The 1,153,433-nt window shown below is 42.5% G+C and overlaps 22 protein-coding genes, 5 long non-coding RNA genes and 5 pseudogenes across 68 annotated transcripts; 11 read left to right on the plus strand and 21 right to left on the minus strand.

The window, feature by feature from the left end:
* Positions 1 to 33,028: 33,028 nt before the first annotated feature.
* CDKL3 (cyclin dependent kinase like 3) lies at positions 33,029 to 75,224 on the minus strand. The gene is made up of 13 exons (XM_079144157.1): positions 75,087 to 75,224; positions 74,492 to 74,678; positions 71,357 to 71,551; positions 60,044 to 60,222; positions 46,279 to 46,391; positions 44,427 to 44,566; positions 43,765 to 43,853; positions 40,491 to 40,644; positions 40,053 to 40,381; positions 38,051 to 38,144; positions 36,822 to 36,984; positions 35,874 to 35,971; positions 33,029 to 33,241 (listed from the first exon to the last, which is right to left on the minus strand). Exons 2-13 carry the CDS (start codon positions 74,654 to 74,656, stop codon positions 33,188 to 33,190), a joined length of 1,773 nt encoding a protein of 590 aa, XP_079000283.1. The 5' UTR covers positions 74,657 to 74,678; positions 75,087 to 75,224; the 3' UTR covers positions 33,029 to 33,187.
* Positions 75,225 to 86,944: 11,720 nt separating this feature from the next.
* Positions 86,945 to 103,618, plus strand: LOC306663740 (ubiquitin-conjugating enzyme E2 B-like). Its single transcript, XM_079144309.1, has 5 exons — positions 86,945 to 87,127; positions 89,136 to 89,216; positions 91,544 to 91,569; positions 101,054 to 101,142; positions 103,063 to 103,618. Exons 1-5 carry the CDS (start codon positions 87,084 to 87,086, stop codon positions 103,189 to 103,191), a joined length of 369 nt encoding a protein of 122 aa, XP_079000435.1. The 5' UTR covers positions 86,945 to 87,083; the 3' UTR covers positions 103,192 to 103,618.
* Positions 91,876 to 95,338, plus strand: LOC306664567. The gene is made up of 2 exons (XR_013764747.1): positions 91,876 to 94,921; positions 95,032 to 95,338. It is a non-coding gene; the product is annotated as an uncharacterized lncRNA (long non-coding RNA).
* A 9,605-nt stretch (positions 103,619 to 113,223) lies between the features above and the next one.
* CDKN2AIPNL (CDKN2A interacting protein N-terminal like) lies at positions 113,224 to 121,668 on the minus strand. Of its 3 annotated transcripts, XM_079144311.1 has the most exons (3): positions 119,676 to 121,668; positions 117,782 to 117,881; positions 113,224 to 113,566 (listed from the first exon to the last, which is right to left on the minus strand). In XM_079144311.1, exons 1-3 carry the CDS (start codon positions 119,912 to 119,914, stop codon positions 113,555 to 113,557), a joined length of 351 nt encoding a protein of 116 aa, XP_079000437.1. In that variant the 5' UTR covers positions 119,915 to 121,668; the 3' UTR covers positions 113,224 to 113,554. The 3 variants fall into 3 exon arrangements, with proteins under 3 accessions (XP_079000437.1, XP_079000436.1, XP_079000438.1); XM_079144310.1 differs by lacking the exon at positions 113,224 to 113,566 and having other exon boundaries at positions 113,573 to 117,881; XM_079144312.1 differs by lacking the exons at positions 113,224 to 113,566; positions 117,782 to 117,881 and adding an exon at positions 117,899 to 119,101.
* Positions 121,669 to 125,966: 4,298 nt separating this feature from the next.
* LOC306663738 (uncharacterized protein) lies at positions 125,967 to 206,559 on the minus strand. 2 transcript variants are annotated; one of them, XM_079144307.1, is made up of 8 exons: positions 205,124 to 206,559; positions 204,775 to 204,948; positions 198,623 to 198,707; positions 182,259 to 182,404; positions 162,755 to 162,934; positions 133,408 to 133,500; positions 131,027 to 131,299; positions 125,967 to 126,594 (listed from the first exon to the last, which is right to left on the minus strand). In XM_079144307.1, the coding sequence occupies exons 4-7, from the start codon at positions 182,326 to 182,328 to the stop codon at positions 131,253 to 131,255; spliced, it is 390 nt and encodes a 129-aa protein (XP_079000433.1). In that variant the 5' UTR covers positions 182,329 to 182,404; positions 198,623 to 198,707; positions 204,775 to 204,948; positions 205,124 to 206,559; the 3' UTR covers positions 125,967 to 126,594; positions 131,027 to 131,252. The 2 variants fall into 2 exon arrangements, 1 of the variants encoding a protein (XP_079000433.1); XR_013764511.1 differs by lacking the exons at positions 125,967 to 126,594; positions 131,027 to 131,299; positions 133,408 to 133,500; ... (1 more) ...; positions 182,259 to 182,404; positions 198,623 to 198,707 and adding exons at positions 204,099 to 204,237; positions 204,483 to 204,619.
* On the plus strand, positions 127,901 to 130,138 carry LOC306663765. Its single transcript, XR_013764528.1, has 3 exons — positions 127,901 to 129,580; positions 129,709 to 129,960; positions 130,045 to 130,138. It is a non-coding gene; the product is annotated as an uncharacterized lncRNA (long non-coding RNA).
* On the plus strand, positions 188,013 to 190,638 carry LOC306663763. The gene is made up of 3 exons (XR_013764526.1): positions 188,013 to 189,259; positions 189,480 to 189,516; positions 189,878 to 190,638. It is a non-coding gene; the product is annotated as an uncharacterized lncRNA (long non-coding RNA).
* On the plus strand, positions 201,900 to 253,288 carry JADE2 (jade family PHD finger 2). Of its 5 annotated transcripts, XM_079144129.1 has the most exons (13): positions 203,163 to 203,552; positions 205,890 to 205,968; positions 212,552 to 212,609; positions 214,593 to 214,687; positions 225,175 to 225,332; positions 230,004 to 230,164; positions 230,745 to 230,956; positions 232,340 to 232,507; positions 233,878 to 233,994; positions 235,092 to 235,556; positions 244,796 to 244,913; positions 247,467 to 247,598; positions 248,589 to 253,288. In XM_079144129.1, exons 1-13 carry the CDS (start codon positions 203,425 to 203,427, stop codon positions 249,401 to 249,403), a joined length of 2,706 nt encoding a protein of 901 aa, XP_079000255.1. In that variant the 5' UTR covers positions 203,163 to 203,424; the 3' UTR covers positions 249,404 to 253,288. The 5 variants fall into 5 exon arrangements, with proteins under 5 accessions (XP_079000253.1, XP_079000255.1, XP_079000251.1 ...); XM_079144127.1 differs by lacking the exons at positions 203,163 to 203,552; positions 205,890 to 205,968 and adding an exon at positions 201,900 to 201,992; XM_079144125.1 differs by lacking the exon at positions 205,890 to 205,968 and having other exon boundaries at positions 203,413 to 203,552.
* Positions 253,289 to 264,782: 11,494 nt separating this feature from the next.
* On the minus strand, positions 264,783 to 296,364 carry SAR1B (secretion associated Ras related GTPase 1B). 2 transcript variants are annotated; one of them, XM_079144282.1, is made up of 7 exons: positions 295,974 to 296,273; positions 284,909 to 284,984; positions 281,794 to 281,913; positions 276,541 to 276,606; positions 274,046 to 274,149; positions 272,875 to 273,006; positions 264,783 to 270,228 (listed from the first exon to the last, which is right to left on the minus strand). In XM_079144282.1, exons 2-7 carry the CDS (start codon positions 284,964 to 284,966, stop codon positions 270,112 to 270,114), a joined length of 597 nt encoding a protein of 198 aa, XP_079000408.1. In that variant the 5' UTR covers positions 284,967 to 284,984; positions 295,974 to 296,273; the 3' UTR covers positions 264,783 to 270,111. The 2 variants fall into 2 exon arrangements, with proteins under 2 accessions (XP_079000408.1, XP_079000409.1); XM_079144283.1 differs by lacking the exon at positions 281,794 to 281,913 and having other exon boundaries at positions 295,974 to 296,364.
* A 2,073-nt stretch (positions 296,365 to 298,437) lies between these two features.
* On the minus strand, positions 298,438 to 299,744 carry LOC306664504 (pyridoxal phosphate phosphatase PHOSPHO2-like; annotated as a pseudogene). Its single transcript, XR_013766669.1, has 2 exons — positions 299,551 to 299,744; positions 298,438 to 299,406 (listed from the first exon to the last, which is right to left on the minus strand). The product of XR_013766669.1 is annotated as a pyridoxal phosphate phosphatase PHOSPHO2-like (transcript).
* Positions 299,745 to 305,860: 6,116 nt separating this feature from the next.
* Positions 305,861 to 387,563, plus strand: SEC24A (SEC24 homolog A, COPII coat complex component). 3 transcript variants are annotated; one of them, XM_079144116.1, is made up of 23 exons: positions 305,861 to 307,021; positions 324,471 to 324,938; positions 333,822 to 333,941; positions 339,163 to 339,240; positions 339,722 to 339,882; positions 340,164 to 340,336; positions 341,877 to 341,979; positions 343,214 to 343,340; positions 344,831 to 344,940; positions 346,967 to 347,079; positions 349,428 to 349,546; positions 352,349 to 352,404; positions 353,498 to 353,704; positions 355,435 to 355,555; positions 356,577 to 356,735; positions 365,858 to 366,031; positions 368,504 to 368,614; positions 376,311 to 376,486; positions 383,548 to 383,685; positions 384,314 to 384,418; positions 384,763 to 384,855; positions 385,820 to 385,923; positions 386,557 to 387,563. In XM_079144116.1, the coding sequence occupies exons 1-23, from the start codon at positions 306,925 to 306,927 to the stop codon at positions 386,669 to 386,671; spliced, it is 3,228 nt and encodes a 1,075-aa protein (XP_079000242.1). In that variant the 5' UTR covers positions 305,861 to 306,924; the 3' UTR covers positions 386,672 to 387,563. The 3 variants fall into 3 exon arrangements, with proteins under 3 accessions (XP_079000242.1, XP_079000241.1, XP_079000243.1); XM_079144115.1 differs by having other exon boundaries at positions 305,863 to 307,021; positions 333,771 to 333,941; XM_079144117.1 differs by lacking the exon at positions 324,471 to 324,938 and having other exon boundaries at positions 305,863 to 307,021; positions 333,771 to 333,941.
* Positions 318,242 to 323,560, minus strand: LOC306663405 (small ribosomal subunit protein eS8-like; annotated as a pseudogene). Its single transcript has 2 exons — positions 323,553 to 323,560; positions 318,242 to 321,369 (listed from the first exon to the last, which is right to left on the minus strand). The product of its transcript is annotated as a small ribosomal subunit protein eS8-like (transcript).
* Positions 387,564 to 415,647: 28,084 nt separating the features above from the next.
* Positions 415,648 to 443,772, minus strand: LOC306663755. Of its 4 annotated transcripts, none has more exons than XR_013764513.1 (6): positions 443,648 to 443,772; positions 443,456 to 443,520; positions 432,020 to 432,136; positions 426,551 to 426,650; positions 421,589 to 421,659; positions 415,648 to 417,529 (listed from the first exon to the last, which is right to left on the minus strand). It is a non-coding gene; the product is annotated as an uncharacterized lncRNA (long non-coding RNA). The 4 variants fall into 4 exon arrangements; XR_013764516.1 differs by lacking the exon at positions 443,648 to 443,772 and adding an exon at positions 433,517 to 433,567 and having other exon boundaries at positions 443,456 to 443,565; XR_013764514.1 differs by lacking the exon at positions 443,648 to 443,772 and having other exon boundaries at positions 443,456 to 443,579.
* On the plus strand, positions 443,486 to 453,293 carry N4BP3 (NEDD4 binding protein 3). 4 transcript variants are annotated; one of them, XM_079144179.1, is made up of 6 exons: positions 443,486 to 443,732; positions 443,893 to 444,117; positions 449,332 to 449,676; positions 449,957 to 450,478; positions 451,067 to 451,321; positions 451,464 to 453,293. In XM_079144179.1, exons 3-6 carry the CDS (start codon positions 449,356 to 449,358, stop codon positions 451,989 to 451,991), a joined length of 1,626 nt encoding a protein of 541 aa, XP_079000305.1. In that variant the 5' UTR covers positions 443,486 to 443,732; positions 443,893 to 444,117; positions 449,332 to 449,355; the 3' UTR covers positions 451,992 to 453,293. The 4 variants fall into 4 exon arrangements, with proteins under 4 accessions (XP_079000305.1, XP_079000307.1, XP_079000306.1 ...); XM_079144181.1 differs by lacking the exon at positions 443,486 to 443,732 and adding an exon at positions 446,836 to 446,985 and having other exon boundaries at positions 443,856 to 444,117; positions 449,329 to 449,676; XM_079144180.1 differs by lacking the exon at positions 443,486 to 443,732 and adding an exon at positions 446,836 to 446,985 and having other exon boundaries at positions 443,856 to 444,117.
* Positions 453,294 to 459,001: 5,708 nt separating this feature from the next.
* RMND5B (required for meiotic nuclear division 5 homolog B) lies at positions 459,002 to 474,779 on the plus strand. 5 transcript variants are annotated; one of them, XM_079144242.1, is made up of 11 exons: positions 459,002 to 459,424; positions 459,594 to 459,721; positions 465,866 to 466,030; positions 469,526 to 469,671; positions 469,784 to 469,924; positions 470,569 to 470,669; positions 470,880 to 471,046; positions 472,022 to 472,187; positions 473,743 to 473,845; positions 473,940 to 474,094; positions 474,177 to 474,779. In XM_079144242.1, exons 3-11 carry the CDS (start codon positions 465,892 to 465,894, stop codon positions 474,238 to 474,240), a joined length of 1,182 nt encoding a protein of 393 aa, XP_079000368.1. In that variant the 5' UTR covers positions 459,002 to 459,424; positions 459,594 to 459,721; positions 465,866 to 465,891; the 3' UTR covers positions 474,241 to 474,779. The 5 variants fall into 5 exon arrangements, with proteins under 5 accessions (XP_079000368.1, XP_079000366.1, XP_079000367.1 ...); XM_079144240.1 differs by having other exon boundaries at positions 459,003 to 459,424; positions 465,880 to 466,030; XM_079144241.1 differs by lacking the exon at positions 459,594 to 459,721 and having other exon boundaries at positions 459,003 to 459,424; positions 465,880 to 466,030.
* A 1,502-nt stretch (positions 474,780 to 476,281) lies between these two features.
* On the minus strand, positions 476,282 to 480,943 carry NHP2 (NHP2 ribonucleoprotein). Its single transcript, XM_079145003.1, has 4 exons — positions 480,699 to 480,943; positions 480,552 to 480,621; positions 477,705 to 477,810; positions 476,282 to 476,649 (listed from the first exon to the last, which is right to left on the minus strand). Exons 1-4 carry the CDS (start codon positions 480,856 to 480,858, stop codon positions 476,524 to 476,526), a joined length of 462 nt encoding a protein of 153 aa, XP_079001129.1. The 5' UTR covers positions 480,859 to 480,943; the 3' UTR covers positions 476,282 to 476,523.
* A 240-nt stretch (positions 480,944 to 481,183) lies between these two features.
* LOC306663739 (uncharacterized protein) lies at positions 481,184 to 519,765 on the plus strand (the record flags this gene model as incomplete). Of its 2 annotated transcripts, XM_079144308.1 has the most annotated exons (3): positions 481,184 to 481,442; positions 508,164 to 508,257; positions 519,532 to 519,765. In XM_079144308.1, exons 1-3 carry the CDS (start codon positions 481,384 to 481,386, stop codon positions 519,763 to 519,765), a joined length of 387 nt encoding a protein of 128 aa, XP_079000434.1. In that variant the 5' UTR covers positions 481,184 to 481,383. The 2 variants fall into 2 exon arrangements, 1 of the variants encoding a protein (XP_079000434.1); XR_013764512.1 differs by lacking the exons at positions 508,164 to 508,257; positions 519,532 to 519,765 and adding an exon at positions 483,650 to 486,688.
* On the plus strand, positions 519,752 to 525,886 carry HNRNPAB (heterogeneous nuclear ribonucleoprotein A/B). Its single transcript, XM_079144231.1, has 8 exons — positions 519,752 to 520,138; positions 520,231 to 520,462; positions 521,267 to 521,435; positions 522,313 to 522,471; positions 522,680 to 522,811; positions 524,500 to 524,614; positions 525,304 to 525,444; positions 525,720 to 525,886. Exons 1-8 carry the CDS (start codon positions 519,835 to 519,837, stop codon positions 525,788 to 525,790), a joined length of 1,323 nt encoding a protein of 440 aa, XP_079000357.1. The 5' UTR covers positions 519,752 to 519,834; the 3' UTR covers positions 525,791 to 525,886.
* On the minus strand, positions 523,799 to 550,339 carry PHYKPL (5-phosphohydroxy-L-lysine phospho-lyase). 7 transcript variants are annotated; one of them, XM_079144202.1, is made up of 13 exons: positions 547,165 to 550,339; positions 546,209 to 546,327; positions 545,047 to 545,206; positions 541,298 to 541,372; positions 540,618 to 540,705; positions 540,424 to 540,540; positions 538,692 to 538,774; positions 538,202 to 538,427; positions 530,009 to 530,163; positions 529,499 to 529,588; positions 527,868 to 527,998; positions 526,814 to 526,882; positions 523,799 to 524,095 (listed from the first exon to the last, which is right to left on the minus strand). In XM_079144202.1, the coding sequence occupies exons 1-13, from the start codon at positions 547,221 to 547,223 to the stop codon at positions 524,067 to 524,069; spliced, it is 1,401 nt and encodes a 466-aa protein (XP_079000328.1). In that variant the 5' UTR covers positions 547,224 to 550,339; the 3' UTR covers positions 523,799 to 524,066. The 7 variants fall into 7 exon arrangements, with proteins under 7 accessions (XP_079000328.1, XP_079000330.1, XP_079000332.1 ...); XM_079144204.1 differs by lacking the exon at positions 523,799 to 524,095 and adding an exon at positions 524,102 to 524,281; XM_079144206.1 differs by lacking the exon at positions 523,799 to 524,095 and adding an exon at positions 524,623 to 525,044.
* On the plus strand, positions 546,945 to 599,308 carry LOC306663758. 2 transcript variants are annotated; one of them, XR_013764520.1, is made up of 4 exons: positions 546,945 to 547,074; positions 597,189 to 597,533; positions 598,234 to 598,495; positions 599,209 to 599,308. It is a non-coding gene; the product is annotated as an uncharacterized lncRNA (long non-coding RNA). The 2 variants fall into 2 exon arrangements; XR_013764521.1 differs by having other exon boundaries at positions 598,234 to 598,318; positions 599,212 to 599,308.
* COL23A1 (collagen type XXIII alpha 1 chain) lies at positions 550,373 to 934,665 on the minus strand. Its single transcript, XM_079144321.1, has 29 exons — positions 934,221 to 934,665; positions 895,141 to 895,207; positions 611,964 to 612,008; positions 598,262 to 598,269; positions 596,527 to 596,553; positions 576,195 to 576,221; positions 575,113 to 575,139; positions 573,757 to 573,783; positions 570,023 to 570,139; positions 569,064 to 569,099; positions 568,612 to 568,638; positions 567,261 to 567,287; positions 566,131 to 566,184; positions 565,605 to 565,667; positions 565,107 to 565,151; positions 563,524 to 563,601; positions 561,788 to 561,841; positions 561,086 to 561,130; positions 560,339 to 560,428; positions 559,406 to 559,468; positions 559,030 to 559,086; positions 558,779 to 558,805; positions 557,730 to 557,792; positions 557,593 to 557,646; positions 557,335 to 557,361; positions 555,575 to 555,628; positions 555,253 to 555,339; positions 552,847 to 552,885; positions 550,373 to 552,408 (listed from the first exon to the last, which is right to left on the minus strand). Exons 1-29 carry the CDS (start codon positions 934,527 to 934,529, stop codon positions 552,406 to 552,408), a joined length of 1,647 nt encoding a protein of 548 aa, XP_079000447.1. The 5' UTR covers positions 934,530 to 934,665; the 3' UTR covers positions 550,373 to 552,405.
* On the minus strand, positions 809,699 to 818,443 carry LOC306664745 (acyl-coenzyme A synthetase ACSM3, mitochondrial-like; annotated as a pseudogene). The gene has a single exon. The product of its transcript is annotated as an acyl-coenzyme A synthetase ACSM3, mitochondrial-like (transcript).
* Positions 934,666 to 946,094: 11,429 nt separating the features above from the next.
* CLK4 (CDC like kinase 4) lies at positions 946,095 to 967,307 on the minus strand. 6 transcript variants are annotated; one of them, XM_079144196.1, is made up of 14 exons: positions 967,150 to 967,307; positions 962,615 to 962,775; positions 961,711 to 961,777; positions 957,860 to 958,082; positions 956,651 to 956,741; positions 956,187 to 956,253; positions 953,259 to 953,375; positions 953,006 to 953,172; positions 952,706 to 952,800; positions 952,284 to 952,413; positions 950,284 to 950,366; positions 947,514 to 947,593; positions 946,432 to 946,522; positions 946,095 to 946,350 (listed from the first exon to the last, which is right to left on the minus strand). In XM_079144196.1, the coding sequence occupies exons 2-14, from the start codon at positions 962,715 to 962,717 to the stop codon at positions 946,210 to 946,212; spliced, it is 1,455 nt and encodes a 484-aa protein (XP_079000322.1). In that variant the 5' UTR covers positions 962,718 to 962,775; positions 967,150 to 967,307; the 3' UTR covers positions 946,095 to 946,209. The 6 variants fall into 6 exon arrangements, with proteins under 6 accessions (XP_079000322.1, XP_079000318.1, XP_079000319.1 ...); XM_079144192.1 differs by lacking the exon at positions 961,711 to 961,777 and having other exon boundaries at positions 967,150 to 967,288; XM_079144193.1 differs by lacking the exons at positions 961,711 to 961,777; positions 967,150 to 967,307 and adding an exon at positions 959,163 to 959,221 and having other exon boundaries at positions 962,615 to 962,754.
* Positions 967,308 to 979,440: 12,133 nt separating this feature from the next.
* MSANTD5 (Myb/SANT DNA binding domain containing 5) lies at positions 979,441 to 982,712 on the minus strand (the record flags this gene model as incomplete). The annotated part of the gene is made up of 4 exons (XM_079145115.1): positions 982,568 to 982,712; positions 980,867 to 980,942; positions 980,045 to 980,356; positions 979,441 to 979,712 (listed from the first exon to the last, which is right to left on the minus strand). Exons 1-4 carry the CDS (start codon positions 982,571 to 982,573, stop codon positions 979,441 to 979,443), a joined length of 666 nt encoding a protein of 221 aa, XP_079001241.1. The 5' UTR covers positions 982,574 to 982,712.
* A 20,236-nt stretch (positions 982,713 to 1,002,948) lies between these two features.
* On the minus strand, positions 1,002,949 to 1,023,659 carry LOC306664568 (zinc finger protein 354A-like). Of its 4 annotated transcripts, XM_079145517.1 has the most exons (5): positions 1,023,465 to 1,023,659; positions 1,022,420 to 1,022,506; positions 1,017,194 to 1,017,320; positions 1,016,595 to 1,016,693; positions 1,002,949 to 1,004,985 (listed from the first exon to the last, which is right to left on the minus strand). In XM_079145517.1, the coding sequence occupies exons 2-5, from the start codon at positions 1,022,450 to 1,022,452 to the stop codon at positions 1,003,421 to 1,003,423; spliced, it is 1,824 nt and encodes a 607-aa protein (XP_079001643.1). In that variant the 5' UTR covers positions 1,022,453 to 1,022,506; positions 1,023,465 to 1,023,659; the 3' UTR covers positions 1,002,949 to 1,003,420. The 4 variants fall into 4 exon arrangements, with proteins under 4 accessions (XP_079001643.1, XP_079001645.1, XP_079001646.1 ...); XM_079145519.1 differs by lacking the exons at positions 1,017,194 to 1,017,320; positions 1,023,465 to 1,023,659; XM_079145520.1 differs by lacking the exons at positions 1,016,595 to 1,016,693; positions 1,017,194 to 1,017,320; positions 1,023,465 to 1,023,659.
* Positions 1,023,660 to 1,026,099: 2,440 nt separating this feature from the next.
* LOC306664022 (MOB-like protein phocein) lies at positions 1,026,100 to 1,027,042 on the minus strand (annotated as a pseudogene). Its single transcript has one exon. The product of its transcript is annotated as an MOB-like protein phocein (transcript).
* Positions 1,027,043 to 1,047,412: 20,370 nt separating this feature from the next.
* Positions 1,047,413 to 1,048,638, minus strand: LOC306664037 (PRELI domain containing protein 3B-like; the record flags this gene model as incomplete). Its single annotated transcript, XM_079144712.1, has 1 exon — positions 1,047,413 to 1,048,638. One exon carries the CDS (start codon positions 1,048,636 to 1,048,638, stop codon positions 1,048,054 to 1,048,056), a length of 585 nt encoding a protein of 194 aa, XP_079000838.1. The 3' UTR covers positions 1,047,413 to 1,048,053.
* A 9,442-nt stretch (positions 1,048,639 to 1,058,080) lies between these two features.
* LOC306663704 (olfactory receptor 1D2-like) lies at positions 1,058,081 to 1,059,022 on the minus strand (the record flags this gene model as incomplete). The annotated part of the gene is made up of 1 exon (XM_079144250.1): positions 1,058,081 to 1,059,022. One exon carries the CDS (start codon positions 1,059,020 to 1,059,022, stop codon positions 1,058,081 to 1,058,083), a length of 942 nt encoding a protein of 313 aa, XP_079000376.1.
* A 14,740-nt stretch (positions 1,059,023 to 1,073,762) lies between these two features.
* LOC306664275 (olfactory receptor 1f45-like) lies at positions 1,073,763 to 1,074,692 on the minus strand (the record flags this gene model as incomplete). Its single annotated transcript, XM_079145116.1, has 1 exon — positions 1,073,763 to 1,074,692. The coding sequence occupies one exon, from the start codon at positions 1,074,690 to 1,074,692 to the stop codon at positions 1,073,763 to 1,073,765; it is 930 nt and encodes a 309-aa protein (XP_079001242.1).
* A 5,255-nt stretch (positions 1,074,693 to 1,079,947) lies between these two features.
* Positions 1,079,948 to 1,080,682, minus strand: LOC306663718 (enolase-phosphatase E1-like; annotated as a pseudogene). Its single transcript has one exon. The product of its transcript is annotated as an enolase-phosphatase E1-like (transcript).
* Positions 1,080,683 to 1,106,399: 25,717 nt separating this feature from the next.
* Positions 1,106,400 to 1,107,332, minus strand: LOC306664276 (olfactory receptor 1f45-like; the record flags this gene model as incomplete). Its single annotated transcript, XM_079145117.1, has 1 exon — positions 1,106,400 to 1,107,332. The coding sequence occupies exon 1, from the start codon at positions 1,107,327 to 1,107,329 to the stop codon at positions 1,106,400 to 1,106,402; it is 930 nt and encodes a 309-aa protein (XP_079001243.1). The 5' UTR covers positions 1,107,330 to 1,107,332.
* A 19,468-nt stretch (positions 1,107,333 to 1,126,800) lies between these two features.
* LOC306664277 (olfactory receptor 1f45-like) lies at positions 1,126,801 to 1,127,733 on the minus strand (the record flags this gene model as incomplete). Its single annotated transcript, XM_079145118.1, has 1 exon — positions 1,126,801 to 1,127,733. The coding sequence occupies exon 1, from the start codon at positions 1,127,728 to 1,127,730 to the stop codon at positions 1,126,801 to 1,126,803; it is 930 nt and encodes a 309-aa protein (XP_079001244.1). The 5' UTR covers positions 1,127,731 to 1,127,733.
* Positions 1,127,734 to 1,153,433: the final 25,700 nt, after the last annotated feature.

Raw genomic sequence — 1,153,433 nt, forward strand, 5'->3', positions numbered from 1 at the left:
CTTCTATCAGATGCAGGGTCTCTGGTCTGATTTCGAGGTCTTTGATCCATGGTGAGTTGATTTTTGTGCAGGGTGAGAGATAGGGGTTTAGTTTCATTCTGTTGCATATGGATTTCCAGTTTTCCCAGCACCATTTGTTGAAGAGGCTATCATTTCTCCATTGCATATTTTTGGCACCTTTGTCTAGTATGAGAAAATTGTATTTATTTGGGTTTGTGTCCGTGTCCTCTATTCTGTACCATTGATCTACCTGTCTATTTTGGTGCCAATACCATGCCGTTTTTGTTACTATTGCTTTGTAGTATAGTTGAAGTTCTGGTATTGCAATACCCCCTGCTTCATTCTTCCTGCTAAGGATTGTTTTAGCTATTCTGGGTTTCTTATTCTTCCAGATGAATTTCATGATTGCTTGCTCTATTTCTGTAAGGTACATCATTGGGATTTTAATTGGAATTGCATTGAATCTGTATAGCACTTTTGGTAGTATGGCCATTTTGACAATATTAATTCTTCCTATCCAAGAACATGGGAGATCTTTCCATCTTCTAAGGTCTTCCTCAATTTCTTTCTTCAATGTTTTGTAGTTTTCATTGTAGAGATCTTTTACCTCTTTGGTTAGATTGATGTCCAAGTATTTAATTTTTTTTAGGCTATTGCAAATGAAGTTGTTTTCCTCATTTCCCTTTCAGCTGTTTCATCGCTTGCGTATAAAAATGCTTTCGATTTATGCGTGTTGATTTTATAGCCTGCTATTTTGCTGAATTCATTGATGAGGTCTAGAAGTTTTCTGGAGGAGTTTTTTGGATCTTCTAAATATAGAATCATGTCATCAGCAAATAGTGACACCTTAAGTTCCTCTTTTCCTATTCGTATCCCTTTAATTTCTTTAGTCTGCCTAATTGCTCTGGCTAGAGTTTCGAGGACAATGTTGAAGTGGTGAAAGAGGACATCCCTGTCTTGTTCCCATTTTTAAAGGGAATGGTTTCAGTTTTTCTCCATTAAGAATGATGTTGGCCATGGGCTTAGCATAAATAGCCTTTACAATGTTCAGGTATGTTCCTACTATCCCTATTTTTTCTAGTGTTTTGAGCACGAAGGGGTGTTGTATTTTGTCGAACGCTTTTTCTGTGTCAATTGAAATAACCATATGATTCTTATCCTTAAGTCTATTGACATGATGGATTATGTTTGTTGATTTATGGATGTTAAACCATCCTTGCATTCCAGGGATGAACCCCACTTGATCATGGTGCACAATTTTCTTAATATGCTTTTGGATATGGTTTGCCAATATTTTGTTAAGGATCTTTGCATCTATATTCATCAAAGATATTGGTCTAAAATTTTCTTTCCTTGATGTGTCTTTTCCTGGTTTGGGTATGACAGTGATATTAGCTTCATACGATGAGTTTGGTAGGGTACCCTCTTTTTCTATTTCCTGGAATACTTTGAGAAGTATTGGAATGAGATCTTCTTTGAAGCTCTTGTAGAACTCAGCTGAGAAACTGTCTGGTCCTGGGCTTTTCTTGGATGGTAGGTTTTTAATGGATTTTTCTTTTTCATTGCTTGATATTGATCTGTTTAAATTGTGTATGTCCTCCTGGTTCAGTTTGGGAGGAGCATATGTCTCTAGAAACTTGTCAATGTCTTCAGTACTTTCTATTTTGTTGGAATACAGATTTTCAAAGTAGCTTCTAATTATGTTATGTATCTCAGTGGTGTCTGTTGTGATATTTCCTTTTTCATCACGAATTTTAGTAATTTGAGTTTTCTCTCTCCTTCTCTTTGTTAGTGTGGCTAAGGGTTTGTCTATTTTGTTTACTTTCTCAAAGAACCAACTTTTTGTTTTGTCAATTTTTTGAACTGTTCTCATGTTCTAATATCAGTTTGAAAAAGAACAAGAATCTGGCAGAAAGATATAATGGCTCTTAATGTTTTCTGCTTGGAGATGGTATATGTCACATCTATTCACCTCTCTTTAGCCAAAGCAAGTCACATAGGCAAATTTCAACTCAGTGAAGCAGGGATAGATACTTCTTTCACAGGCATTGATGCAAATCTCATGATATTGGGCAAGTATATACAATCTTTTTAGAGGAAAGAGAAGTGAGTATTTGTGAAGCCTGTATCTATTACATAAATTCATTCCATTATTAAAATTTTGCCCTACTTTTTGTATGGTCAAAATGAATTTGCTAGTATTTTGTTTGGAACATTTAGATCTATGTCATGATTAGATAGTGTCATAGCACACTACCCAACCGGTTTTAGTAGGTCAGCATAACCTTAATCCAAAATCTGACAAAGGTTTTACAAGAAAGGAAAATTACACTTCAGTTTCACTCATGACATAGATCTAAATGTGCCAAACAAAATACTAGCAAATTCATTTTGACCATATATAAAAAGTAGGGCAAAATTTTAATAATGGAGTGAATTTATGTAGTAGATACAGGCTTCCCCAGATTTTCTAAATCTTATGTCAATATTTGTTTTCTTCAAATAATTTGTTCATATCTTAGTCAAATTTATTTATCACAAAGTTATTTATGATATCCCTTTAACTTTTAATGTCTGTAGAATATGTAATCACATCCATTTTTATTTCAAATACTGATAATCTCAATCTTTCCCCTTCTCTCTCTCTCTCACACACACACACACACACACACACACACTTTCAACTATTTTAATTCTTTTTAAAAAATCTTTGATTTCACCTCTACAGTCATCTGATCCTTGACAAAGGTGCCAAAAACATACATTGGAGAAAAGACAGCCTTTCTAAGAAATGATGCTGGAAAAACTGGTTATCCACATGTAGAAGAATGAAAATAGACCCTTATCTCTCACAAAAATCAACACAAAATGGATTAAAGATCTAAGAATTAGACCAGAAACTATGCAACTCCTAGAAAACATAGGGTCAACACTCCAGCTTTTAGGCACAGGCAATGACTTTCTCAGTAGGATCCCTAAAGCTCAGGAAATAACGTCAAGAGTTAACAAGTGGGATAATATCAAATTAAAAAGCTCAGCACAGCAAAGGAAACAATTAGGAATGTGAAGAGAAAACCCACAGAATGGGAGAAAATTGTTGCTAACTACTCTCTGACAGAGAATTAATACCTAGAATATACAAAGAACTCAAAAAACTTTACACCAAAAAATCAAATAATCCAATTAATAAATGAACTAATGAATTAAACAGACACATCTCAAAAGAAGAAATACAAATGGTCAACAAATACATCATTAGTAGCTAGGGAAATGCAAATCAAAACTACACTGAGATTTTATCTCCCACTAGTCAGAATGGCAGTCACCAAGAATACAAATAATAATAAATGCTAGAGAGGATGTGCAGAAAAGGGTACACTTTTACACTCTTTATAAAACTATTGGAACACTCTGACACTGTTGGAATTGTAAATTAGTACAACCACTATGAGGTTCTTCAAAAGCCTAGGCATGGAGCCACCATATGAACCAGCTATACCACTCCTCAGTGTTTATCCTGAAGAATTAAAGTCAGCATACTGCAGTGATACATGCATACCCATGTTTATAGCAGCACAATTCACAACAGGCAAACTATGGAACCAGTCTAGGTGTCCATCAATGAAGAATAGATAAAGAAAATGTGATATATACACACAATGGAGTTTTCTTCAGTCACATAGAAAAATGAAATTATGTCATGCTTAAAAATGGATGGAACTAGAGACCATTATGTTAAGCAAAATAAGTCAGACTCAGAGGGTTTTCTCTCATATGCCTAAGCTAGAGAGGAAAAAGGAAAAGAGGTGGGGGCAAATCTCAGGAAAATCAAAGTGAGATCAGTAAAGGAAAGGGAACAAAGGGTGGGAAGTGGGGAGGGAGGGGGAAAGTGTTAGGGAGTGATTATGGCTAAATTATATTTTTACATTGTGTATTGTGTGCATGTGCAAAGATGTAATAACAAATTCCATCAGTATGTACATCTATAATGCACCAATAAAAAATGTACAGAAATAAAAAGCTTTGACTTTGTTGATTTTCTCAATTATATATTGCTAGGTTCTATTTGGGAATACTTTTTGAAGTTTTTTTTTTTTCCTTTTCCTTTTTGGTGTATGATCATAAGGTTATTGGTCTGTAGTTTCCTAGTAGTAACTTTGCCTGGTTTTGATGTAGTTTGAGTTGGTCTTTTGACCAATGGAATTTACCAGTGAAGTCATCTTGACCTGATGTTTTTCTTGTAGCAAGATTTTAAATTAAGAATAAAACTAATATCTTTAGGGTTATTTCAACTCCCTAGTTCTTCTTTTGTTAGTTTTGGTAATTTGTGTCTTTCAAGGAATTTATTCATGTCATCTAAGTCACATTTATTACCGTAAAGTTTTCTGTATTCTCCCTTCAATAGGTTATGTAGCTATGCCTCTTTTATTCAAGATAATTGGTATTTTCCTATTTCTTGACCATTCTATCAGGTAAATCTTCTTTTAAATTTTTTTTCAATAATCCAACTTTGGGCTATAATGATTTTTCTCTAGTGTCTTTATTTCATTTAATTTAATTTCAATTTCATTGAATTTTGCCTTTTATTATTTCTTTCCTTCTACTATGGATTTCATTGTTCTTTTCTAGCTCCTTAAGTAGAAAGCTTAGATCATTGAATTTAGACTTTTTTTCTTTTCTTATATACGCATTCAAAAGTACAAATTCCCCCAAGCACTGCTTTAGCTACATTCTACAAATTTTTATGTTGTTATCATTATCTTTTAATTCAAAACATTTTCTAATTTCCCTTGTGATTTTTTTTCTTTAAATGCATAGATTATTTAAAATTGGTGATTTAACTTCCAGATACCAGAAAATCTGCTGAAGATTTTATTGTTATTTAATTTTAATTTGATTCCATTGTGGATAGATAACATAGTCTACATGATTTCAATCCTTGTTAATTTATTGAAACTTGTTTTATGACTCAGAGTATGGTTCATTTTAGTAAGTGTTACATTTACACTTGAAAAAAAATGTATTCCACCATTACTGGGTATAGTGTTATTAAATATCAGTTAATTCAAGTTCATAATGTTGTACAGATCACCTGTGTCCTTACTAACTTGCTGCTTACTTGTTCTGTCCCTTATTTAGAGAAGAGTGTTAAAATTTCCAACTATATTTGTTGACTTGTCTATCAGCAGTTGTTTTATGAATTTTAAATCTGTCATTAAATGTATCCATATTTAAAATTATACTATTTTCTTGATGAATTGACCTTATTATTATGTAATAAGATTATTATTGAATCTCTCTTTATCCCTGTACTGTAATCTACTTCCTGTAATAATAAATGGCCATGTCAGCTCTCTTATCATTAATCAGCATTCTTTTTCCATCCTTTTAACTTTTAACCTGTATCTTCATCTTCAAAGTATATTTCTTGTAGCACAGAGTTTTATATTGCTTTTGTCTGGTTGTACAATCTTTGTTCTTGTAATTGGAGTATTTGAACCATTTACATTTTGTGTGATTATCTTTGTGGTTAGGATATCAGTTCTTTTTTCCTTTTATTCCCCCTTCATGTGCTGCCTCCCTATAAATAGAATATTTATCATTTCATCTCTACTGATGACTTATTAGCTATACCTCTTTGCTTTATTTATATTTTCTAGGGTTTTCAATATGCTTCTTTAATTTATCACAGCCTACCTTCAGATTAACTGTTTCATGGGTAATAATGAAAACCTGACAACAGCTGGGTACAGTGGTATATCCCAGCAATTCAGGAGGCCGAGGCAGGAGGATTCATAAGTTCAAAGTCAGCCTCAGCAACTTAGAGAGACCATGTCTCAAAATAAGAAATAAAAGGGACTGTGGCTCAGTGGTAAAAAGCCCCTGAACAATTCCCAATGTCACAAAATCAACAACTACTACAACAAAAAACTGCCAGTATATTTTCAATTATCCTCTCTTTTTTCTTTATGAATGCCATTCTTGAATTATATTTTACCTCTCTCTATATTGTATAATCTACAATACATTGTTGGTTTTAACATATTAAAACTTTTTTTGTGGTCGTAGGAATTGAACCCAGGACCTTGTGCATGAGAAGCAAGCACTCTATCAACTGAGCTATATCCCCAGCACCCCAAAATATTTTTATATTAACCCACATATTTATAAATTCTGGGAATCTTCATTCCTTTGTGCAGGTTGAAGTTCACATTTAGTATCATGTTCTTTCTGCCTAAAGAATTTCCTTTCCCACTTTTTGTAGGGCTGATACACTGGTAATGCATTCTTTCCACTTTTTATTTTATTTCAAAATATATGTATTTCATTTTTATTTTTGAAGAAATTTTTTCTACATACAGAATTGTTTTTAAATATATAGTTTCATTGGTTCTTGGTTTGCATTTTTTTTCTGACAAAAAGGCCATTGAATTTATCTTTGTCTTTCTTAATACAATGAGTCTTTTTACCCTACTTTTCCCCCCTACATAAATCTGTCAACTCTTCACATTCTTTTTTTTTTATTGTAAACAAATGGGATACATGTTGTTTCTCTGTTTGTACATGGAGTAAAGGCATACCATTTGTGTAATCATAAATGACATAGGGTAATGTTGTTTGATTTATCCTGTTATTTTTTCCCTTCCCCTCACCCCTCCCATCCCTCTTTTCCCTCTATACAGTCCTTCCTTCCTCCATTCTTGCCCCCACAAACCCTAACCCTAACCCTAACCCTAACACTAACCTCTCCCACCCCCCATTATGTGTCGTCATTCGCTTATCAGCGAGATCATTCGTCCTTTGGTTTTTTGAGATTGGCTTATCTCACTTAGCATGATATTCTCCAATTTCATCCATTTCCCTGAAAATGCCATAATTTTATCATTCTTTATGGCTGAGTAATATTCCATTGTGTGTGTGTATGTGTGTGTGTATATATATATATATATATATATATATATATACCACAGTTTCTTTATCCATTCATCAATTGAAGGACATCTAGGTTGGTTCCACAATCTGGCTATTGTGAATTGAGCAGCTATGAACATTGATGTGGCTGTACCTCTGTAGTATGCTGATTTTAAGTCCTTTGGGTATAGGCCGAGGAGTGGGATAGCTGGGTCAAATGGTGGTTCCATTCCAAGCTTTCTGAGGAATCTCCATACTGCTTTCCAGAGTGGCTGCACTAATTTGCAATCCCACCAGCAATGTATGAGTGTACCTTTTTCCCCACATCCTCACCATCACATTCTTAAAAGAGTTTTATTGAGATATAATTCACACATCATAAGTCCACCCATTTTAAGTGTACAATTTGATAGTTTTGAGTATTTTTATATATGTGCATCTATTACCTCAGTCAATTTTGGAACTTTGTCATCACTTCCTGAAGAAATCCTGTGCATCTGACTATCACCCCCCAATGCAAACACAAATACCATACCCATACCTAGCCCTAAACAATCACTAATCAGCTTTTTGTCTCTATAGATTTCCCTAACCTAGACATTTCATTTGAATGGAATCCTATAAGATGTGGTCCTTGTGACTGACTTCTTTCACATAGAATATTGTTTTCAAGGTTTATCCATGTTGTAGTATGTATCACTATTTTGTCCCTTTTTATGGACAAATAATATACTGTATGAATATGCCCCATTTTGTTATCTATTCTTCAGTTGATGGACACTTGGGATTGTTTCTACTTTTTGGTTATTAAGAATAATGCTACTATAAAATCTTCTAAAAGATTGTTTGAATATATGTAAACTACTGATTTTTGTATGTTGATTTTGTATGGTGGTGATCTAATTGAGCTATCTTACTGCTTATAGTAACTGTTAATAAGATCTCTTGAATCTAAAAATTAAAAAAATAAAATAAAAAGAATAATACTACTATAAATATTTGTGTTCAATTTTCTTTGTGGATATGTGTTTTCATTTCTCTTAGGAATATGGAGAGAATTGGAATTGCGGGGTCATATAATAATTCTATGTTTAATCATCTGAGGATCTGCCAAAAGGTTTTCCAAAACATTTTGCATTCCCATCAACAGAGCGTGAAGTTTCCAGTTTCTCCACATCCTAACTAATCATGCTTATTATTATTTGATTTTTAAAAAATTCTAGTCATTTTAATGGGGTATAAAGTAATGGGGTATTTTGGGTGTGATATACTTTTCCCTGATGTATTTTGAGCACTTTCATGTACTTATTGACCATTTATATGTCTTTATGTTCATTCAAGTCTTGTCTTAATCAGCTTGAGCTGCCATAACCAAATGCTGTAGACCGGGTGACTTAAACCAGAGTCATTTATTTTCTTCTTATTCTGGAGTCTAGGAGTCTAAGATCAGAGTGCCACCACAGTCAGGTTCTGGTGAAGGCTCTTCTGGCTTGCAGGTGTCTTCTCACTATGCATTCACATGACCTTTCCTCAGTACGTGCATGGAAGGGGAGTAGGAATCTTCCCCTGGTATTGTTATCCTCTTGTGGTGTTAGGGATTGAACCCATGACGTAGTGCATACTAAATCCACACTCTACCACTAAGCTATATCCCCAGGCCCTGTTATCTCTTTTTAACAGGATGCTAGCTTTATCAGATCATTAGCCATAATTACTTGGGTAAAGCTCAATCCCCACCCCCCCACTGCCAGATATATTCACACTGGGAGTTAGAATTTCAACAAATAAATTTGTCAATATAGGTAAGGAGGGTAGATATAATTCAGCCCATAGCAGCTTCTTCTTCCTTTTTTTAAATTGGATTTTCTTTTTATTATTGAGTTGTAGAGTACTTTATATATTCTGGATACTAGTCCTTTGTCAGAGATATGATTTGCAAACATTTGCTCTCTTTTTGTTAGTTATTTTTCATGCTTCAAATTTTCTCCATACCCCTGCGTATTATCATACCTTTTTCTTTTCTGCATTTTTTATTCTTCAGCATATGGCCTTCCTTATTCTGGAGGCACTGCCCCCACTAGGGCTGGCTAATTCCTAGAGATAGTATAGGATACCCGAAAGTATGCCTTCCATAAGAAAAACCAATTAAGAGCCCATAACCCTAGCCACTGCCCTTATCGAGCACATATAATTTAGGGCATTATTCTCCTCCCCAAACCACCTCAGCACCATATAAGACAACTCAGAACAGACCTCCAGCCCACAGACCTCTGAAATTACTTAAATTAGCCCAACCTCAAACTGTGTAACGTGCCTTGTTTGTTCCTTCCCAAGGAAACCACAATAAAGGCTCTTGTCTGTATTCTCCCTTTACTTCCTCTGCCTTCCTGTCCTTCCCTGAAAGTCTCCTATGACGTGAAGTGCTCTCTTGTCTTGTGATCTGTGAATATTAACTTTAAACCCTTTGGGTTTTATCAATCTGAATATTATGTGCTTTTTTTTTTTTTTTTTAAGTCCTTCTTGGGGTTTATTGACCTTCCTGAATGTGAGAATTTAGTTCCCCTGACATTTGAAAACATTCCTGTCATTATTTTTTCTACCCCTTCCTCTCTCTCCTCTATTTCTGAGAATATAATTATGTATTTTAGATTAACATTGTCCCACATTCACTTCATTTTTTTATTCTTTTTTGGTTTTTTTTTCTTTTTTTTTTTATTGTAAACAAATGGGATACATGTTGTTTCTCTGTTTGTACATGGCGTAAAGGCATACCATTTGTGTAATCATAAATTTACATAGAGTAATGTTGTTTGATTCATTCTGTTATTTTTTTCCCTTCCCCACACCCCTCACTTCATTTTTGTTTTATGTTATTTCAATCTTTATTCTTCAATTCGGATGGTTTCTATTGCTGTCTTAAGGATGCTGATCTTTTCTTCTATAGTATTTAATGTACTGTGAATCCAATCCAGTAGTCACTGGATTTTCATTTCATTTCAATTATTGCCTTTTTAGTTCTGGAAGTTCCATTTGGCTCTTTTTTATATTTCATTTATTTGCTCATTATGTTCATGTCTTTAAATCCTTGTTGTAAAACTATTCTAAAGTCCTTGCCTGCTAATTTCATCACCATTCCTTCATCTCTTTCTACTGAATGATTTTTAATTTTTATTAAAAATCAAATGTGACACTTATGGGTCATATTTCTGGGTTGTTCTAAAATCTATTAATTTTATATTGGACGGCAGGCATTGTGACAGTTAGTTGCAGGATTATTAGGAAGTTGTTGGGGTTTTAAAATTTTCTTTAAATAAATTGAAATTTGTTTTGACAGGTAATTGAATTATTTGCAGATCAACCTGGTTTATTAAGAGGATTGTTTTTAAGTCTTGTAAGAAGAGAGCTAAAGTTGGCCTATCTTCTAAAGCTAGTTTAGCCCTACTACTAAAGTATTATCCTTCTGGAATCTCTGCTGAATCCCCTGAATCCCCAAGATCTCTCTGTATTGGCTGGCAGAAACTTGAGTTTCTCCTAGCCCTGTGGTATCTCTAAGAATGATTTTGCTTATAGGTCTCTGGAAGATATTCTTTCACTGGCCTTGTAAAATTCACCTTAAGTCCACTTTGTTAGTTTGAGTAATCCACAAAGCAGATGCCAAGAAGGGCATTTGACATGTAAGAAGTTTACTAAAGTAAATGCTATAAAGAAAATGAGTCAGGAGCCAGAGGAAGTTAGAGAGTTATGTGATTATAATACAGGTCTGACCCTTGTGAAAGAGAAAAGAAAGAAAGACTGAATGGAGGATATTTAGAGGCTTTCTGCATTTCTTAAGAATAAGACTGCCTTCCTATCCCTGAGAAACTCAGTCATTAGCTGAGATTAACAAGTCTGGCCTCAGTGCAAATGTGGTAACAAATTCCAGAGTGTAGCAGTCGAGGACATTAGTCAATTATACTCTTCACAGAGATCTAAGAGGTGCATTTCCCCATTTTAAATTGGAGAATTATAATAATACATAGTATTTGGGTTTATTTTGACTAAATTATATATAAAGGAATTTTCTTTCCATAGAATGCTTTCTTAAGGTGAAGCCAACTGCTTTGGTTTAGTACTTGGCCTCTTAAGTACTTTCATTATTTTATGTGGTGCTTGGAATTGAACCTAGGATCTTGTCATGCTAGTATGCACTCTCCCCCTGAGCTACACCCCCAGCACCACAAGGAATTTTATTTCAATCCCCATTCCCCCTATTTTCCTCCCCTCCTTCCTCCTCCTTTTCTCCCTCTTCTACTCTACTGATCTTCCTTTCATGCCTTTATTTTTCATTTTTAAAACTATTTTTAGTTGTAGATGGATGCAATACCTTTATTTTGTTTATTTAGATTTTTTATGTAGTGCTGGGAATTGAACCCAGTGCTTCGTGCATGCCAGGCAAGCACTCTACCACTGAGCCACAACCCCAGACCTCCTTTATTTTTTATTGGTACTTTTTACATAGATGTAAAGGTGAAATTCCCTTTGGTCCATTTATATATGTATATGACATAATTTTGTTAAATCTGTTCCATATTTTTTTCCCTTTTCCATTTTTCCTCCCTGTCATTCTCACATTTCTATTCCACAGATCTTCCCTATATATCTGATCCCCTCCCCCACTGCCTTTCCCTTAGTTTGCTCTAGTTTCCACATATAAGAAAACGTTCAATCCTTGATTTTCCGAGTCTGGCTTATTTCACTTAGCATGCTCTTCTCCATTTTCATCCATTTACTGGCAAATGCCATTATTTCATTCTTCTTTGTGGCTGAAGAAAATTCCATTGTGTATATATTTTCTTAATCCATTCATCTATTGATGGGAATCTGGGTCAATTCCATAATTTGGCCATTGTGAATTGTGTTGCTATAAGCTTCGTAGTAGCCTTATTGCTATAGTATGCTGATTTTAATTCTCTCAGATAAATACCAAGGAATGGGGTGACTGGGTCATGTGTTGGTTCCGTTCCTAGTTTTCTGAGAAATCTCCACACTGCTTTCCAAAATGGTTATACTAATGTGCAGTTCTACCAACAATGTATGGGTGTAGCTTTCCCCCCATATCCTCACCAGCATTTATTATTATTCATATTCTTGACAATTGCCATTCTGACTGAAGTAAGATGAAATCTTGGTGTAGTTTTGCTTTGTAATCAGGAAATCTCTGATTACCAGAGATGTCGAACATTTTTCCATATATTTGTTGGCCATTTGCATTTCTTCTTTTGAGAAATTTATGCTTAGTTCTTTAGTTCTATATTGGGTTATTATTTTTATTTTTTTAGCATCGTGTTTTTTGAGTTCTTGAAGTATTTTGGGTATTAAATCCCTGTCAGAGGAGTGGCTGGTGAAGATTTTTTTCTCCCATTCTATAGGCTGTCTTTTCACTCTCTTCATTGTTTCCTTTGCTGTGCAGAATCTTTTTACTTTGATGGTATCCCATTTATTGATTCTTGGTTTTGTTTCTTGAGCTTTAAGGGTCTTGTTGAGGAAGTCAGTGTCTGCCCCTATATGATGGAATGTTGATCCTATATTTTCTAGCAGTTGCAAGGTTTCTTGTCTAACTCCTAAGTCTTCCATTCATTTTGATTTGACTTTTGTGCAGGGAGAAAGATAGGTATCTAATTTTATTCTTCTACCTATGGATACATTTTTGAGGCTAATAGTTACCTCTTGCACCAAATACTACTACTTCTCAAAATTCCTGTTGTTCTTTCTTCCTGAAGGGAAACTCAGAGAATAATGAGACAAATTACAGCCCCCATTGCTACAGCTGATCTCAGGGTTATCACTTGTCCTCACCCTCTTCCTCCTCCGTGATTCATTCTGAACTCCCTCACTCACCAGTATCACCTCAGCAGGACTTGGTGGCAAAGCTGATGGTGTGAACAAACTTACATTTGTAGGCAGTCTCAATTCTTGGTAATCATGCCTTTCTCATTCTGAGATTGCTACATGTGCCCATGCACAGTTAACAGCAATGCAAGGCAACACCAAGAGGCACACAAATAGATAAACAGGATTTAACACATAGATATCCTGTTGGCTTCATAGAATGGCAGACCTACCTCCTCTCCCTACTGATCAGAGTAAACAATCACTACCAGTATGGTGACATCTCTTCTTGCCTGCTAGTTCCTAGGCACAAGGAATTTAAAATGTCACATTGTAACTATTAAATGGCAATTGTAACTGCTATATGAACTCTTGCTGCGGCCTCAGGAGGAGGGTACACCTTTTGGAGATCAGGAATTACAATTCTGCCAAAACCCAGAAAAGGGAAATACAAAATCCCCAAGTGAGGATATGAATCTCATTCTTGGGAGTGATGATAAATGGAACCATTCCTATTTTCATGCCATGATTCCTAGACCCATATAATTTTCCTATTGGGGATACAGCACTCTAAAAAGGTTTCTGATTTAATGCATATCCTACCTTCCTGAAGAAGGGCACATCATTCTTTCAATGTATTTCCTCTGATTGACAGTTCATCTGCACATATAAAGGCTGGCTTAACACTAATTAAGGCTGGCTACTTTAGGATGGTATTATATAGTACTACCAGTAAATGCCATGATCAAGGGACCACTCCACGTCTCCTACACTGCAGAGTGATTGGATGCTATGCTGTGTGTGATTCCATGCTTATGGATTATCCTGTAAGTCCCAGGCAAGAATCTTCAGTTAGGAAAGACAAGGCCCTACTCAGAATGTGTAACTACCCCTGTAAGGATAAAATCCTAGCTCTTCTAGGATGGAAAAAGGTTGATATGCTTGACTTGATACCAAGTAACTGGTTGGTTTCCTCTGGGAGAAAAAATGCCATTTCAGGGACTTGGCTTTCACTGCGACTTTATTTATTTATTTATTTATTTATTTATTTAATTTTCTTCTTTGTGCTGGAAATTGAACTTAAGAGTCTTGCGCTTACTAGGAAAAATGCTCTACTAATGAGCCACATCCCCAGCCCTCACTAGGGCATTCTTAATGGCCTTTGTGAATGAATGTTGTCTTCTGTGAAACATAATTTTCTGTTTGGACATCTGGTTTTACATACTACATCTGTTCTAGAGTGCCCATTTCCCTCAGCTTCTGTATTCCTTCCTCTGCCATCTATAAGGGACATTCAGGCATTTCCACTTCCCTGAGTGTTGACCATATGATTTTCCAGGCTTCTTGGAGCCACCTCAAGATTGAATTTGCCTATAACCCCTTGGATACTTGCTAGAGAGTTAAATTCATTGTACTGACAAAGCATTCTGAAGTCAATGCATTATCTATGTCTAAAGTTCACATTCCACTGAGGAACTTTGGATTGTGTAGAGGGAAATGAGGTGGGGGGTAGGAAAGATAGTGGAACAAGACAGACATCATTACCCTATGTACATGTATGATTACATGAATGGTGTGAATCTACATCATGTACAACCATAAAAACAAAGTTGTACCCCACTTGTGTACAATGAATTAAAATGCAGTCTATAAAAATAAAAAAAAAATAAAAATTAAAAAAATTAAGTTATCTTAAAAAAAAATAAAGTTCCAGTATCCTCGATCAAGCACCCTAAAAACCTAATTAATTCCAGGGTCCTTCAGTGACTCCTTCTTCTACAAAAGCTACTTCTTGCCATTCTTTGGTGTCCCTTTTTTCTTTATCAGGCTAGCATGTTTTCAACCATGTTATGCCAGGATTTCCTAAGGAATTGACCTGGCAGGGCAGCTAGTGAGATGACTTCTGTAGCATCCAATAGCAAAGTAGAAAGTGTGAGTTCCTACAAGGGAAAACTGGGCTGCTTCTGCAAGCCCAGAGGATGTGAGGGCTGCTGAACGAGACAGTTTCCTAGAAGTATCCAACCAGATTGCCCCAATCTATGTTTCCAGGTTTTGGACTTTCCCCCCTAGGTGCTGACCTTTGTATAGCGGGCCTGGTGGACATTCAAATGTCTCCGAAGTTCTGCAACTCTAACAACTAGAGCTTTACTCTACTGCTCAGTTTTCTCTGGTGTCTATTTATTGTTCTCGTAGTTGCTTTTTGTTTTGTTTTGTTTTGTTTTTGTAGTAATGGGATTGAACCCAGAGCCTTGCACAGGCTAGGCAAGTGCTCTATCACTGAGCTATCCATCCCAGACCCTTTATTTTTATTTTGAGACAGGGTCTTGCTAAGTTGACCAGCCTGGTCCTGAACTTGCAATCCTCCCACCTTATTCTCACAAGTCGCTGGATTTATAAGCATGCTTCACCACGCCCAGCTATATATTTGTTTGTAATTTCATTAATTTTACTTTTATTCTGTTTTCTTCATTATATTTTCTCTGGTTGATTGTCCTCAAAGGTTCCTGTGTTAAAGACTTGGTTATTAAAGGCCAGGCTGTGGCACTATTGGGAGAAGTTGAAACCTTTAGGAGGTGGAGTCTAGTGGAAGGAAGTTGGGTCATTGGGGGCATGTCCTTGAAGGGAATATTAGAACATCAAACCCTTCCTCTCTCTCTGCTTCCTCTATTTTCTCTACCATGTCCTCCCACCAAGATGCATTGCTCTTCCACAGGCCCAGAGCAACACAATGAAGACACTATGGACTGAAACCTCTCAAACCATGAACCAACATAAACTTTTACTTTTTTTAAGATTCTTCTTCTCAGGTTAGTTTGTCACAATGATGGAAATTTAAGTAACACACTGAGATTAATCTTTATTCTTTTCTAGCATGTATTTTTGTTGTTGCTGCTGTTGTTTTGCCATGATGCAGATGGAACCCAGGGCTTTGTGAGGCTAGGCAAGCAGTCTACCACTGAGCCATACCCCAGCCCTGGCATCTATGTTTAAATGTTTGTTTCTTTCCAGCCACTGTTTATGCTACATTCCAGAAGTTCTGAAATGTCCTATCTTCATTATTATTTACTTCCAAATGTTTTTTAATTTCTATTATCTTATTTATTAAACTGTGGATTACTCAGAAGTGTACTCCTTAATTTCTATTGAGTTAGTTTCTATTATTGATGTCTAGCTCAACACCATTATGATGAGAGAATACATTCTGAACATTTCCACCCCTTTGAAACTTTGTCAAAGCTTGTTTTATTGTCAATTTTGATAAATTCACCATGTACACTTAAAATAACAATGTATATTCTGATCTTGAATATAGGGCTGTATTATGTAACCAGATTCAAAATCTATTAAATGTTATTTTGATCTTTCATATCATTATAGATTCATTGCACTTTATCAGCTATTGAGAGAGGTTTGTTAGGACCACATTATTGTCTAAAGTCTCTTTTCAGTTCTGTCAATTTTTATATCATATATTTTAAAAGTTTGTAATTTATTGCATACATATTTAGATTTGTTATATTTTCTTGTGGCTTGACCTCTTTATTGTGCTAGAATATCCCTTGTTATCATTAATTAAGTTTTTGCCCTAACATCTACTATCTTATAAAAATATAGCAACATCAGCTTTCTTTGGTTAGCTTTTATATACTATATTTTCCCATTCTTAATTTCAACATTTATGTCTTTACTTAAGACATTCTTTTTTAAGTAGCAGATGGTTGGATAATTTTAAATCCTATCTGATAACATTAGTACTTACTTGGAAAATTTATTGTATTTGTTATAATGTAATTACTAATACATTGGGAATTAAATCTACCATCTTTTCTTGTTTGAATATAAATAATTACTTTCACTACTTCCTTGATAATGCTAAAACCATAGAAACTTTAAGCTTCACTTACCACCTCCTACTTCTTGTTTTCAGTGGTCAAACACTGTAATTCTGCATATATTATGCTTGTGTGTGTGTGTGTGTGTGTGTGTTGTGTATGTGGTGCTGGGTATTGAACCCAGGGCCCCCTACATACTAGGCCCACACATACTAGAACCCAGCCTTCTACATATATTTGAAGTCCTGGTATCACCATGATTAATATTTGCATTCCATGTTCATTTATATGAACCCACACATTTCCCCACTTTGTTATTCTTCATTCCTTCCCAAATTTCATGTTTACATTTGGGACTACTTTTCTTCTGTGTAAAGTTGAAGCTTTTTTCCTTAGGGTAGCTATTTTTTCTGCTTTTGTCGGTACAGACAAAAGTCTTTATTTTGCCCTCATTTTTAAAATGTAATTTCACTGGGTATAGAGTACTTGATTGTTAGTTATTTCTTTCAGCACTTCAAAGATGTCATTCCACTGGCTTTTAGATTTTATCATTTGTTAAGATGGGTTCCTTTGAAGGAAGCATGTCTCTCTTTTTTTTCTGGCTTTTTAGAGTTTTATCTTCCATATTTGCTTTCAGCAGTTTTACTATGACGTGCCTAGGTAAGATTTTTCTTTGTATTATTCCTTTTTGGGTTTTGCAGCTTCTCTAATACATGAGTTTTCATCAGCTTGAGAATATTTTTGGATGTTTTCTCTTTAAATGTTGCTTCTGCCTTATTTTATCTCTCCAGTACCTATGGGAACCCAGTTACACTTATGTTAGATCTTTTCACTCTGGGTTTTTTTTTTTTTTCCCCCCTTATTAAGCACTTTGTTTTCCCCTCATTTTTTTTTCTCTTTCCACATTTTTTAATTGGTGTATTACAGTTGTACATAATGATGGGAATTGTTGTTACACATTTTCTGTTCTGTTTTGCAGGTAACACTGATCATGCATTGAGACGTTTTATGTCGCCAATGCTGTCATTTTAGCTGCATGGAAAAAATACTACAAAGCTCTGTAGCTTCTCTGTACCCAGGAGTAGCCCTCTTTCAGAGCCAAATTTGAACTCTCTGCTTGTTCCCTGTTTCAAGAATCAGTATGCACCCTCTTCAGAAAAAAACACCTTAAATCATGAGCTAAATTCTCTAGAACTATCTCGTCAAGTCATTTTTGTGTCTTTGCCTTTAAAAACATCTTGTATTTTCTCCAGTTCCAATTGTTCAGTAGATGTTTAATTTTGCTGCAAATGACTTCACCCTATCCAGAAGCACATCTTCTGTTCCATAAGTTTTGAAATTCTATTTACATTAATATTCTTTTTATGCTTTTCTAATTTCCATTGTTCTTTGTTCTTTTATACATTCAGAAAGTGCATTTAAAATTTCATACAGAAGGGTTATTTTTTGTTTGGGGATATAATATATTCCTATATATACATTAAATCAAATTTAAATATTGTGTTATTCAACTATACTTGTTTTTGTTTTTGTTTTTTTTGTCTACTTGTTTTGTCAGTCACTGAAAGAAATGTTAAGAATCTCACCCTACAACCGGGTATGGTGGCACATGCCTGCAATTCTGCTGAGGATCATAAGTTCAAGGCCAACCTGGTAAACTTAGTAAGACCCTATCTCAAAATAAAATTATAAAAGGGCAGAGGATGTAGCTCATTGGGTTCAACACTTAATACTACACACACACACACACACACACACACACACACACACAATGAAACAAAACAAAAACGCACACCATGGTAGCTGATTTTTCAAGTTCTCATTAGGTTTACTGAATTTGTCTTTTACAGATTTTGAAGGTATTTTGTTTCATGCAAAATGTTTGCGTTTTTGGTCCTGGGGATTGAACCCAGGGCCTTGTGCATACCAAACATGCATTCTACCACTGAGCTACACCCCAGCCACCAGTTCAAAAACATTTTAGTTTTTAAATCTTCTTGGTGAATTAAGTAAATCATCTTATGAAGTGTCCTTCTTTATGTTTAGTAAATGTTTTCTTTACAATATTTTTCTAATATTAATATACTTGCAAAAACTATTTTCTTTAGTATTTTCCTCATATATCTTTTCTAACATGTTTTCATGATCTTTTATGAATAACAGCAGTAGCTAGATTTTCATTCATAACATCTTTATAATATTTATATTTTAAATTGTGCTGAGCTACAATCCCAGTTTGGGGTTTTTTGTTGTTGTTCTTTTGGGTGTTTTTTGTTTGTTTCTTTTGTTTTGAGACCAGGTCTCACTAAGTTGCCCACATTAGCCTTGAATTTGCCATCCTGCTGCCTTGGCCTCCTGAGTAACTGAGATTACAAGATTACAGGTGTGCACCACTGTGCCTGGCTAGATCTTTTTTTTTTTTTTTTAGGATTACTGATACATTTGAATTTGTGTCATGCTATTTTGTGCTTATTTCTCCTTTTTCTGTATTCCTTCAGTATAATTTTGTCTCTTAGAGGACTTTGCAGTTTATTTTGGTTGCCAACTTAACTGGATTGAGGGATGCCTAGATAACTAGTAACAGCATAATTCTGGGCATGTCTGTGAGGATGTTTTCAGAGAAAATTGGCTTGTGGGTCAATGAACTGTGTGGAGAAGACCCATCCTGTAAATGGGCAGTACTGTCAAATAGGCTGGGGGCCCAGATGGAACAAAGTAGAAGGGAGAAGTGGATGCACACACTTGGCCCTTCCCAAATGGATGTGGTTTTTGCTGCTGCCATTGGCCCTGGTCTCCTGATTCATCAGCCTCTGAGTGCAGACTTGCATCGACAGCTCTACAATAGAGGCTTTGAGGCCTCTGGCCTTGGACTGCGACCACATCATGGGCCTCCATCTTGTTCTGAGTTTTTCTCCTTCTTGGACGGAGCAACTACCAGTTTCCCTGGCTCTCTAGGCTGCAAATACCACTGTGGGACTATTTGACCTCTGATCACAAAAGTCAATGTAATGATCCCCTATTGGCTCTCTTTCTCTGGAGAACTCTGATTAATACAGAAACTAAATATAATTACGTGGAAGTATGTCTCACATAAACCAAAGTCAACGTTTGGTTTGGCAATGACAGTCAAGAATCCAGTCTCCAGCTATTTTGATGTCCCATCATCCTCAGTGTGCTAGTTTTGGTCCACAATGGCTATTTGAGCTCCATCTTCATGCTTGTCTTATAGCCAGAAGAAAAGGGCAAAGAAATCCTTTTTATTTCATTTTATTTTTATTTTTTGATACTAGGGATTGAACCCAGGAGTGCTTTACCACTGAGAACTTTTTACTTTTTATTTTCAGATGGGGGTGAGATCTCACTAAGTTGCTGAGATTGGCCTCAAATTTGCGATCCTCCTACCTCAGCCTCCAGTGTCAGTGATATCACAGTTGTGCTACTCCACGCCCAGCAAGCTTCACTGTCTTTTACATCTCATTGATCTGAATGAAGTAAGGCATATGACCAAACCTAACTGTAAGGAAGGGTAGGAAAAGAAGTTTTTATTCCAGGCATTCTTGTGCTTAGTTAAAAGTTAGGGATTTTATATTTTGAAAGAATAAATGAAGAACAGATATTGGTAGATAGCTACTAAGGTAACACACTGTTTCAGGTTTACAGTTATTTTTGTCTTGGTCCTTGAAAGATATTATTTCACTATTTCTGGCTTCCATCGTTGATGTTGAGAAGTCAGCTGTCATTCTACCTGTCATTCATTTATAGTAATTTGTTCTTTTCTCTGATTGCTTTTAATTTCCTCACTTCTTGGGTGTTTTATACTTTCATGATGACGTATCTGATAATGGGCTTCATCTTGTTATCTGCTTTGGGTTCATTGGGATTAGTGAACATGAGGATTCCTGTCTTGAGAAATTATCAACAGTTACTTCCTTTAATATTGTCTTCCCTCATTCTTTCTATTTCTTCATTTTGAATTCTAATTATTCATATGTTAGGCTTTCCCACACTTCACCCATGTCTCTTAACCTCTATTTTATCTTTTCCACCTCTTTGTCTACCTGGAGTAAAATCTGGGCAATTTCTTTAGATCCATTTTTCAGTTCACTAATTTTCACTTTAGCTCTATATAAAATGCTATTTAACCCATCCACTAGGATTCTAATTTCAATTATTACATTTTTGTTTCTAGATGTTCTATTTTGTTTTTTTCCAAACTGCCTAGTTACTTTTGATAATCTGTTTCTCCCCCACCCCACACCACCCCCTTTTTTTTTTTTCTTTTCAGTGTTGGGGATGAACCCAGTGCCTCATGTATGCTAAATAAGCACTCTTCCACTGAGCTACACTCTCAGGTCATGACAGTCTGTTTCTTATTCATGTATTCAATATCTTGGGGTAAAAGTATAGTTCAGTGGTAGAGCATTTACCTAGGACACCCTGAGTTTGATCCCTAGTACTTAAAAAATCAATATCTTTTTTATTTATTACATATAGTAAATAAACTTTTGGTTTTGTTACCTATCAGGTATGATAGGTAAATTAAATTAAATCAAATTTAATCCAAGTTTCAAGCCACTTTTAAAAATGAGAAAAACTAGGATGGAAAGATGATTTGGGGAGAAATTAATCCAGTTCAGATAAATGTGAAGAAATAGCAAAATGATAAAGTGGAAATACATATATGTGTGTGTGTGTGTACATATTTCTAGGGATTGAACTCACTGAGTTATATCCCCAGCTCTTCTTTTTATTTTTTATTTTGAGACAGGGTCTCACTAACAAAAATAGGTTTTGTTACCATCTAATCTTGGGTATTTTGGATCACATAGATGTTGTGAATTCTGACACCAAACCTGCATGAAGGATGGTTTTTAATTTTCAGGGGAAAGGTTTTTTTGTTTTGTTTTTGTTTGTGTTTCTTTCCATCCAGAGCCATGAACAAGAAAGGTACATTTCCATACCATCTCTTTTTTAATAGATATTTTTCTAATTCACTCTTTACTAAGGGTATCGCTATTTTTTTTTTTTCAGAGTAATAGGCAGGATTTATTAGAATGGAAAGGAAGATGGGGAAAGGGACACTCAAGTGAGAAAGGGAGAGAGTGGGTCCTTTCAGAGAGGAGAGGGACCTAAGGGTGTAACTTTTTATTTTATTAGAGCATTATAGTTATACCTAGTAGTTGAGTTCATTTTGAAAGGTTATCAGTTTAAGAACTCAGATCAGTGGGATTTGTTTGTTTTTATTTTTGAGATGGGGGTTCTCACTCTGTTGTGTAGGCTAGCCTCAAACTCCTGGGATCAAGCAATCCCCCTGCCTCAGCCTCCAAAGAAGCTGGAACTAACAGGTATGAGCCATGGAGCCCAGCTCAGGACTCAGCTTTCTGTGCAGTCTCCAACATAACTTCCCACCTTTCTTGGTCTCTCAACTTATTTCCTTCCACCTCGGTGGCATGTTCAAACCAACGTGGTAAGCCACTAGTAACTTCTGGCCTTTAGTGAGAGGTTTTATAATTGGAGTTTTCTGAGATACACAATACATATATTGTCAGATATCTACTACCCATATAGCCAGAATGAAAAAGTAGATTTGCTTTTTATCTAAGAAAGCTGAAAATTCAGAAGATCTTCAACTACACCTTCCTAAAAGTCAACAGAATTGCAAGTGTCCAGAAGTTTTAAAGAGTACTTTAAAACTAATTCTCAATCCAAGATTTCTTCCAGCAAACTTGCTCAGCAACATCCATGTGTACTTTTTTTTTTTTTTTTTTTTGTACCAGGGATTGAACCCAAGGGCGCTTAGCCACTGAACCACATCCCCAGCCCTTTTTTATATTTTATTTTGAGACAGGGTCTCTCTGAGTTGCTTAGAGCCTCACTGAAGTACTGAGGCTGGCTTTGAACTTGCAATCCTGCCTGAATCTCCAGAGCTGCTGAGATTATGGCTTACTGATTGTTTTTAACATCATTCATTAAGACTTCAGTAAGAGCCTGATGTCTGAATGGCTGATATATGGAGGCTGAAAAAAATCAAATTTAATCCAAGTTTCAAGCCAGGAAAAATCATGGTACCACTTTTAAAAATGAGAAAAACTAGGATGGAAAGATGATTTGGGGAGAAATTAATCCAGTTCAGATAAATGTGAAGAAATAGCAAAATGATAAAGTGGAAATACATATATGTGTGTGTGTGTGTACATATTTCTAGGGATTGAACTCACTGAGTTATATCCCCAGCTCTTCTTTTTATTTTTTATTTTGAGACAGGGTCTCACTAAATTGCTGAGGCTGGTCTTGAACTTGCGATCCTCCTGCCTCGGCCTCCCAAGTGATTATGGGAGTGTACCTCTGCGCCTGGTTCGTAAAGTGGAAATATTTAACAAACACGTAGAAACTGGGGCTTCAGATAAATGTCAGTGTCAGAACTACAAATTTTGGGGTACTAGCCTCAAATTCTCTCAGAGGTGGTAGTCAAGCTGTACTTCTCTAAAAGAAACAGAGAAGAATAGAGAACTTAAGAACTGAAATTCAGAGAATGATAACAAGGTAACAGGTGGGAAGATAAATTATCAGTAGAGCAGAAAAAGCATTTGAAGGTGAGAAGAAAATGATGACATGTGACAAAAAGAGTGTTTCAAGAAAGAAAAGATGATTCATAGTGTCAAATGTGACACAAGGATCAGAGGAAATAAGGACTAAAGAAAACCATTAAATTTGATAATTAGGAGATAATCAGAGCCCATCAAAAGCAAGGTTTTATTAATCTGATGAAAACAGAAGCCAGACTTGATTATTTAATGACTCAAATTTTAATTTTATTCTTTAAATCGTTAATGCAGTAGGGTGCGTGCTCCTCCATGACTATTTTCTGCTTCTTTTTTCAAATGAAAAGAAATAAGTGCCACATAGCAGCGACCACTGACCCACCGCTTGCAAACTCCTCCATGTGGTCAAAGGACTGGAGCCTGGACTCCCACTTTACCACATGGATGACTACCCTAATTGATTTTAAAACCTGAACACTTGATTACCAATTCAGCTGTCACTGTCACTGTCATAACCCACTTTACTGAATGACTATTGGTTGTCACAGAGACAAGAAGTAGCAATCCTATCAGCAGAGAAAGCAATTAGCTCCTCCCTTGTGCAAGCTCCTTCCACAGCCATAGAAGCAAACCTATGCACTTCAGATCTGATATTGTTTTTCTCAAAAAGGGCCCTCAGCGTCCATATAAGCTGGATCTACCAAAATTAACTAGTAATTCATCTTTTCAACACGACTACAGCCATGTTTGTAACATCACCTTACAAACTCCACAAGTGCACAAAGATTCTGAGAAAATCCAATGTAACCTCAAAAAGTAAAAATTGTAAATTGCTGGTCTAGATTTGTTTTTTCCAGAATGGAAAATAACTATATCACTAGTAACTCCTCTTGACATGGGGTACAATTCTAAAAAGTGCTATTGGGTCTCGGTCTCTGGAGATTAATTTTCTTCCAAACTGCAACAGGGGAGTTTATAGAGTTCTCTTTTAAAACTCTAAATGCCATGTTTATTCCTTTTTTTTTTTTTTTTGGCACTGCTGGAATTGAACACAGGACCTGAATCATGCTGAGCAAGCACTCTACCACTGGGCTACACCCTCAATCCCTACTTATTTTTGTATTTAATGAAACATTTTAAACACGCATAGCAGGTAATGAATGTATTTATCATTCACACTAACTTCATGTCTGAATAAATGGAGACCAATGCAGAGACAACCATAGAACTTTACAGGTAGTACACAACAAGAGTAGAGGGCATCTCTAGACTTGATTTATTCCCTGAGGAATCAGGTCAGGATTAACTCAAACAACTGGGACAATAGAACTAAAATAAAGACATTAATTATTATTATTATTATTATTATTTCTCCTCCTTTTTCTTCTTTTGGTTTTAGGGAATTGAACCCAGGGGTGCTTAACCACAGAGTCACATCCCTGCCCTGTTTTATTTATCTATTTATTTTGAGACGGGTCTCACTAAGTTGCTTAGGGCCTCACTAAATTGCTGAGGCTGGCTTTGAACTTGCAATCCTCCTGCCTCAGCCTCCCGAAATGCTGGGATTACAGGCATGCTCCACCATGCCCAGCTCTCCTAAAACTGCATTCTTGAAGGAGAGTCCAGTGGCTCTACAAACCACTAAATTTCATCAGTATGAACCCACTATGCCCTGGGCATGCATGAGTCCTCACAATCTCTCTAAGAGATTAGCTTTTCTTGTCCCCCTTTTCCAGATGGGAAATCTGAGGCAACAAAACACCACACGCATGAGTACTCCCCGAGTGACAAAGTGGTAAATACAGTAACCACTTAGGCATCTTTTTTTTTTTTTTAGCTCAGGAAATATAATACTAATTTGAACGCTGATTGTTATGCTCCATTGCATTCAACAAAAGTAAAACGTGCATTCAATGAACATTTTTTTTAAAATGAAAGAATCCCCCAGAGTCGACAGGCAGTTTCAATAACCATTGTGCACATATCTGTAATTCCAGTGACTGGGGAGGCTGAGGCAGGAGGATCATTAAGTTCCAGATTAGCCTTGGCAACTCAGCAAGACTCTGTCTCAAAATAAAAAGATCCGGAGATGTAGCTCAGCGGTAGAGTGCTCCTGAGTTCAGTCCCCCGTACCACACACACATACACACACAATAAATCAAATAAAAATAAATAAATAAATATTCTTATGCCACCAAATGTTCTCTGATGAACAGAGAAATTAAATAAAATGACTTTCCAAACTGAAACACAATCCAAGGAAGACTACTGATGGCAGAATTATTTCATAATCTTGTTTTTCAGATACTTTTAGCATTATAATAATACTGTTCAATGTAATAATTAATAGCCAAAAAATAAATTACTCAAAGGAGATGCTGAAGAATAAATGCCCCTGAAGTGTGCATAAATATTCTACGACTTGGTTTGAAATGTCCTAAGACATTCAGGTGAGGAAACACGATCCTTGCCTTGCATTTTTATGGCATCTCTCATCTAGGGGATTTAGAGCACAAAGCACTGCCATATAAACACCCATCTTCATAAACTAGTTCAATCCAACAGGGAACCAAATGACATGCCCTGTTAGACAAGGGCAGAAGCTGGCTCCAGGTCCTGAAAATGCTGGCCTTGGGCTCCCTCTGGAGGAGAACAGGATTATTTGACTGAAGGAAACCTGAGAAGCATCCTTACTCACTCAGAGGAGAGAGCATATAGACCACATACTAGGTACTAATATCTGCGATTTATACACTGCAATACACAAAATGAAATTAATATTAGCATTTCATATCCAAGCACAATAGTATGTGCCTGTAGCCCAAGCAACTTGGAGGTTGAGGACAGGAGAATCACTGGAGCCCAGGACATCCTGGCCAGCCTGGGCAACATGATGAGATCCTGCCTCAGAAAACAAAAAGAAAAATCTAATATGCTGCAGAAAGCATACACTATCCCACCAGTAAAATTATTTCAATGACTCCTGGCCTATCCTAATGTCATCATGTTCTAGCCAACATAGGTCATTTTCATTTTTGATGTAAGCAACTCATTACTTTGATCATTTGCTTTTTTAAAAAGCATATTGTAATAAATAACGTGAAATCACATGTGAAAAATGCAAATAAACCAGAAAAACAACTCGAATACAGTTATCTAATAATATCTTTTGACAAGTTATTAGCCAATATTAGCCATCCTACCAACTACACTCATTGATGAAATTTCATTATACCATTGGCAAAAAGTTAACATGTAATCACTGATAGTGTAATCATTAGAATAGGACAAAAAAATAAAGTATGATCAAGACCTTATTTTATAATAAGGGGAAGTTGGGAGGTATAGCATAGTGGAAGTGCACTTGCCTACCCCTACCATGCATGAGGCCCTAGGTTCAACCCCTAGCACCACAAAAATAAATAAATTAATTAAATATTCAGAAGTTGAAAGCCTCAGCAATTTAGCAAGACCCTAAGCAATTTAATGAGACCCTTTCTCTAAATAAAATATTTTTAAAAGGGTTGGGGATGTGATCAGCTGTTGAGTGCTCCTGGATTCAATCCCCCCCCCAAAAAAAAAAAATCAGTGAACATATGAGATGTAAATGTGCTATCAACTTACTCAACTTAGTTGTGGTTTTGTTTGTTTTGTTTTGTTTTGTTGCAGTACTAGATATTGAACTCATGGGTGTTCTTCCACTGGACTGCATCCCCAACACTGTTTTTATTTTTATTTTTTGCAATACTGGGGATTGAACCCAGGTGCCCCTTACCACTGAGTCCTACAACCCCAAGTCCTACTTATTTAAGACAAGGTCTCACTAAGTTGCCAAGAATGGCTTCAAATTTTCAATTCTCCTGCCTCGGCCTCCCAAGTTTCTGGGATTACAGGTGTGTAACCCTGCCCCTGGCTCCTAATTGCCATTTATAGAACACTATACCCAACTTCAATGAACACATCTTTTTTTTTAAGCATAAGTATTCACTAAAGTACACCATGTCCCGGGATATAAAACAAGTCTCAATGAATTTAGAAGGTTTGAGATATAAGATACAATAATTAATATAGAGTATATTTTCAACCCACATTGGAATTAAATTAAAATCTAGTAATAGTAAGTCATTTTTAGAACAACCCCAAATAGTTGGTAATTCAACAACACACTTCTAAACAAATGGGTCAAAGAAGAAATCAAAAGGAAAACTGGGGAACATTTTAATTGACTGATGTGATAATAACGTTTAAATTTGTGGGATATATCAGAAGAAATTTTAAAAGTTTTAGTTGCTCATGTTAGAAAACAGAATGACCTCAGCCTCCACTTTCAGAAGTCAGCAAATTTAAAAAAACACATAATAGGAAGAAATAATAAAGATAAGAATTCAACAAAATAGAAAACATTCAGTAGAAACAATCATTTTTTCTTTGAAAAAATTACCCTAATTGATAAACCTCAATCTAGACTTTCCAAGGAAAAAAAAAGAGAGAAAACAGATTATCAACAACAGGTATGATAAAGGTAACATCACTATAGGTCTCACTAACTGCAGAGTGATAACAAAGAAGACAATGAATAATTTTATGCCAATAAAACTAGCAACTTAGATAAAATGAATAAATTTCTTGAAAGAGGCAAATTACCAAAGCCGACAAGGAAAAATAACTAAGCTGAATATCTATATAAATAAATTTACAGAAACTTAATTTATATATTAAGATCTTTCCACAGTGAAAACCCTAGGTACTATTGGCTTCACTCGTTGATTTCTAACAAACATTTAAGGAAGAAACAAAATCAATACTACATACAGTCTTTCAGGAAACAGAAGAGGGATATGTTGGTCAGTTTTGCATCACTGTGATAAAATACCTAAGATAATCAACTTAAAAAAGGAAAGGTTTATTTTGACTCACAGTTTTAGAGGTTTCAGTCCATGGTTGGTTGGTCCATTGCTATTGGACCTGAGGTGAGGCAGCACAACATAGTGGGAGCACATGGTGGTGGAGGCCTGTTCACCTTATGGTGACCAAAAAGCAAAAAACAGGAAGGGGCTTGGATTCCAATATCCCTTTCAAGAACACATCCTAATGATCTAACTTTCTTCCACTAGGTCCCACCTCTTAAAAGTTCCAGCACCTCCCAGTAGTATCACAGGCTGGGAATCAAGCCTTCAACATGTAGGCCTCTGGGAACATTTAAGATCCAAACTTCACCAAAGGAGAAATACTTTCTAACTCATTTTATGCAGCACAGTAACAAATATAACAAGCCAGACAAAGACAACATAAGAAAAATGGATAAATGGACAAAAAATCCTTCATTGACATACATGCCAAAGTCCTAACTAAAATATTAACCAATTAAATTGGACAACACATAAAAAGAATTAAGTGGAGTTTAATCTTAGGAATGCAGAGTTGTTTTGATATTTAAATATCAATGTCATTCACATTAACAGAATAAAGGAGGAAAATCATAAGAACAATTCAATAGAGGCAGAAAAGGTGTTTGACAAAATTCAACACCCATTCATAGTGAGGACTTTCAGAAAATAGGAATAAAAGGAACATTCCTCAATCTAATAAAGGTCATCTACCTAAAACCTCACAATTAATAGTGTATTTAATGGGAAAGAATGGAATACTTACCTCCTAGTATAGGGGGACAAGCAAAACTGTCCGCTCACTACTTTTACTCAATATTCTATCACATGTTCTAGCAAATGCTATAAGGCAAGAAAAAAATAATAAAAGACATAAACATTGGAGAGGAAAAAGGAAAACTTTTTTATCTTCAGAGGTCATAGTTGAGTACACAGGTTGCATGTACCTTATTTGAAACACTTAGAACCAGAAATGTTTCAGATTTCAGAGGTTTTCAGATTTTGGAATACTTGTATAGACTGAACCAGTTAAGTATTCCTACTCCAAAAATCTGAAATCCAAAGTCTGAAATGCTGTAAAAACTGCAACGTTTGGGGTATAATGTAGTTGTTCAAAAAGTTTTGAATACTAGAGTATTTGGATGTTTGAATTTTTGAATTGGGGATGTCCAATCTGTATAGGAAATTCTGAGGAATACACACAAAAAAAAAAAAAATGAGGAGGAGGAAAGAAGGGAAGGATGGAAGAAGGGAAAAAGGAAATGAAAGAAAGAAATCTGCTACAATAACTGAATTTATTAAGGTCTCAGGACATGTGATCAATGTAGAAGTAGAAGTTATATCTCCATGTATTAGCAACAAACAACTGAAAGATAAAATTAAAAAGCAATGCCATTTATAAGTACATCAAAAATTTAAAATATTGTGGGCTGGGGTTGTAGCTCAGGTGTAGAGCGCTTGCCTAGCATGTGTGAGGCATCAGATTCAACTCTCAGCACCACATATAAATAAATAAAACAAAGGTTCAGGGCTGGGGAATATAGCTCAGTTGATAGAGTGCTTGCCTCACATGCAAAAGGTCCTGGGTTCACTCCCCAGCACCACACACACATACACACACACACAATATATATATATATGTATATATATATATGTATATATATATATTTATTTATTTATATTTATATATGGTCCATAAACAACCATGAAAATTTTTTTAAAAATTAAAAATATGGAAAATACAAATATATAGGAATAATAAATTTAACAAATGGTGTATAAAACTGCTACAATGAAAACCGCAAAACATTGCTAAGAGAAAGAAGATCTAAATAGAAGGTTCATATCATTCTTGTAGATTGGAAGACTCAACATTGTTAAGATATCGATTCTCTTCAAATTGATGTATAGATTTAACACAGTCCCAGTCAAAATCCCAGGAGGCATTTTTGTAGAACTGACAATGAAAAAAGGACAATCTTTGATACTGGTATAAGGATAGACAAATATACAAATGCAACAGGCTTAGACAAACTTATACCTGTTGAACATACCACAGGGAACAAAAATGTTAATTTCTATGCAGGAGCTAAATTGCTAAAGCTAACAGGTAATTGGTTAGAAAGGTATATTATGTAAAATAATCTCAGTACTAACTCTAGTTGAATTTTTTTCTGAAATGAAAAGAGATCACAATATTGTAATAAAGAAATAATGCTTTTTGTTGGACATGGTAATGCATGCCTATAATCCCAGATATTTGGGAGGTGGAAACAGAAGGATTGCCAGTTCAAGGCCAGCCTTACCAATTTAGCAAGAGCCTATCTCAAATTAAAAACAAAAATAAAAATAAAGGTACCCGGGGCCAGGGTTGTGGCTCAGTGGTACAGCACTTGCCTAGCACATGTGAGGCATTAGGTTTGATCATTAGCACCACATTAAAAAAATAAAGTAAGGTATTGTGTCCATCTACAACTAAAAATATTTTTTTTTTTGGTAGTGCTGGGGATGGAACCCAGGGCCTTGTGCTTGCAAGACAAGCACTCTACCAACTGAGCTATATCCCCAGTCCTCTAAAAACATTTTTTAAAAAATAAAAAAATAAATAAAGGTACCCTATGTGCATATATTATTACACAACCTAGGTGATTCTATATCATGTACAACCAGAAGAATGAAAAGTTATACTCCATTTATGTATGATGTGTCAAAATGCATTCTACTTCATGTATAACTAATTAGAACAAATTAAAAAATTGATGTTAAAAATGATGATTAAACCCCTAGCAAATAATTATAAATTGCAATAAATGAAATATTATAATAAATACAAGTGAAAATTATTTAAAAATAAAACTAAAATAAAGGGATGGGGAGATAGATCACTAGCAGAGCACTTGCCCAGCATGTGCAAGGCCCTGGGTTCTATCCCCAGTCCCACAAAAAAGAAATGAAATAAAAATTTTTTAAATTACATAATAAAATTATGTTTTCCTTTATTTCCATGTTGATTTGGTAAATACAGAACCAGGTAGACTCCTGGTAAAACACCAACTAGGACAATTTTATTAACTTTTGAAGAATTTTGGTAGCACTAAGGTTCAAATATATCCCCCCAAAAGTTCATGTGTTGAAGGTTTAAGGATGTAGCTCTGTATTATAGTGACTTTCTAGTGTGTACAATATCCCACATTCAATCCCCAGCAACACACACACACAAACAGAGTTCAGATTTCAGATACTGAAAACTCAATCCCCAAATTATATGTTCAGAGATGTGGAAATTGGAGCCTATAAAGGTAATTAGGATTAAATGAGGTCATGCAAGTGGGTTCCCCATAATGACATTAATGACTTCATAAGAAAAGGAAGAGAGACTAATCTAGCATGTTTGCTCTCTGTCTCACCATGTAAATGCCCTCTGCCATATTATGATGTGTATAATACAGTAAGAAGACCCTCCCCGGATGCCCTGCAGATGCCAGGACCATGCTCCTAGATTTCCCAGAGTCCAACCCTATTTTTAATAAACTACCCAATCTGTGTTGTTTGGTTACAGCAATAGAAAATGGACTAAGTCAGATAGTATACCATCTCTGGGTTGCACACAGTTTATTTTATGAAATAGAAAAGGTCTGTACCACATAAAAAGCACTATTACATGGAAATAGGAAACTAGAAGGGTATGGTCAATTGTTTAAAATAATAAAAGAATTAACATCTCAATATCATATTATTTTTAGATATTTTATAAGCATTATATTTTTATTGCTCACCAATAGAACACGTTTCATCATGTAATGGTAATGATTAGTATTTAAAATAATGGGTCAGACTAAGCTCTGAAGTGCACGCCTATAATTCCAGCAACTCACGAGGCTGAGGCAGGAGGATCACAACAAGGTCAACCTCAGCAACTTAGTGAGAACCTGTCTCAAAATAAAAAATAAAAGGGCTAGCGATATAAATCAGTTGTAATACCAAATATAAAATAAATTGAAATAAAATAAAATAATGGGTCAGCTATTTCATTAAAAACTCATTTTCAGGAAACCAGAGAGTTCTAGGAGATAATTGACTTTTGAGGTTCTGTGACTCTCAGAGGTTAGAGATCAGTATAAGTACAATGTGTGTCATGTGACAGGATATGTTACCCATTCAGTAATCATGGCAAGTAAAAAAGCAGGCAGACAGGAGATGACTTTATAATTCCAAATCAAAGCATCACAACAACAGAGTTCTTAGAAGAAAGAAGAAAACAGGGAACATTTTCCTAACCAAAAAAAAAAAGGATGAGGCTAATGCAGATGGATGGATGACTGTCTTTGCAACAGCTCAAGTTACATTCTATTGTATATAACATAAAAAGGGAAGTTGTCAGTTTGTATTGTATCTTTATGATTACTTAACAGAAAAGATACTACCAGAAAAAAAATCTGTTCCTCTTCGAATTCTTCCCCTCACAATGGCCATCTCCACCCTAAAATTAGAAACCAAGCTAGTAAGAATCAAAGAAAAGGATGTAAATATATGCTGCCAAAACCTTGACTGCATTAATGTTAAATTATATGTAAAGAACTAAATGATAAATATACGGATCAAGTCAAAAGATACGCTTCCTTGCTTTATCCAGTTACCATCTTTTTAAACAATTTCTCAATTTGTTTAAATGCTGTTTTGGAGTGTTCAGTGTGGACCCAAATCCATGTTTCATGCTTTAAAAGTATACTTGTTTGCCCAGAAATGTTTGGTGCTCCAGGACATTGGGATCTCAGTTTATGATATAGTTAGAAACTTCCTTCTATAATTATAAAACTCTAGACCAAAGCTAAGATTGACCACTAATCAAACATGCCTAAAATAACAGATGATCAAATAAAATTATATGACTTAATGTAAACTGCAATTTTATTGGAATATACAATTCAGGCAATTTTTATAAATTAATGTTCAAGTTAAGAAAACAATTCAAATATTATAAATTTAAAACAAGTTTAGGTGAATATACACATAACTATACAGGATTTTTTATTTATCTGTATGATCATCTAGTCAACATTTTTGTGTATGTAACATTAACAAAAAGCGTTCTCTTTAAACCATATAGTAATTCTGAGATTCCCTGAATTTTCAGCTGCTGCATTTTCTACTCTACATCTGGCAGGTTCTTCTTCCTTTCAGTCTGTGCATTTCCTGTATTCTAAAAGTAAATAGAAACAGGACCTTAATTGAGGAAACAGTGAATCTATGGCTAAGGATATGCAGGCAGAGATAGAACACCTGTACTTTGCATCTGGGGTTTGTTTCATAAGGTACAAGGAGACTAACAAAGTATTCCTCAATATCACCATCAAGCCGAACTAAAGGTGGCCTTTGTATGGACTCTTTTCTCTTGGCCAAGTTACTAGTAATTTAGGGTTTTCTCCCAAGTCATAGAGCCTCTTCAAGGGATGCATGCACTATTTCAATATGCCAGAACGAGTTTAATGTATATCTAGGAAATGCTTGGATCTGATTACATAATTAAAAAACAAGTCAATGGCACAGTTAAGACTAGAATCTGTGATTTGCTATTCCTGTTCTTATGGTTTTGTTTTGTTGTTGTTGTTGTTGTTGTTGTTGTTGTTGTTATTGGTTATTTGGCCTTGCTAGGGATCTAATCCAGAGCCTTATGCATGCTAGGCAAGTGCTATACTCCTAGCCCCCTATCTTTTGTTGTTAAAAATATATCATATCATATTCTCTTGGATTCTAAAACTACGGACTCAAAATGTCCTTTTTTTTTTTTAATATGGAATACTTCATGAATTTGCTGTCATCCTTGTGCAGGGGCCAACTAATCTTCACTGTATGGTTCCAATTTTAGTACATGTGCTGCAAAAGCAAATGCAGAAATTTTCTTAATTCTTACATTAATTTGTTAAAAGCATTTGAACTGTGGGCTGGGGTTGTGGCTCAGTGGTAGAGTGCTTGCCTGGCACTGGGTTTGATTCTCAGGACCACAAAAATAAATAAAATAAAGGTATTGTGTCTATCTATAACTAAAAGTTTAATAAATAAACAAAATAAAGTTATTGTGTTCATCTGTAACTATTTTTTTAAAAAACGCATTTGAACTAGCCTTATATGCCATTTCAGTCACCTGTCAGAACTACTTTTGAATAGACAGTACAAATAAACTATAACAACTGACTTCTGGTTATTTCTAATAATGACAACTTGTTTCAAGGTCACTCTTTTTAAAAGGTCATCCTTTCAGGAGTTCTATACCATATAAGCAAGAAAGGGTTTTCCTGTTTATTTACTATCCTAAAATTGACAGAAATGCCTTAAGAATTCCTTTTTTCTTGCATTAGAATGTAGTTTTTGTTCCTGGGGCCTTTCATGGAACAGCAGAATAAAAACCTGTGTTACACACACTACTAGTCTACACAATTTCAAGAGCCTATCTCACCCAATCATTCAAAATATGTATAAATGGTGTGCTGTGCAACATGCTGTCACATGAGTAAGTCACCAAAAGTATAAGTTTAAAACCACCTTGTTACTTTTGTAATGAACTAACAGATGACCATTAGTGGTTTTCTTGTTTTATTTTGCCTCTTTTCTGCAAAGTGGATTATGGAGTTCTTCACAAGTCTGAGGTCAAGACTAAGGCATAGCCCTAACTGCCCCAGTGAGCATACATCTGATAGTGTCTAATAACCTTCTTCACATGTTACGGAGAATCAGTAGCCCTAGTTAAAATGCCTTCCTTACATAGTTTCAGATATTTTTAATTTCTTCACATTTCCTTAATAAGTATATAAAATTTTATCATGAATAAATGTAGTCAATTTCATTTTGTTAAAAAAAATGGAGATAATAAAGTTGATAAATCATTTACAGACATGACCTCAGAAAGACAGCAGAGGAGGCCACCTATATTATTTACCTCACTAGGTTCTCAGTATAGTCTCTTTTTCTTTAAAGAGTACCTTTAAAGAATATTCATTTGGAGTTGAAGGCTTCAGAATTTCAAAATAAAATTCAAAAATCCCTTTGATGTAGGGGTTGGGGACATTTAAACAAATTACCTACTAGCTAGCTGAAAGTAAATATTTGTGAAAATAGGACAGCAGGTAGATAGCAGAGATGGGGAATAAATTGGAGAGAAAACCAAAAGAAGCTAAAGACAAATACATATGTGCTGGTGACCAGTATAACTAGATGTTTATACCAGTGTCATTTTCATTGGTATGGGTTAACTGCTTGATGTTTGACAACACACATAACACAGTTGCCATCTTCCCTAGGTACTGTGTATTCTCATCATTCAAAATTCAAATGAGAAGTCTGTGGTTGTGGCTCAGTGGTAGAATGCTTGCCCAGCATGTGTGAGGCACTGGGTTCAATCCTTAGCACCACATAAAAATAAACAAAATAAAAGGTATTGTGTCATCTACAACTAAAAATTTTTTAAAAAAATTCAAATGAGAGCTGATATGCCTGGCATGGTGCCTGCCTGTAGTCCCCAGCTCCTGAGGAAGCTGAAATGGGAAAATCTCTTGAGCGCAGGGGGTCCAGACCAGCCTGGGCAACATAGCAATACTCCATTTCAGAAACAAACAAAACATAAAAAATGAGAACTATTAATTTCTACTCCAAAAAAATAACTTTAAAAACCTTTAGTGATTGATTATTTAAGAAAGATATAGCTCTGTTTCTAGAGTTTGAAGACGATAGAATTCTGGATTTTTATGTAGCTTTCCAATAGTAACAACTAAATTGATACAGAATCAAGGACTTTAAACAACATTGCTTAGTAAAAGCTATAAGCAAAAAAGTTTTACCTCTTGTTTTTCTTGATTTTGACTCACATTAAATAAAGCTGGTATTTTAGATGAATCTGTTTTCTTTGAGTCCCTTTTCAGCACTTTTATCTGTTTAACTTTTGCGAAAATATATAAAACAATGAAAATTTGTTACTCCTACTTGGAAATTTTACTTTGCTTTTCAAGAATTTCAAATGGAAATTCTGAGGTCCACTAAAAGTTGGTTTCTCAGTTTATTACAAAGGAACTGAATAAATCATGAGTTGCAATAATAAAATATGATAAATTGTTTTATAATTCACAGTCTAGTATTAAAAATATATTTTTATTTTAAGTATAACTAAGCAGATCAGATAATTCTTCATGAGCTCACAAGGACTACATTCTTGCTATTATATCACATTTTCACAAGGTGTCACTATTCTTCAAAAAAAATTAACTTGGCAAAAAAAAGTTTTATTTTAAGATAAATCTTAAATTTATAAATCAATCTACCAAATCCTTGGGTGCCTAATGCACATATAACATTCCTGGGCAAATAATTGTAGGCAGGTGATTTATTCCAGGTCATTTACTGAACCAAAATCACCTCCTTTGCATACTGTCCTAATATTTCAACACTGAGTGAATGAAAAATTTAACTTTTTCAGCTGTCTTAACACCTTAACCCATTGTGTCCCATTGTCCTATATAAAATTGAAAACTTGAGTTTTTAAATTATCTCCTTTGTCTCATCCTTTATTTGAAATCTCAACAATGGAAAATGTTTGTCTCAGCAATTTACTATCTTCTATCTAAATCATACTATAAAACACATAAAAATAAAATAAAAGTATTGTGTCCACCTACAACTAAAAAATAAACTTAAAAAAAATCATACTATAACTTGTAAGTCATATTACAAAAAAAATGGTCCTGCATATGTTTTCATTTGAAGATTTATGCAGCTACACAGCAAATGTGTACCTTCCATTCCTTTCATCTCCTTTGACTGTATTGTGAAAGGCAATTCAGGGAAATGGAATTCTTTCCTGTCAGATCTGGAAAAATTCAGCTTCCGTTTGTTCCCACTTGCCATTTGGTTGCTTGGACCTGTTCGCTCATCAAATACACCCTTCTCCATTTGGCTCTAAACAAACAAATAAGAGCTAGTTTAAAGAAATGTGTGTAACTATTTGTAGAATGAAAAGCCTAGAATTACTAACCATTTGGAAGATGCAAAGTAGAATAATTATTTTAAAATTAAGAAGTAGAATACCATTAAACATATAAGCAGATTGAACTCCAATATAAGTTTCAGAAAACAAACTTGTAGCATATTTAATGTTCTGGGAATAACAGTCTTGCTCTAGAGAAGCAGATTCTTAACTTCTAATTTTTAGTACTATCTATTGCATTCTTTGGAAAAATTGCTTCACTTCACTTTTCTATTTTATAAAATTACACACTTTGTGGACACTGGGAAAACTCAAAGAAAAAAAAACTGCTTATGCACTTGGCATTTGGAAAACATTCGTTTACCTATTTTTGATCATTTGATGAAAGATCATAAAAACTTTGTTAAGGCAATGTAATTGCATGGTATCCTACTTCACGAATGTACAGAAATGTACTTAGGTTACCTGCTATTAGATAGGTTTGTGTTGATTTCATTTCATTATTATAAATGACCCCATGCTTTAATTTTGAATAAACTACTTTCTTATGTAAATATTGGGGAGAGTGGATGAACTGCACTGATTATTATTTTTTTTTCTAGTGAGAGTAAGTTGTATATATTTGGAAGTTGTACTTAATCCATAGAGTAAAATATTAAAAACAGTTTTTGGAAGTGAAAAACCAAAATTCTTTTGACTTTTAAAGGTGGAAATCTTAACTTATTCTACCTAAGTCACACATTAAATACAAAAATTAAAATATAGAAAATTACCTAAAATTGCAAAAGCAATAAGGAAACAAACAATGGCTTATTTCCAACTCAAGAACATGAAAGATGAAAATGTAGTTCAGTGGTACATTGCATATTCAATGTGTACAAGGTCCTGGGTTTGATCCCCAGTGTCATAAAAAAAATTAGTAAATGAAAGAAATTAAAAGCATAGTTTTTAAAATGTTGGAACCCCAAAGACAGAGAAAAAGAAAAGGGGGCTAATGTTAAAAGAGGCCACATTTTAATGACTAACTTCTTATCTTACTTGAGTGGGACCTGTGTCCTCTTGCCTGCTATTAGACATAACTTGTCCAATAGATTGTGAAGAAGTGCGTCTCTTTTTTGCTCTTTCAGTTAACCTATTATTTAGGAATAAATGAGAAGTTATTAGAGCTCCCCAGGAGTGCCTTTGTTTTAATTTCAAGATGAATAAGTTACACCATGGACATCTACTGTTAGAAAACTGAGGACCAAAAAGCAATTGTCAGTCTTTAAGTACCAAGAGCTCTGAAGAGAGAAGTGGTAATGGGACAAAAGACAACTAATGCATGGCCAACATCAGTGGTGATGAACATGTCATGGAGTTACTACTGCTGGCCTACTTGTTCTCTTTGATCTGCTCTGAACTTGGATCTCATATGCGCTTACTGTCCAAGACTGGCTTACAAGCACAGTTACTGACACCATGGTTTTGGGCTCAAGAACAATTGGGCTATTGCACTTGGTAGCCTACTTCACCTTTGGATGGTCATGTCCACTTGTCCACTTCTGCAGACCACTAATCCTCACAACCTGTAGCCCAAAACAGTCTGCCAGAATCTGCTTGGATTGCTGGTGGTGGTATGGTGTATGGTGTATGGTGGTACATGCCTGGCTGAGGCAGGAAGATGGAAAGTTTGAGGGCAACTTCAGTAACTTACAGAGACTCTCAGCAACTTACAGGACCCTATTTCAAAATAGGAACTAGGGATGTAGCTCAGTGGTAAAGCAACCCGCATTCAATCCCCAGTACCAAAAAAAAAAGAATCTGCTTAAACTAATGAATGAAGCTAATCTCCTTTCTTACCTAGAATTGCAGTAGTCTCTATAATTTATAAATAGTCCTAATGATTTGCTAGACAGATCCTCACCATTCATCACAATGTCCACAATTAATCAGACTCAAGATACTCAAGACTCACAATTAATCAGACTTAGATATACCCTCTCAATCTACATCAGAGGGTATATCTAAAACTGGCCCAATATGTTGTTTTCCTCCTGAAAGATTTGACCTTAAAAGGCCATTTGACTGACAAAGATTATTTTTTACTATCCTTTCTCTGTTTAGAGAATCTTCTATATAGAAAAAAAGCTTACTTTGTGGTACTACCTGCTATGGTTTAGATATGGTTTGTCCCCCAAAGTCCATGTGCTGGAAGCTCGGTCCCAATGGGATGTTGCTGAGAGGTGGTGAAAACTGTAAGAGGTGAGGCCTAGTAGGAGATGATTAATCTTTAAGAAGGATTAATGCTTTTCTCCTGAAGTGGGGGTGTTTTTGCTCTTGAAGGAAATCCCACAAGGAGGGTTGTTACAAGGGAGCCTAGAATTTCCCCTGAACCCCTGTGGCTTCCTTGCTTGTACACATGCTCCTTCCATATGTGGCTCATTTCCTCTCCACTTCTCTGCCATGTTGTGATGTGGCCGAGGGGCCTTACTAGGACCCTTGAGAATAGCAAGTCAAATAAATCTTTTTTCTTTATGAAGTACCAGCCTTGGGTATTTTGTCATAGCAAAAGTAGATGGACTAAGACACCAGGGTACATGGATAACAAGTTCAGTCATATCATCTTTTTTTCTCTTAAAAATTTGGCTGTGGTTGTGGCTCATTGGTAGAGTACTTGCCTAGCACACATGAAGCACTGTGTTCAATCCTCAGTACCACATAAAAATAAATAAATAAATAAATGAATAAAATAAGGGTTTGTGTTCATCTATAACTAAAAATATTTTTATAAAAACAGAAGACATTTTTCTAAGGGTCTTTAAAAACAAACAAGTTTTTTTCCAAAAGATATTAGTGAAAAAAATAAACATCTATATAGTCAAGGAAAATTAATTTATTCTATAGCATTCGTAAGAATTACTCAGCAAATGATCCATTATACAATTATAATTTCAATAGATATTTTTTCACATTCAGCTTACATACAGAAACTATGAAAATGATCTCTTGAAATACCATTATACGAGAACCTTACTTAGGTCTCTTCTCTGTTACAGCTCACCTTTGATTGGGGTGTGACAGATTTGAATTGAGATTTGCTGCCATCAAATTAGTGCTAGTTAGATTGATGGGTGGCATTATCATACAACCTCCAGCATGTGGATCTTCTTTTATACCACTAGCATTAGTGCTGGGATTGACAGGGTTTGATGGTTCATTAGTTACAGGTTTTGTATCTTGAAACACAGTGTTAACATTTTCAGTTACATCCTGTTGACCATGTCCACCTTCATACTCCATATTTTTCAGTTCTGCAATATCTCCTTTTCCTCCTTTAACTTTAATAACTCTGACTTTGATTTCCTTGGACTTTTTCTCTTTTTCTATTTCCTGGAATAGATACATCCAAAATCTGAGTCATGAGAACAGGTGTTTTCTTCATTAGAGTGCTAACTATAATACAGTTATGTTGGCTGAAATGAAAAAGCAAAGTTCTTACCTTTCCCAAAACTGAAGTACTTAGGAATGTATTGCTATTAATTGTTTTTCTTCCATCTTTCATAAGTTCATTTTCTATAGAATTCTCTTTTGGCTTTATGAATGAATTGACTTTTGCTTCCTGTAATAATTTAGCCCTCAGCTCTGGCAAGAATCTGATAAAACAAGCAATATCAACAATAATCTTTTTAAAATTTATGTAGATATTTTATCTTTAAAGAATCATTTAGCCAATTATTTCACATTTCAACTATAGTATAAACAATGCTTTATGATTAAAATGCATGCCAAGAGCTGGACCTACTGGTGTACACCTGTAACCCCAGTGGCTCAGGAGGCTAAAGCAGGAAGATCATGTGTTCAAAGTCAGTCTTAGCAATTTAGCAAGGCCCTGAGCAACTTAACAAGACCCTGTCTCTAAATAAAATATATATTTTTTTAAAAAGGCTGAGGATGTGGCTTAGTGATTGAGTGTCCCTGGGTTCAATCCCTGGTACCAAAAACAAAAAATGCGTGCCAAGAGATGACTCAATATTCACCTATGAAAAACTGCTCCCTGGGAGATGGGAATGTGGCTTAGTGGTAGGACACTTACCTAGCATGTGTGAGGCCCTGGGTTTAATCCCCAACCAACACAAAGAAGGAAAAATTTAAAAATTTGCTAGCCAGGCATAGTAGCACATGCCTGTAATCTCAGCTACTCCAGAGGCTGAGGCAGGAAGATCACAAATTCGAGGTCAGCCTGAGTAACATAATGAGACCATGTCTCAAAAAAATAGAAAGGGGGTGGGGTGGTGGGGATGAGAAGGATGGTAGAATGAGACAGACATTATTACCCTATATATATGTATGAAAAAAAGTTTTAAATAAAAAAATAAAATAAAATAAAAATTTTAAAAAAGGGCTGGGGATATAACTCAGTGAAAGAGTATCCCTGCCTGGTTCAATCCCCAGTACCAAATACATATATATGCATTTGCATATATATGCACATATATAATTTCTTTGCTATGGGAATCTACCAAGTAAAACTTTTACAAAACAAACAGGTGATTTAGATTCCTTTTGTAATGCAAACTTTATTCAATAAAATTTATTAATAAACCTTCTTAAATTAATTTTTTATTTATTTAAAGCAAAGTTTTGACAAATATCTATTCTTTTCAAGGTTGATTCAGGCCACTTTGTGGTTTTTGTGGTTCTTTAAAGTAACAGGACTTAAAAGATGAACTATCAAGTTTCTGAAATATTACTCTGGAGAACCATATTCAGTACAAAATGTAGTATGATATATCAAAAATGAAAGAAGGGGCTGGGGCTGCAGCTCATGGCAAAGCACTTGCCTAGCATAAGTGGGGCACTGGGTTCGATACTTAGCATGGCATAAAAATAAACAAATTTATAAAAAGATATTCTCTCCATCTACAACTACAAAAAAAAAATTTTAAATGAAGGAAGATTGTTTTGGTTTTAGTTTGACCTTCTTTCTTTTAAGAAGTTGCTTTTTTTAGTGAAAAATCTATTTCTATGATTCAAAATTCCAAACTCTATACTTGAGAAGTATCTTTCCAATTCATCCTTGAATTGTACAGTTCCCTCCATGGAAGCCACTACAACCATCAATTTGGGAAAGTTTTGAAATACCAGTCCATAATGAATCCTTCCCTAGTTCAGTCCACTCTAGTCTGCTGTGCATTGTACATGTCTAGTAACAGGTAGTGTGAAGAGATGCAAAAAATCTCCAGTGTGAGTAGTTTGGCTAAATTAGAAAATGTCACACTTCTGTTAAAACTACCTTGCACAGCCAGGCATGGTGGCACACACCTGTAATCCCAGTGGCTTGGGAGGCTGAGGCAGGAGGATCATGAGTTCAAAGCCAGTCTCAGCAACTTAGTGAGACTCTAAGAAATTCAGTAAGACCCTGTCTCTAAATAAAGTATAAAAAAGGCTGGGGATGTACTCAGTGGTTAAATACCCCTGGTTCAATCTCTGGTACTTAAAAAAAAAAAAAACAAAAAAACACCTCTTGCACTGCAGAAGGTCCACAAAGAGGCATCTTATCAAAGAAAAAATCTTACCCAAACATTTTCTGAGAGTTCCATAATTAAACTCAAGGCACTCTCACCCTGTAATAGTAAAATCCTAATATCTAAACACCCAGAAAATATCAACATAATCTATATAGAATTGATATAAAGCAACTTTATCATGTAATTATTGGTACTTTTATCAATGGCATGTTCATTAATATACCTTCTTATTTTTTAAAGGATTTTTTAGATGTTGATAGACCTTTATTTTATTCATTTATTTATATGTGGTGCTAGACAAGCACTCTACCAGTTCCCTTCTTTTTATTTTAGAGTAAAATTTTTGAAATATTTGAAGTTCTAGTTACTCTCAAGGATTCTCTTTTCTTTGCCTTTTTTCTATTTAGTCTATCTCCAGTGGCAGTTCCCAGACTTTTCCATCCCGGACCTTAAATCCATCACATTTAAATTGCTGTATACCTTTCTGAATTCATGTCCACAGGTCAACTGAAAGATTGTGCAATTAATAAGAAACTTTGCTTGCTTCTTTCAAAACTCAGATACAAAATAATGATTTTTAGAAATATGACTGATGAATGGATCTAAATTGTCCATATGAGACATAGAAGGTCTAATGAAGTATGGTCCCTGTCTTCAGGGAACTTCCAATTTAGTGGGTAGGATCAGAGAGCAGGCCCCACGACAGAGAATAAGGAAAGAAAAAAATAATTTGGGAAGTGCTAATTATAGTATATAGATGAAGGAGGCTATTGAGAGAATAATAACTATTTTATGAATCAGAGGTCCAAGTGGGAGCTAAAATGTATTGATTGTTTAATGTTATTTCTGGCCTATGACGACACTGAATTGTAGAATGGAAAACAAGCACGCTGCCTAGGACATTGTAAATCTGTTATGAATGTCAGCTGTGATACTTTAAAAAAATTTTTGTTGTTGTTGTAGATGGGCAGAATGCCTTTATTTTATTTGTTTACTTTTATGTGATGCTAAGGATCAAACCCAGTGCCTCACACATGCCAGGCAAGAGCTCTGCCACTGAGCTACAGCCCAGCCCTGCGATTATGTTTATTTAAATTTTCATCCATGACCCCTGTAAGTCTATCTATCATATTTGTTAAATTTAGTATTTCTGTTATGTAACATTAACCTATATAATAATTCTCCTGATAGTAAAATTTCCTAATACAGAAAGATCGAAAAGACCCCATTCACTCAAATGCTTACTTTTCAATAAATCCATCTCTAGTAAAATACTCATGATGCAAAAGATCAGTTGAGGATATCCTCTCAGCAGGATCAATTTGTAAACAAGCCTAGAAAATAAAAAAGATTTTGATAATCAGTGAGTTCTAACAGGGCAAAAATTAAATGTATTTGACAAATACATTAAATTTATAACTTATTAAATAGTTAATTAACTTAAAAATAGTTAATTACCCAGAACTAAGAGAGTTCTAGAAAAGATGGAATTAAAATTCAGGAATTTCTTACAGGATGTTCTGATCATTTATTTCCCTAAGAAATTTGTACTTGCAAAGCATTATTACAGGTTAAATGTCCAATGATTCTAGCCAGAGCAAAGTTCAGTGTGTTTCTGTTATGATGAACAGGAATTATTTAGCTCATTTTGGTCCTCTTATCAGCCCTGTGTGGTAGAAAGTTCATGGGTAATCATTTGCATTTGACAGATCTGGCAACATGATTAGTGATCTGCTAAACTGGATTTTTTTTCTGTGTATATGATACTGGGGATCAAACCTAGGGACTCACACAAGCTAGGCAAGCGTTCTACCACTGAGCTATATCCCCAGCCCTAAAGTAATATTTAAAAATGGCATTATAATTTATGCAAATGACTCAGATATAAATTATTAATCTTAACATACATGAACTATATCTGCCAGCAATCCATTAAGCTTTGGATATTTTTTCCTTGCGTTTTTGGGGTGTTGAACTTGAGGAAGGACTACCCCAGCAAAAATAGGACTCTTAGAAAAGATATTCTGCAAGTGAGGTGTCAAACTGCCTGAAAAGAGAAATACATACTTATAAGAAAACATAGAAATTACTCAACAACCAAAATAATCAAATTGCCATGTGATCTGCATTAAATTACTAAAAACCAAGACAAGAAAAAGTAACAAGTTTTTTAAATTTTTCAGAGTTGAACAAGAAACTATCTGAATGCCATAAAAAATTGAGGTTTCCCCAGTAAACTGTTAACAACCCATAGGTAGCATAACATGTAGCATCCGGTTTGTTTTCTTTTCTCAAATATAAGACATGTACTATAACCCCGAAAAGCTTTCAAACTTTTACACATTTCCTTATTGGTATCTAAATGATTGAATTATGTTCATCAGCAAAACAGACTGCAGCCTTACTCAAAACAACTAAAACATTAAAATTATTTTAAAATCAAAATATTACATTAGACAAAACAAATCCAGAGACTAGTAGTAGAATGGAAAGAACTATAAATAGAAGTGGAGAGAACTAAGTCTAGCACCAGTTTTGCTATAAGTAGTTCTGTGAGTAAATCTCTTTGTTTTTATGGCTCAGTTTAATCTGTAAAATGATGGGATTAATCTAATTTTTCCTAAGATTCCTTCTAACATTAATCTCCTAAGCAGAACTTTAAAGAGGACACACAAAAAAGCTGATGTTTTAAGGCTCTGAATTGTATATTAAATCAATATTTATCCAGATTTCATTGTTTTTATAATTGTTCCCAGTTCCTTCCTCGTAATCCTATAATTATGTTTATGTATATTTTCCCTCCCACACAAAGGGCTCCTTGAGCTCCTCATTCAGAAATATTAAAAACTAATCGATGAAATGCCACACACAAGGCTAACCACCAAAATGTTTAAAGCAGATCATCAAATAATTAAACTCTCATCAAATATATTCCTTTAATTTTCGTTTTGTTTGTCTTCAAATATATTCTTTTTGTGTATGTGGTACTAGGGATGGAAGAATCCAGGGCCTCATGCATGACAGACAAATGCTCTGACACTGGGCTATGCCACCAGCCCTCATCAAATATATTCTTGAAAAAAATCTTTTAAAATTTGTTCTAATTTGTTGTACATGACAGTAGAATGCATTTGTACATTTTGATAGATCATACATAAACAGAGTGTAATCTCTCATTTTTCTGATTATACATATTGTAGGATCACATCAGTCATGCATTCTTTTTTTTTTTATTTAAACAAATGGGATACATGTTGTTTCTCTATTTGTACATGGAGAGTCATGCATTCTTGAGTAAGTTATTTCAACTACTTTGGGATTTTGTTGTTTTGTTTTGTTTTTGTTAGAGGGGATGGTTTCTAAGTAAATAATTGGTTTTTCTATTTCCAAATGCATTAAAAAAAAACTGACATAATTCTATTGTTCAAAAATTCTTGTTTTAAAAATGCAAATATTTGTAGAAGCCAAAATTTAAAACAACTTCTAGACTATTTGAAATACATTCCTATTGTACTATTTTTCTTAGCGCCAACCATCAACATATGGCTTAGCTATTTGCATTCTGGAAAAGAAAATATTATTTGTAAAAACAGAGAATTTTCTGTCTTCTTTATCAGCCCAAGGCATCCATCTGCCATCATCTATCCAAACAATATGTTTCCCTGTTCTTATGCAGAAAAACTAAATTTGAAAATCAAACAGAATTTATCCGGTACTATTTATTTTAGGCATGTAATATAATATTTCAGTAATACCTACCTACTTTTAAAACAATTTTATGAAGTAAATCTAAGTCAGAACTGCTAGGAAGATAGGGATTTCCAGTGGCCATCTCAATGATCATACAGCCCAAAGCCCAGATATCCACAGGCCTGAAACAAACCCGAGTAAATTACTTTTTCATCAAGAAATATGTAAGATTATCTATTTAAAAAATACTTTAAAATAAGATCAAGGCCAAAGAAATAAGAATGTTCAGTGGTATCATTAAAATTTTCACTGTAGCCTCATATGCCAACTTTAGTATATACATGAAATATTATGACATTTTATTAATAACACTAAGTAACTTGTAATTAAGTTGCACAAGAACCCTGAAGCAATCCAGATAAAAAGAAACTAATTCTAAAATTGTTTCAGATACTTAAATAAGTATATTATCATAAGTGGTTTATGAATTAGAATTAAATACTAAAGTCTCATATTTTAAAAGTAAAAATTAAAAGTCTCAAATATTTTTTACCCTTACATTTTATTTATTTATCTTAGTCCACTGTGAGTCAGCCATAATACAAATTTATTTCCACATGATGCTTTTTAAAAGATTTTTTCCTATTTGTAATAAGATAGGATAGGATTTGTAAATATATAAAAAGATACTCAATTTCACATTTAGAAGAAATATGAGATCTATTTTTCATTGATCCAAATGATAAGGATTATAATAACTAATATGTATTATATTGGTGAACCTATGGGAAATGAATATTTCCTTGTACTATCCCAGGAATGAAAACTTATACAACTTCTTTGGAAATAAATTAACAAAAGATAACAAATTTTAAATTGTATATACTTTTGATTACATGACTTTATTCTGAGACATTTATTCTAAGATAAATCAGGGTAAATTACATGAAAATTTCACTGCAGCATTATTTGTATTAGAAAAAAATGGAAATGGCCTAAATATTCATCAATAAGGGGATGACTAAGTAAATTTTTGCACAATCACATAATGAAATAATATTCCTCTCTTCAAAATGATTAGGTTGCCAGTCAAGGAGGCACACAACTGTAATTCCAGCGGCTTGGGAGGCTGAGGCAGGAGGATCTCAAGTTCAAAGTTAGCCTCAGAAATTCAGGGAAGCCCTAAGCACTCAGCGGGACCCTGTCTCTAAATAAAATACAAAATAGGGTGTGGGGTATGGCTCTGGGGGTATGGCTCAGTGGTCGAGTGCCCCTGAGTTCAATTCTAGGTGCCAAAAAAAAAAAAAAAATGATGAGGTAGGTCTATCCATACATGCTGAAATGGAATTATCTCCAAATTAAACTGGTAAATACAAAAAAGCCATGAAGGAAATCATGAAAGAAATCAAGAAGATCAAATAAATGGAGAAATATTCCAGGTTCATGAATGGGTAGACAATCTTACCAACATGTTATTTATTCCAAATTTTATATAAAGATTCAATGCAACCCCCCAAAAACCCAGAAATTAAAAAATGATAATTAAATCAGTACTGTGGTACAGAACTGTAATCCCAGCTACTTCAGAGGTTGAGGCAGGAGAATTGCAAGTTCAAGGCCAGCCTCAGTAATTTAGTGAGACTCTTAGCAACTTAGCGAGACTCTGTCTCAAAATAAAAAATAAAAATAGCTAGTGGTGTAGCTCCCTGGTAGAGCACTCTTGGATCAATTCTCAGTATCACACAAACATACAAAGATAATTAGTTTTGTGGGTCTGGGGTTGTAGCTCAGTGGTAGAGCACTTGCCTGGTATGTGTGAGGCACTGGGGTTGATTCTTAGCACTGCATATAAATAAACAAAATAAAGTCCATCAACAACTAAAAAAGATTTTTTTAAATATAATTATGTGAGGTGATACATATGTTAACTAGCTAGATTTAGTCATTCCACAATGTATATATACTTGGAAACATCATATTATTGTCTATGATAAATATATATAATTTGATCTGTCAATTTAAGAAAATAATTTGTACATTTTAACAAATTAATTGTAAAATTTGTATGGAAAGGCAATAGACCCACCAAAGTATTTTAATGCAATGTTGGGGAAAAAGAATAAAGTCAGAGCACTAATTCTGTAAGGCCACACTGAACACAACAGTGTGTGGTAATGGTAAACAAAACAAAACAAAACAACAAAGACCAAGGTAATAGAATACTGAGCCTAGAAATAGACTCACACAACAGTATAGTCAACTGGTTTTGTTTTTGTTTGTTTTTTGAGTTGCTGGGGATCAAACCCAGGGCCCTACTTATGCTAAGCACAAACTGTCCCTAAGCTACACTCTCAGTCCCTCAACTGGTCTTTGACAAAAGAGCAAAGGCAGTTGAATAAAGAATAGTCTTTTGAACAAGTAGTGCAGGGACAGATATCTACATGCAAAGAAGAAAAGAATTTAGACACAGATCTTGGACTTTTCACAAAAATTAACTCAAAATGGATGATACACTTAAATGTGAAAGGCAAAACTATAGAACCTCTAGATAAACATTTAGAAAAAATCTAAATGGCCCTAGGTTTGGTGATGAGTTTTTAGATTTAATACCAAAAGCATAGTCCACACAACAAAAAAACTGATAAATGAACTTCATTAAAATTAAAACTTCTGTTCTGTGAAAGACACTGTTCAGAGAACGAAAAGACAAGCCATAGACTGGGAGACAATATTCACAAAATTCCTATCTGATAAAGTATTTGTATACAAAATATACAAAAAAAAAAAAACTTAAAATTCAACAATAAGAAAATACACCAATTTTACAATGGGCAAAAAATATAAACACATACCTCACCAAAGAAGACATACAGATGACAAATAAGCATATTAAAAGATGCAGAGCATTATATACCATCTAGGAACTGAAAATTAAAACAGTGGGGGCTGGGTTTTGTAGATCATCAGTAGAGTGCTTGCCTAGCACATGTGAGGCACTGGATTCAATCCTCAGCATCACATAAAATAAATAAATAAACTAAAGGTATCGTGTCCATCTACAACTAAAAAAAATTTAAACAACAGCTAGATACAGTGGTACACGCCTGTAATCCTAGTGATGCAAAAGAGGCTGAGGTAAGAGGATCACCAAGTTTAAGACCAGTCTGGGCAATTTAGTGAGATTCTATCTCAAAATAAAAAGTGAAAATGACTGGCAATGTGGTGGTAAGCACCTCTGGTTTCAATCCCCAGTACCAGAAAAAAAAAAAATTAAAACAACAATGAGATACCATTATATACCTATTAGAATGGCTAAAACCTAAACTACTGACACCACCAACTGCTGGTAAGGATGTGGAGCAACACAAACTGATGACAGAAATGCAAAATTATACAGCCACTTTGAAGGACAGTTTGGCAACTTCTTACAAAGCTAAATATAGTCTTAGTACACGATCTAGCAATTGTACTCCTTGGCAATTAACCAGTGAGTAGAAAATTTATGGTCACATAACAACCTGGACATGAATACTTATAGCAACTTGCTTCATAATTGCACAGACTTGGGAGGAATCAAAATGTCCTTCAATAAGAAAACAGATAAACTGTGGTACATGCATGCAATGAATATCATTTAAAAGCAAAAAAAAAAAAAAAAAAAAGTGAACTATCAAGCCACCAAAAATAAAAAATGATAATCATACAACATTAAATACATGTTGCTAAGTCAACAAAACTAGTCTAAAAATTTATATCCTGTATAATTCCAATTATATAACATTCTGGAAAAGGCTAAAGTGTAGTGATGATAAAAAGACCAGGGGCTGGGGAGATAGCTCAGTCGGTAGAGTGCTTGCCTTGTAAGCACAAGGCCCTGAGTTTGATCCCCAGCACCCAAAAAAAAGACCAGCGGTTGTCAATTAAGGGAAAGGGAGAAAAGAATAAAAGGTAGAGTACAAATGGGGTGTTGGGGTGCACATCTGTAATCCTAATGATTTGGAAGGCTGAGGCAGGAGAATCACAAATTTGAGGCCAGCCTAAACAATTTAGCTAAATCCTGTCTCAAAATAATAAAACATAATAAAAACTGGGTGTGGTGGTGCAAGTCTGTGATCCCAGAGACTTGGAAGGCTGAGGCAGGAGGATAGAAAGTTCAAAGCCAGTCTCAGCAACTTAGTGAGGACCTAAGCAACTTAGTAAGACCCTATCTCAAAATTTTAAAATAATGAAAAGGGCTGGGTTCATTCCCTGGTACAAAAGGAAAAGAGAAAGAAAGAAAAGAAAAAGAAAAAATGAGAAAGAAAGAAATGAAAATAAAACATAATATAAAGGGCTTAGGGGTGCAGTTCAGTGATAAAATGCCCATGAGTTTAATTCCAGTACCAAAAAAAAAAAAAAGGTAAAGTACAGAAAATTTTTATTAACATGAAACTATTCTGTATGATACTGAAGTGATCGACACGTGACATTATATATTTATCAAAACTCAGAAAGTACAACACAGAAAACACAGAAAGTTAAATCCTAATGTAAACAAATTATGGGATTTAGTTGAGAATAATGTATCAGTATTGGTCCATCAATTGTAACAAATACACCATACAATACAAGATGTTAATAATATGGAAATGTAGCCAGGCCCAGTGGAGCACAACTGCAATCCCAGCAACTCTGAAGGCTGAGGCTGGAGGATTACAAGTTCAAGGACAGCCTCAGCAACTTAGAGAGACCCTGTCTCAAATAAAAAAAAATTTAAGGACTGGGAATGTAGTTCAGTGGTAAAACCCTCTGAGTTTAATCCCTAGTACCAAAAGAACATAATAATAATAATAATAAGGAGGAGGAGGAGAAGGAAGAGGAAATGTAGGAGTGAGGTGTGCTCTAAGAAAAAAGGTCTATTAATTTAAATAAGACACAAACACTCACACACACACACACACACACTCAAGACAGCATGCCCACTGGCATTTGAAGGGTCCCAAAGGAAACCTGAAAGGCCCTCTATTTCAGGGATTTTATTATGGGGTTCAGCTCCAGAAAGCTAGATCCAGTTTTGTGGTGGTTGTATACAAGGCTTCAGGTCCCTGTTAAATGTTTGCTTTGTAGAAAATGTTTCTGGAATTGATCAGTTCTAGGCTCTAACTCATCATGAAAGGTGGAAAGTATATGCTAGGGAACAAACAGAATCTGAAGATGATTAGACAAGGCAAAGCAAAATTGGTCATTGTGCTAGTCAGTTTTCTGTTGCTGTGACAAATACCTAAGACAAACAACTTTAAAAAAAGGCTAAAGATTAATTTGGGTTCATGGTTTAGAGGTTTCATTCCAGGATTGCTTAGCCCAGTTGCTTTGGTTCTGTGGTAGTGCAGTATATCATGGTGGGGGAGCACATGTGGGAGATCTGCTCACCTCATGGCAGCCAAGTAGCAAAGAGAGAAGAGCAGGGCAAGGGTCCCCATATTCCCTTCAATAGCACACCCCCAATAATGTAATTTCCTTTGACTAGGCTTCACCTCCTAAAGGTTCCATGACCTCCAAATAGTGCTACAGATGAGCAAATAAACCTCAGCACTTGAGATTTTAGGGGACACTTCAAAGCTAAACTATAATAGTTATCCTTACCAACAACTTCCCAGCTTTGAGGATATCCAAAACAGTACTACACCATATTGGCCAAACTGGAGGTCCATCAGTATGATGGCAATAATATTGAATTGGACACAAGCATGCAGAAAATACTATAGAATATGCACACTGTCTGAAATGGATCCAGGTGATTTTGATATCATGGAAAACATGCTGAAATAAAAGTAAACTATACAAAAATTTTCTTTAATAAAATTTTTCCAGAGTTTGTTTTAAAGAAAGAGACAGACAGATACAGACAGTCAGACAAGCTTGGTCAAGAAAAGCAGATCCAACCAAGCTTTGGTCTAACATGCAGGGGTAAGGGAGGATTAGAACTAGAGCCAGGCACAGTGGCATTACTTATAATTCCAACAACATGAAAGACTGAGGCAGGAGGACTGCAAGTTCAAAGCCAGTTTCAGAAATTTAGTGAGACCCTCAGCAACTAAATGAGAATCCTGTCTCAAAATTTAAAAATAAAAAGGACTTGTAATATAGCTCAGTGGTAAAGTACCTTTGGGTTCAATCAAAGAAGAAGGAGGAAGAAAAGAAGAAGGAGCAGGGAAAGAAGAACAACACCAGTAACAACTGGGGATGGGCACAATGAACAGATCATATCATCAAGAAGAAGGTGTAGGGCTGGGGTTGTGGCTCAGTGGTAGCATACTCGCCTAGCACATGTGAGGCCCTAGGTTCGATCTTCAGCACATAAAAATAAAATAAAGGTATGTGTCCACCTACAACTAAATATATATATATATATATATATATATATATATATATATATGAAAGTGTAGAGAATTCACAAATGAAGAAAGATATTTGCAAGTCATGTCTGATAAGGGATTGCATATAGAATAGAATGTATTAAAAATTCTTGTAACAGGGCTGGGATATAGCTCAGTTGGTAGAGTGCTTGCCTTGTATGCACAAGGCCCTGGGTTCAATCCCCAGCACCAATAAAAAAAAAAAAATCTTATAACAGTAATAAAAAGACAAACCAATTTAAAAATACTCAAAGACTCTGAATAGAAATTTCTCTGATATGCAAACAACCAATAAAGCACAGGAAAAAGTGTTCAGTATCATTACCCAACAGGGAAATATAAATCAAACACACAGTAAAATATCATTTCATACCCAGTAGCATGGCTAGAATAAAAAAATTATATAATAACAAGTGTTGGCAAGGATGTGGGGAAATTATAGCCCTCATACTCTGCTGACAAGAAAGTAAAATAATGAAGATGTTAGGAAAACAATTTGGCAGTTCAAACAATTAAATTTATCATGTTATGATCCAATAGCTTCATTCCTAGGTGTATACCTAAGAGAAATGAAAATATATGTCCACACAAAAACTAGTGTATAAACATCTGTAGCATTTCTTTGTAGGCAAAAGATTCATCAATGGACAGGTAAACAAAATGTGTTATATCCAAACAACAGAATATTATTGGAAAAAAAGGAATGAAACACTGACTGGGGGTGGTGTATTTCAGGGGTAGGGCAATTGTCTAGCATGCATGAAGCCCTGGGTTCAACCCCCAGCACTGGAGGAAAAAAAATGAGTGAAATACCAGTACATGCTACAACTTGGGAAGAATCTTGAAAATATTAAGTGAAAGAAGCCAATCACCAAAGACCACATATTACATGATTCCATTCAAATGAAAGTTCAGAATAGGGAAACTGCAAATATAGAGCATAGACTAGTGGTTGCTGAGAGTTGGGCGAAGGAGTCAGAGATATAGGGGTATAATAGCTAAAGGGAACGAGAATTTTTGAGGTAATAAAAATGTTCTAAAATTGAGCTGGGGTTGTGGCTCAGTGGAAGAGCATTTGCTGAGCATGGGTGAGGTACTGGGTTTGATCCTCAGCACCACATATAAATAAAATAAAGGTCCACTGACAACTAAAAAATACTTTTAAAAAAGTTCTGAAATTGTGGTGATTGGTGCACTTACCAGTAAATACTAAAAACCACTGACATTCACACTTTGAATGAGTGAATTGTATTGTATATGAATTATATCCCAATAAAACTTATTTTCTAAAAAGATATATAGATGGCTGACTCTAGGTCTAGGAAAAAAAAAACATGTAAAAATAAGCCTAGAACATCTTGTCAGTTAGGTAGCAAAGAAGCTATCAAAGACTCTATACTAGGTCATGTTAAAAAGACATAGGAGTTTACAATAAAAATAAATTTAAAAAAAAAATCAAAATTGAAAAAAAAAAAAAAGACATAGGAGCCATCTTGAAAGGCTTTCATTGGCCAAAGATGAAAAATTTTGAACTTCAATAATAAAAATACTTGTATAGGTACTCAGAACTTGTTATCCCAAAATATGGTTCCTTGACATGCTGTGTACTTTGAACTGAAAGAGACCGGAAGAACCTCAGAAGCAAGGTCTCTCTGACCTTCTCTTGTCCTCCTTTCTTCCCTGTTCCCCAAGGTATGTCATAGAAACTAGAATTCCTCTCCTCCAAAGCAAGTCATAAAAGCTAGAAAGAATACTCTCTCACCTACTTTTCCTGATTCCCTGACTTCCTATTTTTCCTCATTCCAGAGGGATCTTGTCCCTTGTACAGGTGGGGGTAGTGAGAATGCTATACAGAGGGAAAAGAATCAGAATGAACAGGCCTTGCTGGCTTTCTCCCCTCAGTTTATTACCATTAGATCATACCCTTTTATTCTAATTATGTTTCTCCACAATTATTCATATCTTTTTGTCATACTTAGCATAAAAACACAAGCTTTTCTTGGGTCTTCATTTCTGAAGGATTCTATGCCATATACAACTTTTTAAAGTAAATCAAGATGTGTAAGTGCACATCTGTAATCTCAGCTACTCAGGAGGCTGAGGCAGGAAGATCACAAGTTCTAGGCCAGCTTGGGCAACTTAGTGAGATGCTATTCCAAAATAAAAAATAAAAGGTCTTCTGGGGATGTAATTCAGTGATAGAGTGCCCCTGGGTTCAATCCTGACTACTGGGGGTAGTGGGGAGCTTGTGATCTTGTGATGAGTGCAAGAAAGCATTATCCTCTTGCTCCAACAACTGCAATGCAAAGAAATCCATTAAATAAGTTTAGGTCCATGAGTTCCATGCTGGGGATGGAACCCAGAACTTTGCACACATGCTAAGCAAGCAGTGTACCACTGAACTACATCCCTGGCCTGGTGATATTTTTAGAAAATTAATTGTAGACTTTGGAGGTCTCTTTTTAGAGCCAATTCATTTTAAACACTGATAAACATTTATTCTGCTTTCTCTATATGAACTATATCCCTGAGTAACCAAATGAGGAGAAATGTCCCTTCATAAAGTATTCTAAGTAATAAATTTAAAAAGGACGATGCAGTTAAAATATTACCATTTTGCAAACCCCTAAGAGTTGGTGGATCTCGCCATTAAGCATTAATGGCTGCTAGCATCACATTATGTACCTCCTAATAAAAGAAGAAAATAAAGCCTGTCCTCTTGCCAAAGGGACTGAACCTCAGACTGTCCAGCCTCTGGAACTAGCTGTCAATTCCTAGAAAATAAAAAGTTAGGGAAGCACGTTGAACTTCCCTGTGAGAATGCAATAAACAAAATTCAGACTGTAAGAAATTCAACATAGCAAATGGTCTGGCTTTAACAGATAAACTATAAGGAAAAGAAAAGGATAAAGGAAATTTCTTTAGTTTTTTGTTATCATTTGTTTTGCAGCTAGTGCTAGGGATCAAACCCAAGGCCCTACTGCATGTAAGGCACTCACTCTACCATTGAGCTACATCTTCAGCTCCAAATTCCTGCAGTTTAAAAGAGATTTTAAAAACATATCAAATCTTATTTAAACAAAAAAGACAAGTGTCATTTTCACAAATATACCAAATTTGGGTAACATTAGGATAAAAAGCAACTGGGTAAGGGATATATGAAAACTCTTTGTACTATCCTTTGAAACCTTTCTATAAATCTAAAATTTTCCCAAAAGTTTATTTAATAAAAAAGGCGAGGATGGCTATTAAAAAAATAATAATAAAAAGGGTTAGCAAAGATATACAGAAACTGTAACCCTCATATTCAGCTGGTGGGAATGTGAAAATAATGGAAACACTCTGGAAGACAGCATGACGGTTCCTCAAAAGATCAAACAGCTACCATATGACCCACAGTTCCAATTCGTAAGTAAACACCTCAAAGAAATGAAAACATTTACCTACACAAATTTTCAGAGCAGCATTATTCTTAATAGCAAAAAAAGGAGAACCAAGTCAAGTGTTCATTAATTAATGAACGTTAGGTAAATGACATGTGATACATCCACACAATGTAATATTATTCATCCATAAAAAAAATGAAGTACTAATATGGCACACCATGGATGAACCTTAAAAAATGTAAATGAAAGAAGACAGTCTCAAAGGACCATATATTGTATAATTTCATTTACATGAAGCATCCAGAATAGGCAAATCCACAGAGAATAAAAGTACATAAGTGGTGGCCTAGGCCTGGAGAGGTTGGGAAGAAATGGAAAGTAACTGCTAATAAATATAGGGTTTAAGGACTGGGGATGTAGCTCAGTGGTAGAGCACTTGCCTAGCATGTTGAAGGCCCTGAGTTCAATAATCCCCAGGACTAAAAAACAAAAACAAAAACAAAAACAACAAAAAAACAGATACAGGGTTTCTTTTGGGTGTGACAAATATGGTCTAAAATTATTGAGGTTATTTATGGTTGCACAACTCTGACTATGCTACAGATGACTGAATTGTACACTATAAATGGGTAAATTGTATGGTAGGCAAATCATATCTCAGAAAAGATGTCATAAAAAGGCAACATTTAACTAAATGGATGTACATATGAGTGATAAAACTATTAGAAAATGCAAGGAATTGATTACAATAAAAATCAACATTGTGGTTAGTTTGGGGACAAGGGAGCAGATTGTAATCGGAATGGGTTACAAAGGATTTCCTACGGTAGCAAGCAAAATTCTAGTTTTGATTTGATGGTGTAACTGTACATTTGTTATATGAGATTTTCTGTTGGTTTTGTTTGTTTGTTTATTACGATTAAAACTTTTTTTAGAAGAGACTCACTGGCAAATTTGTTCCAAACACAATGTAAAGTAGAATTCAATCTTATTATGTGCAAAGGACCAAATTTGACTATGTGGAATACAACAGATACTCAAAAGACTAGGCATGGAACCACCATATGACCCAGCTCTACCACTCCTCAGTATTTATCCTAAAGAATTAAAGTCAGCATACTATAGCAATACATCCACACCCATGTGTATAGCAGCATAATTCACAATAGCTAAACTATGGAACCAGCCTAGGTGACCATCAATGGATGAATGGATAAAGAAAACATAGTGTATGTACACAACAGTTTCATTCAGCCATAAACAATGAAATTATGTCATTTGCAGGACAATGGATGGAACTTGAGAACACTGCTAAGCTAAAAAAGCCAAACTCAGAAAGTCAAGGACCATGTTTTCTCTCATATATGGAAGCTAGAGAGGAATAAGGAAAAGAAAGGTGTGTGTGGGAACCTCATGAAAATCAAAGGGTAATCAGTAGAGTAGAGGAAAGGGACCAGAGGAGGGGAAAAGGGAGGAAAAGGGAGAACACTGGGGAATGATATTGGTCAAATTATTTTGTTATATTGTGTGCACGTACAAATATGTAATAACAAATCCCTCCCATTATGTGCAACTATAATGCACCAATTAAAAACATGGAAAAAGAAAAAATAGAACAGATTATGCATGTCCTCAAGGAACACATCTTTTAGAAAGAGGTTAAAAAATAAAGAGAGACAGAGAGAGAGCAAAAGAGGACTAGAGAAAGAGTGAAATTATGTTAAACGTTAGCTGAGGGGCTGGGGTTGTGGCTCAGTGGTAGAGCGCTTGTGTGAGGCACTGGGTTTGATTCTCAGCACCACATATAAATAAATGAATAAAATAAAAGTCTATCAACATCTAAAAATATTTTTAAAAAACGTTAACTGACATAATATTGGCAGAAAAGACAAAAGATTTAGAAGAGGATACAATTTAGGGGCAAGGGGTAGTGCTAGGGAGTGTGTCAGTGAAGGGTTTTGCCAGGCTTGGTTTGCACATGCCTGCAAATTCCAGATACTTGGGAGATTAAGGGAGAATGATGACAAGTTCCAGGCCAGCTTGGGCAGTTCAGTGAGTCCCTATCTGACTGGGATGTAGCTGAGTTGTAGAGTACCCTCGTGTTCAATCCACAGTACTAAGAAGAAAACAAAAGCAGTGCATGGTGGTGCATACCTATAATCCCAGCGTCTAGGGAAGCTGAGGCAGAAAATTTCAAATCAAAGTTCAAAGAATCAAAGTTCAAAGCCAGCCTCAGCAACTTATAGAGGCCCTAAGTAACTTAGTGAGACCCTATCTCAAAATAAAAAAAAAAGAGGGCTGGGGATGTGGCTCGTGGTTAAGTGCCCCTGGGTTCAATCCCCAGTGCAAAGAAAAAAATTGTACATAGATTTTACAAAGGCTATATTATGCCCAGGGACAAAAAGAATTGGAAGACAAATGCTGAATAAGAATAGCTAACATTTCAGAGAAACAACACGTATCCCATTTGTTTACAATAAAAAAAAAAAAGAATAGCTAACATTTATTGAGCATTTTCTATATTTTAATCCTTTTAGTATATCAAATTATTTAATTCTCACAACAAACTCATAAAGTGGGGCCTATTATTATTATCACTTTACAGGCAAGGCTTAGAGATGGTTTTGTGCAGGGTCTCAGTGGCAGGTACAACTAAAAAGTTACTCTGGGGTTGGGTACAATTTAAAAATTACTATTTGCTAGTCTTTGAAAGAGGATGCCATTTTTCCAGGAAACAGGCAGATCCAATTTTAAAATTGGCAGAGGGAGGTAATCCCAAAGACTCAGGAGGCTGGGACAGGAGGATCCCAAATTTGAGGCCAGACTCAGTAACTTAGCAAGACCCTGTCTCAAAATTTAAAAAATATTTTAAAAAGGACTGGGAGCGTAGCTTAGGGATAAAGTTAATTTGGGTTCAAACTCCAGTACCAAAAAAAGAAAAAAGTACTTAGGGGCGTGAATTGTGAATCCAGACCACCTGGGTTAGAAGCTAGGCACCTTAACCAGCTATGTGACTTCCAGTAATTATTTTACCTCTGTGCTTTGGTGTGCTTTTATTTAAACTGAGAATGGGCTGGGTATGGTGATGCACAACTGTAATCCCAGAGATTCAGGAAGCAGGAGGATGGCAAGTTCAAGACCAGATGCAGCAATTTAGCGAGGCCCTCACAACTTAGTGAGACCCTGTTTCAAAATATGGGCTGGGGTGTAGCTCAGTGCTAGAGTGCCTGCCTGGCATGTGCAAGGCCCTGGGTTCAATCTAAAGTACCAGCTGGGTGTGGTGGCACACTTCTGTAATTCCAGCTACTCTGGAGGCTGAGGCAAAAGAGGATTGAAAGTTTGAGGCCAGCCTGAATGATTTAAAGAGACCCTGTCTCAAAATAAAACAAAAAGTTCTAGGATTATAGCTCAGTAGAAGAGCACTTGCCTAGCAAGTGTGAGACCCTAGGTCCTATCCCACTGCCACTATTATATATTAGCATAATAACAGAATAATAGTTTCCAGGAAAAGCGCAAGAAAATTATCCCTGCAATTCTATTAAAGAAATTGTACACCACTGTCCCTTTATATTCTTGAAGACTGATTATTTGTATTTTATCTAGTTATTTTACATTAGACTGAGACCATGTTCCTTTCAGAGTCATTGAGAACAGTACAATTTAAAAATTACTAGTTGCTAGTCTTTGAAAGAGGATGCCATTTTTCCAGGAAACAGGCAGATCCAATTATAACACTGGCAGAGGGAGGTAAATGATTTAAAACCCTTTGCAGAATGTAGAGACCAAAGATAAACAGAGGGGGCAGATTTCCAAAGGTATGGCGCAGCTTAAAGCAAGCATGGATATACCCTGAGATCTCTGCCCATGTCTCCTGGTGCTGCAGCCATTTAACCAGAGGTTAAGCACAGCAGCAGCCACCAGCAATACAGGTGTTCATAGGGTCTTTGTTACCTTTAGACGTGTCCCTCTTCTTAGACCCAATCTAGACACAGAGGGCAGAGAGTGTCAGTAAACGCCTGGGAAAGGCTAGGCAGGTTCCCAAAATATACATACTTTCCGTAAGAAGTATCTTTTAATACTAGTTCTGGAGCTCTATACCAGCGTGTGGCCACATAGTCTGTATAAATGTCCCCAGGAGCTGCTAGGGTTCGTGCAAAACCAAAATCACAGAGCTTAGTAATTCCTGACTGGGATACTAAAATATTCTCAGGTTTTATATCTCGATGAATAATCTAAAAAACAAACAGAAGATGAAATATATTAAAATAAGGTTTCACTTTCTAGAAAATCTCTCAAAAATTTTACTGAGAAAATCTAGTTAAGGCAATGAAGTTACTTCCTTACCACATGTAAAAATAGTTACATGTTTTCAATTCTTACCCTATCCATCACTTCAAAATTAAATGAAGCCAGGCTGGCATGGTGGTGCACGCCTGTAATCCTAGCTACTTGGGAGGCTGAAGCAGGAGGACTGCAAGTTCAAAGCTAGTCCCAGCAACTTAGTGAGAGCTTGTCTTAAAATAAAAAATAAAAAGAACTGGGGATGTAGCTCAGTGGTAGAATACCTCCTAGTTTCAAATCCCAGTACCAAAAAATGAAAAAAGAAATGAAGCCAAGATAGACATAATACTAAAAAGGTAAATCACATTTCTATAAAAAAGATCAAAAGCACTTAAGAACATTTAACTTTCCTTTAACCCCATGGCCCACTCCAGTTACTGCCCTTTCTCATTTCCTTCACAGCTAACCCTCCTGAAGTCACCCTCTTGTACTCTTACTCTTCACTCTCTATCCAACTATTCACCATTCTCTGAGTTCAACATATGAGATTCATTATATTTGTCCTGTGCCTTATTTCACCTAACACAGTGTCCTAAGGATCATCCATGTTATCACAAATGATAGTATTTTGTTTTTTAAAGCTGAATAGTATTTCATTGTATATATATGCCATGTTGGAATTCATTTATCCATTCATCCACTGAAGAACATTTTGGTTCTAATTTCATTTCTTGGTTATTAAGAAAAATGCTGCAGTGAACAAGAGTGCAGATAACTCCTTGACATACTGATTTCATTTCCTTTTGATATATACTAGTGGTATTGATGGAGCATATGAAAGTTCTATTATTCATTTTTTTAGTTGTTTATTTTGCGTCTGAGGATTGAACCCAGGGCTTCACACACCCTAGGCATGTATGTACTCTATCCCTAACCTACACCCCCAGCCCATTAATTCTTATTTTTTGAAGAATTACCATACTGTTTTGTATAATGGCTATACTAGTTTGCATCCCCACCAACATTGTGCAAGGGTTCCCTTCTTTTCTTTTTTCCTGGTACTAGGGATTGGACCCAGAGGGTGTTCTACCCCTGAGCTACAGCCCCAGTGCCTTCCCCTACCTTTCTAAGATTTTGAGATAGTCTCTCTAAGTTTCCAAGAATGGTCTTGAAATTGTGATACTCATGTCTCAGCCTCTGGAGTAGCTGGGATTACAGGCATGTGCTGCTGAGCCTGGCTGTATGCCTTTTTTTTTTTTTTTTTTTTTTTTCTTTTTTAAATCCTTGTACCAGGTATTGAACCCAGGGTGCTTAATCACAGCCACATCCCCAGTCCTTTTTATTTTTGATTTTGAGACAAGGTCTCACTAAATTGCTCAGGGACTCACTAAATTGCTGAGGCTAGCTTCAAACTTGCAATCCTCCTGTCTCAGCCTCCTGTAATTCTGCTGGAATTACAGAACTGCTGGGATTACAGGCAAATGCCACTGTGCCTGGCTGAGAAACATCTGTTTCTATTCTTTGTCCATTTTTAAATCAGTTTATCTGCTTTCTTACTATTGTATTAAATTTTTTACATATTTTGGATGTTAACTCAACATCGGAGGTATGATTTACAAATATTTCTCCTCTTCTGTAGGTTCTCTTCACTCTGCTGATTGTTTCCTTGGTTAAAAGGCTAAGAAGGCTTTTAGTTTAATGTGATCCCGTTTGTCTATTTTTACTTTTGCTGCATGTGCTTTTGGATTCATATTTTAAAAAATCATTGCCCAGATCAGTATCATGGAGTCTCCTCCTATGTTTTCTTCTAGTAATTTTAGATTCAGGTCTTATATTTAAGTTTTAGTCGATTTTGAGATGATTTTTACATATGGTTCATCAACTCATAAGCTTTAGTAACTATCCATACACTGATGATTTCTACATTTCTATCTCTTAACAAGATCTCTGTCCTGCTTTCCAGGAGTGAAAGTCCACAAGAAATCCCACAACACTGACCACAGGCCGCTCAAATTCAGCAAATTCAAAACTAAATCGTCTTCTCCCTTAAATCTACTCATTTTCAATAATACATTATTTCAATGAGTGGAGCCACCACTGACCCCACAGTTCAGGCGAAAAACCAAGGCCTTTTCCCCTGTCCTTCACACTATGTCAATAGATCTACTTGTCTTCCTACCTCAAATCTCCTCAGATCTCTCAAACAAAAGTATTAAACACACATATCAATTATTCTCCCTGAATCCACTCTGATCCCTTCCAGTCCAAGTCACAGTACTATTTTAAAATCACATGTGTGATCATGTCACTTCTCTGTTACCCTTCAAGGATTCCCCATCCCACAGGATAAATTTCAAACTCCTCCAAAAAAATGGCTTGAAAGGACTTGTAAGATTTGGCCCCTGCCTACCTTCTCAACCTCCCCTCCCTGGTCTACAGAATATTAGTTTCCAAATTTGCCAGAGTCAATATTAATTTCCCAATCTCTGTGCATTTGTTTATGCTGTTCCTGTTGCCTGACCAACCATTTCCTTAGACATAAGCTTAAATGTTTGTTCCTTCCATACATTCACATCATTCTGCACACCTCCCTCCACAGTATTTATCATGCTGAACTGTCAATTATTTACTTGTCTGAAACTCCAACTGTACTGTAAATTCCATGAGGGTAAGATACATGCCCTGTTCAAGCAATATTCTCAGTGTCCAATATAGTGCCTAGAGCAAAGAAGTCATTTAAAACTTTTATCAGATGAATGATAGAGACATACTCATCATCTATAGTGTCATAGCATGAGTAAAAATGTCTCCATATTAGAAATGTGGAATCTTTCCTTCTTCATAGAAAATACTGTCATAAATCCTTAGAAGTTGCTCTCGTTTGGCCTCAATCTGCCTCCATAAATAGCCAAAATAAATAAATAAATAACTTAGGATAAGCCTTTCTAATTGAACTTCCTTAAGGCTTTCATCTGTCAAACTACATTAATCTTTTTTTCTTCCACAGTTGATATTGAATTCCTACTATATGCCAGTCACTATGTCAAAGTCTGAGGATATAATGTGCATAAAAATAGACATAAATAAGCACAATATGATACTACTTCACATATTCTGCCCACCACACACCCATCAAACTCCTCAGTGTTATAAAATGGGGCAGGAAGAGTCATCCACTCCATGTCTTAACATTCTCAGTTTTTTCAGCAACCAACACTATGACTACAGCCAGAATATTATTAGAAACCAAACACTCTCTGAATTCTTACTTTTACAATTCTGTTTTGACAGCATCTTCCTTCATCTTTCATCATAAATTGAAACCTCCATAAAAGCAATCTCTCTTCATTTTAGATGATCTTTAATATTTCTTATCAATGTTTAGTTTTCAATGTACAAGTCTTGAACATCTTTTGTCGAATTTTTCCTATTATTTCATGCTTTTATTCTTTTGTAAGTGATATTTTTAAATTTCAATTTCTGATTGTTGCTAATATATAGAAATACAATTGATTTTAGTATACTGATCTTGAATTCCTCAACCTTGATAAATTCACTTAATAGTTCTGTTAGCTTTGTTGTAGATTTTATAGGATTTTCTACATAGATGATAACATTGACTGCGACTTAAGAAAATTTATCCCCCCAAAAGATGCCATTTCACACCTGTTAGAATACCTACAATAAAAAAGACAATAACAAGCCAGGTGCAATGGCACATACCTATAATCTAAATTATTTCAGCGGCTGAGGCAGGAGGAATACAAGTTCAAGGTTAACCTCCAACTCCGCAACCTAATGAGGCCCTAAGTAACTTAGATCCTAGGTTAAAATAAAATGAAAAGGGCTGGAGATGTAGCTCAGTGATAAAATGCCCGTGAGTTCAAACCCTAGTACCAAAAATAAATAAATATATAAATAAAAGACAATTACAGGGTTGGGGGTATGGCTCAGTGGTAAAGCACCTCCTTAACATGCACAAGGCTCTGGGTTAGATTCCTAGTGCACATGCGCATGCACACACACGCACGCGTGTGCAAAAAACACTCAATGACATTAACGAATCTTGGGGAGTCAGTGAAAGAAATGGAACCCATTGCTGGTGAGAAATGATACAGTCACTTTGGAAAACACTTTGATCATCTCTTTAAAAACAATACAGGAAAAACCAAAGGCAGAATGTTTTCTCTGATATGTGGATGCTAATTCACAATAAGGGGGGCCCTGGCTAGGGAAGAATAGAGTTGTTTTGATTAGGTAGAGGGGAGTGAGGGAGGGGAGTAGGTATGGGGGAAGAAAGAATAGCAGAATGAATCAGGCATTATTACCCTATACATATATGACTACATAACCAGTGTGATTCTACATCACATACCACCAGAAGAATGAGAATATACTCCATTTATGTATGATGTGTCTAAGTGTATTCTACTGTTACATAAAACTAATTAGAATAAATACAATAGTAAAAGATATTGTGGCTTAAGAATAATACAAAAATTTGTAATTTAAATATAAAGCAATAACATTAAAAAAAAATACAGGTTGGGCATGGTGGCGCACACCTGTAACCCCAGCAGTTCAGAAAGTTGAGGCAGCAGGATTGCAAGTTCAAGGCCAGCCTCAGCAATTCAGCAAGACTGTATCTCAAAATAAAAAATAAAATTAAGAAGGGCCGGGTTTCTGGCTCAGTGGTAGAGTACTTGCCTAGCATGTGTGATGAGCTGGGTTTGATTCTCAGCACCATATATAAATAAATGAATAAAATAAAGGTCCACCAATATCTAAAAATATTTTTAAAAATAAATAAAATTAAAAGGACTGGGGTTACAGCTCAGTGGTAAAGCCCCCTTGGGTGCTTAATCCCCAGTACAAACAAACAAAAACAAAAAAGTCACATAAAAAATCAATAAAACTAACCATGTGATCCAACAATTCCAATCCTGGACATATAACCATGAAAATTAAAAATGTACATCCATGCAAAGACTACACATGAATTTTCACAGCAGTATTATTTATAAGAGCCCAAAATTTGAAACAATCCAAATGTCCATCCACAATGTCCATTGTGTATGGATAAACAAATGTGGTATATTTCATACAATGGAATATCATTGAGCAATTAAAAGAAATGAAGTAGCAATGCATGCAACAACAAAGATGAATTTCAAAAAACCTATGTTAAATGAAGGAAACCATATGATAAAGGCCACGTATGGTATGACTTCATTCATAATAAATGTCTTAAAAGGCATTTCATTAGCCAGAAAGCAAATTCTTGGCTACCTGGAACTGGGAGTAGATATTGGGACTGAGTGAAATGAGCAAGAGGAATCTTTCTGGAGTGGTGAGAATATTTTATAATAGGACTGTGGTGATATTTGGAAGACTTTAAATTAATTAACTTTGAAAAGTCTGTCTGCTTATTAACTGACCACTAAGATAACTGAACAGAGATTTCAGAGGTCATACATGACAAAGAATATAGACTAAATAATTAGTTCAGGAAAGCAACTAAACTAAAAGTCACAGCCTCTACAACAAACCCTGAGTGAGATGGGAAACTGACTTCCAAAGTAGCCACAGTATATTATTTAAAACGTCCTGCTTTCAACATAAATTTATTAGTCATGCAAAAAACAAGTATGATCCATAAACAACAAAAAAAAAGAACTCAATAGAAACTTTTCTAGTAGAAGTTGACGCAGAACTTGCTAAAGAGCCATTAAATGGGCTAATTTGAACATATTTAAGTATGTTCAAATAACTAAAAAAGGGAAGGGGGCTAAAGAACTAAAGTATGACATAATGTCCAATAAAAGATATCAATAAGAGTTATAAATTATTTTTAAAAAGAACTAAATAGAAAAACACATAAAGAAAGCAAAAAGATAACCCACAGAATGGGAGAATATGTCTATAAATCATGTATCTGATAAACATCTAGTACCCAAGGTATATAAAATACTACTTAGCAATACAAAGCCAAAAAATCTGATTAAAAAATGGACGGTATGGGCTGGGATATAGCTCAATGGTAGAGTGCTTGCCTAGTGTGTGTGAGGTCCTGGGTTCAATCTCCAGTACCACAAAAGCAAAATATAAAATAAAATAAAAACCTATTTTTAAATAACATGAATAGAAATTTCTCCAATGAAGATATAGAAATAGGATTTGCACATTCTGGATATTTTATTTAAATGGAATATGTAGTCTCTATCACCTGATTTCTTTCATTTAACATGTTCTCAAAGTTCATTCATGTTGTAACATGTATCAGTACTTCATTCCTTTTATGACCAGATAATATTCCATTGTATGGCTGGACTTCATTTTGTTTATCCATTCCTCAGCTGAAATACATTTGGATTGTTTCCTCTCTTTGGCTATTATCAATAATGCTCCTATAAACATTCCTGTGCAGGTTTTTATATGAATATGTTTTCATTTCTCCTGGGTATAGATAAACCTAGAAGTGGAATTTTAATTTTGCATTTCGGTAACAGCTCATGATGCTGAACATCATTTCATTTGCTATTAGCCATTTGTATATCTTCTTAGGAGAAATTAATCAAATCTTTTTTTTTTAAACCTCCTGGTACTGGGAATTGAACCCACAATGGGATGCTCTACCACAGAGCTTCACCCCCATCTCTTTTTATCTATCCATCTATTGATAGAGATATAGATATATAATTTTTGATACTTTACCACTGAGCTATATCCCCAGTCATTTTTATTTTTTATTTTGAGACAGATTCTCACTAAGTTGTGGAGACTGGCCTTGGATTTGTGATTTGCAATCCTCTTGACTCGGCCTTCTGAGTCATTGGAATTATAGATGTGTGCCACTGTACCCAGCCACAGAGAAGTATTTCAAGATAAAATGTCAGGTTGTATGGGATGTACTTCAAACTATTTGGGGAAGCAAAATAGATGAAGTGCATATAGCAAAATATAACAACTGTTAAATATTTAAATAATAAAAATTTCTTTTTGGAAGAGTAGATGTTTAAAATCTAAACGCTGTGTAAAAAAATATGTAAAAGGGGTCTAAATTTAGGGAATTAGGAATTTGTGGAGTAAGTGGTTGGGTTAGGGCTAGGAAAGCTTAACAAATCTTAGGTATTAATCAGAATCACTGAATTCATAAAATTTATTGGAAGTTGGATAAAATTTAACAAGCTCTATTTTTTTTTTCTTCTTCAGTTTTTTGGGTAGTGGGGATTGAACCCAGGGGCACCTAACCACTGAGCCACCTCCCCACCCCTTTTTATATTTTGAGACTGTTTTCACTAAATTGTGACCTGCCTCAGCCTCCAGAGCCCCTGGGGTTACAAGCATTCACCACCACACCCAGCTTAACAAACTCTATAAGAGTAGGAACCAAATCTTAAACTCAGGTTGCATCTCCAGCACCTAGTAAAAGCAGTTTGTTTTTGGTAGAAGTGCATTACATTCTTGTTCAATAAATGAATGAGGAAGGAAATAAATATTTCTCCCTCACAAGTGGCTAAATATTTGCATTTACATTCTGAGTGCTTTCAGAATGTTTTTTGCTTGGTTTTGTTTTGTCTTTTTCATGCAAGGATCAAACCCAGAATCTCACACATCCTAAGCCTGCATGAACTACATCCCCAACCCCTAAAATGGTTATGAAGAGGTTTTTAATATTAACCAGATGGAATTCCTAAATTATAAAAACAACTAAAATGAGGAAGATATACTATATCCCTACAATGAATTAATTACTGCAACTAAATATTAAATTTTATTTGAGCGGCTAGAAGTGAATATAAAAAAGGAAGTATATTTTCATTAATAAATAAAAGAAGGTAAACGAATAGATCTGATGACAAAAAACTTTATGTCTGATACTGTGACTTTATGAATGATTAAAATCAATAAGGGATGTCATGGTAGACAATATCCTAGACATTTTAATGATAGAAAATACCAATCATTTGAAATTTTGATTTTTATCAACATGAAGATAACCTTAAATCATCAAGGTCCAAACTCATATATTCAGATAACAGGTGTAATGATATTTTCTATCATGAGCCACTCATTCATGGATGCTTTAATTCTCAAAGGTAATTAACCTTCCAATATTCTGTGAGGTGAGAGACAGGGATAATTTTACTCTAGATCCTAGGTAAAATAGAGAAAGACGTGACAAATGAAAATATATTCATAAAAAGACCTGTATACAAATATTCTTAATAGCTTTACTCATAATAGCCCAAAATTTCTACCAATGGCTAAACAAATTGTACAATATTCAATCAATGGAATGCTTTTGTGCAATAAGTGAACAAACTGCTGATACATGTAATAACATGGATTTATTTCACAGAAGTTTTTCTGATTTTTTGAAAGAAATTGAACACAGAAGAGTATAAACTGAATGATTCCATTTATTTGAAATTTTAGAATGAGAAATCTAAAACCATACTAGTGGTTGTGGTGGGGGGTAAAGTGATATTGACTCCAAAGGGACATGAATAAACTTTCTAGAAAGACAGAAATTTCTGAGCTGGGATTGTGGCTCAGTGGTGGAGTGTTTGCCTAGCATGTGTGAGGCAGTGGATTCGATCCTCAGCACCACATATAAATAAATAAATAAAATAAAGGTCCATTGACAACTAAATTTTTTTTAATAAAAAGAAATTTCTGTATTCTATTTGAAGCGGTCATTAAGTGGGTATTTTTATCAGAAGTCATTGATCTGTATACTTGTGTGAATTTTATTGCATTTAAATTCTACCTTGCATCTTCCCTGCAACCTCCTCCCTCTCTCTGCTTCCTGACTTCACCATGAGCCCAGAAGCTTCCCTTTGTTGAACCCTTCCTCCATGATGTGCTGCCTCATTTTAGGCCCAGAGCAACAGAGTTGCTCAGTCCATAGACTGAGGCCTCTGAAACTGTGAGCCGCAAATAAGCGTTTCCTCCTTTAAGTTGTTGGGTGTTTCGGTCACAGTGACAAAAATTTAACAAAACATTCATCTGTGAGGTCTTCTATTCTCTGTTTGGCCCATATTCTCTGTTTTTAGCTGGGTGCGGTGGTGCCCACCTGTAATCCCAGTGGCTCAGGATACTGAGGCAGGAGGATCTCAGGTTCAAAGTCAGCCTCAGCAAAAGCGATACCCTAGGCAACTCAGTGAGACCCTGTCTCTAAATAAAATACATAAAAGGGCTGGGGATGTGGCTCGCTGGTCGAGTACCCCTGAGTTCAATCTCCTGTACTGCCTGCCCCCCACCACAAAAAAGGAAAAAGAAACATTTTTAGAGTCTACTGTGGATAAGATACTATACAGAAACAAAGATAACAATACTGTCCCTGACTTCTCACCAGTACTATGTATCAAGCACTTAAAATATAAGTGCTTACCTACTACTTCCTAATTTGATGTTTTAAAAAATCTGTGAGGTATGATAGTATCATTTTTATAGATGAGGAAACTAAGGTTCAAACAGGTTTAGATAACTTTCCTAAGGCCACAGAGTCACGGGGCTATCTCTGATTGCCCAAATTGTTTGGGGTTTCACAGATAACTCAATGGTGAAAACACAGGGTAGTCTGATTTCAAAGACTATATACAGTGTAAATTATTACATTATACTGCTGCCCCTTGGATCCACCTGGCAAGGAAATTACAATCTGAATTCCAGTTGCTATAGTAACAACACTTTACAAAACCACAAAGTGAAATGCACTACTACCAAGATAGAAATTAGAAACTAATATATATGATTTGAAAAAGCCTAGGATACAGTTGTGTCTATATCACCTACTTAATAAGCTACTTTTTGAGCATTTTACTGCTATTTCCTGCATATATAATTTACTGTTTATTTCTGACTATATATGTAATTTTCCAGAATGTTGAGAACAAATAAAGTTCCATATAAAGTGCTGAGCTAAACTTTTTTTTTTTTTTTTTTTTTTTTTTGTACTGGGGATTGAACTCAGAGGCACAGAACGACTGAGCCACATCCCCAGTCCTTTTTTATATTTTTATTTTGAGACAGGGTCTTGCTAAATTGCTTAGGGCTTCACTGAATGGCTGAGGTGGGCTTTGAACTTGCAATCTTCCTGCCTCAGTTTCCTGAGTCACTGGGATTAAAGGCCTGCACCACTTCAGCCAGCTAAACACTTAATAGGCTATGCTAACATCAACAATACAAATCAGGATAGTTGATGTTTTTATTGATTTTTCATAGGTCAAATGCCCTACATCTCTCTGCTACATCCTCCCCATTCACATTGACTAGCCTAATCTCCAGTTCCTAATTCCAAAACCTCCCTTTATCAAACCAAGTCTCCATTAAACCACGGCCCTTTCAGCATTTTAATGTACTTTCTTAATAAAAGGTGCCTCAGTTGATTTTTGATTCCTCTAAACCAAATTATTTTTTTTATTGTAAACAAATGGGATACATGTTGTTTCTCTGTTTGTACATGGAGTAAAGGCGTACCATTTGTGTAATCATAAATTTACATAGGGTAATGTTGTTTGATTCATTCTGTTATTTTTCCCTTCCCCCCACTCCTCCCACCCCTCTTTTCCCTCTGTACAGTCCTTCTTTCCTCCATTCTTGCCCCCCGCCCTAACCCTAACTCTAACCCTAACACTAACCCCTCCCACCCCCCATTATGTGTCATTATCCACTAATCAGCGAGATCATTCGTCCTTTGGTTTTTTGAGATTGGCTTATCTCACTTAGCATGATATTCTCCAATTTCATCCATTTGCCTGCAAATGCGATAATTTTATCATTCTTTATGGCTGAGTAATATTCCATTGTATATATATACCAGTTTCTTCACCAAATTATTGATGCCACCTTTAGCATCCCATACTCCATGTGCCCTACAGTGACAATTATTATGTATTGGACAAATGTTTTTTGCTTCTACAAACTGTAATTTAGTGACCCCCACCCCATAGCCATTTCTAGGATGTCTATTAGTGTCATATGGAAAAAGGATTATAACAACCTTCACCAAAAAAAATATTTAAATGGCATTTATGATTCTTATTCACCCTATAGTTTGGCTTTCTGTGAAGCACTTACATTATTGTTGTGAAGATATTCAATTGCTCGAAGGATCTGGAAGAGGTATTTTCTAAGTCGTTTACTCTCTAGTCCATGACAATAATGTTGTAATTCATCTAATACTGTGTGGTCAATAAATTCAAATACCAAATGAATTTTCTTTTTCTGTCTAAAAACTTCAATCAGATTGACCAGGTTTTCGTGACGAAATTGCTATTGACAAAAGAAACAGACTTTTAATAAATTATTTCAAACATAGTAACTTGTACATATAACATCTATATAATTTTAAAATATCCTTAGATTATTTTCCTCCATGTATTCAACAAAAATTTCTCAAGTGACTTGTTTAAATTCTTATTTTAAAATTTAAGACATTTCATGATCAATATTCATAAAGTGAGATGTATGTATTGCTTTACACCAAGTTGGCATTTGATTACTTATTTTAAAAACTTAGAGTCAATATACTATATGAAACTTGGTATGCTGCTGAGAAATGTCTTCATATTTTTAAACTTGGTTTGTGGTTAAATTTAACATCTGAAACTTAAGTCCTTACATTTTTTAGCTGTTTTGTTCTAGTTTTGTACAGGGGATCCAATTTAGTACCCTGCACAAGCTAAGCACACACTCTACCACTGAGTTATATCTCTAGCCCCCAGATCTTTATGTTTTCAAATAATGGATTTCAACACCATTAAGTAATTAATCTGAATTTATGCAAATTAATTATTTTCTAATTTAGGTCTTAGACTCTAGAGAGACTCTAGAGAGTAAACCATAAGTGTCAGGGGAAATTATAAATTTATCAGACTACAAAAAAATATTAAGCTATCTAGAAAACCTTCAGATATATGAGATATCAACTTATAACCAAAAGACATTACAAAAATATGCAATTATGTGTGGTAATTCTTGTTCATTGTCTCCACTATTAAGGACAAAATATCTTTTGTAATGGTACCAGTAATTGTTACAATAGTTTTAAAATGTCAAAAATGCCATGTAAACTAGGTACAGTAGTGGACACCTGTAATCCCAGCTACTTGGGAGGTTGAGGCATGAGGATCTCAAGTTCAAGGCCAGCCTAGGTAACTGTCAGACCTTGGGTCAATCCCAGGTACACATACACACACACACACACACACACACACACACACACACACACACAAACACACACACACACACAAAGCATATATGTCCTTAGAAAATAAATGAGGTTAATTTATTTTTACATTGACCTTATCACAATCAATTCTGAAATACTTCACCATTTTTTCAAATTACCAAAAATATTCATTCATTTGGCTAAAAATTAAAGGGTATATTTTTGATATTGAATTCATTAGAAAACTATACTTTTGTTTTTTTAATTTGCCTTTATTCCAGTGGCACAATGCTGATTTTTCTTCTCTCCCTAACTACTACAGAGATCAAAATCCTTGAAACATGACTAATAGAAAAACATGCTAAAATACAATGCCTTTCTCATTTTTTCTTCCAATTCCCCTGGTTGGAAAGACACCAGAGTGCTGCAGCAATGACAGAAATGACTGCTTTTGGACACAACAATTTTAATCCCTTACCTAAGGAAAATTACTGGCTTCCTGTCTAGTCTTATGTATTGCCAGAGTTACACCCCCAGTCCTTTAATTTTTTCTTATTTTAACTATGAGACAACAGGGTCTTGCTAAGTTGCTGAGGTTGGCCTCAAACTTGAGATCCTCCTGCCTCAGCAACCCCAGTTACTAGAATTACATCTTTGCAACACTGTGCCCAGAGGTAGCTTCTCAGAATGAAAACAAGAAACACCCCAAAATGCTTCATTACTCCTTTTCAAGTTGCTTAATTTTATTTTTCTCCATTACTAGGTATTTCTACAAACATGCTATTTATCTATAATTTATTCAATGAAATTCTAACATAAAGATGTAGTTCAAATTAAGTCATTTTGGTAATCTTTTTATATTTAACTAATCCAAGGAATATCTTAGTGGAATTAATTACAGCCAATTAACAATCCTATAAGAAGACAATTAGAATAGTTAAGGTGTCTTCAAATAATTTATGTACTAGTTGTAACAGTAAAATACATGTTAAAGTTCATCTCTATGTTGTGCCACATATTGGTTATTTTTTTTAAATGATGAAGTAGAAAAAAAAATCAGCTTAACTGCAACAGAGTTAAAGAAAGAACAAGAAGGCAGGCACAGTGGCCCACACCTGTAATCCAGCTACTTGAGAGGTTGAAGCAGGAAGATCCAAGTTTGAGGTCAGCCTGTGCAAATCAGCAAGACCCTGTCTTAAAATAAAAAGCAAAGGAACTCATGTATATGTAAAAAGAACAATTTTTTTAAAAGTGGAGAGAAAGAAAAAAAAAGAGGAACTGGGATGTAGCTCACTGGTACTTGCCTAGCAGGTGTGAGGTCCTATGTTCAAACTCCAGTGCTGAGGAAAAAAAAAACAAAAACCCCTTCACTTTTCACCTCTTACAAAATCAAGTTTTGACTCTGTCCTTAACTTAATAGACAAGAGCTTAGAATCTACTGCACTAACCTCAACTTTAATTCTGCACAGGAACCTGTACAGGCAAATGTCTCTATTCTTTTTTCTTTCTATTCTTGCTCTTTGTCAATTGTCCTTTAGCCTTTGAGTTTATGCTGTTTCCCAACTTGAAACTCAATAGTTTCATCCCTCCTATATAAATCTGACACATCCTTTAAAGCCAAATGTGTACCATTTCCTTCAAGAAAACTTCCCTGCCCAATAAGACTTGTGTCAATCACTTGGCATTTATTATGAGCCCATTTTTATTCAGTGTTATTTTTATATACTCTCCTTCTGATTAAATTATGAGTCATCAAGGAAATAATCACCTTTTACCCCTTTATGATCTCAGCAACTAGCACAATGTCTTGCATAGACTATTTTATTAAGTATATTTCGATATTTCCGAGTAATGATTTCATAAATATTGGCATAAGGTTACATGGTACACAAGCACATACATCTTGTATCACTATAAAACTACAAAATGTCGGCAATAAGTTCGGTTATTCTGTTGTAACTGAACTACTCTTTTATATATATTTTTATTTCATAGCAATTTATCTTTTGATTTACACAGCAATTAAGGCAAAAGCAGCAAACCTTTAGAAACTTTATTTCTCTCGTTGCAATTTTGTTGATAGATTTTTCTGGTTTCTCATAGAATATCTTAATGGCCACTATCTGCCCAGTATCCTTATGTTTACATTTCATTACTGTTCCGTAACTTCCCTCTCCCACTTTTCCAAGGGTTTCATACATCTCCATTTTCAAAGCCTGGTTTCTATTTCTTCATAGAAATAAAGAAATAAAATGGAAAATGTTAAACGTTTACATTTTTATTTATTCAAGCTGGACCCAGTTAGCCCCTATTTTCAAATTCAGAAGCATAGAAAAATAAGAATCTTTTCCACAAAGCCCTTATATCTTTGAGAACTCTGCCACTTCGGCAGTCAACTGTCTTTGACAGGCTCCAATCCTCACCAGAAGATTGGCAATTCTCCTGTTTTCTCAAGTCATTCCGATCACCTCACTACTTGTCACCATGCGTCAAGCGCGGGGTCCCCACACTTTCTATGCTACTATGGTCAAATTAGAGATTCCAGCACTAGTGCAGTCGTCCACACAACATGCCGCGGGTCCTAGCAAAGCCTCCTTCCCACCCACTCCTCAAACCCGACGTTTCAGAATCCCGGACCGTTGTCGCGCCCCACGCCCGCTGGTCGACTTTGTCCGGGCAGCCGCCGCCGCCTCAGCCCATTCTGTAGTCCCACTGGTCCGGCTCCGCGCAGCCCCAGCCAGGCGACGGACACAGGTCCTACTTTACAGGTTAACCTCCCCAGCCCTGGGTCGCTGGCTACCATGGCAACGATGTGGGGAGGGGAGGGCGCTCAAGCCCTAGTACGCAAGACCGGAATAACTGCGGGGTCCCGACCCGGAAGGAAAAGCAAGAAGCGGAAATGATCCGCAGCTAGGCCCAAGTGGAAGCGTGCTTGGAGTCTGGGAGGGAAATGCAGGTTGCTGTTGCAGTTGGAGAGTCCTCAAAGGTTCGTTTTGATCCGGGAACAGGAGCGTCCACATTTTGACTGCAGCGTAAGTGACTGCAAATCCTTTAGGGAAGGGAAAACGTGGTGAAAACTTTCCCGACCTGTGTCGCAGATGTGTCCCTGTTTGGGAGAATGCTAGCCGCTTCTGTTGGTCCTAAAAGGGTGACTGTGGTCATTAAACAGACAGCTCATAAAACCAGATATCCAAAGCTTTGTGTGATTAGAGTTTCCCAAACCACTAATATTTCTGTATATGAATGTCAGCAGTTGAAATTCATCCTCAAAACATAGATAAGATGGTTCTTTAACCAAGAACTTTTCTTGTACAGCTCAAACACACTGGGTCTTTGGGTATAGCTCAGTGTCAGAACATGTACTTAGCACGCGCCGAGGCCCTGGGTATCTACTATATGCCTTCTAAATTTTTCCAGATCTTGTAATTCCTTTTTAAAACTCCCTCACTACATGTCGAACTCTAAAAGGCTCTCTTTAGAAAGACAGTTCAGAGGGTCCTACCATATATGTTGAACAAGGGCACAGAGAAAAACCCAGTGTCCAGGTTTGGAGTGACACCCTTCAGTGAGCAACATGTATATACTAGAGCAAGTTCCCGGGTGTGCTGTCTTTATGGGGACTTTACTTTCCTATTTCTATAAAGTGTTAAATGTAAATAGCTATGCTTCCCCTAAATAAGAGGACAGACATTATTTTCCACTAATTCTAGTGTAGTGGTTCCCCTCTGAGCATCTATATACCTGAAGAGCTTTTGCCCCACTCCCAGAGATCCTGATTTAATGGGGCAGTAAAGAAATTAGTATTTTAAAAGCTTCCCAAGTTTTTGTACTATGTTGTTGAAGTTTACATGAAGGAGAGATACTCATCATTTTTATCAACCAAAATATTTAGAATAGTCTTTGTTTTCTAAAAGTTAGCCATATTATGAAATAATTTCTAGCCAGGCACCATGGCACAGCCTGTAATTACAGTTACTAAGGAGGCTCAGAGGCCGTAGGATCACAAATTTGAGGCCAGCCTGGGAAGTTTAGCCAGACCCAAGGCCCTGGGTTCAATCTCCAGTACTACAACAAAATAATAATTTCTGTCTACAAATAAGAATGTTATAGGTGAGTCAGGCGCCATGCAGTCTACAATTCCAGTGAATGAGGAGGCAGGAGGATCTCAAGTTTTGAGGCCTGCCTGTGCGACTTAGTGCGTCTCAAAATTAAAAGGGTTGGGGATATAACACAGTGGTAGAGGGCCCATGGGTTCAATCCCCAGTACTACAAAAAAAGAAAAGTTATAAGTGAATCTTATAGTGAATTGCAATTAGCATATTTATTAAATATTCGTTGTTAAGTTAAAGGAAGAAAGAACCAGACTCAGTTCCTGAGCTACAAAATTGCTACAGTATACAATTAGAGCTTTAAGACTATTCTTTCCATAATAGATTAGGCCAGGTCTGGTGACCAGAATAGAGTGTGATTCTTGCTAATACTGCTCTCAAACTTCAAGAAGCATATTTACCAAATTTTTTCTAAGTGTTTTTGTAGTTTGGAAAACCATAAATTCAGTTTTATAAAGTTATGAATTGTTAGATAAGCAACATGACTTTTTTTTGGGGGGGGGGTACACTTTACCACTGAGCTACATCCCCAGCCCTTCTTAATTTTTTTAAATTTTGAGATGGTCTTACTATGTTGCTGAGGATTTCTAAATTGCTGAGGCTGGCCTCGAACTTGTGATACTCCTGACTCAGCCAGCCAAGTTGTTACTGCAATTACAGGCTTGCACCACCATGCCTGGCTACAGGGATTTCTTTTTAGAAATATAGTTTCTCTTTAGCATTTCACTGCATGTAACCCTGCACTTAGGTTGTCCTCCATAGCTATGGAGAAGATTACAATTGCTATTGCAGGAAGTAAAAAAAATCATGTTAAGAATACTGTTAGGGCAGTCTGGGGCAGCTGGATGAGAGCAGGGCATCAAACAGCCTGCATGCACCAAAGAGCAACCAATCAGATGCCAACAGATGAACCCTAATGGCATCTCGCACCTACCTTTCTCTCAGCAAGATCCCCAGCCAATCCCAGGACACAGGTCCCAGCAGGGTCTCCAGCCAACCACAGGAAGACACATCCACCCCTGAGCCTACCCCAGAATACAAAAATACTGCCCTGTTGGATCTGCAACGCGACTTCCCCGGCCCTTTACCTTGGTGGACCAGTGAATCTCACCTGAGAGTTGATCCCAATAAAGGTTTGTTTAGATGCTTTTGGTCTAATCCCTTTTTTGGCCAGCATCCGATCTTACATTTTGGTGCCAAAACCCGGGAGAGGGTCCTCGGACCTCCCCCATTAGTGTTGAGGTCCACCCACTCCTTCAAATGAACCATGACAATTCCTGCACTGCTTCCTTTTTCTTCACCCAGGCCTACAGAAGTGGAGTAAGTTCCTTGCATTTCCCTTGACCTTTCGGTTGCACCTTCCATCACACAGATCTGCCCATAAGTCATGCGCACATGCCAGAGTCCCACCCATTTCATTTAGGCCCCAGTAGATTGTGGAAATGTCCCAGTCTCCGGTTGGCCTCCCACTGTCCATTTTGGGTCCCTAAAGGCTAAGGAGACAACCTAGCCTCTGGCCCTCCCGTTTCCATTTCACAGGTGAGCATGTTGGGATGCCTCTTTCTGTTCCTGTTTGCCCTTCAGGTAATACTGAAAGGTCATGGGGAACTCCAAGTCTTTTTTTGTTGTTTTTTGTTTTTTGTGGTGCTGGGGCTTGAACCCAGGGCCATGTGTTTGCAAGGCAGACACTCTACCAACTGAGCTATATCCCCAGCCCTCCAAGTCTTTCTTAGACCACAAAAACTCCTTTGGGCTGTCTATATTTTAATTTTGCCAAATTCGGACTCACCCAAGACTCACACCATAAGCGACTGGCTTCAGTATGTCTTGGACAATGACTCAAAATGGCCACCAGAGGGAACTTTTGACTTTCAGATCCTCACTGATTTGGACAATTACTGTCGCAGGACACAGAAATGGTCAGAAGTGCCTTACATTCAGGCTTTTTGGGATTTATGCTCTCGTCCTTCCCTTTATTCTACCTGCTCCACTGCCCAAATTTTCCTCACCAGAGATGGTCCCAAGCCTCTCCCCCATTGTTCCGCATCTTCTTCCTCGTTTCCAGGCCCCCCCCCCTTCCCCTCCTTACTCAGGCCAAACTTCCTCCTCCTCTTCTCCCCTTGCTCCTCCTCCACCACCCGTGCCACTCCCAGGTCCACCCACTTCCACTTCTCCCCCTTCTTCTCCCCCAGAAGGTCCCTACTCCTCTCTTCTCTTATCTCTCTTCTCCCACAGCTTCACCCCCTCCTTCTCCACCGACAGTCCTACCTCTTCCCCATCTCTCTCCTGTTAGCACTCACACTCAATCTCATCAAGACCTCCCACTGCCCAACCCAGACCTCCTTTGCCCTCTCCGGGAAGTGACTGGTACAGAGGGCATTGTGCGAGTCTATGTCCCATTCTTACTCCAGGATCTTTTCCCAGATCGAAAAGTGCTTAGGATCTTTCTCTGCTGACTCTTCTACTTACATTAAGGAATTTAGATATCTTTCTCAGGTTTATGATCTCACCTGGCATGATGTTTATGTTGTTCTTTCTTCCACTCTCACCCCAGATGAATGGGCTTGCATCCAGCAGGCAGCACAAGATCATGCTGATCAAGTCCGCCTAACGACATAACCCTACCTACCCACGGGGTAGCGGCAGTCCCAACAACCAAACCAAATTAGGACTACTGGGAAGGCCAGCAGGATTGCTGCCATTGCATTTGCATGGTTCAATACTTCACAGTAGGCATACAGACAGTCTCCAGTAAAGTGGTAAACTTTGATAAACTGAGGGAAATTACTCAGGATCTGGATGAGAATCCAGCCTTATTTCTTAACTGCCTTATAGAGGTCCTTACCAAGTATACTAAACTGGACCCCTGAATCTCCCTTTGGGGCTGAAGTGCTAGCAGCCCACTTCATTTCTCAGTTGGCCCCTGATATTAGAAAAAAGCTCAAACAAGCTGAGGAGGGCCCTCAGAACCCTATCCAAGATCTGGTTAAAATGGGCTTCAAAGTATATAATGCCCAAAAGGAATCAGCTGAACTGGCCAGGCAGGCTCGTTTACAGAAAAAGATAACACTCCAATCCCAAGACTTGGTAGCTGCCCTGTGGCCTATGGCTCCAGCGAGAGCTTCAAAGGGGGACCAGCAATTCTCTCTTCCAGGGGCTTGCTTCAAGTGTGGACGCAGAGGTCACTGAGCTAATTGGTGTCCAAACCCACAACCCCCCACCAGGCCGTGTCCTACATGCAAACACTGTTAGAGCAACTGCCCTATGACCGGCCCCTCCCCAGCGCCTCCACATGGGGGTGTGCTGGCCAGGCAGTCCCTTCTCCTGAGCTGTTGGGATTCGCAGAAGACTGAAGGAGCCTGGACTCAAGGGGGCTACCTATTTTGTCTTGCCTTCCCACTCTGGGCCTTTATTTCCTTCCCAGATTTCGGTTATGGGAATTGATGGGAAACCTTCCTTCCCAAACAGAACAGCTAAACTAGCCTGTGCCTTGGAGGGACATCCTTTTACACACTCTTTACTGGTCATTCTCTCCTGGCAAGTTCCCCTCCTATGTAGAGATGTTCTTCAACTCCTAGGAGCCACCCTACAACTTCTGCCCAGGGACACTACTACTACTCACCTTCTATCTCTGGAGCTTACACTCTCTAACACCTTCACACCACCTATCCTACCGCTGCCCCCAGACCTGATCGATCCCCACGTCTGGGACACCTTCAAGCCAGTCATAGCCTCCCCTCCCACCACAAGCCAGTCCTCATCCAACTGAAACCTCAAACTAAATTTCCTTTACGTCCTCAGTTTCCTATTTCCCACACCCACAGGGAAGGACTTAAACCTGTCATAGACCAACTGCTTACTCAGGGACTCCTCATCCCTACTGATTCTCCCTGTAACACCCCCATATTGCCAGTACACAAACCCTCAGGGGCCTACCACTTAGTCTAGGACCTCTATCTAATCAATGAGGCAGCTGTTCCCATTCACCCAGTGGTTCCTAGCCCTTACACTCTTCTTTCCTACATTCCTCCATCTACCACTCATTTCACAGTCCTGGATCTCAAAGATGCATTCTTTATAGTTCCTCTTCACCCTGACTCATTACCTCTTTGCCTTCACATGGGAGGATCCTATATCCCTTAGGTCTCAACAGCTAACATGAACAGTTTTACCCCAAGGATTCTGGGACAGCCCCCACCTCTTTGGGCAAGCCCTAGGGATCAGGATTTGGCTATTTATGATGTAGGAGACAGCACTCTCCTACAGTATGTGGATGACCTTCTATGTAGCCCATCCCTCAAAGCCTCTCAAACTCACACTGCTCAGCTCCTTAACTTTCTGGGGTCTCAGGGCTATCGGGTCTCTCCAGCCAAGATCCAGCTCACCACCTCTTCAGTCACATATTTAAGGCATACTCCTCGCTCCTACCTCTACAAGCCTCATATCAGACAGAATTCAGGCCCTCCGAGACCTCCAGCCACCTGAAACGGCAGATTACATTCCTTCCTCGGTCTGGCTGGCTTCTTCAGGCATTGGGTCCCTAACTTTCCATTCCTTGCCAAACCCCTGTACCAGGCAGCAAATGAGACCCCTCATGGGCCCCTTATCTCCCCCAATATGGTAGCTAACTCTTTTAACAAACTCAGGGATGCTCTTATATCCTCCCCTACTCTCTCTCTCCCTAACCCTAACTGTCCTTTCCACCTCTTCACGGACAAAAGACAGGGTGTTGCCACGGGCCTCCTCATTCAACTAACTGGACCTTCCTACAGACTGGTGGCATATCTCTCCAAGCAGCTTGATTCCATGATTTGTGGGTGGCTACCATGCCTTTGGGCACTGGTACTAAGGAACTAACTAAGGAAGCCCTAAAACTCACCTTGCTCTGGCCAATAACTTCTCCACCCATCGACTCCAGGACCTCGTAAGCCATAAATCCCTTCCTCTCTTGAGCCTATTGTGGATTCAAGTATTCCATCTCCCCTTTATAGAAAACCCTGCCATCACTCTCCGCTCTTCCTCTTCTCAACCCTGCTACACTTCTTCCACTGTCCATGCCTCCCTCAACCACTAGTTATTCCTGTCCACAGGTAATGGAGACCCTATGCTCACCCTGTGAGGACCTTTCTGATTACCCCCTCAGCTGACTTAACCATTTTTGTAGATGGCAGTTCAGTGCTAGGTCCCTATGGACGCCATAGAGCCACTTACGTGGTAGTCACCCGCTTCAGTTTTGGAAGCCAGCTGCCTCCCAAAAAGCCGAATTCTTTGCCCTCACTAGAGCCCTCATTCTAACCAAAGGCAAACAGGTTAACATTTACACAGACTCCAAAAACGCCTTCTTGATTGCTCACTCACATTTGGCTATTTGGAAGGAGTATGGGTTTCTAACCACAAAGGGGTCACCAGTGGTCAATGCCTCCCTGATTTCCAAGCTCTCAGAGGCATTTCAGCTGCCATCCCAAGTTGCCATCATACACTGCTGAGGACATCAAAATTCCTCAGACCCTGTAGCCATGGGTAGCAACAAGTCAGACTCTAGCATGGGGATTGGCAACAAAGTCCTCAACAGCTCCCATCCTATTCTTATCCACTGCAATCAAACCTGAATATTCTCCACAGGAGCAGGAAGACCTAATAACCCAGGGCGGCCATTTTGGGAATGACAACTGGATCCTCTTAGGGGACCAGATTGCTCTTCCTAAGCACCAAGCTTACAGCTTACTGATGGACATTCATAACTCTCTTCATATTGGCCCCAGGCCTCTTCTGCAGTTTCTCCAACCCCTCTTTTATCTTCCAGGTATGAGAACTATTCTCCAGCAGATCCACTCCGCTTGCCCTGTGTGCTCACACAGTATTCCCACAAAGGGGCATCAAACCCAAACTCCCAACACACCAGATGAGAGGCCATCGACCAGGTGAAGACTGGCAGATCAACTTCACCCACGTGCCTAAATACAAAAGGCTCCATTACTTACTTTGGTTGATACTTTTTCAGGCTGGATAGAAGCCTTCCCCACCTCCAGGGAAACTGCAGACACCGTTGCCTCCACCCTCATCAAGCAGATCATTCTCAGATTTGGACTTCCCGCATCCATCCAGTCAGACAGCAGTCCTGCCTTCACCTCTCAGGGTGTTCCACTAGTCTCCAAAGGTGTCAACATCACCTGGAGGCTCCACATCCCCTACTGACCCCAATCCTGCGGTAAGGTTGAAAGGGCTAACGGCATCCTCGAGGATCATCTCACTAACTTAACCATTGAACTCAAACTCTCCTGGCCCAATCTCCTTCCGTTGGCCCTTACCCGGATTCAGCCAGCCCCTAGAACCTCTTCATACCTTAGCCCTTTTGAGCTGCCCTATGGGTGACCTTTCCTAATCAACCAAAACTTCCCAGTCACCCCTCCCCACCTAACATCTTACTTACCCTGTCTCACACTCTTGCACAAGCTGTTAAGGGAGCACGCAGACTGCTATCTCCCTGTGTCATCCACAGCCTCATCTCCAGCTGTACCACCAACTGAATCAACCATCGTTCCTCTGCAACCGGGTGATGCGGTTTTGCTCCAGGAATTACATCCTCAGTCACTGCAACCTCGCTAGACTGGACTGACCTCATATGGTTATACTTACCACCCCAACCGCGGCCAAACTTCTAGGCCACTCTTCCTAGCACCATGTCTCCTGCCTTAAAAAACCACCTGTCCCAGATACCCCGTCCTGGACCTCCTCTATGCTGGGACCCACCAAACTCAAAATCTCTCATCAATCCTCTACTACTCCTACTACTCATTAATCTCTCTCAGGCCTCTATCCCAACCTATAGGTGGCATTTCTACATCCAGGAGACATGGCAGAAAGATGGGAACTCCCACTCTCAGATCATAGCAGAAAAGGACTGTTCCTCCACAGGATGTGACCAGGAGATCACCTTCAACCTTGTAGATTTTAACTCTATACATATCTCTCCTTACAACCCCACTGCTATGGCTTGCTTTCTATTTGACCAGACCAAAACATACTGCAAAAACTGGCCCACCACCTATGGGGGGTGCCCCTACCACCAGTGTAAAAGGCACCTCGTTGGCCCTGTGAAGGACCCAGAGGGAAAATTACTAATTGGCCCAAATGGTGAATGGAACTTTATAACCATCAATATCAAAGACCCCTGGGCCCCCATATGGGCTTCAGGGGCCGACGGCAAGCTCTACACATGGTATGGAGCCAGACTTCCCATAGCTTCGCTTAGAATCTGGAGAGCCTATATTCAGGTGGTTCCTCAGGTTCACATAACCATCCAAGAGCAAGAAAAGGAGATCCAAAGACAAGTCAACAAGGCCGCTCATCCCAATGTCGACCCCTTCTCATGGCTTACCCTGATATATCAAGGCCTTCAGCTTCTCAATTTGTCCAGGGTAAACCACATCACAGACTGCTTTCTCTGTGCAGGTTTGGATCGGGCCCCCCTAACAGCCATCCCTATCAATTCCCCCCTTAACACTTCATCAGCACCTCACAGGGACCCCTCACCTTTGGAGGGGGTTCCCCTTTTTCATGACTCTTCAGAAAACTTTACCCACTGTTACACTTTCTCTACCTCAGTACCTTGCAACCAAACTGTTCAGGTTTCCTCCTCGATATTTGCTCCTCCAGGATTCTTTTTCTGGTGCAATGGCACCCTGACAAAGAAATTAGATTCCAATATGCCCTCTGCTTTCTGTGTGCCCTCTACTTTAGTTCCTCAGCTGACACTATACAGTGAAGCTGAATTAACCTGGCTTGCTCAGAATCCCATCCCTAGAGTGAAACGGGCCATATTCCTACCAGTGGTGGTGGGACTCTCCCTAGCCTCCTCATTCGAAGCCTTCAGGTTGGGGGCAGGAGGACCTGGTTATGCAGTCACTGCCACCCAGAAGCTTGAACAGCAACTCCAAGAGGCAGTAGAGGTCTCTGCTGCATCCCTGGCATCCTTACAAAGACAAATAACTTCTGTTGCCCAAGTTTCCTTACAGAACCATCGAGTACTAGATCTCCTGATGGCAGACAAAGGAGGAACATGCCTCTTCTTAAGAGAAGAATGTTGTTACTACATCAATGAAACTGGGCTGGTAGAGAAAAACGCCGAGGCTCTCAGACGTCTGAGTGAAAGGCTGAAGCAACAAGCAAATGGCTCCTGGCCAGAATGGCTAGATTCCACTCTTGTCACCTGGCTGACCCCTATCCTTACTCCCATATTAGTAATAGGACTCCTGCTAATGATTGCTCCTTGTCTTCTCAGGTTTGTCCGGAAACGCATGAGTGAGGTCGCTAAAGTAACGTACAACCAAATGCTCTTGCACCATTACAGCCGCCTCCCTACCGAACCCACATCCGAGCCTTCTCCCCACGACGCCCCCTAATAAGCAGGAAGTAGCCAGATGGACTCCAGCGCCCTATATCACCAAAAAGGCCAGGATGTCAGGGCGGTATGAGGCGACTGGATAGTGACAGGGCATCAAGCAGCCCGCATGCACCAAAGAGCAACCAATCAGATAAACCCTAATGGCATCTCGCACAGTCTGTCACTCAGCAGGATCCCCAGCTAATCCCAGAAGAACACAGGTCCCAGCTGGGCCTCCGGCCAACCACAGGGAGACACATCCACCCCTTGAGCCTACCCCACCCCAGTACAAAAACACCACCCCATAGGAGCTGCAGCTGGACTTCCCCAGCCCTTTACCTTGGTGGACCAGTGAATCTCGCCTGAGTGTTGATCCCAATAAAGGTTTGTTTAGCTGCTTTTGGTCTGATCCCTTTTTTGGCCAGCATCCAATCTTACAAATACTGACGTTGAGAATCACATTGTGAATATACAGCAAAACTTATCAAGAGTTAGGCCTGGGGGCTAGGGTTGTGGCCCAGTGGTAGAGCAATTGCCTAGCAGGTGTGAGACACTCACACGTCCTAAACACCACATAAAAATTATTAGTAAAATAAAGGTATTGTATTGATCTACAACTAGAAAAGAGTATTTTTAAAAAAGAGTTGGGCTGGGGATATAGCTCAGTTGGTAGAGTGCTTGCCTCAAAAGCACAAGGCCCTGGGTTCAGTCCTCAGCACTGAAAAAAAAAAAAAAAAAAAAAAAGGCCTAACTTATTTACCAAGGCTAAAAACAAGTAATAGGTTTGAAGAAAGGAGAACAGGAAAGTGGGAACTTTTCCCACTTTAATCCTTTTTGATTCCATGGACCAGAAAGGGCATGGGTAAGCGTGGGGCAATGTTAAGGACCTCATTCCACCCTCTTTCCCTAGTAAGCTGAAGAATTCCTCAAATGCATAGGCAAGTTAGGTATTCAGAATTCTGACCAACAAAATGTTGAAGGCTGAAATTGGAGACTATAGAGGAAGGGAATTGATTAGAGAAAATGAGTGGGGGCACTTTGAGAGTCTCTACACCAGCCTTGCTAGTATATAAAAACCTGGAATGAGTTATCTCAGGCTAGATACATATCTTCAAATGAAAAACAACCCATTAAGGAAAACTAAATTCCATATCTGAGGGATTTTTAAACAAGAGTTGGACAACTACATCGTTCTTTCTAGCATTGCCCCAAATTTCCAACCCCAGACACCACACTAAAATGCAAAAAGAGACCACTTGATGACTCTAAGGAAGCATTTCAGGAGCTTTTACTTTGGACCCCAGCACTCAATTTTGCATTTATTAGAAGGTAGCCGGATCCTTTTGAGTCGTCCTTTCTGCCACAAGACCAGAATTTATAAACCACTAAACCAACCAGAGGCAAAGTCCAGAGTATATTTTGGTTCCATTTTAAAGACAAGTTAAAACAAGTGACCCATTTGGTAACGATGAACCTGAACCTGGGACAAACAAGAAAAACAACTAATAAAAGAGGTGTCTCCCACCCTTAGCCCCGTAAGTTAAACGACCCTCCATAGACCTGTCTGAAAAATCAGATCCAGGCGACGTTCTCACGTGACCGGTTCTAATACGTCATAGGGACACGTGGTTCTAGATACTTCGCCCCCTCCCCCTCAGGGGTGGATTGTTGACAACGCCGCCAGCAGTCACGTGATCTTACGTCATCCCACCACCTTTCCCTGAAATCTCTGGCCCCGGATGCGTCCCTCTCCCCATCCCGCCGGATCTAAACTAGTGGCGGGGGAGGGGGAAGACAGAGTAGTGTTTCGCTTGCGGTGTCTCTTAGTCCACATTCTCTAGTCTGAGCGCGAAGGACACAACCTCTTGGTTAGTTCAAGAGGCCAAAATGGAAACGGTCCTAGTCCAGAGGCTCCCGGAACGGGCGCCCACACGCCCCGCCCCCTTCTCCCCCACTCCTTGCTCTGTGGTACCGGCGGAGGGCGGAGGGATCTGGAGGCGGCGGAGGGAGACGTCATTGCAGGGTTGTTTGTGCAGTCTCGGCAGCAGCGGTGACCCACAGTGATTCGGCCGCTGCGCCGGGGGGTGGGGGGGCTGCGCGGGACTCTTTTCTTTCAGACTGACCGCGGGGCAGCTGGGGAGCATGTCGACCCCGGCCCGGAGGAGGCTCATGCGGGATTTCAAGCGGTAAGGGCCTTCTTCGCCGAGATGACGGCTCCTCCCCATAGCTGCGGGTCTGCAGGGCGGGGATCCCGGACATTTTCCCCTTATGACCCTAAGGGGACCGCCTGTGGGCCCAGGGGGACCGACAGAAGCCCGATCCTAGTCTCGGGTCCCACTCGCTCATCCTTGTTGCTCACTCTGGCAGGGTAAAGATATCGCTACTACTACTACTCATCCCTCTAAAAAAAGTAAAAAGGTGGCGATAGGCTTGCTTAGGGTGCCCTGCTGCCCACTTAGGTCAGGTGCCCGTCGTCTCTCCCAAGCGCTCAAACCTTATCTCCCACCCCTGCACTCTGTAGCGCCGCCTCCCTGCCCCTGAAAGTGAGCTCTTGCAGGCGCTTGGGCCTCGCCGGCTGTAGTCAGCTTTGTTCCAAGGCCTCTATGGTCTACTCCTATTTGGAGCAGGATTGGGGCGGCCCCCCCTCCCCCCGCGCTTCTTTGGGTCTTCAGTGAGGGTGGGGTATACCGTGAGAGCGCCGGAGGTGGTTAACCCAACCCCCGAAACCTGACTCTGTCCCCGCCCGCCTGAAAGGACCTTGAGAGCTGGCTTGGAGACCTGGGCCGAGGCTGCCAGTGCTTTCTGGAACTCGGTTCTGGCTGGTGAATAAAGCCCTATCTATAGCCTCCAGTCTGGAAAAATGCCTTCCTTCAGGCTGGCACTAACCTGAAACTCCCTGGGTCTCCTTTCGTAGAGTAAGGTTTTGTGGGGGTTGTAAGGAGGAAGTAAGTTTTTTTTCAGTTTGCCTTCTATTTAATATTTTACAGGTACCGAAACAAAATGGTTCAGATATTTAGCGTTAAGTCGTCACCCCTCCCCCGGAGGCATCTGCCCTGATTGAGGCAAATATAAAACTTACATTTGCCGCTCAGGAAATAACCTCTCAACTTTGCCATTATTGTGTGAGGCTTTTGGAAGCTATTGTTTAGGGCCTTGGCTAACAGGCATTTAATTCATTCGTAGCTTCTTTGAGCCACTTAAGTTAGGCATCAAGCAGTAGTTTCCTCTAGAGGCTTCTGTTCATCATAGCCTAATTTACCCGAGGTTGACCAAATAGTACCATTTTTGCGTAGACTAATTGCAAAATATTTCGCCACGTGAAAATGGCTATATATATTTACATATATTTATATAATATACAGATTTTTTATTGAGGTCTTTAATGATGAAATCAATAGGTTTGAGGAACTCCCATTACTGAAATTCAGATAAAACTTCCAGTTTATGTCAGCGTTCCCTTGTTCATTATTGCAATTCTTCGCTTAATTCAGAGTTGAACACTTGGCACTTCTGGTAGTTTTCCAAGGGTGTTCAGGTTACATGAATTTGACTGTGATGACTGTTGGAAGGTTTGTATTGAGTCTCCTGGTCTGAGAAGTTAATTTGGTATTAATACAGAGCCTTTAAAAGAGAGACTTCTGGAATACCTGAAACTTCTTATTACTTTTAAAAGCCATTGTTGTGGAATCAAAGGAGATAAAGTAAAATTCCTGCCTAAGACAGTTTCCTAATTAAATTGAATGTGTTTTCAGTCATACCCGAAGGGTTCTGCATGCCCTTTTATGGGTGGGGGGTGGGGGGGTTTGCACAGCAGCTGTATTTTAGGACACTTAGTCTTTGCATAGTGCTGGTTCTGTAAAACTATTTTTTGCTTTTGAGCTTTTAAGCATTTTTTTGGTTCAAGAGGACAATCATACTGTACACATCAATCTTAAAGAGAAATAATCTTGATCATTTAAAGAAGCATGGTCCTTAAGCACTTTGATTTTACAGATAATTTGAAGAATTATTTAATAAATATATATATATATGGTTGATATAATAAGTCTTATGGTTTGTTCCTGCTCAGCACAATAATATGAATGGATTTAGTTTGTGTCTCAAAATAAATGACGTAGAGTTAGTAGGTGTTCTACTTGGCCTCCTTGGTGACCTTAGTGTTCAACTTTGTAAATTACCACTCTGGATTTCTAGATTGCAAGAGGACCCACCTGTGGGTGTCAGTGGTGCACCATCTGAAAACAACATCATGCAGTGGAATGCAGTTATATTTGGGTGAGTTGAAGATTTACCAAATAATAGGTGTGTGTGATGAATCTTTAAGAAAGTGAATATGTAACAACTATCTAGGAAAAGAGATTGAAGTAGAATCAGGGATCTTAAAAGCTGAAACTTCAACATAAATTAGAAAGTCTACATTTTATTTATTCATTTTGAGATACTGGGATTGAGTCCAGGACCTAGCATATGCTGGCACTTGCTCTTACCAGCAAGCTACACCCCTGGCCCAAAGAACACATTTTAATAAGTGTTCAGGCAGGTATATACATTTTATATTTATTCTTTGGTGTTTATTTTATTTTGGTTCGTTAATAAGTCGGGGTCTAATATGTTACTCAAGCTGGCTTAGAACTCCTGGGCCTAAGTCATCCTCCTGTCTCAGCCTCCCAAGTAGCTGGACAACAGATGCACACCATTGCACCCAGCTACATATGGTGCACACTTTAGGTGATTGACTGAAAATACTCATTGAAACAAAGTAGAATGAAATAATAAAGGAGAAGAAAAAGATTATTTGTACGAAATGTTTATGATGGTTCTGTTGGTGGAGCTTTAAAGAGACACAGAACCAAAAAAGAACTTCCATTGTGGCAAGAATTTAACAGAAAATTTTACAGCCCAGTGGAAATAACTGAATGAAGCCATTTGATACGAAGTGAGCTACACGCCCTTCCCCATTACATATTACATATTGCACGTCTGCCTTTTTTTTTTTTTTTTTTTAATCTTTATCTTTTGGTGTTAGGGACTTAATCGAATGCTGAGCTACCTCCTGAACCCTCCGACCCTTTTTATTTTTTCATTTTGAGATGGGATCTTGACAAATCTGAGGCTGGCCTCGAACTTGTGTACCACCTCGCTGGTACACATATACTTTACTTTTTTTTTCTTTCTTTCTTTCTTTCTTCTTTTTTGTTTTGATTAAACCCTGGGGCACTTTACTACTGAGCTGTATCCCCAACCCTTTTTACTTTTAATTTTCAGACAGGGTCTCTCTAAGTTGCCCAGGTGGCCTTGAACTTGTGATCCTCCTGCCTCAGCCTCCTGAGTCTCTAGGATTATAAGTGTCTGCCACCATGCCTAGCCACATATGCTTTTTGATTTAAATTTTTTTATGCCTTTTTGTCTCTAGACTTGATCTGTTTTTATTCAACTTTTAAAACTAGGTTTTGAACTAATATTCATAAACAATTCTGCACAGGATCAGCTATAAGAATGTACATTTAAAAACTAGTGGGAGGGCTGGGGAGATACCTCAGCTGGTAGAGTGCTTGCCTCGCAAGCACAAGGCCCTGAGTTCGATCCCCAGAACCGCAAAAAAAAAAAAAAAAAAAAACTAGTGGGAAAATAAAATTTATCCTTCTAGAATAAAATGATTGTTACTTTCAGACTGTTTACCCTGCTTCTTGTCAAAATTTGAAAGTATCTTGGAAGTGATAAAAACTTCATGCTGCTCTTTAAGAAAGATTAAATGTTGATATGGAGGCAAGGAAGAGATCTGAGCATAGGACAGGTAGGGTGGTACATGCCGGTGTCCCAGGGACTCTGGAGGCTGAGGCAAGAGGATCTCAAGTTTGAGACCAGCCTTGGCAACTTAAAGGGCTAAGGATGTAGCTCAGTACATCTGATTGAATTCCCAGTACCCCCCAAAAAAAAAGAAGAAGAAGAAGAAAAAAAGTGCTCCAGTTGTGAGCATCTGAACTTAATCTGGCTTTTTGGTGATGCCAGCTATGCTTATCTGGACAAGAGCTAATGCTGTGTTGGGAAGCTAGATACTTTGGTTTGATACTTTGGTCATAATTGCCTTGAAGATTATTAATTTCCATCTTACTGCTGTAAAATGAAAAGATTACTCTTTCTGATAAAAATACACGTTTTTGGGGGCATTGTGGTACATGCCTGTAATCCCAGCTACTCAGAAGGTTAAAGAAAGAGTATTGCAAGTTTGAGATGAGCTTGGGATACTTACAGAGACCCTTTCTCCGAATATAAAAGGAACTGTGTACAGTGGTGCACACCTATAATCCCAGGCATTCAGTAGGCCAAAACAGGAGGATCTCAGGTTCAAGGCCAGCCTCGGCAACTTAGCAGGACCCTGTCTCAAAATAAAAAGGACTGGGAGTATATCTCAGTAAGTTATTCTTTATGCATCCATCAATAAAAATCCAAGGCTAAGGTGATTTTAAACTACAGTATCTTTAAAATGCCACAAAAATTCAAAATGAGCCCCTCTCTCTGTAGTTTTATTCTTGCCATTCTGTGAAGATCAGGGAAAAACAAAATAAAAAACACCTTTTAATCAGAAATCTTCTTATTTTCAGACCAGAAGGGACACCCTTTGAAGATGGTAAGTCATTTTGTTTTCTATACTATTTTAAAAGAGTACTTTTCTAGTAAGAAATTGTAACACCAATGTATCTACTTCGAGTCTTATTCTTTGTTAATAAACCAAGTTAAAACTGAATAAAGCTACTGCGAAATTAAAGTTTACAAGAGACTTTGTTCATCTATCAGCTTGTACACCTCCACTGCTAATTCCTTCTGCTACTTTGTTATCTGCCTGTAGAAACCGAAAGCTTAAGGGGCATGGACTATGTTGAGAATAGTTTATTTTTAGGAGGTCCCTGAGGGAAATCATGCTTTTTTTTTTTTTTTTTTTTTTTTAAAGTTTGCTGTCTATATTAATAGCTGGTTGAGATGAAATTTTGCATAATCATACATACCTGACAGTAAGCTTCATATAGCAATTGACACCCATAAGGATTCTGTATAATCTTTAGCATCTCAAATTGGATATTTTCACCATGAGCCAGAAAAATGGAAACTAGTCCTAATATGTGTATATCATTGAGTTTACCAAAGTGGTTTTAACCAGGCACATGGATTTTCCTTAATTACAGCATGATAATTTTAAATATATTTATTAATTCATAATAAATCCATCGAGGATATTTGTACAGGAATACTAACCACAGAACTATTTGTAAGGAGATAACCTCAGTGCCTGTTAAGAAATGGTTAAGCGAATGATGAAGTATCTGGATCTGGAATAAGGTAGATCTGGACATACATCTGAGTAGACAAAAAAAATCCGCAGAATATGTTGTGTGATATCCCATTTTTACTACATACATGTGTATTAAAGGATTATGTACCACACTATTGTCTCCAATTATTTCTAGGTGAGGTAAAGAATTGAAGGAGATACTTAAGGACTGGTTCTCAAGTGTGGCCCATAAACTCCTAGGGGGTCTCTTGAGTCACTTTCAGGGTACTCATGATCAAAACTGTCTTTTTATATAAGGCTTTTTGACATTTGCATTGATGGTACAAAAGCATTTGTTGCTAAAACTACAACTAAGCATTTAGCGTCTTAGGACAAATCAAGACAGTGGCACTAAACTGTACTAATAGTCACTGTATTCTTTGCATTTTAAAGAGGGCAGTTTTATTTTTAAATGTCGTAGATGGGCACAGTGGCACATGCCTGTAATCCCAGTGACTTGGGAAGCTGAGGCAGGAGGATTTCAAGTTTGGAGCCAGCCTGGGCAGTTTAGCGGACCATGTCTCAAAATTCCAAAAATTAAAAAAAAAAAAAAATAAGACTGGGATGTCACTCAGCGATAGAGTGCAACTGTGTTCAGTTCCCAGTATTACAAATAAAATGATGAAACTCCAAAATTATAGTATTATTAAATTCTGACCAGTATATTCTTTGTGGGCCAGGCATGGCAGTGGACACATGTAATCCCCAAGCAATTTGGGAAACTGAAGAGGAGCACAAGTTGAGACCAGTCTCAGTAACTTAGTGAGACCTTGTGTCAAAAAAAAGGACTGGGGATGTGGCTGAGTGGTTAAGTGCTCCTGGGTTCAATCCCTGGTACTTAAAAAAAGAAAAAAGAAAAAAGTAAATTCTGTGTGATGAAGTAATAAATATGAATAAAACACTTCTGTATATGCCAGACTATCATGGTTGTCTGGAAGAAAAGCACTTCTGCACTGAGTTGCAAATTGAGCCACTGTTTTATTCTTTATTTTCAAGGAACATTTTTTACTTGAATGACTGACAGGGCTGGGATATAGCTCAGTGGTAGAACACTTGTCTAGCAGGCATGAGAACCCCACTTTCATCATCACCAGAAAATAAGTGATAGACTTTGGTTATTCAGGTTTGACTATATGGTATATATCTCAAAAGTGATGTAAAGTAGGCTATTAGGTTAGGAAAGCAATTGAAGATATGGTTACAGTAAAATGATGGCTTCCAAATGTTTAAAGACTTTTATGATGAGAATAGTAGGTGATTGTTACCAAAAGTGAATTTTTTTTTGGGAGAATATATAATTTTGATGATTCCGTATAACTTGAGTGAATCAATATTTTCCAGATGACCAATGTGTAATATTATAGAATTGTGAATGGGTAAAAGATTTATGCATCTGAGTCTGTGTTGTACCTCAGTGGTAGAATATGTGCTTGGCATGCACCAAGACCCCAAATTTATTGCCAGTACCAGCAAAAAAACTAAAATTTATGCAGAGTACAACAGATTTTAATGTAACAGTACAAAAGTTTGCTGATTAGGCCTTCGATTTGTATATTGCAACAAATCTTTTTTAGAATTAACATTTCTTTTATGCAATATCAGAAAAGAATACAGTTATCTGAAAAAGCTATGAAAGTACTGCTTTTTTCAGTCACATATTTGTGTGAGGAAGGATTTTCTTCATGTACTGTACTTCAACCAAAACAACATATTGTAACAGATTGAGTACAGAAGCAGATAAGGGAGTCCAGCTGTCTTCTGTGAAACCAGTCATTAAAGAGAATTGTAAAAATAATAAAATAGTGCTATGCTTTTCACTTTTTGTTAAGTGCATTACTTGGGTTAAACTGTAGTGGTAATACAGTTTAATGAATTAATGGATATTTTAAGATTTTCTGAGTTACAGTTTCTAATACAACAAGTATCAACAGGTATAAACAGTGGTTTGGTGGAAGCAACCTATACTGATTGATGAGAGCTAATTACTTAAATTTCAAAAGGTTTTCATGGTGGTTATTAAAGAGAATTATTTTAAGTGACATTTACAAGCAAAGATTTTAGAAATCAGAAAGTGATAATACTCAAACCTCATCTTTCTTAATGTTTTATTGGTACATTATAATTATATCTATAATTATAGCTAGGGCCCATTGTGACATATTTGTGTATGCACATAACATAATTTAGTCAATTTCATTCCCCCATGACTTTCCCCTTCCTGCCTTCCTCCTTTCTCCTGGTCCCCTTTTTACCTTTTTTCTCTATAGCTTCCACATATGTCAAACCTCATCACTTTCTAATTATTTTTCTCTGGTGAGATAACCACAAAATGGTAACTTTTGCATACATCTTCTCCCTGCTCATGTCCACTTCTTGGCAGTGGTGGAACTAAGAGTATTAAGTGGTTCTGAGATCATAAAGCAAAAGATAGCTATTTTATATTTATGACTGCCTGAAATTTTAACTTGTACGATTATCTTTTTTTGTAATAAAATGTTATCTTTTACATGTAGCTCACTAGAACATGTACTTATTAGCATATGTGAAACACCTCTTTACATTAATATATACACAAATATAAAGTAATTACCTTTGGTTTGCCATATGTTTGGCCTCCCTGATTCAAAATTTCCAAACAAAACAATGTAAAGAGGTAGAGATTAGGGACTGGGGAGATAGCTCAGTCGGCAGAGTGCTTGCCTTGTAAGCACAAGGTCCTGGGTTCAATCCCCAGCACCCAAAAAAAAAAAAAAAAAAAAAGAGGTAGAGATTATATTCCAAATACATGACCAGTGGAGGATGCAATATATTTTATTAAATATCAACTTCTAACCTTGGTCAGTTGGAACCAGGAACTTAGAATTTAAGATCAGAAAAGGGTGTTCTTTCAATTGCATTGGTGGAGTAAGGAAAGAATCTTGTAGAAACAATTGAAATGATTTAGTTTTGTTTACTTTGTTAGTAAGTTGCAGCTTACTGAGTCATTTAAGAGGGCTTCTCCAATCTTTAGGTAGATTTCTCAAAATAAAAGAACTCTAGACAAGTAAGCACAAAAGAAGTCTAGAAAGGCCCAACACAAAACCATTAATAGTAGGTGTGCTTTAGAATTAGAACTAGGGTTGAATGTCTTTTATATACTCTGTGTTGGACTGTGTTATAAATGAATATATTTTTAAAATGCCGTCTCTGTGCACTATTAAGTGCTGATTTAGACTGACAAATATCAAACAGTAGGCATTACACAAAAGTTTATGGTTCTTTGGCATATTTAAATGAAGGATCGGTATGGGGACAGAACTTTTCATATTAGCACCCATACTTAATGTGGGTCTTTTGCCATGTGGTAGTCAGCCCCTCTTAGCACTCTTTTGACCTCCCCCTTCTAAGTTATGATAAACTATTTGTAGTTCTTCAGTACATTTTAAGTCTTGGTAGCTGAGAACCAGTTGTCTTTAAAAAACATGAGAACATGAGTCTCCCATAGCATATGAAAGTACTATTCCCCAACTGCTTGCCAGTGTTGCATCGTTACAGTCTACATAGAGGTATGTAATATTTTTTGTATGCTGTACCAGAGTCTCAATACAAACTGTGTAGTGTGCAAGCACCAGTATGGGGTTGAGAACTGATAAACTTAAAAAAGTTGTGTTTCCCTTTAATTATTTTGGTTGTTTTCTATCTAGGTACTTTAAACTAGTAATAGAATTTTCTGAAGATATCCAAATAAACCACCAACTGTTAGGTTTTTATCCAAAATGTTTTCATCCAAATGGTAAGTAGCATTTATTACACTTTGCAAATGATGGGCGTAGGGGCTTTTTTCCCTATTTTTAGATCTTGTCCCTTACTTCTCACAATTAGGCCACCGTAGATGTTTCTTTATGTCCATCTAGCCACATTGTTGTAGGTGGACGCTTACTAGATTTCCAATTTAAGGTAAATTTTTTTTGTTTTGTTTTCTTTTTTGTGTGTGGTCATTACTAAGGGTAAACCAGGGGCACTCTACCACTGAGCTACATCTCAACCCTTTTATTTTGAGACAGGGTCTTGCTAAGTTGCCCCAGGCAGGCTTCAGGCCTTGGCAGTACTCATGCCTCAGCCTCCTGGATGGCTGGGATTTACAGGCATGCACCACTGTACCTGGAAAGTTGTTTTAATAACTGTGGTGGGGGACTTGTACTGGGGATTTAACCCAGGGGTACTTTAACACTGAGCCACATCCCCAGGCCTTTTTATTTTTGAGACAGGGTCTCATTAAGTAATTTAAGACTTCACTGACTTGTTGAGACTGACCTCAAACTTGCAATCTTCCTGCCTCAGACTTTCAAGTTGTTGGGATTACAGGCATGCTCCACTGCACCTGGCTTGTTTTAAATACTTTTGAATAAAAAGTAATAGGTATTTGTAGAACTGAGAAAAATACCAAACTTTTTCATCTAAAATCTAGCTTTGAGCTGGGCCTAGTGGCTAATTCCTGTAATCCCAGAGACTTGTAATCTCTCATCAGGAGGATTACAAATTCAAGACCAGCCTCAGCAACTTAGTGAAGACCCTTCTCAAAATAAGATAAAAGATAGGACTGGGTATGTAGTTTAGTAGTGAAGTGCGCCTGGATTAAATCCCCAGTGCCACCCCCAAAAAAAAAATTTACAAATTTGGTGCTGGGATGTAGCTCAACTATAGAGTGCATGCCTAGCATTCAAAAAGCCCTGGATTTAGTCCTAGCACCACCAAAAAAAAAAAAAAAAAAAAAGTTAATGGGGGGGAATACAATTTTGCTTTTACAAAATTGGGACTATGTTATGTGTCACCTTTACCTACGTACGTATGTGCATATATACATGTGCATACACACACGCATCGAGTATATTCCCTTGTTAAATATTCTGCACTCTGTGTACCCACATGTACACACTTTTGTATTGAACCCAAGGCCTCACACATACTAGGTACAAAGTACTGTATGACAGCCCTACATCGCTGGCCCTGCATCATTTTTAATGGCTGTAAAATGTTATATAGATTTACCAAAATCTACTTAGCCAGTGTCTAACTGTTGGTGGTTTTCAATTGGTTTTTGGGGGGTTTTGGTAGGTTTTTTGTTGTTGCTATTGTTTTTTGTTTTGTTTTGTTTTGTTTTTCCCTTGTGGCACTGGGGATCAATGTTTGTGGTTTAAACCGAACATTGAACTTTCTTGAAATGTTCTGAAATTCTTTTCAGATATCAGTTATTGCTTCTTTAGAAAAAGTTTTTCAAAATGAGATTTCTGGGTTAAAAGCTATTTGTATCATTACTTACTTTAAATGAGTGACTGGATAACTTTTGTAAATAAATTTGGTCTTCCTCGACTTCATAAAGTTACATTTATTAGGTTTAGATTCCCAGATTAGGAGTTTTGGGGTTGGTGAACACCTTGAGGTGCTAGAGTTATGTCTTGCTCCAGGCACATGCTCCACCCCTCCCATGTGTTGCCCCATGCATATCTCCCACTTGACTGCTCCTTAGTTATATCCTCTATAACAAACTGGCAAATACAAATAAAGTGATTCACTCAGTACTCAGTACTGTGAGCTGTTGGAGCAAATTATCCAACATGGGTATGGGAATCATAGGAATCCCCAGTTTTTGTCTTGTGGTTCAGAAGCATGGGAGGTATGGATTTACAATTGGCATCTAAAGCAGGGCCTTTTCTGGCACTGAGCCCTTTAACTTGTGGGATCTGGCACTAACTCCAGGTAAATGGTGTCGGAATGGATTAAATTGTCCATACCCAGTTGGTGTCAAGTAATTGTTGGTATGGGGGAAAACTGACATCTGGTGTCAGAGCTGTTGTGCACATAGATAAATTATGTTTCTCACCAAAGCATCATTTTATCCACAGCAGTGGTTTCAGCTACCACCCAACCATGCCTGCTGAAACTGTGTCTGTAGATCTGATTTTTCTTAGGAACTTTCTGTTAATAATACAGTAGCCCATACCTGTAATCCAAGATACTTAGGAGGCAGAGGCAAGAGGATCACAAGTTTGAGACCAACTTTACAACTTGGCAAGATTCAGTCTTAAAACAAAAGACTGGGGATGTTGTTCAGTGTTTGAGAGTTCCTGGGTTCAATTGCTGTTACCACAAAAGAAAAAATAATTACCATAGATTCTTGGATTATAAATTACTCATGAAAGACTACTTCTCCAGAATCTTGAATCTCTTCTTCCTCCTAATTTTGCTTATTTAAATGTGGTCTTCCCTGTTAGGTGACTTATTTCCAGAAGAACATTTTTGGAGTTCTCGACTGTCTCTAAGACTATATAATAGAGCTCCTTATTCAGAGGAGAGATGTGTTTGTCTATGTCTGGAATCAGGATGACTTACCATTTGAGCATCACTAATCTAAAATCCAAAATGCTCCAAAATGTGGAATTTTTTGAGCACCAACATGATGTCACAAGTGGAAAATTCCACACCATGAAACTTTTTGTTTCACATATAAAATTATTCAAAACATTATAACTTGTCCCAGTGGTGCTTGCCTATAATTCCAGAGATTTGAGAAGCTGAGGCAAGAAGATTGCAAGTTCAGGCCTGCCTCAGCAACCTTAGGGAGACCCTCCACAACTTAATGAGACCCTGTCTCAAGATTAAAAATTAAGCCGGGCTCAGTGGCACATAACTGTAATCCCAGCAGCTTGGGAGACTGAGGCAAGAGAATTATGAGTTCAAAGCCAGCCTCAGCAATTTAGCAAGGCCCTAAGCAGTTAACTCAGTGAGACCCTGTATCAAAATAAAATACATGTGTCTCAGTGGTTAAGGACCTTGGGTTCAATTCCTGGTATCAAAAAAAAAAAAAAAAAAGGTAAGAAATTAAAAGGACTGGGGATGTAGCTCAGTGGTAAAGCACCTGTGGGTTCAATCCCTAGTACAAAGAAAGAAAGAAACTGGGTCTCATCCCAATATATTTCATAATCTATATACATATATATTACAAAATCTGAGACACTTTAGGCCTCAAGCATACTCAATTTGTACAGCGTTCAGCATTTTGAAGCTGTGAAGTTGAAGTTGCTTTTTCCTTCCAGTTCCCTTTCTTTTTTGCCAAGGCACATTTAATTTTTATTTTCTGTTTTGGGAAAATTCTTCAGTCTCTTATCATTTATTCTACTGTGTTTTTATCTGGCTTAAATTGGACTTGAATCAACCCAAACAAAGACCTTTAAATCAATCTGGAAAAGACTAGAATTTTTAGGGGGCATATGTAAATGGAGGATTATAAGCTTAATCAGGTTTTTGGTAAAACATTGTATTTGGTGTTCTTATCCCTACATATTCATAGGATGTTTTTCCTTTTTTAAATTATTTAACCTTCTGGTTTACTTTTTAAAAAACACTTATTGAATATAATTTACAAAGTTGGGTGTGTAGCTTGGTGGTAGAGCACTTAGTGTGCACAAGACCCTAAATTCAATCCGTAGCACCCCACCCTACATCAAAAAGGGAAGAAATATAATTTACATACCATTCTATTCACTGGTTTGAACTGCACGTACAGTATGGTGGATTTTAGTATAATCACAGAGTTGTGCACCCATTGCCATGGTCAATTTTATTTTCTTTTTTCTAGATCTGAGACTGTGGACATTGCATAAGCATTTTATCCATTCATCACTTGATGAATGCGTGGGTTCTTACTGACTTTAGGATTACTTCTCAACAATAGTTACTGGTTCAAAACTTCAAAATCATCTTGTACTTTTTTTTGTTTTGAAGTTGCTGAGTTTGATGATTCTGTGGGATAGATAGCAAGCAGTTGACGATGTTTCTTTGAAGCTGAAGGAGGGAGACTGGGAGCACTGAGCACCTGGATAGTGACAGGCTGAGCAGTGGTTAGGATCACCCAGTTATATTAAAATAATGGGTAGGAAGGAAGACAGTCTAGTCTAGTGCTCTGAAAAATGGCAGTATTTAAGTGTGATCTGTCAAAAAAGCCTACTTCTACTGATTACTGATTCTTTGTAGAATGTTCTCACTTGCTCTGTGATTCTTTCCACAGTTTGGCAGTATCTGTAAAATTTAAGCCCATTTACCCTTTGTTAACATAGAATTTCTACTTCTACAAATTTATCCTCCAGTCTCCCAAGTGGGTAAAAATTTATGCTGAGGACACAGCTCATTTTGTAGCGTACTTACCTAGCATGCGTAAGGCCCAGGGTTTGATTCCCCAGCACCACCCAAAAAAAAAAAAAAAAAAAAAAATTACGTTCATCACTTGTATTTTCACATAATTGATTCAAGAGGAAAGAAAGACCTCTGAAATGTTTTAAGACACGTAATACAGGTTAATCACTTGCGTTTTTTAAAATCATTACAAGGATGTACTTACTATAAAAACAAATCATAAAAACAAGGAAGGGTAAAGAAAATGTGATCATTTGGAATTTAATTTACAGTTACCTACCATTTGTATTTTTGACATATAATCTTACAAATGTTTTTGTGACTGCACATACTTCAAGTGAAAGAAATGTATAATTTTCTTATCAAAATATGGAATTACTGTATATAATTTAAAACTTACTCTTTTAAGGTAATATGCTATGTCTTCCTACATAAGTAAGCATAGAGTGTGTGTGTGTGTGTATATATAATATATGCTTTTTAAAAGTATATATATATACTTTTTTTTTTTTTTTTTTTTTTTAATTAACTGGGCCAGTATCTATTTGTGGTAAAGATTTCTCTTAACCAGATATGCAAAGTTAACATATAACTAATTTTAGTGTTGCCTTTGCAGTGTATGCTGATGGCAGCATATGTTTAGATATCCTTCAGAATCGATGGAGTCCAACATATGATGTATCTTCTATCTTAACATCAATTCAGGTAAGAGTGTGTTAGGAGGTATAATTTTTTAGTATTCTGTGGGATACAGTCAGCTGCTTTAGGACAAGAGAACAAGTGAACAAAGTAACTTCCTAGCACCTGGTAACCAATGACAGAGCTTAGATAAAAGCCCATGATTTTCATCTGACTGTTCTGCTCTTTGTTTTTGTTTTAGCAGTACTGGAATTGACCTCAGGGGTGCTGTGTCATTGAGCTATATATCTGACCCTTTTTATTTATTTTGAGATGGGATCTGGCCAAGTTATCCAGGTTGGCCTTGAACTTGTGATCCTCCTGCCTCAGCCTCCTAAATAGCTGGGATTACAGGTGTGCTCCTCTGCACATGGTCTACTTTTTTTGTTAGTTAACCACATGAAATACAATTTACAATCCATTTCTTTGTTTTTTAGTTGTCAGTGGGTCTTTATTTTATTTATATGTGGTGTTGAGGATTGAACCCAGTGCCCTCATGTCCTAGGCAAGCACTCTACCACTGAGCTACAAGCCCAACACAATTCATTTCTTGATCATGTGTTTTTACATGTTCTCAAAGTCAAACTTACTCATACCCATGTAGCATAGCCAGAGATTATGAAGAAAATCTTTGAGAGAAATGAAGGTAATTACTTAGAAAACCCTAATGCCCTTAAGAACAAGTCCAAAGAAGCATTGAGTATATTGTACAAGAAATTCTAATAAAAATTAGAAACAAACCACTGCGGTGGCACATACCTGTAATTCCAGTTATGCTTAGAAGCCTGAGGCAGGAGGATTCCAAGTTTGAGAACAACCTCAGCAACTTAATCCTAAGCAATTTAGCAAGACCTTGTTTCAAAATAAAAAATAATAATTAGTTAAAAAGGGCTGGGGATGTAGCTCAGTGGTAAAGCACCTCTGGATTCAATCCCCAGTAACAAAAATTAAAAATAAAAAAAACAAGCATAACCATTTGCCAGAGCAATCTGGCAGACTATTCAGAGTTGATCTTGAACAGTTTCACAGTTATGTGTATTTGAGAGGAGCAAAAATAACATTTTCGTTTGTGACCTTTATAAAGCTTTTTCTGTCACATTAACTTAATTCTGGTCATCTTATAATCTTCCTATTTGTGTTCCCTTGCTGCTAAATGTATGTTTTGTTTACCAAAAGAATAAAGATTCACCACGTTAGCTGGATATGGTGGCCCATGCCTGTAATCTCAGTGACTCAGGAGGCTGGGGCAGAAGGACTGCACATTCAAAACCAGTCTTAGCAACTTAGCAAGACCATTTAAAAATAAAATTTAAAAAAAAAGGACTGGGGATGTGACTCAGTGGTAAAGTGCCCCTGGGTTCAATCCCCAGTATCCCCCGCAAAAAAAGAAGACTCTCCCCACCTCCAAACTTAATGTAAGAGATATTTGCAAAGTAACCACAAAAATGAAGTTTAGGTCTAGAAGTAATTACCTAATGTGTGAGGCCCTGATTTAATCCCCAGCACTGCTAAAATAAGAGGTTGGGATCCTCCTGCCTCAGCCTCCGGAGTCAGTGGGATTATAGGCGAGCACCACTGTGCCCCACAAGTTCAACTTTTGAAAATACTGTTTACTAAGGTATTTATAGGTATCATATTTTAATCAAATTAAGCTGTTTATTTCTTGACTAATGAAAGTCTTAGCATTCTAAAGAATATTGTTCTTTTCTGATTTTCTTGAAATTGATGGTCTGAAGGCAATTGAGAATTGTGTTTTAGAAGCTTAAGTTCTCTAATAGCAGGAAACCTCTTGTCAATCCATCTCTGAAAGTATTTAGACCCAAATACTAACCTCTGAAATAATTTTCATTTTATATAATTTTTCCATCTCCCATATTTGAGCCCTGTTAGTTGAGAGAATGACAATGCAAATCCTTTTTTTTTTCTTCTTCTTCTTTTTCTTTGTAGTCTCTGCTGGATGAACCAAATCCAAATAGTCCAGCTAATAGCCAGGCAGCACAGCTTTATCAGGAAAACAAACGAGAATATGAAAAAAGAGTTTCGGCCATTGTTGAACAAAGCTGGAATGATTCATAATAGACAACTGGTCTGTTAATCTTTTTCATCATTGTTGTGTATAATTTACCTCCCAGTAGAAAGGCTAACAAATTTTAAGTGCCACAGGTTTTAAGGATTCTGCAGAAAAAAAAGAAAAAAGTCCTTCAGTTTAGAACCTACAAAAGCTTGTGTATCTTGATTAATGTACTTTTTATTGCATGGTGTGAACTAAGTTATTGCTGCATAAATTTGTAATATATCCTGTTTGTATTTTTTTCCAAGTGTATAATGTTGGTGTGGAGTTTTCATGACAGAATATACACATTTTGTAAATCTGTACTTTTTTCAAATATTGAATGCCTTATTTTTGAATTCTTTAGATTTTTAAATTGGAGAAAAGCACTTAAAAGTTTTTTATATATGAATATTACATGTAAAGCTGTTAAAATACATAACTTCAGTGCAAGAGACTTTGTCACTTATTTCCTTATCTGTGTAGGAGGGGTTAATAAGTCTCTAGCTCTCCATCAATTGATAGTTTCATTTCCAATTTCAAAAGAACATATTTCTATTTTATCAAGAAACTCTTCAAATTTGATTCTAAATACCAATTATAATCTCCAACTTTATTTCGAATGTACCTATATTAGTTCCAATTGAGTAATTTTAGACATAACTGGTTTGATTGTGTCCAATTCTGTATTAGGCCACTTGTCACAGTTTTTTTCATGCATATGTTAAAACTGTAAACCTTTTGTGATTTCACAATTGGCACCTCTACCATGAGCAGAGAACTGATGGCAGCTTATTCTGCTACTTGGTAGCACTTTAAAAGGTTTTTGACTAATGAAGAAAGTAAAACCATAAGCATTTACCAAAAATTCATGCCCCAGTATTAACAATGAATTGGTTGCACTGGTTTGAGCAAGGCAGATATTTGGAAGGACTTTGGTGTAATTTAAATATTTGAAAACTACCTTTAATGCAATTGCCTATCTGTTTATTCTGGGAAATGTTTAACACCAGGGCCTGCTGAGTTGCTTTCTCTTGTGGAGACTTTTTTTTTTCTTTAAAATCTCCTCTAAGTTGTGTAAAAGTTGTACTGCATCTTAGTTTACTGGATAAATTTAAAACACAGTATTGTAGAAAGCTAATACAAAGCTATCCTATGCCTTCAAATAGTATAGAAAATGAAAAATATACAAGTAAATTCTGTTGAACCACCTGTGTAGTCTCTCTAGTAGTTTAAAACAGCTATTTCAGTAACCCCAGAGTTTTTTGTCATGTCCATACCAGCCTCCTAGAAATAACCAACAGCGTCTTCTCTATGGAAGATTGGGTTACAGGATGGCAATATCTGCAGCCTCTGCTCATTAGCAAAGTTTAACATTGGAACGGATAAGTGCTGATGTTTCCCTTTAAAAGTTATTGGCAAATTTGGGGATAAGTGTATGGTCTTAGAGAACTTTGGTACAAATGGGAATTCACTCACTGGAATCATGGCCAAAAACAAAAGATACTTTATTTAAAGGTACTCTATGGTCTACTAATTGTGTTGATGCTTCTGTAGTTTAGCTGTAAATCAAATTATAGACCTTTACTCCAGTGATTCCCAGATTAAATAAGCAGAAGCAATGAGTGTCTCCCCTCTTATTTCATTAAGTGTTATTGAATATTGCTTCAATACCCATTTTTATCCTTAACCTGTTTGAGGTAATTTTATAAATGTATGGTATCCAGGATCTAGAACTATTTAGGTGCAAAATTGATATTGTTAGGTTAAAGTTTAAATGCATTGGTAATGTAATTCCTTGGTAACAATACTTCTAGCAGAGAACAATCTGTGCAAGGCACTATTTGAAGCACTTTAACATATTATTTCAAACTCAAGGTAACTGGATGAGTGAGAATTGTTATATTACAGATGGGGAAACTAAGTAGAGAGATGACGTGACTTGTTCAAAGTAACCAGCTAGTAAGTGATAGAGCTGGGATTTGAACGTAGTCTAATTTTATAACCAGTAATTGTACTATCTCTGAAGGGTATTAAGGGAATGAGTTTACTTTTAGATGTTCTACTGGACATAAATATTCATTCCAATTTGTGGAAATATTTGGTTAGAGGTATACCCAGACTTGTATCTATCCAAAGACAAGGTCTCCTTGACCACCATTTTTCATTTTTTTTTTCAATGTAAATAAGTGAGTTGTGGCCATAGGAACACACTCTGGTCTCTGATATAAAGAACTGTGACGTATCAATAAACCACATTTTTCCCCTTCCTGGAAAATATCCTTGAGTCTATAGGATACATCTCAATCCACTTTCCATTCCCAACAGAATCATTCCATTAATATGTGTAACTTTAGGAACCAATCTAAATTCTTACTTAGGGGGAATGTAGTCAAGAAGAAAGCTGTTACAGATATTGTATTTCTAGTAGTCTCTTTTGTACTGAGCGAACAGTACCTGCCTACTTAAGTTTTTCATTTATTCATGTCTTTGTACACGTGTTATTGAGAAACAATCCCAGGACCTCACACATACTTAGCAAGTGTTCACCAATGAGCTTACCCCCAGCCCCATTGGTGCTTTGGAATTTTTTGGTTTTGTTTTTGTTTTAATTAAATCAAGGACCCTTGCGTATGCTAGGCAAGCACTCTGCCATTGAGCTACATCCCCAGTCCTTTTCATTTTCAGACAAGGTCTCACTGAGTTACCCAATCTGGCCTTGAATTGTGATCATCTTGCCTCAGCCCCATATCACACCAGGGATATGATTCCCATCCTTCTAAGTTTGTGACAAGATCTCACTAAGATACCAGGCTGGCCTCAAACTTCAGATCCTCCAGCCTCATCCTCCCTAGTAGCTTAGATACCCAGCTGACTAGGCCACCATACCCAGACTGACTTTCTTTCTCTTTCCTTTGAACAAAAAAGATGAGGCCTTTGTGCCACTCTTTCAATAAATTTTCTCCACCATTGATAAAGCTTTCTAAAATAATTTTGTTCAAATGTCTTGAGCTTGAACATTTTCTCAGTTCATAGATGGAGTAGGGATTTTTTTAGTTGGACCAAAAAGATGAACTATGCCCTTTACAAACCCTGTTGGGTATGTGGACTATCCCAAGCAAGCTCACCATTAGTTCTTAAGTGGTTGAAATTAAGAACCCTGAAATGACTTGGGCTTCAGGCTTCCTCTTTGGTATATGGAATGTTCAGACTTGGATGAGAAACTTGCATATGGAATGACTTTGAGGAACTCTGCCATTTTATTGAGTACTAAAGCCTTGGCCATGTGGTTGCTTTTATCTTACCAGTGACTCCTGGGTTAAGATGTTGGGAAGACCCTAAAACATTCATCATGCACTCCTGAAAGAGGAAGTACATAGTCTTTTGCCTGATTAGTGTACATCTTTTTGTAGAGGTAATCCCTGGTCGTAAGTATTCTTCCAGGGTTGGGAGTTGTATGGAGCTCAGTGGTAGAGCATCTGTTTTTAGCTTGTGTTGAGGCCTTGGATTCAATCTCAGGCACCACATAAACACACAAACAAGATGCTTACGTAGTCTTTAGGGGAAGTTGGCTGATCTCAAAGTCTTACCTGGAAGACCGATCCATAAATTACCAACTGGGTTGGAAACTGGTGTAAAGGGGACCAGAGCCTATCTCTGAATTGTGAACCCTTTAGACATCATTCTTCCTGGAATGCAGAGAAGTTTCTCTACTGTGTCTTGAAAGTTGCCAAAATGAAAACATAAGAGCACTTAAAGCAGACCTCTTAAGACCAGAGGGTTGGTTATGGCTGTTTCCTCTCCAAAGCCCCAAGGATAACGTATCCCTCTTCTCTTCCCCCCTTTACAAACAACATCTTCTGCCAAGAATACCACAGCCCACCAGCTGAACTGGACTAGCAGCACTCCTGAAGAAATGAATGTCTAATACAGAGAGGCTTGCAGCTGTGGCTGGCCCATGTATAAAGTTGTCTTAGAAAACCTGAGTTGGAAATTTTTTATGGTTTGGAGTTGGTGCTAGTACAAAGAAAACAAAACAGGAAGCTGCTTACCTGTTACTTCATTCCAAATCTGAGGGATATTTTCCCCTTCCCATAGGAATAGATATTTTGGCTTGGCCTGATAACTGTACTGGGCAATGAATAGGAAGGACTCCAAGGACTAGCCCATGACACCAACTTTAACTGCAGCCTTGAAATATCACCTCCAAAGAAAAGCTAAATTACCAGCCTTGCCGTGTTACAGTGGGCTTTGGTTATAGGACTGTTCCCGCATGGAAACATAAAGCTGTGGTTTCAGGTGGAGACTCACTGGAACATCAACTGGATGATTGCCTTTAGAATGAGGACAACCCATGGGTGCAAGGGCAAGAACAAAAGCAGCGCAGCACTGAGGCCTAACATGGCGAGAATGAAGAATGCATCGGTGCAGAATGTTTTTCTCCCTGGCTTTGATATGCACTTAAAACACTGGCTTTTCGACAGGGGCTGGGTGTTCTATCAGTGCAGCTGAGAACAGGCCACAATGAGCATTTAAGAGAAGCCATACATGCAGTGGTGGTGCACACCATAGTCCCAGCTACTCAGGAGACAGCTAAGCAGGAGGATCACAAAGTGAGTCCAGCTTGAGCTATTTAGTGAGATTATATCAAAATAAAAAGGGCTGGGAATATAGCTAAGTGATAGAGCACCTGCCTCGAATGCAGGAGACCCTGAGTTCAATCCCCAGGACCTAAAAAAAAACCAATGGCGTGCCAAAGAAAGATCAGAAACTGCTTTCCTAATAGCCCCATCTGTGCACAGGCTGGACAGGGAGTCCTAAAGGACAGCAGAGGATCTTCAGGGTCCAAGCTCCGAGTCTTCTGGGGACACTTATTACATAGCGGATGTGCTTTTTGCAAAAAGAAACAATCATGAAAGTTTGGTAAACACAAAAAGGTAGAAAGAAACATGAGTCACCTTTCATCCTGAGATGTTGAAAACAGCTGGTTTAAGGGAAGTAGGACTATATAGCCAGGGTGATGAGTCTAGTTGGTTTTACATGAAAAAAATAAGAGAGACCTCCTGTCACATAGCCAGCATGGTCCATGTTTGCAGTGACAGGAACATACCCATAGGCTGCACAGGCCCCAAATCTGAAAGTATACTTTTTTTTTTTTTTTTTCCAGAGTGGGATCTGCAGTGGCCACATGAGTTTGGCAAGATTTGCCACCTGGTGATCCTTTTCTCTTGGTGGTTTTGCTTCTGTCCCCTCTCCAGAGCAGGGTGGTATTTATTAACTACATAGTTCATGGCCTACGCCCTTCATTAACCAACCATGGTTACTATCTAATGGGTATCAAGTTGTATGTTAAGCCCTGCTCAACAACTGAAATTGAAAAGATCCACCCTTCGCATCTCTGGAGACAGAGCTTGGTTGAGTAGGAAGGAGGTTGTAGGCACTTGGGTTTTCTTTTGTGTAAATCTAAGTTGGGAAATTTTCCTATCCTCACAGCTTGGTCTCAAAGGAACTCAGGTCAGGAATGAGGCAGTCTGAGCTCATGAAGTGCCAAGTACTTTGAGTCTTTTTTGAGCTTTTCCAGTGAAGTCTCCAAAGAAAACTGGGGGTTCCTAACTTTACAGTGCCCTACACTGGGGTAAAGTAATTCAACAGGAAGAATATACCTACCAGTGTACACCTACTGTGGACAAGTCAGCATTCTTAGAAAATGGCCAAAGGGAAAGGAAAATACCGCTCTAAGAGGATGAAATTTTGATGCCAGCTTCCATAGCAAAGCAAGAGCTTTTTAGTCTTGCTAAAAGCTCAGGGCCCACACAGCTCAAGGTTGATGCCTTTGCTACTAATTTGCCACTTCATTAAACCAGGGGAGGACCAAAACCAAGCCCTTAACAGTGACATTTGCCAGGGCAAATGAGGTTGGAGGGCTATTTTTTTTTTTTGGGGGGGGGGGCAGTTGCTGGGGATCAAACCCAGGGCCTTGTGCTTACAAGGCAAGCACTCTACCGACTGAGCTATCTCCCCAGCCCCAGAGGGCCATGTTTAAGGATATTTTCTGACTGACTAGCCTACCAGTCTGGGGAAAGTAGAATGGAATGGCTGGGACCAGCTGGGTTGTATTTTGAAGTCTGACAACACTGTCAAGGGAAAAAGCTGTGATTTACATGCCCAAATCTAGGTAAAAATCAGTTAAAATCTAATAGGAGCCAGTAGTCTTATTTTTATTTTCTATTCCTTGATTTACAAGGACCTCTGTGTTCAGATGATAGTCACTTGTTTCGTTTGAAGTACTGGGAATTTAACCCAGTGGTGCTTTACCACTGAGCTACATCCAGAGCCCTTTTTATTTTTTTATTTTGAGACAGGGTCTCCCTAAGTTACCCAAAAGGGCCTTGAACTTACTATCTCCTGCCTCAGCCTCCTGAGTTGCTGGGGTTACAGGTGTGTGCCACAGCCCCTAGCTCAGGTGATAAGTCTTTTTTTACTCCACCTCTTCAAAGGCTCAGGCTCACCTCCATTACTACAAGCACATGCACAAAAGATTCTGCCCTATCACTGACATCCAGAGAAAACTTCCCGAACAAAAGCCGGAAGAGCAGCCAGCCTGCCACCACCCAGCTCCAGGAGTCCTAACTTTCAGAAAGAGCACAGTGAACCTCAAGGAAAAAACAGTGTTGCCTGACTTGCTTTTCATTTTATTTATACACACATGCAAAATTAGGGCAGATTTTTTTTTAGCATGCACTAATTGTTGAAGCAATTTTTGTGACTAAATGTGTAAGTTCTAAAAGTTTTACCTCTGAAGACCCACACTTACTCTTTCTTCTACAGAACTGAAAGGTATTGCTAAACTAGTCAGAATAAGAGACTAACCTAATCCCCAGTACCGCAAAAAAAAAAAAAGAGACTAACCTAGGTGATTTAGCAAGAGCCTCTCTCAAAAGTTTTTTTAAAACGGGGGCAAAAGGGGCTGGGAGTGTAGCTCAGTGCTATGAGTGCCTCTGGGTTCAATCCCCAGTACTGGAGGAAGAAAAATGAGAGCCATGATTAGACATCACAGGGCACACAGACCTCAGACATCCAGAAGTTGACAGTCTCCTGCCGACACGAGTGCCCAACAGAGACCCTTTATTGATTGGTTGATTGATTTAGGTACCGGAGATTGAGCCTAGGAGCACTTAGTTGCTGAGAGACATTCCCAACCCTTTTTATTTTTAATTTCAAGTCAGAGTCTTGCTAAATTGCTGAGGCTGGTCTCAAACTTGGGATTCTCCTGCTTCAGCCTCCTGAGATGCAGGATTACAGAGATGCACCATCGCCCTGAGTTAGCAGAAACCTTGTAGAATTGAAGAAGTAACATAAGTCACTTGACAGAGTGATAGAAATCTCAGATGGGATAGAAATCTCAACATGCATTTTACTAGAGATACCAAAGCATCAGAGCACAGGTAATGATTCCTCTCAGTGCCCATAGATAGGTAAGCCACTGTTCCAAGTGGATCTTAGAAAAGTTCAGAGAGAATCTTTACCTCTAATAAGGTTGACGATTAATCAGGTGACTCTAAGGAATATTTCAGAAAGCAATTTTCTAGGTGTAATTTGAATAACGTGAGAGCATCACTGTTGGTTGAGCACCTCAAGTGTACAAAATGTTTGTACTTCTCAGAAGGCGTGAGACATGTCTTTAACAGAAAAGATCCTCTCCTAGCCATTACTTGAATGCTTATACTTTACTATGTCCCTTCATATCATTTTACCTGTTCTTACCCCAACTCGTGGGCAGAACTGTGTATGTGAAGGTCAGAATTTTGCAGCTTACATGTGGTGCGAGCTGCTGTTTCAAGGCCTATCATGGGCCATTTTATCTACACTAGGAATGCTGCAACACAAAAATTTAGATTTGTTATTTTCTTTCCCAGAAATACATGAAGAATGAAATATTAAAATACTGACTCATTTTATAGGTGAGATTACTACCAGTTATAAAAGTCAGATGAGGCCAGGAACAGTGGCATATACCTGTAGTCCCAGCAACTAGTGGGGAGGGGGACCTGAGGCAAGAGGATTGCAAATTCAAGGCCAGCCTCAGCAACTTAGTGAGGCCCTAAGCAACTTAGTGAGACCTCTCAAAATAAGAAAGTAAATTTTAAAAAGAGCTGGGGTGCTGAAGAAATAGCTCGTTTTGTAGAGTGCTCGCCTAGCATGCGCAAGGGCCGAGGTTCGAATCCCCTGCGCCTGGGGGGTGGGGTGGGGGGAGCTGGGGATGTGGCTCAGTGGTAAAGCACCTCTGGGTTCAATTCCCAGTACCAAAGTAAGTAAATAAATAAAAAGATGGGAGTTTAGGCACCATGGCTCACACCTACAGTGACTGGAGACTGAAGCAGAAGGATCATAAGTTTGAGGCCAGTCTCAGCAACTTAGCAAGACCCTGTTTCAAAATAAAAGGGGTAGGGATGTACTTCAGTGGTACAGTACCCCTAGGGTTCAGTTCCCAGTACTGCAAATAAACAAAGAGACAAACTTTATTTAACTAGAGTAGAGAATTCTTAAAAATAAACTGAAAGAGTTGGCTGGGATATAGCTCAGTGGTAGGGTACTTGCCTTGCATAACCCAGGCTGGGTTCAATTTCCAGTACCAATAAATAAACAAACTGAAGGAGATTGGGGGGATATCAGTTTCTTGTGCAATGGAAGGCTATTTTATTGGAGCTTACATACATAAAATAAAATTCAAGGGCTGGGATGTAACTTAATGGTAGAGTGCTTGTTGCCTTACATGCACAAGGCCCTGGATTCAATCCCTAGGCCAAAAAAAGTGGGGGGAGAAATCTGGATTGCTGATGTTTTCCCATTCTGTAATTTTTTTTCCCCAGTGATCTCCATTATCCAAGCAAGGTTTAAATAAGGAAGAAAAGTAGCTTATCCAAAGTTACAGATCAGACAGCCTGACTTAGTCCATCTCATGATCACTATAGAGACTAGAGTTGGAAACTGCACAGAGATGTGGCCCATACAAGGGAAGATGCTTGGCCTTCATTTAAAGGTATAAGCAAGTGTAGTCTCACTTCTCTGCCCACAGATATCAGCTCTAGTTTATTTATTTACCAGCTCTATCTGTATTCACTAATTAAGGCAGGCTTCACAATTATTACCAGTGCCTACCAATGAGTGAATCCTTCTATGTTAGACTTACATTGCTACCCTCCAATGAAGCCCCAGTCCCACTATTTATGACTAGAGGTACATGTATAATAGTGGGAACGAAATAAAAGGAACAGGAAGAGGGTTCAGAACAGGTACATTAACTAAAGGCAGAATATTAATACCAAAATCTCAGAGCACAGCAGTATTGTACTATGAGTATTTCTTGAGAGACTGTACAAGACAGTTCCTCAAGTTTAGAAAACCCAAGTTTTACCCAGCAGTCTGGGAGATCTGGAGAATCTACAAATCAGCTGGCTGGCTGGAAGAAGTATCCTATGAGTGAATTTTACTTGTGTTTTGTCTGCAGTACTGGGGATGATAAGGCCCCAAGAGTGCTAGATAAGCACTCTACCATGGAGCTACATCCCTGGCCCTCAAAAATGAATTTAAAACAACGTCAGATGCATTTTTGAGGGATTGATTGTACTGGGGATTGAACCCACAGGTGCTTTACCTCTGAGCTAAATCCATGGCTCTTTTTATTTTGAGACAGGGTCTCACTAAGTTTCTTAGGGCCTTGCTAAATTGCTGAGGCTGGCCTTGAACTTGTGATGTTCCTGCGTCAGCCTCTCCTGCCACTGGGATTATAGGTGCACAACACTACAATGGGCAGCCAGATGCTTTATTGTAGGCTGCCTCTTCCCATGAGCTAGCTATAGCTAGTTCGTGAGTACCTTAGCCTACGATGTGATTCTCATTTCCTACCAAGATAAGTATATAATGACAAATGAAGAACAGATATGGTATAAGTAAGGAATTTCAGGTAGAAGTAAGGAAACAAAGATCTGATTTGCCTTAGTCAGAAAAAAAAGGCCCCCCCCACCAAAAAAAACAAACAACAGTGTTACACTTAAAGGTACATTGTTGAAAATCCAAACTATAAAATTCATTACATGCCACTATTACAACATTTACAAAAAAGGACATTTTACACGAAGGCTTGCACAATGTTGACAAAATCATTTTAGAGCACACGATTTATAAATACATAAATATCCATGCATTCTTTTACAGTGGTAGCTACTGGAAGAATGATCACTTCTAAAAGCTGATCTAGACAGATTCCTTTTCATTCCAATTGCCTCTACCAGGAGTCTTTAGAGCTGCTGTGGTCACCGTCACATTCATCCCAGCCTCCTTTCTAAGCCTGTGGCCCATGATGAAAATGTGATATGATACATCTTCTCCTTAGCTTTGATGCTGAGGGGGAAAAAAAAGAAAAGGTTATATATATGTGCAGTCCAGTGAATCGAATTCATCTTCATAAATTAAAATATAGCAGTGATATAATATTTATGTACTATACAAATGGTAAGTCTACTCAGAAATTATAATATTTTACTACATACAGAAAATTTAGCAAAACATTGACCACACCATCCATTTGGAAGCCAGAATCTAATTTTCTTTTCTTGTCTCTTGCAATCTATAAATGTTCACAATTTAAAGTGGTAACGGAAATACTTAAAATGCACCTTCATGCTCTCCAGTGAAGGGTTCTAAAAGCAGAATCACACAAACACTTTTTGTTCTAAAGCAAAAGTAGTCAGATTCAGGTAGTAATTCACAACACTTCACACTGAGTTGGTATTTAGGAGATGAGAAGGTTATATATTTCTGGAGTTCACACTATTACAAACTGTAAAAGCGTGTCTTCAAATAGTGGTGAACTGAAGCAGATATATTCTTTCTGGGACTCTCTAGCACCTTTGGTAAATTTAAAGTTGGCTTAGACAACTTTTAAACAGGGTGTGAAGAAATCACTTTGGCTGTCACCTTGTATTTGAATGGATTTCCTTAACATTTAGCAATGAATCAATCTGAGAGTCTTTTTAGTAATCAGAGTTTTCAAGGTATGACCTATTTCTTAGCTAAGCAAGTCAGTCTTTTTAAGGGATTATAAAATGAAATTCCTCAGGAGAAGCAAAATATAGGAAATCTTTTTCCTTTTGGGAGAATGCAGTGTCACCTAAAGAAACCATCTTCAGTCTAAAGAAGAAAAGTCCTCTCAGTCATCTCAAATTTCCAACAGGACAGACCCCCCCCCCCAACTACATCAGCACAACAGTTGCCACTGGTATAGGCTGCCCAAAGTACAGTCTTTTGTTTTGGTTTTGGTTTTGGTTCTAGGGATTGAACCCAGAGCTTTACCGCTGAGCTGCATCCCCAGAGAGACAGTTGCCCAGACTGGCCTCAAACTTGTGATCCTCCTGCCTCAGCTCTGGAGTCACTGGGATTATAGGCATACACCTCCACAGCCAGCCAGAGTATAGTCTTTTCTACAAGGTAGAAAAGTCTATAGTCTTTTCATCCATTCTGGTACTAGATAAAAATATTGGCTCTTTCTGACTTCTAATAGATATAAAAGACAAGTAGCTCTACTGAGCATAGTTTTAATCTTGAGATATGAGATGGCCTCTGAGTTAACAAGTCTGAAAGGTTGAATTTATTCTGAGTGTTCACCAATACTTGTCATCTTAGAACATGGCTGCTCTCACCAAAGCATTACCTCACAGCTTACTAAGACTGGGCATAATGCACAAAAGAGAGCCTCTTGAAATGCAGGCACACTGGTTTTTCAGACTTCCACATTTCATTTATGGTCACTTTTCATACTGCCGTTTTTCCTCTTGGGATACAAATATTCTCAGGAAGAATGGATCAAATAATTAAGTTGACAACTTCTTTGAGTCAGTAATAACAGCTTCCTAGACAATCACTCCTTTCTCCTTGAGTAAGACATTACCTTGGAAATATTCTGACAGTCATAGCAATGACACTCTTCCCAGAGTCAGCTGCTCCTCTTTGTTAATTATCACTTATTACAGGTGAGCTGGGCAACCACACATGCTGCAAGCAGGTGCCTCTGGATGGTGGTTAGATAATCAAGATTGTTTGCTCAATGTATTTGTGTTTGAATCCCTCTTTCATAAGAGAAAACCATATGCTTCAACTCTTTGACAAATCCCACCTGTCAAAGACTAATACTCATTTTTCATATCAAAAAAAAAAAAGGTTGACTAGGCCACAGAAATGTACTTGCCCCAAAGCTGCAGAATAACCAGAAAGTATTTTTAAAATCTTACTTTAAGGGTTTATGTCTCTAAGTCATCATCACTGTCTGGTCTTGAGATACCAACCATGCCAGGTGATTCATTTCCACTTGCTAGCTAGCTTTAAAACCCAACTGACCTCTAATTTTAGAGCTAAGAATCAATTCTGGGCAGCACAACAGACGTTTTCAGATGCATGGCTTAACATCGGGGATTTTTTTTCCCTCCTCTGGCCTGGCATGGTTGCCTAATGTTTGAAAGCTTTCTCTATTACATGCAAAAACTGAAGGTAAGGGGAAAAACTGCTGTGTAGACCCTGTGGCTCTTTCCAGTGGGTTTGAAGAGCAGCCTTCAATGGAGGAGACATTCATGGCACATAGATGATGACTTGTTCTCAGGATGAGCTTATCTAGACAGGTTTTTATTTTGTGCTGGGAATGGAACTCAGGGCCTCATGGATGCTGGACAAGCACTCTGCCACTAAGCCACTTCCCCAGCCCCCTAGAAGATTCTTAATTGCACAACTTAGCACACCCTCTAAGTATCTCACTTTTCAGGAGCAGATGAATTTCATTTTCAGTATCATCAGCAGTCTAAAATTAAACTTGGTTACTAAGAAAACATTAGTTTTATTTGAAGGAAGTCACAATATACCTAATCCAAAAAAGTATAGAATTATGGCCACCATGCAGGCTTCTCCCAGGCAGCACTGCTTTCAGGGATGCTAAGTTCATGCCTGAGGACTCTTCTCTGGAGACTCATACTATGCAAAAGACGGTGTCAAGAAAGCACCCCAGGGAATGGACTCTGTACATTTTTAAGGTGCAAGGCCCCTTTACAGTTTAGACAGATCTTTCCTAATGTATACACATGTCTATGAATAAGTTGAGGACATGCAAATCTCTTTAGTCTCTTTCTGGGATCTATAGCCCAAATATCATGGAGTGTTCTGATCTCTTATAGCCCAGCAAAACTGGAAACAGTATAGCTACTGTTCAGAAAAGAAGTAAAATTGAGAACGAATGTAAGAAAAACAGATCTGAAGGACTTCAGAAAACCCCTTAGGAACAAAAAGCAAGGAAAGCCTGCCACAAACAGGAAATGATGGCTCACCCCTGCCCCATGGAGTGTACTCCAGCAACTATCTACCCTTCCTGGCTGGGCCCCAAGAACCTCACCACTCTGGGACACCCAAGGATTTTTAAAAGAATTACATGAAAGGCTCCAAAAAGCCCCAAACTACCAATTCACATGGCTCCCTGGCTAAAAACAGCTACCTGTTAGCAGCTGATTTTAAAAATAAAATAGCATCTCAAACATCAACCTGAATCTTCTGACTCCAAGCTTACATTAAAAAAACTAAAAGAATGCTTTATTTTATTTTAAGGAAAAACAGAAATCAAGCAGGGAAATCAAGTTTGGAACTAGAACACCTTCTAGGCAGCTGAGAATTCAATTCAACTATTCAAAAGGGGACTTCTTTATGTGCCCTGTCTCCTAAAACACACCCAATTGGGGTAAAACAAGGGCTTACCTATGTCTGAAGATAGAACTAAAGAAGCCAGAAGCTCTTTATTGCTCTGGTCAATTTTGTTAAGTATTTGCTGAGTGCCGATTGCAATTATAAAAACCAAAATGTCGTCACCGTCAATGTCACAATCTGCTCTAAAACAGGCCAGGGGAAGTGCCCAAGGAACTTTAGGAGATAAGGGAGCAATCAATTCTGTTATGTGAGGAGAATGGGACAAATGTTAAAAATGCATGTTGGGGGGTTATTCTAAAAAACTAGCGGGATACCCAGCCCCATCCTTTCCACAGCCCCAGCTCCAGGGTTCAGATACAAGACCCTAGGCAAGAGCTCACTATATACAATCCCAGAGCCTCAGGTCAACTAAGCTCTGCAGACTAGGGAGCAGCTATGGTATCTGGACAGTAGTCCAGCCACCACATTCCTTATCAAGTCAGAGAGGCCAAACAAATCTGGTCCAGCCCTCACCTGATGGGACACCAATGCACTAATTTTTTTACCAAGATTTTTTAACAAGTGGGGAATTTTTGCACTAATCTAGCCAATGGTTTCCTTAAAATCAACCAAAAAACTTAAAATGGTGTGTGTGTAGACAAACCAAAGAGGTTGAGTTTATGTATTATTCCACCAACAATGCATAACTCATTATGGTGAGTTGTTAGCTAGTTATAAAAATGTTTATATCAATTGAAGGGAAATAAAACTGAAAGGTCAAAGAATCTGTGGAATAGTAAACAAGGTAGTCAAAAACCGGTATACTCCAATATGTGTCATCAAAGCAGGGACCATTAAATCTACACTTTTTCAGCAAATGCACTTGGATATCCTATTTACCTTTTTCATTAATTCACTTCTGGTAGTAAACTGTGGCAGGTCTTCCACTTCAATACCATCAGCCATTTCCATCACCTTGTCTAGAAGGTCTTTATTGTAACTGCACAACAGAAAGTAGTAAGGTAAAAACCTTGGAAGAATTACTAGTCACTGTGGATTAATAAGAAATTGTAAGTTACTAGACTGTAAACTTAACTCTAGAAGTATTAAATTCTTTTTTTAAAGAGACAGAGTCTCACTGCTGGACATGGTGGCACACACCTGTAATCCCAGCAACTCAGGAGGCTGAGGCAAGAGGATCACAAGTTCAAAGCCAGCCTTAGGAACTTTGTGAGACCCTGTCTCAAAATAAAAATAAAAAAGATTGGGGATGTACTCAGTGGTTTTACATCCCTGGGTTCAATCCCCAGTACAGGAGAAAGAAAAAAAAAAAAAAAAAAGAGACAGAGAGACACACACACACACAGGGTCTTGCTGTTGTCCAGGCTGGCCTAAAACTCCTGGGCTCAAGTGATCCTCCTACCTCAGCCTCCCTAATAGTTGGGGCTATAAGCACAGGTGCTATGCTGGGTTCTTCAGTGGACTGATTTGATACTGTAAGGGAAACCTATACATGTTCAGCACAAGGTTAGGAAATAGTTCTTCCTGATTTGAGTACAGAATTAGGTTTCTGGAATGCCAATAGAGCAGATGTGTCAAGATTTTCAAAAACAGAGGCACCATACATCTGGCAGTACATATTCATGAATATGGTATGAAGGCCAAAAGTATTTTTTGTTTTAAACATGTATGTTTGTCTAATGAAAATAGCATCATTTGTTCATTTGCTCAATTCTCTGACATCTTTCTAATCTTGGACCTGTTAATCAAGATTTCCCAGTGATACCTAGAAGGCAGAAAGGACAGATGTGTGTGTCTGGGATGGGTAAATCTGGTATATCCTATTCTAATAAACCCCAGTATCTGAAACAAAAGCCAAGTGGCTTTGGGGTTCGCGTGTGTACCTCAATGCTAGAGCATATGCTTAGCATGCAAGAGGCCCTGCACTCAACCCCAGCACCAAAACCAAACCCAAGTGGGTTGGACTGGAGGGGTCATGTGAACAGAGTCAAGGTACAGAAACCAGCACCAAACCAAGTCATTCTATTCTCCTAACTTTAAGAAACTCTAAGGGAGTATAAAGGATCCTCAAGATCTCTGCCTTCTTCAGGATGGTGTCTAGGGGGTGCCTAATCAATCAGGCACTTCAAAGTAGGACCTTGTTGTCTTGGTGCAGTAGCCAAGATGCAGTGGACTTTAGGACCTTGGCAAAAAAGGCATCTGTTCATAAAAGAAAAGCAGAAAAGTAAAGTTAGTTCCTGCTCAGGATCAAATAGTCTGGGGTTTGGGGAGAAAAAAGCCCTGGGACACAGTTCCTGCCACCATGATATAAATCTACCAATCCTGTCGGAAGCTGCATGCCCTACAAATATTATTTCCTCTCCTTCAGCCTCTTCATCTGACGGCGGGGGAGTCTGTTTCAGTCTATGCACTTTTTGCCAGGTGAGTGAAAGGAGCAAATGGACTTTAAACACTCTGAAAAGGTGATGATTTGAGCTAAATTAGTAATACTGATAACAGCAATATGGCAACTCTTGAGCCCACCTTGTACTAAGATCTTGTCTTTTAATTACTGTAGTCATCATAACCACCCAATTACCAAATGAGGAAACTGAGGCTCAGAAAAATTAAGCATCTTTCCAAGGGGCTGCAAGGTGGGAAGAAGCCGGCGGACCAGTCAATGCGATGGGAGATTGTGGACTGGTTCAGTGTGGGGCAGAGGTTCTGGGTCAGGGGTGAGGCCTGAGGGTCGGCAGGCAGGCAGCAGGGTCAGCCGGCCGGCAGGGGTCCGCACCTGCAGCCCAGGAAAAGATGGTTGGCCCAGACCATGGAGAGGGACAGCAGCTGGTCCAGGCGGCCGCCGCCGTCGGGCGGATCGCGGTAATCGGGCAGGTGGCGCAAGATGAATTCCATGCGGGCCTTCCATTGCTTCTCGCTCTCGGAGTAGGCGCGGAACTGCTCGGCGAAGTCGGCCGCCTGCCGTACCCCGGAAACCAGCTCTTCCACCGCGGCGGCCGCCTCGCCACCCACCATGGCTCGCGCCGCCGCCGAGGGCCGGATCCTCCCGCCGCTTTCCCGACGCGCACCGCGCCACCGCCGGGCGGCTAGAGGGGCCGGGACGACGCGCGACTGCTCTGGAGGACCGACCTGGAGCGCCCTCGCCGGGCTCGGCGGCGTACCCTGGCTCTGCCCGCTGCGCCTGCTGCCTCCCTCACACCTTCGCAGCCTCCCGCGACTGGAGTGGGTACTTAGGACTGCAAGGGCAGTTCAGGATTGACCACGGGGAACCGATGGCAAAACTGAGGCCCGTCAGTGGAGTCGAGGCGCCCCCCACCTCCAGTGGGCAGCCGGATGCCAGCTAGAGCTGTGCCGTATCCCTTTTGCCCTGGGAGGTCTTCAGGCACCGCCCTATCCTGAGCAACACCAGAGGCCTGGACCGCAGAGAGATACCCTAATTTCTGGGGATGTCTACATGTAGCTGCCTGGGGTCTGTCTTTGCTCTATTCCCAGGGGTCTTGACACTCCACGGCGGTTGAAGACCGCCTTCCTGGAGTGAGTAATCCATCCAATGAATACCTGCCAGGCACTTTCCTAGGTACTGGGGATACGCTGAGAGCAAACTCAAAGCCCTGCTCTGGCAGCGCATACCTTGTAATCCCAGAGGCCCAGGAGGCTGAGGCAGGAGGATTGCGAGTTCAAAGCCAGCCTCAGCAATTTAGCAAGGCCCTAAGCAACTTAGTGAGCCCTGTCTCATAATATAAAAAGTACTGGGGATGTGGCTCAGTATAAAGTTCCCCTGGGTTCAATTCCCAGTACAAAAAAAAAAAAAAGCCCTGCTCCGATGAACTTGAACATCTCGGGGGCGGGGAGGCAGACATTTGTGAAATAATTGCTTTCATTCATGTAAATGAAAATTTTCGACGTTTCCAAGTATTAATAAGACCCCAAAGGGCTACAAGCATGAATTAGCAAGGAACCAGCTCTAGTCTTGGAATCTGTGAAGTGATGCTGGAGAGCTGAAGAATGAGTAGGAGTTAACTTAGTAAGGGGGAGTAGGCCATGGCAACAGAACCTCGCCTGATAAGAGAATTGAAGATATTGCAGGAGTGGACAGGATAGGAAAAGGGGCAGCCAAGAGAATGAAGGAGATGAAACTAGAGGTCAATAAGTTCACCTGGCCATGGAAGGGATCCTGGTCTAAATCCAAAGAGGAATGGGGAAGCCCAGAGTGATGGTGCAGGCCTGTAATTTCAGCAACCAGGGCAGTGACACCTGTGATTCCAAAAGACATTGGAAGGAACCAAAATTTATGTCCAGAGGAGACATCAATTTAATAATTTAACTTGCATAACTCTGCTATCTGTTATAGGGTAAGGTAAAAGACCAACTGAGAGAGGGGCTTCCTTGTAAGTGGTGAATTCCCCATCTATGAAGCATTCAACTTCACTAACTAGGAAATTCCTTGAGCCTCCACCAGGCTTGGAAGCCTTAATAGGCTTCCCCATTGTCCCCCATCAAATGTGGAGTTAGTATAGAGATCTTTAGAATCCAGGATCTAGGGCTCCAGTGCAAGTCCTACATATGGGGCAGACAGAGGCACAGAGGTTTATTTAGGAAAGTAGGTACACATTCAAGGGAGAATACAGGCCATCTCAAGAGTAAAAGACATTTTGGAGGGGTTCTCAACTTTTTTGGGGGGGGGGGGCAATATTTGGGGTTGAACCCAGGAATGCTCTGCCACTGAGCTGTATTCTCAGACCTTTTTATTTTATTTTTGATACAGGGTCTCACTGAATTGCCTAAGCTGGCTTCAAACTTGAGAAATTCCTGCCTCAGCCTTCTGGGTCCCTGGGATTACAGTGAGGACCATCATGTCCTGCTCTGGCTCTTCTTTTAAAGGGAACATGATGAGGGGTGGGTCTGGGAGGGTATATAGGAATGATATCAGATTGGTAATCTCAGGACAGGTTCTGGTGGTTTTGTCAGTCTCTTGGGCTAATGTGGTCTTCATTATCTGATCAATAGATAGCACTGGAAAATCTTCCAATATCGGATCTCTCTTTGCTTAATCTATGGGGTGGGGGGCTAATTAACAGTGCACAGAAAAATTTACAGATTTCCCAGGAATTTGGGAGTAACAAACCTGGAATGAAAACAGATTTAGGGGATGACAGACCTGAAAAGTATGCAGAACTTCTGAATTCAAATCTTTTTTCCTTGTCCTTCCTGTTTAGTTCTTATTTCTTCTACCTCATGAGGACCAGCACCAGGTTCAGTGACATCTGACTACATTAATAAGAAGGCATGCTACTCATACTCCTGCAAGAAGAGGCATGAACAGTCTGAAAACCAAAGCTTCTTCCCAGCAGTCTAGATTAGGTGCCCAGAGCTACAGTTCCCAAAATGCAGATCATGTTACCTGACAGTCTTATTAATATGGCAGATTCCCAGACCCACCACTCGGATGCTCAGAGTCAAGGCTCCAGACATTTCGGACCAAATGTGAAAAACATTCAATAAGCCAGGGACAGTGGCAAATATCTATAGTTTGGGGCCATCTTGGGCATCATAGTGAGACCCCATCTCTTAAAAAAAAAAAAAAAGAAAAATACTGTTGTTGATGATTCTCTGAGCCAGATTCTTGGTCACCTGATTGATTATATGGTGCAGAGGATGGACCAAGAAATAGGAACCCAAGCTCCATGAACTGCAGCTACAGCTACATAGTCAACCCAACCTGTAGGATGGGAAAGCGCTAAGGGTCATGTAGCAACTTTTTTTTTTAACATTGTCTTTGAAAATGATGGGACATATGCATATATATATACACATTCATGCAAGTACATTCAGACATGTATTATAAATAAGAAAGCAGAAGCACATTAATAGGCCAGGCATGGTGGCGCATGCCTGTAATCCCAGTGATTTGGGAAGCTGAGGCAGGAGGGTCAAAAGTTTGAGGCCAGCCTCATCTATTTAGCAACTTAGTGAGACCCTGTCTCAAAATTGAAAAATAAGATAAAAAGGGCTGGGATGTGGCTCAGTGGTTAAGTGCCCGTGGGTTCAATCCCTGGTACAAAAAAATACTTATTTTTAAAAAGTGCACTAACTCTTCATTTTTTGTAATGTGAATGTGAAGTAGTTTTAAGTATTAAGCCAGGTGTGATGGGTACATGTCTGTAATCTCAGCAGCTCAGGAGGCTGAGGCGGGAGAATCCGGAGTTCAAAGCCAACCTCAGCAACTTAGTGAGGCCCCAAGCAAAGCCAACCTCAGCAACTTAGTGAGGCCCCAAGCAACTCAGTGAAACCCAGTCTCTAAATAAAATATATATATATTTTTAAAAAGTGCTGGGGATGTGGCTCAATAGCAAAATGCCCCTGGGTTCAATACCTGGTACAAAAAAAAAAAAAAAAAACAAACTTTAGTATTAACATTTCATAAGAGTCTAGTAAGTCCAGCTACTGACCAATTTATTGTTTCTAACTTGTTTTTATGATTCAGACTTTTTCTTTTTCTTTTTTTTTTTTTTTTTTTGGTATTGGATATTGAACCATTGAGCGACATCCCAACCCCTTTTTGGTTTTTATTTTGGAACAGGATCTTGCTAAATTGCAGAGGCTGGCTTTGAATTTGTGATTCTCCTGCCTCAGCCTCCCAAATTGCTAGGATTAGAGGTGTGCACCACTGTGACTGTCTATGATTAAGACTTTCTTAAAACAGAGTACTAAGAAAGACAAAGTCAGTTTTCCTACCTCATTTTTTTTTTTTTTTTCTTTTCCAAGCATTTAAAAAGATTTTCAGTTTAAAAATCTGGCAAAAACAGATTACAGACTAACTTTGTCTATGGGTCATAGTCTGACAACCTTGCTAAAATCAGGTTGTAAAAGTCCCCCAAATGTGTTATTTTGCTAAAAAAAAAAAAAAAAAAAAAAAAAAAAGTTTTGACTATTTTAGTCTGTTGCTTTTTTAATATAAATTTTATCATCAATTTGTTAATTTTTGCGAAAACAGGTTGCTGATATTTTAATGGGAATTGTATTGAATTTATAGATCAATTTGGGGAGAATTAACATCAATATTAAATCTTCTAATCCATGAACATGGTATGGTATATCTCTCCATTTATTTATGCCTTCTTTATTGTTGTAATCTACTTTTAAATCCTATGAAACAACCAGGCACTATGGTGGATGCCCCTAATCCCAGCAACTTCAGAGGCTAAGGATGATTACAAGTTTGAGGCCAGCCTCAGCAACCTAAATCCAAGGAAACATTAGACTTATACATATATTTACCATTTTATTTGTTCATCGTTCCTTATCTAGCTCTTAGCTTCCTTAGGCCTGAAAATTTTACATTAGAATTTCTTTTAGTACAGGTCTGCTGATCCTGAACTCTCTCTCCCCTTTTGTCTGCCTAAAAGTGTATTTATTTTGCCTTCTGTATTAGTTATATAGCTGTATAACAAATTACTACAACATTTAATAACTTAAAAAGATAAACATTTATTATCTCAGTTCCTGTAAATCAGAAATTCAGGAGTGTCTTATCTGGGTGGTTCTGGCTCAATAACTAATGAGATTTCAGTCTTCTTGTTGTCTGGTGCTGCAGTTATGTGAAGGTTTGCCTGGGGCTGGAAGATGTACCTCCAAGATGGCCCCGCACATGGTTATTTGTAGCAGGTCTTAGTTTTCCACTACATGAATCTCTCCACAGGGCTGCATGAGGATTGTCACATGGCAGGGTCTTCAGAGAAACTGAACCAAGAAAAAGCAAGGCAAAAGCCAAAAAAAATTTTTTTTGGTACTAGGGGATTGAACTCAGGGGCATTTAACCACTGAGCCACATCCCCAGCCCTTTTTTTATATTTTATTTAGGGACAGGGTCTCACTGAGTTGCTTAGGCTTTGCTAAACTGCTGAGTCTGGGATCAAATTTGCAATCCTTCTGCCTCAGCCTCCAGGGTCATTAGACATACCATCACTTTGATTTATTCTATTCATAAGAAGTAAGGTATTAGCCAGGTGTGGTGGCACATACCTGTAAACTCGAAAGATTGAGGCAGCAGGATCACAAGTTCAAGGCCATTTTTTTTTTTAATTTTAAAAATATTTTTAGTTGTAGATGGACGCAATACCTTCATTTAATTTATTTATTTTTTTATGTGGTGCCTAGGATCAAACCCAGTGCCTCACACATGCTAGGCAACACTATCACTGAGCTACAACCCCAGCCCTCAAGCCAGCTTTTGATTGAAAACCCTAAACTAACTCTAGAACACATTCTTTAGAAAATAATCTAGAATATTTATCTTCAATTCACCATTATTTATTTCTCAGGCCTATATTACATTGATTAATAAGTATAACATTTAAAAAAGGAAGTCTAACGTACCCTAAATATTCATGTCTCTAATATTTCCTCATTAATCGTTGCTCTTCTACTAAAAAACACACATATAAATAAAAACAAAACTTTTTTTCATGTTGAGGAGGTATTTGTTAATTTACTGCATTTTTTGTTGTTGTTCTTTCATTTTCTTTGTTTTTGCAGTGCTGGGGATCAAACCAGAGGCATTATGCGTGTTAGGCAAACATTCTATCAGTGAACTACATTTTCAACATGAGTGTTACGTTTACAATCAGAAATAAGTGTTTACAGCTGGACGTGGAATTGCACGCCTGTAATCCCAGTGCCTTGAAGGCTGAGGCAGGAGGATCCACGAGTTCAAAATCAGCCTCAGTAATTTAGCCAGGCTCTCTCTCAAAAAAGTAAAAAGAAAGGACTGGTGGGAATGTAGTTCAGTGATTCAATCTCCAGTACCAAAAAAAAAAAAAAGTGCTTGATTGTATCAAATGCAGTTTCAGTATTTACAATAATCTATTTTCTATTAAGAACTATTAATATTATGACCTATCGGTAGATTTTCTAGTATACAGCCATTTTTCCATTCCTAGATTACACTACTCCATTTAGGAACAATATAATATTCTTTCTGTGTAATTTTGGATTTTGTTTGCTAAAATTTTACTTAAATTTTTTGCATCAATGTTTATGAATTAGATTGGCTTTTTTTTTTTTTAACCCAGGGCTGCTCTACCACTGACTTGCATCCCAAGCCTGTTTTTTGTTTTGTTTTGTTGTTTTGAGACAGGGTCTCACTAAATCCCCCAGACTGGCCTTGAATTTGTAATCCTCCTGCCTCAATCTCCCAAGGAGCTGGGATTACAGGTGTGTGCTTCCCTGTTTGGCTCTGTTTTTATTTATTTTTTTTAATGCTGATTATATTTTTGTATTGATGAGTTCAGTGTATGCTACCTAAAATATGGTACCTTGGCATTTGAGAAAGCAGAAACAGGAAGGTCACTCTTGCCATCTCTGCTCTTCTCTGAAGCAGGTCACTCTCTGACCTCCTACCCTCTCCCCTGAAGCAGTTCATAAGACCATTATATGAGAAGTAGCCTCTCTATATCCAAAGGAAAGGAACATTCTTATTCCCAAAGACACAGGGACACAAAGAATGTGAACACAGAGGCCTTGCGGTGTTTCCCTCTGTTTATTGCCTTTAGATTATACCCATTTGTCCTCCAATCATATTTCTCCACAATTTTCCACTCTTCATCAATCTAAGCATAAAAATAGACAAGTTGCTGGGGCTGGGGCTCAGTGGTGGAGCACTTGCCAAGCATCTGTGAAGCCCTGGATCCTCAGCACTGCTAAAAAGAAAAAAAAAAGAAAAAGAAAAGAAAGAAAAAAAGAAATGCACAAGTTTACCTGTTTATTAGGATCTTCATTTTTGAAGGTTTCTGTGTGATGTAAAACTTCTATTAAATAAATTGTAGAGTTTCCTCTCGTTAATTCTTTACAATGTAGGGACCGCAGCCACAAATCTTAGGAAGGGTGAGGAAAAGATTTTCCTTCCCTACAGTTACAATGAACTTACATCATGAAAAGAATTTGTAAGTTTTCTCCTTTTTCTGGACTATGAAGTATTTTAAAAACTATTGAGATTACCTGTTCTTTAAAGGTTATAGTACAACTATGTAATTCTGTGAAACAATAGATCCAGTAGTTCTTGGTGGTTTTTTTTTTTTTCTTTTTTTTGGGGGGGGGTGCGTGGATGCGTCTTTGATAATGTTTAATATTTTTTATGCTGATTGGTTTGGTTTTTCATATTTAGTTTTCTGAGGAAATCGTACATTCCCTATTTATTCAAATTTATTGGAATAAAATTGTGTAAAATTTTTTTAGGGTTTTTTGTTTGACTTTGTTTTTTACTTGTTTGTGTGATTATTTTCCTTTTGTCATTTTTTAAAATTTTGGATTGCATGCATTCTCTCTCCCTCTCAATGATTAGCTTAGCTTATTGCTTACCTAATTTATTAATATTTTTCTAAAAATGAATTTATGCCAGGTGCTGTGGCACATTCCTTTAATTTCAGCAGCTCAGTATACCTATAATCTCACCTGAGGCAGGAGGATTGCAAGTTCAAAGACAACCTCAGCAATTTAGCAAGACCCTAAGAAACTTAGTGAGACCCTGTCTCAGAATAATGTGTGTGTGTGTGTGTGTGTGTGTGTGTGTGTGTGTGTGTACTGGGGATTAAACTTAGGGGTACTCGACCACTGAGCCACATCCCTAGCCCTGTTTTGTATTTGATTTAAAGACAGAGTCTCACTGAGTTGCTTAGCACCTCAGTTTTGCTAGGGCTGGCTTTGACCTTGCAATCCTCCTGCTTTAGCCTCCTGAACCACTGGAATTACAGGCCCCACCACGCTGCCTGGCTGGATGGAATCTTCGACCCATGATTTTCTTATTTTGAGTGTTGTATGTGTTGCCTCACTGTCTGTGACGGTAACTGTTGTCCTAAAGAAGTGGTGGAGGGTCTGAGGGTAGCTCTCTGGGTTGTCAGAAGGAAAAATTCACACATGGCCCCTCTGAGGGGTCACCTCTTCTCTGGATTTCAGAGGTCCACTTGACTGAAGAGAACTCTGTCCATCTCTGTTTCCCAGGTTTCGCCATAGACCTTGTTTTGAAGAGAAAGTATTGACTTTTACAGGTTTTACTTTTCCAGTGCTTTCCAAGACTTGCCATTGAAATCCATTGATTTCTCTACTAGAAATTTTTTTTTTGTTTTATTTATTTTTGTTTTTGTTTCAATGATGGGGATCAAACCCAAGGCCTCATACATGCTAGGCAAGTGCTCTACCACTGAACTATATACCCCCAGCCCCTAGTTGATTTGTTCAATGTTAGCCTTGTTCCACTAGTTCCTTCTGGAGTGGTGTCCTCCCCTTCTGAAAAGGAATAATTCCTGGAGATTTCTGGGCTCTCTGAAGTTGTATGGCTTCTCCTGACTCAAGGGCCTTCACTCAGTTTCTTATTCTATGGCAGAATTTTTTTTTAATTTTATTTTATGGTGGTGGTGGTGCTGAAAATACCTGGCAAGTGCTCTACCATTGAGCCCTTAGCCTGGCAGCAATTGACAGCACTTTGGACATGGCAGTTTTCTTCTGGTTTTACTGAATGCAGAGTTTGCAAGTTTATTGTCATGGTATGTAGGACTATTCAGAACTACATTGCTGCCCTGTTCCTCCTAAAATGGAACATTTAATTTTACTATTTTAAAAATTCCAATAAAAAATTTAATCAATGCCACTGTGATTTATTCTTTCAGCTAGACATCTTTGGACATCTAAGGTTTCCCCCACCTTCTGATAAATTCCTAGAAGTGGAATTTCTGATTCAAAAGAACATGTACACTCTCAAAGCTTTTACTATGTTTTGCCAAATTACCCTCCAGAAAGTTTATACCTAAGTTTCCATATCTACCAGCTGTAGGCTTAACCTTTAAATCTGGTGAATAGTTTTTGCAATTCCTACACACACATTCTTGAATTTCCAGAATTTCTTAAGCAGCCTGTCTTCTCTTTGTGCAGCCTCCTGCTGTGTGGCTGCTGCTCTGTAGAAGCCCCTGGCCCAGAGGCCCTGGCACTGAAACACAAGGGCTGGAAATACAGCTAGTCCTTATTTACCCTCCAGCACTTTCAGCTCTTCTGTTCTGATTTTAATCCATGCCAAGCTGGGCCAATCCAACTGGAGCAAGCCCCCTCTGGAACTGTCTCAGCCAGGCCTCCTATTCGGTAGTGGGAACAAGAACCATAGATTCCAGGGTTTCCTTTTTATTTCCACCAGAAAGAAAAAGTAACTTAAATTCATGTGTCAAAGGGGGTGGGGAGATATTTTTCCTCCATATATGAAAAAAAATTGTTCTAAAATAAACAAATGAACTGGAGAAGTGGTTTTATTCTTACCCATCCTACTTCAAATGGAAATGAAGTTGCATTAAAAATATTAAGTGAATCAAGTTCTAGAAACTGGCTTCCTGGTCTCTCTGGAGGAAGGTAAGCTTCCCAATGGTAGATCTAGAGCTATTTCAGAAGTATCTACATTCTGAATATAGTTGTCCCTCACTATCCACACTTCTGGGACTCTTAAGACACTTACATAAAACAGAGTAGAATTTACGTATAACCTATGTACATTCTCCCATATATTTTTATTTACTTATTTGATACTGGGAATTGAACCCAGGAGTGCTTTACCACTATACTATAACACCAGCCCCTTTTAATTTTTTATTCTGAGACAGGGTGTTGCTAAATTACCTAGGTTGGCCTCAAACTTGTCATCCTCCTGTCTCTAAATCATCTCTAAGGGCTGGGGAGATAGCTCAGCTGGTAGAGTGCTTGACTCACAAGCACAAGGCCCAGAGTTCAATCCCCAGTACCGCAAAAAAAAAAAAAAAAAAAAAAAAAAAGAAAAGATTCTAAAATCATCTCTAAATCCTCTCTAGATTACTTATAACACCTAAAACAACATAAATGCTGTGTAAATAGTGTTATACTGTATTGTTTTAGGAATAATGGTAAGAAAAGAGATGCAGTTCTTTCTTCGGAATATTTTCAACCTATGGTTGGTTGATCAGCAGGTAAGAACTTGCAGATATGGAACTTGCGGTATTCCCCCATTGGGTTTCTCCACAACCTTACTCTCCAACACCACAAGACTTTCAGGGGTGGGGAGATAGCTCAGTTGGTAAAGTGCTTGCCTTATAAGCACAAGGCCCTGGGTTCAATCCCCAGTGTCGCAAAAAAAAAAGAGCAAGTAATATGCAAAATGTGTTTTAGTCTACCTATGATAATTGCTTCAAATTAACATCACAAGGCAAGGGAAATTATATTCCCCAAAGGCATCCTACTGCTGGAAGTTAGTGAGGATTACTTCTGACATGCACATTTGTCCACTAAGGCATTGTTTATACTCATGTAAGATGGAATTTTTTTGTACCAATGGATGACTGTTGAAGCCTGTTGTAAATGTAAGTGTAACTGTTTTTCTATTGAATTAGACAAGTCTTTTAGCTGCCAGAAACCTGGAGTGGTGTTCTTATAAAAGCAGTTTGGTGTCTGCTTTTACTTTCTTGAATGGATGTTCAGGGTTTGGATCACAGAAAGTTAAACTCCTTTACTGTTTTGCAAGCTCCAGGTCATTCCATGAGAACCTCAGTCTAAGTGCCTAATTTGAAGCACAGCACTGATGAACTGAAGTGCTCATGGGATGGAGGAGGAGGGGGGAAACTGCGGACTGTTACAGGCAGAGCAAAGGATCCAGTTCCAGGAGCTCCATAACATCTTTAGAGCTTTGGAAGACTGTTTTGTAGATGGCTAATTCACACACACACACACACACACACACACACACACACACACACACACACACACCCGTTTTCAGTACCAGAAATTGAATCCCGGGGCACTTTACCACTGAGCTACATCTCCAACCCTTTTAATAATAATATTAATTTTAAAATCTCACTAAATTGTTGAGGCTGAACTGAAATCTGTGATCCTCCTGCTCCAGTCTCCTAAGTCCCTAGGATAACAGAGGTGCACCACCACAGTCAGCTTTTTTAGAAACTTTTCTTTGGTCTCTGGTATTCTGACATTTCATGATAATGAACTCTGAGATGTAATTTTTACTGTCTCTCCCTGAGGATTTTATACCATTTTTAAAGTTTTCTTCCTGAACTTCTGAGTTCTTCTTTCCCTCCCACCTATCCCCACCCCCACACATGCACACACCTGTCACTCATGTCTGAGGCATTCCTTAATTGTCTGGAGAGCCTGGCCCTCTGATCATATTAAAGGATTATGGCCTGAAGAGATGACTGGATGGTCAGCTTGCTTAGACAAGGCTTGTCTAATTCTGGACTTCCCTGCACAGGGTGTATCTTCCATTCAGGCTCCCAAATGTCTGCATCTATAGGTCTTTTCCTTGAGTCTTTCAGTATCTATAGAAATGGGTTCTTTAGACTTCAAGCTGGGGGGTGAGAATTGTGCCCGACTGCAGGTTGTCTAGAAGCAGGGTGAGGAAAAGGAACTTTTTAGTATCCAGATTTCCATTTATTCCCTGTATTTTCAGTTCTGCACCTCATACCCAACCTGCACAGGGGCTGATGTGCAGATCCAAAGTCCCTAGGGAGTAAACTCCAGGTGTCCTGCAGAAACAGGCAGGTATGATCAGCCCACAGCCCACCTCACCTGGCCTTCACCAGCTCCTGCCATTTACTGCCTGGTCCTCCCTTTCCCCAGAAGCTTGGCCAGCTTCTTCCCGGAACCTTGCTGCAGGCTCGGGGTCTCGGCTTCCTCCACACTGCCGTGTGACTCACCATTCCTTTCTTCCCTTCCCACCTCCCAAAAATGTGTTGACATCCTTCATCTGCTTCTGTCTCTTCTCCTGGTCTCCAAGACCTTGTTGTTTGTACCCCCTTTTACTCCTTTCTAGTTGTTTTTACTCCTGTCTAGTTGTTTTCTATTGTTTGGGAGGGAGCCGACAGATCCAAGACAGAATCTTCTGCCATGTTTAACCAGAAGTTTGTGAAACGGAAGTTCTCTCGGAAGCACTTTCAGGTGACAATTTCCAAGCTGTGCTATGAAATAACTCTTGCTTTCGATCAAAACAGTCACTTTTTATTTTATTTTGAGTAACTGTTTATGGGAAATAAACGAAGTCCAAATGCATATACAACCTAATGGTATTAGTAAGATGCTCTTGACTTTTTGGACAACAGCAACAAGGTGCATCTGTGACTCTCTGCTTTTGTCTGGGAGTAGGGTACAGAAGAGCACGAGAGATACTTTGGAGCGTGGCCCCTGCCCCAGTGCTGGTCAGGTCTGCTCCGTCTCTTATATCTGGATGCCATCACTTTTGAATTCACCATGGCTTCACCTCTCCTGCTCTCCTGCTCTCCTGCACTGACTGCTTCCTGCTGTGATGTTGTGTCTGCCCAGGGAGCTCCTGTCATCTGAAGGCCACTGGAAACCCCTTCCTATAGAGCTGCACACATGGCTCTTCAATTATGAGGGACGTTCCAACAGTGATTCCTCATTGCTCTTCCAGGAGGGCTCAGAGTCTCAGGGAGGATAACTGCCATTTCAGTGTGTTCCACTGAGCCCCACTGCCATCTGAAGTCCAGTCAAGCCCAGGAGGGAAAGCCAGGTCAGGAACCTGTTATAAGGAAATGTGACTCTGCTGTGAGGATGGGGACGGGAGCCAGCTGGCAGAATTAATGAACCACATGAATAAGGTCTTGAATGCCACACTAAGGGCTTCAGATTTTCCTTCAGGGAGTGGGGAACTACCTGAGGATTTTGAGCAGGAGAGTGGCAGGAGATAAATTGTGCTTTAAAAACTTTAAACTCACCAGGTGTGGTGGTATACACCTGTAATCCCAGCAAATTGGGTTTGAGGCAGGAGAATTGCAAGTTCAAGGCCAACCTCAGCTATTTAGACACCCTGTCTCAACATAAAAAATTAAAAGGGCTGGGGAAATAGCTCAATGATAAAGCTCCCTTGGGTTCAATCCCTAGTACAAAATAAAAAATAAAAATAAAAAAGTTACATATATATCAGCCATATATATATATATATATATATATATATATGTCAGCCATGTATCAGAAGGTTTAGAGATCGAGGCTGGATCTAGGGTGCCCAGGTCAGACAAGGGGGTTCTTGGTACTTTTTTGGTTTGGGTTGTACTGGGGACTGAACCCAGAGCCTTCCACTGAGCTCTACCTCTGAGCTACCTCTGCTCTTTGTTGACCTATGGGGTTCTACTTCATCATGGCTAGACAGATCACTGGGCAGGTTTTTAGAAATCAGAACTCTGGCCCCTACCCTTTGAGATCTTGTTTCAGGTGATCTGAGAAGAGACAATAAATCTGTTCTCAAAACATCCCATCTTAGGGCCAGGATTGTAGCTCAGTTGTAGAGCGCTTGCCTAGCACGTATGAGGCACTGGGTTAGAGTCTCAGCACCACATACAAATAAATAAAAATAAATAAAAGTCCATCAAAAACAAACAACAAAAAAAAGACATCCCACCAAACATGGGGCTGTGACCCTGGAGAGGCAAATGAGGAAGCAGATTAAAGGGAGTCTGCCTTGAGAGGAGTCCCACCTGACTCTGCCTTTTGTAGGGCCTGAGAGGAGGGAAGTATGAGGAAGATCATCAAGTTGGGCCAGGAGAGCTGCCTGGAGACTGGTACCCTCTCTGCAGGAAAAGGTAGGGGGGAAAGATCAAATTAGTAAGAAGATGGTGATGTGGACGATCCAGGGTGCCAAAGAAGCCAGAGACTCAGAAGATGAAGAATCTGTGAGCAGCTGGCTTCTACTTACATTTCTGGAGTGTGTGGAGCTGGGAAACCGAGACTACAGTTCAGATCCCTCAGGTCATGCACATGGGGGGGGACACAGACACACACTCAGTCCTTTCCTGAGGGAGGCAGAAAGGTGAGGGTTCTGAGACTACTCTGCAGTCCAGTTTCTCTGGGTCGAAATCCTGTCCGTGTGACTCTGGACAGGGCACCTGTGTCTGTGAGTAGCAGCCTCCATCCTGTAGAAAGCAAAGACTACTAGCAGATACCTGCGTCTGGCTGTTGTGTTGATTTGATGAGATGCAGCATGTGAAGCTGGCACGGTGCCTGACACACAGGGAGTGCCCAGCATGGGAGTGCTAGGAGGCATTTTGAAAAGTGCCATCTCACTGCTGAAGCCATCAAGCCCTAAGTATTTCATTCAGTGTCAGAAGATGAGTCCACGGGAAGGCATGAACCCTTTCATTTGTTGCTACCCATTTCGTGTGGCTTTCTCTGGGTGTGTGTTGGGTGACTCCTTTGCCTTTGATTTCTAGGACTTGTAGAGAAATGACAGTCCCTTGCTGCTGCATTTAATTGGAGAGGAGCACAGACACCCAAGATTATAATTATGACGTCTTAAATGTCAAGCTCTTCAAAAGTCTGCCATTGCCCTCGCTGTCACCCTGTAAAGCTCTGGGAACCAAAACCCTGCAGCCCCACTAGAACGTGCCCTGGGTCTCTCAGCCAGGTTCCACCTGGGAAATCTGAGTGACAGTGATGTGCAGGCAGCTGGAAGACGCACAGTAAACCGAGAAGCCTATGATGAGCTCAGAAGAGGTGAGTTGATGATCTGCTATTTATAGCCCCTCTAAGAGGCTCTGGCCGCCAGCTCCATGTGAGGCTGGTGGAAATGATGCCTTCGCAGAGCTGAGAGCACAAAATGAAATTGGTGATTCATGGGCAGCCGCCACTTGAAATACAAACGCTCTTGTGTCCCCAGCCCCACCAGCCTCTCAGGCCTATTTGGAGGTGTGTTAAACAAAGTTGTTAGCCTGCTTCATCCCTCACCTGTAGTCTGCATGGATTTGAGCAGAACATGAAGACAGGCAGGTTCTGTCCTCAAAGGATCGACAAGGGGCCAGCAAAGGGCAATAGCACTCCTGCAAGAGATCTGACAACCTCAACACACCCATTTCAGAGGCCGGGGGTAAAGCCTGGGTCAAGCCTAAGAGACAAGCTCTGGGGACAGTAGGAGATGAGGGGCAGAGAAAGGACAATTCCTACTCCTGCCTTCTGTTTCCAAGGGTGACACTGACTGCAGAGCAGCTTCCCAGTAGCACTTATTCCTGCTGAACATGCAAAAATGTACAATGAGGAAATCCTTACAGCTTTTTTATTTGTTTCCTAATTCCATAGCCCAGCACCTGTCACCCAAAATAGCTGTTGTTTATTTTCCTTGGTAAGTAACATCTTGGCTCCCAGACCAAAGCCTTCTTGGAGGCCCTAACAACTCACCCTAGGTGGAAATGTGCTGGAGGTCTCTTAGTTTCCTGCAGCTCAGACTGCATTTAAAGGGCCAAACCAGGACAACAAGACACAAACCAACTAAGCCTGAAGCCAGATCATCTGGATTCAAATTCTGTCTTCACATTTGCCAGCTACGTGGCTTTAGGCAAATTGCTTTCTGGGACTCACTTTCCTCAGTTGTTAAATGGGCATAAGAACCCACCTCACTGGGTTGTGGTGAAACTTAAAAGACAAATGTGAGCACAAGTGCACCGTGCTTTGGAAGGACTCAATAATGGAAGTCGCTGCCCCTGCGGAGGTGGTTCTACTACTAGATTTTGGCCCCTATACGGACACCACTCCTTTGTTCATAGTCTGTAGCACAGAGGCTTCTTATGGAGCTGGTGCCCGGGGCTCCTTCTGCCCATCACCAACACACCATGTCTCAGGCTGCCCAGCATGATGACCTTCACTCCCAGGCAATCTGGCCCTTTGTTTGACCTGCCTGCCCCTGCCTTTGCCTAGGAACCAAGTACCTGTCCTTTGAGGCTGGGCCTTTCCTGAGTTGACACCCTGACTCTTCTGTTCTCCTGGGCCTGGGGTGGCTTCCACTTCCAATGAGGGCTTCACCTGAGGGTCCCTAGTGCTAACCAGAGGTCTGTAGGCAGTAGGCTACCCACCACAGGAGGGTCTGATGACTGGCAAAGGGGCCCACCTCACCTACCAACTGGGCAGACAGCAGGAACTGCTGATTCATGGGCACGCGTGAGGCCTGAGTTGTTTGTACATTTTCTCATCTCCAGCTGTCGGCCAAAACATAATTGTAGTTGTCACTTTGGCAGCGAGATGCTGTGATGTGTCCTAATACAACTAACTGCCTCTGCTCCACAGCAGTGAGCTTTTGGGAGGTGGGGGAGGATTTGCAGCTGCTCACATGAAGAGAACCATTCTGGAAAGTGGTCTGCGTGATGTTCACCCAGGTGCAGTCCCAGGGGTGGTGTGATCACCAGGGTAAGACCCTACATTAGGACAAGCAAGGGCTTGGCTGGCATCTGATCTGTGGAAATGCATTTCTGATGGCATCAATTAATAAGAAAAAGGCAGCCATTGAAATGAGGCCTTTTTGGCAACTATGAAGATTTGGAAAACAGCCTGCAGACCATACATGAGTTGGACTCCAGGGTGCGTGGGGTGAAGGGGTGGGTAGGCAGCAGTGTAAATGGATGTTGCCACAGACACAGGAGGTGCCAGGTTGAGAAGCAAGTAATCTGAAGGCCAGGTCATACAGCTTGCATTGCATTCTGGACACAGTGGGGAGCCCCTAAAGACTTTGAGAGGAGAGTGATATGGAAGAGTCTGGGCTCAAACATGCCTGAGGAAGAGTACTAGGGTAAGGCTGTCCTTCCCCATGACAAGTGATACAAGCTGACTTGTTGTTAGAGAAGATGTTCTTGTCCCCCTAGAGCACCAGTTTCTGTGCTTGGTGGGCCAGGGTCAGTCCTAGTCAGGCCAGCTGAGAGTGATGGTGAGCCAGGGGAACCCCCAAGCCAATGTCTTCCCTTTTCTCCTTGGTCAGGAGTTCATGAATGAAACACCTGCATGCAGATGTGCCAAATGCAGAGGCTTGCACACTCAAATCAGAGGTTGGGGCTGAGAGATGGTCCCCCTGCCATCTCTCCCCACCTGCTCTCCACTAAGAAAACATCAGAGACAAACATTCAAGCTTGCTAGATGGAGGAATTCCTAGAAGGAAGTTTCTATCCTTGCATACTGAAGTACTGTTTTATAGGTATTTAGTGGAAACAGAAGAATATAGTGTTGGGAACCATTACCAACAATAATCCACCCATGAACATGGAAGCCAGAGCGTATCTGGACCATCGTGTGAGTCAGGAGGAAGATGCGATTCCGACGACAAAAATGTTGTGTAGCTCTTCGGAAGTGCACTGTTGTGCAAGAAATGGTTTGGCAGTGATTCTCGTGTTTCAGTTGCAAGCCATTGAGGGCAGATGCCTCTCATGTTGCCAGGGAGGAGGAGCAAGTGGAAAGGATGTTCCTGCTCTGGCAGGATCTTCCATGGAGTGTTCCCTGAGTTGGGCTGCCAGGGGCCGGGTACTGAACAGTGAGGAAGTCCTGTCACCTGAACACCTCCAGATGCAAGATGAGTGTGGGTGCCTGGAACCCTTTGTCTGTGGTAAAGTGTGAACCTCTTCCCTGAGGGCAGCAGCATGTCACAACCAGGTCATAACCACCCTGGCTGCCCACAACTGGTCTGTAGCAATAAGCCAACATGTAGTTTTGTCTATTTGGTTAACTGTTTCCTTTGAAATTTTCAAAGTTTTGCGATAATATATATTGGGTTTTTATAAAAATTATAAAATATAACATATAGTCATAAAAGTCCAAACGTACATATAGTTTAACAAATAATTATAGCTGGGCATAGTGGTACATGCCTGTAATCCCAGCAACTTGGGAGGATTGCAAGTTCAAGACCAGCCTCAGCAACTTAGTGAGACTCTGTTTCAAAATAAAAAATTAAAAGGGCTGAGGATAGTGGTAAAGAGCCCCTGGGTTCAATCCCCAGTACCGCCCCCCCCCCCCCGAAGAAGAAGAAGAAGAAGAAGAAGAAGGAGAAAGAGAAGGAGAAGGAGAAGGAGAAGAAGAAGAAGAAATGATTGTAAAGGAAATGGTATTTTTTTATATAAAAAAGTATTTTTTTAAAAAAACAAATGATCCATAAATGATCCATAAACTTTTGCTGGGTAACATCCAGGCAAAATTCTAAATATAGTTAAAAAATTAAAATGCCTTAAAAATACAAAAGAGAGAGTCTTAGGCAAATGTGCCTGATAACTATCAAGAGAAACTGCCAGAGTCAGAAGTTTTCGTCAGTTTAAGGCCTACAGACACAGGTAGGCTTAATCTATGTTTGCTACTAAAAGAAATATAGAGATCTCTACTAAATGTTGTGTTTATATTCCTGATAACCTGGACAATGTTAAAGTTCCCAAATAAAGGCCTTGTCCTCTCCAGCCTTTGCGAGGCCTTGTTATGGGAACAACTTCTCAGTTCTTCCACCCCCTGGTGAGGAATTATTGACTTCTGTCTTCTTTATGATATTCATTGGCATGTTCCAGATTCTGCAACATTTATATTGTATTAATCTCATTTCGGTACTCATGTCTTCTTGTTCTTCTCTCATAGAAGCACCCACCGCAGATGCCTTTACATCCTTCTCTTCCCCAATTAGACTTCTACCATGGACCCCTTGATTAACCCAATTTCTAAAAAGGGAACTCCAAACTGCTTGCCCCACGCTGCCCGCTTCCAGCTCGAAGAAGCCAGAGTGGTCATCACCCCCTTTCCCTACAGCAGTAAAGGAGTTCCTAAAATTAGAGGAGTGAATGAAGCCAGAATTGGGGACAGGCAGTTAGTGTAGAAATAGGGGATCAGTCAAATCAACGAAACGAAGTCCATAAAACCATCTGCCTCTGGAAGTCTGGAAGTTGAAGACTGCCCCTGGGAGAACAAACTTTTTACATCTCACCTGCAAAACCAGCCCCAGTCACTTAAGAAGGAAGGAGAGAGAAGGCTTTGGAAAGAACCGGAGAACAAAAGATTTTCTTATAAAAACAGAAACGGGGGAATGTAATACCAAGCTGCTCTCCCCGACCTTTCCGATGCAGCCATTTTCCTCACCTCCCAACTATTTGTCAGTCTGTGAAATTGCCAGCTAGCTATTGGTTCATCAGTCAGCTTACAGGTATCCTTCTCCGTTATTGGTCTCCTGTTAGCCTGGCGGGATTCTTAAAGATAACTTCACCGCCATCTTCTCTCTTGCTTTTTCTCTCCTACTTACTTGCTTTCTTTCTCCTCCTCGCTTTCCACTCTCTCTAGCGTGCACCCTTTATCTTTTCCTTTCCCTTTCTTTTCCTCTCATTTTCTCTCTTACCCTGCAGGAAGACACTCTGCTTAATAAATTCCCTTATTTGAAAAAAATAATAAAATAAAAAATAAATAAAATGCCTTAAAAAGACAAGTGCCTCCTCCTTCCATTTTCCCCACTTCTTATACATCCTTCTATACTTTTTCTCTCTGTAGCAGTAATGTTTCTAAAATAAGAATGTGATGATACAGGCTTTGTCCATACATATATTTTTTTAAATTTTTTATTTATTTATTTTTTCATGGTACTGAGGATTGAACCCAGGGCTTTGTACATGCTAGGCAAGTTCTCTACCACTGAGCTATATTCCCAGACCTTTTTTAAAATTGAGATAGGGTCTTGCTAAATTGCTGGGCTGGCCTTTAACTTGTGATCCTCCTGCTTCAGCTTCCTGAATAACTGGGATTACAAGCGTGGGCTACCACACCCAGCTTACTGAAAATTTTAGAAGAGCATGTAATCATGAGTCTCTTTCAATGTAAAATTAGCATGTGTCAAAGATGTAATTTAAGTTATTAGTTCATGAGGGAACTACTAATATATTGCAATCAATTTAAAGGAGAACTCAAATGATCACACATGATGGTCAGATAAGGAATGCTGAAATGATTTTAGAAAAAACCAGCAGCTCGGGAGGCTGTCGGAGGATCATGAGTTCAAAGCCAGCCTCAGCAATGTAGCAAGGCCCTAATCAACTCAGTAAGACCCTATCTCTAAATAAAATATATAAAAGGGAGCTGGAGATGTGGCTCAGTGGTTAAGTGCCTCTGGGTTCAATACCCAGGACCAAAAAAAAATTAATACAGAACTGGTCAGCGGGCTGGGGAGATAGCTCAATCAGTAGAATGCTTGCCTTGCAAGCACAAGGCCCTGGGTTTGATCCCCAGCACCGCAAAAAAAAACCAAAAACCAAAAACAAAACAAAACAAAACAAAACAAAACAAAAACAAGAACTGGTCAGCATCATAGGATAGTCAGTTGCATTCCACCAGACGCAATTTGCTTTTTTGTTGTAGTGCTGGAAATGGAACCCCTGGCCTAGTGCATGCCTAGACAAGTGCTCTATCACTGAGCTACATCCCCATCCCAAGTTTTTACAGTTTAATTTCTATCTTTAGAGAACCAAGAAATAGTCTAATCAAAGACAATAAAAGGCAGAGAGAACCTGTATAGGTAAGTTATTCAGACACCCACTACATTTCAACATCTTTCACAGTTTTTCCCTACACTTGTAATTGGCTCCCTACCCACATGCCTCCTAGGATTTTCCCTCTGCACAGTTCCTGCTGTTTTGTTTGTACCAGATGACCCGGCCCCTCCTCCCCTGTTTTGGTGATGAGCCAGGGTTGAAAGCCTAACCCAGGAGAAACAACTCATCGCATAGGCGGAACCAAACCAAACACAGGCCCCACGGCTTGGCCATTCTTCCTGCTTCCATGGCAGTGAGCACTGGAGTTGTGAGTCAGGCTGACTCAGGGCTGGTGGTCATGATGGGCCTTGTAAGAGATGGTGGAGGGTTTTGTGAAAAGAGGAACAAGATTAGAAATGCAAAGAGAAAAAACTGTAGTCCAGTGAGAAAGACAATGCCTGTCCAATGAGCTGCCAATTCCTGGGATGACTTCCTGCATTTGGAGTCCCTTTTCATGCTCCAATCAGCTTGGGTGGGTGTTTGTTTCAATAATTACCTACCAAGGAAAATAGCTGACAGACAAGATGACCTAAGGAATTGGGGTCTATGTCTCAACCCTCCCCACTCATGGGCAGTTTCCTGCAAAGCCCAGCTCACCACCCAGGGTCTGTGTTAGCACATTGGGGCCTTATGTCAACCCAGAGGGCAGGAGGGACTGTGGGGTATGACAGAGCAGAAATAATCAGATACCTGGCTTGCACTACACCCTTGGACAATCATTCTCTTTGGACAGGTTTGTTTTTGTTTTTGTTTTTTTGTTTTTTGTTTTTCGTTCTTTTTTTTTTTTTTTTTTTTTTTGTTTTTTGTTTGTTTACTCTTAAATATGAGGGACAAAAAGAGAGAAGGGGAAAAAGGTGGGGCGATCATTGGTGCTTCCTGGCTTTTCTCCCAGGGTCCTGGCAGAGGGGCTGGGGGAGCAGACCAAGTGAGAGCCATGGATGTGAATCTCCTGCCAAAGTCAGCCATGAGGTAGCCCACAGCTCTGGCAGGGCAAGACAGTTTGGCCCTCCATACAAAGTGCTTTGGGAGAGGTTTTGTGCAAATAGCCAGTCATGATTAATTGATGGGGAGGCTCTCAGGTGGAGGATCAGATTACACACACACACACACACACACACACACACACACACACACACACATAATTTAGCTCTCCTGAGAAGGAAATGTTCATTCAGCATAAGGCAAGATAGCATCATCTAAATCAAGTTTTTCCATCCCTTAAACAGGTAACTTCTCACCCTCTTCATTTGTTCAGTGAGCACTGATTGAGTACCTAGTGTATGACAGGTACTGAGGTAGTGAGATAAGGGCTCCTGCCCTTATGGTGCTGGAAGCAGACAAAAAAGAGCTTTACTAAGGAGTGTGATAAGCAGAGACATGGAAAAACAAAGGATATTCTAGGAGAGCTACAGAGGGCCTCACCTTTGTCCCCAAAATGCGGTCCAGGTCTAAAGGGAAGATGCAGAGGAAAGTTTAGTGTTTCTGGAATGTTAGGGAGATGAGGGGCTGGCTCAAGGGGAAATGTGGCCAGTTAGTGGGTCTTGGGGCCTCAGAGAGCAGTCCAAGCTTCACTTGCAAATTTTGAGGTTTAAGAATATCAGTAGAGCTGGGTACAGTGGCCTATGCCTGTAATCCCAATGGCTGAGAAAGCCTGAGGCAGAAGAATCGCCAGTTCAAAGCCAGTCACAGCAAGTGAGGCCCTAAGTAACTCAGTGAGACCCTGTCTCTAAATAAAAAACGATTGGGGATGTGGCTCAATGGTAAAGCACCCCTGGGTTTAATCCCTGGTACCAGCGGGGGGCGGGGGGGGGGAGTTTGAGGTTGATGCTCAGTGGTAGAGCCCCTTGGGTTCAATCTCCAGTACTGCAAAAATAAACAAGCAAATATCTTAGCCAGAATTTAAGCTGAGAAGCAAGACAACAGTGGACCGCAGGTTATCCCCAGCTTTTCATCTGGGAAGACTTTTTGGTTAGGGTGTCACCATAGGAGAAAGAAACCACAGGAGGAAGTTTGCTGGGTGATGATGTGTTCTGTTTGGAGGAGCTCAGGCATTCAGCTGGAAGGATCCAGCAGGCAGGTGGAGACACAGCTCTGAAACCTGGGGAGACTGGAGAGAGGCAGCTAGTGTGTGTGTGCACATGGGCATGCTTATAAAAGTGTAGTGGGGGAGGAGACAGCAGAGGGAACGTGCAGGGGCATCATGCCTCCTGGTCCTAAAATTCTCCTGCTGAGAGTGAGGGTTGGGGAAAGGTGCTGGAGCAAGGAGGGCATGTTGGGGACAGTTGTAATGGGAAATAGGAGAGAAGCCTAGCAACAGAGGGGCCTTGCTGGCTTCAAAGGACATGAATAAGAATTGGCACAAATCTGCCCACGAGGTTAGTCCCCAGGACCTGGAAGCCAGGGAAGCTGATTGACCTGTAGCTCCAGGTCAGTCTCTGAAGGAAGCGAGGATATGCTATGGAGAAGGTTAACTATTAACCACAAGAACAATAACAACAACAGAAGTTCCCTCTCTGAGATCTTAGCCAGATACGGTGGCATGTGACTGTAATGCAAGCTACTCAAGAGACAGAGGCAGGAGGATCGCAAGTCAGCCTCAGCAATTTAGTGAGACGCTGTCTCAAAATAAAATTTTTTAAAGGACTAGAGATGTAACTCAGTGGTAGAATGCTTGCCTAGCACGAATGAAGCCCCAGGTTCAATCCCCAGTACTACAAAAAAAAAAAAAAAAAAAAAAAAAAAAAAAAAAAGATGCACCCCTGTTTCCCATAGAATAGAGTTAAGGCTATAAAGGGGCTTCCCAGCAGAGAAAGCATTCCCCACACATCTGTAACTTCTAAGAGGAGTCAAGCGACTAGTTCTTGCCAATGGAATGTTGACCATGGATGAAACTTATTGATATCAATTCCAGCCCAAAATAGTTAGAAAGCAGATGTGCCTTCTCTACCTTTCCTTTCCCCTTCTTCCAGTTTGATGCCCCTTTTTTATGGATGGAATGTTTGTGTCCTACAAATTCATATGTTGAGAGCTCATTCCAATGTGATGGTATTTGGAGGTGGGACCTTTAGGAAAAGATTGGGTCCTGAGGGTGGAGCCTTCGTGATGAGGTTAGTACCCTTACAAGACAAAGCCAGAGAGCTAACTTCTTGTCTCCCACCATGTGAGAATGTGAGAAGTCAGAGATCTGCAAGCCAGACGAAGGGCCTCACCAGAGTCTGAACGTATTGTTTTGATCTTAGACCTCTAGACCCACTGTCATGAGAAATAAAGTTCAGTTGTTGCTAAGCCACCCTGTTGGAGCAGCCTGAACCAAGACAGCCTTGGAAATGACATTAGAAATGGCAGAGCCACAGAAAGATCCTGAGTCCCTGGAGGACAGACATCATTGATGGAACACTCATTTGGGGTTTTTGTAAACAAGAAATCAACTACATTGCTGAGCCAAAATAGAGTATGGGATTTGTTTGTTGTAACATCTAGCCTTGACTAATGTAGGGTTAGACAATGGGTGGCTTTCCAGATGGTTCAAACAAGACTGGGGAAACAGTGGAAGCCTCTAGAGACAGAAGATCTTTGTTAAGGTTCAAGAGCAAGAGTTGGGGGAGGACTAGAAAAATCTATAAAGCAGATGGCAGGGCCTTCAGACCTGAGGAGGCTAAGGTTTCAGGCCCACTGTGTGGCAAGAGCCCTGTGGGACAGGTTGAAGAACACTAATGGAATGATGATGCTGGAGACTAGGAATTGTGTTAACTGATTAATTCAAATGGATGTTGCAGTCTGATGAAGCAGGATGTAGACTAGAGAGGAAGCCTCAGAGGGATTGGCCATGGTACTGCAACCAGGGAACTTGGAAGGATTGAGTGAAAAGTGCAGATTAGCAGGATTGCCATCTCCCAGTCCCGTTGGCTGTCACGGCTGAGTAGCACTGAACAGGGCATCTCACCACTGAGGAGGATTTGCTTCCTAAGACACTTGTGCTACATACCTGAGGCTTGTCCATGGAAGGGTCACCTGCAAACGCTGAAGTGAGCTAACTCCATCCTGAACCAACCAGACCCATACCATGGTGCTCTCTCCAGCTGGGAAAGTCGAAAGCACTTTATTCACAGATCTTTCTGGGCCTTGTGGGCATCCCAACCTGTGCCAGGTAAGGAGACCTAATAGGTGAGACCCTGCAGGAGGGGTGGCCTCTGTCGCCTTGGCCTATAGTCCTCATTATAAAATTCCTTTTATAGACTTTTTTTGCCATACATTGTCCATCATCTTAGGAAGATTTAGCTTCCAGATGCAGGAGGGTGATTGAGAGAGCCTCAAAGGCCTTTCCAGCTAGCGACTCTTGGAGGAGTTTCTGAGTGAATGGTGACTAAAACAGGAATAGTAATAGGAGGACAGAAAACTCAAACTAATAGTTATGAAGAGAAGAGAAACATATCTCTCTTGTAAAACAATGTAACAAATGACTGGGGATTTGGCTCAGGGGTAGAGCACTTACCTGAAGTGAAGCCAGGGTTCAATCCCAAGAACCACCAAAATAAATAAATAAAAATATAACAACAACAAAAGAATTCTAAGGAAGGTGTCCAGGCTTGCTGTGCCCCCTCACCCCATAGTTTCAGAAGGTCAAATTTCCTTCTAGATTGTTGCTCTCCTCCACTGTTTTTGTTTTGTTTTATTTTTGATACCAGGGATGGAACCCAGGGGTGCTTAACCACTGAGCCACATGCCCAGTTATTTTTATTTTGAGATAGCTAAGTTGCTGAGGGTGGCCTCAAACATGCTATCCTTCTGCCTCAATCTCCCAAATTACTGGGATTACAGGTGTGCATCACAATGCCTGGTTTCCTCCATTGTTCATAACAAATTACTTCAAAACTCAGTGGCTTCGGCTTGTGGTGTGACTCAGTGGTAAAGTGCTAGTCCAGCATGTATAAGGCCCTGGGTTCATTCCCAGCTCTGCAAAAACAACAACTCAGTGGTCAGGTACAGTGGCACATGCCAATAATCCCAGCAACTGGGGAGGCTGAGGTAGGAGAATCACCAGTCTAAGGCTAGCCTGGGCAACCTGGTAAGACCCTGTCTCAAAATGAAGAATGAAAAGTTCTGGGGATATGACTCAGTGATAGAGTGCCTCTGAGTTCCATCCCCAGTACCAAAAGAAAAAACAAAAACACCCCCAAAACAACAGTGGCTTAAAACGAGGATAAACATTTATTCTCTTTCACTCCCTAAGGGTTAGCATTAGGCAGTGGCTTTGCTCTGGTATAAGCTCTCTCTCATGAGGTCACAGTCAGGATTTCAGACGGACCTTTGAATCTGATTGGCTGAAGGCCTGACTGGGGTGCAACATGGCTGGCAAGATGGCACTGGCTGTGGCAGGAAGCCTTGGTTCTGTAACACCTATAATCCTCCATAGGGTTGACTAAGTGGACCTAAAACATGGTCACTGGTTTCTGCTAGCCTATGGCAAGTAATTCAAAGGTTGAGAATCACCGGGGGTTATCACAGAAGCTGGCAACCACACCTGCCACCCACCAAGCAAGGCTTCATCTTCATATTCCAAGATGACTGCCCCAACCCCAGCTGTCACATCACAGACAAAGTATTCCAGTTAGTATGAGGAAGGAAGGAAGAAAGCAGGGTGTGCCTCTTCCCTTTAAGGATGCCTTCCAGAATTTGGATACACCATGCCACTTCTACCTCACTGGCAGAACTTAGTCACATAGCTGCAATGGAGGCTGGCAAATTTAGTATTTATTCTGGGTGGCTATATACTCAGCTGGACCAAATACTGGGGGGACAACTGGCAGTCTCTGCCACATCAGCAATGTTTCTGTGTATACAGAACACCAGTACCTTGAGTTACTGACCTGGTTAAAGACTTGTGACCCATCTTAACTAGGAAATAAGTGTGTTATGGGGATGGAGGAGAAATACAGATTAATACTTCACCCTGCAATTAGTGAATCTCAGTAAAGAGAAAATAGTCCTTAGAGAAGCTCAAGAGACAAAGGAACATAAAAACCAGACCAGATCTAGAAGCCCAACCAAGGATGGGCCTAAAAATGCAGATAATCCAAAAAATGTGAGATTACCAGAGGAGGCATAGTGAGGGCAGCCTCATTCTATATGCAGAACTGCAGGTTAAAATAAATTCCAAGCAGCCTGATTTATGGATCCAAATGCAGAAGCACAGATGGGCAACTCTACCAGCTGTGTTTTTAAAAGATCATATGATTCCTGATCAATGAACCGAAGAGACCAAATGCAAAAGTGTTTAGAGCTGAGCAGCAGATTTGCCCAGAGACCTCTTAGAGACCAGAGCCAGGGTGGAACAGCCAGCTGAGTGCTGACTCAAACCGGAGGAGATGGGAGGGGGTAGGCTGTGTCCAGGCACAGAGGCCTGGCTGACCCGAAGATAAGCCATCCATTGGTGAGAGACCTCTAAAGCTAGAGAGGTCCTCAGGAAGAAAGGTGCCCTGACAGAAGGAAGACAAGGCTCTAGCTTGACCAAGTGACCAGTGACAGGGAGCACTATGATCCTAGAGGAATGCAAAGTCTAGAGCCAGAAGCCTGGGGCTCGAGCATCCAAGAGGACAGTAATACCCAAAAGGTACTGCTAAAGCCCTTCTGGCAGGCACTGCTCCTCCTTTTGGTCATAGCCAGAATAGTGGAATCTTGTCTGGAGTTGAGGGTGAAAGTGTGGGAACTGAGGACTTGGTGATACTCTGCAGCATGGAGGGTGACTGGGGTGTCCCACAATCCCCACTCATGGTTTGGGTAGCAGCTCAACCTGGATGAGGTCCTGGGTCCTGTGTCACCATCTGGTCATCTCCAGATGGAGTAGTCAGGACACCCTGGGCAGGCCACATACTTGCTCACTCACTTGGGCCATCACCCATGCTCCTTCTTGCACAGAGGATTGTCAATCATCACTGAATTAGTGCTACACAAGGATCAAGTTCCAGAGCACTGAGTTGATCTCCAAAGCTCCCAGCCTTCCCACTCTGTCTTGGCCTGAATCCCAAGTTCACTAACAAGGCCTTGGAGGACCTCTGAAGACTCATAGTTTAAAGGCCCTTTCAAGAGAGGCACCTCCAGGCATGGCTGAGGCTGGACTTGGGCAGAGGGGGAGATCCCCGGGGGTGCTAAGTGTGGATGGCGAGGCAATAGTGCAAGGGGAGCAGGGAAGAACAGCCTGAATCCACGCAAACAACCTGGAACCATGCGTCCTGGCTCTGTTGCACCAATGCTTATTGAGCACCTGCTCAGTGGGGAACACGCTAGCTACACCCTGGGGACACAGAACAGAGGAAGACTCGTATGACATCATTCCAGACACATAAATAAATCAAAACAGCAGAGGGTGCACTATGCAGGATCAGGTTAAGCACAAGGTTCAGAAATGTGATGCAAGAGGGTGCTAGTAGAGTCGAGAGGGAAAGCACCACAGAGGAGTTGACATGTGCCACCACGAGCCAGAGTCCTCAGACAACAGTGGGCCTGGGAGGAAGGGCATCCCAGACTGAGTGGAAAGCAGCACTTGGAGTCCCAGGCTGAGAAATGGCCTAGGATAGAGAGAAGGGAATTTCTGAGCCTGATGTGTTCACTGTGCTCTGACGTTTCTTGGCTCCCTCAGGGTGCAGTGTGGCTTGATCTCCTTCCACAAGCAGCGGAGTCAGAAGGGGAGAAGACGCACCCTCTCTGCAGCATTTTCTGGGTTGCCTTTCATTTTTGGGTCTTTCGAACCTGACCATGATGGCAAAGGTGCCAAAAATTAGGAAAGAAGCGGGATTTCTTCAGCCTTGGAGAGCTACCCACACTCCATGCCTTCTCCATGTAGGTTCCCAAGTGACTGTGGAAGGACTCGTAGGCCTGGCTGTCCCCAGCTGCCTCTGATGGGGCAGGAGAGGGGTCAGAAGCTACAGAAGGTAAAGCATTCTGGTCCTCCACTCCCTGATGTCAGGCCCAGTTCCCCAAGGCCTCTGGCTTCTTCAGAACCCATGGGAACCCCCAGCACCACCAAAGCACCCATCCTGCCTCTTGCAGCTGGTCCTACAGCATGAAAGAAGAGATCTGGCTCATGTTGCACACCCTAGTCACTCTTCTGTGGTATGCAAGCTTGCTTTTCCTCCACGAGGCAAGAAAAAGTGAGATGCAAATAAATCTCCAGGCAAACCCAAACCAAACAGCTGCTCTGGAGTTGTCCTACGAAGGCAGAAGGAATCACAGGCTCCCAGAGGTCCGGCAGGCACCGCCTCAGAGTCAAGGTGAGCAAGTGAGACTGAACCAAGCCACACAGGGATGGCTCTGTGTGTCCAGCTACAGGTGGAAAAGGAGCCCTGGGCACAGAGCTACCGGAATCCAGAGATGAGGACCTGTGGGGCAGCAGGAGGGCGGGCCCTGGCCAGTGCGGCGTGTGTGTTCACTCTTTCTTTCTCCCGGTTGTTCTGCTCACTGGGATATGCAGCTAGCCTCCTGGCATCCCTGGTTCCTCTCTCACCTCTTCCAGCTCTGATCCCAAGGCCTAACTCAGGTCACATCCTCTGGTTCAGAAAGCATTTAATTATAAGTTCCTTGGTCTGGCATTCAAGGCTTTATGCACTACAGTACTAAGCCACCTATCACCAGTCCTTCCACATACTCTTCCAGCCAAGTGTGTGCCCATCTTTTTGCACTTCGCCCACAAAGATCTCCCGTCTTCATTTGAGGGCCTGGATCTTGCCTTTACCCGATCCAAAAACTCCCCCTCGTCACTGCTGTAGACACCCAACCAGGCCTAGCCTCAATGTTGTCTCACCTATCAAGTTTTCCTAGTCATACTCTGCCCTCTGAACCCATGGCCTAAGGGAGGCAGCATTTTATTAGATTTTCATCTTTAATTATAGGAATGATACATGCTTGTAAAAACATTCCCACATTACAGAAGCATACACAGTAAAACGCGTTCTGTCATTCCAACCCTGCTTTCCCTAGAACTTAATCCAGTTAACAATTAGACGTGTGCATGGATACCCATTTTACCCAGCCTGAAAGGGGATCTTGGGACATTCCCTAACTACTTGATGCAGGTGGCAGAGTAATAGTGGGCATGAGCAGAGTTGGTGGAAGATTCCAGAGAGTGGTGACACGGATTCAACTTTGAAAGAAAATCCCCAAAGTCAGTCTGTGGGACCCCTTGATTTCTTTTACAAGTCAGTTCAAAGAACAGAGCCCCAGGGAGATATTCCTAGGTCATGTGGGAATATTCATTCTATTCACCAAAGAGCTAGAAACTGATGTTCAAAAGGCAACCAGGTCTCTGTAGAATTCCCTTGGCTTAAAACAACCAGCCACTAGCTGAACTGAGCCAAAGCCTGAACAGGATGGTCACTCGGTCAGATGGAAAGAAGCAGGGCATGGACCCTGAACTTCCCTTCTCCAACTGGGCCTTTGCCTAATCTCCCTGAGCCCTTGCGTCCTGGCTGGTCTGTCTCAAGTCCCTCTACCACCAAATGACAGAGGCCCCAGTGTGCCTTGCTAGCAGAGTAGTGATTCTCCTTGGTGTGTGACCTAAGATAAGGGTAGGCCAGGGGATAACTAGGTCCTGACTTCCTTAGAATAGGATCTGGTGAGGAACCAAGGGTATGCTGATAGTTCCTTCCCAGGGGCTCCAGCCAGGTTTCTATGGAGCTTGAAGGACAGACCACATCTCTCCTCCACACCACAATCGAAATAAATATTTAAGTGGGGAGAAAAGACTAGAGTACACCAAGTCACTGAATCCCTGACTTAGGGATGTCAGGAAAGACCCCCTCAAAGTGTTAGCATCTCAGCTGACCCCTGAAAGGTAAGCACAAGGTGGTAAAGTTAAGAACTGCATTCTTGCAGAGGGAACATGATGGGCAAGGGCCTGAGAGTAAGATGAGCATGCCTTTGGAGGAACTGAAAATTCACTATGGCTGAGTCTAGTCGGGGGAGGAGTGTGGGAGGGTGGCTGGAGAGACCAACTGCCTGGGTGGGCACGTGTTTTCCAACAAAATGTCAGGGCTTTGTCTTGATGGCCAAAGGGAATCAAGGAAAGGTTTTAAGCAGAAGATGGAATTTCAGACAGATGACTCTGGTTGCCACGTAGACCACAAGCTGGAGGAGATAAGTTTAGAGGAAGTGAATGCCTGTGGATGAGCAGTAACTGTGACCTGGACGGGGGTGGACACAGTGGAACACAGAGAAGAGGTAGGAGTCATCAGAATGGGGGAGGGGTGAGAAGGAGGAAGGGGATCCTGGCTTGGTCATTGAGGACGGAAATCCCAGACCCACAGCTGCATTAAGCAAACAACTGTAACTGGATTGAACTCAGGGTGTGGGGAGCTAAGGGTTCTCATACCTTTCCACAGGTGAAGAATTGAAGGTAAATACTAAACCCCGACCTGGCCATCTAGTCTGCCATCAGGAACATGCCATCTGGGTTCCCAAATCTTCATTTGGGCATATCTTGTTTGGGATGCTACTGGACACCATAATTCCAGAGCAGATGCCCTAGGTACACAGCTGGTGACTTCCAGCCAACCCGATACTTGTCAAATCAATCAGCAATTCTCAGAAACTTTGCTTTTTAAATACAGAACAGAGATAGTTCATGACCAACCCCATTTCCCCTCCTGCCACACACACCCCTGAACCTAGACTCTGGCCTGGAAGTTTCCTTGATTGGTAGTGAAACTTCTCTACTCATCACTTAATCGTTGGTCTTCCTCCAGCCCCAGAACTGGGGGTTGAAACTGAGGACACTCTAACCACTGACCTACACCTCCAGCCCTTTTAATTTTTTATATTGAGACAGGGTCTTACTAAATCGCTGAGATTGACTTTGAACTTGTGTTCCTCCTGCCTCAGCCTCCTAGAGTCACTGGGATTGCAGGTGTGCACCACCACACTGGTATTCTATGTTGTTTTTTTTTTTTTGGTGGTGGTGCTGGGGATTGAACCCAGGGTCTTGTGCATGCTAGGCAAGCACTCTACCGACTGAGCTATATCCCCAGCCCCCCCTGTTCTACATTCTTTAAAAAATTCTGATATTCTGCACTCTTTGGTTTGCTTTGAGTTCTTCTAGGCAACTCAGGGTACAATGGATAGCCCAGTAGGGGTTGGGGGGGCACTGGGCTGTTGTTGCAGTGGAAGGAATATAGGAATCCACAGCTTCAGTTCTGGATCCAGTCCCCAGGTGACTATTGACACGGCCTTTCCTATCTAGGCCTCTACCTCTCCAGGCCCCCAGACCTTTGCACATGCATTCAGAATACTCTTCCTTTTCTTTACCTGTTTGGTTCCTGCTTATCCTTCACATCTGTACTTTTCAGAGAAAAAGATTTCTCCATCCAGGTCAGATTCTATGGGGAAATGTACCCACACTACTTCCATTACTTCTTCCCCTTCATTAGGGCTGTTTGCTTGTTTGCTACCATCTGCATCCCCCAACAGATTGTGCCTTCATGAGGAAGGGGTTCTGCCTATCTTACTGTTATATTCCCAGCTCCTGCCAAGGGGCCCTATCCCAGGGGTAGACCCCAAATGAATGAATGAAAAAATGAATGAACAGATGGACAGATTGCACTTGGCAAAACAAAAGGCACAATCAGATATGATCCTTTCCATCATTCATACAATTTTCTAGAGATCTGTGCTTCATTCTGAAATAGGATGAATGTTTTCTGTTTGTTCAGTGCATAAAATGGCTCAAGTCCACCTGAAAAACTTGAGCTGCTCTAAAAACAACTCGGATAAAGTCTCCCCTTGACTCGAGGATCTTATATTCTTTTTCTTTTTTTACTTTTCTCTTTTTAGGTAGACATGATAGTAGAGTGTATTTTGACATATTATACATACATGGAATATAACTCAAGGATCTTATTTTCTGACACCAGTCACAGATACATGAACTTCAGGATGTGCCAGAAACCCCGGGCCTCATGACAGAACTGGAGATCGACAACAGCTTCCAGGTCAGCTGAGTTTCTAGAAGCCCTAGCCAGGCCTCCTAAAATTAGGGGAATAACGACCCTTCTTTGTCCCTGCAGCCATGCAGGGAGGAAGGGTGAGTGTCACAGCTCAGAACTGGAAGTCGTTCCTCATCAGGGGTCTATGGCGCTCTCTGCTAATCTGTGCATCTGTCTGTCTTCAGGGATAAACTGAGTGAAGTTTCTCTGAAGCCAAGTCAGAGGTCTGGCTGAGGGCCCTATGAGTTGTCTCGCAGGGTATGAGCTGTTCCAGAAGGCAACCTGTGCCCACATTTGCTTTCACTGCTACAGGTAGACCTCCACACCCACTGAGGTCTGGGTCTGCTTATAAGAGGCCCCAGGATGAGAGGATCGTCTTTATAATCCTTACCAAGGGATTATTGCTGGTCACCCTCTTTCTTACTCAGAAAGGCCTATTCCCTTTCTCTCTACTCTCACTTTCTTGCCCTTCCCCTTCATGTATGTGTGTGTGTGTGTGTGCACGCGCTAGGGATTTAAACCCAGAACCTTGCACATTATGCTAGGTTAATGCTGTACCACTGAGCTACCCTTCCAGCACCCGTCCTAGTCTAGAGGAAACAAACGTATTCCTCCTGCAAGGGCCAGCTGCCTGACTGGAAGGATGACCTGCCCAGTGGTTTGGTGAGGCAGAGTGCCCAGCCACATCAAAAACAGTGTCCATGCTCTTAAGAACCAGGATAGGGAGCCCTTGTTCTAACAAATCAGCAAGAGCTGAAAAACCTGAATGAGGGAAAGGAGGAACTTCTTTAGTTCCTTAAAAAATACACATGAAAGACTCCTGCCCACGAGCCCCTCTCTCTGATGGAGGAAGCCAGGGAATGTTCAGTACTTTTGGTATTCTAACAAAGGGTGGCCCCTTGCCCTCACTCCTTGGTGTGCCCAGTCTGTGCCTCCCCCTTCTGCTCAGACCACCATTCATCCTTATTTTACTACTGGTGCCTGGTCACCTTGGAATAACCTTAGCTTGCCCCGGCCCTCCTTTAAAATCACATGGGTCAATACTATCACTATGAAATCACTATCAAAATCCCAACAGCATTTTTCAGAAATAGAAAAATCCATCCTAAAATTCATAGAGTACCACAAGGGACTCCGAATAGCCAAAACAATCTTGAAACTGCTGGAAATCTCTAGTAATCAAAACAAGTGGTGCTGGCACGAAGACATACATCTAGACCAATGCAATGGGATACAGACCTTGAAAATGAACCTTCATATGATTTTTTTTTTTCTTTATTGGAAATACGGAGACACTCAACCACTGAGCTACATCCCCAGCCCTTTTTATTTTTTATTTTGAGACAAGCTAGCACTAAATTGCCAAGTCCAGCCTTGAACTTGAGATCTGCCTACTTCAACCTCTCAAATTGCTGAGATTACAGGTGTGTACCACCACACCTGGCCAGTCAAATGATTTTTGACAAGGGTGCTGAGATCATCCAGTGAAGAAAGGACAGTTTTTTCAACAGATGGTGTTAGAAACACTGAAAATGTACAAGCAAACAAAATGAAATCAGACTCTTAACTTTATACCATGTACAAAAATTAACACAAAATGGATCAAAGACCCAAACATAAGAGTTGAAATTTTATAAAATGTAGAAGAAAATATAAGAAAAAAACTCCATGATGCTGGATTTGACAATGATTTTTTTAGATATGACACCAAAAGTACAGGCAACAAAAGAAATAAATAGATCAACTAGGCTTCACCAAAATAAAAATTTTAGTGCATCAAAGGATACTACCTACAGAATAAAAAAGCAACCCATGAAGAATGAGAATAAATATTTGCAAATCTGATAAGGGATTAATATTGGAACATATAAAGAACTCCTACAACTCCACAACAATTTTTAAAAATTTGAATTTCAGAAACAGGCAAAGGACTTAAATAGATATTTCTCCAAAGAAAATATACAGATGGCCAGTAAACACATGGAAAGATGTTCAATATTACTCAGCTTAAGAGAAATGTAAATCAAAACTAGAGTGAGATACCAGTTCACATTTGAACAGTTATTAGAGATAAGAGAACGAGAGAAAAAGAAAGAAAAGTAGCCGGGTGCCTGTAATCCCAGTGACTCGGGAGGCTGAGGCAGGAAGATTGAGGGTTCAAAACCAGCCTCAGCAAAAAGGAGGTGCTAAGCAACTCAGTGAGACCCTGTCTCTAAATAAAATATAAAATAGGGCTGGGGATGTGGCTCAGTGGTTGAGTGCCCCTCAATTCAATACCTGATACAAAAAAAAAAAAAAAAAAAAAAAAGGGAAGAAAGAAAAGAAAAGTAGTATTGGCACGGACAAGCAGAAATTGGGACCTTTGTGCATTGCTGTTGGGAATGTAAAATGGTATAGTCACTACAGAAAACACTATGGTGGTTCTACAAAAGAACTAATGTAGAATTATCATCTGATCCATCAATTCCACTTCTGGCTATGTATCTAAAATATTTGAAAGCAGGAACTGAAACAGATATTTGTATATGCATGTTCATAGCAACATTATCAGTAACCAAAAGGTGGAAACCACTCAAATGTTCATCATCGAATGAATGGATAAACAAAATGTAGTGAATGTATACAATGGAATATTACTTAGCCTTAAAAAGGAATGAAATTCTGACACATGTGTAACATTGATGAATCTTGAGGACATTATGCTAAGTGAAGTAAGCCAGCCACAAAAGGACAAATACTGTGATTCCACTTACACAAGGTACCTACAGTGTTCAAATTCATACAGGCAGAAAGTAGAATGGTGATTACCAGTGATGGAGGGAAGGAAGAATTGGGGAGTTACTGTTTAATAGATGTAGTTTTTGTTTGTTTTGCCTTTTTTTTTTTCAGTACCTGGGATTGCACCCAGGGGCACTCAACCACTGAACCACATCCTCAGTCCTTTTTATATTTTATTTAGAGACAGGATCTCGCTGTGTTGCTAAGGTCCTCACTAAATTGTGGAGGCTGGCTTTGAACTGCAATCCTCCTGCCTCAGCCTCCTGAGCTACTGGGAGCTACTGGTGTGTGCCATCGCACCTAGCTGGGGTACGGTTTTAATTTGAGATGATGAAAAAATTGTGGAGATAGTGATGATGACTGTACATGAGTGTTCTTAATGCTGCTAAACTGTACACTTAGAAATTGTTTAAATGGTAAATTTTACGTTATGTGTATTTTATACCACACACACAGAGTCACACAGTCACATGAAGGTAAGGAGCTCAAATCCTTAAGTAACCTCGGCATGGAGCTTATTCAGGGCCCTGGGAGATGGGGAGCAGCCAGCAGGGACAGAGGAAGGGGCCTGCCAACAGTTCTGGGATTATCAGTCCCTCATCCCTACACCAATGGCCTCATTTCTCTCTCTAATTCCTGCCATCCTTCAAAGCCCAGTTCTGATCATCTCCCACTTCCTCCAGGGTGGGACCGCCAGCCCACACTGCTCCCCCTCAGAGCACATCTGGGATGTCCATTTTCTCCTACCCCAACAATCCTACTCCTTTATCCCGGGCTCATTTCTTGGGGACACTGAAGCCTGTCTAGGATTGGGTCAGCTTCTGCCATGTCAGGTTCACAACCCAGTTTTGCCAGCATGGTGGGATAGGTTGCTGAGAGAGCAAAGAAAATACCCAGAGACAGTACACAAGGCTTTACTGGGAAATGCTTATGGGGAAGGTCCAGTGGCAGTAGGCTGAACAGATAGCACCTCTGTCCCTCACTGTGCTTTGCCAAGCAGTGCCTCCTCTCCCTCACAGCGTTTTGTCCAGTGGTGACCCGCTGGGTAAGTGACACCTATCCTTTCCACAGTGCCCTCAGTTCTGCCTCAGTCGCCACTGAGAGGGGTTTTATATGTCGGGCTGCAGAAGCAATGACATCATCAGCATTAGCTTGCCTAGTTGGCGTGCATGACCGGCATCCCAAGGAGCAACTGTCCTGGTGCACGTGCAAGACAGTAGCTTCCTACAGATAACACTAAGTTGCCCCAGTTCCCAGTGAGCAGAAGAGAAAACAGTGTCCTTCAAGATAACATGTATCTGGACATTCTGACCTAGGCTTGCTGTCATCGTTCCCTTAACTTGGCTAGGTTTCTAGGAACAGAAAGGGGGCATTGAGGGACATGGTGTTTTACAGTCCCCCTTTTATTTAAGGATGATACCCATTCATCTCAGGCTGGGGGAGGCCCACAGTTGAGATACTCAGTTTCCTTGTCTGTAAGGAGAAGCTATTGATATCTTGAGGTTGTGGGAGCATCCAATAAGACAATAAATGGGAAGCTCTCGAGCAGTAAGAAGAGTATGAAGTAAGTTGCTCCATGTATTATTATCATTACTGCTATAATTATTCTTCCTATTGACCTGGAATGTTTCCCCCGGTATCATCTAATCTACTCCTACTCTCACCACAAAGCATTCATGACCACTTCAGATCCCACTAACCCCTTATGAAGAATCTTAGAATTTAAGAAAAACTGACTTGATAGGCTTCCTGAGAAGATTAAATAACTTAAGTCATGTCAAATGCATACAAGTGCTGGATGCTAGTGGTGCCCACCTGAAATCTGAGTGACTCAGGAGGCTTAGGCAGGAGGATCACAAGTTTGAGGCCAGCCTCAGCAATTTAGTGAGGCCCTAATCAACTTAGTGAGATCCTGTCTCAAAATAAAATTAAAAGATAAAAAGGGCTGGGGATGTGGCTCAGTGGTAAAGTGCCCCTGGGTTCAATCCCCAGGCCAAAACAAAGTTTTAATAAAATGCCTAGAAGAGTTGGAGGAACATAAAATGTGATCAATAGGAGTTAGCAGTGATGATAGCAAAGATGCCAACAATGGTGACAATGAAGACAGGCTGCAGTTATTTCATTTGCTTGTTCTATGTGCATTTTTTTTTCTGTTTTCTTGTTTGTTTTGCAGTGCTGGAGATGGAATCCCTGGTCTTGCACATGTTAGGCAAGTACTCTACCACTGAGCTACACCACCAGTCCCGACTGTTTGGTTGTGACGGTCAGTCTAGGAGGAAGACTTAAGAATAAAGTAATAGGATAGTAAGAGGTGACAGGTGCTGGGGGGATGGTTTCATCAGGGATTCTCAGAGTCTTGGAGGGAGTTAATGGATCTGGACAGTTTTGACCATCTTAAAAGATGAGTGACTGTCAAGAGGCCAGGTGGATGGAAAAGTGACAGTATAGAAGCTGGGGACCCAGAGAATGAGGTCTCTGTGGCTGAGCGTAGTGGTCATGATGGCAGGAGCTAGGTAGGGTTGGAGCCAGATCAAGCAGGACCTTTACTCCAGGGGCAATGTGGCCATTCTGTAGGGTTCTCAGCAGGGAGAGACCATCTGACTTGCATTTTGAGAGGGTTACTCTGTCCATCAGAGTGAAGAAAAGATAGTAGGCAGCATGATTATGAGCAGGGATATAATGAAGAGTTTGCTGCAAATTCTGGAAGAGAGATGGTGGTAGCTGGACCCGGGAGTGGCAATAAAAGTAGAAGGCTGCTGCTAAGGTTTGCCTTGCCCTTCCACCATGCTGTTCTGCTTTACCTCAGGCCAGAGCAATGGAGATGGCTGACCAGGAAAGTTGTTCTTGTCAGGTATTTTGATCACTGCAATGAAAAGCTGACTAACACAGGCTATAAGATTCTGGAGGTGTTGTGAGGAGCAGGCCAAGCTGCTGGAATTGGCCATGGGGTGGGGAGACTTGCTACACAGGGGTGTTGGGGGAATGAATGAATGCTAATTCCATTCTCTGAGAGCCAACCAGTCAAAGAAGAACAGGTTGAAAGAACAAGACTGGCACCTAGTTGCTTACAGTTGAATGTTCTTCCCCCATCTTTTCTAGTTACGTGTTCACAGCCATTACAGTCAGAAAGTTCTTTGAGTCTAACCCTGTTATTCTAGCTATAATTTGAGTTTAAGCCAATGCACCATTGCCCTTGTTGAGTCTGCCCGGTGCTGAGAGGCCATGGAGCGAGAGATGGGCTGAGGGTCAAGGGCTTGGGTGGTAGCCTCCTGCATGACCGCTATCAGGCGAGCCAACCCCTGGTGCCCATCAGACTCTGACCCAGTGAGGCTGTGCCAGGATGTGTGGGCTGGAGGACCTGGTACAGGAGCCTCTTGCCCTAAGCACTTCAGGTCCACACATGCCATACCATCCTACCTCTGGAGCCCGCTCCCAGATCAGAAGCATCCCCGAGGGCCCCCAAGATAGGTTCTTCCTCGTGATTCTTTCAGAGGTAGGAGGCAGAGAAAAAAATCTCTGATCTTTATGCCAGACATAAACCCTAAGAAATTACTCACCAGAGGGCAGAGCTTCAGAAACCCAGGCAAGAAACCCAGGGCTGTCAGAGTGACTGGTCGACAGAGGCTGTAGCATTGCAGGACTCCCAGGGCTAGGCCTCAACCTACCAAAATGCAGGTAGGGACGGGGGGGTTGACCATGAGTTGAGTGCCTCTTCTCCCCTGGAGCTGCCCCTCTACTTGGCTAATTTGGGAATCTCAAAGCTCCCAGACCTACCCAAGATTGACTTGCCATATATATAGAGAGAGTCCTGTCAGCAGCTTCCTGATCCCCTTCTGGAAAGTGACAGTCAGTGCTATATTGGCCCCTGAACTGGAAGCCTGCTCCCCAGCACCCCTCAGGAAAGTATCTCAGCCTTGGCTTTTCATGAGCTCTCTGTCCCCAGGAGCTAGGATCTGATGACCAGCCTACTCAGGTTCCCTTCTCCATTTACTTCAAAAAGACAGAAGCCCCTGTCCCCTCACTGAGCTCAGCTTTCCCGGGCCTGGCTCACAGTCATGTGTGGTATGGTTATGTGTTCTCCAGGGAATAAAGCAAAGAACACTGCAAAATGGTATTAGGTGACCCTGGGTTCCAGCTGCTGGCACTGAGGGAGGCTGGACAGGTGTCCAAGCGGAAGTGACATTTTTGTGAATCATGATATCTGGAGGGGCAGGGTGGTTTCACAGGGGTGGTCACTGCCCCTCCCACCTGAACAGGAGTGTGTCTTACGTAGCCTTGAGAAGAGACCTCTAGAGGAACAGCCTTGTGACAGGGACCTCACTCCCCATGGCCTCCTGTCCTGCAGTTCTCTACTTGAGTGGTGAGAATGCTGTCCTAAGAGCAATGCCTCCTGCATCCTCACCCCTGGCCTAGCTCTGTCCCTGCAGCCACACAGAAGTGCCTGTCCCTGTCCCCTATCCCACAGCTCTGTGAGCTCTACCAGGCCTCCCCCTTCTGGCTGGGCTCCTGGAGCTGCTCCTGAAGGCTGAATGGTAGGGGAGGGGACCCACAAAGTGTCCAGTGCCCACTTTGGGCACTGGCCTGGCCATATGCAGAAATGGTGGCCACTGAGGCAGTTTATGTGGGCAAGGCCTGCTGGAGACCAGCAAGGGTGCTAAGAAAAAGGAAGGTTAGAACATCCAGCTACAGTGTTCTACCCAGCAACTACCTCTGTCCCAGACATGGGAGCTCAACATGGCTCCAAGGGGCCCCAAATCACACAGTCCCCTTCATGTCCATTCTCAGCCAAGCAGCAGACTCTCCAGGATGAGCCAACTGGTGAATCAGGTACTGTTCCCTCCCCTCCTTCCATTCTTCTGCCCCATCTCCTAGGCACAAAGTAGAGACAAAAGTACCCATTCCACTTGCCATCCTACTTTGTGGTAAACAAAACATGTTACATACCAGGACCCTCCTGTCCATGGGATTTTGTCCCATGATCCCCCTGAGCTGCTCCTCTCACCTCCATGTCCGGATAGCGACTCTGGTCAGGACTAGCCCTCTGCTTCCAGGGAGCCACTTGAGGCTTCTCAGGGATCTAGTCATTTGCTTCTTTGTCCCTGGTACTGTGCTGTGAGAGAAAACCCAAGTTCCCTGAGCACTGAGGGTCAGGCAGTTAGGGAAGGGTGGGAAAGGTCCCAGTGTAGAGGGAAGAAGCTCATGGAAGGGTATAAGGGCACCTTTGTTCACCGCTCCTATCTGCTCAGGTGATGCTCTCACTTGGCATCACAGAAGCAATCTCTGGGAAGAAAGAGGTGAAAACCTCCAAGGGCTTTGGGTATTTGGGCAGATATGGTCAGGGATGGGAGGATTGGTAGAAGAAACCCTAAGAGAGCAGCAGTGACCTTCAGGAAGAAACTCCCAAGTGTCTATCAGCTGTTGTAAAACTGGACAATGGGTAGACTCCATTCTCCCCAAGGAACCTGATCTCTGCTGTGCCATTCAGGGGTCAGGCTAGCCTGGCCTGGGACAGCCTCCCACTTGAACACCTGGGTCTCAGCGTCACTTTGGTCACTTACTAACACTTTGCTAAAGCCTTTCTGAGCCTCTGTTTCCACTCCAGGGGCTTAAAAGAAGTCTATTTCATCCCCAAATCTCTCTTCTCTGCCTGTCATTCATTCCAAAAGCGTTTACTCCCCTCTGCAAGTGCAGCTGCCCTTGCAAATGCTCTTGAAAGGTAGCTGAGGGCACAGCGAGCTTCTCATCTTTCAGGGAGGGATACATTTATCTGATTCCACATCGCCCTCCAGACCTTGAGCTGACCCTGCCCCATAAATGGAGACCTCCCGGAAGCACCCTTGCTGCTGCTCCCTGTGCTGTGCCCAGATGGTTCCAAGCCACTGGACCAGAGCCTAGGCAAAGACTTCAACACAAATGTTCCTTTGCTAATGGGAGGCTGAGCTGTCACTGGCCCAAGCAGGAGCACTCACACCCAGCCATGCCATCTATTCCATCCGACACCTGTTTACTGAGCTCTAACCATGTGCCAGTCATGGTGATAGGCCAGGAGGCAAGCAGTGGGCAAGGAGGGAGGTTAGCCATGCTACCACCCCAGCATCCTCCCCGAATGGCCTCAAGGATCTGACTCCAGCAAAATCCTCAAGGAGGGGAATGGACCCTGAAGGTGGGCAAAGCGTGCTGGGAGAATTCAGCTGGGTCTCTGGGCCTTAATGAGGCAGCAGTGCCATTGCATGTCTGGTCAGGCAGACTGACCACAGAGCAAAGTCCTATCACATTTAAGGGAAAATAGGATGCTGGATTTCCTATCAGGCTCAAAAGCAATGAGCTGGCAATAAATCAAGAACTAAAAAGCCATGTTAGTGCTTCACACTAAATTTCCAAGCCCAGGAAACAATTGTGCATTAAAATCCATCGGAGGAAAAAAAATCTATTAAAACTTCAGGAGAAATGCTTTGCTATAAATTAGGTTTTTCTGCCAACCAGGATAATTCAATAATTTCCCCTTGACATTCTCGAGATTGCTCTTTGGGGGGAATTATGATGCTTTGAAGTTGGGAGCTATTTGTTTCCAAAGTAAGATGAGGAGTTGAGTAGGAGCTGAGGCAAGAGGCCTGGGACAGGGGCTGTTCTAACTCAGGGAGGAGGACCCCCTCTGGTGGATCAGTAACACTGAACTGAGGGGTTCCATGATAGCTGGAGGATTATAATTCATAGCAGTGAACAGGAGACGCCTAAGACCACATAAGGTCTAATAGTGAATATGGGGGACTTAGGGAAGGGTCTTCTAGTATCATCCTGATAGTTAAGGCAAACATAACCTTACAACTTTCCTGAAAAAATGTCTAGAACATTCCCGAACTCTATAGAACCAAATCTGGTCTTTGGTAACAGCTCCTGAGATGACTTCATAGTTTGGGGATATAGGGGACCATCTTCCCTCCCAATTTCCTTTGCTGTGCAAGGTCCCTCCCCTCCCCCTATGACTTGTCAACTCTGCTTTCCCTGCACAAGGTCCAACATAGCCATGATGCCAGACTGTCTTAGGTTGGTCAAAGCCACTCTGGCTGGTCAAGGCAGCTGGAAGAGGGAGAAGGGAGGGTGCCTGGCAGGGCAGGCATCTTGGAGGACTGGCCACAATTGGCCTGGCCACTGAGCACTAGCCTCAAGATAACTATAGGGGAAGAGGATAGGACATGGGCAAGGAGCCTGAACCAGGATCTGGGCAGGACAGGGTTCCAGAATCAGCTTGTCTGGTTCTGAATTCTGTTCTTCTGTTGGCAAGTCATTCAACCTCTCCAAATCTTGGTTTTGGCATCGGTAGAATAGGGGTAGTGACAGTGCCTATCTTACAGATAGAATTAAATGTGACAATGTGTGAGAAGCACCTGGTGCCATGCCTTGCACACAAAAGCAGTACTTAGCTGAGCACAGTGCTGGTGGTGGTGGGGCAGCTCAGTGGTACAGCACTTGCCTGGCATGCATGAAACCCTGGGTTCAATCCCCAGTACTACCACAATAAAAAAAAGCAGTACCTTGGCCCTCTTTTGGAGGCAGGGTCTCACTAAGTTGCTGAGGCTGTCTTTGAACTTGTGATTCTCCTGTCTCGGCCTCCCACATAGCTGGAATCAAAGCATGCTCCACCATGACTGGCACTTAAAATCTTCAGGACACAGGGCCCCTGATCCCAGACAACAGTGCTTCCCACAGCTGGAAAACATCTCCTGTAGCCCCTGCTCAGGTCCCTTTCTCTCTCCCTCCTTTTCCACCCCAACGACCTGTTCTGGAGGTCTTGTCTCCTTCAGATAGAACTATGAAGGGTGATGTCCACTGTAGAGCTGGGCTGCCTGCTGGCACTGTCATTCCATCCTGCCTGGTCACTGTGGCCAGTATGTGGCTACCAACAACCTCCACAGGAAGGATGGCTGATATTTGAATTCTCTCATTTTGCAGAAACCCTGGGAGGTGAAGTAACTTTGCTCAAGCTCACACATTTGGGGAAGAGGTTGAAGCCAAGATTGGGGCCCAGGTCAGACCAACACAGCCACAGAGCAGAGTCTCATCTCAGGATTACCCCCTCCCTCCCTCCTTCCCATGAATCAGAGCCTCTCAGAGACCCCACACTGGTCACTGAGACTGAGTGGCAAACAAAGGCAGGGACGCGTGGGAGTGTCCTTCTCAATATTCTCTGAGTCTCCAGGGGAAAGATCACAGAGCCCAGCAGAAAGAGGTCAAAGGGGAAGGAAGTGGGAGAGCCTGAGAAAGTTTCCATGTAAGCAGTGGTCAGAACCAGCCTTCTCTTGGACACCGCCTGACCTACAGGATAGAGGAGCTCAGGAAAGTCATCTCACCCCACCCTCTCTTTGAATCATTTCTCCACAAATACTCCCCATTCCACATGATGGGGAGCTCAATCCCTCACAGGGTGGCCCCTAGTGCAGGCTGCTCTTCACTCCTTGACTCCCTTTAGGGTTCAGAATGCCTTTCTGTGGCATTGCCCTGTCCCCAACCCATAGGGGCAGGGAGGAGGGTAGCAGGGCAAATCTGTGAGCAAGTCAGGGGCCTTCTAGAGACTGCATCTCCCCAGAGAGCAGGGCTGGGTGCTGGGATGGCAGTAATCCCAGGGGGCTGGGGCCAGCCCTATATCTGGGAATTTCCTTCAGAGGGGAGGTCAAGGGGAAACTCAGGGCTGGGGAACTTTTCCACCATTGGAAACCAGGTTGGGAATTCAGCAGATGCTTAATCTATATCACTGAGCTTGCTTGGGAATGATAGATATGTGTACTGAGTTAGTTCCCAGACCTGGGTTCCTAGTTTTGCCTAGGGAAGACATCACCTAGGAACCCACTGGCATCTGGCAGAGTGGGACATGATGGGTTGGAAGGGCAGGAGGGGTCTAGGAGCTTAGAAGCTGTAATCCCTACCACTCAGTAGCTGTGTGATCTTGGACAAATCACTTGGCCTCTCTGAGCATCAGTTTTCTTGTCTCTAAATGGAGGTAACAGCAGCTCAGGCTGAGCCAAGGCTTGTTGGAGTAACTTACCGATACCTGTGAAGTGAGCACTGGGCATAGAGTCAGCGTTTAGAAAATGCCAGCCTTTGTTACTATTGGAAGCAGGTGGGGAAACCCATGGGAAATCCGGACGCCTCTGGGAAGCTGCGGGTAGTGGGCCGCCCTTCCCAGAGTCGGGGGCGGGGCATCTCCGGCCACGCCCACGCCCCGCCCCGCCTCCGGGTCCGGAGCTTCCTTGGGCCAGCAGGAGCTGAGTCACCGCGGCCCCGCCGGCGGTTGACCTTATCTCAGGACGTCGCTACTACCAAAAGACCTCGACCCTGGCCCTGTTCGCAGGCTACATCCAACTTGCGCCAAGTCCCTCCAGCAGTTCTGGAAATGTTCCCAAGGGCCATGGACTTGGGGTCCCGAGGAAGGAGGGAGCCTCCTCCCCGTCTGCCTGGAGGACTTCCAGGAAGCCCCTGGCCTAGAAACCCCTCTGTGCTGTGGGCACCACTAGCTCCGTTTTCCTTGGGGGTAAGCACTGTTTCTGCAGACTCCCCTAGAAATGCACGTTCCGCCAGGGTGAGCGCCACCCCACCATCTGAAGAGGAAACCAGAAGACTGGATAACTGAGGGCAGATGGGTCTCAGGAGCCAAGGGCGAAGGCGGCCTCGGGGGCCGCTGGGACTCGACAGGGCAGTCGCCTGGGCTCCCTCGGGCCCCGCCTGCCCCCCTCCCAGCCCCCAGGACTCAAGGGGAAGTGGCGGGTGGGGGATGGGGAGCCCAGCTGACATTCTGTAAACAGAGCGGATTTGGGCCTCGGCCAAGGACGGGGTGTCCTGGCCCAGCCTGGGTGTGAGGCCCATCCTCGGCTCTCCAGGACACCCCGCCCTGCCGGGCTGCCCCAGGGGTGCCCGGCCCACAGCCAGCTCCAGCCAGGATGTGTCTGAGTTTGGGGAAGTGGCCAGTTCCCTCCTGGGGAACGTGTCTGGGACTAGGTCTGAGGGAAGGTGTGTGGGGCCGGGGCTTCTCTTCAAGAACCGTCAGGTCGTTCATTCATCAAATGCCAGGCTGGGGAGGGCGGCCTCTGGTCCCGGCCTCTGGAGAAAGCTGTGCTGGGTTCTCGCCCAACCCCCATCCCCACCTTCAATCCTGTCCACTGTGCTTCCGCTGCCTGAGGCAGCGTCCTTGTGGGGGTAGGGAAGCTAAGAAAGGAGGCTCAGGTTCTGAGTCCTTCAAGGTCCAGTCCTGCCCCCTTGGCTTATTGCCAATTGTGATATCCCGTGCCAGTGGCCTCACAGGGGCAGCTTAGAGGACAAGGAATGCCCTGGAGAGGGGGTGGGGAAGGACAGGCATCTAAGGATACTCCAGCAAGAGCCAACTGTGGTATGAGGTGGGGATGGGGTCCCTCGTGTTTTTGGAGAGATGCTGGCACCCAGTGGGTGGAGGCACCTGTGGGTTATGCCTCTAGTCAGATATGGAGAGGAGTCGTGGGGGTTGGGAGGAGAGAGCTTGGCAAGGGCAGAGCGCCAGACACAGGACTTTATTGGAGGGGATAGCACTTCCCAAGATGTGCTCCAGGATATTGGATGGGATGAGCAAATATGCTTGGGAAACACCTTTCAAAAAAGCTAAACACCATTTACAGCAGGCTTTCTCAGAACCTTTATTTCAGTGCTAATTAATGAACATCCTTGCTTTCCAAAAGAGGGATGAGATGCAGAAGGCTTCCTCCCACCTTAGGCCCAGTCTCATGAGACCTGTGCTCCTCCGAAAACACGGAGGCCCAAGGATTCGCAAGTATTTCTTACTTGATGTCTCTGGACATGATAGAATGAGCGTGCTTATGTACCATCAAGAAAAACACAGCTTTCCTAGAAAGCCAGATTGGAAGGGCAGCCTGCACAAGCCTGGGCAGAGGGTGATAGATGTAAGAGAATGTTAAACCTATGAGTCTGGCAGACTACAAAAACGTTTCCAGGTCCAAGATCCCAGGCAATCTTCTCCTCCAAATTGGGTCCCCAGTTCAGCATCAGAGACTCTAGGGTTCTTGGTCATGGTTGAAGAATTCCATGGCCTATGCAGAATATATACCAGAGGTTGTAGATAGTGGCAGGGGTCACAGCTGGAGGCTGGACTCAGTGTAGTCCCTCTCTAGGACATAAGCCCTATGTTGCTGCACACCTGACTCCCCAAAAAGCACAGGAACAAAGTTGGCCTCCAGAAATGGGCTTTCTCATCACCAATTTGGTTAGGTAATAGTACCCACGCTGTACTACTCAGGAATCCCTTTGCCAAATAGGACCAACGCTAATAGGACCTGCACCTTCACTGGAAGGCAGAAGAATGACAGAGGAGAGAGAATGCAGACATGGTACCTTCTTGCAGCATTCCTGGAGTTTACCAGAAATCTCTGGAGCACCAAGTAATGGGCTGTAGAATCCCTGCTTGAGCAGGTGGGAAATAAGGGTCAAGGGTATACAGGTTAGAACCATGGCTGGTCCCCTTGTCCTTACCAGCTGAAGAAGTAGTGTGTATGTGCCTACATCCTTCCCATACCTGCAAGTTTATTGTGCAAACTGTAAATTACAATATGGCGTCTTATATGTAGTGTGAAGGCAGGGTGAGAATGGAGTGGTCAGTGGGAGCTGACATCTCCAGTGAAGGACTCCAGGAGGAGGTAGGGTGTGGTAAATCTTTCCAGGTGGTAAGAGAAGACTGGCCTGGCTGGTTGGGCCAGCATCAAAAGAGAAGTTTGGAGAGGCCTACAGGATCAGCATTGTCAGTTTCTTTGGTTCTGGACCTCAGTCTGAAGACTGTGAGAGTATCTCAGGGGATCCTGCAGAATGTACACCCCCAAGTCCTACCTTCTGTCAAGCCTCACTCTGCTTTCATGGCCACCTGAGGCTCTTGAGGTTTTTCTGTGTGTCTTCTTTTCTTGCTTGCTCAAATGCATTCCTCAGCTGACCACTTCCTACCAGCCCAACTTGACTTTAGCTGAGATCACAAGAAACTTGGCTTTCAGATCCATTTAATTGTTTTTCTAAATATCAAGATTCACATATGATTCGCCTATTTAAAATGTATAATGCAATTTTTTGTGTGTATATTCGCGGAGTTGTGCAACCATCATGACAATCAATTTTAGAACATGTCATTACCCTCCTTCTCAAAAAGCTATAGCCATTAGCAATTACTCAGCTTTGCCCCCTTTAGGACTCACCTCCGACCCTAGGTAACCACTAATTTACTTTCTGTCCTTTTGGATTTGCCCATTGTACATATTTCATTTAAATGGAATCAGGCCCAGATATGAGTGCTTGCCTAGCATGTAGGAGGCCCTGAGTTCATTGGATCCCCAGCACTTAAAAAAAAAAAAAAAAAAAAAATATATATATATATATATATATATATATAGTCTTTTGTAACTGTTGTGACTTTCATTTATGTTTTCGAGATTCATCCATGATATAGCTTGTATCAAAATTTCATTCCTTTTTATGACCAAATAATATTTAATATGCCACTGTAGAGAGATATACCACATTTTATTTATCCATTCATCAGTTCATAAACATTAGGATTGTTTCTACTTAATAATGCTGTTATGAAAGCTTATCAATACATTTTGTGTTGGGGGGTGCATTATGTTTTCATTTCTCTTGAAGTTCCTTGGAGTGGAATTGCTGGGTCATGTGGTAACTCTATGTTTAACCTTCTGAGGTTAACCTCTGTTAATTGATTTTCCAAAGCACCATTTTATATTTCTACCACCAATGTATGATGGTTCCAATTTCTCTACATCCTTGCCAACACTTGTAATTATCTGAATATATCATTGTAATGGTGCGAAGTGGTATCTGATTATGGTTTCTTTGCATTTCCCTGACAGCTAATGACGTCAAATAGATTTTCATGTGCTTATCAGCCATTTTTATATCTTCTTTGGAGAAATGTCTGTTCAGATGGTTGCCCATGTTTAAACTGGGTTATTTTTCTTTCTTTTTAATATATTTTTAGTTGTTGATGGACCTTTATTTATTTATATGTGATGCTGAGAATCAAACTCATTGCCTCACACATGCTACGCAAATGCTGTACCACTGAGCTGCAACCCCAGTCCCTGGGTTATTTTTCTTTTCATTTTTGAGTTATAAGAGTTCTTTATATATTTTAGACACAAGTGTCCTGTGACATATATAATTTGTAATTTTCTGAGTTGTCTTATATTTTCTTAATGATGCCCTCTGCTGCACAAAATTTTTAATTCAGATAAAGTTCAATTTATCTGTTTTTCCCTTGGTCGCTTGTGCTTTTGGTTTCATAGCTAAGAAACCATTGCCTATTCTAAGTAACAAAAATTTACATGAATCTGTTCTTCTAAGAGCTTTAGCTCTTATAATTAAGTCTTCGATTCATTTAGTGTTAATTTTTTCATATTGTAGGAGATAGGGGTCAAATTTCATTCTTTTGCATCCGAATATCTAGTTGTTTCAGCACTAATCATTGAAAAGACTATTTCCCCCAATGAATTGTGTTGACACCCTTATCACAAATCAGTTAGCTAGGGCTGGGATTGTGTTTCAGTGGTAGAGCGCTTGCCTAGCATGTGTGAGGCACTGGGTTTGATCCTCAGCACCACATATAAATAAAATAAATGTATGTATCCATCTACAATTTAAACTATTTTTTTTTTTTTTAAATCAGTTGGCTTTAAATGTAAGGATTTAATTCTGGACTCTTAGTTCTATTTTATTGATCTGTATGTCTAATCCTTATACCAATAACACACAGTCTGGATTACTGTAGCTTTTTGGGTTTTTTTCCCCAGATTGTTTTGGCAATTCTGGGTCCTTTGCATTTCCATATGAATTTTAGAATCAGCCTATCAGTTTCAGCAAATCAGTCAGTTGGAATTTGATGAAAACTACATTGAATCTGTATATCAATTAAGAAAATATTGCCATCTCAACAACATTATGTCTTCCGATCCATGAACATGGGATGACTTTCCATTTATTAGGTCTTCTTTAATTTCTTTCAAAAATGCTTTGTAGGACTGGGGAGATAGCCCAGTCGGTAGAATGCTTGCCTTGCAAGCACAAGGCCCTGGGTTCGATCGTCAGCACCACAAAAAAAAAAAAAAAAAAAAAAAATGCTTTGTAGTGTTTAGAGTAAAATCTTGTGTTTTCTTGGTTAAATTTATTGCTATGTATTTTATTCTTTTGGAGTGTTTTCTCAATTCAATTTTGGATTATATTGCTGTGTACAGAAATACAGTTCAATTTTGTATATTGGTCTTACATGCTGAAAACTTGTTTATTAGTTTTAGTAGTTGTTTTATATCTACTAGACAAAACATCATGAAGGAATGTTGAATTTTTTCCAAATGTTATTGAGATGATCTTCTGGTTTTTATCTTTATTGCACTGATAAGCTATATTACATTAATTGATATTTAGAGATGGAACAAATTTCACTGGATCATGGTATAGGAACCTCTTTACATGTTGCTGGATTTGGTTTCTCAGCATTTCATTGAGGATATTAATGTCTGTATTCATAAGAGATTAGTTTGTAGTTTTCTTTTCTGTTAATATCCTTGTCTGGTTTTGTTAGCAGAGAAATATTGACTTCATGGAATGAGTTGGTAAGTGGTAGGCTTTCCCTCCTGTTTATCTTTTTTTTTTTTTTGGTACTGGGGTGCTTTACCACTGAGCTACATCTGCAGTCCTTTTTTAATTTTTTTTTTTTTTTTTTTTTTTTTTTTTTTGAGAGAGGATCTCACTAAGTTTCCCAGGCTGGCCTTGAATTTACAATCCTCCTGCCTTAATCTCCTGAATCACTGGGACTACAAATGTGCGCCACGGAGCCCAGCTGCTTATATTACTTTTAAAAATACTAAATTGGCATCTTATGAAGTTTAGAATGCTGCCCCCCAAATGTTAACATCACATTTGTGATCTACAGTGAAATATCATTCATACATTTTTAAAAAGTAATGAAGTAATGAAGTATTGATACATTCTATAACATGGATGAACCTCAATAACATCTCACAAGCCAGGCACAGTGCTACATGCCAAGTCTATAATTCCAGTGATTCTGGAAGCTGAGACAGGAAGGATCCCAAATTCAAAGCCAACCTCAGCAATTTAGTGAAGCCCTAAGCAATTTACACCCTGTCTCAATGTAAAATATGAAAAGGGATATAAAAAGGCTTAGTAGTTAAGTGCCTATGGGTTCAATCCCCAGCACCAAAAAAAAACCAAAAAACAAAAAAAACTCACCAAGTAAAAAAGCCAGTCACAAAAGGTTGTCTATGATTCTGTTTTTATGAAATATGTGTAGTAAGTAAATCTGCAGAGACAGAATGCAGATAGATGGTGGATGGTTGCCAGGGACTGGAAAGTGTGTGTGTGGGAGGCGCAGGTGGACAGTAACTGCTGGAGGTTGCCAGGGTTTTCTTTTGCAGTAATGCTAGTGTTTTGAAACTAGATAAGGTGGTGGATGCGCAACCTTGTGAATGTACTGAACGATACTGAATTGTTCATCTTGAAGTTTGTATTTGTACTAACTTGAAACGTTAGTATTATGCTAGTATCAAAACCAGGTAAGAATATCATAAAAAAATAAAATTACAGACTGCTATCTCTTAGCAATATAGATATGAAATTTTTCAGCAAAATACTAGAAAACCAAATTAGGTGAATTTGAGTGAATTTCATCTTAACAAAAAATTACATTTGTGAGCATTACTCTGATTTAAAGCTCTTTAGCAGTGTGATTTTGAAATGTTTTATCAGATTTTAAAATTATAATATGTATTTGCTTATGGCGAAGTAAAACAATAGTTAAGGACTGGGTTTGTGGCCCAGTGGTACAGTGCCTGCTGTGAGGCATTGGTTCAATCCCCACCACCACATAAAAATAAATAAAATAAAGATATTGTGTCTATCTACAACTAAAATTTTTTTTTAAATAATAATAATAGTGGGGCTGGGGAGATAGCTCAGTCGATAAAGTGCTTGCTTTGCAAGCACAAGGCCATGGGTTGGATTCCCAGCACCACTAATGATAATAATAATAATAATAGGTGTATGTGCAAATCTCAGAATCCCATGATTTTCTTTTTTTCTTTGTACGGGGGATTGAACCCAGGAGCTCATTATCACTGAGTTACATCCCCAGCCCTTTTTATTTTTTTATTCTGAGATAGGATCTTGCCAAGTTTCTTTGGGCTTCACTAAGGAGCTGAGGCTAGCCTTGATTTTGCAATTCTCCTGTCTCGGCCTCCCATTCACTTAGATTTCAGGCATGTGCCACCACACCCAGCCCATAATGACTTTTCAATAGCTACAAAATATTTCATTAGAGATATACCTTATTTTATTGTATACCTAACTCATCTTTAAAAAAATTCTTTTTCTGTTTTTCTGTTTTTCTTTCTTTTTTTTTTTTTTTTTTTTTTTGTACTGGGGATTGAATTTTTATCTCAGGGACACTCTACTACAGAATTATATCCTCTATCTGCTTCTTTCTCTTTCTTTTTTTCTTTCTGTATTTATATATCTATGTATTTATGTATTAGTACTGGGGACTGAACATAGGGGCATTTTACCACTAATCTACAACCCCAGTTCTTTTTATTTTTGAGACAAGATCACTAAGTTTCTAAGGTTGTCCTCAAATTTATGGTCCTCCTGCCTCACACTCCAGAGTCACTGGGATTACAGGCATGTGCCACCATGCCTGGCACCTTTTTTTATTTTTTATTTTGAAACAAGGTGTTGCTAATTTTTTCAGGCTGGCCTCAAACTTTCACTCTTCCTGCTTCAGCCTCTCAAGTAGGTGGGATTAGGGGTGTGCCACTCTGCCCCAATAAAACTTTTTATTATGTGTTATGTTTTCATGAGTGTCTTTATGATTGTTTCATAGAAGTGAATTATTATTTCCTGAAAATCATCTCCTTAGGATTGATTCCTAGAAGTGAGTTATTAGGTCAAAGTAGAAAGATTAGTGCTTGTAAGATTTTTCAAGTGCACTGCCAATTTTTTCCCACAGCTTCAGCAACATTATGAATTATTATATTTTTAAAATATTCACTGGAAAAGGCAAAAATATAAAGTTATTATATTTTAGAAGTTATTATAGGAGGGTTGTGTGTATAGCTAGCATGCATGAAGACATGGTTTGGTCCCCAGCACTGCAAAGGGAAAGGGGAAAGGAGGAATAGGAAAAGAAGAAGGAGGAGGAGGGTGAGGAGGGAGAGGAGGAGGAGGGGGAGGAGGGGGAGGACAAGGAGGAATAAACTAAATACATGCAAAAATAATAATACCATATAGGGGCTGGAAGTATAGCTCAGTTGTAGTCCTTTCCTAGCATGTCTAAGACCCTGAGTTCCATCCCCAGCACCACAAAATAAAAAATAAAATAGAAAATAATACATAAATTATATTATACTAGAATTAAAATTTTGTTTATCAAAATGTCATCATAGGGGCTGGGGCAGTTGGTAAAGTACTTGCCTCACATGCACAAGGCCCTGGGTTCAATCCCCAGCACTACAGAAAAAGAAAAAGAAAAAAAAAAACCCTAAAATGTCATTGTAGGGGCAGGGGTTGTGGCTCAGTGGTAGAGCACTTGCCTGGCATGTGTGAGGCACTAGGTTCAATTCTCAGCACCACATATAAATAAATTAATTAAATAAAGGTCCATTAACAACTGAAAAAATAGTTCATAAAAATTTCATTATAAAAGTGATACAGTAAGAGGAAATATTTAGAAAACATACAACTAGTAAATGGCTCATATCAGAAGATATGAAGAACTTCTACTGATTCCTAAGAAAAAGAACAAAATAATAGTAGAAAAATTACATATAAAAAAGTCATGGGGCTGGGGATATAGGTCAGTTGGTAGAGTGCTTCCCCTGGGTTCAATCCCCAGCACCAAAAAAAAAAAAAAAAAAAAAAAAAAAAAATTGTGGATCAACAGGCTTGGTGGCACAGGCCTGTAATCCCAGTGGCTTGGGAGCCTGAGGCAGGAGGATTGTGAGTTTAATGCTAGCCTCAGCAACTTAGTAGGCCCTAAACAACTCAGTGAGACCCTGTCTCTAATAAAATTTAAAAAGGGGATAGGGATGTTGCTCAGTGGTTAAGTACCCTTGGGTTTAGTTCCTGGTACCCATTTAAAAAAAAAAAAACTTGTGGATGTAGCTAAGGCAGAATTTAGAGGGAAACCTATAATATTAAATCCATATGTTTAAAAAGAATTGTTGCAAATTAGTAAGGCACCAGGGGTGAGCCACTCACACCTGTAATCCCAGCTACTTGGGAGACTGAGGCAGAAGAATCACAAAATCAAGGCCAGGCTGGACAGCTTAGCCAGATTCTCAGCAACTTAGTGAGACCTTGTCTCAAAATTTTTAAAAAGTGAAAGATTTTAAAAAGCACTGGGAAGGTAGCTAACTGGTAAAACACCCATGAGTTCAATCCCTAGTAGCCCCTAGAAAAAAGAAAATAAGCCAAGGATGCATTTCAGAAAGCTATAGTCAAAGAAAGTGGATGAATGACATAATAAATATAAGAGAAGAAATTAATAAAACAAAACCAAACACACAATAGAGAGAATTTGTTGTTCTTCAATAGACTTTTTTTTTTTAAATTGGTACCAGGGATTGAACTCAGAGGTACTTTACCACTGAGCCACATCCTTGGCCCTTTTTTGTATTTTATTTAGAGACAGGGTCCTGCTGAGTTGCTTAGGGCCTCACTGAGTTGCTGAGACTGGTTTTGAACTCAAGATGCCTCAGCCTCCCGAGCCACTGGGATTCTGGGATTACATGTGTGTGCCACTGCACCCAACTTCAATAGACTTATTTTGATGCTGGGGGTTGAATGTAGGACCTTAGCTGTGCTAAGCACATACTCTGCCACTCACCTACACCCCAGTCTTCAATAAGACTATTTAAGTTGATAAAACTGGTGAGACTAAAACAGAAAAAAGCATGAATAACTATTAGGAATGAAGAAGGGGACATTATAAGAACTACTGTACACATCTTAAAAATACTATGAGGATGTTATGAACAATTTGATGCCAATAAATGTAAAAGATTTAGATGAAATAGTTTTCCAGAAATAATGATTTACCAAGTGACTGAAAACATGGAAAACCTGAATAATCCCATAATTCTTTTCCCCCGTTTTGTACCAGGGATTGAACCCAAGGGCACTTAACTACTGAGCCACATCTCCAGTCTTTATTTTATTTATTTATTTATTTTTTTGAGACAGGTTCTCCCTAGCTTACTCACAGCCTCGCTAAATTGCTGAGGTTGGCTTCAAACCTGCGATCCTCCTGCCTCGGCCCATAACACTGAAAGAGGTTGAAATAGTAATTAAAAAATTTCCGGGGCTGGGGAGCTGGGGAGATAGCTCAGCTGGTAGAGTGCTTGCCTCACAAGCACAAGGCCCTGAGTTCGATCCCCAGTACCGCAAAAAAAAAAAAAAAAAACAAGAAAATTTCCCACAAAGAAACTCCAAACCAAGAGAGCTTTACCTATGAGTAATGTTGAACACTCAAGAAATAAAATAATTCTGTTCATTAACAATCTCTTTTAGAAATCTGGAAGTTTCTCCCCTGAAGAACTGAAGTTATACCCTTCAGCTCACTTTGTGGAGTTAACATGATCTTGACCTCCAAATCTTACAAGGCCAGTAAGGGAAAGGGAAAGGCCAATCTCATTTACGAACACAGATATAAAAACACTAAATGAGCTCTTCCTGTCTCAACCACTCCAGGAGCAGCATATTACAGTACAGACATGATCAAATCCAAGAATTGCACCACACACAACCAATCCCGAAAATGGCATAGAAGTAGCATCAAGAAACCCGGATCACAAAGATACGAATCTCTTAAGGGGGTAGACCCCAAGTCCCTGAGAAATATGCATTTTAGCAAGAAGCACAACAAGAAGGGCTGATAAAGATGCAGGCAAACAGTGCCAAGGCCATGAGTGCATGTGCCGAGGCTATCGAGGCCCTGGTAAAGCCCAAGGAGGTTAGGCCCAAGAGGCCAAAGGGAGCCGGCTGCAAGCTTGATCACCTTGCCTTTCTTGCCCACCCCAAGCACCAGAAGCACATTCATGCCCACATGGCCAGGGGTCATAGGCTCTTTGGTCAAAGGCCAAAGCCCAAGCCAAGACCCAGGCTGCAACTGTAGCTCCCACTCCCAAAGGCGTGTAGGCTCCCAAGGGTGCCCACGTCCCTGCAAAGGTTCCATAGTAAAAGCCTCTGTGAATGTGAGGACAGAAAGACTGGTGTGACCCCTGAGCCCCTGTCCACTGGGACTGGTGTCTTCCTGTGCTGTTTGTACAAATAAATCCAGAGGCGGAGGGCGGAAACCCTCTAAACAAAGTTGGGTCATCTATAAATGGAATAGTACATATGACCAACAAATTTTATTTGATCCTAGATTGCAAGCTACGGTTAACATTTAAAAACCAGTTAATATAATGTGTCACAACGTATTTAAGGAGAAAATTCATGTGGTAATCTCAACGAATGCAGAAAAAGCATTTAATAAAATTTAACATTGAGCTGGGCACATCAGTGCATGCCTGTAATCCCAGCTACTCTGGCAGCTGAGGCGGGAGTAGTGCAAATTCAAGGCCAGCCTCAGTAATTTAGCAAGACCCTGTCTCAAAATAAAAACTTAAAAAGTGCTGGAAGTGTAGCTCAGTGGTAGAGCACCCATGGATTCAATCCCAGGAGGGTCAAAAAAAAAAAAAAAAATGTTGTTTAGATTAAATGGATGAATAATTTAAACAACAAAAAAAATTTTTTTGGCCAAACCAGAAATGGAAAGAAACTTCCTTAATCTTATAAAGACTGTCTAAAAAAATAACTAAAATAAGCATCATATTTAGTGCTGAAACATTGAACATTTTCTCTTTTGAACACTGGAACAAAGCAAAGATATGGATTTTTCTTTTCTTTTTTTGCAGTATGAGGGTTTGAACCCAGGACCTCCCTCCTGCTAAGCAAGAGCTTTACCACAGAGCTACCTACCAAGCCCTTTTTAGTTTGTATTTTGAGACAGGATCTCAATAAATTGCTGAGACTGACCTCCAATTTGCAGTCCTCCTGCTCCAGCCTACCAGATTGCTGGGATTACAGGTGGGGCCACTGTGCCTTTTGCTGTCACTTTCTTTGAACATTATACTGGAGATTCTGGCCAGCACAGCCAAGAAAGAAAAAGAATCAAAGAGAATAATGATTGGGAAAGGAAAAAGCAAAACTGCCAGTATTTATAGATGTTATGATTGTGTACAGAATTTTTTTAATCTATAGATAATTAGAATTAATCTATAATTCAACAAGTTTCCTGCATTTTGAAAAATCAATATACAAAAATCAATGTATTTAACAGTAACAAAGAGAAAATTATTTATTAAAAGGATAGCATTTATAATATTTTTAAAGACCAAATTATTAGGAATAAATTTAATAAAACTTATGTAAAGCTGTAATGCAGAAAAATATAAAGTATTTTTGACAGAAGTTAAAGACAGTCTTAGTAAATGGAGAAATATATGGTGTTTGTGAGCTGGAAAACTCAATATTACAAAGATTGTCAGTTCTTCCTGAAGTCATTCATAGATGAAATGCAATTTTTTTTTTTTTTTTTTTTTGACTAGTGACTGAACCCAGGGGTATGTTACCACTGAACTACATTCCCAATCTTTTTTTAGTTTTGTTTTTGAGACACAGTGTCACTAAGTTGCTGAGGATCTTGGTAAGTTGGTAATACTAGCCTTGAACTCGGGATCCTCCTGCCTCAGCCTCCTGAGTAGTTGGTATTACAGTCCACCATACCCCGCTATTCAATGCAATATTTAATAACTCATTTGGATTTTTTTGTGTGTGAACCTAATGAAATGATTTCTAAATTTATATGGACATGCAAAAGGTCAGAATAGCCATGTCATTGTTGAGAAAGACTGAAGTTAAAACAGTTGTTCTCCTGGCTATCTATAAAGCTATAATAATTAGGAGAGTGTGGGACTAGGGCACACAGGGAGCACACAGGGAGGCTGAGGTGCTGAGTTCAATTCCCAGCACTGTAAAAGAGAAAGAAAGAGAAAAGAGAGAGGGCGTTGCATTGATTCCCAGTCTTTCATAATAGTTTTTCATTTTGAAGGAACCCAACTTATCAATTTTTATAATTTGTCCTTCTTGTATCCTATTTAAAAAGTCTTTGTCAAACCCAAGATCACTAATATTTTGTTTTTTTCTAGAAGTTTGATCGTTTTAGTTGGTATCAACAGCTGCCTGATCTATTTCAAGTTAATGTTTGTGTATGGCGTAAATTCACATCAAGATTGATTCTGTTGCATATGCTGTTCCAGCACCATTTGTTGAAAAAACTGTCCATTCCCCATTGAATTGTCTTGGCAGCTTTTGTTGAAAATCAATTGGCCATACACGTGTGGGTGTACTTTTATCTCTATACCAATGACACATTTTTTACACTAGCTTTTTTCATTATACCTGAATTCATTTCAACAAGGTCTGAAGTAAAGACCTGGACTTATTTTGTTTCACTTAGTTAGCCAATTCTCTCCCCCTCCCTAAAAGGAGTCATGCTTCTTATTCCTATTGTTTTATAGATAATAATGTATATTATCTATAGATTTATTATGTCATATGTAAGTCTATTTCTGGGAAATTTTCTTTCATTGAGGTGTCTGTGGTTTAGTGTCAGTTCTGTGAAAAGAGTTTTTGTTTTGTTTCGCTTTGGTACTAGGGATTGAACCCAGGGGCACTTAACCACTGAGCCGCATTGTATTTTATTTAGAGACAGGGTCTCACTGAGTTGCTTAGCATTTGGTTAAGTTGTTGAAACTGGCTTTGAATTTGCAATCCTCTGGCCTCAGCCTCCTGAGCCACTGGGATTTATAGGCATGTGCCCAGCTGAAGAAAATTTTGATTAATATTCCTACCTGGGTGCTGGGGATGTAACTCAGAGGTAGAGCATGGGCTTAGACTGCTCTATGTCCTGGACTTGAGGAAAAAATAATGCTACCTAGGAGTAAAGAAGAAGCCAGGAACCCCCACCTGCTCTGGAGAGTCTCCCCTTCTCACACCATCCCATCAGCAGAAGCAAAGAACTGTCTCTCCACCTTCCAACAAACTCAGCCTGACCATTGCCCCTGCCTTGGCCCCTGGGGGCTGTTCTCATTAGGCTTTTTACCCCTGACCACATCAGCCCCCAAAAGAGGCCCAGAAATCTCAGGCATCGCTCACCGCAGGACTCTAAGTCTCATTCTGATCTCATCTCCCACCTTACCCCATTTCAGAAATTCTGCAGTCAGACTCTGTAAAACTTACAGGATGGCCTCAGATAAAACCCCCCATATTCCCAACTCCTTTCTGAACGTCTCCTTCACTTTCATGCTCCTATGGGAACTGCCTGTCCTGTGAGCACTCGGCTTCCTCTCCAGTCTCTCAGGAGGCTCCTGTTTCCCCTCCTGTGGACTTCTTGTCCTTCCATCGAGGGATGGGGAAGTACTAGGGATGGGGAAGATGCCACTTCCAGACAGTTTGTCCTCCTTAGAAACACCCGTAATTGAGGCCGGGAGTGTGGCTCAGTGGTAGGGCTCTTTCCTAACAAGTACGAAACCCTAGGTTCCATTCTTAGCCCCACACAAAAAAGAAACACCAATGGTTGAATGCTACATCATCAGATAAGACCACCTATTATTCCTCCTCCCATTCCTTGGGGATGTTAGCTCCCTACCCAGGTCACCATATCCAATGGCACTCTTGCTGAAGCTTTTGATTTCAGCATTAGTGTAGAGGAACTGGCCTCTCAGGCCTCTTCAAGATCTGAGCTTCCACAATGTCTCAGTATCTCTTGCTCATGGAGCCAGATTTTGAAATACTCTTTATCAGTCAATGCAGTCCCTTCTTTATCTTAGTTTCACGGACCCTGCTCTCAGGAATACATGGCCTTCTCCAGTTGACTTCCTCTAATATCCCCAACCCAACAATTCTTCCTGGAACCTATTTTCTTTCTTTCTTTTGCAATACTAGGGATTGAACCCAGTGCCTCAGCTCATGCTAGGCAAGTGCTCTACCACTGAGCTACATCTCCAGCCCACTTGTGAATTTTGAGTTAAGGCCTTGTTAAGTTGCTGAGGCTGACCTCCAACTTGCAACTCTGTGGGGTTGGGGATATAGCTCAGTTGGTAGAGTGCTTGCCTCGCATGCACAAGGCCCAATCTCCAGTACCACCCCAAAAAATAAAAAAGTAAACGAAAACCTTATAACTCTCCTGCCTCTGCCACCAAGTTGCTAGTATTGCAGGCACATACCCTAGTGGCGGCTCCTGAAACCTACTAATCCAAGCAGATGTTCTCACCTTCACCAGTCTAGCGCCCCGCTTCCATCCTGACTCAGCTTGGAGTCCATGGTCCTACATCACATTCTCTGCCTTTCTATAGCATAATCACCTGGCAAAGCCAGGACCCTGGTTAAATTCAGCCCTCTACCCCCTCAACACATGCAGCCACCGGCTGGCTAGAACTGAAGACAAAGCCAGGCCTGGGCTGACTGGTCTTTACTTATTTTTGCATTTATTGGTAATGGGCCTCAGGTATGCTAAGCATACTCTCTACCCCCGAGCTTCACCCCCAGTCTCCAGTCTCACTTTAAATTAATGACCACACCCCTCCGTCAATGAGACCTAAAAGCTGCCTAACCATTATACTACATCCCGGAGTCTATTCACACCCTCTCTCCTAGACGACTGCTTCTCACCTCCTCCTCCACCTCACTCTCAGCTGACAACCTCTTCCGATTTTGCTAAGAAAATAGAAGCCCTCAGAACAGAAGTTGCACCAGCTCCGCCGCTCCCCCGCCCACCTGCATCTGTGCCCATCCACTCCGCTTCCCTCCCACTGAGTCGGCTGAATCCCCCCTCTATCAGGGCAGCCCCCTTTTGGGGCACCAGATGCCGTCCCCACCTGCCTATTCAAAGGCTTCTTGCCAATATTCACCCCCTTCTCACCCATACCACCCAAACTTCCCTCTCTCCAGGATTATTTCCATCAGCACACAAAAAGGCTGCGATTTTTCTCTCTTAAAGAAAAACCTCCTCATGACCTTATATCCCCCTCACCCTCACACCAGGTCTCTGCTCCCTCTGTGGCATAACTCCTAGAAGGAATCGGCCCCTCTTTGACCTTCAAGCCCTCTCCTCCCTTCCTTTATCTCCCACTCCCACCAGGAATCAGCCCCCAACCATCACCCCAAAACTGCCTTTGCCAAGGACTCTCTCTCCATGTCCTCAAGTCTGATGGTCAGTCTCCGGGCCTCACCTTCCTTGCGCCTCTGTAGCAGGTAAGAGTTTGTCTCTCCCTCCTTGGTGTCAGGCTCTCTGCCACCCTCTCAGATTTCCTCCTCCCTCTTCGGTTGCCTCTTCCCTGCCTCTTGCTGGTGCACACTCCTCTCCAAGGTTCCGTTCTTGGGCCTGATTTCATCTCAGTCTACTCTCCCTCTCTTCCTATCTCCTCTAGGGCCCTGGCTTTAAACACCATTCAGTTGCGGATGACTTCCAAATTTATATCCCTGGCCTGGACCTTCTTCTGGATTCCACCTCCTATTGTTTCTAGGCAATCTCCTGAAGCTGAATCATGGCCACCCACTTCCAACCAGGCTCAGCTTGCCAATTCTCCCAGTCCACAACTGGCCTGTTTTCCTGTAGATGCTTGAGTTTTGACTCTCAATCTAGAGGACAAAGAGCAGTAGCGCAGGCCTGTAATCTCAGCAACTCAGGAGGCTGAGGCAGGAGGTTTGAAAGTTCAAGGCCAGCTTAGGTGGCTTAGCAAGACCCTGTCTCGAAATAAAAAATAAATAAATAAATAAAAAAGATTGAGAATGTAGCTCAGTGGTAGAGTGGCTCTGGGTTCAGTCCCCAGGACTGAAAAATAGAGGACGAAAATTGATACCTTTCCTCTGTATGGCCCCTGGAGCAGAGGAAGTGGTTCAGTGAACATGGAGGGCTGGTTGAAGGCACTCTGCCATAGGCAGCCTGGATGTGCAGCACACCTGGCCAGGCTCCAAGGGAAACTGTGGCTGCATCTCCACAACTCACAGGTATACAGGCGCCTGCCGCTTTGCTCATTGTATTTCCTTCCTGCTTTTCTCCCCAGGTACAGGGACATAGCGACACATTCCAGGAGGACACTGCTGAAGAATCAACCCCAAGGACATGGCCCATGTACATTGTGGCTTCCATGCCATGCTGGGATGGTCTCCTCTGAACTTTTCAATCCTCTGGAACCCCACAGGAGAAAGGCCAATTGGGGAGCTTTGTATGGCGGACACCTCTGGCTCCTCTTTTGGAGCCATACCTGACCTAGGGAATCCACCTTGCTTTTTCAAAGTGGGTTGTGTCCCCTGCCTTCTGGGACCCACAAATGTGAGGCCCAGAGTGCTGCTTTGCCACAGCAGGAGATGTCTGTCCTCCAAGAAGTCTCCTGAGTGGGCTTCTCAGCAGCGGATGGCAATGCAGGGCTGTTTTCCCCTCCTAAAACCACTCAAAGCTGCAATTTCACAAACCAAGAATTAAAGCCTGGAATACTCAATGCCCTGCGGTCTCCCAAAGTGGGAAGATCCTAAAGTAGGATCTGCTTCCCTTAGAAGTTAGGCACATTGGCAGAAGGTACCCGGGTTCATGAGCAATCTTGGGGCATTGCTAATCTGCTTTTTCCTCTTCTTCAGATTATCTGGCAGAGTCTAAATTGAATTATAATCTAGTCCTATGTGCCCATGTCACTTTCCCAGACGACTAGTTTATTCATGACTCGCACACTATCAATTTCAACATGCAATTTGCAATGAATTTTGACTGATCAGCAATACCATAATTAGTTGCAAATGTCTGTGCTTGTGTTTGTTTGGTGTAGGGGCTTTTTCATTAAAGTGACGGAGGCCAATAAATGCTATGACTTTGCCCTGGGACAAAGCACTAGCAGCAGTTGAGTTATAGACCAGGGACAAGTCTGTTGGTAAAGAGACTGTGAGGACTAGAGATCGTAGCACCAGGAGCTGTGTTTTCATCTTAGCATATTGTGTTCACCAAGAGTAATCCAGGTTGGGCGAAAAATGACATGTGCAATCCATGAAAGGGAAGAGATCTAGCATTGCATGGCCTCCTTGCTGAAGTCTCCCCGGATCTGCTGGCATTCCACCAGTAACAAGGGAGTTTCTTACCTGCTGGAGCATCTCTGCTCCTCAGATTGTTCTTCCTTGACTGGGGCTTCCACCTGCCAGTTGCGGTCATCCTGTATTCTGGTCTCAATTCAGAAACTACCACATTGCATAAGCACAGGCAAGTCTCTAAGCCTCAATTTATCCAACTGGAAAAACAAAGAAGCTGGGGCGGGGGGGATTATCCAATTGTGTCTCAGAGTTACAACAGTCTGTGTTCCTAATTGCAAATAAAATTATTTTCTCTTTCTTTTTCAGTGCTGGGGATGGAACCCAGGGCCTCATGCATGCTAAGTAAGTGCTGTACCACTGACCTACACCCCCAGTCCTGAAAATGTCCGTTAAATAATAAATTGGTTACATTGGGTTAAACAGGAAAATGATAAGATGATTGAGCAGCTCAGAAGATCTCTGGGAAGAGCAGAGAAGCTGTCCCAGAGGTTTAGCGGCCAGAAACAAGGCCCCAAATCACACTAGAGAACTACATTAGTCAAGGCCTTATTGCCAAAATTGTAACCGCCACCACCATGCACAGACCCTGCAGGCTAAGCTGTGTGCACCTTTCCCACATCCTCCGGTGCTACCATCTCCATCACCCTGAGAATGCCAACTTGCTGCACCCATAGTACAGAGAACTCTGTGGTCCTTGCTTTTCTGTGGTCGGACTGGAGTCTGTGTGTTTGACTATCAGAGACTAGATCATGTGCTCTCACCCAGCCACTGGAAGTGTGGGAAAAATTGCACGTTGTGCCACTGACCTCTGTGGTGGGAAGTGGGCTCTGCCTCATAATGAGGGGAACTTCCCATCACAGGAAGAGGGCCCAGGTCCTAGGTACCCAAGAGGGAAAACAGAGAATCAAATAAGATATGAATGTTAGCCAGGCTCTGTGAGCATTTTCAGAAGCTGAGGCAGGAGGATTTCAAGGTCAAGGCAAGCCTGGGCAATTTAACAAGCTCCTGTTTCCAAATAAAAAAATTAAAAGACTGGGGAAGTAGCTTAGGGGTAGAGCACCCCTGGGTTCAATTCCTAGTACCCCCTCCAAAACAACTCTGTCCAATTGTCAAACCCCATATTCTGATTTGAGTTCTGATCTCATAGGCTCCACTGATGCCTGAACAGGTCTCTTAAATCTAGGTCAGAAGGCTTAGTAGTGCATTGCTCTGCAGGTCCCAAGCACCATCAACCAGTCTAGGCTCACCAGAACTGTTGAGCAGGGCAAGAACAGGACCTCGCCAGAGGCTGCAGAGGTTAGCATTTCCAAGTCACTTTTGGTAGTTTGCCTAGCAAGCATTTGCAGCATGAGAAATGAGGTTGAGATGTTGCCTTTCCCCACCAACATAGGGAATTCTAGAAATATCACCTGAAGTTTTACATTATGCTTTAAAAAAAAATATTAACTCCAGGTAAAACCATTTGAAAACCGCTCAACCATAACCTCTAAAACTAAACATAGGCATGCCCTATGTCCCCACAATTCCACTCTTAAATATGCATTCCCAGCAGAGAGGCATACATGCATCTCCCAAAAGACATGTACAAGTTGTAATAGCCAAAGCTGGAAGCAACCCAAATTTCCATCACCAGTGGAATGAATAAATAAATTGTGGTATAGTCATAAAATGGAATATAGCAACGAGACTGAGCAAAGTATTTTATCCCCAACAACATGAGCGAATTTCATTCAGCAAGAGAAGCCAGGCATAAAAATAGTCCATACTATAAGATTACATTGACTTAAAGTTCAAAAACAGGCAAAACTAATCTATGGTAACAGAGGTATGACCATGGTTACCCCTAGGACAGTGACTCTAAGAGGGTGCAGGGGACTTTGGGGACTGGGGATGCTCTGTTTCTGGTCACACAAGTGATCAGAAATGTACAAATGTGACCAGAGGAATGTACATTTAGGATTTGTGCACTTTTCTGCCTATATATGATATTTCAATGAAAAGTTTACTTAAACAAAAATAGTGGCTAGGGTAGAGAAATTCCTGGCATGCACAAAGTCCTAGGTTCTATTCCCCAGCACCACCACCAAAAAAAAAAAAAAAAAAAGGCTAGGCTGAGCATGATGGCACATGCAAGTAATCTCAGCTACTCAGGAGGCTGACGCAGGAGGATCACAAGTTCAAGGCCAGGCTGGGCAATTTAGCAAGATCCTGTCTCAAAATTAAAAATTTTTAAAAATGACTGGGGGTATAGCTCAGTGGTAGAGAGCTTGCCTAGCATGTGCAAGGTCCTGGGTTTAATCTCCAAAAATAGATGATAGATAGATACATACATACATACATACATACATATATAAAACAAACCCTAGCACAGTGGCTGCGGACATAGCTCAGTGGTAGAGTGCTTGCCTAGCATACACAAGACCCTGGATTCAGGAAAAAAAAAAAAAAGGAAAGAAAAGAAAAGTAAGTTACCCCTCTGACCTAACCTGCCCCATGCAGGAACTCCAGGGAGAGCCCGGAAACAGGCCACCTCTTTCAGTGGTGAGTTCTGCTGATCCTTAGTTACTTGGGTTCTCCAAAGTTCTCACATCTAATGTCAGCGACCAGAACTGTAAAGATACAGGAAAAGAGGAAGGTGTCCTACTGTTCCCAGGAGGGTGTCAGAGGGCACAAAGGAGGCCTGCAGAGGGCTGGCCTACTCCTTGCCTGAGCAACTACACAGACCACTGTCAAGGCCAAGTTGAGGTCAGTTCCCCACAGACCTTCCAAGAACTGTGCTGCTCAGATAAACCCCTTCCTAAGCCCCCTGGAAGACAAAGGAGAGTGTATTTTATTGTAGGGCTAGAGCAGGGGTGGGCAGAGGGGCTGAGCTGGGGCCATTTCAGAACTGGCATTGGTCCTGGTTTCTCTAGAGTCTTTCTCCACCGCTTAAGCCCTCCCAGATTGCTGAGTCCCTGCTGGCTCAGCACAGTAATAATACTCAGGGCAAGGTTGGGCACTTGGCCAGGTTCCAGTGATGTTCATCTAAGAGGGGTGGGGGTGCTGCTGGAATAATACCCCCCTGCACCTTCTTTCAGGGGACAAGCTCCCCACCCACATGTCTAGAGGAAAAAGCTTGAGAATTTCCTGCACATAGTAGGTGCTTCTGGATATTTATTGAAAGTCTGGATGGGATGGAGTTTTCCAGTGCTGGGGGCAAGATCTGAGTCTTTCTTAAAGCCAGAGAAGTATTCACTGTGTGGACTGGAGACGCCTCAGGTTGGGCGCAGACAGGGCAGGACCTGCCCAAGTCACACAGCGGTCTCTGGTGTGCAACCAAGTATTGGAAAGGAGGATGATGTCAGCTTAGAAGACAAGGCAGTGGACCAGCGAGAAGCAGTGCCTCCCTACCACCCTTCACCCCATTGACCAGTCAGGCAAACTGAGTCCAAAAAGAGGTTGGAGTTTGTCCCTGCCTCACAGTTAATGTGCTGAATCTTGGCTCAGTGCCGTGCTGTCATGCCCACTCCTCTAATCTCTGTCTCCTTCCCCAATTCTGAGTTTTTCACAAGAGCATCACTGCCCACTCCACACTCATCCTATGCCTGCTTCTAGCGCGGGGTCCATAGAATGTTTCTGTAAAGGGCCAGTTAGTAAATCTTGTTAGCTTTCAGTCAATAGGTGCCTGAGGTCTGTGTCGCAGATACCCGGCTCTGTCTCAGAGTGCGGAAGCAGTCAGAGACAGTATGCATAGGCCCTGGCGGAGTGCCTTTATTCATGCATGCTGAAATTTGCATGTCATGTAATTTTTACATGTCACAAAGTATTATTCTTCTTTAGGTTTGTTTTTGACCATTAAAAATGTAAAAACTATTCTTAGCTCATGGGCTGTATAAAAACAGGCAGGAGGCCAGATCTGGCCTTTGGGCCATAGTTGGCCAATTCCCTCTTCTAGAATGTGCTGTCCTGGGGCTCAGACTCCCCAGAGTCACTGAGGCAGAAAGTTATGTCCTATCACATGGGTGGCAAAAGAGTGGCCAACAGTTCTGGTATGCCAGGATTCAGGATTTGGGGTGCTAAAAACAGGACAGTCCCAAGTAGACCAGGATAGTTGGTCACCCTCCATGGTAATGGTTACCCCAGAAAGAGGCAGGTTTCAGAAAGCAGCCAGCCAGGGCCCTAGTGTGGCCCCTAGGGTCTACCCCATGCACTACCTAGTTCTTGCCAGTTGCCTTAGGGCCTTGTCCCATTGTGGCTAGCCCTCCACAGGGAGGTGGCCCATCCTCCAAGCAAAAAAAAAAAAAAAAAAATCTCTGTGGTCTGGGCGCTCTCAAAAGGCAGGAAGTTGAATCATCAACGCCGGTAACGTCTCCGGCAGCCTGTGGGTCTGCCTGGGGAGCTCAGGGCTCCAAGCCCACAGGGCTGGCTGCACACTTTGTTGCTCCCTCTCTGAACAGGAAAGCTCCAGAGTAAGGCTACTTAAGAAATGAGAGCTGTTGAGTAAGGTGGGGAGGATGGCAGGTTGATTTGGGCTTCTACCCAGCTTTGTTCTGTACTCACTGTGTGGCTTTCAGTGACTCCCTTGCCCTCTCTGTTTCCTGGCTTTGAGTTCTGCATCAGAAATGCTGATTCTTTAAATCCCCTAGAAATAAGAGTGTAAGCAGTGATCAAAGTGAGAGTGCCTTGGGTTCTTGGAGGACTTTTAGCTTTAGCAGGGATATGGGACGTTCAGATGCACACCCCATCTCCTGCTTGCCTGGGAACAGGACCTGACCAACCGCCCAAGTGCAAACTGAGAAGGCTGGATTTAGGGGAATGGAGGAGAGGGGCAGAAAAGGAGGACCAGGTAAAAGAGGGCTACCCACAGATACCAACAGTAATCAAGCCACCTGTGTTTATTAAGCACTCCTAGGTGCCTAGCCCCCGGATGATCTTATTTGATCTCAATGACTCTTTAAGATAAGGATTATCAGTCAGGTGTGATGGCACACACCTGTAATCCCAGAGACTCAGGAGGCTGAGGCAGGAGAATCACAAGTTTGAAGCCAGTCTCAGCAACTTAGTGAGGCCCATCTCAAAATAAAAAATAAAAAGGGTTGGGGTTGTGGCTCAGTGGTAGAGTGACCCTGGGCTCAACCCCCAGGACCAAAAAATAAATAAATAAAGATAAGGATTATCATTATTTCCATTTTATAAGAGAGGGTAAGTACATTGTCCAAGGGTGCATAGCTACCAAGTAGTTCAGATGGCATTAATCCCCATGTTAGACTGCATCCTTGAGGGGTAGGAGCTCAGAAAGCCCACAGGTATCAGGAGGAGGATGAGCTTCCTACAGAAGTCAAGGGTAGGGTGGGGGAAAAGTATCCTACCTTCTACATGCTGCATGAGAAAACTAAGAACAGTAAAAAGTCTGGGGTCTGCTGGGCTTAGAGACTATGCCTCCAGACAAGCAGGATCATACTCAGCAGATTTTCAGGATTATCTCCAGTGTCCGATGAGGCATCTGGACACACAGCAGAATTATGTTGCAAAGAATAACTGCACAGCAAAAGCAGCTGGCCCTGCTCCTCTAAGGTGGTACCGTGGTTGTCTCTAGGTCCCTATCCACTCAGCACATTCAGGCTCAGACCGTGGAACACAGCCTGTCAATGCACACTCTGTGATCTCCCTCTTCCCATATGAGTTAGGGGACAATGAGGAGTCAGGAGGGTTTGACCAGCTTTAGCAGAGAACCAAGCCCCACTGGACCAGAGCCAATAGGGCCACTGGCAGGGTATGCTTCAGTGTGCTTTCGGGCACGGGGGCAAGCCCCAGCTTGCTGTCCTCAGTAACACTGCTGGCGGACCATTCCAGGGAAGGAGGTTGATCCAGGTGCCCCAGGCCAGGAACTGGATCCCAACATGAGCTCAGGCCAGACCTAGAGGTGTCTTCTCCCCTGTAAGCAGTAGATTCAAAGCCAGTGCATTCCTTACCCTCTCTGGGGCACCATAAAATCCCCCAAGAAGCCCTTAATCTAAGAAGCATTTTGTTTCTGTCTGCTTCACGGGCACTGACTAGAATTGGTAAGGCTGGGGGCTCCAGAGTCTTCATCAGGACTACGAGGGGCAGTCCTGGACAATGCCTTGGGATGGAGAGGGGCCTAGAATTTGGGAGTGGGGTCTAAGGTTAGCCTCCTGACCCCCCCTTTGGGACTGCGCTGGACTGCTAGACCTCAAGAGTCAAATCATCCTTGCAGACATTTGGCTTCCATTATCTGGCTATTTTGGGCAGCCCTGGGCTAGACTTGATTATTGCAAACCCGAAATAGTTCTTTATTAGACATGGCTGGCTCACCCTCCTAAATCAGTCTTTTGAGCCCCTGGGGTCTGGTGGGGAGCGCATCTCCCCATGCACCCTCCAGGCTTTCTGGCAGAAAAGAAGGAGCCAAACCAGGGCTTTTGCCCAGAGTACACACTCATGGGCATACGAGGGCAAGTGGAGGCACTGGCCCTGCGGGCAGGTTTGGGCCCTGCCCTCTTCCCTGTCCCTGGCTTCAGCTGGCCCAGCCCCCAGCTCCTCCCCTGGGAGAAAAGGCAGAACAGGACTGGCTGGTTGAGGACCCTGTGGGATTGTGCCTGCCTGCCTGCTGTGGAGTGACTGCGCTCTCCCTGCTCCCCATAAGTGCCAGCCTGGGTGCAGGGCCTCCACAGTCCAAAGGCCACCAACAGCCCAGCCACTGGGCGTGTTTGGAGGGTTGGTTCTCAGATACTGAGGTGCAGGACATAAGAGCAGGAGGGAAAGAGGAAGAGACCGAGCATAGTGCCCATAGGGGCCTGAGAACCTCTCTGCCTGCCAGCTGGCCTGCCTCAGCTTCCCCTCAGCTCACAGCCTGCTGCCTCTGGATATTGCTCCCCAGAACAGCTGTTCCTACACCTGGGGGACAAATCTCCTGTAGGATTTGAGTGAGATGTCACCAGGCTACCAGGAGCCTGAAGCAAGTCTCTGCCCTGCTACTTTCCTCCCCCGAGGGCATTCATTTGTCCTTATCAGATGCTGTCAGACTTGCTAATGGTGGAATTTCTGGCACCTGACAGGTGGGTAAAGGAAAGGGTTGAGTCAGGGGTCATTCACAGGAACCCCAAGTGGCCTTAGATGGGTGGCATTCCACTGCATACCTGGTCACAGGTGGGACCAGGTGAGTTCCACAGGGCTCCCAGTGGCAGGAGAGAGCTCCTGGAGGATGCAGCGTGACTGGCTCAGAGCAGGACTGTGCAACAGCCAGGGCTGTTTATGTCTGATGGCTTTGCCTTTAAGGTGCGGCAGACCCTGTCATGGGGACATCCAAGCACAGGTGAGAAGCCTGGCAGGACTGGTACATGTGGAACTAGTTGAGGGCTGTGACTACCAAAAGCTGGAAGAGGCCAAGAAAGATCCTCCCTCGAGGCTTCGGAGAGAGCGTGGCCTCACCAACACCTTGATTTCAGACTTTCTGCTACTAGAACTGAGAATAAAATTCTAGGGTATTAAGTCATCCTATGGTGGGACTTTATTAATAGCAGTCCTAATACACCCAGGCTGGTTCTGCTGCCTGGAATGACCCCCCCAACACACCCCCTCTAGCTAGTCCTCTAGTCCTCTTACTTTCCATCACCTGTTCCATGCACCCACCTCTATGTGCCCCAACTCTGAGCCCTTCCTTCCTTCTTCCACAGATCTGTAAGGTTTGCTGGCCAGCCTGTCGCATGACCAGACTGCAGGCTCCTTGAAGGCAGAGCCTGAGCTGTAGCAGGTCCCACATAGTGGGTGCTCCTGAAATGTGAGATGGTTGAAGGACCCGCCCAGGAGTGATGAGCCCCTGTGAGGTTGAATGTGCTATCTACTCTTCTACAGCCTGACCTAGTTTAGACTGGGAACATGGCAGTCCTCAGAGGCCACAGCATCATCCATAGGGCCATCGTCAGCCCCTCCACTCTCCAGTTCTCTCCTGGCCCCTTGTGATTCTGAAGAACTTGGGGAAATTCCTAACCTTTCCTTTCAATTGGGCCATTGGCCCCTGGAGTCAGCCACAACATAACTGTTCAGGTCCCTCCAACAAGGGGACTGTGTCTGTGGCCCAGATGACTCATGCACACTGATCCATCCCGCAACCTTGGGCGGGACCTGTGCTGGGGATGGTGCCAGCCAGCTCAGCCAGGAGCCTGGACATCCTGTTGCCCCAACCCAGTCCCTAGGAACAGAGTGTACTCGAGGCTTTGGGACAAAAATCTGGATGCAGGGAGGCAACACTCATTTGAAACTGAGATCTGAGTGATAAAAGGGACCAGAGAGGAAAAACAGCAAGTACCAAGTCCCTGAGGTAGAAATGAGCTTGGCCTGATTAAGAACTAAAAAGAGAGACTGGGATTGTGGCTCCATGGTAGAGCACTTGCCTAGCATGTGTGAGGCACTGGGGTCGATTCTCAGCACCGTACACAAATAATAAATAAAGGTTCATCAGAACTAATAAAAATATTAAAAAAAAAAAAAAAAAAAGAACTAAAAAGAACACAGGGGACTCTGGAGAGAAGTCAATGATAATACTTGTGATTATACTAGGACCACCTGGATAATCCACCATATACTCTCCCCATCAGGATCCTTGTTCAATCATATTTGCAAAGTACCTTTTGCATGAAAAGTAACATTTTCACAGGTCCTGGGGAATGGAACGCAGACATCCCAAGGCAGGCAATATTCTGCCTACCATAGTATCTCTCTCCTCATAGTCATAGGAATGGTCTCCTGTTCTCCATTTCTGTTTATCAATCTACCTACCCATCTACTTATCTATCTATTTGGATCTGAATGTGGATCTATTGACCTGTCACCAGGCCACAGTTTATCTCTCTTTCTATCCCTTTATCAAATATTAACAGGTTATTTATCAAACATGCCTCCATGCTTTGATCTTTCTATCTGATAATTATATTATCACTCCTTGCCATCTACCTAGTAACCTAGCTGTGTGTATGTGGGGATAGAACCCAGGCCTCACACGTGCTAAGGCAAGAGCTCTACTGCTGAGCTACATCCCTAGCCCTCAATAAGCTGACTTTTAAATCCAACTTATCATTTAGTTGTCCTCTGTCCATGATGAATTACCAATCAACTAACTCATATTTGCCCATGTGTCACCTATGTGGACTTTCCTTCAAATAAAGTAAATAAATACTCACTGAGTACTTGCTATGTTACATGTGGGTGAAATAAGGGGCAGACACCCCAGTAGCCATATCATTGTCATGGTCAATACCACTATCATCAATCTATGCACACTGTCCAAATCTGTCATCCACATAGGGACCATCTTCTATGGACTTCCCAGCCAATCGAGGCTGCTGTGGTCTGCCCTGTGCTCACTAGCCATACTGTGCATGCATAAATAATGCAGACTCATTTTAACTTGATGCTGATCTTAGATAAAATGTGGGTAGAAAACTGTATCTGCTAGGCAAGCATCTTGTACATCAAATAACAAATCCTAAAGTTAAGTGGAAACTATTTTTAGGTTGTCTGGGCAAACAGTATAGGAGGCAGGGACTCCAGAGATGTGGTCCCAGGCACACACAGGCACACAACACACATATGGGTACACACAAATACACACGAACGTGCCTCCTCTCTTCCTCCAGCCACCGCACTCGCAGTTCCTTCCTGGCTTTCTTCTCCCCTCCACTCACACAAAGGGCCTGAGCAGACACTTCAGTGCTGGCTCATGTCCTACTTCATCTGGTTCCCAGTCTAAGAATGTCACCTCCCCACTGGCTGTCAGGTCTTCTGGGGCAAGATTAGAGCTCGCTTCTTCTTTATTTTTATTTTTATTGTTGTGACACTGGGGATTGAACGAGGGGCACTCTACCATTGAACTACATCCCCAGCCTTTTTATTATTTTTTAAATTTGGAGTCAGGGTCCCACTAAGTTGTGTAGGCTGGCCTTGAACTTTCAATTCTCCAGTCTCAGTCTTCCAAGTAACTGGAATTACAGGTGTGCACCACCACACCCAACAAGCCTGCTTCTCTGAAGGCATGCCCTCCTGGCCGGGCCCATCTGAAGATTGGATACCCAGCAACTTCTGGCCTTCCCTTGAAGTCAGGACAAGCAGGGGATCACAGATGCTCTCCAGGGCACCTCCCATGACCCAACAGAGTCCCCTCTGCCTCACCCCAGAATTAGTCTCTCTGCTCAACCCAGATGCCAGGAGATAGGGGTAATGCAGGGGTTCTTCTTTCTGTAGAACTTGCCTGGAGGAATTGTGTCAGGCAGATAATCTGCCTGGAGCTGGCCTCCCTGGGATCAGCTCAACAAGAATTCCCTTGTTTCCAAGCATATTTGTGGCACCGGCATTGAGTGCCAGCTCATGTCCAGGCCTCTCCCCAGGGCCCCAGCTGGAGACTGAGCACATTTGGAGGCAGCTCACCATCTGCTAGAGCAGCAAGTCCTGGACATCTAGTAGTCATAGCGCTCAGGGCCACCCCAGCCTCACAAGTCACTTTCTCCAAGTCCCTCAGGGGGAAATAACTTGCTTACTCAAGGCTGAAGAGGGGTCCCAAGGCAGCCACCTTGCACCCTGGAGCACGTCCCAGCAGTGGAAGGCTGGTCAAGGCCAGGACTCCATCAATTAAGGCTTGGCTGGGGTGAGGCATCTCAGGGCCAGTAGGCCCTACGACCCCTGGCCCCATGCTGAATCTTGATTCTCAGCCACATGTTTGACCTTGTTCAAATCTAGTGTCTGCCCCTCTCCTGTCCTGTGGTATCCTCAGGGCAGGGACCTCATCTAACATATCTGTAGCCTGAAGCCAGCCAGGGGTTGGGCCCAGAGCAGCACAGATCCACACCTGAGCCCAACACATGACAACATCCCTGCATTCCGAGAGCCCAAGCCCTGGCTTCGAGCCATCTTCTTTTCCCTTATAGCCAGTCCAAATCCCCCATTGAGGGATTCTCATTAACTGCTTAGGGTCCACCAAGTTATGAATTATCCCTACCTTTGTGTGGTATGTCAAAATACATTCTACTGCCATGTATATATTAAAAAAAAAAAAAAAAAAAAAGAGCCTCTTTCCTCTTTCCACAGGTGCCCAGCCCTGGCCCAGCCTATCCAAGTCCCATCAGGTCAACAGGAAGTGGGGCTTTTCTGTGCTCTTGCTGGAGCTCAACCTTCATGAGAAGACTCTGGAATGCAATTAGGGTCTGAGGCTGGTCCAGCTGGAACAGCCCAGAGAGACCCTGACTCTGAAGACAAACAGGCCCTGGGCTATACAAGGGACAGCACTGGTACTAGCCCCAGGACAGCCTTCCAAGAGGAGCATGGTCCATCCCAACAGTACATCTGCAGGGCAACCAGAAGCATCCACAAGCAGAGGGCTTCTTAGGTCTCCTGCAACACCCACAGGATTGACTCTTCTCCCTTTTTATTTCACACCTTACATTCCAGTACAAGCAACAGTCATCATTTTGGTGTGTATTTTTCCAGATTCTTCCCCACTACCACCACCAAATTACACGTATGTATGTGTTTCTTCAGGTCTTAGAAAAAAATGTACACTTCTGGGCTGGGAACAGGGTGGTTCAGAAGCAGAGGTCCTGCCTAGCAAGTAGGAGTTTGATCCTCAGGACCAAATGTGGTGGTGGTGGTGGTGGGGCTTTCATTTTGTAGGGTTTTTTTTTGTGTGTGGTTGCTGTTGTTTATTGCAAACAACATCACATGGTACATAGTATCCTGCAACCTGCTTGTCACTTATGCTTTTCCTAGGGCTCTTTCCACACCAGACATACAGACCACACGTTGGTACTCCCTCCTCTGTGGCCTTGTCCTATCTGCATTGTGCTTTATTTAGTTAGTCCTCTAGTGATGAAAATTCAGCAGCTTCCAGTGTTTCACTGTTATAACAGTGCCGAAATACCACTTTTAAACAGGGGTCTCCTTTGTGCCCACATCAGAGGGCCTCTGGGAGATTTCTGGAAGTTGACTTGCACATTCTCATCTCCTCCTTCCAACTTGGGGCAACTACAGGCGGATGCCCGTACTTTCAGATTACCTTCACCTCAGTCAGCTCCTAATAGATTTTCCTGGACAAAGGGCAGTTCCCTTCTGAGGAGAAGCTCCAGGGTTGGCACCCTGCTCTGCACCCTACCGCATTGCCGTGAACCGGCAAGACACCATCCCTCCCTCTGGAACATCCTTCACCCTCCCTGTCTCATCTAAATCACTATCTGCTATCATTTGGATGTGGCTTGTCCCTGTGGATTCGTGAGTTGGAGGTATGGTTCCTAGTGTGGCATGTGGGAAGTGATAGAAATTTCGAGAGCTGGGGCATAGGACTAGGGAAGTAGATAAGCAGGAGAGTGCCTGCCCGGCCTGTGCAAGGCTCTGGACTTGATTCCTAGTACTAGGGGAAGGGAGGGAGAAAGAAAAACAAAGAAAGGAAAAAGAAAGAAAGAGGTGGGGCCTAGTGGAAAGGCCGTAGGTCACTGGAGGTCTTGCCCTCTGAAGAAATGCTGGTCTCCTGAAGAAAGTTCTGGAAAGAGCATTGTCACTGAAAACTTGATCTTGACTCCCCATTTTGACTTCTTGTCATTTTTATATATTTAGTTTTTGCAATACTGAGAATAAAACCCAGGACCTCTCCCAGACCTGACAAGCACTCTACTATTGAGTTACATCCCCAGTCCTTTTTATTTTAATTTGAGACAGGGTCTCACTAAGTTGCTCAAGGTGGCCTTGAACTTTCCATCCTCCTGCCTCAGCCTCCTGAGTAGCTGGGATTACAGGTGTTTGCCACCATGCCCACTTGGCTTCCTGTCTTGAGATGTGATCTCATCTCTTCCTCTTGCATGCTCTCCTGTCACCAAGATACCATCCACCATTTGGTGCTCACCAGAACCGAACTAATTCTGGTGCCATGGCCTCAAAGTTCCAGAACTGTGAACTAAATAAACCTCTCTTCTTTTTCTTTCTTTCTTTTTTTTTTTTTTTAACATTTTCTTTTTTTAACCTTTATTTATTTTTATGTGGTGCTAGGATCAAACCCAGCACCTCACACATGCTAGGCAAGTGCTCTACCACTGAGCCACAACCCCAGCCCCAATATAAACCTCTTTTCTTTATAAAGTTTCCAGCATCAGGTATTTTGTTATAGTAATGAAAAATGAACTAATACCCATCTATATGCAGGTTCATCTCCAAGGCTTGCCTCAAGAAACTCTCTTAACCATTTCAGCCCCTAGGCTCCTACGACAACTTGTTTTATTTTAGTAATCCTGCTTATGTTTAAGGACCTGTCCTCCTAAATGGGCTAACATCTCATGAAGGCAGAATCTGGACCTGAAAATCTGTCCTGACATATAGATGCTTTTTTCCTGTAGGGTGTTTGAATGTTACCCCAAGTGTGACTGTGAGTTCATCAGTAAATACATGGAAAAGTCTTTGCAAGACAGTCAAATGGGGAGAAGATATGCTTTGTAGTCTTTTTTTTTTTTTTTTTTTTTTTTTTTTTTGCAGTACTGGGGGTTGAACCTAGGGCCTCACACATGCTAGGTGAGTGCTCTACCCACTGAGATATATTCCCAGCACTGGATTTGCTTTGATTTATCAGAAACCCTGGGAAAGGTGAAAGGGTTTTGTTTATACTGCTCAACTTGACTTAGAGCCAGTGCCTTTGGTTCTTGGTGGCTCTTGGATTGGGCTGGGCCCCTCAGCTCTGAGTCGGGTGTGTCACACTTGACTTGGTTGGGCAGGCCCCTGACTTGGCTGGACTTACTGGCTGCTGCCAGTTTTTGAGAGGTGTTTGCAGGCCCCAGGGATCTTCATTGCCTTCTGCCATCTGTGGCCAACAGGCTAAGTCTGAGTGTTTAAGAAGGGACAGGTGGCCTGGCTGGCACATTATCCAGACATCTCCTGGGACTGGTCAGTACCATCTCTGAACTGGCAGGCTAGTGCTGAGGGGCACCTCTCCCAGGCATGCATTGTAGTACATCCCAGGTAGAGCCAAGTCTGGATGCTGCCAGGGCAATGTCTTCAGCCACAGACAGCTTTTCCCTCTCTCCCAAGCCCCAGCTGCATGCAGTTTCTTCCTGGAGCCCAAGAGGCAAAAGCTGCTGGGTTCTGTCCTCTCCTCAATGCCAAATTATGTGTTTTGTACAGGTCTTGGCACAGAGTAAGCACTCAGGAAATATTTACTGAACAATCAATGGAATGAATGTTCACTCTTCTTCAGAGGAGGCCACTAAAGTCACTGACTTCGGGGGGGAGGGGAAAGACTGGATTTTAGACACAGAAGGAAGTATGAGCAAAACTTACCTCCATCTGTGCAATCAGCACATCTTCCCAGGAATTCTCTAGGAACCGTAAGGTTAAGGCAGGTGTTTCGACCTGATTTTCCTAACCTGTAAACCCACGCTACTTCAAGCGTGACCTGTGGATCAGCAGCATCAGCAGCATCTGGGAACTTTTGAGAAATGCAGACTCTCAAGCTCCACCCCAGACTTCGTGAATCAGAATCTGCACTTGAACAAGATCCCAGGTGATCTGCATATATGTCATCATTGGACAAGTAATGCCTCAAGCAGCAAGTGAATGAACATCGACCTGGAACCCAGATGAGGACTTCTCACCTGGCACAGAGGCAAGCTGCTGCGGAGTGTGGATAACTACATCTGGGACTTCTGCCTACCTCCATGACTCAGACAGATTATTGAGTCAAATATTTTCTCTCTCCAGTCCTTAAGTACTGCCTGGAACATAGCAGGCACTCAATAAATATTCAATACATGAATATTGAACAAATATTATGCTATTTTTTTCAATTAAAATTCTTAAGGTATGCCGGACCCTCTGCTTCTGGATATAAATTGCAAGTTATTTTTAACAGGATGTTTTGTTCCCAATAAGGACTCCTGCAAGAACAGCTATTGTCTAATAAGCAATTATTGAGTACTAGACCAGTGCTTGAAACCATGTGGACATGTTATCAGTGTTTCAGAAAATGGTGTTTGTGGGAAAGAGCATCAAGAATGATCAGGTGCTTGTTAAAAAATGTAGATCTCTGGGAGAAGTCCATGGGACCTACCTACTGGGAACCTTTGGCGATAAGATCCAGAAGTTTGCATTTTTAATGAGCATCCCAACCCCCCAGCACGTTAACATTTGGAAACAACTGCATCCCTACTTAACAGAGTAGAAAATTGAGGTCCAGACAGTATGACTGATTTGTTAAAAGTCATAAAGCTGGGGAATGGTGGAGGAAGGACTCAAACCCAGGACTGTCTAACTCTAGAATGCATAATTTTAATCATGTTGTCTGTTACATTGGCAAAACTGATGGTCAGGCTGATATGTGTGTTTAGCTAGATATCTGGCTGTGTGTACATTTCGTTTGTCAACAAAAGCTAGACTTGGAAGGTTGTCAAGTGTGCTTTATTTCTCTCAGGATTCGTGAAATCCCTTACCATTCTTAATGCACAGAAAGTTCCTCACCAAAAATTGTCTAAGTTGAAGTTCTACAGCTACATTGTTATACAGTTCAATACATATTCACAAAGGGTATCTTATTAAAAAGATATATATATATATATATATATATATATTAGTTGTAGATGTACACAATATCTTTATTTAATTTATTTTTATGCAGTGTGAGGATTGAACCCAGTGCCTCACAGGTACCAGGCAAGTGCTCTACCACTGAGCTACAACCCCAGTTCTGGGTATGTTATTTTTAGTAGCATACTGGAACACACTATAACAACTGTAAATGTTGCCATTCTTTCTTGAAACCCAGTCCAATCAAGCTTTTTCTTGAACCACTCCATTGACGTGGCTCTTGTCAAGGTCACTAGTGACCTCCATGTTTCTGCACCTAATGATCAATTCTCAGCAGCTTTGGACATAGGGTTTTCTTTCCTTCTAACTCTTGCTTCCCTTGGCTTCCAGGACATTCTATCTCTCTGGATGCTTCTTTTTAAATTACATCTTTGTTGATTTCTCTTCATCTTCCAGCCATCCTTGAGTCCCTTCTCTTTCTACACGTGGATGATCTTAAACAGCCCTGTAGCTTTAAATACTATCCATCTGCTGATAATTCTTAAATAATATCTTCAGCAAAAACCCTGCCCCAAACTGAGGCTGCCATGTTTAGCTGCCTATGGGATGGCTGCACTTGATGTCAAATAGGCATCTTGAGCTCAGTATGACTAACAATGAACTACTTCTCCTCCAAAATCTATTCCTCCTGTTTCCCCCGCCTGAGCTAATGACAACTCCATCCTTCCATGGGCTTAAGGTAAAGACTCTTGGAGTCATCCTTAATGTCTTTCTCACATTCCATAAGCACATTCTGTCGAAATATATACAAAAGTTGACCACTTTTCACCATATGCACTGCTGCCACTCTTGTCCAAGGTAACGCCTTCCCTCACCTGGTGAATCACCCGGTCTTCCCAAATGTTCTCCAGCTTCAGCCTTGCCCCTTTCAGTCTGCTCTCTGTATGACAGCTGAGTGACCTGTAAAACCCAACGTCAGACCATGTTATTCATGACACCAATGACAACCCCTCCACATCACTTCAGTCAAAGCCAAGTTGTTCCTAACAGTGCCCTGTGTGGCCTCTTCCTTCGACATGGTAAGCACGTTCCTGCCTGGACCCCTTGCACTCGTTGGTCTATGTAGGGACCAACAGGGGTTCGTGACCTTTTGGGTGTGTGGTGGACTCTTTCTGAGTGTATGATCTTTAAATTCATAAAAAAAGTTCTACAAATTATAAAGAAAATCAATTATATTGAAATATAAGTCTCAAAATATTTAAAAATGCAAAATATAGTAATGTATGTGCTTTATTGATTCATTAAATCACAGCATAATGATGATGTAGTGATGAATATAATATTTTAAGGTATTTGCAACAACTGTAATGTGATATGAAAATATCTGTGATTTTTACTAGCAACAATGTCACAGGTGCTGCTAATATCACCAATTTGTTGTCTGCATTCATAATTGAAGAACATGCTATATTTTAATTAGAGAAAATAAAGATGCAATTGTTTTTCTCATCAAAGGTCCAGATCCCCTGCGTTCTATCCATAGACCTATGGAAGGGAGGGTCCAGAGGGTCCAGGTTAAGAAGCCTGGGCTTAGAATGCTCTCCCCCACGTACCCGCATGTATATATACAGTCACATACAACTCACTACATCTTCTTTTGCTTAAGAATCACATTCTTGGGCTGGGGTTGTAGCTCAGCGATAGAGCGCTTGCCTAGCACGCGTGAGGCACTGGGTTCGATCCCTGGCACCACATTAAAAAGAAAAAAACTAAATAAAATAAAGGTATTTAAAAACTCATTCTCGGTGAAGTCTCCCCTGACCATTCTATTTAAAATTGTACCCCTACTCTCTATATTCCCCTTTCCTGCTTAATTCTTCCCTATATCACTTAATTATCTTCAAACATATACATTTCTCATTTATTTTTAATTTACTTATTGCTCTTTCCATTAGAAAGAAAGTTCTATGACACTAGGTACTTGTGTCTGTTTCATCTGCGCTGTGTCAAAGGTTGACACTTTTCTAGAGTGGTGTCTGGCATACAGAAGTCACTCAGTAAGTACTGTTGAAAATAATGATTACATCTGTATAACCTGTGTCTTCTCATTTTTCTCCTGCAAAAAGTTAATGAATGATTTGTGAGACTTTTAATAAAGATTAAGAAGTTATAATTATCTTCATCACTATCATTTTGTTAACACTTCCAAGATTAACATTAAACAGTGGCAGAGAGCTGCAGATTTCTTAGCATTCTGAATACACTTCCAGTCCTAAGTGTTGTCCAAGGACTCTTTGGGGGCCTGGGTTTCACCCCAGGTCAGGGAACTATCTCAGAAGCAAAGTGCCACTCATAAAACTTCCTTGCCAAAAGAGCAGCAGACTCTCCCAACCCCAATAAAATCAATAATAATAATACTTTTTATTTCTGGCAACCCTATAGGGTCTCAAAGTCAGCTACCACTTACTAGCTATGTGATTGTTAACAAGTTACTAAACTTTTCTGAACAGGTAAGATGGGATTTTTTGTAGGAATAAAATGGAATGGCCCCCCAGAGGATGCAGTACAGAGCAGGTGCTCTTTAAGGATCATCCACACCCTCTTCCACCTCAGCAGGTCACTTTATAACTGCTTGCCAATGCATTTTCCCATTCATGCTCTGTTCCTGATGGCCAAGGAGGAGTGGCCTGTCCTGTCTTCCAAGGCATGTAAACCCCCTGCAACTTGACCGAACCAAAACAGCCCCTTTAGACTGTCTCTGTAAATTGTCCAACCCCTGATATGTGGCTGAGACTTTTGTCTGAACCTTGACCATGAAGACCACCACGTATCACAGTTTTCTTTCCTGACCTTCCTTGTATTCACACTGGGAGTTCTTGTACACATCCTCATGGAGGGAAAGATGAAAATAATCATCCTGAAGTTTCCAATGTGTAGAGCTTTCAGAGAGGGCTTTCACCCTTCCCCCAGAGAAATGCAGGCACAAGGCAGAAGGGGAGAGTGTGTGACAGCTCAGAGGTAGAGCACTTACCTAGCATGTGCAAAGCTCTGGATTTAATCCAGGCACCAGAACCAACAAACAAAAAGGGGGAAGGGACCAACAAACAAAAAGGGGGAAGGGTCAAAGTACTCAACGTACTCCTGTGCACTATGCATTTGAGTCTGGTTCTGCTTTACACATTCAGCATGTATGTGTGCATATATGTGTGTGCGTGGGTGCACATGACCTCAGGAATCTTCTACCGCCTCATTCTAGGAAGAGATAAAATAGACCCAGAGAGATGAATAAACTGACCCACATCACACATCTTCAGAACTGCAAAGTCAGGAACTGAATGCTTCTAGCCTCCAACACCTGTTTCCAGGCACTAACCTTGGCCTGGAAAAATTCTACCAACTGACCACTGTGAGCCAGAGCCAGGTCTAACTTTGAGGTGATATTGAGTCCCTCTTCTTGCCAGACAAGCCACCTCACACTTTGTGAATGAAGGCCATGTTGCAGTGACTCCCTTTGAGCTCATATTTCTTTCTTGTTGCAAAAAGTGCTTATTTCAGCACCCATCAACTCCCTCTTTGTTGTGTAGACAATCCGCCCTGTCGGATTTGAGCTGTTATTATGAGTTTGTTTATTATTAGATTTATTTCTCCTATAAGCAAATGTGTTCTCAACAGTCCATGGGGGAATCTTCTTAATTGTCACATAAATGTCATCTTATGTAAACTGAATATTTATGTTTTCGTGGAAGCGGGTGGAGGGGAAAGGAAGAATAAACAACCTTCAGTCTTGGAGAGGGAAAGGGATTCACAACTCACCCACATGCCTTCAAGACCAAAAGGTGAATTTAAAAGAATCTTGGGATCATCTTGGAGGGGCAGCTAAGAGGGCGGGGGGGGGGGGGGGGGGGAGAAAAAGCTGGCAACTATGCCATGGGGATGTTGGGCAGGCTCCCGTATCTCCCCAAAACCTCCACCCAAGGCCAGACCACTTCGCTGGCTGGGGGCATTTCGAGGAGGCTGAAGGTTGCCCCCAACCCTCCCCGTCCAGGAGGCAAGCCCTTCTCCTTCCTAGAGAGAAGGTGAGCACCGCGGGCGCAGCGGGTTAGGTGGGTGTGGTCCGCGGCTCTGGGAACCGACCCAAGGCCCCGCCACCGCCTGCTAGCCGCCCGACAGCCCGCCCGCCTGGCGAGCGCAGGCTCTTCTTCCAGAAACTGCGAGGATCCAAGCGCACTGTTTGTGCACCACAAGGTCAAGTCGGGAAGTGGAGCCGGAGGAGGAGGGGCGATGAGGCGAAGGGTGGGGAGGGGGGAGCCCCGCTTCTTCGCCAAGTGCCAGCCCTTGGAAGTTGCCCCTCAGTTTTTAACCCTTTAGGGGGAATGGGCGGGACGAGAAAGGGGGAAGGGGTTGCCCCGAGGCAAACTCCTGCAGGACCCAGGACTTGCAGTCACCCAGCCACCCATCACCGCGTTCTTCACCCTCCGGAAATACGGGGCAGCTGCGGGCGCCAGGAGGCACCCGAGAGGGGGGAGGGGGCGACGAGCCCAAGAGGGACCCTCTCTACGGACCGCCCCTCTTTTCGTGAGGTCGCCTACAATTTCAAGTTTCCCCTGCCCGGGATGTTAGTTTCCATTTGGAGTGGGTGGGCGAGGAGGGCTGCGCCCCCTCCCCCAGACTAGTGCGCGCCCCTCCCCTCCGCTCCTGCCAGCACTTTCTGCTCACTTCTGGCGCTGCAAAACGCCACGCGATTTATTCGATTCACATTTTAAAACCAGCGATTCGGAAACGGGGCCGAGGGCGAGGGTCTTCCAGCGCTGGAGTCCCGGGGGGCGGGGTGCTCAGTGCAAACCTCGTTTCCTCCGCGAGTGTCGCCTCCAGGCTGTTATTTGCAAAGAAACGTCTTTTTGACGCAGGGAGAAATGGCAAATTTTAAGTACGTCATTAATATGGCGCCAAAAGATTTTTTTAAGTATAAGCTTGCTATTTTTTTTTTTAAGGTTGCGGGGGGCGCCGCCCGGGTCTGGGGCGCGAAGGGGGCGGGGTGTGAGCAGAAAGTGTGAGTGAGAGTGGAGGGGCGGGGTATGTGTGTGAGTGTGTGAAGTGTGAGCAGACCTGATGGGACTTGCACGGGCGCAGCCGCCGCTCGGGCCCGGCCCTGGGGACAGGGAGGGCTGGGGGCGCCCCAGAGTCCAAGAGGAGTCGGGGCCCCGCTGCAGGCAGGCGGGGGGCCGGGCAGGGCACCCTCCCCCCGGGGCCCGCAACGCTACCTGGAACCGCCGCGGGAGCCAAACAACTGGGGGGGGGGGGGGGAGGCGGTGACGGGGGGTGTCGGGAGCGGAGATCCGAGTGAATAAGAAAAAAGTGGCTACTCCCCCTCCCTCGCTCCTCCTGCCCGCCCCCACCCCACCCCCACCCCAACACATTTTTTTTTTCTAAAGAGATCACAAGGAAGTCTTGGTTTAAAAAGAAACAGAAACATACACAGGGGGTTGGTGAATGGTGCCGACCGCGGCCATCGCAGTTGGAGGCTTTTTTTTGGGGGGGTGAGTAGCGTCCATGGAGTTACTTTGCTCCCACTCCTAGCGGCACCAGCTCGAGTCTGGCGGGCTAACAGTCCCCAGCAGGGGCGCGGGGCTGGGGACGCCGCGGGCACGGCCGCCTCCCTCGCCACGACCCCGGATGGATGCGCGCCCCCCGCCCTCCCGCGCCGGCCCCAGGAGCTCCTGGTTTCGGGAGCATCCTTCCCGCGCCGGCCCCCGCCGCGGCGCGTAGCCGAGGGCAGCGCCCCTCGGGAGGGCACCGCGGAGCAAGGTAAGATCCAGCCCCCGGTGGCTGGGCCCTGCGCATCTCCACGGCATTATTTTGTGTTTTTGCAACAGATCTGCCAGCGCTCTCTCTCTTGCTCGCTCGCTCCCTCTCTCTCTTGCTGGCTGCCTGTTCTAGGAAGCCAGCGCGGGGGGTGGGGGGGATGCACAGCACTGGGGAGAGAGATTGCGCATGTTGGTCAGTCGTGTTTTAAAGAGTACAGTGCGGGGAGGCTGAGAGGGGCGCATGCAACAACAACTTTTGGAAGGGTGAGCCTGGCGACCTTCTTTATTAATGACTGCGGCAAAGCGCCCCTGGGCCGGCGAGGGGGCGCGGGAGGGCGGGGGCGCGAAGAGGTTGCAACTTGCCCCGCGGGCTCCGGCCGGTTGGAGGGGCTGCGGCGGGAGAGGGGTGCGGGGGGAGGCCGAGCGTCCGGGGTCGGGGGTTCGGAGAACCTGGAGCTATCTGCCCTCCTGTCGTCCTGAGTTTCATTTTGTTGATACGCAGCACGTCCAGCCGCCGAACCGGGCTGAGCCGGTGCACATGACCCAGCGCTGGGCTCACGTGCAGCCGGTCCGGTCCCAGACACCTTCCGGGGGCTACCGCCTCCGCCCGGCGCCCCCTCTCCGGGTTGGGTGCACGCGGGCGCTGCACGCGGGGGCAGCATGTTTGGCTCCTGGGCTCAGGGGCGCTGCACAAATTAGACAGTTTTTTTGGAGGGTCGGGGGATACCCTTTACAGGTGAGTGTGGAGGGTGCGCAGCCCTGGCGCCTGGGGCGCGGGCTGGGGTCGGGGACAGCACCCCCACAACCCCTCCAGGGCTGCGCGGGAGTCCGGCGGGGGAGAAGCGCTGGGAGAGTGGAAATGTACCGGCGGCAGCCGGAGCGGCGGGTGCGCGCCCGCGGGGCGACGGCAGGGGGCGTGGCCCTTGTTTACCTTCTCCCAACTCTGCCGGTTCGCGTCCCGCTCCGGGGACGACTCCGCAGTCCCCTGCCCTCCGCCTCCGCCCTTATGCCCTGGGTGGTATGGGGAAGGTGCTGGCAGGCTGCCGACCCTGCCTGGGATGCACACACCTGACCCCCAAATGAGCGACATTGCAGCCCCCGCCCCCACAGAGCACTGCTGCAGTCCCTCCACCGGATCCCCGGCCCCGCCCCGCCCCCGGCAGTGGCATCTTCCCGGCCTCACCTCCTTCCTCCCTCTCCCTCCCTCCTTCCCACCCACTCGCCTGCGCCTGCGGAGCGGCTCCCGCCCGCCTTCTCCCCGCCTGGGTGCAGACTTGTGGCTCCCCACGGTCCCTTCCCGCCCATCCCTGGGTCTTGAGGCACCCCCTTCTCTGGCCAAGGGATGAGAGGGGGTCAGCTTGGCGGTTCGTAGCTGTTCCGCCGGATGATGAGGATGTCTGTGAGACAAGCAGGAAGGCTTCACTCTAGCTTCCAGAGGCCCAGCCCCCCAATCCTGTCCCCTACTACACACCGCTGCCCTGCTCTCCCTCCCCAACCCCCACCTCTGGGTCTGAGTGCCCTTCCCGTAGTCTCCTAGACCCCTCCCCCGCCCGAGGCGACCAGCCCACCCACCTCCCGGCGCCGCCCCGGGTCCGAACCGCCTCTTGCCCTTCCTTCGCCTGGGCTGGAGCACCCCGCAGCTACCTCGGGCTCCTCCTCCAGGCTCCCGCGGTCGGAATCACGCCGGCGCGCCTCCAGCCTGCGATCCCGCGTATTGCCTCCAGGGGCGGGCTGGAGGCGCGCGCAAGCCCCCTTCTAATCCCCTTAGCCACTGAGGCCGGGCCGGGGCACTTTTTTCACCAGCTTGGCCGCCAGCCTCGTGCAGGGTGTTGGGGAGGGGAAGGGGGAGGGGCGCCGGCTTGCTTTTGCCAAGGGCACTTTGCAGCCGGCGTCCGTGGTCTCTGCAGATTTCTACACCACACCCCTGCATCTAACACCTCCGGCTAATATTTTGCGGGGTTCGGAGGCACAAAGTTTTATCCAGAGGCAGTTTGTAGGGGGTCATCGAAAGGGGTCATGTTTGTATCCAGAGCAGTGCCAAAGAAACTAGGAGGGTCCTAGCCCCTTCATTGGAAGGTGGAGGTCCCCCGAGCCCAGACAAGCTGGATACTCCCTAAACATTTATGTTTGCAAACCTAGTCCTGGGCCTTGGGAAGTGGTAGGATCTCCTGGCCCCTCCTTCCAGGGTGGCACTGACTCCCTCTTCTCACTGGTAAAATTCCCAGTAGAACATTTGGCAAAAGGGCCAGACAGAGAGCTGCCAACCGGGCCTGGCCCTGTTTCCTGGGTTCCTAGGGTGCTGGGTTCTCCCCTACCCTGACTTCCTTTCTCACCTTAGGGCCCCAAACGAACGCACTATCCCTCCTGTCCCGTCTTCTTCAGGCGGGTTGGGACTCGCAGAGAGATCTTCCAAGCAGAGGAGGAAAATAACAACAGAATAACTGTAAGGGGGGAAGGAATGAGTAATAAAGCTGACCCAGGCAGGGAGGAGGGCTTTCATGTTTAAGCGATGCTATTTGCTTTTTAGGTCACAGACTGCAAAAACAGGCTTTGATCCAAAGTGGGCGAATAATTTATTGAGAAAGTTAGCATGGTAGGAGGGGAAAAAAGAAAAGCTTGTTTGATCTGGAGCCTTCTCAGTTGTCCCAAGTGCTGTTGGCTGTTGTTTTGAGTGGAAAAGCATTTGGTTCCCCAGCAAATGCCTCTCAGAGGGAACTCCTCACTCCAAGCAGTGAATGTTGGTTTTGCAACTGTTTGACCAAGGGTCTCCCCAGCACTTTTGGAGATGAAGTGTTTAAGGACCGAGTTGTTTGGGCTCTGGATGCAGCAAATGTTTCCAGAATGTTTTCCTATCCAATGTGCTTTTCCTTTCCTTAAGTTGCTTAGTTAGATGGCCAGTAACATCCATCCAGGACTGTCAGAAATACCATCCACTTAGCTCTCATTAACAGGTGATGGAGGAAATGCAACTTCTTAGGCCCCGAGGCACCTTGGATTCTTGAAGTTAGGCTTTTGACACTGATTCCTACATCTTTGAGGTTGTGGGCAGGGTGTCTGGTTATAACCATTGTTTCTGTTAACAGGGAGGTGGTTGTCTTTATGTTCATTACCCAGTCAGAGACTTCCTTGCAGTAGGCTGCTTGGGAAACTCACAGTTTTTTCATTAGGTCAGAATTGGGGAGAGGATACCTTACCCTGCCCCCCCACATAGGGCTCCTACCCTTGTGGCTCAAAGGGTGACAATTGGAGGTCCCAGATAAAAACTTAGGAAGTTAGAGAGGTTGGTTCTGGGGTTCTAGATGGTCCTCTTAGTCTCCTCTCAGTAGTTTAGAATACCCCAACCACACTTTGGAAATTGGAGGTTATATATACACATTAGCCCTTTGGGGATGGTGTATCCTCTCTGGAGTCACAGCCTAGATTTGAATCCTGGCTACATGATCGTCTACTGTGATAGTGGTTCTGGGCCTCAGTTTCTTCATCTACCAATGGGGTTAATAACAGTTGAGGATCCTGTTAAAAAGTCTAAACCACGAGGTGTGGTGGTAGCACATGCCTGTAATTTCATTGACTCAGCTCCTGCCAAGGCTGAGCCACAAGGATCTTGAGTTCAAGACCATCCCGGGCAATTTGGTGAGACCCTCAGCAACTTAGTGAGACCCTATCTCAAAATAAAAATAAAAAGGACTGGGGAGGTAGCTCAGTGAGAAAGCACTCCTGGGTTCCATCCCCAGTACCAAAAATTAAAAAGGAGAAAAAGAGAAAAAAGACTCAGTCCAGAACTGGTAAAGTGCTTGCCTAGCATGTGCAAGGCCCCAGTACTGGCGGGGGGAAATATCTAAACTCAAAGCTAGGCATGTGGTAAGCACTTGATTAGTATTAGTTTTTCTTACTGTTCTTTCTAATGACTTGGGGAGGGTCTCAGTGCAGCTTTGGCCTGCTCTCTCACCTTTAGGCTAGGCCAGAGAGCCAGCTCCCTTCTCCAAAGAAGAGGTCAGAAGGGTCCTCCAGTTACCACTGGGCAGCCACATACTGGAATGAAGGGATGGAGCTTTGCCCTCTCTGAGGTGAAGAGTAGGGTGAGGAAGTACTAAAAACAAAGTCCTTTTCATTCTCTCTGGATCCCTTTGGTGTGTCCCCAACTGCTTTGGAGAGTTGGTATGGCAGCACATTTTAGGAAAGCTGGGTCCCTTTGGGACCCTTGGAATTGCAGGTGGACAGTGATGGTGTTAGAAGAGGGTTTAAGCTTCCCTCGGCTTGGAGAAGCAGGATTGAGGATTGCAGGCAGTAGTTCTTTACCCCGTGTGCACAAAATCATTTTTGTAACGGCAATTTACTGTCCCCAAGAAGGCATTAAAGTTAATGAGAGATAGGAAAGAGTGGGGCTTTGACCCCGGTTTCAAGCGATTTAAAAGTGTGTAGTCTTGTTTTCTGAATGTCTGGCCTTCCCGACACAAGGAGGCTCTGAGGACAGGTTTTCCAGCCGAAATATCATTAAATTGTATTAGCATCTTATTACACACACGCCTTAGTGGTCTGCCTCAGACAGGGAGAGTTTTTGTTTCTCTTTGAAAGATTGTGTCTGGAATGGTAAATTGCCTGCTTGAAAGCCCTTTTCCCCCCTTTTTTAAGGAGGACGACGAAATCCTGCTGTGTGTGGTGGCGGGCAGGGCAGGCCTGGTGGCCCCTGGAGAGGAGAGGCCGGAGGCCAGGTTGGGGTGTTTTAACTGCCCAGGGAGGACTGCAGTAGCAGACCTGAAAGGCCCACTGTTCCCAGGGTCAGCTGGAAGGGCGTTAATGGAGGCCCAGGGTGTTTATTTGAGTTTATTTGCGGAGAAGTCTTTAAAGGGGGCTGGCATTGGGCAGTGGTGTTCCAGGGCCAGACCTGAGGCCCCCACTAAGACTGATGGCCAGGGCTGCCAAGAAAACATCTGCCACCAAATTGCTGCCCTATTACTGAGTTGACATTGATCATTAGCCAGGAGCCCAACCAAATAAAGCCTCGTGGAAAATGTGTAAGGTCAAGACAGGGAAGGCAGGCTGTGAAAACAGGCCGGAATCTTGGACTGGGGTATTTGTTCCTGCAAGCCACAGACGGGCCAGCTGGGCTGTGTGGTCCCCACATTTCTGGAGGAAGGGGACAAGAGCACACTCAGCACTCCCTATTTTGAACTTGGGCGCGGTGTGATGGAGTTGTTGGGATCCCTGCAGGGATCTAAACAGACACGCTCCTTACACACTCCCGAGGAGAACAGCCAGCAAGTAGCTCAACAAACACAGCTGTGATGGTGCCCTGGAGGCCTTGAGTGACTGCATGGCCAAGTTCTTTAGATAGGGTGACACAGATGATGTTTAAGCCCACACCTGGAGGATGAAGAGTCAGACAAGCATAGAACATATGGAACATTCCAGGCAGAGGGTACAGCTTGTGTCTCAAAGCATGGGATCTTGGGCTTGTTTGAGGAAATGAAAGAAGGCCCCTGTGGCTATAAAGTGGTGAGGAAGGGGATCATGGTGAACGTGAACTTGTCAAAGTGGGCAGGAGCCAGATTGTGTAGGCTCTTGTGGTCAGGAGTTTGCAATTGGTCCTTTGATCAGGAGGAAGCCTTTGAAAGATTTTCAGTAGGGGCATGCTGGGATCTGATTCATGCTTTTTAAAGATCACTCTGGCTGCTGTGTGGAGTCCTGGATTATGGGGGGACAGTAGTGAAAGCTAGGAAATGAGCAAGAGGTGAGATGGGTTTAGATGGGTGTGGTGATAATAGAGGTGGGAAAAAGTGTATTCTGGGGTGAGCTCATGGGTCTTGCCATGGTTTAGCTGTGGGTGGAGGATGCACAGAGACTGGGCTGCTGCTCTATTGAAGGTGCTCCAGGGCACACAGTCCTGAAGGAGAGCTTCCAGCCTGTGTCCCCTTTGGGGTCCTATAGGAGTTGTAAATGGCAAGGAAAAGGAGAGACCCTTCTTGCTTAGACTGTCCTTTATAGATTCAATTTCAGTGTTCTGCCCCTAAAAAGCAGGTGCCTTGTGATACTGAGGGCATCTCCCAGAGCAGACTTTGCCCTTGGGAGAGATTGGAGGGGCCAGTGGAAAGAGAAAAACAGAGGCCAACATGAAGGCACCTCCACCTCCCACTTTTGCATCCTTGGTGTTGGGCTTTGGTAAAGGAGTCCTCTCTGTCCCTTTTGTTGGGTTAAAGGAGAGGTTGATTTGTGGGACAGTGGGCTGGCTCACAGGGGCCAGGTCTCATTTGGGGCTTTGGTAGCCACTATGACAGTAAGGGCTCACTTGAGGCAGGGAGGCCTTTTGCATGGACTTAGTTCAAAGGAAAGAAGCTTCACTCACAAACAGGGAACTCTGAAGCCTAGTTATTATTCTAATTAAGTCACCACAAAATCTGTTCCCTAATAACTGCCTCCAGTGGGGCAGTCCCAACAGAGAACCATTCCCTGGTTACTCTTAGGGTGTTCTCATGGAGGACAGGTTAGACGGGACATGGGTCTGCCTGCCTGTTGGTCCTTGGGCAGTAGGACATAGTATTGTGAGACAGGTATGGACAGTCATGGAGCCTGCCCTGGGGCTCTTCCATGCTGTATAGGGTCACTGTACCCTCTGTCCAAGGGGGTTCCAGCTGGCCACTGGCAGGATTCTCCTCCCTAGTCCAAGGCTGCCATGGTATTAATAACTAGCACCTGTATGGAACTCCAGCCCCGCTGTGCCAAGGGCTATATGCTGTTCTCATTTCGTCTCACTGATTCTGGCCCATGAATGTGTTTAGTTTGGCCCTCTCAAAGTGTTTCAGAAATTTAAAATGTTGCCAATATTTTAAGTTCAGGAGATCTATGTAAAAATCTAGATCCAGTTTTACCTCTTAGGAGGTATGTCTTTGCCAAAGTCCCTGGCCTAGGAAGTGATAGGGCTAGGATTTGAATTCAATACCCCTGAATCCACAGCTCCTGCTCCTCACACCTCAGGCCAAGGTCTTCCACATGTTAAGAATATGCTGTACCACTGAACAATACCTTGAGCCCCCACAGCTTCTGCTTTTGTTAATGTTGTGGGATCCCCTGGTTTGGAAGTACCGTCTTTGCTGAAAACAGAGAAATGGAATTCCTGCACAGGATTGCAGGAGAATACAGGTGGGTGCATTTATAGCGCCTCTCCCTCTTCTGCCCCACCAGTGACAGGGCTGGGCCGGGCTGGGCAAGATGTGGATTCTGTTGAAGTCACCCTTTTATTCTTGACACAGACCCTGGAGGGCAGGGAGGATCGCAGCATAGAGGCAGAGAAGTCTGAAGGTCAACAAGAGTGTGGTCTCCTGTGTCAAATATAAGCACTGTCAATCTTGAGCAAGTCACCCAATTTCTGCTTCAGTTTCCTCATCTGTAAAAGCAAGATGGCCATCATATTCACGTGCAGTTAAGGGCTCTTCTGAGGGCTCAGTGAGGTCCCACTGTACCAGAGTATCCCCTCCTGCCCAAGAAGTGCTTAGCAGTCTTGCTGTTTACCTCCTACATCCCTGCTGCTTGCACTACCAGGTATCCCTTGGTCCCCCACCCTCTGAAGAGAATACTTTGCACCTTTGGAACTGAGTAGCTAGCAGCCTTAGTGAGCTTTCCTGCCTTTCTGTTGAGGGACACCTCTATCCACACAGGTGGATAGAAGCTCCTAGCTGAGGTCAGGTACAAGGCAGAAGGGTCATCCTGGTCCAGAGATCTGAGTAGTCACACCCGGCCTTACTGAATAAGTGGTCCCTCGTCTCTGTAGGACTGTGGTAAGATGGGGCACCCGAGGGCTCAGTAGGATCACTATGGTTAGGGGCAAAGAGGCTAATTGGCTTGCAGATAGGCTGGGCCATAGGGCATGCTTCCTGAGGACAGACCCCACTCCCTCCCTGTCTTTGGCTGTGGGCAATGAGGTCATTCCAGAACTAACAAATATGGCAGGGCAGAAAGTGCCCTGGCCTCTGCACTCCATCCTCATGTGAGGACTTGGCTGCAGAGCAGCTGTGACACCCTGAGCAGGTTATCAAGCCACCCAGGGCTCTGCGGGATTAAGAGGAAGAAAAGAGGATGGGAAAGGGTTTCCAACAAGCAGAACTGATGGTTTGCACGTAGGCAGATTACTTGGCTCCAGGATCAGACCTGCATTCAAATCTCAGTTTAGCCAGTTACCAGCAGGCACACTGAGCCTCACCTGTAAACAGAGCTAGGAGCTCTCAAGCTCATTAGATTGTGTCAGGAACACAAAATACTGTAGATAAAGGGTGAACCCTGAGGTCTGTGTGCGAGAACTACCCTTAGTATCTTGAAGTTAGGTATTCCCATTAAGATAAAGTTTTATCTGGGGAGGACAATGAGGCATAGGAGAGCCAGGCAGTCCTGCCCAGGGTCATTCACTCTTGGTCTGTATCTCAGGGTCCTACCCACATCTCTGTTTCCACATCCTGCTCGCAGCCAGTTTCAGGATTGTACCCTCAGTGCTGGCTTGTGTCTTACTCAGATAGTACAGTGTTCCTGAAAGACTCAATCTTGCTCACCCCCAGTGGGGTCACCGGGGATACTCAGGAGACCTCTGCTATGTGAGTGGGTTTCTGATGAGCCTGACTTTCCACTGGGACTGAACAGGTCATGGTCACTGTTCATTCTGGAGCTGCTGACCCTCCCAGTTCTTCCTCTGTCCTGTTTGATCAGACTTCTTTTTTTTTTTTTTTTTGCGCTGGGGACTGAACCCAGGGCCTTGTGCTTGCAAGGCAAGCACTCTACCAAGTGAGCTATCTCCCCGGCCCTTGATCAGACTTCTGATCATCCCCACTGCTGGGCCTCTGCGGATGGGTAGGGAAAGGTTGGCTGAGAAGAAGACTAGGAAGGGGCAGAGCCTTATTCTCTTTTCTCTGCATGGGAGGGAGTGTGGAGAGGTAGAGAATGGGGTGGTTTTCTGAAAGTTTGAGGATTTTCCAAAGTTTTCATGAATGTAATGGACCTTTCTGCCTTTTGTTGCAGATGGAAGAGAAGAGGCGAAAATACTCCATCAGCAGCGACAACTCTGACACCAGTGACAGTAAGTCCTTCCAGTTTGCAACTCCTACAGGGGAAGCATTTGAATGATGATCAGGCCCACAGGCCCCAATGGATGGAGGCTGCCCCATGGTCTTAGCCCAATCCAGGGCATGTTGATGAAAACATAAATCAAGTCAGATTTCTTTGCTCCTGAGGTGGTCCCTGCACCTTACTGTGTCCTCCAGGGCCCTCTGTGTCCTTCATGCTACCTGTGGTTGGAGCAGATCAACTCCCTGTGAGGCCTTTGCATTTGCTACTTCTGACTGCTCAAAGAAGAAGTTTCTTTGGCCTTCCTGTGGAGTCAGGGCCCTTTTAGGAAGTCCCTGCTTAATGTTGAAAACAGGTCACTCTTTATAATTATCGGATAAGTATCATTTTCTAACCAGAGATAAATTTGATAAAAGGGCGCTTGTCTTGCTCTCTGCTGTATGCCCAGCTCTAATTCTCCAGCTTCTAATTCTGGCATACTGTAGGTGCTTAGTAAATGTTGGCTAAAGAAATTAATGAAAAAGCCCAACTTTATGGAATCTTGGCAGTAGAATCGCAGGCTCGTGCACAGGGTGGGTACCTTGGTGTGGAGCAGGTATGTTGTTGAGGAGATGATGAAGTTTAGGGAGCCACCTCTGAAGTTTGGAGCAGAGAAGGGAGGGAGATTCATGCCAGCCAAGAGCGCTTCTCCAGTGTGAGGTCATGAGCAGCTCTTCTCAGATGGCCCAGGAAGCCAGGCTTGCCTGTTGGAGTCAAGAGTTCCATCTGCTGTGGGTAGGAGGGACACCCTTGCAGGAAGATCCCACGTAGCATCAGTTGTCTTGTGGAGGCCCAGGCAGGGAGGCAGGCCTAATGCCCTATACCTCTAGACCTGTTTTCTCACACAAACATTTGTGGTAAACAAATAGGATTAATGGGATCCGTAAGGCCCTTCCTCTTTCCCAAAGCTCCACAGCCCCCAAGAGCCCAAGGGTAGATGTATCAGGATGGTCATTCAGGTTCTTGTCACTTTCCAATCTCTAGGTCTCATTCGCTGTCCTTTGGGCTTGGCTCTAGTTTCAGCCTGGCTGGTCTGTCTCCCATGCAGCAGATCACAGCACGCGCGCGCGTGCACACACACACACACACACACACTGCTGTGGCTGGCTCAGTGGAACCAGGAACCACGTCCTCTGCTTCTCCCTTTTGTTTAAGCAATGGAACTCTGTGAGAGGACCAGGCACCTACAAGGCAGGCATCTGGGTTTTTGAGCCCTGTGCCTGCATCAGGCCTGGCCAGGCCTAGGCTCACTGCCTCCCCACAAGCTCCTATGCCCACTGTAGCTGCTGCTTTTGTTCAACCAAAGCCTTGGATCTCCCTGTGGCCCTTGTTGCTTTTTTGACTCATAGGGGTGGAGGCCACAGTGCTATAGTCTAGCAAGGACCTTAGCCCCTCATAGTAATAGCTGATGTTTATCACTGTGTGCCAGGGACTATGCTAAGACTTCAAAGGCATGATATCAGTCAGCCCTTAAAAGACAGTTCACCTCTGACCCCTGTGTTAGCTTCATCTCACTATTAGAAGTACTTGACATAATTAGCTTCTAGAAGGAAAGGTCTTTCTAGCTTACAGTTTTGGAGATTTCAGTCCATGTCTGCTTGGCCCCAGTGACCTAAGGACTTTCCATGAGGCCCCATCTAAATGTCCACATCACTTCCTAATAGTGTCACCCTGGGGACAAAGTCATTTGTCCATGGGGACAAGCTCCCAAGTTTCATTGTCTCTGGGTCTAGTCCAGAGGAGCACTTCCTACTGCCCTGCCCTGCTCTGTTTACACGTTGGGCATCTTCCCAGAGTAGCAGCATGGTCCTAACCAGAGCAGGGACAAGGGTCCCCCTTTGATGATTTAAGCCAGAGCTTTCCTTGTGAGCTTCCTCTGGTGAGCAGTGGAATCAGGCAGGTGGTGTTCCTGGCTCTCCAGGGCTGTTCTCTCTCATGGGTCATTCTTTCTCTACAGGTCATGCTACATCTACATCAGCAACGAGATGCTCCAAACTACCCAGCAGCACCAAGTCGGGCTGGCCCCGACAAAACGAAAAGAAGCCCTCAGAGGTGGGTTATGGCAAGCTTCCCAGAGAAAGATTAAACTGGGGTGCAGAGGTGACTGGAGATGAGAGACCTGTGGGGGAGGGAGAGAGTGAACCATGCCTCTGTGGCGGGGGAGGGGTGGCAGTGGGGGCATTCCTGGCACAGAGCCCTGAGCACTGTGTGAGGAGAGGCCGGCGTGACTGGGTAGAAGGAATAAGGGGGCCAGTTTACCTAGGCCTCCTAGGTTGTCATAAAGCCGTTCCTGTTGATCTGAGAGGGGAAGCCTTTCAAGGATCATAAACAGGATTATAACATAGCCTGATGTTTTAATAAAAGGCCCCACTGGCCGCTGTGAAAGGAAACCATTTGCAGTTGTTCAGGAGAGAAAGGAATGCTGGGTGGCTTAGAGCTGGTTCTGGCAGTGGAGTAAAAAGGAAGAGGATTTGGTATATTTTGGAGGTCAAGCCAAGGGACAACAGGATTTGCTGGTGTTGAGCTGGGCGATGGGGTCCTCAGAGCCATCTACTTACGATCATTCCACATGCACCTGCACTTTAAGCCTTTCTTGCTCTGACCTGGGAAGTTTTCCCCAGCTAGTTGAGGTATATATGGCTTTTGAAGCAGAGAAGAGCATTGGGAGTAAACAAATGGACATCAGCACCCTGTTCCTACAGCCCTAGAAAAGTCACATGGGCTCTTACTGCTCCTCAGGGGGTAACTGCCTTTGCCGCTGGACACAGAAGAGGCCTTTGGCACAGATGGGGCTGCAAGAGCATTCAGAGGTGGGCATTTCAAACCTGGCACTGTTCACTGTTCTGCAACCTGTAGAGGAGCCAGGGGTCTGGACACTACTCTGTGTGTGTGTGTGTGTGTACAGAGCTTGTACTCGGCCCTTTTTATTATTTTGAGACAGGGTCCTGCTAAGTTGGCTGGTTTGGATTCTTGAGAATTCTGTTGTAGATTCTCAAACCTTCTATTTTAGATAAAGGAAAACAAGGGTCCCAGTCACATGGAGGAGACTTGGAGACTGTGCCAAGGGTGGAAGGCCCAGAGTTCTGTTACTGTGCCCTTGGTTTGGTGGGGGGAGGGTGTCTTTCCAAGCCATCCTTCCTCCTCCCCTTTCCCAACTACGGAGGCAATTCTGGCGCCACAGACTTTACCCAGCCCCAGGGGGTCTTCCGCAGAGCCTTGCATTTCAAAAAGGACTCCGCCTCCAGGAACTGCCCTACCCTAGGGCTCTTCCCTAGGGAAGTGGGGAATACTTGGAGACCTGGTACCCTTCCACCCCAACCTAGTGGCTTTCCATGGCCCCATGGGGGGATGGGGTGGAGCTGGATGGAGATATCTCTGGGGAAGCTGTTAAGGAAGGGGACGCGTTGCTGGGGTTTATGCAGGATGGGAGGTTGGAATGTGCCTACGTGCAGCCAGGGGAGCCAAAGGCAGGTGGGGCCTAGGGAGGGTCCTGCCTCCTGGGGTTGTACTAGATCTCACCCCAAGACCTATAGTGGTTTCCCCAGTTGCTAAGAAAGATTAGCAAAACAGCGGCCCCCTTTATGGGCCTTTCTGACTCTGGGAGGCAGAAACTGCCATGCCCATTTTTGGATATAGAACCTGCCTTTCAGAGAATCCCACCAGTTTCTTGCTTTTTGTGATTGTTCTAAATAGACCTTGTCGGAGTGGGGTGGGGGACCTCCCCAGGCTTGTTCATTCCCTGGATTCCTGGGTGAGCTCAAGCCAGTCCCCTCCCCTGCCCCGCCCCTCTAGGCACCGGTGGGTGGAGGAGCTGCCTCCCCGTGGCAGGGCTGCCACCTACACCAGGATCAGGCTTGTCTGGGAGGAAACAGGTGTCACTGAAGGCTGAGAATAAAGAACAATTTGCATGGGGCAGAAATTCCCCTGCCTCTTGGGTTTTCCAGCTTAGAACCTTTGTACCTAAAAATAAAGTAGAACCATGAAAAGAGCCCTGCTAGGGACCGGCTACACATGGGCCCAGGTCCCAGACCAGGAGCCTCTGCAGGTGGCCAGGAGATCTAACTGGAACGCACCCCGCCCCCTTTCAAGCCCTGGGCTCCTGGAGGGCTGAGGAGTCCTCCTGGCCTTGAACTGTGGCCAAGGACAAACTTTCCCTCTCCACAGCAGGCTGGAAAGCAGCCTTTGAGGTTTTCCTTGTCTCTAAGTGAGAAGGTTGAGCCCTGGCCGGCATAAATTCTGCAAGACAGAGAAGGAACCATCAATGAAAGCTTCAAGATTATTTGGCTCATGAGAGGGCAGAGAGGAAAGCAGGACTTGGCTTGCAGAGTACTTGCATTAAATCTGCTTGCTGGGCCGCTTCTTTCTCTTAATGGACTTCAAGGGAGGGCCTTTATGGTCTGCCCAGCCTGGAAGGGGCAAGATGTTTTGGGAGCCCCATCTGCTCAATGTCTGTGGGGCAGCTATCAGGCTAGTCACACTATGTGCTCGCAGTGTGGCTCAAGTTCCTGCTGGGTACACTTGCGAGTCACATGTGTGGTGTATAAACTGGCTGCAGAGCTGTGGAAGCCTCAGTTCACCTGGTCTCATTTCTCAAATCTGGACAGCGATGGGGGTGGTTTGAGGACTCCAGATCTTAGCATTGCACTAGTTGTGGGCACATAGCAAACTCAACTGCTGGGAAGTAACTGAGACTGGGTTCAGGCAAGACAGGGTGCCTCGTGATGACATCAGAGGCTGATCTTCCCATTGCCCCTGCAAGGGTACAGGTTTCCTAACACCCAGCAAGGTACCCCAGGACTGAAGAAAGTGCTGACCAGTAGTCAGGACCCTGGACAGGGCTGAGGCCTTGAGGCCCAGCTTCCCATCTGGCCCTTACCCAATGGTTGGCCTCTCCCTCAGCCGGAAAGGAAAGGAGAATGCAGGCGTTGGGGGGATGCCTGAAAGAACAGGCCCTGAAATACCTGGGAGGCTGGGTTAGGGTTTTGGTGGAAGCCCACAATGTCGAAGTCTGCCTCGGGACTCCCTTTTACCTTGAAAAGGAAAGGTGGGGCTGAGCCAGAAGTTTTAGCCGGCTGCTCGCTCTGTTTTGCCTGTCTGTGGAATCCCACAAAGCAGATCTGTCCCTTGGCCCTTAAATCCTGAAGGTGGGCAAAGGATTGGCCTAGTCTAGGGATTGGTTTCATTATGTAAATTCTGCTAGAGCCTAGAGTTTTTGTCCAGGCCTTCTTCACCAAATAAAGTAGGCATTGTTAGTGCCTAATCCTTGGTGAATCATATCTGGAGAATCTGATGTATCTTTCAGACCCCAGGTTATTCTTTTAAATACTAATATCGGACCTCCTTCTAACTCTATGCCTAGATATTCTGATTTAAATGGCTGGGGTGGGACCCCAGGTACCTGCTTGTACTTTTGTTACCAAAAAAAAAAAAAAAAAAAAAAAACCCTGCTGTGAGCCACAGTGAGAGCACCAACCTTAAGCTTTCTCGCCTTCATTTGCCTAAGATAGGAGTTCCTGGCTTCTTCCCAGGAAGCTTCTGGGGGCGGGGGCTGGAAACGGGGTAGCCACCACCTTTCTTTCCACAGGTGCTAGGGGTTGACTGGTTTCTGCCCAGCCTGAGATGTACTGCCAGGACTGTGAAGGACAGTTCTTGAAAAGACCTGGAGGCCAGCCCTGTGGTTTATGTCTTCCCCAGGCCTGGGGTGGAGAAGCAGGCAGAAGGGCAACCAGGCAGTGGGGATTTCCCTGGGCAGGCCCTCTTGAGGTAGAAAACTGTGTTCAGGAAGCCAGTGTCCCCAGAAGTCATCTGGGGCAGAGACAGGGAACTGGGAACTGCTGGTGCTAAGATCAGCAAGCACTTGGGAGTGCCTAAGAGGCCTAGCTCAGTGCTGGGCTCTGTGCCAGAGGTACAGAAAGCACAGCTCCTGTCCCCAGGGAGCTTGTCCTCTGGCTGCCGGCAGGATGCAGGTGCTGCACAGGAAAGTGTCCGTTAGGGGAGGTGCAGCTGGCTTTGCCAAAAGGCTCAGGCTTTGCCACTGGGGAACATTGTGACCCTTGTCAAGTGACTATTTGTCTCTAGCCTCAGAATTGCTGTAGGTAGACCCCCTACCCTGTCCTACCATGGAATTCGAGTTCTGGAAATATGAACGTCTTTTCCGGGACCCCTGGAGCCTGGGAGTGGGGGAGGTCCTTGAGGTGAGTGGGGCAAGGATTGGAGGTCTAAGGTGAAGTTGTCCACCCTCAGATGGAAGCCTGAATTGGATGGTCCCAGAACAGGGAGGGTAGGGCTTGGGGTCCAACCATCAGCTCTTTTGTAGGCCCTGGTGACAAATTAGTATGTCCTTAGAGGAGGAAATAAGTGGGATATTTATGTGTTCCACAGGGCCCCTTCTCTGATGTCCAGCTCCTTGTCCTCAGGGACAGGGACTTGGGTAGAGAGGTAAAAACAGCCTCTGCTACCACTAAAGTGATGCCCCTCAGACCCAGTGTCCTCCAAAGCTCCTATATAAGGACATCCCTCCAAAATATGTTGGTCTCGTGGCTTGACCCATGCTTCTAAAGACCCTTCTTACCCCAGGGTGAAGGTAGGGATGGCCAGACTGTCTTGGGACTCAGAAGCACAGGATAAATAAGAAGTATTCCTAGAGGAACAGAAGTGTTACCCAGATGTTTGAAATAACATTTTATATAAAAGCACTGATGGCCTGTGTTGTAGTGACTTGCAGAATGTCCACAAGCTTGAGAGAGAAAACAAGAAAATTCCCCAAATGCCCCTGTGGCTTTAAGTCACATTTGTAGTTCACCAGCTGCTCCTCTGAGACCTTGCGGGGTAGGCAGCTCTTTTGCTGGGCCAAACACTTGCTTCTGAGATTCAACTCTGGGGTGGGGGAGCAGAATCCACTTCTAGCGGAGTCAGGAACATCGTTGCTCCCGCCAGTTGGAAAGGCCTCCTTGCCTCTGGGACTTGTCTTGCAAAAGAAATGTGCGTAATAAATTCTCTTTAAGAGCAGGAAGTGCTGTTATCCTCATGAAAATAAGAGAATGAGATGTTGTGTGTGTTTTTGGTTTTTTCTTTTTTTTTCTTTCTTTTTTCTTTTAATGCATCTGACTGACTTAGCCTAGTGGTAGCTTGAAACTTGACTGGGCAGAGGGTGGCTGTTCCAGAACCCTTCTCTGGTCTTTCATATCAACTTTTAAGTGGAGGTTTACTCTTGGCTGAGATACCCTTTATCAGGATCCAGCCCAAAGAAGATTATTTAAAAGATGAACTCTCTGGCTGGTTGCAGGCAGTAAGTACTGCTGTGGTTAAAGGACAGTGAAGACCTCAAACAAGTGGTCTTGAGTCTCAGGCTTCACATCTGTAAAATGGGGGCGATGTGAATTGGGCTAGATTATGTAGGTAACACATTTAACACGATACCTGACATGCCTTAACTCTATGTGCTATTATTTCTGGTAAGTTGGGTGCTCAGAAAACAACCGCAATTTCACATGAGGTTGGCTATTTGAAGGAGACCTTCAAACATTTCTTAAAGGTTGAAGGGTTACCCCTCCTGGTGTGGACAGGTCAAGGAGAGGCAGTCCTGGCCAAAGCCATTTCCATTGGCTTTGGACAGTGACTAGGACTAGTTTCTGAGTTCTGCCTGGAAGAATCCTTCAGGGCCAGTCTCCTACCTCTACCCTAAGAAACAGGAAACTAACCTTTAGCCATAGTTCAGTCAACTCCTGGGATTCATTCACTCATTTACTCATTCCATAAGCATTTCTTTTTTCTCTTTATGCAGTGCTGAGGTCAAGGGGGCACTCTTCCTATAAGCTACACCCCCAACCCTTTTCCCTTTTTATTTTGAGGCAGGGTCTCACTAACTTACCCAGCCTGTCCTCGAACTTGGGATCCTCCTGCCCTGGCCTCCTGAGTGGCTGGGATTACAGGCATGTGTCACTGTGCCCAACTCAGAAGCAATTCTTGAGCATCTGCTTTGTGCCAAGCATAGCACCACAGATGGGCACAGTAAAGGCAATAGAGACACAAGACACATGCAGTATGTCTTTCTACTGCTTGGTTATTAAAGGAGATGGCTATTAAACAAATAATTCCACAGATAACATTATTCATAGTTTTGATAAATGCTGAAGCCTTTCCTTAACTAATCTGACTTTCTTGCTGGGTATAGTGGCCCATGCCTGTAATCCCAGCAATTTGGGAGGCTAAGGCAGGAGAACCACTAGTTCAAAGCCAGCCTCAGCAACTTAGTGAAGCCCTAAGCAACTTAGTGAGACCCTGTCTCAAAATAAAAAATAAAAAGAGCTGGGGAGGGCTGGGGAGATAGCTCAGTTGGTAGAGTGCTTGCCTTGCAAGCACAAGGCCCTGGGTTCACTGGGTTCAATCCCCAGCACCGCAAAAAAAAAAAAAAAAAAAAAAAAAGAGCCGGGGATGTGGCTCAGTGGTTAAGGGCCCATGGGTTCAATCCCCAGTAAAAAAAAAAAAAAAAAAAAAAATTCCAACTTTCTTTTGGTACTTTAGTCCAAAGGATTCTGACATAGTAATTCAGCCCATGAGAAAAGGAAAGAGAGAAGCAAGGTTCCTGGATGAACCATTCAAATAGGCACCTTAGATGGTACCATCATGTTCTAAAACCACCTGTGCCACCCAAGTGTTACTGAACATTGAAAGTTGTCTGCTATTGGCTTTTGGAGATCACAGACTCCACTGAGCTTTCTTTTCTTTTTCTTTCTTTTTCTCTCTCCTTTCCTTTCTCCCTCCCTCCCTCTCTCCCTCCCTCCCTTCCTTCTTTCTTTCCTTCCGTCCTTCCTTCCTTCCATTTGGTACTGGAACACTTAACCACTTAGCCATATCCCCAACCTTTTTTATTTTGTATATGGAGACAGGTCTTGCAAAGTTGCTTAGGACCTTGGTAACACTGCCCTTGAACTTGCAATCCTCCTGTTTCAGCCTCCCAAGCTGCTGGGATGACAAATGTACCCCACTGTGCCCGGATGCACCGATCTTTCTTACATAACCTGTTTTCAGTTCTTCCTGGGGAAATGGGTGTAGAAAGGGAGACTTGTGGGTGGTTGTGGTCTTTGGTCTCAGGAAAAGGAACCGCAGAACAGGGCCACGTGATGTGTTCCTGGGGCGATATCCCTACATCTGGACAGAGCAAGGTCTTTGGCATCCCGGGCACCCTGGTTGGTTATTAAATTAGAGTTGTGTCCTTTAAACATCCTCCATACTGTTTGAAGAAGTTACAATTAGTATTTCCTAAGTAGCTCAGCAGAACTTGGTTGCTAGGCAGCAGACCTTTAAAGACAATTTGTTGATTTCTGCCAAACGAGAGAAGAGTAGTAAACATTCACATTCTAAGAAAATTGCTTGTTTTCCAGCTTCCAACTTCCTTGCCACCGCACAAATGCCATTCATCAATATGTGCATCCGTGTCCGTTTTATTCTTTACTCGGTTTTCATAAATTATTCAAAGTAATTTTAGGAGAATAATTAAGTCTTTTCCAAGCCTAACCCCTGGCATAGCGAAATAAAAGGATGTTTAGGTTAAAAATGGCCTGCCATATTTGTGGTCAGGTTTTAGATGAAGGTACAGAGGCTACGATGGAAGGTAACAGCACCCAACTGCCCAGCTGTATTCTAGGGCAGCACCCAAGAAGGAGGTGTCTGATCCATGGAAGCATCTCAAGTCATTCAAGTATTGGTTTGCACCTGGCATGTGCCAGGCCCTGTGTGCACTGTGGTCTAGCCAGACCTCAGTGCTTTCACTTCCTGGTAAGGAAGACATGGCAGGAAACAAGAAGATTCCAATATCGGTGCTGTGGGAATTCCGACAACATCCAGAACCCAGCCTGGCATTGGGCAGGTCTTCCCAGAGCAGATATGTGCTCGACTGAGACCTTGAAGCTGAAACATGCCAGGCCCTCTTTGATGAGGGAGAAGAGTGATCCAGAAAGAGACTCCCAGGTGAAAAAGTACTTGGGAGACTCTAAGTGCTGGATCCCTGTGGCTACCAGCCCCATAGACCTTGCACTTCAGCCTGAGGACTATGAGAAGACAATGGAGAGCCACTGGAGGGCTTGGAACTTAACAAAGGACACCATCAGATTGGCATATTACCCTTGGAGAATCCACCTGATTTGGCTGCAAATTGATTCAAGGACTTTGGACAGTAGCCTGGAGCCTAAGGGGACAAAGTGGCCTTGGGGAAGGAAGTACAGGATGGCCCCAGGGTTGTGTTGTCCTGGCATGTTTCCCACTTCTAACATGTAGACCTTGAGTCTGTTCCTCAAGCTTAAAACAGGTGGTGATAATACTTAATCTCAGAATTGGTATAGGGACTATTAAGTCAAAATTACAAACAGCTGTCTATCACCTGGCACACAGCCATGTGTCTTGATATCTGACAGTCATTCATAGAGCTGGCCTCCTACTTTCATTAGGCCTGTCTGAAGGGGCCCATAGTGTCCAGTCACCTGCTCCCTGAGCGTTGTATTCCCAGGCTGAATCAGGAGATTGCAAATTCAAATCCAGCCCTAACAATTTAGCAAGGCCCTAAGCAACTTAGCAAGACCCTGTCTCAAAATAAAAAACATAAAAAGGACTAGGATGTGACTCAGTGATACAGCGCTCCTGAGTCCAGTACTTGGTACCAAAAACAGAAACAAAAACATGGAACTTTGTTCAATCCAGGCTTGTCTCTGGAGACTCTGGATCTGAGTCACTTTGTGGTCGCTTACTCTAGCTCCTGTGCAGGAGTGGAGATACGCAGGCTTGGGGAAATAATTCAGCTCCAGCCCTCCTGGACTTCTCGAGTCTCCAGAGGCCTCCCTAGGGAAAGACTTCTTCCCCAAAGGGGGTCTGCTGAAGGGAGCCCCAGAAGCACTCAGCGCCTGAGTGTGTGCTCTTGTATTAGCTGTCTTGCTGCTTGCTAATAAGATATGCAAATTATCAGGGCTGTGAGATCTTAGCCACATTCCATCTTCTGTTTAATTAGCATTTAATCGTAATCTGATTTTAATTTTTTCACACTGGCACCCTAATTAAATGTTAGGGTGTTAGTCTTAACAATTAAATTATATTGGCAAATAGAGTCTTCAAGAAACTTGACCTTTTTCAAGCCAGGGCCCTCTCTAGCTAGATGCAGATGTTAATTAGATTCTGCAAGAAGCTGCTTCCAGGCCCATCGATGCACCCATTTAGTTTTTCCTTGTGATAATGGCTGTTGATTCCACTGGGGCTCATAAAGCCGGTGAGTGCATCCCTCGTAGGCAGAGGTTAGCACTTCCAGGTCAGGATCCTGGAGCCTGGTGAAAGCCAAGTGAACTGCCTTCGCTTCAGGCACAGTGATAGACAATGACTTCCAGGGAGAGGAGGTTTGGAGGTTGAACTTAGGACTGGATTACCCCTTGAAGTGGTTTTTCTTGTCTCATTGATGTAAGTTTCAAGTGATTCTCAAGTAATGATTACCAGGGAAGTTGGTACCTGAGCAAGTCACATGGTATCTAGAGGTGCAACCATCTTCTTCAGCAGTGCTTTGTGGGGGGCAGGGGCACAGTAGGATTAGGCAATGGAGTCAGGAAGCATTGCCAGAGCCAGCTGGGAATGGGTTTGGAGATAGTTCTAGGGTGGAAGTGGAGGACAACAAATAGAATAATGGGAACATCATTTTCCCGCTGAGTGAGCTGTAGGTAGGCGCTCAAGAAACCCAAAAGCATTTTGAGGTAGCCTCATGTGCTGACTCTTAAGGGAATGTTCAGTGAAACAGATGGAAGAGAGAAGACAACTATCCTCTTCCTACCCCATCACACCAAGGGTAGTATTGTAAAATCCTACTGAAGTGGGAAACAATGTCCTTGTTCTTGAGGGACCTTGGAGGTCCTGACTCATATATAGCTACTCTTCAGGTTGCCCCAAGTTCCATCCTCTTCTTACCCTATGGCCTTTTATTTTCTTGGGGTTAGGGCTGGGGATGTAGCCTAGAGGTAGAGCACTTGCTTTGCATGCATAAGGCCTGGGCTCAATCCCCAGCACTGGAAAAGAGATTTTTAAAAATAATATTTTCCTGGGGTTGGACCTTGCACTATTTCATACCTCTCCTTACAACGCCTGTGGGTGCAAATTTATAACATAATTTTAAACCTCCAGTAACAATTCCCTGTGTAGTCATGCATCAGCAGTATTGCATTCACAGATGCCTTTCTGCCCTCTGAGTTTTTTTCTTTAGTTTGTGTTTGTTTTTTGTTTTTGCCTTTCTCTACAAGTCTTACCCCTCCCCTTTAGGAAGGGGGAGATCCTATTGATCATTCAAATTCTGTCCTTTTTTAATAGGTCAGAACAATGTGAATTCAGTTCATCCTGTTTCTGGAACATGTACTCTGGGCAGGGCATGTGCTGGTTCAGAGATGTGGTATTTATTGTTCCTACTCCTTTTGTTTTATTTCTAAGTGAGCAGATATAAGGTCCACTTCCTTCGCCTGTGGTCTGTGGAACAGATTGCCCCTATCTGAAATCACTTTCCCCTCTCACTCTGGCAGGTTTTCCGGACAGACTTGATCACAGCCATGAAGATTCCAGATTCATACCAGCTGAGCCCGGATGACTACTACATCCTGGCAGACCCATGGCGACAGGAATGGGAGAAAGGTGTACAGGTGCCGGCGGGGGCTGAAGCCATTCCAGAGCCAGTGGTGAGGTGAGACAGGCAAGGCCCGCGAGGAAGGGGAGGCTGCTCTCCAGAAAGGAACCTACCAGTCCTAGAATTCCTTTTTAGCCTGTCTCTATTCTGTGTTAAGTTCTCTTGTCTGATATATCATTGAAATATTCTAGAAATACTCCAATACTCTAGAAATACTTTTGAGGCTTTGGATCTGAGCTTGAACTCAGCTCTGGAGCTAGGCTGCCTGGATCCAAATTGCCACTCATATTCAGTGTGACCTTGGGTCAGAAGTCTGATCTCTCTGTGCTTCCGTTTCCTTGTCTTTGAAATGGTAACGATGATAATCATACCATCCTTATGAGGTTGTGGAGATGGTGTAGTGAACCGATGCCTGGGACACATTTGGCGTAGGACCTGGCACATAACTGGCAGCCTGCAAAAACTGGCTGTGGGTTAGAATGATGTCAGTCCAGACTCGATACCACAGCAGATCTGGTTAGGAACATCTCCAGACTTTTTCTTTTTCTTTTTTTTTTTCTTTTTTTTTTTTTTTTTTTTTTTGGTGTGGGGAGTACCCAGAATTGAACTCAGAGGGGCTTAACCACTGAGCCACATCCCTGGTCATTTTTATATTTTATTTTGAGACAGGGTCTCCCTGAATTGCTTAGGGCCATTGGAAATTGCTGGGGCTGGCTTTGAACCTGTGATCCTTCTGCCTCAAGAAACCCAAAAGCTCCCGAGTCGCTGGGATTACAGGCCAGGCAAGTGCTCTACCACTGAGCCACAACTCCAGCCCTCTAATCTGCTTTTAAAGGGGTTCATAGACAGGATCTAGGTCAAGGAGGAATCTTAACTGGGCTTTGGAGCTTCCCAGTTTTATGGAGTAGTGAGACCCCTGGATGCTCTTACAGGATGAAGCCACATTGACATAGATTGTGCCTCCAGCTAGAGTTCAGTCAGGTGCTTCTTTTTGCCCCCTGGGGAACCCTCAAGGCAGAGGGGCCTGATGTCCTGTCCTCCCCAACCCACCAGCCCACCTAAGCAGGGCAGCTCAGGTTACTGGCAACCCCTTTCTGGCCTTGGCAGCCTTGGTTCTTGCTTGAGCCCATGTAGACCAAACTTGGGGCAAAGATCACAGCTGTCCCCTCCCTTGACATTGGCACCATCGCTTCCTGGCAGTCACACTTGTAGCTGGCTCATGGACATCAAGAACCTTAGTGCCAGCCTTTTGCTGGGCACAAGATCACAGGGGAAGCAGACTCAGCCCTGTTGGGTGCTCTGTGGGGATTGGCTATTGTGGAGAGCCCTTCCTCCTCCAATAATTTCTGAGGGCTGAGTGCCACCAACACTTGGCTGGAACCTTCTGAGAATCAGGGGAGGCCTCTCTAGATGGTCCCCTTGGGAGTATATGTTAGATCCGTGAATGAATTGGAGAATAGAGTTGTTATTCTCCACATCATTTTGAGGGCCAGCAACATGGGTGAAGCTCCTAACCAGTTTTTTGCCCTCACCTAGGCAGACTGAAAAACTCCGATTTGACCTCTTTGAGCCAATCTCTTCCTCTGTGAAATGGGGATAATACCAGAACCTTTCTGATGGCGTATACCATGCCAAGTTGTCACCACATATGCCAGGGCCCAGGATGAGTAGAAGGGGCAGGACACCTACTGTTCAGAGAAAGACCAGTCCTGATCTGGCCTGCCCCAGCAGTCTGTCCTTTCTACTTGATGTCAATGTCAGGTGGTTCCGGAAACATCCACAGGCCTAGGTAATTAATTGCAGATGCTTCCACACCAGTAGCTTGGTTTCAGACTGCCTTGCCTGTAGGGTGCTTTATCTGTTGACATCAAGAGGAGAGCACATGTTCGGGCTGCCTTGGCTTCGTGACGTGCATTCCCAGCATATGCACAGCTGCACCGGGATGACATGAGCCAGGCGCTCCCGGCCTGTCCACGGTTTGAAAGGGATAAGACGGGTGTTCTCTTGGCGAGCTCTCCATGCCTCCATCTGTGTCTTCCGCAGCCCAGCCCAGCCCATCCATCTCCCTGGCTGCCTCCTTTTGCACAACGTTTGTCTGAATATCTGTGAGGCCATCATGGCCAGAATTGCCAGAGCTGCTCTGAGCCTGATAATTTGCTGTACTGAGCCCGTGGTGTTCATTTTCTCATTTAATGATTGTATTTGACTGATGGAGTACAGAGTACTGTCCCATTTTATAGATGAGGAAGTCGGGAAATTCTGGGGACTTTCCTGCAGGGCCACTGGGGCATAGTGGGCTGGGCCAGGAAATCACAGGCCGCACAAGCAAGCCCTGGGTTGTCCCTGTGAGGCCCAGAACAAGAACCTCATACATGCTGGCGCTAACTGTTCTCCCCAGTACTGTCCCAACCCCTCTATCCCTCCCTCCCTGGCATTTGGGCAGATATGCCACCTCTTGGTTTAAAATGAGTGAGGGCCTGTACTACCCGCCCTAGTTAGCCGGAAAGCTCAGCTCAGGGTGCGACCAGCCTCTGGTGAATGTCTCCCACGTAGGTCTCCACCCAGCTGTCCTCCTCCCAGCTGACCTCTGTGCCACTGGCCAAGGGTCAGATCAGTCCATGCCTGGTAGGAGGTCTTTCTTCATAGCCAGAGCCAGAAGGGGACAAACAGGTGAAGATGGGAGTCCCAGGAAACACAGGAAATGAGTTTTCTGGTATGAGTCCCTTGGCCCTGGTTTCCCAGAGAGAAGACACTGATCTTGTTCCCTGGAGGTCTGGCCAGGTAACAGTTGACAAGGCAAGCAGGTGTGGGTAGTGTTGTGCCAGCAGCTGGGCATTTGGACCAGAGCTGCCCCAAACCCTCGACTAAGCATATGTTTAGGGCACAAACAAAACCAGATCATGACAAAATGACAGGCTGCGCTTTGAAAGGAAGCTTTCGTTCCAATGACTGTTTCACAGGGAAAGGCAGCATTTCGTTGGACTCAGGTCTTAGTGCAGCTCTGATTGGAACCCCTGGGGGAGCGGGTGGCACATCATCGTTAATGGGGTGGCAGCCCTTTTCCTTTCTCCTTGCCCCTCTGCCTTTCCTAGGCTTCCCTCCTGGCCTGAAGGCCTTTCTTCCTGCTTGGGCCTCTGCCTTCCTATCCCCTGCATCCTTCCTGTCCCTCTTGCTAACACCTGGGGCATTTCCTGGAGCCCAGGCACCCTCCCCCCAGCTCAGCCATGTCTCTGCCATCTCGGGCCCTGCCCTCCTCTCCACAGTGTGCGCTGAGTCACAGCCCCTGGCAGCCCTGCATCCGACCCCAGGAGGCCTCCCAGGCAAGTGAGGGGCCTCTCAGGCCTGGCAGAACTGTCCAGATGGAGGCCAGGCTCCCAGGCAATAACCATGGCAACCAGTGGGGGGTGGGAAGAGCTGGTATTTTGGTATTCTGCTTTTTTTTTTTTTTTTTTTTTTGGCACTGGTGATTGAACCCAGGGCCTCCCACGTGCTAGGCAAGAGCTCTATGACTGAGCTACATTCCCAGCCCTTCTTAAATTTTTATTTTATTTTGAGGCAGGATCTTGCCAAGTTGCTCAGGGTAGCCTCCAGTGTGTGATCCTCCTGCCTCAGCCTCCTGAGTAGCCACTGCACCTGGCTAATAGCTGGCATTTTGAACTAGCATCAGGATCTGAGGGACAATACAGCTGAGCTGAGGGGACACTGACTCCCCCCAAGGCAAAATTGTCCCCTTGCATCCCATTTTTGGACAGCAAAGATGATGTCCAGAGGTCTCAGCTCACACACACATTAATCCTTACAATCCTCTCACTAATTGTGCAAGATAGGTACTAATATCATTAGCCCATTTTGGGGATGAGGACATGAGAGAACAGACATTCAGTGGGAGAGCTCGGATGTAATCTACGCCTGCAGCCAGGGCCCCAAGGCAGGGCTGAGCTGGGGTGTGATCCTGAGACCATCATAGGTGGAACTTTGTGTACAGGAGTCTGGCTTCTGTCCTGGGCAGCGTTGACCAGGAGACGAGTAACATCATAAGAAACTCTGCTGCTCATGTACCGGATCTGGGAAGGATAAAGTGTTGTGGGTATTGCTGTACCTGGGACTGTAGCTCTCCTCCCCAGCCCAGAGGAGAGCTGGCCTCAACTCTACTCAAGGTCAGGGCGTTTTCTGGCTCTTGGTGCAGGAGGGGCCAGAGCTTGTGAAAGCGTGTAGCTATTCCCTGGCCCGTCCTCACCTGGAGGAGTATGTCAAAGGACCTGGAGTGTAACTGGCTTTATCCGTCTTGTCCCCAAGTGGCTGGCACAGGGCATTGCTTAGGATGTCACTTGGGCCACCTCCTACAGGCCCAGGCAGGGCATATCCTGATCAGCAGGCTTTAGCTTAGGCCCAGCCACCCTGGTGGAAGAACCGTGGAGGTGAGCTCTGGCTGGGCATGGAGTCTTTTATGAGGTGAGCTAGGACTGTGATCAGCCCCCTCTCCTATCACCCACTCTGTTCCATACCCTTGAGGTCTTATATATGTCCAGTCATCTAAGTCTCTGCAGGGTGGGCAGATGGTGGAGAAACAAAGGAGGGGATGCACAGGGGTAGGCCCTGCTGGGCATCGAAAGTCACACCTCACACTTGGCTGCCAGCTCCTCAGCAGGGCTGGCCAGCTCACTGGAATTCTCCGTGTTGGCAGGCTCACGGTCTTTCCCTTCATGACCATCCCTCTTGATTTCCTAGGATCCTCCCACCGCTGGAAGGCCCCTCTACGCAGGGATCACCAAGCAGCTCTGGACTGGGTGAGGGCTCCCAGCCTGATTGGCCAGAGGGCAGCCGCTATGACCTGGACGAGATTGACGCCTACTGGCTGGAGCTTATCAACTCGGAGCTCAAGGAGATGGGTAGGTGACCCCTGTGCTAGGAATGGGATCAGAACAGGGAGGGAGTGTTTTCTTCCTAGTCCCAGCATCCTCACCCCTGTAAAGGCAGTGGCTGAGACTAGGGAACAGAGCCTTCTGCGTTACTGATGGGTGTTGTTATTTAGTGTCTCTGCATCCTCAAGTTTCTTCAGCTGTCCTGTGATTGCAATAACAGCACGTGATTCACAGGGTTCTTGGGACTATTATAGCAGGCATGAATGTTGTAGGGGTAAGTGAACACACAAGCAGGGCAGGGGCACTGGGGCTAAAGCCCACAGATGTGTCAAGGAAGGACCAGCTCTGCCCTGTTTAGCTACCTTCACAAGTGCCTGCTGCACACAGCACTCCATGTTTTCTGTGCATACATGTGTGTCTCGTGGTCTCAAGCTGGCTGCCTCCAATGAGAACACCATGACAGGTCAGGAGCCTTTGAGATGGGATGGTCCAGCTCGGTCCATCTTTAGAGCCAAGACTCAGGGCACACAATGGCTGAGCAGAAAGCCTTCCCTGTCTGCCCAGAGTTCCTGCCCCCTGACACCACCCGCTACTGTCCTCCCCACAGAGAGGCCCAAGCTGGACGAGCTAACGTTAGAACGTGTGCTGGAGGAGCTGGAGACTTTGTGCCACCAGAATATGGCAAGGGCCATCGAGACGCAGGAGGGGCTGGGTATCGAGTACGATGAAGATGTGGTCTGTGACGTGTGCCGCTCCCCCGAGGGTGAGGATGGCAACGAAATGGTCTTCTGTGACAAGTGCAACGTCTGTGTGCACCAGGTGGGTGGACCCCTGCCTGGGCTGGTCGTTGGGGCTGTAGGTGCTCAGGGATGCTGTGAGCCATCCCTTAGCAGGGGGGAGGGAGGCAATAGCATGAATGCCTTGAGGTGCCAGGGGACACCAGGGCTCTTGGCTCAGCCACAGCCAGACTTGAGCACATGCCCTTTGGGTTGACTTTCTGTCCTCCCGTCTACCTCAGACACTCCCCGTGGAATCCCCTACCCCACTATGCTCTTCCTTCACTTCTCCTGTCCTGAATTTAAAAAGAAGTAGCAGCATAGTGTAATGATTGAGAGCCAAGCATGGAGACAACCTGCCTGGTTTCAAAGCATGGTTGTGACCTTAGTCAAATTTCTTAACCTCTCTGGGCCTCTTTTTCCCTCAGCTATCAATAAAAATGAGTTCTTGGGCCTGGGGATATAGCTCAGTGGAAGAGCACTTGCCTAGCATGCCTGAGACCCTGGATCCCATCCCAGCACTGGAAAAAAAAAAGAATTGTCAAGACCTTTAAATTAGTCATGGTGATACCCGATTACAACCTCAGCGGCTTGTGGGGAGGGAGGCTGAGGCAGAAGGATGACAGGTTCGAAGCCAATCTCAGCAATTTAGCGAGGCTGTAAGCAATCTAGCAAGACCCTGTCTCAAAATAAAAGATAAAAAGTATGGGAGATGTGACTCAGTGGTTAAACATCCTGAGTTCTATCTGTGGTACAAAAATAAAAAGAGAAAGGTTTAAATTGTTTATTATGAGTTATTTGCTTAGTATAGTGTAGTAATGACTTCAAGTACTTACCACCATTGCTGGTATTATAAACTAGGTGCATCCAGCTAGTCCTCCCCATACCCTGCTTCATTTGAGTCCTCAGGCTTCAGGTCTTGGATGTCTCTGGACCTTGTTTCTGGACATCTGACTGAGACCCAGTAGACCCACTCTGGACCTGACTTTGAGGCCATCTGTACTGGCTACTGCTGGACTAGACCCTGGGGAGCTCAGGCAGGGACTGCAGTTGGCTGGCAGGTGGGTGGATCAGTGCGACTCTTATACATCCATGTCCCTTCCACCCAGCAGCTTTTGGGTCCAGTGTCTCTCCTAAGCCCTAGGCATGGCAAGAGATGAAAACTGTGGGCCTGGGTCCTAGAATATAGATAACCTTTGAGGAGGTCTCATGAACTTCTCAAGGTTTGTGCTGGTTAGGAACCACTAGCTCAAGTGAGCCTCCTCCCAGCAGAGGGCAGGCCTGAGCCCTTTCCTGGAGGACTGTGAAATAGGCAAGCAAAGAGCTTTCCAGGAGCTCGGTGTTTGTCAACCCTGAAGAGCTGACTGCTGTCCAGGCACAGACCGGCTAATGCCTCTGACCCACGACTATCCTGCTCTCTCCCCAGGCTTGCTACGGGATCTTGAAGGTGCCTACGGGCAGCTGGCTGTGCCGGACGTGTGCCCTGGGAGTCCAGCCAAAGTGCCTGCTCTGCCCCAAGCGAGGAGGAGCCTTGAAGCCCACCCGAAGTGGGACCAAGTGGGTGCACGTCAGCTGCGCCCTGTGGATTCCTGAGGTAGGTGGGTGGGTGTGGGGATACGGCTGCTCAGGGAGCAGCACCCAGGGAAGTGGGTCTGCATGGAACTCAACTTGGGCATGGACCCACGGGATAGTACAGGGGTCTTAAGTGACAAGGCTGAAGGAATGTTGGGCTGCTGGGGGTTTCAGGAGGTAGATCTGAGGTCTGGGCAGAAGTCAGGTAGCTGCCTGTAAGGGAGAGGCTGTGGTATCCTTCAAAATGTAGGTAGTGGTTCCAACCTCAGTCAGCCTGCATGTTTAAAACACAGATAATCCAACTGACCTGAAAGAAAACCAGGCATCGAGCCTAATGAAAAGTGGGGTAGCAGGCCTACTGGTCTGGCTGTGGTCGAATGGAGGGGTCTGCCTGTGGCTGCGGCCAGACGGGAAGGCCACAGGCAACAGGCTGGGTCCACAGGTCAGCAGAGGCCCCTAGGCTCCTAGAATACCATTCATTTTCTTTAAAATGTGAAATGCTGACATTCCCCAGAGTTCAGTCCCAGACCCCACTCCTGTACTGCCCGTGCCTAGAAACAAGCCAGGTGACCCTGTCAGTATGTGGCCCTTCCCTTCCTGGGTTCACAGCCCAGAGGGGCCCACATTGCAGGCTTCTGTGACTGCACCCATTTGTGTCAGAAGCCACTGGCTCTCAGAGCAGCATCTTACAGGCTGGGACTACCTCTCAGTGTCACCTGGTCTGGACACAGCAGAGAATCAACAAGGACCCCACCTTGGGAGTCCTTTAGAGAAGGACCCTTGTTCCATTCTCAGACATGGACAGACAAATGTGTCTTGTCTCCTGGGACAGACAAACTTGCAGGCCTGTCCCCCTAGGCAGGGCTAAGTAAAGGTGTATCCCTCTTGTCCAGGAGAGACCTGAAGGCCTCCAAGAGGAGTTGCCATGAGGCCTATTCTTGGTACCAGGAAAAATGATGAAATTAAAACAAGTTATAACAAGAATTCAAAAGATATTAATGTGATGCAGAAGGAAAGGGGACTTTGCACCTTCTCCCCACCTCCTCTCTCACACACACACACACACACACGCGCACACACGCACACACACACAGGCACCTCTATTTGAGGCCTGCACACTCACCTTGTCAACTGCACACACTCGTGTGCATTCTCACTGATTCACAGCCCAGGATTAGTCACAGATGAGCACACACTTGGCCAACAGTCAGTTTGGGATGGTGAGGAGGGACTCAGACCTTGATCTGTTCCTGTTTGGAGTCAGGAATTAGAATTCAGAGATTCAGCCACTGTTCTGTCTGCCTGCTACCTGGTTTCTTTGGTCAGTCCCCCATGTGGTGGGGTTTCCTGGAGGCAGATTGGGGATTGATGCAGTTCCCTATGTCCTTTCAGGTCAGCATTGGCTGTCCAGAGAAGATGGAGCCCATTACCAAGATCTCACATATTCCAGCCAGCCGCTGGGCTCTGTCCTGCAGCCTCTGCAAGGAGTGCACGGGCACCTGTATCCAGGTATGAGGCCCACTTCACCCCTCGGGGACCCCTGGAAAACAGCTGCAGCCGCCACCCTCTCCCCACCCTTACCCCACCCCCCCTCATGCTGCTGCAGTGGGACCACAGATGGACCAGGGAGGTGTGGGGACTGGAGCCAGACTCGGGACTCCTCCTGGGAGGAGGTGAGCATTCCTTTATCCTCAGGTCCTCCAGGGGCAGGGTGGCTCACCACGCCATTGGGGCGCTGAGAACTCGGCTTTCCCTAAGTATCTTTAGGCTTGATAAATACATTTACCTTGCTTTGGACATCAAGCTCGATTTGGGAGCAGTGGGAATCAAATTTCCCCTCCAGCTGAGCTAGTGGGTTCTCCTGCCCCAGGTCTCCTGCCCCTGCACTAACCTGTCTGTTACCTTGGCTCCCAGAATCTAGTGTGTATCAGAACCTGGGGGCTTTTTGAACACACATTGCTGGGCCTCCTTCCCCGAGGTTCTGATTTAGTAGGTCTGGAGCTGAGAATTGGCACTTCCAACAAAGCCCCACGTGATTCTGATGCCTCTGGGGGTCTGGGGGACATTCCTTGGCTGTTTCATTTCTCCATTTATAAGACCTTCAGAAGGGTTTGTGAGTGCAGCATCAGTGGTTCCTAAGAGTTCAGGGCCTTCCTGCTGAAACAAAGCTAGGAGGGAGGTTCAGGCCTCAGCTGCTTGGGCAAGACTGCAGCCCCTCCTCGAAGATTGGGGACAAGGATCCCTACCTTAGATGGTGTTGCAAGAGTAGAGGAGGCGGGTGGCCCATCTTTAGTCTTTGTTTTGATGCCTTCTAACCTCAGAGTCATTTTGCCCACACAAAAGTGCATCTTGTCCCCGGAGAGGTCACGGAATCATTTTCTGACTGATGACTCCCTGGGGGTGTATTGTGCTGATCCCATTACCTTTCCAAGTGTCCCAGGGCTCCTCTGTCCTGTAACTCCTTCCACCCCAAGCAGGGCGTTGGGAGCCATTTTATGTAGCATCTCCCAGGCATTCTGCATTGTCAGTGGAGCCCTGTGGCAAGTCCCATATCCTTTTTCCTTCCCACCAGGGCTTCTTTCACGCTGCCCTTTCTCTCCCTCCAGTGTTCAATGCCTTCCTGTGTCACTGCATTCCATGTCACGTGCGCCTTTGACCATGGCCTAGAAATGCGGACTATATTAGCAGACAACGATGAAGTCAAGTTCAAGTCGTTCTGCCAGGAGCACAGTGATGGGGGCCCACGGTGCGAGCCTACATCTGAGCCCGCAGAGTCCAGCCAAACCTGCGAGGACATGGAAAAGGTGACTCTGCGCAAGCAGAGGCTGCAGCAGCTGGAGGAAGACTTCTACGAGCTAGTGGAGCCGGCCGAGGTGGCCGAGCGGCTGGACCTGGCTGAGGCGCTGGTCGACTTTATCTACCAGTACTGGAAGCTGAAGAGGAAAGCCAATGCCAACCAGCCGCTGCTGACACCCAAGACCGATGAGGTGGACAACTTGGCCCAGCAGGAGCAGGACGTCCTCTACCGCCGCCTGAAGCTCTTCACACACCTGAGGCAGGACCTGGAGAGGGTGAGTAGCCCTGGCAGGCCACCTCAGGAGGCCTTTCTGCTCCGTGCTCACTGCCCTGGGGCAGCCAGCCAGGACTCGCCTGAGATCAGCTAAAGGGCTGAGGGCTTCCAGGTCATGGACAGTATGGGAGTGACTGATGCTTTACAGAATAGAAAAGGATCCAGACTCTGGTAAAGGTGACCTTAACAAGGGAGGGAGGCTGGGGAGTGTCGGAGTTGAGGCAAGTGTCCAGGTTCCTGGCTCCTAATCCCTTCTAGCCCCACTTCTGGCTTCTGTGGCCCTGCCTGGTCCTAACACATGAGCTTCTATTCAGAATCAGAGGCAGGAGAGAGACAGGGGCATCTCAGACTGCTCTGCTGACCTATGCTGGGCATGTCTGGATACGCAGGTATGAATGTGGCTCCTTTCGGGTACCTGGCAGATAGAACTGAGACACAAAGCATGGGGGCAGGCATTGAGGGTCAGCAGCCTGTGTGGAGTGGAGGATAAGCCTGGAGTGGTGGCCCGTAGGTCCTGTGACACTAGACTAGAGGACCACAGTGTGTCTGGAAGCTGCACAGGCAAGATTTAGACAGGGATGGTCTCACTGCACCTGGAATTTCCAAACCCTTCCCGTGGAGGAGGAGTCACAGGACTGGCATGAATGGGTTGGCATGCTCCAGGAAACAGCCCTGGGCAGAAGCATCGGGGGAGCTTTGTGTAATCTGAGGCAGCTGCTTTTATTACTCACAACCCGGTGAGCAATCTGTAAAATGGGTCAAGCATCTCAGCAGGTGTTTTGCTGTGCCAGGGTAGCTGGACAAAGCTTCCCTATTATCTTTCACCCCATTCATCTGCCCTGGGGCCTGGACAAGGGGGAAGTGACCCTAGTGACCTGGGAGGGAGCTTACTGCCTGGCAGTTCCCAGCCTACAACCAGGTCAGAAGGAAGACATGGGGGTGGGAGGGAATCACATGTCCCTTGCTGTAGCCAGGGCAGAGGGCAAGGCCGCCTGCCTTCCAGCCACCACCTTCTGGGAAGCCCGGCCTTCTGTCACACAGAGTAGGGCATGGTAGAAGAGACCAGGGCACTTCCAAAGTTGTCCTGAGGCCACCCCCAATTCCCCACCCCCAGGGTCTCTTGTATAAACAGCTGCTTTGCTCCTGCTGTTCCCAAATGACCCATCAAATCTGACCTCCCTGGTCATGCTAAACAGCCCTCTAGCCTGGCCCTGGCCCTAACCTTGGCTGGGCTGTATGGGAAGGTCCAGGGATCATCTTCTGTAGTCATCATCCTGGAAAAGGAGATTATCCTCCCAGCTGTACTGAGCAAGTGAAGAAACTGGGGCTCAGAGAGATGAGGTGACAGGAAGCTTTAGTGGAGCTTGTTTCCTGAGGACTTCAGAGCTGAACTGCGGGAGGGCTTGAGTCAGGAAAAGCAACATTGGCTCATTCTCTATTCTGTAAATTTCCCCAGGCAAAAGTATCCCCATACCAGTGTCCCAACCTTCCAATCCCTGTGTCAGCTGGTGTGGGGGGAACCAGGGTCTGAGGTTGGCAAGGGCTGAGTTGCCAGCAAACCAGCTGGGCAGGCTCCAGGGGATCCAGGGCAAGCAGAACTGCCATAGACCCCCTCCCTAGACAGGTGTCCTCTCCAGAAGGAGGAGTCAGGGCTGACTTCGATGTCTGTGCAGCTTCTTACAGCTCAGGAGGGGCTTGTCCAGCTGCGACTTCCCCAGCAGCCATAGGGCTAGGCTGGTGGGCACCAGCTAAGAGCAGGGCAAGGGGAGGTCCAGCCTTGGCGGACTGAGGAGGAGAGCATCAGAGACAGCAGTGAGCCAGCTCATCCCTTCTGTGCTCCTCCCAAGACCTCTCATGGCCCTGCATAGGTGACCTCAATGAATGAACAACACTGAGAACTCTGCTGCTGGGGAGGCTTTCTGCAAAGTCCCACGGTGGTGGTGACCTGGCCAGTGGGCCCAGCCTCTCACCATGGCCCAGTGCCAAGAGCCAAGAGTATCCAACCTATGACTGGGCACAGGGCCAGCTTGGGCCGGGATCCATCAGGGAAGTGCAGGACAGGGCTTGAGATTGAAGCCCTGGGTGGCCTGTCTGTGTTCAGTGCCAGTACTTCCCAGCCCTGCCCCTTCTTTGTTTCAGTTTCCATGTTATCTGAGTTTTGGTTTCCTTGTCTATAAAATAGGAATAAAAAATCAAACTGCTCTTGGTCACAGTGAGGACAGGGGACGAAAGTTAGCACAGTGTCCTGCATTGCTGGCTGTGATTCTGGTCAGTGCTCTCACCCCAGACGCTGTTCAGCTCTTAGCAGGGAGGCCAAGCCTAGCGCTGCAAGGGTGAAAAGGCAGGCCTGGTGCCGGGGCTGGGAAGCACAGCAGCCTTCCTGATTGATTTGTCCCTCCACGGTCAGGCAGGGGGTTGCTGAGAGAAGCAGGAGCTGGGACTGCCACAGCATGAAATCCCTTATTTATGGTCATCCCAGAAGATGTACTTTCCTAAAAATTTCAGCCATAGGCCTCAGCCCTGGCGGGCAGCTCAGGAGAATAAGGCCAGCACAGCCTCCCCGAGTTATTCATGGCTGACAGAAAAATTGCAGCACTGAACATCAGCCCTGCAGACACCAGCTAGTGTCCCCTAGCAACCACGCTGGTGGTCAGGCTGTGTGGGGACTTGCTGTCTGTGGCTACGGATCTCACTACCAGGAGTTTATTTGAAGACCTGGCCTGTCCTGGGGAAGAGGCCAGGAGGGTAGAGGTAGCTCTTAGACACTCATCTGCCCTGAAGATGGACATGTGGGAACCCCCCAGACCTCGCCACTGCTGCCCCCGTCCCCAAGGAGAGAAAGGCTGAGCTGGAAATGGATACTGCCCTCTCCTGATATTTGCCACCTGCCTCCTTGTCACTTGGTCACTCTGTTTGCTGCCCTCTATGCCTAGATTACAGTTCCCTTGTCTCTACTTCCCCACTACCAAAGCCTACCTTATCCAGCTCTCTAGGACCTCTTCAACCCACACTGCCTGCCCCTGCCCCACCTGAACCTGGTCACCACCTCCAGCTGCTCCAGGTCAGTGACACAGAACTCCCCAAGTCCTCCCCACAGCAGTCTGCTGTCCTCCTTGCTGTCCCAGACAGCCATGCTTCCTTGTCCCACCATCTTCTTTACTCTCCCCCCACCCCTGGCTCTGTCACTAGCCTGGTGCCCACATCCTTGCCCCTGTGCTGGGGCCACACCCCTGGCAGAGGCACATGCAGCGCAAGCTACTCTGCTCCTAGCAGTGAGCAAAGGGTTCCCCAACACCTGGCTGACACCTGCCAGCCAGCCTTGTCCTGCTGTATGGTGGGCTTCCCTGACCCCTGCCCACCTCCCTCGTGGCTCCCCCATCCATTAGCAGACAGCTCGTCTCTTCTTCCTGAGACCAGAGACCTCTACTGGCTGCCAGTGAGCCCCTGGACCTGCTCTCTGTCCTTGCTGCCACCTTCCTTCCTACCCTCAAAGAACCTCTCTCCAGTTCACACCTGCAGGGGACCAGCCGCCCTTTCTTAGCCCCTCCTCAGGACCTTTTTCACCAGCACTGAAAACTACAGCGCCTCCCTCCCACCTCCTTGGGGTCATGGGATTTGCTTCCGGTGGCCAGGCTCTTCACCACCACCACATCCCAGAGCCTTCTGTGTTGGTCACCAGCAGCCTCTGCATGCCAAAGCCAGTCCTCATCCCCTGCCCTCTCAGCAGTGGTTGCCACTGCTTTTCAAGCCTGCCCTTGGCCCTGCAATCCTTTCAGTGTGGATGCTCTGACCAGGTCCGCCTTAAGGTCGTGGTTTCCCAGCTCCTCTGTCTGAAGCATCCATTCTACGGCTTTCCCTGCAGTGGGGACTAGGGACTGGCTCCAACCCACATATCCCTCCTGAGCTCCAGCTCTCTAAGTCCCCTTCAAAATCTCATGCTAAAGATGCCTGCTCCTCCCTGGCCTCCACTTCTCTGGGAGCGCCCCAATACTGGTCCATTCTAGCTCAGCACCCAGCTGTGAGTCCTCCCTGCTCCTCAGCTCCACACCCAGGCTCTCTCTAAAACTCGTTGATTAATGGTACAACTTCATCGAAATATAAAACCTGGCCAGGTGCAGTGGTGTGAGCCAATCAATCAGGAGGAGGTTGAGGCAGAAGGATGGCAAGTTCAACTGTCTTTCCAGAGGGCTGTAGCTCCCTCTGGAGAAAGCCCCCATGAGGCTTATCTCTTGCATTATCCCAAAGGTGTCCCTCCCTTGAGATTTCCCCCATTCTCCCTTGAATCTGTATCTACTTTCCTAAATACATATCTGTCTGTACTTTTGAAGGAGTTGTGTTTTGTTGTTGTTGTTGTTGTTTTAAAGGTGGTGCCAGGGGGATACAAGCTGGGCCAGCCTGGGCAGCTAGAACCCTGTCTCAAAAATAAAGAAATAGATTAAATGTAAAACCTGGGGCTGGGCAAGGTAGCGCACACCTGTAATTGCAGTAGCTCAGGAGACTGAGGCAGGAGGATTACAATTTCGAAGTCTCAGCAGCTTAACAAGGCCCTAAGCAATTCACAAAGACCCTGTCTCTAAGTAAAATATTTAAAAGGACTGGGGGTGTGGCTCAATGATTAAGTGCCCCTGGGTTCCATCCCTGGTACAAAAACAAAACACCTGGGGCTGGAGGTATAGCTCAGTGGCAAAGCATGTGCTTTGCATGTGCAAGACCCTCCCTGGGTTTGAGGGCCACTACCAAAACTGAAACAAAAAATATAAAACTGCTGGGCCCAGGGCAGGGCGGGGGTCGCCTGTAATCCCAGCAACTCCAGAGGCTGAGGCAGGAGGATTGCAAGTTCAATCCCACCCTCAGCAACTTAGTGAGGTCCTGTCTCAAAATAAAAAATCAAAAGGGGTTAGGGGTGTAGTTTAGTGGTTAAGTGTCCCTGAGTTCAGTCCCCAGTAATTAAAAAAAAAAAAGTAAAACTGTGTTCATTACCACTTCTTGTCTTAATTATTGGAATTTTCCTTCATTTCTTGATTCATTTTTGTGCTGTTTTATTTAAAATGAGAATGTTTTGACTTATAATCAGAAAAAAAATATTGACAATGTAAGGAACCTATTGGTCTGTGTGAACTTCTCAAGTGAGATGATACTTTTTCTCCCAGAAGCCATCAGAGTAAAGGAATTCAGCATTTACATTCAGTAAAATGTTGCTGTGTTATTAAGATTCTCAGGAGAAATTAGAAAAGTAATTTGTGATTCCAGGGTAAAGTAGATGTTAAGGAATCCAGTGGGCCCAGTGGATCCTGTAGTCAGTTATGACCAAAGTACCAACCAGAGAAGGTTGGGATTCTACAGAAGGAAGCATTCCTGTCTCTGGACTTGAATCCCTATGGAGTCTGGTCCTTATCATTAAGAGTTTGAGCAGATACCTACAGTAGATTGTATTTTAAGTATCTGATTCTTAGCTACCACTGCATATTATAAAACAAACGTAATTGGACTTTTTAATGGGATCCAAAAATAATAATAATAAAATACCAGCAGAAGTGCTCATATCTTTTTCCTTTACCACAGTGTATCATTTAACTCATTTTCTGTGCACTTTGCTTTAGAGGGTCCTGGCCTGAGGCAACAGTTCTCCAAGTCTGCAGTTCTGTCCAAAATGTGTATTTAAGACTCCACTCCCATAGTTAGGTGTCCCCTAAGCCTGAGAATCTGTTTTTAACCAGCCACTCCAGTGACCTTGATGCCAGGGAATTCATTTGGGTATACCTTGAGAACCCTTGCTTTAGAGATTTGAAAAGAAATGGGGGTGTGGCTGAGTGATAGAGCATTGCCTAGCATGTGCGAGGCGCTTTAATTCCCAGTACCACTAATAGCAATAATAAATAAGTAAATAAATAAATAATGGAAAAATAGAGTTTCAGATCAAAGACACATGAAATCCAAACTTACAAGGAGATCAAGTATGGCCCTTGGTACTTTTGGGGGAGAAATTGCAGTGTGGAGCCTCACTTCATCTGGTTCCTCACCTTTAGATGTTAGCTTTAAGGGTGGAATAACACCCAGGGTGGCGTGTTCTAGAAGTGTTTTAAAAGTTGGACCTTGATGAATTTGTCTTTCGGTTAGATATGACTGGCTTATATTTAAGCTTCCAAAATAGCCCTGATTGGGCTGGGAGTGTGGCTCAGTGGTGGTATGTGTGCTCAGCATGTGCATAAGCCTCTGTTTTTGATTCCCAGTCATAAACAAATAAATACAAACAAAATAACTGTCCTCCCTTTCCAAATCTACCCCTACTCTCCCTAGTCCATGTGGCTGCTAGAGAGGAATGGACCAGGCTGTGAGAAGGAGAATAATATTGGGCTGCTTAGATGCTGGGGCCAGGGATGACCGTCTGGAGGTGACATTTGAACCAAAAGCTGAACAACAAGGGCCAGCCATGGGTAGATGGGTGGTGAGCCTTCCAGGCCAAGAGTGAGCATGTACCAGGGTCCCAGAGTCCCAGAATCTCAGAGCAGAAGTGAACTGGCGGGAGAGAAGAGGCCTGATGGGCTGTGGGACATAGGCTAAGGGGTGAGACCTAAGGGAAATTCTATCTGTATCCTAGGTTTGGCCAACAAAGTAGCATCAGCTAGATGACTAAAACAACAGAAATTTGTCCTCGTAGTTCTGGAGGCTGAAAGTCCAAAGTCAGAGTCCAAAGTCCAAAGTCCGTGGGTTGTTGGTTCCTCTTGCAGGCTATTCTCTCCTAGCTTCTGGTGGTCCCCGAAAGCTCTGGAATTCCTTGGCTTGTAGGTGCATCACTGCAATCTCTGCCTCTGCTATCATCTGGTAGTCTCCATGACTGTCTCCATATCCCTGTGTCATCACATGGTCATTTATGAGGGCATTAGTCAGATTGTTATGCCTCATCTTAACCAATGACAACCACAGAAGCCCAGACAGAGCCCATTCTGAGGTTCCTGGCATGAATTTCGGGGAACACCCTTCCACCTGGTGTAGAAGAGTGTAAGAGGAGAGTGTAAGGGAAGGAAGGAAGTGGTCTGATTTTGTTTCAAGACTTCTGTGGGATAGCAGATGAGTCTAATGGCTCCTTGTCCACGTGAGAGATGATGAGGGTGGACTAGGAGGTGCGGGGAGCAATAGGGACTTAGTGTCACAAGGAGAGACGATGGACATACTGATGGCGAGCGACAGGTACAGATGAAGAGAGCAGGTCATCCAGGACGACTCCAAGGTTTCAGCTTTCAGCACACCCCTCTGCCAAAATCCCTCCACAGCTTCCCTTGGCCTGGCTCAGTCAGGGCTCAGAGCCTACCCTTCTCCCTTCTGGTCTTGCCTCCCCTTGCTCCTCCCTTGAGGCTGGAGCCATAAGGCCTAACTGTACCCCTTCCCTGCCTGGCCTTGCTATGGATTCCTTGTCACCAGGCTATGTGTGATAGACTTCATCTAGGCCCAGCTGTTCATTTTCCCAGGAGGTCTTGCTCCTTCCCCAGCTCTGGATCAGGGATGTCTGGTCCTAAGAGTATTTGGTCAGCATTTATCTGCCCTCCTGGGTGGCAGGCCCTGGGAAGAAAGGGACTCCAAAGCCCAGGCATTGCTAACTACAAAGCCCACACAAGAAAGAAGAGCTATAGCTGGTACTAAGGGGTATGGGGAGGATTTTGGCTAGAAGGTAGTCCTGAGGAAGCCCAGGATTTGAAGAAGGCAGGCCATGCAAGGAATTCAGAGCAAGGACTCACAGGCTGTTCCTAAGTAGTTGCAGCTCCAGGCCATCCCTTGAGGAGGTGGTGACCCTGTGAACAGTAGACCTAGGGCTTCGTGACCCCAAGACCTGGTATTCACAGTGTAGGCTGGGAATGGACAAATCACCTTGGAATGCCATGGAAAGTCCTACAGAGCTCATCCTGCAGAGGCTTAGGACTAGAGCAAGCCTCCTTCTAGGATCTCCTTCATGACTAGGTTCAGGAGGGATCAGACCCAACAGAGAGGTCTGATCACAGCTACCATCAGGCCCCAGAAAAATGGTGGTCATGCCAAACAAGCAGGGGTTCAGAACCAACCTGACTTCTGCCTTGAAGATGACAAACCCAGCTAGGGACCAAGATGCCTCAGCTGGAAAGACCCTGCTAGGACCCAGAACTGAAGCTAAGTAGCTTTGCTACTGCTCCTGCTCCTTGGAGACTCCATTCTGAGCTGAAGATGATGTCAGACCAAGGAAGTGTCTCATGGGGATGGAGCCTGGGTCAGTGCCCCATGAAGCGTGTGAGAGAGCAGCTAGTGAAGAATGGTGGCATGCTGGGTGAGGTGCCAGGAGGGCAGGCGGGATGTGGGCCACCTGAAGAACTGTCCATGCAAGATGGTTCCTAAAATCCTTTAGGAACTCTTCCTGGCTGGCCTAAGGAAGTCAGAAAGTCCTCTGCAACGTTCTGCTGAGGAGTTCCGCTACCGTGGCTGAGTAACTATGGCCATGTGGGTGTGAGAGCCTTGGCCAGAGCAGCACAGACCTGGCTCGGGTCCCAGTGCAACAGGTAGTCATGGGGCAGCTGCAGACGGGGCACAGGTGGGTTAGGACTGCCTGTCTGCTTTCAGAGCCATTCTGCTGAATGTATAGCTCCAAATATGGGGCCATGTGTGCCTCAGTACAGGTATTGGTGTCTGTCACTGTTCTTGTGTCTGAAGAGTTTCTTTGCTGGGAAAGACAGGCCTTGGACAGAAGGTTCAAGGCTATCTGGAAAGACCCTGATACCTCGGGGCACTATGGACTTAGAGGAGAACAACCATGTTGAAAGGGCCTTGGGAGGCAGTATGGCTGGCTCAGCCTAGAAGTTAATTTCTTTGTGTAGGTTTTTGTTTTGTTTTGTTTTGTTGCATTGCTGGGGATAGAATCCAGGGCCTTGCACATGCTAGGCAAATTCTCTACCACTAAGCCACATCCCTAAGCCCTAGGCCTAAAGGTTAAGACCCAGGGAGGAAGGTAAAGTTGCTAGGCTGAGCTAACCAGGGTCCCTGACGGCTCTGGCCTCAGCCAGGGCCCTAGGGTCTAGGCTTTGCTTGGCTCCATGTTCTGGATCACATGACTAGGGATGCACTCAGAGTCTGGGAATTGATTTCCAGATGTCCTGTGCAGTGTAGGCAGCAGCAGTATCCTCTGTCCCAGGTGCTTCCTTCAGCAGTGACCTCTAGAGGTGGGAGCTCTGAGGTGGTTGCCCATGTGTAAGGTGGGAAATCTCTCTTGCATTTCCTCAGGTTAGAAATCTGTGCTACATGGTGACAAGGCGTGAGAGAACAAAACACGCCATCTGCAAGCTCCAGGAGCAGATATTCCACCTGCAGATGAAACTTATTGAACAGGATCTGTGTCGAGGTAGGTGCCTCCCTGACTGCCACCCGGCACCTCTGTGTGTTTTGGGTGCAGGATTGGATCCCAAGGAGGGTGTGTTTGGGGGACATGTTTCTGGAGCCAGGGGCATCAGCCACTCTCTTTCCACCATCCAGTTACTAGCCCCAGGGAGGTGCCTGCTAAGGTCCTGCTTGTAATAGTGGGCAAGGAGCCAGAGTTTGGAGTATGGGCGCAAGGCCTGCCCTCTGGGGCCTTTACTGTTTCATGGAGTCACTACAGCTTAGCAGCAGATACCCACCCAAAGTCCTAGCAGCTCTATGCTAAACTGAGGCAGGACAAGCAGAAAGCTGGCGAGCTTCCCTGAACCCCCATGTACCTGGGAGTCAGTACAGGAAAGGCAGCTGCACTGGATCAGAGCCCATGTGTTCCTTCTTTCTGACACCATGTGACAAGATTCAGGCCCTGTGCTAGCGTCGTTTTCCCTGTTGCCTTCTTATTCTGTTGCATGTATCGAACAGCTCTGGAAAGCAAAGGCCAAACAAGCTCTGACCTTGATCTTACTGGTTAATTGTGGGTATTGCCAGACACAGGGCCCTTCCTGGAGTGTGGACGTGTTAAGAAGGTCAGGGCTTAACCTAAAGCACTTGTGCCCTGACATTGAACTCACATAGCAGAAATAGCTGAGTGGAGAGAGATTTTTGAGCCACAGGCTGCCACTGCCAGCTTGCCTTAGGGTCAGGCTGGGCCCAGAGTGAAGAGGAGGGATGACTGAGCACTGGTCCTCCCCACACCCCTGCCAAAAGCTGAGTTGCCTCCCTTTGCTTTGGGATCACCACCCACTCTGACTTAAGAAGCTAGCTTTGTCCAGTCCAGGTGCTGGGTCAGGGCAGGTCACACCATGCCAAGCTCATTGTGAACACAAAGACTGGCTGGTAGCCTCCTTCTAGGCTCCTTGTCTTCTCTTTAGTCATTCAGCAAACACTAAGCACAGCGTTCCTGCCCTCGTGAACCTCACCTTTCTAGAGAAAGGAAAATGATGTCCTAGCAGCTCTAGTCAGTAGCACTGTAGGGACAGAGGTATCAGTGGTGACACTGGAGCAACATCTCAGACTCCTTAGTACTTGACTGGGGCAACACATCTGGCTGCAAAGAAGTCAGGCTCCCACAGCCAAAGAAGCTGAGGTTAGCAAGCCAGGAACAGTGCCCTGGGGCACAGGATCCTAAAAACTGGAGGGTCTGGCCAGGGGTCATGAGACTGAGGCAGGAGGATTACAAGTTCAAGATCAGCCTCAGCAACTTAATGAGACCCTGAAGGGCTTGGGATGTAGTTCAATGGTGAAGTACCCCCAGTATCAAAAAAGAAAAGAAAGAAAGGAAAAAAAAGAAAAAAACAAGAAACCAGAGTCTGCATCCCCACACTGGGGCTGGGGACATTGGCAGTTCCTTCTCCTGAGTAGCAACAAATAGGCAGCTCTCTGTTCAGGGCAGGACATTTGGACAGAAGATTGGTTTGCCCTGCCTGAAGCTGATGCCCACACTACTGTGACATTTGTGACCCATGACCCCTAGGGTGCAACATAACCTGCAGTCATATTGCTAAGACTTGTCTAGCCCAGGGGGCTGGGAGGGCCTCCCAGTGGAGGTCTACATCTGAACTGGGTGAAGGACAAGACAAGTAAGTGCGTATTTAGAGACCTAAAGGCCAGAACCTGTTGGAGAACCTGGAATGACCCTGACGTGACTGTAGGTGGGGGAAAAGAGATACCTATGATGAGGCTGAGGGATAACCAGGGTGAGATGTGCAAGGTCCTGTGGTCCGGGGAAGGAGTCTGGACTGTCCAAGGGCAGTGGAAAGCCTCCCGCAAAGTATCAGGCATGGATTGGGTCCATGTTCCAGGTGAGGAGGCTGAGGCCTGAGGTTGCTCTGAGAACCAGCAGAAGAGCTGGGGCCACATTCCTCCACTTTCTCTTCACCTTGTTCAGGAAACCCTCCTGCCTGTGGCTGGGAAGCTAGGGAGGATCCAGGGCAGCTCTGCTCCCCTCTCCAGCCATGTCTTTCCCCTATACTTACAAGATGATCGCGAACTGAAAGGATCTGAGGGCCAGTTGTGCAGCTTGAATCTCCCATCTGCTGCCTGACCTTAGATGCAGACCAGGGATGGAGGCAGGAGGCTTGCTCAAGGGGGCCGACTACATTGTTAGGACTGGAATCTAAACCTCTTGCCCCTTGGATGATATTCTTTCCACCCTTGTGTCTGGCCATCCTTCCCACTGTCCAAGACTCTCCCAAGGTTTAGGTTGTTCAGGTCAGACTCAAGTTCACACTCTACAAGGGCCTTTCCTCTTGGCCTTATACCCACCTCAAGACCCCCAAGGGCTGAAATGTCCAGTTAGCCCTCCATCCCACACCAGCTGTCCCCCCACTGACAGTGCTCCCGGGCCCCAGGCTTTGACCTTGGTGCTATGGAGGCTGTGCCCAGGCTGGTAGAGGACTCCTGGGCTATCACTTAGTGATCTTGGTTCAGACTGAGGTTACCTGGTGTGATCATCTCCCTCCTCTCACTTCTCCTGATGCAGAGCGGTCTGGGAGGAGAGCAAAGGGCAAGAAGAGCGACTCAAAGAGGAAAGGTCGTGAAGGCCCCAAAGGCAGTAGCCCTGAGAAGAAGGAGAAAGTGAAGGCTGGGCCTGACTCCGTGCTGGGGCAGCTGGGTGAGTGAGGGGCCACACTGACCCCACAGACACGCTCACACCATCACCCTGCTTGCAGTTTCACCCGCACAGAAAGGCAGCTAGCTGCACAGAGTGGGAGACTACAGCCCCAGAGGGATCTCAGGGCTCCACCTGACATCCTGAGAAATCCCCCTTCCATAGATGTGATTGGAGGCTGTGGAACTCAGGAACTAATCATTTATTCCCCATGCTGGGGTCCTGGGTGCTAGATTTTCACAGAGGTCCATAGGCCAGCACCAAGCTAAGCAGGGAGAATTGCCAGAAATCTTCATCCCTGTCCCTTCCTGCCATAGTCCCTCAAGTGGGCTCCTCCCTCAACCCCAGCAAACCTTAGTGGAACCACCCAGAGAGGTCCAGAGATGTGGCAGCAACTGAGGTTGCAGGCCTTCTTCCTGCCCCATCGGGCGGAGCAGCCCTCAAGGGCTCCGACTCCAGGATGTCACGCACTTCAGAGTTCTCAGGGAGCAGAGTGGAGCACCCTTCTAGATCTTACCTCAGCACAGAAGCCCCTGCATGTCAAGATGGGGATAACTTGAGTGGTCTAAAGGGAGGCCCTGATACCTTCCTACCCTGCTCGGGCTGGTTGGGTGTTTTGCTGCAAGCTCTGGGCAGGAACTCGTGTGGAGATGCAGCGCCCCCTGGTGGCCTGAGGGTGTTTTTCAACCCTCCTTTCCTGAAAATCTGATTAAACAGTTAAATAGGGCCACTGCCATTGGTTATATTTTGATTTTGCCACCTTGAGAATCTTAGTAATTTGGACAAGTACCATTTCAATTCCAGAAATTATGAAGCTAGTTCTGGGGATAGGCTTTCCTTCTGGGGAGAAGGTGGTGGCAAGGGTTGGACCACACAAGGTAGCTCACCTGAGTTAGTCATGAAGGAAAGGCACTCAGGGAGGGTGGGCAAGGGCTCCTGAAAGAGTAGGACACACACCTGATGCATCTCGCCTGTCCTCTCTCCCTCGGTCAGGGCTGTCCACCTCATTCCCCATCGACGGCACCTTCTTCAACAGCTGGCTGGCACAGTCAGTACAGATCACAGCAGAGGACATGGCCATGAGCGAATGGTCACTGAACAACGGGCACCGTGAGGACCCCGTTCCGGGGCTGCTGTCGGAGGAGCTGCTGCAGGACGAGGAGACACTGCTCAGCTTCATGCGAGACCCCTCGCTGCGACCTGGTGACCCTGCTAGGAAGGCCCGGGGCCGTACCCGCCTGCCTGCCAAGAAGAAACCACCACCACCACAGGATGGGCCCGGTTCACGGACAACTCCGGACAAACCCCCCAAGAAGCCGTGGGGCCAGGAGACAGGCAGTGGCAAAGGGGGACAGGGGCCACCTGCCAGGAAACCACCACGGCGGACGTCTTCTCACTTGCCGTCCAGCCCTACAGCTGGGGACTGTCCCATCCCAGAAGCTCCCGAAAGCCCCCCTCCACTGGCTCCTGAGACCCCAGACGAGGCAGTCCCCATGGCTGCTGACTCGAATGTGCAAGTGCCTGGCCCTACGGTGAGCCCCAAGCCCTTGGGTCGGCTCCGGCCACCCCGTGAGAGCAAAGCCACTCGGAGATCACTGGGTGCCAGGCCTGATGCTGGGACAGGACCACCTTCTGCTGTGGCCGAGAGGCCAAAGGTCAGCCTAAACTTTGACACTGAGACTGATGGCTACTTCTCTGATGGGGAGATGAGCGACTCCGATGTAGAGGCCGAGGACAGTGGGGTGCAGCGGGGTTCCCGGGAGGCAGGGGCTGAGGAGGTGGTCCGCATGGGGGTACTGGCCTCCTAATTCACTCTACCCCTATCCCAGGCCCTGCCCTGGTCCCTGACAAGGCCTCAGCCCAGTCACAACTGCCATTTCCAATCTCTGCTGAGTGTCCCAGACCCTTGAGGCTGCCACTCTGTTGTGGTTTTATTTTTAATATAGAGAGTTTTGAATTCCACACTGTTGTCTTTCCTCTATGCTGGCCTAGGACATTAGGATTCCTTCCATGGCTCTGGCCACAAGGACCATACCAGGTCCTGTGTGCCACCTCTGTCCCGGCCCATGCAGCATTGCTGGGCTTCTGGTTAGATGTAGGTAAGGTGAAGAAGCACTCAGGACTCCAGCCCGCTGCCACTGGGTGACAGACTGTCGTTTGGGCATTATTTCATGGCAGATGGGCCAGCCTGGGGCCTTCCCCGCCTTGCCCCCAGATCGCACTGGGGCCCATAAGGGGGGGTCCTGCTGCACTCCACTGATCCCCAAGGAAGTATAATAAATGATAACCCAGCCAGAGTCTACTCACTGTCACAAGCACAACGAGTTTATAAGAGAAAGCACTGAGGGGGCGCAGGGGGCCCACTGGTTCCTGACCAACCCACATCATCTGAGGCCTGCCCGCCCACCCCGCCACCTCCCCTCCCTTGCTGCTCTGCCCCTGCCAGTGCCCAGCCCAGCAGCTCTAGGGGGATTCCCAGAATCCTTCCTGAGCTGTTCATTTACTCAGGGGACTCCCAAACAGCCAGCCACCAGTGCCGGTGGAGGGCTCCAAGGGAGGGCCAGTGCCCAGCCAGGGGCGTGGGGCTCAGACCAGCCCACTGCAGAGAATCACTCTGGGGCTCCAACTTCCTTCCTTCGGGGCCAGTCTCGGCTGAAGTCTGGTGGCTTCCACATGGAGCTGGCCAGACCAGACCGTTTGCCTTTTCAAGTTTCTTAGTCCTGCTAAAAGATGAGCTTCTTCCTCGGTTTCCTTTTGGAAACGCCTCCTTCCAACAAGCAGTGGGATCCCGGGGCCAGAGCAGGCCAGTGTTGACCTGCTGGGGCTGGTTGAAGTCTTGCTGGATGTTCCCATATTCCTCTGTCCCTTGGCGCCTTAATCCCTTCTCCCCTCCCCCACCTCACCTTTCCCACTCTACCCTCTAGGTCCCGGATAGTTGCTCTGAAGAGTTTTCAGTGGAGTGGCCCCAGGGTGATAGCTCAGGGAACAAACATAAAGGAATTCCGTGAAAAAAAAAATTTTTTTTCCTCTTAATGAATTACTCCTGGGTCACTTCCACCACTGGTAAAGCCAGAACTTCTCCAACAAGAACCTTGCAAAAGTCCAGTGAATCAGTCGAATCATTCTATGGATGCCAAAGAATATTTTGACCATAATACAGCACAGTCTGAACCTGACAACTTGTCACTGGGACTTTTTTAAAAATGGAGTTCTTTAGCAACAAAGTACAGAAACACGTTCATTGCGCACACCCACGGAGAGCCCAAGGTCTTGGAGCAGGATGCTTTGCTGCTGCTGCTGCTACTGCTGCTGCTCTGTACCTGGGTGTTGGATTTCAGACCCTGGGCTGGGCCACTGTGAGCATTCCTAAACTCTGAGACTCCCAGGGGAAATCCTGACTGTGAAACCAGCGTGGAAACCCGTCTTTACCATGTGGTCCCTCCCATCCCCACCCCCCCGCACGAATACACAAAGCAAACAAGCGGGATGGGGAACAACTTGACCTTCACCCCTCCCCTGACTCCAAAATTTATCAAGGTACGACAGTGGCATTGTCATCAACACTCGATCTCATGTGAATTTTAGCAAAACCAGAAACAAAGATAATGACTTAAGTTCAGAGGATGGGACAAATTTGTCCAGTCCGAGTGGACTCTGAGGGAGTGGATGGGCTCCAAGGATCCTGGGCGTTGGGATGGCACGAGCTACCACGTAGACCTAGTCTGCCTGCCCGCCTTGGTAGTAGTGACAGTGCAGTGTCAGCATGGGCGTCCCAACCCCAGTCTCTGTTTACTGCCTTTGAACAGACCTTCCTTCCCCGAGCTTCGGGTCACTTCGGGTCGCAACCTTCTCTGTGCTGGATTGCCTGTCTGGACCTGCGGCGAACAAAGGGGTGAGCTTAAAGAACAACCAAACTCTGCCAGGGGTGGGGTGCCAGTGAGGATCAGGGTCCAGCAGTCTTGGCATGTGCCCCTGACCCCTTCCCTCCATCTCGGGGCAGGGCCTGGGCTCTGGGAGTGGAGATTCAGGGGATGAGTGAATTTAGGAAATCTAGCCTCTTGGCACTGGGACTGGCCTAGCTTCAATGGCCAGGGTCTGGGGCAGGTGTGTAGACAGGGTGGCTGGCATTTCTTCAGGAAGCTCTCTGCTAATGATGGCCTCTGGATTCTGACCCCTCTTCTCCATTGGCTGTTGCTTTGGACTAGACTGCCCCTAGGGTCTGTTTCCTGGAAAGTGCAGGTGTCTCAGGCCAGGCTCCCAGTCCAGGACCTAGGGCAGTCTTTACCAGGCAACTGACTCCACCTCCAGGATGTCCATCAGGCTTCAGCGTGGACAAGGATGCCAGTCTCTCCTCCCTTCTCACCCCCGGCTCCTAGCTTTCCCCATTAGCCACAGCCCCTTCATTCTTTCTAGCCCACTATCCACAATGGAGAGGGCTGTGCCACCCTCAGAGACCAAGAAGGTTCCTTTTCCAGGCCAGAGGCAGATCTCTTTTCTTGACCACATCTGCCCACATTCACGGCTCCTCCTCAGGGAGGCAGAAGCTGCTCCGTCAACTCATTCTGGCTATATAGTCCCCCATTCTCACAGTCCCAGCTGCCTTCCACCTCCTTCCCTCTCATTATGTGACAAAGGATAATGTGCAAGGAAAGTATTTTTATGTATTATAAATGTATTTTGAAACAAATAAGGAGAAGAAAGGTAGAATGCTCATTTACTTTCTTAAATGAGCTCTGATTTTGTGACAGTATGTGAGCATTTGCAGTGGAAGGGCCTCAGCTTCCTTGGGGAGGCCACCCAGGTTTCCAGACATGGGCATTGGACCATGGCGGTATGCATGTGTGCCAGGGCATGTCTTTTGTGTGTCTGTACATGCACATCTGTGTGCATTGCAGAGAGGCACACCCTGGGACTAACTGGGCAATTCCTAGAGATTACTGCCCGATCCTAACAAACACTGGCAGTAGCTGGACCTGGCATTTCCTTGCTCACGTCAGATGTGGCCAACCTCTAGCCATGCCCAAAACTCACAGAATGATCTGGATTCCTGTAGCAAGGCCCTTGGGGAGGCCATTCTCCCATGTCCTTGACCCTGCTGGCCACATTGGCCAAAGAGCCAGGGCTGGAGTCTGGGACCTTTGGTTGTTCTTTAAGGCACTTCCTTCCGCTTTCTCCCTCAGATGCACACTGTGTGCTCCAAATCGGTTGGGGGGTGGCGGTGGGGGGGATGATATGAATGTCACAGGAGGAGACACCTTCTGTCTTTGTTTCAAAGAAAGTGATGTGCCATTTGTTAATATACAAGAGAAATATTGAAAATATATTGAAAAGAGCAATTTTAAATTATTTTTGGCTTATGTTGCAATATTTATTTTCTTGTATTAGAAAAGATTCCTTTGTAGAGAAAAAAATGTATTTTTCATTACCGCAAAGACCTATTTCTCCTTTTTGTACATTGTCCATGTTCGCAACCCTTAACGAGCAATAGAATGTATGGTCGCCTCGGTGTGGCCAATGCCCGCTGTGCCCTGCATGATTCTGTGTTGCCGCTGCTGCATAGCTCCCAACCCCATCCTGTCCTGCTCACTCATGGGGGTTCCAGACCCCGGCCCCTGCCAGGGCCTGTGTCTTAAGGAGCCTTCTGCACTCCTCGTGTGTTGGCAAACGCAGTTAATAAAGCAATGTTTTCTGTGCTGGCTGGTGTGAGGCTCCATTGCATTGGGTGGGTGGGGGTTTAGGGGTCGTGTGCACACACCCAACAGTGGGATTCACAAGAGTTCCCTGAGTCCCAAGAGACCTACTACAATCTCCTGAGGAACCATACAAGTGATTTAACCGGTGAGTGTATTTAACCAGTGGATGTTAAATACACACCAGGGGCCACACTCTAAGGGCAGCGTTTCGACTGATCTTCACAGCACAGTCCCTGGAAGTCAGAGAGGATGAAGAATATGCCCAAAGCCACCCCTCTGGTAAGAGGCAGAGTTCAGCATTAAAGGCAGGACTGCTACATGATTTCACCACCTCCAGACAACTGCCTGGGACAGCAGGAGAGTTTGGGGGGACCTCTCTGTTCAGTTTGCCTGGGTTTGTTTTTCATTCTGTATTACTGAGTGCCTACCCCATCCAGGCTCTGGAAAGAGCGGGTAATGTAGCTGCCTTCCCTGCTCTGGGTCAGCTCACAGTCCAGTGGGGACACAGTTCAGAGGAAGTGACACCGTTCCTGTTCATCCAGCAATTAGTCTATTGACCATACATCTTCCTCACTGCCACATGCTGGCTTGTATGATAGTGCCCAGAGCCTTCAGGCAATGGAGACCAGAAGATTCAATAATTGTTAACCCGTGGGAGACTGAGGAGCTGGTGAAGGGGCATTCCCAGCAGAGAGCTCAGCCTACACAAACTGATAAAGCTATATCATTCATGCAGAGATCTTGGACTGTAGGCCCACGGGACGGCTGCAGAAAAGAGGTTGAATTGGGACTCCAAGGATCTAGCTTCTAGGGTGACCGACCTGGTCATTTGTTACAGAGAATGCCCCATTTCCTCATGATAATAAACAACAGGTCCCTCGGGGTGCCTCCAGATCCAAGATCCTGGGTGTCTACAATACAGAAGGCCTTGGAAGTAAGCCTGCGATGGAGTGTAAGTGTGCCCTGAAGGCCTGTGGAGGACTCATCCCTGCTGGGGAGTCCAGAGAACTGTAAGTGTCCTCAGGGCACCAACCTCAGGGACCCAGCAGCTTAGCTGGGAATGGGAAGGGCACAGGGGTCTCAACACTGGTGTTGGGGCTTAGGGGCCTTCTGAGTGACCAGCCCCACCTAATGGAATAAGGACTTGTCAGCACCTCGGCCTCTCCTGCAATAGTCACCCTTAAACGAGGCTCACTGTGAGACCACTTGGCCACAGCAGTCCAGAAGAATGACGCTGAGGCCCCATTCCAAGAATGGTCCCGCTGCATACCTGCCCCAGCTGATAAATGTGGGGCTGCAGGGCCAAAGACACCAGAGGGTCAAGGCAACACTGTTCAATATAAGCATGGTCAGTCACATAATGTCATTCTAGTAGACACAGTTTATTTTATTTATTTATTTTGGTACCAGGGACTGAACCCAGGACACTTAACCACTGAGGCACATCCCTAGTCCTTCTCACTTTTAACTTTGAGACAGGGTCTCATTAAGTTTCTTAGGGTAGCCACATTTTCATTTTTATTTTTATGTATTTACTTATTTGTTTTTGGTTCCAGGGATTGAACCCAGGGGTGCTTAACCACTGAGCCACATTCCCAGTCCTTTTTTTGTACTTTACTTAGGGACAGGGTCTCATTATGTTGCTGAGGCTGACTTCGAACACATATTCCTACTGCCTCAGCCTCCCAAGCCACTGGGATTACAGGCATGTGCCACCGTGCCACATTTTTTAAAAGTAAAAAGCTAGTATAAGAAATTTTAATAATTTATTTAATCAATTATATCTAAAACATGATCATTTAATTATTTATTTTGGTACCAGGGATTGAACTCAGGGGGACTCAACCACTGAGCACATCCCCAGCCCTATTTTGTGTTTTATTTAGAGGCAGGGTCTCACTGAGCTGCTTAGCCCCTCACTGTTGCTGAGGCTGGCTTTGAACTCAAAATCCTCCCGTCTCAGCCTCCCGAGCTGCTGGGATTACAGGTGTGCATCACCAGGCCCCACTTAAAATATGATTATTTAAACATATAATCAGTAAAAATTTTTGTGTGTGGTGATGGACATCAAACCCAGGGCCTTGCACATGCTAGCAAGTGCTCTACTGCAGAGCTACATTCCCAGTACTTTTTAATTTAATTTTATTTTAGGACAGGGTGTTGTTCTTATTATCTTGCCCAGACTAGTCTCAAACTTAAGATCCTCCTGCCTCATCCTCCTGGGATTACAGGCATGTGCTACCACACCCGGCTAGAATAACTTGTTTTGTATGGTACTGGGGATTAAACCCAGGAGCACTTTATCACTGAGCCACATCCCAGTCCTTTTTATTTAACTTTTATTTTTTAAATATTTATTCAGCTGTCAGTGGACCTTTATTTTATTTATACGCAGTGTTGAGAATCGAACCCAGGGCTTCACACATGCTAGGCAAGCACTCTACCACGGAGCTGCAAATCCTTATTTTTTTATTTTGAGACAGGGTCTCTCTAAGTCACTTAGAACCTTGCTAAATTGCTGAGGCTGGCCTTGAATTTGCAATCCTGCCTCAACCTCCTGCGCCATTAGGATTACAGGCATGCACCACCACCACACCCTTAGAATAAACTTTTTTTTTTTTTTTTTTCTCAGTACCAGGGATTGAACCCAGGGGTACACACATCCCAGCCCTTTTTATGTTTTTGTTTGTTTGGTTGGTTGGTTGGTTTTGGGTTTGTTTTTTATCTTGAGACAGGTTCTCACCAAGTTGCTCAGGGCCTCGTTAAGTCTGAGCTAGGTTTTGAACTCATGATCCTCCTTCCTCAGCCTCCCAAGACACTGGGATTACAGGCATGTGCCACCCTGCCAGGCCTTAGAATAACTCTTTTTTTTTTTTTTTTTTTTTTTTTTTTTGGGTGCTGGGGATCGAACCCAGGGCCTTGTGCTTACAAGGCAAGCACTCTACCGACTGAGCTATCTCCCCAGCCCCTAGAATAACTCTTAATGAGATATTTGACAGCCATATTTTTGTACTGAGGCAAGCATTTTGTAATCCAGCATGCATTTTACACCTACAGCACAGCTCAGTTTGAACTAGACACATTTCAAGTGCTCAAAGACACATGTGGCTAGTAGCTATCATATAGGACAACACAGTCTGAGGGACACCTTCTCTGTGTTGCATAGGATTCACCCAGGCTACTATGTAGTGGGACTCAGATAACCATGAGGACCCATAACCCACTTCTGTAGGGACCCCTAGCTCTGCACCCTTGAATCCACCAGTCAGGCAAGTATCACATCTGACTGGTGCTCTTAGGCCTCCCCTGTGCTTGCCTGTGCTGTCTCTGTTACCTGAGGAGAGCATCCTTATGACAAGAACACCAGTGTGGAACTGACCTGGTGGCAGCTCTCCATGGTGAGTCAGTTTCCTTCCAGCAGCTGGAAGACTCAGGGCTCTGAGGGAGGCAGGGTTGGGGGGAAGTCTGGGGGTAGGTGTAAATCATCCACTCTTCATCCAGTATGCACTGACTGAGCACCTGCTGCAGGGCTCTGAGGACATGGTAGTGACCACGCACTCCTTCCAGAGGGGCCAGGCCAGTGTGGGAGACACACTTCAATGAGACAATGACAAACCAGTGCAGATACATACTGAGACTGTGCTGATTGATGGAGAGCATCAACATGACATGGCCCTCCCAAATTCCCTTATTGTCTCCAAACTCCTGGGATAGGATCTGGTATGCCACCCACCACCCACCTGGACCCAGTCCAGATGCTATCAGCTGCAGCTCCCAAGGTCTCACGTCCAGGACACATTCCCAATTGTAGACCTTTGGTCTCCTGCCTCCTCTGTGCTTCCTAAAGCTCCTGCACACCACAGCCTTTTCCACTGCCCTTTGCCAGTCAGGCCAGAAAAGGACCTTCTCTATTGATCTATGGGAACAGGCTGTTGAGGAATGAGATGCCTCTTGGGAGGAAAAGGGATTATTTGAGGTCTGCTGGGTGCCCAGCCCTGGGTGTGGTGAGGAGGTCAAAGAGACTCAAAGAGACTCAGTCATTGCCAAGGAAGAGGATCGACAGTGAGTTGAGCAGGGAGCCTTCAGTCCTCCCAACCTGGCCTCTGTCCCTTTTATTGTAGCTCTCTGTGCCTAGAGCAGCCAGAGGAGGCAGCAAAGGTACCTTTTCTTGGAGACAAAGTTTCAGGACTTGCAGAGGTGTCCCTGGCCCACGGTGGGAAATACAGTTTACTCAAAGTGGTCTCCTCATTGTCTATCCCTTCACAGAAACAGAAACTCCCACATTTTGGCCTCATGGACAGGCTTTTTTTTTTTTTTTTTTTTTTTTTTTATTGTGGTACTAGTGCTCTACCTGTGTGTGAACTTGCCTTCAACACTTTTATTTATTTTTAAATTTTTGAGAGTGTCTCACTAAGTTGCCCAGGCAGGTGAGCAGGCTTTTGAGGGCATCTGCCAGGTCCAACTTCTCTGCACTGTGAAGGCCCAGTCCCCAGCTGCGCCTGTGTGTGTCTGACTCACAAGAGACTCAGGCAGAGGGAAATGAAGTTTCATTGTGATGGCAAAACCCGACCTGGTTGTGAAATAACATTATAAAAATGTTATGATGGCTGGGGAGATAGCTCAACTGGTAGAGTGCTTGTCTCGCAAGCACAAAGCCCTGAGTTCGATCCCCAGTACCGCCAAAAACAAACAAACAAACAAAAAAAAAAAAACCGTTATGATAAGAAACCAATGCCTGGGGAAGGGGCCAGTTCCCCTCCCTGCCCTTAGCCTTTCTCCAGGAAGCCAGATTGATCATGGGTTCCTCCCTTTTGGATTGCAGATAACTTCCCCTGGGAGTCTGACTACTTCCCTTTGAAGTGTAAACATATCTGTGGTGGCTCAGGCCCAAGGATAGAGATTTATCAAAGGCCTTGTAAAGCAGCCAGTTCTTCCCCTTACCACACTTTTCTCCTGTAAACATGCTCCCCACTAGAAATCCATGCACAACCATATATAGGGAAGACTAGAAAATTTATGATAATAGATAGCCTAGAAATGTTGTGAGAAACTATGGGTAATGGGCTGGGGGAGATAGCTCAGTTGGTAGAATGCTTCCCTTGCAAGCACAAGGCCCTGGGTTCGATCCCCAGCACCAAAAAAAAAGAGGAAACTGTGGACGGGTGCTCAGAACTTGGAGTTTTGTTTTCCTCTCTGCCTGCTGGTGTAAAATAAAGTTTGGGGTTCTCCTCCTCTCCAAGTGCTGCTAGCTGCTTCCCAACCAGTCTGTTTCCTGCAATATCATGACCCCCTTTTTTTTTTTTTTTTTTTTTTTTCAGTCTGGGGATTGAACCCAGGGCCTTGTGCTTGCAAGGCAAGAACTCTACCAACTGAGCTATCTCCCCAGCCCTTCATGACCACTATTTAGGGTTTGCCTAAAGAATCAATCATGAAATAAAGATTTTTAGGTCAAACTTTTGGGGTTCAGGCAGACTGTCCGTTAAGAGTCAAGAGAAGAAAGAAAAGATGGGGACTCAGTCAAGCAGGTAACTTGTAGAATAAGCTTCTCTAGCACTGGGGTAAAAAAATACAGGACATACAGTTAAGTTAGAATTTCAGATAAACAATGAATAGTTCTTTAATGTAAGTATGTTCTGAATATTGTGCCCTGTATCTCACCTGGAAATCCTAGTAGGAAGTTTTGTGTCTTTTGCTACCCAGTGTTCCAGGCAGGGGGCTGATGCTAGTGAATGATTTCCCACCATTTTATAAACTGGAGCAGATCCAAGACTCGTCCAACACCCCTGACACACTCAACCCCCAGTGTGTAAGGAACAATGTGAAGTGGCTGCTGCCCAGTACACAGGGAACCCAACTGTGTCCATCTTGGTTGGGCATGACCTCGAATGCCTCTCACATCCCGTACCAAGGCTGAATCGAAGCTCTGAAGTGTCCTGAAAGGAGCCTGCTCCCCAGAGCCTACTAAATCTGCTATCTCAGCTCAACATTTAAAGAGCTTATGTTGGCTGCAACACTATTCACAAGCAACCGAAATGTCCACTGAGAGATGAATGGATGAAGAAGGTGTGGGATGGTAGTCCCCCCTTATCTTCAGAGTATGTTCCAGGACACCCAATGGAAATAATACCAAACTCTATCATAAAGTTTATGTTTATCTATTTATTTATTTTTTTATGTTTATCTATTTATTTAGGTACTGGGGATTGAACTCAGAGGTGCTTTACCACTGAGCTACATCCCTAGCTCTTTTTTTCTTCTTTTAATTTTGAGACAGGGCCTTATTACATTGATAAGGCTAGCCTCAAACTGAAGATCCTCCTGCCTCAAACTCCTGAGTCACTGGGAGACTATGATAAAGTTTAATTTAAAATTAGGAACAGTAAGAGATTAATGACAATAACCAAGATGAAAATGAACAATTCTGTTATGGCTTGAATCTGAAACATCCCCTAAAAGCTCATGTATTGAAGGCTTGGTTCCCAATGCACCAGTGGTCTGTTACCAGCTGAAGGGACCATTAGGGGCACAGGATTAGTTGTGGATGTGGTCATGGAATGAAATGCCAAGTTAGGGGGACTGGAGACATAGCTCAGGCCTCATGCTTAGCATGTGTAAGAATTTTTAAAAATAAATAAATGAATAAGCCAGGTCTGGCTGGGGCAGTGACGGGGTGGGGGTGGGGCACAGAGCAGGACTTGCAGGCACTGGACCGGAAGGTAAGGCATCTGTGCCCAGGCTTATGCACAGGCCTATACCTCTCAGGTGGGTCTGGGGCCTGGCTGGGTTCTGGTAACAGCAATTCTAGAGGCCTATCTTCAGTGGATGATCCCCTTCATCCTTTCCTTCTTCATCAGTTAATATTAAACAGTATATGGCCATTCAGGTTCGGAGTATCGATGCAGGTATGTGCCATGAAGGAGGAATTCACTAGAAATGAAATTTGGTGGGTCTTGGGGTCACAGAGAACTGGGGACCTGCATTCTGGTCCTTTCTGGGCCTCAGTTTCTTCATTTGTGAAATGGAAATGAGAGCCTCTGCTGGCTGCTCATGCAGGGTAGCTGAGAGGGTCAGGAGGGAGCCAGTGTGAAGGTGTGAGAGGAGGGCAGGACACAGAGGCTTAGGTAGAGTGTGGGCAGTGGCAGACTGGCCAGAGGCAAGGTAGCAGAAGGATTTGTTTACTAACTTGTACTTCCTGGAATCTGAACGGGTCAGCTCTGTTTGTTCTCATGGGCCTCCCTGAGCTTCAGTAGGACAACTGTGGTCTGGGGTCAGGGCAGGGACTAGCCATGTGCAGCTCCCTTATAAAGAATGGTTGTAAACAGTTGGTGGTCATCAGGGAAACTAGTAATGTGTGTGATAATCAGCTGCCTGGGCCAAAGAAACATCCAACTGCCCAACATTTTGAGCTCCTAGTGTTCCTCCTCAGCTGTGGTCACCCCACACCTGAAACTTTATAACCCAAGAGGTAGTTGAATAGGTCATCTTCCTTCCCCCGCCCCTCCCTTCCTTTTGCAAAGAAGGAACATTCCATTGCATCGGATTGAATGTTGTGATCAACTTGAGACTCAGAGGGGCTGCCAAGGGCTTACAAGAGGAAGCCAAGAGAGAAAAGAGACTCAGCAAAATAAACCTTCACCTGTGGATGTTCTAAACTGCTATTTTGAGACTCTGGGAGACTGCCTGGTTCCAGTGTCAGGTGCTTGGTCTATTGGGTGCTGATATTACAGCTCCCTGCATCCAGCTGTAATATTTGTAATTCCTTACTAAAGTAGAGTCTTGCCAGACTTGGAAAGGAGGGCTGATGGGCAGACCTGGTCTCTACCACATCCATATCAGAGGCACAAGTGGGCCAATGTTGGAGGAGGGTGATGTACCCCTGTGGAGGCATCAGGAATCAGAGAGGATCTCAGGACGAAGTAAATCTTAGGGAGTCTGCCAGTCAAGAAAGGGTATGTGCTGTCACGTGTAGTAGAACAGGCATGTAGTCTCAGCAACTCAGAAGGCTGAGATGGAAGGATCACAAGTTCAAGGCTAGCCAGGGCAACTTAGTAGGACCCTATTTCAAAATTTCAAAAATGAAGCTCTTGCTTTGATCCCCAGCACCACAGTACACAACTAATAATGAAAAAGGTGGGGTGGTGGAGCACCTGGATTAAATCTCCAGTAACACACACACACACACACACACACACACACACACACACACACACACACACAAAAGAAGAAAACAGAAAGGGTATAACTAACTAAAGACTATGGAGGTTGGGGCAGGAGGATTGTAAATTCAAGGCCAGCCTCAGGAATTTAGAACCTGTCTCCAAATCTTAAAACACTTAAAAAGGGCTTGCAAAGGACAGGTTCTTTGCCACTGGAATTCAAGCAGACTCTCATAGAGAAGGGAGCATGGAGGATGAGGAATGAACAAGAGGTCCAAGCATAAACTGAGTTGACAGTGCAAGTCTGTGCTCATCCCCCGACCTTCCTTCTTTCCTTCCTTCCTTTCTTTTTTTTTTTTTCTTTCTTGTACTGAGATTGAATCTAGGGATACTTTACCACTGAGCTCTATCCCCAGCCCTTTTAATTTTTCAAAATGAGATGGTGTCTAAGTTGTTTAGAGCCTCACTAAGTTGCTAAGGCCGGTTTTAAGCTTGCGATCTCCTGTCATAGTCTCTCAAGTTGCTGGGATTACAGGCAAGGGCCTCGGAGTCCTGTATGTTGTGCCCTCTACTCTTGCCTCCTTTTAATACACTCTACCTGGCCCATCTTTAGGCACTGAGCTCTACCAACCCCCAAATCACAGTGATCTTTTCTGTCTCTGTCTTCATTGGCCTCTCTGCCTGGAATGTCCTTTCACACCACTTCCACTGAATCGCTTTGTAGTTTTCAAGATTCAGCTGCAGTTACCCTTCTAGAAAAGACATTATACTTTTGGAAAACCACCTCCTTTTGCCTTCCGAGGTGCCTTGGCCAATCTCTGCCCACTTTCTTTCATGCCATGCCAGGCCCCAGTAGGCAGGTATTCAGGAAATGCCTGATGATTGACTGAGGTAAGGCAGTAGAAAGGAAGATCAAGCACTGGAGCCAGAATCCAACAACTCGAGCATGCTTAGTTAAGGGCCTGGTGAAAACTAAGGTTTTTCCCTTATGTAAGATTTTGTGTGAGAGAGAAAAAAGAGAGAACCTGGTGAGTAGGGACCCTGCTCCCTATTTTGCCCAGCTGAGCACTGGCACAAGGAATGGTGGGCAAAAATTATGCTCAATCACCCCGTAATCAAAAAGGTCAAGACAGTGCTTCTTCAAGGGGAAAGGCAGAATGAGGCCCTGGCAAATTCAAGAGGGGCTCTGTGGTCTCCTACGTGCCAGAGGACTGAAGAGCCTGAAGATTCTGAATGTGGACCTGAACAGAAGCTGGGGTGGAGAAAAAAAACTGTTCTCTAAATAACATCCTGCCCCTGCCATCTGCGCCAGTCAGGGAAGAACGCGGCCTGCATGATTTCCTGCAGGAGCTCAGAGCCACATCCTGGTACAGTGGAGCCCTGAGTCACAGAAGGTCCCATCCACTTTGCCTCTCTGGATCCCAGAACAGGGCTAGAGTTCTCCTGTTCTGCTCTTGACCCACAAAGAGAATCTGGCCTCTTGGTTTTCAAAACTGAAGGCCCGTAAAAAATAAATTTATACATTAAAAATTTTTTTGAAGGCCCTAGAAGAGGCAAGTCAACTTGCATTTTTTCTTTTTGGTATTGTTTTTTTAGTACCAAGGGATTGAATCCAGAGTGGTCTACCACTGAGTTACAACTCCAGCCCTTTTTATTTTGAGACAGGGCCTCACTAAATTGCTGAGGCTGACCTCAAACTTGCCTCCTGCCTTAGCCTCTGGAGTTGCAGGGATTATGTGTGTTCCACTGTGCCCAGTTCACATGCAAAGTTTTTGGACTGGAGGAAATCTGTTACTTATTAACCTAAGACGCTACAGTATAATCAAGCAAGAATTCCCCTGCTCCCGCCCTTACTGAGGATTGAATCCCTGGGTGCTTTATCGTTGAGCTTTATCTTTAAGCCCTTTTTATTTTGAGACAGGGTCTTGCTAAATTGTCTAGGCTGGCCTCGAATTCACCATTCTCCTTCAGTAGCCTCCTAGTAGCTAGAATTACAGGTATGCCAACACACTGGGCCTGGGATCTTTTTAATCATCTGGTTTCTAGGCTGTTGTTCCCACATTTCAATTAGGAAGATGGCAGTCACCACCCAAAAGATTCCATTTACATCATTTCCTAGGAACTTTCCCTATTTCCAAAAAGGTACTCTTCACACTAGACTGAGTTATGACATCTGCATTAGTTGTGCATGAGTGGTACAAATGTCAGTTTAGTTGAAGATTATGTACCTAGATTCAGGAAAAAGAGCTAAATAAATAAAACTTTGCTTTCTTAGCACTGTTTTTTTTTTGTACACTGGAATTGAACACAGGGGAGCTTTACCACTAAGTTACATCCTCATTTTTTGTTTGTTTGTTTTTTGGAACTTGGGGTTGAACCCTGGGTTTTGGAATGCAAGGTAAACACTTTGCCACTGAGCTATATCCCAGACCCCCAGTTCTTTTTTTTTCTGGCAGCGGGGGAGCGGGGGCAGGTACAGGAAATTGAACTCAGGGGCACTCAACCACTGAGCCACACCCCCAGCCCTATTTTGTATTTTATTTAGAGACAGGGTCTCACTGAGTTGCTTAGCGCCTTGCTTTTGCTGAGGCAGGGTTTGAACTCGAAATCCTGCTGCCTCAGTCTCCTGAGTCATTGGGATTACAGGCGTCTGCCACTGTGCACAGCCCACTTCTCTTTTCTTTTTTTTGAGACAGGGTGTTGGCTGTTATTTAGACTAGCCTCAAACTTGCAATCCTCCTGCCTCAGACAGTATTGTCATCGAGCACTGTATTGTTTTATCAGAGTTTCTCCTAAATGAAATATCCAGAATCCAGCAAAAAATCTTGTCAGAGATTCAGATTCCTGCCCCCACCCTCATGAAACCTATCTATTGAATCACAGTTTCTGGTGGGAATTTTTTTTTCTTTTCTGTTTTTTTTTTTTGTTTGTTTGTTTTTTCTTTTTTTAAGCTCCCTAGGAGTTTCTGTGCATGCTAAAGTTAGAGAACCTTTAAATAGATAAAACTAACTGGTTGCCTTATTTTTCTTATTTCTATTGAGGCAGCATTGTGTAAGTTCTACTTCACTTGCCCATAAGTTGTATTCAGTCTTACAAAGCAAATAAGAATGTTTGCACAAAGGGAAAGTTCTTTGTAATTTACAAAGTCTCAGAAATTTCTAATGAGCAAAATGAAAATTAGAGTTAGATAATAAAAATGGAACTGGGCTGGGCAAAGGAACTCAGTAGTAGAAGCACTTGCTCAGCATTCACAAGGCCCTGGGTTTGATCTCCAGTCTCACACATACACAAAAAAGTTAAAACCAAAACACAACAGCAAAATGGAACCAGACACTAGAGTTATTCAAAGACCAGGTTAGCATTTTATTTCTCTATTCCTGACACTCAAATTCATAGGGAGTGAAAAGATAACAGAATAAAATCAAAATAACATACAAACACAATTCAAAAACATTTAACCATCTATTATAGTTGTTCTTTGTAAAATATACAAAGGTAAACAGAAACATCTTCATATAAATTATGCTTAACAATCTGTATATACTGGTAAAACAATTGTTATAATTCACACTAAGATCCTAGTGCAAGCAGTGTTCTGTGAAAGTGCAAACAAAGTTAGTGATGAATAATTTATCACTGACTTATTACCACGTCAACACACTTTGCATTCAGCCAAATACTTTTTATCAATTTTAAAGTAACTTGATTCATTCACCTGAGTGCTCTTGCTTTAGTATGGCAACTGATTATTAAGTTCAGGTTAGGAGCAGCACCAGGGAATACAGACACCCATGTGAAGTTGGCCATTCTGACATGAATCTTTATACTTGATAATGACAATTCTGAAAAAAACAAAACACTGTATGTCCAGTTATAGAATTGTTACCCTCTCTTAACCCAAAATATTTAAAACCAAAATTAAATCTAATCCCCCATTTAAAATGTATACTTAAGAATCCATGTGCTCCAATACAGCATTTCCAAAAATAATTCAACATGAACTCGCTTTCCCATTTCTGTCCTAAAATCTGTTTGCGGTAGGGACACACCTGAAACAAAGTTTGCTTTGGATGACCTTCCTTACTTTCATCTGATGATTTTGGAATCAATTTTAAAGTGGACATAGTCCTGAACAATCAATCAATGACATTGAATATTGGCTATTTAATGTTCTAAAGTATGAGAACAAAAATCAGTTGGTTCAGAACTGCATCTAAAATAGACTGTAGGTTCCCTTCCTGCTGAGGGATCTTCTAAATTCTCACGTGTGTGTGCGTGCGCGCGCGCGCTCTCGCGCAGTACTGGGTAGTATATGACAGGGATGGTTACAGGGCTCAGGAATGGAAATATGGTTTTAACAAAAATCTCATTCACTTTACACAGAGGCACAGGACCATATTCCAAGAGCTTTTTTATTGTTGTTGCTGTTAAAAAAGCACCAATTTGAATTTCAAATGAACAACAATCATGGAAATGAGTAGAAGTATTATCATGCAGTTTTGATAATTTAGTCCTTAATTAAAGCATATTTTTTTGAACTCTTGTATTTATTGCAAAATGTATTTTTATATTGTTTTTATTCCTTATTAATTTTGCATTAAGGAATTTATACTTGATCTAGTTTTTTCATAAATCTTTACATAAAATGTTTTGAATACTTTCTTTTGAAATATCACCAAATATGTCTAAAATGACCCAAATAATACATTCTTAATAAAATAAGCAGGGAATTTTTAAAAGAATATAAGCCATTCTCAGGGTATTCTGGTCAAATTTTACTTGGCAATAAATCCTTATGGGGTTGGGGATGTAGCTCAGTGATAAAAGTGCTTGCTAACTATGCATTAAGCCCTGGGTTAAATCTCCAGTACTGCAAAAAAATAAAAATAAATAAATAAATAAAAATTTAAAAAATCCCTGTGAACTTCAGTCATGTTAGTGATAAACAAGATCAAAATATCATGAGTCACATACTAAATACAGTTTCAGAAATGTAAACCTTTTCCCTGAAATAAACTAAAAGTATACTTTTTTTTTTTTAAATCTTTTTAGTTGTAGATGGACACAATACCTTTATTTATTTTTATGTGGTGCTGAGGTTCGATCCCAGTGCCTCACGTGTGCTGGGCAAGCACTCTACCACTGAGCTACAGCTCCAATCCAAGTATACTGTTTTTAATGACAAAATTTGTGAAAATGATGTTTTTTCTTTCTTTTTTTTTTGTGGTACTGGGCCTCATGCATATTAGGCAAGTGCTCTACCACTTAGAACCCTAGCCCAGTGATAGGTTTTAAATGTGATTAACGAAATCATTTTCCAGAAGAAACACTATCATCATAGCTAACACCCTATTTAATGGTTTACAAATTTATGCTAGAAAGTATCACGAAGAAGTGGAGCCAGTTGAAAACTACAGAAAACAATGTTCTGCCTTTATGCTGTAAACCACAGTAAATTTGTATATGAAGGCAGGAACACAAAACTAAAATTTAGATCTATTGCAGGTAATGTCTGAATTCATACATCTGTGGCCCTCATACAAAAAGATACTGGTTCAACTAAGCCAATGGTGAAGAGTATTTTTTCAAATACTTTAGGAAATGTCTATTACCAATTTAAAATGCTGTCATTTCCATTTTAAAAATTCACCAAGCCAGGTGTGGTGGCACATGCCTATAATTCCAGCAAGTTGCTGGAAGGCCAAGGCAGGAGAATTGTAAGTTAGAGGCTAGCCTTAGCAACTCAGCAAGACTCTGTCTCAAAATAATAAATAAAAAGGGCTGGGGATGTAGCTCAGTCGTACTGTGCCCCTGGGTTCAATCCCCAGTATCAAAAAAATAAAATAAAAAAACAAAATAAAGAATCACCAAGATAAACTGGATTTTATCAACTTAACCACTTATGGACCAAAAGTATAACTAATAGCAGTCATTCAAACAGACATGGAGTGAAGAATCACTTTAAAAATATACAAGTGGGCTGGGTGCAGTGGCACATGCCTGTAATCCCAGTAGCTCCGGAGGCTGAGACAGGAGGATCTCAAGTTCAAATCCAACCGCAGCAACAGTGAGACACTAAGCAACTCAGTGAGACCCTGAGACCCTGTCTCTAAATAAAATACAAAAAAGGGCTGGGGTGTGGCTCAGTGGTTGAGTGCCCCTGAGTTCAATTCCTGATACTGCCCCCCACCCAAAAACAAACAAACAAACATATATATATGGAAGTGGGCTCAGACCTTACAATTTTTGAGTTTTGGACTTCAGATTTTAAAATGTCTTTTGCATGGTGCCTGTTTGTATGAAATCCAGTGTTTTTGTTTGTTTATTTTGCAGTGCTGAGGTGAAATCCAATATTAACTTGTATACAATGTTAATAACTACACTCTAACAGCTTATAGTATGGGGCACAAAATTAACCTCTTTTCCCTACATTTGCCTGGGAAACATCCCACAGGGGCACATTTATGTGCAGAATTGCCTTCTACATGTGCTCCTCTCCATTTGCTTCTCTGGAAGGGGAGCTGTGACCTTGAGTGTGCTCTGGAGGGGTTCTCAGTCCAGGCTGGTAAGTCCTCTGGCTGGGAGTCAGGAGGAAAGCTAGAGCTGCCAAGTGCAGCCAGCTTCACTTCTAGTGTATTGGACCATAAGAATCTTACATCATTGAGAAAATATCCACCGTTTAGTGACCTGTTTCTTTGATCCCAGTGTCAGAACTAGAAGGAAGGTTCTGGAGCAAACTAAGAAATTATGAGCTCCTCTAGGAAATACTTGAAGAAAGGCATGTTCTTAAAGATAGGGAAGACAGATACCCATGAACAAGATGCAGCTGTTTTCTAATAAGGCTTAGCTCTGTTTAGTTAGGACTTTAGGAGTGAACACTTCAAACCATCTGGCACATAAACAGGCTGCAATGTCATTTTCTACTTTTCCCTTAGTGCTACTGATATTTCTAGGCAGGGAAGAAATTCTTTCATTTTCACTTAGAAACAAGCTGAAAGTGAAACAGAATAGTCAAATTACTAAAACCAAATGTTAAGAAATGACCCTATTGCCTTACTACTTCCTTCCAATCACAATCCTCAATCTGTATCTGCTTCACGGGTTACATTATCAATGACAGAAAGGACTGTACCAACTCTGCTGAGACAATGGCTAGAGAAACACTAAGTTTGATATTGAAATTTTTCTTGACATTGAAATTATTCTTGATGGAATTATAACAACCTCTTCTCAGTGGAACTGCAAAAACTTATTTATAATCAGAAGAGAACTCTTATCCTTAAGAGTCTTTAAAAATTCATTTTTGGCACTTACCTTTCATCTTATCTTACTCATCATGGGATCTCAGACATATGAAAAGAACTCAACTTCTTAGGAAATTATGCTTTTAAAAACTAAATTTTTGTTAGGGAGTCTAACAGTGAGGCTGTGGACAGTATCACGTAGCAAGTTTACATCTAAAAACAAGTATTTGTGATATAGGAAGAGTTAGCTGAGAGCAGTAAGAAAAAAGAAAATAAGAAACAAGCATTTGTTTTCTTCCTATCAGGAAGCAAAATATGCCAAAGAATGCAAAAGAGCTATAGGATAGGAGTAAAATCCCCACAGAACAAGCTGTTTCTTTGTCCTTAGATAGGCAAGTCTCTATAATGAAACTGTACATAGGCTCCTACCTGTTGCTTGCCCTGGGAAGTACGTCTAAATGAGACTTTTGCCTGTCACTACTTTTGGTGAAGCACAAGTTACCAAACTGGACACCAGTAAGAGTAGAGCACTTCAGCATTAGACAACTGGGATGGAACCGTAGGGCCTACGAAACTGAGGCTCAACCTTGTATACTGTGATGTGCTTTTCTTCAGAAGGTTGATCCCATAGGGACTAGGACACAGACTCCACCAGCACTAGCAATGGCAGCATTATGGATAAAAATACGCATGATTCCGAGAAATGTGGTACCAGGTGCAACCAACTGCAACTGCTATGTGGTAAATGTAAAAGTCTTTAGAGGCTTAAACATTATTCTAAATATTCTGAAGGAATCTTTCCCAATGACCCTCTCATGAACATTAAATATTCAAAATTTCAGAATATACTTAATTAAATAAGACACATTCAAATGAAACATTTGCCCAAGAAGGAGGCCAAACATTAGAGTTTGTTTTATTGCATGACGTTTGCATAAGAAAAAGTATTATTGAAAATTGTAAGGCATCATGCAATCATTGATAAGCTAATTATTAACTGTACACACAAGAGAGGCAGACATATAATCTAAAATTTAAAAACTAGTTCCAAAAAAGTACATAAAAAATTTAACATGATGAACTTTTAAATATGGTTTATATTTGTAGATTCACATTGTTAAAAAGTGCTTCAAATATACTGCTGCAAAGTTGCTCTTTATAAATGGTGCTGGGGGTAATGTCAGATTATAAACTTTAAAAACTATTTGTATGGAATTAGAAAGCAAACATTGGGATATTCAAACTTACTTGAATCAGTTTTCAATTCTCACTCAAATTAAGTTGATATAATATTAATAATTAAAAAACAACTATTTTAAATCCAACAAAAGTCTATTGAATTCAAGTTATGCATGTTGAGTGATCAAATCTCTGAGTAGGCCTGAATGTCGAGACCTGGAGCTGAGGTGGGTTGATGTTGATGTTAATCAATGTACTGTGCCATCCAGCGGAAGCCTTCTCCATAACCTTGTCTTTTGAGCACACTGCACATGAAAACTTCTAAAGGTCGGGCATTCAGTTCTTTCAGAGATACACTGCCCTGGAAGAAAAGAGAGACACGTTGGAGCTTTATGAAATAAAAGTTCTACTCCCCAGCAGAGAGTAGGTTCTACTTTAAAACAAAGGGTCACTGATTAAAGTTATGGCTGCTTGGGATCCAAGTCCCCTGTTACAATCTGGATTGGAATGTGCCCCAGAGGCTCATGTGTTAAAGGCTTGGCCCCCAGCTGGTGGCCCTAATGGGAGGTATTAGAAAATTTAGGAGGTGGAGTATAGTTGGAAGAGGTGAGTCACTGGGGGCCTGCCTTTGTAAGGTATATTTTGTCTCTGGACCCTTCTTCTTTCTCTGTTTCCCACCAGCCTTGATGTGAGTCATTTTGCTCTACCATCCACTCCCCACCATTCTGTTCTGCCGCACCACAAGCCCACAGTGAAGAGGCCAAGTGACTAGGAAACCTTTGAAACTTGTGAGCCCAAATTAATCTTTCATCCTTTAAGTTATCTCAGGTATTTTGTCACAGTGACAGAAAGCTGACTAACCTATCCCCTAAACACATAAAAAAAACCTCCTTCTCTCACTCTATGTTAGGACAGGATGGTCACTCAGTGAGAAAGAGGTGCTCTTGGGAGGTACACAAGAATAAAAATAATCTATCTTAGAAAAAAAATACAAAGTGGCTTCACGGATAATAGATACAAACATTCTGAGTAGGTTTATGACCAAATGATTCTTATTCTAAAATTAATGTAGAACTGACTTATTAAAAAGAAGACAACTGGGTGTAGAGGTGTATGCCTATAATCCCAGCAACTCAGGAAGCTGAGGCAGAGGATGGTGAATTCAAAGCCAGTCTCAGCAACTTATCAAGGCCCTAAGTAACTCAGTGAGACCCTGCCTCTAAATAAAATGCAAAAAAGGGCTGGGGATGTGGCTCAGTGGTTAGGTGCCCCTGGGTTCAATACCCAGTACCAAAAAAAAAAAAAGCTTGTATAATTGGACAACAGTAATTTTTTTTTTTTTTCAAGTTTAAACCCTTTTATTTACCAACCTATGAAAACACCAATAATGTTTAAGTATGATACCCCATGGAATTTAAGGAGTTAAAAGTACTCGATGTTATTTAACAATTAGCATTTTAACTTTGTAAATTAATCCGATGTCTCTACAAACACATTAGAGTAATCCCATACATGCTAACTCTAATTCACTTATTCTGTAAAAACCAAGATATCAGACAAATGTCCTGAACAGTATTTGCTGTCTCTTTCCTGCTGAAGAAAAGTCCTAGAAACAACTGATATTAGACACTTTATTAACATCAGTATTTTATTAGCTTGACCACCTAGAGACTTGTGAGTTATTTTCAAAGACATTTTACTTTTATTAGTTTACCCAATTTGAACTTTTTTAAATCACGTGAATTAAAAGTATCCGGATCCATTTTTAAATCTTAATTTTAGGAGCGCTCAGTTTTGATACAGACAAAACATGACATCAGACAGCACAACATACAAATAACACAAAATCAAGGCCTTGTAACTTTATAGGTGAATCTCCATTGCAATGTAACAGATGTTCAAAAACTCTAGTTGAATAAAAAATAGAACTGATCAAAAAATCATGAGCTCAAAAAAACATACAATTAAAAAAACAAGAGTCCTGGAAAAATGATACGGCCGATAATTACTTTAGTAAATTACCATAGCATTTACTTTGCTGGAGTTTTAAACACTCTTTTTACCTTTTCTTTCCCTGGGTTTGAGACCGGTCTCCTACTGAGCCTTTAAGCTTCTTTCATTTATATTTCGATGCAAGCCTTGACTGAGATCTGGAAGGATCTAATAGGTTTCAACAGAAACTTTGTGTCTAAGGCATTTTAGCCATCTCATCAGGACAGGTTGGATGTTAAAGAAAATTATGAGACCTTATTTTCCATTACTTTTGAGACTGAAGCTACTTTGCTAAGTTACCCTTCAGGGCTGTCGGGAGGGGGAGTCCAGAGAAGGAACCTTTGGGGTCCACCCGAGAGTAGCCTGGGCCGAGAATCCCGCAGTTGTTTCCACCCTTCCTCCACCTCCGCCACAAACACACAACAGAACCAGATACAGACGGGCGCCAATTTCTGATCCACCAATTGAACCCAATCAGCGCCCTTACCGACGGAGACTACCAGGCGTCCCTGGCTCCCCTCCACCCTTAGGGCGTCCCCCAGGGCTGCAACCTGTGGCCCCCCAGGCACGTCTACCGACCACTGTTCGGCCACTCTCACGAGTCACCGAACAGTTGCCACCAAAACCGAAAGCGCGCTCACAGAACCAGACCAACTAACAAAACACAAGACAAAGACAGACAACTTCGGGGTACCCCTTCTTACTTCCAAGGTCGACTCCGCGGATGAGGGGGGGCCGTCTTATCCCGGATGAGCCCCCAAATGTAAGGCCCCCAAAAAGAAAACCCCAACTCTGTCCCATGGATCGATGGCAACCCCAATCAACCGCAGGAGGCGTCACTTGATGCAAACCGCAAGAGGTGTTTATTCCAGAGCGCTGGGACCCGACTCATGACTCACGCAGGAGTCCAGGAGTCGAGTCCTGGACAACAGTAATTTAAAGACATGCTACAGAATTAAATATTCACACTGTTGAACTTTTCTTTAATTTTTTTTTTTTTTTTTTTTTTTTTTACCTTTCCTGTTGTCTGACCATATAAACCAAACATTTCTCGTAATCTCTCTTCACTGATTGCTTCAGGTCTGTCAATTTTATTCCCAAGAATCAGTATAGGCACATTAGCAATAGTTTCATCTGTCATTAATGACTGAAAAAAAGCAAAACAACATAAAAGACAAGGTAATTTGAAACCATGTAAAGGGCTTATTTTGTTAAGGTACCAAAAACAGTCAAGGACTCATTCTGATTTTCTTTGGTAAACTTTCCCCAATCTTAAGATAAGTACAATGAACTCATAAATTCAATTCTTCTGTCTCCCTAAAGTTCTTTCTGGAAATGTTCATTCTGCTATGTAAATCAGTAAAGTAGAGTTGCTAAAGCTAACATCTTGGAGGTGGGCAGAACTGATTTAATTTCTGGTTCTGCTGCTTTTGAGTTATAACTGTGGGCAAGTTAGCTTCACAGAAGCTCAGAGAGAATAGGAAACAGTAGCACCTACCTTATGGAACTGATGTGAGAATTAAATGAAGTAATATGCACTTCTACAATGCCTAGCACAGAGGAGGTATCAGGAACTTCTGGACCCTGTCCCATGACCACAGAACCCATTTGGTCTATTCCTTATAAAGGAGTATTTGTCTGCTCTGGGTAGAGGTATGATTTGCTTCAGTCAAACCATGGAATTGCTTACCCTTTGGCCCCAGATCTATTTCTGGTCTTATCTGCTATTGCTGAACCCTTTATAAAGCTCTGGCCTGGAAGAGGAAAGGAGAGGTAGCTAAACATGTACCTGCTCACTTCTGGAAGTGGTGTCAAAGATGGCATATCCTCTTTCTAGGTTCTAGTCAACTCCTAAAGAAATGGCATCCCAGAATGACCAGGGACTCAAGATAAACCCACTCCAAGAATGAAGTAGACATGAAATAGACGAGGATGGGCACACTGTGTAGAGGGTGAACTCCTAGAAGAGTCTTCAAGAAGGTTGTCTATGTTCATGTTTCCTCAATTTCAAGTAATTCCTCTGCATTCCAAGTAATCACTACTTAAAGCAATCACTAAGCTCAACAAATTGTTAGGAATTTCATCAGAGTATAGAAAAGTTGCATTCTGATACCATATTTCCACACTTAATTCTTCAAATTTACCACAGTAATTTTTCTATGTTTAGTTTTAATTATTTAACTTACATCAAGTTCTTCTTTTGATTCTAACAGTCTCTCATGGTCTGCACAATCCACAAGAAATACAATGCCATTGATAGCAGGAAGGTAGTTTTTCCATACTCTTCGGGCTAATAAAAACAATCAGGAGTTAGAGAATTTATTTGCTGGTCAAACCTAGCAGATGGTTTGAATGAAGACTCCAACAAGACATTAAGAGTAGTTCTCACAGTTGGACACAGTGACATACACTTGTAATCCTAGCAACTTTGGAGGCTGAGGCAGCAGGCTTGCAAGTTGGAGGCCAGCCTCACCAAATTAGAAAGACTGTATCGAAATTAAAAAACGAAAAGGCTATTGATGGAGCTCACTGGTAAAAAACCTCTGGATTCAATCTCTAGTACAAAAGAAAGAAAAAGAGTTAGTTATCCCTTAGCTGCTGCTATTTCACTATATATTAAATTGCTCTTGTACCCAGTGGTGCCAAAATCTTTCCAGAACAGCAAAGAAGAAATGAAATTTCAGGTTATTCCTTGATTGTGGGCAGTTCTAATACTCTCCCTCAATTTTCCTAAGTAAGCAGAATTAATGTTTTCTACTATGGATAATGATGCATGGTAATTTCACAGAACTCCTACTATATAAATCTAAAATACAAGCAGTAAAAATTATATACACAGACACAGAGATACACACAAACATATATGTACAGTATTAATTTTCTTTTTTCTGGGAGGGGGTACATTTTACCACTGAGTTACATTCCTAGCCCTTTTATTGTTTTATTTTGAGACAGGATATCATTAAGTTGCTGAGGCCATCTTTGAACTTGTGATCCTCCTGCCTCAGGCTCCCAAGGTAGGCATGTAGTGCACCACCATGCCTGGTCAGTATTAATTTTTGACATTTTCAGTTTATAAGGTTTTTGCCAGTGATAAATCTGAAATCAGTGACAGAAGGATATTAGTACCAGGTTCAGGCTTGGTAGGTTAAAATAATAAAAGCAAACTGCCCTACCCCAAACAGAAAACAAGCTAAAAAGCTAAAATAATTAACTAAAGATGTGAAACTTAAAGGGCCATTTTTTTCATGGTAGTCTTTTTCATAGAAGCAAACAGTTTTGGGGACACCCTGGGGAAAAGTAACTTTTCTTTTTTTAAATATTTTTTAGTTGTCAATGGAACTTTATTTTATTTATTTATTTGTATGTGGTGCTGAGGATCAAACCCAGTGCTGCACACATGCTAGGCAAGCACTCTGCCACTGAGCTGCAACCCCAGTCCAGTAACTTTCTTCTTTGAGTTTTACGACTTACCGTGGTCTTCAACAAACATTAGGTTCTAATTCTTGTTAATCTTCATATCACCAAAATTTATATATATATGTCAAACAATTATTGTGTGCATCAAATGTGCTTGCACTAGCCACAACCATTTAAAATCCCTTCAAATGTACGTAAGATCAGAATGCCCATTAACCCTGTAATATGCATTAGTTATGACTTACTCTGTGCTGGATACTGTCAAGTAGTTTGGGGAATATTAAAAAAAAAAAAACCCCAGAATTTTAGTTCTACATTTTAGTTTAGGAGATAAAACAGTTTTTCCCAAGTATGTTGTAGACCTGTACACAAATACTCTAGGGCTAAGGAAGCTAAACTGACAGTATTCTATCCTGGGAGTGGCTTCCCAGGGAAGGCAGCAGAATGTACACTGGGCCCTGAAGTGGTTACTTATGTACACCTGGGGATGGCATGAACAAAAGCACAGAGGTGGGAGATCACTAAGCTTTGGTTTGAATGGAATAAAGAGAATGGGACTGTGTGCAGTGGCTCACACCTATAATCCCAGCTACTCAGGAGGTTGAGGCAGGAGAATCACCAATTCAAGGCTAGCCTGGGCAAATAGTGAGACGCTATTTCATAATAAAATTTTTAAAAGGTTGGTAGGTCAATGGTAGAGTGTTTGCCTAACATGCTCAAGGCCCTGGTTTATGCTCAATCCCCAGCACCACCAAAAGAAAATAATAATAATAATAATAACAACAACAATAGTAATAAAATAAAATATAATAAAATTAAAGGGTGAAGGAGGGAAAGGAGAGAGGAATACCAGGGAAAAAAGACAAGTCAAAACTAGATTATAGAGATATGGAATGCCAGGTCAATGAACTTGGCCTTAATATTGTAAGTAATGAATTATCTACTGAAGGTATTTTAAAGAGCAGAAACATGTTCATAATGTGATTATGACAACAGATGATAGGTAGACTGAAGCAGAGAGAATGGAAGTTAAATTTTGCAATATATTTTTATCACCATAAGTGACTTACACTAAAACTAAAAGGAATATTATGAAAATTACCCCTTGCTTTTAAAGCATTTATCTGGGGGTAATAATCCCTAAACTTTAAGTTTACTCTGGCTTTGCTTTAATAGAATGATATTTCATGCACTGGAACATAATGGCCTTTTAACTAAGTTAAAATAAAACAAAGAGACTATAATAATAACAGAATCTTACCTTGAACATGTCCACCCAGATCAAAAGTTGTAAAAGTCATGCCAGCAATAGTCAGTTCTTCTGAAGCTAAAAAAAAAAATTGCACAACATTTTATGACAAAAAATTAGAAATTCATTCAAAGCATGCATTAAATTTAATATTTGATTTACTGTAACTGCAAATAAGGAAATCAAACATTTAGGAACTAGTAAAAGAATACCTTGTTATAATTAGATATAATCCAATTAAAACAGATAATATAACAAAAATTATAATAGCCAATTCTGATATTCGCTACTCATCATAAATCTAACATGTTTTTCCTTTTCTCATTCCTGCTGAAAATATCAACCTATTCAATTACTGTTCTGAATTCAAATAACTGCTGTAAATTAAAACATTTTATGTAATTCTTCTTAAATGACACAGATGCAATAATCTTGTCTTTTTTTTCTTTCAGTGCTGGGGATTAAACCTAGTGCCTTCAGGGGTGCTACATTCCCAGTCCCAAGACAGTATAAAAGCAAACACAATTTATAATAAAAAAAAAAAAATTGGGAACATTATTTCTTCAAATATTTTTTTCTGCTCCCTCCTTTCCCCTTTTGGAAGTTCACTTACAGGTTTCTTAGACTGCCTGATACTTAGAATCTGTCACTGAGGCTCTTATTTTTCTTTCAGTCATTTTTCTCTCTGTGCTTAATTTAGTATCCTTGCTATCACTGGTCTTTCCTTCTGCAGTACTGGTACTATCTAATTTACTATTAATCCTATCCAAGGAAATTTTCATTTTAGATTATATAATTTTCATTTTTAGAAGTTCCATTTGGGACTGGGCATGGTCGCACACGCCTGTAATCTTAGAGATTTGGGAGGCTGAGGCAGAATTACAGATTCAAAAACAGCTTTAGTACTTAGGGAGGTCCTAAGCAACTTAGCAAGACTGTCTCGAAATAAAAAATAAAAGGACTGGGGATGTGGCTCAGTGTTTAAGTGCCTCTGTGTTCAATACCTGGTTTTAAAAAAAAAAAGTTCCATTTGATTCTATCTTCCATTTCTCTTCTCATTAAGTACATGTTTTTCTTTAAATCCTTGGGCACACAACAGCTGTTTTAATGACCTTATCTGCTAATTCCATCATTTTTTATCACTTTGGGAAACCCCAAAGTGATAAAAGTCAGTTTCTTCTGACTGATTTTTGTCCTGGTTATAGATCACACTTCCCTAGTTCTTTACATGTCTAGTAATTTTAACACTGGATGCTGAATTTTGTGGTATTTCTTTGAACTTTGCTGGAAGACAGTTAAATTGCTTGCAGATTCTTTTTTCTTTTTTTGGTACTAGGATTGAACTCAGGGGCATTCAACCACTGAGCCACATCCCTAGGCTTTTTGTATTTTATTTAAAGACAGGGTCTCACTGAGTTGCTTGGGGTCTTGTTGTTGCTGAGGTTGGCTTTGAACTCTCCATCCTCCTGCCTCAGCCTCCTGAGTCACTGGGTTTATAGACATGCACCACTACACCCAGCTGTAGATTCATTTTTAAGTTCTATTAGGACAGAGTAGTCTTTTCTTTGGGGTTACTTTAGCCCCACTACTAAGGCATGATCCCTCTGGGTCCTCTATTCAATGCCCTGTGTATCTGATCAAATATGCCCATTCTGGTTGGTAGAACTTGAATATTCCCAGTCCCATGTAAGCTTTAATAATAATTTGCTAACAGCTCCCTACAATTGTTCTTTCTCCAGAAATGACTCCTTGATTGGCCTTGTGGAGTTTTTACCCTATGCATGTACAGAATGGTGTTCAGCCATGCACATTTCTAGAGTTATTTCTCTTGAGTTCCCCATTCCCTCCCAACAAATTCTAATCATTTTGGCCTCCACAAAGTCTGATCTCTGTCTCCTCAACTCAGCAAGACAACTGGGCTATGTTTGGGTTTCCTCTCTTTGTACCAGGTCTGAAAATTACCTCCTACTATAAAGCTAAAATAAAGAAAAGTTTCCCTTTCAGGAATTATAATCTTGTGCAATTGCCCAATGCTTGAACATTGTAGTACATATATTTTTTTTTTTTTTTGTCTAGTTAACTAGTTATTTATAGTGAGAGGGTAATTCCATACTGTTACTCTTTCTTCAAGGCCAAAGCAGAAGTTCCCCACAATTACAGTGGAAGTGCTAGTGTTAACTTTTCTAGCCCAGAGTAGTTTATTTTGTTAACAAACTTGTTAGAGTACCAAATGAATTAAATATTTAATATGATCATTGTTCAAAGTCACTAACCATAAGGAAAAGATAATACTTGGATATGGTTGGCAAACCACGTCCATGGATATAATCACCAATATACTCTCTGCTCTGTTTTTAAAAAAAGTTCTAATTTATTAAGATACACAACACTGTTAAAACACAGAAAAGGTTCCTCTTGCCCCTTCCCAGTTAATTACCAGCTCCACAGAAACAAGCATTAATCTGAATTTTATTACCACAGGTTAGTTTTGCATATTCTAGAATTTGAGATAAACATCATATAACAAGTAACTTGGTGACCAGCTTCTTCTATGTAGATAATATGATTAAATATAGTTCATTCCCCTTTCTTGCTGAGTAGTACCCCACTGCATATTCATTTTATTTTAATAGACATCAGAGGTGCTTCCAGTTTTTTGGATACTACAAAATAAAGCTGGAATTTTTGGTAAATACATGTTTTCATTTTTCCTGGATAAATACCTAGAAGTAGAATTGTCATATCATAGGATATATGTATGTTACCTTTTTCACATATTTTTTATTTGAAAAATGTAAGTTGAAATGAGTGTATGCTGCAGCAAAGTAAATACAGCATCTCTTTTGTGCCACTGTTGTATCCTTAGCATCTAGGAAAATGTTTGGTGTGAAGTAAGCACTCAGTATTTGCTGAATAAATGAAAGAGAACAACATCAAAAAGCAAAATAATAACTTATACCTAATACAAGACCACTCTGTAGTCACTTCCAATTCTGCTGTCTTTGCAATTTTATATATTCAATTTCACCATGATCATTTTCTCTTTAACAGTACTGTTCTTGTATCAGAATCTTATTTGTCAAGTCTTCTCTCTTCTCCTAATATAAAAAAGGATTTATGGGCTGGGGATATAGCTCAGTTGGTAGAGTGCTTGCCTCACAAGCACAAGGCTCTAGGTTCAATCCCAGCACCATTAAAAAAAAAAGGATTTCTCAATTTTATGAAACATTCCTTTTCTAACCTGATCTAACAATTTTATAGAGAAAACATTTTTTTTTTTTGCAAGCATATTAAGCAGGTTTTATTTAAAGGTAATAATACAGACTTCTCCCGGCAGGAAGAAGGGGGCCATGGCTAACGTTCTAAAAGTCCCCAGAAGTGAGTGCACCCTACATCTTTTATAGGTTAAAGTCTCTTTTGTTCTCCAGTTCTCTCCCCCTTATCTCTCCTTCCTGTCTGCGTGACTAGGCCTGGTTTTGCATTAAGTGAGAAGCCATGGGAGAAAACAGTTTTGTTGTGTTCTTCTTTAGTCATTTTTCACCTCCAGTATAGGAGATTGAGCAGAGGGACACTCTAACGCTGAGTTACATTCCGAGTCTTTTATTTTGAGAGAGGCTCTTGCTAGAGTTTGGCCTTGAATTTACCTCAGTCTCTAGAACAGCTGGGGTTACAGGTGTGTGTTACCATACCTGCTCTTCTTTAGTGTTTGAACATTTACTGAACTATACTATTATCTGATTTTGGTCTAGTTTTCAATTTCATATTCCTTATTAAAGCTATTCTGATTCTGATATGTGAATGCTAACACATAATAAGGCCGGGGGAGAATATAAATTCATTGGATTAGACAAATGGGAATGATAGGAAGGGAAAAGGGATTGGAATAGGAAAGACAGTAGAATGAATTGGACATAACTTTCTATGTTCATATATGAATACATAACCAGTGAAACTCCATCCATATCATGTACAATCACAAGAAGGGGAAGTTATACCCATTTATGTATAACAGTCAAAATACACTCTACTGCCATGTATATCTAAAAAGAACAAATTAAAAATATACATACAAAAAAATAAAATAAAGCTACATTGGACTGGGATATAGCTCAGTGGTACAGCACTTGCCTAGTAAGTGCAAGGCCCTGAGTTCCATTCCTGGCACCACAATCAATCAATAATTACACTCATTACTCCCTCATTAACCTTTTATTGACCTGTCTTTAAACTTCGTGCCTACCTGATTTATAATCTTTCACCAGAAAAATTAAGGTCACAGACATGTATAAGTTCATTTTAGGCTGAGGGCAATGGCTCAGGAGGCTGAGGCAGGAGGATCCGATGTTCAAAGCTAGCCTCAACAACTTATTGAGGCCATAAGCAACCCAGGGAAATCCTGTCTCAATATAATAAAAGGCTGAGGATATGGTTCAATTGAGTGTTAGGCATCCCTGGGTTCAATCCCCAGTACTCAAAAAAAAAAAAAAGGATTCATTTTAACATGAACTTTATTTTTTGAAACATACTCATTAAATAATCTTATTTCAGGATGGCACATATTAAGTAATTTACAGGATAATTACTAATGTTTCTCAGGTGGTCTTTCTAAAAGGAAACAGGAAAGTATTTGAAAAACTGCTTTATAACTTTCTATATCAATACATGTCCTGTTTTTTGAAGTAATTCTATAGTGTTTATTTTTTAAATATTATTTATATTGTGGTGGTAGGGATTGAACCAAGGGCCTGGTGCATGCCAGGCATGTGCTGTAGTTCTGAACTACATCCTCAGCCTCTATCAGTCTCACATTCTTTAGCTTGTGTTTATATTAGACATTGTTGACAGTTTCAGAAATAGAAAAATAACTGGCTAACGAGTTGAGAGTACCAGCAATGTATAAAACTATAAACTATCTACTGAACAAATGATTAAAATAATTTGGTCTTAAATATATAAGAAATTCAGGCTATGTAAACAAGATAATCCTGACTATTTACCAATCATGTCACAATCTAACTTTTTAAGTTTTCTAGCAAGAAAAGGAAGTAGTAATAGATAAAATGGTATGAGTATTATTTTAAGACCTAAATATATTCCTTGGAAGCTAGGTAACTTGTTATTTACTATTTTAGGAAAAGCTCAAACAAACTGATCATAATATACCCATCAAAAAGCAAACAAACAAAAACAAAGCCCTTTTGGTTAGTGCATATGATTCAGCATCACTTTGATCAAGTATTATGTCAGATGGGGGAATATACTTACTGGGATGTAATGTTGGGACATGTTGTCCAAGTCTGTCATCTTTTAGCATGTGTAGCAATGTTGTTTTTCCAGCATTATCCAATCCAAGAAATACCAATTTACCAGTTTTCTTATATAATCCTGTAGATTAAGAGCTCTGATTGGTCAAAGTGATATTGACACAGATTATCCAAATGACTAAATTTTGCCTGAATAAGCTTGAATTTCTAAATTTATTTTCAGTCTTAAAAGAACTATCTTAAGTCTATACATGATTTGGGACTTCAAATAATTAGAAAATTAAAATTGAAACAGTTGGTGCAATATTTTTATTTCCTAAACCTATCTGCAATAGTAAAAGCTGATATGTTAACTTAGGGGAAAATATCTGTGTTCTCTATTAGGAAAACAATGAAAAAAAAAAAAAAACAACTTGACATCATGTATTTATAAAGCTAAGCTGAGGGAAAGTTTTTTGTTTGTTTTTGTTATTGGAGAGTAAATCCAGGGGAACCTTACCACTGAGTTACATCCCCAGCCCTTTTTATTTTTTATTTTGAGAGAGGGTCTTGCTAAGTTGCTGAGACTGGACGTGAACTTAAAATTCTTCTTCCTCAGGCCTCCCCAGTTGCTGGGATTACACATGTGTACCACCATGCCAAGCAGGGAAAATTTTAAAAAAAAATTTTTTTAGTTGTCAGTGTACCTTTATTTTATTTATATGCTGTGCTGAGAATCAAATTCAGGGCCTCACACATGCCAGGCAAGCACTCTACCACTGAGCCACAACCCTAGCCCCAGGAAAATTTTTAAGTGTTTTTTTTTTGTTTGTTTTGTTTTTTGCTTTGTTTTTTTTCTTTTAAGTTCTAGGTATTGAACCCAGAAGCATTCTATCTCTGAGCTATGACCCCAGTTCTTTTTAAATTTATTTATTTATTTATTTGGTACTAAGGATTGAACCCAGGGTTGCTTAACCCCTGAGCCACATCCCCAGTCCTTTTTATGTTTTTTATTTTGAGACAAGGTCTGGTTAAATTGCTTAGGGCCTTGCTAAATTGCTGAAGCTAGCTTTGAATTTGTGATCCTCCTGCCTCAGCCGCTGGAGTCACTGAAATTACAGGCATGTGCCACCACGCCCAGCTCCAGTCCTTTTTAAAAATAATTTAATATTTTTTCGTTTTTGAGACAAGGTCTTGCTAAGTTGCTGAAGTTGGACTTGAACTTTTGATCTTGTCTCAGCATCCCAAGTCACTGGAATTACAGGCCTATGTTACCATGCCTAATTAAAAAGAGATTTTTTTCATGAATGAAAACAAGTATTTTTGGTGAAAAAATAACTACACATTTTTTCAGCCCAAAAGTTAAGAGTTTCATTGTTGAATTTATTTATTAAATTAGACTAAACTATTGATCATAAGATTACATAAAAGTAAGCAATAACAACAAAAAACAAAAATCCCACACATATAATTTTAGAAATATCAACCAGGCACTGATAAACTGATAAATGCTAAAAATGCAGCACTGATCATTTTATAGTAGACTGGCATTTAAAAGCTAAACACTGAACTTCATTCCTTTTTTTGGTAGCACTGAAGATCAAACCCAGGGCCTCATACATGCTAGACAACCATTCCATCACTGAACAACATTTTCAGCTCTTGTTTTAATTTTATTTTGGAACAAGGTCTTGATAAACTGCCCAGCCTGGCCTTGAATTGGTGATTCTCCTGCCTTAGCCTCCTGAGCAGCTGGGATTATAGGTGTGTACCACTATGCCAGGCCTGAACTTTACATTTTAAAATTTAAAAAAAAAAAAAAAAAAAAAAAAAAAAAATTTTTTTTTTATGCTGGGACTTAAACCCAGGGCCTTCACAGTCTAAGCATATATTCTACCACTAAGCTATACCCACAGCCTCCTTATGTGCTTAGTTATCTAACCCCACAAAATTATAAGAGAACATAGGACTTATCTTGACTTATAGCAGAAGCTCAAAAAAAATCTTAATAAATGAGCTTTCTAGGACATTAAGCTCTTATGGTTTTTTGTGTGTGTGTGTGTATGTGTGTGTGTGTGTGTGTGCGTGTGTTATTGGGGACTGAACCCAGGGTGCTCTACCACTGAGCTACATCCCCAGACATTTTTAATTGTTTTATTTTGAGACAAGGTCTCATTAAATTGCCAAGGCTGATCTCAAACTTGCAGTACTCCTGCCATGGCCTCCTGAGTAGCTGGATAACAGAGGTGCACCCGACTACAAAATTAATTTCTTTTGTCAAGAAAATGTTCACAGAAGAACTATTTATATAGGAGATACAATTCTGTAAGTACTGTGGCCAGTCTGAAACTGCTGATCACTTTGTAATTATATGAAATCTAGTTTACACGATTGATGATTACACAGAGACTAAATATAGGGTAAAATCTGAAAATTAGGATACTGGAATATGCTAAAATGTTTGTTAATTATTGCAATAATAAAGCTATGTATCTCAACATAAAAGTTAATTTGGGGGCTGGGGTTGTAGATCAGTGCTAAAGTGCTTGCCTCGCACATGTGAGGAAGTGGGTTCCATCCTCAGCACCACATATAAATAAATAAATAAAATAAAGGTATTAAAAACAAAAGTTAATTTGGGCAAGCACAGTGGTGCATACCTGTAATCCCAGTTAGTAGGAGGCTAAGACAAGAGAATTACAAGTTTGACCTCAGCATGGACAACAAAATATCTAAATGGCTGGGGATATAGCTCAGTGGTAAATTATGTCTGGTTCACTCCCCAGTGTGTAGGGGGATTATATAACTTAAAAGGGATGAGTAATTAAATGTGATTGTTATGATTTCAAAGCTTGCGTTCTTGCTGGGTGTGGTGTCCTATGCCTATAATCCCAGCTACTTGGCAGCTGAGGCAGGAGGATCACAAACTCAAGGCAAACCTGGATAATTTAGCAACACACTGTCTCAAAGATAAAAAGAGCTAAGGAGGTAGCTCTGGAGTAAAACATTACTAGGTTCAACCCCAGTACCACAAAAAATAAATAAACAAAAAACCTTGAATTCATAACTACTGGCTTATATATAAAGAAGATATATGCAAATGAGCTTACTTATAGAGTAAAAAGGGCTACCATTACCTAAAAATTGTAGTACACTGCTGAACCCACTGTAAATCCAATCGAATATGAAGGACATATCCAAATCTTACAGGATCTGAAAAAGAGTTTGGAATTTAGTAGTCAACATTATACACCAACATATATTAAACACTAACAGTGTTAAATACCAACTCTGAGTAAATAGTCCTACAACAACCTTACTATAAAGAGTTAAGCACTAGTGGGCACAGTGGCACACACCTGTAATCCTAGCGGCTCAGAAGCCTGAGACAGGAGGATTGTGAGTTCAAAGCCAGCCTCAGCAACAGCGAAGCGCTAAGCAACTAAGTAAGACCCTGCCTCTAAATAAAATACAAAATAGGGCTGGGGATGCGCTCAGTGGTTGAATGCCCCTGAGTTCAATACCCTGAGTTACTCCCCCCACCCCACCCCAAAAAAGAGTTAAGCATTATTATCCAGGCCCATCTAACCTAATACATACTAACACATAAAAAAGCAAAATGTCATTAAAATATCAAATAGAGAACGTTCTTTGCCCATCTAAGTAACAAAATGAAAAAGAATTACAACAATCCAGACTAGAAAGAATGGGGTAAAAGAGGCACATAGTTCATGGCAGTATATAGTAGTACACTTTTTTTTTTTCCTGGAGGAGGGGGTGATACTGAGGATCGAACCCAGGGTCGTCTACAACTGCGTTACATATCCAGTCTTCTTTTGCTTCCTTCCATCGTTTCTAGATAAGGTCTTGCTACATTGCAATGCTGGCCTTGAACTCTCCATCCTCCTGCTTGGCCTCGAGTTGCTAGATTACAGGTTTGTGCCACAGTGCCTGAATTAGTACAAATCTTTTTCTTTCTAAATTTTTTTTTTTTTTTTTTGGTATTGGGGACTGAACAACCCAGGGTCATTTTGTCACTGAGCTACATTCCAGCCCTTTTTAATTTTTTATTTTGAGACAGGGTCTCACTAAGTTGCTTTGGGCCGAACCAAAATGCTGAGGCTGGATTTGAACTTGCAATCCTCCTGCCTCAGTCTCCTAAATTACTGGGATTACAGGGATGTGCCACTGTGCCCAGTAGTACAAATCTTTTTCAAAACCAACTTGGCAATATGTCTGTATGATACCATTTGACCCAAGAATTCTTTACAATTTATCCTAAATGTAGAAAATCTTTATGCATAAAGACATGCTTAATTGGTGTTACTTAAGAAAAATTTTGGAGCTGGGCATGGTGATGCACACCTGTAATTCCAGCAACTTGGGAGAGTGAGATAGAAGGATCAGGTTCGAGACTGGCTTCAGAAAACAAGCAAGACCCTGAGCAACTTTGGTGAGACCCTGTTTCAAAATAAAAAAATATAAAGGACTAGGATGTAACTCAGTGGTAAAGTGCCCTTGGGTTAAATCTCCAGTACCAAAAAGAAAAATGAAGATATTCTACGTTCAATAAATTAAATAAATTATAGTAAATTTGGTCCATGGGATATTTACTACATCCTTATTGGAATGTTGGGAGGAGAAAGGAGGAAGAGCAGGGAGAAAAGAAAGAGGATAAAAAGGAAGGTTGTGGTAATGAAAAAAGTTTCCAAATCTGATTATACCTGTATGGAATAAAGACCCTTTTTCTGTTTCTTTTGTTTTGTAAATAGCAATTGCCAGGTAGTCGATTTCTTGTCTGTTTTCTTTCTGCTTTTTTAAAATTTTAATGATATTGCTCAATGCTAAAATTTTTTAAAACATAGAAAATAGAATATAGTTCAGTCCATCATTTACTTAACATAGACTTGAAAAACTAATAGAGTAATATGGAAAATATGAGGAAAAGCCTCTTGAGAGAAGAAAGACTGCATATACAAAAATATACTTTCAGGTCAACAAAGTTCATTTTCTAGATAGGAACAAAAGAACCCAGGCCTGAAACTTGGGTTGAGTTCAAAATATTTGAAAGGCTGTGCTATCTTTAGCATTCTTTAGACAAAGTCTGACACACACATGGCTTAAATGGTACTTTATATTCTATATATATATAAAAAAGAGAGAAATCAATCCTGCTTCTAATGTCTCCATCCAAAATATGATTTCTACAATTCTACAGAGGGCAACAAAGTGCAGTTACAGAAAGCCTATTAGGATAATGGTTTGCCTGAGTTTAAAGATTAAGTAGGAATTTGCTAGAGAGTTGTGAAGGTTGGGTAAATCAAGAGGTCAAGAATTGTTGGATGACATGATTGTGATAGGTTGGAACAGAGAGTAAAAATCAATGGGTTGCTAGAGTTGTGGCTCAGTGGTAGAGTGCTTGCCTGGCATGTGTGAGGCCCTGGGTTCGATCCTCAGCACCACATATAAATAAATTAAAGATCCATTGACAACTAAAATATATTTTAAATAAAAATCAATGGATACTAATTAGTGAGGCAGAAGCCAGAGTGATAAATCATGGACTAGGCATTTGTACTTCACTCTTGCTATCTATAATAAGGATAAACAAACAAACAGCAACAGTGAGTCAGATATTGTATTAAATAATAAAAAAAAGCAGCTATCATTTATTGAACCCCTACAAACAATATGGTCTATAAACTTAGAAACTAAGACCAAGGGCTCTGGAACCAGGACTAGACTACTTACTGTCTACCTTGGGCATTTCACTTTCCTCACTCATAAAACAGGAATAATAATAGGTGAGTTCGTTGTTGTAAAAATTAAATAAATTAGTATGCACACAGCATTTAGTATATGGCATAGTAAAGCATTCCAATAATGTCACTTGCTATTGTTTCTTCTAGTATATTGCCCACAGTTCTATGCACTTTATATATGACATCATTAAACCCCCCAACTGCCCTTCAAAGTTAATATATTAATGTTCCCATTTTCCAGAAAAAATTGAAGTTATAATAACTAAGTTTCAACTATTAGTGATTGATACATTAAATTTCAACCCTGGACCTTTCTGACTTCCATGTCTAGGCCCTCTCCCTCCCACTGCAGTGGTTCTCTAAAGCTTTCCAATAGCGTAAAAAATATAAATTTGTTTAGATCATGAAGCACCTTATTTTTCCTTTTTCGGTGCTAGGGATCAAACTACTCAGGGCCTTGTGCATGACACGCAAGTGCTCTAACACTTAGCTATACCTCTAGCCCTAAGTACCTTTTTACTGTTTTTGATAATGGAGATTGAACCTGGGGGCACTTAACCACTAAGCCACATCCCCAGCCCTTTTTATTTTTTTATTCAGAGACAGGATTTTGCTAAATTGCTTAGGGCTTCACTACATTTACAGAATTTACAGGAACATGGAGTTGTACTACCATACCTGGCCCTGAGTACCACTTTTAAAATCACTCCTGCTAAAGACATTTAATTCCTTCCTCTTCCTTTATCCCACATTCAGTTATCCCACAATCTTATCAATTTCTTTAAGCGAAGACTCATCTTTTTTTTTTGGCTCCTATAGGAATCAGTGAGTCAAGAACCTTTCATCACCAAGTATGGTGGGCATGCATATGTAGTCTCAGTTTCTCAGGAGGATGAGGTACAGTGTTTGAGCCCAAGAGCTTAAGATCCTGACTCAAAAAAAAAAAAAAAAAAGCAAGGTTGGGCCTTACAGATGTAGTTCAGGGGTAGAACATGAATGAGGTCCTGTGTTCCAGCTCAAGCAAGTCAGAAAAAAATCCTTATATACATTCCTAACTACCATCTTTTTTTTTTTTTTTTGGTACCAGGGATTGAACCCAGGGACACTTAACCACTAAGCCACATCCCCAGTCCTTTTTTGTATTTTATTTAGAGACAAGGTCTTGCTGAGTTGCTTAGGGCTTGGCTAAGCTGCTAAGGCTGGTTTTGAACTTGTGATCCTCCTGCCTCAGTCTCCCAAGCTGCTGGGATTACAGGGATTTGTCACCGCACCTAGCTCTAACTACCATCTTAATCTCACAATTTGTCTCTGTCCATCTTGTACACTGCCTCCAGAGTGGCTTTAATAAAATGTTATCTTGGACTTGACTTGCTATGACTTAGTCAGGGTGACAATAACTATCAGTTTGCTGAAGAGCCTCTCAGCTCATACCTAATATATCACTGTAATTATTAATAGTGCTTCCTTTCACTCAGAAAGGTCCTGGTTTAGGTCATAGATTATTTGGCCACCTAAATAATGCAGTGGATAAAGAGCCACCAGTGTTTTGTTTTTTTCTCCTGCTGGAGATTGGACTCTTCCTTAGCCATTTTTATTTTTATTTTGAAATAGGGTCTTGCTAAATTGCTAAAGAGCTTGTCAAATTGCTGAGGCTGGCCTGAACTTGTCATCCTCCTGCCTCAGACTCCCAAGTTGCTGGGATTACAGGTGTGTGTGCCACCCTGTTTGGCCCACCAGGGGTTTTTGAGCTCAGAAATGACTCAAACTCCTAGTCTAGTACTCTAGAAATTCTACTATTTGCCTTTTAGCTACTGATCCAAGCTTACCTTATATTATGTCCCTTTTTGTGGCTTTCCCTGCATCAAAGTAAACTTTTTGCCATTCACTGAAGGGGACTCAAACTTTGCCACCTTAAAACCTCTGCCCATTCTCCTTCCCAACATCAGAATATTCTTCCACCATCTCTGCCTGTAATCCTCCTGCCTTAAACACCAGACAAAATGCTGTGGAAGAAATAAGTTCTCACGAGAGAAGGTCTTTAAGGACAAATGGGAATGGAAGAACCAATATAACCCGGAAGACAAGAAGAATTAGAAAAGACAGTGATAAAAATGGGAAGGAAGAGTTAGTGACCGTAAGTACAGCTGCAAAGAGGTTGGTCACAGCTGGCTTTGGTGATGAGGAGCCAATTGTTGAGAGCATGAGCAGACTACAGAACAAAACTTGTAGCCAGTACTTAAAGCAAAGCAAGGCTTACTTATGATTCATAAACTTTATGTTCTTGAACAAGTTACAAGTTTCTTCTGAAATCTCTCTTAACGTATTATAAAGATCAGATGAGATAATATGCACAAAGTAAGCCTGGCTGCTGTTATTATTGAGAAGTGAAGGAGAACTTCTCATTCACTTAATTGGAAAAGTTAATTGGAAGAAGAAGTGAGGGAGAGATTCCCCTTTCATAAGTTTGAAATGGAATGAATGAGATTTTCTCAAGGATGGATGAGGCTTGAGAATGATGATAAGGGAAAGAAAGGAACAACTGGAAAGGGAGAGGTTAAGTGGGAAAAAATTAAACTAAAAGGAAGGGACAAAATCTGAAGGGGAGCTTGAACCGAGAGGTATCTTTCCTTCTTAAAGAGTACAAGGATAGGGGGCTGGGGAGATAGCTCAGTCAGTAGAGTGCTTGCCTTGTAAACACAAGGCCCTGGGTTCGATCCCCAGCACCACCCCACCCCCAAAAAAAGAGTGCAAGTTCAGGGGACTGGAGTTGTGGCTCAGTAGTAGAGTGCTTACCTAGCATGTGCGAGGCCTTGGGTTCAGTCCTCAGCACCACATAAAAATAAAACAAAGGTATTGTGTCCACCTACAACTAAAAAAAAACAAATGATAAAAAAAAAAAAAAAAAGAGTACAAGGACAAAGCGCCAGGAAATCTGTGGAGGCGCCACAGATTTACACAATAGAGTAAGTGGTGAAGAAAAAAGGACTTTTTGCATAAGAATGGTACCAAAGCGCCAGGAATTTGACTCCAAAAGAGAAAGGGTGTAGAGAAATTTTGAGCAGAGCAAGTATCAGAGCAGCTACTGTGAGGAAAAAAACAGATCAAGTTAAATGATTGCTAAAGAGGCTTGGGATGTAGCTCAGTGGTACAGTGAATACATAAGGCGCTGGGTTCAATCCCTGGCATGGGGTGGTGGTTGGTGTATATTGCTAAGGAGATCTAAGGGCTCAGGAGGAACTGAAAAGCAAACATTCGAACAGTGACAATCAGCACTGATTTTTGACCCTTGACCCCCACAACCAGCAAGGCTTGGCTTTAGAGACTGGAGATTAGGGACTTCCAGGACAGGGATAAAAAAGGATAGGACTTGGAAAGTACTAATCAGAGGGACTGAAGTGATCTAATCAGAAGTCCAGGCTAAGTGGATAAAGGTGTATAGGTAACTAGTATACAGGGAGGATGGTGGTGATCAAAGGCATGCTTCTCACAAAATAGAACCAGGAGAATAGGGAGAAAGTATGTAAACCGAAACTCAGGTGTAGGGTGGACCACAATTTTACCAGCAAAGTGGAGAATAAGGGATTCCATAATTCAAGAGAAGTTTAGGTCTGGGTGGTGACAAGCTCTAAGGTCTGGCTCTGACTTGGACAGATAGAGAAGTGGAGGTGAAACAAATGGAAAGCCAGATGAGAGGGTACAATGTCCACAGTGACAGGCAGTAGAATCACTTAGAAGAGCAGAGGGCACTACTACAGAAAGTAAGACAAAGTTCTCAAAGGAAATAATGGTTGGTAGGTGAGGAATGGTGAAGGATGGAATGGAGTAAGTGGTAAAGAAAAAAGGACTTTTTGCATAAGAATGGTACCAATTTGTTGTTATAAAACTTGACCCAACAGAAGTAATGTAATAACATAAAACTCTACTTCCAAAGATAAGAGACATTTACACTTGTCTTGTGATTCATAACAACCTTAAAACTAAAAGTTATTAGAAACGAAATTCACTATTTTTGTTGTTGTTGAAATAGAAGTAAAAATATCCAACTAAGAATAAAAGTTACTTAGCTCCAGATACCTGAGCTCTGAGAACAGGTTACACAACACTATGAACACTCTATTAAGACATGTGAAGAGCAGAGGTCAAGAACGAGGAAATACATACACGTCAGCAGGTTTATTTATTCCATGAACACCAAACAGGAAAAGGCCCTAGGCAGATTAAAAAGTGATCTACTCAAGTGACATGAAAATCAGTGCAGAGGATATAATGGAACAGAACTTCTCAGATTACAAAAACTTTGTCCCTTTAAACCTTTATGGAAAACTCCCTTTATATGAAATTTCTAGAGCAGGCAAAATCTTAGACTAAGTAGATTAGTGGTTGTCAGTCTGGGAGATGGGAAAGTGGAAAGCAATTACTAATGGATACTGGGTTTCTTTTGAGGTAATGAAAATGTTTTGGAATTAGTAATAATAGTTGTACAATACTAGACTATGCTAAAAACACTGAACACTTTAAAAGGGTAAACTTTAGCTCAATAATACAATTATTGAAACAAGCAAAAAAATTAAAAAATTACATGAACATTTTACATTTATAACTCATTTATATGAATAATTAAGCAAAACCATTTTCTTCCCCTTTGTGGTGCTGTGGCTCCAACTCAAAGTTTCAAGCATGATGGGGCAAGTGTTCTACCATTCTATAATATGATTATAGAATCAATTCATTAATGATGAAAATCTATTATAATAGAGTCAAAGTGAAATGGAGCGAATGTCTGTCCTAGATTAAAAATTATTTGGTTTGGGGGCTGGGGATATAGCTCAGTTGGTAGTGTGCTTGCCTCGCAAACACAAGGCCCTGGGTTCAATCCCCAGCACTGCAAAAAAAAAAAAAAAAAAACTATTTGGATTTGATGAGGTGAGTTGGCACACCTGTAACCCCAGCAACTCAGGAGGCTGAGGTAGGAAGATCACTAGCCTCACCAATTTATCAAGGCCCTAAGCAACTTAGTGAGACCATGTCTCTAAATACAAAGGGCTGGAATATGGTTCAATGGAAAAGTGACTCTAGGTTCAATCCCCAGTACCAAAAAGAAAACAACAACGACAAAACTATTTGGATTTAGAATGTCTCTTTCAAGGTCTTGGGGTGGTACAACATGTGCTCAGTTTGTGTGAGAACCTGGGTTGTGTCTCCAGAACCACCAAAAAAGAAAAAAAAAAAAAGGGCGGGGGGAGATAAAATGCACCATTTGAAATACTATTGTTTCATTCTGGGAAAGCCAGTCAGTCTTTCTTGAGCCCTTTGCCTCTAGTATATAAGAAGAATATCACTTGCCTCACAGTTTTATGAATAATGATTAAATGTGATAATACACATGAAAATATTTTGATTATTACAGAGATATAGATGGATTTAACTCGTTCAGACTAAGTTAATTGCCAGGCACCTGTAATCCCAATGACTTGGGAGGTTGAGACAGGGAGATCACAAGTTCAAAACTAACCCCAGCAACTTAGTGAGGCCCTAAGCAATTCAGCGAGATCTGTCTCTAAATAAAATACAAAAAGGGATGGGGATGTGGCTCAGTGGTTAAGCATCTCTGGGTTCAATCTCTGGTACACAAAAAGACCAAATTAATTGACATTGAAACCATAAAAATTTAAATGCCAATTTGCAAAAAAAACTTCAAAGTTAGCAATTTTAATATGAAAAGTTTTTTTTTGTTTTTTTTTTGTTTTTTTTTTTTTGGGTGCTGGGGATCGAACCCAGGGCCTTGTGCTTACAAGGCAAGCACTCTACCGACTGAGCTATCTCCCCAGCCCCCTGAAAAGGTTTTTAATGGCATTCAAATTTTACTTTAAATATTAATGCACTATCATTCACTATTACCAGAAAAGGCATTAGAACAGTTTCCTTCAAATCCAGGCAAAGAAATTTCACTAGAGAAATTTTAAACTATTTTAGGATTGAATGTGTAGCAATATAAGTGAACCTTTTGGTTCATGTAGTCAACAAAAAATATGTATTCAAGTTTCCTTTAGAAAAAAATTACACTCATTTGAAAGGAGGTTAAAATCATGACAAATATAAATAGTAGGACTTTCTTTTAAAGGGAAAAAAACAAAAACAAAACACAACTTGCCAACATTGAACTAAGGAAATTAAAATTGACATACCTGATGACAAATTAAATTCTCAAAACACTCTATTTGAAGTTGTCCTAAAAACTATATACTGTGATGGGAGAAGTGGCACATGCCTATAATCCCAGAGACTTGGGAGGCTAAGGCAGGACTGCAAATTCAAGGCCAGTCTCAGTAACTTAGTGAGACCTTGTCTCAAAAAGATAAAAAAGGAGGGCTGGGGTTGTGGCTCAGTGGTAGAGTGCTTGCCTGGCATGTGTGAGGCACTGGGTTTGAATCTCATCACTGCATATAAATAAATGAATAAAATAAAGGTCCATCGACAATTTTAAAAATATGTAAAAAAATAAAAAAGTACTGGTGATATAGCTCAGTGATAAAGCAACCTAAGTTTAAGCGCGCATGCGCACACACACAAAACCAAAACACTATACAAGAAAGGTACAAGAAAGGGACCATGGCACACCCCCTATAATCTCTGAGAGTTGAGAGGCTAAGGTAGGATGATTTCAGGTTACATGCCAGTGACAGCAATTTAGTGAGGCCCTGTCTTGGGGAGAAAAAAAGGGGTGGAGGAAGCACCCCTGGGTTCCATCCCCAGTACAAAAACAAAAAACAAAACAAAAATAAACCAAAAAACTTTCAACACTGTGATTCACTGTGATTATTTGCTTAGAAATTAAATAATTTAAAGAGTTTTAGTCAATTGTGTACTTAAAAAAGGGGTGGAGAAATGATGAATCATTACTATAGAATTCTAGTTTGTAAGCTCGGAATGATGTGGCAATGATTTTCATTTGTGATAGACTAATCTTTTGCATTAAGTTTTTCTTGAATTTCTACTCTAGCATAATAGTACAAGGCAAAAGGTTAAAATGCACCTTATTTAAACTGCTAACCTTCACAATTACACAGCTTCTCTAACATTTCTGAAATGAAGACACTTTTCTGCAAACTCAGAAAATGCCAGTGAACATCTGAAATTTTTTTTCTTGAGATAGGGTCGTGTTAGGTTGCCGGCTGGCCTCCAACTCCTAGGCTCAAATGATACTCCCACCTCAGCGTCCTGAGTACCTAGTAAGACAGGCAGGTGCCACCTAGTTTGGCTGCCTTTAAACTTTTAAAGTTCAAAATATTTTGGTGACAAACAAATCTACTGAAAGATACAACAGTAATACACATTGCTCTGCTAAACCATTAATTACTAACAAATTGTAAATCTTAGTTTATTCATCATCTGAAAAATAGAGATGTTACTACTACTTTCCTTGGCAGACTATTTTGTGCATAGGTAGCCCCTTACACATAGTTGAAAATAAATATTCCTTTCCTTTTTCATTCGCTACAATGCGACTTACATTCCTCATTTCCCCCCTCTCCAACCCACTGGGGACTGAACCCAGGTTTATTTAACCACTCAACTACATCCCCAGACCTTTTTATTTTATATTTTGGGACAGGGTCTCCCTAAATTGCTGAGGCTGGCCTGGAACCGGGAACCTCCTGTGTTGGCCTCCCGAGTAGTTGGGATTACAGGTTTGTGACACCACATAGGGTTGGTTCATTCAATGTGATTTAAGAGATTCTTAACCGATATTTTATCATTGAACACAGTTCTTCAGAGGAAGACAATTGGTAATATAGAGCTTGATGTAAGAACATGTAAACAATGGTAAACTTAATTTTTCAAATTAAGTGTATTTCTTCACCTCATTTTGCCCAATATACGAAATAGCTTAAAGTCCTGACAAATTTGGTTCATCCAACTAACGATATTGGAGTTTAAACCGTTTAAAAACAAATTTTTATCTCGTAGAAAAATCTCTAACTCACTAGCTTTCCAAAGTATCTTTTTCCCACTCGGCTGGGACTTGGCTATGGCAAAATGTTAACTACCGCCAGAAAGAAAGTTCGACTTGCTTCCACAACAAACTGGAAGAGCTAAAAACAACACGCCGTGTCACAGCCTCTCCAGCTGTCAATAACCCCTGCCGCCTTCGCCTTACCAGGTGAGGAAACTGAGGCCCATGAAGAGGCTAACCTGCTGTCATCTCGAGCTTTCCTGAAATAACAGCGCCTGACTGCAGCGGGGTCCTGAGGGACATCAGGACGGCCCCAAGGACCTCAGATGGGACCCATGGTCCCTCAAGCCACCCGATTCCGGGCGAAAAACAGGCGCCTCTTCTCAGGGCCACCAGCAGGAGCCCAAGGTGGGCCTAAGCCTTAAAGTGAGCCTTTCTCGGGGTCCACAGCTGCCTGCCCGCCTGTCCGCTCGAGCTGCCACTCACCTGAGACTGGAGTGAACACAATTCCCTCCTCGGTGCCGCCCTACACTTTCTGAGGCCGAATTGCAAAGCGGTATGGCTGCCGGGGTCCCAGCTCGCGTCAGCTCCTTCCGGACCAGCGGGTGCCTCAGTAGCTACGGTCCGGAGGGCCGCAGCACCGCGCGCAATCAGTTCCGCCCTCTCATGATCTGGTTGTCAATCCCCGCCGCCTGAACTACCCTCCCCGCATCAGCCCCAAGAGGATTTAGGGGCCAGCTGGCCTAGAAGATAAAGGAATGCTGGTGCCTCACTTGAGGAAGTTATCTTTCACATCTGTTTCTTAAAAGTATCCTTTTAACCGGAGGCAGTGGCACATGCCAAGTAATCTCAGTTACTCTGGAGGCTGAGGCAGAAGGATTGCCAGTCTCAGCAATTTAATGAGACCCTAAGCAACTTAGCGAGACCTCGTCTCCAAACTAAAAATAAAAAAGGCTGGGGATGTAGCTCAGTGGAAAAACACCCCTGGGTACAATCCAAAAAAAAGGTGCCATTTACTAGTGTATTTTCAGACTTTCCCAGAGAAGATGGTGTCAAGGGTTAACACCATTTTATTTATACTAATTAGGCCTGTATCAGATGGGACACAATGTAGCATAGTAGCTAAGAACCTAAAGGAAATAGAGAGCAAAATAGTTTAGAAACAAGTGCAAGTGAAGTGGTTTAGGCTATAAGTGCAATAGAAACAAATACTAGTAAATTAAAGAGAACTAAGAGAAGACTAGAAGAAATGGACACTTTTTTTTTGGTAGGGGGATGGAAGCCAGGGCATTGCCCATGGTAGGCAAGCTTTTTACCACTGAGCCCCATTCCCAACCCAAGAAATGATACTATTAATTTATTCATTCCAAATGGTTTTTCTGGGGATAGAGCTCAGTGGTGGAATGTTTGCCTAGCATGTCAGAGAGCCTGGGTTAAATCCCAGCACATCCCCCCAAAAAAGTTTACTGAATGCCTGTTAAGTATGAGACCCAAGTGCTGAAAATACATACGTGACTAAGACTTCACTCTCTGACAGTCTAACAGGGAGATAGGCATAATTACCTTAGAATTGATGTATAGACTTATATTCCATTGAAGAAAGATAAACACAGATATATAATAAAGATGAGAAATGCTATGAAGAAATGAAACAGGGTACAAGGGATAGAGTGAGCAGGATAAGTAGATTATTGGACAGAATGTTCAGAGATGGCTTCTTCAGTGAGGTAATATTTGAAGAAAGGTGGGAAGAGGTGAGACAATGAGCTCTCTGGATGTCTTGGGGAAGAGCTTCCAAGTAAAGGAATAAGGGTAAAGATGGGTTTGTGCTTAGATAGATAAAATAGCATGTGTCTGGAGTGGACTGAGTGAGAGGGAGTGTGGGAGAAGATGAGGTCAAAGAGGTAGCAAAGCTGGGTTCTGTTTATGGATAGAATTTGGAGTTTTATTCAGCCTAAGAAGTTAGGCTGAGGGCTGGGTATATAGCTCAGTTGGTAGAGTGCTTGCCTAGCATGCACAAGGCCTAGAGTTTGATTCCCCATCATCACCAAAAAAAAAAAAAAAAAAAAAAAAAGAAGGGGGGGGGGGGAGGGGGGCGGATGGGGATGTAACTCAGTGGTGGAGTGCCCCTGAGTTCAATCCTCAGTACCTAAATAACACACACATAGAAATAGAAATGGGAAAAGCATCAGACAAATATGGTTTAATTGTGTAGTATTGGCCTAAAACACTGGGGTCATTGCTTCCCAAACTGGAGCCTTTTGGAGGCTTGACCAGTTAAAAAATACGTTGGGATTCTGTAGTTAAAAGTTTCCTATATCAGCAATATGTGGGTTGTATTGAAATAACTCAAGGCTGAAAGCTGAGATTAATTCAGTAATGAGGTTGCTGCAATCATGTAGATGAGAGGTAACAAGGAACTGGGTTGGGTCGATAGGAATGAAGAAATAATCATGTGTGAGAAACTAGAGGTTGAAATCTGTAAGAGTTCATGATTGATTGCATGTAGTTCAGCAAAGGTAAAAGCAAAGTCCAAGGTGTTTTCTCCCCCCTGAGGATTGAACCTAGGGCACCTTGCACACTAGGCAAGTGATCTACCACTGAGTTATAACTCCAGCCCTTAAAGTGCAAAGTTTGACCTACAGTTCTCTCCATCTCCACTACTCCAATTTACTTGGCATCATCTTTGGTCACCTACTACAGCAATAACTCCATTCTTTCACCTCCAATCAGTTGTCCCCACAGCATCTGAACGATTTTTCCTGTACTACTGGGAATTGAACCCAGGGGTACTTAACCACCGAGGCACATCTCTAGCTCTTTTTATTTTTTTTTATTTTGAGACAGGGTCTTGCTAAGTTTCTTAGGGCCTGGTTAAATTTGAGGCTGGCTTCACACTTGAGATTCTCTGCATCAGCTTCTTTTTTTTTTTTTTTTTTTTGTTGGTATATTACTCCTTTATTAGAAATTGTAAATGAGAAATTACTTCAACACCTTAAGACCAAACTACAATAGAAGATTCCATAGGTTCAAGATTTTGAGACATTCTGGAAAGAGATTTCTGTAAAGTATCCTTTCCGTGGCATGGCAACATCATTTTTCTTTAAAAAAGTTACTGGACAGACATCATTCCCACCATCACCTATATACACAATTTGTGTATAATTCACTCCCTGTTGTAATTGTTTTTCTACAAATTCTACCAAAACTACATTTTTGCAAAGATTCTTTGGGCACCTATTGCAAGAATGAGCATGATAATTTTCCACAGTGAGATGACCATTGCTATCAAAAGCTGCTGGATTTGTAAATACTTCAGCAAATATGTCAAGAAAATTGGCAGTTTCTAAAACCCAATCTATGAAGACTGAATTTGAATCTGAAATAATGATGCAGTCAAATTTATCCTTATTCTTTCTTTTAAAATTGAAAAGTTCCACCATCCCTTGAGTGAAAGGTATTGATGTCACTGCTCTTTTCATTTCATTTTCTCTTACACCTTCATCTCCCAAATACTTAAAGACTCTGCCCATAAATTCTGTCCAAAATCCTTTTTGATAAGAATCTTGTAGTTCAATAGGAAGTTTTTTTTGTCTGGAGCACACTGCACAATCCAGGTGTCACTATTGTCATCTATGATTGTATTGTCAAAGTCAAACACCAACAAAATTTTCATGGTTCCAGAAAAAGATTTGGGTTACCCCCAAATTAGTATTTCCAATACAACTAATCTTACTTCAGCATAGAGTTTAAGTTAAACAGTCATGACAATCTTCAGTTTTAAACACCAGTCAGTTGCCAATTGTTTTTAAACATTTCTCCTATACTGTATGCAGGGAACAAAATCTTCTGATTTGGAGTATAGAAATGGAAACTGCTTAACTCCAGCATTATTACAGTGGAACATCTGATAGAAAACCTCAGAAATTAAAGAATTTAACCGTAGCTTTTGTGTCAATTAATTCCTGGGTTTGAGAGTTAAGAGAGGGCTTTCCCTTCACATTCCACCCGCGAGGAGGTCTGTGGGCCGCACACACCGAGCCCAGGCCTCGCACTCACACACCTGCGGGATCCACCCCAAAGGGAGGCGTCAGGACCTCGTCGGGGTCGACCCCCGTGAGGCGCGCACCAGGTGGGGATGGGAGCAGCAGGCGGGTCCGGGTCCAGGGGCTCCTCACTGACCCACGCCTGAAGTCAGCAGCCGGCAGCCGCTCTGGCGTCCGCGCGGCTCCCGCGGGTTGGGTCCTGCGGCCTCGCCTGGGCGCCTGCCCCCTAGGGCGGCTTACTCACCTCTGCATCAGCTTCTTGAGTCCTTAAGATTACAGGTGTGTGCTACTACTCCCAGCAGGATCGATGTTTTTCTTTGATTTATTTTAAAGCATGAATTAGATCAAGTTGCCGCCACTTACAATTCTTGAATTGCTCTCCAAAGCCTCTAAACACCCTACAATGGGCTTATAAGGTTCTCATTGCTCTGGCACCCTCTACTTGTCCAATCTCAGGTCATATCACTCTGCCTTCCTTGCACAGCAAGCAAGGTCATTCCTGCCTCTGGGCTTTTGTAGGTGCTGTTTATGTGCTTGGAGCCCTTTTTCTCTCCATCTTCTTTGTCTTGCTAGCTTTCTCATAGTTTGCATCACAGCTTAACTGTCGTATACTATTCTAACATTCTATCCAAACCAGGATCTTGCTGAGCACCAGTTCCTCAATAAACTTACCAATTTAGAAACGTTAGAAGACATATGTATTTATGTTTACATTTTGTTAACCTCCACAGAAGGCAGAGAGCTTGTTTGTACTTTTCTCTTTTTACTTGGTGCCTGATAGGGTGCCTGGCATATGGAAGGCATTTAGTAAACATTTTAAATGAATTGAGTGAATTAGTGAATGAAAGAGCTGGTGAGGTCATTCATGATATGAAGAGGTGTGAGCCACCTTACTCACGAAGAAAAAGTAGGTTTAGAGTTGGGCACAGTGGTGCAGGCCTGTGATCCCAGTGACTCAAGAGACTGAAGCAGGAGGACTGCACATTTGGGCAACTTAGAGAGAACCTATCTCAAAAAAATAAAAGGACTGAGAATGTAGTTCAGCACTAAAGTGCCCTTGAATTCAGTTCCCAGTACCACAAAAAAATAAAAATAAATAAATATATGGTAGATACAGAGGTAAAGTTGTATCTCACACTTCTGATACTATGATGTCAGGGTATGTATAAAGTGGGAGATGATAGGAGGCATTTGAGGTTAGAAAAAGAAAAAAAGAAGAGCTGCTATTTACTAGTGTATTTTCAGACTTTCCCAGAGAAGATGGTGTCAAGGGCTAACACCATTTTATTTATACTAATTAGGCCTGTATCAGATGGGACACAATGTAGCATAGTAGCTAAGAACCTAAAGGAAATAGAGAGCAAAATAGTTTAGAAACAAGTGCAAGTGATGTGGTTTAGGCTATAAGTGCAACAGGAACAAATACTAGTAAATTAAAGAGAACTAAGAGAAGACTAGAAGAAATGGACACTTTTTTTTGGTAGGGGGATGGAAGCCAGGGCATTGCCCATGGTAGGCAAGCTTTTTACCACTGAGCCCCATTCCCAACCCAAGAAATGATACTATTAATTTATTCATTCCAAATGGTTTTTCTGGGGATAGAGCTCAGTGGTGGAATGTTTGCCTAGCATGTCAGAGAGCCTGGGTTAAATCCCAGCACATCCCCCCAAAAAAGTTTACTGAATGCCTGTTAAGTATGAGACCCAAGTGCTGAAAATACATACGTGACTAAGACTTCACTCTCTGACAGTCTAACAGGGAGATAGGCATAATTACCTTAGAATTGATGTACAGACTTATATTCCATTGAAGAAAGATAAACACAGATATATAATAAAGATGAGAAATGCTATGAAGAAATGAAACAGGGTACAAGGGATAGAGTGAGCAGGATAAGTAGATTATTGGACAGAATGTTCAGAGATGGCTTCTTCAGTGAGGTAATATTTGAAGAAAGGTGGGAAGAGGTGAGACAATGAGCTCTCTGGATGTCTTGGGGAAGAGCTTCCAAGTAAAGGAATAAGGGTAAAGATGGGTTTGTGCTTAGATAGATAAAATAGCATGTGTCTGGAGTGGACTGAGTGAGAGGGAGTGTGGGAGAAGATGAGGTCAAAGAGGTAGCAAAGCTGGGTTCTGTTTATGGATAGAATTTGGAGTTTTATTCAGCCTAAGAAGTTAGGCTGAGGGCTGGTATATAGCTCAGTTGGTAGAATGCTTGCCTTGCAAGCACAAGGCCCTGAGTTCGATCCCCAGTACCGAAAAAAAAAAAAAAAAAAAAAAAAGAGGTTAGGCTGAGCTGAGTGAGGTGGCTCACACCTCTAATTTCAGTGACTCAGAGGCTGAGGCAGGAGGATGGTCTGTTCAAAAGCAGCCTCATCAACTTAGTGAGGCACTAACCAACTTAGTGGGTCCCTGTCTCAAAATAAAAAATAAGAAGGGCTGAAGATGTGGCTCAGTGGTTAAGCACCCTGAATTCAATCCCTGGCACAAAAAAAAAAAAAAAAAAAAAAGCGCCTTACTGAGGGATATTTTCAGGGGTGGGGAGTACTGGGGATTTAACTCAGTACCACTGAACTACACCCCCAGCCTTTTTAAATTTTCATTTTGAGACAGGATATCACTAAGTTGCCAGAGTTGGCCTTGAAACTTGGAATCCTCCTGCCTCAGCATCCCCAAGTAGCTATGATTACAGGTGTGTGCCACCATGCCCAACTCATGCTGAGGAATTTTAATCTGATGGAGCAGGTAGGGTTAGCAGTTATAGGTTCTGGGGTACAGAAAAATAAAAATGGAATAAGTATTTGGGGAGCTCAATTCAACATGTAAAGGAACTATATTCAACATGGATTGGAGAAAAGGAATCCAGAAAAACAATTCCGAATAGTTCAAGTACAAGACGAAAACTAACCAGAATGGACAGTGAGAATGTTGAGAAACACATAAACATGAAAAGTGTTCAAGAAAGCAATGGAATTTAGTGGCTTGGTGTGTGATGAGTGTACTTGTGATGTAGCTTCACAGCAGCTGACTTGAGATACAAACAGATGTCCTGTCAGGCAAATGAGGCCAGAGGAACTGTTCTTAAAATGGCACCTCAAGAGTTTCAGTGAATGAGATTGTTTGTACAAATTAGTCTGAAACTGAAACTGCCTTTTTGTTTGGAATAAACAGAACAATTTTTAAAAAAATAATTAAAGGGCCTAAAATAAATCCTCCCTTCCTGAAAAGTGAGCCAAACTGAATCCTGTTTATCAGCTGACAGTGCAATAGTCCTAAGCGAGCAGGCAACCTAAGTTCACTTCTGCATATCAGTGAATTTTTTGTTTGTTTTTTGCAGTCCTGAGTATTGAACCCAGGGCCTTGTGCATGCCAGGCAAGCTCTCTACCACTGAGCTATACTCCCGGCTTCCTTTAAAATGTTTTTGGAAGGGCTGGGGATATAGCTCAGTTGGTAGAGTGCTTGCCTTGCAAGCACAAGGCCCTGAGTTCAATCCCCAGCACCATGAAAAAACAAACAAACAAACAAAAATTTTTTTGAGACAGGGTCTAAGTTGCCCAGGCTGGACTCAAACTTTCAAGCTCACTGCTGAGTAGCTGGGATTACAGGAGTGTACCACCATGTCTGGCTGGTTTTTTTTTTTGTTTTTTTTTTTTAATTTAAACTTTATATTTATTTATTTATTTTTAATGTGGTGCTGAGGATCAAACCCAAGGCCTCACCCATGCTAGGCAAGTGCTCTACCACTGAGATACAACCCCAGTCCTGTTTTTTTTTTTTTTGTATCAGCATATTTTATTATGAATGGTTGCATTCCATCCCTATTTTTGACATAAACTCAAATGTAATACATAAGTATTCTTTGCAGTGCTTTGCCTCCTTACTGAGCTAGTTCCCCCTTTTTTTTGTGGTACTGGGAATTGAACCCAGGGGTGCTTTGCCACTGAACTACATCCACAGCATTTTTCAGTTTTTATTTTAGTTTCAGACAAGGTCTAAGTTGCACTGCCTACGCTGGCCTCAAATTGTGATCTTCCTACCTCAGCTTTCAGAGTTGCTGGATGTTTATAACTTTTTAAAGTAGGGTTGAAGACTCTGAAAATAATTTATTTGGTACTAGGGATTGAACCCAAGAGTGCTTGACCACTTAGCCACATTCCCCACCTCTTCTTTTTTTTTAGGTGTAGATGGACACAATGCCTTTACTTTCTTTTTATGTGGTGCTGAGGATGGAACCCAGTGCCTCATACATGCTAGGCAAGTGCTCTGCCACTGAGCTACAGCTCCAGCCCCATCTCTAGCCCTTTTTATTTTTTGAGATAGGGTCTTACTAGGTTACTTACAACTTTGCTAAATTGCTGAGGCTGGCTTCAAACTTGTGAACCTCCTGCCTCAGCTCCTGAGTCACTGGGATTCAGGTGTGCACCACCACACCCAGCACTGAAAATAGTTTTATAACAGATAGATGAAGGGTTCCTGTTGTTCTGGAAAAAAGCAGAATTAAAAAAATAGAATCTATGACTGATATTAGTTAAGGGCAGGTGGAACAGATACAGGTAACAGAAACAAATATCAGTAAGTTTAACAACTGGCAATAGCACCAATAATTTCCCATATTTAAGTGGCCACACTGTAAGTCTGTAAGGTTTGATATTGTGTGGGTGCCTAATACTTAATATGAAAACTACTTTTTATTTTTTGTATGTTGTTCCACCTTAATTCCTTGAACTTACTCTACTACTGTCCCTGAGGTTACACATGATAGTTACCTCAATATTTTAAAGCTGACTACAATGAAAATGTTACAAACATTTGAAAGACTTAATCATAGTTTGGGGAAATAATAGCCACAGTTTCCTGAGAACAACTTTTAGAGAAAGTACTGTTTACTTATTAGCAAACCACTTCTAATTATTTAACTAATTTAACCAATGAGGTTATTTTCTTTCTAAAATCTCTGAACACAAAGGTATTGCTTAAACAGAACAAAGTTCAAAGAAAGCTTGATTTAACCAAATCAAACCCCTCAGCCAAGATCAACAAACTAAGATCATTCAAAAGGATTGTATATAAAAAGAGAATTAAACTGCTGTAAGTTTGAGACCAGGTCTATGTATTTATCTTTTGAAGAGTGGCCCTGGTTTTCTGTCTGACTTCATGAAGGTCTAATTTTTCCCTGAGGTCTATTTCTTCTTTAAAATATTTAGAGACTCGTGTATTTTCCTTTTTTTTTTTTTTTTTGGTACCAGGAATTGAACCCAGGGGTGCTTAACCATTGAACTATATCCCCAGCTCTTTTTTGTATTTTATTTAGATACAGGTCTCACTGAGTTGCTCAGGGCTCAATAAGTTGCTGAGACTGGTTTTGAACTCCCAAACCTCCTGCCTTAGCCTACTGAGCCGCTGGGATTACAGAAATGTACCACAGTGCTCGGCTATGCATTTTCTTGGGTGTTCTTGGATATGTGACTTGGGATTTTGTTACAGGAGTTCTAAACTGAAAACAGTTTGGCCAAAAGTATTATCTTCATTCTAAAGAAGGCTTTACAGCTGGGTTCATGGTGCATACCTGGGGAGGCTGAGGCAGGAGGACTGCAACTTTGAGGTCAACCTCAGCAATTTATTGAGACACTGTCTCAAAATTAAAATAAGGTCTTGGGCTGGGATTGTAGCTCACTGGTAGAGTGCTTGTCTAGCATGTCTGAGGCACTGGGTTTGATTCTCAGCACCGCATGTAAATAAAATAAAGGCCCACTGACAACTGAAAAAAAAAATAAATAAATAAGGTCTAGGATGCAGCTCAATGATAAAGTGCTGCTGGGTTAAATACCCAGTACCAAAAATAGAAAGGAGGCTTTATACCTAGGCCTTGTAAAAGAGAAGTTTTAATTGTTGAATTTACTAAGCAAATATACTAAGGTGCTAAGGCAAATGATAATAAAAACAGGGTTACGGTAAATTTCACATTTGGCTATTTGAATTCTTACTGCTTGTTCTTCAGGCCTGACACAGCAGTTTAGATCATTCTCTTTTTCCAAGTAATGTAACATTTCATAGTAGACATTTGGTATTAAATGAATTAGGTAAGATGTACTTCATCCTGAGGTTGTGAAACCTGTAGCATGACATTTTAATCAACAGTACAGATCTATGAAGAAGGACTTTGTCATCAGCTTAGCACAGGAAAAAGCTAAGTGGGAATGAAGGTAGCTAAGATCATTACTGAAATCACTAGTTATGTCATCCACTCGGTTTCTACTTCCCTTGGCCTTATAAGTCAAGTCTAGCTCCAAAAACAAACAAACCCCCCACTCCCTAGTTTCCCAGAAAGGAAGTTTGACTTCTTTGCTTTACAGAGGGTCACAAACTCTTAGAAGAGGAAATACAACTGCCATTTAATGTACTGCTAGGGAATGGGACGTATAGCTCAGTAGTAGAGTGCTCTCCTAACCTGAGCAAGGGTTAGATCCTCAGCACTAACTTAAAAAAAAAAAAAATTGTGCTGTTAACGAACTTCAGCGTGACTATGCTATGGACCAGCGAGTTTAAAAATTAAAATCACCTCTGAATCCGCCAGTCAAAAAGCAAAGGCCTTCTACTTGATCACATGTTGAACATACATATTTAACTATCTTTTAAAAATTCCCTTACAATTTACACCTAGAATATGACAACAATGTGAAATAAAATAATGTGATGAATATTAACCGGTTCGGCTACTAGTGTGGTATAATCCCAACAGATGATGACGTCTGTCGTCTCAGGTAATCCTCAAAGTCCGGGTAGAGGAACTGTTTGCCCCACTCCACGAAAGCGGCCGGTCAAGTCCGCACTGCCCCCGGATCCCCGCTCTGCCCGCGAGGTGACGTTCCAGACACGGGGATTTCCGCAGCAGTGACACACGCCACTTCCGGCCGGCGGCAGGAGTCAGTGACGTGGCAGGCGAGTCCGGGCACCGTCCACGGGGCCGAGACGACGGGACTGTCAGGTGGCTTCGGGGCAGCCCCGCGGGAGAGGTGAGCACGGCAGCAGCCGCGAGCCCGGAGCCGGAAGTGCCACGTGTCCTGATTGCGCCTGCGCGGCTGGCGGCTGACAGGCACTTCCGGCCGGGGCCTCCCTCCTCTCCGGTTTAGGCTGCCGCCTCCCAGCCCGGCGTTCGCGACCCCAGTGGCCGAACTCCTAAGCCTCTTCCCAGGCCAGGCCGTGGCTGCCGGCTGGCTGGGGAGAGTGAGGCGCCATGCCTCGGGCTTGATGCTCAGCCCTCTCTTCTTCAGTCTTCAGTCCTAAGTCTTTGGCCCCCTCCCTCCGCTTTCAGCAGTCGTCTTTCAGCTCCCCGCCTGGCGCGGTTGCGGATCCAGACCAGTCTCTCCCAACAAGGATAACTGCGGTCGTCATGTCCCAGCCGGGGATACCGGCCTCCGGCGGCGCCCCAACCAGCCTTCAGGCCCAGAACAGGGCCTCCTCGGCCTCGGGGTCTCCTTACACCAACGGTGAGTGCTGCTTGGGGGCGAAGAGGAGGGCTCAGCCTGGCCGGGGCTGGAACTCACCTTTGGATGCTTTTTCCTCTTGAGGCAACCGAGGAGGAGAGGGTGACCTCTCTGCTGGGGTCTGGCGCGGGTGATTGTGGGCGGCCGAGTCCCCGATACCGCGGCGTTTGTGCACTATATTATATTTTATACACACACACACACACACACACACACACACACACATACACATATATATATAAATTCAGTCAGCAAACAGTTAACGAGCACCTCTGTATGCAGCGCCCCCGCAAACAAGATTTTAAAAAGCCTGATTGGGCCAATTCCTCAAAAAACGGTCAGAGTGGCTGTACCTGCGCGCCCCCTCGCTCTAGTCTCCAGGGGAGCAGGGTTTGGAGTCTGATTTATCTCGCGGTGGGTGGGGGTCGTGTTCTGGGTTTGCGGAAATGAATGAATGAATGACTCTGCCTTGTGGAGACCCCTTTAGGACCCACTCATCTCTCCCAGGACTTTCCCAGAACTGTGCCTAGGCCACCTGTTCAGTTTTTCTGCTATGAAAGAACCAAATAGACGAGAGGATTTCCTGTTTGATTTCTAAAGGCCTTTACAACACTTGGAAAATGGTTGGACATAATGACTCTCTGAACCTCTGAGAGGAGTGTACATGTGGCACTGTAATTTGTCATTTGGTGTGAGAATGTCTTAGTTTTATACTTCTGGATTCCTTAAATTGTCCTATATGGTGATTTGCTATACTTATTTTAATTGTTATAATCGAGAAAGATTTTCTGTCAACAGCCTGCCTGCTTACCCATTTACTTACACATCTTTGATTTATGGAAATAAGACCAGTAGAATAATACTGAAGTGCTTAAAGTGCATACTGGAATCTAAGATTACTGTGAAGTTGGAGAAAATAGCCAGTGACTAAAATGGTCAGTTTACATTGTTTTTAGACACAACTACTGTTTTCTTTACACAGAAGGCTCTTTGTAGGACCTTTAAAATATCTATGGGTAGGCAGCTATGTGGGCTGAAGCAAGAATAAATGGGGAATAGGCACTGAAAGTGTGTTAACTTGAATAATTTGCTCTTTCTCCAGTTTATAGTAGCAGATTACGTAAACTACAATTCTACTCTATGGTATTTAGTAGCATTTACACAGAAGATGAAATTATTTTAAGGTATTCACTTTAAGGTGAAAAATTAAGCAAGATGTCACAGGGCCATGGATTTTTCATATAATTTCTAAATTGCAATCTTATATAAACTTTCAAAGGTAAATCTTGCAAATGTGCTTTTGAGTTTATATATAAGTGTGGTTATTGTAATTTTGAAATGCTCCAAGGAATTTAACCACTGTGATATATGCTCTTTTGGTGGTGGTGTTACTATGTTGATTTGATTCAGGCCAATAGACATTTGTTGCACACCATCTAAGGTCTGCCCTTGAAGATATAAAAGAGAATAAGAAATCACTTCCTGTACATAGGTTACCAGAGCCAGTTGGAAATTCAGCAGTGTAACTGGTGATTGCATTTCAGGGTGATAGCCGCTGGAAGAATGTGCCAACTGAGATGGGGAGTGAAATCACAGAAGTGTACATATAAGCCTCTTTTAAGATATAATTTTAGCCTTTTTTTTTTTGGAGGAGAGCACTATATCACTGAGGTACATCCCCACCTTTTTTATTTTGAGACGAGCTAGTTGCCCAGGCTGTCCTTGAATTTGAATTCTTTCTGCCTCAGCCTCCCAAATAGTTGGGATTACAAATGTGCACCACTGCACCTGACTTTACTTTTTCTAAGCTCCGTTTCTAAAGTTTATTTTCAATAAATGGTTGGTTTTTGTTGTTGTTGTTCATCCTAGTAATAATACAGAGAATAGGGATGTGTTGGTGAATTGAGTAGGGTGGGGGATATTCCTCTAGAAGGTTAAGAGGAATAAGTTTCAGTGAGCATGGTGGTGCATGCCTGTGGACCTCAGTGACTCTGGAGGTTGAGGCAGGAGGAATGAAAGTTCCAGGCCAGCCTCAGCAATTTAGTGAGACCCTAAGCAACTTAGTGAGACCCTATCTCAAAATAAAATATAGGAAGAGCTGAGTATGTAACCCAGTGGTAAAGCATCCCTCAGTTCAATCCCCAGTATAAAAAAAAAAAGAAAGAAATTTAACAAATGAAAAAGAAAAGTTTCAATGCTGGAATCTAGTTTTGGTTAACTCTTCTAAGGGAGTGATTACTGCTTAAATATTCTATTGAAAACTCAAGCTTTAGATTTAATGTAGCTTACATAAATTACATATTATAGTACAGTTAGATGTTCAGATATTTTTAGATTATAATCAAAAGACCTACTAATAATGACCCTTTTCATTTTTCTATGACTTGTTTTCATATCGTATGGTGTCATTATGTTACAGAATTTGCATTATGACCTAAAAGTTGTCTGGACAAGTTTTTCTGACTCTTTGTGTGGATTGTATATATTTCCTTTGCAAAAATTTGATAGCGAGACTGCAAACTGTTTAAAATTAGCTGATCTTAATCTGATTACCATGTAATAAGGGTAAAGTCAAATAATTAATCCCACTGAATCTTACCTGCTTTATCAACTATTTGAATCAACTTGCCAAGACAAATTGCAGTTTTATTAATTTCATTCATTTATAATAATTATGTAATATTCACTTTTTTTTTACTATAGAATTAAGGGTGAGAAGGATATTCTCTACCTTTCTCCTTTATTCCTGCTATATTGTAACTTTAAAATGTTTGGTCACCTTCCCTCTAGACTGTAAGCCCTGTGAAGGGAAAGATGTCATTCTTTTTCCAGCTCCCCATAGTCTAGCACATTTTAGGGGTAACCAGTTTTGTTGAACAATAGTGTTAGAATTGGGTATTTTGCAGTTCAGTTCACTAAACGTATTGATTTGTTAATAGTAATATTAGAGTTCACTTCCAAATTCTTATTTTTTCTGGTTCTTTTTTGTACAATACCATCCGTCAAAACAGTAGAATTTGTGAGCCTCTGTAATCCCAGCAACTCAGGAGGCTAAGGCAGGAGAATCTCAAGTTTGATGCCATCCTGGACAATCTGTCTCAAAATAGAAAAAGGGCTGTGGATGTGGCTCAGTGGTTTAAGTGCTCCTGGGTTCAATCCCTGGACCCCAACCCCCCCCCCCCAAAAAAAAAAAAAAAGAACCTACCATATTGCATTTAGTGACCATTGAGCTTCTTGTTTTATCTCTGCTGATAGATTGGGAGCTTCTTAAAGACAGAAATAGTGCTGGTTGCAGTGGTGATGGCCTGTAATCCCAGCTACTCTGGAGGCTGAAGCAATAGGTTCAAAAATTTAAAGCCAGCCTGGGTAATTTAGTGAGATCCTGATTCAGAAAGGGCTGGGGATAGCTAAGTGGTAGAGTGGTCCTGGGTTTTATGCCCAGTACCACCAAAAAAGGGTAGGTCGGAGGGAGAGAGAAAGAAAAAAATAGTAACAGGAATTAATATTTATTGTTCACTTACTATGTGCCCAGCACACAGTGCTTAGTAGTTCTATTGTATGCATATCTCATTTAATTCTTACAATAGCTCTATGAGGTAAGAACTGTTATTTTTACTGACAAGGAAACTGGTGAGTAGTCAACTAGTTGGTGTTCACAGGAGTACTAAATTGTAGAATCCAGATTTAAATGCAAGCAGTCTTACTTAATAACTGTTGCTCTATTATGTAGTTATCTTTTTATCTCAGATCTTTGAAATAATCTCTAAATCAAAGATCAGAACTTTCTTTTTAGTTTCTTTACATGGGGAAATGTGTGTAATTTTAGTAAATATTTACTGACACTTTTCTAAACTGCCACCTACCTATTTTTCTTTTGGGTTTTAATTAAATGCATGATCTACTTGTGTTTTTAGTTCATTTGTTTGCTGTTCCAACATCACTTTTCATAAATGTTATGTAGATCCTGAAATTGAATCTTAGCCTTTGCTATCCCACTTCTGTTGCTTTCTTGTTTGTTCATTTGTTTTCCCTTTGTAGGGAATCAAAACCAGGGCCTTGCACATGTTTGTTAAGCATTCTACCCCTGAGCTACATCACCAGCCCCAGTTGGTAAATTCTTGAAGTGATTAGTATATTCTAATGTATTGTGTGAGTTGAGGTATTAAATTAGAAAACAATTCCCATTGAGTTCTGTAGAATAGAAAGTTACAAACGTAGGACCTGGGATCTCAGTTTGTACCATTACTGCATGTTCCTCTTTGATTCTGTAGTTGCTGTTTGGATGATTGTGAAACTCTCCTCTGTGTTCAATTCAGTCTCATTTGCTTGTGTCTTTCTTTTTGGTACTAGGGACTGAACCTGGAGGCACTTTACCTACATCCCCATCCCTTTTGAATTTTGATTTTGAGACTGGGTCTCACTAAATTGCTGAGGCTGGCCTCTAACTTGTGATCCTCCTGCCTCAGCCTCTTGAGTTACTGGGATTACATGTGTGGGGCTTGCTTTGCTTCTTTCTGATTTGACCTTTGTTCCCACACATTCCCCAAACTGCCCTTAATAAAGCCTCAAGTGGCTTCCTAGTTATTAAATAAAACATTTTTCAACCCTTATTTCCCAAGCAGCATTTGGTGTATTTTTTTTTTTTTTTTTTTGATACCAGGGATTGAATCCAGGAGCACTTAGCCCCTGAGCCACATCCCCAGCCCATTTTATTTCTTATTTTGAGGCAGTGTCTCACTGAGTTGCTTAGGGCCTCACTAAGTTGCTGAGGCTGGCTTTGAATTTGTGATTGTCCTGTCTCAGCCTACTGAGATGCTGGGATTACGGGTGTGTAATCCCACCTGTGTGTCACCACACCTGGCAGCATTTGATATTCTTGATCAATACTTATTTTTTTACAAGGATTTCTTTTCTTGATTTTTAGGATATCCCACCCTTCTCTTTTGACCTTTATGGTTGCTATTTCTCTTTAGCAATATTCTCAATATTTTTACCAGTTTTGGTTACTTTCTCTTTTCCTTGAATGTTAGTATTCCTTAAGGTTCTGATCTCTCTTTTCTTTTCTTCTTACTCCTATACATGCTTTCTGGATGGTATTATTAAATTCCATAATTTTAAATATTATGCATATGCCCCTGACTCTCAAAGTTTAAGCTGCAACTTATCTCTTTGTCTGTAGATAGGTATCTTTCTATTAGACATCTCCACCTGGATTTCCTGGCTCCTAAAAATTAGTATGTATAAAATACCTCTTCAGTCTCTTTTTCCCTTTATCATTCCCTACCTTCTTTAATATTTTCTCCTTTCTGTCCCAATGAATAGTACTGTCCATTCACTGAACTGCTCAGGTCAGAAAGCGGGGAGTCATTCTTGATTCCTTCCTTTCTTTATTACCCATGTTATTTCTATACCCCAAATTATCTGTTCTGTTGTATTTGTAATTGTAATTCAATTGTTTTAAAATTGAATTATTATAAAATTGATTCAATCGTTTACAATTGTAATGTATAGAAACTAAATATTTCTGTGACTCCAAATGTTAAATTCTTTTTGTTTTTAGAGTCTTGGCTGAGAAATCTGCTGATATCCGTATTGTTTTCCCCCTATATGTAATCTTATGCTTTTTTCTCACAGCCTTCAAAATCCTATCTTTATTTTGTATGTTAGGCATTTTCATTATAATGTGCCTTGGTGTGGATCTGTTGTGATTTTGTGTATTTGGTGTTTTGTAAGCCCCTTTCATTTGATTTTCCATTTCATTCTTCAGGTTTAGGAAATTTTCTGATATTATTTCATTGAATAGATTGTTTATTCCTTTAGTTTGTATCTCTGTGCCTTCCTCAATCCTGATAATTCTTAAATTTGGTCTTTTCATGATGTCCCATAGTTCTTAGAGATTGTGTTCATGATTTCTTACCATCTTCTCTGTTTGGGCAACTTTATTTCCAAGATTAAATGTTTTGTCTTCATTGTCTGAAGTTCTGTCTTCTAAGTGTTCTAAGTCTGTTGGTGATGCTTTCCATTGAATTTTTTATTTGGTTTATTGTTTCCTTAATTTCAAAGATTTCCATTTGGTTTCTTTTTGTTTGTTTGTTTTGTTTTTTGTTTGAGAATCTCTGTCTCCTGCAGTTGCTCTTTCAACTGCTTATTGGAGTGATCATTCATTGTCTGCATTTGCTCTCTTATTTCATCCTTTGCTTCATGAATCATTTTAATTATGTATAATCTGAATTCCTTTTCTGACATTTCTTCTACCATACTGTCACTGGATTCTATTAATGTAGAATCTAGATTTGTTTGGATCATTTTCTTTCCTTGTTTTTTCATGTTGTTCATGTATCTTCCCCTCTAGTAGTGCAGATCTGGGGTATTGCAGCTTCCCCCCATAGGCTTATAGTGACCCTATAGGTTTCCAATAACTTTTCTTTAAGGGGGAGATTAATATTAGCAGTGCCCAGTACAGACAATCAATACACAACCATAAACCAAATAGCCCCTATGAGGATGTTAACAAATTGTCATAATAAACAGAATGAGTTCAATTATTATCTTCAGTATAACAAATAGATTTGCAATAAGGTCTACAGTATCTAATGGAGGACAATGAGGATGGGGAGGGGTATAGGATGTAGCTGTTAATGGACTAAGAAAAGAATATATATATAAGTTCTAGGTAATAGAAAGAGTGAGTGTAATCAAAAGAAGTTGGTTGTTAGTATGCGAAAAGGGAGAAAGAGACTCTGAGGGAACTGGTAAAAAAAAAAAGGAAAAGAGGAAGAAAAGTAAAGAAATAAAAACTTAAAAATTTTCAATAAGGAGAAAAAAGAAAATCTACACCATAACAGTCATATAATATTCAAACCTCCCATGTATGAGAAGTACCTGACAATGAGCTTCCAGCTTCCTGCTAGAGAGCAGGCTTCTCAGGATGGGATTTGTCCCACCTTAAGATGGGAGATACAGCTTCCAGGATTATCCAGGAGGGCTGCTCTGGCTTCCCAATGTGTTGGCAAATGGGGAGCTGCAGCTCGGGGGTGTGGGCGTGGTTGGCTGGAGGTTGTAGATGGGGGGGTGCAGTTGGTCGGGCAGGGGTCCTGGATCCTGGAGTTGGGGTGTTGTCGGTCTGGTAGCAGGATCCTGGAGGCCGGGTGCAGTCAGTCAGTGTGGAGGTCCTGGTGGTAGGGCGCAGTCAGTCAGGGGAGCAGTCAGTCTGAGGGCCCCGGAGGCAGGGAGTGGTTGGTTGGCCTGAGGGGTCCTGGAGACGGGTCCCAGTCAGTCTGACCAGGGGTCCTACAGGTCCTGGTTGTTGTCTCAAAATGGCGGTAGCCACGTGTAACCAAACCTGCAGGTACTATGACAATGAACTTCCAGGCAACAGCAGGCAGCTGGTCCTGCACTGGTGGTCTGCAGTCAGTCTGCTGTCTTCTGTCGGATGATTGGCAGGTGAACTTCAGGTGGTGGGTGATGGGTAGGTGAAAGGCAGGCGATGGACAGGCAAGAGGCAGGCAAATGGCATATGGTAGGCGCCAGACAGTGAGCATTCTGGACTCAAAAAGTAGCGCATATGCTGGCAGACTGCAGGTGATTGCAGTAGACAAATGGGGTAAACAGCAGAGGATTGATAAGCAGCAAAAACTGCCTCACTGAGAAACAGATATCCTCTGCTTGAAATCCGAGTTATGGAGCGACAAGGAAAGCAGCCTCCCTCTAGTCTGCCATCTTGGATCTCCTCTTTTTGTTAAATGTCTGTACAAACACAAAATTTGGTATAAACTCCATGTATATAGCTGTTGTATCATTATAAAATCAAAACATTGAAGTAAAAAATATCTAAGAGTAGTACAGTTCATAAATAGATACTTCTCAAAAGAAGAAATATAAATGGCCAATGAATATATGAAAAAAAATTCCAACATCTTTAGCAATTAGGGAAATAATGCAAATCAAAACTATGCTGAGATTTCATCTCATTCCAGTTAGAATGACTGCCATCAAGAATAGAAACAATAATAAATGCTGGAGAGGATGTGAGGGAGAGGAATACTTTTATACTGTTGGTGGGATTGTAAATTAGTACAATCACTGTGGAAATCATTATGGAGGTTCCTCAGAAGATTGAGCATGGAACCACCATATGATCCAGCTATACCACTCCTTGTTATTTATCCCAAAGTCAACATACTGTAATGATACATGCATACCCATGTTTATAGCAGTATAATTCACAGTGGCCAAACTCTGGAACCAGCCTCGCTGTTCATTAGTGGATGAAAGGATAAAGAAAATGTGGTATGTATACACAATGGAGTTTTATTCAACCATAAAGAAGAATGAAATTATGTCACCAGCAGGAAAATGGATGGAACTTGAGAACATTGTGTTAAGTAAAATAAGCCAAACTCAAAGTCAAGAAGTGTATGTTTTCGCTCATATGTGAAAGCTGGAGAGGAAAAAGGAAAAAAAAAAGGTGGGAGGGAGGGTCTCAGGAAAATCAAAGAGAGATAGTAGAAGAAAGGGACCAGAGGGAGGGAAAGGGGAAATACTGGGGAATGATACTGGTCAAATTATATTGTTAAATTGTGTACATGTATGAATATATAACAACGAATCCTACTTTTATGTATAATTATAATGCACCAATAAAAATATGGGAAAAATACAGTTCAATTTTAAGACATTCAATAATGTAGCAGTTTATCTGAAGCCAAAATTGATTGGCTTGTTGTAGTTTTATGATGAAGTACTCATTGGTTGCTATCCTGGTCACTATTTTTCCTTTTTATTTATCTACTTTTTCTTTGGTGTTGGAACTTGAACCCAGGCCTTAATACTCATTTTCCTGAGACTTTTCTTTCTTTTCTTTTCTTTTTTTCTAATACTAGGGGTTGAACCCATTGTCACTCAACCACTGAGCCACATCCCCAGCCCTTTTTTATATTTTATTAGAGTCAGGGTCTCACTGAGTTGGTTAGTACCTCACCAAGTTTCTGTGGCTGGCTTTGAACTCCCTATCCTCCTGCCTCAGCTTCCTGAGCCACTGTGATTACAGATGTGCACCACTGTTCCCCGCCAGCTCTTTTTTCTTAAGGCTTGTTTGTTGCTGAGGATCAAACCTAGGGTGTAGCACTTACTAAGCACTTACTCTAGCACTCTAGCACATACTAGGTAAGTGCTCTGCTGTTGAGCTATTCCCTCATCCCTCTTTTACCCTCATGATAACATTGGGTACATCCTGATAATCTTCACATTTTAAGGTCATTTGATTAGAAACCTTAATTCCCTTTTGTTGTGTAGAAACCTAAATTCCCTTTTGTCATGTAACTTAATGAGATTTCAGGAATTAGAACATGGACTTCCTTGTGAATCATTTCTACTTAAAATACACATCAACCCCATCATTGCTTGGTTATTTGTCTTCCTTTTTAAAGATGAATATTGTTTTCAGTTGGGGGAGAAAAATATTTTCCTATAACTTCTTAGGTTCAAGTATATGCCACCATGCCTCACTCAAATCCATACTTCTTAAAAAGTGTAGTCCTCAGTTCCTGCTTCATTTCAGGCACTTGTCTTGATACTTTGCTCTTGTCATACTGAGCTTTTTTCAGAATGCCTTTCCATGTTCACAAGCTATTACACTTATAGTTCCTTTACAGGAACACTTTTTTTCTTCTTCTTCTTTTGGTACCAGAGATTGAACCCAGAGGCACTTTACCACTAAGCCACATTCCTAGCCCTTTATTTTTTAATCCCCCCCCCCCCCCCCCCCCCCCGCGGTGCTAGTGATTGAATCCAGTGCCTCCAGGCAAGCACTCTACCAACTGAGCTATATCCCCAGCCCTTATTTTTTAATTTTAAGACGATGTGTCACTAAGTTGCTAAGAGCCTCGCTTAAATTGCTGAGGTTAGCTTTGAACTTGCAATCCTCCTGCCTCAGTGTCCCAGACTGCTGGGAATACAGGCATGTGCCACCATGCTTGGTTTACAGGAACATTTTTGATAACTTTTTTTTTTTCCTGAGGCTGTTCTCTTTTGAGGATTGTTTGTTTTGTGCTGGGGATCAAACCCAGGGCCTGGCACATGCTATGCACATTCTATATCACTGAACTACACCCCAGCCTTCTCAGGTTTTAGCTTAAAATTCCCTTCTTCAGGAAACCATCTTTGCTACCTTTCTGTCTTTAGTCTAGCTCAAGTGCTGCCTCCGTCAGTGCTGTCAGTGTCATGGGCTTCCCTTGTCACATCACTCTCTATTGTCATTGCCTGGTATTTGCCCATCTAGACTGAGCTACCTGAGTGCAGGGATGAAATGGACCTTATTCATCTTTGTGTTCTAAGAATGCCCTTAATTAATATTCTTGGTGTAAGATGAATAATTGTTCTAAATATAGGACTGTTGTTTAACAGATGACAGAATGGAAAAAAAAAATTAGTTCAAAAGAAATAATTTGCTTTACTAATATCAGATTTATCATTTTGCTGCAGTGTTAAGTACACAAGTATTTTTTTGTGTGTGATGACAATAGCAAATATTTCAAGAGGGCTAACTAGCCTGACTGGGTAGCACATGCCTATAATCCCAGCAATTTCAAAGGTTGAGCAGGAGGATTGAAAAATCAAGACCAGCCTGGGTAACTAGTGAGACCCTGTCTCCAAATAGTAAAAAATAAAAAGGACTGGGGATGTACCTCTGGGGTAAAGCACCCCTGGGTTTGATCCCTAATACTGAAAAAAAATAAAAATAAAAATAAAAGGTGCTAACTATATGAAAAACACTATTATAAATGTTTGACATAAATCTCATTCTCACGTTGTATTAGTTTCCTGTTACTACTATAACAAATTACCACAAATTTAGTGTCTTCAACACAAATTTAAGTTCTAGAGATCAGAAGTCTGACTTGGGTCTCAGCTAATACCAAGGTGTCTTCAAGGCTGTAATCCTTTCTGGAGCCTCTGTCAGAGAATCTTCTTTCTTGTCTTTTTCTACCTTCTGGAGGCTCTCCTCCAACATTCCTTGTCTTGTGATCTTCCCTCTTCAAAGCCAGCAGTGGCTTGGTGAGTCTCACATAACATCACTCAGACACTGACTTTCCTGCCTCCCTCTTTCACCCTTTTGATTACGTTGGATACATCTTGATAATCTTCCCATTTTAAGGTCAGTTGATGAGGAACCTAAATTCCATTTGCAGCCATAATTCTCCTTTGTCATCTAACCTAACTTCCCCCGCCTCCCTTTTAACATTGGTGCCATCTATTTATACAGAAAGTCTTGGTCATAGCAAACCGAGGAAGATCCAAGATTTTAGGGTGGGATTATTTCTTAATCTGTCATAACTACAAGAATTCAAGTCAGAAAATCAACTAGATGGTTATTCATATAATTCTGGATGGAGATGAAATTTGGGGTTGGATAGGAATAGGGAGTAGGTATAGGAATAGGAAAGACTGTAGAATAAATCTCATAATTTTCCTATGTATACCTATGAAAATACCTAAGTGAATCCCACCATTGTACCCACCTACAAGAATGGGATTCTGATAACAATAAGATATATCCCATACTTGTATAATTTTATCAAAATAGATTCTACTGTCATATATAACTGAGAAGAACCAATAAAATAAAAAAAAAATTAAAAATTACCATTTCAGATAGGTGCAGTGGCGCATACCTATAATCCCAGGGAGTTAGGAGGCTGAGGCATGAGGACTGCAATTTCGAGGCCTACCTGGGAATTTAGCATGACCCTATCTCAAAATAAAAACTAAAAAGGGCTGAGATTATAGTTCAATGGTAAAGTGTCCCAGGGTTAAATTCCCAGTACCACAAAAAAGAAATAAAAAAAAAGAAAAAAAGAATTAACACTTCAGAAAATAGATCACCCATAAACCATAGAAGAACAGGTGGAGAAAGGCAAAGGAAGAAAGGAGTCTGTACTTTATTTTTAATTTTTGGTACTAAACGCAGGGATGCATAACCACTGGGTCACATCCCCAGCCCTTTTTATTTTTTTATTTTGAGATAGTATCTCACTAAGTTGCAGAGTGTGGCTTCAAACTTGTGAGTTGCTAGAATTACAGGTGTGTGACACCATGCCCAGCAGGGGTAAGAAATTCTTTGAATGGCTTGCTAGTAAAGGTCTTTGGTAATTAAGTGGAGTAATGTCAGTTTATGCTGACCTTACCATAGACCCATGTTAAACTCAAAAGAGTGGTTCCATTATACATAAATATTTAAAAGGAGCTTTATTCTTCACTGGAAATTACTCATTAAGCCATTTCATATTATATGGTATAATCTTATAAGATAGATTTGTGAGGGTTTGCTTGTTTGGAATTACAGTCTGCTCCAGGTTGGTTTAAGTACAGAGAACATAACCACCTATCCAGAGTTAAAGATTAGAAAAAAAAGAATCCTTGGCATAAACGGTGACCATATATTACTATCAGATTAGGATTAGAGAAACCTAAGAAGAGAAAATCCACGATTGTTTAATGTAACAAGGAGATCTAATAAGTCTAAGTCTAGTGCGCACTCTCTTCTCTGAATTCCCATATTCTGTGTTAACCTGACCTTAGGGAAAAATGTTGCTTTATAGTAAAATTTGCCTAAAGAGCAGCAAGAAGCAAATATTTGAAGAATCAGGATATAAGTGGAGAACTGGCCTTCTAGACCAGGAAGAAACATATAATATACATACTTTATATATATATATATATATATATATATATATATATATATGATCCTGGCTCTGATTTATTAAAATAAAATGAAGTCACCCAGGCATGGGGGCATACACCTGTAATCCCAGCGACTCTGGAGACTGAGGCAAGAGAGTTGCAAGTTGGGGGCCAGCCACTTCGCAAGGCCCTAAGCAATTTAGTGAGACCCTGTCTCAAAATAAAAAATAAAAAAGATCTGGGAATATAGCTCAGTGGTTAAATGCCCCTGGGTTTAATCCTCAGTACAAAAACAAAAATAAAAACCTAAATAGAATAAAACGAATGTCTAATGAAAGGGAGGGAGGGAGGGTGGAAAGGAGAGAAAAAGAAAGAAGTTGTAATTTTAAATGTAATACAGTGGGTAGGAAATAAATCAGGGATAAGGGAGGATGCAAGGTATTTTGGTGGCTTTCATAAAACTATTATCTGGGGAATATGTAATTCAAAATAATACTTTAAATTGTGACCCAGTATATGTATATTCTTTATGTATGTATTTACAGTTGAAATCACACAGTAATATTTACCATTGTTACATGTACTTTGCTCTGATATTTAAATTCTTAACTATTATCTGCTCTTTTCATCAATAAAAAAGATAGTTTGTGCCACATGCACCTGCAATATCAGCCACTCAGGAGGCTGAGGTAGGAGGATCTCAAGTTCAAAGCCAGCCTGGGCAATTTAGCAAGACCCTATCTCAAAATAAAAAGTTAAAAGGACTGGGGAGGTAGCTCAGTGGTAAAGCATCCTGGGTTCAAGACCCAGTACCATTAAAAAGAAAAAAGTAGTTTGTAACTTACTGATTTCATAACCAATTAATGGGTTGGTACCCATAGTTTGAAAACATTGAGTTAAACCAGTATGAGAAAGCAATCTTGTACAATGAGAACCATTGTAGGGACTCATATAAGATGACTTCTTTTGTGAGAATTTTTTTTTCATAGAACAATAAACACCTTTATTACATGAGCTAAGACAGAAGGGAAGAGGATTCATTTGCCTTTCTGGGCTTTGATTTTCCTCAGAACTCCCAACTCCTTGTGTTCTCACATATAGCCATCTGCTCAGCCATACTGTCTTGATCTTGATGCAGAACAGGCAAGAAGCTTGCCCTGCTGGAACTCTCCTCCAAAAGAGTGCTGATTTTAGCATTCTCCTTTCATCATATTTCTTTTGAATTTTCTTTGATTGTGCTTTGTTTAAAATTTCTTCCTTCTCAGGAGTCAGCTTGGCTCCCTTCTTAGGGCCCAGGTGCAATGTATAGTCAAACTTGAACCACTGTCGGTATGGTGTGCTATCAGTGAGCGTCATGCAGTTCTTCACCAGGGTCTTGGTGTGGACCAGCTCATTATTGGATGCATTGTAGACAACATCATTGATCCTTGTTTTGCAAGTACAACACTCAGAGCCCCAAGAGAAGTTCCCCATATCTAGCCTCAAAGCCTGGTACTTCTTGTTGCCTCCTCACACTTGGACAGTGTGTATGCAGCAGGGGCCAATCTTAGTATTGGCAGCAGGGCATCCCAACTCATACTTCCGCTTCTTGGGAGTAGGTCTTTCTCTTGCCCCCAGTCTTGCAGCACTTGTGCCAGTTGTCTGGAGAGATGCCTATCGCTTGGTGCTGACTGAAAAGAGTTGAGAAATAACTTTTACGGAAAAAGCCTTACTTTAGAATTAGGCATTTATGATACACTAAATAATTGATAAACTTTTTTTAACTAGTTAGTTAGAAATTAAATATTCTATTCTTAGTAGAGACAAGTTCCACAATAAAGTAACTTAGTGACAAATTTAACAAGCTATAAGGAATCTTGAAAAAAGAATGAAATATTATTTAAAGATAAAATTTTTTTATTTTTATTTTTTGGTACCGAGTTTTGAACTCAGGGACATTTGATCCCTGAGCCACATCCCCAGCCCTGTTTTGTATTTTATTCAGAGACAGGGTCTTACTGAGTTGCTTAGTGCCTTGCCTTTGCTGAGGCTGGCTTTGAACTCGCAATCCTCCTGTCTCAACCTCTCAAGCTGCTGGGATTACAGGCGTGTGCCACTGCACCCAGCTGAAGATATAAATTTTGAATAAATGGAACATATGTCAAATTTTTCAGTGAATTGACTATCAGAAATGTCAACCAATCCAAAATTAGTATATACATCAAATATAATTCACTTTTTTTTTTTTTTTTTTTGTACTAGGGATTGAACCCAGAGTCACTGAACCACTGAGCCATATCCCCAGCCCTTTTTTTAATGCTTTATTTTGAGACACAATCTCACTGAGTCCTTAGGGCTTCACTAAGTTGCTGGGGTTGGTCTCTAACTTGAAATTCTCCTGCCTCAGCTTCCTGAGTCATCGGGATTACAGGTGTGCACCAAGGCACCCAGCTCTCATTTTGTTACTCAGGGATTACTCCTGAGCTCAAGTGATCTTCCTACTTCAGCCTTCTGAGTAGCTGGGACTACAGGGTTATGCCCCGTGCTAGCCCAGTCAGCATTTCAATATTTTTTTTTGTGAGAGATTGCATGAAGTGGTGTTATATTTTTGTGTGTGTTTGAAAATTTTCATAATGTATATAAAATGTTTTATTTAAAAGATATTATTCATGTAATTGATCATTAATCCATTGTGTGACTAATCCACAATTTATTTAGTTTAGATATATTTAGATATATTTCTCTTATCCTGGAAGACTGCCTATATTGTTTTGAAAAGCAATGTATGTAAACCCTTACCCAACTTTTGTTTATACATATTTATGTCTAACCTCCCAACCTACTTCTCTCTGTATTCTTTATATATATTTGTGAAAGGATACAAATTAGGATGCAAGTGTCATTAGCCTTGATGACACACTGGTTGTGTAGATTGAGGGGTATGATTGGAAGATATTTTATTTTTATATCTTTTCAGTTTAAAAGTCTAAAAAATAAACTTCGTATAGGTGTTATGTGTATGTGTATATATACATATATTTCAAAAATTTCTTTAAATGTTGATAGACCTTTATTTTATTCATTTATTTATATGTGGTGCTGAGGATCGAACCCAGTGCCTCACACATGCTAGGCAAGTGCTCTACCACTGAGCCACAACCCCAACCCCAGCCACAACCCCAGCCCCCATATATATTTTAACATTCATCTTATTTTCCTTTATTGTCTCATTTTATGGACAAGGAATGACAGTATATTACTGTGTACAAGTGACTCTAGGAATTTTTTTTAAAGTTTTTTTAAAGATGTAATTCACACATTAGTTTATTCATTTAAGTGTACTTCAGTGGTGGAGCATGTGCCTAGCTTATGTGAAGCCCTGGGTCCAGACATCTCCAGCACCACCAAAAATAAATAAAGTGTACAATTCAGTGGTGGGGGGGGGGTCTTCCCTGTGGGTCCGCCCCCCACCACTGTAATGCTAACTATCCAACCTAGGGCCTTAAGCATGTTAGGCAAGAAGAGCTCTACCACTAAGCTACACCCCCAGCCCCAATTCAGTGATTTTTAGTGTATTTAGAGTTTTGTAATCAACAGTATCTTTCAGAATCATCACCCCAAAAAAGGAAACCCATACCAATCCTTCCTTCCCCCAGGCCCTGCAACCATGAATCTTCCTTTGTGTCTGAATTTCCCTATTCTAGACATTTGTGTAGATTAATCATATACATATGGCCTTTTGTGTCTGGCATTTTTCAGTTAACATACAGTGATATTTTCAAGGTTCATTTGTTTTGTACTGTGTCATTAATGTTTTATTTCCTATTACAATCAAATAATATTTTATTGTATAGTTTTATGCCATATTGTTTACGCATTCATGAGTGGATGATTTTTGGGTTGTTTGTATTTGGGGGATATTATGAAAATGCTACTGTGAACAGTAGTGTACAAGTTATTGTGCAGACCAGGAGTGGAGCTGCTAAGTCACATGATAACTACATTTAACACTTTGAGGAGTAAATTGTTTTCTCATGTGATTGTGCCATTTTGTATTCTCACGAGTAGTGTATGAAAGTTCCAGTTCCTCTGCATTCTTGCCAATATTCCTTATTTTGTCCTTTTTTGTTTGTCTGCTTTAAACAACCTAGTTGGTAGAGTGGTACCTTGTTATTGTTTTGTGTTTCTCTAATGACTGGTGTTTGTATTTCTCTAACAACTAATAAAGTTCAGTATCTTTGCATGTGCTTATTAGCTGTTTGTATATCTTCTTTGAAACACATTTGATTGTCTGTTTAATTATTTGCCTATTTGAAATTTTTTTTATTTTTTTTATTTTTGCCACACTAGGAATCAAACCCAGGACTGCCTCTATCACTGAGCTATATCCCTACCCCTATTTTATTTTTTTATTTTGAGACAGGGTCTCACTGAATTTCTCAGGCTGGCCTCCAGCTTGTGATCTTCCTGCCTCAGTCTCCAGAGCACCTGGGATTACAGCTATGCGCCACCACTCCTAGCACTACTGTATTTTTAATTTTTTGTACTGGGAATTCAACCCATGGGCACTTAACCACTGAGCCACATTCCTAGCCCTTTTTATTTTTTGAGACATGATCTCGCTAAGTTGCTTAAAGGTTGCTAAGTTACTGAGCTGTCCTCAAATTTGCAATCCTCCTGCCTCAACCTCCTGAATTGCAGGTGTGCACCACTGTGCTTGGGCCTACTGTATTTTTTAAGTGTCATTATATTCACTTGCAAGACTAATCTTTACTTCTCTTCTTCTTGGAAGGTCCTGTCCAAAATGCACTGATGTCTTCACAAGTGTCAGTGAGTCAAGGATATAATTTCCAGCTTCCAGGATCCTACCCTCATCTAATACCAGCAAAGACTCTGAATCCAGTCTCTGGAGAGTCTAACTATGGTGGTTCTCAGGGATCTGGGCAAACTCTTAATAGACCACCTGTGGCTTCTAATCCAGTAACACCTTCACTCCATAGTGGTCCTATTCCTCGAATGCCACTACCTGCTTCTCAGAATTCAGCTGCTGCACCAATGCCTTCCAGTAGCTCTCCTCCTGGAGCCAATGTACCACCACCTTCAAATTGGCAATATAACTATCCACCCACAGGATCACAGACAAACTATTGTCCTCATGCATCATCACAACCAACTGTATTGGGGAGTACGAGTTTAACAACAAATCATCAATATGTTTCTTCTGGAGACCCTTCACTTCAAAACAGCTTCATAAAATCAGGTAGTATTCTTAGGAATGTTAAAAAATGTAGAAGTAAACAACTTTTGCTTATTTAGGGATTTGAATGAATACTTAAAACCTTAAAACCACATGGAAGATTGTTGGTTTAAAAAATTATTATAAATCTTTAAATAAATTATTTCTAATGCCTTTGAACTAACTCAGAATTTAATGAATTATTTTTGCTTTGCTTCATTCCTTTGAAGGTATCCTTTGAGTTTTTTGTGTGTGGGGGGGGCGGGGTGGGTGGGTACTGGGGTTTGAACTCAGGGGCACTCAACCACTAAACTACATCCCCAACCTTATTTTGTATTTTATTTAGAGACAGGGTCTCACTGAGTTGCTTAGTACCTCTCTGTTGCTGAGGCTAGCTTTGAACTCACATCCTCCTGTCTTAGCCTCCCACTGAGATTATAGAGGTGGGCCACCGTGCTGTCATTTGTGTGTATGTGAGTGATAGGGTCCTATGTGCCCAGGCTGGCCTTGAACTCTTGGGCTCAAATTATCCTCCCCCTCAGCCTCTGAATAGTTACAGGCTGGTTTTTCTTTGAGTTACTTGTGACATTTCAGGGATTTAGGTATATTTGCAGAACCACTTTCTTAGCGTCTGGCCACTACTTTTTTACTTTTTTGACAGAATGTATTTTTTGAATTTGTTCTAATTAGTTATACATGACAGTAGATTGCATTTTGACACATCATACATAAGTGGAGTATAACCTCTTGTTCTTCTGGTTGTACATGATGTAGAGTTATACCAGTTATGTAATCATATATGCACATAGGGTAATAATGTCTGATTCACTCTACTATCCTTCCTATCCCTTCACGCGCTCCCTTCCTTTCACTCCCCTCAGTATAATCCAAATTACCTCTGTTCTTCCCTAGCACTCCCCCTTATTGTGAATTATTATCCGCATATCAGAGAAAACATTCAGCCTTTGGTACTTTGGAATTGGTTTATTTTACTTAGCATAATATTCTCCAGTTCCATCCATTTACTGCCAAATGCCATAATTTCATTCTTCTTTAAGGCTGAGTAATATTCCATTGTGTATTTATACACCACAGTTTCTTTATCCACTCACCTATTGAAGGGCACCTAGGTTGATTCCATAGTTTAGCTATTGTGAGTTGAGCTACTATAAACATTGAAGTGACAGTGTCACTGTAATATTCTGATTTTAAATCCTTTGGGTATACCCAAGGAGAGAGTTAACTGGGTCAAATGGTTCCATTCCAAGTTTTCTGAGGAATCTCCATACTGCTTTCCATAGCAGTTACACCAATTTAATTTTTTTTTTTTTTTTTTTTTTTTTGCGGTGCTGGGGATTGAACCCAGGGTCTTGTGCTTTCGAGGCAAGGACTACCTACTGAGATATATCCCCAGCCCCTGGTTGCACCAATTTGCAGCCCTACCAGCAATGTATGAGTGTTCCTTTTCCCCCACATCCTTGCCAACATTTATTATTGCTTGTATTATTGATAATTGCCAAGTAGAATATATTTTGACATATCATACGTACATGGAGTATAACTTCCCATTCTTGTGGTTGTATATCATGTGAAGTTACACTGGTTGTGTATTCATTTATGAACATAAGGAAGTTATGTCTGATTCATTCTATTGTCTTTCCCATTCCCATCTCCTCTCCCTTTCCTCCATTCCCCTATTCCAATCTGGTGAACTTCTACTCTTCACACCGGCACCTGCCTATTGTGAGTCAGCATCAACATATCAGAGTGGCCACTACTTTTATTAATTGGTTTCTACCTTACTGTCTAGGAAAGCAGAATCATTATGGTCTTTCTTTGATCTTAATCTGAGGCTTAGCTGTAGGCAGTTTTTGACCCAGAATGTGCAGAATTGTGGAGTTGTAGGTAGGTCTAAAGACAGTGCCTTCTTTTTTTTTTTTTGGTTGTGTGGAAAGGGTTTTGAACCCAGGTACACTTTACTACTGAGCTATTTCCCCATCCCGTTTTAATTTTTCTTTTGAGATCAGGTCTTGCTAAGTTGCTTAGGGCCTCACTGAGTTGCTTAGGCTGGCTTGAAATCTTCAATTCTCTTGCCTCAGCCTCCTGGGTCTCTGGAATTATAGGCATTTGCCACCATGTCCAACTGAGACAATGCTTTTGGAGTGAGGAGTGTTACTGAGCACAGCTGTGGTTAGTGTTCAGTGCAATAGGCAGAGATTTATACCTGTGTTTTCTTCTGAAAGTTTTATAATTTCAGCTCGTTCTTTTAATTAGTTTTAATTTTTGTGTATATTGTTAGGTAAGGGTCCCGCTTCATTGTTGTGCATGTGGTTATCTGTACAGTTGTCCCAGCACTATCCAATGGAAATACCAGTCTATTGTTAGTACCTATGTTAAAAACAATTTATCAAGCGCGGCATGGTGGTGCATGCAGCTCAGGAGGCTGAGACAGGAGGATTGCAAGTTCAAAGCCAGCCTCAGCCATGGTGAGGCACTAAGCAATTCAGTGAGATCCAGTCTCTAAGAAAAATACAAAATAGAACTGGGGATGTGGCTCACTGGTGAGTGCCCCTGAGTTCAATCCTGGGTACCAAACTCCCTCCCCTAATAAAAAAAAAAAAAAAAAAAAAAAAAAAACCAAAAAACAAAAAAAACCTCAAAAATCAATGGATCATGGGCTGGGGTTGTGGCTCAGCGGTAGAGTGCTTGACTAGCTTGTGTGAGGCACTGGGTTCAGTTCTCAGCACCACATATAAATAAATAAATGTCCATCAACAACTAAAAAATATACTTATTAAAAAATCAGTTGATCATAAGTTAAAGGTTTATTTCTGGAGTCCCAATTTTATTTCATTGATCTGTATGTATATTTTTATGGCTGTACCAAATATCTTTTTTCTTTTTCTGTATTTCTTACTTGAGTTATTTTCTTTGGGGAGTGTGTGTGTAGTGCTGGGGATGAAACCCAGGGCCTTTTGTATGCTAAGTAAATCCTTTATCACCAAACCCTCCCAAATATCTTGATTGCTGTTAGTTTTATAGTAACTTTGAGTTCATGAAGATTGACTTCTCTAACTCTTGCTTTCAGGATTATTTTGGCTCTCTGGTTCCCTTGTATTTTTTTGAGACTTTCAGAATCAGCTTGTTAAATTTTTTTTTTTTCTTGCGCTGGGGATTAGAACCCAGAGCCTTAGTGTATGCAAGGTAAGCACTCTACCAACTGAGCTATCTCCCCACCCCCAGGTTGTTAAATTTTATAGAAAAGATAGCTGGGTTTTATTTCCGATATTGTGTTGAGTCTGTACATCAACACAATTTGGGAGTTTGGGAGAGAAAACCATATATTTTTGAACTGGATGATCATCATTGTATTTTTTAAACTCAGTATTTGGTCACATCTGGTTCAAAAGTAGGTTCATTTAATTGTTTCACCTTTCAATTTTTGCTGTTCAGATGATCGGTCTTGGAAACTTACCATCATTGATAGTTTTACTTTGAAAAGTGTTTAAAATTCCATATTGGGATCTCCAGATTGACATTGCTCAGCAGATGTTTTCAAGAAAATGAAGAATTTCCAAGTGAAATAGTTAATATCAGTAATTACCTTTTTTAAAAAAAAAATATGTATTTCTTATTTATGGTGTACACACCATGAGGTTTGTAGCTTGTTAATACTTTGCTAAGCCTCTGACAACCACTGTCTCTAGAGAATACATTTTGGTCTTGTAAAGATTAAGTATTCTTTTTATTTATTTTTATTTTTTTTTTTAGTTGTATGTGGACACAATACTTTTATTTTATATATTTATTTTTATGTGGTACAGAGGATCAAACCCAATGCCTCACACATGCTAGGCAAGCGCTCTACCACTGTGCTACAACTCCAGTCTGAGATTAAGGATTCTTTTAGAAAATTAGTTTCTTGGTAGAAATCTTTGTGTGTGTAAGGGGGTGGGCAGGGAGTATTGGATATTGAACCTTAACCTCACTCTTACTGAGCATATCATGCTCTGCCTTCTGTGTAAATTTTTCAATCCACAATTGGTAGCCTTTAGATTACTTTTAATCTAATTTACTTGACACCATGCATGAGCATCTGTCTCTTGAAAATTAATGCATATTCTTTTTTGGAGGGGTGCTTTTGTGGGGGCAAGGATTTTCTAGCACTCTATCAAACTGTTAAATGCATTATCTAATCTTCACAGCAGTCTCTTATAGATAAGAAATGTGAAGCTTGAATAACTTCACCCAAAGTCACAAGAAAATAGTTGGAGAAAACATACTATATAAAATAAACTATTTTCCCCAGCCTTCTAGCTACTTGGGAGGCTGAGGCAGGAGGATTGCTTAAATCAGTAGTTTTGGGCTGTCCTGGGTGACATAGTGAAATGAGACTCCATCTGTGTGTGGGGCGGGCCTGGTGGGGAGTTATATTTAAGAGTAGGTGTACCTTTTTTTTTTTTTTTTTTTTTTTTTTAAGAAGACAGGGTCTCTTCAAGTTGCTCAGGACCTCACAGAGTTGGTAAGGCTGGTTTAGAACATGCAATACTCCTACCTCAGCCTTCTGAGCAGCTGGGATTACAGGTTTGCATCACCACACCCAGCAGGTGTATCTTCTAAAAAAGGCACGTGATCGATAATCTGAAATTTCTTTGGCTTTAACGGAGGCCCTCAGGTAGAGCATTTGGACTGCAGCATGAATGTGATGATAGAGACATAAATAAGTGCTGAAATTTATAACCATTTCCACATAAAAGAAGGGGAAAGATATATAAGCTTACAATGAACCTAAGTGTATGATTCCTCTTGTTTTTCTTATGTCTTTAAAAAAATGCCATATTTTCACTTGTTTTTTTAACCCATACTTGATAATAGGTACCTGATAGTCTGATATCCAAAGCTATAAATTATGCTGTGTTTCTAGTCCTTGAACTAAATTTTCTGATTTTTCCTAATAGGCTGCCTTTTAGCAGCCTTTATATTAATTGGCCTGATTCTGAAACTCTAGTGTTATAAATAGAAATTATTCAACTAGATTCTTGCTTAGCATATGTGAGGCCCTGGGTTCAATCCCCAGCACTGCAAAAAAAGAAAAAAAAATTTCCAAAAATTTTATGAAAAAGTCTGTTACATTAAATGTAGCATATCTTAAATTCAAAATATTCTTCTAAAAGTTGTAAAAACTCTATAAGCTCACTTGTATTTTGTTAATCATTAGGTTTTTATATCTTTGTGGTCAGATGTATCATGCATTCTTATTCATGCTGAGTTGGTAATGTACCTTGCCCCTTTGTTCCTTTGACTTATCTGTACTGCCATAGATATGTGTGGGTGCTTCTTAGATAAGGGAGTTACATTTCTGTAATCTTTGTTTTCACTTTGCCAACAATAAGTAGATCAATCTTGTTGAGAGCTATAAGGTTCCTTTTTGGGGGGGATGAGGGGTACTGGGGAGTGAACTCAGGGCCACTCGACCACTGAGCCACATCCCCAACCCTATTTTGTATTTTATTTAGAGATAGGTTCTCACTGTACTGAGGCTGCCTTTGAACTCTTGATCCTCCTGCCTCAGCCTCCCCAGCTTCTGGAATTACAGGTGCGTGCCCCTGCGCCCATCTTATAAAGTTATTTTTTCAAAAAAAAATTTTTTTTAGATGTTGACAGACCTTTATTTTATCTATTTATATGTGGTGCTGAGAATCGAACCCAGTACCTCACACATGCTAGGCAAGTGCTCTACCACTGAACCACAACCCCAGCCCTATAAAGTTCTTGAATAACAATGATTTTTTTCAATTCTGGAGACTTTAACAGTGATGATTTTTATTTTTATTTTTTTGGTACTGGGGATTGAATTTAAGGATGCTCTACCTCTGAACCCCATCTCCAGCCCTTTCCATTTTGAGACAGGGCATTGCTAAATTCCCCAGGCCTGCCTCTTAATTTGCGATCCTCCTTTTCAGCCTGATTTGCTGAGATTACAGGTGTGAGCCATTGCACCCATCAAGAAACTTTTTGAGATTCTCATTTGGGTACATTTATTCTTTTAATTGTATAAAATATAGAGTTAACTGTATACTGTAAGTAAAATTTATTGCCTATGTTACTTACAAACTCAGACGTTTTTAAAAAAAAGTCCTGGAATGAAAAATATTTCAGTCGTGTTTCATCTACTTTGTAGACTTTGGCATTGAGATGGAAGGTAGAAGTTATGTGGTTAACTTGAAAGAATAGGTAGTTGTGGGTTTGAAACTTTGATATCACATGGAACATCCTTAAAAAGTAACTCATCTTATTTTTATAGAGTTAGGATTTATGGTCCAAATAGAAAATTAGAGCAGTGATATCCTGGTTGATACAAGGACAAATATTATGTCATTCTTAGTTTGATGGATATGCGTTTTGGATATGAGTATTTTATAATGCTTATACATAAACTTGAATCATGTCCAGATTTTATTTACAGAGTCTTGCTAAGTTGCCCAGGCTCAGCTGTAACTCATGATCCTTCTGCCTTAGCCTCCTGAGTAGCTGAGACTACAGGTGTGCATAATACTGTAACTGGCTAATTTCCCTATTTTTAGGCCTAGGGAATGTTCCTAATGTAATATTTTAATCACTACAGAAGGTAAGCTAACTTTAAAATATTTATTTAATAAAAAAAAAAAAAAAATCCAGGTATCAGGGTGCATGCTATACTCCTAGCTATTTGACAGGTTGAGGCAGGAGGATCATTTGAGCGAGTCTGGGAGTTCAAGGCCAGCCTGGGTAACATGATGAAATCTAGCTCAGAAAAACTTAAACACACACACACGTTTTGGTACTGGGGATTGAACCCAGGGGTGCTTTCCCAATGAGCTACAACCCTAGTCCTTTTTTTTTCATTTTGAACTTATTTTTAATTTTTTTTTAGGTACCCAGGATTGAACCCAGGGATGCTTAACCACTTAGCCACATTCCCAGCCCTTTTTTATATTTTATTTTGAGACAGGGTCTCACCAAGTTGTTTAGGACCTTGCTAAGTTGCTAAGGCTGACTTTGAACTTACGATCCTCCTGCCTCACTCAGCCTATAGAGCTGTGCAGGGCATGCACAACTCTGTACCACCATGCCCAGCTATTTTGCATTTTGAGATAGGGTTAATGAGGTTGATGAGGTAGATGAGTTGCTGAGAGTCTAAAGTTATTGAGACTGGTCTTAAACCTGTGATCCTGCCTCAGGCTTCTGAGTTGCTGGGATTACAGGTGTGCACCACTATACTGGGTAAAAAATCATTTATTGAACCTAAGGGTGCTAAGGTTGACTTTGAACTTGCAGTCCCCCTGCCTCAGCCTCCTGAGTCACCTGGATTATAGATATTGGCCATCCTGCCCAGTGAAATCTTTTTTTTTTTTTTTTTTTTTTTTTTGGGGTGCTGGGGATCGAACCCAGGGCCTTGTGCATGCAAGGCAAACACTCTACCGACTGAGCTATCTCCCCAGCCCTCTATAAATTTTTAACATACAAATGCTTATGAACACACACACATGCTTGTGTGTGTGTGTTTATGTGTGTGTTTGCAGTGTTATCGATCAAATCCAGTGCCTCAGACATACTAGGCAAGAGCTTTAGCATAGAGCCACAATTCTAGCTGTATTTATAAAGTATTTAAGCCAATATAGAAAGTAAACTAACTTTATTATTAGGTGAACACTGAGCAGAGTACCAATTTATAATCTCATCTTTAGCAGTTATACCCCAGCAAAAGAAAGCAAATTAGACTGGGTATGGTCTTACACACTTGTAATTCCAGCAATTTGGAATGCTGAGGCAGGAGGATTATGACTTCAAAGTCAGTCTCAGCAATTTAGTGAGGCCCTAAGCAACTCAGTGAGACCCTGTCTCTAAACAAAATATTAAAAAGGGCTGGGGATGTGGCCCAATAGTTAAATGTCCCTGAGTTCCATCCCCCAGTATCATAGACAGATAGACAGATAGGTAGTTAGTACTGGGGATGTAGCTCAGTAGTAGGGTACCCTGGGTTCATATCCCTAGTACCACAAAAAAACAAAAATGAAGCAAAATTAAGTAAAACTTGGAAAATTGTTACAATTTAGTTCATAAATTATTAATTTGTATTTTTAAAAAGCTGTCAACTTGATGTTAATTGAACAGATTATGTTAGCAAACAAAATTAACAAAATAGAAATTAATAAGAAAATTAATAGAATTTTACTCATGTTAATTTCTTTTAGAATATTTCACAACTGCTTAAACCTGTAATCAGTTAATGAAAAATTAATCAATAAGCAGGGCATTGTATTTACTCTAGAAGTGATTTGATATTTCTTTCTTTTTTAAAAAATTTTGTTGTTGTTGTAGATAGACAGAATACCTTTATTTATCTTATGTGGTGCTAAGGATCAAACCCAGTGCCTCACAACATGCTAGGCAAGTGCTCTACTACTGAGGTACAGCCCCAGCCCTGATACTTACTTTTTAATATTGCATTAATAACTGATAGAGGGGTTGGGGTTGTGGCTCAGTGGTAGTGCGCTTGCCTAGCGCATAAGAGGCACTGGGTTTGATCCTCAACACCACATAAAAATAAATAAATCAAATAAAGGTATTGTGTTCAACTACAACTAAAAAATACTTTAAAAATTTACTGATAGATAACAATCATGGTAGGAGAGAGTTGAAAATATGTAAGGCATACATATGAAGTTATATATTTAGGAAGTTAACTGTATTTCTAATAACTTGTTGTGGTTTATAATTAAAATGTAAATTTGGAAGTTGTTCAGCTTTGGTAAAGATTGTTTTTGACCTTTGTCTTAAGTTTTTAAGTGATGTGAAAAATCAATGTTTCCAAAGGTTCACCACTTCCCTTACGGAATCCTCCTCTGCCTACCACTTTCCAACCAGGAACTCCTCATGGGCCCCCTCCACCTAGAGGCCCACCTCCAATAAGGGACCCCATGCCCCAGAATTCATCACACAGACCTGCACCCCAGCCTCCATTTAATTCAGCTGTCAATCAAGAAGGTGAGCAAATCAGAAAATAATTTTAGTTCCAAATGTTTTGACTTAGGACAAAAAGAAGACTATTATCTGAATCTTGTGCATAAGAGTCGTGTTTTTCAAGAAAATCCAGTTTGGATTAGGAATTGGCTTCAGGAATAAGTAGTTTTAAAATTTTTCTCAGGACTTCCATTGATGTGAAATAGCATTTGGGAACCATTTCTCTTAGCTCTTGTGTGTGTGTGTTTGTGTGTGTTTTGGGTATTAAACCCAGGGCCTTGGGTATACAGAGCTCACTCTACCTTACAGACAAATCTTCAGCCCTTCTAAGGCTTTTTTGTTATTGTGTAGATTTTTTTAAAAAAATTCTGGACGTGATTATAGAACTATCCTTTTAACGCAGTGGCACATGCTTGGAATCCTAGTGGCTCAGGAGGCTAAGGCAGGAGGATCATGAGTTCAAAGCCAGCCTCAGCAACTTACTGAGGCCCTAAACAACTCAGCAAGACCCTATCTTTAAATAAAATATAGAAAAAGGACTGGGGATGTGACTCAGTGGTTAAGTGCCCCTGAGTTCAATCCCCCATACAAAAAAAAAAAAAAAAAAAAAAAAATAGAACTAGGGCTGGGGAGATAGCTTAGTTGGTAGAGTGTTTGCCTTGCCCTGGGTTCAATCCCCAGCACAGCAAAAAAAAAAAAAAAAAAAAAAAAAGAACTATCCTTTTAAAATAATTGTATTTTGATCACCAGCATTATTATAAATATTAATAAATATTTATTAGAATAAAAGTCAAATGTACAAGCATTTTGCAGTTTTATTCAAGTAAAATGTCTTCATATGTTATCTTGTAATGTAACTTTGAAATTAAGCATTAAATATTTTGTAAAGTAAGAAATTTAATTTTAGAAAAATATAGCCGTTGCCCTAAGACATGGATATAGAAAAACAGAGGGGTAAAAACATTTGCCCATATTTTTATATTGAATAGAATCAATATCATTTATTTTTGTATTTTCTTCTAGCATTACTTTTTAAAGTATTATAAGTAGGGGAAAAGTTGGTGTTAATCATGAGTAACAATATAATCAGGTATTATCTCTCTGGTTGCCACAGTCTAACTTTGATCAATCTATGATAAATATTAAATACTTAACAAAGAAAAATTCACTTGCCTGATTTTTTTTTTTTGTTGTTGTTGTTGTTTTATTTGTTTCTACTAAAAGTTTTACTGAAGTTTTCTTTATTAATTCATGGCTAAAGTCATGCTGATCTTGAGAATTGGAAGGAAGTTACTCATTATTAGCACTTTTGTACTTAGGTGCCAGAGGTTGATGCTGCTTGCTGAATTTAGTTTTCTGTCCCTGAATTAGAACTCATAAATAACAGAGGTATCTGGAAATGAAGTTTTAGCCCTCATAAGCAGATATCCCTGGCATTTATCTTTAGTCCTGTATGGTTTTGGGAGAAGACAAGTTAAAGTTTTTATCTGATTTCAGTGGTTGTCCTCTGGACTTAAAACATTTCTAATTGTCCTCTGTATCCATGGATTCTGCATCTGAGGATTCAACCAACCTCAGATCAAAAATTTTGAAAAAAATTTTAATTTATGCTAAACATGTACAGACTTTCTTTTTATTGTTCCCTAACCATATGGTACAACTATTCACATAGTTGTATATTGTATTAGGTATTTTAAGTAATCTGGAGATGATTTAAAATATAAAGGAGGATGTGTGTATGTTATATGCAGTTACTATGCCATTTCATATAAAGGACTTGAGCATCTGCAAATTTTGTTATTGTGGGGGTTCCTGGAACCAGTCCCCCCAAACTAGTGCAGGGATGACTGTATGTCATTTTCAAATTAATTTTGAGTTCACTCTGTTACTTATTTTGAAAATAAGATCTTTTATCTTCATCATTTTTGTTTATCTTTCAACAGTATTAATATTGATTTTTTTTGGTGTGTGTGTGTGTGTGTGTGTGTGTACCAGTGATTGAACTCAGGGGCACTTGTGACCACTGAGCCACATCCTCAGCCTATTTTGTAATGTTCTTTAGAGACAGGGTCTTGCTGAATTGCTTAACGCGTTGGTTTTGCTGAAGCTGGCTTTGAACTCGAAGTCCTCCTGCCTCAGCCTCCTAAGCCACTGGGATTACAGGTGTGGGATTACTACCACACGTGGCATTTTTGGAGGTTTTTAATGCAGCTTTTACTATTGCCAGAATCTTTCAGATCATGTATAATTTTAAATACTCCACAAAGGACCATTCTTTTTCTACCATCCTTTTTTGAAGTCATTTTTGTGGTGTTGGGTTTTGCAAAACCTTGCAATGGTCCTTTGGCTTAGGCCCAATTTAAGATGAAAGAGTTTTTCCTGAAATTTGGGGTGCAGCTCAGTAGTAGAACACACACTTAGCATGTATGAGGCCCTTGGTTCAATCCCCAGAACAAAAAAAAAGAAAAAATACTCCTTCTAAAGACTAAAATTTCCTTTCCCTCAAAGTCCCATTTAAAATTCTTAAAATATTTATGTATTTAAAAACTTGCATTTTTGAGATTTATATCAACATCTGACCTTATCAAAAATCAATACATAGCCAGGTGTGAATTGCATGCCCGTGATCTCAGCGACTTGGGAAGCTGAGGTGAGAGGATCATGAGTTCAAAGCCAGTCTCAGTAACTTAGCAAGACCCTCTTTCTAAATAAAATGTAAAAAGGGACTGGTGGGCGAGGGTTGTAATTCAGTGGTAGAGTGCTTGCCTGGCATGTGTGAGGTACTGGGTTCAAGGGTTCAAGCCTCAGCACAACATAAAAAATAATAAATAAATAAAATAAAAGCAAAAAAAGAAATGACATGATTAAAAAAGGGGGGGGCTGGAGATGTGGCTTAGTGGGTATGTGCCCCTGGGTTCAATCCCTGGTATCAAAATAACAAAAGCATAATAATTGTACATATTTATCAGGTACAGTGTAATATTTCCATACACACACACACACACACACACACACACACAATCTGGATATATAATCTGGGAATTAGCATACCTATTGCTTCAAGCATTTATCATTTCTTTGCATTGAGAACATTTAAAATCATCTCGTGTGTGTGTGTGCGCGCGCGCGTACACATGCATATGTATATATGTGGATATGTATTTATCTATCTATCTACCTATACACACTTTTGGGCAGTACTGGAATTTGAACCCAGGGACTCTCACATACTAGGCAAACATCCCTAGACCACGATAGGTTTGAAATAGTAAATTATTTTAACTGTAGTTACCTTACTGTTCTATAGAACACTAGAACTTAATTCATCCTTTCTCTCTCTCTCTCTCTTTCTCTTTCTCTCTTTCTTTCTCTCTCTCTCTTTCTCCCTTCCTTTCTCTCTCCCTTCCTTTCTCCCTCCCTCCCTCCCTTCCTTCCTTCCTTCTTCCTCCCTTCCCTCCTTCCCTCCCTCCCTTCCTCCCTCCCTCCTCCCCTCCCCCTTGTACATGCCAGGCAAGCACTGACTGAGCTACATCTCCAGCCCTTTTTATCTTACTTTGAGGCCCAGGATAGCCTCTGACTTTAAATCCTCATTTTCAGCCTCCCAAATAATTGGGATTACATGCGTATATCACTGCAACCAGCCTTAATTCTCCTATCTAACCATTACTTTGTATCCATTAACCAGCCTTTCTTTACCCACCACCCCACACTTTTTTTTTCAGTTTTGTTTTAGTTGCTAATGGACCTTTATTTTTATTTATTTATATGCAGTGCTGAGAATCGAACCCAGTGACTCACACATACTAGGCAAGAGCTCTACCACTGAGCCACAACCCCAGCCCCACCCCACACTTCTTAGCCTCTGATAACTACAGTTCCTTTGCTTCTATAAGATCAACTTTTTAAATATACATACATATATATATTTAATGTTATATATATATATATATACATATATATGTATACATATGTATTTGAGAACATGTGTTGTTTTTCTGTGCTGCCAGGCTATTTTACTTAATGTCCTCTAGCCTCATCCATGTAGTTGCAAATGACAGGATTTTATTTATTTTTTAATAGCTGAGCAATATTTCATTGTGCATATGTACCACATTTTCTTTATGCATTCATCCATCAATGGGCACTAAATTGATTCTGTATCTTGGCTATTGTGATATAGCGCTGCAATAAATGGGGGCGTACAGGCATCTCTTTGTCATGCTGATTTTAGTATTTCTGTTTTTAGTTTTTGGGGAACTTCCATACTCTTTTTCATAATTACTATGCTAATTAACATTCCCACCAGCTGTTCCCCTTTCTCCACATCTTTGCCAGTATTATTTTTTTTCTTTTTTTGTATGTGTGATACTGGGGATTGAACACAGAGGTGCTGTATCACTGAGATACATCCTCAGCCCTTTTTAAATTTATTTTGAGACAGTGTCTGCTGAATTGCCCAGTCTGGCCTTGAACTTCTGATTCTCCTGCCTCAGCTCCTGAGTAGCTGGAATTACAGGAATGTGCCATCATGCCTGCCTGGCTTTTCTTTTTGCTAATAACCATTCTAACTGGAGTGAGATGATACTTCATTTTGGATTTTTTTCCCTTTTATCTCATCGTAGTTTTGATTTACATTTCCTTGATGGTTAGTGATGTTGAACATGTTTTCAGATATCTGTTGGCCATCTGTATTTTGTTGTCTTCTTCCTTCTTCTTCCTCTTCTCTCTTCCTCCTTCTCCTTTTCCTCTTCCTCTTCTAATACCAGACTTTTCAAGACACATCTGTTTTATATCATTTTCTCATCTTTTTCTTTCTAGTACTAGGGATTAACCCAGGGCAAATGCTCTACCACTGAGCTACATCCCCAAGCCTTTTCATATTTTATTTTGAGTCATGATCTCACCAAATTGACCCAGCTGGCCTTGAACTTGCAATATACTTCTGCCTCAGCCTCACAAGTAGCTAGGATTATAGGCTATGCTACTACACCACATGTCCAGCTCCTTTTTACTTTATTTTTAAGACAGGGTTTGCCCCAGACTGACCTCAAACTTATAGTCCTTCTGCCTCAGCCTCCCAATAGCTGGAATTACAGGTGTGTGCTACCAAGACAATATTTTTGGTAGGCAGCGATTTAAACTATTTTTTTGGGAAATTATCTAAGAGTTAAGATATTAGTTTGTATCTTGCAGAAATTATAATAATCATTCTAATTTAAATCTTATTAATGAACTTCCTTCTTAGGTATTACATCAAATACCAATCATGGATCTATGGTTGTCCATAGTAGTTATGATGAAATTGAAGGAGGTGGCTTCTTGGGTGAGATGCTATGAAAGTTTCTTTCTTTCTTTTTTCTTTTTCTTTTTTTTTAAAATCTTCTTTCTGATTATAGAAGTCATATTTGCTTGTCATACTTGTGTTATGTAGCCATACCTACTATTATGACTATGGGGTATTTTTATCAATTAGATATACTAAATTTGTTTAGCCAATTCCATAAATTGAGCATCTAAGATGTTTTCACTATAGTTGTTTTAAATTAAAATGTAATCTGAATACAAAATTTATTACATGACACGAAAGTAAATTAAATATATCAAACTTTTGTGTGTTTATAGCTATTGTCTACATTAACTAGATTGTAATCATTGCTGTTACTTTGTTACTAGTGTTTGTCTTCATTTTATTAAATTAATCCAGAGGAGTTTGGAGTTGTAATTCCCATAATTTAATGGACCCATGTGTTGAATTAAAGTATTCTAGAATATAAAATAGAACTTAAAAGTTACCTTGTTTCTAGCAACACCACAGCTTACTAATAAGAATCCCAAAATGAGCCGAAGTGTTGGATATGCATATCCCTCTTTACCACCTGGTTATCAGAACACAACACCACCTAGTACAACTGGAATGCCACCTTCTTCCTTGAATTATCCAAGTGGCCCCCAGGCCTTTACTCAGGTAAAGTTTTGCCTTTTTTTCCCAACCTATTTTCTATCTTTTGGTTTAAACTGTATACACATGTGGAAAGTTTTAGGAAGTTGTATTGAACATTTTTATAACCAGTTAGAATAATAATGGATACTTCATAAAACCTTTATACTTACACATTTCTCCAGAACCAAAAAACTGACCAAGAAATCTGTATTATACTTTCATTATGTAGTGAAATGAACCAAGTCCCTTCATTACTTTCAGAAAGAGAAAAAAAAGTTGCTTACTTTTAAATTATATATCTGTAGACTCCCTTAGGTGCTAATCATTTAACTGCAAGCATGAGTGGATTAAGTCTACATCCAGAGGGGCTAAGAGTTATCAATCTTCTTCAAGAAAGAAATATGCTTCCCTCAACACCTTTGCAGCCTCCAGTTCCAAATTTGCATGAAGACATCCAGAAACTCAACTGTAACCCAGAGTAAGGCTTTAAATTGTGTTGTTTCATCTTATATATGACATTATGCAAGTCCTATGTTTTCTAGGGTCTTTTAAATACATTTTTTAGTTTCAGGTGTTATGAATAAGCTGTATAAGTAGACTAATTTATGAAAGAGGTCTGATGCGGAAGATAAAACTTTTTCACTTACTTGAGATTTGAAATGTTCTAAGAACTAGGGTTGTAACTCTTGAAGTGATTGCTGTTCTTATTAGCTCTGATGAGATTATGTTATTCATTATCGTTCTGGTAATGCATCCCAAACTACAGTTATTTGATTCTATATAGTTCTTTATTTGCTGTTATTTAAAATTTATTTCATTATAAACCTAATTATAATTTTTTCTATAAATATTTGTCATAAGTTTAAATGTGTGTAGTGAAGACTGATAAATTGAATTTTGCTACAAAATTTGTTGTTTATTTTTATTTTGAAGTAGTTTTTTTGAATCTTCAGCAGAACTGAACAAACTTTTCAAGCATGGTAGCATGCACCTATAGTCCTAGCTGAGTCAGGAGGATTGCTTGAACCCAGGAGTTCATGACTAACCTGGACAACGGGGCAGCATAGCAAGGCCCTATCTCAAAAAAAAAAAAAAAGAAAAAGAAAAAGAAAGAAAAAAGGAGAAAAGAAAAAAGGTCAGCCCAGCATGGTGGCACACACCTGTAATCCTAGTGGTTTGGGAGACTGAGACACTGGCATCAGTAATTTAGTGACATTCTGAGCTGTCTCAAAATAAAATATAAAAAGGACTGGGGGTATAGCTCAGTGATAAAGTGCCCCCAGTTTCAATACCCATTACTGGGCTGGGGTTGTGGCTCAGTGGTAGCACACTTGCTTTGCATATGTGAGGCACTGGGTTCAGTTCTCAGCACCACCTATAAATAAATAAAAATAAGATCCATCAACAACTAAAAAAAAAAATCCAGTACCAAAAAAGAAAAAAAAGTTTGCATTTACAAGTGTGTGTCATCACCTAGTAATTCCAGTGTAATCTAGATTTATATAAAGAAAAATAAATCATTTGACAGTCTAGACTATATTATACACAAAACAAGAAGAGAGACTGTATTCTAGCTATATAATACGGGGTAACCATCTGCTCTATTTCTAAACAGAACTTAGACTTAAATATATTTTTTAGACTTAAATATTTTAATGGGTTAAAAGTTGAGAGGGTTGTCAGGCATTGTGGTACACACCTGTAATCCCAGTGGCTCAGGAGGCTGAGGCAGGAGGATCAAAAGCCAGTTTCAGCAATTTAGTGAGGCCCTAACCAACTCAGTGAGACTCTATCTCTAAATAAAATATTTAAAAGGACTGGAGATGTGGCTTAGTGGTTCAGTGCCTCTGGGTTCAATCCCTGGTACAAAAAAAAAAAAAAAAATTGAGAAGGTCTACTGAGATATTTCATTTGTAATCTGATATAATATTAAGATATGTACCTGTTAAATACTTTTCTTTTTCCCTTTCAAAATAATCATAGCAGCAACTGACATGTGCTTTTTTGCCTTGATACAGGTTATTTCGATGCACACTGACTAGCATTCCTCAGACTCAGGCCTTACTGAATAAAGCCAAACTTCCTTTGGGGCTGCTGCTTCATCCTTTCAAAGATCTAGTGGTATGTTTCTCTAATGAAAGTAAAAATCTTGTAGAAAATTATCTTAGTGGTAGAAATTTTCTGCAGTAATTAAGGAATCATATGTAGAATTTGAGCTATCTTTAGGAACTTCATCACTGATGGATTTACTTATTTGTAATCCAACCAAGAATTTTATTATCAAAACACTTTCAAGACAAGGTCAAATAAGTGTATTTTTGAAAAATCCAAGAATCCAGGCATCCAAGGTGCATGCCTATAATCCCAGCAACTCAGGAGGCTGAGGCAGGAGGATCACAAGTTCAAAGCCAGACTCAGCAACTTAATGAGGTTAGTGACACTCTGGGGATGTAGCTTAGAAGCAAAGTGCCTTTGGGTTCAATCCCCAGTACCCAAAAAAAAGAAGGAAAAGAAAAGAAAAATTCAACAGATAGAAAATAAATAAACATATTATTTTAATAAATTATAAATTTACTGATTAAAGTACTTAAGCCTCATCTCCTTGTTCTGCCATTCTTGGAGCAAAACTAGTTATTTTAAGAAGTTGCTTCTTTCTCAATTAAAATAAAAAAGTTTTTAAAGGGGAGACAAAAAGTTGATTAACTGATATCCTGAGACTCAAACCTTGACATATGGCCATACTTGAAGATCAGTATGAGTGAAGTGACTTTCCTAAAACAAACCTTCTTTTGGTGATAGTATTTTATTGCCTTTATTGATTTATTATTATTATTATTTTGCAGTGCTAGCTAGGCAGGCACCCTACCACTGAGCCCCCTTTGGTTTATGGTATAAGGGTTTTGGAACCTTTAATATATAGGATAGACCTTAAATACAAATTATAACAGTTCTTTTGTGAGAACTAAGACTTAGCTCTCTTCATATAACATCAAAAACTGGAAATAATTTCATTGGTTAGTATTTCAGAATGTTGTTCCTATTTTCTTTGCCATCTCAGCCAAAAATACATTGTAAATGTAGTATCTTGGTTTTGCAGTGTAAATGTTTGAGAAAATAGTATTTTTAAAGGCAGATTTCAATAAGAATAATCTTTTCGAAAAATAATAGGGTTTAAAATCAGAAAATTTAGCTACATATATTTTGTGTGTGTGGCATTTTGAACATATATTCTCCTCTTTCCCCCCTTCAAAAATTAGAATGTCCTAATAATTTTTTTGGAAGAGATGGTTTATGCTTGCCCTTTCAACACAATGGATCATTCATTGCCTTTAAAAACTTAGTTTTGTCTTTTCAGCAATTGCCTGTGGTTACCTCCAGTACAATTGTGAGATGCCGTTCATGCAGGACATACATCAACCCTTTCGTCAGCTTTCTTGATCAGAGGAGATGGAAGTGTAACTTATGTTATCGGGTCAATGATGGTATGTGTTTTGAAACATTTTATAATTTCTACTTGAATTGTAGGGAGATCAGATAATAAATAAAAACGTGAAATGAAAACAAAACCAAACCTGTAATCCCAGCTACTAGGAATGCTGAGCCAGCAGGATATAACAACATAGTGAGACCCTATCTCAAAAGAAAAGAGCATCCTTTTAATTTACCTTTATTTACCTATAATCAATCCTTCCACTCAGAGAAAGCTACTGTTAACTTTTTTTGTATGCAAATTTACATACAAATAAATAATTATTATATACCTTTTAAGCAAAAATGTGATATTATTTTTTTGTAACCATGTTTTTACATTTATTATATTGGACATATAATAAATGGTATATTTCATGGTATTTAAGCCAGTGATTTAAGGCACATTTTTATTTAGAAATTGTCCCATGCCTTTTCTCTAGGGTGAAAGAAACTAAGTCCACAGACTAGCAGCCTAATTCATTCACTGCGTGTGAAGGGAGGTGGGCAGTGCTAGAAGGTCAGTTGAATGTAGTTTTCTCAATAATTGAGGAGGAAGAGATCTCTATCAGTAACTTCTTTATAATTTATGTTTGAAGAATATCATCTAACCAGTGACATTCAATTAGGAGTAGGGAAGAAAATTGATATGCCAGTATTCAAATTGAAAATTAGGGTCTGTTTGGAAGGAAATTTCATTAAGAGTTGAGAAATAGAGGACTATGAGAGATTTTTAAAAACCAGTTTTATTGTTTGTATGTAGAGGAAAATAAGGATAGATCAAGAAAACTCTTACTATATAGTAATTCACAAAATGTATGTATGGTGTTCTATGCACCTTTGTAATCTTATTGGTATGTGCTTTAATATACAAAATGAAATTGTGGTAAAGGTGGAAGCCTCTTTCATATGTATGCAAGCCAATTTCACAAACTATTGCTTACCTTTTAGAGTACATAGGGATTTTAATTGCTAAACAGTTACTGGGAAGACAGGTACAATGATAATTTAAAAAATACTCTGAGCACTAGTATAAATAGTAGGTAATTGGTATTCCAGATGCCTTAATAATAAATAAAACTCACAAATCTCTTATGGTTTTAACCTCTGAGATGGTTTTACCACCATAGACTAGCCAGTCTATACTTTCCATATGTCAAATGTTAATCCTTGTATAACTGTGAAATTTAGGGAAATAATTGGCATTAGTGAGAGTTTTTCCTCATCTTTTCAAGTGATTTCAGAAAGCAGTTTCAGTAAAAATTAAGAGAAAGGATATCAAGAAATGGGAAAAGAAAAATCACAGTGACCGTAAGTTGTAAAAGTAGCTTAGTATGTGAAGAAATTCAGTGGAACTTAATATACAAAGTGAATTTATTAACAAAAAAGTGAATTATTTCTTAATGTTTAGACTATATTGAATTAACTCTAAATCCCTAAATTAAGAAAATGGCCAAATGCAAGATATATTAATCCTTTCAGTAACATTGTTAATTTTATACAGTACCTGAAGAATTTATGTACAATCCTTTGACCCGAGTTTATGGAGAACCTCACAGAAGACCTGAAGTTCAAAATGCTACTATTGAGTTTATGGCTCCTTCAGAATACATGGTAAGCTTTCATTTTTTTAAACAGTGTGCACATTTCATAATATTGGATTTTAAGTTAAAAAAAAATATAATATTCTTTAACAAAATTTTATGTTTTTAAATTCAGATAGTATATTTATTACAAAAGCAGTTGGTATATAAAAATAAATCTGAAACGTAAAAGTGTATGTAAAGTTCAACTGAAGTTTTTTATATCTTCATCTAGCAATTTGCAGTATCATATTGGGACCCTATTTATAGTTAATCACACCCAAGTTTTTTCTCTTACAAACAATGCTATGATGAACATCCTCTTGAAAATACTTTTATGCTCTTTTGAAAGTATCTAAGATCTTCATGTTAAAGATAATTGTGCTGAATGTTTAGCATTTTACATTTTATAGAGAGCACTTATATTTTGATCATTACACTGTGAGCTAGGGAAATCCTGTTAATCCTATGTGAAAATGAATTTAGATTAAATGGCTTGTCTCATATCACTAAGTGACTGGGTAGTAGTTGGAGAAAATGCAGGTCTTTTGATTTGGTTTCTTTTACCATGCCATAGTTACCCCTAGATAGAGAAAGGGGACTATGAAGATAAAACTTAACACCAACCTTTTTTTTGTTGGAGTGTACTGGGAATCGAACTTACACACCCAAGCCCTATTTGGTTTTTATTTAGAGACAGGGTCTCATGAGTTGTTTAGTGCCTTGCTGTTGCTGAGGCTGGCTTTGAACTTCAGATCTTCCTGCCTCAGCTTCCTGAGCCGTTGGGATTACAGGCTTGAGCCACCACGCCTGGCTACAACATCAACCTTTAATAATTTAGTATTTCAACAGAGAAACAACATGTATCCCATTTGTTTACAATAAAAAAAAAATAGTATTTCAGCATATTTTTGTGGCATAGCCATTATCTTGGCAATTGGGTTGATTATACTGAGGAATTTATGAGGGATCATTCTCTTGCTATGGAGAAAAGATTTGGTGGTGATTGGTCATGCTTTCTGCAGAATGATTGTTTCTTTGTTGAATTAACATTAAGAAAGCAGAAGCATTCCTTCTTTAGAACTGACCTTCCTAAGTGCCTTTTATCTCCCAGGTTTTGCCAGAATGGCTTCCTTTAAATTTGGAAACCTGTCTACTGAAAAGACTTTTATTCCTTCCTCCTGGCTTACCTCTTGCCTCTTTTTTTTTTTTTTTTTTTTTTTCCCCTCACTTAACTCTTGAGTAGCAGGTTTTATGAATTCGGAAAGTGATACACGCAAAAATATATGAAAAGTGGTGTACTGTATGCCCAGTTGTGATTGTGATTATTTGATGTTTTTTTTAAATTGAAAACAAATCTTAGACCAGGCAGAGTGACACACTCCTATGATTCCAGCTATTGGGGAGGCTGAGGCAAGTGGACTGCAAGTTTGAGGCAAACCTGGGCAACTTATTAGTAAGAACCTGTCTCAAAATAAAAAAATAAATAAAAAGGGATAGGGATATAGCTCAGTGGTAGGGTGCCCCTGAGTTCAATCCCCAGTTCTCCCCACCAACTCCAAAAAAAGGGGTAGGGGACAAATCTTTGAATTTGTAAGTATATAAAATACAGAGTATTACATTTTTATGGGATTTGACCTAAAAGTATTGGGTAAATCAGCCAAGGCTAACTTGATTTGTCACTTTCAGAACAGTCATTTCCCTAAATTGCAAAATATGCTCACATAGAAATGACAATAAAATATGAACACACAGGTTAACAAGTAAATATCTTTGTTAGCACTGCATAGGTCAAGCAATTGAGCATGACTAATAACCGCCAAAAGCCCTCTGATCACATTTCTTCCCCTTCCTGTTCTAGAGAAAAGAGTTATGGCAATCATAGGCTCATTTTTCCTATAAGTATGCATCTATAAACCCTATGATACACTTTACTGTCGTCTCCACTTAATATGTAAATAATGCTTATTTTATGGTTTTGCTGTATATGGACCCAACAAATAAGTTTAAATTTAATCCTATTAAATGTATTTAATGAAATTCTTCTTTTTCTTCAGTTACGACCACCACAACCTCCAGTATACCTCTTTGTTTTTGATGTGTCTCATAATGCAGTTGAAACTGGATACTTGAATTCAGTTTGCCAGAGTTTGTTAGACAATCTGGATTTGTAAGTGTCTTAATTCAGCTTAAATCTGAAACTAATGTTGTTTGCTAAATGAATGACTAGTTTTCAAAATTCAAAAATAAGTAATTAATTTATGTTCTAAAAATTCATTTAAATCACCTAGGTCTTACTCCTTTTTTTTTTTTTTTTTAATCCTGAGGATTAAACCTAGGGACTCTATCACTGAGCTACGTCCTTTGCCCTTTGCATTTTTCATTTTGAGACAGGGTCTTTCCACATTGCCCTGACTGGCCTCAAACTTGGGATCCTCCTGCCTCAGCCTCCCAAATCACTGAGTTTACTGCACCTGGCAGGACTCACATTTTCTTAAGAACATTATTTTCAAATCTGTAGTAAGAAGGAATAATAATATAATGAACCTCCTACTCCCAACTTTTTCATCTTTAGCATTCTGTTGTTCTTGTATCATCTAATCCTCTTTTATTCACATACTTTTTTCTCCTTTGGCAAATCTCAGCCAGCATATCATTTTTTTAAAAAATATTTTTTTAGCCATTGATAGACCTTTACTTTATGCATTTATTTATATGTGATGCTGAGAATTGAACCCAGTGCCTCACACATGCTTGGTAAGTGCTCTACCACTGAGCCACAACCCCACCACCCAGCATATCATTTTTACCTGTAAATATTTCAGGACTTTTAACCCTAGCTTTTGTATCACACCAAGTAAAATTAGCAGTAATTACATAAGATGATTTAATATCCAGTTCATCTTTTTGTTCCCCATTATCTCAAAAAACTCTTTTAACTGTGGGATGGTTGGTATAAGAATCCAAATAGTAGCTGGGCATGGTGGTGCACACCTGTAATACAAGCAACTCTGGAGGCTGAGGCAGGAGGATCACAAATTTGAGGCCAATCTTAGCAACTTTGCAAGACCCTATCTCAAAAAATAAAAAAGACTAGGGATGTAACACGGTACATTAGCGCCCATTATCTCCCCCCAAAAAATACAAATAAAATAGTATTTGCACATTGCATTTGGTTATCATGACAGTTAAGTCTCTTAAAATAACTATTTAAAATGTTGTTTAGATACAAATGTAACCATACAAACTAGTGTGACCCTTCAATGTATGATATGGAAGGATGTAGAAGGCCAGATCGCATCATAAATGAGATCTTCACCACTCTTCATCACTCAGTGAAAAGGACATCATTCCTACCAGCATTTGCATTTTTCATTTTGTAGTTGTATATGCAAATTATGTGTTGTTGAAAGTCTGTTGACTCACAAGCATAAACAATAAAATTGAAGTTGTTTTCTCTTTGAGAAATTGTAGTTCCCCTCAAGTGTGGTAGTACACACCTGTAGTGCCATTGGTTTGGGAGGCTAAGGCAGGAAGACCATAGTCAGCCTCAGAAACCTAGTAGGTCCCTAAAGCAACTTAGTAAGACTCTGTCTCAAAATAAAAAAATAAAAAGGGCTGGGGATGTGGCTGAGTGCTTTCAGGTTCAATCCTTAGTAAATTTAAAAATTTTAAAAATAAAATTAAAAAAAAGGAGTTCCATAGAGCTGAAGTCTTTAAAAGAGATGTTTTTAGCCAAGTGTAGTGGCACACACCTGTGATCCCAGCAGCAACTGGGGAAGCTGAGACAGGAGGTTTGCAAGTTTGAGGCCAGCCTCAGCAATTTAGTGAGACCCTCAGCAAATTAGTAAGACCCTGTCTCAAAATTTAAAAAATTTTAAAAAGGCCTGAGGATATACTCAATGTGAAAATTCCCCTGGATTCAATCCCCAGTACCAGAAGAAAAAGAAAAACCAGTTCTTTTAAAGCAGATGCTTTTGCTCCTCTTTGTTCTTAAATAAATGCATTTAACAATATAAAATTCATGCAGATTTTTTTAGAGATGCACTGCCTAAGTTCACATTATACTTTAGATTTGTTATATGATTATTTTTGAAGCATTTCCCTGCTAGTGCTAGGGATTTAACTTAGTGCTTGTGCAGGCCAGGCAAGTGCTCTACCACTGAGTTACATGCCCAGCCCTGAAGCATTTTTTATAAATTTTATTACCTGCAAAGTTTTATCCATATTTCTCGGTATTTTTTTACATACTATTTCCTAAGTAAATATTATATAATTTCATATTAGACATAATAACGTTTTGGATTACTATGTTATTCCTGGTTTTCACTGACTATTTGGCTTGTGTGTGTCCTGTTTTCCATTTGAGGAGGATATGTTTTCATGGTATGTAAACAATGAATGGTTTAAACATTTATGTTGGACCAGTTTCCATAACAACTAAATTAGATATATGCATGTAATACTTAGCAGATATTTTATGTACCTTATAAAACACTCTTCTGAATTTGTTTTTAGGCTTCCTGGCAACACTAGAACAAAAATTGGCTTCATAACATTTGACAGTACAATTCATTTCTACAGTCTTCAAGAAGGTCTCTCTCAACCTCAGATGCTAATAGTTTCAGATATTGAAGGTATATGTTATACACAAATTTACTGAACCGTCTTAGAAATTTTCTATTTTAGGAATATTTCATGACCTTGGCAAATTAGAAGTATATGGTATGAGTCTGCTATGTGGAGAAAATATTTGAAGATCAGAATCTGAAAAAGGATTTATATCTAGTTACCTAAAGGACTCCTGTAAGTTAACAATAAAAAGAAAATAGCCCAATGAATGAGTGGGTAAAGGATTTGAATAGACATTTCTTTAGTCATTACACGACTATTCAATATTTTAGGGCTGGAGGTGTAGCTCTGTGGTAGTGTGTGTGCTAAGCTTATCAAAGGCCCTGTGTTCAATCCCCAGCACTCCCCATCAAAAATTTCTATAGACAAATTTGATACATACAATATGGTCACACTGGTGCATACCTGTAATCCCAGCAGTTTGGGAGGCTGAGGCAGGAGGATCCTGAGTTCAAAGTCAGCCTCAGCAAAGGCAAGGCACTAAGCAACTCAGTCAGACCCTATCTCAAAATAAAATACAAAATAGGGCTGAGGATGTGACTCAGTGGTTGAGTACCCCTGAGTTCAGCCTCCAGTATGCCCCCCCAAAATTTGATACATGCTCTACAGTATTATTTATCAGGAAATACAAATTAAAAAGGGCAATGAGATGTCTCTAAACAGGAAGTTGGTGGCTAAAATGAAAGGTTTGGACAATAACAAAAATTAGCGAAGATATGAAGAAATTGGAATCATCATACACTGCTAGGGGAATGTGAAATGGCACAGCCACTATGGAAAACAGTGTAGCAGTTCCTCAAAAAGTTAAACAGAAGCCAAGCACAGTGGCGCAATCCTGTAATCCCAGTTACTTGGGACACTGAGATAAGGAGAATCACAAGTTCAAGGCCACCCTGGGCAACTTGGCAAGACCCTGTTTCAAAATAAAAATAAGATCTGGGAGCATGTGTGAGACTGTTCAATCCCCAGCATCACAAAAATAAAAAAGGTCCAAGGATGTGACTCAGTAGTGGTGGGGTGCCACTGGGTTCAGTCTCTAGTGACACACACACAAGTTAAAGTTACCATATGACTTTGTAATTCTACACAATAGGTGTAAACTCAAGAAAACTGAAAGCATATCCATAAGAATTCATACATGAATGTTCAGAGCAATATGACCAAAAATGGAAACAACACATATGACCATCATCTGAAGAGTGAATAAACAAATGTGGTCTTTTCTTAAGATTAAATGTTATTCAGCAATAAAAAAGAATGAAGTACATGCTAACATGGATGAATCTTAAAAACATGCTTGATGAATGAAGTCAATTACAAATGACCATATATATAGTATGGCTCTCTTTTTTAAAAATTATTTTTACTTTTAGATGGACAAAATACCTTTATTTTATTTATTTATCTATTTTTTTATGTGGTGCTGAGGATTGTACCTAATGCCTTACACATGCTGGGCAAGTGCTGTACGACTGAGCTATAACCCCAGCCCTATATGGCTCTCTTTATGTGAAATGTCCAGAACTTGCAACTTTCTTGGGGCAGAAAGTAGATTAGTTACCAGGAACTTAGGGAAAATGATAATGGGAAGTAACCATGATTTCAGGGTTTCTTTTTGAGATGATGATGGTAGTGGGACAAATCTGAACATACATACACAAATACATATGTTTATGTAAATCACTGAATACTATTTGTTTTGTTTTGTTTTTGTTTTTGTGGTGCTGAGGATTGAGCCCAGGGCCTTAATACATGTTAGGCAAGTGCTCTACCACTGAGCTACATTACCATCCCTTTCTATTTTTTATTTTGAGACAGGGTTTCACCAAGTTGCCCAGACTGGCCTCAAACTTGTGATCCTCCTGCCTCAGCTTCCTGAGTAGCTAGGATTACAGGCATGAGCCACCATGCCCAGTTCAGAGCTCTTCTTTTCATGAGGGTGAATTTTATTGTGAATTATATCTCAATAAAATTTTTTAAATGTTTTTAAAGAATAAAAGGAAGAAAACTGAAGAGTAGGCAACAAAATTTTCATATGACAGCTAAAGTAAGCATTTAATGTTTTAAAATTTTTTTTTTTTTACTAACTTCATAATTAGCTTTATTTTTGTGTGAGCAAAAACAATATAGAAACACAGGAAGTGATTTTCCTCATAGTTTACTACTACCTCTCTTCTCTTCCTAGTTTGCTTCGATCTAAGGAAGGGAACTCAGTTCCTAAGCAGAAATAAATGTGAGTCTTGAGAGGCTCACCTAAAGTGTCCACTTTAGCATACATTCTGATTTAATTGGATTTGTAGTCTCATTATTAGTTGGGGCATTAGTGTGGGTCTTCTTTGTGAAAAAGCATGAATGTTTGGAATAACAGAAGTATTGGAAAACTGTATTACTTCTGTATAAAGATAATATTTTTGTGTGTTGCCCTTTTTTTTAATGCAAAGAGTATGTCTTTGGCTGGCTTGCAGGGTCAGCCATAAAAAAAGATTAAGCAAGATTCTTAGATGCTGTCTTTAACCTAGGAAACAGAACACTTGCACAAACCCTTACTAAGTGCTTACCAATCACTATTTTCTAATTTAGAAACTATTTACCTTCATAAGTAATCAAACAAGAAGGAGAAAAGTTGCTATAAATACCCAAGTCAGTGTTCCTTTGGTGGCTCTTCGAACATGTGTGGATAGCCTATAATAGTGGAGGAGCAGGCTTTTCTTTAAGTATGATGTAGTGAATTGCATCAGTGTTAATGTATTTGGAACATTTTTAATAGTTTAATTTTGTTTAAAATAAATATTTACTTATTTTTTCAGATGTTTTTATACCTATGCCAGAGAACTTATTAGTAAATTTAAATGAAAGTAAAGAGGTAAGATCCATTTTTCTACCCGACATGTTTGATTGAAATATTTAAGGCATATTTTTTAAATGAACTTTAAGTAAAATTTTACTGCTTGCTTTGACATTTTTAAACTATGCAGCATCTTAGTTTGCTCTTAGCTTAAGTTCATTAGATGAACAATTCTCAAGTTCAATCTCGTGCCAATCATTTTTAAGTCTAATGCAGCAAGTTATTTGTAGTAGGGTAGAAGAGAAGCCTATTCCAGAAAGGAGGAACATCTGAAGGAAACATGTCTTGCCAGCCCTTTGGGGTGTTGGGAGGGTTGCTGACATAAAGCTTCTGGTCACTACACAGAAGCACATGAGCCAGGCTGCTCTCAGTGCCCTTTGCTTTTCTGATTCACAGAGTGTCATTGGGGTCAGTTCAGAAGAAACTCTTATTACCTGCCTGGAAATTGCCATGACATAATACAGTGAGAGGTGAACAGAATGTGTCTGAAGGGGGGATGTTGTCTACCCTGTACATGCATATATGCCATAGGGGTAACATTTTAACTAGCAAGTCTATGGTCTCTGCTGTTGGCAGTGGTCACTGTGCCATGGTGCAAAGTATTTTTCCCCATTAATGCTCTTTATTTGTACAACCTAACCTGACTAGGTAGTTGGTTTTTTTTATTTTTGTTTTTCTTTTATAGTGATATTACTGGTTGGCAAAGTTACTGGATATCTTAGATTTTGCAACAGGGAAAGCTGAACTCATATTGGAACTCAAAAGAATAAAGTGTAGAGGCAATAGAGAAAGCCATAATTCATGGCATTAAAATAAACCAAATTTCTAAACTTATGGTTCTTTTGGATACATTTTGGACTTATAGTCTTGCTGGGCTATTGCATGTGCAAGAACTGTAAGGCCCCAATTTTGATGTCTTGCTTGCCAATTTATAATGTTGACTTAAAATGGCTTTCTTGTCATTTGACCAACTTCATTGTTTACTGTACTGTCTGTAGATTTTCTGATCATCATCATAACTCAGTGTCTTGTCTTTTGTATTAGATATTGACTTATTGTGGAAAAAAAATGAATTGTAACACTCTTGAGTTTTCTTGCTTTACTTCACAAGCTTGTTCAAGAATTACTGAAAACTTTGCCACAAATGTTTACCAAGACTCTGGAGACTCAGAGTGCCTTGGGTCCTGCACTTCAGGCTGCCTTTAAGCTGATGTCCCCAACTGGTGGTCGAATGTCCGTCTTTCAAACACAACTCCCAACTCTTGGAATGGGAGCCCTGAAACCACGAGAAGAACCCAACCAAAGATCATCTGCTAAGGTTAGAAAGTCATCAAGTATGTAAGATTTATGCTGGTGCTGTGTCCCTTTGACCACAGCGTTTTCTCTGGGGGAGGGGGCAGGGAGGTTTCCAGTTGTGGGGAGGAGAGATTATAAGGAAATAAGTAAAAGGTTTCACTTTTATGTGAAATTATTATTACATTTTTCTCTACCTGATTCATCCATGCCTTATTTTTAATATCTTTAGTAAACCACTAGTCATCTAGCCTGGTTTTGATGAGAAAGTCTGGGTAACTAAGAGAAAACACTTGCTAACTGGGCATGGTGGTGCACACCTATAGTCTCAGTGACTTGGGAAGTTGAGGCAGGAGAATTGCAAAGGAGGCCAGCCTGGGCCATTTAGTCAGACCCAGTCTCAAATATAAAATAAAAAGGACTGGGGATGTAGCTTAATGGTAAAGCACCTTTGGATTCAGTCTCCAGTACTACAAAAAACAAAAAGAGAACCTGGGTGTGGGGGTACATGCCTGTAATCCCAGCAACTGGGGAGGCTGAGGTAGGAGAATTGCCAAGTTCAAAGCTAGCCTCAGAAACTTAGCAAGGCCCTAAGCACCTTAGTGAGACCCTGTCTCAAAATAAAGGGCCAGGGATGTGACTCAGTGATTAAGCACCCCTGGTTTCAATACCTGGTACCAAAAAAAAGAGAGAGAGTGTGAATATATTTGCTAGGGACAAAGGGGAACCTGGATGGACCAGTTAGGAATGGTCATAACTTAGTATATCGACAGCCTCAGATTGCATTTGAGCACCTTGTATGTATAAACTTACAGTTTGAAAGTTTTTTGTTTTTGTTTTGGGTACCAGGGATTGAATGCAGGAACACTGAACCACCAAGCCACATCCCCAGCACTTTTTTGTATTTTTATTTAGAGACAGGGCCTCTCTAAGTTACTAAGGCTGGCTTTGAACTCGTGATTCTCCTGCCTCAGCCTCCCAAGCCACTGGGATTACAGGCATTTGTCACTATGCCCAGCTAAATTTAACAGTTTGAGACCTGTGTTTTCCAAAAGATTAACGGACCTCAGTATACCATATTGGTTATAAAGTTACCTCTGGATTCACACTGCCTAAATTCCATTGCTTTTTATTTACTTATTTATTTTTTGCAGCACTGGGAATTGAACCCAAGGCCTTATGCTTGTGAGGCAAACACTCTACCAACTGAGCTATATCCCCAGCCCTCCACTGCTTTTTAGATGTGTGAATTTAAATAGTTACTTCATTTCTTTGTTTCTATATATATAAAGTGAAAATATTGATAATTGTAAGAACTAAGTAGATATTGCTTATGAATTATTTAGAATGATTCCCAGCATACTGAGCATTTGCTAGATTTGTTTACAATAATTATTTTTGCCTATTATAAAATTAATTTGATAGAGGTATTTCTTTTTAAAAGTAAAACAACAAAATTAAACTCAGAAAAAAATTTTTTTTTCTTTTTCTTTTATTACTGGGTATTAAACCCAGTGTCTCACGCATGATAGGCAAGTGCTACATCACTGAGCTACATTCCTAGCCGTGAAACTCAGAAAATTCTTAATCAGTACATGCTTCTTAATGAAAAATCAAATGTCAAAGCAAAAGAATTATGGATTATGTGGAATACCTAGAGAAAATTGTTAGTCACACATTGCTATATGTAGATGTGTATTTACATTTTGATAATTTAATGATTTTTTAAAAATTCTCCTTGTAATTTATTAATAGGAAATACACCTGACACCGTCCACTGACTTCTATAAGAAATTAGCGTTGGACTGTTCTGGTCAGCAGGTAGCTGTGGACTTATTCCTTCTCAGTGGACAGTATTCTGATTTGGCTTCTCTGGGTAAGTTTTTCCTGATTGGGTTTTTTGTTGTTGTTGTTGTTGTTGTTGTTGTTGTTGTTTTGTCTTAAATGAGTAGCAAAATGGTATTTAAATTATTTTGTTTCATTGTTGCCCCGCGCCCCCCTCCGTACTAGGAATTGAACCCAGGGCCTTGCACATGCTAGGCAAGTTCTCTACCACTGAGCAAGTCTGAGACCAGCCTCAGCAATTTAGCAAGACTCTGTCTCAAAATAAAAACAAAAACAAAACAAAACAAAAGAACTGGGGATGTAGCTCGGTAAAGTGCCCCTAAGCATTTGCAATCCTTCTCCTTTAGTCTTCTAGGTAGCTGGGATTATAGGCATGATACTATTCTAGGTAGAGGATAAAGTAAAATTTTTATTCCTTTCAGAGAGTTTTAGGAGAGTCAGTTACGGTTGTGGTTTTGGTATTTCTCTTTTGAAATGGGGTCTTGCTATATTGCCCAAGCTGGTCTTTTTTTTTTCCCTTGGTACCAGGGATTGAATTCAGGGATGCTTAACCACTGAGCTACATCCCAGCCTTTATATTTTATTTAGAGACAGGGTCTTGATAAGTTGCTTTAGGGCCTCCTGAAGTTGCTGAGACTGGCTTTGAACTTGGCGATCCACCAGCCTCAGCCTCCCAAACTGCTGGGATTACAGGTGCAGGCAACCACTCCCAGCTCTAAGCTGGTCTTAAACTTGTAAATTTAAGTGATCCTCATACCTCAGCCTCACAAGTAGCCAGGACCATAGTGCACACCATTACACCCCTCTTAATAGTCAGTTTAATCTATAAACCTTATAGTCATCTTCTACTCAATTATAATTTAGTAGAGGAGAAATAGAAAATGTCTATATTATGATTTAAAGGAATGGAATATTCTTTTTGACAGTTATGGAATGGAATATTCTTTTGACTTGAGAAGGTAGGGAAAAATTGAATCAAAGGACTGTACTTATTTTGGCATAGAAGTAGCAGATAATGCCACTGTTTGAAAAATGTGTGTGTTCTCTTTCAGGGTGTATTTCTCGGTACTCAGCAGGTAGTGTCTATTACTATCCTTCTTACCATCATCAGCACAACCCAGTCCAAGTACAGAAATTACAGAAGGAACTACAGAGGTACCTCACTCGGAAGATTGGCTTTGAGGCAGTTATGAGGATTCGATGCACTAAAGGTGAGGATACATTTTTTTTTTAAAACATAGGAGTAAATATTATTTTTCGATATCAATAAATACAAGTTTTCACTTAGTTTTATCTTATAGGATTTGCCATTCTGGGCTGGGGATATAGCTCAGTTTGTAGCACAAGGCCCTGGGTTCAATCCACAGCAGCACAAAAAAATAAATAAATAAAGGATTTGCCATTCTAAGATACTTTGCAGACTATTATATGCAATTAAGGAGAGAGAAGAAACACTATTAAAAAATAGGAACCTTTGTGAATCTGTTAAAAATTTTAAAAATCGTGAATGTTATGCCGTATGAATTATTTAAGTTTTTTAAAAAAGAGACCATGTTCCCCCAAAAAATAAAAGCTACTCAAGATGCTGAGGCAAGCTCAGGATCAGCCCAGGTAACAGAGCAAGACTCTGTCTCAAATAAATAAAAGATTTCCCACCACTATGGTTCAATAAGTGATGTAAAAATTTCAGTGGCTCAGGAGGCTGAGGCAGAAGGATCCTGAGTTCAAAGCCAGCCTCAGCAAAAGCAAGGCCCTGAGCAATTCAGAGACACCTTTTCTCTAAATAAAACACAAAATAGGACTGGGGATGTGGCTTAGTTGTTGAGTGCCCTCAGTTCAATCCCTAGTACGCCCCACTCAAAAGAAAAGAAAACAAATATATGAATAAAATAAATTTTTCTTTGAGACAGGGTCTCAGTAAGTTGTGTAGGCTGACCTTGAACTTGAGATCTTCCTGCCTCAAAGAACTGCTGGGATTACAGGCATAAACTATTGTACCTGTTTTTGTTTGTTTTGTTTTTAACTAAATCTCAGATACCTACTTTTATTTATTTATTTATTTATTTGTATAAATCTGAAGTTGTCATTTTTCTTTTTTTCTTTTAAATTTTTTTTTAAATTTTTACAGACTGCATTTTGATTCATTGTACACAAATGGGGAACCACTTTTCATTTCTGTCATTGTACACAGTGTAGATTCACACCATTCATGTAATCATAAATATACATATAATATTGTCTGTCTCATTCTACTATCTTTCCTTTCCCCTCCCCTTCCCGCCCCATTTTCTTCTGCACCAACAAAAGTTTCTTCATTCTTCTCTCTGCACCCCTGCCACACCCCCTCGTTATGTATCATCATCCACTTATCAGAGAAAACATTTAGCCTTGGGTTTTTTGGACTTGGTCTTATTTCACTTAACATAATATTTTCCAACTTCATCCATTTACCAGCAAATGCCATAATTTTATTCTTTATGGCTGAGTAATATTCCATTGTGTATATATACTACAATTTTTTATCCATTCATCAATTGAAGGGCATCTTGGTTGGTTCCACAATCTAGCTATTGTGAATTGAGCTGTTATGAATATTGATGTGGTTGCATCACTGTAGTATGCTGATTTTAAGTCCTTTGAGTATAAACTGAAGAGTGGGATAGCTGGGTCAAATGGTGGGTCCATTCCAAATTTTCTAAGGAATCTCCATACTGCTTTCCAGAGTGGCTGCACCAGTTTACCACTCCACCAGCAAAGTATGAGTGTGCCTTTTTCCCCACATCCACACCAACACTTATTATTGCTTGTGTTCTTGATAATAGCCATTCTGATTGGAGTTAGATGAAATCTTAGGGTGGTTTTAATTTGCTATTCTCTAATTACTAGGGATGATGAGCACTTTTTCATATATTTGTTGGCCACAGACACTTCTGTGAAGTGTCTGCCCAGTTCCTTAGCCCATTTATTGATTGGGTTCTTCATATTTTTGGTGTAAAATTTTTTAAGTTCTTTATAAACTTTGGAGATTAGGACTGTATCTGAGGTGTGTGTGGAAAAGATTTTCTCCCACTCTGTAGACTCTTCACATTATTGATTGTTTCCTTTGCTGAGGAAAAGCTTTTTAGTTTGAATCTATCCCATTTATTGATTCTTGCTTTTATTTCTTGAGCTATGGGGTTCTTGTTAAGGAAGTCTGGTCCTAAGCTAATGTGATAGAGATTTGTACCTACTTTTTCTTGTATAAGTTGCAGGGTCTCAGATCTGATTCCTAGATCCTTGATCCATTTTGAGTTGAGTTTTGTACAGGGTGAGAGATAGGGGTTTAATTTCATTTTACTGCATATGGATTTCCAGTTTTGCCAGCACTATTTGTTGAAGAGGCTATCTTTTCTCCATTGTATGTTTTTGGCACCTTTGTCTAGTATGAAGTTACTGTACTTGTGTGGGTATGTCTCCATGTCTTCTATCCTGTACCCTTGGTCTACCTGTCTATTTTGGTGCCAATACCATGCTGTTTTTGTTACTATTGCTCTATAGTAGAGTTTAAGGTCTGGTATAGTGATACCTCCTGCATCACTCTTCCTGCCCAGGATTGCTTTGGCTACTCTGGGTCTTTTGTTCTTCCAGATGAATTTTGTGATTGCTTTCTCTATTTCTATGAGAAATGTCATAGGAATTTTAATTGGCATTGTGTTAAATCTGTATAGCACCTTTGGAAGTATGATCATTTTGATAATATTAAGTCTGCCTGTCCAAGAACATGGGAGATCTTTCCATCTTCTATGGTCTTCTTCAGTTTCTTTCTTTAATGTTCTATAGTTTTCATTTCAGAGCTCTTTCACCTCTTGGATTAGATTGATTCCCAAGTATTTTATTTTTTTGAGGCTATTGTGAACTGAATTGTTTTCCTCATATCCCTTTTAGATGTTTCTTCACTTATGAATAAAAATGCTTTAGATTCATGTATGTTGATTTTATATCCTGCTATTTTGCTGAATTCATTTATGAGGTCTGTAAGTTTTCTGGTAGAGTTTTTTGGATCCTCTAAATATAGAATCATGTCATCAGCAAATAGTGACAGCTTGAGTTCTTCTTTTCCTATTCGTCTCCCTTTAATTTCTTTGGTCTATCTAATTGCTCTGGCTAGTATTTCAACTATGATGTTGAATAGGAGTGGTAAAAGAGTGCTTCCCTGTCTTTTTCCAGTTTTTAAAGGAAATGCTTTCAGTTTTTCTCCATTAAGACTGATGTTGGCCATGGGCTTAGCATAAATAGGCTTTACAATGTTCAGGTATGTTCCTACTATTTTTCTTAGTGTTTTGAGCATGAAGGGGTGTTGTATTTTGTTAAACACTTTCTCAGCATCTATTGAAATAATCATGTGATTCTTCACCTTAAGTCTATAGTTGTGATGAATTACATTTATTGATTTCCAGATGTTGAACCAACCTTGCATCCCTGGGATGAACCCCACTTAATCATGGTGAACTATCTTCTTAATGTTTTTGTATGCGATTTGCCAGAATTTTAGCAGGGGAGCACAGCTACTCGTATACCCTTGACCGAAAAAACGGTCCTCCTCTACCAGGGAAGGTCGTCCTCTTCTACCGAGCGCGCAGCTTCGGGAGGGACACACATGGAGTGGTGAGGGAGGAAGGGGACACCCGCCTAGCCAGCCAGATCAGCCGAATCAACCCTGGCAATCAGTGGGGTGACAGATGTCGCAACCAGATCACCTTCACATCCAATTTGCCAGAATTTTGTTAAGGATTTTTGCATCTATATTCATCAGAAATATTGGTCTAAAATTTTCTTTCTTTGTTGTGTCTTTGTCTGGTTTTGGTATCAGAGTGATTCTAGCTTCATAGAATGGGTTTGGAAGGGTTCTCTCCTTATCTATTTCCTGGAATACTTTGAGAAGTATTGAAATGAGTTCTTCTTTGAAGGTCTTGTAGAGTTCAGCTAAGAATTCGTCTGGTCCTGGGCTTTTCTTGGTTGGTAGGCTTTTGATGCCTTCTTCTGTTTCATTGCTTGATATTGATCTGTTTAAATTGGGTATGTCCTCCTGGTTCAGCTTGGTAGGAGCATATGTCTCTAGAAATTTGTAGATGTCTTCAGTATTTTCTGTTTTGGAGTATAGATTTTCAAAGTAGCTTCTCATTATGTTTCATATTTCAGTGATATCTGTCATGATATTTCTGTTTTCATCACAAATTTTAGTAATTTGAGTTTTCTCTCTCCTCTTTGTTAGTGTGGCTAAGGGTTTATCTATTATGTTTACTTTTTCAAATAATCAACTTTTTGTTTTGTCAATTTTTTGGATTCTTTCTTTCGTTTCAACTTCATTGATTTCAGCTCTGATTTTAATTATTTCCTGTCTTCTACTACTTTTGATGTTGTTCTGGTCTTCTTTTTCTAGGACTTTGACATGTAACGTTAGATCATTTAGTTGTTGACTTTTTATTCTTTTCTTGAATACGCTCCATGTAATGAATTTTCCGCTTAGTACTGCTTTTGTAGTGTCCCAGAGATTTTGATATGTTGTATCGTCATTCTCATTTACCTCTAAGAATTTTTTTATCTCCTCTCCGATGTTTTCTGTTATCCATGCTTTATTCAGTAGCATATTATTTAGTCTTCAGGTGTTGGAGTAATTTTTGTTTTTTATTTTGTCATTGATTTCTAATTTCATTCCATTATAATCTGATAGAACACAACATAGTATCTATTTTTTTTGCATTTACTGAAGGCTGCTTTGTGGCATAACATATGGTCTAATTTTGAGAAGGTTCCATGTGCTGCTGAGAAGAAAATGTATTCGTTCATTGATGGGTGGAATATTCTATATATGTCTGTTAAGTTTAAGTTATTGATTGTGTTATTGAGTTCTATGGTTTCTTTGTTTAGTTTTTGTTTGGAAGATCTATCCAGTGTTGACAGTGGTGTGTTGAAGTCACCCAGAATTATTATGTTGTGGTCCTTTTGATTCCTGTAATTGAAAAGGATTTGTTTGATGTACATGGATGTGCCGTTATTTGGGGCATAAGTATTTACGATTGTTGTGTCTTCCTGATTTATGGTTCCCTTAAGCAGTATGAAATGTCCTTCTTTATCCCTTCTGACTAACTTTGGCTTAAAGTCCACTTTACCTGAAATAAGGATGGAAACCCCACCTTTTTTCCTGAGTCCATGTGCATGGTAGGTTTTTTCCCATCCTTTCACCTTTAGTCTGTGGATGTCTTTTTCTATGAGATGAGTCTCTTGAAGACAGCATATTGTTGGGTCTTTCTTTTTGATCCAATCTGCCAGACTGTGCCTTTTTTTTTTTTTTTATATTGATAGACCTTTATTTTATTCATTTATTTATATGTGGTGCTGAGAATCGAACCCAGTTTCACACATGCCAGGTGAGTGCTCTACCCCTGAACTCCAACCCCAACCCCAACCCCAGTCTGTGTCTTTCGATTGATGAGTTTAGGCCATTAACATTCAGGGTTATATTGAGATATGATTTGTATTTCCAATCATTTGGGCTTATTTTTGTTTTTTAACTTGACTTGGTTTCTCCTTTGATTGGTTTTTCCTTTAAGGTAGTTCCTCCCTTTTCTGACCGACATTGTTGTTTTTCATTTCCTCCTCATGGAATATTTTGCTGAGAATGTTTTTTAGCACAGACTTTCTATTTGTAAATTCTTACTACTTTTGTTTATCATGGAAGGAATTTATTTCGTCTTCAATTCTGAAGGTTAGTTTTGCTGGGTATAGTATTCTTGGTTGGCAACCATGTTCTTTCAGAGCTTGAAATATGTTGTTCCAGGCCCTTCTAGCTTTTAGGGTCTTGGCTGAGAAATCTGCTGATATCCATATAGGTTTCCCCCTATATGTAATCTTATGCTTTTCTCTCACAACCTTCAGAATTCTATCTTTATTTTGTATGTTAGGCATTTTCATTATAATGTGCCTTGGTGTGGATCTGTTGTAATTTTGTGCATTTGGTGTTCTGTAAGCCTCTTGTATTTGATTTTCCATTTCATTCTTCAGGTTTGGGAAATTTTCTGATGTTATTTCATTGAATAGGTTGTTCATTCCTTTGGTTTGTATCTCTGTGCCTTCCTTAATCCAGATAATTGTTAAATTTGTTTTTTTCATGATATCCCAAGTTCTTGGAGGTTCTGTTCATGATTTCTTACCATCTTCTCTGTTAGGGCAACTTTATTTCCAAGATTAAATATTTTGTCTTCATTGCTGAGGTTCTGTCTTCCAAGTGTTCTAAGTCTTTTGGTGATGCTTTCCTTATTTATTTGGTTTATTGTTTCCTTCATTTCAAGAATTTGTTTTTTGTTTGTTTGTTTTTTATTTGAGAATCTCTCTTTGTTGAAATGATCTTTTGCTTCCTGCAGTTGCTCTTTCAACTACTCATTGGAGTGATCATTGTCTGCATTTGCTCTCTTATCTCATCCTTTTCTTCATGAATCATTTGAATTATGTATATTCTGAACTCTTTTTCGGACATTTTTTCTACCATGCTGTCACTGGATTCTGTTAATGTAGAATCTAGGTTTGTTTGGAACATTTTCTTCCCTTGTTTTTTCATGTTGTTCATGTATCCTCCCCTCTAGCAGTGCAGATCTGTGGTACTGCAGTTTCCCCTCCATAGGTTTATAGTGACCCTATAGGTTTCCAAAACCTCTTCTTTAAGGGGGAGATCAATATTAGCAGCACCCAGTATAGACAATATGCAGCCCTAAACCAAATAGCCCCTATGAGGATGTTGACAACATTGTCACAATAAACAGAGAGGATGAGTTCAATTATTATCTACAGTATAACAAACAAATTTACAATAAGGTCTGCAGTTTCTAATGGAGGACTAGAGGATGGAAAGGGGTGTAGGATATAACTGTTAATAGGATAAGAGTAAAGAAGCTCTAGATCGCATAAAGAGTGAAAGTGTAATCAAAGGAAGTTCATTGTTAGCATGAGAAAAGGGAGAAAGAGACCCTGAAAAAACAGATAAACAAAAGGAAAATTGAGCAAAAAAAGTAAAGAAATAAAAAACTTTAAGATTTTCAAAAAGGAGAAGAAAAAAAATGTACACTATAACAGTCATATAGTATTCAAGCCTCCCAGTCTTTAGTAGCCTGATACACACGAGGTACCTGTCAATGAGCAGTCTCCAGCAGGTGTCTCAGGATGGGATTTGCCCCACCTAAAGATGGGAACTTCCGCTACCAGGATAATCCACGATGGCTGCTCTGGCTTCCAAATGTGTTAGCAAATGGGGAGCTGCAGCTCAGGGCGTGGTTGTGGTGTGGTGGGGGTCCTGCAGGTGGGGTGTGGTTGGTTGTGCAGGGGTCCTGGAAGCAGGGTGTGCTCAGTCTTGTTGAGGGGTCCTGGTGGTGGGGCGTGGTCAGTCGGTCAGGTGGTCCTGGAGGCAGGGTGCAGTCACTTGGGCTGAGGGGTCCTGGAGACGGGACTTGGTCAGTCCATCCTGGGTTCCTGCAGATTCTGGCTGTTATCTCAAAATGGCAGCAGCCACGTGTAACCAAATCTGTGGGTACTGTGACACTGGACTTCCAGGCAACAGCAGAAGCTGGTGATCCACTGGCAGTCTGCATTCGGTCTGCTGGCTACTGCTGGATGATCTGCAGGTGGATCACAGGTGGTGGGTGATGAGTAGGTGAAAGACAGGCAATGGAAAGGCAAGAGGCAGGCAAACTGGCAAATGGCGGATAATAGGCGCCAGTCAGAGAGCAATCTGCACTCAAAAAGTAGTCGATGTGCTGGCAGGCTGTAGGTGATGACAATGGACAAATGGGATAAACAGCAGGGAATTGATAAGCAGCAAAGACTGCCTCACAGAGAAACAGATATCCTCTGCTTGAAACCCGAGTTCAGAGCTACAAGGAACGCAGCCTCCCTCTAGTCCGCCATCTTGGATCTCCCTCCTGGTTTTTTTCTTTTTTTTTTTTTTTTTTTTAAGACTAGGTTTATTTTTGGCTCATGGTTTGGAGGTTTCAGTGCACACAGTTTTCAGATTGATTGGCTCCATTGCAGTGCTGGGGATTGAACCCAGGGCCTTGTGCTTGCAAGGCAAGCACTCTACCAACTGAGCTCTCTCTCCAGCCCCTCCCTCCTGTTTTTATACATACAGATCTGCACCCTTTTCTTCTTTGCAACTTTTGTTTTAAAGTTGGTTTTTACTTCATCAGCATATGTACATCTATTTTTCTTCCAAAAAGAATAAATACATTATTGGTAAAGCTAAACTCCTGTATTGGCTTCAGTGTGGGGGCACACATGCATATGTTCACTCACACACACATGTATATATTTTCACTCTGCCCTTATGTAGTTACTGTAGCCACTTTGTTATATTAGATTTCTGTACATTTACATACTTAAGTATAATGTGTTCTATTTCCATAAATAGTTATTTTCACTCACTTGTTCCTTCTAAGAATTTATTGCCAAGAAACTTACTCTTTTTTTGGTTGTTTTTCAGTACTGGGGTTTGAACTCAGTGGCTCTTTAGCACTGAGCTATGTCACCAGCCCTTTTTTTTCTTTTTATCTGAAGACAGGGTCCTTGCTTAGTTGCCAAGGTTGTCTCAAACTTGCACTCCTCCTGCCTCAGCCTCCCAAGTTGCTAGGGTTACAGGCATGAGCAGCTGGAGTGGGTGTTTACTCAATAAATCTTAAAAATTCAATAATTTTAGTTCATGTAAAATTATCTCATCCTGATATTCACCAGAGTAAAATCACAATTTAGTTATTTTCCTACCAATAACCATTTTTAAATATTTTGCTGTTACACATAAATCTGTTTAAAATTATTTTATACATACAAATGTGGCCCTTAAATGAGTCTATAGAATAAATTCCTAAATAAGAGATTGGTAAAGTCAAAATAAGTATTCGTTAAAATTTTCATAGATACTACCAAATTATTCTCCAAAATAATTTTTGAAAATTTGTATTCTCACCCTAATTTAAGAAGATACCTATTGTCAGGTGTGGTGGCATGTATTTGTGATCCCAGTGACTCAGGAAACTGAGACAGGAGGATTGAGTTCAAGGCCAGCCTTAGCAACTTGGTGAGACCTTGTCTAAAAATAAAAAATAAAAAGGCCTGGGATATGGCTTAGTGGTTAAGTACCCGTGGGTTCAATCCCTGGTGCCAAAAAAAGGAAGACAACAGTTATTACTCCTCAACCTCATTCAATACTGTGTAGTATATGAACTTTTTTACTATCTAATAAATGACTAGGATAAAATGTAAATATCTCCATATAGATATATAAAAGCCATTTTGATGATTTTTTTTCTCTTAGGTCTTTCCATTCATACCTTCCATGGGAACTTCTTTGTTAGGTCAACAGACTTACTGTCTTTGCCCAATGTCAATCCAGATGCTGGATATGCAGTACAGATGTCAGTAGAAGAAAATCTTACTGACACTCAGTTGGTTTCTTTTCAGTCAGCACTCTTGTATACATCAAGCAAAGGTATGTTTTTTGTTTGTTTTAATTATTATAAAAACCATGAGCTCTATCCTCTTAAACTATATGCACAATATTATATTAAAGTTTTTTGATGTGGTAATGTACTCTGTGGCCTATAATAAACTCTTCTTTGGAGGTAGTATCTTTTAAGCCATAAGAGCTTTGTTACTGTTATTGGTAAAGCCAACATGTTTGGCTTTAATTTTGTAAATTATTTTATTTATTCATTTATTTCACAGATACTTATTGAGTGTCTGCTGTGTATCAAACACTCTGGTTTATCAGTTGAAAAATTCCTTTGTACAATTTAATTCTAATAGGCAGTCAGATAGTAAACAGGATAAATAATATAACAGTTGCTCTTTCACGATGGAATTGACCAGAAAGGTCTCACAGAGGTGGTATTTAAGTTTTGAAAGAATTGATACTAAAACACTTTGTGTGTGTGTGTGTGTGTGTGTGTGTGTGTGTGTGTGTGTCACTGGGGATTGGACCAAGGATGCTCTGCCACTGAGTTATATCCTCAGCCCTTTTTATTTTATTTTATTTTTTATTTATTTATTTATTTTTGAGACAAGTTCTCACTCAGTTGCCGAGGCTCATCTCTAATTTGTGATCCTCCTGTCACTGGTGGGCACCGCCACACTTGGCTTATTTTTCTTTTGAAATGCAATCTTGCTATATTACCCAGGCAGGCCTCAAACTTCTGGACTCGGAGCAATCCTCCCACCTCAGCCTCACAACTAGCTGGGACTACAGGTACATACTACCACACCTGACCATCAGAAAACACTTCTTTATTGTTTATTTTTGGGGGTACCAGGCATTGAACTCAGGGGCACTCAACTACTGAGTCACATCCCCAGCCCTATTTTATATTTTATTTAGAAACGAGATCTCATTGCTTAGTGCCTCGCTTTTGCTAAGGCTGGCTTTGAACTGATCCTCCTGCCTCAGCCTCCCTGATCACTGGAATTACAGGAGTGCACCACTGCACCTGACTCAGAAAACACTTTTTAAGGTGTTCCTAATTTATAATTTATGTTTTAATCAAAGATGATATAAGGCATGTTAAATTTACTTTTTTACTTTAAAGATTTTTTACTCCCACCCTGTTTCACCTCCTTAATTTGGGGGGAGACTTTCTGTACTGTATGTGCTCAATCTTTACAACCCCTCCAAAGTCTCTGAAAAGTGTATAGTAAGGACACTTTAATAAAAACCTTTAAGAGGAATGTTCTGTATGATTATAATTAGTATGACATACTGTAAATGTAAAGAGGGATTTCTATCTCTAGGTACCATTTTTTATTTGACAAAAAATTCAGCTCAGTCCCTTTTCTGCTCATTTTAAAAATTTATAATTGATATATGGTAAAAGACAATTATTTTTATTTATTATTATTATTATTTTTTTTTTGTGGTGGTGGTACCCAGGATCAAACCCCAGGGCTTCATGCATGTCAAGCACATACTGTGCTCTTGAGCTACCTCCCCAGCTGAATGCACCATTTTTGTTTTTGGTTTTGTTTTTTGTTGATGTTGTTTGTTTTTTTGCAGTGCTAGAGATTGATCCCAGGGCCTAAAGCATGCTAGGCAAGTGTTCTACCTGTGAGCTATATCACTGGCCCTTTTCTACTTTATTTTGAGACAAGGTCTGACTAAGTTGCACAGGCTAGACTCAAACTCACAGTTCTGCCTCAGCTTCACAAGTAGCTGAAATTACATGTGTGTACCACTGGCTCTGCTGATTGAACCATTTTGAATGTAAAGTTCCACAAGTTTTGACAAATGTATCCTGTTAACCATCACCATAATAAAAACATTATAATTGGTTCCATCCTTCTCAGCATCACCCTTTGCTTTTGTAATCATTCTCTCTCCCATCACCAATCTCTAGTAACCACTAAGAGTTTTGTCTTGCAGGAATGTCATAAAAATTGAATCATATGCAGGTTGACTATCTCTTATCTGAAATGCTTAGGACTAGAAGTGTTTTTGATTTAGGATTTTTTTCAAATGTGGGGATATTTGCATATACCCAATGAGATACTTGGGTATAGGATCCAACATTTAACAAAATTTAAATTTCATATACAACTTACACACAAAAATTTCTTTCTGTGTTAAGTATAGTTTTTCTGAACTTTAAATGTCAAAATAGGCTATAAAACAAGCAAGAGTAGTGATGTCTTATGTATATTAACTCAACAATTTTATTGCATAAAGAAATAACGAAAAAGTTTAGAAGAGATTTATAAAATCTCTTCATATTTTCATTTAAATACAATCACTGTTTTTTGTTTTGTAATAACTTGAACAAAAAGAATTTTATAGTTAAAAAAGGCTTTAGTGCTCACCAACTAAAATTTTGATATGTCTCTGCTTCCTGTAACTACTTGGTTTTTAAGTTGTGGTTACTTTAACATAATCTTTTTGTATATTGTTGTGCCTTACCATCATGTTTTCCCAAAGGTGAAAGAAGAATTCGTGTCCATACTTTGTGTTTGCCAGTAGTTTCAACTCTAAATGAAGTCTTTCTTGGAGCAGATGTTCAAGCAATTTCAGGATTATTGGCCAATATGGGTAAGAGTTGTTACCACTTGTAAATATTTTTCAACTTGTAAACATAATCTTGTCTTTTTTTTATGTAACTAACTTTACAGGTTTCCCTGTTTGGGTGCTTGTAACTATTTCAATGAAAAGATCTACTGCTATGACTTCACCCATTGTAGTTGTACAATTTTGTTCTTTTAAGAATGTTTACAGTTATAAAGTCATCACCACAATCTAATTTTAGAACATTTTTATCACCCAAAAAAAATCTCATTCCCATTAGCAGTTAGTGCCCACTCCTTCCTCCATCTCTCACTGGCCTTAAGCAACCACTTAACTGCTTTTTATTTATATTTATCTCCTTTGGACTCAACCATATCTTATAGAATGTTTAATATTAATGCTTATTGCTGCCGCGCCGCGGAGCCACGCAGGTGTGGGGCGTGAGGAGGCATGGATCCCGGCGGCCGGTGGCGTGGCCTGCCCAGCGGGCCTAGCCTGAAGCACCTGACCGACCCCTCTTACGGGGTCCCTCCTGAGTAGCAGAAGGCGGCGCTGCAGGAGCTGACGCGGGCGCACGTGGAGTCCTTCAATTACGCTGTGCGCGAGGGGCTCAGCCATGAGGTGCAGGTGCGCGGGCGGCCTCCCGGCGCCAGGGCTGCATCCGGCCGGCCGAGCCCGCAGAGCCGGGGGAGAGGCGGCGGGCGTGCGGGAGGCCCGGGAGCGGGAGGTGCGGGCGGCGCCGGGGAGGCCGGCCGGGCCGGACGAGGCCGCAGAGCAGCCCCAAGGGACGTGTGCTTAACCAGGCGGGGGCTTGGCCTGCCGCCTGTTCACTCCACAAGGGGAAAGCGGGTTTGGTTCTGGACTTCGGAGTGACTTCGAGCGGTAGTTTTTTAGGACGGTGCGGGGAGGGTGGGGACATGCCCATTCGAGGCGTGCTTTCCATCAGTCCCAACGCACACGCCTTCAGCACACTTGGCTCCACTTCTGCAAAAGTGCCTCGGAAGCTTCTGAACAGATCCGCAGGTGGACCGTGAGGGACAAGCCATCCTTCAGCTTTCGTGCCTTGGAGTTTGAAGGAACGAAACTGCCGGGCACCTGCTCCGATGAGGCCAGTGTTGAGGAAGGTGCAAATGAGTCCTCTGATGCTGGGTCTGGAAGCGTGGGGAGCGAGTGCAGGAGGGTGGTGGGGCGGCCTACCCTAGTAAGCAGCCCCAGGCCTGTGGGCTCCGGGCCGAGGAGGGAAGAGGCAGCTCTTGGGTTTGAGTGTTTGGAGTGTTGCAGAAGTGGCGGAGATCCGAAAGCAGTCAGGGTCATCGCTTTTGGGACTGCCTGCCGAGAAGATGTGCAGGCTACCGAGGCACGAGGCACGGGGAGCTGCAGTTTCCAGGCATTTTGGAAAAGTCCGGACTGTATGAGTTCAAGGGAAGAGGAGAATGCCTTCTCTCCAGAAGGGTAGGAGCAGGGGGCTCCGCAGATTCGCATATTCGGAGTCATCATGTAAATACAAGAAAAATTATATCTTGTTGAAAGTTTATTGATGGAGTTTAATACAAATAATGATAAAAGAATCCAGGATTGAGATGATCAGGGAAGGTTTTGCCTTAAAAAAGGAGCTCCTATGCATGGAGGGTTTTTATTTATTTATTTATTTTTTAAGTAAAGGAGTACTGTGCATACTGGGAGTTCCCAAAGGCTTTTTTTCCAGGACTTTTTTCTTTTAAAATCCTTGAGGGGTCCCCAAACAGCTTTTGTTTATCAGTATTTACTTTATTAGAAATTAAACTTGAAAAAATTTAAATAGTAATTCATTTAAAAACAAAGCATTTAGGGCTGGGGATGTAGCTCAGTTGGTAGTATGCATGCCTCGCGTGCACAAGGTCCTGGGTTCAATCCCCAGCACCACCAAAAAAAAAGCTTTTATTTATATTAGCTTTTTAAATGGAAAACATTTTCCACAGCAGAGAAGAAATCAGGTGGATTGCATTTTTTAAATCTTCGAATGTCTGCTTATCAGAAGACAGCAGGATTCTCATCAATATGTTCTCTCGGTTGAAGTAGGTGAAGAAAATTTGAGCCTGCATTAATGATGACAGCTCATTGTAGCTGGAATTATAATGCTGTTTGAAAAGTTTCCCTAAGGAGAAAGTTCCCACCCAGACTTGGTAATGGCAAAAGAGAGAAGCGAGCAGCGTGGGTCGGACGGAAGCCCTGATGGGCCTGCTATCTCTATGGTGTGGAAACTTCGCAAGCACCAACTTGAGGTAGAGGCCGGGTTAGGGCCAGAGAGCGGTTATGGCGCTGGGCACCCTGAGATGTGGTGTGTGGCGTGGGACAGAACGGAACCCTTGGAGGGTCAGAACGTAGCGATGCGCGAAGTCCGGACATTAGCTGCCGGAAGAAGGGGCCTGAGACTGAAGAAGTTACTGCCCCGGCTGGGCCCTGCCAGGTGCTGTCATCACCAGGATCGTCAAGGAGGCGCCACGGTGCCCCGGAGCACCAGCCGCCAGCGTCTTGGTGCTGTTCGCCACGTCCTGTGCCAACAGCTTTGCAATGAAAGGGAAGCGCAAGACGCTCAGTGCCAGTGGTGTGCTCTCAGCCATAGGAGAGATGGAGTTCCAGCGGCTCATTACGCCCTTAAAAGAGCTCTGGTAAGAAGGAAGCTTCGGAGCACAGGAAGGACAAAGACAAAACAACAGATTCAGAGGAGCAGGACGGGAGCACAGATGAGGACAGTGAAGAAGATGGGGAAAGCCTGGAAGAAGAACGGGACAAAGAGGAGGACGCAGAGGTTGAATAGGGAGGGCAGACCGTGCACGTGTTTATGCAAAGCTTTTCCCTGCCGGGCAGAGCAGGCAGAGTTTGATCTTCGCCTGAGAAGATCAAAATAAAAACTGACTTGATCCCAAGACTCTTTGCCTGTCTAAAAAAGTAATGACTTCCGTGCTGCCTGCAATGTTCCTTGCCACAGAGGCAGTGAAGGCTCGGGAAACATTGGAGCTTTGATCATGGTCAGCCTGTTGGATTGTACAGTATTTGGCAATAGTAGCTTATTAAGAATGGTCAGAATGGGTTAGCTTTAAAAAAAAAAAAAACTACTAAAAAGCTGTGGGAGAATAGTGAATTCTGTTGTTGGCCGTCACTTGACGTTTACATTAGTTTGAGTTTCATGTCCTCTAATCCCACTTGGTTTTCAGTCCCTTTAGATTGCTTGTATGCATACTGCCTGTAGGATGGCTGCACTCTGCGAACATGTGCTTTAAATTAGCAGTATTGATTGGAGTTGGTCAAACAGGAATGCCAATGTCTTACTTTTATAAAACAGATGACATAGTGTTAGAGGTCCCTCACAGTTTACTACTGTACAGCTTTGGGATTTATTGTCACCTGGAAGGTGCGGAACCCCAGGCTTTGTCTTCTCATACTCCACCTCCCAGACTCTATCTTTGTCTTTTCTTTCTTTAATTCGTTGTGAGTTTCAGACTTAATTTCCTCTAGGCACAGCTTTTTCCCTTTGTGTGTCTCACTTCCTTTCTCTCTTCTGATTCTTCTTTACTTTCTTTCCCTCCTTCATTCACTTCATCCACAATCTAGGAATTTTTATTACCTGCTTAATATGCCAAAGTGCAGGTTTCTCAGATTCATTAGTTCTAATCTCATATCTTAAAATTCTTTTGTAAAAAAACTCTGAACCTTGAGGGAAATCTGATAGTGCTCGTGAATTTAATCTCCCACCCATACCCCAACCCCCTCCCCCAACTTCTCAGGTATCTCTGTGACCTTTCTTCGCCTTTTCTCTTTCCCTTCAGTGCTTCAGAGCACTTTTTTGTCTTAGTTGAGTGTTTGGGATTTGACAAGGTAGTGTGGTATGGTTTAACACTGTTAATTTGCTAAATAAATATAGTGGAAAGTTTGTTGATAAATGAAGACTGTTTTAAAGGTTATAATGCTTTGTACACATAAAATATTCTTGCTTTAAAAAAAATGTTCCATAAAACACAATAAGGCAAATGACCTTAAAAAACCTAGGGAAAAGGGCCTTTATCATAATTCCAATTACTGTTTTGCCTTTGAAGTAGTTTTAACCATTGTGTGAGTTCAAATTTACATGTCAGTCTTTTCGGAATACAATTGATTTTCATTATTTGGTGATTCAGTATTTGCAAATTCACCCACTTGGTAAAATCTGCCTGCAGTCCCCTGATCCATACTTCCCAGCATGTCGTTGTACGTGTTCATGGCCGAAGTGCAGTAAGGCAGCTCTTTGCCTTCTTGTTTCAAGTCCTCAGACCATGAGCAAGGATCCTTTTGCCACGTTTTTTACATTTTGTTGGTGATTTTGCTACTTGAAATGACCCCCAATAATAGGCTATGCTGTGCTCTTTGGAAAAAATACACATTAGATGAGTTAGTGTTGTGGGCTGAAGAGTCTGGTGTTAATGACGTAGCAGCATACTTGTACATATAAAGTGTCCTTAAGCAGAGACAAGAAAGTAAAGTTACGTCTTGATTGGTCAAGAAAAGGTTGCCACCAGAGGATCCCACGAGACTGCATTTTGCCTAGAAGCAATGGGTTCAGTATTTGCTGATTCAGTATTTGCAGTAGCTTTTTAGGCCGTAACTATTATAAATAATGAGAACTGACAGTTTAGCTGTGATTTGAGAAAGCAGATCTCATATTTTTTCAAACTAGTGTTTCACCTTAAACATGAAATGTCATAAATTTTATTTTTAAATATTAAATTGTTAGTACCAGCTTTAGGTAACTATTAAAAAATTTAGAAAAGGTTAAAAAAATATTAATGCTTAAGAAAATGTGATATATGAAGAATGACTTCATGACATTTGCTAGTGAATGGATAGATCTGGAGACTATCATGCAAAGTGAAATAAGCCAATCCTAAAACAAAGGTCAAATGTTTTTGTTGATATGGAGAAACTAACCCATAATAAGGGGTGGTGGTGAGGGAATAGAACTTCAGTAGATTAGACGAAGGGGAATGAAGGGAAGGGAGGGGAGTTAGGAAAAAGAAAGACAGTGGGATGAATCTGACACAGTTTTCCTATATACATATATAAATACGTATATGTGTACATCCACAAAAATGGGGTCCTAATTAGAATAAGATATTCCATGCTTGTATAATCATATAAAAATGGAGTCTACTGTCATATATAACTAAAAAGAACCAATAAAATGAAGAAAAATTAGTGTTTAATAAGGTTGTTCATTGGTGTTTTTAAAATCAGCTCTGTAGCTCTGTAAATTTGATAACCAGAGATGGCAGTGTACTATAAATAATTTTAGACTTGGAGTCACAGAAATTGAGATTGAAAACCATTTTACTATCACATATACATTCATAGCCTTCCCCAGATCATGATGGACACTAGGTGAAAACTTTCAAAGACTTTTACCTATTTACTTCGATTTCAGATATTGCTCTTTTTTTTTTTTGTGGTTCTGGGAATTGAACCAAGGCCCTTGCTAGGAAAGTGCTGTACCACTGAACTATAACCCTAATCTCCTTCTTGATGTTTGTTTCTCCTTTTCAAATTCACAGAGTTTAACATCAGTTTGAGTCTTGTTACCTTTCTCCTTCAGGGAAGACTTTCACAGGACCCATTTTCTTCAAATTTAAATCTACCTTATAACAGGAATAGTTATGTTTTCTTTTTTTATATATATATTTATATATATATATATTTTTTTTTTTTTACATGGCACAATACCTTTATTTATTTATGTGATGCTGAGAATCGGACCCACTGCCTCAAATGTGCTAGGCAAGTGCTCTACCACTGAACCACAACCCCAGCCCTAGTTATTGTCTTCTGAATTTCCTGTTGGGAAATTTTCTTTCATGGACCCTGATAAAGGATTCAGTTCTTACTTTAGTCTTACTGTGTTGTCAAAACTTGAAGATGGGCTGGGGATATAGCTCAGTTGGTAGAGTGTTTGCCTAGCAGGCACAAGGCCCTGGGTTCAATCCTCAGCACCACCACCAAAAAAAAAAAAAAGTGAAGATCCTGGGCTGGGCATGATGACAGATGCCTATAATCCCAAGACTTATGAGGCTGAGCACAAGGATCGCAAGTTCCAGGACAGCCCAGGCAATTTAGCAAGACCCTATCTCAAAATTTAAAAATAACTCAGTGGTAGACAATGCTCTTGTGAAGTTCAGTCCCCAGTACTGCAAAAAACAAATGGCAGGCATGGGAAACTAAGGCAGGAAGATCACAGATTCAAAACCAGCCTCGGCAATTTAGCAAGACCCTGCCTCAAAATTTAAAAAAGATGTGACTCAGTGATTAAACACCCTTGTTCAATCCCTAGTACACACACACAAAAAGCAAACAAACAAAAACTTAGATTGCAGCTTAAGAAATTTGAAGGTTACTGCCCTTATTTTGTTTAAGTACTATTTTTAATAATAGTATGATCATTATTATTATCAACAGCAATAAGTACCAGCAATATTTGTGGATTTAAAAAAATCTTCAATTAAAAGAATGGTACTGTCAGGAAAAAAAAAAAAAGAAATCTTCACAATGGCTTTGTTTGTTTGTTTTTTTCCTTTTGTTTATGTGTGGTACTGGGGATTGAACCCAGGACCTCACACCCAGTGAGCTTCACAATAGCTTTGTAAGTATTAGTTATGCCACCATATTTGGTTGAACCTAATGTGCACATTTTTTTCATATTTTTTAATCTTTAAAATCAGAGTTTGTCTTTAGTTGATAAAGTGTTAAGAGTTGCTATTGACCAGATAATAATATTTTTCATTGTTTCCAACCTAAGTGCAAATTTTAGCCATAACATTTAATAACTTTATTAAGTTGTATTTTTGATACCATATGGATTGATTTTAGTTGCAGGTTGAGAAGTCTTCAAAACAATTACATTGCTTTTAGTATTGAGAAAACAATTTTTAATATACAGAAACTCATACAGGGGCTAGGGATGTAGCTCAGTTGGTAGAGTGCTTGCCTCGCAAGCACAAGGCCCTAGGTTCAATTCCCCAACACCGCAAAAAAAAAAAAAAGAAACTCATATAGACAGTGGCATAACTGCCTGGCGTGACAGTGCTAGCCTGTGATCCCCATGGCTTGGGAGGCTGAGGCAGGAGCATCTTGAGTTCAAAGCCAGCCTCAGCAACTCAGCAAGACCCTATCTCTAAATAAAATATAAAAAAAGGGCCGACAGTGTGGCTCAGTGGTTAAGTGCTTCTGGGTTCAATCCCTGGTACCCACCCCCTTAAAAAAAGTGGCATAACTGATGATGAAAATTTGTTTAAATAATTTTCTAAGAACTCTTCCTAAATGCATAAAATAAAAGCTCCATGTGACAGAAAAGCATTGTATAGTTCTTTAATTGCAGGGGTTTTCCCCTTGCTCATTGATATATAAAGTAAAAAGATGGATTAAAATCATTATCTTCAATTTAATAGTAAATAGTTTCCCCATTTTACAGATAAAGGAACTTAGGTTCAGAAAGGTTGAGTTACTTGTCAAACTGGCTTATAGCTAAGGAATGGCAGTACAGCATTTCAAGAGTTTAGCTTGATTCTCCAGAGCATACTGTTGTCTATAAATTTTGACTCATTGTGTTTATAATAAATCAGAGAGAGGCTTAATATAGTTTTTAAAAGTTATTTCATCTACCCTTACAGCGGAGTTGCTAAACTTCTGTCTTGTCTCTTGTCCCTACCCTTACCTCAATTAGCTGTTGACAGGTCCATGACTGCCAGTCTGAGTGACGCCCGAGATGCTCTAGTGAATGCCGTCATTGACTCTCTTGCAGCTTACCGGTCTTCAGTCTTAAGTAACCAGCAGCCTGGACTCATGGTTCCTTTCTCTTTGAGACTTTTTCCACTTTTTGTGTTGGCTCTTCTTAAACAGGTAAGAAAAACAAAACCAGAAACCAGCACAGTGAAAATGACAGGGGGCTGACCTCTTACTTGAAACCTAAAGAAATTTAAAGCCAAAGAAAGTTAAGAATAATTGATTTAAAGTAAGTACCTTAGGCATAAGAGATACTAAGTATTAAATAATGTTATCAGAAATTCAAATGATACTCAGTTTTCCAAAACAGGAATCGTGTATTTTATTTCTAGCACAAGAAGACACATATGTACTCCATGTTCTCACTTATACCTGGAAGCTAAAAATACAAACAGAAATAGAAAACAGAATGGTGATTACCAGAGACTAGGGGGTGGAGGGAATAGGGAAATATTGGTCAAAACATACAATGTTCCTATTAGACTGGAGGGATAAGCAAATGATAAGTGTTGGAGGTGAACCCGGTGTGGTGGTGCATGCCTGTAATCCCAGAGATTCTGGAGACTGAGGCAGGAGGATCATGCATTTGAGGCCAGCCTGAGCAATTTAGCAAGAACCTGTCTCAAAAAAATGCTAGGAATGTAGCTCAGAGGTAGAACACTCATGGGTTCAATTCCCAGTACTGGAGGAAAAAAAAGAAAAAAAGAAGTATTCAAGGTCATGGGTGGTTTTGTATTAGTCAGCTTTTAGTCCCTATGACCCAGGTATCCAACAAAAACAACTTAAGAGGAGAAAAAGTTTGTTTTGGCTCATGGTTTCAAAGGTTCAGTTCATGTTGGGCCAACTTTATTGCTCTGGGCCCAAAGTGAGGCAGAACATCACTTCAAAAGGGCATGGCAGGACTGGGGAGATGGCTCAGTCAGTAGAGTGCTTACCTTGCAAGTACAAGGCCCTAGGTTCAATCCCCAGCACCACAAAAAAAAAAAAAAGGCATGGCAGAGGCTTATCACACCACTTATGGCAGCTGGGAAGCAGACAGTCCAAGGGGAAGGGGCTGCAAGGAAGATGAACTCTTCTAGGACACACCCAATGATATACCTCCTCTAGCCATGTGCCCTACTACCTACACCTACATAGTCCATTTAAATAAGGGTGGACCTATTAGGTTCTAGCTTTTTTTTTTTTTTTTTTTTTTTTTTTAATACCAGGACTTGAACTCAGGGACACTACTCAACCACTGAGCCACATCCCCAGCCCTATTTGTGTTTTAGTTAGAGACAGGGTCTGACTGAGTTGCTTAATGCCTTGCTTTTGCTGAGATTGGCTTTGACTCTCCATTCTCCTGCCTCAGACTCCTGAGCTGCTGGGATTACAGGCATGCACCACCTGGCCCAGCCAGTTCTAGCTCTTTTAATCTAATCATTTCACCTCTAATATTCCTGCATTAACACAGGGCTTATTAGATTTTGAGTTTTCTAAGTTGTAGATTTTTTATTTTTTTAATGTGGTGCTGAGAATTGAACCCATGCCTCACATGTGCTAGGCAAGCACTCTATCACTGAGCCACAACTTAAGTCCCCTGTGGCTCTTATTTATAGCTTTATTTCTAGGGTTTTTTATTTGACTTATTATTTATGTCTCCCCTGCTTATTCTTTGCACCTGTTTCGCCTCCCCCAGGAGAAAGAGAACTCTAGGCTGTGGAATAGGCTTATTTGCCTAGTGTCCAGAATTACACCTTAGGTAAACTTCCCTTATATATTTTAATTTTTATTATTTATTTAGGTACTGGGGATTGAACCCAGGGGAGCTACATACCCAGCTCTTTTTATTTTGAGACAGTCTTGCTAAGTTGTTAAGACTGGCCTTGAACTTGTGATCCTCCTGCCTCAGCCCCCTAGGTTTCTGGAATTAAAGTCATGTGCCACCAATCCTAACTCTTAGAAATTTCTATTTAAAAGCTTATTTTAAGCCAGGCACAGGATCACAAATTTGAAGCCATCCTTGGCAACTTAGCAACTCTCTCAATCTCAAAATAAAAAAGGAGGACTCAGGATAACTCAGCAATAAAGTGCCCCTGGGTTCTATCCTCAATACAAAAACAAAACAATACAAAACAAAAAAGCCTAACTCATGGTAATGCTTTTTATTAAAAGCACTGATCAACGACTGTTCTGGGTCTTGCTAATTTCTATATTTTTTCACCTCCCAAATCTACCTGTAGCCTGGCATGTTGTATGCCTATAGTCCCAGCAATTATAGAGGATTGAGTTAAGAGGATCATAAGTTTGAGGCCAGCCTCAGCAACTTAACGAGGCCCTAAGCATCTTAGTGAGACCCTGTCTCAATGTAGAAAATAAAAAAGGCTAGGGATGTGGCTCACTTGTTAAGTGCCTCTACGTTCAATCCTTTGTACCAAATTAAAAAAAAAAAAAAAAAAAAAAAGATCTTCCTTTATGGTATGTATAGTTTCCTTCAGGTGAGGTGGACACCCTGCTGTTCTTAGCTATTCTTAATTGGAATGACTTTTGAACTAACAATTCTATTTCTTTAACTCAAGTTATGTATTTTTGTTTTTGAATACAAATGCACAGAGGATACGTAAATATTTAAATTTTAACATTTAAAAATCTGAGTTCTTGGGCTGGTATGGCTCAGTGGTAGAGGGCTTGCTTGCCTAGCATGTGTGAGGCACTGGGTTCAATCCTCAGTACCACATAAAAATAAATAATCAAATATAGGTATTGTGTCCATCTCCAACTAAAAAATATTTTTAAAAAAAAAGCTCTTTCTCTCCTATAGCTCTTTTCTCAGATCTGTCTTCTTCCAGAGGCCTGCCTTCCTTTAGCCTCTCCTATTTAATATACAACTCTCTCATTCTTCCCCATTCCAAGATACCCTGACACTTCCTATTTCTCTTCTCTCTTTTTTTTTTTTTCATACGACTGATCACTGATCACATATTTTATTGTTTACTTTTATTGTTTACTTCTTATTTTTTTCTTTTTGTGAAACTGGGGATTGAATCCAGGGACTTGAGCATGCTAGGCAAGAACTCTGTCACTTTTCTATACCCCAACCCTATTTACTTCTCCTTTTACAGGATGTAAACTTCATGAGGACAAGGATTTTTATCTTTTTCATTTACTATTTTGTCCTAGCACTTAGAACACTTCCCAGTACTTAATAAACACTCAGTAAAGAGTACATAATAGACACTCAGTAAAATTTTTTTAACAAACAGAACTTTCTTTTGTTTCCAACAGTATTTCCCATGTTTTTAGTGACTGTCCATATACCAATTTCAAAAATCTTAGAAGGCCTTTTTTTCATTCAGTAACTCTTGTTATGGCACAGTAAGGCAGATGTTATTCAGGACCATCAAGATAGGTTTAATGACCACTGCAGTGGGGGTTTCCCAGGAGGGGAGAGATTGAACTCTGAATTCAGCATGGGCAGGTGGGGAATTTTACAAAGAGTAGGGTGGGGTTGGTGGATGGAAATGGCAGAAAGATCTATAGAAGGAAGACAGGGGGAGCAAGAGGAGGGAAGGGGAAGGAAAAGTGCTGGGGACTGAATTAGAATGAGATATATTCCATGCTTTTATAATTATGTCAAATTGGATTCTACTGTCATGTATAGCTAAAAAGAACCAATTAAAAAAACTACAAAAATAATGTACCAATATCAGTTTATTCATGAAGACAAATGAAGCATACTAATGTAGTATATTAATAATATGGGAACTGGTTGTGGGGTATGTGAGAACCCAGTGCTGTCTTTGTAATTTTTCTGTAAAACTAAAAATATTCTAAAATAAGCATCTTATTAAAAATAAAAAAGAGAGAGAGAGAGAGAGAGAGAGTAAAGGGGATCTGGCTCACCCGCCCTAACAGGATTCTTGCTAAAGACAAGCCACAGGGATCAATGTCACCTGGAGAAGGGTGGAGAATGAGAAACCTGATCAGATCCTAAGAATGGGGAGTTTGTCCTGAACTGAATCTTATAAGGAAGTGCACAGATAGGTTTAGGAGAATGCCTGAAGTTTAGTAACACCAGAGTTCTATGTGTTTTATGTGTGATTAGATTGGGTCAACCCAAATAATCTCCTCTTTTCAAGGTAAACTACATCATATAACGTAACACAGACATGGGCATAATATCTGGCATAATATCTCTTTGTCATAGTCATAGATTCCAGGGATCAGGGCACGGAATATTGAGTGCCATTCCTGTAAGTTTTATCTACCACAGGTATACCTTACTAAATAACATATAGGAGGTCATTGTTTTGCATTGTGTTCCTGCACTAAGCCTCAACAGACTAGACTAAAAATCCAATGGAGTCACTTATCAAGTATCACATCACCAAACCAAAACTAAGTTGTCTTCTGACCTTCAGAAAAATCAGGAGAATAGCCAAATTTTCCAAAAAGGCCAATTTAAATCAGCATAACAGTGAAGTTTTCTTTGCTTTATTTTAATCTTCTCTTAAGAAAAAATAAATAAATAACATGAAAGAGCCTGGTAACCATTTTTTTTTTTTTTTCACTTGTTCTATCTCCCTGCCCCCATCCTAGAAGGAAAGTAACCTTGAAATGGCCAGTCTACTTTTTGTATTCTTTTTAATGATTTCTTCAGCCATTGTCTTTCTATGAAACTGACCTCATCTGTTCTGTCCATCAAAACCCTTATTCTGCTTTATGGGATGAAGTGTTGCCCAGTTCTAGAATTGCAAATAAAAGTGGAGGGGCCAGAAATGTGGCTTAGCGGTAGAGCATTTGCTTGGCATGCATGAGGCCCTGGGTTCATCCTAGCACCATAAGAGAAAAAAAGAGAGAGAGAGAGAGAGAGAAAACCAATGGCAAAGTGAGAAGTCAAATAAAAACAGAATTTCTCTGTAGTATTCTTGACTTAATTTTACTGAAAAACAGGAGCTTCTGTAGTTGAGATATCCTCAAGTTCTGCAGTATCTGGCTAAGTAGCTTAGTGTACAGCACTTTCCCACCATGCATGATGGCCTGGATTCAACCCTCAATACTGCAAAAAGATAAAGGAAAAAAGAGAGAGAGAGAGAAAGAACAACTGTTCTTAATTTTTTGAAAAAAGTTCTTAATTAAAAACTTAGATATTTCTTTATATGTTTGTTTATAAGTTTATCTTAATTACCTATATTTAAATATATTCCACAGTGTATTGTAGTTTATAGGTAAAATAATTCATTAAAATCTTCCACATGCTATAGGCAAACAAAGCCTCTGCAAAATTATCTAGGCCGTCATTCCTGATTGCACTCATTTCGTTTTTTCAGTAAATGCTGAGTGCTTACTGGGAGCTACATATTGGTATAGGTGTGGGAGGGTCCATTAACAATGAACAAGAAGTGCCCCTGTCCGCATGGGAGGTATGTTCTGAGGCTCTGAGAAGTAGGTGTCTTCAAGTCTAGATGTTCCTGGGCATGAGAAGCAGGGTTGGGTTCTGTAGAATAGAGTCCTGCAGTAATGACCAGGGAAGGCACCCATGTGCCTTAATGAAAGAGGTCATGTGACAGGCACAGTATTTGGTCAGAAAGCCGAAGTTCCTTCAGGAGATATTCTCTTGCCTCCTGCAAACTCCCCAGTTCACCAGAGCCTGCCTTCAAACCTCTCTAATCCTGTTTTAGTGAGCTTTTTTTGTTGCTATGACCAAAAAGACCTGACAGTAACAATTTTAAGAAGGAAAAGTTTATTTGGGGCTCATGGTTTCATAGGTCTCAGTCCATAAATGGCTGACTCCATTCCTTGGGGCTGATGTGAGGCAGACATCATGGTTGGTGGAAGTGTGTGGCAGAGGAAAGTACCAGGAAGCACAGAGAGAGCGCTCCATTCAACAAGGACAAAATATATACCCCCAAAGGCATACTCCCAGGGACCCACCTCCTCCAACCATATCCTATCTGCCTACAGTTAGAGTTAATGCCTATCAGAGGATTAATTCACTGATTTGATTAAGGCTCCCAGCCCAATCATTTCACATCTAAACTTTCTTGCATTGTCTTACACATGAGCTTTTGGGTGACACCTCACATCTAAACCATAACATTATCTTTTATTTGTAGTCAGTGCACTTGTTTTAAAATGTAATTTTATTGCTGTTTCCCTCTGTCTCTTTTACTCCTTTTCATCAATTGGAACTTTTTTTAAAAACCTTACCTCAATGGAATATTACTCAGCCATGAAGAAGAATAAAATTATGGCATTTGCTGGTAAATGAATGAAGTTGGAAAATATCATGCTAAGTGAAATAGGCCAAGCCCAAAAAACCAAAGGCCAAATGTTTTCTCTGATAAGTGCATGACAATATATAATGATGAGGGGTGGCGGGGGGTGGGGTGGAGAGAAGAATAAAGGAACTTTGGATGGTGTAGAAGAAAAAGGGGTGGGAATGGAAAAACAGTAGAATGAAACAGACAGTGTACAGACATTGTGTACAACCATAGAAATGAAAAGTTGTACCCCATTTGTGTACAATGAATCAAAATGTGTCTGTAAAAATTAAAAATATTTAAAAAAAAAAAAAACCTTGCCTCAAAATTTCATTATTCCCTATGAAGCTGATACACCTGTTAAGTCTCACTGTTACTTATTAATGCTATTCTACCAAGCATTTATATTATTATTGTCATTGATTTTTAAGCTTTGGTACATTGCTTATTTCTCTTACCGTGGGAGGAACAATGATAACCACCATTAATTATCACCAAGCATTTATAGAGCACTTAGTAGGTGTTGCTGGTCCTTGATATGTGCCTTTATTTTATCTGCAGTGTAATGTTATCCTTCCTGTGGAGTTCATTGTTACGTTACTTTCTCTATATGGTAGTCAGTGTGTAGCTATCATATCTTTCAGTGAATGCTCAGTACATTAAGTGGCTTCATGGAGAATAATGAGATTTTGATGGAAAGTAGTAAAAGAGATGGACCCTTTTTATTGATTAGGAAACAGGCACCAAGGAGATCAGATAATTTTGCGATGGTCTGTTACTTAATTTTTCAAAACATTTACATGAATCTGTAATCACCATTCATTTTAACATTTTAAAAATAATATTTTACACTAAATCTTCTAATTCTGTCAGAAGATAATCTTTTTACAACTGACATTTACAAAGTTCCATACTTTGTTTTGTTTTTTGTTATAGAAATCATTCCAGACTGGGACAAATGCACGTCTTGATGAACGCATTTTTGCTATGTGTCAAGTGAAAAATCAGCCTTTGGTTTACCTTATGCTAACAACGCATCCCAGTTTGTATAGAGTTGACAATCTCTCAGATGAGGTAAGATCAGTTCCTTTTATAGTGTCTTTTCCTTGAAGGTTTATAAGCTTAATGTTGTATTCAGGGGTTGTGGCTCAGTGGTAGAGCATTCGCCTAGCAAGTATGAGGTACTGGGTTTGATTCTCAGCACCACATAAAAATAAATAAAATAAAGCTATTGTGTCCATCTACAACTAAAAATATATTTTTAAAAAAATGTTATATTCAGTCTAGTACAGAAATAAGGAAGTTTTGGTGTGTTTTTTTTTTGCTTTTTGTTTTTGTTTTTGTTTTGCTAGGTCTGTGTAAAGAAATTTCAGAGCCAGGCACCATGGTGGCACATGCCTGTGATCCCAGTAACTTGGGAGGCTGAGGCAGGAGGAGCGCAAGTTCTAAATTAGCCCCAGCAACTTAATGAGACCCTATCTCAAAATTAAAAAAAAAAAAAAAATGGCTGGGCATGTAGCTCAGTGGTTAAATGCCCCTTGGTTCAATCCGTGGTACCAATAAAAAAATGACTGAGGGGAGGGGCTGGGGAGAGAGCTCAGTCGGTAAGCTCAAGCCTTGCTAGCACAAGGCCCTGGGTTCGATCCCCAGCACCGCAAAAAAAAAAAAAAAAAAAGCCTTAATCTTTTGCTTAATTCCTCAGGGAGCACTCAACATCAATGATAGAACCATACCTCAGCCCCCTATCCTTCAGCTCTCTGTGGAGAAACTGAGTAGAGATGGGGCTTTCCTCATGGATGCAGGCTCTGTAAGTCGTTTGACCACTCCTGACCCTTCTTCCTGCTAACTAATATCCCTTTTTTAGCATTTGGCCTCATTCCTCTTAATATTTCTCTTCTTAAACAGATGACGTCCTCTTTAACCTGTATATTCCTGTTAGCCATTTTCTCCCTTCACAGTCTCTGTTTCATGCCATGCATGAAATGTCTCATCCCAGTACATACTGAATTGTTATTAGTTCAGTTACAGGCTATACACTCTCACTAAATATTCTTACCTTTAGATCTTTTAAAGCATACTAAGTAGTAGTGGTAAAGGTGAGTGAATAAACTATTAAGCTACCTCTCAAAATAATTTTATTCCTTTTCACAGGTACTAATGCTTTGGGTTGGAAAAAATTGTGCACAGAATTTTCTCACCCAAGTTCTAGGAGTTCAAAACTATGCATCAATTCCACAGACTATGGTAAGACACTTTCAGTGATTATAGAAGACTTAAAGGATACTTCAAATGTGACAAAGACATGAATATTTCATTTTGAAATCAGAAATTCTTATTATATATTTCTCCAAATGAGAACATGTGTGCACATTATGTTTTTCTTTGAATTAAAAATACTCATTTTATATTTTTGTTTTGTTTGTTTGCATTTTGAGACTAGGTCTTGCTCTGTTGCCCAAGCTGGTCTTGAAATTGTGAGCTCAAGACATCCACCTGTCCTGGTGGCGCATGCCTGTAATCCCAGCAGCTCAGGAGGCTGAGACAGGAGAATCATGGGTTCAGAGCCCAGCCTCAGCAAAAGTGAGACGCTAAGCAACTCAGTGAGACCTTGTCTCTAAATAAAATACAAAAAAGGGCTGGGGATGTGGCTCAGTGGTTAAGCACCCCTGGTTCAATCCCCAGAACCAAAAAAAGAAAAGAAGAGGAAGGAAAAAAGAGGAGCTAGGAGGTCCCTTTAGACCAGAGCTTGGCAAGGACTCCTGCACCTGTTTTCGTAATTAAGGTTTTATTGGAACATAGCCATGCCCATTCACCTATGGATTGTCTCTTGTCTATTTAGTGTGACAGCAGCAGAGACAAAATGAACTCCAAGCTCAAAGTATTTAGTGTCTGGTGCAACAAAATCTCCAGGTATTTAATAAACATGGTTGATATTTGTTTTTGTTTCCTGATACTAAGAATTTAAGAATTGAACACATGCTGAGCAAGTACTGTACACTGAGCTATATCCTACCTACCCCTGCCTTTTTTTTTTTTTTTTTTTTAATGACCTCACTAAATTGCTCAGGCTAGCCTCTAAATTGAGATCCTCCTAAGTAGCTAGGATTACAGGTGTGTGCTACCCAACCCAGCAACATTAATATTTGAGGAGTACTATAGACCATACGTTGGACATATATAATTAGAGTACATTGGTTTTATTTAACAGACAGACCTTCCAGAACTTGATACACCAGAATCTGCCAGAACAGTAGCTTTCATCTCCTGGCTTAGAGAGCAGAGACCATTTTTCCCAATACTTTACATAATAAGGTAAGTCAAATTTTTCGTTTGTAAAACAATTTGGCCTTGCAAGGACCTGTTTTGAATCTCATATATATATATATGACCTAATGCTTAAGCAAACCTTTTACAAAATATGAAATTAAAAAAAAATCTTTTCAATAAATGGTACTAAATTGTATTTTATGATCAGATTGGAATTACTAAACTTTTAATGAGCTTATTATTAAAAAACTAAACTGTTTCACCTAATCCCACTATGAACTTTTCCTCCTAAATAACAAAGTTTACAACCAAATATTCTCAAGAACAAGCCTCTAACTGGGCATGGTGGCTCACACCTATAATCCCAGTGGCTTGGGAGGCTGAGGCAGAAGAAATTGAGAGTTCAAAGCCAGCCTCAGCAACTTAGGCCCTAAGCAACTCAGCAAGACCCTGTCTAAATAAAATATTTAAAAAAGGGTTGGGGATGTAGCTTGGTGGCAAAGCACCCTGAATTCAATTCCTGGCACCAAAAAAAAAGAAAAACCTCTAGAAGTCACTCTTCTAATGCTAAGTATTATGATAGTTATGAGAATAAGTCAAAAATCCATGTCCCTGTTTGTTTTACTATTACATCTTAACTAATATATAAAAATAAATATTTTGCCTTTTATTCCTAAGGGATGAAAGTCCTATGAAAGCAAATTTCCTTCAAAACATGGTAGAAGACAGAACAGAATCTGCATTATCATATTATGAATTCCTCTTGCATATACAGCAACAAGTAAATAAATGAACAAATGAAAATTTGACTTAGTTACTGCTAAGGAGATCACAAAGCAGAATTCCTGGGAATGTGTAATACCTTCCTTTTCTATTTAAGTTTGTGAACTAAGGTGATGATTAAGATGTTTTCACTGTGATTTCAACAAACTATAGCAAATAAAGGACTACTGCAGAGAATCAAACATGCAACTCTGAAAATACTGTATTTTTCAAATCAAAATGTATCTACATATGATTCGATACTTTTTTCCTTTGCTGCCAATTATGTTCCAGTTGTTACAAATTGAAATAAGAAAAAGATATTATAGAGGTGAAGTACATTTTGTAAAATAAAGATGTCTGTATTCCACATGTATATTTTTTTTGTTTTTCTGAGTTTTTGGCTGCTACATTTAAAACCTCATGAGACTTAAGTGTTGCAGGGAAGTTATAAATCCATTGATAATGATCTTTTTAAAATTGGGAAATCCAAAAGTAAATAGAATGTAGAAGAACTAGAATTCATACCCCATCCTGATTTGTTTTGTTTTGTTTTTAAAGAAAGGAAAAGGATCATCATGTTAAATAAAATAGGCAAACTAACTGTAGACTAGCTTGAGAAGAATATGAAGTAACATGTTCAAGCTTTAAAATCTGTCAGTATTCTCTATACTTGAAGAACAAAATCACTTTGGTTTGAAGTGAAAGCTGTAATTAGGTGGTCCTCTGATTTGGCTGCAGATCACTTGGACATACTATTTTCTTTTGCAATGAAAAGAATTTGAGCTGTCTTCATAAATATTGGGACTGGCAATGATAATAGGGAGATGAGAAATTTTGTTTATCTTCACCCTTTAAGTGCTTTAGTTTGGTACATTTCTGCTCTGTGATATATAATAGGTTTGTGTGTGTGTGTGTGTGTGTGTGTGTGTGTGTGTGTGTGTGTGAAATGAGAATGAATGAAAGAAGTTAAAGGTTTCTAAAATGCTATGTCAAATGCATCAGTAACATTTTTCTAAGATGCTTGATAATTAAATTGGAAACCACTCAAGACATATTGATATATTGAAACCTATTAAAGTATGAATGCTGCTGTTGATTTGGTGAATATTAAGATTACCAATAGATTGAAGTTATAAAAGAAACCTGGTTTCTGAGCATACTCAAAAAACTGCTTTTTTGATTCAGCTAGATAAATATAGTCAAAACTTATTGAGCAAATTTTGTTTACAAATTGGTAAATTACATCTGTATATTTACAGTGCTGTGACATAATATCTTTAAAAATTTGGCTCAGTTTTCACAGATTTATCTTGTCTCGTATGAACTTAAAAGATGATGTACTTGTATAATACTCGAAAAGATTCTTGGGTTTTTTTGTTTTAATAGATTACAAAATGTGTTTACAATCTTGGTCTTACATGATCACCAACAAACAGTAACTTTCAGGTTTACATCCATATAGGCTGACTTAACTGAATTGTTAGGTGTGGGGAAGAGGCAAGTCCCTCTAGATACACATACCTGCCAGCTGGATTAGAATAATTGTGTTTATAAAAATACCATCTCCCTTAAGCAGTGTTAAGATTCATTTTCAGTGTGCAAGTGGTACATTGAGCTGGAAGGTTTCTTGAAAGCTGTTTCATTTATTAGAAAGCAATTTTCAAATTACAGCAAATTATATTTTCCCATCTTTTTAAGAAACACAGTCATTATGTACTGATGTTTCTTAAAAGAACGGTGTTTTACATTTCAAATGTAAGAAATTAAATGAATTATATTCATTTAGTATAATTTTAAATGTTGACATTTGTAAGTCCTTTCTCAGTAGTAATGAAGAATCTTCCAGAAGGAAACATTTTTGCTTCTAGGGATAATCTTCCTTGTGCCTCACTACATCCCTAAATGGGTATGACTCTTGTTATTACCACATTTCACAAATTTACTTTGAAAAATTATTTTAGATATTGTATAACGTGCAATCCAGAATAATTTTATAACAGGTCATTAAAAAAAACACATAAGTTAGTTAGGAATCACAATATTTGTTCTCTAGGTAATAAGAGACTGAATGAACCTTTGGGGAATATTGATATATAAAACTATTATTTTTTGCAATATGAATGTGTGTTTTAGTTTTTGTTTGTTTTTGTTTTGTTTTTTGTTCTTCTGCAGTAAGGCACTACCTGCCATTATCATCTTGTATTACTTTTTGATGTAAAGCAACTAATATTTACACTATACCATATTTTTTTTATCGTAGTTGTAAATTATGAAAGATCCTTGAATTTTCTACAGATCTACAACTACTAAAGTAACAGACAAGGGCAATCTTGGTATATAAATCTGAGCATGACAGTTCTACCATAAAAAGTACTCTATTTTTCTAATTTCTAGAATTTTTAAATAACATTTCTGTAAGTCTGACATACTAATATTCACTCAAGCAGTACCATTTATTTTAGTTTGCATATGTTTTCATTGTTTTTAATTTAATGTAATGTATTGAGTCTAATAGACTGTTTTGCAATAATTAGAATAAGAGATTTATTTCTTCTAATCAAAGATGCATAACAGCTATTATCTAGGGGACCACCAAATGTGATTTCAAGATTTTGTTAGCCATTACAAATCTAATCCTTATATAGAAATTTTAATTTTGTAAAGTAGTGTACAATATTGTAACATTCAATTCTTGTTCTCAATTCAAATATGTATTGATCTTCAATGTGCTGTGTTAATTAATATCTTGCTTCTCTGAAATGTTAGAGACAAGATTTGTCTTCCTTTTTACAGTTTGTAATTTTCACTGTTTTATTCCTGTAAAAAAAGAAAAAGTCATTTGTAACCCATGCAAACAATCGTTTGATCTGTGCTAACTTATCAATTTGACTATTCAATAAAGTTAATTGAAAAAGCTCACATACAGTATGGTTATTTAAAATGATAGTAAACAACTTCCCAATCACTGAGCAGGGCTGTGTTGTATATACAAGTTATGTCATCAGAAAACTACTGATGGAGAGCTTTAAATCTCCTAAGTAGGTGTCTGTGATATCTTACCCTGAATTTTTGGTGCTCGCTCTATTAGGATAGCTAGGTTTTTAATTCTAAATTGAAAGTTATTTTTTCCTGAATTTTGTCTTCTGTACCCTTGTGCTCCTGAAAAGAAGATAACTGATAATCTATTAGCTTTTAGAGTTTTATTCTGAAAGTTCTATAATTTTATTATTAGGGGTTTATTATTTATCCTGCTTGTTATTCAGAACATACTTGAATCAGAAAATTCCCAGACATTTGCTTTTTAAATATTTGCTTCTATTTTTTTACCCCCAGAATTCTTATTTCACATTTGTTTTCACTAATTTGTGCCTTTTTTGTATTGGGGATTGATCCTAGGGGGCACTTTACTGCTGAACTGCAGAACTGCATCCCTAACCTTTGTTACTTGTTTTTTTTTTTTTTTTTTTTTTTTGCAGTGCTGGGGATTGAACACAGGGCCTTGTGCTTGTGAGGCCAGCACTCCACCAACTGAGCTATATCCCCAGCCCCAAGCCCTTTTTATTTTTATTTTGAGACAGGGTCTTACCAAGTTGTTGAGGCTGACCTTGAAATTTAGATCCTCCTGCCTCAGCCTCCCGAGCCACTGGGGTAACAGGTGTGTGCTACTGCACATGGCTACTGGAAATGCCAAGTTTTAACACTTAACTCTAAAAGAAAATTTTCTGTAAATATTTAGCAAGTAAGTACACTCAGTGCTAGACTTGAGGCAAAGTGGTATATTAAAAAAAAAAAAAAAAAAAAAAAAAAGGCTGTGTTTGCCCCTAGAAAGCCTGTGGTGGTAGAAGTAGAAATTACTGCAACAAAAAGCAGGCACATAGTTTATAAATGAATTACACATTAGTGCCAGGAATCACATGAACATCCTTTATCAAAGAATCACTGAGAAGTGCTAGGAAGAGTAATCAGTGAACCACAGAAATTCATTGGAAAAAAGATTCCCTCTGAATAGATAAACATGGAATATGAAATCTGGACACTTTAAACTCTTACCTGACTAAATCAGTGATCATACATCAACATCTATTTAAGGAACCAAAATACATCTGGTTTGTAGGCTCCCAACCCACAAATCTCATTTACCCTGAAATCGAATCTGGTCAACTTTGTTATTAAAGTAAAAGAGCAACCCTAGGTATGTAACTCAGTGGTAGAGCACTTGTCTAGCACCAAAAATAAGGGGATTTTGGTTTGTTTTTTTTTAAATCTGAACTATTTTAATGAGTTTTAAATTAGATCTTAAAGAAATATGAAAGTAAACTGTGGGCAACAGTATACAATGACTACATACAGTTGCTGACTGCAGAATTCAGCACAATGCAGGGTTTTCTTTGACATGGACATCACAGATCACTACCAGAACATCACATAAGTTTATTTCAGATGTAATAGCAATGTTAATTGACAAGTTTAATTCTTAACTGCACCAAGTAAACTTAGCCATTTAAGTAATTTTAAAGTTTTCCCTCCAAAAACTGAGGGAGCTTTTCTTTTCCACCACCACACACCGGTTTCCCAATAGTTTTCTTTTTGAAAGATTTTCAGTTGATGAGTAAACTTTGAAGATATTTCAGAACTCCTTTCCCCAAATGAAAACTAATATGGATAAATTATATATTGCATAGATTTCTCTACAGATTCTTTTCTTTAGAACCTAAATGCAAATCCATAGTGTAATTGTAACCTACTTGACCCATTGTAAAAATTATCTGTCCTGAAAAATATGGATGTATCCTGTGATCTTCCATTTAACAGAATTACTATTTTACCTCAATGATTTATTTTTATCATATATCAAAATAATCAACTCAACATGGGGTATAACTTTAGTCTTTACTGACTCACAGGCATACAAACTAGTGCCCAGCTTCTACTTCTTCCAAATCTTACTGTTCTATAAGTGGATGGAATTATTTAACACAAGTTTGATGTAGGACAATTAACCCTTTACAAACACTTAGAATTTAGGTGAAATCCTTTAGTGTGGAAAAGAAAAAAGAAAAACTACAATGATAGGAAACCTGCAAACTCATATCAAACTTTAATATTTTTCCCTCTTTTAAATAATAAGTACTTAATTGTTGTGAGGCAGCTATTCGATTTTTGATAACCACATTTAGGGATACATTCATAGGACTGCTTAGAAAGTCCAGGTGAAATGGTTATAGAAATAGAGGCAGTGTCATCTCAGAAAACTCAGTTATATATCAAAATCTACTTTGAGATCTGGAAGTTTACAAAAAGGTTGAATTCTTCACACTAGTTATACTTCCTGTAACTCAAGCACTCTTCTCTTGGCAAGAGCAAGCTGAAGCTTATCCACAAAGGTAAAGGTGCTTAATGCTGAACTTTTCCTCTAAGCCTACGTTTGGATTGTTTAAGGAACTGATAATGAATAAATCTGTGTGATTTTTCTACATTTTTTACTCATTTAGGATTAGAACACTATAAACTCATTCATCAGTCATCTTCCTTATATTTTTCTTGGCACTCAATTAAGACTATAGAAGTCTATTTTACTTTGTACTCTCACACTTTCAAACAAAAACTTAAGGTTACAAAGTGTGTACAAACATTCTATAAAATAATTTTGTCATTTAACCTATTTGGAGATGAGACTTTTATACCAGAATTTTATGTATAAGGATAAATATTATGAATCAAACTTCCTTAAAGTCAAATGACAGAAAACTCAAGCCCCATGCATTGTTTGTAAAGTCTAATGAGAACATTTCTTGAACCATCACTACTGACAATCCAAAAAATTCTAAATATTGAAGATGGGACAATGGGAGTAAAACACAAGTACTTCAGATGTCTCTCATAAAGTTATCAACCTGCTAAAGTCACTCTCTACGTGCCAGAAAATGATCTAACAAAAACTAGTCCTGTCAGTGGAGGAGGTCACAGTGATATCTGCATTATTAACACTTTATGCTTCTATCTTTCCCCGAAGCTATTTGTCCAACAATTCTTCTATTCCCAAATCTTTAAACTCAGTATTGTGGGCACAGAGTATAAGCAAATCTGGGATGTTCTCCAACAGATAAGCAATAGCATAGCTATGTTATTCTCAAAAATACTGTCTAGATATTTTTTTTCCTATACAATCAAATGCTCAGTGGCCACACAACCTGCATTAGTTGACATTAAATGCATGTACTGTGCCGCAAGTTCATCTACGTTTCCTTTGTTATTTTTTAATATGTCTATGAGAAAACACCTGCTTTAGGTTGATTTAGGGATACTGACCTATAAGGACATCAACTCCACTTTTAAGGTTAGACTATTATTGGGCTTACTGAAGGAAAAGGGCTGGAGAAAAAAACATCACAATAAAGCTCTTTAGGTCAGTTAAAGGCCATCTGTCTAGCTGGGATATTTAAAAAAAAAAAGAAAGAAAGATCTCATCAGCTCACATGCTAAAACTTAATGACTCTAAATCTGCTTATAACCAGCTCACTCTAGCAAAAAAAAAAAAAAAAAAAAAGGCAGTTTAACTCAAATACTTTCAGACCAAAATGTAACACCTACCCAAACTGCCTCATCAATCAGTTGTGGGGGTGGGAGGATCATTTTAAAAGAGTCCTTTAAAATTACTTTATTAATGCCAGTTTGAAGGTTTGTGGCCTAGAGATTGAGGAAAAATGCTACTATCTAAAATTTTTTTAATCTAAAATAGAGATTGTAATGTACAAAGCTGCTCTCCCCACCCCTTCCATTGCAGCCATTTCCCCGCCTCCCAACTACTGTCAGTCTGTGAACATCCTAGGTAGCTATTGGTTCATCAGTCAGCTTGCAAGTATCCTTCTCTGTTATTGGTCCCCCATTAGACCGGCAGAATTCAGCTGCTTAAGGGCAGCTAACCTGGCCATCTTTTCTCTCTTGCTTTTCTTTTCCCCGGCTCACTTTCTTTCTCCTCCTCGCTTTTCACACTCTTTCTTGCCTGTGCCCTTTCTCTTTCCCTTTATTTTCCTCTCATTTTCTGTCTTACCCTGCAGGGAGACAGTATGTTTGCTTAATAAACTCCCTTATGTGATTTCCTGTGTCCGCAGTGGTTTTTGTGGAATTCCTTACAGAGATAACTGGTACCATTCTGAGTTAGTTAAGAATTGTTTTTCTGGAGGGATCCTACTGTGTTGTATAAGCTAGTCAAGCCACAGAACCTGTCTTGAAACTTTTAACACTTTACTTTTGCCCAGGGAGGGGGCGTGAAACCCAGGGCCTCATACTTGCTAAGCATGTGCCCTACCACTGAGCTACAACCTCACCCCCACCCCAGATTTAACACTTAGAACTACCTTAGTAGCTGGTGAATAGTGGCACTCAAATAATTGATGAAGTGAACTAATAAATGAATTTATTAGCAAAACTAGAAAGTCCATCCAAAATCACAAGAATTTCTTAAGTGTTCATCATTCCCTTCCAGTCTTTGTTCACGTGCATATGAACTGTGTACACACATAAATCATAGTGAAGGTTTCATTTTGCTTTACATATTATACATATTGCTTTTATACATTATTATGTTATTTTATAATATACAATATATAATACATTATTTTAATGTTTGAATACTTATTTATCTCCCAGTGTTGGAAATATTAGGTTAATTCCAAGGTTTCACAGTATTCACAGACAACTTTATCTTTATGCTAACAGTTTTTTCCTTTTCCTTTTTTTTTTTTTTTTTTTTTTTGGTACTGAGGATTGAACCCATGGGGACTTTACCACTGAGCCACATCCTCAGCCCTTTTTAGTTTTTATTTTGAGACAGGTCTCACCAAGTTGCTGAGGCTGGCTTTGAACTTGCAATCCTCCTGCCTCAGCCTCCTGAGTTATTGGGATTACAGACATGTGCCACTACAACAGGCAGGTTTTCCTTCTTGGGAATAATTATGTTAAATTTTAAGTGGTCACTGAAACAAAAAAAAATTTTTTTTTGGTTCTTAATACATGATTGTGACAATGCTAATTTTTACCAGCACATTATGATTTGGTATATGATTTCATTCTCATAAATAGAGACTATTTCTTAAATTTTGGTTAGGGGAATTGGTGTCATAACTAGCACTTCTTCCAATTTTGTTTTTCCATGGTGATACCAAACAACAATTTAGAAGGATGAGGTTCGTTGTAATTCTAACTGTATTATATACATAAGGGAACATGCAAAACAATATTGCCTGAAACAGTGCATCAATACAACTAATCTGTAAATAAATTTGGTGCAGTATGTATAAATTATTTTTAATTGTGTGTTAATTTTTTTTCCTTTTCCTTTTCCTTGAGACTGGATCTGACTATGCTGCCCAAACTGGTCTTGAATTTGTAAGCTCACAAAATTATCCCACCTCAGCCTCCCCAGTAGGTGAGACTACAGTCATCCACCACCATACCTGGCCCTACAACTTTTTCTTAAGGTACCATCTGGAGTTCAAAGATCTAGGTTTGTGCAGATATGCAGGGGACACTTCTCTAATATTTTTTAGTAACTAAAGAATCACTAATTAAAGTATTAATACTTTAAAATTATTAACTAGTATTTAACATTCAATCAAGGGTGAAAGTTCAGTTTATATATATATATATATAATACTTCTCCCCTTCCATACTGGAATTGAACCCCGAGGTGCTTTGCCGCTAAAATTCATCCCCCAGCTCTTTTTTAAATTTTGAGACAGGGTCTCATTAAGTTGCTGAGACTGGATAAGAACTTGAACTTCTGATCCTCCTGCCTCAGCCTCCCAAAGCAGCTGCAATTACAGGCATGTGTCACCACGCCTGGCTCATTATATTCATTATATTCTTTGTTGAGCTCCTTCTGTTGCTGAATCCAAAAATGGTCTTGTTTTTCTCCACTTTTTTCCCTATATAAAATAGTATTTTGATGTTGGGAAATGGAACCCAGGGACTCAGGCAAGCCAGACAAATGCTCACCACTGTCCTCCCCCACCTCGCCTCACCAGTCAGGGTGATTGCGTGGCATGTTTCTTTGCAGGGAGCCCAGTAGGCTGCTTCACCATCTGTGTTAGCTTTCCATCACCGTGAGAGAAACAATTTAAAAGCAGGAAAGACTTATTTTGGCACATGGTTTCAGTCCATGGTCACTTGGTCCGGTCCCGTTGGGCCTTTGGTGAAAAGGGACATTATGATGGGGAGCCGGAGGGAGGGAGAGGGAAATGCGGATACAGAGGGAAAGAGAAAGGGGTCCTGGACAAGACATATCTCAAGGACACGCCCCCAGTGTCCTACCTCCTGCAGCTAGACCCACCTCCTAAAGTTTCCACCACCTTCCTTTAGCCTACCAGCTGGGAACCAAGCCTTAAACGTGGGAGCCTCTAGGGGATTTTACGGATCCAAACCACAGCAAACTCCTAAACGTGAGCTTTTTACGTGATTTTTGCAAGGGAAGGAGCACAAGTCCCAGACGGACCTGTTAATCTTAATTTTGTGAAGGTCAGTGAGTTTCCAGATCCTGAGAGTCTAAAAGAAAACAAACGATCCAAAAATCCCTGTTAATCCGTGTCTGGCTTTCATTATGGCCAATTTTGACTTTTCCCATGGCATGGGACTTGGGAGTGTTAAAGATGGGGAGTCGTGAAGCATATTCCTAGTTAGCCTTTGTTTGCAGTTTAATCAAGCAAGAGAAAAGAAAGCAAATCTGAGACTGGGGAAAGAATTTAACTTGTGCTGGGAAGATTTTTTTCTTCAACCCATTACAAGGTTCGATTGTGAGGCCCCACTATTCTAGGAACTGCAGCAGTGGACAAAAGCCTTCATGGACCTTGCATTCCAAATGGTGAGAAACAGACAAAACTTGTACATTTAGCATGCGAAGTGGTTAAAAGCATGGAGCAGAAAATAAGACGGAGAAGGGAAATAGGGAGTGTTGGCAATTTAGAATGGACATGCAATGCTTCAACGAGAAGTTTGGGTGCCAGTTCTGTTCACCTCCGAGTGAAAGGCAGAGAGGATCCGGTCGCGGGGAACCGGCGAGGAGAAAATCAGCCAAGGCGGTGAAGGACCCAGCATACTACGTTGCCCTCACTCAAGATGGCCGCCAGAGCCGAGCGCGCGGGCCTTCTGAACAGGGCGCATGCTCCGTGGGCGGCCTCGGGCACCTGCGGGGCAGATCTACTCCCAGAGGTGGTTTGGCATTGCAGCGTCACGGTCGCCGCTGCTCCTGGTGTGTGGAGGGAAGGGTGAAGCCAGTGTTCCTGGCTACCGCTGGCAGGGACAAGCCAGGGCTCGAGCCTGTGGTCTTCTTAGTGTCAGGTTGGGAATTATCACATAATCCAGCAGTTGAGCTTCTAGATAGATCACCCACTCAGAATTCCTGAGTGTAGAGTGTCCAAGAGACTTTTGTATACCCATGTTCATAGCATTGTTCACAACTGCTAAAACGTGGAATTAACCCAAATAGCTGTTAATGGAAGAATGGATAAGCCAAATGTGGTATATACATATAATGGAATATTATTCAGCCTTAACAAGGAAAAAAATTCTGCAATATGCTACAGCGTGGATGGGCCTTAAAGATACTAAGCCAGGGTAGTCACAAAAAAGACAAGTACTGCAGGGTTCCACTGAAATAGTAAGTTGTCAGAGATGGTAGGGAGAGGAGAATGGCAAGTTATTGTTTAATGGGTATAGAGTTCCAGTTTTATAGGGCTGAGGGTGCAGCTGTGGTACAGTGCTTCCCAAGCTGTACCAGGTCCTAGTTCAGTCCCTAGCACTGCAAAAAAAATACATTTTTTTTTTCTATTTTAAGAATTATGGGAATGGATGGTGGTGATAGTTGCATGTTAGGAATGTGTGGTCTTGAGTCTCGTAACAATGTTTTAGTCAACAACAGACCCCATATACCATGGTGAGTACATAAGTTTATATAATAGGGCTGAAAAGTTCTTATGACCTAGTGATGTCAAAGTATCAAGGTTGTAGTGCAAAGGTCACTCACATTTTTAGTGATGCTGGTATAAGCATACTTACTGTGCTGCTGGTCATGTGAAAGTATAGCAAATAGAATTGTGTATAGTACATAATACTTGAGAATGATAATTATGTTAATGATTTATGTACATACTATATTGTACTTTTTATTGTTATTTTAGGGTACATTCCTTCTATTTAAAAAAATGCTTACTGTAAAACCATATGCCATATTACACTGGTAGCAGCCTCATATGTGTTCACTCCATCTCTTTTTTTTTTTTTTAGTATTTTGTTTTAGTTGTAGGTGGATACAATACCTTTATTTTATTTTTATGTGGTGCTGAGGATTGAACCCAGAGCCTCATTCATGCTAGGTGAGCACTCTACCACTGACCCACAACCCCAGCATCTCTATTTAATAATTTTTTTTTTTCTGGTAGTACTGGGGGCTGAACCCAGGGGTGCTCTACCAGTGAACTACATCCTCAGCCCTTTTTATTTTATTTTTACATTTTAAGGCAGGATCTCACTAAGTTGCTAAAACTGACCTCCAACTTTCACTCTGACTGCCTCAGCCTCCTGAGTTGCTGGGATATGTGTGTGCCACCACACCTAGCTACTACTACCTCTCCTGATTACATCACTTTCTCTTGTGTTCTATTGAATCTCATGTTCTGTTCATCGTTGTTCCTCTGCATGCAAAATCCCCTGCTAAGGTTGCTAGTAAGAGGCTGTGTCAAGTGACTGACCTAGAAATAAAATTAAGCAATTAAAGAGTACAAAAGTAGGGCTGGGGATATAGCTCAGTTGGTAGAGTGCTTGCCTCGCAAGCACAAGGCCCTGGGAACAATCCCCAGCACCGCAAAAAAAAAAAAAAAAAACTACAAAAGTGGAAACACAGTGATAGGCCAGGTACACTGGTGCACACCTGTAATCCAAGCAGCTCAGGAGGCTGGGGCAGGAGGATCGAGCATTCAAAACCAGCATCAGCAACTTATTGTGGCCCTGAGCCATTCAGTGAGACCTGTCTTTAAACAAAATATAAAAAAGGGCTGGGGATGTGGCTAGGTTCAATCCCTGGTACCCCCCACCAAAAAAGAAAAAAAAAAAAAAAAAAAAGAAGAAAAGAAAAGCAGCGATAATTATTGTGGTTATTGTTTGTTGGTCAGACATGTCTTATTTCCTTATTTCACCATAGCGACTATCTTGAAAAAGAACAAAGTAACTAGCTGTTAAAGGATCTGCTGCTTGGGGCTGGAGTTGTGGCTCGGTGGTACAGCGCTTCCCTGGCATGTGTCAGGCCTCAGCAACACATATAAATGAATGAATCAAACAAAAAGATCCATTTACAACTAAAAAATATTTTTAAAAGAGGACACTGCATACATAAACCAGTAACAGTTATTTATCATTATCATGTACTGTACATCATAGTATATGTTAGTCACATGACTGACAGCATAGTTCCTTGCTTACAGTAGCATTGCCACAACCTTTGGATGCGCTGACATCACTAGGTGATAGGAATTTTTCAGCCCAGTTATAACTTATAAGTCCACCATGGTATATGTGATGTGTGGTTGGCTGAAACATTCTTAGGACACTCAAGACTACACATTTATGATCACCATCCATCACCATCACCACCATCCAGATCCATAATTACTTAAAAAAAAATTTAAGGCTGCAAGATTGAGGAATTCAAGAAGGGCCACTATCTGACATGGAGAATCTTCTAATGACCTGGATTGAAGACCAGAAAGAGAAGTATATCCCTGCCAGCACCATGACAGTCACTGCTGGAACAAAGGGCCTTATGCATGACAGGCAAGTGGTCTTTTCACTGAGCATCATCCCCAGTTGCTTTTTCTTTTCTTCTTCCTCTCCTCCCCTTGCTCCCTTCCCTTCCTCCTTCATTTTGTGGCACTGGGAATTTAACCCAGAGGTGCCCTATGTTCCAGCCCTTTTTATTTTTAACTTTGAGATAGTCTTTTTAAATTGTCAAAGCTAGCCTCCAACTTGCAATCTTCCTGCCTCAGCCTCGCAAGTCACTGGGATTACAGGCATGTACCATGGCACCTCACTGCATGACTGTATTTAATACCTCTGAACTGTACACTCAGAAGTGGTTGAGATAGGGCTGGGGTTGTGGCTCAGTGGTAGAGTGCTGGCCTAGCATGTATAAGGGACAGGGTTTGATTCTCAACACCACATATAAATAAATAAATAAATAAATAAATAAATAAATAAATAAAAATAAAGGTGCATCAACAACTAAAAAATGGTTGAAATCATCTGGGCATGATAGTGTACACCTGTAAACCCAGTGACTTAGGAGGCTGAGGCAGGAGGATTGCAAATTTGAGGCCAGCCTGGGCAATTTAGCAAGACCTCATCTCAACATTAAAAAGGAAGAAACAAAGACAATAGAAAAGAAAAATTAAAAATTAAAAAAAAATTAAAAAGCTGGGCACAGTAGTGTACCCCTGGTAATCCCAGAGGCTTATGAGGCTGAGGCAGGAGAAATTGCAAGTTCAAAGCCAGCCTCAGCAATTTAGCAAGACCCTAAGCAACTTAGTGAAAACATACCTCAAAATTTAAAAAGAAAAAATTAAAAAAAAAAAAAAAAGAACTTGGGAATTCAGCTCAGTGGTTAAACTCCCCTGGGTTCAATTCCCAGTACAGGAAAAAAAAAAAAAAAAAAGATGGTAAATTTTATGTTATATGTACCTTACTTTACCACAATAAAAAAGGTTTAAAAATCACTTGGCCATAAATGTATGAGTTTATACATTGATCTCCATGGCTATCCTTCTACCAGTACCACATTATCTTCACTAATGTTTTTATTTGTTTGTTATTTTCGCAATCCCACAGTGCTGGGGTCTCGAACCCGGGACTCCAGCATGCGGGGCAGGCATTCTACAAGATAGGCTATATGGCCTGCTTCACTAATGTAATTTTATGGTAAGTTTGTAAATCCAAGAGTGTGAGGCTTCTAACTTTATTCTAATTAAACATATTGGTTATTCTGGGTTCCTTGGATTTCCACTGAATATCAGGATTGACTTGTCAAAATTTTGCAAATTAACTAGATGGAATTTTGACAAAGATTACATTGAATCTGTAGGTCAGTAGAGGAGTATTACCATCTTAATAACATCAATGAGCTGTGAACACAGAATGATTTTCCATTATTTAGAGCTTTAATTTCTTTCAATAATGTTTGGTGGATTTTGGTATTCCACATCTTGTACTTCTTTTATTAAGTCTTAAGATTGTATTATTTTGGGTTGGGGATGTAGCTCAGTTGGTGGAATGCTTGCCTTGCAAACATGAGGCCTGGGTTCAATCCCCGACACCGCAAAAAAAAAAAAAAAAAAAGATTGTATTATTTTTATTATAAGTGGTATTGTTTTCTTAATCATTTTTGGACTGATACTGATAATTGCTAGTGTGTGGAAATCCAATTGATTTTTCTATATTGATCTTTTTTCCTGTAATCTTTCTGAACTTATTTATCAGTCTTAATAGTTTTTAATTGGGTCCCATAGGTTTTTTTTTTTTTTTTTTTTTTTTAATATTCAAGATCATGTGATCTTCAAATAGAGATAATTTTAATTCTTCTACTCGGTATGAGTGATTTTTAGATTTCTTATTATTATCCTCTTACTCTGGTTAAACTTTGTGGTACAATGCTGAATAGAAGTGGCAAGAGCCAGGCACATTGGCAGGATTAGGGAGACTGAGGCAGAAGAATCAGAAGTTCAAGGCCAACCTGGACAATTTAGCAAGACCCTCTCTCTAAACAACAACTATAGAAGGGCTGGGGATGTAACTCAGTGGTAGAGCCTCGCAAGTCTAATCCCCATTACTGGGGGGAGGAGAGAAGAGGGAATGGTAAGCTGCTTGCTTCAGCAACTTATAGACTAAAATTGGAACAATAGATTAGCATGATCTCTATGCAAGGATGATATGCAAATTTGTGAAATGTTCCATATTTTTAATGATATTGGACACATTATGTTGTTATGGTGTATGCATGTTCAGATATGTAACAACAAATCTCACCTGTGTACAACCGTAATGCACTGATAAAAAAAATATGGGGTGGGGGTGGTGGAAAGAGTAGGTACTCTTGCTGTGTTCCTGAACTTAGGGAAAGCTTTTTTCTTTTATCACTAAGTATAATGTTAACCTGTGATTTTTTTTTTTTTTTTTTTTTTTGGTCATTGTTGATGTACTATATCAGATGGAGGAAATTCCCTCCTATTTCTATTTTGCACAGTGTTTTTTATTTTTTAATCATGAAAGCGTTGGTGGTATATGGTTGGTGGGGCACTGAGGATTGAACTTAGGGGTCGGTGCTCTATCACTGAGCTACCAGCTACCCCACATGCATCCCTTTTTTTTTTTTTTTTTTTTTCATTTTATTTTGAGACAGGCAAGGTCTTACTGTGTTGTTCATGCTGGCCTCAAACCTTGAATCCTCCTGCCTCAGCCTCCTCAGTAGCTGCTATTGAAGGCATGTGCTACTGCACCCAGCTAGGATGTTAGGATTTGTCAAATTCTCCCCTGCCCTGCCACAATCTGTTAAGATGATCATGTGGTTCCTTTGTTCTGAGTAGGATAGAAAACCTAGAGATAAACAAAATGCGTATGTAAATTTAGTATATGATAAAGGTACATCTTAAATCAGTGGGGGAATTTTAGTGAATGGGTAGTTATTTGGGAAAAGATAAAAATTTAATAGACCACAGTTCTAAATATAAAAAGTGAAAGCCTCAGAGTAACTGTGAGTTGGATGAAGGAAAGTTTCTTTCAGTACTTGGTACTATAGAGGGGACCTTCAGAGCCAAAGTGACCATGGGGCAGGGGTGCAGTGGGGTGTTCACAGAGACAAGTTCTTGCAATTCCCTGGAAAAGATTTCTCTTCTTTTTTTTCTTCTTCTTTATTTCCAAAAGCATAGACAGGTTTATTTAGGTCAAGGGAAAGTAGGGGCAATCTTGAGAAAGAACTTTGGGAGTAAAACAAGAGGAATACCCATTCAAGGGAGAATATGGGCCATCTCCAGAGAGAGAGAGAGAGACAGCCCCACAGGAAAAATTTCAAGCAGTTGCAGAGTAAGAGACAGGAGTTTATTGGAGTGAGATAAAGATGCACAGCATAGGTACCTAGCAGAGCATCTCTGCAGAGAGAACAGTGTAGCTCTTAAGAGATTCTGGGCTTTTTAAGGGATTTGAGTCCCTTTGTTCTTGCCTTAGTTTCTCATACCCTCTTAAATAGTCTATTGCCCTTGGTATAGCCCTCAGCAAGTTTTCTGTGTGAGGGTTGTTATGACCTGGTCACAAGGGGTGGCTGTGACATGGTTTCAGTCACGGCATGAGAGAGTTGTAGCATGGTCTTGAAACAATAGTTCCTTAAAGGAGTTATAATTAACTGTGACTGGAGGAGGTTTGACATACCAGTTCCCATTTTTCTAGTGAGTGTGTTTTAATAAAGTTTTCTGCTATCCCCAATCCTGTGACTTATGGACTCTTTGATGTATATGTCTGATGTCCTCCCTGTAAGTTAATGCCTTTCATTGTCCTTTCCCCACCCACCTGCTCATGGCTGACTACCTAAATCTGGGGATTGAACCCAGATTTAGGGGTTCACCAGTGACCTACACCCCCAGCCCATTTTATTTTTTATTTATTTTATTTTATTTTATTTTGGGTGCTGGGGATCAAACCCAGGGCCTTGTGCTTACAAGGCAAGCACTCTACCGACTGAGCTATCTCCCCAGCCCCATTATTTTTTATTTTGAGACAGGTTCTCCCTCAGGCCCTCAGGCTGGCCTCTAACTTGCCATTCTCCTGCCTCAGCCCTTCAAGCAGCTGGAATCGCAGGTATGCATCACTGCTTCTGATGAGGGGAAGCTTCTCTTTGTGCCACATCACTGTTGTCGGTTACACTCCCCATAATCCCCTTCCCCAGTTGGCCACTAGAGGAACTTGCATATGATGACAGGATATGGAAGGGAAGCAGGGGCCATTATACTGTGAAGGTCTTCATGGTTATGTGCTCACATGCATAAATGAGTTCCCATTTGTCCTCATTCTCTTTTGTTCCATATTCAACTTTCTCTTTTACAGAGAGCAGCTTCAGGTCTTTCACCAAATGCTTGGCTGTGCTCACACAGAGACACCAGCTCTCCCTGCAAGGTCCCACTTGGGCTTCCCAGACTGGTAGGTTGGTGAGACTTCTGATCCTCAAACTCCTCATTTCAGACCTTTACTTCTCAAACTCCTTCCGCAAGTACATGAAGTTGAATTTCAATAATCTCCTAGCTCATGGCATTTCTGTTGCCCTAATTAAACCCAGATTGGCACTGGAAATGGGGTGCCAGCCATGAGCAGGCTGGTGGGGAAAGGACAATGAAACCTCAAACACTGGTTTGGGAACTGGGTGCCAGGGCACATGCCTGTAATCCCACTACTTGGGAAGCTGAGACTGGAGGATAACAAGTTCAAGGTCAGCCTGATTTAGGGAGACCCTGTCTCAAAATAAAGGGCAGACAGATCCAGAATTGCATAGAGTACAATTTACTGGGAGACTTACTGACAGAAGCATGATCCTGGACAGTAGCAAGACTCATCGGATCACAATTTGGGTCAGGAAGAGGGGCACATATATTGATTAGGACAAAAAGTGACTTCATCCTAGCCAGAATGTACTTGGTTTATCCTAAGCTAATAATCAAAGTTAGGCACATTCCAGGTGCCAGGGTCCAGTTGTAAAGCTCCAAATGACACTCCATTGGCTTTGTTTTTAATTGGCTGGAAAACCATTCCAGAAAAACCAACTGGAGTTTATTTGGGGACAGCCATAGTGGTTATGACTCAAGATGGCTGCAGTCATGTCAAGGTGAATCCACACAGAAACAAAGAGGGCTGTGACTATCTGAAGCTCTGTGATACATGGTGTGTGCACTTATGCCTGTTGTCTCAGCACTATCAGATGTAGCCCTCTTTTTACTCTCAAAAGTCCCCTGAAAGGGATCTATCAGCAAGAGGGCTCTGTTGGTGCTGTTGGTGGTGGCAACCGGTACTGCTGCTTGTCCTGTCAACAGAAATTCTAGAGGAGAAACCGATGTGGGTGAAATGAGGTAAGTAAAATCCTGCACTTATTTGGAAAGCCCCCCTCAGTCTTCTTCATCTGTAACATGGGCATAATTGCTATCTCTTGGGGTTATCCCAAGAATTAAATGAGATTATCTATCCTTAGGATGTAAGAAATGGAATTCTTTTCTTTTTTGAATGATTTCGAATTACATCAAAAGACACCCAGCATCACCTGCCGGGAGTCTAATATTACACCGTAGCACAGGGAGCCCTCTCTCCCTTCTGCATCATCCCAAAATTTCCAGGCTCACACAGCCCAAAGGTTATTGCAGATTGAAAGAAACCTAAGAGACACATCCACCAATGCAATTTGTTCACTTTAGGTGGATCCTGATTTGAACCAATCAACTATTAAAACATACTCATGTGCTGTGCGTGGGAGTGCACACCTGTAATCCCAGCGGCTCATGAGGTTGAGGCCAAAGCCAGCCTCAGCAATTGAGTGAGGCCCTCAGCAACTAACTCAAAAAATATTTTAAAAAGGGCTGGGGATGTAGCTCTGTGGTTGAGCACCCCTCAGTTTCAATCCTGGTACAAAAACAATTTTTTTCTTCATGATAAAATCTGGAAATTGAAATATGAATGATTGGGTATTAAAGGAAACCAGGGTGTGATAATGGTATGCTTGTGTAGGTATCCAGCTTGACATGATCATAACCATGTTGGTCATAACCATCATTTGCCCACCAGGCGACCCTGGCATGCAAAGAGAGAGGAAGGGAGAAAGAAAAGATCCAAGTGTGTTGTGCCAGCCAGCCACTGATGCCCAGGCAGTCTTGTTATGTTGCTGTTGTTTATTTGTTTTCTGGTGAATACTGGGCCTCCTATGCTAAACGAGCACTCTACCAGAGTTACATTCCCAAAGCCATATTAACAGTTTTGAGAAAGTTCAGGTACATTCCTATTGGCTGTGGCACCTTTGTCCAGCTTAGCATATACAACCCGTCCTCCTGCCATGGGGTGCTGGAATTCTCCTGTTGTGCTGCTGCACAAAACATGCTTTTGTTCATAAATCCCTAACAAACTGCACTTTGTGCAATCCTGGATTTTTCCACCTCTTTTTTCAGTCTCTTAGCACCTTTCAACTTTGGAAAAAGTTAGATTTTTCTGAAACATGCTTAGATTTTTTAAAAAAATCACCCTTTGGAGATATGGCCTAAAATGTTTATGAGCAAAATATGAAAGTTTCTAGGATTTGCCTTAAGATAATGCAGAGGTGGGAATAGAGGGCTGGCTAAAGGTGAACCGCGAGTAGTCATGAGATGGTCACACCAAGTCAGGCACTGCTGACCACTGGGCCCCAGAAGTTTTCCCCACCCTCAGTCTGGGATCCTTGCCATTCGCTGATTCTAATGATAGAATAAAATAAATGGTAGGTGTGTCTCAAATGCTCTTTGAACTGACAGCAGGCTCATTGTTCTCCTTTTGTTACTTTTATCTATGTGTGAAATTTTCCATGGAAGGAGGCAGGGAGGAAAGACCTCTGAACATTTCCTTTCACAATGGGAGGCCCTCCAGTGTCAGTCAGACCATGGCTGCCCAGTGCTGCCAAGTAAGGCCACCCACTCCTACAGGGAATTATGTTACCAGCCAGCATGAGCTTCCAGCAGATGATGGTTCCACAGGCAATATCTGCTTCACCAGTCCTTCACCAGTCCCAAAAGACTGCTGTAGCACGAGTGCAGGCCTGAGCTGCCTCCAGCATGTCTCTCATGGGATCTACAGCCATGTCCTTCTCATTCCCAGGACATGCAGCACAAGAAGCTGGGCCACCGTCCATTTCAGCCTTCTGAAATGTTGGCGCAGTTCCTTTTGAAATATAGTGAGTGTAATCATTCCATCCTTTCCGGTACAGCCTGATAGCCTTCAGAAGAAGCTAGGATCTAAGAACAGAAGACCCTGGCCACACCCATCTGCCAACCTAGGCCTCTCCTTCCTTCTGGGATATGGAAAGAGATCTGGTGGTCTGAGTTAGGACTCCTGGCCATTCCTGTTTCTCTCCCACTCACACCTGCCTCAAAAAAATACAGACAGGGTACATGCCTGTAATTCCAGCTGCTAGAGAGGCTGAGGCAAAAGAGGCAAATTCAAGGTCAGTCTGGGCAACTCAGCAAAATCCTGTCTTAAAATAAAAAATAAATAGGGGCTGGGGCCAGGCGTGGTGGCTCATGGCTGTAGTACTAGCAACTAGGAAGGATGAGGCAAGAGGATCGCAAGTTTGAGGTCAACCTCAAATACAGTTAGGCCCTAAGCAACTTAGTGAGATGTTGTCTCAGAATAAAAAACAAGAAAAAAGGCTGGAGAGGTAGCTCAGTGGTTGAGTTCCTCTGAGTTCAATCCCCAGTACCACACACATACTCCAAAAAAAGTTTCTAAAACAGATTTGCCACCCAATCCACACTATCATAGGAGGAAAATCTTGATCACCTCCAAACTTTGCACTAGGTCAGTCTGTATTATTGAGAGGTAAACATTTGGCTCTTTTTTTTTTTTTTTTTTTTTTTTGTGGTGCTGGGGATTTGAACCCAGGGCCTTGTGTTTGTGAGGCAAGCACTCTACCAACTGAGCCATATCCCCAGCCCAAACATTTGGCTTTTTAGTGACAAAACTTCCTCACAAAACATGTTAATATATGAATATCTTCCAATCTTCCAAACAGTTTCTTTTCTTTGAAAATAAAACTTACTTTTTACTTTTTATTTTTTCACAATAAAAAGTTGGGGCCGGTGTATGCCTGTAATCCCAGCAGGTCAGGAGTCTGAGACAGGAGCATCTCAAGTTCAAAGCCAGCCTCAGGAAAAGCGAGGCCCTAAGCAACTTAGCAAGGCCCTGTCTCAAAATAAAATACAAAAAAGGGCTGGGGTGGTGCTGGAGTTGTAGCTCAGTGGTAGAGCACTTTCCTAGCATGTGTGAGGCCCTGGGTTCGATTCTCAGCACCACATATAAATAAATAAAACTGTTTAAAAAAATTCATTGACAACTAAAAAGTATTTTTTAAAAAAGAGTGGGGGGTGGCTGGAGATGTGTCTCAGTGGTTAAGCACCCATGGGTTCAATTCCCAATACCGAAAATAAAAATACAATACAATAAAATAAAAAGCTGGGGACTGGAGCATAGCACTTGCATGGTAAGCACTAGACCTTAAAAAAAAAAAAAAAAAAAGGAGGGAGAAGAAGATGCTGGAAAGATAGTGGAAGGAAGCACAAGGAGTTTGTATTCTCTAGACAACCAGAACTGCACTGGCAGAATCCCTCTGATGTAACTATTCTGGAACTCTGGAGTCTATTGAAGGCTTACAACCCCCAGCGGGAGGCACAGATGGCCAGTTGTGGCTAATTTTGGTCAATTTCAGCTCTTCATCCAGGAGCCGCTCTCCATTCCTCAGCCCTCTGACATTCAGCCAGGCAGGTGTTCCTGTGCGGCCAGCGTGGGCAAAAAGGACTCTGTCTGGCAAATATTTGGGATCTGTGCTCTGATTGCTGCTGATGATCACCGAAGGGTAGACAAAGAGATAGTAGCCCCTGCCATTCTCTCCCCATTATTAAAGCTCCCCACCCCTCTGCTGAAGTGATTTCCAAGAGACTGGAAATATCAGGGCCTTTGTTCACCCTTTACTTTCCTCTTTTTTCCCTTTGGAGATCAGACGTTGAAGACCAGAATGTTCAAAAGCGACTGTGTATGTGGGGTGATTAGATTCATTATGCATGACCAGGGAAAGACACAGGCTCAGACAAGATCTGAGAAGACCTTAAAGTTATGTGTCAGGCTGATTGTTGGTCCAGAAGCAGCCTACAGAAATAAAAACAAAAACCTAAGGCAGGAGGATCCCTTGAGCCCGGGAGTTTGGGGTCAGCCTGGAAAACACAGTAAGACCCCATTTCTTTTTTTTTTTTTTTTTTTCTTTTGGTGCTGGGGATCGAACCCAGGGCCTTGTGCTTACAAGGCAAGCACTCTACCGACTGAGCTATCTCCCCAGCCCAAGACCCCATTTCTTAAAGAATTTCTTAATTATAAAAAATGAAAACAGGAAACAGCAGACTCTGAGGAAGGGAGGGAAATATTTTTCCAGAATTACCACATTATTAGAATAAAACATCTAGTTTTTGAAATAAAATCACAAGGCATAAAAATAAAGAGTAAAGTATGGTGTGCCCCAAAGAAAAAAGTAAACCAACAGAAACGGTCCCTGAAAAAGATCTGAGGACAGATTTACTAACCAAAGATTTTATTTATTTATCTATTTATTTATTTAAATTTTTAAATTTTGCCTTACTGGGGATTGGACCCAGAGTTACCCTACCACTGAACTACACCCACAGCCCTTTATTTTAATTTTATTTTTTATGTTGAGATGAGGTCTTGCTAAGTAGATCAGTTGGCCTCAAACTTGTAAACCTCCTGCCTCAGCCTCCTGAGTACAGGGGTGGGATTACAGGCATATACCACTATGCCTGGCTAGACAAAGACTCTAAACAAATGTCTTAAAGATGCTTAAAGAACTACAGGAGCTAAGTGCAGTAGCGCACGCTTATGATCCCTGTGACTTGGAAGGCTGAGGAAGGAGGATCACAAGTTCAAAGCCAGCCTCAGAGGGCTGGGGAGATAGCTCAACTGGTAGAGTGCTTGCCTTGCAAGCACAAGGCCCTGAGTTCGATCCCTAGTACCGAAAAAAAAAAAAAAAAAAAAAAAAAAGCCATCCTCAGCAACTTAGGGAGGTACTAAGGAACTTAGTGAGAACATGTCTCAAAATAAAATATAAAAGGCTGAGGATGTGGCTCAGTGGTTAAGCACCCCTGGATTCCATCCCTGGTACAAAAAAAAAAAAAAAAAGGGGGGGGGGATAATAAGACCATACCTCAACATTGTAAAAACTATTTATACTAAGCCCATGGCCAACATCTTTCTGAATGGAGAAAAACTGAAAACATTCCCTTTAAAGAGAGGAACAAGTCAGGGATGCCCTTTTTCATCACTTCTATTCAATATCATACTTGAAATACTAGCCAGAGCAATTAGACAGACCAAAGAAATTAAAGGATACAAATAGGAAAAGAAGAACTCAAGCTGTCACTATTTGCTGATGACATGATTCTATATTTAGAGGACCCAAAAACTCCACCAGAAAACTTCTAGATCTCATAAATGAATTCAGCAAAATAGCAGGATATAAAATCAACACTCGTAAATCTAAAGCATTTTTACTTATAAGTGATGAAACATCTGAAAGGGAAATGAGGAAAACAACTCTGTTCACAATAGCCACAAAAATATAAAATACTTGGGAATCAATCGAACCAAAGAGGTGAAAGAGCTCTGAAATGAAAGACCTTCAAAGAAGAACTCATTTCAATACTTCTCAAAGTATTCCAGGAAATAGATAAGGAGAGAACCCTTCCAAACCCATTCTATGAAGCTAGAATCACTCTGATACCAAAACCAGACAAAGACACAACAAAGAAAGAAAATTTTAGACCAATATTTCTGATGAATATAGATGCAAAAATCCTTAACAAAATTCTGGCAAATTGGATGTGAAGGTGATCTGGCTGCGACATCTGTCACCCCACTGATTGCCAGGGTTGATTCGGCTGATCTGGCTGGCTAGGCGGGTGTCCCCTTCCTCCCTCACCACTCCATGTGTGTCCCTCCCGAAGCTGCGCGCTTGATAGAAGAGGACGATCTTCCCTGGTAGAGGAGGACCGTTTTTTCGGTCAAGGGTATACGAGTAGCTGTGCTCCCCTGCTAAAATTCTGGCAAATCGCATACAAAAACATTAAGAAGATAGTTCACCATGATTAAGTGGGGTTCATCCCAGGGATGCAAGGTTGGTTCAACATCTGGAAATCAATAAATGTAATTCATCACAACAATAGACTTAAGGTGAAGAATCATATGATTATTTCAATAGATGCTGAGAAAGTGTTTAACAAAATACAACACCCTTCATGCTCAAAACACTAGAAAAAAGTAGTAGGAACATACCTGAACATTGTAAAGCCTATTTATGCTAAGCCCATGGCCAACATCAGTCTTAATGGAGAAAAACTGAAAGCATTTCCTTTAAAAACTGGAAAAAGACAGGGAAGCACTCTTCCACCACTTCTATTCAACATCATAGTTGAAATACTAGCCAGAGCAATTAGACAGACCAAAAAAATTAAAGGGAGATGAATAGGAAAAGAAGAACTCAAGCTGTCACTATTTGCTGATGACATGATTCTATATTTAGAGGATCCAAAAAACTCTACCAGAAAACTTATAGACCTCATAAATGAATTCAGCAAAATAGCAGGATATAAAATCAACATACATGAATCTAAAGCATTTTTATTCATAAGTGAAGAAACATCTAAAAGGGATATGAGGAAAACAATTCAGTTCACAATAGCCTCAAAAAAATAAAATACTTGGGAATCAATCTAATCCAAGAGGTGAAAGAGCTCTGAAATGAAAACTATAGAACATTAAAGAAAGAAACTGAAGAAGACCATAGAAGATGGAAAGATCTCCTATGTTCTTGGACAGGCAGACTTAAAATGGTCATACTTCCAAAGGTGCTATACAGATTTAACACAATGCCAATTAAAATTCCTATGACATTTCTCATAGAAATAGAGAAAGCAATCACAAAATTCATCTGGAAGAACAAAAGACCCAGAGTAGCCAAAGCAATCCTGGGCAGGAAGAGTGATGCAGGAGGTATCACTATACCAGACCTTGAACTCTACTATAGAGCAATAGTAACAAAAACAGCATGGTATTGGCACCAAAATAGACAGGTAGACCAAGGGTACAGGATAGAAGACATGGAGACATATCCACACAAGTACAGTAACTTCATACTAGACAAAGTTGCCAAAAACATACAATGGAGAAAAGATAGCCTCTTCAACAAATAGTGCTGGCAAAACTGGAAATCCATATGCAGTAAAATGAAATTAAACCCCTATCTCTCACCCTGTACAAAACTCAACTCAAAATGGATCAAGGATCTAGGAATCAGATCTGAGACCCTGCAACTTATACAAGAAAAAGTAGGTACAAATCTCTATCACATTGGCTTAGGACCAGACTTCCTTAACAAGAACCCCATAGCTCAAGAAATAAAAGCAAGAATCAATAAATGGGATAGAGTCAAACTAAAAAGCTTTTCCTCAGCAAAGGAAACAATCAATAATGTGAAGAGAGTCTACAGAGTGGGAGAAAATCTTTTCCACACACACCTCAGATACAGTCCTAATCTCCAAAGTTTATAAAGAACTTAAAAAATTTTACACCAAAAATATGAAGAACCCAATCAATAAATGGGCTAAGGAACTGGGCAGACACTTCACAGAAGTGTCTGTGGCCAACGAATATATGAAAAAGTGCTCATCATCCCTAGTAATTAGAGAATAGCAAATTAAAACCACCCTAAGATTTCATCTAACTCCAATTAGAATGGCTATTATAATAATAAGTGTTGGTATGGATCTGGGGAAAAAGGCACACTCGTACATTGTTGGTGGAGTTGCAAATTGGTGCAGCCATTCTGGAAAGTAGTATGGAGATTCCTCAGAAAACTTGGAATGCACTCACCATTTGACCCAGCTGTCCCACTCCTCGGTTTATACCCAAAGGACTTACAGTGATGTAGCCACTTCATTGTTCACAGCAGCTCAATTCACAATAGCTAGATTGTGGAACCAACCAAGATGCCCTTCAATTGATGAATGGATAAAGAAACTGTGGTATATATACACAATGGAATATTACTCAGTCATAAAGAAGAATAAAATTATGGCATTTACTGGTAAATGGATGAAGCTGGAAAATATGCTAAGTGAAATAGGCCAAGCCCAAAAAACCAACTTATCTTCTCTGATGAGTGGATGATGATACATAACGGGGCGTGGGGGGGGTTGATGCAGTGCAGGGAAGAGAAGAATGAAGAAACTTTGCATGGTGTATAGGAAGAAGGGGTGGGAGGGAGTGGGGGAAGGAAAGATAGTAGAATGAGACAGTATTATCATATGTATGTTTATGATTACATGAATGGTGTGAATCTACATTGTGTACAACGATAGAAATGAAAAGTTGTATCCTGTTTGTGTACAATGAATCAAAATGCAGTCTGTAAAAATTAAAAAAAAAAATCAGATAATGCCCCCACCTCACCAAAAAAAGAGAGAAAGAACACCAGTACCCACCTTAAGCAGCAAAATAATTCATTTGCTTATTTTTCTGTACTGGGGATTGAACCCAGGAATGCTCTACCACTGAGCTATGCCCCCAGCCCTTTTTGAAATTCTGTATTTGAATGAATATATATGATTAATTTTTAAACATAGAAAGCATAATTTATTGAGGTATTTACTACTAAAAATATTGATCTGGCATTAGCATATTCTTTGTTATAGTAAGTAGAAAATATTGAATATTTTATAAATGACATAGAGTAATGATAAATATTTCATAATGTGATTTGATAAGATAGATTTGAATCCAAGGTGGTGATCTGTACCTGTAGTACCAGCTACTCGGGAGGCTGAGGCAGGAGGATTGCTTGGAGCCCTGCCTGGGCATCTCAAAATAAAAAAAGGAAAGAAAAAAGAAGTAGGTTTGACTTTATTTTTGAATAACACAAAGATTCTGAGAAAAAATGTATAAAAATATTATCTATGAATTTCAGCCAGTGTATCTTGGAAACACTGATGATCCCAAAAGATAAGGCATTTCCAGCCAAAAGACTCAGCATTATTTACCCTCTGCCATTCCCACTCTGCCAAGGCATGTCCTCCTGCTAAGGACCCATCCTAGGATGAGTTCTGAGTACAAGATGGAATCTGCTTTTGCTTCCTAGTGATTTGTATTAATCAGCGTTCTCTAGGGGAACAGAACCAACAGATTACATATAATTATAAGGATTATTTAAAAAAATTTTTTTTGAGATAGTGCCTTGCTATGTTGCCCAGACTGGCCTCAAACTCCTGGGCTCAAGCAATCCTCCTATCTCAGACTCCTAAGTAGTTGGGACTATGGGTATGTGCCACCTTGCCCTGTCTTAGAGTGGATATATTAGATTGACTCACAGGATCACAGGCTGAATAGTCCCATAGTGGTCATCTGTAGGCTGGAAAGCTGGGGAAACCTGGAAGCCTCAAAATAAGAGGGACCAGTGATGCAGTCCCAGTTCACCACTGGAGGCCTGGAGCGCTCTGGAGAGCCACTGGTGCAAGTCCATGTTCAAAGGCTGAAGAATCTGGAGTCTGATGTCCAAGGGTGAGGGAAACAGTAGAAAATGCACTCATTCAAGAAGGGCTGAGGGGCTGGGGCTGTAGCTCAGTGGCAGAGTGCTTGTCTAGCACGTTTGAGGCACTGGGTTTGATCCTCAGCACCACGTCCATCTATAATTTAAAAAAAGGGGGGTTGTATGTGTACTCTAGTACTCCAGTGTCCCTCTTCTGCTTTTTCCTTCTCTCTCTTCCTCAGCCTATTGGATGATACCACCCACATTCAGGGCAGGTCTTTCCCACTAAGTTTGCTGGCCCATATGCCAATCACCTCTGAAAATAACCCTCAGACACAACACATCTAGAAGTGTACTTTACCAATTTTCCAGGCATCCCTCAATCTAGTCAAGTTGACAGCTGAAATTAACTATCCCATGGCTGATACCTCCTACCTGTGCTCTTTGCTTTGCTCCTGGAGGATTCCCTCAAGAGCAATGCATTCTAGATCAAAGGAAAGACGGAAAGGGCAAAGCAATTAACCTTGTACGCCCACTTAACATGGCCAAGGCTCCTGGCTTTAAGAAAAGTGTGTGTAAGAGAGGAAAACAAGAAGACTTGTAGAACTCCTGAGTCATCAACAGAGAGAGATCCCACAGAGTGAGATCTGGGACCAGTGTCATGTGGAGAAGAGAAGTTATCACCTGAGATGCTGCATGCTGTCCTGGGAAGGCCACACCCATAAGACCCACAGCTGAGGTTTCTACCAACCCTCAGGCAAGAGCTTGGTAGCCATCCCCTCCAGCAGCTGTCTTGTGGCCATCCTCGGCTACCACCTGTGCCATCTGGGTTCCATTGCCAGCAGTGGCTCCTGTGGAAGTGCCAAGTATCCTGGGAAAACCATCCCCCAGCACCTGGGTCTCCCTGTGGTTGACCTGGGTCACTGGTGGGCCAGCTTCTTTGTCAGGAAGTTCACTCTCTAGTTCATAACTCCAGTGTTGGAATCCCCAGAACCCTCAGAATTTCCCCAGGCCTTCTGCAGCACGGTCACTTACAGCACGGCTCAGGAAGCTACAAGGTGGCCAGCCCAGCATCCTGACCTGAGCAGCCACCACCAGTCCTGGGCTTCAAGGGGCTCTAGGTCATGCCCCATCACTTCCATTGGCAGGCTGCAGCAGGTGGATTATTTTATATCAGAAGCAAAAACACCAAAAACAAATCAAAAGAGCCTATTCTTCACTATCTCAGCCATGAATGAGCTTTCCTGATATCCCATAAACGTTTGCCTTGTGTCAAGAGGAATATAAAAATGGAGGCATGGTGGCACACGCCTGGAATCCCAGCTTCTCAGGAACCTGAGGCAGAGAACTGCAAGTTCAAGGCCAAGATCCTGTCTGAAAATTCTAAAAGAACTGGAGGTATACCTCAGTGGTAGAGCATTAGATTGGCATGTGTAAAGCCCTGAGTTCAACCCTCAGTAACACATACACAGAAGAGGAGGAGGAGGAGGAAGAGGAGGAAGAGGGGGGGGGGGGAGGAGGAGAGGAAAGGAAAAAGGAATGGGGGCTGGTGATTTCAAGCAGCCAGTAGCAAAAATAAAACAGAAATTCAGACATTTCATTTGCATGAACCACAGTCCAGCAGGGCTCAGGTTCAAAGGCCACTTAGGGGTTCAGCATCTTGGTGCAGAGTTGCTGCTGCTGAACTAAAAAGACAAGGTTCTGGACAAGTCTTTGGTGGCCCAGATGTGAGATGTACATACACCATGTGCCAGCCCAGTACCACCTCTGTTATCTAACCTCTCAAGAATGTCCCTGGGTGATGGAGGTGAAGAGTTCACAGTGGGTGGGCTGGGAGGCTGCCAAGTCATCCCAGGAGGCCACACAAGTGCCCCCTTCCCAGGGGGACGAGAGGGAAGGGAATGGCTCCTGGTAGAGAAAAAGATTTGGCAGGTTCTGTCCTCTCTTCTACCTAGACCAGTTGAAGTCCCCCTGTACAAACCACAAAGATCCAGTAGGAAAAACCACAAGACAGTCAAGCAGATGTGGGCACCCACCACGGCCCTCCCCTTACTCTTGAGTAGCTTCAGACAGTTAAGTCACTGAACTGCTTTATATTCTTCAGTCCCAGCCTGGGAATCAGACCTACCTTGCTTGATGATCACACAGTTAACCTAGGTGTCCAGGGCAGAGGGTCTGCCCCACACATCCGCTGTCTCTGCTGTGCAACCCTCCCTAGGCTCCCAGACCTCCCTCCCTCCCTTCGTCATGTTGAGACAGCTCTTCCCATATCTGATTGCATCCTCCTCACCATCGTGAGAGCTACCTTTTCATTTACTCCACATGATGGAGTCATGACGCTATCTGGTTAAGATATCTTTGGAAGATTAAAGAGCAACCCCAGGGCTCCAACCTGGTTCTGTCTATGAAAACCGTAACACCAAACCACAGGAAAGACACAGACTCTGATTGCAGATATACCCTCCAATAGAACAGGATGTAGAGGGACCGGGGGTAGAGCTCAGAGGTAGAGTGCTTACTTAGCATATGTGAGGCTCTGGGTTTGGTCCTCAGACCCCTCAAAAACAAGCAAATAAAAAAAAAAAAAAAAAAAAAAAAAAAACACTGAAGAGGAGGATCCAGTTTTTAGTGCTAGAGTTGTAATTTGTAAATGCACGTTATGAAAAAGCTTGTTCTGAGGGTTGAGGGTGTAGCTCAGTGGTAGAATGCTTTCCCAGCTTGTCAGAGTGAAGCCATGAGTTCAATTCCCAATACAAAAAAAAAAATCGTCCTTTCTGGGGTAGGTGCTTGGCAAGTGTTGTCCTGCAGGGGGCGCCATCAACTCAGTAAACCACAACAGGGTTGGGTGGGAAGTAGCAGGGGTTTTCACAACCCGGTTGAGTTCCAAATGCTGAGGTGTTATTTGCTGTGTATCTACTTATTAAAATGTTTGCTTTGCTATAAGCTGTATTAGATAACTTAAGCAAGTAACACTTTTTAAAATAATGAAAATACTTGTCTCCTGTAATGCACACACAATTGTTTCAGAAATACATCACCAAACCACATCTACAACAAACCTACTATGCAAAGGTCAGAGCTTCTGGGTAGTTTTTTTTGTTTTGTTTTTGCCTTATAAATGTCCTGTTGGAGCTGGGTGTAGCTCAGTAGCAGAGTGCTTCCTTAGCAAGCCCCAGGTTCTAGGTTCAATCATAAAAGATGCATCCCCCATCAAGAAGAGAAGTGAATTCAAAATTAGAAGGAACTCCCTTATTTGTGGGGAACATGTTCCAAGACTTCTAGTAGATGCCTGAAAATGTAGAGAGTAATGAACCCTACATGTACTGTTTTTTTCCCTATACATACATGCCTCTATGAGAAAGTGTAAACTAAGCCAGCTGCAGTGGCACATTAACTGCACATCATCCCAGTGTCTCGGGAGGCTGAGGCAGGAGGATCATGAGTTCAAAGCCAGCCTCGGCAACTTACTGAGTCTCTCAGCAATTTAGCAAGGCTCTGTCTCAAAATTAAAAAAAAAAAAAAAAAGTGTTGGGGGTGTGCTCAGTGGTTAGGCACGCCTGGGTTTAATCCCTGGTACAAAAAGTAAAACAAAAACAACAACAAAAAAAAAACACATTGGGCTTGATGTTGTATGTAGGTCAGTGGTAGAGCACTTGCCTAGTATGCTCAAGGCCCTGGGTTAGATCCCCAGCACAGAAAGAAAGGAAAAAAAAAAAAGTTAAAACTATATCAGAAGGTAAACTCAGAGAGTTACTCTTCCTTTTCCATCTTGGAAGTGTCACGGGAGAAGAGATGCCACGGGGAAGGGTCTGAGGAATTCCTAGAGGAGGAGGAACTCTTAATTCAGGGCCAGCAGGGTTCTTGGCATATGGGACAGGAAAGGATTTCAGCACCAGCCAGACAAAGGCATTAGACTGAGGTTTATTTAGTAAGGTAGATACACATTCAAGTGAGAACAGGGACTGTCTTGAGAGTTAGAAGCCCTGACTTGGGCCAGGGACCAATATTTATAGAAGAGCTGTATCAAGGGCCAGACTGGAGGTGGATCCAGAGTGGAGCTGCACAATTTCCTGCCAGTATTCCCTGTACTTGTGTATTTCCCTCATTTTACAAGGGTGTGTTGCTCAAGATTTACAACTATACATTCTACATCTCAATGGCTTGTGGGCATTTCCTTTAAGATTCAGTATTGCTCTCTTTATCCTAAGTCCCTATCTCAGAAGCACATTTATAGCAGCTGCTGCCTCCAGGAGCCCTCCTAGGTGCACCGCTCAGGACGCCATCCTGTGCCTCTCAGAGTCCTCGGCCATACAGGTGCTTGTCCAGTATCAGGTGGGGTCATCAGGGCCCCTGGAGGTCATCCAACATGCCTCTCCCTCTTACAGATGGAAATTGGGACCTCAGACTTCTAGCAACTAGGGCAGGACCAGAACCCAGGCTTTGAGCCCTGGGTCCATCCAGAAACCTTTAGGCCTCTTAGGAGTGAGAGTGTAGCAGTGGTCCACTTTATGCTTTGAATATGGTCATTGTTGCTCTGCCACTACAACTTATTTATATATGGTACCTGGGATTGAACTCATGGGCACTCAACCACTAAACCACATCCCCACCCCTACTTTGTATTTTATTTAGAGACAGGGTCTCACTGAGTTGCTTAGTACCTCGCTTTTGCTGAGGCTGGCTTTGAACTAGAGATCCTCCTGCCTCAGCCTCCCAAGCATCTGGGATTACAGGCATGCGCCACAGGGCCTGGAACCTCAACTTATTTTTTTTTTAATGGACATGTTTCTTCTCTTCCTCTCCCCCTGCTCCTCCCTAATCTCAGGGGAAACAGGATTACCTTTCTTCCCCATCCTAGGCAGTGTTATCTGTCCTCAAGTACACACCCACCATAGGAACAAATGGGGATGGAGGAACACGGAAATGACTATCTCTCAAATTAACAAGTGAATTAAAACTCCAACGGAGAACATGTGGAATGTAGCCTCTGAGTCACCGCTTTAAAAGTCCTTTGTTCCTGCTGATGGACAGAATCACAGCCTTTGGGATAAGAGTTCCCTGTGTTTCTCCTTTGGTAGCAAAGCAATAAACCTTCTTTTTCCTTTTTCTCAATCCATTGGATTGTCCTTGTTATTGGATTGGCATTGGGGACGAAGGCCAAGCTTTTGGCAACACTCGGTCTGAATTTCATCCTACCCGTTTTATTCTGGTGAAGTCACATAACCTCTCCTGGCCTCTGCTTCCACATCTGTAAAATGGAACTAATGAGCTCCACTTCTGAGGATTGTGATAAGGATCAGATGAGGCAATGTCTGAGAAAGCTCTCAGTAAACTGGGAAGAGAGGCTTTGAGAATGATGGCAGTTGCCACAGGAGGAAATTCCAGAACAGCCACCGGATTGCTGGAGTCAAGGGCCGGTGTTTCTATCTTTGATTAGACCCAGGATGTTGATAAATGTTCAACAAATAATTCTACACCAAACATCATGCAGTTTCTGCAAAGATGAAGTCCTAGCCCGCAAAGTAAAGGTAATAGAGTATGTTCATAAGGTCTAAACTTCTCCACTGGTCCCCTCTGCTTTGCCCCCAGCCACTCCATGTAGGTGAACCCTTCTCACCCTTGCCAGGCCTTCAGAATTCCTTCTCCACGGTCCACTCCCTCTCCCTGTTTCCCGCATGACCCACCTTCCTGCAACACTTCATTCACTCATTCATTGATATATCACACCATCACTTAGTCAGTTATTACCAGGTGTCTTCTGGAAACAAAACAGACCAAAGCCCTGCACTCCTGCCTGAAATCCCAGAGACTTGGGAGGCTAAGGACGGAGGATTACAAATTTGAGGTCTGCCTCAGCAACTTAGTGAGACCCTGTCTCAAAAACTAAAAAGGGTTGGGGAAGTGACTCACTGGTAGAGTGTCCCTAGGTTCAATCTTGGCCTTTAGGGAAGTTTGAGGTTGTCTTTGCACACTTTCACCCCTTTCCTGCTTTCTCAGGAAGGAAGGCTCCCTTGGTCTCCAGGGGGGTCACCCCAACACACTAGGCACCTTTGGCTGATTTTTAGTCTGGAAACTTCTAAGTTAGAGGCAGCTGAAAGTCTTCCCCATTGGAAAATACAGGGGAGAAAAGGCAGTGTCTTTTCTGCATCCACCTCAAGGTTCATGGCTGAGGACCCCTAAACAGAAGGCAGATTAACAAGTGAAAACTTGAAATGAAGACCCAGTGAAGACCCTGTGCATTCTTACACTAAGTTTGATGAAGAAGGGGTCAGTTGTGGAGAAATGTGATTGGAGGATAAAAGGGTCTAATGGCGGTAAGCTGGGGGAGGGGGTTGGTTCAGATTCTTCTCTGTGTCCCTGTGCCTTCAGAGATAAGGACATTCCTTTTCTCCAGGTGTAGGGAGACCCCTCTGCAATGGGGTTTTACTGTCATGGGAGAAGAGATGTCTCTGAAGGGTGTAAGGAGTTCCCAGAGGAAGGGGGAAACAGAAGACACCTGGTAATAACTGACTAAGTGATGGTGTGATATATCAATGAATGAGTAAATGAAGTGTTGCATGTAGGTGAGAAGGGTTCACTTACATGGAGTGGCTGGGGGCAAAGCAGAGGGGACCAGTGGAGAAGTTTAGACCTTATGAACATACTCTATTACCTTTGCTTTGCGGGCTAGGACTTCATCTTTGCAGAAACTGCATGATATTAGTTAGTTCTTGTTAACTAAGAACAAGCGGGGTTCTTGGCATAAGTGACAGAAAAGAATTTCAGCATGAGCCTGATAAAAGCATACACGGAGGAGCAGCCCTGACTTGAGCTGAAGGTCCAATATTTATAGAAAGGCTGTATCAGGGGCTGTACTGGAGGTGGATCGGGGTGGAGCTGCATAATTTCCCGCGTTTTCCTGTGCTGACGTATTTCCCTCATTTTACAAGGGCACAGGCCCCAAAGGGCATGTTGCTCAAGATTTACAGCTGTGTTGTCTGCATCTCAATGGCTTGTGGGCATTTCCTTTAAGATTCAGTATTCCTCTCTCTTTATCCTAAATTCCTATCTCAGTATAACCTACTTACAAGGGAAGTCAGAAAATTCCTTGGTGGCTTCTTTAGGGGAAAAGGTGGAAGAAAGTCAGAGAAGCCTTTCTGCCTGTGCCCTTTTCTCAAATGCCATAGAGCCATATTTGGGACAGTGTGTCTCAGCCATTCCACCCTGAATGTACCTGATCTCCTCTAAACCCCTGTTGGGGAACCTGTTCTCAACAGCCCAGGTCAGGGACCCCTCACTCCCGTGACAGACTCTTAACACTCGCCTGAGGTCTCCCAAAGGTCATTTTCCTTGTTTCCCCAGCATCTGCACAGCGGATGCTCAGCAATGTGTGTGTGCATGCATGCATTCTGAGAAGAGCCCGTTAGGAACAGAGGTGGTTCTGTGGTTTGCCAGAGTAGGGAAGCAGGGAGCCATATTCCAATGGGGAGATAACAGAAATGACATCCTGCAGGATGTACATGTGGCCTGGTCCAGGATGAATGAGTCAGCTATGACCACAGGAAGGAGACTGACCTGCTGGGCTGCTATAGTTTGGATCTGGAATGTCATCCAAAGGCTCCTGTATTACATGCTTGGTCCTCAGCCTGTGGAGTTATTGGGAAGTAGTAGAACATTTAGAAGTTAGACCATTGGGGACATGGTTTAGAACGGGATATTGGGACCCTGGTCCCTCCTCTCTCTCTTTGCTTCCCAGATGCCACTAGGTGAAGAGTCCTCCTCTATCATGTAATCTCACTATGACGTACTGCCACAAGCCTCTAGCAATAGGACCAAAAAACCATGGACTGCAACCTCTGAAACCACGAACCAAAATAAACCTTTCCTCCTTCTAAGTTGATTACCTCAGGTATTTTGTCACAACTGAAAGCTGGTTAACACATGAGCAAGAGAGTAGAGGGGCCAGTTGTTGCAGAGACAGGGAGGCCAGACCCATGCGATTTGCTAAGAAGTCGTTCAGTTGGTCCCAGGGTGTGGAGAAGAAAGTGAGAAAGGAAAAGGAATGGGGAGAGGAAGTGGCAGAGAGTAGGTGTCACCTGAGCAGGAAAAGTCTTTAATGTCAAACTGGGGAATCTGACCCCAGTCACTCAGGGGTCAGAAGTTCATACCCAGCAAGGGCAGGTTATGGTAGATGCTTGAGGCCCCGTAGACAGAAATGATGAGCCAAGGGGAAGACCAGGCTTGGAGCAGCCACAGCTTCACACTGTTTTATTTTATTTATTTTATTTTTGGTGCTGGGAATATTTTTTTAAACAGTTTTTAGTCGTAGATGGAAACGATATCTTTTTGATTTTATTTATTTATTTTTATGTGGTGCTAAGGAACAAACCCAGTGCCTCACACATGCTAGGGGAGTGCTGTACCACTGAGCCACAACCTGGTGCTGGGAATTTATCCTAGGGATGCTTTGTCACTGAGTCACATCTTTTTTTTGGGGGGGGGGGGGCAGGGATTGAACCAATGGGTGCTTTACTACTGAGCTACATCCTCAGCCCTTTTTATTTTTGATTTTTTTTTTGGGGGGGGTGCAGTCACCAGAGATTGAACCCAGAGGTGCTCAGCCTCTGAGTCACATCCCCAGCCTTTTTTTTTGAAACCAGTTCTCACTAAGTTGCTTGGGACCTCGCTAAATTACTGAGGCTGGCTTTGAACTTGTGATCCTCCTGCCTCAGCCTCCCAAATTGCTGGATTACATGTTTTTGTCACCATGCTTGGCTTCATGCTGTTTTAAAGAAAAGCCCCAAATTTAGTCTTTATAGTCATATTTCCTTAGTAAAAATAAAACAAGATTTTGGGCCTTCAGGTTGCAGCTGCTGGGGGCAGTTTTAAGTGGCCAGATCAGAGATAACAACACATTTTTTCAGTATTAAACAGTATTATACAGTATTTTACAGTATTTAAACAGTATGGAAAAATAATCAGAGGCTGAACATGGTGTTGCACACCTGTATTCCCAGCAACTCAGGAAAACTGAAGCAGGAGGATCACAAGTTGGAAGCCAGCTTGAGCTACTTAGTGAGACCCTGTCTCAAAAAAAAAAAAAAAAAATTAAAAATTGTTGGGGATGTAGGTCAGTGGTAAAGCAGCCCTCCCTGCGTTCAAAAACCAAGTACTGGGGGGAAAAAAAAAGAAATAATAATTGGAGGCTGGGCGTGGTTCCTAACACCTTAATGCTAGTGACTTGGGAGGTTGGAGGATCCCAACTCAGGGCCAGACTGAGCAATTTAGCCGACCTTGTCTCAGTGGTAGAGGACCCCTGGGTTCAATCCCTGGTATGGGAGGAGGAGGGTGGATTGTTTATTTGAAATTGCAATTTGTATTTGTTAAATCCGGCCACCCCATGGAGAAATCATGAGGCTATGGAATTGAGAACATCTGACATAGATTTGAATAGGTGGGCAGTGGGGGTTTATAAACGTCAGGGGTGGGATGCAGGACAGGGCAGCAATGCCTCTCCAGGGTAGCTGCTAGGTCAGTTGGGCTCTCTATAAAGCCTGACCCAAACAGGTGCAGACATCCAGGACAAAAGATCCAGGTGACTCACATAGGTCTCCACCCTGCTTCTACCCACCCCCCCAAGTCCATTCTCTGCAGGGTGACCCTCAGGTTGGACTCAGGGACAAGTACGAGATATAGGCACCTGGACAGGAGGAAGAGGGGTCCCCATCCTTTCCTTGGGCTTCTCCTCCCAGCACAGCCAAACATCACTACCCCACATTTTCTCTGTTCTCTGCCTCCATCTACTTTATGCTCTGAATACACATAGCCCTTGCTGCTCTGCCACGGCAGCTTATTTTTTAAAAATGGACATGTTTCCTTCTCTCCCTCTCTCCCTTCTCCTCGCAAATCTCTCCCCCTCCCTAATCTCAAGGGAAACAGGATAATCTTTCTTTCTCATCCTAGGCAAATTTATCTGTCCTTGAGTACACACCTACCATAGGAATGAAGTAATCCAGACTTTGGGGATGGTATCTGAAGATGTCAGAAATGATTATCTTCCAAATTAACAAGTGAATACCAACTCCAGACAGAGAACATGTGGAATGGAGCCCTGGAATCACTTCTATAAATATACCCTGTTCCTGCTGATGGGCAAAATCACAGTCTCTGGGACAGGAGTCCCCTGTGTTTCTCCTTTGCTAACAAAGCAACAAATCTTTTTCCTTTTTCTTAAAACTGGGTTCTCGGGCTGGGGAGATAGCTCAGTTGGTACAGTGCTTGCCTTGCAAGCACAGGGCCCTGGGTTCAATCCCCAGCACCAAAACCAAACCAAACCAAAACAAAACAAAAACTGGGTTCTCGTTAATGGATTGGCATGGGGACAAGCACTGAGCTTTCAGCAACACCTCCACAGAGGAGGGGGGCTCTGCCTGTCCTTGCAGCTGCAACTCCAGGATGGCGCAGCAGCACGTGGAGCCAGACTGTTCCTGAGCTCCCCAGCGGGAGCCACCACACAGTGAGGAAGTTGAGGTTGTGGGATGGATAGGATGGCAGGTGGGCACTGGCAGAGCTTGTGCTGGTTTCCTCCCTCTCTGTCCGATGCTTTTTAGGGTTTTGCCTGTTCCTCATCCTCCTTTACCTGCTTTCACATCTGGCAAACCTTCCAGCCCAGACCTTTTGTTTTACCCTCTCAAGCCCCAGGATAACTGACCCCCTGTACTGAGTCCTCTCTGCCTGCCCCCCTCCATCTCGCTCCCCTCTCCTTTTCTCCCTCTCTCCCTCCCTCTTTCTCTCCACTTCTCTACCTCCCTTCCTCCCCCTTTCCCGTCCTCTCTCCCACAATACTTGCTGCTCCTCAACTACTTTCTCTCTCTTCATTTCTGTCTTGTTCACAAAACAGCTCAAAAATTTCTCCTGATTTCCCCAAGAAATGCGTAAAAATGTTCCCCCTTCCACCCAACACCACAAAATAAAAACCACCATAGCAGACTCTGCACTGGGTAAAAATGTCTGATTGCCTTAAAAATGCCAGAAAAGCTAAATCCTTTTGACAAAACTTAGATCTGCAAAATATGATCCAGGAGACTGGGCTTGGTAAAAATCACGGTTGCAAAAGGAAAGGAAAACTGATAGATGAAATCCATTTTGGAGAGCAAGGGAGAGGGGATGGTAATGGGAAAGATAGTAGATAAATGGGATAAAACTTTCCTGTGTTCTTATGTAAATACACGACCAGTGTAACTCCATATCATGAATAACCAAAAGAATGGGAAGTTATACTCCATGTATGTACGATACGTCAAAATATATTCTACTGTCATGTAAAACTAAAAAGAACAAATAAAAAAAAAAAGAAAATCAATTTTAAAAAAGAAATCCATTTTGTTTAAGAGTTAGATTGAGGTCTGGGGTTTGGCTCAGTGGTAGAGGGCTTGCCTAGCATGCAAAGGCCCTAGGTTCCATCCCCAGCACCCACAAATAAATAAATATTAGACTGAATAAAATTAAAATTGAAAAAAGTATATCTATGGAATACGTTTGGCAAAATTAAATTTAAATACAAAAGCAAATGATTTGACAAAGCTGTACTTAAATTTTTATGAAGGAATTAATTTGCTTTTATGAAACATTTCAAAAATGCTTTATTGACATATTAATATTGGCATAAGTTCTTTTTTTTTTTTTGGTGGTGGTGTTGGGGATTGAACCTGGAGCCTTGTGCAGGCAAGGCACGCACTCTACCAACTGAGCTATATCCCCAGCTTTGGTAAAAGTTCTAATTAAAATATTTCTATTCAAGCTGGTTGTGGTGGCACACAACTGTCATTCCAGCAATTTGGGTGTCTGAGGCAGAAGGACTGCAAGTTTGAGACCAGCGGGGGCAACCTAGCAAGACCCTGTCTCAAAATGAAACATAGGGGCTGGAGTTGTGGCTCAGTGGCAGAGTGCTTGCCTTGCATGTGTGAGGCACTGGGTTCGATTCTTGGCACCACATATAAATGAATGAATGAAGTAAAGGTCTATCAACACCTTAAAAAATAAAACATAAAAAAGGGATGGTGATGGTGATGTGGCCCAGTGATAAAGTGCCCCTGGGTTCAAGCTCCGGCTATAGCTCAGTGGTAGAGCACTTGCCTCGCATGTGTGAGGTACTGGGTTCAATCCTCAGCACCACATAAAAAAAATAAAAATAGTGTGTCTCTTTATGACTAAAAATATTTAAAAAAATAAGTGCTCCTGGGTTCAATTCCCAGCACACACATATAAAAAAAGTCAGAGTCAACCTATGGAGGAATTGTTATGCGAAGGTTCATGAGAGGACAGAATTCCAAAGAAGTGACCCCGGAAGCTTTTGTAACTACGAAGTGATTAACAGGCCAAGATCTCTTCTGGTGGCTTTCTATGACTAGAGACAAAAATTAAGAGTCCAGGCCTGCAGAGAGTTGGGAACTGATAAGAAAACTCCCACACCAGGCTTAGCCCCCAAATGACTGTGCCCCAGGAGTAAAAGTGAACTGAAAATAAACTAGCCCTTACTTGAAAGTAGTCAAGGCTTTGAGTCATCTAGGTGCTCCAGAAAACATCACGCCCCAAGTATGAACTAAGATGATCTCAGTTTGTCAATCCCTCCAGGCGCCTGGAAAATGAAATAGAAAATTTTCTTCAGTGAATGACAAAATCAAATTATTCCTACAGATAATTTCACAAACACAATATTTAACACACAAAAATAACCAAACATAAGAGGAAGTAAGATTCCTTGAGCTAAAACCACCGAAATAACAGTTAACAGAAACAGAGCCAGAGGAACTCCAGACTATAAAACAAATCTGTGTTCAAGAAACCAGGGCTGGTACTGGCATGCCTGTAATCCCAACAGCTCGGAAGGCTGAGGCAGGATGATTGCGAGTTCAAAGCCAGTCTCAGCAAATTAGCACTTTAGCAATTCCCTAAACAACTCGGCAAGATCCTATCTCTAAATAAAAAATAAAAAGGGTTGGGGATGTGGCTCAGTGGTTGAGCAACCCTGGGTTCAATCCCTGACACAAAGAAAGAAAGAAAGAAAAAAAAGAAGAAATGAACCAGGGCTAGTGATGTAGCTCGGTGGTACCCTTGCCTAGTATGTTCAACCAGTTTGATTCCCCAACACACACACACACACACACACACACACACACACACACACACCCCAAAAGAAAGAGAGGGAGAGAGAGGGAGAGAGAGAGAAGAAAGGAAGGAATTAAATGTCAAAATTGAGAGTTGCAACAGAGAACAGGAGACTCTATAAAATTATACAGCATGTATGAAAAGGGAATAAATAGGAAGTCTATGAAAATTCAAACTAAAGCTGGGCATGGTCATGCAGTCCTATAATCCCAGTGTCTCGGAAGCAAAGGCAGGAGGATAACAAGTTCAGGCCAGCCTGAGGAATTTCATGGACCCTGCTTCAAAATTTAAAAAATAAATAAATAAAAAGGGCTGGGGACGTAGCTCAGTGGTAGAGCATGTCTGGGTTCACTCCCCAGTACCACAATCAATCAATGGAACTAGAATTATAAACCCATGGAATCATTTGATAGGTTTTGTTGTGTTGTTATTGCAGTATTGGAGGTAGAATCTAGGGATGCTCTACCACTAAGCTACATCCTGAGTCCTTTTTATTTTTTATTTTGATACAGAGTCTTGCTTCATTTCCCAGGCTGGCCTTGAACTTGTAATCTTCCTGCCTTGGCCTCCTGAGTCGATGGGATTACAGATGTGTGTCACCAAAGCTGGCTGATTTAACAGATTCAGCAGGGCTAAAGAAGGAACTGGAGAAGTGGAAGATGGCTCAGAAGAAATGATCCAGAAGGAAGTATGGAAAGACAAAAGGATGTGAAATGCAAAAGAAAAGTTTACAGATATGGAAGTCACCATGAGAAGAGTTTACATATGTTTAAATTGTAGTTCCAGAAGAGAGAAATGAGAACAAAGGCAATAGTTTAAAAGATAATGATTGAGAATTTTCCAGAATGGTTGGAAGATATCTGTTTATAGATTTGAGAAGTCAAATTTCTCAGAAGGAGAATAAAGAAAGAAACACACCAGCATGGTGAAAATGTAGAAAATCAGAGACAAAAAAACCCAATCTATCCCGCTGGGATTGTGGCTCAGTGATAGACCACTTGCCTAGCATGTGTGAGGCACTGGGTTCGATTCTCAGCACAGCATACAAATAAATAAATAAAGGTTCATTGACAACTAATAAAAATATTTTAAAAAAGAATTATCAAAGAAGACAGAGGAAAACAACAGATAATAATGCTAGTTACTTACTTCTTATCTCTCAGCCCAGAATCCTGCAACCTGTTCAGTGCTACAGGGGCTAGGGTCTGCAGACCACCTTTTCTAGAACCCCTTACCAGCTGACTTCCTATTAGGTTTTGCCTGTGGGAGGCACTAAAGGGATATTAACTGGAGGGAGAAAGGAATTCCTTCCTGTCTCTACATCCTGTTGGCTTCACTTCAAGTGTTCCCAGCTTCTTTCAGTTCTCCCAGCACCAGCCTAACAAGGGGAGAGCCCACGTTGGTAGGGACTTGCTTACGGCCCAGCCCCCTAGGATCCTCCAAGATCCTAGGTCCTGTTAGCCCTCGCTCTCCCCTTTCATCCTCCCAAGCCTAGGGGTGGCAGCTGCTTCCTGTAATTACTAATATATGGGTAACTTCACCTTTTCTGGCTCTTCAGCTTTCCAGCATCTGTGTAAACAACCCACCTTTGTGGATATCTCTTTTGTTTGAAAAAACTAACATGGTTCATAATTTCCTGAATTCTGTAAAAAAAAAAAAAAAAAAAAAAAAAAAAATACAAAACTCTTCAAAGGACCACGGTGTGGTAGATTGTATTCTTGTTCCCAATTACTTGGTGCCAATGCCTGTGGGACATAAGTTAGATCTGTAAAACCTGATCCCACTCTGCTGACATCAGACTTGGCTAATAACAAGTGAGGGTAAGTGATGTCTGCTGCCAAAAAGCTTTAAGAATAGTCATAGGATTTTGCAGTTGCTCCTTTTCCCCTCTGCCAGGAGATGGTCCCAGGTAGGAGCCATGGCCATCGGCACAGGACATCAAAAATGAGCCTGAAATAAACCTTTGTTGTTGCAAGCCAAGGAGATTTAGGATGTTAGATGAGCAACATGAAATCCTACAGATTCACAGAATTGGAGTAAGTCCAATTTCTCACGATTTCTCAACAGCAAAAATGGAAGCCAGCAGATAGCTAGGTCATAGTTTAAATGGACAGCAATTACTGTCCAAAAAAAAAAGATGAGTGAAGTGGCGTGTATAATCCCAAGTACTCAGGAGGTTGAAGCAGAAGGATCGAAAGTTAGAACCCAAGGCTGGGGATATAGCTCAGTTCGTAGACTGCTTGCCTGTCAAGCGCAAGACCCTGGGTTCAATCCCCAGCACTGCAAAAAAGTAAAAAAAAAAAAAATAAATAAAAGAAAGTTTGAACACAGAATGGACAACTCAGCAAGACCCTCTCTCAAAATAAAAACAAAAAGGACTGGGGAACTAAGATGATCTCAGTATAATGAGTGGTAGAGTGTCCCTGGGTTAAACCCCCAGTACCATGATAGATATCTAGGTAGATATTTTAAAAATAAAAGACACATAAAACAAGGAACTGCAAAAGTTAAAAGGATGTGAAATAGAGCCAGGTATGGTGGCACGTGCCTGAAATCCCAGCGACTTGGGAGGCTGAGGAAGGAGGATTTGTTTGGTTTGTTTTATTTTGTTTTTTTTTTTTTTTGTGGTACTGGGAATTGAATCCTGGGCCTACACACGTACTACAACTCCAGCTCAGGACTTTGAGGAGAACCTCAGCAACTTGGCAAGGCTCTAAGTAACTTAGTAAGACCCTGCCTCCAAATCAAAAAACAGTCTGAGGATGTAGTTCAGTGGTTAAGCACCCCAGGTTCAATTCCCAGTATCTCCCCCCAAAAAAGATGTGAAATAATGTACCACATAGACATTAACCATTAGCCAAATGAATACTTTTGCAGCTAATTATCAGACAAAAAGAACTTCAAGTTTAAAAAGCACATATGAGATAAAGCAGGTCATAATAATAAATGTCCTGGTCCCTAAGACATAGCATTTCCAATTTGTAGTTACCTATTAACATGGTCTTAAAATGTAAATAAGGGAAATTTTCTGTATGTCCCCATATTAGAATACTCAGGAAACAAGTCAGTTGAAAGTCTTAAGCAGAGAAGAAACATGATCAGATTCAAGTTTTAGAGGCACCTGGGCTTCCCTATAGAGAATGGGCTAGGCGTGGAGGTGAAGCAAGTGCAAGTTAACTGGTCTGTTTTTTTGTAGTCCTGGAGATTGAATCCAGGGAACCTCTACCCCTGAGCCACACCCTCAACACTTTTTATTTTAAACTTTGAGACAGGGTCTCTCTAAGTTGCTGAGGCTGGCCTTAAATGTCAGATCCTCTTGCCTCAGCCTCCAAAGCCACTGAGATTACCGGTGTGTGCCATCGTACTGGGCAGGTTAGCTGGCTGTTGTAGGAAGCAGGAAGCCTGGTGAAGGAGGGTGGTGGTGCACCCTGGGGCTGCAGAGGTGTAGAGAAGGTGGTAGATGTAAGACATAGTTGGACACGCCTCTACAGGACTTGCTAATGGATTGGATGGGTTACCAGATGAAGTAAGGAAAGAAACTGAGGCTTCCTCCCAGCTGTGGGTGCCATGGATAGTGACAGCATGTCATCACTGAGGAAGGACAGGTGTGAAGGGGGATGTTGAGCATTCTGTTTTTTAATGGAGAACCTCAGTGAACACCCAAGTGGGGATGGCCAACAGGTTGCCTTTGTTGACTAAGAAAGTGAACTCGCTTCTCCAGGGGGGCAGATACAGTGAAATTCAGTATTGAGTTTTAGACTATTCTGCTGAACAGCCTTCAATGGGGAAGCATGGGCTTCCCTGTAGCTCCCATTGCTCTGGGTGTGTTCCCATGTGGCTCACAGGCTGGCTGGCAGGAGTCACATCCCTCACCTCTCACCCCCGCATCGTCCCTTCCGCTGCCTGCATGGCTCTATCTCACTTTCTCTTTTCTCACAGGACACTTTCTAGTCCCCTCGCTGTCCTGGTCTGTCTAATTTTATTACCTCTTTTAGCTTGAACACTTGCATTATCAGATGGGTCAGTCAGAAAACAGAGGGGCCCCTCATTTATGTTCAAACAAACCAGCATTTACCATCTGCATACATCTCCATCTTTTCTCTCACGGGCCATTGAGAACCTGTTGTGTTCTGTTCTGGCACTGTGTTGGTCCCTACACACACACACACACACACACACACACACACACAGAGTTTCATGGATTCCTCTTAACCCTGTGAGTTAGAACTTGTTTCAGTCAGCTTTTTCTAAAAGACCCGACCAGAACAATTGCAGAGGAGGAAAAGTTTATTTGAGTTTCATGGTTTCAAAGGTCTCAGTTCATAGACAGCCAGCTGGCTCCATTCCTCAGGGCTTGAGGTGAGGCAGAACAACATGGTGGAAGAATGTGGCAAAGGGAAGCAGCTCACATGATGATCAGAAAGCAGAGAGAGAGAGACTTCACTCACCATATAAAAAATACACCCTGCAAAAGCCATGCCCCCAATGCCCACCTCCTCCAGCCACACCCTATCAACCTTCAGTTACCACTCAGTTAATCCCTATCAGGGGACTAATTCACTGATTGGTTAAGCCTTTCACAACCCAATCACTTCTCTTCTGAACCTTCTTGCACTGTCTCACTGAGCTGTTGGGGGACACCTACATCCAAATCATAACAGAACTTACCACCCCATTTTAGAAGTGAGTAAACTGAGGCCAAGGATCACATGCCATATATAAATTTCACAGCTGGGATCTGAATGCAGAACAAACCGATTTAAGAGTTTTGATCTTTTCACTTTACCTTACCCATCCCACTCCATATTCTTACCCCATAACTTAGGTTCCAGTATTTACCTGTGTTTTCTTTCAGGACTCAAGTGAAGACCAGGGACTGAAATCTCCTCAGATTCAGGGAACTCTTAACTAAACTATCCAGTTATGAATGACCTCTGGAAGGATAAGAGCAAGAAACTGGGAAAGAACAGAGAGCAACTTGGAAAAGACTGAGTATTAGCTTTTTGTTACTAAGACAAAATACCTGAGGCAGGTTTCTTTAAACAGATTTATTTAGCTCACAGTTTTGGCATTTCTGAAAGTCCAAACAGTATGATGCAGATTGTTGTAAGAACCCCTCTTAATTACTTCAGTGAGAGCCTGTTTCTATATCTGTGGCTTCTCTACTTATAAAACTATCAGGAGTAGAACAGGGTGGCACAACTTGTAATCCCAGTGACTCCAGAAGCTGAGGAAGGAGGATGGCAAGTTTGAGGCCAGCTTCAGCAACTTAGTGGGACACTCAACAACTTGGCAAGACCCTGTCTCACGATAAAAAAGAAAAATGACTGGGGATGTAACTTAGCGGTAAATTGCCCCTGGGTTCAATCCCCACTACACAAAAAATAGAAAATTAAAGAAAAAAACAAAGCCACCAGGATTCAATCATGGGGGCTCCACCTTAATCACCTGATTCAATCTAATCACCTCCAAAAGTGCCATTTCTAAACAGCATAGACAGATCAAGTTTCCACTCTCTTAATATCATTAACTAAATAAAACTTTGGGGATTAAACTCCTGTATGCGTTTGGGAGTAGGGTGGACCAACCATATTGAAACTATGACAACTGTCATTTCTTATGCTGGGGAGTGGCCCAAACCACTGCAATTTAGAGGTAACCCTTAGAAGGAACCAGTCCAGACTGACTGGGCAGACTGAACCTCCAAGTTTCTACAGATGATCTCTGGGTTCCTGGGCAGGGCAGTAGGTGGACCAGTGAGGTCCATATGGATCAGAAGTATTGTCTCCCCAAGTGTATTCTCCTGTACTTAGGGGCCCCTGCTCAGGGGTTCTCTAAAATGATATGTTACTATGATGCTTGTCAAGGCATGAGAAGGCAGAACCACAAACAGCAGCAAAGTAATGACAGAGGAGCCCCTTTCACCAGGTGGGGCTGCCCTGCCCCGGGCTCACACTCCAAGCCTCAGAAACTTTCATCTGAAACAGTCTCTCTCAGATTCACTGGAGTGGCAGACCTCAGGGACACCCAAGTTGTAGATAGATGGTATCTAGTCCTTCCTCCCCAGGTTTCCTTCTCCCCAACACTAAAGGGCATAATTTGGTTGTTTTTAATTTTTAAAAAATTGAGTTTCCCCTATAACTGTACATATGAATGGGGTACAGTGTGATATTCCAATCATGTGTATAGTGAGTAATGATCAGGTGACTGGTATATCCATCACTTTGAACAGTCATCATTTCTTTGTCTTGGGAACACTTAAAATCCTCTTTACTAGCTATTTTGAAATATAAAGTTAAGCCAAGTGTGGTAAAATGCATCTGTAGTGCCACCTACTTGGAAGGCTGAGGCGGGAAGATCACTGGAGCCCTGGAATCTGAGGTCAGCCTGGTCAACATAGGGAGACCTCATGTCAAAAACAAAACAATAAAAAAAATAAAAAAATTAAAAAAAAAAAACCTTTGAAGTATGCAAATTAATGTTGTGAAACAGAGTTATCCTACTGCGCTAGAAAATATTAGATATTCCTATCTAAAGGTGGGTGTGGTGGCACATGCTTGTAATCCCAGCGGGTTTGGGAGGCTGAGGCAGGAGGATCACAAGTTCAAAGCCAGTCTCAGCAACTTAGCAAGACCCTGTCTCAAAAATAAATAAAATAAAAAAATAAAATAAAATAAAATAATTATTCCTATCCAACTGCACCCGTACAGATTAACTATTCTCCCCTTCTCACTCCCTCCCCCAACACCCTCGCCAGCCTCTGGTAACCACTTTTGTACTTTTCATTGTATGAGATCAATAGTTTTAGCTTCCACCTAAGTGAGAACATATAGTACTTGTCTTTCTGTGCCTTACTTATTTTACTTAACATAATATCCTCCAAGCTCATCCATGTGGCTACAAATGACAGGATTTTGTTCTTTTTTTGTGTGTGTCTAAATAATACTGCCATATACATATATAGTTCACTTTTCTTTATCCACTCTTCTGTCAATGATTTTGTAATTTTAATTGTATTTTTACTGAGTTAAAAAAACATTGATGTACAACATACAGAAAAGTACTCGAAACATAAATATACATAAACCTACAGCTCACTGAGTTATCACAAACTGAATGCACCCATGTAATCAGCCCCCAGGACAAGTTCCCATAAACACTTCTTGTGCATGGCTGCTGGGAATGTAAATTGGTATGTTTAAGAAGGTGAATTTAGCTATCACTACCCATTAGATCCTTACAAGTGTGTGAACTGATGCAAGAACAAAGTTTTTCTTTGTGCTGTTGTTTATTACAGCACAAAAGAGTGAAAACAAAAGTGAAACAAAAAGTAAGATTGGAAATGATCCAGGCTGGGCACTGTGGTGCACACCTGTAATCCTAGTTATTCAGGAAGCTGAGGCAGGAGAATCACAAGTTCAAGTTTGAGGCCAGTCTTAGCCCTTAGTGAAACTGTCTCAAAATAAAAAATAAAAAAGGCTGGAGATATAGCTCAATGGTACAGCATTCCTGGATTCAATCCCAGTACCACAAAAAAGGAAAAAAAAAAATCCAAATTTCCATCATAATGAGACTGAATCAACAATAAATTATGGTGGGTCCATATAGTAGAATACTACATAGCAGACCCAAAGAAAAAAGAAGGAAAAAAGTTCTCTAGGGACCAGTACTACCTTCAGTTTTAAAAAATTATTTATTTGGTGCTGGGGATTAAATCCAGGGCACTACTGAGCTACACCTCCAGTCCCTTAAGAATTTTTTTTTTTTAATTAAAAAATAATGCTGGGTGTGGTGGTCAAGCCTGTAATTCTACAACTTGGAAGGCTGAGGCTCTAAGCAACTCACTGAGACCGTGTCTCAAAGTAAAAAGGGCTGGGGATGTGGATCAGGGGTAAAAGAGTCCCTGGGTTCAGTCTGAGTATCCTGCGCCCACCGAATAAAATAAAATAATTAAAAAATAATAATGGCGTATATTTATGGGGTGCAGTGTACACTGTAGAAAAATTTAATCAAGCTAATTAACATATTTGTCACCTCACTAATTTATCAGTTTTCATGGTGACAATGTTAAAAATTTATTATTTTATCAATTTCAAAATATAAATTAACATGATCATGCAATGCAATAGATCACTAAATCGTATTCCTGCAGTCTAAATGAAACTTCCTATCTTTTGGTCAACAACTCCACTTTCTTCATCTCTCCCCTCCCACCAGCCTCTGATAAATATCTTTCTATTGTTTCTATGAGATCCATTTTTTTTTTTTAGATCCTATATATAAGTGAGACCAGAGAGTATTCATGTTTGTGTGTATATGTGCACGTGTGCATGTGTGTTGTGGCAGATTTATTCCAGGGCTTCATGCATGGTAGGCAAGCACTCTACCACTGAGCTACAACCCAGTCCAGTATTTGTATTTCTGCGCCTGGTTTATTTCACTTAATGTAATATCCTCCAGTTCCATTCACATTGTGACTAATGACAGAATTTTTTTTTAAGGTTGTATTGTATTCCATTGGACACATATACTTTATTTTTGATTGATGGATATGTAGTTTGCTTCCATATCTTGGTTATTAAGAATTGCGTTGAACTAAATATGTAAATGCAGGCATCTCTTTGACGTACTAGTTTAAATAACCTTGGACATCTAGGCATGGTGTTATATACTTGTAATCCCAGCAGCTCCGGAGGGTGCGGCAGGATCACAAGTTCACAGTCAGCTTCAGCAACTTAGTGAGGCTCTAAGCAACTTGATGAGAACCCGTCTCAGTATAAAAAAATAAGGGGCTGGGGTTGTGGCTCAGTGGTAGAGTGCTTGTCTAGCATGTGTGAGGTGCTGGGTAAACAAATAAAATAAAGGTCCATTGACAATTTAAAAATATTAAGAAAATAAAAAATAAATAAAAAATAAAAAAGGACTGTGGATGTAGCTCAGTGGTTAAGCATCACTGGGTTCAATCCCCAGTACCTACCTCCCCTCAAAAATCCCTTGGATGTATACCCAGAAGTAGGAACTGCTGGATCATATGCCAGTTCTATCAATCTCCAATATATTTTTTTTGTGGTGCTGGGGATTGAACCCAGGGCCTTATGCATGCAAGGCAAGCACTCTACCAACTAAGCTATATCCCCATCCCTCCAAGATATTTTGATGAGAAATAAAAACAAGCTATAGATATCCTGTCCATGGTACACTGCCACCACGTCTGGCTGGAGTCTTTCTTTCTGAATTGTTCCTGTGTCACATAAAACTTTGATTAAATAAATTTGTTGCACTTTTCTCCTATTAACCTCTCTTTTGTTAAGGACTATCTGCAATGACCCTTATGGGGAAAAAGTACCACACCTTTCTGGTACTGCAACATTAATGCCCTCCTTCCACAAATAAGAATATCAAGGCCAAGGGCAGATTAAAGGCAACTCAAGTTGATAACAGCCAGGAATGAATGTGAATGTAGGGCCCCTGATCCCACAGTGCAGGATTTCACTAACAGCCAATTATTTAAGGGTAAGTTGCGGGGCTGGGGTTGTGGCTCAGTGGTAGAGTGCCTGCCTAGCACATGTGAGGCCCTGGGCTTGATCCTCAGCACCACTTAAAAATAAAATAAAAGTCATTGTGTCCACCTACAACTAAAAAAAAAAAAAAAAAAAAATATATATATATATATATATATATACACACACACACACACATACATATATATAAAGAGAATGAGAGAATGAATAAGTTGCAGCCCAGGGCACCTGGTACACAGCCTGGCCTGGCGTGACTGGGTGGGACAAAGTGATGTGCCCCAACGAGGAAGGGCTCTGCCCAGCTGTTAGCATCTCAGCTTTCACACCAAGGTCACACTTTTCTCTGGTGGCCAGAGGTTGAGGAAGATGTCGGTCTAAGGGCTATTTCTGCCTAGTGGGGGCTTCTCTGGCAATTGATAGATCTGGAGCCTCTTTCTGGGCAGTTATCAAGTCTGTATTGTTCTGTATATTTGTGTAAAACTTGCTACTGCTTCTGTTGGTGGCTTAGCCAAAGGATGATGGTCTCTGTCCCTTGCCCTCTTTTATTTTGTGCTCAGCGCTTAACGACTGAGCCACATCCTCGGTCTTTTTTGTTTTGAGATGGGGACTCACTAAGTTGCCTAGGGCCTTACTAGTTTGCTGGGGCTGGCTTTGAATTTTTGATCCTCCTGCCTCAGCCTCCTGAGCTGCTGGGATTACAGGTGTGCAATACCATGCCCGGCCAGGTGCCCTTTTGGTCCCCAGGGACTGATAGTTGTGTGAAGAGTAAGAGGTTGCTCTGGGGCCTGCATTTTGTTGTCCTTCTATTCTACATATAACAGTCCTGTGCCTACTGGAGCTGCCAAGGGTGTAACAAACACATTCTCCAAGACCCTGAGGAGCACATGAGGTTCTGCGTATGGCCTGGCTCTGGGAGGAGGTAGAACAAGCAGAGGTGGGGAAAGTTGCTGCTTTGGTAGGTTTGGAGGAAAGGAGGGGCGGGGGTGTAGCAGTACCAGGCAGAAGAGGGTGTGTGAGTGCCTGTCTGGCTCTCCTGGGTGGGGCCAGATGAATGTTTGGGGACAAGCAACAGTTGTCACATGGCCTGGCTGCACATTTGGAATGGAAGCCAGGTAGGCGGGCTGTTAGTCACATCTACTCACTGGAGGAGGGAAGCGGAATAGAGGAGGGGCACAGAGAAATTTCTGCTTTGGTGAAGACATACAGGAGAGATGGCTGAATTTTCAGAGGATTTGCAAGGGCTGTGGACTTCATGGGGCCAGGAGTTAGGGTGGGAAGGGCTACGTTCTTAGGGTACTAAGGCAGAAAGCTTTGGTGGACATCTTTTTCATACACGTGGGAGTCCCTAAAGTAAGAACCCAGAGGTACTGGGCATGGAGGAGCACAGGAGAAAGAAGCAGAAGAAAGATAAGTTCAAGGCCAGCCTGGGCAATATAGTGAGACCCTGTCCCAAAATAAAAAATAAAAGTGGCTGGAGATAGAGCTTAGTGGTAGAGCACCATTAAATAAATAAATGAATAAGTCATCTAGGTAAGTTCCTTATTAAAAAGAAAAGTAATAACTGATCCCACTACCAGCACCTATTTTTTTTTAAATTTTACTTATTTATTTTTATGTGTGCTAAGGATCAAACCCAGTGCCTCATACATGCTAGGCAAGCGCTCTACCACTGAGCTACAACCCCCCCACCCCTCCTCTTTCTTTCTTTTAGTATTAGTATTGAACCCAGGGGCACTTAACCACTGACCACATTCCCAAAACTTTTTTATTTTTTATTTTGAGACAGGGTCTCGCCAAGTTGTTTAGGGCCTTGCTAAGTTGCTAAGGCTGGCCTCGAACTTGTTATCCTGCCCCAGCCTCCTGCGTTGCTGAGGATTAGAGGCGTGCACCACCATATTACCTGGCTCTACCAGCATCTTTTGACAACACCAAATATAAGAACCTAAGTTCACTTTTCTTTCTTTTTAAAGTACTATTTGTTGGGTTGGGGCTGTGGTTCAGTGGTAGAGTGCTTGCCTGGCACGCGTGAAGACCTGGGTTCGATCCTCAGCACCACATAAAAATAAAACGAAGGTATTGTGTCCACCTACAACTAAGAAAAAAATTTAAAAACATTTGTTGCAAAATACATAAAATATAAAATTTACCATCGTAACCATTTCTAAGTGTATAATAGTGTTAAGTACATTGACACTATTGTGTAAGCAATCTGTAGGGCTCTTTTCATCTTGCATTTGTACAGTTTTGTGGTGGTGACTTCCTCAGATTTCTGCCACCACTCTGTCCCCACTACCCCTTGCCCCCCACGCCATCCTAAATCATTGCAAGAGGAATCCATGTCTGCAGAGTTCTGCAGCAAAATAACCTGTTTCCACCTGGGATGACTGTGGATCCTAGACTTGGCTGTGGGGCTGGAGTTCAGGTTTCTGGTAACCCAGGAGTAGTCCAGCTGGGCTGCTTGAACTTCCGGGGCACTTCACCCTGGAGTCCTGACTGGCTCCTGCAGGTCTGAGCTCCCCGCCCCAGGGAAGGCACTTGAGCAAGTCCTGGCAGCTCCCAGTTTCCACCCCTTCTGTCTGCCTGGGGCTGCCCCCAGACACCTGGGGAGGGAGAGCTGGCGGGCGAACAAAGGCCCCTTCCCAGCTCTAGTGACTCAGAGAGGACTCCAGGTCCTGGAGTCCACTTTCACCCCAGGAGGGTGAAGGTGAGTGGGGGAGGGGACCTGCCTAGGTGCAGGGTCCTACCGGTCAACCTTCACAGCCATCTCTGTGACAGAGGCTCAGAGCATCTTGGAGTTAGTGTCAGGAGTTAGGAAGGACACCAGGCGCATCTGTTTTTTTGCTCTTTGCGGATCTGAAATCCTCAGAGGCTGCCTCTCCAGCAACACCCAGCTCTACTCCCTCAGTCTGGAGGTCTGGCCCAGCCTCAGGGGGATGAGAGGGCAAGGAGAGAAAGCAGGCAGTGGGAGGGTGGAACACACATAGCTATCAAGTCCCTGTACCCAGCACGTTTCCTTCACCTATTATGACATTTAATCCTAGTGATTAATCCTGTTGTACAAATCCAAGAATGCAGAGCTCAGAAAGGTCACCAGGAAGTGATGAACCCAGAATTTAGAACAAGGGCTGCCTTATTTCATTTTCCTCCCACTGACAGAAACAGTCATGAAGTTGCTTTTGGCAGATGGTAGGTTGGAGGTGAGCATGGCCAACTGTCAGGTCCTGGAAGGGGTGGGCAGGGGAGGAAAAAATGGCTTCCCTCTACCCTCTGAGGTTCTTTGCTGCTCTACAAATTAAGTTGACAGATTAACAGGAGAAAAAGCATATTTAACTGTGTATACATGGAAGTCCAATAACTTCAGTTTACATAGCATCCTGAGCTATGGAAAGGAATAGGGGCTTGGGGCTCCTGTTGGGGGGTGACACAAGTCACAAGAAGATAAGGGGAGGAACTGTATGGTAGAGAGGGTGATTGATTTTGCCTTGAGTGTGGCAGGACAGGTCTTAAAGACAGTGGGTGCTCTTAATGGATTGTCCCAACAACCAGTCAATTACAGATGAGGACATGGCAGCAGTTTGCAAAACTGACTGCAGTTTACAGAAGCAATAGCAGTGGCTAAAGGAGTCACAGGACTTGAAATTGGGACTCCAACTCTCAGGGAACAGAGAGTGGGCACAGAATATGTGGGCTCATGGGTTTCCTCTGGGGGCAGAGTGGGAGGCAGCTGGGTGGTGGGGAGCCCAGAAGGACTGTTGCAATAGTCAAGAAGAAAGGTAATAAGGCCAGAGGTGGTAGCCACAGAGATGAGGGAAATTTCTCCTCACCATGGGTGGCCCCAGAATTTGTACTGTCCTGGCTACTTGCAGGCAACATGAATGCACAAACTGCCCGGACCAGGTGACAGATCCATGATGATGACAGTGCATGCTGAATGTATACAGCACGTACCCTTCCTTCCTTCCTCCCTCATGTCCTTCTGACAAACTTTCCCAGGGACTCACTCACATTTACACAGACTTCCATCTGCCAGGCACTATAAGGTGGGCTTTATAAATAGACACTAGTTGACTTAATCCTCCCAACTATGATCTTCTTGAAGAGATGAGGAAACTGAAGTTCAGTGAAGGAAACTAAATTGTCCAAGGTCAGCCAATTTAGGAAGTGGGTACGCCTGGGAAGTTTGGTTTCAATTTCTCTGGCCTGGTACTCTAATTGCCTCACCCCTAGACATCTGGTCAGTGTGGTTTCCATGCCAACTCCTTAAGAATGTCAAGTCTGGGGCTGGGGTTATAGCCCAGTGGTATAATGCTTGCCTAGCATGTGTGAGGCACTGGGTTTGATCCTTAGCACCACATAAAATAAATAAGTAAAAAATAAAGGCATAAAAAAATAATGTCAAGTCTGGGAGCAAGTGGCCTCTGGCTGTGTCTGCCCTGCAAACCCAGGAGGATGAAGTTCAATGAATATGTGCCTTCCCCACCCTCCCCTCCTACCAACTTCCATACTGTCCAGGAAAGCCTTGGGGGGGGAGGGAGGGAAGATAGAGGCCTGGCTTCCTGTTGGCTTCAGACTTCTCACCTCTGTGCAATTCATTTTCTTCTCTCAAGGGCCTAAGGAAAGCAGACCCAGTTTCCAGGCCCAACTCTGCTCTGAGATGCGTTTTGGGGCCTCAGTTTTTCCCCTGGAGGATGGATTGATGTCCTATGTTTCATGCTTGAGACCATGCAGAGGAAGGCATGGGGGTGCTAAGGTCATGGAAGAAGGAAGAGGTGGCTCTTTTTGGATTGGGACTGAAACTGCAACTTCCTTGGGACAGCTGGTTCTCTTCTGCTTTGCTACTTCCCATCCAGTTGACCAGGGCAAACAACCTCAAAGGGCTCAGGAGAAGCCTGGTAGGAAGCTGTATATGCCAGGCCACCTCCTCAGCCTCTGGAAGGAAGGGTGTTCTGAGCAGCCTAGGGCCCAATCCTGTGCAGGATGTGGGAATACAGGCAGTCTGGTTCAGGCCTGGAGGGGCTGAGGGGCCTGATGGTTGTTTCCTTGAACAACACCTGTTAGGCAGAGCCAGGCTGCTCTCTTTCTGCGCTAGCCCCTCAGCTCTGCACCCCACCCTCCTACCTGTAGCGCCTTCTCTGGGTGTTCAGCACCATTTTTTCCCCTCCCAGTTCTGGGAATTGAACCCAGGGGTGCTCTACCACTGAGCTATATCCCTAGCCTTTTTATTTGGGACAGAGTCTAACTTACCCAGGCTGCTCTCAAAAACTTTCCGTCCTCCTGCCTCAGCCTTCTGAGTTGCTGGTGTTACAGGCATGTGCCACCTGCCAGGCTCAGTTACTTTCTCTCTCTCTCTCTTTTTTTTGTACTGGAGATTGAACTCAGGGGCATGCGACACCTAAGCCACATCCCCAGCCCTATTTTGTATTTAGAAACAGGGTCTCATTGTTGCTTAGTGCCTTGCTTTTGCTGAGGCTAGCTTTGAACTAACAATCCTCCTGCCTCAGCCTCCGGAGCCGCATGCACCACTGGGGCCAGCAAGGCTCGATCACTTTCTTGGTGTTGCATTCAGTCAGAACCCTCTGGCCCATCTCCCCTGCCCACTTAGTTTTTGACATTGCTAAGCTCCAGGGAAGGTCTTTTGATTTTTTCCTCCTGCTGGGATGTTCTAAGATACTTAATACCTGACTGTCTCCTCCCTGCTTCCCACTGGCCACCTGGTGCGAGGAAAGAACATTGGAAGGAGTGTAGGACAGGGGTCAGAAGATCTTGGCTATCACTGCATTCCTAACGGAAGAAAGGGGTTAGAGGAGGGGAGGGGTGGGCTGTGGTGCCTGTTTTCTGAGTTTTCAGTTTCCTCTACCTCTCCTCTTCAGGGTATTTCTCCTTAAGACAAGTCAATTCTTCTCTGAAGTCATCTCATCAGTGTTCGCCACTGTGTCCCCTCCCTGCAGTCCCAGCCCTCCTAGGCCCATTTTTTTCCCCCCTGAGTATCCTGTAAACCAGGCTACTTCCTCTTCTAAAATGAAACCCTATACCCATGAAGCAAACCCTCTTCATTTTCCCTTCCCACAGCCTCTGGCATTAATCTGCTTTCTATCTGAATAGATTTAGCAATTTCATATAAGTAGAATCATACCACACTCGGCCTTCTGTATCTGGTGTCTTTCACTTAGCATAAAGTTTTGGAAATCCATCCATGTTGTAGCATGAGTCAGCACCCTATTTCTTTTCATGGTTGAATAATATTTCATTGTACGGATAGAACACATTTTGTTTATCCTCATCAGCCTGACAACTCAGGATATTTCCATCTTTTGGCTATCGTGCACAGTACTGTTATGAAAATTAGTGTATGAGTATCTGATTTCAATTCTTTAGGAATTATACTTAGGAATGGAATTGCTGGGTCATATGGTGATGCCGTTTTAACTTTTTGAGGATGATATGGTGCTTCAACTCCTGAATCTGAATGCCTTTAGGTATCCAGCTATTTTTGTTTCCATCTATTTCTGTTGTCTTGTACCCAGCCCATCTGACTCATTTACATTATTTTGCTACCTGAATTTTTTTTTTGTATCTGAATTTTTGCATCTGAATTATTTTGCATCTGAATTTGCTACCCCTACATTAAAACAAAAACAAATACCCCCTAGTGCCCAAATCAGCTGCCTCAAACTAGATGGAGACGTCGAGCAAATCTCTTCACGTTTCAGAATACTACTTTGGCTCTTTCTCAAAAAATGAAAATAATGCTTACCTGAGAGGAGGCGGCACGGATCAGAGGTGATGGACCGAGCATGCCTCTTCCGAAGCTGCTTAGTTCTGGCAAGAGACAGAGAGGCGGGTGAGGCCAGGAGGAACAGGAGGGGGAGGAGGAGGAGGAGGAGGAGGAAGAGCGGGGACAGCGAGTCCTCCGGGGCTTCGGCGGTGCTTGAGGTTTTGGACCCACCCGGGTCCGAGCCGGAGCGCACAGGGCTGTCAGCCGAGTTGGACACAGCAGCTAAGGGACCTAGGGCCCGGGCAGATCAGGACCCGTCGGAGCTCCCCGACTTGGGGCGGGGCTCAGGTTGGATTACGGGTGGGCGGGCGCTGTCCCCCCGGTCCCCGCCCCCCACATCCGGGGGCCGGGGCCGGGCCGGGCTCTGGGCTTGCCGCGCGCCGGTGAGTCAGGCCGGGTTTTCCCTCCTCCTCTAGGGCAGGCGAGAGGGTGCTGCCGATCGCGTCCCTTCCTCGCCAATCCGGCTCCGGCGCCTGTCCGCCCGCCCGCCCGCGTTTTCTAGGTGCCTGCCGCACCACCGCTCCGGCCAGGCTCGCAGTCTCTGCTGGAATCGGCGCTTCAGAGGAGGGTTCAAATCCGCGCGAAGGAACTGCGGCGCACCAGGGTACGGAGCGGCGGGAGGTGAGCGCGGCGCCAGCATGGTAAGTGGGACGCGCTGGGGGCCGGAGGATGGACGCGGGGGGTGGGGCTGGTCGCCGAGTTCTAGCTTTTTGGGTGTCCTTGGCCATATTGCAGCCAGTGGCTGGCTGAAGCTCTCGTCAGAAAAATGGGCGGGGATGGCAGGGTGCGGTGTGCGCCCAGGTGTCTCCAGCTCCCGGGCACCGGGTTTCGCTGGAGAGGCAGGCGGCAGATTACGCTCGTCTCTGCAACCCCTGTAAACGCGCTTTCCTTGGAACCTCGCCCAGGACCCCAGCGCCACCGCTGGGTGGGGCAGGCGCCCTTGGCGCAGGAGTCTGACCTCGGCCTCCGCCCCCTTGCCCAGCGACTCGCGTCAGGCCCCAGGGAGGAGCAGGAAAGAGGCGCGTCCCCCCACCCCGCCTCCTAGGTAGCTCGAGGACCTCCTGTAGCTTTGGGGACCTTGCCTCCTTCACTGCCTTTCCGGGGAGAGTTCTGTGGGGGATGCCAACCTCCTCTTCTCCGCCTTCCCCTTGAGACCTCTCGCCTGACCCCGCCCCCAACATTCCTCCTTTCTCCCCCTTGTCCCCTGCCCAGTTCCGGCGACAGCTGCGGACTTGAGAATAGGAAACATTCCTGGGTCTTGGTGATTCGGACACTGTTCCATTCCGGGCCACAGCCTTTGACTAAAGCGAGGGCCAGTCTAGGACCAGGTGGAAATTAGGGCTCTAGCTCTATCCAGAAGGAGAACTGAGGCAACCCTATCCCCTCCCCTTGGGAAGATATTGGGCCTGTCCGTCCTGGGGAGGGAGCAGAGGCAGGAGACCATCCTGAGCTCTGTGATCACCCTCTTCCTAGGGCCCTCCCAGGCAGAACTCCTCTGCCTGCTGGCTGCGTGTGGGTGTGTTAAGTGCGAGACTGAATGAATGCCGCCAGCCGGCTCCCGCCACCACCACCGCCTCTAGCAGCTTTCAGAGCTTAGAGTCCTCATGCCAGTCATGCTTCCACTATTTCTTCCTGACCCTTAGGGCCAGGCAGGAGGGATCCCAGGCTGAGGGAACTTTCATCCACACTAGCCTGGCGGCAGGTGCCCTTGGGAAAAACAAGCATGGGGGGCTGGGTAGTCTACATAATACAGCAATGTCCATAGAAGGTGACCCCTGGCTTGGACAGCCTGATGAAGTAGAGAGGACTTTGCACAGGTAGTTGAGATTGCCTCTCGTTGTCGGATTTTGGGCAATTAATTTCCTCTTTCTAGGCCTCAGTTTCCCCATCTATTAAGTCTAGAGAGGGTCATCACTGCCCTGCCTGCCTCCACTGGCTGTTGTGGAGATGACATGAGATAACAAAGTGGAAGGGCTAAGAAAAAACTGTAGTGTGCGGTGCGCCTGTGAATGAATGAACAGGTTAGTCGCCTGCAGAGGTTAGTTGCCAGGCTGTGCCTCTTCAAGTGTCTCTGTGGGAGTTGAGTGTGCCAGCCTCTCCCATTCCTTCTCCAGACCCCGATCACACACTGCCCCCTCTTTTGGAACTGGTACATTCCAGTCTCATTCCTTTGGGGCAGCTGCAGACACACCACTCAGCAGGGCTGACCCTCCAGCAGGTGGTGGGACACTCCCCTGGGGCCAGGGCTCAGGAGAGCCTAACCAGAAGCCAGGGCTGGCAGGACTCACCCGTGTGGGTGTTGGGATGTGCATGGGGTCAGGACTGGGAAGTCTATGCATTTTCTCCTATGCATGTGATCATGACCTTGGATACATTATATACATTATTTCCCCTTCTGGGCCTCAGTTTCCTCTTCTGAAGTGAGGGATGTCAATACTCCCCTCCTATGTGTGTTTCAAGGGAGGGGTTTGGAGCTGGAATGCCCCCCCTTTGTGTCCTCTCTTTCTGTGTTTGGTGGCCAGGGTAGCCCTCTTCCGTCTACCAAGGGTTGGTTCAAAAGAGCTGGCTGTCAGTATTCAGGGCTGTCCATGCCATCTGTTACTTTGGGGTGTAAAATGGGAGGGGAATAGTAGTGAAGAGACCCTTCTGGAGCCATCTGGGCCCTGTGAAGGATGTGTCTCTAGTGGCCCAGTGTAGCAAGTTGGGTGGTGGTGGGTTTTCAGCTCTGGGCCCCAGGGCAGGCACAGAAGCCCAGGCACTTCTACTTTGCTGTCTTTCTGGGCTTAAGTCCCAGGGAGACTGCATGGCACTTACTGTCTCTCCAGCCCTCCTCCGTCACCAAATCCTCTCTGGCCTGCCTGCACAGCTGTCCTGGCCTGAGCAGGCATTCCCTGGGCTTCTAAGCAACGCAGTGAAGGAATGTCTGTGTGTTTGGGGGAAGAGGGGGAGGTGGGATGGGTCCTTTAGGAAAGGGGATTGTCCTCAGACTGAGACCTGGGCAGAATGGAGCCTTCCTGAAGCAAGGACTTCAACCCTGCTGTGGAAGCTGAATAGTACAGCTAGAGACATTACCCAGGAGTGTTGGAGAGTAGAGGGTGGGAGCCTTAATGAAAGACAAAGGGAAGGGCATTTTATGTGCCCTTCAATCTCCATACTGCTTCTAATAGCTGGCCTCACACTCTCCATTCAGCACCAGCACACACACAGACACAGGTACACACCCCTAGCCAGAAGTGGGGAGGGCCCCTTAGTCTTCATGCTGAGGTGTTCCTCTGTTTTGTCTGTGTCCTGGAATGTGCTCAGTGCTGTGCGGTGACCTTGTGCATGATCCTATGACTCTGCTCTGTCCTCTACCATAGGTTTCTCCATGCTGAGTGGGATCAGTGTGTTCCCTGCATGTCCATATGCATTGTTTTGGCCCATGGCTACAGCAGCTCCCTTGGACCTGAGAACCTCGCAGGGACACATAGAGTGTCAAGAGTGTCAGTTATTTGTCCCTGAGGCCAGAAGTGAGCATTGCCAGGGGAAGGCGTGGCAGTGTGGGTTTGGGGTGAGGTGGGCGTATTTGGCTTCACTGCCAACATCCCAGTTTCCTAGTCACATGGGATTTAATAGTTCGTTCACAAACTCCTTTCACCTCTATTTGACATTGACTGTCATGGTAACCCTGGAAGGAAGGCAGGGCAAGATGTGGAAACTGAGGCATGACAAAGGGAGATTATTAGTGCCTGGGGTCCCACAGAGAGAGAAAAGGAGAGGCAGCTAGAGACCAACTTTTTTGCTGTCCTCTTCCTGAGAAGGAGTGACAGAGCAGGGCACTTTTATTTTATTTTAAATATTTTTTTAGTTGTTGATGGACCTTTATTTAATTAATTTACTTATATGTGGTGCTGAGAATTGAATCCAGTGCCTCACACGTATTAGGCAAGCACTCTACCACTGAGCCACAACCCCAGCCTGATCAGTGCACTTTTAAATAGAGAGCTGTCTTGCTGGGCAGACTTTTCATGGCAAGGGACTGTCAGATGGGGAGGCAAGATGACTCACTTCAAGTTCTTTTGGCTGTGAGTGACATTCTGGGTCCCCAGTAGACATTTGGAAGCTATGGGGTTAGAATATCAGGCATCCTAACCCCACCAACTCTGTGACCTTGGGCAAGTCACTTCACTTTTCTGAGGGACCTTACCTTTAGAAAAGGACAGTAACTATATTACAGGAAGTGCTGTATCACTGAAGGAGCCCAGCACATGTGATTCCTTACCTAGATGAGTCCCCTGGGGCTGGGGTGTACTGACTCAGACTTGTCCCCCACCTTAGGGCCTGGGAGAGAGGGCTGAGAGGATTATTTTTGCCCAGGGTGTGGTTGAGGGCTGTGGAGTGGGGGTGGGGGACAAGGCCCACCCTCCCTCTCCCTCTCAGAGAGCTTTGTCTTCCACAAACACAAAACCTGGAAATGGTTGAGGAAGATGGACCCTCCTAACGACCATTGTTTTGGGGCAGGAGTGGGTGTCCCGGAAGTATATTGGGTGGGTGGTGGGGGACTCTCAGCTGCAGTCTGCTTGCTGGGCATCTGTTCTGGAATGGGAGAAGGGACATGGGGGTAGGAGGCAGAAAAGGAAGCTTTCACACAAGTCATTTGCATCTACTTTAGGGTGGGCACTGGGCTAAGCACATGTTCCATGGGGGACCCTGGGTGCCCACTCTTTCCACCCTCCAGTATGTCAGGCCCAGCACAGGTGGGAATCAGCCCATGAGCCTGGTCACTTGGCGATGTTTGTTTGTGACTAAGCTCTGCTTCAGCCAGCCTATGTTGACCCTGGCTTTGGGCCAAACCCTGGACAGGGTGCTTTGTCATGTTATCTCACCCTATCCTTCCAGCATCCCTCTGCGATAAGAGCTATCATTGCCTTTGTACACATGCGTGAGGAAGCCAAGGCTTATGGAGGTTAAGGGCATGGCCAAGGTCACATGCCAGTTGGTTCTGCTCTGGGTCAGGATATGGACCTGTCCCACCCAGGGTGGGCTTTGGTGTAATAGCAGCAGCACACATGGGATAGCAGGGGTCCACCTGCCCCTTCCCTTTGCCTCCCACCACTGCCTAGACCTGAACACCTGTTCCGGAAAACTCTACCATTGTTCCTCCCCTTAGGCCCTTCCTGTTTGTATCGTCATCCTTCCTCCCTGTGAGCCCTTCCTGTTTGCATCCCTCTCACTGTAGCCCCCCAGCCCCACCCATGCCAGATGTTTCCCTGGGGGAGCTCTGACCCTTTGCTGGAAGAGGGGCTGGACAGGTTATCTCAAGGGAAGGAGAAGAAATAAAGAGTCGGTCTGGGAATTGGAAGAAATGGAGAGTCCTTCTGGCCCTGATTTGCTATGCTTCCTCCCCATTCGACAAATTTGGTGGGGACCCTGGCAAGAGAGTTAGCACGGTCAGGGTCAGACAGCTTGAGTCCATCTTCTGTTAGCTCTTTGCTGGCCTGGTCTTGGGAGGTGGGCACCTTTCCTACTGCTTGAGGTCTTCCCCTGACCTCACCCCTTTGCTGTGCTTCCACATTACATTACATTAGGGAGCTAGCATCCCTTTGGTATCCCATCTGAAGCTTTTTCCTTCTCCTTAAACTATATCCAACAGAATGTTAGATGAGCTGGTGGTTTTGGGACTTGTACCCCTTTCTCTTGCCATTTTGGGAATCCTGTCCTGACATTCTCTCTGGCTCCCACCCACATCTGCCTCTCTTGGACCTGGGCAGGTAGAAGAGCTGGCAAATGACAAGTGCCTGGTTTTAGGGAATCTGGGGAATTGGGCAGAGAGTGCTCACCTGCCCCTAATGAAGCCTCCTGATTCCCCAAAGCAGCCGCCTGTGCTCTGTTGAAACTTCATGGCCACAGCCCCAGTCCCTGCTGGCATTGCCATGGGCAGCGTGGGCAGCCTGTTGGAACGGCAGGACTTCTCCCCTGAAGAACTTCGGGCAGCACTCGCTGGGTCCCGGGGCTCCCGCCAACCTGATGGGCTCCTCCGGAAAGGTTTGGGCCAGCGTGAACTCCTTAGCTATCTACACCTCCCCAAGAAGGATGGTAAGACCACCAAGCGGGCACCTCGGAATGAGCCTGCCGACTATGCCACCCTCTACTATCGGGAACATCCTCGGGCTGGTGACTTCAGCAAGACTTCACTGCCCGAGCGGGGTCGCTTTGACAAGGTGTGTCTCTGCTCATGTCCTTTATGTGGCACAGGGAAGTTGGAGATGGGCAGCTTGTGGCCTCCTTGGAGACCCTGACTCTGGGATGGGATGAGGGTTAGATAGGCTAAGATGTGGAAAGTCTGCTATAGGCTGACCTGAATCTTGGTCAACACCTCCTGGTGGCATGTGCCCCATGTTCTCAAAAAGGGTTCTCAGGGACTGCAGGAGCATCAGGAGGGTAGAGCAGAGCTGACTACTTTGGCAGACCTCCCTCACACTTGCCCTCTCTTTTTGGTAGTGCCGTATCCGCCCATCAGTGTTCAAGCCTGCAGCGGGTACCGGGAAAGGCTTCCTCTCCATGCAGAGCCTGGCTGCCCACAAGGGTCAGAAGCTATGGCGCAGCAATGGCAGTCTGCACACGCTGGCCTGCCACCCACCCCTGAGCCCTGGGCCCAGGGCCAGCCAAGCCCGTGCACAACTGCTGCATGCCCTCAGCCTGGATGAGGGTGGCCCTGAGCCTGAGCCCAGCTTGTCGGATTCCTCCAGTGGGGGCAGTTTTGGCCGAAGTCCTGGCACAGGTTCCAGCCCCTTCAGTTCCTCCCTAGGCCACATTAACCACCTTGGGGGCTCCCTGGACCGGGCCTCGAAGAGCCCCAAGGATGCTGGGCCTTTGGCTGTGCTGAGCTGCCTGCCTGAGCCACCACCCCCATATGAATTCTCCTGCTCCACTGCAGAGGAGGTGGTAGCCCTCCTGCCTGAGACCTGTGAGGAGCTCAAGAGGGACCTTGGAGATCAGGATGGCTCCAACCCCTTCACACAGGTGAGCAAAGCCTGTCCTAGCATCCTATTCTGTCCCTTGGCATTGGTGTATGAGTCAGACAGAGGGACCTCAGCTGGCTTACCCACATGGCTTTGGGAAACACTGGACGTGATGGCATGTACCTGTAGTCCCAGGTGCTTGGGAGGATGAGGCAGGATCTTGAGTTCACGGCCAGCCTGGATGGCCAACACAGTGAGACCCTGTCTCCAAAAAAAAAAAAAAAAAAAGGAAGGAGCAGAGATGTCTTGGCTTCTCTCTTTCACATCCCACATGGCAGGATGGCAGGATGGCAGGGATGTGGGAAGTAAGAGAGATGTTGTCCTTGCCTGGGAATTGTGTGGGAAGTAGAGAGTGAGAGTGAGGATCCCTGGGAGGGCCATGTGTTGGGGACATTTATCACTGAAGGGCAACCTGGGTTAGGATGCATATGTGGCTGGGGTGCTGAGCCCTGTGATACTCGTGCCCAAGGAGTTATTGGTGGCCGAAATGTTAGGATGGTGAGCAATGGGAGCACAGGTGAATTGTATCCGAGGGTGGAGCCTTGTGGAATTCTGGTCAGCCCTACTAGGAACCTCTTTTCGGAGATAGGTGCTAGAGGAGCGCCAGCGGTTGTGGTTGTCTGAGTTGAAGCGCCTGTACGTGGAGCGTCTGCATGAGGTGGCTCAGAAAGCTGAGCGCAGCGAGCGCAACCTCCAGCTGCAGTTGTTCATGGCACAGCAGGAGCAGCGACGCCTGCGCAAGGAGCTCCGAGCTCAGCAGGGCCTGACCTCTGAGCCTCGACCCTCAGGTCCAGTTCCAGAGGCCGATCCCAGCACCCGACCAGAGGAGGAAGCCCGATGGGAGGTGAGAGGCCACCACTGATTCAGAAACACCAATCCCCACTGCCTTGGTTCCATTGTCCATTTCCCCTCCATCAACCAGCTCCCCATACCCTGCTTTGCTTGGCTCTTGTTGATATTATGTACCCCCCCGCCCCACCTCCCAGGTGTGCCAGAAGACCGCAGAGATTAGTCTCTTGAAGCAGCAGCTGCGGGAAGCCCAGGCAGAGCTGGCACAGAAGTTGGCTGAGATATTCAGTCTGAAGACGCAACTTCGGGGCTTTCGGGCACAAGCCCAGGCTCAGGATGCGGAGCTGGCCAGGTTGCGTGAGACCGTGCGCAGCTTACAGGAGCAGGCCCCTCAGGAGGAAGCCCCAGGCAGCTGTGAAACTGATGACTGCAAGAGTAGGGGGCTGCTGGGGGAAGCAGGAGGTAATGAGGCTGGAGGTGGTGCGGAACAGCTGCGGGCAGAGCTGCTCCAAGAGCGGCTCCGGGGCCAGGAGCAGGCGCTGCGTTTCGAGCAGGAGCGGAGGACTTGGCAGGAGGAGAAGGAGCGGGTGCTGCGCTACCAGCGGGAGATTCAGGGGGGCTACATGGACATGTACCGTCGCAATCAGGCGCTGGAACAGGAGCTGCGGGCCCTACGGGAGCCCCCCACGCCCTGGAGCCCTCGACTTGAGTCTTCCAAGATTTGAGGCCAGCAGAGCGAGCTGACAGTAGAGGCACTGTTCAATATGCCCTGAGATAGCTGACTCCTACCTTACACTGGTCTGGGGCAGAATGTGCAGAGACCAGCGCCCAGGGATGGGAGGCCCCCAAGAGGAGGGATCCAGGGGGGCGATGGGCAGGATAAGGGTGCTGGCTGCAGAGCCAGGGCTAGACCCACCTGGCAGAGAAGCACCCAGGCAGGGCCCAGCCCTGCTCCCTGGAGTGGGTGTGACCCAGTGAAGGAGGTTAGAGAATCCAGAGCCACTGATAGGGAAGGGCAGGTGTGAGGGAGGGTGGCTGGAGAACTGGGCTGAGGCCTTAATGGAAGGAGGCTGGGATGGAAACATTGGTCTCCTCCAGAATAAAAACCACCTTTTCTATGAGGAGACCCTGGGTCACTGAGCCTGCCCTTAGCAGAGTCCACTTTTGTGGATAGTCAGGGTTGGGGATCGACCCAGCCTGTAGCTCCTCACAGTCATGGTGGTTGGGAGGGTGTGCCCTGTGCCTGTCTTGAAGCTGCTGTTCATGTGTGTTGGAGAATGGAGGAATCCTATTTCCTTACCCCAGTACCACATAGTTCCTTGGCTGCTGTGTGGGCTAAAATTCTTTTCTTCAGCACCAGTGGATTTTTTAGAAGGAACAATACTAGGGAACTACAGGAAAACAAAAGGGCAAGTCAAAAGGCATTTCAAGGATATAAAATGTTCATCTGGTGGAAAGTCTGGTCCCTGGTTGCCCAGACCTCTGCTGGATCAGGGCCAGCCTAAGACAGCATCCTGTGGGGCATCCAAAGGCCCCAGTGGAATCCTATCTCTTCTGGAGCTCACCTCCCATCTTTCTGTCCAGCTGTGATGTGCCTGTATCTTCATGGGTGGGTGAGGGGGAGGCTTAGGAAGGTGCAGGAGATGCTTGGCAGGGAAAGCTTATGGGTTATTTGATAAAGAATCTTACCAGAAGGAAGGGAACATTCCCCCATAAGCAGTGGAAGGCTATTGGGTATTTTTAGGTAGGAGTGAGATTTGATCTCATTTGTATTCTGGAAAGCTCTTCCTCTTGAAGAGGCAGCCCCACACTTCCCACCCCTGTTCTTTACCTGGCCTCAGAACTGTTAGTCCTTTTCCACCCCAGCTAAGGCTGGTCCCAGGTCCTATAAAACCCACAGCTACCCCAGTCTCAGCAGTCTTGGGACTTTGCTGCCCTTCCAGGTCAGTGACCTGGTACATGTGGAGTCTTTCCTATTTTGAGAGAAATCTTGGCTTCATTACAGATGCATCAGTGGCTACCGTGCATCTAGTGCTGTCTGCCTGGAACTTTATTGGGCCCTTGGGTTTGGGCCACAGGTTGAATTTGTTGTGCTTCCTGCTCAAGGGGAGCTAGTACACAGTCATCTGCCCTCCAATCATTGTTCAGGTGGGGCCACTCAGGGAATCTCTTAGAAGTACTCATGTAGCTGGGTATGGTGGTGTACACTTGTAATCCCAGCAGCTCAGGAGGCTGAGGTAGGAGGATCACAAGTTCAAAGCCAACTGTAGCAACTTAGTGAGGCCCTAACCATCTCAAAATAAAAAATAAAGAGGGCTGGGAATGTGGCTCAGTGATTAAGCACCTTTGGGTTCAATTCACACTACTCCCCACCCCAAACAACAACAAAAAAACTAATCCATGCAGACTCCCAGGCTACTCCCAGCTCCCTTCAGCTGACCCTTGGTCTTCCCAGGCCATTCCTGGCCCCACCTCAGGCCCAGCAGGTGGGTCCTGGTCGTAGAGCTCACTGGGGTGAAGATTTACCACTTGTGAGTTATGGCATATGAGCTGATGGGCCCCACTTTTTTTGGGGCCATGAGTGGAGTGTGTGACTTAACTGCCATGGGGATGCTGTGTTTATGGCCCTGTGAATGGCAGATGTGTGTAGAGATGTGTTTGTGGGTGGTAGGTGTGCCCAAGGGGGTGTGTTTGGGGCACCTGGCCTCCAAAAGCCAGCTCCTGGGTTGGAGGCTAGGAAGGCTGCTTCCTGGCCCTCCCTCTACCCTGTTCCCATCAACTCCACTGGGCAGGCCTGGGTCAGTCCTGTGTTGAGGACAGAACCCTGGGCCTAGCTGAGACCCATCTAGGTCCACACCTAAGCTCAGGTCTAATGCTTCAGGAGGGAAAGGGGAAGTTCCTGGGTTAGGCAGATCCCCACGAATCTTAGTACCCGTTCCCATTTCATAGGCCCCTCCAAACCCAGGTCTCTGGGCTAATGGACGAGAGGTTTCCCCTACTTCCTGGACCTGGGTGCTGGCTTGAAGCCTAGATTACTTCCTCCCCATGACCAGGAGCTGGTTAGGCTGGGTGCCCACGTGTCCCAGAGTGGCTGGGGCCCACCTTTTGGTGCACCAGCTCTGCAGAATAGCTCCCCACCCAGCAATTAGGGAGCTGGGCCGGCCAGTACAGCCAGTGGGGAGTGGGTGGGCGGTACCAAAACTTGGCAGCAGTGCCAGAAACCAAGGCCAGGCCCAGAAGTAGGGGGAGAGCTGAAGCTGGGGTGTCTCCAAACCAGATCCCTGTTAACTCATCTGTGCTGGGCAAACCAGTTCCCTGGTCCCCAAGCAGGCTGAGTGGCTCTGGGGCCAGCTGATCACAAGTGTCACTGTCACTATTGTGGCTACTGCTTTGGGGAAGCCCCTCCCTTCTGCTCCAGTCTGGGCCCTCAGCTGCTGTCAGGCTCAGCCTTCCCCTGGAGTCTCCTTCCCCAGCAGACCTGGCCCAGGCAGTCAGTTTTGTCCAGAAGTGTATAGTTCCCTGCACTGTGCTCTCTGCCTCCGAACCTCACTCAAGTGTTACACTTTCCAGCAGCTCTCTGGGCCCCTACCCCCTTCATGGAAGACTTCTGACTCTCTAGTCTCCAGGATCACTGATAGTGGTGCCCCCTCCTAACCTCAGTGAACTGCACAGCTTGACTTAGCCCTTGACCTGTCTCAATCTGCACGTGTTCCTGGACTGAACCAAAGACTTGAAAGGAGGGACGGACACAGGGAGGGGAGGCAGGGCACCATTTTGGAACAACGTGGAAGGTAGAAGAAAGAGATTGAGGGTTTGAGCAAGTCCGAGGCCTGACTAGGGAGGCAGAGAATCAGCTGCCTCCCTGGGCTGGGCCCTGGTGTCCCTCATTGCACAGAGGGAAGGAAATGCTCAGCTCTTGCCTTCTGGGGTAAGTCCTCCCTGCAGTGCTTACGCCCCCGTATGTCTCTCCATCAGTTCTTTGCAAACTGCTGTAATTGTTTTTTTTTCTGTCTCCACTGGGTTGTGGGCATTGCCAGAGGAGAGCTGTGTCCTCCATTTTCCTTCCCCAACCCACTCTAGTTCCAGAGCCCTCCCCTGAGTAGGATGGCTTTAGATGAGGAGAGTCGGGTGGATGGGGAAGGCTCTAACTCTGAGCCATTCATGGATATCTGTCCTGTGCCAAGTCTATGCCAAGCATGGGCGTCTAGAGCTAGTTACCATTCATTCTACAGGGGTGTACTGAGGGCCTCCCTCTGGACCAGATGTGGTTCTTAGGTGAGGAAGCCATAGTAACAAAGCCCCTCAGGCCCCTGCCGTTGTGACACTTAATGTGTGTGGAGGAAGACAACATGGGTCAATGCTGGTGAAGGTCATTCCTGATACTAACCAGGCAGGAGATGAAGAAGGTAGGAGAATTAAAAAAGAGCTCAGGTATTCTGACACAAAGGACATCAGGGGCCTCCATGGTGTCAAGCAAGTGAGCCAAACATGGAGAAAGGGAGCATGGAAATACATTTGTTTGAAATTGGAGGGATGTGGGTATTAGGGAACCTTTCTCCAAAGAGGGCATAGGCCCCTGTAGGTGATGTCATAAGACACATGGAAGTCCAGAGAGGGTCCTGCATGCAATTTCAGGAGGGGAACAAGGAGAATGGGAAGCACAGCAGATGCTGGACAGCCTGGTAAGCTGGTACAGGAGTCCCTGAGCAGTCAAAGGAAAGGGCTAAAACCAGGACCAGCTTTCTGTAAGACCTGTGTAGCACCCAAGACCCTACCCTTGGAAGCGCCCTACACTTGGTGTTGTGTTCTGCTGTTGCCATCTTGATCTTCTTAAGAATGTTTGAACAAAAGGCCTCATTTTCATTTTGTTCTTCTCCCTACAAAGTAGGTAGGCGGTTCTGGCTTGAATTTAAGACTTGCAAGGAGGGACAGATGAGCAAGAGAAGACAAGGCACTGTTTTGGAGCCACCTGAAGAGTGGAAGGAAGAGGCAAGGACTCAGGCAGGTCTTGGGTCTGGCCAGGGAGCCAGAAAGGCAGTTTCGGCTCCCCTGGGTTGGGTCTTGGTGTTCCTGGGTTCCATAGTGGAGCCAAAGGCAGTGGCCGCATTGCCCACCACTGCCCCACCTTCACTCGCCATCAGAGATCCCATCTTTTTCTATCTCTGCCTTCCAGGACTTGATCTGAAAGCAAAGAAGTCTGCATTTCCAATTGTGCATATTCTCTACCCCTCAAGACTCCCCTACCCATGCTGGGGATTGAATCCAGGGCCTTCCACATGCTAGGCAAGTACTCTGCCACTGAGATACACCCCCCAACCCACTAAGGTATAATTTGCACACAGGAAAATTCTTCCTTTTTAGGGTACAGTTTGGAGAGTTTTGACATACGCGGAGTTGTATAAACAACCATATAATCAAGACAATTATTACATCACCTCTCAAAATTCTCCCCTGTGCTCCTCTGTGGTCAACTTTCCCCCTACCTTCACCCCCTGGCAACTACTGATCTACTTTGTCAATAATCCTTTTTTTTTTTTTTTTCTTTTTGTGAGAGGTGCTTAATCCCTGCTGATACATAGCAAGAACAACAATAGGATATTGGTATAAAAATAAATAGAATGAAGAACCAGAAATAGATTCCATTTTGTAGGGAAAAAATTATGAAAGAGCTTGCAAAGGAGAGTATAAGGAAGGAATATTTAATAAGGAGTGCTGAGACAAAAGTGTGTGTTGGGGGGAATCATACTTTGTAGCATCCCTTCTGAAATAAAATGGACACTGTTTTTTTTTTTTTTATGAGTTAAAATTTGAAAATCAAATCTTAGGAAACTGGCAAAAGACTCAATAGACTATTGCTGAATAGACTTGCTGAATGGAGAGCAGCTAATGAAGCAAACTGGAAGCAATCCCATCCCCACAATAAAAAAACAAATATATACCAACCCCAATGAGGAAAGAATAATAAAATCAACTTTGTAGTAAAACTTGGTGCATAGTGAAATTAACAAGTCCGAACACAAGAATAACCACACGTTGGGGAAGGCAAGACAGACGAGGTTTAAAATGGCCCGATGTGAGCGGTGCTTTCAAGGCTCTTGGAGAAGCCCCACTTTGCTCACGCCCCGTTCCGTGGGGAAGAAGGCCAGGACTCCAGAGAGGAAGTGGGGAAGCCCGGGGCATTCTCCAAAGCCTGTGAGGTCCTGCTGCTGCTCCGCTGGGAGGCTGCCTAGGCTCCTTGGCCCCAAGCAAGGTTTATTCAACTCTTCGCCCCCGCGGCTCCTGCGTGGAGCCAGGACCACCCAGGATCCGGGTGCAATGCCAGACACCTCCTGGATGCTCCATCCGACATTCCCGCGGGCTCAAGGTCCAGCTCTGGACCGCCTCCTTGCCTTCCTTGCCTCCGAAGGTTGTTGAGTTAGGTTTCTTCCCTCTTATGAGAATATCGACTATCTCCCAGCATCTTTGTGCACCCACTGTTTTCTAGGTAATGAACACAAAGTCCAGGTCCCAATGGAGCTTTTAATCCTAAAATGTAGGGGAGGCAGGGTTAAGGGCCGGAAGACAGATCAACAAATAAACACATAATTTCAAGTGAAGGCTGTAAAGAAAACAAAGCTGGATTGTGCAAGTGCTTAATTAAGAAAACAAAACAAGATTGTGCAAGGGGTGGGGGCAGGGAAGAGGAGGTGTGGAAGGTTGCAGCCTGAATGACCTGGAATGAGATCAACCATAAAAGGGAGCAGCAAATCAGGGAAACAAACCCAGAGAAAGGAGACTGAAACTTTATTGTCTAAGTCTTTGAGGTCTGAGGAGAGGGTGAGGGTCTCTAGCCCTTCCCTTCAGAGGAAGAGGGCCTGGTAAATTCAGTTCTGGCCTGGGTTTGGGTCACCATCTTCTTTCTCCTTTCAGATACACCCTTCCTGCTTAGGACAAATGTGTCACCCCTACCACCTAAGAAGGGTATGGAGAGCAGCAGGGCACAGGCTGTGCCTCATCTTTCCTGCTGGCAGAGTACAATTCTCAAAATGACTAGCCTGTGGGCAGATTAAGTATGGGTTTAGGTTCTGAGGGCAAGGCAGTTACTCAGAAGGCTGAGGCAGGAGGATAGAAAGGGAGAGGCCAGCCTGGACTAAGCAGACTTTCTCTCAAAATAAAAAATAGAAGCCTGATATGGTGGTGCCTGTCTGTAATCCCAGCTGAGGCAGGAGTATTGAAAGTTCTAGGCCAACTTCAGCAACGTAGGTCCTAAGCAATTTATTAAGACTTTGTCTCAAAATAAAAAACAAAAAGGACTGGAGATGTGGCTCAATGGTTAAGCACTCTTGGGCTCAATCCCTGCCCCGCCCCCATCAAAAGAAGATAAAGGACTGGGGATGTAGCTCAGTGGTTAACTCCACTATTAAAGAGCGATAGAGGCGGTGGGGAGTGGGGATGTAGCTCAGAGGTAAAGTGCCCCTCTTTAGTGGTGCAGACTCCACTACCCACTCCCCCCCCCCCAAAAAAAAAAAAAAAAAAGAACCAGCAAGGGGAAAAAAGGACTTTTCTTTTAAACATCATTTGTTATTTCAAAAACAGCAAAAAAGCCTAACTGTAACTGTTGGACCCCTTACATACATAGTGCTGTTTAGGTACTTTATTTAGTTATTATTATTATTTGCGGTACTGGGGACAGAGCTCAGGGCCTGGCCCATGCCACGCCCCCAGCGCTGTGTTTACAGCAAGGTGTAGGGCATACTTTTTTTGGGTTTGGGGCTTCTGGCGGGAATCCTGCAGCGCAGAAGCCAACGTGCACCTTCTCCAGGTGGACACCCGGGCCCGCCAGCCCCGCACATCTCCGCGGGCGGGCAAGTGGTTCGGTCCGATTCCTTCTTGCTGACTGGGAGGTTCGGGGGCCTTGTCCAAGGAACTGGGAGCCTGGGAAGGGGTTACCGGGGCGCGACCTGGGGACCGCGACAGTCTTCTTGGGTAGCCTGTCAGCTCCTGTGGGCGACTTCACTTTCGCCGCGCGAGGGAGGAAGAAGACCTGCTGCAGGCAAGTCACGACCATCCTCCCCTCTGCGAAACTGCGCATGGGCGAGTCCAGACCCGAGGTGCAACCGTCGCGACTTCCGGTTCCGATGACAGCGGCGCCGGAAGCCGGGCCCGGCTGCGGTACTAGGTGAGTGTCGGGGGGCTTCTGGGCGCGGAGGTGCTGGCCCAGGGCGGCCGGCGCTGGCGGGGGGCGCGGCGGCCGGGCGAGCGCAGCTCGGCGGACCTCCCAGGCCTTCGCCGGAAGCCCCGCGACCAAGACCCCAAAGCCAGTTCATCCTCGGGCTTGTTCTCTGCAGTCTTTGGCCCTGGCCCGGGAGTTGGAGTCCCACGGAATCATCGGACTCCCCACCCTCATAGAGTTTGCTCAGGTGGTGGAGTCGCTCGGACTGAAGTCCCATCCTCGTGCGACCCACCTGAGTCGGAGGTAAACAGCTGAGGGCGGAAGGAGCCCCGACAGGGCATTTGAATAGGATCTTTGGAAGAATAAGTAGGAGTTTGCCAGTCATTTGCATGTTAATGCAGGTGAAATCTCAGTAGGGCCTTGCTATCCACGGAAAATGGTGGGCTTTTTCCTCCTAGTTTTTTGGTTAGTGAGAAAAGATATTTGAAACTTCAAATAGGGACGTGCAATGAAGAAAAGGAACAGGGCCATATAATAGGGTGAATGGTGTGAGGGCGGGGCAGAGGTCAGAGTTATATACTGTGGTCTAGGGAAGTATCTCAGAAAAGATGACATTTGTGTTGAGATCTGAATAAGAAGGAGCCAGCCGTGGGAAGAGATGGGAAAGAGTGTTCTAGGCTGAGGGAAGAGCCAGTGCAAAGGCCCTGAGGCAGAATTAAATTGGGTGTAGTGAAAAAAAACAGAAAGAAGGCTAATGTGGCTAGAATATGGCAAGGGGGGGCAGAGTGGTGGGCTGATGAGGTTGGAAAGGTATTTGGGCAGGTGGGGGTTGGTGGGTCGTGGTTCATGTAGAGTCTTGTAGGCCAGAGAGAGAGAGAGAGTGTGTGGATTTTATTCCAAATACAGTGGAAAATCTATTTTTTTTAAAAATTTTTTTTGTAGTTGTAGATGGACAGAATGTTTTTATTTTATTTATTTTTATATGGTGCTAAGGATTGAACCCAGTGCCTCACACGTACTAGACAAGTGCTCTGTCGCTGGGCTACAGCCCCAGCCCAGATCTATTGGTTTTGAGCAGAGGAATGTTATGTAAGGTGGAAAAGATATAAGGATGGCAACTGTAGAAGTATAGTGATTAAGCCAACTGAAGCAGTGGAGGTAAAAGGCAAAAGGGACTAGACTATGATTGGCACAAACTTCCCTTCTTCCTGCCCCAGGAGCCCTCATGTTTTGGGATGCTGGAGACTAGGGGCAAAACTCCCATGCCTGCCTTGGCGGACATTTTAGTATTTCCCTTATGTGTCTTCCTGCTCATACTCACGGATTTGAGCTCAAGCCCTCTAGGTCAAAGGTTAGGGAATGGATGCATTATTTATTTTAATTAATTAATTAATTTGGTACTGGGGTTTGAACCCAGGGGCACTTTGCCACTGAGCTACGCCCCCCAGACATTTTAATGTTTTTTTTTTGAAACAGTGTCTCACTAATTTGCTCAGGGCCTCATTAAATTGCTGAGGCTGACCTTGAACTTGTGATCCTTCTGCCTCAGCCTCCTGAGTCACTGGCATTATAGGCAAGAGCTACCATGTCTGGCAGATGCACCATTTAATCAGCAAGTGCTTACTGAGCACTCACCCATGAACCAGGCCCTGGACAGGGCACTGAAGGGAGGGAGAAGATAGGGCTAATGTCATTCTTTGAGCAGCTCACAGTTCAGTGTGGGGAGACAGATGTGTAAACAGATAGTTACCATGCCCCAGTAGAAACTCAGATGTGTGTTGTGCCGATGTCCTGGGACAGACTTGCAAAGCAGAAAAGGAGGTAGGGAGAGGTCATAAGGAGCTGATGATTAGATTGCAGCTCATGTTCTCCATTGCAAAGAAAGTACTTAGGGTTCTCTAGAATAGGAACAACTTGTGCAAAGGAAGTGAATGCTTAATTGCAGAGGGCTCTTATGTCAAGCTATGGCAGTATTGAGCAAAGGGGTGACAGCATCCGATGTGTGTTTTGGAAGGATCACCCTGGTGGATAATTTCTGTGCAGGAAGGTCTTGGGGAGGAAGGCTTAGAACCAGTGGAAGTGAAATTCCAGGCATTGGCATTTATATTAATCATGCAGTCTGTCAAAGACAAACACACACTTTATTATGTTTGGTGAAGATGATGGATTGATTCAAGCAGCATGGTTTGTTCCAGAGGGACTGAATTAGCCTCTTGGGCCCTTTGGATTGAATACCTGCAGGGAGTTCTGGTTTCCTGACTCATTTATTTTATTTTTAATTGAATGTGATTGATTGATTTATTGGTTGCCGTGCTGGGGATCCAACCCAGGGCCTTGCACATGCCAGGAAAGTGCTCTACTACCGAGGTACACTCCAGCCCCTCTTTTTAAATTTTTTTTATTGAGTTAATCACACATTTCAATTCATAGTATATGTAATTGGTCCATGCAGGGCTCTTTTCTTTTTTTCTCTTCTTGTATTGGGAATTGAACCCAGGGCTGTGCACATGCTAGGCAAGAGTTCTGCTGCTGAGTTTCATTCCTAGCCTTTCTGAGGAAAAAAAGAAAAAAGAAAGAAAGAAAAAAAAAAAAAAAAAAACTCACTAAGTTGCCCAGACTGGCCTCAAACTTGCAGTCTTCCTGCTTCAGCCTCTCAGTAGCTGGGATTATAGGCGTGTTCCACCATGCCTGGAAGGGCCTTTTTCTGTTTTCATTTATGTACGTATTCCCTTATTATCCCCATCCCTCCTTCTCCCCACCGTAGGAAACCACTCTGATGTGTTTGGTGTATCGTTGGCCCTCCACATCCATGGGTTCTGCATTTGTGGATTCAAGGAATCACAGATCAGAAATATGCAGAAAAGGGCTGGGGTTGTGACTCAGTAGTAGAGCGCTTGCCTGGCATGTGTGAGGCCCTAGGTTCAGTCCTCAGCACCACATATTAAAAAAAAAAAAAGTTCATTGACAACTAAAATATCTAAAAAAAAGAACTATGCAGGAAAAAAAAAGTTGTGTCTGCACTGAACATGTATAGTCTGTTTTTTTCTTGCCATTATTTCCTATAGTATAACAGTTATTTACATAGCATTTGCATTGTATTGGGTATTATAAGTAGTCAAGAAATTATTTGAAGTATAGGAAAAGGGCTGGGGATGTAACTCAAGTGATAGAGCATGTGTTTAGCATGCTTAAGGCATAGGGGAGGATGTGTATAGGTTATGACAAATATTATTGTATTAGGAACTTGAGTACCCATAGATTTTGGTATCCTAGGGAAGTCTTGGCACAAATCCCCTGCAGATACCAGGGGACACTGTTTATCCTTTTATTTGATGTATATCTTTTATTTGCCTTAGTTGTATGCATATGTTTTAAATTTAATAACACCCAGACTTCATTTTATTCCCCTTAGTTCAACACCATGCTTTGGGATCTTACTGATGTGGCTCTGGATATATCTGGAATACAGTTTCTAAATGCCACACAGACTTCCATAAATGCACCCCCACTTTTTACTTACTTGCTGATTCTGCTAGTGATGAGGCTGTTAGATTGTTTCCTAGTCTTACTACAACAAACATTGCTGGTATGAAAAGCCTATGCCCACCTCCTTCCTCAACACTCCTCCCCAAACCAGAGCTTGAACGAGGAGTGCCTACCCACTGAGCCACATCCCCAACCCTTTTTTATTTTTTATTTTAAGATAGGGTCTCACTGAGTAGCTGAGGCTGGCTTTGAACTTGTGATCCTCTTGCCTTCGCCTTATTTTTTGAGACAGGGTAAGACTGATATCACTTGTGATCCTCCTGCCTCAATCTCTTGAGTCCCTGGCATTACAGCCTGTGCTACCATGCCTCCTGGCTCCTTCCTTACCTTTTTTTTTTTTTTTTTTTTTTTTTTTGCAGTGCTGGGGATTGAACTTTTAAATACAATCACAAGATACCGACTTGGGTTTTCATGGTCCTCATGTCACATGATATCCAAAAGGGCCGGACCATTTGACCTTGGTGAGGTCCTGACCTTTTTAAGACATTTTTATTTTTGGTAAATTGTGACTCTGGTTCCCAGACACTTGGCAAACATTCTTTTGACCTACCATCTTCCCCAGCAGATGGTTCTCACAGGCTTTGTGGTTAACTTCCTGTTTCTTGTCATCGTTAATGGTTGCTGTACATTCATTCCAACCACAAGTATTTGTTGCTTTCCTTTCCTAGTGAAATAGTGACCTGTTAAGCTGGTTCTGACTATGTTTGTAATATGAAGTATTTCAGGGAACGGCTCTGGAGCCTAGAGCCAGACCGCCTGGCTTCATTTCCCACTCCTCCTCTTCCAAGATGGCATGACCTTGGGCAACTTATTTAATCTTTCTGTGTCTCATTTTCTCATCTACAAAGTGGGTCTAATAACTGTACGTACCTCATAGTGTTTTTGTGAGAATTAAGTGAATGAGTTAATGCATGTGAAGGCATTAGAACAATGCCTAGCACATAATAAGCTCTTATGAAATGTCAGCTATTAATAATAGCAATAAAAATTAACATACCAGTTTAGATGAGAGTCCATGTTACATTTTGCCCACACTGGCTCATATCCAGTTATAGCATATTTGTTTGGGATGGGTGGGCATTTCTTCTGGATACCATGGTTACAAATTTTAGTGTGTGTGATAGCATCAGCCATAAGGAGAGAGGGTTAAACATATCCCAAGGCCCCAGGTGCCATTTTCTTGTTATTTGTTCTCTCTCTGGGAGGGAGATAGTAGTTATAGAGTGGGACTGAAGTGGTGAGACCAGGACTGATGGTTCAGTTGGGAATGGGGAAGAGTGGGGGGGACTGGTGGTTGAATTCAGGGGGCTCCACCACTGAACTACATCCCTAGTCCTCTTTGTTTTTTATTTTGAAATGGGGTCTCACTAAGTTACTTAGGGCCTCACTCAGTTGCCCAAGATGGCCTTAAAATTTGCCATCCTCCTGCCTCAGCCTCTTGAATTGCTGGGATTACAGATGTGCACCACCATGCCTATCTATTCTACTCCTTAAGACTATGGACAATTGGCTAGAATTGACCATGTTAGAGGGATGTGTAATATAACCCCCTCATTTCCTATAGATGGTTGGGGAGGGAAATTAATTCTGTCACCAGCCTTTTGAGGATTGTGTGTTCAGAGTCAAAGACTACGCTAGGTGGGGAGCAGTGACCTAGGGTGGGAAGGGTTTAGGAAGAGGGCTAGCTACTTGTGATATCTGGGCTAACCGGGGAAAGATGGACCAGAGAGTAGACCAGGGAGAAGCAACATGTACCAGGGCATGGGGCTGAGAATGAGGGTTCTGGCTGGTTGGACACAAGATACCCATCCATGGCTAGCAGTTGGGGTAGGCTGACACCAGAGGGACAGTCCAGGCTCATCAGGCCAATGTGGTTGGCAGTTATTTCTAAGCTGTATTTCCAAATATTATCCATTCAAGGATTGCCTTCATGGCTTCTATCACTATAGTATATGGGTAACTAATTCCATAAACTGTAAGAGGTAGCCACAAAGAATATAGGAACTACATGAGCTAAGACCCTGTGCAGTGTATGGGTTTCCAGTTAGATTGTATAGCCTGCTGAGGGCTGTGTGAGGCCTGCTCTGTGTTTGATTTAAAAGGGAGATGAGCTGGTGGTGCACCCCTGTGATCCCAGTGACTCAGGAGCTGAGGCAGGAAGATCGTTAAGTTCCAGGCCATCCTCAGCAACTTAGGGAGACACTCAGAAACTTAGTGAGACTCTGTCTCAAGATAAAAAGACCTGGGGATATAGTTCATGGTTAAGCACCCCAGTACCAAAAAAACCAAACCAAAACAAAACAAAAAAAGCTGAAAAAGCTGGGCATGGTGGTGCACACCTGTGATCCCAGTGACTCAGGAGACTGAGGCAGGAAGATCACAAGTTCGAGGCCAGCCTCAGCAACTAAGTGGGGCCCTGAGCAACTTAGTGAGACCCTATCTCAAAAAAAAATAAGAAAGGCCTGGAATATAGCTTAGTAGTAAAGTGCCCCTGGGTCCAATCCCTAGACCAAAAAAGAAAAAGGAATCCCATGTTTAACGAAACAATCTGGTCCCCAGCTTCCCATTAATCCCACTTGGGTACCCAGTGGAGGACAAATATAAATATAAGGACAGAATTAAGTTTTTTTTTTAATTACTCTGTTTTCAGTTCATGTTTTTGTTTTTGGGTGCTGGGGATTGAACCCAGGGTCTTGTGCTTGCAAGGCAAGCACTCTATCCACTGAGTTATCTCCCCAGCCCCTCAGTTCATGTTTTGAACAAAGCATCCGCCACCACATCCAACAACACAGGGGATTTCTGAATATTGATATATGATATGGGAATGGTGAGAGGAATCTGAATAAATGGTCTGGGAGCTCCCCTAATGTGTCACCCTGGCCCATTTGGGGCCTGACCCAGTTGACATTCCTCAGGCAGAGGCTGCCATGGAGCAATGCGCATGTGTGGAGAGAGAGCTGGACAAGGTCCTACAGAAGTTCCTGACCTATGGGCAGCACTGTGAGCAGAGCCTGGAGGAGCTGCTACACTATGTGGGCCAGCTGCGGGCTGAGCTGGCCAATGCAGGTGGGTGTCCATCCCTGGGAGAGCCCCATACCAGGATTGCTGTGGGTGGGGGAGACCCAAGCTACTTGGTGACATGGAAAGGATGGTGATTGGACATTGATACATACATCTCTAGGCCTCCTCAAATGGGCATAATGGTGTTCTCTGAGTTCTTTCAAAAAGCCCAACCAAAATTATTAATTTACCTAAAATTATTTCCATTTTTCTTTTTTTGGTCCCTTTCTTTCTTTCTTTGTTCTTTTTTTTTTTTTTTGATTGTACTTGGGATCAACCCCCGGGACCTCATCCATGCTAGGTAAGCACACTACCACCTCTCTCTTTTTTGCACTACAATTCATGTATCATTAAGCTTACTCTTCAAGTATACAATTCAGTGGTTTTTCTTTTAAGAATATTTACAAAGTTGAATAATGATTACTAGTGTCTAATTTTAGAACATTTTTTGTCACCCCCCCAAAAGACACTCAACCCATTAATAGTCTGCCCATTCCTCTGTATAGGTCTTCCTATTCTGGACACTCATATAGAGAGAATCATACAATATGTGGCCTTTAGTTTCTGGCTTCTTTCAATAGCATAATGTTTTCAAGATTCTTTCATGTTGTAGCATGTACCAGGGCTTCATGCCTTTTTTATACAGGATCTTGCTGTGTTGCTTAGGCTGGTCTCAAACTTATGGACTTCAGTGATCCTCCCACCTCAGCCTCCCAAGTATCAGGGACTACCATGATGCCTAGCTTTATTCCTTTTCATGACTGAATAATATTGATTGTATGGATAGACTACATTTTATTTATCCATTAGTTGATAAACATTTGGATTATTTCTACCTTTGGGCTAGTATGAATAATGCTGCTAAGAATACTCACATGTAAGTTTTTTTTTTTTAATTAAAATTTTTTTATTTTTACAGATTGCATTTTGATTCATTATACACAATTGGGGTACAACTTTTCATTTCTATGGTTGTACACAATGTAAATTCACACCATTCATGTAATCATAAATATACATAGGGTAATACTGTCTCATTCTACTATCTTTCCGTTCCCCACTCCCTCCCACCCCATTTTTCTCTACACCATCCAAAGGTCCTTCATTCTTCTCTTCTCCCCACCATCTCCCCTCGTTATATATCATAATCCACTTATCAGAGAAAACATTCGGACTTTGGTTTTTTTTTGGCTTGGCCTATTTCACTTACCATGATATTTTCCAACTTCATTCATTTACCAGCAAATGCCATAATTTTATTCTTTATGACTGAATAATATTCCATTGTGTATATATACCACAGTTTCTTTATTCATTCATCAATCGGAGGGCATCTAGGTTGGTTCCACAATCTACCTATTGTGAATTGAGCTGCTATGGACATTGATGTGGCTGCATCACTGTAGTATGCTGATTTTAAGTCCTTTGGGTATAAACCGAGGAGTGGGATAGCTGGATCAAATGGTGGGTCCATTCCAAGTTTTCTGAGGAATCTCCATACTGCTTTCCAGAGTGGCTGCACCAATTTGCAACTCCACCAGAAATGTATGAGTGTGCCTTTTTCCCCACATCCACACCAACACTTATTATTGCTTGTGTTCTTGATAATAGCCATTCTATCTGGAGTTAGATGAAATCTTAGGGTGGTTTTAATTTGCATTTCTCTAATTACTAGGTATGATGAGCACTTTTTCATATATTTGTTGATCACCTGTATATCTTCTTCTGTGAAGTGTCTGCCCGTTTCCTTAGCCCATTTATTGATTGGGTTCTTTGTATTTTTGGTGTAAAGTTTTTAAAGTTCTTTATAAACTTTGGAGATGAGTGCTCTGTCTGAGGTGTGGAAAAGATTTTCTTCCATTCTGTAGGCTCTCTTTACTGATTGTTTCCTTTGCTGAGAAAAAGCTTTTTAGTTTGACTCTATCCCATTTATTGATTCTTGCTTTTATTTCTTGTGCTATGGGTGTCTTGTTAAGGAAGTCTGGTCCTAAGCCAACGTGATGGAGATTTGGACCTACTTTTTCTTCTGTAAGGTGCAGGGTCTCTGGTCTGATTCCAAGGTCTTTGATCCATTTTGAGTTGAGTTTTGTACAGGGTGAGAGTGGTTTAGTTTCATTTTACTGCACATGGATTCCCAGTTTTGCCAGCACCATTTGTTAAAGAGGCTATCTTTTCTCCATTATATGTTTTTGGCACCTTTGTCTAGTATGAGATAACTGTACTAGTGTGGGTATGTCTCCATGTCTTCTATTCTGTACCATTGGTCTACCTGTCAGTTTTGGTGCCAATACCATGCTGTTTTTGTTACTGTTGCTCTATAGTGGAGTTTAAGGTCTGGTATAGTAATACCTCCTGCATCACTCTTCCTGCCCAGGATTGCGTTGGCTACTCTGGGTCTTTTGTTCTTCCAGATGAATTTTGTGATTGCTTTCTCTATTTCTATGAGAAATGTCATTGGGATTTTAATTGGAATTGAGTTAAATCTGTATAGCACCTTTGGAAGTATGACCATTTTGATAATATTAATTCTGCCTATCCAAGAACAAGGGAGATCTTTTCATCTTCTGAGGTCTTCTTCAATTTCTTTCTTTAATGTTCTGTAGTTTTCATTGTAGAGATCTTTCACCTCTTTGGTTAGATTGAGTCCCAAGTTTTGTTTTGCTTTGTTTTGTTTTGAGGCTATTGTGAACAGAGTTGTTTTCCTCATTTCCATTTCAGATTTCTTTTTCAGTTATAGATGAACACAATACCTTTATTTATTTATTTTTATGTGGTGCTGAGGATTGAACCTAGAGCCTCACACATGCCGGGCAAGTGCTCTACCACTGAGCCACAACTCCAGTCCAGGTTTTTTTTTTTTTTTTTTTTTTAATGTGTTTAGTTGTAGATGGACACAATATTTTTTGTTATTTTTTAATGTGGTGCTGAGAATTGAACCCAGCGCCTCACATGTGCTAGGCAAGCGCTCTACCTCTGAGCCACAACCCCAGCCCCACATATAAGTTTTTGTGTGGCCATCACTTTCATTTCTCATGGAGTGGAATTGCTGGGTATAGAACAGCTCAGTGTTTAACTTGACAAACATAATTCTATGTATGAATGCAGTACATGAACTAAAATAGTTAACTCACAGTAAGTGCCAATTCATCTTCATTTTACAGCAGCCTACAGTTTTTATAGATGAGGAAATGAAAGCACCATGAGATAAATTGGCTTGTCCCACATGTCCAGTTCCAAGTTAAAAAGTGGCAGGACCTGAAATAGAAGCTAGATATTTCACTGTGGAGTTCAGGTTGCCAGACCAGCATTTAGCACTGAGCTACTTCCTCAACTGCTTTTCTTTTCTTTTTCTTTTTTTTGGTGCTGCTCATGCAACTAGGCAAGTACTTTACCACCAGGCGAGCATTTAGAATAGAGGAAGCAGAAATACAATCTCTTATAGAAATCGACGCTCAGGGCTGCAGCCTCTGTGTCCTAACTTGCTTCACTGTTTTTCTGCAGCACTCCAAGGGACTCCTCTCTCAGCCACCCTCTCCCTGGTGATGTCCCAGTGCTGCCGGAAGATCAAAGACACTGTCCAGAAGCTGGCATCAGACCACAAGGACATTCACAGCAGTGTGTCCCGAGTGGGCAAAGCCATTGATAGGGTGAGCATGTGGGCAGCCCCAGGATTAGGAATACCCTGGAGCTTGTGTGTGCTGGGCTTGGATGGAGAGCATATGTGGCACTGAACTTACTGGGCCCATCTCTCCTTGTCAGAACTTTGACTCTGAGATATGTGGTGTGGTCTCCGACGCAGTGTGGGACTCACGGGAGAAGCAACAGCAGATTCTGCAGCTGGCCATTGTGGAGCACTTGTACCAGCAGGGCATGCTCAGTGTGGCTGAGGAGCTGTGCCAGGTAATGACTGTGTCAGGAATCAGGTTGGCTGGGAAGGTGCTGGGGGTACCCGCTCATTTTGCTTTTTACCTGATCATTTTCTTCCTATTAAATCCCTGCCATTGTTTAAATACATGTATTTTAGAAATCATTTCTCTTCCATAAAATAGAAGGTAGCTCTAAAAATATATATGATGAAAAGCAAAGTTATTGATTCCTACAGTTGCCAGGTTGCTAAGTTGAGGCCTGATATCCCTTTATTAAAAAGGGGATTAGTGAAATGACAAAGTAGCACTTGTTAGGAAATTAAAGATACATTAGCAGTGGAAGTCAAGGAGTCTTTTCCTTAATGTAATTAGGAGGATTGAAAAGGAATTTTCTCACCAAGCTCATCAATACCAGAGAGACCTGAGGACTCTCTCCAGTACCCCGATGATGGGATATAGTTTGTGGTCTGCACTCTGGGAGGTTAGCCTGTGGCATACAGATTTCCTAGAAGTGAAATGGGAACAAGAGGGGCCAAAATACCCGGCAGGAAACCATGGCTCTTCTTGCAAACCCTTCCTCTCTCCAGCCTATTTTGGCAGGTGAAGTTTTATTATGTGCCTAACAGAATTTTGGAAACACTATCTTCCAGTAGTGAGATCTCTCTTTCTCCCCCACAGGAATCAACACTGAATGTGGACTTGGACTTCAAGCAGCCCTTCTTGGAGCTGAATCGAATCCTGGAAGCTTTGCACGAACAAGACCTGGGGCCTGCACTTGAGTAAGGAGGCCATGGGTGGGCCAGCAGCACTCTGCCCCAGCTTCTCAGGGGCAGAACTTGTCTGTGGTCTTCATTTCACCCAGATGTGCTTGACATGCCTCTAGCCTTGTCTCAAGGGTCTCACACACCCTTTTGGAACCCTCCTTTCATGTCCTGGCTCTGCCAGAGCCCCTTCTCTAGCCCCTACAAATCTGGCTCCTTTCTTCCCAGATGGGCTGTCTCCCATAGGCAGCGCCTACTGGAGCTCAACAGCTCCCTGGAGTTCAAGCTGCACCGACTGCACTTTATCCGCCTCCTCACAGGCGGCCCTGAGAAGCAGCTGGAGGCCCTCAGCTATGCCCGGCACTTCCAGCCCTTTGCTCGGCTGCACCAGCGTGGTACGTTCTGAGGCACTGAGGGTGGTGCTGCTAGGGTCCAGCTGCTAGGCTCCAGCAGGTGTCTGGATGTGTCAGTTTGCAAGTCCCTGTGCCCACATGGGGCTTTGTTACCCAGATACCTCTCCCCAGCCTGAAAACCTCTTTAACCCCTTATTCCCTCTGAGGTAAGCTCCACACTCAATGCTCTTCTTCATCCATATCTGCCAAATCTTCACATTGTCATCTCAGACACATCAAGTCCCCAGTTCCTGCTGTGTACCATACCTACACCCACAGCATGCCATGCCCTCAAGCTGCTCCCTCTGCCTCACATGCATCTCTACCTGCCTAGAAGGACCCTGCTTATTCTAGTAAGACTCACTGGAGCATCTCTGGCATGTCCTTCCTGAGTCTCCTTCCTTCATATTTGCATTTCCAAGCCTGTCGTTTTGAGTCTTGCCTTTGAGATGCCCACCATAGTAATCCATACTCTGCTCCCAGGGATGAACCCAGGGCCACACACATGCTAGGCAAGCACTCTACCACTGAGCTACATTCCCAGACCACAAGCAATGATTTTAAATTTTCACTAGTTGAAAGTGTCTGTCTGTTGAGTGTCAAACCTGGGATCTGCTCTTGTTTAAAAAGGGAGATTAGAGTTGGTGAGTGGAGACATTTTGTGCTAAGTGGAGATTTGCTTTTGATGCAGTCAGAAGGATGGAAACAAGATGGAAAGGGACTCACCTTCCTCCTGATTCTGTGTTGGCAACACCTGTACTTGTTCTATGGTAGCAGCCCAGACTCTTCCCCCGCAGCTGGTTTTAGAATCAGTTTTGCCTGAGGGTGTTTCAGTTCCTGCTCCGTCTGTCAAGGGGCCAGGGAGCTGCAGTGCTCAGTGCGGCTCACAGAATTGTACATCTCAGTCCTGCTGCCCCCTCTTGGAGGAGGGACCCGGAACCCCTGCACCCGCTGAACTACTGCTTGGTTGCCTTGTAGAGATTCAGGTGATGATGGGCAGCCTTGTGTACCTGCGGCTGGGTTTGGAGAAGTCACCCTACTGCCACCTCCTGGACAGCAGCCACTGGGCAGAGATCTGTGAGACCTTTACCCGGGATGCCTGTTCCCTGCTGGGGCTTTCTGTGGAGTCCCCCCTCAGCGTCAGGTATGACTTATGCTGCGCTGTGAGGGCAGCATAGTGGGAGGGCTTAGAGGAAAACATGGTTTTGCCAAAGTACTGCCACTTACTGGGATGTTTATTGGTGTTTTCACCAAATCATCCATTGAGGCAGAAATTACCTGTTTTTACAGTTAAAATAGAGGGCCCTACCTCTCCTGCACATTACTCTTAGATTATGGCAAGCCCCTACCAATGAAAACAAATCCATGCATTTTGTGCAGCCCTGTCTTTTTTGGTCTTTTCTCTCAAACAACCACTTCCCTCAGGGGAAACTTGAATGGTTGAGTAATGTGAATTTAGAGCTGTTGCTTAGAATTCTCCTTCACAGTAATACTCTTTTTTCCCAGCTTCACAATCACCTCAGGAATTAGAGGTACTGTTATTCTCATTTTACAGATGAGGAAATGGCTGTTCACCATGGAATTAGCAAGCTTCACAGAGAAAAAAGGGCATTTGGACTGACCACAGAGCCACACTCCACCACAATGGACAGCTGTCACATTGCTTTTTTTTGCAGTGCTGGGGATTCAATCCAGGGGTGCTCTACCACTGAGCTACATCCCCAATTCTTTTAATTTTTAAATTTAGAGACAGGGTCTCACTAAGTTGCTAAGGCTAACTTCCAGCTTGTGATCCTCCTGCCTTTGCTTCCCAAATAGCTGGGATTATAGGTGTGTACCCCACTGCCCAACTTCACATTGCATCTTATTTAGACTGGTTATGGAGTCTTGTACTCTTCCCCAATGTGGAAGACTGACTCCTCTCTCATCTACTTTGTTACCATGGATTTGGATTCCTGGCAAGAACACCACTGGCCTTTTGACAGGCTGTTATGCAGCACTGCCCTGTGCATTTCTAGAGTTTATCATCCAAGTTCCCAACCAGTGGGCTCCCTACCTTCGAGCAATGATCTTAAGAACTGAATCCCCCTCCCTAATTTTTAAGTATCCTAGATGATACCCACTATCATACTGGTGTATTGTGACAAGAGAGCAGGGTATATCCTATAAGTGGACTGGGGCCCTTCCAAATTGACCACTGTCTCCCAGTCACACCAACAAATTTTTTGTGTGTCTGTTATTGGGGATTGAACTCAGGTGTACTCTACCATTGAGTTTCATCCCCAGCCATTTTTATTTTTTATTTTGAGACAGGATCTTGCTAAGTTGCCCAGGCTGGCCTCAAATTTGCGATCCTCCTGCCTCAGTCTCTCAAGTTGCTGGGGTTACAGGTGTGCACCAACACACTATCTTTTCATTGGTTTGGATGAGCAGATATCTGCCCTGGAACTTCTTTTTGTTTTTCTTCTAGGTTCTCAAACTTTGAGGCACATTAGAATGACTCTAGAGTTAGACATACTTGTCTACATATATAACATTTTATGAGCCATCTGAGGGATTTTCAAGGACTGATTTGATCTCTTACTACTTTAGAATTCTGTCTCAAGTCCCTTGCCAAAGATGTGCTGCACCAGTCCTTTTGTCCGTTGGCCAGGTCTCTGTGGTCTGAGCTACTCCAGCCCCTGCTCTTTGTTCTGCAGCTTTGCCTCTGGCTGTGTGGCGCTGCCGGTGCTGATGAACATCAAAGCTGTGATTGAGCAGAGGCAGTGCACTGGGGTCTGGAGTCACAAGGACGAGTTGCCGGTAAGGCCTGGTAGTGGGAGGTTAGCAGAAAGCAGGCACCAGGGAAGACAGCCAGGACAGGTTAGGGAACTCACCCCTTTGTCATCCTCCCCAGATTGAGATCGAACTAGGCATGAAGTGCTGGTACCACTCGGTGTTTGCTTGCCCCATCCTCCGCCAGCAGACATCAGATTCCAACCCTCCCATCAAGCTCATCTGTGGCCATGTCATCTCCCGAGATGCACTCAACAAGCTCATTAATGGAGGAAAGTAAGTTCCCCCTGCCTTTTTCTATCTTGACTGGGTTCTTTTGCTGACTGCTCCTGAGATGTTCTTGGTTCTCCCTTTGCAGGTTGAAATGTCCTTATTGTCCTATGGAGCAGAACCCAGCAGATGGGAAACGTATCATATTCTGATTGCTGCCTGGAAGGAACTTTGTTGGAAGGGGTTTTCTCCCATGAGCCTCAGTCTGTCTGGGGGCAGAGGGACCAGTGGCTTTAGTGGATTGATTCATTTCAGAGGAACTGACTGAGAAACACTACTATGGGGTGGAGCCTGACCAGGCTTTTGGCAGAGGCCAAGAAAGGAGGTTAACACTCACACTGGGCAGCTGGCTCCCTGGCTATAAGAAAAGGGAGATGTTGGTTGGCCTCTGCACTCTTGCTGTTATTTTTGCCCTTGAGTTAGCAACTGACAGAGGAGCAAAGGCCTTGGCCATCAGCAACAATCTTTCCACCCCTGTCCTCAGCCAGCCACGTCTCTGACTGCCATGCCAAGGCTTGTATCTACTCTTGCCTCTCAGCCCCAGGATGGGGGTGGGGTCCAGCTATGGCCCAGCTCCTCCCACTGTACAGCCTCAACTGTATATCCATTCCCCACTGTAAATAGTCCAAGTTAGAACTGAATGCTGTTGTTTTATAACTTTGAGCAAATATATTCACAGTCCTTCTCCTTATTTCTGGCCAGTCTTGAGCTTCACTGACAATTATGTGCCTGCTGCACATATATACTGGGCATGGTCTGGTGGCTGCTAACATATCCATGGTCACCCAGGTCACCTGGCATCTCTAATTAGGGGAAAATGTGGGAGATGCACAACCCTGGGCAAGGTACTTTTATATGTACATGTATAGAGTCCTATTAGGAATCACTGTAAGAGGACTTAAGATGAAAGGTAGGAGTTTCAACAGCTCTTGACCCAAGTATAAGTCCTTTGCAGATTATCCTAGGGTGGCTGGAGATTGGTTGCTATGTGTACTAAATCCTGTGTGTGGGCCAGGGATTGGGGTGGTGGTTAGACAGGGAGGGACCTTAGGTCTACAATGTTTGCAAGGGCCATTATGTTAAGGAGACGGGCGTGAGGTTTGCATTTAGTTTCATATTATTTTTTTTTTTTTTGGGTGCTGGGGATCGAACCCAGGGCCTTGTGCTTATAAGGCAAGCACTCTACCGACTGAGCTATCTCCCCAGCCCCTAGTTTCATATTATTTAAAATTTACTAGCCAGGCGTTGTGGGGCATGCCTGTAAGCCCAGTGACGGGAGGCTGAGGCAGAAGGGTTGCAAGTTCTAGGCTAGCCTCAACAACTTAGTGAGACCCTGTCTCAAAAAATAAAAAACGACTGGGGTAGAGTCTATAGTGGTAGAGTGTCCCAGAGTTCAATCTCCAGTATAAGAAGAAAAAAAAAATTTACTGTTCTCCCCAGTAAGTTTTCTATGTTTATTCCCCACTAAGTTGCTGAGGCTAGCCTTGAACTTTTTTTTTTGGTACTGGGGATCGAACTCAGGGCCTTGTGCTTGCAAGGCAAGCACTCTACCAGCTGAGCTATCTCCCTAGCCCTAGCCTTGAACTTTTGATCCTCCTGCCTCAACCTCCTCCTGAGTCACTGGGATTACAGTTGTATGCCACAGTGCCCAGCTTACACAGTGGTTTTTAATTCTCTTGAAAGAAAAGAGGAATAGGGTTTGTCTCTTGTGTAGTGGCTGCAGGCCCTGCTGCCTCATCCCAAAGCCTACACTTCTCAAAGTAGCAGCTGAAAGCTCTAGGGTGCACAGGGCAATCAGTTCTCAAGATGGACATTATGGTGCATGCCTATAATCTCAGCTTTTCAGCTACTCAGAAGTCTGAGGCAAGAGGATCACAAGTTTGAGATCAGCTTCAGCAACTTAGACCCTATGTCAGTGAAAGGGCTCAGGCTGTAGTTCAGTAGTAGAGCACTCCTGGGTTCAATCGCCCATACTACAAAATAAAAAAAAAAAAAAATTTCTCAGCTTAAACCAAAGCATGGGGCCCTGGGTGACCAAGCATTAGCACTGAACATCCTTTGGGTTCTCTGGTGAGAAGGGCTGCTGCTTCCACTTTCCTGCCTGCCAACTCCTTGGCTACACCAGCTGCTGCTGCTTTAAAAAAACAAACAACAACAACAACAAAAAAAACCCCACAAACACCCACAGACTCATCATTTTAGTCTTAGCATTTACTTCTCCCACCCCATATTCTTGGAACTGTCTTCACTGAAGCTCAACAGGAAGTGGCGCTGATGGAGAAGATGCTGGCTCTATCTTCAACAAACAGCTGTTGGAGCTAGCTGGGAAGTATCAGTGCCTCATGGAATTGGGGAGATGCTGTGAGGGCGGGCAGTCATCCTGTCACCAGCTTAGCAGCTTCTGGAGCAGGTGCCTGGGTTGCTGACCAAGTCCTTCATAAGGGTGGTGGCAGGGCCTGCACTTCCTCCAAGCACTCATCATAGGCCTCCTGGTATTCTTCGTGTGGCTTGACCATTATCACACAGGTAGGGCGCTTAGAGCCAGCAGCTGCACCCAGGTCCTTCAAAGAAAAGGAACAAAGAGGTTGGGAAAAAAAGCCACACAGCCTATATGCCAGAGTCGCAACGAGATGACCACCAGCCCAATGTGGCCCACAGCTGTGTTCTGAGTACACATTGTTTTTAAAACTATTTCCAGTCAGGTGTAGTGGTACACACCTTTAATCCTAGCTACTGTGGAGGCTTAGGCTGAGGCAGGGAGGATTGCAAGTTCAAGGTCAGTCTGGGCAACTTACTGATATCCTGTCTTAAAATAAATGACTAAGGATGTAGCTCAGTGATAGAGTGCCCCTGGGCTGAATTCCCAGTACTGCAAAATAAATAAAGGGATGGGGGTATAGCCCAGTGGTGGAGCACTTGCCTAACATGCATAAGGCCCTGGGTTTAATCCCTAGTACTGGGGGAAAAAACATTTTGAATTAGCTGCTATCATTTAAACCCAAGCAAATTTTCAAGCCTGGTCCATGAACACCAGGCCTACATTCCCACATGGCTACCGTGAAAGGGCTCCAGCCTTGCAGGTGCTGTCCCCATAGGCAGGATGGGGCCTATGCTAAGTCCTTGCCATCTCCCACACCCTGTGTCTTATACCTGGTAACTGCTATGGAAAGACAAGGACAGAGATACAGGTTCCAAAAACACCCACTGTGATCATGAATCCACCTAACATAACTAACATGGATGTAGCAACTTAAAGTTTACAAGCACTTTTAATGTACATTTGCTTTCATTCTCATGGTCCAGAGGAAACCCTCCAGGCATGATGGCACACACCAATAGTCCCTGGTACTTGGAAGGCTGAAACAAGAAGATTGCTTGAACCCAGGAGTTCTGGACCAGCCTGGGTAATGTAAGGTGACCCTGTCTCAAAAAAAACAAGTGTAATAATGTAAATTATATATAGTCCCACAATTAAGAAGCAACAGACCAAGAAGCCACCTAGACCTGTCTTGATACTTATGGATGTGAGTTCTCTCCCTTTTGGCCTACTGCTGCAGACCGCATTCCAGAACCCCTCCCCAGGGCTGACCAAGGTGTGTGTGGCGGTGCTCCTTACCGTCTTGGAGGGGATGTAGACATAAGGCAAATTCCGGTCCTCACACATAACTGGAAGATGGCAGTACACCTCAATTGGTAGTGTATCTCCTGCTAAAACCATGATCCTGAAATGAGAGAAACCATCATTTCTAGCTTGGTCCCTTCTTTCTTTCAGTCCTAAGTGCCACCTCTGAGTGGGCCTTGGGAGTATAGAGACAAATAAGATGTCCCACCCCTAGGAGTCCACAGTTACTTATGTGGGCCTGCTAACCTCTGAGGGGGGTGCATAGTTGTTGGGCAGATGTATTCATGTGGGGAGGTGAACTCTACTTCTTGAGAGTAAGAAGTAAATGCCACCAACTATGACAAGTGATATGGTGCTGGGATAGATGAGGTATTGGAGAAATGCCAAAGAATAAGAATTCAGCTCTGAGGCTAGAATGGACAGCTCAATGATGTCAGGCAGGTGGTGTGGAAAGTGTAAGGCTGAGAGAATCAGACCAATACCAGATACACAGCGGCTGGTTGTTGGTAGCCTGAGATGTCTTTATAATCGACAGGAAAGAGGACGGACAACAAAACTGGAGAGATTGGCAGGAGACCTACCTATAGTCCTTGAGAGACAGGCTAAGAAGCAACGGGCTCTGTCCCAAAAGGGAAAAAGTTTGCCAGAGAATCCTCTGCTATGGTTCCTAGCTAACAAGGCTTGGGGCAAGGGCCTCAGAAGGCCTGAAGACACAGAAGGAAGAGTTCTCCAAGAGTATATAACAGGCAGATGTAGGAGCCCTTGGTTCAAAGTCCTGCTTCCACACTCCTAGTTTCCTTTTGCCTCTGGTTATATCCTCTGCAGGCTCCTCTTTATTATTATTAGTATTGGTACTGGATATCAAACCCAGGGGCACTCTACCTCTAAGATATATCTCCAGCCCTTTTTATTTTATTTTTGGGATGGGGTTTCACTAAGTTGCTGTGGCAGGCCTCAAATTTATAATCTTGCCTCAGCCCCGCCATGCCCATACTGCAGGCTTTTCTCTTTATTTTTGGTACTAGGGACTGAACCCAGGGGCACGTAACCACTGAACAACATCCCTAGCCCTTTATATATTTTATTTAGAGATAGGGTCTCTCTAAGTTGTTGAGGTTGGCTTTGAACTTGCAATCCTCCTGCCTCAGCCTCCTGAGCTACTGGAATTATGGGCATGCACTACTGCACGAGGCTCCAGGCCCTTTAAGCAGTCTTTAACTGTTGGTGTTCCTCACGGCCTGGTCTGTGGCTACTTTCTCTCTTAGTACCTTCTATCTGGCTGATCTGACCCACTGCTCTGGTGTCAGGTGCACTAGTCAGTCACTCCTAAATCTATTGTCTCCTACTTGGCCTTCTCTCTTCCATGCTCCAAATACATAGCCATATGCTGTTTGGCACTTAAACTGGGGATGGAGGGTAGTGTATCTCCAAGGCACCTCAAAAAGTCTAAAATCAAACTGTGACCTTTTCACACAAACCTGGTCCTCCACTGTTTACAACCTCAAAACTGGGCTGGGTATGAAATCATCTATACTTCTTTATTCTCCCTATCTGAATGTGCTCTCGAGTCTATTTTTCCCTACCACTTCTCCTGAACAACAGTTGTCGCTTAACTGGATTTTCCCATATCTTGCATCTTTCTTCAACTGCCAGAAAATCTTGAGTTGTAAACATAATTCTGTCCCTTCCTACCTTTAACCTCAATGGCCTCCCAAAGTTCTGAGAACAAAAGATAAACTTACCATAGCTCACAAGACACCATGAGGAGGCTGAACACTACACTTCTGCCCTGGAATCCGCACTTTTATCCCCCAGGACCCTGCTTCTCCCAATCAATCCTTCAATCCTTTTGTTGTCAGCACAAATGGGACTGCTCAGGGAAGCTTTCCCTCATGCATCCACACATGAACAATTAGGTCAGACTCTCCAGTGAGCATCAAATCCCAACACACACTCTGCAGTGCTGGGGATCTAACCCAGGGTCTCACAAATGCTAGGCAAGTGCTCTACCATGGAAACCAACATCACCTTTTGAGCACCTACAGTGAACCAGAGACCTTTGCATAAAACAGTTAAAGGCCCTGTTCTCAAGGTACTGTCTGGTCTGAATGGGAAATACAGGGAATAAAAATAAGCTGGGCAGATGGCGCATGCCTATAATCCCAGTGGCTGCGGAGGCTGAGATAGGAGGATCATAAGTTCAAAGCCAGCCCCAGCAAAAGTGAGGTGCTAAAGCAACTCAGTGAGACCCTTCTCAAAACAAAATAAAATACAAAATAGGGCTGGGGATGTGGCTCAGTAGTTGAGTGTCCCTGAGTTCAATCCCCAGTACAAAAAAAAAAAAAAATATATATATATATGTGTGTGGTGTGTGTGTGTGTTTGTAGACACAAGCGCCCCCACACACATATCTATATATGCTTCAGATTCTGATTAACGCCAGAAAAGAAAGGAGTAGAATAATGAAGTCATTCTAACTGCAGCTTGTACTTTTCCTCCATGGCTCTTTATCCCAACTTGTAATTATTTTTGTGTGTGATTATATGATTGACGTTACCGTCTTCCCACTGCAGAGTACCTGAATATCAGTAGACTCGGTCTACTTAATGAATGAAGCTAAGGTTCTAAGAGCTCTGACTTATTCTCTTTCCTCTGAAATTCACTATGAGCTCTCAAGTGATGTGTGGGTATTCGTGTTGAAGGAGGTTTACAGACTGCTTGACTGTTTATGAGGTTGGGTCGGAGTTAACCCGACCTATACCGAACACTTACTAAGTAGGAGGCATTCAATCCCATTTTACCATTTAGATATGCAAAATTAGGCGGAAGAAGGATCCTTACCCTTTCTCGCCTTTGTTGACAAATTTCTGAACCTCCTTAACCCCGCGCCGAATCTGCTTCTGCTTCACCGCTGCAACAACAAAACAGTCAGTCGGTGCTCCGCCCCGCCGCCCGCGCCCCCTACCCAGGTCACGCCAGCGCTCACACCTTTCTTGATGCATTTGTAGAGCTTCCGCGTCAGTTTGCGAGAAGCCAGAGGCTGCGCGATAGGGTTCAGATTGACCAGCAGCTCATGGTAAGTGCGCTCTCCGCAACACGCCTCCGTTGGAGCCTCGGGTCCGTCAGGGTCTGCCTTTATTTTGGTCATCGCGGCGGCCCCAACAACCCAGTCCCAAAGACAAATCCACGCGGCCCGCGCGCGGTCTCTGAAATCACTTCCGGGTTACCTCGCCGTGCTAGAAGGAGTCACACTACCACCAATTGGAAGTGAGGTCTCCGACTCAACCCAATCATAGCAGAGGGGGGCGGAGTCTTGGGTCTAAGGGCGGGGCCACTCTGAGCAGGTTAGAGGCGGGGTGTGTGTTGCACAGGCGTGACCAAGGGAATCTCAGGCTAGAGGCGGGAACTGGAGGGAGCGGAGGGGAGGGGAGGGGAGAGGAGGAGGGGAGGGGATGGGCGGGGCCCAGAAGCGGAGTCGAGAGAATTGGACGCTCATTTATGTTTGTTTAGGGGATGGGCGTCGTGGGCTTTGGGAACTGCTGGTGGAGGCATCCGCACTTGGTGAGGGCGTGAGCACGTGGTGGGGGCAGGATCCTTGCCTAAAGAGCGGAGTCTGCGACTGGGGAAGTCTGTACTCTGTGTGATTCCAAACACCTGAAACGTCTTCCCTCAGATGGGCGGTGCGGTTCCAGAGCTGGCCCTGGGAGGTGCATCCTGGTGCCACAGGTTAAGGTAAAACCTGATACTGCTAAAGCTTTCTTCTGTTTTTGCTTAATTTCTCATTCTTTGCTTTCTTTTTCCTGGACACCGTTGCCCAGCTATGAAACATACAGGGCACGGGACAACCCCATTCACTGAGCGCCTTGGTCTGGACCTCGTTTCCCCAGATTGCTGGTGGACCGCTTCCTCGGAAATCTGTTCGAATATTACCCATGGGAGAGGTTCTCTGGTCACTTTATCAGCAGTTTCAATCCCCTCTCACCGCCCACAAACTTTCCCTAACCTTTTGTTTTTCTCCTATATTCTTACCCCCTAGTTCTTAGGGCATGTGAACACAGCTCGAGTGTTGCCGTGAACATTGGTGGGGAATGAGATTTTAGGGTGAGGGTAGGGAAGAGTTCTGAGTAATTGGTCATTTGGAAGTTCTGTAGATTTTATGTATACACACACACACACATATATATATATATATAATATGTATTTATATTATTTTTATTTGTATTACATTTATTTATTGTGTATTTTATTTATTTATTTATTTATGTTTAGTACTGGGTATTGAACTCAGGGATACTCTACCACTAAGCCATATCCCCAGCCCTTTATATTTTTTGAGGCAAGGTTGGCCAGGCCGACCTCCAACTTGCCATCCTCCCACTCAGCCACTGGAGTTGCAGGGAGTTGCAGAATTACAGGTGTGCTCCACTGAGAACGGTGGGAGGAATATTAATTAGCTAAGTGTCTTTGATTAACTAATTAATATTAATTAAATTAAGTGCCTTTGTGTGGTTTCCAGTCTGCTAAACTGAACTATATTGATTATAGGCATGTGCCTATAATCCCAGCTACTCAGAAGTCTGAGTCAGGAGATAAGTTCCAGCCTGGAACCAAGTGCAAAGCTATTAAATTAAAAACAAATTGGCAAAAGCTATGAATGGTGGCACATGCCTGTAATCTTGGTGGCTTGGGAGGTTGAGGCAGGAGGATTTTAAGTTTGAAGTCAGCCTCAGCAATTTAGTGAGGGCCTAAGCAATTTAGCAAGACCCTGTCTGAAATAAATAAAAATAAAAAGGGCTGTCTGTGGATGTGGCTCAGTGGTTTAGCACCTCTGGATCCAATCCCTGGTACAAAAAAAAAAAAAAAAAGAAAAGAAAAGAAAAAAAGAAAATTGGCAGCTAGGTATATGGTAGCACATGCCTATAATCCCAGCTACTCAGGAGACTGAGTCAGGAGATAAGTTCCAGCCTGGCAACTAGGTAAGACTCTGTATCAAAATAAAAAGTACTGGGGATGTAGCTCAGAGCACCCGTGGGTTCAACCCACAGTATTGCTGGGAGTGGGGAGGTGTAGCTCAGTGGCAGAGCACATGCAATGAAGCCTTGGTTTCAATTCCTATCACTCCTAAAACAGTTTAAAAAAAAAATTTGTTGTTTTTATATTGTTATATTGTGAGCATGTATGACTATGTAACAACAAATCCCATCAATATGTACAGTTATAATGCACCAAAAAAAAAAATAATAATGAGGATAGAAGATGATGAAAAAAAAATTTAAAAAATTTTTTTGTTGTCTTGCTGGGTGCAGCAGCACATGCCTATAATCCCAGCAGCTTGAGAAACTGAGGCAGAGGATCATAAATTCAAAGTCACCCTTAGCAATGTAGGCCCCAAGCAATTTGGCAAGAAGTCTCAAAATAAAAAAATAAAAAGGACTGGGGATTTGGCTTAGTAGTTAAGCACCTTTGGGATCAATCCCTAGTACCAAAAAGCAAACAAACAAACAAAAGTTTTGTCATTTTAATAAGAAAAATTATGCAATCAATCCAATTTTAGATTCCCAAATAATTTTTACAAAAAAAGATATGACATCAATGAACATATTTAAGTAGTAAAAGACAGTTTGGAAGTAAATAAAGTTTGTATTCACAATGTAACAACAAAATAAACCTTTTAAATGCTTGCTTTTTGGAATTTCTTGAGGAAAGGTGGCCCCTTCATATGCTTTGTAGCCCATGGTTACTGTCAGCTTTTGCCTTACTGTGGAAACCTTGTTGTACCATTTCCCATCTCTCTCCTCACCCTTCTTCTTCCTCCTCTTCCTCTTTCCCCTCCTCCTCCTCCTTCTTTTTTCTTCCTTCCCTGTACTGGGACTTGAACCCAGGGGTACTCTAGCACCAAGCCACATCTCCAGCCTTTTTATATTTTTATTTTGAGACAGGTTCTCACTAAGTTACCCACACTGGCTTTGAACTTGGGACCTTCTTGCTTCATCCTCCAGGGTAGCTGGGATTATAGGTGAATACCACCACAATTGGCTCTTCCTCCATGTTATAATTGCAGTTCTGGTGCCACTGGGAAGCCCTCCCCATGTGGCATGAGAGTCCTGTGTGGGTAGCCCTGTGGCCTCTGAGTGTTCACCTGACAGGATTCTGCAGAGTGGTTTTCTGTTTGTATTTCTGAGTGGTGTTCCAGCTGTACAGGAGAGATGAAAATGTGCCAGGGTCACAGAGAGAAGAGCTGTCAGATGTGTGCATGAGGCATGGTGAACTCTGTCCATCAGAGTGATGGAGAAGTTCATTCCCAGAAGCCCAATTGAAGCAAATGCGTTTGATTGACCTCACCAAGGGCCTCAGTTGTGAAGGTCCCTCTGATCCTATATGGAAGGAAGAAGAGAGTTAACTTTTTTTTTTTTTTTTTTAAACAGTGCTAGGGATTGAACCCATGGCCCTATGCTTGCAAGGCAAGCATTGTACCAACTGAGCTATATCCCCAGACTGAGAGTTAACATTTTTATACCAGCACATTATGTGTAATATCTGATTCAGTGCTCACAAACAAAATATCATCATTTTTCACAGTTTAGGCTCCTCAAGATAAGTGGGAAATGTGTTTTCATTCATATAAAGCTGGATTTGAACCCATGTCTGCTTGCCTTCAAGCCCCAACTTTGTTCATATCTTGTAATTTGGCATTTGGCTCAAAAGATATGAAACCTTGATGGGGCAAGTGTAGGACACTCAGCCTGGACCAGGTCACAAGTGTCAGCTTTTTAAGCCACAAGACGATGAAGTACCAAGAACAAATATGTCGTCCAAAACCACACTTTCCAAAGCTGAAGTCAAGAGCTCTGTACCAGACCCAAGGAGGGGTGTGTGTGATGTATTGATGTTAAGAGAATGGCCACTTGAGCTTACGTGAAGCAGTGTAGGGTGCATGAGAACACAATGGTTAAAGGATACTGCTCCTGAGCTCTTAAGTGACCAGTGACTTTGAGTAAGTCATTTAACCTCTCTGGGCTTGAGTGCTTTGTCTGTAAAGTAAGTTAGGCCTAGTAGGACTAAGGTCTACTATTTAAAAGAATGAGGGATGGGCTGGGGATGTGGCTCAGTGGTAGAACACTTACTTAACATGCACAAGGCTCTGGGTTCAATCCTCAGCACCGCGCTTACACACACACATAAAAGTGTGAAATAAAAGAAATAGGGAGGAACCAGGTATGATGGCACACACTGATAATACCAGCAACTCCGGAGGCTGAGGCAGGAGGAGCACCATCCTGAAGAGCTTGGTGAAACCCTGTCTCAAAATAAAATTTAAAAAAGGACCAGGCACAGTGGCCCATGCCTGTAATCCCAGTGATTTGGGAGGCTGAGACAGGAGAATCACAGGTTTGAGGCCAGCCTCAGCAATTTAGTGAGACTCTGAGCAACTTAGTACAACCCTGTCTCAAAATAAAACATAAAAATGGCTGAGGATGTGATTTAGTGATAGATCACCCCTGGGTTTAATTCTCCCTCTCCTGTAAAAGTAAAGCTAATATAAATATCTGTGTAGGTTTTTGTGTTACTAATAAGTTCTTAACTTCTTTGAGTAAAAAGGAGAACCACTAATAGACTTGTGGTCAGAGTATGTTTGGTTAAGAAACTGTCAATTGTGCCAGGCACAGTGGTGTACGCCTGTAATCCCAGTGGCTCCTCAGGCAGGAGGATCACAAGTTCAAAGCCAGCCTCAGCAATTTAGTGAAACCCTAAACCAACTTAGCAAGACCCTGTCTCTAAATAAAATATAAAAATGGGCTAGGGATGTGGTTCAATGGTTAAGCACCCCTGGGTTCAATCCCTGGTACCAAAAAAAAAAATTCCCAACAAATGAGAGTTCCTGTTACTTCACATCCTCTGCAGCATTTCATGTTGTCAGTGGTCTGGCTTTTTGACTATTCTAGTGAGTATGTAGTGGATTAATTGACTTTTTTTAAAAAATATTTTTAGTTGTAGATTATTTTGTTTTTCTATGTGGTGCTGAGGATTGAACCCAGTGCCTCACACATGCCAGGCAAGTGCTCTACCACTGAGCCACAACCCCATCCCAATTGACTTTTTTAAAAGATCACGCTAGATGCAACTCTAGGAGCTGAAGTCAAATACAAGGGAAATGCTATTTAATTTTTGCAATTTTTTGGAAATCTGTTATAATTCTTTTGTAGATTACTCATGACAGGTATTAGTCAAAATGTACTGATGGTAACCTAATCCCAGTCTGGCTTCCTGAGTAGATAGTGACTCTGCAGAAGTGAAGCCTGAGGCATTTTGTGTGTGTGGTGTGTGTGTGTGGTACTGGGGGTTTAACCTAGGGCGTACCACTGAGCTACACCCCCCAGCCCTTTAAAAATTTTTACTTTGAGACAGGGTCTCACTAAAATACTCAGACTGGCAAGTTGACTTTCTAAGCTCTCAGCTTCCTACAGTAGGTTGTGTCCCCAACAGTTGGAGGTTCCATCCTCCAGGATCCCACTTGGCCATTTCCTCTCTCCCCAGTGGCCCCGGCCCAACATAGCTCTGTCAAGTGCCTTGGGCTAGGCATGATGGGGCATGCCTATCATCACAGCCACTTGGGAGGCTGAAGCCTGAGGATTAAGAGCTTGAGATCAGTCTGGGCAACTTAGCCAGAACCTGTCAGCTTTGTACTTCAGAAAGTACCTCTTTAAGCTATAGATTCTGGCTTTAGAATTTAAAGCTTAATATCGTAAAAGTGATAATGTCAAAAAAGATGTTCAGCTAGAACATATGAGTATAAAGCACAGGCTGGGGATGTGGGTCAGTGGTGGAGTGCTTGCCTAGCATGCATGAGGCGCTGGGTTTGATCTCCAGCACCGAAAAAAAAGAAAAAGAAAAAAAACTTTTTGTATAAAGCAGCTGGGGTCAGTGTCACACACCAGTAATGACTTGGGAGACTGAGACAGGAGGATTATAAGTTCGAGGCCAGCTATGGAACCAAACTAGGTACCCTTCAGAAGATGAATGGATAAAGGAAATGTGGTATGTATACACAATGGAATATTATTCAGCCATAAAGAAGAATGAAATTATGGCATTTGCTGGTAAATGGATGGAACTGAAGACTATCATGCTAAGTGAAATAAGCTAATCCCAAAAAACCAAAGGTCAAGTGTTTTCTCTGATACTCGGATGCTAACCCACAATAAGCAGGGGTGGGGAGCGGAGGGAGGAAGAATAGAAGTTCACTGAATTAGACAAATGAACTTTGAAGGGAACTTTTAGAAGGGAAGGGAGTGGGGATAGGAATAGGAAAGACAGTAGAATGAATCAGACATAACTTTCCTATGTTCACATATGAATACATGACCAGTGTAACTCCACATCACGTTCAACCCCAAGAATGGAAAGTTATACTCTATATATGTATAATATGTCAAAATACACTCTACTGTCATGTATATATAATAAGAGCAAATTTACAAAAAACTCTTTGGCAATTTATTTCCAATAATTGATATGTCTTAGGACATGTAACCACTCCCTATTGATGGGCCTTTGTTTTCTTTTAGTGTTTTCACTATTTTGATAATGTTGCAAAAAAATTGTGCAGTTTTTTTTTTTTTTTTTTTAACTGTACTAGGAATTAAACCCAGGACCTCAAGCATGTTAGGCAAATGCTATACCACTGAGTTACATTCCCAGCCCTTTGTTGTTTTGTTTTTATTTTATTTTTTTTAATTTTGAGACAGTCATGTCAGTTGACCCAGGGCAGCATTGAAGTTGCTATCCTCCTGCCTCAGCCTTTTTTTTTTTTTTTTTTTTTTTTTTTTTAGGTGCTGGGGATCGAACCCAGGGCCTTGTGCTTACAAGGCAAGCACTCTACCGACTGAGCTATCTCCCCAACCCCTGCCTCAGGTTTTATAGCTGGGATTACAAGGCACGTGCTATCATGACCAGTTTTTTTTATTTTGTTATGTGTGTGTGCGCATATATGCATGTATGTGTGGTTATCTTTGGTACTTTTGTTTAGTCTATCCAGGTTCTAAAATCCATAACATTGATAATTTTTTTTTTTTTTTTTTTTTTGGTTGCTGGGGATCGAATCCAGGGCCTTGTGCTTACAAGGCAAGCACGCTATGGACTGAGCTATCTCCCCAGCCCCAACATTGATAATTTTGGTATGTGCAATATTATTGTCATTTAAAGAGGTATGATTCACAGTTGTTTTAATATTATTTCATATGCCTGCCAAGAATGTTTTAGCAAACATTTTTTTTTAATGCAGAGTAGTGTTGGTAATAATTCAAAAGGCAGAAATGGTGCCTTATTTTAATTTGTTTCTTTAATTCTCATGGGAGCTGAATATTTTCTTCTTTTCTTTCTCTTTTTTATGAGTGGATTGAACCCAGGGTAGCTCACATGTTAAGCTCGTGCTCTACTGCTGAGCTCCACCTTTGTCTCTGGATATTTCACATTTTTACAAGTCATTTGTGTTATTTTTCTGTAAAGTACCATTCTCATTTTTGTCCATCTTTTCTATAAGCCTTTTATGAGTTTAGAAAAACTTTTTGTGACTAGGCATGGTGGTGCAAGCCTGTAATCCCAGAGACTCAGGAGGCTGTTCAAAGCCAGCCTCAGCAAGTTAGTGAGGCCCTAAGCAACTTAGCAAGACCCTGTCTCAAAATAAAAAATGAAAAGGGCTGGGGATGTGGCTCAGTAGTGAAGCTTTCCTGGGTTCGATTACCAAAAACAAAACAAAACAAAACAAAACAAAAAAAACAACAGAAAAGAAAAAGAAAATCTTTTTGTGTTTTGGATGTAGGACAGATGAGGTTGGACACACAAGGAATTTTCAGGAAGCAGGTGTATTTAGCTTCAGTGGTACAGAGGGTGCTAATGCCTAAAGATCTCTGGACCCGGTCTGGAAATTCTTTTAGATCTGTACTCAGTGGGGTGGTTACATGTCAGTGGTGGGTATATAACAGTTACTCTGTGTTCCATATTCTTAGGCTAGACAGAGGTTTCACAAGTTTTGTCTGCAAATCTGGCATTTACAAGAAAGAGGAAGCTTCAAACCGCAATGCCCTCTGCAGAAATTTTTGCTGATATCCTGTTGACACCTTTGTAAGAATTTTTCTGACAAGAAGAGAAGCTTAATTATGGCAAGGGTCTTTTGGGTAGGGGTACCTGGTCTGCATCACTTTAATGAAAATTTTTCTTGCCTTGGTATATATATGACAGTATAGCTAGCTAGCTAGAATCTTTATTTTATTTATTTTTGTGCTGAGTTGCAGCCCAAGGCCTTTCCTGTGCTAAGCATGTGCTCTACTACTGTACTACACTTCCAGTCCCTAGATTGAATTTTTAAACCCCTTTGTCACTTGTCTTTTGATTGAGAAATCAAAATTAGTGTTTAAACACATCAATCTTTTTCTCTGTGGCTTCTAAGTTTTGTGTCATGGTTAAAAAGAATGTCTTCAGATTATCATGGAAATCCTGAGCAGGCTGTGAGAGATTCCTGGCAATTTGCCGGTCTGTGAAAAGTCAGAGTTCTTGTAGGACAAGTCTGGAAGCTGGTATCCTGTGGAGATGGGGTATCACCGGAACAAGATTCCACCTATGCAAATGCAAATATTGATAAAGACAATACTGCTGCTCTGCTGCCAAACAGTAACAACACTCATTTTTCTTCTACTTTCAACTATAAAAGAAGAGGCTGTGACTGTGTTTCAGTACCAGAGCATGTGCTTAGCTTGCAAGAGGCCCTGGGGTTTGATCCCCAGCTCTATTAAAAAAAAAAAAAAAAAAATCAAATCACACAGATCTTTGTTTTTGTAATGCTGGGGATCAATGAACTTGTAAGCTCTAACACTGAACTACTTCTCCAGCCCTTTTTATTTTTGATTTTGAGACTTGGTCTTACTAAATTGCCCAGGCTGTCCTCAAATTTTGTGATCTTCCTGCTTCAGCCTCCTTGCTGGAATTACAGGGTGTACCACTGTGCCTGGCTGTGCAGGGTTTTGTTAAGTAAATTTTTTCCCTTTTCCTTTCCCTCTGAAGTTGTTCCCTTTTTAGAAGGAACTTTGGTTAGTAGAAAAGTTAATGTTATCACTGGGTAGAGAAATTTATGAATAAATGGGACTTCAAGGTCATTCATCTCAGTATTCTGGCAGAAAAATCATGATATTTATCCACTGCTCTGGGGAGTCAGAGCTAGCTCCATGAGTTACATTGTTGTTTCAAGGCTTCTCAGACAGCCCTGCTTTGTGGAGATGAAAGGAGCATGGTTTTTGAAAAGGAGGAGACTGTTTTTACAACTTTGTGGTTTTTGTTTTATTTTGTGCTTCTAGGAATCAAACCAAGGGCCTCATGCCTGCTAGTCAAGTGCACTACCATTGAATACTACCCTAGCCCCATTCAACTTTATGATTTTTAAAAAATAAATTTAGATATTGATGGACCTTTTAATTTTATTTACTTATTTATATGCAGTGCTGAGACTTGAACCCAGTGCCTCACACATGCTGGGTAGGCACTCTACCACTGAGCCACAACCCCAGCCCAAAATAGTGTCTTCCTGGAATTAGTATGTTGTGCTGGAGATTGAACCCAGGGCCTTGTGCTTACGAGGCAACCACTCTACCAATTGAGCTATATCCTCAGCCCCTATGATTCTTTTGTGTGTGTGTGTGTGTGTGTGTGTGTGTGTGTGTGTGTGTGTGGTGCTGGGGATTGAACCCAGGGCCTCGTGCTTGCGAGGCAAGCACTTTACCAACTGAGCTATATCCCCAGCCCTGAATCTTAATAATAAGGACCGTTAACTTTGTGTGTGTGTGTGTGGGGGGGGGGGTTTACTGAAATTGAACCCAGGGGTACTCCATTGCTGAGCTATGTCCCCAGCCCAGAGGAAGTCCTGTCCCCATAGGACTGAGGGTGGGGAGTTGGAAAGATCCTAGACCTTGGCTTGGGCTGTTTACACATGGGCATGTGGGTCCCTCACTATACAGAGCACAGTGGGGCAGGTGGGAATAAAGGGTGGGCCAGGGGTCTGTGTGCTCTTGCCCTGAGCCCTTCCAATGTGAGGAGTAGGCCTGCCTCCTTTTCCCTCATGAGGGGTGGGGGGCGGTGAAGGGAGAGGATCCGTGTATTCATTTGCTAAATAAATAGAGGGGGTAGCTTCTGGTCCTGCCTTAACAAAGCATCACACACTGGGTGGCTTCAATAATAGTAACTCAGTTCTGGCGGGCTAAAGTCCAGAAGGAGAAGTCAAGGTGTTGGCAGGGCCATGCTGTCTCTGAAGACTTGAGGGGAGAATATGTTCCATTCTTTTCTTAGCTTCTGGTGTGGTCTGCAACCCTTTGGTGTTCCTTGGCTTGTAGATTCATCAGTGTCTGCCTCGCTACCACATGGTGGTGGTGTTTTTTTTTGAAGTCTGTCTTCATATGGCATCCCCTTCCTTTTCTCTCTTTTTTTTTCCCTGCTGGGTATCAAATCCAGGGCCTCTTGTAAGCTAGACAAGTGCTCCACCAATGAGCTATTTCCTGGGCCCTCACCTTTTTATAAGGATGCTAGACATACTGAATTAAGGTCTACTCTAGTGATCTCTTAATTTGATTACATCTGCAATGACTCTATTTTCCAAATAAGGTCACAGTCACCAAGGTACTACGGGTTAGGACTCCAACACATCTCTTTGGGTAGATAGCCTGTGGGCAGTTGGTGCTGGTACCAGGGATGATGGGGTGGGGGCCTGGGCCCTAGGCAGTTTCTGAGGTAAGGCTTCAGGATCCTGCCTTTTGCCTTCTCTGTGACATCAGGCAGGTGGGGACATGTGACTGATTTCTGGCAGGGGTAAAATTAGGGACATAGCTCAGTGGTAGAGCACTTGTCTAGCACAAGGTCCTATGTTTAATCACCAGCATGGGGAAAAAAAAATCCAAGGGAGGATTGGACTAGGAGTAAAAGCGACCTGAACTACCTGATCCAGACATTTTATAGGTGGAACACAGGCAGCTGTGAAAGGTGCTCTGTGCAGATGGAGATGGACCATTGGAGGGATGTCCACTGTGAGCTTTAGTTGTGGGGCAGGAGATGGCTACTGAGTCTATCATCAGTCACAGATTCCCAACTTGAAGCCTAAAACAGCCTTTGTACCAGGGTACCAACCAAAAGCCTGAGCATTTTTTTTCCTGGATGGATTTTCTTTTTTTGAGGGGGGGAGTACTGGGGATTGAATGCAGTGGCATTTGACCACTGAGTCACATCCCCAGCCCTATTTGGTATTTTTTATTTAGAGACAGGGTCTCACTGAGTTGCTTAGGGCCTTGTTTTTGCTGAGGCTGGCTTCGAACTCATGATCCTCCTGCCTCAGCCTCCCGAGCCGCTGGGATTATAGGTGTGTACCACCACGCCCGGCCCGGATGGATTTTCTTGTCTGGGACCTTCTCAGGGAGGTGGAAGTAGCTTCTCAGGGAGCTGTTCTGGTTCTGACTCTCACTCCCACCTTCTTAGTTATTGGAGTGATGGGCCCATAGGTCTCCTCTGCAGTACTTGGCAACCTCTCCCAAACTGTAGCTCTTGCCACCTGTTTTGTCTGTCACTTTCTCTTATTGGCTTTCCATGGTTTGAAAAATCAGGGACATTTTTCCTCTGTTGGAGACTTGCCCTTCCATCTTCTTTGCTGCTTTGGTAGAGGTCTGTGGCGTTTTGTTGGTGTGTGTACAAAACGTGCTCCCTCTCCATGTCACCACACAGCACCACACGCTGTTCAACAGGATCCTTGAGCAAGTTCTTGATGGCCACATTTTCTGCTAAGAAAACGTCTCCCGCTTTCATAGCCCTCTCGGAATTGATGCTGGTGTTCCTGCCACACCTGGTGCCATGAGCTTAAATAAATGATCCCCACATGGCCATGCCCCAGAGTCTCAGCTGCGATTTGCAGCTCAGACCAGGCTAGTGGGTGCTAGATTGGGCACCCTTTTCATCAGTGTGACTGGAATTACCTGACAAGAACAACTTAGAAGAGGAAAAGTTTATTTTGGCTCATGGTGTTAGGTTCAGTTTATGGTTGGCCAACTCCATCGTTCTGGGTCTGAGGGGAGACAGAACATCATGGCAGAAGGGCATGGTGGAGAAAAGTTTCTCAGTTCATGGCAGCCAGTAAGGAGAGAGAGAGAAAGAGAAAGATAGATATAAAGATAGATAGATGGGACTGGGGTTGTAGCTCAGTGGTAGAGTACTTGCCTCGCACATGTGAGGCACTGGGTTTGATCCTCAGCACCAAGTAAAGATGAAGAAATAAAGATATTGTGTCAGTCTACAATGGAAAAATATAAAAAAAAAAAAAAAAAAAAAAAAAAAAAAGAAGGGGGGTGCAGGGAGGGAGAGAGAGGGAGGAGAGCCAGGGACAAAACACAATTCCCAAAGCTCTGCCCTCACTGACCCACTTCTTGGCAGCCACACTTCACTTGCTTATAGTTACCACCCAGTAATCCATTCAGATGATTAATCCATCAAATGGATTAACCCACTGATTAGGTTGCAGTTCTCATGATTTAATCATTTCACCTCTGAACATTCCTGCGTTGTCTCATGCGCTTCGGGGGAGCATCTCATAGTGAAACCATAATAGCACCCACGAGCTAGGATGTTGAGCAGTTGAGGTTTTTGCTTCCAGCAGTTTCTTTGGAGTTGGCAAACTGTCAGAAGTATAGGGAGTGCTGAGGAGGTTTGGGTCTGCACCATTGCATATGGGACTTCCATTCATTCAAAACAATTTCCTTAGGTACATGCCTATAATTGCAGCTACTCTGGAGCATGAGACAGGAGGGGCTCAATCTCCAGTACCACTCCCCCGACCCCTCCTGGAAAAAAAAAATTCCTGAGCACCTGTTATGTGCCTGCTACGATTTGAATGTGTTCCCTGAAATTCATGTGTTAGAAACTTCATGCCTAATGCAACAGTGTTGGGAGATGGGATGTTTTAGAGGTGGATTGGATTCATGTTTGCTTTAGTTTGGATCTGGACTGTCCCTTAGAGGCTAAAGACTTGGTTACCAATCTGTTCTATTATTGGGAAGTGGAGAAATCTGGGCCTCGTGGGAGGAAGTTAGGTCATTGGAAGTGTTACCTTAAAGGGGATATCTGCACCTCAGGCTCTTTATCTTTTTTCTTTCCTGCCATGAGCTGAACAGCCATTATGTGCACTCACCACAATATACTATGCCACCACAGGCCCAGAATAACAGGGCCAATTGCTCATGGATGAAACCTCTGAAACCACGAACCAAAATACATCTTTTTTCCTTTGAAATTGATTATCTCAGGTATTTTGTCATAGTAATGGAGAGCTGACTAACAATGTTGATATAAAGGGAGTGAGAGAGTTATGAAAGTGGGTTGTTATATTTATTTGTTATTGTTGTTATTATTTTACCACAGGAGGGATTATACCCAGGGGCACTCTCACTAAGCAACAACTGTAGCTCCTTTTATTACTGATTTTTTATTATTAAAATCTTTTTTATTTTTACAGACTGCATTTTGATTCATTGTGCACAAATGGGGTATAATTTTTCATTTCTATGGTTGTACACAGTGTAGATTCACACCATTCATGTAATCATACATATACATAGGGTAATACTGTCTGTCTCATTCTACTATCTTTCCATCCCCCACCCCCTCCCACCCCATTTTCCTCTACACCATGCAAAGTTCCTTCATTCTTCTCTTCCCCCCGCCACCCCTCCTCGTTATATATTGTCATGCACTTATCAGAAAAAAAAAATTTGGCCTTTGGTTTTTTGAGCTTGACCTATTTCACTTAGCATGATATTTTCCAACTCCATCCATTTACCAGCAAGTTCTATAATTATATTCTTCTTTATGGCTGAGTAGTATTCCATTGTGTATATATACCACAGTTTCTTTATTCATTCATCAATTGAAGGGCATCTAGGTTGGTTCCATAGTTTAGCTATTGTGAATTGAGCTGCTGTGGACATTGATGTGGCTGCATCACTGTAGTATGCTGATTTTAAGTCATTTGGGTATAAACCGAGGAGTGGGATAGCTGGGTCAAATGGTGGGTCCATTCCAAGTTTTCTGAGGAATCTCCATACTGCTTTCCAGAGTGGCTGCACCAATTTGCAACTCCACCAGAAATGTATGAGTGTGCCTTTTTCCCCACATCCACACCAACACTTATTATTGCTTGTGTTCTTGATAATAGCCATTCTAATTGGAGTTAGATGAAATCTTAGGGTGGTTTTAATTTGCATTTCTCTAATTACTAGGTATGATGAGCACTTTTTCATATATTTGTTGATCACCTGTATATCTTCTTCTGTGACGTGTCTGCCCATTTCCTTAGCCCATTTATTGGGTTCTTTGTATTTTTGGTGTAAAGTTTTTAAAGTTCTTTGTAAACTTTGGAGATGAGTGCTCTCTCTGAAGTGTGTGGGGAAAAGATTTTCTCCCACTTTATAGGCTCTCTTTTCACATTATTGATTGTTTCCTTTGCTGAGAAAAAGCTTTTTAGTTTGAATCTATCCCATTTATTGATTCTTGCTTTTATTTCTTGTGCTGTGGGTGTCTTGTTGAGGAAGTCTGGTCATAAGCCAATGTAATGGAGAGCCGGGTTTACTTTTTCTTCTATTTGGTGAAGGGTCTCAGGTCTGATTCCTAGATCCTTGATCCATTTTGAGTTGAGTTTTGTAAGGGTGAGAGATAGGGGTTTAATTTCATTTTACTGCATATGGATTTCCAGTTTTGCCAGCACCATTACAATATTGAGGTATGTTCCTACTATCCCTGTTTTTTCCTAGTGTTTTGAGTATGAAGCGGTGTTGTATTTTGTTGAACGCTTTTTCTGTATCAATTGAAATAACCATATGATTCTTAACCTTAAGTCTATTGATATGATGGATTACATTTATTGATTTACAGATGTCAAACCAACCTTGCATTCCCAGGATGAACCCCACTTGATTGTGGTGCACTATCTTCTTAATGTGTTTTTGGATGAGGTTTGCCAGGATTTTGTTAAGGATTTTTGCATCTATATTCATCAAAGATATTGGTCTAAAATTTTCTTTGTCTGGTTTGGGTATGAGGGTGATATTAGCTTCATAGAATGAGTTTGGTAGGGTTCCCTCCTTTTCTATTTCCTGGAATACTTTGAGAAGTATTGGAATGAGTACTTCTTTGAAGGTCTTGTAGAACTCGGCTGAGAATCCGTCTGACCCTGGGCTTTTCTTGTTTGGTAGGCTTTCGATGGCTTCTTCTATTTCATTGCTTGAAACTGATCTGTTTAAATTGTGTATGTCCTCCTGGTTCAGTCTGGGAGGATCATATGTCTCATGAAATTTGTTGATGTCTGTGGTGTTTTCTATTTTGTTGGAGTATAGATTTTCCAAGTAGCTTCTCATTATGTTATGGATTACAGTGGTGTCTGTCGTGTTATTTCCTTTTTCATGACAAATTTTAGTAATTTGGTTTTCTCTCTCCTCTTTGTTAGTGTAGATAAGGGTTTGTCTATTTTGTTTACTTTTTCAAAGAACCAACCTTTTGTTTTGTCAACTTTTTGAATTGTTTCTTTTGTTTCAATTTCAATGATTTTGGCTCTGATTTTAACTATTTCCTGTCTTCTACTACTTTTGGTATTGTTCTGTTCTTCTTTTTCTAGGGCTTTAAGCTGTAATTTTAGATCATTTAGTTGTTGACTTTTTATTCTTTTCTTGAATGCGCTCCATGTAATGAATTTTCCGCTTAGCACTGCTTTTATAGTGTCCAGAGATTTTGATATGTCATTCTCATTTATCTCTAAGATTTTTTTTATCTCCTCCCTGACGTTTATGTTATCCATGCTTCATTCAATAGCATATTATTTAGTCTCCAGGTGTTGGAGTAATTTTTGTTTTTTGTTTTGTCATTGATTTCTAATTTCATTCCATTATGATCTGATAGAACACAAGGAAGTATCTCTATTTTTTTGCATTTCCTAAGGGCTGCTTTGTGGCATAGCATATGGTCTATTTTTGAGAAGGTTCCATGTGCTGCTGAGAAGAAAGTGAATTTGCTCATTGATGGATGGAATATTCTATATATGTCCGTTAAGTGTAAGGTATTGATTGTGTTATTGAGTTCTATGGTTTCTTTGTTTAGTTTTTGTTTGGAAGATCTATCCAGTGGTGACAGTGGTGTGTTAAAGTCACCCAGAAATATTGTGTTGTGGACTATTTGGTTCCTGGAATCAAGAAGGATTTGTTTGATGTACATGGATGTGCTGTTGTTTGGGCCATAAATATTTATGATTGTTATGTCTTCCTGATTTATGTTTCCCTTAAGCAGTATGAAATGTCCTTCTTTATCCCTTCTAACTTAGGCCATTAACATTCAGGGTTATTATTGAGATATAATTTGTATTTCCAGTCATTTGGGCTTATTTTTGATTTTTAACTTGACTTGGTTTCTCCTATGAATGGATTTTTCTTTAAGGTAGTTCCTCCCTTTGCTGACCTACATTGTTGTTTTTCATTTCCTCCTCATGGAATATTTTGTTGAGAATAATCTATAGCGCAGGCTTTCTATTTGTAAAATTTTTAACTTTTGTTTATCATGGAAGCATTTTATTTCATTTTCAAATCTGAAGGTTCGTTTTGCTGGTTATAGGATTCTTGGTTGGTAGCCATGTTCTTTTAGAGCTTGAAATATGTTGTTCCAGGACCTTCTAGCTTTTAGAGTCTGGACTGAGAAATCTGCTGATATCAATATTGGTTTCCTCCTATATGTAATCTGATGCTTTTCTCTCGCAGCCTTCAAAATCCTATCTTTATTTTGTATGTTAGGCATTTTCTTCATAATGCGCCTTGGTGTGAATCTGTTGTAATTTTGTGCATTTCATGTTCTGTAAGTCTCTTGTATTTGATTTTCCATTTCATTCTTCAGGCTTGGGAAATTTTCTGGTATTATTTTATTGAATAGGTTGTTCATTCCTTTGGTTTGTATCTCTGTGCCTTCCTCAATTGTGATAATTCTTAAATTTGGTCTTTTCATGATATCCCATAGTTCTTGGAGGTTCTGTTCATGATTTCTTACCATCTTCTCTGTTTGGGCAACTTTATTTTCAAGATTAAATATTTTGCCTTCATTGTCTGAGGTTCTGTCTTCCAAGTGGTCTAGTCTGTGGTGATGCTTTTCATTGAGTTTTTTATTGGTTTATTGTTGTCCTTTATTTCAAGAGTTTCTGTTTGTTTGTTTTTTGAGAATCTCTATCTCTTTGTTGAATGATCTTTTGCTTCCTGCAGTTTCTCTTTCAACTGCTTATTGGAGTGATCATTCATTGTCTGCATTTGCTCTCTTATCTCATCCTTTGCTTCACAAATCATTTTAATTATTTATATTCTGAAGTCCTTTTCTGACATTTCTTCTACCATGCTGTCACTGAATTCTATTAATATAGAATCTAGGTTTGTTTGGATCATTTTCTTCCCTTGTTTTTTCATGTATCTTCCCCTCTAGCGCTGCAGATCTGGGGTATTGCAGTTTTCCCCCTACAGGCTTATAGTGGCCCTATAGGTTCCAAAACCTCTTCTTTAAGGGTGAGATCAATATTAGCAGCACCCAGTACAGACAATATGCAACTGTAAACCAAATAGCCCCTATGAGGACATTAACAACATTGTCATAATAAACAGAATGAGTTCAATTATTATCTGCAGTGTAACAAACAGATTTGCAATAAGGTCTGAAGTTTATAACGGAGGACAAAGAGAATGAGGAGGGGTGTAGGATGTAGCTGATAATGGAATAAGAAAAGAGTATATAGAAGTTCTAGATTGTAAAAGAGTGAAAGTGTAATCAAAAGAAGTTGGTTGTTAGCATGTGAAAAGGGAGAAAGAGACTCTGAGGGAACAGGTAAACAGAAGGAAAATAGAGCGAGAAAAGTAAAGAAATAAAAACAAAATTTTTCAATAAGGAGAGAAAAAAAATCTACACTATAACAGTCATATAGTACTCAAACCTCCCAGTCTTCAGTAGCCTGATGTATGAAAGGTACCTGACAATGAGCTTCCAGTCTCTAGCAGGTGTCTCAGGATGGGATTTGCCCCACCTAAAGATCGAAGCCACAGCTTCCAGGATTATCCAAGATGGCCGCTCTGGCTTCCAAATGTGTTGGCAAATGGGGAGCTGCAGCTCAGGGTGTGGGTGTGGTTGGCTGGTGGAGGCCGGGTGCGGTTGGTTGGACAGGGGTCCTGGAGGCAGGGTGTGGTTGATCTGGTTGTGGGATCCAAGAAACAGATATCCTCTGCTTGAAACCCGAGTTGTGAAGCGACAAGGAACGCAGCCTCCCTCTCATCTTGGATCTCTTATTTTTGATTTTGAGATATAGTCTCACTGTGTTACTGAGGCTGGCCTCCAACTTGCAATTCTGCCTCGTCCTCCTGAGTAGCTGGGATTACAGGCATGCTCCACCACACCCACTAAGAATAAGTTGTGATAAAAGAAAGTTAGCCTATATTCTCAGTTACTTGGGAGGCTAAGGTAGGAAGCTTGCAAGTTTGAAGCCAGCCTGGGCAACTCAGTCCAGGTCTCAAACAAAACAAAAATGGCTGGGGATTTAGCTCAGTGGTAGAGTGCTTGCCCTGGGTTCAGTCCTTAGTAGCATATGCTAGCAACTTTGGGCCCCCCTTTTTCTATTTCACTCTCACCCTCTCACTCCTTTGACCTTCTGCCATGGAAATGCTGGAGTGTAGAGGCCCTCACCAGAGACTGCACCATGCTCTTCCCAGTCCTCAAATAATTTCTGTTCATTATAATTACCATCTTGGGCTCGGGGTTATAGCTCAGCAGTAAAGTGCTTGCCTCATAAGCATGAGGTCCTGGATTTCAATTCTCAGCACTGAAAAAAATTATACATTCTAAAAATACACAATTGGAACCTATGATAGGAATCCAGTGGCTTCTACTGAGTTTTTTTTTTTTTTTTGGATGGAGAGACAGAGGAAGAGGTTGCTGGGATGTGTGACAGGAACAAGGAAAAAGAGGGTTGAAGATGACTGAAGATGGTCAGGTGGCAGGGCCCATTGGGCATGGTCATTCTCTAGTGCTTACTTCAGCTCCTCCACAGAGTACAGTTCTTCTGTCTACAGCAGACAAAGCTCCAGGAAGGCAGAGACCATCTTCTGGATCTCAGCCACCTGGCAGATAATCAGAAAACATTTGAACAAGTTAACTTTATGGAGTTTTGTTTCTCTCCAGAGGCTATTGGAGAGCCACTGAGGGATTAGTTGGGGACTAAGTGGGTGTATTAGTTCATTTTCATTGCTATAATGAAATACTGAGACAGGCTAACTTTATAAAGAAAAGGTTTATTTATTGACTTACTTTGCAGTGCTGAGGATCAAACTCAAGGATTTGCACGATGCTAGGCAAGCACTTTACCAACTGAATTACAGCCTAGCCCAGAAAAAGGTTTCTTTGGCTAATAGTTTTGGAGGCTGGAAAGTCCAACAGTGGGGACCCCCACTTGACAGGATCACCTTATGAGTTCATGGTTAGCAATGGTGGAAGTATGTAGGGCAGGAAGTGATCACAGGAAAGGCAGAAAGGAAGGAGAGAGGGAAAGAGAGAGATGCTGGGCAGGGCTCTGCTTGGGGATTTACAACAATCCTCTGGGAACTAACAGGGTCTCATAAGAACCTATTTAAGACCTTTGAGGGTAGGTCTCCTAATTACCCTAAGACCTTCCCACAAGACCCCACCCTCCTTTCTTTTTTTTGATACTGGGATTGTACCCACAGATACTCTACCATTGAGCTACACCTCCAGCGCTTTGTACCTGGGGTGGGGTCTCATTAAGTTGTCCAGGCGAGTCTGAAACTTGCCATCCTCCTGCCTCAGCCTGGGATTACAGGCGTGCTACTGCACCTGGCAGAAATCAGACAGATTTGAAGTACAAAGAGAATGCTCCCTGCTGCTGTCTGCCAAGATGGAGGGGGACATAAGATAAGCTGGGCATGGTGGTGCACACCTATAGTCCCAGCTACTCCGAAGACTAAGGAGGATGGCTTGAACCCAGGAGTTCAGGGCTGCCCTGGGCAATATAGTGAGACTGTCTTAAAAGAAAAAATCAGCTAGACACAGTGGCACATGCCTGTAATCCCTGCAACTCAGGAAGCTGAGGCAGGCAAATCACAAGTTCAAAGCCAGCCTCAGCAATTTAATGAGGTCCTAAAGCAACGTAGACCCTGTCTCTAAATCAAATGTAAAAAAGGGCTCGGGATGTAGCTCAGTGGTTAAATACCCTTGGGTTCAATTCCCCATGCCAAAAAAACAAAAACAAACAAACAAAAAACAACTCCCCACAAAACAAAAACAAATGATGGAGGTCACATGCAAGGATCAAAGATCAACCACAAGGAGCTAGATAACCCTGGCTAACAGGAAATGAAGACACCTGTCCTGTAAAGAACTGAATCCTACCAATAATAAGAATGTGCCTGGAGTAGGATCCAGAGCACCAGATATGATCATAGCTGGTCAAAACTTTATTTGAGCCTCAGAAGGTCCTGAGCAGAGAACCCCAGTCATGCCATCCAGGATTTTCTGACCTGAAGACCTGTGCCGTAATAAGCAGATGTGGTTTCCAGCCACCCAAGGGATCAGCCCAGTACAGCAGCAGTAGGAACAAATATATACCAAATTCCCGGATACATTCATTGAATTGAAAAAGGAAGGCAGAAGGCAGGATAGGGCAGGCAGGCAGGGAGAAGGTATGCAGGTGGACCTGGAATGGATAATAATGGGCTCTGCCTCATCAGGGTGTTGGGAAACCCCAAGTGCACATACGTAAGTGCTTAATAAATGTTGGCTGTATCTGGAACTAGAAGAAGACCTAGAATAGGGATGCTGACAAGGAGAGATCTGGGAATAGTTACAGGCCTGCCTCCCAGTGCTAACCCTTCTTTGGAGCCCGGCTCAGTGGAGGTGTGGGGGCGGGGCCCGGAGGTATGTTCCCTTATCCCCTTTACCACCTTCACCTGGGGGCTGGGGACTGGGGTCTGTCAGGTGGGCCACCACCCCCGCCTACTCTTACAGGCCTCAGACCTCCTCTCGTTCGCTCGTACTGCCACCCTGTGGAGCAGTGTGGAATTACCAGTAGTTAGTTGTGACTGACTTTTGTCTCTGTGTAGAAGTCCTACATGTAGGTTTTGATTTCTGTGGTATTAGTCTGAAAACATTAAACAGAATGTTCTAGAAATAAACAATTAATAAATTTTAAGTAACATTTATTATAGCATGTGGTTATAATTGTACTGTAATTTGGGGAGGGGGCACCCTACCACTGAGCTATGACCCTAGCCCTTTTTATGTGGTTTATATCCTTTCTTCGTATCTTCTGATTACTGTTGGCACACATAAAAGCTACTATATTGAATCTCTTTTTTTATGGTGCTAGGGATGAAACTTTGGTCTCATGCATGCTTGGAGCGTTTTTAAAACCCTCAGTCCTTTCATCCCCAGCCCTTTTATTTTTTATCTTGAGACAGGGTCTCACTGAGTTGCTGAGGCTGGCTTTGAACTCAAGCTCCTCCTGCCTCAATCTCCCAAGCTGCTGGGATTACAGGCATGTGCCACCTTTCCTGGTCGTCCGCCCCCCCCCCCCCCCCCCCCCCCAACACCCCCCCCCCCCCCCCCCCCCCCCCCCCCCCCCCCCCCCCCCCCCCCCCCCCCGCTTTTTGAGACAATGTCTCCCTAAATTGCTTAGGCTGAGCTTGAATTTACAGTCCTCCTGCCTCAGCCTTCCGATGTGTTGATTATTATTTTATTATTTTATTTTGTGTTTTTTTTTTCTTTTGTCATTTGGGATTTTAAAATAGTGCTTATTTAATTTTATCAAAAATGTTGGGCTGGGGAGATAGCTCAGTTGGTAAAGTGCTTGCCTCGTAAGCACAAGGCCCTGGGTTCAATCCCCAGCACCGCAAAAAAAAAGTTAATTGAGACTGGGTGCTGTGGCACATGCCTGTAATCTCAGTGGCTTGGGAGGCTGAGGCAGGAGGATCATGAGTTCAAAGCCAGCCTCAGCAACAGTGAGGTGCTAAGCAATTTAGTGAGACCCTCTCTCTAAATAAAATACAAAAAGGGCTGGCGATGTGGTCAAGTGTCCCTGAATTCAACCCCCATACCCTGCCAAAAAAAGAATGTTAACTGAGGACGGGGGTGTAGTGCAGTGATAGAGCACTTGCCTGGCATGCACATGGCCTTGGATTTCATCTCCAGGCAGTGGTGCACACCTGTAATCTCAGCCACTTGGGAGGCTGAAGCAGAAGGATCGATCGCCTTTGCAACCTACTGAGGCCCTAAGCAACTCAGCGAGACCATGTCTCTAAATAAAATATAAAAAAGGACTAGGGATGTGGCTAAGTGGTTAAGTGCCCTTGGGTTCCATCCCTGGTACCAAAAACAAAAAATAGAATGTTTATTAAAAACATGTTGAAATTTATTAATTACCTCTTTTTTTTTGCAGTACTGGGGATTTGAACCCAGGGCCTTGTGCTTGTAGGCAAGCACTCAACCAACTGAGCTATATCCCCAGCCCCTTAATTGCCTTTTTTGGGAGGGGAGTGCTGGGGATTGAATCCAGGGCCTTGTGCATGCAACACAAGCATTCTACCAACTGTGCTATAGCCTCAGCCTGTTTAATTGTCTTTTAAATATATATTAATGACTAGTTTCTTTTCTCACTTTACCTCTTAATGGGATTAATTATACTAGTGGAGATCCTAATATTAAACTGTGGCAAGCAGGCTGTGCTCTGAGAACAACCATTTTCAGACTGTACCTTACCCTGAGTTACTCCATTTTATAAAGCAGTAGTATGCCACAAGTTACTCCATTTTGAGTATAAGTGATGAGGCAGAATGATTCTATACCTAGTTTGTACAAGTAAACAACCACCATCTGCCTAGCATAAGCCAATAAATAAATTATTCACACTAATAAAAATGACTATCTGTAAACTTGTCAAATTAATCAGAAGAATGTGGATGTATGGGCATATCAAACTCATATCAGAGTTAAGAACTTATTAAAGACACCAGAATGAAGCAGTTCCCTCACCTGGGGCCCATAAAAGGAGGAGCACCCCAGGATGGGTGTGTTGGGGCATGCCTATAACCCCATCACCTGATCACTTGCCAGTGGTCTTGACCAGGAAAATCACTGTAGCAACCTCTAATTTCCTGGTTTCTCCTGCCTGTGATGACCAAGCACAGGCCACTGGAAGCTGACACCTCAGGTTGACACTCTTGAGTGCTCTACCACTGAGCTACATTCCTAGTCTTTTCCATTCATTCATTCATTCATTTAGTGCTGGGGATCAAATGCAGGGCCTTGCACATGCCAGGTAAGCTCTCTACCACTGAACTTGAATTTACAGTCCTCTACCACATTCCAACCCACTTAAATTTTGTTGTTAGACAAGTTCTCACTAATTTCCCATGTTGGCCTTGAACTTCTGATCCTCCAACCTTAGCCTCCTGAGCAAATGGGATTATAGGCAGGCCTCACCACATCCAGCTAGTTTTCTGGTATTGATTGTCTGAGGCCTGCAACACCAGAGAGGACCTCCTGTGGAGGGGCACAGGAGGCTGCGGGACCTGTGCACGTGGAGCTCAGGGAAAGGGATGAACTGGCAATGAAGAGGAATGAGGTGGTGTTATTATTATCATTTTAAGAATTTAACCTTTTTTAATTTATTTATATTTTATGTGGTGCTGAGGATCGAACCCAGTGCCTCACATATGCTAGGTGAGTGCTCTACCATGGAGCCACAACCCCAGCCCATGAGGTATTATTATTTTTTTTATTTTTATTTTTTATTTTTTTTTTCTATGAGGTATTATTAATAGATGCTACAGTGTGAATGAATCTTGAAGTTATCATGCTTAACTGAAAAGTCAGACACAAAATAGGAGGATCCAGAATAGGCGAATCTAGAATAGGCGAATCTAGAATAGGCGAATCTAGAATAGGCGAATCTGTAGAGACAAAACAGATGAATAGTTGCCTGGGGCTGGGGAGAGGAGGAAGTACAGAACAACTGCTAATGGTTAAGGGATTTCTTTTTATGTGATGCAGATGTTCTAAACCTACATGATGTTGGTTGTTAAACTCTATGCTAAGTGAAACCATTGAATTGTATACCTTAGGTGGGTGGACTTTATGGTATGCTAATGATGTTAATAAAAATGTAAAGGTGGGGGAACAGAAGAAATAGCTAGAATGTAGAAAGATCTGGCATCTGCAGCTACTTCTACCATAGGCTAGAGCTTGATATCACCAGCCCCCACCACTTGGAGGTGAGTACTCATCTTTCTGGCAAGTAAAGGACCATTAATTGGAGGTAAGAGAGCTGGTTTAAAGTGGGGGATAGCGGGGCATGGTGACACACCCCTGTAATCCCAGTGGCTCAGGAGGCTGAGGCAGTAGGAACTCTAGTTCAAAGCCAGACTCAGCAGAAGTTGAGGTGTTAAGAAACTCAGTGAAACACTGTCTCTAAAATATAAAACAGGGTGGGGATGTGGTTCAGTAGTAGAGTGCCTCTGAGTTCAATTCCCCAGCACACACACACACACAAAAAAAGTGGGGCATGTAGCTCAGTGGTAGAATGGTTTCCTTTTTTTTTTTTTTTGGTCTTTTGGTACTAGGGATTAAACCCAGGAGCACTTTACCACTGAGCTATATCCCGAGTTCTTTTTTTTTATTTTGAGACAGGGTTTCTCTCTCTTTGTACGGGGGATTGAACCCAGGAGTACATAACTACTGAGCCACCCCTTAGCCGTTTTATTTTTTATTTTGAGACAGGGTCTTGCTAGGTTGGTAGGGCTGACTTTGAATTTAAGAGCCTCCTGCCTTAGTCTCCTGAGCTGCTGGGATTACAGGTGTGTGCTTTGGCACCCAGCTTGAGACAGGATTTCTCTAACTTGCTTAGGCCCTCACTAAGTTGCTGGGGCTGGCCTTGCACTTGAGATCCTCCTGCCTCAGTCTCCTGAGTTGCTGGAATCACAGACAGATGCCACTGTGCCCATCAGTAGAGCAGTTTCCAAGCTTGTGCAAGGCCCTGGGCACTATCCCCAGCACCAAGTGCTTGTTAGAAACCCAGTTGTTAGATATCATTCATCATTGCAGGAAGTAGTTATGAGCTGGCAGCCAAAAAGGATCAATTTTAGAAGGAATATGAAAGAATGGACATTTTTTTAAGCTGTCTGTTTTATCTCAACTCCCTAAGGTCTCCCTCCCAGTGACGGGAACAAAGCCCTTAAAGCTGTTCCAGGAATCAGCCCCAAACAGGGAGTAAAAGGGTAAATTGAGCCAGATAGCCAGATAGTGCTCAAACAGTAGGATTACCAGAAACTATTGACCAGAATCTACGCCCTGTTGTAAAACATTGTGAAACATGTTGTATGTTATCAGCAAACCCAGACCCCCTTTGAAATTTCCCGGCAGCTTTGTCCCCCTTTTCCCTTTCATGTGCGACCCCTCCCGATGTGTGGTTTCTGCCTTTATAAACCTACAAGATTTTCTGCTAGGGACTCGACTCCTCCTGTTGGGTCCCAGCGCGCTGGAATAAACACCTCTTGCGGTTTGCATCAAGTGACGCCTCCTGCAGTTGATTGGGGTTGCTGTGGATCCATGGGACAGAGTTGAGGTTTCCTTTTGGGGGGCCTTACAAATACTTTGCCAAGAGGAAATAATTTTTTTTGTAGATGTGACAAAGGAAAATGGGTGAATCAGGCTAGAAATGTGGCTTTACCAGGCCAGTAGGAAGCTATTTCTTGTGAACCTTGTGTGTAAAGGGCCCACTTAGTCCCAGACCCAAGAATCGGTCCCCACCTGGGGTCCAGAGCAGTGTACAGGCTACCCACTGGGAGTGCTGGAAATGCTGTGGTCAGATCACAGCGGAGGGGATGGCTGGATATCCTAGTGACATCTTGGAATGAAAGGCTATTTGTTGAGGAGATTCCAGGCAGATGGAGATCAGCCCTGCTAAAGAGATACAGAAGTCACTAATGCAGAATTTATGCCTTTGGTCTACGGGAGGCAGTTTGTTGAGGATGTTGGGCTGAGGTAGGTGCTGCACCATCAGGGCACTTAGCTGGGAGTGAGGGAGGTGGTGTGAAGGGAGGGAAACAGATGGAACACTGGGAAGAGAGAAGGAGTGAACAACCCTGATAGCCTGTGCTGGGTCTCCACCCTCCTCATACCTGTGTAAGTGCTAACCCTGTTAAAACTCAGCTTTCAATAGGAAAAGTGACTTGTTCTGAATCTCAGAATTGAGACATGAAGAAGCTCAGCCTTCTGATTCCAAAGGAAACCCTGGAGCTTTTACATTGGAGTTAAGCAGGGAGGTGAATGGTCTAGAACTCAGGTGGACTGGGTGTGGTGACTCAGTGCCTATAATCCCAGTGACTTAGAAGACTGAGGCAGGGGGATCACAGGTTTGAGGCTTGTCTGGCAATTTAGGGAGACTCTGTCTTGAGATAAAAAAAAAATAAGAAGGGCTAGGGATGTAGCTCTGTGATGAAGTGCCCATGGATTCACTCCCCAGTACCAGCAGAAAGATCAGCATGAATATTTTAGACCTTTTGGGCCAAGAGGCACATTCAAAGGTATTATATAAGTACATAATATGACAAGTGATAAAACAAATTTCCATCATTTCAGTTGACAGAATTTAAAATTTATACACATAGAAATTTGAATTGTACATTGTTATTATTATTATCTGTACTAGAGATTGAACCCAGGGCACTCTTCCACTGAGCTGCATCTCTAGGCCTTTGTATTTTTTTAAGACAGGGTCTCACTAAGTTGCTGAGGCTGGCTTCACACTTGTGATCCTCCTGCCTTTGCCTCCTGAGTTGCTGGTATTACAAGCGTGTACCAAGTGCCCAGCTTCGTAAAATTGTTATGTGTCATAAGGTGTTACTTTTTTGATTTTTCAGTTGTTTAAAAATACTGGTCTGGGGGTAGAGCTTAGTGGTAGAACATTTATGTAGCAGTGGCCTGATACTATAAAAGAAGGGGGGAAAAATCATTCTTTGTTAAAGTGACCCTTTACCAAATTGAGTAGCAGACTAGGTTTGGGCTGTGACTACAGTTTGACAACCCCTGGTGTAGATCCATACTGTCCAGTTGCCGCTGGCCACGTGTGGCAATTGATCACTGGAAACATGGTGAATCTGGGTTGTGTTCTAAGTGTAAAATACACAGTGGCTTTCAAAGATGGTCCACAAAACAAGTAAAATATCTCATTCATTGTTTTTGTTGATTATATGTCAAATTGATAATATTTTTGGATAGATTAGACTAAAAATAATACTATAATTAATTTCACTTCTTTCTTTTTTACCTTCTAATTGTCTTTAATAATTTTTGTTCTTGTTTTAGTGATAGAGGTCTCACTGTGTTGTCCAGGCTGGTTTCTAACTTGGAGACTCCAGTGATCCTCCCACCCCAGCCTCCGAAGATGCTGGGACTACAGGTGTGTGCCTGGCCTACTAGTTTTGTAATGTGGCTACTAAGCACTTAGCAAGATCTTGTCTCAAAATAAAACTTAGAAAGGGCTGGGGATGTAGCTCAATGTGAAATACCCCGGGGTTCAATCCCTAGTACCATTTTTTTTTTTTTTTTTTTTTTTACAGCCTCACTGTGGTGTCCAGGCTGCTCTTGAATTCCTGGGCTTAAGGGATCCTCCTTTCTCACCTTCTTGAGTAGCTGGGACTACAGGTGGAACTGGGCTAGAACATTTTATTGTTTGTGTTTGCACTTGTGTCCTATCTCTGTCATGTAGCACTGCTCCTGAAGAGAGGCTGGAGGCCTGAGCGATAGATAGGACACCCCTTATTTGTGTTGGGAGAGGTGGGTGAGGCCATTGGGAACAATGGATTTCATTAAAGGGAGATGGTGGGGTGGGATAGGGGAGGCACACAAGCCTCTGGAGGCTTCTACAGGGCTGGGTTTGGGTGGGTGGTGAGTGTTGGGATGGCAGCTCAGTGGGAGAGTGCTTGCCTCCCATGCATGAGGACCTTCATTCAATCCCCAGCACTACCTCCCTCCAAAACAGAGGTGGTGGAATGGGGCTTCAGAAATAGGGGGATTGAATTAGAGGTATCATGAGAGGCTGTGGAGCCAGGTGAATGGCAAAAAGCAAGAGATTTCTGAGCCATTGGGCAGGTGAGTGGGCATGAAAGAGAGGAACCTGCCCTGAGGAGTTTCCACATCTTGATCTACTTAGATTCAGAGAGAGAGAGAGTATATATTTATCTTCCATTCTAAGTCTGGACACTGTCTCCTCATTGGAGAAGTGGTTTGCCCAGTTCCCTAGCAGAATGTGGAAATAGAATGCTCAGATGGAACATTCCACCCCAAGAATCCTTTTTACAGCAGAAGACTTCTGGCTCAGGTTGACCAGAGTCTGCATCTCTGTCCTCAACACCTGGCTTCTGCCTCCTTTGTCCTGCCTACGGAGTCTTGGGGGTCTGTCCTTGTGCTAGAAACAGCCAGAGCTGTGGCTCCTTGGCTTGTGCTTATATCCAGAGACCTCTTTGCCTTCTTCTCTGCTCTGCAGGAAGGAGGGAAGAGTGACATGCCCAGGAGATAGTCCCCGCCTATGGCTTCCTGTTTCTGAGCTTCTAGGAGAAAGAAAGGCGGGGTTTCTACTGTCCATATCTCTGTGGTCTTTCGTATTCGGTGCTCTCGTGGGAGGATGAAAACCTCAGAGGGCCTCTGTTTTCTTTCTCTTAGGTCTGATTAGACCAAAAGTCCTTCCGCTTTGGAGGGGCAGTGGAGGAGCTGAATGGTCATGTACAGGAAAATTAGGGGCTGGTACTGTTTTTCAGACTTCCCTTTGCTGATTTTTGGTTTTCTTTTGTTAATGAGGATTTGGACTTAATTTTTGAAATGGATCATCTCTCTTTTTCTTTGCAGTACTGGGTTTTGAACCCACGGCTTTGTACATACTGGGCAAGCACTCCACGGTCAGTGAGTAGCTCAGGTGTATCCCCAGCCCCTGAATTGGATCCCCCCACCGCCACCCGCAGAACTGGGGATTGAACCCCAGGGATCTTTACCACTGAGTTACATCGCCATCCCCAGACCTTTTTATTTTTCATTTTAAGACAGGGTCTTGGTAAGTTGCAGAGGCTGGCCTTGAACTTGTAGCCCTCCTGCCTCAGTCTCCCGAGTTGCTATGATTATAAGTGTGCAACCATGCCTGCTCTGCATTCTTATTTTTGTTTTTGGCAGGGACCGGGGTATTAGGGATTGCACCCAGGTGCACTTAACCATTGAGGTACATCCCCAACTCTTTTTATTTTTTATTTTTAGATAGGATCTCGCTAAGTTGCTGAGACTGGCCTTGAACTCATGATCCTCATGCCTCAGCCTCTGGAGCTGAGCTGCTGGGAATATAGGCATATACCACCAACCAGGCTGGATCATCTCTTGATCCTTCTGCAGTCTCTAGGGACTGATGTACTAGAAGAAATGGATGGAACTATGACATCAGAGGCAAGTGTAGCCAGGAACTGAGTGGAGTTTCACCTGGGGTGCAATTTTTTCTCTCTTTTGTTTTTGAGGTGCGAGGGGTAGGTTTCCTCCTTGACAGAGGCAGTCAGTCGATGTCTCCCCACTGCCATCCTTACAAGGCCTGCAGTCAGGCATGCTAGGTCTTCCACATTCAGTGGTTAGTGTTACCATCCATCTTGCTCCTATGCAGAGTCAGGGTCACAACCACACACAAAGTTCTGCCAACTCACCTCCTTGATATCTTCCATCATTCCCTCCTGTCTGCCCTCTCCCCTGGACTATCGCCATTGCAGTATTTACTGACTTCTGGTTTTCTGTGGGCCACATCTGAACCCTTTGCCAGGACACATGATGCCCCTGCCCATCCCAACAGTCTCAGCTCCTCTATATAATGTGGACCAGCTTGCAGTTCTCCTGTCTGTGCCTTCTCATGCTTAGAGCCTTTGCTTGGTTGATGGTTCTCCTGTGTCTGCACCCACTTCTCTCCCATCTTTGCCTGGAGAATCCTTGCTCAGTCTTCATGACCCAGCCTGGGCTTTTCCTCCTTTGAAAAGTCTTAATTCTATCCCAGTTCCCTCCTCAATTTGGTTCAGTGTCCCTCCTACGTGCCCCTGTTCCCTCTGTGCTCTCAATAACACAGTTATCTCACCACATGGCAAGCCAGCTGAGTGCCTTGAAGGCTGGCTGACCAACGGAAAGCTTTCCTCTGGTATCTCCTTTCATTGTCATTAATACACTTATTGAAAGCCTATTGTAATGAAAACCATGTACTCAATCTGTTTTTGCCTGCCTTATGCAAGTAGTGGGGCTCCTTTTTCAGTGTCCCTTGCAATAAAGCAAGGCCACGTGAAAGATTTCTGACCAGTGGATGTAAGTGGAAGTGATTCGCGCTGCTTCCGGGTCAGCCATTAAAACTCCCACACTGGCTGGGTACAGTGGCACACAGCTATAATCCCAGTGACTTGGGAGTCTGAGGCAGGAAGTTTGCAAGTTTGAGGCCAGCCTCAGCATTTGGTGGAACCCTGTCTCAAAATAAATACAAAGAAGGGCTTGACTGGGCATGGTAGCATACACCTGTGATCCCGGTGATTTGGGAGGCTGAGACAGGGCCACCCTGGTTTGAGGCCAGCCTCAGAAATTTATCGAGACCCGCCTCAAAATAAAATAAAAAGGACGGGGGATTGTCTCTCTATGGTACAGTGGTCCTGGATTCAGTCCATAATAATGCAAACAAAAGAACAGAACAAAAACACCTCCTGCACTAGCTTCTCCATGCTTCTTGCCCTTTGCCATCTACGTGTAGAAGACAGGACCCAGGAGTGATAGAACCACAAGTTGGAAAGGACTGGGGTCTTTGGGAGACCATGTGGTGAGAGCTCTTCTCTAGCCTGAATACCCCCCAAGACTGGCACACTCTTCCGTTTGTGTGACTGGAGGTTTAGATTATTTTGTAGCTTGCTCTGATTAATAATCTCAGTGTTCAAACTGAGTGCAAGTGACAGAATAAAAAGGCCTGTTGAAACTCTGCACAGGGGCACAGGCCTGTAATCTTAGTGACTCTGGAGACTGAAGCTGGAGGATCACAAGTTTGAGACTAGTCTGTCATTTAGAGAGACCCTGTTCAAAACAAAAAAAATTAAAAAGGGGTGAGGTTGAATAAAAAAAAAAGGGGCTCAGTGGTATAGTGCCAGCACTGTGGTAAAAATAAAAAAAAAAAATTAAAAAAGTACAGGAATGTTCAGACATAGGTGACAAATTTAATATGGAGGATGTAAGTGGGGAGCTACCAACCAGTTTTTCTGACTTGCACAGGTGGCTAGATGGCAAAGGCATTCTTGGGGTGCCCAAGAACCCCAACTGAGGATCTGGATTCAGAGAAATGTCACATCGTTCATTATCATTTTTATCATCATCATCATCATCATTATTATTTTTTAGAGGGCAGGGTCTCACTATATTGCCAAGACGGGTCTTCAACTCCTGGGCTCAAGTGACCTTCAACCTCCAGAGTAGCTGGGACAACAGGTATGTGCTGCCACACCTGACACACATTCAGTTTGGGATATAAGGAGATTGAGGTGTCTCAGAGACAATTGAGTAGAGATGTTGAATTATAGTCGTGCTTGAGGAATTTAGAGTTGAGCTAACAATGTCCGTTCTGGGGTCATGGGCCTGTTGATGGAAATCAAAGCCCCAAAATTGAGTTGACTAAATGAGCAAATAGATGAATTATTGCATTATCAGAAACTGAGGCTCAAAGAGAGTCCCCTGGGTTCCACACTGACTTTAGTGGCAGTGTAAAACCATTAACAAGTTTGGGGACAGGCTGGGCAACATAGCAAGATCCCATCTCTTAAGAAAATAAAAAAAAAAAAGACCTCAACTCTAGGAACCTGAACTCCAAGTAGTGTTCTCATGAGACTGTCTTGCTCTGTTTCCCAGGCTGGTCTCAAACTCCTGGGCTAAAGTGATCCTCCTTCCTTAGCCTCCTGAGTAGTTGGGATTATTGTGCTCTAAGTAGTTTTAAAGCTCTGTAGAGGTCTGGGGATGTAGTTCAGTGGCTGAGTGCTTGCCTAGCATACATTAGGCCCTGTGTTCCATCCCCTAGCATATCCAAAACAAAGACTATGCAGAGGATTGTGTACATGAAGCCAGGCAGCTGGTCCCTTGTGTGCGCTGTTGCCCATCTATATGTAGTTTTGTACATTTCTGAGGTAATTGGAAGGATAAGGGTTTTTTTTTTTCTTTCTACTTTTTAGATGTTAATAGACATTTATTTATTAATATTATTATTGTGGTGCTGAGCCTCGAACCCAGTGCCTCAAAAGCACTCTATCACTGAGCTGCAACCCCAGCCCTGATTAAGGTTCTTTAGGTGATCACATATTCCATTGAGGTCTGACTTCAAGAAGGAAGTTCTAGACATTTCTGATGGTAATTGGTGGGCAGAGGACTGCCTCTCAGACCTCAAGCAGAGTGCCAGGGTTTGCTGTTTCAAGAACGTGACCTCAGGGAGGTTGGTGTCTAACAATAATATCTCCCAGATCTTTGAAGTCTGTTTTGAGGATTCCATTTCAGACATATTAGGGGAGCACAACAGGCAGAGGAATCTTGCTTCTATTGTTATTGGTGCAAGTAGTAAGAGCAGCTCTCATTTTTACACCTGTTCTGTGTCAGGCACTCTGATGAATGCTTTTTTATAGGGGCAGGGTACCAGGGATTGAACTCAGGGGCACTCAGCCACTGAGACATAGTCTAGCCATATTTTGTATTTTTTATTTAGAGTCAGGATCTCACTGAGTTGCTAAGCACCTCGCTTTTGCTAAGACTGGCTTTGAACTCTCGATCCTCCTGCCTCAGCCTCCCCAGCTGCTGGGATTACAGGCATATGCCACTGTGCCTGGCATCTGCTGAACTCTTGGCAGCCACTCTCTCTGATCCCTGCAGGACTACTGAGAGGGTTAGCATCCTTGTTTTAAAATGAAGAAGCTGAGCTAGGAGCTAAGTATATAGCTCATTTTGGTAGAGTGCTTGCCTGTCATGCACAAAGCCCTGAGTTAGATCCTCAGCACAGAAGGAAAGAAAGAAAAAAAAAGTTGAGCTAAATGAAGGTTCTTCTCAGCATTGACATCACATGCTTTCAGCCAAAATAAGTTTAGGGGACCCATGAGGAATACACAGGACACAGCAGGGTCCAGGGTTAGCCTAGACAGCACTTGCTTCATCTGCTATGGGGCACTGTGACTCAGCTCCCATTGATTATGGAGTATGGGGGACTGTGATCCAATGTGACTCCATCCAACAATTTTCCAAAAGTAACTGGACATGTTTTGGTAGGTATGTCATAATTGTATGTGTTGGCAAAACAATTTTTTTTCAATTGAACCTAGGCCTCAGGCATGCTAGGCAAGCGTATTCCCACTGAAACTATACCCCCAGACCCCAAATATATATGTGTTTAATGGTTCAAAACACCATGTAGGGTAAGCAAACATGACTGTCAGATTCAGCCCACCAGGTACCAATTTGTAACTTTGGGTGACAAGGTCTTTGTTGCATCCTGCAGGTATTGCAGTGCTCGCTGGAGGTATCAAGATGGAGACCTGGGTATGGGACCCCCCCACCCCTCTTTTGTACAGAGAATTGAACCCACGGGTGCTCTACAGCTGAGTTACATCCCAAGTCCTTATTTTTATTTTGAGATAGGGTCTCACTAAGTTGCTCAGGCTGGCCTCAAACTTGTGATCCTCCTGCCTCTCTCTCCTGAGTTGCAGGGATTACAGGCATGTACTACCATGCCTGGCCTGGTATAGGATCTCACTGAACTCATGGGTTTCAATACTGTGTGGCCCAATGCTGTGAGAGGGCCCTTCTTTGGGGCATGGCACCCACTTCCTGGGAGAAGTGAAATTTACTTGATGTAGTATTAGTTTTTTAGGGACTACTATAACAAAGTACCACAAACTGAGTAGTTAACAGAAATTTATTGTTTCATAGTTCTGGAGGCTAGAGCATTCAAAATTTAGGGTGCTTAGCTAGGGTTATGTTCCCTCTGAAGTCTCTAGAGGAGAATCCTTCTTGCCTCTTTCTTAGCGGCTTTTTTTTTTTTTGGCACCAAGTTTGGAAACCCTGGTGTGCTTAACCACTGAGCCACATCAACAGCCCTTTTCATATTTTATCTTGTTTTGAGACAGGGTCATATTAAGTGGCTTAGGACCTTGCTGTGTTGCTGAGGCTGGCTTTGAACTTGTAATCTTCCTGCCTCAGCCTCCCAAGCCACTGGGATTACAGGCATGCGCTACCACACCAAGCTCTTAGCTTCTGATATTGCCAGCAATTCTTGGCATTCCTTGGCTTATTGACACATCACGCTGATGTCTGCCTCCACTGTCACATGGCATTTTCCCTGTGTATCTCTGTGTTTCTTCTAAGGTCAGCAGCCATATTTAATATGGCTAGTCCACCCTAGTCTAATATGACCTCAACTTAACTTGATTATTATACCTGTAAAGACCCTATTTCCAAACAAGGTCACATTCAGAGGTAACAGGAGTTAGGACATGAACATATCTTTTTGGGGCACACCAACCCACAACAGATGTATAGAGCAATCAGTTGAAATTTGGGATATAGTATTGCAGGTAAGGGGAATAGCAAATGTAAAGTCCCCCCAGAGACAGGCAGATACTGATAAGTTCCAGGAAATAAAAGAAAGTCAGCAAAGCTTGAGTGGAGAGTGGCAATGAGATGCAGCCAGGGTGGCCATGATGGCCTCCATAGGCCATATGGCATGAACAGGTTAGGCAAAACTGCAATTAGAGAAAAAAATCCCCAGTCTCAGTGCTGGGCACAATATAGGTTCACTTCTAGCTTGTGTCAAGTCTGATGTGGGTTGAACAGCTCTTCTGTGTGAGGGAGCTGTGCCATGCAAAACACATGATATCCAGGGAAGTGAGGAGATGGGAAGAGGTCCTCAATCTCAAGCACACATGCCTGGAAGTGACCCCTGTACTCAGATCACATAGCAAGGGAGGCTAGCAGTCGAGGCACTGTTTTTCAGGGAACCCCTGTCTCACTTATATTCACCCAAGTCCTAACTTCAGGGTTAGGACTTCCTTCCCAGAGTACTGGGAAGTCAGTCAGGGTTTTCACACAGAGCAGTACAAGATCCAACCTGCGTTTTACAAAGATTTCTCCTGCTGAAGCCAGTGCCAGCCCTGAAGTGGAGGAGTGGGAACCCATCTGGTGGCCTGTGGGAAGTGGCCAGAGTGGGAGTTGGTCATAGCAGAGGCACAATATATTTGTAGTTAACTGGTACAACTTCTACCTTACAGGCATGGTTAAAAAAAAAATAATGATAATGTGGGAAAATTAATTCATGTAATTAAAAAAAAAAGATGCAAGTGCATTTTGTGTATATCCTCTTCTAGACTGGAGTTTTTTGTTTTGTTTTTGTTGTGGAGATTGAACCCAGGTCCTCACACATGCCGAGTAGAAGCTCTACCACTGCGCTACACCTCCAGCCCTAGACTGCAGATCTTACACATTTAACACATATATTGCTGGGCAGCCTGAATCCTTAAAGCCAGGATACTGTAGTCTATGGGCCTTTTGGGGGTCCTTCCTGACGACCCCCCTCTTTTTGATTTGCAGTGCTAGATAAGTGCTTCATTACTGAGGTACATCCTTAGGACCCCTTGCTGCCCTGAGAACGTCACTGTCATGGAAAATGCCTTATACTTAAAGAGTTCTTAACTGGAACCCAATAACAGTAGTAGGGATCCTTGTGTGAAAGGGATTTCATGGTCAGGCTGTGTCTGTTATTCCAGCTACTCAGGAGGATGAGGCAGGAATATTGCAAGTTCTGGGCCAGCCTGGGCAACTCAGGGAGATGCTGTCTGGGGGAAGGGAGGAATGCTGGGGATGTACCTCAGTGGTGGAATATTTCTTTAGCATGCAGAAGGCCCTGGGTTTAATGCCTAGCACAGAAAAAACAAACCACAGGGAATTCCTACTGCTTCCAAACATCCTGGTGCCCTGTCTTTGTCAGAGTGGAGGCATTTTGTGCAGACACTAACTCCCACGTGCCTGAAGTTCTTTATATTTTCTAAGCTGCTTCTTCATTTGAGCCTCAGAATCTGATATGAGACCCAATTTAGACTAAGGAACTCAGAAGTCAGAAATAGCTTGTCCCATGGTAGCCAGGATTCCTGGCAAAAACCCCTGATGGGGAGTTGGAAGTGAACTGTGGCCACAGTTTTATTTATTTACTTATTTTTACTAGGGGTGCTCCACCACTGAGGTACATCCATAGTCCTTTTTTATTTTTGGAGACAGGGTCTTGCCGAGTTGTTGAAGCTACTGATCTTGTGAAACTTGTGATCATCCTTCCTCAGCGCCTGAGCAGCTAGGATTACAGGTGTGTGCCACTGTGCCCAGCTGTGGCCACAATTTTAGCTGTATGTTTTCAGTATTTTTGTGTATAAAATATGGGTAAACTGAACGCAGGTGTTATGATTTGGATGTAAGGTGTCCCCCAAAAGCTGATATGTGAGACAATGCAAGGTTTAGAGGAGAAATGGTTGGGTTATGACAGCCTTGACCCAATCAGTGAATTAATTCTCTGATGGGATTAACTGAGTGGTAACTGAAGGCTGGTAGGACATGGCTGGAGGATGTGGGCACTGGGGATGTGCCTTTGGGGTATATATTTTATATCTGGCAAGTGGATCTCTTTGCTTCCTGGTTATGTGAGCCGCTTCCCTCTGCCATACTCTTCTGCCATGATATTCTCACCTCAAGCCCCAAGGAATGGAGGTAGCCCTCTGTGGACTGAGACCTCTTGAAACCATGAGCCCTTAAATAAACTTTTCCTCCTCTCATATTGTTTCTGTCAGGTCTTTTAGTTACAACAGTGAAAAAGTTGACTAAAACAGCAGCTTTCTGAGACAAGGTCTTGCTCAGTTGTTGAGGATGGCCTTGAACTTGCAATTTTTCCTGCCTCAGCTTCCGGGGTCTACGCCAAAGGCTGTTTTGAAGCTCCAACAAAGCAGTGTTGGTGGAAGCATTTTTGCAACTGTGAAGCATTGTCCAAAAGGAATCCTCAGTTTGCATATCATCGACAGTGTTTTTGAAGCCAGTCATGTAGGTGCATGCCTATAATTCTAGCTACTCAGGAGATTGAGGAAGGAGGATCACAAGTTCGAGGTCAACCAGTCGGAGGCAACTTGTGTTTAAAAATAAAATAAGGGCTGGTGATATAGCTTGTATAGTACTTGCCCAGAATGTGGAAGGCCTTGGGTTTAATCCCCAGAAACTGCAAAAACGAGAAAGAAGCTTCTAAGCCATGCTAAAAGCATACTATGGAAAATTAACAACTGAATGTAAGCCCTTAGTTGTTTTGTCCTGGGGCTACTATTGAATTATCTTTATTGCTTGGGCATCTTTGCTCCATCTCCTACTGACCATATTCCTGGCCCTCATTTCTGTTGGTGGTTAAGAACTGGAGTGGAAGCAGGAAGGACTTTTGGTAGAGACTTTTTTCTGCAAACCTTATAAGCAAATTTCAGTGACATGCCTAAGGCTGAGTGGAGATAAATGAATTCCCATTATAGAATCTAGATTGAAATAGTGAAGTGCTTAAATGTACCTTGGAGTGAACCAATGGACATTTTGCTGCTCTGGGAGTGGGGATGCAAGCTCTGTTGACTGTTGCCTTGGTGGCAGCATGCAGCACAATATAGCTAAATATTCATATTTTTGTAGAAAAGTCCGAAGTTGTTATTTATTCAATCTGAAATTGTCACATTTTCATCCTGAAGGCAACTCCATACTGTCTGTAGTTTGTCAGTGAGTCTGTTGGTCACTGCTCTGGGCTAACTTTTTTTGTCATTTATAAACAGGTGATGATCCATCTTCCATAGACCAGATGAGAACAAAATGCCCTGCCTGCCACACACACTGGGCCTGGCTTTGGAAATTCAGTGGGAAATGTCATTTTACGTTCTATTGGTAGGATAGGTAATCACCAGTCTTCTGAATTTGGAGTTCTAGTTCATTTGGGGCCCACCATCCATATGATTCTGAAAGGAATCAGGGGGATTACCCAAACCATTTCAGTATAGTGATCAAGGAGATAATACAGTGGGATTTTCTCTATTTTTTCTGGAGGTATTGGGGATTGGACCCACGGGTGCTCTACCACTGAGCTACCTCCTCTTTTTATTTTTTTTATTTTGAGACAGAGTCTCGCCAAATTGCCCAGTCTGGCCTCGAACTTGAAATTCTCCTGCTTCACCTTCCTGAGTCGCTGGGATTACAGACATGCACCATCGCGCTGGGCTGGCTTTAAAATATTTTTAAGTTAGGAAAAGAGAACTAGTTCTTCACCCCCAAACAACTCATTTCACAGGAGTGAAATATTTTTCTTGAACAACGAATTCCGGGAAAATAAGTGTAAAGGGAAAATGTTAAGTAACAAGTGTAAATATGATCTTAATCATGAGTGGCGCCAGGCGTTCAGAGACTGGGAAACACCATGGTCCCACAGTTCTCGGTGCTAGACACCTGGCGAAACCTTCCAACCTCTATCGCTGGGGGAGGAGGCAGAAAGGGCGGGAGCGCGGGTTATTTCAGATCACCAAGAGTCAGGCGTAAGGTGGGCTCTATCCCAGTCTCTCCCAGCGGTGCTGAGGGCGTTGGAGATAATAACACCACCCTATCTCGGAAGGTCGGATTCTGCTACTTCATCCGGGCGACCTTGGGCTTCGAGACTTCTCCGCTCTGTTTCCTCTTTTGGGAAACGGGACGACCTAGGCTGCCACGTGGGAGGAGGCGTGTGAAGGCAAGAAAACGTGAGCTCCAGAGTGGAGAGTCCGTCTGGAGGTCCGCAAGCTTTCGAGACAACGCCCGTTCCTCCCGGCATTCGGAACCTCCGCTGAGCCCAGACTCGCGCGCGTTCTAAAATGAGGACAAAGCCCTCCTCTACCCGGAGCGCGCGCGTCGTCGTGGCCAATGGGAAGCCGACGTAAGGATGAGTGATGGGAGAGCGCCGCCAATGAGCGTGCGTTTTGTTGCGAGGTGTCCCCGGCTCCAGTATTATAAAGAGCTCCACGAGTCGGCATTGTCAGGCGGCGGCACCGCGCGAGTCGGACCTGGGCTGTGGTCCGTGGGTTCTGTGTGGCGGCGGCGGCCAAGGAGGAGGGAACTCGATCGGAGCGGCTCCGTCAGTGGACGGAGGCGAGACCCCGGCAGCGCGACCTTGAGCGCGGCCGCGCCCGCGGCGCCTTTCCCAGCGGGTGGGGACAAGTGGGCCCCGCGGCGTCATCGGCGGCGAGGTGAGCGACCGGGCCGCGGGAGGCGGGCGGGAGCTCGGGCAAGAGTAGTGCCGGCCTGACGCGTTATCGCCGCGTGTGGTCGCTCGTTGCAGGAGCCGCCGCGGCCTGGCCTACCATGTCGGAAGCGGGTGAGGAGCAGCCCATGGAGACCACGGGCGCTACCGAGAACGGACACGAGGCCGCCCCCGAAAGCGAGTCGCCGGCCGGGGCTGGCACAGGAGCAGCGTCGGGGTCTGGAGGCGGGACCACGGCGCCCCCGAGCGGGAATCAGAACGGCGCCGAGGGCGACCAGATCAACGCCAGCAAGAACGAGGAAGACGCGGGGTAGGTGCGGTCGCGGGCGGACGGGGGCGCCGCCTTTGTTCCGGGGCCGCCTTTTGTTGGCGCCACGCGGCGGGGGGAGGGGCGGTCGGACCGGACCCCGCTACGCTCGCTGGTCGGCTCTTGAGCTGCTACTCTGGAGTTTGCAGGAGTTTGTTGGGTCGACTTTGGCGCCGCCCCGGGGCCGCCCGCGCGCTGCCGGCCCGGAGTCGGCGCAGGGGCGGGCGGCCCGGAAGAGGGAAGCGCTCAGACTCGGTGCCCGGCCGGGTCTAGGGCTGCGTAGGGGCTGTGTGGGTGGAGTTGGCGCGCGCCCGGGCCCAGGCCTCCCTCCTCCGCCTCTTCCCGGGGGCGGAGTCACCGTCTGAACCCGGGGCGGTCTCGGCCCCAGGAAGCATAGAGTTCCTTGAAACAAGTTCTTGGAGGTGGTGAAGATTGGAAGGGACGCTAGCCTGTAGATTCGTGGTTGTTGGACTCCTTCATTTTCAGTTTTGAGCGGTCTGGGCCCATATCCCTGCAAGGTTTCCGTTTTCATTCACATCCTGGGGCTGCAAAGTGTAGTTAAACGTCGTTAGCGTCCATTTGAGATTGGAGGACAGTGGGGTCCAGGTTGAATTGAGATTGAGGGACAATACAAGTTTAACTTCCTTCAAATGTAGCGCCCTCATAGGCTCTAAGGGTGGGTGTAGACTTCATCTACAGGATGTTGGCTTTATAATCCTTTCAGTGAAAGCTTATCCAGGGCTGCTCCTTAAAAATCACAGCTTTCTTACAAGATTTGTTGCCATGCATCTCACCCTACCGTTTCAGAAAAATGTTCGTTGGTGGTCTGAGCTGGGATACCAGCAAAAAAGATTTAAAGGACTATTTTACTAAATTTGGAGAGGTCGTGGATTGTACAATAAAAATGGATCCCAACACTGGACGGTCAAGAGGGTTTGGGTTTATCCTCTTCAAAGATGCTGCCAGTGTGGAGAAGGTAAGCTGGGTATCAGCAGTCTCAGGGTATAGAATTTTAAATCTAATGACACTGTTCTACAGTGTGTTTAGCTTGTGTACTCTGCAGTTGAGTGCTTTGGGACAAGTAGGTTGGGAACTTTAAATTCTTGTTTTTGAGGGGATAATTCTTTTTTTTTTTTGGCAGTGCTGGGGATTGAACCCAGGGCCTTGTGCTTGCAACGCAAGCACTCTACCAACTAGCTATATCCCCAGCCCGATAATACATGTTTAATGGGAAATATGTGAAGTGGTTCGGGAAGAGTATTGATGTTTTGTTATCTTTTATGTACTTGTTCATGGGTATCATGCTAAAAACTTTACTGTGGGTATTAGAAGAGATTCCCAGATTATTGTGAGGATAGGCATTTAGCTCCGTGTCGGAAAAATCAAAATCCTCGGCCTCAGAAATTGAAGTTGAAGAGATCATGTAGTTACAGGTAGACTGAGAATTCCAACCCTAGCAGCCTATTTCCAGTCTGCTCATGATCACTGCTGCTTTATTGGAAGGAAATGGGCCCTATGTTGGGATTGCTTGGACAGAATGAGGGATGCACAGCATGGGAAATGGCTTGGCAGACTATTACTAACTTTGGAGAGGTCATTAACTGTATTGTAAAAATGAATCCCAGCACTAGGTGGTCCAAGAGGGTTTGGAGAGGAGAGGACTGGTATAGGTGTTTAGGTGAACCAGTTATATTGGGGGCTTGGAGAAAGCTGGGTTGGGAAGTCGATCTGGGGTAGAGTTTGGAGGGGATGAAGCACGTTTTGTGTATTGTGTTGGAGTCTCGAGGCTCAAAGAGAAGGGCCTCCACGGTCATTTGCTGAGTAATAACCTGATCCCCTTCTGTTTGAAACAGGTCCTAGACCAGAAGGAACACAGGCTGGATGGCAGGGTCATTGACCCTAAAAAAGCCATGGCTATGAAGAAGGACCCCGTCAAGAAAATCTTTGTAGGGGGTCTGAATCCTGAAGCTACAGAGGAAAAGATCAGGGAGTACTTTAGAGAGTTTGGGGAGGTAAGTGTGGTGGCCCAGGAGTAGCCTGCCAACTGCCTGAGGCTGCTTTCTTCCTTCCTGGTTGGTCCATCCTTGGTAGCCTTGGCTAATTGGAGCCCTCAGCAGGATTCTTTCACTCTGGCCTTCTGGTGGGTCTTCTCTCCAATAGTTCTTTATGTGCCTTGGAGTAGGAGAGATTTGGTCCTGAGCATTGCTTATGTTTTTACAGATTGAGGCCATTGAGCTTCCAATGGATCCCAAGTTGAATAAAAGACGGGGTTTTGTTTTTATTACTTTTAAAGAAGAAGACCCTGTGAAGAAAGTTCTGGAAAAAAAATTCCATACTATCAGTGGAAGCAAGGTATGGTGTTTTAGCTATGTGTGCCCGTCTTTCTGTTCCTAGAGAGCTGGCCCTTGCAGGTGTGGGTTAGGTTGGGCTATATCTGAGAGATTTGCAGGTTGGTTGGTTCTTAATATTTCTCCAAAGTATATGCTGTCTTAACTGGTCCTTTTCTTCAAAGCTCCTAGGCTGCTAGAACCAGATTGTGAGGGAGGAAGGATAGGAAGTGAGTCTTCTGTGACTTAAAGCTTGGGGTGACAGTGCTCTAGATGGAGTCCATGGTATATGAGGCCTGCAGTTAAATTCTCAGAAAATTGTGGAACTAATGCAATTCAGTAGACTACTTTTTATGGTGAAGATTTTCCCTGTTCCTGACTATCTCCTTTTGTCTATCATGGGATATATCCCTTTGAGCACTGCTTTAGACAATCCTACCATAGGCAAAGGTCCCAAAGAGCATCCAAGGACATGGCCAACTTAAATCCAGGGCCAGTTTTGCTTTAAGTGGCGTCATGTGCAGTGAAAGGTGTACCTCCTCCTCTGAACTCTGGTAGAAGAGAGTAGTTTAGGCTTCAGGATGGCAGTTGGCAGAGTTGAGGGTGTGGTCTCCTATGGCTGGGTGTGGCAAGCCCCGTGTGTCTCAGCAGGAGTGGCAGTCAGATAAGGTGAGACAGGTAGGGTGGGGCTCCTGGAAGTCCCTATCCTGGCTATAAGTTTAGAAAGCTCTGAATAGGGATTAGGTCCCTAAATATTCTATAAAACAAGCAGTTAGGTGAGACCCTAGTTGTTCCTACAGTGGACAGTGACACAGGCTGTTTTCTCTGCCTTCATGTGAATGACATGGTGGTAGGAGTCTCAGCTAACTTTTTAATGAAGTACTGGTGGGTCTTAGAAATATTGTATTCAGTTGAGTGTAATCAAATTGATTTTTAATTAAATGGGATAGAAAACATGGTCACTTGGCAGGGCAATTAGTCAGGTAAGAGTATCTTGTGGGGACACAATGTGTAGTGATTTTTACTATTTTTAATGGAGGTGTCTGTCAATATTTTCCTTAAAAGTACTGCTGATTTATTTTAGCAGACACGAGTCCCATCCCCTCCCCCAGTGTGCAGATGTTGGGCAGGAAGGAAGCTGACTCTGGGCCCTGTGGTGATGTAGACATGGCCTTATCCCAACAATAGACCAGTGCTTGGAGAAGTAGAGGGATGGGTGGCAGTGTGGTCTCAGGCAAAGCCCCATCCTGAGTTTCTGTATGATGGAGGTCGGGGTTTCCTCAGAGTATTTGGGTGGGATGAGTTTCTTCTGTTAAAAGAAAGAAAAAAATAGTCTCTAGTGTTCAAGGTCTCTCTGGGAAGTCCTCTGGTCTTCTTGTTCTGTAGGACAGAGGTGGTGCCAGCCCCCAGGCCATCTGTCCTCTGATGTCTGGTATGCCTTGCTCTCCTGGGTTGCAGTTGGTGCATCTGCCCCTTTATTCTCCAGTACATTTTCCTAGGGAAAGGTTTTCTTGAAAGAAAGGCCCTGGGTTTTGGATGGTTCCAGGAGTGTCTAGCAGAATGGATTCTTGCCCCAGCATATTGTTTTTTTTTTTTTTTTTTTTTTTTTTTTTGAGCAGATTGACATGCCCAGTCCACCATCTGAGTGTTACAGTGAAAGTCTTTGTCCTAAACTTGCCCCCACTGGCCTCACCCACTCTTTTTGACTTTTAGTGTGAAATCAAGGTGGCCCAGCCCAAAGAAGTCTATCAGCAGCAGCAGTATGGCTCTGGGGGCCGTGGAAACCGCAACCGAGGGAACCGAGGCAGTGGTGGTGGTGGAGGTGGAGGTAAGTGAAACTTCGATGAAGATGGGTCCTGTTTCCCTGCCTCTAGGATGCCTTCTGTGCTTGTCTTGGGATTGCCTTTGGTGTTCTGTGCAGCACGGGTGGGCAGGCAGTGTGTGAAGTGGAATGGGGCAGGGATAGGAATGGTTTTCCTGGGTCCAGCTGTGTGCTTTTGCTGCTATGGCTCCTGGAATGGAAGAGCCCTGTCTTTCTTCACTTGTGCGGCTTTGGGCCCCAGGGCAGAGGGAGCATTTGCATTGCACTCTGGGCAGGGGCATGATGGGTTGTGCTTGGCTCTGTGGCTGTCCTGAGTCTTGTTACACCCAGGGGCCAGTGGGCAGAAGGGTAGGGCAGAGCTGTGCCAGGCGCTTACCTCCTTCCATCACAGGCCCTCTGACTCCAAAGCCTGAACTGCATCTTTTTCAAGGCCAAGCTGCCAGGGAGGGTGGGGGTGATCAGAGGGTAACTTGAGTAAGCCACTTGTGTACCCCAAGTGAAGTTAGCATCCTGGCCTCCTGATCCAGTCTCAGGCCCAGGGATGGGCCCAGGGCCCTCAAAATCAGAAAGCAGCCCCATGGCTTCTGCCTGAGTTGCCATTGTAACCCCGCCACCCAAAGGGCAGGATTTCCTCCATCCTAGCTCCTGCGTGTGCTAAATGGTCCATGGGCCCCTGTGCCCTGCTCCCCCCACAGGTCAGAGTCAGAGTTGGAATCAGGGCTACGGCAACTACTGGAACCAGGGCTACGGCTACCAGCAGGGCTACGGGCCCGGCTATGGCGGCTACGACTACTCGCCCTATGGCTATTACGGCTACGGCCCCGGCTACGACTACAGTAAGTAGGAGAGGGAGGCCCCATCCATTCCCCCACCAGGGGGGCAGGTCAGACAGTGCAGGGGCCACTGGCAGCAAGGGCTTTGGAGTCAGACAGGCCCTGGCTCAGGCACTGGAGCTACCCTATGGAGCACTAGCTCTGGGGCCTCAGTAAAACAGAGGCGATTCCTACTGTACAGGGCTTTTGAGGATCCTGTGAGGATGCGTGTCAAGCGCCTGGCACAAGGTAAATAAATGCTCAGTAAGTAGTAGCTGCTACGTTGTTCTTGTCCCTAGGTCAGGGTAGTACAAATTACGGGAAGAGCCAGCGACGCGGTGGTCATCAGAATAACTACAAGCCATACTGAGGCGGCAGCAGGAGCAGCTGACTGACTGACCGCACACGCTTTGTTTGGATACGGAGTGAACACAATTATGTACCAAATTTAACTTGGCAAACTTTCTATGGCCTGTCCCATGTGCATCTTATTTAAAATTTCCCCCCTGGAAATCACTCTCCTGTTTTACTATTTCCAGAGCTCTAGTTGTTTAGGCAGCGTGTGGTGTCTCAGGCCAGAGCGGCATTAGGGGTTGATTTTATTACCAGGTTACCTAGAACCAGGTTAGAGGGTCTGCTTCCTGCTGCCGCTCTGCAGCCTGGACCTGTGGACCCTGGTTGTAAAGAGTAAAATGTATCTTAGGAAACCAGTGTCACCTTTTTTCCCACCTTTTAATTTTATATTATTTGTGTCATACATTTCCTGTAATGGAAGTGTTAATTTTACTGTACTTTTTGGTACCTTTTGGGAATCTAATGTATTGTAAGGTATTTTACACGTGTCCTGATTTTTGCCACGACCTGGATATTGAAGCTATCCAAGCTTTTGAAATAAAAATTTTAAAACCCCCAAGCCTGGGTGAGTGTGGGATATGCCGTGTGAGACCTCTTATCCAGAGTATGGATGCTAGGTGTTCTGGGGCTGGGACCTTCTACCATAGCAAGGTCTTTCAGGTGCTGACCCAGTTGTGGGGTGCAGCTTGGAAGGACCTAATTACTGACCTTTTGTAAGCTGTTTTGGGTCAATGTCCTCCATCTGTAGAGAGCATCCTGTCAGGCATACACACCCTACACATGCTTGGTTAGCTTTCTCAGCATAGAAAGAGCTGGCTGTGGGAGGAAATGGCTATTCCTGCGCGCTCATCCCAGCCAAGAAGTGCAGGCCAAGTGTTGGAGATTTTTCTGTTGGGGTGGGTAGATAATACCCAGGGAAGTTAGAACCACCCTTTTGAAGAAACTAACCTGTGGGAAGGTTCTTTGCTGAGGATACTGGCTGTTGATGGTAAGGAACCATCTCTGGGTCTCTTAAGAACAAGAAGCAACGCCCACTCACCTGGATGGTGCTTGACTGAGCTAGGCTGAAGTCTCAGTGTTTCACAGCTTCTCACCTTTTCTTCCATATCTGAAAAAGACCATAAAGCCACCCCCACTAGATCATCTTTCTCTGGAGCCTTCAGTATCCAAACTACTTGGATAGCATTTTGGACCCTGGTCTCACCAGCATGGCCAGGCTTATGCCTAATCCTAACCCTGACCCACAGAGATGGGCTAGCAGTTTCTTGGAGGAAAACCACACATATACCTGCAAACACAAACCAGCCCTCAGTTTTCTTGATACTTCAGGCTCTGTCCAGAAGTCTTAGACCTACTTCTGTGGTCAGTCAGCCCCTGGTTCCTTAGGTTCCCCACAAATAACACTCCATCAGAACCCCTACCATCTCAAATTGTCTAGCAGGGATTGGTCTTCCCTCAGTTCCAGGGCCCTGGGCATATGTGTACCTGTGGTCGGCAAAGAAGAAAACTAGAGGTAGAGAGAAAGGGATTGCTTTTGACCCAGGTAATTTTGCCTATATGGGGGTCTCAAAGATCTCTGCACATGGCATATAGCCTCAAAACGGCTTGATTCCAGTTTGGTAGAGATGATGTAAGTAGATTGGGCGGGGGGAGACCCTGAGCTGATTTTTGACCTCTCTAGGTGATGGGGGAAGAAATTGTTTTCATTTGAACAAATCTCATTTCCGCTACCAGCAGTTAGCTGAGTGTGCTCCTAGCTTTAGGTATAGAAATATGCTCCTGTCATCTGTGTCCCAGGGTGATTTTAAGCACATGTAATGGGGTCTAGGTTCCCATTATCTTTCTGATGATTAGTCTCACTGAACTGTCCAGGCAGGTAGGCTGGGTGGTGGCTTCGTGCCCACTCACCCAGAGCTAGAAAGCTCTTTTAGGCCCAGGCAGGAATTGGAGAGGCTTGGGCCAGGAAGGTTCTTCACAAACTTAGCTGCTGTCCAGAGGGTACCCTGGCTCTGCTGTTGAGCTCTCATGTCCCTTAGTGCATGCTGGGAGGGTTCTAGATAACATGATTAGTTGTTCCTTACACCCAAACTCACCTGTCAGAATGGCATCCAGCTTTGTCACCACATGTTGTGCATTGTCCAGGCTGAAACACATTGGGGGCTTAAACTTCAAAATGTTCCTCCCGGGGCCATCAGCACTTAGCAAAATGTAGTTTTCCTTCAGCCTGTGAGGACAGGACACCCCTTTGACCTTCAAGACCTTCCTCAGCCTCACTTTGGCTTAATGCCCAGGATTCCAGCCACACTGTCTTCAGTCCTTCACCATTCACTTCCCACCAGGACACTGCATTGTCCACCTTGCCAAAGTCCTGTTCATCTTGTGGCCCAGCATTAATGGCTCCTGTCTGGGATGCACTTTGTGATCCTGAGCCTGCTGACCCCCAGAATGGGCCTTGTCTTATCCAATCTGTACCAAGCCAAGTGTGACCAGGATTATGCTAGATTGCAACAAGAATTGGCTGCATTTCCCATTTTGTGCCTGTTTTGTGATGTGTACTGTTTCCTTTTTTTAATGGAACATGTCTAATATTAATGGAATGACAGTTCTGTAACACTTGCCTAGCTTCAGTAACTTCCCCACCTATGCCTCCCAGGGTAACTGGCAATCCCACACAAGGTCATTAGTTTCCCATTCTTTTTGGGAAGATAAGTATCATCAACATAATATTGTACCTAAGAATAATTTTTAATATTCCACAGTAATACTTAGGTTATTTTGGCCACTGACAGGGTCTGGTATGATTGTATTCATGCTTTGACTTGTGCTCCCATTCTTTTTTATTAAAATATTACCAGGGGTGGGACAAGATTTGTTTTCAGTCTGTCTTTTGGCTCCTTTTTTCTTCCTTCCCTGTTCTTTGCAGCACAGTGGAAAGAACAGGTTTGAACTGTGGAGTCAGCCTGGGGCCAATCCAGTTCTGCCACCTAGCAAGGTGACTGCAGGTGGAATACCTGTCCCATGTTTAGTGTTGTGAATGTGGAAGAGAATTAACCTGGTATCTGGCTTCTGTGCTACCTGATCATTCAGAATCCCCAAGGCTCACTGAGAAGAGGTTGGGTAAGCCTGCACAGACTGGCTGGCCACTGCAAACTTGAGGAAAAGGCTTTACAGCAATGCGGTATATGGTAAATTAGCACACAAGATCATGAGTGTTTCTTAATTTGAATAAAGGCATACCAGAGGGATTTTCTGTGGCAGGGGAATGGAGATTAAAGGGAACAGTAATAGGGGAAGAAGTCTTGAGGCCTTGGGTTCAAGTGAAAGACTCCAGACTGTGATCTCCAGCCGCACACCCCCAGTCCAAATGAAGAGTGAGAGACCATCCCAACAAACTGGCAATCTGAGAATGGGGAGTCCCCACCCCTCCCCCTCAGGTGTGGCTTTAGGAAAGCAGTTACCTTCTCCAGCCCTATGTGAAATATGAATTAGGGCTTCCTGGCATTGGGTACATAGTTGATGGGGCTGTATTCCCTGTCCTGAGAGCTCAGTTAAGGAGAGGCTCAGATCATCTGCCTTAGGCCCAAGTACTATAGCTATTTAGCCAAATTTATGGAAACTGGGTAGACAGAGGGAGGCTCCCTCCCACTCAAGGCCTCAAGCTGTGCAAAGAGGCATCCATGGTGGCTTCTGTTCTAGAAGGCAACTTGAAGGGAAAAAAAAATACCTGGTTACCACATAGTCAGCCTCTTGGGTTGCTGGCATCCTCGTGGCCTCATCTTTGACCAGATCCACACCAATGAAGAGTCCAACACCCCTGGAGAAGGTGACATCTCAGAAGGCCAGGCCCAAAGGCCACAGTCCTTACTCTCAAGTTCTTCCTGGGCCTCAACCGAGTACCCCTGTTGGAACTCTTTGGGACTGTCCCTGTGCCTCCTGTGGAGGTGGGGAGCCTGGGAACCCTTGGAGTGGATGAAAACAGTCCCAGGGAGTTACTGGGAAGGGGGAGTGGGCTGGGGTGTTGGACAGAGGAAAGAGGTTGGGATTAGCCTAAGCTCAGACTGAATCTGAGTTTTCTTTTTCCCTGGAAAGTACAATGTTGGGCAGTAGCCCCCTCTATTCCTCTGGAGGGTGAGCATAAAAATTCTTTACATCTCAAGTAGGTGAAGAATATGGACCATTCTGGGCCATGGCAGGTGCTTGGTTAGTGGAGTGCTGACTTCCCCTAGAGCCTTACCTGACATCACCAATGATGGGATGTTTGGCTTTTTGTTGCCTGAGGAGTTCCATCAGAAAGCTCCCCACACAGGTAGCATGAGTCTGGAGTTGCTCCTTCTCTAAGACATCCAGGACTGCCAGCCCCACAGCACAGGACACTGGGCTTCCCCCAAACTGAGCCAGGGAACAGAAAGTATGTTAGATTTCCAGTATTGTGGGCCACAAACAGAGAATTGCTACACATTCCAAAGGCAGTGACAAACTTAGGTCCTGAAGCCTGCAGGGCTCAGAGCCCTCAGTAGATGGAGAGCTCCTGTGGTCCCCATTGGATGTCCTACTTTCTCGTGTGATTACAAGCTAGCTCAGGTACCCTTGGGATACAGTAGGAGCCCCTAGAATGTGCAGGATCAGAGAAAAAGGTGTGCTGTGTGTTCCCAAAGATCTAGGGTGGGTTTTTTTTTTTTTCTTTTTTCCTTAAGAAAGGGCTTAGGGTGCCATCTGTGGTCTAGACCCATAGCATTGGACTGTTCCCATCACTTCTGTAAAGGAGGGTTCAGAACGGCATACCACAAAGCTCCCCAGGGAAAAGCTACTCTGAATGGCACAAGTTTACAGCTCTGTTGACTGAGCCTGGGATCCCCCTGCATTTTATTTGGCTTATGTGGCATTTCTAAAAGTTTATGAATTGGGTTCATAAACTCTTGCAAAAGACTTCACACACCTTTATTATTTCTGATTAAACAAACATGGCTTATCTGGGCACACAAGGACCAAGATCATGGTTCCCTTCAGGCAGTACATGTGTTGGCACACCTTTCCTATTCAGTTTGACCCCACAGATTTGAATGGGATCTGTGTTTTAAAGGGTCAGGAGCAGTGGGTGTGGTGATGCACCCGTGCAATCCCAGTGACTTGAAATAGGAGGATCACAAGTTCAAGGCCAGCCTTAGCAATTTAGTTAGGCCCTAAGCAACTTGGTGAGACCATTTCTTAAAAAAAGGACTGAGAATGTGGCTCCTGAGTTCAATCCCCAGTATTTTTAAAAAAGGAGCAAGATGTCTCCCACAGACCATGTTTTGTTTTAAATGCCATCTTTAAAAAAAAAAAAAAAAAAAATCCGCTTTGGAACTGGGTATGTGTAGGTCAGTGGTAGTATACTTTAGCCTATTATGTGTAAGGCCCTGAATTCAATCCCCAGTACTACCAAAAAGCAAGAAATTTAGGCATAACAATAAGCGGCTTATGTTTTTTAAGTGTAAGGTTGATTGAGATGCAACAGAGGTATATACTTGTGCAGCTTCCTCCACAGTGGCTACAGAATATTCCTGTCACTCTTCAAAGTTCCTGTACTCTCACTCCTTCACTATTAGCTCCAGGCAACCATTGACCTGCTTTCTGTCACGATAGCTTTGCCTTTTCTAGAATGTCATTTAAATGGAATTAAAGAATTATGTACCCTCTTGTGCCTAGCTTCTGCTCATTGTTTTTGAAAAATTTCCATACTGTTATAAACGTCAGCAATTGTTCATTTTATTGTATAATTATTCCATTTTATGGATCTGCCATAATCTGTTTATCAATCTGTTGAGGGATCCTTTGGTTATTTTAATTTTTGGTTATTGTGAATAAAAATCCTATGAATATTTGTACACAGCCCTTTTGCAAAAACTATATTCTTATTTTGCTTAGGGTAAAATAGGTGTGGAACTGTTGGGTTATAAGGTAAATATTTAAGTGTAAAAAACCATGAAGCTTTTCCAAAGTGGTTATATCATATTATATTCCCACCAGTAGTCTTTGGGAGACTCCAGTTGCTCTACATTTTATCATTTGGAATTATCAACCTTTTTTTATAATTTAACATGAATTACAGGTTGGGTAATCATCCAAAATGCTCCAAAACCTGAAACTTTCCCCCCATACCAGGGATTGAACCCAGGGCCTCATGCATGCTAGGCAAGTGCTCTACCACTTAGCTACATCCTCAGCCCTTTTTATTTTGAGACAGGTCTTACTAAGTTGTCAGGCTGACTGAGAACTTGAAATCCTCCTGCCTCAGCCTCCTGAGTTACTGGAATTACAGGCATGTGCCACAACACCTGGCTACAGCTGAGTTAATTTTGAATTTAAAGACCAGAGTGAGAAAGTTCCCAGAAGAAAGGGGAAACAAATATAAAACATAAATTAAAAACTAAGCTATATGGAAGACAAGTGGAAGTGCTAACATCTGTGTAATAGAAGTCTTAGAAGAAGAAAAACAATAAAAGTGCAAGTAATTGAAAACAATAGAAATAGCTGCTGAAATTAGGGGAAAAAAAGCTACTGGAAAGTCAAAGTGTCAAAAAGACAAAGGTAAAATGCATATATGGACATGTTTTAGAATTTAAAATAGTAATGTGGCTGAAGTTATGGCTCAGTAGTAGAGCGCTTGTGGGCATGTGTGAGGCCCTGGGTTTGACACTCAGCACCACATAAAAGTAAAGAAATAAAGATATTGTATTGTGTCCATTCACAATAAAAAAATATTAAAAAAAAAAAAAAAAAGATAAAAAATTTCCAAGCTGGACAAGTGGTGCTGTATTCCCAGCAGTTTGGTAGGCCGAGATAAGAGATTGCAAGTTTGAGGGCAGTTTTGGCAACTTAGCCAGACCAAGTCTCAAAAAATAAATAAAAAGGGCTGGGGAATGTGGCTTAGTGGTAGAGTACCTTGGGTTCACTCCCCAGTACTAAAAACAAAACAACAAGGAAAACTGCAGAAATTTCCAAAAGAGAGATTTCCAGTAGAGCTGCTTGCATAAAAAGGAACAAGACTAAGTGACATATTCTTGGTAATTTATTTTTTATTTTCTTAAAAGTCTTTTACACCTTTATTTTATTTACTTATTTTTATGTGGTGCTGAGGATTAAACCCAGTGTCTCACGTGCTAGGCAGGCACACAACCCTAGCCCCTATTCTTGGTAATTAAAGATCACAGGAATATGCTCAGTGTGTGCATGTTCAGAAAGAACTGAAAAGCCTAAACGATCACTGCTGGGTACCTTGAGGCTCTGAAGAATGAAGTAACGGGTAAGGAAGAGTGGTAAAGTACCAGTAAAAGTCACTTACTGGTTCTAGGTGTTTAAGGAGATTTAATGTTGAGTCATTAAACTGACCTTGCAGAGATAACAGTGACTACACATGACAACACAGTCTTCACAGAATTAGTTCAGAAAAGGCACTAAAGAAGTAACAAAAACCAAGAAACTGGGGAGGGAGGAGAATTTAAAACGGCCAATTTCAACAAAATTATGAAACATAAAGTATAGCCCATATCTTGGAAAAAAAGGCAATCAATAAAACAGTTTCTGAGGAAGCCCGGGTACTGACTTACTAGACAAAAATTTTAAATCAGATTATACAAGAACTATAGGAAACTACCTAAAGAAAAAGCAAAGCATGAAAATGATGTCTCACCAAAAAAACAAAAATGAAAACGTCACTGGAGAGGCACTACAGGTTTGACAAGCAAACCGTCAGCAAACTTGAAGCATATCCAATGTCAGGTGAGTTTGTCTACTCTGTATAACAGAAAAAAGAATGAAGAAAAATGAACAGAGCAAGCCAGGCTTGGTGGTACACACTTGTACTACCAGCTGTTTGGTAGCCTGAGGCAGGAGGATTGCTTTCAGTAGCTCAAGGTGAGCCTGGGTAGCACAGCAAGATCCCATCTCAAATCTAGACAACAACCAAAAAACCTGTAGGAATGTGTGGATTCAAGTGGCCTAACATACAAATGAGAGTCCCAGGTGGAGATGACAGAAAAGGCAGAAAACATTTAATAAAAACTATTTTAAGAGTCCTATGTAACTTCCATGGGCTAAATGTTTTTGTGTCCCTTCAAAATTCTTAGGTTGAAATCCTAACCCCTGATGTGAAGGTATTAAGAGGGTAGAGAGGTATTCAGGTCATGAGGGTAGAGCCCTCAAAAATAGGATTAAACCTTTTTAAGAGAGACCCACCCCAGAGAGCTCTCTTGCCCCTTCCATCATATGAAGGTACAGAAAGAAGTCAGCGTTCTACAACCTGAAAGAGAACCCTCACCTGAATTTAATCATCCTGACACCCTGATCTTAGACTTTCTGGACCTAGGACTCTGAGAAATTTTGGTTGTTTTTGAGCCACCCAGTCTGTGGTACTTTGCTGTAACAGCCCAAACTGACTAAAACAACTTCAAAGCAGCAATGCAGTGGTGCGTGCCTGTAATCCCAGCAGCACAGGAGGCCCAGGCAGGAGGATCTCAAGTTCAAAGCCAGCCTTAGCAACTTAATGAGGCCCTAAGTGACTCGGTGAGACCCTGTCTCTAAATAGTAATCTCTGAGGATGTGGCTCAGGGTTCAATTCCTGGTACCAAATTGGGTGGGGGGCGGGGAAGTAATTAAACATCTTCCCACAAAACACAAAGTTCAGATTGAATTTTTACCAAACTTTCAAAGAACAAATCATTCCAATTTTATGTAAAAGAACTAATTCATTCTACAAGGCTGGTAGGACCCAGGTAGCAAAACCCAAGTTACAAGAAAAAAAGTTCTAGTTAAATTTGACTCCTGAAAATAGATTCCAAATTATAAATAAAATATGAGGAGGTAGAATAGTGCATAAAAGTGAGACTATCCCACACTCAAGCTGGATTTGTCTCAGGTATATAAAGATGGTTTAATATTGAAAATATACCTAGGCTTTGGCACATGCCTGTAATCCCTGCAATTTGGGAGGCTGAAGCAGGAGGGTCACAGGTCAGCCTCAGCAACTTAGACTGTCAAGTAAATGTGAAGGGTTGGGGGTGTAGCTCAGTGGTAGAGTGCCCCTGGGTTCAATCCCTAGTATTGCCAAAAAATGAAAAAACAAACAAACAAAAAACCAAGAACCTAAAGCAAATATATCTATTGTGGGGATCAAACCCAGCGCCTTGCATATGCTAAACATGCATACCCTCAAGTATGTTACACCCTCAAGTCACAAATATCATCCTAAATGAGCAGATACATGCATTCCCATAAACTGAACAAGTACACCTTATGTCCTATTTGCTTTTGATTTTGAACTGGAAATTTCCCTTATCCAGTGTAATTAAACATCTGCCATTATTTGGTGGTAAGATTGTTTATATAGGAAAAAATTTTTTCCTCTAATAAGAGTTTAGCAAGAAAATGGATAGTCCACATTTTTGTAACAGCACCAAACAGTAAGTATATACAAAAGTCACCATTTATGATGGTGAATATATTTAGGAAAAAATCTAGTAATGTGCAAGATGTTTTAAAAAATAACTTTATTTTCATGTGGTGCTGAAGAGCAAACCCCATGCCTCACACATGCTAGACAAGCGCTCTACTCAGCCCCTATATGTAAGATCTTTACAGAGAAAATTATAAAACATGGAAAGTTATACCATGTGCCTGAGTAGGAAGATTCAGTATTGTAAATAAGACAATTCTCTTCAAATTAAATTGACCATAAGAGTAGAAGCCCTGAAACAGACACTCATGTATGACTTTTAGTTACATAATGGAGGTGGCATGTCAGATCAGTGAAGAAAAAAGGCATCAGAGAAAAATGATGAAATGATTCCTGATTCACAACACTTAATACAAAAGTTAACACCAGACAGATTAAGGACCTGTATGTCAAAACAAAACAATAAAACGCTCAGAATATTGATTATATATTTTGGATATTTAGATCTTGGAGTAGGGAGGGATTTCAACAAGAAATGAAGAACTGTAATAGGAAAGATAGGTCAAAAGGTAGGTCAACAATATTAAAATTAAAACTGGTTTATCATAAATATAAAAAGTGAGTTGAAAAGCCAGGTTATTAACTGGATGAACATATTCATAATATACAAAATTGACAAGGAGTTAGTATCAAGAATATATAGATATGTTTGTGTAGATATACAAACTAACATATAGATGTATATACATATCTACAAAATTCCCACAAATAAGAAAAGCATCACATTTTAAAATGTGAAAAAAACATGGATTTCACAGAAGAGGAAATGAATGAATGGCCAATAAAATGAAGTGATGCTTCACATAATTTGAAGTTCGGGAACATTCCATATGGCCTACCATTCTACACTGTACTTAATTGGCAAAAACTAAAAGGTGTTGATGAGGACATATATTGCTATCGAAGGGTCTTGTGAATTGTTTTGGAAAGTGGATGCCATTATCTCCTAAAATTGAAGGTGAACACACCCCCTACGACCCAGCAATACTGCTCTTAGGTTAATTCACATCCTGCCTTTTCACTCCTATGAAAAACTGTGCACAGGAGCCCAGTTCATAAGTGCAAAAACAGAACAACCTCAAAGCACATTAACAGGAATGGATGAATAATCTGTGGTACGTTAACAATGAATATTATAAAGCCACCAAATTACAGTGAAGCAGTTCATCCTTACAGTGGTAATACAATGCTAGGTGAAAACAACAAAATCCAACTTCAACTAAAGTCAAAAAACAACTGGGATAAATAAGGAACTTGGGATTCAGAGTGATAGTTATCTAGGTGAAGGAGGCAATGAGGTAATTTGGGGTCAAATATAAGAAGAGATGCAGGTTACTGAAACAGTCCTAACTTATTTGAGGTGACGGCCTCCCGGGTGTTCATAACATGAATAAGGTAACCAGGTAAATTATTAATTAGAAGGAGACTATGTAGGGACAGATGTATTTTATGAAACAAGGATTGTACTTAATCTAGTTAAGTGCACTTGAGGTTCAAGTAAAACAAATTAAACAAAAATCAGGATCAAGCTCTACTGGGTCATTGTCTTCCATCAAACACAACACACTTCCTCTTTACACAGTGAGTGCCTGATCATTATTCCAGATTTGGCTCTAGGCTCATCTTCCACACAATGTCTCTACCACTTGTCCCACACCACTTTGCCTACTTCCTGTCTGGGATGCCCCTTTTTTTTGCTCTCACAGTGCCATGAACAACATGTCCATTAAGGCATCCTCCACTGATGATATGATGGTATCTGACCTGACAGCTTGTCCAGAGGGTAGAGGCACTGTGTCACCTGGGCACAGAGTGAGTCTGCTAAAAGCACCAGCCAAAATGTCACTTTTTTTTTGGTGGTACTTGGATTGAACTCAGAACCTCAAGCATGCTAGATAAGAGCTCTACCACTGAGCTACATCCCATCCCTTTTATTTTAATATTTAACCCAGGGGCTCTCTCCCACTGATCTACAACACCAGTTTTTTTTTTTTTTTTTTTTTTTAAATTTTTTGAGATAGGATTCTGCTAAGTTGTCGAGCTGGCTTCAAACTTATGATCCTCCTGCTTCCGCCTCCTGAGTTGCTGGGATTATTGGCTTGTACCACTGCACCCAGCTTTTCCCTTACTCTTAAAGACTTTCTCTGCCTTATTTAGCCATTCTGAAATTGGCTTGGGCTCTGGAATGTTTTGGTCTCTTAATTCAAACTGCCTCTTTTTGGAGAAATCATGGTGAATTCTCAGCTCTTTCCTATTTTTCTTTGTGGCCTAAGCACAAATTTGAGTCTCCTTCCTTGCCTGCACCAGTCTCCTGTGATTCCCTTCTCTACACCTTTCCAAAAATTACTTCAGATTTCATCTCTCCATGATTAAAACCCCACTCCCACAGGGGCTGCAGGTGTAGCTTAGTGGTAGAGTGCTTGCCTAACATGCAAGAGACCCTGAGTTCTGTCCCCAGCACTGCAAAACAAACACATCCTTCCACAGTTCCTCACTGCCTTTGGATCATCTTAGATTGTCTCTTTGCAGTGAAGCTACTGCTGACCATCATGTTCCCCTTTGCTCATACTGCAACTTCCATCTTGGAGCCACTGAACATGCTACTGGGTCAACTTCAGTTGGAGAAAGCTCTTGGACCTGTACCTCAAAGACAGGGAACACAAAGCTACCCTGTGATGTGAACTCTGTTCCTGTCATGTCTCCCTAAAAGACCCAGCTTTTCGTGTAGCTGCATCAGCTCTCTGGCTCCCAACACCTGCCACAGGGCCTGGCACACTGTAGGCAGCTTTGCTGGAAGGAGAGAGCCTCTGGCATTCTCTTTCTAGAAGTCTCTGCATTGGGAACAGTGCTATCCCTGTGGCCTACACTATGGGCAAGCTGGTGGTCTGAAGCCTTACAAAGCCCATGGTGTTCCCTTGCCCTGGAGGCTTCACTCACCGTGTTGAAGTATTCGATGCCGGTGGCTTCAAATGCCCTTGACACAGCTTGGGTGGTGGCCACGCAGGCAACAGGGTGACCATTGCCAATGGACTTGCCCATGGTGACAATGTCAGGGACAAAGTCTTCCCCCTGCAGCTGGAAGGCCCAGAAGTGCTTGCCTACTCGGCCAAAGCCAACCTGGATCTCATCTGCGACAAAGACCCCTCCAGCCCTGTGGATGTGCCTGTGATGGAGGACAGATGGCCATGGGGCTTTGGTGAGAGGAATTTGCAGGATTTGGGAGGTCTTAGGGTTCTGGATCCTGGCCCTGCCAGCAGAAAGGTGGGGTGGTGCGGGGCAGGGGGAAAGGGCAAATGGCTGGCCTTCTCTAGGCCATTATTTCTTTAAGGGCTTTGTTTTAAAATGTTCTAGCAAGCAGGTCATAATGTGGTTGGGATTTGGAAGAGATTCCTGCCCTTCCTGGAGCAGGTCCCGCCTACCTACTTACTCTGCTACTTGGGAAAAGTAGCCAGCAGGGGGAATGATCTGCCCTCCCACGCTGGGCAGAGACTCCACGAAGAAGGCTGCAATCTGTGGATGAGGCAGACATTGGGAACACCACTAAGCAGCTCAGCGTGCCCTGCTAATGCTGGCTCGGTGGTAGTCCCAAGCAGGACGATTCGCCATCACTGCTGTACCCTCCTTTGGACTCCATGTCAGGTCTGATGGTTTGTGACTCAGTTTTTCTTTTAGATCTCAAGCCAACACTTAAACCTGGATGCCTCCATCCCCTTGCACTTGGTGTGTCCTTAACTAAATTCACTGGTATGCCTGTTCCTTCCCTGACCCCTCTCTGGTGACCAGCACCACTCTCATCCCTCCTGCCTAGGACAAATTGTGGTCCCTTTCTTTTTTTCTTTTTAATAATTTTAGTTGTAGAGGGACACGATACTTTTGTTTATTTAGTTTTTTTATGTGGTGCTGGGGATTGAACCCAGTGCCACATATGTTAGGCAAGCACTCTGTCATTGAGCTACAATCCCAGTCCTTGTGATCCCATTCTTGATCTGTCCCCTCCCTCATCCAGTCATGCTGACAGCCCACAGATTCTGCCTACCTCTGTAGCATCTCTGAACCCACTACTTCCTCTCTGACATACCTGCCTCCCAGCAGACTTGCCTGTTTCTGCCTTGGCCTCACATAGTTGCCATCTACTGAAGTGGATAGCTCTCCAGCATCTCTCTCACATGGCACAGGAGTGACACTCCATCCCAGAGAGTTGACTCTTGCTGTTCTGCTTGAAACCCTTCACTGACCCCTCTGCTTACAGCAATGATTTCCCACTGTGTTCTGCCTGGAAACTGCTTCAGAGGCTACTGGTAAGATGTGGGAAGGGCTGATGGGATGGGAAGCTGGTTCCCTACCTCTGCTACAAACAGAGCAATGTTCTTTCCAGGTTTTATAGAAGTGGCTGCAGAGCATCTGAAACTCACAGGTCGGGCTTCTGGTCTGGTCCTGCCAACCCTTCTGGTCCCACAGCCTACCTTTCTTTGCCATGTATCCTGTGTTAGTTCTGTCACTCCTTCAGTGAAGTCATCCAGAAAGTCTTCACCCAAAAGTGTCACCAAAAGTGTGGGTGGTGTTCTTCTGGGGCACAGCACATTGCTCCTGTCTCTGCCTATCCACTCCATTTCCCCTATACTGCCCTGGTCAGGCTCCCCATTGCTCACTTAGACCCAACATAGCCTCCTCAAGGTCCCTGCCCTCAGGATGTCCCATTCAAATCCATCCCACACAGCCTGGAGTGAGAAAACAGCTCAGTCCCTGTTATCACCCTCCCTCTTAAAGCCCTTCAAAGGTCTTAAAGCCCTTCTTGCTCAGCACAGCACTGGGACCCCCTTGGCAGATGGATCCCCCCTGCCTCTCTAGGCCCACTGACTCCATGATCCACAGTTCCTCGTCTCTGCACAGGCTGTCCCGTTTAGGAGGCCCTTCCTCTCCTCCCCACCCCTACTCGCCGTGTACTATTGCAGTCAGGCAGCACTTTCTGCAAGGACTCTCCTTCAGGTCCACATAAGTCCAACCTGGGCCTTGGATGCCTATAACACCCAGGATGTACTTTTATCCATGTTCTCACCAAAATTCTGGCTGGGCCTCATCCTGCTTTCTCTTTGGGCATCTAGTACAGTGCAGGTAACCAGTGCAGGTGACATTCATTGGACTGTTGAGGGTGTGGTTACCTTCCTGCCCTTCTCCTGTGCGTTGCTGACCACACGTTTCACTTCATTGGCATAGGCCATAGCTGGATTGGGGTGATCTTCCCGGTAAGGGCCCCGGTAGGTGTCTGGGAGAGGCGCCTGTAGGGAGTAACAGCACTGTGTCATCCTGGCTTGGGGGTGGGCACCAACCTGTTGCCAATATGAGTAGTGCATACCACGTGGACCCATTCCTTCTGGCCATCCAGGTACCGGAACTTGTATGGACTGATGTCAATCAGGGCGCTCAGGTGACCGTGATAAGCACTGGGGGGAAGAAGGGAGAGCTCAGACCCAGGTAGCATGTTCTTTTGATCTAACCATGACCACTGTCTTTCCACTTCCAAAAGCAACATAAAGGCCCCCAGCTCTTGGGCTGGAACAAGCATGGGCCTTGGAGTAAGGAAGATTTTCTACAAGGCCACTAATTGGTCATGTCACAGCATTGTTTAACCACTCTGGGTCCAATTTTCTCTTCTATCAAGTGTATGTGTGTGTGGGGTCTCCTTCAGGGTGAAAAGGGCTAATGCTCTAAGCCCAGGCCCAGGTCTTGTGCACATCAGATATTCAATAAATACATGGGAACTATAGCCGGAACAGTCTATCTAAATGAAGGACTTCACTTCCTTACAAAGCATGTCCTGCTCCCCAGGAGCTGCCCTCCCAAGACAGTGGCCTGATGATAGAGCTTCTGGGGATGTATCTTTGGGGCCCAGTCCTGTGCCTGTCATGTTTCCCTACAGTGGCCCCAGGCCCTTCTCCTCACTGAGGTAACCAAGGTCAGAGCCTCCCTGATCCTCAACAAGCCTATGGGCCTGGGGTTCTGGAAGTGGCAAGAAGGGCTGTGAGTTGCACTTACTGGTCTAATACCACTACATCCTGGTGTCCCGTGTACTGGCGAGCCAGCCGCAAGGCCAGGTCATTGGCTTCTGACCTGTAACAGTAAAAGTGGGCATGGCTTGAACAGTCACCCAAAGGCTCTCCACAGAGAAACCATGCAAGCAGGAGGAGCCCTTCTAGCAGCAAGAAGATTATTGGACTTCATTCATTTAGTCATTTGTTTGATAAACGAAGTGCTTCCTATGTGCTAGGTGCTGGGGGTAAAAAGCATAGGTATACAGACAGGCCCTCACTCCCTTGAAACTTATATTCTGATGTGTCATGAAAGCCAAAAAACAAAGAGTGGTCATTTTTATAAGTGCTAGCTGTGAGTCCAGTGTACTAAGGGAGAATTAGACAGGCCTTACTTTAAATAGGGGTGCATTGGGGGTTGAACTATGTTCCACCAAAATTGTTATGTTGAAGCCCTAACTCCCAGTACCTTAAATATGACTAATACAGCCTTTGAAGAGGTAAGGTAAAAGGAGGACTTCAGTGTATCCTAATCCACTCTGACTGGTGTCCTTAGAACGAGAGGAAATCGGGATGCATAAAGAGACACCAGGATACACACACAGAAGAAAGACCATGTGAGGACACAAGAAGAAGGCAGCCATCTGTAAGTCAAGGAGATGGGCTTCAGAAGAAACCAATTCCACTGACACCTTGATCTTGGACTTCCTGCTTCTAGAATTGCAATACAGTACACTTCTATTGCTTAAGTCGCCTAGTCTGGCATTTTGTTATGGCCACTGTAGCCACATAGGGGTTAAGGATGGCTCTACAAGGAGGTAACACCTAAGCCTTGAGGGAGAAGGTTCCAGGCAGAGGGAGCAGCATGCACAAAGGCCCTGGTGGAGACAGAAACTTGGTGTGTTCAGGGAACGGAGTGAACACAAGCAAGGCCAGAGCCTAAAGTGGGCAAAGCAAAAGTGTGGAGACCTGCAGGGTTCACGTTCACAGAGGTGGGAAGGAGCCTGGATTTTCTTCTTAGTGCCACATGAAGCCAATGAGGAGTTTTAATCAGAGAAAGAACATGACTCAAATCCCATTTTAGGAGGCAGCCTCTAGCTGTATGTCAAAAGGGAATGAAATTTCACCCCAATTAGAATGGCGATTATCAAAAATACAAGCAACAACAGGTGTTGGCGAGGATGTGAGGAGAAAGGTACACTCATACATTGCTGTGGGGCTGCAAATTAGTGCAGCCACTCTGGAAAGCAGTGTGGAGATTCCTTAGAAAACTTGGAATGGAACCACCATTTGACCCAGCTATCCCACTCCTTGGCCTATACCCAAAGGACTTAAAATCGCATACTACAGAGATACAGTCACATCAATGTTCATAGCTTCTCAATTCACAATAGCCAGATTGTGCAACCAACCTAGATGCCCTTCAATTGATGAATGGATAAAGAAACTGTGGTATATATATATATATATATATATATACAATGGAATATTACTCAGCCATAAAGAATGATAAAATTATGGCATTTGCAGGCAAATGGATGAAATTGGAGAATATCATGCTATGTGAGATAAGCCAATTTCAAAAAACCAAAGGACGAATGATCTCGCTGATAAGCGGATGATGACACATAATGGGGGGTTGGAGGGGTTAGTGTTAGAGTTAGGGTTAGGGAGGGGGGCAGAATGGAGGAAGGAAGGACTGTATAGAGGGAAAAGAGGGGTGGGAGGGGTGGGAGAAGGGGAAAAAATAACAGAATGAATCAAACAACATTGCCCTATGTAAATTTATGATTACACAAATGGTATGCCTTTACTCCATGTACAAACAGAAACAACATGTATCCCATTTGTTTACAATTAAAAAAAAAAAAAGGGGGAATGAAAGTGCAAGTGAGGAGACCGAGGAGGAGGCCCAGAGGAGAGCAGGGGATGGAAAAGTTCTTGGCGTTAAGGGATATTTTGGAAACAGGCAGGATTAAAGCAGAAATACATGTATGTGTTTTTTGCCTCAAGCAGAGATATGGATGGTGATACCATTTATGAGGTAAGGTGATGTGAGGATGGTGGTTGTGGGGTTGTTTTACATGGGAAGGCCTGGGGTAGGTGGCTGGGAACATCAGGCAGAGCCAGTGTAATGGTCTCACATCAGGTGTTGCAGAAGACATTTCTTGATTGTCTCTGGACATGTGAAGTTGGAGATGTTTGTCAGATGTCAAATGGACAGACAGAACCTCAAGTCTAGAACACATGGAAAGCATCTGGGCTTGTGATATAAATTGGGAGTCACCAGCACATGGATGATATTTAATACCAAGGGAATGGATGAGATCATGGAGCAAGAGGGCTCAGAGAGAAAAATGGCCCAGGACCAGTCCCAAGGAATAGAGCAGGAGGGATGGCACAGGAGTCAGAGGAGGATTGATCAGAAAAGCTGGCATATTACCATCAAGGCACCAGAAATCAGAGGAAAAAGTTTCCAGAGAGCGGTCACTCTACCAAATATTGCTGGAAGACAGATAAGACAAAGGCAGTAAAGATATCATTGGATTTGGCAACATAAAAGTCATTGGCACCTACACAGGATTAATTTGATGGATGGATAAGCCAATAAGAATAGCTCTTCCTTCTCTGCTGAGGAAGTACCAATCCCTGTACCCAGTTCCCTGCTCTTCCCAGTGGGGTTCCAGTTCAGTCTGCAACTTCCTACTTAGATCCTTTCTCTGAACAACATGTTTCCTTATCTGTCAAAATGGTGAATTTTACTTCCTAGAAGTAATTCAGGGAACTGATGAGTGGACTATGTAAATGGCAATGATAACAATCATCTTTACTAGGCTGGGCAAGTGCTCAGTGGTAGAGTGGTTGCCTAGCCCATATAAGGTCCTAGGTTCCTTCCCTACCACAATAAACAAGCAAAAAGTCACTACTATAATCCAAATGCCACTACCTACACTCGTCGGAATATTCTCTCTCATATTCTATGATAATCTGCCTGATTCTGCCATTATTGCCACTCCCATTGCAAGCTACAATCACCTCCCACCTGGCCCCTGAATTGGCACCAAACAGTGACAACTCTTGCTTTCTGCTGGCACTGATGACGTCACTTCCCTAACTAAAACCCTCTGATGTCTACCTAATGTTCTTAGGATACCGTGTCCTCACTTGACTGATAAGGCCCTCGTGATGGGCCCTGAGAGAGTTAGCTCACACCCTTTCTTCTTCCTTTTTCAGTTTGTCAAGTGTGCCGGGGTGCTGTGCCCCTACCTAAGCTGTTCTGTGTGGTGACCAACCTTGACAAGAGGACTTAGAGCAGGCAGCACCCTTCTTTCCTTTTCCCTTAATTACCTCCTACTGAGCTTTTACAACAGGCCAGGTCCCCCACTGTTTCTGGGCCTCATTATACTTTATTCTTTTCCTCCATACAGTAACTCTTCTTAGTAATTTTATATTTCTTTGAAGAACCACTTGATGTTTCTGCTTCTACTGAGTAGGGGTTTGGGGCTTTATAGAAGGCAGAAATGAACACATTAACTCATCAAGCCCCAATAACGATCCTGAAAGGGAGGTAATGGCATCTTTTACTAAAAGAGCAGGAAACTGGAACCAAAAGAAAAAGCACCAGGATCCAGTTAGGAAGCATGGGAGCCTCTCCCTGAAGCCTGCCCTTGGTCATCTACACCATGCTGTGCCCACGTGAGTGACACTTCTACGGTGCCTCACTCTCTTGCTAGGGGCTGGCTGCAGTTCACTTACCCAGAATTCAGGAAATAAAACACACAGAGCTTCTCTGGCAGGGTCTCCGACAGCCTCTGTGCATAATCCACGATGTTGTCGTGAAGGTATCGGCTGTTGGTGTTGAGCACTTGGTTCTGTTCATGTGCAGCCTGGACCACGAGAGGGTGGCAGTGCCCGACTGCAAGAGGGCCACCTCCATCACATGGCTGACTCCACTCAGCCAGCCCCACCGGGCTTCCCCCAGCCCCAATCTGTAAACCCGGCCAGGGAAGACGCAGTTACAAAGGGAGAGGTGGAAAGAGAAGAGTTCAAGATGGGAGGGGAGAGATGATGGATCTGGAAAGGAAGATCTAGAAAGGAGTTCCTGAGATTCCAGCAGAAGGAAAGATTCTGTCAGAAACCCTATCTAGACAACTTATGCCTTTGAGGAGGCTGCTGGAGGCATTTTCCTTAAAAGGCAAGGGTCAGAGGTAACTGTCACAGGGCTTGACTTGACCAGTTAATGGGGCTGGAGGTAATCGTGACTGCCAAAGGCCAAGGATAATGATAACATGGAACATGTATTGAGAGCTTGCCTCATGTCAGTCACGTTCAAAACAAATTTCGTTAACTAACATACTTAATTCTCCAGAACACCTAGAGGTGAATGCCTCGTAAGTAGTACATGGTCTTTTATGCAGATGAGCAAACAGAAAGAATTAAGTAACTTGCTCAAAATCACACAGTTGGTAAGTTGGTAAAAGCGAGACCCCTGGCTTTTAACCTGTTTAATTCACCTCCAATTTGCCTGCTAATTCATGGACTCTCTTTCTTCCATCAGCTCTGGCAGTCCTAGCTGAGTGACTGAATTTCTAACTCAGTTTCCTTAACAGCACCTGAAATGGTCAATGGAGCTGAATCCCTGCCACTATCCCTGCACTTTGTGAAGGAGGGCCATACTGCCTTGCTGATCATGGCTGGGCTGTATATCACTCTCTGAGCTCATCATCAGTCCCAAGTGGAACTGGATCCTCACATACAGATCTCTGACTCCTGCCCGGAGACTTCTACTGCTACTTGGCAAAGACTGGCTGTTCTCTGTACATGGATGTGACTTGGCTCAAGTCAGGCACACAACTTTGGCATCAGATTCACAGCCTCAGCCTCCTCTCCTGCCCCAAGGGCCTGAGGTGATACTGACCATGAGCTACATTGTTGATGCAGTCGATGTATTCTCCCCCTTGTTCATCATACAGGTACTGCCCTTGGCCACGGACAATCTTAACTGGATCCTCAGGGAAAAAAAGTCTGCAGGAAGAGCTGTGGGGATAGACCAGAGGTGGACAGCTATGTCTGAATACCTGAAGAGAACAGTCCACTATCAAAGGCCTCCTCACCCCTTCTTGGTTTCTGGAAAGGGCAAAAACAAAGTGCTCTTTCCTGGCTGCCAGCTTCTCACTCCATAGTTAAGAAGGAACAGGATGGGGCAGGAAATTGCTAAGTCTTGAAATTGTTTAAGGCATGTTAAGACTCAATGGCCTTGCTCATTTCTCAATGTGCCCCAGCCAGACCCACGAGGGCCCTGTATGGTCGGCTGTATAAGGAACGGCACCCACATTAGGTAGCTGTCTCTCAGCCTTAAACATTCCTTGCCAGTTAAGTGGCCCTGTTGTCCCTGATGGGTACTAGTCTTAAGCTCTGGATGGAGGCTGCCTTCCCGCCCCCCGCCAAGTCCCACCGTCCCACCGAGGACCCCTCTCGCAGGTCAAGTGCATACTTTCTCTAACGCTGTGAAGGACTCCTCACCCCGCCCCTAGTCTGAACTTTCAGCCCTCCCTGGATCACTCCCAAGTTAGGCCCAGGTCGTGCTGACGGGCCGCCAGTGGGCAAGGTCCGCCCAGGTGCTGGGGCAAAGTCCGTCCCCCTCGGCGCCCGTGGCGGGGGCTACGAGGCGGGTGGCATCGGCTCCCTAGCCTCGGGATGGGCCCAGAGGCGGCCCCGGATGCCGCTGCGGGAACCGCCAGCCCCGGGAGGAGAGGCTCCAGAACGCGCGGGACTGCGGCCGGGGTAAGGCCGGGTGGGGCTGGGAAGTCGCGGGCTCTGTGCCGGAGGCGCGCGTGCGCCGTGCGTGCGTCGTGCGTGCGCGCGCCTAGGTACCTGAGGAGCCGCTGTCGCAGGGCCAGAGTGTCAACCTTCGCGCGCTGACCGGTGGCCATGGCGCCGCGCTGTCAGTCGGTGCGGAGACGCTGCGCGAAGAGACTTGGCCGCGCGCGCTCGGCATCTAGGGGCCCGCCCCGGCCCCGCCCCTGCTTACCCCGAGACGGTGGCACCCCGGGCCCCGCCCCCAAGTCGCCCTCTTCGCTTTACTTCTTTGATTTCGGCAAACGAACTTTGCAGCCTTCCGGCTCGCGAGTCATTCCTTGGCCATCCCCCCCCCCCCGGGCCGGGTGTGCGCCCGCCTTGCCAAGTGGTGTCCTGGCCCTGGTCCCGGGACGCACTTCGGGCCTACCCACTCCACATGCCCGTGTGGTTGTCTCCCCTTGCCCCAAGGAAGTGTCCTCAGGTGATCCCTCCGCTGTCCCCAGCGCCTGATTGAGCGGGACTCAGAACCCTGGCAGGCCACGGTTGGGCGAATTGCCGTCTCTGTGCATAAAATGTGATGTGCTGTGAGGGTTTAATGAAAAATGTGCAAATGGTATCCAGCCTGGGGCCTGGTATGCAAGCAGGGGCGGCAGAGTAGACGACTTATGCCTTCCCAGCTCCTGCAGGAGCAGCAGAAAAGTAGGGCACAAGGGGCATTACTGGGGTAACCAAGGCGATCACTAAGGGCTGGACCTAATTCCTGCTGGAGTCCAGGCAGGGTGAATTTGAGACGATTCACTAAGTGAATCATTCAATGTTTAGACAGGAAAAGAGTTGGAAAGTCTCCTGAGCTATGTTATATAGTCCAGGAAACTGAGACCCAGAAAGGGAAAGTGCTTTGCTCTTAGACACACAGCAGAGCTAAGAGGCTTGACTCCAATCTCTGGGAGTGAGAAGAAAAGGCCTCCAAGGGATTGGAAACCTGGAGAGCAGAGAGGTACTTCCTCCTGGGGTGGGATAGGAATACTTTCAGCCTTGAACCTCAGAACAAGGAAGAACTTGGGACTGCCTCCTGAGGAGGCTGGGAAGAAAGGCTTCCACTTACCCTTGCTGGTGTGTATCCACCTCCTCATGATTCCTAACCTTCTGCTTTGTTCCCTCATTGCTGATTTTTTCTTTTCCTCATAAAATTGTAGACTGCTTAAGGCATTTATTAAAGAACATTCTTATATTCTTTTATTTTTTATGTTTTTTTATTGTGGTAAAATATACATAACAAACTTTACCGTTTTAGCCATTTTAATGGTACAATTCTGTGACATTAAGTACATTCCCATTGTTGTACGACCATCACCACCATCCATCCACAGAACTTTGTCATCTTCCTGAACTGAGTGGTTTCTTATTTGTAACTGTACTTCTTGAAAAAATTCTAAATTAACCATGAGAGGTTAAGTGCTTGTGGCATGTACTTCTTTTCTGAGGGTTAAGGACCCTTGTGTGTGTGTGTGAGTGGGACTGTGGTCAGTGGTTGTCTCAATGTATTGGCTCCTCCTCTTTGCTGGAGAGACCCATGTTCCTCTATGCCCTGTAGTTTCGGATTTTAATGTCGTGTGTGTTTGTTGAGGGAGGAGGGGGTGGTGGAAGAAGGGAGAGGAAGAGAGAGAGAGAGTCCTGCCTGATCTCCATCTTTGCTGTTGTCTTACAGCCTAAAGTTCAGCCACATTCATAAGCCAGGGCAGATCAGAGTAGTCAGGTTTTCCTGCAGTGGGGTAGAGAGTAGAAGGCTGTAGCCAGGCTCAGCTAACATCTTACACCCAGGATATATCTAGGATGGGGGCTGATGCAGTTGAGGTCACACCAGTCTGGGACATTACCTGGGCTAGATGATCTATAGCTTCACCTTCTCCCTTCTCCTTTCTGCCTCTGGCCCCATGCTAAGAACTCCCCTGTCCATTATCTCATGCTTGTCCTTCAAAGCTGCATTGGAAGCCAAGAAGGCAGGGGATGGGAGGAAGGGGCTGAGCCAAGACTTGAATCTGGGGCATGGTGTTTCTCAACTGGCATTCTTAGTGAGATGATTTGTTGTTGGGCAGAACTGTCCTGTGAATTTCAAATGTTTGCATCCCTGGCTCTGCTCACTGAATGTCAGGAATGGCCCCCAATCATTGTGACAACCCAAAGCATTCCCTGCATTTCTAGTGGTATCATAGGATGAGGAGGAAGTAGATCTGGGTAAGCCCACCTCTCCCAGTCCTCAGGTTCATCTGTAAAAGGGTATAGTGGTCCTTGTGGTTTAGCTCTCAGTAAATGTGCTTCTCTGTCTTTCGTAAGGGAATAGTTTGAAGCAGAGCTGCCCTTCTTGGCAGGGAGCCCTGAAGCCCCCCTCTCGGTCCTTGTGGCTCAGCGGTGAGGCAAGGCGCTCTGCAGTGTCTCAGCTGGGATCTTGAACTAGTCATTCAATTTCCCACAGCCTCTCCTTCCTCACTCAGAGCTGACTCAGCAGGTTCTACATTTTGATGTTCGCAGTTGTTTACATACTGGAGGATAAGAGGCATGAGGACACAAGGGGGCAGCAGCGAGCCAAGAATGGCCCCATCCAGTCCAATGGGGGCAGGAAATCAACCCCCTTGGTTGGCTAGGGGAAAAACATGGCTTCTATCCCCACAAAGATCTACCTGCCAGGCACCCAGCACCACGGGGCTGCCTAGCAGATTCCATACTGTACTAAAGACAAATTGGAGGATACCCAAGAGCCTGGGTCCAAGCCTGCCACTCCATCCTGGCTGTGCATCCTTGGGCAGTTTTCCCACATGGAAAATGGACATAGTGTTACCTACTCCATAAGCCCCATCCCTCACAAGGCTGGGGATGGTATCAAGCAAGGTTCTTGGGTGGAGGAAGGAATGAATTGCTGTCAAGTGCAGATGTGGAACTCAAAAGGAGGCTTTGACACCCAGCAGTCTCCACCAGTCATCAAGTTTACTGAGTTTCTCCTCCTTTTCCTACTTCTGGCTTCCCTGGTGACCCAGTAGACTGGCCAAGCAGCATGGTCTGCTACTTATTACCAGCTCCTTAAGAGGACAGAGATGGGGATTTGACATATTTCTCCTTCCTTACCCCATGTGTGGCTGGGCTGCTATGCTTAGCAAGGAGGCCATTCATTTGCGGGTCTTATGGGGTGGGGGGAACTACCTATATTGCAGTCCTCCTAGGCCCCAGGCCTTGGAGAAAGAATGTGGGAGACACTGTCACTGTAGATCCCTTCTTTTCTGTACTACCATGGATGTGCTTGGTTTTGTCCTCTGTAAAATGGGCATATTTGCTGGGTCCTTCCCTTAGGGATATTACAAGACCCAGTTGGCATTAGAGCTATGGAACTGCTTTGCAAGACTGTAGCTCTCACTTGGTCTTAGAGTTGGGAGAAGAGAGGAAAATCTGAGTCCCAAGTGCTTCAGAGTGTCAGAGTGTCAGAGTCCTAGATTCTTCCTGTATTCCACAAGTTGATCCTCCCTGAACCATTATCTGAGTGATATGTAATGCTGTCCCCTTTTACAGATGAGGTGGTAGATGGCATTATCAAAGATGACTGCAACAAGAAATACTGTCCCACATTTTCTCCTTAAAATATGATGTTGACATTTTTCTCATTGAAAGGGTGGAGTCTACCTCTCTATTCTCAAATTGGGTGAACCTCTGACTCTGGCAGAAAGTAACACTGTATAACTTTGGAGGCTTGGGCATAAAAGGTGACAGTTTCTACCTGGATTATTTGCTTTGGAATCTAGCCACCATGCTGTGAGGAAGCCCAGGCCACACAGAAAGTCCATGGATAGATGTTCTGACCATCATGGGCAACATCAACCAACAGATGTGGGAGACTTTCAGTGAGAACCACCCAGCCAACCCCATTAACCCTCAGAACCACAAGAGAGAAACAGAAACAGTCAATACTTTAAGGAAACAAGTTTCGGGGCAATTTTTTTTAAGCAGCAGTCACCGGTAACCGCAGCAGAGAAGCACACAGGGGGTTTGGTAACATGAAGTGACTGGTCTGAGAGCTCTGCTGGTGTGTGGCAAGACACGGCCTTGAGCCTATGTTCTTAACTCCCCACCAGTCTCTGCCCTGATCCTGAGCTACCTCCTCTGGTTTCTGGGATGATTTCAACCCAGGAACAGTCCCTTTCTCCTTCCCCAGCTTGCAATGTCCAGGGTGAAACCTCAGCCAGAAGTGCCTGGGGCCAGCCTGCAAGGACAGGCACACCCAGACACACATTCATGGTTTGTTACACAGTGATGCCCAGCTACACAGAGAGGGGAGGTGAATAGCTAGGACAGAGCTGGTCACTGGGAACTTTTGTTAGGTATGGTTTGCCTTTCATCAGAGTGTGGCAGACTTGGTCATAGGCCCCCTGCTCAGGCCTGCTGAGGACCAGCTTTGCAGGTTGCTGAGTCTGTAAGACTCACTGCAAGACCCATTTCTGCCTGGCCGATCAGTATTTTGAGCAGGAGACTTTGAGGGCAGTGAAACCCAAATTCTGAGCTGAAGGTTTATCTTTTCAGGGTCAGGAAAGTCCCTTCCTGTCCCTATGGGTGATGTGGTGAGAGACAGGAAGTGGTAGCTGGTGCAATCTGGGGATCCCTGCACACTCAGGGACAACAGGCTCCTCACAGCTGGTTCCACATTGTGCAATTGCAGAGCTTGGCTACTGCTTATGGCCAGAGGACACGTATTCTCACAACAGGCTGGCTTCTGAGGCCTATGGAACTTGGTGGGGTTGGACCTTCTTGGGATGCTTTCCACAGACTGTCCCCTAGGTCCAAATGTAATTGCTCATGGGAGTCTTGTCCTGTTCTGGGGAACCCACGGTCCGGGGGCAGCTGGTGGTGATTGAGTCTGGAGGCTGAAGAGGTCAGAGCAGCTGCAGATGCTGTATGAGCATCCTTGGATACATTGTGATTGGGGCCTCCAGGGCATAAGGGGACAGCAGTGAGTCTTGGCTAATCAGGTGACTGAAGGCCCAACCCAGTGTCTTTCCAGCCTCACCTGAGCCAGGCACTTTCACCTTCGTCTCCTTCCTGGGAAAACCAAGCCCCACAGGTGCCCCTCAAGTACACAATTCCCCTGGCTTGGCTCGTCCACATTTCTGCTGGCTTCACCTGCTGATGATTCTGGGGCTGGGTGGCACACTCTCAATTGTTACAAGGCCACAGGTGGTGCATCCCATGAAGAAGATCAATATATTACTGTTTTGTTTTTACAAAAATTAAAAATGTCCACACGGATCTGTACAAGTTGTGAGCTGGACCTGAGGATCACTGGAAAAGGAGGGAAAGACGACAGGTGATGAGGGGCCTGTGAGGTCCCTGTGGTCCTGCCTCTGTCTGGGACACCCGGCTTTGGGAGCCCTCAACCTATTCCATTTGGGTGTGACCCCATCCTCTCTTCCTAGGCCTCTCTCAGTGGGTCCATTTGGACAGAGTTCCAGAAAGCACTGACAGCTCTGAACTGGTGGGCCAGGTGCCCCACTAAGGCCCATGTGACTCAGTAGGGCCGGTTACACATAATCAGCCAGGACCATAGTCCCAAGCTTTGGTCACGTGATGGGAGAATCAGAACCAGGGTCACCATAGGAAAACCTGGCTATTCAGTCACCGTGTGGGATGCAGCAGACATCCAGAACTGTGAGTAGTGGTGTCCAGCCCCCAGGGCCCTCTGTCCATCTGTTCCTCCCCCAACTCTTCCCTGCAAGGTACCTTATGCCAGCATCCAGGCACCGGCAACCCGTCAGGACCCTGGAAAGGAAGAAGGTTCCAGTGATGGGGACAATAGTCAGGCCAACCCTCCATTCTCCACATGCCCTGAGTCTGTATGGAGATGTTGCCCAGGGAGCTGCCATGCCAGGCTGCTGCACCCACTAAGGCAGGGCTGGATGTCTCCTCTGTCCATCTGGGGAAAGGATGGCCCCTCACTGCACTTGTTCTGAGCGTGTTCTCACTGTGCTTTTGGGACAACTGTGCAGTGGGCAGAAACAGGAGGACACTATGAAGTCGTGGGCATTGTGCCAGATATTTGTTGACCAGGAGGAGGGCCTGGCCCTGGCCCTGTGGAGGGGCTTCTGGGCTTCCTGCCTGGCAGTGGTGACAGTGGCTCTGGCTCCTCAGCTTGGGGACCTGAGAGTTTATAGGCCCTGGGCAGGAATGCCCCCAAGAGGAGTTTAATGACAGGTCAGGAGGGGCTTCTCTCCAGCCCATTCTGGCCATGTGATTGGATCTGAGTGGCAAACAGGGAGGGCTCAGGTTGTCAGGCTGGACTCTGGGCATGGGGGATGGGGCTGTCTGGAGGTACCAGCAATGCTCACTCAGGCATCAACCACAAGTGGGGTGGGTTTCCTTAGGTGGTCTGGGGGGGACGAAATGCAAAGTCCCTTGGGGACCCTGGGACAGAAAACACTTCATTCCAAAGCACAGGCACAGGCCTCAGACACACCAAGCATGTCCCCAGGACTCCTTCCATGCACATGCCAGGGGCACAGGCTGGGGACCAAAGAGAAGGGGAAAATGGGAGAACAGATGGAAGTCAGAGGGAGAAAGGGTGGGGGCAGGGCTGCGGGCACAGCAGCCCAGAAGGCCCAGCACAGCACACACAGCAGTCCAGACCGCGTACCACAGGGCAGGGCCCGCTGCCCCTTGCCAGGCTGGGAGAGCCCAGTGCCCCTCGCTTGCCTCCACATCGAGGATGTTCCTGTTTCAAAGACAAAGCCTGTAGGATGGATCCCGGCTCCCTGGTCTTTTGTGTATGTTACCTCTGCCTTTTAAAAACTACCTTTCAAAATCACTCAGAGGGCGGGGTTGCCACCCTCATTGTCTGGGTGAGGAGTTTGAGACACAGAGGGCTAAAGTGACTCATGGAAGGCCAGAGGACTGGTTAGGGGTCCCTGGCTCTGGGTCTGCCTGCACGTGTAGCTGGAGGTCCCTCTCCATGAACCCCTGGCTGGGGTGGCTGGGTATGGACATCTGGCCAGTTTTAGTGTGGAGACCCAGCTGTTTTATTTCCCTGCTTTTTTCTCCACTGGAAGAGTCTGGCTTGTAAATCTTCCTGCCTCGTAGAAAATAGGATCTGCATTTTAGTTGTTTCAGGCACTGACTGGGCCTGGTGTGCTAGGAAAGGAGATAAGTGGGGAGGAGGGAAGGGCAGGGTCTGGGGGCACACAGAGGGGATGTGGGAAAGAGGGTGGGCTTCCCAGAACAGAAAAAGACACCTCTGGGAAGGAGAGGACAGAAGGGGAGTGAGAGAACCCTGGGGAAGGCAGGGTGGTCCCACACTCCTCTATGGCTAAGGAAGCTCTGTCTTAGTCCAGCCTGATCTCAAGCCTAGAAGGAGTCAGAACCTAACTGGGGTCCCAGGCAGCCAAGGCCAGGGGACTGGGCATTCACTGGCCTTGTCTCCACAGCAACTTGTCCACGACTATTGGGCTTCCCTTCCCAGCACCTAGTTACCCTCCACAGTGTCCTGATGTTACTGATGATTCAAGAAAAAGCCAGCTCTGCTCTTGGCCTGGCCCCTCTTTATCCCTAACCCAAGATGTGTTCCCACTCAAGCCAGTTCTGCCCTGGGCTGAGTAAGGAGGGGAAAGTGACTCTGGTGAGCAGACTCTGGCCCAGGCTGGGGCTCCATTTCTATTGAGGGACTGTGTCCCTCAGCCATGCCCATTGGAGGTGGATCAGGACCAGAGCAAAAGGAGCAGTGGCCAGGAGCAGTGGTGCACATCTGTAATCCCAGAGACTTGGGAGGCCAAGGCAGGAGAATCTCAATTCAAGGTCAGCCTGGGCAACTTAACAAGATTCAGTCCCAAATAAAATTTTTAAAAAAGGGATGGGGATGTAACAAAATGGCTGGGGATGTCGCTCAGTGATAGAGCACCTTGGATTTAACTCCCAGCACCACACACAAACACACACACACACACGCGCGCACGCACACACAAAGGAGCAGCGATCACAGCAGCTGAGGTGGCTCAGTACTGTGGGCACCCTGGTGTGGAGCTGGTGTAGCCTCTAGGACCGTCCCCTGAGCTTTGAGGACAGGTGGGAAATTGACCTGACCCTAGTTGGAGGCCAAAAAGACCTGGGTTGGGGTTCCCATCATGTTGTGACACATACCACAGGACATGGCTGGTCGAGGCCTGGTGGTCCTGGCTCTCCCTTCTGGCCCTTCACTCCTTTTCGACCTGGAACACCTCGTTCCCCCTGCACAAGAAGGGAGATGGTGGAATGGTCTCAGTCTCCAGACCCAGGATCCCCGGAACACTTCTCAGAGAGAGATGACCAGAGACCAGCAGCCACTAAGCCCTGAAGCTCCAATCCCAGCCTCCCCTGTCCTTGCCCACCCCACGCACCACCCCCAATCTCTATCTGCTGATGTCTTGCCTCCCATTTCTGCTTCCTCCCTCTCTCTCCCTCCACCTGCCTCCCTTTTCCTCACCTTCTCTCCACGTTCACTCCGGTCACCTTTTTCTCCTCGGGGTCCAGGGAAACCCTGTCAGAAGGATTAAAGGTTAAACCCTAAAATGAGGGTTCAAGTCCAGGTCTGCTATCTGTTCATCTCTGCTCCTCTCCCATCCATCCTTAACTCCTCCCTCCAGGCATAGTTGTGGTACAAGCTGCCTGGTCCCCACTGAGAGGTAATGTACGGGCTGGTACCAGGTGGGTGTAGGGAAAAGCAAGCATCAGGGACACTAGCTCTGCTTCCTCCAAAGCAGGCCACTGTTGGTGTCTCAAGATGGGAGCCCTCACTCAGGCAGAGCTGCTGGCGAGGGATGCTCTCTCCCATCACAGTCAGATGCAGCTGGCCCAGGTTGGCTGGGGACAGAGACAGAAGAAATCTACAGAAGTTTATGTCACCCTCTTGGACAGATTGAGAAAGGGTGAACTCTGTTCTTTGACCTTGGCTCAATTTCTTATACACTCAACTGTCCGTCCATTCAACCAACCTGAACGTCTACCAGGAACCAGGATGCGGGTAAAGACGTGGATTCGACAAGTCGCCCCCCTGCTGTCTAATGGGACAGGCAATGGGGTCCTGATGACAGTTGATGTTCAGTGGCAGAGGCATGAAACAGGGTGGTGGATTCCTGCGGGAAGGGTGGTTCTACTGACAGGCGGGGGTTCAAAGGAAGCTTCTGATCAGGGTTGCCATTTCAGCTGGGTCTGGGTGAGGAAGGACCTGGGCTTGTCAGGTGGAGCAGGTGGATATGGCTTTGGGGCCTCCTAGAAGGCAGGTGTGGCCACACTCATGATGATATGGAGCCTCTTTAGTTCACCCCCAGTGACCTCCTTGGGTCCAGAGCCTGAATAAGATTTGGCTCTGTCTTTGTCTGCAGTGCAGACTCTCTGATGGATTGTGCCAGCCCCCAGTCAGGAACCCCAACTGGCATCTCTCTTCCTGGTCCACACTTGCTCTCTAAAGCAACATTCTCTCCTTAAAGTCCAGGGTACACATAAGAGCTTAAAGCCCTGCATCTGGTCACATTTCCCTCAAGATAGCTACCTGAGGGAACCACCCTCCCTTCTCCCAATTCACTACTTCCACCTCCAGTTCTAGACTGGGTATGTGATCAAGCCTGGCCAATGAGGGCACTGCATTCCTACGGCCAAGGGGAGGGATCAGTGCTGACTGGGACCACAGAGAGCCAAGGAGGCTTTCTTTACAGCAGTAGCAGGAGACAGATATTCTTTCTTCTGGACTTGGGCCCAGGTAGTACAGGTCTGGAACTGCTGGCTCTACCTCACCTCCAATTTTTCCACACAGGAAACGCAGAGACAAGAAAGGGTGAGAGGCTGGGCTGTGTTGACGCTCTGGGCTTTTCAATTTCGAGTCATTTTAAAGCAGTTTAAACTATGTTTTGTTTATGCTATGCTACCAGAAGAGACTTATCATGACATTGGGCTAATGCTTCCTTTTCTCTCTTTCCTACAATCCCACCCTGGCTGAAGCCTCAGGTGTTTCAAACACCAGGTGTTTCAACAGCGTCCTCACTGCTTTTCCCACCTCCCTGCTATCATGCATTATCCATTTATCCTCTCATCCATCATCCATCCACAAAGCACCTGTTCAAGGTTGTGCACTGAACTGAGGACACAGGGGGAAACAGTCACAGGTCAGGTTACTCTATGGGCAACATGAGGGCAGAAGATACACACAGGAGGGACCCAGTTACTCACAGTGAAGGATGAGAAACTTACATCTAGTCCTGGCTCCCCGGGTCTGCCCTGAGGAAAGACACAGCGGGGCGTGAGGGGTGGGGAGGGGGTGCTGAGAGCCCAGCTCTGGGTTGGCCAAAGACCTGGGGGCAGGAAGACCCACTGACCGTCCAGGCATAGAAAAAGGGCAGGAGGGATGGCACGCACAGAGTCACAGGTCTCTGACCCTGTGGGGTGCAGGGGCTGGACCTCAGAAGCTGAGTGACACCAGGGGCTTGGGGCATAGTGTGGGGGGGTTACCTTTTCTCCTTTGGTTCCTGGCAGCCCAATAAGGCCGGGTGGGCCAACTGGCCCCTGGATGGAAAAGGAGGAGGTTAAGAGGCTGATGGTCATAGAATGTAATACCTCTAGGGACAAGCAAGGCTGATGACACTCACAGGCAGACCACTTGGGCCTCTTTCTCCTGATGTGCCCTTCTCTCCCTTTGCTCCATCCAAGCCCTGGAAGCAAAGGGGAAAAATCAGTAAGAGAAAAGGGGCTGGACAGATGGCAAGATAAGAAGGCTTGGGGCCTGTGTGGGAGCTGGGGTGTACCTGGCAGAGGGACAGACTCCTGGCTCTGACAGGCCTGGTTCCACTTCCCCAGCCAGATTGACCAGATTGGCCATGGTTGTGTACATGTCCCTTTTTCCGTACACTGGCTCCCTCAGGAATCATGGGAGGGGGTTAGAGTGACATCTTTCCCACAAATGAGAAAGGGCCAGGAAGTGGCCGGGCTGAGTACCAATCAGGTTCTTGAGCCCCAGCCTTGGACCTGGGCCCTGACAGCAGCTGCCTCTTCTAAACATGCTCTGGGGAGGCTTGGGACAAACCAGAACCAGAGGCAGAGCATCTCGTGTCAGGGATTCCATGACTTGGAGTTCCCAGTCTGGCCTCTGAGCCGGGGAAGCAGAGATGCATTCTCCCCCAAATTGAATGAGACTCAGGCGTGACAAGGAGTGAGGCCAGCTGGTCCCCACTTCTGTGTCTGCCTTCTCAGGGCAGGACACATGGACAGACCACACTTGAGGTTTTAATTTAAGAGCAGAGAACATGACATTATGAAGTACACACCAAACCAAAGACTTCACGTTCAGGCTAGTAGTTGTGGGTAGTTGAGAGACAGATGTGCCTGGGGGGAGGAGGGGAGGGTGGTTCAAGGAAGGGGGAGGTGCAGAGAGTGGAGAAAGTGGGCAAGAAGGGAGATGTAGAGGGAGATGGACCAGAGAAGGAGATAGACTGGGGTCCCTGGGCAGAGGAAGTGAAAGAACAGAGACCCAAGCATGGAGGTGGGGGACATTAGGCAGGTCCAGGGTACTGGGAGTGTTCGGGCCCGGGAAGACTCAGGGCTGGGTCCAGGCTGAGCAGGTGGCCTCACTCTGTTCATTAGCGAGGCTTTCTACAAGGGTCCTCTGGAGTCTGAGTGAGAAGGGAATCGACTCACTCACCTTGGGACCCTGGATTCCCTGAAGGCCCTGGTGGAGAAGGAGAAGAGATTAGAAGGGCCACTGGCTGGGTACAGCAACCACGACCACTCAGACTTCTCGCTGGCCCCTGTGGCTCTGACCCCAGTTCTGCCCTCTGCCTGCTGCCCTCTGCTCCCATGTGAAGAATCTTGGCCTCCCTTGGGTTACTGCCCTGGGTCCAGGGCTCACCACCCTCATGGTATCCCGACTGCTTTAAGTGAAATTGTGCTTACCATGGGGCCTGGGGGCCCGGGGGGCCCTGGGGGCCCTGGTTCCACTATGACCTGGGCCTAGGAAGGGTCAAATAAGGGTTAGTCACCCACTGCCCGCTGTCCCTCACCTACCCACTCTGGAGCTCATCACCTGGTGGTGGAGAACAAGCGGGGGCTCTTTCCCCAGGAGGGCACATTTGGGTGAGGGACCCAGTGGTTGGTTTTGGGTTCTCAGTTGGGCCATGGGTGGGGACACAGGCTGAGCCTCCCTTGCCCCCACTCCCCCACTGCCCTGGGTTGGGTCAGGCCAGGTGGCCTTTCTGTCCCAAGGCTCAGGGTCCCCACTGGACCTGGACTGGGTGTTGGGAGGAGCCCCGAGCCTGAGCACCCCACTTACCAGGCTCTCCTGTAGGTTGTCGGATGCTGACTCTCCCTTCTCTCCCTTGGGGCCGTCAGCACCCTGAAGGATGGGTGGGCTGTCAGTCCTTCCTGTCCATCCTAAAATCATCCCCCTCCCCCCCGTGCTCGCCTCCTTCCCCTTCTTTCCCCCACATAGCAGCAATATCTTGGCCTTTGCAATTTAAAACACTTTTCTCCAAATCAGTGTGACATGCCCTGGAATGGGAGCACAGTGGTGTATAGACAGTACATACAAACTGTCCTGAGGTGCCAGGATGGCCAAGGGCTCTGGAGCAAAGGCCCAGGTTCAAATCCCAGTGCCACCTCGAACTGAGAAATCCTCAGGTGGTCAATGGCTATGAGGTGACAGGGCTCCCAGTGACTGCTTAACACCTGGCAACTCTTCCAATTTGGCCACAAAAAGGACAAGAGTAAAAATGATGATGGTAATGTCAGTGGGGGTTTATTGTGTGCTGGCTGCTATTCTCGCTGGGTCTGCTTTCTCATGTGGGAGTAGGAAATTGACACCCCCACTTTAGTAGCAAAGAAATCGAAGCTAGAGGAAGTTAGGTCACTGTCCAGGGTAGAAACAAAACCAGAGGCAAACTTTGGTAGTTTAGGCCAGAGCAGAGTTACCACTCAGCCAACTGGCTTCCACCAGACAGGGCCTCCCCACTTCACCTTTAGGGAGGCCTCATGGGCCTGGTGGAGCTGCTTTTACAGATGAGGATATGGAGACTCAGGGCCTTGTTGGGCGAGCCTAGAGTGTCCCTAAGCAGGGCTATGTGCTGAGTCTGCAGAGGTATGCTCTCTCCTTCCCAGCATGTGTTTTCTACCCTCCCCACAACCCCTAGCAGCCACCCTGCACACGTGCATGATGGGACCACCCCTTCCCAACATCAGTAGGGTGAGGCCCAGCCCAGCCACATACTGGAAGTCCAGACAAGCCCATCTCGCCTGCTTCCCCCTTGGGTCCAACTGGCCCAGGCTCTCCTGGGTCTCCTTTTGGTCCTTTGGGACCCTAAAAGTCACAAGAACAAGAAATCAGTGGGCATGCTTCTTTTCTCCACTCTGGTGGGTCACTGAGCTCAGCTCAGGTGAGGCCAGACCCACATTTTCTGCTGTGGATCCTGGCTTCCTTGTGGGTCTATAGAGGATTATACACACACACACACACACACACGCACACAAATACACACTCACACTCCAATATCCAGTGTGCAGGTAGCTGGAAGCCTTGGCCGAATGCACTAGGGGAGTTGGGACAGCGAGGGGACAATCCCCCTCTGCCTCCCTGCAAGACTGGGGTGTGTGGGTGGCAGGGGGTGGGGATTGGGGTTCTGGGGGAGAATTTGGGACTGGGGCAGCCATTTTGGAGTACTCATGGAATCAATTTTGTACTCCCATCTCAAGAGTTCTGAGTCATCGCAGACCTTCACTTGACCAATTATGTCATGACTATGATGTACCACATGCTGGGGACCCAGCAGTAAAGACACATAGCAAAGGACACCCAGGGATATGTTCATGTCTATATGGATTACACCCACAATCTCTCTCTCTCTCTCTCTCTCTCTCTCTCTCTCACACACACACACACACACACACACACACACACACACACACACACTCTAATACCCAGCACCGGATTCAACAAAGACATTTGAAGCCCAGAGACCTTCTCTCCATCGATTCCTGGGGCGCCGGGCAATCCAAGCTCACCCTGGAAGGGAACAGGCAGTAAAAGGGAGTTTAGGCCTCCTTCAGCTTTGGAGGCAGGTTGGTGGCCTGAGGGAGGGACTGGCTGCCTCCCTGATCATTGTCCCTGGGTGGGATCCCTGCTGTTGGACTTCCAGGAGGGCGCTCACTGGGTGCTGGGCACCCTCTGCCTCCCTGTGCTCAGACTCTCAGGGGCAGGTGTAGCCCAGGACTGTGATCTTCAAGCTGGTATGTTACAGACTTGGAAGTTGAAGCTCAGAGGGTTAAATAACTTGCTTCAGACCTGGAGCCCAGGAACAACCATACTGGGAACAGACCCTGCCTGACTTTAATGTGTTGGACTCTTTCTTCCAAGACAAGTAGGCAGGTTATAAATGGATAGGTTCAAGCCACGGGAATGCTATGCAAGTTATGGGGCCATGGTGACGTCCTGAGGGCTGATTTTTCAGTTTCAATATGTGAATGAACCTTCCAGCAAAAGTGAGTAGCAAGGGCCGGGAGAAAAGGCACTCAGGTTGGTGGGGAAGGAGCAAGCTCCCTCTAGACCTCAGAAGCCAGGCCAAGGCACCAGGAGGGAAGGGATGAAGAGGGAATGTGGTAGAGAGGAGAGGGGAGGTACACCCTGGAGACTTGGGGACCACACAGCTGCATCTGCACTAACCTTGGCTCCAGGGATCCCTGGTGGCCCCGGGGCTCCCTGTGGTCCAGGAGGACCCTGTGTACAAAAGTCAAGCTGGTCAGCAGTTAGACAGCCCCACCCCCCTGCACTGCCCACTGTCCCCTCTACCTGGGGTCAAATCCCTGTCCAGCAGGGTTGCAGGAGGGTTCCTGCAGCCTGCTTCCCACCCAGTCAGGTCAAGCCATAGGACCTCTAGCTTGATCTGGCCCCGTGATCTTGGAATAGGCAGGGGAGGTGGCATCCAGCATTGGATAAGATACCACAGTGTCAGCTGCCACAGAAGGCCCAGACTCCCTCTGCCTTCAGAGTCAGTCTCCCCCAAATGCAGACATCTTCACAAACACTCCTGCTCAAGATTCTGTGATGGCTCCCTGCTGCCCCTCAAAGCAAGTTTAAATCTACTGCTGGCATTCCAGTCACTCAGGAATTAACACCCTGAACAGTGACCTGCCCCACTCTCTCAGCTTGCCCTGTGATCTCTTTGACCAACTGGCTGACACCTGCTGTCTGCTGGCCTCAAGGAGTTCCTTGGTCACACAGGTAGGGGACAAGTGTTTCCAGTTTGACCTCATATCCAAGGCGCTGTCCCAGCCCAGGATTCCTGCAGGTCACTGCCCACACCATGGCTCATGATCAACTCCCAGGCTCATGCCCCTTCCCAAAGGCCACACCCCTCCCAGCTCCCCTAGCTTGTCCTAACTCCTCTACTCAATCTTCCCAGCCACCCCTTCCTGTTGGCATCTCTACTGGGTGGTCCCTGGTCTTACTGTCTTTCCTGCACACCTGCCTCCCTGAGGGGCTCCTTGCCTATAGTTCTCTGCCCCCCACATGCACTGTCCACTCCCCAGCCAGCCTTTCCCCAGTGTGTGTGTGTGTGTGTGTATTTTTTTTTTTTTTTTTAGGTCATTCTGCTCAAGAACCAACTATGGCTGCCTATTGTCCATCCAATTGATTCATCACCCCAGTCTGGCATCCAAAATCCACCTTCTGACTGCCTGCACGGTAGCTTCTCCCAAGGGGCTCCCAGCTAGCTCAGGACACACCATGCCTGTGCACGCCCTCAGGGCCACATCACACCTTGCAACACCATGCAGGCCCGGAATGGGCCATAGTTACCATCAACTTGTACTTCCCCGAGGCCTGCGGGAGATAACTGGAATTGAAGCTCGGGTGGGGTCGGGTACCAGCGCCCAGTCTGGTTTCTGATGACCACACTGTCACTACCCCAGCTCCTTTCCCTGGTACTGGTGAGCAGTTAGCATCCAGCCTCCCACTCCACTGGTCGTGGGCCCCAAGTTCGCCAGTCAGAGGTCATGCATTTTTTTAGGTTCCTGACCCTTCCCCACTTATCCCTCCTCACAATTATTAGAAGCCCTGCACTCCAGTCAGTGGTCCCCAGGAAGGCCCCAGGAGACATTGCTGGGTTTAGTGACCAGGAAATGCTCTGCATCCTGCCCTTGAGTGGGGAGCTTCCCTTTTTGCCTTGACCTCTGGGGAGCTCGGGGCCACATAACCACATGCACAGCAGTTCTCTGGGTACCAGGTGGGTCTCAACACAGCACTGATTTCCATATCCAGACCTAATGGAATCGAGGCCTTTGTGGAAAGCTGCCCCCATTCCTTGCACAAAGAAGTACAGGATTGATACACAAAGTGAGGGACAATTCCCTCAGGAAACGAGCACCAAGGGTGCAGCCTGGTCCCCCCAGGATCACTACCTTAAGGGCATCCAAGATCCTGCCGTCATAGTCGATCACCACAGTGTCTCCTTGCTCACCCTTGAGGCCTGGGGGACCCTGAGGCAGAAGAATAAGAGTTTCAGGGAAGGGCTACATTGGTGGGTGATGTGGTAGCTGTCTCAGTGTCATATCCAGAGACAAGTGGGACAGAACAGCCTGGATACCCAAAACCATGTGCAGGCACACTGAGGTCAGCTCCGGAGTGTGTGCAGGTCTCAGATGTGAGCTGACAGAATCTCAGCATGTGAGGGAAGTGACAGGTGGGGCCTGGGGGCCCACTGAGGAATGACCTCCCCCTGGCCTGGGGGGTGGCTGTGATTTGCCCTCATGTGGGTGTTCACGCCCACTGAGGCCTGATCCCTGAGTTCTCAGAGAAAATGGAAATTTTGATGAGAAGTCTTCAGACTTTTAAATGTTGCCAAATAAACAAAACTAAAACCAAACACCCCTCCCCCACTTCCCCAGCCTTCTGAAACACTTGTGTAGACCAATGAAGGACACAAGTGGCTGGATCCGTCCTTGTGCCTCCATTTCCCAACGTCTGGTAGAGGCTACACAAATGTGTGTCGCATCCCCATTCATTGCGGCTGTGTGCGCACTGCACACGTCTGTACTCGCCCACATGTGCAGGTGCCCGTGTGCTGCACAGGCATGTGCACTGCTGCAGGCCCAGCCCGCCCGCTCTGAGCCCCACTTTTCCATTGGGGCTGCTCTTGGCCAGAAGCGAAAGGTCAAAAGCACTGGTTCAGGCTCAGAACCAGCCCCTGGCATGCGGTGGAGAGTCAGGCCTGGCTTGACTTGTCGCCTAGCTGCCGCTGGGCCATGACCTTCAAGGAACTGTCCGGTGTATGCACAAAGCCCACACTCAGTGCCCGATCTCAACTCCAGCCACCTGCACAGCCAGGCTGGGGGCTCAGACCTATTTTTTGGAGGAAGAAGCCAGCTGCTGGGAGCAAGAGGGGTTGTGGTTTTATCAGGTGACAGAGTCAAGGATAGAATCCTGGATATCAATGTAAAAGTACGTCTGCAGGGACTGGTCACAAAGATCTGGGGCCAGTTGGGGTGGCTGTGCCCCTGGTAAGAGGCTTGAACCTCCACTTAGGACTGGGAAAAGCAGGTCCACATCACAGTGGGTAGGGCCATGCTGTGAGGCAGATGGAGGACCTATGTTTGAATATCAAGAGTCTAAAAGAGCATACAGTCACCTGGGCAGGGCAAGAACTCTTATTTAATATAAGAGGTTGGGACTCTTAACTTTTACACATCCGTATTTGAACATTCTACCACAAGCATGGATCATGAAATTTTTTTTTTTTTTTTGCAGTGCTGGGGATTGAACTGAGGGCCTTGTGCACGCTAGGCAAGCACTCTACCAACTGAGCTATATCCCCAGTCCCTGGATCATGAAATTTTAAAGTCATTAATAAATACAAAAAATTTTAAAGAGGTGCCCAGGTCCTGTAGCTCCTCTGTGCCTCTGAGTTCTCTGTGGGAACTGGGAGCTTCTGAAGCTACTGGCCCCACCATATCCCACTGGTGTGGCCTGAGGGGAGGTGGCTTACCCGGGGCCCCGCAGCTCCATCTGTGCCTCGGTGGCCAGGCTCCCCCTGTGGAGACACATGGTTACAGCCAAAAGTGTGGGACCCTCCCACCCTGCCCCACCTCAGTTCCCTCTTCTCCAAAGGGCCCAGGCCCCATGTGCTGAGGTCCTAATGGCCTGTGTATCAGAAACACCTTACAAGAATAGGACTCCCGGAGAGAGGGCCTATGAGACCCTATTCTGACTGCATATTTTGTGAACAGGTGGGGACACTGAGGCCCAGGAGCCCAAGGCTTACAGCAGGGACCTAATGGAGGCCTTGTCACATACCCAGATCTACTGTCCTCCCACATCCCAATGCCAACCTCTGATTGTGAATTCAAGGAGACTTCTGGCCCAGGCCCTCCCAGGACTTCCCATTTAAAGGCAGAAAAGAGGTGAAACTACATCTCCGCATTGTGGCTGGGTGATGGTTTGAATGGGGCCTTTGGGTGCTGGAGTAGAGCAACTCTAATGTCACCTTAGGTCCTGGGGCACCGTCCATGCCATTCTCTCCTTGGGGACCCACATTCCCTGGCTCACCCTGAAATACAAATATTCATAGTGATAGCAAGTGCTGGGGACAGGCTTGGGGCTGCCTGGGGCTGCTGGGCTTTGCTGGCAGGCCTCCTGGAGAACGCCTCACCAGGGGGAGAGGTGGACCTCCAGGCTCTTCCCAGCCACCGCTACCAGCTTCTGGTCTGGGTTTTGGCACATACTTGGGGCAGCTCAGGAGTGCAAGAGACATTTTTAGAGGCAGGCTGGCCAGGACTTGGCTATTACAAGGGTTTGGGTGATCAAGGTGTACAGATGATACCTAGTTCCCAGCTTGGGGACAGGGAGGAGAGTGGGTTCATCTAAGATGGGAACAAAGAGGATGTCTCCCTCTGGCCTGCCCTGGGCACACCCCCATGATGTGAAGGGGCGGGGATGGGGCCTCACCAGGCAGATGGCAACTGTGGGAGGTGGAAGGGGGAGGGACCCCTGGGGAGTAGGCCTATACCTACCTTGGGCCCTGGGGGCCCAGGGAGCCCTGACTGGCTGGGCATCCCGTCATCCCCCTGAGGAGAGAAGGGCTGAGGCTGTAGCATCCCACCTGGCCTGTTGCCAGATCCTCTGCTGGCCTGTCACTCCTCCCTCCTCTAGACTCCCCAGCATCCCAGACAATTCCTGGCACCAGCACCAGGACCTGCAGGTCAAGACAGCTCCTTCCTCCCCTCCTTAAGCCTCTAGGGCATGGATGACATCAGATTCATCTGTTCCCTGTCCCCACCAGTCCAGGGCCAGCCTCAGCAGGAGTTTGCAGAAACAAGGGATGGACAGGTGAACAAGGGTAAATTCATTAATTCATTCATCAAACATTTTGTGGGTTAGGCAGACGAGGTCTCTTCTCAGAAGGAGTGACAGGAGGAAAAGAGACAAGAAATATTCAAATAAGTGGAAGGTGCCATGTCAGGAATTAGCATAAGTTTTGGGAAAAGAATATAACAGGATGGCATGATGGAAAGGGACTCAGGGGAGCAGGTGGCCCAGGGAAGGAACCAGAGGAGGGAACAGCTGAGAACTGGATCTGGAGGAGGAGGTCTAGTCATGGGAAGATGACTCCAGTTCAGTGGTTGGTTCCCGAGTTGGGTGCACATCATAGTTACCCAGAGGGTTGCTGAAACAGACTCCAGGGCTACCCCCAGAGCCTCTAATTCAGTGGGCCCAGGGTGAACCCTAGAATTTACATTTCTTTCTTTTCTTTTGCCATACAGAGGATTGAACCCATGGCCTTGTGGATGCTAGACAAGTGCTCTACCACTGAGCTACACTCTCAGCCTGGAATTTGCATTTCCAACAAACCCCCAGGCGATGATGCTGACTGCTGGTCCCAGGACCACACTTTGATCCAGCCCTGAAGTGAGCATGACTTTGACGTGTTTAAGGAAAGAAAAGAGTGAGTCTGTGAATAAATGAATGCAATCCTGGCTCCACTGAGACAGGACAAGGCGGCCATCCACAGCGAGGATTCCAGGAAGAGAAGGGGACCTTCCCTATGGGGAAGCATCATCCTCATCCTTGTCCCTGGCCCCTGCCCTTCTCTCCAGCCACTTCCAGTCACTGGCCAAGAAGCCTTTCCACGGGGGCCCCTCACCTTCTTTCCCGGAATGCCAGGCTCACCCTGAAAGGGAGACAACAGGAGAGCAGGAGAGAGGGCAGAGCCCCAGGAGCTTGGGCTACACACTGACCCCCTTCTCTTTTGGTAGAAGGGGCACCAAGGACCCACAGCTTAGTGCCAGCCCAAAGCCCCTGAACGCCCCCTCCAGAGAAATGAGCGGGCAGTGAGGCTGACAGTCTTGGAGTCCACATCTGAGTCAGTCACCCCCTAGCTCAATGACCCTGGGTGTGTCGCTGTTCTTGAAAGAGCAGCCTCAGAGAGGATTCCCTGGAAGCCCGTGCTCACAGCAGGCGCTCACTAAGTGCATCACTCTTCTCGTCCTTCCCTTCTCCTCATCCAGTGTCTCCTTCAGGGAGGACCACAGCCTTCCTTCCTAACTCCCAGGCAGGAAGAAAAGAGAGAGCTGACATGGGCAGGCTTAAAAAAACTGATATGGATGAAAACATGACACACAAAAACCTGTCCATGGATGTCGGTAAAAGGTGTACTCATAATTGCCAAAATTTGGAGGCAATCAGGATGTCTTTCAGTGGGTGATTGGGAAAATAAACTGTACATTTCAACATGGGTAATAGCCCTAAAAGGCAATGAGGCCTCAACCCGTGAAAAGAAAACAGCCAATCCCAAAAGGCTACATGCTGTGTGACTCCAGCTGTGCGACATCTGGAAAAGGCAAAGCTAAGGAGACAGTAAAAAGACCAGGACTTGTCAGGGATTCGGGAGGAGGAGGACGGGATGAACAGTGGAGCACAGGGGACTTTTAAGGCAGTGAAATGACCGTGAGGTTCTGTAATGGAGGACACATGTCATCATACATCTGCCCAAACCCACAGAATGCAACACTACCAAGAATGAACCTCCACATAAACTATGGACTTTGGGTGGAGATGTGTCAATGTAGGTTCATCAGCTGTAGCTGATGTACCGACTATGGTCCAGGATGTTGGTAAAGGGGGAGGCTGGGTCCATGTGGGTATGGGCAGAGGGTCTATGGAACTCTCTGCATCTTTCACTTAATTTTGCTATGAACATAAATCTGCTCCAAAATGAAGTCTATTAAAATCCAGGCAGCTATTATGTCTTGTGATTCAACTCTCATAGCCCACTGAGAAGTTGAGGCAGGAACAGTTTATTATGCTCCCATTTAATAGAGGGGTAAACAGAAGCCCTCTGGAGTTGTAGTAGCCTGCTATTGGTCATGAACCTGGGACTCCTAACCCTTCTGCCTCCACTTCAGTGGGGTGGGGTGATGGTGTGGGGAAAGGTGGTGGTGAGGGTACCTGTCCCCCAGGTTTGGGGGACGGGAAGAGGAGTGAGGAGCACTCACCTTGGACCCTGGGGGTCCCTCAGGGCCCTGGAACAGGAGAAGAGGAGGTGTTAAACATTGCACTGGAGGCTGATCCTAGGCCTGTCTTCTTTATCACCTTCCTTTTAGAAAGGGTGACAGCCCAACTCAAAGAGGAGGAGGAAGGGTTGTCACTGGATTGGGGGTTGTGCTTTGGACAGCTGCTGCATTAGGGCTCAAGACTCCCACCAGGATGGTGGGGCTATGGGAAGTTGGTCCCAGCTGGGTGCCTTGCCCATATATTTCCCTACTCCGGGCAGAGGGCAGAACAGGCATGCCCACTCTTATGGCCTCAGGCCTCAGGCACTTAAGCATGCAAGCGCATACACAGGCACGCTGCGTGGTCCTGGTGTGGGTGTGGGTGGCAAAGGGGCTTCCAGGTCTGGCAAGTACAGCCTGCTAGCCCAGGCCTCTGAAATGTCCTGTATACTGACCATCTCCCCGTCTTGTCCGGGCTCTCCTTTGGGACCCTGAGGGGACACAAGAGAACAGCAATGAAGATCCAGGAACATCCCATTTGGTTGAACCCATTTAACTCACCACAGGTCCTGGGCTGGGGTTCTAAGTATGTGATCTCATTTCATCCTCACCCAACCCTGAAAAAGTGGGTGTCACTGTCCCCACTGCACAGACGAGAAGGTTAAGGCTTATGTGCCCACGTGATAAGGAATAGGTGAGTCAATTGAGAAGCTGCTCTGGTGTTAGTAGGGCACCCTGTTGGCAGTTTGGTGGAGATGTGGGCTCTGCATTGGAGGGGAAGGGCCGGTCGGAGTCCCTGAGCAGGGAAAGGGGTCGTAGAATGAGATTTGGCCTCCAGGGCTTGGGTTTGGACTACCAAACGAAAACTGAGGCTAACTAGTTAGTACTGAGGAGAAAGTGGGGCAGGGAGGGGAGAAAGGGTTGGTGAAGATCTGCAGAGAAAGGCCCACCTAGGATCAGAGTTGGGTCAGGATTGAGACTGAGGTTGCAACCAAGTTCAGGGTTAGGGGATAAGGGTCTATTTGGAGTAAGAGTTGGGTTTGGAGTCAGGGTCAGATTCTTGAGGGGTCAGGGTTACGGTCTGGATAATAGTCTGAATTGGGGGTGTGGATCAGAATTTGAGAATGAGTTTGGGGTCAAGGTCTTGATTTGGGTTAGGACAGGTTAGAATAAGATTTAAGGCTTGACTGGGGTACGGGGCTGGGTTAGGGTTAGGGTCTGGAGCCAGGACAGGATTTGAATTGGGACTGGGTTGGAGTTAAGTTTGGGTCCAGGTTCAGCATCTGGATTAGGTGAAGGTTGGTGTTGGGTCTGTACTAGGGATAGGGCTGGGGTTGGCTCTGGAATCAGGGCTTGGGGTTTTGGCCAGTACAGACCCAGGATTTGAGTTCTCCAACTCCAGGTCTTCTCTTACCACTGGGCCTTGAGGTCCCCTGGGGCCATCTTTTCCAGTGTCACCAGGAGGGCCTCGGGCCCCAGGTGGTCCAGGGGGCCCTGGAGGCCCAGTAGCTCCATCTTGCCCTTGATCCCCCTGAAAGAGATGGGGTTTGGTTAAGGGTGAGGGGAAGGGGTTCCAGCCTCCAGAGAGAGGATGCATCTGAAGGGAATAATGCTGCATGAAAAAAGCCAATCTTGGAAAGTCACACACTGTATGGGAAATTCTACAGATGGAAGTTAGCAGTTGCCCGGGGCTCAGGACGCGGGAAGGGAGGTGACCATGGATATGAAAGGAGAGCATGAGGGATCTTTGTGTGTATCTACAAGTGTGATAACATTGCATAGAACAAAATGCACACCTGAACACACAAATGAGTGTATGTAAAATTGGAGAAATCAGAATCAGGTTGTTGGGTGGCATCAATGTCATTTTCCTGGTTGTGAGATGGTTCTGGATGAAGCATACATTGGGTCAGTACCACTCCCTCACCCCCTCAAAGAAAGAAAGGTACATTGGGTGTTATTTACAACAACTGCATGTGAATCTATAGTTACCTCAAAATAAAAAGCTTAAAAAATATAAAAAGGTAATGAAGAGCCACACAATCTTCTCCAACACCAAATTCCCAATTCTTGGACCCAATGTTAGTACTGGGTCAGACCTCAGGCAGCCAGAGTCCTCAGCTCATGGCCCAGTCCACAAGGAGGGAAGCTCATAGCATGACTGGCACCTTCTTGCTGCCCTATCAGGACCTGCCCAACACTGGCATAGGGTATACAGTAAAGGGGCACATCCAGGTCATGGTGTCAGTAGCTTCCAACCTTCTTATAAGCTGAAAAAGGAAGAAACCTTTTGTGGACTCAGCACTGAGCAAGCAAGGACCTCCTGGAGGTTATTTCATTCAATCTTCCTGATGAGCTGGCTAGGCACCACCATTGTCTCATGATGAAGTGCATGGGGATCAGAGAGGGTAATCATTTACTCAGAGTTACAGAGCTAGTAAATGCTGAGTCTCCTCTGACTCCACAGCAACTGGTCTCTCTTAGATCATTTTTTTTTCATATGTACCCCTACCCTGCCATGATATAAAAGATCTCACCTCTCTAGCAAATGGCCTGGGTCCTGGTCAAAAGGTTATAATTTCAGATAAAAAGGAAGAAAACTGGTAGTGTGGTTGGGTCACTCAGCTTCAGGTAGTGATGGTGGCAGGTGAATTCCTGTCTCATTTGGCCCCAAATCAGTAAGAACTTGATTCTCCCTCTCTCAGCTCAGAAGCCCCAGATTGGGAACTACTGGCCTGGATTCTATTTATTAAGGTATAAAATAAGTTTAGACACTTGAGCAGGTCCCAAGGGGAGGTTCTCAGCATCTCTCAGGGCCATGGCTTCCTCCTCCCTCAAGGATTGGATGACTGAGGTCTAACCCTGGAAATGTGGGGTGAGGAGGGGATGGGGGTGCACAGCAAACCAGCAGGCTCAGACCCCTCACTCAGTCAGACTACCTTGAGGATGTGGAGACTGTACGCAGGATGATCTCTACTTATAAAGCCCGAATTGAGCCGTGGGAAAACCATCTAGTCAGCAAAAGGTCGGGTGGTCAGAAAAGTGGAGGGGGATTTAAAAAATTCATAAGGCTATTTCTGGAGGCAAAGCCACTTAACCCAGCTCAGAGAAAGGTAGCTTGGTTGTTGGTTGTGCAGACTGCCTGCTCCAAAGATGGCTGCTATGCTGGTTTCTGGCCCACAGGCTCTTCTGCAAGCCTATCAAGAGCCAGCGTCTATTTCTCTACCCCCTTGACTCTGGGTGGGCCATGTGACTGATTTGACCAACAGAATGCAGTGGAAATAATGCTATGTCCATTCTGGGTAGAGCTCTTCACAGGCCTGGCAGCTCCCACTTCCTGCCTCTTGAGATGCTCCTCTTAGGATCCCCTCTAGAAACCCAGCCACCATATTGGGAGAAACTTGAGATCTGTGGAGAGTCATGAGTGGATGCTTCCCAGCTAAGTTGCCAGCCAACAGCTGCACTGATGGTGAACATGTGAGAGGACCATCACCTTGGTTTCCCAAACAGCTGCCTCCCATGAGAGACCCTAGCAACCCAGGAGACCATGAGAGAGAATGACAGATAGTGTTTTAAGTCATTAAACTTTTTTGGGGCTGGGGTGGTTTGGGGAAGTTGTTTCATAGATGGCTGGAATATTGGGCAATAGGGAGGATATTCATGAAGTGGGAAAGGGCTGGGGTGGGTGAAATCTGCTCTTCCATAACCTTGTGGGTCAAAGGATATCCAGTCCATGGGTAGAGTAGCCATCCCTATTTAGATAAAAAGGGGGAGGGTGGATTTTTCTCAGCAGCCATCAAACAACAGAAGCACCCTTGCTTTGACTTTAGGGAACTATGACCAACTGTATGCAGCCCTGGCCCTGGTCTTGCTTTCTCGTCAGAGGCCCGGCACAGGAGAGCTCTGCCATGGGAACTCAGCCCCCTTCCCTGCTCCCAGCTTGTGATCACAACCATCCTGTGATGTAGGCTCTACTGTCCTCATTTCACAAAAACCAGGCTCTGAGCCATGAGCCATGCCTGTCCACAAAGCCCAGCCTATACTCTCTGCCCTGTATCCCTGCTCCCTACTTTCTTTCTTTTTTTCCCCCTCAACTTTATTTTATTTAGTTTTGTAATGTAGTGCTGAGGATGGAACCCAGTGCCTCATGCATGCTAGGCAAGGGTTCCACCACTGAGCCACAACCCCAGCTCCCCACTATTTTCTTTTCTTTTCTTTTAATTCCCTTCCTCCAGGTCCAAGAGGCTCATTCATCCTCCATTCCATTCCTACCTCCAGTGTTTGCAGATGATTGACATGGGTGACTAACCCTGGGGGACGACAGTGTGTATCCCACAACGTTTTTAGAAACAACTACAATCCAGCGTTTCTCTGGGCAGTTGATGTCCATCTCTCAACCTCTCTGGTTAGGGTTCCCTGCCCAGGCCATGCTGGAAATGACCAGGGTACCTGTCTAGAGCTGCTACTTAGGTGATCTTTTACCAAGACCCACTTTTGGGACCCCACCTCAGGTTCAGTTTCTGTTGGAGGAAACCCCAGGTTCAGCACAAGGTACTTCTGAGCTCCTGAGCCCAGGGAACCGTGATGGGCAGAGGTGGTCTGGGAGGAGATGGAGATCTACTGTCTCCCACTGGCCTCTGGATGCTTTTATGGTTGTAATAAATCTTCACAGCCACCACTTGAGATAGGGGCTGTCATCCAGACTCATGGTTGGGGCAACTGAGTCTCAGAGGGAAAGGTGACTTGTACAAGGTCACTTGGTTGGTAGGTGGCAGAGCTGAGCTTTGGGGTCAGATCTGCTGGCCTCAGAGCCTTCCCTTTTTTGGGACCAGCTGTTCTCAGGAAGGTCAGTCTCTGATCTGGAACCAGGGCCAGCTCTACTGTCTGGTCACCCATGCTGACGAGGATGGGGAATGGGAAATCTAACAGGTATTCACCATCTGGATGGGATGTAGCAATCTTGGCCAAACCAGGGTGCCTTGGGGACTTCCACACAGCAGCCGTGGTGGGCAGGAGGATGGTGTCACTCCCTCGGTCTGTGATACGCTATAGGGAGCTGGACCCAGAGGAAATGCTAGGTATGCCTTGTTATAATAATATGAAACAAACCATGTGGGGTGGGTGAGGGAGGTGGTGCTCCATTCTTACCCGGGGGCCAAAGTCTCCTGGTGCACCCTAGAAACCGAAAACAAGGGATAAATCACCAGTACATTCATTGTTCCCATTTCCTATTGAGTATTTACTCTGTGCTCTGTGCTTCATATACATGGTCTGACTTAATTCTAACAAAACAATAGGCAGGCCCTATTTCTATCTTCATTTCCAGTGAGGAAACTGAGTCACAGAGAGGCCAATAATTCGCCCACAGTTAACAGACTCAGGGCTTGAAACTCAGGTAATCCCTTATCTATGGCGGGCTCCCAGCTATTTGAGACCCCAGACGTGGTGGATCAGGGACATCTGTTCCTACCATGTCCTCTCAGAATTCCTGAACCTTGGAACAGTGAGGGATGGTAATGATTAAATGTCATATAAAGCCATCAAGCTTTGGGTCAGTGCATTATGTAGCGACAGGTACCAAGTCACTAGTTTCTCTCTCATCTTGAAGCCCCTGCTTGAATTATTTCTGTGGCTTGGTGACATCAGCTAGAACCAGTGAGAAGGCAATCATGACCACTACCAACTGCACTGGTGTCTGCTCATCAACAAAGAACAAGCAGATCATGAGTCTGTGAGGCTGGTTTTAATTGAGGCCCATAGAACCAGGCAACTTACCTAAAGCCACATAGTTGGTAATGGAGCTGGAATATAAAACTGAGGCTCTGAACACCAAATCCTATGTTTCCATGGCTTCCTCAGCCCTGATGGTATCCTGCAACCCTGGTCTACCCTTACCTGAGTGGCCACATCACACTGGTGTCCACCATCCACCAAGCTCTTGCTTCTCCATCTCTAAATTCCAGGTCAGGGATGGATGTGGCCCAGCCATTCCTGGACCTTCTCTGGAGGCCCTCAGTTGGCCCTGCCATCTAAGGCAACACCTAAGTCTGTTCTGGTCTCTTTTTCCTCCGATCCCACCATCAGGGACACACAAATCCTAGCTCTCCAGTATGCTGCCTGTGACTTTTACTACTGCAGGCTTCAAAGACAGCTTTCTGCCACCTGTTTTCCTGAGAGGGTGTCCTCCCCACAGAGAACACCAGTAACAGTCATAATTCAACTTCCCCAAGCTCTCTTAGCACTTCTTTGTTATTCATTTATTTTGAAATATGACATTCTGGGCAGAACTCAGGTTCAACCCTCCTGACATGTGCATTATCAAATGTGTCTTATAACCATTTTAGGAGGTAGGCATTACTTGTCCCCATCTATAGATGGGGAAACTGAGGCTCTAGGAGGGGCTGTGACCTGCCCAAGGCCACAGTATGGAACTGGGCTTTGGAGGAAGGTTTCTGGCCTCCTGCATCAGCTTCCAACATCTGGACAGTCTCCAGCAGCACTTACCTTTTCCCCTTTGGGGCCTGGAAGTCCCTGGGGAAGGAAGGTGGAGAAAGAACAGGCATGAGTCAGGAGGGCTAGGCTGGATACCCTTCTGGCTGCCCATGGCTTTGAGGGCAGAGGGGCCTGTGAGGCTGGGAAGAGATGAGTGACTGGGTGGAAAATCACACATGCCCGTCAGCCCTTAATGAGAGCTGCTATCACTGGCTTTATGGAAACTCCATACCTCAGTCCTCAGCATGAGGGAGATGAGGGTTTGGGGTCACCAACAAGGGCCCATAGGTATCCTCACAGCAGGAAAGTGGGCACATGTTCTAGTCACTTCTCCTAGAAGGCACAGATCCTCACTGTTCAGCCCATACCTGTGCCAGATTCTGGAATGGAGACTACCACCCTGAGGTGTCTATTGAATCTGCAAGGCAGGCAGTAGACAGAGATCTTGTCTCCAGAAGAGGCAGCCCTCACAGCCTCCATCCACTCTTCACAGATAGATTTGTCCTTCTTTTCATCTGTCTTTCCATCCATCCGTCTATCCTTCCACCTACCCAGCCAACAACCCATCCATCTGTCTGGTTGCCCATCTATCTATCTACATCCAATTATTTATTTGTGTTTATATCTTCCTGTGCATCTTGATCATCTCCTAAAGACACCCATGGACCATAAGATCCTGGCTCAGGTGTTGAGAACTTTTCAGCTCGATGCCCACCTTGGAAGTCTTGAGAATGAACAAGAGATACTTGGGAGCCCATTGGGAGGGGCTTGCAGACTTTGAGGGCTGACTAGATACCAAGGACTGACTGTGCTGTCCACCATTTTTCATAACCCACACAACATCCCTATGAGGGAAGAGTGAATACACCCATTCGAGACAAGAGACTTGACTTGGGAGGCTGAAGGGGCCTCGTTGTGGTTGCAGTCAACAGATGGCAGAGATGAATTTGAGTTCATGTGACACCCAAGTGGCTTCTCTTTGAGCTGAACCAGGTTTCCAGTGGCCCCTTCCCTCAGATGCCCTGTGGTCACTCCCAGCTCTACAGTGGTAGCCTCATCCCAGGACCACCTAGGAATTCTTAGTCATTACTTACAGGCTTGCCATCCAGACCCAGGGGTCCCTGGAAAATGAGAGAGAGCAAAGGTCACACATGAGAATGGCATTTCCTCCATGTTGTATGACCCAGAAACACTGTTTAGTGTTAAGAAAATGAAGACTATCCTGAGCCCAGAGGTCTGAGTACATCCCATGTGGAATGGGGGAGGGAGGGTGGGCATTGTCTGCTGCCCAGAATCTCCTCCTCTGACAACAGAGTCCAAGTTCTTGTCTAGATAACACCCCATTGGTTGCTGGGGGTGGCACATGGCCACACTCCCTTGGCCAAGGTGACAGGTGCAGGCATGAGCCTGTGGCCCAAGCTGAGCCATGAGTGTCATACCTGGGACTTCAAATTGTGGCCTTTAGGGTAAAGAGGGCTCTTTGTTTGCAATGGGGCTGAGCCTAGAGCTCTGGGGAGGTCACCATGTGACTTGAAAAGGAGCCAACAGAGCAGAAAGCAGAGCTGAGAGACAGAGAGTAAGACAGGGCTGAGGGCCTGGCGCTGCAACTACCCCTGCACACTTCTGTTCGTAAGCCAGCCTGAATTGAGTTTCTGTCACTTGTAACTGGATGAAACTCAGAGGAGCATCCTGCATGACTGCAGCCTCTATAATCAAACGTAAAGGCTAAGAGAAGCCACGTGGCAAGTCCTGAGAAATGGGCATCTCAGCCACCTCCAGGTTTCCGGTGTCTGCAGAAGGCCAGTGACCATGGCATGGGAGACTTACAAAAGCCCCACCCAGCTTCCCCTCTGGGCAGGGCTGCAGAGGAATGCAATAGGGGGGAATCCTGCAGACAGGGCTCTTTGGTCTGCTCCTCCTTCCCGCCATTGTCCCCTCATTCCCACACGTACTTCACTTTTGACCCTAACAGCATTTTCTGCAACTCCACACTTCTGAGTCTTGCACATACTTCCCACTCTCCCCAGTTTGTACATTTCCTCTCAGTTTCCTCCTCCCCTGCAAAGCCTCCAAGTTTCTCTGCTTCCCAGAGTCAGACCATCTGTCCCTGTTCCCAGAACATATATTCTAAGAGTTGCATGTGACATGACATATGGCTAATGTGTGGTCTACACAAGTCCTCTCCAGTAGAGTCAGGAAGAGGGGCTGATCCCCTGTCTCCAGTGCTCTGATGAGGCCTGGCATGGAGCATGTTGTGCTGGTCAAACTAAGGAAACAGAGCAAAACAGTATGTGTAGGTACACATCCAGGTTTAGAATCCCTTATCTGAAAAGCTTAGGACCAGGCTATTTTGGATTTCAGATTTTTTCCCCTGGATTTTGAGATACAGGCAGATCATCCCTTATCTGAAAGTCTGAACTCCACAATGCTCCAAAATTCAACTCTTTTTGAGCCACAATGCCACAAGTGGAAAATTCTACACTGTGAAATTTTGTTTCATACATTAAATTATTAGGAATATTTCATAAATTACCTTCAGGCTGCATATGAAACAAATGAATTTGTATTTAGACTTGGGTCCCATTTCCCAAGATAATACATTAGGGTCATTCAAATACAGGTTGGGTATCCCTCATCTGAAATGCTTGAACCAGAAGTGATTTGGGGTTGAGTTTTTTTTTTTTTTTTTTTTTTTTTGGAGTATTTGAAAATATATTCCAAACTAGAACAAACTGCTGGCTTCTCTGGCTTGAGCTCCAGACTGCTTTCAGAGGAAATAGCTGATCTGACAATTTCCCAGGTGACGTAGCCACCCTGGGGAGGGCTTGTTGCTAGGGCCTTGTGTGTGTCCAGGAAACCAGGGCAATTCTGAAAACTGGTGACTAAGTGCTTTCAGTCATCAGCCTCATGGTCACCTGAGGGTTTGGACATCAGAATGATGGCCTGGGGACAGCTGGGATCCCAGGAGAGGCTACTGGGGTCATTCCAAAGCCTTGGGGGTCCAGGTCCTGGGGCATCTTGGTCAGGGCCTTGGTCCCAGCCACAGGTACAGTTCTAGTCACCACCAGGAGCTGCCCTAGTTGGCCATGCTCCTCTTGCCAGGTCCTGGCTGTTGTGATCCCTGGATCCAAAGCCCAAGACTCCTGCCTTTGGCAGCCCACTAAATTGGGCCTTGCCCCTCCTCAACCCCCTACTCTCAGGCTCTGCTAGGCCTCTTCAGGGCTATGTCCTGCTGGGTATCTCTGCTGCGGACACCTCACCCAGGCCCAACCCTCTAGGCTGCTACAACATACACTGGACCCAGTGCCAGCCAGGGTCTCTGCTGGGAGTTCTCTGTGGTCCCCACACTTAGCCTTAATCACTGTAACAACCCTGTAGGGTAGTTTTTTTTTTTTTTGCGGTGCTGGGGATCGAACCCAGGGCCTTATGTTCACAAGGCAAGCACTCTACCAACTGGGCTATCTCCCCAGCCCTTCTTTTTTTTTTTTTTTTTGGTGTGGGGGATGGAACTCAGAAACACTCGACCACTGAGTCACATCTCCAGGCCTATTTTGTATTTTATTTTATCACTTTTCTGAGGTTGGTTTTCATCTCCTGATCCTCCTACCTTAGCCTCCCAAGCTGCTGATAGGGTAGGTCTTAATTGCCATCTTACTGAGAAGAAATCTGAGGCCCGATGAGGGGAAGGCCTCATCCAAGGCTAGTACCAAAGCCTCAGTTCCTGGCCACCCTCTCCCCTCTAGTCTGGCCTTGTAAGTCTCTGTTGCTCCCTCTGCATCCTGGACAATGCTTGCCACTGGCCTCCAGTTACTCTTCCAGTGTGGTCACCACCACAGACCATGCCCAGGCCCTGTAAGCGTGGTGTGTTGTGCCAAACTGAGTCCAACAGTGCAAACCACACCTGATTCCCATACAGCACATGGACTAAAAATGCCATAATGCAAACCAAGAGTTAAAAATGGTGAAGGTAAGTCTGGTATGGTGGTGCACGCCTATACTCCCAGGAGCTGGGGAGGCTGGGCCAGAGGACCACGAGTTCAAAGCCAGCCTCAGCAAAAGTGAGGGGCTAAGAAACTCAGTGAGACCCTGTCTCTAAATAAAATACAAAATAGGGTTGGGGATGTGGTTCAGTGGTCGAGTGCCCCTGAGTCCAATCTCCAGTACCTGTCCCCTCCCCCCAAAACAGGTAGAGATTGGAACTAAATAAAGCTTTTTCTTCTTGTTACGCAGGGAGAACTAGGATGCAGTAAACATTATGGTTAAATTGCCTGGGCGTTGTCTCTAGGGCCCTTCCCTGAACTAATACCTGTAGTCCACACATTGCCCTGGAGAACTTTCTAGACTGCAAATCTGATTGCAGTGATCTCCCGCTTTCGGTTCTCTATGGAGCCTTACTCTTGGAGGAGAACATCCAGACCTCCTAGTCCTAGTGACCAAATGCCCTCTCCCCACTCCAGGCCTGGGTACCCCCTATGTGCCACATGTCTCTCCAAGGCACCTGTGTCCTATTTTGGCCCCTTCTAGGACTGGGACTGCCTTGGGATCATTGCTGGGTCCCTGGACCCAGTTCCAGGATGTCTGATGGATTGTCATGAATCCCACAGAATCATGGTGCTTCACTTTTCTAGAAGTGTCTGCAGAAGGGAGCCCAGGATGTTCCCTTGGTCTCCTCCCCAGAGGAGGCGTCTCAGTGTCCCTGGAACTGTTTGGTGGTCAGATCTCAGCTTAGAGTGAACATAGGGCTTCTGTTTCCTGAGCTCAACGCTGTCCTCTGCCAATTCTGAGACTGTACTTGGTGGGTCTTTGATGGTAAATCCTTGGTCCCCATGGCTTCTTTCATGAGTGTGAGAAGTCCCTCAAGCATCAGAAAGCCAGCTTTCCCATCAAGGACTCCGCTTATAATTGAGAAGATAGAGTGTGTGACTTCTAGAACTTGGGGTTTTAAAAAAGTGAATAGGAAATAAATAAATAAATATAAAAAGGCGAAGAAAAAAAAAATGTGTAGGGATCCAGGAATAATGGTGCACAGCTGTAACCCTGTAACCCAAGTTACTTGGGAGGCTGAGGCAGGAGGATCATAAGTTCAAGGTCAGCCTGGGCAAATTAGCACGACCTTGTCTCAAAATAGTAAAAAGGGCTGGGGATGTGGCTCAGTGGTGGAGTACTTGCCTAGCATGGGCAGGGCACTGAATTTGATCCCCAGCACTGTAAACTAACTAACTAACCAACTAACTAACTAACTATAGTTTCCCAAAAAAAACAGAGGTGTGGTATAAACAGAGTTCTTGGAAATGCCTACAGTGGGGCTGAAGGAAAGTCAATTCCAGTTCCACTGGAACCTGAGCCTGGAGCTAATGGTGTGTGTATTCCTGTAACACACACACACACACACACACACACACACACACACACACACTTCATGTGTAAATACTGACAGAGAAGAAAGTGCCAGAACCTGGTCTTTGGGATGGAGCTGACCAACATCTTTGGCCTTGGTCTGTATTGGTGGCCATGGATTCATCTGTGATGACACCTGAATAAGAAAGCTGTCCCCAGGCCTCTGAATGAATTCTCTCTGGGACTTGGAGTGGCTTGCTGCATGGCCTTCATCTCAGGGTCTGGCTGAGTCAAGACAAAGAAACTGAGGTGTGAACTTCTGTGAATGATGTGCAAAACTAGGTGTTTCTGTGGGCTAGAAAAGGGTTGAACCTGGCTTTTAGTGCTTTTGAGAGAGGGATGCACACCTTGGGGAACCAAGATCCAGTATGGGGTGGGGGTAAATGTCAGGTTGAACTGAGGAGCAGGGCAGGGTCTAGACTGAGTGTCCAAACCAATAACCAGCCAGTTCTGAGCGGAACAGGGGCTGTTCTGGAAGGGTAGAACCCCTAGACTGGGCAGATACATGCCTTTGTGGTGGGATAGGGGTGTCTCTCTTACCAAGGTAGCCTTTCCCTGCCTCAGTCACAGGGTGCTGACCTGTTGACTTGCTGCTCTCCTCACATCTCCAACAACAGAAAGAAAAATCACTGGGAGTGGGCAGGAGTACCAGCAGCTCACATAGTGAAGGCCACAGGCTTGGACCTTGTTGGACCTGGGTTCAAATCCCTTCTCTGAGCCTCAGCTTCCTCATTTACAGCCACCACACCACCATGGCTGTGGGCGCTCCAGCCCTGCCTGATCAAAGCCGTGGAATCCACCAGAGGTTTTCAACGCCCTCTGCCCACGGCGAAAACCCCACAGCTGCTTACCAGCCTTGGCCTGCTTTAACTCTCTTTCTCTGAGGAGCTCAGCTGTCCTCCAGGATGTTTCTGGATGTGCAAGAAGCAAACAAAACCCTGGGCTGCACATGAGGGAGAAGAAACAAAGCCTCCAGCACTGGCTCAGTCCCTTGTCTCACTCGGGGATCCACGTGTCCCAGAGCCTCAGTTATCTCATTTGTAAAATGGCGGCCAGGACAAGCTCAAGTTGAGTCCCAGTCATTCTCCCCTGCCTCCTCCTCTCACAGACTAACCAAAGACATGTGGCCCCGTGGGCAAGCAGGCATGGACCTGGAGTCTGCATTGGCCTGGCAGGGTCAGTGCTGGAAGTGACCTCTGTGTGGCCAGCAGTGGGATGCCAGGCTGCTCTGCCTATTGACATATCTTACCTTGGGGATTTGTTCCCACTGTCCTTCACCCTAATGAGCTTTTCCTAAGCAGCGTTCTACAGAGCCATCTTTTGAGAAATATGAACAAGTATGGCTATAGAGGAGAGATTTCTTTCTACTGATGGATTGATTTCTTTCTACTGATGGACCCGGGATGGAACCAGGCCTCACATATTCTAGGCAAGTGCTCTATGTGCCCAGCCCTTTTAAATTTATTTTGAGACAGAGTCTTACTAAGTTATTTAGTCTGGTCTTGAACTTGTGATACTCCTACCTCAGTCTTATGAGTAGCTTGGGATTACAGGCAAGTGCCATTGTACCTGGCTTAGGGGGAGGTTTCTAGGTAAAAAAAGTTTGGGACATGGCTTTTGTGTCTCTATCCCTGGGACTTTGCAATACTTATCAACCAGTGAAAGCTGTGCTGGTCTATTTACTCCCTGCTGGGGAAAGGTCCAGGGTAGGCCCTGTTTGTTCCCATTAATTCCATTAAGGCAAAGATGAAGGTAGGACAGACCAGGGTCTAGGCTGAGACTCTGTCCTTTTGATTGTGGCTTAACCTTCCCTGATATCGGCTGGAACACCTATAGAACTGAATTAAATCAACAAGCTGGCCGTGTGTAGATGCAAACAGGAGTAAATGCTCCAAGAGGCCAGAGCTGGGTGACTGTCTAGCTTTCTGGTTGTAATTAATGCTGACAGCTCCTGTCGGGGAAACGGAGACCTCAAAATGCACAAGGATGGGGCCCCTGGACGAGGGGGCTTACTGGGATTATCAGTCCAGGGCCTAGTAATTATGCCCCAGATGTTGACAATTCATCAAATTACAAGGCTGGTGGGGCCTGAGGTCCTAGCCTGGGAAGAGTGCATTCCTGTGTGAAGGCTCCTGAGCCTCTTCCTAGGCTTCATTAGGGCTGGCCAGTGATCGAGGGGTGGGCAGGCAGCTTCCTCCAGGCAGGTTGGCACCATATGGTTCTGATTTCTCAGGCCAGGCTGTTTGCAAACACATGGGCTGCAGCAAGACTGTCCAGGGCCCAGCAATTTCCCAAACTTGAATTCCCTGCCTCAGGGCGAGGAAAGAAAGGGTCTTCCATGCTTAGGGGTCAGCCTAGCTGCTGCCCATGGCATAGTATTCTTCCCAGGGATCCTGGGATCTGGGGCGCTTTGTAGAGTGGGCTTTGTAGTCACCTACTGCATACTCGTTGCAAGCTGAAGGGGTTTTTCTATACCCCAGAATGACCCAGGGCCATACCCCAGCCTCTTTTAAATATATATTTAAATTAAGAGCCAGCATCTCGCATAGTTGCTTAGGGCCTCACTAAGTTGCTGAGGCTGAATTTGAACTTGTGATTCTCCTGCCTCAGCCTCCCCAGTTGCTGAGATTACAGGCTTGGGCCACCATGCCTGGCAAACTATAGGAGTTTTGCCTAGGAGCCTGCACCAAGGTCAGGGATCCGTATTACTTGTTCCATAGCCTTGCCTGCGCTGTGTCCCTGTCCACTCCTTAGCTGAAAAGTGAAGGGTTGGGCTTGGGTACTGTCTTTCCTGGAGTCAAGTTCGGTCCATGCAGTTAAAAACAAAGCAAAACAAAACCCCCTCAAACAACTTCCCCCAACCCCCAAGCTTTCAAATATCTTAATTAGTTGTGACATTTAAACAAGGTGACATTTCACATCAACATCCAGAGTTTGGAATTTATTTGAGACATTGGAGATCTCACAGCTCCTGGCCTGCACTCCTGCCCGGCAATACCTTCAGTGCCAACTTCTTTCTTAGCTGGGCACTACCCCAGGACCACAGGCTCTACTTCTCCCTACCACCTCACACCTGGCTGGTTGCCCTGAGGAGGTAATCTCCCAGCTCTGTATGGGCTTCTGAGGTTGTCACCTTTGGCCTAGAAAATCTCCCAGGTTCCTTTGGGCTGTGTGATTCTATGAGGCCATGAAACCAGCTGGCTTCTATTTTGGGGCTGGAGCATGCTCAGTGAATAGCCTGGGTGTCCTGGAAGCAATTACACCTATGTCCACATTACACATCATGGCTGGGAGAGGTGGTGTTTACAGTGCTAAGCCTTTGAACCGATCCCAAATACCTGCTTAAATTACACATTCATTGGTGGGGAGAAACATGATTACCCTGTCGGGTATCAGGAAAAATTGCTTCTAGTTGGGGTGGAGGGGGATAAAGGACCTTGACACCCCCTGGGCGTGGGAGGATGGAGTATGGAATCAGGGAATCGGCCACATCTGCCTGAGCCACTCTGGCCTTGGGTCAATGGCTCAGGCACATGGTGCTGGTCTGGTGCAAGGCACTGGAAACAGCAGACAGGCCGGGGCCCCCGTTGCTGGCGTATTTAGGTGCCAGTCTTGGAGGGGGTGGAGCTTGAGCAGCATGAGCATACCAGAAGGGTGATGGTCAAAGCAAGGTTGGAACTCCATGATGGCCACCTTGGGACAGGGTGATGAGACAGCTCACAGCAGCTGAAGTTAAGGGTACTCTACCTCACCCTGCACATGGCAGGGATCCCTGTGGCTGCTGGACTACATCCAGGCCAAGTTCCTGCTCCGTCCTTGGTCTGATGGAGTCACCTGCTTGCTTCCTCCCCAGTCTACTCCCACTTGATTTCCCAGCTTCTTTTTTGGCAGTTCTGGGGACTGAACCCAGGGCCTGATGCGTGCTAAGCAAGTGCTCTACCTCCAGTGTCCTTCACAGCTGCCTACTGGGCTGTAGGGTGGACCCTCCTTTGTTTCCATAGACAACAGAGGCTGGACAATGGTTACCCATGGGCAAATAATTGGTTGGAATTCTTAAGAAGCCAAAATTTTTTTGTAAAATTTGAATTTCCAGATTTCCTTGAAATAATATGTGGGATTGCCCTGCATGGAGTGAATGCAGCACCCCGTTCGGGTGATACAGATGCCCCCCCAGTTCACCCAAGCCCCACCCTTCTCTATGCTCGCCTCATTCATCCAATCTCGCCTGTCTTCTTACCTGCCTGGACTCTATAAAGCAACAATGAGCATGTGAACCTTTGCACTCTGAGCCTCTCTCCAGTCTTTCCATCCTTCTCCCCAGAACTCAGCTTCCCTCCCACAGCAGCCCCCACTAGCCTCCCTGCCTCCTTCCCTATACACCTATCCTTTTGCACAGGAAAGGGATAAAGGATGTCATAACTGTGTTCCCACCCTGCAGACCTCAGACTGAGTTGCTCAACCTCTCTGGAGTCCATGAGCTTCTCTGAAAAGTGGCTATGGTGTGGATGCAATGGCTCCTCTGGATCTTGGCACACCAGGTGCCGGAAGAAGCTAGGTTGAATGAGTAACTTGTTTCTTGAGCCAGTTCGAGGGGAGTGGATCTGGGAGATAAAGTAGACAGAGTGACAATGCTCTTGCCTTCTCTCTGGACATCACCCACCCTGGTGGTTCAGTCAGGTGCCATTATCATCCCCATTTTATAGATGAGAAAACTGAGAGCCAGGCATGGACAGGTTGGCCTGGGACACTAGCCCAAATCTCCCATCTTTCCATCCCTCCTTTGACTTCAGCCGTACCTGGCACATCCTGACCCTCTGCCCATCAGGCCAAGTCACACCCCTTGGTCTGGCATTCAAGGAAAGCTGCATCCCAAGCACTTCCTTTCAGTCTGGTGGGAGTCAGGGGTGCTGCCACAAGGAAGGGAGGTTGGAAAACCAAGGAGGTGCTGATAAGAGGGGAGTTGCAGGAGGACCCTCCAGACAGGGCCGGTCTCCCCTCCACACCCCACCACAGGTACTGGCTCATTGCTCAGTCTTCTTGCCAGCCTTCCTTCCCATGGTGACCATGGTGGCTGTACCACTGAGGCTCCAGTGCCCACCGTGCCTGGCTAAGGGACCTTCATGAATATCCAAGTGTCCTTTCCCCAGTTCTCTAAGCTGGGTTTGTGCCATCCTGTCCATTGACTTTGGGTCTGAGTAGGCCAAAAAAGAGGCTCCATTGGTGAAATGACCCACCACTGGTATGGGAGATGACCTGTCAGGGTTACCTTCTCCCTAGACTCTCTTCCTGACAGGTGGCTGTGCAGCCCTGAGTTGCACACCTCCAGTGACGGGGAACTCACTGCTTCCTGGGAAGTCTGATGGGTTTGCAAAGGTTTTGTTTAAGCCCAGCTTTTCCCAGGTTGGACCCTCCATCTTGCAGATCTGCCTCAGTTATGGCCAGAACCTCCACATGACTGGGAAGTTGAGGGTCTCAGGCTCCAGCCCAGGGGAGGAGTTTTAAGCTGTCGATCCCTCTTCGTCCACTCTGGAATGGAGCCCCAGGGTGGACAGGTGTCTGCTGATTCCTTTGTGAAGCTGGATGCCCCAGTCATTTGTCCTCTTGGCCCATCTTGGGCACAACCCTCTATTGGGGTTCCCCCTGCAGTTCTCCATTTGTCAGCACCTACTTGGCCTTTGACCTCATCTCACACCTTTCTTTTTTGGGGCAGCACCTGTCACCCCCGAGGACAGACCTCAGGTTACAGGTGCTTGTAGTAATCTGTACCCTTTTGGCCCTGACTACAGTCCATAGTGAGACTAGAATTCATATGAGTTTTGATTCTCTCTCCCACTAAACCATAGGATCTAAGGGGGTAAGGACACCTGGATGTATTTCTTGTCACTATGTCTCAAATGCCAAAGTGCCTGGAACACAGTGGGAACTGGATAAATATTTGTTGAATGAACCAACTGTCAAGGGAACCATTCTATGAATGAATGTCCCACTTCCCACCAGCACAGGTACTCGCCTGTGAGCACTAGAGGGCGCTCTTGACATGATGAAAGCTGGTGGGGGGCCGGGGCGGGAGTGACTCCTGCCCTGCGGTCAGTCTGAGAGGTCAGCCAGGATATTGGGCACTGAGGATCCTGACCTAAGTGGGGCTCTTTTAGCCTTAGGAGTTCCCTCGCTGGGGTCTGTGATCATCATGGAAGTAGGAATGATCATGCACTGAACCAAGTCTATGCACCCAGCTCTGGGCAGCTACCTGGCTCTTCCAAAGTCTGATGAGGCCCAGGCTTAGAGGGATGCACCTGAGGTCACATGGTCTATGGGGACCCAAAGCCCATTTTCTCTCCACTGCTTGGGCCGGATATGGGACCAGTCCCTGATTTCAGAAGTTGACTGGAGCAGCTTCATACCCCCACAACTGCTTTTTTTTCAAGTCTATTTCCTTGGACGCCCTGGTCTTGGCTCTGGGATCTTGTGCAGGTCTGTGAGCTTGTTTTTCCATGCAATGGGCTGAGGGTGCTGTGGGGGTGCTTTGCTGCCTGGGTAAGTGGGAAAAGATGCCAGCCAGCCACCAGCCTGAAGGGTACCACTCTGCAAAGATGTCATACAGATCAACCAGCAAAGCGCAGGGCCCATCTCCTCTGACTGGCCTCCCACAGAGCTGCCTCTCCCAGAGCTGGATGGGTACAGGAGGACCCCAGGCCACTGCCAAGGAGATGCAAAACACTTGAGAGGGCAAATGAGGCCCCTGGAACCGAAGGACAGAACTCTCTGAATAGGTGTAGCCACCCCTATCTCTTAGCTGCCCCCTCTGTGATATTCATGGGGAAGCTGGGGACACAGTGCTGGACCAAGACGAGTGACTGGACTCTAGGTGTTCTGAACACTGAGGAGAAAGGCCAGCACGGTGGCCCTTTCCTGCTGGTCTGACTACATCTCCTTAGGTGCCAATCTGGGGGCCATTTTTGGGGACTCAGGAGGTCTGCTTTCATCACGTTCTTGCTCTGCCCAGAATCTGGGCGGCTGGGGAGTGGCCCTGCAGGGGTCAGATAAAAATGAAATGGAGGATGTTGAAATCCAAAAAACAGATGAATTTCGGGTATTACAGATGAATCATTTAACTAATTACATTTTTACAATCAAAGCTGTTTTTGAACTATGAGAGTGCAAGAAAGCATATGAATGTGTGGGGCTCTGTGGTCCTTTTTTGTTCACTTGATTAATTCCAAACAGTCCAACTGAGTTATTCATTTCAAAATTGGTCCCAGGCTGGGGCCCTGTCTCACAGCCCGCATTTTAGCCCGGAGCTCACGCTGTTCCCTGGGGCCTCGGCTGTCGGTACTGCCATGACTGATGCCGGAGACAATGTGCAGCCCCAGGTCCCTCAGCTCCCGTGAGTTTAGCCAGATGGATCCTGTGGACAGTGTCAGACCTGGGAGATTCTGAGGCTGTCCACTGGCTCTCATTTCTCAGTTCTTGATTTGAACCTTGTCAAGTGAATTACTGCAACTCCCTGCTACTGGGACCCCCTTCTCCTATCTCTGCCCTGTAGCCAGGAAGGACTTTTCAATATACGGGTGGAGCAACCTGTATCTGAAATGCTTGGGACCAGAAGGGTTCCAGATTCTGGATTTGTTGTCAGATTTTAGAATACCTACATATACACAATGAGGTAATCTGGGGATTGGACCCACATCTAGACACAAAATTCATTTACATTTCATATATAGTTTATACACAGAGTCTGATGGCATTTTTTTTTTTTTTTTTTTTTGGTACCAGGGATTGAACTCACGGGCTTAACCACTGAGCCACATCCCCAGTCCCCTCCCCCTTTAAAAAAAATCTTTTATCTAGAGACAGGGTCTCGCTGAGTTGCTTAGGGCCTCACTAAGTTGCTGAGGCTGGCTTTGAACTCTGGATCCTCCTGTTTCAGCCTCCTGAGCCTCTGGGATTATAGGTGTACACCACTGTGCCTGGCCTGATGGCAATTTTATACAGTATTTTCACTGCACCTACGGTTTGACTGTGACCTATCCTGTGAGGTCAGGAGTGGCAGCCTGTGGGTGCTCAAAAAGTTTCAGCTTTTGAAGTATTTTGGATTTTTGGATTAGGAACGCTCGACGCATAACTCTGTCCAAGTCATCCAGGGGTATCTGTGGTTTCCAAGCTCTTCTGCTGGGTGGGCATGGCGAGCTTGTCACTTTGGGTGACTCAGCCCACCTTCCCTCCTTTTCACTGTCCCTGAGGAGTGTGGGAACACACTGAGCCTCCTGCCCCACTCTGCCTGCATGCTCTGTTCATAGCGCCTGTGTTTGTGCAGCATGGAAGGCCTCCCACCAAACTCCTACTCATCCCTCAAGATACACCTCAAATGTCCCTCTTCTGTGAGGTGTCTACTCGTGCCAGGCAGAATTACTCCTTCCTCCTTGGGGCCCAAAGCCCTGTTTGTGTGTATTGTAGCCTTGTTCACTAAACTGTAAAGTTCTCTGTATGAGGACTTAATTTGTCCCCCAAAGGTTTACACGTTGGAAGGTTGGTCCCCAGGTTGGCAACATGGGAGGTGATGGAACCTTTAAGAAGTGGGGCCTGATGGGAAGTCCTCAGGTCGTTGGGGTGTGCCTCAGGAAGGGATCTCAATCTGTCTCTGGCTTCATGATTTTTTTGAGGTATGGGGGATTGAACCCAGAGCCTTGTACATGCTAAGCACGAAGTCTTTGGCTTCCTGTTTTGAGATGGGATTTCTTCTTCTCACATGAATTCCTGCCATTGTGATGCTATCTGCTGTAAGACCCTCACCAAAGGCCAAAAAAAAAAAAAAAAAAAAAAAGCCCTCTTCCCTAATCTTAGACTTTGAACCTCCAGTACTATGACCTAAATAACCATTTTTTTTTCTTTATAAAGTTAGTTTGCCTCAGGTATTTCATTATAGTAATGCAAAATAGAAATATAGGATGGGGTATAGATCTGTGAAGTGCTGCACAGATCTGATTCCTAACATTTTCATACAGGCCAAGTATTACACTTTGCAAATGTATACACAGAAGCCCAGAAGAGCAGGGACAGAGTTGTGCTCATACTGGTGCCTGGAGACAGTCCCCTGGCCTGGTCTGGCTCCATTCAGTTGCAACTTGACAGGGACAGGACCCTGGCCAGTGAAGCATAACTGGACATTTCATGAAAAGGGGATGATCTTCCTGATTTCTAATAATGGCTATGACATAGATGGGTGAATGAGGAATAAGAGAGAAGGTGAAATGGAGAAATGGACTTTATTAGACTTTTTTTTGGTGTGTGTAGAGCAGCAAAGGGTCTAAATTTGATAACGAGGGTTATCAAATGCAGTGTACAAGAAGAGAGCTCCAGGGTTGGATAAAAATAAGGATGAAGCAGGAGAAACTGAACAGTCACTCTGAATATGTGTTTCTCTGGTACAGAAAGGAGAGTGACCTTGTGCCAGTGTGCAGTCTTGGAGCCCTGACCTTGCGGCTATAACTATAGTCTATAGTTGATAGAGAGGCTGGCTGACTGGTGTCACAGAGTGGGATCCTGCAGTCTGGGCACTAATCTAGGCTTTGACATGCAGGTGGGCTGTGTGTCTTAGCTAAGTCCTGTTACTCTCTGTGCTTGGGATGCATCATTTGTCAAGCTAGGCAGATACCACTGGTCTCCTGGGGTAAGAAGGCATATGAGTGTGTATCCAGCAAGCACTCAATACTTGCACTTGCTTCTCTGGCACATTGGAATGGCTTCAGGGAATGAGAGGTGACAGTCCTTTCTTTCATGTTCCTGAAGAAAGCATTAGGAGGGGGGAATCTCAGACCCTTGGCAGCTGTCTCTAGGGACAAGTGTTTCTAGAAACAGGACCAAGTTCCACTGTGCTCCCATCACACACTAACTTGGTCAGCCTTTCACTGTGACCTCACAGCCTACTCTGTGCAGCTCCCAGAGACGATCTTGTCTTCATTGTTTCTTGCTTCACTGGCCTCAAGTGTGTCTGGACACACAAAGTTTGCTCCAACTTCATGACCTGTGCACTTGCTTATTCCTCTGCTGAGAACACATCTTCCCTAAGGTCTCTGCATCTTTCTCAACATTTTAAGTCTCAAATTCAAATGTCATCTTCTCCATGAGTCTCTTAATTATTTAATCCAAAAGGTACCTGTTCATCTACTCAGCCAGCATGCTCATCGCATCCCAGATTTTTTCTCTTAACACATTCAACTGCATTCAAGAACTATTTGCATTATCTTCTGAAGTTGCAAAACAGACCAGAAAGTAATGAAAGATCAACATTAAGAGTCAAGAAAATCTACAATTATAAGACACCAATAAATTTTTAAAAATTGTAAAAAAAAAGAGTCAAGAAAATCAAAATATTAGAAGAAGTTAAAAAGTAAAGATTTTAATGTAGGAAATAGAGTTGATGAGAAAGTCTAATGTTTTCCATGCAAAAGTCAAGGTGGAGATAGACAGGTCTTTTTTTTTTTATCTTAGTCAGAAGTTGCAGCTTAGACAGGTTGTGATAAATAAGATATCTTTAGGAAAATCACCTTGTGCCCCTAATCATTCTTTCCTCTCTATCCCACATAGCTCTCCAAAGATTGCCACTGGCTCTGACACATCATTATTCTACCCCAGGGTCCTGCACTGGACTTGACATCAACCAGATTTGTTGAACAGAATCAAGTCTTCTATTTGTGAGATGGCAAAATTACTTGATCAACATAAATGCTGATTATTGCCCCAATTACATTTTGGGGTGAGTGCTGTGCCCAAGGTTCCTCTGAAGGTCCCATTTTTGCTTCACAATTTTCTGCCCTGAGAATTCCCCCTATAACTCTGATTCCATGATATCTGCCTATCCCTGGATCAACTGGGAGCTGAAAGATCTTGAAGGCTGATGATTTCCTCTTTAACCTCTAAACCTGCAATTCCAGGATATACCACCAGGTGGCAATTAGGACTACACAAACCTTATCAAAACTGGTTTGCTCTCTTAAGACTACACTTTTAGTGCAAATGTACCTCAAATTAAAACAAGATCCATACATACACGCATATATTTTTAAACTTATCATATTGAAATAAATTAAATAATACCCACAGTTGGCCAGAGTTTGGGGAAACAGCATTTTCATACGCTGTTGGTGGGAATGTAAATTAGTACAGCCTCCTGGAGGGCAATTTGGCAATACACATCAAAAGCTTTAAACATGTGCAAACCCTTTGGTGCAGCAATTCGACTTCTAGACATTTATTCTATAAAGATAATCATGGAAATAAGTCTACATTTATTCTCAGTATGTTGACTCTAAGGATGAAAAATTGCTAATATAAATAGTATAACTTGGAGACTGGTTAAATATATTATACATATGATTAAATACTATGTAGCCATTACTTTCTATGAGGATTTTTAATGATGTGGAAATGTCTCATGATATCTCAAGTGAAAAAGATAGACTATAAGAAAGTGTGTTCCTTGTGATCCCATTTTTATGATGATAACTATTAAAACAAGCTTGCATGTATAAAATCCTAGAAGAGCATCCAGCAAAATACTGAGAAGACTTATTGGTGGAGAGTAGGAGTAGAGATGATTGCTTTAGTCTTTTTGTGTGCTTTTCTCTCTTTTTCCAAATGTTCTGCAGCAGACATGCACTGTTATAACCAGAGTGCTGTTAATTAACCCTCCGGAACAGAGAGGTCAGGTCAGCCTCTTCAGGGAGGGCATGACAAGGTGACCCCAGGGTCCTTGTCAGCTCTGACCACCTTGAGTCCACAACCTGGCCCACAGATGTGGGTGGCCCTGATGCCCCGTGTCCCTTAGCCAATTGTATTGCCTGCACATGTGGGCCTGGTTTCAGCTGAGGGGCCAGGCAGGGTGAACGCAGAAAACTCAGGCAACGTGGTCTCCACCACAGCCCTATGCTTTATTTTGTTCTTGCTCTTACTTCCCCTTAGAAATTGCCAATAGTCTGGCAAAAAGAGAACAAATGTCTTCCTTGAGGATAATCTTAAAGTTCACTAAGATGCAAAAAGAAAAAAAACAAACTAAACATTAAAAACCCAACAACGATAATAAATACCCCAATCGAAACCAACAATAAAAAAAACTTTTTCTCAAACTGACCACTGTCAAAACCATCTTCCATTCCAAATGTCCCAAATGTATGTCTAATCATTCAATTAGAATGATTTTATCATATTCTTCTTCTTTCCCCCCACTCGCCAGTTTTTCTTTTTCATTTTTAAAAAATTTTATTTTGGCCTGAGGATGTAGGTCAGTGATAGAGTGTTGCCGAGCAGTGTGAAGCCCTGGGTTTCATCCCCAGCACAGTGAATAAAAAGATCATTAATTGATTATATGGAGAGATATTTCAATGCATACATACAATGCGTAAGATTAAGATTTCTTTCTCTTTTATTATATTGGGGATTGAACCCAAGGATGCTCTACCATTGAGCTATATCCCCAGACCTTTTATTTTTAGGTCTCCCTAAGTTGTTGAGGCTGGCCTTGAATTTGCTATCTTCCTGCATCACCTCGAGAATTACTGGAACGACAGGTGTGAGTCACAGTGCTCAGTTGGGATGATTTCTCAAGCCTGTCTTTCCTTCTCTTGAGGCATTTAGCAATGAGGAAGATAGCCATACTTACGGAGGGGCTGCCACACATGGGACTGGACATGGCGTTCTGTATGTATCTTATTTAAGCCTATAACTCTGCAGCTATGAACTCCACAGGTTCTGAGAGGTCAAGGGCCTCTCTGAGTTCACACACTGAGCCAAGATCTGGATGTGGGCCTGACCAACCTGAAGCCTGTGGTGATCCTCTGCACATAAGGGGTCTCGTAGGTGGCCAAAGTCACTTGGCATCTGGCAGCGACCCCAACCTCTGGGATGGCTGCATGGAGCTATCTGTAAATACATTCTAAGTCAAAAGCGGGTTGAGCTCTCCTGTAGCTCCATAGGCTAAAAGATCAGACTTCCAGTTCAAAACACATTGGTCCCCCATGCCCACAAAAGTCCTTCCCTTCCTCCTATGGATCTGCTTTTCCTCTTGGAGCGGAAGCCAACAGGGTTTGGAGGCACACAGCTTGGTGAGTTTACTGTGATGCTTGTGACACTAATATACTGAACTAGCAGTGGGGCCACCCCCGCCAGGGAAGGGGTCCAAATCTGTGTGAAGAAGGGGGTCTGTACGACAGTTGACCAGACTGGCCTCTGGAAAAGGTCAATTGGGGACTGAGATACCAGCTTCCTGGGGATTTTGACAGGATCTCCTTACCCCTCACTGGGCCCAGCCTGATTGGAACTTCTCAGTGATTAGAGATGCTGCTTTCAGGACCACGAGACTCAGAGCTGCCTGCAAACAGCAAGTGAGCTTAGTTGGGTCCTCGGCTGTTTCCCTTCCAGGAAGCTCTCAGCTTCAAGCCAGGGGCCATTTGGGTTCCATACACATCCATCCCTACATTTCCAAATCCCGGCATTCACAGAGTCCCTTCTCTGGGACAGGCTTGGAGCCAAACATCTGTCACAGACTAAACTTCCTGTTTAATTCCCAACAATCTTGTAGTGTCCCCAAGTACCGGCAACCTTGATTTGCTGTGACCTGTGTCATTCTGGGTACTTGTGAACTAATTTCACCCAAACCCAGGCTTTTTAAGAAAGGGACCTTTATCATCCTCCATTTACAAGGAAGGAGCCTGGGACTCAGGGATGCCAGGTGGTTTGCTGAGGCTCCAATCTAGTGAGTGGCAAAACCAGATTCAAACCCTGGCTGCTTAACTCCACATCAGCCTCCTGCTTGTCTGTCACCCACAGAGACACTGGCTACCCCCTACTCTGCCCTGGTCCTGGGAGGAAGGCAGGGAGAGGAGAATCCTCTGTGGTGTGGGGGAAAAGATGCCTCACTTTGGAAAAAATGATCACCATCATCAGCCAATATCCTTTCTGATGCTCATAGCTGGGGAAAAGGGCTCCCAGCCATCCTTTGCCCAGAGGAAGCAAACGGGAGGGAGGAGAGAAACAAGATCACTCACCAACCTCCCAGCCCTCCCCTTTGGATGTGTGGAAACGCATAGGGACCTGACTTATGATGGTGCCCACTGATTTTTCAACTTTACAATGGTGGGAAAGCAATATATACCATCAGTAGACACTGTACCTCAGATTGTGAATTTGGATCTTGTTCCAGCCTAGTGATATATGGTACCAGCCCCAAGATCATGAGGGAAAATAGCTGAGACCCCACAGTGATGTGTTGCTAAGCTAGCATGTTTTGTAGGCTAGGGATATTATAGGCTTTCTCTTTATAAATTTTTTCTTCCCTCTTTTTTTGATACTGGAGATTGAACCCAGAGATGCTCTACCACTGATTCCAGCCCTTTTTCTTTTGAGACAGGGTCTCACTAAGTTGCTGAGGCTGGCCTTAAATTTCCTCTTTCCTCAGCCTCCCAAATCCCTGGGATTATAGATGTGCACTATAAATGCATTTTTGATCTATGAAAATTTCAATTTAGGATGGGGTACCAGGATGTAACCCCATTGTAAGTTGAGCAGCATCTGTAAAGAGAAACCCTGGAGGGGAACACTTAACCAGGTCTCCGAGGAGTAGTCTGTAAAAAAGATTCCAGTACACCTGAGCTGGGAAAACTAATAATCCCCCAGTGGGAAGCTGAAATATTCTAGCAAAAGCCTGTGATTCCCTAAGGCTCTGGCTGCCATGTGCAGGAATAGGGGACCTGACTGCAGGAAAAGGAAAAGGTGGCTGGGATGGTGGTAGGACCCTGGCCCCCTGGATGCTCCCTGGGGGATGAAGCGGATCATGGCTGCCTTTCACCTTTCACTCTTTATTCATGCAGAGCTGTGAGTTTCTTGTCTGAGATGCCAGGTTGCCTGCTGCTGGGGAAGCTGCCTTGATCAACTGGGAGACTAGACTACTCTGGAGCTAGCACAGGGTTGCTTTGGGCATAAGATAAATGTTCCCACCCAGTCCTGCAGGGCTGAGTTTGTGACCCACTTTGTGCTTTATGCATAGCTATCACCTCCTTGGTCTCATTTAATTCCAACTCTTACACAGTACAGGAGGCTTTCATTACCCCATTCACAGAGCAGGAAATGGAAGCTCAGAGAGGGTGAGTACCTTCCCTGAGGTCACCCAGCCAAGAGCCTGGAGAGTTGGAATCCAATTCCAGGTCTCCCTGCTGTTGGAGACAGTACTGCTTTCCTCAGACTCCTGGGAGAGCATCCACAGAACTGGGGACCACCTACGCCCATCACCAGCCCATCCTGACCCTGGATGGATCTGGTCATTAGAGAGGACTCTGAATCAACCAACATTTCCCTCCCTGCATCTTCCTGTCCTGAAGGCACAGAATAAATCTGTCTCTTCACCTGATGGTGATGCTAAGTAACTCCCTTCCACTGGCCTCACTCCTGCTCTTTCTGATGCATCAGGACTTCTGTATGTGACTGTCACAGTCCCTAACCTCTGCAGGACTTGACAGTGACAGGGCCATGTCCCCTCTTAATTCTGATGTGGTGCCCGAGAGACCTGGGCTGGGGGCATCTACTCCAGCAAAGGTGGAAGGACTGAGAGGTAATGATACCACAAAGGCCAAACTGGAATCAACCAAAGCCCTGTTCCTGACATGACATGGGGGAGCTGGGACAGGGACCCCTGCCCACTGGGAAGAGGCTGGCAGCCAGACCCATTTGGGAGGGAACCCCTCAGCCACAGGCTGCCCCCTCGGCTCAGAGCTGGCACGCTGTGCTGGAGGGTACAGTGTTGGGTGGACTCAATGCTTCTGGGACACCTGTGGGAAGCCTCTTGGCTTGTCTCCAGTGACCTAGAAACCTGTATGGCCTGAGTCTGTGCAGACCTCCTGCTAACACCCTCCACAGAAAGATCACAGCTACTTAGGAGCAGAGGAGGAAGAGAGGAGAGGAGACAGTTCAGTCAAGTCTCAGGGAAAGGATATCGGCTTAAGAGGAAAGGGCAGAGAGAGCAAAAAATAAATGACAAATTACCGGGTAGCCATCTCGTCCTGATTGCCCCTGTGGTAATTAATATGTCATTAATAATCAGACTTTCGGCAGCAAACCATCTGGCAACACTTAGGACTCAGTCAGGGCCCCGCATCCCCCCCGCCACGTTCTGCATGGTTTGCAGCAGCGTCTGCTGGTTGGTAGCTCGCTGTTTAAGGAGGAGGACGCCAGGGCTCCGACGGGTCTGGGGGACAGAGCACCCTTCCCCTGCCTGTGGGGGGGGCCAGCTGGAAGGGATGTGAGTCTCCATTGGAACCACCAGGGTGTGCATTCATGTCTGTCCCTTCCACGTCATCTGGGACACTTGGTGAAGACCATATGGGACACGAAGTTCAGGAGGGCATTGTCACGTCTACCATGACCGAATCAGGAACTGAAAATATTCCTTAAGTTGGACTCGAAGAAGATACTCATTTCCTCCCTGGTGCCACTAGGATGGATAAATGGCTACTAGACGCTTCTCCGTCCCCCAGCGTAGGTCAGCCCTAATTGAAGCAACGTTCCCCACACGGGCAGTCATCTCCCTCCTTCTGGTTCCTTGCAAGTTGTCACTTGAACATTTCTGCATCTGTTTAATATATCTAGTATTTCAACAACCAAATTAAAAAAAAAATCAGTCAACGGTTCTGTATTTTGCATTTCAGGGAGTTCACACAAGAGAGCCTCCGGGGACAATCAGGAACATCCCCAAAAGGAAACCTCCCTCGTGGCCAATACATCTACGCATTTTTGTTGGCTTGCTTTTTTGGCTCAAAGTGGAGCTACATGCATCGAGAAGGCCAGATTCTGAAGGGTGCTGATGGGGGAAATGAATCATGGTAAAAAGTTAGAAACCAAAAGGGCTCAGCTCAAAAGAATTCCTTTGGAAGGTTAATTTTGGTTCAAATTGACTGTCAATGTGCTTCTTGAATGGATTCATCAGGATTTATCAGGCTCTGAAAAACTGCCAAGAGGAATCAAAGACAGAAGCATCCCCGGGTCTGGAGAAGGTAAGATTTCCAAGGCCACTGACAATCCTGCTTCGGAACTGCCCCGGCCGGCTGAGGGAAATTTGGGGGCTGCTTGGTGCTTCTCACATCCTTCTTAAACACAGTGGCATTTCCTTCTGCTGCCATCTCAACCTCAACACCCTCATCAGCCACTCAGGCTCATGAGGTCCCAGCTGTCTAATGCAGGGAGGGAGCATTTTGGTAAAGAATGAACCCTGGACCTGGTGACAAAGCCCAATTCATTCCTGGAACCACTGCCTGACTCTACAGCCTCTTTTGCCAAAGCTCATCTGATAAAATGCATTTAAAAATATCAGCAGCTGCAGACCATTTCACAAATACGGGCATGGTGCTTGCATTTCTGTGCGCTAAGTTGAGCCGAAGATTTGGTGAGGAGCAGTCAAACTTGTGCCAGTCACAGAATGTTTCAGCAGGCAAGTCACACCCATGAATTCTGGGCTTGCCTTGCATTCAGCTGCCAGTTAAATAAAAATATGGCCCCTGCCCCTCTTTCTCTCTTTCTCTCTCTCTCTCTTTCAGGACTGGGAGTCAAACTTGGGGCCTCTCACATGCTAGGCAAGCACTGAGTTACACCTCCAACTTTTTCTTTTTCTTTTTTAAAGGACACATCTTTCTAACCCAAAATTATTTTCAAGGGTGCGCTATAGAGAGGGAACCAAATAAATGCCTTATCTTTCAGGAGCAGAGCGCAAAGCCAGGACACTTACTGGAGGACCTGCAAAACATAAGCAGAGAAGCCATCATCAGCATCGAAGGCAGAGAAGGTTCCTTTGCCTGTTCTCAGCACAGTTACTTGTCACCTCACCTCTGCCAAGGCTTTAATGGGGTCACAGCTGTTTCCTGTAATAGCTATACAAACAAGCATCAGTCAGTCCCAAGGCCAAGTGGCAGAGCAGAAGAGGCATCTTTGTCCTTGGAAGGGCCCAGATGGTCATGTGGGGGTAATGACAATTACCACATGTGTTGATTGGTTCATGCATTCATTTCATGAAGCTGGTTGGTGCTGATTCATGTTGGGTTCTAGCAACTGAGTGATCATTGACCTTGTTCCTGCTTAAAAAAATAAGTTTTGGGGTTCATCATGGGTTGGCTTATTTCTATCGAGAGAAAACACTTTGGGGAGAGGGAAGAACTGGAGTAAGGGTACATGGATCTGTGGGTGTGAGCAGAGGTTTGGGGTGGGGGTGCCTATAGTCCAGTCCTGAGGTTAGGTGTGCATGAGGGCTTTGAAAGGGACCAGTCTAGAAACACTGGTGGGTGCTGCCGCTGATACTTGCCCCACAGCAGGTGAAGGCTTACAGAGAACACTTAGAAGAAAGATGGGGGGGGGTGTGTGTCTGAGAGAGAGAGAGAGAAAGAGGGAGAGAGAGAGAGAGGAGGGGGGAGACTGAGGGACAGCTGTAATTGGTTAGCGATGCCATACATTCTAGAAAGTGGGCTCCACACTTTCCAGTACTGGTCCAACCAGTGACTCCTCTGTTCCTGTCACATCTCAAACCTCACTGTAGAATGAGGTCACATAGAACATGTGGCCAGTTGATCAATAAATATTTATGGATGGCCCACTATGAGCCGGGAGCTGCCGGAGGTGAAGAATGGGACCTAGTAGTGAGTACAAGGGGCAGGACCTTTGACTCATGGAATGTTTATTCAGCAGACAGACACTTAAGGAAACCCTGTCTCTGGGGGAAGCACAGGAAGTTCCAAGCACTCAACAAGGAGCTGCCCCAGGATGGCTGAGTCCAGGAGGTGAGAGAAACAAGTTACCGGGGGGAGGCAGGGGAGGGAGGGAAAGCTCAGAACACCCCAAGCTTTTGAGGAGCAAAGAGAAATGGAGCAGAATGCAGTGGAGGGAGGGCCTGGGAGCAGGGTCCAGTCAAGGATGGAGTCTTATTTCCAAGATATGGGAGGGAGAGGGCTTGATCCTAACGGCAGCAGGATGTCACTGAAGGGTTGGGCATGGAGGAGCAATGGGGAGCTCAGGGGTCACTGCAGGTGTCCCTGGGTGGGTGATGAGGTGAGAGTGAGTCAGGAGGCACTAGTCAGAGAGGAGAAATGGGGCTTGCTGGGTGACCAAACGGGTGGTTAGGGGTTGTATGGAGGAAGGAGAGAGAAGAGCAGGATTTTTGACTTGGAAAACTGATAAACTAATACCCAAGAATGGCAGCACGGGCAGGGGGCGGTTGTGGTGTCTGACTCTAGTCTAGTGGGCAGAGCAAGGTGTTGGCAGCTCAGACATCCCATCGACTCTTCCTTTTCAGACAATGACCTTGCTTCTTATTTTGCAAAGGAGCCGTGGGACAGTCTCCATCACCTTTTCAACGCCAGACGTACACTGCCCCTGCGCCCATGCCCATCTGCCTCTCCGCACGCCTAAGTTCATTCGGAGGGACTGACCCACCTCCAGTGAAGGTCCCTCCCTTCCCCTCACCCCTCCCTGTCTGTCACAGTGGAGCTCACCCTCCCAGGCAGATCCTTCCCAACAGCTTTGAAAGGTGCTCCAATCCCTTTGGTCCCACACCCCCTTCTAGGACTGCCCCACCTCTGCCTGCTCCCTCACGCCCAGGGTGCTGGAAAGAGGCGTCCACACTCACTGTCTTGAACTCCTCATCCTCCACTTAATTGTGACTCTGATCTGGGTTCACCTCTCCCTCTCACCAAGGTCTCTGATGACCTGCCTCCACACTAATGAACCAAGCCATTTTCTCCTGCTCATTTCACTTGGCCTCCAGGCTGGATCCCTGCTGCTGAGAGCTTTTCCTCCTCCTTCTACTTCTCCTGGTGTTTGGCATGGAACCCAGGGCCCAGTTCAGGTTCTGTCCTACCACTGAGCCACACCCCCCACCCTGACTGAAAGTTTCTGGAAGCATTTTCTTCCTGTGGCTTCCAAAATGTCACCCCCCACCCCACTTCCCTGGCCTTCGGTCTCTTTCGCTGACTCGGTTTCCTTTACCCAGACTTGAGTTTCCTTGAGGCTCAAGTCTGGGTGCTGTCTCCTCAGTTCACTTCTCTGCGGGTTCTTCTCTTCTGTCTTCTTTGAGGATCTATCCATGCTTCTGGCTACCCTCTGCAGAAGAGTCCTGACTGTTTCTCTGAATCCCAGTCTCCCTTTCCCAGCTGCCTACTTAACATTTCTTCTTGGATGATTCCATTTCCCCCAGCACACGTTCACAGCCATGCTCATGATCTTCTTCCCCAAGACTGGCTCCTCTTCCATGGTCCTTGGCTCAGGGAAGGATGTTACCATCCATCTAGTAGTTGTGTGAACTCAAAACTGAGGAGCCACTTTTGACATGCTCTCCATCCCCAATGTATTCATGCATCTCTTGTTTATTTTGTTTGTCTTTAGGTTTTATTTATTTATTTTTGAGACCAGGTTTCACTATGTTGCCCAGACGGGCCTCAAACTTCCAGGTCCAAATGATCCTCCTACTTTAGCCTTCCAAGTAGCTGGAACTATCAGGGTGCCTGGTGGTGCTGGCCCGTTGTTTCCTACTACTCTGGAATCCATCCACTGACCTCTCTCCACCACCATAACCCTAATCCCTATTACTACTGTCTCTTGACTGTTGCAATGATTCCTGGCTGGCCTCCCTAGTCACTCATTCCATGGATATTGAGTGCCTGCCCTCTGCCAATCACTGTTCTAGGCACCTGGAATACACCAGTAAAAATAGCAAAAATCCCCATCTTAATGGAGCTTCCCATCTAGTGAGAGTGACAGATGAGATACAATAAACATAATGAATCACTAGGAAGGTGATCTGAATTATACAAGAAGAAAGGTGCTTAGTGTCTAAGAAAGGGGGAACCGTTTGTACTGGGGAGGGGCAGACTGGAATGGGAAGTTTAGGAAAAATGTCACCCTGAGGTGACATCTGAGCAAAGGCCTGGAGGAAGTGTAGATTGTGGCAGGACAGATTCCTGGGGAAAGTAGGTACCAGGTAGAGGGAAGACCCGAGGGCAGGAGCGGGGCTGGTGTGTTGGAGGAGCAGCAAGGGGGCCAACGGGACTGGAGGAGAATGGGAGGCAGCTGTAGAGGCAACAGGGCTGACGCGGACTGGGGAGGCCTCATCGGCCACACCTGGGACTCGATCTTATCTCTGCCATGAGAGCCCTTGGCAGAGATAGAGTATAACCTGGCTAGCATTTTAAAAGATCACTGTGAGGAGCAGCTATTGGCAGTGATGCAGGGGAGAGGAAAGGTGGCTCACAGCCAGTAGTGGCAGCAAACAGGGTGGAAGTGGTTGGAGCTGAGATCAGTGCTGAAGGTGGCACCTCGAGGATTTCCGGAGATGAGTCAAGGAAGATGCCACGATTTTGGCCAAAGGATGGAGTTGCCATCCAGGAGGTGGGAAGACTGTGATGGGGGTTTCGCTGAAGGGATCAGGAGCTCAGCTTGGTACACACACTGTTCAGGGACACCCCAACAGTTAGAAGCTGGGGAGAAGAGAAGGACATCCTGGAAGCCAAGTTGCCAAAGCGTCCTGAGGAGGAGGGAGCGATCGCCTGCATGGTGCACAGCGCTGTGGGTGGAAGCCGAGTGCAGACAGGTTAGGGGAGAAGAGGTGAGGAATGCAAAGTCAGTGCCTTTGAGGAGTAGGGCTGCAAGACGGAAGCGAAAGATCAGAGTGGACGCTTTGATGTTCATGGGGTCCAGAGAAGAGTATTTTTTCAAGGTGAGAGAGACAATGGCATGTTTGTAACTTAACAGGAGTCATCCAGCAGAGAGGGAGAGATTCACCAAGTCGGAGGGAGGGGAGATTCCTGGAGCAATGCTGTTGAGGAGGCAGGAGGGGCTGGTGCAGAGAGGGGACGCAGGTACGTGAGGGAGCCTGTACTGTCCAAGCTTGGCAATGGGCAGGGAGGCAGAGCATGGCGCTGCTGGGTGTGTGGCTGAGGATGTGGAAGTTTAACTGGCGTTCGTTTCTGACTGTGCCCACTCCTCTAGTGAAGTAGGGAGCGAGGCTATCAGCCATAGGCGACCAGGTTGGAGGAGACCGTGGGGACTGGGATTCAAAGTGAGCTGACCCAGTGGTGTCCTGTGAGCTTCGTGGGTGCTGGAGCTGGGTATGAGGAGGGCTGGGTTTGATCAGGGGTGGAGCTTTGCTGAGTGAGAATGAGAGGCGAAAGGGAGCAGGGGACAGGTTGAAGAGACTGACGGTACTGTCAAGTTGGAGGGGATGAGGGGCAAGGGACAAGGTGGTCGGACGTGTGGATATGAAGATGAGTGAGGTGGAAGGATTGTGAGGTCAGGGAACTAAGGGAGTGGGCTGGACTCTGAACTGAGGTTTTGTGATGAGGTACTGGGCAAGGTCATGGCAGTGGGAGGCTGTGGTGGTCAGGTGGAGGTCCAACTCATTGGAGGAGACAAGGCCATGGAACCCAGAGGCCAGCATGTGTGAGGGGCTTCTATGTGAGACTCCAGATTCATTGGCCTGGGAAGGGTAGGGAGGAGGGGAAGATAGAGACCATTGATTGGTCAGTACATAAATGCAGTTAGATAGGAGGATTATGTTCTATTTTCTATCACATGGAGGGGTGACTGTAGTTAATAACAATCTTTTATATGTCAAAATAGTTAAAAAAGAGGATTTTTGAATGTTCCCAATTTAAAGAAGTGAAGTATATTTGAGAGGATGGATATGTTACTCTGATTTGATCATTACAAATTGTATACACATATCAAAATATCACACTGTGCTCCATAAATATGTACAATTATTATATGTCAATTAAAAAAATCAAATACAGAAACCTCTTCAGGGGGATAAAAGAACTTACAGGAATTCACCCAGAAGTAGTGTTGGAGAGAGGACTGGTGACCTAGGGGTTGACGTCTATTAGCAATGAGGTAGATGCAACTGGGGTCAGACATGGCTTCAAATGTGGTGACCCTCTGCCACTCCAGTCTCTATTCTGGGACCAGAGTGATGTTTTTCAAATACAAGCCTGGATCATGACACTCCCCCTCTCAACTGTCTCATGTTTTTTTTAAGCACAAAAGTCTAAATCTCATCATGACCTCCATACAGGGATCTGCCCTCTCCACTGCCACCAGGCTGCCACACTCCACTGGAGCCCCTTGAAACGGGAGAGATGTGTTATTAACAGGGGATGGCTGCAAAACTGGGAGTTATGCAGCAATAAGGGAAGTTGGACGAATGCCTCAGCATAAACCAGGAAGAATTCCAAAAGGATTGGAGATTTACATGTTTAAAAAAATCATGAAACTCCTAGAGAAAAATGTGGGAAATTTTCTTTCTAACCCTGAAGGAGGGCAGACTTTCTTGACTACAGTTCATAATCCAGAAACTAGAAAAGAAAGGTCTGATCCAATGAAATAAAGCAAAAAAGAAAAAGAAAAAGAGTCTGCAAGGAAGAAAGCCTTGTAAGCAAAGTCAAAGGCCAAATGGGGAATCATATATCTAACTCATGTCACGAAGTCTAGATACCCTGAAATAAAAACATGTCCACAAATCAACTCTCACAACATCGCCAACCTAATGGAAAAATGGACCAAAGATATGACTTGGGAGTTCACAGGTCAGAAAATACAGAGTCCTTAAAACTATGAATTGTGCATGATGATTAGTTTTTGCATTTTTGTATTGACAAAAGCAAATTCTCTTTCATAATAACAGAAATGAAGGCTAAAATTGATTTCAGAGGTTTAGTTTGCAGTCTGCTGACTCCATTACTCTGGGCCAAGGTGAGGGAGAACACACCGTGGTGGAAGGGTGAGGCACTCATGGCAGCTGGGAGGCAGAGGGAGAGAGGGCAAGAGGTCGCAGGGAAGATGCACCCTTCTAGGGCACATCCCCAGTGACCCACCTCTTCCAGCCATGCCCCACCTGCCTATAGTTACCATCCAGTTAGTCTGTCCAAACTGGGACAGACTGATTAGCTTACAGTTTTCATAATCCAGTCATTTAACTTCTGAATATTCCTGCATTAACACAGGAGCTTTTGGGGGACACCTCATATTCAAACCGTACCACTGATGAACTACCATGTGAGAGCAATAAGACAGTCATCTCACACACTGGTGGGGGAATAAATTGGTACGTTATCAATAGACAGTGATTTGGTGATACATATTAAGACTTAAAATGTATATGCTAACTGCCACAGCAATTATCCCCCTAAAATCCTGTCCTGTAGAAATGTTAACATATTGTAAAAAGATAGGTATAGCCAGGCTTGATGGTACATGCCTGCAATTCCAGCAATTCGGGAGGCTGAGGCAGAGGATCCATGTTCAAATCCAGTCTCAGCAACTTAGCAAGGCCCTAAGCAACTTAGTGAGATCCTGTCTCAAAAAAAAAAAAAAAAAAAAAAAAAAAGAAAGGACAGGTATATCAGAATATTCATTATAGAATCACTTGAGATATCAAAAACATTAGAAACAGAAAAAATGGCATTAATTAAATGAAGATGGTATATATCTATAAATAGGACATTATGGAGCTATGAAAATGATACATTTTTATATGTCTCCAAGGTATATTGTTACATTTAAGAAAAGATATTGAATAGCATATATAACATGCAGTCGTTTGTGCTAAAGAATATGCAGATTTTGACTGGGGATGTGGCTCAGGGTAGAGTGCTTGCCTATCAAGCATGAGGCCCTCGGTTTGATCCCCAGCATGGCAGAAAAAAAAAAAATGTAGGCTTTTGTTTGTATGGATATGGATCATCTTTAGGCATGAACACGAGAAAGTGGTTATGGAAGTTGTCTCCAAGTCGGGAGCTGAGGAGCTGGAAGACAGGAGTGGTGGGAACTCTTCAACCTCATGGATCCACATAAGTAGAAAAGTCAATAGGCTTGAACTTGAACATGGAAAGGAAAAAACTCCATGTTCTTGTCTGGTCCTCAGCTTTTGCTGCCTTTCCTTATACTCACCTCCACGCTCCCTCCAAGGAAGCTCATTCTGAGAGCTAAGGGTCCTGAGAGCAAAGCCCAGAGGCCTGGTCTGAGGTGTATCGCAGAGAAGATGAAGGAAGGGTGGAGAGTAATCTCAGTTCTTGGAATTAAGTGCCCACTTTCCTCAGACCATGTCATGTAACCTTTGTGGCAACCACACCAGGTGCATTTTTAGATGAGGAAACTGAGGTTCAGAAAGGTCACTATGCCCAGAGGCATGTCCTCCTGACCTGGGCAGAAAGAGCTCTCTATAGTGTACTGGACTTCCTCTGAGGTCCCTGGGAAGGGATGTGTTGTGTCTGAGATCACCCAGCTGGCAAGCAGGTAGTCTGGGCTGGAAGCAGTACTGTGGGACCCTAAACCATGGCATGCTGCACAGTCCCGGAGCAGCTTGGAGGGAGGTGAGCAGGGGAATAGCAGCGTTTCAGAGGCAAATCCCATTGCCCACTTGCAAGATTCCAGAACACCGACACAGCACCTCTCTTGGGCCTTACTGAGACCAGTTTGGGAGACTACCACTGCTTCATCACAGTGTCATTGTCACAGCTTTCTAACTAGACCCCTTTCTAACCTCACCAGCCAGAGGAACCTTAAAAATAAAATAAATAAAAAAGAAAAAAAAAAAGAAAGCCCAACCCCTCCCCAGGACTTCAAATGACAAAAAGATCCAAACTCCTGGAAAAGCTCTTCTGCATGGCCCGGTCCTTCGTTAATCCCTGAGGCCGTGGGCTACTGCTCCCTGCTCTACTCATCTCTCAGTTCCCCAAGGTGCTAGTTCTCTTGGGTCTTAGGATGCTCACAACTGCCGTGTTCCTGTGCTCCCGGGGCATGACTTCATTATCACCGCTTTGGACAGCCTTCCCCAACCGTGGCTTCTAATGACACCTCCGTTGGCTTCTATCATACTGCCTTGGTTATTTCCTTCCTAGCACTTGCCACAATCTGTAATGATTAAATCCATTTATTTGAGTGTGGATGATTGTCTGTCAGCCCCACCAGCAAGGGAACTTCCTCACAGCTGTGAGCACATCTGCCTGCTTCATGCAGGCTCCCTGCCACCTAGCTCAGGACCTGGCAGGAACGAGCACTTAAATAGGTGCTGATAAGATGAGGGCAAGAGGGACAGGAGCTGCCTAGTGGCTCTGTGCTTGACTTGGTTCTATGGAGTTTGTGCTGTGTATGCCACAGCCTCTGGAGAAGGTGTCTGTGACCAGCAGTGAGCTGGGCACCCAAGAGTGATGGATGGGCAGGGGGTGTGGCTCAGGTTATGCGGGGTCCCTGTTGGAAAATGAGGCTGGCTGAGGTAATCCCCATGGCCTGGTCCCACGGTGTGCTTTATACCCTAGCCCTTCTGCACAAAACTTTCAAACATATGCTCCCAGCACTGAAATGTGGGAGCAATTAAATAAGGGCCAGATGACTTGGGAAATAAATAAAAAGGTCTGAGGAAGTGAAGGATTCGATGATTCTGGGCCCTGTTGTATGGGATGGATGTAGCCTGACAGGGTTTCCCAAGCTGGGAACTCAAGGTTAGGAGGTATCGCTTTGGTGGGAAGTTGTCTGCTCAGTGTTGACAGGTAAGCAGAGGCAGGTGGTAGGTCTGGGAGTCCACAATGCCCACCTGGATTTCCTGGCGCCTCTGGGGCTAATCAGTTTCCCAGTGTTTCCCAAAGGGCACTTTCAGCTTTCTTGGAAAAGCAAACTGGGAAGAGTATAACCCACAGCCTGGCAGGTCCTGGTCTAGCACTGGGGGTGGGGGCTGGTGGCTGCAGTCATTGTTCCTGCGTAAGAACCATACCTACTGCTCTCTGTTACCCTCCCCGGTATGGACAGGACCTCTGCCTCTCTCATTCAGTCAGCTTAGGTAAGATGCCAAAATCCAAACCCACTCCCACGGTAAGACCAAGAACCTTCAGCTGTGTTTCTCAGGGTTTTGTTTTATTTCCCCAAAGGAGCAGGGAAAAAATTAAAAGCCTGACAGGGCTTTTAAATTGAGTTTGCAGGTTGATGCAATCAGGCTGAGAGATGGCAAATCTAGAGACAATTGTGAGTTAGTGAGCAGGGCTAAAGTGATAGGAGCTCGCTCCTGTGAAATGTGGGAGCGACCATCCCTGCCTCTCTGGATGCTATGAGGCTTGAACAACAGACGGTGTGTATGTAAGGTGACCTGTACAGCACGGGTGCGGGAAAGGCACAAAACCAAGGGCAGGATGGAATGACAGCACATCCTCTCTATCTGGTGTGTGCACAAGTGCTGCGTAGCTCTTAGGGAGAAGAGAAGCACAGCTGGCAGTTTTCCATCGTTTGGTGTCATGTTGAAGAACTAACCCTGACTGCACCACAGACTTGGAGACACTCCTATTTCAATGGCACCCCAAACGGGCCTCCAGCAGTTTGGCTGTGATGGGATGATCAGGTACAGAGCAGGCTCTCCAGAATCCAGAGCCAAGCAGGCCAGTCTGGGCATGGAGGTCAATTCAGGAAATCACTCTACTCAGTGATTTTCCTACTGGGTAGGGCAAGCAGTGGTGCCGATTAGAGGTTTGGGTGAAATGTAAAGCCATTAAAAAAACAAAAAACAAAAACATCCAGGTGTGGTGGCACACACTTATAATCCCAGCTACTCAGGAGGTTGAGGCAGAAGAATTGTAAGTTCAAGGTCAGCCTAGGCAATTTAGGGAGACACTGTTTCAAAATAAAAAAAGGGCTAAGGATGTACAGTTTAGTGGTAGAATACTTGCTCATCACATGTGAAGCCCTGGGTTCAATCCCCAGGACCACAAAACTCAAAACAGATTTATTGAGATATAATTAATATTCGGTTGTCCCTTGGTATCTGACAGGGATTAGTTCCAGGACTTCCAAAAATATCCAAATCCATGCATGCCCAAGTCCCTTATATAAAATGGTGTAGTATTTGCATAATACCTACACAGGTCCTTCTGTATGCTTTAAATCACCTCCAGATGACTTATAATACCTAATATAATGTAGATACTAGGTAAACAGTTGTTATACTATATTGTTTAGGGAATAATGACAAGAAAAAAGAGTCCGTACATGTTTACACAGAGGTGCGTTGGAGCTCTAACTACATAGCAATACACCTGTGATAGGTTGAATCTGTGAATCCAGAACCTGTGGATACAGAGAGCCAACTCTCTTAAAATTCATTCTCTCAAAAGTGTACACTTCAGTAATTCTCACTATCTTTACAAAATTGTGTAACTGACAGCACAATACAATTTTATTTTTCCTTCAGTTTTTTTTTTTTTTTTTGGTATGGGGGATTGAATTCAGGGGTACTCAACCACTGAGCCACATTTCTAGCCCTATTTTGTATTTTATTTAGAGACAGGGTCTCACTGAATTGCTTAGCACCTTGCTTTTGCTGAGGTTGGCTTTGAACTCCAGATCTTCCTGTCTCAGCTCCTGAGCTGTTGGGATTACAGGCATGAGCCACTGTACCTGTAGCTTTTTGAAATATATACTGTATTACTGTTGTCTATAGTCATACTCCTGAACAACAGAACACCAGAACTTCTTGCTCCTACCTAACTATAACTTAGTATCCGTTGTTCAACACTTCCCCAATGCTACCCACCCCAGCCTCTGCTAACCACCACCCTACTCTACCCTTATATGAGATCAATTTTTTAGATTCCACACATGAGTAAGATCAAGCTGTCCTTGTCTTTTTGTGTCTGCCTTATGTCACTTAACATAATGATCTCCAGTTCCATGTTATTGCAAATGACAAGATTTCATTCTTTTTATGGTTGAATAGTATTCCATGGTGTATATGTGCTACATTTTCTTTATTCATTTGTCAGTTGATGGACACTTGGATTGTTTCCATTTCTTGGCTATTGTGAATAGTGTTGCAGTAAACATGGAAGTGCAGATGCCTTCAACATACTGAATTCATTTCCTTTGGATAAATATCCAGGAGTGGGACTGATGGAGCAGATTGTAGCCCTATTTAAAATTTTTTCAGGAACTTCCATACTGTTTTCCATAATGGCTGCATCAATTTACATTCCCACCAATGGTGTGCAAGGATTCCCTTTTCTCCACATCCTTGTCAGCACTTGTTATTTTTAGTCTTTTTGATAATAGCCACTATTATGAGGGTGAGGTGATTATGGGGGTGGTTTTGATTTTCACTTTCCTGATGATTAGTGATATCGAACATTTTTTTCATGAAACCATTGACTATCTGTCTTCTTTTGAGAAATGTCTCTTCAGATCCATTGCCCTTTTGGAAAGGGTTTTCCAGTAAGCTGAATCATACTCTACTTTTTACGTGACTACATAATCCTTATCCCCTTCCAAAGAATGTCAAGGAGCTTACAATAAAAGGCAGTGAGATCTTTTATGATGTAGAAAATAGGAACTGAGTGATGAAGCGTGTATTTGGTAGGGTGGGAAAGCAGTGGGGTGAAAACCCCAAATCCAGACTGATCTTAAGTTCTAGCATAAAACCTAAAACAGCTTCAGTTTCTGGAAGTCAAGGCAAAAAGAGAAACACAAGGGGTGTTTCCTACCATTGAACGTGCCCAGCTCTGGGAAGAAGAGTCTGAGGCTCTGAGATAACTTGCCCTGGATTCTCTGGGGCCCAACCTGGGGTCCTGTTGGTGGTGGCTCCCTCGGGCCACTGCGCCCTCCTTGTGAGGGCAGAGCAGCCATTCAGTGAGTCATTGTCCCATGCATTCACCTGCAGGATGCTGGAGACTCAGGTGATAACCCTTAGCCAGAGGGATTAAAGAAGGCTTTCTGTAGAAGCTGCTTGAACTTGACTGGAAGGACAAAGGGAAATGAACTTGGAACAAGAGTCCAGGCAATGGAGGACACAGAGTAGACATGAGACAGAGAAGGTGGCACAGGTCTGAGATGTACTGAGGAGGAGACCAAAGGGGACTTGGTGTGGAGAAAGGAAGGGTCACGGGGGATGCTGGAGACTGCTCAGGGGAGCAGGTGATTGGTGCCTCCTCCCTGAGGTGGTGATGCTGGAGCAGAGAAGATGGGAGCAGACACTGGGTTTGGTGAAGCAGAGTCTAATCTCTGGGACCCAGAGGAAAGGACTGGGCTTTAGGCAGGGAGAGAGGTGTCCTCAGTGTCATGGGAGCAGCTGAAGCCATGGGAGTGGAAGTCTGGGGACAGAGGAGAGGGCCAGGGGCAGATTGATTTAAGAGGCAAGTGGAGTCACACAAAGAAGGCAAAGAATTAGAGGTCAGAGATGGAGCGAAACTGGCCCAGAATTGAACCAGAAGTACCCAGGGCAGCGGGGAAGTGACCAACAGTGAAGGTCAAGAAAGATCAAGATGTTACTTTAAGGAGAAAATGGTTTTATACTAGGATTGTGATCAAAGAACCACTGATTCAAATAATATAAACCTTTAAAGCATTTTCTTTAAGCAGCCCCAGATATTTAGGAAAACTAAATACTAAGATTATCCATAATCGCACTATCACACTTAAAAATAGAATAGTCCTTAAGCAGTGAATGTTTCATCTGACTTGCAAATTTTGCCACAGCCCTGATGGTTTCTCTTATCCAAGCTCATACTCTGAAACTCGTTCTGTTGATGCTGAGATTGTTAACATCCATCTGTAGTATCTTCTATTCCTGACACGAGGACAAAGCAATGTGAAAAGGGATGGGGGCATATGAGTGCTCAGATGGACTCTTTCTTTTTGCTAAATAAGTAAATAACATTTACTGAATACAGAAAAGAAAGAAAGGAAGAAACGAAGTAAGTAACGAAGAAAGCTAAAGACTACAGAGTGTCTGCTGGTGTGGCCCTGAGGAAGCCATTGGTAAATGTGGCCTTTGGGTGAGATGAAGACGGGGCTGAGGGGATGGGGTGGATGCCTCTTAGGGAACAGTTGCTGAGAGCCAGGTGAGGGGAGTGGGTAAAGTACTGGGGACTGCGCAGTGTGAGTTTATTTTGGGTGAAATGGAAATGCTGGGGAGGAAGGTGGAGTAGACAAGTGAGTCAGTCTGCAGTTTGCCTGGAAGGAGGAAGAGCCTCCCCTGATGGCTCTCTGCCAAGGGAAGGAGAGCCAGGTTTGGGGAGGGAGTGAGACATGCAGGAGAACTGTCCTGGCGGGTTGACAGAACATGGCAGAGACTGTGGGATGGCAGAGTCGTCGCAGCCCACACACGGCAGAGGCTACTTCAGAGTGGCTGACAAGGGCTTGAAGTTTCCAGGGCTGGTGAACAGATTCAGGGGGTGGTTGAGGGCAGAGGTGGGGCAGTCCTGAAATTATGGATGTCAAGAAGCCAAGAAAAGACAGTGCTGGGCACTGTGGCCTCTGGGGACAGCAGCTGGCATTAGAAAGGGGAGGAAGAATGGACCCAGGACCGAAGGGCAGGACTGAAGGTGGGGAGTAGGTGGCCGACACCTCTAGCCAGGTTCTGGGCCAGTTGTGGTCTTCCCAGCCTCGGTTTAGAAACTAAGAAAACCGGTACTCACCAGGGTCGCCTCTTCTTCCAGGCTTGCCACGCCGTCCAGGGGCACCTAGATAGGAAAACAAGGATGGACTCGTTGAGAGGGGAAGGCAGTGGGCTTGGGCGCAGCCTGCCAGGTGCTGGTTCGCCACCTGCCCACACCTGCGACAGCATCCTCGGAGCAGCCTGCTGTGAGGCAGGCCTGCTGGCGGTGGAGAGAAGAAACCCCTTACTTCTGCTGCACCTGCCTGGCTCCTGCAGGCCCTCCCTCCCTGCTGGGCTGCATGCCTCACTCATACTGCAATTCAACCATCTATTCACTTGTTCATTCGCAAGTCCTTCCCCAACCAAAAAGATTTACTCCCAGGACTCTCCTGAGGCAGGAGAGTTTACAGCAGAGAAATATTAGACTTTGAGACAAAGAAGGCTGAGGGAGGGAATTTTCTTAGGAAAGCCCTGACAAATGCTTTCTGGTATTCCTAAAAAAAAAAAAAAAAAAAAAAATTGCCAACACAATCAAGACCAATAAAGACACTATGGAGACATTTTAAATACTTAAATTTGATAACAAGAGGCACCATGCCATCCATCCACTGTCCTTCCACTACCATCCACTGGAACCTTCAGTTCCTTCCTTCCCACCAGCCCAGGGGGATGCTTATACATTTGTTGCACTTTATTGCAGATCATGTGCACACCAGTACGTGATCCAGTCCTTCCTCCAGACCATTTTCCCCACTAGTACTGGAATTGGAACCCACTGCCTCGCAAAAGCTAGCTCTGAACAGAGCTGCACCCCAGCCCCATCCATCTGTTTTAAGCCTTTTCGAATTTACAATTGCAGACCATCCTGCCTCCACCTCTAGCTCTCCACCCATGTTGGTCCCTGAGACCCAAGTGGCCTTGATGCTGAAGGACTCTGGGCCACTGAATACTGGCCAGCTCTCTGCCCTGGTTTGTGGTCCTTGCCTTTCATTGTAGAGTGGAGGCCTTGAGGCCTCTGTCATTGTTCCTCATTCTGTCACCTCTCTTGCAGCTCGCTGCAGACTTTACTGATGTCCCTTTGCCATATGCTCTGCCTCCCTTCCCACTCCTCTTAGTCTAATTATTCCTGATTCTCCCATCTTCTTAGAGGAAAAGATATGCAGAGGTGAAATTGTATGTAATTACTACGTTGAATTTGTAAATGACATGTGTACTTCTGTCTTTTCTTGCCTGATCATGGCCTGCTAGGCTCTGAGCTGGGCACAAAGACTACAGAGAGGCAGGTATTATAAGGCATTGCCCTTTCCAGCGAAAGTCAATCTCAAAATCTCTCATGAATTCCCAGAATAACCTTGGAGCAGATGCAGGAGGTTGGCCATGAATCAAGTCTGAGGTTGGTGGTTCATGGAAAAATGAGTGTATGTGTCTTTCCCTTTTTTCCTCCTCCCCAGTTTTGAGTGAGAGGTCAGGCCCTTAATACACCCCTGACTCAGGGGTTGGTAGAGCAGAAAAGTAGATATAGTCCTGGATAAGAGGTGCTTCCTGACTTTGGTTAAGGGGGTACTCTGGATGGGGAGGAGGGAGGCTTCCGAGAGAAAGTGAGGAAGGGCCCCTCAGTGCTTTGCTAGACCCAGAAACATACTCAGGTCCATGGGTGAGGTGACAGTGAATTTCCTGGCAGATTCGTGGGCTGAGGACTTGAAGTCAGAATGGTTGGCCAAAACTTAAACATTTAAAATGTGCTGAGTCTCACAACCCTGAATCTTGAGGGGAGAAAATCACCCCGGTGACATACCCCTTGATTTTCCCTCATTCTGGGCACAGACTTTGAATTTGGAGTTTGGAGCCAGTTCCCACCTGAGAGTCACCCTGTTGCATCCTCCTTCCTCCACTCCCAGGGGCCATATTGCTTTGGTGGGGCCAGGATTCCAGCACCCCCATAAAAATCACTTGTCACACCTGTGTGGGTTTTATCGCTTATGAAGTGCCACCAGGCCCACAATCTAGGCTAAGGCCTGGGACACCTGTGCCTACTGCATGGCTAACTGTGTCTCTGACATCTCCACCTGGGTGTCTCACCAACAGCTCAGGTCTCTGGTAGCCCAAGCGCCCATCTTTGTCCTCTCTCTAGCACCTTGGGAGGGGCTGAGGAGGCCTGGGAATCCCGTGAACTGCTCATAGAAAAGTAAGCCTCCAGTGCAAGGGGCTGGAACCTGTATCCTCGGCCTTTTCTCCTCTGTGGACACATCTGTTTTCAGGGTGAGGAGGGATAGGAACAGGAACCCACAGGCACACTCAGCATCATGCTCCTCTGCTTGCACTCGGGAGAAGACCTAGTCTTCACCCTTGACGTTTCAGGGCTCTTGCCAGACCATGGAACGCCCATGCTTAGCTCTATCAGGTCACTTGTCCTGGGCCTCAGGTGTCCAGAAAGGGGCCATGAGTGGGGAATAAGATGGGCTTTCTTTGACCTGAAGTGAAACCAGCACTGTGGTTTTCTGATGGTCATCACTGGGTACAACTGTAAAAGTCTCCGTCTGGGTAACTAGAGCCAGATTTGACTTCACCGAGGTGGCTGAACGAATGGATTTGTCTGGGTGGTTCTCCTGGGTGGCATGGTTAGGCAGCAGGCCCAATGGAAAGGGATGCTAGCAGGGCGGGTGGCTGCCCTGGCAGGGTTGAGTGCTCCACCTCCCGGAGCCTTTGGGCCCAGCTCCCAGCAGGCATGGAGCTGGGTGGGGCCTGGGATGTCACTGAGTTTGCAGGGCCTGTGGGGCTGCAGGCCCAGCATACTGGATGTGATTTCCAACTGAAAGAGTCCAAATAAGAGAAAAAGAATGAGGTGGCTCGTGAACATTCTCTGATAGCTAATCTAAACCAAGTATGGAAGGCCTTTGTGTGACTGCCTCATGAATGGACAACTGGTCTACCCTTATTCTGAGATTCACACTCAAACCTTCCACTCCACTGGGAGGTAACATGCCCAAACTCAAGTTCACCTCCCATTACTTGCCTTCCCTAAGTGCAGGCATCACCAATACCCAAGTAGCTGAGCCAGATCCCACCTGAGAGTCACCCTGCTGCATCCTTCGTCCTCCATGCCCAGCCTCGACTGGTTCTTCATTGGCATCAGGCAAACTCCCAGTACCTAGGCTCCATCTGTCCTTCTACTATGCCATGCCCTCTCTGTTAGGAGACCAGGTGATGGTGTTGAAGGAAGGAGAGAGAGAGGGGGCCTCCTCCTCATCATTTCCTGGCATTCTCTTTAAGAGACTGTCATGTTCGACAAGACCCAGGGCTTAGAGGAGACACAGGATCACTTGGTTTGGTGGGCACAGGTGTTGGAGAGAAGGAGCGCTCTCTGCCTTTTTTTTTTCACCTGCTCCAGGAAGAGAGGTGGTGAGGGCTGCCAGAGCTGGTGAGGGTCCCACACTGACTGTGGGCTTCTCACTCTGCTGCTTCTGCAAACAGCAAGGCAGACACACACAAGGACAGGATTGTGCAAGCTGCAGAGGTGGAAGGCCTTAAGGAGGGCTCTTTATAAGTTTCTAGGCCACCATGGAAAGTGAACTTGGTTCAGCATCTCTTAGTTTGGATCTAGAATGTTCCCCAAGGTCTCATGTATTCAGAAGTGTGACTTTTGGGAAGTGTTTGGGTCATAAGAACACTGACCTCATCAGTGGATTAATCCACTGATGGCTAAATGGACTACTGGGAGGTGGGACCTATTTGGAGAGAGTAGGTCCCTGGGAGCGTGTCCTGGAAGGGTTCATCTTCTCTCTAGTCCCCCACCTTATCTCTCTCTCTGCTTCCTGACTGCCATGAGGTGAGCAGCTTTCCTCCACCACACCCTTCTGCCATGTTGTTCTGACTCACCTCAGGCCCAGAATAATGGAGTCTGCTGACCATGAACAGAATTCTCTGAAACTATGAGCCAAAATAAATCTTTCCTTCTCTAAGTTCTTCTTGTCAGGTATTTTGGTCACAGTGATGAAAAACTGACTAACACAGCAACTATGGTGCAGACCACCTATTCATCCAGCAAGCATGAACTTGGAGCACTTTTGCTATACCCCAACTGTCCTTTGAGGAAGGTGCTAGTGTCCCCTCCATAGATGAGAACTCTGAAGCTAAGCCTGGCAAAGAGACTTGTTGCTGGTGCCTTCTGGGGCTTTTCATAATCAGTTTGTGGTTCCTAAGGTTTCAAGGACAGTTATGCCTGATACGACTCCTGTGGAAAGGAGAGCCCTCTTGGTTACAGTTAAGATACCCAAGAGAGCAAAACCAGAACCCTGCTCAGGGTTTCCCCTTGTTGGTTTCCTTCCCCCATCCCTCATTTCTACGAGGAGGGGAACTCTCCTGCAGTTGCCGCAGACTCAGACCCTCATGAGGGCAACTGTCTGGCTTGATTTACCTGTTCAGGGGTACATGGGGAAACTGTCTGGGAGGAAGAAAACAGATTTTTTCTGAGATTGTTGCTGGAAAAACTATCCCAGCTGCAAGTCTACAGATGATAAAGATCAACTTGGGCTGGGAGAATGTCATTGTCCCCACTTCTACACGAGAGTCATGTGACTCTAGGTCCAGGGTTGGCAACTGTAGGGACATTGATGTTTACAGTGGGTATCACAATAGTGGCATGGGCAAAGCCTCCTTTTTTTTTTTTTTTTTGTCTTTTGGTACTGGGGATGGAACCCATGAGTACTTTATCACTGAATTACATCCCCAGCCCTTTTTGTTTTTCATTTTGAGACAGGGTCTAGCTAAGTTGCTGTAGAGTCTCACTAAGCTTTTGAGGCTAGTCTCAAACCTGCTGTTATGGTTTGGATGTGAGGTGTCCCTCAAAAGCTCTCCTGTGTGACAATGCAAGAAATGATTGGGTCGTGAGTCTTAACTCAATCAGTGAATTAATCCCCTGATAGGGATTAACTGAGTGGTAACTGAAATGTAGGGTGTGACTGGAGGAAGTGGGATTTGGGGGTGTGACAAGTGAAGACACTCTCTCTGCTTGCTGATCACCATGTGAGCTACTTCCCTGTGCCACACACTCTGCCACGATATTCAGTCTCACCTCGAGCCCTGAGGTATGGAGCCAGCCTTCTATGGACTAAGACCTCTGATACTGTGAGCCCCTAAACAAACCTTTCCTCTTTTAAAATTGTTCTGGTCAGATCTTTTAGTCACAGAAGTGAAAAAACTGACTAAAATATTTGCCATCCTGCTGCCTCAGCCTCCTGAGTTGCTGGGATTATAGGCAGGTGCTACTGTGCTGGCAAAGCCTCATTTTTGAAGCTGTGGGCAGCGGACATCAAGGGAGTGCCTGAGCAGGAAAAGACCTGATCAATATAGAAGCTGTTCAAGTCTGAATAAGTCATACAACCTCTCTGAGCCTTAGCCTCCCAGCCCTTGAGGATAACGGTTTCGTGATGGTGGCAACTATGTATACCTTGTAGAACAGGTAAAGAGATGAGCTGGCAGCAGAGGACACAAAAGGGATGCTAATTTGGAATCTCAAGAAATAACCAGTTGGAGTGGCTCCTGGGCCATTAAAATGCAGGGTCTTGATATAATACATGGGTTTTTTGATGTTCTGTAGCCACGGAGAGACACAGCAGCTCCACTTAAGAAAACGTGTGGACAGGACTCAGCTTTATCTTGAGTGTACAAGGGTAAGGTCAACCCATGGAAAGTCTGGGCTGTCCCTAATCAGTGCCTGTCTGCAAACCTAGGCACCAGAATGCAGAGGCTGAGCAGTCTAGGAAAGGGTTTCTCCATGAAATCCTGAGGTTTCCGGCATAGCACGGACCAGCAAGGACTCCAGCTTGTTGCTAAATGACTCAGGATGCCTGTGTCCACCATCTGCATGGTAAATAGCTCCAGGAGGATTATGCTCTGTTTGAGACCAGACAAAATGGAACCATTTCTAACTTACAGAAGCTTCCTCTCTTGTTGGGATGGAGAACTCACGCCAGTGGCCAACTCCAAAGGGAAATCCTGAACCCTGACTTCCTTTAAGGTTGCAGTGTCTTTGAGGTCTTGACTCTCAAAGTGGTGGTGTCCCCTAAGCCTTTCTGCATCTCCCTTCCCTGAGGGCATCTTCCCCAGCAACACCTGTCTCATTGCTGACCTCTTACAAACTGGAGCCACCCTTCCCCAGCTGGGCTGTGCAGGGCACAGGCTCCTGGTTCTCTTTCTAATGTTCTGACTGCCTCCTGGGCTCCTGGCTGGCTTCTCAGCCCTCAGCCCTGTTCCTGCTCTTTCCTCCTGTCAGCTCCTGAGGGCAGGGACTTTTGTGCAATATTTCTAATTGTATCTATTCAAAAGTTCCACAAAATGTTTTAATCTGTCTCTGTTCTTTTCTCCCTATAGATTGGGGGAACTAAGGCTCAGAGAAGCCAAGCAATGCTCCCAGACACAATAGCTAAAAAGGTGAAGTCAGTCCAAGTGTCTCTAGATGGAAGAATGCGTAAGCAAAATGTCATACATACAAAAGGGGTTATGGTTTGGATCTGAAATGTCTCTCAAAAGATCATGTGTTGAAGACTTGGTCCCCAAGGGAGCAGTCTACAGAGGTGGAAGTCTTTGGAAAGTGATTGGATCTTGAGGACTCTGACTTCATCAGTGGATTAATCCATCGATGGACTCATAATTTAATAGGCTATTGGAAAGTGGTGGCAACTTAGGAGATGAGGCCTAGTTGAAGGTCCTTGGTGTGACCTTGAAGGCTATACTTTGTCCCCTGCTCTTCATATCTCTTGGCTTACTTCAAGTTTGCTCTCCTATGTGCCCGGCACCATAGTGTTCTGCCTTGCCACGGGTCCAAAGCAATGGGGTCACGTCGCCATGGATGGAAACCCTCTGAAACCATGAACCAAAAACTCTCTGCACTCCTTTTAAGTTGTTCTTTTAGGTATTTTATCACAGTGATGGAAAACTGACCAACACACAGGATATGATTCAACCTTAAGAAGGAAGGAAATTCTGACACATACACAACACGGATGAACCTTGAGGATATTATGCTAAGTGGAATAAAAGTTACAAGAGGACAAATAACAAATGATTCCCATTATATTATGTTCATCTATTAGTCAAATTCACAGAGGCAGAAAGTGGAATGGTGGTTGCCGGGGGCTGGGGTGGAGAGGGAGCTGGGGAGTTAGTGTTTCATGGGGACAGAGTTTTGGTTTTGCAACAGGAAGGGAACTCTGAAATGCGAGGTGGTAATTGTTGCATAACAATGTGAATCCATTAAATGTATGTTTAAAAATGGTTAAAATGGTAAATTTTAGGTTATGCATATTTTAATCACAAATACAAAAACAAAAAAACTAAGTAGTCCTAGGATTCTCAGCTACCAGGAACAGAGCTAGGCCTGATAGAGTCTGAGGTGATGCCGTGGGTAACCTCAGCTGAATGTCTACCATGGGCCTGCCTGGCACTGTATAGTCAGAGAAGATGGCATCCCTAAGGTGACGATGGTATCCTTGAGGTCATACGGTGAGAAAATGGCAGAACCAGGACTAGAACCCAGATCTGTGGGACTCCAGAGCTCCAGAGTCTGTTCCCTGAACCTCTCAGCTACTGTGACCGGGACCAGACTCTTAGCATCCCATTGGTGATCACAAGCCTCATACATGCCCTTGACCTAGTTATTCTCAAAGGGAATGACCCTCTTCCCGAACTCTGAGAGGAGAGCGAGGGGAGGTGATTCTGGATGCTTCTTTCTTTGACCTTCAGCCTGGAGCTCCCCGAGGTTGCCTGGGGTCCTGGTGGGCTGGGCCTTGAGCAGAAAATGGGTGGGGAGAGTCCTGGATTTGAGCTTTTAAGACCAGATAAGTAAAAATGTCTCCCTAGATCATTTGGTTTTACAAGTCTCAGACCAACCTCAGAGGTAAAAACTTACCCAGGTGGGGTTGTTCTCTCTGCTCATTTCCATCTCGGTCTAACAGTCTTTTAACCCTGAGGAGGGGGACAGGTGTGTTGTGGGGTGCCTCTGGGGTAGGCCTGGGGGCTGTGGTACTCCTGGAGGAGTACCAGAGAGCTGGCAGTCAGGTTAGCTTGTGCTCGCCAGGACTGTGAAGACTGCCTTCTGGGAAGTAAAATCACAGCCTCTTGCTCGGCAAACCCCATTCATTCCAAGGTTGCTTTGTCCCCGCAGTCCTGTCTGTGATTATCCACCACGTCCCTCTGTTGCAAGGGCCCAAAGCAGTTTGAAAAACCAATGCCACAGACTGCCAGGGTTTTAAGACACTGCCCTGTATGTCTGGGCCCAGGGTTGTGGTCCAGGCTGGTGAAAGATCTTGACTAGCCCAGGGACCAGATCTGGTGAGCTCCCTTGCACATTGTGCTACTGGGTGAACAAAGGAACAAGGCCCAAGTCAGGAGCTGCTGGGTTCGTGAATGGCCCAACCAAGGGCCCCATGTGGACACTGCTGTTCTCTCCAAAGGAGCTGACGGTACCCGCCAGCCACAGCAGGACCCTGACAGTATTTAATTAAAACAGGAATTAGTAGGGACCATTTATTTAGTATTTATGCTTGGCACCAACCTTGATTCCATGGTATTAACTCATGTCCCTCACACCAAATCTATGATTTGGAAGGCTATGATTATTATCTCCATTTTACAGATGAATAAACTGAGGTACAGAGAGATTCCCTGACTCTGAGGCCATATAGCTAGTAGCGACTGAAGCCACGCAGTCTGGCTCATGAGGTTCCCTCCCACCATAGAAGGTACTTGTTAGAGGTAAGCGGTTAAACTAGTCCACAACTTTTATAACCATGTCTTGGCATTTGTTATTTGTTTATTTTTTTAATATGCCAGGAACCACACAAAATGGAAGTGGCCCAGGGATGGCCCTCCAAGGTCTGTGAATTAAATCTCTAATTGAAAGGCCACATGCTGGGGGCAGCACTGAAGACTGGGAATGGCTCCAAGTCCCTTGAGGCGTGCCTTCCTGAAGCCATCCCAAACGGCTGCAGTTTACGGGCAGATTCCTCCAGCTCAGTCAGGAGTGGCTTTCACGAAGCCTTTAAAATGGGGCTGAGGAGTCCTGATCCTTACTCTTAGCAGTGCTGCAGTGCAACCACCCTATGTCAGCCCGGGTCCCAAGAGCCCTCTCCCGAAGGGTCCTGGTGGGGAGGGGAGGCCTATTGCCACGCGTTAAGCCTGTGTAGAACACTTGCTGGGTACTTTTGCTATCTCTTTAATCCTCTGAGTCATTTTGAGATCTGACTGGCCCCATTGACAGATAAGGAAACTGAGGCCCAAAGGGGACGTGATCTGTCCAAGTCTGGGCCAGGGCTCTTGCCTCCATCAGTGTTGGCCTCCTGAGTTCCTCCTTTTTAGGGCAATAGATTGTGGTTTAGGTGTCAGAGCTAAGAATGGAATGTCTCATCCAAGGGGTTTAGCAAAAGATCTGGAAAGAAACAGAACATAGGTGAAGGGGACTAGCGTCAGTGGATGGTGTCTAGACCTGGGGGCAGGGCTCAGTATGTGTTTTTGGTCAAGAGTGTGTGTGTGGAGTGTTCAGAGAAGCAGAATATAAACAGTATCAGAGTGGAAGCACGGGTTTTTAGAAGCCTTCAGCCCTCTGTGTCTTAGAATAGAGACTTAAAAAAGAGCAGCTACTCGAGTCCTTTTGATTGACTGATGTAAGTCATGTGGGTGTCCCCTGTTGGGGAAGCCAAGTGCCATGGTTTCAATATGCCCCCAGGTTTCATGTGTTGGAAACTTCATCTCCAGGGCAACAGTTTTGGTGGGCAGGACCTTAAGGGGTGATTAGGTTATGAGGACTTGGTGCTCATGAATGGATTAATCTGTTACTGTAGAAGTGATTTGTTGTAAGGGGAGTTTGGGTCCCCTCTCTTCCTCTCTCCCCTCTCCTCTCCATAGCTTCTCTCTCCCTCTCTTGTCCTTCTGCTTTTTATCAGGGGATGACACAGCATGGTGTCTGTCACTTGACATGGACCCCTTGACCTTGGACTTCCAGTCTCCATAACTGTAAGAAACCAACCTCTGAGGAGGGCCAGGCATGATGGGGCACACCTGCAATCCCAGGGACTGAGGAGCCTGAGACAGGAGAATTGTAAGTTTGAGGCCAGCCTAGGCCACTTAGCAAGACCCTGTTTCAAAATAAAAACTTAAAAGGGTGGGGGATGTTGCTTAGTGGTAAAGCACCTCTGGGTTCAATTCCTAATACCAAAAAAGGTATAGAGGAAGAAATCAATTCCTGTTTTTCACAAATGCCCCAGACTCAGGTATTCTGTTGGACAAGTGCAAAGTGGCCTAGGATACCCAGTAAAGGGTCATGTCTCAGGCTTGGCAGCCCTCCGCCCCTGGGGACTCAGGCAACTGAAGGGAGGATGGAGAAACTCTCATGAAGAGTGAGTTGCCTCTCTGGGTGACCGAGAGAGACCATGACCCTTACCTCCCATGGGGGCTCAAGGCCATGAGAATGGCTTTGAAAGGGCTGCAGGGGCCCTAACTGGTCATCAGGCCTAGGCAGGAAGTGAGAGAATTCCAGAGAGGGGATATGGATATTCTTGGTTCTCAAAGGGTAGAGGCTAAGAGGTTAACTGGAACATGGAAGGATCCCATACCCAGGCAAAGGGAGGTGTTGGCTCCAGAGGAAAGGTGGTGCCGATGTGACAGCTGGCCACTGCTACTGTGGGCGTGGGGTGGCCAGCAGCAAGCTTGGGGTGATGGCTCTTGCTGTATGTGTGGATGGTCTAGGGCTTGGGCACTTCGTCAGCCCCAGATCTGTGCTACTGCAAACGAACTTCCTCCTGGGGCCCACCATCTCCTGGGATCCTGTTCCCTGTTGGAAAACAGGCTCCAGCGAGGCGCACATAAACCAGCACACCCCAAAGATGCCAAATTCTTCAACTCTTCATTCACCCCAAAGCCTTAATCACTGACACATGGGCCGATCTATTCCTCCGAACTTAACGAAGGCCAGGATTTATTGCTTTCAGAGAATGCAAAGCTTTTTCTTTTTTCTTTTTCTTTCTTTCTTCCTCTTTTTTTTTTTTTATAACTTAAAAGGCCATTCATGTGAGCTTTGATTTTCATGAGAATTCCTGACAACCTGCATACAAAATCCCCACCCTGCTCTTCTCAGAAAGTTCTAGAAAGGGTTGGTGAGGCCAAGCAGCTGGAGGTCTGTAGAGTATGGTCAACGGAGTGGTGGGCATGGACTTAGGAAGTCAGATGGTGGTGGTCGGGGGAGCTGACCACTCAGCATACATCACCTGCTCCCATGTGATTTGACATTGATGGACCCTGGATTTTGTATTCCCAGCTCCCTGAGACAGAGAACAGAGTTCTTCAGTGGGACCTAGCATGATTTAATTTCCACAAGGAACGGTGAAGAACTTCAGTGGGCATTAGGGTGACCAATTATCCTGGTGTATCTGGGACTCTCCGTGCTAAAGCCAGGACAGTTTCAGAAAATAAGGATAGTTGGTCACCCCAGTGGGCAGTGTGAGGAAGAAGGCTCTCAACAGTGCCCTTCCACCCCGACTCCCTAGCCAAGGGACCTTCCTTCTGTTCCTCAAACCTGCAGCCAATTTCTACCCCCGGCCTTTGCACTGACTGTGTCCTCTGCCTGGGACACTCCTGCACATTTGCATAACTGACTCCTCCTTGTCACTTCCTGGACCACCCATTCTAAACTGTCCTGCCCTCAAGACCCTTTGCTACACACTCCTGTTTTATTTTCTTCTAGTCACCTATCTATTTCAAAATTACCTGTTTATTTTATTTGCTTCTTCTTGCTGGGTACTGAAGCCAGGACCTCAGACATGCTAAGCAAATGTTCCACCACTGAGCTATATCCCACCCCTGCTTAAAAAGTTTTTAAAAATTTAAATCAACACATAGTATTGTACACATTGACAGGGCACAACGTGGCATTTCAATTTATGCACATGACATGCAATGATCAGATCAGTCTTGTTGGCATATCCATCACCTCAAACATATCACTTCTTTGTGTAGGGAACATTTAAAATTCTCTCCATTTGCTATTTTGAAATATTCAATTAATTTTGTCAATCCTAGTTTCCCTACTGTGCTATGGTACATTGGAAGTTATTCCTCCAGGGCTGGGGATGTAGCTCAGTGGTGGAGCATGTGCTTAGCATGTGCAAGGCCCTGGGTTTGATTCCCAGCACCAAAACAAACAAATAACCCCCTCCAAACAAAACAACAAAACAGAGGGAGGGAGGAGGTCCTGGGGATCGAAACAGAGCAAACTATTATGTGCATTTATGAGCATGTCAAAATGGACCTCACTACTGTGTATAACTATAATGCACTAATAAATATTAAAAAACGAAGTTGAATACACACAACAAAACAAACGAAAAACCCAAATTATTTTTCCTATACATTTCTACCTTATACTCATCAACTATCCAGCCTCCTGAGTCACTGGGATTACAGGATGTGCCACCATGCCCGGCCCCTTTGTTTGATTTTTAGTGTTTATGGTCTCTTTTTCCTTCCTAGAAAGTCAGTTCCTGTCTACTGGTTCATGGCTTCAATTTCCAATTGGGGCCTGATACTCGTCCTGGGGCTGAACAACTGTTCAGAGCTTGTATAAACTCTGTTCATTAGTGGTGAAATTAGAGGTGGGGGCTGAGGTGCTGGGACTCCCCCACACTGGCCAATGTTCAACCTTGCTGGTGTAGAGCCCTTCTGGACTGGGAAGAAGTGGGCTTTCCCCAGGCTGTATGTAGCCAGAGTGCACACAGCCCAACGTATCCTTGCGTCACCTCATGTGATTCTCAGAACAGATCCTTGAGGCTGGGACACCAATGTTCCCTTTTACAGATCCTGGGATGGAGGCTCAGTGTGGGAAGGGGTTGCTCACCATCAGTGTCAACCAGGGCTGGGAGCCAGCCTGTGTAGTCCCCAAGGTCTGGGCCGCTCTGCTGCTTGCCTCTGACAGGACTCTGAGGTCTAAGGAAGCCACTTCAGCTGTGCAGCTTTGCAGACCACAACATCTGGGGGAACCCAGAGGCCGAGAGGAAAGATTGAGGGGGCCAGAGGGGGTTGCTAGCAGATCCTGGCCTGTGAGGCAAAGGCGCCCACCCAGTCCCCTTTTGCTATTGACTTGAACCCCGACGGGGCCTTGAGTGGTCCACACTTGTTCTTCTTGACCACCAGGGCCAGGGCTGAGGACCATGACTTCCACTGGGGTTTTAGCTGTTGCGCGTCAAGTCTGACTTGCCTGTCTTTGCCTGCCACAGGCCTGGCTGCTCAGAGGCTGCTCTGTAGTTTCTCACATTCTCCTTTCCCTCCAAAGCAGTAGCTCCTTGTCCTTCATCACCACTGGGTCCTCACGTAGGCCTGGAGGTCACATGTATTCAGGACTGGGGCCAACTATCCCTGCATGGCTGGTAGGGGTAGGCCCATGTGGTCCACATCTGTGGGTTTTTTGTTTTGTGTTTTTGCAGTGCTGGGAAGTGAACCCACATCCTTGCACACACTTGGCAAGTGCACCCCTGAGTTATACTCCAGCAGCATTATGTTCTAAACAGCTTTAGTAAGAGATGATTCACCTGTCATGCAATTCATCCAGTGATTTTTGTTGTATTACATCTTTCTTATTTATTTATTTATTGGTGCTGGGCACCAAACCCAGCATCCCAAGCACTCACTCCTACCACTGAGCTACATCATCAGCCCCTACTTTTTAGATTATTTTTAGGGGTTGGGGATTCAGCTCACTTGCAGAATACTTGTGCAGCACACACAGGCTTTTGGCACTGAAAAAAACATTTTTTTTAAATTATAGAAGAATAGATATCAAAGTATATCATCTTAACCATTTTTATGAATGAAGTTCTGTGACTTTAAGTGCTTCCACTTTTTTGTGCAAATGCCACCTCCATCCAACCATCTTCAGAATTTTTTTTTTCTTGCAAAATGAAATCCGTATCTTTTAAACAGGAAGTTTCTTTCCCATCTCTTCCCAGTCCTTGGCGACCACCATTCAATTTTTTCTGTCTTTACGAATTCAACTGTGTTTGTTACCTCACCTAAATGGGCAGTATGTGTCCTTCTGTGTGCAGCTTATTTCCCTTAGTATAATGTCCTCAAGGTCATCCATGATGCAGCATGTGCTGGGTTTTCCTTGCTAAGGATCAAACCCAGTGCTTCACGTGTGCTAGGCAACGCTCTGCCACTGAGCTACAGCCCCAGCCCCTTTTCTTAACTTTTTAAGACTGATATTCAGTAATTTAAAAAATGACGGTAACAGCTGTGTGTGGCAGCACATGCCTGATATTCCAGCAGCTTAGGGGGCTGAGGCAGGAGGATCACAAGCTCAAAACCAGCCTCAGCAATTTAGCAAGGCCCTCAGCAACTTAGTGAGACCCTGTCTCAAAACAAAAAATAGAAAGGGATGGGGGGATGTACCTTAGTGGATAAGCATCCCTAGGTTCAATCCCCAGTACCCCCTTTCCAAAAGGCACTAAAAATATATAGCATGAAATTATCTATTTTAACCATTTTTTAGTGTACAGAGAGAAATGAAGGACATTCATACAAGAACCTGTGCAACTGTCACCACTATCTAGTTCTGAGAGTTTTTGTCAGTCCAAACACTCTTCTTATTTTATTTTTGTAATCCTGGGGATTGAACCCAGGGTCTCACACACATTAGGCAAGGGCTCTTCACTGAGCCACATCCCCAGTCCTTTTTGTTTTGAGACAGGGTTTCGCTAAGTTGCTTAGGACCGGGCTAAGTTGCTGAGGCTGGCCTTGAACTGGTGATCCTCTTGCCTCGGCCTCCTGAATCCCTGGGATTACAGATGCCCAGCAGAAACTCTGTTATTAATGTGTCCATGAAGCAATGATTCCTCATCCCCCCCTCACCTCCAGTCTGTGGTAACATCTAATCGACTTTCTATGAATTCATCTATTCTAGATAATCAGGTATTTCACATAAATGGAATCATATAGTGTTTGTTCTTTCCATCTGTCTCATTTCCCTTAACACGTCTTCAAGAGTCAGTCATGAAAGGATATCATTCCTTTTTATGACTGAATAATATTCTATTATAAGGATGTAACATGTTTATCCATTCATCTAGTGGTGGATGCTTGGTCCGTTTCTACCTTTTGCCAATACTATAATGAACATTAAAGTACAAGTATGTTTGAGACCTGTTTTCACTATTTTGGGTATATATCTAGGAGTGAAATCCCTGGGTCACAGTTCGAAGTCTATATTTAATGGGGAATATTTTTTAAAAAATTTTCTAATAGCGTTTCAGTCAGTTGTTTTGCTGCTGTGACTAAAAGATCTGACCAGAACAAGTTTAAAGGAGGAAAAGTTTATGAGGGCTCACAGTTTCAGAGGTCTTAGTCCATAGCAGGACTTCTCTATTCCTTGGGACTTGAGGTGAGGTAGGACATCATGGTGGAAGAGGGTGGCAGAGGGAACCAGCTCACATGGTGATCAGGAAGCAGACTCCACTCTCCAGATACAAAATATGTACCCCACAGTCATGCCCCCAATGAATGACTTCCCCAGCCACACCCCACCTGCCTCCGGTTACCACCTGGTCGATCCCATCAGGAATTAATTCGCTGATTAGGTTAAGGTTATAACCCCATTGTTTCTCTTCCAAACCTTCCTGCATTGTCTCACACATGAGTTACTGAGGGACACCACATGTAAAACCAGAGCAAATAGAAAAGAGGCTCACCCTGTGCCTGTCCCTCCTCATTCCTGGTGCCCCTTGGGAGAATTGACCTCCTTTCCACCCTCTCAGCATTTTGGGGATCATAGTCCCTGCCCTGCTGAGTCATTCACTGTGAGAGCTGTGCAGGGGCATCAAGCTCCAAAGAGTTCTTTTCAGTTGCAAACAAGACAGAGTCCTTACTGGCACAAAGCTTGTTTTCCAAAGGGGAAAGATCTCTAATTGTATACCGGAGATTCTGCTAGAAATAGTAAGGACTTGGAGCAGACTCTTTCCTAGGGCTTCTGCCTCCTAACCTGAAGAATGGAGGCACTGATCCCATTTATCTAGGTCATTTGATGATAAGCTGAGATAAAGGGGGACATTTAACTTCTCAGATCTTCAGTTGCCTTGGCCTCAGAATGGAAATTAGAACACCCAACCCCAAAGTCTGTTAGTCATGTAGTCATTCCAAAAGCGTCCATTGGAGGCCCTGCAGGAACCTGGGCACTGAGATAGGCTGGTCTTGTTCCCAGGTCCTGTGGACCAGCAACCTGTCCTCGGCCTACCTCCTCATAACTAACCATGATGCAGCGTGAGGAGGTGGGCTGAGGACAGGTTGACAGCTAGATGGGCTTTGACACCAGTTGGGACCACTTAAGGACACGCTGACCCTGAAAGGTTGGGTGTTTGGTGCCCTTGCTCTGCCACTCTGTCTGCCAGGAGCTTCCCATTCCAGTGCCCAGAAACTGGCTTCTTCAGGACGGAGGCTGGGCGGGGTGGGGCTTCAAGTGATAGCTGGAAAGAGGTGAAGATGTGGGATGGTGTGTGGCCCTGCCAGCGCTGGGGAGGCACTAGTGGGCAGGGGCCTGGATCTAGGGCAGCTGAAAGGGGTGTTGCAGGCCAAAAGTGGGAGCTCCCTTTTGCAGGACTCTGAATACAACACAAGCTCAGGCTTCTGCAGTAGGGAGGTACCACTGACATTCTCTCTGTTCCCAGAGCTCTCTGGAAAACCTTTCTCCCTTGGAGTTGACTGCTGGAATGCTTTAGGATGCAAGGAAGGTGGCTCCCATGTGGGGGGCCCTGCCATGTTCCATGCATGTGCTGGGGCTCATCCAGATGTTTGCACACGTCTAAGGTGCTCAGCACCCTTGCCAGGGACATAACAGCGACCCCACTTTTCAGATGAAGCAGAAGAGGCTCACAGAGAAGGGACAACACCAAGCGATACAGCTGGTGTGCAGTAGAGCTGGGATCCTAATTCAGCTGTGTTCAATTCCCGAACACTTGCCTGCTTTTTCCTTTTTAAAAGGAAAAAAATGGGGACTGCCTGGAATCTCTCCATCTATTTCAGATGCAGTCATCTGGTCAGAGACCCCCGGAGGTCCCCAGATATAAGCACTTTCCTTCCCTTCCTTGTCCTGTGCTACTCTGGCAGAATTGGCTATGGTTTGTGGGGGCAGGAGGACTGGGTTTACTTTGAACTGTGTGCTCAGGATGCTTGGTTCCACCTCTGGCTTCAGATTCAGTGGGGCTGGGAAATTTGTATTTTTAATAACTGCCTAGGAGTTGTGAGAAATACACTTTGAAAGCCAGTTGATTTCTTTTCTTTCTAGTTTGATTTGCTTTTTTGCTGCGCTGGGAATCGAACCCAGGGCTTTGGAGCATGCTAGGCAAATGCTCTACCACTAAGCTACATTCCCAGCTTTCTTTTTTTTTTTTTTAGATTTGCAGTATTTTTTAATTTCATTCCCAGCTTTAAATACTACTTTAAATACTACTTAAATACTACTTTCTTTGTTACAAAATATTTCCTGCCCCATGTATTTTTCGCTATGCTATGTTGCCTTTTGTGTGCTATGTTGCCTTTTGTGTGCACAGGGAGGTTGGAATCAAGCTGTGCATTTACAACAACACCTGGGGATACCAGCTCTGGGTTCATAAATTACTGATAATCATTTCTACTGCTGCTTTTGCTGCAGGGCTGTGAAGTCACTGAGCAATTGCTAAGTACCTGGCCAGCACTGTCATGTAAATCACTCATTGGATTTTTATTTTATTTTATTTTTTTCTTTTGTACTCTTGGGGCTCAAACCCAGGGCCTCATGCATGCTAGGCAAGTGCTCTGCCATCGAACTGCATCCCAGTCCTTTTTATTTTCAATTTTAAGATGGGGTCTTGCTAAGTTGCCTAGGCTGACCTCGAATTTGCAGTCCTCTTGCCTCAGCTTCCTGGGTAAGGTAGCTGGGATCACCACACCAGCTCCCATCTTCAGTTTTTACAGAAGCCATCACCAAGGAGGAAACCCGACCTCAAGAGGTCAAGTCACTGGCTCAGGGCCACACAAGCATCTGTATGGTGAGGACGGGATTCCACCCAAGGTGATCTGGGGTCAGAGTTCATGCTCTGAGTTCACGCTATTCTGCCTCAGGATTAGCAGAGATGGGACAGAAACCCCTCATCAGTTCTAGTCGCAGTTGGCTGAATGGCCTAAACCAAAGTCCTCATCTCACTCTTATTCCATCCCCTAATTGTTCCGAATGATCCCTAATCTCTGTGGACATCTCCACCTACCCAGTACCCCAGCAGAGATGTCGGTAGAATCTTTGGTTCCAAGATTCCAGACTGCTACCTTCAAATATGAAAGTGATAAAGATGCTATTCTTCATCATGATCAAGCGTTGGTCCTGCCCAGGCATTTTACCTATATTAACCACGAACCTCACAACCACGAGGCAGGCACTATTGTTATTACCACTTTTAAAAAACTTGGTTCTTTTTAGTTGCACATGACAGTAGATTCCAGATGTGGAATTGCAGCAATGAGAGGATAAGTGATGTGTTCCAGGTCACCTAGTCAGGAAGAGGAAGACGGAGAGAGTTGCCCTTCTCTGCCCCCAGCAGGCCCAGCACCAGCATCTCTCTGTGAATCAATGGTTGCAACCTCTTTCCTGGCTTCCCTGATTCCCCTCTTTCCTCCTTTCTGTCATTCTCCACCCTGTAGTCAGGGTGACCCTTCTAGAGCACAAATCTGATCATGCCACTTCCCTTCCAAGGGATGCATATGTTCCTCGCTGTCTTAGGAACACAAGGCCCTTTCTGGCTGGTCCAGATTCCCCTCCTCTAGCCTGCCCTGCCCACCCTCTGCTTGGCTTCCAGGACTCACTGCGGGCCCATCTTCTGCCAGAATATCTGGACTGGACGCACTGTACCTCCGACAGCTGTTTTACTTAGGCCTCCAACATCCTTTCTCCCATTTCTTGCCACAAGAACTCTTATTCATCCTTTAAGACCCAGGTAAGACATAGAAATACCTCTCGACCTTCCTGGTTGCTCACGCTTGGGCTAGGGATACTTACTTGCTCTAAGTACTTAGTGCCCTGGGATGGAGTTGTCTGCTCATTCGTCTATACCATGAGCCCCACAAAGCAAGGGTCACTTTGGATTTGCCCGGTTCTCTGGGTCTAGCCCAGGCCCAGGCAGGATCCAGATGAACTGAATCAGATGAATGGCCACCGATGGCCATGCAAAGAGGCTCTCAGTTCCAGGCTGTCCCTCAACTTCTGTTTGGGTCTGATTTTTGCTGGGCATTAGGAAAGGAAGAAATACGGTCTTTGTTCCTTTTTATTGTGCAGCACCTGTCCTTCCCCGCTCTGTGCACTCGGGGAGGGAGGATGCCAGTTTATGAACCCAGGGCAAGCTACTATGCTCTTTCTAGTGCTGGAAACCTCTCGAGTGGATCGAGCCCCAGTAAACTGCTCTTAACTACTCCCCAGGGAGAGCCCTGAGACCCCAGATAATTAGCTGCATGTGTGTGGAAGACAGGACTGTTTTTTTTCCCAAGGATTTATGAGCAGGAGGACTATTCTCATTGACCTCCATTTCAGGAAAGGCCTCTTTCTGGAACACGTGCCGAATAGTCCATCAACAGTAAAGCACATATGCTCACAGGAAGCCTGCTTGACATCGTCATACTCGGCATATGTTTCTTGTCTCATACGCATTTTAGCACTGGCTCTGGGGAATGCATGTATTTCTGAACGTCCCTAAACACAGCTCCGAATGAAGCACTTACAATTTACCCTTCATGAAAACCATCTCTGCTCTTTCCAAACATACTTGGAAGTAGATTCAAAGTTTATTTAGAAAGAACCTTAAAAAAATGGGCTGAAAAAGAGTGCTCGTGGATTCTTTCCTCCGGTCCTGGCTCATTGGGATCTTGGGACCAGCTCACAGATGTGACACGCTTAGAAAAGACCATGAACGTGTGAACATCGGGTCATCTGTCCAAGCAGGCATTTCTCCAACTCATCCTCTCTTTATCCATCTGTTAGGCTATCTGCTCTGCCCTCCCTCTGGGTTTAACTTCCTTTTTGGTCCATTCATGGTCCCTTGCCTGGTCATCATTCATTCATTCATCCATTTATCCTGCCATCAAAAAACTGCTCAGTGTTTATTCTGGGGTATATGAATGACTTTATTCATCCAGGCAATCAACTAGCCATCTGCACATTGGTCCATCCATCCATCCATCCATCCATCATCTCTCCAACCACTCGTCCATTAAGTTCTCAATCTTTGTTCATTCATCCCTTTTTATGTGTGTGGTACTGGGGATTGAACCCAGGGCCTTACAAGTATGAGGCAAGTGCTTTACTACTGACCTACCTTCCTAGTCCTTTATTTCGAATTTTTATTTTGAGACAGGGTCTTACAAAGTGGCCCAGAATTGCCTTGAACTTCTTATCCTCCTGCCTCAGGCCCTCAAGTAACTGGGACTAAAGGCATGTGCACCACACCTGGTTTCACTCATACTTATAGTCACCCATCCATCTATTGGTACATCTGTCCATCTATTCATCCATCTATCTAAGAAGGAAGCTCTTATAACCCATTCTCTGTCAGGTGCTGTGCCAGGCACTGGGGGTACTTAAATGAGCACATTCTGGTTCTTACCCTTGACTAATTCACAAGGAGCTGAGAGATAACATGCAAACAGCCAATTATAATACAATGATATTAGAGATGTGTAGGCATGGCATTGTGGGGCCCCAGGAAGGGGCACAGATGCCTGAAAACAATTCTGGGTGCAGAAGGGGAAATGGAGCCATTCACAGATGGAAAACCCATGTCTGCCTGTCTCTCAGAACCAGTGCGGCAGCAGCCTGGGGCAGAGGAAAACTAATGCCTGCTCTAAGACTTTGGAGTCATTTTCTGTCAGAAAAAAATCTTCTGGATGAGACTAGACCCATTCTGATCTGTAATTCTTCTTTTTCTTGCAGGGCTGGGGATGGAACTCAGGGCTTGGTACATGCATGCTAGGCAAGCCCTCTCTTAGTGATTCTTCTAGCAGTCCTATGAGGCCTGAATTAACATCTCCATCTGCAGAGGAGGAAAGCAGAGATCAGGATGGTGGAGGGTGAAGAAGAGGTAGGGCTCTCATACTGGAGTTTGAGAACTGGTCCTCGTTCCATGCAGCTGCTGCTCAGTTCATGCAGCCCTCTGCAGCCTCTGTCCAAAGGGTGGTCCTGAGGATAGGATGAGCTGATGGCACTTCACCTCCCCCTCTGAAAGTTTCTTGAGTGCTCTGGCCCATTTGTTCAGGGGTCAGGGTTCTCTGCATCCCATATATCTCAGAACTGTCCCTGGCATATGAGTTGCCCTTCCTCTGTGGGAAGCTCAGTGCTCAAAGGTCTCCCACAAGCCCTGTGTATTTCAGATCCTTCCTTCTCTTGGCCCAGGGTGTAAGGGTTGAGAGTGAGGAGCTTGCCTGCAGCAGGGACCTTGCATGGCAGACTGCATGTTCTGTTTAGGCCCCAGGCTCTGGCGCCTACACAGAGTGGCCATGGTTCAACCAAGAATCCAGGGAGCTTCCCTAAACCACAGAGCTCTGTCTGGGTGATGATGGCAGCACAACCCCCCTGAGGGAGGGACAGTCTATCTGTCCTATCTGTCCTGGGTTCCTCCCCTCTTATAGGGAGTGTCTGTGATTATCCTGCAAGTCTCTTCTTCTCTTAGTCCCCACTGAAATACAAGTCCTGCCCATCATCTCCTTAGACCTTGTCAAATGGCCTCTCTCCTCAGCCTCACCACCTTTGACCTTCTTATCAGCCTCCCTTTCCCTGGACTCCACTCTTCTCATTCAGTCTCTCTCTCTCTCTCTCTTTTTTGCAGTGCTGGGGTTTGAACCCAGGACCTCATGCTTACCAACTGAGCTAAATCCCCACCCCTAAGCCTCTTCCTTGACCCCCATGTATGGGAACTTTCTAAATTTGGTCATCTGGTTTTCCCCCAAAAGAATAAAAACAAAGAACCTGGTGATCCCCTCAGCTCAGGAGCAGGATGGTAACTAGGAAAAGACCTGGGTTGGAATCCCAGCTCTCTCACATACAATCCATACCTATGGCCTTGGGTTTCAGTTTCCTCATCTGTAAAATGTGTATATTAAATACCCATTTCTCATGAATTGTAGATAGCATGACAGTTGCATGTGAACTAAGGCTTTCCCTCAAAAGTATGCTTCAGAAAGGAAGAATAATCTTATATTCCATTTTTTAGAGAAGTTTTTCATTTTATGTGGTACATACTCATTGCATTTAAATGTATTTTTTAAAAAAATGAAGTATTGTTTAGCAAAGACACACAACCCAAACCAACTCTGATTGATTTGTTCTAGATGGGTATAGAGGAAACTCAAGGGACCTGTTTAAAAAAAAAAAAAGGGCTGGGGATGTAGCTCAGTGGTAGAGCACTTGCTTAGCATCCGTAAGTCCACAGATTCCATCCTCAGCACTGAAAATAAATTTTTAAAGATTAAAAAAAAATTAAGAGAAGTCTGGTAGTTACGAACAGTGTGTTGTATGCATACATTTGCCTTTACTACTTCTAGGAGCTTGAGATGCAGGGCAAAGAGTCAGCAGAGGAAGCTGGGAAGCAGATGAATGAAGGCCTCAGAGCATCCTGAGGTATGACACTGAACTTCCCTAAGCCTAGGAATGGTCAGCCTTAGTGCTTCGATGAGGTAGGATCTAGAAAAGGGTTCTCAAACTATGGCTTATGGATTACATCTGGTCTGCCACCTATTGTTTTAGGACTTCAATTTTTATCTATTTTTAAGTGACATGATAATTGTATATATTTATGGGCTACAGTGTGATATATAAATATATGTAAAAAGTGTATGATGATCAGATAAAGGAAATTGGCATATCTATCACCACAACATCATTTCTTTGCTACTACCTGTTTTTGCAAATAGGGTTTCATTAGGACACAGCCATGCTCACTCATTTACATGTTGTCTGTGACTGGTATTGATCTGCAATGGCAGAGTTGAGTAGTCGTGAGTAAAACTTGATGGCATGCTAAAGCTAAGATATTTACTCTCTGGTCCCTGATCTGGACAGTGCCCTTCCCCAACCTGGACAGATACCTAGAAGTTTATTCTCTGGAGAGCGGGAAATGGAATCTCCAGATTGAAAGACCCCAGGCATGGAGGAGGAAAGAGCACCATGAGGGAAAATGTACACAGGGAACGTGGAGGCCCCTTGATCTTTCCTTCAAGGTGACTCCCAGGACACAGATAGCCAAACCTTAGCTTCCAGGTAGGACATGAGCAGCGTCCTCTCAGGGAATCTGATCAAGCCAAGAAAAAAGAATTGGCCAGATCTGGCTTCTATGGGCCTACAGTTGAGAAGCCCTACTGTGTCCATGGAGCTGCCACTCAACTTTTTAGACTTTCATTCTGAAAAATGAGCCATAGGTGCTGGACATTTGTGGGATCCCAACATGACAGACAGAGAAGAAAAAATGGAGAAAAGTAACTCAGAGTAGACAGAGGTTGTTCAAAAATAGAAAATTTAAAATGAAAAATAGTAATTAATAGGATGAGGGATAACAGTGGATGGTATATCCATGCAACAAGATCAGGATGCTATTAAAAAGGAATATTCAGAATATGTGTACAAAATTCCTTGCAAACTAAACACAAAATAGTAGTGACTAAAATTTCACTTAGAAATAGAGTTGAATGAGAGTTTGGGGGAGTCTTAAAGAAAGTAAAATAAGACACGTACAGATGCAAAAAAATAGGAAAGAAGAGATGAGCAAATCAGTTCAGGAAACTGGGATCACTCCCTCCTCCAATTAAAAAAAAAAATTGAGATATTTGGAGGGGAAATCATTCAAGAAACTGTTCAAGACATTTGCTCTTTGGAGAGTCCAGCTCAGTAAAAGAAAACAGGCCCTAATAAAGTACTTCATCTTGAAATTTGAGAGTCAGGGAGTAAAGAGAAGATCCCAAAACTTTCAGAGAGAAATAATAGCAGGTTTTATTCAAATGACTGAGAAAAAAGGAAGGTTTTGGACATCTAGGTAATACCTCAAATTGAACAATCAAGAAGTTGCAGAGGGGCTGGGGATATAGCTCAGTTGGTAGAGTGCTTGCCTTGCATGCATAAGGCCCTGGGTTCAATCCCCAGCACCACCAAAAAAAAAAAAAAAAGGTTGCAGATATTCATGGAGGAAGATGATAATTATCAACAGAACCCCCACTATTCCCACTATTTATCAAGTACAGTGCCAGAGGCTGGGGATGTAACAGGGGTAAGATAGGCACAGACTAACCTGCATGTTTACAAACCAGGAGAGAAGACAGGAATGGTGTACCAAATTACAAATCGATACATGGTAGAAAGAAAATGTTTAGGAACCTGTTACAGTAAGTGAGAGAGGAACATGATCTGGCCTGGAGTGTCAGGGGTTCCCTGAGAAACTTATGTTGGAGATGAGGCAGACAGATGAAAGGAGCTGACTGGGTGAAGAGAGAGAAGGGGGTTCCAGGTAGGAGGAACAGCACATGCAGAGGTACTGTTGTGGGTGGTACAGGTCCTCAAATGTGAGACCCCACCACAACCACCTGAAGGGATGTTAGAATAGGTAGATGGGCCTCAATCTCAGATTTTCTGAGACTTTTTCTGGGACTGGAGAATTTGCATTTCAGACACTTCTTAGATGAGGTTAATGTTGTGGGTCCTAGGACCCACACTGGCTTGAGAAACACTGGCCCAAGTGTGTAGGTAAAGCCCAAGTCTAACATATTTGTATTTTTATCCTTCAGGTTGGAGGTTCCCAAACAGAAGACTCACTTGGTGCTTATGAAGCATGTATTTGATCTTAGTTAAAAGATCAAAAATCAATGTGAAATATGTAAATGACCAGAATTCCCCGGAGAGTCTGGAAAGATCCTGGAAGAACCTTTGGCCTGGATGAGGCCTGGCAATGTGTATTGACCCAGATACTGGTGGTCCCAGGAGGGCCTTGAGGGCTAGGAGCTGGGGTAACAGGTAGGCATCTCTGGCAGCAATGCATGAAGAAGGTGATGGGGCTTTGTTACCAAGGTGTATTAGTCATCTTCCTCTTGCTGTGACAAAATACTTGAAATAATCAACTTATAAGGATGAAAGGTGTATTCAGGCTCTGGTTTCAGAGGTTTCACTTCCTGATCATTTGGTTTCATTCTTTTGGACCTAGGTAAGGCAGTGAATCACGGTAGGAGATCATGGTGGAGCAAAGCTGCTCACCTCATGTTGACCAGGAAGCAAAGGAAGAGAGGAAGAGGCAGGGTCCCAATAGCTGCTTCAAGAACATGCCCTAAATGACCTACTTCCTCCAATCCAACTAGGCCTCACCTCCTAAAAGTTCTATCACTTTCCAGTGACACTGTAGGCAGGTGACTAAGCTTTCAACATCCGGGTCTATGGGGACATTTAAGATTCAAACTGTAACACCAGGCAAGGACCAGTAGGTGCAGAGAGCTGGCTAGATCTGAGAGGGGTCTGAACAGGACTGGAGACAGTTGAAGACAATGAAAACTGAAGGGTGTGTAGGAACATAGCCAACCTCGGCGCTCAGACTTCTGATTGCTCAGACAAGGAGCACCGTCAGTTCTGGCAGCTCAAAGCCCCCTTGTTAGCCAGAAAGACTTTCTCCAGGTGGCCATTTCAGGTTTCAAGTGTCTATAGCATTTCTGCTGCCCCAGCTCCAAACCCACCTGAAAGTTCACTGCCAAAGTGATTTCCAAATTTTGTGAAACAAATTTATTCCCAGGTGGAAACTCCTATATCTGATTTCTTCCATGAATGACCCAGCCAAGATGGAAATCTGCCCTATCTGACTTGAATTCACCAGAGTCAGCTTCCGTTTTGAAGACAACTGAACAAGCTCCAATTCCCACCGTGTCCCAGCCAGATAAAGCAGGCTGGTCTCTGAGCCTCACCTGCCAGTCACCAGCACCAGGCTCCCCCTGCCAGCAAGGAGGGGCCCAGCCCACAGATCTCAAAAAGTACTCGTGCCTCCTCCCCACCAGGAAAGACCCACCGTTCACTGACCAGAAGACCCAACAGCAGACCAAAAGGGCCCTATGTCCATCAGGATCTTACTGACCCTAAGTTGCACCTGCTCCCTTGGGCCATCTCAGTCCACCTGCTTTTGGACACAGGATGGAAGGTCTATTGATAGTTTGCTCCGTGGGGCTCTTGGCTTATGTGACTAAGGAGCCTTTGGTGGAAGGTTCCAGGAGGCACAGGCCTGTGGAGCTTTCCCTAGTTCGTTTCGGTTCTAGGAGTAGAGGTGTTCAGATGGGACAGGTGGTTCTGGCGCCTTCTCCAGGACCCCAGGAGCCTTGTCCTGCTGCCTGCATACAGTGCCTGGCATGTAGTAAGAGCTCGCAAATATTTATTAAGAGAAATTAAATGGGGACATGAAGGCCCATAGAAGAGGAATGAAGTGCCCAAAGTCACAGGACAACCAGAGCACTGCCCAGGCTGTCGCACTCTGTTCCCTGCTGCTCCCTTCTCCATGTGGAGACCTGGTTTGGGCAGCTTGGGGTTCGCTCTGTGTCAGAGGAACCTTCTGGAAAGCAGAAATGCCACTTCTGCATTTATCTAGCACAGATGGTTGAGAGCCTGTAAACCAGACAGCAAAGTGCAGTAATTAAGAACAGAGGCTTTGAAGCCAAAAAGATCTAGGTTGAATCCCACCTCAGTCACTCACTTGCTGCATGGACCTGGGCAAGTTAGCTGATCTCTCTGAAGCTCAGTTTTCCCATCTATAAAGTGGGCACAACACAGTCCCTGCCTTCTTCAGTTGTTGTGAGGCTTATGGGGGACCTGGATTATCATGTCCTGAGCACAAGGCCTGATGAAGGCCTAGCACTTGGTAATGTTATCATAAAAATAAAAATGGCAGCTCTCTCTGCCAGGGCCTCAGGCAAGGCGCTCACTACCTGGCTTGAGTCCCCGCCTGGATGGAGACTCCTGCCCACGTGCCCTCAGAGATCTACCAATGACCCCAGGAATCAGAAGCCCTCAGGGCAGGCGATGGTACCACACTGGGCAAGTGCTTAAGGGGTGGGGCTCTGAGGACAGAGAAAGCCACCATCAGGAGGGTGGAGAGGGCACAGATGCCACAGGGCAGAGGAGTTTACACTTGGCTTCTCCATTTCAGGCCGAGCTGGGACATCTGCATGGCTTTTCATCTTTTAATCCCAGCTGTTATCGACTGCTGGGAAACAGTTGAGCCCAGTCTCCAAACTGGCACGGGCTTCCTCTGAATTCCATGAAGAGAACAAAGAGTTCTGAAATAGTGACACAGCTGCCCTGACCAGCAGCCTGGGCGGTCAGCTAGCAGGGCCAGGCCAGGAGGAAGGCACGCAAGAGTCAAGCAAAGCACTTGGTCAGAAGAGTGGGCACAGCTGCCAGGAGGCTGCCAGGCAATGACTGACCAGTCAGCTTGCCAGGGACCACCCTGGGCTATGGGGCTGTTGGGAGGCTGGGCAGGAGGGTTGCCATCTCTTGAGCTGTGCCCGTTACTGTTTGGGAACCCAGGAGCCTCCTGGTGGTGCAGAGTTCCTGCCCCACAGCTTCCTTAGGGGCAAGGTTGGCGACTCTGTTAGGTCTCTGCTGGCAACTTCCCAGACATGATGCCAGAGCAATACCCGTTCCCCAGAGCTTGGAGTGGTCTTTGGTGGCTGCTCCCAACCTTATGATTGCCGCTCTGTATTTGTAAAGGCTTCCCTCTGACACGGATTGCAGATTTCCCTGCTTTCTTGCTGACAGGATATAGGTGTGATTTACATTCCCCCAATCAGCCGCATCTGAGTGAGATTCCCATGAACAGCTGAGCGGGGTGGGGACAGAAGACTTGTTTTTGATGGTAGAGACAGCATGGTTCTGAGCCAGCAGCCGTGAGGAAGCTTCCTGATCTGGCAGTGGCGCTGTTGGCAGGCTGGTTCAGAGTTGTGGCATGGGGAGACATTCTTGGAAGCTACATCCTCTGTGAGTTTCAGATCCCTTAATAACTTTTCTTTCTTTTTTTTTTTTCTTTTGGCTTAAATTGGCCAGAGTGGATTCTGTTATCTGCAACTATGAATCTTGAAAAACTTCTTCAATGACTCCCTGGCAGTGCTCACCCAGATAAAAGAAACAGACTCATTTGACAAAAATCACGAGACAGCCCTGCTGACTTATGTTTGATTTTTGATGGAGATGAGGTTCAGATTAGTCCTTTTCTACTAGAAGAAAAAAGAGTGGAGGCCCAATAGTCAGGGGTGAGTGATACTCAATTTCAGGGCCGGGGAGACAATAGGGATAGTGAGGACTGCGGCACACTGGATATCTTATCTAAAGGGAGCAGCTACCTATTACGGTCACTTGCCCTACCCTGGTATCTGTAGTGGATTGTTCTAGGATCCACATGCATGTAAAGATCTTCAGACGCTCAATCCCTTATATAAAAATGTGGTAGAATTTGCATATAACCTATGTACATTCTACCTGATACTGTCGATCATCTCTAGATTACCTAAAACATCAGTACAAAGCAAATGCTATGTAAATAGTCGTTATACTGCATTGTTTAGGGAATAATGACGAAAAAATACATATTCAGCGCAGACGCAACCGCTGTGGGCCTAAGGATGTCCTACATAATCTGTGACTGGTTGAACCCTCTGACGTGGAACCTGTGGGTCTGGAGGGCTGACTGTAGTTACAACTGTTTCAGGATCTTTTGATTTTTCAAGAGAAGCCCCCACTTGGGATTTTTATGTGAAATATCTTTATTTTAAGTTGTTGACTCATGTTTTAAAAGCACACTGCAGGCCAGAGACATCCCTGAAGCCCAGACCTTTGAGTCTGGGTTTGGCTCGTGGTTGCCTTCTGTGACCACAGCCTACGGGATCAAGTTCCAGCTCTTTATTATGGTATTTAAAGCCCTTGCATGAGTCTCCCTACTTCCACCTTCCCTCCCCGGCCCTTCAGATGCTGACTCACAGTCCTCCTCCTTTGTCCCTTACCCAGGCTGCTTCCCTGCCTGGTGATATCCCTTTCCCAGTCCTACCTGGCAAAATGCCTGCCTAGTGGGCAAGTCCTCAAAGAAGGCACCCCTGGTTTCCTGGAGAGAAGGCATCTAGTCTTGGGGTTTCTACGGTTGCCTGTACCTCCTTCTGTCTTGATGCCTCTCACCCTGGGCAGTAACCCTGAGGGTCTCTGTGTCCCCAGGCTAGGGCCAGGAGGATGTCCATCTTTAGGGAAATTCTGGGCTGTGGGCCGGCCCTTGGAGGAGGTAGGCTGCTCCTGGGGCTTAAGAGATCCATCTTGGTGAGACACAGTGTGTAGGAGGCAAGTTTAGAGAACCTAAAGGCTGGGGAGCTCATGGGGAAGGCAGACCCACCCTGCTTCTTCCTGCTGCAGGGACCTGGGTGGGGCCATGCAAGTAGTTGCAGGCCAATTGGTATCACCGTCCAGTGAGTCCTTGCCCAGTTTTCCTTGCAGAGGGTGGAAACACCCTGTTCTTTCAGGGAGAGCGTCTCCTTTTCTCCTTATGGGAATAACTGGGGAGCTTGAGGTCTTGTCCCTTGCCCTCCATTCTGTGCCTTAAGGGGTATCTGGGCCCTGCTCTGGCTTAGATAAGTGTTTCCCAAAGGCCTGTGTGCTAAAGACTCAGTTCTCAGCCTGTGGCACTAATGGGAAGTGGTGCAACTGTTAGGAGGTTTGTCCCAGCAAGAGGAAGTTAGGTCATTGGGGTTGTGCCCTGGAAAGGTATAGTGGAACTCAGACCCTTTCTCTCTTTGCTTTCTAGCCACCATGAGGCAAACAGGCTTCCTCTACCATGCGCTTCCTGCCATGATATAATGCCTTACTGTAGGCCCAAGGCAATAGGGCCAAGTGACCATAAACTCAAACCTCTGAAACCATGAGCCCAAACAAACCTTTCCTCCTTATAAGTGGATTATCTCAGGTATTTTGTCACAGTGATGAAAGTGAACTAACACAGACCCTCAGGCTGCAGAGCCGGTATATCATGTCCTTTTCCTGCCCTCAACTTTTGTTTTCTTAGTAGCTTCAATAGAGATTTCTTTATTTTGTTCAAATCAGCACAGTATAAACATCCCCAACTATATATAAACCCATACACATACACACACACACACACACACACACACACACATATGGGTTTATATATAAAAATACAAATAAAAGAATATCCCTGATATTTTTCCTTTATATGGTAACAAGCAAGAGAAAGTACTATTGATGGGAGAAGGGCAGCTGACATGCCTGCCCTCATTCTTTCACTGCAGGGTTGCCTTCCTCCCGCTCTCTTGATTGGGGCTGTGATGTATTTCAGTTTCCCCAACTCTAAACAGCCTCACCTCACATTTTTTGAACCCCCATCACGTGCCCAGCACCATACCTGCGTGAGGTTGGTCTCAAAGCCAAGGCTCCGAGTGGCCCAGTGATGTGCCCAAAGCAGGTGCCTGAAGCAAGAACACGTCCCTGGTACTAATCTTGTACTATTTCCAAATGAAATGACTGTTGTCTGTGGGGTAGGAAGGGGGCACCCAGGAGGCACCAGCCTACCCTTCCTAAATGAAATGAGCTCATGGGAACACGCCCATTTCAAAGGGTACCATAGCTCAGTGATCACTGATTGCACATGAGAGTTTCCAGCTGGAAAGCGTCGCCTAGCACACCCATGGCTTCCTTTCCCCAAGTTGTGCATTGTCTTCCATGGGGGGCATTTCAAGGGAGAGACACTTCTCTCGAAGGTGGCCCACCTGGGTCTTGTCATTTACCTTCCCTCTGCAACAGTGCATGAGGAAATGACTTAAACCAAGCCTCTACTGTGAGCTGGGCAGTTTCACCTACGTCGTCTCAAGTCTTAGGATGTGGGGATATTATCACACAGGTCAGGTCAGTGGACACAGCCCAAAAAGGTGGCTTTTTTGAGGTCACACAATAAGCCATGGAGCTGAGCTGACCTTAAAGCAGGCAGCTGACCTTAAAGACGGACCCTTCCTCGCACCCCACACTTTTATCAGGCTGAGTACGTGCAGAGATTCTCTGGAAGGAAAGAATGGCTCCCTTAGCAGATGAAGATAGCAGGTGGCTTCCAAGGGCAGCCCAAAGGCAAGGCCAGGCAAGTGGAGAGTGACCAGAAGCAAGGTTTTCAGCTTTCTAAGGGCCAGCTATTGTGTGCCAAGAAGGACTTTTTGAAAGAAGTTTTCGTACTAAAACAAAAGGTGGAATTTCACAGGTGGACCTTTTGAACCCCCTAACTACCCAGGCCTTTGCATGAAGCTGATAATTATGTCGGAGTAGATAACAACCCACAAACCAAGACTAAGTGAGGTTGGGGTGTAGCTCAGTGGTGTAGCTCAAGGGCACTGTGTGTGCTCAGCATGAGGCCCTGGGTTCAATCCCCAGCACTGAAACTCAACAAAACAAAAGACTTAAAGTGATGGCAAGGCTTTCCCTGACCTCCTGGTAACCAGGCATTTTAAGGAGCACACTGGAGCGTTTGGCCAATGCATGGGAAGAATGTTTCCTTGAGCTGGTGAAAGGAACAGGAGGACAAAAAGAAAGACTCTGGCTGCTTAGATCACATGACTTCCTGCCTAGCCCATGAGCTGGGTACACATAGGCTATTCCTTCCTGAAACTCCCAGCCAGGGCAAATGGCGTGGTCCATGGAGACCCATATGGAGACCCAAATGCTAGAATTTGCCAATCCTTCCAGCCACATAGAGATGGCAGTTTCAGCATCTCCCTAGGGAGGAGATAAGAGATACAAAAGGAGTTCCTTGCCTGGTGTCAGTACAGACTAACAAATAAGGGGTAACCCAGAGGACTTGGAATGGCAGCTTGGACACTACAACAATTTACAAAAGTTATTGCAAAATGCCAGTTTGCTCACTGTGAAGCTACCACCAACCTCCCAGGTCTTTTCAAAGAAAAGATTTCAAACGATCCACAGTTTGCATACAACCCTGCTTTATCACCAGTGTGGTCATGTTTGCTGTCTGTTTTTGAACCTTCTCTTGTTCTTTACAAACTGGTAGGTGAGTAGGGGAAAGAAGCCCATGAAAGAAGCCCAGAAAAAGTCAAGTGCTCAAATGTGGTATGATAGAGTTTTGGGGATCTGAAGAGGGTGAGGTGAAGTTGGGAAGTACAGGTTGGTATATATGGTAGGTGCTCAGTAGCATTTAAGAGAATCCAGCTGTTCCTCATAAAGCTAAATGCAGTTACCATATGACTCAGCAATTCAGCTCTTAGGTATATATCCCCAAGAACTGAAAGCAAGTACTCAAATAAGTACATGTACATCAATGTTCATACCAGCACTATTCAAATAGCCAAAAGGTGAAGACAACTGAGATGCCCACCAATGGATGAATGGATAAACACATTGTGATATATGTATGATGGAATATTATTCAGGTATAAAAAGGGAATGAAGTACTGATACATGTTACAACAGGATAAACCTCCAAAAAATGATGCTAAATGAAACAATCCAGAAGCGAAGGCCACATATATGATTCCATTTATAAGGAAATGTGCAAAATAGAAAAATCCTTGGAGACAGAGCACAGATTGGTGGTTGACCAGGAGAGGGGAAAAGGGTTAATGGGTATGGAATATCTTTTTATGGAGCTGAAAAATGTTTGGGAACTAGATAGGGGTGGTGAATGTACTAGATACATACAATTGTTCAATTAGGTTAATTTTGTTATGTGAATTTCATCTAAAAAAAATCCAGCTAATCATCTGGCTTCTGGCAGAGAAGTCTGTTTCCTCTTGGACTTAATGGTGCTTTAAAAAATAAATAAAAATTAACATGAGGGAGAATAGGCTATCGAGAGGGTAGAAGTTTAAAACAAACAAACAAAACCCAAAATTGAAACAAGGGCAGCCTTTCCTCCAGCTGCTTTTCCAAGTTCTTTGCTTAGCCAAGGGTGGTTTGCATTTGCAAAGAATAAAAATACCTCTTCTGCAAGGCCCGCAGCAGGGCATTTGTTGGTTCTGAAGATCTCACCCTCCTGTCCCCACCCCATGCGAATTAAATTTCTCTCCGAATGAGCAACAACCGAGGGAGACACGACCTGAGCGGTCCTGCCTGGTTGGGACACTTCGGTTCTGAGAGGGTCCGAGTGTGGAGTCATCTGTCCGGTGCCAGGTGCCTGCTTACCCCTCTGGAGAGCAGAAACAGGCTTGGGCACAGGGCTGTGGCATTTTGGTCCCGTGATCCTGGCTCAGCCAGTCCCCAGGGAGGAGTAACAGGCCAGGCCTGTTGCAGTTGGAGCCTTCCCTACATCAACAGATGCACCTACTTTTTCGCCTCGGAGGCAGGTTCTAATGGCAGGGTCCAGACATCACCTCTCCCCAGTCTTAAAATTAATTCCATAAATTGGAGGGAATTCAAACATGTGAAACCCTTCCACAAGCTGGGCTGGCTGCCAGACTCTCTGCAGATCCAGAGAGGGCAGGGGCAACTTAGGCAGGATGTATCTTTCAAAATCTGAGTCTCAGCTTTGAGATCACTTGATCTTTGCAGGGGCTGGGGGAGGTACTGCCGGGGTGAGGGACCCTGAAGGAGCCCCCTTTCCGTGGCACCTAGGACTGGAGGCTTCATCTCTGCCTAGGTGCTGGGCCTTTTCCACTCCTTGTTCACAGGAAGGTCAATATAATGATAGTTTAAATAACTATTTATCATATTTTAAGCTCACATTATGAAATGTATTTATTTATATTTATTTAAGATATTTTTGAGACTGGAGTCTTGCTAGGTTGCCCAGGCTTGCCTTGAACTTGTGATCCTCTTGCCTCAGCCACCGCCCACGACCCCTCTTCCTGACCACTAGGAACTACAGGTTCACACCATTGAGCTCAGCATTTTCTATACTAATATTATTAAAATGGTAATACCTGACATTACTTGCGCATGTGTGGTGCTCTGGATCATTAAATCCAGGCTTCGGACGACTCTATAAAGTAGGAACTGAATGGGTCCTGTGTCATTACTGAGAAACCGAGGTTCAGAGGGGTGAAGTGTCTAGGTACTTGGGGTCACATGCATTGGGAATATGCAGATTTACTCTGGCAGCCTGACTCCAGGGTCCATGCTCTTAACTACGACTTTCTGCACCTAGAGCCCTGGGTATCAGGGTCAAGGGTTCCTGCAACTTCTGCCCTACCTTTGAACAAGTCCATCTCAGAACACCTGGCTAGAGGGACAGTATCAGCCTCTGAGCCTGATTCCGAGGAGTTCCAGAGGGCACAGTGACATAAAGACCAGTGGAACAACCAGATAACCCATGTGCACAGGGACCTATTCCCTCCCCTGTCCCAGCCTGCACAACTCACACCAAGGGTGGTCTTCCCCAAACAGTGTGGGGCAGGGGCTCAGGAGCACAGACAGCAGGTCAGGCAAAAACTGTGCATTGAGGACGTGGGGAGAAAGGAACACTTACACACTGTTGGTGGGATATACGGTAGTACAACCACTGTGGAAATCCATATGGAGGCTCCTCAGGAAACTGGAAATGGACTCACCACATGACCCAGCCATACCACTCCTCCATATTTATCCTATAGAATTAGCGTACTGCAGTGAAACATGCAAACGCATGTCTACAGCAGCACAATTTCCCAACAGCCAAACTACAGGACTAGCTTAGGTGTCTGTCAGTGGATGAATGAATAAAGAAAATTTGGTGTATATACCACAGTCAATTTTATTCAGCCATAATGAAGAACAAAATTACATGGGACAACGGATGGAACGGAGAACATTATGTTAAGTGAAATAAGATGGACTTAGAAAGTCAAGGGTCGTATGCTTTCTCTCCTATGTGGAAGCTAGAGAGGAAAAAGGAAGAATAAAAGGAGAGGGGAATGTCATGAAAGGTGAGCTCATAAAGGGACACCAGGAGGGGAGAGGAAGGGCGAGGGAGAAGGGAAAGGAGAGGGGGAGGTACTAGGGAGTGAAACTGGCTAAATTGTGTTATGTGCGTGTGAGAATATGGATAATGAACCCCACTATTATGTATGATTTAATGCACCAATAAAAACATTACAAAACTGTGTGTGGCTGAGACCATTCTGGAAAGTCCTTGAGGAAGGTGCCCTGGGGACACCCCTTCATGAGAGCAGCCTAGCAAGCTGCTGCCCCCAGCTGCTCCTGGGTCTTCAGCTGACCCAGCTGCAGAAGGTGGCTTATGTTTAGTAAGAATCTGGTATTGTCATCTCTTGGCATCCGCAGGGGGACTGGTTCCTTTGATGGTCAAGTCCTCTGTAATATTTGCACATAAACCTACATTATCTCCTCCCCTATACTGTAAAGCATGTCTAGATTACTTAGAACAATGTAAATGCTGTGTAAATATTCTTATTCTGTATTGTCTAGGGAAATGATGATGAGAAAAAAGTCTATACCTGTTTGATAGAGATGTAATTTTTTTTCTGAATATTTTCTATCCATGGTTGGTTGAATCACCTGATGTGGATACAGAGGGCTGACTCTGTTTATACCTTATATGCTTCCTTGAGAGTGCTCCCGGGGAACAGAGACCAGCTGAGGACACTCAGATCTGGGGCCCCTGGAACAGATGATAGACTGAGAATCTGTGTAGTGGGGATCCTCAGTTTTTTCTGGTTGAATGTGAATTTGTCTAAACTGCGTGTACACTTGATGTGGTTCTACAGTGGAGAACAGGTGGGAAGTCCAGAGGCCAGGGCTGAGTCTAGGCTTTGTCAACAACACACCCTAGGATTGGAAATAGAAACCAAGGATGAGTATACCTACCGGGAATGAATTCCAACTCCTGCTTTAGGAGTTAGGCAGAAATTCCTTCCCTGCCTCCTGTCTCCTCAAAGAGTCAGGCACTGCATTTCTTATTAGAAAGCTCATCTTCAAGCTGAACTAAAGCCCACTCTCTAAAGTCCCATCACTAGTCTGGGCCCCATACAGAACAAACCAAGCCCCTTCACATAAAGAGATGGGCAAGTCACAACCCCAGTTTCCAGAAGATCTCTATGAGATGTGTTCTTCAACCCTCGGTCACTCTGAAAAGCCTCTCTAGTCCTGCTTCATCCAATAGGTTCCTTTCCTCTATACCACAGCTCCTAGATTGTCCAGCAAGCCTTAGTGCAGAGCAGGACAATCACCTCCCTTGTTCAAGATATTCTGTTCCTGTTATTGCAGCCTCAGTTTCTGACTGACATGTGGCCAAAGCCAAGATGGATGACACTGGTTGCGAAAGTGAGTCTGCCTTTTAACAGCAGAGATGTAGTCACACGAACCCACAGTCAGCAACACACATTTGAGGGAAAATAAGAGAAAATAAGACTTAATGTCCTGAGGATATGTTCACTTATGCACTGGAGTAAACATGAGATCAGGGACACAAATCCACCAGCCTCTGAGTGGTCCTCATTACCACAGATCTTGTGTGGGGGTGAAAACCTCTAGCTAAGCCTTTGGAGCTTGGTAATAAGGACTTTAGCTACTTAAGAACTCCTGAAGGCCAGCCTGAGCTACTTTTTTCCCCAGCACCGAAGCAAATACTGGCTCAGCTGGGCCGACAGGGAGAAGCTACATTCTTGCATTTTTATGACTAACATGAGGGATTTTTTGGGAGATTCTTGGACCATGAAGATTTTTACTTTATGCAATTACTTTAGAATAAAAATCCCATCTAAAATGTAATTCTGCCACAATTACTTACTATGAGCTGCATTCCCAGCTCTGGGGCTGGCTGTTTTGGCTCCTTATTCTCTTGAGAACACTCTAGTCACTGGGACATCATTGGGGGAATGGGTGGGTGGAGAGTGACTAGATGAGAGGATGGGGATGGATGGATGAGGAGGTGGATGGATAAGGGATGAAGGATGGACAGCTGTGAAGGATGAGTGCGTGGAGGAGGCTAGATGAGGGATGGATGGATGCATGGATGGGGTGGATGGGTGGGTGGAGGAGAAGGATGGATGGAGGTTGGCTAGATGGGGAAATGACAGATGGTGATGGATGGGTTGGGGGGATGGATGGGTTGATGGATGATAGCTAGATGGTGTTAACAGGCAGGTAAAGGGGATCTAATGGGGTGGATAGATGGGTGTGTGGGGGGGTAGATGGGTAGATGGTGAATGAATGGGTGGACTGGGCATGGGGGATAGAATTTTGGTACTAACATCACTAGCTCTTTGATCTTGGGCATATCACACCTTTGGCTATCACACCTTTCCCTCCCTGTAGGATTTTTGGGAGGGATGTATCCATGAAAGCTCCTAAGTATGGAGCTTGAGCCAAACAAAGGCCTGGCTATGCAAGGACACCTCTCTGACCAGTGATAAGCATTTGGCAATAACGTTGCCAAAAAGTGTGCTCACATGAGTGACAGAATCATTTCCAAAGGGCATGTGTCAGAGTAGATTTATTGGCACCTTCAGGGCAGGAGTCTTGCAAAGGGTAATAAAAACTGGCCTTGGCAATTAACTTTCACTCCCACTTTAGCCTCTGAGGCTGGAAGAGCCCAAGTCTTGGCCAAGTCAACGCAGCTACAGCTTCACAGGCCAGTCAAGGCAACTCCTCCACAACTTCCCCCCTTCCAGCCAGGCCTTCTCCGATTGCACATGCATGCAAATCTTCCAGGGAATTTGCCAAACTCCAGGGTCTGATGCAGAGGTCCAGGGAGTGAACTAAAATTCTCTGCGCTTAAGCTAGTGCTGGGGTCTGTCAAGGCCCCGTGTGTGCATGGTGGATGGCAGATGAGTCCTGGGGACCGCTGTTGCTTAGGACCATCAGATGCAATGAGAGAGTCTGGTCACTGGAATGGAGGTGCGCTGGGGCAGGATGCAGTTTTTCTTAAATGATGCTCCCTGATCCCATCCAAACTGAAAGGGTGAGATCAACGACCCACTGCTGCTGCTCACGAGTTGGTTGAGCCAATGTGAGAGTCTGGAGTCAAGGTCAGACTCTCAGCAGAAATGTTATCCTGTGAGCTGGAGATGGCCTGGTTTAGACATCACACCATTCCCATCAGTCACCTTTATTTCCTTCCTTCTGGAGTTGGGGAAATGAGTCCCTCAAGCTGTGACCCTTGGGCAGACCTTCCTCAGGCCATGCGGTTGCTGATGGTAGAGCAGGGCCCAGCGTCACCTCCCTGCTCCCTGTCCAGTGCCCTCCTTGGTGTTTATTAGGAGAATAAAAAACCTCAGCTGGGGTATCTAAGATGATTGTTGGTTACTGCTTCTTCCAAGCACCCAGAACTGAGATCTCTCTGGCCAGGCTTGCTGGGGCTTGCCCCTAGCCTGGGATTCCTTCTCTCAGACTCCTCCTCCAGTTGGTGTGCCCAGACCACTGACAAGGAAATCCCATGTTTTGTTTGCAAAATTTATAAGTAAACACGAGCAGCTGACAAGGATGATAGGCAAAAGTTTTTCCAAGCCAAGCTGTGCTGGTGGGGAAGGCTGGGGCAGGCCGAGGAGCATGCCCAAGACCACAGGAAAGAATATGGATCTGGGTCTTGGTTGTGGCCTGAGTTGCCACAGGCTGGCTCCTTTCTTCTGAGCCACTGAGTGTCTGGGACTGTGGTGCCCTGAACCTTATTGCCTACCACTCACCACGTGTGTCCCCTTTCCCTCAACCTCTCATTCAGTCACATTAGTCTGTGTGTTGCTCCTTCAACACAAGGCACACCTCCCTGCTAGCCTCAGGACCTTTGCACTTTCTGTTCCCATTGCTGGAAACATCCTCCCCCAAGATGGCCATCTGGTGAACTCACTTTTTTCACTTCTTTAATCAAATGTCACCTTCTATTTAAAACTTTGACCCATCACCCTAATCCTGGCACTAAAAATTGCTTTATTCCTCACTTGCTTTATTATTTTTTTCTATAATCTATTGTCTTTCTAACACAGAAAAAACTCATTTACTGCCCATCTACCCCAGGCAGAATACAAGCTCTATGGTGAGAGGATTGCTGTCTGTTTTGCTACCATCGTCTCATTGCCCAGATATGCTGAGCACACAGTAGGTGTCAATGTCAACAATGCCTGCTTGGGGTTACTTCAAGGATATAATAATGTCTGTGCACCAGATTTATGGGCCAGAAGGCGTAGAGCAGTTACCATGCTGGATGTGAAATGGGTGTCATTACAAGAATGTCCTGCATGAGTTGGGCATGGTGGTGCAAACCTGTAATTGCAGCTACTCAGGAGGTTGAGGCAGGAGGATCACGAGGTAGAGGCCAGCCCCAGCAATGTAGCAAGATTCTCAGTACCTTAATGAGACCCTATCTCAAAATAAAAATTATAAAAGGGCTGAGGATGTAGCTCAGTGGTAGAACACTTGCAGAAGTTTCAAACCGTAGTACCAAAAAAAAAAAATATATATATATATATATATATATATATATATATATAGTCCTGCATGAGCAACTGAATCTGGCAGAGGAAAGGCCTGGAGAGGGGTGCTGTAATCTCAGAGCACACTTTCCACTTGTTGCCAAACCCAGCAGGCAGCCTCAGATGCTCCAGCTGTGGACCCTGGGAATTGGAGTATTAATCAACATGTTGTGTCCCTGCTCAGGACATCTGCAGGCTGGCAGAGACCACAGGGGTGACCCAGGCCATCCTGTGAGGCTGCCTGTGCACCAGAAGGGACCAGAATGGGTGAAGACAAGGAGCAAACAGACTCAGGATGATAAATACAGAAGATGTGCAGTGGCCCAAGAAGGTTAGAAAGGAGCAAGCTTGGTGCCAGAGATTCTACAAAGTGAGCTGTACCCTGGCCAGAGGGCAAGCCCTCATCCCACACCTACCAGGAGCACTTGGTGACAGACAAAGCTGTACATGCAGAAGTTCCTGTCTCAGGCCACGTGGGCACTGGAGGGATGCTCGGTGGCCCTCTGCAGAAGCAAGTCAGCAAGGGAGTCAGAGCACTTCCCTCTGCATGTCCTCTGCCAATCAAAGAGCTCTACTGACAGAGTCAGGAGGACAGAGGTGCACACTCCTTCACCTACCAAGTTCAGCTGTCTGACTGCTATTGTTTGAATGTGGAATGTCCCCAAAAGCCCATGTGCTAAATGTTTGGCCCCCAGAGTGGCATTGTGGGAAAGCAGTGGAAGCTTTAAGAGATGGGGCTTAATAGAAGGTCTTCAGGTAATTAGGGGTCTGTTCTCAAGGGGGATTACAGGACCTTGTCTCCTTTTCTTCCTCCTCCTTTTCCTCCTCTTCTTCCTCTTTTCTCTCTCTCTCTCTCTCTCTTTTTTTTATTGTAAACAAATGGGATACATGTTGTTTCTCTGTTTGCACATGGAGTAAAGGCATACCATTTGTGTAAGCATACATTTACATAGGGTAATGTTGTTTGATCCATTCTGTTATTTTTTCCCTTCTTCCACCCCTCCCACCCCTCTTTTCCCTCTATACAGTCCCTCCTTCCTCCATTCTTGCCCCACTCCCTAACCCTAACTCTAATCCTAACACTAACCCCTCCCACCCCCCATTATGTGTCATCTTCTCTCTCTCTCTTTCAGTGCTGGGGATTGAACTCAGCCTAGCACAGTCTAGGCAAGCACTCTATCACTAAGCTACATTCCCTGCCCCTCTTCTCTTTTGCTGCCTGGCCATGGGGTGAGTGGTTTTTGCTTTGCCATGTTCTTCTACTATAATGCGCTGCAATTGCAAAGGCCCAGAAGGAATAGGACCAATCAATCATGGGCTGGATCTTCCAAAACTGTGAATCAAAATAGATCTTTTCTCTTTACAGTTGATTAATCTCAGGTATTTTGTTATAGTAATGGAAAGCTGACTAACACAGTTCCTTTGATGGATCCTTTACTTCTCTGCACTGTTGACGCCTCCTTATGGTTTGGATGTGGTTTGTTCCCTATGGGTTCATGTGTTGGAAGCTTGGTTTCCAGTGTGGTGATGTTAAGAGATGATAGAACCTTTAAGAAGTGGGGCCTAGTGGGAGGTTGCTTCCTAAGTCATTGGGGTCAGTGATCTTGGAAGGAATTAATGTCGTTCTCATGGGAACCTGGCCTCCTCCTCCTCCTCCTCCTCCTCCTCCTCCTCCTCCTCCTCCTCCTCCTTTTCTCCTTCTTGAAATGAAGCCCAGGGCCTTGCACATGCTAAGCATGTACTCTGCCACTGAGCTCCATCTCCAGCTGACCCTCAATAATTCTTGAGAGAGGCTTATTATAAAAGAGCAAGACTGGTTCCTTCTTAGGCCCTTTGGCTTCCCCACTCACTCTGTGACCTCTCCTTCTTGCAGGTTCTCCCACCATGATGTCATTTACTTCAAGATCCTCACCCTAGAATAGAGCCAGTACTGTGCCATTCCCTCAAACCTCCAAAGTTATGAGCTAAATAAAAAATTTTTTCTTTATACATTACCCAGTCTCAAGTATCTTGTTACAGCAATGAAAAACAGGGTTACACATTCCTCACCTGCAATGTAGGCCCTACCATGCAGGGCTAATGTGAATAGTGAAGAGAAAATCCATACACACAGCCAGATCAGGGCTGAGGACAGGGTAGGCTCTTGGAACAATTACTTAGTATTAAAAAGAAGATGGTTTATGAACTGCCAACAATTCTCGATCCTCTCACTTATAAGGGCCCCTGTTTTTCTATTAATTTATGTTCTTATTAAATAAAAAAGCAGCCTTTATTAATAAATATATAGACCATTTTGGGATGCTGTCCTTATTTAGCAGAATCAGACTAGGTTGAGCCATGTGACACAGAGGCCTGGCTTCTAGGAATTGCCAGGAAGTATGTGGCGCTACATGGGAATGGTTCCCTGTCCTTCTAGAATTTTCTCCCAAAGAGAATGGCTCCCCTAACTCCACCCTATCCTGTCCATCACAAAAGAAGCTCCTCCTGGTCCTGGCCCCCTTTTACCTGCATAAAGGAGAGTTGGACAACTCGTTTGTTGTAAAGAGGCCAGAGCGGTATGGCTGGACCCATCAAACCCCCTCTCATAAAAAGAATATTGGCTCTTGTGTGTTTATTGAGTAAATAAATTTTTTGGGTAATAGAGAGAAAACTGCCAACATCCTCCTCCAGCAGTTAACCCTTTCCTCCTCCATGTGGGACGTTGCAGAGAGGACCCCAACATACCCTCAATAATGACAATGACTTGTAGGATAAAATGATTAACTTGTAGGATAAAAGAGGAAATATCTCAGCTTGGAAAGGCCCATAGAACACCACAGAGTTAAGAAAAAACTCACACTCAACACATTGGAGTGAAGTTGAATATTATCAGAGATAGGAGTCTAAACATTATCAGAGAGAGCAAGGAATAAGCCAGGCCCAAAAGGACAAGGACCGCGTGATCTCACTCACACGTGGAACCTTAAAAAGTTGATCTCACAGGAGCTGAGAGTAGAACGGCGGTGACCAGAGGCCAGGGAGGGCAGGAGGGGTGCAGGAGGAGCTGGGAAAGGCTGGTCAGTGGGCATCGGTTAGACGTGAGCCGGAAGCTCTGGTGTGCTATTGAACAGCACAGCATTGATAGGTAATGACGATGTGCTGTACATTTCAAAAAGCTAGAAGAAAGACTTTGAAAGTTTTCACCATAAAGAAATGATAAATGCTTGAAGAGACAAATATGTTCAAATTAGTTTAGATATTATGCAATATGGACATGTAATGAAACATGACATGGGACCTCATTCATGTGGATGATATTTAACGCTTGTATGTACCAGTTTTAAAAAAAGATGCATGGAAAAAGCATGGGACAAACTGAAACTAAACTTTTCAATAAAACAGCAAAGACTGTTGATTCGATAAAACCCCAAACCTAGCAATAACTTTTCACAATAAAGATTGCTAAGTCATAAATAAAAGGAATGATGGGGGTAGGTGGGAAGTGAGTGGATGGGGCATATAGGAAATTCGTTGGAGCTGGGGTGGGGCCTGCCCTTGGGAGCTCCTTGTACTGTCTGTCTACTCTTGGAAATGTCTGAACTTTTGCTTACAAATTAAAAAAAAAAAAATTGAGCAAAAATCCTTTTTGATCAAATTTCTCTCTTCTTCAAAAGTCCAAGATAGCTGTATATTGCTAATTTTTACACTGTGCCCATCATTTGAACTTTCAAAAAGAAAATGGCTACATAGAAATGAGTTTAAAGAAACTAGTTTTATTAGGTGGTGATAAAAGTATGAACATTGCCTCTGGAAACATCCTAAACTTCTCTTTTAAAAGACCCACTGAAAATTGATGGAGGTGAAAGGAAAATCATGGGTTTAAATTGGTCTTTGAAAATTAAACACCGAGATATATATGAATGTTTCAATGTCATGCCTACATGCATATTCCTAGTGTGCACCCTCACTGCCCCCACCTCCATCTTAAGTCTTGAAGGCCATCAACAAGAATGCTAATAATAGTTGCTTGTAGAGGGTAAAATCACACAAGGCCCTCTTTATTATTTTGCTTCCCCCTTGAAAAGATCGAGTGTCCCAATCTGCACTTATGTAGTAATAGCTAACTTGTTTTGCCGTCATTATTAATCAGACTTATGTGCAGTGGCCATTCAGGGCCTCTGATGGCTGCAGATAGGCAGCCATCCCACCCTGGGCTGATGGAATCTTAGTGGAAAGTAAAGAAACCCAGTGTTGGGTTGGTCTGAAAGCCTGATCCTTTGACGAGGCAAGATTTTCATCAAAGTTTTGGCAATAGCAAAAATCACTGGTGGATTCCATTAGGGCCCCCAGGCACCCAAGAAGAATGCCAGCAGGGTCTGGCAGGTCCTGCTTATGTATTCTTCCTCTTTCCCCGTCCTCCCTCAGAAGCAGCGCTGCCTAGAAGAAGTTCCTGGGACAATGGGAATATTCCCGGAGTTGTGCCCTATGGAAGCTACAAGCCACATCTCTCTATGGAGCCCCAGAAATGCAGCATGTGTGACGGAAGAAGGGAATTCTCGATTTCATTTAACTTGAAATTTAAATAGCTAAAGATGAACCTTGGATATAGATGAAACGAAAGAAGCCAGCCATAAAAGGGCACACATTGTATGACTCCATTTGGATGAAATGTCCAGAAAAGGCAAATTCAGAGAGACCCAAAGCAGCCGAATGGTTGGTTGCCAGGTGCTGAGAGGAAGGGGAACGAGAACTGACTGCTAGGACTTCTGTTTCAGTCTGTTTTCTGCTGCTATCACAGGATACTGTAGACTGAGTAATTTATAAACAATACATGTTTATTTGGCTCACAATTCTGGAGGCTGGGAAGTCTAGGAGCGTGGGGCCAGCATCTGGCAAGGACCTCTGTGCAGTGGCATAATATAGCAGAAGGGCCAGCAAGCATGTGTGAGGCGAGAGAAGGCGGAGGGGAGGACAGGGCCACACTTATTCTTTTATCAGAAGCCAGCTCCCTGCATAACCAACCCACCCCCAAGATAATGGCATTAATCCACTCAAGATGGCAGAACCTCCTGACCTAATTGTGTCTCAAAGGCCCCACCTCTCAACACGGTTACAATGGCAACTAAATTTCAATATGAGATTTGGAGTTTTGGAGGGGACATCCAAACCACAGCAGCTTCTTTTGGGGCTGATGGAAGTGTTCTGGAATTGATGGGGTGATGGTCGCACCATCTATGACTACACTAAGAACTGCTGAACCATGCACTTCAAAACGGTGAATTTGACGTTAGGGGAGCGAGAGTTCCATTTTAAAAAATACAAAACAAGATAAATAGCCGCAGGGGCTAGTGACTACCATGCAGAATGGCATAGTTCTAAGGGGTCCAGGCCTTTGAGCGTCCTCCCCTGCCCCCAGTACCTGCTCCAGCATAGCAGTGTCCCTCTGGGGCCCTTCCTGCCTTTTCAGGTTTCACCTGGCCTCTGTCCTCTCACCTTCAGCCTGTCTTCACTCAGCTCCATCTGGCGTCCAGGCTCTTCCCCTGCTGCCCTTGCCTGGGGCAGCTCCTCCCACCAGCTCTGCCTCACCTGCAAGGAGGACCACAGAGACACCTCTGTGTTCATGCCACCCTATAGGACCTCATTCATCTTATTTTGCTCAAAATATTCCCTCCCTGCCCTCAGTGCAAAAGGCTGCTTTCCCTTTGGGCTTATTGAGGAGGGGCCCTCAAACAGGAAGTCACCCCAAACTGGCCCTGTCTAGGCCAAGACCCCATCCCATGCCCCCAGCCCCCATTGCAGCCCTGGTCATGCTGCTTTCTGATCCTGGGTCCTGTTTTTACATCTGTCTCTCTCAGGACTCAGTGCAGGGTGTCTGGCACCCTGCACAGGGTCGCATCGATACATATTTGCTCAGTGGACAAATGGACAAGAGCTGTACCTTTGTCCTGGCTCCTTAAAGTCTACAGAGGGCCTTCATGCCCAATCATGACTTGGCTTCTGGGCTGAGCTCCCTGCTTGGGTACAGAACATTTTGCCCTGGGAGGGAAAAGAGGGAGGACCTGCAGGGCCCTTTCCCAATTCCAGTCTCCAAGGGTGAGTGATAGCCTTCATCTTCCTAAGCCTGATTTAGGGAGGGACTTCCAGGAGGTTCCAGGTTCCATTCACCACCACCTGCTCCAAATCCACCACTCCCATGGTCCTTCCTGAGACCCCCAGTACGCACTGCGCATGGCCTGGGTGTGGGGGACAACACAGGCGGGAAGCTGCACTCCCCACCCCCACTCCCAACAACTGCACAGGGCCAGCCTCCCCTATCCAGCAGGACAGGCTGACCCCAAGCCCCACCCGCCTCCAAGCAGGAGTGGGGTGGGTGCGTGTGAAAAAGTGTTTTGCTAAACTCACAGAAGGCGGCATTGTTTCCGTGAGTCTTGTCAGGCTGAGTCTGGAAGGGCTTTTGGTAGGAGCACCAGTGAGGCCTTACCAAATTCTCAGCACAGCGAGGACTCTGGTGATTGATGCGGAGAAAAACATTTTCACCAGCCCTTCATCTGGTTTGTATTATGCGATTTCCATGCTTGGTTTTTTTTTTTTTTTTTTTTCTTTCCCAAGGTAAAAAACTGACAAGGACTTAGGACCACAGAAATAACAGGGGGACAGGCAGCCAGGTGGGGGGGCGCCTGACTGAAAGATGTGACCACAGCGGGGGGTGAGGGGAGGAAGGCCCTTGCCTTTTAGGATCAGCGGGTGGATGCCCTAGATAATCACAGGGCTGTTGACAACCCAGCAGATGACACAAGGGTGATGCTGTGACTGCCTTCCTTTGTCACCTTATTGAATTCACAATCAATTTGGCAGCAGAAGGTGGCTGGTTCTTTCCCCCATGACAGAGCCACTGCATACCTCCGCCCCAGGCCAGGCCTCCAGGACCCCACCCCTCCCCCTTCCCCATCTCTGTCTCCACTCTAAGCTCACGATCTGATGTAACTGGAAGCTTTACATTTTTCTTTGACCTCTGTCTCCTGGCTGTAGCATATAAGCCTTACAAGGACCAAGGACTAACTCAACACCTGATTGGTTTTTTTTTTTTTTTTTTTTGGTGCTGGGGATCGAACCCAGGGCCTTGTGCTTGCAAGGCAAACACTCTACCGACTGAGCTATCTCCCCAGCCCCCTGATTGTTGATTGTGTGAATGAATGACTGACCCAGGCCTGTTCCTGCCTTCTCTAGCCTCCTCCTTCCATCCCAGGATGAGCAGTTGGTGTGGCTTCAACTCCCCTAGTAAATGCAGTCTAGAGTGGGCAGCTCTCTGCTGTGGTCCCTGAGGAGGGAAAGCTCCAGCATCCCCTGGGTTCTTTCCAAGCTTGGGACAGGTGGGTAGGAATTGGGAAAATCTCCCAGACACCAGTGAATCCAGTGTATGTTCACACAGCAATGCGGCTGGATGAAGGGCAGGAGAGGCGGGTGAGCAGGCTTCACATCATACTGGGACCACTGGTGCAGGCATCTCCTGGCTCCCCCAGGGACTCCACACTAGATAATTGGAACCCAGGGTTCCACAAGCCTTGCAGAAGTGTGAATACATTGAAGACGGAATGATCAGTTTTGCCAGAGGTTCATCACTTAATGGAACAGTGTTGCCTGAGACCCCAGGCAGCCCAGAATGGTCGCTCAGTCAGCTGGTCATGCCCTGTGCATGAGCTGCCTGCTCTACTTCTCTGGCCTTTGCTGAGGACAGCTCACTTTTCTTGTCCAAGGGTACGTGCCTATGGCTCAGGTCTTTCTGTCCAGCACTCAAGTTTCTCATCCTGAGCTTGGGCTCAGCCACACCAATCTCCCACTTTTAACAAATCAAGGAGCAGATTGGCACTGAGGTAGCAATTCCATGGCACACGGCAAGGCCAGAATTCTGCTGTCCAAGCACAGACAATTTCCTGAAAGACACTGAGGACAAAGTCAGCTGGGCGGCTCCCTGGGCTAAGAGGGGATTCTGCCAACCCTGAGAGAACCAAAGCCTGAAGGATGCTCAGTTAGGAAAGTGGTGTTTTGAAGATCCATTGACTATCTGCACAGCTTGGCGCAAGACTGACTTTTGGCCATACAGAGAGTCAGTCATTGGCTTCATAGTGCACGAATGAGGAGACTGCTGTGTGGTCAGCTTGGGAAATGGTGTGAGGAGGCCTCTAGCACCAGATGAAGAACTAGGAGAGGAGAAACGAAGCCAGGTAAGGACTGATGGAGAGAGAATGGGCTCTCAGATGCTTGTACCAAACAATAGTTAACAGGCCAGGTTGAGACAGAGTGGTGGGGGGCTACATTTTCTCTCACCACACAAGCAAACCTCTGAGTGTAAGTGTGACTGGCCCTGGAGATGAATCTCAGCGGGCCTCTGTCCAGGGAATGTGGAGCTCCGTGAAACAACCAACACAGCCAGAGCCAAAGGGGCAGGAGGTGCCCAAAGGACGTGCATAGGGCTATCAGGTGGGTGACCTGGCAGGTTTTGGGGGTTGGGAAGTGTTGGCCTGGGATCTGAAGGATGTATGGGGTTGGGGTGAAGAGAAAGTGTGCTGGTCAAGGGATCTGCAGAGCCCTAAGGCAGGGAAGGTAAGGCCTGGAGAATACAAGGATTCTCGGCTTGACACAACTTTAGTCAGGCTCCTGACATTTCTCCTGGGCCCATTTGTGCCCTTCCTTATATAGTCTGGTATTAGCAAAGAGCCCTGCTAGGCCAGTTTGGCAAGAATCCCCCATTCTTGATACCTGATCACCGTGGGTGACCAGTTTCCTCATCCTCCAGCATCCTCAGGTGATGCCTGACCACTCTGGCCTGTCCTCAGCAAGATTCCTGTTAGGTTGATTTAGCTACAACCCCCCGATCCTTGATGTTCCTCTTAGTTGTTTTCTATCCCCGGGGCCCCACCTGCGTCTTGGCTATAAATTCCCACTTTCCCATGTGGTGTTTGGAGTTGAGCCCAACTTTTCTCCTCAACTGCAAAATCCCATTCCGTGGTCTCTGTGCTCATCGTGATGATCCTGAATAAAGTCAACCTTATTGTGCTTTAACAAGTGTCGCTGAATGAATTTTTTTCTTTAACAGGGAGGATCAGAGAGAAAGAAGCATCTGGAATGTGGGAGGCACAAGGCTGGAAGCACAGGTGGGGGCCAGATCTGAGGGTTTGGGATTTTATCCCGTGGGGGACAGTGACACACTTCCTTCATGACACACAGCCTCTGGGCTACCTTCTGTGTCCCAGGCTGTGATGAACTGAACTGTGTCTCCCCACATGTGGAAGCCCTGACCCCCAGGGTGGCTGTATTTGAGATAGGGCCTTTGGGAAGGTAATTAAAGTTCATTGAGGTTGTGAGGGCAGGACTTTAATCTGATGGACTACTGTCCTTATAAGAACAGGAAAGGAGACCAGAGTGTGTGTGCCTTTCTCTCTCTCTCTCTGTGAGGACACAGTGAGAGGATGGCCATCTTACAGGACAGGAAGAGAGGCCTCACCAAACGCCAACTCTAATGACACTTGATCTTGGACTTCTAGCCTCCAGAAAAGTGAGAAAATACATTCCTGGGGCTTTTTGTTTTGTTTTGTTTTGTTTTTTGGTATCAGGAATTGAACCTAAGAGTGCTTAGCCACCGAGCCGCATACCCAGCCCTTTTTATTTTACTTTTTAATTTTGAGACAGGTCTCACTAGGTTGCTTACAACCTCCCTAAATTGCTGGGGCTGTCTTTGAACCTGTGATACTCATGCCTCAGTCTCCTGAACCACTGGGATTTACAGGCGTGCACCATTACACCTAGCCTACATTTCTGTTTTTAAAGCTACCCAAGCTGTGGTACTTTGTCATGGTCTGAGTAGACTAACTCACAGGCTCTAAGCTGAACACTTTCTTTTGGTCTAACCCCTGAGTCACATCCCAGTCCTTTTGATTTTTTATTTTGAGACATGGTCTTGCTGAGTTGTTTAGGATCTTGCTAAGTTGCTTACGGTCTCACTAAGTTGCTGATGCTGGCCTTGAACTTGTGGTACTCCTGCCTCAGTCTTCTGAGTTACTGGGATTATAGTGTGCCTGGCAACCTAGATACTTTCATAGGTGCATTTCCATTCAGTCTCAGGGTGGCTCTGTGAGGTGGGCATCACCCTCCCTGTTTTCTTCTTGCAAAGATACAAACAGACTTGGAGAGGTTCCGTGATTTGATTCAGTTTGTAGAGCTAGTGGCACAGCTGTAAAAACTTACTTTGGGGCTTTGGAGTTTTTGCTCTTCAAAGAAGGGAAGGGGCAGACACAGAGAGAATAACCACCTTTGAAATCAGCAAGATGGAAATACTATGAAACACATTTTACAAATAAATAGACTCCAGCCAAGGGTTGGTGGGGTGTGTGTGTGGGTGGGGGGGTTGGAGAACTTCTGCTCACTAGTGAAAATGAAGGAGGAGAGAAGAGATGCAACAAAACCTCAGTGACCTCAACAGAGGCCCCTAAAATTCTTATAAATGGCAGTCAGGCACTATGAAGAAGGAACTGGATTAATACACAAACTATGGAAGCACAGGTCTTCTCAAACTCTTGTCCCTTTTGTAATACACCAGGAACATCTAGAAAAAAGGGAACATATACCCCAACAGGGTCATCTCTTTCTTGCGGCTTAGTGGAAAATTTATGTGAAAAACGTTAAAAGATGTATTCTATTTTTAAGAATGTCAGTCTGAATGCAGTGGCCTGGTTGCTCACTGGGTATCAATATGTGATAGATACAGTGACTTGTTAGCCAAGGCTTCATGTCTGTTTGTTCATCCTCCCTGTGTGGAATATATTGAGAAGAAAATCAAGGAAGATGTTTTCCATCTGAAAACAAGAGAGTAGGCAAGGGTGGGGTGAGCCTCCCCTGAACACACTCAAAGGTGGACTGGGGCAACCTCCTAGGAGGAAGCTTGGTAATCGAGTCACAGCCTAAAGTGCACATGCTCTTTTTCCATTTTTAAAGGTTCACCCTCAGATATACTTCCACATGTGCACAGAAGTATGATGTACGAGGGGCTTCACTGTGGCATTGCGTGTAACAGGAAAAGACTGGAAACAAACCAAATGCCCAATAATGGGAGACTGGTGAAGTAAATTATGACATTTTTATGCAACGTAACCTTATGCACCCTCTAAGATGAATGAAGCAAAATGAAGCTATAAAAGTACTAAGAGGAGTGATAAATTTCTTTTATAATCTCTGATTCGAGAAGGCCCTTTCATATACGACACAAGCTTCAGAAGCTATAAAATAAGACAGATAAATGTGAATACGTTTTTTGGGGCATGATCTCAAAAGACCCCCACCCAAACAAAAAAGCCCAAAGTAGTCAAAGGAAACACAAAACAGTAAGAAATCCTTCCAACTCACGAATATTTCCTTAAAGCATCTCTACAATAAGAAAACAACAAACAACCTAACAGAAAAATGTACCAAGGATATATGTGGGCCATTTACTGGATAGGAAATAGAAGTTTCTCTCTGAAACGTATGAACAAAATACTCACCCTGAGTTATAAAAGAATTGCACTTCTGAGAAGACTTCTGAGATACCGTTTCCCATCTCTTAGAAGGAAATAGAAGTGCCATCGTGTTGAGCCAGGGTGTCTCAGTGGAAGATGGATCACAAATGCAAGCTTGGTACTCTAAGACTACGATGGAGTGGACAAATTCCTATCGTTTAAGAGTTTTTACAGTACCTTTTCTATGTTTAGATCTGTTTAGATACATGAACACTTATACTGGGTTACAACTGCCTATGGTATTTGGGATGGTAACCTGCCAGGCAGGCTGGCAGCCTGGGAGCTGGGAGTTGAACCACCTAGTCCAGGTGTGTGGTAGGCTGCACAACCTAGAACTGTGTCAGCATGCCCTGTGATGTTTGCAAACAAGGCAGCTCTTAGATGGTCTCCCTGCTAAGTGATACACAAGCTGCACTTACAATGAAACAGTGTCACGCAGCTTAGCAGGCCCCAGGGGAAGCTGTTCTCACCCGCATGGCTGAGCGGAGGGACATGGGCATGATGTCCATGGATGGCTATTAGCATTCTTGTTTCACAGATGCTTTGACCCTGCAAATTCATTTTGAAATGTATCCCTCAGATGTCATCCAAATGTCATTTATGTGGCAGTTTAAAATAATGAGGAAGCTCCATCAGAGAGACAAAAACATCTCATTCTATTATGTAGAAACAAGAGACTAACCAGTGAGCTAAAAGCAAAAGCAAAGCAAAACAAAACAAAACAGGAAAGGAGGAAAGGCCATATTTATAAATGTGCTTGTTTGTACAGGTCTAAAATGGACTTCCAAGGATGCAGGAAAAAATTAACAACACCCTATCCAGGTATGGTGGTGCACCCCTGTAATCCCAGCAACTTGGGAGTCTGAGGCTAGAGGATCATAAGTTTGAGGCCAGCCTCAGCAACTTAGAGGTCCTAGCAACTTAGGGAGATCCTGACTCAAAATGAAAAATAAAAGGATTTGGGGGCATTGCTTAGTGGTTTAGCACCCCTGGGTTCAATCGCCAGTACAAAAGAAAATAAAAAGGCAACACTAGTTAACTCCCAGAGAGGCAATTTGGTTGCTGAAGGACACTAGCAGAAGTGTTTTAGTTAGCTTTTTTGCTGCTGCAAATAAAAGACCCAACCAGAACAACTGTAGAGGAGGCAGAGTTTATAAGAGGGCTCACGGGTTCAGAGGGCTCAGTCCACAGACCGTGCTCCCCATTCCTCAGGGCTCCAGATGAGACAGGAACAACGCGGCAGAAGAGGATGGCAGAGGGAAGCTGTTTACACGGCAATCAGGAAGCAGAGACTCCTCTCTCCAGATACAAAATACGTACCCCAATGAACCACTTCCTCCAGCCACACCCCACCTGCCTTTAGTTATCACTCACTTAATCCCATCAGGGATTAATTCACTGATTAGGTTAAGACTCTCACAACCCAATCATTTCTCCTCTGAATCTTCTTTCATCTTCTCACATGTGAGCTTTTGGGGGACACCTCACATGTAAACCATAACAAGAAGGGGCTTTTCTCATTTGAATCTCAAATTATAAATGTCTAATCTATTAAAAATAACAATGTAAAAATTAAAAAACCATGGGGCAGATGTGTGCATTTTGATAGGAGATGATTTCCAAGATCTCTTGAAGTATAAAAAGCAAGGTGGGGCCGGGCACTGTGGTGCACACCTGTAATACCAGCGACTTGGGAGGCTGAGGCAGGAGGATCTCCAGTTTGAGGTCAGCCTTGGCAACTTAGCAAGACTCTGCTAAGGCTGGGGATATAGCTCAGTAGTACAGTACCCCTTGGTACTAGGGGTACCAAGAAAAAAAACAAGGTAAGCTGGGGGTAGTTCATTAGTGAAACGCTTGCTTAGCACGCATGAGACCCTGGGTTTGATCCCTTGACAAAAAGAAAGAAAAGAGATTAAAAAGAGAGAGAGAGAGAGAGAGAAAGCAAGGGGCAGGGCAGGCTACAATATGGATAAACCTTAAAAACATTATGCTTAGTGAAAGAAGCAGGCACAAAGACTTAGAATTCCAGTTCTATGAAATGTGCAAATCTAGAGAGATAGGAAGTAGATGAGGGGTTTCCTGGATAGAGAGTGGGGGAGGAGGAGTGACTGCCAGTGGGAACAGGATATCTTTCGGGGGTGCTGGTCATGTCTAGAATGATTGTGGTGATGGTTGCATGACTCTGCCATGTAGAGTTGTCCCTTGGTGCCCTCAGGGGATTGGCTCCAGGACCTTCTGCAGATACCCTCATGGCTCAAGTCCCTTACATAAAATGGTACAGTATTTGCATACAATCTGTGCACATCCTTCTGTATAACTTAAATCATCTCTAGGGGATTTATAATACCTAACACAGTGTAATTGCTATGTAAATAGTGTTACCTTGTATTGTTTAGGGCATAATGACCAAAAAAAAAAAAAAAAAAAAAACTTTGTGCATCTTCCGTATGGACACAGTTTTTTCCTGAATGTTTCTGGTATATGGTTGGTTGGATGTGGAACCTTGATGGTACCAAAAAATTGAACTGCACACTTTAAATATCATATAGCATGTGAATGACATTTCAATAAATCTGTCGTAAAAAAAAGAGTGCAGAACAGTGTGTAAAGTATACCATGGCTTGCGTAAAACAGAGGCAGGCAGGCGCATTTTGTTTGTGATACTCCGGGAAGATTCAGAAGTCACCAGGACTGATACCTAGGGAAAGGGAGGCTGAGGATTCAGGGCCAGGGTGGGATGGAGACATTTGCCATGTATGCTCATTCCCTCTGCCCAGAAAGGGAAAGCAGGGTGCAAGGGGTGAAGGGAGAGAAGGGAGGAGAGAAACACAAAAACAAAGAACAAAACTAAAGAACATTAGTGTCTCCCCAGGGCCCATGAATTTTTCAAGTTCAAATTCAAGGAGCTGTTGCCTTTTGAAGTTCAGGGAGTTGGAGGAGCTGTTGCTGCTGCCTGCTGCAGGGCTGCCTTTGCCTGAGAAAGCTGCGAAGAGTGAAGTGAGAGCAGGGGAGGTCTGCAATCCATCCCCTACGCTCTCCTTCTTTTCCTCAGTTTTATGGAGGAGTAATTGACAAATAAAAAAAGCATCATTTTATTTTCTGGTGCTGGGGATAGAATCCAGGGCCTTGCCATGCAAGAGAAGTTCTCTACCTCTGAGCTACCCCTCTGTTGGATATTTTCTTAGTCCTTTCTGTGGTGTAACAAAATACCATAGATTGGGAAATATATAGAGGAAAGAAATTTATTTCCTCTGGCTCTGGAGGTTGGGAGTCCAAGGTCAAGCATGTGGTGAGGGCCTTCTTTCTGCATCATAATATGGTGGAGAGCATCACGTGGGGAGGAAGCAGGAGTGTGCAAACTCAGAGCTCTCCTTCTTCCTCTAAAGCCACTAAGGCATCATGGGAGCCCTACCCTTAAGACGTCATCTAACCTTAATTACCTCCCCAAAGCTCTGCCTCCAATTACCATCAACATATGAACTTGGAGATTATTTCTAATAAATGAAATTTTGGGGGACACATTCAAATGATATTGAAGCCAGAATTGGGAACAGGTAGTTAGTGTAGAAATACGGGATCGGGTCAAATCAAGGAAATGGAGGCCATAAAATCATCTGCCTCTGGAAGTTGGAGACTGCCCCTGGAAGGATGGAATGTCAAGGATCTCCGGAGCCCATTGATTACCAAATTTACCTGCCTTTATCAAGGACTGCAAGCCAGGAGCTGCTAATTAATGTCCCCTGGGCCCTTACCTGCCTGAATCACCCTGGCCCTCCTCCTGCCCATGGCTTTTCACTTAATGCAAAACCAGGCCTAGTCACGTAGGCAGGAAGGAGAGATAAGGGGGGGAGAGAACTGGAGAACAAAAGAGAATTTAACCTATAAAAGATGTAGGGTGTGCTCACTTCTGGGGACTTTAGAACATCAGCCATGGCCCCCTTCTCCCTGCCGGGAGAAGTCTGTATTATTAGCTTTAAATAAAACCTGCTTAATATGCTTGCCATGGCGTGCTTCTCTAGTGTTCAATCTTCAACATTAGAAAGAGCAGAACTCGGCACCGGTAAACGGCGGTATCAATATCAGATATATACCCAGAAGTGAGATTGCTGGATCACGTGGTAGTTCTATTATATTTTGAGAAGCTGCCATACTGTTTTCCATTATGGCTGTACCAATTCATATCCCCACCAACAATGTATAAGAGTTCCCTATTTTTCTGCAAGAAACAACTAATTGTTTTTAAAAGGTCACAAGAGACTGGAATGGGCAAAGCTCTCTTTTCATTTCATGGTGGAATTAGAGTAGTTACAGGATGTCAGTGTAATGACTAGAAATACTGGCAATTGACTCTCATTGTATATAAATAGTAAAATATTCATGCCAAGAATAAATGCATCACTTTATCTGCAAAAAACAGAAAAGTTCCCTATTTTTCAAATCTTCACAGCCCTTTTTCCTTTTTAGTAACAGTTATCCTAATAGATGTGAAGTCTTATATCCTTATGGTTTGGGTTTGCATTTCCCTGAGTATTAGTTGAGCTTTAGCTTTTTATGTACCTGTTGTCCATTTGTATGTCTTCTTTGGAAAATATCTATTCAAGTCATTTTCATACACACACACACAAACACACACACACACACACACAATTTCTTTCAAAGGCATGGAGCATACATAATGGGGAAAAGAGTGTTGGGAAGACTGGATATACACTTACAATAAAACAAATTTGGATTCTCAGCTCACACCATATACAAAAGTCAACTCAAAATGGACTCAAGACTTATATGAAAGTTTTAAAATCATAAAACTCCTAGAAAAAAAAAAGCAGGTAAAAAAAACTCTATGACATTGGTCTTGGCAAGGATTTTTCGAATCTGATACCAAAAGCACAAGCAACAAAAGCAAAAATAAGCAAGAGCAACTACAACTCACTGAAAAGTTTCTGGATAGCAAAGGAAACAAAACTTAAAAGACAACCCACGAGATGGGAGAATATGTGTGCGAGCCATGTACAAGATAAAGGACTAATATTCAAAATACACCAGAGACTCACACAGCTCAATAGCAAGAACCCAAGTAACCTAGTTTCCCCTTTTCTTGTTTTCCTTCTTGGGAAGTGTAAGGACTGCAAGCTCCTACCAGGGAACCGAGGCAGTGAGAACCAGAGCCAGAGCTGGCCAGGTCCCCAGCAAGCACCTGAACAGGGAAGCAGTCTGCCCAGACGGTACCTCCTCCTGTGGCCCCTTGGTGAGCCCTACAACTCCTTCTCTGACCTCTGGAGGCAACTTGGATCTCAGGAGCTCCAGAAACTTCCTCTCCTAGCAAACCTGCTGTGGCTGTGGGGTGGCCCCACATAAATTAAGGGCTTAGAACCCTACAGTGCTCAGTGATTGCCCAAGGCCTGCAGAACTGAATTGCTGGGGGAGGAAGGTCATGGCACATGGAGATTCCAGATAGGACAACAACTGGCTCTTCTGGGCTCCTGGGCACACAGGGACAACTTTTAAGAAGTCTGCTCACAGGATCGAGCATGACGCGGGGATGGGTAGATCTCTTTCCTGAAGAAAGATTCTCCTGAAATGTAAACGTGAAGGAATGAGGGTAATGGAACAGACGCATAGAGCAGTCCAGACCTCAGCTGACAGCTGGAATTGACCACAACAGGAAAATCAGAGGAACATGAATCCACAGGAGCTGAGTGCCCCTCAGCAAAGTTGAGTCCTCTTGAGAAGATGGGAAGGGGAAGGTGTTTTTGCAAGCCAATGAGAGTTCCATGACCTGAGCCCAAAGACTGGTCACCGTAGAAGGAGTCATGGAGGAAACAGTGACACTCGAAGGTTCAAAGCCGTGATGGCCTTTTTCAGCGTGTTCCAGATACGATGGGACTCCCCAGGGGGGCAGGATTCCCTTTGAGGAGGCTGTGAGGACAGGGCACAGGCAAGGAAGGGGTTGCCCCAAGAAGATAAATGACTTTCCCAAGTCACATCAGTAAGTCCATGCTGACTTAGCATGTGGCGCAAGTTTACAGACTCAGAGTCAAAGGGCCCTTTCCATCAAACTGCCTTCCAGTCTGCAGAAGTGAACAGGGCATGTACAGCAGCAGAGTGCCCTCCATGATGACTTTCACCCACTGCTCCCTCCACCTCTTGCAACGAGAGCAGTGGCAGTGAACACTTCCCAGGTCTTAGTATGTGCCAGGCATTCGGCGTTCACTGCCTTGTTTGGTCTTCAGGAAGTTTATCTTCAAACTTTCACAACAGGTCTTGGGAACACCTCCACAAAGTCCAAGGCTCCCAGTCCAAGTTCCACTGCCCAGGCAAGGTATCAGGGAGAAGCTGTGTGAGTTAGGACTTGTAGGAGAGGGGCACTGAGGTCAGACATCTCAGGCAAAGAGGATCTTCATGGCCAGCGAGCTCAACTTCTTCCCATCAATCCATCCATCCATCCACCCACCCATCCATCTATCCATCGGTCCATCCATGCATTCACTCTCCCATTCATTCATCCATTCATCACCCACAAGTCTGCTCATCTAACCATCCATCCCCAACATCTATTGAGTACCTACCTACCACGTTGTCAAGCAGCAACACGAATGTGACTGAGACTTGTCCCTGCTGTAGATCTCAGGCTACTGGGTCATATTTCACCTTCTTCCCATGATGGCCTTTCAACCTGTTTTTGCTTACCTCTCATGCTGGGAAACTCACTACCTGGCCAAGTTTCTCATGGTATTTCATGGAACTCTTGAACTATTTGTCCCTTTAGTTTTCTAGCAGGGGAGACTGAGGCCCAGGGAAAAGAATGGCATGGCTGGGCTCACACCACTGACCAGTGGCACAGACGGGTACTGGTTTCAGGACTACTTCTTCCAGTTTGGGGCTCTCTGAGCTGTGGCATGTTTCCTGCAGCTACTGTTTGGAGCTATAAAAGGATTAAAAATTCAGAAGACATTCACATGGGGGACCCAAACTTCTATTTGGCATCTCAAAGGCACAGCATACTGATGGCTCACTGTGTAAGCTGAAATAAAATCAACTGCTCTTGTTTTAACAAAAATGTAAAATTAAAAAAAAAATTTAAAGATTGTTTCTTACCCCCTGGGAGGCAGGATTGTAACAGAACATGAGTTTAGTATGTCCTTAGCAACATGCCAAGCAGCCTCTGTGCTGTAGCACAGGGCCTGGTTGTGTGGGTTGGCTATGGAGAAAGAGAAAAACCTTGGACTTCAAGCCTTAGGAACCTGAGTGCTGGCCTCAGCTGCAGCCTGGGGATCTGCCCACTTAACTGCTCCAACTCAGGATTCTCATGCCTTCCTCGCCAGGTAGCTCATGATACAGTGTGTAAAACTGTCCAACACCAGTTAAGTGCTCAACAAAAGTTGGTTTTTTTAAAAAAGTTGGAATTTTTTTAAAAAGTGCTTTCTCAATCCAATGAAAACATTGTCTGAATTTTCCACAGAATGGGACAATGAAAGAAACTAAATATTGAATTCCTTTTCTAAGATGCTGTTTTCCTATTCTTTTCTGTTTTGTCAGTCCTTAATTGCATTAAGCCTGGGTTCCCTCCCTGGTGGCTCTGAGCTTCCCGGCAGGAAATGACCTTGAGCCCTTCTGCCCAGCGACCTGCTCTCTGAAGTCCCGGGTGATGCATTCCCTCAGGGTGACCTTGCCTCCTCAAGGCTTCCTGGCCTGGTCCAGCCCTGGGGAGAATGCTTTTCTCTGCTTTCAGAAAAGACCCACCACTTACTTCTAAGCTCAGCAGGCCTTGCCCCCAGGAGTGGCCAGCTCAGCTGCAGGAGTGGGTTGGGACAGCCCCCACCCTCAGAACATTTACAACAGAAGGAGGTTAGGTAGGGTCAGGCCTGCCAGAAATGTGGGGTCTTGCTGGGAACAATGCACACTGGGGAATTATATGCCTTTAAGGCTTTAACTGTCCACTGGGGAAACTCTTCAGTGAGTTTCTTAAGGGGAAACATATTTGGGAATTTGGTCTGAATGATACCACAAGGCAGGCCATGTTTAGGGGGTTTAGAGACCCGCCTTTGACTCTGGGTTAGCATTATGCTAATGATGAATATCCCCTCTCAACTTCAAAATGTTTGCTCCAAATATAAAGGGACTTACCCATCAGCTGAGATTTTCAGTTTTTATTTTGAAGCTTAATGTCATGTCGTTTAAAATGTGTGTATATTCACATATATACGAACACAATATACCCATGTCTAATTTAATGTGTATGTATAAATCCACAACATAAAATATTTATATGTAAAATATATAGAAACAAGTCTGTTTCTTTATAAAATTTCCAGTGGAAAATAAATTTAAAAATAAAGGGAGAAAAATAATCTACGGTTCCATTACTTCATACCACTCCAGTTAAAAGTGTGTGCATTTTGTATTTGATGTCACATCTGTCAATGTAATGAAAGGCTTCTCTTTTGGTTTGGAAGAGACAAGGGTGATCTTGAGAGACAGAAAGCACAGAAGATCAAAGGATATAGCTATGTGCAGAGTGGAAGGGGCTTGAATTCTGTAGGAGGTCAGGCTTGGCTTTGATTCCATTGCTGCAATAATTATTCTTGTGACCTTGGGCAAGTCATTGAACCTCCCTGAGCAACCCCATATCCTGGTTGCTGCCAAGATGAGATAATATAGTGAAGAAACTAGAATAGTTGTGGTCTGAGTGTAGGTCCCACATTAGGGCCCACTTTCCTTGTTTGATTTAATGAAAGTTCCTGAGATGAAGAGAAGGGACTGGCAAGTTCAAACCCTGTCTATGTTTCTCTCTTGCTGCACGCTGACTCTGCATCTCCAGGAAATTCTCACTTACTAAAGTAGCAAAGAAACTCAGATCTTGTGTGCAAGCTGGGAGGGGACCTGAATGACAAAGGGGAAATCAGATACCCAGCTGATTTCAAGGAAGAAGATGGAGCAGAGCAATGAGATGGTCCCAGAAAGCAAGCTTCTTCCTACAGGGAAGAGGGAAAAGGAGCAGAGGAGCTGGATAGAAAGAGGGGGCTGCAGAACGAGGGGGCCTCCTGGGCTAGGATTGGGGTTAAGGCTGAGTTTATGGAAGCAGAAAGGTTTTTCCTGAGGCTAGAGCCTTGTGCAAGACATGTAGCCACCCCACATCACAGGTCTTTTGGGACAGCTCCAATTCCACAATTCTTTTCTGTGATCCCCATAAACTGCCCAAGTGTCTTCTGACACGCAAACCACAGTCTCCCAGAGACAGCCTCTCCTGCCAGAAGGAGCCCCAAATTCTTTGTTAGACCATGAGAAACAAGATGTAGTCACTGAATTTCACGGAAGGTGGAATAAGTAAGTATAGAGCCTTTTAAAGTTCTGTTCAAGGAAATCTAAGGTTTCCTATCAGATTGCAAAATCTTTTCCCAGAGGGGACAGGTCAATTCAAAGCAGAGGCAGCTATTAAGGGGTGACACACACATCCAGAGAGAAGTTGCCTATGTAGGTCACACGATCCTGGGGAGCAAGGCTGAGCCTCATGGGGGAGGGGATGAGGGAGTGGAGGGGTGGGGTCCTGCATGGGATCTAATCCTTTGCTCCAGCAGAGGACCAGCATTACCAGACAAAGGGCATGAGAATGGACTGAATGCAGATCTGGGTTCAAATCCTTCACATAGAGTGATCGTCATGGCTCTATTGGTAAATGCTGCTCTGAGCCTCAGTTTCCCCACCTTAAAAATGAGCATAGGGCTGGGGAGGTAGCTCAGTCAGTAGACTGCTTGCCTTGCAAGCACAAGGCCCTGGGTTCAATCCCCAGCACACACACACACACACACACACACACACACACACACACACACACACACACAAAAGAGCATAGACATCATGTTAACTGAAATAAATCAAGTGCAGAAAGATAAGCATGGCATAATCCCACACGTAAGTGGAATTTAAAAAAGTCAACCTCAGAGAAGTTGAGAGCCTAATAGTGTTTTCCAGAGACAGGGAAGAGTAGGGGTGAGGAGGGAGGGAGAGGGAGCAGTCAATGGGCAAAATGTCATTATTTGATAGGGGGAACAAATTCTGTGTTCTGTGGCACAGCAGGGTGAATAGAATAAGAAATAATGTGTTATATATCTCAAAATAGAAGAGAGGAATTTGAATGTACTCACCATAAAGAAATGATACAAGCTCAGGGTGACGGGTATGCTAATTACCCTGAGTTGATCACCACCCAAGGTCTATGGAAATCACTCTGTACCTCACACATAGGTACAGATATTATGTGTCAACCAAAAAATAAAAATTATAAAAAAGGAAAAATATGAGACTATGTCACAAATCATGGAAGGTGGGAGGTGCTCTGTGAAATGCGTCACTAGGCGATGCCATTGTGTTGACTTCACCGTGTGCCCTTACACAAACCTAGATGAAGGTCAAGGTCAATGGCTCCATGTGACTCTTGAAGCAGTCAAGAGGTTCAGTAAACAGAGTTGGATGAGGCTTCTGCCTGCGAAGCAGACAACTGTTTTACAGTAAACTTTTTGTGAAAGTAGAAGGAATTGACTCTAAACCAGTAACACGGCTGTTTATTATCAAGCCTTCCGTCCCCTATATAATTGCACGTGCTGTACTTTTATAGGCCTGGCAGTGCAGTGGGTGTGTTTACATCAGCATCACCACAAACACGTGGGAAACCCATTGCACTGTGACGTGACAGCAATGTGACATCACTAGGCAATGGGAGTTCTCAGCTCCACTATCATCTGGCGGGACCACCGTTCATCAGGGCTGAGTGTTCTTACTGGGTGCACGACTGTGCCTTTCTAGTTGGGCAGTAGAGGGTCAAATGAGAAACGTCAGAAACTCTCAAGCTACACAGGACATGGAATGTTCTGGAAGTGCTGTCCTTGCCCTATTGGGGAAAGGCAAATCCATCTGCTGTGTTTAGGGGACCAGTGATCCAAAAGAGCTACAGTCATTTCTGTCCCTGGATTGAAAAATGGCCAACAGAGCAAATGTGCCAGGAGAGGGGTGTGCCCGGTGGGAGGTGAGGCCTTAAAAAGAGCTGGTCCTGCGGTCTTTATTAGTGAAGGATGAGGGAAGGGATTTTCCACGCCCCAGCACCTCTTGGGGACACACCAACCAAAGGCTGCCTGGAGCTGCTGTCCGAGTCTGTTTCTTGTGGGGTTTGCACTCTTTAAGAAACAAAACAAACTTAAAAGTGTTTTTAATTTTTTGTACCAAAATAAAGTTCATGTGAAAATGAAATGTAGAATACCATCACAAAAGGAAAATCAACCTGCCACGTCACTAATCGATTATTGCTGAAATCATACAGGATGAAAAAGAGGGCGCACGCAGCAAAGCTCCCCTGAAAGTCCCTGCCTGAGAGCTCTCAGCCTAAGGACGATTCTCTTTGTAAAACCGGAGATTAACCGGCATTAAAGGGGTGTTGAAGATAATGTAGACCAAACCAAGATGATCTGAACCAAATGGGAGGATTGAAGAAGACCTGAAGGACTTTCTTGTGCAGTCGACATTTGTTAATATTGAATCAACGCTCCTGGGCTGATGCTCTTGGATTCTTGTTCCTCTCATGGCTCCTTGCAGCTCCTCCAAAGGTTCCACCTCCCTCCTACAGGACTCTTCTCCCTAGCTCTGTCCCCACTTTAAACCTTAGTCCCCTGTCTGTCTCCTTCACACATCTGCCTGCAAAACTCCCTTGTTCTTTCAGTTGCCACCAGAACCCGTACCCAGAGCATCTCCACCTCCTCTTACAGCTCCAACCCTGCTTGCTCCTAACTTGGCCCTGGGATCACCCACTCTGCGCTAGACCCTCGTCTCCTTTGGGAATCGTCATCACTTCAAAGACAAGCGCTTTCACATCTGCATGCCCGCTCCTGCACACGAGCAATTGCTGTCTCCTCCTACAGATGACAAAAGTGAGCTCCAGTCAGACTGCTCAGCAGCCAGGCTCGCTCTGCATCCTAATGCTCCTGCCCCTGTCTCCAGGGATCTTTCCACCACCTCACTCTGGAACTCTCTTTGCAAACCACAAGCTGAAATAACACAGGGAGCCACAGGCACTGCCCAGGAAATACCGAGTGAGAGATAAAGGAGTTTTGATATTTATACAAGGGCCCCCGCCTCCTTCCCTGTAGATACGGAGCTCTTTTCCAGGCAACAAGATTTCCAAGGTCCAACTTCTAACTGCTATCACACTGCAGGTGTGGCAGGGACACTGCGGTGGGATGCACGCTGGGGTACTTCTTTCTCCAGCTGACAGCCTGCTGATGAGGGTCAGTCTTCAGAGTGGATCCTCCTGTCTCTGCCTGGAGGTCATTAAATGGAGATTCCATTTCCATTTCTACCCAGAGGCCCCGGGAAGGGAGGGAGTCCAAGTCTAGAACCAGATGGATGTGAGTTTTAACTACACCATGTCTGTGGGCCCAGGGGCAGCTTAAGGACCAGGAAGAGGAAGGACAGGAGCTTCTCTGATGTTGTGGGTTCCAGTCTGCAGGTGGTAGCGGCTGGGGGCATGTTTCAACAAATCCTGGATCAGCTCTGTGCCTGAGTGAGATGACACAGCACGGCGTTTACCTCCGGGGCTGACCTGGGGCTCAGCCACCGCTAACCTCACCTGGGAGGTGTCTTGCCTGCCAGGCAGTCATTCTCTCTAGTTTTGCCATCAGCACCCTGATTTTCACTTGGAGCATCATCTTTCCCCTGTCTCTGTCGACATGGATGTGTAAGGTCTAACCCCAGCTGATGGCAGGTGACTTTGGCCTGGCCATCAGCACACTCTCGTTTTTCTGGCAGCAATGATGGGCTCAGAGGTGAACATGTCACCATTGTGGGACTTCTGTGTTAGAAAAAAGAGGCTCTCCTTTGTGGACCACAAGAAAGGAGCGAGACTAGAGCTTTGAAGATTCTACCTCCTGAAGAGGAACCCAGTGTGGAGCAGATCCAAGCACTAGAAGAGGTGGACTGAGGCCCCAAGAAGAGCCCCCAGATCCATCTCACTGAAGCCACATTGTCTCTTCTTCCTCTCCCCCCCCCCCTTTTTTTAAAGGCCAGTTTATGTCAGGTGTTCTTGTGACAGGCAAGCAAAGTACCCTAACAAGTATAAAGAATATTTTGGGGAGAGTCAGATAATAAAACTCACACTAAGCTTCAGTCCATTCCTTAGAGTTCCATTTTATCCAGGTTTTGTGAAGTTTTAACTCTGCTCTCTGATAGAGCTACTACCATCCTCTTGTTATCTGCAAATTTGATCACGTGGATACCTTTTTTTGGGGGGGGGGGCAATGGGTTTTGAACCCAGGGGTACTTAACCACCGAGCCACGTCCCCAGTCCCTTTTTATTTTTATTTTGAGACAGGATCTCACTATGTTGCTAAGGGCCTTGCTAAGTTGTTAGGCTTTGAACTCATGATCTGCTTGCCTCAGCCTCTTGAGCTGCTGGGATTGCAGGTGTGTGCCACCACACCTGGCCACTATATACCTTTTATACCAGGTAGGACCAAGTATAGAACCTATGATTCAAAAGTAGAAAATGACCTGGCTTATAGCGGCCTATCTCATCCATTCATCCATCCATCCAGCCACCCAGTCATCCTTTACAGGGACCTATGTTAGCCAGGTCCTGAAGTTCATTGTCATCTGGTCATAGAGCTCATACTTTGCTTTCTTCTGGTGTTGGCTACAGGTCCTTGTCTGGCTCACCCTCATGGATGAGGATCCATCCCTCTGAAACCTGAGATGGTTTTGATGTTACGTTCATCATTCTTTATTCTTCCTCAGAGATACAGCACATCTCTATGATCAAGTTAACACGTTCTTCCAGGCTGTGGGCATAGTTCATCTGGGTAGAGACAGGTTTGCACCTTGGGAGAGGTACTGTTGCTTGGTGAGAGGTACTCTAGCCCTCCCACTGGTTCTCCATCAGATCCTCTACTGAAGGAAGTGGCAGCCAAACCTGAGTCACCCTCTGTTCTTGCTGCTGCCTCTTAACCCTGAATCCAGGTCCCTGGCCACAAGTTTGGCTCTTCATGCCAAACGGGCTTCTAAAAGTCAAGTGAGCTCACTCTCCCATCTAAGAACATGCCCTTTCTGAGAAGGGACAGGTGGCTATGGCGAGGTCCACCCAGCCCCCAGTCCCTTGAGTGAAGCCCTGCTTCTTCCTTCAAAGATCCTGACATCTGTTTTCCTAATATCTGGGATGTGAAACTTTTGGTATGTGGAATGGCAGCTCCAGATCCCCAGGATGGTGGGCAGAGGGTGGAGCAGGACCACAGGTGGTGCCCACCTGGGTGAGAGGCTACAGCCGTGTCCCCTGACATGGTAGAGACCTCTTTACCTGTGCACAGCTGGGGGCCCTACGCTATGTCTTCCTGATCCTGGCCCTCCCATCTCCAATGTCAAGAGGCACCACATTATGCTTAATGGAGGGAGGTCCTTGGAAATCATCTGGTATCTTTAATTAGCATAATCACCTGGAGGGCGTTTTCCTGTTCCTACTCCAGAGGCTCTGGAGTCACTGCTTTGGGAGGACCTCAGGCACCTCCCCTCCTCCATGACTCTGCCCACATGCCCCACTTTACCTATGGGGAAGCTGGCAACCAGCTCAGCATTCCAGAGTGAGCTGCACGGAGTTGCCCAGAACCCAGGCTGCTCTGTGCACAGTCCAGTGTTCCCATTACCTCATTCTGGCCCCAGGCTTGGTCGCCTGGGCTGTGGCTGCTTATTTTCACAACCCTTATAAATACAGCCTGGGCTAATTAAGTAATGGGGACCATCCCATCAGACCAATAAAGAGACGCATAAACAGATAAATCAATGAAGAAATAAACCATCACGGCAAGAACAATCTCTTTAGGATTGCTCTTTGGGGGTGGGCTTTACAACGTTGCCTTATGTGTGTGTGTGTGTTTTAAATAAGCAAAATTGTTTTCTTGGGACGCCATCCAAGAACATTAGATAAATAACTGTGATCCAGTCCCAGCTGCTCACAGGAAACCCTGTTCAGGCAGACAGTGTGGGAGGGAAGGCTGTGCTTTGATGCATGGGGTGGGGGTGTCCTGGGGCCATGAGACCTTTGTGAATATCCCAGGCTCTGCCATTTCTGAATATGGCCTTGGCCAGGTCCAACCTTGGCCTTAGCTTCCAGCCGGCCTCCTTCCCCTGGCTCCCATGTGTCCAGGTGATGGCCAGGGGATCTCAGCATCCACCTGGGTGTGCAATGTCCTTATTCCTTCCCAACAGCTGTGTGCCCTGTCTTCTCTTTCTCTCTAGTGTGTTTTGTTTTCTGCCTGGAAAGCCATGTCTCATTCTTCAAGCTCAGAGGTCACCTTCCCCATATCTAAAACCCTCCCTCCCCAACCCAGGGTTGGGTCCACTGGGCCAGGCTCCTGGGGGGGTTGCACCTCTTGCTCTCAGTCACGGGCATACAGGAGCCCCTTAATGGCAGAACCTCAGTCTCTAGGGCCGGGTCCATACTTCAAGTTGATGAGCAAGGCGAGAAGGGGTTGCGGTCCAGGGTGCCAAGGGCTTTAGTGGCAGACACACTGAGTTCAGAACCCACTCCAGCTCTCACTAGCTGAGCGCTCAGGTACCCTCTAAATCCTCACAAGCTCAGCTCAGATGATCCCTCAGTGACAGGCATCATTTGTTACCAGGTGTCCTAGGTGCCTGCTGCATCTTCTGGGGAACCGTTCTGCACTTGTTAAAGCTACATTTCCTCTATCATATGGGGAGTCCCTTGGGCAGGGCTGATTCACCGCTTTCTTAGTCAAGTAAGCGTAGGTAGGACCCAGAAGGTCACTCTGCAACTCTTCATTGGCTGAAGGGTTGTGGTTTTCCAGTGCAGAGGGGAATCTCTGCCTGTGCTTGGGCTCCCTCTGTACCCCATGACACCCCCCCATCCTCCAGGGCCCCAGGTCACCTTTACTCTGAGCCCCTGGTCACTCAGCTCCATCTAGTTGCCAAAGTCCACTTTCCCCCACCTCAAATGCTCCTCTCTGTCCCTAGTCTTGTTCTAATGCGCCCATCAGCCCTCACCAAATCTTTGTTCACAGCCTTCTCTGATCTCACACCCCTCTCTGACCGACCCTTGCAGACATTTTCCACTAGGGCCCTGGGAGACAGATTCCAGATCACCTCTCCTCAAAAGCCCATCCTGAAACTATAACAAACCCTCCTGTCTATCTGACTTCCCACTCTATCTCCCAGCTTCCGCTAGACCCGAAACAACATCCTGCTCCTGATACTAAGATGTGGCCACACTGAGCTACCCAACTTTACTGGAAGCACATTCCTTGCTCCTCGTTGTTTTTGTCAAAGTCCTAGCTATTGTTCAGGCACAGAGCACACATCGCCACCTCTTTCCAGAAGACTCTTTTGATTCCTTCCTTCACCCAGGAGCAAGTGGGGTCTTGCCTTCCTCCAAGGCCCCAAGTGATATGCTTTGAATCAGTGGCTGGGTTGCCAGCTGCCCGGCCACAGCAGCTGGTTTGTCCTTTCCCCACCTCAGAGTTCCAGGCATCTTGTCTACAGGCCTGGAATGAGGTGGGCACTTGGTGAGTGTTTGTTGACATTGAATTTTGTACAGTATGCATTTTGAGACCCTTCTCGGAATGGGTTTTGGTTTGACTATTAAGCAGTCCACTTGCTATCAGACAAAATTCAGTTGTGGTCAGGTCAAAAATTTCCCTATGGCCAAATCATTATCTGGGGCTATCACTGGAACATAAATCAGCACTAGTTGGATCAGTTTGGCAACGGCCGGTGGCGTTGGCTCCAAGTTGTTTGATGATGTCCAGATGTGGGCTGCTGCACTGAATTTTCCATAATTAAACTGACAGGAGCTCCAAGTTGGATAGGAGAGATTGGACTTGAGCAGGGCACCCCTCTCTGTGTGCCCGCATTTTGCCTCTAGAGCAGAGAAGAAGCCCAGCTGACATATCAGTGTGTTCACACAAAAGGTGGGACAATCCCCATTTTCCTGATGCAGAATATACTTGGAAATCAAGCCTTCTCTGTATATGTATAGAGCTTTGAGCCCATCATAGACTGGGGTGTCCCCTTGGGGGCAGGACTGGAACATCTGGTCTCATCTCAGTGTTGAATGGAGCAGACCCCTAGGTGGGCACTAGGTCCTTCTGTGTATACTGGGACCTCTGGAGTGGTAACCCTTGGCCAAATTCAAGGCCATTCAGGCTCTAGAAACCTCATCTTATTTTCTGAGCAAATTTAGTATGTCATCTCCAAACTGTGTGGTTCTCTTTTCTTTTCTAGCACACCATCCAAAAATGCCTGCTTCCCAGTTTGGGGGATGCTTGTTCCTAAATGCAGAAACTGTCTCAAGGCACTAGCAGGTAGGTGCCTAGGGTCACCTACCATCTTTTAGGGCCATGGCCAAAGCTGGGCACTTCAGGAGGGATGAGGGATGCAACCTGGTTCTGTCCTTGAGCAGTTCTTGACCAGCCAGGTGGTGGGCCATGCACAAAGGACAGCTCCTCTATAGGAGAGGCTTTGTGCTGTATGGAAAGGTGTGGGGAGGACATAGATTCTGCAGGTGGGGTACTATGGAAGGCTCATTGAGAAAGGCAATATTTTAGCAAAGCCTTGAAGGATGAGAAGAATTTAGATACATCAGGAGAGCAGATGGAGATGATATGGAAAAAAGTAAACCAGGACCCGCTAGTTTTGTCCAGAATTTGCAGGGCATGGAATGCATAAGGAGAAATAAAGTCCATTCAGTGAGGCGGCAGGATAAAGAGGAGGAATCTACTATATATTCCTGCACAGGGAGGATCTACCATATTTTTTTTAAAGCCTAGTTTTTGAAGAGAAGTTTTAGGTTCATAGCGAAATTGCACAGAAGGTACAGAGATTGCCCGTATGCCTTCTGCTCTATACTCGCACAGCTTCCTCCATCATGGAGGAAGAACCATGGATGAAACTGAATTGACGCCTCAAGGCCACCCACATTCTAAAGTTTACATTAAACTTTACACGTTAGTGTCAATTTTCTGTTGCCATGACAAAATAACTGAGAAAAAAATCAAGTTTAAAAGGAAGAATGGTTTATTTTGGCTCAGCGTCAGAGGTTTGGCCCTGTTGCTTTGGGTCAGTACATCACAGTGGGAGTACAAGGCAGAGAAAGCCTGTTCACCTCATGGCATCCAGGAAGCAAAGAGAGAGCAAGAGGAAGGGCCAATATCCCAATATCCCTTCAAGAGCAGGGCCCCACAGCTAACTTCCTTCCACCAGGTTCCACCTTCTAAAGTTTCCATCACCTCCCAACAGGATTGTGGGCTGGGGACAAAGCCTTCAATACGTGGGCCTTTGGGGAATATTTACGATCCAAACTATAGCATCCTTCAAGTTTCCCCCACATTACCTCTGAACAAAGCTAGAGGTGAGGATGTAGGCTGTGTCTGTCAGGCCCCCTCTGCCCCTTATGGGTTTGGCAGGTTTTACTCAGTTCAGGCTGGGCGGGGATGGCACTGGTCACATGAACACATCCAGACAAGGCTCAGAGGAACTGGCCTGGTGGGTATGTCTTGTCCTTCCAGGGGAGAGAAGCAGTGTGGGGGCCCTGGACATTTTGACCTCTGGGGAGAAGAACTATTCCCCCCACATCATCCTCCTACCCTTGAGCAGACACACCTTGCTCCCCAATCTGGCTCAACAGAAAATGTAAGGAAAATGCCCTAGGTGAGAGGAGGTGCCCTCCTGGGAACCGGAACAGGGCACACCCACGGCAGATCAGAAGAGAAGCTTCACTCCTCATCCCTTTCCTTCTGTCCAGAAGGTTCTCAGACAAATCACTAATACACACAGTTCAACAGGGCAGAACAAAAAGACAGAACAGAAACAGGGCCAAAACCTAATGATCATGTCAGGGGCAAGCTATGTATCTACAATGCAAGACACGAATCCCGTGCCCTGTCTAGATGCGGGCCTAAGATGTACTGAGTCAAGTCAATATGGACACCCTGCTCGTGAAACCACTGATAACGTGTGTACAATTAAAAATAACCAGCACCTCAGAAAAGAACTACTGGTCCCAGAATTAAGACCAGAACCAAATTTATACCAAGCGGCCCTGTAGAAAGATCCCATAAATATCCCTGCAAGGAAAGCAGATTCTGTGCAGAATCAGCAATGCTTCCTACCATCCTAGTCCTGGTGGGCTGCCTCTCAGGGGAGTGGTGGGTGCCACAGATGTCCCATGGCACCATAGGATCAAGCAGAGCAGCGTGACCTTTAAACACAACTGAACTGTGAGTGCCAGCATAATTTATACATGAGGCAGGGCCTGATAATACATCCAAACATGTTTCTAAATTCTAAATAGTTTCTGCAAATTTTTCCAGGTAGCACCCCTGAAACCAAGACAGGGACCCCAGTTTCCCTATAGTGTACCATTGCTGACCCCTTTGGACTGACCGACCTCAGTGCCTGCCTTACCCTGGCTCCCTGTGAACCCATTCTACACGCCATATCTGGGTCTTGTGTGGACTGGCCCTCCCCTTTGAGGGGATCCCCAATTCCATTGTTCCTTCTGGGTGATGAGTTTCCTTCCAACACAGAGACATCATTCCCTGTTCTCATCTCTGAGTCTGCCTCCTTCTTTCCATTCTACTGAGCCTCCACTGTCCTCTTCCCAAAAGCCCAGTCGCCACTCCAACTCCCCACCCTGCTGCCGAGAATCTGAGGGTCTGAATGCTTCAAGGTATTAATTTTACCGCTATTACCAACTAGAGTTAAATTCTTCTCTTGTAGCTTGAAATCTGGAATTACCGCTCTGAAATCTAGTACCATGGTCAAGAAGGCTTTTGAAAAAAAAAATCAAACCAAGTCTATGATAGGAAATCCAGTATAATTATTAGATTAGAAGTTGCACAAGGCTAGCCCTGGGCCAGAGCTGACCCCTAGACATGTTTTGTCTGGCTGCAGTGTTTTTGAAACATGTGAGTGAGTTGCCCCAAGTTAAAAATCAGGTGATTTCACACACAGTTCTGGATTTCTGGTTCCTCTTAAAGAAATGAGGTGATTGGGCGGCAGAGGCTAGGCCCCCAAAGATGGAGACTGGCCCAGGAGGTGAAGGGGGTGCTGGTGGAGGCATTGGGGGAGTGCTGCTCAGAGGGAAGGCTGGGTTGCCCCGCGGTGCAGACCCGCTGGGCTGCATGATTTACACACTTGGCAGGAGATCCGTTTCTTCCAAGTTTTCTGTTTCTCATTAAAACTTTTAGGCAAAAGGTTTAAGTTGCTGATTCTGGTGCTGCAGTTAGCCCTGGCCTTATTAAACAGAAGTCTACAGCCAAGAGGAAATGAGGAAGGAAGGACAAAGAATGCCAAAGGGTGGGGGGACTCGGGCTGAGGAGCCAGAGCAGAACCACGGAATAAAATACGGGGGGGGGGTGGCGTGGGAAGCGGGGGCTATGACTCCTGGCGAGAGAGAGAAAGTCCTGGCGAGAGAGAGGAGAGAGAGAGAGAGAGACAGAGAGAGAGAGAAAGGGAGACACCAGGTACAGCTGGTAGCTGGTTCCATATCCATGGAGTCAACCAACAGTGGATCAAAATATTAGAAAAAATGGTCTGTAGTGAACAAGTATGGACTTTTTTTCTTGTCATTATTCCCTAAATGATACAATATTGCAACTATTTATGTAGTGTTTATAATATGTTAGGCATTATACATCATCTACAGATGCCTTAAAACATACAGGAGGATGTGCAAAAGTTCTATGCAAATACCATGCCATTTTATGTAAAGGACTTGAACACGTGCAGACCTGAGGGTGGTGGTTTCTGGAACCAATCATCCCCGAATACTCAGGGACTCATGGTCATGAGTAAGGTGGAAAGAAGAAATCAAGGTCCTTGGCAAAAACCAAAAGCTTAAAAAGATCCCAAAGCCTCTGATGCAGATTGGAGTACCAGGACTGCTCCTTGCCAGCGGGCTCTGAGCCTGTAGGTCCCCAGGGAGTTTGGCATCTCTCCTAGTCTTTTTTTTTTTTTTACAGCTATGAAATGGGTACAGCAGTTTGGGTGTGGTGGCACACACCTGTAATCCCAGCCGGTTGGGAGGCTGAGGCAGGAGGATTTCAAGTTCAAGACCAACCTGGGCACTTAGTGAGATCCTGTCTTAAAGTAGAGAAAAAAAAAGGGGGGGGATGGGGGCTAAGGTACAGATCAGTGACAGAACACTTGCTTTGCATGTGCAAAGTCCTGGCTTCAATCCCTAGTACTGCCACAAAAGAAAAAAGAAAGGAAAACAAAACGAAAAACAGAGAAAAGTACAGCAACAACAGTGAGATGAAAGCACTAGAGACAGTGGTGTTGGCCATTCTCTGGGGTCAGAATTCCATTCTGCACCTTGGTTGGACAGCAGACTGCTGTTCTCATCCCAACTGCCCGCCTCCTGGTATGCTGATCCACAGTTTAATCCTACGAGACGAGTCTGGACAATACCTCTTGCCTATTACATTTCCTATGATCTTTGCCCTGAGGGTCTCCTTTCCAGGGGACAGTGGCTGCCAAAGTCAGCACATGGCACCGTGTGGCAAAGCAGAGCAGAGATAGCCTTAGATGCACCTGAATAGGGCCCTCACCCAAGGACGGGCATGACAGGATTCTGGTGGAAGCAAATGCACCCTGCTCACTCACTCCTTCCCCGAGAGTGCTTCAGGGAGGAGTTTAGGGAGGAGTGAATGCTGGTCGCATGTGGGTGAGCTCTCACAGGTGATATGTACAGGTGGGCCCTCCAGAGGCCAGAAGGCTTTCAACTAACCTGTCTGCTAATTTTAATTCGAGTAGACCCTTGAGGATATAATTCTCAACACACCGTTTTCTATCGGAACTGCAATATTTGATATTCTGCTGTAAAGGATAGCACTGCAGAGAGTACTCTAATGGAGGAGACAGAAGGGTTTGAGTGCTTCTTACTATGATAACCTGAGACACATCTTTGCTCTTCCCAGCTTCTGTACACCCTTCCTTCTGCATACCCTTCCACCCCTGCAGTACCCTTCCATACTCAGGCACGACTCCTAATCCCCCTTCCAGCCCCCATTCACCTGTCGATTCCTTGACACCTCATAACTGCCACAGCTCTTTCTGCACACCTCTGCCGCGGCTCCCATCGTGACACACTGCAGACCACAGTTTTGGGCATGTCTCTCACTCCTCCCTCCGTAAGGTTTTTGAGTACCACTAAAACCATGAGTTTGGAAACCTGACTGCCTGGGTTTACATCTTAGCTCTGCAACCTGTGATCACTCTCTGCATCTGTAAAATGGGGATGAGAACACAAGGCTACGGTCAGAAGCTGCATGAGCGAATGCATGTGAGGGTATGCAAAGTGCCTGGTCCTCGTAAGCCCTGGAAACCTGGCAGCTGAAGTTACGCAAATGCACTGGAATGGCTGGTGTAAAAAAAATCAGATGAGTGTTAAGAAATAGAAAAATCAGAAACCTCATACATTGCTAGTGGGAATGTAAAATGGTGCAGTCACTTTGGAAAAGCCTGGCAGTTCCTCAATTAAACACAGAACTATCCTTTCACCCAGAAATTCCATTCCTAGAGGAATCAGGAGTCAAATAACAAATGCAAATAACCCAAAACTCATCATCAAATGAAAACATACATCAATGCAGAAAAACTCATCCATGGATGTTCACAGCAGCATCATTTATAAGGGCGAAAAGGCAGAAGCAACCTGGAGGTCCATCAATCCACGAATGAACAAAGAAAATGTGCTTGAGCCATACAATGGAATGTCACTCAGTCATCAAAAGAGATGGAATATTGATACCCGCTACAGTGTGGATGAGACTTGGGAATGTTTTGCTGAGTGAAAGTCGCCAGACACAGAAGGACACGTATCTTATGGTTCCATTTATATGATGTTCAGAAAGGGCAAATCTACAGAGCCAGAAAGCAGATGCATGGGTGCCAGGCTGAGTGGGGGGTGCTGCGGGTCAGTGGGGAGGAGCTCAAGGGTGTAGGGTTTCCTCTGTAGGTGATAAAAATGTCCTGAAATTGACTGTGATAATGCTCGCCAGTATCTGTGAATATATCAAAAGCACTGAACGATACATTTTAAATGGATGAACCGTGCAATAGATGAAGTATAACTCAATAACTCAGCATGTGAAGTATAACTCAATAAATCTGTTTGTAAAAAACTCAGTTCTCAGCATAGAGAAAAAGAAAAGCTTGTATTTTCAGTATCTTGGCTGCACAGGGTCCAGTGCAGAGCAGGTCCTCAGTAAAACTTGGGAGAAGAATGAAGTCAGTCAAGTAACGAACACGGATCACGTGACCACGGGATGCTTTGGTGGAGCCGCTCATTTGCTCTTGGGGCAGCTTGGTGGCACTCTCGACTCCTTTCTCACCCCTCCCTCAGCCAGTGTGTTGGCAAATCTTATTGGCTCCACCTTCCAAATGCATCCAGAATCTGATCATGTCTCACCACCTCATTGCTACCACCCTGATCCAAGCTGCCATCTCTCCACAGGATTCTGCCTCAGCTCCCCACTCCCCGACGTCAGTCGGTCAGTCTTCAGCACATCAGCCCCGTGAGCCTCTAAGAACCCAGGATGGAATTTGGCTTTTTCCTTGGAACCCTACAGTGACTCCTGATCTTGCTCAGAGTAAAAGCGCACATCCTATAATGGCCCACAAGACCCCGGGTGACCCCACTCCGTCCCTCTTCCCACTTCCTTTCTTGCTTTCCCTGGATCCTCTCCACCTCACTAACGTCAATCATGCCAAGCAAATTTTTGCTTTCACTGAGGTGACCCCTCTGCCTGAACCACATCTCCCCAAGAAATCCACCAACTCACTCCCTTTTCTACTTTGTCTATTTTATTTTTATTTTTATTTATTTATTTATTTTTTTCTGTTTGTTTGCTTGTTTTGGTACCAAGGATTAAACCTAGGGGTGCTTAACCACTGAGCCACAATCCAAGCCCTTTTCTGTATTTTATTTAGAGACAGGTCTTGCTGAATTGCTTAGGGCCTCACTAAGTTGCTGAGGCTGAATTTGAACTTGTGATCCCCCCGCCTCAGCCTCCGGAGCTGCTGGGACCACAGGCGTGCGCCACCGCACCTGGCCTCTTCTTCAAGTCTTGACTCAAGGGTCCTTTCCCACAGAACCCCAGCCCACTGTTTAATGCTACAAGCTGCATCCTCCCCATCTCCGTGCTTCACTTCATCTGCCTTTTCTTTTTTCCCTAGCACTTACCACCTTCTAAAATTCTATGGGATGGACTTACTATATTCACTGCAGGTTGAATACTCACAATCCGAAAATCCAAAATCTGAAACCTCAAGTGCTGACAGGTCACACAAAAAGTTTCAGACTTCAGGGCGTTTTGGATTTAGAACTGGAGATGCTCTACTGCTGAAGTCTAAGCAAATATTTCCAAATATGAAAAACTCCAAAGTCTGAAACACTTCTAATCTCAAGCATTTTGGATAAGGGATACTCAGCCTCTATTCATGTCTGTTCATCGTGCTAAGTGGGAGATTTATCAGGTCGAGACTTCTCTCTGTTGTGTTATTTAGGTAAACCTTCCTTGTATTGGTAGGCGCTCAGTAAACATTGGTTGAGGAACTTGTCTTCACATCATCTTTGAGAAGTAGATATTACAGTTCTCATTTTTCAGAGGGGAAAGGAAGGCTCAGAGAGATTAAGTAAGCTGCCCAAGGCACCACAGCAGGGAATTGCAGCAATGACAGAGTGTTTGCTTGTATAAAGGGATGGAAAACCTTCTAGATGTGACTAAGATGCTGCAGCCCTGTGTAGAAGTCACAAGCTCTTTACTTCTACAAAATAAGCACCCTGGAGGAAAAGAGTGCTCAGGCAGCTAAATTGGGACTTAGTGGGTCTGAGAGTAGAAGAGACATTGACAGGTCACCTTGCAGGACGTCATCAAAGCAAATGCCACTGTTACTATCCTCAGTGGGCTGCCTCCTGGACCCCTCCATCTGGCACACAGAGTGCCACAATATTCGACTGTCTGAGTGCCCTGGGATGCGGGTCACTCACTGGAGGTCATCTCAAGGACAAATGTGACCTACTTTATGGGGCCTGACAGGAGGCTGGCTGCACAGGATTGATGGTAATGTCCAAGCTGTGTTCATGGGAAAACGTCTGGATCAGCCTGGGGCAGTGTGTGACAACCGTGTATCAGTCGAGTAGAATTATTATTAACATAATTTAAACAAATAACATCCCATAATGGGCTGATGTTTCATGCCTGTCAGACATAAAACCACCTCCCCCTTTCTACAGGGAATGCTTTCCTTGCTGGGCTGTGCAAAAGGGAGCCTGTCCCTCCTGGCTTTTGGTGAGGGGAGGGACAGACTGCATGGTGTTTAAGAAGCAAGTTTTAGGGTCTGGGGTTGTGGCTCAGTGGTGGAGTGCTTGCCTACCATGTGTGAGGCACTGGGTTCAGTTCTCAGCATCACATATAAATAAATAAAATAAAGGTCCATTGACAACTAAAAAAATTTTTTTTAAAAATATAGGATTCTTAAAATAGAATCCTTAAAAAAAAAAAAAAAAAAGCAGCAGCAAGTTTTAGTCCCATTCAGAGGCAGAGTTGTCCTGCGGCGGCCACAGAAGGAGCCCCGAAGTGCTTGAGGGTTGTTTCTGACATGGCTTTAAGCAGACCTGCTCGGAGACTCTTGCCTTTTCTTCAGCCCCTGAAACCTACCTTCTGGTCCCACGACTACTGCCTAACATCCCTGCTTCCACCCCCTCCCCAGCTCCCTGGTGGCCTCACTCTCCCCGGGACCAGGCCACCAGCCTCCTGCCTCCAGCAGAATCCATCCTGGGGATGGTGCAGAGCCTGTGGAGCTGCTGGAGGGAGGTCATGGAGACTTGAGAGGAAGGGACCTGGCACACACGTGGACAGGTGCAGAGTCCTGGTTCACTGCAGCACGGCCAAGGCTACTGGCAGGGCGTGTGGAGACGGAGCAGGAGGCAGGGCAGACCAGACAGATGAGACTCAAACGCAGAGCTCTGGAGGGGAGTCTGGTCTCGGAGACAGTGAGCAATCCTGTGCATGTGGCAGGAGTTCGGGGTGTGACCCAGGGTGGGGAAGACACTGGAGAGGCAGGGAGCCGCTTTCCAAGAGTCATGGCATCAGCCCTTCAAGAGGCTCACGAGTTCCACAGAGCCCTGGGAAAACACATGTGTCCCCAACACCTCTTCTGCCCCAGTCTTAGGGTGTTCGTGCACCCCCGAGGTCCACCACTCTGCCCTGCTAAGGTTGAATGTGATTCATCCCGTAAGGTTCATGTGCCAGAGCTTGGTCCCCAGGGAGGAGATTTTAGGAGGTGGAGGAAGCTTTAAGAGGTCTGGCCTGGCGGAGGTGGTCGGGCCCTGGAGGAGCTGCCCCTGGAAGGGTTAACCAGGCCTCTCATGGGGAGCAAGTTCACAGGAGAGGGTATAAAAATGCTGGGTGCAGTGGTGCACGCCTGTAATTTCAGAGGCTGAGGAGGCTGAGGAGGCTGAGGCAGGAGGATTGTGAGTTCAAAGCCAGCCTCAGCAACTTAGTGAGACTCTTTCTCTAAATAAAAATATAAAAAGGGGCTGGGAATGTGGCTCAGTGGTTTAGGCACCCCTGGGTTTGATCTCTGGTAAAATGAATAAACAAACAAAAAACCCCCAAAACAACAACAAAAAACCAGTCCCAGGTATCTGGCTTCCTGTTTTGTCATGAAATCTCTTCTGCACAGGCCACCACCAATGTGTTGCCATCTACCTCGAGGCCCTTACCAGAGGTTGAATCAATGGGGCTGCCTGATCTTGGACTTTCGGCCTCCAAAACTGTGAGCTAAATAAACGTCTTTTCCTTATAAGTGACAGCCTTGGGTATTTTGTCATAGTGATGGGAAACATGTCCGAAGGCAAGTGGGCCTCCTCAAGGAAATACCACCAAGGGAAGTATCACCCTTGGACCTGTGTTTCAGAAGTGTGTGGAAGATGACTGATGGAGGGACAGAAGAGGGGAGGGACTCAGGAGCAGAACTGGGCAATTAATGCAAAGTTTTTTGGTAAATGTGGCATGATCAAAACCATATGAACAGTGGCAAAGTGAGGGTTGGAGCAGTGGGTAATTATTACCCACATTAGAGTAAAAAGACATCCATGCGGCTGGGAGAAGTCCCCTGTGCCATGCATGCAGATTTGAAAGGGTGCAGGGGGCGCTGAGGGAATTTGCAGGATCTTCACAGGTTGGAGCAAGTTCAAATGGCCCAGAAAAGGTATGGTGCCTCCTGAGAGAGAGGCACCCATCCCATAATAAGAAAAGCCCCCTGGTTGCCAAATGTCAAGGACAGAGAATGGAGACCCCGAGCAGGTGGCAATGGTGAGGAGACTGGGACACAGAGATGCCCAGGCTCAACTGAGCTTGCCCAACAGGTCTGAACGCTGGGCGGACCTCATACAAAGGCCCACAGCCTTGTCTTAGTCCAAATCCAAAAAGTGCTGAGCTAGAATTTATGTTAAATTGCGGCAGTTCTTATCCTGAGGCAAACCAGGTCTGACGTGAGTCTGTTTAAAGGTTTTATTTATCCACTCAGGGGGTGTGTTTATATATCTCACTGCAGAAATATTAGCCTGTCTGGTTTCCAGGGCTGCCCCTGAACACTTCTGAATTCTGACATATCAGGGTCCAAGGGTTTGGATAAAAGACTGTGAACCTATGCTAGAGAAGTTTGATTAAATTACTGTATATCCATGGGACAGCTCTCAAAACAGACACAGAGAGCTCTCCAAGACGTAAAGTTCAGCTAAAAAAAAGATATCCATATAACCATGCAATATACACTCGCAAATTATTGAATGAGTCAGATATGTTTCTAGACACTGGGATGAGAAAAACAAAACAAATGTAAAATGCTAAATGAAACTCTGCACTGTGTACCTGAGAAGGAAAAAAATTCTGAGATGCCCTAAATTTAATTACAAAAGGTTAATTACAAAGGGCCAGGGGATAGAAGGGAAGAGAGGCGAGTGGGAAGCAATTAGTAATAAGCAGTAGGCAGAAAAGGAGAAAAGACTATTTTACATTCTAGTATGTATGCTAAAGTGTTAATTCAAACGCTATCTTGACCTTCTCTCATCTAATTCAAGCTGTTAGTTCTACAGATGATGAAACTGAAGGTCAGGGAGGCCTCACAAGCTCAGGTCAGAATTGGAACCCAGCTTCACAGACTTGCATCCAGGGCTTGCTCTTGACCCCCTACTGCCGGCAACACAACTCCTCAAACAATGTGATTGATGTAAAGGCACTTTGTGAACTGTAAAGAATTCCACATACATAGAACTCTTTGGTGGACATAGGATTTTACATTTTTGGGTTTTTTTTGGTCAAAGCCCTTTTTACCATCAAGGGACTGACTGTTCTAACTTGTGATCTGTAAAAGGCATAAAGAGGACTCTCCAGAGCAGGGCTGCAAGGTCAAACACTGGCCAGAGCTGGAGCAAGATGAAGACCAAAATCTGCTGGTGGGACTGTGACCCTGGGGTCACAGGTGACCTTGGGGAGGAGAGCCCAGTGTGTGACCTGGCATATGGGATGTGGTATAGGCTGTGTGGACACTAGAGTGTAGCTGTGCAAAATTTAATAGTCTTGGATTTCCAGTGTGTCTTATTCTTGGTGGATTTTAAAAAAAACTTTGTTTCTCCCTCCCTCCCTCCCTCCCTCCCTCCCTCCCTCCCTCCCTCCCTTCCTTCCTTCCTTCCTTTCCTCATTCCTTCCTTTCTGACTAAAGTAAAAAATGTCCAGTGACATCTGATTGAAGTTCCAACTTTGGATCTTGCAAAGGCAATTAATTTTATTCCCCATCTGTGACTTTTTGTGTGATGTTCATTTCTGCATCAAAATGTTTTTTAGCATTCTGAAAACCAGAACAAAGGAATGAGAAGTGACATTTGAATTGGGCCTTAAAAGAAATGCTGGGGTCGGTGGAGAGGGGAAAGTGCAGCCCTGGTCAAGGGGTCAGCCTGGACCATGGCCCTGAGGATCAGGTCTGTGGCAAGCTCAGGAGCCAGCCCCTGTGGTGAGGAGACCAGGGGACAGTCACCGAGGATGAGGATGCAGAAGTGGAGACTCCACCTCTCCCTGAATGTCCTGCTAAGCAAGGTCACAATGGGACAAAACCTAGGGCAGGCACCTTCCAAGGCATTGAGTACAGACAGCAGGCGAGGCAGAGTTGAGGCTGAAGCGGGTGAAGGAGTCCAAGAAAGAATCATGTCTAAATATGCCACCACAGTGAAGTGTTAATGACATTGAATCAAAAGGAACAGCAAAGGGAATGGCAGATACATGAGAAGGGCTTTCCTGAATGTCCTGATTGGTTAAAAGAGGTCAGAGAAATGCAAATTGAAACCACAAAGAGATACCATTTCACCCCAGTTAGAATGACTATTATATACAGAAAATGCTGGCAATGATGTGGTTAAAAGGATGTAAATGGACAAGACCATTTTGGAGAACAGTATGGAGTCTCTTCAATAAATTAAAAACAGAACTACCCAGGTGATCGGGGTATGTGTCCAAAAGAACTGAAATCAGCATGCTTACTGCTGTGCTGTTCACAGTGGCCAAGATACAAATGGCATCAGGCTGGGTGCCCATGAACAGACAAGCAGGCAAGGAAGATGCCATACATATACACCCAGAATACTGTCCAGCTGTAAAGAGGAATGATGCTCTGCCCTCAGTGGACAGAACTGGAGGACATTACGTTAAGGGAAATAAGACGCAGACCAGGACCACGTGCTCTTTCTCATATGTGGAAGCTAAAAAGAGTGGACTTGAATGCAGAGTAGTGATCATTACAGCTTGGGAAGGGTGTGTCATGGGAGGAAGGTGGAGAGAGGGGGATTGGATTTGATCAGGTCATGCTGTGTGCATGTGTGGAGATATTCCATGGGACCCCATTGATAAGCATGATTCATACATGATAATAAAAAATAAGCGATTCTCCCAGTACAAACTAATTGTGATGAAAATCCCTGGGATTCCAATCACAGGTGACCAACATGCCACAGAGAAGAGACAACATAAAAAAAAAAATATATATATATATATATATATATATATATATATATATATATATATATATATATATTTGCATTGTGGGGGATCAGACCCAGGGCCTCCTGTGCTAAGCACAAGTACCATGATGGCTTATCAGGAGCTACACCCCCAGCCCCGAGGCTGAGACTTTATATCAGGCCCAGACAGGTTATTACCTATTTACCCGAGGGCCTGTTCCTCTTTCAGTAATCATTCATTCTCCTTAGGTTGTCTACAAATTCCCCTCTCCTATCTTTTTAAGGAGAGGATACATAAATGTTTAAATTTTGGGGTATTCACTTTTCTTCCATGTGATACCCCCACGAATGATAGTAAATTATATGTCATTTTCAACTATGGAACCAGCAGAGGAGGGAGAGGAAGCTCCATGCACAGGGCAGGGGACAGGAGAACGCAAGGGGACGTGGGGAATATGAGCCCAACCCAGCCGGGCAGGCACATTGGCTGGGCCCACTGGCAGCTGCAGCCAATGCTATGGAACAGGGTGCTTTCACAAGGAAAGCCTGGTTTGTCCCTTGGAAAATCAAGAGGCTCTGGCCTCCCTGGGCCATGACCTCAGGGGGCTGAAGCAGATATGGATTCTGCCTGCTTCCTGCCTGTCACTTAATCCACTAGACTCAACTGAGTTGGTGACAATGTCTTTAAGAGATCATTAGGAAGTAGCTTATGTGGTTCTGTTTCTACCAGGGAGGGAAGAACAGTGAAGCAGCAGCCAGGTCTCCCTGGATTCAGGAAGTGGGGCAGCTGAGCCCATGACGGCTGCCAGCTCACCCCATTACCACGCTCCTCCCAGGAAGGGTGGAGGACACAGCAGGCTGCTCCCAGACACAAGCAGCAGAAGACCTCCTACTGGAGATGAGAACTTACAGGGGCAGAAGGGGTGCCTGGATGAAATCACCCCACAAGTCCCTTACATTGTCCAGTAAATATGATGTAATGATATAAAAATCAAAATGGTGGTGGAGTGGTCAAAATGAGGCAAGAATCCTTTTCTGAACCTTTGAGATCGACGGCAAGGAGTTCAATTGCTATGCAGATACCATGTTGGGAATGAAATTGGCAGAGGGAAGAATTTTCTAGAATCTGAAAATAACTTGCAAGGTTTCAGAAATAATAAGGTGATCGGTTTTTGTCCCCTGACCTGGACACTTCAATAGGCTTGCAAAATTTGCAAATGTATAGTTATGCTGATATGCATCAGTCTCCAATCACTGGATTTGCCTTAATCCTGCACATTTCTTCCAGAGGTTGCTAAACTGCATGTATCCCCTTCTCTCTGTTAAAAAGCCCAAATGCACTTTCCCTAACAGAACCTGCATTTCTTGATTTGCAAAGCTAGTCTGCACCCGGATAAACTGTCTTTGCTTTCATCTTAACCTCATTTATAATGTCTTGTAGCTAAGACATTACAAGTAGCTAAGGGGATAGTGTAAACGCTGAGAAGTGCTGCTTGGACCAAAGAGTGGAAACAGGTGTGTTCCCACCAGCAGGACTGTCTGCCCGAGGCACTGTCACCCCCAGACAGAGGTTCCAGTCTGTCCCTGGTCCTCAAGTGCTCCTGCTCTGGTGTCTTATTAGTTTATATAGTGATGCCATTTTAGCAATGACAAAATGATACACAGCCTCCAACTTAATGGTGCTTTGACTTCGCAGTTTGTTAACTTTACAATGGTGCAAAACTAGACACATTCAACAAAAACAGTGTTATGGTTTGGATGTGAGCTGTCCCCCAAAAGCTCGCGTGTGAGACAATGCAAGAAGGTTCAGAGGAGAATGGATTGGACTGTGAGAGTCTTAACCCAATCAGTGATTTAATCCCCTGATGGGGATTAAGTGAGTGGTAGTGTGTGGCTGGAGGAGGTGGGAATGGGGGTGTGGCTTTGGGGTATATATTTGTATCTGGCCAGGGGAGATCTCTTTCTGCTTTCTGATCATGATGTGAGCTGCTTCCCTCCACCACACTCTCCAGCCATGATATTTAGCCTTACCTCAAGCCCCAAGGTATGGAGCCAGCTTAGTCTAAGGACTAAGACTTCTGAAACTGTGAGTCCTCAAATAAATTTTTCCTCTTTTAAAATTGTTCTGGTCAGATCTTTTAGTCACAGCAGAGAAATAACTGACTAAAACCAAGAGACTTTGAATTTTGCTCTATTTCTGGGCTGGCAATATGCAGTATGATGCTCTCTGGTGATACTGAGCAGTAGCAGTGAGCTGCAGCTCCCAGGCAGTCGTGTAATCACGAAGGAAATAACCACACTCCATGGTGTGCTGTGTGGCTGAGCTAGGATGTCAGTCAGTTGGGCTTATGGGCTTATGGGGACATGACCCCAGCGTAAGTTGAGGGGCATCTGTATTAGAGCAGCAAGCTCTGGTGCTGCTGTAATTACGCCTCTGAGTCCAGCCCTGAGCAAAGGGTACTCTGGCCTGCATTCCTTGGATCAAACTGGCACATCCCTTCCCACAGGGAATCCAAGGGCTTCCCAAAGGTGGTAGTTTTTTTATTTTTTAATTTTTAAAATTTGTTCTAATTAGTTGTACATGACAGTAGAATGCACTTACACATTTTGATAAATCGCACATAAATGGAGTATAATTTCTCATTTTTCTGATTGTACATATTGTAGGATCACATGGGTCATGCAGTCATGTATGTTCATGAGGTAATAATAACTATTTCACTCCACTATCCTTCCTATTCCCTACCCACTCCCCTCCCTTCACTCCTCTCTACCTAATATAAAGTAACTCTATTCTTCCCTAGCCACCCCCATCCCTTATTGTGAATTAGCACCCACATATCAGAGAAAATATTTGGCCTTTGGTTTTTTGGGTTTGGCTTATTTCACTTAGCATGATTTTCTCCAATTCCATCCATTTACCAGCAAATGCCATAATTTCATTGCTCTTTAAAGCTGAGTAATATTCCATCATATATATATATAGGTATATATATATAGGTTGATTCTATAGTTTAGCTATTGTGATTTGAGCTGTTATGAACAATTGATGTGACTGCCTCACTATAGTATGCTGATTTTAATTTTAAGTCCTCTGGTTATAAACCAAGGAGTGGGATAACTGGGTCAAATGGTGGTTCCATTCCAAGTTTTCTGAGGAATCTCCATACTGCTTTCCATAATGGTTGCACCATTTTGCATTTCCATCAGCAATGCATGAGTGTACCTTTTTCCCCACATCCTCGCCAACATTTATCATTGAGTGTATTCTTGATAATTACCACTCTGACTGTGGTGAGATGAAACCTTAGAGTAGCTTTGATTTGCATTTCTCTAATTGCTAGAGATATTGAGCATTTTTTCATATATTTGTTGTTCAATTGTATATCTTCTTCTGTGAAGTGTCTGTTCAGTTCCTTACCCATTTATTGATTGGGTTATTTGTTTTTTTTGGATGTTAAGTTTTTTGAGTTCTCAATAGATGCAGAAAAAGCATTTGACAAAATACAGCACTCCTTCACGTTCAAAACACTGGAGAGACTACAGATAGTAGGACATACTTCAACATCATAAAAGCCATATTTGCTAAACCCAAGGCCAACATAATTCTAAACAGAGAAAAACTGAAAGGATTCCTTCTAAAAACTGGAACAAGACAAGACTGCCCTCTTTCATCACTTTTATTCAACTCTGTCCTTGAAACTCTAGCCATAGCAATTAGACAGAAGAAAGAAATTAAAGGTATACAAATAGGTAAAGAGCTCAAACTATCACTATTTGCCAATGACATGATTCTATATTTAGAAGATCCAAAAAAATTCCACCAAAAACTTTTAAAACTTATAAATGAATTCAGCAAAGTAGCAGGATATAAAATCAATACCCATAAATCAAATACATTCCTATACATCAGTAATGAATTCACTGAAAGAGAAATAAAGATAACTACCCCATTCACATTAGCCTCAAAACAAAACAAAACAAAACAAAAGAAAACAAAACAAAACTTGGTACTCAATCTAATAAAAGAGGCCAAAGACCTCTACAATGAAAACTACAGAACATGAAAGAAAGAAATTAAGGAAGAACTTAGAACACCAAAAGACCTCTTGTGCTCCTGGATAGGCAGAATTAACATTATCAAAATGTCCATGCTACCAAAAGTGTTGCACAAATTTAATGCAATTCATATTAAAATCCCAAGGACATTCTTCATAGAACTAGAAAAAGCAATCATGAAATTCATTTGGAAAAATAAAAAACCAAGAGTAGACAAAGCAATCCTTATCAAGAAAAGTGAAGCAGGAGGCATCATAATACCAGAATTCAAACTATACTACAAAGCTATAGTAATAGAAACAGCATGATATTGGTACCAAAATAGACATGTAGACCAATGGTACAAATAAAACCACATAAATACAGTTATCTCACACTAGACAAAGGTGCCAAAAACATTCACTGGATGAAAGATAGCGTCTTTGACCAATGGTTCTGGGAAAAATGGAAAGCCACATGTAACAAAATAAAATTAAACCCTTATCTCTCACCCTGCATGAAACTCAACTCAAAGTGGATCAAAGACTTAGGCACTAGAACAGAGACCCTGTGACCACTAGAAGAAAAGCAGGCCCAAATCTTCACTAAGTCAGCCTAGGACCTGACTTCCTTAACAAGACTCCTAAAGTGCAAGAAGCTAAATGAAAGATCTATAAATGGGATGGATTCAAACTAAAAACTTCTTCTTGGCAAAAGAAACAATCAATCATGTGAAGAGAGAGCCTACAGATTGGGAGAAAATCTTTACCACATGCACCTCAGATAAAGCATTAATCTCTAGGCTATATAAAAAACTCAAAGGTCTTGACCCTGAGTCTTTCCATGAAGCTGTCTCACCAACACAGAGATGCCTACTTCAGAGTTTTGGCTCACAGCACTACATTTTCTAGTAGGAGGTGGGTCAGGGTAATGGGGCTTGGGGTTTGGGGTTCTGGCATGGTCCTTGTGGGGCTTGGATTTCTCAGCTGAGAGATGGAGGCTCAGAGAGAGTCGACCATCTGCCCAAATTCACACAGCTGGTGGGCAGGTGGAGGCAGAGCCCGGGTTCCTGCTAGTTGGGGCCAGCAAGTACTTGACTCCTGACCATAGGTTCCCTGTTGCCTGGAGGGTTAAGGGTGGGAATGGAAAGCTTAAAACTCGGTCAACTTCCAGGTGTTTTGGTTGTTTCTGAATAAGTTTCATTTGAGTCTCACATTCAGGCCCAGTGATTATGCTGTGAAAATACAAAGAAAAAGAATACAATTGGGAAGTCACCTACGCCCTCTCATGTTGGTGGAGTTAGATGACAGAATTGCCTAACCAGGGTGCAGGGAATGGGGGAGGAGGTGACGTGAAGAGGTGGGGATCCGGGGTGGTGGTGTAGGAAACTCTACAGGGGCAACAGAGCCCTGTGGGGACCCAGCACAGTTCCACAGATCTGTGGGGCGAGGCAGGGTGGAGCAGGGGGACCAGAACTGTGAGCTGGGCTCCCCGGGTGTTGTTATATTCCTAAGCTCCCTCCACTCCCAGGAAGTGGGAAATGGGGAACTCGATTCTCAGAGGGGTGAGGAAAGAAAAAGAGAGCCCAGCATCAGGACTGGGGTGACACCCAAGGTAGAGAAGCCCAGCAGTCACAAGGTTTGGAAGTGTCCAAACCAAATTCACCCCCTTCTCCAGGCCTCCCAGGCCAGAAGGCCCCAGGAGTTGGAGGGTCAGGAAGAAGAATGCCAGGTGTGATTCAGGGCCACCTGGTTCCCTGGCTAGCTGGGCAGTAAAGTGATTCCAGCTGGCATGGGGACCTGCAGCCAGAGGGCGGGGAGGGGAGGGGAGGCGTCCTCTCCAGTACAGCTGTCTTGGCACCTGAGAAACAGAGGAGCCGGGGCTTCGGTGTGACCTGTGCTGAGCCGTCTGCCTCCCCTGCAGTGGTTCTCAGACTTGAGATGTGTCAGAATTTGCTGGCAGATTTCTTAACACACAGGTTGCCGGTGGGGTGGCTCCCCAACTTCCTACCCCCGGTAGGTCTGGGTGGAGCCCAGGAATTTGCATTTCTAAGGTTTGGAAAATTTTCTGGTTCTGCTGATGCTGCAGGTGGTCTGGGGACTGTACTTTGAGAACCCACTCTTGTGGGAACCAGCCCTTCCCACCGACCCTGGCCCTGTTTTATCTGCTGTGCCACCTGACTAATCAGAGGAAGCTGCCTCTGACCCCTCCGGAGGCAGGAAACCCAGGAAAAGTCATCCAAGGAATGGGGGGTGACTCCTCCCATCTGGCTTGTTTCCCAGTGATGGACCCGGCTGTCTCTGGCTTGGCCTCCCCCTGCAGGCCTAGGACTCCACACATGCTGTCAGTTACCTCGCCCTCTCCAGACTCTATCGGTCCCATGCTGGGGATGGACCTCAGTGGTAGAGTACATGCTCTGAATGTGCGTGGCCCTGGGTTCAATCCTCAGCATTGGAAAAAGAAAGAGTGTCCCCTTTTTCTTGGGCAGCTGGGAGCTGGGGTCGTAGAATCCTCGCTCAGCTGCCCATGGGTCCCTAGAGCTTCATGTGGAAACCTGGGTGACCAGGTTTCCCTGCTATGGTCTGGGTGAAGGTGGTAGGTCACAAAGCCCTCCATGGCAGTTTCTTCTAGAAGGATCTGGTGGTGTCTTTACCAGCTCCTGTAGCTCATCAGGGCTGGGGCTGAGGTCTGGATGGGTGCTTCCTGGGCACACCTTACCCCAGGCTCAGCTGCACAGTTGGCATGGTTTAGCCAGAAGCCACCAGTTGGAGCCACGAATTATAGGCCTGGTTGGTAGGAGGCAGCAGAGCACCCTCACCTGAGTATGGACCATGTAAGAAGGCGGGCTCCACCCACCAGCCCTTGACCCTGGATAGCTTAATTTATTTGTGCCTCAATTTTCTCATATGTACAATGGAGACCATTATAGAACCTACCTCATGTAGTTCCCTAAGGATAAAATGAGAATCCATTTAGTGATCAATAAACTTAATAAATGTTATTAAAAAAAAAAAAAAAACCAGGAAGAAAAACTCACGTATGAATGCTTACAGTTGTATAACTAATTATAGTCAAAAAGTAGAAACAACCTAAACGTCCATCCCCTGATGAGTGAATGAACAAAATGTGGTCTATCCATACAGTGGAATCTACTCATTCATGAAAAGGAGAATAAAGTACTGATGTGCTATAATTTGGGTGACCCTTGAAAACATGCTAAGTGAATGAAGCCAGTCACAAAGGTCTCATGTTGTATAATACCTTTTATATGAAACGTCCAGAACAGGTAAATCCATAGAGACAGAAGACACATTAGTGGGGAAAATAGGAGAATGGGGAGTGACTGCTTAATTGGATATTAGGTTTCCATTTGGGGTGGTGAAAGTATTCTGTAACAAGATACTGGTGTTGGTTGCATAGCATTGTGACTGCAGTAGATGCCACCAAATTGTACACATTAAAATGGTAAATTTTGTATTATGCATATTTGCCACAATAAAAAAACAAGTCAAGGGTATCGTCTATGTTGACAATTACAGTTCTTAAAGGTGTTAGCCTGGGGCCTCCTGGTGAGGTTGGGGGAAAGGGGACATCCTTAAATGGCCTTTGAGAGCTTCTGGAAAAACAAAGGGTGTGGTTTGGAGCACTTGGTGCTAGTCAGTTTTCTGTTATTGTGACAAAATACCTAAGACAATCAACTTAAATGAATGCAAGGATTACTTTGGCTCATGATTTCAGAATTTCAATGGTCAGTTGGCCTACTGCTTTGGGCCTGTGGTGAGGCAGCACATTCATGGGTGGAAGCACATGGTGCGGCAAAACCATTCACCTCATGGTGGCTGGGAAGCTAGTGAAAGAGACAGGACTGGGGTCCCAATATCCCATCCCCTTCAAGGGCACCCTTCCCACCAGGTTCCACCTCCTAAAGATTCCACCACCTCCCAATAGCACCAAGCTGAGGACTAAGACTTTAGCACTTGAGCCTTTGGGGGATGTCCTGGATCCAAACTGTAGCACAGTCCTTTGTGAGGTCACCTCCCCCTGGCCTCACACTGTAAACAGTAAAGACAAACCTTAAGAGAGAAATGGAAGAGAAAAAAGATTGAGGCAAAAATAATCAGAAAAAGATCAGGTATGAGTGGATAGAAAGTTAAGAAAAGAGGAAATTAGAAACTTGATTGATGGGGCAGATAAAGACCTGTTAGAGACCAGACTGTGTGATGTGAGGAGCCAGGACTTCATTGGCTGACCTCCGTGCAAGCCTCAGCTGCCCCTTCCCCCATGGAGGGTCACCCAGCAGACCTTTCACCTCTCTGCAATGATCCCCCATTTCTCTAAGACGGAATGATCATAAAATGGGGCTGACTAATGAGAAGACCCAGAGGTAGGGTTGGGGAGAGCAGTTTTTGGAAAGAACAGTTCTTCTTAACATGACAGCTGTCTGCCTGGACACGACGCACACGCTGAGCTGTGGGTTGCAGGTGTACTGCGACCTGACCAGCTAGAGCTGTCTTCCACACCCCGATCTAGCCTCGGACATGCAGCTGCATCACGGCCTCCACCTGGACTGGCTGTTTTCTCATAAACCAGTTTTCATGAGGTGTTGGTTTCTCAGTCTTGACGTGAAATGAAGCCTCAGGAAATCCTGGAGATGTTCATTCAGGTCATAAACAAGGCCACAACTTTTCAAAGGCAGGCTTCTCCTCCCTGCTCCTCTGAGACCTTGGCATTATGGAGACCACATGGACAGCTCTGAGCAAAGTCCCTCAGACCAGGGGAAACAGGCTGTTCACAGCAGCAATCCCTCTGCCGCCCACTGAGCAGAGCTAATGTGCCCTCATCTCTCCTGAGCTGATTCTGTATTTACCTCTGAGAACAGGGATTGGAAATAGGGAAACCAAAGCTCAGGGGAGGCAGAGCAGGGATTCATATTCAGATATGTCTGATTTCAGAGCCTGGAACCCACTGAGTCACAAAATAGGTGCTCATGGGGGTGCCAGTGGAGCCCACTTTGTGTCCATCTGACAGTTGTCCAGACCCATGCACCACAGTGGGAACATCTCAGACTTCTAGAAGCTTGGAATCCTTTCAGAGAGAAATATTTGTGCCCTGCCCTATAGTTTTAAAAAGCCTCCAATGGAAAACTTGACAAAAAAGAATGGTTAGACAGTGTATTAGTCAGTTTTTCATCATTATAATGAAATACCTGAGGTTGGGTGCTTTATAAAGAAAACAGTTTTCTTTAGCTCAAATTTGGAGGCTGACAGACCAAACAGCATGGTGCTAGCTCTGGTGGGGGTTTCCCTCATGATGGATGACCATGGCAATGGAAGTGAGGGAGAGATCCTGTGAAAACTACATCAATCTCTTCTAAGGACACACCTCCAATGTCCTAAACACCTCCCACCAGGTCCCACCTCTTAAAGGTTCCACCACTCTTTGCCATGCTGGGGACAAAGCTTCTGACATGTGAATCTTTGGGGGACACAGTTAAAGCATTTCAAAACCACAGCAGGTGGATAAAGAGGCTCCGCTCCTGTGGGGTGTCCAACCTTCTCTGTTTGCCCCCATCTGAGTCAGACCAACTGGGCTGCTCACCCCACCCCAGGCTAGGGGCTCTGTCTCTGAGTGCCTGAGAAGGTTCTGACAAGGGTGGGAGCTCTGTGGCAGCCCACTGTGTTGGACTTGTCATGTCAAAACTGGGGGAACAAGTACCAGGTCAGGGGACATCCTTGCAGACCTTCACACCAGTGGGTCTGTCACAGGGAGTATGGGTCTCACCAACTTCTGGGGCTTTCATTCAGAACTGAGACACAGTCCTTTTGCTCCTGGAGCTGTGGTGACCTCTCTGATTCTTCTTCTGGTTGGGTAGGGAGGTGAAGAGACCCCTCTGTGCAGCTTACACTCCCTGCCAGGGTCATGGGTGCCCCAAATCTCCCTCACTTTATATCATATCATCCTATACCCATGCCCACACATCTTCACGGCAACTGGTGGACGCAAATGTCTCAAAATGGAAATATTTGTGCTAGGTCCTAATTCAGTTTCCTTTCCATGTCTTGGGACATGACCCAGCTTAGCTCTAGACTATGCAGGGATCCTTGCTCACCTCTTTCCTGCAGGCGGACAGGCATGGGGCCCAGATGGCCACTTTCTTCCTGCTACTATGGAAGGTACTTTTGTGCTCTTCCAGAGATGGGTGATCTGCAGTCTGTGGACTCTAAGCAAATCATCTGCCATCACATCTTGGATTGATGCTGACTCACACCCGGGTTCATAGAGTGAACTGACAGAGGGAAAACTAAACCCGACAGAGCCACTCCCTGGAGGCCAGAGCTGGGTTCACCCACGTGCACCCTTGAAGGCATCTGATGATAAAACCAGGACCTCTGGGACCAGAAATCTCCTGTGTTGACTGCCAGGGTTTTCAAAAGATGTTTTTAATTTATTTTAACCTGAATTGTGTCCTATATTTTACCAAATTTTCCTGCATTCAGAACCAGCCTGACATTTGTTGGGAAATGAAAATCCATGGGTCCTGACCATCTTGTATCAAAGCAGAAGAAAGCAAGGTGTCAGGTATTTATAAGTTCATAGCTGCATTAATTGGCAACTGGAAAAATGAAAGCTTGCATTGCAGGGCATAATACAACACTCATACCCAACCAGGACTTCGTGTGTGTATGTGTGTGGGGGGTGTTTTTTCAGTGTCATTATTATAAAGGTAATATTTTATTCCAGGAAATTTTAAGAATAAGACACCCACCACCTAACACAAATATTTCCATTTTTGGACATTTGCTTCTAGCCTGTTGACATGAAGATGTGTAGGTATGTGTGAGAGATGATGTCTGATGAAGTGGGGGGTCTGCTTTGCTCCTTAAACTCTCCATCCGCACAGCTCCCTGAAGAGCTTCCCACAGGAGGGAAATGTCAGCAGTAGCCCCCACTCCTGTACAGTCAGTTGAAAGATTTGGGAGGGCACATGGGCTCCAGGAGCAGAGAGGGCTGTGCTTGGTCTTGGGTGGTGGGTATGCCCCAGGAGATGGCATGGCACACACTCCTCATGGCTGTGGACAAGACAGCCTTCTTTTGCCATTATTGTTATTATTATTATTATTATTATTATTATTATTATTATTATTACTGTTATTATTATTATTACCACCACTGAGCCACACCCCCAGCCCTTTCTATTTTTTATTTTGAGACCAGGGTCTCACTAAGTTGTTTACAGTCTCACTAAATTGCTGAGGTTGACCTTGAACTTGCGATCCTCCTGCCTCAGTCTCCTGAGTTGCTGGAATTATAGACATGTGTCACTGTGCTTAGCACCATTATGTTTAATGACTCCATCATGTCACTACATTGATGGCTGATCATTTCCTTGGCCATTCCCCTGACCATCAGATATTTTTGTGACTTCCATTATTTACTATTAAAATAGGTGCAATAAACATCCACATTTACTGCTCTGGCCTTCACCTCTTGCTGTCTTACTTCCTTGCACTCTGGCCCCTCCCATTGATTCTGTCACCATGGCAACTTTTTCTAACCTTCTCTGAGACCCATGTCACCCCCCAGCCCCTCTTTCCTCTTTCTTTTTGTGCATCTTGGTGCTGACAGCTCACAACAACCTGTCCTAAGAAACATCTATGGTTCTCCACATACAACTTCCCAGAGAAAAGCCATACTCTTTAGTCTGGTGATTAAGACCCTCATTCCTTGGACCTGGACTCCCCATTTCTCTGCCTCATCTCCTTCCATATGCCCTTCAAATGCCATCGTCTGATTTGGTGCAAAACTGTAGTCTGAGGTCAGAGGATCACTTAAGCCCAGGCGTTCCAGGACAGCCCAGACAACAGAGGGAGACCCATTTGTTAAAACCAAAAGGATAAGTTTCAAGTTGGCTCCCAAGACACTGTGCTAAGTCAAGCCTCCAAGTGTTTGCACATGTGGATCCCAGCATCTGGGACACCCTTCCCAAAACCTGCCCACCGGGTATTCCTATTCCTATTCTGTCTACTGCTCATGACCTCTTTAGACAGGGCCAGGAATGGTCTGCTTCATCTCCGTGTCCTATAGATAGGGCTCTATCATGCTACTCCTCCCAGTGGACAGTCCTTGGGAGTCTACCTATCAGCCTCTACTCCGGGAAGCCTGAGACCATTTATCTTTTATCCCCAACATGAATACAAAGAAAAGGTCAAAGAACATGAGAGAAAAACAGACAGTGAATCAGCAGATGAATGAACAAATGAGTGAATCTGAGTTCGCCCCACCAATGGCATGGGAGTGTCCCAGGTCGGCACCACCTCTGGGCCAGCTTAACTTTCCATTCCCATCTCCCCTGGCTTTTACACCCTGGGAGGAAGAGGGTCCTTGAAGGCCCTTGGCTGTCTTTCAGGAAATACAGGCTGGGGACCAGATTCTGGCAGAGCACTTGCCTATTATGTTTGAGGTCCCTAGTTCAAAACCTAGCACTTCAAAGGCAGGGAATGGGGGCTAAACAATAAGGAGCTAAAACAATCTGCCTGCAAGCTTTCTCCTAAGCCTTCACGGTTAGAGAAATATGGACAAGCATTGCCAGTAGTAAGTACAGGAAAATGGCCAGGAGGAAACACTGCCACCCACCCACACTAACCCCCCATTCTTCATTTCTCCAACTCGAGTCTTTAAGTTATTGCTGGGCAGAAAGTTCCCTGCCTCAGAGTCCCAGCTGCTCTCTGGCCTGAAACACCTTTTATAGATAATTTCAGAGACTCTCCGGAATGAATCATGCAAGCCTCCTGCCAACAAGCAGGCCAGATTAAAATTTACGAAGCACCAGAAGACCAAACAAGCTCCGTTGTTCTGGAGCGCGGTTAGGGCAGCACAGTTCACAATTCATTATAGATTTTATTAGGAAGTAGGAGGGAGGAGGTCGAAGGTTCCCAACACAGGGAAATGATAAATGCTTAAGGAGATAAAAGTGCTAATCGTCCTGATTCGATCACTACCCATTGTAAACAGTGATTGAATTATCATATTGTACCCCACAAATCTGTACCATTCTTGTGTATCAATTTAAAAATTTTAAAAATAGGCTAAGCATGGGACTCAGTGGTAGAGTGTGGGCTTAGCATGTGTGAAACTCTGGGTTCATCCCTGGCACTGCCCAAAATAAAATAAAATAAAATTTAAAATTAAGATGGTAAATTTATGTTATGAGTATTTTACCACAATTTAAGAAAAAGAAGTCCTCCAAGACCCTAAAAAAATCGAAGAAGTACTTTTAGGGCTAGCTCTCACAATTCCATGGGAGATTCAGTTTTCCGTTCTGCTTAAGAACTGAGGGGCTGGAATTGAGAGGGGGCGGGCTGTGTCCTGCTGGAAGAGGGGTGTTCTCTGGAGCCCCCCAGGGGAACGGCTCAGGATGTGGACTTGTGCTTTCTGAACACAAGTGCCAGCTGCCAGTGAGAAGTCCTTTAGCTGCTCTTTCCAGGTGCTCAAAGAACCCAGGGGACCCCAGTTGCTGACAGCTACAAGAGGGAGGTGGCTCGGGTCACAGCCTACAACCCTTCAGGTAGCCGCTGCCTTCTCCCTTGTCCCTCCCAATGTCTGTGGTCAAATCCTTCCTCCTCTGGTGATTTTACTAAGGCTTCCCAGACATCAGGTAGCTGCTGAGATGGACCCTGTGATTTAGTCAGTGACCAGTTCATCCAATGGTCCCTTCCCCCTAGCAAGGCCCAGCTATCCATCCCCTGTCACTGACCTGATTCTGTGACTCCCTTCCTCAGAGGCCTCCAGTGGCTGGCTCCCTGCTGCCTAAGCTGTGCTTCTCTCACAACACAAAGGCTACAGGATTGTTTAAGGAAAACCCTGAGGTTTCAAGAAAGAAAGGGCATATAGGTATATGCCCAGTAGTGGGAATTGCTGGGTCATATACAAGTTCTATTTTTAATTTTTAGAGGAACCTCCATACTGTTTTCCATGATGTTATCACCCATGGAATGAGCACGTTGAAAGACACACCGGCACTCCCATCACAATCGCCAAAACATGGAATCCACCTAGGTGACCATCACAGATGAATGGATAAAGAAAGTATGGTATATACAAACAGTGGAAGACTGTTCATCCATAACTAAGATGAAATTCCATCCTCTGCAACAGGATGAACTTGCAGAATATTATGTTAAGTGAAGTCAGCCAGGCACAGAAAGACAAATATCACATGATCTCCCTCATATGTGGAATCTAAAAACGTTGATCTCAGAAATAGTGGATATCAAATGCTGGGGAGGGGAGGAGGGAGCCTGGGGTGGGGCAAGGCTGGTCAACTGCACAAAGTTACAGTTAGGAGAAGTAAGCTCTGATGTCCTACTGCACAGTAGGGCGACTGTAGTTAATAACAATGTATTGTTTATTTCAAAATAATTAGAAAAGAGAATTTTGAATGTTTCACAAAGAAATAATAACTGAGGCAACAGATATATTAATTGCTCTACTTTGATCATTGTACAATGTATATGTGTATTGAAATGTATATATGTACATGTTGCATATAGTGTGTGTACAGTCTTTACAACTTTGTATCAATTAAAAATAAAATAAAACTAGAAGAAGGGCATTTACTGCAGACTTCTCAGGGCCTTTAGTATGCTAATATCTCTTATAACTCTCCAGGGTTGGTGTCAGGGAGAAATGAAAATGAGGTTTCCCAAATTTCTGTGACGATGGAATGCTTTATCCCGGGCATCTCATGAATCAGGTGCTCTAGGACACTGCTTTGGGGACCAACAGCTAAAAGCTAAAATTCACTTTTCTTACCAAGGCAATCCAAGCCTTGCTAATCTGACTTTGACTCCTTTCTCAAGCCTGGTGGCCATGCTCCCAGGGTCTCGCTGCATTGTTTTATGAAGTTTCTGCTGCTCAGAAACCCTTGCTCACTTCCTCTAGGCAGCAAAGTTCCACTTCCTTCCAACACAGCCTCCTGGACACCACTTCAAGGAATCCCCCTCTCATTCCCTTTCTTTGGGGGGATTTGCCACACTCTCCTCCTTTCAGGTGACTACACAAAGACTTGGGGCTTAGAGTGACATTTACATTTACAGCATGATGCTTCAGTTTGCATTTCTGTATGAAAACTACAGGCCTGACTCAGAGGGTCAGATGTTCACAGAGGGTGTGCTATGGTTTTAATGTGTCTTCCACATTCACTTCAAATTAACGTGGAGATTTGGTTGCCCCTGTGATAGTATTACAAGGGCAGGAAATCTGACTAAATTTCCTGTGTTGATGGTGTTTGGAGGTGGGACCTTTGGGAAATACTTAGGATTAGATGAGGTCATGAGTTTGGGTCCCCATGATGATTAGTGGTTTTATAAGAAGAGGAGTGGCCTGAGTCAGCATGCTTGTTCTCGCCATGGGATGCCCTTTGCCATGTTATGATGCAGCAAGAAGGCCCTCACCAGAGGCTGGCGCCGTGCTCTTGAACTTCCCAGCCTCCAGAACTGTGAGTTAAATAAACCTTTCTTTTTCACAAATTTCCTAGCCTATGATATTCAGGTATAGCAACAGAAAACAGACCAAGAGAGGGGGTGTGAATTAACAAAGTTACCCATGTCCTCAAATTAGGGGATGGGCACACGTAAGTGGCATGGTAAGGACAGCCACATCTGGACCTCCCAGCCCTCTCTGAAGTGGAACCAGGCTGGCCCTCCAGGACACCGGTAAACTATTTTTTACTGCTAATCTCAGAGGTTTAGAGGGAAGGCTTATCAGCTATGAGGACCAGTGACACAGTCAGCAGCAGATGTGTGTCCTGCCAGCCACTGTGCTCATATGTGGATTTGTGGGATCCAAACGGCCTCTGCTGGGAACTCTGTTGTGAAATTTCAGTTGGCCCTGTCAATGTTCCTGGAGGACATGAAGGTTGGCCTTGGATATTCAGGATACGTATTTTGGGGTCCATGGACATTCTCACTCTAGAGGGTGATCAGATAATTAGTCATCCAAAATAAGACATTTTAAAAGAACAAGAGGCAGGTTAATAAGTATGAGGGAAGAACAGGCATACATTGGGACTGTTCCAATAACATGAGACATGGGGTCATTTTAGTTGTGACCATCTTAAGGAAGGCAGTGAGGAGCAGTGAGGCATGCTTGCTAGCACATAGCAGGTCCCGGCTTGTGCCCTCCAGGCTCAGTACAGCACATAGGTGTGGCCAGCAAAGGAGGAGTGGATGCTGACCAACTGCCCTCCCAGAGACTTTTCATCCCATTCCCACCTCAAAGTGCACAGGACAACATGGGACAGAGAAAGCTCAACAGAAGGACTTTCCAAGCCTCCCAATATGATGGGCACCTGGGCTACTCAAGGGCTGTATCATGGTAGATGCTGTCCTGCACCCAAGAAGGTTCTTAAAACCCATCTATTCCAAAAAGGGTGCCACGTAAATTCTGTGGGAGGAAAACAGCCTTTTATAAATGGTGTGGGAACAACTGGATATTCCCATATAGACAAATGAAGCTGGACTCTTACCTCACACCATATGCAGAAACCAAACTCAAAATGGTGAAAAACAAAGGAAAAAATCTGGAAAAAATGGAGCAAAGATCTCAAGAGTTAGAATGAGGACTGGGATGTAGCTCAGGGGTAAAGTACTAGTCTAGCACGCACAAGGCCCTGAGTTTAATCTCCAGTACTACAAAGAAAAAAAAGAGTTAAAATGATAAAACTCTTCATAGAAAACAGGTGCAAATCTTCATCTTGGATTAAGCAGTCGTTTCTCAGATATGACACTCAAAGTACAAGCAACCAAAGAAAGAAGAGATAAACTAGATTTTATGTAACAAACTAATAAAAAAAATGTGCTTTAAATGATGCCATTAGGGAAAATGAAAAGACAAGCCACAGAATGGGAGAAAATATTCACACATCATATATCTGATAAGGGACTTATATCTAAAATATGTAAGGAACTCTAACAACTCAATATTAAAAAGACAAATAATTCAATTAAAAAACAGGCAGAGAATTTGAATAGACATTTCTCCAGAGCGGATAAACTTAGAGCAAATTAACACATGAGAAGATCTCCAGCAGCATTAGCCATCAGGGAAGCACAAACTAAAACCATAAGTAGGCACCAATTTCGCAACCACAAGGATGACTAGTGCCCAAAGGACAGACGATAATGAATGCTGGGGAGGCTGAGGAGCAACTGGAACTCTCCCGCACTGCCGATGGCGCCATAGCTTTGGAAGCCAGTCTGGCAGTTTCTCAAGTGGTTAAATCTAGACTGCTGTCGGACCCCATAATTCCACTCCTAGGTATTAATGCAAGAGAAATGAAATACCTGTTCATACAAAAATGTGCACCCACATATTTACAGCAAGATATTCATAAAATCCCCCAAATGGAAATAGCCCAATGTTCATTAACAGATGAATGAATAAATAAAACATAATATATTCATATAATGGAGTCAAATATTTTATGATGATTGGAAAAAGCCCAACACCAAAGAACATGTTAATGTTCCATTTCTAGTAAAGGACCAGAAAAAGAAAATCTTTAGAGACAGAAAGCAGATCCAAGGTTGCCCAGGACTGGGGGTTTGAAGGGAAATGTAGGGTGACTATTAGTGGTTGTGGGGTTTCTTCTTGGATTGAGGAATTGTTCTAAATTGGCTGTAGTAAGGTTGTACAACTCTGTGAACATACTAAAAGCCATCAAAGTGTACACTTGAAAGGCAAAAACTGTATAGAAAATGTATTAAGTCATAATTAGACTGTTGCAAAACAAAATCAATCTGAATGGCTGAGATAGCATTTATTAGCATCCCGTTCAGCCCCTCAGGAGTCTCAGAGTACATTTATCATCTGTCTTTCCAAGCACATGGTCACTGCATTTCCTTGTTTCTTCTTAAACATGAAAGAAACTGCATCTATAGGACACATCTTCCAAAATAAAAAGTGTGCATCAAAACAGGACTGCACACAAACCCACAACACCAGTAGACATGCCCAGTGATTGTTGGGACATGAACAATATTTCTATCCAGAAGCACTAATGAATAGGAACTGTCAGTTTGCCTTTTTACTGTGACACAGGCTGTAGGGTGTCAGAGCACCAGTGTGACACCTTAGCAGATGCTCATTTAGACAAGCAGTTCAGGATGGCTCCTGAAACACATGAGGAAAAACCAGACACCCAGCTTGGGACCCCTTGTCCTGATCCTCATGCATCTAATGGGCACATCACCTCCCTCTTCCACTTGTCTCAACACCAGGTCACTCATTTAATAAGAGGAAAACTGTCAAGACATGGCACTGGAATCATTGTTCCCATGAAGGGGTGGCTGATCCCATGGAGGGGTGACTTGCCACCTGCAAGGGGATCAGGAATTGGGCATCCTGGGCTTGGTTATTTGGTTTCTCTATTTATTCAAGAAGGCCAGCCTGAACCTTAATTTTGAAAATGTTTCCTGCCCCAAATGAACAAGTTTTTTGGGGAAAAAAAAACTTACGGTGGTCTCCAAGAACTAATGTAATACAAGTTGAGCATCCTCAATCTGAAAATCTAAAATCTGAAATGCTCCCCAATGGGAAACTTTTTGAGCACTGACATGAAGTCCCAAGTGGAAATTTCCACACCTGACTTCATGTGATGGTTCAAAACATCAAAATACAGGTGCACTCAAACATAATATAAAACTACCTTCGGCTATGTGGATAAGGTATATATGAAATCTTGAATTTTGGGTTTAGACTTGATTCCCAGCCCCAAGATTTCATATTATATATACATATATATAATGTGTGTGTGTATGCAAATATTTTAAAATATGAAAAAAAAATTCTGAAACCCTTAACACTTCTTGTCCTGAAAATTTCAGATAAAGGATATTCAACTTGTATCTACTGAGCACACAGAAGCCCAACCCAGCCCAAAGCACTGTGGCCTTGGTCTGCTGCAAAGATATTCAAATCAGAAGTCAAAATGCTATCAACCGGTAATCAGCTGCACAGAGGAGCTGTCAATCAACATGGCAGCCCAGGGTGAGAGAGCAAATGGGCACAGCCCACACAGGAGCATACCTGGAAGCCTGGTCCAGCCAAGGCCTGTCCCCAGGTGTCCCAGCTCAGGATGACAGCATGCTAGGGGTCCTCAGCCCCCACTTCTCTCTAACTTGCTCCCCATTTAGTCTAAAATCAACCCCTAGGATATGTCACGTTCATACCAAAAGCCAGCTTGACTTCTGACCACTGGCAAATGTTATTAGTGAGACCCCTCCCATAAAAAGCCATATTGTTACCTGAAGGTTGATTGTTCAGGAGAAAATGCCACATTAGAAGAGGAGGCCCCAGGGAGAGCAAGAACCAGAGTTGTGTTCATGCAAAAAAAGAAAAGGAAAAAAAAATTCACGTTAAGCAATGTCCAGGCACAAGACAGACCTTCTGAAGACTCTGAGATCAATACCACTAATATTACAATCCTCCCACTGCATAGAATGTTCTCCAGTGTTTCATCCTTTGTCAACTCATTGGATGTTCAACAGGACCTGCAAAGGCATCTACATTTTGCAGAAAGGTTCAGAGAGGACAAGATCCTCGGCAGAAGAGTGGTTCAAACTTAAGTCTTCAAATTCCAAACTATATTGTTGTTTGGTTAAATGACTCCTTAAATGCGCATAAAATATTTGGTTTGGAATGGGGATGAAGCTCAGCAGTAGAGCATATTTGCCTAGCATGCACAAGACCCTGGGTTCCATCCCCAGCACCACAAGAAACAAAACAGAACATTTGACTCTAGAGATGACCCAGCATGGGGTGTGATTCAGCCTTATCAAGAAAGGACATTCTGAATCAGGAGTGGTGGTGCATACCTGTAATCCCAGAGACTCAGGAGGCGGAGGCAGGAGGATCACAAGTTCAAAGCCAACCTCAGCAACTTAGTGTGAGGCCCTAAGCAACTTAGAGACCCTGTCTCAAAGTACAAAATAAAAAGGGAAGCTCCCCTGGGTTCAATCCCTGGTACAAAAAAAAAAAAAAAGAACATTCCGACACATGCTGCAATATGAGTGAACCTTGAGGACAGTATGCTAAATGGAATAAGCAATCATAGATGGACAAATGTTGAAAAATATTGAATAATTCCACTTATATGAGGAATCTAGAGTAGTCAAAATCACAGAGATGGAAAGTAGAATAGTGACTGCCTAGGTCTGAAAGGCAGAAAGAATGGCAGTTCATGTTAAATGAGTAGAGAGTCTCAGTCTAGGAAGAGGAAAAAGTTCTGGAGAGGGTTGGAGGTGATGGCTGCCTAAATGCGAATACATTCAGCACCACTTAAAAATGATGAAAACTAAATTTTCTCTTATGTATATTTCACCTCCATTAAGAAAAATGCCCTCATACTAATCAGATGACATGAGAAGGGCTCAAATGCACAGGGAAGTGACAGATAGAAGCCATCAATCAAGACTTGATTTCCTCTTTCAACCAATATGCCAGGGTGCCAAGGAGGGGAGAGGACCCACCACCACCCTGCCCAACACAGTTGGCCCTGGAAGGAAGGACAAGTCATCATCCCTTTGTCCCAGCAGGCGCTCAGTGTGACCCAGACTGCCAACACCCAGAGTGGAAAGACCAGGGAGGGCAGGAGGAAGAGGAAGCTTCAGGAAGGAAGGGGGTGGGGGTAACCTCTTTGAAGGACCCTATGGTTGGAATGTCTGTCCCCAACATGTTGAAATTTAATCCTCAGGTTCATATGCTAATGGTATTTGGAGGTGGGGCCTCTGGGAGGTAATTAGGGTTGGATGAGGTCATGAGGGTTAGGCCCCTGTGATGGATTAGTGGCTTTATAAGAAAAGGAAAGAACCAAGCTAGTATGTTTGCTGGGTCTTGCCATGTGACGCACTGTCATGTTATCACACAGCAAGAAGAGCCCCACCCGAAGCACCCAAGCAGGTGCCAGCTGTGCTCTTGGACTTCCCAGCTTCCAGAACTGGAGTCAATAAAACTCTATTCTTCAAATCACCCAGTCGCCAGATATTTTGTGAGGGCACAGAAAACAGACCAAGACAAAGGATGATGATATCTTGTGGGCTGGGACAGACAGCCTAAGGCTTTGGCATAGAACATAGTGCCCTGTCTGGCTGCATTGTGAGGCCTGGAGCTTCCCGAGGTCAGACCCCGTACAGTGGGCTGGATGACCCCATGGTTGGATGCCCAACCCAGAGGCTGGCACAGAATGAGGCCTGTTTCATGTCTGGTGAGTTGACCACGAGTCCTCAGCTTGGAGTCACTCTGAACTGGAGGTAACTTTCCATGCTTCAAGACGGATCTGCTCTCCCAGGAGGTGTCCAGGGAGCCTCGGCCTGCCCTCTCCCAGCTTGCTCCCCAAGGATCTCCGACTAACACACCTATGTCAATAGTACTGGTTACTATCCTGCTTGAAGATATTAGTTCATTTCAAAATCCATGATGTTCTGGCCTAAGCATGGAGTCTGGGGATGTTCAAAGGACCACATGGCTTGAAGGTTCCCATCACTGGACAAACAGTGAGGGAACCCCAAAGCCCAGATCCCTGCTTCCTGTGGTCACCCTGACGTAGAGAGGAGATTGCTGACCATCTTAACCCCTCTAGCTATGAAAAGGGAAACTGAGGCCCAGAGACATGAAGTAACTCCCAAGTTACAAGCTGGACAGAGCAGGGTGCGAACGACAAGGCCTTGGGTCTCAGGCAAGGGCTGAGGGGATTTAGTTAGCTGAAGTCATGTTAAGTGACTCTCCAAATGTCCATGCTCTGTGACATGCTCCTGTCACTGGCCAGCACTCTGGGCTCTGGCCCAACACTATTTGGCATGAACTTCAAAGGAGCATGACAGCTGAGCATCTGGGGCTTCCCTGATGTTCACTGTGCAAACGTCAAAGATTCAGCATCGAGTGGCCACCTGTCACACAGGCAGAGGCTTTCTGGGGGGCAGCCTGCCCTGGAGCTCACAGGCAGCTGGGCTGCCCTGTTTTGTATCAGGCCGTGCATGTCTTCTCCAGGAAGCGGTGAGCAGAGTCTCAGCAAATCATGGCCAGGCTGGCAGGACCACCTGAGACCTGGAATGTGGCAGACTCAAGTTCAAGCCCCACCTTGGCCATTCCTAAGGTGTGAAGCTTAGGTTCATGGAACAGGTCCAAGAATGTCTCTGTGGCTGTTTTTTCATCTGTGAAATGGGACTAACATACCAATAACCCAGAGCTGTTTGTAGTAATTAAATCGAATTACACACAAAACATGCCTGGAGTAAAGGAGGGCTCAATAAATGTCACTCCCTTCTTCTCCTCTCCACCTATGCACATGGGGGCAACTTTTGCCCTTTAGTGCCGTTGCAGGAAATCAGCTTGCTGATGAAGCATGCTGGGGTTGGGCTGTGCTGGGGCACTGACAGCACAGGACTGAGTTTCAGAAAACCTGGGGTCCAAGTCCAGCTCTATCAGTGTCCCCCTCTGCCGTCTTGGTTTCCTTAACTATGAAGTGGATTTAACCATCTGCCCAGTGTCATTGTAAGGATTAATGTGGTAGGTGGAATAATGATCCCCAAAGGTTTCCACGTCCTGAAGTCTGGAATCTGAATATGTTACCTTATGTGGCATTCTGAGTTTCGTGGCATCCATCCAAAATTCACATCCACCCGGAACCTCAGAATGTGACTTAATTTGGAAATAAGACCTTTGTAGGTATAATGAGTTAAGATGAGATCATAGTGCATCAGGGTGGGCACTAAATGCAGTAGGAGTGGTGTCCTTATAAATAAGGGGAGGATGCAAGACACACACAGAGGGAAGCGGGGTGGAATCAGGAGCAATGCATCTGCAAACCAAGGCACACCAAGGATTGCTGAATGAGGCGAGGAAGGAGTCTCCTCTAGAGTTTTTGAAGGGAGCCTGTGTGACCTGGCCGACACACTGATCTGATTTGCAGAACTGAGAGATTTCTGTTGTTTAAGCCATCCCAATTTGTGGTATTGTCACATACCACATAATAATATTTTAGTCAATGACAGACCACATATATGACAGTGGTCCCATAAGATTATATCACCTACTGGGGAGGCCAAGGGAGGAGGATCACAAGTTTGAGACTGGTCTGGCCAACTTAGTGTGACCCTGTCTCAAAATAAAAAATAAAGAGTTGGGAAGGTGACTCGGTGGTAGAGTACCTCTGGGTTCAATTTCCAGAACTGCAAAAAGAAAAAGATGACATCGCCTGATGACACCATAGCCGTCTTAGCGTGTTAATACATGCTATGATGTTCGAGTGATGATATCGCCTAACGACACATTTCTAGGAATGAACCCCTGGCAGTTAGTGGTGCATGGCCACACTGTTGTAGAAGCCACAGGAAACTAACATATATGGCAAAAGGGACTTTGCTGATGTGACTAAATTAAAGACCCTGAGATGGGGAGATGGTCCTGGCTTATCCAGATGGGTCCAGTGTAATCACAGGGTCCTTATGAACAAGGACAGGAGGCCATAGGAGGTGAGATAAAGACAAGGGAGAGTCTGAAGTGACACAGCTGTAAGCCAAGGATTGTGGCAGCCTCTGCAAGCTGGGAAAGGCCAGAGGGATCAGTCCCGATGCCATTTAGATGTAGCCCTCCCTATGAGCCATTTTGGACTTCTGGCCTCCAGGGCAATAAGGAAATGACTCTGTTATCTTAAGCCACCAAGTTTGTGGTAATTTCTTATAGGAGCCACTGGAAAAGAACACCATTAAATGAAGTCACATGACTCCAATCTGTACACTGGAGTCATCAGGCCCTTCTACCCTGCTGGGGCCACACCAGGTCAGGCAGCACCATGGCAGCACCAGGCATGGGCAGGTTAGGAAGTGCCGATTCCCGAGTCTCATCCCAGAGCTGCTGAAGGCAACTCCCCAGGGGCGTGTTCAGGAACTGGACTGGTAGCAGCCCCCCACCCCGGGGTGGTTCTGATATACACAGGGTTTGGGATACCCTGAGCTGGGTATCATAATACCCCGTGAGGGCAGAGAGGACCCACAGATGCTCATTACTCTGGCTGCTGAGAGCTTGGGGGACAGTTTCAGGCTCAAGAGCTATAGCTTTCCTTGGACTGAAAATGTATTTTTTTCTTCTTGGGTCTTTCTTTCTCTTCCTCTCCCTGTCTCTTTCTCTTTTTCTTTGCTAGAGATCAAACCCAGGACTTCACTCATTCCAGGCAAGTATTCGACACTAAACACTTCCAGCCCTTCTGTCTTCATTTTAATTGAATAAATACTTTTTATTCGGTCCTGCAGATAAAATCAGGAACTGTGGAAGGAGGCAGATGTGGTCAGTAGTGGGTCAGATACAAGCATGAAGTGGCTGAGATGAAGTCTCTGGGGGCCACAGGACGGAGGAACTGGCTCCTTCAGGTGGGCAGGGAGGATTTCACGGAGGAAGAGAACCTGGAGCAATTAAACAATTTGTGTCTCTGGCTATCTATTCTAAAATACACTAAAATCATATTTTGGAACATCACATTAGTTACCAGGGAAACTGTTCTAATATATGCAGGGAAAGGAAACATCTTATTCGTTAACAGAAAATTGTACCAATTGATAGATGCAGTCAGAGAGAATTGAAAACATCTTTTCCAAATTGATAGTATCTCGTAAATTTGACCAGATACGAGCCCAACGTGATGTGCTGAACTCCTTGTGGGCTTGCTCTTTGCTTACATTTGTTCCAAGGGGTCTTGATGGACGCCACGTGCATGCCAGAAGGTGGCAAGAAATGGAAGCTGGCATCGCTGTGGTTAGCTGAGCCTGCTGGGAGCCGCGGAGAAGCTGAATGTTATTAGATACAGCCCACGCATGGTAAGGCCGAGCAGACCTACACGCTGCAAAATAGGCAGTAAATTCTGAAGTGTCAACAATCCTAGGCTTCAGGGTTTCTTGAAATAAACATCTGTCCCCAGGGAGAGGTAAAATGCAAACATTCTGAAAAATACAACCACTAAAGAAAGAAAATTCAAATTTGACCTGCAGGGGTTGATCACAACTGATTTCAATAAATTTTAGTATAGCTATATAGGGACAGACTCCACAGTTGAGGAATTTGACCCACAAGGACACTCTGTTCAATGGACCTGAGACCCTGTGAGTGGGGTCTGGAAGGAGGAGACGGTTATCAGCAAGCTTATCAAGGAGGGCATTTCAGGAGGAGGGCAAGGCTTGGGCACAGCTTCTGACCAGAGCCAGCGTGATCCAAGTAGGTAAATAAGAGTAAGAGGTAGGGCTGTGTTTGGAGCTTGGACTTCATCCCAGGGGCTGTCACTGAAGGGGTCTTGAAGGTTTGGAGCTGCGTAGGGATTTAAGGATTTAAGACTGCAATGAATCAGACTTATGTTTCAGGAGCAAAAACATTCTTAAATGCAGTCACAATTCAGTATCTGTGACTTCAGAGAAGCCAAAGGTATCACAACACAGAAACAGTGACAGTTAAACGACCTTTTGTAAAATCAGTCTCCTGCAGACACACCTGCCTTCTAACACGAGGGTCTGTCCCCACTCATCAGGACACTGTCTTTGTTAGGCACTGCTGGGATGACCATTATAAATGGCCTGCTGTTTGAGGAGTTTATTTGTGACTGTAAACAATGGGAGGCAAATTGATATGGGTAGATAAGTGTCCCCCAGAGGCCCATGTTAGAGACTTCATCCTCAGCCTGGCATTACTGGGAGGTGGTGGAATCTTCGAGAAGCGAGGAGGACCTTAGGTCATTGGAAGCATGTCCTTGAAGGGGACTGTAGGACCCCAGTCTCTTCTTCTTCCTGTTTCTTCCTTTTAGCTTTCTGGTGACGAGGTGAGCTGCTGTGTTCTACCACTGGCTCCTTACCATGATGTGCCACCCTAGGGTCACAGGGCCAAATGCTCATGGATTGGAACTGACGGAACCATGAGCCAAGACAAAGCTTTTCTTTCTACAAGTCAATTATCTTGGTTATTTCATTACAGTGACGCAGAGCTGATGAACACACATGTGAAACTGCAGATCCTGTAAAAAGATGCGGAACTTCGTGGCGTTGAGGAAGGCTCTGGATCTGGCAGAGTGAGTCCCGTTAACAACCAGAGAAGAGACTCAAGGACACAATGACAGCTTCAAAAGAGAAGGATTCGGGTAAGAAAGATCAAAAAACCTTGTGGGAAGATTGATGAAGTTCTTGGATATTTTTGCAATGATTCCCTTTTGTTAACATGCTGTGACATTCAAATGTGAACCACCTGATTGTGGTTTCATCTATGTTTGTTGGCAAAATATCACCAAAAAATTAAAAAGAATGCTTTATTTCATTTTAAAAAAAGTCCCAAGTTGCAATTATAACAAACATTGGTAAATATGAAATTAACTTATTTTTATAATTTTGGCTTCTATATTTCAAGATTTAGTTTCTATGAAACTTTTGTTCACTATTTACTATGAAATTGAAAGGTGCTTTCAGGGCCAAATTGTTCTTATTTATTTATTTATTTGACAGGGATTGAACCCAGGGGCACCTAACCACTGAGCTACATCCCCAGCCCTTTTTTATACTTTATTTAGAGACAGGATCTCAGCGAGTTGCTTAGGGCCTTGCTAAGTTGCTGAGGCTTTGAACTCATGATCCTCCTGAGCTGCTGGAATCACAGGTGTGTGCCACCATGCCCGGCTATCATTCTTATTTAAAAGGGACCTCCCGAATGTGTCCTTTGCAGACCTCTTTCTTTAGACCATGCATTCCTAAGGACAGGTGTTAATGTTTTGTCTTTGGATCCCTAGCATCCAGGCAACCTGGCATTTAGTGGACCCTCTGCCAGTCTGTTAAACAGATAAATGAAGAAAACTGTATTTTGTGTCACTCACTGGGATGTCTGCTCAGTCATGATCTAATGGCGTGTCCCTGCCAAGAAGCAGGGGGCTCCTTGGTTTGGGGATTTCAGTACTGCAGCTTGGGCTTGTCCTGTGTCATGCACTTGTATGATGACATCTAAATAAAACTTAGTCATATTGCTTTTCACAAGAAATACAAAGAGAAAAAAATGACTAACATGGAGTGTGGTGTTTTTAAGCAGAAGGTCAGTTTTGGTAGGGTCTGGTGTCTGTTGCCCTACCTCTCACATCCTGAGGAGCTGCAGCTGTGAGTGGTTGGCACAGAGGAGAAAGGTTCAGATTTCCAAGAGGTAGCTAGGACTTCAGAAGGGAGAGGGAGAAAAGGAGAGATAGAGGATCCTGATAAAGCTAATTAGCCACTTGATCCAGCCATGCCTGAAGCTAGTCCAGCCCAAGACTTTCAAGTGCATGGGTTAATGTCTTCCCTATTTTTTTTTTTTCTGTTAAAGTCAATCTTCTTTGTGATGGAACCATCTCTTTTAGTATATTCACTGGGAATACGGGAGGGAGCAGGTGACAGCAGATTGAATACCAGGACTTGAAGGGATGAGACCTCTAGCCCCTGCTCTGGGGGAGGCAAAGGAGATTCACTGAAAGCCCCCACAACATGAACTGCTTTCCTTATTTTAAAACATCTCTGCTCAAGGGGTAGGGGCAGGGCAACAAAATAAGCAGGCAAAACAAAACCAAAACAAAAACTAAGGATTTCTTTTTTTTTTTTTAAACCAGAGCATCAAAGGGAGGCAGACCAAAGGAGGCAGTGGTGAGGGACTGCTGTGCAAACACATTTAACTAAAAAATTATCGACAAGTATTAAAGCGTCCAGAGCCACCAGATTTCAGAGATAGTCTCCAAGGGAAAACTTACTGACATGGTTTTTATCTCAATTATAACTATGGCCACACGGTTCTCATTTCCTTCAGCTCATCTGTCTTGGGATCCACCCCTTGTCTATCCCTAGGGTTCTGGGGACTTGGTTCCTGGCACTGTGCCTGGCACACAGGTGGAATTAATAAATATTTTTTGGCTAGATGAATGAACCAGCAAGTATAGTCAGAGCACAGCTGGAGCATCTTTATCATTTAAAAAATCATCTTTAAATTCGCAAGGAGTAAAATCCATTCTTTTTGGTATACAGTTCTTTGCAGTTGGACAAAGGAATAGCATGTGAGGATTATGACAATCAAGATACAGAATGGTTCCATCACCCCTCCCCCTGCCCACATTCCCTCATTCTACTTTATCCTTATTCCCTGGCAATCCATAACCTGCTCTTACAGTTTAAAAAAATTGTGGTAAAATACACATAACATAAAATGTACCATTTAACCCTTTTTTAAGTATAGAATTCAATGACATTAAATACAGTCATTTTCAGAACCTTTTCATCATCCAAATAGAAACTCTGTACCCATTAAACTATAATGCCCCTCCTCCAGACCCTGGCAACCTCTGTTCTTTCTGTCTCCATGAATTTGCCTCTTGTAGATACTGCACATATGTGGAATGATCCAACATCTGTCCTTTTGTGTCAGTTTGTTTCACTTAGCATAATGCTTTCAAGGTTCATACATGCTATAGCATGTGCCAGAATTCCCATCCTTTTAAAGGTTGTGTAATATTCCATTGCATATATAAGCCACATTTTGCTTTCCCATTCAGCAGCTGATGGGCATGTGAATGGGTTCTACCTTTTGGTCACTGTGAATAATTCTTCTGTGAACATTGGTGTACAAGCATCTGTTGGAGTGCCTGCTTTCAACTACTGCCCCCAAAGTTTTGCCTTTTATGAATGTCATCTAATGGAAGCATAAATGTGCAGTGTGATTTACTTTTGAGTCTGGCTTCTTTATTTTAGCATAGTGTCTTTGAGATTTGCCCATGCTATGATGTAGGCAAATAGTTGGTTCTTTGTAAATTGCTGAATGGCATCTCATCGCACCAATATGACACACTTTGTTTAACCATTCTCTGTTGGAGGAACATTTGGATTATTTCAAATTTTTGGCAATTATGAAAAAAGCTGCCATGGACATTTGCATATAGGTTTTTGTGTGAATAAAAGCTTTCAATTCTCTTGGGTAAATAAAGTGGGAGTGCAGAGTTGTATGAGAAGTGTATGTTCAACTTTAGAAGATACCACCAAACCATTTTTCAAAGTGGCTGCACCATTTCACATCCCCACCAGCAGTGCAGGAGAGTTCTACTTGTGTGACATTCCATTGCATATATAAGCCACAGTTTGCTCCTTTTATCTCCTTGATGGTGGTATTGTCTGTCAGTTGCTTTTGTTCTTTTTTTAAACCTACCAAGTATCCTTTATTTGCCAGATCTAGATAATAGAATAATGACAGTGGTAAGAAATGAGTGGATGAATGAAAACTATTGTCATGGTTTGGGTCTTCAGTGTCCCCCAAAGGCCCATGTGCTAAAGGCTAGGTCACCAGCGGGTGGCACTGTTGGGTGGTAGCTGGCCCTTTAAGAGGTGGGGACAAGTTGGGGGAAGTTAGGTTGTTGGGTGTCCTTGAAGGGGATCTGGAGACCCAGTCCCTTCCTTTCCAGCTTTCTCTGCTTTCTGACCACAGTGAGGTGGGCAGGTCCTCTGCCACACACCCCCTGCCAGGATGCTCTGCTTTACCACAGGTCCAAAAGCAATGTGGCCAAGGGACCCTGGACTGAAACCTCTTAAGATTCTGAACCAAAATAAATGTTTCCTCCTTATAAGTTGTTGGTTTCTTGGGTATTTTTGTCACAGTGATGGGAAGGTGACGAACACAACTATCATTTACTGAGATTGTTTACAAGTGAGATTCGTATCAAACTGTTACTGTATACCAGACATGGAACTTACAGCTCTTTATGTATTATCGCACTTAAGCCTTACGGCATCCCCAACTTAATGAGGAGAAGACTTACACACACAGGAGAAACAACCTGCTCGAGGTCACACAGCTAGTAATGGCTGAGCCAGACTGGAACCCAGATATTCTGATCCACCACACCTTGGGCCTCCCTTGCATCTGAGTGGGTGCAAACGTAGTTAGCCTTCTGTACCCTTGGACTCAACCAACCTCGGATTGAAAAATATTTGAAAAACACCTTGTATTTGTACTGAACATGTACAGAGATTTTCCCTTCTTACTTTCCCTAAACAGTATAGTATAACAATCACTTATATAACAATTATATTGCACTGGATAGCATAAGCACTGTAGAGAAGATTTAAAGCACACGGGAGGGTGTACAGGTCGCATGTGAACACTACCCCATTTCATATAAGGAACTTGAGCATCCGCACATTTGGTGTCTGTGGGGTGCCTGGAACCAATCTCCCAAGGATGTTGAGGGATGACTATAAAAGCTAACTTCCTTCCCCCCAAAGAGTTTCATCTCAATTGTTGCAACACCCACTTGAAAGTAGGATCGTTCTTCCCATTTTATAGGTGATGCTCGCTTAGCCAATGAGAAACAGAGGCCCTGGGACCTTGGTCCACCAGCCTACAAGTACCAGTGCTCCAGCAGACACCAGGAGGTCACAATGTGAACGGCTACTTCCACACAAAAGGCCTGAGCATTAGGTCTATTCACCAGGACTGAAGGCCAAGACCCTCAGGTGTCTGAGAACCCAGAGTTCCAAGGGGGTCCTTCAACTTCCTGGCTGGGAAGACTCATAGATGAGCAGCCATCGTTGGAAGCCCTGTCCCTGTGCACTGACTGTGCCCAACATCTGCAACGCTTTCCAAGAGAGACAATGTGAAGCCAAGGGAAAGAAAACACAAATGCTTCTGGGAAAAAACCCACTGATCTGGGCAACCCTGGAAGGGGCAGACGTTGGGGAGCCACCAGCAAGGCCAGGAAACCACAGGCCCTGCTTACTTCTCACAGTAAGAGCCTCAAAAGAACAAGGGTTTTTTCTGAAGGGAAGTTCAAAGGGTCTGTTTGCCTTTATGGGGGGTTTCTGGGAATAGAAAGGCAAAGGAGGCTCAGCTTGGGGTGTCCTGCACCCCATGTCTCCCCGTGGCTCTCTGTTCAGCCTGCCTCTGTTCGTGGAGTGAACTTTCTGAACAAGAAGATGCTGCAGCCACCCCCTGGAGAGTCTGCCGTGTGCCAGGCAAGGTCTGCCTCCCATTCTGGGGTTCCCGCCTCAAGTCCCCTATCATAAGGAGAGGCTGTGATGCTGGGTGGTGGTAACTCAGTGAGGCACTGGGCCAGGATAATCTCCATCATTCATTTAACAAAGATTCACACTCTAGCAAGGGACACTGGTGTGGATGGAGGGTGGCCAGCAGGTACAAGTTTGTGGTGACGCTAGGAAGATGGATGTGCTTCATGAAAGAAGAGACACTTGAACAGTGTCCTTGGGGGAGAACTTTGCCAGGAGGAAAGGGGCATTCCAGACAGAAAGAATAACACATGCAAAGACATCGAGGTGTGAAATAACAGGAACCATTTGGGGAAATACGGGCAATTCCTTATGGAGGATGGATGGGGTGAAGGGTGAGCATGAGGTGACCCTCAGAGCCCTTCCATTGGTTCCTGGGACTCTGATCCCCAATGCATATGCAGGCACTCAATAAATGCACGTTGCTAGCCAGAGACCAGTGGTCCTGCAAGGAGGACGAAGACAACTGATAACCAGAACCCTCGTTTTGTCTGTCCCCTCAGGGATGCAGCAGATATTCACATGACACCTTGGATGAGGAGGAGGCACAGGGGGTGAGACCAAGACCTGGGCCCCCACTTTCCAGCCTCCTCTGGGGGACACCAGCTACAACTCTTTCTCTCTCCCTTTCATGAAAACACTCTAGGACCTCAGTACGGGAATGAAGTTAACCTTGATTTTGTATTAACTGATAAAAGAAAACCAAATCATCAGAAACCCTGGTTCTTTTTCTACAGTTTATAATAACAAATCAGTGGCACCCCCACTTCAGGTGCTTCTGTTGAGGTGACCCTCTGACCATCCCTTAGAGCCGGGCCACATGCTCTGGCAGCCTGAGGGCCAGATGAGCTGCTATTCCCACTAGCAGTGTCCGAGGCTTCCGGAGCTCTGTGAGGTCACCACACTTGATGTGTCAGTTTCCTCCCTGCCTGCAGGGCGTCTGGCTCTAGGTCCGCTCTGGGAAAGGATGATGAATCAACTGTGCCCTGCTCAGAAGCCACCTCCACTGTGGTGTTTCTGTTACCTGGATCTGTGAATCAATCAATCCTCCCTTTTGTTTATGATGGCTTGAATTGTCCTTTCTTCCAAGATTTAGGATTAATGCAGCTCTGCTCTCGTGCAGATTATTCTCTTTATGGTTTGGATGTGGAATGTCCCCCAAAAGGCTCTGTGTCAAAGGCACAGGTGGGGCTTTTAGATAATGATGGGAATCAAGAGACTCTGGCCTCATCAGTGGATTAATCCATCCGATGAATCAATAGCTTGAACGAACTTGCAGGGAGATAGTGAAAACTGTGGGCATGTGGGGCTTGGCTGGAGAAGCAGGCCACTGGGGCATGGCTTGGGGCCCCCTCCCCCTGCCCCCTGCTTCCCAGCTGCCATGAGCTGCACAGCTTCCCTCCACCACGCCCTTCTGCCATGATGTTTCTGCCTTGGCGTCAGCTGACCATCGACTGGAACCTCTGAAACCAAGAGCCAAAATAAATATCTCCCCCTCTAAGATGTTCTAGTCAGGTATTTTGGTCACAGTGATCCAAAGCTGACTTGACACCTTCTCTAAACATACTGCAATTCATTTGGTATGTTTAAACACTTTTGTCATTTAAAGTACATTTATTTTTTTATTATTATTTTTTAAATTTTTTACACAAATGGGGTACAGCATATCATTTCTGTGGTTGTGCATGATGTAGGTTCATACCATTCATGTAATCATACATGCACATAGGGTAATGATGTCTGTCTCATTCCACCATTTTTCATATCCCCCTCCCTCTCATTTCCCTCTATTTAATCTAAAGTTCCTCCATTCTTCTCTCACTCCCCACCCCCACCCCCATTATATATCATCATCCATTTATCAGGGAAAACATTCAGTCTTTGGTGTTTTGGGATTGGTTTATTTCACTTAGTATGATATTCTCCAATTCCATCCATTTATTTGCAAATGCCATAATATTATTCTTCTTTTTGACTGAATAATATTCCATTATTATTGTGTATATATACCACATTGTGCATGAATACCACAGTGTCTTTATCCATTCATCTGTTGAAGGGCATTTAGGTTGGTTCCACAATCTAGCTACTGTGAATTGAGCTGCTATAAACATTGATGGGGCTGTTACTGTAGTAAGTTAATTTTAAGTCCTTTGGGTATAAACCGAGGAGTGGGATAGCTGGGTCAAAATGTGGGTCCATTCCAAGTTTTCTGAGGATTCTCCACACTGATTTCCAGAGTGGCTGCACCAATATGCAACTTCACCACAATGTAAAATTGACACATAATTGTACATATTTATGGGGTACAGTGTGACATTTCAATACATTTGTATAATGTGTAATGACCAGATCAGGGCGACTAGCCTATCTATCACTTCACACACTTATCATTTCTTTCTGTTTGAGCATTCAAAATTCTGTCTACTATTTTGAAATATTCCATTACTTGTTGTCAATAAAAATTATCCAACACTTTTGCTATTAATGCCTCATTTAGAGCCCTGTGATAAGGAGAACAGAAATAGGTGAGCCATTTACCCTGCATTATTTTTTGTTTAGTTTTATTGAGGCAAGGTCTTACTGTGTTTCCCAGGCTGGTCTCAAACTCCTGGGCTTAAGCAATTCTCTTCAGCCTCCCAAGTAGCTGGAGTTACAGGTGTACACCACCATACCCACAGTCCCCTGCATTATTACTTTTTAAAAGTGTCACAAACCAAAATCTTCCATGTAATCACATCTACTTTTTGTGTGTGTGGGGTGGGGTACCAGGGGTTGAGCCCAGGGGCACTTAATCACTGAGCCCAGCTCTTTTAAAAAATATTTTATTTTGGGGCAGGGTCCCAAGCTGCTGGGATTGTAGGCATGTGACACTGGGCCCTGCCACATCTACTTTAAACGCCACACCCTGTTAAAGTCAGGAGCAAGATAAGGATGAACTTTCTCTATTATTACTGAACAGGGCTCTGGAAGGCCAAGAGAAAGGACGGAAAGGAAGATGAAAAATATGATTTCCACATGGTGTGATTTAATACTTCAAATCCATGAGAACAAACTAAAAATCACTAATGGTGCTGAGAGAAGTCCATTAAAGAGAATAGATGAAAACTTAATACACAAAAGCTAAAGGCATTCCAACACACAAATAATAGCCACTTAGGTACAATGGAAAAGTGCCACTTAAAGAAAAGAATAAGATATTCAAGAGTAAACAAAGAAATCAAAAGATTTATACAAAGAAAATTTCAAATAACTCCAACTGTACTGAGGATACTGAGAAGGCAAACACTCCAGCAGATATTCTGGTTCTTAGATGGCGAAGTTCAGTATTGAAAAGATGCTCATTTTTTTTTTTTTTTTTTTTTTTGATACAGGAATTGAACCCAGGGGTGCTTAACCACTGAGCCATATCCCAAGTCCTTTTTTTATATTTTATATAGAGACAGTGTCTCGCTGAGTTACTGAAGGCCCCACTAAGTTGCTGAGGCTGGTTTCGAATTTGAGATACTCCTGCCTCAGCCTCCCGAGCCATTAGGATTACAGGTGGGTGCCACTGGGCTGGCTGCTCATTGTTCTTAATTCATAAGAGTTATTCAGGCCATACCTACATTCATTGTTCTAAAACTTTAAAAAATGTTGAGGTTCACCCAAAGAATACCTAGGTTGATAATTCCAAAAGAGAAGTGTAATGAGTGAAGACTAAAGACTAGCCCAACTAGAAATTGAAAGCTTGTTACAGGGTTACAATAATTAAAACAGTTTGGTGGAAAGATGGAGTAGGTATACTTTTACCTACTTTTCTTGTTAAGTTCAGCTAAAACTTCTGGGTACTTTGACTGTCCGTTGGTGTTCGAGGGGGATTTTCGTGGGTCTAAAAATCTATGGATGCTCTTGTCCTTCATATAAAGTGGTTTGGTATTTGCATATAACCTGTAATTCATCTATTTACATTTTTTTGGTGCTAGGGATTGATCCCAGGGTCTTACACATGCTAAGCAAGTGCTTTACTACTAAGCCACATCCCAGCCCTCCTATGCATTTTAAATCATTTCTAGATTACTTATAATACCCAGTATAGAATAAATGCTATGGAAATCATTGTTGTATGAATTATGTAGGAAAAAATGAAAAATAGTCCATATATGTTCTGTACAAATGCAAATTTTTTCCTCAATATTTTCAACCACAGTTGATTGGATCCATGGATGCAGAACCTGCAGGTATGGAGGGCAAACTCTATATGTACATATGAAGAAGACTCTGGAATGCGGAGAGAAGACCTCAGGCCAGCTACAGATCTGGGGGCCTGAGAAAAAACAAAGAGTTGAACTTACTTTTTTCCTCTTTCCCCCTTATGTCTAGAACAGGATGCTAGAGGAACCAGAAGCTCAAAAGCACCCCAGAGTGTCAGCAGAAGTCACATGGAGAGCAGTAATAAGGCACTCTTGTCCTTCCCAGCTAGGATGGTAGGAAAGAAAGCCCAGTAGGGAGCTGCAATGCCCACTCTTTTCCAGTAGTAACAAGGAGCCCCTCCCCACTTGGGTGTCAGTGGAGGCAGAGTTGGAAACCTAGATTTCTACCCCTGACTGGTAAGTAATGAGGTGGTGCCCCTCCATATCCATCAGCATGATATCTGAGGAGGCCAGCTGAAGCCCAAGATTTAAATATACCCAGAGTCTCATAAGGCAATATGCAAAATGTCCAAGATTCCATAAAAAAGACCATCATATCATAAGCCAGGAGAACTTTCACTCAAGAAAAGACAATTGACAGATATGGAAACTGATATGACAGATGTTAGAATTATCCGACGAAGATTTAAAAACAGTTACCATAAAAATACTTCATTGAGTGGGTGGGGATGTAGCTTAGTGGTAGAGCACTGCCTAACAGGCAGAAGGCCACGGGCTCCATCCCAGCACCTCAAACACAGCTTTGGCGGGCAATGAACACACTAGAAACAAATGAAAACATGGCAAGTCTCAGCGAAGAATAGAAGATACAAAGAAGAACCAAATAGAAATTCTAGAACTGAAAAACATAAGAAATTAAATAAAAATGTCAGTGAATATGCTCGACACAAGAATGGAAAGGACAGAGGAAAGAATAAGTGAGCCTTAAGGTAGTAGAATCAACATAAATTATCCAATGTGAACAACAGAGAGGAAATAAACTAGGAAAAAAATGAATAAACAACAACAACAAAAAACTCCCCTTGTGTCATTAAGAATCCCAGAAGGTGAGGAGAAATAGGATGAGATAAGAAAAGATTCAAAGAAATAATGGCCCCCAAATTTGTAATTGTGCTAAAAGATCTAAATCTACTGATTTCAGATGCCGAGCAAATTCCAAACAGGACAAAAACCTAAATAAATTCACAACAAGAAATACAGTAAATCTTCTGAAAACAGAAGGCAAAGAAAAAATTTCTAGAAAAAAATGATACTTTGTTTATTGGAGAAAAACAATTAAAATAGAGGGGATTTCTTATCAGACACTAAAGAGGCCACAGGAAGGGACAAACATATTTTTGAGTTCAAGGAAATCTGCAGTTTTATGTCCAGTGAAAATAATCTACAGTTGTATGTCCAGTGAAAATAACCTTCAGGAACCAAGAGGATAGCAATGCATTATCAGGTAACGGAAGGCAAAAACAATTTGTTTGCAGCAGACAAATTCTCTCAACTGAAAGGAAATAATAAAATCAGCCATATTGGAATATCAGGGAGGAAGAAAGGACACAGTAAGCAAAAATATGAGAATTTAATAGGTCTTTCTTCTTCTGAGTTTTAAAAATTATGTTTGACAATTGAAGCAAAAATTCTAACATGTTTCTCAATGCAGGTAGAGAAATTACATTATAAATTCTAGAGTATAGAGATATTTAAAAGGAATTAAGATTTCTACACTTCATTTGATCTGGTATAGTCACTCTGGAAAACAGTTTAGTTGTTTCTAAAGAACAACTAAATCTACATTTTACCATATGACCAAAAATTGCACTCCTGGGCATTTATCTTAGAGAAATGAAATTTTATGTCCACACAAAAACCTGTAGAGAAGCTTTATTTGTAATAGCCCCCAAATGATTGATAAGTTGAAATGTTTTTCTACTTATTTTAAATGACTAAACCAACTGTGCTACATTCATATCACAAAATACTACTTGGTAATAAAAATGGATGAACTATTGATATAAACAACAACTTGGATGGCTCTTCAGGGGCATTGTGCTGAAAGAAAAAGGCCAAGCTCAAAATGTCACACACTGCATGATTCAAGTCCTGGAATATTCTGAAAACGACACAGTTAACAGATATGGAAAACGGATGCGTGGTTGTCAGACAATAGGAATGGTGAGAGGTCAGGAAAAGTTGAGAACATTTTGATGACATAAGAAAGTTTTGTGCATTGATTGTGGTGTTGCTTACTTCAACCTATACATGTGATAAAATGGCACTGAACTATATGCACTGTACCAATGTGCAATATCCTGATTGTACTGTAGTTATGTAAGACACATTGATTGGTAGGCACTGGGTAAAGAGTGCCCGGCTTCTCTGGGTAGTCTTTGAAACTTTCTGTAAATCTACAGTTATTAAAAAAAAAAAAAGTGAAATTTAAAAAAACCAGTCTGGCAAAGTACCTCTGGATTCAATCCCTAGTACTGGAAAAAAAAAAAAAAAAAAATATATATATATATATATATGTAAAATCGATTTAGCAGGAGAAGAAAGTGACAAGACAGTGAGGAAGTATATAGAAATCAGTAATGTATCCAAATACAGATGAGAGATTAGAATGTCAAAAAGACAGCATTTTGATCAGTGCCTAAAAGATGGATTATTTAGCAAAGATTTTCTGGACAACTGGCTAACTACAGGGAAAACCAAACAATTAGAAGGCTCTTTTACTCGTTATATCAAAATACATTCCAAATTTATCATGATGTAAGTGTAAAAATAAAATAAATAAAATGACTACAATAAAACCTTAATGAATTTATTTACCTTCCTATTGGAGAGAAATTTCTGGCAGGATAAAAGTCTGGAGGAATGAAGACTGATAGTGTGATTCATTTATGTGAATTTGTTGCATTAATTCTCTGCCTCCTGCCCCAAAGGATAGGTAATAATCTGTTGCTTTCTTGAACAAGAATTAGAGGCAAAGAACGGGAAAGAAAAAACCTAGTTTTCATTTCATATTTTTCTGTAGTGCTTAACTTTCTTACCATTATTAAATACAAACCACTTCTTTTAATTTTCACAGTCAGGAACAAAATACAGTTGGCCCTTGATACCCATGAGTGCTTCATCCATGGGTTCAACCAACTAAAAATGAAAAATATTTTTAAAAAATTCTAGAAAGTTCCAAAAAGCTAGAATTTGCCATGTGCCACATACTATGCTGAACCCATGTGAATGAAGTGATGTGTAGGAATTGTATTAGATAATATAAGTAGTCCAGAGGTTATTTAAAGTATATGGAAATGTGCACAGGTTATATGCAAATAATATACCATTTTATACAAGGGACTTGAACTTCAGAGGGTTTTAGTATCCACAGGAGGCCCTGAGGTCAGTTCCCTGTGGATACCCAGGGACAACTGCACATTCTAAAGTTTGCTTCACACTGGATGATTCTGGAATTCTACCTTTACTTTTCCCACTCCTTCCTTAATTTTCCAGTCTTCATTAATTTAATCTGAGATTACACATGTCAAGTTATCATATAGTTCATTTTATTTTTAGCGAAGTGTACTACATATCAAAGTGCACTTATCACAACTGTTTGAGTCATTTTACTTTTTCTGCAAAATTCTTTTTTGGATTTTGTATTTAGTTGTGTGATCATAATTTTATATTATCTTCAGTGTTTCAGTATATTTCATTGATTTTGGTGCTCAAATAACTTTGCCTCTTTAGATCCTGATTTTGATTCCTTTCTTCTTCCATTCTTGTATATGCCAGAGTAGCTTTCTCAAGTTCTGCATATTGTCAGAAATGTTTTTCATCCTTGACCCAAGAAGGACAATACGGCTGAATAAGAAATCCTTAAGTATAATCTTTTCTATGCAAATTCTGTAGCTCATTTCCATGGTTTTCTGATGCTTAAATCATGGAGAGATTCGCTATTTTACCTATGAATACTCTATGAATATTAGTCATGTGAACCCTGTGCGTGGTAGGTTTTTTTCTTGAATTCTTACAAAATATTCTTGGCTTATTTATTTTAATTCTTAAATTAAAATGCTTTGCCACATGAAATCTACATGACGTTTTCTGATTTATCTTGAGTTCAATGAGTCCTTTAATAGAAAAATTGAAGGTTTCCTTAGGTAGAGAGAGCATTTCTTATTCTATGTTTTCACTAGTATTCTTGCTGATTTGGGTTCTTTCCATTTACTAATCATCAAACAGTGCTGACACTCTACTCAAGTGCTGGGCATTGTGCCAGGCTGAGAATATAGGAGGAAGTAAGACCTGGTCTGGTCTCTGGTTTCACCAAAATTTAATCCAATGGGAAAGCAGACAACTGATCAACTAATTTAGCAAACAGTGATAATGGCTGCAAGAGAGAAGTTTCAGATGTGAGGGATCACTAGCAGGGGGACTTCTCTTAGCCTGGGATAGTGGCGAAAGTCCCAGCCTATGTGGGGATAGGGAAGAGGTTAGCAGAGGGTTCTAGGCAGGGAAAATAGCATTTACCACAGGGTCAGGAGTGCCTGGGGGTAAAGGAAGTGCAGTAGTATTGTACAAACCCCGGGTTCTTATTTTATTTGGGGAGGCCAGTGATGCTAGTTTCCTTTTAGTGTATCTACTCTGTTTCCCTCAGCAATTAGGGTGGGACCTTTTTGGGTCCCATCAAAATCCTCTTGCCTTTCTGGGAACTTTTTTTTTTTTTTTGAGATTGAACCCAGGGGTGCTTAACCACTGAGCCACATCCTTAGCCCTTTTTTATATTTTGTTTTGAGACAGGGTCTCACTGATTTGCTTAGGGCCTTGCTAAGTTGCTGAAGCTGGCTTCCAACTTGCAATCCTCTTGCCTCAGGCTCCTGAGCTACTAGGATTAGAGGCATGAGTCACCTTGCCAGGCTCTGAGAGCTTTTTCATGTTTGCCCTAAATATGAAGTTCAAGTTGATGCTCCCAGTTTGCAGCTGGGGTTGGCAGAGGGGGAGACTTCAGCTCCTATAGTGGGAAGACTCCACAGCTGTACAGAGGGAGCAGCCTGAAAAGGGGCCTTGGGCCTTCTGTGGTCACACTGGCTGTCCCACTGCTGATCTCATGGGGAATCAACCCTGTCTTGTGCTGGTGACTTCATTATCTCTATAGCAACAGCAGTGATGGTAAATGGGTATCTAACATGGGGTGGAAGATGGTTTATCTACCAGGGTATAAGCTCTTTGAGAGCAGGAACTGTACATGCACTATGTCTCCACCAATCCTAGTGGGCCTGGGAGAGTGCCCTGACTGGCATTAACCGGGAGGGAGCAGGGGTAAATATCTGTGTAGGAAAAGGTAGGCCAGATAGTGAGCACTCCTTGGGTCTGCTTAGCTAAGGCAGTCACTACCCACAACACTTAATTAAAGGCAAAGCAAGATCACCCAGCCCACCTAGGAGGTGGAGGTGGTAATGGTGGTGGTGGTGGTGGTGGTGTGTGTGTGGCAGGGGGAAGAGATGAGGTGCACATGGTAAGAGGGAGAACCAGGTTTGAAGCACCCAAAAGTAGCTGCTGCCAACCTGCCTCTTTGCTTCCAAGAAAAGATGAAGGGAAATTTTTGAACAATCTGTGCTTAGTTTCCTGGTGAGAAACCTGGAACATGTGAGCAGGGTTGGCTCCCTTGGCAAGCTGGGCTGCCAGCATTTAGCCTCTGTCCCTTCCAGGTAGGAGTTAAAATCCAATCAATGATCCTGACACCTGCTTGGTACATTTACATTTACGTAGTCTCTTTCCAATTGGGGTCCACAGGTTAAGTGGCATGTGGGGATGAACCTGCCTTGCTGGGCGCCTGAGGTGGGTTTGTGCCGGCAGTGGGACTGAGCCCACCATGCTGAGCCTCCACAGGGCTCCAAATTAGTTGCATGTCTAAAAACAGCTGTGGCTCCTCACACCTTCATGGGGTAGGCTGAGGCACTGTGAGCCTTTCTTCCAGGGCCAGCGTGGCTGGAGCACCACCTGCCCCACCCTGCTTCCTCCATGAATATTTATACTCTCTCCTGAAAGATCCATAGCTGCGAGGATATCACAGACGTTCCTCAGATAGACGTCAAATGTAGCATATTTCCACTCTGACCTTGCTCTCCTGTGTCCACAGAGGTAAGGGGATCACGTGGTCTATTGGTGAAGTGGACTGTCAACAGACACTGCCTGATGGCAGATCTGTGCCAGGCACTAATCTTTGCTAGGTACAGGGACTCTGAGGACAGAACCCACATCTCTAGTCCACAAAGTGCCCCTAGCTTAGGGGAGAGACAAGCGAACTGTGCGCTCCTCCTGGATACAACCAAGCCCTGTCACAGTCGGCTTGCAAGAAAGGAGGGACCAAAGAGGGAGAGTGGGCAGCACCCAAGAGAGCTTGGGGGGAGTGGTGAAGTCAGGGGTGGGCGGGGAATGCTGAGCTTGAGCTTGCGGGGTGGGTGACGAAGATAGGAGTGGGCGGGGCTAGAGAGAACTGGGAGAGTGAAGTCCAGGTGGGCCTAGATGGGTGCGAGGAGGGAGGCAGACAAAGCTGGGCACACCCTAGAGTTCCTCTTCCATGGCCAAGGCACAGAGGTCGAGGCAATTCACCCAGGGGTAAAATTTTCAAACATCAGATTCCCTGGTGCCATCCTCTCTTAGTCAGGACCCTCCCATCCATCCGTCCGTCCATCCATCCATCCATCCATCCATCCATCCATCCATCCGTCATCCATCCATCCATCCACTCATTCACCCACTGCAAATGCATTGAAATCTATTTGCCAGGCGCCAGTACAGAGAAGAGAATGAACATCTTTGCCATTGAGAGATTTATAATCTGAGAGATAAACAATGCAACAGATCCCGAATGGAGGGCCTGTCTCCTTCAGGAGACTCCCTGAGCCTCCACAGTTGGCTGACTTCGGACATCAACACCTGTCTCCTCCTTGGTTCCTGGATCAGTTCTGCCTCAGGGTGGCAGGGCTGGTGGCGTGGCTGGAGCAGGTGGGCCTGGAGGGGTGGGGCCCAGGGAGGAGCTGTTTCCTGGACCAAATCAGTGTAGAAGGGTTAGAGAGTGATACATTTCGAAGATAGAATTAACCATATCTATGCTTATTTTAAAGCACACATATATGCTGAGTGCATTATGAGCATTATCTCAGCCTTCACAACTGGTGGTAGTATTGTTCCCACTTTACAGATGAGGAAACTGAGGTTCAGGGAGTTGATTAATTTATCCAAGGTCTCAAAGCTAAGCAGGTGATGGATGGGTTGTGGAGTGCAGATTGCTAAGGATGCCCCTGGTATCTGGTTTAAGACCCTGGAGGAAGGGGTGGCGGCTGATTACTGAGATGGGAAGAAGGAAGGTAAGAGAATACTGCCCACATACTGATGCAGTTAAAATCCCTTGTCCAGACCCCATCACAATCTGCCCTATAGCTGGTCTGACCTCATCCCACCTCCCAGGATTGCTCAAGGTATGAGTTTCTGGAGTGAGAGACCACCTGTGGTTCAGCACCGGCATGGGGCCTGCTGCCAGAGAGTGCTGTTTGAATCAATCAAGACCCAATAAAAACATTCCTAATGCTGTCATTAGCATTTGCTTTTGAAATGAGACTTGTGCTACTAGAATACTGGGGAGCACGCCTTCTCCCAGATGGATAGCTCTTCTGGTCACGCACGTACCACATACAAGAGAAACGCATGCACACATGACACACAGGAACGTAAGCACCCAAACACGCATACACGTGTGCACCTGCACAATGTAAGAATGCAAACAGCTGTACATGTACAAAAAGTTCATATGGACATGTGCTCACACACACGTAAATCTAATTTTGGAGGCTTGTTCCTGCTGTTACCTTCGGATTAATGCCAGGGAACTCTCTGCCTTCCTTGCAATGTGTACTGTGCCAATATTTTTACAGATAAAGAATTTGACCTCTTTCCAGTAGCAGAACTGTGCTTCCACTCTCTGCCCAATGGAGGAAATCAGGCATGCAGCCTTCTCCTGCCTGTGAGAACCCACAGCACTGCCTGCACATTCCCCCAGTGAGGTCTTATTATACAGTATAAAACCATGGCATCTGAATCAGAGGGAAACCCAACCCTTGACAATAAAGAGACATTTGAAAAGAGTGCTCAGAAATGGCAGTATCTGATTAGAAGGTGATCGTTCATTTCTGTAGGTGGTTACACCCCTGCCCCCTGGCTGGCCCCCTTTATCCAGGCCAGGGAGACCAGGTTCATGAGCAAAACAGAGGTGGCCTTGCTCTACCATGAGGAAAAACATCACCAAGTACTCAAAGAAACGAGGACATTCTGAACCTAGGCTTTCACCTCTGACTTGAACCCAAGGAAAATTGCATTTTCCCCCTTCAAATTCCATTAACAAACATTTATTCAGGGCCTATTATTTATTCAGCATCATGTTTCAGTCCTGGGTTCTCTGTCATTACTTTCCCCTAATCCCTGGTTCAACCCTGAGGAAGTAGCCTTAGACTGCTACTGGGTGGGGCTGCAGGAAGTCAGTCCCTCATGGGGACCCAGTGTCTGTAGGACTTCGTGTGTGCTCACCGGGTTTAAATCCTAAGGGCTCTGCTGCTTAAGAACCCTGAGAAAGTTACTTAATCTCTCTATGTCTGAGTTTCATAATTTATACAGGTGGATAATGGTTGCACCTACCTCATACACATAAAGTATGAAATGATTATGTATTCAGGAAGAGTTGCTATTATTACTACTAATACGTCAGCCATGTATCTTATGGTCTGGATGTCTGAGCCCAGATTGAGTGCTGCTTGCCTCTGGCTGCCTGACTCAGCCTGCTGCCCTCAGCCCCTACTCAAAGCTCCTGGAGCTTGGATACCAGCAGCTGGCCAATTCTTGGGCCAGTCAGTCTCCAAGCCCCACAGTGACCCATGCTGCTGATTAAGTTCAGGGTGCACCTGGCTCTTTGGAGACAGCAGGATAAAGATGAGAATGTCTGTGAGGGATCTGAAAACAGGCCTCTGGTCCTTGCATCATCCTCTGCCTGTTCAAGTCGGGGGGTAACCTGGGCTTGCTCTAAGCCCTCAGTCAGGCCCAGTCTGGGCGGAACTGCAGAGATCCAAGTATGGTGCAAGGTCTAGGCTCGTGTGCTCAGAGTGGGTGTCTTCCTCCAGCTCAGGAATGGAAACCCCAGACAGTAAGGACCCTGCCTGCCTTACTTACCTTGAGTGCTTGGGACTTAGTGCTGTCTGACCTATAGTAGATGCTCAGGAAATCCTTGCAGGATGAATGTCGCCCATCCCACCTGTTCCCTGCTGCCTTGCATCCAGGTGCTTGATTTTCAGGTGAGGACCCACCCTCTGTGTTCAACTTGACCACGTCCCTGAAAAGGGTCAATGACCCAGGACAGGGGGAGCCAAGGTTGAGCCTCCAATTTCCACCCTAGGGCAGAAATGAAGTCACTAATAAGTGAACCCAAAAAGTTCCTGGGCTGGGGTTGTGGCTCAGTGATAGAGTGCTTGCCTAGCAAGTGTAAGGCACTGGGTTCAATTCTCAGCACCACAAATAAGTAAAATAAAGGTCCATTGAAAACTAAAAAATATTAAAAAAAAAAATTCCTGAAAATCTGTTGTCTGTCTGGCCCCAGGCTAGGCACCATTAGCTCCATTGCTCTTCATTCTGCTTGGCCCCAACTTGGGGAAGAATGGTCACCATCCCACTGTGTGACTGATGAAGGAAGCCCTCCTCTTCCTGGTTCCATGGTCTCCTCCTGTGTTGGCCCAGTCCCTCATGTCACCAGTGGGGCTTCTCAGCTTTCTCTTCCAGCCCTGTTTTCAGTTTCAGGGAAAAGCTAAATGAAGAACTCTGTTCTCGGCACGTCTGAGCTCAAGACAGGACTTCATATAGAGTAGGTGCTCAATAAAGGCTTCCTTTCTTCTGCTCCATTTTGAGGTGTCCCATCCCTTTTTGGCAACCACAGACACTGTGCCAAGGGAAATGTGGACTTTGGGCCTTTAAAGGGCAGAGAATCTCTAAACAATGGGAAACACCAGTTCTGCAGAAGTGCTTCAGGGTGGCCACCATGGTGCACTGGGGGAGTGCTGACCTCACCCGGGCCTTTGTTGATTTCATCTTATTTGTAGAACCTCAAACAGAGCTCCATTCTCAGAGAAAACCCCCATGGAAGCCAAAGTACAAACAGAACATATCCCTCCCTGGAAGGAGGTCAGAGTCCCAGCCCCAGGGAGCCACAGATCCCCAACCTAGGACAGGATAACCAAGTGTTCTTTGTTTACTAGGAAGCTTAAACACTATCTTCCTCCTTGTCTCCATTTTCTTCTACTAAATAGATTCCGCTGGGGAGAAAACTTCTGTAACTATCAAAAGCTCCCATGGCATAACCCAAACTGTTTCTGAAAGGCATGGTCAATAAATGGTCATGATCTTAATTTCGGAGATGTACGTTGAACTAACAAATATGTATGTATCTTATACGTTCTATAAGATAAACATTTTTCTATAAGAGAAGATCAAACACTTAGTATTACTAACCAGACACTGGAGCTGGAAGGACCTGGATTTCTGACCAGATTCTGTTCTTACAAGTTCTGTGATCTAGCTCAAATGGCTCAACCTCTCTAAGCTTCATTTTCTTTACCCACAGAGTGGGAGTGATTATAGTCACACACTGCATAAGGATGTTTGTCAACAACAGGCTGCACATACAATGGCAGTCCCAGAAGATTATAATGGAGCTAAAAAATGCCCATGGCCTGGTGATATTTTAGCCATTATACCACCATAGTGCAACCCATTTCCACACGTGTGTGGTCATGCTGGTGTAAACAAACCTGTGCCACATTCAATTGTGTTCAGTGCACAAACTTGATAATGATCATAAATGACTATGTTACTGGTTTAGGTATCGACTATGCTATACTTTTTATCATAATTTTAGTCTTCTACTTATAAAAAGTGGTTTATTATGAAACAGCACACTGTGTTACGCTGCCAGCAGCTTTGCATCCAGGCATGACTGACCTATACCATCTTAGGTTGTGTAAGTGCATGCTATGGTGTTCATACAATCACAGAAGTACGTGGTGGTTCTCAGTGGTATCTCCATCACCAAGTGGCACTGACTGTACATCTGTGTAGGGCAGCTAAATTTGATAATGGATTAAAGTTTCAGCACAGGATGGATGAAATAGAGCCCCCAAACTTCCTCAGGCCGACAGTAAAAACTACCTGTTGGCCCTGCCAAGAAGTTGAAACTGATTTAGTACAGCTTCGCTAAATCTGCACATGCAGGTCACCTGGCTTTCGTTTCTATGAACCCTTCTGTAGGACCTGTGGAGAAACAGTCTAGCTGCTTCTCCCCAGTTTGATCAAACTGCATAACATTCATTTTTCCTTTTTACATTGTTTGCTTATTTCTCGTGCGGGTGAGTGGTCGAATCTGGTCAGCTGGGATCCAGGCAGGTTCCCTTGGCTTGGCTGCCAGTAACATAAACATAGCCCCTCAACAAAGCCTGCCTTCTCCTCTCCTATCAAATATTTTTCACAGCCCCTCCCCTGCTGCCATTTGCCAGCAGAATCAGATTCACTGTGTTAACATTGCAGACAGGAGGCAGAGACTGCAATGAGCGAAGAGAACACTGTGGGGCAAGGGGCTGTCCAAGGGCTGGTCCCACCTCTGATAGCGCCTTGATGGGGCTGTCTTGCCCTTGTCTCTGGGGCTCAGTTTCTTCTTTTGTAAACTGAGGGCTTTACCTCAGTGCCCTCCAAGTTCGCAAGTGCTAAGACTATAAAAACTTAGCTCAGCCTGGTGCTCCCATCTCCAAGAATGATTTTAAAGAGCATATAGATATGTTTGAATAACCCAAGAAGGGCTCCACAAGGGGACAATCCTCAGCTCTGTGCTGGGAAAACCCTCCCTGCTGAGGGAATCACCCAGCACTTCCTTGACACCTTCCAGGTGCAGGATCCCCTGATGGATGTTCTTGCCACAGTCCCAACACTTCCCATAGGCAGATGCATTAGCCCAAAGTCGCTGCAGCTCCAACAGGCTCTTCTGATTAACATTAGACAAAAAGTCAACCTTGACAGAAACAGTTTCTGAGCAACTGGAAACAAAATCCAAGCCGGGCGGGCAGGGGGTGTGCAGCTCAGTGGTAGAGTGCTGGCCCAGCATGTGCAAAGCCCTGGATTCCATCCCTGGCACCACAAATTTTTTAAAAAGCAAGTCAGGGAAGACATTTGGCTCTGGGAGGTGATCACAAACAGCCTTGTGAGCAGCTCAGAGGCAGGCAGTGCCCTAGCATGGACATTCAGGAAGGACATCATTGCATACTGTCAATAATCTCCTAGAATCACAACGCCCAGCAGGCCAAGAGCTGGTAGAGTGGGACCTGTCACCTGCTCATCAGTCCCCTACCTGCTCAGCCATCCATTAGCCTTCTGATATTTATGGAAATTCAGGGAGTATAAACACTCTGCACTTCTATGTAAAGCTGGGGACTGTCACTCAAGACTTTGGTCGCATAGTTGGAATAAATTACAAGAGTGCCCGAAAGAGTCATTATAATTATATGAAATAACAGTCACAGTATTTACAATTAAATTGTGATTATATACAGAAGCAACACACATACAAAGCCCTCTTCTCATTTCATCCTCATTGTAGTCCCTGTAGGTCCATTTATCATCCTCATATCTTGGCCCACTTTCTGCTTCTATAACAAAATACCTGAGACGGGGTCATTTATAAAGAACAGTAATTCACTTCTTAAGTTCTGGAGACTGGGACACCCAACATCAAAAGGCTGGCATCTGGTAAGGGCCTTCATGCTGCATCATCCCATGGCAGAAGGCAGAAGGGCCAGAGAATAAGAGAGCAAGAGGGGCAGAACCTGCTTTTCAACAACCCACTCTTGCTAGTGATAAACCTACTTCCACAATAAGGACATCAATCCATTTAGACTTTGCAATCCAATCTCCTCCTATTAGGCCCACCTCCCAACAGTGTTGCCTTGGTGATTAAATTTACAACATGTGAATTTTGAGGGATGCACTTAAGTCACAATATCATGGTTCCCAGGAGGAGAGTGAAGTTTGGTGAAGGCTGCTGCATCCTGGGAGTACTGTAGACCCAGGACTGCTGCTGGGATCTCTGTTCCAGACAGAGCTGTCTGAGCATGTAGACTGAGGTGGGAGACAGGGAGGTATGCAACTGTGGCTCTTCACACTGCTGATCTAGCAAAGGATTCGGGAGGGCTGAAGACCTCAAGGTACCAGAAGCCCATTTTACAGATGAGGAAACCGACATTTGGCAGAGTTAAGTGACTTTCTTACTGTCACATTACAATTAAATATCGAATCTCATCTTCCCTATCAAGGGCTCCTTCTTGAGTGGAAGAGCGCTTGCCTGGGTTTGATCCTCAGTACCACATAAATAAATAAAGGGCACCTTCTCAGCAATTCAGGCTTGGAGGAAATTTGTGTGTTCACTTGCTGCCGCGGGACGTGGACAGGAACTGTCAAGCAGCTTCCTGTGCACGCCAGCAGATATTCACCCATGCGGCGTGTAGACACTCATTCCTTCACACTCTTTCCCTGAGTTAAATGCCAAAGCAGCCCGCGATCCTCCACGACACAGGCTACAAAAATGCTTGTTAAAACAGCTTCGCTGCATTGGGCATGGAATGTCATGTGGATCTAAAATCTGACCTCCCTGCCCAGAATTCTAGGGCAAGTGCTTGGCTCCACGGGACGCAGACGTGGAACAACCAAACTTCAGAGAAAACCCTTTGATCCTGGTCCCAGTCTTGTTCTCTGCTTTGCTCCTGCCCTGGGAGAGGCAGTAAAATGTGCACATCAGTCAGAGAGAGAACATTTAATGCTCTTCTCTGGAGCTGAACAAAGAAGGGGGCAGTGCTGGGGCCAGGACCAACGAATCCCACAACACTCAGAATTGAAATATATTGGTGGTTGTAGTCATTTGGTGCCCTGCAGGTCAGGACTGATGGTCCTAGACTTTCTCCCTTAAAATAAAAATTCCTCGACTAAACTTAAACCAGCACAGATAATTCTCAGGTCTGACGCTGCTAGATGGACCACCCTGAGGAGTCATTTTCCCTCTGAGATTTAGACTCTGCATCCATAAAACGAGCTCACAATCTCTCCCTCCAACTCTCCCAGGCCACAGCGAGGGTTCCATGATATCATGCTTGTAAAAAGACAAAAACCATCAGGCGCAGTAAGCAACTAAGGACACCCTTCTCGTTCTAGGAAACTTAAAAGGGGTCCTGGCCTAGCCTCCTTCTCAGGAGATGGTATCAACCAAGAAATTGACAAGACAGGACTCTAGTTTTGGAGGTCTGAATCCATTTCCTTTTACTACTCAAGCGCCTTGGGGCATATATTTCCTTTTCTGTAAAATGGAGATAATGAATAACTGGCAGGACTATGGAGAACCCCAGAAGAGGAAAATGTGAGACTATCAATATTAAGTCTCAAGTGCTGTGCAGAGCATTGCTATTTCTTGATCTTGTCTCTATCTCTGTTTCCTCATCTGCCAAGGGAGAATGTCAATATTGACACACATGCCTATTTTGAGCTGGATGGAAATCAAATGAGATATCAGATGTGGAAATGGCTAGCACATGTCTGGCATGCAGTGGTGCTCAATTGATGTAGAGTTTGGGTTTGTGAGCAGCTGAGGAGGGGCTGGATGAGTGGTGGGCCATCTGCAGTTTCAAAAGAGGCTGCAGCACTCCATTGGCATCTGCCTCCAATTACTGCTATTTGTTATCTGGTCTCAACTTTTATTTGGAAAGTTGCTTTGATAATCAGCCAACTGGGAAGACATGCCACTTTTACATTCCCAAAGCACAAGGGCAGTGTTATCTTCTGCTACAGCCAGTCCACAGGTAACAGAGGGTAGGGGCCAACCACAATGGACTTCTCACTTCTCTGAACACACTCCCAGGAAGACTCCATCAGTGGGGTCTGTAGTTCAGTTCAGAAAGAAGACGCACCAAGTGGCTCATATTTGTAGCCCTCCCTCAATGCTGGTGAAGAACTCCTGGCTGAGTGTGGATTGGCAGGATTGGTGGCAGAAACATAAGGAAACAGGGCTGGGGATGTAGCTCAGTGACAGAGTGCTTGCCTCGCGCTCACAAGGCCCTGGATTAGATCCCCAGAACCACAAAAACAAAAAACAAAACAAGAAAGAATCCCTTGAGAAATCGGCTGTTTTGTAAACAGTTGTCTTTATATATAAGAATCCATAAGGACTTTATCCATCCTTTAAAAAGTGGAAGCGAAAAATCCGTGCTCAAGCCCGCCAATCCAACAGAACTCTTTGTATTTTTGTCCACGTCTGTGTTTTTCTAGTCCCTGGTTTCGTGGAAATGGACTCCCAGAGGTTTAATCTGAGTTTTTGCCTCTTGGTGTCTTGAGCTCCCTGCCTCCTGATTCAATAGTTCATGTTTTTCCACTGACTTTTTATCTTCACATAGACCATCTCCGCCCCGTTAGGAGTGCCTGGGCCACTGTGTTCTCAGGTATGCACCACTGAGCCTGTTGCACCCTGCTTCCATCTGCTAATATTCTCAGTGCTGAATTCTCAGGCAGAGATGTCACTCTTACTGAGATTCGTCCCTTCGAGGTAGGGACAAAGTCACATAACCACCCTGCAGTGTGTGACTCCCCCAGATTCCCCACTGGGGAAGAATCAGCCATCTAAAACCAGACTGTCAGACAAGCCACAGACAAGGACAAAATATCTTCGGAAGGCACATCTGATAAAGCATTGCTCTCCAAAATATACAAAGAACTCTTAAAAGTCAACAATAAGAAAACAAACAACCCAGTTAAAAAAATGAGCCAAAGATCTTAACAGTGTCCTCACCAAAAAAGATATGTAGATGGAAAATAAAAGTAAGGAAAGATGTCCCACATCCTGTGCCCACAGGGAAGTGAAAATCACAATGGGGAGATACTAGGGCACGCCTGCTCGAGTGGCCCAAATTCAGAACACTGACAACACCAAAGGCCTATGAGGCTGTGGAGCTGCAGGAACTCTCATTCACCGCAGGTGCCAGTGCACCATGGGATAGCCATTTGGAAAGATGGTTGGTCAGTTTCTTACAAAACCAAACATACTCTTAATCCAGCAACTGCACTCCTTGGCCATTATCCACAGGAGTGGAAACTTAGGTGCATACAAAAAACCTGCACATGGATGTTGGTAGGAGTTTTATTCCTGATGGCTGAAATTAGATGCCACCAAGAGGTCCTCAGGAGATGAATGGATGAATGGCACATCCAGACAATGGAATAGTACTGAGCACTATAAAGAAACGAGCCCACGAGCCATGAAAAGACAGAGAGGAGCCTTCAATGCATGATACTAAGTAAGAGAAGCCACTCTGCAAAGGCTGCATATCACGTGATTCCATCTAGATGACATATTTTAGAAAAGGTGAAACTATGGAGATAGTAAAATGATCAGAGGTTGCAGGGCTTGGGAGGGAGAGAGGGAAGGATAGGCAGAGACTGGAGGAAAGCACTCTGCATGGCACTGTGATGGGGGACACACGTCATTGTAAATTCATCCAAACTCATACACCAAGGGTGAACCTAAATGTCAACTGCGGACTTTGGATGATGATGTGTGAGTGGAGGTTCATCCGCTGTAACGAATGCACTGCTCGAGGGAGATGTTGCTGGTGGAGGAGGCTGTGCATGGGTGAGGACAGAGGGCACATGGGAACTCCTTGTACATTCTCCCTAGTTTTTATTTTAATTTAAAAAAATTTAAATTTGTTTTAATTAGATATACATGACAGTAGAATGCACTTTGATAGATCCATATATAATGTTTTGGTTATACATGATGTAGAATCCCATTGGTCCTATGGTTATATATGTACACAGGGTAATAATGTCTGATTCATTCTACTATCCTTACTATCCCCATCCCCCCTCCCCTCCCTTCAATCCCCTGTATCTAATCTAAACCAACTCTGTTCTTCCCTAGCTGCCCCCCAGACCCTGTCGCATTGTGAATTAGCATCTGCGTATCAGAGAAAATATTTGCCTTTTTTTAAGGATTGACTTATTTTGCTTAGCATGATATTCTCCAGCTCCATCCATTTACCAGTAAGTGCCATAATTTCATTCTTCTTTAAGGTTGAATAATATTCCATTGTGTATATATACCACAGTTTCTTTATCCATTCATCTGTTGAAGGACCTCTAGTTTGGTTCCATACTTTTGCTATCGTGAATTGGATTCTATTAATATAGAATCTAGATTTGTTTGGATCATTTTCTTCCCTTATTTTTTCATGTTGTTCATGTATCTTCCCCTCTAGCAGTGCAGATTTCCCCCTATAGGCTTATAGTGGCCCTATATGTTTCCAAAACCCTTTCTTTATGGGGAGATCAATATTAGCAGTGCCCAATTCAGACACTATGCAATCTTTGACCAAATAGCCCCTATGAGGACAATAACACTATTGTCATAATAAACAGAATGAGTTCAAATATTATCTTCAGTACAACAAACAGATTTGCAATAAGGTCTGCAGTTTCTAATGGAGGACAAAGAGGATGCAGAGGGATGTAGAATGTGGTTGTTAATGGGATAAGAAAAGAATATACAGAAGTTCTAGATAATAGAAAGGGTGAGAGTGTAATCAAAAGAAATTGGATGTTAGCATGCAAAAAAGGGAGAAAGAGACTCTGAGGGAACAGGTAAACAAAAGGAAAAGAGAGCAAGAAAAGTAAAGAAATAAAAACTTACATTTTTTTCCATAAGGAGAAAAAAGAAAATGTACTGTATAACAGTCACATAGTAATGAAACCTCCCAGTGTTCAGTAGCCTGATGCATGAGAGGTACCTGACAGTGAGCTTCAAGCCTCCAGCAGGCGTCTCAGGATGGGATTTGCCCCACCTAAAGATTGGGTCTACGGCTTCCAGGATTATCCAAGATGGCGGCTCTGGCTTCCAAATGTGTTGGCAAATGGGGAGCTGCAGCTCAGGGTGTGGCTGTGGTCAGCTAGAGGTCCTGGAGGCAGGATGCGGTTGGTCAGGCAAGGGTCCTGGAGGTCGGGTGTGTTTGGTGTGGTTGTGGGATCCTGGAGGCTGGGTGCAATCAGTCGGTCTGGGGTCCTGGTGATAGGGCACAGTCAGTTCGTCTGGGGGTCCTGGCAGCAGGGAGCAGTAGTGGATGTGAGGGCCCCAGAGGCAGGGAGTGATCGGTCAGGCTGAGGGATCCTGCAGATGGGGTTTAGTCAGTCCGGCCAGGGGTCCTATGGGGCCTGGCTCTTGTCTCAAAATGGCGGCAGCCATGTGTAATCAAACCTGCAGGTACTGTACCAGTGAACTTTCAGGCAACAGCAGGCAGCTGGTGCTCCACTGGCAGTTGGCAATCAGTTTGCTGACTGTTGTTAGACGATCAGGAGGTGAACCTCGTGCATTGAGTGATGGATAGGGGTAAGGTAGGCGATGGACAGGCGAGAGGCAGGCAAATGGCGGATGATAGGCACCTGACAGTGAGCAATCTGCACTCAAAAAAGGCATCGAAATGCTGGCAGACTGCAGGTGATCACAGCAGACAAATGGGGTAAACAGTAGGGGATCGATAAGCAGCAAAAACTGTCTCACCAAGAAACAGATATCCTCTGCTTGAAACCTGAGTTACGGAGTGACAAGGAACGCAGCCTCCCTCTCGTCTGCCATCTTGGATCTCCCTGCTATCGTGAATTGAACTGCTATAAATATTGATGTGGCTGTATTACTGTAGTATGTTGATTTTAAGTCCTTCATGTATAAACCAAAGAGTGGGATAGCTGGGTCAAATGGTGGTTCCATTCCAAGTTTTCTGAGGAATCTCCATACTGCTTTCCATAATGGTTGCACCAATTTGCATTCCCATCGGCAATGTATGAGTATATCTTTTTCCCCACATCCTCATCAACATTTATTGTTGCTTGATATTTGCCATTCTGACTGGGGTGAGATGAAATCTTAAGAGTAGTTTTGATTTGCATTTCTATAATTCCTTAGGATGTTGAACACATTTTCTTATATTTGTTGATCTATTCAGTTCCTTAGTCCATTTATTGATTGGGTTATTTGTTTTGTTGGTGTTAAGTTTTTTGAGTTCTTTATATATCTTGGAGATTAGTGCTCTATCTGAGGTGAATGTGGTAAAGATTTTCTCCCATTCTGTAGGCTCTCTCTTCACATTTTTGATTGTTTCCTTTGCTGAGAAGAAACTTTTTAGTTTGAATCCATCCCATTTATTGATTCTTGATTTTACTTCTTGCGTTTAGGAGTCTAAGCTGACATGGTGAAGATTTGGGCCTACTTTTTCTTCTAGTAGTCATAGAGTCTCTGGTCTAGTGTCTAAGTCTTTGATCCACTTTGAGTTGAGTTTTGTGTAGGGTGAGAGACAAAGGTTTAATTTCATTTTGTTACATATGGATTTCCAATTTTCCCAGCACCATTTATTGAATAGGCTATCTTGTCTCCAATGAATGCCTTTGTCTAGTATGAGATAACTGTATTTATGTGGGTTTGTCTCTGTGTCTTCTATTGTGTACCATTGGTCTACATGTTTGTTTTGGTGCCAATACCATGCTGTTTTTGTTACTATGGCTCTGTAGCATAGTCTAAGTTCTGGTATTGTGATGTCTCCTGCTTCAATTTTCTTGGTAAGAATTGCTTTGGTTATTCTGGGTTTATTTTTCCAAATGAATTTCATGATTGCTTTTTCTAGTTTTATGAAGAATGTCATTGGGATTTTATTGGAATTGCATTAAATCTGTGTAATGCTTTTGGTAGTATGGCCATTTTGACAATATTAATTCTGCCTATCCAGTAGTATGGGAGGTAATTCCATCTTCGAAGGTCTTCAATTTCTTTTTTTTAAAAAAAAAGTCGTACATAATACCTTTATTTTCATGCGGTGTTAAGGATTGAACCCAGGCCCTCATGCATGCTAGGCAAGCACTCTACCATTGAGCCACAACCCTAGCCCTTCTTCCATTTCTTTCTTTAGTGTTCTGTAATTTTTATTGTAGAGGTTATATTGCTTCTTTTTTTTATATTGATTTCCAAGTATTTTTTTTTTTTGAAGCTATCGTGAATGGGATAGTTTTCCTAATTTCTCTTTCAGCAGATTTGTCACTGATATATGGGAACACGTGTGATTTATGGGTGTTGATTTTATAACCTGCTATTTTGCTGAATTCATTTATGAGTTTTGGAAGTTTTCTGGTGGAATTTTTTGGCTCTTCTAAATATAGAATCATGTTATTGGCAAATAGTGATAGTTTGAGTTCTTCTTTTCCTATTTGTATCCCTTTCATTTCTTTCTTCCTCTGGCTAGACTCCCTTCTCCCTAGTTTTGCTGTAAACCTAAACTGCTCTAAAAAATAGGAACTTGGAGCTGACCGACTTCAGTCTCAACTCTGTCACCTACTTACCAGCTGCGTGACACCAGCCAGAACTACTCCTCTTCCTCCTGTCCTGCTTGGGAACTCCAGGGAGGAACTTTGCTTCACAAAAGAGGCACCTGTGCTAACATCCTCTAGAAGGGGTGGGTTCACCTGTGACCCCACTGAAGGAGCTGTGATGACCCAAAAGTAGGTCTCAGGAAGGGAAGCAGACAAGACCCCGCAGCCAGCCCCACACTCATCACTGAAACAGAAACTCTTGCCTCAAGGTGGGAGGCAAGTGTCCCAAAGCTCCTACTTCTTTGTGAGGGCTGTCAATTCCTGAATGCCAAATGGGACGCCTGTCCTTGCTCACAGTGACTTATATTTTCTCATTTAATTTTCAGAACAAGCATGCCAAATGAGTACAATGATCCCCCTTCACAGATAAGGAAACTGAATTCAGAGAGGTAAAGTAACTTGCCTGAGGTTCAACAGACATAAAATAGCAGACCTGAGATACAAATTCAGATATCCAAATGCCAAAGCCTTACTTTATGACATATGTACAACTGTGCCTTTCTGCTTCTTCTCCTTTGTGAGCTATATGTAAGTGGATCCTTGAAATGTCAAGTTCTTAGTCTTGCCAAGCTCCTACTCAGGTGTCAACATTCATCTACTTATTCAACAAGTGTCTTAGTCCATTTCCTGTTGCTATAACAGAATACATGAGTCTGGGTAATTTTCGAAGAAAAGAGGTTTATTTTGGCTCAGTGTACTGTTGAAAGTCCAAGATCCAGCAGCCACATCTGGTGAAGGCCATGTGCTATTTCAACTGACGGTGGAAAATGGAAGGGAAGGGAGTATGTGCAGAAGAGACAAAATGCAAGTAACCAAGTAACCAAGTTGCAGGAACCAAGCCAGTTCCTAGAGAGTGAGAACCCACCCACTCCCATAAGATGGCATCAATCTGTTCATGAGAGCTCTACTCCAGGGCCCCAAACCCTCCCCTGGGTCCCCCCTCCCTACATGACTACAGGATCAAATCTCAATATGAGTTCTGACGGAGACAAAATGCACTCAAGCCATAGCAGCAGGTACCCTGAGCACCAGGGAAGTATAGGGGTCACGCAGAGAGACCCTTCTCTCCTTCCCTATTATCTGCCTTAGATGATCACTAAATTGTCTGCCATCTCCTAGCCCTTTGCTAGTCCGTCCCTACAGCAGTGGGAATGGGGCTTACGACCAGTGGTGGCTGCAGGGTTTGACCAGTGTGGCCCATCTCTCCACCAGGCAGGCCCCTGTGTCCTTACTCTCAGGCCCACGGGGAGACTTGGGCAGGTGGATCTGCCTGTCTCCTTTGGGGGCCCCACAGGTCTGACTGGGGAGGACAAGTATTAGGAAGCACATTTGATTCTGGGGCCAGGCCTTTGCTTCCAACCCAGCCTTTACTGCCACGAAGCAGCTGTTCAGATCCATCAGGAGCCTGTCTCTATTCTCATTGTCGCGAACACCAGAAAGAAGAGAGACAGAGGGATCAGAAACCCTCAGTACTGTCCTGGAGGCATTTCCTGGGAAACAGACCTCTGGCTTCCCAAAATGACTTCTCTCTAGTCATGAAGGTGCCTTTTGGCTTCTTCCCAGGCAAAATGGGCATCTGTGAAATCTGAAGGAGCACTGGGCCAGGACTTCTGCGTAAAGAAACCATCCTGGACCAAAAATGATACAGACAGCAAGGAACCAAGGACAGCCTCGGGCTCTCTGCTTCTACCTAGTCCTCAGAACTCTTGGAGATGAGGACAGATTGAATGTCCTGCAGGACCTGTCCAGCCTGGCCTGAGCTCTGGATCCAGGAGCCGGTGCCAGGTACCATGGCATGGTCTCTGGACAGCTTCTCATAGCCAGCAGCCTCTGCCTAGTGTCCAGGCCTTTCCAGTCCCTGTACCAGGCTGGCAGCCATTTCTTCTGACCTCATTATGTCAGTGCTCCGGCTGGGCCGGGCTGGGGACAGAATGTTTCTTGCTCCTTCAGGACACTATCACCCTCTTGGCCTATGGCAATTCATTCCAGAGCTTCATTTTATTCCTGAACTGGTGGGCCCAGGGTTAGGATTTTAATCCCTTGTCGGCCCAGATGTGGGTTGTGGAATCAGAGGCTGCCAGACCTCCAGGCTCCAGGCTTCAGATGCTCCCAGGGTGGGAAGGGTCTGCCACTGTGTCCCTGTTGTTGCCCAGTCAGCTCCCTTCCCACACTTGGGGTCCTGAGAATCAGCACTCAGAAAGGAATGGGTTCCTGCATGGGCTTCCTGAGACTCCCCTGCATCCCACACTGCCCAGCCCAGCACCTGGGGTGCTCTCCTTCTTCCTTGAGTCTGGTAGAGGAACACAGCTTTGCTCTCTAGACCAGTTGCAACAAGGAGCAGGAAAGTACCTGGGTGTTGGGCCCCATACTGGGCACCACAGGCATTTCCTTCGCCCTAATCTCCTAAGAACCCTGGGGAGTGAGTATGATGCTCCTCTATAGAGAAGGGGGTGTGGGCCTCAGGAGGGGCAAAGACTCCTTCAGTCAGGCCCAGCTCTGCCTTGTGTTACCCTGGCATCAAGCCCAGCACTACCGCATCACAACACAATGCCTTCCCTGGAAATCCCAAAAGTAAAGTAAAGAGCCTTTCCTCTCCTTTCCACTAGGGAAGGATGCTCTGCTTCCTTGACTTGAGCTACATGGTAATCCAGGCCCATGGGGCATCCCTGCTGGGGATTTGGAGAGTTCCAGTCTAATCACCAACCCCTTTCATGGTTTCTTACCAGGATGCAGCAAAGTTACATCATATTGTCACCAACAATGTTTTCTACACTGATGCCAGAGGGATATTCTGAGCCTTGACTCTGACCATGCCCTCCTTCCACGCACCATCCTCCCCAGCTGTGGCTTACTGGTACTGTTCAAGTGTCACAGTCCTTCCTCAGAGGGTCTCACAACAAGGCTCTACTTTCTCTTTCCTCTTCACTCCTCCCAGGCATTGCTAAAACTTTGGGATGGGGCTGGGAAGATAGCTCAGCTGGTAGAGTGCTTGCCTCACAAGCACAAGGCCCTAAGTTTGATCCCCAGTACCGCGAAAAAAACAAAAAACAAAAAACAAAAAACAAAAAAAAAACAACTTTGGGACGGTTCTGTCCCCAGTGACTGTGCTGTTTCCTCTGCTAGGCTTGCCCTTCCACACTCCTCTTCCGGGTGGGCTCTGGAATCAGCTTTCACACCCGTGGTATATTCAGCCAGGGATATTAGCCCATATTCCTTCCCCTTAGGTGCACTTGGAAAGACAAGTGTGCAACAGTCTGTCACTGTGCTGAATTTTAAGAGCATTAGATATCTGTGGATGGAACTGTCACTCCGCAACCTTAAGACTGAATGCAGGTACTTCATCCAGAATGTGCTGCATTATCTTGATTGAAAATTCATTTCCTGTTTCCTGAGAGCTGGTGAGTTAATGTCCCCCCTGTTGGAAGTAAGTGAACACACGCCATGAGGAACTTCTTCTAGGCAAGCAATTATCAAAGACTCACAGGTGATCTCATCAGGGCCCCCAGGTTCCCTGGAGCCTCTGCCTACAGGAATTCTGCAACTCACTCATTGCCAAGTATCCCAGAAATGGGTTCTAATTTCCCAAGAATACGAATATCACTGGTTGTATGATTCAATCCTGGGGCTCAAGTCCCCTGAAAGGGACATATGGAAGCTGGGAAGAAAAGAGAAAAAAAAGTAGTCCTGTGTTCTCAAGAGGTGAGCTTGGCCTATTCACATGCGGTCAATGCCCTGACTCTTCCCCTGTGTGGGCAAGGTCCTTGCATGTGTGCACATGCAACATGCAAGGAACTCAGGGGCTCACTTCTGATCTCCAGGCAGGAGATTGAGAAAGGAAACCAAGTTCAATGGTTCCTTTCAATGGTAACTTGGGAAATAAGGTCTTCTGGTGAAATGAGAACAAAATCATCTTCTCGATTCAACACTACACATTTCCTGTCTGCTCTGTCCCAGGTCTGGAGGTCCAGGTCTGTGAATATTCACTGCACCCATGCTCACGTGGAGCCCCGTAGTTTCTGGGTATGGTGGGTACAGAGTGAGCAGCACATCTCTACCAGGAGAGTCAGGCAGCACCCACACGAGGCTGTGAGTGTGTTAATTCAGAGGTGCAGACACAAACAGCATGTCGCCAGTGTACAGAACAGGGAGATGTCACAGGAGGTGACCCTGGACATGGGCTGAGTCTTCCAAACAGAGGAGGGAGACAGGAGTCCCAGGCAGTAGCTCCAGCTGCTGACACAGAGGGTGAACGGTCAGTTTATGGAATGATAAGTGGGTGAGCTGAGGATGCTGAGGAAGCCCAGAAAGGTTGGTGGGCCTGGATGGCTGGGTGAGGAGCTGAACTTGGGCCTCCAAAACTCAGGAGCAACCCTCATGTTAAATGCAGAGTGTATTCTGGACCGAGTTGCTTTTGGAAAGCTTGTTCTGGAGGCAAAAACCTACTCAAACAGAAAAAGTCCTAGAATTATAGCTTTCATGATGAAATTGCAAAAGACAATCTAGTTGACCAAGTAGTGGCTCCCAGAGATGTCCATGCTCTGATCCCCAGAACCTGTGAATGGTACCTTATATAGAAAAAGAAACTGAAAATACAGTTAAGGACCTTGAGATGGGGGAGATTATTACAGATTATCTGAGTTGAACCTAAATATCATCACAAGTGTCTTTACAAAAGGAGGCAGAGGAAGCCAGGTGTGGTGGTACACGCCTGTAATCCCAGCAACTCAGGAGGCTGAGGCACTAACACAGACACTCTTGAATTGCCACACATCGTTAGCCACAAAACACCTCACTTTGAGAAGGATTATATCAAAGTTATGTGTGATTACTTCTGCTAAGTAGACTAACAGGATAGGGAGAAAAATCTTCTACCAATACTCTGTACAGATAAAGCCCAGAAATCAATCAGAAACCCATGAGAAATGATTAACCAATTCTGATTAGAAATGTAAGAAATTAAATGTCCCACCGAAAGAGAAAGGGGCTTTTGCAACACGCTTTTAAGGTCTTGGAATAAAGAAATGACATTTCTTTGAGTGTTTGGGAATTCTGGCTGCAATAAAACATCTCCTGTGTTCCCATTGGCTGAACCCAGCCTCAGGGCAGGAAGGAAAGGGTGCTGGGCCAGAAGGGCAAAAAGAACATGGGCCAGGCTGGGGTTGTGGCTCAGTGGTAGAGCATTGCCTAACGTATGAGGCACTGGGTTCGATTCTCAGCACTGCATATAAATAAATAAATAAAAATAAAGGTCCATCAACAACTAAACAAATATTTTTTAAAAGTCCAAAAAACAAAAAACACAGGCAAGGGAAAAACCTTTGAACCAATGTCCTGCGGTCAGCTAGGGCCTCAGCAGAGTGAAGCATGTGTCCTGCCCACAACCCACGGGACGGATGGAGAGCTGGGAGCATCTCTCCTGCCCTGCCCAATATCACTCCGGGTGCAGCCTCCCATTTCAGTTATTCTACTGCTCCCTGCCCTCCCCATGGGATCCATTATGCTCCTTGCTCTTGTTGCTAGTGCCCCCCCCAGACACCTCTGTCAGCTCACCTCCGGACTGTCCCACCTCGAGTTGAATAACTAGGGTTTCCTTCTGAGAGGTATTTTCTCTCCTGACAAATACTTGGTGTCTCTTCCATTTTTCAAACTCTCCAACACCAATTGGGGATCTTACAATTCAGTTCAATCCTGACACCAATTTCCAGGAATTAGCACAGATATTGTAGGTTTAGGGTTTAGTCCCATGAGGCTGCCCCCTCGTTTGGACACCAACCATTAAGTCCTAGGTCACCCCTACTTCTGATCAACTGGCAGTGAGTCCAGGATTCCCATGGCTTTGCCTCTGGTTTGATAATTTGCTAGACTGGTTTACAGAACTCAAGAAAACATTTTATTTGCATTTCCCAGTTTATTGTAAAGGATACAAATGAACAGCCAGATAAAGAAGGGTCCCGAGTACAGGAACTTCTGTCCCTATGGAGTTGGGGGACACCACCTTCCCAATTCATGGTTGTGGTCATTGACCTGGAGGTTTCTAGAACCCCTGCCTAGGGTGTTTATTGAGGCTTCATGACACAGGCAAGACAGATTTAATCACTGGCCATGGGTAACTGACTCAATCTCTAGCCCCTCTCCTTCCCAGAAACGGTGGGTGGGGCTGAAAGTTCCAATCCTTTAGTCATGCCTTGGTCTTTTTGGTGACCAGCCCCATTCAGAAGCCATCTAGGACCCTGAGATACCAGACATCCCATTAGCATACAAAGCACACACTTATCATTCCCAGAGTGCAAGGATTTTAAAAGCTGGGTGCCAGAAACTGATAGAGGGCAAATATTTATTTTTTTTATTACACCACACTCTGCCTCATTTAACCCTCAGTCATTAGTCAGGCTAATTGTGCATCCCCCTCCCCCTGCCAGGTTCATATATTGATGCTCTAACTCCAAGTCCTTCAGATGTGAGTGTATTTGGAGATAGGATCTTTAAAGAGGTGACTAAGTTAAGAAGTCTTTGGGCTGGGCCCTAATCCAATATGACCAGTGTCTTCAAAAGAAGAGATTAGAACATAGACACACATGGAGACAAAGGGAGAAGACAAAGAGAGACGATGGCCATCTAACAGCCAAGGGGAGAGGTCTTGAGAGAGACCAACTCTGCTCACACCTTCATCCCATATTTCTAGCTTCCAGAACCAGAAGAGAATAAATTCCTGTTGCTTATGACACCCTGACAGTTGGTACTTTGCAGTAACATAATCCTAGCACACCCAGGAGCAGGTACTGTTATCATCTCTACCTTACAGAGAAATCATGACTTAGGGAGGTTCATGACGAAGGTCACCCACTGATGCCTGCCTGAGGTCACACAGCAGGCAAGTGGTGGGCCATGCCTTTTCCTGCTGGGCTCTGCAGCCTCCTAGGGTACCTCCTCATCATGCACTCGCTGGCCCTGAAATTCTCTCCAGACAGAGGCTGGGCCACATGTAATCCCAGTGGGGCAGTGAGTAGGGCCAAATGCTTGGATCTGGACTTGGATGCTGGTTCTGCCCCTTGGCAGGTCTGGGACTGTCAGGGACTCAGGTGTCTGAATCACATTCCCCTTCTGTAAGAGGGTGAGGTGGGATGAAGAATGAAAGCTGCTGAACCTTGGCCTGGAGCAAGGGTCCCCTCTGGGGGCAATTTCTTGGGGTCTTCCCAGTTCTCCTTGGGACCCCAGCCTAGAGTCCTGGCCTTGTACCTCAGGTGGGCAATTTGGGGGTGGGGAGGAGGATGCTCATCATGGTGCTATTGAGGAAGGGAAAGGAGGACAGTAGGGAACCATCCGTCACTAACTGTGTGTCACCTGCAAATCTACTTCACAGCTGAGGAAACAAGCCTGGGATGGTGCTGGGCAAGAAGGTATTTTCTCAGGGCTCCTGAGTTGGAACTTAACCAAGCTGGGATTCAAACCCAGGTCTAATTTCAAGCTTCTGTCTCTTCCAGCAAGACAAGTAGTGATTTGCTTCTGAACTGCCTGTCTTACAGCTCATGGCGAGAATCTTGCAGGGCACTGCAGCACTGACCCAGTGCTGGCTGCTAGTTGACTCCATGTTTCCCAGGAGCCTCTGCTGCAAGTGGGGAGGGAGTCGGCACCAATCCAGAGCAGCTTGCTGGGCTCGAACCAGCACCGGATACAGACGCTGTTTGCCCAGCAGGGTAAGCAATAATCTTTTCATCTATTCCTGGTTCCTGGAGATTTGCTTCTCTCTGGGGAAATTACTTTGGGGTCACAGTGAAATCTCTGTGACAGTTAATAAAGAAACTTTTCTGTTTTCTGGAACCAGATCCTGGAGCCCTGAACCCCTGGAGGGGGCTGTGTGTGTGTGTGCACCCCCTCCCCTTTTAACCATCAGATGAGGTAAAAAGAGGTGAACTGTGGGGTCACGCTGAGCTCAATGACCTCTTTGGACCAAGTTCCCTCTAACTTTGTCATTTGCAAACATGGGGTCCCAGTTTCTCTGAGGGGGTCTGCAATGATCTTCAACTATGTGTGGGAAAATTCAGAAGTCTTGACTTCAACCCTCTACTTGGCAAACTGAGTGGGGTGCACAGCCTGAGGCTGGACACATGGAAAGGGAGCTCGGCCCTGGGGTTCAGTTGCCATGTTGGGGTTCTAGTCCTGGCTGTGCCACATACCCTTGGGTGAGTTACTTCAGTTCTCTAAGACTCAGTTTCCTCACCTGTAAAATTAAATAATAATAGGACCCATCTCCTAGGCTTCCCTGGCAATTCCAGAATTTCTGATTAAGAAAAGCATAGGGGGGCTGGGGCTGGAGCTCAGTGGTAGAGCCCTTGCCTAGCATGTGTGAGGTACTGGGTTCATTCCTTAGCACCACATAAAAATAAACAAATAAAGGTATTGTGTCCATCTACAACTACCAAAAAAGAAAAAGAAAAAACAAAAGCATAGGGGAGGGAAGTTTCAGGGCAGTGAGCGGGGAGGTGGATTTGGAAGCCACAGTTGCATTGTATAGTAAGGCCCTATTTCTACTTAGATGGTCTATGTTGGAGGTGACCTTGGAGAAGCCCTTGTATCTCCTGGGCATGCCACTGAGGGACAAATCTGATCATACAGAGAATCGCGTTAACATCAAGATGGCCAAGTAGTTAGCACAGAATACACTTACTGCCATTATCATATTACTGTTACTAACAGGATACAGTTCTTCCCCCTTGTTTATAGAACTATGGGGAAGGAAGCCTCAAGCCGGTCATCGTAAGCAGCATCAAAGTGTGCCAGGCATTACGGGAAGACACAGAAAGCCTGTTTAATTCTGCCTGGACTTTGCAGAGCAGGTGACATTTATACTGAGCTCACCAGGTGATGGGGCAGGGAAGTAAGGGGACAGCATGAGTGAAAAGGAAAAACCAACAAGAAATGTCCATTAAAAGTCTGCCAACAGCAGAAGGTGGGGTGAGAGAGCTGGGCAGGGCAAGGTGGTCAAGAGCCAGGAACACCATCCTAGGAGGAGGAGTCTAAGTCCCCAACTTGGATGCCTGGTGTTTAGCTGTAAGAGAGGCAGGGAGACCAGCTATGAGGCTGCCCCATTCCAGGTGGAGGATATGGCAGGGAAAGTGAGGGGACAGGGGGTGTGGGGAGTGGGCAAGCCCCATGGGACCCATGTGAGACTGCATGGGCCATCCAAAGGGCTGGCAGGGTCCTGGTTGAGGTGACGGTGATGGGAAGGGCAGGAGGAGCAAGAGTGGAGGGCTGGGGCAGGTGGAGATGCTGTTAGAGAATGCAGGAAACATCCACCATGGTACTTCCCACCTGAAAACACCCCCAGTGCTTTTCTGAAATAGACCATAATCGAGGATTCACCAGGACTGACTCCAGACAAAAGCATCGGAATGGTGGCTGAGCTGCTGCGTCTCTTATGGGGTCATAGTACAACCCCTGGTGACTGGCTAAGCTCTCCTTGTGGAGAAAAGAGGACAGAAACCCAAAAGTGGGTTCTGCTCATTCCCCAACCACTTGCCCAGATCACTGAACTAATAGCTAACATTTATCAGGTGCTTACTGCATTGAGAAACTGAGTCAAGCTCCTGGCAGGCTTCAATCCACGTAATCCTGGTAATAAAAAACCCAGAGGAGTATTATAACCATTTTGCAAAAGAGAAGGCGAAGGGTCAGAGAGATTTTTGCCCCCGGGTCAGGGTTGAACAGCAACCTTGGTGGAGCCACGGTTGGTCTGACCTGCTTGGTCAAAAGATCACTTTCAGAGCCTCATTTCCCTTTGACTCCCCTGTTCCATGATTCTTCCCCTCCCTCAGATTGCAAGAGGGTTAAATGGTAGAACAGGGGCTTGAACCTGGCACTATCCCCAAGTCCAACAACTTTACTATGGTGCCATCTCCCTCAGTGATCTTTTATCCAATTTTTGGTGGGAAGTAGGGGTGTTGCCTGATTATACAGTTGTCCCTTGGTACCCATGGGAGATTAGCTTCAAGACTCCCATGAATGCCAGAATATGATGACACTCAAACCCCTTATATAAAATGACATAATATTTTTATAGAACCTGTGCGCATCCTCCTGGCTACTTTAAAATCATCTCTAGGTTCTTTTATTTATTTATTTTTTCCCTACATACTTCCAATCTGCAGTTGGTTGTGGAACCTGCAGATTCAGAGGGCCACCTGCAAGCAACTTCTGGCTCTTAATGATCTAGCTGGGATGAGGTGTCAGGTGAAGAACTGAGCCCAAAGCCCAGGGAGCAGGAGGCCACCCAGGATCTGGCACACTTTCATAGCATCCTGGAGTCTAGTGCCAGCCTGGCACTTGATAGTTTCCGATGAATGACTGGATGCGTGGGGGTGGGAGGGCCCATGGCAAGACTCCTGGCTGCTGCCTCAATGTCCCTGTTGAGACTGTATGTAACTGGGCACTGGCAGCTACCTACTCAGCATGACATGGGAATTGCCCAGGTGTCAATCTAGCCTCTGCCCTCAAAGTTCCCAGGCCCCCGGGGTTCAATGTCCTCTCTGGATTTCTCTGCTCTTCCACCCCTCATCTGATCCCTCTATGGCCAGCCTATGTCCCCGTCAGCCCCACTGCCAGCTCTTTCACAATTTTATCAGCCAAGATGCAAAAGTCAAGAAGCTGAACCAGTCCTGGGGGCACTTGGATACTGAATCCAGGGTCCCAACCAATAAAGGGCCCTAATAGTAGGTGTGATGGTGGGGTCAGCTCAGATGAGCTATGCTGCTTATGCCTGCGGGGCCTGGTGTAAGTGCCCACTATGGGCTTATATCCCTGGCTGCCACAGTGAATAAACCTGAGGTGTGGGCAGGGGTGCTGATTAGACCTCAGAAAATCTCAACCAATGTGTCTAAATCCCTTGGAAGAGGACCAGGGCCAAAGACATGCAGGGGCAAGATTCCTCTGTGGCACCTGTCCCTACTCTGAGACCTTTTGCTGTGGTCCAAAAACCAAAGAATTAAGGGATTAAGTGTGTAGAAAATAGTACCTAGAGAATTTCAGATGTAAGAGCTCTTGGTAAGAGTCCCACTTTAAAAATAAAGCATAATGCATGGTTCTGGTCTCTCTCAAGTTACTGCTTTAAGAGTTAAAAGATACTTGAGTTTCGCGGGCAGAAACAAACAAATAAATGCCACACACCTGGAGGGTTAATAAAGGTACAAGCTATCATTTTGTTTATTTAATTTACTCTCTGAAAATACGTGGGCAAGAGAAATATGCATCGATGAGTTTTTCCAGTAGAATCTGGGGTCTTGGTGAAATAATTTGTTCTCCCTATAGGTACGGAGAGTTTATCATATGTATCTGATCCATGTTTATGTATACATGTGCTATGGAGACCACAGAGGAGACAACATACAACTAATAGGCTGGTTCCTTACCCACAAATATCTTCAAATTCCTTGTGTATCCGTATTTGTAAATATTTTATGTAAACCAGATGGATTTGCAGAACATGTGCAGTGGAATCTGGTTTTGTTTTTTAACAACATGTACTATAAAATGCTTCAGAAAAATGATCTGTGCATTTGAAAGGAAGGGAAAGAAAAAAGATTTCTGGGACTACTTCTGAAACAGAGAATCCAGAACACTTTCTTGGGAAATGCTGGTATTGGGAGCATCTGCTCAGAATTGATGGTTGGTCCAAACAAGTTTCCTTGGACCGTGGCTCCCAAGCTTGGCAGCACATTTTAAGCACCTGGGGTGATTTTACAGCTTCTGGTGGTTGGGTCTTCCCCCTTTACCAATCACACTAAAAGCTCCAAGTAAGACTTGGTCACCTCAGGAATTTGCAAAATTTCCCAGGTGTTGCTAGTATCCACTATTCCAGTTTCTGGTATCCCCAGCTGGAGAACTTAGAGCAGTGGTTCTTGGCCCAGCTCTGCCCAGGTGTGCATTAGAACTAGCTGGGAGTTTTAAGTCCCTCTGTGCCTGAGCAACACCCAGATCAGTGATATCAGGACCTGGTTAGCAGGAGATCTTAAAGTTTACCAGGTGATTCAAAGGTGCAGCCAAGGCTTGGAAGTCCTATCCTCAATAGGTTTGGGAATGATCCTAAGGGATGTAACTGCTAAGCCAGCTGTGTTTGATGGGAGCCTATCATGGGCCAGATGCTTCATCATCATCTCAGATGGGTCGTAAGTCTTGCTTTAACTCTTTATTTTCTCTCTCTCTGCCACTTGTTAATTTTGTGATGCTGAGCCAGCTCTTGAAGTGCTCTGTGGCTTTTGCCCCCTCGCCTTTAGGTCTCGTCAGATGCATCTTTAGATTCTGGCTCTTTCTCTTCATCTGCTCATGGCTGCGGCATTATCATAGGCCCTAGACTTCTCTCTTCTAGTCACCCCACCCCACCATGCAGCTGGAGGCATCTTCTGAAAAGCAAATCTCATCACTTCTCTCCTTTGCTCAAATCCTGCAGCAAATATGGAGACCCTGGACTCTCATAAGTCACTGGTAGGAAAGTGAAATGGGGTCACCAGTATGGAGGTCAGCGTGGTAGTTTCTTAAGGGATTTCCTCATGAGAAATGCAAACATATATCCACACAAAGACTCATATGCAAATGCTCATAGAATCGATATTTACAGCAGCCCGGACCTGGAAAGAATCCAAATGTCTATCAATTGGCAAATGGATAAACTGTGGTATAACTAATAGATGGAATTGCCACTTGGTGCTACAACATAATGGGACCTCAGAAACACAATGTTGACTGAGAGAAGCCAGACAAAAGAGAACAAGTTCTGTCTGAGTCCATGTTTGGGACATTTCTAGAAAGATGACTCTATAGAGACAGAAAGCAGATCAGTGATTGCCTAGAATTGGGAGACTGAAAATGGACCCAAGGGAGCTTTTGAGGGGTGAAGGGAATGTTCTAAAACTGGATTGTGGTTGTATAGCCATATGCGTTTACTGAAAATTATGAAACTGTACACTTACAATGGGTGAATTTTACAGCATATAAATTATATTTCAAATAAAGATGTTTAAAAAAAACCCCAAATTTCCATGTTGAATAGGGAATTGAACAGATTTCTTTCCTGACTTGTGATGCTCTCCTCCACAGGCTGACCTACCTTTTCAGAATCATCTCAACACCCATCCCCCACCCCTAGAACTCACCTTCCCCCACCACCTTGGCACCATCATGCCACGGCAAATTCCCTCTCACTCTCAACACTCCGAGAAAATCTACCACATTTCTTCTTATTTTTTCTTGCAGTACTGGAGATCTAACCCAGGGCCTTGTACATGCTGGGCAAGTGCTCTTACCACTGAGCTTCACCCCATCCCTGCAATACCCTTCTTATACTGAGTCTCAAAACCTCATTATTTGTTTACACATTCATCTCTCCCATGAGAGCAGTGCTTTAAAAACTCAGAAAAATGGAAAATCAACTTCTTGTGCTTCATTTCATTTAAAAAATGAAATAGAGTAGAATACAGACACTACTTCATGAAATTATTGTTTTGCTTTTGTATGTAAGTGTACAAACTGTCCTTGACTTATAATAGTTCAACTTAATTTTTTTACTTTCTGATGGTATAAAAGAAACACATTCAGTAGAAATTATACTTCGAATTTTGAATTTGGATCTTTTCCTGGGTTAGAAATATGTGGTCTGATTTTCTCGCTAGATGCTAGGGCAATGGCAGTGAGTGGCAGGTCCTAGTCAGCCCTACAATCATGAGGGGAAACTACTGTACGGTGCAGTGTGCTGTATTGCTAAACCACAATGCTCCATAGGTTAGATGCATAACATGCATTTTTGGCTTATGATAATTCTACTACAATGAGTTTATAGGGACATAAACCCAATGTAAGTTGAGGGATGCCTGTATTTGTATGTGTAGTAGGGCTGCATATTTCTTACTATGGCTTCAGGTTCAAAAAGTGTGAAGAACACTTCATCTGTCTCTCCAAGCTCAGTGTGGGTCTTGGAACTCAGAAGCCACTCAATCTGCTCCGTGAAAGAGTAGCTTTGCAGGTACCTGAAAATCTCCCTGTAACTTGATGATAAGCACTTTTGTGTCTTATATGTTCCCCCTCACACAACAAGCACAGGATTGGGGGAAAAAAAAAAAAAAAAGACCACAGACCACACCCTCCTACAGTCAGACTGGCCACAAACCCCAGCAAGTTCAAATGATTGCTCTAAATCTTAGTCGGATAATAAAAAATATGCAAATGCATTTTTTAAAAGAATAAGACATACACCATAAATATGTTAATGGGGCCAGGGGTGTAGCTCAGTGGTAGAACACTTGGCTTAGCATTTGCAAGGCCCTAGGTTCAATCACCAGTACTGCAAGCCAAAAAAAAAAAAAAAAAATTTTTTTTTTTTACCATATCCCTTTAGATTTCTAACTTCAGGAAAATAAGGGCACCTTTCTCCAGTCCCCTTTGGCTTCAGATTCAACCTCAACTCACAGGATCTGACTGTTCTCTACCTTATGTCATACTAATAATATGTAATAACTACAAGTCTAATCTAAAACTCCAGATGAGACTGGCTACATGATTTGTGGAATTCATTGCAAAATAAAAATGTGGGGACCCTTGTTTGAAAAATATTAAGGATTTTAAGATGGTGAGAGCAGAGCATCATGCCACATGTAGGGTCCTTTGAGTGCAGGGACACCAGTTGCTTGCCCAAAGCCAACCCTGACCCTGACTCACAAAGACAGAGATGTCAGGGGTGAGGGTGGTACTACCACCGTAGGTCTTAATGGATGGGATACAGAAAAGCCCATTTCACCTGATGTTTAGAGTATCAGGAATTCAAATATGCTTTTGAAATAAATAAAATAGCCACCTGACTGGGCACAGTGGTGCACACCTGTAATCCTGGCTACTCAGGAGGCTGAGGCAGGAGGATCACAAGTTCAAGGCCAGCCTGGGCAACTAGCCCTGTCTCAAAATAAAAATAAAAAGGCTGAGGTCGTAGCCCATGCTCAGTGGTAAAGCACTTGCTTAGCATGCACGAGGCTCTGGGTTCAATCCTTAGTACCAACTAACCAAACTACAAAAACCCCAAAACAACAACGATAGAAACACAAGCCAAAGTACCTCTAGCTGCCAGTACAGGGCTGACAGATTGATATTTGGTTCAGCCATAAACCCTGTGGGCTTGTCTTTTAGGTTAACGTTGTGCATCAACTGCGACCAGGTCACAATGTGATGCCAGTGGAGAAGGAAACCTGTGGAACTTCTGATGAACCCAAATCAACAAGAACACAAGGGTCTGGGCTTCAGAGAACCACGTGCTTCAGAGCTGAGCGTGACTGAGCACCAGCCCAGTCGGCTCATGCCTCAGGTTCCCTGCCCACCACTCCCATTTGATTGGCCATGGCCTTGACTCTCAACCTGAGCCTCACCCACTAGCCTGGGACATCACAACAAGACAACATAGACCAAGTTTTGCAGTCTGGTCAGTTCCCCAAGTTTGGGTCCTGTGTTCTCCTCTTTCCCTTGGTCAAGATCCCCAAAATGGTGAGAAAAGAATCCAAACTCCTTTCTCTCTTTGTCATATAAAACCGGGATGGGAAGATTGTGAGAAAAAGGGAGAGGAAAGGTCTCAAGTGCAAAACTATACTGAAAGGGTCTATTTGCTGGTAATCCTACGAATAAAATTGCCTTTGACTTGTTTGTACAAACAGGTTTTGCAAACTGAGATGGGAACATTTTTTAAAGGTTGCCCTTCTTTCCACACAATTTCAAATGTCATCATTGAAATGATTTGGAACTTCTTTGGAACAACATTTTATTCCTAACCGTGTCAAAAGCAATTTCCCAGAGTGAAACCTTCCTGAATCTAAAATATGAGGCCTGAGCAGCTCCCTCAGGGCCAGCCAGGGTCAGGGTCTGCCACTGGGGAGCATTAGCTTGCTTCTTGCTGACATAGGGAATCAGAGGGATCCAGAGGAAACTTACAGAACATCTTTGTTTTAAAGCAGCAGAAACCATTCTTTAAATAGAAGGCATCTTGTAGAGGCCCAGTCTATAAATGAATCAGCTTTAGCTCACAGGCAAGCAGGAACCACAGAGGGACATCAAACTCACCCCCTGTGGGGAAGGGTCTCTGTCACCTTTAGTACTCAGCCGAGCCCAGTTTGAGAACCCCTAATCATTTCTGCTCCATCTGTATTTTAAAAGCAGAGTAGAGTCAGGCACACCATACAGGGGCCTCCCACAGGCATGCCTAACCTTCCCCTGTCTCTAGGCTGGTGATGTTGCCAGCACCCCAGGCTGCCTCTGTTTCCTTTTAGTTGTTAGGAATTGAAGGGCCCTGAAAGATTTGAAGCAGCTTGTGCATTTGTGTGGTCCCAGCAGAGTCTTGTCTGTTACACTGCATTCACTAGGGCCTGTGTGGCCTGGAGCCCTCAGTTGGAGGAAGTACGTGTACACGTCCTCACCCCAACCCACCTACAGCGTTGCCCTGAAACCCATTAAAGTCACAGAAGCAGTGCCCATGTGAAATCACTTACCATGTGCCATTTTGGTTCAAGACAGCAAATGAACCCCACATTCAAAGTGAGTTGAAACTTGAGTGCTTTGGGTAGTCTACCAAACCAGATCCAAAGTACCCTTACTTTACAAGGTGATTCAAGACCAGACACACACAGGCCAAATGCCAGGTTGGCACCTGCCTCCTCTTTGTTCAGATTCTGGCCAGAATTTAAAAAAATTTAATACAATAATTTCCCTTCTCCTCTCATTCCCTCTTCCTTCTTCTATAAGTTTTAAAACATGCACAGATTCTTGTAACTCCCATTACTTACAAAGTATGGTATTTACACATATGAAAATGCTGCAATGAAGCACTGTATAATTAAAATGCACTAATTAAAAAGAGATAAAGGACAATTCCAACACCCACCCTCAAGTTCCCTTCTAAATCCATTTGATTCAGATCATTTCCTTACCCCTAATTCTCAGGGACCAGTTATCCGTTTTCTATGACTGTAATCCATGTCTCTTCCATGATGTTATATAAGCAGAGTCATATGGTATATAACATTGAGAAACCGATTTCTTTCACTTCACATCATACATTTAGGATTCATCCAAGCTACTGCATGCATTAATACACTCAGTTTTTGGTACTGGGGACCAAATCCAGGGCCTTGCACATGCTAGGCACTCTACCATTGAGCTACATCTCCAGCTCTGTGTGCATTGGTAGTTAATCCCTTTTCGTTGCTGAATATTTTTCTACAACATAGATATACAACAGTGGTTTATCCATTCACTCATCTTTTCAGTTTCTGGTCACTTTCAAAAATGCTGCTGTGCTCATTCACATATAGATTTCTGTGTGAACATAAGTTTTCAGTACACTGAGATAAATGTCCAGGAGTGGAATTGCTGAGCCATTTTCTAAGAGTTTCTTTGCCTTCCTAAGAAAACTGTCAAGCTGTTTCCAAGAGTGATTTTGCATTCTCACAGTGGTCCAAGAGAGTTCCAGTTGCTTCACATCCTCACTCACATTTGACATTGTTGGTATTTTTATCTTTTAAAAAAATTGTTTAGTTGTAGATGGACACAATATCTTTGTTTTATTTAATTAATTAATTAATTTTATGTGGTGCTGAGGATCGATACCAGTGCCTCACAAGTGCTAAGCAAGCACTGTTCCACTGAGGTACAGCCCCAACCCCTGTTGATGATTTTAAACCCATTCTAATAAGTGCGTACTAGTAGCTCATCATGGGTTTAATTTTCATTTTTCTGATGACTAATTATGTTGAGCAGCTATCATTATTTGACATCTATATATCTTTTTCGATGAAGCGATTTTTAAAAATTATGTTGTTTTCTTATTGTCGAGTTTGAGAATTCCTTGTATATTCTGGGTAAAAGTCCTTTGTTGGATATGTGATTTATAAATACATTTCCTAGTGCACAGCTTATCTCTTTAATTAGAACAAATTATACATTAAATTCAACTTGTCAAAAAAATTTTTTTTAAATAGGTCATGCTTTGGGGTTACCATGACTAAGAATTCTTTGCCTAGCTGAGAACATGAGAAATTTCTCCTATGCGTTTTTCTAAGAGTTTTACATTTGATCCATTTTGAACTTATTTATTTCCTTCCTCCCTCCCTCTCTTCCGTGGATGTTCCTATTGTTCTAGCCTCATTTATTGAAACCACTGTCTTTTCTCCACTGCATTACCTTTGTTCTTTGTGAAAAACCAACTGGCTGTATTTTCATGGATCTACCTCTGGTCACTCTATTCTGTTCCTCTGATGCAGGTGACTTTGCTTTTGCAAACAACATATTTTCTTGATTTGCGTGTGTAGTACAAGTCCTCCCAAAGTTGTTTCTTTTTTCCCTCCAAAAATTGTTTTTGCTGTTCTGGTTCTTTTGCCTTTCAAATAAATTTTATAATAGGCTTATTGATATCTACACACTTCTGCTTGGACTTTGATTGGGATAGCCTTAAATCTCTACATTTATTTGGGGAGAATTAATATCTTGACTACATTGAATCTTCCCATCTATGAATCAGGTTTGTCTTTCCATCTATTTAGATTTAAAAATTTCTTTCCACCAGCATTTCATAGATTTCAAAACACACACACACACACACAAACACATACCCTTCCCCTCCCTGCAATAAATTGTTCATTTAGGGGGCAGTATAAATGAGAGTTCCCATCATTCATTTCTAACACATAGAAATAGGATGAATTTTTTTCTGTTGATTTTTGTTGTGGTTTGGATGTGGAATGTCCCCTAAAAGTTCGTGTTGAAGACTTGGTCTCCAATGCAGCAAGGTTCAGAGGTAGGGTTTTGGGCAATGATTGATTGGATCATTAAGGTTCTTATCTGTTACAAAGGATTAATCCATTGATGGCTGAATGGACTCCTGGGAGGTGGTAGAAAAGAGGGGGTGGGGTATGTTGGAGGGAGTGGATCACTGGGGGCTTGCCCTGGAAGGGTATTTCTTGTCCCTGTCCCTCTGCCCTCCTTTTGCTTCTAGGCTGCCATAGGTGAACAGCTTTCCTCTGCCAGCCCTTGTGCCATGAAGTTCTGCTTCACCCCAGGCCTAAAGCAATAGACCCAGGTGACCATGGACTCAAACCACGGAAACTGAACCCAAGTAAATCTTTCTTTAAGTTGTTTTTCTCAGATATTTGTCATCACAAAGAAAAGCTAACATAACTTTGTGTCCTATGACCTTGCTAAACTTATTTATTAGTTCCAAGAGCTGTTTAAAAAAATTATTTGGGTGTTGTGGCACATGCCTGTAATCCCAGCTACTTGGGAGGTTGAGGTAGGACGGTCGCAAGTTTGAGGTCAGCCCAGGCAACTTAGCAAGACCCTGTCTGAAAATAAAAATAAAAAGGGCTAGAGATGTAGCTCAGTGGGTTTTTGCAGTACTGGTAATTCAACACCTGGGTTCAATTACCACTACTGGAAAAAAAAATATTTAAAATATATACATATATTCTTTATATTTTCCATGCCATCATATCATCTCTGAAGAAGGATAGTTTTATTTCTTCCTTTCAATTTGGATAACTTTAATTTCTTTTTCTTGCTTTATGGCATTTGCTAGGACTTCTAGTACAATACTGAAGAACTATGCTTTACCTGATTATAAGGAAAAAACATATGATGAAAGTATGTTATATGTAGGATTTTTGAAGATACTTTTTAATCAATCATACCATCATCCTTAACCCCTGAAACCATTGGTACGTTAGTACACTTTTGATTTTTCCAGAATGTCATATAAATGGTATCTTATCATTTGAGATTGGTTTTGGGCTACGGAAATCCCCCTCTATTCCTTTCGGGAATTTTATTGTGAACTGATGGTGGATTTTGTTAGATGTTATTTCTGCATCCATTGATATGATTATGTGCTTTACTTAGTTGTTAATATGGTGGGTTCCATGGATTGATTCTAAAATGTTAAATCAAATGTACATGACAAAAAATGTTTTAAGCATGGCATCTCTCACTTGTTACCAAATTTTAAAGCTGTTTAAACATGTGTTACTTCCCCAGTGGACTATATTTTAGTTAATTAGTTCATTCACCTCACATGCTTGAAATGCCCAGCAAGTGCCTGCTTCTGCTTGTGGTAACTTCATACACCATCTTATTTAATTTTCATGACACCACTCGGAAGTAGATATTATTATATCAAGTAGCCCAGAGGGGTTCTGGATCCTAGATCCATAGAACACCTGCTCTGAGCTTGGAGGCATAAATAACCAGCTGATCTTGTTCCTGATCTTAGGTGGGGAAGGTCTTTCACCTTAGAGTAGAAAAACCCTGAGCTTTTCATAGATGCCCTTTATCATGTGGAAGTTCTTGTTTATTAAGCATTTTTGTTTTTAGTCATGGGAAGGTGACCAATTCTGTCATATGCTTGTTTTTCTTTATCAATTGAGATGGTTGTGTGGCCTTTAAACTTCATTCTATTCACATAATATGTTATACAGATTTACTTTTGTGTATTGAACTACCCCTCCATTCCTGGGATCCCCCTTGGTCATGAAGTATAATACTTTAAATATGCTGCTGGACTTGGATTGCTATTATTCCATAGAGATTTTTGCATCTATATTCATATAGGTTATTCGTCTACAATTTGTCTTAATCTGTCTTTGGTGTCAGAAAAATACTGGTTTCATAGAATGAGGTAATTATTCCCTCCTCTTCTTTTTTTTTTTTTTTTTTTTGGGTGCTGGGGATCGAACCCAGGGACTTGTGCTTGCAAGGCAAGCACTCTACTGACTGAGCCATCTCCCCAGCCCCCTCCCTCCTCTTCTGTATCTTGGAAGAGGAGTTTGAGAAGAATTGGTGTCAACACTGACTTTTTAGAAATAGAGCTGACCATCAGTTTAAGGTATAAGGCCCTGATTTCTTATCAGAATTCTTTATTTTACCCACTAGACTATAAATACAGAAGTCCTCCTATCCTGTCCTGCTCCAGTCATACTTGCCTAATCCAGAGCTTTACAACAGTTTCCACATTAGTTATTTTCAGCCAGGGGCAAACTTGAAATCCATAAACTGCACACCATCTGGGAAGCTCTTTTCTAACTCATCAAGCCCTTTCCTGCCCTAGGACCTTTGCACATGCTCTTCCCTCTGCCTGGAGATCTCTTCTTGCATCATTACGCCTAGCTAAGTGTGTCTCATTTCCTGGGGAACCTTGTTTAAATCACCCTTTATCCATAATTTTGTTTTCTGAGGTTTCAGTTACTCACTGGCAATCATGATCTGAAGATTAACTGGAATATTCCAGAAATACATAAGTTTAAAATTGTGTGCTATACTGAGTAGTAAAATTTTGCACTTTCCAGCTCAGTTCCACCAGGAATATGTCTTATCCCTTTGTCCAATAGAGCTACACTGTATATGCTACCTGCACATTAATAACTTCATAGCCATCTTGGTATGGTGACATCCATGGTCTCAGACATGCACTGGGGGTCTTGGAATATATCCCCTGGGTATAAGGTGGGAATTGCTGACCTGTGGTTTAGTTTCCCTCTGACTATTTTTTTTCCTAGTACTTTGATCTTCCCCTTTGTAGCAGTGACCCCTATTTTAACTATTTACTAGTGGGGATCACCAGCTGGTGCTGGGGTCTCTGGGAGTATTGTAACTCATTATTGATGTGACTGTAAGTTCATGCCTGTCTCTTCCACAGAACATTCAGTACTATGATGGCAGGTATTAGGCTTGTCTTATCACTGAGTGCCTGAGTATGTTTCACAGAGTAAACACTTGATAAATATTTACCCAAAGTATGAAGAATGACAGTAGGTAAATGGAATTTGGAAGTTTTCAGTATTTTTAAGGTGTGAAAAAATTTAAAGTAATTTTAAAAATCTGTTCCTTAAAGGCTCAAACAACCTGCTTTGAAACACCACAACTAGTCATATTTAGTAATTCATGCTTTTCTTCAAATATTGCTTTTGAGTTGTATGTAATATTTTCTTCATAATGTTTGCCAACTCCCACACTTCTTATCCCTACTGATAAATACAGTGTTTTTGCTCTATGTATTCTTGATTGGGCTTGCCAAAAATATGTATTTATTTCCCTGAAATAGCAGCTTTTATTCTCTTTCAACTCCAAGAATTATATTTTAATAGCAAGTCTTATTTTTTTTTAACCACTAAGCCTCTTTTTACATTTAAGCTTTTATTATTTGTATCTATTTGGATAGCCCAATGGCAGATAATGGAACCTATACAGTTTCTGATATCCAAGCTATATTGTGACCTAATACATAGCCACTTATAAAAATATATTATATTACGATATAAAGAAAATGTCAGTAAATTCCATCAACATCTAGGGAGGTTGCTTTCTTAATCTTATCAGGTACTCTGTGAGACCTTTTGATCCTAAGACTCAGTAAACTCTGTTGATTTTTTCTTTCATAGTTGCTTCCTCCGTTTTCTCCTCCTGAAATTTCTACCTCAAATATGTGTGGCTGTGTGGATATTTTTCCTGTGTCTCCTGTTTTCAAAATGAAAGACAAATGACTTGAGATGGTAGCACAGTTTAGTGGAAAGACATAGGAAAGGTATTTCAGCCCTTCAGGTTCAAAATGCAAAAGGTTAATACAGTACCTACCTCATGTAAAGGTTAAAGGAGGTAATGAATACACAGTAAAGTTCATAGCACAGGATATACGTTCACTGTGATTTGCTATATATTTCTGAGAATGAGCATCACTTGGCTGGTGCTGGTACCCAACATCCTAAAGAAAACACTAGCAAATTCAATTTAAACATCATATACATGATGTCTAAGTAGAATTTATTACAGAATTACAAGAATGGAACTTAATATCATGAAATTAGTTGATATAACTCATAACATGAGTGAGTCAGATTCATCCTTCATTTTCCTACTGATTTGAAACAGTTCATCACAATGATATGCTGTACAACCATTACTAATGCAATAATATAATAATAATAATAGTTATTATTGTTGCATATGAATCCAGGGTCTTGTGCATGCTAAGTGACTTTTTATTCTTGGGTCTGTTTCAGAAATTTCTGTTGTTTCCTTGATTTGTTTGTTCCTGTACTAGTAATATGCTGTTTTCATTTTCATTACTACAGCTTTATATTTTAGTGCCTGATACCCTAAGTCCATCCTCTTTGAACTTTTCCCCTTCTAAATTTTTCTTGGCTATGTTTCTATGTTAACTTTCCTAGATGAAATTTAGAATCACTTGGCCAAATTCCCAAAACATCCCATCAAGATTTAGATGGAAATTATACTAATTTAATATGTCAATTTGACAAGAGTTGACATCTAGAATAGCCAACGAGTCATCCACATGACATGAGGAACATCTATGACATTTTGAGCTACTTGCCACCTATTCAGAGAGGAAAAGTAGATTCAAATCTACATTGACCAGGTGAAAAGGTGAAGTACAGAGAGCTTAAACATTTAAGTGTAAGAAACTGAATCTTAGAACACTAGAACAAAGTATTAAAGATATTGGGAGTGCAAAATAGCCTTTCTAGGAGGTTAGAGACCAGTGCCACGAAGGAAAAAAATGTAGAAATTTTAAAAAATAAGACTAAGTAAAATTGAAAGCAACTGGCAAACTGAAAGGTATTTTGCAATGTATGTGAAAGACAGAAGATTGATATCTTAAATGCTTAATCTCCTTTTACTAGGAAAGGGCTGAAATATCCAAAGGAAAAGAGAAAAAAAGTTACACTAAGTATTCAGCAAAGGAAGACATATGGCTGTCCAATAAGCATTTATTTTTATTTATTTATTTTTTTAATTTTAATTAAAAATCATAAATTTACATAGGGCAATGTTGTTTGATTCATTCTGTTATTTTTTTCACTTCCCCCCTCCCCTCCCACCCCTCTTTTCCCTCTATACATTCCTTTCTTCCTCCATTCTTACCACCCTCCTTATCCCTAACCCTAAACCTAACCCTAACCCTAACACTAACCCCTCCTACCCCCCCGCCCATATGTCCTCATCCCCTTATCAGCGAGATCATTCGTCCTTTAGTTTTTTGAGATTGGCTTATCTCACTTAGCATGATATCCTCCAATTTCATCCATTTGCCTGCGAATGCCATAATTTTGTCATTCCTCATGGCGGTGTAATATTCCATTGTATATATATATGCCACAGTTTCTTTATCCATTCATCAACTGAAGGACATCTGGGTTGATTCCACAATCTGGCTATAGTGAATTGAGCAGCTATGAACATTGATGTGGCTGTATCTCTGTAGTATGCTGATTTTAAGTCCTTTGGGTATAGGCCAAGGAGTGGGATAGCTGGGTCAAATGGTGGTTCCATTCCAAGCTTTCTGAGAAATCTCCATACTGCTTTCCAGAGTGGCTGCACTAGTTTGCAACCCCACCAGCAATGTATGAGTGTACCTTTTTCCCCACATCCTCGCCAACACCTATTGTTGCTTATGTTCTTGATAATCGTCATTCTAATTGGGTGAGATGAAATCTTAGGGTAGTTTTGATTTGCATTTCTCTTATTACTAGAGATGTTGAACATTTTTTCATATATCTGTTGATTGCTTGTACATCTTCTTCTGTGAAGTGTCTGTTCATTTCCTTAGCCCATTTGTTGATTGGATTATTTGTATTCTTGGTGTAGAGTTTTTTGAGTTCTTTATAGATTCTGGAGATTAGCGCTCTATCTGAAGTATGAGTGGCAAAGATATTCTCCCACTCTGTAGGCTCTCTCTTCACATTACTGATAGTTTCCTTTGCTGAGAGAAAGCTTTTACTTTGAATCTATCCCAGTTGTGGATTCTTGCTTTTATTTCTTGGGCTATGGGAGTCCTGTTAAGGAAGTCTGCTCCTAAGCCAACAAGTTGAAGGTTTGGACCTACTTTTTCTTCTATAAGATGCAGGGTCTCTGCTCTGATCTGAGGTCCTTGATCCATTGTGAGTTGAGTTTTGTGCAGGGTGAGAGATAGGGGTTTAATTTCATTCTGTTGCATATGGTTTTCCAGTTTTCCCAGCACTATTTGTTGAAGAGGCTATCTTTTCTCCATTATATATTTCTGGCCCCTTTGTCTAGTATGAGAAAATTGTATTTATTTGGGTTTGTGTCCGTGTCCTCTATTCTGTACCATTGATCTACCTGTCTATTTTGGTACCAATATCATGCTGTTTTTGTTACTATTGCTTTGTAATAGAGTTGAAGATCTGGTATTGCGATACCCCCTGCTTCGCTCTTTCTACTGAGGATTGCTTTAGCTATTCTGGGTTTCTTATTCTTCCAGATGAATTTCATAATTAATTGCTCTATTTCTGTAAGGTACATCATTGGGATTTTAATTGGAATTGCATTGAATCTGTATAGCACTTTTGGTAGTATGGCCATTTTGACAATATTAATTCTTCCTATCCATGAACATGGGAGATCTTTCCATCTTCTAAGGTTTTCTTTAATTTCTTGTTCTGTAGTTCTCATTGTAGAGGTCTTTCACCCCTTTTGTGAGATTGATTCCCAAGTACTTTATTTTTTTTTGATGCTATTGTGAATGGGGTAGTTTTCCTAATTTCTCTTTGTGAAGATTCATCACTTACGTATAGAAATGCATCCGGTTTATGAGCATTGATCTTGTAACCTGCTACTTTACTGAATTCACTTATGAGTTCTAAGAGTTTTCTGGTGGAATTTCCAGGTTCCTCTAAATATATAATCATGTCATCAGCGAACAGGGATAGTTTGAGTTCCTCTTTTCCAATTCGTATCCCTTTAATTTCTTTGGTTTGTCTAATTGCTCTGGCTAGAGTCTCAAGAACGATGTTGAATAGAAGTGGTGAAAGAGGACATCCCTGCCTTGTTCCAGTTTTTAGGGAGAATGCTTTCAGTTTTTCACCATTTAGAATGATATTGGCCATGGGCTTAGCATAGATGGCCTTCACAATGTTAAGGAATGATCCCACTACCCCAATTTTTTCTAGTGTTTTGAGCATGAAGGGATGCTGTATTTTATCAAATGCTTTTTCTGCATCTATTGAAATAATCATGTGATTCTTAACTTTTAGTCTGTTGGTATGGTGAATGACATTTATTGATTTCCGGATGTTGAACCAACCTTGCATCCCTGGGATGAAACCCACTTGATCATGGTGCACTATCTTTTTAATATATTTTTGTATGTGATTTGCTAAAATTTTGTTGAGAATTTTTGCGTCGATGTTCATTAAGGATATTGGTCTGAAATTTTCTTTCCTCGATGTATCTCTGTCTGGTTTAGGTATCAGGGTGATATTGGCTTCATAGAATGAGTTTGGGAGGTTTCCCTCCTCTTCTATTTTATGGAATACTTTGAGAAGTATTGGAATGAGCTCTTCTTTAAAGGTTTTGTAGAACTCAGCTGAGAACGCATCTGGTCCCGGACTTTTCTTTGTTGGTAGGCTTTTGATGACCTCTTCTATTTCATTGCTTGAAATTGATTTATTTAAGTTGTGTATGTCCCCCTCGTTCAGTTTAGGTAAATCATATGTCTCTAGAAACTTGTTGATGTCTTCGAGGTCTTCTGTTTTGTTGGAGTATAGATTTCCAAAATAGTTTCTAATTTTGTTTTGTATTTCACTCATGTCTGTTGTGATATTTCCTTGTTCATTCCGAATTTTAGTAATTTGAGTTTTCTCCCTCTTTCTCTTTGTTAGCGTGGCTAAGGGTTTATCAATTTTGTTTATTTTTTCAAAGAACCAACTATTTATTTTGTTAATTTTTCCGATTGTTTCTTTTGTTTCAATTTCGTTGATTTCGGGTTTCAAGATGGCAGCCTAGAGGGTGGCTGCATTTCATGTTGCTCCAGGACTCAGGAGTCAAAAGAGGAGATATTGAGAGACTTGGGACCAACTCAAAGCAGCCGGGTGAGTCCCTCCCATTGGGGAGGCGTCCCGGATGGGGTGGTAGTCCTGGAACACAGGGAACTTTGTGAAGTAGAGCTGCTCTGCGAGACGCCCCTCCCCTGGCTGGAGCAGTGAACTCGGACAACTGGGAGCATCGGAGAGGAGGCCACTCAGCACAGCGCTGGGACTCGGAGCAACCACTGGGGCTCCGGTGGCTGCCCAGGGGAGGAGAGGCGAGGAGAGCTGTTTGGACTCAGAGCGACCACTTCTGAACACTCCTGCCCTGAGGAGGAGGAGGAGTGTGGCCGCTTGGACCACTTCTGAACACCCAGGCCTGCCCAGAGGATTAGGAGGAGGAGGAGCGCGGCCACTTGGATTCGAAGTGACTGCACCAGAGCTACAGGCGGTTGCCAGAGGAGAAGCGGCGTGGCGAGCTGTTTGGACTCAGACCACTTCTGAACACCAGCGCCTGCCCGGAGGAGTAGGAGGAGGAGGAGGAGGAGCGCAGCGGGTCGTTTGCACTCGCAGTGACTGCATTAGAGCTCCAGGCGGCTGCTTAGAGGAGGAGGCGAGTGGTAAGTTGTTTGGACTTAAAGCGACCGCTCCTGAACACAGCAGGGCTGCCTGGAGGAGGAGCGCGGTGGGTCTCTTGGTCTCGAGTGGCCGCACCAGAGCTCCGGGCAGTTGCCCAGAGGACGCGTGCAGCGCGTCACGTGGATTCAGAGCCACTCAGAGCGACCGCTCCTGAACACCCGGGGATTTACCTGGAGGAGGAGGAGGAATGGGGAGGGTCACTTCCACTTGGAGTGATTGCCCAGGGCTATGGGCGGTTGGTGGGAGGAGGAGGCACGCAGTGAGTTGCTCGGACTCCTACTGACCACACCGGAATACTGGGCGGCTGTCTGGAGGAAGAGGTGTGTGGTGGGTCTCTGGGACTCAGAGCGATTGTACGGGGCCCCAGGTGGCTACTCAGAGGAGGGGCCGCATAGCCAGGCGATTGGGTGCAGAACAGGGTCCCAGGATCTAGGAGGCTTCTTGGTGGAAGAGCCGCACAGAGACACGCTTAGGGCGGAGCAAAGGTTCCAGGCCTGCGGGCAGATTCTCTGAGGAGAGGCAGCCTAAGGAGATTCATCTGCGAAGGGTGAGGCTCCCAGGCCCAAGAGGTAGGGCTGGGCCCCTGGGAACTTTACAGAGGAAGGCAGCCCAGCCCAGGTGGTAGCTGAAAATTGAGGGGAACCTCTAGGAGGGGAACTGACCAGCGAGACCTCCCCGCCGGGTGAGTCTTCCCTGGCGGGTGAGGTTTCCTGACAAGGACGGTAAAACCAGAGACACAGACCCAAACAGGCCTTGCCTCAGCCCACAGCCTAGTTCCCCTTTAGATGACCATTGGTCAACAAGTGGAGGCACCTGTGCCCACTAGCAGGGAATATACCCCACCCGAAGGCCACCACTCCTAGAGAGGCAGCTTCTTTGTGGCGCACCACATTATCAACTCCCTCCAAGACTTCAGCCAACTGAAGGCTAAGAGGGGATATATATAGAAATCTTCAAGGACATTGTAAGTCAATAGAGGAAATCTGCAATATCTCAACGGTCCACTGATACCTGAACAGTATGAGAAAACAAGGAAAGAAAATGCCGCAAACAAATCTAGATGTTACATCAATAAAACCCAATGACAGCATGGCAGAAGAAATGACAGAAAAGGAGTTCAGAATGTACATAATTAAAATGATCAGGGAAGCAAACGAGGAGATCAAAGAGCAAATGCACGCACTGAATGATGAGATGAAAGAGCAAATGCAGGCATTGAATGATCGCACCAATCAACAGTAAAAACAGCAAATACAGGAAGCAAAAGATCATTTCAATAAAGAGTTAGAAATATTGAAAAAAAACCAAACAGAAATCCTCGAAATGAAGGAAACAATAAACCAAATTAAGAACTCCATAGAAAGCATATCCAGTAGGATAGAACACCTGGAAGACAGAACCTCAGACATTGAAGACAAATTATTTAACCTTGAAAACAAAGTTGAACAAACAGAGAAGATGGTAAGAAATCATGAACGGCATATACCAGAACTATGGGATATCATGAAAAGGCCAAATTTAAGAATTATTGGGATTGAGGAAGGCTTAGAGAAACAAACCAAAGGAATGAACAATCTATTCAATGAAATAATATCAGAAAATTTTCCAAATCTGAAGAATGAAATGGAAAATCAAGTTCAAGAGGCTTATAGGACTCCAAATACACAAAATTACAGCAGACCCACACCAAGGCACATTATAATGAAAATACCTAACATACAAAATAAAGACAGAATTTTAAAGGCTGTGAGAGAAAAGAACCAAATTACACTCAGGGGGAAACCAATACGGATATCAGCAGATTTTTCAATCCAGACCCTAAAAGCTAGAAGGGCCTGGAACAACATTTTTCAAGCCTTGAAAGAAAATGGATGCCAACCAAGAATCTTATACCCAGCAAAACTTACCTTCAAATTTGACGATGAAATAAAATCCTTCCAAGATAAACAAAAGCTAAAAGAATTTACAAAAAGAAAGCCAGCATTACAGAACATTCTCAACAAAATATTCCATGAGGAAGAGATGAAAAACAAAGAAGCAAATCAGCAAAGGGAGGAATTATCCTAAAGGAATTGTCAAATAAAGGAGGAACCAAGTTGTGTCAAATAAATAAATAAATAAATAAAATTTTAAAATGAACCATATGACCGGGAAACCAAATCATATCTCAATAATAACCCTGAATGTTAATGGCCTGAATTCATCAATCAAAAGACATAGACGGGCAGATTGGATTAAAAAGAAGGATCCAACAATATGTTGCCTACAAGAGACTCACCTCATAGAAAAAGATACCCATAGACTAAAGGTGAAAGGATGGGGAAAAACATACCATGCACATGGACTCAGCAAAAAAGCTGGAGTATCCATCCTCATTTCCGATAATGTGGACTTCAAGCCAAAGTTAGTCAGAAGGGATAAAGAAGGTCATTTCATATTGCTTAAGGGAAGCATAAATCAGCAAGATATAACAATCATAAACATCTATGCCCCAAACAGTGGCTCATCCATGTATGTCAAACAAATCCTTCTCAATTTCAGAAACCAAATAGACCATAACACAATAATACTAGGTGATTTTAACACGCCTCTCTCACCACTGAACAGATCTTCCAGACAAAAATTGAACAAAGAAACCACAGATCTCAATAACACAATCAATAATTTAGACTTAACGGACATTTATAGAATATACCATCCAACCAAGAGCGAATACACTTTCTTCTCAGCAGCACATGGATCCTTCTCTAAAATAGACCATATATTATGCCACAAAGCTAATGTTAGCAAATACAAGAAGATAGAGACACTACCTTGTATTCTATCAGATCATAATGGATTGAAGTTAGAAATAAATGAAAGAGTAAAACACAGAAACTATTCCAACATCTGGAGATTAAACAATATGCTATTATATGATGAATGGATAACAGAAGATATTAGGAAGGAAATTAAAAAATTCTTAGAGGTAAATGAGAACAAAGAAACATCATATCAAAATCTCTGTGACACTATGAAAGCAGTACTTAGAGGGAAATTTATTTCATGGAGCGCATTTAATAAAAGAAGTAAAACTCAACAAATAAACGACCTAACACTACAGCTCAAAGCCCTAGAAAAAGAAGAACAGACCAGCACCAAAAGTAGTAGAAGACAGGAAATAGTTAAACTCAGAGCTGAAATCAATGAAATTGAAACAAAAGACACAATACAAAAAATTGACAAAATAAATAGTTGGTTCTTCGAAAAAATAAACAAAATTGATAAACCTTTAGCCACACTGACAAAGAGAAGACGAGAGAAAACCCAAATCACTAAAATTCGTAATGAACAGGAAATATCACAACAGACATGAGTGAAATACAAAACATAATTAGAAGCTATTTTGAAAATCTATACTCCAACAAAATAGAAAATTTCGAAGACATCAATAGGTTTCTATAGACATACGAATTGCCTAAACTGAATGAGGAGGACATACACAATTTAAATAGACGAATTTCAAGTACTGAAATAGAAGATGTCATCAAAAGCCTACCAACAAAGAAAAGTCCGGGACCAGATGGGTTCTCAGCTGAGTTCTACAAAACCTTTAAAGAAGAGCTCATTCCAATACTTCTCAAAGTATTCCATAAAATAGAGGAGGAGGGAACCCTCCCAAACTCATTCTATGAAGCCAATATCACACTGATACCTAAACCAGACAGAGACTCATCAAAGAAAGAAAATTTCAGACCAATATCCTTAATGAACATCGACGCAAAAATTCTCAACAAAATTTTAGCAAATCACATACAAAAACATATTAAAAGGATAGTGCACCATGATCAAGTGGGTTTCATCCCAGGGATGCAAGGTTGGTTCAACATCCGGAAATCAATAAATGTAATTCACCATATCAATAGACTTAAAGTCAAGAATCACATGATTATTTCAATAGATGCAGAAAAAGCATTTGATAAAATACAGCATCCCTTCATGCTCAAAACACTAGAAAAAATAGGGATAGTGGGAACATTCCTTAACATTGTAAAGGCCATTTATGCTAAGCCCATGGCTAATATCATTCTAAATGGTGAAAAACTGAAAGCATTCTCCCTAAAAACTGGAACAAGGCAGGGATGCCCTCTTTCACCACTTCTATTCAACATCGTTCTTGAGACTCTAGCCAGAGCAATTAGACAAACCAAAGAAATTAAAGGGATACGAATTGGAAAAGAAGAACTCAAACTATCCCTGTTCGCTGATGACATGATTAGAGGAACCTGGAAATTCCACCAGAAAACTCTTAGAACTCATAAGTGAATTCAGTAAAGTAGCAGGTTACAAGATCAATGCTCATAAATCCAATGCATTTTTATACATAAGTGATGAATCTTCAGAAAGAGAAATTAGGAAAACTATCCCATTCACAATGGCCTCACAAAAAATAAAATACTTGGGAATCAATCTCACGAAAGGGGTGAAAGACCTCTACAATGAGAACTACAGAACACTAAAGAAAGAAATTAAACAACACCTTAGAAGATGGAAAGATCTTCCATGTTCTTGGATAGGAAGAATTAATATTGTCAAAATGGCCATACTACCAAAAGTGCTATACAAATTCAATGCAATTCCAATTAAAATCCCAATGATGTACCTTACAGAAATAGAGCAAGCAATTATGAAATTCATCTGGAAGAATAAGAAACCCAGAATAGCTAAAGCAATCCTTAGCAGGAAGAGTGAAACAGGGTGTATTGCAATACCAGATCTTCAACTCTACTACAAAGCAATAGTAACAAAAACGGCATGGTATTGGTACCAAAATAGACAGGTAGATCAATGGTACAGAATAGAGGACATGGACACAAACCCAAATAAATACAATTTTCTCATACTAGACAAAGGTGCCAAAAATATGCAATGGAGAAAAGATAGCCTCTTCAACAAATGGTGCTGGGAGAATTGGAAATTCATGTGCAACAGAATGAAACTAAACCCATATCTCTCACCATGCACGAAACTTAACTCAAAATGGATTAAGGACCTCAAAATCAGACCAGAGACCCTGCAGATTATAGAAGAAAAAGTAGGTCCAGATCTTCAACATGTCGGCTTAGGACCAGACTTCCTTAACAACACTCCAATAGCACAAGAAATAAAAGCAAGAATCAATAACTGGGATATATTCAAACTAAAAAGCTTTCTCTCAGCAAAGGAAACTATCAGCAATGTGAAGAAAGAGCCTACAGAGTGGGAGAATATCTTTGCCAATCATACTTCAGATAGAGTGCTAATCTCCAGAATCTATAAAGAACTCAAAAAACTCTACTCTAAGAATACAAATAATCCAGTCGACAAATGGGCTAAGGAAATGAATAGACACTTCACAGAAGAAGATGTACAAGCAATCAACAAACATATGGAAAAATGTTCAACATCTCTAGTAATAAGAGAAATGCAAATCAAAACCACCCTAAGATTCCATCTCACCCCAATTAGAATGGCGATTATCAAGAATACAAGTGGGGGCTGGGGAGATAGCTCACTCGGTACAGTGCTTTCCTTGTAAGCACAAGGCCCTGGGTTCGATCCCCAGCACCCAAAAAAAAAAAAAAAAAAAAAAAAAAGAATACAAGCAACAACAGGTGTTGGCGAGGATGTGGGGAGAAAGGTACACTCATACATTGCTGGTGGGGCTGCAAATTAGTGCAGCCACTCTGGAAAGCAGTGTGGAGATCCCTTAGAAATCTTGGAATGGAACCACCATTTGACCCAGCTATCCCACTCCTTGGCCTATACCCAAAGGAATTAAAATCAGCATACTATAGAGATACAGCCACATCAATGTTCATAGCTGCTCAGTTCACAATAGCCAGATTGTGGAACCAACCTAGATGTCCTTTAATTGATGAATGGATAAAGAAACTGTAGTATATATATACAATGGAATATTACTCAGCCATAAAGAATGATAAAATTATGGCATTTGCAGGCAAATGGATGAAATTGGAGAATATCATGCTAAGTGAGATAAGCCAATCTCAAAAAGCCAAAGGACGAATGATATCGCTAATAAGTGGATGATGACGTATAATGGGGGGCGGGTAGGGTTAGTGTTAGGGTTAGAGTTAGGGTTAGGGAGGGGGGCAAGTATGGAGGAAGGAAGGACTGTATAGAGGGAAAAGAGGCGTGGGAGGGGTGGGGGTAAGGGAAAAAATAACAGAATGAATCAAACATTACTGTATGTAAATTTATGATTACACACATGGTATGCCTTTATGCCATGTACAGAGAAACAATATGTATCCCATTTATTTACAATAAAAAAATACATTATTAAAAAATATAAAAAAATTAAAAAAAATTTTCGTTGATTTCGGCTCTGATTTTAACTATTTCCTGTCTTCTACTACTTTTGGTGTTGGTCTGCTCTTCTTTTTCTAGGGCTTTGAGCTATAATGTTAAGTCGTTTATTTGTTGATTTCTACTTCTTTTGTTGAATGCGCCCCATGAAATAAATCTTCCTCTCAGTACTGCTTTCATAGTGTCCCAAAGATTTTGATATGATGTGTCTTTGTTCTCATTTACTTCTAAGAATTTTTTAATTTCCCTCCTGATGTCTTCTGTTATCCATTCATCGTATAATAGTGTATTATTTAATCTCCAAGTATTGGAGAAGTTTCTGTTTTTTATTCTGTCATTTATTTCTAATTTCAGTCCATTATAATCTGATACAGTAGAAGGTAGTATCTCTATCTTCTTGTATTTGCTAACAGTAGCTTTGTGGCATAAAACATGGTCTATTTTAGAGAAGGATCCATGTGCTGCTGAGAAGAAAGTGTATTTGTTCTTTGTTGGATGGTATATTCTATATAAGTCGGTTAAGTCTAAATTGTTGATTGTGTTATTGAGATCTATGGTTTCTTTATTCAGTTTTTGTTTGGACGATCTATCCAGTGGTGAGAGAGGTGTGTTAAAATCACCTAGTATTATTGTGTTGTGGTCTATTTGATTTCTGGAATTGAGAAGGATTTGTTTGACGTACATGGATGAGCCAATGTTCGGGGCATAGATGTTTATGATTGTTATGTCTTGATGATTTATGCTTCCCTTCCGCAGTATGTAATGTCCTTCTTTATCCCTTCTGACTAGTTTTGGCTTGAAGTCCACATTATCTGAAATGAGGATGGATACTCCAGCTTTTTTGCTGTGTCCGTGTGCATGGTATGTTTTTTCCCATCCTTTCACCTTTAGTCTATGGGTATCTCTTTCTATGAGATGGGTCTCTTGCAGGCAGCATATTTTTGGATTTTTCTTTTTAATCCAATCTGCCAGTCTATGTCTTTTGATTGATGAGTTCAGGCCATTAACATTCACAGTTATTAGTGTGATATGATTTGTATTCCCAGTCATTGGACTCATTTTTGTTTTTTGACATGATTTGGTTTCTCCTTTATTTGGCTATTCCTTTAGGCTAGTTCCTCCTGTTGCTGATTTACATCGTTGTTTTTCAACTCTTCCTCATGGAATATTTTGCTGAGAATGTTCTGTAATGCTGGCTTTCTTTTTGTAAATTCCTTTAGCTTTTGTTTATCTTGGAAGGATCTTATCTCATCGTCAAATCTGAAAGTAAGTTTTGCTGGGTATAAAATTCTTGGTTGGCATCCATTTTCTTTCAGGGCTTGGTAAATGTTGTTCTAGGCCCTTGTAGCTTTTAGGGTCTGGATTGAAAAATCTGCTGATATTCTTACTGGTTTCCCCCTGAATGTAATCTGATGCTTTTCTCTCGCGGCCTTTAAAATTCTGTCTTTATTTTGTATGTTAGGTATTTTCATAATAATGTGCCTTGGTGTAGGTCTGTTGTAATTTTGCATATTTGGAGTCCTATAAGCCTCTTGTACTTGGTTTTCCATTTCATTCTTCAGATTTGGAAAATTTTCTGATATTATTTCATTGAATAGATTGTTCATTCCTTTGGTTTGTTTCTCTAAGCCTTCCTCAATCCCAATAATTCTTAAATTTGGCCTCTTCATGATATCCCATAATTCTTGTAGATTCTGTTCATGATTTCTTACCATCTTCTCTGTTTGGTCAACCTTGTTTTCAAGATTAAATATTTTGTCTTCAATATCTGAGGTTCTGTCTTCCAGGTGATCTATCCTATTCGTTATGCTTTCTATGGCGTGTTTAACTTGGTTTATTGTTTCCTTCATTTCAAGGATTTCTGTTTGTTTTTTTTTTCAATATTTCTAACTCTTTATTGAAATGCTCTTTCGCTTCCCTTATTTGCTCTTTTAACTGTTGATTGGTGCGTTCATTTAATGCCTGCATTTGTTATTTCATCTCCTCGTTTGCTTCCCTGATTGTTTTAATTATGTACATTCTGAACTCCCTTTCGGACATTTCTTCTGCTGTGCTGTCATTGGGTTTTATTGATATAGTATCTAGGTTTGTTTTGGACATTTTCTGCCCTTGTTTTCTCATATTGGACAGATGTCAGTGGGACTCTGTGATATTGTAGATTTCCTCTATTGGCTTATAGTGTCCTGTAGATTTCCTGTGTATCACCTACCAGACTTCAGTAGCCAGAAGTCTTGGATTAATTAGATAATGCAGTGATTCCGAGGAACGCTGCCCCTAGCCCGCTACTGGTTCCAGGGAGAGAGACCTGGAGAGGTGTCTTGCTGCCCAGTCCTGGTCCCAGAGGCTGGTTGTAGGTTGGAGGTCTCCACTGGCTTGGGGACTTGTGGCTGGCTCTGTGTAGACAGGCTCTCACTGGGCGGTTTGCCCCGAGAAGCTAGCCTAGAGAGGCTCTTCCTGCCGGAGGGTGCTGGGCTGCTTGGGGAAGTCCCTGGCCTGTGCTGGTCACTGAAGCAACCTGCAGGCGGGCCGGAGCTGGCAGCGGGGCAGGCCAGAGCTGGCCTTGGCGGGCCGGAGCTGGTGCGCTGCTTCTGTGCAGAAGGGCTCTCACTGGGGGGCCTGCTCCGCGAGGCTGGAGGATCTGTCCCTGTGGGAGGAGCCCACCGCCAGACTACACAGAGCTACCTGGGGGAGACACTATCTGCCCTGTCCCACTCTAATAAGCCACTCGAATCCGGGCCTGCCGCCCAGCTGAGCTTCACTGGGTGGGGGAGACTCACCCCGTGGTTCTATTTTAGTCCGAGTCTCTCAGTGCCTCCCCTTCTTGAATCCTGGGTTCTGGGGCGACTGGAGATGCAGTCACCCTCTAGTCCGCCATCTTGGATCCTCCAATAAGCATTTAAGTCTTCAATTTCCTTAATTACATTACTTCAAATAAAGCAAGATAGTCTTTTACATAAGAACATCCCAATATATATCTTTTAAAACATTCCGCCCTGTTCTGGAGTTGTCATCATGTACAGTAGTCTTAAAACATGCAAAGAATTGGTTATAAACATAGTCAGACAATATTATTTAAGATAGCAAAACTCATAACCTAGATTTCTCTATACAGGGAATTCTGTGAAAAGAATATTTAATGTCCTTAAAAAAAAAAGATGTTTACATAGCATAAAGCTTGTGTTAAAGAATAGTTTTATTCAGTTGAAAAAAAAAAAGAAGGTAGTGAATGAAAAATAAATCATATATATTTATTTTTAAAAGTTCAGATAGAATACAGACTACCATATTTACTGTGTTTATCATGCACTGAGGGGAAGATTATAACTGATTTTAATCTTCTTTTGCTCTCTCTAAATTTCATGTAAAGAGGTACTACTTTTTTTCCCAATAAAGAGAAAAAAAAATTTTTCCCATGTTTCATTTTTAACATTTTCAAAACACAAAAAATTTAGAAAAATCAAAATACCCACTGCTGACACAGGAAATGTGAAACTGGCATTTTAAAACATCAATCGCATTAGAAATTGGCATAGAACATCTGAATACAACTTTCACAATATCAAATATTATTTTCTTTCCTTTTGAAAATCTATTCTCCAAAACAGTTCAAAAATACTGAAAAAGTCATGCATAAGAAAATGTTCATTACAATGCTATTTATAAAGGTAAAAGAATTAGAAGCCAACCATCCCGTAAGAAATTCTGCCCGGTGTACTGGCACATGCTTGCAATCTCTGCTATTTGGGAAGCTGAGGCAAGAGGACTGCAAGTTTGAGAACAGCCACAGCTAAATTGTGAGGCCCTAAGCAACTTAGACAGATCTTATCTCAAAATAAAAAAATAAAAATAAAAATAGCTGGGGATGTGGCTCAGTGGTTAAGAACCCTGGTACTAAAAACAAAAACAAACCAAAACAAACAAACAAACAAACAAAAATATATATATGGAGAGAGACATGGGGAAGGATAGAGGGAGAGGGCCAACAGTAACTCAGCAGTAAAGTTCTTGTCTAGCATGTGCGAGGTCCGATGTTTAATACCCAGTAATGCAAAGCAAAACAAAACAGAAACGTATTGCTTATAAATTATGCAGTCTAAGGTATTTTTGTTACAGCAACCTGAGTGGACTGAGACACGGCCTGAGGAAACACTAGGCTCTCAAGAGGCTGATCCTGCCTGCCCTATGCCTGGTACTGTTTTCCCAGGTCTGCTGATGAAAGATGGTCATGGGAAGAGGGCGACGGGCCAGCTTGCATCCTCTGATTTCCAGATATCGAGGGGTCATTTGCCTTTCTGGCCAAGACTCCGACATGAGGTTTGGCTCAGAGCCTCTACAGACCTAACAGCAACTGTCCTTCAAGCTTATGAAGGAAGTTGCTTTACATGCTGAGATGCAAGAAGCACTTTTTTTTTCCTCTCCCTGAAATGAAAGCATTAAAAATAATGCTCATTAAAGTCAACTAGACAGGATAATTAAAGGCAGAACTGTCCTGGCCTAAACACATCTTTCAAACTCAAAAGATGCCGCACCCCACCACTGCCCGGTACCCCACCTTTTTACTTGCTGTTTTTCCTAATTAGAGAAGTGGCCTGAGAGACAGGGGAGTTTTTGTTGTTTAGTCTCCCTGAATTTCTAAGAAGATTGCACATAAACATGCTCTTTACAGCTCTGGGAATAAAAGCACTGGCACTTGGTCATCTCCAGCACTGTGGTCCTTTCACCCTCCTTAGTCAACTAACATTTATGGGCATCTACTGTCTACTGGCACGATGATCTCAGCCTGACCTCTACGGGTAGTGTCTGTCATGCGTCACTAAATATCACATATGATTCCAGGTTAGATCTTATTACCGTAAGATGCACTTACAGGAAATGGAGAGATTTCAAAGACAGCTCCAGAGAAGGAGAAAGGTTGATCTGGACATGGCCATTACCACACCCTCCTGGCTCTACAGTGGAGTGAGACATAAGGCCAGACCCTGCACCCTCCTGCTCCAGCAACCCCAACACTCCAACACAAGTGACAAGCAGGCCTGGGTGTGTGGCCATCTGGTGGTACATGGGATGGGTCATTTTCATATCCAGTCACTTGTTACTTAAATAGGGGACACAGTCCGAGAACTGCGTGCTCAGGTGATTTCATCACTGTGCAAACATCAGAGTGTGTCCTTACACAAAGCTAGATGGTCTGTGTTAGTCACTTCAAGAAGAGATGTGGGGCTGGGGAGATAGCTCAGTCGGTAGAGTGCTTGCCTTGTAAGCACAAGGCCCTGGGTTCGATCCCCAGCACCCAAAAAAAAAAAAAAAAAAAAAAAAAAAAAGAAAAAGAAAAAGAAAAAGAAAAGAAAAGAAAAAAAGAAAAAAGATATGTGGTCGGCAGGCTGCCACTGTTCTATGGGAAACTTATAAATAGAAAGTTAAGTACACTCTAAAATAATGATTAAAAGTATAGTATAGCAAATACATAAACCAGTAACCCGGTCATTTATTACCATTATCAATATCGTGCACCACACACAATTGCATGTAGGACTTTTATATAACTGCAGCGCCGTGGGTGTGTGTCCAGCAGCGCCACTGCATCTACATGGGCAGCATGGCATGCTATGATGTTACAGCAGCTATCACATCACCAGGGGATAGGAGTGTTTCAGCCCGTGTCATCTTATGGAAGCACCACTGTACCTGTGATCTGTCATTGGCTGAAACGTCATTATGACTAAGGAGAGCTCTGAGAGCTTGTCCTCGGTGCTCTTTCCCCTTCTTCTATAGCAAGAAAACTTTAGGAGGACATAAACCCTACAGTTTCCAGATCCCCTGCAGGAGGGTAGGGTCATGTGACTGGTTTCTGGCCATGGGGCACAAGTAGAAGTGAGATGAGTGGTTTCTCAGACCTGCCTTAAAGAGAAAAAGCATCTCCTCCCCTTCCCTTTCTTGCTTCTGGCAGGCTGAGTCATGGGGCCAACACAAGAGCTGGATAGCCATTTGGGATCACAACAGGACACCACACCTGGGAATGATAAACCCACAGCACACGAGGAACCTGGGTGTCCAAACCCCCTGAGCTGCTATGCCAGCATTTGTACTCTTATCCAAGAGGACAATACATTCTACCGTGGTTAGCTATTTTTAGAGTTTCTGTTACAGCAGCCAATCTGTATCCTGGCACACCAAGCACAGCTTAATTAATAGACGTATTAATACTAATAATAGCATTTGTTGAAGATCATGCATGCACCATGCAGTGGGCTAACTGTGCTCTATATATGTTATCTCATTTGATTTCTCACAACAACCCTGATAGGTAATTATTATTCGCCCTATTTTACAGCTGAGGAACCTGAGATCCAAGGAGGTGGGCAATATTGCAATGAATTGGAGATACATCCAGGACTCGAACTCTCAGTTTAGGGTTCTTGGCATTAGCCTGTGCTGTGTACTGGCTTTTAAGATAGGTGTTTTTTTTTTTTTTTTTTTTTCTTTCTTTCTACCTATAATTATTTGTGAGAACATACTGTTTCTAAATCAAAGTTAATTCTGAGCACAGACAGCATAAGGAATTACATTCTATTTCATTGAAACTAAATTTCAACTTCAGAGCTCAATTTTCAACTTCTATTAAACTGACTTTTTTAGGTATTTTCAAGACATAACCCCCAGCTGGGAGTGGTGGTACATGCCTGTAACCCCAGCAACTGGGGAGGCTGTCAGGAGGTTCACAAGTTTAAAACCAGCCTCAGCAATTTAGCAAGGCCCTAAATCATTTAGTGAGACCCTGTCTCAAAATTTAACAAAATAAATAAATTTAAAAAAATATGGCTGGGGATGTAGCTTAGTGGTAAAGCACCTCTGGGTTCAATCCCCAGTACCAAAAACAAAACAAAGCAAAATAAAAACCAAAACAAAAAAGACAATCCCCACCAAAGGGGAAACAAAATCACAATTCTCACTTTTCTTGTTAATCGATAAAATTATTAACTATATTGTTCACTACCTGTGTTTTACTCCACAAAACTCAGATCCTTGTATATAATTGTTTTCCTAGAAATCTGAAGGGAACCAAAATCAATGAAAGAATTCAGTAATACAGTGAAATAAAGTATTAATATAACATGAAAGAATGAAATTCTGTTATTTGCAGCAACATGAATTGGCCTGAAGAATGTTTTGTTCAGTGAAATAAGCCAGATGCAGTAAGACAAGTACCACATGATCTCACCCGTATGGAATCTTAAAAAACCGATCCCATAGAAGTGAAGAGTGGAATACTAGCCACCTGAGTCTGGGGAGGCAGGAATGGGAAAAGGTTGGTCAAAGGTACTGAGTTACAGTTAGAAGAACTAAGTTCTGGTGTTCCTTCTAGTACACAGCAGGGTGAGTATAGATAATGATAATGTACTGTATATCTCAAAAAAGCCAAAAGAAGGATTTCTAATGTTTTAACCACAAAGAAATGATAAATGTTTGAGTATACAGTATATTTTTTTTAAAATTATTTTTTGGTACTGGGGATTGAACCTAGGGGCACTTAACTACTGAGTCCAGCCCTTTTTATATTTTATTTAGAGACAGGGTCTTACTAATTTGCTGAGGCTGACTTCACTGAACAAAACATTCTTCAGGCTAATTCATGTTGCTGCAAATAACAGAATTTCATTCTTTCATGTTATATTAATATTTTATTTCACTGTATTACTGAATTCTTTCATTGATTTTGGTTCCCTTCAGATTTCTAGGAAAACAGTTATATACAAGGATCTGAGTTTTGTGGAGTAAAACACAGGTAGTGAAGAATATAGTTAATAATTGTATCGATTAACAAGAAAAGTGGGAATTGTGATTTTGTTTCTCCTGCCTCAGCCTCCTGAGCCTCTGGGACTACAGGCGTGCACCACTATACTTGGCAATACTTACCCAATTTGAATGTCACACAAAGGATACATATATCAAAACACTGCATGGTGCCCCCTAACTATGCTTGGTTTTGATATGTTATTTTAAAAAATGAAAGTGGAAAAAATTAATATAGAAATTGATAACTTTCTAGTCTAATGCCTGTAATCCCAATGACTCCAGAGAATGAGGCAGGAGCATTGTAAGTTCTAGGTCAACCTGGGCAACTTAGTGAGATTCTCTCTCAAAATAAGACTATAGCCAGATCGTGGAACCAACCTAGATGCCCTTCAGTTGATGAATGGATAAAGAAACTGTGGCATATATACACAATGGAATATTACTCCGCCATGAAGAATGATAAAATTATGGCATTTGCAGGCAAATGGATGAAATTGGAGAATATCATGCTAAGTGAGATAAGCCAGTCTCAAAAAACTAAAGGACGAATGATCTCGCTGATAAGCGGATGAGGACATATAATGGTGGGTAGGAGGGGTTAGCGTTAGGGTTAGGGTTAGGTTTAGGGTTAGGGATAAGGAGGGTGGTAAGAATGGAGGAAGGAAGGACTGTATAGAGGGAAAAGAGGGGTGGGAGGGTGTGGGGGAAGGGAAAAAATAACAGAATGAATCAAACAATATTGCCCTATGTAAATTTATGATTTTTAATTAAAAAAAAAAGAGCTGGGGTTGTAGCTCAGTTGTAAAGCACTCCTGGGTTCCATCCTCAGTACCAATAAATAAAGAAATAAATAAAAGCAATAACTTTCTTGTGTACAAATAATAACCAGTTATAAGATATAATCTAAGAAAAAAATCTGATTTCTTTTCTATTCTAGTCTAAAATACAAAATACTTAGAAAAAAATTAATAAGGGTTGGGATATATAGCTCAGGGGTAGAATACGATACAGCCATGAGGTCCTGGGTTCAATCCTAGCAGCATGCACACACACACACACACACACACAAACTTAATAAGAAACAATAAGAATAATAAGTTTCTATGTGAAAAAAAAAGTTTAAATCTCCTAAAATATGAAAAAGACTTGGACCACCGAAGAAGCACATCATGTTCCTGGATAACACAACTGAACATTATAAAGATGACAGTTCTTCCTATGTTGATCTAAAATTTTAACACAAAACACGTAAAACATAGCAAGAGATGTTTCTTTGAAATAGGAAACTTATTCTAAAGTTCATTCAGAAAGTCAAAAAGTCAAGACTTTCAGGCAAATTCTAAAACATATATTTTCTAAATTCTAAAAGAAGTAACAAGGCAGGGCGAACTCCATCAGATGTTAAGATGTAATTAAAAGTACAGCATCGACACGTGAATAGACAAATCACAGGGACAAAATGAAAATCCCAAAGTAGGCAGAACGATGTATGAGAAAACCAATGGAATATTCAATGAACAACTGAAGGAACTTAGCCTGGGAAAAAGAAGCTGGATCCAACTAGATCAGAGATTGAAAGGTAGACATGAGACCATAAAGTGGAAAGCAATGGAAAACAGTTTCGGAAACTCAGAGTGGGGGGGATCTTTCTAACCTGGCATCCATAAAAGAAAAGATTGATAAAATGGACTAGATAAAAATTAAAAACATCTGTGCCTCTAAAAACTACCATAAGTGAAATGAAAAGACTAATGACGCACGTGGAAGAAATATATTCCACTCATTTCCTAGACAGATCTTATGTCCTGAACACACAAAGAACTCCTACAAACTGTTAAGAAAAAAAAACAAAAACAAAAAAAAACCCAACAATGTAATAGACACAAATGCTAGGATCAGATAATTTACACAGAAAGAAAAGATGCTCACCAGCATGTCTGAGAGCACTGCCAATTAAAACCTTCCTGAGATACTTATTTTAACCCTAGAGAATGGCCCAGGTCACAGTGGTTGCAGCATGGTGAACCAGGAGATGGAGTGGTACAAGCTTGATAATAGGAAGTTTATCAACAGCATCCAAGAGAACAATGCTAGTTGATCCATGATTTCCACTAGGACTTCAGCAGATGGATGTACTAATATGTATAGGAAATGACAGATCCAGTAGTCCCCCTTATCTGGGGGGAGTATATTCCCTGGTGCTTGCCTGAAATTGTGGATAGTACCAAAACCTGTATATACCATGTTTTCCCCTATACATTCCTATGATAAAGTTGAATTTATAAATTAGGCATGGTAATAATGATAATAATATATTGACTAATAATAATAACAAATTAATAATAGAATGATCACGACAGCATGCTGTGATAAAAGTTATTTAAAACTTTTTATGAGATTTTTCCACTTAATACTTTTGGACTGTGGTTGACTGCAGATAACAGAAATCATAGAAAATGAAACTGAAGATCAGGGGGATTACTATATGTAAATTTATGCTATGGCATTGTTTGTAATGGCAAGAGTGGGCCTAATCTGAATGTCCATGAGCAAGGTTCTGTTTAAAGAAACTAGGGCACAACCATACAGCAGACTACTATACAGCTATAAAAATGAACGAGGAAGCTCTTTACCAATAAGTCAAAAATTTCCAAGCCGTATTATAAAGCTAAAGAAACAAAGTATGGATCAGTGTGTCCTGTATATTGTTTATGTTGTGAAATACTGGGAAAAGAGACATATATCCAAATATATGCTAGAGAGAGATAGTGGGTAAATACTAAAGCACAGGTGTTTTTGTTGGGGAGAAAACTGGGTGTCTGGAAAACAGTATACTCCACATACTTAAACATTTTTCAACCATGTGAATTACATATGGAATTTTTTCAACCATTAAAAAATCCCAACTGGGCATGGTTGCACATACCTGTAATCCCAATGACTTGGGAGGCTGAGGCAGGAGGATCAAAAGTTCAAAGCCAGCTTTAACAATTTAGTGAGGCCCTAAGCAACTTAGTGACCCGTGTCTCAGAATAAAAATTTTTAAAAAGGGCTGAGGATGTGGCTCAGTGGTTAAGTGATCCTGGGTTCAATCCCCTGTACAAAACAAACAAACAAAGAAACTCCAAACTAGTTGGAGCGCCTGTTCTTATCCCACTGAAGTCTCACTTTCTGGGTAATTCCTGTGTATATGGTGCTTTTGTAAGTGCTATACGGGAGACTGGTGACGGGGGTTTGAAATTGTCCAGTTCTAATTTTTAATTACAATCTTATTAAGCACCCTGCCTTCAGATGACCAGAGAATCTTCCCCTTCATTAAAAAGTTCCAACTTTCACAGAATCCCAGAGCACAGAGCTAAAAGGACTCTCAAGATTGGTCCACGGTATACTCACACGGGGCCAGCTGGTCCCACCAACTCATGGTGATGAAGACGAAGGTGAAGAAGATGATGTTGATGGACACTGTCCCCACTTTACAGATGATGAAACAGAGGCAAGGCAAGATGACACGACTTGCCCAAGGTCACACACTTTTTCACTGCTAGTCACAGAGTGGGGATCAAATCTAGCCAGTCTGTCTCACTTACCACTGTTCCAGACCGTCCTGGGAACTCCTCCGTGCCATGATGTGCTGGACTAGGGATAGTAAAATTTAAAATTTTAAAGTCCCTAATTTTTCAGGAGTCTCAGTTTAGGAGGAAAGGTATTGATATGGTAGCCAGGGGAAAAAATTCAAATATCATGCTCCCAAAGAGGTGTTTGTCTTTGAAAACCCTCTTTCCCTCTTCATACAGTGGAGCACAATGATGATTACATATAAACACAACATCATTTGGATTCTTAAAAACCCTGAAAAGTGATCACAGATAAAGCTGAAAGGACTTTTTTTTTAAACATATGCCATCCTTCCCCATCCCTTGTCAAGGACCAGATGTTTGAGAATTATTGACATGAAATTAAAAAGCTCATTACAGAACTTCATGCAAACCATTTCCTACATTGAAAAGCCTATAAAAAGCAGCTCAGATCAAAACATGAACAGATGACCACTTTCTATATGGTTACTAGAGTTGCTAATATTAATAGAGTCTTGGGGCAAGGTCTTTGATGTCTTTCAGCTTTAGTTTCCTTGCCTTGAAATAGGGATAACAATACCCTTTTTGCAAACTTGAGCAGCTCAGATGAGCCAACTAGTTCAGTGTCAAGAATGGATACTGAAGAATAAAATTATGGCATTTGCAGGTAAATGGGTGGAGCTGGAGAACATCATGCTAAGTGAAATAAGTCAATCCCAAAAAATCAAAGACCAAATGTTTTCTCTGATAAGTAGATGCTGATATATAATGGGGGTAAGGGGAGGGGGGTAAAGTAAGAACAGAGGAACGTTGGATTTTGTAAAGGGCAATGAGGGGAGGGGAGGGTGAGAGGGGGAAGGAAAGATGTTGGAAAGAGATAAACATCATCACCCTAGGTACATGTATGGTTACACAAATGATGTGACTCTACATCATGTACAACCAGAGAAAAGAAAAGGTATACCCCATTTATGTACAATGAATCAAAATGCATTCTGCTGTCATATATAACTAAGTAGAATAAATAATAATTAAAAAAAAAAAAAGAACAGGTCCTGGATCCCTGAAGTGAATCAGCATCCAGAATTTTCTCTTTTCCAACTCACAGAATAACTGCAGGTTCCTGTATATCTATACATTCTCCTTCCTATGAAAGATGGAAGACCTATCAGAGTGTGTGAAATGTCTGAATTTCACACTGTTTTATGGGACTATTCACTGATCCTTTAGAGAATGTATTAGTTTCCTGCAGCTGCTGTAACAAAAGTCCCACTGCAAACTAGGTGGTTTAAAATAACAGAAATTCATTTTCTCACAGTTCTGGAGGTCAAAAGTCTGAATCCAGGTGTCTTCAGGCTCTTGCTCCCTGGAAGACTGGCTAGAAACCCTCTTTGCCTCTCCCAATTTGGGGTGGTGTCTGACAATCCTTGGCTTTCCTTTGCTCACAGAGGAACTCTCTTCTTTTCCTCTGTCATCACATACCCTACCTTTTCTTCCCTCTCGTTAATCAGGACCCCAGTCTACCAGATTCAGGGCCTACTCTACTCCAGCATGACCTGATCTTAACTAATTGTATCTGCAATGACCTATTTCCAAATAAGGTCACATTATGAGGTAATGTGTGTTTCTGGGGAACACAATTCAACACTGAGCAGTCATTTACTGAGTCCAACAATGTCAGGGTGACAAAGGAGAACAAGGGCACACATAAGACCTTCTCTGATCCCTATATGGGAGAACAGACCCTGGCATGGAGTGATGTGGGAGGGGCCGGGCAACAGGCATGGCATGTGGGAGAACCAGCCCTGGTTTTAGCAACACAACAGGGTGGGACTCTCAGCGTGGCCATGACCAGGGAGAGTCACTCACTGATGGGGACCTCAGTTCCTTCTACATTAAGAGGATAAGAATAACACACAGCCACCTGGATAAATAAGTCTCAGAGTGACTTAGAGAACATAAGATACCTTAGAGCCTTCCTTGGTGGAAAACATCACCACCTATCCAACTGACCAAACAGGAGACCAAGGAGTCACCCTAAATTCCCTCCTTTTTCAGTCTCTGTATCACAGCATGATGTCATCCCTTTCTTTACCATGTCTTTAATGTGTTTCCTCCATGCTATTCTATTCAGACCCCAGCATGAAGTTATGACCTCTGATGTATTTAATCTGTTTTCCATTGCTATAACAAAACACTGAGGCTGGATAATTTGTAAAGAAAAAAAATAAATATTTAGGTCACAGTTCTGGAGGTTCGATAGCACAGTGCTGGCTTTCTGCTCAGCTCTGGTGAAGATGCCACAGCAGAGTAGTGGTTCCGTGTGCAGAAGCGGTCACATGGCCAGTCAGAAAGGCAGATACAGGCAGAGGAGTTGGGCTTGTATTTTTATAACAACTTGCTCAAGGGAGCAAACCAGGATCCCAAGAGAACTGCGTTAGTCCCTTCCAAGGATGACACACCCAATGACCCAATCACCTCCTTCTTTCAACACTGTCACCTTGAGGACCAAGACCCCAACACATGAACCCATGGGACACACTCAAGCCAAATCTAAACAACAGCTCCTGGGGGGCTGCAGCATCTCCCACCCATGCCCCACAGGGCCGTCAGATCTGAGGAGCCATGGGAAACGGCCCTCAATGTGTGGCTCCTCCTCGGAAACTCACCTCTGCCCAGCCAGCCCTCCCATCAGAAGCAAACACAAACTCCATGTAAAGCCAATCCCACAAAAGATCACTGCGATGGTTTAACTTGACAAAATAATACTCATGTGTATTCAGAAGAATAAACAGACAAAAATAGCTAAGACATTTTTGAAAAGGAAAAATAACAAAAAATCGACTTGAGTTGTAAAGGAAAATTGCAAAACCACACAAACTGAGACACTCAGGCACTGGGCCAGATTTCGAAGAAAAAAAAAAGATTTCTGTGCCAAACAATCTCGTCTCTACTACAGGGGAAAACAAGTGTTCAGGGAATGGTGCTGGGATGATAAGTCTGAGCCTTTCCTTAGCCTTTATGCCATAATAAATTATAGATGAAAATAAAAGAGTTATAGGGCTTGGGGCTTAGCGCTCAGGCACTTGCCTAGCATGTGCGAAGTCCTGGCGTGATTCCCCAGTAACACCACCTCCACCACCACCAAAAAAAGCAGTTTAATGTTAAAATAAATGGAGCTTTTTATATATTTCCTAAACTTTTATAACTCTACGGGAAACATGTATCACTTATGTAATTTGTAAGGGGATAAACAATAGAAGGGGGAAAAATAATAAAAGCAGAAAAAGTAAATAAAGCCTAATATAAACTAGAAGGAAATGAAGGTAAACATTTAACAGATATCAGATGGGACTGAACTTTCTAAGCATAAAAGTAAATGAAAGAAACAGATCAACAAACTTGATTAGTTTAACTTTTCCAAATTTTATATGTATATATATAAACCATAAAAATCGAAAGGCAGATATTAAAATAAAAAAAAAAACATTGGTAACAAACACAACAGAAGATTGTTGTTCTTAAGATATTAAAAATACCTTGCAAATCACACTGGGTGTGTATAGCCTGTTACTAGGAAGGCTGAAGTGAGAGGACCTTTTGAGCTTTTGAGTTTGAGATTAGCCTGGCAACGTAGTGAGACCCTGTCTCAAAAAAATAATAACCCAAATCTTGTAAATCATTAAGAAAACCTCTTAAGAATCCCTGACATCCCATCCCCAAATAGAATTATATCTGCTCAATAAACAAACATGACCAACGTTTTAAGCTGAATGGAGATTAAACAAAGTACCCTTTCTTGAGTTTGTTTGGTAACATTGAACCTCTAATTATTATTAATGATAACGAAAATGTTGATCAGGGCACAGGGATACAGGCCCTTTTGGTTTGTTCTGGAAAAAGCACTGGACCCTATGTGTGGGGCTTACATGCCTGCTCATTTCACTTCTAAAAGTCTGGCCTAAAGAATTGATCAGAAATAAAAGTCAATAGTCACTAGATACAGTGGCATATAACTATAATCCTCACTACTCAGGAGGCTGAGGCAGGAGAATCTCAAGTTCAAGGTTAGCTTGGGCAATTTAGTGAGTCTCTGTCTCAAAATTAAATAAAATAAAACAAAATAAAGGACTGGGGATAGAACTTAGAGGTAGAGCATTTGCCTAGCAAGAGTGGGGGTGCTGGGGATCAAACCCAGAGCCCCCCCACCACATATGTCAAGGGCAAGAATGTTAATCACAGCATTCTTTCTAATACCAACCATTTGAATGCAACCTTAATGTCCAAAGGTAAAATTTTATATCCTATTGGCATATCATGTCCCTATTAGAAAAAAAGTTTTTCCATAATAATAACAACAATAGTAATAATAACAAACCTAAAATAGCAACAGCAAAAACAAAAGCAAAAATTGTGTTCAGTAACCATATGTCAAAGGTGGCATTGCTATTTTCATTCTGATACTGTTTTAGGTGTCATCATGGGATAAGGCAAGCTAATTAGTTGGTGTATTTGAGAGGCAAGATTTTCAGCCAGGGTAAAAGATCATGGTAAGAAAAAATGTGATAGCCTAGAATTTAAATTGAAAATAGCAGCATGCATTCAGGATGTATTTTATCTTAAAAACAGATGAACAATTTTCCAGTTCTGTTGACAAATAGGACTATGAGAAAAATGTCTAATCAGTATCACTGGGTACCCATTGTACCCAGGTTGTGGTCTCTAGATTGTTCTCCCTTAAAGGAATACATAAAATGAGCTTCTTTGTGATTGGAATGTGTCCACCCAAAGTCCATGTGTTGGAAACTTAATCCCCAAAATCATACGTTAATGGTACTTGGAGGTGAGATCTTTGTGAGATATTTAGGATTTAGATGAAGTCATGAGGGTGGAGCCCCATAACGACATTAGAAGCTTTATAAGAAGAGGAAGAGAGACCCCATCTAGCACGCTTGCTCTGTCTTATCATGTGATGTCCTCTGCCATGTTATGATGCAGCAAGAAGTGCCACACTAGATCTTGAGCAGGTGCTGGCACCATGATCTTGGACTTACCAGCCTCCAGTACCATGAGCCAAATCAATTTCTATTCTTTATACATTACCCAGTCTCAGATAATGTGTTATAGTAACAGAAAATGGATGAAGACCAGTCCAGACAATCTTGTCATAGTGAAAGCAAAGAGATTACCAAAGATTATTAGAATTATGTCAAAAGGACTCACAAGGCATCCTGAAGTTCTCTTTGGCTAAAGATGGAACCCCATCTTTAAAATAATCCCTTCAATAAAATAACTGAATGAGTTGAAATACACCAACTCTGTTTAAATGCATGAAGTCATAATGGTACCCAAAGCAAAATTTAGTAGTCTCCTTTGGAGGATGCTTGGGAACAAACTCATTATTCTGAAAACTAGTAAATAAGGAGGGAAAAGAAATTAAAACATTGCCAGGGTTACTGAACAGTCTGAGGGAAATTTTCTCTTTATAGAAATATTCCAGCTAATAAGCAAAGGCAAGCATCAGAATTTCAATACCATTATTTTACAAATCTCTAATGAGATAATGAATAAGTTCATCATCATCAATGGCTGTCAATCTCACAAAAAGAAAAACACTCATTTCATGCCTCCCGGTGGAAGGATACTCCACCACTGAAAAATATTCCCCAAAATCATGAGTCTCATCAAACATCTAGATCTACCCACCAATTACGGAAAATGCAGGGGCAGAGGAACATAGTAAATGACACCACAGGAATGCAGTCATCAAAATACAGATGGTGGGAAACTACGGGATAAATGACCAGGTTTCTCTCCATGGGACAGCACTGCCTAGCATGCACGAGGCCCTGGCTTTCATTCCCAGCACGGTGGAAAGCTAAAATAATAAGTAAATAAATAAATTTCAAGGAAAAATAAAGGAAAAGGAAGCAGGCCCTGAAGAGTAAAAGAGACATCACAGACATATCAGCCAACCATGACACACAAACTTTATTTGGATTCTGACTCAAAGGATTATAAACTAGAAAACAATTGGGGGAAGATGTGTACCAGTTGGAAAACTAATGGATATGAAGTACTAGTTAACTTTTTAATTTTTAGATGCAATTTTTGGTGATTTTTTAAAAAAAATACCTTTGGCTTTTAAATATTTATACTGAAATATTTGCCAAAAAATTAAAATGATATGATGTCTGTGATTTGCTTTCAAATAATCCAGATAGTGAATAGGTGGGAAATAAGATGTTTATAGAAAAAACAAGATTGTTTATGATTTGATCATTTTTGAAACCAGATGATTGGTACATGAGTTTCTTATTACATTACACTATTGTACAATGTTTAAAAATTTTCCATAATAAAAATGGTCAAAAATCATTTCAAATGATAATGTACTTATTTTATAATTTAATGACATGGAGAAATGCTCATAAAATGGCAAGGATGTAAAAAAAAAACAATAAAATTAATACGCTGAGTGTCTTCCCAGTCTCGTTATGCCCACTTAGACCATTTTGAGGACCAAACAACAACAACAACAAAAAGCAACATAAATTTTATCTCGTTATGGTGGTATTATGTGGGCCTTTTCATCTCCTTTGTGTTTTTTGTTTTCAACGGTGAGTAGACCATTCCAGAAACATATTTTTAAAAGCCCTTAACTTGGAATTTGTCAGGACAAGCTCAGTTGTTATGTTCATAGTGTGTTTATTTCTGCTTTGGCCTAATCACTTCCAACAGTCTCCTGCACGGCCATGAACCCAGAGGTTTTCGCTACACAGAGAATCCCCAGATTTGATCATATAAACAATGTACAGTGGACCAAATTCAGAAGCACCTTTCTCAGGCCAAGACAGATTGATGGAGCCTATAATTGTTTACCTCCAGGGAAAAATAATGGAGCAGAAAAAAATCCTTTGCAAAGATGAGTTTGGTAATGCCCATCTGGGTAGGGGCTGGATGGGACAGTCCAACCACTGGGACAGATCCATGACCATCGGCAAGATGAATGTAGGGTTTGTGCCAATACATACAAAATCCATAAGGAACTCTGTGTCTAGTGGAAAAAATAATCCTCAGAAACTGTTAGTTCACGCTATAAAATATCATGTAGGCTACCAGAAGAGGCTCTGGAGAGTGAAATCCTTGGGTGTGGACCCTCTCCTTCCAATCAAAGTAGCTTTAAGATGCACACTACTGAGCTCAGTGGGAGAGTGCTGGCCTAGCATGTATGAGGTCCTGGGTTGGACCCCCAGAACCACCAAAAAATAAGTAAAAAATAAAAAAATAAATAAAATAAAAATCGCACTACTGAGAAGCTTTAGTTTCCAAAATGCTTTGATGGCTAACCTGGCAAATATCTACCTCGACCTAGCAATCTTTTGTTGCCAGTGGAAACAGACCCACAGAATCCATTTTGCTTTTCTTCTCGCCTTATACCTGCTCCCCAAAAATGCATAGACTTTTTTTTCTGTCCTACTCATTTTATATAAGTTTTTACCAACTATACGTTGCTAGGATATATGAAGAGAAAAATTATCCTCAGATAGAACAGATCTTGCTGTTCTGAGGTTTGCAGTCCAGTGAAGAAGGAAAGACAGACATCCAAGCTCTTCTGGATACCCTCCTTCCATTTTATGACATTCACCTTTTGGGGGACCTGCAAATGTGATGTCTTAGTTCATACCAGAGTTTTCTTCAAACTTAAGGCAGTAAACACTAGAAATTCCCATGGGAAAGTCCAATGGCAACACCTTTAAGAGAGTGCTCTCTAATGCAGGCTGGTGAACAAAAACAAGCCACTTCACAGTTTTGGCAGCAGGACCAGGGGCCTTCCGTGAGATTTTGCAGAGATGGGAACTGGCCATAGCCCAGGAGCTGAATTCCTCATGCTGCCTCACCCCTCAACAGTGGGTCATTTCCCCTGACAGTCCAAAAGGACTGTCCATAGGGGCTGCTGTGTGGGGTCCAGGCTGAACATTACTGAAGGTCAGACTCAGCCCATCTCCTGCTCACCTCTCCTGATTTTAATGGCCATTTCCACCACAAGGGGCAGCAGTGGCAAAGGCAGGTCCATCACCCGCATGCTGAGGCCAGGGGCTGGGTAGAGAGGAGACTAGGAACTTGCTATTCCCACAAATGGTGTGTGTCTCCTGTTTTCTCAACCTGGGCTAACTCAAACAGGCTCTAGGCCTGCTTAGCCACGGATGATTCCACCCAGGAAAGGGTTACTTGGTATTCTAGTGAACAGATACTGCTCTCTGAAAATACCCAACCAGTTTTTAACAGCTTGATCAACTGTGGGAATGCTTTAGGGTATTTAAAGCAATTCCTCCACTTCAGGGAGAACAGGGAAGCAACATGCCATAGTTCGTACAAAAGTTTCTGATCTGGAAGTTCCTTCTAGCTGCAACCTTGGGAAATTTGCCTCAATTCTAGGGGTCTCAGTTTCCTCATCAGTAACATGAAGACGATCACCCTGTTGATCTCCCAGGATGTTGGTGAGAAGACAAAATGATATCATGGGCCTGGAGCAATCTTGGTAAGCATGTGGTGGGTGCTTAATTGATACAAAGGACATTGGTGGTGCTTTATTTTTCCTGTTCAAATAAAGGATACAAATTTTAAAAGGTACACAGTGAATTCTAAACAAGTTCAAAAAAGAACTGACAGCAAAGGTCAGGAGAAGATATAGACAAGTTCTGATATCTGTAGAAGCTCGCCCCCAAAGTTCCAAGCAGTCAGACACCATGCTGCAAATCTGGTGTTGAATCAGCAAGCTTGTTGAGCATTATACTCTTGGTACCTAGCACAGCTTGTGGTACATAGAGGGCACCTATTAAATATTTTGGAAGGAAGGGAGGAAGGAATTCTGATAAAAACAGCCATATACTCAAAACTTGCTGTGCACCATGCATGCCATGCATGGCTGACATTTTCACATTTCTTGTTTTATTACCGCCATTTCATAGATGACATCGAGTCTCCAAAAGGTTAAGTCAGTGTTGTGTTTTTTTTTTTTTCTAGCAAATAGATCCAATCCCCAACCCAGCTTTTAAACAAAAACAGCTGAGGCATTTACTCTGGTCAGTAATGAAAATTCAACATTCTTCTGCCATTGATATAACTTATAGGGTGCTTTTCATATTGATTCCTTTTATCTTTGCATTGGAGGCTAAGATAAACCTGTATGCATTTAACTTATTTCAGTCATTTAAAGAAATAAAGAACAAAAGAGAAGGATCTGTATTAAATCAGGCACAATAAGAGGAAACATTTTTAACAAAATATTATGGTAAGAGCTTCAGGTTTCTATAAATCACCCCCATTGAGTTCTGAAATTCTGAAATTACTATTGTTGTGCTATTTAATATTCTCCATCCACAATAGCTGATGAAAATGTAGAACAAAGCCAAATACGGAGTTGGAAATATTTTTAACTTAATTTGGGCTCTGCATTACTAAAACAGCAAAAAGAAAAAAAAATCAAAACATTCTGGGATTTAACAAATTTAACTACAAATTACAAACGAGGTCCTTTCAACAATTAAATGCCTGTACAAAAAGAACGTCTTCCAAATCAAATTTCCCAGATTTTTCACTAACAAATGTCCCTGTGCTTCTCCCTTCAGAACTATAGCCAAAATGGAAATTGGTGTGAAAATTAGTGAACATTTATGAAGAGCAGACGACAGCAGAAAAAGGGAGGAGAGAAACAGGAAGGCGACATTTGCTATTTATTTGGAATAATTAGCAAAGCAGAACCAGCTGAAGCCTGGCACCATGTACCTTGCCCAAATGCTACAGAGCGCCGAGTATTCAAAGGGCCAGCTAAGTGGATGGTTAGGTACAATTTCACGCCTCGCTGCACAGTGAAATAAAGGGAAATATTTTTTCCAGTATAATTGAACTTGTGCAGCACTGATGGACTTTCTTTTTTTGGCCTGGGGAGATTCCAGTTATTTCGAGAGCTGCACACCTTTAAGATACAACAAAGGTGTTTACAACAGACTAGGTAACATGCACCTTATATAAAGATTTCTTTCTACTATCACTGGAGCATTCACACAGTTCTGCATTTTAAGTGTTTGCACAAATTCTGCTTTTCATCAGATGTATGCAAATGAGTTTATTTTCTCAGAAAGACCAAGATGGCATGGGGTGGGTTTCTCCATCCTACCACCCCCAACCCTGAGCTGATGCTATGAGGTTGGGTCTGGAAAGGAAAACTAGGAGCAATAGGGGGGAAAAGGGCAGGAGGAGAGGCAGGAATAATTATGATGATACACATGTATCGAGCACTTACTGCATGCCCTACATGATTCTGAGTACTTTAGAAACCTTCACTCATTCATGACACTACAAGGTGGGAAGTTGTTAGTATCTCTGCTATGCAGTTGAGGAAACTGAGGAAGGAGAAGTTAATGAACTCAATGAAGGTCACACAGCTAAGAGGTGAGCGGGTGAGCATCAAGGAGTGACTTCCGCAGATATACCTTCCAAGCGTGCACTGGCCATACTGGCCACCCCAGCCCCTGCCACAGTATAAACACAGGGGGTCTGGATTGGAGCAGACATCTGGTTTATAAACAAGCAAGAGCTCAAACATCTGGTTCGTCCTTTGCAGCTGCAGACACTGTGCAGGTATGAGCCCTCTGACTTGCCTGGTCCACATACCGTAAATACCAAGAGGCTTGCTCCTCCTTAGACACCAGCCTGGGGTGGCTGAGATCTCAGGAGAGGAACAAGCCTCTTGGTGGGCTTCCTGACAGCTGGTGTGGGCAAGGATGCCGGATAGGGACAGAAATGTGACACCCACCCCTCCCCCCAGGCTGTAGGGACTGATTAGCAAATTACATGCACATACCCCCCTTAAATTTTGGTAACATATACATGAAATGTATCTCTGTTACAATTTTAAAGTATACTGTTCCGTGGCATTATACATCAGCCCATTGTTGTGCAGCCATCACCGACATCCATCTCTGGAACTTTCTCATCTTTCCCAAAAGAACCTTTAACAAAGGTTCCAGTTAAACACCAGCTCCCTACCCCTTCTCCCCCTAGTCCCTGCCGACCACCATTCTACTTTCTGTCTCTGTGATTTTGCCCAGTTTAAGTACCTCCTATAGAATTGGAGTCACACAGCATCTGTTGTTTTGTGAGTGGCTTATTTCTTTAGCATAATGTCCTCAAGGTTCATGTAGGTAGCATGTCAATATTTCCTTCTTTTTTAGGGCTCACTGATACACCATTGTATGAATCCACCACATTTTGTTTCTGCATTCATCTGGTGATGATCACTTGGGTTGCTTCCATCATGTGCTCAGTTTAGACACAATAAATATCTTTTCCCTAGAGTAACACACATGATTACAAGCACATCACTATTTATAAGTCATAGTCCCCCGGGTTACCTGTGAAGGCTATGGCTGTCACTCAGCCCTGACTGCTAGAAAGCAGGGATGTTGGTTCTGCGATGTGCTAGAGCACCTCACTTTAAATTTAAGAACATGGAAAACTGGATTTTTAAGGGGCAGCTCCTAATTTTTTAAACTGATGATAATTCAGATGCTTTAACAAACTGGCCCAGAAGCTGATTTTGACCCTAAAATCCTCAAAGTAATGTCAGTCTTACAATAATTCCTTGCAGCAGTGTTTTGTAAACAAGGAAACAGAGCTCAGAAAATTTAAGCGAGTTGCCCAAGGTCACAAAGCAGTGCCTACACTTGAACAGAAATCCTCAGCTCTAAGCTCAGTTTCCTTCCCAAATGCCACTGTGGCTTATATGCAAATGCTTTGTAAATGACAACATGGGCTCCGTAAATGCACGTGACTGTTAACAAGAGTGAAGAGGTGGCTTTGAGCAGAGCCCTAGAATTCCCTAGACTTAAAAGGCACATCCAAAGTCCAGTCAGGTGGGGGATGGGTCTTAGACCTCCCAGGGGCACCAGAACAGCAGCACTTCCACGTCCGTGCCTTGCACAATGTGTACACTGAACCTATCAAAAAACCAGGGTTGGCTTTCCAGTGTTAATCAGGACCCTGACAGGCAACGACTTCCAAGAGGGATGCTGAGGGAGCTCTGGGGCTTACAGGATTCAGGCTCTGGTGTTCTGGGAACAGCAGGCTGTCATTAACCCTTAGGGTACAAAGGCCAGACATTCCTTAGCTTGACCCGACTCCCTAAAACCCAAGATGCTGGGCTCCTCCGGGGGCAGGAAGGGGATAAATGGTGCATCTGTTTTCTCTCTCAGAAGGTCAGGAGCCCAGGCATGGGTTTAAAAGCATTCTTCACACAGGGGCAGATAACCCCTCTGACACAGGCCCTCACACAAACCCACCATGCAGCATCCTGAGCTCCTCCTGAGGAGGCAGACCCTCGGCACCCATGGCAAGGTGGGACCACCGTCAGGGTGTGCGAAAGAAAGAGGCCTTCTATGGCCTCGGTGTGCTTTCTGGTCTCCTCTAGATTATTCTAGAATGTTCTGAGCCCTTTGGGGATTCCTGTCGGGATTGGGGCAGGGCAATATGATAGCTCTAAATATAGAAAACAAGTAGATTATCTAGTATGTTAGAAGGTGGTGAGTACCAGGAGGGATCAGAGTGTCGGAAGCAGGGAGATTTGGGATAGCAAATATTAAGCAGTGACTGACAGGGAGACAGTGGTGATGACCAGCTGTTTCCCTGTGCAGCTTCAACTCCAGAACTCCAGTCTGAGTCTCTACAGAGCACACTTCAGAGAACAGTGCACACAGCACAGCCTTCAAATCATTGAGCCACTTCAGAGTCATCTTGTTTTACATCACCCCATTCCACCAGGGTCCCCTCTGCTCGCTCTCATTCCTGAATCGCATCTTGGTGAACGACCCCTGTGAATCCCATTCTGAGAGACACTGGTCTGCTTCCTAAGCTATGGCTCTCAGAGCATCTTAACCCAGAGTCACCCACCATCATCAACAGTCCCCAAGGGCCTTCTAAAAGTCACTCCAACCTCCCCCCTCACCGCATGGCCTCTGTTTTAGTCAGTCTTCGTGTTGTAGTGACCAAAAGACCTCACAAGAACAACTTGAAGGAACATATATTTTGGTTCATGGCTTCACGGAGTAGTCCACTATCAGCTGACTCCATAACTCTGGGCCCCAAGTGAGGCAGAATATCATGGCGGAAGGGTGTGGTAGAGGAAAGCAACTCAGGGCATGGCAACCAGAAAGCAAAGAGAGCTCCACTCACCAAGGTCAAAATATAAACCCCAAAGCCACACCTCCAGTGACCTACTTCCTCCAGCCACACCCGACTTGCCTGTAGTTACTGCCCTGTTAATCCATACCAGTGGATTTAGCCACTGATTAGTTACACTTCTGAAAAATTTTGCATTGTCTCACACACGAGCTTTTGGGGGACACCTCATTTCTAAGCCATAGCATTTGTTTCTGAATCTTTAAAATGGAAATGTTAATAGAACTCACAGGGTTGTGTATTAGTTGGTTTCCCATTGCTACAGTGAAATACCTGAGGCTGGATACTTTATAAAGAAAAGATGCTTATTTAGCCTACAAGTTCTTGTGGTTCAAGAGCATGGAGTCATCATCAGATCAGCTCTGGTGAGGACCTCATGATGATGGTATTATAATGGTAATGGTGTAAGAATGGTGACAGCATGTATAAGCAGAGGTGATAACATGGAGAGACGGGAACCATAGAGTGGGGAGGGGCTCTTTTATAACAGCTCACTCTTGAGACATCTAACTCAAAGTCCCATGAGAATCTTAATCCCTTCCGAGGACAGTGCTCCCAATGACCTAACCACTTCCCACTAGGCCCACCTCTTAAAGGTGCCGTACCCCGTTTTGACATTGTCACATTGAGGACTAAGCTGCCAATACACAAATCCTTGAAAGACACACTCAAACTGTGTCCAAACACAGCAGGCTATAAGAATTAGATGAGCTGATAGGTCTGCAGTGCTCAGGATGGGACTTGCCAGCCACTGGTCACAGTGGGACTAGCACTTGTCTTTGTCCTTGATGTAGTAGCTTGTTTTTCCAAAGCTTGACCTGGTTTTCTTTTTTTCCTAGAGCTGTCATAAAAGAAAGAGCCAATCTTTCTTCCTGTGATTATTCTAACGTTTCCTAAGCTGGTGCTTTCAAACATAGCTGTAGAAAACTGAGGCTTGGGCACCCCTACTAGGAGATGGAGGGTGCAGGATGATTCAGAATCCTAAACCCCAGCTCAGGGCATCAGGAGCCCTATATTCTGGGTCTCATCAGTCCTTGGGCCAAGCGCGAGGCTGTTTTTCCCTGCTATAGGAGGTGACAGACCTACACCTTTGCCCCTTGGCCACACTGGAAAACATCCAAGCCATGGGCCACAGTTCATGTAGAGTTGAGTGTGTGTCTTTATGGCATCCATAGGATTTCCTGTTCAACAAAAAGGGGCTGTCAGAGCAGCTCTTAACCCACCAGGCTGGGCCAGGCAGAGGGACAGCCATGTGTGAGGGTTATGGTTACATAGAAAGCTGAGTGGGCAGCAGAATGAATACAGGAATCAGAAGATGTCAGACCGTGACCCTAATCTATCTGTATGACTGTAGGGCAAAGTACAGCCTCAGTTTCTCCAGATGTAAATGGAGATGACAGTCCCTACTTTGGGGATTTCTTTTGAGGAATAAGTAAAATAATATATAGTAGTATGTTAGTCAGATTTTCATCACTATGCCTAAATATCTGAGATAAACAACTTACAAGGAGGACTTGTAAGGACGGGACTTACAAGGAGGTTTATTTTGACTCCTGGTTTCAGTCCACAGTCAGGTCAGTCAGCTCCATTGTTTTTGGGCCTATGGCAAGGCAGAATATAATGGCAGGAAATGTGTGGTGGAGCAAAGCTGATCACCTCATGGTGGCTGGGAGCAAAAAGAGAAAAAGGAAGTGGCCAAGATCCCAATATTCCCTTCAAGGGCACACCCCCGACCCTGGGACCCAACTTCTTTCCACTAGGCCCCACTTGCTTAAGTTTCCACTACCTCCCAAGAACACCACAGACTGGGGACCAAGCCCTTAACACATGGGATCCAATTTATAACAGGTAGATAGACTGTACTGAGGGTTTATTTTGAAGAATAAGTAAGATTATATATATGTGTGTATATATATATGTATAAACACATATATGTATTTATATAAATAAATATATTGTGAGATGTTGTGAAGGAGAGATGTCAGATGATGGTAAATGTGAAAATATATATATGCACATGTGTGTGTGTGTGCGCGCGCGTGCACGCGCGCGCGCCTGTTATATAAATGCCAAGGCAGCAGGTACTACTGTTGTCACAAGTTAAATTGCATGAACTCATAAAAACGTTGTCCTGAGACATGTGACCTAAATTCATCCTGTGTTGGAGTTTTGTATTTTGTACCACCTCGATTCCAGAGGGAATTGATCCTTTTTCTGAACCCACATTTTCAGAGGTACAAATAGAAACTTCTGCTGCTTGGATCAAGGAGGGTTTTGGAAAGAGAGAGCTCTGATGCCTGACCTTGTCATGTAGAAATACATGGGTCCTGCCATTCCCTGTCCCTTGGGGGATCCTTCTGCCTCTCTCAGCCAGCAACCTCCTTGTGACAAACAGTCCCAGACGTCTGCTCTGGGCTGACTCTCGGTTGAGGGTTGGGGACTCAGGGGGTGGCCCCACCCCATTACCTGCCTTAGGGAATGTTCTTTAGAAATACAAAGAGGCAATTTTCATAGGGTGTGACACCTGCTGTGCATTTGGGTGCTCTTCAGTTGTCAGGTGGAGGAGTGGGGAGTCAGAGAGGAGCTGACATTTGAGCTCGGGTGTGAAAGATGCACAGGAGTTCTCTAGGTCTCTCAAAGGTCTGTACCCCACTGTACCCCTCTTTTGTGGTTCCTACCAGAGCCACACACCTCTTCTCCTATTATTGACCATATTATTCTTTAAATTGACCCATGTTTTTTTACTTAAAGTTATTTTTAAAAGTAAATGTTATACACTCTGGTAAATAGAAAACCAGTTCCACTTGCTCAAAATAGAAAGAAACTCTAAAAATAAATACAAGGAAGGGAAGTTATTAAATTATAACCAGATACCGCAGCATGCTGGAGGCTTGAAGTCTGAGGCTGCCTCTCTGTGTTAAAAGAAAGGGCGGAGGGAGGGGGATGAGCAAGCGCTAGAGACAATTTCGGACATGAGATTGTATCAGCATGAGATCTTCAGCATCACTGAGAAAGAACTGGAAGGGGGTCAATTTCATGCCATGCCCCAGCTGTGCATCACATAGGAACCTTCCTTGGGGGTGCACCCCCCTCATTTGGGAGATATTGCCAGAGATGGAAAGATTTCCAGTGCCAGAGAGAGATCAAGGGCTTTGAGGTGTGGTTGTGGGTTCATGGAGGAGGTGGAAGGTAATGAACTGAGCTCTGGGTGTAAGGAAGGGGTGGGTGGATGATGATGAATGCAAGAATATCAACCACAACCTCAGCCCACACTTTCTGAGGTTCTTTCCAGGGTCCAGGTACCACCTGCAGGAACATTATGTCATTTAACTTTCACTGCATCTCAAGAGGGATCTGCCTCTTCAGATAGCCCAAAAGATATAGTATTTGCATATAATCCTAAATCAGCCCACACCTCTCTCACACTTAGGCTTCCCACCCCCTTAACGCTGGAGCCTGGACCACAGGAGTGCTGGGCTCGGGATGTGCTGCAGGCGGCCAGGCAAGGGCCTGTTCACCCTCCAAGATCCTCCCAGCATCCCTGTGGCCAGGCAGACACAAGACCCTCTGTTCCTGAGGTGGCTCAGAGACAAAAGTATTGTCTGAGGTCCTGGAGTCTGTGGTTCCTCTCTATTGTGTGCCTGATATTTAATTTATAAATTTCCAACTTCTTAAAATTAAAAAAAATATTGTGGTAAATTATATATAACATTTAACATCTTAGCCATTTTTATTTTTCGCAGTGGTAGGGATGGACCCTAGGGCCTTGTGCATGCTGGGCAAGCGTTCTACCACTAAGCTACTCCCTGCCCCATCTTAATGATTTTTAAGCAGCTCATTCAGTGGTATTAAGTACATTCATATCGTGTGTCACCATCACCACTACCCAGTTCCAGAACTGGTTCGACTTTCCAAGCGAAGACTCTCCCTATTAAACACTAACTCCCACAGCTCCTGGAAACCATCATTCTTTCTGTCCTGATCGATTTGACAATTCTGGGCACTTCACATAAATGAAACCATACGGTATTTGTCCTTTTGTGACTGGTTTGTTTACTTAGTGTAATGTCCTCAGGTCATCCATGTTACAGCATGTGTTAGAATTTCTTTCCTTATTTCCTTCTCTTTCAGATGGGATCTCATTATGTTGCCCAGGCTGGCCTTGAACTCCTGGGCTCAAGTGATCCTCCTGTCTCAGCTTCCCAAGTAGCTAGGCCCACAGCTCCACGCCATTGTGTGACCTTCTGAATAATATTTTCTTGCATGCATAGACCATATTTTGTTTACTCATTTACCTGTTGATGGACACTTGGGTGGCTTCCACCTTTTGCCTCTTGTGAATAATGCTGCTATGAATATACATGTACAAAAATCTATTTCAATTCTTTTGGTATATGCCTAGGGGTAGATAAATTCCCAACTTTAAACATAATTAGAAAGGACCTCATTACCTCTGGGACACTGCATAATGAATAAGTTCTCTCTGTTCATCTCCTACACATTCCTCCCTGGCCCCAGCCTAGTTTGCCTGAGCAGTATTCTTATCTTTACTCAGATACAGTCATCCCTTACCATCTGTGGGTATTGATTCCAGAATCCCCTTCAGAGACCAAAATTTGAGAACACTTAAGTCCCTTATGTAAAATGGCATAGTATTTGCATATAACCTACACATATCTTCCTGTATGCATTAGATCATCTCTGTATTAGTTATAATACCTAATACAACGTAAGTGCTATGTGAATGGTTGTTATACTGATAGTCTTGTGAAAAATGGCAAGAAAAAAGTCTGTATGTGTTTCATATGGATGCAATTTTTTCTCTAAATATTTTCAATCTGTGGTTGTTTGAACCTGCACATTAGGACCCTGCAGATATGGAGAGCCAACTGTGTTGTTTTTATAATCCCTACCGCAATGTACAAAGGACTATAATACATGTGTTCAACCCAAATTCGGAAAGTGAATCAGTTCCAGGATATAGGTGTGAGATGAAGAGAGCAGATGGGTACCTCACCCGTGGCCCTGGGGAAAGGCCCCAGTCACGCACTGTTGGGTGAGCCCAGTGCAAGGCAGGCAGCTGAGATCTGGCCTTATGTCTGTCAGCATTACTGACAGAGACCAGGGGAGTTTTCCCATCTGCTCTTTTCTTCAGAAAGCCTCTGCCCTGTCAGCAGAACCATCAAGCTGACCATGTCCCAGGCAAGCTGCTTGCAGATGGTGATAACCAGAATCAGTCATGTGAAGGAGACCAGGCACTCCTCCCTGAGCGTCTTAATGGCCATACAGGGATGGGTAGAAGAAACATCTCCAATGATTCATGCACACAACCCACTGTGCAGAGGCCTAAAGGGAGCTTTCATCACGCTAACATGGTTTTATTTTTATTTTTCTTAGGCATCTCTTCTCACTGGTCTTTTATTCTAATCATCATAATATGGTCCATTCATTTTTAAATGTTTCCACCCCATTTATCTAACAGTGCAAGTGATCACTCCAGCCAACTAAATCAGTTCCTTTAAATTCCAAGTACTTCATTCTCTCCACATCCAGGGCTGCAGACATCTGCCAGACAAACACAGAGCAGCTGTGGATCAAACTCATAAGTTAGTGGAAAGTCCTGGTCTATCAACATCTGGTTCAGCTCTTCCTCCAGGACCCTCCTTAGGCCTGTAGCTTGCTTTGAGCTGACCATCCAGAGTTTGAACCTTCCTCCTCTGGTGAAGCTACCAAGAGGTCTTCATTCCATCTGGCTTCACCTTTCCTGACCCTGTGTCCTTTAGCCAGGAGCTAGTATCTTCAGGCAAGCACAGTGCCCATTGACTAAGCAGCCTGCACTGCTATGATTACAGACCCCTACCAATCCGGGTCACCAATTATAACTGTCTTCCTTGCTCTAAAGACTGCCTAGAATTGTCCAGAATTCCATGAAGCAGGGAGTGTGCCAAGCCTGTAAAGATGCCCAGTTCCCCACCCAAGGTTGAAGTCCACTTTCAATTCAGAAGTCACATTAAGCAGGAAATATTGAGCAGCAGATCAGGAAAGGAAGATGTAGAAGGTCCAAATCTGAGCTCATTAACAGACCAAAGGGAGAGAAAGAAAACAGAGAGGTAAGACAGAAAGGTGGATGCAAACAGGAATGTGAATCAAAGACCAGGCCACTGGGGAAATGCCTGGCTCATACATGGTACCCAAGCATCTTGCTTGACTGGAAATCCTGAAATTAATCAGTGTTCCTGGATAGCTGCCTGCCCAAAAGTGTCTGGACTCTCACAGAAGACAGGTGCTTTCTACCTCAGGACACTGGATCTGGATGCCTCCTGTCCCACGGAGCCAGCCTCGTCTCCAGGGCCTACCTCTGAAAGTCACTGGGAAAAGCCTGTCTGAAGTCTGCAGTGATTGCCTGGGAATCTTCAGAAACCTCAAGGCCCAGCGGTCTCCCATTCAACACCTCGGGTTTTGGTGGCCAGGGAGAGACTGCTGTCTAAGGGCTGGCTAATTTCTAAAGACACAAATGGCTTGCCTTCAAACATATCTTTTGTATGCAACCCAGTCCAATACCCATATCACAACCAATAGATTTATCTAACTCTTACACACCAAATCAATAGTTCTCCTGCCCCCAAATCACTCCAACAATAGGTACCAAATAACTAGGGAACACTTGGTAGCCCAAAACTTGTAATAATTCCTTAACTGTCCAATCCTAAATTTGCTCAGCTTGCCTTCCTGCCTTGTCCCTTCCCTCCTTTGAAAACCTCAAGGAAAGCTCTGACCCCTGCTCTCTCCCACGTCTTCCTCTCCTGAACCCCCTGGCACTTCCACCTGTGGGCCTGCTTTTCTTTTGAGGTGGTTGTCTCCACATTCATCATCCTTTTTTTTTTTTCCTATTATAATATTTAATTTCAAAATTCAGCCTCTGATGCCATAATTACAAAATATTTTAAAGCAACAGTTTATAAGAATACTGCACATTTTTAAAAATCACCTCTTCCTAAACTTGTGGTTTCTACAGATTTATAAATATCATGTTTGTTTTACATGTACTATGATAATGGAATGAATTTAAATTGTTTTCCATTCTTTTTTCTTCAGTTCATTTCTTTTATCTTCCTACTGATAGCCTTTGGCAGCTCTTGAATACATTCTATCTTTCTGGGATATTTAAAAGATGCTATAGGCTTTTGTTTTTTTAAAATCCTCCTGAATCTCCTTTTTTAGTCGTTCTTGATCATGTGACTTGTAATCAGTGTTCAAAACAATAAAAGCCTGCTCCATCAAGGCACTTTCCACTTCAAATGGCCCAATCCCGTTATCAGAGGATAATATGGTATCATCTGATCTTGTATCAAACCAGAAATATCCATCTCTGTTCATATATCCTCTGTCACTATGGTATTGAAGTTGCTGTGAAGAGTTGAAGCTATTTTTGAGGGATTATCTACAGAATAAGCAAAAAGGCAAAATAGTCAGGTAGAACTTGAATTCCAATATCTCCTGTTCGGGAGGTAGAATATTGCCATTTTTATCTAAAATCTTAACATCAAAATTGGGAGAAGGTTTTCCCATTGAACCAGGCTTAATTTTCATTTCCTCACCGTATTCCTAGATATCCAGGCCGTCCTATTTCTCCATTGCTCCATCACTTCTGGGTTGACTGCTCCCTAGCACTCATGCACTGCTTTAAGTTCTTGAATTTGTAGCTGCTCGTATCATTCTGTGCAAGCATTCGGTCTGCAGCTGGTGCTGAACAGAAGACGGTGATGGGAAACTTGGAGAGCATTTATAAGATGGAACTTGACTCGGAACCGGGCAAGGGGTGTGCAAATATGCATGCTCCTTGGATCCGTGGAGAAAAAACAGTCCTCCATGCAGATTTTGCCCAGCTTGTGTCTGATGTACTCCACATCACATCTGAGGGTGTCAAATCCAGCCAGACCCTTCCATATACAAAAAATCCTACAGCAAAACTGATGTGGGTGTGTCCGATCACTTTAGGAGCTCCAGTCGTTGCACTGGTGAAGTAAATGGACATCATCTCATTGTGCTTTGTCTTCACACAGGCGTGGCTGTCACTGGCATGTTTCATCGTCTCCTTGAGGTTCCCCCCAACCCTCTCTGGAGTTCTAAGACACAATTAGTGAGGAGTGAAGATTTTCACATGCAGGTGCAACAGCATCTGCTACTGGGTCAACACGTCATCCGTAATAATGCACGTTGCTTTTGAAGACTCTAGTCTGTAGAGAATGTCTTTCTGGGTCAGTGGGATGTCTTTCTGGGTCAGTGGAGTGGTTCCTGGGATAAGAACTGTCCAGGCAGTCATCGGAATCAGGTTCCTGTTCCACCAAATCGAAGAATGAACACTACAAATGCCGCTGAGGTAAGCAAGCGAGCAGTAATTTTATTTAAAAGGAAAGTGAGAGAAAGATTCAGAACTCCTAGTGCACTGTGGCTGGGAGGGACAAGAGTGCCCCACATCTGTCATCTTACCATACCTTAATAAAATAAAATCCTGGGCGCATTTAAAAACAGTCCCAAAGACAAAGCGGGCTGGTGGAGGGAACAGTTCTCTGTCCCTGGAGAGAGAGAAAGCTGCATGGAGAAGCTATGTGAAAGGAGTTTGAGGCACATCTCTTTGCTTGAGGGGTACCACTAGTACGGTGTTCTTCAGGAGGGTCCAATGAGACCCAACCATAAGCCACATCCATTATGGTCAGTCTTTGGAGGCCCAGAGCAGAGTGGAAAGGGAGGGAGGTGGTTCTGAAGCTTCAAATTGCAGATGCCAGGCACCCTCGGGCCCTATTCCAAGAAAGTGTGATTCAGTAGGTCTTGGGTGGAGCCTGGAAATTTGTCTTCAGTGCTTCTCAGATACATCTGATGCACAGCCAGATATGGGCTATACGTTACAAAATGTAAGGCATTGTCAATTTTAATAATATTAACATGGCAACAGCAGTAATAGCTACCATTCATGGAGTAGTTCTGTGCCAAGTGCTCATTATGCATTATTCCTAATTTCCACAACACCCCCAGCTATGGCTTGAACATGCCTCCCACCCCATATTCATGTGTTGGAAACTTAATCCTGAATACAAGAGTGTTGAGAGGTGGAACCTTTATGTGGCGAGTAGGTCAGGAGGGCTGTACCCTCATAAATGGATTAATGCTGTTATCACTGGATTAGTTATTGCAGAAGTGGGTTCCTGATTAAAAGGATGTGGTCAGCCTGATTTTCCTCTTTGCTGTGTGTGCTGGCCCTTTCACTATGCTATGGTACATTATGAATGGCCTCCCCAGATGCTCTTGGACTTCCTTGTCTCTAGAACCATAAGCCAAATAAAACTTCTATTGCTTATCATTTACCCAGTCTGTGGTATTCTGTTACAGAAGCAGAAAATAGATCAAAATATCTTTTAAAGGGGTTATTATTTCCATTTTACAGTTGGAAAAACTGAGACTCAGGCTGGTTATGTAATATGCCCAAGGTTACCCAGGTTAATGAGGGAGCTGGGAGGTCCAGTCTGATCCCAAAGCCAGTATCGTTTCTCCTCTTCTGACAGTCATCTCTGATCAGTCTATGGGCTAATTAATGATACCCTGGTACTCCCTGGAAACTCACTGAGTAGGACTCTTAGCACTCTTTCACAGATCTCCAGCGCCCCTATGGGGTTCATTTATGGTTGCTTAAAAATAAGCAGCTGGGCTGGGGTTGTGGCTCAGTGGTAGAGCGCTTGGCCAGCATGTGTAATGCACTGAGTTTGATTCTCAGCACTGCATATAAATAAAGGTCCATTAACAACTAAAAAAAAAATTAAAAAAAAAAAGAAAAAACAAGCAGTTTGCAGAGCATAGTCGGGCACGCCTATATTCCCAACAACTCTAGAGGCTGAAGCAGGAGGATCATGAGTTCAAAGCCAGCCTCAGCAAGTCAGTGAGGGCCTAAGCAACTTGGAGAGATCCTGTCTCAAAAATTAAATATTTAAAATGGGAGGGGGCAGGGATGTGGCTCAGTGGTTTATGCACCCCTGGGTTCAATACTAGGTACCAAAATAAGCAAACAAACAAACAAACAATAAAATAAGCACATCAAGAACCTTGGGAGAAAGATGCTGAACAATCATATCAGGTTATTAATTTGCATTCAAATGCGTTCATTTCCTTTAATAAGATCTAACCTTTTTAATTTCCGGCAACCTCATGGAATTAGTGCTCAGCACTAATGTCTACACATGGCCCCCATCCCACTCCCTGCAAAAGGAAAGCAAGAGCCTTGAGGTCATTCTCTGTCAGGAAAATGAACCTACTTTGAAAAATTCTTTAGAACAAGAGCTCTTAACCTGCATGCAGGAAATTCTCAAAACGCATGAGATTTTGCATGAATAGGCACTTCTGTCTGCGCCCTGAGCTTTCATCAGGGTCTCAAAGGAGCCCCAGGGAGCCACAATCTTGACTCAATTTCTTTCATAATTAACTTTACGGGTTCCCCTGCCTAGTTCTTCCTTCCTTGTTTTTAGTGAAACTAGAACTTGTTCCCAAAACTGGCAGTCAGTGAAATGGAGTTCATAAATAGGTTATGGTAATACAGTAGTAGGCTACATACATATAAATTTAAATGTTTCTATTCTTTTATTATATTCATAACTAAATAATTATTTTATTGGAGTTCATGTCTGAGGCGTTTGTTAAGAATACTTCCCTCCTCCCTCAAATCTCAGTATCTTCTCTTGCGAGATGTAAAAATAAAAATGCAGGGATGGGGATGTAGCTCAGTGGTAGATTGCTTGCCCAGAAAGCACCAAACCCTGGGTTTGATCATCAGCACTGTAGAAAATTAAATAAAATAAAAATAAAATTCATATCGGATTCGTCAACTTGTCCTATTTCTTTCTTAATCCCTCTAACTGTAGGGGAATGTGGCATGCAGAGTACTTGTATCGTGGACATGAAGTCTAACATCAAGGTCCTGGCAGGGCTACACTCCCTCTAAAAGCACTAAAGGAGGATCCTTGCTTGCCTCTCTCTTAGCTTCTGGTGGTTGCCAGAAGCCTTAGCATTCCTTGCCTTGTAAACTCATCACTTTAATTTCTGCCTGAGTCAACACATGGCATTTTCCCTGTGTCTGTCTCTGGGTCTAAATTCCCTTGTCTTTTGTGAACACCAATCATTGGGTTAGGACCCACCCTCATCCAGTGAGACCTTATCTTAATTGATAATATCTGGAAAGACTCTATTTCCAATAAGATCACATTTCCATGCAGCAGGGGGTTAAGTCTTCCCATATGTATTGCGGGGGTTGGGGGGACACAGTGTAACCCTAACAAGTACAATGAAAAGAAATTAAGTAGCTACAAGGGAGACAGAGTGATGGGTGCTAGCATGACCTGGAAGGTTCCTTGGAGGAGATGCCCCTGGAGCAGAAACCTGAATGAAGAGAAGGAACGAGCCCCGAGGACATCTGCGTGAAGGGAGTTAAGGCAGAGACCCTGACATAGAGACATCCAATGAAGCCCTGTCTGCATGTTTGACTTTCAGAAACTATGAAATGATACATGTTGTTTGAGCCATTAAGTTCCGTGGTAATTTGTTTGTAGTAGTCGATAACACAGTCACCCCGTAACGGCCTTACCTTCGTATTTAATTTCTATTGCTGTATAACAAATTACTCCTAATTAGCAGCTTAACATTTTACTTATTTATTTAGTGGTCCTGGGGATGGAAACCAGGACCTTGCACACACTGGGCAATCACTCTACCCCTGGGTTACATTCCAGCCCTAGAAGCTTAAAACTTGAGGTCAAAACTCTGCATCTTCCATTCAGGGTCTCTCAAGGTTGTGTCATGGTGCGGGCAGGCCTGTGTTCCTTTTAGGAGCTCTGGGGCTTTTTCAAGCTCATACGACTGTTGGCAGAATTGAGGTCCTTGTGGCTAATGGCCAGGAACTACTCTTAGCTCCTGGAGGCTGCCCACAGTTCCTGGCCCCCTCCAAAGGCCTCTCACTCTGCAAATCCCTCTGATTTCATCTCTCTCTCCTCTAGACCCATGTAGGTAGGACTCCTGAGATTAGATCAGGCACAACTAGGTAATTTCCCTTTTCATTGACAATCATATTTTATTATAAAGGATACCAATGGGCAGACAGATGAAGAGGCATATAAGGATCTTTTTAAGACATTTTTTTATTATTTGTTCTATTTAGTTATACATGACAGTAGAATGCATTTTGATTCATTGACACAAATGGAGTACAACTTTTTATTTCTCGGGTTGTACATGATGCAAAGTCACACCGTTCATGTAATCATACATATACATAGGGTGATGCTGTTTATCTCACTCCACCATCTTTCCTTCCTCGTGCCCACTGCCCCTCCCCACATTTTCCTCTACACAATCCGAAGTTCCTCCATTCTTCCCTTACCACCACCTGTAAGGAAAAATGCAGCTCAGCTCGGGACTCGCGGCAGTTCCAGCCCCTCCCACGGATCTGCTGCTGCACACGCCCATCTCAGTTGCAGCTGGACAATAGCTCCCAGAAAAATCCACAGTGGACACAAGGACTCACGCAAGAGACTTTATTATGCGGCCGACTAGCGCATCCGCGGGGGGGGGGCAGGGGGAGAAAGGAAAAGAGAAAGATGGCGTGGATGCTTCTCCCAGATATTGGAATCTCCCGGGCTGGAAGGAACCAATAGCAGAAGAGAATACTTGCAAGCTGACTGGTGAACCCATAGCTAGTTAGCATGTTAGGAGTAATGTGGGAAGCAGGAAATGGCTCTAGCATAGGCCGTAAATCCCTGTAACGTAAGAGGCGGGCAGAGCACAGATTGACAAGTGTTTGGGATGTGGGGTATCGGCTTTGTATTACACCACCCACCCCCATAATGTATTAGCATCCACTTATCAGAGAAAATATTCTGCCTTTGGTTTTTTGGATTGACTTATCTCACTTAGCATGATTTTCTCCAACTCCATCCATTTACCTGTAAATGCCATAATTTTATTCTTCTTTATGGCTGAGTAATATTCCATTGTGTATATATCCCATGGCTCCATCCATCTCTTGAGCAGCTCTTACCCCACCAGGCTGGGCCAGGCAGAGGGACAGCCATGTGTGAGGGTTATGGTTACATAGAAAGCTGAGTGGGCAGCAGAATGAATACAGGAATCAGAAGATGTCAGACCGTGACCCTAATCTATCTGTATGACTGTAGGGCAAAGTACAGCCTCAGTTTCTCCAGATGAAAATGGAGATGACAGTCCCTACTTTGGGGATTTCTTTTGAGGAATAAGTAAAATAATATATAGTAGTATGTTAGTCAGATTTTCATCGCTATGCCTAAATATCTGAGATAAACAACTTACAAGGAGGACTTGTAAGGACGGGACTTACAAGGAGGTTTATTTTGACTCCTGGTTTCAGTCCACAGTCAGGTCAGTCAGCTCCATTGTTTTTGGGCCTATGGCAAGGCAGAACATAATGGCAGGAAATGTGTGGTGGAGCAAAGCTGATCACCTCATGGTGGCTGGGAGCAAAAAGAGAAAAAGGAAGTGGCCAAGATCCCAATATTCCCTTCAAGGGCACACCCCCGACCCTGGGACCCAACTTCTTTCCACTAGGCCCCACTTGCTTAAGTTTCCACTACCTCCCAAGAACACCACAGACTGGGGACCAAGCCCTTAACACATGGGATCCAATTTATAACAGGTAGATAGACTGTACTGAGGGTTTATTTTGAAGAATAAGTAAGATTATATATATGTGTGTATATATATGTATAAACACATATATGTATTTATATAAATAAATATATTGTGAGATGTTGTGAAGGAGAGATGTCAGATGATGGTAAATGTGAAAATATATATATAATAGCTTGGCTATTGTGAATTGAGCTGCTACAAACCTTGATGTGACTGTGTCACTGCAGTATGCCGATTTTAAGTCCTTTGGGTATAAACCAAGGAGAGGAATAGCTGGCTCAAATGGTGGTTCCATTCCAAGTTTCTTAAGGAATCTTTATCCATACCGCTTTCCAGAGTGACTGTACCAATTTGCAACCCCACCAGCAATGTATGAGTGTACCTTTTCCCCCACATCCTCACCAACACCTATTGTTACTTGTATTCTTAATAATAGTCATTCTAATTGGGGTGAGATGGAATCTTAGGGTAATTTTGATTTTGAGTAGAGGAACTAGTCCTCACTGAGTTAAAGTTCACCACACTCCCAGTACACTTATACCTTTACTAGCCAGGAAGGTCACCCAAACCTCATCATTCAGAGTTTTTGCTGAGGTTTCATTATATAGGCATGCCTGATAAAATGACTGGCCATTGGTGATTAAATTTAATCTCCAGCCACTCTCCATCCCCAGAAGTCAGGGGCTGGAGCAGAGAGTTCTAACCCTCATGATAAATTCCCTTTTGATGAACTCAAAGTCAACTGATTAAGTAACTAATTACACTGGCAAAATTCTTTTTCTGTGAGATGTAACATAATCATGTCACTACCCACCATGCATATTCTTAGAGGCTGTATCACATTCTGCATGCGCATCTTTCACACTCATGGCTCTAACCACGACGTGCTGCGCATGCCTGGTGTGCGCCTGTCAACAATGCGGGCTGGGCTGCCCTGGAGTGCAGAGAGGCAGAAACTCTGGGCCCCTGTGCTCCATGCCAGTCACCACACTGGAGACTCAAGTACCATTTACCATTTCATGTCATCTTCCTTTCTGGCCAAGCTCTTAACTTCTTTGTTATACAAATGAGAAAATTAAGGCTCAAAGGACTTTGTTGACTTCTCCAAGCTCCCAAATGTAAAGTGAGAGCCAGGCATGGAGCCTAGGTGTCAGAAAGTCAGGATTCCAGCTCCAGTGTTACTACTTTCTGCTGTGGCTCTACACACTCCCACAGCCTCACTCTGCCCATCCTTAGAGTGGGGTGGGCAGAATATTCATGCTGCCTCCCTCACAGGGCTGTTGTTTGGGTTCTACAAGCCACAATGGCTGGAACTGCATCTTCTTAACAGCAAAGAGCCATAAAAGGCTGAGAGAGCGTGGCTGTTGACATTACTTTTAAGTCCTTTTGTTTTCATTTCCTGGAAGAAGTTGTTTTGTAGGCATCCTGAGGATTTAGAAAACAACCAAGCCATTAGCTCTCAAAGGCTCACAAAGTCCTGAGCAGGAGTGATAGCCACTGGGGCTTGGGGGAAAAACATCAATCCAGCCTACAACAGAGGCAGAGTGGCAGGGTGGGTGGAGATTTTTCCTTTCTTGAATCAGGGATGCGTGTGAGTAGAATCTTCTGGTTTTGCCCCTATTTATGCAGGGTACTGAGTCACTGAAGCAACCCAGCAATCCATTTTGCATAAAAACAAATGACTTGTTTAAATGAAAAGCAGACAACATTAAGTAGAATTGTCCCCAAAAGAGTGTCTTTCATGCCTCCTTATTAGGCGCCAGTAGGTCTTCTAGACAGTTTGGCCCCAAAGGAGAAGTGGTTAATTGCTGCGCATGTTGCCTAATCAGGAAGCAAAGACCTTGCAGGACATATGAAGGTTCATCTTAGAAATGCAAACCAGCTTGAACCCTCTTCAAGGGACAACACATATGTTTACAACAGTATCCCTCCTGCCCCGCCCCCCTCTCTTCTCAAGAAAAATAAGGAGGAGAAGAAAAACGTTTTGAAGTATAGCATACAGTCATTTGTTACGCAGGCTGGAATTATTTGGATGTTGATTCTAATAGGTACAGTGTGCCGCTCAGATGCTTGTGACAGTCCTTTGAGGTAGAAATTTCACATTTCTCATCCATTTCACAGATGAGAAAATCAAGACTGAGGGGGAACTAAACAACAGAAGACAGGTGCCTATTGTTCCAAGTACAGACTCCTGCTAAGGGAGGTCTCAAAGGCCTGGGCACAGATGGGGTAGGTGTGAGGGGGAATGAGTTTCCAACTCATAAGGGAAGCAGACTGGGGAAGAGGCCAGGGCTGGGATCTTGCCTGATGGTGCCTGGGGCCATCCTGGTAGGCTCCACTGAACTCCACTGGTGGAAGTTCTGAGTCCTATTTAGAAGATCACCATGTGAGATGGGATGATATCAGGATTTGGCCAGAAGACCAATGGGTTGCCAAGATGCCTGGGGAGGTCAGGAGAACTTAGTGAGGGTTTGGAACTCAAAAGAAACACCAAGATTATCCTGGACAAACTGGAACTTGTAGCTCTGTTCCCACGGACTACAAGTCTGCTGCAGAAGGACCTGCCCTTCAGGCTCAAAACAACGGTGTTTTTTCTTACATAGCCTACATGTCATTTCTTTATTACCCAAGTGCTGTGGATTTTCTCAGCTCTGGTGTCTTTTGCTTAGAAATTGTTCCTTCCTTTAGCATCCCCCATACCAGCACTGGAGAACATCTGGGTGTGCTCCCCTAAAATGTTTCACATTTGGGTAGCAGACTTTCTAGTGCCAACCAATCCCCGTCCCTGAAGAAATCAAAAAATGAATTCAATTAATATTGGGAATAATACCTGTGACTTCTTATTTTATCATTGAAGTCATATATACTTGGGTTTGGACAGAATTAGCTGGGAAAGAAGCTGATAGGGCCTTTTGAAGGTACCCTTCCGTGCCTTCCCTTATCAGAGATGACATTGTAAAAAGGCGTAAAAAACCCAATCAATAAATGGGCCAAGGAACTGGACAAGATGCTTTACAGAAGATATACAGGCAATTAATAAATACATGAAAAAGTGTTCAACATCTCTAGTAATTAGAGAAATGTGAATTAAAACAACTCTAAGATTTCATCTTACTCCAATTAGAATGGCTATTATCAAGAACACAAGCAATAATAGGTGATGGTGAGGATGTGGGGAAAAAAGTACACTTGCACCTTGCTGATGGAATTGCAAATTGGTGCAGTCACTCTGGAAAGCAATGTGGAGATTCCTCAGAAAACTTGGAATGGACCCACCTTTTGACCCAGTTATTCCACTCCTCAGTTTATACCCAACGGACTTAAAATCAGCACACTACAGTGATGCAGCCACATCAATGTTTATAGCAGCTCAATTCACAAGAGCTAGATTGTGGAACCAACCTAGATGCCTTCAATAGATTAATGGGTAAAGAAATTGTAGTATATATACACAATGGAATATTATTCAGCCATAAAGAAGAATAAAATTGTGGCATTTGCAGGTAAATGGATGGAGTTGGAGAATATCATGCTAAGTAAAATAAACCAGGCCCCACAAAATCCTAAAGCTGAACGTTTTCTCTGATAAGTGGATGATGATACATAACAAGGGGTGGTGGCAAGGGTGGGCAAGAGAAGGATGGAGGAACTTTGGATGGTGTAGAGGAACATTGGGTGGGAGGCGGGGTACAGAAAGATAGTAGAATAAAACAGACAATCTTACCCTATGTATATGTATGATTACATGAATGGTGTGAATCTACATTGTGTACAACCATAGAAATGAAAATACCCCATTTGTGTACAATGAATCAAAATGCAGTCTGTAAAAGTAAAAATTTAAAGAGAAAATAAAGTTCATGACAGCATTATTCACAGTAGCCGAAAGGTGGAAACAATCCAAATCTCCATCCATAGATGAATGGACAGCAAATTCCGTTCTGTCCATACAATGGAATGCTGTTCAGCCTCGAAAAGGAAGGGAATTCTGACAACGCTACAACACAAGGGTGAACCCAAGACAATGTGCTGAGTGACATGCCACACACAGAAAGGACAAATAGTGTGTTATTCCACTTATTTGAGATACCTGGAGTAGGGAAATTCATAAAGGCAGAAAGTAGAATAAGGGTTGCCAGGGACTGGCAGGAGGGGGAAATGGAGGATGAGTACGGAGTTTCAGATGGGAAAGATGAAAATTCAGGAGGAGGGTGGTCGTTTTACAACACTGCCTGTGTATTTAATGCCACCAAACTGTATACTTCAATATCATTTAGATGATACACTTGATGCGATGTTTATTTTACCACGATTTTTAAAACGTACATAAAAATTTGTAGGACTGGACAGCTAAGATGGATGAGTTTCACTGTACATAGATTGTACTTCAAGGAACTTAACTTTAAAAGAAATCACTACCTATAGCTCTTTGGGGAAAAATTATTGATGATAGCTCATTCACTCCTCTTGCTGGTGAGATGGCCTGCTTACAGGGAGAGAGAGGGACAGAGAAGAATGGGACGCAGGACGGGTAGGTCATGAATAGACTAGGGGCAATTTCCACTTCTTCCTGGCTCTCTTCTCTCCTCTTCCCCAGTCACACAGTTCAAGCTGTTCCAGGCTCAGGAACAAGACTTCTCCTATTTTCCATTACAAACTGCCCAAGATGACCCTGCTGGGGACAGTCAGCCTCAGCCAGTGGCAAAGTCACCCAGCACAGAGGTGACTTCCACAGAGAGAGGGGAATCCTGCGCCAGGGAGCTACTCACCACCTTTGGAACCACACCTAAGGGTCTCAGGATCTAGGCCAAGTGCTTCTGTCTGAACCAAGGATGGAAGTCAGATCACACCAGTGCGTGGCCTGAGACAGGAGCAGGACCACAGAGTGAACCTCAGAGGCAGGGACAGAGTGGGGAGTCGGAGTCCCTCCGGGAGGCACTCCGACTGAAAATAAACACTTTAATTGTGAAAAATTAAAAATCATTTCATATTTTGATCTCCTCCTCAATCAGTTCAAACTGAAATTTCAATTCGGATCATTTTGAATATTGCAAATGTATCTTATTATTTTTGAAAAACATTTGAATCATTAAAAATAAACACTAAAAATGAGCATTATTTGAACCGTAGTGTGTCCTCACAAATTCATGTATGTAGCCTGCTGTAGTTTGGATCTTGAATGTCCCCCAAGGTCTATGTGTTAAAGGCGTGGTCCCTAGTCACGGTGCCGTTGGGAAGTGGTGGGACTTTTAAGACGTGAGTCCCAGTGGAGGTCTTTGTGTCATTGGGGGTGTGCCCTTGAAAGACAGTAGCATCCTGACCCCTTTCTCTTCTTCCTTTTTTCCTTTCCTGGCCACGAGGTGAGGGGTTTTTCTCCACCATGTACTGACGCCACAATGTACTCTTTTGCTACAAGCCCAAAACAACCTCCAAAACTATGAGCCAAAATAACCTTAAAAAATAAGCCGATTAGCTCAGGTATTTGTTATAGCACGGCAAGCTGACTGACACAAAGTCCTAACCGCCAGGACCTGAGAATGTGACTATTTAAAAGGTAGTTAAGGCAATCTGATGACAGATGTGTGTCCCATATAGCTGGTGTCCATATAAGAAGAATTAGGATATAAACACACACAGAGGGAAGACCATATGAAGACAGAGGAACAGGGTGGCCATCTATAAGCCAAGAACAGGTTTTAAAACGAAGTCAATGTTGCTAAACATTGACCTCAGACTTCCAGCCCCCAGGACTGTGAGACAAAAAATTTCTATTATTTAACCCCCAACCTTCAACTAGCAGTATTTTTTTATAGCAGCCCTTGTAAACTAGCTCAGGCCACAAAGAGAAATGAACTATTGACATTTGCTGCCACAGGGATGAACCTTGAGAACATAATAATAAATGAAAGAAGCCAGGCAGGAAGGGTCCCTTCTTATAGGATTCCAGGTATAGGAAATATCCAGAATAGGATATCCATTCTCTCAGAGACCTCCATCTCCCTTCAGGAGCTCTTGAGAGGTCTTTGGCTTGGAGGTTAATTAAAAATACAGAGCCAGGCCATCTGTAAGAAAGTTCCTGTGACATCATTTATCATTAGATGACCTTGGTTAAGTCATTGAGCTTCACTTCTGTTTCCTCATCTGTTAAATGGGGATAATAATAGTGCTTACCTCACAGGATATGAAAAGGATTAAATTGCACCTGGAAGCTTCTCAGAAGTGATATCTATTAGGTTAACCTGTAAGTGTTGGTGCATATATGGGTCTCTGCCCTTAAAATAGAAATTCTCTCAGGGTGAGACTCTCTGGGGAACTCTGTCTTCTGGCACTGCACAGGGATGGGTACCAAAGAAAAGCTCTAATCCTCATTGTGAGAGAAGATGCTCTCCAGAGGCTCGGAGTTCATAACTCCTGAGATTTAGAAATACCCAAGAGATTTAGGGATACATACCCCGTGCCATAAACCATTCCTAACCTGTCCACCATTGCAGCCCAAATCCCTAGCCCTAGGAGGCAGGGACTTTGCAAGGCCTCTAAGTTTGCTTGCTAAGGAACAAATACTTTGTGGAAGATTCAGGGCAATTTCTGTTTAGGAAATTCAGATCAGATCAAAGGAGCCATCAGCATGTAGGAATTCCCACCTCACAGTGCTGCAGGGTTCCCTGTCTGCATGGGTCACCCAGCCTCAAGTCAGACACTGGCCCCATCTTGCAAACCACCCTTACCCCAGCTTTCATGCATCTATTATTTTCCTTTTTTGTGGTGCTGGGCATTGAACCCAGGGCCTTCCAATGCTAGGCAAGGTTTCTACCACTGAACCACATCCCCAGCCCAATACATCTTTTCTTTTTTAAAAAAATGTTTTTTTAGTTGTAAATGGACACAGTACCTTTATTTTATTTATTTATATGTGGTGCTGAGGATCTAAACCAGTGCCTCACATGTGCTAGGCAAGTGCTCTGCCACTGAGCCCCAGCCCCAGCCCTGCCAACACATCTTTATATGAATAACTTCCAGAGCCCAGCCCTCAGGCTCTTTGGGCAGACTATACACTTCCAGGGTCCCAAAGAAGAGAGTTCGAAGAAAAAACTTTCTCATTGGCCTATCCAGACCTACGCAGACCAGAGGTGGCAGGTGGATTTGACATCTGTAGCCACAGTGGCCACATGTGAAAAATCACAGATCTTTCCAAAGCATGGCTGCCTGACTCTGGGAGAATATCTTCCCCTGGCTGGTAGGCTGAGCACCACGGATACTTGGCGGGATCTGCTTTAGAGGAAACCAAACCCCACCAGCAAAAGGCAACATATGTAATCACACCAGGCCATGAGTCACTGCCAACCCCAACCCATTTCTTTCACAAACCCCAGAAGGGACTTTTTATTAGGTAAGAGCCACTAGTGTGAATGTAGCTGCCAGTACTTAAGGAAGTCCAACTTAAATCCCTCTTTCCTGCGTATGGAACATGAGGGTTTGTTTTGGTGATCCAGTCTGTTTCCAATTCAACTATTAGAGAAACCACAGAGGGGAAGGGGTAAAAGGTATATGGGAGAGCAGATCAGTTCTAGTCCTGCAATACCCCAGGGTGTCTCAATTATATTGGGAGGGGGGGCTATGAACATTTTAAAACATCCTTCAATAAAATTAACTTTCAGTTGCCTAGAAGGACACATTCGGTTTTGATTCAGTAGACATGCATGGAGGGCTGACCACACCAGATACCATATAGTCTTTTCTAGGAGAGGTGAAAATGTGCCATGGTTTGGATATGGTTTGAATGTGTCCCCCAAGGGTTTGTGTGTTGGAGCCTGGTCCCCGGTGTGGGGGTATTAAGAAGTGGTGGAACCTTTAAGAGGTAGGGCTTAATGCAAAGTGATTAGATCATTGGGTCACTGACCTCTGAAAGGAATAATGTAGTTTTCCTGGGATCCTGGTTAGTTCTTGAGAGAAGATTTTTATAAAAGAGAAATATTGGCCCCTCTACAGCTTCCTGTCTTACCATGTGATCTGTCCCTCTCATAATACTCCCATCAGAGCCAGAGAGTCATGATGTTTGAATGCTTAGCCTCCAAAACTATGAGCTCACTAAATCTCTTTTCTTTTTTCTTTTTTGTACAGGGGATTGAATCCGGGGGTGCTTAACCACTGAGCCACATCCCCAGCTCTTTTTTATATTTTATTTAGAGACAGGATCTCACTGAGTTGTTTAGGGCCTCACTAAGTTGCTGAGGTTGGCTTTGAATTTGTGATTCTCCTGCCTTAGCTTCCTAAGCCACTGGGATTACAGTCTTGCACCACTGTGCCCACCTTAAACCTCTTTTCTTTATAAGTTACCCATGCTCAGATATGTTGTCACAGCAATGGAAAACAGATTAATACAGGGGGTAAGCAGGGGGCTGGCTCAGCAGCAGTAAGTTACATGCCATGAAAATGACATGTTGGGAGAATAATGTGCCTCTATTCCAAAGAGGGCAAACAGCCAGGCCTTGGTGGCCAAATTCAGTTCACCTCCTCATCAAGGACTTTGGGTGAGAGGCACAAGCACTGAACATGGTGACTGGATGTGCAGCGGTTCTCCAAATAAGAATGCTCCACTCCCATCTCCACTGCAGTACATGCCTAGTGCCTTTCCATCTATCCAGTACTTAGAACTTCTCCGTTAGTCACTGTTTCCTATCTGAGCGGGGCTTTGGAAGACCCTCAACATCAAGCTGGACCATAAGCAACAGTTTTTCTTCCACACACACGTGCACCTTTGTCTCTGGGTCCCAGTAAAACTGGGTGGCACTGGATGGTAGGTGAGGATACTGAGACTTCAATGATATGCCCACAGTCAGTGTTGAGTCTCACAACGCTGAAGTCACCAGAGATACTCCCTATATCCCGGGAGTCTCTTCCTGGCCCTCCCATCTCTGTTCTATGTTCTGAGATTTTCCCAGGAACCCAGCAATCCATCTCTCATGTGGGCAGTTGTCAGTTATCCCCAGACATGAGGCTATTTCTTGGGCTATTATAGGCTCCGTAGGCCCCATTCATTTTCAGGTGTCTTAGTCTGTTTTCTGCTGCTATAACAAAATGCATGTGACTAGGTAATTTATAAAGAATAGGAGTTTGGCTCATGGTTTTGGATGCTGGGAAATCCAAGAACATGGGTGTTGGCGTCTGGTGAATGTTTCCTTGCTGCCTCATAACTTGGTGTGGGGTCTCACATGGTGAGGCAGAGCAAATGTGCTAGCTCAGGTCTCTCTTTGTCTTCTTATAAAACCACCAACGCCCTCATGGAGTCCGACTGCTCATAATTTCATCTAATCCTAATTACCTTCCAAAGGCCCCACCTCCAGATACCATTAACATATACGTTTGGGGATCAGGTTTCCAACACATGACAAAAGGATTTTTGGGGGGGAGTACCTAGGATTGAACCCAGGGGCACTTAACCACTGGGCCACATCCCAGCCCTTGTAAATAAAAACATTTTTTGAGACAGGGTCTCGCTAAATTGCCCGGGCTGGCCTTGGACTTGCAATCCTCCCACCTAAGCCTCCTGAGTAGCTGAAATTGCAGGAGTGCGCCACGACGCCTGGCTGCATTCATCAGATTGCGAGGGAGAATGGGGTGAATGAAGCTGATCAAAAGACTGCGAAGGAAAAGGAAGAAGAAAGGACAAGAGAGCAGAAGGCTGCAGTAAGAGGTAGCAAGGCCTGACCTAAAAAGGCCCACAGTCCTTATAACAACTCTAGGTGGTAGATACTATACTATTACTTTTCATATTTTACAGATGAGAAAGCTGAGGCACAGAGAGGTTAAGTAACTTTGCTGAAGATCACACAGTAGGTAAGTATACAGTGGTTAGTTTTAAAGAGACATGAACCAGGAAGTCTAGCTCCAAAGCCTGTTTTTAAGCTCCTAATTTCTTTCCTTTGCTCAGGGTAAGAAGTCGATAACTAGGAATGGATGGGAAACGCCAGAAGGTAGAACTCACTGAATGAGCAGGTCAAGGGGCCCTCAGTGCTACCCTCTGTAACCTGGGGATGAAGGAACCACTGCTCTTTGTCTCCTGCTGGGATCAGAATGTTGTTAGGACTCTCTCAACTCTCTGGGGGAAGTGTTTTCATAGACGCGAGGTTTAGTCTTGAACAGGGGGAAGCCGTTGCACGTTCAGAGCAGTTCTGAAACAGCTGCCCGCAAGTGAGGAGGACAGAGGCAGAAATGCCTTCCTGTTCTGGAAGTCGCCCTCACTGAGTCGTGCCTGGGGCATGAGGTTTCAAAGGTTGTAGCCAGATAAATTTGCATAAATATTTCAGATTACTCCCTTGGGTATTTTAAGAAAACAAGGGAAGGAAATATAAATGTAAAATACTTATAAACTTTAACTTAATTTACTTATAAGTTGTCTCTTTCCATTAAAGAGATATAAAGATAGATATGCTATTAAAATATACACATGAAGTAGAAATCATGACTGTATATAGCAGAGGAGGAAGCCAATCCTAAGAACTAAAAGTGTTGATAAGATTTGGCATCTGTTTTGACCAATGCTTCAACCAATGCTTCCTGGCAGTTTGGGCAAAAAGGGAAATAAGATGTATTACAATGCTCTTGCCATAAGCAGAGGAAGCTGGCCAATTCCTCTGGCAAAGACAAAGCTCTTCCTGGCACTAAATTCTGAAAGAAATTCCTCATATAGAATCTTAGAGAGAGAAAACATTTGAGCCTGAGATCTAATTATCAAGGCCGTGGGCTGCTTTGAGAGGATCCCCGTTCTACTGAGACACATGGTCCTAAGCTCCTAGAATTACATTTGGTTTCCTGGGTGAGGAGTTAAAAATATCATCTCAGAACTTTGCTTCTGGAGTTATGGCTGTCTGGACAGGAAATACTCTTTGGGTCAGTACTGCTGTTAAAAGAAGTAAATGCTTTAAGAGTCCCACCTGCTAAATAAAAATAAAATTGTGGGCTATTCCTAGCTCGTGTATGTACATATACACTCTGAGCAGTAAGGAACCAGAAGGAGCCAAGCTGTCCTAAGAGTAAGTAGCAACCGAAGTCGGTTATCAGGACACGGTCTTAGGGCAATGGCAAAGGAAATGTGGGGCTGGACTTTCCAGCCTCATTGAGTCAAGATCCTCAGGAAAGGCTGATGTAGTTCCAGGGCAGTGGTCCCCATGGGTGTCAGTTGAAGGAAAAGCAGATCTGACCTGGAGGAAAAATTCTCCAATTTGGGTTCACTGACTGTTTCAGATGTTGATATCAGGGACCATAGGTATATGGGAACGCTTCTGTACTATCTTTACAACTTTTGTTTAAATCAAAATCTACTCCAAATGGAAAACATATACTTTAAAAACTCTTTGAAGTTAAAAACAATAGCAGAATCTAACAATAAAAGGTTTAGAAAATAACAAGGTAGGGGTGGGAAGGGTGGGGGAGAAGGAAAAAATAACAATGAATCAAACACCATTACCCTGTGTAAATGTATGATTATGCAAATGGTGCTGTTACTCCATGTGCAAACAGAAACAACATGTATTCCATTTGTTTACAATAAAAATAAATAAAAAAAAAAAGAAAATAACAAGGTGACATTCCAGAAAATAGAAAAAAAAGACAGAGATTGAAAATGTAACAATAAATATAAGTCAATATGAGAAAATCAGAGGACAGTTTAACATTCAAAGAATCTGAGTTATAGGAAGAGAGAATGGGAAAAAAGGGAGGAGGAAGTAAACCCCAAAATAATTCAAGAAAACTTCCCAGAACTTAAAGACATGAATTTTCAAACTAAAACAATCCACCATGCGTAATAGATTCCTTTAGAATACTGGATTTAAAAAAAAAAAAAGAGAGAGAAAAGACCATAAAAGTTTTAAATCTCTCAACAGCATTGGAAGCAAGAGGACAAATGGAATGGAGCATTCAAAATCTGAAGAAATATGCTTTCTAACCTAGAATTCTATACCATCCAAAATGATCAATGAAATGTTTGAGTAAAATAGTATTTTCAGACATGAGAGATGTTAAAACTTCTACTTCCTTTTTATTAAGGTTGTTTTCCACCAAAACAAAAGAACAAGCTAAAAAGGAAAAAGACATGGGATCCAGACCACAGGAAATGTAAAAAGATAAGGAACTCAGAGCAAAAGATAAGGAAATCTTCAACTTAAGGATGAAATGTGCCAGGATAATGACAGTTACAAAGTATAAAGGGAAAGTAGTCCAGATTAAAAGAGTGTTACTAACAAGTCAGGTATGCCAAGACAAGTCACTGCCATGCCCTCCACCACCATACCACTGTTTAACTTGAGAAAACTGCTGGAGGATACGTTCCACCAAAACCAACAAACAAATGAAGAGGAAGGCATGAGATGAACACACGGAAGACAAAAAGAGAATGTCTATGGGATGACAGTGTGGGAAGGATTATCAATGGATGTACACGCAGACAAATGAAGCAAATCCAAACCAAAGCAAATATTAACTTTATACAAACCAAAAGAAGCCAAGACATATTCTAAACTTTGAAAATATTTCCATACTTACGTTATTCAGTAAACCTCAAAATAATTCAAGAAAAATTCCTAAGACTTAAAGACATGAGTTTTCAAACTAACAATTCACTATGCCATAACACGTCCCTTTAAAATGTTGGATGAAAAAGAGAAGACCATAAAAGTAAACAATGACTTTGAGCAAAAATTATATTTATAAGCACAATAAAAAGATGCTCAATATTGTGTCATGAGGAAAGTGAAACTAAACTCACAATGAGATGCTTGTTAAAATGGCTGATATTAAAAAGGTTGAGCACACCAAGGGTTGGCAAGTTCTGGTAGAAGTGTGAAACTTTGGAAAGCAGTTTGACAGTTTCTTAAAAAGTTAATCAAACACTTATCATGTGATCAACCATTACACTCCACAATATTTATACCTAACAGAAATAAAAGTATATGTTTATACAAAGACTGGTACATGAATGTTCATAGCGCTCAATTTTAATACTCTCAAGTTTGAGGCAACCCAAATGTCCACCAAAAAGTGAATGGATAAACAAATTGTATTTGTGACATATAGAGGAATAGTACTCAGCAATAAAAAGAACAAATTATGGAAACATGTTATAATATAAATGAAACTCAAATCAAGTATGCCAAATGAAAGAAACCAGACCAAGGCAAAAATATCATGTGCTACATGATTAGAGTTATATAAAATTCTAGGAAATCCATAATGTCTAGTAATAGAAAGCTATTTAGTGGTAGCTTACCGATAGAGGAAGGGTACGAAGACACACTGAGGAAAAATTACAGAGGAACAGGGGGAATTTTAGGGGGTGATGTATATATTTGTTTTCTGTGTTACAGTAATTATTGCAAGGGTGTATACATGTATGTGTCAAAACTTACTAAATTATATACTTTAAATGTATCAGTAATTCGTTAGTGAGGCTATTTAAAAATATGAAATTGGAACCTTGACTTATAATGTACACCAAAATCAATTCCAGGTAGATTAAGAATTTAAATGCAAGAAGCAAAAACATTACATTTTTATAAGAATTATGTGAGATTATCTTTGTACATTTGGGGACATTTGTTTATTTATTTGTACATTTATTTCTTAAGTAAGAAACAAAAGCACATGCCCTAAAACTGAATAAAAAATGAAAATGTGGATAAGAGAAAACTACATTAAAATCAAGAACATATGTCAAAACATATGTCAAAAATATCATTAAAATGTTTTTAAGGAACCAGGTCCAGTGGCACACATGTATAATCCCAGCAACTAGGGAGGGTAAGGCAGGAGGATTGAAAGTTGAAGGCCAATCTCAGCAATTTGGTGAGGTCCTAAGCAACTCAGTGAGACCCTGTCTCAGTAGCTCCTGGGTTCAAGGAGCTACCAACTGGGAACTGTTTTCAATAGATGTAGTATGCCTCTCTGACTAAGGATTAGTATTCAGAATACATAAAGAACTCTTACAAGTCAATAAGGATTCTACTTTTAGACACAAAGAGTAAATATACCTTTCCCAATTTCTCTTACCCAGCACAACTGAGAGCCCTGGGCATTATGTATAAAATAATTATACATACAATCTCTCTTGACTTATGATGGGGTTGTGTCCTGATGAAACTATTGCAAGTTTAAAATATTATAAGCACAGAATACATTCAGTACACTTAACTTACCAAACATGCTTACCTTAAACATGATCAGAACACAAAATCTTGTAGCACAAAGCCTATTTCATAATAAAATGTTGAATATCTCACGTACACACACAGATAGGCCTTTTGTAGACCCGATGGCATGTGAAAACACAATATCCAAAAAAATAAAAATAAAAATGGTACCATCACAGTACATTGTAGATAGAGTATTAGTTGTTTCCCCCATGATCACATGACTGACTGAGAGTGGCAATCCACTGCTGCAGTTCAGTATCAAGTGAGGATACAGTGTACTGCATATGGCTAGCCTGGGTAAAGAAAAAAAATCGAAGTATAGTTTCCATTGAATGCATATCACTTTTGCACCATTGCAAAGTCAAAAAATTCTAAGTTGAACCATTATAAAACATCTATAAAACATTCAAAGGCTGTTACGGTAGAGGGAAAAAGGCAAACCAGCCAGGTACCTCACAGTGGTGAGTCCTCTAGGTTTTCTTTTTACTTGGAGCTGAGAAAACCAGCAGCCTGGAAATACCAATGCAACCAAATAAAGAAAGAAAGAAACCCCCACAAAAACCTGCTTATTCTAGTCAAAGGACCAGAAACAGATATCATGGCACAAAAGAAGACTATTAGAAAATAATAGCTCTACTCCATTAAAAAATCACAGGAAAAAAAAAAAATGATGATCCTACTTTCAGCATCCGCTATGAAAGGCTAAGAGGAGAGTCTAGACTTCTGCCTTAGGTGGCCATACCTAGGCAACCCAACACCCCTGCTTGGGCTGGCATCAGAGAAGGTCAAGCAGGGAGCTGACATGTTCATCCAAGCAGGCCAGTAATGAGGCCTGCCTGGGGCACTGTGGGAGACCAGACTGGGAGCCAGAACTCCCACCCAGACCAGCATTAACCTGGAGCCCTGCTCAGATGTCAGTGGAAGTCACCGGACTTCCAATTCCACCCAGCAATAAGGAGACACCCACTCTACCTCTTCCTTTGTGGGGGCCGTAGAAGCCAGTTAAAACAGAAAGTTTAAATGAGACAATAGGAAAAAAGAGAGGTGGAAAAATGCAGGAAGAGCAGAGATGATCATCGCACTATCTCTGTCAGCTGTCTCTATGATTAAAGGATGGATTGCTTAAAATAGTTTCTCACAGTAAGTAGTAAACATGAGGTAGTATTATCATCATTATTATCACTACTGTTTCACAGGATCTGACTCACATCTGCTCTGAACACATTTAAAAGATGCTCAATGTCATTAATAATCAGAGAAATGCTTATTTAAACCGTAACAAGACAATGATTCACACACTACTTACATGCTAGATTGTCCACAAAAGAAGAGCTGGGGCTATAAGTCAGTGGAAGAGAGAAGGCTTAGCATGTGCAAGACCCTGGGTTCAATCCCCAGTGACGAAAGAGGGAAAAAAAAAAAAAAAAAAAAGCTCATCCATGCTAAGTGCTGGAGAGGATGTGGAGCAACAGGAAGTCTTATCCATGGCCAGTGGAAGTTTAAATTTAGTGTTTCACTTTGGAAAACATTTTGGAATCGTCTTGAAATGTTGAACATTCATGTAGTTGATGACCTAGCAATGCCTCTTCTGGGTGTAAACCCTGAAGAAACTTTACACATGCACCGACAGACATGATACAGAAGCGTTCCCAGCAGCACTATTTACAGTAACAAAAAGTTGTAAATAGGGCTGGGGTTGTGGCTCAGTGGTAGAGCCCTCACCTAGCATGTGTGAGGCACTGGGTTCGATTCTTAGCACCACATATAAATAATAAAATAAAGGATCATCAACAACTAAAAAAAATAATAATTTTTAAAAAGCTGCAAATACCTACATGTCCATCAACATGAATGCATCCCCCAAAGGTGGTGGAAACCCAACCCCCAAATGCATATGTTGATGGTATTTGGAGGTGGGGCCTTTGGGAGGTAATCAGGGTTAGATGAGGTCGTGATGGCACCTTCGGAAACATGAGGCAGACTCAGAAAGGGAGGTTTTATTTTTCCAAAGAGAGAAGTGAAGGAAGGGGAGAGAAAAAGAGGGCGGGGGGAGATTCAATATTCTAAAAGGCAAAGACAGTCTTTGGAAATGCTTCAGTTTGAATGATGCTAAGGAAACATCAGTGAATCCTGTGCTGCATGGGAAATATGCTACAAAGGGCACAGTCAGACCAGTTTATTGAAGTTAATAGCAGCAATGTGGCTGTGTATGGCAATATTTCTAGTGTTACACCAATGTGATTAGGGGTGAGGGGCCGCACATAATGTGACAGTCTCAAATGGTTCTCATAAAATTGTGTGTTTGTGTGTATAAGAATGTGTGTGTGTATGTGCGTGTCTGTGTCTGTGTAGATGAACAGAGGAAGAGGGGACAGGGTGAGGGAGAGGGAGAGAGAGAGAAGAGAATGCCATCAAAAGATTAAAATAATAGGACAAACTGTTAACAATAGATGAATCCGGATATAAGAGTACGTGGCCTTTCTTTGAACTCTTTTTATATTTGCAGTTCATTGGGAGTTTGAAATTATTCCCTAACAAAAAGTTCAAAAGAATGGGGGATTGAAGGGGTGGGGGTTGCTGTAGTTTGGATCTAGAACGTCCCCCAAAGATCCATGGTATTAAGGATTGGAACCGTATTAGGAGGTGGTGGGACCTTTAAGTAACTGTAAGTAAAGACCTAGTAGGAGGCCTTCAAGGCATCCCCTGAAGGGGAGAGTGAGACCCCCAGCCCATCTTTCTTCCTCTTTCTCTTTCACTTCCTGGCCACAAGGTGATCTGTTTTGCTCTGCCCTGTGCTCCCTACCATGATGTCCCGACTCACCACAGGCTCAACAGCAACCAACCACGGACTGAAACCTCCAAAACAGTAAGTCAAGATAAACCTTTTCTATTTATATGTTGATTAACTCAGGTATTTGTTACAGTAACAGAAAACTAACACAAGGAAAAGGATAAGATAAAATTCAGGATAATGACTCCCTGCGGTGGGGCAGGTAGAAAAATGGGCTAAGCCAGGGGAGAGAGATGCGAGCTTTCATCTGTGCTCCAGTTCTTATTTTGGGAAACAGATCTTCAGGTGTCCATTATGATAATAGGCTTTGTAACTTAGACCCTATCTTTTGTAGGTATGCTGTCAAGTATCATATTGAAAAAGGATTAAAAAAAATAAAAAGCATCTTGTCTTAGGAAAAACATTCCAGGTTGGTACCATGTGGAGCTCTGAATATAAACAGGTGAAACATCCTTTATCTGAAAACCCAAAATCTGAAACTTCTGGAATGCCAACGACTCCACAAGGAAAATTCTACACATGACCTCATGTAATAGGTCACAATCAAAGTGCAGGCACACTAAAAATGTTATATAAAATTACTTTCAGGGCATTTGTATAAGGTGTATATAAAACATAAATGAATTTTTCATATGGACCTGGGTCCCAAGATATCTTACTACATGTATGCAGATATTCCAAAATCTGAAGAAAAAAAAAAATCTGAACTTTACAACATTTCTGATCCCAAGCATTTCAGACAAGGTATATTCAACCAGTACTCAGCTCCCATTATCTTTTTCCCTGAAGGTTAAAACAACTTAGCACACCTTTGTTTTACATCCCCCATAATTTCTTATACTCCTTGTGCCCACCCTTTGAATATTTTGGGTTGGGAGCAGGAAGAGATAATGTGTAAGAGAAACGACTAGGTTGGACAGATAGAGCATTTCACTGTTCTGAGTTTTAAATGGATGATTTTTTAAAAAATCTATTCTCTTTTGATGAAAAGGTCCACTGTTGGGTCTGGGACCTAGGAGGCAGTAGGAGGGCCTGGATGCCAATGGACTGCCCACTTCAGGGCAGACCCTGGGAGCAGGCCTGGCTGTCCTTGGAGCAGGAGGAAGGTGGGACGCAGGGAGGATGAGGACAGGCACTAGGTGGGACCAGAAAAGTCCATGCAAGGAGAGGGGCAGCCTCTGGGCAGAGGGCAAGCAGTATACAGGGCCTGGACACAGGTACCCAGCAGGAATCTCAGTGAACCATAGTGACAAATGGGGTGGGGATGGAGAGTAGAGGTGAGTGTGGGGAAAGGAGGAGGGGCAGGCCCAGTCCTGGAGGTAACAGCACAAAGAGGAAAAACTCAAAAGCCTTCTGGGGCCCGGTGGGTCCCACACTGAGTGACGTAGACGCATTTGTGTTAGTGAGTAAAGCATGCTTGTCTCTTTCATATATACTAGTTTCCCTCATCTGTGGTTTTACTTTCTGAAGTTTCAGTTTCCTGAGGTCAACTGCAGTACAAAAGTATTAAATGAAAAATTCCAAAAATAAACAATTCATAAGTTTTAAATTGTATGTGTTCTGAGTAGTATGATGAAATCTTGTGCTGTCCTGTTCCTTCCCACCCAGGACATATCCTTTGCCCAGCTTATCCACATGTTATAGTTTAGATCTGGAATGTCCCACAAAGGCTCCTGGGGTGAAGACTTGGTCTCCAATGTAGCAATGTTCAGAGGTGGAGCTTTTAGGAACTGATGGGATCATGATGGCACTAACTTCTCAGTAGGTTAACTCACTCATGGATTCGCCATTGGAATGCATTATTGGGAGGTGATGGCAAGTATAGGAGATGGAACCTAGTTGCCCTTGGAGACTATAATTTGTCCTGAATCCTCTCTCTCTCTCTCCCTCTCTCTCTCTCTCTCTCTCTCTCTCTCTCTCTCTCTCTCTCTCTTTCCCTCTCTCTCTCTCTCTCTCTCCCTCTCTCTCCCTCTCTCTCTCTCTCTCTCTCTTTCCCTCTCTCTCTCTCTCTCTCTCCCTCTCTCTCTCTCTCTCTCTCTCTCTCTTTCCCTCTCTCTCTCTCTCTCTCTTTCCTCTCTCTCTCTCTCTCTGTCCTTCTGTTTCTCTGTCTCCCTCTCCCCTGCCACACTCTTTCCCAGCTGCTGTGAGCGGAGCAGCTTTCCTTCACCATGCCCTTCAGCCATGATGGTCTGCCTCACCTCGGTCACAAAGCAATGGAGCCACTTGTCCATGGCCTGAAACCTCTGAAACCAGGAGCCAAAAACAAAAACAAAAAACAAAAACTTTCCTCTTCTAAGTTGTTTTTCTCAGGTAGTTTGTCCATCTCGAGAAACTAACACACCACGTTATGTCCACCACTTGCCCACCATCACTTAGTAGCCATCTAGGTTATCAGATCGACTGTTGCAGGATCATAGTGTTAGTGTCAAAGTTTCCCTTATTTTACTTAATAGTAGCCCCAAAGTTCAAGAGTAATGATGCTGAAAATTGGAATATGCCAAAAAAGAAGCCATATAGTGTTCCCTTTAAGTGAAAAGGTGACAGTTCTCCTCAAATTCATAAGGAGACAAAAGAAATCACATTTATTCATTGCCTGGGGCTACCATAACAAAGTTTCACAAGTTGGGATGAATTTAAACAACAGAGATGCATTGTTAAACAGTTCTGGAGGCTAGAAGTTTAAGATCAGTGTGTCAGCAGGGACAGTTCCTTCCAAGGGCTAAGGAAAGAACTTGCTCTATGCCTTTCCTCTATTGTTATAGGCCATTTTGTGCTGCTGTAGCAAAATATCCAAGACAGGATAATTTATAAAGAGCAGACATTTATTTCCTCACGGTTCTGGAGGCTGGGACATCCAAGATTGAGGCACAGTTAAGTTGGCCCTACAAGCCCATGGCTATTGGGGCCTTCAGATCTTGAATAAGGTTTCTGATGAGATGTACCCACCCAGCCCTGTCTCCAGAGCTTACAAAACAGATGGAAAGCCATTTCTGCTGAGGGACTAGAGAAGGTGAATTGAAAAAATAAAGAAAGGGAAAAAAAAAAAAAAAAAAAAAAAAAAAAACAGCAAAGGCCTGCTTCTTGACCAGGACTAAATTATTGTGCTACTCCTGGGACTGACACAGTCCTGCCAGTCAGGGCTCAGCCTGGCGGGTATTTCCAGTCCTGGGTGAGAATCACTTCCAGGTTGGCTGATGGACTGGCAGTTCCTTGAGGCCTCAGGCTTCCTGGGTGTCACACGTGGCCTGCACACATGAGCAGCACCTGGCGTCCACTTGCACTTTGGGGGACTCGAACAGGAAAACCAGGGGCCCTCAGGGCATGTCATTCAGACAGACTTCGGGAGCCAGAGAAACCAAGGAAATAGCATATTCATCCTCACTCATCCAACGAATGTCCCCCGTGGGCAGTCGTGGCAAAGATGAATGCCTGTGCCAAGGGGGACTGAGTGGGAGGCGGGAAGAAGGGCCTGACCCCAGGCAGGGGACCCATGTGGTGCTGTGGTCACTCCTAATGACATTAACGCAATTACTTATGGAATAAAGCAAGTACTTCATACGGCTGTTTTCAATTCTCATTAATGATGACAAGATTTACTAAATTCCCAGGATTTTATATTTGCACCTCTTTCCTTACAATGAAAACCAAAGACATGAATATAATTACTAACAGTTAAATATGTATGTCCATATATATATATATGCATATATATATATGATACTTTGGAAACAACAATACCATTTTTATTACCAACAATAAGACTACTGAATGCAGTTTAGGTTTTATTTGTGGTTCTTTTTGTTTCTTTGTCTTACTTGGAATGCACAAATTACTGTGTTTCAAAGTCACTTGAAATAATTCTTTGTGAGGTTAAGCCATCAATTTTGTATACATGATTGTTCGTTTCAGTTTGTTTTTAATGTTAAGAGATGGTTTTTCTTCTTTTGGGTTTAATTTTGTTTTTTAGTTATGCAAAATGTTTACAAGGTTCCAAAACCAGCTTATAAAAACAAGGTACATTATTTGGTTTGTGAGCCTGTGGTTTAGTTTGTTCTTCCATTGTTTCTTTTTTCAAAAATAAAAGCAAATATGTACATACATTCCTATCCCTCCCCCATTTTTTTTTTTTTTCTAATATAAAAGGCAGTGTTGTATACACAGGTCTGTACCTGGCTTTTTTTAGGCAGCAATATATCCTGACAATAAAACTTCAGAGTGTCACAGAGAAAGACCTTTCTTGTTCCTACTCACTCTTCACACAATACCACTGTGACTGTACCATCTTTTGTTCAGTCTGGCTCGTGTGGATGATACTTGGGAAATTTCTGATCTTGAACTTTAAAAATAATGCTGCAAATAACCTTGCTTCACATGTAATTTTATGCTTTTGAGAAGAAAGCATTTTGAATTCTCGCTCTCTCATCCTGAAATGTTTGACTGGTCAAAGGCTTGGCATGCCTAACCTCAGGCTCCTTGCTTGTAAAATGTAACAATAGTATCTGACTCACAGTTCAGGATGAGTGGGTGTGCTTTAAAATACACAGCACAGGGCTGGACATGGTGGTGCATGCCTGTAATCCCATTTTCTCTGGAGGCTGAGGCAGGAGGATCACAAGTTGGAGGCCAGCCTGGCCAATTTAGTGAGACCCAGTCTCAATATAAAATTTAAAAATGGCTGCGGAGGTAGCTCAGTGGAGGTTCTTACCTATATGTATGAGACCCTGAGCTCTGTCCTCAACCCCCAGCCCCAGTACTGTACACCCACAGGGCCTGGTACATAAGCAGATGTGTGTAGCAAATAATAAATAAATGTTTGCTGAGGAATTTTCCCATTTTGTTTTAATTGTTCACAGCCTAATACTTTAAAAGTTCATCATCTGGAAGGATAGGGAGATGTGACTTTTTAGGTCCTTGCTGGCAATATTAAGTGCTGTCCCAGATACAGGCAATAAATGCTATTGGATCATACCAATGGGACTCATCAGTTTGTCCTGGGGTACCAGGGAGGCTGTAGGACATGTCTCTTAATTTTTCCTACCAAACAGAGCCCTCCCCTGTGGAAATTACTTCCCAATTTTCCATTTTCAGTACATGGAACTCCCCAGGGTGGGCATATGATCCAGTCCTGGCCTCTTGGGGTCTCAATAATTGGCTGAGGTGTGGGCAGCACATGACAGCACATGGCAGCACATGACCCAATGCAACCAATAAGAGTCAGCCCTGGAGCTCACATAAAGACTATTAGCAAAGAGGCTCTGATATTTCCCACCAGGATGCTAATCACTGTAGATGTAAGTCTGAAGCTGCCAGGGACCACCACATAGCATGGGGAGAGCATGAAGTCAGGGCTAACAGAGAAAGGCACATTCCCAGCAGTGTCACTTCAACACCAGAGATATCAGTTAGGTGAACAGGAAAAAAACAAAGAAATAAACAAACAGACAAAACACTCCTCTTCTAACCCAGCCTGTTTGAATTGGGTTCTCCTTTGCAAGGAGAGAAGGGAAGACAGACAGAGGGGTCCTGAGACAGAGGTTGAGTTTACAAGAGGAAAAAGAAAAGGAAGAACATTCCAGTGGAGGGGAAAGCACGCGGGACGGTCTTGAGGAAATGTGTCACTCAGCCTCTTTCATAACTTTAACAAAAGCAAGATCCACGGGGCAGCTGCTTTCGCCTGGACCAAAACCCAGTTTCTATATGTGGAAGGTTGATGTCTGGTTCTGAGGAAGAGTAAGGTGTCCTCACCTGGACATCGTCAGCCAGGTGACGTCAGAATTAGGAATAGCAGATGAGGTGGGGGAGGTGCTGGAAGCTCAGATTCCAGGAGCACGCTGGCATAGTATGTGCATATATTGTCCTGTGCACATTTCCCTGTATGTTAGAAATCATCTCGAGATGACTTTTAAAGTCTAACACAGTATAAATGCTATGCAAATGGTTGTTATACTGTATTGTTTAGGGAATGATGTCAAGGAAAGAAGTCTGTACGTATTTTGTACAGACACAAGTTCTTTTTTCCTAAATAGTTTTCATCTGCAGTGGGTGGAAGCCACACGTATATAACATGTGGACACAGACAGCCAACTAATTGGATGGCATTGAAGGTGGAGGGGTTCCAAGGGTGAAAAGGCACAGGTGTGGGACTGGAATGACCTCAAAGAGAAACTAAATTGACCTTGGGCAAGCTGTGTTGTCAATCAGAAGCTCAGTTTTCCCTCTGGGAAATAAAAACCAAACTACTTATCTTGTAGGGGTATCATGAGGATTAAGTGAGATCAAACATGTAAAGTGCCTGGCATTGGGACCACACACCATAAATAATGACGTTTATCAAACAGTTCCAACCTTATAGCTTAGTATTTTCTAAATAAGACTTGAGTTGTAGTTCAAACTGTTTATAATCTTGCTGCAGCTGCTGGCAAGCTCCATGACATTGGATGAGTCCCCTTCCCTCTCTAGGACCCTGTTTCCCCATCTTTAAAAGGAGAGGATTGGTCTAGATTCCCGCTTCTCCATGGATGGTTTATATTAGTCTCTGGGGATGGTTTATATTAGCTTGTAGAAATGCAGAATCTCAGGCACCGCTTGACCTACTGAATGAGAATCTGCAATTAAAAAGACCTCAGCTGATTTTTGAGCCTGAAGTTTGAGAAACAAAGCTCAGGTGACCCCTAAGCCCACTTTCAGCTCTGACCTTATCTATCTTAGGCTTCATCATCTTCATACCACAGCTGAAATGCTCTGATCTTTCTACTCTGGCCACATAGTCCTAACCAACATCTAAAGCATAGCAAAATGATACTCCAAGCACAAATTTTGTCTTATCACCCACCCACAAGGATCCGTCCCTCTTTTTTAAATACCTGTTCTCTGAACCATTAGCATATTAGTCAGTTTCTCGTGACTGCAATGAAATACCTGAAGCAAGTACTTTATAAAGAAAAGAAGTTTGTTTAGCTCCCAATTTTGGATGTTCAAAGTTCAAAGGGCATGCTGTAGGCTCAGTGAGGCTTCCCCTTGTCTATGTTGCCTCATGGAGCATGGTGGTTGGCAAAGGTGGAAGCACATGGTGGCAGCAGGTAATTAGATCTGGAACCAGGATCTGAAAGAACTGGGTGGGACCAAATGCAGGATTCCACAACACTCTCAAAAGAAATACCTTCTCACGGCCCCAAAGACCCAAGGACCTTCCACTGGGCCCCACCTACCACAGGTTCCTCAGCACTTCCCACTGCTGCCACCCTGTCCCCCAAGCCTTCAATCACAATGGACCCTGGGGGACATAATCAAATAACTAAACCACACCCAAACCACAGAGATTAATGAGTTGATTTAATCACATGCTGTCTAGTGACAGCTTGTCTGCTTTCTCTGGTGCCATTATTTAAACCACAGTCACCTACCACTTAGTGGGAATCTGTTCTGAGAAGTGCAGTGGTAGGCAATTGCATTGTTCTGCATACTTCATAGTGTGCTCACAAAAACTAAGACAGCTACGGTGTGATCAGGTGACATGATATAATGGGACCACATCACAGAAGAAAACATGTGGCACCTGACTGTGTCAGGCATTATCATTACATTCTTATGCCAGGCATGGTGGGTGTATGCCTGTAGTCCCAGCTACTGCAGAGGCTGAGGAAGAAGAATCACTTGGGCCCAGAAATTCAAGACCAGCCCAGGCAACAAATTTGACTCTCTCTCTCTCTGAAATCAACGATATAGATCACTTCTGTAAAGCTCATGGGAGCACAGACCAAGGCTTCCGTCCTCGGTGGTCACCATCTGTTTCTCTGTGTGTAGGAGACACTCAAATAATCATCTACACCAAAAAAGTATTCTAAGCACAGCTTCTTTATGTCCTTACAACTAGAAATGAGAAAATACTATGATCATCAATCTTTAAAAGGAGTCTAAGAAAGTCTGAATTTTCTATTTCCTTTAAAATGTTTCATTTTCATGACATACACAATGCTGTTACAATGTGGCATCCACACACCACAATGTAAATTGGCAACAATCCTTTAGAAAACACACACAATACATTGCATGGAAGAAACAGATATTTCCAGAAAACACACACCTGGGACTTTATCTTTTTTTGTTTTTGTTGTTTGTTTGTTTGTTTTTGTGGTGCTAGGTATTGAACCCAGGGCCTTGTGCATGCTCGGCAGGTGCTCTACCTCTGAGCTACCTTCTCTGCCCCTACTTTATTTTAATTAAATACAAGCAAAGGTTACTCATTTAATGAATCATATATGTACTGACAAAAACATTGGGACATAATCTACATGCCAAGGAGCAAACTTTGACAACCATTCAAGGGACTACCATGGAGTTATTGAGAACAATTAGTAAGACTGTTACAAACAGAAAAATGCTTATTCAGTATTAGTTAAGAACATCAGAATATTAAATAACACGTGCTATAATTATAACATGTGTAAACAAGCACTAAAAAGGAAGAAAAACCCTGGAATTTGTATGTTTGAGCAGTGGAATTGGATTTAATATCCTGTTCTCATCCCCTTCACCCAATTTTTCATTTTGTCACCTTGTTATTAAGTTTTAAAAATTGTTTTTAGTGACACCTAAAATAGATTCAGAGGTCACCTTGGAAGGATTTGCTTAGGAGCACATCAAAGCCATCGTCTCTGTAGGTCTTTATCATGTGGGATTTGACAGTTAGGTGACATGCGACTCAGCAAAGGAGGGCAAAGGAGGCCTTGAGGCTGGAAACTGCCTACTTGAAAGAGAAGACCTTGATTCTTAACCCATAGCTTTGAGTTGTCATTCATTCTTCTCCCAAGCCTATGAAAATAAGATTCTGTTTGCAGACTGCCAGTGGGTTGTGTGCTTGTGAAAAGAATGAAACTTTCAGATATTCCTATTCAAGGTATCAACCTTTTCCCAAGGACTTTGTTCCTAGGAAATTCCCAGTCTGCTTCCTTCCTGGAGTGGAAGCTGGGGCAATCCTGGGAATGAGTCCTGGAGGAGGTCACACTCTGGTCCCAGGCTCACCCTCACTGATGACCTGTGAATTTCTGGATCTGCAGTGACCAACAGTGTATAGTAGCCAAACCTCCCACCAAACATGTCCCCAGAACAAAGTTCCTTCCCTGATAGTTCATCCATCCTTAAAATGGGGACATTTTTCACTCATAGAAACTAAAAGAGGTGGCAATTTCCAACATTCTTGGAACATTGCAATAATTAATATATGTTAATATTTTGTATAGTGTGTATCAATGGCAAAAAAAAAAAAATCTTTTGGGGGCTAGAGGTGTGGCTCAGTGGTACAGCACTTGCCTGTCAAGTGTGAGGCCCTGGGTTCTATACTTAGTACCATACAACTAAAAAAGTATTTTAAAACAATCTTTTGAATTGAAATCACAGATTACAGGATGGAGATGAACAATCCTGTACATTCCCAGTGGGAGTACACATTGATAATGACCCTTTCCGTGGATGATTTGGAAACATTACATGTAACTGAAACTTTGGAGAATCATGTATGACTTGACCCAGAGAGTCTACTTCTGGGAATTTGTCATAAGGAAATTAGACAAAAGTCACCCATTGCTTAACAATGGGGATACATCCTGAGAAACACATCATTAGACGACTCTGTGTTGTGCAAATGTCATAAATTGTACTTACACAAACTAAGATGGCTACAACCTCAGTAGGTGATATGACCTCACATGACCATGGTCATACTGTGGTCTGTTGTTAACTGATACACACAGTGTGTGACTGTATAATGTGTACAGACAGGGCTGTTCACTGCAATCTTATTTATAAATGGAAAATGGGACTAAGTGTCCAACAGTAGAGCACTGGCTAGATCCATCTTGGTACATACTTGCCTTAAAATTTTATTCAGCATTAATGATATTGTAGACATTACATTAAAATATAGCCATGGCATTTGGGGACATTTTGTGTCATAATATTGACTACATGATTCTGCTTTATGAGGGAAGAATATATACATGTAGATAAAGATATAAACATACCATCTAGAGTGTGAGGGAAAAAAAAATTCTGAATTTTTCTGAACCCAGAAAAATCCACCCCATGGAAGGTGTGGATGGTGAATTAACAGGGTCTCTGTCCTGCAGAGGGGCCAAGGGAGGAAAGAAACAACAGAAAGTCCCCTGGGGTTGGGGGCAGCTCTGTCCATTAAAAAGAACTATGGGAATGGATGCAAGTCACTTCGGACCTTGTCCCAGCCCAGTGAGGACACGAGGACCTGGAGTTTTGCTTGAGGGGAGCAGAGGGGCAACCTGCAAACCCCAAGGCCAATTAGAGATGTGCTCACCTCACCCCTTAAGTTAGCACAGCTCCCAGAGGCTTTGGGCCTTCCACAAAGGGCAGTTGAACTCTCACTGAGGACCTGTGACCCGATCTGATCACCGGCATCTCAGCCACACCTCCCACTTCCCAGAAAACAGAAGCTGGTAAGAGGTGCAGGCGGGATATGAACCTGGAAATTGGTGTCCATGACCCCACACCACACTGGCCATTACTCAGGCCTAGTTGCAAAGAGGGACAGAGGAGAAAACTATTCCAGAAGCTCAAGCTACAGAGAACCGCATGGCCCAGCAGGTATGACTGAGAGAACCAAGATGTCACTGAGTATGAATTATCTCAGTCCAGATGGAAGGAAGGCCTGGGATGAGAGGGGATTCAGCTGGACCCAGGAGGATGGCTTGTCCTTGGTAGGGCCTAGGAAGGCGTGACGATAGTGAGGTGGTAATTATAGTAGCCAATCACTGTACTAAACCTTACTAACTCATTTAGACACTGGCCACCACCGGTGAGGTGTATATGCTTAGGTACACCAACTACTAGTGAAAAACCAAGGCACAGAGCTTAAGGAACGAGCCCAAGGCCACACAGCCAGAGAGAGACAGAGTCAGGATTTGAACCTGGTGTGTGTGTGTGTGTGTGTGTGTGTGTGTGTGTGTGTAAACAACACAAATGTATTATCTAGAGTCTGTAGGGCAAAATTTTCATCAGGGTCAAATCAAGGTAGCTGCAGACTGTGTTCCTTTCTGGAGGCTGTGGGGCAGAACCCTTTTCCTGCTCCTCTGGGTTGTGGGCACAACTCCATTTCTATAGCTGTTGGACTCAGGTCTCCTTCTTCTTGCGGGCTGTAAATGAGGGTGGAGCCTGGCTTCCCCAGGCCTCTGCCCTCCCTGGCTCACGGCACCCCCTCTACCTTAATAGTGGCACTGGCCGGCCAGTCCTGGGGCATAGCTCTCTGCTGCCTTTTTCCATGGTCTCCCACTTTTTAAAATTATTATTATTTTAAAAACGATAGCTACATGTTTTAGTCAGCTTTTTCACTGCTGTGACTAAAAGAACCACCCGAACAATTGTAGGAGAGGAAAATTTTATTTAGGAGTCCATGGTTTCAGAGATCTCAGTCCATAGACAGCTGGCTCCATTCCTTGGGACTGGAGATGAGGCCGAACATCATGGTGGAAGAATATGGTGGAGGGAGGCAGCTCACATGATGATCAGAAAGCAGAGAGAGAGAGAGAGAGAGAGAGAGATCTCTAGTTGCCAAATACAAATATATACCCCAAAGGCACACCTCCAATGCACCACCTCCTCCGGCCACACCACCTGCCTCCAGTTACCACTCAGTTAATCCCATCAAGGGGATTAATTCACTGATTGGGTTAAGGCTCCCATAACCCAATCATTTCCCCTCTGAACCTTCTCACATTGTCTCACACATAAGCTTTTAGGGGACATCACACATCCAAAACATAACACTACATATATACGTAACATAAAAACTGTACTTAGCTCAGTGGCACTAAGTACATTCATACTGCTGTACACCACCGTCCATCTCCAGAACTTTTTCATCTTGCAAAACTCGAGCTCTGTACCCATGAATCACGAATCCCCACCCTCTCCTCTCCCCAGGCCCCAGCGACCACCATTTTGCTTTATATCTCTGAGTCTGCCTACTCTAGGAACTCCTTGTGAGTAGAATCACATAGTATTTATCCTTTTGTTCACTATTGATTCCCATTAGCATAATGTCCTCAAGGTTCATTCATATTGTAGCATGTGTCAGAATGTCTTTCCTTTTGAAGGCTGAATAATACTCCAGTGTAGGATCCACCAGCTACTTATCCATTCATCTGTTAATGGACACTTGGGTGGCTCCCATGTTTGAGATACTGTGAAAGTGTGTTATGAACATGGTGTACCCATGTCTGTTCAAGTCCTTGCCTTGAATTCTTTTGGATCTATACTTAGTAGTGGAATACTGGATCATAAGTTCATTCTAGTTTAAATTTTTTGAGCAGCCTCCATGCTGTTTTCCACAGTGACTTGTACCATTTTATATTCTGTAAATGGTCCACAGCTGTGCCTTTATTCTATGCTGTCTGAGAAGGGGGCTCTGGCTACAAGAAGCCAGGACAATGGTGCAGAAGCAGGATGAGCAGGTGTGTTTGGAAGGCAAGAAGGAGACTGTCATGGAGGTAGGCAGTGAGAGCCTAGGGTTGTGCTGGCAGAGACATGTAGACGATGCTGAGGGAAATAGGGAGCCATTGAAGATTCTAAGGAAGGGGAGATTAGGTGACAGGATTTTATTTGGTGGACTGTTCTGGAGATAGTAGATTGGATTGAGGGGGATGACCGGTGCCAGCTTACCCTGAAAGGTGAGGAACCCTGAAATTTTCTATGCATTTATTAGTTCATTCACCAATGGAGTGCTTCAAAATTCATTAGCACACTCAATACTCAGTGAGACATCCTGGGGCCACAAAAATGAGCCGACCTGGGGCTCAGAGCCCAGTTAGGGAGCTGACACAGCAGCCTGCTGCCCCCAACAATATACAAAGGGGCTGCTTTGGGATTTTAAGGAACGTGGGCCAGCACAGAAAAATCTATTTGTAACTGACATGCATGGGAGGGAAAATACCACATTCCAGGGTCTGGTCACATTTTCTGAGCTTCAAAATCCCAATTCTTCTTAAGGCACAGGTTCTTCTTATCCACAAATGCAGACTGCTTGGCTGGAGATTCAAATTAGGACTCAGCATTCTGAGTTTAGAAATGCATAACGAGGCTGAGCAGAGACCAAGTCGCCTTTGTGTTTTCTGTCAAGGTTCTAACTTTTATTTAGAGCTAATCCCCACCCCCAGTGCAATGAAAATAAAATCACTCTCTTTGAAGCAAAACTTTTCCATGCTGAGGAAAGTTGCTGCTTGCTCTAACGCACACCCACCCAAGGGCCATGTGCTGTGCAAACAGAGGCAGCTGAGCTGCAGATGCTCTGGAGGGCGCAGCGCCAGGCTCAGATCCCACCCCAGCCCTCCTGGGGACATCTGCTACAGGGGACTTTTCCTCTGCAAACCACATTTCCTGGGGTCCTTTCTGCTCACCCTCAGTCTCCCCCAACCTCCCTCCCGCCACCCTACATGCTCACACAGATTCCTTCTGTGGAACGCCCGTCCTGGTGGGGACATCATTAAATGTTGCAGGACAGCCAGGAATGCATGAACCTGCCCAGGAGCGGCCCTGGTACAGAATCGATGCAGGGGTTTTGATGGGTGGAGGCCACTGGCCGGCCAGACAAGGGCAGGACGGGTGAGGGAAGGATGGCCCGCGTTCACGGATCTCCCGCAGCCCTGGATGCCTGGAATCCTTCCTCTTCCTGTCCCCTCAGCTTCAGGCTCTTTAAACCATTCATCTGCCTGTTGATTCTGAGTGCTCAGCACCCCCTCTCCTTCCCCCAGGAAACGAATCATCCAGGCAGCTTTCTTTGCCTGGCTCAGACTTCCTCTTGCTTCTTTGCCCACCGGTCTGCTTTCCAGGCTGCACTGGCCGCTGACCTCTCGTGCACACTTCCTGCTCCTTCCCTCTTGAACACGCTGCCTGTCCCTGTGCCCCCTGTAGACGCTGCCCACTCCCTTCCCACGTCTTCACTTTCACATCTCCAGTGCCTCCACGCTGCTGCGCTGCCGAGGCCTGAGGACGTGTTTGAGTGCTTGGTGTTGTCCTGACGCAGCCCGGCTTTCCCGACCCTGATCGCATCACTGCCTCTTCTGCAAGCTCTTCGTTGCCTTTAAAGGGGGTCCCGTCGCTTCTGTGGATTCCTTGGGCTCAGTACCAAGCCCTTCTCGCTCTTCTGCAGAGCCCTCTTGAGAGGTCTCGCCTCCCCAGCTTCTCTTTCAGTCGCTCCTGAGCATCAGAGCCAACCCCCAGCAGCACCCTGGGCACCTCGGTCACACTCTCTTCAACCCAGCCTGCTCCTCCTGGCCACCCAGAGCAGCACCTCCAGCTCAGCCCTCTCCTATGGAATGAAGCCCAACCCCCCAAGCAAGGCTCCTCTGAAACACCTGTGATCAAAGCATTCTCCACCAACCTACTCCTCTGTCCCCTGACTGCTGAGCAGCCTCCTACCATGCCACACCACTCTGCCCGAGATAGGTCTGGCCTCCCCAGATCCTCCACCACCCAACTAAAATGAAAATATGCTCAAATGCTCTCCGTTCCCCACTGGAGCTTCCTGGCTTTTGGATGAATTCAACTTCCCCAATTATGGTATACAAGGACCAAATGATCTAAATGACAACCAATCCTCTTGCTATGGTTTGGATCTGGAATGTTCCCCAAAGGCCTATTGTTAAAGACTTGGTGACCAGCCTGTGGCACTATTGGGAGGTTGTGGAAACTTAGGAGGTAGGGCCTAGTGGAAGGAAGTTAGCTCCTAGGAGGCATGCTCTTGAAGGGGATTTTGGGACCCAGACCATTCCCCTCTCTCCTTTGCTTCCTGGTCACCATGAAGTAAAAAACTTTACTTTACCACATGCTCCTGCAATGATTTTCTGCCTCACCACAGGCCCAAAACAAAACAACAACAACAACAAAAGCCAGAACTGAATGCCATGAACTGAGACTTCTGAAAACATGAGCCAAAATAAACCTTTCCTCCTTATAAGTTGATTGTCTTGGGTATTTTGTTACAGTATTGGAAAACCAACTAACACATCTCTCTTCAGTCACATTCTTTTCTCTCATCACTGCTCCTGCCTGCCTCTCTTCTCACCTCTCCATATCACACTCAAATGTAAAAAAATCTACTTGCTCACCACATTGCATTCTTTTTTCCTCAACTGCTCTGGACTCTCACTTTTTACATACTAATTTGTCTGACTAGAGAAAACTTTTATCTATCTTCTACTTCTTTCCTTAATTAAGGTGTCACCTCCCTTTGGAAGTGTTCTGCCTCCTCAGGCCTGGAAGGGGTATTTTATCTAGTCCCTTCCAGGTTCTCTTCCTTATAGTCCCACTGTAAGGAAGTATTTGGTATTCCTGCAGCTCACACTTGTTCTAATGCTAAATAATTAGCAGTTAAAATTTAAAATGAGGGTGTACTACGTCCTGTGTGTGCCAGCAGGAACTGTGAAGTGGGTCTTCCTGTCTGCAAAGCTGAACCATCTGTGGCTGTGTGTATGGAAAGTGTCTATTACTGAGGGGGGTAGTCCTTCTTGTCAACACCATGGGGCCAGGATCCAGCTGAGACTGAGATTCCAGACCCTGAAGAGTTACAGCCACGACACCCACCCTCCCATCTATCCATCCATCCATTCATCACCAAGAAAATGCTAGAAGTGCCCACTCAGGCATGAGAAGACATAGAGTCATAAATTCCTGGGGAAACTTCAGTTTCTCAGGAGCTGTCAATCATATTCCTCCCCTGGAGTCTCTGCTTATTCTTACTGTAGACTTCGGCAACTTTGGCATAATTTTTTTTTCTTTTCTTAAGGCAAGACCTTTTAAATTTTCACTTTAAGGGGGCATTTCATGGCTCCTCTTTGGCATATTCAAATTGCCAGCATCACTATTCTTGTACATTGGGGTCATAAAATTGAACAATGGTTATTGGAGCACAAGCACCGTAATATCCTAACAGTTGATTTGGTAACCACGATGGTCACTAAGTCACTAATGGGAGGGAGGCATATACGGCATGGATATGTGGTACAAAGGAATGAATCGTATCCTGGGTGGGTGAAAGGGAGATTTCATCATGCTACTCAGAACAGTGTGCAATTTTAAATTTATGAATCGCTTATTTCTGGAATTTTCTATTCAAGGTTTTCAGACACTGGCTGACCTTGCATAACTGAAGCTGTAGAAAGTGAAATCTCAGATAATGGGTGACTACTGTATCATATTCCCAACGGTGCCTGGCAAGCAGATGCTGAGATTATTGTATAGATAAATGAGTGATAAAAGCAAACCTGCATCCCAAACTTGTAGGTGACGAATCCAAAATGCAGCAGCCCAGCACCAATGACACAGTAGGAGGGGTGAGAAGGCTCCTTTGAGAGAAGAACCAGGCCCGAATCCCCATCACAAACAGTGCTAAGCAGCATGCAGGAAGGATGCTAACAGGAGAGTGTTAAATCCAACCTAGCATCAAGCCCCATCTTACACAGGTTCCTTCTCTCTAACACTTCTTAGTAGTTCAGGCGACAGCAGCCTCTTTTGTTGCACAGCATGGTGTATTCTGCAGATCTGTTTTTACCTCCTTTACCATCTTTCCCTCAATTTCTAACTCGTAGTTTTTGAAGATAAGGAAACTTCAAGCTCATGGGCAGAACATGTCAAAACGAAGCCTCAGTCTGCAGAGACAGCGCCCCATCCACCTTCATAGATCACAGAGCCAGAGCTGCTGCAGAGACGGTGGCAGTGGGGGCGCACACCCAGAGGCCTCCCGGAGCCATGCGTGCAACATAAATGTATTAAGTGGTCCAAGCGCAAGACCACAGGCAGGGAGTGGCAGGGCTGTGGGGAACTAGTGTGTTCAACACTACACAGATCTGGCAGGCACCAAAAACTGAACTCTGTGCTTCCTGGTCTCCCACTTTTTCCAAGAGAAGCAAAAACAAACAAATAAACAAACCAAGACTTTGAAATAAAGTTTCCTGATTTTTTACACATAATGCTGGTTGGTCTATCTCACTGCCCACCACTATATTTAAGAGACTAGCAATGGACACAGCAGGCAGCAAATGTATGATAAATATTGTGGGGATGAAAGAATGGATGATGGGATGGATGGATGTCAGATGGTCAGGTGGATGGATGGATGCAGGTGTACATGGATCATGGATGGTTAGCTGGATGAATATCAGATGGCCAGATGAAGGAGGAGGGATGGTAGGTAGCCTGGAGGGCATGAAGGAGGGAAAGGAAGGAATGCACGTGTGATCATAAGGTCAGACAGTCCTTGACTTTGCCTTGAGTCATGGCACAGGGCTCAGTGGAGGCAGCTGGTCATTGATTCCCCAGTTGCTGTATAGACAGATCTGTCAGTTATCAGTCCTTCTGAATTCCCCCAATACTTCCCTAAAAGCAGGCACATGCAAGACTCCTACACACTCTCCTCCATCACTAAAGAGTTGAAGTGGGGTAGACGAAGTCCAGAGGATAAAACCTGGGTCACTATAGGCAGGGCTCAAGACTCTGTCAATGAACTTGGGAATAAGGCATCTGTGAAACATTCCTAAATGTGACAAAGCGTCATGAATCAACTTGTCTCCATGATTAGTGACAGAGAGCAGGCAGGAGGGGAGAACATGGATTCAGGAGTTAGATGGGCAGTGTTCAAATCTCAGTCCAGTCATGTAGTAGCTAAGTGACCATGAGTACATCTCTTATCCTCTTGGAGCTTCAGTGCTTTCCTCTGTAACAGAGGGTGATGATCCATTTCATACCATGTGAGTATTAAAGGAGGTAATGCTATGTGCATGCCCCCAGCACAGAGCCTGATTTGTAGTAAAAAAAAAAAAAAAAAAAAAAAAATCAATGAATGTTAGTTCAGTCTTAATAATGTTATAAAATTAAGTCCTTATAGGAATACAATGTTAATATCATATTTACTCTTTAAAACTATTCAAAAACCAACATTTAAGGTCAAATGTCCACAAACTGATGAATGGATCAACAAAATGTAGTATGTGAATACTGAGTGAGACGGCATTCCATCACTAGAACAAAACACCTGAGATAATTAACTTATGAAGAGAAAAGGTATATTTTGGCTCACAGTTTTAGAAGTTCCAGTCCATGATCTAATATTTCCCTTCCTTTGGGGCTTATGATGAGGCAGAGCATCCTGGTGGCAAAAGTCACTCATTTCATGGCCAAGAAGCAAAGAAGGAAAGAGGAAGGGGCCAGGGTCCCAAAACTCCCACCAAGGGCATGTTCCTGGTGACCCAAAGATCTCCTATTAAGCCCCTCCTTCCAAAGGTTTCACCACCACCCAATAGCACCATATCTGCTATTATTCTCCCTCCCCCACACCATTTTACAACCCAGATTGTCAGTCTGTGAACATCCCAGCAAGCTATTGGTCCACTCATAAGCCTGTGAACATTCTCGGCAGTCATTGGTCCAGATTGTCAGCCTGTGAACATTCTCATCAGTCATTGGTCTGTTATTAGCCTGTGAACTACTTAAGAATAGCTCCCCTCAACATTTTCTTGCTTTCATGCCCTCTCCTCCTGGCTTTCACTGACTCTCTCTCTCTCTCTCTCTCTTCCTCATTTTCTCTCTTTTACCCTGCAGGGAGACACTCTGCCTGTTTGCTTAATAAAATCTCGTACGTGAGTTTTCACGCCCAAAGTGGTTTCTGGGTGCTTTCACTGGGGACCAAGCTTTTAACAGGTGGGTCTTGGGGAAACATTCATGATCCAAACTACAGTGCATACAATAGGATATTATTCAGCCATAAAAAAGAATAGAGAATTGACTTATGGTAGAGCATGGATGAACCTTGGAAACATTTTGCTAAATGAAATAAGCCAGACACAAAAACCCATAAATTGTATCATTCCATTTATATTAAATATTAAGACTAGGCAGATTCATAGTGACAAAAAGTAGATTAGAGGTTACCAAGGACTAGGGAAGTGGGGAGGAGTTGTCACTGAATGGTTAGAGTTTCTCCCTGGGATGATGTAACAGGTTGGACGTGGTGGCCTTGGTAGCACTGCATCCTGTGACTATAACTAATGGTGAGCACGGCAGTTCCATGTTATACATTTTTACTGCAATAAAACATTAAAAAAAAAAAACTGGGGAGATAGCTCAGCTGGTAGAGTGCTTGCCTCACAAGCACAAGGCCCTGAGTTCGATCCCCAGTACAAAAAAAAAAAAAAAAAAAAAAACCAAAACAACAAAAAAAAAAAAAAAAAAAAAAGGAGGTTTTAGCAAAGGAACAATTCTTCGAGTTTGTCTGAAGAAGGAAAAAGCTACATGACTTGGTGCTATATAAACACTGAAAGCATTGAGAGCTAATGAGACGAAGGTGTCTTTGGCCCTGAGAGATCTAAAATGTGTTTTCAGTTTATAAAATGAAATTTGGAAACATGACCTGGATGTTTTGCTTTCTGTAATTTGGGGGCAGGAGCAGGGAAGAAGAGAAAATCTAACCAGGCAAGTTACTGCTTTTGGAAAACAACCAACCATACAATAGGTTTTTTCCCTCTCAAATTAAGACATTGATTTAGCCCACATGAATCTCAGCCCAAACATACTGTAACAGGAACAGTTTTGTCTCAGTGTCTACCATACACCTAGACTGGGAAAGGCCTTTCCCCTCCTTCCCATACAGACACCGGGTCAGTTTCTTGGTCTTTGGTTTTTGGTTTCCTTGTAGTGCTGGGGGTTGAACCCAGGGCCTCGTGCATGCTAGGCAAGTGCTCTGCCCCTGAGCTGCATCCCATCCTGAGATTGTTTAAAAGTTACAGCCATGCAGCAAGGAACATTGAGGCCACTTACAGCTGGGCACGCACTCTCTGTGATCCTCAGAGAGTCTGATGACATGGTCAACACCAAAAGTCATAATCCACACAGGCACCAAGCATCCATGAGGGTCCTGCCTGGGACCAACATCAGCTTATGAGGACCAACAATTAATTCTGCCAAAGGGTATCCTTCCTTCTAGTTTCCCCTCCATCTTTATTACAGGTTGACCATTCTTTATCCAAAATGCTTGGGACCAGAATGGCCTCAGGTATCATATTTTTTTCAGATTTTGAATACACATTTGCACATGCATAGTCTCTTAGGGATGAGACCTGAGTCACTGGTATAAACCTTAAACGCATAGCCTGAAGGTGATTTTACATAACACTGTTAGTGCACCTGTGTGTTGACTATGACCCATCACATGAGGTCAAGTATGGAATCTCCCAGTCATGTTGGAACTCAAACAGTTGTGGATTTGGGAGCATTTTGGATTTTGAATTTTTGAATTAGGTATGTTCAAACTATAATAAGAAGGTTCATCTAGAACCTTTGGACACAAAGGTGGTTTTATAATACAATTTTAACCCAGAGATAGTTTTAGTTGCAAGTTGGGAGTCTCCTTCCCTGCATCCTTGTGTGTCCCAAGTACAAACTTCCATTTATGCTCTGAACTAAACTATTGAGAAACTCCTTGCTATCATTTTCCTATACTTGGATCTTAAATGTCACTCAAAGGCCTGTAAGATAAAGGTTTGGTCCCCAGAGGGGTGCTATTAAGAGGTGGTAGAATATTTAAGAGATGGAGCCTAGTGAAAAGCAATCCAGTCACTGGGGATGTGCTTTGAAGGGGATTGTGGGACCCCAGTCTCTTCTTCAGTCTCTTTTTTGCATCTTGTTCATGAGGTGAGCAGTTTTGCTCCACCATGTTCTCCCACCATGATGTGCCAATAGGCCCAATAGGAACAGGGCCCCTCAACCATGAAATCAAACCTCTAAAACTGTGAGCCCAAATACACCTCTTCTCCTGTAAGTTGATTAACTCAGGTATTTATTACAGCAATAGACTGATGTAGCCAAGTTCTCAGCAATCTACAGGGAACAGAGTCGAAGATGTGTCATTGGAAACTGGCCAGACAGCACAGCTCTAAAGCTCTGTTCCTGAAATCTTCATCTTCTGTGTCCATGGAAACACCAGGAGGGGTGCTTTTGTATCTTTTTTATTTATTGACATGCTTTATCAATGCATGTAATTATTTCCACTACCAAATCAACGGCGCGTGTAAAATCGGAACCAACATCCCCAGGCAAAAATTCACCGAGACCTCGAATGACAAACAGTTATAAGGAAACTGCTAAATGTGGTCAACACACATCCCAGATTCTGTTGGTCCTGTTCTCCCAAGAGTCCACCCCCTGGGATGGAGCCATAGCACTGCTGTTACTGAAGGAGAGATAAGCTGCTGTACCTGGGTTCTGAACATGGCTTTCACTCACTCCTACAGATATTTCTGGAGACCTCTCCTGCCTATGGCTGTTCATTCATGTGACTTTCGACAGGGACTTTGAAGACGCAAACATCAATGAGAATGAGTGTCAATAGGGATATTTGTTCTGTGTGGTAGGGTTAGGATCTCTGGAAAATAATTGCTTTCAGTAGGGCTTTTATCTTCAAAGTTCAGAACCGAGTCAAATTAGCTTAAAAATGAAGAGAAGACTTAGCCTATTTTGACTGAAAAATCCATGAAGATTCAGGAATTGCTGGATCCAGGTGCTGTAATAATATCCTCAGGGATTCTCTCCTTCCCCATATTTTGGTTCTATTTTCTCCATGTTGGCTTAATTCTCAGGAGACCCCTCTTCATACTGTGGCCCCAGCAGCTCTTAGTCCCACATCTGGCTGGCTAAACAACCCCAGTGGAAAGAGATCCTCTATATTTAAAAAGTTCTAGAGAAATTATGGAATCTGCTTCTTTGGGGAATGACTGGGCCTTCTGCTTATCACTAGACCCGAGGTATTATACCCCAAGTCACATAGTTTGGGAATGGGCAAGATGGGGTTACCTTAAAGAAAGAAGGGGTGTCAGGTCAGCCACAAAAGACTGTAACCTCCAAAATGTGGATTCAAACCTGGGGCTGTCATCTGGGGTTCCCTAGGCCTCTCTCCTCTGCTTGCAGACAGCAGGCTCAATACTTGGCAGGTTTGATTCTGTGCTCCTTGTAGTTCTGTTTATTATATTAAGACCATGTGGAATTGTTGCTATCCTTGCTCATCCTCCAACCAGGGCCTCCTCTGCCCCAGTTCCTCAGGGGGCGGTGGCAGGTCAGAGATCGTCCAGGCCACAGAGAGCAGATGAGGGAGGAGGACTGAGTGCAGAGTCTGGGCGCATCCTGCAGGGCATATGGTGGAGGAGGGAGTCAAAGGCCAAGGAGAAAGAGGTGGGGAGCTGGGTCCCAGGTGTGCAGCCCAGGCAGGGCTCAGGGAGGCTGAGGGGAGGCTGAAGAAGAGAGGCCTCAGTGAGGTAAGCATGGGGCAGCCTGGGATGCTGGTCAGGGAAAGATCAAGTGACTCCAGCCTGGTGTGAGCTGACTTTCGGTCACCCTGAGAGCTGTTCCTTCTGTTCTGGGGTGAACAGCTGTCTAAATGTTTTTGGAACACAATCCCTCTAGCCTCTACTTCCATTATGAGGAGCCTAGGCTGTTCTTGCCTGTCTGTCCGGAGTGCCTGATCCTCGCTTCTCCCTCCCCTGGGCCTCTGCCAGCACCAGCAGGCCCCTGGGGCACCTTCTGCCTCCAAGGCATTATCTCCTACTCAGGTTCTATTTCCGGGAGACGGAAGGCCCGATGGCTGGGGCATCACAAGCTCGCACTGGGCACATCAAACGTACAAAGTGTCCTCATGACTCAGTAATTAACAGGATGGGGTGCCTGGTCTCTTTAAAGAACTGGAGACACACAAGAATACAACCAAGTTAACCACGTACGGCATACCGTGGGGTCTCCCCAGAGGGACCTTGCCACTTCTGGCTATAAGCTGCTGCCTTTAGAGCAGCCTAGACATAGGACACCTGGCTGATGGAGGCATGGTCCTGGCCAAACGCAGCTTCTCCTTCCTCAGATAAACAGCCTGAAGTGGAAAATGCCACAATGAAACATTTCCAGGATTTCTTGGACATGAAACAATTCCCCACGCTCCCACATGCCTCCCCCCACAATGGTGACTTAAGTGTCAATGAATCAGAAACACCTGGACATTTTTCTTAAAATAGAACTGAATTCTAAATTCAAGGGGAAAAAGCCGAAACACATTTGGAGCTTTGGCAAACACAATGGCTTTCAGTTCAGACATCTGTCTATCTCTGAATGCAATGCCTGATCCCTTCAGTTTCCTTTCCTTGCAGTCTCGCCCACCAGGTGCTAATTCCTGCCTCTGGGTCTTCTTCTATCTACAGTTCTACCCCTCAGCTTGTTTGTCTTCTAGAAACCCTTGTCCCTTACTTGTGACAAGTCCTGGCTTAAATATTCATCCTTTTTGAAGTTCCTCTTCAATGAGGCCACTCAGGATTATTCATTCTCTCTTCATCCATTTTACACCCTCCCCACAGAGGATATATTTACAAGTCCATTTTCTGTTGCTAATAAACCACATGCTGCATATGTTATAAAGAAAAGAGTTTTCTTCAGCTCAGGTTTCTGGAAGACTAAGGTCAAAGGGCTGCATCTGGTGGTGGCCTTCTTGCTCTCAGTGAGGAGCACAGGGCATCACATGACAAGAGACAGGGATGATGAGCACGCGTAAATCTGTCTGGTTTCCTCCTCTTATAAAGGATTCAACCATGAGAGTTCCACCCTGATGTCATTCCATCCCCATCACCTCCCAGAGGCCCAGCCTCTAAACACCTAGTTAGACTAAATTTCCATCCTCTTAAGACTTCGCAATGGGGATTAAATGCCAACATGAATTCTGGAGTGGACATATTCAGATAGCAGAGGGTACGTCTTATCTACTCCCCTTTTCTGGTAACTACAGCTTCATTTTCCTCCCTAACCTACCATAGGTTGGGTAAGACTGATCCAACGCCTCACTAGCCACAAGGATAGGCATGTATTTCTGGCTTGGGCATCTTCCCCTGGACACAATGATTGGTTCCAAGAAGATCAAGGGACTTGCATGAGTTAAATGAGAGTCCATCCCTCAATCTCTTGATTTTTCCTGAAACTAATAGAAAAGAAGTACTTAATGTTCCCTGGGATTTCTGAGCCTGCTGTTGTTGCCACCCTGTCTTCGCTTAGAGAAAGCATTTATTGCTATGTAACAACATAACCTAAAATGTAGTGGCCTAAAACATCAAAATGTTATTTCTTCTGATTGGATGGATAAACTGGACATCTGCTCCACATGGTCATGGCTGAAGTCATTCATGTGGCTGTATTCAATTAGCAGCTTGTGGAAGATGGCTTCACCCTCCAAGGCCTCTCTCTAAGTCTCCTCTAATTATTCAGTGGTCTAGCCCCAGCATGTAGATAGCTGGGCAGCTGGGTTTCAAGAGGGCCCATTTCAGGAAGACAAGCCTTAATGCACAAGAAGCTTTTCAAGTCTCTAGTTGTGTCACACTTACTAACATGCAATTGGTCAAAGGAAACCACACAGCTAAGCTCAAGGGCCACATGGGAGGGACATGAGCATGGCATGAGTGTCAGAGGCACAAGCACTGGGGGCCACCCAGGTAGGGCCCTATCTCAGAGGCAGAGAGGGGGAAGGCTTTTATGCTATTGTCCTGGGACCCAGCTATGCCTGAATTCAAAGATCCGACCCTGGACTTTCCAGTTACATAAACCAAAAGCAAACAAAACCCCTCCCCCACCCCACTTTGTTTCATAAAGTCATTCTGAGTTAGGTTTTTGTCATTGACTAATACAGAGACCAATGTGGCCTCTTTGGCAGTGGGGACACAGACTGAAATCCAACACAGCTGACATAGGCAAGGGAGTTGCCAGTTGTCTGTCTCCCCTCCAAAATTACAGATTTCCAATGAATGGGGTCAGATCTCAGATCTGATTTAATACTCCTTATGCCTAGCATAGTGCTAGACACATAAGAAAAGGTTAGTAAAAACTTACTGTTGAAGTATATTGATCCATTTTCTGTTATTGTAACAAAATACCGGAGACTGGGTAAATTGCAAAGAAAAGAGATTTGTTTAGCTGAAAGTCTAAACAGCATGGGGCCAACTCTGGTGAGGGCTCCCCTGGCTATGTCACATCAGGGCAGATGGCATCATGGTGGGAGCACGTAGGAGGGAGAAATGCCTCGGAGAGACAGAAGCCATTTAGGGGTCAGGTTCAATCTTTTATAACAATCTTCTCTTGAGAACTAACAAGGAAGTCACATCAATTCCTTCCAAGGCAGTACCCTTGATGATCCCCCACTCGGCCTCACATCCTACCAACTCCTAACACCACTGGGGGCCAAGCTCCAACACATGAGTTCTTGGAGCACACACTCAAACCACATCCAAATAGTAGCATGAACTTATGTAGTTTCACATATTGATCACATATTCCTAAGCCTTATGTTGTCAGATAGCAACTCTCAAAATTAACTAGGTATTATTTACCTTTTAGACTAAGTAAAGTCCCACTCTACCTATCAGCCTGGGGCTTTCCAAATAAGTTCACACCTACTCAGTCATTCTCTGTAACAGGTCATCTATAGCCCTGCTCCGAGAAGTCCAGCCTCTCTTGAAATCTAGAATAGTGAGGGTAAGCAGGAACAAACAGGAGCACTGAACTTGAAATCTACAGATGCTTAGTGGTTTTCAGCATATCCACAGATTCTTTGGCACTGTTCCCATCCAAAGGAAGAGTCTAAGCCTGGTGCAGTGTTGTGCATTTGCAATGCCAGCTAGCTGGGAGCCTGAGGCAGGAGGGTCACTTGAACTCATGAGTTTGAGACCAGCCTGGGCAACATAGAGAAATACCATCTCAAAACAACAACAACAACAAAAAAAAAAAAAGCAAAAAAAAAGTCAAAGTCTAACTTCTGTCTCCTTGAATGTGACTTGCTTCTAATGAAAAGAATGTGGAGGAGTTATGTCACATAACTTCCCAGGTCAGTTAAAAAGGATGACACAGCCTTCTCCTGAATCTCTCTTGGGCCCCTTACTCCTCACTTTGGAACCCAATAACAATGTTGTGAGGAAGCCAAGCAGCCTTGTGAAAAGCCCAAGTGGAGGAGATCTGCCCATGGCTCTTGGCTGAAGTCCCAGCCAACATCCAACATTACTTGCCAGGCAGGTAAGCAAGCAAGTTTTTCAATGTCCCCAGCCCAGACAGAGGCCAGCTGTCCTCTCTGAGCGCTACTAAAATTTCAGACCCATATGTAAAACAAACTTTGTGTGTGTGTGTGTGCAGTATTGGGGTTTAAACCCAGAGCCTGATGCATGCTAGGCAAGCACTCTACTACTGAGTTATAGCCCCACCCCCCAAATAAACATTTGAAGATACAAAGTTTTAGCATCACTTGTAATAAAGCAGTAGATAACGGAAACAAGATGCAAGAGACTTTAGAGGTAATAGAGTTAAACTCACCCATTTTGCAGATGGGAAAATGTCCAGAAGATGGAAGTAAGTTGGCCCAAGGTGACCCAGAATGGGACATGAATCTAGTGCTTTACATGCTTGGGGTATACACAACTATCATTCCAGACCCCCTTCTCCCTGTCCTAGCTCTGCAAGGATGAAGGTCTGCCCACTAAGGATAGAGGGATGGGTAGGTAAAAAGATTCTGGGATTTTGAAAAATCCCTAAGCAGCTGTCCCAACCCCAGACTACCCACCTCCAGAATTATCATCGTACAAGGAAAATAAATCCCGGTGGGATTAAGTTAGAGGTTCTGTTATCTGCTTCCAAATGCAGGTCTAGGAGATGCATTGGATTTCAAACTGCATTGGACCCAAAGTCCCTACCAAGATCTTTCCACTTAATTTTGTTACTCTTGCAGAAAACCATATAATAGAGCTATGACTACCAGGGGCCAAGTTCAGAACTTCCCAGTGCCCAGCTCTCTGCTCAAGTTCTCTATCTATTAATAGCAAGTGCATCCTCCATGCTCAGCCTTTGGAGCTGCCCCAGTATCCTGCCTGTGCCCTCTGGCCAGTGAAGGATGCTGTTGCCTGGGACTTCTCTTAGCCTTGCAGTTCCTGAGCTATAGCATCAGGCTCAATGTGGGTCACTAAAGCCCTCAGGAGGGTGAGGCATGATGGATCATGCAGCCCCCAACAGCAACAAGAGGCCCCCAGTGAAAGGGCACAGCCCTGGTCCCCCCGCCAACACACACATGTGAAAATGCACGTGGTCTGGCTTGGGTGTGTCCGAGACCCCCTTTTCAATCCCTGCCAGGTCTGAGTGGCCTCTGCAGATGAGGACTCCAACTGAGGGATTTATACCAGGCCCCCCCCCCTTTTTTTTTTTAACTTCTGAGTCTGTTTACCTGGTTGTGATTTCATATTATCCCTTTAAAAATAATTAGATCATTAAAGAGGAATCTCTACTAACCAGGTCTTGGGCAAGGCTCACTTCTGTAGTTGCCTTCCCTAATCAAAAAAACATGGAGGGTAGAAATGTCCTTTTTAGGAGCAGCTGTGCAGAGGGGACATCAGAGTGCCCATTCTCTTAAGGCTGTGTGCATTCAACTGAAGGGCACCCAAGGTGCCCCAGGAAGTTAGGCAGAAAGCTTCAGAGAGTTAAACTCAGGCTGATCCCAGACAGGGCTAAGGTCTGCAAGTTATAGCTTATAAAGCCATCCGCCCCCGTGAGTTCATTTGAGTAAACAATCCCATAAAATGGTGTGTGTTGGGGGGGCTGTTGTCCCTATTTACAGATGAGGAAACTGAGTCTTTAGTCTACATACAAGTGAATGCGTGCTATGGAGTGATCTCCTCCTCAATCACATGTTGAAGTTGGGGAATCACATTTGGAGTTGGGATCCTATGAAGTGATGGGGCTTAGGGCAACCAAGATAGAATTAGTGTCCTTATAAGAACAGGAAGACTCTTGAGCTCCTCTCTCCACCATATGAAGACACAGCAAGAAGGATCTGTCTACAAGCCAGGAAGAGGGTGCTCACCAGAACCCAACCATATTGGCACCCGAATCTCAGACTTCCCAGACTCCAGAACTGTTAAGAAATAAAATTTATCTTATTTTAGCCACCCAACCTATGATAACTTGCTATAGCAGCCTCAACTGACTAAGACAATGGGGCACCTGATTGGAAGCCCCCCAGCCTGCACCACTGGAGTGAGTCACTTAACCCCCACCCACCTTGAGATTAAATTACCCTGAGTCTAAGATGGGGAATTGCCTATCTTCCAGGGCCTTTGTGAGGATAAGTGAGATTGCAAGTCCACCATGACCTGAGAAACAGGCATATCTGAGTTTATAAAAATGAAATATAATTTTTTATTGCTATAAAATAGATACAAAATAAATTCATCATTTTAACCATTATTCAGTCTACAGTTCTGTGGCATTAAGTACATTCACCCATCACCACCAACCATCTCCAGAACTTTTCTTCTTCACAAACTGAAACTGTGAACCCATTACACAATAACTTCCTGTTCCTATCGCCCCAGCTCCCTGGCAACAACCATTCTACTTTCTGTCTCTATGAACTTGACTATTCCAGGGACCGTGTAGAAGTGGAACCATACAGGATTGGTCCTTTTGTAACCAATTGACTTCACTTAGCTTAATGTCCTGAAGGTTGTTCCGTGTTGAAGCATGTTCTAGAATTTCCTTCCTATTTATTTATTCATTTATTTGGGGTGGGTACTGGGGATTTAACCAGGGGCAATTTACCACTGAGCCACATCCCCATCCTTTTTATTTTTTATTTTGAGACAGGGTCTCACTCAGTTGCTTAGGGCCTTGCTAAATTGTTGAGGCTGGCCTCGAATTTGCAATCCTCCCATCTCAGCTTGCAGGGATTACTGGCCTGCACCATCACACCCAGCAGAACTTCCTTCCTTTTTTAAGGACAAAAGTACACTGTGTCTTTGTACCACATTGTATTTACCCATTCATCTGCCTGGGAATTTAGCATCAAGAGCAGAGGAACTGGAGGTGAGCCACCCAGCTCTCCTTCTCACAACTCATCCGGAAGGACTTTTTCACTCTTCAGCTCACTTGTTCAGCCCCAGTCTACCCACTTCACTTCTTTGTATGATTCACTCAGAAACAAAAGCACAAGGAGACGCGCGAGAAGCCATGCTTGTCCACCTGTCTGTGGTGAAGACCCTTCATCTTTTTTAGTTTTTCTTCTCACTTCTGATTTGTCAGGGACCCATACTTATATAAAGTACATAAAACAATGTAGTAGAAGAATAAAAATTTAAAAAGTAGGAAACATAAAAGTACTAGCCCTTTTTTTAAAAAAATTAGATTCAGCAAACATAAAATTACTGGGTAAATTGCTATAAAAATTTCCAAACATTCCCAATTTCTGTTCTAATCTTGTTACAAACCTATAACAAACAGTTCAAGGGCTGGCACTCATTTGCAAACCACACTTATTTATTTATTTACTCTTGCGGTGCTGGGGATCAAGCCCAGGGCCTCGTGCATGCTAAGGAATTGCTCTACCACTGAGCTGCACCCCAGTTCCGCAAACCACATTTCGAGTAGCACTGCCTGCAGCATTCTTTTGCAGCAAAAAAAAAATGAAACAACTAAATGACCATCAATAAGGTAGTTGCTAAATACACTTTGGTATATCCACATTATGGTTTGGCAATAAAAAAAATAATGAAGCATATGAGTCAGCAATTCCACTCCTAGGTATCTGCCCAAGAAAAATGAAACCATATGTTTCCATAAAAACTTGTCCAAGAATGTTCACTGTAGCATTATTCTTAATAGCTAAACAGTGAAAACGCAAATGTCCATCAACTGATGAATAGGTAAACAAACTGTGGCACATCCATACAATATAATATCATTCAGCCAGGAAAAGGAACATAGTACCAGTACACACTCAAACATGGATGAATCTTGACAATGTTATGCTAACTAAAAGAAAACAGACACAAAAGGACACATAATTGTGCAACTAATTTCATATGAAATGTCCAGGATAGACACATATATAGACATAAAAAGTAAATGTGTGGTTACCAGGGACTGGGAGTGATAAGGGAAATTGGAAGATGATAGCTAAGGGGTTTCTCCACTGAACAATGGAAATGTTCCAAAAATGATTTTGGTGATGGTTGCACAACTCTGTGCGTACACTAAAAAATACTGGGCTGAGGGTACAGTTCAGTGGTAAAGAGCTTTCCCAGAATGCACAAGGCCCTGGGTTTGATCTAGCCCCCCCCTACACACACATATTGAACTACATATTTTAAGTAGATAAATTGCATGATATGTGAATTATATCTTAATGAAGCTATTATAAGAAATGAAGCAAAGTCCTATAGCTTTTAAACAACTGAATTATTTGAAACCTAATTAAAATCTCAAACTTGGATGTTTTTACTAGTGGAATATTCCAGAAGTTAAGGAAAAGGCAATACTTGATCTTAACAGAAATTCTTCCACACAACAAAAATAGGGCTACCAATTCCCAACTTGTTTTTTAAGAGCAATGTAACTTTGATACCAAAACCTAACTATAAAGGACGTCAGTCCAACTCTCCATTAAGACAGAAGCAAAATCTCTAAATAAAATATTAACAAATTAAATCCAGCAATACATTAAAATAATATATCCCCATCCAATTGAGGTTTCTTCTAGGAATTCAAGGGTGATTATCATTCTAACATCATTCTATGTAATTCACTGTTTTGGCAGGGAAAAAAAGGAGGAGAAACTTATGATCATCTCATAAATGCAGAAACATCATCTGACAAATTTTAACACCCAATCAAAACTTATTTTTTTTAAAAAAGCTTCTTAATGTTTCCTCGGAGTTCAGTTATGAAACCAGGATGCCTGCTATTGCCAATTCCATTCAGCACGATGGGAGATTTCTGCCAACACAACCAGCCAAGTGAAAGAAACAAAAGGCTTATATGGATTGGAAAGGACAAATAAAATTCTATTTATAGAGTGTATGAGAGAAAATACATGGAAAATCTAAAAGACTATTAGACTATTAGAATTAACAAGTGAACTTGGCCAGGTCATTTGATACAAGGCAATACGTAAGTCATCAGCAACACACAGAATGCAAAAATCTAAAAATACCATCATTTAAAACACACCAAAGAAATGTTAAATTCCTGTGAATAACTAATAGAATATAAGCCAGACCTCCATACTCAAGACTATAAAACATAACCAAGTAAAGAAGACTTAAATACATAGTGATGCATCACATTTGTGAATTGGAGTTTTCAATATTATAAAGATGTCACCTCTCCTTTACTGTCATGTATAACAAAAAAGAAACAAGTGAAAAAGAAACAATATCATTTCTCCCTACGTGAATCTATATTCAATGAATTGTATCTAAAATGTCAGCAGGACTTTTTGTTGTTGTTGTTGTTCTTATCATTTGTTTGGTTGTTGATTATAAAACTTACCGCAAATGCCCAAGAATTGTCAAGGCAATCCTGAGGAACAAAACACTATTTGATATCAACATTTAGTATAAAGTTTTTAAAATTAAAATAATGTGGTATTGGTCCATGGATAGAAAAGAGTCCAGAAATAGACCTGGAAAGCCACAAAACTGACTAAAATAAAAAACAGAAAATGTCAAGTTTCAGTAAGAATGTAGGGAATTGGGGTTCTTGTGCATGCTTGATGAGAATAACACCCTCTTTGGAAAAAAATTTGGTGCTATTTACTAAAGTTATGCCTTATGCCCAGCACTTCCACTGCAAGGTATAAACACAACAGAATGCATCATATGTTCTCTGAAAGATGCATACGAGATTGTTCATAACCGCACTATTCATAAGAGCCCCAAACTGGATAAAACCCAAATGTCCAACAACAGCCCCCCAAAATAAATGAACCACCCACAACTGTCATGGCAACATGAATGGATCTCTCAAACAGAATGCTCAACTCAAGACACACAATAATCCATTCCAAATGAGGTCCAGACAGGCAAAACCAGTCTACTGTGTGAGATATCAGGATTGTGGTTGCCTATGGGGGTACTTGGGAAATCTCTGGGGAGCTGGTCATGGGCTGTTTCTTGACCTGGACACAGGTGTGTCCTATTGGTGAAAATTCATCAATATGCAAACTTCTGATAAGTGTTCTTGTCTGGAGTATGTTACATTTTGATTAAAAGTTTTAAAAATTAATAAGGCAGTCTAGGTGCAGTGGTGCATGCCTGTGGTCTTGGCTACTTGGGAAGCTGAGACAGGAGGATGGCTTGAGCTGAAGAGTTTGAGACCACCAACCTCAGCAACATGGTGAGACACCATCTCAGAAATGGTAACAATAATAATAATGAGGCAGATGTGATGGGCTGACGGATCTGGCTCCATGAGAATGTTATAGGCCAGACTCTAAGGGAAATGACTAAACAGACTCCATTTTGCTCTGAGACTCCATGTTATGTAGGAAATAAGCTTCTCCCATGGGAATACCCCGACTCTGTGCCCATCATCAATTACTTAGTGTGACATGTTTAACAATACAGAATGATAATTCCTATGTAAAGAAACATTGCTCTCTTTTGATCCCTATTGCTCCTAAACAATGTACCATGTGAATGGTGATTGTGTGGATGTTAGTAACCATTCTTTAGTTTGTTCCTAGGTAAGGATCATTTTGACCCACTTCCCCCTCTGTCGATGATCTCATGATGTTACTGTGTAATTTCAAATCATAGCAACAGACACTTATGATTAATGTGATTTTTGGTATAAGAACCCCTACAACCCTATGGTCGGGGCTGTTCTCCCAATAGCCATTTTTTGGGGGCATTGTGTGAGACAGTCAGCCGGCCGGCTTCATAAAAACTCTCAAATTTGGACTTCTCAGTGGTGATCGGTCTGTTCTTAAGTTGCACCCCATAACAGCAGAGAGGTACTAATACGTTGATACTATAGTGGAGAAAGCTATGAATGGTGGCAGACACATAGAATATTAAAGGAGAGCATCCACTGCCTTTATCCCACTTCCTAAGGAAGAGCTTGAGCTTGCCAGCTGGTCACTCTGACCTTCCATTAGGCTGACCAGGAGAAAGAACAGGGAGACCAGCATTAGAAGGAACTGGAAACACAACAGGAGACTTTTATATTGGAAAGGTTGGAAACTATTGGTGTGGAAGAAAATGTGGAAAACATCCAGGAGAGGGAAAAAGGACCAGAGTTCTGGAGGGGAAAATGAGCAGAGTAGAGAGGAAGGGAGAGGGGAGGGCTGGGGATTCGGAGAGAAACCCCCACAGCCCTGCTGATTATATTTTGGTATAAATTTGAACATGCTTCCAGGGAAGAATGGTCCAGGGGCCTCCGGAGTCTATTCAGGTTGGAAGGTCAATGAACAGTACCCCTATGCAAGCACCCCACTGTATCCACGAGTTCTACATCTGCAGATTCAAGTAATCATAGAAAATATTCAGATAACAAATTATGTTGTACTGAATATGTGCAGACTTTTTATTCTTGTCACTGTTCCTAAACAATATGATATAGTAACTATATACTTAGCATTTATAGTGTATTAGGTATTATAGTAATCTAGAGATGGTTTACAATATGGGAGGGTTGTGTAGGTTCTATGCAAATACTACACGATTTTATGAGGGACTTGAGCATTTGAAGATTTTGAGTATTATGAAATCAAAATTTTTTTTTAATTTTTTTTTTTTTTTATTTTTTGCGGTGCTGGGGATTGAACCCAGGGCCTTGTGCTTGTGAGGCAAGCACTCTACCAACTGAGCTATCTCCCCAGCCCAAAATTATTTTTTAAAGTATATTAGATCCCACATTATTTTACTTCTATAAAAGTGAAAATGTGTGTTTGTTTAGGAATAGAAAAAAAGAATGTGTAACAGAATGTAAACAGAACTGATAGAGTATTTACATCCCCGGACAAGAGACTGAATAGGGTGGTGTGATGAGGATGTGAGGGTGACATTTTATTTTATTTTTTTTTAACATTGAGCTATGCTTTTTGGAGAGGGCGGAGAACAGGATCATTTTAAGAAGCGTAGTTTGATTTTCTATAATAAGACCTTTTAAAAACAAAAGGAAAGCCTGCTCAGACTGGGAAGGAAGACTCTGAGGAACAGTAGGGGACCTTCGAGGAGAAGAAAATGGCCTGTTCTAGTTAGCATATAAACCACCTTGATGATAGTTCTGAGAGGTGCAGGACCCCAGCTGAATGAGCCCTAGGGGGATTCTGGCCAGAAGGAGCCTAACTCTTCCCACAGGAAGTCAGGGTCTAAGCCACTGCTTCAGTGGGAGTGGGCAGACATTAATATACCTGGGTCCCTGCATCTCTCACTCACCCCTCTATCACCGTCACCTGTCCTAGTTCACTCAGGCTGTTATAACAAACATCAGCGTCGAAGCAGCCCAAATCTGGTTCTCACAGTTGGCAAGCTCAAGGTCAAGGTGCTGACAGATTCTATGTCTGGTAAAGGCTTGTTTCCTGGTTCACAGAGGAATCTTTTCACTGTGTCCTCACATGGTGGGACTGCCGGAGAACTCCCTGGGATCTCTTTGCAAAGGACACTAATCCCACTGAGGAACTTCCATTCTTGGGACCTCCCTTCTTCCTAACACCATCATCTTGAAGGTTAGGGTTTCCACACAGGAAGGGGAGGGCACAAAGGTTCAGCCCTCCCTTCCCTCCCTCCTACAAACCCTCTCCCACCTGTACCTGTCCCCACACAGCCCTCCATGCATGCCTCCCCCCTCCCCAGAATCCTCTTCTTTCCCCTTCCCCCACCGCCAGCAATGCTGAGGCCAGGGGCCAGGCAGGAGAATCTGACCCGTACAGACCCCTCTACCCTCAGTCCCCAAGTGGGGAGGAGCAAGACAAGGGAATGTATATGTTAGGGTACAATCAGGTATCAAACGGGACTGAAAAGCAGCCCCTTGTTCTCTTAGGGATTAATCCCAAGTCCTGTCTTGTGGGGGCTGGGGGACTGTCATTCCTGGGGCTATTCCCAGTCTCCCTCAGGAAGTGGCCCCCATGAAGAAAATGACAAGACCAATGACCAGAGTCCTCTCTGAGCACTGTGAAGTCCACATTCACAACTGGTTACTACATCACTCCTGGGCAAACTGACTTTTTTAGAATGCACCTCAGTTAATACCATCTGAATTTATCCCCACCTTTTAAACTGGCAGTGCCCCTAATGGGAGGTGAAACTCAGGAGTGGTCACTGTCCAGATCTGTTAGTGGCAAAGCTCAGAGGCATCAAAGTGTTCCCCTGATCAGCCTCCAGGTCACCTGCTGCCCCACCCCACCAGGGGTACACATGGTCTCATCTGTACATTATCTAAGTACATTCTCAGGGCTGGGGATGTAGCCTCACATGTGTCCTGGGTTCAATCCCGGCACCACAAATAATAATAGTAATAATAATAATAATGCCAAATATATGTATATGTAAATAAATTAAATAAAATTCAGTACATTCTTTAGAAAGCAGCACTGGGGGAGGTGGGCATTTGAGATTCTAATGGCAGAGAGAGGTTCAGCCCCTCCTCCACACTGGCCATCAGGTGTCCTCTGTTTGCCAGACTGTTCCATCCTGATGGGCCCGTTCCCCTCACAGCCTCAATGCCTTGAACTTCTTCCTGTGCCAGTCCGTGTGTGAGTGGGCTCCAGGATCCACAGGGGGCTACTTTTAAAAAAACAAAAACAAAACAAAAAGGCTAGACAACAGGCCACTTCAAGCCCATTAGTGTCAAGAAGCTCATGACCTCACGGGGCAGGCAGCTCTATTGGCATTCAGTCTCTTTTCTAAAGACAAGGCTAAAAACTATTTAAAAGAACAGAGGGGAAGAGCTTTTGGGGGTCTTGAGGAAAACTCCAAGGTGAAAGAAAGAAAAGGCTGCCTGCAGATATTCTACAAGGCAGCAGAAGAAATCTCAAGTTCAAGGACTCCCAGAGGAGCCCAGGGTTGCTTCTTTGCTGAGGGATTCAGCACCATAGGAATCAAGAGCCTGAGCATAAATGACATTCTTTTCCATGGGGGAGACCAGGACAGGAAAGAGCCCCTTCTCCAAGCTATGCTTGCTCCCTAATCACCCCCACTGCAACAGTGACAGGTGCCTGGCACCCATCCCCTTGGGTACCACAGCTCACTTTACTTAGAGAATGAGCAGACATTATTAGATGTCTACTGTGTGCCATGCACTTCTACAGACATATTTTTCAGTTTATCCTTATGATAAACCTGTGACGCACTTTGTATTTGTCCCAAGTTATATGCAAGGAGATGGAGTGAAAAATTAGGAAACTCATCTCAGCTTCGGGAGCCCACAAATGGCACAGCTGGCATTCACAGCCCAGTCCACCTGCATTCAAACCTAGGCTAGGTTCCCCCACCCCACCCCACATGGTATCCTGGGATGCATAGCTGGAGGGACAACTCTCAGCCCATGGAAGCCCCGGGCTGTGGGTAGACACAGGATCCAGGTGCAACCCACAGAACTTTCACTGACTCTCCAGGATAGCAACACACCATACACACCACTGGGTGCAGCTGCATCCAAGAGGCTTCTACTCTCTGGGGGTGCTGCCCTTGGCTCCTGCTGCCTGGGTTCCCAGGCCTGCCCTGCATTGTGTGTGGCCCCAAGCCTCTTTCCTCATGCAGTTTGCTTCTGTGAGCTCTGGCAATTCTTTCAATACTTCTTCTGTTTTAGGCTAAAATTGCTAGAGTTGGTTCCTGTTGCTAATGACCAAAGAACACTAATTTGGTCACCATCCACTGCAACTGTTTCTCAGATCCTCTCTGGTGGAGCACCCTGGCTCCTCCTTCATCCCTGCTCCTCCTTTCCACTCCCTGGGATGATGCACAGACCTTGCCAACTCAAAACTCAACTCAAAGTGGATCAAGGATCTAGGAATTAGACTAAAGACCCTGTGCCTACCAGAAGAAAATATACGCCCAACTTTCCATCATGTCAGCTTGGGAACAGATGTCCTCAACGAGACTCCTAAAACACAAGAAGTAAAATCAAGAATCAAGAAATGGGATGGTATCAAACTAAAAAGCTTCTTCACAGTGAAGGAAACAATCCAAAATGGGAAGAGATAGCCTACAATATGGGAGAAAATCTTTGCCACCTGCACCTCAGATATAGCATTAATCTCCAGGATATACAAAGAACTCAAAAAGCTTGACACAAAAACAAAAACAAAACAAAACAAAAAAACTCCAAATAACTGGATCAATAAGGAACTGAACAGGCACTTCCCAGAAGAAGAAATATAAATGGTCAACAAATACATGAGAAAATGTTGAACCTCTTTAGCAATTAGAGAAATGCAAACTAAAACTATACTGAGATTTCATCTCGATCCAGTCAGAATGGCAATTATCAAGAATACAAGTAACAACAAATGTTGGTGATGTTGTGGGGGAAAAGGTACACTAATATATTGCTGGTGGGACTGCCAATTGGTGCAACCTCTCTGGAAAGCAGTTTGGGGATTCCTCAAAAAACTAGGAATGCAACTACCATTTGATCCAGTTACACCACTCCTAGATATATATCCAAGGGAGTTAAAATCAGCCTACTGCAGTGATGCAGTCACATCAATGCTTATAGCAGCTCTACTCACAACAGTTAAGCTATAGAAGCAAACTAAGTGCCCTTCAACAGATGAATGGATATAGAAAACGTGGTATATAAACACAATGGAATATTACTCAGCTGTTAAAGAATGACTTTATGACACTTGCCAGTAAATGGATGTATCTGGAGACTGTCATGCTAAGTGAAATAGGCCAATCTCAAAACCCAAAGGCCAAATGTTTTCTCTGCTATGTGGATGCTAACACACAAGAGAGATGGGGAATAGAAGTTCAGTAGATTAGACAAAGGGGAATGAAGGGAAGGGAGAGGGTAGGACAGGAGAGGCAGTGGAGTCAAACTAACATGACTTTTCTACGTACATATATGACTACACCACAGTGAATCTCCGTAGCATGTACATCCACAAGACTGGGAGCCTAACTAGAATAAGACACACTTCATGTTTGTACAGATACATCAAAATATACTCTACTGTCATGTGTAACTAAAAAGAACAAATTTAAAAAAAATTGAGGGTTCGTGAGGGCAGAAGAGACTGGGACAGAGATACAAATTAAAATTAAGAGATTAAGGAAAAACAGGAACATTTCTATGTGTTTCTGCCACAATCGATGTTGTTTGAATCACTTAGCAAGGGCAACTATTTCTGTCCCTGATGTCTGCTTCAATCAGCCCAAGGACAGAAGGCAGGCTGAGGCAACCCCAGCCAAGGGTGAGGCTCTGCTGGCCCATGGTGGGGCATGCTGGCACCACCTCTGTAAGATTTGGGGGGTGCATGGAACCTGGCGAGAGCCCTGGATGAAAAGGGGAGAGGCTCAGGGACTAAGGGACAGAGATGACACAGAGGAAAATGCTCATGTGCAGAGGTGACCTCCCAGTTTTGGGGGGCATCTCTCTGGGAGTGCCCACATTTACACGACTTCCAAATTCTGCTCAATTCAGGCAATTTGGGGACTGGAACAGAATGTACAGGAAGTTGAGCTGAAAAGGGTACAGAAGGCATTTCAGGAAAGATATTGGTGAACTGTTCCCTGTAGGGAATGCATTTCCATGACAGGGAGTGGCATGTACGCCAACCGGAATCCAACAGGATCTGATTCACAGACAAGGAGCCTAGCCAGCATCACAGCAAATGTGAGCGACTTTCAATCATCAGCCCCCGGGGCAAACTCATAACTCAGCCAAGCTGTGCTGTGGCCTGGGTGACATCGAAGACCAGCAAGGAGAAAATAAAAAGTCATGTGGTGAAAACATGAGAAGGAATTGAGAGAAGCAGGATGACATCTGAACACAGAGAGGGTGTCGGCAGTCGTGATAGGCATCCCCGCGGGAGTTGAGAAGCTACTGGGTGCAGGCGAGCGGGGTCTTCTTGGGAGCAAAGAAGCTCAAGATGGACAATGTTGGCCGCAGCAGATTTATTTATAGATTTTTATTACTCCTCCTTTGCAACAGTCCTCTATCAGACTTGTCACTGTCACTTCACAAATCACGCGAACACAGTTACAGAATGAGCTGAAGTCCATGTGCTCCTTTCTAAGGGAGGAGCACACTGTTTCCAACCTCCTGCCTTCAAGAGGGTTGATCACTGGAGGTGGTGACAGGCAAGTGATGACAAACCAACTCTAATACAGAGTCACGGGGACTAGAGTTGAGGGGTACCCAAAGTCTAAGGAATCACAGAGATGAGATGATTAATTCTGCCTAGTAAATGGGGAAGATTTCTTGAAGAGGCAAGAATTAAGTTGGACCCTGAAGAAAGAATATGAGTTCTTCAAGGAAAAAGTGAGGAGGGGAAAGATCCATTTTTAAATTTTGTTTTTAATTGACACATAATTGTACATATTCATGGGACAGAGTGTGATGTTTCAATACATGTACATTCTGTAAAAGTCAAGTCAAAGTATTTAGCATGCCCATCACTTCAAATATTAATCATTTCTTTGCAGTGAGATCATTCAAAATCCTCTTTTAACTCAAATGTATTTGAAATATGCAGTAAATTCTTTCAAAATATACAGTAAATTATTTCAAAATATTTGAAATATACAGTAAATTATTACATCACTACCTTACCATGCAAGGTAGACCACCATAACTTACTCCTCCTAGCTATAACTTAGTATCCTCTGGTCAGTCTCTCTTCATCCCTTCTTCCTCTGCCCTCCCCAGCCTCTGCTAACCATTATTCTACTCTCTACGTCCATGAGATCTGTTTCTTCAGACTCCACGTGTGAATGAGGTCATGTGGTACTTGTCTTTCTGTGCCTGGCTCATTTCACTCAACATAATGTCCTCCTGTTCCATCCATGTTGCTGAAGATGCCAGCATTGCATCTGTGTTAATGGCTGAAGAGCTTTCTATTGTATATCTAGGCCACTGTTCTCTTCATCCATTCGTCTGTATGAGGACCCTTACATGGACTTCATATCTTAGCTACTGTGAATGGTGGTACAGTGAACACAAAGGAGTGACCTCCAGGGTCTGACTGGAAGAAAAGGAGAAACTGCAGAATTCTGAAGGGTATAGAAAGATGGGTCTATTTGAGAGATGGGCCCAGCAAAGGAGGCAGGAATTAGATTGAGAAATTCCAAGATACAGACTTCATACTTGATTCTAAAGATTGTGGAGAACCACTGAAGGATTTTAAACCCATGATCACTTTGCCCCACAGCTAAGGGAAGGCTTAGAAGGGTGATGAGGATCTGACCGTGGCAGCGATAGTGAGGATGATGAATAGGGAAGGACTCAGTTAATGCACAGGAAGCAGGATATCCATGTTTCCCTGCAGAATCATCACAGATATTATGCAAAAAAGTTTTTTGTTTTTTTTTTGCAAAAAAAGTGGGGTAAAACCATGATGTGAAGCTTTTTAAAAATGTGTGTTAGTACTTATAAATCATTTATTATAAAACCCTCTTTTGTGCAAGATCGGTATGCCCTGAATGGTCAAGAATATACATTAACACACTGGTGATGATTATATAATAAAATATGGTAAAAGAAATGACTGGAGAGAGGGCTGGAGTTGTAGCTCAGTGGTAGAGCACTTGCCTAGCATGTGTGAGGCACTAGGTTCAATTCTCAGCACTGCAGAGAGGGACAAGGAAGAAAGAGGAGCCGAGGATGGGAACCATATGAGAAGTAGCCAGGAGAAGGTAGGTACAATGGCTAACAGCAGGTACAGCATGACTGGGCCATGGTGCCCAGATGTGTGGCCAAACATAATTCTGAAGGTTTCTGATGGTGTTTTTGAATGAGACAGACATTTAAATTGGTGGACTTTGAGTAAAGCAGATGGGCCCCTGCAATATGAGGGGCCCTCATCCAGTCAGTTGAAGGCCTGAAATAGAACAAAAGACCAGTCTCTCCTAAGCAAGAAAGAGTTCTCCAGCAGAATGCCTTTGTACTCCCTCTGCACCATCAGTATGCCCTGGTTCTGTAGCAGACAGCATCTGGATTCAAACTGGAACATGGGTTCTTCTGGGTTTCCAGGCTTCAGAAGTGGAACTGCAGTATCAGCTCTTCCCCAGTTTCCACCCCGCCATCCCATCTGCAGATCTTGAGCTTGCCAGCCTCCATATCTTATGTACAATTCCTTAAATCTCTCTCTCCCAATCTACACACGCACACACACGAAAACACACATGACCCCCAATTAATTTTTTTAATTTTTTGAGATGTGGGGGGTCTTGCTATGTTGCTCAGACTTGCCTGGAACTTCTGGGCTCCTCCTGCCTCAGCCTCCCAAGTAGCTGGGACTGTAGGTATGCACCACCAGTCTAGGTTGGTCTCCAACTTATGGTGGTTTGAGTTTTCAACTTTATGATGGTGCAAATGAATATTATTCAGCAGAAACCACATATTGAGTTTTGAATTTTGATATTTTCCTGGCCTGGTGATATGGAGTCCAATCTGCCCATGATGCTGGGCAGTGGCTTTGAGCTGCAGTTCCCAGTGAGTCCAGTGCTCACAAGGGAAAATAACCAACACTTTGCAGTACACTGTGTTACTAAGCTATGATACTCTGTAGGTTAGGGGCATCAAATGCACTTTCAACTCACAATATTTTCAGTTTATGATGTGTTCATAGGGATGTAACCCATTGGAAGTTGAGATATCTATCTATCTATCTATCTATCTATCTATCTATCTATCTATCTATCTATCTATCTATCTATCCACCCACCCACTCACTCATCAATCTTGCACATACTATTGGTATGTTTTTCTAAAGAGTCCTGATGAATACAATAAAAAAAAGAGGCCCACCAGGCTGCAGGCTAAGGAAGGAAGCTAACCCAGCAGCTGTTGCTGTCTCCATGACCCCTGTCACCAATACCATGTACGTTTGGAATGAACACATAGTGAAGGACACCCACTCTGGGCCAGCCCTGTGCCACTGTCTCCACTTTGGTGTGCCATCTAATCCAAGAGCTGACTGCATATCTTCTCTTGGATGTCCCATAATCATGTCAAAATGAACAATTGTGAACAGACTCAATCCTCCCCATCCTGTCCTTGCCCATGAGAGCGAATGGTGCCATTCACTTACCCAAGTCAAAAATCTGTATGGTGCCAAAACTCAGAGTCACCCAATCTCCTCTCCCCCTCATCCCTCCTTTCTCAGTCCACCTTTGGTGTCATGCCAATGTGGTCTCTAAAACAGCATCTGTGCCTCCCTATTCCTACAGCATCAGGCCCTCAGTCCAAGCCCCCATTACTCCAGCCTGAGCAATTGCAACTGCCCCCTGCCACATTCAGTTTCCTTCTTACTCTTCTGCTCTACTTTGTTCTTAGGTACTCCTCCAAGGCTATTTTCCATCCTACATCAACTTCAGCTTTTTCATACATAAACTGGCAATGATAGTTCTCTGTTTGCAACCCAGAAAGATTTCCACTGTTCTTACATAAGATGCACACTTCTCTGTGTCCAAAGGGCCCACCTCTCCCACCTCACCTAGCTCTTCCCATGCCCTCCCTGCTGGCTTCAGTTCCCTCCTAGAGGACACCGCAACCTCCTGGTTGCCTAAGAACTCATTGTTCTTGGGGCCTTGGAACTTCTTGGATGGCTGGCTTCTCATCCTGCAGATCCTGATCTCAATGGCCCCATCTTCTCAGAGTGGTCTTCCTTGCCTTCCCTTTCCAAGGCAGATCTCCACCCCAAAACCCTCGTTTGCCCTCTACCAAACCACCTATTTGTGCCCTCATGGTGCTCATCATAATTTATAATTATCTCATTTGTTTGCTAGCTTATCTATTTTACTTTGTCTCCTCTGCTCTATCCCTGACAAACTAAAATGTAAATTCTATGAAAGCATATGTCTTACCCCTTTGTCCTCCAAAATCTAACATCATAAATAGCACTGAATGAAAAATAAATGAAATAATAAATAGCTACCTTTTAAACTTGAGATTATATACTATTATAATTATATAATATAATTATATTATTAAATTGACATTCATTAACTAACACTCGGAAAGGTTAAGTGACGCGTCCAGGTTCACACAGCCCTAACTGGCTGATGTGGGATGCAAATGTAGGTCTGTCTTAGGTCTAGAAAATGTGCTTCCTATCACTTCTCACAGGCTGTATACAGGCTACATATTACCAAATATCTACAGTGCACTTTTCACCTTTTAAAAGATTTTTAAGAAACACAGTTTTTAATTGAATTGAAATATTTTTGGAGCACCTGTGATGTTTAGATATGCTGTGGGAAAAGTGGTCCTTAAGTCATTCAGGGGCTGTCTCCCCAGGAGACCAGCACAATAGCCCTGTGAGGTCAACAAAACAGGCATGTCATTCAGCAACACACTCAGAGTCCTATTTTTTATTTCTTTGGTTGGATATTTTTTAGCTGTTCTGCTGCCTGTTCCTGATTTTACTGTTAACAAATGCTCAATATAAACAAATTCAAAAAAGGCAAAAAGCTGGGGAGGGGGAGGCTGTGTTAGTCAGCATCATATCACTGTAAAAAAATCCTGAGGGCTGAGGATATTATAGCTCAGTTGGTAGAGTGCTTGCCTTGCAAGCACAAGGCCCTGAGTTCAACCTGCAAAACCACAGGGGGGAAAAATTATCCTGAGATAATCAACTTACAAGGGGAAAGATTTATTTTGGCTCAAGTTTGCAGAGGTTTCAGTCCATTGTCACTTGGTCCTTCTGTCTTTGGGCCAGTGGCAGCACATACATCGTGGGTGGAGGAGTCCTGTTTACCTCACAGCTGGGTATGGAAAGAGGGAGAGAAAGAGGAAAGAGGCTAGAAGCCCAGGATCCCCTTTAAAAGCACACCCCAATGATATAACTTCCTCCCACTAGGCCCCACCTCTTAAAGGTTCCATCACCTCCCAATTGTGCCAAGCTGGGGACCAAGTCTTTAACACTTGGGTCTTTAGGGAACATTCCAGATCCAAATTATAGCAGGCATAATAATGTAATCACCCAATGATAATCACTGTTCATACTGTGATATTATTTTGCCTTATAGTCAGTTTTCTCCCTACTTTTGAAATAGTGTGATGTCTTCCCACTGTAAATAGCTATGGGTATTATTTCCAGTGTTTTTGCTATTATAAATGATGCTCTGATAAACATCCTTGTAGGGTCACCTTAGCACAGTGTCAGATTATAGTCTGAGCCTAGGGGTGGAAATGTTGGGAGATAAAAATTTATGCTTTTAAATTTTTCATTTATGGGCCACACTGCCCTTCAGAAAGATTGAGACAATGATGTTTTATCAATCTGAGAGTTGACAACTGATCTCATTCTGTGGTGTTTTTTTCTCCATTATTTGTGATGTGGGTCTTCTTTTCAAGTGCCCAGACCACTGGCTAGCGCAGAATGAAAGCTCTGTAAATATGTTTACTGAAGGAAAGTACATCATTCCTATTTTTCCTATGGGGGCCCCCAGTCAAACACTTAACCCATCCCTTTTCTAGAGTATTTGACTATTCTTTATTCTTTTGTAAGAGCATTTTACATCTCACGAATATTAATCATATGCTTCTTATAAATGTTGAAAAAATATTTTATGTTTGTTATTTGTCTTTTTTGTTGTTGTTGTTCTGGAAATCAAACCCAGGGACTCGGGCCTGCGAGGCAAGTGCTCTACACCCCCAGCCCTGTCATTTATCACTAGATATTGTTAAGGTGGAATTTTTCTTTCTCTATAGAAAATGTAATCATTGAAACTTAAAATGTTCCAAAAAACACATTTGTTTATTTGTTTTTGTGGTGCCAGGAAGTGAACCCAGGGCCTCATACATGCTAAGTGAGTGCTCTGCCACTGAGTTACACCCCCAGCTCAAGAAAACATTTTCTCTATGGAGGGTCACTACCTCAGCACCAACCAAAATTTTAGATGAATAAATCTTTGTGGTGGAGGCTCCTCTGCCTCAGCCTACAAGATACCAGTGGCATTCCCCAAGCTCTCACCCTAAAATGTCTTCAGACATTGCCCAGTGGTGCCCCAGAGCAAAATCCTTCCTGGTTGTGAAGCGCTGCTGCTTGCAAAGTCCAATGCTAACTTGGAATTCTAGAAAGTGACCCTACTGGATTTGTGTCCATGGTTTTAGTTTTACACTGAAATCTTCAATCCACATGGAATATACTTTGGCAGAAGAAGTAAAGTTAAAAGCCAGATATTATGACAATACCAACTAAGCCCCTGGAAAAGGCAGTCCCACCCCCAGTAAGCTCCTGATATGTGGACACTTCATAATCCCATTGTACAAAGTTATACGACACCTCACAAGGAGGAAAATTGCACCTGTCACCAAATAGTTGGCACAGAGTTCACCAAGCAGAGGTCAAGACGTTTCTGGTTTTATTTTCCCACAGTTACAGGGATTCTCTGCTACAAGTAAACCAGATGGTGCCCAATAAATGCTGGACAAGTGAAGCAATATATTTCCAGGAATTTGTTTTCTAATGGATATTTTACCTATCACATAATCATCATCACCCAGACACTGTCAGCAAACCACAAGATTCTGGAATCATCTGGAAATTTCTGAGTGGTCTTCCATTTTAGCCTAGGGGAAAAAAAATTACCTGACTGAGTGGTTGACTTTGTGAATCAATGCCTTTGGCTTGAACTTTTGTGTACTCTCTAGTAATTTTTAAATATAAATATTAATTATCCTTTTAAATTCCTGTTATATTTCTATAGAATTTAATAAATATATTGGGCTCCCTCTGGTGGTCACAAGAAAATCTCTAAATTCCAGTGGTGAGAACATAGCTAAATTTCAAGATCTTTATTTACGGGACACGAGACATTTGATAATTAATAGATTCAGAGCGGCTAGTCTATGCTTGAAGAGAAGACTTCTAATTATTTTTTTCCATTCATCAGTGGTTCTCCAAATTGGTTTGTAAGGCCACTGCCCAAAACCCTGCTTACCCTGTTCCCTTCCAAATCAGTTCCTTTTGGGGGATTTCCTGTTTCTGGTCAAAGCATCACTCTTCCCCCAGGCTTGAAGCTTCAGTCATCTCTGGACCCTCCCATGTCCATCCATCCTGTTTGTGAGTTTTGTCCACCACAAGGCCTGGTGCCTGTCACAGCTGTTCCCTGCTATCAATTCTCGTGGCCCTGATTCAAGTTCTCATGACCTCTTCTCCAGACAGACCATTGAGCAGATATTTATCAACCCTCCTTCACGTGCCTGGCACCATCCTAGGCTTGGGGGACCCAACAATGAACAAGCCGAGACCCCATGTGCACCGAGCACGCCCCTCTGTGAGACTGTTGGAGCCATATCTATAATCCAGTCAGTCTCCATCCTTCCTACTAATTCTAGAGTCCTCCTCTTAAAGCTGAACACTACTCGGCCACCTTCAACTGTGTCCTGAGCAATACAGTCCCAATGCCCCTGAGCCCTCCCCTCACCTTCACCTCTGCTGCCATCTTCCAGTCACACAGAGTCCTGGCTGCTCCTCAGAGCTCCCCTGTGCCCCTACTCAGGATGTCAGGCCTTATGGAAAGGTGTCCCTATTCCAGCTGGTTAACTTCAAAACCCTGCCCAACTATCGCCCTTTCAGAGAAGGACCCTCCTCTCCCCACACCCAGATCCTTCTGACCTGGAGCAATCTCCCCTACTTTTTAATTTCTATAGGACTTTTGATCTTAGAACTTGTCCCATTCTTAAGCTATCATGGTTTTCATATCTGTACAAGTGGTTTTGAAATTGTCTCTGACAACCTTCATTAGGGACATGTGAGTTGACATCCTGAACAGAGACAAAGAGGGGCTCCAAGGAAAGGCCAGACTCTGTGGCTGGAAGATGGCAAGGGAGGTGAAGGCGAGGGAGATGAAGGTGAGGGCAGGGCTTGGAGGGGTGGAAGCCGTAGTCCACGGGACACATGGAATATCTCCCATAGGACTAGCACAAAATAAGATATGCTGAGATGAATGAAAGAATAAATGAGCAATATCTATGTATAGTGGAGTGGGGAAACTGAGACCATCCTCCAGAAGATTCTGGAGAAGCAAGCAAACAAAAAATTAGACATAAATCATCTTCTTCAACTTGGTACACAATTAAATACCTGTTTTATAGGCCATTCAGTTTTGCCATACACTCAAGCCAACTGAGATTTTTAACACTTGTTTCTGAAAAGTATCATTTAAAAAATTCTACATATTAACAATTCAAAAGAGGATAGTTTCTTGCTTCAAAATACTAAGAAAGCATGCCCCATTCCCCAAGCTCATTCTTTTTTTTAATTATTTTTTTTTATTTTTACAGACTGAATTTTGATTCATTGTACACAAATGGGGTACATCTTTTCATTTCTATGGCTGTGCACAATGTAGATTCATACCATTAGTGTAATCATACATGTACATAGGGTAATGATGTCTGTCTCATTCCACCATCTTTCATACCCCACTCTTCCCTCTCATTTCCCTCTACGTAATCTAAAGTTCCTCCATTCTTCTCTCACCTAATCTCATTCTTAACACAAACAAATACAGTAAGAAGCTGAACAGGGTAACTTGTACTACTTTTGTTCCACTCTGTAACATTTTCCATAAACTATCAATGAAATGTATCAGGTTGTATATCATTTCCACACTGAGCTGTATGTTCTGTTGAGTAGAGTCTACTCCTCTATTCAAACTTCTAAATGTTTTCACAGAGCAGGGAATTTCTAACTCTGATGAATCTGTTTATTCATTTCTGAAAAATCATCCTGTGGTGCAAGCACTGTGCACATCACTTGGAAATTGCACATGTCTCCGGAATATTATGCAAGGATACAAAAAGGAAATGAGTACTACCACTTTTTTGGAAAGTTCCCAGTAATGTCTACAGCAGATTGGGCCAGATTAGAAACAAGAATAAAGGGGCAGAAGCCTGGGGCTGTGCTTCTGTTAGTATCTGATGAGAGTCCATGGGCTACACAATTTCTTTTCTTCTGTTTCTCTCACTCTGGTGTCACCTGCATTTTCTCACCCATCTCCCAGCAGACTATGCCAATAAAGTCAGCCAAGCCTTTGTTCTTTCCTGTCAAAATATTCCCAGCCAACCTCCAACTCTGTACCTCCTCCTCTCCTTCCTCTCTGGCAGCCCCTGGCTGATGACAATGGAGCAGAGTTAATGGGAATCACAACACATGGGTTCTCAGGAGGCAATGCAGAGCTGGCCTAAGCTGCCTACATGGATTAACTCATTCCATCCATGCAAAAATCCTGTGAGGTAGGTACTATTAGGAAGCCCATTTTACAGATGAGAAACTGAGGCCTGGAGTTGAGCTAGGCAGTCTGAATCCAGATTCCGTGACCTTAACACACTGCCTTAGGGACAATTCAACAGAGGGCTAAGACAGCCATCATGTGCTTGGAGGAAAATTTCTGGTCAAAACCAGACTCTGTCTACAATGCCCAGTAAGGACCCCCTGGTCAGCTGGTCCCTGTAACAGAACTGAAGAGGTCATCTACTGTTTGTAGATGGAGACAGCACCCGTATTTTCCTTGGGGTAGCCACCCTTCCCACACCACATGGTTCTGGTAGCCCCACCCATTCCCCTTAGTTGCTTTCCCCACCTCCAAGAATGGTCACATGACCCAGACTTGGCCAATCAATGCATCCCATCCTCCAGACCATGGTGATTATTCAGAGATAGGCCAAGCACATCAGGGCTGATTCTGGGAATTTTTTCTTCCCAAAAAAAAAAAAAAAAAATTCTAGTAAAATACATATAACACAAAACTTTTAACTATTTTAAAGTACAGAGAGTCCATGACTTCCAGTGGTTTGACTTGTCATGTTCAATTTTACAAGGGTGTGAAAGCAAGATTTATCCGGAAGAATCCATACTTTGAATTTTGAGTTTGGATCTTCTCCGGGGAGAGTGATCTGTGGTCCCATCCTCTCCTATGACACTGGCAGCAGCAGTAAGCGCAGTTCCCAGTCGGCCATGTAGCCATAAGCAAAAAGGTTCAGACTCCGCAGTGTACTGTGTGGCTGAGCGAGGGTGCTCTGTAGGTTTGGTTTATTAAGTGCATTTTTTACTTATGATATTCTTCCCTTACAATGGGACCCTGTTGTACATCAAGGAGCATTTGAACACAATTCCACAGCATTGTTTGTTGTGCAAACATGGCTGGATCCATTTCTAGCACTTTTTCATCTTTCCTACTAGAAACTCAGTCCCCTTCAAATAACTCCCCGCATTTGTGTAGTATGGCTGCCATAACAAAGGACCACTTGACCTGGTCAACAGAAATGTGTTTTCTCAGTTCTGGAGGCTGGAAGTCCAAGGTCAAGGTTTCCAGGTTGGTTCCTTTGGAGGTCTCTCACCTTGGCTTGTAGACAGCCACCTTCTTCCTGTTTCTCCACTTGGCCTTCCCTCAGTGTGTGTGTGTGTTTCTCTGTGTCCGGATCTCCTCTTCTTGTGAGGACAACCTAATGGCCTCATTTACCTTAGTTACCCATCTCCAGATACAGATGCATTCTGAGAGACCAGGGGTTAGGACTTCAACAGATGTATTTTGGGGAGACACAGCTCAACCTGTAACATTCAATTCTGAGAAAGGAGAGTGCTCTTACCAGTCCCATCTGCTGGTGTTGCTGAGCAGGTGTGACCTACCTGGAGCCACCTTCCCAAGGAAAGATGGTCTGGAAATGATCCAAAGAAGAATTGAGAGATGGAGAGAGGCCCTGAGCCCATACATACCTGAAGTTGGTTCTACCTCTGACCTTTTCATTTCCCATTGTATGATCTGATAGGTTTTCTTTTTTGCTTTATGCATGTGGGATGGTTAGAGTATTAATATTCTGATGCTTGTAGCTTAAAGTGTGAGTGAATACAAGGGCCTTTTATACCAAAGTGAGTTGTATCTCCAGGACATGCAACATGGGACCACCCAATGGCTGATTAAGTAGAAGAGTCAGGATTCAAATCCAAGACCCTCAGGCTCCAAGGTGCTGACCCTGAGTTGCCTCTTGGAAAGAACACTACCATGTCATGACTATCCACAGCATGGTACAGCCTACTCCTATAGAGTGGGCTTTGGTGTCAATCTGGTTGGCTTCCTGCACAAACCGAGGGTTCCTATCCTAGTCCAACCCTCCTCACAGATCCCAAAGCACAGCCTGGCTCATGACAGGCTTTCAGAGAAAAGCAGGATGAAGTCAGACAAAAGGGGGCATAGCAGGCCTTCCTTCCCTCCATCATAGGTTGGATGCAGGATAAGAAGCCAGGATGGGCCAGGCATGGTGGTGATGCCCATAATTCCTGTATTCCAACTGGCCCAGGAGGCTGAGGCAGGAGAATTGTCAGTTCAAAGCCAGCCTCAGCAACTTAGCAAGTAACTCAGTGAGACCCTGTCTCTAAATAAAATACAAAAAAGGGCCAGGGATGTGGTTCTGTGGTTAAGCACTCTGGATTTACTCCTCAAAAAAGAAGAAGAAAAGAAGAAGAAGAAGAAGAAGAGGAGGAGGAGGAGGAGGAGGAGGAGGAGGAGGAAGAACAACAACCACCACCCAGGATGGCAAACAACCCAAATGTCTTGGGGGATGGAATTGGGCAAGTACATCTCAGGAATCCCAAAAGCATGACAGGAGACTGTAAACCAAGTGAGACAAAACCTGCTGTCTATCATACACACCAATACAGACCATCTCAAGGAGAAATTGCAAACTGAAAAAAAGCAACACACTATAAACAACTCATGAACTTATTGTGCACAAAATGGGAAAGGACTGACCTGCTGATATACAGATGGTCCCTGACTTCAGATGACTTGACTAACCTATTTCTTTTCTTTTCTTTCACTTTTTATTTTTTAACTTGCATGACAGTGCAAAACCATTGTTTCTCACTTTCAGCACAATATCCAAAAAATGACTTGAGATATTCCACATTTTCTTATAAAATAGAGTTGGTATTAAATGATTTTGCCCAACCCTAAGATTATGTATGTGTTCTGAACCTGTTTAAGGTAGGCAAGGTCAATGTATGATATTCAGAAGGTAAAGTATATTAAATGCACTTTCAACATCATATTTTTAACTTATTGGTTGGTTGTGATGTAACCCCACCGTACGTCAATGAAAACTTTTATACATAAACTACTGCTGACACTGGGCTCTCCAATACCATAGCCACCAGCCATATGTAGCAATTGAAACTGAAATTTGTTAAAATGAAATAAAATTTTTAAATTCAGGTTTTTTTGTTTTGTTTTGTTTTGCACACAAGTCACATCCGAAGGGCTCAATAGTCACGTGTGACTAGTATTGGCTACAGTCCTGGACAGTGCCGATGCAGAAACATCACAGGATGTTCCGCTGGGCGGTGCTGCTCTGGAAGGACATATGAATAACTGATACAGGGTCTCTGAAAGGGGGACAGGAGGGTTGGGGAGGAGCACAGGAGGATAATTTGGTTTTGTTTTTTAAAAAAGTATTTTGTAGTTGTACATAGACAGAATGCTTTTATTTATTTTTATGTGGTGCTAAGGATGGAACCCTGTGCTTCACATGTGCTAGGCAAGCACTCTGCCACTGAGCTACAGCCCCAGCCCGATAATTTGTTTTTTATGTACAGTCTTTTGTAGTCTTTTAATTTTCTGGTCACATATTTTGCTTCCTATCTTAAAAGAAAAAAATTTAACATTTAACATTTAAATGATAAACCCAAGGGACATAGATAATTCTCAGGTATCTCTAGCCTGGAGTCACCTGTTGAAGGGTGAGCATGGCTGTCTTTCTGGGCAGGTATATATGAAAAAGCGGCCCCAGGTACCGCCCCACATCTGACTCACACTCCCCAGTGCTGGAAAGGCCTTCTGTCCCCCACATTTCCATCCTTTCAACAATCTTATGAGGCCCCATGCTGATTATTGTTCCCACTTGTTTTCATTTCCTAGGGCTGCTGCAGCAGCACATTACCACAGATTAGATACCCAAAAATGACAGAAATTTTTCTCTCATGATTCTGGAGGCCAAAAGTTCAGGGTGTTGACAGAGTTGGTTCCTTCTGGAGGTTCTGAGAGAAAATTCCCTTCCATACCTGTCTCATTTCTGGTGGCTACTGGCAAATTTGGTGTCCTGTGGCTTATGGACACCTCTTTAGTTACATGGCTTCTACCGTGTGGCTCTGTGTACCAAATCCCCCCAACCCTTCTCTTCTGAGGGCACAAGTCATTGGATTCAGGGCCCACCCTAAATCCCGAATGATCTCATCTCAAGATCCTTAACTTAATTACAGTTGTACCTCCTTATGCATGATTTCATTTTCAGATTTCAGTTGCCTACCATCAACTTAGGCCCAAAGACATTAAATGGAAAATTCCAGAAATAAACTATTCATAAGTTTAAAATTGCACACCACCGAGTTGGATGATGAAATCTCCTGCCACCTGCTCCTTCCCAAAGGAATGTGAGTCGCCCCTTATCCAACATATCCATGCTGTATATGCTGCCTACCTGTTGGTCATTAGTGGCTGTCTAGGTTATCACATCAACTGCACGGACTTGAAGTGATTCAAGCGCTTGCGTTCAAGTAACTCTTATTCTATTAATAATGCCCCCAAAGCACAAGAGTTGAAATACTGGAAATTCAGATTTGCTCAAGAGAAGCTAAAAAATGCTTCCTTTAAATAAAAATGTAAAAGAAAATAAGATATTCTAAGAGCCCACATCCATACAACTTCAATTATAGTATTGCATTATAACTATCCAATTGTATTATTAGTTATTGTTAATCTCTCACTGTGCCTAATTTATAAATTAAACTTTATCATAGCTATGTAGGTATAGGAAAAAACATAGTATATGTAGGGTTCTGTACTATCCACAGTTTCAGGTAAAACTGGGGATCTTGAAGTTGATCCTCCATGGATAAGTGGGGAACTACTGTACATCTGCAAAGACCCTATTTCCAAATAAGGTCACATTTGCAGGTATTGGGGCTAGGACTTGGACATATCTTTTTGGGGGACATGATTCAACCCACTACACCATTTTACAGACAAAGGGTGCGAGGCTCAAGTGCCCTTCACTGAACTGAGGTTACAGAGCTGGTTCAAGGCTCAGTCCTCCCATCATGGTTTTGGGTAAGAGGGATGTGCATCTTCCTGCTTGATGCCCGTCATTGCCTCAGCCTTGTGACTGGCCCTGTGCAGCGGGCTTCACAATGGGTGACACACACAGAGCAACCGCCCCCTTTTCTGGCCTCCTTATCTGCTTGCCGCCTGCTAGGATCTGACAAAAGATTACACTGTCTCCCGGGCCGGGCCGGGCCGTGGGAAGGAACTGGGCCAGGGAATCTGTGAGTATCTCAGATCAGGCGGAGATCCAAACTACAGAGGGTGGTCTGCATCTCCAAACTCCAGACTATGGGGCTTTTTGATCAGAGTCAAGAAGAAAGGGAGAGAGTTCAGAATTCTGGTGTTACAGAAAAAGGCCTCTGTCCTTTTCCTGACCATGGGAGTGTGTGGAAGCTTCCCGGGGTTTTGCGTTGCAGAAGAACTCTGGTCTCCAAGCAGGAGGTGGCAGGAGAGACAGATCAGGTGTGGACATAGAAAGACAAGGACCCTGCTGAGATCACTGTGCTGCATCCCCAGGGTCACCCTGACTATATCGGTCAGGACAGCCAAATTGCAGCCAGGATCCTGTGGGACAACCACAGCACAGGCTCACCAGTGGTAGGTCCTCCCTGGAGGTTAGGGAGATCACAAGCCCCATTCTCTGCTGGCCTGGAGGTTTTGCCCTAATGCTGATCATAATCCCCAAAGATACAACCCTGGAATGCCATAATTCCAAATGTTGACATTCCCAAACATCAAAACCCTGAAAGTCCAAAATCCCTAAAGATAAAAATCCCTGACAATCATAATCCCAAAAGTTTGACATCCCACCTGCTGAAATCCTAGAAGCCACAAGTCTGAAAACCACAATTCCCAGGGGTGGGTGTGGGGGCTCTATGAAGGGTAGGAAGCCAAATTCAGTAGAAAGAATTAGCGGTTTGGGGTTGTATGCAGGTTAGCAGCCAAATTATTCATTCAGGTCCTACTTCTGTCCCTTCACATACAGTGCCCCACTATATGCCCTTCATGGGAGAATATGAAGAATTTATAAGCTCAGCCACCTTCTGATATAGTCCCTCCAGTGTTCCAAAACATATTAAATGGTGAACTCCTTTTGGTTAGGAATCTGACTATAGAAGAAGAAAGTCTTCTCCTATTTACCATTAAATCCATAGAATTAACGCATGCTTTACTTTGACTAATGGATGGTGCTTTCAAAACCATTCAAACATCTGACTAGTCCTTCACCCCCATGAGCTTCCCTGAGACCCTCTTGGAGCCTCTCTCAGAGGTTCAGGACCTCCTATCTCCCATCCCTCCTGTCAAGGGAAGGCAGGATGCAGAACTGTCTCCAGGTCACTGTCCTTAAACTGTACTTTCCCTAGGACCTCAAAAGACCCACAGAGCCCACTCCAATATTATTTACCATTTACTGATAAAAAGTCTCACAGTGAGAAAGTGGCAGACCCCAGATTTGGCCCCAGTTCCAATTCATGCAGGAGCTCCATTTTCCCTCACTGTCTCCTCTCTCCCTCCACCTACTATGTATATTTGGGACCTTTGAATATTCTGTAACCCAGAAATCCATCGCACATTGCCATCCAGGGCACACCTACAAATATAAATAGCTGGAAGAAAAGTCTCACCCCAGTATTTTTTAATCTATTCTAGAGTAGTTCACCATAGACCTCTAAACTAATTTCATGTCTCGTGAATGGATTATGACTCCATATGTAAACAAACAAACAAAAAATTAACTCACATAAATCACACAAATGCACAGGCATCCTTCCACATCAGTGGGAGACTGATTCCAGGCCAGTGCAGCCCTATACATACAGGGTTCCAAAATCCACAGATGCTCAAGTCTCTTATACAAAATAGTATGGTATTTGCATAGGATCTATATATTTCCACCTGTACACTTTACTTTTTAATTTAATTTAATTTAATTTAATTTTTTTTTAGGTACCAGGGATTGAACTTAGGGGCACTTGACCACTAAGCCATATCCCCAGCCCTATTTTGTATTTTATTTAGAGACAGGGTCTCACAGAGTTGCTTAGTGCCTCACTTTTGCTGAGGCTGGCTTTGAACTGGCAATTCTCCTGCCAAATCTTCCTGAGCAGCTGGGATTACAGGCATGCACCACTGTGCCTCACCTGTATACTTTAAACCATCTCTACTTACTTATCATACTGAATACAATACAGCAAATAGTTGTTGACTGTAGTTTTTAAGGAAATAGCGACAAGAGAAAAAGTTCAGACACAATTTTTTCCCCAAATATTTTTAATTCACTGTTGAATGAACCAACCCAAGGTTGTTAATATATGAATGCAAAACCTATGGATATGCAGGTCTCATTATACATTCACTACAACACTAAGAAAGAAAGAAGGAAAAAAAGAGGGATTGTTCCCATTTTATATATTTTGCAGATTACCCAAACATTCATTTGTGGATTTGAATTTCTTTTCTTGTTTAATGGCAGTTTGTGACTTCTTAATGTTCTAATGTGTCTTCATGATGTCTTTTTTGCCTCCTATTAAAATTTCAGACATCCTCAGTCACTGAGCTGCCATTGAGGAACCTCCACTTCCAGAACTTCTGCTCTTTTGACCCCTTTGCTGATGCTAGTGAGGGTGATGAACTGCTTCCTGCTGACTCTGAGGATTATATCCATATAAGAATTCAACAGAGAAATGGCAGGAAGACCATTACTACTGTCCAAGAGATTTCTGATGATTATGATAAAAAGAAACTAGTGACACCTTTTAAGAAGAAATTTGCCTGCAGTGGAACTGCAACTAAGCATCCAGACTATGGAGAAGTACTTCAGCTGCAGGGTGACTGGTGCAAGAACATATGCCAGTTCCTGGTATAGGCAGAACTTGTTAAGGATAGTCAGCGGGAAGTTCATGGGTTTCAAGTGCTTGTGGCTCATTGGAGCTTAAGTGAGGATTTCCTTGCAGTGAGTAGAATTTCCCTTCTGTCCCTTATCACAAGTTTAAAAGCCTCACAGCTTATATAATGCAGCCATTTGGGGTCCACTTTTAACTTGGACTTGTGTAACTCCTTCATGCAGTAAGTTGAAAAAGAGCTAAAAAAAAATTCTTTTAAAGGGTAGCTTGAATTCAATCATAAAATCTCCCACTAGGACCTCAGAGACTAAATTTTCCCCCCATGAGATACACCTTTGCAGAGGGGCCTCCCAACCTTGAGATATTAGTTATCAATGAGTTTGGTTTCTGGACCAGCTAAAGCAGAGTAGAAAATGCTAGACAATTTAGCTAATAGAAGGAGTGACAGTGAGGACAAAGGACACCATGTTCATTTCGTGTGTTTTCCAAACCAGTAACAAAAGCCACCTTTTCCTGCATGATGGGAAGTCTGAGATATATTACAATGTTCCACTCTTTCAAAGGTATTATATACCCTCCTGTGCAAGGATTATTCTAATCCTGAAAACATCAGGGTTAGAGACTACACACCCAAATTCTCTATCACAGTCTGTACAAAGCTCCCCAGAGGACAACCGGAAGGCCTGATGGTGGGGATCTTGATTTGAGCTACATGGATTAGGAATGAGAAAATGTGGCTTTATTCACAGCCCTTCTGGTCTACAATAGCAAAACTGAAGATAGACACCATAATTTGAATAATCCAGGCAAATTTCCTGTTCCCCTCCTCTGTCTCTCTCAAAAGAGATGAAAACAAAAACTCCATATTCACGAGATTATTTACTCCTTATGTGTGAAACAGAACTCTGGTCACAGGGTTAATACCAAGTGGATGGTGTCTCCCATTGGTTCATTTCTGTTTCTCCATCTTTAAAATGGGACAGCTGCCACTTTTGACCATCTACACCTTTAAGTCATCGCTAACGCTTTCTTAGTTTCTCTGCCAATACCACCAATCGAACCAAGTCAGCTCATCTTGCTGGAATCTTTGACCAATGAACCTGCCAGAGAAGATATAGGAAGGAAGATCCCAGGACCATCCCCTGGGTACAACAGCCCAAAACCGCAGACGACCCTCTTGGCCATGGGAGTCTTGAGCAGTTATGACCAGGAAGATGAGATCATGGTCAGGCCTACAAAAGCTGAGAACAGTCGAGTGAACGTCCACTTACCTGGGGGACAGATGCACTCGGATGGAGCTTCCCGCACAGTTCGGAGCTTGACAAGTCCATCCAACTTCTGAACCGAGAAGGAAAGGGGAGAAAAAAAAAAGAGGATGAGTTTCAGAACAGAGAGGGAGAAAAGAGGAAAAATAAGCCAAAACAAAGTATCCAGATGATATACAGTGGCCATGGCCTTTTCCAGAACATTTCTTGAAAGATTGTTAAATTCTATACGTGATTTTCAAATGAGAGGAAAAGCAAAAACAAACATTGAACAATTACTGATGAGTCCTTGACAAGAAGACGAACAGGTTTCTGCTTTGTTACATATTCACACACGATACCAAGAGTTAAAAGCAACAGAAATGGTTTCCTGAAAGTCCAGTAAAGTCAAGGTGACTGTCTGTCACATGAAGAAGGGAGAGAAGAACAGAGAGAGGCCTGAGTGGATAAATTAAGTCTTAGTTGCCTTGTGGCAACTCTCTGAACTCCTAAGATCACCCCATTCTCACCCAGGAAGTCCATGGGTCCCCATGGCTGCAGTCCCTCAGTCCATGACCTTGACCTTGATTGCCCTGGTCTAATTAACCCTGAAGTTCCTTTCTTCTTTCCACTGGGAATTTTTGGTCTGTGTAATTTGGTTCAGTACAACTTAACAAGAGTCTGCATGTGCCCAGCCCTGTGCTAGATGTGAGAAAAGGGAAAGAATTACCACAAACATAGAGTCAAAGACCACAGCTATGCTACAATATCACATGAGGGCAGCTCTGGCACACGTGAGTTTCTGACTTGACCTTCAGAGCAACTTTTGGGTTATTTTGTTTGTTTGTTTGTTTGTTTGTTTGGATGCTGGAGATTGAACCAAGGTCTCAGGCATGCTAAGTCCCGTGCTCTACTACTGAGCTACACCGCCAGCCTCCAGGCAACTTCTCAGGCCAAAATGAAAGGTCCCTGCCTCATAAGGAGAAAATGCAAAATAGAAAAAGAGGAATTTATCCTCAATCTCACAATCTAGGTTTAGAAGAATGAAATCATTGGCCTATCATCCTAAAACCATCCAGGACCTGAGTCCTGACAAGGATATACCAAACATTAATCTTATTTTCTAGGGGCAAAAATAAAACCCTGAAAGCAAAACAAAGTAAGTCTGTTCATTTGAGTGCACAGAGTATTTACTACTATCAGAATCGGTACTTCAGGTCAAACATACAGAAGAAGCAATTCTTTCCCCTTTGTTGCAGTGCTAGGGATTGAACCCAGTGCCTTGGGTATTCTAAGTACACCGTCTACCGTAGTACTGAGCTACATGCCACCCCAAGAAGTAGTCAGGCTCCCGAAGCTTCCCCTGGGCTCATCTGTATGCACATCCTTGTAAAATCCAGTTTTAGCAAAGAACCCTGCTAAGTCAGTTTATCAAGAATCCCCCATCCTTGAAATCTGATGACCATGGGTACCTGATTAGGCAAATGCCCCTCCACTATTCTCCAGGAGATATCTGGTCACCTGGCCTGCTTTCAGCAAGGATCCCATTACGTCAGTTTAACTAGTATCTCCCTTGTCCCCAAGGTTTCCCCGTAAGTAACATTCTATCCACTGTCTCCACCTACTTCACCTTGCAGGAGCCTTAGCTAGAAATTCCCATTTCCTAAGTCGTATGCAGGATTGAGCTTAATCTCTCTCCCACTGCAAAATCCCACGGCCATAGTCCCTGTACCGATCGCAATGGTCTTGAATAAGTCTGTCTTACGGTGCTTTAAGCAGGATCATTAAATCATGTTTCCTTGAATTCTCAAGAAAGACAGGGTTCCAGTCAATTATCATCTGCCTGTGGCTAGAACAGCCCAAGAACTGGAGTCTGAGGCTAAAAATGCAACCTAGGTATTTCCAGTCACCAGAGCAAAGACTTAGGAGATTACGGGCAGCACTGTCCTCCAGACTCTTTCTCTTGGTACAGAGGCGGAGAGAACTGAGCTGAAAGAGGAGGTTAAGGCTGGCAGGCAGCAAGGGAACAAGCGACTGGTTATTGACACTGCATCACAGCCAGAAGAGGCACGCTGTAGCACTCTGTCGGTGTGCTAACTTCGTCCTCACCGCACTCCCCGGCCCTCCAAAGCCCCCAACTTGCCCCAGAAATTAGATCCTAGGCCTCTAGACACGAGGCTCTCTTCTTCCATCTGGAACCTCCACTTGCCACTCACTCCTGCTCCTGCCTGGAGCCACCACTTAGCCCAGAGTGACCCTGTGAGCAGCCTGGGCCAGCTCCCTGCCTCCAGAGGTCCCCCTGCAGTTGTCATGTCACAGGCAGCAGCAGACATTCCTGGTCCCTCTCCCCACCAGGTCAGAGCCCCGTGAGGAGCTGAGGCTTGTGACAAAGTCTGGAAGCAGGATGGCCATTCCCACCCTCAGGAGCCGTGCAGAAACTGCAGGCTAGAGCGGGACGTCGGAACTCACTCTTTGCCCCATCACATTTGCAGATACTATAACAGATTCCAAAATGTATTTGGGAAAAGAAACCAGCCTTCTAGTTCAAACTAGACAATTTGTTCAAGAAGTTCTCATCTGTCTCTAGCAATGCTAGACAGAAATGATTGCCTCCTTAATTTCCTGTTTCTAACAAAAGCACTTAATACTAAAAGCAATTAGCTTTAAACAACTGCTATCGCATGTGGCTCTCTCCTAAAGGGGAGGGGGCTTTATCAAATGCTGATAAGAAACACATGACTTTCGAGTTATTCTCATCTTAAAATAAGGTGAGATGGGGAAACATGTATGGGAGAAGAAAAATTATTGTGTAACTACTAGGTGGGACCAGAAATGGCTGGGATTGAGTTTTTGTTTGACATTTTTCTAACTCCGCTAATGAGTTTGTTAAAGTCTTTTTCTCCTAGTTCCCTCCCCTCCCCCACCTGCAGGCCCCTCCCTTTCTGTGGATTTGAAATGTTGTTACTATGCACGCAAAGTAAAATACTTGAATTAGAAACCCAAGACCACAATCTTTACTTCATGCTCTTTTCTTTTTAATTCTAAGAAAATACTCTAGTGTGTCTAGGTTTGTAAAAATGATTTAAAAGCTTCAACTTTTTACATTCAATTATCTGGCAACACCCCTAGCATCTGCAAACAATATGGTCCTGTTTTTACATATGCAAACAAGTCCTTCCTTTCAAAGTAAATAAAGGATGAGTTTCTGAGAAAAGACTTGAGGGCCATGCCCTCCAAGAAGCCCTGAGAAGGAGAACTGGAAGTTTGGGGGAAGGGGTGGTAGGCAGTTAAGGAAAATGAATCCAAGGAAAAGTGCGTGGTTTTCAAACATGATCAGATGATAAATTTACTAATGATCTGCTGGGGCAGTAGTCTGGGACATTTTGCCCATATTTAATCACATACTCAAATGGTTCCGACTGGGTGAAATACAGACTGACATTCAAAAAAAAAGGGTTGAGCTGAATGTGGTGGCATGCACCTATAGTTCCAGCCACTAAGGAACCTAGGTAGGAAGACTGCTTGAGCCCTGGAAGCTCAGGGCCATCCTGGGCAACATAGTGAGACCCTGTTTAAAAATAAAACAATGCTAGGCATGCCCCTGTAATCCCAGCGGCTTGGGAGGCTGAGGCAGGAGGATCATAAATTCAAAGCCAGCCTCATCAAATGAGGCCCTAAGCAACTTAGTGAGACCCTATCTCTAAATAAAATATAAAAAAGGACTGGGGATATGGCCTGTGGTTAAGTGGCCCTGGGTTCAATCCCTAGTACCAAAAAAAAAAAAAAAAAAAAAAAGGTTGAACTGATTTATTTCTGTAAAATGTTGCAAATAAAGCTATAAGACATTTTTATTTTTTGGCTCAAAATTCCTACTCTGGGGAATATATTCCAAGGAAATAAACCAACAAGCAAAAAATGAAGAAGCTACACAGCAAAACAATGAAATGGTTTGGAGAAGGATGGAGAGTCTGCTTGGTGGAACTGTCATCAAACAGCATTATAAAGACTATATAAGAAACATGTCTATGATATGATAAATAACATATCTACATCTATGGAAAAAGTCAGGCATGAAGGAGACAGCAACTACCAAAAGGAAACCCAGTTGAATGTGGAATTATGGTGACATACTTCTTTAAATAGTTCATTCTAGCTGAGTGTGGTGGTGCATGCCTGTAATCTCACTGGCTCAGTGAGGCTGAGGCAGGAGGATCGCAAGTTCAAAGCCAGCCTCATCAAATTAGTGAGGCCCAAAGAAACTTAGCAAGACTTTATCTCAAAATAAAAAAAATAGGGCCATTTGCCTGCCTCTCGCCTGTCCATCGCCTGCCTTACCCCTATCCATCACCCAACGCTCCAGGTTCATCTCCCGATCGTCCAACAGCTGCCAGCAGACTGACCGCAGACCGCTAGTGGAGAACCAGCTGCCTGCCGTCGCCTGGAAGTTCACTGTTACAGTACCTACAGGTTTGATTACACGTGGCTGCCGCCATTTTGAGACAACAGCCAGGCCCCATAGGACCCCTGGCCGGACTGACTGAGCCCCGTCTCCAGGATCCCTCAGCCCGACCAATCACTCCCTGCCTCTGGGGCCCTCACATTGACTGACTGCTCCCTGCCGCCAAGACCCCCCCGACCAACTGACTGTGCCCTACCACCGGGAACCCAGACTGACTGATTGCACCCGGCCTCCAGGATCCCACAACCACACCAAACACACCCGACCTCCAGGACCCCTGCCTGACTAACCGCATCCCGCCTCCAGGACCTCCAGCTGACCACATCTACACCCTGAGCTGCAGCTCCCCATTTGCCAACACATTTTGAAGCCAGAGCAGCCATCTTGGATAATCCTGGAATCTGTAGACCCAATCTTTAGGTGGGGCAAATCCCATCCTGAGACATCTGCTGGAGGCTTGAAGCTCATTGTCAGGTACCTCTCATGCATCAGGCTACTGAACACTGGGAGGTTTCATTACTATATGAAGGTTATACAGTAGATTTTCTTTTTTCTCCTTATTGAAAAAGTTTTTTTTATTTCTTTACGTTTCTTGCTTTCTTCTCCTTTTGTTTACCTGTTCCCTCAGAGTCTCTTTCTCCCTTATTTGCATGCTAACATCCGATTTCTTTTGATTACACTCTCACCCTTTCTATTTTCTAGAACTTCTGTATATTCTTTTCTTATCCCATTAACACCCATATTCTACATCCCTCTGCATCCTCTTTTTCCTCCATTAGAAACTGCAGACCTTATTGCAAACCTGTTTGTTTTACCGAAGATAACACTTGAACTCATTTTGTTTATTATGACAATTTTGTTATTTTCCCCATAGGGACTATTTGGTCTAGGATTGCATAGTGTCTGATTTGGGCACTGCTAATATTGATCTCCCCTTAAAGAAAGGATTTTGGAAACCTATAGGGCCACTATAAGCCTATAGGGGAAAATCTGCAATACCCCAGATCTGCACTGCTAGAGGGGAAGATACATGAACAACATGAAAAAACAAGGGAAGAAAATGATCCAAACAAATCTAGATTCTATATTAATAGAATCCAGTGACAGTATGGTAGAAGAAATGTCAGAAAAGGACTTCAGATTATACATGATTAAGATGATTCGCGAACCAAAGGATGAGATAAGAGAGCAAATGCAGGCAATGAATGATAATACCAATAAGCTGAAAGAGCACCTGCAGGAAACAAAAGATCATTTCAACAAAGAGATAGAGATTCTCAAAAAAAAAAAAAAAAAAAAAAAAAAAAAAAAAAAAAAAAAAACGGAAATCCTTGAAATGAAGGAGACAATAAACCAAATAAAAAACTCAATGGAAAGCATCACCAAAAGACTAGACCACTTGGAAGACAGAACCTCAGACAATGAGGACAAAATATTTAATCCTGAAAATAAAGTTGCCCAAACAGAGAAGATGGTAAGAAATCATGAACAAAATCTCCAAGAACTATGGGACATCATAAAAAGACCAAATTTAAGAATTATTGGGATTGAGGAAGGCACAGAGATACAAACCAAAGGAATGAACAACCTATTCAATGAAATTTCCCAAACCTGAAGAATGAAATGGAAAATCAAATACAAGAGGCTTACAGAACAACAAATGCACAGAATCACAACAGATCCACACCAAGGCACATTATAATGAAAATGCCTAATATTCAAAATATAGACAGGATTTTGAAGGACGCGAGAGAAAACCATCAGATTACATATAGGAGGAGACCAATACAGATAGCAGCCGACTTCTCAACCCAGACTCTAAAAGCTAGAAGGGCCTGGAGCAACGTATTTCAAGCTCTGAAAGAACATGGTTGTCAACCAAGAATCCTATACCCAGCAAAGCTAACCTTCAGATTTGAAGATGAAATAAAATCCTTCCGTGATAAACAAAAGTTAAAAGAATTTACAAATAGAAAGCCTGCACTACAGAATGTTCTCAACAAAATATTCCATGAGGAGGAAATGAAAAACAACAATGGAGGTCAGCAAAGGGAGGAACTCCCTTAGTGAAAAACCACTCAAAGGAGAAACCAAGCCAACTTAAAAACCAAAAATAAGACAAATGACTGGGAATACAAATCATTTCTCAATAAAAAAATAGGGGCTGGGGATATAGCTCAGTTGGAAGAGTGCTTGCTTCACAAGTACAAGGCCGTCGGCTCAATCCCCAGCACCACACCACACACACACACACACACACAAAATATATATATATATATATATATATATATAGAGAGAGAGAGAGAGAGAGAGAGAGAGAGAGAGAGAGAAAGAGAGAGAGAGAGAGAGAGAGAGAGAGAGAGAGAGAGAGGGGGGTGAGGGTGTGGCTCAGTAGTTAAGCGCCCCTGGATTTAATTGCCAGTAACTCCCAACCCCCAAAAAGTTCATTCTGCATTGTTGGGGTGTTGTTTTCTTAGTTGAAAAATTTTTTTTAAATCTTGGAAGCAGAGAAGAATCAAGTTGAACTCTTGAAATCTCCTGGTCAAGGGCAATATTTGAAAAGAAGACAGATGATTCTGTCTCCTCAGGGATGACTAGTCAATGCCACTACTGATCCTTTTAATACACACACACACACAAATACCAGAGGACAAATCAAACCCAAAGTCATATGTCCTCTGCCCTCCTTCCACTCCATAAAGAAGGACCCCTACATGCATCCTCACTGCCACCAGCAACCTAAGAGGGTAGGATTTCCTGACCTTTTTAAACATTCTTTTTTTTATACCCCACTATGATAAATGACAATAATGGTGATGACCATAATAACATGTATAAACAAAGTTGTATTATCAAAATTATTACTTATTATGTGGCAGTGGCATATACCATGCCAACAACTGTTACTTCTTCCAATCATTCTCATGAATTTAGAACTGTTGTTATACCCATTTACAGATGGAAAAATTGAGACTTAGGCAAGTGTCAGGGCTGGATTTAATCCTGCTATTGACTAATTCCAGTCACAAAGCGAGACAACTGGTCTGCTCACAAATAACTTTCATGTCTGCAAAGAACATTTTAAAAGTTGCTGTCAAAAGCCAGGGTCTCAAAGCTGTATTAAAGCTGGTCTTTTCAAAAGGTCAGGAGAGTAGAAGGAATTAAGTATGACGGGTCATATGGAGAAGATTTGAGGGCAATGGATCCTGTTTGTGGTGCTGGGTGGTGGATACAGAAGTATACGTTGTCAAAACCCACAGATTGCATGTGGCAAAGCATGAATGTCAATGGATTCCAACTAAAAACAAGAAACTACCAGGATGCTGAAGAATCCCAAGATAGAATGCAGGATATGACAAGTGATGCTAACTCTGTTAAATCACTCAGTAGTTCCCCCTCACCTGCCAGGGAAATGTGCCAACATCCTCTGTGGATGTCTGAAACTGCAGATAATATGGAATCTTATACAGACTATACTCTTCCTACACATACACACCTATGACAGAGTTTAATTTATAAGTTAGATGCAGGAAGAATGAAATTGACCAATTATGTTTATGCATATATGACTGTGTGCAATTAATCCCATTTTTATGTACAATGATGCACCAAAACCAAAAATTAGGCGCAGAGATTAATAACTAATAATAAAACAGAAAAATTATAACAATATACCATAATAAAACTTATGCTAATGTGATCATTCTTGCTCTCCAAATATCCAATTGCATTGAACATATATTTCTTCTTGTGATATGAGACATTATAATGCCTATGTGATGGTATGAAGAGAGGAGATGTAGGTATTGTGACATTGTATTAGGCTACTACTGACCTTCTGATAATACTTCACAAAGAGGATCATCAGCTTCAGGTGATACTGGATCATTGAGCCATGATAATGTCAGGTGAGTAGTGTATACAGTGTGGATACATTGGACAAAGGAATGATTCACATCTCAGACAGGACAGACTAACAGGTTTATGTGAGATTTTGTTACATTACTCACAACATTGTGCAATTTAAAACCTATTAATTTTTTATTTCTGGAATTATTTAATATTTTCAGATCATGGTTGACCACAAATACCTTAAACCATAATGGAGAAAAAAAACTGCAGATAAAGGGGATACTATTTTATGACATAACCTCACTAAAGGTTGGTTGGGGGGGAAATGCAGTTGACCTAAAGTAACTTTGCAAATTGTGTTTTGATTGAAAACTGTGAGGCTGAAGACAAAAGGAATTGTACGTAAACACTACACTAAGAGGCAAAGTTGTTTCTTGTAAGTGTACAAGTTAGCGATTTTGAAGGCACTTTGCATACACATTAGGGTTGAACAAGTAAGCACATAAACTAGGAATAGTGAAAGCCAGGTTTATCACTGTCCAAGAAGGAAGTTATAAATAAGCAAAGGAAGAAAGCTAAAATGTACCCTGTGGTGCTGAATCGGAGCCAGAAATTTCAACATTAGGTCATGTGCATGTAAGGTATACAGAAACAGAAGTGACTGCAGCTGTGTGCTTACAGAGGAGTTAATACAAGTGCATATATATCCTACCTCTGTCTGCAGAGAGTCTGCGAATAGGGACCCCCTACACACCCTGCACCCAGATCTTGGTTTCTAAATACCCTTCTCCATTAAATGGGATCAGGACTTTTTAGAGAAAAGGCTGTTTCTAGGGCCAGGGCAGGAAAAATACAAGATGAGCCTGGAGTATCTTACAGTGCCAGAAAGTAAGGAAGTGCTTTGTTAAAAATTTTTTTAAAAAATTAATTATTTTTTTTTAAAAAAGGAGAGTATTTTAAAAAAATACAAGCACCAACCAGAAAGAATTCAGAATGGCCAGCACTGGAAAAACATAAATGAAAAAATAAATAGTATAGTGCTAGATTATAACCCAAAGAACTAATTAAATATACATGAGTCCACACTGATATACATGATTAAATAAATAAATGAGAGGAGACAAAACTTCTTACAGAAGCATTCCAGATAACATATGTAGATGCTTCCCCCTATAGGAGATGGAGTTAGATTCTCCTCTCTATGAGTACAGGCTGGATTTAATGACTCATTTCCAGAGTGCAGAGAAAGGAAAACAGTAAATGTATTATGGAGAAATCTGGAAGGTACTACGTGCCATGGATTGGATTTGGAATGTCTCCCAAAGGCCCATGCATTAAGGGATTGTTTTCCAGGTTGTGGTGCTTTTGCAGAGTGGTGGAACCTTTGAGAGGTGGGGCCTGGTAGGAAGAAATTAGGTCACTGAGCTGAATGTGGTGGCACGCACCTGTAATCCCAGCAGTTCGGGAGGCTGAGGCAGGAGGATTGCAAGTTCAAGTCAGCCTCAGCAGCTTAGCAAGGCTCAAAACAAAGTAGCAAAACCCTGTCTCAATATAAAAAATAAAAAGGGCTGGGGATGTGGCTCAGTGATTAAGTGCCCCGAAGTTCAATCCTTGGTACCAAAAGGAAAGAGCAAAAAGAATTAGGTCACTAGGGCATATCTTTGAAGGGGATTGTGGGTCCCTGGTTTCTTCCTCTCTCTTTGCCTCCCTGCTGCCATGAGGTGAGCAGCGTTCTCTGCCACATACTCCCACCATGATGTGCTGACTCCTCACAGGCCCAAAAGCAACAGGGCCAACCAACCATGGACTAAAACCTCCAAAAGTATGGGTCAGCATAGATCTTTCCTCTTATTAAGTTGGTTATTTTGTTACATCACAGAAAAAGCTAATATACTACCTTAACCAAGTGATCAAGGTCATTAGGGATGTCATGTTGACACCATGGATCCTTGATATGATACCATAAAAATGGCAATCCACCTTGGTGATTTTCTTCCCAAACACTTATAACACAGTCTGAGCATAAGAACATCAGACAATCCACGCAGAGGGGCAGTATACACAATTCCTGACCAATATGTCTTATAACTGCCAAAGTCATAAAAAATAAGAAAACACTGAGGAAAATGTCATAGATTGGAGGAAGTTAAGGGGATATGATAACTGAACACAATGTGGGAACCTGGATGGAATCCTGGAATAGGAAAAGAACATTAGAGGGAAAAACTGGTGAAATCTGATTAAAACCTGTTTAAAAAATTTTTTAACTGAACCATAATCACCCAAACTATGATACAACTTTATTATTTCTTGGTACAGTTTACTCTTCTTTTTCTTACTGAGGTGACATTCATAAAATTCAACATCTTAAAGTGAATAATTCAGAACCATTAAGCAGACTCATAATCATGTGCAATCTCGCCATATCAAATTCCCTCTACCTACTTCCAGAACACTCTCATCGCCCCAAAAGGAGATCCTTTACCTATTCACTGCTCCCCTCACCAATGATCAATCTGTTTGCTTTCTCTATAGATTTATCTATTCGGGTTATTTCACATAAAAGAATCACATAGGCCTTCAGGACCCCCCAGCCTGACTGAACGTGCCCCACCATCAGGACCCCCGACCCCACTGTGCCCCAAGTGAACTTGGCACCTGTGCCCACACTGTGCCTCCCCATCTGCCAACATGTTTGGAAGCCAGTATGGTCATCTTGGATTATCCCAGAAGTGGAAGTCCCCATCGATAGGTGGGGCAACTCTCATCCTGCTGGAAAGTGGAAGTTCATTGATAGGTACCTCTCATGCATCAAGCTACTGAAGACCGAAAGGTTTAGTACTATATGACTATTATAGTGTAGATTTTTTTCTACTTTTTGAATTTTTAAGTTTTTATTTTTTATTTTTCTGACTCTTTATTTTCCTTTTGTTCACCTCCCGATCGTCCAACAACAGTCAGCAAACTGATCGCCAACTGCCAGTGGAGCATCAGCTGCCTGCTGTTGCCTGGAAGTTCACTGTTACACTACCTGAAGGTTTGATTACATGTGACTGCCACCATTTTGAGACAACAGCCAGGCCCCATAGGACCCCTGGCCAGACTGACTGAGCCCTATCTCCAGGAACCCTCAGCCCGACCAATCACTCCCTGCCTCTGGGGCCCTCACATTGACTGACTGCTCTCTGCTGCCAGGACCCCCCCGACCAACTGACTGTGCCCTACCACCGGGAACCCAGACTGACTGATTGCACCCGGCCTCCAGGATCCCACAATCACACCAAACACACCCGACCTCCAGGACCCCTGCCTGACTAACCGCATCCCGCCTCCAGGACCTCCAGCTGACCACATCTACACCCTGAGCTGCAGCTCCCCATTTGCCAACACATTTTGAAGCCAGAGCAGCTATCTTGGATAATCCTGGAATCTGTAGACCCAATCTTTAGGTGGGGCAAATCCCATCCTGAGACATCTGCTGGAGGCTTAAAGCTCATTGTCAGGTACCTCTCATGCATCAGGCTACTGAACACTGGGAGGTTTCATTACTATATGAAGGTTATACAGTAGATTTTCTTTTTTCTCCTTATTGAAAAATCTTAAGTTTTTATTTCTTCACTTTTCTTGCTCTCTTTTCCTTTTGTTTACCTGTTCCCTCAGAGTCTCTTTCTCCCTTATTTGCATGCTAACATCCAATTTCTTTTGATTACACTCTCACCCTTTCTATTATCTAGAACTTCTGTATATTCTTTTCTTATCCCATTAACAGGCACATTCTACATCCCTCTACATTCTCTTTGTCCTCCATTAGAAACTGCAGACCTTATTGCAAATTTGTTTGTTTTACTGAAGATAATATTTGAACTCATTCTGTTTATTATGATAATATTGTTATTGTCCTCATAGGGGCTATTTGGTCTAGGATTGCATAGTGTCTGAATTGGGCACTGCTAATATTGATCTCCACTTAAAGAAAGGGTTTTGGAAACCTGTAGGGCCACTATAAGCCTATAGAAGGAAATCTGCAATACCCCAGATCTGCACTGCTAGAGGGGAAGATACATGAACAACATGAAAAAACAAGGGAAGAAAATGATCCAAACAAATCTAGATTCTATATTAATAGAATCCAGTGACAGTATGGTAGAAGAAATGTCAGAAAAGGACTTCAGATTATACATGATTAAGATGATTATCTGATTATTAATCTAATTAATCATGATTAATTTGATTTGCAAAGCAAAGGATGAGATAAGAGAGAAAATGCAGGCAATGATTGATAATACCAATAAGCTGAAAGAGCAACTGCAGGAAGCAAAAGATCATTTCAACAAAGAGATAGAGAGTCTCAAAAAAAACAACAACAACAACAACAAAACAAACAAACAAACAGAAATCCTTGAAACGAGGAAAATAAACCAAATAAAAAACTCAATGGAAAGCATCACCAAAAGACTAGACCACTTGGAAGACAGAACCTCAGACAATGAAGACAAAATATTTAATCTTGAAAATAAAGTTGCCCAAACAGAGAAGATGGTAAGAAATCATGAACAAAATCTCCAACAACTATGGGACATCATGAAAAGACCAAATTTAAGAATTATTGGGATTGAGGAAGGCACAGAGATACAAACCAAAGGAATGAACAACCTATTCAATGAAATAATATCAGAAAATTTCCCAAACCTGAAGAATGAAATGGAAAATCAAATACAAGAGACTTACAGAACACCAAATGCACAAAATCACAACAGGTCCACACCAGACACTAAAAACTAGAAGGGCCTGGAGCAACGTATTTCAAGCTCTGAAAGAACATGGTTGTCAACCAAGAATCCTATAACCAGCAAAACTAACCTTCAGATTTGAAGATGAAATAAAATCCTTCCATGATAAACAAAAGTTAAAAGAATTTACAAATAGAAAGCCTGCACTACAGAATGTTCTCAACAAAATATTCCATGAGGAGGAAATGAAAAACAACAATGTAGGTCAGCAAAGGGAGGAACTACCTTAGAGAAAAACCACTCAAAGGAGAAACCAATCCAAATTAAAAACCAAAAATAAGTCCAAATGACTGGGAATACGAATCATATCTCAATAATAACCCTAAATGTTAATGGCCTAAACTCATCAATCAAAAGACATAGATTGGCAGAATGGATTAAAAAGAAAGACCCAACAATATGCTTCCTGCAAGAGACTTCTCTCATAGAAAAAGACATCCACAGACTAAAGGTGAAAGGATGGGAAAAAACCTACCATGCATATGGACTCAGTAAAAAAGCAGGGGTTTCCATTCTTATATCAGATAAAATGGACTTCAAGCCAAAGTTAGTCAGAAGGGATAAAGAAGGACATTTCATACTGCTTAAGGGAACCATAAATCAGGAAGACATAACGATAGTAAATATTTATGTCCCAAACAATGGTGAATCCCTGTACATCAAACAAATCCTTCTCAATTTCAGGAATCAAATAGACCACAACACATAATTCTGGGTGACTTTAACGCACCGCTGTCACCACCAGATAGATCTTCCAAACAAAAAGAAACCATAGAACTCAATAACACAATCAATAACCTAGGATTAATAGACATATATAGAATATTGATCCATCAACGAGTGGATTCACTTTCTTCTCAGCAGCACATGGAACCTTCTCGAAAATAGACCATATGTTATGCCACAAAGCAGCCCTTAGGAAATGCAAAAAAAATAGAGATACTGCCTTGTGTTCTATCAGATCATAGTGGACTGAGAGTAGAAATCAATGACAAAATAAAAAACAGAAATTACTCCAACACCTGGAGACTAAATAATATGCTATTGAATGAAACATGGATAACAAAAAACATCAGGGAGGAGATTAAAAAATTCTCAGAGGTCAATCAGAATGACGATACAACATATCAAAATCCCTGGGACACTATGAAAGCAGTACTAAGAGGAAAATTCATTGCATGGAGTGCATTCCAGAAAAAAATGAAAAGTCAACAACTAAATGACCTCATATTAGAGCTCAAAGCCCTAGAAAAATAAGAACAGAATAACAGCAAAAGTAGTAGAAGACAGGAAATAATTAAAATCAGAGCTGAGATCAATGAAATTGAAACAAAAGAAACAATTCAAAAAATTGAGAAAACAAAAAGTTGGTTCTTTGAAAAAGTAAACAAAATAGACAAACCCTTAGCCACACTAATAAAGAGAAGGAGAGAGAAAACTCAAATTACTAAAATTCGTGATGAAAAAGGAAATATCACGACAAACACCACTGAAATACAGAACATAATGAGAAGCTACTTTGAAAATCCGTATTCCAACAAAATAGAAACTACCAAAGACATTGACAAATTTCTAGAGACATATGCTCCTCCCAAACTGAACCAGGAGGACATACACGATTTAAACAGATCAATATCAAGCAATGAAATAGAAGAAGCCATTAAAAATCTACCATCCAAGAAAAACCCAGGACCAGACGGATTCTCAGCTGAGTTCTACAAGACCTTCAAAGAAGAACTCATTCCAATACTTCTCAAAGTATTCCAGGAAATAGAAAAGGAGGGTACCCTACCGAACTCATTCTATGAAGCTAATATCACCCTCATACCCAAACCAGGAAAAGACACATGAAGGAAAAGAAAATTTTAGACTAATATCCTTGATGAATATAGATGCAAAGATCCTTAACAAAATATTGGCAAACCGTATCCAAAAACATATTAAGAAAATTGTGCACCACAATCAAGTGGGATTCATCCCCGGAATGCAAGGATGGTTTAACATCCGTAAATCAATAAACATAATCCATCATGTCAATAGACTTAAGGATAAGAATCATATGGTTATTTCAATTGATACAGAAAAGCGTTCAACAAAATACAACACCCCTTCATGCTCAAAACACTAGAAAAAAATAGGGATAGTAGGAACATACCTGAACATTCTAAAGGCTATTTATGCTAAGCCCATGGCCAACATCATTCTTAATGGAGAAAAACTGAAACCATTCCCTTTAAAAATGGGAACAAGACAGGGATGTCCTCTTTCACCACTTCTATTCAACATTGTCCTCGAAACTCTAGCCAGAGCAATTAGGCAGACCAAAGAAATTAAAGGGATACGAACAGGAAAGGAGGAACTTAAGCTGTCACTATTTGCTGATGACATGATTCTATATTTAGAGGATCCAAAAACCTCCTCCAGAAAACTTCTAGACCTCATCAATGAATTCAGCAAAATAGCAGGCTATAAAATCAACACACATAAATCTAAAACATTTTTATACGCAAGCGACGGAACAGCTGAAAGGGAAATAGGAAAACAATTCCATTTGCAATAGCCTCAAAAAAATAAAATAAATAAAATACTTGGGAATTAATTTAACCAAAGAGGTAAAAGATCTCTACAATGAAAACTACAAAACATTAAAGAAAGAAATTGAGGAAGACCTTAGAAGATGGAAACATCTCCCATGTTCTTGGATAGGCAGAATTAATATTGTCAAAATGGCCATACTACCAGAAGTGCTATACAGATTCAATGCAATTCCAATTAAAATCCCAATGATGTACCTTACAGAAATAGAGCAAGCAATCTTGAAATTCATCTGGAAGAATAAGAAACCTAGAATAGCTAAAGCAATCCTTAGCAGGAAGAATGAAACAGGGGGTACCACAATACCAGAACTTCAACTATACTACAAAGCAATAGTAACAAAAACGGCATGGTATTGGTACCAAAATAGACAGGTAGATCAATGGTACAGAATAGAGGTCACGGACATAAACCCAAATAAATACAATTTTCTCATACTAGACAAAGGGACCAAAAATATGCAATGGAGAAAAGATAGCCTCTTCAACAAATGGTGCTGGGAGAATTGGAAATCCATATGCAACAGAATGAAACTAAACCCGTATCTCTCACCATACACAAAACTCAACTCAAAATGGATTGAGGACCTCGGAATCAGACCAGAGACCCTGCAGATTATAGAAGAAAAAGTAGGTCCAGATCTTCAACATGTCGGCTTAGGACCAGACTTCCTCAACAGGACTCCCATAGCACAAGAAATAAAAGCAAGAATCAATAACTGGGATAGATTCAAACTAAAAAGCTTTCTCTCAGCAAAGGAAACTATCAGCAATGCGAAGAAAGAGCCTACAGAGTGGGAGAAAAATCTTTGCCAATCATACTTCAGATAGAGCACTAATCTCCAGAATCTATAAAGAACTCAAAAAACTTTACACCAAGAATACAAATGATCCAATCAACAAATGGGCTAAGGAAATGAATAGACACTTCACAGAAGATTCTACAAGCAATCAACAAACATATGGAAAAATGTTCAACATCTCTAGTAATAAGAGAAATGTAAATCAAAACCACCCTAAGACTCCATCTCACCCCAATTAGAATGGCGATTATCAAGAATACAAGCAACAACAGGTGTTGGCGAGGATGTGGGGAGAAAGGTACACTCATACATTGCTGGTGGGGCTGCAAATTAGTGCAGCCACTCTGGAAAGCAGTGTGATTCCTTAGAAAACTTGGAATGGAACCACCATTTGACCCAGCTATCCCACTCCTTGGCCTATACCCAAAGGACTTAAAATCAGCATATTACAGAGATATAGCCACATCAGTGTTCATAGCTGCTCAATTCACAATAGCCAGATTGTGGAACCAACCTAGATGCCCTTCAATTGGTGAATGGATAAAGAAACTGTGGTATATATATACAATGGGATAGTACTCAGCCATAAAGAATGATAAAATTATGGCATTTGCAGGCAAATGGATGAAATTGGAGAATATCATGCTAAGTGAGATAAGCCAATCTCAAAAATCCAAAAGACGAATGATCTCACTGATAAGCGGATGATGACACATAATGGGAGATGGGAGGGGGGCAAGAATGGAGGAAAGAGGGACTGTATAGAGGGAAAAGAGAGGTGGGAGGGGTGGGGGGGAAGGAAAAAATAACAGAATGAATCAAACATCATTACCCTATGTAAATGTATGATTATGCAAATTGTATGCTGTTAGTCCATGAACAGACAGAAACAAAATGTATCCCATTTGTTAACAATAAAAATAAATTAAAATTAAAAAAAAAAGAAATCAGTGGCAAAATAAAAAACAGAAACTACTCCAACACCTGGAGACTAAATAACATGCTATTGAATGAAGCATGGATGACAGAAGACATCTGGGAGGGGATAAAAAAAATTCTTACAGGTAAATGAGAATGATGATAAAACATTATCAAAATCTGGGCTGGGGATATAGCTCAGTTGGTAGAGTGCATGCCTTGCAAGCACAAGGCCCTGGGTTCAACCCCAGCACTGCAAAAAAAAAAAAAAAAAAAAAAAAAAAATCAAAATCTCTGGGACACTATGAAAGCAGTACTAGGAGGAAAACTCATTGCGTGGAGCACATTCAATAAAAGAAGAAGTCAACAACTGAATGACCTAACATTACATTTCAAAGCCCTTGAAAAAGAACAGAACAACACCAAAAGTAGTAGAAGACAGGAAATAATTAAAATCAGAGGTGAAATCAATGAAATTGAAACAAAAGAACAATCCAAAAAATTGACAAAATAAAAAATTGGTTCTTTGAAAAAGTAAACAAAATAGATAAACCCTTAACCACACTAAGAAAGAGGAGAGAAAAAACTCAAATTATTAAAATTTGGGATGAAAAAGGAAATATCATGATAGACACTATTGAAACACATAACATAATTAGAAGCTACTTTGAAAATCTATACTCCAACAAATTAGAAAATCTCGAGGACACTGACAAATTTTTAGAGATATATGATCCTCCCAAACTGAATCAGGAGGATGTACACAATTTAAACAGACCATATTGAAGCAATGAAATAGAAGAAGTCAGCAAAAGCCTACCAACCAGGAAAAGCCAAGGACCAACCAGATGGCTTCTCAGCTGACTTCTACAAGACCTTCAAAGAAGAACTTGTACCAATACTCCTCAAAGTATTCCATGAAATAGAAAAGGAGGGAACCCTTCCAAACTCATTTTATGAAGCTAGTATCACCCAATACCAAAACCAGACAAAGACACATCAAGGAAAGAGAACTTTTGACCAATATCTCTGATAAACATAGACACAAAAATCCTTAACAAAATTCTGGCAAATCCATACAAAAACATATTTAAAAGATAGTGCACCATGATCAAGTGGGGTTCATCCTGGGGATGCAAGGTTGGTTCAATATCCAGAAATCAATAATTGTAATTCATCGCATCAATACACTTAAAGTTAAGAAACATATGATTATTTTAATAGATGCAGAAAAAGCATTTGATAAAATACAGCACCTCTTCATGGTCAAAACACTAGAAAAAAATAGGGATAGTGGGAACATTCCTCAACATTGTAAAGGCTAACTATGCTAAGCCCACAGCCACCATTATTTTTAATGGAGGAAAACTGAAAGCATTCCCTCTAAAAACTGGAACAAGACAGGGATGTCCTCTTTCACCACTTCTATTCAACATCATCCTCGAACACTAGTCAGAGCAATTAAACAAAGAAATTAAGGGGATATGAACAGGAAAAGAAGAACTCAAGCTATCACTATTTGCCAACATGATTCTATATTTAGGTAATCCAGAAAACTTCTAGAACTAATAAATGAATTCAGCAAAGTAGCAGGATATAAAATAAACATGCATAAATCTAATGCATTTCTATTCATAAGTGATGAATCCTCTGAAAGAGAAATTAAGAAAACTATACTATTCACAACAGTCTCGAGGAAAAAAAAAAAAAAAACCCTTGTGAATCAATCTAACAAAAGAGATGAAAGACCTCTACAATGAAAACTACAGAACACTGAAGAAAGAAATTAAATAAAACCTTAGAAGATGGAAAGATATCCCATGTTCTTGGATAGGCAGAATTAATATTGTCAAAATGGCCATACTTCCAAAGGCAATGTACAGATTCAATGCAATTCCAATTAAAAACCCAATGACATTCCTTATAGAAATAGAGAAAGCAATGATGAAATTCATCTGGAAGAATAAAAGACCTAGAATAGCCAAAGCAGTCCTGAGTAGGAAGAGTGATGTGGGGGGTATCACAATACCAGACCTTAAACTCTATTATAGAGCAATAGTAATGAAAACACCATGGTATTGACACCAAAATAGGCAGGTAGACCAATGGTACAGAATAGAAGACACAGAGACAAACCCACATAGGTACAGCAGTATCTCATACTAGACAAAGGTGCCAAAAATACACTATGGAGAAAAGATAGCCTCTTCGACAAATGGTGCTGGCAAAACTGGAAATCCATATGCAATAAAATGAAATTAAACCTCTATCTCTCACCCTGTACAAAACTCAACTCAAAATGAATCAAGGATCTAGGAATTAGACCCTGCACCTAAAAGAAGAAAAGGTAGGCCAGAATCTCCACCATGTTGACTTAGGACCAGACTTCCTTAACAAGACTCCCAGAGTGCAAGAAATAAAAGCAAGAATCAATAAATGGGATGGATTCAAACTAAAAAGCTTTTTCTCAGCAAAGGATACAATCAATAATGTGAAAAGAGAGCCCACAGAGTGGGAGAAAATCTTTCCACACACACTTTCCACACACACTAATCTCCAAAATTTATAAAGAACTTAAAAAACTTTACACCTAAAATACAAAGAACCCAATAAATGGGCTAAGGAACTGGGCAGACACTTCACAGAGGAAAATATATAGGTGATCAACAAATACATGAAAAAGTGCTCATCATCTCTAGTAATTAGAGAAATGCAAATAAAACCACCCTAAGGTTTCATCTAACTCCAGTTAGAATGGCTATTATCAAAACCACAAGTAATAACAAGTGTTGGGTGGATGTGGGGAAATAGGCACACTCATACATTGCTGGTGGAGTTGCAAATTGGTGCAGCCTCTCTGGAAAGCAGTATGGAGGTGCCTCAGAAAGCTTGGAATGAACCCACCATTTTACCCAGCTATCCCACTCCTTGATTTATATACAAAGGACTTAAAATCAGCAAACTACAGTAATGCAGTCACATCAATGTTTATAGCTGCTCAATTCACAATAGCTAAATTGTGGAACCAACCAAGATGTCCTTCAATTGATGAATGGATAAAGAAACTGTGTTATATATACACAATGGACTACTACTCAACCATAAAGAAGAATAAAATTATGGCATTTGCAGGTAAGTGAATGGAGTTGGAGAATATCATGCTAAGTGAAATAAGTCAATCCCTAAAAACCAAAGGCCACATGTTTTCTCTGATAAGTAGATGATGATCCATAACATGGGAGGAGGTGGTGGTGGGGGGTAAAAAATGGAGGAATTTTGGATTGTGTAGAGGGAAATGGAGTGGCTGGGAGTGGGGAAGGAAAGATAGTAAACTGAGACAGTATTACTCTATCTACATGTATGAATACACGAATGGTGTGAATCTGCATCATGTACAACCATAGAAATGAAAAGTTGTGCCCCATTTGTGAACAATGAATCAAAAAGGAGTCTGTAAATATAAAAAAAAAATTAAAAAGACATAAAAAGTACAAATAAAAAAAATTTAAAAAAGAATCACATACTTTGTTATATTTTTTGTCTGACATCTTCCACCCAGAGAAATGTTTTTGAGATTCATCCACGTCATAGCCTGTGTCTTTATGAGTGAATAATATTTATGTCAGTACCACCATTTGCTATCCATTCATCCACCAACCAACATTTGGGTTATTTCTACCTTTTGGCTACTGTGAATATTGCTGCTATGAACATGTGAATACTTTTATTTGAGTACCTGTTTTCAATTCTTATGAGTATAAACCTAGGAGTAGAATTGCTATGTCATGTGGTAATTTCACATTTAATTTTTTTAAAAGATGTTTGTAGTTGTACATGCACAGCATGTCTTTATTTTATATGTTTATTTTTATGCTAAGGATCAAACCCAGTGCCTCACACATGCTAGGCAAGTGCTCTGCCACAGAGCTACAGCCCAAGCCCCCATATTTAATTTTTGATGGCCTGCCAAGCTGACTGATCCACTTTGTCTTCCCACCAGCAGTAAATGGAAGTTCCAGTTCCTCCACATCCTTGTGAAGACATCCTCGTGGATGTGAAATAGTGTGAAATCCAGCTGTGGTTCTGATTGGCATTCCCCTGGTGACTGACGGTGTGGAGCATCTTTCCATGTGTTTGCTGGCCATTTGTTTATTCTGTTTGAATAAACATCTGTTTAAGTCCTTTGCCCATTTTAAAATTGGGTTGTATATCAATTTTGTTAAGTTGTAGGCATTCTTCATAGATTCTGCATATTAGACTCTTCTCAGATATGTGGTTTGCAAGTATCTTCTCACATATTCCCCCACTCACCCTGAATATCATGGGGCATCTCTCCTGTGACTGACATGGCCTCACTAGTCCTAGGCAAGCACTCTACCACTATACCCCAGGCCCTAGATCTTCTCAATCAGAATTCCATCCACCTCCAAACAAGGCACAATATGGATGTGTAAAAACCATCTTGGAAATTGGTGGAAGTAGTCTCATGGCTTCATGCTGATCCTCATGTTAGTCTTCATAGAGATCTTTTTGGATAAATACTTGTATATTATTACTAATGAATTTGATCAGGTCTTCTTTGGTAACTGTATAAGTTTTCTATGTAATAAATAGCCAGAAAGCACCTTAAAACAGCACGCTCTTCCTCTCTCACAGTTTCCATAGTCAGAGATCCAGATGTAGCCGAGTTTTGTCTCTGCTCTGGGTCTACAAGGCTGGAATCCATGGGTCACTAGGGATTTCTTTCTAGAGCTCTGGGCTCCTCTTTCATGCTCATGAGGTTCCTTGTGGTTATAGAACAGAGGCTCCATTTTTGTTGGATGTTGGCCAGGGGCTGCTCTTTGCCATCAGAGACAGCTCACAGGTCTGGGCCACCTGGCTCCCTCTACACCCCCTTTCATACTTTGAATCTCTCTAACATCAGAGAGGCCTCAGTCTTTTTTAAGGACTCAACTGCTTAAGTCAGGACCACGGTACAATCCCTTTTTTTATTAAGTCAATCGATTAGTAACTCAAGTCATCGGAATGATGCCCCCTGATATTCAGGTTCTTCCTATATTCAGGGGAGGGAACTATGCATTGTACCAGAGGGTGAGACTTGGTGGGGGAGGATATCTTAGACTTCGGCCTACCAGTCATGAATCACAGTTAGTTTCTCACTTTTGACAAATGTACTATGGTTATGTCCATATGTATATACATACATATTTCCATAAATCAAAAATGACTCCAAAACTGAAGAATGGCCACATCATGGATTTCCACATCTAGGCAAAATGAGGTGACAATGACAGATTTAATGTCTTGCCTGAAACAACATCAGAGCTTTCCCCAAACTAGAAAACCCACAAGTAACATGTAGGAAACTGTAGTTTTGAAAACACTGGCACCAAGTAGGGAAGGACAGTGGTCTCCAAGACATGGACAACAATGGCTCTGGTGTACCACCTGGGGAGTGTCCAGGCTACTGGAGTCTCATGAGTAGAAGTGATGGGGCTGGGATGGACCCAGGGCTGCAGAAGCAGTTAGAGTTTGTGGGACCAAAGAGATGAGAGCTGCACAGAGATCTTCAGAGAGTCCTCTTCAGGTACAAAGTAAAGCCTTGAACAACAGAATGATTAGGAAACTACCCCAGGCTAGGGAAACAACCACCCAGAAGGATCAGACCAGTCGATCCCATGATGTGCTCTCATGAAATGCTGAGTTGAGGCACTTTGAGGTTTGGCCTCAGTGGTGAGGAGTAATTACCCCCAGACTAACCACCGTTCTGAATCCACCTAACAGATCTTTAAAACAAGACCCAAAAGGATCAAACCATAGTTGAGCACTGCATGGCGTTTTGGTCAACTATGGACCATGTACACCATGGCGGTCACATGAGATTCCAACAGCTGGAAACTCCTCCCACCTAATGATACCTTCACCAGTGCATCATCACAGCACAACACTTCACTCACACGTCTGGGGCAATGTCGGTGTGAACTAACCTGCCCGTCAGTCGTATAAAATCACGTACATACACTTACGCACACAGTGCGTACACTGTGCACATATAACTAGGCACCACCCATAATACTCAATAATACATGACTATTACTGGTTTATGTATTTACTACATTATACTTTTATCACTACTGTACAGTGTGCTCCTTCTTCTTACAAAACAGTTACTGTAACTTGTCCCATGATCCTGTTGAGGGTCCACAGCAATTGATTGACCTAGACCATCTAGGCTTGTGTAAGTACACACTACAATGTTCACACAATGACAAATTTCACCTAATGACTCATTTCTTGGACCATAATTCCAACTGTATTTCTAAGTAACTTGAACTGTGACATAACTAAGCTCATGAATATTTATAGAAATAAAAAATATCCAGCACCTGATACGAATTATCAGTAGGGAAATAGGACCCACAGCCTTGTGTGGTGGTACACACCTGTAATCCCAGCAACTCAGAAGGCTGAGGCAGGAGGATCTCAAGTTTGAAGTCAGCCTTGACAATTTAGTGAGACCCCTATCTCATTAAAAAAAAAATAATAAAGGTAACAAGAGGGTCAGGGATGTAGAGCATCCCTGAGTTCAGTCCCCAGTACACACACAGGTACACACATAAAAAATAGGTCCCATAATGAGCAGAAAAATCAATTGATTGAAAAGCATCATTGCCAAAGACATTAGAATTAGCACTCAGAGATCTTAAAATCATTATAACTGTACTACATATGCTCAAAGAGTTAAGTAGAGACACCAAAGATATTACAAAGATCTAAACTGAAATTCAAGAGGTGAAAACTACCACTTCTGATATGAAAAATAAGGTAGAGGGAATTAATGATCAATAATTGCAGAAGAATGATTAAGGAACTTGAAGACAATTCAAAGTATCCAAAGTGACCACTTTTGAAACAGGGAAGATAATCAGTGAACTGTGGGACCTAACTACAAGTAATTGGAGTCACCTAAGGAGAAGACAAAGAGTAGAATAGAAAAAAATATTTGAAGAAGTAAATAATGGTCAAAACATGTTTTCAGATTTGATGAAAAATATAAACCTGTGGTCCAAGAATCTCAATGAAACCTAAGAAAAATAAACAATAAGGAAACTACACCGCAACATATCATAATTAGATTGCTTAAAACTACCAATAAAGAAAAGCCCTTTAAAGCAGTTAGAGAAAGGAGATAGTATATGGATGATTGGAATGCTCATATACTGCTGGCGAGAATGTAAAATAATTCAATGACTGAACAATAATTTAGCAGTTTCTTAAAAGTTAATCATGCAACTATTAAATGATCAACCATTTCACTCCAAGGTATTTATCCCCAAGAGAAATGAAAGCATATGTCCATACAAAAACTGACATATGAATGTTCATGGCTGCTTTATTTGTAACAGCCCCGAACTGGAAACAGTCTGCATGTCCATCAGCAGGTGAATGGATAAACAAATGATGGTATAGTCATACAACGCCATACTAAGGGTAATAAAAAATAACTGACTACTGTGCAGAATTAGTTATTTGCATAACTATTACACAAAATATTTTTAAAAAACTCAATAATTATACTGACTGAAAGAAACTACACTTTAAAAAAAGAAAGGAAAAAATGAAGGAATGTGCATAATGCTATTCATATAAAAATTCTGAATGATAAAAACTGATCGGCAGTAACAGAAATCAAGGAAGCAGAAAGAAATTTTGAGGGTGATGGGTAAGTTCACTCTCTTGACTTTGCAAAAGGTTTCTTGGATACGCACATCCATCTCTTGTCAAAATTTATCAAGTTGTATGATTTAAGCATGTGGAGTTCAGTATAGGTCAACTGTACCCCCCCCCCAAAAAAAAAAAAAAAAAAAATCCCAGGCCTTGGTTTTGCTGGGCTGGAGATGGTGCGGCAGGTGTCCTGGGGTCAGAAGCCATCGCACTGAACTTCAGATGCCCCCTTGGTGCCAGGTAAAATCTCCCCCGCAGAGTCATGGCAAAGACAAAGTATGAGAGCACCAGGCCAGCCCAGGCACTTGGCAGGAGCTGCAGAACTTTTCTCAAAGGAATGTGGGTTTAATCAGTGACTCCCATCGGCACGCTGAAGTGACTCTCTTCCAAACCACATCAGCAAACATATTTCCTGAAGGGTCCCTGCTCAGTCTCGAAATACATTAGCATGTTTTGAAAGGGCTGGTCTACAAACAAAACACAATTCTTCAGTAATCCTTCGTTCATGTTCCTATTCATTATTTTTCAAAGGCGCACATTGCTTCCCGTCAGAACCCGCCTTCGAGGGTTTACCACATCGGGCTGACAGAAAGAAATCCCATCAACAGCCCTACTGGGGAGAATAGACAGTTTCCATCCAAGCTTTTGGCATGTTGAGGGGAGCCCTCAGGCTGCCTGCAGACATGGGCACCAAACCTCCTCCATGAACTGGATGTCACAGGTTGAATGGCATCCCCCACCAAATTCATAAATTAAAGTCCTAACCCGATTCCCTTAGGATGTTACTGAATTTGGAGATGAGACCATTAAAGAGATAATAAAGGTAAAATAAGGTCATGAAAGTAGGACCTAATCCAATTGGACTAGTGTCCCAATAAGGGAAGATTGGGACACAGACACACATGGAGGGAAGATGACATACAAATACAGCAAGAAGGCAGCCATCTGAAAGCCAAGAGGCCTCAGAAAAAATCAACCCTGTCTACACCTTGATGTCAGACTTCCAGCCTCCAGAACTCTGGGAAGATACATTTCTGTCACTTAAGCCACCCAGACTGTGATACTTCCTTATGGCAATCTTAGCACACTAATGCGATGGGATCTCGGAGGCAGCCTCATCCCAACTCCGACTGCCACCCTCAGATTACCCATGAGACAGTATGGTGATGGAAGTGAAGGGGACAGTGAGGAGGCTGCAAGGACCCAGGGAACTGGGCTGGGCGAAGCTCCATCAGCCCATGGATGATGGAGACATGGATGGTTGTATTAGTCAGCTTTACATCACTGTGACAAAACCCCTGAGAAAAATCAACTTAAAAGAGGAAAGATTTGTTTTAGCTCATGAAGGTTTCAGTCCAAGATTGGCTGACTCCATTGCTTTGAGCCTGAGGCAAGGCAGAACATCATGGCGGTGGGAGAATTAGTGGAGAAGGCTGTTCACCTCATGAAGTTCAGGAAGCAGAAAGAGAGAGAGGGAGAGGAAGGACCTGGCAATAAGAAATACCCTTCCAGGGTAGGCCTCAGAGACCTACTCCCTCCAAGTAGGCCATGCCATCTGCAGTTTCCAACACCACTTAATTATCAACCCATCAAATGGATTAATCCATTGATTATATCAGAGTCTTTATGATCCAATCACTTCCCAAAAGTCCCACCTCTGAACCTTGCTATGCTGGGGACAAAGTCTTTAACATATGAGCCTTTGGAGGACCTTCAAGATCCAAATGGTAACAATGGTTGATGAGGCAGACACCACAGAGGAATATTTAGGAAGATAAGCAAGGCAGCAGTGGCCAGACTGGCCTGGGGTGAGAAGTGGCAGGACTTAGGCAAAAACACAGCTACAGTCAGTCCTCTGTACCCGTGGGTTCCACATCTGTGGATTCACCCAACAGTGTATGAAGAGTATCTTTTAAAAAATTGAGTGTGTACTGCACACATACAGATTCTTTCTTGCTATTTTCTAAACAATACAGTATAGCATATTTACTCGGCATTAACATTGTATTAGGAATTCTAAATCCTCCAGAGATGATCTAAAGCATAGGGAGGGCATGCATAGGTTCTATGCAATTCTGTGCCTTTTATATAAGGGACTTAAACATCTGCTGTCTACAGGGGTCCTGGAACCCATCCTCCATGGATACCAAGGGAGGACTGTATTTTAAGAAGGACCATGTTAATGGGACTGAAATAAAGGGAACAGAATAAAGCCCAATGACGAAATCATCTGCAGAATTTCCCTAGCTGGTACTTCTTCCCAGCCCATGCCACCAAAAGCCAAGCTGGAGTTTGGAGCCTCAGTACAGGAATGGGAAGAACTTGGAGGATCTGCCCCCAAGAAGTTCCCTCTGCACTGGATGTTAGCAGTCCTGGCAGCCATCCAACTGCCAGGATTAGCCAGGCAGGGCATGGTAGGTAGGGGACTGATGGCTCTGCTGTGCCTTGCCAGGGCTGTCCTGGGGAGGGTGCTCCACTTCATCCTCACAGAAACAACTCGAGGCAAATACTGACACCCCTTTTTCCAGGGTAAGGAGCTGGGACTTGGAAAAAGCCAAGGAATTTGTCCCAGGACATTGGCAAGTTCAGAGGCAGCTCCAGACTCAAATCCAGGTGCCCACGACTCTAAAGCACACAGCAGGAGCCATGCAGTCTGTTAAGGGGAATTTCAGGGGAATGGGGGTGGAAAACCTTCTATGGTGAGACAGTAATGTCAGGCTGGTCCCATCTAGGAACATCACAGTCTCTCACCCATGTGTATACACAGCATGCATACAGACTCTCATATGCATGCGGGCACTCATGTACACACCCACCATATTCTCTCTCTCTCATACCAGCTCACACTCGCATACTCTAGTCCCACTGCCATCATGGGAACTTGTCCTTCATTTGACCACTCCACAGCACGGGTCTGAAGACAAGATGCTGTAGATGATAACCGCCCATACACCACAGAAACAGGCACAGTTTAAATAAAGGAACAGACCCTGCTTTCTTTGTATGATTGTACTTCCTGAAGGATGAAAGTTGAGTACATTTTATTTAAACCACCTTTTAAAAATGCCAGAATGCATTCTAATTGCTTTATGATTTGTTTCACAACTCAAATTTGGAAACACATTCCATTTTAGAAGCTTACATTACCCATTTGAAAGCACACACACTGCTCCCCCCAGCATCCTCCAAATTCATGGCTACATCAGGAAAATAAATTTTTTCACTTGCCAATGTCAATTGAAGTATACGTGCGAAGCCTCTAACTTACCAGATTAATAAGGAGCATTTAGGGGGTGTTTGTGCCATATTGCATAATCACAAAACCAAACTATCTTGTTAATTAAAGCAAACTGATTAGGTGTTGGTGTGCCCTTTCACAATGGCAACTCCATATAATTATTTTCATGAACAATATGACTTATCTGTCATAAATATAAAAATTTTAATTAAATGAGAAATCTTACAAAAGAGAGACCAAAAAAGGGGGGCGCTCTGTGAAGCCAATTCTGTGTTTACCTTCCTTCAACAACCAAATCACATTTTTTCTGCCCATTGACTCAGACTGGATGTGTGTTTATATACATATATATATTTTTTTTTATTTTTTTAATTTTTAATTTTTTGCATCTGTACAGCTTTTAATAGGATGGCAGAACCCCAGTGTTAAGGGATCTTAAGGTCAGCCCTGTAACCATGGGAACTCCTCTTCAAATAGCCCACAGACTACACATTTCTTCTAGATTCCAGAAAGAATGTTCTGAAAAGTATAGCCACATTCAGAGTATGCATGACGCACCGAGAGCTGTGCACACAGCACCTTCTTAGGTCCCGTGGAAATGTTGTCAGGCAAGTACTATAATCCCTTGAACAGAGGATCAAACTGAGGTTTGTAAAAACTCAGTGTTTTGAAGTCATACAGCTGGGAAATGGCAGAGGTGGGATGTGAACCTGGGTCTGCTTAAAGCCGAGGTCCCTCTTGCCACTCTACACATTTGTCATTTACAGATATCTTCAAGGACATCCACACTTGTAGAAAAACTGTTGCGTCTGACACTCAAGGCTAAGTTGCTGCTTCGAATGGGTCTGCCATGAGGATATGAAAATAATTCTGGATTAGAAGTCGGGATACCTGGATTATCCAAATTCAGATGTATACTGTCACCAGGACCCTGTGGCTGCCCTTTTCTGGGAGTCAGAAAAGCACGCAGGCCTGGGGGTGTAGCTCAGTGGTAGAGCATTTGCCTAGCATGTGTGAGGACCTGGGTTCCATCCCCAGCACCACACAAAAGAAAGTCTATCAACTGTTTCCCTCCGCAGCCTCCAGGAGTACATTGACATGACTCTTCTTTTTAAAACTCCATCTGCAAACCTAATTTTCTCTCCCAATGGTTCATGCCACTGGTACATGAAATATGTTTCTGAATATGGTGAAGGGATGTTTTCTGGGTGTTTGTGTCAACAATTAAAGATTAATCCTGACTCTACACATGGAGAAAATCGAAGGGGCAAGAACTTCGGGTTGTGTGTGGCCTCTGGAGAACTTTCTCAAATTGAGTTACATTTGTTCATATAATTAGAAGTCACAGTGCAGACCAGGCCGAGTGCCTGGCACCGCTAAATGCTATTCAGCATAGAACTGTGCACCAAACCGCCAAACCCCCAAAGGAGCCCGATTCTGAGATGAGATCTTTAAACTGACTTTTCTCATGTGTTATGGAAAGGCTTTCTTTTTGCTTTCAACAATGACAGATTCAGCCACAAGGCAGACTGAATCCACTTTGCCCATCATAAATCTTGAAGCAACATTTCAGAATGGTGCCATAGCTTCAGAATATCACAAGAGGAAACACACACTGTCAAGGGCAACTTGGATCTTCTCAAATTGAAACAAAAAACCCCAAAGGACACTCGTGTTCATCCAGTTGCTCTACAATCCAAAGAAAAGCAAAAGTAAGAAACTTTCCCCACAAAGCCACGGACTGCACCACATTTTGGGCTAACAAATATTTAGAGGAGACCTAAATGGTATGTTGATAGTTGGATACAGATTTTCTGGATGGGATGATATGCAGTCATTAAACATGACCATAAAGATCACATATCACTTGGAAAAAGTTTTTGAGTGTGTGAAGTTTAAAAACAAATGCCAGAGGCACATGGCGTGTACTCTGGTTAAAATTAGTATGAGCAAATCTGTCCATGAATGAGGATTGGGAGAGATTATGCAAAAAGTTAAACAGCCCTTGTTTTATGTAGTAGAATTATCAGTAACACTGATTCTGTTAAATCAAGATACACTTTGATTATTCTACAAAAAGAAAAAAAAGGGATGCAAGACAGCAAGCTGGCATGCTATTTCCTGATACAGTCGATCCTTCACATCTGATGCACTGATGTAACCAACTATGGTTCAAAAGTAGTGGAAGGAAGTGAATGGTAAAGTGCTTGCCTCACATGCATGAAGTCCTGGGTTCAGTTCCCAGATCCAAAACAGGAAAGAAAAAAAAAAAAAAAAAAAAAGACAAAAGTATTTGGGGAAGAAGAGCTGCATGTGTTCTGAAAACCTAAAGACTTTTCCCATTGTCATTATTGCCTAAATGATACAATATATCAACTATTTGCATAACATTTGCATTTTATAAGGTATTACAAATCACTTATATAGAATTTGAAGGATGTATGAAAGTTCTGTGCAAAAACTGTGCCATTCTATACAAGGGTCTTGAGCATCCATGGGTTTTGGTATCCAGAGGGGTCCTGAAACCAATCCCCCCATGGATACTTAGGGGCAACTGCTGTCCAACAAAGAGCAGATTTGAAAGAACCCAACATCTCACCAACACCTATCAGTGCCTCATGGAGGAGGGTTAGGGTTATTGAGAGAAAAGGGAAAGACATGTAGACATCTGTGGTGAGAGAGGCCTTCTCTGAAGGTGTAGGATCATACCAATGCTCTGTGAGGCCCTGCAAGCAAAGGACAGTGGGATCCACTGCTCAAAGCTGACAAAGATTCCTGCTTCAATGAACAGTAGTCAGGTTCACAATCCTTCTCCTAGGCCCATCACGCACATCCCTCTAAAATCCAGTTTAGATTTAGCAAAGAACCCTGCTACGTCAGTTCAGCAGAAAGTCCCATTCTCAGTATCAGATCAGTTTCCTCATCCCACCACTATGTTAGCTTTCTGTTGCTGTGACAAATACCTGAGATAAACAACTTTATAAGGAAGAAAGGTTTATTCTGTCTCGTGGTTTTGGAAGTTTCAGTCTGTGATCGCTTGGCCCTATTGCTTTTGGGCCTGTGGCAGGATAGTACATCATGGTGGGAACACATGGTAGGGGAGGTCTATTAACCTCATAGTAGCCAAGAAGCAAAGAGAGAGACAGGAAGAGGTTGAGGGGCAATATCCCCTTCAAGGGCACGCACCCAATGACCTAACTTCCTTCCACTAGGCCTCACCTCCTAAAAGTTTCACCACTTTCCACTAGCACTGCAGACTGGCAACCAAGGTTTTAGCATATGGGCCTTTGGGGGACAACCCCCACCTGCTAGCTGAGGTCTGGTCACCCTGACCTATCTTCAGCAAGAATCCTGTTAGTGGGTAGGGTAGTGGCTAAGTGGTAGAGCCTTTTGCCTAGTGTGCATAAGGGCCCGGGCTTATATTCTCAGCACCACATGCGCGCGCGCGCACACACGTCTGTCAGGTGAATTTAGCCAGAATACCCCTGACCCTTGAGGTTCCTCTTAGTCATTCTCCATCCACTGAGCTACACACTGTTCCTTGGCTTTAAATCCCCACTGCCCAAGCTGTATGTATGTGGAGTTGTGCCCAATCTCTCCCCCACGGTGAAACCCCATTAAGTTGGCCTTGCTGAGCTTTAAGGGGTGTCACTCATTCTTTTCTGTTTAACAAGTGTCATGGAGTCATTTTTTCTTTTGCAACAGAGCTCATTCTCTGCTGCGGTGGCTATTTCCACCCAGCCCTCCCTTTTCTACTCTGTGTCCCGGTTTCTCTGGACCAGAGAAGTGAGGGGTGGGACAACCTGCCTGGGCCATGCAGCCCATGGTCAGCGGTGGCCTCTGATTCCTCTCCCTGACCTTTCCTCCTCCACCCTGTAGCGTTTTCCTCTTCCAAACTCAGATCCTCAAAAGTCACAGTAGCAGATGGTGCCAGGCAAGGCTGTGGCAGCCTCCCAGCCACATGCATCTCATTGGTCCCTGGGATTTGAGGTACCCCCCAGATTCCTCAACTAGCCAGTGGAGTAGAGTCTGATCCTCCAGAGAACATTCTCTGAGAAGCTGCTGGAAATGGGCAAAGGAACATGGATCACCAGAGCAGGTGGCCCGGATGTGGGCCCAGGCACACTGCCCTAGGTTGAACACAAAACTCACACAAAGGGGCAGTGGATGCAAATGTCCTTTTTATGCTCTCTTGAAAGGCACCCTGCAAACCCCAATGGAGCCCAGGCCTGGTCCTGGGTGCCCCGAGCATCCACCTTGTGACATCTTTCTATGAAACAACAATAACCTGTCTTGAGGTTGTTTGCAGGCAAGTTTTAAAATTGTGAATGATCTTGTAACTTGTAAAGCTCACATTTTGTAAACTCATTAATCCAGAGAGAAGTACAGATTTCAGTACTTCCACAGATAAACCCAAATTTACCAACATACATGAACCCCTACAGAACTATTCCAGGGGATCAAAATTCCTTTATCTGGATTTTGAGCCATGGAGGTAGGATTTCTTCTGAACATGGTTCCAGCCTCTCTTATTATTTCTTGGATGGTTTACCTACAGGTTTTTCTGGCCTCGTGTCCTCTCTCCCTTCTAATAACAGCACTTAGAATTATCCTTTGGGAACTGGGATGGAGCTCAGTGGTAGGGCACTTGCATAACATGTGTGAGGTCCTGGGTCTGGTCCCCAGCAAGGCATGAATCAAAACAAAACTGAATTGTTCTTTGGATACACCCTCTACTTCTCAGTCCCTTCAGTGCTAGTATACACGTGTGCCAGTACACACGCCCCTGAACCTGGCTGATCAGAAAAGCTGTCTGGCAGTCTTAGCAATGCACACAGGTAATTCATATTGGACCAATAAAGAGAATTAGAAAACTTCTGTCAGGACTGTTGGAAAAGAGAAACTCTAAGGCTATGATACGAATTTGGAGTCTCTGGAAGTTTTCCAGGCATCTCATGGGAAGAATGAGGATATCCTTGAGAAATATGGAGCCAATTCAAAGAAACCCCAAACAAGATGCCTCTAGAGGGTCCAGAAGACAGTCACCTGGACTTCCTGGTTACTCGAGCCACCAATTCCCTGTGAAGTCCAAGTCTCTCTGAGGGGTGGTCCTGTTACATTGTGGTTTGAAGGTACAAAGATCCAAAGGCATCTAGGAAGGCTGACTCCAGTGAGAAGGACATCCTTCCTGCTCTGGGGACCCTGATCCTAACTGCACACACTCTGGAAGGGGATTTGAAGTCTGCACAACATCGACTATAGAGAAAGCCAAGGAGACCCATGACTGGGAGGAGGGGGAAGCAGTGCTGTCTGGGCACACTGAATGGGGACAGGTGTGACATACACAGGTCTTGGTGCTTGTAGAGGCTGGATCAGTTTTTTCCACCCGAGCAGCCTCTTCCACTTTGGGCAGAGTGATGTGAAGTATTATCTTCCCAACATATGCTGGGAAAAAGTTAGCCCACAGAGCCCTGGAGTGCCACTCCCTATGTGGGGCCACTCCCTCCAGTCACTTTGAGATCAGAATGGCATCCACTCCAGGGTTAAAGGTCATAAACTACTGATATGGCTTGGATGTAGTTTGTCCCCCAAGTGATGGAAGCTTGGTCTATGCTAACGTTAGGAGGAGGTAGGACCTTTAAGGTGGGAGGTCTTTAAGTCATTGGAGGCGAACCCCCGGAAGGGTTTAGAGAATCTCATGGGATCCCTGAGTTAGTTCTTATGAAAAGAACCCCTCCCTGCTCTGGCTTCCTGTCTCACCAAGTGATCTCACCCACTTGTATCCTACCTTTGTAATGCCACCCATCATTTTGTGACATAGCTAGGGGGTCCTCACCAGAGTCTGCACATGCTGTTTGGACTTTACATCTCCCAAACTGTGAGCTAACTAAACCTCTTTTCTTGATAAATGGCCCAACCCCAAGTATATCATTATAGTAACAGAGAATGGACAAATACAACTATAAATAGGATTGTCAGAGAGAATCTCAAGCATACCAACTTTCCCTTCATCTACACCTGGAGGCAAAGCTGGATGTGGATAGCAGGGTCTTGAAAGAGACAACAATTTTGTGGTTGGAGAGTGTTCCCAAAGTGTGGAGTTTGGGAAACACCAAAGTGAAAGGAAAGCATAGTTGTGAATATTGACAGGACAAAAAAATGACGGTCCCTTCTCATTGACTCAATTCTCCTTGGAGGACATCTTGTCCTCCCCTGGAGTGACAGTAGTGACAACATTCTATGGGACCTGGCTGACAGTCTTGGTTGCTCCCCAGTTGCCATTCCCACTCTTCTTTCCTAACAAAGCTTCAATTCTATTCCAGTGGCAATGTGCCCAGCCTCAGGGGATGAATCAAGATTGGCCAAAGCCTCTTTATTGGCAACCCCATTACCTTTGCCAGTGAAAGGGTGGTGACCATGTGACCTAGTTCTGGCTGATGGCTGTAAGAGAATTATGCAGAAAGATGATGGGAAAGTTTTCCCTGATTTAAATAAAAGAGAAAGTCTCACAAAAAAGATAACTCTTTTTCTTTTCCCGTTCCCGACCTTGACTATTCTGGTGTAAAGACACGTGTGGAGCTACAGCAGCCATCTTGCAACCATGAGGAAAGGACAAGAGAATGGCAGACACAATCTGGCACCCAGGTGTGACCAAGTCATTGAACTAAACCAAGATACCTTAACTTTCTTCCAGGCTTTTCTTATTATACAATTCAGTGACTGTCATGTTAAGTGACCACACTCAGGTATTCCATTATCTGCCATCAAAAACATAGATATTGATTGTATTAGTCCATTTCTCATTATTATAATGAAATACCAGTGGCAGGTGTTGACCACCATATTAGAGAGGAGAAAGCTGAGGTTCAGAAAGTTGAAGAGGTTGGATGACAGCTCTAACTAGTGGGACAGGTCTGAAACTCCCCTGCTGATGAGCAGCTGCATGCATCTGCCCTGTTCTACCTGCTGGTTAGGAATTCACTCAGCTAGCAGAGTCCCCCAGTTTAGGAGCTGTTGAAACATCCAACTCAAAAATTCCAAAAACTGACTTTGAAAAGAATACCCCAACAGTTGGCCTGTTCTAAACATGCTGCTATTATTATAAAACTCTTCCAAACTGTGGCCTTTTTTAAAAGAAAAAATGTAAGGCAAGAAAACAGTGGAGAAAGAAATTAAGCATGCCAGAAAAATAATTGGAAGGAAACTTTTTCTTTTTTCTTTTGGTTTGGGAGCCAGGAAGTGCCAAGGAAACAAAAGTAGTTATGATTTATACTCTATTTCTAGTTGTGCATGGGATTAAAAAATAGGCATCTTTATTAAAATGGACACCATAGAGCTGTCCTGACAAGCAGACACACTGCTACAAAGGCTGGAAAAGCTACATTTGAGTTTGAGTTTGACAGTCACTTCACTAATATATGTAGCTGATGGTAGGGAAGGAAAGCACTTGAATTTTATTCCCAGTCTCTGGGTTTTTCTTGTTTTCAAACTGATTGATCTGGACAATGGAAGGCCAACAGCCAACAATAAATCCATTGTAAGCTGGAAATGGTCTCCTCTGAATACAACTAAATATTTCTTTAATCCTTGCATTAAATTTTTTACTGTAATATAAAAGCTATGTACTTTAAAGTCTGAGCTTTTGTAACTGTAACTAAAGGTGTGGCTGTAACACTTTTTGTGTTAGTTTTGTAACACAGTAACTAGAGGACTGATTAATTAGGCAACCTACTTAAAGCACTTTCAAAGTAAAATATCAGATGTTTGTTTTGTGTCAGTATTTTGAAATCACACTGAAGATACTGTCATGAATGAGTCTGGCTTGGAAGTTTTGTCTTTATATCCTAAAAACCATTTATTCCCTTTAGTTCCTTGGGAAGGGTCTTTAATAATCATGAGATAACAAGAATATTCCTTTTCTGTAGTTTCTGTATCTACATTATCGGGCCCATCAGTCAGTCCCAGAAAAAATTTATGTCACAGTTCTGTTCCCAAGGGAACAAGGAGAGTGGGTCCCCTACTAACAGTGGCTTTTGTTGGCTTTTTTTTTTTTTTTCCTGACATTAAAGTTGTGTGTGGTTGGCAAGAATTTCTTTAATTTGGGCAGGGTTTCTGCCTCTGATACTCTGAAAACGAGTTTGTTGGTAAAAGACAAGCCACAAGCACCTTCACACATAATGACTTCAGCACTGACTTAGAAGAGGTTCCACTGAGAACAAATCTGAGCTGAGAAAACATGTTCAAGTACAAATTTTCTTTCCTCAACAGATTTTCAGTGTGATATTTAGTTATCCTTTGTATCTAGCTGTTCGAAGAAGCAACTACACATCTATTTAAAGCCAATTACTGGTTCCCCATAATGGGCCTCCCACTGCACCCTCATCTCAGCCAGGGAACTCACTGTCACAAAGCTGAGTGCATTTCCAATCCAGCAACAGTTACAAGAAGCATAGCTAATAGCAGGAACTGACTAACACCCAGGAAGAGAGGTGCCCACTCAGCGGGGACACCCCAACAACCAGAAACTCAACACCAACTGGCATCCACATGGGACCACCTCTGACTCTCCACTGGCAGGGCGAGGCAGGCAGCGTAAAGGCCAAGCACAACATGTACCCCAGATACTGAACTGTGCATAGTCAGTGTTAGTAAGTGTCAAAGGGCGCAGGAAAATCTTGAATAGGAATCTCAGGATTGTAAAATTTCCCTTTGCCTTTCTAACAGAGAGAGAGAGAGAGAGAGAGAGAGAGAGAGAGAGAGAGAGAGAGAGAGAGAGAGAGAGAGAGAGAAAGGAAAGAAGTAAGGAGACAGCAGGAGGAGGGGATAGTAGGGGAAGAAAGAAGAGGAGAGAGGAGAGGGGGAGAAGGAGAGGAGAGGCAGCTGAGCTCTGCCCACTAAATCATCTTCAATCACCACCATTCACCCAAGTGATACTCCAGCAGAAGTGTGATGAAGCAGTCTTTCCCCACTGAAGTTCAGTACTAAAGAATCAGCATTTCCCAGCACTGGCTACTTTCCCAAGACCCCCTATCCCTATTAGTATAGACACAATTTGCAAAGTTCCTTGTTAAAAGGTTTTTCCAGGCTTTCTGATTTACTCAATCAGGGCTTGTGGTTTATTTTTACTAAGTCCAAGGGGCCTCACAGTAGAAAGAACAGCTGCAGTTAGAGCATTCACAGGTAGAAACTTTACGGGGCCTCTATAAATCAGTTCAACACCCTCGTCACTAGGGGTTTGCCAAAAGATAATAGGCAGCAATTATGAAACCATCACCAGGAGTTGCCAGCAGGGTTTGGGAAAATTTCTGAAGTCTGTAGGCACTTTTAAGGCGGAAAAGAGAAAATCATTTTAGGAAATAGCAATTTTGCTCAAAACCAAGTAGAAGAGATATGCTGGCTTAAGATGACTAAGAAGTAAGTGTGGTAAACAAGAAGGTGTGGTATGTCTTCTACCATTCTCCTTAAGATTCCAAATTAACTTGAAAGTGATAGACAGTTCAATATGTTTGGTGCTGGGAACAGAATCCAGGGCCTTGCTCGTGCTAAACATGCACTCTACCACTGAGCTACACCTCTAACTCCACAAAGCATAACATATTAGTAAAGATCACAGTAGGCTACAGTTTAGGGAATTGGTGGTAATTGGCCTGCCCTCCCAGTCCTCTGCCATGAAACACTGCCTCATTTCCCACAGAACTTAAGGATGTCCTTGGGATCTTGGGTAGCCACCCTCCCCAGGAGGAAGAGGTCGCTCAGGCAGGGGAGATGGCAGAGCCAGGAGAAGCTCTGGCCAGTGTACTGGTGCCTGTGCCTGATCTATGGGGAGCAGAGCTAATGCAACAAAGGTGGAGGTTCTAACCAACTTGTTGAATGAGTCTTTGAGGCCCCAAACGTGGTTCCTGCTTTGAAGATAGCAGTCCTAACTCTTTAGACGTATCTCCGAGACTGATGTGATGCTATCAACAAGGGGATGGGGGATGGATCACAACTCCCATTGCAGGATGTGACAACTCAGAATGTACTGCGTCCCCACTGCCCAGGTGACATCACTCGAAACCAGAATGCAGGTGACTGGCCCTGTTTTTCCTTCCCCTCAACCCAACCAGCTAATGTGTACACCGCGCTCAGTTATGGCAGCCTGGGAGCACAGCATATCCAAGATGGAGCTGCTTCCAAACAAACTTTCCTGGGCATCTAGGGCCGATGCGACCCCTCCAAGACCCTGAAGTCTGTCTGAGGTTTCCCTCTACTGTGGCCACCGGCTGCTCCAGATATACCAGTGATGGGAACTAGAGTCTGCGGACGCTTCCAACATGAGCCTTGTCGTTATCTGGGGCGCTTACCGAAGGCGGGAAGTCGCGAGTCCGAGCGCACATAACAGAGAAGACCCGCTCCCAGGACGGTTACTCCAAGTCTGTGGTCTCAGTTTTCCCTTCCCCTGCTGTAAGGACCCCTAGACGGTCCTTTTGGCTTGCCTTTCCCGTATCCACCAGCCCCGACAGGAGACTCTGTGGCAGGAGCAAAGACAGCAGGACCACTCCGGGTCAGCAGCCCCATTCTCCATCTGGCGTGGACATCCTGTATGTACTCTATCGCCCCCAGTACCAGGGCGACCCTTCCTCAGGGCGACAGAAACGCCGCCCCATGCTCTCAGAGCGCGAACCTTCCCCCAGACCCCCACACACGGAATCCTGTGGACCGCCCACGCCCCGCGCCCCAGCGCCTCACCTCGCGCAGCAGGCGCTCCAGGTGCGGCTCGGCCCAGGCGTCCAGGGTGCCCGGCGGCCTCGAGCGCCGCAGGAGCTCCCGCTCCTCCTCGAGCGCCGACACTCGGCCCTGCAGTGCGGCCGCCTGGGCGCCCAGCAGCAGGCAGGCGGCCGCCGAACCCACGGAGAGCAGCAGGCACAACGCGCTCACCGCCCGAGACCCGACGGTCGTCGCGGGGCGCCCTCGGCCGCCGCCGCTCCCAGCCGGGCTGCTCTTCTGCGCCTCGTCGCCGCAGCCGCCGCCACCACCGGCGCAATCGCCCAGGCTCATGGCGCGCTCGTCCCGCGGGGACTGTCCGACTGGGACCGCTAAGAACTAGGATCGCAGAATGAGCGCACAGGAGAGCCCGAGGCACGAGGTCGACCCGGCGCTGGGCTTGGCCTCCGAGTAGTAGCGGATCACGGCGCACGCCCCCTTCTCCTTCGCCAGCTCCTCCACAGCGGCCACTTTGGACAGTTTCCTTTATGCAAATAGACCCTGCCAGAAAAGGAGCCCGGACCCACCCAGGGGAGGAGCGGCCTGGCCCGCTCAGCGAGGGGCGGGGGCGAGAAGGGAGCTGGCTCCTGGAGTCACCCGTGTGAGCCAGGCTGACCCAGTGCGCAGCGCGCCCTCAGCCTTCACCTGGCCCAGGCGCCAGGCTGCACCCATCCCGGCGTGAGCGCCTCTGTGACTTCCCAGCCATGGTCCCCACAGCGATCCCCAAAATTACGAAGTAAGTCTGGAGACTCAGCGCGTCTTCTGCAGCCCACTCCTGCTGGAGCACCAATAGGCCTTGGGAGCATTCTTTTAAACATGTGTGATTTAACCTTTCGGACACTTTTAAATAAAAGTTCAAACTCCAAATCCTGAGGAAAACTTAGTGGCGCCGACCTAGATGGTGGCTTGGCGCCGCTTGGTGGCCGAAAGAGACTTATGCAGATTCGTATTTAGAGCCGCAGTTAGGATCCAGATGCCTGTTGGAATCTTAATCCTCTCACCATGTATTATAGCCAGGTATGGGTGCTAGAAACAAGATGACAAGACTTTGTTCCTGACCCAAGGGGAGAAGTTAGTTGAGAACACTATAACAAATGGGAAAAGATGTGGAAAAGGAATTCCAGCTTCTGAATGTGATGACTTAATTCTGTGGTAGAAACAACTCCGCCAAAAATAATCATCTGGTATGTGCCATATTTAACCTGAATTGCCATCGTGCTGCATATTTACAGCCTGGAGTTTAGGCAGGAAAACTCTGGATACAGCTGTGTCCAGAGAAGAGTCTTGGCAAGAGAGGAAAGCTGAAGTCAGGCCAGGATTTCTGCTTGCTGGCAGAGTCCTACCAGGCGTATTAATAGCCCAAAATGGGTCCCAAGCAACTCCTCTAACTCCTATAGTACCCAGTTAACCACCAGTAGCTTATTAGATCTTCATAATTTGGACAACACCGTGACTGTCTTTTAGAAAAAGACATATGTCTTCCTTCTCATTCTCTGGATATCTTGTCTTTATTTAATCTCTGTGGGTAGATTACTTGTCTCTAAAAATTGTCCAGGCCCATAGGGAACAGGCTCCTCCTGCTCCAGAGGGCAAAGGTATCCTCAAGATTGATTGATATGGAACAAAAGGTGGTTGGCATCTCACATCTGCAACTTGATAGCTGTGGCCTTAGGTATATATGGGTTATGTTTAGGTGGTTATATAGTCTTGGTCCTGTGCTAAAATAGAGCGTATGGTCAATAATCTTGAAGTACTTGGTAAGCAAACTTGATCTACTATTTAAAGGGCCAAAACCAAATCACAAGCTAGTACTCATTCTTACTATAAATGTATAGGTGAATTTCCCTATCTATAAAACATCCACCAGTGTTAATGTTAGTGCATGTACTGTTCAGGGTATTCCAGAAGTTTCTATGTATTTGAACAAAAAAAGCTTACTGGCCCCTTGGGCCTTTGCCCTTCCCTGCTACCTCACCATCTGGATTATCCTCCTCTCCCATCTTTGAACAGCAAGCTCCTCCTTATCCTTCAGGTCACGGTCTCCAGGTCCTCAGCCTCACATCTGAAAGGCCTTCCCAGATTGCCCAATCGAAAGTGCATCTACCCTCAGTCTTCCCCAGGATTGATTAGGGAATGGGAGCATTTATCACTTAAGTTACCTTTTAACTACATTCTCATTTCGTTCATCGCTGTCTTTTCCAAGAACAGAACACTATCTGGCACATAGTTTGAGCATTTATCATTTGAAGTTACCTTTTAACTATATTCCCTTGTCTCATTCACTACTGTCTTCTCAAAGAACAGAATACTATCTGGCATAGAATTGGTGTTCAGTAAATATTTGTTAAATGCATTAAGATGAAAATACTTACTGCCTCCAACTCATTTTAAAAGGCAAGAAAGAAACCACTCTTACTTCTCTTACTTGTGCTAGTTGTGGTCCTGGAAGGAAAAGTTGTAGACAATTTACAAAATGGGATGAAAGGAAGATCGTGAGATAGTGGGATGTTGAAGTACTCTGGTACTATCTATGGTGGGAAGCCATTACCACTCCTATCTAGCTGTGGAATGGGCGGGGGGGGTGGGGGGAGAGTTCCCAGAACCCTGTGAATGCTTAAAGCTGTGACCCTTGGGTCACAGCTTGTGCCAAACTGTATCCTGGAAAGGAGGGAGTTGGAGGACTATCACTCAACCTTTTCTCTTTTGGGGTCTCCAAACATTATCCAAACCTCCAGAGAAAGGGAGCCCAATATAGAGATCAGCCCCTAAAGGGCAGGCAGAGAGTAGAGGGCAGATGGGGCAGAGTATGCACCTGAACTATTGCGTATGTAGTATCACCTACACAGCACTTACCAAGTTAATCTAGCTACTGCTGCCTCTTGCTAATCTGTCAGCACTATGCTAACCTTAACCCCTAGCATGGCATTTCTCAGTGACCAACTGTCCACCTGAACTACTTTGGACTCACTCAGAAAGGACCAGTGATTTGTCCTTCACGGGGTTAGCTATCCCAGATATAAGCTTCGTCTTTCCTATCCACAGTGCCTCATCCAGCATCACCATCCTTATAGAATGGCCAACCCACAGGTAGGGAATCCCATACACCACAGCCAACCACAGGAAAGGAGGTGGGGGTGAGTCCAAGGCCATGAAATTCACTGGTTATTACTCCATCCTACAACAACCAGAAGTGGCCAGCCTCACAGAGTACTGGAACTGCCTTTGAAGACACAGATGAAGCACCAATGCAATGCCATCTTTCAGGATGGAATAACTACATTAAACCAGGAACTTCTCTTTGATGTTGTGCACCAAGTAAGAAAGCATGGGTCCGGGAAGAAAGGAAGAGAAACGAGTGGCCCCACTAGATGGCCCACTGGGGGCCTTTGTGCTTGCTGTCCTTACAACTCAGCTCTGCAGAGTTAGAGGTCCTAGTTCTCAAAGGGGTCACACTCCTGCCAGAGCAGGGAGAGAGATCAATCAATCCATAAAGAAAAAGCTATGGCTGCCAATCACTCTGATTCTGGATAAAAGGACCTGAAGTCCCAAACATACCATTTTGGCAATAGTAACTGACCCTGACCAACAGGAAGAGGTAGGGCTGCTTTTATAAAACAAAAAGGGGAATTGCAGGCAACTTCTGATACACATTTGCCTAACAGAAGCTGGGGGGAAAAATGTGCAGCAACCTGGCCTGATGATTGAGAAGGGCTCAGATTCTTCAGGGTAAGAGGGTATTGCAGAATATTTTACAATTAACCTATTTACAAAAGGGTTCACAACCATGGCAGAACACAATAAGGTCAATAATGAAAAAGTATGTTCAATATGTTGTTCAAGAGCAGGGATATGTAATATGTTTCCAGGAAAAAAAATTAAGCTATAAGCTTTTAAGGGATAAACTTTAATTACATGAGGGAAATTGTTACATGGAGAAAATCACCAGCTCTTCACTTGGTGCATTAATTCCAGCACTGGCTCCACGAGCAGCTCATAGTTTTATCAGAAGCAAATTACATTCTGACCTTCTGTGTTTAGTTTTTAAAACTGAACAACCAGATTTATTACGAAACGGTCTGAAACAACTAGAAAACTAACTATATAAAATGGCAGTTTGCAAGACACTGGACATCAAGCAACATCTCCTTGAGAGATGGAAAATAAAGTGAATCCAAGGATGCTCTTACAAGGCTATTGCACAGGAGAGGGCCCCAAGCAGAGCTGACCTAAAGTGGAGAGAAAGCTGCAAGTTTATGGAGGCTAAAGCTGTTAGGAGTTGCAGAGTAGATGACTGGAGGACAGTCACCTGAAGAACTATGGAGTTATGCCAAGTGGCTCCCTGTAAATATTCACCAGAATACTGATCAGAATGTCTGTGGGAAAATGACCTGAGGCGAAGAAGGAACCACCCAAAAAGTTGACTATAATCTCAAGTGGAAACAAACCCACAGCTCACACAAGGCCAGTGTGTAAAATCTGGTAATTCGTAGGACATCAGGCGGAGTACTAAGTTTCTGATTCAGTAGTAGGGGTAAAACTAGCTGTACATCAAATCAACACTACCTAAACAATGCTTAAAACCAAAACCTGAAAAGATCAAACTGTTTGAAATAACCACGTTTGTAATAGAAATGAAGCATACAGGTATACAAAATAGAGGAAAACAAAAGGTAAAATTATTACCAGGAATGTAAAGAAGCAAGAAAATATGACCCAGAATAGAAGAACAAAGCAACTGGTAAAAACCAACCCAGAAATGACAGAGATGACAGAATTAGACAAAGATATTAAGTTATAACTATATTCCATATTTTCAAAGAACTAGAGGAAAAATTGAACAGGGTCAAGTAGAGACATGAAAAATACTTTAAAAAAAAAAACCCTAATAAAATTCTAGAGATTAAAATGACAATGTTTGAGATGAAAAGTCAGACTAGACACTATAGAAAGATTAGTAAACCTGAAAATATAGCAAAAGAATCAAAATGAAAGAGGGGAAAATACTGCAAACAAAACAAAACAAAAACAGAGCATCAGTGAGCTGTGCAATAATTTCAAATGGCCTAATAAATGCATAACTGAGTCCCTACAGGGCATAAAAATTCTGAATAAATGGCTGAAAGTTGTTTTCCAAATTTAAAAATAAAACTTATGAATTCAAGAATTTCAAGGAACTGAGGCAACAAGAAATATGAACAAGGCAGGCACATCATAAATTTCTTGAAATGAGTGGTTAATTAAAAATTTTAAAAAATCAACTAGAGAAAACATATACAGAGGAACAAAGATAATAGCAATTTCTTATTGGAAACAACATAATCCAGAATATAGGAAAGCAATATCTTTTGTCAACCTAGAATTCCATACCCAGCAAATATATCATTCGAGAAACAAAGGCTCTAGATTCTCAGACATGCAAGAAAGTTTGGAAGAATTCATCACCATTAGACCCACAATAAAAAAGAAATGTTAATGGAAGTAATATACACAGAAGGAAGGCCATACTAGAGGGAAATATGAGTTTATGCAAAGGACTGAAAAGCACAGGAAATTTCTCACTAAAGGATAATCAGTGACTTAAGGCAAAACTAACGAATGTATTGTAAGTCTTTAACATACAGCTAAGTAAAACACAAGACAATAGTACCAGGAAAGAAGAAATGGTAGTTTACCGTTGTGTAATTCTCACATATGAAATGATATAATGTCACTTAAAAGGGGTACTATGATAAAATTGTGTACTACAAACTAAAGTGATTGCTAAACACAAACAATAGTTATAGCTAATAACAAAAGTGATAAAATGAGAATCATGGAAAACTTACCCAAAATAAGGTAGAAAAAGAGGATAATGAAACAAAGAACAATGGGATAAACAAAAAACAGCAAAACAGTGAATCCAGAGCCAACTAGATCAATAATCACATTAAATATAATCTAAACCCAGTTAAGATAGAAAAAGACATACTATGCTAACATTAAAATGAAGACAACCTCTATTTGCAATTATTCATAATTATTCCTATTGAGCTAAAAGCAAAATAACACAAAAATAATTTTTAGACTATAGAATACTGTAAAGAAAATGAGGAGTGGGGGAGCTGCAGTTGTAGCTCAGTGGTAGAGCACTTACCTAGCCATGTGTGAGGCACCGGGTTCAATCCTCAGTGCCACATAAAAATAAATAAAGGTATTGTGTTCCATCTACAACTAAGAAGAAATTATTTAAAAAAATGGAACAAGACAAGAAATGGTGAAAATAATTACCACTAGCACTTTATGTAAATTATTTCATTTAATCCTTATAACTACTCCCAGAAAATTAGGTATTATTTCTCTAATTCATAGATGATACTAGAGAGAATACAGTACTTAATAACATACATGTGGTACCAAGGTCTGAATTCAAGCAATTCTACAGGCAAGCAAACCATGCTATTCTCAGTTGGGTGGTTGTTGAGAGAGCACTCAAAATACTGAGGAGCTCTGAAAAGCTAAGGTAAACATATCAAGATTTTTTAAAATTAAATTTCCCTATCAATGATATTCCAAATTGCATAAGCTTGTTCATCATTCATCCTCAAAACTATACCTGCCCATGCTGTCTTTAATTAGAAGTAAATCAAGCACTTTTTAAAACACTGAATTTTTTCAAATTTAAAACTTTATATAAAAAATTTAAGTCACCTGGGTGTAGGGAAGGCATCTCCTGTAACCCCAAATCTACAGTCTTTTGTCTCACTGCACCAACTACTATTAATAGTATGTGAAAGAACTATGCCTATGGGGTTTCAGCCCCAAGATAGTTAGGATGGCTTGGTCTTCATAATTAAATCTGATTTCTCTAAAAGGTTTAAAACCAAACTGAAACCAGGAATGAATGTATGAAAATGCATCTAAATAGGTACACTTTCTTATTAAAAACAAACTTCTTTGAAAAATTCTAAACCCCTACCAGTTCAAATGCCACAACAAACTACAACAAGCTGAACACACACCAGTGTGTGCCTGTAATCCCAGATATTCACGATGCTGAAGCAGGAGGATCACAAGTTTGAGGTCAGCCTAAGCAATTTAGCAAGGTCTTGTCTCAAAATACAATTTAAAAATGGAACTATAGTTCCTTTTTAGTGGTAGAGCTCTTGCCAAGGCCCTGGATTCAATCCCCAGTAATGCCAAAAAAGAAAAAGAAAAATGTTTAATGACAGGTTAGATCAAAAATGGAATTGATAACTTAGTAATACCTGGTATAATAAAGAGAATGATTAACATTTTAGGAAAATAAAAAATAAGAAGTTATATAAAGTAATAACTAGCAGGCACAGTGGCATGAACCTTTAAACCCAACAAATTGGCTGAGACAGGAGGATTTCAATTTGAACCTAGCCTCGATAACTTAACAAGACCCTGCTTCAAAATTTAAAAAATAAAAAGGGTTGAGAAGCTCAGTGGTAGAGTGCTTCTGGGTTCAATCACCAGTACCTAAAACCATCTTAAAAAAAAAAAAAAATATATATATATATATATGTAACAAAACAAGTGGACTACCAAACACCAGATAATCTGCAAGATACTTTTGATCATGCTATAACACAGACATTACCTCTGCATAATCCCAGATAAAGAAGCAAAAGTACTTTACTGGTTGACAATCACTTACTCCTAAGCACAGGAAACCTTGGACTAAAGTTTGAACTATGGTGGTAAAAAGTTTGATCTCTTTCAATACGCCAATTTGCTACCCCCCCAAAGAATTAGCCAAAAGGTAAGAAATGAAGGCAGGCTTGCTGACAGACTGTTCCTTCATGAAGTACTCCACCAATTTTTCCTCCGACAGTTTAAGTATCATTGATGACTGGTGCCAGTTTACAGGATAAATGGTGAATAGAGGAATAAACATCACTATAAAATAATTGAATATGGTTAATTCTCTAAAACAAATGATCTAGTTTTATAAACAATAGAACAAAATGGGGAGGAAAAGGTACAAAGTGATTGAGACCTGAGACATATTAGCAATGTATGGATCCTGGCTGGGTCCTGATTCAAACAAAAAATTTTTTTTTTTAAGATATTACAAAACTTTAAATAGACTGAATTATCAGAGAGAAGTAAGTTTTTGTTAGATATAATGGCATTATGATTATATATACATATGTTAGAAGATACATGGATAAAATATCTAGCATTTGTTCTTAAATACAACAGGAAATGTTGGGGAAAGGACGAAAGAAAATTTGAAAAAAAAAATGTTTTTAATTTTTGAAGCTGGGCAATCTATAGAGGTCCATTACACTACTTTTGCATATTTTGAAAAATTGGTGTTACAGAACTAGCCAACTCCCCAAAATGACTTATGTTAAACCTATTTGTATCAGGGAGATTTCCACTTTCAATCACACTGCAAAAGGCTGGATTGGCAGTTATAAAACTAAACTTGACTTTTGAGCATATTACCTCTCCTAAAAACCTTATAAAACAGGACCAATCAACCACCCAAATAAAACAAAACTACATTAAGAATTTTTGGAAATTTGCTGGACATAGCAACCTCAAATGATCAAAAATATTTTTAAAATATTTTAAAAATTAGAAATATACACTCTACTAAGCCTACAGTTGTTGGCTATTACTGGTCATAATAAATTCTTCTGATCATATCTGAAAACAGCTTGTTAACCAAGTACTGAACATTAAATTTAAAAATATTTTAATTGCACATTTTGTGAAATCAGAATTTTCAAACTGGAAAAGAGTTAAAAACTCAGGCTGCCTGATGGTCAGTGTTTTTTCATTCAGGATGTTGACAAATGACATATTGGTATCCACCTACCTACTTAACACAGAATGACATGCTTTTGAACAGCCATGTAATCTGAATCATTTTGATGATAGAAGTTCTATCAACTTGTAAAGAAAATTGGGAATGAATGAAATCAAAATAATAAAGCTATTAACCATTAACTTTCCATTTCATTCCAAGTAATTTCACAGAACTATGACTAAATCAAACTGATCATTAACTCATCAATTTGGTATATTACTACCTAGCGCAGTGCTAGAAATCTTGTAAACATGAGTTTAAAAGTCACAATTCAGTCATAATTATTGAGAGACTTTGCCCCATCATTTCCAATTTCTCTAGCATCTAGCACTTTATCAGGAATAATTTTCAGTTTTATGAATTACAAAAGTTCAGAATGGTAGTTTGTTTCCTACTGTCAGTTTACTGACAGGATTCAATTTAATTCATCTACTCTGAAAATTCTGATGAATGCATGGAGGAATGAAGATCTCAGGGAGCAACAGAAATCACCTATTCATCTGCAATTTCAAAAAGATCTGAAGAGAAAAACCAAGCTAGATTAGGTTCCATCAAACTGTCAGATATTAAATTAAATAACTAAAAAAAAAACCTAAATAATAAATGATCCATATTTATACACACCACTCTAAAACCTTTCCCTTTTAGTGGTGAGCAGCAAGCACTATAAAAACAAAAAATCCTGTAGCTTTCAGAATATGAGTTCAGAAGTACAAGCAAAAAGGCAATTAAGAGAAGAAATATGAGATTTGGAGGAGAGGAAGATTTCCAAACTTCCTCACATAATGACCCAGAGGTACCATTCTAAACACTAAGCATTTGTTCTCTCCTTTTGAAAGTTTCACTAATTCCTAAAATTCAATGTATTAAGCCAAGAAATTAGCAAACATCCCTTGTGAAGAATGTAATTTTTGGAAGCAAAATAGGAGTTAACAAGCATTAACCTCTTAGTAAGAAACAATGTATTTTTCCTTCCTCCTATATCCTGAGATCAACTTCTGAGAGAGAACAAGTTTCTGAGGATGGAAAATGACTACTCATTTGAGAACATGAAGCACAGCTGGGAGAAGGCTTATATCTAAGCCTATCGTATAATAGCATGGAATAAGGGAAGTGGAGTGGGAAAGGACGGCAAACATCTTAATCTGTACAGCAACACAGCCAGCCTCTGGACAAATATTTTTTTTCAAAAAAAAAAAAAAAAAAAAAAAAAAGCCAATGCCAAGTGTTCCTTCTAAAAATATTTTCACAACCCACACGTATGTTCCTAGTCTCTTGCCATGTGATGCTCTGTACCTTGTCAGGACTTAGTCAGCAAGAAGGCCATGACCAGATGCAGACCCTTGACCTTGTGCTAGAGTACGAATCAAAAAAAAAAAAAAAAAACCACTAAAACCCAAGAAATCGACCAACTACTTTTCTTCATGATTTACCCAGCGTATTGTGTTATTAGCAACAGAAAATGGACTAAGACACTCAAGTAATCTAACCTATCTATGCCTGTTTACTCATCAAGTCCTTCCAGACAAGACTAACTTGGTATGTCACGTGCAAGTACAATTGTCTCAATGAATCCCACTCTTAGGTATAATTATAACACACCAATTAAAAATTAAATTAAAAAACAGCGTTACAGTATAAAGTTAAGACTATTCTGAAGCCTGTATTTACTGTATGTGGATTCCATCAGAGGCCCAAATATTATTTAAATGACTCTATACTGGTTTACCTAAAAATTTTTAGTCAACTTTCAGAACACATTATACTGGTAAATGCTGACTCTAGGGGAATCTAGCCTGGTTTTACTATTTATCAGGCAAGAGAATTTAAACAGGCATTTTCTGTTTAAAATATACAAACAGATAAAATTCAAATCTGTCTGTAATGCATTTATGAAATAGGAATACTTTCAATAGAAACTACTAGTATCTTAACAAACAACTATGAATTCTATAATGAAAAATATTTCAACCTGGTAGACTGAACAAATAGGCTTTTTTTCTTTTACTACACTAAGTAACATTTAGTTTTTATGTGAAAACAGGCACAGTAAGAAAAATACCTAGAAGCAAAAACTTTGTTAAACAAGTTCTGGAAAGTTCCGTAGAGCTCTCTTCCCCAAGTTTTTTCTAATCAAATCCCCCCACCAGTCAGGATTAACAAGCACACACTGCTTATAAAAGCCTTAATTTTTATAGGCTGAGGTATAGATATTTACTTCATTTGATAAGGAAACATATAATACAGAATTTCAAGATTCCTCCTGGACTTATCATTAAAAACTAAAACCTCATGGGCTGAGGGTATACCTCAGTGGTTGAGTACTTGTCTAGCAGGCATGAAGTCTACGATTCCATCCCCAGCACCACCAAAAATATCCCTCAAAATGAAAACCTCAGGCAACAGAAGCCCTATTTTATGTCTGTGACTCACCAAGGAGTTCTTGGAAAATATGATTTTCCAAGCTGACTTTCTAATTAGGCTTTAATCTTCAACCAAGTGTGTATTTGGTGTTTTAGTAAACAACCTGTCATGATAGACAAACTGGATGACTTTCCATGAATGCCTACTTGCCCCCAATGACCCAATAAAACAATACAAAGCCTACAATTTAATAAAACTAATAGTAAACATTTTCTGTGGGTTTTGGTTTCCAATATTTAGGCCTATTTAAAGTTAATAATAATAATTACCTGTATCATTATTCCAGAAAAAAAAAACTTCAAAAATTTTTAAATTTGAGGTATATAAATAATATTCACTTAAGAATAAAGTAGTCAAGATTTCCTTTTACTCAAAAAAAAAAAAAAAAAAGAAAAAAAGAAGAAAAAAATCACTTCAGAGTCAAACTCCATGTACAAAAGACGAGACCAATCACATTTATCACTGGACACAAAGGTAATTCCAAAGGCCTTTAAAAATGGTAATTAATCTCAAAAAGGAAAATTAATTTCAATGTTTATATTTCATTATTAAGACCATACCTACTTAAGAAGGTAAATTTGCTATAGATACAAAACATACAGTATATACACTTAACTGTACAAAATAATTTAATGTTTACAAAAATATTAGAATGTTTAGTTGACTGACACAGTCTTAAAGTAATCTCTTCTAGAGAAGTATATAGTAAGACCACTGATTTCCATTTCATTTCTTTTTTAATAAGTCAAAGAAAGGATGCTGCAATGCTTCATCCAAGGTAATTCTTTTAGTTGGGTCATATTCTAACATTCTTCGAACCAGGTCAAAGAGCTTCTCATGTTCTTCATCATGACTGAGCATAAATTCCTGGGGAAAAATTTTTTTTGTTAAAAAAGATACTAATAATAGTAAAAATGTTATTTTTCTTTTAATCCTTTTTTCTTTTACCTTTAATGGTTTGCAGCGTCTCCTAACATATCTACCAGCAGAACTATGTTCATCCCAATCTAGCTGGTTATGGTGAAAATACTTGCGTTTTCTAGAAGGAAAAAGAAGTCTTGGGTTAGTAAACTAATAAAAGATCCAATATCTTTACCAACAGGGCTCTGGGGGACAGACAAAGAATAACCTTTTTTCTCTAGATGTATAAGCACCTACATATAATTAAAGAAAAAAAAAAACAAACTTCAGTGACAAATATGCATTATACTTTATATAGTATTTTCCCTTTTTATTACCCATCCTGTGGGATTTTAATATTCTAAGTTGTTCCCAAATACAATGAAACAATGCCAGATTTAAAAACACAGACTCTTGGATCAATTTCTATTAATTCTGTTTTCACTAGATCTGGAATGGGGTGGAATCTTGAAAATAACTCCTTAGATGACTTTTGTGAAGTGTGTTTGGAAACCACTATAGTATCACGTCCACAGATAAACAGCTAGTTAATCAAACTTAGGTTGCTAAGAGTACAAAAAATAAGCTTTCCCATCTTCTATTTTTATATCAACTTAGGAAAAAAATTTATGCAAAGGTTAACAAGTTTAAAAAACTAAACAAAATAAAACTTCATCGTTTTATTTACTAGACCATAAGATAAATAGTTTTTTTGTTTGTTTTTATGGTATGGGAACTGAACCCAGGGTCTTGAACATGACAGGCAGTTACTCTACCACTTTAGCCCCATCCCTGAATTATTTTTTGAAAACATGACTTTTTTTATAAAAAGCGTAGGGGCTAGAGTTGTAGCTCAGTGGAAGAGTGCTTGCCTAGCGTGTGTGAGGCACTGAGATCAATCCTCAGCACATTAAAAAAAAAAAGGCATTGAGTTCACATACAACTAAAAAAATAAAAAGGGATAAAAAGATGTAATTCTAAGTTATCTTTAGCATAGAAATTTTTTTTTTTTTTTTTTTTTCCCAAAATCCACAGTCATTGGAACAAGTATTATGACCATGTTAAGCATTCTGTGCTGGAATTGAGGCCATTGCATATACCCAAGGAAGGGCTTTAATCTCAAAACATACCTCGTTTTCTGAATCATGTGAGGTGGTATGGGTCCTAATATTCGTTCCATCATGGCCAGATGCTCTTTGCTATCGTGAGTCTATAAAAATGTAGAAAAAAAAGTTGAGCACTCATTTTATTTCCCTACATGTATATTAAAAGAGAACATAAGACTATGGTGCTTAAATAAAAGAACTAGACAGCTATATAATTTACACTGCACAATTCTCCAAAGATGAAACAATAATGAATGAGCTTGTCTCTGAGATGGATTAATAAGGTCTGTATAGCAAGCAACACGTAACTTGTTTAATGTAAACGGAACAATTTCCTTCATTATTTGTATTTCTCACTCTGTTTAACTCAAGAATGACTGGGGAAGATTACCTAAAATACTGTCACCTCCTCATTTAATCTTAGCTGCTTAACAAAGTTAACCTCCATTATTGAACAAATAGCCAGGCTACTAACACTGATCTCGGGTACTGAAAATACCCAATAATTCTCACAACAATCGTCAGCTGTATGTGTAGGAACATGAGTTCAAGGAGGTTAAATACTATCTTAAAATCACATAGCTCATAAATGAGGACAGTTGAGCCATAAACTCAAAGCAAAGCTCATATTCTTATTTACTGATACAGCTTTGGCTTTATAAAGCAAAATTTAAAAATCTACTAAACATACACAGCTGAAATTACATGCTTCTAGAGCAGTATTTGGCATATATTTTCCTGAAAGGCCATATAATTAACACTTTAGGCTTAGCTGCTTACAAATGGTCCTTACTTAATTTTCTTTTTTAAAAAAACAAGCATCAGACACAATTTGCCATGGTCATTGTTTGCTATTCCTTGTTTTAGAGAGCAGGGTTGTGTGTAACTGCTTTTTAAATCTAACAACTACAGTGTCAAGCACACTGCCTTCAGGATATTATTAATTCATGACAAGAATAAATATTACTAGTTCCACATTTCAAATTAATGCTAATAATGTGAATTTCACTTAAGGCCTTAAAGTGCTTTATAATTATAAAAATCACTTGAAGCACCAGCTTGACTAAATCAGTGGGAAAAAGTATGCATTTAGCTTTACTTTTTCTTGAGCTTTTTCTGCAGCTTACTACAAAACTAGAAACCAATTCCTTTAACAGACTGATAACCATGGTTCTGAAGACATTAAACTTGTCTATCAACTTGGGTATTTTTCAACAAGATCTCTACAAATTGCATAGGAACAGAAGCCTGGTGAGGTGCCCCTCAAGCAATGAACTCATTCATGTGTGATAGCCATCTCCATTACTCAACTCTGCATAGCTTCATTTGCTCCTGCAGTGCTTAGCTGCAGTCAACCTCAGCAGTTCTGAGCTAGGATCTTAACAGACCTTCCCCCACAAACAAAGCAAAATTGAACAATGGATGGAGCACCCTGATCATATCACAACTCTACTTATTCTCCAATGGTTGCACTATCTAGAGCTTTCAAGGTTTAGATTCTAGATGTAATTAAAAATTTATAAGGGAAAAAAAATGGAAACCAAAACAGCGTTTCCTACTTTGTATTTAACCAAATAAGGACTTACACTTTAAAAATCCAACTACTGAAGCTGGGCATGGTGGCACACACCTGTAATCCCAGTGGCTCAGGAGGGTGAGGCAGGAGGATTTTGAGTTCAAAGCCAGCCTCAGCAACTTAGTGAGGGCTTAAGTAACTCAGTGAGACACTTGTATCTAAATAAAATACCAAAAAAGGGCTGGGCATGTGGCTCAATGGTTAAGTGCCCCTGGATTCACTACCCAGTGTCCTCTACCCAAATTCAACTACTGAACAACAACAACAACAACAAAAAGTTAACTACCTGCAAATACTATCATTTCAATAAAAGGGACATTTTAACATGAAAAAAGCAGGAGGGATAATTTCTAAATAAAGGCTAGAATGACAACTCTATATAATCATTTTTACTTTGGATCAGCCCACATTTAGAAACCACTGACTTCAAGGATAGAACAAATACCTTTTAAAGTTGTATGTCCTTTCTGGTCAGTTCTTACCTACTGTCATCATTTTCCCATTTATAAGGAATACTCTGATAAACACTTTTTTTCCCTGCTAGAATATAATCCTTTACTCCTCTGCATTTAGTTACTATTTCTCCTTCCTTACAGACCCGTCACATTCCATTTTTTGACTAGCTCCTATTTTTCTTTCTAGCATTGGCTTAAACTCCCCACCTCCTTAGTGATTCCTTCCTTAATCCAGGGAATCCTCCCTGGAGTCTCCCTACACTTTCTACATTGATCCACTGTAGCAATCACATTACACTGGAACGGTTTTCCCATGACTTCCCTGAAGACAGAGATGCCTTTTGTCTTCATACACTTAAAACTTAGAAATGCCTAAGACATCATGGAAGCTGTATTTTTAGAGTAAAATACACTCATAACTAAATTCTTTTATAAAAAGAAGTGACTTCTTCATGGTCATATGATAATCAACATAACCAGAGCTGAATTAAAAATTAGCTACATCAACACTAATGCAAATTTATAAAAGAGCTCTGTAATTTAAAAAATGGGAACAAGAGGCAAGATGAACCAATCATATTTAAATGAGCTATAACTATTCACTAACAGTATTTAATTCAATTGAGTTTTCGAGGATAACCACTTTACCATATGCAAGTTTAATCTCAAGAATAATAATCTATGGCAACTTTCAAATATGGAAACTAAAACTAACATTTAAAATGTATTGTGAATTATTAAATAAAATCCACCAGATACATACCTGAAAGACTGTGAACCCAAGATAATATTCAATAAGAATGCAACCTATACTCCAAACATCACAAGGCTGAGACCAACCTAAAGCTACAAAACAAACATAAGTATGTTACCATGCAACAATTTTTTAATCTTGTATAAATCCTTCCCTACACGGGTGAACTCTTTATATAGTCTATTTGGAAAAATATGAGAACAAATCCAGGGTTTACACTTTTAGTTTTTTAATCAAACATTATTCAGTATGATCTCATGTTACCAGGAGGGAACATTTTATGTAAAATAAAAGGGGACTGCCTAATATTTTCCAAGTATAACTACCAATTCCATATTCTTTGAACTGCTCACACGGTGAGGAGAACTGCTACCGACACTATATACTCAGTTTAGGGATGGTTCAGGAGGTTTTACATTTTATTAGTGCAAATACAGGTTTACCATTATCCTCAGAATGTAGTTACTTAGTCTACAACTATTATCAGCTTGATACATGGGTTTACATCTTTCACTAAAAGAAATGTGACATAAATTATGTAAAAATTCTAAGAGGCATTAAAAGTGGTTTCACTTCTAAGCAGAAATACTTAAGTTCACACAAAGAGAGAGAGATATCTGTACTTCAGGCTGTCTGTACATGATCATATTCTCCTTTTTCCAACAGCAATACTATTCTGGAAAGAATAAAACACCTAGCCTTCTTAGGTCTATACTTGAAAGGAGAAGAATAAACCATACAGGATATTTTAATCTTTTAAAGATCAAACATTTAGTAAAAGAATATATAAATAAAAGCTACTTTTAAAGACATTTCAATTACATTGTTACATCACTCAAGTTAAATATACAGGAAGAAAACAATATATTCAAAGGCTCTGAGTATGATTTAGTCTTTTGTTCATTCTCATAATGTACATCATTAGAATCTAATCTGTCAATCTCCAAATTCCTTTGCCTGAAGGGCAATGACTCTAATTCTAGATTTATAAAACTTATAGTTAACACATACAGAATCTAAATACTATAACCTGGACTGCAAATAAAAGCTTTTTTCTTCAACAACTCCCATTTCCAATCTAGGTTTTTCCCAGGTGATTATAACCTTCTGCAGCACATCATCTCATTTTTGGGTGAGTCACGTCTAATACTCTGGAATTCCACATCATTCAATTTTCCCATCCTTTCCCAGTCTTACCTGTTTATTATCAAACACCAAAACAACATCCCTCCATTGTAGCACCAGATTACATCTTCCTCTCAACCTGCACCACCAGCTTTCACCCTCAGAAACACTCCTCAGAAATATAAAGGACGGTCCTAATCTTCAGATTTCTTTGAGGCCACTGACTCCAATTCCAGATTTCTATCAACTCTCCCTTGCCTGGAACTCTCTCAATAGCACCTGATCTAAACTTTGTTGTCTCTAAGTCCCCAACCCCATCTTTCACTTTAAAATTTTTAATTTTTAAATTCTGAGGCATAAGATGTATGCTCCCTTAGTGACTTTCTTATTTTAAACTCTGCACTTTAACTCATTTTCTTTTCCAGTCATTCTCCTATAAGTGGTCATCATAGACACTCTCCTCTTGGACAAGTCTCTCTTTCTTCTCCTCTTGACCTTTATCTACCCTATGTCTAGAGTCTACCAGACAAACCATTAGCACTTTTATCAGAACCATACTTTTGTGATGGCATGAAAATGGGTACCTACGTAATTTCAAAATCACAATGCTATGATGAACTTAGCTAATGGAAACTGCTCTTTTATGTTCAATAACCCCATTAAAAAATAACCACCACTTGGAACATGTTTCACAAGTAGTTATCACATTCAAATTAGGAAAAATATTTATAGTAATGTTCACGTTTTTAATGAAAACAGAAAATGTTTTGTGTATACTGCTAAAATCACCATTCTAGCCATGAACCCCACCCATAAAATAGAAGCTAAAAAGAACAAAATTCTCTCCTTCAATTATAGTATAAGGAAGTCTGGTGTCTACTGACCCAAAATAACCTCTGGAGCTCTGTAGTGCCGTGTGGACACCAAAGTACTGTGATGTTCATCATCATATGTTGCACTTCCAAAGTCAACGACTTTGATATCTGTGTTTTTCAGTGTGCGTTCATCACGTTTCTACAAAGATACGGTTGAGAAAACATGAAACTCAATAAAGATATAACACTACTCAAAAGATCGAACAAAAATAATTTTTCCCCTTTTTTTGGCTGGATGCTAGGGATCAAGCTCAGAACTCAGCAGGGGCTATGCAAGTGCTCTACCACTGAACTACGCTCCCAGACCTACTCCTTTTGGGGTTAAAAATCCAAACATAATGGGTTCAAAAGTAAAATTCCTCATGCAAGGATTGCCAAACTAAACTAATTTTAAAGATAATCACCCAAATTAAAGCAAGTCTTTAACTTACCATTTTAGAATTATATTTGACTACATAGTCAGACTTCACAAATAAAATATTTTCAGGTTTCAGATCTGTATGTGTTAATTTATTATGATGCAAAACTACAAAGAGAACAAAAAGACATTATTAGTTTGACCTAGAAATTGAACTGGTAATGGGAGGATGAAGGAGAATTAGCAGTGGATATGGTGAACAAGAGGGTTTCATCTTTACCAGTCATATGTATGTATATTTTTGGTGACAATTTCTAATTATATAAAAAATCTTTAATTTTCTGGTGTTTAAAGATTTATCAAATATACTTACAATTTATTGACTGGCAGATCTGATAGGCCATCTGCCTGATGTGATCAATCTGAAACGGCAGAAAGCTGTTTTCTTTAATGAAATCATAGGTGCTAAGTCCCAGCAGTTCAAACACAATACAAACATGACCATGATGATCAAACCATTCTAGCATCTGGACACATCGGCTGAAATAAATCAAAAGAATAAGTCAGTTATTAGAAATCTGTAATTTCATGTAATAAAATGGCCCATAGTTCAAATTTATACTTACAAGACACTATTAGGATCTGTACTATTTAAATGCTCCAAAACTTGGATTTCTGAACGAGCTGCTTCACGGTAACGGCCTACATTTTTTACGATTTTCACTGCTACATGTAAGCCATCCCTTAAAAACAAAATTAAGATGAATATAATCAATATATGGCAGTGGGCTGAAGCCAGCTATCCTATAAAGTATAATTTTAATTATTAATCCTCTATGCTATCTAAAACATTTTTTTAGTTTACACCAAATTCCATAACATCTTTTCCATATAATCTGACAAAATATACTTTATATGAAGCAATGATTCCCTTAATACTTATGAATTTAATGTTTATTCCTATAATTTTACATTTACCTAGACTTTATAAAAAAAAATATATATATATATATGGGAACATAAATCAAGAACAGAATATGCTACAGTTAACATTCATTCATTCGCAATCACCAGATTAGGCCTACTCTATGTCAGACAGTACACAGGTTTTAGGGACAAAAAAATGGACTTGTTCCTACATGCCTCACACAGTCTAATGGACTCCTTCATAGAAGAAGTGAAGCCCCCAACTTTTCATACAAAACAAAAAAACTTATTTATACAATAAAAGAATATAAAGTCCTTAAAGATAGCTGTGTCTATCAAATTGGGAAGGAAATAAAATATTTAGGCAGACATTACCTCAAGTTATGAAACCAAGATAATGTTAGATTATTAGCACAGTCATAGTGCAAGGTGCAGAAATGGCAAGAGCATAGGGTAGAGGGCTTTACAATGGGCACTTGTTTAGAGCCATGAATATTTTGAAGAAATCGATTTTCAAATCTTCACTTTCTTTTGTCCTCTTTTCTACACCTGATCTGCTTTAAGGTGAGCTAGCTAGCACTCAAGCCTTTTACACTGGATGCCTCCACTTTACAAAAGAAAATCTTGATTGTAAAATATCTTTGAGGGTCAACAAACAAATGTATTCAACTGGCTGGATATCAAACCCTTTTTCCACATTTGCTGGTTTCCAAAACACTGCTTTCAACAAGGTCTTAATTAGGTTGTAGCATGATAAATCATTTAAATGTTTTTTTGATAATCTCCTTAAGATGTCTGGCATGTATCTCCAGACTTAAAAGAATTGTTATAACTGTTGGGGCTGAGGATGTAGTTAGCTCAGTGGTAGAGCACTCACCTAGCAGGTACAAAGCCTGGTAGTTAAATCACTAGCACCTCAAAAAAGGAAAGGGAAAAAAAAAAAGGTATGACAAAATTCCTACTCCCATATATTTAATTATATGATCAAAAAGCTTTCTTTCTCAGTGTTTATAGAACAAAAGAACAATTGGTGAAATCTGAATAAGATTAGCTGGCAAAATTTGAAGATATAGGTACATGTAGATAATAAAGGAAATATGGTAAAATGTGCTCTGGGGAATCTGGGTGAAGGATATATGGGAATTCTTTGAACTATTTTAACAACTGTCCTGTGAATATAAAAATATTTCAAAGTATAAAATTCAATTTATGTTCACATTTTTTGTTGCAGAGAAGATGAGGTGATAATAAAAATAATTTATGATAATACTCTTTATGGACAATGGAATGAAAATTAGTTCAAGGATAAAAAATTTGTGTTGCTGAGGATTGAACCCAGGGGCCTTGCACATGCTAAGCAGATACTCAATGTTGAGCTAGGACCCCAGCCCAAGGATAAAACACTTATAAGCACATATTCAAGAAAGTTTGTTCATGGATGATAGTACATTATCAAGTGGCTGTAATATTAAGATTACCTCCAATATGTTTAAAGGACTTAAAATCAGCATACTACAGAGATACAGCCACATCAATGCTCATAGCTGCTCAATTCACTATAGCCAGACTGTGGAACCAACCTAGATGTCCTTCAATTGATGAATGGATAAAGAAACTGTGGTATATATATACAATGGAATATTACTCAGCCATAAAGAATGATAAAATTATGGCATTTGCAGGCAAATGGATGAAATTGGAGAATATCATGCTAAGTGAGATAAGCCAATCTCAAAAAACCAAAGGTCAAATGATATCGCTAATAAGTGGATGAGGACACATAATGGGTGGAGGGAGGGGTTAGTGTTAGGGTTAGGGAGGGGGGCAAGAATGGAGGAAGGAAGGACTGTATAGAGGGAAAAGAGGGGTGGGAGGAAGGGAAAAAATAACAGAATGAATCAAACATTATCCTATGTAAATTTATGATTACACAAATGGTATGCCTTTATGCCATGTACAAACAGAGAAACAACATGTATCCCATTTGTTTACAATAAAAAGAGATGTTTTATTTTTAAAATACTCGTGTTTAAAATAAGTTGAAAACTACATCCTTTCCAATTTATTTATGATGAAAAATTTTAGATGTCATTTTAGAATTTGCAGTTCTACTAAATTTGCTTTAAAAGGTTCAGCTACAAAGAAGTGGGCAAACCACAGAATAGAGTTAATGAAGAAAAATAGTAAAATGAGGCAGAGAGGGTCAAATTACAAATGGGTAGGTATGCTTCATTAAAGTTTCTGGACCTTATTCTGTAGGTCTCAAGTAGGATAATTCCTTTGTAGAGCAGGAAGTTATCTCTATTATGCAAGTTTAGATAAGCTTTTGTCTCTACAATCCAAAAGTAGCTAAATCTCTCCTAATAGAGGGCTAATGACCTAAGCTCTGGGAAACTCCTTCAATTGAACACACACTTTAATTTCAATGAACTCAAATCTGACAGAATTTGTCATCATTCTTCATCAAAATCTGCACACCAGATAAATAAAGTATATCTAAAGAAATGTTGCTGAGTATCTCCCAGGAAAACATGTTGCTACTACTTAAAAAAAATAGTTCATTTAAATTGTGGGTGCTTTCATTATCAAAAATATCAGAATGCTCAAAGATGTAAAAGTAAACTTACATGCCATGATCAATGCACTCTACAACTTTGCCAAAGGCCCCTTCACCCAAAGTGTCCACGATTTCATCTAAAGTGAGGGAGAGAAAAAGAGATATAAGTAACTAAGTACAAATTAACTAGTTATTCAAACAATGAATGCTTAAGTGTGGAATATTTTCAAATGATCTCTATCAAAGCATAACTAATGTTTCAGCACTCAAATTATTTTATTTTTCATCTGCTACAAAAACAATTAGATAGAGCTATCTTTCTTGCTCTAAACTCAAATTCCACTGATTATTTTGGAACTTTAGAGTAGAAATATTTAAATTCTACAGAAAAGAAGAAATACAAAAGAACAAACAAACCCACAAAAAACAAAACAAAAAAGCAATGAAGAGTTCTTTAGCCCCCCGCTGACAAACTATTCTTAAAAAGATTATTCTGTCTGCAAAGTTTAAAAAGTGTTGAAAAATATTCTATACATCTTGCTCTTAGAACGTCTCCACTTTGACAGATCAGGTGACCCTCCTCATCATCCTCTATACTCCTGGATCTTTTCCTTCGGTGGCTCTTCTGGAACGGCAAGTGGGCAGCACCAAGATCGTCCAGCCAATCAATATATCAGAGTGAATTCAGGGCAGAATACGCAATTCATTCAGCGGGGAGATATTCAGGCATTCAGATAAGCACCAGGCCACGAACAGTTGGCAGGAGCAATTTCAAATTCAGTCCCCAGAAATTCACAGGGCACAGTTTATGTTACAGAAGAAAAACATGGCAAGGAACAGATTTTCAGATAAGATACTTAAAGTGGCAATAGAAAAAACAACACAATTGTCTCTTTAAAATACTGATTTAATTGAAGTCTGAAATTTAAAGAATGCAATGTCATGATTTACTAATCTCTTGCTACAACTAGCATATGCTGTGAGTTGAGATGTCTAGTTTGTCAGAAAAATGTTTTAAAATGTCAAGATTGTTGAAATTGTCTTATTTAGCATATTTTGACATATACATAATTTAAATCAAAGGAGAAAACAAAGCCTAGTTAATTTCAATGTTCAATCCAATAACAGCTAATTCTATCAAAGAAAAGTTGGGGAGAAAAACTGCAATTCAGTTTACAGATTAAAACAAGTGAAAATGTCTGAGTGTTTTAAAAAAAAAATCTGGCTTTTTAAAAATACACTTCCCATTCGGCACCCATATTCACAATTTCAACAGATGCAGTTACAGACAATGATGCACTGTGTTAGGGAACTATGCTATATACAGGTTAACAATATTTAAGTGTCCAACAGTGCAACTTTCCATATTTGTTTTCCAATATCAGGAAAGAAGTATCTTTCAAAGTAAAAACATGTCTCAATTGAAAGAACAAATGGGTGCATCTTTTTTTCGTAATAATATATTATACAAACACAAAAATAAAATATTTTCATTATTAAAATCAAACTCATGATCTGGTCTGCAGAATGAGTAAATGTGGGCAAGTGAGGGCTAGCTAACAAATATATAGATCAGCTATGAGAATGTCGAAGTTTCCTTTAAGGATTCAAGTAATATAATAAATATAATTATATTCAAATAGCATTACATATATAAAGAAACTTTCAGAAACTTATCAGCTCCTTAAGAGCTTTTACACACAATTAAGAATCCAATCAAAATAAAAATAAAATAAATCATACCGAACGTGACTGATGACTTGAACAGTGTCTATTACGCTTCCTTTTAGGACTGCTTCTCCTGCTTCGGACTGAGGATTTACTGCAGTGGATTCGATAAGCGCTTTCAATGTCTCTGTGATAATGTCTAGGAACATATCCTTCACAGTAGTCATTTCTGTATTCATCAACGTATCTCCGGTCCCGATAATCTCTCTCATTCAAGGACCTTGCTTCTAAATAATGACTGCAAACACATTAAAGGATTTCAAATTATTCTCTTCATTCTGGAATAAATGGTTCAAACAAAACACGCAAGAATTCTTGATTTAAATAATAAAAGAAAAAAATTCATGAGTTAAAATTTATACTTATCTCACAAACTTAAGAAATAACTTTAACCAACAAGCAAATGGGTCCATGTTTCTCCATTATAAAAATTGCTGTCAAGCACTTCATACCAAGGAACAAAAGCTTGAGTCAAATTATGTTTAGTGTATTACTTAAGTGTTCCTTTACCTTCTGGACAAAATTAAAATCAAAAATTCACAAAATTACTCTTCTGGAACTCATCACTCTTATGATATATGCATCTAAAACTAAGCTTCCTTTTCTCTCTGAGTCACACACAATCACAGGCAGGCAAGATAGGATTCCTTTCTCTTTTAATATAATTGCATTTTAGACATCCTTGGCAGAAAATTCTTCCATGGAAGGTGTATAGAGATACAAGGAGCCCTGAATGTATTATAGTCCTTTCATTTTAATGATGACTAAATTAAGATCCCTAAATGATATGCATATTAGTGATAAAAACTGAGATATTTTCTAACTACTATTATACATCACTTATTCTGTCTCTTCTTTGCATTTCTACCCTTGTTATTCCTGCTTGAGAAACAGACAACTTTCAATACTGCCTAACGTGCTAAAGACATCTATAAGCTATCCCCCACAAATGAGAAAGGGATCCTGTAATTGCTTGCCTAGGATTTACAAAAGTCCCTCCACCCTACTTCTCTTTGCATTTCTCATTTCCTTCTCTTTGCATTTCTCATTCCTGCTTGAGAAATACACAAGAAACACACGATAGAAAACATCATTATCTAGTGCCACAGTGCTTGGATCTGCAGATCCCTTTGAGAATATGATGGAAGCTGTGGACCCTCTTTCCCAAGAAACACACAAATACATAAACAAAACTTGGCAAATAGTTTCATAGAGGTCATGGACCTCAGGAAGTCAATGGATCCCAGTTAAGTAGCCTTGATCTGATGGAAAGAAAAGGACAGATTCAATTGGCCCAGTTTCCCGTCCCCCTCTCTACCTGGGATGAGTGTCCTCTTCGACAGAGTGCGAAGCTTCAAGAGGGATGCACATGGAGCACTGAGGGAGAGAGGGGACACCTGCCCAGTCAGACAAATTAGCTAAAATAATCCTGACAAGCAATGGAGTGACAGATGTTGCCTAAAATGCCCTCACCAACCCCTTCAGGTTCCCCAGAATATGCTTTTTCCCAGAGTTCTGGTTTAGGCAGAAATAAAGGAAAGAAACACCCTTAAAGCTACTACTCAACAAGGCTGGCACCTACTACTACTCAACTTAGGCGGGAGATACAAGACCCATTCTTATTCCCTAGAGTTCTTAGTCACCAATCTAAGTTCTAGTCACTGGAGAAACAACTCAGGATTCTAGGGTAAGATTATGGGTCTAGGTTAGCTGGTTGGAAAGTGTCACGGAGAAATCTCCACAACAAGCTAGGGAATACCACACTCTTAATTGTATCCTGGCTAGTTCTGTAAGGCATCCTTCCCACAAAAATCCAAAAAATCTTGCTATCAGAAAAAACACTTAACAATCATTAGTTGGAATACTACATGAAATTGGAGCTGCTGATAATCCAGAAGCAATCTACAGAAAAACAAAACAGCATGATGCAATACCATAAGGAAAAACTAAAAAGATCAGAACCTTTTCAATCTATAATGACCAAGGCTTAGAGATTATATAAACACAAACTATAGAATTATACAGGCTATGGACAGGGCAGACAAAATGAACAGATTAATTTTTTAAAATATTCACTGAATGTCCAGTGAATATTTCACTGTAGCCTTTCAAAATAGTCAAAGCTAATGAGGATAGGGGCATTCATTTTTATTTCCACACAGGTCCTGTGGGAGATAAAAAAAAGAATTATATAAGGCAAAGTCCCTGCCAACAAATAATGAACAATTTGAGATTATCACATAAAAATAAAATAAAACTCAACAATGCAGGAAATACTGAAAGACTGAATATGAGTGCTTAAAAGTCAGAGAAGGGGAAGAACTCAATCTGCTTAAAATGGTCAGGGAAGAATTCATGAAAAAGATGGGAATACAGTTGTACCTTAAAGGGAAGCCAGGATATGGACAAGGGGGAAGCAGAAGAAATTCCAAGGGAAAAAAATGGCATATTACCATTTTACACTTGCAGTACTTTTAGCCACAAAGGCTTACAGATGGATTTGTCTATGCATTACTCAGGTAATAGTAAGTAGACAAGTCCAGCAAGAGCAATCTTTGCCCTGAGAAATACAGGCAAATTCTCTGGCTGAGAATAGATCATTACCAGGCTAAGGAGTGTATCTCAAAGGACAGTCTATTTAATAACAACTTAGAATATGGAGTTCTTATTAAAAATGAGATTCCTGGGCTTTAAGGTCATACTCACTGAATCATATCTGCATGTTTAAATACACTTCCAAAGTGACTTCTATTCACACTAAAGTTTGATTATCGTTGGTTTAAGACTTGATGCTTTGTTATAGAAAGACATTTAAGGACATAAAAGTGGTATTTACAGTCACATCAGTCTTCTTAATAAGTGTGCAGAATGGATTAAGCCTGTAGGAAGGGATACCAATTCACAGGCTACTGCTAAAAGATGAATCACAAAGAAAAGACACTTTGCAATATATGTGACAAAAGGTTAAAACACATAATAAAAAGCACTTCTAAATTAGTAAGAAAAAATATACTTTAGTAGAAAAATAGAGTAAGAGTTTTTAAAAAGTTCAAGTGGTCCACAAATATACAACAGTGGACAGATTCACTATAAATTTAAAAATTCAAACAAAACATTATTCTTGGCCTTTTGAAATAGCCAAGACTTGTTGGGAACAGGAAAGAGCATTTTGTAGTAGTACAATTTGGTACTTCTAAAAAATCAAAAATATTTAACAAGAACCTTTTAAGAGTTCATACCCTTTAGTCTCTTCTTAGAGTCTATTTTCAGGAAATAATCAAAGGCAAAGATTTGTAAAATCTTTTTAAGAACAAATACTCAAGCAACAATTTACTGCCAAACAGTGGGTCACTAACATCCTACTAAGGTTAACTTCTTCACATTTTTCTACATCTGAATTTTTTCTATAATTTTATAAAAATCACTCATGAAATTTTTAACCTTCAAAAAGACTATTAGAATTTTCTGGATTATGTTAAGCTGTTACCACCAAATATGTCTGGTGGTTAATTAGACTGACTTGGTATTATGTCTATGTAGTTAATTATGAACATGAATGAACTATTCATCACTCAAATCACTTCCTTTCTACATATGCAATATATAATAAACTTATGAATAATTAGTACTATGTTGTTAGCCTTATTTTATATACTTATTAACAATATAATGGGATACAGATATGATTTTTACAGTTTACTGTACATTAATTTGCTCTTGTCACTGAAATCCTGCCATCAACCTTCCCCCTTCCCCTTATGTACTAGTGTTTTTAAAAAGCAGGATTAGTCTACACTGACTACAAATAAGCTCGCTATTTAGCAGAACATGTCTATTTAGCATGGAGGAGGAAAAAAATTACATACTGTTTTTTAAAGTAACCCCAGCTGGCTAATTTAGAAAGCAATCTGGTAAACAGTCCCAATGGAACATCTGCACAAACAAGGAAAAAACATAGAACCAACACAGAACAAATGAGAAAGGGAAATTAATGGAGAAGAGTGAATGAAACTATTCACCTAGCCTTTAATATTTAGAACATTAGGATTCCTTTAATTCTACATAAATGTATTACTTCCAATTTTACACCAGTAAAATACAAAAAAACCAAGACTCAACACTATTATAAATTTGTGAGATCCTATCCTAAATTACTAGCTACTGCCTATAAAGAAATAGTTCTTAAAAACCAAACATATTCATTGGCCTTATTCTGTAAATATAACCTATAGAACATAAGTGACTAATCCCCAATGCACTCTAACATATCCACGTTGTTTTTCTTATCTCAATTAAACTCCTGCCCCACCCCCACCTCACTTGTGAAACACTTAAATGAGCATCCCAAATCCCTCCACACACAGGTTAAAAGCACTCAATGGACATTCTCCCCAACTGTTACTGACAGCTAGGAAACAACATGCTACTGCCTGCTTGCTTACTTTTTCATATGGTGTTGGGAATCAAACACACATGCTACGCAAGTACTCTACCAGGGATCTATACCCCCAGCCCTTGAATATAGTTTTCATTCACTTGCAGATCAACTGTCTCTCAATACCCCCAGAGACACACATAATATGATAGAAACTGTTTTATCGCAGTTATAGCTTTGGCAACTGCAGAGGCCAGCCTATAACAGTAATGAGTAAGAGTTTTTGAATGAATAAATGTTGACTGAATTCTATAACTTGACACAAGTTATATAAGCAAATAACAAATCATTAAAACTATTAGGACTAAAATGTTACTAATCAGAGAGTAATTTACCAATCAGATTCTTTAAACTGGTGATGTGGTTTACAATGCCTGTTCTCTTGTGTGCTACTGTGAGATCTCCTCTTCCGTTTGTGACTTCCACTGTAGCTTTCATGACCCCAGCTTTCTCTGCTATCCCAATCAGGGCAGTGTGTTCGTTTGGAATGTCGCATCTGTTAACCAAAAAAGAAAAAGTGAGTTATGGAGGTTAAAGGGGATTGGAGTCACATTTAATAAATGAAACATTACACATTAATAAGAACATTATACATTAATATTATTTAAATATGGTATATGGGGGTCAAAAAGGCTGTAGAATATTTTTAAGTATGCTTCTCAAGGCACAGAGCACTCCACCACTGGTATATCTGACAACTACCAAGTGGCATAGATCTAGTACTAAATAATGGATAACACTGTGAGACTTTAAATACATTGTCTTTCAATTCTTCCGAGTATAATCAGAACAAATTCTCAGCTTGGTTCTTGTCTTCAAATACTTATTAACTGCCCCATTAAAATAAAATTAAAAAAAAAAAAAATTTTTTTCCTGGCAGTACTGGGGATTGAACCCTAGGGCACTCTACCATTAAGCTAGATTCCTAGCCCTTTTTCTTGTTTTTAGTTTGAGACAGGGTCCAAATTGCCCAGACTGCCTTGAACTTGGGATCCTCCTCATTTAGCCTTTGGAGTAGCTGTAGGCATGCACCACACTACCTGGCGAAAGTTTTTAATCTTCAATTTCTTCAAAGGTTCAGGTTTAAGCCTTCAGTAGACAACAGTATTTAGCTTGAAATCAATTTTATTTGTTGCCATTGTCATTTATGTTAATTTTGTAATTAGAAATAAATTTTTAAAAAATGTTAACATTAAAATGTGAGGTGATTTAAAGATAAATATCAAGTATCATGAGGCTTGGGCAAGGTATAATACAAATAATCAACGTAAGAAACACTTAGGCATGCTAAATATGGGAGGTGACTTTTGTTTAAAAGTAAAGAGCTTTTCATTAATTAAGCTTTTTCTCAAACTACTTTTTCTAAATCTTGGAATGACTCCAAGGTTTCAAAATAACAAAGGAGGGGATGGGGGTGTAGGTCAATGTGTGCCTAGCATGATCAAGGACCTGGGTTTGATCCCCTGCCAAAAACACAAAAGGTGAAAGAACACAATAGTTAACAGAGAAACTGAAGAAAAACCAAAAGATGATATTATAAATCATATTTTCTCTATTCGAGTTTATTTGCAAATCATCTTGTAGTTATTCTTAAAATTAAAATTGATTTGTTCTAAATCTGGAGTGACCCTGAAAAAGAAACCAACCTATGAGGATGCACAATGAGGCATTGTCATAGAGACAATGAGGGTGACAATTTCCAGATTCAATCTACAACCTCCAATACACAGCAGGATTCTGAACCTGTGCTCAATTTAACCAATCTATCTCTTCCCAACTTAATTATTTTTCAAAATAGTTAAATTTTTAACAGTAAGGTCCAAACTCTGTTAAACAGGGTGAGTTTAAGTGGCAAAAAGAAATTTACAACTCAGCAAAGGAGCTAAAAAAAAATCAAAATGCAGCAAATCAATTTAGTTAACCTTTTTCAGCTTCCAAAATGAGAAATAAGCAAACAAACAAAGTAAAAATTTAAATAATTTCAAATAAATTAATGGCTTTGAAATGAGGCAGCTTCAATTCTCCTGGGAGATTTTCCCTATTATGTATCATGCCGACAGAGCCTGATGCCACCAAACTCCCCCCGACCCAGTGCTGAGATCAACCCAGGGCCTCCAATTTGCTAGGCAAGTACTCTACCACCTTCAATCCAAACATTCAGATATTTTAATTTTCTGCTGATTCTAATTGTATGCTCAGGGGGCATCTTTTGGTTCATGTGGCTTCTTTTACGCTTACTTAAAAAACAAAGAGAACCTGTAATCCCAGCAATTCAGGTGGCTGAGCAGGAGGATCACAAATTCCATGCCAGTGGCAGCAATTTAGTGAGGCACTAAGCAACTGAGCAAGACCCTGTCTCAAAAATAAAAAATGAAAAGGGCTGGGGATGTAGCTCAGTGGTAAAATGCCCCTGGTTTCAATTCCCAGAACTAAACAAACAAGAGAAGATACTGATTAAGTCAAACAAAAGTCCTAAAATCATCCTTGGCTTCTCACTGGAAATTAGCAAATGAGTCTTCAGGTTTGTTATAGTCACTTCAATATGGGAAAGTGAAATAAAGGACACTACAAATTTAAAAGCCAAAAAACAAAATTTTTTCAGAGTCATCAAAATTTTCATTTTAACCCGACATGGTGGCACATGTCTGTAATCCCAGAGGCTCCAGAGGCTGAAAATGGAGGATCACAAATTCAAAGCCAGCCTCAGCAACTTAATGTGACCCTGTTTCAAAATAAAAAATAAAAAAAGGTTGGGGTAAACTGCCACTGGGTTAAATCCCCAGTGCCAAATGAATAAATAACTCCCCACCCCCCTTATTTCTAGTGGAATTCTCCTAACTTGTTCCTTCAATTGCCAAAATTGTACTTTAACCACATTCAAAACTCAGTTTGGCTAAACATTCTTCTCCCTAACCACCCTCATGCTAGTGATTAAATCCAGGACCTCAGTCTTTCCAAGCACCTCTAAACCCTGAGTTAAGACAGAAGACACTTAAAGAGAGGCAGAAAAATGGCAACAATACAAATGTGGCCATGATTTCAAATCCACTTTACCATGGATTAAAAATTCAGATTTAAAGGTCACAAACTATTACATTAATTATTAGACCTTATGCACAGGTACAACGATGAAGTTCTGTGTTCACAAAACAAAATGCATCAAAAACAAAGACTGAAAATAACCCCCTCTTTGAGTAATCATCAACATGTCTGTAAATGACCAATATCGCAGGAATGATCAACATGTCCAGTTATCAGCACAAAGGAGAACTGAAAACACCCTCTTAGCTGATGTCCCTGTACTACTGATCTTACATGTATAAATATGTCTAGATAAGATGTAACTAGCACACTCCTCTCTAACACCCACGCTCCACCCTGAGTGTGTACTTCTTTCTCTCTCAATAAATCCAACAATGTCCTTAAATTCCTTTTTGAGCACATACATCAAAGGACCCTCACAACCAGAGCTGAAGTTCACTTCCCTTTTGGGGAACATCCTCAGGACCCTCATCCCGGAGACAACCCTAAGCATTCTTAATAGCAAGCAAAATTACAGCTTCTGATGACTAAGGGTATTTATCATGACCATCCATTATGCAGGTTTTGCAACACATCTGTGTTTGCTTTAGTTTTGTTTCTCTCCTTCCTATTGTCCGTCTGCCAAAATCAGTTCACCTTTTAAAACGACAAAGTGTTCAAATTATGAAAGTTATTAACATGTAAACATTAAGAATGAGTTTCTTGGGAGAGCCCAAGATTTTAATTTCTCTAGTCGGATTCACAACTTAAATTTAATTCAGCTGTTGGTTCCAATCCCCATAAACACAACAACTGGGGACTTTGGTCCCCAGCAATTTTCAGAAATATTTTCTCAAGAGGCAAAGAGAAGTTTCTTGGACTCACCTTCTGTAAGTTTTCTTCACATATACAGAAAAACAAAACTACCTAATAGCACCATGCTGTCTCTAATTAAGTTAAAAAAAATTAAAATCCTACATGATAGAATCACCGGGTGACTGTGTGGTTTCAATAAAAACACCCGACACAATAGATACAACAGTATTAGAAATCTGATTCTCCACCACTTTTTAAAAAAATCTTATAAATACTTGACAACTTTATGCTATGAACACAGTTTAAAACATTTTTAAAAAGGGGTCATAAGTTATGACTCGAGGGCATTTTCAAATGGGCAAAAAAAAAAAGCCTGCAGATACGTGTTTGCAGCACATACTGGCTGGCTACTTCACACGCAAAACTACCAGAAAGGCTCATTTTCTGCAACAATGGTATGCTCCGCCTTGGGGGTGGCGGGGAGCAGCACTGCACAAAGGACGAATCTCCCCACGTTTCAACCTCTCACCAGCACGAGGTGATATCCACCACCTGAATTCGCCCAATCCTCACTCACCTCTCAGCCCGGGGGCACCTGGCCAGAGGCTCTGGCGCACAAACAGGGGAAAACGCTGGACTAGGGAAAGGGTCCCCAAACGCTACAAACGGCGAGCTCATGCATCTGGGGCGGGGGAATCGATCTCCGACAGCACAAAACCAGCGACGGCCCCTCGAGGGGCTACCGACACGTCCTCGCGCTCGCAGGACCGACGAGGCCCTGACAGTGTCAATGGAGAGCCCGAGCTCCTCGGTCAGCACCGTGGGGCTAACCCAGGGCCTCCGGCAGAGCCGCGACGCCTGAGCACCTTCAGGTTTTTAAGGCCACCAAAAGGATCGGCACCCCGCAGGAACTGCCAACTCAGTCCCCAGAGGCCGACGCTAGGAACCCGGTCGTTTCTCGGACACCTGGCTCCAAGACTTAAAATAAGACTCGACAGTCTCCTAGCCCAGCACACCACACCCAAAACCTTACCTCTGCGAAAGCAAAAGGCCCTTTGGCCGAAAAATGTCGCCAAACCGCCGTCGTTCCTCTCCAGCCGCTGCGACAAACACCCCACAAAATGGCGGCAGCGCCGTCACCCTACAACCCCCTAGGCGGCCTCTAGCACCACCTACACCGCGCGAACGCGCCTGCGTGACAGAGCCTCGCGCGTTCCCGCACCTCCCGTAAGGGGCGTGGCTTCTGTGACGCAAGGAGCGCGGCCTGTTCCTGCACCCTGCGGCTGCGCGGCCCCGCTCATTACGTCACAGACGCCCCGCCCTTTGGTCCGGGTGTCGGGTCAGTTTGTTTTCCATCTCGGAACCGAAGGGAACGACGAAGAGGAAACCTTTAAGCCGGTTGCGCGCGTTAACTCCTCAAAGTGTAGTTTTACTGGGTGCGGCATCCCTCGGCGGAGCCCGCCGTGACCCGTTCTCTTCCTCTCGCCCTCAAGTGGGACGCACCATCGCACCTTGCACTCTTCTCCCTCCCCCAGCCTCCCAACGCCACACACTGCTGACGTGCAACCAGAGACCCCCAGGCAGCCCCGGGCGGGTGCTAAGCGCCGTTCAGAGAGCCGGATCGCTGAAGTCCAGCTCACTTGGGAGCTTCTCGTCTAAAATGGATTCGGATAAATAATGAAGAAGTCTCAGAAAGCAAGCTCAGGAGTTGCTTTTCAGGGCGAGTGCTCCTAAGTCAGAACAAAACAAAAAATTGGGAAGTTAAGACACCTGACAAGGTTCTTCCTGTTACGATTCCTACCTCGGGGCAAATGAGGTAGCCGGAAATTTTCCTAAGAAAGTACTTCCTATTATTCGTCCCTGTGAGTTGATGTTATTCATCCAAGGCAGAGTACTGTCGCCAAGCTACTGAGGTCCATTTAGGGGCTTGCTTACCTCAAACAAGGTATTTGGCGTTTCTAAGACTCCCCAGACAGCTTTGCAGTGTGTATGTGATAGGGTCAGAAGTTTTGAGGGCCGAAGTTTGTTCCCTGGGCAACACTTTCGAGGAACAGAGGCGAAGCAGTCAGAGAAGGAATGATCAGGGGAAGGAGAAACAAAAATATGGTGTCAAAACAAGGGAAGTTCTATGGGTATGGTTTATCCCTCAGAGATTGATGGGCGGGAAACTAGGTCCCCAGTGCCACAACGCTTAGGTGGGTCCTTGTGGAAGGTAAGTGGTTATAGGGACTCCACCTTCAGAAAGGATTAATGCTGTTCTTGCAGTGTGGTTGGGTAGTACAGAAGTTATCACCAGAGCAGTTTTTTTGTTTTTTGTTTTTGTTTTTGGTACTGAGGATTTAACCCAGAGGTGCTTAATCACTGAGCCACATCTCCAACCCTTTTTTATATTTTATTTAGAGACAGGGTCTTGCTGAGTTGCTAAGTGCCTCAATAAGTTGTTGAGGCTGGCTTTGAACTCCTGATCCTCCTGCCTCAACCTCCCCAGCCACTGGGATTACAGGCGTGAGCCACCGCGCCAGGCAGAGCACATTTTTATGAAAAGGAGCCAACCCATACCTTGGCCCCTTCTGCATGAGACTGTTTCTCTTTCCAAATATCCACCATTTGGGGACATAGACAAGGGGCCCTCACCAAGATGCTGGCACACTGCTGTTTTGACTCTTCCAACCACCAGGATCATGAGATAAACCATTTATTAAAGTACCCAGCCCCAGGCATTTTGTTTTAGCAACACAAAACAAATTCACACAGGAGGCAAAAATTAACAACCAAATGCTGAGAAAGATTTAGGTGCGATTAGTAGTGAAAAGTGTCAAGGGAATTCTATATTCTGACTAGGAGTCTCTTAATATAAGAAAAAGCCAGAAATCAAGAGTAGGATTGAATTATTGTGGGCCCAATTACATGTGGGAGTCCTGAACTCTTGTACCTTAAATAGATAAAAGGAGGGTACCTTAATATCCTTAGTAATCTAACATCAGAGAAACTTGTGTCATCTACTCTATCTAGATAAAGAAGATGCATCTGGATAAATTTCATGAAGATTGTATCCCACTTCAAAAAATGAAGTAAAGAAACAAAGTTGAAAAGACCCTTGGAAAATTGTAAGAGAAAACTCTATGCTATAAAATGAAACAGTCACTTGGATTGCAGCTACAAGTTTAGATCTTAGCTGCCCATGAAGGTCCAACTCCTTTAAGACATTGCCCCTGACTACATCAATATCCACCCATTCCCCTTCTCTTAACTACTTCAGTGATGAAAGAAGTCCTCAAATAGTAAACCAAGATGCACTGGTGTGCCAGGATTCACTCAGGTATGCCAACCAATTTACCCAAAGAATAAAATTTATACATTCTGGGATTGATTACACATTGTTTCAGGGACATCTATCAAATGGAATGTTGAGCTGAATACACTGTGTGGTCTTGCATTTGAGGATGGGCTCAAATTGCTCCACATATGGTTATAAACTCAAGCTGGAATCAGAGAAATTTCTCCTGTTTGCTGGAGTATGAGCAGTCTTTGCTCATGAGGATATAAGAGTGTGGTCAGGACAGTGCACACACAGTTATGCTTAAACAGCAGCACAAGGTTAAAAGACAGCCATGTGGCTGGGCACAGTGATGCATGCATGTAATCCCAGTGGCTTGGGAGACTGAGGCAGGAGGATTGCAAGTTAGGCCCCAACAACTTAGTGAGGCCCTAAGCAACTAAATGAGACCCTACTTTTAAATAAGATAAAAAAAGGGCTGAGTCTGTGGCTCCGGTTAAGTGCCCTGGGTTCAATCCCCCATACAAACACACAACCCAGCTATGTGGGAAAGCCACCTGCAGAAGTTTTTTTATAAACATCACACATTCCTATTAACAACCAAGAGTGACAATAGTGGCTCTACTTTATAATTGCCACTATTTTATTTTGGAGTAATATTGAGTATTTTAGTGGTACCACCCAAAGATCTATTCTTAAAATTATGTAGTGATCAGAAGAAAGTCAAGGTTTTCCTATGTCTAGTGTCTATATAACACACAATACAGTTATACCATAGTACTACAGAATATTCTCTGTAGCTTTGACTAGAGGCAAGGATCTTATATTATCTTTGGTATCTCAGTGTTCAGAAGTCACTAAATATTTGTAGATTGTCAGCATAAGCTGCATTTGCCATTTTGCTTAGTTGGTTTAAGTTCTGAAGTGATTAACTCAAAGGTGGACAATTACTCCTGGATCTCTGTTCTAGTTAGCTTCTTCTTGTATGGCAGTTCAACCCTTCCTGTTAAAATAGTAATTTGACAAATATACAACTTTGATCAGAAGACTTAATGAGACGATTTATTTATATTTCTGAGAATCCACTGCCAATATCATAAACACTGCCTAATCCAGTAACTTCATCTATACACACGAACAAGTTTGTCCAAGAAAATATTAAACCATGTGTTAGAAACAACTTACAAAGAAAATCTTTGTTGTGAAGAGTAACCAAAGAATATTCTTATCAGATGTTCTAGAACATATGTTCTACATGATTAACTTCAGACACAGAAAACATTCACTTATAAAAGCAGAATTTCAGACTCTAAATTATTGTGTAAATTAAATTTAGCCAAAGTTGATCATTTTCATAGAGTAATCTTTACAAAGGTGTAAATGAACCCGTAACAAAGTTATAACCTCTTTTATAAGATGCTTATTACTGATAATTGCCAAGCTGAATTCAATCAGATTTTTTGGTTGCCTTAAGCTGTTAATTAAACATTCATTATATGCTAATCACTTCATAGACATGATCTAACTTAATCTAAATAACCATATGAGGCAATCATTAGTTACTTGTCCTAGATCACATTTATCAAGTGCTGGAACCAGGATTCAAACCCCACACCTTACTTACTCCAAAGCTGTTATGTTTAACCCGTTCTACTGACTGTTTCAACTCATTCAACAAAGTATATAGCAACTTACTTTACTTAGTCACTAGAGGAAAACATGTTGAGTCTATCTTTTGGGCAAGACCAAAGAGTTTGTCTCAAAACACTTTTTCAAGGTGATGTATCATGGAAGGCTCATGATGAAACAATGAGTTTATTTCTGGCACCTCAAGGTATTTAAAGGTTGCAATACCTTGGTCACTGTTCAACAGTGAGTCACAATGGGTCACCCAGTCATCCCACACTGCTCCAGGCAGATACTGTCCAAGGTTTCTTCAGTGTTTCCTGACACTGGCTGTAAGGATAGTCACACAGCACACTGTCAAGAAAGAGTCAAACTAGACAATCTTAGAAAGGTCCCCAGGCTCACAACTCACTTTGCAATGTACATGTGAGGTGGGACTGGAAGGGTGCAGGGAGTGAGTTAACTCCATTTCTGTAGGGAGTGCAACAGGCCGGACTTTCCAATTGCCTTGTCACTTTTTGCTATCACCAGTGAAAGGGTCTCAGAGCCAATTTGCCCTTGAATGTACCTTTTGGATATGCCTTCAGGATTCCTCTGATATTGATCCTGTAAACTGTAGATCAGCAGTTTGCCAAAAACTCTTCACATATATCATGCCCAAAAAGCCTAAGGAAAAGGAAATAGAATGACAAGCCGATTCTGTAATGGATTCTTAGATTCTCATTTGCTATAAATTAGCCACATCATTCTTCCTCACAAGTACAGAAAATCAGGAATTGAACAAAGAAAACTTCAGGTGTCAGAAACTACAGAAACCTCAGATGTCAGCTCAATATAGAGTCCCAGAGTTTCAAAGCAGTTCCTAAAATGTTTTATTGATTTCCTAATGTCTGACACATATTGTTCAGGTCACTATGCACTTAAACTGATCTGATTAAAGTCATACTTAAAAATTTACCCGGTTGATGTGATTTCTCTGACAAATTCACTCTGAATTTTTTTCAGCATTTAAAAATTAAAACTATCCTGATGGACTATTTATCATTGAAGATCAGACATCAAACTAGACTATGATTATCTCCGGCAACCTATTGGTCTATCTTGGACAGGCTTTTATAGACAAAAATGGCCATAAGAGCTAAACAAGTAATTTCTCATACAGGTTAGAAAATGAGAGTTTCTTAATCCTCACTTCCAACATTATCAACTGTCAACCAATCCATAAAACAGTGGAAGGGAAAATATATTTACCTAAATGCTAAATTTCCGATGAACATTGGAGAAGCCTACAGGCAGGTATAAGAATATGTAAACTTTTTGTCTTAGTCTAAATCTCTTCGGTATACACTTTATTTTAATGTATGAATATCAAGTTCTCGTTTCATGTAATTCTAGGAAGTACAGCAAACTTTTTAAGTATTCATATGCTTTCTAGAGAAGTCATTAATTTTTATATAGTTTCCTGTTGTATCTCACTCCAAATTCCTATTCCTGGCTCTACCCCTCAGTCCTGTTCTTTGTAACATTTCATGCCAACTGGGGACACAAATCTCATCTCCTTTATTCTCCAAAGTCTACTAATGAATAGCTTTTAAAAGGAAGAAACTTAAAAATGTAAGGATACAGGAGGGTAGGTACAGCACAGAAATGAAAACAACTTAAAATTTAGTATTAGAACTCTTAAGGTTCCAGATTATTTCCCAATATAGGTGGTTTCTTAAAGGCTTTTCTCTCTTTAGGTCTCATTCAGCAAGTTCCTTATTCCTTTCAAGAGTTTTCTTCTTTTTAAAATTTATTCTTCCTTTCTTGTTTTCTCCCTTCATAAAATAGTCACGGGGCACTTACCTAAGTGACAACCTTTCCTAGGTGCTGTGGATAAAAAAGTGTACAAGAGAAAGTACCTGCATCACTAGAGCTTCAGTCCTAGTGGGACAGAGATAAAGTGGAAATAAAATACTTTTTACATGTGCTATGAAAGAAACAAATCAGGGACTGAAAGAATAACTGAGGAGGTCCTGCTTTGTACCCAATGATCAGAAAAGAGCTCTTGGCAGATGTGACATTTTAATTGAGAGATAAAGGAAAAAGAGAAATTGGACACATAAATAATGGAATCAAACTCTACTGGAAGTTCATTTAATTCCATAAGGAAACATGAGTGAGGATACGCTCTAAAATTTTGTGATAAGAAAAATGTTGTAGACAATATAGATGTTTGTGTTAGCTGTATGTCACTGTGACCAAAATGCCTGGCAAGACCCAAGTTAAATGTTAAATATATTCAGTTTTGTTAATTTTACTTCATTAAAGGAGGAAAGGTATCTTTTGGGTTCAAAGTTTCAGAGGTTCAGTCCATGGTCAGCCAATTCCATCACTTTGGGCTCAAGGTGAGATGGAGGGAGCATCATGGCTGGAGAGTGCATCAGAGGAAAGTAACTCAGCTCAAGGTGACTGGGAAACAAAGAGAAGGGAAGGGGCTGCAGGGAAGATATTCCCTTCCAGGGCACTCCTCCAGTGACACATAATGCATTATAGTGATACATAATATTGAAGTTCACTTTGACACACATAGAATATGATTTGCTTCACTTTAGTCCCCACGACTTCCTCTTTTCCTCCTATCTCCCTCTCCCTGTTCCCCTTCCTCTACTCTAGTCTTCTTTCTATTAATTTTTAGTTTTTTAAAATTGATGCATCATAGAATATATAAAGGTGAAATCCACTATGGTACATTCACATATATTCATGGCATAATTTGATCAATTTCATTCCACTCTTCCTACCTTTTCCTCTCCTTCTTTCCCCCTCTTCTTTCTCTACTACCTGATAACTCTTCTATTTTCATGGGATTCCACCACCCCACCTTTCCCCCCTTATTTTGGGACTAGTGTTCACATAATGAGAGAAAGCATTTGACTATTGACTTTCTGGGTCTGGCTTAATATTTATAGCCCAGTTATAGAACCAAACAGGTGCCCATGAACAGACAAATGGATAAAGAAAAGATGGTATATATACAGAATGGAATTTTACTCAGCCATAAAGAATAATGAAATTACAGCATTTACAGGAAAATGGATGAAAATGGAGAACACTGTGTTAAGTAAAATAAGGCTTTTTATTTATTTTTATATATTTTTTAGTTGGTGATGGACCTTTATTTTTATATGCAGTGCTGAGAATTGAACCCAATGCCTCACATGTGCTAGGCAAGTGCTCTACTACTGAGCCACAACCCCAGTCCCCTGCCCTTTTTATTTTTTAATTCAAGATATGATCTCATTAAGTTGCTCAGACTGGCCTTGAATTTGTGATTCTCCTGCTTCAGCTTCAGCCTCCCAAGTCGCTGGGAGTACCACAGTACCTGGCTATGTGTTTCTTTTATGGATGTTAATTACTTATCAGATAAAAGGTTTAGAATTTTTTTTTCCCTATCTGTAAGTTGACTTTTCATTTTGCTTCTATGCAAAACCTTTTTAGTTTCAGGTCGTTCAACTTGTTTGCTTTTGCTTTATTGCCTTATTAAGCGCTTAAGAATTAAAACCAATTCTGCTGCATGTATGAATATGGCATAATGAATCCCACTATTACATATAATGCACCCATAAAAAAACCCCCAAATCTATATAACATCTTCCATAAAATAGAGAAGGGAACACTTGCCAATTCATTTTATGAAGTATTAGCCTAATACCAAGACTAGACAAAGTACAACAAAAGAAAATAGCAAAACAGCATCCTTCTTGAATATTGATGCAGAAATCATGAACAAAACACTAAACAGAAATCAGCAATATGTAAAAGAGAATTAGATGATGAACACCTGGTATACTCCAGAGATGAAAGGCTGGCTCAACATTTGAAAAACCAATCAAAGAAGAATGATGTGGGAAGATTAGCTTACAATATTTCAGAACTTATTACATAATTACAGTAATGAGGAGTGTGTGGTACTGACCCAGTGGTCACCATGGAGATCAATGAAATAATACATAGAACTTGTGACTAGACTCATACAAATATGCCACCTAATTTGTTGTGAAAGTGCCAAAGAAACGCACTGGAGAAATGACAGCATCTTTAAAAAAAGGTACTGGAGCAACTGGATGTCCATAGACAAACACACGAAAAATGGTCCTCGACCTAAACTTTAAGATTTATCTCAAATATTTCCAGGATCTTAGTGCAATATCTACAACTATAAAAATTTTTAGAAAAACAAGAAAATCTTCATAATATGAGGGCAAAGTGTTCTTTGATTTATACTGGAAGCTATACCCATTAAAAAATGAATCAATTTGACCTCATAAAAACTTTTACTTTATAAAAACTCATGTAAAGAGGATATACAAGGTACAAGCAGGGAGAAAATATTTGAATGTTTTCCATAAAAGACTAGTATCTAGGCTGGGCATGGTGGCACGTTCCTGTAATTTCAGCACTTGGGAGGCTGAGGCAAGAGGGTTGCATGTTCAAGATCAGCCTCAGCAATTTAGCAAGGCCCTAAGAACTTAGAGAGACCCGTCTCAAAATAAAAAATAAAAAGGGCTGGGGATATTCCTCAGTGGCTAGTGCCCCTGGGTTCAATCCTTGTTACCAAGAAAACAAAATAACAAAAAACTATTATCTAGAATATATGAAGAGTTCTCAAGTCATAAGAGTAAAAGCAAACAATCCCCCAAGAAAATGCGCAAAAAAACATGAAGAGACCATCACTGCTGAGGACATACAGATGGCTAATAAGCACATAAAATGGTCAATATTATTAGCCATTGGAGGACTGAAAATGGAAACCATTATTAGATATTACTATTCTGGGAATGTTGTGCAGAGGGAACCTCTAGGCAAAGGCCAACCCCATTATTGTAAGCTCATATCAGGGAACTCGGGGATGGGCTGGACCAACTGATGCTACTCACTATGAGAATGGTTAAAATTCAAAATAAGGAGCTGGGGTTGTGACTCAGTGGTAGAGCACTTGTCTGGCATGTGTGAGGCACTGGGTTTGATTCTCAGCACCACATAAAAATAAATAAATAAAATAAAGGTCCGTTGACAACTGAAAAAAAATTAAAATAGGGACAACACCAGATACTGATGTGGATACAGAAAACCTGAATCTCTCATATACAACTGGTGGTAATGTAAAATGATATAGCCACCCAGTAAACAGTTTGGAAGTTTCTTAGATTACAACTTATTCACCTTTTGTTCAGTTTTTGACTGCCTAATTCAATATCTAAATTTTTAAACTTCTGCCTTTCAGTATAGAGTTCTTTTTCAAATGTTCTTCGCAACCCAGAACACAGACACCAAAGCAACATTCCCAAGTCACCTCATTGAACTATAATGAAGTAAGAAATGAAAATGGATGGGTGTCTGAAGAAGGGTATTCCCTCTGCTCTGAAGATGAGCATGTAAGCAGAGTAGAACTCCACTCCTGAAGTTCCCTCAAACTGAGAATACTTCCACTTAACTAGTTAATAATGTTCTTAAAAATGAAAGTTTTCTCACTAGAAAAAACTGAACGAAAAGTATTCCCCTTTCCCCAAACAGCCACCCAAACAGCTCTCATCACTCACTGATCCCCACAAAGAGGGAAGCAGTAGGGGCTCAAGGCTTTAAATCTGAAATCTTGGCTTCTAAAATTCTGGTGCTATTTGCTCAGAGTGGTAGATCTATGTACTATGTTCTCTAATACTTATCCCATTTATAAGCTTATTTCCATATACATGCATTTCCATGTGCATGCATTCTTATTCTCTCTCTCTCTGTCTTTCAAATAAGACCCTTTATGTATTTTATGAGGAATATGAACTTGGTGTACACAGAATTTCATAACTGCTTTGTGAACATGAGAGTCACTTGGATCCTTTTCTCCAAAAGCCTGAAATCAAATTGCAACCTGGGATCAAGGACCTAGGCATTAGACCAGACTCTGTGCCTGTTAGAAGAAAAGGTAGGCCCAACTCCTCACCATGTTGACTTAGAACATGACTTCCTCAATAACACTCCTAAAGCAGAAGAAATAAAATCAAGAATCAATAAATGGGATGTTATCAATCTAAAAAGCTTCTTTATAGTAAAGGAAACGATCAAGAATGGGGAGAGCCTACAGAATAGGAGAAAATCTTTACCACCTGCTCCTCAGATAGAGCATTAATCTCCAGGATATATAAAGAACTCAAAAAAACTTAATACCAAAACCCCCACAAATAAACCAATAAATAAATGGGCAAAGTAACTGAACAGGCACTCACAGAAGAAATACAAATGACCAACAAATATATGAAAAAATGTTCAGCATCTATAGCAAGTAGAGAAATGCAAATTAAAACTACTCTGAGATTTCGTCTCACTCCCATCAGAATGGAAATTATCAAGAATACAAGTAAAAATAAATGTGGGCAAGAATGTGGAGAAAAAAGGTACACTTACATATTTCTGGTGGGACTGCAAATTGGTGCAACCACTATGGAAAGCAGTATGAAAAAACCTTAGAAAACTTGGACTGGAACCACATTTGATCCAGTTATCCCACTTTATACCCAAAGGACTTAAAATCAGCATTCTACAGTGACACATCCACTTCAATGTTTACAGCACTTCAATTCACAATAGCCAAGCTGTGGAACTAACCTAGATGCCCTTCAACAGATGAATGGATAAAGAAAATGTGGTACATATACACAATGGAATATTACTCAGCCATAGAGAAGAATGAAATTATGGCATTTGCCAGTGAATGGGATGGAACTGAAGAATATCATGCTAAGTGTAATAAGCCAGTCCCCCAAAACCAAAGGTAGAATGTTCTCTGATAAGTGGATGCTAATCCATAACAAGGGAGGGGAAGATTAGAAGTTCATTGGATTAGACAAAGGGGAATGAAGGGAAGGGCAGGGGATGGGAGTAGGAAAGACAGAATGAATCAGACTTCTCTTTCCTATCCACATATATAAATTCATGACCCATATAACTCCACATCATGTACAACCACAATAATGGGATCCTAACTGGAACAAGTTATACTTATGTATAACCTTTATGTATAACCTGTATGTATAATCTTTCAAAATATACTCTACCATCAAATAAAAAGTTTAAAAAAAGATTTAATAAATGAGACAGCATCAAATTAAAGATTTTGCTCAGCAAGGGACACAATTAGGAATGTGAAGAGAGAACCTACAGAATGGGAGAAAAATTTTGCTAATTACTCTTCTGACAGAGGATTAATATCTAGACTATGTAAAAAACTCAAAATCTTTACTCCAAAAAAAAATCAAATAACCCAAATAATAAATGGGCAAAAGAACTAAACAGACAATTCTCAGAAGAAATACAAATGGACAACAAATATGAAAAAATGTTCAACATCCTTAGCAATTAGGGAAATGCAAATTAAAGCCACACTAAATTTCATTTAAAAAATTTTTATATAAAGCCACATTAAAATTTTATTTCACTCCACTTAGAATGGCAGTCAAAAATACGAATAGTAAATACTGGAGAAGATGTGGAGTAAAAGGAACACTTTTAGACTGTTGGTGGGATTCATATTAGTCTAATCACTATGGAAATCAATATGGAGGCTCCTTAAAGACTAGGCATGGAACCACTCTTACTAATGGCTGTTGGGAGAGCAATAAGTGAAAATTGAGGTGGTTTGGGGAAAAAAGTAGCTTGTTTCTCTTTGGAATAACACCTGGGATTTTCATTCAGTAAATCTCAATGATGACCTTGCATAAAACATTAAGTAGGATTGAGGCCTGTGTGGGGAATAAAGTATTACCAAAGTCTACAAAAAAAAATTTGAAATAATTTTATGTCCTCTCTTTCATGACAGAACAGCACTAGTACTGTTCTTTTAAATATGAACAAATGATACAGGCGTATGCCTATAATCCCAGCACCTCAGACTTCTGCAGAATTACAGATTAGAGGTCAACCTCAGTAAAAGCAGTTTCCCTGCTAATGGCTCAAATAATATCTGGCTCCCTACATAATACCATCAAGGTGTTTTTGTTTTCTTTGTTTTTCCTTTTTGCAGTGCTGGAGATCCAACCAGGGCCTTGTGCATGTTAGGCAAGCACCCCACTGAGCTACCCCCACAGCCCATCATTTTCAATTGTAATAGGAGGAACTCAGAAACACTAAGCAAAAGTTCTATGCTCACAGAGGATGAAGACAGGATGGAACACAGTTGTCTGTGTAGGTAGAAGTTGCCTCTGTGGTAAAGGAGCCTTCTCCATGCAGAAAGTATTGTGGGAGGATGGAGGGTAGGTTCCAATCAGAGTGGCTGAACACCTGCCCTGCCCCTTGACTTCTCTATAGTTATGGGTTCCATCTGAGCCACAAGCACAATGCAGAAAGGAATGAGATCACAGTCATTCATTTAATTTCACACTTTATTCTCATTCAATTGAATTGAAAAAGGAAAAAATCACCAGTTACGGAGGCGTACTGGTCTGTTGCAGGGTGGAGTTCCCCTGGGAAAATGGCAGGAACCATGTATGGAATTGTCCATGCAGGGTCCATGTTCCAGGACTCCCATCCAGGTACTTGAGGACCCTCCACGAAGATCACAGATGGAGGGACCCACAGCGGCTCAAGGAAAATGGAGATACTGCAGTTCTTGGGTTGGTACTCAGGAGGCAGGAGGTCAGCAGCAGCATATTCACAGAGAGGACCTGAGAGAGGGCACAGAGAGCTCATGAGCATGTCACCCACCTGAATCCTTGCCTATGACATTGCCTGGCCCTGGAATCATGTCCATTCCCAACAAGTCTATGAGCAAAGTCCATTAGGTTCATTGCTTTGGAATTTAACTAATAGAAAAAAATAGGAGAAAGAGGGACAGGTAGACCCGCAAAGAGGCCTGTCCTTTGCACTGTATGCAGAAGAACCCTGTGGGCAGGAGCATGTTTTGTCATTCCCTGCCCTGCTCAGGACACAGTGAGGGTTAGGCCAGCAGATACAATTCACAAAAGGACCTTGATGGTGAATACAGAAAAAGACAAACCTGAGAGGTCAGTGTTCTTCTGTCTGTGTCCCAGGATCCTGTGGAGAGCCTCTCCGTAAGGACAAGGCAGTGGTTTACTTCTTGGTCTCTCATTGGCCTCACGGATAGTCCAGTACAGATCCTCCAAACTTGTCAGCATGTGGGAACATTTTTTCCAACTCTTCTTTATGCCTCTCTGGTGAAGACGCTGGGAAATTGCTCTTGATATTACAAGATTATCCTTCACTCCGTAGTATACTTCATGTTCAAGAAATTCCCATTCTTGCAGGAAACTCCAGATTTCATGGCTACTCCATGGTTTAATTACCGGAACTGCAAGGAACAGAAGAATGTGGTCGCACTTTCGCATGACTCATGTGCACATATAAGGGGGTCTCAGAGATCCTCTATAGCTGGCCCAAACATGGCTTTATTCAATTAGTGAAATATGATAAAATCTCTAATAAGTCCTGGATTCAGCATCTGCTTGAGTCCTAATGTCCAAAATATATAGTCACTGGACCAAGTCAGGAAGTATCTGAGTCTAATGTTGTTCAAGTTCCAAGTTTCATAAAAAATATTTCATAGAATAGAATAGATAGGGCTTTGCTGCTAGGGAAGCTTTTCCTGATGTGGGACTCATACCCCACCCTCAAGTGGAACCTTTTACCACCTTTAGGTGCTCAGGGCTGTGGGCAAGGACAGAGATCCCAGAATGCTAAGGACGGCCCTGTCTTCCCCAGAGCTGTCTGTCCCCTTCTAGGGGCCTAGGATGAGCAGACTCAGAAAGATAGAAATGGGATAGAAAGTTTTTCTACCCAAATATGACACAGAACATTATACCTGAACGCTTTCCTGATTTCTGATTTTCTTTTCTCTTCTGGGTATTTCTGGAAATTTCACCCTGAAGCAGAATTTTCTAATTGAAAGAAGAGATCAAAGTCATATTTACATAATAGGAATCTCTTAATGACTTATCTATATTAGCCAATCGGAGCACTGGAAATAATTTTTTTCTCTTAAGAAATGATCTAAAAATATATGAATATTTAAAAATAATGGAGGACCTCAGTTATGAACACAAATCTACATAGTTTCCAGGTCAAGAAGCAAGGAGAAAAAAAAATCCAGAGTTGCTGGTGTTTGGAGATGAGAACTTGGAAGAATGAAGTCTAGATACCTCAGTGGCAAGTACAATACAAAGAAGCAGTAGTAGTGGGGGTAAGGGTGGGGAGAGAGGGAAAGAGAGCTTTGCATATATTCAGAAAAATCCTCTAGCCAAGCATGGTCATGAATGAGGGGAACTATGTAGCCTGGGTAAGAACCAGCAGAGAGGAACAGTCTGGAATATTCCTCAGGTCACTCAGACCCTGGAAGAATATGTCATCAGCAGCCACAGTAGGAAAAAAAACCATAATCCGAGGGGTTTTGAAGACAGTACAAAAAGAGTATTGACTCAGGGGTTGGGTCAAATTATTCATACTGAGGTTTCTATGTCAGTTAACAAAGATTTATAATAATTTTCCAAAGTATCAATTCATTTCCAAGTAACAACCGCATCACAAAATACTGTAAAACTCAATGTAGTCAATGAACACAAAATATCAAGACCCAAATAATATAAAATGCCTAAAACTGACTTCCTACCTAAAGTTATTAGGCATGCAGCAAAACACAGTTCACTGTTGGAAAATCAAATCAATAGACCGAGTAAAAACACAGATTTTAGAAAGACTTTAAAGTATCTATTGTAGATTACCCATGGTCAAAAACGTAGGAAGCAGAAGCAAAAGAAGTTAAGAATAGGAAGACGAAGAACCAGTAGAACTTTTGAAGATTATCAAAGCAGACACACAATTCCCTTAAAATGGGGAATTTGCCAGAAGACGTGGCGATGTGAGCCTGTAATCCCAGCTCTGTGGAAGGGTAAGGCAGGAAGAGCACAAGTTTGAAGTCAGCCTTGGTAACTTCATGAGACCCGGTCTCAAAATAAATAAAATCCCAGATACACCTGGGCTGAGGCAGGAGGATTGCAAGTTCAAGGCCAACCGGGGCAACTTAGTGAGACCCTGTCTCAATGCAAAAATAAAAAGGGCTGGGCAGGTAGCTCAGCGGCAGAGCACACAACTGGGTTTAGTCTCTAGTACCACAATAAAGTCAATAAAGTAAAAATCAAATCAGGAATTTGTGAAAGGATAAACTGTAAAGAATTTGAGAGGCAGCATAGAAGAGCTGTTAAGGTCATGAACTCAGTTGACAGAAAGCTAGTTTTTCCCCAACTCTGAAAATTACAGGCATGGCTCCCTCAGGCAGGGTAGTTAGCCAGGTCTGTGTCTCAATTTCCCTGGCTGTAAAATGTAATAATAATAATAATATTAATAAGTAATAACATCTTCCATCAGGTTCACTGCAAGTATCCAGGGAGTTAATATTTGTAGAAGTGAATAAGGTACACATGTTAATGGTTGTAAAAGTTCTTGTGAGATAGAAAACAATCCAGCTGTCCTCCCATAAAACACAGTAAGTAGGTTCCCTCCAACTTACCTCCATTTTTATCCAAGTTTCCTCCTGGGATTCTTTTCACTGCAGTTGCTGGGCCTGCTCCGAGGTCTAAAGAGAACTCGCACTTACTCTGCTCCAATGGAAACCAGTCCAAGTCAGGAGGTTCTTGAGTGCAGGGTTCAAACCTCTCTGCTTCTGTTCTCAGTGCAGATCTGACCACTTATAAAGGTCTTGGATGTGACTGAGTCAGACCCACCCTACATAGTCTCCAAGGATTAACTGAAGGTAAACCCATCTAGTAATTTCATCACATCTGCAAAATCCCTTCACCTGAACTAAAATTTGATGGAATAACTAAGACAGGATTTTTTTTTAATCCTTCGCTTTGCACTTTAAAAAGTTTATTTTCTCTTCTCAGTTAACACTTAATAATCATATTTATGGGGTGTAGTGTGATATTTCAATGCATGTATACAATATGTAATGATGAAATCAAGGTAATTAGCATTTCCATCTCCTTATCACTTAATGTTTGGAGACGCTGAGCTCCTTCCTCCCTTCTAGTTCTTCATAAAATATATAACTATAGTGAACTACAGTTGCTATTGTCACTGCACTGTTCTATAGAACATTAGAACTTACTCCTCCTATCTAACTGCTTTGGTACCCCTATCCAACTTTGCTCTATCTCACCTCTCTCCTCTTGCGGCTCCCCTTCTTGGCTTCTAATAATTGCTATTCTACTCTCTTCTACTTTGAGATCAACTGTTTTAGCTTCCACATATGAGAGGGAACATGTGGTATCTGTATTTCTGTTTCTGGCTTATTTCACCTACCATAATCAGAGATCAACTTGGTGGCAGCAATTCTGAGGATCTTTGAGCTCCATATTCCAACATATAAAGGGAGGTTGATACGTTTTGTGATGGACTGACAAATCTGACTCCATGAGAATGTTATAGGCCAGACTCTAAGGGAAATGACTAAACAGATTCCATTTTGCTCTGAGACTCCATGTTATGTAGGAAATAAGCTTCTCCCATGGGAACAATACACCTCTGTACCCATCATTAGTTACTTATTGTGACATGTTTAACAATACAGAATGCCAATTCTTATGTAAAGAAAAATTGCTCTCTTTTGATTCCTATTGCTCCTAAATAATGTACCATGTGAATGGTGATTGTGTGGATGTTAGTAACCATTTTTTAGTTTGTACCTAGGTAAGGGTCATTTTGACCCACTTCCCTCTCTGTTGATGATCTCATGATGTTAGTTTGTAATTTTGAATCATAGCAACAGACACTTATGATTGATGTGATTTTTGGTATAAGAACCCCTACAACCCTATGGTTGGGGCTGTTCTCCCAATAGCCATTTTTTGGGGGGACACTGTGTGAGATAGTCAGCCAACCCCGGCTTAATAAAGACTCTCAAATTTGGACTTCTCAGTGGTGATCAGTCTGTTCTTAAGTTGCGCCCCATAACAGTGTCTACAGATGAACCATTCTCCCAGTCTCACAGGATAGAGTTAAAGGACCAGCAATGTCCTTTGAGTTTGGTATCAGAATTGGGGAGGGTAGTTTGCATGGAAAATCAGGGAAGAGAACAGGCTTTTGCTAGCTGAGGTGCTCATGGATGGCTGTGATGGGTATGGGGACTCTCCCCAAGAAGCTTAGTTTGAAAGAAGAGTTGAGAGAGGAGAGAGGGGATGGAGACCAGAATAAGAGAATAAGCTTGAGCTATGTACATGTCAAAGGAGGAAGCGGAGTAGGAAAATTGATGATGGTGGGGGCAGAGAAGGGTCATATTGAGCACCTGGGGTGACCAAAACTGTCAAGAACACAATTCATAATTCACGCTGGTTTTAGGATCTTGTTATATAGACCAGGATTTTGGACACCACCCAGAATAAATCTGCAGTCTTGGGGTCCATCCATTTCACTCTACCTCATCCTTCAGAATTATGGCCTTTATCTTATACTGGAGTCTGAGAAGACATGGAAGGAGACCATACATGAGTGGTCCCTTCTTTAGTTAGAACATACTAAAGATGTACTGGCTTAGGAGTAATCCTTGGTTCTTTCCTCATCTAAAAATAGCAGTTCCTCTTAATTTCTACAGACAGATTTTAGGCCTCCATTTCCTGGTTGTGCTGGGGATTGAATCCGGTACTGTACCACTGAGTGATAGTCCTGTGTGATTCTAACATGTACCTGGTTTGGAGGCGCATCGTGGACTTTGCCAGGAGCTGCAGAGAGTGCAGTGGTGGTCTTGGTGTTTCCCCACCCAATTATGGACCCACGATGTAGGGATTTAGAGTAGATTAGAACTGCCCAGGTTTTGGATTAGAACAACCTGGGAGGATTTCACCATCCTGGGATTATTTTCAGAGATTCTGATGTGATAATCTAGGCTGAAATTCCAGAATCAGAAATTCTGAAGTTCCCAGGTAGTTCCAATGTGCCATCAGGGTTGAGAAACTCAGTTTTTTGTTTTTTGTTTTTTTTTTTCTGGTGCTGGGGATAGAACCCAGAGGTATTCTACTACTGAACTACATTCCTTATTTTTCCTTTTGAGACAGGGTCTCACTAAAATTTCCACACTGGCCTAGAACTTGTGATCCTCCTGTCTCAGCCTCCAGAATAGCTGGAGGTATATGCCACCATGACTGGTGAAGTTCAGTGACAAGAAGTCCAATGACTGTGGGCCTTTTTCATTTTTGATAATAGATAGAAGCTCTGCATCATTGTTGGAGTCAGGGGCAGAGGACTAGGTCCTGATCTCTATTTGAGATTTCAGATTTATTCTGAGGGAGCAAGTGAGTTTAAGGGAAATGGTTTTCACACTTTTTGCTTTTGGTGTGTGGTCCTGGGAATTGGACTCAGGGGCCCTGTATGAGATAAGCAAGCACTCTACCACTGAGTCACACGTTTTTAAGCCTACTTGTCTTTTAAGGGTTGAGGAAACATGAATGTTCTGTTTTAAACCTTTGGAAAAAAACATCTAATTTAGGGAAAATTGATTCACTATTTCAGTGTATAACAGATAATAATTTATTATATAGTTGAAATAGCTAATAGAGAGAATTTTGAATATTCCCAGCACAAAGAAATGGTAAATGTTTAAGATGATGAATATGCTAATTACCCTAATTTGATCATCATACATTGTATACATGTATTGAATCATCACACTATATGCCATCAACATGTATAATTATTGTCAATTAAAAATAAAAAGGTTTATGGGGTGTGGTGGCACACAACTATAATCCAAGCAGCTTGGGAGGCTGAGGCAGGAGGATTGCAAGTTCAAAGCCAGACTTAGCAAGGCCCTAAGAAACTCAGTGAGACCCTGTCTCTAAATGAAATATAAAAAAGGGCTGGGGATTTGGCTCAGTGGTTGAGTGACCCTGGGTTCAATCTACAATACAAAAAAAGATAAAATTTAAAAAAATGGTTATTACATGAGGTTTCTTGGCTGAATTTTTGAAATGATACCGGGAAGAAAAATAGTGGGAATAATGAAAGTGTAAGGTGATATTGGGTGTTCTGATGCCAAGGACGGTCTCTATAGGTCAGAAATAAGTGACTGGGTTTGCCAGGGGTAGTTTCTAAAGTGCCAAGGAAGTATTTTATTTGCAAATAAGAGTGCAGTATTTTCAGGTTCCCCACTGACAAAAGGAAAATAAATTTAAGAGAGATTAAATGTTATGTAGTAAAGGAGATTGGAACATATAAGAAAGAAATGTTGGGAGAGACTCTATGATTGCTTTTACCCAAGTGATACCTGGAGAATCTGAAGTAGTGGGTAAGAGGCCAGAGAGACTAGTCAAGGAGACAAACCCACACAATGAGTCCCACTGCACAAAGCTGACTCCTACCATGCCAACGACGAGAGACAAGAGGCACATTCCATGAGGATATCATGTTCTGCTCTCTGAATTTCAGCCTTAATGGAGAGGGTGTGTCCACTCTGAATAAGATCAGGACAAGGTCCCTTAGGGCCACTACTCTTAGCACAAAAAGACTGAGCAGGACAGAAACCTCAGGCGTCATCTCAGCTTTTTAATCAGGGGGATGAGATGGTGCCCGTGGACCCACTATCCTGGTGGAAAATGAGCCACTGAACAAAGAAAGGGACTGGGTTTATATAGGTTATTTTGAGGGTGGTCTAGTGAACACATATCAGTTTGCTTGGACAGTCAGGAATGTGGGCCTTTTTGGTCAAGGTCTGTGGACTGCTCCTAAAGAGGGTTTACTTTGAAGGAGATAATGCCTCCTAGAGACTGTTTCTTTTGAGGATGATAAAACACCTCCTCTCTGCCTGCAGTTGGTTGGCACCTGGAAACATTTGTCCTGGGAGATGAAGGCTGCCAGTGCATGACCTTCATTTTTACTTCTTTTTCTCAGGCCTCATTATTTTGGGAATTTCTTATTTTCCATATCCATTAACTACTTTGTCCCTCAGTTACTGCCGATGTGCAGAGGGAACCTAAAGGCAAGGTCCTGCATAATTTAAAGAGTCAGGCTTGCTAAAGAAGCCCCTTAACAGCCTTGAACTAGAATACCGAAGAGCCTAGGGAGATAATGTGGTCCTCCAGCGATAGTTGAGGGTTCTCATATCCCTCTGTGAAGACAGGACCAGGTCTGTAGTTTTCAAGTCCAATGGTCCAGTATAAGTCTGTAAAGGAGAGTGGATTCCATGTTTGAGAACAGATTGTATTTTCAAGGTTATGAGAGGGAACTTCTTTTTTTAACTTTTTTTTTTTTTTGGTGGCACAGGCTTGGGGGATGGTACTGGGGATTGAATCCAGGGTCTTGAGCCTGCTAGGCAAGCACTCTACCACTGAGCTCTGCTCCCAGTTTTAGAGGAAACTGTTAAACAGATAGAAAAATTACCGATTTTAAAAGAAATAATTTATTTGAATTATTTAATTTCTTTTTAAATAATCCCAAGTAATGTTCATGATAATCTATGCAACCAAAATTATGAAATTCAAGATCTGGAAGGAATGGAAAGAGAACTAGAGAAAAGTAATAGAGGTTTAATTGATGTCACAACCAAAATAATGCTTATGTCCTCCCCAAATGTGTATGTTGAAGGCTTACCCCCTAAAGTGATGGTATTTGGAGGTGAGGACTTTGGGAGATAATCAAGATTAGATAAGAGCTGGGTACAGTAGCACATGCCTGTAATTCCAGCTACTGGGCAGAGGTCTGGTGTTTGTAAGTTCAAGGCCAGCCTCAGTGACTTAGTGAGACCCTGTCTCAAAATAATGAATAAAAAGGGCTATCGATGTGCCTCAGCAGTAGAGTGCCCTGAATTCAATTTTTTTACTGAGGGAATTTTACAGAATGTCATTTCAGTCATCTCTAGTTTGGAAGTAATGGGATTAACATACTTCTAAGAGTTCAAATAGAACTTGCCCTGTGATCTTGGGTACAACCTTTGCTGTCTCTGAGTACTGGAATCATTCCCTGCAAAGGAAGAGAATTAAGTGTCATCCACCTGATTGAATCAGACCCACCCTGGACACACACTTGGGTGTTGATTAACTTAAGAATTTGAGACTTTGATCACTTCTATTGAATCATTTTGGGTAGCACCAAAACTAGTTTTTTTATTTGTTTGTTTTTTGGAACTGGCATTGAACCCAGGGGTGTTTAACCACTGAGCCACATCCCAACCTTTTTAAATTTTTTAGTTTGAGATAGGGGCTTGGTAAATTGCTTAGGGCCTAGCAAAATTGCTGAGGCTGGCCTCAAATTTGCAATCCTCTTACCTGAGTCACTGGGATTACGGGTGTGCACCACCACGCCCAGCTAAATTAGTGTTGATTGTATACTTGGGAGAAGGTGTGCTTGATCTTAACCAGAGCAGACATTCTAAAGGATTCTTTGTCCCATGTGTCCAACAGTGCTATCCTACTACCTCTTAAGTAAAATGAGGTTCAAAGTTCAAATTGTCTGTCTTTAGGTCTAGGACCTGGTTTAGAGTCAGGAGAGGTCAACCACTGCTGCTACAGACCCCTAGGGAGTGGGATCAGTCAGGAGAAGGACAGGAAACAAGTGTGGGGATGACTATGGAAGACCCAAGTTTCCCAGGACCCCTCATAGTCTCCAGGCATCCTCAATATGGTTCACCTGTGGTGGAACCATGATTAGTATTTGGGAGGAGGGTGGAAGGCCCTGGCCTAGATGGTGTTGGGAAGCAGGGGCTTCTGGGTGCACAGGGAAGAGCTGATGAGAACAGACAACTTCAGAACTGGGTTAGGTCACCTGAAATTTCTCCCTATACCTCTGCCTCAGGGCTTGCTCTTCTCAAGGGCCATGTCCACCCCAAACAAGGTCAGTAGCAGAGTCCCTGGGGACCATTGATCTGCACTCGAGTGGTTGCGGAACAAATAGAAGAGAGAAGCAGAGCAGGCTCAGCATTCAGTCCTTGTCATTCTTGCGAATAGGGGACATGAGTCTGTATCCAAATTTTCTACCCTATTCAGGGATAGTGTCTTCCCTGCAAAGGAGAACTTACATATCACACATGTGGTTAGAATCAGGCCCAATCAGGAAGTGCCTTCTATTGATTAATTTAAAAATTGTGACCTTTAATTATAACTGACAAATTCATTCAGGGTAACGCCTAATCAGAGACCTGGGAAAGGAGTACCTGACCTCAGCTGAGGGTAGGGATTCTGGAGGATTGTGGGCCCCACAGCTCCAACTGCCAAACAAGAACTTGTCAAGTTTCTAGAAATGCACACCCATGATTTCTGAAAGAAATTTTCCACCTCATTGTGGATTTCCAGTCAAATAGGAAGTACTGAAATCCCAGCCTCTATGTAATTACAGAATTAGCTGGCTTCTCCTCATTCTGAAATCAAAACTGTTAAGGGTTTGAGAGTCTTTCCCATGTACACCAGCCCTGTTCCTGTAGCCAATGCTTCTCATTTCAGTAGTTTCCTTTTGGATAAAAATATGAATACATGGCATATAGTATATTATACATAGTAATATTGTATTTCTTAGATCTATTTATTCATATTTCCTGTCAAATATAACAAAATGGTTTTGTGTCTGATTTGTATAGATGCCAATTTCACTAGACTTTCTTTTTGGAGAGTTTCCTGTGGTTGGGATGGGATGGAGAGCAAGGTCTCTAAGCCTGGATGGAGGTAATGATGCCAACTTCCATTAAAATGTGCCTGAGTCCAATGGTGGATTGTTCGGGTCAATGGGCCCTAGCTGTGTCCCTTTGACTGGGGTTTACACATAACTGAGTAGTTCTGACTCACTTTGGGAATGTTCACAGTTCTCTGCCTTTTGTTAGACTGAACTCCAGAAGGTTCTCCTCAGTGAGTCAACTCTCAGCCTATGCATCTGTCCAAGTCACCTAGGAGAAAGAGATGTGAGCTGGCTGGTTTTGAAACTGAAGGAGGTTGGAGGTATTCCCACAGAGGGGGACCTCAACTCAGGACAAATGGGGTTCTTGACAAACGTTGCAGAAAGGAATTTAAGGACACATCAGTTAGAGGCAGAGACAGATATATTTAGAAAGGCAGAGATGCATTAAGGGAGGATGTGTGCTGTCATGAGACTGAGAAGCACTGTTGGTCTGGGTGTTAATATTTACAGAAGGCATAGTAGCACAGGGGATTGTGCTGGAGATGGATTCAGGGCAAAGTGATGAACTTTGGGCCACTTTTCCTAGTGCTTACATCATGTGACTTTTTGCCAGCAAAGGACACACACTAGGTTGCTGGTTTAGTTGCCTCTTCTACATTTCAACAGTTCATGAGTAAAATGTCCTGCATTCCAATGGTTCATAGACATTTTTCTTTTGAGAATCAATATATCTTTTCTTTCTGTATTCTCAAATTCTTATCTCAGTTCTATTCTGAATTTTATCTTTATTATGTAGGTTTGGGGGAAGGAAGGGGCCATCTGTGTATATAGAACTGCAATAAAACCTTGTCTTTCCAATGGAATCAGGATCAGAGTTCTGAGAATCTTTATCTTCAAGTGACCCCTTGCCCTGGAGCCTGGCAGTGTCCCATCCATGGGCTGGATGAGCTCTGAGGGTCCCAACCCCCTCAAAGATGTGTTTTCCCCAGTAGGTGCTGGTAAATGGGAACCCTAAAAGGTCAGATAGGAAAGTAAGTTCTCACAGGGTTCATCATCTCTCTGGGATAACAGTATTGGGCAAAGGACTGCAATCCTCATTATTTTGGCTTTTCTTTAGAACTTGTTAGAAAAGTGAAAAATAAGGTGATGTGTGGGTCTATGTAAATGACAATACAAATTGTGCAAGAGGGAAACTTGTGAAAGTAGAATCTGCACAGAGAAATCCATTGCTACTGACAAATATCTTTTTGGAAATGTACAGAGAGTTATGTAAGAAAGACAGAGTCTGCCCTGTATCTGTGTTATTATGATCAAAGAGACTGAAAGAAGAAGCTTCCACTGCAATGTTGTCAACAGGAAAGGGAGGCCCAATAATGTTAAATGAAAGGACCACCAGTTACAAAAAGGTGAAGGCAGGACTCAAAGGTCATCATCTCTGAATCTAAAAGTTGTCCCATGATAGTTAATGAGCCTCCAAGCACCAAGAATGAAGGAGGGAGTAGGGAGAAAAGGATCATAGACCCTGTTACCCAGGAAGGTGAGGACCCTCCCTGCCTGCTATTGTTTAAATGTGTTCCCACAAAAGCATGTGTTGGAAACTTAATCCCCAATACAAGAGTGTTGGGAGGTGGGATGTAATGAAGTTAACTGACCTCTTTGGAAGTGGGCTTCTGGACATTCTGCCATAGTTTTTTGCTTAGGAAATGCTGCTCCATCATAAATGCATTTGTCAACTCTGGTCCTCTGACAGGAAGAGCCCCAGGCTGTCACTCACTCACAGTTGATCCTCCTGACTTGGCTTTGTCACCTGGGGACAATCCAGCAATCTCAGCTGGATGATAGAGATAGGGGATAGAGATGGTGTTCACTTTTTGGTCATCGTGGACATGCACCTTGGTGTTCCATTCAGACTCCTGGTATGCTATATAGAGTTGTCCCTAGTGTCTCGTGGCAGATCCACTGAGAATGGTTGATGGTTTGTTTATAAGGCTCCATTCCAGATACCCCTGGCATATAGATGGGAATTCCAATGGGACTGTGCCAAGTCCCTGGTGTGCCTAGAGCACTGTGCTGAACTTCAAATATAGCTTAGGAAGGCTTGGGCACATTTGGGTACCTAGAGCCCTGGTCCCTGTAAGCCATAGACAGACTCAAGGGGGATAAAGGTCACTTGAGATAGGAATTTGGAGATACAGAGAAAAAAAGATACACCGAATCTCAAAAGAGAAGTGCCCATGAATCACTGGAATGCCAAACAATTAACTTGTGAGCAAATCAGCATTTGACCTTGCCCACAAAAAGTAATAGGATGTGAAGACAAAGTGTGCAAGTGCAGGAGGAACCGGCCTGAGATTATATAACTCCACCCTGATGTCACCGCTAGCCTGGCTCCTAGCTACTGTCCCTTTATAAATATTAACGCCCCAGATTGAGGGGCTGCTTCTCGCCCTCAAGACAGTGTACATCCTCCCTTGAATGTATTTGCCTTCCTAAATAAATTTAAGGACTGATGGATCCTTAAATTCCTTTCTGTGATGTTTGTCAAGGAACCCACTCACTCTGAGTTGAGGACTCCCTCTGGGAACTCCCAGGATCTTCTTTGGTGACACACCAGGCCTGAAACTGAGTCACAACAAAGCAACTTCCCTGTTCCTAAAAATTCCTAAAAATTTACAGGACACAGGCACGGAACCCTAGGACCTAACCTAAAATGACCTGAGATGGAACTAAAGTCCCTGATTAGCTGAACCTGAGAAAAAAGAACAGGGCCTTATGATGAAATAACTGTTCATCATCAGTTGTACGATGAACCAGAATTATCCACCAGTTCTCTCTGGACCTACCTGCTGGATGTAGGTTACTCCACCAAGACTCCTGGTAATAACTCCTAGTAATAATCCAGCCCTCTATTTCACCTTACTTGGGATTATTGGTTGATCAGGGATACAGATTTGGATGTTCTTACTGTTATCCTTCAATGAAGCTCTTTTTGCAAGAACCTAGTGTTAATAGTATTGACTTCTTTGTACATTGGACATTAAGCCCTTGCTTGGTAGAAAGCCTGTGTGAGGTACTCAAATCATGGCCAAATGTACCCCAGCTCATGCCTGTGTATGTCTGATCTGTCTTCAGAAGGTCCCTACCCACCTGGAAGAATCCCTTGATGGCTTGGGATTTCATGCACAAACTAGGTCTCCTCCTTAATTCTCTCTCTATATATATTTTTTGGGGTACTGGGAATTGAATCCAGGGATACTTTATCACTGAGTTACATCCCAGTCCTTTTAACTTATTATTTGGAAACAGGGTCTCACTAAGTTACTTAAGTCCTTGCTAAGTTGCGGAGCCTGGCCTCAAACTTGCAATCCTCCTGCCTTAGCCTCCCCAGTCACTGTGATTACAGGCATGCTACCTTGTCCCTGCCTTTGGAGCTTGGGGGATTCCTCCTGAATTCTTTCTACAGAAAGGCCTTAGTGAATGGGGGCCCTCTAGTGGCCTAGTAGCCAACTGTTTTTCACAGAACTCAACTCCCTGGGAGAATAATTTCATCATTTTGCAGTATTTGATCATATATAGAAAAGTGAAAAATATGTGGTTCCCCCGTTTTTTTTTTTTGGTACCAGAAATTGAACCCAGAAGCACTTTCCACTGAGCCACATCCCCAGCCCTTTTTAAAATTTTTATTTTGAGACAGGGTCTCCCTAAGTGGCTTAGGGCCTTGCTAAGTTGCTGAGGCTGGCTTTGAACTTGCGATCCTCCTGCCTCAGTCTCCCAAGCTCCCCAACATCACAGATTACTGTCAGGCTCACCATGCCCAATAAAAATATGGTTTTTAAGTAATAAAAATTTGTTTGAGAGAAAGGCTTGTGAAAATGGGTTCTGTACAGAAAAGTCAATTCAATTTCAATTTTTTTTCCTGATAATGTACACGTAGTATTGTAAGAGACCCAGCAGTTGCCATTTATCTATTTTATTTAGGTAGAAGAAACCTTCAAGGGGATCATCATTCGCTGCCACTTCACAAGGAAGAAATGAATACTCGGTAATGTTAAATCAAAACTAGAAAATGGGGAAGGCAGGATTTAAAGTCTCTGAATCTAAAAGTTGCCCCACGGTGGTAAATGAGCCTCTGAGCACTAAGAATAAATGAGAGCGTGGAGAGAAAAAGATGGCAGATGTTATGGTTTGAACATGTCCCCCAAAGTTCACCTGTTGGGAGCTTAGTTCTTAGTGCAACCATGTTGAGAGGCAGGACCTTTAAGAGATGAGTAGGTCATGCAGAGAGTGGCCCTCATGAACAAGTTAATGTTGTTATCATGGTAGTGTGTTCATTATCGAGAGAGTGGCTTTATTATAAAAGTGAATTCAGCCCTCCCTTGCTCTTTCTTGTGTGTTTTCTTGCCATGTGATGACTTCTGTCATGTTATGAAATAGCAAGAAGGCCTTCTCTAGATGTGGCCCACATACTTCCCAATCTCTAGAACTGTAAGAAATATATTTCTTTATGAACTGTGTAGTCTGTGGTATTCTGTTAAAGCAACACTAAATGAACTAAAACAGTAGATCTCAAGTCCCCTAGGAAGCTGAGCACCCTCCCTGCTGCTTGGCTTCCCTCCATTTACATCTGGGTTTCCCCTAAACCTCGCCACTATGATAGAGAGATGAGGGTCATTTCTTTTGATTCCTTTTCATTACATTTGGTTTAGGAAAGGGAAGGGGTCTCTCTGGTGCTTGTTACATTAGGTAAAAATTAGGGACTGTGAAGGTCTCATGGTTTGGATAAAAGCTCTTGTGTTAATGCAGGAATATTTAGAGGTAAAATGATTACGAGAGCTGCAACCTAATCAGTCATTCCTAATTTGAACGGACTAACTGGGTGGTAATGATAGGCAGGTGGGACTTGACTAAAGGAGGCAGGTCACTGGCGGCATACCCTGGAAGGGTCCATTTCCCTGCTTCACCTTTGCCTTTCTCGCTCTGCTTCCTTGGCCACCATGAAATAAGCAACTTTTTTTCACTGCTGCCCTTCTGCCATGTTGTTCCACCTCATCTCAGACCCAAAGTGATGGCCACTCATGGATCGAACCTCTGGAACTGTGAGTCCCAAACACACTTTACCTCTTCTAAGTTGGCTTGTCAGGTATTTTGGTCACAGCAAGGAAAATCTGAATAACACAGAAGCGAACTAATATGGTGAGAAGGGAATGGGAAGTTGGTGCTGCCTGTTTCCCAGCATTGGGAAATTCTGCCTGACCTGAGACATTTGCTTTAGGAGGGATTTACTGTTAGAATCTCTGGGTTTCGACCAGCAATGTTTAATACAACTTCCCACAATGATGGAAGTGTTTTCTATCTGCTTTATCCAATATGGTAGCCACTGGCTATTGAACACTTGAACTGTTACTAGTGCAAGTGAAAAACTGAATTTTTTATTTAAAATTGCACATATAAATAACCATAAATGTCAAGTGGCTACTATTATAGATAGTGCGATGTTCCTTTTGAGAGTTTTGCCTACATGATGTGAAGATTAAAAAATGATTAATTTCTTTAGTCTTTTATTCTTGAAAGAGAATTTCCAAATAAGATAAATGAAATAATTATTACCTTTATTATTATTACTTCCATGTATTCAATACCTACTAAGTACTATACCCTTTTATTATTATTCTTTATTTTAGTAAAGTGCAGGCAACATAAATTTAATCTTAGTGATTTGAAGTTTATAATTCATTTTAGCACATTTTCAATGTTGAAAAACCATTACCACTGTCTAGCTCTAGAGCATTTTCATTATCCTCAAAACAAAATCTTGTACCCTTACGTAGTCTCTTCCTGTTCCTCTGTTCCCACAAACCCTAATCTACTGACTCCGCAGACTTGCCTATTCAGAAGACAGTACATAAATTGAATCAGATAACATGTGGCCTTTTGTGTCTGGTTTTTCTCACTTAACAGAATCTTTACAAGGTTTTGGGCCAACAGCATGTGTCAACGTTTTATTCCTTTTGATTGTTGAATTATATTCAGTTGTATAGCTGTTCCACCCTTTGTTTATCCATTCATCAAGTGATGAACCTGTGGGTAGTTTACATCTTTTGGCTTTTGTGAATAGTGTTGCTGTGGATGTTTGTATACAGGTTTTGTGTGGGCATGTGTTTTCAATTAAATGGGTAAAAACCTAGGAGCAGAATTGTTGGATCATTGGTAATTCTGTATTAAAATTACTGAGGAACAACCATAATGTATGTGATAGAGAGTGCACCATTTTATGTTTCCATCAGCATGTGTAAGAATTCCAATTTCTCCATATCTTCACTAACACTAGTTATTTTCTGCTTTTTAAAAATAATGAACATCCTAATGGGTATGTTGTGGTATCTCATTGTGGCTTTGATTTACATTTTTCTTAAGAATAATAGTGTTGAAATCTGTTCATATGGTTATTGGTTCTTTGTATATCTTCTTTGGAGAAATATCCATTGAAGCCCTTTGCTCCTTTTTAAATGCACTGTTTGTTTTTGTTGATTTCTTTATATATTTCAGACATGAGGCACTTAGAAGATAAAAAATTGGCAAACATTTTGCCCTATTCTGTGGGTTGTCTTTTTATTCTCTTCTTAGTATCTTTTTTTGTGGGGGGGAGTGGTGAGTATCAGGGATTGTACTCAGGGGCACTCAACCACAAAGACACATCCCCAACCCTATTTTGTATTTTAGAGACAGGGTCTCACCGAGTTGCTTAGTGCCTTGCTTTTGCTGAGGCTGACTTTGAACTGTCAATCCTCCTGCCTCAGCCTCTTGAGCCACTGGTATTACTATGCCTGGCTTAGTGTTCTTTAATACACAAAATATTTTAATTTTGATGAAGTCCAATTTATGGTATACCAGGAAATTTGCCTGATTCAGATCATGCAAATTTTCAGCTATGTTTCCTTCCAAGATTTTTTAGTTAGAGCACTTATATTCAGATTTTGTTTCACTTGAAGTAAAATTAATTTCAATATGCGGTATGAGGTAGGGGTCCAGACTCATTCTTTAGTATGTTCAGTTGTCTCAGTACAATTCATTGAAGAGATCATTCTTTCCCCACTGAAAGGTCTTTGTACACTTGTCAAAAAGCCAAATGACTCTAGAGGTATAGGTTTATTTCTGGGCTCTCAATTTAATCCCATGGATCTGCATATTTAGCTTTATACTCACACCACACTGTTTTGATTGCTATATCTTTTTAGAAAGTTTTGCACTCAGAAACTATGAATTCTCCAACTTTGTTCTTCAAGATTGTTTTAGTTTTTTGGGACCACTTAAATTCTATCTAAATTTTAGAATTTGCTTTTCTATTTTTGCAAAAAGATCATTGGGATATTGATAGTGATTAATTGAATTTGTACATCACTTTGGGAGTATTGCCATCTTAACAATATTTTGTCTTCCGGTTCATGAATGTTGAATGTATTTCCATTTAGTTAGATCTTTAATTTCCTTCAGCAGTATTTTGTAGTTTTCAGAGTGTAAGTCTTGCACCTCATTGGTTAAATTTATTCCTAAGTATTTTGTTCTTTTTGATGCTATTGTATATGAAATTGTATTAATTTCCTATTCAGGTTGTTTATCACTTAGTGTACAGAAATAAAATGTTTTATGCATGTTGATCTTGTATCCTGCAAAATTGCTAAACTCACTTATGAGCTCTATTTGATTCTTGTGGCCTACTTAGGGTTTTCTACATGTAAAGTCATGTCACCTACAAATAGATAGTTTTTCCTCCTCCTCCTCCTCCTTCTTCTTCCTAGTTTGGATGGCTTTTCTTTCTTTTTCTTGATTAACTGCTCTGGGTAGAACTTACAGTACAATGTTGAGTAGAAGTGGCAAAAAGGGGCACTTGTCTTATTCCTCTTCTTAGAGGGGAAGCTATTAAGCATGATGTTAGGTGTGGGTTTTGCATAAGCGCCTTCTATCTTGTTAAGGAAGTTCCCTTCCATTCCTAGTTTGTTCAGTTCTTTTATCATGCAAGTCTGTTGGAGCTTGTAAAATGCTTTTTCTGCATTGAGATAAACATGTTTGTCTCCCTTTGTTCTGTTACACTGTATTGACTTTCATATGTTGAAAATCAATCAATGATTTGGATTTCTGGGGTAAATCCCTTGGTCATGGTATATAATCCTTTTAATATGCTGCTAATATTAATATCCTTTTAATATGTTTCATGTTAATTAGGCTAAGAATTGGCTAGCCATAGTGCAAGAGGCTTCAAATTTCTCTGGTATTTTGTTTTTGTCTCTACTCTTAACTTTAAGCTTCCCTAAGTACTCTTCCTCAGGGAGGGTCTGTGTCTTGTGGCTCTTTATGCAGTAATCTAGTGTAATAGTGGAGCCCTATTTGTAGGGGGACACGTTGTGGGGTACAGTCTACATCCTTCAATTAAATCTGAGGGTCAGTGTGCCCACGTGTAATGGCTGGGACTTGCTCAGGTGTCCCTGGTGGTAGTTTTCTGCCTCCTTGCCTTTCTTGGCTGCAACATGGCCAAATCTATTTCCTTGAAGCCGTAACGTCTGTTGACTGTTTTTTTCCTGAGGTAGTACAGGAAGGTTAGAGGGAGCTAAATGGGAGAAATGTCTTTTCCCCAGTTAGCATAAGACTCTGGCACTCTTCCCCCCTGGACCATAGGCTTTTTAAAAAATTTCCCCCTATGGTGAAGACTGGGTGTATTTCACAACAGTTACCTCCTGCAGAGCTGATATTTCTCAGATCATCACCATGTGAATCTCGTTGGATTTTTGGAACTAATTGGAATCCAATCTAACTTACAATGGAAATAAGGCGGAATTCCTTAAGACTGTGGCCCTGGTTCTCACATTCTCATCTACTGCATACTCAATATCTGGCAATTAATCAAAATTACCATTTAAGTTTTCTTACCAGTTTAAGGCTCCAGTAGTTTCTGCTCCAAACAAGCAGATTTCAGCTGTTTCTGGATATGCCTGTATCACCAGATTACAGTGTTGTAAAATCAGTTCTCAGAAAGTTAGAAGTGATTGGGGGCACACAGATGCGAGTGGTGAGAATATGAGGATAAGGGAATAATTCTATAAAATGGACTCAGGTGTCTGTGTAGCATTATGCAGAAATGCAGAATACAGGAAGGCCAGCCAACACCTTTCACAGAATCTTTTATACTTTGCTTTAATTTTTTTTAAGTTTAATTTTTTATTTGTTCTAATTTGTACATGACAGTAGAATGCATTTATATATTTTGATAGATCATGCATAAATAGAGTGTAATCTCTCATTTTTCTGATTATACACATTATAGTGAAAGAATGGACATTTTTTAAAGCTGTCTGTTTTATCTCAACTCCCTAAGGTCTCCCTCCCAGTGACGGGAACAAAGCCCTTAAAGCTGTTCCAGGAATCAGCCCCAAACAGGGAGTAAAAGGGTAAATTGAGCCAGATAGCCAGATAGTGCTCAAACAGTAGGATTACCAGAAACTATTGACCAGAATCTACGCCGTGTTGTAAAACATTGTGAAACATGTTGTGTGTTATCAGCAAACCCAGACCTCCTTTGAAATGTCCAGGCAGCTTTGTTCCCCTTTTCCCTTTCATGTGCGACCCCTCCCGATGTGTGGTCTCTGCCTTTATAAACCTACAAGATTTTCTGCTAGGGACTCGACTCCTGGACTCCTGCGTGAGTCATGAGTCGGGTCCCAGCGCGCTGGAATAAACACCTCTTGCGGTTTGCATCAAGTGACGCCTCCTGCGGTTGATTGGGGTTGCCGTCGATCCATGGGACAGAGTTGGGGTTTCCTTTTTGGGAGCCTTACAGTAGTATCACATTGGCCATGCAGTCATATATGTACATGAGGTAATAATGTGTTTCACTCTACTATCATTCCCACCCCCATACCACTTCCCCTCCCTTCACTCCCCTCTATCTAATATAAAGTAAATCTATTCTTCCTGAGCCCTTCCCCACTTATTGTGAATTAGCTTCTGCATATTAGAGAAAACATTTGGCCTTTGTTTTTTTGGATTTGGCTTATTTCATGTAGCACGATATTCTCTAACTCCATCCATTTACTAACAAATGCCATAATTTCATTCTTCTTTAAAGCTGAGTAATATTCCATCATGTATATATACTACATTTTCTTTATCTATTCATCTGTTGAAGGGCATCTAGGTTGGTTCCATATTTTAGCTATGGTGAATTGAGCTTTGCTTTAATTTTGAATAGAAATTGTTTGCACTTTTATGTATCTACCTAAATTTGTTCTTGACCAGAGTGGTACAATTTTCATTCATGCAACTCAATTAAATGAGTTTCTGAAAAAAATTTGTATTGCTTCTGAGGTCTCATCTGGAAGGAATAAAATAGTTTCATAAGCAAGATTTTTCAGGAGAAAAGCATTACTCAAGCAGAGGAAATTTTTTTCCTTATTCATATTATTTGCAACTGGGGCTATTTATAAAATGATGAGGCATTTTAAATCTTTAATAATCTCCATAATAGTAAGCAGAGCTATTATATCTTATTATTATTGTAGGTTTTTCTTTTTTCCAGCACTTGAAACTTTGCAGTTTCAGAATCAGAAAATAACTTAAGTATGTTCTGCTGGTCATTTGACCTGAAGATTGAGGAGATGAAATATAGTATGGAAGGTCATTACAACTTCTGCTGTCATTATTTTGCTTTCATCTGAATTTTTTAAATCAGGAAATTTGTTACATTAGCCCTTTCTATAGTACAAGTTGAGGAAATCATATTCCTCTTAGTCTTAGCTGATAGTGTATGCTGGAGTATACATCTGACTAGCCACTGTTTTTGATTCTGAATGACCAACTGCATACAGCTTGAAAAGCTTCAAAGGACTTTTCCTTCACTTAACAGAAACCCAAAGTTTTGAAAATTAATCATAAAATTTAAACTTGCATTTGGAATTTAAATATATACCAAGAAAAAATAGATAATAGGGTAAATGTCATGTTGTGTTCTTACCATAAAATATGAGATAGATTATAGCAATCACTGCAAGAATTTAAAATACCACAGTTTGATAATCTCATTCATAAGGCTAACAGTAAATTAACAGAAGTTGAACTGTTGAAATGGTTGCAGACTTGCAAACTCAACTATAAATTAAACTTGATATGCAATGCAGAAAGGGTGAGCTTCACATGTGCCTGCAAGGAGAGCTGTATTTGCAAGAACAGTTTCCCTGAAGAAAGCCAAAGCTAATCTTATCCAAGGTTTGTGAAGCTCAGTTCAGGATTGGTGGATTTTTAGGAGTGTTTATGAACTGACAGACTTTCCACTGTGTTAATGTGGTCACTGGAATAGGCTAATGACTGCCATCCTTTCAGAAGCATGGTTTCTGGAGTGAGGTACTTGCTGAACATTAACTAGAAGCGGCATGAAACTGACAATGGTCTTTCAGAAGCTGGAGGTTGGCATTAATTTGCTAACCTTCAGAAGGAGGTCCAGTGGAGTGAGGCTGGCCCTGATTTTAGAGCATGCGTGCTGTCTGAAGATCTAATTATTGATAATTATTTGTTTACAACTTGGGACTTTGGCCAGAATAACATTCTTATCCTTTCTTTAAGGGAAAACAAGTATTTTCAATTCTCAGTCCTCTTTCATCTTCCCTTAGCCAAACAGGAGATACCATAATAGGTTGTTGAGTTTGTAGAGGTGATTTCAGCTTGTGTAGCTACTTAGGTGATTTAAATGCCAATTACTGAAGCAGAAAAATAGCTCTGATTGATTTTTTATTAATTGGAAAAAAATTTCTGAATATATTTAGGGTGTCCTGACAGTACAGGATTCAGGATGTAATCATTCAATACAGGACATGTCTGCCTGGCAGCCTTACCTATGGGCCAGCTTCACTTTCTTGTCATTTAACACCCTCTCCTATTTGCCTGTGAAAACCCTGTCTTATTTATTCTAATCAATGATTATTTGTCTCCTATTCTTCATTCATGCTGTACTTGCTTGAATTTGAACTCTAATTCATTTATCACGTGAATCACAATAACCCAAATTTCTAGGCATGAGTCTATTTTTTTTTTGGTACTGGTTTTGGTAAAACCCCAGAGGGGTTTTACCACTGAGCCACATCCTCAGCCCTTTTTAAAATTTTGAGATAGGTCTTGCTAAGTTGCTTAGAGCCTCCCTAAATTGCTGAGATTGGTTTTGAACTTGTGATCCTCCTGTCTCAGCCTACTGAGTCACTGGGATTACAGGCATGCCCCCCACACCTGGCTCCATATTAATTTAGGATAAACTAAAGTTCCTTACCATGGCAAATGAGGCCTTTTGTTATGTGGCCTCTGAATTCTCCTGATGCCTGAACATCTTTTATTCTTCTGCTCACTAGCTCTATATGTAAGAGTTTCCAAAATGTGCCATATTACTCACCTGTACTTTTGCACATGTAGTTTCCTTACTTGAAATGCTTATCTCACTTTCAGAAGAGTTTTTATTATTCCAAAATTTGGTTCAGGCCTCCCTGCCTCTGCAAAGCTTTCTTTGGTATCTCCATGCCCTCTACATCTCTTTTTTCATTCTGTGCAAAACTTTACAACATTCTTGCACTGCAATATATTGTCATGAGCCATGTACTCAGCCTGTTATTAATTTTTTTTGAGACAAGTTCTCGCCAAGTTGCTTAGGGCCTGGCTAAGTTGCTGAGGTTGGCTTTGAACTTTTGATCCTCTTGTCTCAGTCTCCCAAGCTCCTGGGATTACAGGTGTGTGCCATCATGCTGGGTCCAGGACTATCTTATTAGGAAACTAATCCCATTCAGGAGGGATTAGTCCTATCATGACTTAATCACCTCCCCAAAGGCCCTACTTCCTCATATCATCGCCTTAGAGGTTAGAATTTCAACATGAATTTTTGGAGAACACGCATTCACACCACAGCAACGTATTTTTCAAGATTTAGACACAGGTGTTAGATGTGCTAAACTTCTGATAGGTTTATTTTGTGTGAATTAAAAAAAACCCATATTTAGTAGCTTTAAACTTGAAAGTTGCCTATTTTTATATTTAATACACCTAGGTGACAGCCCACAATATTAGTGGGTATAATTTCATAATGATTTCAAAGCAGTAATTTTTTCCCTGAAAACAGAAATTGGGTGGAAATTTTCCAATTCACAGTAATTACTAGAATAGAGACCAGATTTTTCTTTCTTTCTTTTTTAATGAAACCTTTTTTTAAAAAGTGAAATCCATGTGTAAATTTTGATACCAAGACAAGAAAAGGATAAATCCCAGAGACTGAGAGATAGTTTACCATTCATTTTAATCTTTTATTTTGGTCCTTTTCACTAAAAATGTATATTTTTTGACTCATTCATTCATAAGCTTCTAAAATGTTATAAAAAATATTACTGGTGTAGAGTTTGGTGTTTTTATGAGAAATCCCTACCGACTTAGATATTTAAGATGATCACATGTGATATCTAGAATACACTCCTGTAGGAAAGAGGAAAAACAAACACCTTTTATTTTACAAATGCCCAAAGTTAGTGTCTCCACTTATGATTTCTCGGGTTATTTTTTAAAATGTCCGATAGGCACGAATGCTTTTCTTTTATCTGTTACATAACCAATGTTTATCCATGGGATTTGATAGCTGATGGACACTAAATGATTATAGGCTTTTTTCATATCCATTACATTTATTACATCACTCTTCAGTATTTATTCTCTGATGCGCTTTGGTTTAAGGCTTCCACACATGCAAATCTACTTTTTAGGGTTCTTCTTCCATATGGATTTTATAGTGATTAGTAAGGGATGACCTGTGGTTGAAAAGTTTTCCACATGTGTTGCACTCATAGGGTTTCTCTCCTGTATGAATCCTCTGGTGTGCAATACGTGAGGAGCTTTGTCTAAAAGTTTTCCCACATGTATTACATTTAAAGGGTTTCTCTCCTGTATGAATCCTTCGATGCTGAATAAGGGCTGAACTTTGGCCAAATGACATCCCACATTCCCCACATCGATAGGGTTTCTCTCCAGTATGGATTCTCTGATGATTACTAAGGGATGAGTTACACCTGAATGTTTTCCCACACTCATTGCATTTGTAGGGTCTTTCTCCGGTATGCATTCTCTGATGCTGAATGAGAGCTGAACTCTGCCTGAAGGCTTTCCCACACACTTTACATTTACATGGTTTCTCTCCAGTGTGAATTCTCTCATGAATGATAAGTGTTGAATGGGAACTTAAGGCCTTGCCACATTCATTACAATTATAAAACTTCTCACCAGTATGAATTATTCGATGTCTATTGAGTCGTGAAATAGAAGTGAAGCCTTTTCCACATTCATTACATCGATAGGGCTTTTCTCCAGTGTGAATTCGTTCATGTTGAATAAGTGATGCACTCTGACTGAAGGCTCTCCCACATTCACTGCATTTGAAAGGTTTCTCTCCGGTGTGAATTCTCTGATGATAACGAAGAGATGAACTAGACTTAAAGGTGTTGCCACATTCACTACACAAATAGGATTTCTTTCTGGGATGAATTCTTTGACCAGGAAGGGATGTGCTGCAACTCGATGCCTTCCTACCTGGATTATATTTATAAGGGTTTTCTCCAGCATGGATTTTCTGATGTATAAAAAGGCCTGACCTTCGGCTGAAGGACTTACCACATTCCTTACATCTATAGGATTTCTCTACAGTGTGGGTTCTTAGATGCTTATACAGGGATGTACTGAGAGTGAATGCTTTCCCACATTCTTTACATATGTAGGGTTTTTCTCCAGTGTGAGTTATTTGATGTTGAATAAGAGCCGAACTTTGGCTAAAGGCTTTGGAACACTCTTTACATTTAAATAATTTCTCTCCACTATGATTTTTCTCATGTTTACGAAGGGATGAAGTATTAATGAAGGTTTTCTCACACATACTACATTGATAGCGCTTATCTGCTGTCATTTTTGGCTGATTAGGTAAATTTGAATTCTGTTTGAAAGTGTTTCCTTTTTTTTCACATTTTGGTGGTGTTTTCTCTCTGGAAACTATCTGTTGCCTAACAATGATTGACTTTGGGTTGATGTTCTGGCTAAAGTCAACATTTTTATGGCTTCTTTCTACAGTCACGGTTTTTCTGTGGGTGATTGAAACTATCTGAAAATTTTCCTTTTTATCCTGTTTTTTCTCTAATTTGCCTTCATACATGCACGATTTTTCAGATTTCAAGTCCAAGGGTTCAGGTTCACTCCTTTTGTGTCTGTTCATTATCAATCTCTGAAGTGAAGAGTCCTGTGTTTGAGTTGACTTTGTGGTCCTATGATTGCTCTTCCATACTGGAGAGAGAAAAAAAGAAAAAAGAAATTGAAGATCTCTCATGTAGTATAGAAGTTAGCTGGTTAGATTAAATGTGAAGATCAAATAAATATTGATGTTATAAAATAAGGTCTTGGTATCTCACAAAAAATACAGAAAGAAGAAAAAATAGGAGAGTTAGGCAGTACAGATAAAAAGCAACGGGGCAGAAGTACTAGGGGTAAAAGAAATGAACAAAGTGAACTCAAGAGTGAGAGAGAAGAGAAGCAAAAGGGGAGCACGAGTTGGGAAGTACAATGTAGGATCAGAATCCAAAGCCCATGGAAGACCCCTAGATTATCATCCTGGCATTCTTCTTCCTTGTGTAAGCATTCCTAATCTGGAAAGCTTTCCCTCTTTTGTTTTATGCCCAAATTCCTTTGTATTCTTCAGATTTAAAAGCTAACTCCATGAGTCCTTGACTTTGAACTTCCATAGTCTATTTCCCTTACCCTTGCACTTACAGAGTGTTTTATATATATATATATATATATATATATAATATACATACATATTGTATTATGTCTTCCTATACATTTCCCTATTTATAGCTCACTTTCCTTTTCTAGGCATTCTTCAGAAGCAGATCAGCATATCCTATCTTCCTACAGATCCCCAATTCTATACAAAACTTGTTTTATTAATCTTTCTTAATTACCTACATATTCCTAGTTTCCTGATATCCATCCATGGTATATCCATAGGTATTCATCCATGCTAATTTCATAAATTATACATTCATATACACATATTTCAAGTCCCTTGCAGAAACTGCCTTTCAGGACAGCACATGGGTGATCAGGGAGGTTTAAGGGCCAGTTCATACAGCATTACTGAGTTAATCTATAGAGGTACCACAAGGTAGGTGTGAGGCCAAGGGTTATGAGCTGGGAAGACAGCTTACTTATGCATCAAATCAGAAAAGCTATGCAAAGATGGTTGAAAAAAAAGTCTAAGATCAGCAATAGGTAAGGATATAAAAATGTAAAGCAGGGCTAACATGAAAAATGGTAAAGATTGGAATTCAATAAACATTTCAATTGGGTAAGAATATAATTCAGTAAATATTAAACTTTGTCAGGTTATGCACATAGTCTGGCATTTTTTTCCTGGGCTAGACATTATTGTTTAAAGTGATTCTGGCTTCTTATTGTGTTTGAGATTCCTATTTGACATTTGCTTTCTCATCTTTTTCACATTCACACATTCCTTCTGCTTAGTGAATATTTTATATTTTGCTTTTCTCTTTTTTCTCTTTCTCGGTTTCCTTCATGGATAACTCTTCTTCTCTTCCCTCTTTAAAAATAGTATTTCCAAAGTTACTTTGTGAATTCTTCTCACATAACACATTTCCCTTGACTAGTTTTATATACATACACACCCATGTTTTTGGTACTTATTATAAGAGAAAGGATTTTTAAATTATTTGCTTAATTAAATGATCAAATTTCAATTCATTATCTGGGCCTAAAGTATTAGGAACACTTTCCCTTGTGTTTATTGGCATTATTTATAGGTTTGTACATGTACTGGGAAGAAGGCAGTAAGATTTTGCAATCTGGATTCTAGTTCATAAGGTAACAGCAAAAATTCTGCCTTAGGCCTTAGTGTAAAGAAAGGCTGCACTTCTGAGACCAACTGGCTTTTACTAGATCCCTGAGCACTGGGATTGGGTATCTGAACTGTATTTTGTTTCTCATGCACTGCTGTCTTTACCATAGTCTCCTAACTAGTCTCCTTGCTTGAGTCTTATGAAGTGCCAATTCAGTCTCCACACTAGATGGGTATTCTTTCTAAAATCCACATACTATCATGTTGCAAACTTCTCTTCAATGATTCATATATGAGGTCCAGAGTCTTAGAGTAAACAAGATACTTGATGATCTGACCTTCATCCATGTCTGTCCTCACCTCCCTCCCCTGGCTTCTTGTCAGGTATGCTGAACTACATGTAGAGTGTAGAGCGCTCCATGTTGTTTTCTTGTTTCGTTAGATTTAAATATGCTGAGGACATCCTTTTCCATTCACAGATATTCACGAAGTGTACTATGGGTCAGGTAATATTCTGGGGAATGAAGATAATGTGCTGAATAAGACAAAGTTGTAGGCTTGGAAGAGCTTGCACTTTGGGGTGTGTGTGTGTGTGTGTGTGTATGTATTCACACATGCACACAATGCTGGGGCAGGAGGGGGGATGAAGTTACAAATAATAAGTTAATAAATAAAAGCCACATGGCTATCTGAAGAGCTTCTTAGCCAAAGGAACCTGCTACTGAAAACAGCAAAGAGACTAACTTAGTTGGGAGGCAATGAGCAAGAGGGAAACTGGTAAAATAAGACTGGAGCATGTGGTGGAGGCAAACTACATAAGGTCTCCCAGATCATGGTGAAGACTTTGGAATTTTATTCTAAGCATGATAGGATACCAAGGAGGGAATTATGTCTTTACTTGAGTTGTCTACTGTGTAGAGAACAGACTGCATTGGGGCACAAGTGGTAGCAGGGAGAGGAGAGGTGACTTAAGAAGCTTTTATGATTATTTAAGTGAGAAATGGGATGAAGGGACAAATGATTGCATCAGGATACATTACAAAGGAAGAGCTAATGGTACTGAAACTAATGAACTCATAGGATGCTGAGAGGAAAGAGAAAAGTTAGGGATTATATCAAGGTTTCTAGCTTGACAATGATGAACGCTGGTACCAGTCACTGAGAAGAAGAGGAAAAGGGTGAATCTGTTTCAGATATCTTTGTTATGGCTTAGATGACTTAGTGAGCACCTCTGAGACCAACTGAAGGGAGACATTGAAATAGTCAGTTGTATAGATTATTCTGGAGATCTGAGGAAAGGTCAGAGCTGAAGATATGCATGAAGGAGTCATCAGCATACAGATTTAACTTAAAGACAAAGAATGAGGGAGAAATTGCTTGATTACTGCAACATTTAGAAGTTAAGAATAAATATCAGGACAGTATGACGTTCCAGAGTCAAAGAGAATAAAAAGTACTCCAGGAAGGAGTGAATAGTCAATTGTGGCAAATACCTTGAGGACTGTAAAACCTGACCGTGGGCAAGATGGAAGCTGTGTGGAGCTTAATCACAGTGCTTGCAGTGAAATAGTAAGGAACAAGGTCTTCAGGAGTGCACAGAGGAAACAACAGCAGGTGTGAAGACAAAAACATCAAATGGAAAATGTTTTTCAAAGTTTGGTTTAGAGGAGAATAAGGAAGAGAGACATGGCATTTTTATTTGTAATGGAAGTGGTTACAGATACAAGGGTCCATATCAATTGTGGTGAACTCCTCCTAGCACTAACGTGCCAATGCCTTAGTCTCATGTTTTCCACTGAAGCAGATAGTAGTTTGGGTTGAGGACACCCTAACTTCCTCATGATCTGCTCAGAATTGTCTACAGCTCTACAAGTATGTCTCCTAAGGTACAGTTCAACCTTTGTTCCAAGAATCAAGCACAGGCCTGAGCTACCGGATGAATGAGGTTAAAACTTAGGGCAGAAGTTTAGAGCTCAGTGATCTTGCTAATGACCACTGCCCTGACCAACTAGTTACTGTCACTAGGTCAAGGTCTTCAATCTTTTCTCTATCTCCGGACCTCCTATGTGAAGGACAATCCTGAATTTTCTCTTTCCTGCCTGTCACTGACACTGGGCTATTTCTTAACTGCAGTTAGATGTGTTAATAGTTTTGAGAAAGTTCAGGTTCATTTCAGGTAGCCACAGGACACTTTTGTTTTGTTTAGCATACACTCCCCTTCCTCAGGGTGTGAGGATCCTTCTGCCTTGCTGACACCCAAGACACACACTTCAGTCTGTAAGTCCCTAATAAATTGCACTTGGTACAATCCTGTGTCTGTCGGGCTTTTTCTTTCATCTTTCAGCACCTTCCATCTTTGATAGTTGGTTCTTGAACATTCAGTTATACCAAAATGATTCCTTTTCAAAGCTTCTTTTCTATGTTTCCCAGTTCAAAATGACAACATAACATTTTCAATGACTTTTCCATAAATTCTTCGATTCATTTCATCTTGAAATCTCCTTTCCCTTGCATTCCAAGTCTAGGCAGTCACCGAGTACTCTTAAATCCCATTAGGTGAAAGGCCTCCAACAGCCATCACTGATCCACCCAAGATCAGTATTTCCTTACTCTACAGTGACTATTGTTATTGACCTTCAATTTGTTCCTTTGGTTCCAGTATCTCATCTATCTAGTATTATTTCCAACTGGATTTATACTCTTAATATGGAAGACTACTCTTGCTATTTCAAAAAGTATTCATTGCTCCTTACTTTATTCATTTACCAAATAGTTAAAAAGTACACAGTATGTGTTAGGCTGTATCCTAGGTACTGGTAATCGACAGTATACTACAAATCCTGTAGTGAAAAAAAAAAAACAGTTCATTTCTTCAAGGAGTTTATAGTTTGGCATAGAAATGAAGAAGTGAATAGGCAATCACAACACAATGTGATCATTTCTACAACAAACATGCAAGGTAGAAATGGGTGCAAACATGAGCTTAAACCAATATCCAAACTATCCTTAGATAGTGGTGGGTGCAGGTAGGGAAGAGGTGCAGATGCTGTTTAGAGTTTTCAGATATCTAAGATGAGATTTTAAAGGACCAGTCATAGGATAGATGAGAGTTGAAGACATCGTTAGTCTTTGAACCCAATCCAACTTTCAAGATTTACTTTTTGAAGTCTTCTCCCCCATCTTATTCTATAGCCAGATTCATAAAATGATTCAAGTCATTTCTATAAAAATGTTGCTTGTATTTAAAGTCTCATAAAGTTTCTAGAATCAGAAAATGAGGGAGCTATATGCAGGGAATTGTTATGTATCACCATGATAATGGGTAGGGTGGCACATTTGTAAACATCTTCCAGATGTTTATGTTACTGGAAAAGAGGAACATTCTAGAAACTGTGTGTTTGGTAACTAGCTTTTAAAACTTTTAATTGTGGAAAATTTGCAGCATATACAAGAGCTAATTGTACAATGAATCTTCAAGTAAGTTTCAACCACCAACGCTGTTACATCTATAGGTTATGATGGGTTATTTGTGTCACATCTCCCAGATATGTTACAGTCCTAATTTCTAGTACTTGAAAAGCTGACCTTATTTGGAAATAGGGTCTCTGCAGATTTGATCAAATTAAGTTGAGGACATTATAGTGGGTCTGAATCCAATTGACTAGTGTCCTTGGAAAATGGGGAAATCTGGCCATAGAAATGCATGGTAAAAAGAGGAGGACACAATGTGGAGGTAGAGGAGGAGTTAGGACTGATGCAGCCAGAAGTCAGGGAATACCAAGGATTTCTAGCAACATTACATGATAGGAAGAGGCAAGGGGGGAACATGGAGCCTCAGAAGGAACAGGATCCTGCCAATACCTTGACTTTGGGCCTCCAGACTGTGAGACAATACACTTCTGTTGCCTTAAGCCACCTAGTCTGTGGTAATTTCTTATGGCAGCCATAGCACTATAACATAAAACCTTACCTCTCTTCCACTAAATTATGCTACAGGAGATCTCAGACATCAATTGTTTCATCCATAAATATGTCAAAATTACTCTTATCACTGCCACCAAATTGCACACTATTGTTTGCAGTTATTTTTGTCCTTAGGACATAAACTACAAATAAATCAAACTACTGTGATGTAAAGGAATTTGAAATAATTATTTATGTTGCTAAACTAACCAACCTGAAACACAATTAGAGTCATTCATTTCATTTTGTTTTTAACATCTGGGGGATACTTTTTCATTTTTATTTAATTTTGCTTTATAATTTTATGAAATGTTTTATGGTTCCGAAGTCAAATGAAAAAAGATATCTTTAAAAAAAAAAACCTCTAGATTCTACTCCGGTTCCCTTCATCTTTTTTCTTCCTTTACCGTGTTGGGAACCATTTTTATTGATCTGCTTTTATCCTTTGTTTTTTTACTGTTTCTATCTTTTTTTTAAAAATAACATACATACTTTTTTTAAATACTTCCTTGGTCCCTTCTTAGATAACAGTGGAACTTACAGGGATATTTATTCCTTTATACGGCTGCATAGAAGTTCACTGTGTGTACACACCAAAGTTTATTCAACCAGATTCCTTTGAGGAACCTTTGGGCTAACTCTAATTTTAGCATATCAGAACTTTATATTGGTACATGATAAAGGTATAGCTTTAAATCACTTCCCACATTGCTAATAACATTTATAAAATCCTAATCTCAAGTGGACCTGCTGGCTAACATTACCCAAAGCTGCATGTAACCAAGTCCAGATGTTCTCCCAGCTGAGAAGAAAGAAGACTAGAGCCAGCCCAGAGTAAGGAAGCTCTCTGTGTAGTGACCTGGAAAGAGCTTCACTATGTACCAAGTGAAAGGGGCAGAATAAGGTCTATTATATACTAATTTTATCTCTCTGAATATATGTATATATGTAGTGTATTCTACATTTGTCCACTGGTTCCTCTCACTCCTCCTTATATCCCTCTGGCCTTCTTCCCTTACCACCTAGTGCCACTAAGAACTCCATGTGGCTAGGACAAGACACTTTCTTCAGTTCTCACCAAACTTACCTCCAGCAACACCTGACAGCAATCCCTCACTTTCCTTGAGACACTCTCCTCCTAAGCTATAGTGAGCCCATACTATGTCCCATGTTGTGGCTCATTTTTCTTAAGCTATAATTTTCTTTGTGCACTCAGTTTTCTCTATCTGCTTTTTAATTTGTAGAGTTCCTTAGGGTTTAATTCTTGGCCACCAACTCTTCTCACTTTGCCTCTTTCCATTGGCCAGCTTCAATTACAAACTTATACTCTAGGCAGACTTCTCTACTCTCCACACACAAACTTCCAGCCCATCTACTCAAAACAGCAACTAAGATGTCTTAATGATACCTCAAAGTCAACATCCTAGAGCCAGACTCATGATCCTCCAACCTGTTTAACCCCCTGATTCTGTAAATGGCACTATTCTTAATCCAAACCCAAGAACTGGCTTCTTGTTCCCATTATCTAATCAACTACCAAGACTTTTTCATTTTACCATATAACATCTTTCAAATCCATCTACTCCTCATTTCTACTGCTAACATTGTACTATGTGTCATGCCTTGCCTCTGATGGTACCAAACTCTCCAATTTCCGCCTACAGTACTCCTACACTGGACCTCCCTATGGGTTCATTCTTCTCTACCTAGCTGTCTGAAATGCTTCTGCCCCTACCACCTGACATCACTAAGACTTCCATGTGGCTCAAGATTCAATCCTAGCCTCTTTCTTCCTCTTACTGTAATCTGAAAATTCTCCACAGGCTAACTTAACCTCACTCATGTTTTAACTATTCTGTATGGACCAGGTTCTTGCAAATTTACATTTCACACTCAGTCCTGACATCTCCACTTGGATAACTGGGTCAACTAAAGACAACTCAATTTAATTAATTCCAAATGAAATTCATAAATCTCCCAAATTGGATCTCCTTCCATTGTTATATCAGTGAATGATACAGTTGGTGAACAAACCACCAGCTAAGCAAGTATGCCTAACAACTCCATTTCTTATTTTCCTTACTAAATTCATCTCCAAGTCCTACTTTTATTTTCCAGATACCTTTGGAATTGGTTCACTTCTTTCTATTTCCATCGGAACTAACCTAGTCTGAGTCATTCCTGCATTTACTATAAAACTGAAGTCTACTCTGGCCAGCCACTATTTTAGACAACAGGGAAGTGGGAATGAATGAAAGAGGCACTTCTATATAAGGGAGCTTATAATGCAAAAAAGAGATCATAAATACATATGTATTATTATGCATGATAAGTGTGCTGAGGGGATAAAGAACATGGAGGAATGAAGGCTGTTTTTAGATTAGCAGAGCCTATTCAGGAGCAGAAACCTGTGGGAAATGAGTTAGCAAGCCATGCATGCATGTGGTCATCAGGAAGAAGAATGGTACCAAACAGGAAAAGCAAGTGCAAAATCCCTGAGGTGACAGCCAGGGTGATCAGAGTCCTTGCATAAAGGGCAGAGCAGAAAGAGATGAAGGTCAAGAGGCCAGACAACTATAGATCTCTGAAGGTCATAATGAGGACTCTGGGTTGTGCTCCATGGGATAGAAGCCTCTAAAGGTTTTAAGTATGGAACAATATGACATAGTTTACTTTTTAAAAAGATCCTTTTGATAGCGATGAAGAAAAGAAGTTGGTGGCTGGGGAGAGGGGAGGTGCAGGGACCCTGTATGGGTCTTTGTTGGAGGGCTGGGGACAGCAAGAAGCATTAACTCATACAAATTAAGCATGGCTGCAGAGCATTATGGTTCCACTTGAACCATGTAAGAAGTCACCTTTAAAACCATTACATGCTATTTGGTAGGGCTGCTGCTAATCTGTATGACACCTTGTGCAAATCAGGAAAAGATGCACTTCCTGCAGGCAGATGCTGCCCCAGCAAACCTCACTGGAGCATAGCAGATAATCCTAGAGGTGACCACCCTGCATTTCAGTCCACCTTAGATGGCTTCTTGCTTTAGGAAGACAAAGGAAAAGAAGGGAAGAAAAAATAATATTTCACTGCATGGATATGGTAGATCATCCTTGGAATCTAATATTTTCACATTTGGTTGTGAACCAAACTTATGAGCTGTACAAATGAATTTAACCCCATTATTATTAGTACAACTATTCCAGAAAAGCACAACCTCAAGTGATTATGCTTTGGGTTCATTTTCTAAGCAAGAGATTCAAATCAGATACAGTCCCTTTGAGCCACGCCCTCCTGTCTCTCAAAACTTAGAAACCCAGGATGACACGAGTTGTTTTTCTCAGAAGTTTTTTGGATTGTTCCTATTTATGAACAGTTCTGAAGTGAAAAATAACTTTGTAAAAGTACATTCTTGAAGCAAGTGGAGGTTCTAGGGAGTCTGCTCTCAGAGCATGAACTTTTCTGTCACTGGCTGTTCAAGGGTTAGGAGTTTGGTTCTGGCTGACAGTTAATATTAGGTACTTCCAAGAATATCCAGGTCTTTCAACTGTCCTCATGGAGAGTGAGATCCCTTTGGGAAGAGCTGTTCAGAGACCACCACGATCCAGGGATAAGGGAGCCTCACCAGAAGCATAACACATTCATACCACAGATCAGGTCCTCTAGGACTACCACCTGACATCCACCTTTCACCAAAGAGAGAAGGGCTATCCCAACCCACAGAAGCAGGGAGCAGCACAGAAAACAGTTCCCTCATTTCACTTAGAGATCACTCATAGCCTTCCTTCAAGACTGAGGTTGTCTTCCAGTGCTGAGAAGGGGGCGAGTTGAGCCAATTGTCAGATGTCCCAGTCTTTCCCTGGAAAGCTCTGAACCCTGGTCCTATTTCTACTCAGTCTAATCCCACTCATACTCACCTCTCTCATGAAGGAGACTCATTCCTCCTTCAGCAGCTCCCAAGGCAGATCACAGGTTATGATTCTTCCTCCTCTTCCTCTGATCTTTCCGACAAGAGTCAGGCCTCATAGAATAACTAGACTGATGCCTCTTAACTCTCAAATTTTCCTGCTATCTGTGCTCTCTGTTTATATTGGGGCGGTTTCTGGCAGTATCCACAGAATTCATATATTTCTCCAAAATGAGGGTTAAAAAGACAGACAACTGGGGTTTCCATCTCAGAAACTGTCACCGTGTCTGAGAAGAGAGCTCCAACACGGCACTGTTACACCAAGGCAATCTGTCTTACTCGTCTCTGGGGGTTGTCACTGGATGTCTGACCTGATGTAGCCTCCTATGTGTCTCCCCTGCATGCTCTCAGGCTCCCTAAGTCACTGAAAGCTGCTGTCTGTGGAGAGTGAACCTGGGTGCAGCTCCAGGAAACTCACAACTCTTCAGCCCTCCCAAGCTCTCTAATTCTCAGAACAAATCCTGTGACAGGGCTGGGGCTCAGTGGGATCTGTTTCCACTGCTGTCTTTTGCAGTTTCTTCTACTCTTCTCCTTCCTTGACACTGGCTTCCTTTCTCCAGACCTTCCCTGGCACCAATTCCTAGGCCTCCATAAGCTCGGATCCCCAGCCTTTCTTGGTTGTTAGCCACTTCTTCTATTTCTCTCCTCTGATAATTTAACCTTAGGCTCAGTTGCAGAGTTCTTTCTCTCTTAACTACCTCTCAAATGTTGGTTTCCTAGGAGTCGTTTTCTTCTCTTTTCCTTCACCTGGTCAACTCAAGGTGGCAAATACCCCTTTGAACTGAGGGTTCCCTGACCTCTGCTTGGAGTGCCAACCAGTCAGTCTTCCTTATATATCTGCCCACCTGTAATCTCTACCCATGTGTTTTACTCACATCTTAAATGAAAACCATCTCACACTGAATTCCTTATATACCCTTATCAAGCAGGCTTCTCCTCTGCCCCCTGATTCTCACAGCAGGTGCCTCTCTCCAGGCCCACTGGCTTCTTGCCTGAATTCCTATGATAGCGCTGTAAGGTTTCTCACCTCTAGTTTTTTTTTTTTTTTTTTTTTTTTTAAGTTATAGCTGTACACAGTACCTTTTAATTTTTAATTTTTTATGTGGTGCTGAGGATCAAACCCAGTGACTCACACTTGTTAGGCAAGCGCTCTATACGACTGAGCTACAAACCCGGTCCCCCATCTCTAGTTGCGCCTCACTTTAAATCTACCCTCATAATGCTTTCTATGTGAACATTCTTATTAACTTCCAATCAAGAGAACTTCATGACTATATTTGCTTTGTGAAAATTAAAACATTACATGGAAACAAAGTCCCCTTTTATTAGACTCATTCCAAGAGTAACTGCTGTTAATAGTTAAGGTGTGTCCTTGTAACCTTGTGTGTTCTTTGGAAACTTCCTCTCTGTGCTTGTTTGTGTATTTCACAAACACACACATACTTCTCTTTAAACATAAACAGAAATATATGGTAATATTTTGAAACTCGCTTTATTCCTTAATGTGCCTTGCAGTTGGGTCCACATCAGGGTGTTCTTTCTTTCTAAACTGTGGCCATGTTTGCCAGAGTAAGGACACACCATTGTTTCTTTAACCATTCATTTATTAAGTAACATTTATTTCTGATTCAGACTAATTTTTCTAAAATAACATGGATAAAAAAATTCTGCTTAAATTTCTCAAATATTTCCAGTCATCCATAGAACAGTTCAAATCTCTTAGAACTGTACCAAAGCATTTACAATGTAGCCCTCAGACAGCCTCTCATCTCATTTCCTTCCTTGGCTCCTTCTTTTCCTATACATACCTGCAGCTTCAGCCAGAATAAATTATTTGTAATCCCTTAAATACAGCATTCGTTGAAAGAAGACATGAAATTGCAGTCCTTTTCGGAAATAACAGGAAAGAATAAAAAGAGATCTGGAGAGACTCTTTGTGAAGTGATTATAAGAAAAGAAGAGAAAGCATGTGTCTAGGAACCTGGGCTTTCCCTATCACTTCTTGAGATCTGAGAACCCTAAATAAAGTTTCCCAACCAACACTCTAAGCTGCACCCTCTTCTGAACCAGAATGATGCCTGCGGTGATTCTGGGGCACCATGGTGCCACCCACTCACCAAGAGAGGAGCCTCCAGTACTTCCTTTCTCCACCTTCCAGGGATCTTCTCCTTGCTGCAACAGGGATATCACTTTTGGTTTAATAAATGGAAGTCTTCCTAATAGAAAATAAAATAAAATAACTGAAATTAAAAAGCTCAGAAAAAAATAAAACTAAGAGAAATATGTTACAGAGACCTCATGGGGCCCACAAAACCTATATTACCTGGCCTTTTATAAATAAAGTTTGCTGACCCTAGAAAAAACAAATGGGAAAGGCAAGTGGAAGGTCCAGAGGATGGATGAAGCCTTCTGCCAAGAGATGAACACACCAAAGAACAGTCACAGTGGGAAAATGATACCTGAAGTATGAAGAAACTTTTAATGTGCAATTACATAGAGGGAAGGGGACGGTTACCAAGACCACCTCCTCCATTCCTGTGCACAGGGCAATTCCATGCCTTAAGGGGAATATGTTTTCAATATTTATTTGCTGAGATCTGATTCATATAATCCTAAGGCAAAGCTCAGTTAAAGACTTTTGGTGACCCACAGCTTTATTCAGGGAAGGAGGTGCTGAGATCTCATTTCTGAACTGTGTCCACAGGGAGTTCCTTACCCAGTGAGGCCAGGTTACTATAGTTCTCCAGCATCACATCCCGGTACAAGCTTCTCTGAGAAGGATCCAGCTTTTTCCACTCATCTCGAGTAAAGAGCACAGCCACATCCTCGAACGTTACTGATACCTGTTAAGAATAAGCCATTCCAGCTCACCCAGGACAAGCTCTCACACAGCGAGTAGATAGTGGGAAATGGAGGTAGACAAGCTAACATGAAATCCTGCTGATACTACTATTCAAGGTTCTCAAGGGGCCAGGTCATTTGCTTAAGGAATAATCATTTCGTGACAAAAACACAATGAGCAGCAGGACGTATGAATGTAGCTGCTATAGCTTGGATCTTGAATGATCCCCAAAGGCCAAAGATGCTATTGTAAGGTGGCGGAAACTTCAAGAGATGTGGCCTAGTGAAAGGAAGTTAGGTCAATGGGGGTGAGCTCTTGTAGGGAATTTGGGACCGGCTCCTTCTTGTCTCTCTCTACTTTCCACCTGTCATGATGTGAGCAGCTTCCTCTGCCATGCACTACCAGCTATGATGTACTGTTCTGCCATAGGCCAAAAGTGACAGTCAAGTAACCATGGGCTGAACCCCTGAAACCATGAGCCTAAATAAACATCTCCTCCTTATAAATTTATTACCTAAGGTATTTTGTAATAGTAATGGAAAGCTGACTAACACACTAGCCTTGTGTTAACCACTATGAGAGATGTGTAAAGGGATTAAGGCCATTAGTGGGAGTGTTAATTAATCTGTCTAACAGAGATTTGATAATACATATTACAAAGGTTGGAAATGAGTATATTCTTTAACTTACCAATGACTATATTTGTACTATAATGAACAGTACACAAAATTGCATGTACAAGTTAACTTATCATGGTGCTTGCAATAGCAAAAAATGGAAAAAATATTCACTGATGAAGACAAAGTTAAATAACTTAAGACAGGCACTGTCTGCTTAGTTTGAGGATAGTAATTGCAAAAATTAAAAGAGCTGTCAATTATCAAATGCTTTCTATGGGCCAAGTAGTGCTCTTAGAGCTTTACATTAATCTTTTGTGTATAATCTTTCTAATCTTCACCACAACTTAAGGTGGTAATATCATTTCCCCATTCTGCATAAGAAAGAAAAAAAAAAAAACAAAACAAAGTACAAAAAGAATAAGAAATCTGTCCAAGTCACACAGCTGGTCAGTGACTGAAGTGGAATTCCAATTCCAGTGATTGTCCAAGGCTCCAAATTCTTAATCAATCTGTACATTTGCCCCTCAGTGCCTACCTCACAGGGTTAAGAATATTTAAATGAGATAACCTATATAAGAAGCTGAATTACTTTGAAGAAGCCATATCTATATTTTGAATTAATTTTTATTGGTGTATTATAATTACACATAATGAACTTATTGCCACACAGTTGTACATACATATAACATAAATTGGTCAATTTCATTCCCCAGTGCCACATCTCTATTAAAGATCATGTAGACTGACCTCAGCTCAGAACATCCTGATTGTGGAGATGGCAAGTTGCAGGTTAAGAGACAAAATTAGCTTGGGCTACCTTTAGAGTCTTTAGAAAAAGAATCATTTACTTTAGCTTTTGTATCTGACCTAACATTCTCCTATTAGGTAAACCTCTTAGAATGTATTAACAGCTTAACAGACCTCTAGTCTCCACCAACCCTAAAGCTAAGAATGCTGTAACATTCAATAACTATAGGAAAGACTTCTCCTCTTTGTTACAGTTCACCTACCTAATGCCCCCAACCAACATATTTCTTAAACTTATTGATTCATGACTTTGTTTTTTTGGCTATAAAAGTTCACGTATCCTCTTCCATAGCAGAACAAATTATTCAGGCAACTTGAATCCATGTCTCTGGGTCACTCATATGTGGTTCAGAGTAAACTATCTTACTCTCTTTAAAGTTGTTGTTTTATGTCAAAATTTACAATGGAGATGGATAGAGATGATGGTTTCTTAACAATGTGAATGTATATATTTAAAATGTCACTGAATTTTACACTCAAAAATGGTTTAAGATTATACAGTATGTACATTTTAGAATAAAAATTTAAAAAAATACGTATACATATAAATGAATGGACATAGAAAATGATTCTTATAGATACAAACCAAAGAGCTGTAAATGGTTATGTCTAGATGTTGAAGCAAGTGATTTTACTTTCTTTTTTATAAATGTTGTGATATTGTGAAATTTGGTCTTCATCCCATTTCCTGGTACACAGTTCCTAAAATCCATAGACTCTTCAAAGTGATAAATGACAAGTGACCTTTTGTATGCTAAGAATTGACAAAGACTAGGGGCTGATGGTGAAGTTCATCAATGATTTAATATATTGTGCCTCTGTTAATGGAGCCTCCATAAAAACTTGAAAAGAAAGGATTTGGAGAGTCTGAGAGTTGAACACATGGAGGTTTCTGGAGGGTGGCACACCCATACCTCATTCTATGTATTTTTTTTTTTTTTATCAGTATTCTTTCTGATAACTTTTTTTTTTTTTGGTGATAACTTTTATAATAAGCTGGTAAATGTTTCCCTTAATTCTGTGAGCTGCTCTACCAAATTAATAAAGGAGGGGTTTGCCAGGGAACCCTAATTAATTAGCTGGTTGGTCATAACTGGTGTCTGGATTGGGGAAAATCTTGTGGGGCTGAGCCCTCAAACTATGGGACCTGTTGTTACTGTCAGGAAGACAGTGTCAAAATTAAATTGAATTAGAGGATACCTAGCCAAGGTCTGCTTCTGCAGCATTACTTGCTTGGTGGGTGAGGAATCTTCCCTATTCTGTCACTCCTAGTGTCATGTTGAGAGAGTATAATGGGAAAAATGACTTTCACTATTCAAATTTTTTTTAATTCTCTGAAATTTCTACCATGAGCATGCAATATATGACAAGAAAAATAATTTATTGATATATAGAAGGAATATAAGAAATGATCTTTGCCTTCAAAGAATTTATAATACAAATGACATACAAGGAAAATACATTAAATAATTTGAACAATGAAAAAAATAATTTGAACAATGAAAGACTGCTGTGTAGGGGTTGGGGATATCACTCAGTGGCAGAGTGTGTGTCTGACAAGCAAAAGCCCTGGATTCAATCCCCAGCATTGCAATAAAACAAAACTGGCAGGACAGGCAACACCATATGCCATCTTCTAGTTCAATCTTCATTTTAGTGACAAGGAAAATAAGATGAAGTACAACCAAGACCTGAGATCACATGCTTTACTAGTGGCAGTAGCAAGACCATAACTTAAGTAATCTAGTTGTGAAGTCAGCACTCTCTCTGGTCTTAAACTTCCTGTCACTGAGTTTTACATACCACACCATCCTATACTAACCCATGGGCAGCAGGTGAGGATAGGGAGATACAGCTGGGGATTCGCTTTGCAGAAAGGGACGGAGAAGGTTCTGGGCAGAAGAGCAACTTGGCCCTGTTGGAATGGAATGGGAAAGGCTTAAAGAAAACAGAGCAGCTCAAACATACAATGGTGGGTCCTGGCCAAAGCTTCAGAAGATCAAACTCCATCATGTTTGTGCATCTATAAATAATGCCATAGTGCTAAAGTGCCCTGGAACAGGTACCTGGGTCTGTCCATACTCTGAAAGATATACCGAGGAGTGGCTGGTCCAAGCATGGATTGAAGGCCATATGTACATGAGCACAAACTTGGGTTACTTGACTTCTTTGAGCCTCATTTCCTCATATGTCTATAAAATTGGGATATTTTAGTCAGTTTTCAGTTACTGTAACAAACACCTAAGGTGGTTTATTTTGGTTTACAGTTTTGGCAGTTGCAATTCTATTGTTTTTTTGGCCTGTGGTGAACATGAGGAAGAGGAAGCCCATTCGGCCATGGGAAGAAGAGGCCAGAGTCCCAGTATGCCCTTCAAAGGCACACTTTCAATGACCTAACTTCCTCCTACTAGATCCCACTTCCCCAAAGTTCCACCACCTCCTAATAGTACCACAGGTTAAGGGCCACATCTTAAACACATGGGCCTTTGGGGACATTTAAGGTCTAAATTATATAGGGGATAATAGCCATGCTTTTGTGAGAAATGAGAAATAACAAATGCAAAACCCTCAGAACATTCCCCAGCATGTTGGACACTCAAGAAATACCAACTGTTAGTGTTAGATGAAGGTAAGTAGAGAAAGCACCAGTATTTTCTGGATCCTAGCAACATTATATAATTAAAAAACATTTTTATGATGCCAAGAATCAAACCCAGGGCCTTGTAAAAGCTAGATAAGCACTGTACCTCCAGGCCTTAGCAATTTCCATTCATGAAGTTAATATTATTATTAATATAGTATCATTCAGCTACCACAATAAACACACACTGAGCAATTATTATGTGCCCAGCCCTGATCTATACACATTACAAGTACTAACATGTCATCCTCTAATCTATCCTAGGAGGTAGGCATAGCTATTATTTTGATTTTATAAGTGAGGAAACTGAGGCACTGAGAGATAGAGTTATTTGCCAAGGCCCACAAACAGTAACAAAGGAATTGAGTTAAAATCTGGCTGTCTGGCTTGAGGATCCCACTTCCTAACCACAGTGTGTACTGCTTCTTCACCACCAATATCTCATGAGATCCCCATGGAAACCTCTTGCAGCTTCCTGAGGAGTACTCTCTTTGCCCTTACAGAAAGAGAACACTCCAACATGGTTATTTTTCTTCACAGGTTATGTCACCTGGATGGGGTGCCTCCTTTAGTTGTCTAACATAGAGATGAAAATGGCAGGTCAAGATCAGTTTTTACTGAGACTAAAAACTGGTATAGGCAAAGCACTTGCTCAGTGGTGGGGGAAAAAAGCATTTTGCCAAGGGAAGGGAGAAAGACAAGAATGAGTGAAGGAGGGAGGGATAGAAAAGAATTTTATCAGGTTTGCATGTTGTTCTGTCCCCGGTATTACATTACTTGTGGCATCTTACCTTATCAAATTAGTAATCACAATGGATTGAGATTAATGAACAAAAGTGTGTTTAACAAGAAAAAAGTGGATACTAGACATGTGTGAGCATGGGCAGTATTCCTTACAGAATCTACCACCTGTAAAGGTGAACCAGCTACCCCAAGATCAAAGGACCAGAGCTCCAAATTCTGGTGAAGGTTGTATTGTAAGAGGGAGAGGGAAAATCCACCTACTAAGAACAGAGATGGCAGTGAGCTCACCTGGGACCTTGCTTCCCTTTGCTCAGGAGCCATGTCTTTTTTCTGGGCTCTTCCCCCCAGGGTGGGTGCAGTCTCCAGAAGGTGGATCTAAGAGAAGAAAAAGGAACCATGAGAAAGCCCCCTCTGCTTTCCACCCCTCAGTACCAGGAGCTCTGAAATTCTTTCAGACCCCATGTGACCACAGAGGGAAGTCAGAAGGAGCTGGGAGTGGACAAAATCAGAGAAAAGGGCTGGGGGCATCCTGGACCAGAGTCCCACTCTTTGTGGCTCTGGAGCTTTCCAGAAGCAAGACTCAGAAGGACATAGGACTCCATCAGCAGCAGGGACTCACTGAGCCTCACAAAGTGCCAGGCACCAACAGCTTCATGCTGTTTAATCCCAGAGTCAGCTGGCATTGCTAGAACTCCATTTTATAGATCAGAAAATTGAGGTCAGAATGCACCAGTTCACACAGTGAGAATGGCACCAGGATTCCGGTCCCCGAGCATCTGCTCTAATCTCACTGTGCATCGTGCAATTTTCCTCTAAAATTTCCAACCAATTCCTCTGTTTCCTGTAAAGGAATCAATTCCCAGATTTTAGAGAAAGCTGTTCCAGAGAAGGAAAACAGTCTTTTTCCTATGGAGGGAAGGGGGTCAGGCAGAGAAACCAAAGACTTGGATACTAGTCCTCACTGTGCCATCGGGGAGCCGAGCACCCCTCTCCTCCGTGAAGCAGGTCACGATGCCTGTCATGGTACAGTGCTGAAGCCATAGGGACGAAGCTCATTTTCTCACGCGTTCCACCGAGGCCGGTAGGCAGGGCAGGGAACGCGCTGTGGACAGACCTGGGGAAGCAGGTGGGCCAGCCGCAAACCCGGGTCAAGTGCCCCACCTGACACGCCTGGGGCGACATCAGGGAAAACTAGTGGGGACAGGCGACAGGCCCTGGGGTGTCGCCCGGACCACAATGGCTTTTCGGCACACCTCGCGGGCCTGTTCCCCAAGCCCGGGCACCGCATCCTCCCGAGGCCCAGGTCCGCCTCCCGCCGCCCTCTGCCGCTCACCTCCCCTGGCTCGGGGCTCCTGGGGCGATGCCTCGCCAGGCCGCGCTTCGCAGGCGGGAGGCTCTAGAACCGCCCCTCCCGCCAGCAGCCTAGCGTCGGGACCTCGCCCGCGAGCGACCTGGCCCCGGAGTCGCGCGCCGGCGGCAGACGCTCGGCTGCAGCAGCAAAGGTCCAGGAGGGCCGGGTAGGGTGGGACAGGGTTAGCCGCTAATGCCTCTGGGAAATGTAGTTCACTCGAGCCTCGAGGCTTCTGGGAAGTGTAGTTCTCTGCAGTTAAGAGGCCAGGCGCTGGCTGAACCTATATGGTGCTCACACCCTTGCTGAGGGGTCCCTCTAGTGCGCAAGGGTTTGCTTGCGCCCTTCATGAGTCTTGGATTCCAGGAAGTGGATACTTCATCGAGGGCGCTACCTTGTACTCTTTGTGTGAGTGATGGTGTTGCCGCCAGACGATAGCCAAGAACCAGCCCTTGTCCCTTGCAGTTGTTCATCGAAAGGATACAGGACACCTCCTACGTGCCAAAACTTGTGAGCAATTTGAAATAATGTCTGCAAATAAACCGAACATCATTGCTTTGGAGTAACTGTTAGCGGGTAGGGACAGACAGTGAGCAACTAACGTAATTATATAGCATTTTAGAGGATAAGCATTATGAGAAAAATCAAAAGAAGAGCATGATTGGAGGTATCTGGGACGCTTTGATAGATTGAATAGGATAGCCTGGGCAGTTGGGAATGGAGCAAAGACTCTGAGGTAGTGAGGGAAGTAGGAAATGGAGGGGATGAACTCAGGTACTGAAAAGCCAACGGATAATTTTATGTTTAAGTAAATTTCTTTTTTCTTTTTTCTTTTTTTTTCCCAGTTACAAAGCCCGGCGCAATGGCACACTCCTGTACTCCTAGCTACTCAGGAGCGTGAGGCAGGAGGATCACCAGTTCCAGGCCAGCCGGAGTGACGTAGTGAGACTTTGTTTCAAATAAAGGAGTATCAATTACAAGACAAATTCAGAAAGTTTGACAGATATTGAAAAGTTGAGAAAAACGCCCTTGATGCCACTAGTCAGAAATTAGTGGTAAACGTTTTTTTTTTTACAGTGCTACATATAATTTATTAATTTAGTAGTTTAGTCTCAATATTTAGCAAGTTTGTTTAAAAATTAATATTCCCGTTGGTTTGTAGTGACATTAATATAAATGCATAATTTCAAAGTCAACATTCCTTTCACTGTGAACATAAAGCTTCTTGAAAGATAGTTGTGGTTTGTGGTACAGTAATGACTGTGGCTCTTGGGATAGTACTGTTCAAAGTCAAGACAGGCAGATTTGGAAAAGCATAAACTATACAAACACACTCTCAGTATGCTACTATTTCCCACCCTTTTCTATAAACACTTGCCTGTAATACAGTATAATCCATTTCCTCAAATTTGAAAAAAAAAATCAAGATGAATACATTTTCATCTTCACTTCAAAATAACTCCTTTAAATGAAAAAAATGTTCCTTAGGTTTGTCAAGTTTGGTCAAGAGATGGCTTTCAGTATCTTCTTCATGTACAATTTATTACCCTATCTTAGTGACTCGTTACAACCAGTTTGGCAATAAGACCTCCAGCACTTTACGAAAAACCTTATTCAACAGATTTTAAGATTGTTAAACCTACACTTGAATTCTTAAACCATGAATTAAAACAAAGTCTCAAAACATGACCATGCATCATCCCCATTGGAACCTGTGAATTATTGCAAATAACCTTACCTGTGTAAATAATTCAACATAAACTTTTGGGGAGGGGGCATAAAATAAATACTATAGTATTTCTTCATCTCTATTTAATGCTGTTAGGATCAGAAGAAAAGATTAATATCACTAACAGGAAAAGTCAAACTATCTTAAGACTGTTTTCTAAGTAGTTAGAACAATTTCCCAAAACACAGCTAAGCAAGAGCCTATGCCAATAGTTTTCCTGTAGTGTAACATAATTGCTAGTATGAGGTGTAACCTGTAAGCAATTAATACAAATATAAATAGGAATAAGCCACAACGAAATCATGGTCTGGTGAAAAAACTTCTAAGCTAAAGTGGTTTGGGGAGAAGGGGGAGATAGGGCAGGTTTCCAGTGGGAACATCATTTTTGTGCCTTATCATTATCATCATCCCATATTTAATAATCTGCTATTGCAAGAAAGATGAAACCTTTCCAACTATACTGGCCTAGATACATTATGTAGCATAGTAAGCTTATTTAAGTATTACTAATCCCTTATTTGCTCTTTTATTTGGATAATAATCATATGTATGTCAAAAACTATAAACAGAATTTTAAAACACTTTTTATCTAATTTTCAAAAAGTTAATAGTTAAGATGAAACTATGTTCTACAGATTTTTAAAATATCTAAACTCAGGAGTAAAACTAAAGGAAAACAGTACTATCTCTTTAGTAAATGGCTTGTTGAAACCTCAAGCTCACTCATTTTTATAGATGGGTTTATTTGATGAGGATTGTGATCCAATGATTGTTTAGCAGCAATTTTACCAAACTGTAAATTCTTTTATTAACAAGCATTATAATATGCTTAGCATATTGTTTAGCAGCAGTTTTACCAAACTGTAAATTTGGTAAAATTTTTTTAGCAGCAATTTTACCAAACTGTAAATTCTTTTATTAACAAGCATTATAAACAGATAATACTAATCTTATTTAAAAACCATGAGTGCCACACTGGTGAATATACAGCTCATGAATAACTTAAAAAGTATTTCCCAGTTTAAAAGGCAACACACAGCATATAAAAACCTGTACTAAACAAAAAAGCTATAATGTGGATACATGATTGATGTGTCTAAAATGATATATATATATAGTACATAATTAACGTTAATTATGTGATCAGTACATTTTTCTATATGATTCCCTTCATGCTTCACTTTCCCCAGAAACTGAATTCTGAACTTCCTCTTCTAAAATTGGTACAATCAGGTTATCCTTCGACATCAAATTATATTTCATCACAAATTTAGTAAATTGGTGACATAAAAATGTTTCATTTTCATATTCATCAAATATCTGCCAGTGATGAAAATAAGCATGTGAAAATATTCTGTAAATTCTACGGCATACTGATCCTAGTTTTGCTACAGATGATTCTTTTATGCTAACCCTGCTGGGAAAATATTTATTGCTATTCAGAAGACATGCAGCACCATCAAGTGTGTGTCTATAACAGGGCACTCTTTTGGAGTTTTATGAGCTGCACAAAGAAAAATCCATTGTTCAGTTGCTGTCATTTGAGTACAAGTACCTGGATGGCATTCGCTCTGAAGTTTGACAGCAAGTTCATTTAGTTCAAGGCAGAATTGCCTTAAATGTTCATATTTCCACACACCTTCATCTTGGCCTTCAGGAGGTTCAAGAATTTTGTCAATATTGGAGCAATCTGCCCTTATGTTCTGTTGAATATACTGCTGAACAGCAAGTGTACTGTCCATTTCATCAAATGATTCATCAGGCCAATTATAGAACTCCTGTGCCTTGGTGCCCTGTTCCTCCTCAGCACTGCTGTCTCCTCCTCCATGACCATAGTGCTAGAGTCTGGGCGGCTGGAGTTGGTACCCAGATGTAGGGAACGGCTGCCTGCGCCAGTGGTAAACATTTTGATGAACCTCTTGAAACAACCCTTTGAGCTCCATATCCACCTCTCAATCACTGCCACTCTTGTTTAACAAAATGGAATATTGCAGATAGCACTTGTTACCTATTTTGTTTTTTTCCCCCGCTGAAGAATATGCCATTTGAATTTGCCAATAAATATTCTCCCTTAGTAGTGAGTAGTGTTTTTTAATAGGTTTGATGTATTGATTGCACTTAATTAATTTTAAAAGCATTTCACTAAAACTTATTTATGTAATTAAATTCCTATTATTTTTATTATTTTGTTTCTTTTTTGCATCATTAATATCCTTGAAGCTATATCTTTGAAAATTTTCTTTTTTTAATGCTTAAAAATTATTTTTTATTGGTGAAATAGACAGGATGGTGGGTTTCATTGTGGCATATTTGTATATGCATAAAAATGTAATTTTATCAGTTTCACACTCTAATACCTCTGTAGATTATTTTTTTAAACTCCTTGAAATTGAATTGCTGGATTAAGGACTGGTAGAACTCTAAGATGTTTGAGTACATTGTCCAATTGTCTTCCTGGGAGATTTTACAATTTATAGTTCCTCAAGCAGGTGATGATGTTATATTCCTAGAATCTCTGCCATTGTGGTTTTCTTTTGTTGTTTTTAATTAATAAAACAGTTATCTTCTTTTAATATGTAATTTTGAGAACTTGTGTAATTAAACATAATAAAGGAAAATGTTATTGTGTTTACATGTAATTTTAGGAAATTAAATAAGTTAGACATCTGTTAATTATTTAGATATTTTTTGATGATAATTACTCAGGTACCATGTTAGTCAACTTTCCATTACTGCAACAAATACCTGAGATAATTAACTTAAAAGAGAAAAGGTTTATTTTGGTATGGAGGTTTGAGTTTATGCCCAATTGGTCTCATTACTTTTGAGTCTGTGTTAAGTCAACAAATCAGAGTGAGTAGTGTGTGGTAGAAGAAGCTGCTCAAATCGTGGGTGGAACACAGAAAAAAGGAAAAGGTGACCAGGATTACATAATCCTGCACACCCCCAGTGACATCCCACTGGGCCCCACTCCTTAAAGTTTCCACCCAATCCAATAGTGTCAAAATAGGGACCAAACCTTTAACATGTGAGTCTTCAGAGGACATTCCACATCCAAACTATAGCAGGTACATTGACCATTTCCTGTTGAAATGTCCAAATTTTGAGTGTCATTTGGAAATACCATGCCTCCATAATTTTTTAAAGAAGAAACTTCTTGTTATGATTTGAATATGAAGGATCTCCCCAGAAAACTCATGTGACAATGCAGGAGGAATGTTCAGAGGTGAAATGATTATAAGAACTACAACCTAATTGGTGAATGGATTACTGAGTGGTAATTGTAGGCAGGTGGGCATGACAGGAGGAAATAGGTTACTGTGGGTAAATCCTTGGGCATTGTATAACTTGTCTCTGGATCCTAGCACTCTCTCTGTTTGCCAGTTGCTATGAGCTAAGCAGCTTCCCTCCACCACACCCTTTTGCCATGTTGTTCTGCTTCATCTCAGGCCCAGACCAGTGGAATTGGCTGGCCATGAACTGAGACCTGTGAAACCCTGAGCCCACAATTAAACTTTTCTTCTTCTAAGTTGTTCTTGTCGGGTATTTTAGTCACAATGATGAAAAGCTAACATCATCCTTTATTGTGTATTGTATGATAAAAATTACACAGAATGTGAAGAACATATAATAAAGTCATAAGTCCAGCATCAATTCATGAATGTTTATTTCTCATACTATTAAAAATGTGAAATACACACAGAAAGTCAATTGAACATGTAGTCCAATATAACATTATTATAAAGTGAACACCCCAGTTGAGAAGTAGACCCTTACTAATACTTAGTACCTCCTTCCTAATCAGAAATAATTTTTCCTTGCAACTAGTAAGCATTGGAGAGACACTTTGCAACCCTGCTAATACCCTGCTTTTCATCATAATTTTACTATTATGACTTTTTAATTTTTTTGCACATTTTTATTAGTGCATTATAGTTGTACATAATGATGAGATTTTGTTGTTAAATGTTTGTACATGCACGCAATATAATATGGCTAATTATGACTTTTGAGATAGGTTTTTTGCTTTTCTTTACAGTCTTACCACCCATTTATACATCCTAGTTTCACCTGTTACTAACTTCATATGATAAAATCATACACCTGTATTTTCAAGTAACTCAGTCTATGATAATCTAAACTAAAACAGGCAGACAAAAACTGTCCTCCAAACATTTTGTTGGAGGACATTACCCTCATGATTTTTCCTACCATACTATAGAGGACATTTTGTGTTGCTTCCAGACTTCAGCTATTTGGGACCATGTTAACATAAGTGTAGTATGACAGTGATAAAATCTAGGTGATTTTGGTATATAGGCATTTACTGTAAAGTTCTTTCAGTTTTGCTTTGTGTTTGAAAATGTCCATCACAAAGTTGGGAAAATTCTATATCTTGAGTTTGGTGACATCTACCCTACTCCATCCAAACAGCAAAACAACAACAGAAAACTCATATCCCCTGACTTCTCTCAACCCATGGAGGAAAGAAGTAGCACATTTTTCTCAAATAAAAAGAAAAGAACTGTCAACCATGACTTCTATATCTGGTAAAAATATTTAGGAATGAAAGAGAAATAAAAATATTCTCAGAAAAGGATAACTAAGAGTATTTATGGTAACAAACCCACCATTAATATGTAACTAAAGGAAACACTCTAAGCAAACAACAACATGAAAAGATTGGTAAGTGCAAACATCGAAATAGGTAAAATTAGGGATAAATAACATCTCTTTTATTTATGAGTTTCTTATATGGTATTTGCTGGTTAAAGGAAAAAGCATAACACTACTTGATGTGATACTTAATATAGTGAGAGGGAATACTTAAGACAGTGTAATGGTTTGGATGTGAGGTGTCCTCCAAAAGCTCATATATGAGACAGTACAAGAAGGTTCAGAGGAGAAATGATTGGGTTATAAGAGACTTAACCCAATTAATGATTTAATCCCCTGTTTGGGAATAACTGAATGGTAACTGAAATGATAGGGTGTGACTGGAGGAGGTGGGTATTGGAGTGTGGCTTTGGGTGTATATTTGTATCTGGCGAGTGGAGACTCTCTCTCTCTCTGCTTTCTGATCAACATATGAGCTGCTTCCCTCTGCCAAGATGTTCTGCCTCACCTGGAGCCCTGAGGAATGCAGCCAGGGTTCTGTGGACCTCTGAAACTGTGAGCCCTCAAATAAACTCTTCCTTCTTTAAAATTGATCTGATAAGATCTTTTAGTCACAGCAACAAAAAGCTGACTAAAACAACAAATATATTTAAAAACTGGGAGGCAAAAGGATCTAAATGGAAACAAGATTTTTGCACTTTGTTAATGGTGATAAGTTATGAACATGCTATTATTCCCAGAGCAGATGCTAAAAAATTATACAAAGTGACATATTAAAAAAATTTACACAGAATTCTAAAAAACATTCAGGGAACTCACAGGAAGGCAAGAAAAGAGAAGAATGAGAAACAGAGGAAGCAAACAAAGGAAAACAAAATCTTTCATCTGTCATTCATCAAATGGCCCACAATAGAAAAAATACTGACTTTGCATTTTCAGATAAGGATAACAAGGGTTAGGGTGTGACTCAGTGGTAGAGTGCTTGCCCAGCATGGGTTCAGTCCCCAGCACCACAAATAATAATGATAATAGCCATATCTTTAAGAACCTTGCTGCTGTAAATATTCTGGGAATGCTGGTGTGTCTTTTCTCTGGGGTTTGCAAATGCCTAGCTTGAAGACACCCAGGGGCAGAGAGTTATTGATAGTTTTAAAGGAGTGACTTTCTAGGCTCCAATTTCCATTTGTACTCCCCTTGTATAAGAAATACTCTTCTCTCTTCTTCAACCCCTCCAAATAATCTTTGACCCACTATCAAGACTCATAAAAAGGTGCATTGCCCAGAGGTATGAAACTCTCCAGAGCACCACACCACAGGACTACAGATGCAATTCTTTCCTGATTAGTGAAAAGAACATTAGACAGTGGGCTTCCTTCTTTTTAGACACATTTCTGTTCATAATGAAGCATTGTGTAAGCTAAATCCAGGTATTTCAGTAATTTGCAAGTGAGGACAATTCTTTTAAAAATCCCTCCTTATCCATTCTACCACAGTCAAATGAGGTACTGCTTTTGAGAAAGACTATGTAAGTGAGAACAAAGCAAAGAGGGCTCTGGTAAAATACTGAATGCTTAAGTGGCGCACACACACATGCATACACAATTTTTGATATAAGCACTACTCTTTAGCAAAGGGAGATGTGAAAAAGATTTCAAAATTCATATCAACCGAATCAGAGCCAACCATAATGGGCTTACTTGCCAATGTCAAACGGTCTTCAGTTCTGCTCAATACTGTGCCACAGGAGAGCTCATTAAATGGTCATAGCAACATATTAATGATGCTCATTGTTTTATTTCATCCCAATACATAATTATTCATATTTGTATTATTTGTATTTTAATATATAATGAAATAAGACAAGTGTACATTTTAAAAAATGTTGATAAATTCGTTTGACCTTAAATAAGATATGCAACTCTTTCATCAGTTCAATTTCCTTCAAGCTATTTCCCAGTTGCTATGATTTGGATATGAATGTCCCCCAAAGTCCCAGAGGTGTGAAAGGCTTAGTCCTCATCCCCTGGCACTGTTGAAAGGTGGTGAAACCTTTAGGAGGTGGGGCCTAGAACAGAAAGTTAGGTCATTGCAGGTGTGTCCTTGAAGGGGATATTGGGACCCTGGCCCCTTCTCGTCTGTCATGAGGTGACCCATTTCCTGTGTCAAATGCTCTTGTCATGATGTACTGTGCCATCATAGACCCAAAGCAACAGGACTGAGTAAATCATGGATTAAAACCTCTGTAAGCATGAGACAAAATTAAGCTTTTCTTCTTATAAGTTCATTTTCTCAAGTATTTTGTCACAGTAATGGAAAACTGATTAATATACCAGTGAAAATCACCTCCCCAGAAGCAAATACTACTCTGATTTCTTCCACCACAATGAGTTTTGTCAGTTCTAAGACTTCATATAAATGGAATCATATAATCATGTTTGTGTCTGGTTTCTTTCCTTCAACATATTATTTATGAGACCCCTCTATGATGTTCTGTGTGAATTCTTATAATTTTATGTTCTTAGCATTAATTTTGTATACAAGTTGAATTTTTGTATACCAGAAGCAGTCTTTAGTTACCCCAGAAATAGTTTCCAGTTCTCTAGCCCCTCCAAGTTCCTCAAAGTGGTCTGTCTAGAAAACTGCCTTATAAACTGCCTCCTGATATCCAGTTTCTGTGGAATGGCTAGAGGCAACCATCTTCACTCACCATACTGAAATGTTTTAGTCTGTTTTCTGATACTACAACAAAATTCCTGATGTTGGATGTTCTGTAAAGAAAAGAGAATTATTTAGTTCATGGGTTTGGAAGGTGGAGTACCAAGATTTACTAGCCCCACCTGTTTTACCCCGGGTGAAAGCCACCTTGGCTTTATCACAGCATGGTAGAGAAATGAGAAAGAAAACAATCACATGAAGAAGGAGCAGTACATGGGTGATTTTGCTTCATAATAAAACACTCTTGAGAGAATAAACTCAATCCTCAAGAGCATTAATTGCTTCTGAGAGCAATTAGGTCACCTCCAATGACCTAATTGTCTCACACTACACCTAAATTCTTATAGGTTTCATCAAATCAGCAGCACCATCGCTGATAACCAAACTCCAGCACATAGAGGGACAAACCACATCTAAACCATGGTACCCCACATAGAAGGCCCAAATATGCCAAAGAAAACCATCTTTCATTCAGAAATATGACTTTGTAGAACTTGTGTCTTTTTGCTCTAAACTTACAATTAGAACTCTTCATAGGAAACCTGATTGGGCAGTGCCCTGGACTCCCATATAGGCTTTGGTCCACAGTATTTTATTATAGCAAGAGGAAGCAGAATAAGACAGTTAACAATCAGACTTTTGCATTTTAGCAGAGGAGAGGTTGGACCTTAAATCTAAGATCAGATAGACCTAACTTTTGGGCCATGCTCCTCCAGACCAAGCATTCAGAAATATCTTCTGGTCCAACAGCCATTATTCTTCCTGATGCCACAATATTATATTTGTTTTATTCATTTTTAAAATAGATATAAGGAGCACAGCAGGTCAGCTTGTCTGAATCAGACATTGCCTTTCAATTCAGTTAAAGTAGTCTATTAAGAAGTGCACACAGCTGTTGAGCAGCTGTTTTCTTTGATGTTTCAGGTGACAGCTCAGCTATAAGGAAGCTAAACTCACACTGGCTTTGAAGTCCTAAGCCCTACCACATCCAATATCTCTTAAAATGGTCTAAGTATACGGTGGTTCAATTTCTAGTGTCCCTGCATGGGACTCACCCAGTCCAAGTACAATTTACCAACCAGCACTCATTTTTATCATAAATAATGTAATGCAGCTGGTGAACCTGTTTTAGCAAGTTACCAAGACAATCAAAACCATAAATAAATTTGCTTAGGAACCCAGTTGACATGGTTTCTTGGTATGTTACCAGAAAAATGGAGCTAGTAAACTAATCCCAAGTCAAATTCTTTCACAAAGAAGAAGAAAGGATTTTGTTAACTCATTACTTATTATCTATACCTTTGATCATCAGTTAACTTGTTTCTTAAACTTTGATTTTTGCGATAATTGTTGATGACATGTGGTGGTGAGAAATGATCAGAGAGCTTACATGTATACTTGTGGCAATGTCTCACAAAATTACAGTACAAAACAACATGTTGGTAATTTTTTTAAATACAGAAGACAATTATCTTGTACTTAGGATTTGTGTTGTAAAATGACCTGTTAAAATTCCATTATTCCTTTAAGAATTAGGTAATTGCTAGGTACCGTGGTGCATGCCTGTAATCCCAGCAGCTCAGGATGCTCAGGCAGGAGGATGGTGAATTCAAAGCCAGCCTCAGCAACTTAGCAAGGTCCTAAGCAACTCAGGGAGATTCTGTCTCTAAATAAAACATAAAATAAAGGACTGAGGATGTGACTCAGTGGTTAAGCACACATGAGTTCAATCCCTGGTACCAAAAAATAATTAGGTAATTGTTTCAGTCTAAATTTCATAAGAGTCAGGCACAGTTGTGCATGTATGTAGTCCCAGCTACTTGGAAGGCACAGGCAGGAGGAATCCCTTGAGCCCAGGAATTCAAGGTCAGCTTGGGCAACAGAGTGAGACTCTGTCCTTATAAATATATAAATAAATAAATAAATAAATAAATAAATAAATAATACTTTTATAGTAGCCATAATATTTTATAGGAAATTTTCTACTAATTAATAGAATTATAATATTCAACACATAAAACTATTCTGTCAATTGACAGAAATATCAAACCAGAGTATAGTATCTCTTCATATTTTTACAAGAGTCTCTTTTAGGCATCTCAAGCTTAGGATGTTTAAAATTGGATTTTTAGTAAGTGTCTCTTTTAGGCATTTTGAATTTAGCATATTTAAAATTGGATATTTTGCTTTCTTTCCTAAGTCAGTTTTAACCACATTAAAAATAAAACCCAGATTTTATTTCTTAGAGCAATTTTAGGTTCACAGTAAAATTGAACAGAAATTAAAGACAGTTTCCAAATCCACCTGTGCCCACCCCAACGTGCATACTCTCCCCTGTTAATATCTTGCAAATGAATAACCTATTTTGACATGTTGATATCATCCAAAGTCCTGTTTAAATTAAGGTCACTTTTGGTGTCTTCCTTCCTTCCTTTCTCCCTTCCTTCCTTCCTTCCTTCCTTCCTTCCTTCCTTCCTTCCTTCCTGCACTGAAGGCTAAAAACAGTGCTCTGACCACACTGAACACATACTTTACCACTAAGCTATTTCCCTAGTCCCCATTTTTTGGGGGGGCACTGTCTCAGTTCATGAAAAAATTTAGAATCTCCTTAATATCTCTCTCATTTATCATACTTCACATTGATCCACTAGTAAAGGTAGGACTTTTCCAAATCTGAAAGCCTGACTTGTCATAGCAGAATAGAGTTATGGTCATATCTTTCTCTTAATCTGCAACACCAGTGTTTTTCTCCAGATATCAGAATAGGCCATTGGAAAAATTCTAGGATTCAGTACACAAAGTGCCTTCTTGGGGTGAATCAGTGCCACTAACCATTTATAATAACAAAAAATAATCATTAACAATGAACATGGAACTGCTAATGCAGATGACTTGAATAGGTATGTTGGGGGTGCTTCTTACCTATGATGCTCAAGAAAGATAAATTTGTCAGGAAAAAGTTATCGGAAGTCAACTATAAGTAAATTTGCCCAAAGGGTCCTCTAGGAATCCAAATTAGAGCCAATCTGCCATACCACCATACTTTTCTGCCCATTTTTTTTTAAAAATTATTTTTATGAATTATTTATAAATTCTGAATAAAAATCCTTTGTCAGATATTTATGTATGGCTTGGATCTGAAATATCCCAAAGGCCCATGTGCTGGAGGTTTAGTCCTCAGCCTGTGGCACTGTTGGAAAGTGGTAGAACACTTAGGAAGTGGGGCCTAGTGGGAGGAAGTTAGGACATTGGGATCTTGCCCTTGAAGGCGATATTGTGAAGCCACTCTCTTCCTCTTTCTTTCTCTTTGTTTCCTGGATACCATGAGGTGAGCAGTTTTGCTCTTCTACATGTTCCCTGTCATAATTTTTGCCTTATCACAGGTTCAAAACCAATAGTGGAAACTGACCATGGACTGAAACCTCAAACTGTAAGCCAAAATAAACCTTTCCTTCGTATAGGTTGATTTTCTCAGGTAGTTTGTCACAGCACTTGAAGACTGAGTAACATACCCCCTTCACATATACACACACATTGGCTATTCCTCCTGGTCTATTTCTTGTCTTTTTGTTTCTTAATATCTTTTTTTCTCACACAAATCTTTGTAACAGATTTATTCATAATTGCCAAATCTTGAAACCAACTAATTGGTTTTTCAGTAAGTGAATGGATAAACAAACTGGCACGTCTATATACAATGGAGTATTATTATCTCATAACTTGAACACAAATCTACATAGTAGCTTTATTTATAATAGCCACATATTGGAAACAACCCAAACATCCATTAATAACAGAATGGATTTTGAATATGTGCTATATAATGCAACCTCTCAGCAATATAAACAAACCATTGACACATGCAACAAGATGGGTTAACCTTAAGATAGCTATAGTTTGTGAAAAAAGTCAAAGCCCCACTCTCAAAAAAGTACATACCATTGTATATATACACCACAGTTTCTTTATCCACTCATCAATTGAGGGGCATCTAGCTTGGTTCCACAATCTGGCTATTGTGAATTGAGTAGCTATCAACATTGATGTGGCTGGAGGAAGGAGGGACTGTATAGAGGGAAAAGAGGGGTGGGAAAGGTGGAGGGGAAGGAAAAAATAACAGAATGAATCAAACACCATTACCCTATGTAAATGTATGATTACACAAATGGTATGCCTCTACTTCATGTACAGAGAAACAAGATGTATCCCATTTTTTTACAATAAAATAAATAAAATAAATTTTTAAAAAAGTATATACCATGATTTCATTTGTAAAATCCTACAAAATTCTTGCTTTGTTTTGTGCATGTGGAAGAGTTAGGAAGGACAGGTAGGATTATGAAAAGACAAAAAGAATATTTTTGTTGGGTTGGATATATTCAGTAACTTATGATTGTTTCACAGCTGTATGTGCATGCTTTAACAACACACATTTTATACTTTACATATTTTCAGTGTATTGCATGTTAATCATACTTCATTACAATCATAAAGTCATAAACAACATGTTTCCTCATAAAAATCCCCTATCGAATATTTTTCATGGAAAATGAGATCTACCAATTATTTTGGCTGTCCTATATCCATTTCTCAATTTAGGAGAGTAATGCCTGCCTCAATGCCATCAAAAACTAGAGAACAACGTTCTTACCCATCTCAGTCACTAAGAATGCTGACGGGATCAGAGACACCCTATCCTCCTTCTGTCAGTTCTGCCGTCTCCACCTGTGCAGTGATGACTATGAAGTCAATAGCCCAGGGAGGGGGTGGGGTACAGAAACCCACAAATCTTTACTTACTCTGTTGGTAGCTTTGGCCACAGGAAATATAAATATCTAAAGACTGAGAATTTTCATACATCCTCATTCCACACAGTCATAATCACATGGGCATTTGTGTAGAATCTGTTAGAATGTACAAATCTTTCACTTGCCACAGTTACTCTGCTTCAATATTTCAGTGTTTCTGTACCAATTATGATTTCTGCCTTTCCCTGTAGGTTTTAAAAGTCAATAGCATTTGTCCATGGGGTCCTGGATATCAAATACTGGCTTTTGTATGGGTCCAGGAGATGGTAATTCCTCCACAGTGCTGGAGAATGTGACATGCAGGGTACCTGACTCATGTTGCTTCTAGAAGCCTGGGAGATTTTCATACAATTATGTCCTCCTCAGAATGAACACTGGGATCACAAAAAATCCTTGCATTCAGGCACATAAAACTCTTTGGTCTTTCCTAGCAGGCCTATGGCAACAGGGTACATTAAGTAAACTAGACTAAGAACTGTTCTCTGCATTCCTGTAGTCCCCTCTGAGGCAAATAAAAGTTGTGTCCACAAAAGGTGTTCTTGCTGGGCTTGATGGTGCATGCCTGTAATCCCAGGGACTCAGGAGGCTGAGGCAGAAGGTTCTCAAATTCAAAGCCATCCTCAGCAACTTAGGGAGGCCTACATAACTTAGCAAGACCCTGTCTCAAAATAAAAAATACAAAGGGCTGGGGATGTGACTCAGTAGTTGAGCATCCCTGGGTTCAATCCCTAGTACAAAACAAACAAACAAAAGGTGTTCCTTTATGTTGTAGAAACAAATATTTTTTTCTCAATTCATTCCACAAAGTAAATGAGCAAAGAGTAAAGAATGATGAAGTGCCTTTATCACTGTATAAAACAGCAGAATGGTACAGATAGTTGCAATGTTGAGTGATTTGGTTGGAGGAAAAGTAAGTCCTGGCTATTACGTTCACAACCAACATTGTCGATGAAGGGAAAACTTGTCTCAAAATCCTCAGCAGACCCTGACTCAGATCCTAAGGTGAGGGGAGAAGTGAGGACCTGCAGCGACCCAGAACACTCATGATTTCCTGTAGGGAATAAGAGAGCAAGTTGAGTCTGCCTTCCTAGAGCAGAATTATATGATTGACATCCTACCTGCTAGCAATAAGATGGCTTCTGCCATAGGCACTGGACGTGTTCATAACTGGAGTCATGAACAGGTTAGAAACTCCAATGCACCTCCAATGTGTGAGGAAATCTTCACACATATGTGTGCTTATTGTAAATCTGCCCAGAGTGGATGTAAGGTGGGCAAGATTCACAGGCAGGCTGATGGTTCCCTCCCAAATGGTACTTAACGGAGCTTTTATCTGATGAAAGCAATATTATTTGAAAAAGAAAATAGCAAATTTTCTGCATTCATAAGACCTTTCTCAAGTGTGACCTTTTTGCTGCTAAACGTATTTAAGAGATGCAGCTAAAGGGTCACCAAACTGTTACACACAAGTCCTTTCCCCAATGTGTGCTTTCTGAAACTGCACAAGATGGAATCTTCTGCTATAGGCTCTCCCACATTCACTGCAGGACTAAGACCTTTCTCCAGTGTGAACTCTCTGGTGTACAATGAGTTTGGAGCTATGTCTGAAGAATTTCCCACATTCTTCACACTTACAAGGCCTTTCACTGGTGTGGATTTTCTGATGTTTCACAAGTATGCCTTTGCAGCTGAAGGCTTTCCCACATTTTGCTGCATACATAAGACTCTGCTCCTATGAACTCTCCAATATTTAATGTGGCTGGATTTATGGCTAAAGAATTTCCTACATTCCATGCATGCATAGAGCCTTGCCCCAGTATGAATTCCCCAGTACTCAATAAGGTGAGAGTTTGACTAAAGAATTTCCCACATTCACTACACTCATAAAGCCTTTCTCTGGTGTGAACTCACTGGTGCTAAACAAAGCTAAAGATCCTCCTGTGATCACTGCAAGTATAATGTCGTTTTCCATGGTGAATTTCTGGTGTATTTTTAGGTGGGACAAGTGAACAAAGACCTTTCCACACTCCTTACACTTGAAATATTTCTCCACTGAATTTTTCTGTGATTTAAAAGAGTTGACTTCTTGAATCCATTTGTACCTGGTAGACATTTCAAGGGGCTCACCTCAGTATGAGTTATCTATTGAGAAAAATGAAAGTGTTCAGGAAGGTTTTTAATCATCTCCCCAAATGTAAACCATCTGTTCATTATGGTCTCCTTGGTGTTTCCTGGTACTGGAACTTTGTGGGAGAGACTTCAGGCTCTTGGTCCTTTTGTATGGACTCAGTGGTCTGGTGCTGGAAGAGGCCAAAGATGTCTGGCAAGTTTGTCTCTTCTTCCCTGCATGAAATGGGTGTCCCTGATGTGTGGACTGTACAGCTCTTCACAAATGAGGTCCCTGCACACTGAATCCCTCTGAAGGGATTCTCTCCACACTGGCTTCTGGGGCTAGTAAAATTTTGCACTAAACAGAATCTTCTCCCACGTGGCCCAGGTGTCCAGATCTCTGGTGTCCAGTCAGGAGCAAAATCTTTCAAGAGTGGGCCACACATTTCATATGGGTAGGCTTTCTGGATGAAGAGACTTGACTCAGGAGGTCGCACCTCTGAGTTTTTTTACTGAAATGTTCTACACAAGAAATGTCTACCCATTATCCTCATCATACTAACAACCAAGCATGGCTACCAGTACAAAGTTCTCCTGCACTACATCACAATTCAGGAATCTCTGAGCCCCTTCAAGAAGTTCCTACTCCTCCCAGGAGAAGTTCACAAATACATCCTCCAAGGTCACGTAGTCCTCTTTATCCACAACTCTGGGTCAGACATCATCAGTGATATTACATTAAGTTCCTCCCTCTTGCCCACAGTTCTCGGCCTAAGCCGAGTCCATCTGCGCAGACAAGACGCAGCCTCAGGCCGAACCGTGAGGTGACAAGCGGCAAACTGTGCAGGCCCAGCAGAACCCCAACCTCCGCCCTGATGGTGGTTCTGGCTGCTGCCCCCATGCTGCGCTTCAACATGCCTAGGGCAAACAAGGACAAGGGCCTCCGTGATGAGGTCTGGGGTCCTTGCACTGCAGGCCCTGTCACCCACCACCATGCCCCTGTGGGCCCCGCAGAGCCGCTGGGAAGAGCACCCGACCCTTAATGATATCTTTTGAAGAGAAAAAAATTTTAATTTTGAAGAAGTCCAGTTTAACACATCTTTTACTTTTATAGTTAGTGCTTATGTGTCACGTGTCCTAGTAGGAAATCTTTATGCTCATTAAAGTTGTCAAGGTTTTTCTATTTTTCCCCCCTAAAGCTTTATAACTTTGCCTCTTATCTTCAGTCTGTGATCTCTTTTCAGATAAAAGTTTCTGTATGATATACCGATTGATCCAGCACCATTTGTTGCAAAACCTTTCTTTCTCCCAGTGGATTGCCTGAAAGTCTTTATCAAAAATCAATGATCTCTCGTGCTTAGCATGTGTGAGACCCTGAGTTCAATCCCAGCACCTCCCAAACCAATACTCTGGATGTCCCCTCCTGGCCAGAATGGAATAACAGAGAGGAAATTTGTCTTTTTGCTGAGAATGGACAAGGTGGATGAGGTGATGGCTTTAGGACACTGGATATCAGACATTGATGGACAGGGAGCCCCAAGAAAAGGAAAACAAATGAGATGAATCCTATAACTACCTCACCTTGCTGTCTTTGGCAGGCTCTGGCAAAGGATTGGGAGCCCTGTGGACCCCAGAGCTGAGGTACCAGGGTGGGACATCAAGGCTTTTGGAGTTTATAGGAGAAGGTAGGAGAGAAGAGAGAACTACATAGAAAGAGAGCTCAAGAAATTTACAGAGGTTCCACTTGAGCATTTAGCCAATTGCTGGTTTACATGTGCATATGGAGATGCAGACCTTAGCTCAGGAAAGACCCATCGAAAGGACAAGAGGTAACAGTCTGGCACTGAGAGAGGGTTAGGAATGATGCCTGTACCCTTCATCTAGACTAGAAAATGATATGACTCATGGAGCACTTGTAAGTGCACAGAGGGGTCTTCCTTCAGAAGTGAGAAATGATTTGAGCTCTGTTCCAATCCCACCTAATAAATCTTAAAAGCAAGGACTGGAAGAAGCTAGTTTTTAAAGATTTGAATCTAGAATGTCCCCCTGAAAGGCTCATGTATTGAAAGCATGGTTCCCAATACCACAAGATTCAGAGGTGGGGTTTTTAGACAACAATTGGGTCATGAGGGCTCTGACCCACTTGGTGGATTAATCCACTGATAGCTGAATGGACTACTAGGAGGTAGAGACCTCATTGGAGGAAGTGGGTCACTGGGGGGCCATGCTACAAACTTAAAAAAAAAAACCACCATAGTACTAAAATATGCATTATATATTATGTAATATGTGAAATATATAATATCGTATATATAATAGTAATGTAAAAGAAGAATGCTTTAAGTGGGCTCATCAAAAGCTTTGATGGAGCTGAAGAGACAAAGTGAATTTTAAGACAGGAAAACACAAAAAGCAAAAAAAAAAAAGAAAAAAGAAAGAAAGGTGGGTGGATATATCTAGAGCAAAGCATCTAAGATCTTTGAGGCAATATCAGTAGTGCAACATGTGTAATTGGAATGCAAGAAATAAAAGAAAGGAGCAGAATAAGTAGTTGAAGTAGTGACTGAAACATGTCCCAAACTGCACACCAGATCCAAGAAGCTCAGAGAAAATTGAGCAGGAAAACACCCCCAAATCCACATTTAGAAAAGGATAGTCAAACTACTGACAACCAAAGATAAAACATTGATTGCAACCAGAGAGGAGAAAAAGACACATTATGAGTAACATGGTGAAAGAGGAAGCCACAGACCTTGTTCTGTCCCCCACGGAGACACCAACTTGACAATATAGGGTTCGAAGCCTGTATGAGACTCTGGGAATGAGAAGTTACAGTACTGCAAGGAAGAACAAAGCCAAGAACAGACACATGGAAACAGTTAAGAAAACCATTGCATTTCACCAGTGATAGTCCTCCTGCCAGGCCAGCACAGCTCAGAACAACTGGGGGATAAAAACAAATAACAAAAACAAAACAAAAGGACACCCAACTGGAGGCTGCTCCCTTGGGAGGGAAAGAGATGAGTGGAACATACATCCAGCATTTTGAAGAGGCTGCCTGGGCACTGACTTCCGTCTTGTCTGACACAAGGTACTGACACAGGGAACTGGAATATTTTACCTGAGGGCTGATGAAAACAAAGAGCTCCGGTGTGTCGCGGCACCCGAGGACCTGCAGTATAGCAAATAGACACCAGAGGGAGCAAGAGGTTACGAGCTTCTGAAAAACCAGAGAACCATTTAAACTGAAATTATATTACACAAGGCAAGAGTAGATGCATCCCGGAAAAGATGGGTGCGACTCACATAATCTCTAGCCAGGCGCAATGGTGAAGATCTCCCCCTGTATTAAGTCAGTCTGTATAGACTGGGGGAAGTGGATGTTTCTCTTCATATGTTCAAATCCTAGCAAAGAAAGCAAGGCATAAGAACCAGGGAAACAGCCCAGTTAAAAGAGCTCAAATACATGGAGAATGAAAGTGTGGTGGAGGGTGGAGAAGATGGGAATGAACTCTAACAAATCTAATGTTTGACACTAGGAGGATTATTAATAGTAATGTATTATATTCAGGATTTTTGCTAATGAAGAGAGTACAATCTCTCTTGCTACTGGTGGGAAAATGGGTAACTATGTGAGATGATGGACAATGTTAACTTCTTTTTTTTTAACTTCTTCATATATATATATATATATATATATATTTGACTCATGAAAAATGTAGCACCTCATTCCCACTCCGGCTGAAAGTCCCAGTACAACTTTTGACTTCCCCAAAACTTGAATGATAAATAGCCTGGTGTTGATTGGAAGCCTAATGTGAACAGTCAGTTAACAGGTATTTTGTATGTCATATGTATTATATATGGTGAAAACTACACCAAAACCAGGAGAGATCCCTTTTTACTGGGATAGGCAATTTGCTGGGGAGTGGTGACCATGTCATAAGGATTTTAAGTGAATATTTGCAATATTTGAGCTCACTGCCCTTGCAACAGGAGGTAGCCAAGCTATCACTGTAGTACAGGATGTACTACAGCTAATTTCATGCCATTATGATTTAATACTGCATCTTTACATTTGTTTCCATCTTCTCTACCCTGTGACTGGCACTGTGTACTGTCTGTGTGGGTAAGTTTTGATAAATTTTAACTTTCTATAATAGATTTGTGGGTATTTTATGATAATAAGTGATAAAATAGACTATTATCAACATCTACTTTATACATTTATTACACTTGTTTTTCCTAATTTTTTTTTTTCAATACTTCCAGGCTATGGGGTTTGTCTGGCAGATTTTTCAAATTGTTGCAAATCTCCAAAAAGTCAAAAAAAAAAAAAAAAAAAAGAAACAATAAAACCAGTCACATTTAATTGGACCCACACAGATCAAACCCATATTGCTGAAGGGTTAGCTGCACTGTATGATCTCAATCATATCTATAGTCTAAAAAATCCATAAGAAGAAGATAGTAGAAGAGTAGTTACCAGGGTGGGGGATTAGGGGACAGTGTGAAAGAAATGGAGAGTGGTCAATGGATATAAAGTTTCAGTTATGTGAGACAAATAAATTCCAGAAATCTTACTTGCAGTATGGGGACTATAGTTAATACTACTGTATTATATCCTCGAGATCTGCTCCGAGAATAAGTCTTATTAAGTGTTCTCACTCCCCACACACAAATGGTCACCATGTGAAGAGATGATTATGATAATTTGACTGAGTAATCAGTTCACTATAGTATCTGAAAATATCACATTGCACCCCTTAAATATTGCAATTAAAAATAAGTTAATAGCAAGGCCCTCACCAACTCAGCAAGATCTGTCTCTAAGTAAAATATAAAAAATGGGTGGGGATGTGGTTCAGGGGTTAAGCACCCCTGGTTTCAATCTCTGGTACTAAAAAATGAAATAAAAAAAAGTTAGAGTGAATCTTTTTATTTCTTTTTATGTCTGAATGACATTTCACTATACATGCGTATATACACATATATTTATGCCATATTTTGTTTATACACTCATCTATTGAGTCGTTTCTATCTTTTGGCTAAGATGAATGATGCTGTTGTAAGCATTAGTATACATGTATCTGAATCTGTGCATTCAATTCTTTTGGGTGTGTTACCTACCAGTGGAGCTGCTGTGTCATATAGCAATCATGATACTCTGGGTTTGGAATGTCCACCCAAGGTCCAGGCTTGGTCTCCAGCATGGCTGTATTGGGAATTGGCAGACACTTTAAAAGGTAAAGCATAGTAGGAGGTGTCTGGGTCACTAGGAAAACGTCCCCAAAGGGGATTGTGAATTCTCAGTCTCTCTCATTTTCTTTTGATCCTTGACCATGAGGAGAGAGGCTTTGTGCAATGATTTGTTATCCACCATCTTGTGCTGCCTTGCCATAGGCTTAAATGTGACAGTGCTGCTTCATCATGGACTGGAACCTCCAAAACTGTGAGTCCACATAAACCTTTTCTAAGTTGATTATCTCGAATGTTGGTTAGAGTGGCAGACAGCTGGCTAACACAGTGATTCTCTATTCTCTATTTCACTTTTTGAGACTCCATCAAAATGTTTTTAAACCATTTTTCATTCCCATCAGCAAAGCCCTGATTTCCAGTTCCTGTCCCCAGTAATACATGCTATTTTGTTTTTTTTATGTATTTATTTATTTATTTTAAATTTATTTTTATTGTGAACAAATGGGATACATGTTGTTTCTGTTTGTACATGGAGTAACAGCATGACCATTTGCATATTCATATATTTACATAGAGTAATGATGTTTGATTCATTCTGTTATTTTTTCCTCCCACCCCTCTTTTCCCTCTATACAGTCCCTCCATCCTCCATTCTTGACCCCCTCCCACCCCCCATTATGTGTCATCATTCGCTTATCAGTGAGATCATTCGTCTTTTGGATTTTTGAGATTGCCTTATCTCACTTAGCATGATATTCTCCAATTTCATCCATTTGCCGGCAAATGCCATAATTTTATCATTCTTTATGGCTGAGTAATATTCCATTGTATATATATATCACAGTTTCTTTATCCATTCATCAATTGAAGGGCATCTAGGTTGGTTCCACAATCTGGCTATTGTGAATTGAGCAGCTATGAACATTGATGTGGCTGTATCTCTGCACTATGCTGATTTTAAGTCCATTGGGTATAGGCCGAGGAGTGGGATAGCTGGGTCAAATGGTAGGTTCATTCCAAGCTTTCTAAGGAATCTCCACACTGCTTTCCAGAGTGGCTGCACTAATTTGCAACCCCACCAGCAATGTATGAGTGTACCTTTCCCCCACATCCGCTCCAACACCTATTGTTGCTTGTATTCTTGATAATCGCCATTCTTATTGGGGTGAGATGGAATCTCAGTGTAGTTTTGATTTGCATTTCTCTTATTAATAAAGATGGTGAACAATTTTTTTCATATGTTTGTTGATTGCTTGTAGATCTTCTTCTGTGAAGTGTCTGTTCATTTCCTTAGCCCATTTGTTGATTGGATTATTTGTATTCTTCGTGTAGAGTTTTTTGAGTTCTTTATATATTCTGGAAATTAGTGCTCTATCTGAAGTATGATTGGCAAAGATATTCTCCCCCTCTGTAGGCTCTCTCTTCACATTGCTGATAGTTTCCTTTGCTGAGAGAAAGCTTTTTAGCTTGAATCTATCCCAGTTATTGATTCTTGCTTTTTTTTCTTGTGCTATGGGAGTCCTGTTAAGGAAGTCTGATCCTAAGTCAACAAGTTGAAGATTTGGACCTACTTTTCCTTCTATGAGATGCAGGGTCTCTGGTCTGATTCTGAGGTCCTTGAGCCATTGTGAGTTGATTTTGTGCAGGGTGAGAGATAGGGGTTTAGTTTCATTCTGTTGCATGTGGATTTCCAGTTTTCCCAGCACCATTTGTTGAAGAGGCTATCTTTTCTGCATTGCATATTTTTGGCCCCTTTGTCTAGTATTAGAAAATTGTATTTATTTGCGTTTGTGTCCATGTCTTCTATTCTGTACCATTGATCTACCTGTCTATTTTGGTGCCAATACCATGCCATTTTTGTTACTATTGCTTTGTAGTATAGTTGAAGTTCTGGTATTGCGATACCCGCTGCTTCGCTCTTTCTGCTGAGGATTGCTTTAGCTATTCCGGGTTTCTTATTCTTCCAGATGAATTTCATGATTGCTTGCTCTATTTCTGTAAGGTACATCATTGGGATTTTAATTGGAATTGCATTGAATCTGTATAGCACTTTTGGCACTATTAATTTTGACAATATTAATTCTGCCTGTCCAAGAACATGGGAGATCTTTCCATCTTCTAAGGTCTTCCTCAATTTCTTTCTTTAATGTTTTGTAGTTTTCATTGTAGAGATCATTTACCTCTTTGGTTAAATTGATTCCCAAGTATTTTTTTTTTTTTTGAGGCTATTGCAAATGGAGTTGTTTTCCTCATTTCCCTTTCAGATGTTTCATCATTTGTGTATAAAAATGCTTTAGATTTATGCGTGTTGATTTTATAGCCTGCTATTTTGCTGAATTCATTGATGAGGTCTACAAGTTTTCTGGAGGAAGTTTTTGGATCCTCTAAATATAGAATCATGTCATCAGCAAATAGTTACAGCTTAAGTTCCTCTTTTCCTATTTGTATCCCTTTAGTTTCTTTGGTCTGCCTAATTGCTCTAGCTAGAGTTTTGAGGACAATGTTGAATAGAAGTGGTGAAAGAGGACACCCCTGTCTTGTTCCCGTTTTTAAAGGGAATGGTTTCAGTTTTTCTCCATTAAGAATGATGTTGGCCATGGGCTTAGCATAAATAGCCTTTACAATGTTCAGGTAAGTTCCTACTACCCCTATTTTTTCTAGTGTTTTGAGCATGAAGGGGTGTTGTATTTTGTCGAACGCTTTTTCTGTGTCAATTGATATAACCATATGATTCTTATTCTTTTTTTTTTTTTCCAAGGAAGGTAATACCTTTACTAAGTTACAAAACTTTGGCAAATCAATACAGTACTCTTTAATACAATAAAATATTATTTATGTTGAAGTCACATATTAGACTTAGTGATGATTTTCACTCCAAAAATATCATTTAAGTACCAAATCAAAACACTGTGGGTTTTTAGCAGAGCAAGTTATTTTATACAATTTAATGTCTTTCAACACTATACAATTCCTCCTTTTAGAGTCAGTTCCCCCACGCAGGCTGTTCTAGTCTGTATTAGCAAGGTGAGTGTGTAGGGGCTCTGCTTGCTGGTCCAAAGTCAGGTACAGTTCCAATGTCTGAAAAGTGTTAAAATTCTATTTTAAGGAGACACAATGTTAACGCCAATTTCTCCCAAGTACTTTTTTAAAAAACTGCTAAATTTTCACATAAATACTAGAACCCTAGAAATTAGTCATTTCAAGCCACACTAACCTCAGATGATCCCTTGGATTTTAGAAGCCCTGTATCTTTTTGTTTTGATCAAGTCACATAGCCTTACTCCAGATTATTAAAAAAAAAATTCTAACTAAAATATAGTTATAATTTTTAAATAACAAATAAATACACTGTCTGCTTGGAGATTCCTGGGGACCTGATGTTCTATATCGACTTTTATCATTTCTCTACAAATGCCGCCGCCGCCATTGGTGTCCTAATGCTTCCTCTTGCTGAAGCTGTCAACTGTTCAATTTCAGCATTTAATTTATGTATTACCCATTCCATTGCTTCTCGGCCTTTACTAGCATTAGAAGATATCGTGCTTGCCATCAACCCTTCCAGGTAACTGCTAAGGCTGACTCCCTGCACACAGATGATGGCTTCCTGCGTCAAAATAGTCTTTTCTGGGTCTTGAGGATGTGGTTTGTATATAAGTCTCTCATCCACTGAAACCATATTTGTAAAGGAAATATTAGTAGATTTAAGTTCCATTGTTTTCTCTACAGGATCAACTACAGAATGTTCTTGCACATATGGTTTGGTTCTTGCTGAACCAATAAGAGACTTCACGATGGACGGCAGTCCCCACTCTGTGCTGAGAAGTCTGTGGCTGTGCAGCTTTCCAGAGGGATCTACATGCCTGTCCAGCACATCAACTCCAACCACACTCGGGTTCATAGGGTTTGGGTATTTCTGCATAGCAGCTGTTGTAACAGTTTCCCATGGGTGGTCGAAGACATGCTCTGAGGTCCAGATCTTCATGGTGCGGAGGCCCGAGCCCTGTCGGGAAGACTCTGGGGGACAATGAGGCACTGAGGCACACAGCCCCGCCCCACCCGCACCCAGCGGCAGCGCAGCGTGCAGGCGCCGAGGACATCCCGATGCGTGGCCTTGCGCCCCATCCCAGCCCGGGCCAGGCCTCAGCGCCGCGCGGGCCCCGCCCACTGCGGGTGCAGCGCGTTGGCGCCATGATTCTTATTCTTAAGTCTATTGACAGGATGGATTACGTTTATTGATTTACGAATGTTGAACCATCCTTGCATTCCAGGGATGAACCCCACTTGATCATGGTGCACGATTTTCTTAATATGTTTTTGGATACGGTTTGCCAATATTTTGTTAAGGACCTTTGCATCTATATTCATCAAGGATATTGGTCTAAAATTTTCTTCCCTTGATGTGTCTTTGCCAGGTTTGGGTATGAGGGTGATATTAGCCTCAGAGAATGAGTTTGGTAGGGTACCCTCCTTTTCTATTTCCTGGAATACTTTGAGAAGTATTGGAATGAGTTCTTCTTTGAAGGTCTTGTAGAACTCGGCTGAGAATCCGTCTGGTCCTGGGCTTTTCTTGGATGGTAGGTTTTTTAATGGCTTCTTCTATTTCACTGCTTGATATTGATCTGTTTAAATTGTGTATGTCCTCCTGGTTCAGTTTGGGAGGAGCATATGTCTCTAGAAATTTGTCAATGTCTTCAGTAGTTTCTATTTGTTGGAATACAGATTTTCAAAGTAGCTTCTCATTATGTTATGTATCTCGGTGGTGTCTGTCGTGATATTTTCTTTTTCATCACAAATTTTAGTAATTTGAGTTTTGTCTCTCCTTCTCTTTGTTAGTATGGCTAAGGGTTTGTCTATTTTGTTTACTTTTTCAAAGAACCAACTTTTTGTTATGTCAATTTTTGAATAGTTTCTTTTGTTTCAATTTCATTGATTTCAGCTCTGATTTTAATTATTTCCTGTATTCTATTACTTTTGCTGTTATTCTGTTCTTCTTTTTCTAGGGCGTTGAGATGTAATGTTAGGTCATTTAGTTGTTGACTTTTCATTCTTTTCTGGAATGCGCTCCATGCAATGAATTTTCCTCTTATTACCGCTTTCATAGTGTCCCAGATATTTTGATATGTTGTATCATGATTCTCATTGACCTCTAGGAATATTTTTTATCTCCTCTCTGATGTTTTCTGTTATCCATGTTTCATTCAATAGCATATTATTTAGTCTCCAGGTGCTGGAGTAATTTCTGTTTTTTATTTTGTCATTGATTTCTACTCTCAGTCCATTATGATCTGATAGAACACAAGGCAGTATCTCTATTTTTTTGCATTTCCTAAGGGCTGCTTTGTGGCATAACATATGGTCTATTTTTGAGAAGGTTCCATGTGCTGCTGAGAAGAAAGTGAATCCTCTCGTCGATGGATGGAATATTCTATATATGTCTATTAAGTCTAGGTTATCGATTGTGTTATTGAGTTCTATGGTTTCTTTGGTTGGTTTTTGTTTGGAAGATCTGTCTAGTGGTGACAGCGGTGTGTTGAAATCACCCAGAATTATTGTGTTGTGATCTATGCAATTCCTGAAATTGAGAAGAATTTATTTGATGTACAGGGATGCACCATTTTTTGGGGCATAAATATTTACTATCATTATGTCTTCCTGATTTATGGTTCCCTTAAGCAGTATGAAATGTCCTTCTTTATCCCTTCTGACTAACTTTGGCTTAAAGTCCACTTTATCTGATATAAGGATGGAAATCTCCACTTTTTTACTGAGTCCATGTGTGTGGTAGTTTTTTTCCCATCCTTTCACCTTTAGTCTGTGGATGTCTTTTTCTATGAGATGAGTCTCTTGAAGGTAGCATATTGTTGGGTCTTTCTTTTTAATCCATTCTGCCAGTCTAGCGTTTTGATTGATGAGTTTAGGCCATTAATGTTCAGGGTTATTATTGAGATATGATTCGTATTCCCAGTCATTTGGGCTTATTTTTGGTTTTAAAGTTAGCTTGGTTTCTCCTTTGAGTGGTTTTTCTCTAAGGTAGTTCCTCCCTTTGCTGACCTCCATTGTTGCTTTTCATTTCCTCCTCATGGAATATTTTGTTGAGAACATTCTGTAGCGCAGGCTTTCTATTTGTAAATTCTTTTAACTTTTGTTTATCATGGAAGGTTTTTATTTCATCTTCAAATCTGAAGGTTAGTTTTTCTGGGTATAGGATTCTTGGTTGGCAACCATGTTCTTTCAGAGCTTGAAATATGTTGGTCTAGCTTTTAGAGAAGTCTGCTGCTATCTGTATTGGTCTCCCCCTATATATAATCCGATGCTTTTCTCTTGCGGCCTTCAAAATCCTATCTTTATTTTGAATGTTTGGCATTTTCATTATTATGTGCCTTGGTGTGGATCTGTTGTGATTTTGTGCATTTGTTGTTCTGTAAGCCTCTTGTATTTGATTTTTCCATTTCATTCTTCAGGTTTGGGAAATTTTCTGATATTATTTCATTGAATAGGTTGTTCATTCCTTTGGTTTGTATGTCTGTGCCTTCCTCAATCCCAATAATTCTTAAATTTGATCTTTTCATGATGTCCCATAGTTCTTGGAGATTCTGTTCATGATTTCTTGCCATCTTCTCTGTTTGGGCAACTTTATTTTCAAGATTAAATATTTTGTCTTCATTGTCTGAGGTTCTGTCTTCCAAGTGGTCTAGTCTTTTGGTGATGCTTTCCATTGAGTTTTTTATTTGGTTTATTGTTTCCTTCATTTCAAGGATTTCCATTTTTTTTTTTTTGAGAATCTCTACCTCTTTGTCGAAATGATCTTTTGCTTCCTGCAGTTGCTCTGTCAGCTTATTGGTATTATCATTCATTGCCTGCATTTGCTCTCTTCTCTCATCCTTTGCTTCGCGAATCATCTTAATCATGTATAATCTGAAGTCCTTTTCTGACATTTCTTCTAACATACTGTCATTGGATTCTATTAATATAGAATCTAGATTTGTTTGGATCATTTTCTTCCCTTGTTTTTTCATGTTGTTCATGTATCTTCCCCTCTAGCAGTACAGATCTGGGGAATTGCAAATTTCCCCTTATAGGCTTATAGTGGCCCTATAGGTTTCCAAAACCCTTTCTTTATGGGGAGATCAATATTAGCAGTGCCCAATTCAGACACTATGCAATCCTAGACCAAATAGCCCCTATGAGGACAATAACAATATTGTCATAATAAACAGAATGAGTTCAAATACTATCTTCAGTACAACAAACAGATTTGCAATAAGGTCTGCAGTTTCTAATGGAGGACAAAGAGGATGCAGAGGGATGTAGAATTTGGCTGTTAATGGGATAAGAAAAGAATATGCAGAAGTTCTAGAAAATAGAAAGGGTGAGAGTGTAATCAAAAGAAATTGGATGTTAGTATGCAACAAAGGGAGAAAGACACTCTGACAGAACAGGTAAACAAAAGGAAAAGAGAGCAAGAAAAGTAAAGAAATATAATAATAATAATAATATAATAATAATAATAATAATATTTCAATAGGGAGAAAAAAGAAAATCTACAGTACAACAGTCATGTAGTAATGAAACCTCCCAGTCTTCAGTAGCCTGATGCGTGAGAGGTACCTGACGTTGAGCTTCTAGTCTCCAGCAGGCATCTCAGGATGGGATTTGCCCCACCTAAAGATTAGAGCTGGGGCTTCCAGGATTATCCAAGATGGCCGCTCTGGCTTCCAAATGTGTTGGCAACTGGAGAGCTGCAGCTCAGGGTGTGGAGGTGGTCAGCTGGAGGTCCTGGAGGCAGGGTGCGATTGGTTAGGCAGGGGTCCTGGAGGTCGGGTGTGTTTGGTGTGGTTGTGATATCCTGGAGGCTGGGTGCAGTTGGTCTGGGGTCCCGGTGATAGGGCATAGTCAGTTGGTCTGGGGTTCCTGGAGGCAGGGAGCAGTCAGTGGATGTGAGGGCCCCAGAGGCAGGGAGTGATTGTTTGGGCTGAGGGATCCTGGAGATGGGGCTCAGTCAGTCTGGCCAGGGGTCCTATGGGGCCTGGCTGTTTCTCAAAATGGCGGCAGCCACATGTAATCAAACCTGCAGGTACTGTGACAGAGAACTTCCAGGCAACAGGCAGGTAGCTGGTGCTCCACTGGCGGTCGGTGATCAGTTTGCTGACTGTTGTCGGAGGATCGGAAGGTGAACCTCGAGCGTTGGGTGATGGATAGGTGTAAGGCAGGCAATGGACAGGCGAGAGGCAGGCAAATGGTGGATGATAGGCACCTGACAGTGAGCAATCTGCACTCAAAAAAGGCATCGATATGCTGGCAGACTGCAGGTCATCACAGCAGACAAATGGGGTAAACAGCAGGGGATGGATAAGCAGCAAAAACTGCCTCACCAGGAACAGGTATCCTCTGCTTGAAACCGGAGTTACGGAGCAACACGGAAGGCAGCCTCCCTCTAGTCCACCATCTTTCGTTTTGTTTTGATAATAACCATCCTAGTGGGTATAAAGTGTTATTATGGTTTTGATCTGCACTTCCCTAATGGCTCATGATGTGGAGAATCTTTTCATATGTGCTTGTTGACTATTTGAATATCTTTACGGCAATATCTCTTCGTGTTACTTTGCCAATTTGTGAATCGGATAGTTTTTTGTTTTTGAGTTGTATGAGTTCTTTGTATGTTCTGGATCTTAGTTACTTACCAGAAATAGGATTCATAAATATTTTCACCCATTCTTCTGTTTTTTTTATACTTTTTTGTAGTGTTATTTTATGCACAAGTTTTAATTTTGATGAAACCATTGCATCTATTTTTTATCTACATCAATCTAGCTGAAAGGTTGCCATTTTGTTTGGTCTTCTGAAAGGACTAACTTTTGGTTTTATGTTTTCTGTTTTTCCAAACTTGTTTGGTTGATCTCACTTTCATCATAATTATTTCCTTCCTTCTAACTTTGCATTTAACTTGCTCTTTTTTTTAGTTCCTTAATATTACAGTAGCTAGATTATTGATTTGAGGTCTTTCTTTCTTTAAAAAAATGTAGGTATTATGTCTGGGGATATAGCTCAGTGGTAGAGTACTTGCCCACATGCATGAGATTCAACCCCCAGTACCACCAAAGGAAAAAAAATGTAGGTGTTTATAGCTGTAAATTTTCCTTTTAGCACTGTCTTCAAAACACCCCATAAATTTTGGCATGTCCTGATTTGTTTTCATTCACCTCAAGATATTTTCCAATATCCTTTGTGATTTCTTCTTGGATCCATTGGCTGTATAAAAACATGTTGTTTAATTTCCACATATTTTTAGTTTTTCCCTCTGTTTTCCAGTTGATTTCTAATTTCTTTCTATGAGAATTGGAAAAGATTCCTTGCATGGTTTTTTATCTTTTTATTCAACTTACTAAAACTTATTTTGTGGCCTAAACATATGGTCTATCCTGAAGAATGCCCAGTGTGCACTTGAGAGTAACATGTAGTTTGCTGCTTTTGGGTGGAGTGTTCTGTATATGTACATTAGGTTTAATAGTTCCATAGTGTTGTTTAATCCTCTTTCCTTATTAATCTATCTGATTGTCTTATCCATCATTGAAAGTGACGTATTAATGCTTCCAACTATTTTTGTAAAACTGTCTGTTTCCCCTTTCAGTTCTGTCAATTTTTGTTTCATTTGTTTTGAGGTTCTCTAAGTGTGTACACATCTAGGATTTTAATCTTTTCTTGTTGAATTCAACCTTTTATCAATATTTAACATCTTTCTTTTTCTTTTTTTCTTCTTTTTTGACTTAAAGTATATATACATTTTGTCTGAAAGCCACCCCATCTCTCTTTTGGTAACTTTTTTGTGGAATATCTGTCTCCATCCTTATAATTTTAAGTTCTTTGTATCTAAAGAGGGTTTCTTTTATACAGCATATAGATAGGTCATATTTTTTCCAACCTGTCAATTTCTGTCTTTTTATAGGAGAGTTTAATCAATTTACTTTTAAAGTAATGCTGATAAGGAAGGATTTAATTTTGTCATTTAGCATTTTCTATATGTCTCATATTTTTTCCTTTACTATATCTATTAGTCTTCTTTTGTGTTAGATTTTTTTCTAGTGTATTAATTGGATTCCTTTCTCTCTCTCTCTCTTTTTTTTTTTTTTTTTTTGTAGTACTGGGGATTGAACCCAAGGCCTTAGCCTTGCTAGGCAAGATGCTCTACCACTGAGCTACATCCCCAGTCACTTTTTTTACTTTTATTTTGAGAAAGGGTCTAAGTTGCTCAGGCTGGTATTGAACTTGAGATCCTCTTGCCTCAACCTCCTGCATAGCTGGGATTACAGCAGGCATCACTGCAACTGGCCCTTTTTCACTTTTTAACTGTGTATGTTTTAGTTATTTTTTAAGTTATTGCTTGGGGGTTACAATTAACATCTTAATTTTTAACAAGTGAGTCCCCTTCAATATCAACTCAGGTTCAACAGTATAAAAGTTTTGCTTCTATATAGTTTTGCTCCTCTTTATGTTGTTGATGTCACTAATTATATTTTTATATATCGAATGTCCATCAACCTAGACTTATAGTTGTTTTATATAATCATCTTTAAAATTATGTAGGAAAAAAAGAGGAGTTACAAGCCAAAACACTTTAGTTATATACATATACCACATATATACATTTAATTATATGTTGTATATATACTTTACTTATATATTTATATATACATATACATGTATATATATGTATATGCCTACATATAACTATATATATATATTTATACATATATAAATTTCTTGAACTTTTGTCTGGAAATGTATTAATGTTTCCTTCATTCTTGAAAGACAGCTTTGCCATGTATATAATTCTTGGATGACAGGTTATTTTCTCCCAGAACTTAAAATATATCATTCTACTGCCTGCTGCCCTTGTTTTAGTCACCTACTGATTCATGGCCTTCTTTGAGGATGATTTCTGTCACATTTTTTCTCTTTGTAACTGGAACATACTTTCCTGTTTCCTTGTGTTTTGTAACTTTTTGTTCAGAATTGGACATTTGGAATGTGTTCATGATTCTCCTAGTATTCAGGTATTGCTGATTTTACTTGTTGAGTTCTGGAGCCAGATATTTGTGACTTTTCCTAGCCATATTTGCAAACTGAGTTTTGTTTTTTGTGTGTGGTCACTGAAGTTTTTGTTCCATTATCTTTTTGGTCACAGTGATCTGACAAAGATTTTCTTAAATGTATGTCTTCCCCACTCCCCCAAAAAAGGAGGAAAAAAGAACTTTGTCTTTTTAAATCATCTGATAAATGCAGCTGGAGGTCAGGGAAGCCACTGCAGCTGAGTGGGATGAGATCAAGGCAAATGTCTGTATGGTTTTTCGGAATACCATCAGAACAACCAAACTGTGTAATCCCCAAATTGTGCAGCAGAAGGTACCCGCATTCTGCCCCTGCAGCACAGACACGCCAGTGGGTCTGAGAAATGGGGGGATGGTTGTTAATTTATGTATGCATCTCTTTTACTAAAGAAAAGTAAACTCTACTTAATGAAATACTTCATGGTAATACGTATATGTATGTAATGTGAATGTAATATGTATTCAATCACATTCCAGAGTTCTGAAAAAGTAGATTCTGTTTGCTCATTGTTTTGATGGGAAGAGCAACCCCTCAGACTCCCCACTTCACCATTTTGCATGACATTACTCTTTCTGTTTTAGTTTGCTTTGTAGAATTGCTTCTTTAAGCCTTACCACCATCAAGCTGCATCCCTGCTGCGCCCTCTTCCTGCCATTGGGTCTTCCTTCTGTATCAAGAAGTAGAAGGGACCATGCCATGACAGGCTGTGTGCGTTGCCCTCAATATGTGTGTTTTTAAGGAATTGAAATTGCTTTATGTTGTTGATTATATTGCTTTATTTTAAAATTGCTTTATGATAAGTTACTTTATTTTATTGATTATAAAAGAGCATGTTTCCTAAAAATCTTTATTTATTTTTTTCTGTAAAGAATCTGGGTTTTGTTTTGTTTTATTTGTGCAGAAAATATGGTAGGATTTTAAAGGTTCTGTGTGGTAAGACATACAGACACAGACACGACGCCATGAGGGAAGAAGTTTCTATTCACCCATGTCTAGCAACAGAACGCGTGAGCATGCAAGGTGGGTCCCCGTGAGGAAGCACCAGGGCTGGTCAGGAAGTAGAGGAAGCAAGAAGAAAACATGAGTGAGCCTTTAATGTGTGTTTATTTGTTTGTTTGTTGTTTTTTTCAGTTATGGATGGTTCAGGGATTGCAAAGGAATAATAGGTTCAGGATTGGTTTGAATAATTTCAATGAATTCTTGGGCATAGCAACTGTTCCCAGTGGGCCAATAACTAGACCTGGGATGGTTTAAGTAGGGAATTATTGGACCAGAATATACAAAGCTGATGGAGGAGATGGGTTGGTCTTGCTTTTGGATTGGTTGCTTTGCATAGGAAATGCACCTTCCTGGTTGAGTTGTTTGCCATCCTATGGAATTAACTAAGGGGTAGAGAAGAGGCATAATCTCTCTCCTATTATAGAGGCTGACAGTGTTTAAGGCATGAGTAATACAAAGTTTTATGCAGCCAATTAAAACATTTTTTGATGTTGAGCCTAGAAATCTGTGTTCTTCGAAGCTCTTTTAAATATTTGATATTTTGCTTTACTACAGTGCTTTATTACTTCTCTTATTACATTTAGAGTATTTTGGCATTTTATTTCAACATCAACATCAGTATTATAATGAGCAAAGTTTGAACATTATGAATCTTTTCTCCCACACTATGTTCCTGTGGAGGAACAAAACATCCCAAATGACATCTCCTCCTCCTCCTCAAAAAAAAAAAAAAAAAAAAAGTCTCCCAAAATGTTAATGCCAGGAAACAGGTTTATTCTTCTTTTTAAGAATAACAAGGGGACTTCTTCACATTTGTTAATGTGGCAAAATGAGTCTTGGGTATTGTGGCCTGCCTACTAGCTGTTCTGGGAAAGCCCTTGGAAATGATAAACCCAATTTGTCTACCCTCTCTTCACTTGGGGCAGGATAGGATGGTTGAAGCCCCAGCAACCATCTTGGGAACATGAGAATAAAAGCATCACTCTATGGATGGTGGAAGAGAGACCTTGGGATCCTCATTTCTAGCCTTGGATTTTCCACTCTGGACTTGTCATTATGGAAGACAAAAATAAACCTTGGTTTTGTTTAGTCAATATAATTGGACCTTTCTGTTACCCTGCATCTGAAATAGATTCCCAGAGATACAAGTATCTCTTTTAATACTCTCTTCTAAACACAATGAGATTTACTTCTAATTTCTTTAAAAACAGTCCAAATGGGTGTGTGGAGGAGGTGGTGTTCAGATGATGTAGAGTCATGTTCTGTTTCCTTCTTTCTCTCTTGTGCCTCTCCAGATGCCATCCCAGTGCTCACCACCACTAAGAGGATTTTGAATCCCTGATGAAGAGTTTTCTCACAGCCTCCTTCATATCCTTGTTCCTCAGGCTATAGATGAAGGGGTTCAACATGGGGGTCACCACAGTGTACATGATGGTTGCCACCGTGTCCTGGGCTGAGAATGAGTCTGGGGGTCGTATGTAGACTCCCAGTACAGTCCCATAGAACAGAGTGACCACAGACAAGTGGGAGCCACATGTGGAAAATGCCTTGCACTTCCCTTTGGCAGATGGAATCTGGAGGACAGCTATGGCTATGTGGATATAAGAGACCATGATGAGCATAAAGGGTGCCATGAACAGGACTATGGCTCCCAGGAACACATGCTGATTGACACATGTGTCTGAGCAGGCAATCTTCATGAGCAGGTAAGCATCACAGTAGAAGTGTGAGATCTTCCGGGTGGAGGAGCAGAAGGTCAGTCTGCTCATGAGGAGCGTGTGGACCAGGGAGATGAAGCCAGAACAGACCCACACAAGAACAGCCAGACTACCACAGAGCTGGGGGGTAATGATGGTGTAATACTGCAGGGGGTTGCAGATGGCAACATAACGGTCCAGTGCCATGGCAGCCAGCAGAAAGGTGTCCACATTGGCAAAGGAGATGAGGAAGTACATCTGAGTCAGACAGTAGGGGTAAGAGATGGTCCGTGTTCCTGCCACGTGGTTGACCAGGAGCTTGGGGATCAGATTGGTGGTGAAGCAGATATCAACGAAAGAGAGATTGGTGAGGAAGAAGTACATGGGAGTGTGCAGGTGTGGTTCAGAGCGGATGACCAGGATGATGAGTGTGTTCCCAGCCACAGTGACCAGGTACATACACAGGAAGAGCCAGAAGAGGACTTGTTGCTGCCCTAGGTCGCTGGTGATGCCAAGCAGGAGGAACTCATTGAATCCTGTCTCGTTCTCCATCCTTCTGGACATCCTACTGAAATTCAAGGAGATAATAGGCTGCATACACAACACGGAGAGCCTGGACTTGCTGTGTGCTTGGAATTGGAACAAAGCTCATTTGTAATGAGATAAATGCACAGTGTTCTGCTTATAATAATTGCCACTTTTTACTGAGTGCTTGTTGAGTACAATCTAAAGATTTTACATGCATGTTCTTTTAATTCCTACCTTGTAAAATAAGTGCTTTTATTTCCTCCTTTTCTCAGATGGAGGCAGTGAGGCTTAGAGTAAGGAATTGGCTCAAGATCACACTGACAGTGATTGGCAAAGGACTTTGAACCCAATGAGGTCTGAATTCAACGCCTGTGCCCTCAGCCATCATGCTGCAGCATGGACAATCTGGTCAGTTGTTAGATGTAGCATCACCATCCCGTCTTTGACCTCAATTCAGCCAGTATGTCCTCATCACACAGCATCTGAGAGGTGAGGAGAGTCAGTGGAAATTGGAGATGAGCCCTGTTCTCAAAGCTCTGACAGTTAAGTAGGCAGAATGTAGTGTGAAATGCTGGAAAACATTCTGCAAATCTTACCATGGGACCTGTGATTAGCACATGGACAAAGGTCAGGAGCAGCTTTACTCACTGGAACTCTGTAGGCCATGGTGCTCAGTTCTTTGTACAAATTTCTGCAAGACTTTTCTGGTTTGGGCCACTAGTAAATGTAATGAGACATTGTTCCCTGCCTCACCTAACCCCCTGATGAGCCATGTGATCTGGCACTGCTTCTTTTCTACTCTGGCCTTCCCTGTGCATCTATGAAGTACAAGGTGACTCCCAAACTCCCCCCAAAATCAGGGTTTTGCACTTTCAGAATTCCATTATGTGAAACCCAGTGAACAAATCTCACACAGCCCTTGTCTTGCATATAACAGGGTTTCAAGAAAGCTCAGAATTGCATTTGTCTCCCCTGGTCCAAGCCACTAGCACCTCTCATCCAGGACACTGCAGAAGTCATTTCAAACCTTTCCAGGTTAAACTGACCTCTTTCCTCTCAGTAGCTTGTATGATCCTTTGAAAATTCAAAGGGATATACTCTCTCATGTGCAAAACTCCCCAAAAGGGGCTCATCACACTCGGCCTAAACTCCAGGCTCCCAGTCTCTCACTTCCTGACCTGATTCCCACTAACTTCTTGGACTGTACCTCCTGCCAGGCACATGGCATTTCAACCCCTTCCAGCCTCAGGGTCCTTGCACTGGATATGTTCCTGGCCTGGCATTCTCTCTGCCTGTGCCTTCATCTTGCCATCTCTGTCTCCACTTAAATAGCACTTCTTCAGACATACTTCCTTGGTCTATGAAAATCTAAATAGACCTGCCTCTGATAAATCTCATGTGATTTGCTTTATTGTATATCTAGCATGTATCTCTGTGTAAGGTCTTCTCATTTATTGACTCATTATGGAGTGTCTTCCTCATGAGGCTGTGTGCTCCTGAGAAGAGGAACACACCTGTCCCATTCACTGTTATGTCCCCAGTGCTCGAAACAATACCCAACAATGGTAGATGCTGAAGGCATTAGTTAAATGAAAGAAGGAACTTTCCCAAAGCTATTGCACACCAGAATCTATCAGTATAAAATGCAGTCACAGTATTTCATCAGAAATGTTTGGGTATGGTGAAGGAGTACACTTAAGAAATTAAATTGGCACTTGAAGCATGAAATGTGGGTCTTAGTGTGGAGTATATGGTGGCTGTGCTGAGTCAATGTCAATGTGGGGAAGCCCAAGGTCACCTGTCTATCCACAGGCATTTCCTCAACTATAACTTTGAGGAGGATGACTTCTGTGACCTCCATGTAATCCAGGACTTGTGACCACTGTAGACCAGAGGGAGGGCAAATCAACCATTAGAAAACATGGACCAAACTGCCCTCTTATGTTATGAATGCATTGTATAAAGTACTTATTGGATCACAATGGACATATTCAAAGCCAGGGAGACGCCAACAAAATTGAGACATGTTGGAAATCCATGAGTAGTCTTACTGGAGCATGGTACCTGGCTTGTGAGGAAAGACACTGTGGAGAATGTAAGACAATGAAATGTGTTTGAAATATTTTCTCTTAAAAGTTCATATTGTGTTGTGTGTTGTTTAATAATCTCAAATGTAAATATCAAATGCTCTTTCTGTTTGAGCATGACTTTATACCTTGAAAGGCCCCTCTTTTGTTCCCATTTCAACATCTGCACTCTGCTGCTGACAGGGAAGTTGAGGCAGAGAAAGACCAGGGGAGGTTAATGCCCCTAATGCTACCCTGGATCATGTTTAGTCTAGAAACAGATTTGGTTCTGGAGCAAATTGCTCCTTTCAGTTTCCTGTTGTATCCGATGGAACAAGAATGTCTGGCTGTCCTGATAAAATGTAAGTCAGAGAGTAAATGGAAGTGGTGGGGCTGTTATACCTTTTGTTCTGGAGCACATCAGATATTGTGCAGAATACTGACACATGCAGCCTCCAATACCAGACTCTCCTCACACTGAGAAGAGTCTTCACCTGGAAGTGGGTGTGATACCAGGTGTGAGCCTGGTGGTGTCAGTCACCAAGCAACTTTCCCATTCCAGCTTCCCCTGGTCTTACCCGGCTGTCTGAGCTGATCTTAATTCCTTTCCCTGGATTCTGGCACTGAAGCCTTCATTTCTTCCCTCTGGCAGATGACTAGAGATTCCATGATTGCCCCACCTGGAGCAGAGCTTTGGCAGGGGCTGTGGTAGGTAAGATGAGTGGTTCCACCTGGTATGCATGGAGAACCCTGGCAGGAGCATCTCTGGAAGTGATGATATTCCCACTGTGTGGTCACCATCAGTGATGGACACCCACTTGTCCTCAAAACAACCTGTTTCTTTGTGCACTCTGTTATTCAAAAAGGCTATAGACTGGGGACTCAGGATGACCCTGAGTCTTATTTCAGGCCCTCAAGAGGTTTGAAGCAAACTTGACCCAGTCATTGTGTGAAAGATGAGATCCTGCTTTGGGGACTTTGGTGACATGGGATCTTCAGTTACCTGGGTAAGGTTGGATATAATAGGACTACTATACTCAATACTGGTGTGATCAAATTTGAACTTCCTGTTCCTCATGGAGTTAACTGATGAAGCATGTTACTCTCAGGCCATGACTGAATAATATCCTGTTGGGGGCTGTGCCATGTTGACCGCGCCAGGGCGGCGCCTGATCACATCGGCAGCGAGGAGGTTAATTGACATAAGCACACTCAAGTGATTTATCGTCCACACACACAATGTATGCGCATGTGTTCTCAAGCACTCCTAATTGTGCCTGCTCGGACATCTAGCGCCTTGCTAATCTTTGCGTAAGAGGCGTGGCCCTGCTCTCCACCTCCTGGAGGTGATATAAGCATAGGCAGAGCGAGACAGTGAAACTCAGCAGCAGAACACGCAGCAGCTAGAAGAAGAAACAGCAGCTAGTAGGGCACACAGCAGCAGCCAGAAGAAAGGAAGCAGACGCAGCAGCTAGAAGGAAGAAGGAGCGCAGCAGCTAGTAGAAAGAAGCAAAGCAGCAGCTAGCAGAAGACACAGCAACTAGTAGAAAGAAAAGACAGAAGAATGGCAGCTAGGAAGAAGAAGCGGCTAGCCGATAGAAGCAGCGAGTAGGGGCAGCGGCGGAAGGCAGATCGCAGAACAGAGAACTGAGACGCATCACTAAAGCACCTTAGGTAGATGTACCCTTAGTTCACAGGATGCAGGATGCACCAGTAAGAAGCAGCAGACCTTAAGTGAGGTGTAGCAAGTCTCTCTTCCTCTAAGCTCTAAGTAAAGCCTGTCCTTCTCTCAAGGTCCCTTTCTCTCTTAAGCAAAGTCTCTCTTTCTCTCTGATAAGCAAAGTCTCTCTCTCTCTCCTCTCAAAGCAAGTAAACCTCATTTCCTCTATCCTCTATAAACAAACAAGCAAGAAAGCAGTGCACTAAAGAGAAAGATAGAAGTAACTCAGTTTCCAGTCCACCACCCATAAGACCTGTGCAAGTTGTTGCTGCAAGTGGTGTCAAATATCCGCAGATTTGGCACCGCAAAGAGCCAGCAACAATATCCCAAAGTATTTAGTTGATGAAAATAAAGTTGATTAAAATCTGTAAAGATTTTCCCCAAGCATTACCTGATTTAACTTATGTGGCACTGGGTAGCATAGCAAGTGATTGCACTCCATGGATAATTAAGGCAAAAGTTAGTAAATTTGGGAAAAGGATCTTATGGTTTCAGATCCACTGGTAGCCTCCCCTGCTTTTCTCACTGCTTTGTGGTGTGGGGACAATACCTGGGATCCTGTGCAGCACAGTCCATCTTCTTATTCTCTGGACTATGACACTGTTTCCATATATGTTTGGATTTTATGTTCTCCACGAGACTGAGCCCCCAAAGCTCCCTATTACTGGCAATCCACAAGGGGATTTGTTCTGCAGGTCACAAATGAATCAACTTCCTGGGGACTAGAGAAGAAAAAAACAGGGATTATTAGTGTTCATGTTATAGGACAAGAATAGAAGTTTTTCCTTTTGGCAATTTTTTAAAAGATAAAAATGATATTTATTTAGTTTTTCAAAAATTAAATAACAAAATTAGCAAAAATCAAAATAAACCAAAACAAAAAACTGACATTACATGATAGATCATCTCTAAGCAGAACAGCATTTATTAATGAATATAAAAATAAATGTTGTCATTTTCAATCCCTTTTCCCCCCAACTATGACTCCATGTATGTTTTGGGAAGCTTGAGTTCCTAAGAAAATTCCTCAGCTAAACCAGCTCCTACAATGTGACCAAGTGAGATTAACACCCCCACCCCATAAAGAATTTTTTTTCCTTGGAGTTTCTGGACAACTAGACCCATAGGAACTTCAAAAACCAGATGGTTTCGTTAGAATGGGAAACATGGAAAATACAGTCATTGTCCACTAAAACAAGATCCCATTTGAGTATGAGTACTCTTCAGATTTTCTGAGTTCTCTGCATGACTACTAAACTGCACCAAAACTAGGATTAAGAAAGCTGAAGATCAAACTTTTGACCTTTACTCCAGGGAGTTAGGGTTCTCTGGATAGGAAGGTAAGAAGGTTTTTGCATCAACCTTGCCTTTACACTCAGTTATTGCTGCTAAATCCACCCAGCACACATGTGTTCTGAGAATTTAAATGTACTGAGTATACTTACCCACCAACATACAAGGAAGCTAGATTACATTAGTAAGTCATTCTGGACCAAGCTCTTCAAAACAGGCAAATTTGGTGACCCAAGGTCACTGACTGTGTTAATAACCTCAGTTCACCTAGGTCCTTTCCAAGAGAATCATATTAATCTCCTGATTCAAGAGGCATATCTTGCCAGGACAGAGTACATAAGAAAACATAACTTCAGGCTAGGGCAATGACACAGGGAGTTAACAGTTGTGGTTTACAAATGGTGCTGGGAAAACTGGAAATCCATATGCAACAGAATGAAACTAAACCCCTATCTCTCACCCTGCACAAAACTCAAATCACAATGGATCAAGGACCTTGAAATCAGACCAGAGACCCTGCATCTTATAGAAGAAAAAGTAGGTCCAAATCTTCAACTTGTTGGCTTAGGATCAGACTTCCTTAACAGGACTCCCATAGCACAAGAAATAAAAGCAAGAATCAATAACTGAGATAGATTCAAACTAAAAAGCTTTCTCTCAGCAAAGGAAACTATCAGCAATGTGAAGAGAGAGCCTACAGAGTGGGAGAATATCTTTGCCACTCATACTTCAGATAGAGCACTAATTTCCAGAATATATAAAGAACTCAAAAAACTGTACACAAAGAATGCAAATAACCCAATCAACAAATGGGCTAAGGAAATGAATAGACACTTCACAGAAGATCTACAAGCAATCAACAAACATATATGAAAAAATGTTCACCATCTTTATTAATAAGAGAAATGCAAATCAAAACTACACTAAGATTCCATCTCACCGCAATAAGAATGGCAATTATCAAGAATACAAGCAACAATAGGTGTTGGAGAGGACGTGGGGAAAAAGGTACACTCATACATTGCTGGTGGGGTTGCAAATTAGTGCAGCCACTCTGGAAAGCAGTGTGGGATTCCTTACAAAACTTGGAATGGACCCACCGTTTGACCCAGCTATCCCACTCCTCGGCCTATATCCAAAGGACTTAAAATCAGCATACTACAGAGATACAGCCACATCAATGTTCACAGCTGCTTAATTCACAATAGTCAGACTGTGGAACCAAACTAGATGTCCTTCAACTGATGAATAGATAAAGAAACTGTGATATATATATATATATATACAACAGAATATTGCTCAGCTATAAAAAATAATAAAATTATGGCATTTGCAGGCAAATGGATGAAATTGGAGAATATCATGCTAATCTCAAAAAACCAAAGGACGAAGATATTGCATAATATGATATATTCCTCCCACTTATACTTCAGTCTACCAACATGTAAAGAGCTTTAGCCATTATGATTGTACAGTAAGTAAGAGGTTATCACTATTCAGCTTACTATCAATAAGGGAGTCTTTGTTGCCATTTGATAATGATTGATTCAGTTCTAGAATCCCATCCAAGTTCTTTTCTGGTATTGCTTACCTAAATTTGGGTTTCCCAGAAAGCAGAACCTGAGATAAATACTCAAGAGCATTTTTCAACTTAGGAGGTGATCCCAAGACATTGGAATGAGAGAGAGGAAAAGGCAAAGCCAATGGAGATTAATTCTGTCAGAATCTTAGAGAAGCTTGCAGAATGCCTCCCAGAACAGACCACCTGAAAGATGAGCGCTCTTCTATCTACTGGCTTCCATTCCTGATTGGGTGAGGGTTGTCCCCGGGGTTGTTGATTACCCTGGACTTTGTGGCTTTGCTTCAAGGTCTCTCTAGCAAGTTACCACATATATCAAAGAAAGTCCCAAGCAGAGTAAAGAAAGATATGAAGTGACACAGTAACAACATGAGGAGAGCTGGAACTGTCCACCATAGCTTCAACTGAAATCAGAGATGGGCTAAGGGACTGTGGAAGTGCCAGAAGTGTCTGCCACAAACTAGTTAGGCTTCATTTGCAGGCTCACATTATAAACCAACTTTAGTAGATAATGCCAAACCTATTTTCCAAAGTCATTTAACTCATGTACACTCCTACCAGCAATGTATGAAAGTTTTGGTTATTCTACACTCTTACCAATACTTAGTATTATCAATATTACTTTACTCATTCCGGACAGCATGTAGTGGCATTGTGTTCTTTCTTTATGTTTTCATTCCTTTGATTACTAGTGATGTTGAACATCTGTGCATAAGTTTATTTGTCATTTGGATATGTTCTTTTTGTAAACTATTTTTTAGTTGTCAATAGATGTTTTATTTTATTTTTTTATTTATATGTGGTACTGAGGATCAAACCCAGGACCTCAAACATGCCAGGCAAGTGCTCTACCACTGAGCCACAACTCCAGCCCCTCAATATGTTGTTTTGTGAAGTATTTATTCAGGTCTTTCGCTCAAGTTTTAAATATCAACTTTATTAAAATATAACTTAGAAATTAATAAAATACATTCATTTTAAGTGTTTAGCTTCTTGAGTTATGATAAAGGTATATAACTTTGTAAATGCAAACCCCATCTGTTTAGGAAGTTCCCTTAAGCCTCTTTGCACTCAGTCCCCTCAGTCAATCTGCTTACCGTCACTTTAAATTAACTTTGGTTATCGAGAATTTCACGTAAATAAAATCATATTATAGGTAAAAACAAAACAAAACAAAATAAAACAAAAAACAAAAAACAGTTGTGGTTTAGTCTACAGCACAAGATGGCAGCATCACTAATACTTAGAGGTGGAAAGAGAGTTCGCTGGACCACACTCCTGGAGCATCTTTCCTAATGCAGCTTAATGGAGGTTCCCCAGATGTTGCTGGGCAGCAGGGGAAGGGCCCATCCTTGGGGAACGCAGTTGCCTTTGGGATGACTGGATGGCACCAAGTTCTGATCCCAATCATGCCTTATCTGGGTGAGTACTGGCAGCGAGTGCTGTGCTTGGAGGTTACACGGTCGGAAAGGCTATAGGAGGTGAGCAAAGTGGGAACTCGTCTGGATCCACACTTGGCATTTTCATGTTTCCAAAGTAAAATTTTTTCTTTTTCTTTTCTATTTCTTTTCCAATTATCTTTTCCTCTCTTGCTCTTGTTCTCCTTCCAACATAACTCAAAAGGCTCTCTTTAACTTCATGCAGTTGAGAGCGATTTTAAAATGAGTTTTCACCCTCGCTGAAGATGGTGTCCAAGAGTGTCATCTGCTGAGGCTGGAGGACAGAGCCCTTTTCTTTCTCTTTTTTTTTTTTAATAAACAGAATGACTTTATTTTGTTTGTTTACCTTTATGTGGTGCTGAGGATAGAACTCAGTGCCTCACATGTGCTAGGCAAGTGCTCTGCCACTGAGCCACAGCCCCAGCTAGAGCCTTTTTCTTGCTGTAGCCTCTTGCCTAAGTTTCTCCAAAGCTCTAAACATGTCCAATATTCTTTTGGTGTCTGCTTGATTTTTCCTCACTTCAGACAGGGCACCATCAGCAGCAGCCTCAATTCCTGCCCCCGCTTCCTCTCCTTCACCTCCTGTACGCATTTGTCCCGCCAGTGGTCAATCTCCTGCTCGCGTTCTGCTGCCAGTGCAGCCTCGGCCTCCCACTCGGCCTCTTGTTTCCTGCGCTTTCGAGAAGCCGCCCGACCTTCTCTAGCCTCCGCCGCGCATCACCCATATAGGCCACCTGGGACAGTGGCTGTAGCCGCTTGGCCAGTCTGCGCGGCTCGGGCAGGCAATAGGGACCAGGCCGTGCCAGCGGCCTCTGCCTCGCGCATGACCTGGCTCAGGCCACGCAGCTGTCCCACCAGGATCAGAGCACCACGAAGTGCGAGCTCACTTCGCTTAGGATGGGTGCTGCAGGCGTGCGCTGGGGCACCAGGCAGCCAGCCAGCTGCGGGTCCTGAACAACGCCTCCCTCCCAAAGCCCTGGCGCTGCAGGATTCCTGTTGAGAATTTTAAAGGAAAGTTCAATCCCCCTGCTGAGATGTCGGTCTCTGTAGATCCACATTTTCTGTGGAGGGCTGACCATGTCCTCTCTAAATATTTTCTGCCTCACTATTACTCTCATCAAGGGCCTAGGAAGAATCCAGATCCCAACTTGGAGCAGACCTAATTTATTACCCAATTATTCAGAATATGTATATTTGGAGTGGTTGGAATGGTAAAAGATGGACAATTAACTGACATGTAATGGGGTAGATGGGGCAGGTAATGACAGTGGCCCATGCTTGGCTGCTATTTGGGATTAGGAGTCCCAATTCCCTTGTTCTTTATTGGAGTCAGAACATACCTTCCTAGCCTCTTTGGGATCATTTGATACCAGATGTGATTTTTGCTGATATTATCATTAAATCTGTGACTATACTTAGGGAGGTATCAGGGTCTCTATTGACCAGAGCCTGAAATTCAAGTGTTAAGAATCTCTTATGTGGGCTGGGGACATAGTTGGTAGAGTGCTTACCTCACAAGCACAAGGCCCTGGGTTCAATCCCCAGCACCACAAAAAAAAAAAAAAAAAAAAAAAAAAAAAAGAATCTCTTATGCTGTTCTTGGAAAGGCAGGAAGGTTGTTCTACTTCTGAGACAGACTGAGATTTACCCATTAATGAAATGAAATATGCCAAAATGTCATGACAGCCTTACTCTCTGGGTAGCAAGAAGCATGTTGTTCAGAAGCAGTTTGGCAATATGTCCAGTCAGACAGACTCAGCCTTTCTTGCTACTGTTCTGCAGCTGCCATAGCAGGGCTTCCTGTGCCTGGTGTGGGAAGCAGCTCCCTTCACCCAACTTTGCTGGGGGGGAAGGAGCTTGGGAGAAGTGAGCAGAAACTTCTTTGTTTTGCATTTGTGTCTCTTTTTAACCCATAGGACTTAATGCTGATGTGTAAGACCAGTTTTATAGTGGCAGGTTAGCACGAGACTCCTCCAAACAATGTCTGCCACATTCTCTTCATTTCTGGTGAACAGCCTGTTGGGCGATGCAGGTCTTGCTTCCAGAAATGAGTCAGAATATGATTCTTTCAGTTGATTTAGTGGACATGGTACATTCTGGGAATAATTTCCTTCATTCTACGATCACACATCCCAGCTCATTCCAAGGTTGGCCACTGAGCACTGTGTGCCACCCCATCTGAAATCATTACAATGTCAGCCTTACAATTGTCCCTCAGTTTCCACAGGGGACTGGTTCCAAGAGCCTCTGCAGATACTGCAATATTCAGATGCTCAAGTGCCTTCTATAAAATGATGTATACTTGCATACAGCCTACACACATCCTCTTTCATACTTCAGATCATCCTAGATTACTTATAATTTTATGCAAATGTATCTTCCCTTATTTCTCATGTTATTAACTCTTTGTCAGGTATTTTGTATGATGTCTTTCTATTTGGGGATCTCTGACTTCTTCATGGTTACCATCATGGCTCTTGGGGAAGAATTCCACAGAGATGAGTGTCCTTTTTACATTCTATCAGGGATATGTAATACCAACATGAAATATCACTGATGAGAGATCCATACTAATGAATATTTATCAAGTTTCTACACTGCAAAGATTATTTTTCCCTTTCTGTTTTTGGCAGAAAGTCACCAGGTCCAGCCCACTCTCAAGGGGATAGCAGAGGGTCAAACTTCACATTTTGGTGGGTATGAGTGGAAGTGGGGAAAGTGTTTACATACATTACCTGGAAATATTCCAAAATGAAAGTTTGTTTCTTCTCTCCAATTTATTTCCTTATCCAATTACTTGTTTTTATCAGTTTGGACTTATTTACATTTATTTTTATACATCCAGCATTGGAAGATGTTCCTTATCTGAAATGCTAGGGACCAGAGTGTTTCAGATTTTTTGGATTTTGGAATATTTACACATACATAATGAGATACCTCAGAGATGGGACCCAGGTTAAAACATGAAATTCATGTTTCATGAACATGGATTCATGTTCATATTATAAACATAAACATGAAATTTATGTTTCTTATACACATACCCTGAAAGTAATTTCATACACTATTTTTAGTGAGCCTGTGTTTTGACTGCAACTCCATGAGGTCATGTCACACTCAAAAAGTTTTGGTCTGTGGAGAATTTTGGATTAGGGATTTCCAGATTAGTGATGCTCAACCTGTAATACTCTGTTTTTTAAATTGTTCCAGCTTTGATTATTTGAAACTCTTCCATCTTGGCTGCCGTGTCTCTTCAGTATGCTCTTATTTCTCATTTTTGTTTCTTCCTTTTTCTTTTTTTGTGGGGGAGGGTCACTTCAAAATTTCTTACACTCCAAGATACTCCTGGCTCATCTTGTTTTCCATGTTTCATAAATAAAGTCAGCTATTTTTTTCCAGGAGCCCAAACCAGCAATTTTGACCAGAAACCCAATAGGCATGAAGTTCAGGGCAAATAATACATGGCCTACTTAAAAATAGACTTGACAGTGCTCTGAGACTCATATACCAAAAATTAGTTGAGAGGGCCAAATTTATTAGTACTTAGGGCTTGACAATTGGATAAAGCCAGTTTTCAATGTCCATGTGGCAAAACGTCAATGTCCACAACCAAGTCATTTGCTAAAGGACCATTGACTTTGTGAGAGATAAAGTACTAGATAGCTTAGCTTCTGCCTTGAAGAAGGGAGACAATAACACAGGAGATCAACAACAATCTCTAAATGGGTGCAATAACCAGTAATGAACAGGAAGGGTTTCTTCAGCTCATAAGTAGCATTCATTACCAGGTTCTTTTGGAAGTCAACCTGAGCTTAGACTTGGAGTGGAAATCTGAAGGACAAGTTGATGTGGGGTGATTTCACAAACTTTAAAATATCTCCATTGGTCATGGCATGAGAAAGTCCCTGGTCCATCTGGGAAGAGCAGTATCTGAAGCACTGAGCAGGCATGAGGGATGACCTTGTATTTCAACATTCACTGAACTGAAGTTAAACTTTTCCCCCAAATTGTTTTAATTACCTTGCAAAGAGTTGGCTTCAAATGGCTAATTTGAGCTAGGTGGCAACAGCCTGTGGGGGAGGAGAATGTGGTGGCTGCCAGGAGTCCAGGCTGCAGGAAAGAAGACTCCTGGCACAGACCTGGTCTCTGCTAACTCAGGCCCTGGAGGGAAAATCACCAGACACAATCTGATTTCCTGGCTGACCCAGGAGAGCACTCTGCAAGCCTGGAATGGCATTTACTTCTAGGCAGAGAAGGCATTACAGAGCCCTCATGATGCTTTTCTCTAATTTATGGCAGTTTATGTCCTGTGAGCACCTCACATGACAGCACTATAACCAGGGCTGATTCCACCTGGGCCCCTGGAGTAAGCTTTCCTTCCCCCTGCACTACCCCCACATACTGGTCCATGAGAAAAGCAGCAAGGTGTCAGTGAAGATGCAGTGGAAAGTGGTCCCCAGCCATCAGATGATGACAAATGTGAGGTTCATGCAGAATTTACCAGTGCAGGACCACCATGGGCAATCCAAGCTAGACAGAGGCCTTTCCTTTCCTTCTCTCACCCTGCTACTGACCTTGTAGGATATTCTTTACCCCTTTCAGGCACACCTTTCTGTACAGTGAATAATGACTTTCTACAATGAATTTGTGGTGGTGGGACACTTTTGCTGTTTCTCTGAACATTTTGATATGTTCACAGTCTATCTCCATCCACCTCCTCACACCCATTTTGACTGCAACTTGAGGAAGAGAGAGACTGAGGCATAAAACCTATATCCCAAACTAGGGTTTCTTCCATTCTACCTTATTTCCTGGTTGGGACCAAGAATTCAGTGAAATATTTCCACATTCTGGAGTAACTTTGTCAGTTCTCAAGTTCCCTAGATTGTGTACTTTACTGCTCTGAATTTGATATCTGGGAATATCCCAATGTCTCATGAAGGTGAGAAAAACATAATTTCTTTTCCTAACCCTCATAGATTCTTAGCTGGGATTGATTCCTTTTAACAAAAGGTGGATCAATGAGGGGAAATTAGAAAAGCAAGTTTAAAAAAACACACACCATGTCTGTCACACAGAAGAGAAGCAGCTCTCCCAGGAAAGTAACTGTCTCTCAAAGCAGTGGTTTGGAAAAACAATAAATCTGAGGGTGACAAGATAAAGGATCAAATATTTCTGGCTTCCAGGGAGGAAAACATTGGGAAGGTTGCAATGTCTGCTCCCAGATTTCTCTGGCATCTCCTAGTCCTGGTTCTTAGTTGATAAATAGCTTCACCAATAATATCAGATTTATATCTTCAGCTTTGGAGCTTGGTGGGAGCAGGGAAGTCTAGAAAGACCTGTTGTCCTTGTGAATATTTGTCCTGCCATCAAGCAAACAGAGGGAAAGAGAGAGGGAGCTCCTTTTTTTTAACCATCTTCAGCTGAAAATCCTCATGTTAGGGATACATATTTTGGTTTCTTTTACCCATTAGAATTACCTAATATATCATTAGTAATTCTTCAACACATGATTATTTAGGAGAATAAGAACCCCACTTACCCATTGTGTCATCATTTTAGAAAAGGAATGTGAAATGCCATGTACTTGAAATGCCCCTTTCCATTCCCAGGATTTCAGCCAAGTCAAGGGAACAATGAGGGCCAGCCTGGGTTGGAATGTCTAGGTCAGTATTACCTTGCAGGACACTGAATATCTGGCCTACATTCAGGAAGTGAGGGCAACATAGTGTTTTTGTAGATATTGCTCTCTTGAATGTATGCTAAGTCCCTTGGAATGCTGGTCATACAAATGGGACAAAGCTAACTTAACCTATAAAATCCTCCTTCCTGTGGTTACAACACAGCACTGTGGAGAGAATAAATGTTTATCCAGCTGGTTGCCACCACACAAAGCATTATGAGACGTGAGGCACTACTTGGTGAAGTACCATGGGGGATGGAGGTGCTATCTGTTCCTTTTACCACTGTAGATATTCCCTTAAGCAGTTTTTAATAAACCTTATGTCTCACATGCCATCTCCAGGCAACTACTTTGGTCTCTTGGCACAATTGGGCTGTGAACAGTACACCATGCTGTGTAATAACATAGCAGAAGGTTTATGGAAGTAGGCAAAGGGTAGTGTTCTGAGGTAGGGCGAGAGAGTCAGACTTGGGGCAGAAGAAGAATTACCTAACATGACAAGGAGCAAATACCCTGATGGTGGATGTTAGTACCATTCTATAATCAAGATCTTCTGAGTCTTGGGCCTTTACTATGAATCAGCAACCAAGATTTCTGTACACTCTCCTCATTTGAGACCAGAGAGGGCAGTTGACTGAGGAGGGTTGGCTCTAAAGTCATCTGAAACTCCTGGGTCATTGTGCTGGCCAGTGCTGGCCAGTGTCTTAGAGAATTGCTGGAGTCATCCAAACACAGAAATCCAAATATTTCTCATCCTCAGTTTTTCTCGTATGTAAAATGAATACCATAGGACTTCTCTTTCTATAGATAACAACTTACTTGTTTTATGACTATGAGCACCTGTTTGCCTCAAATGGAAAAGTATGACCCTGATCACATATCACTAATTACAGGAATGGTCATGGGTGGGTTTTGCACCTATGTGACCTTATTTCTCTGCTTATAAAATGACGGAAAATACATGCTGTCCAACAGGTGTTCTGGCTCTAAAATGTTCTACTTCCAGGACCTCAGAATTAGCTTCCTTAGGGCTCCTTTCATGTCACGATTCCTCAGGCTATAGATGAAGGGATTGACCACGGGTGTCACCACCGTGAAGATGACAGTGGCCACAGTGTCCTGAACTGAGTAGGAGGATGAAGGGTGCATATAGACCCCCAGGATTGCCCCATAGAAGAGGGAGACCACAGTGAGGTGGGACCCACAGGTGGACAGGGCTTTCCTTATCCCTCTTGCAGTTGGCAACTTTAGTACATTAGAGAAGATGTAAGCATATGAAACAATGATACATGTAAATGGTGTCAGAAATATCAGTGCACCCTCAGTGAAGACCATCAGGTGATTGATGAAGGTATCAGAACAAGCAAGCTTGAGAATAGGGTAGGGGTCACAGAAGAAGTGGTGCACAGCATTGTTGGAACAAAAGGTGAGTTGAGCCATGAGAAGAGTGTGTAGGGGAGCGTGCAGGTTGGTAATGAGCCCAGATGCAGTCACCAGCAGGACACAGAGTCTGGGCCTCATGATCAAGGTGTAGTGGAGTGGACAACAGATGGCTACATAACGGTCATAGGCCATCACACTCAAGAGGAACCCATCCATGTTGCTGAAAGTGATGAAGAAGTAGATCTGGGACATGCATTCCCTGTAGGAGATGGACTTGCTTCCCACTATGTGATTCACCAGCATCTTGGGGATTGTGACTGATGAAGTACAGATGTCAACAGTGGAGAGGCTGGCCAGGAAGAAGTACATGGGCGTATGGAGATGAGGGTCACAGCTGATGGCGAAGATGATGAGAAGGTTCCCGATGATGGTGACCAGGTACATCCCCAAGAACAGCCCACAGAGAACCCCTTCCTGCTGTGACTTCCCAGACAGTCCCAGGAGAAGGAATTCTGTGACTGAAGTCTGATAGTTTAAATTCATGTCTATGGGGAAGAAGCATTATCATACTATAAGATCATATTTCAAAATAGATTCTACTTTCATGTATAACCAGAAAGAACCAACAAATAAAAAAATTCTTATGATCAAAGAAAAAAGATTACATGGAAACATTTGAGTCAAAACATTATATAGTTTGGAACTATGTGTGCTGATAGATTGAGTACTAACCGAAACACAATTATTGTGCATCTTTATAGAAAAAGTCTGGTTAATTTCACTGGTGTTTAATTACTAGTGCTTATAGTTTTATTTACTCAACTCCATTCCCATTTGCCTTTTAGTCCTTTCTTACACAATATTTAACTTAGTTTCATAATTGAGGTATTATCTTCCACTTTACAGATGAAAAAACTGAGGATTAAGGCAGTTAGGTGATTCACTCAAATTCACAAAGCTAATAGAAGAGTGAGTTCAAAGTAATTTGGACCTTTTCTTTTCTTGGTTTACATAAAGCAAGTATGTGGCTCCCTTCCTTCATTCCTTCCTTTTCCCTCCCTCCATCCCTTCTCTTTCTCTTTTTCTTTCTTTTTGAAATGTGGTCTTGCTATGTTGCCCATGCTGGCCTAAAACTCCTGATCTCTAGATTCTTTCACCTCAGGCTCTGGAGTATCTTGGATTACAGGCACGTGATACCATACCTCGCTATATTGTGATTAGCTACATTCACTGAAAATTATTTTCTTTTTTTTTTTTTTCTTTTGCATTGCTTAGGATTGAACCCAGGGTGTCATGCACTTGAGGCAAGTGCTATACCACTTCCTTATACCTCCAGACACATTGATTGAAGATTTAACCAAGTTGCAAATTCTGTATTAAGTGTGATACTACACACCTACAAATTAGGCAGATGGTTTAAAAAAAAAATTTTTTTTTCTCAGAGTGTGGAAAATTTGGGGGCTCTTATAGATCTTCTTGGTGGTTCATTCCCAATATTTCAGCTGCCTTTAGATGTCATCACTGTAGATCACAGCTGTTGGGTTGCTGACCTGAGCATGGGTCAGGTAGCTGTGGGTAGCCTTCCTCTTCCTCTTCATCAGTCAGAAGAAAAGCAGATACTTATTGTATCTGTATTATTTTTCCATTGGAGGAAAGTTAACTTATTGATAAAGAGCAAATTCACTTGGTGCATCTGAATGATAATCCCAGGACTAAGAAATCACCATGACCAGGTGTCAAGTAAAACATTGTGTATGTAATGGCCCTAGAAGACTTCATGGTATTTTAATAGGAAAGGAGGGGAGATGCATTCCCTGGGAGATAAAAATGTTGAGGAAAAAGGAAGAGTGAGAGGCAGCAACTACTATGTGAAGTGGTCCGACTGCTGGGGATGAGGATATTCTAGGGAATACTTTGAGGACTGGGGTTATGGGATATACATTTTATGGAACAGTGAGATGATCACATCACCATGAGAGCTGAAATTAAGGACTGAGATGTGAAATCATTTTGCTTTGAATAATTTGCAGAATCAACACAAGGGGAGCTGTATACTAGATAAAGCTAGAAAATGCTCCCAATGGGACATGTTTAAGGTGGATCTTAGAATTTGAGAGAACATGGAGAGAGTGATGGGATACATCATCAATATATTAGCAAGACAAGCAAGAGAGTTGAGTCGAGTTGTCTTGACCTATAGGGGTTCACCTTTTGGTTTTTCAGGACAGATATTTCCCCATAAGGGAAACAGAAATAGGAGTGATAGGATGTCCACAGGAACTTTTCCCCTTGTACTGGAATTTCCAGTAAGCCCCAACGCCAAGAACATCAAGCTCAAATGATTCTACATTCTCCTGTTACAGCATGTGTGTTGCGAGGTGTACTTTAATCAGGATGGTCAGTTGCTGGAAGTGATAAAACCCCTTTTTGACTTATTAGACCCTAACAAGTTGAACTTTGGCAGGAAAATGTTATTGGTTGCATATTAGCCACTCATCTTCTGGCTCCCACACAGCTTTCTGGTAGGGTGAGAGAGTTCCTTTTACAAGAATCTTTAGTCTCTAAACTGAAGTATGCTGATGTCTGCTTCATGCATCAATCTTGTGTGAGTCCTGGTAGTGTGTGACTGTGTATGAGATGTCTGACATATCTGCATGGCTGAGTGTTTGTGTCCCTGAACCTTAAAACAAAGCCTGCTTAGTCTCTGACCTCCAGTCCAACCCATCATCAGCTCTCTGCGATGTGCAGCCTGGCATCTGAGTAGCCACACTCTGAGATCCCTTTACTATGAGGTAGCAGACCATAGTGGATGGACAGAGGGTGACAAATGGAACAAAGGTGAAGCTAAGGGGCAGAATAATAGGGTCTCTAATGTCTGACAAAGGAGTTTCTCTTCTTCATGGTAGGAAATGGTGTTTTTGACTCTGAGCTTCTGGCCAAATCTAGGAATATCCTGCAGTAACTGGGCCTGGCACACTAAGCCCCATTGTCTCCTTTCTTATCCATCACCTGCTTCTCTATTTTTGTCTTGGAAATGTAGTTGCTCTGTTCTGCAGTGTACAAGCATAACCTGACACAAAAGACTTGTATCAGACAGACCACGAGACATTTCTTCCTTTAAACTTGGTTATACAAAAAGGGATTTAGTGAGTTTTGTTTTCTGAATGACTCAGTGTGTTTGTGTCCACGTGAATCGGTCTGATTTGGAGGTAATTGTGCACGCACCTGCTTTCCCCAACCCTTGTTACCTGGCTGCTCTCTGTTATAGGTGTTTTCAAAAACTCTCCATTTCTGTTGATTCCTTGCTTGACCCTGGATAATGGGAAATTCACGGCTGGGGTTGAGAATTAACGAGTTGTTCTTACTGGAGGAGAACATTTAGAGTGAGACTTTTGTCTCTGGTCATGCTTGGAAGATTGGCATAAACACCACATCCCTGGAGATTTAGAGTTCCATGAGGATTTTTGCCAAGTTTCTATCCCTAGAGTTGGTTCCTCAGAGGTCCTCATTAGACACACATATTAAGTGCTCCTTGTTTGTATTCTGCCTGAATACCAAAAATAGAATTGTTAGAAACTCAGTTCTTGTGGATTTATTTGTTGCCTAGTCATGGGGACTCAATTCCATTTTCTTTGTCTGACTTTGAGAAATCAATGACAGGAGGGAGGAGGAAGAGGGACGCTCTGTGATGATAAAATGTATTATATACAAAACCATTTTACCAGTTGATAAACTGTGTGAAAAATGCAACAAGCACAAAGCAAAAACTTAAAACTCTAAGAATCAAGGAAGAATTTTACAAAAATCTATACTGCTGTATTTCTGAATACTGGTGAAGTTGGGTATCTTTTCTTTTTTCTTCCTTTTTTAAAAAATTTATCCCCTTATTATCATTCATGATTTTTCCATCATTTACAAATTACTCCCATTTTAAATTTACTTATATCAACTTCTTTTTTTCTACTCTTGTATATTTTGTAGTCTTTAGATATTTAAATTAGCTACTAGAAGATCAAAATTATCAACATAAAATCACTTGTATTCCCTATCCTCTCATATTTGCAAGCCTATTTCCTTTTCCTTATTTGAAACATCCTAAAATTTTTCCTCCAGAATTCATTAGGAAAATAATTGCCTCCTGATATACTTCTGTTACAGGTCAGGCTATATGGACAATGACCAAACAGACTGTATTTTACCCTGAGACTCCATGTCATGTAGGAAATGCTTCTCCCATGAGAAAACTCTGCCTCTGTACCCATCAATATTTGCCTAGCATAGCATGTGTGGCAACACAAAATGGCAATTCTTAGAGTGTAAAATTGTTCTCTTTTTGGTTCCCATTTTTCTTAGACAATGTACCCTGTTAGAAAATGATTGTCTAGATGTTAGTAACTATTCTTTATTGTAGCAACATCCATGTATGATTAATGTACTGACATGCGCTAGTTATGGTAAGAAGGTATACTGTAATCCTTGGAGGGGATCGAAGGGTGTGGACTTGCAGTCTGCCCCTCCGTCCCGCCAGCTGCTGAATAAAGACATTCCGGTCACCTGTTTGAAGATCTACTTGGTGATTTCTTGTGATCTTGCCATAACACTTCAAATATGAGACTCTCCAAAATATAAGAAACCCCACTAATATACTGAATGCTTACAACCCAGATGAAATAGTAAGCACATATATACACATAATTCAAATGCTAGTTAATGATTTTTTTCCACTGGTACTCCATTAAAACACATATATTGCACCCGTAATTAAGACTAAACTAAAATAACATTCTTATTTTTAAATTTTTTCTTCAATCTGAGTTTGTTTTGATTATGGTAGGACATGGTATAGTTCAGGAACTTTTATAAAACCAAAAGAAGAGAATGCTTTTATTAATCACAACATAAAACTGACATGGAATCCTATTAGAATGGAACTGGGATGAATAATACTGTTATAAAATTTACATTTCCTATATTCACAGAAATATTATATATTAGGGCTCTTGTTGGTGTTATGAACTAATTTCAGCAAAACTTTGTTTTAAAAAATACTAAATAGCAATTAATATACATACTTAAACCGTGCTAAGATAAAGTTAGGCAACTGGTAACAATGAGCAGAATTAGAATACGTTTTGTTAAACATTAAGAACCATATTTTATATCAGCGTACCTTTTTATTGATAAGCAAGTTCTGGCTGTGGGGGCCATGCGATTGGTAAGTTTCTTCTTAATTAACAAATACTTGACTGATCAAGACCTCAAGTGAGTTTTCTTTCCTAATTTTGCTCTTTTGGAGAAGAAACAAATACTTTTATCTTTTGTACCAAAGGAGGCAAATCTGAAATACAGCTGTTGTAAAGCTTCTAACTCACCATTAGACAAGGGTAATGAATTATTAAGAAGTATTTCCAGTATTTAAAGTAATAGTCTTCTGAATAATTTTCAAAATTAAGTTTAAAATAATAGGCCTCTGAATAATTTTCAAAATTAAGTCCTTATTTTGGTATAGGATTTGATAATCATAATACATTTGATCTGTATTTTCTTCTATCAACTACACTTTGCCCTCAATAAGGGTTAGTGTTATGATCTCAAAGTATTTCTAAGTATAAGGCATCTTTAAATTAATTTTGTTTTCACTGAAGACTTTTCTCACTTATGTGCCTATGAAAATTAATGAGCATACACATACATATACTTGCATACATATGTATGTATATATAAGTAAGTTACTTTACCATTAGAATAAAATTAGACACAAGGGAGACAACTCTTTGGTCTTCTGTAGAAATCTTCCTTTATGCTGAGGAAGGCAGGTATATTTCACTGAAGGATGTGATGAGGCTGTAGTAAATTTTCTCATTATCTATTAATCCTGCATTGTCAGGTCTTCACCACCACAGCTACCAGCACATCTGATTGCTCACAGCACTGGCCTCTAAAGTAACATCTGTTAGAAACAAGATGTTGTTAGTTGAGCATTCAATGCTGTTTGCAATCTTTCTAAAACTCTCACTGTCCACTTTGTGTCCAATCTTGGTATCAATCTTGGTATTAATAAAAAGCTCAAGAATATTTTCCTCTGAAGAATGCCCAAATAATAGTTTCTGAGCCTCTACACTTCCAGAATAGATATATACCTTCATCCCAGTTTCTCTCCACTTCCTGACTGCTGGAACTGACATCTTCAAAGAACTCTGCTTTCATGGGCCCAGCTGTGAATGCTGCCCTCCACATGTGGCCCTGCACTTGTTTGAACTCTGTGGACTTTCATCCAGACATCTTCCAGCACACATTATCTGCTGTGGGTCATCTATCCCCTTCCCAGATGCTGCAGGGTTTGGAACAAACCCATCCAGGTGGGCATCTTCTTCAACCTGTTTCCTCAAAAGATTGACATCCTGCTGGTACTCCTCCTCTTCCCAATGTGTCTGCAGATACTCTTCAGCATTTCTTTGATGTAAGGAAATAAAATGTCCTTTGATATCTAACAAGATCACAGTGACTTCAGCGGGCACCGAAAGTATGACCATTTCCCCACCAGGTGCTACCATGGATGTTGGTCTTCTGGTAGGGAGGGTGGAGGGCAGGGCTGGCTGCCTGAGAACAGCCTTGGACTTCTGAGAACCTCACAACAATCTCGGAGGTGGCCACCGCATGGGGCCTGAAGGGCCAGGAGAGGATACCTCTGCGGACAAGCAAGTGGAGAGGACTGCTACCCTGGGGTCAGAACTGGATGCTTGAAGTTGGGTATCTTTTCAATAGCTCATTGTCCACCCACATATCTTCTTTGGAAAAGTGTCTGTTCAAGTCTATTACCAAATGGTAAATTTGGTTGTTTGTTCTCTCTCTTTTTTTTTTTTTTTATAGATTTGAAGGGAAGGGTTCTCCGTGTATTACTACTTATCAAATATAGCTTTTGCAAGTGTTTCATAGGTTGCAGCTCATCTTTTCATTTTCTTAATGACATATTAGAAGGGGAAACATTTTTAATTTTACTGAAGTCTAATCTTTGAATTAAAAAATTTTATGAATCCTGCCTTCATCAGTTTATATACAAAATCTTTGACTAATCCAAATTGATAAACATTTACTCCTGTTTTCTCCCTGAAATTTTTAATTTTAAGTTTTCCATTCATGACCATGATCTGTTTTGAATTTATTTCACATATGGTATGAGGTAAGGATTTATTTAGTGCTTTTAAAAAATATGGCTACTTAACTTTTTTTTTTGCTGCTGCTTTCATTTTTTTTACTTTATTTTTATTGTAAACAAATGGGATACATGTTGTTTCTGTTTGTACATGGAGTAACAGCATATCATTTGCATATTCATACATTTACATAGAGTAATGATGTTTGACTCATTCCGTTATTTTTTCCTCTCCCCCCCACCGTTCCCACCTTTCTTTTCCCTCTATACAGTCCCTCCTTCCTCCATTCTTGCCCCCCCACCCCCCCTTTACATGTCATCATCCGCTTATCAGTGAGATCATTCGTCTTTTGGATTTTTGAGATTGGCTTATCTCACTTAACATGATATTCTCCAATTTCATCCATTTGCCTGCAAATGCCATAATTTTATCATTCTTTATAGCTGAGTAATATTCCGTTGTATATATATACCACAGTTTCTATATCCATTCATCAATTGAAGCACATCTAGGTTGGTTCCACAGTCTGGCTATTGTGAATTGAGCAGCTATGAACATTGATGTGGCTGTATCTCTGTAGTGTGCTGATTTTAAGTCCTTTGGATATAGGCCTAGGAGTGGGATAGCTGGATCAACTGGTAGGTCCATTCCACGTTTTCCAAGGAATCTCCACACTGCTTTCCAGAGTGGCTGCACTAATTTGCAGTGCCACCAGCAATGTATGAGTGTACCTTTTTCCCCACATCCTCGCCAACACCTATTGTTGCTTGTATTCTTGATAATCCCCAATCTAATTGGGGTGAGATGGAATCTTAGTGTAGTTTTGATTTGCATTTCTCTTATTAATAAAGATGTTGAACATTTTTTCATGTTTGTTGATTGCTTCTAGATCTTCTTCTGTGAAGTGTCTGTTCATTTTCTTAGCCTATTTGTTGATTGGGTTATTTGCATTCTTTGTGTACAGTTTTTTGAGTTCTTTATAGATTCTGGAAATTAGTGCTCTATCTGAAGTATGATTGGCAAAGATATTCTCCCACTCTGTAGGCTCTCTCTTCACATTGCTGATAGTTTCCTTTGCTGAGAGAAAGCTATTTAGTTTGAATCTATCTCAGTTATTGATTCTTGCTTTTATTTCTTGTGCTATGGGAGTCCTGTTAAGGAAGTCTGATCCTAAGCCAACAGGTGAAGATTTGGACCTACTTTTTCTTCTATAAGATGCAGGGTCTCTGGTCTGATTTCAAGGTCCTTGATCCATTGTGATTTGATTTTTGTGCAGGGTGAGAGATAGGGGTTTAGTTTCATTCTGTTGCATATGGATTTCCAGTTTTCCCAGCACCATTTGTCGAAGAGGCTATCTTTTCTCCATTGCATATTTTTGGCCCCTTTGTCTAGTATGAGAAAATTGTATTTATTTGCGTTTGTGTCCATGTCCTCTATTCTGTACCATTGATCTACCTGTCTATTTTGGTGCCAATACCATGCCATTTTTATTACTATTGCTTTGTAGTATAGTTGAACTTCTGGTATTGTGATACCCCCTGCTTCGCTCTTTCTGCTGAGGATTGCTTTAGCTATTCTGGGTTTCTTATTCTTCCAGATGAATTTCATGATTGCTTGCTCTATTTCTGTAAGGTACATCATTGGGATTTTAATTGGAATTGCATTGAATCTGTATAGCACTTTTGGTAGTATGGCCATTTTGACAATATTAATTCTTCCTATCCAAGAACATGGGAGATCCTTCCATCTTCTAAGGTCTTTCTTAATTTCTTTCTTCAATGTTTTGTAGTTTTCATTGTAGAGATCTTTTACCTCTTTGGTTAGATTGATGCCCAAGTATTTTATTTTTTTTTGAGGCTATTGCAAATGGAGTGTTTTCCTTATTTCCCTTTCAGCTGTTTCGTCGCTTGCGAATAAAAATGCTTTAGATTTATGTGTGTTGATTTTATAGTCTCCTATTTTGCTGAATTCATTGATGAGGTCTAGAAGTTTTCTGGAGGAGGTTTTTGGATCCTCTAAATATAGAATCATGTCATCTGCAAATAGTGACAGCTTAAGTTCCTCTTTTCCTATTCGTATCCCTTTAATTTCTTTGGTCTGCCTAATTGCTCTGGCTAGAGTTTCGAGGACAATGTTGAATAGAAGTGGTGAAAGAGGACATCCCTGTCTTGTTCCCATTTTTAAAGGGAATGGTTTCAGTTTTTCTCCATTAAGAATGATGTTGGCCATGGGCTTAGCATAAATAGCCTTTACAATGTTCAGGTATGTTCCTACTATCCCTATTTTTTTATTGTTTTGAGCATGAAGCGGTGTTGTATTTTGTCGAATGCTTTTTCTGCGTCAATTGAAATAACCATATGATTCTTATCCTTAAGTCTATTGACATGATGGATTACGTTTATTGATTTACGAATGTTGAACCATTCTTGCATTCCAGGGATGAACCCCACTTGATCGTGGTGCTCAATTTTCTGAATATGATTTTGGATACAGTTTGCCAATATTTTGTTAAGGATCTTTGCATCTATATTGATCAAGGATATTGGTCTAGAGTTTTTTTCAAGATGGCAGGCTAGAGGGTGGCTGCATTTCATGTTGCTCCAGGACTCAGGATTCAAAAGAGGAGATATTGAGAGACTTGGGACCAACTCAAAGCAGCCGGGTGAGTCTCTCCCGTTGGGGAGGCGTCCCAGATGGGACGGTAGTCCCTGAACGCAGGGAACTTTGTGAAGTAGAGCTGCCCGGCGAGACGCCCCTCCCCCTGCTGGAGCAGTGAACTCGGACAACTGGGAGCATTGTAGAGGAGGCTGCTCAGCACATCGCTGGAACTCGGAGCAACCACTGGGGCTCCGGTGGCTGCCCAGGGGAGGAGCGGTGAGGAGAGCTGTGTGGACTCAGAACACCGGGGTCTGCCCTGAAGAGGAGGAGGAGCTGTGCGGCAAGCTGTTTGGACTCAGACCACTTCTGAACACCGGGGCCTGCTCTGAGGAGTAGGAGGAGGAGGAGGAGGAGCGCGGCGGGTCATTTGGACTCGCAGTGACTGCATTAGAGCTCCAGGTGGCTGCTCAGAGGAGAAGGCGATTGGTGAGTTGTTTGGACTTAAAGCGACCGCTCCTGAACACAGGGGGGCTGCCTGGAGGAGAAGCGCGGTGGGTCGCTTGGTCTCGAGTGGCCGCACCAGAACTCCGGGTGGCTGCCCAGAGGAGGCGTGCAGTGGGTCACGTGGATTCAGAGCCACTCAGAGTGACCGCTCCTGAACACCTGGGGGGTTACCTGGAGAAGGAGGAGGAACGGGGAGAGTCACTTCGACTCGGAGTGATTGCCCAGGGCTACGGGTGGTTGGTGGGAGGAGGAGGCACGCAGTGAGTTGCTTGGACTCCTAGTGACCGCACTGGAACACCGGGCGGCTGTCTGGAGGAAGAGGCGTGCGGCGGGTCTCTGGGACTCAGAGCGATTATACGGGGCCCCAGGTGGCTGCTCAGAGGAGGGGCCACATAGCCAGGCGATTAGGTGAAGAGCAGGGTCCAGGACCTGGAGGCTTCTTGGTGGAAGAGCCACACAGAGACATGCTTAGAGGCGGAGCGAAGGTTCCAAGACTGCGGGCAGATTCTCTGAGGAGGGGCAGCCTAAGGAGATTCATCTGCGAAGGGTGAGGCTCCCAGACAGAGGAGGTAGGGCCGGGCACCTGGGAACTTTGCAGAGGAAGGCAGCCCAGCCCAGGCAGTAGCTGTAAATTGAGGGGAACCTCTAGGAGGGAAACTGACCAGCGAGACCTCCCCACCCGGTGAGTCTTCCCTGCCAGGTGAGGTTTCCCCACAAGGATGGTAAAACCAGAGACACAGGCCCAAACAGGCCTTGCCTCAGCCCGCAGCCTAGTTCCCCTTTGGATGACCTTGGTTAACAAGTGGAGGCACCTCTGCCCACTAGCAGGGAATATACCCCACCTGAAGGCCACCACTCCTAGAGAGGCAGCTTCCTTGTGGAGCACCACATTATCAACTTCCTCCAAGACTTCAGCCTACTGAGGCTACGAGGGGATATATATAGAAATCTTCAGGGACATTGTAAGTCAATAGAGGAAATCTGCAATATCTCAGCGGTCCACTGATACCTGAACAATATGAGAAAACAAGGAAAGAAAATGCCGCAAACAAATCTAGATGTTACATCAATAAAACCCAATGACAGCATGGCAGAAGAAATGACAGAAAAGGAGTTCAGAATGTACATAATTAAAATGATTAGGGAAGCAAACGATGAGATGAAAGAGCAAATGCACGCACTGAATGATGAGATGAAAGAGCAAATGCAGGCATTGAATGATCGCACCAATCGACAGTTAAAAGAGCAAATACAGGAAGCAAAAGATCATTTCAATAAAGAGTTAGAGATATTGAAAAAAAACCAAACAGAAATCCTCAAAATGAAGGAAACAATAAACCAAATTAAGAACTCCATAGAAAGCATATCCAATAGGATAGAACACCTGGAAGACAGAACCTCAGACATTGAAGACAAATTATTTAACCTTGAAAACAAAGTTGAACAAACAGAGAAGATGGTAAGAAATCATGAACAGAATCTACAAGAACTATGGGATATCATGAAAAGGCCAAATTTAAGAATGACCAGGATTGAGGAAGGCCTAGAGAAACAAACCAAAGGAATGAACAATCTATTCAATGAAATAATATCAGAAAATTTCCCAAATCTGAAGAATGAAATGGAAAATCAAGTTCAAGAGGCTTATAGGACTCCAAATACACAAAATTACAACAGACCTACACCAAGGCACATTATAATGAAAATACCTAACATACAAAATAAAGACAGAATTTTAAAGGCTGTGAGAGAAAAGAACCAAATTACATTCAGGGGGAAACCAATACGGATATCAGCAGATTTTTCAATCCAGACCTTAAAAGCTAGAAGGGCCTGGAACAACATTTTTCAAGCCCTGAAAGAAAATGGATGCCAACCAAGAATCTTATACCCAGCAAAACTTACCTTCAAATTTGACGATGAAATAAAATCCTTCCATGATAAACAAAAGCTAAAAGAATTTACAAAAAGAAAGCCAACATTACAGAACATTCTCAGCAAAATATTCCATGAGGAAGAGATGAAAAACAAAGCAGCAAATCAGCAAAGGGAGGAATTATCCTAAAGGAATTGTCAAATAAAGGAGGAAACAAGTTGTGTCAAATAAATAAATAAATAAAATTTAAAAAATGAACCAAATGACCGAGAAACCAAATCATATCTCAATAATAACCCTGAATGTTAATGGCCTGAATTCATCAATCAAAAGACATAGACTGGCAGATTGGATTAAAAAGAAGGATCCAACAATATGTTGCCTACAAGAGACTCACCTCATAGAAAAAGATACCCATAGACTAAAGGTGAAAGGATGGGGAAAAACATACCATGCACATGGACTCAGCAAAAAAGCTGGAGTATCCATCCTCATTTCAGATAATGTGGACTTTAAGCCAAAGTTAGTCAGAAGGGATAAAGAAGGTCATTTCATACTGCTTAAGGGAAGCATAAATCAGCAAGATATAACAATCATAAGCATCTATGCCCCAAACAGTGGTTCATCCATGTATGTCAAACAAATCCTTCTCAATTTCAGAAACCAAATAGATCATAACACAATAATACTAGGTCATTTTTAACACACCTCTCTCACCACTGGACAGTTCTTCCAGACAAAAATTGAACAAAGAAAACATAGATCTCAATAACACAATCAATAATTTAGATTTAACGGACATTTATAGAATATACCATCCAACCAAGAGCGGATACACTTTCTTCTCAGCAGCACATGGATCCTTCTCTAAAATAGACCATATATTATGCCACAAAGCTAATGTTAGCAAATACAAGAAGATAGAGACACTACCTTGTATTCTATCAGATCATAATGGATGAAGTTAGAAATAAATGAAAGAGTATAACACAGAAACTATTCCAACATCTGGAGATTAAACAATATGCTATTATATGATAAATGGATAACAGAAGATATTAGGAAGGAAATTAAAAAATTCTTAGAGGTAAATGAGAACAAAGAAACATCATATCAAAATCTCTGGGACACTATGAAAGCAGTACTTAGAGGGAAATTTCTTTCATGGAGTGCATTTAATAAAAGAAGTAAAACTCAACAAATAAACAACCTAACACTACAGCTCAAAGCCCTAGAAAAAGAAGAACAGAACAGCACCAAAAGTAGTAGAAGACAGGAAATAGTTAAACTCAGAGCTGAAATCAATGAAATTGAAACAAAAGAAACAATACAAAAACTTGACAAAATAAATAGCTGGTTCTTCAAAAAAATAAACAAAATTGATAAACCTTTAGCCACACTAACAAAGAGAAGATGAGAGAAAACCCAAATCACTAAAATTCGGAATGAACAAGGAAATATCACAACAGACAGGATTGAAATATAAAACATAATTAGAAGCTATTTTGAAAATCTATACTCCAACAAAATAGAAAATTTCGAAGACATCAACAGGTTTCTAGAGACATATGAATTGCCTAAACTGAACGAGGAGGACATACACAATTTAAATAGACCAATTTCAAGTACTGAAATAGAAGAAGTCATCAAAAGTCTACCAACAAAGAAAAGTCCGGGACCAGATGGGTTCTCAGCCGAGTTCTACAAAACCTTTAAAGAAGAGCTCATTCCAATACTTCTCAAAGTATTCCATAAAATAGAAGAGGAGGGAACCCTCCCAAACTCATTCTATGAAGCCAATATCACACTGATACCTAAACCAGACAGAGACTCATCAAGGAAAGAAAATTTCAGACCAATATCGTTAATGAACATTGACGCAAAAATTCTCAACAAAATTTTAGCAAATCGCATACAAAAACATATTAAAAAGATAGTGCACCATGATCAAGTGGGTTTCATCCCAGGGATGCAAGGTTGGTTCAACATCTGGAAATCAATAAATGTAATTCACCATATCAATAGACTTAAAGTCAAGAATCACATGATTATTTCGATAGATGCACAAAAAGCATTTGATAAAATACAGCACCCCTTCATGCTCAAAACACTAGAAAAAATAGGGATAGTGGGAACATTCCTTAACATTGTAAAGGCCATCTACGCTAAGCCCATGTCCAATATCATTCTAAATGGTGAAAAACTGAAAGCATTCCCCCTAAAAACTGGAACAAGGCAGGGATGCCCTCTTTCACCACTTCTATTCAACATCATCCTTGAAACTCTAGCCATAGCAATTAGACAAACCAAAGAAATTAAAGGGATACGAATTGGAAAAGAAGAACTCAAACTATCCCTGTTCGCTGATGACATGATTATATATTTAGAGGAACCTGGAAATTCCACCAGAAAACTCTTAGAACTCATAAGTGAATTCAGTAAAGTAGCAGGTTACAAGATCAATGCTCATAAATCCAACGCATTTTTATACATAAGTGATGAATCTTCAGAAAGAGAAATTAGGAAAACTACCCCATTCACAATAGCCTCGAAAAAAATAAAATACTTGGGAATCACTCTCACAAAAGAGGTGAAAGACCTCTACAATGAGAACTACAGAACACTAAAGAAAGAAATTAAAGAACACCTTAGAAGATGGAAAGATCTTCCATGTTCTTGGATAGGAAGAATTAATATTGTCAAAATGGCCGTACAACCTAAAGTGCTATAAATTTCAATGCAATTCCAATTAAAATCCCAATGACGTACCTCACAGAAATAGAGCAAGTAATCATGAAATTCATCTGGAAGAATAAGAAACCCAGAATAGCTAAAGCAATCCTTAGCAGGAAGAATGAAACAGGGGGTATTGCAATACCAGATCTTCAACTCTACTACAAAGCAATAGTAACAAAAACGGCATGGTATTGGTACCAAAATAGAAAGGTAGATCAATGGTACAGAATAGAGAACACAGACACAAACCCAAATAAATACAATTTTCTCATACTAGACAAAGGTGCCAAAAATATGCAATGGAGAAAAGATAGCCTCTTCAACAAATGGTGCTGGGAGAATTGGAAATCCATATGCAACAGAATGAAACTAAACCCATATCTCTCACCATGCACGAAACTAAACTCAAAATGGATTAAGGACCTCGGAATCAGACCAGAGACCCTGCATCTTATAGAAGAAAAAGTAGGTCCAGATCTTCAACATGTCGGCTTAGGACCAGACTTCCTTAACAGGATTCCCATAGCACAAGAAATAAAAGCAAGAATCAATAACTGGGATAGATTCAAGCTATAAGGCTTTCTCTTAGCAAAGGAAACTATCAGCAATGCGAAGAAAGAGCCTACAGAGTGGGAGAATATCTTTGCCAATCATACTTCAGATAGAGCACTAATTTCCAGAATCTATAAGGAACTCAAAAAACTTTACACCAAGAATACAAATAATCCAGTCGACAAATGGGCTAAGGAAATGAATAGACACTTCACAGAAGAAGACCTACAAGCAATCAACAAACATATGAAAAAATGTTCAACATCTCTAGTAATAAGAGAAATGCAATTCAAAACCACCCTAAGATTCCATCTCACCCCAATTAGAATGGCGATTATGAAGAATACAAGCAACAACAGGTGTTGGCGAGGATGTGGGGAGAAAGGTACACTCATACATTGCTGGTGGGGCTGCAAATTAGTGCAGCCACTCTGGAAAGCAGTGTGGAGATTCCTTAGAAAACTTGGAATGGAACCACCATTTGACCCAGCTATCCCACTCCTTGGCCTATACCCAAAGGACTTAAAATCAGCATACTATAGAGATACAGCCACATCAATGTTCATAGCTGCTCAATTCACAATAGCCAGACTGTGGAACCAACCTAGATGTCCTTCAATTGATGAATGGATAAAGAAACTGTAGTATATATATACAATGGAATATTACTCAGCCATAAAGAATTATAAAATTATGGCATTTGCAGGCCAATGGATGAAATTGGAGAATATCATGCTAAGTGAGATAAGCCAATCTCAAAAAGCCAAGGGATGAATGATATCGCTAATAAGTGGATGATGACTCATAATGGGGGGAGGGAAGGGTTGGTGTTAGGGTTAGAGTTAGGGTTAGGAAGGGGGGCAAGTATGGAGGAAGGAAACACTGTATAGAGGAAAAAGAGGGGTATGAGGGGTGGGGGGAAGGGAAAAAATAACAGAATGAATCAAACAACATTACTCTATGTAAATTTATGATTACACAAATCGTATGCCTTTACGCCATGTACAAACAGAGAAACAACATGTATCCCATTTGTTTACAATAAAAAAATAAAAAAAAAGGATATTGGTCTAAAATTTTCTTTCCTTGATGTTTCTTTTCCTGGTTTGGGTATGAGGGTGATATTAGCTTCATAGAATGAGTTTGGTAGGGTACCCTCCTTTTCTATTTCCTGGAATACTTTGAGAAGTATTGGAATGAGTTCTTCTTTGAAGGTCTTGTAGAACTGGTCTGAGAATCTGTCTGGTCCTGGGCTTTTCTTGGATGGTAGATTTTTAATGGGTTCTTCTATTTCATTGCTTGATATTGATCTGTTTAAATCGTGTATGTCCTCCTGGTTCAGTTTGGGAGGAGCACATGTCTCTAGAAATTTGTCAATGTCTTTGGTAGTTTCTATTTTGTTGGAATACAGATTTTCGAAGTAGCTTCTCATTATGTTCTGTATCTCAGTGGTGTCTGTCGTGATATTTCCTTTTGCATCATGTATTTTAGTAATTTGAGTCTTCTCTCTCCTTCTCTTTGTTAGTGTGGCTAAGGGTTTATCTATTTTTTTTACTTTCTCAAAGAACCAACTTTTTTTTGTCAATTTTTTGAATAGTTTCTTTTGTTTCAATTTCATTGATTTCAGCTCTGATTTTAATTATTTCCTGTCTTCTACTACTTTTGCTGTTATTCTGTTCTTTTCTTTCTAGGGCTTGAGCTGTAATATGAGGTCATTTAGTTGTTGACTTTTCATTCTTTTCTGGAATGTGCTCCATGCAATGAATTTTCCTCTTATTACCGCTTTCATAGTGTCCTTTTTGCTATGTCAATTTTTTGAATAGTTTCTTTTGTTTCAATTTCATTGATTTCAGCTCTGATTTTAATTATTTCCTGTATTCTACTACTTTTGCTGTTATTCTGTTCTTCTTTTTCTAGGGCTTTGAGCTGTAATGTTAGGTCATTCAATTGTTGACTTTTCTGGAATGCGCTCCATGCAATGAATTTTCCTCTTATTACCACTTTCATAGTGTCCCAGAGATTTTGATATGTTGTATCATCATTCTCATTGACCTCTAAGAATTTTTTAATCTCCTCCCTGATGTTTTTTGTTATCCATGTTTCATTCAATAGCATATTATTTAGTCTCCAGGTGTTGGAGTAATTTCTGTTTTTTATTTTGTCATTGATTTCTACTCTCAGTCCATTATGATCTGATAGAACACAAGGCAGTATCTCTATTTTTTTGCATTTCCTAAGGGCTGCATTGTGGCATAACATATGGTCTATTTTTGAGAAGGTTCCATGTGCTGCTGAGAAGAAAGTGTATCCGCTCGTTGATGGATGGAATATTCTATATACGTCTATTAAGTCTAGGTTATTGATTGTGTTATTGAGTTCTATGCTTTCTTTGATTGGATTTTGTTGGAGGATCTATCTAGTGGTGACAGTGGTGCATTAAAGTCGCCCAGAATTATTATGTTGTGGTCTATGTGATTCTTGAAATTGAGAAGGATTTGTTTGATGTACAGGGATGCACCATTGTTTGGGGCATAAATATTTACTATTGTCATGTCTTCCTGATTTATGGTTCCCTTAAGCAGTATGAAATGTCCTTCTTTATCCCTTCTGACTAACTTTGGCTTAAAGTCCACTTTATCTGATATAAGGATGGAAATCCCCACTTTTTTACTGAGCCCATGTGCCTGGTAGGTTTCTTTCCCATCCTTTCACCCTTAGTCTGTGGATGTCTTTTTCTACGAGAGAAGTCTCTTGCAGGCAGCATACTGTTGGGTCTTTCTTTTTAATCCATTCTGCCAGTCTAGTGTTTTGATTGATGAGTTTAGGCCATTAATGTTCAGGGTTATTATTGAGATATGATTTGTATTCCCAGTCATTTGGGCTTATTTTTGGTTTTTAAGTTGGCTAGATTTCTCCTTTGAGTGGTTTTTCTCTAAGGTAGTTCCTCCCTTTGCTGACCTCCATTGTTGCTTTTCATTTCCTCCTCATGGAATATTTTGTTGAGAACATTCTGTAGCGCAGGCTTTCTATTTGTAAATTCTTTTAACTTTTGTTTATCATGGAAGGATTTTATTTCATCTTCAAATCTGAGGGTTAGTTTTGCTGGGTATAGGATTCTTGGTTGGCAACCATGTTCTTTCAGAGCTTGAAATATGTTGGTCCAGGCCCTTCTAGCTTTTAGAGAAGTCTGCTGTTATCTGTATTGGTCTCCCCCTATATGTAATCTTATGCTTTTCTCTCACGGCCTTCAAAATCCTATCTTTATTTTGAATGTTTGGCATTTTCATTATAATGTGCCTTGGTGTGGATCTGTTGTGATTTTGTGCATTTGTTGTTCTGTAAGCCTCTTGTATTTGATTTTCCATTTCATTCTTCAGGTTTGGGAAATTTTCTGATATTATTTCATTGAATAGGTTGTTCATTCCTTTGGTTTGTATGTCTGTGCCTTCCTCAATCCCAATAATTCTTAAATTTGATCTTTTCATGATGTCCCATAGTTCTTGGAGATTCTGTTCATGATTTCTTGCCATCTTCTCTGTTTGAGCAACTTTATTTTCAAGATTAAATAAATTGTCTTCATTGTCTGAGGTTCTGTCTTCCAAGTGGTCTAGTCTTTTGGTGATGCTTTCCATTGAGTTTTTTATTTGGTTTATTGTCTCCTTCATTTCAAGGATTTCTGTTTTCTTTTTTTTTTGAGAATGTCTATTTCTTTGTTGAAATGATCTTTTGCTTCCTGCAGGTGCTCTTTCAGCTTAGTGGTATTATCATTCATTGCCTGCATTTGCTCTCTTATCTCATCCTTTGCTTCATGAATCATCTTAATCATGTATAATCTGAAGTCCTTTTCTGACATTTCTTCTAACATACTGTCATTGGATTCTATTACTATAGAATCTAGATTTGTTTGGATCATTTTCTTCCCTTGTTTTTTTCATGTTGTTCATGTATCTTCCCCTCTAGCAGTGCAGATTTGGGAATTGCAAATTTCCCCTTATAGGCTTATAGTGGCCCTATAGGTTTCCAAAACACTTTCTTTAAGGGGAGATCAATATTAGCAGTGTCCAAATCAGACACTATGCAATCCTAGACCAAATAGCCCTTATGGGGAAAATAACAAAATTGTGATAATAAACAAAATGAGTTCAAATGTTATCTTCGGTAAAACAAACAGGTTTGCAATAAGGTCTGCAGTTTCTAATGGAGGACAAAGAAGATGCAGAGGGATGTAGAATGTGGCTGTTAATGGGATAAGAAAAGAATATACAGAAGTTCTAGAAAATAGAAAGGGTGAGAGTGTAATCAAAAGAAATTGGATGTTAGCATGCAAAAAAGGGAGAAAGAGACTCTGAGGGAAGAGGTAAACAAGAGGAAAAGAAAGCAAGAAAAGTAAAGAAATAAAAACTTAAAATTTTTTTTTTAAAAAGGAGAAAAAAGAAAATCTACTGTATAACAGTCATATACTAATGAAACCTCTCAGCATTCAGTACCCTGATGCATGAGAGGTACCTGACAATGAGCTTCAAGCCTCCAGCAGGTGTCTCAGGATGGAATTTGCCCCACCTAAAGATCGGAGCTTCGGCTTCCAGGATTATCCAAGATGGCCACTCTGGCTTCAAAATGTGTTGGCAAATGGGGAGCTGCAGCTCAGGGGTGGACGTGGTCAGCTGGAGGTTCTGGAGATCTGCCGGCAGGGGTCCTGGAGGTCAGGTGTGTTTGGTGTGGTTGTGGGATCCTGGAGGCCAGGTGCACTCAGTCAGTCTGGGGTCCCGGTGATAGGGTGCAGTCAGTTGGTCTGGGGATCCTGGCAGCTGGGAGCAGTCAGTCAATGTGAGGGTCCCAGAGGCAGGGAGTGATGGGTCGGGCTGAGGGATCCTGGAGACGGGGCTCAGTCCCTCTAGCCAGGGGTTCTATGGGGCCCGGCTGTTGTCTCAAAATGGCAGCAGCCACATGTAATCAAACCTGCAGGTAATGTACCAGTGAACTTCCAGGCAACAGCAGTCAGCTGGTGCTCCACTGGCGGTTGGCGATCAGTTTGCTGACTGTTGTCGGACTATCGGAGGTGAACCTCGAGCGTTGGGTGATGGATAGGAGTAATGCAGGTGATGGAGAGGCGAGAGGCAAGCAAATGGCGGATGATAGATGCCTGACAGTGAGCAATCTGCTCTCAAAAAAGGCGTCGATATGCTGGCAGACTGCAGGTCATCACAGCAGACAAATGGGTAAACAGATATCCTCTGCTTGAAACCGGCATTACATAGCGACAAGGAACGCAGCCTCCCTCTAGTCCGCTATCTTGGATCTCCTACTTAACTGTTTCAATTGTTATTATCATTCATTGAAAGAATTCTCTTTCCATCAATGAATTTATTTGGAATCTTAGATTCAAATCAACTCACTTACGTATTTTTTGAAAGTACTGGGATTGAACCCAGGGGCACTCTGTCATTGAACTATACACTCAGTCCTTTGTTTTTTATTTTGCTAAGTTGACTAGGTTCTCCTTGAACTTGAAATCCTCCTGCACATCTCCTGACTAGCTGACATTACAGCTATGAACCAATTTATGAGTGGGCCTATTTTTAAAATTTTTTATTTATTCTTTTTAGTTACACATGACAGTAGAGTCTATCTTGACATATTTATACAAACACAGGGGTGTTTTGTTATATTGACCTTTGTATCCATGCATTGGCCAAAACAATTACAATTTTGTAGTAAGTCTAAAAATCAGTATGAATCCTTCAACTTTGTCCTTTCTCCAAATTGTTTTGCTATTCTAGTTCATTTCCATTTCTATATTAACATTAGACTGAAGCAATTTCCATAAAGGTTTTCATGTCAATGCTACTACTCTCAAAATAAAATATAACATTATCAAAGAACAAGCCAGGAATATAGTAAAACAGTGTTCTGCCTGTGTGCCTCATTTATCTGTTCCTCATTTTGGAGTTAATCCTAGAGGACTCCTTCCAAATCATCTATGGCAGATGGATGTCACCCATATCCCTGAATTTGGTACTTTAAGGTTTGTACATGTAACTGTAGATACCTACTCAGGATATATATTTGCTACCGCCTGTACAGGGAAAAAAACAAAAGATGTAATGAGTCATTGCCTTCAAGCCTTTGCTACTATGGGAAGGCCAAAATCATTTAAAACAGATAATGGGGCCAGTATATACTTCTTCATTTCAACAGTTTTGCTGAAAGTTTAATATCTATCATTCTACAGGATTGTCCTACAATCCACAAGGACAAGCTATCATGGAAAGGGCTAATCAAACATTAAAAGTCTGCTTAACTAAACAAAAAGGGGGAATAGGGGCATTAGCCCCTCCCAAGAGCAGACTTAACCTTTTTTTTATTCACCCTCAATTTTTAAAATTTGGATGCTATGGGCTGTACTGCGGCTGATAGACATTTTAGTGGAAAGTCTGGTGGCCATCCACAAGCAATGTGGAAAGACATCTTGACTGGGTTCTGGAAAGGACCTGATCCAGTATTAATTTGGGGGTGAGGGTTTGTTTGTGTTTTTCCTCAGGACCAACAACAACCTATCTGGGTCCTGGAGTGCTTGGTAAGAACAATCCATGAGAAAGAAAATGGCACCAAAACACAAAATGATGGTGATGGTGGTAAGCCTGCTGTTGTTAGCTCTTCCTAAAACTTTTGGGGATACATTCTGGGGACTGCTATCCGCATGGCCTATTCCCTTACCTATTACTCATGATGCACAAGTTTTCCCTCAATTATTTCCTAGTACAGAACTTCTAGGTATCCCTTACCTACCAGCTGATTCCACCATAAAGTCACTTAATACTAGTCTAAACTTCAAGTTAAGAGGTAGTCTTTGCTTCCTCTGGTTAGCCACCTCAGAAACTGCCATGATACAGGGAGGCAATCTCTCTCTCATTCAACAAAGGTGCAATCGAAAGCAAGCCTATATAGAGGGAAGTAATATACCTGTTTATAGTTATACAGGGTGCGAGGCCAATTTCACTTCCTTTAATCAATCTTTCCCCCCTACTCCTGTATGTGTCACACCTCCGTTTGTGTTCATTCTGTCTAACAGTTCTAAGTTTAATATTAACATTACTAATAACAATGATAATGATACTGAGGTCCTTAACTGCGCTAACCAAGAGTGTTATGTATCTAGTTGTTGGGATGCTTCATTATTTCCTCTGGCTGTGATTGGCAGGATTCCTAAATTTATTCCAGTCCCAGTGACCTTAAATCATAGTGAGTGGAATTTCCTACCTGTGAGGGCAAAAAGAGATTTTGGTATCTCAGCTATTATAGCCATCGCTGTTGCTGTGGCGGCTGCTGCGGCTGCTGCCACTGCTGCTGGACATGCCCTAGGAACTGCTATTCCTACTGCTCACATGCCCACAGTCTCTCAGAAGCCACTGCCAAAGCATTGACAGCCCAGGAAAACATCAATACACATTTCACCATGGGAATCCTGATTCTAAACCAAAGAGTGGACTTACTACAAGAACAAGTGGACATGTTGACTGTTACCACACAGACGGGCTGTCTAGTGCCTGCCCAAGCATTTTGTGTTACCCCTATACCCTATTCTAATATTACTGCTACTATGAATCTGTCCAAACAGCTTGGAAGCATGCTTAATGGGACATGGACTGAAGAGTTTACTAATTTGACTACCCTATTGAGAAATTCTATATTTGTGGTAAAAAGTACTCAGGTCAAGGTCCTAGGTATGCCAGAAGCCATTAGTTTCTTACAGTCAGCATTACAATTTGGTAAACAATGGATGGGTAGTTTTGCTATGATGGGATTGTTGTTCCTGCTGTTATTATTGCTGCTCAGATATCTGTTGTCTCTAAGGAGTCATCAAAGATGGCAAGCCTTAGTGGTACAGCAAGCCCTTATGGCCATGGACCAAGGCTCTGATCCACAGATTTGGCTCTCCCAATTACAGGGCTGGTAGTCAAAGATGGGTAAGCACAGGGTGGACTTTATACCAACCTAAGACAGGGATCAAAGCATGCCAACATCTCTTTGACTCCCAATGATGGGTAAGGATAAAGTCTGACTCTGGCACCTAAGACAGACACAGTCACTGTCCTGTTCTTTTAATAATAAAAAGGGGGAACCTGTTGAGGGTCATCTTGGGCAAGATGGCACCTGGCAGTGAGCCAAAGGGCACTGGCTACCAAAATAAGGAAGTACCCAAAAAGGCTGCTTGCTTACTAGTTCCTTGGAGACTTATGACGTGTTAACACCAAGCTCAAGGATTGGCTGTCTAATATCATGCCACGCATGGACAGCTTGTGATTTATATAGTGTTATGCTGGCATTCCTCTGCATGCTCTCCTGTGTGAGAGAAGGCTTTGCTATAATTGGCTGATAAGCTCGGAGCCTGGGGGAGGAGAGAGGGAGCGATAGAGAAGGAAGATAGAGAGAGAACAAAGGAGACAGAGAAACAGGGAGGACGCAATAAATCTCATCAACTAAAGATTGGTGGTGTCTCCTTTCTCCGTGCTGGCTCTGCTGGATGGAACAAAGAGTTAGGCATTTAATTTCACTTTATTACATATGGATTTCCAGTTTTCCCAGCACCATTTGTTGAAGAGGTTATCTTTTCTCCAATGTATGTTTTTGGCTCCTTTCTCTAGTGTGAGATAACTATATTTATGGGTTTGTCTCTGTGTCTTCCATTCTGTTCCATTGGTCTATGTATTGGTTTTGGTGCCAATACCATGCTGTTTTTGTTACTATAGCTCTGTAAGCTAATTTAAGATCTGGTATTGCAATGGCTTTTGCTTCATTTTTCTTGCTAAGGTTTGTATTGGCTATTCTGGATCTGTTTTCAAATGAATTTCATGAGTGCTTTTTCTAGTTCTATGAAGAAAGTCATTGGAATTTTAAAAGGAATTGCATTAAATATGAATAATACTTTTGGTATTATGGCCATTTTGACAATGTTAATTCTGCCTGTCCAAGAGCATTGGGAGACATTTCCATCTTGTAAGGTCTTCTTCAATTTCTGTCCTTAGTGTTCTGTAGTTTTCACTGTAGAGGTCTTTCACTTCTTTCTTTAGCTTAATTCCAAAATATTTTATTTTTTGAGGCTATTGTGAATGGGGTAGTTTTCCTAATTTCTATTTCAGTGGATTCATCACTGATATATAGAGATGCATTTGATTTATTGATGTTAATTTTATAACCTGCTACTTTGCTGAATTCATTTATTAGGTCTAGAATATTTTTGGTGGAAGTTTTTGGATCTTCTAAATATAGAATTGTGTCATCATCAAATAGTTTGAGTTCTTATTTTTCTATTTATATCCCTTTAATTTCTTCTGTCTAATTGCTCTGGGTAGAGTTTCAAGGATGATGTTGAATAAAATTGGTGAAAGAGGGCATCCTCATGTTGTTCCAGTTTCTAGAAGAAATACTTTCAGTTTTTCTCCATTTAGAACAATTTTGACCTTGGGTTTAGCATAGACAGCTTTTACAATGTTGAAATATGTTCCTACTATCCCTAGTTTTTCTAGTGTTTTGACCATGAAGAGGTGCTGTATTTTGTCAAATGTTTTCTCTGCATCTATTGAGATAATCATATGATTCTTGTCTTTACATCTATTGATGTGATGTAATACATTTATTGATTTCTGTATGTTGAAGTAACTTTGCATCCCTGGGATAAACCCCACTCAATCATGGTGCACTATCTTTTAATAATGTTTTTGTATGTGATTTGTCAGAACATTTTGTGAATTTTTGCATCTATGTTCATCAGGAATATTGGTCTGAAGTTTTCTTTCCTTGATGTGTCTTTATCTGGTTTTGTTATCAGGGTGATATTAGACTCCTAGAATGAGTTTGGAAGGGTCCCCTCCTTTTCTATTTCATGGAATAATTTTTTTTTTGCAGTGTTGGGGATTTGAACCTAGGGCCTCGTGCTTGTGAGGCAAACACTACCAACTGAGCTATATCCCCAGTCTTATTTCATGGAATAATTTGAGGACCGTTGGTGTTAATTTTTCTTAGAAGATCTTGTCAAACTTGACTGAGAATCTGTCTGGTCCTGGACTTTTCTTGTTTGGTAGGCTTTGGATAGTATCTTCTATTTCTTTGCTTGAAATTGATCTGTTTAAATTGTGTACATCTTCCTGATTCAGTTTGTGTAGATCTTATGTCTCTAGAAATTTGTTGATGTCTTTGAGATTTTCTATTTTATTTGATTATAAATTTTCAAAATAGTTTCAAATTATCATCTGTATTTCAGTTGTGTCCATAGTGATATTTCCTTTTTCATCATGAATTTTAGCAATTTGAGTTTTCTTTCTCTTTCTCTGTATGCTAGGCATTTTCATTATAATGTGCCTTGATGTGGGTCTGTTGTAATTTTGCACATTTGTGGTCCTAAAAGCCTCTTGTATTTGATTTTCCCTTTCATCCTTTAGATTTGGGAAATTTTCTGATATTATTTCATTTAAAAGTTCGTTCATATCTTCGGTTTGTATCTCCATGCCTTTATGTATCCTGATAAATTTTAAATTTGATCTTTTCATGTTAGCCCATAATTCTTGGAAGTTCTATTCATGGTTTCTTAACATCTTCTCTCCCATGGTCAACTCTATATTCAAGATTACATATTTTGTCTTCATTGCCTGAGGCTCTGTCTTCCAGGGGGGTTGGTCTGTTATTGATGCTTTCTATTGAATTTTTAATTTGGTTTATTATTTCCTTGATTTTAAGAATTTCTGTTTGTATTTTTTTCCAGGGTCTCTCTCTCTTTATTGAAGTGACCTTTTGCTATCTGTATTTGCTCTCTTACATCATCCTTTACTTCACAGGTCAGTTTAACTATGTACATTCTAAACTCCTTCTCTGACATTTCTTTCACTGTGGTATTGATGGATTCTGTTGTTGGAGTATCTTGGTTTGCTGGGGGTGATTTGTTCCCATGATTTTTCATGTTGTTTGTATGTCTATCCAGCTAACAGTGTGGATCTGAGGCAACAGACTTTTTACTCTGTGAACTTACAGTGTCCCTGAAGGTTTCCATTACCTCACTGTTTAGGGGGAGACAAATAATAACAATGATTTATAGCATTAAACCAATAGTTCTACTATGATGTCTACAATGTTAATTATCACAATAACATATGATATGATCAATTATTGTCTATAATAAAAACAGCAAGCTTGCAAAAGGATTTATATTTTCAAATGGTGGATGAAGAGAATAGAAGCAATACAGGATGTGATGATAAGGAGGGAGGAGGAGAGAAGAAAGAAGTAAAAGATTAAAGGAAGAGTGAAGGAGAGAATAGTAGAGTTTGGCTGTTAGCATAATAAAAGGGAATCAAGGGGCAACAGGTAGGAGAGAAAAATATATATAAGCACAAATTTTTTCAAAAACTAGTTATGTAAATAAAAGAATACAAAACAAAAAATATAATACAATATTCTCATTCATAAAAAACTAACCTATATAAAATAATTGGCTTCAAAAATTCTAGAGATGAGAAGAAAGAAAAAAAATAGGAGACTGTTTAAATGTCTGTGTACCATTAATGACACAATTAAACAGAGAAAAAGAATTAAAAAAGAAAAAGAAAAAAAGATCCTGATGAAAAGTTAAAGAAGTCTTTCCATTGGAGTTCAAAAGATTCTCAGCTTCTCTTCTCAGCAGTTTTAGGTGGGATCTTCTGGAGCATGATGCTTTACACTCTAGACTGAGAGAGGTAATCCCACAGGTAAAGCTCCTTGAGGCAGGGTTTAGGCTTAGGTGGGCTCTAGGATCTTTGCTGAATGCTAATTGTTCTTATATTTTAAACCTCCAGTGCCCCGTACTTGCTGGTCCATGCTGGAAGACTGTACCCAGGGGTCTTCCCTGGGTTTCACTCATGTGGTTGGGAGTCAATTCTTAGTCCCCTACATCACCTGCAGACGCTGCATTTCCTGGTTCTGAGTTTAGTCTCCAATTTCTCTGTCTTCCACCCTTCTGAGTTCTTGGCCTGATGTGTCTCTCCCAGCTGGTCCTGCAAGCAGTTGGATTGGATGGGGAGGGGTAGAGCCAGGTGGGTTTCCCTGACCAGTTGTACTCTGTGTAAACCTTTCTCCACATTTGGTTTTAAGCACTCTCTATGTCATGCAGTGTGTGTTTCCTGGGCCTATATTTTGGGCCAAACTTGGGTTTATCAGGAATTGGTTTTCTCTATTGCCAGCCTCCTGTGTTGCAGCTGCAAAATGATCCTTTCCTTTGTCCTCTGCACGTGGCCTGGAGAGATGGTGGCCTCTTTCCCTACACATGGATAGTGTCCTTCAGGTTTGCTGGGCAACAACCTCTGTTTCTAAATGCTCTGTACTCAAACATGCCTTGGGCTTCCCCCAAATGGGGTTCCTTTAATTCCCTTATCCCTCTTCTGTGTTCATGGAGGGACCTCTCTGGTTGGAGTTTACAGCCCAGCTGTGGCAGCAGCTGTGCCACTGGGGATTTTTTCCTTCTTTTATCATATCTGACCTCCTGTGTCTCTACTTTGCTTTGTATGTCCAGTTTTAGGTTCCAGTAAAGTCTCCCCCTCTTTTTTTTTGTTCACCCACCTTGCCAAGAAGCTGCCTTTCTGCTTCCTTGGTTTCATGCCATGGATCAGCCAGGAACACTATCTCCTCTATTCTGCCATCTTTTTTTTTCTGTGTAATCGTAAGTTGCTTTCTTAGTGGTTACCTTGAAAATTGTAATTGAGCTCTTAAACTTATAACATCCTACTTTGCATAATACCAACTTAAGGTGTAATAGAATATATACTGTTCCTATATATCTCTGTCTCTCCCCTTTTATTATTATTGTCACTGATTACATTTTGATAGTTGTGTGCCCACTATTATGAATGTATAATTTTTATTTTATGTATTGTCCTTTTAAATAATATGGAGAAAAGGATTAGTTGTACCAAGTACAACAATACTATTTACCTATGTAGTTAGCTTCACCAGTGTTTTTTATTTCTTATGACTTCAAGTTATTGTCTAGTGTCTTTTCATTTTAGCCTGAAGTACTCCCTTTAGCTTTTATTATAGGACCTACTTATAATGAACTATCTCAGCTTTTGTTTATCTGGAAATGTCTTAACTTATTTCCATTCTTGAAAAATTGTTTTTATCAATATAGAATTCTTTATAAATAGTTTTTTTTTTTTTTTTGTTTTAGCCTTAAAGTAAGCCTTTAAGTTTCAGCCTTCATTCTGGCCTCCATAAACTCTGATAAGAAATCAACTGTTAATGTTATTGAGTATCCCTTGTATGTAGTGAGTCACTTTTCTTTTGTTGCTTTAAAATTTTTCTCATTGTTTTTGGTTGCCGACAGTCTGACAATACTATGTCTTGATGTGGATCTCTTTGAGTTTGTCCTTGGTATTAATGGAGCTTCTCGGATGTGTACCTTCATGTCCTTTGGATTTAATATGTTTTCAGGTATAGTTTCTTATATATTTTTCTTCCCCATTTTCTATTTTCTTTATAGTATTCCTATGATGCTTAAGTTGATATACTTGATGGTTTCCCCAGTTTCCTAGGTCTATGTTCCTTTCTGTGTGTGTGTGTGTGTTTGTGTGTGTGTATGTGGTGTTACTAAGAGTGGTTAATTTTTCTGCCTTCTGAAATCTGTGGTTGAACTTCTTTAGTGAATTCTTATTTCTTTGTATAATTTGTATGGGTTTGATTTTCCCATTTCTTCGTGAATAATTTTATTTTCCTGAGTTCTTTTAATTCTTTCTCCATGGTTTTCTGCAGTTCTTCAGACTACTTAAAATGTTGCTATTAAATATTTGGCCAACAATGCAAACGTTTGGGCTTTCTCAGTATGGGTTCCTCAGGGATGGATGATACATCCCTAAAAATGGTTCATATTTTCTTTTTTTCCTGTGTATAAGCTTTCTAAAATTTTTGGTCATGTTGAGAATTCTGTCTTATGAGTATTATATTTTGTTAAGTATAGAAATCTCATTCTCCCAACTTCAGGCCTGGCTGATGTTTCTGCTTGTTTTAGAATGGAGCTTTGTGACTTTTTCAAACTATTTTTCAAAGTGCTTTCCATGTTATGTGTTGTCATTGAAGTATCTGTTGAATTTTCTATGTAGTTGGCCAGTGACCCCATAAGATTTTCTTAAATATCTGACTTCAAAAAGGAGAGTAAAAGGGAAAAGTTACTCTTTCTTTAAATTTATTATCAGGTTTAGGTAGCAAACCTATAGGCTATTTTTCATAAAAAGAAAGCATTTTGCTTCACTTTTCCATTTGATAAAAATTTTCTATTTGATAAATATTTAATATTTGAAGAGTTGGGAAGGCCTTGAAAATGTGCAGCACCATTGTGTTAGTCAGGTTTTCATCACTGTGATCAAAATACCTGACAAGAAAAACTTAAAGGAGGAAAATGTTTATTTTAGGCTCATGGTTTCAGGGGTTCAGACCATGGTCAGATGGCTTCATTGTTCTGGGGTAAGGTGAGGTGAGTGGCTCAGCTCATGGCATCCAGGGTATGAGAGCAAGATGAGAGAAAGAGAAGGAGAGAGATAGAAAGAGATAGAACAGAAAAGACAAAATAAAATCCCTAGGAGCATGTTCCCTATCACCTACTTCCTCCAGCCACACTCCACCTACTATCCAATGGTCCATCCAAATTATTAATCCATAAAATGTATTAATTCTTTGTCGAGGTTACAGTTCTAATCAGTGCCTAAAAGACATACCTAAAAGCACCTTCATGTTTCCAAAATATAAACTTTTCTAGGGATATATCAAGATCCAAACCATAACAACATCATCTGTTATGGCATTTTGAGGAAGGCAATGCCTCTGGGAGAACAAAGAAAACTACTGCAAAGAAATGACAGGACATATTATTTGCAGAGCTTCTTAGGGAAACAAGGAAGAAGATAAATTTAAAATAGAAATTACTAAATTCAACCTGATAGGACATAGAAATTTTAAATGGAAATAAGTAAACTCATACATTGCTGGTTGGACTGCAAATTGGTGCCACCACTCTGGAAAGCAGTATGGAGATTCCTCAGAAAACTTGGAATGGAACCACCATTTGACCCAGCTCTCCCACTCTTTGGCCTATACCTAAAGGACTTCAAATCAGCATAGTACATTGACATAGCCATATCAATGTTTATAGCAGCTCAATTCACAATGACAAAGCTATGGAACCAACCTAGGTGTCTTTCAACAGATGAATGGATAAAGAAACTGTGGTACATATAGATAATGGAATATTACTCAGCCATAAATGAGAATTATGACATTTGCCAGTAAATGGATGGAACTGGAGCCTATCATGCTAAATGAAATAAGCAAATCCCCCCCCCCAAGAAAAAAAAAAACAAAGGTCAAATGTTCTCTCTGATATGCGCATGCTAACATACAATGAGGGGGAGGGAAGAAGTTTATTGGATCAGACAAATGGGAATGAAGAAAAGGGGGAGAAGAAGGGAGTAGTTAGTAGAATGAATCAACACAACTTACCTATGTTCATGTATCATCAATACATGAGCACTGTAACTTCACATCATGTACAACCAAAAGAATGGAATCCTAATGAGAAGAAGTTGCACTCCACCTAAGTATAATATGTCAAAATGCACCCTACTTTCATGTATATCTAAAAACAACAAATAAAAAAATTATTATAAAAGAGTGAAAAATATGTGGGGGAATCTTTCAGTAGAGAATGAGCAAAGGCAAGAAGAAGACTCAGAGAGACGTGATGGAAAAGAGAATTGATGAGAATGAAAGTTGAAGGGATAGCTTGAGGCCCAATCATGTTTGGAGTTTACCTTGGCCTTTTACATATTTTCTGTAAGAATTGGTTGGCAGGATACAATGAGCTCTTAGGAAGATTAAATCAAGTCAGTGTGCTGGGGAGAGATGGGCAGGGAGATGCAGTGGAATTGCCCATGAGATCAAGGTAAGAACTGATCAGTGTCAGGACTGAGCCAGGCAGGAGGTGTAGGTGTGGACAATGAGAACTGATGAACCACAGGTGTGGAGGAAATGGAGAAAGGAGGGAAGTGACACAGGAAGGCCAGTGAGGGTAGGGCTACTGAAGACTAACCACTGGAGACTCAGGTGAGTACTCCCTGGCTATCAGAAAAGAAGGGGGAACTGGTCTTGTGGGCACTTAGTCCTCATGTCTGGAATAGGAGAAGAGGCATGGATTCCTGGATATCTGGTCCCATAGAGCAAAACAAACTCTGGTCTTGGAATAAGAAGTCTTGTGTTTCAATATAAATCCTGCAATGAATTCATGCCCCCATGTCCTTAAAATGCTATTTCCACTGTAGAGACTTCACTTTTAAGAGAATTTCTGCTTCCTATAGCCCATCTAGTAAAGTAAGAGCTTCCAGGGATCATCATACTATTTGAAGCGTCCTGGTACCCACCCTGTCTGGCACCCAAACTTCTAAGAAAACATCAAAATGTTAGATTGGGGAATAGGCAAAGGTTAGTGTTTTGGGCTTTGAAAGATAGGGAAAGGCACTTAAGGCTGGGGCAGAGGAAGAATTACCTAACCCATTAATGACCCAAGACATTGCTGAACTAAATAAAATCAAATCCAAATATTTCCTGCCCTCAGTTTTTCTCGTCTCTAAATTAAGTATGATAGAATCAACTATTTTTAAGATAAAATTACTGATTTTATGACTATGAGCATCTCCTTAAAGTCACAAGCACAATCACGATTACATATCACAAATTACAGGAATAGAATGGGACTCAGTTTCTCTATTTGTAAAAGTGGAAAAGTGTGTGATGTCCAAGTCTTCTCAGCTCTAAAATGTTCTATTTCCAGGACCTGAGAATTAGCTTTCTTAGGGCTACTTTCATGTCACGATTCCTCAGGCTATAGATGAAGGGATTGACCATGGGTGTTACCACCGTGAAGATGACGGTGGCCACAGTGTCCTGAACTGAGTAGGAGGATGAAGGGTGCATATAGACCCCCAGGATTGCCCCATAGAAGAGGGAGACCACAGTGAGGTGGGACCCACAGGTGGACAGGGCTTTCCTTATCCCTCTTGCAGTTGGCAACTTTAGTACATTAGAGAAGATGTAAGCATATGAAACAATGATACATGTAAATGGTGTCAGAAATATCAAACCACCCACAGTGAAGACCATCAGGTGATTGATGAAGGTATCAGAACAAGCAAGCTTGAGAATAGGGTAGGGGTCACAGAAGAAGTGGTGCACAGCATTGTTGGAACAAAAGGTGAGTTGAGCCATGAGAAGAGTGTGTAGGAGAGCGTGCAGGTTGGTAATGAGCCCAGATGCAGCCACCAGCAGGACACAGAGTCTGGGCCTCATGATCAAGGTGTAGTGGAGTGGACAACAGATGGCTGCATAACGGTCATAGGCCATCACACTCAAGAGGAACCCATCCATGTTGCTGAAAGTGATGAAGAAGTAGATCTGGGACATGCATTCCCTGTAGGAGATGGACTTGCTTCCCACTATGTGATTCACCAGCATCTTGGGGATTGTGACTGATGAAGTGCAGATGTCAACAGTGGAGAGGCTGGCCAGGAAGAAGTACATGGGCGTATGGAGATGAGGGTCACAGCTGATGGCGAAGATGATGAGAAGGTTCCCAATGATGGTGACCAGGTACAGCCCCAAGAACATCCCACAGAGAACCTCTTCCTGCTGTGACTTCCCAGATAGTCCCAAGAGGAGGAATTCTGTCACTATAGTCTTATTGTCTCCATCCATGCCTGTGGGGAAGGATTCATTAAGATCATATGCCAATATTTGTGCCAAAACATTAGTTTGTAATTTTATCCATTGGTTGATAATGAACTAAATGTAGAATTAATTTTCAAATTTTCTTATTAGTACATAAGTAATATACAGGTAGTGGGTTTTATTGTGGCATATTTGTACATGCACATAAGATAATTTGATTAATTCATTTCCCCAATATCTCCATTTGTCCTCTTTTCCTCCCTTACCCTTGTCTCCTTCCTATATCCTACTGGTCTCCTATTTTCATGAGATCTCCCTTTTTTTCCTCTTTAGAATTCACATATGGAAGAAAAAAATGAACCTTGAGGTTTTGGGTCTGACTTAATTTGCTAAAACATGATGCTGTCCAATTTTATGCATTTTCCTGCTAATGACATAATTTTATTCTTCTTTATGGCTGAATGAAATTCATTGTGTATACATGCCACATTTTCTTTATCCATTCATCTGTGAATGGACATCAAGACTGGTTACATAACTATTGTGATTTGTGCTGCTGTAAACATGGGCATGCATGTATCTGTATAGTATGCTGACTTTAGTTTTTTTGGGTAAATACCAAGAAGAGGTACATCTAGATCATGTAGTGCTTCCATTCCTAGACTTTTGAGGAATCTACATACTGATTTTCATAGTAGTTATACTAATTTACTTTCCCATTAGCAGCAGTGGTTGAAAAATTTTTATGTATATTCATTTTCTCTATGTCCTTGCTAGGATGTATTGTTATTTGTATTCTTTATGACTGCCATTCTAACTGGAGTAACATGAAATCTCAGTGTGGTTTTGATTTGCATTTCTCTGATGGCTAAGATGTTGAACTTTTTAAAAATAAAGTATTTCTTAACCTTTTGTACTTATTCCTTTGAGAAGTATCTGTTCAGTTCACGTGCCCTTTTACTGACTGGATTATTTGTGGGAATTTTTTGTGTTTCGTTTTTTGTGTTTTTTAATATACTCCAGATTTTAATCTTCTGTGGGATGAGAGACTGGTAAGGTGTCTCTCCTCAAATTATTGATTGTTTCTTTCAGAGGAGAAACTTTTGAATTTGGCACAATCCCTGAACTTTAGGAGTCCCACTGAGAAACTTGTAGCCTGCACTGGTGTGCTGGAGTGTTTCCACTTGTTTTCTTCTAGCAATTAAAAAGTTTCTGGTCATACTCCCAGGGTTTTGATCAACTTTGAGTTGACTTTGGCCTAGAGAGAGAGATAGGGCAAAACTGAATTATCTTGTGAAATTTTATGAAAAAAGCCTAGTTGATTTCAATAGGGTTTAATTACTAGTGTCTATAGATTCACTAATTCCACTCCTATTTGCTGAATATCCTATGCAGGCAGTTTCTTTTAAAATATTAAGGTCTAATAATTGACATATTATATTTTACTTTATAGCTGAAGAAACTGAAGTTTGAGGCAACCAGGTGATTTATATTAATTCAGAGGCAAACCAGATGAAGAGCTTCCAACCAAATGAAGTGTTTTTTTTCTTTATGTTACATTTTGAATGGCTACCATTTATTGAAAATTTTAACCCAGTGGCAAACTCAGCATTAAGTGCTATACTACCTACCTTTGATTTTTTTCATTGATTCTTTTGTTTTCATCAGATTTTGGAAAGTTTGTGGGCTCTGACAGACCTGCCTGGTGATTTGTCCTCGGTGTTTCAGCTGCCATTATGATACATTAGTGACAACTGGAGACCACAGCTATTGGGTCGGCTACATGAGCATGCTGAGCAGGGAGCTGTGTGAACCACCCTCATTCTTTCTCCTGGTCAGAAGAACAAGGCAGATGTGTACTGTATCTGGATTCCTTTTGTTTTGGGATGACAGTGATTTACTAATTGATGAAAAGCAAACTCATGTGCATCTCCTAAAAGATAATCCCAGGATTAAGAAATCACCAGAGTTAAGGGGACAAGGAAAACATTATGAATGCAACAGTCCTGGAATAATTTATGGCATTTAAACAGGAAAGATGAGGAGATGCATTCCCTGTGAGATTCAAAGCCTGAGGAAAAGGATTGAGAAATAGGCCACAGCTACTATGTGAATTGGCCTCACTGCTGGACAGAGCACAGGGAAACCTTTGGAGAGACTGGGTATAAATATACATATTATGGGGACAGCAAAGTGAATACCAGTGTGCAAGTTAAATCAATGAAATTAAAAGCAAAGTTCAGAGGTGAAATCACGTTTACCTGGATTAACTACCAGAACTAAAGTGGGTACAGCTGTCTAGAAAATGGTCCTGATGGACCATGGTTAAGGAGAACATATTTGTTGAGGAGTGAGGGAGGGTGTGGGGTTTATCATGAAGACTAAAAGAAGGAGTGCCTTCACCAGTAGATATGAACATTCTGACCTTCAGGATAGATGGTTTCCCACAGAGGAGGCATAGAATAAAAGGGATAATGGAATGTTGAGGAAGATCTGTTGTATTGTCTTGGATTTGCTAAGGCCAAACGTGGGAATAAGGTGTAATTATCCTACACTCTCATGTTATAGGTACTATGTTGAGATCTGTGCTGGTATTGAGATAGTCAGTTGGAATAATATGATCATTTTATGATTGAAACCCTGCAAGGTTGACTTCCTAAGAAAAATATACTAAGGTATATCATACAACTAATTCCTTTTGCTCTGATCGTACATCCTTTGGGCATCCTGTGAGATATAATTCAGTTTCCCCTGCAACCCCTCATAGGGAGAGAGTGGTCCTACCACTAGTTTGACAAGGACCACTAGATTCCATGATGTTAAGTATGTTGATGTCTGTTTTCACATATTTATCTCTTGTGAATCGTGCTAGTGTGTGACTGTGTCTGAGGGCTCTGACATATCTGCATCACTGAGTGTTTGTGTCTCTGACCTTAAAACTAAGTCTGCTTTGTCTTTGGACATCCTCTCAAGACAACTCTTCTCCATGGGGCTCAGATTGACATCCAAGTAACCTAATTCTGAGAATGAGATCACAGAGCACAGTGAATGGACATAGAGAAACACCTGGCATCCAAAGAAAACATTCCAGGAAGAACAAGGGGGGTCTCACATGATTGAGAGAGAAGTCTCTGATTTGGAGGGTAGGAAATGGAGCTCTTGGCTCCAAGCTTCTGACCAAGCTTATTAGGAGCCCCGAGTCATTGGGCTTAATATCACTCCCTAATTGTCTCCTTTCTTATCCACTTAATTTTCTGTTTCCATCTTGGAAATGTACCTGTTCAGTTTATAGGGCATAGGGCTCAACACATTTTGAATGGAAAGACCAAGATAATTCCCTCTTGAATTTGGTTAGATGCAGTTCATATTTCTGTTTTTTTTTGAAAGTCACTCAATCTGTTTCTGCCTATGTAAACTGTCTCTTGGTGGAAGTCACTGTGCCTTTACTTTCTTTCCCTGCCTTGGAGTGTGTGTGTGTGTGTGTGTGTGTGTGTGTGTTACTTGGAATTTCACCCAGGCCCTCATGCATGCTAGGTTTCTCAGTCCTTCTTACCTGGATGCTCCTGCTGCTGTCAGGGGCATTCATGGAATCTCTGCCTCTGCTGACTCCATGCTGGACCTGGTGATGGGAAATTCATAGCTGCAGCTGATAACTTAAGGGACATTTTCTTACTGGTGGAGAACGCTTAGAATGAGATGCTGAGGCTCTCTATTATCAAGGATAATTGAGAACGAATAAATAGATCCTCCATCCCTGGAGATAAGGATTTCCATGAAGATTATTGCCAAGTTTGCACACCCCTTGAGCTGATTCCTCAGTGGTCCTCATTAGAGACATTTGTGAAGTGTTCATTGTATTCTCTCTGGACATGGAAAATAGATGTGCTAGAAACTTCATTCTTGTGTAACACTTGTTCCACAATCTTCACGTTCATCTTGCCTTTTCTTGGTCTGTTCTGTACTTGAGATATCAAGGAATAAAGGAGAGATGGGAGACTTTGTGATGACAAAATATATCATACACACTGCAGTTTTCTAACTGAGAAATTGTATGGAAAATATAAGAAGTGCAAACCAACAAAGTGAAACTTAGAAACACAAGAAAGAATTCATTAAATCTTTAGTTTTACTGGAATACTCTATTATACATTTCTAAAAACTTAATCGCCCTAGTAGTTCAAACTAAATTCGATAATCAGGGATTTGTATTTTAAGTAAAAGTACAGTCTATAATTTTCAAATACATATACATATATGTGTAAGTATATATGTAAATATGTATATATATATATGCATAATTGTACCGTATGTGTCTGGAAAAGTATTTGTATTTAGTTACAATATATCTTAGGGTATATTAATTATAATGAAACCCTTTAAAATTATTTGAAATACACACTTTGCACATCACATTCTCTGGTGATAAAGTAATGAAATTAGAACTCAGCAAATAAAATGTAGAAAGTAAAGATATAGTTTTAGTTAGACTTTTAAATGTCCAAGTATAATTTATAAACAGTAAAAACATCCATTATTAGTGTTTAGTTCTATGAATTTTGATGAGTGCATTCAGTGTTGTAACCACCATCACAGATGCGATATCAAACAGTTCAATCATTGACAAAGAATTTTCCTAGGAACCTGTTTGCAGTCAATGTCTATCTTAACTCCAGCCTCTAGCAACCACTGATTTTGTGTATCAGTCGTGTGCTCATTTTTACTGCTGAGAAGCACCTAATTATTTTGAGACACCACTATTTGTTAATCCATTCATCAGTTCAAGGATTTTGAGGTTGTTTCTATTTTGATGGATTATGTATACCAGATACAACAATCTTATATAGGATTTTGTGAACATAATTTGATAATTTACCTGGATCAATACATTAAAGTGGGAGTGATCAGTCACATAGTATGTTTTATGTACTGAAGGTACATAAAATTCATATGTGAAGCCGTAACCCCCAGTGTGGCTGTATTTGAAAAAAGGGACCCTGAAGGAACAACTAAGGCTAAAGGAAGTCTTAAGGATTTGGGGCCTGGTACTTGTGTTCTAAAAGGAAACCCCAGAATTGCACTCTCTCTCTCTCTCCCTCTGTGTGTTTGTGTGTATGTGTGTGTGTGTGTGTGCATGCATGTGTGTGTGTGACTGTCTTTCGTGGTAGGCATGAAAGGTCATGTGAAGATATAGCAAGAAGGCAGCCATCTGCAAGCCAGAAGGAGAGCCCTCAGCAAAACCGATGGGCCATAACCTTGGACTTGAATTTCTAGCCTCCAGAAGTATAAGAAGGTACGTATTGGTTGTTTTACCCATTTACTTTATTGTATTTTGATATGACAACTTGAGCTGAAAAATAGCAAGTATTTTTTTAACTTTATACGGAACTGCCAAAATGTTTCCACGATAGCCGCACTATTTATTTATTTATTTACTTATATATTTATTTTTTACAAACTGCATTTTGATTCATTGTACACAAATGGGGTACATCATTTCACTTCTATGTTCGTACACAATGTAGATTCACACATTCATGTAATCATACATGTACATAGGGTAATGATGTCTGTCTCATTCCACCATTTTTCATACCTCTACCTCCTTTCCTTCTACATAATCTAAAGTTACTCTATTCTCTCACTCCCCCCGCACCACCATTATATATCATCATCCACTTATCAGGGAAAACATTCAGCCTTTGGTTTTTCAGGATTGGCTTATTTCACTTAGCATGATATTCTTCAATTCCATCTATTTATTCGCAAATGCCATAATATCATTCTTCTTTATGGCTGAATAATATTCCATTTTGTATGTATACCACAGTTTCTTTATCCATTCATCCGTTGAAGTAGCATCTAGGTTGGTTCCACAATCTAGCTATTGTGAATTGAACTGCTATGAACATTGATGTGGCTGCATTACTGTAGTATGCTAATTTTAAGTCCTTTGGGTGTAAACTGAGGAGTGGGATAACTGGGTCAAAAGGTGGGTCCATTCCAAGTTTTCTAAGGAATCTTCACACTGCTTTCTAGAATGTCTGCACTAATTTGCAATACTAACCAGCAATGTATGAGTGTACCTTTTCCCCCACATCCTTGCCAAAACCTGTTGCTGCGTGTATTCTTGATAATAGCCATTCTAATTGGAGTAAGATGAAATCTTACAGTTGTTTTAATTTGTATTTCTTTAATTCCTAGAGATGTTGAATACTTTTTAATATATTTATTAATTGCCTATATAGCTTCTTCTGTAAAGTGTCTGTCCAGTTCCTTGGCCCATTTATTGATTGTGTTCTTTATATTTTTGGTGTAAAGTTTTGTAAGTTCTTTATAAATTTTGTAGATAAGTCCTCTATCTGAAGTACATATGGAAAAGATTTTCTCCCACTCTGTGGGATCTCTTTTCACATTATTGATTATGTCCTTTGCTGACAAAATGCTTTTTAGTTTGAGTCCATCCCATTTATTGATTCTTGCTTTGATTTCTTGTGCTTTGTGAATCTTGTTAAGGAAGTATGATCTTAAGCCAATGTGATGAAGACTCGGGCCTACTTTGTCTTCTAATTGGTGCAGGGTCTCTGGTCTAATTCCTAAGTTCTTGATCCTTTTTGATCCATTTTTTGCAGGGTTAGAGATAGAGGTTTAATTTCATTTTACTGCATATGAATTTCCAGTTTTCCTAGCACCACTTGTTGAACAGGCTATCTTTTCTCCATTTTATGTTTTTGGCTCTTTTGTCTAGTATGAGGTGACTGTATTTATGTGGGTTAATCTTTGTGTCTTCTATTCTGTATTATTGGTTTGTCTGTCTATTTTGGTGCCAATACCATGCCATTTTTGTTACTATTGCTCTGTAGTATAGTTTAAGCCCTGGTATTGTGATATCTCCTGCTTCACTTTTCCTGTTCAAGATTTTTTTGCTATTCAATGTCTCTTATTCTTCAAGATGAAGTTCATGATTGCTTTCTCTATTTCTATGAGGAATGTCATTGGGATTTTAATTGCAATTTCATTGAATCTGTATAGCACTTTTGTTAGAATGACCATTTTGACAATATTATTTCTGCCTATCCAAGAATATGGGAGATTTTTCCATCTTCTAAGGTTTTCTTCAATTTCTTCCTTTAGTGTTCTGTAGTTTTCATTGTACAGGTCTTTCACCTTTTTTGTTAGATTGATTTTCAAGTACTTGATTTTTTTGAGGCTATTGTGAATGGAGTGGTTTTCCTAATTTCTCTCTCAGAGGACTCATCACTTATGAATAGAAAAGCATTAGGTTTAGGTGTATTGATTTTATATCCTGTACTTTGCTGAATTCATTTATTAGTTCTAAAAGTTTTCTAATGGAATTTTTTGGATCCTCTAAATATTGAATCATGTCATCGGCAAATAGTGACAGCTTGAGTTCTTCTTTTCCTATTGTATCCCTTTAATTTCTTTGGTCTTTCTAATGCTCTCACTAATGTTCAAGGATGATGTTTAATAGAATTGGTGAAAGAAGGCACTCTGCCTTGTTCCAGTTTTTAAAGGGAATGATTTCAGTTTTTCTCCATTAAGAATGATGTTGGCTGTGGGCTTAGCATAGATAGCTTTTACAATGTTGAGGTATGTTTCTACTATTCCTATTTTTTCTAGTGTTTTAAACATGAAGCAGTGCTGTATTTTATTAAATGCTTTCTCAGCATCTATTTAAATAATCATATGATTCTTAACTTTAAGTCTATTGATGTCATGTGTTACATTTATTGATTTCTGGATGTTGAACCAACCTTACGTCCCTGGGACGTCCAGGTTTACCTCACTTGATCATGGTGTGCTATTTTTTTAAATATGTTTTTGTATGCAATTTGCCTGTATTTTGTTAAGGATTTTTGCATCTATGTTTATCAGGGATATTGGTCTCAAGTTTTCTTTCCTTGATGAGTCTGTGTCTGGTTTTGGTATCAGAGTGATAATAACTTCATAGAATGAGTTTGGAAGGATTCCCTCCTTTTCTATTTCCTGGAATACTTAGAGAGGAGTATTGGTATTAATTCTTCTTTAAAGATCTTGTAGAATTTGGCTGAGAATCCATGTGGTCCTGGGCTTTTTTTGGTTAGTTGGCTTTTGATGGCTTCTTCTATTTTGGTGCTTGAAATTGATCTGTTTAAATTGTGTACATCTTCGTTATTCAGTTTGGGAGGCTCTTATGTCTCTAAAAATTTGTCAATGTCTTTGATATTTTCTATCAAAGTATAGATTTTCAAAGTAACTTCTAATTATGTTATGTATTTACAGAAAGAGAAGTTAGGAAAACTACCCCTTCACAATAGCATCGAAAAAAATAAAATACTTGGAAATCAATCTCACAAAAGAGGTGAAAGACCTCTACAATGAGAACTACAGAACCCTAAAGAACGAAATTAAAGAAAATCTTAGAAGATGGAAAGATCTCCCATGTTCTTGGATAGGCAGAATTAATATTGTCAAAATGGCCATACTACCAAAAGTGCTATGCAAATTCAATGCAATTCCAATTAAAATCCCAATGACATACCTTACAGAAATAGAGCAAGCAATTATGAAATTCATCTGGAAGAATAGGAAACCCAGAATAGCTAAAGCAATCCTTAGCAGAATGAGCGAAGCAGGTGGTATCGCAATACCAGATCTTCAACTCTACTACAAAGCAATAGTAAGAAAAACGGCATGGTATTGGTACCAAAATAGACAGGTAGATCAATGGCACAGAATAGAGGACCTGGAAACAACCCCAAATAAATACAGTTTCCTCATACTAGACAAAGGGGCAAAAAATATGCAATGGAGAAAAGATAGCCTCTTCAACAAATGGTGCTGGGAAAACTGTAAAACCATATGCAACAGAATGAAATTAAACCCCTATCTCTCAGCCTGCACAAAACTCAACTCAAAATGGATCAAGGACCTCAGAATCAGACCAGAGACCCTGCATCTTATAGAAGAAAAAGTAGGTCCAAATCTTCAACTTGTTGGCTTAGGATCAGACTTCCTTAACAGTTCTCCCATAGCACAAGAAATAAAGGAAGAATCAACAACTGGGGTAGATTCAAACTAAAAAGCTTTCTCTCAGCAAAGGAAACTATCAGTAATGTGAAGAGAGAGCCTACAGAGTGGGAGAAAATCTTTGCCACTTATACTTCAGATAGAGCACTAATTTCCAGAATATATGAAGAACTCAAAAAAACTCTACACCAAGTATACAAATAACCCAATCAACTAATAGGCTAAGGAAATGACAGACACTTCACAGAAGAAGATCTACAAGAAATCAACAGATATATGAAAAAATACTCAACATCTCTAGGAATAAGAGAAATGCAAATCAAAACTACCCTAAGATTCCATCTCACCCCAATTAGAATAGTGGTTATCAAGAACACAAGCAACAATAGGTGTTGGCGAGGATGTGGGGAAAAAGGTACACTCATACATTGCTGGTGGGGTTGCAAATTAGTGCAGCTATTCTGGAAAGCAGTATGGAGATTCCTCAGAAAGCTTGGAATGGAACCACCATTTGACCCAGCTATCCCACTCCTTGGCCTATACCCAAAGGACTTAAACTCAGCATACTACAGAGATACAGCCACATCAATGTTCATAGCAGCTCAATTCACAATAGCCAGATTGTGGAACCAACCTAGATGTCCTTCAATTGATGAATAGATAAAGAAACTGTGGCATATATATACAATGAAATATTACTCAGCCATAAAGAATGATAAAATTATGGTATTTGCAGGCAAATGGGTGAAATTGGAGAATATCATGCTAAGTGAGATAAGCCAATCTCAAAAAACCAAAGGACGAATGATCTCACTGATAAGCGGATGATGACATATAATAGGGGGTGGGAGGGGTTAGCGTTAGGGTTAGGGTTAGGTTTAGGGTTAGGGTTTAGGAGGGTGGCAAGAATGGAGGAAGGAAGGACTGTATAAAGGGAAAAGAGTGGTGGGAGGGGTGGGGGGAAGGAAAAAATAACAGGATGAATCAAACAACATTACCCTATGTAAATTTATAATTACACAAATGGTACGCCTTTACTCCATGTCCAAACAGAGAAACAACATGTATCCCATTTTAGAATTAAAAAAAAAGATACACTGTTCAGATACTACCTCCAAAAAAAAAAATTAGTGTCTGAATAGAAATAAATGGTTGTTTCTATGCAACTTTCCTGTTAACCCTTGTAGCTCCAGATAAAATAGTCTTAGTACTTTTATTGTTTACTGCTTTTCATTTGGAGAAAAATGAGAAAACTGGCATTTCCATAATGCTAAAATATGCTATTCAAGAACATGGAATATATTCCTTTGTTCAATTTTACTTATTTGAGTTTTAGTTTCCTATAATTTTTTTCATATTTATTAATTTTATTCTTATGTGTTCCATATTACATATGATATTTATGTGTTTCTTATGTGTTTTTATCATACATGAGATTTCCATTGCCATTGTATTTTATAACTATTGTTAATATATATGGAAGCTATTGATTGCTATTTTTAAATTGTAGATCTTGATAACTTATTGAAATATTCTAATATTTATTTGGTTTTACAATTGTTTCTCAAAGAGTTTCCATTTGTGCTGTTGTATCATCTGCATGTAAAGATAGTTATGCTTATTATTTCTCAATTGTATTTGTCTTATTTCATTGGATTTTACTTTGGGCATAATACTAAATTATACCATAGATACTGATTATTCTTACCTTCTTATTGAGTTTAGTGGAAGTGTCTTTAGTGTTTCCTCCTTAAGTAAAAATCTTAGCTTTAGAATTGAAGCATATAGCTTTTAACATGTTAAGGAAATAACAAAAAGTACCTATTTTCTTGTATGTTTTAATAAGAAATGTTTGTGAAATCATTTTCTGCATTTAAGTAAACATAGTTTCCCTTTATACATCTTAATAAAGTAAATCATTTGATGAATTTCCTAATATTAACCATCATTGAATTTCTAGCAATAAATTACTTTCTTTATGGTATATACATTTCCCTTCATTTTTCTATGCTATAATTTATCTAGTACTGGGAATATTAAGTATTTCAAGGTTTAAGAAAGACTTTGAAAGTGTGTAGGACCATCTACCATGGTAGTGTTGGGAAAGTAATGCTTCTGGGAAGCAAGAAAGTTATATAAAGACATGTTGGATGTATTCTTTACAGGGCACACGGTGGGAATAAATAAGAAGAGAAATTTAAAATGGAAATTACTGAATTCTACTAGATTAGACATAGGAATTTTAAACATGCCAGTGTTCAAGTATTATGTATGTGTGACACTAATTTTTAAGACCTATCAAGTTAATATCAAACAGCATCAGGCTGAGACAATATTTCATAGATGTACTGTGCCTCGGAGTCAGCGATTCTGAAAACACAAACTGTGCTTCGTCCAAGAAAAGTAAGTTGTTCTGAGGGGAAAGTGAATGGGAGTTTGTGACAGCAGTATATTTTTTCCTTCTTTCCTTCTCTCTGTCTCTCTCTTTATCATTCTTCCCATGTTTCTTTCTTCTTTATTTTTTCTAAACCAAAATTCACTCAAATTAAAAGTGAGTCACCAGTATAACAGAGATTATGGAAAAGTGAATATATGGAAGCATGTTATAAAAATCTTGAAGTCCTGGTAGAAAACATAGAGCCTAGGGAAGGTCACAATGACCATCCTGACTGGGTATCACAAAGCATGTTGCTCAGAAGCTAATTGGCAAATGTCCAGCCTTGGTCTCTGTGACACACTCAAGAACACAGTCCAGAAGGGTTCAGCCTTTCCTGCTCCTGGCCTATAGTTGCCATAGCAAGGCTTGCTGTGTCGGTGTGGGGTCAGTCCCCCAACCCAGCTTGGTGGGGTTTAGCAGGAGGTGTAGGTGAGCAGACACTTCTTTATTCTTGTATTTGTGTCTATTTTTAGCTCATAGGATTTAGTAGTGAAGTCCAAGATCAATTTAGAGTTGCAGGTTATCAAGAGAATGCCCACTGATGTCTGCCATATCCCATTTTTCTCAGGGGAACAGACTATGGGGTGATTCAGGTCTTGCTTCCATGAATGAGTTGGAAGATGATTCTTTCAGTTAACTTAGGGACAATGCTACATTCTGAGAAGACTTTCCTCCATTCTATGTTTTCATGATCCAGGCTTATTCCAGGGTTGGCCAATGATCATTGTGTGCCATTTCATCCAAAGTCATTACAATGTCTGCTGTGCAGTTATCCTTCAGTGTCCACAGGGAACTGGTGCTAAGAGCCTCTGTAGATACCAAAGTCTGCAAATGCTTAAGTGCCTTCTATAAAATGGTGAAGCATTTGTCATATCTTATCCAATCCACCTGCATAAGTCATCTGTAGATGACTTATAATTCCCAATACAAGAAAAAGGTCTGTACATGTTTAATACAAATAAAACTTTAAAAATGTTTTTCATAAGTTGTTGGTTGATCTGTGAATGCAGACTGAAGATATTGGAGAACAACTGTATTTAAATGATCAGCATTTGAACTTCTTTCATTATATTCCCAGAGATGATGAAAATCCATGTCTCTTGCATCTCCTGTCTATAATAGTTTCTCAAATTCCTTGTTTTTCATGTTCTTAACTCTTGAAGAAGATTGGCCACATATTTTTACCATGTCTTTCTGTTTGAGATTCTCTAACTTTTCATGATTAGATTATTAAGGCTCTTGGGAAAGAATGCCACACAGGTGACCTATTCTCATTGTATCTTGTCAGGGATGTGTGACACCAACATGACTTATCACTGATAATGTTAACTTATACCACGTGGTTTAGGTGGTATTTATCAGGTTTCTTCATTGCAAAGATTATTTTCCCTTTCTATATTCTATCATTGGCTCTAAGTCACTAGGTCTAGCCCACCCTCAAGGGGACAGGAGAAGATTAATCTTCGCATTTTAGAGAGTAGGGATGGGGGTAGGAGATGCACTTACATACACTACTTGGAAATCAAAAAGGAAAGTTTTCCAATAAGAGGCACAGAAGAGCCAGAACAATCCTCAGAAGAAAAGTGAAGCAGGAGGCATCACAATACCAGACCTTAAATTATGCTACAGAGCTATAGTAACAAAAATAGCATGGTATTGGCACCAAAAGGGACATGGAGACCAATGGTACAGAGTAGATGAAACAGAGACAAACCCTCATAAATATGGTTATTTCATACTAGACAAAGGTGCTAAAAACATACATTGGAATAAAAATAGACTTTTCAACAAATGGGGCTGGGAAAACTGGAAATCTATGTGTAATAAAATGAAATTAGACCACTGTCTCTCACCCTGTACAAAACAACTCAAAGTGGATGGAGGACCTAGGCGTTACATGAAAGACCCTGCATCTACCAGAAGAAAACGTAGGTCTAAATATCCATCATGTTGGCTTAGGAACTGAATTCTTCAGCAAGACTCCTAAAGCACAAAAAGTAAAATCAAGAATCAATAAATGGGATTGTATCAAATTGAAAAGCTTCTTCACATCAAGGGAAACAATCTAGAACACGAAGAGAGAGCTTACAGAATGGGAGAAAAATCTTTGCCACCTGCACCTCAGATAGAGCAGTAATCTCCAAGATATATAAAGAACTCAAAAACTTGACACCCAAAACTCCCAAATAACCCTATAAATACATGGGCAAAGAAACTGAACAGGAACTTTACATAAGAATAAATACAAATGGTCAACAAATATATAAAAACATTTTCAACATCAGTAGCAAGTAGAGAAATGCAAATTAAAACTACACTGAGATTCCACCTCGCTCCAGACAGAATGGCAAAAATCAAGAACACACATAACAATAAGTGTTGGTGAGGATGTGGGGAAAAGGGCATTCTCATACATTGCTTGGTGGGACTGCAAATTGGTGCAACCACTCTGGAAGGCAGTATGGAGATTCTTCAGAAAACTTGGAATGGAATCCCACTCCGTGGTATATATCCAAAGGACTTAAAATCAGCAAACTATAATAATGTGGCCACATCAGTGTTCATAACAGCTCAATTCACAATAGCTAAGCTATGGAACTAACCTATGTGCCCTTCAACAGATGAATGGATAAAGATATGTGGTACATATACACGATAGAATATTACTTGGCCATAAAGAAGAATGAAATTATTTCATTTGCTGGTAAATGGATGGAACTAGAGGCTATCATGCTAAGTGAAATAAGCCAATCCCCAAAAACCAAAGCAGAATATTCTCTCTGACATGCAGATGCTGACTCACAATAGGTGGGGGTAAGAAGGGAGGAATGGAGGTTCATTGAATTGGATGGGGGGAATGGGTGAATGGGAGGGGGGATGGGAATGGAAAAGACAGTAGAATAAATTGGATATAACTTTCCTTTGTTCATATATGAATACATGACCAGTGAAACTCCACATCATGTACAACCACAAGAATGGGAAGTTATACTCCACGTATATATGGTATGTGAAAATACATTCTACTGTCATGTATAACTAAAAAAAAAAAAAACCAAAAAGTTTATATAAATAAAAAGAAAAGTTTTCCTTCCTTCCAACTTATTTCCTTATTAAATGACTTGTTTTCTTTAGTAAGCACTTATTTATGTATATCTCATATTTTGAGTAATAATACAATATGGGTAGAAAAAATTGTGTCTAAAGTGCTAGGGACCAGAAATATTTTGGACTTCAGATTTTGGAATATTTGCATATATGAAGTACCTTGGGGGTGGACCCAGCTCTAAACACCAAATTAATTTATGTTTCATATACATCTCATACACATAGCCTGAGGGTGATTTCATACAATATTTTAGTGCACCTGTGTTTTGACTAACTCATCCCATGAGGTTGGTGGTGAATTTTACACTTATTGCATCATGTTGGCACCCAAAAAGTTTTGTTTTTGGAGCATTTCAGAGTTTGGATCTTCTGATTAGGAATACTCATCATATGATACTTTTCTCTGTTGTTTGAAATGTTTCAACTTTGACCATTGGCAGTTCTTTCAGCTTGGCTGCTCTGTCTTTTTGGTATGCCTCAAGTCCCTTCTTTCTTTCTTTCCTTCCTTCCTTCCTTCCTTCCTTCCTTCCTTCCTTCCTTCCTTCTTTCCTTCCTTTCTTTTTGGTACTTCTTTCTTTCTTTCTTTTTTTCTTTTCTTTTCTTTTTTTTTTTTGGTACTGGGGATTGAACTCAGAGGCAGTCAATCACTAAGCTGCATCCCCAGCTCTATTTTGTATTTTATTTAGGGACAGGATCTCACTGAATTGATTAGCACCTTGCTTTGGCTGCTGGCCTTGAACTCTCCATCCTCCTGCCTCTGCTTCCCAACCTGCTGGGATCACAGGCATGTGTCACCATGTCCGGCTCCCCTTGACTTTGTGAGAGATAGAGAACTAGAAAGCTTAGCTTCTGCCCCGAAGAAGGGAGATGAAATAACACAGGAGAACAATAACATTGTCTAGAAAGTTCCAACAATCAGTAAAGGATAGGAAGGGTTTTTTCAATGACATTACCAGGTTCTCCTGGAAGTTGCCCTGGTAGGCTTAGATTTGAAGTGGAAACTTGAAGGAAAAGATGAAGGGAAGTGATTCCATGAATGTTGAAAATATCTCCAATGGCCCATAGTATGGAGCAGGCCCTGGTTCCTCAGGAGAGAGCAGTATCAGGGGAACTGTGCAGGGATGAGAGATGAGCCTCTATTTCAATATTCATTGAGCTGAAGTCAGACTTTCTTCCTGAGTTGTTTTAATTGGCTTGCAAAGAGTTGGCCCCTAATGGCTAATTAGTACCAGGTGGAAATTCCCAGTGGGAAGAGGGTATGATGGCTCTCAGGAGTCCAAGCTGCAGGAGAGGAGCCTCCTGGCACAGGCCTGGTCTCTTCTAACACAAGTCCTGGAGTGCAAATCACTAGACAGTCCTGCTTTTCTGGTCATCCCCCTGGAGGACTCTGCCAGCCTGTCTCAGCATCTGCTTATGGTGGGAGGCACTAGATGCACTGTCCATATCCCATGATGCATTGCTGTAAGTGACTCTCATGCAGAGGACACAGCCAGGGTTAATTCTATCTGGGCCACTGGAGGGAGCTTTCCCATCCCCTCCAAACACCCTCAAGTTGGGTCATGAGAAAAAAAAGTAGAAAGTAAACAAAGATGCAGGGAAAGGTGGTCCCCAGCAGTAGGAGAATGAATGATGTGAGGCTCGTGTGGAATTAACCAACGCACAGCTACTCACACCATGTGCGGACCCAGCAAGACAGAGGCCTTTCATCTTTCTTCTCATATCATGATGCTAACCTTATAGGGCATCTTTACTCATTTCAGGAAGGCCTTTCTGTATGGTAAATAATGACTTTCCATGAAGAACTGGGGAGCATGTGAACAGAGAGTGATTTCCCTTTGGATCTGGGCCCTTTAAAAATTTCATCTCCTTCACACTTTTTTTTTTTTTTTTTTTTTTGGGTACCAGGGACTAAACCCAGGGGTGCTTAACCACATCCCCAGCCCTTTTTTTATTTTTTATTTTGAGAACAGGTTCTCACCAAGTTGCTTAGGGCCTTGCTAAGTTGCTGAGGCTGGCCTTGAATTTGTGATTCTTCTGTCTCATCCTCCTGAGTTGCTGGGATTACAAGCATACACCACCACACCTAGCCACACACCCAACTTTTGAATGAGAGTTGAGTGAGACAGACTGAGCAATAAAATCTAAGTCCCAGTTACTCAGGGGTGGGGGTTGAGGCAGGAGAATTGCTTGAGCCCAGGAGTTTGAGGTCAGTCAGTCTGAAGAATAACAAGATTGTAAAATACAAATAAATTAAGACCTATGGCTCAAACCAAGGCTGTTTATATTCAACCATGTTGCTTCCTTGGGTACAGATTTCAGTGAAATTTTCCTTCATTCAGGAGTACGCTTGTCAGTCCTCTAGTTCTGCAGATTGTAAATTTTATTATCCAATTAATAAATCTAGGACTATCACTTCCTAACTTCCCAAGAAAGGGAGAGAATACAATTTCTTTTTATAACCCTCATATGTTCTTAGGTGGGAAGGATTTCCTTTAGCAAAAGGCAGATCAACAGGAAAAAAAATAACAAATTTAAAATGCAGGCAATGTGCATTACACAGGAGAGAAGCAACTCTCCCAGGAACCATTGCTCAGAGCAGTGACTTGGCACACTATATGTTCAATAATATTTTAACAAACAGCAATAAATCTGAGAGTGACAAGACAAAGGATAATAAGTTGCTGAATTCAGAGGTAGGAAAACTGGGAAAGTTATAATGTTTGCTCCCCAATTTCTCTGGCATCTGCTGGTACCTACTCTGGGCTGATAATTGGCTTCTCCAGTAAGGGAGGATTTACGGCTCTGACCTTAGTGGGGGAAAGGAAAGAAAGATAGAATCATTGTGAAACTTTGTTCTGTCTTTAGGCAAATAGAGGCAAAGGGGGAGGGAGATAAAAAGAGAGAGAGAGAGAGAGAGAGAGAGAGAGAGAGAGAGAGAGAGAGAGAGAGAGAGAGAGACTTTCTGCTTTTAAACTGCCTTCAACCCAACAATCATTACAACTTGGGAGAATATATGTATATGTACATATATATTTTATTTTTTTACACATTATACTAGCATAATATATCAACGATTCTTCACTACATGATTACTTAGGAGAATTAAAACTCTCCTGAGCATTTTAAAGGATGTGTTCATGCATAAGCTCTGGTATTTTCTCAAAAAGAGTGTGTAATGTAATGATAGGATGAGATATAGGTGGAGACATGGGTAATGCAAGGAGACTAAGAAAAGAACAAAAAAGAGTCAAGGAACTTTAAACACCAACATGGTCCATGTTACTGTATTTCAAGCATCTCCACTACCTTTAAAGTAAAACACAAGTTAGAAAAGTAAACAAAGCTTAACACGTGCAGTCAGGTCCCCACTGGCACCAGTGTGTGTTCTGCTGGGAGCTCCCACACCCCACTTGGAAAAGCCCTGTGTGGTGTGCTCCACACATGCTGTGGGATGGACTCTGTGAAGGTATAAGGGAAAGACACTATTGTTACACTTTAAAGAAAATCAGGGAAGCCTTCCAGCAGAGAATGAGCAAAAGTAAGAGGAAGAGAACTCAGAGACAGGTGACGGATGAGATAAAGATTTAATTGATGAGAAGGAAATTGGTAAGAAAATCTGGCTGGAGGCCAACTTGAAGGGAAGAAGATTCATTTCTGGTGTCTTCCACGTCTTCTACATGAATGGGTTGGCAGGATACGTTCAGTGCTTTAGGCAGATTAAGGTGAGCCTGAGTGTTGCTAGAGTTGGACTGAGAGGCAGTGGCAATGAGATCGCCCCCGAGGCTGCTGATGGGATCAAGGTAAGAACTGGTCATTGTCAGGACTGAGTCAGGAAGAGGGTGAAGGGGAAGACAATGAGGATGGTTGAGCCAGGAGAGTGGAAGAAATGGAGAAAAGAGGGAAGTGACACAAAGAAAGGCCAGTGAGGGGAGGGCTATTAAAGACTGACCACAGAAGACTTCAGTGAGTACTGTCAACATCATGAAAGAGAAGGTGGGAACTGAACTTGAGGGTGAACTTGAGGGTGAAAATTGAGTGGTAAAATAGTAGGAGGGCCTGAACTCCTGGAAACCAAATTGCATAGAAAAGAATGAACCGACTTGGAATCAGAGTCCTTGGATCTAATTCCAATCCTACAATTAAGTCATGTCCCTATGTCTGTAAGATGACATAATAGCTCTAGAGCCTTCAGCTTTAAGGGAATTTCTGCTTCCTGTGGACCATATAAAATTGAAGGGATACTGAGATTTACATGGGGAAATATATGTAAAAAATGAAGTTTCCTGACACTCATCCCTGACTGGTATCTAAACTGTGTAATGAAATAGCAAACTGTTAGATTGAGGGTTAAGGAAAAGGTAGTGTTCTCAACTACAAGAGATAGGGGGAGGTGTTAAGGCAGGGACAGCAGTAGAATGAACTAACATGGCAATGACCAAAGACCCTGAGAGTGCACAATTAAGACCATGCTGTAATCAAGAATCACAGAACATAGTAATTATCTGACCTTGGACAAGTTACACTTTCTGTGAGTCCTTTAACGAAAATAACTAGCGTCTCGTCATTTATAACCATAATGAACAGTTGAAGCAGTGTCATCTCTAAAATCCTCTCAAATTTCCAAGTCACCATGTGGGTGGTGCCTTGGGGAGTTTCTAGACCTATTAAAAAACATGGATCCAAATATTTTTCCCCAGTTTTTTACCTGTAAATTAAGCATCATAGAAGCTACCATTTTTAAGATAACAAATTACTGGTTTTTTGACTATGAGTGTCTGTTCCCCTTAAAGTTAACAGCATGATCACGATTATAGGTCACAAATTACAGGAATAGGCCAGATGAGTTCTGCACCTATGCAGGGCTCAGATTCTCAGTTTGTAAAATTAAAGTGTGTGATGTCCAAGTCTTCTCAGCTCTAAAAAGTTCTACTTCCAGGACCTGAGAATTAGCTTCCTTAGGGCTCCTTTCATGTCACGATTCCTCAGGCTATAGATGAAGGGATTGACCAGGGGTGTCACCACTGTGAAGATGACGGTGGCCACAGTGTCCTGAACTGAGTAGGAGGATGAAGGGCGCATATAGACTCCAAGGATTGCCCCATAGAAGAGGGAGACCACAGTGAGGTGGGACCCACAGGTGGACAGAGCTTTCCTTATCCCTCTTGCAGTTGGCAACTTTAGTACATTAGAGAAGATGTAAGCATATGAAATAATGATACACATAAATGGTGTCAGAAATATCAAACCACCCACAGTGAAGACCATCAGGTGATTGATGAAGGTATCAGAACAAGCAAGCTTGAGAATAGGGTAGGGGTCACAGAAGAAGTGGTGCACAGCATTGTTGGAACAAAAGGTGAGTTGAGCCATGAGAAGAGTGTGTAGGAGAGCGTGCAGGTTGGTAATGAGCCCAGATGCAGCCACCAGCAGGACACAGAGTCTGGGCCTCATGATCAAGGTGTAGTGGAGTGGACAACAGATGGCTACATAACGGTCATAGGCCATCACACTCAAGAGGAACCCATCCATGTTGCTGAAAGTGATGAAGAAGTAGATCTGGGACATGCATTCCCTGTAGGAGATGGACTTGCTTCCCACTATGTGATTCACCAGCATCTTGGGGATTGTGACTGATGAAGTGCAGATGTCAACAGTGGAGAGGCTGGCCAGGAAGAAGTACATGGGCGTATGGAGATGAGGGTCACAGCTGATGGCGCAGATGATGAGAAGGTTCCCAATGATGGTGGCCAGGTACATCCCCAAGAACATCCCACAGAGAACCTCTTCCTGCTGTGACTTCCCAGACAGTCCCAAGAGGAAGAACTCTGTAACTGTGGTCTGATTGTCTCCATCCATGTCTGTGGGGGAAAAAGTGTCACCATATAGTAAGATGATATGCTGGCATTTGAGACCATGCATTAAGCATTTTGGGTCAGTTTACCCATTGGTTGAATAGCAAATAAAACTGAATTTTCTTATTGTATAATTTTATTCAAATAACCTAGTCAACTTCAAAATTGTTTACTAATGGTTATAGTGTTATTAACTGTCCCTGTATTTGCTGAGTATCACATGTAGAAACTTTCTATAGAATTCTTCACTTGGTCTGACAATTGAGGCATTATATTTTACTTGAAAGATGAAGGAACTGTGGTTGGAGGCAGTTAAATGATTTACCCAAATCCACAGAATCAGTTCAAGTTAGAGTTCCAAACCAGATTAAGTGCTTTTTATCTCTCTAGTATATTTTGTTTAACTTTGAATTGTTGAAAATTTAATGATGTTGCAAGTTCTGCATTAAGTGCCACACTGTAAACCTGCAGATTTTGTCTGTGTGCTTTTATTTTCTCAGAATTTGGAATGTTGAGGGGCTTTCATAGGTGCCTGGTGATTTATCCTCACTATTTTAGCAGCAGTTTGATGTTATCACTGTAGATCACAGCTGTAGCATTTGCTGACCTGACCTTTCTGGGCTGGTAGCTGTGGGCAGTCTTGTTTTTCCTCTTCAGACAAAGACAATCTGATATCCATTGTATCTGAATTATTTTTCTATGGGATCAAAAAGATTTACTGATTGATAAAGAGAAAAATCATGGAGTACATCCAAAAGATAATCCCAGGACTCAGAAATCACCATGGTCAGATAAACATCATGAATGTACTGGCCCTGGAGCAGGAAAGGAAAAGATCCATTCCCTGTGAGTTCAAAGGATGTAGGAAAAGGAAAGAGAAAGCTGCAGGTAACTGATTTCTAAAGTAGTCAGAGAGTTGTGGTAGAGGACATTCCGGGGGATACTTTGAGGATTTTGGTTGTATGAGGTACTTATTATGGAACAGTGAGGTGATGATCACTGTGAGAATTAAATTAGTGAAATTAAGAGAAAAATGCTGAGAGGTGAAATCATTTTTCAACTTCCAGGATCAACTTTGGAAGACTAGTACTAGAAAGCAGCTAGAAAATGATTCTGAGGAAACATGGCTATTATGAACCTATATGAGGGAAGAGAGTTGGACAGGTCATCAAAGACAAACTAGGACATTCTTTGACCAGCCGTTGTTCATATTCTGATCTTCAGGACAGATAGTTTTCCATAGCAGAATCATAAAGAGTGATAATAGGATGTCAAGGGAGATTTTTAGTTTTGTTATAGAATTGCTAAGGCTAAATTATCTCACACTTTCTTGTTATAGTAACTATAATGAGAGTTCTTCTGGTACTGGAGTGGTCAATTGCCTGAAAAAAATATTTAAACCCCAGAAAGTTAAAATTCCTCAGAAAATATGACATCATAGCAGGTCATGTACCTAATTTTTTTAATCTGGTTGGGTGTTTTCAAGCATACTCTGAAATGTAATTCAGCTTTCTCTGCAGCTTTCTCAGAGGGAGAGAGTGCTCCTACCTCTCCTGTGACTATAACATTTAGTTGGAATTATTAAACATGTCGATGTCTGTTTTCACACACTAATCTTCTGACATGTCTGCATCACTGAATGTGTCTCTGACCTTAAAACTAAGGCTCTGGACACCCTCTGAAACCAGCTGCCCTTGGTGGCATCCTAGAGGCTTAATTCTGAGACACTTTATTATGTGATCACAGAGCAATGGGGTTGGACATAGAGAAACACCTGGTATCCACCACAGAGTTTAGGGGCAGAGCAGGATGGCCTTGCATGTCTGACAGTGGAGTCTCTGCTTTGGACTTGTGGGAAGTGGGGCTCTTGGCTCTGAACTGCTGGTCAAGCTTATTAGGAGCTCAAAGTCACTCTGCTTAGAACCACTCACCCCAGTCATCTCCTTCCTTTATCTACTGCTTGATTTTCTGTTTTCATCTTGGAAATGTACCTGCTCCATTTACAGGGCACAGCACATTTTGAATGGAAAGATTTTACTTGTCAGACCAAGAGCTGTTTCCCTCTTGAACTTGTTAGATGCAAATGAATTTTGTAGGTCTGTTTTTCCAAATGTCATTCTGTGTGTTTGTGTACAGTTACTCTGACTTTTGGTAGAGGAAATGTGTCCTCACTTGCTTTCCTAGTTCTTTGTTTGTTTGCATTATGTGGATGGCATGGAGACCCTCATGCATGTTAGTCTTCTCTGTCCTTCTTACCTGGCTGCCCTTTGCTGCTGTCAGGTGCCTTCATGGAATCCCCTATTGGCCTGCTCCATTTTGGACCTGGGTGATGGTAAAATTTACTGGTAGAGCTGAGAACTGATGGACCTTTTATCACTGGAGAACATTTACTGGGAGATCCTGTGATTCCCCCCTGGTAAAGCTTAGATGATGGGAGCAAATAAATTCATCTTCCATCCCTGGAGACTGGATTTTCCATGAGGCTCATTGCCATGTTAAAGATTCCCTGGAGCTTACTCCTCAGGGGTCCTTATTAGAGATACAAATTAAGTACTCATTGTATTCTGGCTGGATTCAGAATATGGTGAGATACTTAGTTCTTATGTAAATACTTGATCCACAATCTTGGAGCTTTTTTATATTGCAAGCATTTAAAATGAAAAATTTCCCTCTGAACATTTCACAGATTTGGATATAATTTATTTTTGTTATCTTTCAGTTACCTCTTTCCATTCTAATTTTCACTTGACTCATTGACAGTTGTTATGGCTTGCTTCTAGTGTCCCCTAGAGACCATGTTGAAGGCTTGATCCCCAGTGCAGCAATGTCCAGAGATAGGGCTTTTAGGAAGTGACTGGATCATCAGGGGTCCAACTTCAACAGTGGATTGATCTATTGATGGATGCATAAATTAACTGTACTGTTGGGAGGTGATGGAAACTGCAGGACCTAGTTGAAGGAAGTGGGTTCTTGAGGGTGTGCCCTTGGGGGTTACAACTTGTCCCCTGACCTTCTGGCCCTCCTTTCTTTCTCTCTCTTCTTCCTGCTCACCATGAGGTAAGCAGCTTTGCTTTTTTTACAACCTTCCATTATGGTCTGCCTCCAATGGATCTAGCCAGACATGAACTAAAACCTCTGAAACTGTGAGACAAAATAAATCTTCCCTCCTTTAAGTTGATTTTCTCAGGTATTTTTTCGCAATAATAAAAACCTGACTAACACAATAGTTTAGAGTGTGTTGTGGCTATTTTCAGATATGTTATTGATAATATTTTATATTTGATTTTAGCATATTTAAGACAGTTTTACTTAATCTCTTTGAGTAGATTGGTCAGAAAACATCATATGTGAATATAGTTATTTTGTTGAGTATTCTGTGTATGCCTGAAAGTGTAGTGTAGTTTAATGTCAGTATGTCAAGTTGACTGATAATGTCAGTCAGCTCTTCTCCATCCTTATTTTAGTTTGGATGTGATCAATTACTGAGAGAAAAGTATCAAAATCTTCCTTTGTTTGTGTCAGTTTTTGTATTGTGTGTCTTGAAGTTTAATTTTGAGGAGTAGGTATGTTTCCTTATGAACTTATAGATGTGCCTTCTTATATTGCAAAAAATTTTTTTCTGTAATATTTTTTCAAATGTTAGTGTAACTCCACCAGTTTCAATGGCATTTCTGTTTTCATCTTTTAGCATTCAATCAATGATATAGTTTGTCCAGACATTTTAACCAGTTGTTTTAAGTTGTTTTCAAGGGAATAGCCAAATTGTTAACAGTTACTTTAATATAACTAGAGAATGGAGTTCCCTGCATTTTTAAGCATCCTTCATATATTAGAATATATATATAAGTGGATCATATATTTTTTGGTAATGTGACAATCTCTGACTATTAGTCAAAGAGTTTAATCCATTTACAATTAATGTGATTACTGATAAAGAAGGATTTACTTCTGCCATTAAGTATTTGTTTTGTGTATGTTTTATAGGATTTTTGTTCCTCAACTGATTCATTGGTATCATTTTGGGGGTACTTGCCTGATTTTTTTTTTTGTAGCAAACCAGTTTGATTCTTTTTCTGTACATCTTAAAGTTGTTTTCTTAGTGTTTATATTGAAAATTACAATTAACAAATTAACTTGTAAAAATCTACCTCAAATAAGGCTCACTTAATAGAACATACTTTGTTTCTTTATATCTGTTACTTCCTTTTTGTTTGGTTTTTATCACAGAATACATCCTTATACACTGCCCATTAATATCAAGTTATAAGTAATGCTTTGTACATTTGCCTTTGAAATTGAATATAGAAGAAAGTATGGTTGCACTAATTAAAAATACTATTTACTTATGTAATCATATTTCCCAGTTTATTTTAGTTTTTTTATGATATAAAACTAACGTCTAGTGCTCTTTCATTTTAGTCTGAAGGAGTCCTTTTAGCAATTCATGCAGGGCAGATCTACTTGTAATGAACTCTAAAGCTTTGATTTATCAGGAATATTTTTATTTTTCCTCTATTATTGAAGGATAGTTTTTCCAAGTATAAAATTTTTGATTAACAGCTTTTTTTACTTTCAGCACTTTAAATAGTTCATCACATTTTATTATGGCATCTATAATTTCTGATGAGAAAGGAGTCAGTTAGGTTATCAAGTATTCCTTGTATGTAATGAGACACTTCTCACTGATTTCAGATTTTTCCCTTTGTGTCTGAATTTTGACATTCAGACTATGCTATGTGTTATGGTTAGACATGAAGTGTCTCCCCAAAGGTCCTGTTAATGTAGGAATATTCAGAGTAAAGTTATTAAAATATGAGGGGTGTGGCCTAAACAGTTCATCTCAGTTTGAATGGACTGAGTGGCTGTGTGACTATAGGAGTTGGGTCACTGGGGGAGTGCCATGGAAGGGTGAATTTTCCCTGTGACCCCTTTCCCCTCTTCTCTCTCTTTGCCTCCTGATCCCACTGTTATCTGGGAAACTTGCCTCCACTGGGCCCTTCCAACATAATGTGCTGCCTCATCTTGGGCCCAGAGCAATGGTATTGGCATCTATGGACTGAGATCTTATAACCAGGTACAAGTCAGAATTACCTGTGCAGGTTTTGAAAGATATTTAGGTATAGGCCTCCCTTTTAGAGATGGTTGCAACAGGGGTCAGGACTGAGTATTTATTTTCTGTGGTACTAGGGATGGAACTCAGGGCCTTGTGCATGCTAGTCTAGTGGTCTACCACTGAGCTACACCCCAGTCCAAGACCCATGTAGTTTTGAAAACCTCCTCAGGTGACTGCTGCTCCTTCTGATTGAGTCATTGATTTGGGGTTGATTGGGCCACTTTGGGCTTCTTTGGCTACTGTTTGTGGGTGTTGTTAGCTTTCCTTGCAGATTTGCTAGGAGCAATGAAGGGCTTGGCCTCTGGCTTTTTATTTTTTTACCTATCTTGAGTCTTTGGATTAAAAAGAAAGACCCAACAATATGCTGCCTGCAAGAGACTCATCTCATAGAAAAAGACATCCACAGACTAAAGGTGAAAGGATGGGAAAAAACTTACCATGCACATGGACCCAGTAAAAAAGCGGGGGTTTCCATCCTTATATTAGATAAAGTGGACTTCAAGCCAAAGTTAGTCAGAAGGGATAAAGAAGGACATTTCATACTGCTTAAGGGAACCATAAATCAGGAAGACATAATGATAGTAAATATTTATGCCCCAAAAAATGGTGCATCCCTGTACATCAAACAAATCCTTCTCAATTTCAAGAATCACATAGACCACAACACAATAATTCTGGGTGACTTTAACGCACCACTGTCACCACTAGATAGATCTTCCAAACAAAATCCAACCAAAGAAACCATAGAACTCAATAACACAGTCAATAACCTAGACTTAATAGACATATATAGAATATTCCATCCATCAACGAGCGGATACACTTTCTTCTCAGCAGCACATGAAACCTTCTCGAAAATAGACCATATGTTATGCCACAATGCAGCCCTTAGGAAATGCAAAAAAATAGAGATACTGCCTTGTGTTCTATCAGATCATAATGGACTGAGAGTAGAAATCAATGACAAAATAAAAAACAGAAATTACTCCAACACCTGGAGACTAAATAATATGCTATTGAATGAAACATGGATAACAAAAAACATCAGGGAGGAGATTAAAAAATTCTTAGAGGTCAATGAGAATGATGATACAACATATCAAAATCTCTGGGACACTATGAAAGTGGTAATAAGAGGAAAATTCATTGCATGGAGCTCATTCCAGAAAAGAATGAAAAGTCAACAATTGAATGACCTAACATTACAGCTCAAAGCCCTAGAAAAAGAAGAACAGAATAACAGCAAAAGTAGTAGAAGACAGGAAATAATTAAAATCAGAGCTGAAATCAATGAAATTGAAACAAAAGAAACTATTCAAAAAATTGACATAACAAAAAGTTGGTTCTTTGAGAAAGTAAACAAAATAGATAAACCCTTAGCCACACTAAAAAAGAGAAAGAGAAAGAAGACTCAAATTACTACAATTTGTGATGAAAAAGGAAATATCACAACAGACACCACTGAGATACAGAACATAATGAGAAGCTACTTTGAAAATCTGTATTCCAAAAAATAGAATCTACCGAAGACATTGACAAATTTCTAGAGACATATGCTCTTCCCAAACTGAACCAGGAGGACATACACGATTTAAACAGATCAATATCAAGCAATGAAATAGAAGAAGCCATTAAAAATCTACCATCCAAGAAAAGCCCAGGACCAGACGGATTCTCAGCCGAGTTCTACAAGACCTTCAAAGAAGAACTCATTCCAATACTTCTCAAAGTATTCCAGGAAATAGAAAAGGAGGGTACCCTACCAAACTCATTCTATGAAGCTAATATCACCCTCATACCCAAACCACGAAAAGACACATCAAGGAAAGAAAATTTTAGACCAATATCCTTGATGAATATAGATGCAAAGGTCCTTAACAAAATATTGGCAAACCGTATCCAAAAACATATTAAGAAAATTGTGCACCACAATCAAGTGGGGTTCATTCCTGGAATGCAAGGATGGTTTAACATCCGTAAATCAATAAACGTAATCCATCATGTCAATAGACTGTAGGATAGGAATCATATGGTTATTTCAATTGATGCAGAAAAAGCATTTGACAATATACAACACCCCTTCATGCTCAAAACACTAGAAAAAATAGGGATAGTAGGAACATACCTGAACATTGTAAAGGCTATTTATGCTAAGCCCATGGCCAGCATCATTCTTAATGGAGAAAAACTGAAACCATTCCCTTTAAAAACGGGAACAAGACAGGGATGTCCTCTTCCACCACTTCTATTCAACATTGTCCTTGGAACTCTATCCAGAGCAATTAGGTAGACTAAAGAAATTAAAGGGATATGAATAGGAAAAGAGGAACTTAAGTTATCACTATTTGCGGATGACATGATTCTATATTTAGAGGATCCAAAAACCTCCTCCAGAAAACTTCTAGACCTCATCAATGAATTCAGCAAAATAGGAGACTATAAAATCAACACGCATAAATCTACAGCATTTTTATTCGCAAGCAATGAAACAGCTGAAAGGGAAATGAGGAAAACAACTCCATTTGCAATAGCCTCAAAAAACATAAAATACTTGGGTATCAATCTAACCAAAGAGGTAAAAGATCTCTACAATGAAAACTACAAAACACTGAAGAAAGAAATCAAGGAAGACCTTAGAAGATGGAAAGATCTCCCATGTTCTTGGATAGGCAGAATTAATATTGTCAAAATGGCCATACTACCAAAAGTGCTATACAGATTCAATGCAATTCCAATTAAAATCCCAATGACATACCTCACAGAAATAGAGCAAGCAATCCTGAAATTCATCTGGAAGAATAAGAAACCCAGAATGGCTAAAGCAATCCTTAGCAGGAAGAATGAAACAGGGGGTATTGCAATACCAGAACTTCAACTATACTACAAAGCAATAGTAACAAAAACAGCATGGTATTGGCACCCAAATAGACAGGTAGATCAATGATACAGAATAGAGGACACAGACACAAACCCAAATAAATACAATTTTCTAATACTAGACAAAGGGGCCAAAAATATGCAATGGAGAAAAGATAGCCTCTTCAACAAATGGTGCTGGGAAAACTGGAAATCCATATGCAACAGAATGAAACTAAACCCCTATCTCTCACCCTGCACAAAAATCAACTCACAATGGATCAAGGACCTTGAAATCAGACCAGAGACCCTGCATCTTATAGAAGAAAAAGTAGGTCCAAATCTTCAACTTGTTGGCTTAGGATCAGACTTCCTTAACAGGACTCCCATAGCACAAGAAATAAACGCAAGAATCAACAACTGGGATAGATTCAAACTACATAGCTTTCTCTCAGCAAAGGAAAGTATCAGCAATGCGAAGAGAGAGCCTACAGAGTGGGAGAAAATCTTTGCAACTCATACTTCAGATAGAGCACTAATTTCCAGAATATATAAAGATCTCAAAAAACTCTACACCAAGAATACAAATAACCCAATCAACAAATGGGCTAAGGAAATGAACAGACACTTCACAGAAGAAGATGTACAAGCAATCAACAGATATATGAAAAAAATGTTCAACATCTTTAGTAATAAGAGAAATGCAAATCAAAACTAAACTAAGATTCCTTCTCACCCCAATTAGAATGGTGATTATCAAGAACACAAGCAACAATAGGTGTTGGAGAGGATGTGGGGAAAAAGGTACACTCATACATTGCTGGTGGGACTGCAAATTAGTGCAGCCACTCTGGAAAGCAGTGTGGAGATTCCTTAGAAAACTTGGAATGGACCTACCATTTGACCAGCTATCCCATTCCTCGGCCTATACCCAAAGGACTTAAAATCATCACACTACAGAGATACAGCCACATCAATGTTCATAGCGGCTCAATTCACAATAGCCAGATTGTGGAACCAACCTAGATGCCCTTCAATTGATGAATGGATAAAGAAACTGTGATATATATATATACAATGGAATATTACTCAGCTATAAAGATGCCCAGATGCAGCTACCAGCAGGACACAGAGTCTGGGCCTCATGATCAAGGTGTAGTGGAGTGGACAACAGATGGCTACATAACGGTCATAGGCCATCACACTCAGGAGGAACCCATCCATGTTGCTGAAAGTGATAAAGAAGTAGATCTGGGACATGCATTCCCTGTAGGAGATGGACTTGCTTCCCACTATGTGATTCACCAGCATCTTGGGGATTGTGACTGATGAAAAGCAGATGTCAACAGTGGAGAGGCTGGCCAGGAAGAAGTACATGGGCGTATGGAGATGAGGGTCACAGCTGATGGCAAAGATGATGAGAAGGTTCCCGATGATGGTGACCAGGTACATCCCCAAGAACATCCCACAGAGAACCTCTTCCTGCTGTGACTTCCCAGACAGTTCCAGGAGGAAGAATTCTGTGACTGTGGTCAGATTGTCTTCATTCATGTCTGTGGGGCAAAAGTGTTACCATATAGTAAGACCGTATATCAACATTTGAACCCAAGCATTATATAGTTTGGATCAGTTTACTCATCAGTTGAATATCAAGTAAAACTGAATTATCTTATTGTATAATTTTATTCAAAAAGCCTATCAAGTTCAATAGTATTTGTTTACTAATGGCTATAGTGTTATTAACTGCACCTGTATTTGCTGAGTACCACATGAAGAAACTTTCTATAGAATTCTTCACTTGGTCTGATAAATGAGGTGTTATATTTCACTTGAAAGATGAAGGAACTAAAGTTGGAGGCAGTTAAGTGATTTACCCAAATTCACAGAATAAATTAAAGTCAGAGTCCTAAAACAGTGTATTTTGATTAACTTTGAATTGTTGAAATTTAATGATTTTGCAAGTTCAGAAATAAGTGTTATACTATAAACCTGCAGATTTTGTCTGTGGTTGTTTTATTTTCTCAGAATTTAGGGACTTTTATTGACCTGCCTGGTGACTTGTCCTCACTATTTTAGCAGTTTGATGTTATCACTGTAGAGCACAGCTGTGGTGTTTGCTGACCCGAACTTGCTGGCTGATAAGTAGGCAGTCTTTTCTCTTCAGAAGAAGAAAATTTGATACTCTTGTACCTAAATTATTTTTTCTATGGGATGAAAAAGATTTACTGATTGATAAAGAGATAATTGATGTGGTACATTCAAAAGATAATATGCATAAATCGAAAGCATTTCTATTCATAAGTGATGAATTCTCTGAAAGAGAAATTAGAAAAATCACTCCATTTACAATAGCTTCAGAAAATTAAAATACTTGGGAATCAATCTAACAAAAGAGGTGAAAGACCTCTATAATGAGAACTACAGAACACTAAAGAAAGAAATTGAAGAGAACCTTAGAAGATGGAAAGATCTCCCATGTTCTTGGATAGGCAGAATTAATATTGTCAAAATGGCCATACTACCAAAAGTGCTATGCAAATTCAATGCAATTTCAATTAAAATCCCAGTGACATTCCTCATAGAAATAGGGAAATCAATCATGAACTTCATCTGGAAGAATAAGAGACCTCGAATAGCCAAAACAATCTTGAGCAGGAAAAGTGAGGCAAGAGGTATTCCAATACCAGAACTTAAACTATACTACAGAGCAATAGTAACAAAAATGGCATGGTATTGGCATCAAAATAGACAGGCAGACCAATGGTGCAGAATAGAAGACACAGAGACAAATCCACATAAATACAGTCACCTCATACTAGACAAAGGAGTCAAAAACATACAATGGAGAAAAGATAGCCTCTTCAACAAATGGTGCTGGGAAAACTGAAAATCCATATGAAGTAAAATGAAAATAAACCTATATCTCTCACTCTGCACAAAACATAAATCAAAATGGATCAAGGACTTAGGAATTAGACCAGAGACCCTGTACTAAATAGAAGACAAAGTAGGCCGGACTCTTTATCATGTTGGCTTAGGATCAGACTTCCTTAACAAGACTCCCAAAGCACAAGAAATCAAAACAAGAATCAATAAATGGGCTGTAAAGGTCATGGGAAATTCCATGCAATTGGAAAAATGGGATCAAACACTGTTAATGCATCAAATTGTGGAACATGTTTTGGGTCCAGCAATGACGTGGTCTAGTAAGACAGTTGCTCTCATCTCCCTGGGTCTGACCTTCACTTTTCAGGAGTAGGCTAGAAGAGACGATTTCTGTGAGGTGAAATGAGGACCTTCAGCTGATGCAAGAAAGAAGAAACTATTAGTACAGGGACAAGATAAGTAAATAAGCTCAGCTGGGCACTCTGATTTCAATTTTTTAAAATGGCAGCAGGGATCCTGCTCATGACCCTGTAGGCACATCTCTGGATGATGGTGCTCACATCTGGATTGTGTTCTCTGGTCATCTCAGGGCCTCCCTTCATCACCCCAAGGATGCTCTCTTTCTCTTACTTTGTTGACTTTCTCATGTATTCTATGCCTTTTATTTCTTTTTTTTAAAATTTATTTTTATTGTAAACAAATGGGACACATGTTGTTTCTGTTTGTACATGGAGTAACAGCATACCTTTTGCGTAATCATACATTTATATAGGGTAAAGATGTTTGATTCATTCTGTTATTTTTTCCCTTCCCCTCCACCCCTCCCACCCCTCTTTTCCCTCTATACAGTCCCTCCTTCCTCCATTCTTGTCCACCTCCCGCCCTCCATTATGTGTCATCATCCGCTTATCAGTGAGATCATTCGTCTTTTGTTTTTTTCAGATTGGCTTATCTCACTTAGCATGATATTCTTCAATTTCATCCATTTGCCTGCAAATGCCATAATTTTATCATTCTTTATGGCTGAGTAATATTCCATTGTATATATATGCCACAGTTTCTTTATCCATTCATCAATAGAAGGACATCTAGTTTGGTTCCACAATCTGGCTATTGTGAATTGAGCAGCTATGAACATTGATGTGGCTGTATCTCTGTAGTGTGCTGAGTTTAAGTCCTTTGGGTATAGGCTGAGGAGTGGAATAGCTGGGTCAAGTGGTGGTTCCATTCCAAGTTTTCTAAGGAATCTCCACACTGCTTTCCAGAGTGGCTGCCATACAACACAAGGACTTTTTCTCCTAACTGTAACTTTGTACCCATCGATCAACCTCTACCCATCCATCCCTCCCCCGACTCTCCATAGCCTATTTTTCTTCTAGTTGTACATAAATGTTTTACATTTTATTATGCCTGATATGCCTCATACAATTTATTCTATTAATTAAAAAAAAAGAGTTAAGTAGCAGTGAATGATTTAAAAACAGAAAGCTCTGCGTACTGATGTGGCATGGCTTTCAAGGTCTTTTAGCTCAGTGGCAGGCCACGTGTTTTACATGTGCAGGGCACCAAAACAGAGACATAAAATAAAAGTTCAAGGAATTTTGTTAGGTAAAATGAAATGGGACAGAATAGAATGTTTATGAAATGATGACTGAGTAGAGAAGTAAAAAACAAACAAACAAACAAGCAAAAAACACATCCACCCCCCGACACACATATCTGGCAGTATACCAGAAGAAACACAGAGGGACACCTTAAGAACTGAGAACACAGAACTGAAAACTGAGACCAGGGGCAAGGAATTCTCCCATTCTACTGTCTTATGGTTTTGAATTTGGAAGCATTTGGAAGTTTTACTTATTCAAAAACCTTTGAACTTGTTTTATAATAAGAAGCCTGATAACTGCAGACCAAATCTTATGGAGGATATAGAAGCGTATACTGCTGGGGGCCAGTGTGATGGAGGTGGGGGGTGCAAAGTGGTAAACCTCTTTGGAAAGCAAGTTGGAAATATCTCTATAAGTTTGGGCCAGCAGCTGCTCCTAAGTATGTGCTCCAGGAAAACTGTTTACACATGTGCATTAGGAAACACATACAGAATGTTCAGAGCAAACTTGTGTGTGATGCCTGAAAAAGAAAAAAAGAAAAGAGGATAGGAACATAAAAGTTTCCAGGAGAAGAACTAGGAAGAAATTCTGGTTAATCCTACAACAGTAGAAATGGAACAACACACCCAAAATCACAAATAAAATGTGGAAAGTAAGCAAGTAGCATAGGATATGCACAATAGGATAAAAATATGTTGTATTCAAACACATGAGTAGCTCTATGTGTCTGTGCACATAGTAAAGTCCAGTGTGTAAAACTGACAAAGATGAAATTCAAGCTGTGCTGGGATGTAGCTCAGTGGCAGAGCACTTGCTTCCCATGTGCCAGGCCCTGGGTTAGGTCTCCAGTAATGCCAAAAATAAATAAGAGAAATTAGTTAATTAAAAAATTCAAGAATTGGGAATATAACTCAGCTGGTAGAGTGCTTGCCTCGAATGCACAAGACCCTGGGTTCAATCCCCAGCACCAAACAAACAAACAAACAACAACAAAACAACAACAAAAAATTTTCAAGATAATGAAACTCTTGAAAAGGGGGAAATGAATTTTGGGAAAGACTTGCCTCAGGTCTATGTGTTACACTTTATTTCTGAAGCTGGGTGGTAGGCTTGTGGATTTCATTATATTACTGACACTAAGTTTTTAATTATATTTCATTGAAGTCAATAAAATTACCATCAGAATTATGGGAAAACATTTGTGTTTCATTTATTATAAATTTTAAGATTAAAAGAACTAAAGATTAATAGAAAACAAAAATTCTAACCTTGATCTCTTTATTACTTCACATTCCAGGTTTGAGAAAATAATTTTGTTCCACTGGGTCTTTCTAGATTCGCTGGAACAGAAAAATGAAGGAATAGAAATGTCCTAAAGTTTTGCAATAAAACCATCAAATATTTAAAGTCAGGAGGAATTATATCAATTGTATACTTTGAGTTCCTCTATTTTTTTGTTGTGGTTGTGGTTGGTTGTTTATTTGGGATGGGTTACCACTGTGTTGCTCAGGCTGGCCTTGAACTCATGGACTTCAGTGTTCCTCCTGATTTGGCCTCCTGAGAAGCTGGGTGCTCCTACACCTGACCTCTCATTTTAATAGGAGCAGTTGAGGCCCAGAATAGTGAGCAACCTACCCAAGGCCATCAAAGTCTGTGATGGAACCATAGTGTTCTGGCCTCTGGCTGGGTGCTTTGTCCTGCACACCACATTCTTATCAGGGAAATGAACAATGCTTTCCCAAGAAGGCCTTCAGTTCCTGACCCGAGCATTAGCTTGGCTCAAATTTGGGCACCACACTAGGGAACTTTTGCCCAGCCAACCATGCTAACAGGATTTCCTCGATGGGTAAAGGAAACAGCAGAGTGTGAGAATCAGACTGGAGTGCAGTTAGGCTCCCGGGGGGGAGACCCTGTTCATCACTTCACAGGACCAACTGCCTGAAATGATGTAAGAATGAGTCCAGGAAGAGGCAGGAAAGTATCGTGGGGCATGTCTAGGGTCCCTCTTGAATCTCTGAGCCTTCAGCAGCAGCAAATGGCAGAGCCATCAGACAGCTCTGTGTCAGTCCTGCCTAAGTCACTTACGAGGTTAGACTCAGACTAGTTTTTACCTTCTCTCATTCCCTGGGTAGTCAGAAAAAGGGGGAAAGTAACAGAATCCATTTCATATACTTGCTGTGGAATTGGTATAATTTAAATATATATGGACAAGTGCACAGCATCTCTTATTTAGTAAGTGCAAAAAAAAAAAAAAAAAAAAATGGGCTGCTGCAAGTCTTCAACTCCAGAGAGGCAGGTCCAGAGACCCAGGCCCAGACCAATCCAGCCCCAGCCTGCAGGCTAACGCCTATGCTGCAGTTGAGCATTTGTCAACACGTGGAGGTGCCTCTGCCCACTAGCAGGGATTATACCCTATTTGAAGGCCACCATCCCTAGAGGGGTAGCATCCTTTTTGGGTCACTGCATTATCAAGTTCCTCCAAAACTACTGTAGCCTACTGAAGACTAGTGGTTTGAATAGTACTGTATAGTTCTATTGTAGATTTTTTATTAATAGTAATATTACAATTATTCCTATTATACCTACTATTATTCCTACTCTACTTTTCTCTTATTATTATTTTTCTCATCCTCTCTATTTTCTTCTTATCTGTCTGCCTCCTTAGAGATCCTTTCTCCCTCTTCATATGCTAACAACCACTTTCTCTTTATTCCACTTTCACTACTCCTATGACACAGTACCTCTATAGACACACTTCTTATCTCATTAATTTGGATCCTACACCCCTCCCCATCCTCTTTGCCCACATTTAGAAATCATGGTCCTTATTCCAAACCTACTGGGTAAACTGTAGATAATAATCAAACTCATAATCTCTGTTTATTAAGATAATATGGTTAATATCTTAAAAAGGGACTATTTGATTTAAGGATGCATATTTTTTGTATGGTGTACCGCTAATATTGATCTTCCCTTCAAGGTGAGGTATTGGAAACCTGCAGGGATACTAGAAATCTACAGGAGGGAAACTACAATACCTCAGATTTATATTCCTAGAGGGGAAGATAAATGAACAATATGAGAAAAAAAGGGAAGAAAGTGACCCAAACAAACCTAGATGCTACATCAATAAAATCTAATGACAGCATGGCAGAAGAAATGTCTGAAAGGGAGTTCAGAATGTACATAATTAAAATGATCAGAGAAGCAAATGATGAAATAAGAGAGGAAATGCAGGCATTGAATGATCACACCAATCAACAGTTAGCAGAGCAAATGCACAAAGCAAAGGATCAATTCAATAAAGAGATAGAGACTCTGAAAAAAAAAAAAAAACAAAGAGTAATTCCTAAAATGAAGGAAACAACAAACCAATTTAAAAACTCTATAGAAAGCATAACCAATAGGCTGGAAAACCTGGAAGACAGAACCTTAGACAATGAGGAAAAATAATTAATCTTGAAAACAAAGTTGACCAAACAGAGATGGTAAGAAATCATGAACATAACTTCCAAGAATTATTGGATATCACAAAAAGACCAAATTTAAGAATTATTTGGATTGAGGAAGGCACAGAGATACAAACCAAGGGAATGAACAATCTAGTCAATGAAATAATATCAGAAAATGTCCCAAATCTGAAGAATGAAATGGAAAATCTAATATAAGAGGCTTACAGGACACCAAATGTACAAAATTACAACAGAACCACATCAAGACACATTATAATGAAAATACCTAACATACAAAATAAAGATAGAATTTTTTGTCTTTTTTAAATTGTAAACAAATGGGATACAAGTTGTTTCTCTGTTTGTACATGGAGTAAAGGCATACCATTTGTGTAATCACAAATTTACATAGGGTAATGGTGTTTGATTCATTCTGTTATTTTTTCCCTTCCCCCCACCCTTCCCACCCCTCTTTTCCCTCTATGCAGTCGTTCCGTCCTCCATTCTTGCCCCCCTCCCTAACCCTAACCTTAAAACTAACGCCTCCCACCCGCCATTATGTGTCATCATCTGCTTATCATTCGTCCTTTGGTTTTTTGATATCTCACTTAGCATGATATTCTCCAATTTCATCCATTTGCCAGCAAATGCCATAATTTTATCATTCTTTATGGCAGAGTAATATTCTGTTGTATATATATGCCACAGTTTCTTTATCCATTCATCAATTGAAGGACATCTAGGTTGGTTCCACAATCTGGCTATTGTGAATTGAGCAGCTATGAACATTGATGTGGTGTTATCTCTGCAGTATGCTGATTTTAAGTCCTTTGGGTATAGGCCAAAGAGTGGGATAGCTGGGTCAAATGGTGGTTCCATTCCAAGCTTTCTGAGGAATCTCCATACTGCTTTCCAGAGTGGTTGCACTAATTTGCAACCCCACCAGCAATGTATGAGTGTACCTTTCTCCCCACATCCTCACCAACACCTGTTGTTGCTTGTATTCTTGATAATCGCCATTCTAATTGGGGTGAGATGGAATCTTAGGGTAGTTTTGATTTGCATTTCTCTTATTCCTAGAGATGTTGAACATTTTTTCATATATCTGTTGATTACCTGTACATCTTTTTCTGTGAAGTGTGTGTCATTTCCTTAGCCCATTTATTGATTGGATTATTTGTATTCTTGGTGTAGAGTTTTTTGAGTTCTTCATATATTCTGGAAATTAGTGCTTTATTTGAAGTATGAGTGGCAAAGATTTTCTCCCACTCTATAGGCTCTCTCTTCACATTACTGATAGTTTCCTTTGCTGAGAGAAAGCTTTTTAGTTTGAATCTATCCCAGTTGTTGATTCTTGCTTTTATTTCTTGTGCTATGGGAGAACTGTTAAGGAAGTCTGATCCTAAGCCAACATGTTGAAGATTTGGACCTACTTTTTCTTCTGTAAGATGAAGGGTCTGTGGTCTGATTTTGAGTTCCTTAATCCATTTTGAGTTGAGTTTTGTGCAGGCTGAGAGATAGGGGTTTAATTTTATTCTGTTGCATATGGATTTCCAGTTTTCCCAGCACCATTTGATGAAGAGGCTACCTTTTCTTCATTGCATATTTTTGGCCCCTTTGTCTAGTATGAGAAAATTGTATTTATTTGGGGTTGTGTCCATGTCCTCTATTCTGTACCATTGATCTACCTGTCTATTTTGGTACCAATACCATGCCGTTTTTCTTACTATTGTTTTTTAGTAGAGTTGAAGATCTGGTATTGCGATACCCCCTGCTTCACTCTTTCTGCTAAGGATTGCTTTAGCTATTCTGGGTTTCTTATTCTTCCAGATGAATTTCATGATTGCTTGCTCTATTTCTGTAAGGTACATCATTGGGATTTTAATTGGAATTGCATTGAATCTGTATAGCACTTTTGGTAGTATGGCCATTTTGACAATATTAATTCTGCCTATCCAAGAACATGGGAGATCTTTCCATCTTCTAAGGTTTTCATTAATTTCTTTCTTTAGGGTTCTGTAGTTCTCATTGTAGAGGTCTTTCACCTCTTTTGTGAGAGTGATTCCCAAGTATTTTTTTTTTTTGAGGCTATTGTGAATGGGGTAGTTTTCCTTACTTCTCTTTCTGAAGATTCATCACTTATGTATAAAAAAGCATTGGATTTATGAGCATTGATCTTGTAACCTGCTACTTTACTGAATTCACTTATGAGTTCTAAAAGTTTTCTGGTGGAATTTCCGGGTTCCTCTAAATATATAATCATGTCATCAGTGAACAGGGATAGTTTGAGTTCTTCTTTTCCTATTCGTATCCCTTTAATTTCTTTGGTTTGTCTAATTGCTCTGGCTAGAGTTTCAAGGATGATGTTGAATAGAAGTGGTGAAAGAGGGCATCCCTGCCTTATTCCAGTTTTTAGGGGGAATACTTTTAGTTTTTCACCATTTAGAATGATATTGGCCATGGGCTTAGTGTGGATGGCCTTTACAATGTTAAGGAATGGTCCCACTATCAATATTTTTTCTAATGTTTTGAGCATGAAGGGATGCTGTATTTTATCAAATGCTTTTTCTGCATCTATTGAGATAATCATGTGATTCATAACTTTAAGTGTGTTGATATGGTGAATGACATTTATCGATTTCTGGATGTTGAACCAACCTTGCATCCCTGGGATAAAACCCACTTGATCGTGGTGCACTATCTTTTTAATATATTTTTGTATGCAATTTGCTAAAATTTTATTGAGAATTTTTGCATTGATACTCATTAAGGATATTGGTCTGAAATTTTCTTTCCTTGTTGTGTCTCTGTCTGGTTTAGGGTTAGGGTTAGGGTGATATTAGCTTCATAGAATGAGTTTGGGAGGGTTCCCTCCTCTTCTATTTCATGGAATACTTTGAGGAGAATTGGAATGAGCTCTTCTTTAAAGGTTTTGTCGAACTCAGCTGAGAACCCATCTGGTCCCAGACTTTTCTTTGTTGGTAGGCTTTTGAAGACCTCTTGTATTTCATTGCTTGCAATTGATTTATTTAAGTTGTGTATGTCCTCCTCATTCAGTTTAGGTAATTCATATGTCTCTAGTAACCTGTTGATGTCTTCAAGGTTTTCTGTTTTGTTGGAGTATAGATTTTCAAAATAGCTTCTAATTATGTTTTGTATTTCACTCGTGTCTGTAGTGATATTTCCTTGTTCATTCCGGATTTTAGTAGTTTGAGTTTTCTCTCTCTTTCTCTTTGTTAGTGTGGCTAAGGGTTTATCAATTTTGTTTATTTTTTCAAAGAACCAACTCTTTATTTTGTTAATTTTTCTGATTGTTTCTTTTGTTTCAGTTTCCTTGATTTTGGCTCTGATTTTAAATATTTCCTGTCTCCTACTACTTTTGGTGTTGGTCTGCTCTTCTTTTTCTAGGGCTTTGAGCTGTAGTGTTAAGTCTTTTATTTGTTGATTTCTACTTCTTTTGTTGAATGAGCTCCATGAAATAAATCTTCCTCCAAGTACTGCTTTTATAGTGTCCCAGAGATTTTATGATGTGTCTTTGTTCTTGTTTACTTCTAAGAATTTTTTTTATTTCCCTCTTGATGTCTTCTGTTACCCATTCATCATATAATAGCATATTATTTAATCTCCAGGTATTGGAGAAGTTTCTGTTTTTTATTCTGTCATTTATTTCTAATTTCAATCCATTATGATCTGATAGAGTACAAGGTAATATCTCTATCTTCTTGTATTTGCTAACAGTAGCTTTGTGGCATAAAACATGGTCTATTTTAGAAAAGGATCCATGTGCTGCTGAGAAGAAAGTGTATTCATTCTTTGTTGGATGGTATATTCTATATATGTCCATTAAGTCCAAATTGTTGATTGTATTATTGAGATGTATGGTTTCTTTATTCAATTTTTATTTGGATGATCTATCTAGTGGTGAGAGAAGTGTGTTAAAATTGCCTAGTATTATTGTGTTGTGGTCTATTTGATTTCTGGAATTGAGAAGGATTTGTTTGACGTACATGGATGAGCCAATGTTCGGGGCATAGATATTTATTATTGTTATGTCTTGATGATTTATGCTTCCCTTAAGCAGGATGTAATGTCCTTCTTTATCCCTTCTGAGTAGTTTTGGCTTAAAGTCCACATTATCTGAAATGAGGATGGATACTCCAGCTTTTTTTGCTGTGTCCATGTGCATGGTATGTTTTACCCCATCCTTTTAGTCTGTGGGTATCTCTTTCTATGAGATGAGTCTCTTGCAGGCAGCATATTGTTGGATTTTTGTTTTTAATCCAATCTGCCAGTCTATGTCTTTTGATTGATGAGTTCAGGCCATTAACATTCAGGGTTATTATTGTGATGTGATTTGTATTTCCATCATTTGACTCATTTTTGTTTTTTGACATGACTTGGTTTCTCCTTTATTTGGCTACTCCTTTAGGCTAGTTCCTACTGTTGCTGATTTGCATCGTTGTTTTTCATCTCTTCCTCATGGAATATTTTGCTAAGAATGTTCTGTAATGCCAGCTTTCTTTTTGTAAATTCTTTTAGCTTCTGTTTATCATGGAAGGATTTTATTTCATCGTCAAATCTGAAAGTAAGTTTTGCTGGGTATAAGATTCTTGGTTGGCATCTGTTTTCTTTCAGGGCTTGGTAAATGTTGTTCCAGACCCTTCTAGCTTTTAGGGTCTGGATTGAAAAATCTGCTGATATTCTTGTTGGTGTCCCCCTGAATATAATTTGATTCTTTTCTCTTGCAGCCTTTAAAATTCTGTCTTTATTTTGTATGTTAGGTATTTTCATAATAATGTGCCTTGGTGTGGGTCTGTTGTAATTTTGTATATTTAGAATCCTATAAGCCTCTTGTACCTGGTTTTCCATTTCATTCTTCAGATTTGAGTACTTTTCTGATATTATTTCATTGAATAGATTGTTCATTCCTTTGGTTTGTTTCTCTAAGTCTTCCTCAATCCCAATAATTCTTCAATTTGGTCTTTTCTTGGTATCCCATAATTATTGTAGATTCTGTTCATGATTTCTTACCATCTTCTTTGTTTGGTCAATTTTGTTTTCAAGATTGAATATTTTGTCTTCAGTGTCTGAGGTTCTGTTTTCCAGGTGTTCTATCCTATTGGTTATGCTTTCTATGGAGTTTTTAACTTTGTTTATTGTTTCCTTCATTTCAAGGATTTCTGTTTTTTTTCAGTGTCTCTAACTCCTTATTGAAATGATCTTTTTCATCCCAGATTTGCTCTTTTAACTGTTGATTGATGTGTTTATTTAATGCCTGCATTTGCTCTTTCATCTCTTCCTTCAATGCCTGCATTTGCTCTTTCATCTCCTCATTTGCTTCCCTGATTGCTTTAATTATGTACATTCTGGACTCCCTTTCTGACATTTCTTCTGCTGTGCTGTCATTGGGTTTTATTAATATAGTATTTAGGTTTGTTTGGGACATTTTCTTCCCTTGTTTTCTCATATTGGTCAGATATCAGTGGGACTCTGAGATATTGCAGATTTTCTCTTTTGGCTTATAATGTCCTTGCAGATTTCCAGTATATCACCTCCCAGCCTTCAGTAGCCTGAAGTCTTGGAGGAACTTGATAATGTAGTGCTTCCGACGAAAGCTGCCCCTAGGTGGCTACTGGGTCCAGGGCTGGTTCTGTGTGGAAATCCTCTCGCTGGGCGGTCCTGCTCCTAGAAGCTGGCTATAGACAGGGCCCGCCCCTGCCTGAGGGATCCATGCTGCTCGGAAAAAGCCTCTCCCCATCCTGCCTTGGTCCCAGAAGCCACCTGTAGGCCAGGCCCGCCAGTGGGTCTGGGGCTTGGGGTTGGCTCTGTGCAGAAAAGCTCCCACTGGGCGGGCCTTTTCCGAGGAGCTGGCTGTGGATTGCGACTGCCACCGGAGGGAGCAGGGCTGCTTGGGGAAGTCTCTTGCTGACCTTCCCTGATCCCAGAAACTGCCTGCTGGCTGGGGCCCACCTCTGCATCCCGGGCTTATGTCTGGCTCTGTGCAGAAAAGCTCTCACTTGGCGGGCCTGCTGTGAAAACCTGGCTGTGGACTGGGCCTGCTGCCAGAGGGAGCAAGGCTGCTTGGGGAAGTGTCTTACTGCCTTGCACTGGTTCAAGAAGCCACCTGTGGGGCCCACTGCGAAGCTCCCTGTGGGGTCCTGCTGCTGGTTCCAGGGCTTGGGGTTGGCTCTGTGCAGAAAAGCTCTCACTGGGTGGGCCTGCTCCAAGAAGCTGGCTGTGGATTGCGCCTGCTGCCAGAGGGAGCAGGGCTGCTTTGGGAAGACTCTTGCTGCCCTGCTGTGCTCTGCAAAGCTGCCCCTGCCTGGGCCTGCCACCCTGGCTGAACTTCACCCAGTGGGAGAGACTCACCCTCCCGGCTCTATGTTGGTCTGAGTCTCAGAATACCTCCCCTTCTTAATCCTGAGTTCTTGAGTGACAGGAGATGCAGTCACCCTCTAGTCCACCTTCTTGGATCTCCAGAACTTCATTTTTATACATTTCATTGCAGACATTTGCATGTGTTTAAGAAACTGACTCCTCTGAGCACCTGCAAGGCCAGGTCTGTGTGGTGTTGAGACCTTGTCACACAGAAGGTCATAAAGAGAATTTTAAAGGCTGTGAGAGAAAAAAAATCAAATTACATTAAGAGAGAAATCAATACTGATATCAGCAGATTTCTCAACCCAGACCCTAAAAGCTAGAAGGGCCCAGAACAACTTATTTCAAGCTCTGAGGAAAATGAATGCCAACCAAGAATCTTATACCCAGCAAAACTAACCTTCAGATTTGATGATGAAATAAAATCCTTCCATGATAAACAAAAGCTAAAAGAATTTACAAATAGAAAGCCGGCACTATAGAACATTCTCTGCAAAATATTCCATGAGGAAGAAATGAAAAACAATGATGAAAGTCAGCATAGGGAGGAACTACCCAAAAGGAATAGCCAAGTGAAGTAGACAAGAAGTCAAGTTAAAAACAAAAAATAAGCAAAAATGACTGGGAATACAAATCATATCTCAATAATTACCCTGATTGTTAATGGCCTGAAGTCATAAATCAAAAGACATAAACTGGCAGATTGGATTAAAAAGAAAGACCCAACAATATTCTGCCTGCAAGAGACTCATCTCAAAAAAAGATATCCTCAGATTAAAGGTGAAAGGATGGGAGAAAACATACCATGCATATGGACTCAGTAAAAAAGTGGGGGTATCCATTCTCATATCGGTTAAAGCAGACTTCAAGTCAAAATTAGAAGGAATAGAGAAGAACATTTCATACTGCTTAAGGGAAGAAAATCAGCAAGACATAAAAATCATAAATAGTTATGCCCCAAACAATGGCTCATCCATGTATGTCAAACAAATCCTTCTCAATCCCAGGAACCAAATAGACCACAATGCAATAATACTAGGTGACTTTAACACACCTCTCTCAACACTGGACAGATCTTTCAAACAAAAATTGAACAAAGAAACCATAGATCTCAATAATACAATTTAGACTTAACAGACATATATAGATTATTCCATCCATCAATGAGCGAATACACTTTCTTCTCAGAAGCACATGAATCCTTCTCTAAAATAGACCATATGTTATGCCACAAATCTACTCTTAGCAAATACAACAGATAGAGACACTACCTTGTATTCTATCAGATCATTATGGAATGAAATTAGAAATGAATGACAAAGTAAAAAAAAACAGAAACTCTTCCAACACCTGGAAATTAAATAATACACTATTGAATCATGCATGGTTAACAGAAGACATCATGGGGGAAATTAAAAAATTCCTAGAGGTAAATGAAAACCAAGATACAACATATCAAAATCTCTGGGACACTATGAAAGCAGTACTAAGCGAAAAATTCATTCCATAGAGTGTATTCAATGAAAGAAGAAAAAGCCAACAAATAAACAACCTAACATTATAGATCAAAGCCCTAGAAAAAGAAGAACAGATCAACACCAAAAGTAGTAGATGAAAGAAAATAGTTAAAATCAGAGTTGAAATCACTGAAATTGAAACAAAAGAAAGAATCAAAAAAATTGACAAAATATAGAGGACATATGATCCACCCAAACTGAATCAGGAGGACATACACAATTTAGATAGATCAATTTCAAGCACTGAAATAGAAGTTATCAAAAAACTACCAAAAAGGAAAGTTTGGGACCAGATGGACTCTCAGAGGAGTTCTACAAGACCTTCAAAGAAGAGCTCATTCCAATACTCCTCAAAGTATTCCATGAAATAGAAGAGGAGGGAATCTTTCCAAATTCATTCTATGAAGCTAGTATCACCCTGATATCAAAACCAGACAAAGACACATCAAGGAAATAAAATTTCAGCCCAATATCCTTAATGAACATAGATACAAAAATTCTTAATAAAATTTTAGCAAACTGCCTACAAAAACATATTTAAAAGACAGTGCACCATGATCAAGTGGTGTTTATCCCAAGGATGCAAGGTTGGTTCAACATCCAGAAATCAATAAATGTAATTCATCATATCAAGAAACTTAAAGTTAAGAATCACATGATTATTTCAATAGAATTATTTGATAAAATACAGCACCCCTTCATGCTCAAAACACTAGAAAAAATAGGGAATAGTAGGAACATTCCTCAACACTGTAAAGGCTATCTATGCTAAGCCCATGGCCAATATAATTCTAAATGGTGAAAAACTGAAAGCATTCTCCCTAAAAGGTGAAACAATGCAAAATGCCCTGTTTCGCCACTTCTATTCAAAATCGTCCTTGAAACTCTAGCCAGAGCAATTAGACATGCCAAAGAAATTAAAGAAATACAAATAGGAAAGGAAGAACTCAAACTATCCCTATTTGCTAATGACAAGATTCTATATTTAGAGGAGCCAAAAAATTTAACCAGAAAACTTCATAGAACTCATAAATGAATTCAGTTAAATAGCAGGATATGAAATCAATGCTCATAAATCTAATGCATTTTTATTCATATGTGATGAATCCCCTGAAAGAGAATTTAGGAAAACTACCCCATTCACAATAGTCTAAAAAAATAAAATAAAATACCTGGGAATCAATCTGAGAGGTGAAAGACCTGTATGGTGAGAACTACAGAACATTAAAGAAAGAAATTGAAGAGAACCTTAGAAAATGGAAAGATCTCCCATGTTCTTGGATAGACAGAATTAATATTGTCAAAATGACCATACTACCAAAAGTGCTATACAAATTCAATGCAATTCCAATTAAAATTGCAATGATATAACTCATAGAAACAGAGCAAGCTATCATGAAATTCATTTGGAAGAATAAGAAACCCAGAATAGCTAAAGCAATCCTTAGCAGGAAGAGTGAAGCAGGGGGTATCACAATACGAGAACTTCAACTATACTATAGAGCAATAGAAACAAAAATGGCATGGTATTGGCACCAAAATAGACAGGTAGATCAATGATACAGAATAGAGTAAACAGAAACAAACCCACATAAATACAGTTTTCTCATACTAGACAAAGGGGCCAAAAATATACAATGAAGTAAACATACCCTCTTCAACAAATGGTGCTGGGAAAACTGGAAATCCATATGCAACAAAATGAAAATAAACCCCTATCTCTCAGCCTGCACAAAACTCAACTCAAAATGGATCAAGGACCTCAGAGTTAGACCAGAGACTCTGCATCTTATAGAAGAAAAAGTAGGTCCAAATCTTCAACATGTTGGCTTAGGATCAGACTTCCTTAACATGATTCCCAAAGCACAAGAAATAAAAGCAGGAATCAATAATTGGGA

The sequence above is a fragment of the Sciurus vulgaris genome (assembly GCF_902686455.1).
Source record: "Sciurus vulgaris genome assembly, chromosome: 6".
Classification (NCBI taxonomy): domain Eukaryota; kingdom Metazoa; phylum Chordata; class Mammalia; order Rodentia; family Sciuridae; genus Sciurus; species Sciurus vulgaris.

Coding starts and splice junctions, on each gene's coding strand:
- SAR1B (XM_079144282.1), bottom strand. CDS start 284,966: ATGTCCTTCATATTCGATTGGATTTACAGTGGGTTCAGCAGTGTACTA. Junction 281,914..284,908: donor CAGTGTACTACAATTTTTAG/GTAATGGTAGCC, acceptor CTTAATCTACAG/GATTATATAAGAAAACTGGT. Junction 273,007..274,045: donor AATCAAAAGAAGAACTTGAT/GTAAGTTAAATA, acceptor GCTTTTTTTCAG/TCATTAATGACAGATGAAAC.
- NHP2 (XM_079145003.1), bottom strand. CDS start 480,858: ATGACCAAAATAAAGGCAGACCCTGACGGACCCGAGGCTCCAACGGAG. Junction 480,622..480,698: donor CTACAAATGCATCAAGAAAG/GTGTGAGCGCTG, acceptor TTGTTGTTGCAG/CGGTGAAGCAGAAGCAGATT. Junction 476,650..477,704: donor TCTACATCCCCTCCAAGACG/GTAAGGAGCACC, acceptor TTTTCTTTGAAG/GACCTGGGTGCAGCTGCTGG.
- LOC306663740 (XM_079144309.1), top strand. CDS start 87,084: ATGTCGACCCCGGCCCGGAGGAGGCTCATGCGGGATTTCAAGCG. Junction 91,570..101,053: donor AGGGACACCCTTTGAAGATG/GTAAGTCATTTT, acceptor TTGCCTTTGCAG/TGTATGCTGATGGCAGCATA. Junction 101,143..103,062: donor CTATCTTAACATCAATTCAG/GTAAGAGTGTGT, acceptor TTTTCTTTGTAG/TCTCTGCTGGATGAACCAAA.
- COL23A1 (XM_079144321.1), bottom strand. CDS start 934,529: ATGAGCCTGGGCGATTGCGCCGGTGGTGGCGGCGGCTGCGGCGACGAG. Junction 612,009..895,140: donor CGAGTGCATCTGTCCCCCAG/GTAAGTGGACGT, acceptor TTTCCTATCTAG/GTGCCCCTGGACGGCGTGGC. Junction 566,185..567,260: donor CTGGCATTCCGGGAAAGAAG/GTGAGGGGCCCC, acceptor TTCTCTCCTCAG/GGGGATGACGGGATGCCCAG.
- CLK4 (XM_079144191.1), bottom strand. CDS start 962,775: ATGCGACATTCCAAACGAACACACTGCCCTGATTGGGATAGCAGAGAA. Junction 956,254..956,650: donor AGACGTTCTAAGAGCAAGAT/GTATAGAATATT, acceptor CCCTCACTTTAG/ATGAAATCGTGGACACTTTG. Junction 947,594..950,283: donor TTGGGTTCACAGTCTTTCAG/GTATGTATCTGG, acceptor ACATTTTTATAG/ACTCACGATAGCAAAGAGCA.
- RMND5B (XM_079144242.1), top strand. CDS start 465,892: ATGGAGCAATGCGCATGTGTGGAGAGAGAGCTGGACAAGGTCCTACAG. Junction 469,672..469,783: donor TGGGCAAAGCCATTGATAGG/GTGAGCATGTGG, acceptor TCTCCTTGTCAG/AACTTTGACTCTGAGATATG. Junction 473,846..473,939: donor GTCACAAGGACGAGTTGCCG/GTAAGGCCTGGT, acceptor CATCCTCCCCAG/ATTGAGATCGAACTAGGCAT.
- JADE2 (XM_079144129.1), top strand. CDS start 203,425: ATGCGCGCCCCCCGCCCTCCCGCGCCGGCCCCAGGAGCTCCTGGTTTC. Junction 235,557..244,795: donor TGAGGCAGGACCTGGAGAGG/GTGAGTAGCCCT, acceptor GCATTTCCTCAG/GTTAGAAATCTGTGCTACAT. Junction 244,914..247,466: donor TGAACAGGATCTGTGTCGAG/GTAGGTGCCTCC, acceptor CTCCTGATGCAG/AGCGGTCTGGGAGGAGAGCA.
- HNRNPAB (XM_079144231.1), top strand. CDS start 519,835: ATGAGTGATGGGAGAGCGCCGCCAATGAGCGTGCGTTTTGTTGCGAGG. Junction 520,139..520,230: donor GCGGCGTCATCGGCGGCGAG/GTGAGCGACCGG, acceptor CGCTCGTTGCAG/GAGCCGCCGCGGCCTGGCCT. Junction 522,472..522,679: donor ACTTTAGAGAGTTTGGGGAG/GTAAGTGTGGTG, acceptor ATGTTTTTACAG/ATTGAGGCCATTGAGCTTCC.
- CDKL3 (XM_079144157.1), bottom strand. CDS start 74,656: ATGGAGATGTATGAAACCCTTGGAAAAGTGGGAGAGGGAAGTTACGGA. Junction 36,985..38,050: donor AGGACACAGGTCCCACTCAA/GTAAGATAAGAA, acceptor TTGTTTGTTTAG/AGCCAAATGGAGAAGGGTGT. Junction 33,242..35,873: donor AAAATCAAGAAAAACAAGAG/GTAAAACTTTTT, acceptor ATTTACTTTTAG/AATACAGGAAATGCACAGAC.
- SEC24A (XM_079144115.1), top strand. CDS start 306,925: ATGTCCCAGCCGGGGATACCGGCCTCCGGCGGCGCCCCAACCAGCCTT. Junction 339,241..339,721: donor TGAAGGAGGTGGCTTCTTGG/GTGAGATGCTAT, acceptor CCTTGTTTCTAG/CAACACCACAGCTTACTAAT. Junction 385,924..386,556: donor CCAATACTTTACATAATAAG/GTAAGTCAAATT, acceptor TTTATTCCTAAG/GGATGAAAGTCCTATGAAAG.
- PHYKPL (XM_079144201.1), bottom strand. CDS start 547,223: ATGGCCACCGGTCAGCGCGCGAAGGTTGACACTCTGGCCCTGCGACAG. Junction 541,373..545,046: donor TTTTATTTCCTGAATTCTGG/GTAAGTGAACTG, acceptor TTACTGTTACAG/GTCAGAAGCCAATGACCTGG. Junction 540,541..540,617: donor AGAAGGAATGGGTCCACGTG/GTATGCACTACT, acceptor TACTCCCTACAG/GCGCCTCTCCCAGACACCTA.
- N4BP3 (XM_079144179.1), top strand. CDS start 449,356: ATGGCCACAGCCCCAGTCCCTGCTGGCATTGCCATGGGCAGCGTGGGC. Junction 449,677..449,956: donor AGCGGGGTCGCTTTGACAAG/GTGTGTCTCTGC, acceptor TCTTTTTGGTAG/TGCCGTATCCGCCCATCAGT. Junction 450,479..451,066: donor GCTCCAACCCCTTCACACAG/GTGAGCAAAGCC, acceptor TTTCGGAGATAG/GTGCTAGAGGAGCGCCAGCG.
- LOC306664568 (XM_079145517.1), bottom strand. CDS start 1,022,452: ATGGCTCCTGAGCAAAGGGAAGCAAGGTCCCAG. Junction 1,017,321..1,022,419: donor AAAGGGAAGCAAGGTCCCAG/GTGAGCTCACTG, acceptor TATTCTTAACAG/GTATCAGTAACGTTCGAGGA. Junction 1,004,986..1,016,594: donor TACTGGAGGCTCCTCTCTTG/GTGAGTGGGTGG, acceptor TTCTCTCTCCAG/TATGGAAGAGCAATCATAGG.
- CDKN2AIPNL (XM_079144310.1), bottom strand. CDS start 119,914: ATGGTGGGTGGCGAGGCGGCCGCCGCGGTGGAAGAGCTGGTTTCCGGG. Junction 117,882..119,675: donor CATCTTTTCCTGGGCTGCAG/GTGCGGACCCCT, acceptor TCTGTTGTGCAG/TTACAATAAAGACCTTCTAG.
- LOC306663738 (XM_079144307.1), bottom strand. CDS start 182,328: ATGACCGCAACTGGCAGGTGGAAGCCCCAGTCAAGGAAGAACAATCTG. Junction 133,501..162,754: donor AGACAAGACCTCCAGAACAG/GTCGTTGGGGTG, acceptor CTTTTCCTGCAG/AGAGGGTACCAGTCTCCAGG. Junction 131,300..133,407: donor CCTACAAAAGGCAGAGTCAG/GTGGGACTCCTC, acceptor CCCTGCTTCTAG/ACAACCTGCAGTCGGGCACA.